Consider the following 1,153,433-nt stretch of genomic DNA (forward strand, 5'->3'; position numbering starts at 1 on the left):
TGATTTGGCAGCCATCTTGCAATCATGAGGGAGAAAAGCTTAAGAACAAAAACTAACATTCTGAGGAAGACAGAGCAGAAGATAGAAGAGCTTCAGTCTTCAATGACATTTTAAGCCATTGAACTAAACCTGGAATTTCCCTACCTCTGTATTTTATATCATGTGGAATAGAGATGGCACTTCTTATCAAATCCATCTTTAGTTGGATAGTCTATTTTGCAACCGAAGGCTAATATATAAGGTGATTAGCCAACTGATATGCCTCCTTAATTACTATTCTTCCTTCAAAACCTTAGACATTAATTTCTTTCAAACTTCCCTCAATAGCATCTTTGACAACCCCCAGACCAGCACTCCCACTCTCACCCTCTGCCAGGTGGAACAAAGCAAACTTTACTTTCAATTCCCATGTTACCCTGGCATACAGCCACTTATTTTCCTACAAACAATTTGAGTTCTCAAAGCTCCCTCTCACCTAACAGCTCTCAAATCCAATGCAACAGTGTCTAGGTGATGTGACCACTTACCCCATCTGTTGGTGACAGACAAGTTAAGTGCCTTTACTAAGAGGGGGACTTTGTTCACACCTGGAAAGGCAAGAATAGTAGTTTAAAGTTCAGAAACTGAGGAAATTCTATGCTACATTATGCTGAAGTCATCAATGTATCAGTCTCTTCAAGGTCATAAACCCGTCAAATGAATGGATTGTTCCTTTTCCCTTCTTTTCATCTCAATTCCTCCAGTGCCCTGCAGAGAGGTTAGCAGCCCAGCATAGTAAGTCCTCAATAACTATTTATTAAAATGGACTGATAACAGTCCATTAAATTCTACAATTTAGAAGTTAAAGCTCAGTAGCACTTTAGAGTTGGATCTCTAAAGTGTTAGTAAACTAATGTAAACTCTTAGTATTACAGGTAAAGGTACTGAAGCCTGGAGAGTTTACGTAACTTCTCTGATAGTCAAGTAGGAGCAAAGCTAGAACTACCACCAAGGCTTGCTGTCTCTTAATCCAGTGTCCTCTCTATTCAACTAGAAGATGAATATATTTGTAACCTAGGTGAACAGAAAGGATACCTGCAAAAATATAACTACAAGTGCGTGCAGATACACTGAGTGCCATCCATTGTTGCAAGAGGGGAGAAAATGTTTTGGGCTGGGCTGGTCAAGATTGGCTATTATATATGCCAGGTAGCACAATGGTCTGGATTCTTGATTTTATTGCCTTCACCCTTCTGACATCAACTTGGAGAGGGCCTCTCTGACTTCCCAATCTAAATTTGGAAAGCACCCCATTTTTTCCCTCCAAGCACTTTCAACATTTTCACTTCTGTCAACCCCCCACTTCACATTGCACATTTATTTGTTTGTTTCATTTGAATCTCTTCCAGGAGGGTAAGGGCCATGTCTACTTTATTCCCCACTCTATATCCAGCGCCTCACACAGCTCAGGATACAGGGTGGACACTCAGTATCTAATCGGTAATTAATTTATTCAACAACATTCCAGGAGATGGGAGTACCAAGATATAAAAGGCAGACAAAAGTCCTGCGCTCTTAGAGCTTATATTCTACTGGAGGAAGACAGAAAATAAGCAATATAACATATGCACAATACTGCATATTTAAGGAATTTCAGATGCCATCAACGTGAAGATGCACTGTTACTTTTATGTCTAAACAAAGAAGAAGACATCAGAAACTTTGCCATGCTATTGATATTTTGATGTATAATAACTTCAGAGATATAAAAATATGAATGAAGGGGAATCTTATAAATGATGAAATAGAGTATATTGCATGGTAGATGATGACAAGGGTCGCAGTGAAAAAATAAAGGCATGCAGGATGTGTCGAGAGAGTGTCCTGAAGTGATGCATGAATTAGGTTGGAATCAGAGACACAGGGACAGTGGGCAATCAGAGGAGCAGGCAGTCGTAAAGAATTGATACATTAATGAAGAACCAACCTCATACATGGTACACGGTAGGTAGTAACTTCAGTGGCAGATATATCTTGACCCGAGAGTCCTGGCAATTGTTCGTTCTGTGGGCTTGAGTACATTTTTGAGTCTCGGTTCCTAATTTGGAAAATGCGTATTTTAAAATGTGATATTTGAGCTAACGTATGTAAAAGAACCTGAACTTCATGGATATTTAAAAGATTGTAGTTTTTAGTACTTTTATCATTTTATTCAGTAACTCCTGAATTGAATTCTAGTTGATTTCCTGTTTGTTTGTTATTTATTTGTTTGTTTTAACTGTTGGACCCTCACCTTGACTTGCAGGTCTGGGCTTTCCCCCCTCTATTAACACTGTGTTTGTCTTTACACCTTCTGTTTCAACTTGTTCCTTATCTGTCTTCCCTACTAGATTATAAATTCCTTGAACATGTGAACCCTGACTTATTCATATCTGTGATATCTAGAGTATAGTGCTTGGCACCTAGAAGGTTCTTATAATATTTCTTGACTGAACATAGGAACAAATGCGTTGGGTAATGGGCCTTCCACACAAAAAGAAAGTTTTCGATAATGCCCTGGTGATGAATGCAATGGGCACCCATCCATCACTCAACAAAACTTAATTTTGAGTGCTAACTAGCAATAGTTTCAGAGGAGAATACTACTCCTTGGACTACATAGGAATATCTCATGGACCATTTGGTCAGTACCCATCTACGGCTTTCCCCACCACACTAGTTAATCTCTACCAAAGGCAGTTACTCCTTTCAGTTTGATTTGGATGAGCCATTCTAGCAGTTCCTTCCCAAGGTAAGCTGTTAACTTTACAACGTTCTAAAGAGATTGCAAATGTTCCTCAACATTTTTGTATGGGTGCCAGAATTTACATCCACCACTGCTCCGTGGGAGGCTCGCCTTATAGGTAATGCAAAACACCAGGGGAGGATTGGTTTCCCTGTGTCATTTAGACAACTATGCCCTGGACAGCATGGACTCAGCTGTCGGCCCATAAGCCCATGTGCCAACCTGTCAAGTCACTTCTTTGAAAACGATTTAGCTTTTCTCATTTCTGAAGAAGTGAATAGCGCATTAGAAAATGTCTAAAACCAAATTCCCCATTGACATGTTGAGGTCTCTAAGCAAAAATAACTTTCTTTTGGTTTCACAGGTCAAGAAACCATTAGAAAGAAATCATCTCAGCTGCCGGAGGACAGTCTCAAGTCCAGCCACCCAGGCGCCAAAGCCAACACCACTTTGACGCAGATGGGTATTTAGCCAGAGAAGTTAGAGTTCCAGGGTCAGACTCTGTCTGCTGCTCCAGCCTGGGAGTGAAAGGAGTGGAAGATGGGAGGAGAGGAATGTGGGCCAAAGAATCAACAAAGTGCAACACGTCTCACAGTCAAGTCAGTGGGCAGAGTCCTTTAGCTATTAACCAGTTTTTGCACCACGCAGAGAGCCAGCCCCGTATCAGATGAGCCACCTGTAGTCTTCCATCCTGGCACCTGCCCACAGGCCTCAAAAACACAGGAAAGAAAGAATTCTAATAAGAGTTGAAAATCACCTTAGTCTACAGAAGATTACTATCGAATGATGGAATTGAGTTAAACAGAAACAGCTTGCAAAAGAACATAACGTAGGGGCGCCTGCGTGGCTCAGTTGGTTAAGCGGTTGCCTTCGGCTCAAGGTCATGATCTCAGGTTCCTGGGACCAAGCCCCGCGTCAGGCTCCCTGCTCAGTGGGGAGTCTGCTTCTCTCTCTCTCCTTCTGCCCACTGCCCCTGCTTGTGCTCACTTGCTCTCTCTCTCTCTCAAATAAATAAAATCTTTAAAAAAATAATGTAATGTATATAAATATCAAATCATTATGTTGTATACCTGAAACAAATACATTATTGCATATCAATTACTCTTCAATTAAAAAGTAATAAAAATATGATGGAGTATGACAGTTTTGAAACGGTTCAAACTCTTTTTTTTTTTTAAAGATTTTTATTTATTTATTTATTTATTTGAGAGTAAGAGCATGTGAGCAAGAGAGAGCACAAGCAGGGGAGCTCTTGATTTAATTTTTAGCCCATTTCTTGCTGACTGTACCACCCTGGGCTGGTCACTGGTCCTCCCAGTGCTACTTTCCTCATCATAGAAATACCGTCATATTTTAGCCAATCTACCTGTCAGTTATTGGGAGGATTAAATGATTAAATGATCTACTGATATTTTATTCACTTAAAAACACTGTGCACATGTCAGATTTGGTCTCCTGGCTTAAATGATAAAACGATAGGGTATATTTAAAGGTGCTGTGCCCGTGCAGATATACTTTATGAATAAGAACATCATTCCTATTTCAACTTTTGACACAGTTTGAAAGAAGAGCAGACTCTGTTCCCAAACGAGGAACTTTGCAGAGTGGTCCCGTGTGGTCCTCATCATCCTGTCGTCTTCCCCCTAACTTTTATCTGGGTGTGAACAGGACAATCTCTGGATTTTCTGCTGTATTTGCAATGTGTGTGGCATGGGTAGGCAGATACGAGGCAAATAATGGCTCCCTTATCTACTGCACTGTCTTGCGTTAAGTACTAAATGAAATAAAGGATGATGTAAAGTGCTTTAAAAAGAATGATGTGGTTTGCAAATGGTGTCTTCACTGGTATCTCAAAAACGTGAGCCTCCACTGCTCATAAAGCAAGAGTAGCAGCTGGCACTCAGAATCCTCCGCACTCCTTCGGCTTCTTCCTTCCCCGCAGCTCCACCCATGACAAGGTCCTCTCCCAGCGGTGCTGCTCGCCCTCCCTCTGCAGGGACCAAGCAGCAGGCGGTGCGGCTTCATCCCACCACTGCCACACAACACCCCTGCCTGTCCCTGGGTCTTCAAGAGCCTGGTGTTTCCTGCCTGGAATCCACTTCCTTCTCTCCTCTGCCTCTCAAAGGCCTGCTAATCTTTCAAAGCCCCTCTCTTTCAGGAAGCTGTTCCAGGCGTCCCTGCAACACACACATGCAATCCCATTTCAAGTGCATCTTTCAGACGCCCTAAACCCCTAAAGACTTCATTCCATGTTTATATCACTATGCCTTCTGACCTCCGGCACCACGTCCCTCCTGTAACTTTTTAAAGAGCATGTGTAGCCAAGCTCTGATTAAGAGACCGAGTCATCAACTCCCGGAAGACAAGGAAGACACATGGACATCTGCTGCTGGTCGGTTTTCACGGTGCTTCGTGCAGGGCTGAACACACCGTAGGCACTTGGGGACACGTGTTCCAGAGGCTGCCATAAGACTTTTTATTTTGAATATTTATACTTTTAAACAGGTAGCACCAACAGTCTTCGAAACTATAAAATCTCTCCATTCAATGGCCTAGACAGTCATGACCCCCAGCCTAAGGCACCATCATTCTAAAGCAATACATCAATGGACTTGATTAGAGGTAAGTGCTGATGTTTGCAGAGAGCTCCCTGCTTGCCAGGCATTGTTCTAAACACCTTGCAGATAATTGCCCACTTAATACTCGGAACAATTTTAAGAAATAAATAATGTTATTAGCCTCCCCATCATACAGATAGAGAAACCGAGATTTCAGAGAAATGGAAGCACATAGAGCAAGGCAGCAGGTTCTCAAACACAGGCAGTCCAGTTTCAAAGCCAGAGCGACACTTGGCTATATTGCTTTTCATCTCCAAGGGCCCCAGATGACTTGACCACATTCGCTACTAAACTGCCAGATCTTCATCCTATGCTATCCGAAACTTATCTTACATGGGTTTTTTTGTTTTTTTTAAAGGTGACCAAAACCCCCTCTTCCACACTTCTCACTGTGCTTGCCCCTTGAGACTTCTGCTTTTGCGTTCCTTTCTTCTCCCCTACGTCTAACAACCACGAAAGGAACAGCCGAGTTTCCTTCAAATGTAAACTGTGGTAAGTACCAGGTTGTTTGGAAACCAAGGGGCTACTGAATCAGTCACTGTTTGCCGCTCCCTCTAACAAATATCTCTTTGAGATTCTAGGATGACTCAACCACACATCCCGCACCTGCCAAGCAGAGTCAGCTGCCCTGAGATCCAAGCTGTTCTGAGTGTACACAATTTCCAAGGGCGAGCCCATTTATAGTCTCGGTCAGTAAAATGATGCCCCAGGGAGGAGAAAACAACCCTCATATATTTAACGTTGAAAATTCAGGATCGGTACTTAGACAAGAACCCAGGAAATATAGATATTGAAATACAACAAATGATAATACAACAATATGATGAGTAACCAAGGTACAAATATCTCTTTAAAACTTAGCAGAAAAGAGTTTCATCATATTCCCAATCAAATTCTGTCCTAGAGTCAGAGGCCAGGAAGCTTCTGAAATTCAATGCAAAATTTATGTGAGTTGCTGTACACTTTTTTGGCCAGAAGCCCCACAGCTTTCATGAATTTGAAAGCCCCAGCCATGAGGCTTGCTCATGACAAGAGCATCCCTGCTGGGCACTGACCGGAGTTAGAACCACTAAGCCATCATGTCTAGGTCTGGCCTTTGGTCCCACTGTGCAAAGTCCTCCCAGTTGGTCTGGTTTCAAAGTGCAAGGGTGCCTTGGCCTCTACTGGAACTCCTCCCAGCAGAAGCAATATGCCTCTTGAGAGAAGAAATCATAGCACAGATAATGTCCTTCCTACTGGAACCCCGAGGGTGACCCTAACTGTTCTCGGGTTCCACAGCTCCCACCTGCCTAATTCTCACTGACTGCCATGTGGCACCTACAGAAACAGGAACCTTCAAAGTCCATTTCATGAATCTGTGGACAAACGTTAGTGACAGGATTTGGGTTATTTTTCGTTCACGCACTGCTTATATTCCTCCAGAGCCAAATCCTATGTGTTCTCTCTTGTATTCTGAGCTACTCCTTGCACATGACTCTTCCTTCTGTCCACTCCCTTGCTCTGGGTTCTTGTTGTTATGTCTGTAATTTATTTTAAAATATATCCACCCAGTATGATGTTATATACACATTAGTCAGGTTAATCTAGTCTCTACAGATAGACAGTTGACTTAACCAGGATCCCCACTTTCAGGAGGTAAATCAGCATTTCATGTGAAGGTCCATATTCCAAGGATTCAGCCCTATCCATCTCCTGGCACCACCAGACTCTCTTATTTAACATGATGGTGGTATAATGTGCTCTTATTTATGGTGAAATTATAGGTATTCGAGGAACTGGGTTGGCTAACGCATGCATTCTTGGTGGGAGCAATATATTCCACAGGGGGCACAATTTGTTACAAGGGGTGGGGTGAAAAAAGTCTGAGCTATTGCAAGGGTTTTATGTTTCTCAAAAGCACAACCCTACTTGAAAAAATCTTACGCTTTAGTATCTAATTTCTCTCTTTAAATTGAGTTCAATTAACTTAGTTTTCTCCTTGAGGGGAATAATGAAAAGATAAGTGGAGAAACACTGGACTAAAGTATTTTAACACCCTCTCTCCCCTTGAAGGAATACAGAATATAGCCAGTTCATTGCCCTTTCTTTTTAGAATTGGCGAGTGTGATGACAGCTGTGGGCTGGTCTATACATGGCCTTTATTATGCTGAAATCCTTTCCTTCTATACCCAGTTTGTGGAGAGGTGTTTTTTTTTTAATCATGAAAAGATGCTGAATTTTGTCAAATGCTTTTTCTGCATCTATTGAATGATATTATGGTTTTTATTCTCCTCTCTGTTAATGTAGCTTATTGATTTGCCTAAGTTGAGACATTCTGGCATCCCAGGGATAAATCCCACTTGATCATGGTGTAGGATCCTTTTAATATGCTGTTGAATTCAGTTTGCTAATATTGTGTTGAGGATTTTTGCATCAATTCTTATCTGGGATATTGGCCTATACCTTTCTTTTCTTGTAGCATCCTTGTTTGGTTTTGGTATAAGGCTGACCTCAGATAATGAGTTTGGAAGTGTTCCTTTCTCTTAAATTTTTTGGAAGAATTTGAGAAGGATTGGCATTAATTCTTCATGTTTGATATAACTTACCCGTGAAGCCATCTGGTCCTAGGCTTGTATTTGTTGGGAGATTTTTTATTACTGATTTGATCTTCTTACTAGCAACTGATATGTTTAGACTTTCATTTTCTTCCTGATTCAGTCTTAGCAGGTTGTATGTTTCTAAGAATTTTCCCATTTCTTCTAGGTTGTCCAGTTTGTTGGGATGTACACTCCTATGATCCTTTGTGTTTCCTTGGTACCAGTTATCATAGTCAGTGGTTTGACTTTTCTGTAGGAGCAGGAAAAGGAGATCCTCAGTCTCACCACTTCTATTCAACATAGTACTGAAAGTTCTAGCTACAACAATTAAGAAAAGGAAAAAATTGGTTCTAAATTGGAAAGGAAGAAATAAAATGATCTCTGTTTACAGATGTTATGGTCTTATATACAGAAAACCCTAAAGAGTCCACCAAAAATCCATTAGAACAAGTTCAGTAAAGGTGCAGGGTACAAAAAAAAACATACGAAAATCAATTGCATTTCTATCACAAACAATGAACTATCTGAAAGAGAAATTACAATAGCGATCTTTTCGATAGTATCCAAAACAGTAAGATATTTAGGAGTAAAATATTTTTAGGATATGTGCCCTAGGTTTGATTCCTGAACTGTGCTGTATTCTTGTGGCTGCTTCTTCCCACTGAATATTGTCACAGTTGTTTCAGGTCAACCTATAACACAAACTGTGGTTAGAAAACTAAAAATCTGGGGCACCTGGGTGGCGCAGTTGTTAGGTGTCTGCCTTCGGCTCAGGGCATGATCCCGGCGTTCTGGGATTGAGCCCCACATCAGGCTCCTCTGCTATGAGCTTGCTTCTTCCTCTCCCACTCCCCCTGCTTGTGTTCCCTCTCTCGCTGGCTGTCTATCTCTCTGTCAAATAAATACATAAAATCTTAAAAAAAAAAAAAAAGAAAACTAAAAATCTGATGAGAGCTGAGACTTCGTCAAAGTATAAATTCATATTGTGTGACCACTGGGGGTTTTCTTGTTAATAAATATATTTGTACATATAGCAGATTTTGATCTAAGAAGAGAAGCTAAACTTTATCTACTTTTAACTGTTGGCTGTTCCCAACATATACCAAATATCTAATTATTCTGCAGGACAGAGTTTACTTTCAACTTCAGAAAATCCTCAAATTTATTATAAGCAGCAGAGCTAGTAGTTAAGGCTTTGGAATTAGACTCTCTGGACTCAAATCCATTCATTAGCTCTTGATCTTGTGCAAGTTACTTAACTTCTCAGAGCCTCAGTCCTCCTTTTAGTAAAATGGGAAGAATAGTTCTATATCATGGAAGCCAATAAATATAAGACACTTAGCACAGTGTCTTAGAAATTGTAGGCATTCAATTGTTGGTGGGAATGCAAGTTGGTACAGCCACTCTGGAAAACAGTGTGGAGGTCCCTTAAAAAGTTAAAAATGGAGCTACCCTATGACCCAGCCATTGCACTACTGGGTGTTTACCCCAAAGATACAGACGTAGTAAAGAGAAGGGCCATATGCACCCCAATGCTCATAGCAGCAATGTCCACAATAGCTAAATCGTGGAAGGAGCCGAGATGCCCTTCAACAGATGACTGGATTAAGACGTTATGGTCCATATATACAATGGAATATTACTCAGCTATCAGAAAGAACGAGTTCTCAACATTTGCTGCAACATGGACAGCACTGGAGGAGATAATGCTAAGTGAAATAAGTTAAGCAGAGAAAGACAACTATCATATGATTTCTCTCATCTATGGAACATAAGAACTAGGATGATCGGTAGGGGAAGAAAGGGATAAAGAAAGGGGGGTAATCAGAAGGGGGAATGAAACATGAGACTATGGACTATGAGAAACAAACTGAGGACTTCAGAGGGGAGGGGGTGGGGGACTGGGATAGACCGGTGATGGGTAGTAAGGAGGGCACGTATTGCATGGTGCACTGGGTGTTATACGCAACTAATGAATCATCGAGCCTTACATCGGAAACCGGGGATGTACTGTATGGTGACTAACATAATATAATAAAAAATCATTAAAAAAAAGAAAAGAAATTGTAGGCATTCAAAAATGTCATTATTATTATTATTTATTAATTATATTACCATTACTTTGGAACAATTAAACCTCAAGTATCTAGAAAAATATGTAGAAACTTTAAAAAAATGTAAAAGTTTATGTAGTCTTAGCATAAATGCTTCTTTTTTGCCTATTTGCTTATTTTGCCATTTAGCTCGCTTGTACTCTTCTGACATGTTAGTCACTCCAAACATAGGATCCAAGGAAAGATCCTTTATTAGTAGTATTGGAAATTTATATAGCACTTTAGGACTAATGAGCTCTTTCACATACATTATCTGATTCTCCTGGTATCCTTAGGAAGTATGTACAGCTTCTTTAGGTAACTAGAATATTCATGGTATAGGCGATGAAATCATAGGCTCAGAGAAACTAAGTGATTTGACCAAAAACACTTGGATATAAATGGCGGAGCTAAGGAGTTATGTCCTCTCCTCGGGCTGCTGAGAACAACACTCTGTTATGGTCTGTTGAGACTTTTGTTCCTTTTTCCCAACTTCCCCACCCAGAGACATCAGGAATTTGGCACAACCTTTGACAGACATTTCAACGAGGAAATTGTAGTGTGTGTCGCATGTGCAGAAAGGCTTGACATATGTTTTCCTCTGCTCAAGATATACTATTTAATGTAATTGAGCTCTTTTATTAAAAGACTTTATCAAAAAATACACATCTCAAGACCTAAGGGTTTGATGATGATTATCCTGGTGACAACTACCTTCCCACTTCTTGTGGTCCTCCTGCTACCGTTCAGGCTGCATTACCACCATCAAAACACCATCTTTTGCATGTACGTCAAATCACTTCACCCGCATCTTAAGATAGGCCAGTGGCTTCCCTGCCCTTCAACTAGAGTGCTCAGTCTTTACTCTGACCCTCTTGACACTGCATGGTTTTGTCCTGACCACCCCTCTGGCCACCAGTGGTTTAAATCTCTCTCTTGTTCCCTTAGCTCTACCCACAGACATCTCTCATCTGGGGTACCCCACTTATTCTTGGCTTCATCTGGAAGACTTTGACGCCACCTCCTACAATAGGCCTCATCATTCCACTGTCCGATCAGAAGTTGCTTCTTCAGAGAGCTCTTCCCTGAGAAGCTCAGCTAAAGGGGCTCCTTCTTAGCTATACACCATTATACTAACTAGTATGGACTTCAACTCTCTTAACCACCCTCTGCAGTTAACTTATCCACCGTCTGAAGAGTTTATTTCCAGGTTTACCTCATTACTCTCTTGCCCTAACCTGACCAGAAGCTTCAAATGTGTTGGAACTATTTCTGCCTGTGTCAGGGGTACAATGTCTGGCAGCTACTAGGTACTAAGTAAATATTTGTTGAATAAATGAATGATACGTTACTTTATTTGTAGTGAAACAGACTTTCTTTCCCGGTTTTGTTAATGATGTTCCTTCAGCTGAATGTTAAATAACTATATTCCCCTCTTTAGTTTATCTTCACCATGAGAGGCTCCATTGGGCTAAGCCTTTTATAGGCAAACTCCTATTTCAGGAAGCAATTCTCTCTTGAGGGCTAGTTTCTCTGAAGACTATCTCATCAAAAGCTTTGTTTCTAAAGGTTTGTTTTAGTTAGAGGAGGGGAGTTTCCCAGATAGAAGCACCTAATTGACTATCAAGAGAATAGTTCTGAGGGTTCTTATCTATTGTATTTGTATGAACCAGGTGCAGACAAGTAACAGAGGGGCCAGGGAAGGGGGAGAATCTTTGCATTGACAATAGAGGTGACCAAATTTCCTGGCGGATTTTTGAAGAGGAACTCTGAGTGTGTATGCAGTATTCCCTAACGCTCTTCGGATATAAACATTTATTTGCTCAGAAGCCTCTGGGCGAGTAGTGGTTTGGGATATGCATCCCTGCTTAGTGAAGGAACCAAATTTCTTGGGAATGGGTAGGCACTAGATTGATATCTGAGTTTAAGGAAACCCTAGTTGAAGTGACAAGAGCGATTGGCAGACAAGGTCAAAGTGTTTATAAGCAGGGGGTTATGTCCCCTCCTTGGGCTGCTGAGAACACAGATACTCTATTATGGTCTGTTGAGACTTTTGTTCCTTTTTCCCAACTTCCCCACCCAGGGTATCAGGAATTTGTCACAAACTTTGACAGAAATTTCAAAGAGGAAATTTGCGCGTTGCATGTCTAGAAAGGCTTGACATATGGAGCTCTTCTATTAACAGCCTTTATCAAAGAATGCACAAGACTTCCTCCTAGTGAGTAGCTTCCCGACCTCATACAGTCAGAGAAACCAGAATCCGTAAGTGGGTCATGCATTCTAGAAAGTGATGTAGGCATTAATCAGAACTGCCAGAACCACGGAAGCTATTCATTAGATGGAAGAGGGGGAAAGAAAGTACAAAAAAGGAGGAAAAAAGAAATTGGAGGGAGAGAAAAAGACTGACCTTACAGTTTTACATCTATAACGTTCAGGGAGCTCTATGTGGCGAAAGCATAACTTTCCTGGAAATTTAAGCACGGGATTATGAGTCTAGAGAGACAAGGGTAGAACTGTGCTGCTAAGGATCGGATCGAGTTGCACCCCTCTTTCCCTCCCCGCTACAGTTCATAGGTTGAAGCCCTAGCCACCGATGGGCCTGAATTTGGAGAAAGGGCTTCTAGGAGGAAATTAAGAATAAAAGAGCTCATGAGGGTGGAACCTTAGTTCAATAAGATGGGTGGCCTTTTAAGAAGAGGAAGACAGATCTCTCTCTCGCAAAAGGCACAAAGGAGAGGTTATGTGAGCACACAGGGAGATGGTGGCCACATACAAGCTAGGAAGCGAGGACTCACCGGAGGCTGACACCCTGATCTTGGACTCCTGGCCTCCAGAACTGTAAGAAAATAAACATCTGTTGTTGAAGCCCCCCAGTCTATATGGTGTCCTGATACCGCGGCAGCCGGACTGGACTAAGACATATTTCTCCCCTCCACTTCTTGATACGCCCATAGAAGTTGCTGAGGGCTGCATTGTAAACGAGGCAGCTCTCCTTATAGATCTCATTTTGAAAGACCAGGCTTCGCATTTAAAATGTGCAGGGCTCTTTCCCATGCCAGAGACAGGGGTTCCAGGGAATAATATTAACTGGTTTTACTGATCCCCGCCCCCTCCGAAAGTGGTATGATTAATATTAAGAATAATTACGTCTTTGGGAAATCATTTAGCACCTCTCGAAAGCAGTTTTTGTCAAGGGGGGGGACGTCTGAAGTGAAATGCAGACTGACCCTTCATTCTATAGGTATCCACACTATTTGAATTTTTACCATTAGTTAAACTAATACAAACACTCTTGCATTTATGCTGTGATTTTTAGTTTCACAGGGCCTTTCCCTGCATGCCTTGGCTTGGACCCATAACCCTAAGAAGCTGGCAGGGTGAAGTTCAAAGAATCCCACTTCATGGCAGCCATACTGATCAAGTCACTCTCGGGCTTAACACCCTCCAGTGCTTCCTGTGGTCCTCTGGAAAAAAGACGAGACTCGATGACACTTTGCAGCCTGACCACTGTCCACTCACCTCTCCAACCTCTTGCAGTCCACGCGGCGCCCTGCTCTCCACGCACCAGCCATCCTCAGCTGCTTCAGGTTCATTCCAATCACACCTTGCTTCCTGCCTGTCCTCCCTGCTCAAATGTTCTCCCTCCTACACGGCCTTCTCACCACTGTTGAAAGTCCGCGGGGTCAGGTGCTCCTCCTCTAATTTTTTTTTCCACGTAGCACCTGTTCTATTTGTATTTACGTAGTTGTGTGATTGCTGGATTGCCAGCTGCCAATGAAACAGTTGTTATAATTGCATGAGTGATGATGCTGGTGTCACCACTGAGGGGGGCGTAGCTATGCCCACTGACACCTGGTCTGACACTGTCAAGCAGACCCTGATGCCACTGATGACTTAATCAGAAAGTGCTTCAGCTCTACGACCTTGCCTTTCTGCAGCTTATTGGGGTAAAGCCAGGACACATCCACTCCTGCCTGTAGTCGGTAACACCGTATGAGTCAAATAGCTTTTGTCTAGACTACTGATATTGTCAAAAAATCGTGTTTGTTAGTGAAGAAATTGGCAACAATGAATAAAATAAGAGAAAATCAATAGGCTGGCTGCGTGGTATTTCTCCTTTCTCTGTTCTTTCTCCTATGAAATCAGAAAAGGCTTCCTTTTTTTTTTTTTTTTTAAGATTTTATTTATTTATTTGAGAGAGAGTGAGAACTAGAGAGTAAGAGAGCACAAGTGGGGTGGTGGGGGGAAGGGAGAAGCAGGCTCCCTGACGAGCAGGGAGCCTGATGCAGGGCTTGATCCTAGGACCCTGGGATCATGACCTGAGCCGAAGGCAGACGCTTAACTGACTGAGCCACCCAGGTACCCCAGGAAAGGCTTCCTTTTAATAACAATGAAATAACAAGGAGTATGTTTTTATTCTTCAAGTTAAAACCTTTCATTTACATAATTTCAGAACTAGTATTTCCAATTTCCAATTTTCAGGTGAGAGGACTTAGGGGCAAGATGATCCAGACACTTGATCAGTCGCTTCAGAGCCCAGGACCTGCCTTGTCTCCCAAATGACCTAAACCTATTCCTGTCCTGAGTTTCAGGCATGTCCATCCCAATGAGGGCTGAAGTGCCCTTGGCTGCCGTGCTAAAGAGATGGAGTGCTTTTCCCACGGGAGCTCCCACTACTCGGGCCCTGTTTTTCTCAGCCTTGGGAGGGGCAAAAATGGAGGCAGGGACGATCAGAAATACAGGGAGTGAATTCGACACAGGGCCCAAGTCGAAAGGGTTCAGGCAAGAGAAGATGAGACTTATCTGATGAGATGTCGCCGAGAAAGTCAGCGTCACGCATATCTGGTGACCAGGAACAGGTTAAATTTACGGGACACTCCTTTTAATGTCACCAGCGGTCTCTGTCACAGGAAGATGAATGGAGTCTGCCAAGGTAGTGTTAGAACACCCCCTTTGGGTTCAGTCCCAGATCCCTGGGTCCATTCTAATTCAAGCTTCGGAGTGTGCTGGGCCTGCTGCCGGTAGTGGTGGGTCACATGGGAGGACCCAGGGGCATCAGCCAGATTGCCCCAGGAATAAAACAAATGACGTGACCGATAACTCACAGTGTCTGTCTGCTTCCTGTCAGTCAATGATTAATAAATGACCCACACTCAGGCCCTGAAATACACAGTCAATAGACAGTCGATCTTGTGATTCTAGAAAAATGCTGCCCCGGCTTTTCTCAAGATTACAGGTAATTACACCTCCCCCCACCACACACAGACCAACCACACACTACCACTCCTATTACTGTTTATAGTAACTCCAATAGTTATAGAGAGCCAGACACTGAGCCTAAAAGCTTCAAGGAATACCACGGGAAGATACGGGATTTCTGTCCTTAGGAGTTTATAATCTCGACTCACCTTGTGCTTATACAAATGTCCCTATGAGAACCTCAGATAAGAATAATAATAATAGCTAGCAGGTAAGGAGCGTTTTCTATGTGCTAGACACCATTTGGGGTGCTTTACCTGTTTTATTCAATTTAACCCTCATTAATAACCTTTATAATCCGCTGAGGGAGGTGTAACTTTTATCCCCATTATACGGATAAGGAAACAAAACAGAAACGCAAATAGGTTAGGGAAAACTTGCCTGAGGTCACAGAGCCGGGATGTAGCAGATCTGGGGTTCAAAGCTAGGTGTCTGGCTGCAAAGACCAGTGTCTAGGTATCTCTAGAACAATCATAGCCACGATGCAGTCAGTATTTCCTAGAAGCCGGGCATTTTGCTGAGTTATCTTCATGTGCTAATCTGTGTAATGCTGACCACTTGTGATGACCCGCATTTATGTAAAATACTTGTGAAATGCTTTCATTTGTTCCCTCTCACATTTCTGTAATATCGGTATTATTTTTCTCTTACAAGCGAGGGAACTGAGGCTGAGAGAGACACGGAATTTCCCGTGAACACTGCAGCACTCAGTGCCTGTTTTCTCCAAGCTTTGGCTCCTGCATTTTGGCATTCTATTACATCCCAAGAAAAGTGCCTTCAAATAATCTCCTAGACACACATCACCCTAATAAAAACAATACTACTGTCATTTATAGAGCACCTTACTACTAACACTGGAGTTGACTTGAGTCCCAGGATAAGTCTGTGTTAGCGGCTCAGGCTGTAGAAGTTAACACCAAAGTTCAGAGGTCGAGGGGCAGGTCTGGAGTCCCGCAGCTTTGTCCTCACTCACTGGCCTTCATTCATTCATAGTTCACTTGAGAAACCATCATTCTGCTAAGCTCTAGCCCCCCGGGGAGGCAACAGTGAATAAGACCCTCTGTCTTTTGTGATTCACAGAACAGAAGAGCTGACATTCTTCTCCTCTAAATATGTCCTTCTCTGTCTGTCGATCCCCTTTGAACTCCTGGTGGAAGCCTGTCCATTTGAAGGGGTAGATGCTCTGATCCCTGTGGGCAATACCCCCCCCGGGGGGGGGGGACCCTCTGCTGATGTATCACCTTCCATCCTTGAACTGTGATGATAACTGAACACTCGGCCCTGCGGGGGAAGCCAGCTCTGCAGTGATGGTTTCAGCATCTGGTGAAAATCTGAGAACTAATAGGTGAACACAGGACCTCTCAGGACCTCAGGACCAGATGAACACTTGAGAAATTCGCGGGTCCAACTTTCAGAGGAGCAGCTTGTGGGAATGAGGGAGGAAGACAAGAGCCCTTTATGCAACCACCAAACTTCAGTCAACAGTCCGCGGCCCTGGAATGACCAACCTTGAAGAGGTCATTCAGGATGTAAGGCCCTAAGGTTCCCAAGAGCCCTTTGATGATGAGGGCGCCGATGAGGAAAACAGGGGCCAAGATATCCCACAGCCTGCAGCTTTTTTTCCTGTCCGAGGCAGGAAGTTTTTCCTGGGCCGATTCTCTCTGGCTCTCACCACCCCAGACAAGGAGAAGTGAATGGGGGGAAAGCCCTGGCTCTGGAACCAGACAGAAGTGAGAGAAGTTCCTTTGGCACGGTCTCCGTAACCTTGGAGATTCGGGATTGCTCCCAACAGGGCTCCGAGACAATGCGGTGCAGAAAGGCGAGGCCTTGTTATTGGAGCTCTCAGAACCCGCCGAGAAGGGGTCAGACACGAGCGGATAAAGGGTGTGGGACGCACGCCCGGCTGCGCCCCGATCTTGGCTGCAGCGGCCGCGCAGGGCGGAGGAGACCGGCACCGCAGCTCCCCAGCGTGCGCCCGGCCCTCCCACCGCCGGTGGCCGCTGCCAGGAGGCCGCCCGCTGGCGGGAAGCGGCCAGGAAACCTCAGGGCCGCGCACAGACAGTAGCCTCCTTGTTCCGCAGCCTGGTGGCTTCTCTACCCTCCCCCCCACCCCCCGCGCCGGGAGGGCCAGACATCCCCGCCCCGCCCCCAGCCCCCACCTCTCCCGGCGGTTCTTTCCGCCACGGCTCTGAAAGCGTTAACCCCGGAGCTTTGCACACCCCCCCCCACCGCTCCCGCCCAAGTTCCTAAAAAAGAAAGGTGCAAAGTTTGGTCCAGATAGAGAATGAATGATCAAAGCCAAGCCGATACTTCCTGTCGCCCGGACGCTATATATAACGTGATGAGTGCACGGGCTGCGGAGACGCACCGGAGCGCTCGCCCAGCCGCCGCCGCCGCCGCCCAGCGCCTGAGGTTTCCCGGGGACCGCAATGAACCAGCTGCTGTGCTGCGCGCTCGTGGTAAGTGCCCGCCCGGGACGCGGGCGCCTGGGAGCCTGCCCGGCCGCGGCCCGCTGGGGACCGAGCTCAGCGCGCTCCCCGTCCCAGGAGAGAGCTGGGGGCAGGTTGGAACAGGAGACCTCTTCCGAGAGCTCATCGCGCCGCTGCTAGGGTATCCCTTGGCCCTGGAAAGTTCCTGCTGGGTTTATGGAAACGAGAGAGGAGCTTTAAACCTTTTTCGTTTGAATGATTTGTATCTATTTTATTTACTTCCTTCTTTGCAGATTATTTGACGACCTCAAGGAGTTCATACAATCTTTGCTTAGATGGATATTATTACTATTATTATTATTATTATTTAAAGTGGCCCCTTAGAAGCAGACTAAGTTGGGAGATGTCAGTCCTCTTAAAACTATTACAACTAGCATAAAATTTGGATGCAGTGAACATGACAGGATACATCATGAGGCTCATTCCCCTCTTAAGCAAATGTTATAGGAAATTTTGCATAATTGGCACCAGAGAAAAGATCATACACACACATGCATGTACACACATAGGTACACAGATTTCGTAACTGTGCAATTTAACATCCGGATACGATTTTATTATTAAAATGGTTTAATCCAGTTCTCATCTTCAATGTAATGTGGAAGATATTGGTGGGCTAATGTTAATTATGTTCTAAAATAGATTTAAATAATTGAAGTTCAGCATTAAATAGGGCTATAAGTTATTTTTAATGTACTGTTCGGAAAGAAAGGCGTCTTTGTGACTTAGCTTACCTCTTTTTATGTTTTAGATTTTGACCAATCAAGTTAATAAGATTTCTTTATAGATTATTCTATGGCTAATGACTTATTTCTTTTATGTCACCAGAGTGTAGAATACATTAAGATGTGAATCAGACAGTCATGAAAGGATAGGAAAACCCATAAAGCCACCTATGTGTTTCGAACATGTTGGAGTAAATGCTTGAGTTTCAACATCCAACCCACAAATAGTGAGTAGAAGGCTAGGAAGTCCAGTTAGTCTCCAGGACACAAAAGCGTAAATAAGTAAATAAATAGCAAAGTCACTAAAGAAAACGTAGGTTGGACAGGAGTGCACAGGTAAGTATGCTAATCTCATGTACTTCTAAATAATGTAAGATAGAACATATGAAATAGCTCCGCGAACATGGTCACTATGGAGAACTTTTTATAAGGTAAACCTTTATTATAGCATAACACACACAGAGAATGGCACAACCCGTGAGTGCGTAATAAAGTTTCTCAAAGTGACCCCTGGTGAGCTAGCAGCCAGATGAAGAAATACAACATTACCAGCACCTCAGAAACTCCCTGGGCTCCATCCCTGTCATACTACGTCCATAACCAGAGTCCTCAATATTCTGACTTCTAACATCACAGATGAGCTTTGTTTGTAGTTGGACTTTCTATAAATGAACTTTATTGCTTTTCTATGTCTGGCTACTTTGACCAAAGTTCCATTCATGAGATCATTTTTTTACCGTTGGATGCACACTAGTTCATTCATTTCCACTGTGTGGTATTCCACTGTATGGATGTACCATGAGTAATTTAATCATTCTAGGGTTTGGCTAGTTTACATAATTCTGCTGTTAATATGGGGACATTTTATTCTTCCTTGCCTTTGTATTCTGCCAAAGATTTAATTAATAATAAGCATATTACCAATGACTTTTAAATTTCAGAATTTCCACTAAATAATGTATGTACCTAGTAATAAGTGCTCCTAAGCAATAAGTAAATGAACGTTTTGATATGTCGTCTCTCTAGGGAGATAGATATGTGTAGAGATAAAACTAATTGTGGGTGATGCAGCATTATCAAAAGAGAAAACTTTCTATGTATTTTGGACCTAGTAAATACTTTCAATGGGAAAGACTTCCCTTTCCCTTTCAGTAGTTTCTGAGATTGACTTTCTTTGATAATGATTGGAGATGGATACTTTGTACTTATACAACAAGGAGTCCAGATGTCTTTTTGTAAGCACCTTGGCGCAGTTTTAAGAAGTAGAAGCATCATAGGAAATTGTCCTATGGTGGGCATGCCCCTAGGCACTAGGGACAGAGTAGAAAACAAGATGGACCCCATTCCTGCCCCCATGAGTCTCACAGTCTAATGGAGAAGATAGACACTGGACTATTAATTCTATGTCTACTGAGAGTAACAAAAGGGCAGGAGCTGGGTGATCCAGGCATATGAAAGATTCGGCCTTCCAAGTCCTTATAAAGGAAGCCACAGTGTAGTAATTATCAATTGGACCAAAATTCAAATCCAGCAGCACCACCTACTTGGTAAATGACCATGGGCAACTTACATCTTGAGTTTTTGTTTCCTCTTCTATAAAATAGAGATGTTATGCAGACATGCAAGATAACCACATATATGTCTTGCTCCGTATTAACAGCAGCTTCTAGCATTATGTTCCCAGATCACTATGGGTAAATCTAGACCCAAGTGAATTTTGCCAACGAAATGCTGATGATGCTCAGAGGACGGAGAGAAGGCCACTACCTATTACCTTGAAGGAGGACTAGAATGTTTTCATTGTTGCAGATAAAATCCAGGTGTCCTAAACGTAAGAAGCAGGAGAAAGGTATAATCGTGTGGCAAAGCAGAATTCTAGATTCTTTCTGGGAGAGCAGAGGATATGACAGGAGGCAAGCAGTGCAGGGGCATGGCCACCAAGACTAAGGCCACAGTCACTGGCTCTCTGGAATGCTCACGAATGTATCAAGGGGAAGCCTGCAATGCAAGGTGAGATAGCTGTGTCCCCAGGCCGCTCCATTAATGGGTGCTCAGGGGCCACCCGATACTCTGGCAACATCCTGGCCTACGCCTAGATTTTACCTGGTGGGTGAAACTTCCCATTATGTAGTGCCCGAACCATCCACTGACCTCCAAGCTAATGCATGTCATGGTGCAGAGACTTGGGGTGGAGTGTGGGGATGAAGGGGCTGGGGGCAAGTAGGTGATTTTTTTTTTTTCCTCAAGACTACTGCTTGATCCCCCTGTCCATTAGGATAATGCCTTTTCTGGTCTGTTCTGTTGTTTTGTTCTTTATTTTGGTTTCCTTCCCCTCGCCCAGTGATTGAGAGTATTTTTCTCGCTTTTATTTGTTGGATTCTTTACTTATTTTAAGAGAATGATCATTCTGAAGTTTGTAGGAGAATTTGACATATATTCAGTCCCAAACAGTCCTGATCCCTGCCCCTAGCAACCTTCAGCACAGTGCCCCAATTTTAATCTGATCTTTAATTTTACTTCTTAGGCTTAAACCACAGTTATCAAATTCCATGGGCTGGGGGAAAGAAAGCATTCTGTGCCAGAGGTTTTTTTCCTCTTAGTTCTAGAAGAGGAAAAACACATGGCAGTGTCTGTCAGAGGGGCACTAAATACACACTCAACTATTCTTGCTCTCTTATCCACTAACTTGCCTGCTGGGTTTGCCCTGAGCAACCCTCAGCCCTCCTGCCTGCATGTTCCCTATTCTGAAAGCTTTTTGTGCATTATTTCCTTCAGCATCTCATTAACCAGTAGCATTTTCTTTAGCTGGAGTTTCTCCTTTGCAGCTGAAAAAAGAGGACTGGGAAGGAGATTGCAGAGAAAGAGTAATTTTATAAAAATTTATGTTTGCATTATTCAAGGCCTTGACTAAGGACGCTAGGCTGTCCCTTATGTTGCTACGATGGAGGAAAAGTGCCAAAATTATCAGTGTATTTGTATGTTGTGCCCTGTAGGGCAGTAATTCTCAATCATATCACTTCTTCCATGCACTTTGAAAGTAAATCCTTTTTAACAACTCTTGCTCCCCTGAAATGAAATTTAGAGTACCTATATTTTACCTACATACATAATTTTTAAAGTCAATATACTAGCATAACGATACTATAGAGGAGAAATAAAAGGAAAGTAGCTAATAATAAAATAAGACTCCACCGTAGACATAACGAAGTAGTGATGCTAGCGTCTTTATGTGAAATTGCCGCGAACACACCACTAGGAGCAAAGGCCAAAGCCCATGCGATCTGCTGGGGTTCAAAATCGTGATCAGTGTTGGCTTTTGCGTACTGCTTTTCTGAAATGGTGAACAAACTTTGCAAAGTTTTAAACAAAGCAAAGTACAACCTTCTATCCAAGTTTATGTTGTTAAATTCCTAGAAAGTTCAGTATATATAAAAATCATGCAAAAACCACTTTGTGTATCTATAAAATGGAATCTGAATCTAGCCCAGGATAATGAGAAATAGATTTTTTGTCAAGAGGACATCCTGAAGTGTGTGGGACATGAGATTATTCTCAATGGCCCAGGACATCTCGAAGTCATGGTGACAACAGAAATCCCCCACAAATTTTTCCAGAACTTAGAGGGGGTAGCACCACCACACAGATTTCCATTTTCTTCATATTTGTGGCACCCAGGTCTCCACAGTGGCTGACACTGAAGTATGTTTGCAGAGTCCAAGGAACTATAGTGAGATATGGTAGCGTGTTATATCATCTCCCAACAGTTTCCTTACTGCCAGAGATTTAACATTCTAATGTTGGCTTAGATCGCTTTCAAAATACAGATATGACACCCTATCTACCTGACCAATTTTTTAGATATTCTTTTGTGCATTTCTACTATGAAGGTTCATATCCATATCTTCATGAAGACTCATTCTTAAGTGAGCAACAGAAAGGAACTAGATTCTTATAGCAACCCATGGAGGGGCTACCCAAGCTCGGTTGAACCCACTTCCTGACCTCCACATCTGGTTGGCTCGTGCATCCAGTATTCATGTTTGGTTTGATCAATTTTACGTGTTTGTAAAATGCGCCGATGGAGAAGTCAGGTAGACATTTGGATTCAAAATTTCAGCGTGTAGGAGAAGCCTGGGCTGAAGAAAAAATGTCTGGTCATCAGCATACAGCGGGTTTTTAAAGCAGCAGGGAAGGGTGATTGATTGCACACAGCCAGAGAGGAGACAGGGAGGCAGCCCTAGAGCGCATTTGTGATACCAATAGTCCGGTAAACAAAATGCAAATATGAACAGTAATAGCAGCCATGTTTAGAAAAGAAAACAAAAATCAAAATAAAACTGAGCAACCCACAATAGCAGGAACTAGTGAATCGGAAATCCTAGCAACATCTGTAAACTATCTGTGCAAGAAGAAAGACTGAGGTATGGCCAACTTGAAATAGATACAAGGACAGCATTTTTATGTGACATGTAATTAGTTTTTGGAACTCACTACCACAGAATATTTTGGGGTGACTAGCATAGAAAGTCTAAAAAAAGAATTCTTTTAGACAGTTGTAAGGGATAAGAATAGTGTTACAAGACATTAGGTACGAAGCTGTGTGGTCCCCACTCCCTCTCACATTTACCTGGCCTCTCTAAATTAAAGTCCCGAAGGCCAGAACAGTCTGCAGACACACTAAAATGGTTCCTCCCAACTCAAGGTGACATAACTTCCCAGGTATGGCCTGGGTAGGTCGTTTTCACCCCAATTTCTGAGAAACACCTGAATCAGCCGGACCATAATGGGTAGGCGATGCAGGAGGAAATGAAGTATCTTTCCTACAGCCCTGCCAAAAAAACCCCCAAAGAAACAAAAAAACCCAAGTAATGTGCTCCTAATGGCCTTGATTTATTACTTTATTTGGATTTTTTTAAAAAAATGCCTCTCTAAAATTATGTTTTAATACTGTGAAGACATTGTTTAATTTCGTTGAAGCATCTTCTATAAAAATAAAAAGAATAGCCTTAGGATTTTCACTTCAATTTGGTCTGTACCTTGGAGGCATTTTCCGTAAGAACTTCTTAAATAATCAACTATAAAATAGGAAAATGGGTGTCAAGATGGATTTAGATTTAAAACAAGGCTGTAATTCATCTAAACTTCCTGACTGCCTTTGGTAAATTCAATTTTCTTCCCTGGTCTTTGACTCAAAAACCTCAATTACCTTCCCATGTAATGTTACTTTCTTGTTCAAAAAACTGATTTCTTTTATTCATAGAAAATACGGATATCAGAAACCTATTCTTTAAAAAGTTCCCCCCACCATCAATTTGCACTACCACCACCACCACCACCAACAACAACAAAAATGTAATTTAGAAATTCAGTAGGACATAGTGACGGTGACATTGCTGCCGTGGCAGGAGGGCAAGGTTCTGTTACAGTCTGAGGTCCAGTTGGTGACGCCAGCACTGTGGGTCTTAACTTTACCCATCTCTAAAAATTGTTGAATCATTATACTGTACACCTGAAACTAACATAACACTGGATATTAATTATGCTTGAATAAAAAATCATAATCATAAAAATAAATAAAATAGCGGTATTGGACCAGGTAATATGTGGGAGGTCTGTTTTAGTTTTGAGCTTGTCATTAAAAAATAATAGTAACAAATTGATGATACATGATTTAATACTCCAAACATGCAAAAATCAAAAGGACTTATTTATCTATGAAAAAAATTTATCTTTTTTTTTAAGATTTTATTTGAAAGAGAGAGATAGAGAGAGTGAGTACTAGCGGGACGCAGGGAGAGGGAGAAGCAGGCTCCTCGCTGAGCAGGGGGCTCAATGTGGGGCTTCATCCCAGGACCCTGGGATCATGACCTGAGCCAGAGGCAGACCCTTAACCGGCTGAGCCACCTAGGAGCCCCTATGAAAAAAATTATCTTAAACGAGTGTTTCTTAATAATCTATTTTGTTGCACTTGTCAGTTTCTTCTGCCCACGTGGTTTCCCATATAAGAAATTCTGTTTAAGTCAGTGAGATCCCAGGGGAAGCAGCTTTTGAAATGTCATCTACTTTTAAGTAGTAAGACTTATTTGTTTTAAGATCACAGATTATTCTTTTAAACCATAAAACATTTTCTCATTTGGAAACAAGTCCTTCTTGTCATTAGCTAGTGTGCATAGAAGTCGTTAATGTGAGTATTTTTCATATTCCATTTAGTTAGAAGCCGGGTCCAAGACACTCCCTTAGGACTAGGAAAGAGGTATAATTGTGGTTGCTAGCAATCTCCCTAGACTCATTGCAGAATTTTCTTTGCATTTGTCTTCATAAGGAAGTACTTGACAACTGCACGTGGCTTTTTGGAATAAATGTCAAACCTTCGGGCAGAATAAGCTTGGTAATGGGTTAAATACTTCCCTTGAGTACTACACCAGGCTGATAGAAAGAAATCTCTGCTCCCACACTTTGTTTTCTGTCCCTTTTTTTATTTTTATGATCTTATTTTTAAGTAATCTCTACACCCAAAGTGGGGCTCGAACCCACAGCCCCGAGATCAAGAGTTGTATGTGCTAACCTGCTGAGCCAGATGGGTGCCCCCTGTCCCTTCTTTTAATATTGAGGAAAAACAAGAGAAAATGGACTGAACTGTGCTAAAATAAAGGTCTATGAGTGATGTTTATTGAGCAAAGATGTAGTTGTTAGTGCTGCTTGTAAATTGCTCTCAGTTCTCCCTTCCAGAAACAAGGTAAGACTGCTTTTCAGTCTCCTGGTGAGGGTGGGGGGTGGGGAGAGGACATGAATGAATAGTTCTGGCCACTGACTCATGAGTTAAAACGTGATATGTCACTCCAAATTAGAGCACTTACCTGTGGACATATGACCCCTCCCCCAACTATTTTTTTTCTCTTTTCCTCCTCCACAGCAAACCAGCCATGTTCTAGATATTAGCTATGTTATCATTCTAGGTCCTGCACATAGGGCAATGCTAATTAGGCTTCAGTGGACTTGCTAGGAATATAGCATGAGTGAGAAATAAACCTTTGTTATTTTTAAGCCACTGAGATTTTGAAGTTGTTTATTAGCAGCATAAAACCCAGCCAGTCCCGATGACACAGTAGCCAAACCTCAGGTATATTTGATCGTTGAGCGGTAGGAGCATTTAATCATAGTGCCTGACCTGTGACTTTAGATTATTAGTTGAAACTTTTAGTTGAAACTATTAGATTATTAGTGGAACCATTAGTTGAAACTCCTCCTTTATCAAAGATATTGTTAGAAGTGTTAATGAGGAAGGACCTCTTCTTTCTTCTGTTGCTGAAATTCAAAATTCAGGGATCTAAATTTACGTAAAAGCGTAGCTGGGCTGCAAAATGGAAAGGTCAAAAGATACTTAACTTACCCGACACTCTATTATGTGAGAGTAAGCAAACAAGGATCATGTTTTTTCTGTTCATTGCTTCCAACTGACCCTTCCTTCATAGAGGTCCACTGCCATCTTTCATCCAGAAAACTTCCACCCATGGAAGCTGAGCCAAAGAAGGAAATCATAAAATAGAAAGACACTAATGATTCTTAGGATATGTTTAGTATATGGAAGTCACACACAGTATTTCACTTAATTTTCATAAAAAATGCTATGATGTCCAGATTAGTCTCTATTTTATAGACAAAGAAACTGAGGTTCAGAGAGGTGAAGTAAATTTCCCTAAGATGACCTAGCTGAGTTTTTTTGTCCTAACGGAACTTACATCTAGTAGCAGAATCCGGTGGGAATCAAAATATCCGTAAGTCAGAGCCAAGCTTCTGTGGGTGCCTTCAAACCCAGAGATCTCTGCTGAGGTGAAGAGAACCCAGGTGGGGCTCACGAGGGTCAAATCTTTGGGCAAAGTGATTTCAATGTATTTTTCATCCTCTTTCAGCTCCTCTTTTGGCTCCAGGGAGGACATCATGTCTTTTTCTTTTGAAATTAAATGCCTTGGCCTCCTTACTGGATGTGAGTTCAAAGCCCAGATGCCTTAGGAAACACAGCATGAGGCAAACACATGTTTTAGTACCTTACTAGAAAGTGCAATCCTAGGGAGGTGGAGTGCGTGAAAGAAGAGTAAGGCAGAAAAGGACGAAGAGCACATTCAAGAGGGTGCACTACCAGGAAGCTACTGCTTAGTGTAAAGGACCGCTCAGTTTCACAGAACCATTGTCCAGAGAGGCCGTGTGATCTACTGCATTTCTAGACAAGGGAGGGACAAGGATAGATAGATGGCTGGATGGCTAGGTAGAGGGATGGCTGGATAGATAGATAGATAGATGATAGATAGATAGACAGGCAAGATGGATACAGAGATAAGATGGATAGGTAAAAGATAGATCTTATTGAACTTTATATTGTGTTGTAGTTGATTATTTATATGACTATCTCCTGCATAAGACTGCAAGTTTCCAGAGGAAAGAGTCAGTTGTTAAAGGTTTAGATTCAGACAGGATTGGATTAAATCCCAGCTCATATGTGTACTGGTTCTGTGACCGTTGACACATCACTAAACTTCTCTGAGACTCTATTTCTTCATCTATAAAATAGGGATCATCCTATCTCATCAGAGGTTGGTGAAGGGGAAGGATGACAATAGCACGTGAAGAAAGAACTTAGTATAGAGCTTGGTATATCATAATATAAGGCACTAAGCTATTATTATTCCTGTATCACCTGGGGCTTCTAGAATTTCACATGTTGGAGGCACATGGTAAATCCCTCCATGTTTAACTCACACCCTGTTTTGTTCCATTTCTACTTGTAGCTTCTGTTCCATTTTATAATGGCTACAGCTTCTCAATCCTAACTTCTTCTCACCAGCTGCCCTTAACCATAAGTTGATTGGACCTCAATCCAGATCATTAACAACCAAAAGAGATTAAGAAAATGATGTAACATAGTACCTTCAAAGAAAAGCACTGTAGAAATAAAAAGGAATTTAAAAAATTGATGTTCAAAATTATCAACAGTCTAAAATGTATTGCCAATTCTGAGCCCCAAATGCCAGGGACTATAGTTGGAATTCTCTGAAGTAATGCTTATTAAATGGACCTCAATGGACATAATTATAGAGAAAATTGCAACCGGCTCTGCTGTTGAGTTCAACTCAACTGTTGAGTTGAACTTTTCAGAATTAATGGTCAATCTCAAATCTGGTGATTAACAGAAGGGCAAGAGAAGAAATATTAAGATCCGGTGGCCCAAACCTGTGCGGTTTCTACATATCTTTCTTGGAAAGTTTTACGTATACCTGTATTGCTAGTTCTTTTTCCTCCGAGGTTTTTTTTTTTTTTTTTCATTTGTTATCTTTTCATTTTGTTCTTTTCATTTCTACTCATTTTCATTTCATTTTCTTTTCATTTGTTAATCTATTGAACTCAGTTGTCTGTAAAACTCCAAAGCACCAAAAGCATCATAAGCAAATCTGTCCTGGTAATTCTGGATGATTCCAAACATAAACAAGGTACTGCTAATTAACTTAAAGGGCTTCAAACAGCTAAAGGAAACTTCTGACAAGAACAAAAAATTGCATTTAAAGCTGAAGTTTACCTGAGACAGTTCTTCAGCCCCAAGGGAAGCAAAATAGTGTAGAATCTGGCTCAGCGATTCAGCTAATAAATCATAATTCCTTGTGTTTCCTTTGCTGTTTGCCTTGCAGTAGCTGTTGGCAGAAGAGTTGAACAGATTTAATGCCTTTGCTCTTACTTCTTACTTAGAGACATCATCCTCAGCCAAACAACTAGCTATTGTGAAAATTATTAAGCTGTGGGAGACCCTTAGGTGGGGACCTGGCAGCAGCAGATAAACCTCTCAAGTGAACTACCTGCTTTGTTTCTACATTCACCTTGAGGATGGAAACTAAATGCAAATGAAACAGTACCTGTAAAATGCCACGTGTGATGAAGGGTGCTTTAAATTTTTTTTTCCTTGAGGCCCATTCTGTCATCAGTATCATTTTACAGATGAGAAAACTGCAGATTTTTTTGCTTGTTCTTGCAAATTTACATGTTGGATATTTGTCTGTGTGCATATATCATCTCCAGTAATTACACATAGTAAGCATTCGATGTATCTGTTGAGTTGAATAAAATTAAATGAGATATAATGAATACTTGACATGTATAAGATACCATGTTAAAGCATATAAGGAGGATGGAGACAAATACCTTTCTATCCGGCCCCTCTAAGCAAACCCATGAAATTGCCTCGGAAACATTTAATATAGAACAAGAAAATGATACAAGTTGGGAAGATACTGAAACTAATTAAAAAAAATCAGAGACACTTTCTCTAGAGATAATTAAGAATAGGGCAGATAGTCAACTTCTGGCGTATCATAGGTGTGTTACTTCCTACTGAACAAGAAACTTCAAAGTGTCTTCAGAAATAAGTCTGGTTCAAAATATCTCCCATTTCCCACCTTATTTTTTTTTATTGATTTTTTATTATGTTAGTCACCATACAGTACATCCCCGGTTTCCGATGTAAAGTTCAATGATTCATTAGTTGTGTATAACACCCAGTGCACCATGCAATATGTGCCCACCTTCTATATAATTAGCACATGTAATAATGCCTCCTACTTGTCTGGAAGCTTATTCTTTACCAAGTTTATTTGTGTCCCTCCTTTTATTCATTTGAAATAAAACAACTGTACAGGGATAGTTAAAATAAGGATTATTCTCCTTTTAGAGGTAAGATAGTGGCTCAAGATTACTAAACCTCGTGATCAAACTGAGTTTGGAACCCTGGTATACATAGTCTAAATGCAAGTTTCCAGCTAAAAGTGCTCTTCTTAATTAACATTGATCTAATGGCCAAGCTAGATACTTTTAAGAATTTATTAAGTTATCCATTTAGCATTATTTTTCTGAAACACTGTGATATTCCTACCTTTTTTACCTTCTCTTTTTTCATCGCATCTTGCATATGTATGAGTTCCAGGGTTAACTTTTTGTCCTTTTATGCTTATATGCAATACCCCTGGGTAATGCCACCTGATCTTTCTGCTTCTAGAGCCATTTATGTGCTCTTAACCCTGAAACCTGTGTCTTTAGCTGCCTTTCTTTCCTAAATTCCTAATACACATACCCAGTTATCTGGTAGACATCACTTGAGTCTCATGGATGGAAGATGTTCCAAGCTAAATTCATTTTCTTTCTCTATAACTGTCTTCTCCTGGTGTCAGTAATTAATGGCAATACTACATACCTAATAGTTCAAATTCATGGGAATGTTCTTTAGTTGCTTTTTCTAGGACACCCTCCCCATGCAATCAGCCAACATATCATATCTATCCCTTCCTCTCCTCCAACATCAGTGCCTAACTTCAGCCCATCATAATTTCTGACCTGTTTCTCTGCTGCATCTTTTCTTGATCCTCTTTCTCCTCTCTTCTGCTTCCAATTGTTTTGCAGTGATTTATGAGTATTTTACATCAGGCTGGGCTTTTAGATGAATGTTCCTATGAAACAGGAACATTAACTTACTCAACTCCATCATTTAGCAGTATTTCTGGAGCACAGGAATTGTTTCAGGAAGTGTTTGCTGAATGAATAAATGAATTATTTAAGGAACGGAGGAAAAAGCGAATGGGCTACTACACTATAAGACTATAGAAAATCAAATACACTTAACTTCATAGGAAAATAGTTTAAAAATAAGCTTTATAGTTTATACTATAAGAGATCTTCAGGAAAAATTCACCATGATATGTATCCTGAATGTCTCCCTTCTTGGCTAAGATGAACCGTAAAATGGCATGGTTTCTAAACTGACCAGAAGTTTAGCTAACTCTGGATAGTCCTCAAATAGTTCTCTGTGGCAAAGATCATGACGAGAGATCACAAAAGGAACTCCCAAACCAAGTAGCTATTTCAAGCTATGCGTGGGCTCCTTTTAATGAATTTTCCATAAACGGAAACCCACTGGGTCACTCATGGTTCTGTATATCAGAGAGAAAGCCCAGTAGTACGGAATTGGCTGCATTGCATAATGCAAAAATAAACTTGTTAGACAAAGTGTATACTTCTTTTGCCCTTTAGAACAAAGTATACACCAGTAGAGTGCTCTGGTCAAATCAACATTGGAGAAATTCTATCTCTGTAGCTTTGGACCAGTAAGTGCTAGTCTTAGTACAAAGAAAAAAAGTCAATGTCAGTTCCTCTGGACTTCAGGAAGGCTTCGGTTGATCTTTCATGATTTCCTAACTCTATGCTCCTGGGTCTAAATGAAAAACAAGCTCATCAGGTCTTACTTTTAGACTATGCATGAAAGCTATAGCATAGTGAGAGCATTTGGTAAATGTTAAACAATTTGACCAAAAAACAGTATTATATGGCACATGCTATGGGTTTGAATTCTGTTTCCACTAATGACTGTGACCTAGGACAGTTATTTACTCATTCTAAGACTCATTTTTGTAACTGGTAGAAACTTAACAATAATAATGATAAAACATTCTAATGTAGGTAAAAACCAAAATATTATAAAGGTTACTTTTAATTCTACTGCCTATCACAGAGTAGAGATTTGATGCACGTATGTTAGAGTGGAATAGACAAAACAGAATTCCATCTTCATATTGTCCGTCTTTTGTTACCTGCACATACCATTACCATACCACTCCACCTCTTACATATTGAGAATTTTAATTAGAAATTTTGTATATTTGGGATTAAGAGTTAGATGATTAACAAGAAAATCAATTAAAACATTTAATAATAAAAATTATACACATGTATCATAAACTAAAACATTTAAATAAACATCCATTTACTTGTATTTTGAGAGTTGGCCAAGACTTTTCCTGGAATCTGTGTTTGCTAACTGAAGTCCTTGCTGTCTTTCTTACAAAACCCTGTTCTATAATGTATTACCCATCCATTTCAGTTTTGGCACTTAAAGACATTTATGAAACAAACTGATTATTCTAGATGTTTACCCCATTTTGTTTTCACAGTTGTCTCAGCTACTCCAAATTCTATAGTACATTTTTGGTTTTTTTGTTTCATTGTGGCTCATCTTTATCAAGTCATTCCCAAAGCAATTTCCTAGAAAAATAATAATTTTTTCACACCCATGTTGATTAATTTACATAATGTTTAACTGAATTACCTAAGGATAGTTATGACTGCAGCATATACAGATACATATATCAAACGAGATAAACAGATTCAGCAACAAACACAACCGACTTCCGTGAAGGACCACCTCCATGGCAAGAGCAGATAAAAGATGGCATGCCAGAGGAGGAGGGGTAGCTGGGAATTCAGGTCACTGGGGCATCCGTTGGTTTTACAGAGGGAGTAGAAGGCACGGGTGAGTGTGAAAAGTGGAGATTGGAAAAGAGGGTTCTGCTGCCCAAAGTGGTTTCACAAATTAAACGGTGGAGCAAGAAGTAGGAAGGGGGTTAAAGCAAGACATTTGTTTCCAAGCCTATTAGCTAATCAACTGCTGTCAAACAACAGAATTTTTTTTTAAAAGATTTTATTTATTTATTTGTCAGAGAGAGAGAGAAAAAGAGAGCAGGAGCAGGGGGTGGGGCAGAGGGAGAAGCAGACTCCCCACTGAGCAGGGAGCCTGATGTGAGACTTGATCCCTGGACCCCGGGATCATGACCTGAGATAAAGGCAGACGCTTAACGGACTGAGCTACCCAGGTGCCGCAAACCACAGAATATTATAATGGTAGCTAGAAAAGACTTTAGAGAACAACTCATTCTATCCAATCACCACCATCCTCTACTAACATTTGATAGATGAGGAAAGATGGTTGGGTTGAAATAGAAGATTCTTTAACCACTGTCCACCATTAAAAATGGAAGAAGGACAAAGCCATCAGAAATGGCGCTTTAAGCGTACTTTCAAGGAAAGGTGCACTGGGGCTTCCGGAAAATCAGAGGGGAAGCACAAGATTGGAGGACTCCCAGATTCCCTCAAGCACAAGTGGTCTACACCAAAGGATGGACACATAGGGAATGGGAGGAGGAAGAAAGGAAAAATAAAGAGAAAAATCCCATTTTTCTCTAAAAGCCAAACATAAAACACCCAAAGCAAAGCGGCCTCTTCTACAAAAAGCACTTTATGCTTCTGCAGACACACCTGTGCATGTGTCCTAGCTTTTGCAGATGTTCATCACTGGTTATGCAGAAATTTATTTTTGAACTCCCATGGATTTTAAATACTATCAACTGACAAAGGAGATGGAGCCAATGTTAAGATGATGTGTCATCCTATGGCATCTTTTTCATTGCTTTTCCAGGAAATGATGAAGAAAGTCAAAGACAGGACTGAGATGAAGAGCTCTATTGATCTTGCCCATCCTCTGTCCAGTAACTGGTTCCAGAAATTCTGTGCGGGAACTGGGGCTAACCAGAGATTGAGACCTAACCATCCAGTTTTGGCCACACAGTTCTGTCTTTTTACCAAAGTGGAAAATTTTCAAATAAAACACAGAGGCCCAATAGAAGTTGCTAAAAACAAGTTATTTTGCAGTTCCTCAAGGTTTTTTTATTTTTAAAAATATATATGATAATCCCATGCGGTGGCCTTGGAGAAATTACTTTCACTAATATAATTGCCCTCTAATCCTTAAGTCAACCTTATTTATTTATTTCTCTGTGGATTCCTTTCACCTCAACTTCCCTGTATTTTGAAGAAATGGCAACTAATTTCCAAAGCATGGTTTCTGGAAACCAACAGTGTCATGTCCAATTGCCTAGAAAAATATAAATTGCATCAGCTTTCCTGGTCAGATCTTCAATTTGTGTGGCTCCTTCTGTTGAGGAACACAAGCACCATCTGTGGGGTGGGTGGTTCCCATCCCATCCTCATCACTTCTTGGTAAAGGAGGTAAGAGTCAGCTGATGAGTAAATGGGCACAACTGAGCCACGTTGAAATGGGAAAGGGGGACTGATGGGGAGTCAGGCTGGAGGAAGTCTTAGGAATTCCAGTCCTACCAAGATGGGGCTCACTCAGCAGTAGCACAGAGGACAAAGGTGTCCCTTTGCACCTCAGAGTCAAGGCTCTTGAAAGTGACATAACCTTTAAAAATGGTCTTTCAGGAAATCAAAGGTGAATAGCAAGAGAAAAAAACATTTCTCCTTGCTTCTGTATGTCTGCAAGTTGCATTGGGAAAGCTTCATTCCTTAGCATTGAAGATTTTAGAAATATTTAAGCCAAATCCATGCAAGGGGCCTTAAGAAAGGTCACATAATCCATTGAAATGACCAAGTAGCCACAAAACTTTTCCATCTTGCTCTGTTTCCTTCAAAACATTGATTGCTACTTGTAGTTATTTATATCTTCATTTCTTTGCCATCTACCCCTCGCTAGACTGTGAGCTCTTTGAAGGCAGCAACCATCTTTGTGCACCACTATATGCTAAGTTCCTTCTACGATGCCTGGTACACAGTGGGTGCTCACCAAATGTGTGTTGAATGAATAAATAGATTTCATATTTCTGAAAGATTCAGAGCAAACCAGAGTTTCCACCCACTACTGGTTCCTTTCTTCTTTCTCGTAATGTTGATGAACTTCGTCTCAGCCAATAGAAAGCCCCAGGGAAATTCAAGAACATATTTTCCCTAGAAACCCTCAGGTCATGAGGGTGTCTTGAGAAGACCCCAGAGCAGCCCTGATTTTGCATTGTATTCTTTTTGTTGGTTAGGAGTCCTTTACCTCACAGGACTCTGAAAATTGCTCTTGGTTCCAAGGTCCATGGCCTGAGGTGAGATATTTTGTTCTTTTCCTCTGGTTTATCAGCTCATATAAGGTCTAGTCAGCCCTGATGTTTGCCATGTTCCAGTAAGAAGTGAATGTGTTGTTAATTAGATGAAAATGCCCAAATGCTTATGAAAAGGGCCATTTTTTACCTTTGTCAGTTTGAGTTCAAAAGGGAGTGCTGTTTCCCTAGCTCGGCATGCTTTTCCCAGGCCAAGGGGCTTCTGTGGGATTTCCTGTGTTCTATAAAGAAGAGAAGTTTGGAAAAAATTATTGTGCTTGGTCTGCCACCTCCCCACAGCCTGAAAATAAGTCAGTGTTGATCCCTGTACCATAAGCAAACAATTAAAACCAAATAAACCACCCCCTACATACAAACAACACTGTTTCTTCTGAGTGTGTGATTTCTGCAATTAGTGTGAAGAACTAATTCCATGTTCCCTTGAAGATCTAGAATACAAGACAGAGCACCCAGTTGGAGCTGCCCTCCCAAGAAGCATCCTCACCCGTGAAATTTTCTCTCCTGCTGCGCTGGACCTCTTCCTGACTTTATATATAGAAACTTCTGAAACCCTGCCTGTTCCCTGAGGTTTTTCCCAATTAACCTGGAAAGAGGTGGTCCTTTAATTTTCTTGACATCATTTACCTATAAGAGTCAAGACTGGGCCATATGATGTTCTGGAAGAAATATCAGTCTTAAAATGCTAGGAATCTTTCCATGAATTGCAGGCTCCATGAGGACAGGGCATACGTCTCACTTACCAGTACATTCCTGGTGCATTCCTGGTAGGCATTCAGTGCCTAGCTGCTGCATGATTGAGTGAATGAATCAATGATCAGGATGACTGTTGCTATAATCATGCAGTCTTCACACGTCACCAGCTCTTTTTTTCCCCACTATACATCAAGTCTTAGAATGGGAAAATTGAAAGACAGATATCATCTAGTCCTAACTATAGCTATGGTGACCTCCCCATTTAAATGTTGTTAGTCCCCCCCACCTCCAGGTTTCCAATCTCTTTGACTTGCTGATTTTTTTTTTTTACAACACTTACCTTCTAACATGTAATTTATCTGTAATTTGTTATTTATTCTCTTACCCACCACCCAAGTGGATTGTACACTCCTGCAGAGCAGGGTTTCTTGACTGCTTTACTTACTGCTGCATTCTAATTGCCCAGCACAAGCTTGGCACATATTAAGGGCTCAATAGCTATTTGTGAAGCGAATGAACCAAAGAATAGTTACTCAGTATGGATTTCACGCATTGGAGTCACTGCAGGAGTTTTCTTTAAATCCCTAATCCCAGCTCCACACCTGTGGAATTGGAATGGGTAGAGGTCTGAATCCCAGGAATCTGCATTTTTATCAGGGAGTCTAGGAGATTCTGGTATAGCTATTCTGAGAACCACTAATTCACCCAACTCATTAATCAGGACATAATCCTGAAACCTAGGGAAATAAAGCATCTATGAGCCTGGGTCTACTTAATAAAATGTGTGTAGCCACCCCCATCTTGGTCTTTGAGATTAAGCTACTAGAGGCAAGAATTATGGCCTCTGAACTTTCCTTCTGTGGGGCAGCCCTGTAGGCAGGAAGGTAACGAGGCTTCAGGTAGTAAAGGACTTTTTGAGTCGAACGATGCTTTTGTGCAGAAAAGTCACCCTACCTCCATGCTAACGTGTTCACCGTTTCCGTCTCTCCTAGTTCCTGGACATCTCCATTAAATGGACCACCCAGGAAACCTTTCCTCCCAAGTACCTTCATTATGACCCAGAAACCTCTCGTCAGCTGATGTGTGACAAATGTCCTCCCGGCACCTCCCTAAAGCAGCACTGCACAGCGAGACGGAAGACCGTGTGCGTCCCTTGTCCCAACCACTACTACACAGACCGCTGGCACACCAGCGACGAGTGTCTGTACTGCACCCCGGTGTGCAAGGAGCTCCAGTACGTCAAGCAGGAGTGCAATCGCACCCACAACCGTGTGTGCGAGTGTGAGGAAGGGCGCTACCTGGAGCTTGAGTTCTGCCTGAAGCACAGGAGCTGTCTCCCCGGGTTTGGAGTAGTCCTCGCTGGTACGCATCGGCTTTCAACCCGCGGCAAAATTAATGAGATCATACAGAGTCAGGTAGTACTGAAAGTTTAAGGGAACGCTTTTGTCCTGATGATATTATAGGATAGCAAATTGCAAAGGTAATAGAACCTGCCAGGTACGTCCTATGTGGCTGGCTTGCTGCCAAAGGGCCATTTCTCAGAGGAATACTTTGCCACTCCGGGGCAATTTAGTGACAAATCTCCAATGTGGCAAATGGCTCTCTAATGAGATGCGTGATGGAGTGCTCTTTTTTAAAGGGACCCACTCTGAGTCACACTGTTTATAGTTGAGCTATACCTCTCTGTTTCCTTTCAGCACGGACAGCTTCAAACTGCAGTGCTTTTTGACAAACATCAGAAACGATAATTGATACCAAGAGAGTAATTAGGCTGATATTAATGAGGCTCTGGAGTGCTAACAATGAGCAGTTATAATTAATTATGTAAAAAATGAGAATGGTTAGGGGAAATGCATTTCATTATTAAAAATGAAGCTAGTTCTTCCCTTGGCATGGGCGTCGAGTGTCTGTGAGGATAAAGACCGGCAGCATCTCTAAAATGAGCTTTTTCTTTATCTTAGACAAAACAGATTGTCAAGCCAAGAGTCAGTACTTGTCTACAAACAAAGTACTTTCTCTTTTTGCATTTCGAACAGCATAGGTTAAGGCCAGTGTGCACTGAATCTTTTAAAGCTGCAACCCACATTTTTTTCCTACCATATTGATGAAGCTTCAACGTAGTCTGTGTCTTCTCGTGGCTTGGGAAAATTAAGAATATTCCTTCCTTTCCTTTTTTTTTTTTTTCCCTTTCCTTTTATTTTCTTTTGTCACTTTTCTGGAGGAAGTGGTAATCAGTACAGATTCTGATTACTCAGTCTGAAGCAGTGTTTCTCACCCCCAGTGCCACTGACATTTGGGACTGGATAATTCTTTTCGTGGGCAGCTGTCCTGTGCATTGTAGAATGTTGGGCAACATCCCTGGTCTCTAGCCACTAGATGCCAAGAGCACTCCTCCCCGAGTCGTGATGACCAAAAACATCTCCAGACATTGCCAGTTGTCCCCTGGATGCCAAAATCGCCCCTAGTTGAGAACCACTGATTTAGAGGATGCTAATTATTTGTAATTATTTTAACGTTCAGAAGTTGTGATACACAGAGCCTAAATTATTTGATGACAAATACTTTAGGTTTAAAGGCATACCGAGGAAACATTCAAAAGTTGAAATCTATTTAGTTTCCTAAGTTGCGGATTGTATAAAAATTACAGGAGGTGCAAATTGCATGAGTATGCCTCAACATGTCTCTAGCGTGAGTATTTGAGGGAGAAATGGGGTACACTTCCTAGCTTTTATTGGATGCTGCTTTGGGATTCAAAAGCTAAACCAAATTGTAGGGGGTCCAACTCACCCAACAAAACCAAATCCATTTAATTCAGTGCAGTTCAGTTGTATATGCAGAAAAATTAAGCAGAGACTCTACAGCTTGGAAACTAGAAAAATTTGGGGAAAAAAATGGAAACAGCAAGGAATTTTCTCACACCAGCATGAAAATTTGTTTGGGGAATGAAGCAAGCAGGCAGCCAGAAGACTGAGACAAAGAGACACATTTTATTTTGTGGTGCCACCGTGGGCTTACTTACCTCTCCCTCCCTAAAAACCCACAGAGCAGTTCCTCATGGAAAATAAGAGGTTTCCAGTCCAAAGAGAAGGAAGGACTGTGCAGTGTTATTCCAAGAAAGTATTAACCATTCCTTGCTGCTGTCATTTTGAAGTCAGATTGTCTCCACTCTATGTTTTACCTACTCCATTCTTTCTCTGCATCCTGTCATTCCGATGTCCTTCTGTTCGGCTGGCATGATGACATCCTCAATGGGAAAGCAGAGCGCCTCTCCTCATTATGGTATCTCACATTTTGCCTGTCAGGTTATGCCATTTACATTTTCACTGATATTAATAAGGCAACGTCATTTACTTAGATAGGTAAAACTTTTTTTTTACAGAAAGTTCTAAAAATGCTAAAAGAGGGAAGTCCTGCTCAAAAAGGTCATTGTAGAAAGCCTCCCAAATTTTTAAAGAAACTTTACCTTCCATTATTCTTAAAGTTAAAGAACTTTACAAGCTCCATTACCTGAAAGAATGCCTTGTATCGTTGACCTTCTCATCGGGATGCATGGCGAGGCCCGAGCCTTCGGCATGTATTTGAAGAATGATAAGATTCTTCTTTGTGCCGTTGGCTTTCCGAACATGTGGCAGTTGGCAGAGGGAGACTTGGGTCCAGATGGCCAAGTCCACTGATGCCCAGTGTGTTCTCAATGAGAGAGTACTATGGAGTCCTCGCCAAATACTCTGCTTATGATAGTGCAGGGACTGGTGTGGAGTCGGATCCCATCTAAGGAGAGAGGTGTAGTAAGAAAGTATTAAACAAAACAAGACAAAAAATTAGACTTCTGTGTAAAGTTTCCCTAACACGATGTCACTGCAGTGCTGGCAATGGCATGGGAAAGATTCAGGCCCGTGGTTTGCCCCTTCTTTTTTTTCTGCCAGCCCTTTGTCATTGTCACTGACGAATGCATCATCCATCGCTTTAGAAGAAGCGGGAGCTGAAACTAGAACCAAACCGTTTTTCTTTCTTTCTTTCTCTTTCTTTCTTTCTTTCTTTCTTTCTTTCTTTCTTTCTTTCTTTCTTTCTTTCTTTCTTTCTTTTTCTTCTGGTCTTGATACAATGAGGTGGGAGGTTTGAATTTTTAATAAATGAAGTTTATTAACTTTCTGTAGCTTTCATTTGTCCCTTTTGCATTTGTTCTCTTGCCTGAGCCAGATTTGGCCTGGAAAAGCTACATTTGAATATTGAAGTCGGCCTCTGTTCAACTAGCTTACACTAGATGGAGGTATTTTCATATGCAAATACATTGTAATGTATAATCAACCCACGCATAATAGAGTCAAGGGTTTGAGGGTGTTTATCTTTAGTTGTTGACTGGTTCAAGTGTTTCTAACCAGTGGAGTTCTCCAAACTTACCAAGTTATCTTTCCACCACAAAATAAAATGCCCTTGCAATCACCCTTCCCTGAAATTTTAACGACTGTGCTCTTTTAAAACTCAATAGTTTAAGCAAATGGTATATCATCTCCCATTTACTGTGTAGCTTAACTGCAGGCTTACGCTTCTGAGTTAGTGACCAACTTTACTGCCACCTTCAAAAGTTTATTAGAATGTTGTAAATTTTTACTTCTCAAGGTTAGCATACTTATGAGTTGCTTCACAATTAGGCTTCAGGAAAAGACAGGACTTCAGGAGGCACCAACTGGAATTGAACAACCCAGCCTTCAGTGGGGACTGATTTCAAAGAATGATATTACAGCAGACACACAGCAGTTATCTTCATGATTTTCCGGGAAAAAAAAGTGTGAAGAATCTGGCTGACAACAAGGCCTCACCGATGCTTGAACCCAGGCAGGACAAATGAACACCCTTACTCTTTCTTTCCCTCTCATTTCGTGTTTTGTAGGTAACAGCATCACGTTTGTGTTTGTATTACAGGGAAGGGAGAACTGCCTGAGGGGCCACTAAGCGTAGAGGTTTCGTTCTTGGTCTAATGAAGTGAAAAATGCCTGAAGTTTTGTGCACCGTAATAGTAGCAGTAAAAACCAAGTGAAAAGTCTTTCTAAAACTGTCTTAATAGGATGTCTGCAGTGCAAGTGGTTGACAAGAAGGTGCTAAATTGCTTGGTATTTTCTGTAGGAACCCCAGAGCGAAATACAGTTTGCAAAAGATGTCCAGATGGGTTCTTCTCGAATGAGACGTCATCTAAAGCACCCTGTAGAAAACACACAAACTGCAGTGCATTTGGTCTCCTTCTAACTCAGAAAGGAAATGCAACTCATGACAATGTATGTTCTGGAAACAGTGAATCGACTCAAAAATGTGGAATAGGTAATTATATTTCAAAATGTCAGCCTTTGTACCACCTCTGAATTGAACGCAAGACCCTCTGGCTACCTTCTCAGTGAAACTCCTAGTTTTTCCATTCTTAAATGTTAACCAGCTAAGACTGTTCTCCGTATGGCTGTTAACGCCACAAGTCAAATCCCTCCGGAGGTCTCACCTTGTCATGATCGTGCTCCCAAACTTGACTTTCTCCCTTTTATACTTGAATCAAATCTTACTCATGGGGAAGGGGTGGTGTAAAGATTATGTCTAAGGCCAAATTGTCAATCCAAGTTGTAGAGTTTTTGGTAAATTATACATTTTTATCACTTTTAAGAATAAAAACTGGCAACTAAGAAGCATCATGACATAAACCGGTAACAAATCAGACAATGAAAACTTGGCTTTGTTACCTATGGTCTCACTGCCTCTAAGTAATCAGTTCCTCTGGTGGTCCTCAACTCTGTATTCAGGAAGGGTCACTAGCTCCACGCTTATTATGTGAACGCCTCCCAAAGTGGTGTCATTCCTACCAGTAGGCTAATCTCAGACCTTCTATCAACGATGCATCACACTGTCGATGACCTGCCTTTTGTCATTTAACCAGCTTGACTCCCCCAGGCATCTTTTCATATGACATAGAAGAACGTGAAACATAGGAATGTGGGCGGAGATATTTAAGATTCAAACCCAGTTCCAACATTTTTTCACCCTGTAATCTGAATCTTCGACAAGTCATTTAGCCTTTCTGCTGTCCTAGTCAAACAATGGAATGAGGGAAGGAGTGATAAGAGGAGTGACTTCTAACTTTAACATTCTCTTTAACTCATTTTAAATTTTATTTTTATCATTCACTGAGCATTTACTATATGCTAGGAACTTCTGCGATATGAGATTTAACCTTTTACAAAAACACTGTGAAGTTTGCTGAGGTTCAGGATAGGTGGTGAAGGGGCAGAGTCAGAATTCAAATCCAGTTCTGATGAATCTGAAGACAAACTGTGAATCCCTGGGATAAACAGACTCTACCCAGACACTCAGGCCATTGTATCTCTTTTCTAAATGGCATATTTTTTGTGTTGATTATTTTCCCACTTAATGTATGCTTATACGTCTATATCCATCCGTGTTCTCAAAGGTAAACTATGTGTTTATGTGTGTGCCAAAACCAGTATGCTACCCCAGATTACTTTTCATGTTCCTCTAAAGACAGTAATTATATTTGTTTTGACATTGATCTTGAAGTAACCTGTGGATGCTAGCTAACCCTTTAATGGATATTTAATATTTACATTAAAATATGTAAATGTGTATATCGAGTCATAGAATTTTTTGCTGCAATTTATTTATAACAATATTTTCATTAGACATTTGTTAAATTTTCTCCCCTAAATGCCCTAAAAGAACATTAGAAAGCACATATGCCCAGCTGGGTGGACAATCTGCCAGTGAAACTAGCCAACAGAGGGCTGATTTTACCCAAACTTCACATTTTAACACATTCGATTTTGAAAAAACCCTATTGTGTTGGCTTATTTATTTATTGCCCACTAGACTTCCAGGAATCCAGTTGCTAAGTAAATCTTTCTGGTTTTCCCACCTTTAGATGTCACCCTGTGTGAGGAGGCATTCTTCAGGTTTGCCGTTCCTACAAAGTTTACCCCTAATTGGCTCAGCGTCCTGGTTGACAATTTGCCGGGCACCAAGGTAAACACAGAGAGCGTAGAGAGGATAAAACGGAGATACAGCTCACAAGAACAAACTTTTCAGCTCCTGAAGTTATGGAAGCACCAAAACAAAGATCAAGATATAGTCAAGAAGATCTTCCAAGGTATGGTAACCTGAAATAAACAAATCAAGCAGAAATCAAAGACACCCCTTGATCATAAGCAATAAGACTATGCACCTGTGTAGTTGTATGGACGATGTTTCCCTTTGGGAATTATTATTGGACTAAAATGTTTTCACCAAGTGATCGCGTAGAAGCTCCCCCTAGAGCGGTCATGCAAGGTTTTATTCTCACCTCCTCCACATCCCAACTGCTTTTTAAAGTATATTGAACACTCTAAAACAAGAGGCAATCCATTTCAATTACAGGGCTGGACCTCAGCAATTCTACCTCTGGATCCCTTAGCAGTTTTATTAGTGTCCCCTCTGGCTTACCTAGATGTTCTTTAAATACTTTGGGATCTTATCTTGCATTTCCTCCAAGAAGCTATGTTGTATTTATTTGTATTTATTTAGTAATTCTCTCCAGAGAGCCTCCAAGTGTCTTACAGATGTCCTCTCATTAATCCTCACAACATAGCCTATTTTAAAATTACCATTTTAATAGCATATGTTGTGAGGATTAATGAGATGAGGTCTGTAAAGTGTTTGAGCCTCTTAGAGAAAAGGGCTAGTTAAAACCAAGTACTCTCATGTTTTAGAGTTTTATATATAAAAAAAAATCTCCTTTAGAAATGTGTGTGTGTGTGTGTGTGTGTGTGTGTGTGTGTGTGTGTGTGTGTATTATGATGGGAAAGAATCCAAAAGGGAAAAGGAAGCTTCATCCAGTGTGGACTATAAGCTTTAGGATATGCAGTGCAAAGAGTTCTGACTTCAGCTGGGCACTGGGAGCACCTGCCAGAAAGGAGGAGGAAGATTTTCATAATGCAGACAATGTCAGGGAGAAACCCATCTGCTCTTTACCTGTAGTTAGATGACCAAAGAGCCCTACACTTCCCCAAAAGCCTCAAACATCTGAAACTGAGGCCTGCTATTTTAGGAGACTAAGATTTTTGACTTTCACTTGTGCAAAGTTTTCTTATGTTTTGGCAAAGAAAAATGTATTCTTTGAAACTATAATTAGCCCTGAAGCAGGAAAAGAAAGGAGAAAGGGGTGGGATACAGAATCAGAGACTGTTAGAATTGGAAGGGGCCAAATTCTCTATTTTATAAACAAGGACATTTCAGCCCAAAAAGATGAAGTGCCTTGCCTGAGGGCTCACAGACAGTAAATGACTCCTGTCATTAATGGAAATGTTAGATACTCCTTCTTACGTTTATGTTCCAGCTCATTACTGAAATATTCTCTAGGCCATATGAATCCTACCATTCTTTGTCCTCATTCTATTGGGTTTTTCAGATCTCCTCCTCCATAGTAATCCTCTGGTGCTATTTATTAAAGACCATTTGTCACACCTAACTCTTCCAATGGGGTATATATCAGATATCCACTAATGAAAGTTTATATTACAAAATGGCTAAGTTGAATACTTTATTTCTATTTTTCTGAAATGTTATGGTTTTAATTTTTCCATTTTTTCTTAGAAAACTGAGAGTGATGTGTCTATAGTTTTCTACTGTTCATTTCCAAAATTAGGGCTTTTCATAAAGCTCTGTTGGATGCCTAGAATACATAAAGCATATTACCCTTTCTAACACAAAGTAATATTCAACTCAGTTCTCACAAATAACTAGCATCACATAGCCCCCCCCCCCATAAAAAGGAAGGAGAAGGTTATCTTTAAAACAAATTTATGAAATTCTAGGAGAACCTCCTTCTGCCTAGTGGTCATTTTGTGGTGGTGGCTTTAGAATATACGTTATGTGACCGTGTCTTCTGGCTTTTGCTTGATGCAGATATCGACCTGTGTGAAAACAGCGTACAGCGGCACATTGGACACGCAAACCTCACCTTTGAGCAGCTCCGCAGCCTGATGGAAAGCTTGCCAGGGAAGAAAGTGACCACGGAAGACATTGAGAAGACGGTGAAGGCATGCAAATCAAGTGAGCAGATTCTGAAACTGCTCAGCCTGTGGAGAATAAAAAATGGCGACCAAGACACCCTGAAGGGCTTAATGCATGCGCTGAAGCACTTGAAAACATACCACTTCCCCAAAACTGTCACTCAGAGCCTGAAGAAGACCATCAGGTTCCTTCACAGCTTCACCATGTACAGATTATATCAGAAGCTATTTTTAGAAATGATAGGGAACCAGGTCCAATCAGTAAAAATAAGCTGCTTATAACCGGAAATGGTCACTGGGCTATTTCCTCACAACAGACCAGATCCAATGAATGAGTAAACTGCTTCTCAGGCACTTGAGGGGGGTACAGTGATTTCTTTCTCATCGCCAAGAACTAGACTTGGTCACAGGGCACAAAAAGAAGTAATGGTGTGGAGAAAGAACTAACGTCTCCCCCAAAAGTTCAACAAACCCCAAATGGTTTATCCAACTGATAGATCTGGTCCCATATCTATTGACTGTTTTTTCCCTTATTACTGCTTGCAGTAATTCAACTGGAAATAAGAAACTAGATCCATTGTGCCTTACTAAATATGGGAATGTCTAACTTAAATAGCTTTGAGATTTCAGCTGTGCTAGAGGCTTTTATTAGAAAGCCATATTTTTTTCCTGTAAAAGTTACTAATATATCTGTAACACTATTACAGTATTTCTATTTATATTCATTCAGATATAAGGTTTGTACATATTATCATCCTAAAGGGAAATTGTGTAAGACAATTTTAGAAAGAAAAATATATATTCTGTTTATTATTATGACAAATGAGAGATAAAATATATTTTTTAATGGAAAGTTTATAGCATTTCTTAATAGGTACTGCCATTCTTCCTGTGTGGAGTGTTTTTGTAATATACTTTTACCTGTATAAGCTGTAATATCATTTTATAGAAAATGCATTATTTAGTCAATTGTTTAATGTTGGAAAGTTATGAACTATAAATTATCTGAATATTAGATGCTCTGAGAAATTGAATGTACTTTATTTAAAAGATTTTATGTTTTTACTATCTAAACAACATCATTAAAGTTTTCAAATTATTTTTCATTGCTTTTCCTCTTGCTTTTATTTGAATGGGATGTTAATGGGTCTGAGCTTTCACAATTTTTCCTGTTCTTTTATCATCAGAACCACCTGAAAATTGTTAAAAATGCAGATTCCTAGACCAATTTATTGAGAAACTTAGGAGGAGGGCAGAAACTTCCATTTTTAATAAATTCCAAAGTAACTCTTACTACATTGAAATTGGAGAATTTCTGAAGTCAAGCTTAGTATACGGGTAGTGCAAACCACTTACAACTGCATGGCCAGCATCAAGAGACCAAACTAGGTTTTTTTTTTATTGCAAGTAATGGAAACTGGTACTACTTAGTTTAAGAAAATAATTGGAAGGGTGCAGTATTGGGTTGAATGATGTTGTTCCCCCCAAATATCTTCAAATCATCACCTGTGAACATCACCTTATTTAGAAAAAGGGTCTTTATAGATGTAATTAGGGATCTTGAGATGAGGAAATCATCCTGGTGGGCCCTAAATCCAACGGCAAGTGTCCTTATAAGAGACACACAAACTGGAAAGACAGAGAAGAAGTGCAGACAGAAGCAGAGATGGGAGTGATGAAGCCATAAGCCAAGGAACCAGGGAAGACAAGGAACAAATTCTCCCCCAGAGCCTCTGCAGTGACTACAGCACTGCTGACAACTCGATCTTGGACTTCTGGCCTCCAGAGCTATGACAGAATTAGTATTTTATTAATGTTTATTAAGGAAAGAATGAATGTTTTCAGCCACTCAGTGTGTGGTCATTTGCCAAAACAACTATAGAAAACTAATACTGGTTGTATCCAAGCCTCAGAAATAACATAATTAAAATAACTGTGGGGCCCTTGGGGGCAGAAGTTCCTACACTTTCTCCTCAGTCTTTCATTGCTGTATCTTTCAGTTCAAAATTTCACACTCCTGGGATAGACACTCTGGTTGCCCTAGACTGGGACTGGTGTAAAGACCACGAAGGGGATATCATTGTGAACAGGGTCTGTTCCATCCCCCAGTTGTGTAGGCTACAAAGGTATAACGTTGGTGCTGATCAACCCTGCCTGCATGAAATCACATCGGTTATGGCCACTTAGACAGAAGGACAGATCCAGGTAAATGCCTCACAAACTCATAAATCTGGGGAAATAAAAAGCAGAGGTGAAGTCAAGAGGCTCAAACCCAGAAAATCAGAATCCCAACATGGCAATACTTGAAGTGAAAAACTTTGTGGGAATTAAGTGCAGAGGGTATAAGCAGCAGACAGGAGTTAACAAGGAGCGCATACTTCCCTTTCAGAAGCTCTAGTTCTTCCAGCAGAGCTCCGATTTACAGAAAATGAAATGGCCTCCTCTCACAACTAGACTCGAGAAACATTTGAAAGTTAGTGGCATCAAGTATAAATCACCAAAATGCCAATTTCATTGGCTTCCCTGGTTACTACTTTGGGTTCACTCTACCTCAACCTTCTCCTCCAAGGGAAATAGGGTATGTGACTTCACATCCCTTTCTTTTTTTTAAAACTTATAATTTTAAAACAACTTTAGATTTATGGAATCATTAAAAAGACAGTGTAAAGTATCCCTAGTGAGCTGTTTTGTAAAATGTGACTCAGTTTCAGTCTTTCTGATGTATTTTTCATGAATAGACTGATGTTAAGGATCTGCGGGAAGAATATCATGTAGGTAATGGTCCTTCTCACATCATATCAGGGGCCAGTGATATCGGCATGACTAATTACTGTTGATATTAACCTTTGTGACTGAGTTAATTTCTATATAAGATGTGAGATATATAAGGAAGCCCCCCAACTTCTTTACATATGGTTATACTTCTGTGGGTCTGTTTCTGGATTCTCTATTCTGTTCCATTTATCTATAAATCTATCTCCTCTCCTCTCCTCTCCTCTCCTCTCCTCTCCTCTCCTCTCCTCTCCTCTCCTCTCCTCTCCTCTCTCTTTTCTTTTTGCAATGGTTATACTCAGTGCAACAGAGGTTTCAAATTCCTATAGATAGCTTGTTTCTAGGGTGGTGGATATGTATCAGATCAATGCCTGTTTGAGTTTTAGATCTTCCCCTTGAGCTGCTTCTCAAAAAGCTTCTGTCTACACATTCTTGTTCCTTTCCCATCCCTTGCCCAGCAGCATTTTGCTGTCACTTGTCATTTGAAGTCTGCCAGTTGTGGGTTCAGCAGTTAATCCTGCCCCTTGTCCCAAGAATTGACTTTTCCCCACATTCTGTTCCCTTTCCTCAGCTGTAATGAGTGTTCACTAATGTTCTAGAGCCAGTGGGTTTTCCCCTTGCCCTGCTATATTAATGTTTTTATTCTTCTGGGTGAGGGGTCTTACCACCACACACACACACACAGGGCTACTGCTCCTCCCTCCAAGATCTTATGGTTCTTTCTGATCTGTTCTGTGAATAGTCAAAGAACCTGCAAAAGTTGGAGGAGGTCATCAAGTGCACGTGATCACTGGTTGACCTGAGAACTGGACACAGACAATCAGAGACTCCTTACCTAGTCCCCTGTCCTTGGAACATAAATTCTTTCCACATTCCCACAGTGGGAGCCATTTCTAGGATGTAGCCCCAAGAGAGCAATGTGTTATTGGGACCATATGGACTGAATACATGACAGAACCCCATTAAGGTCTCCTAAACTTTAAGAATCTGGCAGGCAGGTGCAGAGATCTACTCATCTTGCAGCTGCCCAAGACAAGCCTTGAATGTGATCCCCTTGCTTATTAAGACTGCTCCCTACCACCTAGAGTGGTCTATGTCTTTCTTCAGTCTCCCCTTGCCCTCTGTATATGCGGACTAATTTCAGATTTTACCTGAGAAGCTGCCAAGGTTGTAAAGCAACAGAAAGGGAGCGGACCCCTCCAGTGTGTGCAGCACCCTGTTCCACACAATTCCAGCGGCCTGCATACAGCCTCCACCAACTTTTCGGCTATCTTAGCTGAGCTCTTCTTATTTGTGTCCAGTGGCATCTACCCTAGGTAAGCACGTATTGGTAGGGACTCTCTCCCTGGAATCACTATCTCTTTTTAGATTTTGGGCCAGTTATTTATTCTGTGACGTCAGGTCTCTAATGAGTGTTTGCTTGGCTTGTTTGTTTTAAATTAAGACTATTTTTTAAGAGAAGTTTGGGGTTCACAGAAGAATTGAGAGGAAGGTACAGAGAGATCCCACATACTTCCTGCCCTTGCGCATGCATAGCCTCCTTTACTCTCAACATCCCCCATCCCCACAGTGCATTTGTTACAACTGATGAACCTACACGGACACACCATTATCACCCAAAGCCCACAGTTTACATTGGGGTTCACTCTTGCTGCTGTACATCCAATGGGTTTTTTTTTTTTTAAGTCATGAAGGTGAATTTCATTTGGTTTTTGTCATAAGTTTGAGAACATCACTAATTCCAGTTCTCTGCATCCTTCCCAGGAGGAAGTTAGAACCTGGTCAATTCTGTTGTTTAAAAACTTGATTGTGAAAGACTGGATGGGAGTTTAAACTATCCTCATGAGCCCAGACCCCCTGTGTCCTGTTGTTCATCCAGAACCTTACACAAGTTGTGAAGTATTTTTGATGGAATATGGATGAAAGAATACAGACCAAGAAATAATTTTGAAATCCTTATTCCAGACCAGTCATATGAAATATTCCAATAAGTTTTAACTTATTAACCATGATTTTCTATTCTACCTATTTTGTTTAGTATCTTATTCAATGGGATATCTTCAGTATTTTATGCATATATTGAAAATCTAATTTGTTCCATCAAAAATAATACTTTTGAGTGCCAAATTATTGTACTAAATACAGTGCACTTTACACCTAGTTCTAAGCAAGAGATACAGTGGCAAACTACCATTACTCCCAGGAGCATAGTCTTGTGTTGCTCTAATCTGCTATTTGTGAAACTATCCCTGTCAAACACAAAGGTGTTTATGCTCAGGTGTAGAAATAGGTGTGAGAGAAAGGGAGAGCTCTGAGAAAAGAGAACTCTATGCTCTTCTTTGCCAATGCAGAGACCGATAGCCCTAGGAGTAGCTCCTTTTCAAAATGCTTAACACCTCTGGAGATGTTTCCTAAACTGACGCCCAAACTCGATCTGAGGGACAAACTTTTATTATTGTCTTCTCTTGATCAAAGTTCAAAATAGCGGCTGCTATCAGTTCAATTAGTATAATTATGATTGTTGATAATGAATACAACTATATGCTCTAATTCTTTGACTTTCTTGCTGCTGTTTTACAAATTTCTCTCCCCTCAAATCTAGGAAACTATAAAACAGGGATTTAACAGTAATAATAACAAGCAGCAATTATCTCTGCAACTGAGTTTAAATACATCTGTCCTGAAGATGGCTACAATCGAGTTGGAGAGACAGAATATTCACATGGCAGAGTAATTGCTAAGAGTGGACAGTATATACTTAGTACCAGCTGAATTGCATAAACATGGTGCATTCATCAACTGTCGTCTCTGAAGCCCAGCGCAGCCAAGAAGCAATAACTTCAGCTCGGTCTTGTAGGCACATTCAGGCAGAGAGAATGAGGTGGGATGTAGATATAAGGAATTGTATTGGAAAAGCCACAGAGGCTAAAATGTGCATAACATGTTGAGGAAGCACTCTCTAGACTCATGCAGCTTATATAAAAATTTAAAGAGTACTATAAAATAAGCTTGAAGAAGTTTATTAGTAACACAGAAGTTTATTGTGAGTTGTGAAACTAACTGCTTTTTCTACCCAGAACTCTTCAGTTTAGTCTAGTCAGCACTTCCTTCTTTTAGGTAACTACTCTCTCCCACCCAGCCCCCAACTCAACCACGTAGTTCCAATGGGGCCTGACAATAACAGCCTCTCTTTCAGTACACCCAACTCTTCCTTTAGCTACCCTCAAGGCATTCAGTGAGAGACCTTCCAAATGTGTATTTGGAATTACTCAAAGAAAAATTTTTTCTGTCCAATGAAAATGTATAAAAGTATGAGTCTAAAGTTGCCAGAGGCTGCAGAGAAAAGGAACTATCAGAGAGAACAAGGAAGAAGAGACAAGCAAGGAATCCTGATAATGTTCAAGCCCCTGGTTCTAGCCACATTTTTTGTTCCTGTTATTTAGTTTTGTAAACCATTGACTTTCCCTTCTCCCCGAAGCCAGTTTCTGTAATTCATAAACAGGAGTCCTGACTAACATATAGAGTAAATAAGAGGTCCTTGAATGCCGGACAAAGGTGTTTGGATTTGAGGAGCTAACTGTGATGATTGTGAGGTTCTATCCATCTGAGAATCTTTAATTTTATAATCTTTACCTATAAACACAATAGGAACCATTGAAGTTTTAAGAAAGGTATTGATGTTTGCAAAGTAGAATTTCAAGATTATTCTGGCAGGAGCGTATAGAATGGATTGGAGTGGGAATAGGTTAGAGATTATTAAACCAGAAGAGCTGACTACTAGAATAGTTCAGCCATGAGGTAAATAGGCAACTCAGACTGCAGGTGGGAGCCCAGAGTGGAAAGGAAAGGTCACAGTAAAGAACCATTAATCTTTCCAGGAGACTCATCAGAGAAGGAGCACCATCACTGGGCATTTGGTTATGACTAATGGATTGAGATTCCTGTCTTTTTCCAAATATTTAATATAAAATAAGTCTCCCATTTCCTTGGGTTTTCTTGAGTCTTTTCCCAGGGAAATCCACCTCATCTTTTGAGACACAAAAGCTTAAGTCATATTTCCACAAAAATCCTTCTAACTAAAACAAAGACATCTTCCAAATTGACATTTCAATAGCAATTTTGGTTTTTCATGACTCACTGACTTCAGGCAAGAGGAGGTAAACAGGACAGATCATGCATAAAACCTGTGTCGTTCTCATGGAATCATAGGTTTCTGAGAGACAACATGAAGTCATCTGTTCATCTCTCCTTCCTTGGTCCAGCCATTCCTAAACCAGCCTAGAGACTGATGACCTCGGATTTAAGCATTTTTAAAGCGTCTTATTGTTATAGTGATGCCCCCAACACACACACACACACACACACACACACACACACGCACGTGTGCGCACATATATGTACACAAGCAAAGCACACATGTGAACAAATACAATACATACATGCACACATACACAGAGCCAATGGAACCCAATTTCAGGACTTACTAGCTCTTACTCTGTCATTGAGATTGGGCAAAAATGGTTTCTTTAATAGAAACTCTTACTTTCTCGGAATTTTAGAGCAGGTGGCCTTTATAGATTGTTCCAACTTAGTGTTTACCAAACTTACCTAATTATAAGTATCACTTGGGATGTTTGTTCAAACTGTACATTTCCTAGCATCCTCCTGGGATGATTTTGAGTCATGGGTCAGGACTCGGGTGTGAGACTTCCTATTGGGCAATTTGGGGAAATATTATTATATCTAATCCTTGAGGACCAAATGAGGCTGCAAGAAATTAAATTGCACAGCTGCTATCAGAACTCAGAGATACTCAGTACTATCAAGACTCTTGTTTAACTTTGTACTTCTCTTAACAAAGATGGGAAACACCCAGATTTCTCCCTTGGGGTGCATTTAATCCCACTGTGCTTGTAACAATCATTGCATTTAGCACCTGACAGTTTAACTGTCTCCCTTGATGCTGATGTTATGATAATAATATCAACAGCAATAATAATAATCACTATAATTTATTAAATGCTTTCCTGTTAGATCTGGGTCCATTTAGGTTCTTAGAAAACAATGTTCTATAAAAGCAAAAGCTAGGAAATCACTGATTCATCTGATTTCCCATTTTTCTACATTGACTCTGGCACTCACAGTAAAGGACATTTACCGAGAACTTGAGAGGAACAAAGCCCTACACTTAAGACCATAATAGACATCATCTCATTAAGGCTGAACAACCCAGTTATCAAATCATCATCATTTTCCTAAAAGCCAACAGCCTTCAGCTTACTTCCCCTGACATCCACCATTCTTTTATTTGGTACTTGGTACTTTATTTGGTACATTCTTTTATATAGTACTTGGACTGGGTATAATATATGCCTGATCTAGTCACAGCTGTCTCAAGTCTTATACATCCTTCCAATGATCTATCCCAATTACACCTTGGGATTTAAGCTTGAGATATCAAACATTTCTCCTGAGATAAAAGACAGTAAGAGTCAAGAAGGGAAAAAAAAAAACCCACAATTTTGAAAAACAGAAATCCACTAGCCAGGAATACAAGAGTAAGGGTTTTGCATGGAAAACTCCATCTGTTTTTTGTGGGATCTGAATCAGATTTTTCCCTCCAGCCACGAGAATATGCCACTCAAAAGGATCTGCCTTGGATGGTGACAAGATGTACTCTGCCATTAAGTACCCGTGGCAAGGAAAGCATCCAGGATTGGCTTACTAAGAGGGAATGGCAAAAGAAGTAAGCTTTGCTAAAGCCTCCAGAATAAATTTCTGTTTAAACCCAAACCATGGAGTCGAGACGGGGTATTAAAAAAACTTCAAGCCAACAGACTGGCACTTGGGTATAGCTGGCGCTGTATCTTCCCCTAATTATTTGAAAATACGCTCTGTTGACTAAGCCACGTTTAAAGAATAGGGAATGTCAGAGTAAAGTTTCTAGAAAAATAAAATGTGATGGGGTCTGGGAATAAAAGAAAAATAAGAGCAGATTCTACCTAGAAATAAGCAGCTGTCTTTCTCGGAAGCGGGCCCACGTGGGGTAATAAACCTTCAGTAAAGGAAAAAAGGATTAGGAGCGAGACACACCTTATTTTAAATCCTGTCTCCTCTCCTAAATAGTGTGATTGCTTTGGAGCTCGGCCTTCCTGTCTGCACAATTGATAGAATAAAACCTCAGAAGCTTATCTGGACATCCCAGGTAAGTTTCTATCCCAGCACTTGGCATAATAAACAAGTGTTTTTTTAAATGTATTCTTCACAAGACAGAAATTCACATGAGGGATGACACCCAACCACTGTGTGATCATTGGAGGGAAATGATAAACAGGCGTTCCTCCAGGAAACTATGCTGGTTATTTGGTTCGGAGCTGTAACCACTTCACCACAAAATGGAAGAGAGGCAAGTCAGGAGGAGACAGCTGAGGGGACAAGGAGGCACGCACAGGCCTGGCTTTCATTTTGGGCCCCAGCCGTGCTGGGCCTCCCTGGGCAAGTCACTGCCGATGGCAATGGTCTGTTCAGAGTATAGACACGGTGCACCCGCAGGCAAGATGGGTTCTGACAAATGTGGCAGCAAGCTGTTGCAGGCGTCATAGCGACAGCAGATGCAGGCATTGAAGGGTTGTCCTCCCTTCACATGCAGAGCAGATGTTGTGAATTTTTCAATTACAGTAAAGACCCTCTTTAAGACGAAACTCTCTACCAGTCACTGACATTTGAGAGGTTGAGTCAGCATATCCCCCCAAAGTCAGATAGCTCACTGAGTGTTCAGTGAAGCCACATCAATCACTTTGACTTCCTTTTGATGAACTGGATAAAAGAAAATCTCGCTCAGAAAGAACCATTCCAATGGGAAATGATCTTAAAGGAGAGCTGAAAATAAGTCACTGAACACCTGTCACGTGCCAAGATCTTACCTTTTCATGCTCATTCTCTTAACATCTTTCAAATTAGGCCTTAATATTCCCGTTTTAAAGATAAAGGACTATCACCAAAAGAGAATACGTTACATGCCCCCCCATTTCATTGCAAGTGAGTCACAGAAACTCCATTTTTTCTTTTCAACCTTGATATTTCATTCTATCACACTGGCTCAAAGACCTTGGGGAAGTCAGAATGGTCAATGAAGAATCAAGGAGTGTTTTTTATGTTGTATTTAATGTTCTCAGCATTTCCTTTTGGCCTTAAGTGTTGAGAGGAAACTAGTTTCACACAATTCTGCGTTTTGCCCACAGACATTGATCTCATGCACTAGCTACCTATTCTTTATCCATCCCAAGTAGGTGACTAGAAATTCAATTCTGACACAGACCTTCTAGGTTAAGGGCAAAGTCCTCCTCCACAAGACTGCCTCCATTTCAGAGGTTAGCCACCAGCCACAAGACTTTACACCATGGAAACTTCTGACAGAGTGGCTATAAAAAAGGGGTTCCCCATGCCCCCAGATTCAATGATTTGCTGGAATGACTCTCAGAACTCAGGAAAGCACCATAATTTTGATTATACTTTTTATAAAGGATACTCCTAGGGCTAAGATCCAGGAGGGTCCCAGATAGGGAGCTTCTATGCCCTTTCGCGGGACAACCAGATGCATCACCCTCCCAGCACAGCAATAATGTGTTTACTAACCAGAAAAGTCCACTGTCTGGAGTTTTTATTGGGGTTTCATTACATGAGCATGATTGATTGAACTCAAATTTCTAGCCCTCCTCCATGCCACAGGTGTCAAGATAGCTCAAAGTCCAAACTCTCTAATCTTCTTTCTTCCTCCCTCCCTCTTTTCTTTTTCTTTCTTTCTTTCTTTCTTTCTTTCTTTCTTTCTTTCTTTCTTTCTTTCTTTCTTTCTTTCTTTCCATCCTTCCTTCCTTCTTTCCATCCTTCCTTCCAAGATTTTTGTTTATTTGTTTGAGAGAGAGAGAGAGAGAACACAGAGGGAGAGGGAGAAGCAGACTTCGCTGGGCAGAGAGTCTGATGCAGGGCTCGATCCCAGGACCCTGAGATCACGACCTGAGCCGAAGGCAGACACTTAACCAAGTGAGCCACCCAAGCACCCCATGGTTGGTCTTTCTTGTGCCAGCCCCCACACTAAAATCATCCAGGGGCCTACCTTGAGCCATTTCATTAGCATAAAAATGATATTCTTTATCACTTAGGATAGTCCAAGGATTAGAGTCTCCCTCCCAGGAACAAATGCCAATCAAATTCTTTATTCTACGCCATTGCTCTATTCCATCCCACTCCCCAAATTTGTTCTGTTTTCTAGCACCTTCAGTTCTGTGAGGCGCACTGCCAACCACCCTTTAAGCCTGTCACAGCTGAAAACCCGGAGTTGTCCAAGTTTCCTGGATTCATCCTCTCCTCTCAACTTCTACTGCCACCATTACCACTGCCATTCAGAACTCAAACCCTCAGGAGCCTAAGTTGTTGTGAACTTCTTGACTGTTTTGTCTGCCCACTTTCATTTACTTCAATCCTTCTTGCACACAACTATCAGATCAATCTTCCTTAAACACCCAAGTAATTAGAGGTGATTTGTTCCTCTAAGTAGTTTGAATGAGAATCTGTTTTCTCTATGCTGCACTTCCTTGACTTTTGCTCAAAGTGGAGACCAAGAAAATCACCAGTGTGCCAAATAGTCTTGAGGAAAAGTACACAGTATGGTAACTGGAATGAGCACTGATTCTAGAGTCCAAAATATTTGGGTTTGAATCCAACTCAACTGCAGGCTACAGATGCCTACCATTGTAGAGGCACTGCACAGGGCAGAGATGTGAGGTGTGCAGTACATAGACACTTATACACAGAAAATCGAATCTGCAGCTAAATGGGTATTTTTCACACTCACCACACATTTCTCTAAACCCTTCCTTTTTAAGGCACTATGCTAATTTCCTATTGCTGCTGAAACAAATTACCATGAACAGGGGTTTGAACAATATGAGTTAATTTTATTATAGTTTTGGAAGTCAGAAGTCCGGAACGAGTTTCACCAGAATAAACGCAAGATGTTGGCAAGGCTGTGTTCATCCTGGACGCTCTGGGGTAGCACCTGTCTCCCTATCGTTTCCAGCTCAAGGCTACCTGCATTCCTTACATCCGTTCTCCATCTTCAAAGCCAGCTAAATCAGGCCAAGTCCTTCTCAGGCTACCATCTCCCTGCTTCTCTTTCCTCTGCCTGTTTCTTCCACCGTGAAGGACCCACGTGACTATACTGGGTCCACCTGAATATTCCGGGCTAATTCCCCATTTTAACATCAGCTAATTAACAACCTTAACATAGCCACACCCTTACTTTCCCTTTGTCAAATAAGGCAACATATACAGAGATCCCTGAGATTGGGAAATGGGCATCTTTGGCAAAGGGAGGGCAAGTCTCATGCCAAGTTCAGGTGAAATATTACCTAGGAAGCTTATCCTCATGTCTCTCATTTGTATTGCTCTCTTTCCTCTAATTCAGTAGTTTTCAATTTTGTCACCTGTGACACTTTAAAAAATATTGATGTCTGGCTCCCATTCTTGAGACTGGGGGGTTAAATTGGTCCCAGGTGTGACCTGAGTGAAAGACATTTTTACAAAGCTCTCTCAGTGATTCTAATATGCAGCCAAGGTTGAGAACTACTGCCCCAGCAAATGTCTGTGTTTTCATCTTATCTGCCAATGTAGAGAGGAGGGATCAAAGGATAATTAAAAGGAAGACTGCAAAATGCCTGTATTCATACCTCTTGGCTCCACTCTTAACTAGCGGTCAAACCTTGAGCTCTTTAAGCAATCCCTTGGTGCCTCTGTTTTTCATTTGCAAACTGGGAGGGATAAAAAGGCCCCTCAGCTTTGTTGAGAAGGTTGAATGACAGACTGTACATAAACGTGTTTAGTGGGGCACATGCCTTATCTTTGAAACTCACCTAGAAGCTCTGCCTGGGCATGACCAACTGCTCTTTCTGTGGTTCTCAAAAAATACTTGTTATTTGATGGATAGAAAACAAGCAAGTGTGGCCAAACCACATGATTGCAGCTCTTTGAGCCATAAATCTTATTTTAGTTTATTTTTAGGATAGTTTTGTCATATCTTTACTCTCCAAATATCTTCAACCAGTGTAAGCTGAATGTACATTAGAATCTTTTTGGAAGCTTTTAAAAGTATCAGGGTCAGGGTCCAGCTCCCCCCTCCTCCCTGAGATATTAACTCAGCTGGAGCCCAGACATCAGTATCTTTTAACCCTTCAGGTAATTATAATACAGAGCAAGGGATTCCAATCTCAGACCTGGACTAGATGTCTACAACTGTTGCACTCTGAGTACATCTAACAAAGGTAATGACTTATCCTTGGGGATGCCATGGTGGGAAATGACTGGGAAAGAGTGTGGGAAATGACTGGGAAAGAGTGTAGTAAAAGGGAAGTAGGAAAGGGAAGGGATTTAAAAAGAGTAAGAGGAAGGGAAGAAGGAAGGGAGAGATGGAGAGGGAGAGAGAGACCAGAAACAGAGAAAGTAAGGAAAGAAAGATGGTCAAGTACACTTGAAAGTTATCTCTTGATGACTTGTTGGTACTCATGCTACGAATTAACTATGTTCTTCCACCCCAACTGGGCCTTCAGGAGAGATGGGTAACCATGTAAAGAATCTCATTAGAGTGGAGATTCTATGTCCTTCCCACAGAATGTACTCAAAATCTGTTTCAGCAAACCCGACCCCAACAGCTGCACAGATCTGTTCTGTGGCCACTGAGATAGGTAGTGCTGGCAGTTGTGTAAAAAAAGACTTAAGCTGAAAGTTTGGGGCTATTCCTTAAACAACCCCAGAGAAGAAATTCCTTGCTCATCCTGGGTAGTACACAGGTCACTATGAGGACGGCAAGGAACGTGAGTCAGAGGAGACAATTACTCAAGAAAGTTGCCCAATCTCCTAACATCCGGTGGTGCCAAGAGGCTCTCAGTAACCTCAAGGTGACTCCCAGGCAGGTGGCCAGAGCACAAAAAAGGTTCCTCACTCCTGCAAAAGGATCTGTAGCAAAAACCGTATCACAACTTGCATTGACATATCTATTATCATGTAGAAAATTCTTTCGCACTTATGATCTTATCTGATTTTCCCCCCCAGGGGGGAAAAACACCTTTGTAAGATACATGGGTTAAATATTATCCCCATACTGGAGATGAAGACTCAATTCTTGGGCAGTGAGTGACTGATAGAGATAACCCTCTCTTCTTTCTGGATGTATCCTTCCCTAAGGAAAGCATAATTAATCACGACATAGATGATTACAAATAAACTGTAAGTATTTAAAACCAACCAATTATCAAGGTGTTGAAAATCAGCACCAGTGGGGCACCAGTGAGGCTCCTCTCAGAAGGAAAGGTGAGCCCGGGGAGGTGTTTTGATATGAAATAACAGCAAGTTCCACTGGGAAATGGAAATTTAATATAAACAGTGTATTTTACCAGCAAAAGAAGATTATATATAACAGACCACTACACATATATTTCCGGAGTGATCATGAAACCTCATTTACCAAATGTTACTATGTTACAGGTCAGACATTTTACTGATACTAGTTACTGATTATTAAATATCTAAATAGAAGAATAAGACAAGATTCTTGACATGCATTAACAATCCAATCCTAACAACTGCCCTATTATATAGGTCATTATTACAAGATTATTCTCCATTCATGTACAAAGAGACTGAGGCCCATCAGGCCAGGGCCCCACAGCTGGCGGATGGCAGGGCCATGATTCAGACCCAGGTCGCTCTGACTCCCAGCTCATGCTTTTTCCGCTGCTCTATGCCATCTCCTCTAAGCCCATAATTAAGCAAAATAATATGCTCTTCACAAATGAAAAGATCTCATGCACGAAAGTGACGAGATGACTTTTGGTTGATGGGCTTCCAAATATGCGGCAGATCCTTTTTCTGGAAACCGCATTTGGCATAAGGGGGCCTAAAGTCCAGACAGTTTTCATGACGTAACTCAAGGTCTCCGTGAATGTTAGCCTTGAGTCTGAAATAGCTCTGAGCCCTCCCATCCTGGCATCTTCCCTGCAACGCCCCCTAGTCCCCCCAGCCAAGCTCAGACTGCCCACAGGACTTGCAGGTGGGTGAGCTGACAGTGCTGGTGGGGTTGGAAACCAGGTACACCCTGATCCCCTTCTTCATCCCAGTAACTATTTCCAATGCTCTCACTCTCTCTTGGAGCTTATTCTCGGCTCTGTAGGCCTTCATGTTTGTTTGTTTTGCTTTCAGGTTTAAAAAGGACTCTTAGCAGCAGTTCAAGACTTTCATAAAATTAATCCATGGTCGCTTAGAGCCATCCAGAGGGCTGCCGGAAAGGAATGACCCTCTGCGAGGCGGTGCCTGAGACTGGATTTTGAGTGTGATCTGGTTTTGCATAAAACTCGTCTTCATGGTGTTTCTCTATATCTCCATTCCCATCTACCTTGTCTTAATCAAAGAGCATTTCCCCCCAAGTCCTAAATTCAGCCAACTGTACACCCCACGGTTCTCACCGCACCGAACTGCCTTACCCGTGAGTCCCAGTGACTCTGTAGCTCTGGTTCCTCAGCTGGTCGCCATCTCCCTCAGTCTTCCTTGGCCCCAGGCCTTGTCTTCCTTGAGACCCTTTTCCTACCAGGGTTTAGTTTCTGTCAAAATGAAAGCAATAAAAAGTAGTGAAAGGGGGAATTGGAATAACAGTCTAAAGAAGTCAGTCTGGGTTTATTTACTTCCCCTTCCCTTACTCAGCTGACGAGGTCACCGGCGACTAGTCACCTACTTGTTGGAAACTCCTTTTGTCATATATAAAGCAGAGATCACAGTAATATGTGTCCTACTTATCTCACAGACCTATAGTAAGGATCAGAAGCAAGAGGAGACAAAAAAGAACCCAGGAAAATGTGAGGGAAGCATTACTGCCACTCCCATGACTGCAAACTGTCTCACGGAGCTCCCTTTGACAGAGGAGAGGCGGAATTGAAGGGAATTATCGTATGTTGTCATGCGATGGCATAAAGTGCAGAGAGTCAAGGGGGCCTGGAGGAGGGATCCTGGCTGATGTCTGGGATAGGGGATGCAGCCAAGCTCCAGGAAGAATCCACAGAGGAAGTCAGATTTAAGGTGGCCATGATGGCTGAATGGGCATTCTCTGAGAAAACAAAGGAACAAAGAGTATCTCAGGACCAAAGACCAGCACATATAAAGAGCTGCTTATGCTAACATAAATCCTGTCACCTAAGTGCCAGTGAAGGCACAATGGCTTTAAGCAGAGAGTGGAATAATAAGAAGCATGTTTAAGAAAGATTATTTTAGAGACAGTGGGGCAAGGAAAACAAGAGAAAAATTAGTTGTTGTTGTTATCATTATTAGTATTATAAAAGATTATCTCTCATGTGAGCCTGAATAGAGATTAAGTATGAGTTGAGTCAAGAGTTCAATTATCCTCCGCATGAAGGAAAGAGAGTGAACCCTGGGGCAAGACTGGGAAGGGGAAGAGACATTGGCCTTTGTTCCAAGGTAAGGTGATGCCCCAGAGTAGGATAAAGGCTCTCTTTCTAGAAAGTGGAGATTCCTACTGTCAGTAAGCTCGAGAAGGAGCTGATGCTGGAAAACGAACGGAGCCCAGGATGACAAAACTCATCTCTGAACCTGGACTCAAAGGTGTCTAGATAAGTTCAAAGACGTTCTTTTGCAGGACAAATGTCTTCTGACATAGAAAGATAGCCCTGGAGGCAGGCCAGGAGGCCCCTGAGAGGGACCCCAGGAGAATGCCCTTGGGTCTCTCATGCCTAAGTGTCTCCACATCAAATAGCAGTTGTATTTCCCCCTGATTTAAGAGCCTTCTCTTATCCCAGAGCCATTGGTCCTGTCATGAAAACTTAACTGGTCTCAGCTGTGCCGAAAGAAGAATGAAGCTGGCCCAGGCCGGAACCACAGTGATAGAGAAAAGCAGTGAGGATAATGGTCAATGTTTATTGAGGCAGGAATAGAGTTAGGAGTTTAGGTGGATTACTTTATTATCTTAACAACCTTGAGATTAGAGAACTGCAGTTAACCTCATTTTGCAGGTAAGAAATCTAAGGTTTAGAGTGGTTAGAGAATGTGCCCAAATCACACGGCTGATATGCAGCATTCTGTCTCCAAAGACAATTCTGCTTGCTGCCACCCTGGACTGTCTCCCAGCTTTGGTCCAAGAGAGCAACGGCCATAGCCATGCATGGAGTGGAAACAAAGGAGCCTGACAGTATCATGGGGAGCTGTCTGAGATGGAGCAGCCTTGGTGGGTCCACGGCTGAAAGATGCCAGTGCAGGCAACAATGCACACTGACATTGGGACGGTGGGAGATGGGCCCTGGGGCTTCTCTGAGAGCCAGAAGAAAGGTCAGGAAACCTCAAAGTGAAGACTAAGCTCCTGTTCAGAGTGATGAGTGGCAACAAGCTGCTGGACTTCAGCCTACCCAATGTGGCCATCTTTATGCCTACCAGCTGGCGAGGCCTGAAGAACTTCCAGCTTGCCATCACATGGCCATGAGTATTGTTTTCACAGAGGAGAAAAGAGGAAAATATCAAGAAATTACAAAGTGGCCCATAATCAAATTTCAAACTTGAAAATTCCTGAGAAAAACTCAATTCTACATAGATTTAAACGAATGACACGCTGATAGCGTGCTGGTTTTAGAGCCCTCTGACTTAATCTGCTGTTCTATTATCAACTCCACTGTTACTAATGGATTTTCTTTGGAACTCAATACTAGCAGTGCAAGGAAGAAACTGGCCGCAGCACCAGAAGAATCTTTAAAGGCAAATAACATTAATATCTACCCACAGGGCCTCAAAGACATGTGGTTGCCTTCCAACCCAGTCCCCAGGAGGCTGTCTGGAGTCTTAGCTTCTCAAGGTGAAGCCTCTCCACTTCCATAACCTCCACAGAATGTTCCACAGTTCATAGATGACTCCCCCACAGGAACTATTCCAAATAAGGGAGCCGCATCCAAGATCCCTATCACTCAAAATGTAGAAATCGAAGTCATCATTATCAACAGCAGCAGCATCTGGAAGCTTGTTAGAAATGCAAGATCTCAGGCCCCACCAAAGACTTAAGAAATCCGAATCCTCGTTTAACAAGACCCCCAGGCGATTTGTGTGCATGTTACATTAAGAAGCATAGCTTCAGATTGTCTGAGATCTCTAAATATCAGGTACCACACGGGATGTAATATCTGTATTACAACATTAACTTGAGTATGGGTTTGTTCTGCTCAAATAATTAATAAATCCACTGACTACTGACATCTCAACATGTGTCCCTTGCTCTTGCTCAGCTAAGCACTGTTGGTGATACAAAAAAAAAAAAAAGTCAAGATATGATGCCTGTCGACAGCAAGCCTATAGTTCTGTTGGAGAAAAAAAATTAATATGCTCAGAATGACCCTGTCACTGCTCTGCATAAAATAACCAGGATTTGCCGATGCCAACGGGATGAAGTCCCGTTCTACTGCCGCAGAACATCAGAAGCCTTTCAAGAGCCTGGAGCACACCTTCCTCCCCGATCTTATCCATGGCCACTGCCTTTCCCTCAGTGCTTTGCCACAGCCATACTGACCCTGACGGTCCTAGGATGTGCAGACCTTGCTCCCATCTCCATGCGTTGCCCTTGCAGCATGACCCTGCCCCTTCCGGCCCTTCCCCTCCTTATGATCCCTCCATTGGATTCTGTAGGCGTACCAAAGAAAGCTTTCCTTTGGCTTCAAATTTGAGGGAATTGTTGCCCTTTTCACACATTCCCATTGCAAGTTCTGTTTTTGACTGTCTTCTAGGTATAAGGTCTGGTTGAAAGAAGTAAAAATGGTCTATGAAACAGCTATAAATCAGTAATGCAGTCCATCACATTGCTCTCCACCTCAAACACACCTAGAGCCCAGTCCCAGGACAGAAGTGCCCTGATCCTTCTCCCCGACTTCCCTGTAGATGATCTGACCTACTGGCTAGTCCTGAGGGAGCCAGAGGCTCCGTCCTCCTGGGATACCCCTCCACACCTCCTGCATTTGGGACACTCCTGCTCATCCTTTACATCTCGTCTCAAATACAACATTACCTAGGAAGCTTCCCCTGCTTCCTAGAAGTATGTTGGTCCTTCTCATCCCAGTTCCAACATCACTTTGTATCTGAGAAATTATCTGGTTGATTGTGTATCTTTGCTTGCCTGTCTCTCCCACCTGACTCAGTTTTTCTAGGACAGAGACTTATCTCCTAAGGCACGAATAGGACTGCTCGCATATTCTTAGGGTTCTGCATATCTGGCAGAAAATAGAACAGTGTTTCCTAACCCCTGCTAATTAATCATCAGAATCAACCACATGTCACTTGAAAATCCATATTCCTGTGCTTCATCCCAAAAGATCCTGCTTCTATAAGCCTAATATGGCATTCGGGTATCTCTATTTTTCAAATGCTCTCCAGATAATTCTGATCTGCAACCAAGATTTAGAAACACTGCAGGAGACCCTTACTAAAGTTTGTTAGTGATGGAATTATCCATCCTCTACACCTGGGCATAAACCACTGCTTTTCTAGATAAACCTGAGGTACCTTGATTGGATTGCCCTGGTCCTTTCTGGCTAGATGCACACCTTATACCTATCCACATCCTGATATCAATGCACTGATAGTAAGAAGTATATGTACTTATGGGCTCAGTTGTTGTGTGTGGTTCTCTATGTATAATAGGAGGCAGAGAAGAATATGATGGGTGTGTAATTGCAGTAGAATAATGGCAGAGACCTTTCAGGCACACCTCCTCTTCCCTGTCCAGTATTCCCAAGATATCATGCCCATACCTCTACAACATCATCCCTTAACTTTCCTGGGGTGAGAATATCTGTGCTTAAACTAGACTGCCCCTGCCAGACTCCCTGAAGGAAGGGCTATTCTCTTTGGTGCCATGATCTCGACTCCGATCCCAGTGCCTGCCACATAATAAGTGCCCAATAAAGGTTTGATGACTCCTTGACTCCATGCAGACCAAATGTCTGAATGAATAAATGAGTGAATGAGAGGCATTGGATAGATGGAAAGGAGGAAGAAAAACATTCCTACAGGAGTGGGGATTCAGAATCAAGGTGTTCACAGGTCTAAGAAGAGAATGAGATTGGTACATGCATAAGACAACTAGATATGAGTTTTTGAAGATAGCTCCTCCACTTTGGAGAAAGTTGGAGACCTTTGTGGTTCCTTTCCATGGGATTCTAAGAGTGGACTGCTGTACTGTGCAGGAGGGAGCTGTCCTGAGAGTCAAGTAGAGTTATTCCTAACTCTGTCATTGAATTTCTATGTTTCTATCAACAAAGGGAAGAAAGAAAATGAAAGGGAATATTTACTTAGTATATATTTTGTGCCTGGTGCTTTGCACTATCTCCCCGGATAGCAGTGGTAGCTTCTTATGCTATTACTGTCACCTTTCTGCTGATGGAGAGAAAGTAAAAGAGTTTAAATGACTCTGACAACTTGTTCTTTTCCCTGCATACTTCGCTGCTTCCATTCACTTAAGCTATCTGGGCCTCCATTTCCATAACTTGAAAATGAATGGATTGTGTTAGATTACATCTCAAGTCTTTTTGGTTCTAAAATCAATAGGTTTACCTTTGCTGTGGGGTTTCTCAACCTTGAGGCAACTTCCTTTGAAGCCTATTACTTAGTACCACACTACGCACCTTTCAGTGATTGCTTGCTAAATGAAAGAATTGAGTTTAATCAACTGGGCAGCTCTGGGACATAAAGAGAGTATAACATTTTGTTCTAGTTAAAAAAGGTTTGCTCACCATCCCTGAACAAACCTTGCATATTCTTGTTTCTTCACTTTTGCCCATAATTTGCTCTCCACTTACCAAAATTCTACTCTGTCTTCAAAGTCTAACCTGATTCCCCTCTTGCACGAAGGCTTCTCTGGCTGCCAATGAACCAGGCAACATGGAAAGGAGGATGGGATTATTGCAGTTGATTTACCGATGGAGTCAGTCACATCTAAACCTTGGGCTGCTCCATAATTAGGGAATGGATGATGGGAAGCAACCTCAGGGTCCAATATATTTCCTCAATGGGATTTAAAGAAGAGTCCAAAATTGCTCTTCCTTAGAATCTCTGGGCTTTAAAGGACCCCAGTATCACCTTAGAAATAAAATGACTGTATCTAGTTAAAAAATCTCCATCACCTGTAGCTTTTACACACTTTTCACTACCAACCTCTGCCATCACATACCATTAAATCCGCACGCACCCAGCTCCCTCACATGGAAGATGTCCCTCTGCCTGGAGTACTGGTGGAAAATCACTGAAGAGGACTGACTTTATGCATTACATCTCTGCCCGAGGACATCCTGAAGAGGTCAGGTCACTCTCCATGCAAGCAGAATCACCTGTCTGATGGAAACATTTCTTCTTTTGAATATGCTTTTGCTCATCCTCAGTAAAACAAGATGGAATTAGCATTACATAGCCACAACCAACAAAACTGAAGTGCTTACTCCCAAGAATACACGCATATTATGATCTCCGACATGCAACACAGATGACTAGGGGATATGTTAAATATTCTGGCTCACCGCGCTATATGAATCATAGTGAATGACTGCTCCTGGGAGCTTTAAAATCAGACAATAATTTTTTGTCCTTTGAAGGTTATCATTTAACATTTGCTCACTTTTGTGTCCCTGACGTACGGCATAGTGACAAAACGAGTCATTCGGTAAATATTTGTTGACTAAATCCTACAATCAATGGATTCATCTCTATTTCTTCTACTTTTCTTTCCCCTAATATGACTCTGAAAATGTGTCATCAATATAATAAACACATTAATTTAACACTGGAAAACCTGAGTCACAAAATGGAAGAAACCTGTGTCCGCAGGGCTTTGCTAATGTTTCTGGAGTTATACTTGTAATTCATCTGTTTTTACATGCCTCTCTCCTCCACTGGACATGTGTTTTTTAAGGGAGGTGACTGTCTTACTCATCTCTGTATCATCCACATTTATTACAGTGCTCAGCTCATAATAAGTTTAGTAGTTGTTTATTAAATGAGTGAGTAAATATATTTCTAAAATGATTGCTGTGCCTACATTGACTTCCTGGCCCCTCCTCGTCCCTATCCTAGTTTTTTTTTAGAATTCTCAGCTACTTCTCTGTTGTATTTAGACAAGCAGCTTGAGGGAAAATTAAAAGTAAATCCTTCTTACAAAAAGTAGAAACTCCTGATAGAAATAATTTTTAAATGTCTTTTAAATCACAAAATCGTAATGCTTGAAGGAACATCAGAAATCTTTCAAACATAAATAATATATTGAAACCTACCTAGCAATAAAGTGAAATTGGTATATCTGTTTTATAAGACTATGTATGCTATATAAAAAATGAATACTTAGAAAAAACATGAACAACAATACATAGGAGAAATTAAAACACAAGCGATAAGCATATAGAAAATCTTTCCTACAGATATTGGTAGGGAGTGTGGGGGGGTCTAAGAGCTATCATGCTCTACTCATAGGAATACAGACTGGTGCTACCACTCTGAAGAGCCAACTGGCATTACTGGCTTTATATGCACATAACCCAAGATCCTGAGTGAATACCCCAAAGAAATTCTCACATAACATCGGAGCAACTCAGAGAATTTGACAAGGAGTCAGAGGCAATCTGAGCATCCATCAATTGGAGAATGATAGATAAAATATGATGCACACATCCCAGGAAATTTAGTATGGCAGTACAAGCTACAAATCAGATTTTCACATAGCAACAGTACTTATTGAGACACAAGACCATTTATGTAAATGAATAATACATATACACAAAGCAAAAGATATTTTGCAATAACATATACAACCCAAAACAAAACAACCCACTTTAAATACATGATGATGGTAATCTATAATGGGAAGGGGTTAGGAATATAGGACAACTGGGAATAAATAATTTCAAAATAAGAGGGAGGCCATATGGCCCACAGATGAAAATGTTCCATGAACTAAGCAATCTGATCAACTCAAGCCCAGTACTGGAGGTCCCAAGGAAAAAATTATATGAAAAGAAAAAAAAATGTTAAAACTTGCTAGTAATAAAATTAATGTAAATTAAAACCATACACTTACCAAAATAATAAAAGATGTATTTTACTTGAATCAATAACCCCATTTTTGTCATTTACCCAGGATAAATAAATAATGATCAGCACTGCTATTTAACTTTAATTCCATAGGTATAATCCAATATAGTTAAGCAAAAGAAAAAAATTAAAGGTGTAAAAATTTTTAAAAAGTACTATTTATTATTTTACTGTATATTTGAAAAACCAAAGAGAATCAACTGAAAAAGATTTTTTAAATTTTTTGTAGGTTTTTTTTTGTAATTTTTTATATTACAAAGAATAAGCAGATTTGCTAAGATAGGGCACACATTTCAAACTTTCAAATTAGTAGCCCTTCAGATAGGATCAAAACTAGTTTGTAGGTGTAAAGAAAAAAGACTCCAACCACAATGGAACAACAACAAAAACAAATTTACCATTAGTGTTTAAGATCTAGAGAATGAAAATATAGAGGTCACATTTAGGCAAACAGGCTTGAGCAACAGAATGCAGAAAGGGCCACAGTGACCACCTGACTGAACACACACAGGCCTATGGGGAGACCCACCTCGAAATATCCACAGGCCCTAACTAACCAATGGGCTACTTACAACTAGGCACAGTTCCCCCAAAAGGGAAGATTCCATATGTCCCCATACCTCCTCATCTTCCCCCTTTAAAAACAGCCCCCACCCACCTCGTCATGGCAGGCAGCCTCTCCACTGCTGTCCTGTCCACTGCTCCCTTGGGGTGTATTCAATAAACTTTTACCCCCTCTGTTCTTGCCTTGGGTGAATTCTTTCACCGCCCATGCCACAGCTTCTACCCAATTGTCACCCCACACTTGGGGGCCCCCATCCAATCAAGAGACACCCCATTTAGGCACCATAGAAAACTGTAAGATTCTTCTGAGAGACAAAATGAAGACTTAACCAAATGACAAGGCATACCATAATCGTGAATAGAAAGAATAGATGTCAATTCTTTCAAACTCACTCTATAAATGTAGTGTCATTTTACTAAATATACCAACAGGTTTATTTGGGAAACAAAGAGCAAATTCCAAAGCCAATACAAAAGAATAAATAAGGATATCCAGGGCAATTCTAAAAAAGAAGAATATTGAAAAGGGACAACCTTTAATAGATGTTAACATATTGTACAAAGCCAAATAATTTGCAAAGTATATCAAAGGTAGATGAATAGAAAGACCTAGGAAACAGAAAACAACTCAAAAAATGGTCCCAGATGTACACAGGGATTAAGTATAGGATAAAGGTGGCATTTCAAATCAGTGAGGAATAGAAGGATTATTCAATAAATGGTACAAAATAACTAGACGGCCACTGAAAGAGAAGTCCAGTTGGATCAATAATAAAAATTAAACCATAAAAGTGCAAGAAAACATTATAGTGATTTTTGATACATAATCTCTAAGTGGCAAAGGTCTTCGTAAACATGACATAAAAACCAGAAGTAATGAAACAAAAAAAAAGTGAAAAATTGACAATAAAAAATTGGAGGATAGCAAAATTCATAGTAACCAAAGTCAAAATTCTCAAGGGCAAAATGAGAAAGAGATTTGCAATTTATATCTTAGAAAACAAGATATATCTTGTTTATACATATCTCCCTGATATATAAAAAACTTCCATAAACATTAAGAAAAAGATCAACAATCCAACAGAAAAATTAAAGGGGTATTTTGAGAAAAAATAATAGCCCTTAAACATATATAACTATGATCAAACTTTTTAGAAGATAAATGAAAATAAAAATTACGGTAAGATACCCCCCCCCAACATATTAGGAAACACTTTAAACATCTATTAATACACGGGTTGTCAAGAAGGTAGGGAAACAGCCATTTTCCTGCACTGCTGGTAAGAATGTAAATTGGCAGCACCTCTAGGGAAAACAATTCATCAGCAGCTATCAAAATTACAATTGCAAATATTTTTGACACAGAAATACCACATCTACATATTCCTTCTACAAAAACACTTGCACAAGTATATTCACTGCTACCCTATTTGTAAGAGCAAAGATTGCAAACTATTGTTTCCAACCCACCACTGAAACTGTTTTCCTTTATTGCCTTGGGCATAGTAACAATGCTGAGTTTCAAGTTAGTCTCTGAATTCCTGGGACCCCTGTGGATCTGTGTTTATTTCCTTTTGTTTCTGTTAATTTTTCTTCAGGTTGTCACGACTCCCTACTGTGCCTGTTGTTTGGTTGGCTGGTTTTGGTGGCTGGGACTTTCTATTTGTAAAATTGTTTCTAAAAATAATGTGAAGTCGACAGTGGCTACATTCCACAGAGATGCACCTTTCCTTCCGCCCAGAGCTATTAGCAATCTTGAATCCTCTCAATCCAATTTCAGGAATTAAGAGGTGGTGATCAGTGCCTGTGAGGGCTTGCCACTTGGGATTCATTTAATTTTGGGGTTTATTCCCTTGGAGCCCCAGCCCAAAGTTGAGGGGTCACCTTGGAGTGTCCATAAATCCTTGTGGTCCCATGAGGTTGTCACAAAGTCCTCAGCATTCTCCTCGCCCAGGTCTAAAATACCCTCAGAGGCTGGGCTCACAGTCCTGGGTTTCCACTCCCCTCAGCTCCTAACCAAATAATTCCTTCTCTCTGTTTAACCCTCTACCACCTTCAGGTAGATATATTTGTATATATCTAGCTTTTCTGGTTGTCCTCATGGGACTTAGCCCAGATTATCTTGTGTGATGACCAGGAACAAAATTCCGAAAAACCCTACATGTTCATTAATCAATAAATTATGGTCCATTTATTCAACAGAATAAATTATTGTGTATTTATGGTTAAATAACAAAAACGTTAAATAAATAATGGTACATTTATATAATAGAATGCTATTTGGCTACAGAGAAGCTATTTTTTAGGTGCTGATATACACCAATCTTTAAAATATATTGTTTAGTGAAAAAGCAGTGTACAGAACAGTGGACACTGTATGCTATCATTTGGGCATAAAATATCTCTAGAAGTATTCAAAATAATTTAATACTTGGACCATTTGGAGCTTAGAAAAGTGAATAGCCAAGGCATGGAAGAGAGAAGAAAATTCTTCAGTTTTTATCATTTTGTATATTTGAAATTTGAAACCAGTAATATATTATCTGTTCAATATAAAAGCAGATAAGATAAACATTAAATGATTAAAAAAATGGGTAAAGCTATGTGTGTGAACCTATTTGTTGCTGCAATATTTATCAGAGCAAAAAATTAAAAGTGACCCAAATGTTCAACTGTAAGGAAACAGTTAATTATATATCAAGTGTCACTGATGGCATATTCTGCAATGATATGAAGAATAAATATGGAAGTTATGTAGAAACATGGAATTGCTACTTTTCTATTACTGTGTAATAAATTAATACAAACTTATTGGCATAAAACATCATTTGTTCTCTCATAGTTGTGTAGACCAGAAGTCTCACGTGGTAAAGCTGGGTTCTCTGCTCAGGGCTTCACAAGGCTGAAATCAAATTGTCAGGTGAGCTGAGTTCTCATCTTAGAATTCTGCCTCCCTCATGGAAAATGCATATTATTAAAGAAAGAAAATAGCAATGACTACTGAACATATGCAAAGATATTCAATCTTATGAGTAAGAGAAATTACACCGAAGTACCCTTTCCATCAGTCAGACAGAAAAGGTTTCAAAAATTTGCTAACACACTGGATTGGCAAACGTGTATAGAGACAGATGCTTTCCTACATCATTCTAACTTGTATTAAAATACTGCATATAGCAATATACATAAACTACGATAACAACCAGGTAAAAGGAGGTGCTTGTGTGTGTGTGTGTGTGTGTGTGTGTGTGTGTATGTGTGTGTGAAAGAGAATAAAAGAGACGATACAAAAATGTTAATAATCACGCGAAAGAATTTGTGTGACTTAATTTTTTGTTAATTTTGAGATTTCTAAGTAAGGTTACTATTTTCTACTATCATTAAAATTGTATTTACAGAGGAAGAACAGTAAATTTTTCTGTTCACTACTGCACACACAAAAAAGAGTAGATTAATTCCAGTGTTCAGATCATTGTTATTTGTTGGTATTGCTGAGATCAGGACACAGTTTCACAACCCCAGGTCCTTTATATGCCATGCTGTCCAGTCTCTTGCTGGAAACTCCAGGCGTATGAGAGTATGACAATTATGGAATGCCTTGTTAACTCCTGTGTGCTCACTACTCGCTAGGTACATTTATGTGTAGTTAACCTTTACAACAATCCTATATGATACATTTTATTTCATAGTCTCACGGGTTTTAAATCCCAGCTCTGATCCAGAAAAACTGCGGGACTTGGCAAGGATTCCACCCCTCCTCACTCAATTTCCTGTTTCGTAAGATGGAATAAGAGTCCTAAGAGTTTTGCAGAAAATGAGCCAGATACCTTTGATACCCTGCCTATATCCTCCAGCACTTAACCACACCCGTACATGCTTAGTCATCTTCCAACTGCCAGCACCACTGATTCGTTGCCTGAGGTTTTCCTCTGACCAGGAAACCCCTTCTATTCATAAGTGGGAAAGTCTGGAAGTTCTGGAGGAATTAATGCCTTCTACCTTCCTCCAACAGCCCTTAATCAATGAATAACTGGGAAGTGCACAGAAAGTCACTGAGCTACCTCAGCCCCTGGGCAAAATGACTGATATGCTTGTTCTATTCAATTTCCCATTGTTCCCCAGCAGTATTAATTTCCATTTATCCTCAGAGTAATTTCCTTGACAATATACACTTTTTGTAGTCAGAACATTTAACATGAGATCTACTCTTTCAATGAATTTTTTGAGGGTACAGTACAGTATTGTTAACTATAGACATGATGTTGTATAGCAGATCTCTAGAATTTATTCATCATGTATAACAGAAACTTTATACCCATTGAACAACTTATTTCCCCCTTCCCTAAACCCTTAGCAATCATCACTCTACTCTTTGCTTCCATGGGCTTGGCTATTTTAGATATCTCATGTAAGTAGAATTATGAAGTATTTATTCTTCTATGGGTGGCTCATTTCACTTAGCATACAATCCTCTAGGTCCATCTGTGTTGTTCCATATTGCAAGATTTTCTTATTTTTTAAGGCTGAATAATATATTGTATATATACCATTTATTCTTTACCCATTCATCTGTCAATAGACATTTGGGTTGTTTCCACATCTTGACTATTGTGACTAGTGCTACAGGGAACATGACTTTAATCAAGGTGTTGGTCAGGGCTGTGGTCTCATCTGAAGACTTGGCTAGGAGAGGATCAATTCCATACACACAGGCTTGTTAGAAAAATTCAGTTTTCCAGCAGTTATTGGACTGAGGGCCTGTTTCCAGCTGGCTGTTGGCTAAAAGTGTTTTTTGGTTCCTAATATGGCAGCATGCAAATTGAGAAGGCAATAGAGAGAATCTGCTAGCAAGATGGAAGTCATAATTTTATGTAACCCAATTACAGAAGTGACATCCCATCATCTTGCCCTTATTCTAATGGTTAGAAGCAAGTCAAAGGATGAGCCCACATTCAATGGGAAGGGATCGAATGAGGGTGTGACTGCCAGGAGGCAGGGACCTTTGGAAGTCATATTGCAATATACCTGTTATGCTAGTCAATTTTAGATCATTCTGATAGGAAAGAGCCAAGGTCTTTCAGAAAAAAAGTCCTTTTTCATTTCTTTGAGGTACTCTTGGAATCTTAACAGGAGATTTCCTTCATGAAATTAGCTTTTCCTTAAGCAAATATATTCTAAGAATGTAAGATGGCTCTAAAACTTTCTGGGTAACAATAAGAAGACAAGAAGGAAATCGAAGTTATTCATGACTAGTTGAATTGCAGAAAACTGGGAGAGTATATTCAATAATTGTGGACCAATCTGGATAATGGATATTGACAAACTTAAATCAACACATATGCATTGAACATACTCTTTTGTAAATAGTAGGGACCGAATACTTATTTGGAAAGAAATCAAATAGAATTAGATTTAAATGTATAGATTTCAATTATCTTTCCTGATATTGTTCATGCATTAACTTTTACCAGGAGACATTCTGCTTCTCCTTACAAATGTAATGAAGAAGAACTTGTTCCTTAAACAGAAATAAAACTGACTATAAAACTGGGAGTCCATGCTATTATTACTCACTCCTGACAGAGCTGTGCTTATAAATTCAAAGGGCTTCCTTCTCTCTAATCTGAGGGGATGTTCCAGTCCACCAAATGAAAAATAAAGCTACCTTCAACAGCAGCCAAGGAGTTAAGAAGCTGGGTATGAAATTGTGTCTCCCTCATTACCTGCAATGCATGGCTGAGATCATTCGCAGTAATGCTTGGAAATCCTCTACCAAAACAATCACAAGGTGGGTTGGGAGTTTATGCCTTTTGACCAGGTCTACAACCCACATCTGCCACAGAGAATTTTAATTGATATTATTCTAGAGAAGAGTTCCTATGCCAGTAGTAAATCAGAAAAAAAAAAAATTCAACATTGCATTATTCATCATTCTAGCATAAATGAACATAGAATGGATTTGGAGTAGAAAACTACTTTTCAGCAGGGAGAGTGTTTCTACATAATCAGACTATCAACCACAAGGATTAAGGTTTGGGTCCCATATTACAAAAATATATCTGACAAATGAATAAAAATGTTATTTTTTAAGTCACCTTTTCCATAGTACAAATAAGGCAACTGTTTTTCTTTGTACTGTCTATGATTCGAAAGCACTGCTTTCATTTTTATAACATTAGAATATTAATTATTAAGCCACTGTGTGTGTGTGTGTGTATATATATATATATATATAAAGAGAGAGGGAGAGAGAGAGAGAGAGATTGAGAGGGAGAGAGGGAGAAAGGAAAATCTTCCTGGAAGTTGGAACTAGTTCCCTTATACATTATATGTCTTTGTGATCTGCTTCCTACTTTGTCTTTGTTTTTATTGTGTCTTTCCAGGCAAAGTGGAGAACTGTAATTGACTCTGAGTCAAGAATGTGTGTGTGTGTGTGTATATATATATATATATAAAGAGAGAGGGAGAGAGAGAGAGAGAGAGAGAGATTGAGAGGGAGAGAGGGAGAAAGGAAAATCTTCCTGGAAGTTGGAACTAGTTCCCTTATACATTATATGTCTTTGTGATCTGCTTCCTACTTTGTCTTTGTTTTTATTGTGTCTTTCCAGGCAAAGTGGAGAACTGTAATTGACTCTGAGTCAAGAATGTAATTATTCAGATATGTAGGATTTTCTTTTCTTCTTAGAATTTACCAGAGAAGTTCCTTTTGCCAATTAAGGTAAGAAGCCATTTACATTTTTCAAAAACGTAAGAGTAAAGGGAAGGGGATTTGACATTTATTGAGCATCTCCTATGTGTCAACCATTTTTTGATGTACATACTTTCACTGATCGATCAGTTCTACAAATAAGTACTGTTGTCCCAATATGATAAATGAGAACACAGAAACTAAGAAAACATGGAAAGAAAGGTATCATTTGTTGAGCAAGTGAATACTAGCATGAGGTACACTTCATGTTTATACATTCATTTACATTTTACATATGCATTACCATGTTACAGTTTTAAAAAAACTTGGGCTCAGAGTTGTTCAATAATTTATACAATATCATACACTTAGTAAGCAGCTAAGTTGAGCTAGAATCTGAGTGGATCTGATTCAATGTATTTTTCCCAATTACATCAAAATCCTTCAGCATAAAATTCTTTAAAAGCTGCTAGCAGAAGCACTGAAGAATTTAGATGGCTTCCAGCTCATGAGAGGAAGGTAGCTATTTATAAAACTGTTGTGTTCCCCAGCAGGGAAAGGCATCTGGGAACATTTCCAGAATTGAATTCATCTATAATTAAATAAATTAAATTAATAAGAGTAAATATTAGAGGCATCTTTCTTGGCTCAACTGTATGCTCCAGTACAGTTCACCAAATCTACTCTATTATCATTTCTTTTCCTTCTTTTTTCTTCCTACTAAAATTGTTGAACATTATTGCTTCATTATAATTTGTTTTCTAACTCATCCATCTCCTGTTCTAGAGTAGGAGCTCCTTGGGGGCAGATACCGTGATATATCCGAGGCATCTAATACCTGGCACTTAGCAGATGCTGAATAAAAGTTAAGGGAATGAATGACTGAATAAACAAATGAATTCATTAATAAACAGACATGAAACAACAGGGTACAAAGCCAAACTTATTACCTAGCTCTAGCAAACTTTGGAATAGTCTAGAATATGGCACTCACACTGAAGGTGATGTAATGCCTTCAGGCTGCCTTGAGTTGTACATTTAGCTTGGCAAGTACAGGACTCAGCTTAGTTGAGTGGTACCCACCTCTGTCCCACCACCATTCAAGAAGCTCCAATCTTGATCTGCAGTCACTGAGAGACTCTGACTCTGTGATTCTCTAGGGCATACTTTCCCCCACTTCTTCTTCATTCCTCTGTTCCAAATATACGTGTTGCTTTGACGTTTGCAAAAATGTTAAATGTAGGCTTTCCTTCTGCTCAGAAGAATGCCTACAGATAATATGCAGAGGTTAAGAGCGTGAGTTTCAGGTCAGACTAAATAGCTTCAAGCCTAACTATCATTTATTTATTAGCACGTGACCTTCAAAAAACAGTATGTCTAAGTTTCAGCTTCTCGTGCATAGGTGGGAATAATATAAGTACTTACCTCAGAGGATTACTGTAGAAATTATATGAGATGATGGACCAAATGCAGTGAGCATGGCTCCTAACACTTATTATTTTAATAGTAGAATTCAAGTAAGAAATTTTTTATTTGGCTGTCTGGTTTATAAGTACTTATGGATTGAAACCAAGAGAAAAGAGAAATCCCCTTTATCCTCCTAAAAAAGCATTGAGTAGTCTGGTTGCAAGGACAGGAATATCCATGGTTTGGCCCAGCTTTAGATCTTGTGCCCATCTTGGCAATGAGAGTGAGTGCTTTGGTTGCTGACCTGGGTATTGGGGCCTCCTCTGGGGTCTGGCATGGTTGAGGGGTGGGAGGGGGAGTGCTGTCTTACCCAAACCACATGGAATGAGTGAGAGAGGAGGCAATCACTAAAGGAAAATCAGAGCAGAAAGAGCTGCTCTGAAATCCCTACAGGACTAAACCAACCAGGGATAACCAATGTAGGATGATCTAACTAACCAAGAGAAATGAAAGCATCTTCACATGCCTGCTTTCTCCCAATGAAAGGCATAACTTCCCAAATTCAAGCTAGTCACTTACCCCAATAGGAAGTAGGCAAATAAAAGGACAGAATTGTGCAAATGAAAGAATCGATTTTCCTCTGCATATGTCTGTCCTTGTTATAGCTTAACACGACCACATGTAGTCCCTTGTCTCAGGAAAGAATAAGTTAGAGTAACAAAATTCAGACATAAATTGCCAATACTTCCTAATGTAGCTTTTTGTTCCAGAAACTTTTGTAAAAGTCATATTGACACCAAGTTCCAAATAGTACTTACATCAGGCCATTTTGTCCTAGAGTCATTTACCTCTGGGTGGTGGTAGTGGTGATTGGTGGTGTGTGTATGTGTGCATGTGTGTGTTTCAGTGGTGGTGGTGTATGTGTGTATGTTTGAGTGTACCTGTATTTGTGTTTCCTTTATTCTCTTCCCTCACATTTCTCCTCATGAGAAATTTCTCCTCTCAATGGTCATCTTACCACTCAAGCCATCAAACATGGAGGAATGAACACAATACCTAAACAATGGGACTTTCATCAGATATACAAGCAATTTTTTAATATTTTCGCATGAAAAGAAAAACAAGCAAATGTAGAGGGTAATTATGGAGGTCACAGAAAGTTTCTTTTTTCCTTTTGTTTTTATTTTTATTTTATTTTATTTTATTTTTTTTAAAGATTTTATTTATTTATTCGACAGAGATAGAGACAGCCAGCGAGAGAGGGAACACAAGCAGGGGGAGTGGGAGAGGAAGAAGCAGGCTCACAGCAGAAGAGCCTGATGTGGGGCTCGATCCCATCACGCCGGGACCACGCCCTGAGCCGAAGGCAGAGGCTTAACCGCTGTGCCACCCAGGTGCCCCTCCTTTTGTTTTTAAATGAAGTGTACATTTTCAAATTGAAAGAAAATTCTGGGAAAATATTGGGATGGCCATTAAAAAAGGATATGAAATATGAAAAGCTCAAGTAATAAATAATGAACACAAATAAATGGCCTGCCAGTTCGTCAACTTCCAGGCCAAGCATTATATTCCAGGATTTGAAGGGAATGAGAAGACCATAGAAACCGATACTGAGCCACACAGACAAAGAAATCTCACTGCATTCTATCGTGTTCTTAAAACACGGATAGTTGCGTGGGTAGGGCATCAGATAAGTACAACTGAAACATCATTTTATGTAGTACGACCAACTCTGCCGAAGTACATCACACAAGAAGTGAAGACCTGGAACCAATTAGAGATGTTCCCAGTTCTGGGTTGGGCCTGTTTTCCCTGGAGGTTCTGTAAGCCTACAGCCAACATCACTTCCAAGATGTATCAAATAGAACAATGGTATCACTCAATGAAAATATCACTGGATAGTGTAGACTACCTTGGGAAAAGCATCTTATGAAAACATACCTCAATCATTTAACTTGACAGGCCACCTGCATTATTAAAAGTGTATCTGTATCTTTCAACAAATCTTGACTCATATTGGTAGCATCCTTCCTAGTTCCAAAAGAGAATACTATCACCATGTGCTTACTATAACAGAAAGGCTCTTAACGTTGTATTACAAGTGGCCTTCTTCCTTAAAATCCAGCCTTATTCCTTTCTTAAAGTCTCGGTATAATATAATGTAATAGAAATATAATCTATTATGTATATTATATATGAATACAATGTAATATGTTTATATTTATATTATTATTTAGATTATATTTACTATTATTTATATATTTACTTACATATAATATTTATACTTATATTTATAATTTATGAAATATATAATGTAATATAACAATGTAATCTATATTACTCACCTAATATATAGTTATGATACATTAAAATATGTATTAAATATTATATTATTATCTATATATACATGCTTAATTATACCATTATAGGATAGAAATAGAGTTGAAAAAGAATTCCCACTGAGATTTAATTCAGGGTCGGGGATTAGACTTTGCAGTCTTAATAATTCCCCATTCACCAGTATCCCATTTACAAAGCCTATTCCTTGTGAATCTACCTTGATTAGATTCTCTGAAGAGACTTCCATGTCCATACTCTTTACCACCAGAAAGACAGAACTATTTTTAAAAATGCCACCAGTATTTTGTGCAATGAGGTTGCGTGCCAGTGAACATATGATCAGATCATCGCTGTCTCGTGCCTGCCATCTTGAACAAACTCTCGTGGTTATACTTGTCACACTGCATGTAGTTTGTTTGATGCCAGTCTGCACAGTGGGACTCTGCCTTACCTGGGCAAAAAGCCATGTTATACTCATTTTTGTATCCAATGGCAGATAACTGCATGAACCAGGCACCTTCACCAAGCCAGTGCGCTAATCTCTCAGCTGCTAGGAGTCTTGGCTGCTGGTGGCCCACAGCAATCCTCCTCCAGAGAATTCTCTTTGACCACCAGGAGCCCAGAAATGCCCACGAGGAGAGCTCTCATCAAATGACTGGATGACTGAAGGGTACACAGGCTCAGCCTCTCGACTCCAGGTGGGACCAGTGTGTGGTCTTCACGCTCTGCAGCTCCCCTCAGCTGAATTCACATCTCTGCTTAGCTTCTTCCCCGGCCCAGATATGCTTCCTTCATTTCCTTATAGGTTTCTCCTGGAAACACTCCATCAGCTAATCACTCACACACAAACCCCCACGTCGGGCTGTGCTTTTAGGGAATCTGACCTAAGACACCTCTAAGTGCATTGATTGCTGGGACAAATGGTCTGTTTTTCCTATTAAACTCTGAGATCCACAAGAAGAGAAAAGATGACTTATTCATCTCTTCATATCCAGTACCTAATTCAGTGCCTGACAGTAAACATTCAAAAAAAAAGTTTGTAAATTTGAATTAATATGTGAGTATATTTACCTCATTCCTTATTCTCTTCTTAGACTGAATAGATAAATCCTAGGAAAAGCAAGACATGGGTTTAAGGATTATCATTGCCATTATCATTTCAATCCAACCTTTCTCTAAGACCGAATGAATATGAATTGTGGGGAGAAGTAGTAAACTCTAAGTAAGGGGGGTAAAGACACCCCTCCCCCCAATTCTATCCTACAGTAATGTAGGTAATGAAACAGTGGTACCTCGTCAATTGAATAGATTCATTATCAGTAGCTAATGGCCATATATCAAACAGGACTTTCTTTTGTTTTCTTTTTTAGCTTCCCCTGAAAATATTTTTTCCATTCCTTACTTTTATCTTTCTCCCATATTAAATCAGCATTACGTGGGTAAATATCTAAGCCAACTCTAGGAAATAAAGATTTTCTCAGTTGTGTTTTCTCGGTCGCAACACAGTATAACAGCAGAGATTAGAACAAATATGGGGCTCTGGTCTCTACTGTAGCCCTTGGAAATAATCCTATTTCTCCTCACTACGGAAGACAGATTAGACTCCACCAAATGAATTAAGGTCATCCAGAGGACAAGAACACCAACATTAATCAGAAGCATGTACCCATATCTAAATTAATCCGAAGGCACAAGTTTCTCCATCAGTGTGGCTGCTCAGGCCTATGTCTTACTAATAAAATAGGATCTCTGCGGGCAGAAAATAGAACGATACTTTCAACGTTCTAATTATAATTCCTGTTACTAACGGATTGCCTCAAAGTTTGGCCAAGAAAGCATAAAAATAATTGAGTCTTCACAAATACATTTTGTTTTGAGGTAGACATAGCTTTCCGATGAGAAAAGGCTCATTAGGTTTCTATTACTCAAACTTGTGTCAAATAGACAAGATCTGATTCTTAACACAATGACAAAAAAATTACTCAAATACCATCTCTAAGCAGATTCACTGTTTGGGAACCCTGGTATTTGGTCAGCTCTTCTGGAAACCTCCAGCCATCAACTGTATTGCAATTACAGAGCTGCGGACAAAACAAATGAGATGAGGTGGCGCAGGGGAGGCATGAGAGAGGCCCGGGAATTCTAAAGAAAACTGGCCTTTAATATTGAACCGGCTGCCATTTCACCCAAGTGTGGGGCTGGAGACATTGTGTTATCTCATCTATTCTTTACTATAACCCTGGATTTTTATCTTCATTTTACAAGTGATAACAGTTGGCTTTCCAGATACCAGATAGCTTTTACAAGTCACATGGCTACTAAGTAGCACAGAATTCAAACCAGGGACTATCTGTTCCACAGCCCATCATCTTTTGACTTCAACACTCTTTATCAGGTTAGCTAGTATTCACTAAGGATTTATTTTTCACTGAGCTCTTAAATATCGGCATCTCTGTGACTCAGGGGAAAAAAAAAGACACTTCCGTGGACACTCTCTTTCTTTATGACACCAGCATTTACAAGCCTGTTACCCTTTTGATATATTACTTACTAGCTAACAACTAATACATGGTTTGTTCTAAGAAGCAATTCTCTACCCGAAGGGTGGATGCCATCTTCCTTAAAGTTATCAAAATGAGTTAGTAAAATGCAGTGGATGCTTTGAGGGCATGTTTTAGCTTTGGAATCTGTCAGCAAATGAAGACAAATGAAGGCGATCCCAGGTACCCTCAATTTTGTGGACAAAGCCCACAGCAGACACAGGCATGTTCATGACTCCATGGCTTCCAAAGCCAAGGGGAAGTTCAGAAATGATGCCCAGTCTCCTGAGTCAGAAAGTGAGTGTGGCCAGGTTCCATCTGGAGGAAGGTGGGGAGAAAAATGGGCTGCCATCCTCTCTTCTCTTTGTGACGTTGTATGTGAAGTATCTACTGTGAGTGCAGGATGTGAGACAAAGATGGGGAGACAGAAACTAGTAGAGGTTAAATGGGTTTGGATTCTCCGTCTTGGGGAATGGGAGAAAGGACCAAAAGGTGATAGGGTGACTAGAATGCAGGCTTCATGAGGTCAAGGAATTTTTCTCCCTTGTATCTCCTTGGTGTTTGCACATAGTACGCGCTCAATAAATATTTGTGGCATGAGCAACCTTGGAAGAAATTCTTGACTTGGTTTTATAAATGGCAGTATCCACAATATCATTTTGGAAATAAATAAAATTCTATTTGCAGTATTTCAATGAAATTGGCAACATCTCATGCCATATCATCTTTCTACCACTCAAGTTCCTCTTAATGCCAACCGAAGAGCCTTCATGCCATTGAGGCCTGGACAAAATGAGTATCAAGGGTGAATTAGAGGTGTAAAGATTAGCCTGATGATTACCAGTACAAGATGGTTACAGGTTACCTTCCCAGGCTTTGCCTTGGTGATGATGAAAGGACTTACGACTGCTACGAAATGAGTGTATATAGATGAGTCTGACGTCCTTTGGGAACACAGCTCGCCACGTGGCAGGTGCTGGCCTGACTCTTACTTTTCTTCTCTAAGGGCCAGAGTTTCTCAGATGCTGCATCTGACCTATTCCCTTTCCCCTTTTCCCAGAGTTTTCTTGGTGCTCTCTCTGTGTTTTCTCCTTTTCTTTGCGGTGTTTCTAGCAAGGCTCCAGAGAGTTGTCCCATCTTCTCTCTGACAGCTGCCCCTCAGTTTTAGGACACTGCTTTGCTGGAGATTCTTAACTGCTGTAGGACGCTATAGTACTTACTTGCTAGAGATGTTGCACTGTGATGATTTTAGGGCTTGAGATCTACCTTATCCTTGGCCCTCCATCTCATCAACTTTTCATGACCTCCACTCCCTTAAGGCACCAGCTCCTGTGTGTTCAGCTCTTGCTTCTACCAGTGAAAGTAGGAAGAAGGGGAAACAGCAATGTGGTGTATTAGCCAAGTTTAAGCTTCCAAGTTATATTTGCAAAACTGACAAAGCACTTTATAATCTCCATATAAAAGCCAAGTTTAAAGCAAAGACTTATTAAATCTGTATAAAGTATACAAATGAGTAAATTATTGCTAATGGCATGACTTTCTGAACTCTTCTTCAAAGCTGAACCAGGAAATTATTTTCATTTTAAACAACAAATTTGTTTTTTGCATTATCCAGGATACCTCACCATTTCAGGTTTTTAGTATAATACGGATCTGTCTGCATTTGTAAACAGAAGACTGAGCTGCAAGAGAAAGGAAGAGAAAAGCTAGGCCTGCATTTTGGAGTAACATGCAAAAGCCATTAAACCAGAATTCATTTTAAGCAAGTTTCTGCTAGACAGTATGGATTGAGCGTGATTACTAGTTCTAGGAACCCGTTATGAAACAAATAAAATTTAAACATTGCCCTGGAAAATTGATACAAGTGAGTTGAATTCATTACCTACTGAACAACAAATAGAGCTCAATTTTGGCAGGAAGAGTAGGATGAAAAGGGGAAAGCATGTTCTTCCAAGGATGTTGGTGAGAACAAGTTATGTTACGAAAAGTAAAAGGTACAGAGATGGAATTTTACACAATTATTCAGAGTGCGGTAGATTTATATTATGTCAATTTAGTTCAACTGGAACAGAATTTCAAAAAATTCCCTTGCCTGCACAGCTCCTGGTTGCCATGAAGTATCAGCCACACTCTTTTGCATGCAGAAGGTGAAGACAGGCAATGAGGCTCCTGGTAGCTTATACACATTGTTCGTTGTTGCTGGCTTCTCACCTTGGGATAGCATCCTCTCCTCCAGTTCCTGTACCTCCTACCAAATCCTCATTTGGCTTCTCTGGCTCCTGGGCTAGGTGCAGATTGAGTTCCATGATGAAGGGCACTAGCTTCCCCTGCAGGATACCCCCATTTCCCATGTGGCAGGTGAAAAGGCAGAGAGAGACTGTCAAGGATTTTAAAACTGTCCTCATGGCTCCAGGCAGCATTGCAGCTTCCTGTTTGTGCTCTCTTCCCCTCATATCCATCCTCCTTTTCAACTGCCTGCCCTGTGGATGTCTGTCTCCACCACCAGATCCAGAAGGAAACATCTCACATAACAGTTTAACCATGTCCCGCAACTGGGTGAGGCCAAGCCACTATTATAGATGCCCTATTTAGATATTAATGTATATTCCAGAGATTTTGTGTTTCTCTGATCACACTCTGACTTAAACACAGGGAGACATTATTAGAGTGAGGAAACATTGGGAAGATAATTGGATAAATCATCTGTAACTTTTCAGAAGAAAGGCAATACCTTTCACTAAGCTATTGTTGTAAAGTTTTTCATGACTCTCAACAAAGGTCAACCAATGCTATTTAAGACCTTCAGTACCTTCACACAACTTTATCCATGTTATTAAAGTTGTTAGTCGCATGCTTTTAAATCACACACGATAGTTTACACTTATGGCTTATGTTTCAAATATACTCAGTGTTTGACATTATCTAGGTGATACCACCATTCTTAGTAGCTGATGTTCAGTATTTAAAATTTTTTGCTTCGTATACCACTTTTGATGTGAATTTTTATCTGCAACCTGCCTTTTTTCTCAAAAGAATTCTGAGAGGTCAGAAAAGAGCCAGTAAGGATTGGGATTTGTCATACAGGGAGAGGACGAACGTTGCCGAAGCCCAGGCTGTCACATTTGCACCTTCTAATTTCAATGAATTTTCACAAAACCTTTATGGTTAGTTTCTTACTCCTCTTTTTCAGTTGGGGGACTGAGAATCAGAGAATTAAAGTGTCCTGTTCAACATCCCACACCTAACAAAACCCTGTTTTTCCTTAAAAGTGAGCGAAACTGTAATCATGCCAACAGAAAAGCTGCAATAACCTTTAGAACCAGAAAATGGTGAGGTGCTATGCACTAAGAAGAGTAAGAAGATAAGAAGCAACCAGAGCACATAACAAGGATTCAGTGTCTGACAGCTGGGCACAGCAACAAACTACAGTGATAAAGATTTTTATCTCTTGATAAGAAGCTTGGCTCACAGCAAACTCTTTACAGTAAATTTAATACATCTGAAAGCTGTTACATTTTTAAGATGTAAAAATGAATAAAATGGAAAAAATTGCCCAAGCAGGAATCAAACACTAGACCACAAAACCTCCAAGTATCATCTAATGACTAGGGAGGAAGTGTGTATTTTAATGAAAGAAATCCCCAACGTATACTACCTAGAATTTTCATTTCAGCAATTGTCCCTTCAATATTGAGACCCTTTGTCTGTTCCAGAGGGGTAATGACAGGTAGAATTTTACCTGAAATCCCCTCAAGTTCCCAGTTCTCTTGGTCACTTCCTTCTCAAATTTCTGTGTTCCTAATCAATGGCACCTCCTTACGATCTCAGTGAAAGTTGGAACAAAAGGAGCCATTTCCCAACGGTTGTAAAAATAAATGGGACATGAAAGGAAGGTACCCTTTATACTGTAGTCCAGTCACAGAATTTTAGCAGCATTTAAGAATGATTTCTTATCTTTTACAAATGAGTTAACTGAAAATCAGAGAAGTGAAGTTTTATTAATTAAATTCAAAAGTGAGTTCCGGTTTCTGGGTGCATTAAACTGACACAATTCTGTGAGTGAGTAATTTTTAAAAAATAAAATAAAATTACAAATACAAAATCGCATACAGGACTCTGGGTGTGGCTCGTGAAAGTGTGGGCTTAAATTCTGACTAGAACTGAGTGAGGTAAAATCCAACTTGAAAAGGCAAAAGCCAAGTAAGTTGAAAAACCCAGTCCCTGGAAGTGCAGGGATCCCAAGGGGCATCAGGAACAACTGGAACCAGAGACATGAACCTCACCGGATCGTTTCCATCTCTGTTTCTCTCTGCAGGTTGGCTTTATTCCTTCTTACTGTGAACCAGTACTCTTCAGAAGCAGGAAAACGTGGCTGCTGGTAGTTCTTAAGTTATATATCATAGAGTTTAACCACTGAGATGCTGAGATGCTCTCTGGGCCAAATCAAATCTAGGGAAGGACCTTAGTTGATCTAGTCGGGTCCAAGTTAACTGCTGTCAGTGGTGCTGAGTCTTATAAAAACATGGGGGCAATCATGAGCGCATGTCAGTATAGAAAAGGATCTGTGCCAAGAAGAATCTGGAAAGACAAAACAATCCTCCATAAATCATTGGCTCAATACTGAACAGCTAATATGTGGTATACTCAGAATCATTAACTAAGGGTTCATTTTAGCACAAATTTTTTTCTCTAAATGTTACAGCAAGATACTAAAGAAATGAATTTTCCTGGCTCAGAATTTTTGTTTTCTTGGCATAGAAAATTATCAGAATATGCAAACAAAAACAAGACCCAACTCAAAATAATCTTAGTTTTTTCAGTCAATTTAGAGTTCTTCTGAATGACTATTATATACATCAATTCTCATTAGAGATTTATTAAGGAAACAGGACATTTGGGTTAAGCACGTATTATCTTTTAACTCATACTAGAAATTTCCTTTTTACTGCATTCTGATGTGATTTGTTTACTTATCACTTTATTATTGATATAGAATAGATGAAAAATTGCTCATTGGTTATGCCCTGTGATAAATGAAAGATTATTATACAGTGCTTTGATATGTAAATAGCATAATTACAAGCTTATTAGAGTCACTTTTTTTAGAACAAATAGCATATTGCTAAACATTTCAGACCAAAAAGCTCCTGCATAAGGAAGTCGCTATTGATTTGTAATTCCTAGTTAAGTAATTCTCTATCGATTTATATTTCTTTGCCCTAAACAAAGTGTTTCAATCATTGGAAGAATTAAGGGGAATTGAAAATGGGAAATTTTGACAAAGTATATTGTAACAGAAAGAAAACCCCCGGCCTTTCCTTTTCTCTCTTTAACACAGATTTAGCAGCATCTTTTTAATTTTTAAATTCATAAATTCCCATTCTTCTTGATTAGCTCCGAGAATTCCTCCCCTCTTGGACTTATGACATATGTTGGAGCAATCCTGGAAAGGATTTACAATAGTGCCTAAACTATGCTACTCTGCCTGGGATGAGAAAAGACGGGGCTTGAAAATAAAGTAACGGATTTTGGTGTTCAGCTCTCTTCTACCAGGGAGACTTTCTCTGGGTGAGGCTCAGCCTAGCGGCCTGGTGGGGCAGGGGCTACATCTGTTGCACTGTGTGCTGCTAGCCAAGAGCACAAAAGTCTCAATTCAGAAGCCGGAGAAAAGAGTAGGAAACTAAAACCAAGGGTAGCAGATGCCATACCAAACTGAAGGCATATGAATTATCTTCTAGATGAGCAAGGGAACAACATCTGTTCTTACTCATAAATCAAAGCCTGCCCAGCAGGCTCAGGGCATGGGGTTTCTCACACAGAAGCACAGGACAGGACACGAAGAGAATGGATGACAGTGTGATTCTTCACAATGAGCGCATAGAGCAACAGTACACAGGGTGTCTGGGAAACATCGGGAGGGGACCACAGAACTGTGAGCTATTCGGAAACCAGAACTGAGCTCATACTACCTGGTAAAGTCTACTGGCACAAGACAGAGGGCCAGTTTGAAAGCAAAGACACACACGTGCAAGTTTGCTGGACTCTATAAAAACACAATTAGAGCCACTGATCAAAGGACAGGTTTAACATCTAAACAACCTGGAGAAGACTCCTGATCACATGTGAACATTTTACATTCTATCTACTACACAAGAACATTACCTTCAGGATGTCCTTTTCCCCCCTCTCACACTTAGAAGAATATGCTCTCTGTCATTTATGTATATTGTATCTTTTTTTCTTGAATTGCTCCATTTTCTTTTCTGGTATCATACTAAGTGATCATGATTTAGAATAATACGTCAGGCGTCTTAGTGTGGTAGAAAGTCTCCCTTTTCCCCTCCAAGTTTACTTTCCATCTATCTCAGCCTTAACCTGTGCCCAGGGAGAATGACCTCCCCCAACTGTGTTACCCGAGCTCCCCTGCCCTCTGGCTTCTAGTTGGGTTTGACCCGTAAGAAGTATAGACCTGAGATCAGATAATGGGAGAAAAGAAAGGTTGGGGTATTTTACCCTCACTCTCTTTCAACTAGGTGGTGGTTTAGTAGGGACTGTGTTCCCCTTGAGTGAGCATCTCAGATGGTCCCTGTCAGGTGGCTATAGCTCTCTCTAGATTCCGGAGGTAGTCTCTTTGACCGTGTTTGTGTTGGCCTGACGGTGGGAGTAGCTTCCTGTCACTGCTAGTCTTAAAGGGCTTTGTCATCCCTTTTTGAATCCCTTAACCCTGCCACACCTTGGTACAGAGCCTCTTTATTGCATTCTCTTAAATTACTCTTTTATTTTCTTAAATTATTCTTCTATGTGCAACATCTCCTTTTCTTCCAGAACTCTGGTTAATAAAGTTAGCAAAGAAATATCATTTACTACAACATCAAATCTGAAGAAACACCAATCTATTACAAGCAAAGTCAGTGCAAAGGGCAATGACAGTAATCGCACAGACAAGGGGGAGTATTTACAGAAAGCAGTACGGTGCAGTGGAGCAGCACCTGACTTTTCATACCAGGGTTCAAAATCTGGTTCTGCCTCTTGTTAGATCCATGAACGTGAACAAATCTTACAGTTTCTCAAAACCTGTTTCTTTCCTAATAAGATGAGACTAATAATAATATCTCTCTCATAAAATGGTTGCAAAGATTCAATGAGATAATTTGGTTTAAACTCATAGCCTGCCATTGGCATTAAAACTCATAGCCTGGCGGCTGTGATAGTAACAATGGTTTTAAAATGATGTTTCCAGGGATGAAAACTCAACTGAGAGGTATAATCTAAACACTTTAAAGATGACTCTTAATGACCTATGCTAAGGAAATTCCATAGTGCTACTTTACTCGGTTTTCAAACGGCCGGGGCATTATTGCTACCAAAGAATAAGAGGCAATATCCTGGGTTATTATTTTATCAGTTTTAACATAGCTTTTATGTTATTTGAGACTTGAAATATCCCCTCCTCCAAGCTCAAAAGATACAGCACGGAGGGGAAGATGAGAGAGATGTTGGGAAGGATGATGGTAACTCTTCCTGAGATTAATTCCTGAGATTCATTCTTACTGAGACTAACAATATGATAGCACACACTATTCTAAGCATTTGACACATACTAAATCTTTCAATCCTCATAACAGTCAGATAGTATATATCATTATTTTCTCATTTTATAAAAAGAGCAAATGAGGCAAAGATTAAAGAACTTGCCCATGGTCACACCTAGTAAGTGGCAGAAGGGATGTTCAAACCCTGGGGCCAAGGCTCCTGCACCCACCCATGTGCTAAAGCACCCAGCTATACTGCCTCACCTTGTGATTTCTACCCCATTTTTTGATGCCATGGATATCCGGGGTCCATCTTGATGAATACAAACATTTAATTTAGAATTATAACACCACTGACAAATTTTTGTCAAGCAAGCACTTTACAGAGCAAATATCATTAGGCCAGTTTAATTTATTATTGAATTTTCTATTCAGCACAGTTAAAACATTTTTATGTTTACTTTATTGAAATTATATTCATCAGGATCGTTTTTCTGTAAACTGTACACTGAACATCTGATTTATTGGCCAGTCATTTTGTCCATATAAAATGTGACTGATTATAGCTTCTACTCATAGTACTTTTCTTTTATGGTTATTATAATAGAGCTTCAACAGACCCACATTTAATTTACATGAATTCAATCAGCTTGGCCAAAAATTAAAATAAATCTAAGAGTTTCAGTGATTTCCCACATCCACCCCCAAGGGATTCTCAAACATTAAAAAGTTTCATACATGGTGAGGACAGAATTGAGTAGTGATTCCTTCAAAAAAAAAAAAAATTAAGGAATTAACTTGGGGAGGATGGAGGAGGGTGTTGATGAGAAACAGCTTATTAACATAATCTCAAAATATCTCCCTACAAATTACTATTTACAAAAGCTATAATTTGCTACACAGTGGAGAAACAAAACAGCACCTTAACCAACTGATGGAAATTAGCATCATGAATACAGGACAGGCACGATGTGCCTACCGGTGTGATAGCCTAAGAAGGACACAGCATCACTTAATTTAGCAATCCTGCCAAAAAATACATAACCAGAATCACATGAGGCAGAAACATAGGTAAACCACCCTCAAAGACAATCTGTAGAGATGCCTGGGTGCCTCAGTCAGTTAAGCGTCTGCCTTCGGCTCAGGTCATGATCCCAGGGTCTTGGAACTGAGCCCCACATCGAGCTCCCTGCTTTTTCCTCTCCCTCTGCTCCTCCCCCCAATCACACACAAACACACACTCTCTCTCTCTAATAAATAAATAAAATCTTAAAAAAAAAGTCTGTAAAACCACTGGCCTATAATCTTCAAAGACAATATAAGCTAGGAATTATTCCAAATTAAGTAAGAATGGTAACTGAGTGTAATGCACGATCATAGACTAGATTCTGGAGAAAAACCACCATGAATGATATAATTGGGATAATTGAAAAAAACTGGAAGTGGACTATTATATAAATATTAAGCGTAGCCATGTTAAATTTCCTGAATTTGCTAACTAGACTGTGGTTAGGGAAGAAAACACTCTTGTTTTTGGGAAATACACCCTGAAGTATTAAGTGACAAAAAGTCATGATGCAGTCAACCTACTCTCAAATGGGTCTGCAAAAACATGTGTGTGTATGTGAGAGAATAAAAAGAAAATGTGGCAAAACAGTCAATACTAGTGACTCTCTAGAAAGGGCGTGCAAGTATTCTTCATAATTTCATGAGACTTCTCTTTAAATTGGAAATGATTCCAAAATAAAGCTTTTTTAAAAATAATTACTTTAAGCCCTTAGAGAGACACTGACCAAAACTGGGAGGACTGTGAAAATTGAATGTAGAGCATAATGATAATGCTAGAGCGGGCAATTTGGAATTTTCACTAAATTGTGGAAGTGTTGCAAAATACTTGAATTATTTACTTGTTGATTATAGTCCATCATGGCACTGCATACTGTATATATTATCCAGTTATACATACATATTACTGTACAGGGCTATTTACCAAAAATGTTTGTACTCTATATTTATGGGCAATTCAGAGCTTTTCCAGGGTCGTTTTTTACTATACATGACTTTCAACTTATTTTAAAACTTAAAACCAGTTTTTATAAAGTGTTACTTCAGTACATTTCTAGAAAGTCCACTTTTTTCTAGGTCAATTTTTGCAGGTCCCAGTTTTTAAAGATGCAGTTTATACCTACATTTAGGGGTTCGTGTTAATTTTTATTTCTGCAGTGTGATGGACATTCTTTCCTCTCCCCATGTGTACTTCACCCTTTGCCACCTGCTCTGAAGAGAGGGGGCTGCATGCCGAGCTTCCATGCCCTCTGGTTTCCAGTTGGATGTCAACATGGAGAGATGTAGGAAGGAGATCAGAGGGTGAGAGCCAAGTGACATGGGGTGTGTATCTCCAGGCCTTCCCCTGACCCGGCCAATAAAGGCTTCATTCCCCTAGAGGCCACAGCTCCCCGTTGGCCAGCTCTTGCTCTAGTTTTTAGTCACAGCTCTGTCAAATGCTGGCTCCCAAAACCATTACCAAAATTATCTCTTGATAAAGCAAAGCTGCTTATCACAGGAAGACAGATCAGCACCTTGACAATCTTAGCAGGAACTTGCAAGAGGAAGAGCAAAGTCAGGATATATATGTGGTTTTGAAAGTCTGGTTAAAGGTAGATTTTTCAAAGGGAGTGCTTGCTTAGGACTGCACAGAGTTCATGATATAATAGTTTAGGACTGGTGGATACAGCAAGAGAGGGTTTCCAGGTGAGTTAAAAAATAAACAGTTGCTTGATAAGCTTGTTTGAGCTGTTATCCTGAGTAGGGGATATTTACTCAAATGAGGATATGTTGATTAGTAGAGAGTTAAATGAATGGACTTTCAGAAAGTTCCTGAAACAGCAACAAAGTTATTTGGAACGTCATCTTCCCGGGCATGAGCTGCCTGAAATAGCAAAGTCATGTCAGTGCAGACTGGACACCCTTGGGGGTATAGGTGGTTTCTGTTCTCAGCTCCCATCCTTTTGGGACTAGGGATGGCAACAGCTCCCCACCCTGAGTAGCTTACAGGGTCATTCATCAGCTTGTGGTTGGTCTTCCTTTCCTGCCTACACCCTTGTCAATAATCTATTAAACTTTTTTCAATTACCCCATTTGAATGCACCATCTATTGCCTATTGGGACCCTAACTGATAAAGATAATTATGAGTTAGATAAACATTTCTTTGATAAACCATGAGAGACTCTTAACTATAGGAAACAAACTGAGGGTTGCTGGAGGGGAGATGGGTAGGGGGATGGGGTAACTGGTTGATGGGCATTAAGAAGGGCATGTGATGTGATGAGCACTGGGAGTTATATGAAACTGATGAATTACTGAACTCTACGTCTGAAACTAATATGTCGGCTAATTGAATTTAAATAAAAAAGATAAACATTTATTCATTCGTATATATTATTATTTTTTTCATTTTTTTATTATATTATGTTAGTCACCATACAGTACATCCCTGGTTTTTGATGTGAAGTTCGATGATTCATTAGTTGCGTATAACACCCAGTGCACCATGCAATACGTGCCCTCCTTACTACCCATCACTAGCCTATCCCATTCCCCCACCCCCTCCCCTCTGAGGCCCTCAGTTTGTTTCTCAGAGCATTTGTATATATTATTAACTCAGCAGCTCACACAGAATCGCTCCATTGCCCAGTATTCATCAATTGTGTTGCTAGTCCAAATCAGTATCATAGTCTATGATTTGTTCAACGGAGGTGCAGTAAAGTATAAACTGCAGAGTAAAAGACCCTGCTTTGTGCCTGGATCATTTGAGCCCACTTACAGAAATGGCCTCATTGATCTTCTGCACTCAGCCTAACAGAGGACAGGAGATACTTCAACCACTCTTGCTAAATACTGGGAATTGAGAAGAACCTCCAGGTCCTAGCCCTGCCCTTCTGCCCTGTTTTGAAAACTGTACTTCTTTCTGCTTCTCTCTGGGTCTCCATCTCCACCATGATAATCTACACACTGATTCAAAACTGCTTTATTCTTAGCAGTCCTAGCTGCCAGGAACTGGAGACTTGGTCCCAAGTGCCAGCTGACTGCCTTGCTTGTTGCGGCTGGCCTATAAGGATTCTAGCATCAGTCTGTGAATTCCTCTGTTCTCTGGACACTTCCTGGGTGGGGGGAGGGTGAGTGTTTGCTTTAAACCCCCCAATGCCACTGCCTACCCACACTACTTGCCTGTATTGCTAAACTCTTTGGTATGGTATCTGTCCCCTAAGTAATAGAGAAAATGGAAAAAAGGGTCGTATGCCAAGTCCTCCCATAATATACTCACAAAAGCTTGAAAGAAACTAAATCTTTAAAAGAAACAAAGCAAAGAATATAAATGCATGTCTAAACACATTTCCTGAATATATGGAAACTCTCTGGTCTTTCTCCTCCCTAGGAAGATTACCGTCATCTTTAATATACACACCTTGCAAACGTCTGCAAGTGCTGCATTGAATTATTTAGTATGATTTAGCATGGCTGTTTGTTCTGTGTTAGACCTGTTTGGAATGAAATGAAAGAAAGGACGTAAGACAGACACAGAGGAGCACAATTATAGGCAAATCACACTAGGTTTCATTCATCATTCTTTGCTTTCATGCCAGGAACTATTTCAGCTTAGTTATAATATGCACATTATATTTATTTCAAGGAGATACAAAAACTCATATGATACATATCTCAATCCTTACAGAAATAAGAGTGAACTCGACACAAAAGCCTATGTCACATGCAATTGCACTGACACTTTAAAAAAAGAGGGATAGTGGTTTCCTAAAGGACATGTTATAAATATTCAATGTATAAGTAGGAAATAGGAAATCTCCCTTTGTATTTCATATTGGGCTTTACTCTGAGACAGCCAAGAAACTCGAAAACAAGTCATTTCAGGAACTGTGTGGGCCTCTTAGGTAATGCATTACAAGGGGACAACCTTCCTGCTGAGAATATGTTTAATTTGTATTACATAAATTACACACTATACAATCTAATATAGTGATTAAAAGCTTTGACTTTCAAGTTAAATAAACCAGGCTTTGAATGCTAGCTCCTACTCTCACCAGCTCTAAGAGCTTCTGCAAATTAATTTATTTCATTAAAGTTTGGTCATTTCAACTAAAAATGGGGATAATGTTAGCACCTACTTATAAGGTAATTATAAGAATTAAATGAAATAATGCATGAAAAATGCAAAGCATGGTGTGTAGCACATAGTAAGCATTTGGCAATACTGTGTCATTCAAGTTGCTGTTTTAATATCAAACTTGTACTGGGGTATGGCCAGTTCTCACATTTAACCATACTATCTCCATTTAGGTGAAAACCAATAAATAAGACTTTGCTAACTTCTTCCTGTACCACCAGCTGATAACTTCCAACGGCCCATTAGGGATTTTTCAGGTGGAAGTTACACTTGCACATCAAAGTTGCTATGTCTGAAGTCAGACTTATCATCTTCCACCTAAAAAGAGTCCTTGTAATTCACCAGTTGTTAAACTGGAAAAATCCCTTTGTTCTTAAAGATAGCTAGAGTCATAAATTTGATTTGATTCAATTACAGGCTAAGAAAAGTGAAAAACAGAACCATGTATACACATAGATAATCTGGTCATCACTATTAGTCATCCTATTTATATCATGACAGTAATCCCTAAAATGGGAAGAAAAAAAATTAAAAGCTTTTCAAAAGGTCAATCCAATTTAGAAATTTTTTAAATCAATACTTAAAGTCCTTAATAAATTACTTCCAAGTCTTAGATTTCTATAGACAACTAAAATTCTTTATCTCTATAGTACTTTAGAGTTTACCAAGATTTTTCTGATTTCTAATCTAAGTATCTAATAGAGAAAATGGAAAAAAGGGTCGTATGCCAAGTCCTCTCATAATATACTCTCTATCTAATAGAGAAAATGGAAAAAAGGGTTGTAGGGTTATCATTCTTGTTTTACATATAATAACACAGAGACAGTATTTTAGATTGGATTACGAGGCAAGTGCAATGCCGCTGATGAGGCGGCGTGAGCAGAGACCCAAGTGAAGTGAGGGACCACCCATGCAGCTCTCTAAAAGAAGAGCATTGCAAGGAGAGGGACTAGCAGGTGAAAAGGCCCTAAGATGGGCATGCTTGGTGTGGTGAGGAAATAGCAAGAATGAGCATGGGGCTGGAGCAGAGGTAGCCAGGAGCCCTACAATGTAGGGCCTTGTAGGCAGTGGGAAAAACCTTGGAATCTTTACTGTGAATATCATCAAAAAGCTCTCAGCTACTAAGTAGAGTTCTGAGGCATGACTTTGAGTCTTCTGATTCAAAATCTAAGATGGTGACACATAGAAAGGGCTTTCTAGGCAAGCAGATAAGACCCTGGATGGCAGCTCCAAGTACCACCACAAAGCTCCACCATTTTGTCCTCAACCACACCAGCATCCAGCAAACCTAGAAACTCTCTGGTTTCAACTCTCCTATGAAACCAGCTCACACTCTCAGACATTTCTCTTTTCTCTCCTTTTGCTCAAACCTCCTCATGAGAACGGAAGGGCCAAGAGAGTGGTCACAGAAGAGGTGATTCTTCTCGTGCTTTCTCCTTCAGCTACTTGTCAAAATTTAATTTTAATCCAACCTCTGTCACACTTTCTAGTAACATAAGACAAGTCATTTTAACTTCTTTGTTTTCCTCTCTCTGCAAAATAAAGATTCCAATTCTATTGATATTTTCAAAAGCTGCTTTATCCCAGAAAAATGAGGTAAAACATGTATAGCTATTTTGGTCTCTCTTCTAGAAGGATGATATGTCAGCAAGTATTCATTAAGCAATTGTATGTTCCCAGCCTGTGTAAGGCTCCATGGAGCATAAGAAGAAGTAACATGCCTGAGCTCTGACTACAGAGAACTCAAAATTCTCTTCAGGAAAAGAGTAAGTCTCCGCAAGCAATAACTAGAGCCTAAGGGTCTTAAAATTAAGAGAGGGATTTTGCCAGGTCTCTTAGGCTCTACTCCTTAATGGGGCTACTGGAATCAGTTGACATCTGATTGGGCTTCAGGCTTCTCTGAATTAATAAGCAGCTTTGGTACTCATTTCCCCCTTCAAGGTGTATAAACTCTTTGCTTTAAAAAATAATCATATTTGGCCTTACAAATAGAAAAAGGATGTCAAGGTCACTAGTCTTTTCAAGGAGATCAGGAACATAATGCATTTATGTTCTGTTCAACAAGGCAGACCAAGTGGCTGTTTTCTGGTGATTTCTGAGAAGACCCCTGTACCCACCCCCACCCTTAACCTTTCCCACTGGCCCAACACTATGTGCCTGTAATTTCCACTTTTTGAGTCACTTCTTTAGAATCAATATATTCTGTGTATTGCAAGTCCTTGTTAGAATGCAAGCAAGGAACTGATTAGCATGGATTGATATATCATTTTCAAACCAAGGAGAAAAGCCTTAGGAGACTCTAAATATGAAAGGTTTTGGAACAATAAGTAATGTTTGAGAGAACTAGAACAAAGGAACCCATGATCAGAGACCCTGAGACTTTCACGGACCAAGATAAAAACACCTATCTACTGGGTACAGAGCTCAGAGGAGAAAAGGAACATGAAGGGCAGATAAGAGCACTTAAGACCAACTCAGGCAACTCCCCAATGTGGTGTGGGTTGCTCTGGTGCTCTAGAACGAGACTTAACAACAGAAGTGACCTTGGAGATACCCTGTTTCAATTCCTCCACTTTGTGTGTAGAGAAAACACTGTCTGGGACATCTGAGTTACTCAATGTCACTCATTAAGTGACAGAATAACAATTAGAAATCTAGATTCCTGACTCCCACACCTGTTTTGCTAAGTTAAAATTAAAAAAAAAAAAATCGGTAGCTCTCAAGATTAGGATCTTTGGTTAGGGTTTTTCCAGATCCTATTTTCAAGGCTTTCAGTCTCTGAATTAAAGGTTCTTTTATTTTGGCTATTCTGAGTGTTTATTCAAGAAAAAGCTATTAGACAGGGCTCAAACTGGGATTAGCATGCAAAGAAATTTAAATCCTTGGTAGAGTATATCTCGAAATTCAGAAGTAGAAAAGTTCTCCTGGATCACAGGTTGGTGCAATATGCAGACACATTTCCTCTTTTCTTCCCACACTCTCATCTTAAAAATAATACCAGACAGTACTAGACATCAAAGACAGCCAGCTGAGACAGGAGGAAGTGACTGTTCAAACAGGGAGGGATTCAGCAAGGTAAGTCCCTAACAAATAAGCTCTGGTGATAAATGACACAAAGCCATCACCCAATTTATCAATGTCTCCAAAAACATACGGATCTAGCCCACAAACATCATGAAATGTTTTCCTGATAATGTTGGTGATTGATTCAATTTTGTACACAAATAGTGCTTGATAAAAACACCTAAAAAATAAAACATGTCCTACTTTTTTTTTTTTCCAGCTCAAGGGAAGACACCATGGTACAATGAAAAGAAAATAATGTTTGAATTGCATAGATATGATTTTTTATTCCTGGTTCCAGGATAAAAGAAAGAGTATCAAATAGAAATGCGAAAGGAGAAGCTATGAATTTTACTTGTTTTGCGTATCTATTTAGTATCATAGAGCACCTTGGTTAAGGTCAATGTTAAGGAGCTAAGACCTGGACTCAATACAGACCTAGTCCTTACTGACTATGTGACCATGAGCAAGATATTAACCTTACTCCTCTTGAAATAGTAATAATAAAAACCAACTTAAGAGAATTGTCATGAGGACTGAAATTGAAAAAAAAAAAAAAATCACATGTGAAGCACCTAGCATAATGCCCAGCATAAAGTAAGCATTTGACAAAAATATATTCTCTTTCCTTCAGGTGCTCTCATAGGAAAAACAATTATCTATATAAAATAATATAAGAAGTATTTGTTCATATATCCTAGCCCTCTAAATATCTTGTCAATTATTTAAAATTTTGGCTGTTTACATTTTTAAGATTTCTTGGTCCTTGAAAATACCATCGAGAAGAACAACACTTGGGATTTTAAGAGAAAAAACTGGAAGGCTTTCAATTTAAGATTGATGAAAGTGATGAGATAAAAATGTTGAATTCCTGAGTAGGAATAGGGGTTATAAGCAAAGTCAAAGATAAACAACAGACCGGAAGACAATGTTTGCAATGCAAGAGTTAATAGTCCTATTTTTATTAAGAGCTCCTACTAATTAAAAATACAAATGTCAGTGGAAAAATGGTCAAAATATTTGAACGGACAACTTACAAAAACTCTACAAATTGTCATTAGGCATATAAAAACATTCTCAACTCTTTTTTTTTTTTTTAAAGATTTTATTTATTTATTTGACAGAGAGAGAGACAGCCAGAGAGAAAGGGAACACAAGCAGGGGAGTGGGAGAGGAAGAAGCAGGCTCATAGCGGAGGAGCCTGACGTGGGGCTCGATCCCAGAACGCCGGGATCATGCCCTGAGCCGAAGGCAGACGCTTAACCGCTGTGCCACCCAGGTGCCCCCAACATTCTCAACTCTTAATAAGAAAAAAATACAAAATAAAACATAGAGTTATTATTTTGCTTATCAGATTAGCAAAATTAAATAAATTGATAGATAATATCCAGATCACCAGATTTAAAAGCCAATGAGAAGGCAATATTTTTGGAGGAAAATATGGTATTACTTATAAAACATTTAGATGCTTATACTCTTTGACCCAGCAATACAACTAGAGAAAGAATTACGGACATAATCAATGATAAGTGTACAAAGGTATTTGCTGCACTATTATTTGAAATATCCAAATCATTGGAAACAAATATCAATACTTAGGATGTGTTCAGCTGCAAGTAACAGTAAAAATTTCAAAGCAGCTAAAAAATAAGAAAGTTTTATTAACTCATGTGCCAAAAGATATGAAAGGACATCTTGAGTGTTGGTTAATTTATTGGCTCAGGGATATCATGAAGAACGATGGTTACCACCATCTTTTTCTCTGCTTGGCATGTAAACTTTGTTCTCACAATGACTGCACTTGCTAACATATGGTACCACCAATCCCTGCTTTATACCAACACTGAACAAAAGATGAACAGCCATCTTTTTGTAATCTATGGAAATGTCTTTCCAGGGGCACCTGGGTGGCTCAGTAGTTAAGCATCTGCCTTTGGCTCAGGGCATGATCCCAGGGTCCTGGGATCGAGCCCCACATCAGGCTCCTCCGCTGGGAGCCTACTTCTTCCTCTCCCACTCCCCCTGCCTGTGTTCCCTCTCTCGCTGGCTGTCTCTCTCTGTGTCAAATTAATAAATAAAATCTTAAAAAAAAAAAAAAAAGGAAATGTCTTTCCAAAAAGCTTTCTGTTTAAACACCCTCTTATTTCTCTTTGGCCAGAATCATATCATACATCCATTCCTAAGGAAATGCTTAGCTAGCAAAGAGAATGGGAATCCCTTACTTGGTTTAAGAAAGAACACAACTTTCTTAAGTGGGTAAGTGGGTCACCAAAACTACATTTGGGACCTACTTTAAAAGAATAGGACAGAGAATGACAGGGAGAAATTCTATACTTTGACTGAAAAACTGCTTATACAGTTAGTTACCTCCATTGAGTGAGATTGAGAGGTAAATGAATCAGAACAGGAAAGGTTATGTTGTGATAATAGATAGGCCCCGAATTTCAAAAGGTTAATGCAATAACACTATAGGTTTCCTTTCATTCAAGTCACAGTCTTGTTCAAGTCATCTGGCTCTCCTTGGCCACTCACTTTCCAAGTGACATAAGGATGTAGATTGCTTCTAACTTGTGGTCCTACTTAATCTCAAACACATCACCTCTAAAGTTGCTGCAGAAGTTAAAGAGAGTATGATGATGCACAGGGATTTCATAACCAGCCTTGGGAGTGGGTTACATTATTTCCTTTAATACCCCATTGGCCAGAACACACAGTCCTTCCCCTAATTGCAAGAGAGGCTGGGGAAGGTAGTTTGTGTGCTCAGAAAAGGAAAACAAAATCCCAGTTTGGTTATATATGGCTTTGTCTCCATCAGAGGGGACTTTTTAAAAATGATTTTTCACCGCTGTGGAAAACAGTATAGCAGTTCTTCAAAAAACTGAACGTAGAACTACCCTAAAATTCAGTAATCACACTACTGGGTATTTACCCCAAAAATACAAAAAAAAAAAAAAAATTAATCCAAAGGGATACAAGTACCCCTGTTTATCGCAGCATTATTTATAAGAGCCAAACTATGGAAGCAGCCAAAGTGCCCACTGATAGATGAATGGATAAAGAAGATGTACTATAAAGAAGATGTGGACTCTGTGTGTGTGTGTGTGTGTGTGCACACGCGTGTGTGTATGTGTGTGATGGAATATTACCCAGCCATAAAAAATGAAATCTTGCCTTTTGCAACAACATGGATGGAGCTGGAGAGTAGAATGCTAAGTGAAATAAGTCATTTAGAGAAAGACAAATTCCATATGATCTCACTCATAGGTGGAATTTAAGAAGCAAAACAAATGAGCAAAGGAAATAAAAAGAGAGATAAAACAAGAAACAGACTCTTAACTATAAAGAACAAACTGATGGTCACCAGAGCAGAGGTGGGTGGGAGGATGCGGGAAATAGGCGATGGGGATTACAAAGTATACTTATCATGATGAAAAAAAAAATAAAATAGTTAAGATGGCAAATTTTATATTATGTATATTTTACCACAATAAAAATAAAATCACCCCCAAAAAGATTTTTCTTCTTTATACATTTGTCCTATTTTTAAAAATTTTTTTTGCAAATAACTATTATTACTTTGTAAATTAAAACAGTTATGTAAAAAAAGTGGGGGAAAGAGTCCCTGGTCATTCCTGATAAGTAATTTTACCTGGTTCTCATAATATTTAATTCCATTTTCCTTGTATGAAAATCCTCTTTTTTTCTCCATCATGAGGCCTTTGATAGAGAGGGAAATTACAGTGGAGTGTCTGTAGGTTATAGATTCACCCCATAACATCTTAAAGTTCAAGCATTCAAAATCTGGGAGGTAAAGGAAATCAGGACATTCTAGACAGAAGTTCGAGGAACATACAGGGACATATGGGAACTGGACTTACTATTTTTTTTTTCTTTTTGGCTGTTTGTATTTTTGTTTACTTCTCTTTTTTATTTTATTTCTTATTGTGGCAAAATACACATAACAAAATTTACTAGTGTAACCACTTTTAAGCGTGCAATTCATGGGCATTAAGAATATTTATAGGGCTGCCTGGGTGGCTCAGTTGGTTGAGTGTTCAACCCTTGATTTCCACTCAGGTTTTCATCTCAGGGTCATGAATTCAAGCCCTGCATTGGGCTCCACGCTGGGTGGGGAGCCTACTTAAAAAATTAATAAAAAAGAGTATTTGCAGTGTTGTGCAGCTCTTACCACTACTCAGTTAACAGAATTTTTCATCACCCTACATGGAAACCCCATATTCATGAAGCAATCATTCCCCATTTCCCTCTCCTCTCAGCCTTTCATAACCACTAATCTGTTTTCTGTCTCTACAGATTTTGCCTTTTCTGGATATTTCATATAAATGCAATCACACAATATGTGGCCTTCTGTGTCTGGCTTCTTAGATGATTTAGCATGAGTCAGTTATGTGATCATCTGCTAGTTTATCTGAAACCAGTCCTGTTCAGAAAAGGGATTTATTTCAGTCTGTGGCCTTTCAAAACCATTTATTTTTCTCTACACAGAGTAGCTGGAAGAGGTAAACACACAAATAGGAAATTATAATAACATATGGTAAATGCAATGATAGATATTGTTTGGGAGGAATGCAATTATCCCAAATGAGCAGCCTCATAGGCATTTCATAGAGGTGATACCAGGTTTCTGTATTAATGGATTAAGAAATGTTAATAAAGCAAAGTGGTCTTAGGGAAAAGAAAGGAAAGCTATGCGAGATGAAAAAATATGTATATATTGAAAAAGACACCTTGAAATGCTTCAAGCAAATTGGCAGCTTAACAGGCCACTAAGTGAATAGTAACTCGGAGGCAAGGCCATGGGCCATGCGGGGTTAGAAATAGGGATGGTAACACTGGAAGAATTCACTACAGCAAACCTCCATGTCATCGCCATGATCACTGGGGCCAGTCTTTCACTCAAATCAGATCTCATCTCTCTCAAAATCTTCAGTCATTCTTATTAATTCACACACATTTTAATACTGAGGATTTTCTGGCTCATAATCTTCTTTATTCACATTTTATTTCTGGCTGCCACAAGCAGATATTATCTCCTTCAAGGCAGAGGCACATAGAAGACATTGCATTGAATCATAATGCAGTGTCACTATTTCTCACAAGCAAAGTAAAATCAAGCATATGGGAAAGATGGTGAGGTAGATATCTTTCCTTTTAATAAAAAAAAACAGTAAATAATGTGATAATTCTTAGTCTAGGCAAGGATGACGATTAGTAACAAAACTAAGCAAGTGTGACCAGTACTTGTTTCAGGATTTAATGTGGCTTCTTGCCTGTGCAACACACCCTTTTCCTTTGGTAACTTCAATCTGCCTATACTCCCTTCATTTCCTATAGTTTTGCTTGTTCCATCCATCAAGACTTTCCCCATCCTCAGGCCAAAGCATGCAAAGATGAGCTCAGTTGGCTCTGCCACCCAGATCCAGGAATTTCTTGCGAACTAAAGGACTGCCTTTCTCAGGGCATCTTTGGAATGATTCAGTATCATTATATTTGCTTTTAGGACTCAATCTTTGGGGAGGGCTAAGTTAACAGGCTGACTTGGGATTACATGCAACCTCTCTTGACTATTCATATCCTAGTTTATTCAAACCTACAGAGACCATGTAGGGTTACATTCAATGCTAGAGAAATGGTCCCACTAAGGTCCCAGTAACTCTGTACCCCTCTGTACCTTTACCACCAACTCTTGCAAAAATTAAAAATCACCTCCATCTCAACCTCCCTCCATGACCTTAAACCGAAACCAATAATTTCTCTGTTCGTTAGTCAAATTTATATCTACTGGTTAAAAAAAATAAAAAAGGAAAAGTCATTGTTGTATGTACAACTACATTGGGGTCATTTTGCACGATGATTCTGAAAGATGCATCCATCTTTTTAAAAGAATTAACAATCATCCCCAGCACATGGTACCCAGCTTCTTTTAAGTGGACTTTTAAGATAAAGGAAACAAACAAAGTAAGACCTAGTCTTTCTTCTGAGGAACAAAGAAATGCAGAAGAGCCATATTCTTGGAGAAGTAGGAAAACATGCAGGAAGGAATGTGGAATCTTACCACAAATAATAGATTCAGGTAGCTCAAGGATAATATTTTCTTTTAAAAATATTCATTATACTCGCCTGGAGAACCAAAAACCATTGTTGTTTGGCCAAACAAATCAGAGGAAGAATGTTGGATTTCATACAACCCATTTCCCTATGCACATAATACTAGATAACCAAAATAAACATTAAAAAATACCCATCATGTTTTAGGTACCCAGAAAAGGTAATGCGTAAGGAACTCTACAGCTGAAAAGGGGGAAAATAAATAAAAAAAAAAAAAGACAATTGGATTTTATATTATTATTATTAGGGGCTGGAAGGACGAGGTTTGGACAAGTGGTATCCACATTACCTACAATTGCCACAAACAGAAGGTATCATATGTTGGGTACTATGGCAGGTAAGAGAACAGGCTTTGGAGCTGGGCACACCCAGGTTTGAATCTCGAACCTCCTATTCACTTGCCTTCAGACAAGTTTCTTAATCTTTCTAAACTGCATTTTCCTCTTTGTAAAGTGGAGATAATAATACTTTGTAGAGGAATTTTTTGTTGCTTTGGTTGTTGTAGTCAGTTACTGTTGTGGTAACAACTGGTACCTCATAGCGTTTTTGTGAGGATTAAATGAGATAATATATACATATACTTGTACCTACAAGGTCAACAAATATTTGTTACTGTGATTACAATATGTTTGGGCGCCGTATATCAGGTCGAACATCTAAATAACTCCAAGCCAATACTGCCTTTCTTAAGTTATTTTTCTTACCATTAACAGGAAGATTGGCTTCTTATTTTCCTTTGTCCCTTCTATCAATACTATGGCTTTCCAACACTTTGCAATAAAAGATGAACTAATCTAGTATTGAGACATCAGAAGTGGCCTTGGCCTCCATTCTCCAAACAACCTTCTGACGACTCCTCTAAAACACAGAGCAACAAAGAATGGAGGACAGAAAACACAGCAGGCATGGATAGAATTTATGAAAAACAAGAACAAAAACACGGTTTGTTTGATATAAGGAAGAATTTTCTAACAACCAAGGCTGCTAAAATACAGAATGGGCATCCAAAACCTGATAGATTCTTATGGTTTAAAGGGACTTCAGAGGCTATTTCTCAGTTGTCTCGGTTTGAATTCTTTCTATACTATCACTGAAGAGATACTCGACGTTTCCTTCTTTAGCACCTCTGAGAAATGCTTAAGCACAGGAAACTCACTTACTCCCCAAGAATGACATCCCACTTTGAGAAAACTTTTCCAGGGGTCAGCAAACTTTTTTTTTCACTAAAGGAGCAGACACTAAATACTTTTGGCTTTGTGGGCCATGAACAGTCTCCATTGCTGCGTCTGCTGCTTCCCCAATAACCCTTTGAAAGTATAAAAACCATTCTTCACTCACAATCAGTTATGACTCGAAAGTTTGTGTCTCCCCAAAATTTATGTGTTGAAACCATAACCTCCAATGCAACAGTATTTGATGGGGTGTGAGGGTGGAGCCCCAGTGAATGGGATTAGTGCCCTTATAAGAGAAGGCATGAAAAAGTTTGCTGCTTCTCTCTCCCTCAGGCATGTGAGTTGACGAGGGGGAGAGACGGCCATCTATAAGCCAGGAAGTGGGTCCTTACCAGACAACAGGTCCATCAGCACCCTCATTTTGGACTTTCCAGACTCCAGAACTGTAACAAATAAAGGTTTATCATTTAAGATGCCCCATCTGTGGTCTTCTGCCATAGCTGCCCAAAGTGACTAAGACGCAGCCCATACAAAAACAGGCCATGAAAACAGTATGGAGTGTCCTCAAAAGATTAAAAGTAGCACTACTGGGGCGCCTGGGTGGCTCAGCCATTAAGCATCTGCCTTCGGCTCAGGGCATGATCCCAAAGTCCTGGGATCAAGCCCCGCATCAGGCTCCCTGCTCCCCTGGAAGCCTGCTTCTTCCTCTCCCACTCCCCCTGCTTGTGTTCCCTCTCTCGCTGGCTGTCTCTCTCTCTGTCAAATAAATAAATAAATAAATAAATAAATAAATAAATAAATATCTTAAAAAAAAAAATCTGAGCCCTATTGCAGCCCCGAAGGGGGGGTAGAGTAGCACTACCATATGATCCAGCAATTCCATCTCTGGGAATATATCCAAAGGATATATAAACACTAACTTGAAAAGATATCTTCCCCATCCCACCACCACGTTCATGGCAGCCTTGCTTACAATAGCCAAGACATGGAAACAATTTGAGCGTCTTTTTTTTAATGAAATATTTTTTTAAATAAATTCAATTAATTAACATATAGTGTATTATTAGTTTCAGAGGTAGAGGTCAGTGATTCATCAGTCTTACATAATACCCAGTGTTCATTACGTGCCCTCCTCAGTGTCCATCACCCAGTTACCCCAATCCCCCACCCTTTCCCCTCCAGCAACCCTCAGTTTGCTTCCTATGATTAAGAGTCTCTTATGGTTTATCTCCTTCTCTGATCTCATCCTGTTTTATCTTTCCCTCCCACCCCTATGATCCTCTGCTTTGTTTCTTAAATTCCACATATGAGTGAGATCATATAACCGTCCTCTCTGATTGACTCATTTCGCTTAGCATAATACCCTCTAGTTCCATCCATGTCATAGCAAATGGCAAGATTTCATTTTTTTTTTTGATGGCTCAGTGGTATCCCATTGTGTGTGTGTGTGTGTGTGTGTGTGTGTGTGATATATCACATCTTCTTTATCCATTCATCTGTTGATGGACATCTGGGCTCTTTCCATAGTCTTGCTATTGTGGACATTGCTGCTATAAACATTGGGGTGCAGGTGCCCCTTCGGATCACTACATTTGTATCTTTGGGGTAAATACCTAGTAGTATAATTGCTCAGTCATAGGGTAGCTCTATTTTCAACTTTTTGAGGAAGCTCCATACTGTTTTCCAGAGTGGCTGTACCAGTTCGAATTCCTACCAACAGTGCATGAGGGTTCCCCTTTCTCCTCATCTTTGCCAACATCTGTTGTTTCCTGACTTGTTAATTTTAGCCATTCTGACCACTGTGAGGTGGTATCTCATTGTGGTTTTTGATTTGTATTTCCCTGATGCTGAGGGAGGTTGAACATTTTTTTATGTGTCTGTTGGCCATTTGTACATCTTCTTTGGAGATATGTCTGTTCATGTCTTCTGCCCATTTCTTGATTAGATTATTTGTTCTTTGGGTATTGTGTTTGATAAGTTCTTTATAGATTTTGGATACTCGGCCTTTATCTAAGACATTTGCAAATATCTTCTCTCATTTTGTCAGTTGTCTTCTGATTTTGTTGACTGTTTCCTTTGCTGTGCAAAAGGGAAACAACTTAAGTTTATATCTGTGAATGAATGGATAAAGAAGTTGAAGTATGTGGAATGGAATGTTATTCAGTGATTGAAAAACAAGAACATCTTATCATTTGCAACAATATGGATAAAGTTTGAAGGCATTGTGCTAAGTGAAGTAAGTCAGGCAGAGGAAGACAAATACTGTATGATTTCTCTTATACGTGGAATCCAAACACACACACACACACACACACACATATACACACACCAGGATCAGATTTGTGGTTATCAAAGGCAGGGGGTAGGGAGAGGAGGAATTGAAGGAAGGTGTTCTAAAGGTACAAATTTCCAGTTACAGGTAAGTACTAGGGATGTAATGTACAACATGATGATTTTAGTTAGTGCTCCTGCATGATATCTAGGAAAAATTATAACGAAAGTAGATCTAAGAGGGGTGCCTGGGTGGCTCAGACGGTTGAGTGTCTGCCTTCAGCTCAGGTCATGATCTTCGGATCCTGGGATTGAGCCCCTGGTCTGGCTCCCTGCTCTGTGGGGAGCTTGCTTCCCCCTCTCCCTCTGCCTCTGTGCGCTCTCTCTCTCTCTCTCTCTCTCTCTCTCTCGCAAATGAATAAATACAATCTAAAACACACACACACACACACACACACACACACACACACACACACAAAACAAAGAAAGTAGATCTAAGAGTTCTCATCACAAGGAGATTTTTTTTCTTCTTTTTATTGTCTCTATATGAGATTATGGATGTTATCTAAACCTGTTGTGGTCATCATTTCACAATATGTATAAATCAAACCATCATGCTGTATACCATAAACATATATAGTGATTTTTGTCAATTATTTCTCAATAAATCTGGAGAAAAAACAAAACAAAACAAAAACAAAACCACGCCATGGGCAAAAATCCTACTTGCCATTGTTTGCCAGCTCCTGTTCTAAAATGTGATGATTCTTCTCAGTATTTTTTAAAAAATATTTTATTTATTTATTTGAGATAGAGTGAGAGCGAGAGAGAGAGCACAAGTTGGGGGGGGAGGGGCAAAGGGAGAGGGAGAAGCAGGCTCTCCAGTGAGCAGGGAGCCCAACGCGGGGCTCAATCCCAGGACCCTGAGATCATGACCTGAGCCAAAGGCAGACACTTAACCAATTGAGCCACCCAGGCACCCCCCCACCCTTTTTCTTTTAAAGATGTTATTTATTTATTTGAAATAGAGTGAGAGAGAGAGCACATGTTAGGGGGGAGAGGCACAGGGAGAGAGAGAAGCAGGCACTCCACCGAGTAGGGAGCATGGATTCTTCTCAGTATTAAGCCCAAATCTGCCCCCTCAATGTTTCCATCCCTTAGTCCTAGTTCAGTATAAGAAAATATAATACAATCTATCCTTGAACTTCTACTTAGCTTATTCTGTCAACTTTATGGGATACATACGTACTATGATTATCCCATTTTACAGACAGGGAAGTGGAGACTTAGAACTTGCTCTAAGTTACACAGCTCATTACAGGGGGTATTCAGGATACAACACCTAGAGCTTCAAGAAACTCCTTCCACCCTGATGTCTTACCTCAGCCCCCCAGGGAAGCACAAAGACATCAGAATCCTCTTTTGGCAGTTCTTGCAACAGCTGTCAAAGCTCACAAAATATTCTCCTCTTCATGGTAAATATTGTCTAATTCCTACTGCTTAAATAATATAGTTTTAAATCTCACCATGGTGTTCATTTCCCTTTAAGTAAGGTCTTTTTCAAGTTTGTTCCCCCACTTAATAGCTTAATCTCTTTCCATCTATCAATTATATCAAATTATATCAATATAATTTTTCTCCATACCTAGTATGTAGAATATGGATTTATGAATATAGGCATTTGGGCACAGGATTATAATAATTATTCAATTCTCTCTGTCTGTCTTTTTCTTTCTTTCTTTTTTTTAATGTGGTGCTTGAACTCATGACTGTGAGATTGAGACCTGAGCTGAGATCAAGAGTCTGACACTTAAACTGACTGAGCCACCCAGACACCCTATCTGCCTGTATTTTTCATGTGCAAGGCACATATATTCAAAATTTTATTTTGTTCTGTCTTAATTTTCATGAATTCTGTGTAAGTTTTCTCTCCTCTAAATTCATGTAAATTCTTTTAGATGTGTGATGGAAAAAGCAAAATCATCCTTTAATTACTAAAGATGACTCAAAATTGGATAAAAGATCCTCAAATCACAACCATTTTCAGAGAGAAAATAACTGAAGAAGGCCATACCCAAGCATGGTTGGTAGCCTCTGAGATGGCCTTCACTGAACCCCACCTCTTGGCATAGTGGTAACTCATGCCTTTGCGTACGTAACACCTTCCCTGACTGTGGCCTGGACCTAATGACTGCTTCTAATAACTAGAACACAGCACAAGCGATGGGATGTCACTTCCAAGGTTGGTTACACAAAGACTGACTTCCACCTTGCTAGATCTCCGTTTTTCTCTCTCTCCTTACCCCCTCTCTGAGTCCTCTATTACTCTCTCACATTCTTGCCCCGATGGAGCCAGCTGTCATGATGTGAACTTCCCTGTGGAGAAGCCCACGTGGCAAGTAACTGAGGCTCACCTCCAGCTAAAACCAGCAAGCAACGGAGGCCCTCAGTCTAACAGCCTAGAGGGAACTGAATCTGAACAATAGCCATGTGAGTGAGCTTGGAAATGGACCCTTCCCCAATCAAGTGTTGACAACACCACAGCCCCTAATGCTTTGATTACAGCCCACGAGAAACCCCAAGCTTGAGTCTAAGCTGTGTCTTGATTCCTGATCCCCAGAAACTATAAGATAATAAATGACTACTAGTGTAAGCTGCTATGTTTCAAAGCCATATCCTACACCATAATAGATAACTAATATAATAAGTATTTGGTCTTGCCAAAAGTAATGAGACTGCTTAGTGGGTAAGGGGTTTCCTTTGGGATGATGAAAATGTTCCGGGGGTAATGGGGACACAACGTTGTGAATGTACTAAATGACACTGAATTGTAAACTTCAAAGTGGTTGATTTTGTGTCTGTGAATTTTCCCTAAATATTTTTTAAAAAGGAAGCAGGACAAGACAAAGAAATTAGGAGAAAAATAGGAAGATAAAAGGAAAAGTTTATGTAAGGACACCCACAAGAAAAACAATGCATCACAAAGAATGAAAACTATGATCAAAATTTGGTACCAAGTTACTCAATGTAATAAATCTGCGGAGCCCAATGTAGAAACCCCGGGGCTCAGGGGAGGGCAAGATGGACATAAGGAGCTGGAATTTATAAGGCGGCAGCAAATGATAAAAAAGGTTTTACTGTGAGAGAAGGAAATAAGATGAGGGGTATGAAGGTGCTGTTCTCTTAATAAATAATTCTAGGATGATTTATCCCTTTAAATTACATAAATGTATAATTTATTTCAAAAGTAAACTTTAAACAGCCAAAAAAGAAAGTAGTAAAAAGATTTTAATTTTAAAACTCAAGCAAACATTTGTGCAGCTAAGGGTAGAATTAAGGGTAGCTACATTTGAACTTGCTTTTTTTTTTTTTTCCCTCATGTACCAAAAGCCACCAAGGTACACTCTGCAATCAGGCATCCAATTCACAAACAGAAACTAGAACTTCTTTTCATAACGAGGGAAGATGTTACACGCGCTGTGGGAAGAGACACTTGCTTAAATTATTTTACAATTAGGAAAATATTTCTTTGTCACGGCATGTATTTAGATTGCCCTGTCTCTGAGACTTAGTGTTTGCTTTTGGGAAATGTATGTGCAACTTGTACCCAGGGTGTTCACACCAGCACCCCTCCTGCCCTTCCCCACGTTGCTTTTCTAGTTCAGTGCTTCTTAACTTTGTGTTGTAGAATCCGGGTCTCACAATTAGAAATTCTGATTTGGCTGGGCTGGAATATGGCCTGGGCACTGGGGAGAAACAGGCCATTGTTTCTAAACAGAACAGAGAAATAAGACATATCTGTGTTCTAGACTGTAAGAAATTAGAATTTGGGAAATACAGCTCTGAGAATGCCTCTGTTCCAATACATCCTGGAAATACGTCCTGGAAATGTGGGTGGGATTGACGAAAAACACTAGGGCCAAATCAATGTCTGTGAATAAAAGGGGGTGTGGGAGGATGAAGTCTCAAACTGCAGGTTGGATGAAAGGGGCATAGTGCTGAGAATAGGACAACACGGCCAGGCAGTTTGGTGTGTCCGAGTAGGGACTTTCCAGTGAAAGAGATAATTTATGGTGCTTTCTCCTTAGAGTGTCCACACTCTATGTGCACAGAAATATTTACTTCATAACAAGCCCTACTTATGTCTCCACCCAAAATCCCCCATAATAGTCTTTTGTGACTGATTCAGAAAGTGACCATCTCACGTTTAGAGACAAACCACCAAAGATGGTGTTGTGGGCTGAACCCAAAGTTCATATGTTAAAGTTCTAACATGTGGTATCTCAGAATGTAACCTGATTTGGAGATGGGTGCTTTATGGAGTTATTCAAGTAGAAGTGAGGTCCTATTAGAGTGGGCTGTCCAATATGACTATTGGCCTTATCATAAGGGGAGATTTAGACACAGAGATAAGCATGGATGGAAGACAAAGGTAGGAGACAAAGTACAGTGCCAGGTACCAGCCGCGCAGAGAAGCTGGAACAGATCTCTCCCTCACAGCCCTCAAAGGGAGCCAACCCTGCCATTCCCTTGATTTTGAACTTCCAGCCTCCAGAATTGTGAAAAAAATTTTTTTTGTTGTGTAAGATACCCAGTTTGTGGTACTTTGTTATATCAGCCCTAGAAAACTAATACAGAGGCTACTGGCCTTTCCTTTAGGGTGAGAGGGCTTTTATTCAGAACTACAATTCCTGTTTCTTTGAGGGGGCAGGAAATGTAAGATTATCCCTACAATGAGCCAAATGATTTATTCCAATGTAATAAAAAAAGTCATGCCCCTCCCCCAAAGAATTCAATTTGTAATATCAAAATGTGTCCTTATAGTATAATGGGAAATACATATTTGGCCTTTGTTCCCAGTTCCTGTACATGGATCCTGAAACCCTTGGAATTTCCTGAGTAACAGGAGTGCCTTTTGATATTCATAATGAGTATCTCTCAACCATACCCCAGTTTATGTTAATAAGGTGACTCTCGCGGACCCCAAGATAGCATCAGGATGGGGGCTGCTCTTCAAAGAGAACAAGGCATGACTAGAGGGTCAGGACTTTCAGCCCCACTCCTGACCTCTAGGGACATAAGAGGGGTTAGAGATTGAGTTTAAGCACCAGTGGCCAGTCACTTAATCAATCATGCCTATGTAAAGAAACCTCCATAAAAACTCCCAAACAATGGGATTCAAACAGCATCCAGGTGCTAGGACAGCGGCATGCCGGCGAAGGGCATGGAAGATGTATGCCCCTTCCCCCACACCTTGCCCTGTGAGACTCTTCCCTTTGGCTCTTCCTAACCTGTATCCTTTATAATAAACCCAAAATAGTATGTAAAGTGCCTTCCTGGATTCTGTGAGACATTCTAGGGAATTAACAAACCTAAGGAGGAAGCTGCCGGAACCCCTGATTTTGTACCAAGTCAGCCAGAAGTGTGGGTAACCTGCTACCTGACATTTGCAACTGAGTCTGAGGCGGGAACAGTTTGGGACGGAGCTCTAACCCTGCAGAGCCTGATGTTAACCCCAGGTAGTCACTAGCAGGCTCCAGTGAAATTGTCAGAAACCCAGCTGATGTTTGGAGAACTGGAAAACTGTAAAGTCACAAACATCTATGTCCTTGAGGGCAAATAAGAAGATTATGGCCATATTACTACTCACTCATTCACTTACCCTTTAAGGGACACCTACCACATCAGAGTCTCTCGTTGCTGCCCCTATAACTCAATGGGATGCCAAGGAGGGGACAACGGGCTTCTCAGGGATCGCAGCCACCGATTCCTCAAGAGTCCCCCAGGAGCTCGTACCCCATCTTCAGCTTCCAGTTTGCTATAAAGCCTCCTTGAAGCCAGCTCGCTCTCCTTAGCAGCCTCTGGCTGGGCTGCAGCTGAGCACAGACAGGAAGAGTGGGAGAGCGTGGGTGAGGTCAGGAAGGAAACCAACCTGGCTTCAGCCCCCACCAGCTCTTCCTTTCTTCTCCCTCCTACTCTGGTGCTTCAAGGCCTTTTTTCTCACTTTGGACAAGAAATAAAGGTAGCATGAAGTGCAAATTACTGGTTGGCAGCCACTGCAGTTTTTGTCACCCACAATTCTCATTCCCAAGCCACTTAGATTTCCCTGGGCCACGTCAATTTCCTCCCTCCTCTTCCGTCTGCTAATCCTACAAGAGCACACCACCCCCGATCCACGCGCAGCCCCAGAAGCACAAAACGTAAGCCCTCTGCCTTCCCTGCTTCTCGCTCTTCTGTTCTTTGACGTGCTGGAGTGGGACACTGTGAGTTGCTTTGCTACCTTTCTCCCAACTTTCCCCTGTGGTTGGCGCAGATGGAGAACCATACCGAATGGGCTTAGGTTTGGGCCAGGTATGGGTTCAAACTCCCTTGTGCTCACACCTGTGAGTCCTGTATAAGTTACTTAAAGCCTCTGAACTGGTTTTCCTTCTGTAAAATGCAGATTTTAATCCAATGAGCTGATATGCAGGCAGGTTTCATTTGATTGCCGGCTAAGTTGGAGACGGTCACTTAATATAATTACAGAAACCCACTGAGGTCATATAACTTTTGGAGAACTGAAGAGAACCTGAGAACTTAAACTATACTAAAAATGCAATTCACTATTTTTATCTTCACAATAAATTAATGTGAATTAATAAATTAATTCAGATTCATTAAATCTGAATGGAGTATAGTCTACAGGCAAGAAGGAATACTTTAGAATTGCATATTCAAACCCCCTCACCCCCAATGTTCAGATGGTTATATTAGAGCACAGTGGCTCCATGCCCAAACGTCTGCAAAGGGATTTTCCTTTGTTCCTCCTTAGGAAGTTTCCTTTGTAAACTTTAACGTGCAAAGTATTTTATAGGTTTATACACCAAAAATCAAGTATTAGGTACTCTGTGGGTTATAAAGGGAATTTTTGGAGTAATTCTGACTGTACTCAATTTACCTTATACAATGATTTAGAATTCCATTTTTTTAGTAAATCTTTATCCTATTATTTTTACATAGCACAAGCAACTGAAATAGAAATATTCTAGCTTTTCAGTATTTCATGTTTTTTAAATATCCATAGTATATATTCTTACAATGTGTAAAAACACTATAAAAGAACAGATAAGCAAATCTGCGGGCTGCCACCACTCTCAACTACTCCCCAACAACCCACATGCACACACACCCGCACACATATGCACACACAGCTTGTTGTGTAACCTTTCAAACCATTCTCTCCATCAAATTTATACATACATATGTACACGTTCATAGGATTTATGTTGTTGCTATTAACAAAATATAATTACAGTATACATATTACTGGGCAATGTGGACTTTTTACACTTACTTATATAGATTAAAAATGCCCAGTAGTAGATATAGCTCTAACTTGACCTATTTTCTAGATTTTATGCACATATTCACATATATTGAGTATTTTGTACACACAGGTTCATATCAAATATTTTAAGAAACATTTTGTTGTCTTTTTCTCCTAATTTTATTTTTTATTTCTCCACGCCTTCCTTATCCTTTCCTATCTTCATATTCAATCTACTAGTCATAAGTTTAAGGATTTTACCATATGGTTTTGTGTTTCTAAGACTGTCCTATTTACATCCTTTGTTCACAATTCTGAACTATGTTTTCATGTCAGTTTGAGGCCTATATATTCTTTGTATTCCATAGATTTTAAAATGTTGTCTACATTTGTGTTACAAATACATTTTGCAAATCTATGGTCTGTCATCCATTGACTTTGGTATATTCTGCCATATATATATATGTAAATAATGTCTGTCTTTTATACTTTCTGGATTTCTTTCTTTCTTTCTCCCTTTCTTTCTCCCTTTCTTTCTTTTTCTTTCTTTCTTTCTTTCTTTCTTTCTTTCTTTCTTTCTTTCTTTCTTTCTTTCTTTTTTCTTTCTTTTTTTTTTAGAGAGAGAGAGAGTGGGTGGGAGAGGGGGTGGGGAGTAGGGGCAGAGGGAGAGGGAGAGAGAGAGAATCTTAGGAGGCTCAATCTCATGACCCTGAGGTCATGAACGACCTGAACTGAAATCGAAAGTTGGACGCTTAATCGACCAAGCTACACAGGCCCGCCCCCTACTCTCTGGATTTCTTGTCCAGGTTTAAAAGTTCTCTCTCATCTATAGGTAGCAAATGTAACCTCCTAGATTTTCTTCGAAGATTCTTATTTACTTCCTTTAAAAAATATTTATATTTAAGTCTTTAATCCAGCCGGAATTTATTTTCATATATGGTACAAGATGAGACTCCTACTTCATTTTCTTCCAGATGAACTAAAATGTCACCTGTGCTTAAATAAACTATCTTTTTTCTTAATGAAATTCAGGGCCAAGTTTATTATATCTTCAAAATTCATAAATATTAGAACTTATTTTTTGATTCCCTATTTTGTTCCAATGATCTATTTATCCATTTAAACGCCAGAGTTCTATAGCACCTTTTAATGTCTGTCAAGGCAATATCCCTATCGTGATATTTCTTTTTTACACTTCTCTTGGCTGTGTTTGTTATTTAGTCTTCATAAGAACATCCTTTATGAAATTCCCCAAAATTCTTCTTACAATTAGAATTGACATTTTTATTTATTAAAATTATCATGTAAAAACATGGCATGTCTTTCTAATTGCGTGAATATCCTTTTATGCCTTTCAATAAGAACTTAATTTTTTTCTATAAGTTTACTATTAAATTTTCCCATTAAATTCTGATGCTTTTCTTCTTAAATTCATTCCTAAGTATTTTATCATTTTTGCCACCATTAAGAATGAAATATTTTTCTACTTTTATTTTTAGTTACCATTATTATGGAGGAAATCCACTGCTTTTTATGTCTTTATCTTACATAATCTTTATCTTATATTAACATATAAGATAATATATACCTTTCTTATATAAATGACTTCCTTTGACCTAATTTTCCTATTAATTCTTATTAATGTTCTATATATAACGTATTTATTGATTTTTCTACTTACAGAGTTTTTCACCAGTAAAAACAAATATGTTTATTAACTTTTTTTACAGAATCTTGTTTTGTTTTAATTGAACTGTTTTTCATATTTGACCATTTAGGATATTTATAATTATTTGGGGTGCTGAGTGTAAACAATTATTTCATATTCACTTTTACCATTCATATTCATTTTACCACTTACAATTATCTGGGTTTTAAAAATCAATGTTAATAATCTCGGGGCACCTGGGTGGTTCAGACGGTTAACCGTCCAACTCTTGGTTTCAGCTCAGGTCATGATCTCAATGGGTTGTGGGCTCAGCGCTCAGTGGGGAGTCTGCTTGAAGATTTTCTCCTTTTGCCCCTCTCTCTCTGAAAAAAAAAAAAAAAGCCTTTTTAAAAAATCAATATTAATAACCTCTGACAATTAAAGATGAATAAGGACTGAAAGTCTACTTTGCCACAGATTGTATGTTAAAATAAAAATAATTATACAATCATTTATTAGCAATCAGGAACCAAAATAGTCACACACTCTGTATTTCTAAACTCAGTGAAGCCCAGCAGCTCTTCAACTTGTAGGCACTCCAAAGGATACTTGGCTTGGAAACTTTACCCCTTCACAAATAGAACAAATATTCTGAAGGTTGGGATCCACGAATCCTCTAGTCAGATTAGGCAGAAAACAGAGGCTCAGATGGCATTGTAAATATAGAGGGCTGCTCTGATGAGGGTAGGCGAAGAACTAAGGCTCCAACCAACAGCTACGTGAACGAACCATTTGAAACTGGATCCTCTGGCCCTGTTCAAGCCTTCGGATGACTGGTTCCTGACAATACCCTTACGTCATGAGAGACCCTGAGGATTAACCATCATGCTAAATTTCTCTAAAATTCCTGACCCACATAAACGATGAGATAATATGTTTGTTGTTTTAGGCCACCAAGTTTTGGGTTAACTTTTCATGCAGCTGTAGATCACTAACACAACATATATAATATACTTTTTAAAATATGTTCCATCTTACTCTATGTTAATTCATTTTAATTTGGTGTTTTTATATTTGTAGCTTGTTTACAAGTAGAACTGCTTATTAATTTGGGACACGTACTCTACTTTTCTTTTTTTCTTTTTTTTTTTTTTTAAGATTTTATTTATTTATTTGACAGAGATAGAGACAGCCAGAGAGAGAGGGAGCACAAGCAGGGGGAGTGGGAGAGGAAGAAGCAGGCTCATAGCGGAGGAGCCTGATGTGGGGCTTGATCCTATAACGCCGGGATCACGCCCTGAGCTGAAGGCAGACGCTTAACCACTGTGCCACCCAGGCACCCCCGTACTCTACTTTTCTAATGTACTAATGGTTCCCTTCTTTATCCTGGCAGTTACAACCAAGCCCATTATTTCTCTATTAATATTAATTTTAGCTCCAAAAACCGTTACCAAGTGATCTATTCTTCTACTACTTCCCTCCATCGCCCATGCATCCCTTAGGATAAGACTTTAGATTCCCCATTCTTCCTACCCCCACTCACAGATTCTGTGTCTACCCTGCCACCCCTCAAGCACCTCATTTCCATCTCTTAGGATTTACTTGTTGTTAGCTGTGGTCCACTCTCCAGAATTTTCCTCTTATAAAATAATCAGATGATGCATGCTTTAAATCCTTTCGTATCTACAGATATTTTTCTTTCATCACGCTAGTGGAATGGCATTTCGGCTGCTTATGGGGTCCATGGCACTTCTTTCTAAGTAGTCTGTGGACATCATTTTGTACTCAGCAACTCCTCACTCTACAGATGAGAAGTCCAATGCCAACCTGAATTTTTAAATTAACCTTCAAAATAACCTGTTCTTTCTACCTGGAAGCCTCTACATTTTTTTTCTTTATCCTTGGACTTAAGGAATTTTATCAGGACTCACTCCAGTGTGCCTCAGTATCTCAGGTCTTCCTTCAGTTTAGGAAGTTTTTCTTCTGTTATTTGCTTAATTTTTACCTTTCTTCCAAATCTCCTTGTTTTTCCTTTCCCTCTTGACATCAATCTCTTTTCAGTTTGACTAGATAGTCTCTGAAGCGTTCCTTCACGTATCTTCCCACCTTCTAATTTGAATCTCAGTAAGGACTGTTTTCTCCTTCAATTTATCTGCTGATATTTTACTTAAAAAATAATGTGACCTAGTTCCCCAAGTCACTTCTGTGCTATAATGAATCTCCTTATCTGCTCTTGTTTTATTTCAGTTGCTGCTCACATCGTCCACCAGCTCTACCGTGGGCCGGGGCTGCTTCTCCTGTTGTGCTTGCTCTTCTCTCTCTGGGCATTGGGAATGTTCCACGTCTGCTTATTTGGGACCAGCTGCTGGACCCCAAGTAGCATGGTGGCTTCTGCTCCCCCTGAGACTATACATGGATGTAGCAAGCATATTTTCTGACTCCTGTCTGATCACCTGAGGAAGACTATCTGCTCCTCGGTCTCTTCAAGCTTTCCAGTCTCAGAGGTGGAGTGGGATCAGCTCATTTGCTCAGTTTTTCCTCAGGTGATCACAAATGACGGATCAATACTGACCCATCCCAGGATCTGGGCCTGGTTCAAATCTTCACCCCAGTGCTCATCTGTCCTGGTCCCCCGCTCTCGTCACATCCAATGCATGGCAAGCCCTGCAAAATCCTCTCATTCCCATCCTCCAGGGTCTGGCTCCCGTCTAGCCCCAACAGCCATTTGGCTCATGAGGAGAAAGAATTAAAGTTGAATTTGGGAATTCAGCAGATGGCTTAGCCATCATGTTTTCAGAATTCCTTCCTGTCTTTAGAACTTATTCCTTAACTAAGTTGTGATGCTAATCTGTGTCTAACATCCCGACCCCCAAGTATCTATTTACAGCCTTTCTGCATGCAAGCAGACCATTTTTGAATGTTGCCTATAATTAGGATATTTCTGATATAAGCCATATTGCAAGGACAGATGATAGCTGTTGCCAATATATGGGAAGATCAATAAAAAACATTTCACTTTTCCTGGCCTCAGTTTTGAATCAAATGGAAAGTAAAACAAAAGAGTAAGACAGATGGAGATACCAGTAGCAACTTAATTACTGATTTAAGAACATGCCTTACACATTTTGGGAGCTCGTTTCTAAAAAGACACTTCCCCACACACACCTCTTTGAACCCCTGCCTAGTATGAACATCCCTGTGTTGCCATCCCTAATCTATTAAATCTTGGCTGGCCCTGTGACTCAGTTGTAATCAATAGAATACATCAGAAGTGTTGCTGTGTCACTCTCAAGACTAGGTCAGAAGAAGCCTCCAGCTTCACTTTGGTCACCTGTTCATTCTGGGAAAACCCAGCCACAATATAAGAAGTCCAACTACTCTGCAGCCACCATAATGTGAGGAAGCCCATGCTAGCCTCGTAGAGTGTCCATATGGAGAGGCAGACATGCCCAGCTAGCCCTAATTGTTTCAGCCAGCCTTGCCCAGGCAAAGAAATTTTAGTGAAAACCTTGGACATCCTGGCCTTGGTAGATGCGATGTGGAGAAAAAATGAGAAATCCAGCTGATGGGTAGAATCAAAGCCCAAGATATATGGCTCCAGTCAAACCAGCTATTTGAGCCAAGTCTAGCTATTTGAGCCAACCTAACTGAAGGCTCTTGTCATTGCAGGGCAGATACAGGTCAACCTGACTGAATCCTGCCCAAATTTCTGACCCACAAAATTATGAACTTAATAAAATGATTGTTGTTTTGTATCACTAAGTTTTAGGATAGTTTGCCATATAGCACTAGGTAACTGGGAAAGGTGTGTAGTAACAGTGAGCATCCTGCTACTCTTTCTGTCACAGACAACATGGATAATCACAGCCTCTCCAAGCAGGGATGCCCCAATATAATGAAGGGTACAAAGGAGTAGACTAGAACACATGTCTTCTGAAGGCAGACTGCCTTCCATGACAATGAGGAAGGAAGGGGCTGAGATCTCCCACCCTGTACCCCTCCCAAACTCACCAGTCCGATAACTCATTCCACTTCTGGGGGAGAGAGAAAGGAAATGAGGCAGACTAAGATACCAGGAATTTTTAGCAAAACACTCTTCTCATAGAAAGGAATGGGTAGAGAAGAAATATTCCCCCATCAAGGGTCCCCGATACCGCAAAGGAAAAGGATACTGCCCCAGCAAGACGTATCCAAGCAAATGTGAGGAGGAGTGGTGGTTCTGAGTAATACTGTACGTGCCGCAGGCCCCATACTTGGGTACATGCGCTTCAAGAAAAAGAGCTCATTGTAAGTTGAAAAAGCTGCCTGAGAATTTTGTAATTGTACTAGTTTGCTAGGGCTGCCATAACTAAATACCGCAGACTGGATGTGGTAAACAACGGAAATTTAAACAACAGAAATTTATTTTCTCACAGTCCTGGAGGGAGCATGGATGTCCAAGATTAAAGAATTGTCAGGTTCGGTTTCTCCAGACCTCTCTCCTTGGCTTGCAGATGGCTGCCTTTTCACCGAGTCCTCACATGGCCTTTTGTTCTCTGTGCTAACGTCTCTTTGCATGCCCTAATCTCTTCTTCTTAGAGGGACATCAATCAGGTTGGATTAGGGCCCACCCTAGTGGCCTCATTTAATTTAGTTACCTCTGTAAAGACCCTCTCTCCAATTATGGACCAAAAGATGCACTTATTTTGCCATCAGAACCTCATTTGTCCATCTTGGATGAAATCTCCAGCAAAGCGATTGCTCTTGTTCATTGTTCTTAAGCCTTGCTTTCATTATGACACCTGATAGGGAAGAAGTAGGGAGCCGGGGGACAGAAGATTCTGGTCTCCATTTACTTTTAATCACCAAAGGCTACCGTTGACCGAACTGACAAATGTGAAATGCCAAACTCTGTCTCTCATAAATGGGCCCGGCTCAGGGGTTAAGTCAGCTATATTGCCACTTGGCAAGGATTTATTCCCCAACCCCACTGCCCTCAGCCCCTCCCTTCACTGTGGGGGCTCCTTGGTGTCATGAAGCTCTAGCAAGATGCCCCTTAGCTAACCTGGCTCCATTCCCTTGTCTACTTCCCCTCTGTGCTTTCACATATTTTAATCTAGGGAGAAGCCCTTTTTCTAAGTTTCTTAAGAGGCACTTTTCTCTCTCTTCTTCTTGTCCCACTCATTCTCCTCTGTTGTCATTTTTTTTTTCCACATTAAACCTTCATGGCTCATTAAACCCAAAGTCAGAATCATTAGCAAATGAAAAATCTGGGTTCCTTTTTTTCCTTGAAGGCAGGAAGAGCTTCAAGTTTAAGCTTTCCCTGAAATCCTTCTAACGCAGCAAAGGAGGGAAAAAAATAAAAATAAAAAGCAAAAGTCAGACTTCCATATTGAAATATTCTGACATTCAGTGCAGCCACAGAGTTGAATATGCTAAGCATATACCATACATCGGCTCCCAGTGATTTCTCAAACATGGGCAGAATTTCTTACTTTATGAGCAGCTGTAACGGTCATATTTCATGCTTGTGGTTAGGTGACAGGAATGAACCGTTTTGGAGCACTTAAGCACATCGAAGTTGGTGGAACTATTAACCTGGTCCTGGTAAGGTGAGCTGGCCCTCTGGCCTGACGGTAAGCAAGGCGTCTGAGCTTAGCAAATGAAGCTGGGAGCTTATTTGGGAGGGAGGACTGAATGGGTGGCACACGACAGGATTACAGATGCTGCAAAGGGAGAAGGACCCTATTTCCAGAAGTGAGAAGGCACATGCAGGCTGCTATCAGTTAGGTTGTGGGGAGGCTAAGTTTATTCATCCAGTACACAGAACTAATGTGAGCTGGCTGGTAAATAAACTTGAGGTGAAATGAGGAGGATGGATGAAGAGATGCCACTGAGCCGGTTGGCAGACACATGGCTGATTTCCCTTGAGCTGTGCCGCTAACACATGCTGACGCAAGATTAACATTAGTAAACCCATTCATTTCTATGTCTTTTTATTGGTTTCTGCAATGAACTGAAAGCTTATATCCCCCTACAATTTATATTAGTTTGAATCCCAACCCACAAGGTGATGGTGTGAAGAGGTAGAGCCATGGGGAGGTGATGAGGTCACGAGAGTGGCCATGCTATTTCTTTTCTAGCACCAGAACTGACCAACGCAAAAATTGGTGGTGAGAGTTGGGCACTGCTATCTCAAATACCCAAAAATGTGGAAACAGCATTGGAAGTGGGTAATGAAGAGAGGCTAGGAGAGTTTTGAGATTGTCATGCGTGGCCCATGAAGGGAGAGTCTGGTCAGCATCCAGAAAGAAAAGAGAGTGGAGAGGAGGTCTCCCTCCTCTTAGAGAACACTTAAGGAATCCCAAACAGAGTGTTAGTAGAAATGCGGGAGGATGGTAAGGGGAGTTCTGAGGAGGTCTCGGATGGAAACGAGGAACCTGTTACTGGAAACTGGAGGAAAGGTGTTCCTCATGATAAAGCAGCAAAGCTCTGCCCACCCCCCATCCCCCCGCCAGGGACTGGTGTTTGTGTCCTAGTGTTTCTAGGAAGGCAGAACTTCCATAATCAAAGCAGGTGAGCAAGGAAATTGGGTATTTGGCTGAGAATATAAGCAAAGTGTGAAGGAGTGGCCTGGTTCCTCTTGTCGGCTTTTAGTGAAATGGGAGGAGACGGGATGGAAAGATGACATTGTTAATCAGGAGGGAAGTGAAACTTGAAGGCATGGAATATTTCAACCTGTCCATGCTGTAAAGAATGAGAAGTCCTGTTTGAGAGACGACTTTCAGGGTGTAGCCAAACGACTATCTGATAAGGAGATTAGTCAGCCTTCTCAACAGGGCCAAGGGCTATGGTTCAAAACAATGGAAGAATGCCCCCCTTCTCCTCAAGGTGATCCAGGGCTCATCAGAACAACTTCAAGGGACGGGCCACCTGCTCCTTGGGCTACCTTCATGCACCTTGCCCTGCGTAGGTGTCCCTCACATCTCAGGCTCTGCTTCCCACACTCTAGTGCCCGGCTCCAGGGCCACCCAGGCAGAGGTGTGGCTCTCATGGCTGCAGGGAGGCAGGGACCATGGCAGCCAGCCCTCTGGAGGGCACAGGCAGCAGACTTTGGCATTTCACACTCTGTCTGTGGGTGTGCATGGTATAGAAACCTGGGGACTTGGCTACTTCTACCAAGATTTGGAAGGATGGGGCTACTTAGAGCCACCAGCATGGCACGCAGGCAGAAAACATCTCTTAGACCCCAGAAAAGTAGAGCCAGCTGGGGGAGCCACAAGCATGGACAACCACCTGTCCCAGCTATGCCGTGGGGCCTTCCAAATCTGCTTGGCCTGGAAGGCAGAGCATCAAGCCAGAGATTATTCTTGAACTTTAAGGTTTTGGATTGACTAGGAATCTGTCACTCATTTCTTCTTTTCTACTGTACCTCTTGGAATGGGATTGTGTGCCCTGTGCCTGTCTCACCACTGTAATTTGGAATCACAGCCTCACAGATGGAGGGAAATTTGCATTAGGATGAATCATACCTGGAGTCTCACCTGTCTCTGATTTAGATGATACTTAGATGAGACTTTAAACCTTAGACTTCAGAGTTGATGCCGGAAGGCAATTTAGGAGCTATTGAATGTGTTTTGCATGTGACGAGAACATGAATTTGGGGGGCCAGGGGTAGAATGCAACAGACTGAATAGTTATGCCCCCCCTCACCCAACATTCACATATTGAAATCCTAATCCCTACGGCATTAGGAGGTGGGGCCTATGGGAGGTGAGAGGGTCACGAGGGTGGAGTCCTTATAAAAGAGACCCCAGAGAGATCCTTCACCCTTTCTGCTGTGTGAAGTTACCATGGAAAGGAGGCTGTCCAGGTAGCAGGCTCCCACCAGACACCAAGCCTGTCAATGCCTTGATGATGGGCCTCCCAGCCTCCAGAATTGTGAGAAATACATTGTGTTGTTTATAATCCACCGTGTCTATGGTCTTTCTGTTATAGTGCCCAAACTGACTACCAAAGTTTCCAAGATTTTTTTCCTTTTTTAATTTTTATTTTGTTATATTAGTCACCATACAGTACATCCCCAGTTTTTGATGTAAAGTTCCATGATTCATTACTTGCATATAACACCCAGTACACCATGCAATACGTGCCCTCCTTAATACCCATTACCGGCCTATCCCAATCCCCCACCCCCCTCCCCTCTGAAGCCCTCAGTTTGTTTCCCAGAGTCCATAGTCTCTCATGGTTCATTCCCCCTTCTGTTTACCCCCCCTTCCTTCCTCCCTTTCTTCTCCTACCGATCTTCCTACTTATGTTCCATAAATGAGTGAAACCATATGATAATTGTCTTTCTCTGCTTGACTTATTTCGCTTAGCATTATCTCCTCCAGTCTCGTCCATGTTGCTGCAAATGTTGTGAAATCGTTCTTTTTGATGGCTGAGTAATATTCCATTGCATATATGGACCACATCTTCTTAATCCAGTCATCTGTTGAAGGGCATCTCGGCTCCTTCCACAATTTGGCTATTGTGGACAATGCTGCTATGAACATTGGGTTGCATATGGCCCTTCTCTTCACTACGTCTGTATCTTTGGGGTAAATACCCAGTAATGCAATTGCTGGATCATAGGGGTAGCTCAATTTTTAACTTTTTAAGGGACCTCCACTCTGTTTTCCAAAGTGGTTGTAAAAATATAATGTTGATGCCTGCTAAAAATTATCATTTGAATAGTTGGTAGTCATTCTGGGCTGGGATTCTAGAAGGTGCAAATGATGACATTGGAGAAAGATGGGACAAGGTAGTATTTGGTCTCAACTTCAGCCTCCCATTGGAGTGCCCCAACCTGGATACCTAGGTCCCAACACCAGAGATTGATTGATCTGGAATGCAAAATTGAAAGGTGTCCAGATGATTCTAAGTACGTCAACATTTAAGAACAAGGAGACAGAGTTATGATCAACCAAACCAGGAAAGATTAGACATGGTTAAAGGTGCTTCTTTCATCCAGTCTGGAGTTTTCTGTCAGCTCAGAGCCCAATGAGCTTAGCGTGTATAAAAGTAGAAGGTGAGGTACAAGCCAGTCCCTACTCTTGGGGCTGTGGTCATCAGATCATATCATTGTGGTGCCCTGGACTCAGTCACAGGGTGCTAAATGTAAGCCATTCTTTCAGCTCCAACAAACAGCTGGTCCACTTTTACTTTCAATCCTCAAAGCTAATTTCTTCAAATAGAGTTTTGATTTTCCATTTCATCCTGAAAACGTTCTTCCTGAATGAAGGGATGGCTTAGGTTTTAACAATTCTCTTTGGAGCCTTGCAATTGCGAATACACTATTTATTGCCTGACTATCTCTCACTGACATCTGCCTCCTTACAGTTTTCCATTTATAAACGAGGCAGCAGTTAAAGAAAATGGAAAGAGGACAGTCCAGATGCCCTTTACATCTCCACTTGTGTCTAAAATCCTCTGGATTTCTAAAGCCTTTTATGCATAATCCCCAGAGGCTCCATTTAAAACGGACTCCTGTTTTATTGTTCTGAGAATTTTTATATCTACCCCTCACCTTTTTCAAATCCAGATCTACCTGCTTTGGCTATGCCCAGTTAGTTGTTGGCAGCATAGAAGTCTCGGATCTGAATCCCAACATTTTTTAGTTTCTTTGAAATTTGGACTTTGAGAGACTATTGGGATGTAAGTGGTAAAATTTCGATTAAGTGGGATGTGGGCAGGACTTTCTTCTTGCTTCTTTGTTAGCAATAATAGTCCACTCTCCATAGTAGAGCCCTCCAGCAAAAGCATGTGAGATGATGGGCTCTGGTCTTCCCATTTTGCAATGGAAACGCATTGCATACCCAGATACGTGCAGGCAGAAGTTCAGATGGGCTGCTTCCAACATGTGCCGAGTCAGGGACAGGCACTGAGGAAGAAGGACAAGATCAAAGGTGCCAAGTGCCCTGCACAGCAGTTGTCTTCACCAGCCCTACTGTTGCCTCCAGGGACTCAGGGTGAAGAGCCACCCTTTGCCTTATCTGCAGGTACCCCCCATGCAGATCACTGCATACAAGCCAGGCCCAGGCCTTCAACTCAAAACCCTAATATCTTCCTGGTCTTGAGAAGCTAACTCTATCTGTCCCTGGACCTTTTCAACTCCCAGTACCAGCCTCTCTCCTCTTTCTTTTGATGAGTCTCCACATCCCTAATAAAAGAAGATTAGGAAGGAGGAGTTAATTGCTTGTGGAGGCCTGGAAAATTCTATTTCATGATTTGAGGCCAAAGCTGCAAGAGAACTTCCAAGGCAAGGAGGCCCAGCCTCCGTCAGAATAGGAAAGTCTGTTTGCATCCTTGGGATAGGGATGGGAAAAAAGGTGCCTCTCATTCACTTAAGGAGAACAAGTAATATATCACGTTATCCTGCTTCAAAACTAACACTAAACTTTCCCCAGCCTCTCTTGCCCAATCCAATCTAAACAGCCCATCTAGAAGCAGTTCTCTTTTGTACTCTTAAAGCCCTTCTATTCTAGATTATGTAATTAATTACTTTCACGTTATCTAGCCACATGTATGTGAATCTCACTTTCCTAGGTGGGACTCTAAGCCCTGCAAGTGCCAAGAGCAGAGTGCTTGCTCCATTCTGCCTTATGTGCAAGGTGATAACAGTGACCATATCGCCTTATATCAGGCATCATGAAATAAGGACCAGGCCTTCCTGCCACTTCTGGAGCTAGTTGTACTTCTCTGGAACTATTATATCACCCAAAAGTAGGAAATACCCTCTGTTCACATCTCACCTACTCCTCCCTCCTGCAAAAACAATGCAACGGAATTTCTCTTTGCTCTGATGAACAAGAATTTGTACCTAGGTTTAATTCAATTGGAGAAAAAAATGGACATCTCTCGTACCCAAATGTTACAATGAACTCATATCTGTAAAAACACATGGAAATACACACACTTTCTTATAACTTATTGGATGAGTTGGACAAGTAGCACAGGCTTTAGATGACCTGAGAATATTACATGTTGAAGCTTGTCTGTAAATTTGCTAAACCAAACTGCCTCTCTTTAGACAGGAATCCTCTCCTTGTTAGGATTCCATAAATAGTACATCTTCCTCTCTATTTTTCTACCTCATCTATGAATAGACTCAAATTTTGTGTGTGCTGTGGAGTGGAAGATTATGAAACTTCCTGTCATTCTTCAAATATTGTATTGTGGGTAAAGTTATGGTTTCAGCTGATGCTTGTTCAATAAAGTTCTATCCCAATCACTGCTATACGATTTGGGGCCTCTGTTATTCCCGCAAAGCTTCTATTACAATACAACAATTGCTACAATGATGAAGCTGTTGGAAAAAGAACATTTTCAAGCTAGCATCTGAATCACAAAGCCAATTCTAAAAGAAAATTCACGTGGCCTAACCAAGATTCGACTCATATCTTCAATTACTCCCCAACCACCTACTTCAATGTTCTGCATAAAATAACATGGGGTTGCTTCGCTTTGACTATATTTAGAATTGAGATGTAACTACTGCACCTGTAACCAATCAGATCTTTTAGAGTTAGGGTAGCAGACAAGTTGTAATGTACAGAGGTGAAACTACTATAAATGAAATCATTTGCTCTTGAGTGCACTCCCCTTTACTACACTCACACACATCCCGTATTACTGCACCTACGCCTACATCCCCTTCATCAAGTTCAGTGCTGTCATGTGATTTATCAGTCAATTTAGAAGAGTGACAATGCTTTAAGTTCTCAGGGCAGTTCTTCAGCCCCTCCCTTTGACTGGCTGGAGCAGGAAGGGATAGAAAAGACAACTTAGGTGAGGGTCTTGAAAATGCTAATATTGATGCATGCTTTCTTTGGATTCCACGTGGACTGATCCCTTTTCCCCAGTGGAGGAGACTCCCAACCTGGCTGCCCACCCTGCTGCTATTGCTACTGCTCCTCCCCAAACTTTCTGGTGACACTCTGCAGTCAACCTAGTTACCAATTTTGAGCTCCCTTATCTGGATTTCTTCCATGGCAATGTGCAGGCCATGGGAATGGAGGGCAACCTGTGTCGTGTCCTACCTGGAGACCTCCTACTCCTGTGTCACTCCCCTCCTACTGCACACCTGGGCAGCAGCCTGGTACACTCCAGCAAAGAAAGGCCAGGCTGCCACCCCTCCAAACCCCTGCTTGGAGAGACCTGTCAAAGAAATGCTCCCAGCATGGGGCACCTGGGGGGCTCAGTCGATTGAGCATCCGACTCTTGATTTTGGCTCAGGTCACGATCTCAGGGCCCTGGGATGGAGCCCCATGTAGGACTCCACACTGGGCATGGAACCTGGTTAAGATTCTCTCTCTCCCTCTCCCTCTGCCAGTACCCCTGCCAACTCATGCACATGCATGCTCTTCTCTAGAAAGAAAGAAGGAAAGGAAGGAAAGGAAGGAAAGGAAGGAAGGAAGGAAGGAAGGAAGGAAGGAAGGAAGGAAGGAAGGAAGGAAGGAAGGAGTGCTGCAACCTCTTTTTAATCTCACCTGGGGTAGGGCAAAAAAAAAAAAAAAAACCAACTCTTTTTCCCCTTTATACTAGTCTAATGTCACATTAGGAGTGATATCCTTTTGGCCCTATCTACTTAGGGTCTGGCATTTTTGTCCTTGACAGTGTATGTCTGCAAAAGCAGAGATGACCTCTGGGGAAAGGGCTAACCAGTAAGATGAAGAAAGGGTTAGCAGGTCATACAAGGAAGGCATACAGGTATTCTCCACTGAAATCTCAGATACCAGCAGCCTCCTACTTAACATTCATCAAGTCTTGTGTTGACTTTATTTTCATACTATAATACTTTGAGGTTTACAACAGCCTATGGGAGAGAGTGGGCTCTGTAGAAAAAGCAGAGCTTAGGAGTCAGGCAGACCAAGTTGTCTTTAACTAGCTGTGTGAATATAAGCGATATAGTCTTTCTCACAAATGGTTTGTGAAGTTATCTTAAGCACTGAGTATGTAGCAAATTAATAGTACTTTTTTTTCTATTTTAAGCATTGATTTAAAATATTAAATTAGTTGATAATCTTACTATTCAATTCAACTGGCCATTCTAAAACTTCTGCTCTGAATTGTCAGTTCTAATATATAGGATGATTAAGTACTAAATTGTCATTGATCAGGTATTGGCAAAGATGCAGAGAACTGTAGGTCTCATACATAGCTCACTGAAAGACAGTTTACCAGAAGGAAATAAAATCCTTAAATTATGTGTACTTTAACCTAACAGCTACCCTTTTCAAAATTTATCCCAGAAAAATAATTGCATAAGTGTGTGCAAAAATGTATGTATAAATACTTCTATCATAGCACTTAGACAGCTAAATATTAGGACAAATAGGGAATTCGTTAAATAATTGTATATTCACCCAGAGTGTACGTATAGAAGAATGATGTAGTTCTATTTACTGACGTGAAAAAAATAACCACCACACAGTGTGTATCTGTACATGCCCACATAAAAACACACACTGCAGGGATGCCTGGGGGGCTCAGTGGGTTAAGTGGCTGCCTTCAGGTCAGGTCATGATCTCCAGGTCCTGAGGTAGGCCCGCATCACATCGGGCTCCCTGCTCAGCAGGGAGTCTGCTTCTCCCTCTTCCTCTGCTCCTCCCCCCAGCTCATTCTCTCTCTCCCTCTCTCTCTCAAATAAATAAATAAAATCTTTAAAAAAACCCACACACTACATACATATGTGTATGCATGTACATAAACATATACCACATATATGATTCCACTCCACATAAATATTTAAATAAATATGGAAGCATCTGGAAGACTATATACTGTCATCAATGGTAAATATAAAGCAGAACTATGGGTGGCTTAAAAATATTTTTCTCTATCATTTAACTTTTTTGTAGTGAACATGTATCTTGTTTTGAATTTCCAAGAAGCAGAGATTCGCGTGCAAATACTTTATTGAAGGAGAGCTCTCAGAAAGAACTTGGAAGGAAAAAGGAAGCAAAATAGCACAGAGGAAGAAGCCAAGCCAGAATGTCTAGCTTCAGCCTCATCGCATGGGAAGATTTGGAGCAACACAGAGTGAGCCCTACCTCTACATCAGGGAGCCAGTCCTTTGTACACGACAGAGCCAGCCCTTGGTCGTAAGCCACTCCTAGGAGTGATAAATAACCTCCTGAGCAGAGGGGCTCCCTTGGGCTGAGGGCACTTCACGGGAGAGGGGAGCAGCTGTGCCAGGAGAAACCAACATTCACAGCAACTGTGGGGAAAGGTACCAGCCTGAAAAGGAGATCTGGGTGGGACACCAACAATATCTTCTGCAGTCTATACTTTGCACGGCAGAGAACCTTTTGCTTTCTTGTATTAAATCCACTCCACCCAGGCACAGCTTCTCCGTAATTCTGATTGGTTACGAGAGCACATGAGTAGGAACTACACCCCCCCCCCCACTGCAGTTGATTCCAAGACCATAACTGAGACTCCTCATCTTCCTCATCCATCATCCTTATTAGATCTTCCTCTTCCTCTGACAGTACTTATTTCTGGTGGTGCAGATGTCTTGCCTACTGGTCTGACCTATTTCCAAGGAGCCTGATCCCATGGTTAGCATGCCCTTATCAGGACAAAGTTATTTCCCTTCCCCTCAAACTACCCTGAGAGTACTTGATGCCCAGTGGGTCATCTGGCTGCCAAACATATTCCTTCCTTGCCCCCATTATGTATCAGCAGCCCAACTTCCCCAAAACGATCAGAGTCAATAGCCTGGCCTTTATGGTGACTACTTGCTTTGACTACTGGCCTGCTGGCATAAAAATCCTAAGTGACCAACAGCTGCCATAGTTTGAAGTTTAGTGGGACTCTTGTACCCCTGGTGGAAGTGTCAAACCTACAGAGCCTAAAGTTGCGGCAGATTGCTCTAGGGGGACGTTGAGAAAGACAGTGACATTCCTCTTTCTACTTCATACTTCTGCTTCCTGCTCACTACTTATCAAAATCTTTTAATATCCATTATTTTAAAGAACGTACCAGAACAATGGTGTTATCGCCAAGCTGGCAACTCAACCACTGCTTCAGGGGTCTGTTCTGTCTACTCTATCAGGCTCACAGCAACTAGATCGTAAGATAGGTGGTGGGACCAAGGCAAAGACCCCATGGTTATGTATCCGTAGCCACACCTACTTTCCCAGAGAGTTGGGCCCTTAGTCTGAGGCAGTATCAGTCATTGCTCAGAAACCTCCCGAGTATTGCGGTAGGAATAAGCAGCTGCTGGAGCCATTAGCAACTAGCACTCCCAGCAGCTGGAAGGTAGGTACAATGGCCCAATAAAATAGATTTGAGCAAGAAACCAAGAAGTGTATGACTTTTATAATTAGAAAAATAGCAATAAAGCTAAAAGATTTTTTATTCAGCTACATTTTTAAAATGCTGTACATTTAAAATGCTTTAAAGTGTGAAAGTGCTTATTGCCCCCATTTATTTACTAATTCAATCATTTCTTTATACCTTCATGGACTTACAGATATTTATTTTTTACTTCGGGTTATAATCCAAATAAATTATTTATCTTTTTTTTTTTTCTTTCCAAATTGTTGTAGCTTTGGCCATTAGGAGCTATTCAGTTGGTTCCCAGGCTTCTTTTGAATACTACCATAGATGCTTACTTTAGTTTTTTTTGAGTTAACATATGCATTTTTATTGAGATATAATTCACATAGCAAAATTTACCACGAGTAGTTTTTACTATATTCACTCGATTGTGCAATCATCACCTCTAATTCCAGAACATTCCATTAGCCCCCAAAATAAATCCCATAACTATTGACAAGCCAATATTCTCCCTTCCCCCAGCCCCTGGCAACCAGTAATCTATGGGTTTGCCTATTCTGGAAATTTTATATAAATGGAAGCAAACAAAATGTAGCCTTTTGTGTCTAACTTCTTTTACTTAGCATAATGTTTTCCAGGTTCACCCATATTGTACCATGTATCAGAACTTCCTTCTTTTTTATGACTCAGTAATATTCTATTGTATGGATGTATCATATTTTGTTTATCCACTCAGCTTCCAGTGGACATTTATGTTATCTCTACTTTTGAGCTACTTTGAAAAACACTGCTATGAACATTTTTGTGCAGGTTTTTTTTTGTGCACATGTACTCTCTTGGGCATATACCGACTAGTGGAATTTCTGGGTCACCGAGTAGCACTATGTTTAATTTTTGAGGAACTAGAATATAATTTTAAGTCCATGAAATATATCATTCAGCACTATTTGTCCACTGTCATGCATCATTTATAACCTTCTTGCCAAAGAAAATTTGAGATGTTCAGAGTAAAGAGATGTACAATATAACAGTTATTTTTAAAAATCAGTGTAGTAAAAAATCACAAGATATATAATGTATGCATAAGTGGTTCTTAATCTCTTGGGGCTACGGGTCCTTTGAAAGGCAAGTGGAAGCCATGGAGCTAGCTTAAGAGAATCTGATATTCAAGATGGTGTGGCCCTTATATCTTGAACATGGGATAAGATGGATTCAGGAAATGAGTGTTAACATTTGATTTGGAAGTTTCCAGGAGCCAGAGCTCCGCCCACTAAGGAAAGGAGCTCCTAGTCTCCCTAGTTCCTTATTTCACAACCGTCACCCGACTATAACTTTACACTACAATTTAGCAGAGCAGAAAACAGAAATACAACTGCATAATTTACAACTGATCCTAGGAAATCTCTACTCTTATTAAAAGTTCATAGGCACTAAACAGTCTCAGAGACCTGAGATCAACTGACACAATTTCCTGCCTGCTGTCAGTCTGCCTCCATACTGCAAAGATTAGCTTACTCACACCATCTGGAATGTTCCCTGCCACATCCCAGTTTAGAGTCTAAGTCTACCTGCTCACCAGCCCCAGTGAGGAGGAGGTTTTTCCTTCCCATGGTACCTGGCCTAAGTTACTTCCTGTTACTGAATTAACCTCTTCCCAGGAGAACTGACAGTTCCTTCAGGGTGTATTCTGGCACAATGATCCAGACAAGGCAATCTCAACTGTCAACAATTTCTTTTCCCATCAGGCTTACTTAGTTTTAAATTCCATTGCACTGAAACACTGACATCCAGTGGTTTGTTGAAACTGGTTTGCACCAGTGAATAAAAGCCAATTATGCACATCATTTTCCAATTCTATATTCACTGACATCATGTTATTAGTTTGAAATGGATCATGGTAGAAGTAGTTACACCATGGGAATTGGCAAACATTACACATCAGCGCTTTTTTCCCCAAAGAGCCAATTGTTAAATCTTTACCAGCATACCACTGCTGATACCGTAATCCTTACACACCAAATCTTACCCAATTATTTCTTTTACATGCTGCACCATCTAGCATGGTGTCTACTCACCTCATGACTGTCTCCATTTCACAGATAAGAGAAGTGATATTTAGAAGCATTAAACGTCCAAAGTTATACAGCTAGAAAGTAGCATATCTGAAGCTCAAACTCAACGCTTTTTAGCTCCAAGTCTACACATATGTGTGCATGATTTACACAAAAATGTTCTTAACCACTCACTATTCTGGTATGAAAAACATTGCATATATCTATATAAACTTGTGCATTTGTGTCTTATACCTAGGCTGAAACACACACACAAAAATAAGTTAGAAAAGAATATTTCTTTTGGGGCGTCTGGGTGGCTCAGTCGTTAAGCGTTTGCCTTCGGCTCAGGTCATGATCCTGGCATTCTGGGATTGAGCCCTGCATCAGGCTCCCTGCTCAGCGGGGAGTCTGCTTCTCCCTCTCCCACTCCCCCTGCTTGTGCTCCCTCTCTCGCTGCCTCACTCCCTGTCAAATAAATAAATAAAATCTTAAAAAAAAAAAAGAAAGAAAGAAAAGAATATTTCTCTTATGGTAGTTGCTAAAACAAGGCAGCTCTACTTATCTTGCAAATTAATTTTGGAAAAAAATTTATCATAAATCCCTTTTTGCGTGCTGTCTCTCACCACCTGAGGGATTTGAAGACTAATCCTGAATTATCTCCTTTCATATGAATTTTTTCTTATTCCCTCCTCCCATTTATATCTCCCCTTTATACCACTGTTTTAGTCTCTTATATTCAAGGATTATTTTCAGTGTTGATTTCTGTCTTTTTCACTAGACTGTGAGCACCAGGTGATATTCATTCTGCTCCCTTTCAGTTTCTAGAGTACACTGTACAGAGTCACTTCTTAATAGATAGTTGTTGAAATGAAATGAATCACCTCAAGATGACCCCAAAGAGCTGATACTTGTTTTTATTTATTTTATGACGATCCCTTTCACCTTGCCACAATGACAACCTATTGCTTCCATATTCAACATTCACCTTTTTTCTAAAGTCATTATTCCCTGTAAGTTTTGGCATCAAATCACATATAGGGCAGACATACTATTCAAGACTCTGGGCATCTTGTCTACTTGCTATAACATGACCCAACTCAAGAGTTTCTGCCTAGTATTGCTTTACTATTTTTCCTGAAAAGAGTGGCACAGTTTATACTTTCTCTGAACAATTGCACAGAATTGTCCAACACTCAGTAGAATTTTTATTATGGAAATATTTTATCTCATCTGTCTAAGATTATATATTGTTAACATGTGAGTCTATAAATCATAGATGGTTGGAAAGAAGCATTCTAACTCTTAATGTATGTTTTAGTATATTCTAAGTCTGAGCAGTTGAGTCAAAGAAACTGTATTTGCCAGTAACCTTAGCCATCAATGTTCTTGTCTCTAAAGGTCCCCGAAGCATCAATCATATTCCACCACTGGGTCTCCTCACTCCCAAATACATTATATGTTGCCATATTTTGTTTCCAGGCCCCCTAGGATTGGAGGGTATAAGGTTCTCTACAAAAGTACTCAGTATAACATTAATCTGAATGTTTTGATACTTGTCATAAGGAACAAAATTGTTTTCTTTTCAATTTCAGCCAGTTAATCTTACCTAGAAGGCTTTGTACCAACCCACATCATTTTTCTCCCATCTCAACCTTCGAAGGGACTTCTGTTGTTAGAACTTTTATACTTTGTACCCCTTACTCATAAATCACCTACTTAGGCCCATAATCATTTAATTTTCCTCTTCAGTTAACTCTCTCTAGGTAGTATAAATCAGATTATTACATTGTATATTTGCATAATTTTCCCAAAGTAAATCAAAGAATTTCTTACAGACACGATCCCATGAACCATTCTCACAGCTCCAGATAGAAGATGTGAGGGAAAATAGATGTGTTTAGGTATGGAGGAAACCAGGCCATGGAACATTTCCATGAGGGGTAGGTTTGAACCTGGTGTTAAATAGTATCCTATATAAACAAGACTGGCTAAATCTTACAATATCAGGTTACTAGACATGTTTCTATGGACAACAGCACATGCATTCTGCTACTCTTGAGAATACAGAGTTCCTGTGTTATTCCACAGAACAGAATAAAAACACTATTTGTTCTGGTGTCCTTAGAAACAACTTGCTACAAGTGTCTGGTGAGCAATTCCACGACACTCATTTGTGGGTATTGATCCTGGCCATTCTGGCCTTTTGACCCCCATCCTGATTCTAGACCAGGTTGAACAAGGCTCCACATCTTGAGACATGCAATGGAGAGAAATGGTTAAGAGCAATGACTTTGCTCTTGGATTTGAAACTCCGTGCCATTACTTGGATGCACTCCTTCAAGCTCCTATCTTTCTGTTTCCTCACCTGCAAAATGAAAGTCAGTAATGGTCCTCATAGGATTTCTGTGAAGGTGGAATGAGAGAATGCATGTCCAGCCTTGGGCACTGTGTCAAGCCTGGTACTTGCTAAGGAACTTGGCTATAATTATGATTATTGTTATTTTTTATCACCAGCACTGCCCTAGCTAAAGCGCTAATCTGCCACCAGTTACCACCTCAGGCAAATCCTACTTGAGTCCTGGATAACTGTATGTGACCAGTTTTATGTAATCTCCTCCCCCTTCCCTTTTCCCTATCCACAACTCACTTCTTCGCTTCATCAACTCCAGAGATAAAGACCTTAGCATCCAGATTTCCTCACCTCTCATCCAACACCCTAATTCTCCAGAACAAGGCCTGGGCATCTAACAGAGTAATCCAGGGATTTAAAAAAAGAAAGAACCATTTTTGAGAAGCAAAACATGGATTTGGTTGAAATCCGGCTATCATAGCCTATGAACTTCCCTCTGGGCTGCTTTCAAAGAAATTATTTTTGCCCTGATGTTCACAAGGACACCCAGGATTATTTCAGCAAATGAGCAACAATGACTTTCTATTTTCTATCTCCTTGCCCCCACTAAAATCTGCTACTTGTCCTTGGAAGCCATTGACAAGGCAGAAGAAATACCTTTTGGTCCAGACTATCTCATTTCCAAATGCTTATTCAGTGTGGTCCTGCACTTTTTGTGACTAGATGGAACCACATCAAGCTTTCACATTTGCATTACTGAGTTACTCAAAATAAATTCACCATTATAACCTGATGTAAGGTATGAACTTATTCAAAGAGATAAAAAACAAAACAAACCAGCAAACAAAGACTTACAGTTCAACTATAAGTGGGTTAGCAGCTTAACGGGGGCAGTTGAGACAGGGAGACCAAAGATCCCGAGGAGAGAAAAAGCTGTTTTTTTCCTCCGCTCCCTTTCCTGCTTCTATTCTCCCTAGGACATGCACCCCTGCCCTACACATGCCTTAATGTATGTCCTCCTTGTAAGGACAAGGAGTTAATGATTTCTCTGGAGTCTTCCAGCACAGCTCATCTCGGGAATGAATGGGCAAAGCCACATGTTCATATTCCAGATCACTGGTGCTCACTAGACATGTCAACACCAAGACTCCCTTGGCTCCAGGGAATGAGTGACTTATGATGACACCTGGACTATGAACTTGTTCTGACCAGTTCCTAGATGCCTAATAGGACACATGCACCAGACACAATAAAAACCCCAGTCTCCAAGCAAGGATGGGACTCACGCTCCATTCCTTTCCAAGTCTTCCAGATCCTCCGTCTATATCTGCTCTCTCCCTATACCTTCAGTAAACTCTGCTCTCACTTTCTGCTGGCTTGCATCTGATTTCCACCCTGGGTGAAGCCAATGACCCTCTTGAATGGTCCTGCAGGACCCTCTCTGGGTACTCAGATGTGACCCGCCTGCATCATAGTGATGGCGATAACAATAATGATGATGATAACAATATTCATTAGCAAGTATCATGAGAGACATAGTGCAAGATGCTCCGCATGCATTTTCTTATTTAATCCCTGTCTGAAATGCTCCTGCAGGCATGATTCAGAAAACAATGTGACTCAGTCTCCATCAAGTGGCATTCAGGCACCTTTCAGAGCTCATAAATGCCTGTCCACAGATTGTCCTCACTCTCAGAGGCCAAAGTTAACTTGTCAAACATCTAATTAAAAGGGGCAGGGGAATCAAAGATTCATTGTCTAATTTCTTGTATCTTTAGCCAACAGGAGATCAAAATTTCCCTTAATGACTCAGATTCTAACTCCAAAATCCATCACGAAAAGAAAATACTGGATTCTCTTAAGTCTTCTAGCTCAAAGTCTTACTTCACTAAAATTCCAGTTGACTACAATTTAAATGTGGATTTCCTCATCCTGTTTCTAGTTAAACATCTATGCAACATAAAGATGAAAATGTCTGGATATTGAGTCAGGGGTTGATTTAAAAGTAAAAAGCCACAAGAGGATTGGCCATTTATCAGATAAAAGGTTGGGCTATTACAGCGATTCACAACGGGGGCAATACTGCTCCCCAGGGACCATCTGACAATGTCTGGAGACAGTTTTGGTTGTTACAACTCAAGAGCAGGGGGGACTGCTGGCATCTAGTGGGTAGAGAACAGTGATGCAACTAAATATGCTCCCATAGGATGCACAGGACAGCCTCAAAGAATTCTCCAACCTATACCATCAATCCTAGCCTAGAAAAATGTAAAGTTCCTTCCCACAATTATATTCCAATTCTCTAAAACTCCTCCAAAAAGAGACTTACACACCTCTCCTCTGTGTGTGACCAACTCTGTACTCTCACTCTTTTTCCTGGTTCAGGGAAGGATTACTGCAAATCAAGTGAAAAATGGTGGTGGGGGTGGTGGTGGTGAGACTCAGTCATGTTTCAACTTCGTTTCTTCTGGGCTGATGTGAAGTGTCCAGCGGGGAAAATGAAGGGTTGGAATTAGATAGGTCTTGAATAAATATGGGGAGAACACAGGATTGGCCCTAGAGAAAATGGTGAACTTTGTGTCTCTATCCCCTCCATCTGACCCAAGTTCCTTTTATCTGGCTGCTTCTTCCTCCTAGCATCTCACTTGCACAGGCTACCTAGTATCGATCTCCTCAATGCTCTTTCAGTCAAGGAAACCAATCCTCTATTGGATAATACTTGTTCAGAATGCATCCTTGTGAAAGGAGGACAAGAACCAAGATGGGGTAGGTTTTTGCCCAAACCTGAAGCTAAGTGCTTATGCGTACTATCACAATACAACGAGACAGGTACTCTCAGCCTTATTCTATGGTGAAGTACCTGAGGCGCCGTACAACTAAGTAACTTACCTAAGATCAGATGGTTAACCAGCAGTGAATGTGAGTTCAAACCCAGATCTTTCTGTTCCCAAAGCCACGCATGCTCTTTTCACTTTACCACATACCTTCCCAGGTCACATTTTGCTTTCTCCCTATGAACTGGTGCATGCATCCAGAAATCCCTGAAGGGCTCATCATATTGGTAATAATTACAGACATACACCCATTTTGCCTTGACACATTTTCCAGGGGCCAGGTCCGTCATTAATCAGGTCAAGTAGGCATGACATTCAACAACCTATGCAGAGTATCATATCTAGAAGGATTTCGAAACATAATTCAAGCAGACAAGTCTTCCTAAGACCAACTGCCAATCAATAGTATTTATGATAATGTATTGTAATCATAAGCTAAAGCCTGACCTTCTTTAATATATCCAGCTCATAAATGGGGCATCAGTTCCCCACTCATCTTGTTTGACTCTGAATCAGGTCACTCTCTTCTCCTTCAACTTCATAAATGCAATGAGTCAAATCTCTATACACTATTTCCTTATAGGGCATGAAGGATGAAAGTGGTTTCTGTGCTCAAATGGTAATACCTAGAAGGCACAGGGGTCTCTAAAAATCTCTATCTTTATCCCATAGGTTCTTAATTCATTAATGGATTTCAAGAGGTCCATGTTTGTACAATTTCATACAAGTATGCATTTCTTCACAGAATTGGTGAAAACTTCCTTCAAATCCTCAAAGGTAACTGTGGTTCCTGAATTTAGAAATCATACTCTCTCCTATACTACAGACCTTGTCCCATAATTTCTGCTCCTATTCCATTGTTCTGAATTACAGTATAAAGGATTTCACTCCTTAATACTAGCTCAGGGTACTGGGTGAATGAGGACAGGAAGCGTCCTTGGATTTATACTTTCTATCACTACATGTCCAAAAGTTCTGGAGAGCCCATGGTCTTCATCAAGAAGCCATCTCTGAGTGCAGGAAGAGAACAGGCCTATTTATAATTGATGTTTTAAGCTGAATGTGATTGAGTGAATGTGACTTCCTTCAACTTGTTTTTGTAATCTCTGTGGGAATTCAGTAGAAGTAGAAAATTTAAAAATTCCTGTATACAGCAGCAACCATGCCTTCTGGCAGTTCTTTCCCCTACAAAACAGTCATTTTTCTATCCTTAAAATATTAAGTATATTAAAATTGAGGAAACCTTAAACATCAAACTTCCTCTCCAGATCAGGAATTTGATCAATCTTGCTGGTAGGGTCATCCCACCTACATCTGGGCCCCCTCAGTGATAAGGTCTTGACTTGGCTTTTAAGGCAGCCTATTCCATTATTTTAAAGAGAGTCCAAAGTGTGCAGATCTTCATTCTGTTGAGTTACAATCTGAACCCATGTAACATTTATTCGGTTTCTTTTATTTAATCAAATATTTCTTTTTTTTTTAAAGATTTATTTATTTATTTATTAGAGACAGCCAGCGAGAGAGGGAACACAAGCAGGGGGAGTGAGAGAGGAAGAAGCAGGCTCCCAGCGGAGGAGCCTGATGTGGGGCTCAATCCCGGAACGCCAGGATCACGCCCTGAGCCGAAGGCAGACACTTAACGACTGTGCCACCCAGGCGCCCCTAATCAAATATTTCTTGAGTACTTACTTTGTGGCAGGTACTATGCCAGGCCAGGGAGATACAATGCAATTGTGGCAGACGCTATCCCTAATCTACTGGAGATTAACATCTAGCTAAGGACTGTTCTTGAAGTGAGCCAGAGTGATACCCTCTCCCACAGGACAGTTGCAACATTTGAGATGGTGATGAGGTTCCCTCCAATTGTGTCTCTTTTCTAGGCTATATATCTTCATTTCCAGTGCTTTACAGACTTCTTTATTATCCCAGTCAGGCTCTTTCTACATTTCTCAGTGGTCATCTGAACCATGTGTTGCCTAGAATGAAATGCAATACTCAAGTCTGGTGAGTCCGAGACATAGATTGATTTATTGGACAGAGTCTAGATTTTGTGTTTCATAAAACTTCCCCCAGATGATACTGAAGCTCTAATTAATTTATGATCAGTGAAAAGAACAGTGGAACCTATGAAGAATGCCAAGATGACTCTCCTAAGACTCAGCCAGGCAAAGCAGAGCCCATTATTCTCACCCACTGCTGCTCTTGCGTGACAGCAATGAGCCTCTACCCCTGGAGTCCTGTCACCACTTCTGAGCTAAGCATCCCTGCTGGGTGTAGGCACCCATGTCAGCTCCAGAATCTAAATCCAATCACACCTTCTGCCCAGTGCTGTTTTCTTCACTCCCTCCAGATATGGACACCTAGAGCACTCCCCCAGTAAAATTCCTGAGCAAAAAATGTTAGTCTGTTTCCCGGGGAATCTGGCCTAAGACAGGAATCCACTGGGGTCCAGGTTTAAATTAGTCCAATTCAATCAAGTTCTAGAGCTGAAATGGCTCTTCAGAGTTGTGACTTCCTTGCCATGCCTTCTGGCAAGGCAAGTGGACCAGATCTGTATTGCCCACATTGCCCAACTGCTGCCTGTGGGTGAATGTGCCTTTGGGCATGGCATCTTTCTTCAGCTGTTAACAAGTCCCAACAGGTGAAAGGATTGAGCATCTAAGCCCTATAGGTGGAGGTCCACAGCATCCATTACACGCCGAGTGACCTTGTAGAGTAGAGTTCCGTCTATCTGTACTATACAAATAAAAGAAAAACTGTGTGTGTGTGTGTGTGTGTGTGTATGTTTGCGTGTGTGTGTGCATGTTTAATCCTGAGATTTCATGGCTAATTTGGCATAGCAGCACTGCTTAGACACTACCCAGCCTAATAAACCTACCTCATAACCTTGCTGGAAGAATATATGAAAATAAATGTGAATCACCTTATATGAGAGGGGCCTTATCTACCTCTTTCAATGTTCGCACTTCCTTGTTCCCTACTTGATGATAAGAGTTTCAAGAACTGACTTTATTTATAGTGTTACCTGCCCATTCCTTCATGCTTCTCAAAGTGTGTTCCCTAGACCAGCATCATCAGCATTATCTGAGAACTTACTAGAAATATAAATTCTGAGGCCCATGAAACTCTGGGCATGGGGCCCAGCATTCTGTGTTTTAACAACCTGTCTAGGTGATTCGTATTCATGCTTAAACTTGACAAAGCACTGCTCTAACTCACTTTCTTAATTTCCTAGACAATATTCCTTCCAACCAGGACAAAGCTGTTGGGTCATCTGAGTGTCCTTCTTGCTTCTAGTCCCCCATACCATTTTTTATATTCCTCTATTCATATTAATTCTATGATCCATAGATAAGTGTCTTTTCTCATAGACTATGCCCTCCTCCAGGGCAGGTATTAGCTATGTTATTTTTGCATATCCAGTGCTTTGCATGGTTCTTACACATAATGAATACTCAACAAACTCATGCCATTAATAAATATGTAGCACATACTCTTAGCCATGGATTTTTCCAGGTATATCAAAAAACTCATATTTAACAAGAAAAGAGAGATAACCTCAAAAATAAATGCAATAAAGTGATGCAGATGCTATGGCAAAATATCATTAGTAACGATACTCTTTTTGCCTGGCACTCCCCTAAGTGGTTTGCATGTGTTAATTCACTTAGTCCTCACAGCAATCCCATGAAGTATGATTCTAGGAAAAGAACACAAATCATCCTAAGGAACAATTGTTCTTTCATTTAGCTGTCATTTTTAATGAGGCCTTTGGTTATACAACACAAGACCGCAGCCCAATCTGCAGTGAAGAGGATAAAACAAAGGTACCTAAAGTGAAAGATGATGTAAAAGGTTGTCTTCTTTGGAGGCTGATGTTTTGATAACTGATTTTTTTTTTTTGGTCTCTTGTGCATGAATTGGGGGACAGACTACATGGATATATGGTAAATGTCTTAAAAATCAATAAAATCTTAGCCCAGAGAGTAACTCTCTAAGGATGACATTTTAGACACAGGGAGCAGGGACAGAGCTATTGGGGTAAGGGGTAAGGGATCTTCAAACCATAGTGCCTACGACAATCAGCCTGCTTTACCTTTAAGGTAGTCTTCCTGTCGTTTTCCAAAACTATGGAAAACGTTTTCTTCATGTGGTACTTGAAGCAGAAAATTAAGAGAGTTTGTTTTATAATCGGAAAGAGTTGTTGGAAAGTCATGTTTCAATACTATTAATACATAGAAAAATGTCTTGGATTCCCTATCTTGAACTTATTTCTCGACAGATTCATGACTGGAGTTTGAATTATTCACCACTATTTACATTGAGCAATTAATTCTCCCCAGTATGATCTGGCCATCTCTGAAAGGCTATATTATCAGGCAAGGAAAAAAATCCATAATATCGGGCAGCAAAAATGATTTTGTAATTAGCATGACATGGTTTCCTATAATGTCACATTAACTGAGAGCATGAAAAAAGACTGGAATAAATCGAGCTCGAGGTGTTAAGTAGACCCCTTTCCAGCACTGGGAAGGAAACCACGCACTATCCATCATGTTGCACACATCACAAAGCCTACTGTCATCAGAAATACAAGGCTAGGAATCTTTGAATAATAGAAATCCCAGGAAAACAAAAACAGGCAGTGTGGTAGATTGTAAAAATTGTAGTAATGGCCCCGGTTCTTCACCTCTCCCTCTACCCACATGTGATTAGTACTTCTACCCATAAAGGGAGTAGAGTACATTTCCTTGCCCTCTGACTTTGGGTTTGGCCTCATGGCTTGCTTTGGTCAACAGGATGAAGCAGTGGTGACAGTCATGTTCCGAGACGAGGCAATCCGAGGCCTTGTTTGGTTGTGCTTTCTTTCTTGACCTCTGCCATCTCCATGAGAAAAGCAGGCTCTACCTGCAGATCCCAGGAGGAAGATGAAAGACTTGTGGATCACAGCCACAGCAGGCAGCCGTCCTAACCGGGCTCCTTCTAGGTGAGCCAAATCCCCCGCCTCTGCAGACACAGTGTGAGAAATAAATGCTTCTTGTTGGAAGCCAGGGACATTTTGTGCTATTATGCGGCAATACTGTGGCCAGGGTTGACTGACACCAGGGGGCATCTGTTTTTTGTTTCAAGATAACTTCAAATGCAAACTTGAAAGTTAGCAGATAATGAAAACTGAGTTTCACCTTGAAATGTACCAAAAATAGGATGACCGGAAACAAGGAAACCAGAAACAAAGACTAAGAAAAATAAATGGCTCCTTGAATTGGCTTTCATTTCAAAGATGATAACAGAGAAGAATCCAGTTCTCTCAGTGAAACTCAGGGACTACCGCTTGACACTTTTAATTAAAAAGACATTAAAAAATTAACACAGAACTCTTCCCACTTTGCTCCAGGGCAGCTCATGAAAGATTGCCTCTTGGCTAACAGAATGCATAATATCTATGTCCAGGCCCATCTGCTTCTCCTTCTAGAGGAAAGATTGTGAATGTCAGTGCCTCCAGTGAGAAACTGTCCTGTCGAGGCTTAATTTCCTCAGCACTGATAACATAAACGCAATCTGGCAGAATAAATTAGTGGATGATTCCAAAGCACACATTTTTGATCTTCTGCCATATTCCTGACAGAAATCATAACAGTCAAACTATTTTTCACGACCAAGAATGGAAAGACCTATTTGAAAAAGCGCAATCCTGTTTTATCTTCTAAAAAAACACCGTGTGAGATGCTGGGGGGGGGGTGCGTAACTTTTAGGACAGTGCTTCTAAAACACTAATCTACGTACAAATCACAGACAGAGAATGTTTAAAGTAGATTCTGATGCAGAAGGAAGGGAGGGAGTTCCAAGATGCTGAATTCTAAAAAGCTCCTGTATGCGGCTGCTGCTGCTGGTCCAGATACGTCAAGGGGATCATTCTTCATCTATGAGCAATCTGTAAGATGAAGTTATCCTGAACTTCAGGACTGATTTTCAGTCCTAGGAGAGAGTATGATGTAGTGGAAGGAACCGAGTTCTGCGTCACTCTAGTGGGTTAAGTAGCAAGATTTAAGTCTTGCCTATCTGCTCAACTTGTTACATATGTTTAGGTGCTCTCCTACATGTCTCTCAGCCTCCGTTTCTTTGCTGATAAAATGGAAATAACCATTGTGGGAAAGGAGTTAACCTAGAGAAAATCTTGCTAACTGGCCATCAGTCAATAATGTGAGTTCCCATCTTTTAATAGAGTAAAATCTCGATCATAATCTCACTTTCCCTAATTAACTGACCTACGTTGTATGTTTGGAGGGGAGTTGATTCATGTTCTGTCTCATGTCTGTTTATTTATCTTGGGACAAAATGCTTCAAACACAAGGAGAAATGAAGACATTCTGAGATGTTGAGGTGGTTAAATGCTATTTATTTAATAAAACTTCATCAAAGGCACACTCTCTGCTAAAACTGTGATGGGTGCTTTGAAGTACACAAAGACAAGATTTCACACCTCAAAGGAAGCTACATTCTAGAAAGGATCAGATCACATTTTCTTTGGATGATGTTATCTTTTTCTTGAATCTGTTTAAGACTTCCCTGTATTCTGGGACTGAATATATTTCATTAGTATTGTCTTTACGCTTTTAAGAGGTATTGGGTTTTGAGGAATAAAAAAAAAGAATGTTTTTTCCTAGAAAGGGATATTAGAAGCTGTCTTGACCAGCTACTTGGTTATATAGAAACAGTTAAGTAATCTTCACGCCTTTCAAACTGGATTCTTCTCTAGGTAAGCAGTCCTAATTATAAGTCACTGGTAAAATGTCTTCTGAAATGATTAGGACAAAATAAAGGCAAGTGATATCACTGACTAATTCTTAGTGTATATTTTTAGATGGGAGGAAATTGTTGAAGTGAAGGATTCTTGGGAATAACTTCTTAGTTGCTGATTAATCATGTAATATCACTAAATCTCATAACCCTCATCTGTAAAATGAAAATTAAGAATACCTGCTTTATATAATTTAGAAGGAACATAATAATTGTTTAATAAATAATGGCAGTTACTTATTATTCCTTGATCACTTTTTCTTATGCTTTTCATATAAGATACCAGGTATCTCCAGTCAATACAAGATAGAAAAGTTGGTTCAAAGGCTTTTACCTTGTAATCTCCCATGGAAAACACAAAGATGAATGTGGAGTTTCACTTTACATGGAAGTTTTTATTAAATTCAATCATTACTCTTTAGTTTGTCAGCACACTTTCTTTGTGGACCCCTACTTACTTCCACACAGAGCTCTTATACAAAGCATCTTATAATCTTCTCCCCTGGAACTGGAAAGCCCCCACCTACATTCTGTCCCCACCCTAACTCTGTACAGTCACCTGTGCCAGCAGCTGCTAGAACTGGTGATAAGACCAACAGGGCCCTTAACTAATAACAAAGCCTGAAGCTATGGAAAATCACATAGTTGGAAAGCTTCTCAGGAAATGAATTGCAAGGATATGAAACTGAGACCCAGGGGTGGGATTTTTTTCCAACTGTGAATGCCAATCCTAGGCTTCTCTAAATTGGCAGAATTTGTAATTCAATTGTAACATTCCTACTATGTATCTACGGAATTGTAACTGGATTAAATCAAAGGATAGCCAATCCATGTACCACCTTCTAATATTAGAAGGTCAAAGAGAATGTGGGAATTGGAGAAGTTTTATGTTTTTGCAAGAACCATTTTCCTTAATGGACATGCTTGAGATCCCTAGTGTAATTGATTGCCTCCATTTATTAAGCACCTACTCTATTCTCGATACATAATAACTTTATGAAGTATGTACAGTTTTATCATGCCAATTTACAGATGAGAAAACTGAAATTCAGAGGGGTTAGGTATAATTTTGCCCGGATTAGAAACGTGTGAACTGGTAGAGCTGAGATTTATACAGTCTTTGTGACTTCGGGGTCAGTACTGACTCCAGCATACAAAATTGCTTTTATAATATCACACCAATATATTAAGAAAGTGTCCTCTTTTCCTCTGGGAAGTGAACTTTATTTTAGAATTGATGAAATAGGAAAATCAAATAAATGACAACCTCCAGGCCACCTCTAATTGCCATTGTAGTTTCTCCCTCCAAATCTTTTATGAAAGTTGCACATAAATCATATGGCTGATTTGAGTTTCCCATACCATCCATAAGTCCCTATCTTATCTGTAGGGAAAATGGTGAGCTTTCAAATATCAAATAGCTGAGGTCAAGGAAGAGGGTTAGAGAATGGAGATCTTGGAGAAGCCTCAGAAGACAGGGGACCATTGAGAAAGGGAAGGCTCTAGCAGGTTTTTATATACATGGAAGAAATTTCTACATGAGGAAGAATTTGTTCGCTTGCAACAAAATAAGAAATCCCTCCCTTAAAGAGATCTGCTTCACTGGGAAAATATTGCCTTAAAGTCTCTTCAGGGCAGGATTGAAGGGAATGTGCAGAAGTGGTAGCCAAAGGAGGGAGAGATAAGGAGGAAGAATGTGGTAGATGAGAGGAAAAACAGGAATCTGGGGAGGGAGCTTGAAGAAAAAAAAATGTCATTCGGAGAATGTGCAGGATGAAATGCAGTGTGCTTCCTGAGGCGACCACAGCCCATAATCTCTAGGATTTTCAGTAGAGGCTGCCAAAAGTATTGAAACTAATGAAGAGGTAGCTTTCTTGTCATGATTGATGACACTGGACGAGAGAACATTTGACTTTGGGTTACATCCAGAATATATTAGCTAATTTCCAACACCACTAGGGAAAAGGACTCACACTATACCCAGGGGGTGGGGAGAATTAGATCTTTTGATTCCTCTGAAGTTGATAGCATTTAAACCTCTCACGCGCCTCATGCCTTATATTGTCTTGATAACATGTCTCTGTCCTCATCCTATAGCTCCTGTTAGATGACAAAATAAATATGCCAAGGCAAGATTTACTTTAGAAGCATCTTCGTACATCCTCTGATGTCTAGCAGATGTAATACTTGATATATTTTTATATAAATGAATAATTAATAAATTAATATTCCAATATATTTGGAATCCGCATTACGTTTATACCTGTATGTCCTTGGACAATTTACGTAATCTCTCTGAGTCTTAATTTCTCTAGGTGTGAAACTGAGATAATAATATCCACTTCATAGGCCCCGTGTAAAGATTAAAAGGAATATTCTTTGCATGTAGGTATGTATATATGAAATGCATGTAAAACACTTGGCATAGTACCTGGAATCTGGAAAGTGCATAAATCATCAGCGTCAGCTGCTGTGTTTATGTTGCAAATACTTTTTTGGGATCTTGACTTTGATCTGAAGTACAATTCCATAGATTGGAAATTGAGAGCTCTCATTATATTCCTGCCAGTCCCCAAGATTGGTTTTCTCTTTTCTCTCTCCACCTCCTCATTCTTGTACACGAATTTGATGCCACTCAGAATTAACATGAGTGCAACACAGGGTCCCTTCATAACTTCTCTAACTACTTCTTCCCATCTTCACACACACATACACCAGCATTTATGCGTTTTGAGAAAATTCAGTATTTGAGGGTCATGGGGCAGCGTCACCTTGCAGACCATGTAGCACTCCTACCATCACACTAGTCCCATCTCCTCTCTCCCTTTTCCTATTTTCTTCCACCCTGGAAAGTGGCAAGAAAATCTGTTCCCTTAAGCAGTACCAGGCAGTAAAGCCCATATTTACGCCAACTGGGTACAGCCTTTCATTCTAAGCGCTTTTCCCAACAAATGGAATTCTGGTGAAACATTCTCCATTCTGATACGTTATCACTAATATAATAAGGAACTTCCTGATGGTGTGTTTCGCTAAGCCTATAATAAGTTTACCAGGGCAGCTACTGAGTCTTTTCCTTCTTTGGGGTTCTTCACAAGTAGATCTCGATTAATGTGTTTGTGTAGGAGGGAGCCTGACATGCTCAATGTTTCATCATGTCTCATAATATAAGATCTTGCATTTATAATAGGGGTTTTCATTAATGATCTCAGATAGAAGGAGCTGGATTCACCAAAGCTCAGGAAGCTTTAGAAACCTAATTAGCAGCAGAGCAAAGACCAGAAATTGGGTCTCCAGACCCCTAGTTATATGGTCTTCCCACTCCATACTACATTATACCCAGTGCCCTAGCTCAACTAAATAAACCTCTGTAGACCTCTGATTAGAGACCAGGAAGTGCCCTCCTTCCTGATCAAGGCTGACCTCAAAGTTCTAACTCATTTATTTCTATTTTAGTTCTTAAAAAAAAAAAAAAAAAAAAAGACATGCTTTTCTTTTAAAATGATGCAGTGTTTGGAAACATCCCTAAGAAGGTTCTTTCCTTTTTTCAAAAATAAATCGCAAGGTCTGGTTTTGTTTGTTTGTTTGCTTGTTTTTGGTGAGGTTGCTCTTCAAAAGGACCCGATGCACTTGGGTTGTGCAGCCATCTGCCACTACATGCTCAAGTATTGTGGTTAAAAAACTCTGGCCACCCGGCCTTTGATATAGAAGAACCACATGGGGTTGAGTCATATGCTGTGGAGAGAACACAGCTAATTATGGGATGTGCTGGGCCCAGAGAATATGTTAACTGCTACATAATTACAACTGCAATCCAAGGGGACAGAGTCATGGAAATCCAGTTAATATAAAGAAGTCAACATAAAAATACTCAATTCTAAGCCACAAACTACTGAAATATAGTTCCGTTCTTGAACTTCTATTCACATGAACTTCCAAACTTACGATCTGGTTTGTCATCAGGGATGTCCATGATCTGACAGCACTTTTTGCAATTAAATAAAACATTGCTTTAACAATTCTGGGTTGTGATAGTTTGAAAGAAGATAAAAGTTCTGGAGAAGCAAGACCCTGATTCTAGCTTCAGCTCTCCAACTAAAAAGGCAAGAGACCTTGTGCAAGTCACTTAATTTGGGGAGGAGGCAGGTTGTGGGGGAGATTACTTGAAAGACCGCCTGAAGTATCCCCTCACAACAAACAGAAATAGTCCATTTCAAAGGAGATACTGAGCATCAAGTTCATGTCATGTAAGCATTTAGAATTCAAAGATGAATAAAACATAGCCTAATAGCCAATTTCACAAGGTTATTACACTTTCTCTGAATGTTCTATAATTTAGAAGGTTCACGACAGTAATAGAAAGCTTACCCTTCAGGGATTTTCTTTTTTTTTTGACAAAATTTCAACTCAAATTCTGATCAAGTAAAGTAACTTCTCATGATCGGTGGATTAAGAAGTTGAATGGTGGGAAAGTAGAAATAAAACTTTTACTGGCAATATTTCATGGCCACATTCAATAATGCCTAGACTGTGTTTTACAACATTCTATCTGTAGGACATAAGCCTACAGGCTGAAACCCGAGAAGAAAGCAGGGGAAACTAAAAGAAGCCTAGCACAATAGTTAGTGTATTATACAGGCATATGTGTGTGCCTGTGCGTGTATATGTAAATATGTAGCCCTGTCTCTCATGGGTAGCATGGTGTGACACAGTGGTCGTTCCTAACCTGGGATTTGAATTACAATCCTCTAAGGGGCTCACGTCATATCATAAAGTTTTCATTCAGTGGATCTGCCCTTTACTCATCCTGATACTTTGGCGCCCCTACCAAGTGTATCTACAAAAGAAATATGGGAAGGTTGTGGCCTTGAATTTTAAAAAGTATCTCTGGTTTGTGTTTATTAATTTCCATATGGAAATTGTTTTGTAGGATACTGGGAAAAGCCGTGATTGGAATCAGAGTTTGATTCCCTCCTATGCTGATTAATTGGTTGAAGGACTTCGGCAAGTAACTTAATCTCTCTAAAATTCAGTTTGTTTATCTATAAAATAGTTATAATATCCAGCCCAGTTCTGAGGATTAACTGAGGCAATTTATATATCTAGTTCTGTGAGAGGCACTTAGTGATAGTTCAAGGAATTATGATATAGGTAATACTCCTGAAATGAATCTACGGACAGGGTTGTAATGGAAGAAAACATGATTTCTAGGCACAGTCAACTCTCAATAATCTATAATAATGAGAAAAGGTTATTGTAGGAGTAAGATCATTAATAAATAATCTAAAATATCATTTTCAAAATTAAAATCTTTGTTTTTCACTATAAAACTTACATATGTTCACTATAAAATTTTTAAATGATATAAATATGTATAAGGTAGAATTATAATTTTATCCTTTCCAACTCCAAGATTCAATGATTATTTTTGTATGTCTTTAGGTATGTCTCTGTGTGTTTAATAAACAAATTATTTTAAACAAAAATGGATCATGTCACATATGCTGTCCTACAGATTGATTCAGCTCTGTTCAATAACATATCCTACACCTTTCATGCCATCACATATCACAAACAATCTCTCATTGTTTTAACATGCTGCATAATATAATTCTATATGGATATACAGAAAGTATTTACCCAGCTGTTTGAACATTTAGATTGCTTGCAATTTGTAAGAATCACAATGCTACAGTAAGTAAAAACTGTACTTTGGAGAATGGTACCTATTTTCTTCAATCTTTTAAAAATAAATTAAGGTATTGTTGGAAAGAAGGATAGAAAAAGTGAAAAGTTTATTACTTTATCTAATAATCTGATGTGTGTAATGTTAACATATTTGTGAGATTTTTGCTGTTGTTGTTGATCTTACTGGTAATTTTCCCGAATGAGAATTAACTGGATTGGGTGGCACTCTTGGGAGCCATGTTTGTATAGCCTTAGACAAAAACTACAGAACTGGTCTTCATTGAAAATGTGATGAATCTAATCTAATGAATCTAGTCCTTGGTTTCCAGAATTATTCTCGTACTTTGACATCATGTAGATATCCCATTGTGAACCACTTCTACAGCCAGACAGCAAAGCTTCTGAAAGGATATGCCCAGAACCTAACCAGGCAGACATCCCAGGATCTTAGTTTCATTTCATAGATAAAATGAGACAGGCTCTGGATTTAACATTCATTAAGAGAGGGAACAGAAATATTTTCCTTCAGTGTTGACTTGGGGAGTGTGTTGAGCAACTCAAACATTTTAGAGGTACCAGTTCTTGATAACATTCTGGCAGATATCCGGTGTGAGGGGACACGCTTGCTTGGCAAGATTACTCTCTTTTCTCCAGGGGGTCTACATACACTATGTGGTTTCAATCAAAACTCCATTGAGATTCTTCAAATGGACATTTATAAGCTATTCATAAAGTTAACCAAAAGAGTACCTATCTAAGAACAGTCAGGAAATTTTGAAACAAACAAAACAAAACAATGGATCAAATCAAAATATAAAGTTATAGTTATTAAAACGCTGTGGTGACTGTGTCAGGAATAGACAAATAAATTGGAACAGAATATAAAAGTTTGGAAATGAACATCTATAAGACTTTATTATGTGATAAAGGTGACACTTCAATTTGGAGGTAAAATTATGTGTTACTCAAAATGTAGTTGGAAAAATTAGATTCTATTTGGAAAAAATAAGCTAAATATTTCATTACATACACAACAGAAAGACTGAAATGTATAAAAGAAAGATTTGAAAAGTATTAGTAGGAAACATGCTAATAAGACAATTAATAAATTGTGACTTGAATTGTGAACATACAGCACCAGAAAAAACTACAGGATATATAAATACCTAATGTATATATATATATATATATATTTACTATATATACATAGGAAAGTCTTTCTAAGCAACACACAAAACTCAAAGGACATAAATACAAATACTGGTAGACTTTACTACCTAAATCTTTCAACTTAGATAGTTTGCAAGACATCATAAAGATCCTTAGAAAACAAGAAACAGTGGGAGAAAATATTTTCAAAATAAATCAATACTCATAATATTAAAAGCTCTTACAAAGCTCTAAGAATAATGTAACAAGACCACTAGGGAAATGCACAAAACATCTGAACAGATAGTTCAAAAAAGAAGAGGGCAAATCACCAATAAACATTAAAAGATAATTTATGGTAATTGAGGAACTAGAAATAATTTTTTTAGACTTTTTTTTTTTTTAGAGAAAGAGAGAGTACAAGCAGGACGGCAGAGGAATAGGGAGAGAGAATCTCAAGCAGACTCCATGCTGAACGCAGAGCCCAACATAGGGCTCGATCTCATGACCCTGAGATCATTACCTGAGCCAAAACCAAGAGTTGGATGCTTAACCGACTGCACCACCCAGGCAAACCCTAGAAATAATTAATACAACACCAAGATGCCCTTTTTCACCAGATTTACAAAAATTAAAGATTTATAAAAATTAAAAAGATGGTAGCTGTGTTAGCAAAAGTGCAAGGGCAAGAAATGGACACTTTCATGCACCCTATGCAGGAGGACAACAGCCTTTTTGTGGTATAATTTTGTAATGTTCATCAGATTCAAATGCAATTATACTTTTTCAGTTTCTCTCCCACAGGACTACTCATTGATGCTTAGGTATATGGGCAAGGGTGTTACTGCAGCATTATTTTCATAGTTACCTGTGTAGCGCACACCAACTCCGTAACAACATAAAATAATTGACAGGATGATTGGAAGGCTCATGAGGGAGAAACCTGGCTTGAGTAGACTCTCTACAACTCAGTTCACTAAAAAGGCTGGAGGAGATGCAACGTGAAAAGGAATGGTATTTTTTCAGATAATCCCTCCTTTTCAAAAAAGACCAAACCCTGTGTACAAAACATTTAATCGGACTTCCGTTTTGTACCCCAACTTGAGTTTCTTTTTTGTCTAAAATCAAGGCAATACTTTATTTTTTATATTTTGACCATTATAATTTTACTTTTTATTTTTTCAAGATTTTATTTAAATTCAAGTTAGTTCGCATATAGTATAGTATTAGTTTCAGGGGTAGAATTTAGTGAGTCATCAGTTGGATATAACACCCAGTGCTCAATACTTCAGAAAAATTAAATGAGTAAGAGGTTTTATGTTGGTGCCTTCTGGTACTAATGTCAGAAGTCAAATGCATGCTGGCCATCTTCATCTGATAACACTCTTTCATGGCAGTATACAAAGTCACATATTTGCTAAAGCTTAGGGATAAAACTATCATCAAGGAAACATTGTTCCTTTGGCCATGGTCTTATAGCCTCACCAAAAGATGACTAGACTATTCTTTTCCCTGATTTTTGTTAAAGGTTCGTACAGTTCCAACTTCTACAGCCATGTTTATTTCCCTAATTATATAGTGCAACCTGTGTTTGGAAGGCTAGTTCTGTTTTATTATCGTTTCCCACAGACAAAATAAAAATATTTGCTTAAACTTACCTATTGAACACAAAAATCACTATTGCTTTCCTATTTAATTGATACCAATGTTGGATCTGAACATTAAAATGATGACAGAGATTTTAGGCCCAGAGAACATCACCACATCTCCTCTTCAAAAAAAGTAGGATATTCTTGGACCACTGGAAAGACAACATTCCAGTTGTTCTGACCACACCTGCTCCCAACCACTACTGATAGTCCTCTCCCCTAAAACCAAAAGGCCACTACTTCCCATGCTTCCCTTTCTAATGATTAGTACTCCGGCAGACCCTTCTGGATCCCTAGCACGGTATGCTCTTTGAGTTACTTGCAAGGGGGTGTGTCTCTACCTACTTGTGCTATGAAGTAGTGGATATTCAGGAACATGATGGTTAAGGCTTAGCATGTAGAGTTGGATTCCTGAAGGCGATCCCAGCTCTGCCACTTAACTTGTGTGTCCTTGAGCATATTACTGAACTTCCCTTAGCATCAGTTTCCTTATCTGTAAAACGGGAATAATAAAAGTACTTGCAGGATTGCCGAGATCATTAAACAGACTAGTATGGTGCCTGGCACATAAAAGTGCAAAGGCAAGTGAGCTGTCACTGCTGGCGTTCTCATTATCAGCCTGCACACCCCTGCCTTGGTCAGACTTACTCAGCAAAACGGGTCACACCAATTCCCACAAGGCCAAGGCACTGCTTGCAGTTTTCCCAGGCTGTGGGCATGCACACCACACTGGCAGCAACTCCATCAACAAGAAGGTGAACGGGAGAAGTTCCACCCTGAGTACGAGCCATGCCTGCCTCTCTATGTTCTATTTCACTTTCTCGTGATCCAGATAAAAAGAAAATAAGTGCCATGGCTTCATGCCTCTGTGTGTATGCCTTCCTTCTAAAACCAGGCCCTCTGCAGACCTAATTGTGCACACATGTGTCCTTTGCTAGACTGTGAACCTGAAGGAGGAGGAAGCAAGTTTCCTTTCTCTTTGTATTTCTTTTGGTGATTTGCCTTGTACTGTGTCTAGAAAAGAAAGGAAGGGAGGGAGGGAGATTTGTAAGCAAGACAATTGACCAGCCTAAGATAAAAGAGGATTTACCTTGTTTCCCCATCTCTTCATTCCCAGCTGTGAAAGATGTTCTTCTCCTTGATTCAACAATGCCTTAGCTCGTCTCCACCATGCTTTGGATTCCTTCCCCCATCTCTCTATCAAAACTCTCTCTCTCTCTGTCTGTCTCTCTCTGCCAAATGGCAATCAAGTGTGAATGTGTTAGTGCTCTAAAACAAGGTACTAATAAATCGATGTAATAGAAAACCAAATTCCTTAATTCAGGAAAAGCTCTTCTCTACAAAGAATCTAATATGGGTCACGTTAATCGCGCAGTGTCAAGTTCTATATTGGACGAGTGAGAGAAAGATACCTATGTGATTTTCCTTTCTCCTTTCTTTGTCTAATGGCTTCTTGAAGTGGCTCTAAGAAATGTACCTAGAGGATCTGAATAAGTCTGGCCGCCCCACTGCTGCTATACCAATTCCATCTTCTCTCCAGAGTCAGCCTTGAAAGAATCAAAGTTCGTAGAGAAGGTATTGTGAGAGTAGCCCCTGCACTGTTTGCAGAACTCTATCAGAGAACCCGGAGAGAGTGGAAGAGCCATCTAGTTGGAGGCCAGCCGCAGCACTGTTCTGAATACAACCAAGTATTTGACTTCTTTGCTTGACCACATGCAACCCCTATGGACAGCCAATGAGTAAACACAACCAAAGGCTACTACTTTCTCTCCCAGTTGAAACCTCCAGCTAAATGAATCATAGTAGCTCTATGAGAAAGTGAGGGGAAGACCCATCAATCACAAGTCAAGAAACTTTAAAGTATAACTGAGTAAGTAGCTGGGGAAAAAAGAAAGCCTAGCAAATCATTGCTTCTCAGATGGCACCCTCTCTGTGCTTCAAATCGCCCGAGTTCCTCGGATTGGAGCATGTATCTCTCTGCATTGACTGACTCTGTTTAATTAGAGTGTGAACTGCCCAAGGATGCAATCACACAGGGCGTGGTGGTCACAGTGGATGTGGCGAGCCCGAGTGCCTGGGTTTGAGTACAGTGTCCGCTGCTCACATCTCAATAAATTTGGACTGGTCATTCCATTTCTGTGGACTTCATCTTCATTTTTGTAAAATGAAGACAACATGACTATGTGCCTCAAAAAATTACTGTTGGTATTGCCTGTGTTCAACCACCACACGCATGCACAGGAAGAATCACTAAGGATCAATAATTATCAGTTCTTACTGCTGACCATCTCTGTCCTCCAAGTATAGAGCCCGATGCACTGAAAATCCTCAAGATAGACATGATTCAGTAAATAAATTCCCAAGGTTGCCCCATGGAATTGCTACTTTGGTGAATAAATTAAATAGTCCAGAACAACGGTATCATCATATTCTCTCATCTCTGCTTACCTTATCAAACAAGTCTTTTCCTTATTTATTTAGTAGCAGTATATGAAATTTTGTAGCAGCTCCATAGGTATAAGGAACTTACATATATCAAGGGAGTTATCTCTTTATTCAACAATTTTGAAACAGATAGTTTTCCAGACACTGTGAAAACACTAAGAAAATGACACAAAGATAAAATGCCTAAATTACTGTAACTGATAATAACAGCTGAGATGTATTATCCACCTCGTAATAAGCATTGTATTAGGCTCTTTACATATATTAGCTCATTTTACGCTGACAAAAATTGGCAGGGTGATTATTATGTCCATTTTAGAGAGAAGAAAACTTAAGATTCAAACAGACTCAATAAACTTGCTTAACATTTTACAGCTAAAATTGTCTGGGTTTTACAGCTAAAACCTCCGCTGTGTTTCCAAAGCCTGTTCATTTTCTACTCTCTCACTACCCCTCTTTTAACATCTCACTATAATGTCAGGCAGAATGAAATAAGCACTCTGTTGGAGGCATGAGTAAATCGCTCTGGAACTCTGGAACTCCGGGAGAACAGTGAACTTGGATGGTGCAGGATGAGGGCACTTACAAGAACCATACAAGGTAAGCAGGACAACAGAGGAGAAAGAAGAGGAAGAAGGGGCTCCAGGAAATGAAAATGTATCAACCAAAGCCCAGCAGTATCCATTTGCAGGGGGGAGTAGCCTGTGTACCAGGATATAGAAAATCAGCTGCAAGTTATGGTGGATTACGTGTAGGTGGGGATGGAATTTCCAGAGTGTTGGGAAAGATTGTTCTTTAGAGTACAGACACAATCTCCCTGCATAGTCACACACCTTGCTGCATAGCTGAAGTAAAGATAAACCTGGGCCCTACCTTAGGTTTGGAGAACCACAGCAATTTCTGTTTGAGCAAGTCTGAGTTAATGATGTTTGTACGTAATGCACACGCGCGTGCGCACACACACACACACACACACACACACACACACACACACACACACACGATGAGCAGCCAATGCCTAAATAATCCTACCTTGATCATTCTCTCTATTCATTTTCTGCCATAAGGCAAAATACCAGAGATTCTTCTCAGTTCCACAAATAATCAATGAGCAAATACGTATGATGAAATCAATCTGTTGTGAGACTTAAAAGAGAGAGAGTGCTTGCTTTGTAAGTGGCTCAAAGCAGGTGTTTTAAGAGGAATATGGGGTTTGGAGAATGATAGACCTGGGCATCCATATACAGGATGGGTGGGGGAAGTTTGGAGAACTGTGGACCTTTAAGCTAGTTGATTTCCCCCAACGTTCTAAACAAAAGGTTAGGGAGATCTGGACCTGCACCAGAACCAACACCCCCACTTCACCATTAGTTGTTCTGAAAGCAGTGGTGGCTTCCTCTAGAATACATCCCATGCCTCTACAGGGAAGGCTTTTTTTGGCTACAGTGAAAGGAAAGTGGGAAGATAAAACAAACTTTAATTCATCTGTTCTTACTCATAGGGCTTCCCATCAAGGATGGGTTTTATCCTTATTTAGAATCAATACTAAGTAAAGAAAGTATAAATATACCAATTGAAAAACTCTTTCTGTGGATGCCTTAGCAGCCACAGTTAAATTGCCTGAGGTTTAGAGACACCAAGCATTTTCCCTGGCCCTTACTCTGTAACCGTTGAGTGTTAAACTCAATCATTTCCTGAGATCCTTGATGTAACAACACCTAGGGTCTGTTAAGAGGGCTTTGTTAAAATTTGGTTTTTGGCATTTTTTTAAATAGCTCTGGGACAGAGTTAGATACATCTCTAAGAGGCTGATGGAGTTTTTGAACCCGAATTGCTTGTGTTGAATATTTTTCCCCAAGAGATGAAACCAACTATATTTCAGTTGAGTGTTACCATGTCTGACAAGAGTAAGAGGATCTGGGTGAAAGTCAGGCATTTTTCCTGCGCATTCCCACCCATCAGCCCTGTGTCAAGGGACTCAAACCTCAGGGTGATCCTAGAGGCTCTGTATGCCACCACAGGAAAGAAGCAGTACAGACCGAATCAGATGACCTTAATCCATCCCCCACTGTCCCTCACACTAACCAGCACTATAATCCAAGGGAAAGTCAAACTCCAAAGAACATTTACATCCTTCATCTGTAAACTAGGAGATTTGAACACATGTGTCCTCTTTAGGACCTTTCTAGCTCTAATCTACTTCATTTCCTGGCGTTGCCCTGGGCAAACACAAAATAAGCCACAAGGTAAGGGCTCAGAGTTGAGTACTTAGAAACTAAAAGGAAAATGCTTGTTGGGAATGCATCTAAACGGTTTACGGCTGGATGTGTTCCCTGGTTAAGGAAACCTGAAATCTCTGTGTCATTGAGTCTCAAGTAGACTCCTTTGTTGAGGACAGTAGGACAGTAGATTTATTTTCATAGAAGGTGAAATCAAAACAGCCCTGAGTCATGAGCCTAGGTCTTGGGCTACTCTCTGATCAATTTTCCACTACATTTATGCAGCCTAGATTTTCTCCTCCAGACCTAAAAGAAAGGAGAACATGAAATGACCGGCAGATGATTTGGAAAAGGTTAAAGCACTGTTTCTAGCCTTTCTAAAGACTGGTTCCAGAAGACATTGCATATAAAAATGTTCTCAAGGTGCAAAACGTGGGGTACCAGAAAATTTACATCTCTGTTGGAGCTTTGAAATTAGCATAAAAAAAAACTTGGGAAGATCCTACTGTAGAGAAATCTGTTTATATTTTCTATAACTAGCATTTCCTAACTTATTGACCACTGAAGACACATTTTACCAAACCACCAATTATCACTGTATCTAATTTGTAAATATATAGAAATGATCACTTATTTAGATGTAAGGAAAGATCATTTTACCTACACTGTCAAGTGACCATCTCTCTCATCTTACCATGTGCCCATTTGCACTGCTATTGCTAATTACCTTCATTCAGCACAGGCTTGGTTTTTACTACAGTATTTGGCAGCCCGATCTCAGTTGTTTCTTCATTCTGGCCTCTGACATCACACCTCTGAATCCACACAATTACCTGGCTTAATACTTGCAGGTCATGGATACTCAAATACTTGTAATAATTCTGTAACTAATCTCCACAACATTTTTGAGTCATTTTAGTCATTCAAATGTGAATTTCCACGTTGATCACTTATACATGGCACAATTGACTTCTATAGCCCATTGGTTTTGTGGGATGCTCTCCAATGATGCACGCCCAAAACCTTCATGTGTCAGTGAGAAGTGTGTAGCAAATCTAATCTTTGCTTAACTATAAACTCGGAGTGAAAAGAAGCCACAAGAATCCTCCCTCAAGGCCAGTACACACAAATCAGGGTCAGCAGTTAAAGGCACATGGTCATCTGCCCAGTGACCTATCTTTCCCTTTGGGAGCTGGTTAAGTTCCAGATAAGCCCTGGTGGGAAGGACGGATGGCAAGGAGGAATGAGTCCAGACCAGAGTGACCAGAGGGCCATGTGGCCTGGAGTGGCTCCAAGCAGTCCCGCCCAGCTCCAGCTGGAACCCCAAAGGATAAGGTCACAGCCAGTAACAAGTAGCCAATACAAATGGGCACAGATACACAATACAAATGGGCACAGACTTAGCCATATGCACATGTTGCTCAGCATGAGCAAAAACAAATTATTTTAAGTGAACTATGTTGAGTGAGAACAAATGTATAGGTGGACAAACTGGCACCCTTGTGCACAGTTGCAGGAATGTAAAATGGAAAACAGTATGGTGGCTCCTCAAAAAGTTAGAAATAGAGCTACTACGTGATCCAGCAATATCACTTCTGGGTATTGATCCCAAAAACCCGAAATCAGGATCTCAAAGAGGCTTTTAGCACAACTGTGTTTATTGCAGCATTGTTCACAAAAACCAAGATAGGGAAACAACCCAAATGTCCCTTGACAGATGAATGGATAAGGAAAATGTGGTATTTACACACAATGGAATATCATTCATCCTTTAAAAATGAAATTCTGCTGTATGTGACAACATGGATGAACCTTAAAGACATTATGCTAAGTGAAATAAGCTAGTTGCAAAAAGATAAGTTGAATCATTCCATTGATGTGAAATACTAAAATAGTCAAATTCATAGAATGAAAGTATGGACTGGTGATTACCAAGGGCTGGAAGGGGGAGGGAAATAGGGAGTTACTCATCAGAGGGCATAAAGTTTTAGTTAAGCAGAATGAGTGAGTTCTAGATACGTGCAGTACAACATTGTACCTACAGTCAGTAATAATATGCTCTATACTTACAATACTGTTGGAAGGGCAGATCTCATGTTGAGTGTTCTTACCATGATAAAGTTAAAAGAAAATAAAAGGTGGAAGAGAGGTGCTTGGGATGTCGTAGGCATTCAACACATGGCATTAAAATCCTAATAGTCAGTGAGCTCTGACTAAGAGGGTTTAGCTTAGTGAATAAGGAGGGATTAGACTGGAGTCAGTCATACTGTGTTCATCCTTCTGATTCCCCAATTTTTATCATCTGTAAGATTCAAATTAAATAGAATGATACAGGGTGTAGAGCACAAAGGCAGTTCCTAGCATATAGTAAGTATATTTTAAACATTTTTTAAAAATAGGACAGTGTGAAGACCTTACCCTTTTGTCATTATTAGTTGGTCTTTGCTTGAAGTTTACAACCTCCAAATACCTTGACACATTTCTCTTGACCTACTCACTTTTCCCTTTTCTTTCCTGCCTTGTCCTCCTTCTCATTCCTGTCCTATTTCTTTTCTCTGATCTCTTATATACCAGGTCAACCATAGTCTTCCAAATGCCTACCCCCCACCGTATATATGTATGTATGTGTGTGTGTGTGTGTGTGTGTGTGTGTGTGTGTGTGTGTGTGTATGAGAGAGAGAGAGCGAGAAAGAGAGAGAGAGAATGTTCCTGCTGGAGAAGGGAATAGGCAAGTTTTCCTCCTGGATATTGCTGGTTAGAAGTGAGCCATGGAATGAAGGAGGATGACAGGCTCTGGTGACAGTAGCTGCCACACATTTCAGGATCTGAGGAGCAAAGAAGTAAATATCATTTTTCTTTATCTACCACGGAATTGCCATAATCTAGTCCTCCCTCCCTCCTCTGGAGCTCATAGTCAGTACACTAAGAGGACTCAGTTCTTGGCTCAACTGCCTTTGATTGTGATGAGGGCACATGTCAACCCATAATACCTAGGTATCCATCAGGCTACTGTCCAAGACACACTGGCTCCTTTTTTGTAACCAGAAATTACTGACAACAAGTATCTCCCAGAAATCAAATATCAGTCATCTACTAATTTGAAAAAACAACTAGATACAGTTCTTTAGTTTTTAATAGCTCCATAATGATATATATGCAAGAAAACATCTCTCTAATAGACATTAGCAATTTTAAATAATCTTTTAAAATTAAACATAAAAATATACAGAATAATACACAAATTATTAGTATCCAGCTTGATACTTTTCACACAGGGGATATGGCCATAGAGCCAGCACCCTGACCAAGAAACAGCATTTCAGGGGCGCCTGGGTGGCTCAGTTGTTAAGCATCTGCCTTCGGCTCAGGGCGTGGTCCCGGAGTCCTGGGATCGAGCCCCACATCGGGCTCCTCCACTGGGAAGCCTGCTTCTTCCTCTCCCACTCCCCCTGCTTGTGTTCCCTCTCTCGCTGGCTATCCTTCTGTCAAATAAATAAATAAAATCTTAAAGAAAAAAAAAAAAAGAGAGACCGCATTTCAAACAGCCCAGAGCACCCCGTCTCCCTCCTTTTGATCACCACCCCCTGCCGAGGGTCACACTTTGCAGAGTTCTAACAACATAAACTAATTTGTCTGTTCGTTAACTTTATTGAAATGAAGTGACTCAATCCCTAGTCTCTTGTGCTTGGCTTCTTCTGCTCAACATATGGTCACAAGGTTCATCCATGCTATTGCATGTGATAATAATCCATCACATTTTCATTGATACTGACAGACCTTACCAACAGACTTCAGGGCTTTCTGTCTCAAACCTAGCACACTTCTGAGCCCTCAGAAGCAGGAACTATGTATGGATTAGAGGTAAGATCAACAATTTGCTTAACTTGTAAACAGCTCTATTTTTCCTTTCTCAAATGGCTTCCATTTGGCAATAGCCTGACACCAGCCATAAAAATGGGCTTTCGAATTATGTATTTCTTGCCTCCATTTACCAGGTTCTGTCCCACTGGTCATCCTTGACCTCCCCTGACCAGCTCCCCTACTTCACCCACTCTTCCCAAATGTATGAACATCAGAGAGTCTGAAGTATAATATTTTCCTTCCTTACTTATATGGAAAAAAAACTACATGGGCAGAGGAGGTTGGCTAATTTTCAATCTCTGTCTAGCTGAGTCTTCACACTCAGATTCACAATTTTATTTGAAGTGCCACGGCATCCACGCAATTATATATAAGAAAAAAATTTGTTCCCACACATACAAGAAATTATTTAGGGTTGATCTGAGCCAACACTTTTTTCTACAACCACAATGGGTGGAGATAAATGAGATTCGACTATAATGAACTAAAATGAGGGCAAATATTACATCAAAACAAGTGGATGCTGAGACACTATGTATGTGGTTAACTCAGGCACAGAAAAAGCCCTGGAGTATGGAAGACAGATCGACATGCTAAAAATGGAAGAAACGAAGCATACCAAGCAATACGGTTGCTCCACAATGTCATTCCTGCCCATCCCAAAGGGGCACAAATAGAAATATTCTGAATTTAGCACCACTGATATTTAAGCCCAATTTCCAGCAAGGTCAAGACTAATAGCGAGGTATTTGTTTTACTAACTTAGGTTGCAGCGCCTTGGGCGGATCCTGCACCTTCTTCTATATCTCACTCAGCGCCAAGAACACTGTTAGCCATCAACAAAACCATAATAGACCGAGAGTCTTCTCCAAAGGCCAATGAAAACATACACACTGAGCTAATAAAGACATTTACAGGCAGAGGAGTCCAGCTTCCTTTCTGAAAATGCCACCAAGGCAGCTTACCTAATTAGGTCTTAGTGACACCAACTGACCAGAATGGCCCACCTGCCTGGAGCTTTGTGTGTGCACCAAGCTTGTTTTCTGTTTGTTTGGTTTTTGTTTTTGTTCTTCTAGCTATAAATGAAAAGGGCTATTTCTGAAATTTCAAAGGCTCTCTTTGAGATCTGGCCTGTGAGTTCATAGTAATTTCAGGAAAATGGGAATGTAATACTTAGCACTACAAAGAATAAATTTATTCATCCCAGGCTGTTTGTTCATTCCTCTCCCTCTTCTGTTATCTTCCCTTAGGAGAAACAGAGGAAAACTACTATGTCCAAGGCCACCCTGAAATGCAGTGACAATTCCAGGAATGAAACTCAGATGTTTCTTGCAACCCTGTCTCTGATCCAGCCAGGGAGTAGGCATAATTTTCCCAGTATTTCTCAATACAAATGTCCTTGGGAAGGTCTCACTCAACCCTTGTTTGTGTTTCTGAAAATAATGTAAATTGATGGAGATAGGGATTACGGACATGAGACACTGGAGTAACATGGACTCAAAGACGAGCAGGTCCCTCTATGAATAAGAATGGTGTTGACTTCAACCAAGGTGCTTTAAACCAAGAAAGACCACATGTGCTGAATATCAATCCCTGGAAAATTCAATGAGTATTAATGGAGCTTCTATTACAAGTACTCAGAACACAAATGTTTCTGTGTCCCTCATATTTTCTTCCTCCAAAATACAAGTAGAAAATGATATCACCGCAAAGCAAGGCTTTTATCCACCCCCTAAAATAATTAATTAACTAATTAATTAATTTTTGAAGGAGCCAAAACATATCAGGCAAAGCATACTAGAAAACTGCATGCACTACAATAGAGCAGAGGGAATGGACCATGGAGGCATATTTACCTGACTGCTGATTCCAGTTTCATTTGTTACTAGCTCTGCAGTGTCCTAAACCTCTCTCAGCTTAATTTCCTCATTTATAGAGCTGGGACTAATAGAGTTACTCAGAGCTCTTTCAATTGCAGAAATCAAAAACTCAACCCAAGCAAAAAATAAAAATACATGTAAAAATAAATGTATTGACTATGTAATTGAAAAACCCAAGAGTCTTTAGCTTCTGGCACACCTGGATTCAGGTGCTCCATACTCCCAGGAAGTGATCTCTCCCACATGCCTTCTTTCTTCTGAAATGGCTTAATTTTCCAGTATGCTTTCCCATCACGATGGCCCTCAGAACTCAAGATAATATCCTCACAGCCCAAGGCCAAGGCAATGAAGACTTCTCAGGTACTGAACTTCATTTACTCTGAATAGTTATAGGTCCACACTGTAGGTAACATTGGCAGAAATCCCAAGATATACTAGAGTGTTATTACCTGGATAAAGGTAACTGGCTTCTGGAAAGGCCAAAACAATGTCCCCTATAATGCATCTCAGAGTTGTTGTAAAAGCAAGCAAAAAAACCAAAACTTATCCCAGTACCTCTAATTTCTGTTAAGATAATAGTACATGAATTTTTGTAAGTGGGCAAATCTTTGACATGCAGGAAATATTGGCTGGTACTGACCCCACTTAGAACACACAATACAGTTACTAGTGGCATCTCCATGATCTACAGAATATTCTGCCAAAATTAGGTTAAGCTATAAGGTGAGATTTCACCTAGACTAAAAGGGACAGAGGATTTAGCTAAGCAGAGAAGAACAGAGAGGTCATTCTAAGGGAAGTAATAAAACAAGTTAATGACTACATATTTTCATATAAGAAAGAGTATTATGGGTAAGATGCACATTCTAACCAATAGAAAATAGCATATCATGAAGTAGATTTGTGAACATTAGTAGGAAGAGTTTGCATACTTCCAGCAAAAATAATATCTCTAGAATTAAGTTTTTAAAATGTCATTAGAAGGAAAGATTTTTTTCTTTTAAAGTACTCATTCGGTGTACTTTCTGACAAGACATTCTTTAAGCTGGTCTGCTTTCAATGAGCTGGCCTGTGTATAAACACAAATTTGACAAACGAAGTTCAGACCTCTTCATTAGAGGAAACAATTAGCTCACTCCAGTAAAGATGAAGATTTATTGGTTTAAGCATGTTAATAAAGCCTGGCTGCAACTGAGAAACAAAAAGTAGTTTAAAATGAGAAAATCGCATTAATATACATGATGTGGGCTCTAACTGGGGCCAAAATGAATACTATTTCCTGGATTTCAGATAGAGGTCTGTCCAACAACAATCTTATTTTGAACATTTTGAAGGTAGACTTCAAATAAATAGTGAAAAGCAAGACAGACACATTTAACCACATGTGAAAAGAGATTTTTTTTAAACACGCTGAGAGTGCCAATCATGAATAATTTTTGCAAGCGATACCAAGCCAGACTACCATCCTTCCGGTAATGCACCTACATCAGGCACCAAGAATATTTATTGCTGGCAATGATGAATTCAGATGAGTTATCCCATTCTCCAAAAGATATCTACAGAAGACTGTCCTGGCTGCCAAAAGAAGTATTCTCTCAAAATAGAAATCCCTCCTCAGTTCGACTTAGCAAGTCTGTTATGATAATCTCTGGGAATTTACCAGTGTGGGGAGATTTATTTCATGGAACTGAAGTGTTTCCAAGGTTTGAAGATACTCACTTCATATTTCAGGAAATGAGCATGTGATATATTTTGCTCATGTAGTCTTAATAGAAAAAGCATTACTCTATGGGTGCTGTGAGTTGGTGATTAAAAGCAGTTGTATGTTCACAACCAAGAAGTAAAAACAAAGCATTAAAATAAGTCAACATAATAAATTAAAATCTTGAGTAAATGAGGTTATTTTAAGGCCACAACAGCAAAACATTGGTCCCAAAACAAAAACTTCAGTGACTCATCCAATTCTTCATTAGTATCAAGTTGTTTCTAAATATGAACACATTGAGAAATGTCTACACCAAGTATTCGTTGGATGGTATGATGACCACCAAGCAGCTCTACTGAAGCTTTGTGTTTGTGGTCCAAAGGGACCCTTCCTCAACTTTTCCCTCAATCAAGAACTCTGAAGCCAAAACAGAGTTAATGATGTGACTAAACAAACTGAGAACTGTGATTACAAGAAGAGAGTGCGCAGCTGTCTGGATGTCTGATTAGCTATAGAAGACCAAATCGGCCTTGAGGTGAGGCTCATAGGAGAGACACATAACCTCATCTTCAGAAGACAGGTAAGGCTTCTGTGACTATTTCACTTTGATGAAAAGTTAGATAAAATCTTTTTTAAAAAATGGGGGGGGGGCACCTGGGTGGCTCACTCAGTTAAGCATCTGACTTGGGCTCAGGTCATGATCTCAGCGTCCTGGGATTGAGCCCTGAGCAGGGAGCCTGCTTCTCCTCTGCCCCTCCCCCCACACATACACACACACACACACACACACACACACTTTCTCTCTCTCTCTCTCTCTCAAATAAATAAATAAAATCTTTAAAAATGAAAAGAAAAGTTATACTTCTTACTATGGCTCCCAGAGCCACAGGATCTGGCCTTCCATCTTCCTCTCTGCTTCCATCTCCTACCACTTTCCCATTTGCTCCCTTTGCTAGAGACATACTGGCCTTTCCATTCCCTGGCCACAAAAGCCTGCTTTACCCCCAGGACCTTTGCATTTGTTATTCTCTCTGCCTCAAACACTCTTGCTCCACATAGTTACATAATTTGGTCCTACACTTCCTTCAAAAATGTTGAAATGTCAGGCCTGCCCAGAGAGGGCTTCTCTCTACCATCCCCATGCAACAGCAGCCTCTTCCTGCCACTTGGGGCACTCTCTTCTCCCTTACCTGGCTTTATTATTTTTTTTTCCTAGTAATGGAAAAGTACCATTTATCACAATTCATATTTATGTGTGTTACCTGTCCAGCCCTACAAGAAGATCAATTCTATGAAAGCAATGGATTTATCTGGGTCAGGACCATTCCCTGGCCCTTAGAACTATGCCTAATTCATGTTAAGCGCCTGCATTAGTGAGGCATCAGCTGGGCATCAGAAATTATACCAGTTTGATGAGAGGGAATTTAATATAAAAAAGTAGTAACTACTATAAAGTTAACTAGGTACCTAAAAGAATACAAAGAGAACTCTCAAGTATCTCAGAAGTGGCAACTGCAGGGAGCAGTTACCACCTCTCAGGCTGGGGGGGGGGTGCAAAGGGGATGTTGGAATTAATAAATCCTAGAGACCTAGAGAGGGTCCTTGCAGAGTTGAAACTCTGGGCTCTGTGGAGGGAGCTCTCCATGGCTGGTGTCTCTGAGCTTTGAGGAGTAATGGGGTGGTGTTGCAGGATTCCCCAGCCTTTAGTGCCCATGCCACTTCGAAGAATGAAGAGGTAGAACAGACGAAGGGTGGTAGGCAGCCAAGCAAAGTTTAGGGGATCCAAGAGGGTTGCCCTTGGAGTTTCTAAGCTTAGGGGTTTTTATGAGCCCTTTTACAGAACTATCTTAAGCAATCAGGTGTGCTGAGTTGTGCCAATCAGGGCTTTGGTCACACATATTTCTACCTATTAGGTTAATGTCTACATACTGATGGTCCTTTTTGCTGACATCTGGGGGCTTATGTCTTAACTGTCCCTTGCCTATGATAGTGACAGATGCTCTGTGGTTAACTGTCTTATTTTGGGATGTTTTGCAGAAGTCATTTCTGCAAAGGCTACAAAATAGAATGCTAGTGTGGTCCTGTCTAAGCTGCAAAACAGGATGTTAGCGCTGTTTATCTTACTGTCCTGACTCCATATTTTCTGTCCCTGACTACGGAACTGTTCAACTAACTCCTAATAGTGGGCTTGGCACCCAGATCTTCAAAGAGAAACTGTGACAGGTTCGGGCTGGCAAGATGGTAAGTGAGATGAAATGGGCTTTGCTCACACTGGAAGAACTAACTGCACATTGGATCCAGCAGTTACTATGGGAAAGAACAACTGCTAAGGGATAAAGAAGTATTGCTTGGGTGATATGCTGGGAACAGAAAGCTGAAAGGTAGTCAGTCCATGGGAAGCTGGAGGAAGGAGAATATCCCTTCTTCCTCTTCAAGACTGGAGGTCTCCCTCTGTGGCCCCCTATTGACAATGCCCAACATGAAGCCAGTCTAACATGGAGCCACAATGAAGCCTGACAGCCCCAGCCAACATCACAAAGCTGAGTGTAGAGGGTAGGTTTGGAGCTGAGAGACAATAACTTAATGGCATAGTACTCCATAAATATCTCTGAAAGAAGTTATTGAAATGTACTGGAATTTCTTCAAAAATCATTTAAATTGCTTAAAAATGAAACATACTTCTGAATACAATAAATAACAATAAAAATTTTCCAAAAGAATTGAGGCTTACCAGGCTAGGGCCAAGTAAAACAGTCAATTTCCATCGAGAGTGAATGATATTCTGTTTCCTAGAAGCTGGGGCAAAAATGGAAATATGCAATGCATTAAAATTTAACTATAATAGTTCATGGAGAACAGCAGGGACGTCTAAAGATAAAGTTAATATTTTTTTTCAGAGCAGAGGTTTAATGCTTTTTAGCGTGTGTATTTGTCTGAAACTCTAAAGTTCAGAACCTACCAAATAAAAAGATTTAGTCCTGCTTAACTTTTATCTCATAGCAGCGTCTGTGTGTGTGTGTGTGTGTGTGTGTGTGTGTGTGTGTGTATAACCAGCTATTGGCCTCATCTATAAAAGAACATCAATATGTAAACTAGCAAATATCTCATTTTAAGAACTAGATATCCCCAGGAGCCATCAGAATGAATTAGGAGCAAAATGCCTGAATAAGAGAATAGATCCATTTGTGGGGCCAGAGTGACTGAATCCCTACAAAAGACATAATAAATTGACTTGTTGCCTGAGGGCATTTAAAATTGAATACCTACCAAATACAATGATTTTTTTCTTGTTGTTTTGCAGAATTTTATGCTGAGTTGTTCCTTATGGAAGTCAGATGACAATGGACTCACACTGCTTCTTAAATTCACTCTTAGAGACTACAACAAGGTTATCAGCATAAAGAAGGACAATGCATTTTTCTTTGTTGGAGCAGGAGGAAATAAAGTCAATTCATTTCATACTTGTACTAGTTTGATAAAGATTTAAAAAATAAGTGCTGAACTTACTCTTGTTTGACATCACTTAAGGCTGTATTGCATTTCATCTCTCTCTGCTTATGCTAATTTTGGCAATATGTTTAATGAAAGAGGCAGTAAGAGTTGAGGTGACTGTCTGGAATGCATGAGTTGGCCCTTAGACAACTGCTGTCCATAGAATCGGAGGTGGATGATGGACAAGTGATGAAGTTTATACATGGCCTTGAGGTGTTCTTAAATCTGAGGTATATCAGTGCAAGCCCATCAAAAGAAATGGTTCTATTTTCAATTTCAAAAAAATCTTGAGATTATAAAGACAATCTTAAGAAAATAAGAAGACAAGCCACAGACTAGAAGAAAATATTTGTATAGGATATATCTGATAAAGGACTGTTCTCCAAAACATACAAAGAACTCTTAAAACCTAACAATGAGAAAACAAACACTGACTAAAAAATGGGCCAACTCTGGAAAACAGTATGGAGGTTCCTCAGAAAGTTAAAAATAGAGTTACCCTGTGACCCAGCAATTGCACTACTAGGTATTCATTTAAAGGGTACAAACATAGTGATTCAAAGGGGCACATGCACCCCAATGTTTATAGTAGCAATTCCACAATAGTCGAACTATGGAAAGAGCCCAGATGTCCATCAACAGATGAATGGATTAAGAAGATGGAATATTACTCAGCCATAAAAAAGAATGAAATCTTGCCATCTGCAATGATGTAGATGGAACTAGAAGGTATCATACTAAGTGAAATAAGTCAGTCAGAGAAAGACAAATACCATATGATTTCACTCATATGTGGAATTTAAGAAATGAAACAGATGAACATAGAGGAAGGGAAGGAAAACTAAAACAAGATGAAAATAGAAAGGGAGGCAAACCATAAGAGACACTGAACTCTAGGAAACAAACTAAGGGTTGTTAGAAGGGAGGGGGTGGGAGGATGGGGTTACTGGCTGATGGGCATTAAGGAGGGCACTTGATGTAATGAGCATTGGTGTTATATGCAACTGATGAGTCACTAAATTCTACTTCTGAAACTAATTACACAGAAATTTTTTAAATGGGCCAAATATCTGAACAGACACTTAACCAAAGAAGATGACAAATAGGTATATGAAAAGATGTTCCACATTATATGTCATCAGAAAAAGGCAAATTATAACTATGATGAGGGACCCCTGGGTGTCTGAGCTGGTTAAGCACCTGCTTTCAGCTCAGGTCATGATCCCAGGGTCCTGGGATCAAATCCTGCATCAGGCTACCTGCTTGGTGGGAAGCCTGCTTCTCCCTCTGCCTGCTGCTTCCCCTGCTTGTGTGTACGCTTTCTCTCTCTCTGACAAATACATAAATAAAATTTAAAAAAAAAAAAAAAACTATGATGAGATACTTCTAAGTCCGTATTATAATGGCCAAAATCCAAAACCCTGACAACAGAAAAGGCTGGTAGTGCTGAGGAGCAATAGGAGCTCTCATTCATTGCTGGTAGGAGTGGAAAATGGTACAATCACCTTGGGGGATACTTTGGCAACTTCTTACAAAACTAAACATCCTCAGGGGTCTAGGTGGCTCAGTCAGTTGAGCATCTGACTCTTGATTTCAGCTTGGGTCATGATCTCAGGGTTTTGGGATAGAGCCCACATTAGACTCTCTACTCAATGGGGAGTCTGCTTCTTTCCCTCTCCCTCTGCTTGCTCTCTCTGTCTCTCTCTCTTTCTAATAAGTAAATAAATCTTAAAAAAAAAAACAACTAAACACCTTCTTATCATATGATCCAATAATCATGCTTCTTGGTATTTACCCAAATGAATCAAAAACTTATGTCTGCACAAACCTACACATATATGATTACAGTAGTTTTATTCATAATTGGCAAAATGTGGGAAACTTTGAACACAAATAAGATTTTCTTCAATAAGAGATAAACTGTGGCATATCCAAACAGTGGAATATGATTCACTGCTAAAACGAAATGAGCTATCAAGCCAAGCAAGGAAACTGAGGAAACTGAAAGGCATAATACTAAGTGAAGGAATACTGTAATAAATATACCACTCTGGATGTTGATAATGGGAGAAGATATGGCAACTCTGTACTTTCTGCTCAATTTTGCTGTGAACATAAAACCACTGCAAAAAATGAAGTTTAAAAAGCATAAATTGATTGTCTATGTTACTTTGAAACTAATATTTTACCCTACCTTGCTTTCTTCCTCTTATTTAGGGGGAAAAGGAATGGCTCTATGTTTATATTCTTCACCTCTAGAACGTCTGCCTTATAACTCTTGCTCTATTTTCTATCGTTTCCCTCATGTTCTGTCTCTTATCACTTCTGCCAACAGCATATGTTAGGTAAGGAAAAAGGAGGTAGCAATCAAAAGTTTTATTTGAAATGTGACCAAGATTATTTAAATTGGTACCCTGGCGACTGACACGTTAGGACTCTTGAAGAGATTCTGATCATGTCAGCTTTGCTAATCTCTCTACTCATTACACATCAATTCCAAATTCCATTAATGCCTTAGCCTGACTATGATGAGAGCTTTCCAGAAGTCTCTGTCAGAAATACTTCCTGCTTCATAGCACTTCTGGCACACCATTCATTCTGCTTTTCCTCAGGTCTGTTCACAAGGCACAATGGGACAGACAGTGAGTGGGTCAAAGAGAGTCTATCATTAACAGGACTACGTTGTTAATGATGAGAACAGCTACTTACTAGGAATCACAAGCATGTATCAGACACCATCTAGGTGTTTAAATGTAAGTACTGTGTCCTTTATAGTGAAGGAAACTAAGGCTCAGAGAGGAAGGGTACATAACTTACAAAAGACCACAAGGCTGGACTGGTTTCTGGATACCCTGTCAGAAACAGGACTCCAAACAGGACTCCAACTCATTTAGGCAAAAAAGGATAAAGTATGACTAAAAAAATTCCAAGTAAGTTTAAACAAGCAGACCAAACGAGGGTCACAGATATAGCAGGGCCTTAGTAATGTTTAGAACCAGCAACTCAAAGTCTACCAAATCTTTCTCTTTTGGTATCCCTTCTCCCTGGCCTTCTCTGTACATGCCTTTTATTTCCTCTCATTGCAGACAAAAAGTTTTCTCCCTTTGGCAGGAAACTGTGCTACCAACAGCTCCAAAGACTTATATCTTAAAATGTCTGGCCCTGCAGAGATACTGTCTTTGCACTTATTAATTCGAAAACTCCTGACAAAAAAATGTTCTGTTGATCCTGCCTCCCCTGCTGGGCTAATGAACTCTCTCCATTCCTGAAGACACACCATAAGGATGACAAGAAATGGAAGCAGAGGGGCACCTGGGTGGCTCAGTCCTTACGCGTCTGCCTTCAGCTCAGGGCAGGATCCTGGCGTTCTGGGATCGAGCCCCACATCAGGCTCCTCCGCTGGGAGCCTGCTTCTTCCTCTCCCACTCCCCTTGCTTGTGTTCCCTCTCTCGCTGGCTGTCTCTGTCGAATGAATAAATAAAATCTTTAAAAAATTTTTTTAAAAAATTAAAAAAAGGAAATGGAAGCAGAATTGGGAGAAAGATCCAGGAGAACTGGAGACGACCCCCAAAATACAAAGTCAGAGACGTTCACCACAAAAACCATGATGTAGGGCCTGCAAGAATTATTCTCACTATGCAGTTGAGGAAAATAAAAGCTGAGTGATGAGAATAAATTAAAATTTAACTGTCTTGCCCAACGCAACCTAATAAACAAGTTGATGGGGCTATACTCAGGCCTCTCTAAGTTCACTGTGTTTTTACCTTCCAAACCTAAGAAGAAAAAGTGGCTCAAAGAAAGGTATTGATAAAGGGGTCATACACAGCATCTCACAGGACTAGCTTATGCCAGTGGAACTGGAAGTCCACAGACTGGATCAAAGCTCAATTCCTCTGGCATCTACCTTCTTAAGAAAATTAGAGTTACAACAAATTAATAAAGAATAATAGCAATGATATTGATTGACCACTACCTTCATGCAATGAAATCTGCTTCTTAATCACAGCAAATAAAACTAAAAAGTAAGTAAAATTATCACTATTTTATATAAAGGAAATTGAGATTATGAGGAGTGGAGATTTTACCTAACACCACAGTTGATATTCAAGCATATATTCAAAGTTGTGTGCTTTCCAAACATCTACTTTAAAAGAGAAGAAGGTAGAACAGGATGTATAAAGATTCTCCCAAATAAAAATGGTTAAGTACATTAGCACCAGTACTTGCTATGATCTCAACTACATGAGTGATCCCTGGAGGCAAAGAGTACAGTACAATGGACACTTATGGTCTCAGCAGAGCTAGAACTCTGGCAACTGAGAGTGAGGCCTTTAATCTGATGGAAAGACTCCAAATATAAATTGACATCAGGGACACACTTAAACAAGACAGGGTTCTCCACCTGAAGAGCTTACATTGTCATAGGGAAAATAGATCATAATTTTATAGAAAACAAATAAACAGATAACTTATGTTATTAATATTCACTATGAAGAAGTTAAAATAGGAATGTGACAGTGAGTAAATGTGGATGCTCGGCTATCTAGTGTTGTCAGAGAAGATCTCTCTTAGATGTATGTATTTAGTCCTGAATTACAAGACAAAGACAGCTATGAAGAAATCTGGGTGGAGTGGGAGATTGGGGGGGGGGGGAAGAAATGGGGAAGATTGTTCCAAAGAAAAGAAAAATCACATGCAAAGATCCTGAGAAGGGAAAAAGCTTAACTCACTCACAGAGCAGAAAGGGAAAAAAGGAGAGGGGAGCAAGACCTGGATCCTGTAGGGCTTCCTATGCTAAAGCCAGGAGCTTGACATTTTAATGGGAAGTCATTGAATAGTTTTAAGAGAGAAGTGATTTAATCTGTCTTGTATTTTAGAATGATGACTCTGAAGATGGAACTGTGGGAAGGAAGGGCACATCATTGTGTGAAGGCAAGAGATCAGAGAGACTGGAGGCCACTGCAGAGCAGGCAATGTTGGAGGCTTGAGCTCAAGTTTTAGCAGTAAGATTTGTGAGTAGTGTTGCACTCAGGACACATTTTGGAGAAAAAGCCTGCATGTCTGGGTGCAGAGTATAAAGAAAATAAAGTAATAAAAGTCCCCAAATCCTAGATTTTTGACCTGTACAACAGGTTATGTGGTAAGGACATTTACTGAGACAGCAAAACCTTACAGGAGAGCTGATGTAGTAGGTGGACACTTCCATTTTGGCCATGTTATAACTAGTATGGTTAGTGGACATGCAAGTGGAGATGTCATGTAGGTAGTTAAGTACATGAGTTTGCCATTCAGAAAGGAGACTGGGGCTGTAGACGAGAGTTTTTAGTTTATAGATTCTATTGGAATGGGTGAATTCCCTAAGGAGATACTATAGATGAAGAAACCAAGAGAGATAAGGAAGTGCCCTATGTCATATCAAAATTTAGAGTCCCAGTGGAACTGTGGACTAGCAAGTTACCCAAGGTGTAGTGTGTCAGGTAGAAGAAAAAGAAAGGGACTGAGCATGTTTCAGGAAGGATGGAGAGGTCAACAATGGCAAATGCTACAAAATGCAAGGGATTAAGTTAATGAGGATAGAGAAATCTGTATCAGAATTATTTCTGCTGAAAGCTACAAGGCCCCAGCTCAGATTATCTTAAACAATATGGGGTTAGTTATTTCACATATCAATATGCCTGGACCTTGGGCTATTCTAGGGTTTCTTAATTCAAAGGATCAACAACATTACCAAGAACCAGATAGTCTCCATCTTGTTTTCTCAGGGTGTGGACAATGTCTTCCTATGTGCTAGAAAGATGACTATACATCTTCAAAAATTTATAGACATAACCACATCCAAGAAAGGCGGTTTCTTCTTCTAGCCTTCTCTCTTTAGTAAGAACCCCACCACACTTTTACTAAAAATTCACTGGCCTACGTTAGTCTTAAGTCAAAGTCTACACCAGCCATTGGCTAGAAAAATAGAATTACTTACTCTTTTTTACTTAGATCAATTATAAGTCCCATCTCAAGGACTGGGAAGGGGTCTGGTTATCTTTCTTCATCACATGAGAAAAATCCCCAAATGTTATAAAAGACTTAACTAAAATAAGAAGATGAAGGCAAAAAAAAAAAAAAGAGGGAGTTAAGATAAAGAAGAAGGAAGAAAGGAAGGGGACGAAGTGGACTACAAGAAAAAAAGGAGGATGGAAATATCTTTGGGATATATACAATCAACAATATCCAGTACTACAGTTTTATAAAGAAAATTTCAGTGGAGGGTTCTATTAAAGCAATTGCAGAGGGGTGCCTGGGTGGCTCAGCCAGTTAAATGTTTGACTCTTGATTTCAGCTCAGGTCATGATCTCAGAGTCATGAGATCAAGCCCCGTGTTGGGCTCCACGCTTTGTGTGGAGCCTGCTTAAGATTCTTTCTCTTCCTCTCCCTCTGCCCCTCCTCCACTTATGCACTCTCTCTCACTCTTTCTCTAAATATAAAATAAAATAAAAAATAAATAAAGCAATTGCCGAGAGAAAGGGAGGTAAAGAAGACAAAACAGTAAACACAGGGGCACCTGGGTGGCGCAGTCATTAAACGTCTGCCTTCGGCTCAGGGCGTGATCCCAGAGTCCTGGGATCCAGCCCTGCATCGGGCTCCCTGCTCCACTGGGAGCCTGCTTCTTCCTCTCCCACTCCCCCTGCTTGTGTTCCCTCTCTCACTGGCTGTCTCTCTCTCTGTCAAATAAATAAAATCTTAAAAAAAAAAAACAGTAAACACAGATGATATTTTAAAAAGGTTTTTATACAGTGGAGAAGACAAATGTGATAGTTTCCAAAGAAGGATATAGGGTCAAAGAAGTTTGGGGCTGGTTTCAGATTTATTTTAGGACGGGTGATTTTGTGGCATTTTGTACGTCAGTATGAATGATCCTAAAACAGGAAAAATTTTGATGTAGGAAATGTGCAGGGGCCAACTCCTTGAGAAAATGAGGTGGAAAGGAATCCAAGACATTAACAGGTTTAGACTTAGTAACAAAAATAACCCTAACCTTTTAACAGGATGGGTAATTCAGTAGTTGAGTACAATTGCTGAAAGGATGATTGATCTGTTAAAAGACAAGGTAGTTCACAACCAGTTGTATCTAGTTTTTTGATAGAGGAAGCTTCACTGGTATGAAGTCAGTAGGCAGATACAGAAGGAATATTTGAAATATGGGGAGAGAGGATAAGAAGTAAGGGTCTCTGAGAGTGAGGAAGTATATTATGGGGCAGGTAGCAGAGCTCAGATTGTTAACACCGCTTCTACGTTACGGTGCTGGCATAGAATTAGTGGATAATTTGGTCTAATTGGGGTTGGGATTTTGCCAGATAAGTAGGATAGTGGAGGGGAGGATGGAGCAAAGGGGTAAAGAGTGTTTTCGAGGGAGTGTCCCAGTACTACATCTTGAATTTTCTAGGCTGAGAAAGTAGGGTCAATATGTTCAAAGTTTGAATGAGGTCAGAAAATGTTTGCTGTGGGAATACACAGGAAGTAAAGTAAAAATGTAGGAGGTGAGCAGAAGATGGTCAGAGAAGGGGAGGTTTGGAATTGAAATCTGGGAAGTGGTATAACTATCATGGATGACAAGATGGCTGAACTGGAATGGAAAACAGAACAGCTGGAGCTAAAGGGTCAAGGTGTTGGGAGACTAGGGTGTAGGATGGACCATCCTCATCTTGGCTCCTGCAATCATTGGCAGGTGACTTAGGCAGTCTACCTTACATTCATATGCCTCTGTTTCTTCATTTAAAAAAAGAAGACAAGAGTATACACTACTTCACAAAGCTGTTGTGAACCCTAAGTGGGTTCACATATATAAAGTACTTTCTACAATGCCTAGCACACAGTAAGCATACAGTAGTATTAGCGGTTAGTACTATCTGTATTTGTATTACATATTTATTGCCTTATTTTTCAAAGATGGTGAAGGCTCTGAAGATATTAAGTGTTTACTATATGACAGGTACTGTTCTAAGCACTTCTTTTAAAAAAAAAATTTCATTTAGTCCTCACAATGCCCTTACAAGGGAGGTATTATTTTTATACCCATTTCATAGTTTAAGAGACAGAGAACAGCAAGTAAGTGAGAGAGACAGGCTTTGAACCAAGTCAATCTGATTCCAGATTCTCTGCCCTTTACCACCATTCTATGTGGTGATTTACAGAGGAATTGATGAGGCCAGGAAGTGAGGACACAATCTGGTGGTGGATATGACAGCCACAAGGAAGGGTCATGGATAATGAAGTCAATGACATGCACTCAAAGAATCTGGGGTTTTGAAAGAGGAAAGAGGAGAGACAGGCTAGAAGTGACAGCGGGGAGTAAGGCTTACGAGACATAGAAGCATTTCAAGCATTTCCGACCAAAAGTACAACATGAAAAAACAACTTCAAATTTGGGCATCCAGTGGGCTTGGCAGTTCCTTAGGGTTCTGTCCTTGTCATTGTATTTTTATCCCAGGGAGAGAAAGTTCTTTTGAAGTCCTTGTCCTCTATCCCAGCCTTGCTAAGAATCATACTCAGTTTGGAAGTAAGGTTATCTTAACCTGATAAGAGCATACTGCAGTAAATTTTATTTGGGGGTGTGGGTGGGCAGGGGGAGTGGGATGGCTCTCAGACCAATACCCACGTGAAAGTAGTTTTTAAAAAATGGAGGAAAACTCTCAAATGTAGAGACTTTTCTGTTTTGTGAGATATTGCAAATTATGTATTTAGATACACATTTTCAAATTCAATTTTCCATGACAGGTAATAAATAAATAAATTGAACACTTTTCAAAACCAGTCAGTATAGATCAGGGGTCAGCAAAGTGCAGCTCATGGGCCAAATCTAGTCCACCACATGTGTACAGCTTGAGAGCTAAGAACACCTATTACATGTGTAAATGGAAAAAACATCAAAAGACAAATAATATTTAGTGATATGCAAAAATTATATAAAACTCAAACTAAAGGAAATAATTAAAGTTTCATTGCATATCATCATTAATAGATGAACATTTGCAAAATATTTTGATGATGGGAACATCAAACTCAATTAAATGCAAATTTATCCCCTTCGAAAGAATTCTATTTTTCTCGTTCCATTACAAAAAAAGTGTACTCAATGATCATTATGTTTTTAATTTCATCAGTGAAATACAGTGGAAATTTGTTTTCCCTCATGTTACATAATAGTCTCAGTTTTATCTTTAGCCTAAAAAGTTTAAAAGTTTTATTATAGAAAAACTTTGCTAACTTTTGATAATAGATAAGGGATAGACAAAATTTACATTACTATAGGTATCATAATGTAAATATTATAATGTGATATATGGACATCTGTATATAAATGTAGCCATTTGATTACATATACCTTCAGCAACACACATTTATTGAGCACCAGAAACTACCTTGGTTACTGAGGATATAAAGCTGAAAATATATGGTCTTTGCTCTTACAAAAAACCGTCTTATTATTTTATTGCTGTGGTAATTCTGGTAGAATTTAAGAAGAATGGAGGGTTTCTATAAAATTCTCCTTCAAATGAATACGCCTGCCTCTTTGTCCCACTCAATTTCCAGTTTTTATTGGTTACTGAATTTTATATTTCTATATAACTGTTAAGTAATTACATATATATAACTGTTAAGTAATTCATTGCTTTTCAGTCTAGGATGGAAAATGGGAGTTAAAAAATGTGACCTCTCTCCTGCACCTGGAATGTCTTGTGACCTCTCCCTCACTATGCTTCACCCCTATTATGTTGTTTAATTTGTTGGGGTCCTAGCATACCACTTGAATAAAGTCATCCAAGGCATGTGTCTCTGCCAAGTGAAACTGAGCATTGTCTATTATCATTGTAATTGCATTGCTCATACACAGAATCAAGACCCAAAGCCATTTCCATATTTTTCAGTAGCTAACTCTTACCCTTTTCTTTCTAAATTGCCTCTGACATCAATAGCCCTACAGGATTTCAATGTGGGTTTAAGAGACTGAACAACCAATGACTATGGGGCATTCTTGTAGCATGCAATCATAACTTGTGCTTAGCTTTCATAACAAAATCTTGTCCAAAACCATCTCAAAGAAGCCAAAACCAATCCAAAACCACTTCCTAGGTCCACATTGCATAACAAGTGGATATGTTCTTTCCCACCACATGATGAAGGACACTAGGTAGCTAGATGCCTAATCATGTGAATGGTGAAAGTATTTGTCTATTAGGTTTAGGCTACAAAAACTGATTTCTGGTTCCATGTTATTTATCAAACATTTTTTCTATTCATAACCATTGCTACTCCTTCTTTGATTCCAGAGAAGAGTCTATTGCTCTCTCTCTTCCTTTACACCCTAACAAAACTCTGTGGGATGGGTGGAATGGGGAATTTAAGGCTTTCACTTAATACCCATAGATCAAGAAACAGAGGAAAAAGAGAATAAATATTTAAGAGCTGCACTGATAGAAACAAAGGAACCAGGGACATGGAGCTTTTTAACATCAAAATATTTTTCTCATGTCCCCAGTATCTGGCTTCCCCAAGCTCTATCAATACTGTTGAGCTTATGAGTCTGGGGAAATAGCAAGGATTTGGGAATGCTTACTTGGTTCAGTAATCACACCTCTCCCAAATGTCTTCTATGGCAGCAGTAGAGATTCTCTGAATTCTGGGTCCATGGGAAAGAAGCCTCCATTCCTTTCCTTTTAGATTACAAATATACAGAACTGGGAGGTCTCTGTGCTGACACCAGTTCACTTTGTACAGAGAGGGAGGGTTTGGGCAATGCAGGAATGACGACAGATAAAAGAATGAATTAAATGCTAAAGGAGACAGAAATCAAGAGCTTTTTAAAAAGTGCACAAAAACCAAATGTGCAGTGAGGGCAGGATCACATGTAAACACAATGACCAGTGGTCCAGATCACACAAAGTGATTCTAAGTAGCTCCGTAACATGTTCCACCCCATCATTCAACCAAAAGACAGACATTTCTTCAATTGATTTACTATGGTCTCTGATAAAACTGCCAGCATTATAAAAATTCTTTAAGGTTATAATCAAAGAGATATGTATTTTAGCTTAATGAAACCAATCTGACACCATTTTGGTAAGAAAGTACCAAGCTGATTCTGAGGTTGGGTTAAGCCTATACCCACCACCGTCAAAACAAGAGTCTTCAAACAATTCCACTTTGTGCATCTCACACATATCTGGGAAGACACCATCATGCCCTAGCCTTCAGCAGAATCCTAAAAAATTCTTTATCTCCCCCAAACAACGGCCTAAGCAATCATTAAATGTGCAATTTCTATTTCCTACATATCTCTCAAATCTGCCCCTTCCTTTGTATCTATACTGCTACTACCTCAGTCAAGGTCACCTCATCTCTCATCTGGATTTCCTCTATAAACTAGGATCCTATTCACTAACTTTCTTAGGAGACCTTTCTAATTTGCAGATCTGATCTTGTCACCTTCTTGCATAACTTGCCTGTGGGTCTCCCACAGCCTTCAGGATAAAGCTCACTCTCATCTCCATCTTTACAGTACACTTGCTTCATAGCCTTTGCAGAACAAATTCCAGCATGGCTTTAGTGACATGCTCTGCCACTGTGACATTTCTTCTAGTGTTTTATGCTATCTCATGCCTTTACATTTTTGTTGTAATGCTGGATATTCTTTCCTATATGTCTCATGAAACTGTGTCCTCCATAAGCATGGGGACCATGTCTTCTTCACTGTGACAGCCATGACATTTGACATCATGTCTGCCACATGGTAGAATGAGACAAAAAGACTGGTCATTTTCAAATCGAGTTGACAATTCCCAAAGGAAGGAGTGTTTGCTGGCTGTGTGCAGATATCATACAGTGATGAGGATGTAGTTATTTCTGACAGTCGTAAGAAAATGGAAGAGTCCTAAAAATTTGGGCCAAGGAGAATAGGACAGGGTGACTGATAGGCACCAGAGGGGAGGAAAATGCTTAAAAACAAACTGTCTACTGCATAATTGTGCGGAGGGCTGGCTCTGATGTGAAGGGTGGCTCAAAGGGAAATTACTGCCCGACACAGGCGTAAAGAATACCAATTATTTTCCTCTTAAGTAGGGCCAGACCAACTCAACAGAAAACCAGAGAGGATGGGCACAGCATTCCTGGAAGGAGCTGATGGTACTGGTGCCATCAGCTGAGTTGCCTAAGGAGACACGATCCGGGAGCCACCCAGCTGATGGCTGGTACACCGCAGATGAGAATGCTTCTTGGAAAAGACCTGTGGCGATTAGGAATTCAAGCTTAGCCCCAACGTTTCAGATGAAGCCTTCTAATTTTCCTTTTCCCTCCCCTGAGCTTCTTCCAGGAAACCTGCCTTGTCCTCTGCTGCGGTTGGGAAAGATCAAATATGCCTTTTACCGAAAGGCACGGCTTTCCTCTCCTCCCTGTTCCTTCATGTGAACCCACATGCTTACACAGGGACACTCCTGGGGATCTGACACGGAGCTACCTCCACTCTGTGCCTATCATCCTTTATGCAGAATTAGAGGATACAAGGTCAAGGTAGAAGGCCAGACCTGCTAGTCTAAGATAGCTAATGATGATAGACTAATGTGACCATGAAAACCATTTTGAATAGAATTTTTCCAAGATACATTTTAAGCCCAGACAACTTTTGGATACTTTTGTTCCATGCCTTCATAATTTCAGTCATGTTAACTAATTTTAGCCAAAAATGCTACCAGGAGAATTAGGCAAAATAAGAAAAAAAAAAAAAAAAGCATGGCCTATCTTCTAATTAAAATATAAATTGGATGGTGAAATAGGAGAAAGAAATCTGACTTTTGATTTCTTTGATATGCAGTCCAAGAGATTGATATCCAATCTCTTCTCCCCATATTCCAGTAAAATTTGCAAACTTGCCCAGGCATTCTCCACCTGCTTCCCATGGACACACAGCAAACCTTCTAGTAGGTTTCTTCTATATATCTACTTCCTCCATTCTGCCCAATACTTATAACTCTTCCACCACAGAATCATTCCCCTTCCACTTCTGTCCCTCTTGTGGTGAACTTTTGGAGGATAGGAATTTATACCAGTTATCTTAACCTGTCACGATTAGGTCATTCTCCTTCTAAACACCCTTTCCTGTGCGTCACTGCAGGACTGTAAGCTCATCATGGGCAGGGATCATGGCTTATTTCAACACATAGAAGTCAATGAATGTGTATTATTTGCTTGTCTAATTTGGCCAAAACATTGGTCACATACTGCCATGTCCAAAGTTTGCATGCAAAAACACTGTTGCTCTTTTCTGAAACCTTCATTTTTCTCCCATTAAGTTAAATACTGCAGATAGAGGGATTGAACTATCTCTTGGTATCAGCCCATGAGAGGGCTATGAAGGTGCAGGGTTAGCACTTAACAGGATTTTGAACTTGAGGCATCATGTGGTGGTAATGATGATCTAGGTTATTTCTCACTCAAGATACTCATAGAAAAAAACCCACAGGGCTCAATCGGTGGCCCCTATGAGGCTAGAAAAGCTGGGTAGTCCTGGAATTGGAGGAACCATGAGGTCACGACAGAATAGTCATGAAGAGAAATGTGCTGTGTTTTATAAATCACAGGGTTCCTGACCCAAGGAACAACTTAATTTCTTTGACGATCCCAGAATATTTTTAGCCATTGAGCTGGTCAGTTCCTTGTCTGAATAATATTCCTCTTTTGTTTACTCAACTCTTGATTCTTCCTTCCTTCCTTCCTGCTGTGAAATGGTATGTTTACTGTGTATTGCTAAATCACTACCATATTTACTTGTGTTTTTATTGCCAAGACATTCACAACGCTTTTTTTCCCCCAATCTGGAAGGAAAAACCATAACTTAAAAAAGAAAGATGGAAAGAAAGAAAGAAAGAAAGAAAGAAAGAAAGAAAGAAAGAAAGAAAGAAAAGGAGAAAAGAAAAGAGAAGAGGAAAGAGAAGAGGAAAGAAAAGAAAAGAAAAGAGAAAAGGAAAAAAGGAATCTGGCTTTTACATTAACAGAAATGTTTCATTTTATTCTCTACCACATTTTGAGCACTTTCATGGTATCAGGTATCATTAAGCATTTAACACATATCTGTTTACATTCAACACACCAGTAGCTAGATACATGTTATTATCCTCAGTTTTATTTATGGGGAAATAAGCATAGAGAAACTTTCCCAACATCATCTGCTAATATATGGAAAGACAGAATTTGAACCCAAGTCAGTGGGACTCCACACTTTAACTCACACTACTAATCTTCTCTGATCTTCAAGTGTGTCTTCATTACATGTAACTCCCTCCAATTCTGACCATGTTCATCAGTTCCATAAACATCCCTTGCCTAAGAGAACTGGGTATCATGTAAGACCACAGAAATCACAGATTTCATCTTACTGATGATATAACGAAGATCTGAAGAATTTAAATGACTCACGTAAGATGTCAAAGCTACCTCATGCCATCTCAAGTCAAAATTAGGTTTTCTTGCCTTCCTGTTGGTCAATTATTCTTGCTACAACGCCGGATTCTTGTGCCCTTTATATCTTTACCGTGATTTTTCTGATGATCAGTATTTCTTTTTCCTCACTTAAGAAGCTTTGTTTTTGGCAAAGGAGAATGAGACACCTCAGAGGGCTTTGTCCAAATATATCATTTGACGCTATTATGCACAGACTGGATACATTAAACCTTTTGGATGCTTAAGACATCTTGGTTATGAAAGATGATTATGTAAATGAAGATGTTAATTCACACTTTCTCACTTTATAAATTACCCGTAGGAATTCACTTGGCCGGTGCATGAAACTAAATACAAGTCAGGCCAAAGCTAGGCCAACTTCAAATTAGGCATATTTGTTTTGGATGACTTCCCATGTTCTTTCTACTCTTCCCTCACCTCCTAGCATTCATCTTCTTCACTGCTCATCCATCATCCGCTCTTTGGTTGCCCAAGCACACCCTGCGCCAACTTCTTTCTTTCTCACGTCCATCGCCCTCTCTCTTCCTCTCCCCAACAGCTCTCCTTCCCTAAGCTGGATCATTTTCCTCAGGTTTTGAGGAACTCCATCCTTTATTCCCACACTTTCTCCTGTCCTTTTTCCTACATTCTGAGACCACTTGTGACCCTCCAACACCTCCTTCAGCCCACTCCCTATAGAAGAACTCCACCAGAATGGGGCATTGCCGTAGTCCTGGGATCTTTCCAATACACGTTTTCCATGACTACTACCTTATCAACACTCGGCTGTCTGAATACCATTCCTTCAGGTTCTACTCTTTCAGGTGGTTAATGAAATTAGCTCTTAATGTCGCTATTAATATTAGTTAATAATTAATAACATTAATGATCTATTAATAGCAATGCTCTTGTTAATATTCACATTTATTATTATTTTCATTAAATAAATGTTGGTTAAATAAAATCAATAAACCAATCTCTGCCAATGTGTGAACTTCCTGATATGTTACCTCACATGGTAATGAATTCAAAAGCATAGGAGAGAATACAAAAGACCTTCTAGGAGTAACTACATTTAAAGACAGGTAGCAATACTGATTTCTTTCTTTTAATTATTTTTTATTTTTCATTATTTTTAAAAATTTTTATTTTAAGTAGGCTCCACACTTAATGCAGCCCTTGAACTCACGACCTTAGATTAAGAGCCACATGCTCTTCTGACTAAGCCAGCCAGGTGCCCCTTTTTATTTACTTGTTTTTTTATTTTTAAGTAAGCTCTACACCCAATGTGGGGCTTAAACTCACAACCCCAAGATTAAGAGTTGTGTGGTCTACCAACTCAGCCAGCCAGGCACTCCTATACTTTCTCAAATCACATTATAAAGACAAATCACTGCCAGCATCCTTTAACTCCAAAGTTAAGATTATTCATCCAAGTCTTGCTAATTTCCATTTCATTCTTCATTGTGTCCATGATGCTTGTTCCCAAATAGATGGTTTATAATTTCATGAGACAGTAGTAAAAGCTTTACTTTCCCTTTCATTTACAGGGTTTATTTTTTAATTGAAAAAGTAATGCAAGCTTGTTTTGATATCAAGTCCAAAAATATGGAGGGAGAGAAGGAAACCATTAACAATTTCACTCTACTTTGTTTCAACTCAACTCCAAAGTAACCAATGTTAAGAGTTTGGTGTGAATCCTTCTGTCCCTTTCTCTATGATTTGAAAAATTATATTCAAAATAAATACATATGTTCACACAAAAATAAAAACACATATAAATAAAACGTTTTATTTATGTTCCAAATATGGGATCATCTTATGCATATGGATTCCCTGCTTGCTTTTATTCTTAATAATATATCATGGACATCCCCTTGGCCTTTATATTATGGAGTACTATAATTTAGTCAACTTTTCCCCTATCGGTAAGATATTCAGGCTGTTTCCGGTTCTATTTCCACTACAAATAATAATACAGGAAATATCATTGACCACAGTTTTGCATTTTAGTGGCTATTTTTATCTGTAGGATATATTTCCCAAAATGGGATTGCCTAGGTCAAAAATTACATTATTTTTCTGGAAAAGATTGATTAGAGCAATTCACGTGTCCATGAACAATGTCTGAGATGTCTGTTCCTTAGCAGATTTATAATTTTTGATAAAAATATTATATGAGTTATAAGCAAACAATAGGTTTATGTGAGCTTGTCTAAAATAGTAAGATGTGTGGCACCTGGGTGGCTCAGTTGGTTAAGCATCTGACTTCAGCTCAGGTCATGATCTCAGGGTCCTGGGATGGAGCCCTCTGTCTGGCTCCTCAATCAGCAGGGAATCTGCTTGCCACTCTCCCTTTGCCCCTCCCCCTACTCATGCTGTCTTTGTCTCTCTCTCAAATAAATAAATTAAATTAAAAATAAATAAAATAGCGAGACCTCTAAAACGAGGGGCCTGAGGCAGAAGGAAAGGGGCCATCTTTCAAGATTTTGCATAGATTAAAATTATTTAAAACTAACAATAGGGACACCTGGCTGACTCAATAGGTAGAACGTGCAGCTCTTGATTTCAGGGTCCTGAGGTCTTTTCCTCACATTGGATGAGGAGCCCACTTAAAAGAAAAAAAAATAGCACCAACAATCCTTTTTAAAGTGTAAAGGTAGAGGTGGCCACTTTAGAAAGAATGAATGTAGCTTTCAGGGGGAGGTGGAAAGAGGGAGGATGGTGTTATTGACAGGCAACCCTCAAGCAAATTGCTCTGATTTGATGTACGTAGATGAATCATTTGGCCAGTTCCTCATTTTTCCCATTTGTTGTCAAGCTGCGCAGCCAATTGTTCCCTGCAGTGCCTCAGAGTAGACATATGAGGCAGCAGAGTGTGTGTCTAATGGCAGTGTCATTTCCATTGGTAGCTAACAGTAGCTAACATTGATTGAGTGCCTGCAGTGTGCCAGGTGCTTTTCTAAGTGCTAAGTTCAATTCCTTTGATATCACCACCCACTGTATTATAAACACTCACAAACTTCCTAGAATGTCCAGTCCATCCAACCATATAAATGCCTCTGTGGTAGGGACTGTTGGGAGTTATGTTTGAGCCTGGCCCATACTGCCTACATCCTAACTTCCTCAGCCCATTCTCTTCTCAATCCCCTACAATCTGCCTCCTGCCCACATTGCTCCACAGAAATTGCTAAGGTGACGATCACTGGGTACCTTCCATGTGGCCAAATCCGGCAAGAACCATTTTCTGTTTTCTCCTTTTTGACATGTGGTTTCTGTATGCCTTTGTGAACACAATTATCACATTTTGCTCTGAATGATAACCCTCTTCCCTGGCTTCCTCTAACACCACTGTTTTAGCCCAATCTCAATCATGGACTTCTTTTTCTCCATCATTGCCCTCAAAGGTTCTAAACTTGCATATTTTCTCCCTTCCTGGAAAATCCAATCCATGGATTGGGTATCTATGGAATCAGATACAATTTATTTGCTGCCAATACACAAAGTTAATCCCAAGGCCTGGAGCACTTCTGAGAACCATATTCTTATAGCCAACTACCTAACAGAGGCACCAGATATACTCATCCATGATTAAAATAAAACTCACCTTTTTTTCTTTAAATAAGCCTGTTCTTCCTCCATATCTTCTGCATATCATGACTATCCAGCTAGTATTCACTTGAAAATTTAACGATGTCATTCTAACATCTCCTTCTCTCTAAGTCCCCCCAAAATGATAGCAAGCATTTATTGAATTTTGATGTGGGGCCATGTTCTTTTCATGCATTGATCCATTTCATTGAAAAGGGCCCCACAAAATAGCTAGTATATTCCCAACTCCACAGATGATGGAACTGAGGCTTAGAGATATTAAGCAACTTGACCAACATCTTGCAGATAGTACAAGGCAGTGATGGGATTTAAATAAAAGGATTAAAAAAAGTTCAGCTACATTATGTGACATCTCACTCAAGTTCCAGCCCTGATTATAATTATAAAGCTGTGATGGTTAATTTTATATACCAACTTGACTGGGCCATGGGATACACAGATATTTTGTTTAACATTATGCTAGGTATGTCTGTGGAGGTGTTTCTGGATGAGATTGACATTAATAAGGCAGACTGTCTTCCCCAAAGTGGATGGAGCACCTCTAATCTATTGGAGACCTGAATAGAAAAAAAAGATGGGGTAAGGGAGAATTTGCTCTCTCCGACTGTTTTCAAGTTAGGACATAGGTCTTCTCCTGCACTCAAACTGAAATTTACACAATGAGTTCTCCTGGTTCTCAGGTCTTCAGACCCAAACTGGAATAATACCACCAGCTCCCCCTGGGTCTCCAGCTTATAGACATTAGACCGTGGGATTACTCAGCCTCCATAATTGTGTGAGCCAATTCCTTATAATAAATAGGATAATACATACTTATATACCACTGATTCTGCTTCTCTGGAGAACTCCTACTTGTACTACAGCCAATATATACAGAATTACTGCATTTGAAGTACTGGATACTAAAAAATTTTCAGAAATTATCTCATTTAATCCACACAACAACCATTTGAGGTAGGTACTATTATCCCATTTTACCAATTAAGAAACCAAGATTCAGCCCAAGTAGTATGCTACAAAGAAGTGCTGCCAGGAGACAGGACTCAAAGCCAGGCACTTAACTTCTATGATTTTCTTCTCCATCACCGTTACTCCCTTGATCCAGACCCTCTTTATATCACCTGAGCTACATATCTCCTCCCTTTCTATTCCCTTGAACCCACCACATTCCATTCATGGCTCTATTATTAGCACATATGACATCATTTCCTGACTGTTACTAGTCAGGGGCTTTGTAAAAGCAGACAGTTCATCTTATTCATCTCTACCTCCATCTGAAAGTCAATACATTTTAGATGAATGGACAGAAAGTTGCAAATCCTTCCCCATCAGCAGGATAGTTTATTCATGAACAAATCTCTAAGGTTTCATCCCAGCCACCGATGGACAGAGAGATGGATCAATGAAAAATGAAAAAGCAAATCAATACAGTGAAACCATCATAGGCATCTCAGTAATTCTACCACTCCTCATCTGATTTCTTCTACAAGTCCTCAGCTAGAAACTTTACAATTAACACAAAAGGGCAGTCAATGGAACATAAGTTTGTTTGTGTTGATTTTAAACACAATAAGGAATTGCAACTAATTATGGACAAGGAAAGTATCTATTTCTCTATCCTATAATCACACCCAAACCCACATCTTAGCATTAAATCTAAAAGAGCTATTCCCTGTATTTAGAACTTAAACCATGATGTCATATAGTGTGTGTACATAGGATAGTGTTATGTGGTTTTATAAGTGATTTTTTTCCCCCCACAGCTTTTTAAAGATGTCAACTTCCTACGAATTAACATGATGGGGGGAACTTAAAGAAGTTTTCAGGTTTCAGAAGGAACTGGCCAATGTCAACCCAAACACCCAAATGTGTAACCACAAAAATTGATTCCTTTGAAGAGAACATTTTTTTCTTCTTCCCACAGACATGTCAGCTGAGCAGCTCTGCACATGGTGAGCCTGGAGAAACAGTGGAAAAAGGGAACAAACCATGGGCTTCCCAACATGCCAGGAGAGAGACAGTGGCAAAACTTTTAGAACATTGGAATTTGGTAAAACAATGGCCCATTTATAAATCTCAGTTCATTCTTGGAGAATCACGAGGTTCTACTCCTCTTGATATTGGAAGAAAGGCAAGCAGGGACAAGGAGCCCTGAGTCTTCCCCCTGCCACAGTCCTAGGAGGAAACCATCCTTAAAAGGATTTTACAAGGATCCCTCTACCTTTTCCCACATGATAGAAAGATGACAAAAACCTGATTGGATGACATGTGCATGGAGGGTTAATCAGATTAAATCAGCCCACCAACAAGCCCATAATAACTCCTAGACTTAGAAATGCCAGTGGTGGGTGCCTGGGTGGCTCAGTCGTTAAGCATCTGTCTTCAGCTCAGGTCATGATCCCAGAGTCCTGGGATGGAGCCCTGCTCCATCCCCACATCGGGCTCCCTGCTCCGCAGGGAGCCTGCTTTTTCCTCTCCCCTGCTTGCTGCTCCCCCTACTTGTGCTCTCTCTCTGTCAAATAAATAAAATCTTAAAAAAAAAAAAATGCCAGCAGTAACCCTCTTGTGTCCCCTCCCTCTTTGGGAGCCTAGTATTTTCACTCAGTAAACTTTGCTTTGCTGCCCACCATTCTGTCTAGTCTACTCCTTCATTCTTCGAAGCGGTGTGACTAAGAACTATAGGCACTAAAGGAGAAGAAATCCTGCACCATTATCTTCAACTTTGCTGGTTTCTAAAGATGGCCATTCAAAAAAAATACATTTAGTCATTATTCACTTGGCGTGAAAATTTTTTTTTGGTCTATCCCAAATAAAGATGGAATGCTTTATCCATGAACAAACCACTAAAGTTTTATTCCCGGCCAATTTTTTCTCTTTCAATGAAAAAAATCAATATAGAATCTGACTTGCTCTGAATTCAATTCAACTATTCTTTCTTAAAATAGAGAGATAGTTTATCCTTTATTATCTACAACTAAAATGAAAACTTTTATTTATAATCTATCTTTTACCAAATTCCCAAGAACATTTTAGATAGCATCAACCTCACTAAGTCAGATGAACAAAAAAGAAAGTGATAGGTCCGGGAGTGGAGTGGTTTCAAGTTCATGACTTTAGGCGGGGGGCCAACCCAGGAAGACTTCAGAATGGCCGATGTGTGAAGCCCTATCCTGGAGAGTCCCAGGTCAAGGAAATCGTTGGCCTGAGGGTTGCAGGTGGAGTTTAGCTATATTTGAGAAACCAAAGTATTGGTGTGCTGTGTAACCAGGTATAAACAGTTATTAAATGTGTTCTTTGTTTTATAAGTTTGCTATATATCCTAAATCTATAGAGAAAGAGAGTTAAAAAGAAAACCATAGGCCCAAGGTGGAGTCAGTTGCCCTCCGGACAGCAAACCAAGACTTAATTGCAATTTTAATCTCTTGAGAAGAATGGGATTTTAAAGCAATCAGTCTGGAATTTTTCTTTACCAGTAAAGTAATCTATCACGGGGGCCCTCTGTATCCCCCAAAGGAGATGAAGTAATCTGCATGATAAGGCCTCCTGCCCTTCCCCCTCAGGGAAAGTGACCTTTCCAGAAAAATCTTTTCTTTTCTTTTGCTACTAACTTCTTGCCCCATCCTCCTTCCTACAAAAACTCCTTGGAGCTCCCCTCTACTTGCTGGATGGAATACTATCTGATTCATGAATTGCGTAGTAAAGCCAATTAGGTCTTGAAATTTACTCAGTTTAATTTTGTTTCTTAACAATCTATATACTTATATGTATTTTAAAATATATATATATGTATTTTAAAAAATATATATATATTTTTTAACTATGTATATTTTAACTCTCTATATTTCAATAGAATATTACATATTCCAATATGCAAAATCTTAGTGGATAATCTTAAGCAGAAACACAACTATAAAATATACAACTTCAAGGAGTTTTTTTCACCTAGTCTCTGTGGCCTCAACTTTATGATCCAGTATGAACCAGAGGATTTTTCTTTTCTGACTGTCCCTTCTCTCCAATAATGGTGACTATCCTATGACTGCCCCTTTCCTTAAGGCTGCCCTTCGATATTCTGTCCTCAGCCCTGCGCTCTCTCACTTCTAGTCTTTTGCTCTTCTAAACTGCCTCTTTCACAACATGGCAAATGGCATCCATCAAGAGAGCAAATATGACGTGGTCGCTCCTGTGCATAAAACTAATGGGTTCCTGATCACCTACAAACTAAAATCCAAGCCCCTGAGAATGACTCTGTGTGCACTGGTTAAAATCATCAACAGAGGGTAATTTATATTTGTAGAATAAAAAAGGAAAAAAATAACCCTCAAAGATCAAATTACTCATCCCAAGAAGTTAGAGGTGCAAATAAAGGCTAAACAAGAAAAAGGAAAAAAAAAATGCAAGTAAAAATTAATGGGAATGAAAACATACAGTCAAGACAATAAACAACCCAAAGGTTAGTTCTTTGAAAAGACTAATTAAACTGATAAACCTCTAGTGAAACTAATCAAGGAAAAAAGAGAAAGAAAAGGCACAAATAACTACTCACAGAGATGAAAGCGGACAATCATTACCCGTTCAGACATTCAAAATATAATGAGGACATTATAGGGTTGCCAGAAAAATATAGGATGTGGTTAAATCTGAATTTCAGATAAACAACAGATAGTTTTTTAGTATAAGCATGTTTCAAATATGGTTTATCTGAAATAGATCAGAATAATTTTATATCCTTAAAGAAATTGAAACCATAATTAAAAATGTTTCCACACCAACTCAGAAAGACTCCAGGTCTAGTTGGAATCATTGAGAATTATATCAAACATTTAAGCAAGAAATTACACCAATCTTACATAAAAATCTAACAAAAAACAGAAAAGCAAGCAAACACTTCCCAATTCATTTTATGCAACCAGCATAAACTTGATAACAAACCAGAGAGAACATTACAGTAAAAATAAACAAATCTGGTCACTTTACTTATTAAAGTAGTACAAAAGAAATATGAACCATAAGGATTATACAACACAACAAAGCTGGGTTTATTGTAGCAACGGGAGGTTAGTTTAACATTTTGAGAATCAGATGATGTTACTTACACATTAATAGGAAGAATGATATGATTTTATCACATGTAGAAAAAAAGCATGTGGTAAAACTCCTGTTTGCACAAGGATGTTTTGCCTGTACCTAATACAGACCACAGTATGAATGGCTGGTTCCTAGTGTGTATAAAGTGATCTGAAGTATATGCAGTAAATAAATTAGCAATTTCAGACTAGTTCCAGGAGAAAATAATTTCAAGCAAATAAAAATGCAAAATTGGACACAGTTTCACTGTGATGTGTGTAAATTCTTTGGGGAGCTAGACTTACATTCCTGGAATCCTAAGAATATGATAAGACAGGAATGTTTTGGTTCAGGCCACATGAGGCAAAGGTCTCTAAAAAGGTGACACTTTGTCTGCTCTGCAATTAGCAGGGTGGTTATAAACCTCTGTCCCATGTCAGTGACATGAAAAGAAAAGCCCCATGCAAATAAGGAGAATAGTAAATTAGGTCTGGTTCTACCTAATGGTGGTGGTGGTGGAGAGGTTCAGGAGAAATGTTGAGGAACTCACAAATGTAAGATCAGAGGTTTAGTTTCGGGTTATAAATAAGGAAGCACAGTATAGAGGTCTGCCTTAATCAGCACAAAGAAACAAAATATTCTAACGTCCATGTTGCCATGGCTGCTATCCCTCGTGGCCTTTTTTGCATGGGAGGAAATCCGGAAACTAGAAGAAAGCTCCTTCCCCGGGTATGGTGGCTTTTGCAGATTGGCTTGGGTTCCTGGAAAGTAAGGCAGTTTTTTGGCTTAACTGCTCTTGGTGGACCCTGACCCCACTGAGGGTGTCAGATAAATAAACAAGAAACTCAACATATGTCTTTATGTATAAAGAAAGGGGTTCTTCTACATTATTAATACCATACTGTACATTCAACCTTTTATTTAGAATTTTTTCGTTTAATTTTATATTATGAGAATTCTTTCCCTTGAGGCCAGAGTCCTATTACGGTTTTCCTGATGCCTGGCATTTGAATAAAAGCAAGTTCAACATTAAAAACAATGTTAAAAGCTTAAATATATGGACACAAGGTTGAAATGAGTTGAAAACTCTTAAGGAACATTAAGTCCAGTTGAATAAGATAAAGTTGAAAAGCACTGGGTAGGGCGTGGTGGCTTACATGCCAGAGTTTAAACTTTAATCTCTGAAAACAACACTCCCAGTTCAAAAGCTTCAATGGTCCCACGTTGCCTCTTGAAAATGCTTTCCAACTTCTGTTAATCACAACCCAGGAATTACACAAGGTGACTGAGGATCTCAGTAATGGTTGGGGTGGGTAGGGAGGGAACGTATGTAAGTTAATGACAAGACTGTTGAAATAGTATTTCTGACTGTTTATTCCTACTCCAGAGAGAACAGCTATATATTCATCTCTCTCTCTCTCTCTTTTTTTAAGATTTTATATATTTATTTGTCAGAGAGGAAGAGAGAGAGCCCAAGCAGGGAGAAGCAGGCTCCGCAATGAGCAAGGAACCCAATGGGGAACTCAATCCCAGGACCCTGGGATCATGACCTGAGCCAAAGGCAGATGCCTCACCAACTCAGCCACCCCGGAGTCCCTATATTTGTCTCTTTTTAATATATTAAAATTTGCATAGCATGTTTCATTGGACAAAAAGCAATTCACTTACTTGGTTTGAAACCATTGACCGTTCAGTGCTACTCTATCTACTGCATGTTAGTAACAGGGAATGAGACACAAAGACGACATTTAGTAAACAATTGCAATGGTGGAAAGGTGCAGGAATAGCAACTTGATCACAGATGGAGTGACTGACCTGCCTAGATGCTCACCAGTCCTGTTCTCTCCTCCCTGTCACATAGGAAGACTCTATTACCCTGCCTTTTCTGCTCTTAGCTGGACTTGGCCAACTGGATGCAGATGGAAGTGATATGTGCTATTTCCAGGCCTGTTCATAAAATATTTTGCCTCATCTTCAGCATTCTCTGATCTTCTGTATCTCCTTCACCATCTGTTAGCTGAATGGTAGCCAGAGCAACTCTGAACCTGGCAGAGGTAGCAACCTGATACAGGCTCAAGATGGTGGTTCCCAGGGTCTCCACCACCAAGGGCTGCCATCAGTCAGGAACTTCCATATTGGACTTTGTGCTAGCAAGCTGCAAATGTTAACTGCGCTAAACCACAGAGATTGCGCAGTCTCAATGTTACTATAACATAGCCCACTATGACCTATAAATTCGGTGAAAGACCAGCCTGTTCGGCCTAGCATATTTGGCATCAAAGGATCATTTTTAACATTTTGATGGGGTGCCAGGGTGGCTAAGTCAGTTAAGTGCCCTATTCTTGATTTTGGCTCAGGTCATGAGATTGAGGTCTGAGTGGGGCTCTGTGTTGGGTGTGGAGCCTACGTAAGATTCTCTCTCTCCCTCTGCCCCTCACCCTCCCATTCTCTCTCTCTCTCAAAAAAATTTTTTAAAAAACCATTGAGTAATACTTATCACAGGAAATGAAAAAAAGTCAGAAAATAGAAACAATGAATTTTTATTTAATAAAAATTTTATATATCTTAAGTTTTTTAAAAAAAGATATACTTATGTATTCGAGAGAGAGAGAGAGAGCACGAGCACGAGCGTGCACAAGGGGGAGGGGCGGAGGAAGAGGGAGAGAGAATCTCAAGCACTGAGATTGGAACCCAACACAGGGCTCGATCTCAGGACCCCCAGATCACAACCTGAACTGAAACCAAGAGTCAGGTGCTTAACTGACTACACCACTCAGATGTCCCTTAAGTTTTTTAATAGAAAATAAATTAAATATGACAACATAAGGAAAAAAGGTAATAGGTTACTTAATTGCATTGCTGTATTTTTTAAAGGGGAAAATTTATACCTACATATTGATCGATTGTAGTAATGAACAACAAAATTATAGTTTTTCTAACTTTAACATTCTACAAACTTATCCATGATTTTGTCAAAATTAATTTTCTTTACATATTTCTGTTCAGTAGACAATATACACTTTTTTTTGGGTCAATCTGTGTTCTCTAGTTGATGGACAGTTGATGGAAGAATACCTTTTACATTAATTTTAATGTCATAAAATCTCTTTCATTACAGAATTTCTTTTCCTTCAGTGCCCGCAGTTCTTGGTCATGCCACTTGGAAGAATGAAGAGGTAGATGAGAGGAAGAGTGGTGGGCAGCAAAGCCAAGTTTATTGAGCGCTAGTAAAGTTTATTGAGTAATAGTACAAAGCTCCCAAAGAGGGAGGGGACCCAAGAGGGTTGCCGATTTGGCATTTAAATCTAGAGGTTTTTATGGGCTTGTTGGCAGGCTGTTTTAATCAGATTAACCCTCTATGCACCTGTCATCCAAAGAGATTTTTGTCATCTATCTATCATGTGGGAAAGGGTAGAAGGCTCCTTCTAGGGTGATGTAAAATCCTTTTAAGGGTGGTTTCCTTTTTAGGATGGGGGCTCCTTGTCTCTTCCTGCCTTTCTTCCAACTACCCTTCATTACTTTCACATGAAAGAATAGATATACAAACAGCTAAGACAATCTTTTAAGTGTAAGCCTAGCAAAGTTCCATAAAAGTCTCATTTCATAATAAATTCCAGAAACGGCATACTGTCCGTGTCTTTGTTTCTTTCATATCAATTCTGGTTCCTTCTGCATGTTTTCACAGTCAAAAAAGTTCCACAAAACACTTTCACCAGAAATTCATCTTAAACTTCTGTTACATTTAGTAAAAACTAAGTTTTTTCTTCTTATTTAGAACGAGTCCCAGATCTTGATGAAAATGATCAGGATATTCAAACATTCCCTTGTTATTTCTCCAACAATGTAAGACCAGTATCTTGTGTTATTTTTCTGGGTATTTTTCTTCTAATTTGATTCCTTTTCCTATGTAAATGTTCAATTCCTTACGTTTTGCATATTTAATAGCCTTTCCCCTATTTTTGTGCATCAGTCTTCAAGAAACAAGTTTGAAGCTTGCTGTTTTCACTACATCATTAAACTGATCCTGGCTGTTTGCAAATATTTTGAGGTCTTTGGCACACACACCAGAAAAAAATATTCAGAAAAGAAAAATCACGTACTGATATCTTTATTTCCAATGTACCATTCAAAAGTAAGAATATATAATACCACAGGAATTGGAAATATAAACTACACCAGAGGCAAGCTGGAAAGAGTCTGAACAATTATGAACTTCTTCTGGAAATGAACTTGGTAGCCAAGTCCACAGTGTGTTGGAGGCCTACGGCATAGCTGGGAGTTCTCTGAATTCGCTACCATATAGAATTTTTTTAAAAGATTTTATTTATTTATTTGAGAGAGAGATAGCGAGAGAGGGCACGAGTGGGTAGGAGAAGGAGAAGCAAGCTCCTGGCTGAGCTCCCTGCAGGGAGCCCCGAGCAGGGATGGATCCCATGACCCTGGAATGTGGCCTGAGCCCAAGGCAGACTCTTAACCCAACTGAACCACCCAGGTGTCCCTGGAATGTTTATTTAAGAGATGAATTAACTGTGCTAATTTAAAGCATACATATATGTTATTGAAACTCAGCTGCCAGCATGGCAAATATTTAGAAATTAGACCAGAAAAAGATTTTTTTTCCCCACTGGAAGTGCTTAAGAATTTCTGGGCATGGTGATAATTTAAAAGCAGACCAAACTGTCAGTTTCATTATGTCTTTAAATTCTCTACAAGTAATGCACCCCCTGATTGTGCGTACCCCAGGTGGACTGAACACCCAACCCCTGCTCAAATACAGATGCGTGATCATGTAAGTATCCGCGTACTGGAATGGAAAATAAGCGAACCCTCGTCAGATACAGCAAGCGCGATAGAATCAGATTGCGGCGAATGCCTCTCTCGATGTGTTTATGCTTAGATCTGTAAAGTTTTCCATCATGATGATGTGGATAGAGTTTTATCACCCTGTATTCCAGGATCTCCTTAAAAAGTTGAGTGAGAAACAGTAGTCCTAGTTTCAATAGTTTCTGGGGAAAAGAAACATTTGCAGAAATTCCTGACCTGTGCAGTCCATTTCCACGGGATTCAAGGCTTCTCCCTAACAACAGATTGCGGCAATTTCCTTAAACAGAGCCCTGTTCCCACACATTTCTAGTGAGATGCACTCAAAAAACCAAACCCAGCATCAACAGATAAAATGTGCCTTTTGCTCAGACACAGAAACCACATTGCGGGTGGAGAAATAGGAATGTCTTTTTAATGCCAAATAACCCCTGCACCTGTCTGAAAGCCGGCACACCTTCTCCAAAAAGCAAGGCAACCACTTAACTTTAGTGGTAAAGAAGAGAGGCCAAACCCAGCTGAGTTGCAGTGGCAGAAATACAGGAAAACATAACGAAACAGAAGCTGGAATGACAGCAACATATGTAATGTCCCTTTTTGCTGGAGAAAAATCCTTATTTTTCCTACAAAGCATTCCTTTGGATCAGGTCTATGGAAGAAAGAAAAGTTCTAAGATTTCTAATTTCACTTCTGAGTTTCTTCTATTTTCCCCTACCCTGTCTAGCCACCCAGAGCTCAGTTAATCCTCCTGAAAATAAAATACTTTTGCAATTGTGCCCAGCCTTTTTCTCTTAGCCATTATGTTTTCACGCCAGCTCCTCAACCATGATTATATTGATCCATGTATCAGTGAAACAAAGCCCGGAATAAGCCCACAACCTTGGGATGTTCACCTCATACCTCATTTTGACAGATTTATTTAAGGAGGGTTTTTTGTTGTTGTTGTTGCTGTTCCTGGGTTTATTGGTTTTTTGCTTTGTTTTGTTTTTTACTCAGTTTTGTGTCCTTTTTCCAATTAAAAATATCTCTAGATTCAAGGCCAAATTCATATATTTATGTAGTGGATTCCCTGGAATTAGTCTCCATACAAGTTACCCCTCCCACCCGTCCACAGAGTTCATGAGACCCCCCCTCTGTGAACAGGACAAATTCCTGGTGTTCTAAAACTTTGCTTAATGCCAAGGTGCAGTGTAATGTGACTGCCATCTGCTGGCGTGGAGTTGACATTACAATATGGACCACGGCGCACTCCAAGGCAAAATAATCAGGTAACACTTGTTTGAAAAACAAAAGCTTTCTCTGAAGAAATGAAAAACAAGTTTCTTCATAAACCTTGCCCATCTTCAACACCAAAAAATAAATTTTTACACTGTAAAAGCTGAAGAACAGTAGAAAATTCGTTTATGGCAGGTTTCCAAGCGCTAAATATAGTGAAGAAATGGGGTTATCAGCTACTAACCTCTTCATCATGGTAGAATCCATTCCCCGAAACCTGGAGGGCAAACCTCATCGACTCTGGCAATCAGGTCCTCCCCCGTGAAGCCCTTTAGAGGAAAAGATTTTGTTTCTTAGAACCCAAATGAGTGAAACATAAGCACTGGCGTTTGGGGGAGGGAGAGAATCCCCCCCCCATTCTAAAAGCCATTCTCCAATATTTAAGAATAAGAATCATGCTTCAGAAATGTTTACACAAGCTCACCCTTGAAATCAGAGTCAGCCACTTTTGCTCAGGCCTGACTCTTTCTTTCCAGCCCTTCAGGATTTGTGAAAGTGCACAATTTGGCAATGAAAGCCAAATTCCTATCGCTGACTCCAGTGGGCGTTGCCACGTATTTCCATGTCAAAGAACGGAAACTTGTACAATTGTGAATAGACAACCACAGGGAAGAACTTCCCGGAGAGAACACCCCTGATGGTGGAATAAAACTTAACTTCTTGAAAGGACCTTATTCTTCACAGAAACAACACAACCAACACTGAAGGCACTGTCTGCTGCTCATCAGCATATATTTATTTCTTTGGGAAAGGCCATGGGAACAGAAACAAATTGCAAATTTTATAAAACTAGAATGATGTAATAAATAGTGTATTTTTATACTCATATAAATATGATTTAGCCATCCCCAAAGTCTGTTTCTCCCCCCCCCCCAGCCTTCCCCATCTTAGAAAATGCCAAACATTGGCTTAGCGGCTTGACCCTCAAATGCAGGGAGCCATCTTTGTGAGCTCTGAGCCCTCACTCCCCACATCCGATCCATCTCCAGGTGTTGGCAGCCCTGCCTCAGAACCCAAGTCTGTTGACATTTCTCCATATCCACAGTGCCCAGCTGAGTCCAGCCTGCAACACCAATCACACACTAACTGGACCCTATTTCCGCTCTTCAATTCTCAGCAGTGCGGCTAGAATGCTCTTCTGAAATCTAAACCTCTAGGGGTGACCCAAGAATAAAACCCACACTGCACACCACGATTTACAAGCCCTTCCATGGCTTTGTTTCTACATACTCTTTATTCTCTTTGTCTTCTTCTCTTGCCCCATTCACTATACTCCAGCCATTCTGGCTTTCCTTCTGCTCTTGGAACTTTCTATACTTGCTCCCACTTAAAAGTTTGGATTTGCTTTTCTTCTGCAGCGTGCCAGATTTCCACATGGTCAGCTCCGTCCTTTCACTCAGGTCTCCCATTTCAGCTCTCCTTCCCTGACCACCGCGTCAAAATCACACTCTCCCCTTGTTGTATCTGCTTCATATCACTTACCATTTTCAACAATTACCTTGTTCTTTTTTTTCTCCTTTGAAAAAATCATCACTTTGATTCTATTATTGGAAGGTAAATCCAGGCAAACAGGGACCTTGCTATCTTGTTTGACATGTATCCCTAGGACCTAGATCAGACCTGGCATACGTTGAATACTTGATAAATGAATGAATGAATGTGTGTACATACCATGCATCTCATTACACTTGCTTGTAACAGAGTTTTCTCTTAGAAGGGAGAATAACTGGCTAATGTTAAAACTGACATTAAAACCGAAAATAGGTTTTGATATGTGTTTAGAGATGGCGCTGAGCTCTGCATGAGGAAGGAGGGTACTGGATATCCCAGAAGTAATGTCCCCATTCTCTGTTGCCTCCAAGCATCTAGTCCTACCTGCCTGGCTGCATCCTCATTCAGAAGAAACATAAAAGCCTTGAACTGAACTAGATAGCCCCCTTCTTCAAAGGCAACTTAGTAAATACAGATTGTTACCCTGGTTCTCCCATTAAACAGCCCCCCCCAAATGGCTTAAGAAAAATCCTTCCAATCACATTCATTATTTCTCTGACAAGAATTTTGCTAGATTCTATTTTCTCCATGTAATTATCTTCCCTGAGCTGTTTTAGCAACCTGTATTAGTCACCGTTAGATCAGAGAAGTGCAGCCACTAGGAGATTTATATAATAAGGGATTTATTAGAGGGATTTGATCTTAGATGATTGTGGGTTAAAGCATCTACTGAGCTACGACTTCTTGGCAAGGGAAGTCAGCTGGTCTGGAGTCTGGAATGGGAAAGGGATATGAAGTGGGTAAAGCAAGCTCAAAAGAAACCCTGTAGGAATGGACTGGAACCAAGGAGGATGGACAAGAATCCGTATCAGACTCTCACCGTCTCTGAGCCTCCAACCTTGAGGATGGGAATAAGGTGAAGGAGAAGCTGGTGCCCTTTGTCATGGGGCTAAATCACTAACTGACGCAGGGGTCAGAAAAACTGAAAGAGGGAGTCTGGCCGATGTCAACAAGGTTTGTCCACGGGTGAATGACAACACTGATGAGCTGTACCAGCCCTTCATGCCGGGCACTGACCTCCTGGGCATGAAAGGGATATTGCTGCTGCTTTGCTTCCACCTCCCAAATCTTGCGCAGAAGTCTTTTGTGACTCACCTCAGCCTGGAGCTACGCGCAGAAGGGAAGGGCGGGGGTTCTAGCTCCAGATTGGCCAAACTGACACATTAAATCTACCAGACACCCTTACGACTTGGTACCCCAGGAAAATTCTTGGCTGGCATATTTATGAACCCAGCTACTGGTTAGAAGAAGTTTTGTGGTGTCAGGATATCAAGGAGAGACACAAGAGAACATCAGTACTGGAATGAGCGGAGAGTCATCCCCAAGGACCCTCCCATTTTACAAATGAGTAAAATGAAAGATCCACGAAGGGATAGAAGAAACTTGCCCAGGGGCAATGCAAGAAAGCGGTTTACCTGTCTGCTAATCCATCGTATGTGAACCGAGAAAGGCATAGGAAGCTGCAGAAATTCCCAGGTGGGCCTGCCCCTAATCTAACACACGCAGGCCGCCTTGAAGGCTGCATGTGTGAACATGTAATTAACTATGACGTCGGTATTCTTTCTCATTTAAAAAAAAAATCATTGCATAACCTCTGTTCGTAATTTTTATTTTGGCATTCACGGTTTCTTTAAGCATTATACCTTTTATGATAATGGGCCATCAGCGAATTCATCTGACAATCAAGTACAGACATTTGAATTTTTCTTTAAAATTACCTCTTCAATTAATACCTCTTCAGTTCTTCTTTTCAATTATTTCTCATTTGTGAGGCCCCTGTGTAAAAGGCTTGGCTAAATACAACCAAGACACAAGTCATATTAAAGTTGATATTCTAAACGTCAGCCCTAAGAAAAGCGGTAGAGTGCCTAACATTAAGAACACAGTCTTTGGATTCATTTAGTCTCAACTTCAAGTAGAAGCCCTACCACTTGCCAGCCAATGGGCCTACACCAAGTTTCCCAAACTCACAGAGATGGTTTCCTTTTCCTTACATTATAAATCAGAGTGTTGTTAGGATTAAATGAGATAATTCATATATAGATATATATAACATTTACTACAGCGCCAGGAGAATAGAAAGAGCACTAAAATAGAAACCGTAAATCACCACCATTGTTGTTGTTATGATTGGCACTATTAGTAAGGGTGTTATAATAATTAACACTAATAAAATTATTATTAATTAGTATTGTTGATAGTAATTAATCATTAAGAATATGTTGGACCTGAAGAACCAAATGTGGTACAAAACAACTTTTAGAAATTTTCCTATAATAATTCATGTGATTCCTTTAAAAGGTCATATTAATGAAATTAGGGTTTAATATAAAAAGAACCTGATGTTATCACCATATGCCCTGGAGTCCATTAGATTTCCCAATGTAAGAATTGTTACACGAGTCTCAAGCCTAGGTTTCAGGATGAGAAATGCTAAGTGTATGAAATTCAGTGTATATTTTTGCCAACATCCTTTCTCTAGCTGTTTATCTTCTTTCCATCACTCAGGTTCCTCTTCAAAGCTAAGAAATGTGCATGAAAACAAGACTCTGCCTATCCAACATCTTCAACGGATGCGGCCACAGCTCAAGGCGCTCTCTATAGGGCCCTTTATGCGGGAACAATTTATTCTGAAGCTGTTGGGTCCCACCATGGACACTCAACACCTTTTTTTCACTCTACAAATAAAGCTGCACGGATATTTGTTTTGAAAGCATTTCATTCAGGGCTCTACAAATTGCCTAATTCAGGAGGGTTTCCAAGCTTCCGTCATGTCCTCATTCAGTGTCATGCAGGTTGTTGACAAACATGAGATCACTTGAATTCAACTTCAGATAATTCATCTTTCTCCTATTTCAGTTGCTACCTTGACTCCTGTCTTCTATTCACAATCCTTTCTTTAGCTCCATACTTAGACTTGAAAAATCAAAGATTTATTTCTTTTCCATAGTATATGTCTATTGCAAGTTGCCAGGAGGGTTCTGCTCATCCTAGAATTCAGGGTCCCAAGTCGATAGAGCAGGCGCCATATTGCCTACTGCTAGATGCTGTGCCAGCAGAGAGAGAGCTCTGCAGTGTTTTGCTTCAGCAGTTAAATGCCTGACCCCCTGGCCCACAGTGGCATGCATGGCTTCTTCTCAGAATTCACTGGCCAGAACGGTCACATGGCCCCATCTAAACACAACAGCGCTTGGAAATACTACTTAACTAGAAGGGAATAAACTGAGAATACTTGGGCCTGATGACTACACATAGAAATTCTATTTTATTCCAAACAGCAATAGTTTTATTTGAAAAACCATAACTTTGAGAAGGTTGTTTACTTACTTCCTGTGGAAAGTTCTGGTCGTAAGTCACAGGATATAAACACTGTGTTAAAGGATTTCAAATTCAGGTAAGTATGTAGCATATTGAGTAAAACCCCCAAATGCAAGTAAATTTCAGTCTAGGAGGGTTTCTAATAGGAAACTGCCATAGTATTCTAGAAAGCACCCTCACACGGACACTTACATACGCACCCTCCCCCTCCCACAGAGATGAAAATGAAGACAACCCAGAGTATCAGACCTAAGAGTCCTGCAAAGAACCAGACCTATAGTTTTGAACAATATGCCTCCATGATACTGTGTCTTTATTTGCAAAAACTGGATTTGACCATTTCACCTAATTTAAGGATGAGAATTCCAATTATTAGTCTTAGAGCATACGCGCTCATGAAAATGATAAAAATCTAAATCCGCACTAACCAGTAGCCAGTAGCCACAAATATAACTCTACACTTACCCTTAAATAAATTAAAATTATATTACATTAAATTAAAAATTCAGTTCCTCAGTTATACTAGCCACATTTCGAGTACTTGATGGGCATGTGTACTTAGTGGCTATTGTATTGGAACAGCACAGATATCGAACATTTCCATCATTGCAGAAAGTTTCACTGGACAGGTCTTTTTGTTTCTGGAAATAGCTGAATGCTCCCCATTTCCTAAAGCCACACTTTCAGAAGAGTAAGCCGACCTCCAAGATCTTAAAGAAATAAATAGAAAGTCCTGGCTAGAATGCCCTAACAGTCTGTCTCTAGGGTTGGAACACAAATAGCTGGTTTTGCTTTGATTTCTCTCCTTGGTTTGATATACCTTGCACCTCAGTTGCACAGGGTACCTACAGCAATACAAAAAACAGTTCAAATTCAAGATTATCCGAAAAGGAAAGCAGGATATCAGAAACCCTATTGACTTGTCTCATTTCTACTATCCCTGTACTTCATAGCTCCAGGATAAAATTTAGCCTAAAAAAGAAATTGGTATAAAATTTGCTTGGCTTTTTTATTTTTTGTTTTTTTTTCTGTGAAAATATTATAGAAAGTCTAGGTCAAGAATCATAAGTAATACATGATAATTTATTTTGATTTTCTGTTGACTCACTCAAATGCCTCCTTCCCTGAAATTAAGAACATTTTACACCACTCAATAAAAATAAAGAGGTGGATAGCGTGGGTTGTGAGGACCAAGAGTTGATGATGAAGAAGCACCCATTCTGCTCTTCCTCACATATGATAGTCACATAATCTGTGCATTGTTCCTCAAGACTGGCATATTTGATGAGCAAAATGATGATGACCATGGCCCCTGAAAACATGATTTGGCAACTGGTCAGGCTTCAGGTCTTGTTGCTTTGTTTTGGGAATGGAATATATAAATACTACCAAATAAACAAGATGCATTTGCTGCACCCCCAGCTCCTCTTTGTTGAACCCCTCTATGATGCTCTCAGATTCTGTTTAACCAGGCTCCTCTTCCCCATTTACACAGCGACTGTTACATCACAAAGGAAAGCCTATTTTTCACTGCCTCATCTAAGTTTGCCAAGTAACAGGACTGAAGATCTAATTATAAATGGCTTAAGTGCCCTATCTGATTTGAACAGCCACAGTATGAGCAAGAGTAAAAATTAAAACATTTCTCAGGATGAGTTTTATTGAACCATGATGTATTTTAGGCCAAGATATATTCATTCTCTGCAACCTACTTATATTCAGCAAGATTTCACCTTTCTTTGCAATTGGGGAAAAAAAAGGAGAATTTTAATTTAGAAAATGACATATGCTCTGCCTTTTTGCAGCCCAACTCCTCAAATTTTAAAGACAAGAAGAACTTTAAGAAATACTCATGAAGGGGTGGCCCGGGTGGCTCAGTTGGTTGAGTGACCAACTCTTGGTTTCAGCTCAGCTCATGATCTCATGGGTCATGATCTCATGGGTCGTGAGATCGAGCCTCGTGTTGGACTCCGCACTCAGTGGGGAGTCTGCTTTGAAGATGCTCTCCCTCTGTCCCTCCCCCAGCTTGCGTGCACATGCATTCTCTCTCTAAAATAAATAAATAAATCTTAAAAAAAAGAAATACTCATGAAATTTGAAGTATACATGTCCACTATGTACTGTGAAAAATTTTACCATTGACTATAAAGTTGTAGTTTATTAGGAATTATTGGTATGAATATTTATATTGTACAAGCATCTGCAGTGACCAGCACTAAGTCCATTTCTAAAGGACTGAAACTTTAACATGATGGTTGGAACTCTGGCCTTAGAGTCAGCCTAAGATTAAAATATTAGCAACGTTGCTTTGTTACTGTGACTTGGGAAAAATTATCTTCTCTCTCCAGCTCTTTCTTTCTCACTTATAAGATGCAGAAAGTAATATGTCAGGGTGGTTGTAAGGATTAGAAGTAATGGATGTAAAGTGCGTGCCATGGCAGGTGGTCAATGGATGTTAGCTGTTGTCACCATTCATGTTATTGCTGCTGTAGTCCATGAGCAAGACAGTGCCACGGTGCTTCAGGATGTAAATATGCTCATGGAAGATGCAGTGACATCATCAACCCCAGCAAGTGACAACATTTTTGGCTGATCATTAGAGCCCTGAAGAAATAAATGACTGATGCCCTATATGGTTGGACTTAGTGACAAGCAGACCACTGTCACATGAAAAGCCACCCCTAACCTCCATATGCATGCACAATGTAGGAAATTCTTCCCTTCGAGAGAGATTATCACTGTAGAGGCTTTTTGTTGTTTGCTGTTGTGGTGGTTATTGCCTTTAAAGCCCTGGATTTGAAATCTGGAAACCAAAGGTTGAATTCCAGCTCTGTCATTAACAAGTTGTGTGCCCTTAGCTACTAAGTCTCTTGGCCTCACTGAATCTCAATTTCCTTGGCTATAAAAATGGAGGTTGTTTTGAGCAATATGATACTTGGACTTTTGAAAATGCTTTGCAAACCGTAAATGCTAATTATGATATGCCTTAAGAATAAGTCACCAGGAGATGCAATGCAACTATGGTACCAAGTATGCAACTATGCAACCAGTATCCTGGGATTTCATTGTTTCATCATATTAGCCTGCTCTCCCTCCCTTCCTTCCTTCTTTCCTTCCTTCCTTCCTTCCTTCTTTCTTTCCTTCCTTCCTTCCTTCCTTCCTTCCTTCCTTCCTTCCTTCCTTCCTTCACAAATATTTCCTGAATGCCTACTATGTGCCAGATGCAGCTCCAGGGGCTGGGAATGCAACAGATGAAGTCCCTCTCTTCCTGAAACCCATATTCTAGGTCAGGAGACAAACAATAGCCAGGTCAATAAATATATGCTCTAATCCCAGGAAATATGGAGTCTCTCAGAACCTAAGTCAATCCTCAACCTCAGCAACATAACATGGCCGACACTTTACAGAGCGCTGGGTCTGCCACACTCCTTAAGATAATTTTTCTTTCTTTTTTTAAGATTTTTTTTGGAGGAGGGCAGCGCCTGGGTGGCTCAGTTGGTTAAGCCTCCGACTCTTGGTTTTGGCTTAGATCATGATCTCCCCATTTTGAGATTGAGCCCCACCTCCAGCTCTGTGCTCAGTGTGGAGTCTGCTTCAGATTCTCTCTCTCCCTTTGCCTCTGCCCCACCCCCTGCTCATGTAGGTGTGCTCTCTCCCTCTCAAAATAAATAAATAAATGGAATTTTTAAGTTTTTTTTTTTTTTTAAGAGAGTGTGCATGCATGTGAGAAGGCAGGGAGGGGCAGAGGGAGAGGGAGATAATCTTAAGCAGACTTCACACCTGAGTGGGGAGTGGGAGGTGGGCTCAATTTCATAATGGGGAGATCATGATTTAAGCCAAAAATCAAGAGTTGGATGCTGAACTGACTGAGCCATCTAGACACCCTAGTTAAGATACTTTTTCAACTGAGTTCAATTCACAGATTCCAGGTTTATGTAGAGGGGGGCACAATTTAACCCACTACAGATGATATACTTTTTAAAAATGAGGACAACTTCTCATAGGTCAGATTCTGGTATCAGGAGTAGCACCAAGTCTATTCCTATATTTTACTTTTACTGACACACAGAATGAAAAGTTTATTCTGTGCCGGAGAATTCTAAAGGGAAGAATAGTATGTTCTAAAACATGCTAGTATTCTTTTTTTTTTCTTAAAGATTTTTTATTCATTTATTCGACAGAGACAGCCAGCGAGAAAGGGAACACAAGCAGGGGGAGTGGGAGGGGAAGAAGCAGGCTCATAGCGGAGGAGCCTGACGTGGGCCTCGATCCCACAACGCCGGGATCACACCCTGAGCCGAAGGCAAACGCTTAACCGCTGTGCCACCCAGGCGCCCCACATGCTAGTATTCTTGAAGAAGAATGCTCCAAAATGGCTAACCTGGACTCAGGAAGTCCAGTTCCTTTTTTTTTTTTTTTTTAAAGAAATTGAAGATACTAATTTCTATGCTCACTTCGAAGCATTCTGCCGTTTCGCTAGTCCAATTTAAAACAGTTTGAGAATGATTATATTCTTACTTTCATATAAAATCACCTATTAGCAACAGATGCATGGAACAAGTTTGTACAGTGTAAATGTTTAATAGTTAATAAGCAACAACTATCACAAGTGTGTATTTACATTCTAAGACAAGATACCTACCAGTCCAGTGACTACTAGACAGACAACATTCATCAACACAACTCTCAAATTGGCAAATGCAATCCATAAGAAAATGGAACATCATGCATTCACGCATCAGATGGTCTTGTCTCAACTCTCTGACGTTCTGTGTATGAATACACACTGTTACATCAAAATGAAAACTGCACGTGTGTATATACTGGTGTGTATATATCAGTATTTTCTTTCTGACCTATTTATAATGAGTATTAAAGAGAAAAATATGGCTTATCTCTAAAGTAATAGCATACTTTAAAACAGGTTGAAAAATGCTGATTTGGGGAAATCCCAAATGGAGCCGCCATCAGAACAGCCATTAAGAATGTGCCTCAGTGGACAGACATAAGATCCCCAAAGTTAGCCTAAGGGCATCAGAAAAGGCTGGAAGTTCGACAGAGCTGTGTACTCTACTTAGCCCAGGATGCATCCAAAAAGAACTGGAAGGTACCAGATGAGTCTTTCCAACTCTTCCACTATTTCCCAACATAAAACCTTCCCCTCTAGTGAGGCAGGTTTGTAATGTGCTCATTCTTAAGTTGTTACACCTCTTCCCACCCCTATTCAAACCAAAACTTATTTTCCTTATTTCTCTGTATTGCATTCTTACTCATGTTTCATTTATCTCTCCAATGTGAAGAATTTCCTGAGCACCCAAGTCCCACAGGAGAGTTACCTAAAGGGCAACTTTTTTATATTGTTGCTTATATCATTTGGGTTTCCATTTTGTGTAACCTTGATTCCCCAACAAGAGTGCAAGCTCCTCATACGTGTAAACCAAGTCTTACAGCTTTACAGACATACCAAACAACAGTTCTTTACACATAGTAGTAACTAAAATTATATGTAAAATTAATTTAAAAAATTAATATGTTAGTTACTCTTTATTGAGATATCTAGAAATAATAAACAGTGCAGGAGTGAGGTGAAAGAATGAATGCAACTTCCCAAGGCTGTTGTCTACAAACAGAGAGTAATTTATGAACCATGCAACTTACAGCCGTTACTCACCAATATCTTTCAGCAATAAGCAAGTCTCCTTCAAGAAGAGCTTGTGTTTTTGCTTCTGTGTGTGTGAACTCACAGGACATCAGCCTATGGACTTCATATAATTGAAAATAATGCTACCAAGTAAGTTTCTATGTCAGATAAGTTAAAACAATTTTATTCCCATCTTCAACTACTGTTTGCCAACCAGACAGATGTTGGGAATTTAGGGTGAGAAGAGCCTGCATTACAAAGCCAAGTTCTGGGGGCGCCTGGGTGGCTCAGTCGTTAAGTGTTTGCCTTCAGCTCAGGGTGTGGTCCCAGACTCCTGGGATCGAGCCCCGCATCGAGCTCCTCCACTGGGAGCCTGCTTCTTCCTTTCCCACTCCCCCTGCTTGTGCTCCCTCTCTCGCTGGCTGTGTTTCTCTCTCTCAAATAAATAAATAAAATCTTTGAAAACAAAAACAAAACAAAACAAAAAAAACAAAGTCGTGTTCCACCCTAAGACAATATATCATTATTCCATCTCATCTCAGAAAAGGTCCTTTCCTTGCTCCTATAAGAAGCCACATCTTAAACCTGATAATGGCAAGTTTGTGGCATCATTTTTACCGCCCTCACCTTCTAAAACCTTGGTCATCACCGTAAGTGATCACACCATCTTTCTTTTCTTTTTCTTTTTTTTTTTTAAGATTTTATTTTTATTTATTTGACACACAGAGAGAGAAAGCACAAGCAGGGGGAGCAGCAGAGGAAGAGGGAGAAGCAGGCTCCCCACTGAGCAGGGAGCTCAACGTGGAGCTCGATCCCAGGACCCTGGAATCGTGACTGAGCCAAAGGCAGATGCTTAAACGACTGAGCCCCCAGGGGCCCCTCACACCACTCCTTATTAAGTGTGTGTTTGTCTCAGAATCTGTCATTCCCAATCAAACAGATGGATCATACAAGATGCATCCTCATTTCCATTCCTAGGTCGACACCTCTCTCAACCTGTGTATTGTCCCTTCCAGTTTTTCATTCTCATCAAATCATGACCATTTGGCCATAGTTAGCTGGTGTTTCGCCTCAATTCCTTTGCTTAAAGTCTACCTTGATTATGCTGCTTGTTCTCCACCTCAGGATCTAAAGAAAAATATAACCCTTTCTGATGGTCATCTTTCTTTCGGTATTTCAGAAGCAGTATAGTGTAAACCTACACCCCTAACTCCTTTCATCTGCAGGGCTTTCCCTCCTTTTTTCCTTCCCAAGGTTGTGATGTGCCACAGTCCTGGACCAAAAGAGGGCAGTTGGCGAAAGGAGATAAGAAAGGGGAAATGACAACCAAATTCCTTAGAAAGTTCTAAAAGTTACTTTTATGCAAAATACCTCCAATTCTAACACACTCTTAACATTTAATAGTGCTTATCTTCCTGGGTGCAGAAGAAGGAACCACCCTGACAGGTTGTTCTGTTCCCCCGCTTTGTCTTTTTTTAAATTTGTTTGTTTGGGGGTTTTTGTCATTGTTTTTTTGTTTTTAGAGAGAGGGAAGGGAAGGGCAGAGGGAGAGAGAGAATTTTAAACATGCTCCATACCCAGTGTAGAGCCTGATGCAGAGCTCGATCTCACAACCCTGGGATCATGAGTTGAGCCAAAAGCAAGAGTTGGGCGCTTAACCAACTGAACCACCCAGGCGCCCTGCCCTCCCATTTGTTTTGATGGAAAGGTCGAGCCAACTCTCCAACTTGGAGATTTAGTAATTTGCTCACATGCATATGATCTTTCTTCTCTGAATCTAATATAATGAAACAAATGATTCCTCCTTGAAGTAAAAATAAAAAAGCAGTGACAAATAGAAGTATTATGTTAAAGAGGAGAGCTTTTAAGAAAGTTTGTTAATTAAAAGAAGAGGCAGAACAACCAAAGATAACACACAACTCACAAAGGAAGAAACAATGGCCAATAAGATATAATATTTTCAACTCAAGAAATGTGAGTATAAACCACCATTAATTTTTTGTGTTGCCTATGACTTTGCCAACGTTGAAAAATACTGACAGTTGCTAGTGCATGAGTGTGCAGACATGCCACTCTGATGTACTGCTGATGCTGGAAGTTTGGTACACACTTCCTGAAAAGCAATTTCACAATAGGTGCCGCATTCCTCTGGGTGCAATTGGAAGAGAAGGCACCTGTACTGAGGCTTAGACCACACCTAGGATTCTGTGGCAGTGTAGATCAGAAAGGCTCTTTTCAGGAAACCAGAAGTATAGGACCATAAAGGAGTCACCACTGATAATCCCAGTTCCCTGAAACACAGAAATAGGTAGTTCTCAGGAAGATACCTTGAGACTGACGACTTCCCTTAGGGTGTCTGAAAGTCATAGGCAAAACTCCACTGCTGGTTTAGAGAATGGCTTCTCCTTCATGTGAATGTCTCTCATTGGTAGATTCTAGACAAAGCCCTAAGCCAAGAGAATCTGGGAAATATGCTTTCTGGGCTTTAAGCCCCTATGTTACATAGTTGAACTTAGAAAGGTAAGGATAGGTGGTATCTAGCATTTATGATTAAATATTTTAGATGTTTCCATCATTGACTCAGTGATTCCTCCTCTAGGAATTTATACTGAATTAATCAATCTGACTACATGATGCATATGCAAATCCATTCATCATGGCATTATTTATAATAGAGAAACAATGGTAACTACCTAAACATCTGTCAAGAGAGGATTAGTTAAATTAATGATAGTACATTCACACAGCAGAACCGCCATGTGGGAGACGTTACCAGAGCTAATTTCTGATTCTCCTCATCTTCCCGAGGCACATAGAGGCTACATGTCCTAGGCAGACACATCTTTCCATTCTCTAGAATGTCCCAGAGTTCCACATTACAAAGGGCACCCAAGGTGGCTAGCCTGGGGTTGGATCTGTCCCTTTTCAGCCATTCTTACACCCTGAGGTGAAAATGTCATAACAGGTGTGTGTGGATTTAAAGAGAGGTTATCCTCAAATCACAGTAATGGTTTTTAAATTGAGATCATGGACCTTCCGCGGCTCCTCAAGGTAGCTCAGGAACACTCGAGACATTGGGAGGATGCTGAGTGGGAAGGGCTTCAAGCCAAATCCCACTTACACCAAAGCATCTACAATTATGTCTGTTTTGCACATTGACAGTCCACATGTTGTAATAGTTGAGCATGGTAATTTGCCGAAAATTTAATATAATAGTATTACCTATTTCAAAACTAAATTAGGCTGTGTTTTTTTCTCAGCTAATCTATTATAAAGGAACCAAAAATTTATTAGTCACATATCTTAGGAGAGTGGCCAGGCCCTATTTGCTAGGTCTATACTCCCTAATCCTCCAGATTGTTGGGGGTACAGGTGGGGAAGGGCCTTTTACTATCCCTTTCTCCATGCCCCCAAACAAGATCCAAGAACAGGAGATTGTCCTAATGATACCTCCTGCAGAGACATCCGCAGTTCAAAATTCTAGGCAATGCTGAAACTACGTGGAATCACCAAGGAGAGAGATGGAAGCTTTATGTCTTGGAGATTGATAAGTGAAGCTCCCAGGCTCCTGCAAGATATTGAATCTACTGGACTTGAATACAATAAAGAAGGTAGAAGTGCTTCTCAAAGCACAGTCCCTCTGAGGCAACCCAGTCCTCATCAGGGGCTGGCAATGTGGGTGCTTATCAAGACTTGGTGTGAAGCACATGGCCTCAGAAACCTCAGCAAAGATGCTTTGTGGTTGAGATGGAAAAAAAAGGAAGTGAAGTGGGTAGAAACCATCCTCCCCTGATGGATCATGGTGCCATGTGGGGATGATGAGATCATGGTGGGGATCCAGGGCAGCATTAACCACTGTGGAGGGATGACTGGGGCCATATTAGTCCCAGAGCCTTATCAAACACAAGAGAGCCAGAGAAAGCAGGAAAAAGGGTAGATTTCTATCAATATTGGCAAGAAGAGCCTGGGAGAAAGATCTGATTTGGTTTAAACAAATATGTAAATATGACATTATCTGTATCCTAAGCATCATGTAATTAAGAGTGCTATTTTCGTAAGACTTTGGAAAAATGATTTTAATGCTTAAAAAAAAAACTTAGAAAAGCACTATTGTTGGGCCTTACCACTCCTTCTGACCACACTACTCTTTAACTACTTCAAGGAAGGATTCCACTGAAAGAATCCTTAGTTCTTATGGGTTCACACACCTGGGCAACATACACATGACTTTGTTAACGTCTGACAGCAGATACCACGATGCTCATGCCAAGCCTCTAGAATGGAAGAGAGAGGAAAGCCCAGAGCAGAGCAAGATCAGAGTAGCAGCATCCACAAGGATACTGAATATCATGCCACAAGGATAGCTGAGTTCCCGTAAATTGAAGAATACCTTCTTTCTATCTTTCATCTCACTCCCATTAAGCTTGCCTTGGACCCTCAGTCTTTTCAAAATGGTGAAAATACATTGGATCACAGCTGGAAAACACGGTAAACCTTCGATTTTTACCCTCTGATTATTTCCACCCCAGGGGAAGAACTACCATGAAAGTCCTGTTTCTAGTGGCTGAAATTGAGGCCCCGTAGGAATTCAAATAGTCTAAGGAAAATAAACAGCTGAGGGCACAAGTGTAGAGATTAAACTCTCATTATCACTTTTGTCTGAGAGTTCAGAAAGAAATGTGGAACAAAGTTACTGAAGCAGAGCCGGAAGCCACTCTCATTTTGGTACAAGCAACTCTCCCGCTGCCTTTTTCTTTTCCTTTCCTTTCTTTTTTTTTTTTTTTTCTGTGCAATTTATCATGAAAGCATGGCTTCTATTCGAGGGCAGAGGGGAAGGTAGAAGTCAATTTTATCCAACTCTTTTGAAAAGAGTATCATGGGTGACTACGGGATTTAAAACAAAAGGGAAAAAAATCATATCTTACACTAGGAAAAATAATACTCAATAGCATAAAGGAGATAAGTACCACTACTTTTGGTTTAGAATTAATGAGGACTCAGGGCAACCTGAAAAACTTTCTTTTTAGAAAACTGAATGGTATATTAAGTGACTCTCTGAAGGACAAAACCGAGGTGGGCACCCCTTCTCTTGCAGGGTGGGCACTAGGAAAGGTGGTCTTCTTGGATTGTTTCCCTCTTTTGAATGACTTATCTACACCTGTGATCTAGCTTCCTGGGCAATAGGGTAGAGGTCTGGAAGTTAGAAGATGGATCATTTGGGAGAAGATACGTCAGGTTAGATACTCATCTCACACATGCATCAAAATGAAATCCAAGTGGAATTAAAGAATGAAATGTAAAAAATAAGCAAGACCCAGAGAAAATAGATCATGTAGGGAATAGTGGTAGAGAAAGAGTTTATAAGCATAAAAGCAGAAAGTACAAAGAAGCATTTTAATAGAATTTGTCACATAAATATCTATGAAACATTGTAAATAAAATCATGGATAACTAACAGAAAATACTTGCAATGCTTAAGATACACAAAAGATTAGTATTTATGATATATAATTAGTTCTTACACCTCAATAAGAGAAACCTCCAGTGAAAAAAATAGACAGAGGACTTAAAGAGTCAACTCTGAGAAATACGAATTGTCAATAAGCATATGAACAAAACATCCATTGCATATATACTTCGAAAAGTATCGAAATAACAAATACTATTCTCACCAGATGGCAAAGTTGTTTCTTTAAATGACAAACTCCATGCTGATGAAGATTTTGAAAAAGAGGTAATGACAAGTAAATGTGGAGGAAAGTAAGACTAGTTGGGAGATTGGGGAAAATGGGCCCCGCCTGGTCATGGTAAGACCAAAGGTGAAACTTTCTGTCTTTGTACCTCCAGCATCATGACCACGCTGCCATTAAGCACAGACTTCTGGGTTCCTGATGTGAACTTTCCTTTCACCACAAGCGTGGTATTGTTGCTTGGGGCCAGATCATGTAGCAGTGGTTGGACCTCACGCATGCCCCACCCTATGGGAAGTATATAATGAGAGCCAGCCTGCAGGCACACCATCTCACATGTCTACTGAAGGGTAGCAGAATATGTAACCCCAAAATATGCCACTTTGGCATATTGATTATTTTGAATTAAAGGCATTAAAAAAAAAAAAAAACAGCTGGTGCAAGAAGGACACCCTGACCCTCCTTTGTCCTCTTGAAAGCAGGAGATACATCTCCCATGTGAAAGGTGCCCTCCCTATAACAGGAGAAGGGAAGACACTGTTACCACCAAAGACAGAGAATTCAGGGGCCAAGAAATCTGTATAAACAAACCTTGTTAAACAGACCCTTATCTTTTTAGTTACTTCTTCACCATTTACTATGGTTGTCCCTTGAACAAGGTGAGTTTTAACTACATAGGTCCGCTTACATGTGGACGTTCTACAGCACGGTACTATAAACGTGTTTTTTCTTCCTTATGGTAGTCTTAATAACATTTTCTTTTCTCTAGTTTACTTTATTGTAAGGATACAGTATATAATAAATGTAGCATACAAAATATGTTAATCAACTGTTTTGTTATCATTAAGGCTTCTGGCCAACCATAGGCTATTAGTAGTTAAGTTTTGGGGGAATCAAAAGTTATACATGGCTTTTCAAGTGCACAGGGGTTTGGCACCCCTGACCCCTGTACTGTGCACAGGTCAAATGTGTGCCTAACCCAAACCCCTTTGTTTTGTCAATTCCTCACACATTTATTGCCTAAAAGGTATAAAAGCTCCCTACTTTGATCATTTCTTTGGGTCTTCATCCTCTTGTCAAGGCTCTCATTTACATTTAAAATTTTAATAAAATTTATATGCTTTTCTCCTGTTGATCTGTCTTTGTCAGTTTAATTTTCAGATCCAGCCAGGAACCCTAAGAGATTTGAAGAAAACTCTGTCCTTCCCTATACTACTAGGACACAGTATCTGGGCCATTAAGCTTGGTATGCCCAGCCACCAAGGTCTACACCAATACCTATCAACAGTTCTCGTGTTTGTTGACCTATTAAGTCCACTTTCAGAACTCTAACTTAATGAAACAGAGACGCAAACAAAAAAGTCTGTCCCAGGGATACTGATGGAGACACTTTTTATTATTGAGAAAACTTGGGAACAGTCTCAATGTTCTATACCTGAAGAATAGTTAAATTATGAAAAACTCAAGTAATGAAACACTAAATAATTTAAAATACTGCTTTTAAGGAATATTTAATGGCATGTGAAAGAACTCCAGATACTGTAAGTGAAAAAAGTTGAAACAATAATATTTCTACAGTGCGATCCAAATTTTTAAAAAAGGACCAGAAGAAATGACAACAAAATGTTAAAATGGGTTATCTCTGATACAAGAGATTTATGTTGCTTTGTTTAACTATAAAATTACAATTAAAAAAAAATTTGTGGGGTGCCTGGGTGGCTCAGTCAGTTAACCGTCTGACTCTTGGTTTTGGCTCAGGTCATCATCTCAGGGCCATGAATCCCACCTCCACGTCGGGCTCCATGCTCTGCACAGAGTCTGCTAAGAATCTCTCTCCTTCTCCCTCTGCCCCTCTGTCCCGGTGTGCTCTCTTTCTCTCTCTCTCTCTTTCAAATAAATAAATAAATAAATAAATGTTTAAAAAAAAAATTCTCTCTCCCTCTGCCCTCCCCCCATCTCTTCCTCTCTCAAAATAAATAAATAACTAAATAATAAATAAAATAAAATTGTAACTATAGAAGTAGAATGTGATAGTTAAAATTAAAACAATCTAGGAGCATATAAAGCAACAGGGAAAGTCCTCTGATACACTTCACTCTTCATCACAGACTAACTCAACCTAAGAATGTACTGATGTGTGCCCTTCAGAAGTTTCCTAGCCAAATTTGTATTTACTGTATTTTAGGAAAATGGAGTCACATTAGAGTCACATTCAGAGCATATTTAGTTCTAAAACTTGCTTTTTACCACTCAAAAATATATCATGGATATCTTCCATGAATGTGCCTATAGGAATGCTTGGTTATTTTTTAATAGCAAGCTAAATTTCTTAGTTTCCTTCTTTTTTATTTGATTCTTTCATGATTTCAGTCTTTCCTTCCTGTTCAATAATTCCACAATGAGCATACATTGCTTTTAGGAACAGAAAATTTATAAACATTTTTTTCAGGAGAGGAGTCCACCGCATTGGAAAGAGAGAGAGGGTGACTCTCGGCAAACATCCCCTCGCCATGAAAAGAGGAGAAGCATCACTTCACTCAAGCCATGGAACAGATGTCAACTGAAGACCTGCTGTGTGTCAGGCACCTCGGTGGACACTGGGGAGACAGGGTCTGATCTCAGTGTCTGACTCAGAGTCAGCTGAAATAAATGACAAAACTGCACTGTGCCACCGCAGCTGGAATGGAGAGGAGTTCCCTACGCCCAGTGAGGAGGTTAAAGGCGGGAGCAGGGAGGGGGGCTTTGGAGCTCTCTGCAGTTCAATGATTTTCTGTTAATGCCTATGAGGAATGAGATAAATCTTTTTCCCTGCCCCCAGACTCCAGCCATTCAGCTTGGCTTAGCAACCAGTGTGTAATCTCTAAAATAAAAATGATAATGGGAAGGGATTAAGGGAGAATCTGGGTGAGATGCCCAGCAAGAGCGTGACACATGGTGTATTCAATAAATGACCCCACCTAGAGTTCCTGCCACTCCCTGACTGCATCACCCTCCATCAGAAAAGACAAGCAGCTTTATGTGGAGCTGGTGGTGGGGGGGGGCTCCCTCTGATCATTGCTGAAGTGCCCTGTTCAGGGGCTCTGAGGCTGAATGGGGGGTTCAGTGTGACTACATCTACCAGGCAGAGGAGAAGGGAGCGAAGTTGTTATGTGCCCTCCCTAAACTCAGGTATGTTCTGAAGTGTGAGCTTATTTTAAAATTGCCCCAATGCAAACAGAAGCAGGAAAAACAATCCTGTTACTACAAAATGATTTTAAAATACGGTGATAGGAAGTAGGATTGTCTGCGATTCTGGCTTATGCACAACACCTATCTCACTATATCACATGTCTCTCAAACCCACACCTGATTATGAAAAAAGAGAAGGGCAAAAGAAAATACTGAGTTGAGAGATGAGACTGAGGGGGACTAGAGAAAGTGACCTCAGCATGGCTTTGAATCAAACCTACTGTGGTCGCATGGTTTTTTCCCTAGTTGTCACTGACAAAGCAAAAACAATTGATATATTCGACTACTGCTAACATTGGTAAAGAACGTGACCTCACATTTGATCAAGGAAGGAAGCTCGTTCTCCCACTCAAAGCAAGTCTCTTACTGGCTTGCAAAAGGATGTGAAACAAACTCTATAAAGCAGTTCATTAAAAGGATGTAGAAGAGTAACGGCCACTCAGCAAGTCTAGTGACATTACTATTGTGTGTGCAGATGTGTATGTCAAAGTCAGGGTCAACTGAAGCACTTTGCAACTAGATTTCAAACCTACTCAGTCAAGAATGGTCTTTCCTGGGGATCACAGCACCAGGGGAGTTTACCCAGGATCAGGTGTTCCTATATTAACCACCACCTGTTCGAAGTTCTTAAATCCTTAAATCAGTGGTTCTGCACCAACTCCAGTGTCGAAAGAGGCCAAGCAGCTAAGGCAGAAGTGTGAATAAAGCAGGTGAGGGATGCGACATTCGATGAACTGGTGAAGGCATACTTTCTCTAGAGGGCAGCTGCCTACTCCGTGGCACATTCTTGCGGCTCTGCAGAAATTTGTGTAACGATTGGCCAGACCTTCTCATTTTTTAGAATCTAAAAATCTTGACCTATGTGAAATCTTTCAGTTAGGTATACAAATCACCAGGTCCTTCAACCACACAATTTTCTTCTTTAATTTCTCCCTGCCAGGGATGAGGAATGCCCTTCAGCCTGGAAACCTCTAGCCTCATCTTCCCTGTTTCTGTCCTCTTCTCTTACTGAAGGATTGTCTTTACAGAGTTTGTTGTTATTTGCCTGAAACCTCCCCTGTGTCTCTTGACTACAGTTAAGATAAATGCAATTTCCAACCCCAAACCTGTGCCCACTACTTGTACCTTTCAAATACCTATCTTCTTGTATTTTTGCCAAGTGAAGGCTACCTTTTCTTTGTAGTACAAGCCACTGCAAACCTTCCTTTTATCTAATTTGCGTTGAAATACATTGATCTCAGCTAGGCTAAATTTCTTTCACTCCACCGTAACCTGAGTATCTTTCCTTTGTGTCAATCAATCCCCTTCCATATTTTAAGTTAGGGCTTTCTCTTTGGCTATTTTTTTCCTTGGGAACAGGTTTTAGGTTTCATATTTTTCCATAGAACCATGCCCTTGACTACATACCCACCAACCCAGAATCTCTCTGGTTCCTTCTCAATGGGCTTACTCATCCATTGTGGGATCTTTAATGAGTAGCCAGGCTGACTTTCAGAAGATATTATTGAATATACCATAATCCTGATCATCATCTTATCAATGTGTTGTGACTCTTAGGACTTAGAAATGGTGTTGGTCTGTTTTACTCTTAAGATGTCCCTGACATTCCAGTCTCTTTTATGAAAACAGTAGGAGTGGCAATTGATTTTGAGTCCATGGTTTTAGCAAGAAAGAAGAGCTTCTGGGCCAAGTGTAATACACACATACTTCTACAGAAAAAAAGTCCTCTGCGTTATCTCATCCAATTCATCTTTTTAAAGTTTTTCTCCTGTTCCAGAGCCAAATAACCCTTATAATCTGCCATATTTCAAGTAGAAATATGGATGTTCACATTCAGATTTCTGCTTCTCAGCTGAAAAAGCTCTTCACACTGAAATTCTTTAACTAGTTCCTGTCCCAGAACTGATGGGCTTACAGATTCAACTTAAAAATCTCACTTTTCCTCATCGAAAACCGGGGAAGTACTGTATGGTGACTAACATAATATAATAAAAAAATCATTATTAAAAAAAAAAAAAAAAAGGAAAATATCTCTTCTGAAAAAAAAAAAAAAAATCTCACTTTTCCTGATCTGTAAAAGGTGGATCACAAAGCATTCAAATGATTGGGCTCGAAAATGAAGAGTATGTTAAAATAGTTTTTTTTTTTAAAGGAAAGATTTCAGCACATTTTTAAAGCATGCAATAATCAAAATACTAATAAATAATCAAAATAATAGTGCTAATCAAATAATAATAAAATAAGCAAAAAGTAGTCTACAGAAAAATTAGCCTACAGAAAACACAAATAGTCCAGAATAATCTTCTGAGGGTACCTAGAAGATGGGCAAGATGAACTAAAATGTACTAAGTACTCCTTCCATGATTAGTCTGGACTCGGTTAAATAATACTCTTCACTAGTGTCCTCAGAAGAAAACGAATAATTTCAAAATAAAATTAAAAGCAGTGGTGCGGAGTGGAAAGATGGGGTTGGGGGATAAAAGTTACCCAGGAAGAGAATGTAGACCTCAGAACTCGGACCTTCTGCAAATGATCTGCCAGTATTCAAGTGACGCCTGCATTTAGTTAACAGAATTGTTGTGAGCACATTTAAAATCAAATGTCCACTCAGTGACTGGCTAAAGTATCTTTTTTAAGAGCTCCCATGACCACTTAAAAAAAAAAAAAAAACAACTGAACTTCACATCTTACTACCCTTATCTTCAAATACTGAAGTCACCAGGAGTCTCAAAATTTTAAGCCACTTTACCTGCCCAATTTCATTCCCAGTCATACAGACCGAACTAAGCTGGAAAATTGCCATTGTTTGTTATGGCTAAAATTTGGTTTGGTGGCTCAGAGAATCCCCTCCCTGGAGAAGCAAGACATTCTACCTGAGAACTCATCCAGGCCCAAATGAAAACTTTGTCTTATCTTGTGATTAAGAGCGGCAACTCCATTACTGTAGGCACCATAGACATGATCTCAGGTACTGGCCACTAGGGTTGCTTTTACTTGGAACTTTTCCATCATCCCATCTACTCTTCTCTATGACAAAGTGACTAGGTTTTAAAATAACAAACATTTTCCTTATACGAAAATGAACCAAAATATTCAAACATCAAAGCTATGTTTATTTTGAAGCAATGTGAAGCTGCCTCTTATTTAAGATTGACTCTCTTTCTCCAAATCATGTTAGTTCTAGCTTTCAGTTTATAGATTTTGTGTTTGGTATTCAGGGTTAACTCCCTAGTTGATTAGATGTAAGCCAATATTAACAGCAGCAACCACCACTGTGAAAATGAGATGCTACACAATGTTTGGTCTTAAAAGTCAAGAACCTATGAGTTAACTAGATGATCTAATCTAGCTGCAAATTAACCACATTAAAATAATTTAAATGCTCTTTCCTCTTCATGTTGCAAAACATAAAAATGTCATACTCTGTAATTTGAGAATGACTGTTCTCATTTGATTCAGGAGATGGTGTGCTATCTTTAATTCCTTTATCAATATTATCCCAGACCAACAGCTGGAAGATCAAGCAATTACAGAGAAATGAGCATGTGCTGTACTTACCATGCTTTTTTTTCCCCCTGAAGTTTGCTTACTGAAAGCTGTTTTGCTATATTCACCGGTCAGGGGTGTTTACAGCCAAGAAATGACAAAGAAAAAATTAAAGAGCTCGGGGAAATCTATGATATATTGTAGAGGCAGGGACAGAGGACAAACTCACCTCTCCTTTTTCAGTCTATTCCTCTGTTGCAAGATTTTTATTCTAACAGACAGGTATCCAATAATCCTTGATTTGTTTTCTTACATGGGGAAATTGTGACCTAGATTTTGTCAAGATAGTAAATCAGTCGGCAAGTATTTATTGAGTATCTATTATATGCTGAGCCCACTGCTGGACCCTGCAGACACACTGGTGACAACTCAGAATGCAGCCCCATCTACTAAGGGAGCCAGAGAACTAGTGGGGAAGACAAATACCAAGGAAATTATTTCATTTAGTAAATGTGAAAGACTTGAATTTTTTTTATCATAGCTCTAGGAATCAAGACAAGCTACATGCTATATTGCTGTGGGTCCCAGCAAAACACAGAGGCACATTTACATAGGTAAATGGGAGGCTTTAATAAAGGCACTATTTATACAGGTGTGAGCAGAATTCAGGTCCCTAAAAGGAATTGTACAGTATTTCAGGGTAGGAACAAGGAATAGTGGAATCCTCCAGAGTAATATCAAGAAATGGTATAGTGCCCCAGGTCTAGCAATGGCAGGGAGTCAGCTATTACCCCCAGGTCCTTCTCTTTTCCCCCCACCCCCAACCCCACATACACACTTATAGGAGTAGAGCCATGCTTTGGGGCACCTAGAAGAAGAACTGCATGGAGGGGTCGGCCTGATAGGAACCGTTGTCCCACTGGAGGGGTGCAACCGACCCTCAGCAACCCAGCAGCAAGAGCTGGGGAATTAATACCCCAGCCTCACTCTCCTCTCTCCTGACTCCCGTTTGTGAGTACAGGGCTGGGGCTAGGTACAACATTGTAAGGAGGCCATCACAGTTCTCTAAGGACATTGCTCCTTTCACCCTAAATCCAGCCCAGGGTGAATCTAATTAAAGCCAGAGAGCAAGACAGCCTGTTGATGCAGCCATGCAGGCCATAGAACAAGGCTGAGAGAATGCAGAGCAAATAAATAGAACATGTAGAATACCCAATGCACCTGCTTAATTTTTTAAAATCAAACTGTATCTGCTCCAAGTCTCCATCCACCTGGGGGGAAAGAAATTCCATTTCAGTAAATGTCAGGTCCCTTTCAACTCCTCCCTGAGATTACAGAAGAATGCTAGGAATTTGTGGCAGAAATACTGGGAGAGGGTCCAGGGACTACCTATATTATTATTTTCTTGATATGTTCTTTAAGTCAGTCTATTCAGTATATAAAAAATTAATGGCCATAAACCACAGTTTTAATGTGCAAATTATATATTTTTCCTCTATGCATTAAAATAAATAAGTAAATACGTCCCTACAATCCTCCTACATTGTCACTGCTGTTCAGGCATTTTTGGCTCATTCGCTGTTGCATCTTGTCTGACTTGGACAAGCTCAGGAGTGCATCTCCTAGTTGTCCCCTCAGACTCTGTTTCTATACCTACTCACCCCACTGGGACACAGCAGGACCTTGACAATGTCTTCAGTCTCAGAGGTCACCCTAACTCTGCCCATCCACGCACTGGCCTCCTGCCCCGTCTCCACAAGGAATTCAAAGGTAATCCTTGTGAACAGACCCAAATCTTAAAAGCTCCTAATTCTTCTAGTTTAAAAGAACTCAGAAATTTAGAAACATAGTCCTGGCTTCTCCGTCATAGATTAGGAGAGGATAAAGGAGTCACTAGTATCACCTATATATAGTATAGTTCTTCTTAATCATTCACTCTGTCACTAAATAATAACAGCTGTTATAAGGAGACAAATAGTGGTGACAAAAATTGTTGGGGGGGGCAGGGAGGAAGGGTAAGATCTGTACAGACTATGAGAGAACTGGCCACAGGCAGCCTTGAAAAAGGTGTGCAGAAGTCAGAGTGCCTGAGCTTGGCAAGCATCCTTGCTAATTTTGTAGGAGACCTTCCAAATTTTTTTGGTAGCTGCCTTTTCAGCTCTGCTAATGATGATAAACTGTTGCCTCCGGGTCCACAGCCAACCTTTTGCACTGCCTATGTGTTTATCACTATCACTCTCAAACAACAGATAGTAATTAGGAAATATGAGTGTGGGATAGTATAAAAACTCACAGGTGTTGTTTTGATCCTAAGTGACATTGACATCTAATTGACCAGACTTCTAGGGACAGATCTCCTAAGAAATACATAACAAAGCTATTTATGTTTTTTAAAAAATGAGGAAAATAATTGCTCCTTGAGCCATGTACTATGATGGCCCATGTTTAGAGTCCAAAGTAGGGAGAGTTTGAACTTGAAGAAGGGACTGCCTGGTTGGGTTGCTATCACGGGATACTGCTACTGCCAAGAAAGCGGCACTGACTTGCACAGGCACCAGACACAAAATTCCCCAACCTCTTTCTCCTTTCACAGACTCACTTCCTTCTTCTTGTTCCCATTGGCTGAAGCCAATGAGAAGCCACCAGAAAGGGAGGTGGGGAAACATAGTCCCTGTGGATCAGACTTGAAGGGTGCAGAGCAGAGAAGTACAAGATGAGGTGATGGGCAGAGGGGAGATTATTTTAGTTATTTTTATTGCCTCCTCTGTTCAGTCTCTAGAGATCCACTTAGTTCATTTGAACCTGAGTGAGATCAGAAAGAAGTATGGCTAAGAGAGAGTAGAAAATGGTCACTACCACTGGACAGAGCATACAAAAGCAGTGTTTTTTCAATACTTTTCAAGGTAACATACTGACATGGCTAGAAGACTATGATATAAAATCGTGATAGGAAAAATGTGAACTTGACCATGAGATGCATATAAAAATATTAAAGGCACATTTTATTATGGTTTTAGTCCCTTAACCACCACTGGTGTAGCTATTAGATATTGGGTTAGTAGGGAATACTTCATAATAGGATAGCAAAACAGCATTTCTAGAAAATTCTCCCTCCATCAGCCTCCCTTAGATTATGTAGGACACAGTGATACACCATCCAGATTCCTCACCAGGAATGAAGGTCTTAACCCCCCAGGTGCTGGAAATGCCAGTAACAGGCAGTTCTCAGGTGTCAGTCCCCTCCAGGGATTGTCTTAGCCCTAATACAGTCACTCCCCAAGGCCATGTGCCTCTTCCCAGTAACTGAACAGCTCACATCCTATGACTGATTAACACAGGCTTATAAAGGACCAGCCCCCTGACCCCAACTAGGGACAGTTTGGAAGGGTCATGCATTTTTAGGACTCCTCCTAGGGATGGCTGAGGCTTCCATTGACACTGTATCTCAGCCTGACTTCTCCCTCTGTACGATCCTGCTTATGTCTCTTCCCTTTCACAGGTTGATCCCAATAACTCTCTCTAATAAAAGCCCCCAAATGCTGGTCTCCATTCCAGAGTCCACTTTCCTGGGAACCTGTATCACAGAGAACCCCTAACAAATAAACACTTGTATTTCTCTATGTTGTTCACCGTGCCTTTATATTTTCCTGCTAATATTTCATTAAACTCTCTGCACATTAGCTTCCCTTCCCAAGTTTCTAGTTTTACTCTTGAAATGGACTTGAGAACATTAATAGACCTGGATATTTTAAAATAAAACCCAAAGCACACTAAGTCTTCTACCAGAAAATCAGAGTAGAGAGCAAAAAGGAGAACAAAGGTCCGAGCGAAAAAGGAATGAGGACTTAAGAAAAATAGGTAGAAGACCTATACATATAATAAAATTTGTTTTTAACTTTAGGGGGAAAGAGAGGGGGGAATGAGGGAGAGTGTAATAAACTCACAGCTTTACACACACAATGGAAAACGCACTTAAAATGGAAAGTGGATGTCTGGTCTCAAGGACTTCCTGCACTAGAAATCCGCTTCTGTTAGGGATCAGAATACTTTTCCTCTGTGGCAGCATCACAGGACCACACCAGATTTGTCATGGGTGCAAGTTCCCTCCACACTATCTGAGCTCTACCCTCGGAGGATGTCAAAGCCAGAGTAGTCAAGAGCCCTCTTCAGTGACTGATAGGAAAGGTCAATCCTGCAAAATGATAATGAAATCATGTCATATCCTGTAATAACAGAATAACAATCGCTAACTTTTAAGGCACTGTGCTAAATGCTTTAATAACATCTCATTTAAGGGAAAGAAAGAAGAGATGCTGAGAATTCTAAATCATGTGTTGGGTTATCACAGCTATTAAATGATTAAGAGTATCAAAAAAAAAAAAGGAAGAAATCAAAGAGGAGCTATAGGGGTTTTGCAACATGTTAAGTTGGCTCAGCTGAACATTTCCCAAAATGCCCTTTCCTGTATGTTTCAGGTTAGGTTAGACAACCAAGGAGATTCTTGTGAGAGATTGGGAGGGCAGTACTTCCTTAACTCAGATACACTGTTGCTGGTCATCTTGTTAGTATGAGCCAGTGGCTGAGCCTTCAATGAGTCCACCTTTCCCTGAATCCTCCATCTTTCTTGTGGTCACCCCCCCGTGGTGGGATGGATCCTCTTATACGAATTTGGTTCAGACACTGTGACTATACATGCAGCAGGAGAGAAGGAAGAGGTCTATTACTTACATAATGAGATTTTCTGGGGAGAGCAAGGCAGGCTGTCAAGCAGGTTGGAAAATGGCTTCAGAGGGCAGAGAAAAGATATTCACTTGGGGTTTTATGGTGGTCAGAAGGTGGGGCTGGGGGGCTAGCTCCCACGCATGTGTCGGTTTTCATGTGGTTTGAACTTCCCACATGTACCTAAGGCAGGAGTATTCATTCTTTCTTACCATCCTGCCAGGTATAAGACAGAAGGGGAAGGGAGAGTAGTAAAGTTCAAACACTGTTTAGCAGTCAAACAACAAAAAATGGAGTCAATCTCTTTAATAGAAGCTTCTTGGATTCCTGGACCACGTGTGTGTGTGTTACCCTCTGAGTAAGGGCCTTGCCTTTTGTAGAGCACTCACTCTCACCACCAAGATCAGAGGCAATAAGAAGGGACACAGGTTTCAGTGTATCCTCGTGGGCTCTACCTCATGCTTGTGGGTTCCAGCCTGTACTTAGTCTCCCCCACTTTACATCCATCTTCCCTTCCGAAGTGCCTGAACTGTGTGGACTTGAGTTCTAGCAGTAAGTACAAAGACAGCTTAGAGAGAATACTTAACCAGCTCCCATCATTGCATATGGCCAAACCCCTGAAACAAATACATGTGTGTATGTGTACACATTAGTGATTCTGCCTCTCTGATTGAATTGTGATCAATACAGGGACCCAAATCCTAATTGTCTGGGATATGGGAACATGGTTCAAGAAAGGTTTGGCATCTCGGACCACATAATGCTCCTATTCAATATATTTAATGGCTTTCATTATTAAGTATCCAGGTGTTTAAAGCCCCTAGGTCCATACTTATACTCTGTACTGAAGCCACACTGGACTGCTGGCAAGCTCTCTGACACAGGCGGGGTCTTCACACACCCAAAATGCAATGGTGTGGGAGGAAGGCCACGTCCGACCACCACCAGATGAGAAGCCTTAGCCAATCATCCCTGTTAGCCACGATTAACTTATTTGTATGGTGGCATTTGTGTGTTCTCTTTGGATAAACCTCCACCTTATCAGTCTCATTTTGAAAAGCATGACTTCATGTGTGTAAATGAAGAGATTTTTTTTTTCAGAGAAACACTCTATATATTGAGACTGCCTTAATTACTATTTTTGTTAGAAACCAATTCTCAGGGCCCTTTTCATGCAGCATACTTTCTAACTTTTAGATCGTAGGATCTAACTGTGTCAGTCATGATATCTACATATGGATTTCCTCCCTTTCATTTTTCTCTCACTTCCCTTAACATAATAAATGCCGTAGCAATTTCCTACAATGCCCAATTTGTGCCACGTGAAGATTTTTCATACTTGCAGACAGGACTTAAAAGTGCCAGCATTTAAAAGCTTAAGTTCTTATCAAGGCAAATGATTATAGTCATTTGTGTAATTCTTGTTGACAGTTTTCTTTAACTTCGGTCTCCATGTCATAAAAATTAATGTCTATAATTTGCTTTATGCTCCCACAGAGAGGGACAGCAAAAGAAAGAGGGAAAATACCTGCTCTGTTAGAGAGTGTGGCCAGAATTGATCATGTCAGTGAACACCCAGAATAAAATTAATGCTGCTAAGAGGCAAAGAAAAGGGTGGAATAAAAAAAGCATTAAACAAATACACCAGGGGAGAAATATAAACTCTACAGAAGACAGGCGGCTAATAAAAAGATAGAGTACTAAATTATTATGACTCTAAACTTAGCTGAATGATTGTAGTCATTTTTCAATTCCTGTTTACCAAGTCAAATTAGAAAAATAAACTTGCACAATAAGAATAATGGAGACACCAGAGAATAAGTTCTAGCAAAATGCAGGTGGGGAGTATTTACGGTAACTGTGCACATAAACATTTGGTCTGGATGATATGCATTCTAGCATAATAAGAAAATTAGCAAACCTCTATTGAATTGCTTCTACTTGTCTTTAAACAAAGCACTCAAGACACCGTAAGATTGGGGGAAAACAGATGTGATATCATTCCACAGAGCAGGTAAGAATGGCTGAGCCCGCTATTATAATTCAGAAACTCTACTTTAGCAATATCATGAACAAATATAATAAGATGAAAAATCTTTAAACAGTTAGAACACAATGGGACTGAAAGCAAAAGATAAGATGGGCTTACAAAGAAAATATCATGTTAGACTGAAGTCATAGATTTTTGCCAACAAATTAGAAAATCAATGACCAAAGGAAATGAAGTAGATGTTTCATAATTGGCCTTTGGTGAAGCTTGTGACAAAATCTCATAAAATTCTATTTGTTAAATTGATTTGAATTGGCTTAGAGATGAATATAGTCATCTGGACTGAAAATTGGTTGCTTCGTTGAAGGAATATGCCTAGAAGGCTCTGACAAGGATGAGTATTTATATTTTTCAATGCTCCTAGATTTTCCTTCTTCCTTTCAAGGCCTTGATGAAAATGAGAGTGAAGTTACACATTCAGGCACTACCCATATGCAGACATTAACTTTTATATTTTTAGCTAGCTAAATGGTAGTGCATCCATTTGAGGAACACAGATGTAGAAGGAAATGAAAGAATGGAGTAAAATGGAATATTTCTGATAAAGGCATAAAGTACAAAATGTTGGCTGTTTCTGATCATGTCTATGTAAACAAATAGAGGTAGGGATTTTTTGGGGGTTTTGTTTTTTGGGGGTTTGGAGGATTTTTGTTTTCTGTTTTTTGTGTTTGTGTGTGTGTGGTTTTTTTTTTTTTGTTTTTTTTTTTTTTTTTTTTTTTGTTTTTTTGCTTTACTTTGGTTCAGTTATCATCTGCACACATTCTGGATTAAAAATAGCTGGAGTATAACTAAGAACTTAACCATTGAATGATCCTCTTTCTTGATCCTTGGATGATCCTTGAGCCTTGAATGATTCCCCCAGCTACTCTTCCTACCCTCCCACCCAAAAATCCTCCTTGTCAATGGAAAAAGAGCTGTCAGGAAGCTTCTCAAAGACATACTTTGTGTGACAACTAAGGTAAGAGTCCTGCACACACAAGCCAGCTAACAAGTAGAGCCTAGAACTTGCTGATCCTCTCTCACCTGACAAGTGGAAACCAGTAAGGGACAAAGTTTATCTGGCAGGATCTCAGGGTGTGAATGGGGGTCTTTTAGTCACTGGGACAAAAGCAATGAACAAATAGGATTTTGTAAGATGCCTAAAAACTAGATCACCTAATCTGATACAGAAGGTAGGAAAAACCATGGAAATGGATAAGCAAAGTGGCAGAGAGGAAGGCTTGAACTGAGTGTTAAAGGACAAGCAGGAGATCTGGGATTTAGGAAAGAAAAGCAGGGGAGAGAATGTTCCAGGCAGAAAGAAACTTACATGCAAAGATACAGAAGCAATTCTCTGAAATTCAGAGCAGCTGCAGGTAATCTGTTGTTAGAATGACTCTACACCCTGCCACCATGCCACCACCACTTAAAACTTTTAGTAATGCTCTATTGTACATTGGATAGTCAGGTGGGTAGGAGATCCCTATTATGGCCTTGAGACCTACATGATCTGGCCCATATCTAACTCTGCTGCTTCATCTTGCTGTATCCTGTTGGGAGACAATTCTCCATGGGTCGTTTGTGTTTCTGCACTTCTTGCAAGGAGAAGTATTAACTGCCCTTTTGTTCCAGACTATCTTTCCAAGAATGATTATATAGGCAACTGCCCTGGAATTAAGAGATAGTGTCTCCCTCTTGAGCAGAAGGCCATTTGCTTACTGTCCAGTATGATAAAAACATCTCCCTCAGACCAAAGCTCAAACATCCCATTTTAAAAGATTCAGGTTCCCAAGCTCAGGATTCCTCAATGGTAAGACAAATTCACTGTGTGCTCAGCTCCACCTTGGTCTCTCCACGTTGCCTAAGTGAGACTATGGCAGTAGCGGCGGCAGTGGTGGAGGAGGATGGATGGTGGAGGTGGATAATGCAAATGTGAAGTCCTTGTTATTTGCTGTGTCATAAGTAATGGAGTCTTTTGTCTCTGATCACAGAGCCTTGTATCTTTTACTAACATCCATAAAATGGTGATATGGTAACTTGTTTGTGTACATGTAAAATCTCGAACCCATCACAGCTCTTGACACACCCTCACTTTCTGAACTCCAATTGCATTCAACATTATTAGACATCAGAAAAATGCACATGCAAACTAAGACCACAGAGAACTATCACTACATACATATCAGAATGGCGAAAATATAAAATACATTAAATGCTGGCAAGAATAACAAGAAACTAATCACTCATACTTTGTTGATGGGAACATAGAATTGTAAGCTAATCTAATACGGCAGTTTCTTAAAAAACTAAATGTGCAATTACCATACAATCCAGTCATTGCACTCTTGGGCACTTATCTCAGAGAAATGAAAATTATGTCCACACAAAAGCCAGTACATAAATGTTTATTCCAGTTTTATTCATAATATACAAAAACTAGAAACAGGCTACCCATCTTCAATAGGTGATTGGTTCAACACATCCACATCCACACCATGAAATACTACTTGCTAATAAAAAGGAACTATACATATATACTTACACACACATACATATATATATACACATATACACACACACACATATATATTATTATTTTTTTTTTCAAGAGAGAGAGAGCGTGCACACAAATGGGGGCAGGACACGGAGGCAGAGGGAGAGAGAAAATCCTAAGCAGGCTCCACGCTCAGCATGCAGCCCGTTGCTGGGCTCCCTCTCATGACCCTGAGATCATGACCCAAGCCAACACAAAGAGTCAGATGCTTAATCAACTAAGCCAACCAGATGCCCACAAAGGAACAAACTATTGATACATACAACAATTTGGACGAATCTCAAGAAAATTGTGACTGTAAAAAGGTCAATCCGAAAAACTTACACATTGTATGATTCCATTTATATAACATTTGAAATGGTGAAATTTTAGAAATAGAGAATAGATTTATGGTTTCCAGAAATTAGAGACAAAGGTGGATGTTGTTACAAAATGGTGGCATGAGGGATCTCTATATTGATGACACTGTTCAGTATCTTGACTGCAGTAGTACATACATAAACTTACACATGTGATAAAATTCTATAGAACTAAATATACACACACACATTCACACACAAGTGAACACGGGTAAAATTGGGGAACTATGAAATAAGGTCAGTGGATTGTATTAACGTCAATATCTTGGTCTTGATACTGTGCTATAGTTTTGTATAATGTCATCATTGGGGAAACTGAGGAAAGAGTACATGGACTCTCTGTATTATTTTTTCTAATTGATTTAAATCTAAAATTTTCTCCATCAAAATTTCCAAATTAAAACTTCTGCAATGTGCCAAGGACACTTTTTTTGGATAAGAAAGGAAATCTATCAAAGTGTGTTTAAAGGCAAAAAGAGAAAAAGGATGAATCATTTCCAGGGTTCACATTCTGTCTCTGCTACTTGTCTGATGGGTAACCAGGCAAGTGACATGGCTCTCTAAGTCTTGACTTCCTCATCTCTGAGGCGTCTCTATTACTGGCATCCATCCTAGGGGGTTGTTAAAAGAACTGAGATTATATAGGTAAAGTACAGTACTTGGAACACAGATGTTCAAAAAAATGCTGCTGCTTCTACTAAAATTATTAATTCCACTTTCAAAACTCACGTTACAAAGCCAGTTGTTCCATTTGAAGAAGGGAGACACTGGTCAGAGGTTTCAGACTGATAAAGAGATTTTTTTTTTTCCCTAACAAGTGTTTCTATAGCAAAAGTGCTCTATAAGTATATTATTCTAATGGGAGATAAAAAAACAACAAACTAGTTAAATAAAAGCATCAAAAACTTTCATATTCATCAAGATATACCAGATTCTGGGCCACAATATATCTTAAAATATTTTTTAAAAAATAGAAACTTTTTAAGGTATGTTCTCATCCCACAATGGAATTAAATGAGACGTCAATAACCAAAAAATAGCTGGAAAATCCCTCAAATATCTGGAGATTAAACAACACACTTCCAAATAATATGCATCAAAGAAAAAGGCCTAAGACAAATGAAAAAGTATTTTGAAATAAATAAAAATGAAAACACAACTTAATAAAAAACTGTGGGATTCTGCGAAAACACAGCCTAGAAGGAAATTTACAGCATTGAATGCATACATTAAAACTGAAGAAAGGTAAAAAATTAGTAACCTAAACTTCCACCTTAGGAAAACAGAGAAAAAAGAATTTAAGCTGAAAGCAAGCAGAAGAGAAGATATAATAAAAAGCAAGAATCAATAAAATTGAAAACAGGAAAACAATAGAGAAAATCATCAAAACCAAAAGTTGGTTCTTTGAAAAGATCAATAAAATTGATAAGCTTCTAGAAAGGTTAACCAGGAAAAAAGGAAGAAAGACACAAATTTATCAATCTCAGGAATGGAAAAAGGGTCACCACTACTGATACCAGGGATATTAAAAGGATAATAAAGGAATATTATGACCAACTTGATGTCCATTAACATGAATACTTAGGTGAAATGGACCAATTCCTTGAAAGACACAAAATACTAAAACTGACAAAGGAGAAATAGATAATCTGAATAGCCCTATATTATTAAATAAAAACTTTATAAAAACAGCACGAAATCCTGATAATTTCACTGGTGAATGCTACCAAAAATTTAATGAAAATATGACACGAGTTCTCTACAATCTCTTTCAGAAAATAAAAGTAGATGGAATACTTTCCAACTTATTCTATGAAATCAGCATTAACCTAATACCAAAACCAGATGAAGGCATTACAAAAAAGAAAAGTTACAAACCATTATCTCTCATGAATATAGATGTAAAATCTTTCATAAAATATTAGCAAATATATATGTGATGATGTATAAAAATAATTACACCATGATTTATTCCAAATACGCAAAGCTGGTTCAATATTAAAAAAATTAATATAATCCACACAACAGGCAAAAGTAAAACAAATAATATGATCATATCGGGTATATGTAGACCCAGAATTTGGTAAATCCAACACTCATTCACGATTAAAACCCTCAGCAAACTAGGAATAGAAAAGAACTTTCCCATCTAAATGAAGAAAATGTCCAAAAAAATCTATAGGTAATGTAGGAGCCAATAGCAGGCCACCACAGGATGGGGCATTTTGGCATGAAGACTATTTTCAGTTAAAAAGCAATCAAAATCCAGGCGCCTGGGTGGTTCAGTCCTTAAGCGTCTGCCTTCGGCTCAGGGCCTGACCCCAGGGTCCTGGGATCGAGCCCCACATCAGGCTCCCTGCTCTGCTGGGAGCCTGCTTCTTCCTCTCCCACTCCTCCTGCTTGTGTTCCCTCTCTCGCTGGCTGTCTCTCTCTCTGTCAAATAAATAAATAAAATCTTAAAAAAAAAAAAAAGCAATCAAAATCCAGCAGATTCAGGAAAAGCTCTTTACTTCCCCCTAAACTGCCTAAAAAGAATTTAGATAGAGGACTTGCTCCAGGAGGAGTGCTATCACCACAGAGTACTAAATTATGATATGAACTAGGTATGGGGATAGGGAGAAACCTAGGAAGGCCTGTTTAATCAGTTTTCTCTTTTCCCCCAATTCTTTTCAGTGGCCCAGCAAACATTTGTTTACCAAACATTTACTTTTTCACACTTCTTTTATTTAAGGATTTTATTTATTTATTGGAGACAGAGATACAGAGAGAGAGAGAGCATGAGCAGGGGGAGAGGCAGAGGGAGAGGGAGAAACAGACTCTCCACTGAGCCAGGAGCCCGATGTGGGACTCCATCCCAGGATGCTGGGATCATGACCTGAGCCAAAGGCAGATGCTTAACCATCTGAACTACCCAGGCACCCCTACTTTTTCACTCTTTTTAAGGACTGCACTCCTTCCCTTGAAAGTCCCAGAGTCCTATCCCTTTCTCCTTAGTTCAGGATGACAAATATATCTCATTTTATTTGACTGTCTTTGGAATTTCCATGTTTGTGTGGGTTCTCATATGTACACTATTAAATTTTATTTTCTCCTATTAATCTGTCTCATTAATTTGATTCTTAGTCTGGCTAGAAGGATCTAGAAGGGAACAGGTCATTCTTGCTCCTTGACAGTATTATCATACTCAATGGTGATATACTGAACTCTTTCTCCCTAAGATGGGGAACAAGGTAATGATATCCTCTATTTACCAATCCTATTTAACATCATCCTGGAAGTCCTAGCTAGTGCTATAAGACAAGTAAAAGAGACAAACAGTAGATTAGAAATAGGTTTGAAAGGATTAAAATTCTTATTCTCAAGTGACATGATTGCCTATGTAGAAAATGCCACAGTATCAGTAAGAAGACTCTTGGAACTAATAAGCAAGTTTAGCAAGGTCACTGGACACAAGGTCAATATATAAAGGTCAATTGCTTTCCTATGTATCAGTATTGAACAACTGGAATTTGAATTTTAAAAAACAATACCATTTACCATAGCATAAAAAATTAAATACTTAGGTATAAACTTAATATAACAGGTACAGGGTCTCTATGAAAAAAAGTACAAAATTCTGATGAAATAAATCTAAGGAAGATCTTGGAAAATGGAAACCAAATCCAGGTTCATGGATTGGAAAATTCAGTATTATTAAGATGGCAATACTTTGGGGCACATGCATGGCTCAGTAAGTTAAGCGTCAGGATTCCAGGATCCCGGGATCGAGTCCCACATCAGGCTCCTTGCTCAGCGGGGAGCCTGCTTCTCCCTCTCCCTCTCCCTCTGCCTGCAGCTCCCCCTGCTTGTGCTCTCTCTCTCTCTGTCAAATAAATAAAGAAAATCTTTAAAAAATGGCAATATTTCACAAATTGATTTATAGATTCAATGTAATTCTAGTCAAAATCCCAGCAAGCTTTTTGTAGACCTTAACAACCGGATTCTAAAGTGTATATGAAAATGCAAAAGCCCTAGAATAGCCAACACAGTACTGAAAAAGAACAAAGTTGAAGGACTCACACTACTGATTTCAAATAAAGCTACGGTAATCAAGACAGTTGTGATATTGAATAAAGAACAGATTCATAGATCAATAGAATAAAAGAGCTCAGGAGACTCACAGGAATATAGTCAATTGATCTTTGAAAAAGAAGCAAAGTCAATGTAATGGAGAAAAGACAGTCTTTTCAAAAAGGGTGCTAGAACAATTCGATGTCCATATGCAAAAAAAAAAAAAAAAACCTCTACACCCTTACACCTTTCACATTAACTTAACTCAAAATGGATTGTAGACTTAAATATAAAATATAAAACTGTAAAACTCCTAGAAAGGAGCAAAGCAGAAAATCTATGTGAACCAATTTGGTGGGGAGTTTTTAGATACAGCACTGAAAGCATGATCCATAAAAGAAAAAATTGGTAAGTTGGACTTTACTGAAATTAAAACCTTCTGCCGTGTATAAGACATTCTTAAGAGACTAAAAAGGTAAGTTAAATACTGAGAGAAAATATTTGGAAAACACATATCTGATAAAGAACTTGTATCCAAAATATACAAAGAATTCTTAAAACTCATCAATAAGAAAACAAACCCAATGTTAAAAAAAAAAAAAAAGATCTGAGGGGCACCTGGGTGGCTCAGTCGTTAAGCGTCTGCCTTCGGCTCAGGGCATGATCCCGGAGTTCTGGGATCGAGCCCCACATCAGGCTCCTCTGCTGAGAGCCTGCTTCTTCCTCTCCCACTCCCTCTGCCTGTGTTCCCTCTCTCGCTGGCTGTCTCTATCTCTGTCAGATAAATAAATAAAATCTTTAAAAAAAAAAAAAGATCTGAATAGAGGGTGTTTGGGTGGCTCAGTTGGTTAAGCATCTGCCTTCTGTACAGTTCATGATCCCGGGTCCCTGGGATGGAGCCCCTTGTCGGGCTCCCTGATCAGTGCGGAGTCTGCTTCTCCCTCTTCCTCTGCCCTTTCCCTTGCTCATGCTCTCTCTTTCTCTCTCTCTCTCAAATAAATAAATAAAATCTTAAAAAAACCAAAAGATCTGAATAGAAATTTCACCAAAAAAAGTAATCAGAAAATGAATAAGCATGTGAAAAGATTCTCTGGGCGCCTGGGTGGTTCAGTTGGTAAAGTGGCTGACTCTTGATTTCCCCTCAAGTCATGATCTCAGGGACATGAGACTGAGCCAGGCTTGGGGCTCCATGCTCAGAGTGGAGTCTTCTTGTCCCTCTCCCTGACTCTCCCCCTTCTTGTGTGCTCACTCTCTCTCTCTCTCAAATAAAAGAAAAATCTTTAAGAAAAGATTCTCAACATCATTTGTCATTGGGGGTTGCAAATTAAAACGTGTAACTTTACAGTGGAAAATCCTAGCAAACACTATCTTAGCCAGCTGAGCTATGTCAACATTAGCAAGAATGTTATTGATAGTATGTACTCTCACCTGAGTCTAGTCATTAGCAAAACATCAGCCAAGTCTCAAATAAAGTACATTCTACCAAATGCTCAGTGAGTACTCCTGAAAACTATCAAAGTCATCAAAAACAAGGAAAGTCTGAGAAACTGTCACATCCAAGAAGAAGCTAAGGAGACATGACAACTAAATGTTGAAACTTGGATGGGATCCAGGGACAGAAAAAGGAACATTAGGTTAAAACTAAAAAAAAATTTGCGTAAAGTATGGACTTCAGTTAATAATAATGTTTCAATATCATTTATTGAATTAATTGAAATGTACCATATTAATGTTTAATGTTGATAGCAATTGAAATTAGATACAGGGTATATGGGAGTTCCCTGTACCATCTTTGCAATTTTTCTGTAAATCTACAGTTGTTCTTAAAACAATTTCATTATTATTATTTTTAAAAGCCTTGTTTAACGGGAATGAGTTTCACTTTTGCCAAATGAAAGATTTCTGGAATTCTGTCGTACAACAATGTGAATATACTTAACCCAATTCACTTTACACTTAAAAATGTTTAGGATGGGGGTGCCTGGGTGGCTCAGTCAGTTAAGCATCTGCCTTTGGCTCAGGTCATGATCCCAGAATACTGGGAGAGAGCCCAGTGTAGGGCTCCCTACTGCTCTATGGGGAGTCTGCTTCTCCCTCTCCCTCTGTCCTCCCCCACCTTATGCTTGCTCTGTTTATTGCTCTTCCTCTCACCCTCTCTCTCTCTCAAATAAAATCTTTTTAAAAAAGTGTTTAGGATGGTTAATTTTATATTATGCATTTTTCACCACAATTAAAAATTTTAAAAATTCTTAAAGATTCATTTTCACTTTTAGCCACATAGTCAGGAGTTCTCACTCTCTTCAATTGCTTTTAACATTACATATTAATTATTGCAACATTATAATTATTAGTGTAACTTCTAGCATCAATACAATATTTGCTGTGCGTAGGCACTGTGCTAAGCATTTCACAAAAATCCTTCAATTGAATTCTTATACCAACTCCATTAGGTGGGTATTAGTATGTTTCCCATGTTATGGGTGGTAAATATGAAGCTCAGAGGATTTAAGCAAATTGCCGTGATCGCGTTGCTAGTAAGGGGTTCTAATTTCCAGAGCAATTGGACTCCAAAAATCCACATTCACACCTACTTTGCTATATTTGCAAATTTCACTTACAGTAGTTCACAACCTCCAGGTATTAAAACAAAATAAAACAAACAAAAAAGCACAAGAGTAAACAAATGAGTAAATGCCAAGCCAGCAGAGCAGCCAGCCAATCAAGTAAACTGGCTTTGAATTCCTTATGCATTTCCCACAACAGCTTTTTACCATTTTATAGAGTGTGAGTCCCTAGTTCTGATCCCATTATAAACAATACTGGCTCCTATCACTTACTTACATTCAATTAAGCTCATGAAAACTGGGAAGGGGGAAAATGCTATACCTTAGGGACCAGAAAAAATCCTAAAGGTAGTACTTTTTCACAATGCTGTATTCCTAGGAAAACCAGGCCACAAAAGGTCCATCCTAAATGTCTTTTCTCTTGGGGGGGCGGTGGAGTGAAGGGGAGAGTCTTAGGACAAATCAGGGAAGTAGTACCCTGAAGAAACAGGTTAAACCTTCATTTTGTTTAAACAGATCTGCATTTACCTGTCTGTTTAACTAAGAAGCCCTGTGCACTTGTCAGGCAGGGGCTGTGACTGATGGACGAGCCATTTCACACTGAGATTTGTAAAATCTCACGCTGCCCTTCTGGCATTTTTAAAAAGGCAGAAAGCTCACAGGAGGCTAAACTGGATAGTTCCTTGCAGGTTAAAGTTGGAAACCTTTGAGGAAAATATTTCAAGTTCTGTCTGATGGAAAAATCAGCACCAGAGCTTACTTTTAATATGGAAAATCATAAATTGCTGGAATAAATCCCTGTTTCGGATGAGGCAGGCCATGTGAACGGAACACGGAAAACGCATAAATAATTTTGAGGAGAAAAGTGAACACGTTTTCTAACTTTGAAATTGCTACAGAATGTTAAACCAGGGTTCAAACTCTATGACTTCCCCCCCCCATCAGCTTTCATTAATTGTATTTTCAAAGACTCACATGAAAGGAAGGCATAACCTCTATTATCAGGTTCAGATTTCAATACAGATTTATTAGCTCTACTATATTGATTATGTTAGCTGAGGTTTCTCTATTCTTAGTGGTGTTTTGCCCTCTGATTTTCCCAGGATTGAAATTAAGTACGTTAAAATCTCCTTTTATTAGGGTGTGTATTTCTCATCTCCAGTAGTTTCTGCTTTTTGAAAATTGTTACTGTGTTATTGGAGGCACAGGTGATAATGACTTTTGCATCTTCTTGTGATTTTCAGCCTTTAGTGTTACAAAATATCCTCATTTACCTATTGGGGGCTTAATTCTATCTTGCCTATGTCAAGACCTTTGCTTTTTTTTTTTTTTTTTCATTGCAGTTGCCTATTCTTTGATTTTTAACCTTTAAAACATTCAATTTTAGGCACACCTCTTTTAAACAGTGGAGAGCACTGTTTTGATTTTATGGACGGTCCAAAACTCATTTTTCCCTTTGTAAAAAGTGAGGGAAGCCCATTACGTTTGTTGATACAATCTACATGTCTGGTCGCTGTTCTGTCATATTGTATTATGATATTTTTTGTTGAATAAAGAAAGTTGTTCACTGTGTGATCCTTTCTCTTGCCCCCTCCTCTTCTTAAGACACACACTAAAGTACTGGGTAGTAAAATGATACAATGTCTGAGATTCTCTTTAAAAAGCCTCAAGCATAAAAAGTGGCGGGGGCGAGGGGATGAATGAGGACAGATAACATGGGCGGCGGGTGAAGCTGGATATTGGGGTTCATTGCAGTTTCTCCTTTCATGTGTGTTTGGGAATTTTTTGTTTTCAGACATGGTTTGCTTTTTAAACAGTTGTAAAAGAAATAATTTCATCTTTCTTGTGTTCTACAAAGTTTGCATGTTTTTTATTTACTTTTATAACAAGCCAAGTTCTAGCTTCATGAACATAGACCTGAAATAATGAAAACTTAAGAGCTTCATAAAAAGAAGAGTTAGTCTCTAAATCAAATAAAGACCTTCTCTATTGCCTCAAGCACTGCAATAAATTATACATACTGTAAATGAGCACCACTTCTTTTAAAGTTACAAGAAACAATTTTGTCTTTGTGAGAGTTTTATAACTACACCCAATAGCCTATAAAAAGCCTCTCTTGATGCGGTTCCCATGGTGACAGGACATAATATATGTGTCCATTAAACTTGGAAATGTAATGAAGTGTAATAAAAATCTACTTCAGAAAAATACACTTCTCAGCATATTTTTATTAATTAAAATATTGCATTGAGCATTTTTCATGTCTGCATGCCTGACAGCAAATAAAAGCTTTGCCACATATTAACTGTGACTCTTGAGTTCCATCCAGTATTAATTGGTACAAAATAGGAAAGGCATTTTTGCAGAGAAAATATTTTGACTGGTGGCCCAGAGTGATTAATGGGTAAACAGTTATGCTTCTTGAACTGTGCATACTCCATTTCAAATGCCACCAGCAATACGGATTCTGACATTTGTGTCCACAGGGGCAGGAATAGACTAGAAAGTAAATATCGTTAATCCTTGAGGAAGAAGAGAAGTTCCTTATTGCTGACTGCCTACCAGAGCCTTGCTGAGAGTATGTGGCCATTTTGCTTGTGGGGGAGACAGAGTATCATAAAAACAGTTTAAGAAAACCCTGCATAAATTCAACTAACAACAACAAAAGTGAAGACCACAAAAAACCATCTCATTACACAACTAGAGTCACAGAAGTTGCCAAAAAAAAAAAAAAAAAAAAGTGCGGGGAGGGAGAGGAACCCAAGAGTAATGAGCAAATCACTCTCATACTCAACTTTGAATCGTTAGACTATAAGCAGAATAATTGGAAAGGAAAGAGTCTTATTCTCAGGATGATTACTCAGTCATCTTCAAATAAGGAGCAGAAAATTCTCAACTGCTTCCCACTTGACACCCTCTGTATATGTCCTCCCAAATTAACAATATCTGAATGACTTTGACACACTTGAAAGCACAAAGCACAAGGAAAACATAACTGGGGAAAGTTTACATAGCTTCTGCTCACCCCCAAAATCAAGAAGAGCATGAACTGCCTCTCATAGATGACATTAATCTGAGAGGCATTTGCCTTTTGCATTCTTTTGTCATATTGCAATGTAATACCTACAAGAATCTTCACTGGCCTGGTTGCTGTTCTGTGAAGAACGCTATTGATCAAACCCAACTGCAGAACTAATAGTAAGTGGGACTTACTATGTCATAAACTGTCTCCCCAAAACTTTTTTTTTTTTTTTTTGGTGGTTTCCCTTACTGCTTTTGTAAGGCCTTTCATTTTATTTTTTTTAAATAATATTTTTTTATTATATTATGTTAGTCACCATACAGTACATCCCTAGTTTTTGATGTAAAGTTCCATGATTCATTACTTTTTCTGGAATTTATGGAAAACACCTGAAAATACCACTGCTCCTACGTAAATAGCACCATACTCAAAAATGAGAGGAAACATGTGGGCACAATATTTCTACTGGACCTATCATTGAGGGCAGAGTATCAGTAGTAAATCACTATGAGGTGGTACAGATTTGCCTAGCTGTTGTAGTGAAAAGGCAATCTACAAATGTTTGGAAGTTCCCTAAAGCAAATTCCTTTTCTTACTGGTTCAGAAGGTTTTTTGGAAGTTGGAAACTCTGGGAGTTGCACATATCTCAAGGCAAAATGGAAAGCAAAAGAGGCGAAGAAACCGAAAGCCTTCCAAATCTGGAGGCTCCAGGGGCCACGGAGCATAGCCAATTTCCAACAGCTACTCCTGACTTAATGAGGCACCCTCCTCTCACTAACCATGTGGAGGGATTCTCAACCAAAATACATCAGAGTACTCTTGGCGAATTAGAACTCTGGTCAGGCTTCCCTAATTTTCAACACATACACTCCAGCTCCTGTCTTCCATAGAGTTTCTCTGAAGTGTTTTCCTAGCCCCTGATGCTTCATTTCACATTGAAGCACTCATCAGATTCTCTCTAATGGTCTCCTTCTCTGTGCCTGCCCACCCGTCAAACTGTGAGCCCCTCGATGGTGGGAAATGAATGTTATTCTTTTCAGCATTCCACACTTGAATACTTAACATATCAATGTTGCTTTAGGGAGATGGAAAAAGTCTTGATGATGAATTTGTAAAGTATTGTTTACATATGCACACTGATTCCATCAAATTCATAACAGCACGCTTCCTCCTTTGCATCTCAAGATTACATTGTCTGGATAGTAGATACATGAGGATGTTTATATTGTTCTCTGTACTGGTTTGACTACTAGAAATATTACTAAATTGTCAAATCTGAATATGGAAAAAGAGAAAATATATATACTGAGTTACTACCCCTGCCTATTTGCACCCATTTATTTATTAATTCTTTCACAGTATATTTTTTTGAGCACCTATAAAGTATTGGGCTTATCCTAGGCATTGGGCAAGGAGTACTGAATAAACAGAAATGTGCTTTGCATCCACAGACTTTATCTTCAACTGTACTTGGGAAAAAATAATAGTAAAATAGAGATACCAAGCAAACCCAGGTTGTAATAAGCACTTACAGAGAAAATAAACCAGATGATGTAACAGTGTGGCTAGAAGGAGGGAGGGGCTATGTTCACAGATGGGCAGAAAAGGCCTCTTTGAGGTAGTTACTTTGACCAGGATAACTGAAGCAGACTAAGGGAAGGAAGTGGGGTAACCTATGAGGTCAGAGAGCAGGCTGGGGTAAGATGATGGAAGGTCTTTAAAAATGCTGCAAGGAGTTGAGATTTTATTAGAATGACAAAAGAAGCATTAGAATGTTGTAAATTGGGAGGAGACAAGATCTTATTTTAGGAAGGACCACTATGGAATGTGCTCTGCCAAGAGGTGAAGCAGAAGATTCCTTAGGAAAATTGGGCTACATTTACTCTATTTCACCCTAATGGTTCGCAACCAGGGGCAATTTTGCCTCCCAAAGGACATCTGGCAGTATCTGGAAATGTCCTTATTTGTCACAACTAGAAAAGAGGGCTGCTAGTGGGCAGAAGCCCAGGATGCTGCTAAACCTCTTACAATGGACAGGACACCCTTCTCAACAGACAACTACACATCCAATGGTACCAAGGTTGGGAAACCCTGATTTACGCTACGCAGATCGGCCCTTTGACTTCCGGATTGCATGACAGAAGCAACAGAAAAAACAAGTTACATAAATTAAAAGGCACGTGTGTTCATGGGAAGCAAAGAAACAAACTATGGGGTAAAAGGAGCCAATTACAAGAAACTGTAAAGCTAGACTCAGAGTCATCAGTACTCCAAACACAGTCATCCACTAGCCCCACCTTTTGTACGAAAAGCAACAATGCTTTGCTTTTGAGACCAGCTGACTTCCCCTTAATTTCTTATTACATTGTCTACATGGTGACCATCCTAGATGGAGAATACACAGTTATTTATTTATGTTTTTTAGTTTCCTTTAATTAAACTAAATAGCATTCCATTTAGACCACATTAACACTTAGAAATTCTTGATGAATGGCATTTCTTGTCCTTGGACGTGAATTCCTTTCAGTAAGTTGATAATTTGCCTTCGAATTTGAGCATTTTGTTAGTGATTGGGATTAAAATTGTTTTTTACGACAACACCTGGACCTTTTCCATTCATGTGTCTAAAAACAGAGACAGCATTCCACAATGGACAGTACTGTCATATGCTGATCTACGTTAAGCTGGATTTTTTTTTTCATGGAGATTCTCCCAACAAATTATTATGCTGAATCTCAGAGAAGGTTTCACACTCAAAGGGAGCCCCTGGGATGCTGTTATTACTCTTTGAAGGACACTTGACTTTCACCGAACATCTGCCTTGTTTAATGTACCTCCACTAAATGTGCGCACCTGAACTGAATACGTTAACCAAGGAAAGCAAGGAGCAAGAAACCATTCTGAAAGCCCGAGGACTTTGCCAACAGGCTACAATACAACTTGCATCCTCAAAAGAAAATTCTTGAAAATAGGTTTCAGGGGTTTCCTTTAAAGTCTGTATTTTCTGAATGGTCACAGTGAGTGAAAATCAACAAAAATTAATGGAAAAACAAAGATTACCTATTAAATACAAGTGTGAACATTAGACCTACTAGAATAAACAGATTCTAATATGAGGCAATACCCAGGCAGACAAAGATATTTAACAACGAAATACAAGTTAATGTCGGTGGGGGTGGCAGGATGGATACTCTCAAGCACTACTGGGGAGCTGGGTTTATAAATTATTATAAATATTATTGTATATTATTCTTATTATAAAATACTTGTGTATTATTATTTGTGTAATCTGCTTTTGTAGAACATCTCAGAACAACTTTGTGAACAGTTTATGCTTTATAATCTGATATAACTTCCCTTCTATCCTAAGTGAGTGATCAGAGAAGAACACAAAGATTCATGAATGAGGTACTTGTGGCAGAATTACTAACAGTGTGAAATGGTAATTACAACAGCCAGGAATTTGTCAAATGAATTATAGTTAACCTAAAATATGAAATATTAATGTCATTAAAAAATCAAGTTTTCAGGAAAACATTCAAGATACTAACATAGCCCTAGAACTTAAAATAGTGCCTGGTACATGATATTAAGCCCGCTAAGTATTTGTCAAATGAAAGAATATATCATTAAATGGAAGAGGGTACAAAATCACTTTTTCACTATAATCCGCATTCTCTTATAAGCATAATTTGGATGGATAGATGGATGGATGGATGGATGGATGGATGGATGGATGGATAGGTAGACAGATAGACAGACCAGTGCCTATGCATAGAAAAAGATCTGAAATACTCAGAATTGTTTAAAATGGTTATTTTGGGGTGGTGGGTTTATACATCGTTGTTATATTTTTTATTTCAAAAATCTTCCACAATAAATATTTACCAGTTCTATAATCAGAGTGATCTTTTTAAGTGTATGCTAGAAACATAAATCACCATGCCTTTTGGTGGTGTTTCTTGCTGGCCTTAACTCTCTCTCTCTCTCTATTGGATCTCTTGAGTGCTTATGGGATCAGTCAATTAGTTGAATTTAAAAAACATTTGCTGATGTTCTTTTAGGTGTCTTCCATGATCTGGGGAGACATGAATCGACAGTACAATTCCTACTTTTAAAAATATTATGATAAATATTGGGGTGCCTGGGTAGCGCAGTGGTTAAGCGTCTGCCTTCGGCTCAGGGCATGATCCCAGGGTTCTGGGATCAAGCCCCACATCAGGCTCCTCCGCTAAGAGCCTGCTTCTTCCTCTCCCACTCCCCCTGCTTGTGTTCCCTCTCTCACTGGCTGTCTCTCTCTGTTAAATAAATAAATAAAATCTTAAAGAAAATATTATGGTAAATATAAAGTTATGTTTTTAATATAAAGATAATACAGTTGGGGTAAAACTAAAGAAACCTTCCTGATGGGAGTAAATGGGCACAGACCACCCCACCATGGGAGCAAAAAGCAAGAGTGGGAGAGATCTGGGGGAGACCAGAAGGAGGAGGTAAAGCCATAAGGAAAAAGCAGCGAGTGGACAGTTATAGAAGCCAAGGAAAGAAAATGAGCGTAGGAGGAGGCCAAGTTGGCATGCTGCCAAGGAACCAAATAAGACAACACCTGAGAGGTGAAGTGAACAGATAGCATGGGGAGCTTTGCTTCTTGGTGTGTATTCTAGTCACATCTTCATTTCTACCCAAGGAGAAATGATAAATGACATGTCTACTGCCTTCTCCAGCCTTAAGGCCAATTTACCAGCCCCTCCACCTGACTTTGTCAGTAAATATCCCCCACCCCTTGGTTATAGCTCCACAACTCTGATCATTCCATTCTCCACTCTTTCCACATCCCCAAATCTTTCAGCTCTCTTCCTTGCCCAAGAAACACATTTCATAATGTTTTTAATTTTAAGACAGGGAAAAGCATTTTAGGACAGGGGATTCATGACTGAAGCTACACAGAGGGTCAATTCAAACAATTAAGTAACTGGTAAGATGGTAACTTTCAAACAAGATCCCTGTAGCTCTTCTCTGCTTACTGTCACGCAGGGCACAAAAGATGAATTACCTTAATACAGGCCCTTTGCATTAATAAATACCAGGTCCAACGGGAACAGCCCCAAGTAAGAAGTATCTCCAGTGAGGTTCATAGCAACGTGCACTTCATTCAACAGCCACACAGATAAAATCGTTACCAATAGAAGACCACGTGACCAATAGGAGCTTAACGTGTTTTGTGGTAAAATGTATAAATAAGCAATTAATGTGGGAAATTTTAAATTTCTTTTTTTTAAACACAGAGTTCAGAAATGATTCAAAACCTAAAGCAGCATAACCCATGTGTGGACCACAGGATGCTACTTTCATGGGATCATACTAGCTGTTATAAAAAATGAGGATCCTAGTTAAAAATTCTGGGAAACACTAGATCAGACAAGTTTCTTCATCATTGTCTTTAACATGTCACAGTGAATTGAGTTTCTCTTAGAAGATGATAAGATATGTAACATCCCCCAAGTTTATGTGACCACACAGTCTCTTGATGCAGATTATTTTGCAGGGCTAGGGTTTTCTCAGGGAGCATACTTTAAAATTTAATCATAGTACCAGATTATATTTTAAAATGATAGCATCAGATTAGATCTCTAATCTCAGTTCTGGAGTGATTTTAGAACAGCTGTTCTCAATTGTGTCTGCCCATTAAAACCACCTGAGAAACTTTTAAAAATTCCCAATGCCCAACCCTTATCCGAATCAGTCAAATCAGGATCCTTGGGGCTAGGACCAAGGCATCAGTATTCTGGAAAGCTCTGAGGGGGTTACAACGGGCAGCCAAGTTGAGAGCCACCACCATCGAGTCTCTGACCAAGGCAGATGCTCTTCTTCAGCATCCTTGATGTCTTGGTGAGCTAACTCTTCAATAGGGGGGACCCCTGTGGCCGCAGGACACAGCGAAACATTCCTCCGCTATGTCAAACACAAGATGAAACCCGCTGTGTCTGAGATGACGTTTATCTCAGTAACACCTTATATTGCTAAAACTGTAGGGCACGTGCTACATTCCTATCTTCCATCAATAAATGAATGGCCCATTTTCCCCCCTTAGTAGTTGGAACATAGTGTTCCACAGAAAATTCCCACAAAGGGAAAAAACAAGCCTCAAATTTATTAATAAAGTTCTAACAGCAAATATTGAAAAGCTGATATCCAGACAGAGAGTACAGAATATTAACTGTGACATGTAATATTTAAGGGCAGAAATTTTTTATTAATATTTATATACCTAATATGTACAATCGAGAAATCTAAATAGCAGAGATGCTTTCTGCATTATGCAGACACAGGCCCAGTGAATCTCTCCAGCCTCCAGGGCACAGAGTTAGACTATCTTGGAGGTAGGCGCTAACACAGGCTTCTTTGCCAAACTTGGCCTTGGTAAGAACCTTAATGAATTTTATTTATAGTTCTACCAAGTACTGCTCTGCTTCTTCTCATTGAATTACTTGGAACGCATGTTTAGTTGTCAGACGCTGCTTTCAGTCGAAAAGTTAAAATAAAAATACTTGACCTCAAGGGACTCCAGCCACACCAACAACCACACAAAACTTGGAACCTAAAATGATATGCCTTTGAGAGAACTGAGCAAAAACCATTTTCAAAAATGACACCCCAAAAAGCACTGTCTCCAATTTGTCCCTTCCCATAGGGATTGTTATGTGACAGGTTATTCTGTTAAAATGTGTAATATTTTATTCCCTTCCTTCCCACGGATTTCGTGCAAAATTTGCATCAAAGAAAACAGAAATACCTAGCGATTTATCCTGAAAACTGAAAAGGTGTATGACAAGGTAGTTCCTATTATTTATTTGAATAATAAAATAAAGCCCAATATCAACCTGACTTGCTAAAACCAGCTATCTGATCTTAGAGCCACTAATCTTTATTTCCCTCATAATCCAATTTCCTTTATTATTTGCATTGCTAATGACTGTTTTGATTAAAGAATTAGGGATAGAAATGATAATGCTGTATAATTAAGTATGCAGACTTGGAGCTTTTTGCCTTTAAATGCAGTGTATTGGAAGAGCCAGATCTTGGTACTAGATAATTTGTGAAATTATATATTGCATTAGTAACGTTCTGGAATAGTTAAGGAGCTAAAATTTCAGGACTAACTCACGTCCAATAGCTGGTGGCATAAATATACCAAATGAATCTAAGTAGGCCTTTAGAAAATCCAATTTATTGAATAAAGTATGAGTTTTAATAGCCCAATAAAAAATCACTGAAAGATAAATATTGAAAATTACGTTACCCAATTTCAACACAGTAATTCATTGAATTTTATCTCTCTACCAAAAAAGTAAATATTACCATTATTTTTCATGACAAATTTGTACCTAATGTAAATGATACTCCTTTGTGAACCTGAGAGTTTCTGTAATAATGGGGTAAAGTTATCCGCTGTTTTCAACACGGCTTATTAGGTGTTTTAAAGATTTTATTTATTTATTTATTTATTTGAGAAAGAGACTTAGGGGCAAGGAGAGGGAAAAGCAGACTCTGTGCTGAGGGCTCAATCTCACGACCCTGAGATCATTACCTGAGCCAAAATCAAGAGTCGGCTGCTTAATCGCCTGAGCCACCCGGGGGCCCCTGCTTATTAGGTGTTTTAAAACTGAAATATAAAGAGGGCCTCAGGGAGTGTGTAGCACTTATGCTAAAAAAGAGGGAACTTTGGGAAAGCAGCTGAGAGGATGCCAGAATGGATGGCCATGTTTCATTTTGTGGTCGGACTGCTGTCACATAGAAGTGGGACTAGACTTTCTCTGAAGCGTCTAAGGCTAGAGAACAAATGGAGATAGGCTGTAAAACAACACAAGGAAATCTTTCCAAGCAGTCGAAATTACTTCAAGAATGGAAAATCCCCCAAAGGAAGTGAGTCTTTTATTAATAAAAGCAATCAAGTCCAGGCTTGAAAAACCCAGGCAGAAATAATGAAGAAGAAGTCTGGTATCAGGAGTCAGCAGGATTCCCTTCAAAGTTTGGTTCTACCCCGAGGTCCTAGAATTTTCTGAGATTAATTACAGTTAATTGGAAAATATTAAAAATCAAGGAATTTAGGGGCACCTGGGTGGCTCAGTCAGTTAAGCATCTGCCTTGGGCTCAGGTCATGATCCCGGAGTCCTGGGATGGAGCCCCACATCCAGCTCCCTGTTCAGTGGGGAGCCTGCTTCTCCCTCTGCCTCTGCCACTCCCCCTGCTTGTGCTCACGTGCTCTATCTCTCTCTCTCAAATAAATAAAAAAATAAAAACAATCTTAAAAAAACCCAAGGAATTTAAATGAATCATTTGAAATACCAGAAATCAAAATCAATCGAAAATGAAACTTTTAACCAAAGGTGCAACATTGAGAGACACAAATTTTTGTAATTAAATCACCCTCTATTAAAAATCTGTACAAGCACTGTCACATTTTTCTATATATAGTCACTTTGGGGGGAAAATCTGTACAAGAATGGTCTTTTTTGATATTGCAAACTAAAAACTATGAACTGTTAGATACCTACATGCTTATAGTTGCTATCCCTAGATTTTTAATGATTTTTTCTTCTTCTTGTTTACATTAATATATTTGTTTTCTTAAAAAGGTCATGTTTAATTGAGAAATAATAAACTTCGGTAAGATATTATAAGTATGTTTTAACTACATGTGTACATTCACAGAACAAAGTTAAAAACTGAGACACTTAGATAATTCTTCATCAAAGCCTCCCTTTGACCTTAATTGTCTAGAATCTCTGTTAAAAAAAAAAGTTTAAGAACTTAAATTCAATTATCTAAATTTGTCCTTTAATTTTGCAGTGCAGAAACAGCCTATGTATTCCATCATCTGAAAGCAGATACAAATTAATAAAATCAGCATTCTAGACATAATTTACTGAAAGTGAGAGAGCACTGTCTTAGTATATTTTACAATTGTGTACTAAGGGATATTTTAAATTTTATAGTATTTTAGTTTAAAATTAAATCATTGTTGATTATTATTTAGCGTTATAATTCCAACAGCTACACTAATTACGGGGGTGAAAAAGTAGCAAGATTTAATTATGGTAAAATTAAGCATTTTACCAAGTTACAGCCTTATCGTCAAAATTAAGGAAGGGGCGCCTGGGTAGCGCAGTGGTTAAGCATCTGCCTTCGGCTCAGGGCGTGATCCCGGCGTTATGGGATCTAGCCCCACATCAGGCTCCTCCACTAAGAGCCTGCTTCTTCCTCTCCCACTCCCCCTACTTGTGTTCCCTCTCTCGCTGGCTGTCTCTATCAAATAAATAAATAAAATCTTTAAAAAAAAATTAAGGCAATAACCACATGGTACAAATTCAGAGGAAAAAAATATGATTTATTCTGGGGCACCCTGCTAATATCATGCCAGAAAACTTATGAAAAAATCCATAATATTTGCTGTGTACCTACCATCTAAGTACTCTAATTTAAAATCACAGCTGTCTTCATTTAAATATTGTGATGGAAAGTTAAAGATATCGCAGAAGGCCTTACAGTGGAATTCAAGAGCCATACTTTCAAGATTATTTGAACCTTCTGGAAATCATTGTAGTGGATGATTCAGCTTTCAAATAAAATTTCTAGTTTCCACCAGACTTCCTCAGCGTGCAATTCAATTTGTTGTTTTAGGAAATTGCAATTTTGGAATCAGGCCAAGTAAACAAGCGTGCCATTAAGAAAAATATGATTCTCTTCCTATAGGGATAGCACCATATATACAGGTGAGCAAATAGCTAAAAGCAGCTACCCTTGGAAAAAAAAAAGGGTAGTGACACTAATTGCTTCTGCAAGCACTTGCTTCATTCTTCAGTCCTTATCCTTTCTCTCACCTATACTCAGAGCCAGTTGGTCCCCTCCCACAGACGCAGCTCTATTCTCTAGGGCCTGTGACTAATTTGATCCTCCATCAGAGAGCATTTCAAGGGTCCCATTTCAGGACTCAATAATAAACTTTAGTCAACTTAACTATGGCCTGACTTTGGTTCTTTGCCCAGTTCTGATAACACGACCGTTTGACTAAGACCCCCATCTTTCCTTTCTGTCCTGACCAATGATTCCTGCCTTGTTCTTCTACACCTGATCACTTGTTTGAAAACCAGGTCAGGAAGCCAGTCGTTCTGTGGCTGGGACCCAACACTGTCCTTGTGCTTAAGAAAGACAGAAGCTCCCACATATTTGAAAAGTAATACAGACATGCAGAGGTACATGCACGTATGTGCAAACACACGAAACTCTTTTTTGGGGTTTTCTATCTCCCCATCCCATTGAACCTAACACTCTGAATCTCATCCATGCCACAAGACATTCCATTCATGGAACTTGGCGTAAAAAGAGTTCACGTGTTCCCTTTCACAATCACTGCAACATCTTTTCTTCAGGTAAAAGAGGTACAGTGAAATGGGCATGTAGCCAGCATTCGCTTTCAGAAGTGTGGTTTACTCTGCATTCCCTTACTGGCCCTTCCCAGTATGGGATACTAGTGGGTACCCCTAGCTGGAGTATCCATAGCTCTCCTTTCAAGTCTCTGCTTTATTAAAAATATTTAGGATGAAGCCATATGCTAAAGGGCAAAATGACTCTGGGACGTTGACCAGTAGCTACCATTACCATTGAGAAGAATCCAGAAACACACTTGTGACACTGGTAGATATTTGGGAGAAATGGTTATTTTGCATGCAATATCATGTGGTTGGGCCACACTAATTTATTTCATAACAGGTAGAGCACGAAAACTGCTCAGAATTGCTCTGTTGATGTACAAAAGTACACCACCTGATTTGCTGCTGTCTGCTAAGTCTCTAAGAACTTCAGAAACAAAATTTGGAGTTAGCTTGAACTAGCTTATTTTGAACCAAGTCATTTTAGGAAAAGCAGGGAAGCATCATGCTCTCAGAAGGGCTGAAAGCAACACATGTGGGGAATTATTATACCAAATTGATGACATAACTGAACCCCTTGAAAAGACCAATTGAGAATTTACTTTCCTGCCAACTCTTGCCTGGATGATTTTATCTCATCTCATGGATTTTTTTTTTAAGTTTTTATTCATTTATTTGACAGAGATAGAGACAGCCAGTGAGAGAGGGAACACAAGCAAGGGGAGTGGGAGAGGAAGAAACAGGCTTCCAGCGGAGGAGCCTGATGTGGGGCTCAATCCCAGGACGTTGGGATCACGCCCTGAGCCGAAGGCAGACGCTTAACGACTGAGCCACCCAGGCGCCCCAATCTCATGGATTAATTACAAGCTCATGACTCCAACATTTAAACCTTGAGCCCAAACCTGTTCCCTGACCTCCAGACTCACCACCCAACTGCCTTCTCTGTAACTCCGCATGGACGTTGACCAAGCATCTCACAATGAACATGTCCAAAATGGAGATGATGCTCCCCCTTCCTCAGTCTGTTGGTCCTGAAATCTTTCTCACTAAATAACACCTCCATTCTTCCAGGTTTTCAGGTATAAATCTTGATTTCTCTCTTTCTCCCACATTCAATTTATTAGCAAATCCTCTCAACTTTTTAAATATCCAGAATGTGATCCCCACTCACCTTCTCTACCACAACAACTCTGCTCCAGGCAGCACCATGTCTTGCCTGAACTAACACAGCCTCCTACCTATGGCTTTCGTCCTCCCACTTTTGCTCCTACATGTATCCTACACAGAACAGGCAGAGGAAGCCTTTAAAAGGATAAGTCAGATCATCCCACTCCTCTGCTCAAACCCTTGCAGTGGTTTCTCAATCCATACAGAGTAAAATCTAAACTCTTCACCAAGGCTTATATAAGGCTAGCTGGTCTACATCTCAACCTTCCTCTATCCTTCACCTCCATCTTCCTGCTGATGCCTCCTATCACTCTCCCCCTTACCCACTCTTTTCCGGCCACAAGGGCATCCATGCTGCTACACCCTAAACACACTGCTATTCCTGGGACTTTGCCATGATTGTCTGGAACACTCTTCCTTGACATCTGTGAATCTTGAGCCATCAGTTCCTGTAGGTCTCTGCTGAGTGTAACCTTAAGGAAACCTCTTCTATATAAAATAGCATGTCACACCCATATCACTCCTTAATGCCTTACCCTGCCTTATTTTTCCCAACAGCATGTCATTATTTATTTAGTGCCTGTCCTCTCTCGGAGGATATAAATGCCCTGAGGGTAGGGACTCAGTATTCTCAGCATTGAACAGGGCCTGATGCAGAGCAGGCACTCACTATGTATTTGTTGGGTGATTAAATGAATGAATAATGTACTCTTTTGTTTCTAGTCTCCCTTGTAATGGAAGCCTCCATGTTTGTACATCTTTGTACATCATCTGGAACACATCAGACCTTGATCCAGGCATTCACAATGTCCCAAGGATGGGAAATCTGGAGTTAATCATCCTTTTCAAATTGGCACTGCCCTATGGGCATTTTATCATCCTTACCCCAAAACTGCTGGAAAATCCAGATTGAGCGATGACAATGTTCTCCTAAGGAGCCATTTGCTGTTCATAAAACTCTAAAAAATAGCATCTATGGAACAAAGAGGCTGATGCAGTGTTAGAGATACATTATCCTGAACAGCTTAAGATGGCTTCCAGGAATAGGATGAACTACGTAATGGCATAATCACCTATCCATTTCTCATTAAAAGGAGCCTGAGAGTGCACAGGCACCACACATTTATTTCTAAAGCTCTTTTGTGAAGTTGTTCTTATAGACTCACTGTGGATGTGAAGGAGAAATACAAGATTCTAAACGAGAATTTCTAATAACTTAGAAAATCCTCAAAATATCCCATCCCTTCTTAGTGTGGAATTAGAAAAGGCGGCAGTAGAAAACAGAGGGAAGAGATTACTGCAGAGAATACAGCAAGTGAATTTTAGACAAATCTCACTCTTTCAGAATAAATGGACTAAATGATTAGACACAGCAAATATCTTATCCTATTTTTTACGCATTATCTACATAAAGCTCAGAGGAGGCACTGAGTACTTAGTAGTTATTATTTTATTCTCTGCGATATTGGTTACGGTCATAGAGTTTGATGTCAGATCCACGAGGGTTAATTCTTAGCTGCCACTTACTCCCTGTGGAATTGGACCAGCTACTTAGCATCTTGGATCTTTCATGCTCTTATCTCAAAAGTGGACATGATAACACCCTTCAAAATGGAAGGACTAAATGAAATATGCAAATAAGGGAATACATATAGTGTAGCATCTAATATATAAGTAGTAATGACATTTATAATAGGAACAATAGATAAAATAGCAGACATTGTAGGAAGAGATCAAGAAGAAAGAGGAGTACCTAAAGGATGTTGTGGTTATTCTTCCATTCTTTCAAGTCTCTACTCAATGACCCCTGGCAGGGGATTTGAAGAGTTGCTAACAAAAGAGAAGGCTTGGACTCCCTAGTGTGGAGGGGGAATCATTTCCCTCTATTTTCCAACTGATTTCCCACCTGACTTCACACTAATTTAACATCGCTCCCAGAGTTGGATAAGGCCACTCTTTCCCTACGAAGCTCAACCTCTTAGAAGTAAGGTCGGTACACCCTTTGTCATGGCTCCAATCCTTCCAGTTCCTCCCTTGTCCTAGGTTGGCTCTACTCATTACACTCCAATCCAAGTACCCTTGACTGCTTCCCCCCTGCACCGTGTGCTCTGCTTATAGAACACTCCTCACTCGTCCCTGAAGAAAGAGGCTGCGCTATCACCCACTGATCCTTCTATTTGTTTTCACCCAAACCAACTCAGATTTGCCCATCAAGATCCAGCCTGTGCATCACATCCCTGTGAAAAGCCTGCTGTCCTCCCCACCAACCACAAGTAGAGATGATTTCTGACTCCTCTGCCTCATCTGTGTGCCTTATTAGAATTGCATCATGCCTTCTAGAATCTGCATTGCCACTGCTGGTTCATCTGCAGGACAGGTTAGGATCAGACAGAACTGATTTCTACTTCCAACTCCCCATTTACAACTATGTGACCTTAAGGATGCTGTTTAATGTTCTTGAGCCTCAGTACCCTGATCTGTAAAGTGAAAATAATAGTATCTGAGAGGATTATTATAAGAATGCAATGAGATCATGGAAACAAATGTTCACTCAGTGCTATCACATAACAAGTGTTTTATGGGCACTGTGTCTGGTACATAGAACTCAGTAAGTCATCAAAAAATATTTATAAAACATTTAATATATGTTGGGCATTGTACCGGGAGCTTGCAGTTCAATGGAGGAAGTAAGACCCAGTTCCAGCATTCAAAAAGCTCCAAGACTATTATTGGGGTGGATGAGGGACTGTTGGTTGGGGAAAGGTGGCGGACAGCAGGCATGGATAGACAAGAAAAGCTGTCATCATGCCACAGTGTGGTAGGTGCTATAATGGGGTTCGGGATTACAGGTGACTAGACCCACTCAAGTCTTGCAGGGGCAGAAATGGGATTCAAGCTGAGACATGACGGGTGAATAGTAATTAGTCACACAATGGTGGCGGGGAGATGGTAGAGGTGATAAGGTTTGGTGGGTGGGTTGGTGCTAGGGGAGGCAGGGTATGAAGGATATTCTTGGCTGGAAATGTGCAGTAATCGAGACACAAAAGAGAACATACTGAGTTCAGAGAGCCTAAGCGTTTCAGTATGGCTCAAGACAATGAAGATAACCAATACTACTAACCAATTAGCTAACTAATTGGTTAACTGGACTCTCCACCCTTCCTATCCTCACTAAGCTCTTATAGCACTTTTCTGCTATCTGCCACACACATCTGAAAATGTGTTCACATCCAGTAGAAAACGACGGCTAAGAGCTGGGGCGCTGGTCAGACTGCCAACGCTCAAATCTCAGCTCTGCTACTCACTGACTGTGTGACTTCATTACTTACCTTCGGCTTCCTCTCGCATAAAACTGAGATAAAAATAGTCCCTTCTGTGGTTACACAGATTTAGTTATTAGCATGGCAGCTGACACAGAGTTATTATCATGACATGTACTCCGCCATAATTGGCCCTGTGTGTACTTCTTGTCTTCTTGCCCAATTGCAAGCTTCTTGGGGTCAAGGACGTAGTCTTAAACATTTTCTCTACCCTGATAGGCTAGAATGGTGCTGGTTTAAAAAGCTCAGTGTCTGTGCGCCGACAGAGCTATATTAGTCCAGGCAGCATAGCAGAATGCTTCATTCAGATCGTGAATTCCAGAGCCAGAGGCGCCTGGGCTCATACATGTAGCTCTTCCATTTACTGACTTTTTAATCTTGGGCAAGTTACTTAACCTCTCATTGCCTCAGTTTTCTCATCTGTAAAGTGCGGATAATTATAGTAATGACCTCACTGGTTAGTTACGGGCATTCAATGCGTAAAGCCCTTAAACCAGAGCTGATATTTAACTAAGAGCTGGTATAGTTACTATTATGCTCTGTGTTTTTGTAGCATCAGAATGGGAAATCAGAACCGAGGTGGGAATGCGAGATGTCTAAATATGCAGCCTACCTAAAGATGCAGTGGCAGTTAGAGATGTATAGTTTCTATGTATTTGTGTAAAATCAAACCTGCACCTATGCACAAATAGTCACAACCTCATTATATTAAAGTAACAACATCTAATGTAATAGGTCATACATAGATTTCTCTCTGCTTCATACCTGATTTTGTCCTATTAATCTTGAGTCATAGAATCTTGGCTTTAGTACAACCCAAGTAAGACACTGGAGGGCTGCCCAGAAATAAGAAACTGAACAACAAGAGACCACATCTTAATATCCTGATACCAACAAATACCAAAAATTACAGCTTTAAAAAGTTAGATATTAATGATTGATCCAATCCTTAAGAGACTCAGTGCAATTTGAGCCATCAAAGTCAGTTCTAAAGCTGGATCAAATCCACTTACCAACATCCCTGATTTAGAGCTTATGGATTTTATTCTTCTAAGGATCTGTAATCCAAATATCTCATTTAAGGCTCACGGGGGAAGATGCAATAAAGTGCACAGAATGTTAGGAATTCAAATGGGGAAATTCCTAACTCCTTAATTAAAGTTGCAGGGATAATGCTTTCTGCATGAATCAGATTCATAAAAGTATAATAACAACCACAGATTTATAGCTGGACAACAGATATATGTCATGCTCTGAGTTACAGCTGAGAACAGAGTTTGTTAAAGCTGAATTATGGCAAATGCCTTCGACTGAAAAAATGTATGCATAAAATATTAGCCGTGATACACACTTAGAATACTCTGCAGTATAATAAAGACAGTTTCTTTTAAAGGTTATAAATTAAGAATGCTTCCTTTAGAATGAATTACAATTATCACTTTCTTTTTAAAAGTGGCTGAGCATGTATCCTGTGTCTAACTCCTATTTAAAGGATATATCCTTAACCTTAACATTTGCCTATGTAACTTTCTCTCAGGGTCCTGGATTGCAAGAACACGGCTACTGTAAAAATGAGAATGAAATACACCTCAGTCATCATAATTGGTAATTACTGTGATTGCTACCAAACTGCTTCTACATGTTTGATTCAGTGAGCAGGTTTACAAATGTTCAGAGCACTTTTTTCCCCCTTTCTTATTATTTTAAGAAAATCCAGGTAGGAATTGCCTAGGCAGGAAATATTCGCTGGACAACCACCATGAAGGTATACTTCTTCCAAGCCCGGAAATGAGAAGAGAAAAATTTTTTAAACATTTGAAGGTACATTTTCATTAAGAAACTTGGGGATTTGAGCTCATAACTCACCCCTTCAGGAAAGGGAATTTGTTGGATGGAATAAGTGACTCCCCCCACTTAAGGTCTACAAGGGGACTCTCTCACTTAGCTGGTGGATGATGGAGTGAGTTCTGATACCTCCAGTTGTCAGATTTGCAATAATATTTAGTCTTTACAAATTACTTTACCAACTCCCAAGATCATCAGTCTGTAGTTTTTTCCCCCTTGAAACTTGGCTTTGGTTCCTACTAGTCTACTGACTTGAATTATTGCTGAGTTTATCCAAAACTCATCAGCTTTTGCTTCATCACCTCTTGGCCAGGGCATGATTCACCATTTTAAGCTTCTTTTTTTAAAGAGAGAACGTATGTGCATATATTTTAAAGAGAAAATATATGTGCATAGATAGATGTAGATATAGATATTGCTATTTATTAAAAGGACACTCTCTAGTTAATTAGATCTTTAACAATATCTTGCTTTAAAAATTGCTATTCTTTGAAGATATTCAAGATTTATTACATATGTTTGTTTAGCAGTCTGGGGGAAAAAGTTAGGGAATATAAATCTTTGATCACCACCTCTCCTCTCACTGTGTTACCTTTTTTCCACGTTTGTGGAAAAATTTGAAATTATAGAAAAGATAAAGAAGAAAATATTTAAAAATTCCTAATTTCAATACCCTGAGATAATTACCATTAATATCTTGATACTTCTTTCTATAAAAACTTTTCCCATGCACCTTCTAACAGCACTAGGATCATAATATGTATAGGTAACTTTACATACTGCTTTCAAAATGTAACATGATGCCTGAGAATTTCTCCATCTCCATATTCTTTGAGAACCTAATTTTTTAATAGTTGTATAATACACTCTAATGTGGATATGCCTTAATGAAATGAACCATTTCCATCAAGTAGGACACTGAAGATGTATTTAAATTTTCATACTTATACTCATATCCATACTGTCATCTCTGATTAATTACTCAGTTTCTACAGGTGCAAATGTTGTGCCCAAAGATATTGTAGAAGGCTATGTGGCATATATTGTCTGCTAGACACTAGTCCTTAATTTTAGTAATATTGGCTTATTTCATACTTATAATGGGCAGGTACTATTACTATCCTTATTTACAGATGAGGAAGCTGAGGCAGCAAGATTAAGTAATTTCCCAAAGTCACACTGTAGAGGAACTGAGCTTTGAATGCAGGTAAATGTTCCTAAACACTGTTTCCAGATGCGTTTTGGGAAAAGTTGCAAGACTTTTGATAAATATTGTCAATTTTTACAAAGATGCCATAAACTGCAGTTATCTGTAAGAACACACACTTCACCTCACATCACCTTAAATCCACCAACACAGAGTATCATTGTTTTTAGTGTCTGTCCCAAAATTTTAGATTTTAAAATCGTATTGATTCAACTCAGTCCCCTTTTCCCTGAAATATATATGTATTTTTGCTCTTCGATAAAATAGTACTTTGAACGTAATTGGAGCTCAAGCCATATTTGTTGATTAATTGATAGATTGAGAAAAAAGATAATTCAAGTTGCTATCAGTAAGTACTGATTTGGACTACTTGAATACATGCTAGCAGGCTTGAAAGAACAGTGTGGTCATCTGAACTAGTAGAGACAAGGCAAATATCTGTTAGTGTGTACAGAAAAAACTCACGGAAAACTCCATGTTTCCACTCAGGGAGTCCCTTTCCTAACTCAGGCACAAGCTGATAGATGACCCTTCGAAAAGCTTACCAGTCCTGAAGGGTCAGACAGAAAGCAGCTGGAAAATAATACAAGATGGTATCCAAGCACGAGTTAAGTGACCCAGAAATGTTAGAGTAGATCTAAGAGGGGAGAAAACTTGCAAAGGCTAGAACCCCAACAAATGCTGTGACATCTGTCTTCTGTAATTGTGCTGAATTGGTTGAGCACATCTTTTTGAGCAATAGTGAGCCCACTCTTCCAGATGAAACCTAATTCAGGAAAAGTAGAAATGTGTGCAAATGGCAATATTTTTCTTTTTAATTTTTTTAAATTCAAATTCAATTAATTAACATGTATTGTATTATTTGTTTAAGGGGTACAGGTCTGTGATTCATCAGTCTTATATAATACCCAGTGCTCATTACAACACATGCAAATGGCAATATTTTTAATTGCCTTTTATTTTATTTTAAGATTTTATTTATTTATTATCTATTGATTTATTTGAGAGACAGAGAGAAAGGAGGGGAGGAGCAGAGGGAGAGGGAGAGAGAGAATCCCAAGCAGATTCCATGCTGAGCGTGGAGCTTGACAGGAGCGTTGATCTCATGACCCTGAGATCATGACCTGAGCCGGAACCAAGAGTCGGACACTTAACCAACTGAGCCACCCAGGCACCCTTAATTGCCTTTTATTTTTAAGCAGGAAATGTAATACCTATAACTATACCTAGTCATTTTCTTTTTATTTCATTTTCCTAGAAGTGGTTCATTTTGCTTTGTTTTATGTCAAAAATGTAGCAACTACATAACTAGGCTGATTGTATGCTGTGCTTCTAAACACAGACTGAGTTTGAATCAGATATACTGATGCACATGTAAGTCACCTAATTATGAAAGGTGGCTTGTCTCGTTTAGTTTTTAATAACGTGTTCTTTAAAATGAGGACTTATTTTTTGTTGCAGAGGCTATTAATAGTGCCTTCTTAAATACAGAACTATTTCTCATGCTTCTGGAAACCTGGGCTTACTTCCAGACACTTCTTGAAAACAAATACAGCAGCAGTTTAAATACTATACTAAGAATTATGTTTTTCAGTTGTTAAGAAAAATGTAATTATAAATTTATTAAAAAGTTTTAAAACAGGGGTGCCTGAGTGCCTCAGGTTGGTTAAGCATCTGCCCTTCAGCTCACGTCATGATTCCAGAGTCCTGGGATTGAGCCCCATCAGGCTCCCTGCTCAGTGGGGAGTCTGCTTATCCCTCTCCCTCTGTCATTCCCCCCTCTTCATGTGTGCTCTTTCGTGTGCATGCTTGCACACAGGCACTCTCTCTCTTTCAAGTAAATAAAATCTTTAAAAAATTGTTTTTAAGCCATCAAGATATAAACACATTCAATTTCTTCCATTGGGCACCAAAAACACAATGCATAAAGCCTATAAAATGTTCTTTTCTTTTTTTTAAAGATTTTATTTATTTATTTGTCAGAGAAAGTCAGAGAGAGAGAGAGAACAAGCAAGAGGAGTGGCAGGCAGAGGGAGAAGCAGGCTCCCTGCTAAACAAGGAACCCCATGCAGGATTCGATCCCAGGACCTTGGGATCATGACCTCAGCTGAAAGGAGACACTTAACCAACTGAGCCACCCAGGCATCCCAAGCCTATAAAATTTTCAAAACCCACCCACACACAAAATGCAACAACACGTATTAGCTCTAAAATAAGAAAATTGAAAAATAGGAATTAATGAATGCTATTGTTGTCCCTATAGAATGCAACATTTTGCTAACTATCCAAAGACAATTAAATCTTAAGACAGTTATATATAGGTTAAAATGTACCACTTCCCTTATTAATATATATTTGATAATGATACGGGCCTCTAAAAACAACAGAACCTATGACCTACAAAGATCTTAAATTGATCCTGAGTTTGAAGAGGTACTTCTGTCTGATCAAGCTGTTTTCAAGCACTCCTCTATTAAGCATGGCTTTCCTTTCCCCATTAAGTAACATCCATAACATACCGAAGGTATATTTAAGATATCAACAAGTATTATAAAATTTTTACATCATCTACAGCCTCTGTAATAAAGGTCAGTTGCTTCAGGCATTCACTTCAGCTGACTATATTATTTGGGGTGTTTGCAGTATGGTTTCCTTTACGTTAGTCATTGTTTAGTCTCCATTGAATATATAGTTTCCACCTGGTTTTTACTCAGACCCTGGAACAAACTATTCACTGCTCCTCCTCACTGGCCACCCAGTTTGTGGGAGTTTGTTTAAAAACAGCCTTAGCAAAATATACATTGTCTCTAGGCTGATATTCCAAATTCTGGCAAGAAGAAACTGATCCATCTTGGGCCAGGTGCCCTTCTCTGCTCTAACCAACTCTGGGCACGGGGGAGGGCTGTATGTAGACCCAGTATGCATATGAGACAAAGGGGGGGAAAATCTTAGCCTGCATCCCTAAATAACGGAGCAGGAGTCAAGAATTAAGTGCCAGTACTCTCTGTGGAAAGTGCAAAACCAGGGCAGCAAGAGTGAGGAAAGGTAGGCTAGCATACGTCCCAGTTTGCTTTAGTCGCACTTTGCACCCATTGTCCTGGTGGGTTGTGAGAGAGGGATTAGCAATGCAGATGTGGAGAAGGAGGGCCTTGTGATCGATCTCCCATGATGAGAGACCAAGTGATACGCTCAGCTCCATGAATGAAGCACCATGTTTTTCTTCAAGGAAGACTCCTTGGTGCCAAGTGACCAAGAGGTTCTCAGAAGTAGAAATCAGGGCCCTGGAGTTGTAGTTTTGTTTTTGTTCTTATCTTTCATTTAGCTTAAGAATTTCCATGGAGTATCAGGTTTGGAAGGCATCTAGTTTTGGGTTTACTAACAGATGTATGTTTTTTTATAGTTACCTTTGCATTTTAATGTACATTATAAAAAAATAACTGAAACAGCAAATGTGCAAACTATAGTTTTAAAATAAGTTTATCTAAAAAAAAAAGAATGAATTATTTAAAGATTCAATAAATAATAGCACAGAGAACCCTTCAGCAAAAATTGTGGGGGTGGTTCACAAAAGCAGCTCATTCATAAATCTGCTATTTAATTCCTTGTGCAACATGCAAGATGCTGTGGTTCAGCCTGACCTTGAACAGCTCCAAACACCAGTTTCTCTCGCTCTTCCTTTCCCTGTGCCTCCACCAGATCTTTCTTCTTCTTCCTCCGTTTTTTTTCCCCCATTAGTCTTGATTCTATCTTGTGAAGTCAAACAGAATTGTTCTCTTGTTTTGTCTTCATGGCAGTCCTTTGCATACTTGAAGTCAGTAATCAAACCCTTCTTTTAATCTTCTTTTACTCAGGGCTGTTTCTATGGTCCTTTCTCACTGAGAATCTTTATTTTCTCTTGTTTGTCATTTTATGAACAGACAGAGAGAGAATGCCCACATCTCAAGGGCATGCATTTCTCATGTAATCCACTTGTGATTGTCCCAGGAGAATAGTAAGGTTCAACAATTCCCTATGGCTCAGATTTTTGAAATTCTTACATAAAAATCATCTCATTTGATCCCTTCTGTAACTTCATGAGGTTGACAGAGAAAACTAGCCCCATTTATCAGGTTAGAAAACAAAGGGACAAAAATATTAAGTGATTTCTTTTAATTAGAAGACAATAAAATTTTTGAGCATAAAAATGGAGTCCCCACACATTAATATTTTGTTGCTTTCTGCTAAATCTGCTATTTATAGAGTCTTTGGTATCATGAAATTCACAGCCCAAGATGTAAGACAGATGGAAGAACTGCAAATGAACAGCAAGGAAATAATAAAGTAAAAAAATAAAAAAGAATAAAAACATGGGATGTGAAGAGGGGCAGATGGGCAAACCAAAGGGGAAAAAATGGGTATAAAAGAGGTATGACATTATATTTGAGTATTTTAGAGCGGACTGTCTTTCTTCACATTGACTATTTTTTGTTTTTAAAAAAGATTTTATTTATTTATTTAGAGAGAGAGTGGGGGGAGGGGCAGAGGAAGAGAGAGAGAATCTCAACTTGACTTCATGCTGAGCACAGAGCCTGACACAGGGCTCCATCCCAGGACCCCGAGATCACTCTCCTGAGATTACGACCTGAGGTGAAATCAAGAGTCCGACGCTCAGCAGACTGGGCCATCCAGGTGCCCCTTCATATTGGCTCTTGAACTTGAGCTCCCTGAAGTTAGAGCCTGCTGCTTTTGTGGTGCTGGGGAAGCTTCCCACAAAATAAAATAAATATTTTCTCCCTATGGAAGTGAAGAAGTATGAGGACCAGCCCCAGGCTTGGTGACTTGCTACAAGGAATTACATGACTTAGTATGCAGTTGTGCTCACAGTTCAGATTTATTGCAGTGAAGAGGATATAAAGCAAAATCAAAAAGGTAAAGGCTCATAGAACAAAACCCAAAGGAAACCAAATGCAAGCTTCGAAGGGGCCTATCCCGCTGCTGTCACACAGGACACACTCAGTTCCTTCAGCAGTGGGCTGTTGCAGCACATCGGAAATACTGTCTCCTCCAGAAGCTCACTGGAGACTGTGACCTCAGCTTTTATTGGTAACTGGGCATATAAGCACCTACTGCCTGACACGTACCAATATTCCAGAATCCTAGAAAGACAGCAGGTATTCAGCAAGAATGATGCTGTTTGGACAAAGGGTTTAGGCACACTGAGCCACTCCTATCAGGGAGGGGCCATTTCAGATCACTGCAAGGAACTTTTCACCATTCACGTGCCCAGATGCCAGCCAAGGCCAATGTTGCAAGCAAGACCTCCTAAGGATAGCGGTCTCAGGCCTGCACGTTAACATGCCTGCACGCACAGTAAATGCTCCGTCAATCTTTACTACGATCCCAGGTTGATTAGGCTCTAGAACAGAATTTCTTTTTTTTTTTTTTTTAAGATTTTATTTATTTATGTGACAGAGAGAGAGACAGCCAGCGAGAGAGGGAACACAAGAGGGGGAGTGGGAGAGGAAGAAGCAGGCTCCAAGCAGAGGAGCCCGATGCGGGGCTCGATCCCAGAACACTGGGATTACACCTTGAGCCAAAGGCAGATGCTTAACGACTGAGCCACCCAGGCGCCCCTAGAACAGAATTTCTTTCTTCCTCTTAGAAAAAGGGAGCCCAGTCTGTTCCAGTAAATAAATACCAGGCATCAGAAATATATTGGGATAGCAGACAGAGGACAGAGTAAAGCCAAGTAGCTAATGACTAAATCCATCTGATGGATACATAAATCTCTAGTCTCACTGATGGTCCCTAAAGAACATTATTTCTCAGAACCACTTGAGAGTTAGTACTGGCAACTGAGCTATTTCTGCCCCTTGAATCCAACCTAAATCTTTCCTTCTTATTGAACTGGGTCTTTCTACCTGGCTTAAGAAAGCCTTCTATTCCCTGTGCGGGCGCAGTTAGCAGCCTTACAGATCGCTGGCATCCACGATGATGTTTGCCCTGAGTTGTATCAGGAAGAAGTGACCATGTGGTCCTCAGATCACCATGGTAGGCTTTAAACTTCGAAACACACAAAAGCAATTGATTCAGATTACTTGAGGAAAGCGTGTTAGGAGATCTGGTTTCCTTCAGAGAAAATGAGTCACTAATTAGCTGTGTTTCCTTGGACAATTATACCTACATACCTCAGTTTTTCTTATCTGTGAAATGGGGCTGCAAAGCCCCTTCTGACTCAAATACACTCTGACGCAATGGGTCACACACAACATCGTCATATACACCACCATTGGCATAATTAAAAAGTCACAATGCTCTTGACTCAAATGTCTTTTATCCCACTCAAATTTAGCGGCAGGATGACAGAAGGCAAGGAGCTGGGGTAGAGGGGGAGTGACATCAAAAGAAAAAGTTATAGGGATTAAAAGAGCATCTAAGTAAAAAGGGGGTCTTCCAAATAGTCTCCCTACTCAGACACTTTTATTTGGATCATCTAGAACTATTTCTCCGTGCACCAGCTGAACTTCCCCCCTCCTTGGGTTTTAATAATAAACCAGCACATTAATTTTTTAAAACAGGAAATGATAGGGCAAAGACTCCATAAACAGCTGAAATGTTAATCACACAAAGGCTCCCAAAGCAATTTCATTCTGGACTCCTCATGGTTATGCATTACAATAGGAATTTTCATCAGAACACCAGCCCTAGGATGGGCTGCTAGGCAAATGACACCTACCACAGCCTGAACCCCTGGATGGGCTCTTTGAAGGGGCAACCAGGGCAGAATGTTCCAAAAAAGGCATAGGCATAGATGGTGGTGCCAGTGTGGGGGAGGCAACGGGGGGGGGTACTTAATCCATGTTGAGGATACTAGGTACTCTGCATATATTATCTGAATTAGTTTCAACAACTGACTCCTCATTGAGGGGATAAGATTATCATGCTCACTTCACAGATGATGAAAATGAAGTTCAGAGGAGGAAGGTAACTTTCCCAAAGTCACACAGTCACATAGCGTATTAGTGTTCCGTTGACATGTCCTTGCTGCATAAAACATCACCACAATCTTGGCAGCTTACAAAACACACCCAACTATATTATCTCATAGTTCTCATGGGTCAGGAGTCCAGGTATCAGGTTAGCTGGGGCCCCTGCTCAGGTTTCTCCAAGCTGAAATCAAGGTGTGGGCCAGGGCTGTGAGGCTTACCTGAGGTTTGCAGCCCTCATCCAAGCTCACTGTTTATTGGCAGAATTTGTGTCAAGCAGTAGAGGTCACATAGTCCCCTGTGCATATGACTCCACTAGGCAGTTTACAACTTGGCTATTTGCTCCCAGACCAGTCAGGCTCCCCGCCACCCGGCCCCCAGGATTATTTCCCATTTGATTCACTCAAAGTCAACTGGTTAGTAACCAAACAACAGGAATGCTATCCAATCATATTCACAGTTTCCACCCATACTCAAGTGGAGGGGCGGGGAGCTTGGACAGGGTGTGGGACACGGATGGTCACCTTAGAATTCCACCTGCCATGTAAAGCCAGTCAATGTCAGAGCTAAGTAAGGCATGACTTCATGTCTGTTCACCACCTAAGCCATGGAGCTACCTACATGCCTGAGCCAGTCTGGGCTGAAGCAGGAGCCTAGACAGATATTCCCAATGGCGGCAACTGGCTCAGAGAATTAGAAAAGACCAGTGAAGCCCCAGCTGGCCTGAGATTCTCAGAGGGAAGGGTGGTGGCAAGATCTAGTGTCTGTTACCTGGCTAAGTGTCACCTCTGAATGAGATCATTCTGAGATTCCTCAAAAACAAACATTCTCTGTGGTAAAGGCCCGGGATCATCGGGAGGCATCTGACTGCCCTACCTCAGTGGTGACATTTACTTACAGGTTGGATCCTCCCAAGGCTCTCTTCTTTCTGCTTATTCTTTTTGCCACATTCACAGAGTGTCTGCTAAGAGCCAAGAACTGAGAGTCACTGAGGATACACAGATGAAAAGACAAGGCCCTGCCCCCAAGAGTTTTAGATCTTAAATCGTGGGAAAGGGATGAAAGTGAATAGATATAAATGTGTTCAGGGAAATATATATATGTGTATATATATATACACACACACAAATGATATGTTAGAGAGGAAGGAGCTGTATCTCCCTGGGAAGGTTCCAGAGAGTTCAATCTGACTCTGAAGAGGAAGAGGTTCTTGAGTGGATTAGATGAGGGGGGGATTGGGTGGGGAGAGCATTGGAGGCAGAGGAAACATCTTCCTTAAAACCCTTCAGGGGCTCCCCATGGACTCTTAAGATAAAATCCAAGGCCCGAATATGACTTAGAAGTTCCTATATGATAGGGATTCTCCTTCTTTTCCAGACAATGCTCCCTCTCCCCTTAATATGTGCAGTCTGGATTCATCACTGGTCTTTCACATACGTGGTTTCCTCTCCTGGAACATTCTTTACCAGCATACGGTTACCACACTTAATTCCCCAACCTATCTTTACACACACACACACACACACACACACACACACGCGCGTGTGCTTCTCCTTTCTAATTACTATTTACTCTTCAGGTCTTGGATTAGACATCACTTCCGCCAGAAAGCCTCCCTCGGTGCCAAAGCTCTGATTTAAAATGCTTACTGTAGGTGCTCTGTAACAGTGTATGCATTACCAGCATAGCATTTATCACTGTGTCTGGTACCTGTCTCCTTGAGGCTACTGCAAGATATAATACAACCGACTTAAGGGACCAGGTTTATCTTTTCACTCTTCCATCTCCAGGGATTACCGGTTACTTAGTAGGTGATCAAAAACTATTTGTTGGATAAATAGATAAAAGGCACAGAGGCAACCTTGTTCATGGAAGAATATTAAAGGCATCATAGACTAAATGGAAACAAAATTACTCAAATCTTCCATAGCCTAGTGCCTGTACTGGGGTATGTGACAAAGACATTAGCAGAGAATTTATATATGTCTAAATTATATATAATATATGTGTATATATATGTATATATATATATCATATATACATATGTACATATCCATATACACACACACACATATATATACCATATATATGATAGTACTTTAATGTAGATTAGAAAAAAGAGAGACAGTTCTTTAAAAAATGTTTAGAATTCTGATTTTCTGTTGGAATCATAGTCAAGAAGTCAGAACTGCTTTTCATAGCTGGCCATTCCTAGAATATTATTTTGCTGTGATAACAAATGATCCCCAACATTTCAGTGGCTTAAAATAAAGGTTGATTTCTTACAATGCATGACCATTACTCCAGACTTGGGCTTAGAGAACATCCTCTATCTCTGATCTATCTACGGCCATCGTAGAGAGAAGAGACATCACAAACCTAACATGCTCATCTTGGAAGGGACACATGTGACTTCCATCTGTATTCCATTAAATAAAGCATATTCACATGGCCATTCCCGACTTCAACAGGGCAGAGACCTAAACCTCACACAAGAAGGGGTTCTTCAAGGAAGAAGTGGGAAAGTGAAATATTTTATATACAATAATATAATCCTTCACATCAGGGGTCAGCAGGCTGCAAGCCTCTTCTCTGACATTTGGATTTTTCCCTTTTCATTTGTTGGCAATTAAACTTTACAATACTACCCTGTCTTTGGAGTAAAGAAAACAAGCTAAGATTCTATAGAGAAAGAATGCTCAAGTTGGAACAGTCCGTACAGTTCACATAGTCACAACACTATATATTATGAATGGGAAAACTGGCTCAGAGAAGCTGCTGCCTTCCCCAAGGCAACCCTGCATCATATGTGGGCTAAGACCAAGTCCCAAACCCCTGGTCTCAGGACTTAGGCTCATTCTTCCATTGCCTACATAAGGTAAGTCAACTTACTGTCTATGAATCGGACTCATGGCTTTGCACAGCACAGATCTAGTTCCTGCCCTTGAACCTGATTTATGGTCCTGCTGAGAGAAACACCCCCCCCCCCCCCCGGTGCAATGAGCTTCAGTGGAGCTTTTCTCAAACCAGTTCTCTTCACTTTGTTGAGAGAGGCTGTAATTATGCTCAGTTCTTTGCCTGTTTTATAGCTTGGTACTGCCATAGTAAGAACATCTACAATAAAAACATCTATGGGGCTTTGTTTCCTTCTGTATAAATTCATTGTCTGGAATCTGACAGCCCCATGTCTTGGTAATTTATCAGAATTAGTCCATTTAGGAAGGAGTGCCTTGCTCAACTGAAACCCATTCTCTTTATTTTATCCAAACCCTGGTATTGTCAGGTAGCTTCAACTAAGCTCCTGTATCTATTCTAAAGTAAAAAAAAAAAACAAAACAATTCTTCTCCTAAAGCCTCTCTATTCTAATCTTTTTCACACTTCTTGATTGTATAATGAACACTGTTTCTTCCTCATCATTCTCTTTCCCCACTGACATTCCATGTAACTTGACTACATAATCCGGAGGCTACCTTCACTTATGAATTGGTCAAATCTTAGAGGTGGCAGAAAACATAATGAAACAGAGAGCTATTTTTAAAGAGTAAAGTGTGGTATATTTAGACTTTTGTCCTCAGTTCTTAGCATAAGCTTTTCAATACATCATGGATTTTATGTCCTTTAGATTGTCTATATAAAAACAAGGAGCACATACTCCAATGTTCTCAAATCCTTAAGAAAAAAGATATGTGCATATTAATGCAAAATATTAGCATTTTGTTCATTCTCTGATTTTTGAGTCCATTATTTTACTATCTCTTGTTTTCTATTTTTGATACATTTAGGGCTGCACTTTTTTTCTTCTAATACAGTCGCAGTATTGATGTGCCAGGCTTAGTGCTAAGAACTGAGCCAACAGTAGACACGCAGAGGAGTCTCAGGATACGGAGACTGGGGGATTCTAAGAGATGGAATAAATGTTCCGTGTCTGCAGAGAGGTTAAAGAAGGTTTTCTGACAATTTCAGGATTTGGAGTCTAAAAGGTTGTTTTGGGGTCCCATACCTCTAAATTGGATTTTGACTCCCTCTTTTCATTTGCTGGCTCTGGCAAAGGATACACAGAAGTAAGTAGTTTATGTGGCTTACCTTTGAACAGCTCCTAGGAAGGTGATAAGTGAATTCACCTTCTAATGATTTGCTGTTCTGCAATTCTTAACCACACATTCACATATATAACACAGGTGTAGTATTTCCCTGAGGGTTCTCCAACATCAATAAACTAAATGATGCCATGTCAGACAAGCGAAATTCTTCAGAGAAAGCCAGCTTGGTATACAGAGTCCAGATATCGGGAGCACGTCTGATTAGGCAGACCGTGTGCGGACAAGCTGCCCTCTACTTACAATGCCAGAGTGTGGAAAAGCTGAAAAGTTTGGGTGTTTGAATAGGACTATTTCCAGAAGACATTACCAGTGAGTGGACAGATGATGGGACTAGGATGAAGAAGCCATCACTGCGCCCTAAAGATCTAGGAACTCCATTCACCTGGTCCATGATTTCATTTCCACAGCTCAGCTTCCTATCTGGCCGTGGTAACTACACTATGACCCTTTCTCTCTGTGCCTCAAAACAGCTGACATGATATAAAATATATTAACACCACAGTTCTAAACTACGGTATCTTTTACATGTTAATTATTCTCCTATAAATAAAAACAGCACATGTTCACTGTAAAAATGCTGGAAAATAAGAAGAGTATAAAGAAGAAAAATTGCACGATATGCTCTTGCTCAGACAGGAAACTTCTAAAATATTTGGAATATTTCCTTTTAGCCTTTTTTTCTAGGGTGTCCCCATCTGTATCTCCCTATCTACATACCCACAGCCACATAGAGGACCTCCCCATCCAAAACACAGACACAGACACAGACACAGACACACACACACACACACACACACACACACACACAGGGAGGAAGGCATCCTCCATCACTTACTAGAAAATTATTTAGCCCTTTTGCTTCTTAGTTTTCTTATCTACAAACTGTGGATAAAAATAATGACTGCTTCACACAACTAGTGTAACAATAAAATGAGTGAGTTAGTTTATGTAAATGTTTAAAACCTTGTCTGGCCATAATGGATTCTCAATAAATGTTGGCTACTATTATCTCATTGTATATACAGTAAAGGTATCTTACTGGTTCCCATTTTCTAACTTAATACAATACAAACTGTCTCCCCACCTTCACTGCTATAACCCTAGTCTAAGCTAGCATCATCCCTCTCTTGAATTACTGCAATGATCATTTACTTGATGTCCCCAGTAGGACCTACCATCTAGTCCCCAAATAGTAGATAGGATCATTTGTCACAAATATAAATCAGACCATATTGCTCTCCTGCTTAAACCCTTCCAACAGTAATTTCCAGTTATAGATAGAACAAAATATAAATTTCTTACTCTGTTTATCATTGAGGGATCAGATTTCCAATCATGTCCTAGAACCCTGGTTCATGTAGCCCAACCAAACAGGAATCTGCAGGCAGGTATTCTGGGATGAGAGTAATAGCCACACAGCCCCCTCAAGCACACAGGCACCTTTTATGCTCCAAAATTGTTGGCCCAAAGCTCTCAGGCTCATGGTTGTAAGGCAGCAAAAGTGAAAGTCCTCCTTCCACACACTGATTTCATTGGACATCTTTATTGGCAGGGACGTGCCAAAAAGCCCCTAATCCCTACTTCAGGAGCAAGAGACATCAGGAAAGCCAGTAGTTTAATTATACACATCGATGCTTGACACTAAACTGGTTGCCTCTGCAGGAAAGAAGAGAGGTGGGAAGTTAGGGTAAGCACCCAGCAGTATCTGCCAGCTGGTAGTCTGCAACATCCTTCCTCACGCCTACCTGCCCCACCTCTCCCCCTGACACCATGCCCAGCCACACCAGCCTTAGTCCTTAGTATGCACCAAACCCCTGCCTGCCTCAGGAAAGGTCATTAGCCTTGCTTTCCCTTCTGCCTAGAAGGTTCTGCATAGTGGTTGGCATGTGGCTGGCTCCTTCTCTTCACCAGGCCTTAGTGGAAATGTAATCTCTCCAGGGAGTCTTCCTTGATTCCCTGTGCAAAGTCACCCCTCATCGCCCCCCACCCAACTGACTTCATAGCACTTATCGTTAGTTGAAATTACTCTGTTTATTAATGTATTTGTTTATTGTCTGTCTCTTTGACCAGGACATAAGATGCAAGAGAGCTAGGCCTTCACTCCCGACTGCATCCCCAGTGCTCAGAACAGAGTCCAGAACACAGGAAGTGTTAGATTCGGTGAACAAATGCCAAATGCATTACAATACTTTCTGTTTTCATTAAATGCTATTTAAGAGATTTAACAGCTGTAAAATATTCTACTGGACAAATATAACACTATTAACTACTTCCTACGGTTTGCTACTAGAGTAAACTCAATAATGGTCCCCCAAATGTACACATCATAATCTCTGGAACTGGAAAATGTTACCGGATACGGTGAAACCGACTTTGCAGATGTGAATAAATTAAGGATCTTAATTTTAAGAGATTAAGCTTAAAAAACAGGGATATTACCTTGGATGATCTTCACGGACCTGATGTAATCACCACAGTCCTCATAAAAGGGATGCAGGAGGAGTTAAAGTTGGAGGAGAAGGCAACGTGTGGTCAGAATCAGAGATTGAAATGATGAACTTTGAACATGGAGGGAGGGAGGGGGTCATAAGCCAAAGAATATGGGGGGCCAATAGAGCTGAAAAAGACAAGGAAACAAGATGCCCTTGGACACCCCACAACGAACCAGCCTTCATACTGCAGAAGCCCCTTTTAAGCAACCAACTTGAACAATGAAAACCCGAGTAAGGCAGAAGGGCCCATGGTGACCCCCTATCCCCTGGCTGAATACAAGCAGGCCCACAGGTGACCCATCTCAAAATATCCATAAGCCCTAGCTGACCCGTGGGCTACTTACACCTGGACACAGGTGCCAAAAAAGGACAACTGCATACATTCGCATACCTTCTCACCTTCCCCCTTTCATGGCAGCCCCCCCACCTTGCGCAGTCTCTCCTTTGCTGTCCTCCCCACTGCTCCCTTGCAATGTATTCAATAAACTTCCATCTTCTTTGTCCCACCTTGAGTGAATTCTTTCACCGCCCATGCCACTGGCCTCCACCCAATCGAGTCACCCCACACACACCTTGACTTTAGCCCAGCAAAAGCAATTGCAGACTTGTGACCTCCAGAACTTTCAGAGAGGCCATGTGTTTTAAAGCAATTTGTAATAGCAGCAATAGGAAACAAATATAGACATTTAGGTGTTTTTTTTTTTTCTCCCTAAGAGAAAAAAAAGTATTTATTACTGTCATGATGTTGTAAAGAACTTCATTTTACAGGTATTTTAGTCTGCCTTTCCAATGATTTCATTAGAATAGTTTCCTAGAGGCAGGATTCCAGTAAGCTTGCACCACCATACAACCCGGCCGGCTGTGGCTGGGTAAATGCCTGAGCAACCTGGCTGCTTAGAAGTCTGCTATGTTGAGTATAGCCACAGGGCCTACAAAGAATTAACCCACTCTGCGGAACAATCACACGAACACAAAGAGATTGTTTTCCAGGGGAAACAGGGCCTGTAAAAAGTAAGCAAAAACAAGGGTGCCTTTTTCTTATTTGTCCTTCTTATTAACATTATAAAACAGAGGTGGGGAACAGGAATGAGTTAAAATGTTAGACCAGAAATAGTTCAAACTCAGCTCCAAAGATCCACACACCTTTGATACCTGCCAGATGGGCCTTTGAAGTGTAAAACAGGATCAGTTACCTCAGGGAAGGCTGACACACAAGTCCCAACCTGTGAATTAATCAGAGAAGCCTCTGGATGTGAACAGACAATGGTGCCCGGTAGGGTGCAGAACAGGGTGTGGTCTGGGTGAAGGCCGCTTCTCCAGGGTGGTGTGCATGACAAAAGAGAGAAATAATTTACTTGGAGGCCAAGTGACAGGTGTGGGGTCCCTCAGGGCAGATCCCGTCAGTGACCCTCCCTCCCCACAGACAAGGAGCCTGTTGCAAATAATTCAGTATGGAAACGCCGGAAGGATTAACTTTTGTGTTCTCCGAAACTTCCCTGCATTCCACCCCAGAACCTGGCAGTTGAGAGTGTGTTCTGTACACCAGCAGCATTGCCATTGCATGGGAGCTTGTGAAAAATGCAGAGCTCGAGCAGCATCCAGTCGTAGGGAATCAGTCACTGCATCTTAACAGTATTGCCGTGATTCTTAGGCACATTAAAGTTTGAAAACATCAGCCCTAGAGTCTAAGCTGCATAGAAGCCGAGCCTTTGTTGGCTCTGTTCAGCGCTACACTTCTAGTGATGCAAACACTGCCTGGCACTACTTGGAGGGGCTCAATAAATATTTGTTCTGTCAATGCTTAAATAAGTGAATGCACTGAGCCTTAGGTGCTGAAGAGGGATTTGAAAAGAGAAGGGACTGGTGTACTATACTCTTTGTATTCTACACACATACACACACGTGTGTGCACACACACACATATTAAAGTCGAAGAATATTTTTTTGAACCCATACTTCAGGTGCCTGAGCACAACCGAAACAGAAGTAGCTACAAGGTGAACTTTTTTTCTGGCTGTTGTGAAAGCCAAAATCCAGGAGAGAGGTTAAGGTAAAAGGGCTGGAATAAGCCCGGAGAAGTTACTCTCACAGCTGAAAAGAGGACGTAGGTCTATGGTTCACCCCACTGTCAAAAAGTCACGCTCCGACTTGGGCACAAATGGATCAAGACTCAGAAGGGAAGGACAGCCCGGGATCCTGAACCAGAAGGGATCTGGGGAGTCTGGCTCTAAACATGGGTACCACAGACTACAGAGACTCTTCCCCTTCCTTGACATAAATGCACTTTATTGACTTCTAAGAATCATTCATATCAGATAGTGGTCATACCACCATGACCCCGATAGCCTGAAGATTTGGGGCATCACATGAGCCTCCCAGATTGCTGAGTGATCCTAGCAAGGGACCTCTGTGACGACTGAGATTTAATTTTCTTTCAGCCTTGTGATGTAAAGACTGAGTCAGACTTCATTTCACATAAAGAAATAAAGAAGTGTGACATTTCCCTTGATCATCATTTCCTTTTAATTTTTTATTATGAACATTTTAAATGGACACACAGCGCCAAAAGGAGAAATATATAATGAACCTTCATTACCTATCATCTAGCCTCAAGAAATATCGATTTATTGTTAAACTTGTTTTATGTGTATCTCCTACCCTCCATTCTGGTTATTTTTATTTAATTTTTAATAGCTACACAGAGGTATAATATTCATAGTATTCACCCACTATAAAGGTACAAGTCAGTAATTTCTAGTAAAAGTATACACATGCAAATATCACCACAATCTAGTTCTAAAACATTTTTATCACCCTAATGACCCCTGGACTCCCTCCTCCCCTCAGACTCCCGTACCTTTTTACAGTCAGTTCCCAGGCCAGCCCCAGCAACTGCTGATCTGCTTTAGTCTCTAGAGATTGCCTCTTCCAGATACTTCATGCATATAGAGAGAATTACATGATACAGAATATTTATTTCTGGATTCCTTCAGTTAGCATCATGCTCTTTCCTCCATACTGTAGAGTATATAAGTAGTTCCATTCCCTTTATTACTGGAGAGTATTCCAACGTATGATGATAACACATTTTGTTTATGCATTACATGTTGATGGACATTTGGATCTAGTCTGAGGTTTTTGCATTATAGTAATACTATGAACGTTCACTTAAAAATTTTGTGTATTATATTTTTATTTTTCTTGGCTGGATACATAAGGGTGGAATTGCTGAGTCATACAGTGCTTTCTAAGAACCTGAGAACCTGTCATCCAAAGCGGTTGCACCATTTTACCTTCCACCAGCAATGTGTGAAAGTTCCAGTTTCTCCACATCCTCCCCAACACTTATTTTTGTCTCTTTTTTATTATAGCCATTCCAGTGTATTGGAAGTGGTATCTCATTGTGCTTTTAATTTTCATATCCCTAATGTCTAATGATGTTGAGCATCTTTTCATGTACTTGTGAGCCCTTTACATATCTTCTCTAGCAAAAAGTCTATTCAAATACTGCGCCCATGTATTAAGTGGGTTGTCTACCTTATTATTGAGGTGCAATGTACATTTTGGACATAAGTCCTTTATGAAATATATGAATTGCAAAATTTTTCTCAAGCTAGCCTGTGGCTTGTCCTTTCATTAGATTAATGATGTTTTTTGGGGGCGCCTGGGTGGCACAGCGGTTAAGCGTCTGCCTTCGGCTCAGGGCGTGATCCTGGCGTTATGGGATTGAGCCCCACATCAGGCTCTTCCGCTATGAGCCTGCTTCTTCCTCTCCCACTCCTCCTGCTTGCGTTCCCTCTCTCGCTGGCTGTCTCTATCTCTGTCAAATAAATAAAATCTTTAAAAAAAATAAAATAAAATAATGATGTTTTTTGAGCCCTTATGACCATGGATGGTAACAGGGGCCTCACTTACCTGCAATTAGTTCATTTGGCTACTACATATGACTGGGAAACCAATTTCAACCGAAACTTCTCAATCTTTACAAAGCACCAAGATCTGCAACTGGAGAAACCAACTCGAGCCCAGCTTCTGGCTAACAGGATGGCCCAGGACAGGGGCAGCACAGATGCAGCAAAATCCCTCAGGATTCTGACAGCAACTAAGGAGAATTAACATCTTCCTGCTCATGATCATGGAATATTTTTCCATTCATTTAGATCCTCTTTAATTTTTGCCACCACTGTTTTATAATTTTCAGTGTATAAGTCTCACTCTCCTTTTGTTAAATTTATTCCTAAGTATTTTATTCTTCTTGGTGCTATTGTGAATGGAATTGTTTTCTAAATCTCATTTTCAGATCGCTCATTGCCAGTATATAAAATTACAATTGATTTTTATAAGTCGATCTTATATCCTGTGACCTTGATGAACTCACTTATTTCCAGTAGATTTTTCCTGGAGGTCTCCATAGGACTTTACACATACAAGTGTGACTTTGTTGCTGTTGTTGTTGTTTCTTGCATCGTGTGTTTAAGCAATAAAATTCAAAGCAACCTGATTTTAAATTAAACAAATTAGAATGCACTCAAAATTATTCCAGTTATATTATCATGTTGCATATGCCTAAAGGGCAGAGTGAGAGAGGTGTCATTGGGCCGTGCTGGGAATCACAGGTCATCTGCAGCCTCCCTTACCTCTTCTACAGCCTTATGAGATGGTCTTTCAGCTGGGGTTTTTGTCAAAATGTGCATATACCTATAGAGCTGTGTCAGAGGGGGGAAATCATTGAGAATCGCTGCCTTTGCAGGATTGCTTGGCCCAAGACATGTCCTTAAGGAAGATTCTAGGGAGTCAGACGTGGTCCTCAAGAGCAGGAGCAGCATGAGAAAAAACAAACCAGAAGGCAATGTATTTTGACATGTCCATGTGAAAACTATAAAAAGGTAAGAAGAGGCATCTTCCCTACTTCACAGAGGGTATAGATAAAATTGGCAAAATTGGCATTTTGAGTCCTGCACAGAGCATACAATTCAAAGAACTGGATAAAGTTAGTGAAAAAAAGAGGTGTGGCAATGACTAACTTATTGCCATAAAAGTCGTAAAATCCTAATATTGTACTATAATTGAATTACAACATATTATTGATTTAGTGTGTGTAAAGCACTTCGCTCAGAGTTTGGTTAATAGTGAATGTTCCATAGATGGTAGTTGTTTATACTATCACTACTACTTTTGCAACTCAGAGGAGAGGTGTTCCACGACTGTCTACAACGAGTATTTGTAATGCTAAGAGCAGTTCCCTGCTCAATCTGATGGTCATTTCAAAGATAATTATTATGAGACCCTGAAAATAGAAAAGGCAGTTCAGGATAGAGGTGGGCTTCAGAGGTAAAGGTTAATAAAGATGCAAAACACTAAAACCTTGTGCTAACTACCCATGGCAATCAAAACTACACACTGCTTTTCCCATATCCACTGCGATAGCCAAGATAGGGAAACAACTCAGTGTCCATCATAGGTGTGGAGATATGCACACACACACACACACACACACACACACACACACACACTGGAATATTATTCAGCCAAGTAAAAGAAGAAAATCCTGCCATTTGTGACAACAGTGATGGATGCTGAGGGCATTATGCTTAGTGAAATAAGTCAGAGGAAGACAAACACTGAATGATATCACTTATATATGGAATCTTAAAAAACTAAACTCATAGAAACAGGGAGTGGAGTGGTCATTATCAGGGGCTGGGAGATAGGGGGAAAGAGAGGAGATTTGGTCAAAGGGTACAAACTTCCAGTGACAAGAAATAAGTTCAGGGGATTTAATGTATAGCATGGCGACTATAGTTAATAATGCCGTATTATATTCGTGAAAGTTACCAAGAGGGTAGATCTTAAATGTTCTTACCTCACACAAAAAAAATGGTAACTCTGGAATGTGATGGAGGTGTTAGCTAACACTCTGGTAGTAATCATTCTGCAATTTATAAGTGTATGAAATCAACACATTGTACATCAAATTTATACAATGTTACCCATCAATTATAGCTCAATAAAGCTGGAAAAAAAGACTACAGAGTGCTTGTGGAGAGACTAGTGAATAAATACATGCATCTGTACATGTGTTTATATTCAGAAAATCTATTTCAAGCTTATCCGTAATCACATTTAATTGCATCTTTAATTTCTAAATTGCCAGATTAAAACACAAGCTCCCTTGTCATTGATACTGAGAAAAAGGAGGCTGTTGTATGGCCAGCAACTGCAGCCTGAAAGGGCAGGTTCAGAACAGAGTCCTCTCTGCCCCTCCTCTCTCTTCCCTCTCCTTGCCTCTTCTCCTCACCCCTGCTCTAGCTAAGGGCAGAGTCATCTGACCCTGGAGGTTACAAATTCACTGATTGGGAAGAGAGGTTCTTTTGGCTATATCTAGTTCATTTGACTACAACATACATCTCAGAGACCAAGTTCAACCTGATGGGAAGGTTTTCAGACTCTATAAAGCATGGGATCCATATCTGGAGAAACCACCTCTGCCTTGCCCAAGCCTTGGGCTCCAAGTAACTGAAAGTCAAAGCCTGCCTGACAGGATGACCCAGGGCAGGGGCCCCCAGAATGCTCAGGTGGCCAGCCCCTCTCAGGAGAAACAGGCATTGTCGCAGCTTCCTGGTAACGGGGCCGTCCCTGCCATCTCAGCCTCTGCCCCTAAGCAGACAGACAATCCTACAGCCAGCACAGAGAGGCCCAGGATGTTAAAAGAAGCAGGGAGCCAGCACAATGATTTCATCTGTATGATGCCCAGCACGTAGTGGCTGCAACCTTGGGAGACATGGCACTGAATGGAATGAACATTCTAGACTCAACTTTGCCACGTGGCAATGAAGCCATTTCACTTCCTTCTCCGTTTCTGCTTCTGCGCGTTGGAAACATAGTAATTCCTACCTGCAAGGTCGCATCAAGGATAAAAAAGGAGCATATTCTAGAAGACTCACTGTGAGGCCCAAAGTGTCACATGAATAGGAACCAAAAAATGACAGGTTGCCTCTATGGTGCTGTCTACACTTGGCCCAGATGTTAATATTTAAGTGGCTAGAAGCAGGGCCGGTTTTCTTACTGACATTCTTCTAAGAAAGGTAATTTTAAGATTATACATATTATTTTAATAGAATTCTATAACATTATTTTCATTTGATTGAAATGAATATGATCATAAACACTTTTTTTTGTTTGTTTGTTTTGGTCCCTGAATGGGTCCCTGTACAAAATGACATTGTTTATCATGGCTCTAATTGGTTCCCTTGTTTCAGCCTGACAGTCTCCCAGATTCATTCTTCACACCACTGCCAGCCTGCTATGGCTCCAAGACAAATCTGAGGTTGACTCCTCTTTTTCCCTAAAGACCCATATCCAATCAGTCAAGTCTTAGGGATTCTGCCTCCTTAATATCTCTCAAATCCATCCATTTCTCTCCATCCCACCTGACAAGCCTCTATTTTAAATCACTATCATTTCTCATTGGAAACTAATGAAATCGCAGCCCACACGGTCACTCCTAGGGGTCCCTCATGTTGCTCTTTTATCTCCATTCCTTTCTCCATACTGCAGCCAGAAGGATCTTCCTGAAGTGCAAATTTTCTCACGGCACTGCCGGCTGGAACCTGTGCACGTTAGCGTCATCAGGATAAAACCCCTAGCTGCCGGACCAGGTGTCCCGGCTCTGCCTTCACACACCTAATTCCTTACCTCCTCATTGCCATCACCTCCTTTGGGAATCCTTCTGCGGACCCCTACGACCGGGCTAAGAGCCCTTGCTCTGCATCTTCAGAGCACTCACCATCTCCTTGAACTTACCTCTTTCCACTGTTACTTATCCATTAGCTGCTATGGTTCATCAGCTAGACTGTCAACTCCCCGAGAGCATGAACGGATCCTTGTTCCTGGTATATCCCAATAGCAGGTGTTGCATTCTCATGCAGATTTCTTCCCATCTCCTAGCTCCTGGGGATACTGATAACTCATGGCTCAAAGCCATGTCCTTTGCTGGGCATTGCCCCAGGCTGCAAAAAAACTGCCTTCCCTACAGTTATAGCCCCTCCTCAGGGACACTGGGCCACCAGTGACCCAGGGACATTGGCATGCAAAGGCCTGGCCTCCTTTCCTCTTTGGGACAACTCTATAGGGTTAGCTCCAGCACTCGCAGTAAGACTGGGCGGGGTCTTAGCTGCAACCACATGGAGCACATGCTTCTCTCCCTGCCCCATCCTGTCATCCTCACTTTCGTTCAGGTGTATCTCCCCAGATATTCCCCAGGAAACCATGTGCACACAACTCACAATATTCAGTATATTCCCAGGCAACCCAGTCAAAAATAGTCCTTATATCCAATGTAGTACCTGGCCCAAAATGTAGTTGACGTATGGACTAATAAATGGATAAATGCCTTTTTAATGCCAAGTCTCAGAGAAGAAAATTTGTATCATGTATGTTTCCATTTCTAGAGCCCGGCACAGGGCCTGACTACTTACTTACTTAGACGGTCCTTCAGATGTTCTCTCTTACGACCAAGGGAGCAGTCTTCTGGAGGCATATGGCTCCTTTCTTTATCCATTAGGTCCAAAGTGATAAAAGCTAAAAGCATCAAAGGAATGTAACATTACATTACTCTGCATAATAATGAAATTTACTGCCTTTGAAGGAAGAAAAGGTATATGGCAATTACAAAGCAGTTAGAAAACACTGTTTTTCATTAGGGTTTAGAGGGCCTGTGTTCTTCCCAAGAATTAAAATAACTTAAGGGTGAGCTATGTACTGTTCTAACAGATCTAAAAGGGCTTTTTAAAAAGTGATATCTAGGGGCGCCTGGGTGGCACAGCGGTTAAGTGTCTGCCTTCGGCTCAGGGCGTGATCCCGGCATTCTGGGATCGAGCCCCACATCAGGCTCCTCCGCTGGGAGCCTGCTTCTTCCATTCCCACTCCCCCTGCTTGTGTTCCCTCTCTCGCTGGCTGTCTCTATCTCTGTCAAATAAATAAAAAAAATCTTAAAAAAAAATAAATAAAATAAAAAAATAAAATAAAATAAAAAGTGATATCTTTAGGAAAATCCCCTAATAGACCTGCCTTGAAGGGTACATGCCCAAACTGAATGATGCTGTCAGACTTGAAGCACCAAGACCCCCTTGAGTGGAACCACTTTGCAGCTCTTTGGATTATCAGAAGAAATCACTGATTTGCCAAATAAAAACTCCAGGGTTCTACCCTGAACTCAAGGACTTGTACTTGGGGAAATAATGAGGGAAATCACAATGAGTCCTGGAAGGACCCAACGGATAAGGGTTGGGGTTTTCCAGAATAGAGTTTCAATGGGGAAATCCAGGAGATAAGGCTCTTTAGGATAGAGGGGCAAACCAGGGATAGGGAAGTCAGAATAGAAACTATGGATGTATTTAAAGAGGACCCTTCTAGGAAAGGGTTGACTTCTTAGTCAACACACACACATTTGGACCCTGGGAAAGTTATACTTAGTACTTGGCTCTATTTTTTCTTCTTTCTTCTTTTTCTTTTTTTTTTTTAAAGATTTTATTCATTTATTCGACAGAGATAGAGACAGCCCGCGAGAGAGGGAACACAAGCAGGGGGAGTGGGAGAGGAAGAAGCAGGCTCATAGCAGAGGAGCCTGATGTAGGGCTCAATCCCAGAATGCCGGGATCACGCCCTGAGCTGAAGGCAGACGCTTAACCGCTGTGCCACCCAGGCGCCCCTTCTTTTTTCTTTTTAATAGACTTTACTTTTTTAGAGCAGTTTCAGGTTTACAGCAAAATCGAGCAGAGGGTACAGAGAATCCCCATATACCTCCTGTCCCCACACATGCACAGCCTCCTCATTAGCAACATCCCCCACCAGAGAGTGCATTTGTTATGACTGATGAACCTACCTTGACACCTTATTACCACCCAAAGTCCATAGTTTACATTGGGTTCATTCTTGGTGTTGTATATTCTATGGGTTTGAACAAATGTATAATAACATTTATCTTCCATTAGAGTATCATACAGGGTACTTTCTACACCCTAAAAACTTCGGTGGATCAATTCCTTTTTGGAATTACCCAGTCCTTCAGGAAAGGTTATGCATATTTATACATGTATACACACATCTTGATATTCTCAAGTAGTGATTCAAGACAGTTTATGACAAGAAACCTGTACTTGCCCACAACAAACCCAAGAGAGGAAGTTTCTTGGATTACATTAACTCTCCCTCAGAAAGATTCACATTACACATCAGCATATCAAATTCTTCAGGAAATTCCATTAGTAAAGAAAACTTCCTAACTTCTTTTAAGACCGAATTCTCCAAAAACTATCTATTGATACCTGCTAAATCCGTGGCACCCACATGAGGACTGCTACAGAGCCAATTCATGGATTTTATTTTAACAATAGTGTGGTATAAGCAAAAGGGATATTCTTGGAGAGTTATGTGATCAGGGGATGTAAGAATGACTGGAGATGTTGGCCCTGTTAAGACCATGTGACAGTGTTTCCATCCCAGTCTTACCTGGTGTAGAACGAAGACAGTGGCTAAGGGACAGGAAAGGGAGTGTCAAGAGCATCATTGTTGAGGACGAATTGACCAGACCTGTTCACTAATTTCTATGAGAAGCAGGGAGAAGGAGGACTCCTGTAATCACAAAATGTTAGTGCAGGAAATGACCTTTATCTACTTGTACTCAGCCTTAGGACCTCCAAACACCCAAGTTTCAAGGAGAAACCTAAAGTACGGAACAGAAGAAAGGAGAGGCTGTGGGTGTGTTTTATAAAATAGTGGAGGAAGGAAGAGTGTGGGCGAGGAATTCCCATGCTTTCCATTGTGAAAGTTTGGCTGGGAATTTTTTGAACATTCCAGATCTGAGAGAAGTGCCTCAACATACAGACCTCATGATTCAAGTATTACTTTTCTCCCACTCTCAAAATATTTCAGGATAATAGGTTTCAGAGGCAGGAATATTTCACATAAATAATTTTAGGGGCCTTGATTTATGACAACAAATTCAGCTCATTTTAAATTAGCATAATCATTATTTAAGATGGCTGCCGCACACCAAGCACAGCGCTAAGTTCTAGAGAGATGGAGTGGAACAACGTTCTTTTGAAGCCTTCAAATACTAACTGTGTGAATTTTTTGTTTGCTTTGTGTCAGGTGTTGTGCTAAGTGGCTCTGTTCCCTTCACCTTTCTGTATATTCTGTTTTTTTCTTCTTTTTTTGGTTGTTATTTTGTTAAAATCTTTTTAAATTTTCATCTTTATAGTTACATTCTATCTTTTCAATGTATTTAATTTTATTTTTACATATATAAGTTTTTCTTTCTTTACAATTTTGAGATGCAGTTTCTTCTAACAAACTGACCAAAATGCACCCAGGATATAGTGTATTGCTCTACATTGTTCACCTGCCTGTTTATGTTCCTTCTTTTTGCTTCTCTCTCTCTTTTTTTTGTCTTTTAATTTTCATTTTTATAGTTACATTCTATTCTTCATTGTATTTAATTTTATTTGTGTACATATATAAGTTTTTCTTTCTTTACAATTTTGGGATCTAGTTTTCTAACAAGCACAGCAAAATACACAGAGAATTCAGTGTATTGCTCTATTCTGTTCACCTGTCTGATTATATTCTTTTTCTTTTTAATTTTTTTTTTTTCCAATTTGGGTCTCTTCTGATTTGTTTAGTACATATTTCTCTGGGGTCGTTGTTGCCATTTTAGTATTTTGTCTCTTGTTTACCTGTTCTTCTCTGGACAGAAGGATAAGACAAAAAAAAACTCACCTCAAAAAAGAGAACAAGAGGAAGTACTGACTGCCAGGGACCTAATCGGTATGGACATAAGTGAGATGTTGGAAATAGAGTTCAGAGTAGCAATTATAAAGATACTAGGTGGGCTTGAAAAGCACAGAAGACACTAGAGGAGCTCTTTCTGGAGAAATAAAAGAACTAAAATCTAATCAAGTCAAAATAAAAAAGGCTATTAATGAGATGCAATAAAAAATGGAGGCGTTAACTGCTAGGACAAATAAGGCAGAAGAGAGAATTCGTGATATAGAAGACAATATGATGGAGAATAAAGAAACTGGAAAAAAAAGAGATAAACAACTCCTGGATCATGAGGGGAGAATTCTAGAGATAAATGATACCATAAAGTGAAACAATATTAGAATAATTGGGATCCCAGAAGAAGAGGAAAGAGAAGGGAGGCAGAAGGTATATTAGAGCAAATTATACTGGAGAACCTTCCTAATCTGGGGAAGGAAACAGGCATCCAAGTCCAGGAGGGACAGAGAATACGCCCTCAAAATCAATAAAAATAGGTCAACACCCTGACATATAATAGTGAAACTTGCAAATCTCAGAGACAAAGAGGAAATCCTGAAAGCAGCGTGGGACGAGAGGTCCATAACCCACAAGGGTAAAAACATTAGACTGTCAGCAAACCTATCCACAGAGACCTGACAAGTCAGAAAGGACTGGCATGATATATTCAGGGTGTTAAATGAGAAAAAATATGCAGCCAAGAATACTTTATCTAGCTAGGATGTCATTCAAAATAGAAGGAGAGATAGAAAGCTTCCAGGACAAACAGAAACTAAAAGAATTTGTGATCACCAAACCAACCCTACAAGAACTATTAAAAAGGATCCTTTAAACAAAGAGAGAGCCCAAAAGTAATATAGACCAGACAGGAATGGAGACAATATACAGAAACAGTGACTTTACAGGTAATACAATGGCACTAAATTCATATCTTTCAATAGTTACTCTGAATGTAAATGGGCTAAATGCCCCAATCAATGACACAGGGTATCAGCTTGGGTAAAAAAGCAAGACCTATCGATATGCTGTCTGCAAGAGACTCATTTTAGACCCAAAGACACCTCCAGATTGAAAGTGAGGGGGGTGGGAAGACATTTATCATGTTAATGGACACCAAAAGAAAGCTGGGGTGACAATCATATCAGACAAATTCGATTTTAAACCAAAGACTGTAATAAGAGATGAGGAAGGACACTATATCATAATTAAAGAGTCGATCCAACAAGAAGATCTAACAATTGTAAATATTTATGCCTTAACATGGGAGCAGCCAATTATATAAGCCAATTAATTACAAAATCAAGGAAACACATCAATAATAATACAATAATAGTAGGGAACTTTAACACCTCCCCCCCCTTACCACAATGGAAGGATCATCTAAGAAGAACAACAAGGAAATAAGGTCTTTGAATGACACACTGGACCAGATGGACTTCACAGATACATACACAGCATTCCATCCTAAAGCAGCAGAATACACATTCTTCCTGCACATGCAGTGCACATGGAACACTCTCCAGAATACATCACTTACTCAGTCACAAATCAGGTATCAACTGGTACCAAAAGACTGGGAGAATTCCCTGCATATTTTCAGACCACAGTGCTTTGAAACTGGAACTCAATCACAACAGGAAATTTGGAAAGAACTCAAACACAGGGAGGCTAAAGAGCATCCTATTAAAGAATGAATGGGTCAACCAGGAAATTAAAGAAGACTTTAAAAAATTCATGGAAACAAATAAAAATGAAAGCACAACTGTTCAAAGCCATACAGTAAAGGCAGTCCTAAAAGGGAAGTATATAGCAATACAAGCCTTTCTCAAGAAACAAGAAAGGTCTCAAATACATATCTAAACTTCTAAACCAAAAGAACAGTAAAACAGATCAACAAAACTAAGAGCTGGTTCTTTGAAAGAATCAATAAGATTTATAAACCCCTGGCTGGACTTATCAAAAAGAAAAGAGAAAGGATCCAAATAAATAAAATCATGAATGAAAGAGGAGAGCCCACAAATAACATGGAAGAAATACAAACAATTTTAAGAACATATTATGAGCAAGTATATGCCAACAAATTAGGCAATATGGAAGTAATGGATGCATTCCTAGAGATGCATAACTGCCAAAATTGAAACAGGAAGAAAGAGAAAACCTGAACAGACCCATAACCAGCAAGGAAATTGAAGCAGTAATCAAAAATCCCCCAGAAAACAAGAGTCCAGGGCCAGAGGGCTTCCCCGGGGAATTCTACAAAACACTTAAAGAAGAATTGATACCTATTCTTCTGAAGTTGTTTCAAAAAATCGAAATGGAAGGAAAACTTCCAAACTCTTTCTATGAGGCCAGCATTACCTTGATCCCCAAACCAGACAAAGACCCCACCAAAAAGGAGAATTACAGACAACCAATATCTTTGATGCATGTGGATATAAAAATTCTACCTAAATACTAGCCAATAGGATCCAACAGTACATTAACAAGATTATTCACCATGACCAAGTGGGATTTATTCCTGGGCTGCAAAAGTGATTCAATATCTGAAATCAATCAATGTGATACACTACATTAATAAATGAAAGGACAAGACCCATATGATCCTCTCAATAGATGCAGAAAACACATTTGACAAAGTACAGCATCCTTTCTTGATTAAAACTCTTCACAGTGTAAGAATAGAGGGAACATACATCAATATCATAAAAGTCATATATAAAAAGCCCACAGCAAGTATCATTCTCAATGGTTAAAAACTTAGAGCTTTTCCCCTAAGGTCAGGAACATGGCAGGGAGTTGGGGGCAGCAGTCACGACTGCTGTTCAACATAGTATTAGAAGTCCTAGCCTCAGCAATCAGACAACAAAAAGAAATAAAAGACATCCAAATCGGCAAAGAAGACGTCAAATTCTCACTCTTTGCAGATGACATGATACTCTGTGGAAAACCCAAAAGACTTCACTCCAAAATTGTTAGAACTCATACAGGAATCCAGCACAGTGGCAGGATATAAAGTCAATGCATAGAAATCAGTTGCATTTCTATACACTAACAATGAGACAGAAAAAAGAGAAATTAAGGAGTCAATCCCATCTACAATTGTACCGAAAATCATAAGATACTTAGGAATAAATCTAACCAAAGAGGCAAAGGATCTGTACTCAGAAAACTTAGAACACTCATGAAAGAAATTGAGGAAGACACAAGGAAATGGAAAAATTTTCCATGCTAATGGATTGGAAGAACAAATATTGTTAAAATGTCTATGCTACCTAGAGCAATCTATATATTCAATGCAATCGCTATCAAAATACTATCAACATTTTTCACAGATCTGGAACAAATTATCCTAAAATTTGTATGGAACCAAAAAAGACCCTGAATAGCCAAAGGAATACAAAAAAGAAAACCAAAACTGGTAGCATCACTGACTTCAAGCTGTATTACAAAGCTGTAATCATCAAGGCAGTATGGTACTGGCCCAAAAACAGACACATAGATCAATGAAACAGAATAGAGAACCCAGAAATGGACCCTCGACTCTATAGTCAACTAATCTTTGACAAAGCAGAAAAGAATATCCAATGGAAAAACTATAGTCACTTCAACAAATGGTATTGGGTTAACTGGATAGCCACATGCAAAAGAATGAAACTGGACCATTTCCTTACACCATACACAAAAATAGATTCAAAACAGATAAAAGACCTAAAAGTGAGACAGGAATCCATCAAAATCCTAGAGGAGAACACAGGCAGCATCCTTTGTGATCTTGGCCACAGCAACTTCTTGCTAGACACGTCTCTAAAGGCAATGGAAACATAGGCAAAAGTGAACTATTGGGATTTCATCAAGATAAAAAGCTTTTGCACAGCAAAGGAAACAGTCAACAAAACCAAAAGACAATTGGCAGAATGGGAGAAGATATTTTCAAATGACATATCAGATAAAGGGACAATATCTGAAATCTATAAAGAACTTATCAAACTCAACAGCCAAAGAACAAATAATCCAATCAAGAAATGGGCAGAAGACAAGAACAGACATTTCTCCAAAGAAGACACAAATGGCCAACAGACACATGAAAAAATGCTCAACATCCCTCAGCATCAGGGAAATACAAATCAAAACCACAATGAGATACCACCTCACATCAGTCAGAATGGCTAAAATTAACAAGTCAGGGAAGGACAGATATTGGTGAGGATGAGAACAAAGGGTAACCCTAATACACTGCTGGTGGGAATGCAAAGTTGGTGCAGCCACTCTGGAAAACAGTATGGAGCTTCCTCAAAAAGTAGAAAATAGAGCTACCTATGACCCAGCAATTGCACTAATGGGTATTTACCCCAAAGATACAAATGTAGTAATCCAAAGGGGCACCTGCACCCCAATGTTTATAGCAGCAATGTCCACAATAGCCAATCTATGGAAAGAGCCCAGATGTCCATCACAGATGAATGGATAAAGAAAATGTGAGATACACATACACACACACACACACACACACACACACACACACACACAATGGAATACTACTCAGCCATCAAAAAAATGAAATTTTGCCATTTGCAATGACATGGATGGAACTAGAGGGTATTATGCTAAGTAAAATAAGTCGATCAGAGAAAGACGATTACCATATGACCTCACTCATATGTGGAATTTAAGAAACAAAACAGAGGATCATAGGGGAAGAGAGGAAAAAATAAAACCAGACAAAAATCAGGTAGGGAGACAAATCATAAAAGACTCTCAATCATAGGAAACAAACTGAGGATTGCTGGAGGGGGGAGTGGGGGATGTGATAATTGGGTGACGGATTAAGGAGGGCACATGATGTAATGAGCACTGGGTATTATATAAGACTGATGAATCACTGACCTCCACCTCTAAAACCAATAATACATTATACGTTAATTAATTGAATTTAAATAAAATAAAAGTAAATCATGGTTAAAAAAATAAAGTATGATCATAAATTCTTAGACATTCTCTTCAAAAAACAGAGCCTGATTCTCCTCCTCTTGAGGGAAGGCTGGACAAGTAGCTCACTTTCAACAAGCAGAAGAGGCAGGAGTGATGATCTGTGATTTTCGAGACCAGGACACAAAAGGCATGTGGCCTTTCCTGACTTTCCTGGATCACTCACTCCCTGGGGAAGCCAGCTCTCATTTTGTGAGGAGCAACCCAGCAGTCTCATGAAGACGTCCATGTTGCAAGGCTCTGAGGCCTCCCACCCATAGTCAGCTCTAACTTGCCAGTCGTGTGAGGGAGCCACCATGGAAGCAAGTCCTCCATCCCCAGTCAAGCCTTTGGATAAAGGCAGCCCTGGCCCACATCTTGATGGCAACCTCATGAGAGACACTGAGCTGGAACCACCCAGATTAAGCTGCTCTCAGATTCTCTGAACCATAGAAATTCTGAGATGATAAATTATTTTAAGCCACTAGATTTGGGGGGTTAATTTGTTAGACAACTGATCCTCAAAAAGCCCCTGAGACAGATACATTGTTACCCATTTTATAGATGAGCAAATCAAGGGCAGAGAGGTTACTTTGTTTCAATTCACCCAGCTGGTGTGTGGTGAGAGGCAGATTTCAAACTCAGATCTATAGTTTCCAGGGTCCAGGGCATTCCCACTCTATCACTGTGCCTCCAAAGGCAAAGTCAACAATACACACAGCACATGGAGGGCAGCACCATAAGGACCCAGAGCCTCTGGGAGGCTTTGTGGTTGGGTTTGTTTTCTTCCTAAGACCAGCCCGGGGAATGAGAAAGAAGGACCACCCCCCCCCCCAACACACACACACACACACACACACACACACGCATCAACCCAAGCATCCATACAACCCAAGAAGGGTTGTATGAGGAAAGCAGAAATCACCCTAACAAACACACACTATATCACTTACAACACCCAACAGATACTATACCATTAGCATTTAAAACCATGGGGCAAAAATGAGCTGATAATCTCCGTTGCTCTCATAAGACCCACATTTGCAGCTTTTAAGATTCCTGAACAAAATCAGACCTCCCAGAACCAACTTTTAAATGCCAACTTTTTCTCTAACAGTTCCCACAGTCTGGAGAAAGCAAGCGGCAGGCAAATCTGGGGCTGCACTCTGCGGATGCTTGCCTGATCTCACAAGGCACAACTTGGGTGTGCTACATTTCTTCTCTCCCAGGTGCAATCTAAATCATCGCCTCTGTCCCATTTTTCTTTAACTTCTTTGAGTTTGGCAGACATTAGGATTGAGCCCTAGATCATGCCTTCGGGTTTATGAGGACAGTAATCTGTCATCAGCCCCTGCTGTGCCTTTTATCGGGCTCTGGCTGCACAAATTCCCCTGACTCTTACTTTCTGACAACTGATGGGCTTTTCTCATCTCTAACCACGAAGGCTCAACTCCATTCTTTTCTTTTGCGACAACACAATATGCTATTTTTTTCTGCCCCTGGGAAAAGAATAAAGCATAAAAAGAAAAGGCTGCAGAAGTTTTATCATATTACTTGCTGCCCTTCAAGGAGAGAGGCACGGGGCGTGGGCAGGATGGGGAGGGGGTGCTTCTTTGGGCCCACACCTGGTATGAATGTATCCAGCTCCATGTTGTGATTTTGGTCTGCCACCCCCCAAAACTGTGTAGAGCGGAAACACAATATGTGCAATATTAGAAAGGTGGCATAGTACAATAGTGAAACACATGGCCTCCAGAGCCAGAATGCACATTTTTAAAGTACTTAGAAGACTTTCTGGTGACTCGCAGCCACTCCATAATGTTAGATTCATATAGGTAAGGTTACATCTATTGAACAAACTCCCATTTCTTTAGAGATCTACCTCTATGCTCAGATGGGAGTTTTAATTTCCTCATTAAAAAACAAAACCAAACAAAACCCCAGCATATTAAGGTATTAGAGTCCAAAAGAAAACATTTAGAACAGTCTCTCCAACTCCCACATTCAGAACTAGGAATTTGTTTTAAAGGCAGAATGTTTTGAATATGCAGACATCTGCATAAAGTTCTTCCTTGTAGTCTTTCCTTTATGTTCTCTAGGTTTGACATGGGATTAGTTGACAGGACTTACACATGACCTGTATTTCAAGGAACAACCTAAAGTATTTTCAAGCACAAAGCTGCCCATTCCTGATTTTTATTCTATATTTTTACTTGTGAATCTAACCCTAAGTGCTGACTCCCTTTGTTAAATTTAGTTGTGCGTTAGATGTGACTTCACTAGTAAACTAACTTCCTACGTCCCATGCCTGAAGGGCTGTAACAAACTGACACGTTTTATTTCTTAGCTCTGCATATACAGCCATGGGTGTGTGGGGGGGGGGGGGTGGGGGGGTTACAAGGGTCATTCTTTTCCAGAACTGGTTGAAGACAGAAGTGCGGAGTCAGCAATAGGTCTTTGGTAATAATCATTTCCACAAATGCACTGAACACTGTGCAAAGCACCTTGGCTACATTTTTTTTAAAAAGATTTATTTATTTTAGAGAGGGTGGGGGGAGAGGGAGAGAGAGAATCCCAAGCAGACTCCCTGCCAAGCATGGAGTCCAACCCCATGACCCTGAGATCATGACCTGAACCAAAATCAAGACTCCAGTGCTTACCTGACTGAGTCATCCAGGTGCCCCAGACCTTGGCTACTTTTTTCATTGATTCTACGTAGTGTAGCTCATGCTGCAGACTCAGGAACCAGCTCTGATGACTCCTCCCATCTTTCTCACACCCACAGAAAATGAAAATTCAGTGATGACTTTTGAATATAAGAACAGTGGTTTGTCAAGTCCACTGATCCATGAGGCAAGTGGTACCTGGATTCCTTAGAATAATATTCTTATCACTCAAGTGATTAGTTAAACCCACTCTACTTCTAACACCTGCCTTCTTATGACACACACACAGATACCCGAATGGAATTGGTTCCTACCCCTCACTTCTTAACAACAATGGCCAAATTTACCTTTTTGCAAGGCCTAGCTTCTACTGTTTTCTACGATAGTGATTCTCGAACTCCAGCATGAATGAAAATCACCTGGAGAACTTGTTACACCACAGATTGCTGGGTCCTACCCCTCTAGCTTCTGATTCAGTAGGTCTGGTTGGGACCCATGAATTTTAACTTTTAACCAGCTCCCACGTGATGCTCATGCTGTGGGTCCAGGACCCAGATTTTAGGAACAACTGCTCTAGTTTACAAAAGATGGTACAGGATTCTGGTCTTTGTGGGCTGAGTTGTGACCCTAAAATAAATGTGTAGGATTCCTAACCCTACATATTTATGAATGTGACCTTATCTGGAAATTTCCAATTAAGGTGAAGTAATACTGGGTTAGGGCGAGCCCTGAATCTAATGACTGGTGCTCTTATAAGGAAAAGAGATTGAAAATCTGAGACATCACATGAGGAACAAGACCACATGATGATGAAGGCCAAGATCAGAGTGAGAGAGCAACACAGCAAAGAACCCTGAAGACTGCCAGCAACCACTAGAAACCAGGAAGAAGCAAGAGGGGACTCTTTCCTACAGACTTCAGAGGAAGTATGGCCTTGCCAACACTTTGATGTCAGACTTCCAGCCTCCAGGATGTGAAAGGATAAATTTCTGTTGTTTCAAACCACTCAGCTGGTGGCACCTTGCTATGGCAACCATAGGAGATTAATACACAGCCATGGTGGAGATTGAGTAATTAACCCAATTTTTCATCCTTCCCTGTACACATCCTCGCCATGGCTTCTCCATGGGCATAGTGTATTTCCTCATGCCTTGACTATTAGATTGGCCATGTGACTTACATTGAAAAATGACAAAGGGGAAGAAGTGAACACGCCCCAACTCCCAGCCAGGCCTTAAAGTGTTGCATGCTGGGGTGCCTGGGTGGCTCAGTGGGTTAAATGGCTGATTCTTGATTTTGACTCAGGTCATGATCTCAGGGTGGTGAGATCAGGTCCCACATCAGGCTCCCTGCTCAGTGGGGAGTCTGCGATTCTCTCTCTCCCTCTCCCTCTCTGCCTTCCCCCCACCCCTCCTATGCAAGAGTGCTGTCTAAAATAAAAATAAATCTTTAAAAAAAAGTCTCACATGCTTCCTTTTGCCCTCTTATTCCTCTGCCATCACCATGAGAATGGCTGTCCCTCCCGCAGCCACTGCCCCTTCGACCCAAGGTAGAGCTACCCCCAACCTATCCACAAATCTGAAGCAAGTACAGCTGCCCCAGTCTCTTCCACTTAAAGCTAAGCCACCAAACTAAGGCAAGCCTGAAGCAACAGAAACCTTCCCATCCCACCACCCTCAACCCCCTAAAAAAAGCCTTGGCCTGGACCTGGGTTCTAGACATTGTTCTGCCATGCTGTGACCTGGGCATGCCTTTTCTCTGCCCCAACTGTGAAATGAGAAGGCTCAGATTAACTTGTCTCTGAGTCATTTTTTAATTGATTCTAGGTGTAGAAATATCTACCTCTAACAGCATGGAACATTAAAACAAACAAAAACAAAATATTAACTTGAAGTTTCATTGGAAAGAATGCAGACCTAATCATGACTGGGTAGTTTAGTCATGTGCTCCTTCAATGAGTCATCATTTATAAACACGTGATATATGTATTACGTACTTATTACATGGCAAACAGTAGTAGTGGCCCAAATATCAAAGGTGAGCAAAGCCAGAGTCCAACCCTGTCCTCATGGAGCCAGTGGAAGCACTCACATTACTTCAATGAAACCCAGGTCTGAGTCCTCTGGCAGGGTAGCAGAGGGAGTGGAGAGGAAGCCCACATTCAAGGGGTATGTTGCAAGAAGCCATGACGAGGCTCAGTGACAGGTTAATAGAACATGTAACAGAGAGGAATGCCAAAAATCTCTTCTCACCCAGGCATTTTGGTCTCTATCCGTTTAATAAGATTGCTCAATAGAAACTTCTGATTAGAATCTCTTGAAGTACTGGAAAAACTTGAAAAGAGAAAAAAAAAAAAAAACACTAGAGGTGGGAGTCCTACCTCCAGATATCTCCAGATATTCTGATCTACTTTGTTAGCATTAAAAATCATTATTTTTTAACTGTCCCCACCCACAAACATAGGTCCAGAACAGTTGTCTGTTATTTGGCTAATACATCCTGTATTGGTTTCTATCACTGCATAACAAACGAAACAAATTAACAAATAGAAAATGAGCAAATTTAGCAGCTTAAAACAATATTGATTTACTAACTCACAGTTCTGTAGCTCAGAGGAATGTGTGGGCTTACTTGTGTTCTCTCTTCAGGTTTTACAAGACCTAAATCAAGGTGTCATGTGGGTTGAACGCTTAGCTGAAGTCTCTGGGGAAGAATCCATTTCCAAGCTCATTCAAGTTGTTAGTAGAATCCAGTTCCTTATAGCTATAGGACTGAGGCCCCCTTTTCCTTGCTGGCTGACTGCCAGGGGCCACCTGTATCCCTACTCACATGCCTCTCTCTTCAAAGGAGTAACCTGTGTGTTGAGTCTTCTTCATGCCTAGAATCTCTTTGAACTCCTCTTCTGCCCTCCCCTTTCACTACCAGTAGGAGAAAATTATTCCTTGATTGATTATATTGGGCCCACCTGGATAGTCTCCCATTTTTAAGGTCAACTGTGCCTTTTAACATAATACAACCACAGGAGGAATGACTCATTACATTCACAGGTTCAGGGGATTCTGGTAGGGAATCTTGAGGGTCATTTCTAGAAATTCAGCCTACCCTATATTACAATCATCTAGATAAGTGCTTGGCACTTGGTAGGTCTTCAAAGCATACTTGTTAAATGGAATGGAATCAACTATCAACTGTCACTTTACTGTGGCAAAGAAAGAGAAGGCATAGATAATCAAAGAGTGGCTGATAAATGGGTCATATATCATGTTTAATTGAATCTAAGCATACATTACTTTTTAAAAATTTTTATTGGAGTATCTCTCTCACACACACACACACACACACAAACACACACTTCCACCAATCAGATGCATATGGCTCAATACATTTTCACAAACAATATACATATGTGCAAACAGCATGCAGCTCAAGAATCACAACATCCGAGCATCCCAGATGCCCTCATGGGGTTTCCTTCCAGTTACTAATCACTCCTTGCTCTTATATTCCCCTCTTCATACACTTAGGGGGACCCCTATCCTGACTTCTAATGCCATAGATTCATCTTGCCTGGTTTTTGAATTTTATATAAATGGAATCACACAATATGTACTTCTTTTTGTCTGGCTTTTTTGTTCAACATTCTGCCTGTGTGTTGTGGTAGGAAGTACAACGATCCAACCTCCTGATAGTCATGACCTCCCCTTGAGTAACTTGCATCTAACTAATAGAATATGACAACATTGAAGGGATGGCACTTCTATGATTAGGTAACAAAAGGTTGTGACTTCCATCTTGCTAGCAAACTCTATTTAGCCTTCTTAGCGTGTGTGCTTTGATGAAGCAGGGTGCCATGTTGGAGAGGTTCTTGTGGCAAAGTACTAAGGATGGTGTCTGGCCAATAGCCAGCAAAGAACTGAGGCCCTCTGTCCAACAGCCAGTGAGGAGGTGAATTCTGCCAACTACCACGCGAACTTTGAAGCTTATCTTTTCCAAGTTGAGACTTCAGATGACTGCCAACACCTTGACTGCAGCCTGTAAAAGACCATGAAGGAGAAATCCCAGCTAAGCTGTGCCCAAATCTCTGTCCCACAGAAGTTGAGATAGTAAATGGGTGTTCATTTAAGCCTCAATTTTGGGGTGATTTGTTACCATCAATAGATACCTAATGTATACGGTTTATCTGTGTTGTTGTATGCAGTTGTTCATTCATTCATTTTCATTACTTTATAGTAGGATTTGGTAAAACTTTTCTCTGTAAGGGACAGACAGGAAATATTTTGGGTGTTCCAGGCCAAAAGGCAAAACTGAAGGTAATATGTAGGTGCTTCTATAGAATTTTCACGTCATAACATATTCTTTTATTCCCCAACCATGTAAACATCTAAAAACCATATTTAGTTCATGAACAAGACAGAGAGAGGCAGTAGGCCATCTTTGGCCCATAGGCCATAGTTTGCTAACCCCTGCAATATGGGATGGTTGGTTTATACCACAATTCATTAATCTATTGTTGATGAACATTTGGGCTGCTTCCAGTTTATAGATCTTACTAATAATGTAGCCATGAACATTCCTGTATATGTCTTTTGGAGATGTGTATGCATATCTGCCTGCTATACACTTACAAGGGAACTGCTGGGTCACAGGATAAGCATAGCTTAATATGCCAAATGGTCTTCCAAAATGTGGTTGAATCAATTTGCACAACACCAGCAGTATTCATGAGTCCATACTGCTCCACAGTCTTGCCAAGAGTTGGTATTTTCTGTCTTTTCCTTTTGGCCATTCTAGTGAGAACTGTTTCATCCTATCCCCACAGGTGATCAGCCAGAATTGAAAGCCCCAGCTTAACTTCTGCTTATCCTTTATTAGGTTAAGCCACGTGATACTGCTCTATTTCCAGGTTTTAAGAAAATTCAATATTGGCTATTTCTTATGGTTAAACTAATATTTCCTTCAAATCTTATTTACTTATACTAAGAATGAAACTCAAACTAGAATGCACATCAATTGGGAAAGATCTTAAAGATTTGAGCTGAAATAATGTTTTTAAATTAAAAATGGATTTCAGTGACTTTTACATTTTAGTATCACCCCAGATCCTTAAAAGTTTGAAAACACACCAATGGTTTTCATTGCCATTGCACATGAGAATCACCTGTGGGTTTTTAAAACTTAGGTGTCCCTATCCAAACACTCAGAAATCCAGATTCTGTGAGATTAAGATGAGGTTTAAGAATGTGTGTTTATAAAAGGCTAGTGCACTGACAAGGTCGAGAACCATCGATACTGCCGGTCCCATAGCTTTCTTTTACAAACGTTCTACCTAAGGAAAGACACGAGAGTGGAGAGAAAGCACCCGGATTTCAGTTCCTTCCAGATTTTGAAATGCGTGGTTACGAATTAGGTTGGAAAAATTATTTTAACCATGGCAAACACCCATTGTGTCTCACTGAACAGGTCTCTGGCTACCATACCAAGGATGGAAGCCTTGGGTTTGATTTGCACACAGCTCTATGAACACACAAAGTATCACCAATGGCATTTAATAGTTACACACAGGTATTTTTACAAGTACCACACACAGCCATATTACCTAATAGTAGGACTAGGCAATACTGAGTGACCAGAAAAACAGTGCTGCATGTACACATCAGAAACAAAATTATTTAAAAAAATTTTTTTATGACCAAGACAAAGAAATTTGAGAAATCTTTATGGGAAGAACTGAATCTTTGTACTTCCTTATTTTCCAGAGTAGGTTTTAGAAATACACACACACACACACACACACACACACACACACACACACAGAGGCAAGGGGGTAGAAGAGCTGGATGCTGACTGGAAGTGGCACCATTCAAATTTCCAAGCTGAAGGCCTTTAAAAGACTTACTACAGTCCTGAGTCAAATGGTTTCCCCAAGACCATTCCCTTACCTCTCTACTAGCCATAACTATATCTGCATTTCCACGTGCAAGGGGAAAAAAAAAAAAAAGGTTTGGGAACTTCATTTTTATCAGTATTTACCAGCTCTGGAATTCTATCGCCCTCCACGTGATTCTTTCTCCCATCTGCTTACAGCACCCCCAACGCATGGAGTCAGGACACAGGGTCAGAAGTTGAAAGAACACGAATTTTTAGGCTCTATCACAGACCGCTAGTAGGCTTCCTGGCCAAGCAGGCTGAAAGCCTCCTAGTTGGGAAGCAAGACAGCCTTCCATCACCAGACATCCTCAGGTGGGTTCCTGGTTCCTAGATTTGGTTCCTAATAACCCCTTAAGGATGATGCCTGTTCGCGATTTTTAAGCCATCCCCCATCTCATGTTAAGTGTTTATCCACCTGCACCACCTGGAGGATCAGACGACCAGCTGTATCACCTGGCGGGATTCTCCAGAACCCCGAGAATCCCAGGGCTCAGAGGAACAACTTTCAACGGCTCCCTGTACAGCGGCTTTCTGGCCCAACTGGTGGCTCTGCTCTCCTCACTAAATGGTTACCCAAACAGGCCGGCGAACAAGCCCAGAAGATCCCACCACAGACCCCGCCGCCTCCAGCCCTCCGCCCGACCCCTGCCAGGTGCTTACCACTTCCAATTGTCAACGAAGAGCTCAATCCCGGGTCGCTACTCAGCGCCGAACGAAACCCAGGCGCAGAGCATCTTGGGAAATGTAGTCCCGGCCACGTCCAGGGGTCGTCGGCTCCACCCACCAGACACCCCCCCCCCCCCCACCCCGGGAGAGATTATTCTGCCTGGTCCGGCTGCAACCAGAGTTGCGGTCCGAGTGTGGAGGCGGGGCCGTCCCCCGAGGAGGATTCGGGGTGCCCTCTCCGATCGGAGAGAAGGGAACTACGCTTCCCAGGCTGCCCTGCGCGGAGCCGGAGCCGGCAGCCTCGCTTTGCGTGACCGCGGCAGGTTGGTCCTAGAGCAGATGAGCGCAGAATATTTAGGCGAAAGCGCGAGGAGGGGGGAGCGCGCGGGGCAGGAGGAGTATCTCGGCCGAGAAAATTATGCATGCGTTAGGGAAGCTCTGAGAGAATGGCTGTGGAAGGTAAGGGACGCTTGGGCATTTTAAGCTCCCTCTTAACCCGCGCACCCCAATACACACATCCCTGATGAATCTTGGGGAACGTGGGGAGGAGAGGAAAGAGGGTGGTGGCGAGCGGGCCCTTTCCTCCTACACCTCTTGGCACTCACCTGAGCCATGGAAGGCCAGTAGGCGCTTTCTTCAGTTGCTTTGGAAAGACATGTAGGTGCGCGGGACTTTGGGGTTGGAGGCGAAGAGTACCCCTAATGCGACACGGTGTACTGGAAATGGGGGGAAAGCCGGAGAGACCGGCATGAGATCTCAGCCCCGAGGTGCCCCTTTCTCTGTCCCCTTTCACCGGGGCGGGCTGGGTGGCCACGGGGCTGGAGATGCTCGTTTTGCCCCCCACACGTGGGAGAGGACCCTGGCCAGGTGCGTCATCGGGAAGCATGGTCTTCGATTGGGTCCAGGGCCCCTATCGTGTGCACCGGGCAGCAGTGGCAGCAGATGTACTCAGGAGGTGGAGGTGTCCCTACACCTGTCTCTGTTTATATGACCAACCCGGGGTTAGCAAAGTTTACAGAAAAGAAGTGGAATCAGCCAGGAATAAAAAAGAACAACCAGTCTCTTCCACGTGGGTGAATCCTTTTCTTCGAAGACCACCTTCCTCTTTTCTAGTATAATTTTGGCCTCTGGCTTTGCAGTTTTGGCTCTACAATACTGTCTCCTCTGAACCTCCTGTTTGAAAGCAGGGGCAGGAGTTTTGTGAGGGATCCCGAGTTTTCGTTTCAGATTCTCTTCCCTTGGAACACAGACTTTTTTTTTTTTTTTTCTGGAGGGTAGTTTATAGGGAAAAATATGTGGACCAGATGTGTTTGCGGTGTCAAATTAGAGGTCAAACTGTGCCTGAATGATAAAATGTAATAATCATGGGACTGAAGGAGAGGTTACAGTTCCCCGCAGAGTTATGGCTCCTGAGCGTGGCTCCAGTAAGAGGGGAACTGGGGTAGGAAAAAGAGGGCATGCCTACCAGTGCATCTGGCTCCTTGCCAAGGGGAAATGAGCCTGTTCCTTGTAGGCTGGAGGCAAGAGGGAACCACAGGGCTTGCTTCCCTCTCCCCTCCCTGCCCCAGGAGAGAGCAACTGAACTACTCTGACTTGTGCTCTCATTATAATTACTTAACCATCTGAAGTAGCAACAACCCAGTTCTTCTGCTCAGTACCTTAACTCAAAAAACTACTCCCTTTGGGCTGAGGTTCAGAGCGCCCCATCTGGCTGCTTTTAGTTATCTATATTATATTCACATCTTTGGTTTTTATATTACATTTATAACATACATGGCTTTGGAAAAAAAAAATAGCCAAAGATGTTTCTAAGTTTTCTCTATTGTGCAAATGTAATAATGTGAGAATCTGGCTTTCTGCATCGTTACAGTTGATGGTAAGTGAAACAAGACTTCAGATGAAGGCAGAAAGATAAAGCTCATCCTGAGCTTCAGGCCAAGGTTAGGTTGACCTGCTGGCACCCCTTCTGCCTCACCCTTCAGATGACCTTGATTATCCTCTTTTTCTCTGCACTTTTCTGTGTTCCCAATTGAGGGACACTCCCACTGGTTTGCCAGTCCGCGGTGTATTTGAAAACAATTTCCTGTTCACTGTAAGAAGTATAAAATTAGTCATATTTCTTGTCTGATGGGTTATTATACCAGCAAAGGCAGACCTTACAAAAACAAGAGATTTGGAATGAAGTACACGTAGACTGCAGGGGCTTATTTTCTAGAGATTTTTTGGTTCAAGTGCTTGTCTAGTAAACAGGAGATCCTGAGTTTGAATCATAATGAGGTCTCAACTTGAGGACTGAAGGAAGTCATTTGAACTTTGGCTGCAAAGAGGATTCCCTAGCTCTGTTTTTGCAAAGGCAGTTTGCTCAGCCTAGGGTGCTTCTTGGCCAGTCTCACCTGATCTTTCAAAAGGCTCAGGGAAATCTTCACTTCCTCTGGGAATCTGTCTCAATCCTTTGTTCCTCTGCCTTCCCTGCTCTCTGCCCTGGTCTGTGGGAGGTGCCTTCTGCACTAAGCTTCCCTGTACCTGTGCTTACACCTATTGTAACGTTTCAGTACTTAATCTCTCACTACACTATTAGATTGTAACCCCTTCAGGGTCGGGACCTTGTAGTTTTTGACTTTATATTCCCAGCCCATAGCACGGTACCTGACCCATAGTAGGTTCTCAGTAAATGCTTACGGAATGTATGGGAAATAAATTCGTGCGCACTTTTGTAATTGACTCTGTAAGTGTGCACGGGGCTTTCTTAGGAGCCCAAGTGCCATAAAATAAGGGACTTCTGAGAGATTTGAAGGTAGGGGAGATTTTTAAAGGAAGTGCCCCTCTCTTCAGTCTTTTGTCCTGGATGCTCGAAGAATCTTTTAGAGCAGTGGTTCTCATCCGAGGGGTAACAGTCCTCCAAGTGTGTGATTAGAATATATTGGGGCTGCTACTGGTATTTTTTTGTCCATGGGCCAAGGACGCTGTATGTCCCTCAGTGCATGGCCATCCCACACAAAGTTCACAACCCAAAACCAAGTAACAGCCAGTGTCCCTAAGTTCATTAAGAAACACTGATTCGGAGAAGGAATTTGGCCTGGAATAGGAAATCAGGTACGTGTTACTTAACATCTGAACTTTAGTTTCCGTCTACGGCCATACTGCCCTGAACGTGCCCAATCTTGTCTGAACTTTAGTTTCTACATCTGGGGAAAAGGGCACACTACTGTTTACTTCCCAGGAAAGTTGGGAGGATGTAATAAAGGAGAGGGCTTATGGGCGGTGCTTAGAACATAGATCCTCAGTAAATGTTTTGTACTCCCATCCTTCTCAACAAAAGTTAAAGAAAAAAAAAAAAAAACTTTACTCTTTGGCATGTTTTGTATCCTGAATTTTCAGTTATTCATACAAGCCTAATTAGTAGCAAATTAGAAGGTTTTTTTTTTAAATCATGTTTAACCTGTTTAAGTAAGCTTGACCTCGTGTTAAGTGTAAAGTGTTAAGAGTAGTAAAAGTGTTAAGAACAAACAGGGAGCTCATTCATGTTGCTGAACCTGTAGCCTTGAGTCTAAGATGAGAAAGAGGTGCACTTTGTTTTATGGCTAGCCTGAGTTATGTTTTCTTCTCTGAATTTTGTTACAGTATCTTGCTTCTATTCCCTAGCATAGTGGAGACCCATGCCTCACATTGATAGGCAGCTGGGCACTTAGAGTTGTGCTTTTCAGCCATAGAGCACATGGTCTGCATTCAGGTTGGGATTACGTTTACATCCATTGCCTTTTAAAAACATTGTATTTTACTAAACCCCAAATAGCTGGAAAAATTAGGGCCACTAGAGAGGAGGTAGCATGCAGAAACCACAAAGTAATCCATTCTCCATGGACAGACTGTGTAGATGATTGTGCCCATGAGGTGATATTTAACAGAAATGGATTGCATCATTATAGAGGAAGAGGGGAAAAAAAGTGAACTCATCAGGGACAGTTGTATTCATCTCTGTATTCCAAGATTGGTGCTTGGCACTTAAAGGACTGCAGTAATTGTTTCATGAATGGAGTATAAATGCCCTACTCCTTGTTCCCATTTCCTTCCCTTCTTCATCCTCAGAGCTGCATAAGCAAAGTGGAGTGGAGAAACATTTGTGCAAAGTGTTTTTATTCCAGATCTAATAGACCAGTCTCTCTCATGTGGCATAAAAATGATTTCCAACATTCAGCACTCCCCCGCCCTGAAGATTTCAAATGGAAGGCAGTATGCTCTATGACGTATCTGTGTTAACGAATCTGAACTTTGCATCCTAAATGAACACATTGACTATCAAATGGCCTCAAAGTCATTCAAGGCTCAGGTTTTATGGTGTTTCTCCTGTAAAAGAGAAAAAAAACTGCCCATCACCAAGGTATTGTAAGGATACATAATAGAACTGGGGGAAAAGGCAAATGACGCCTAGCAAAGGGAAGGAGTTGTCAGTGAAGGCTCTCTACTCCACTTGAATTCAGAACTGAGTCACAGAGACTCATGATGGGAGATAAAAGTGTCCTCTTTATTACAAGACTCCATGGGTTTTTGTTTTTGTTTGTTTGGCTTTGGGTTGGATGATAAGGTAGACTTGCTGATATTGGACCCAAGCCTAGCACTTGCCCCTGCTAGGAGTTGCTGCCTCTCTAACAGCCTGGGGATCAGGGAGAACATGGGCTCCTGCAGCAGGCAGGTGAGACTCCAAGGGAAGGAGAGAGGCCGGAGACACTTGTGCTTTGTTCCCTTTCCTAGACTTGCATGTCAGTAGTTGTTGCCTCTTCTGAATTTAATTACCCATGAGAGAATGGAGAGAGACTGGAAGTGTCCTCACGGATTTCCCCTCATATGAAGCCTGAAGCAAGGAGGGCTCTCAGAGCTAGCCCACCGACATTCTTCTAACTACATTCCATTCTTGAGAACATTGTGTGTAATCACCTCTTCCACTTGGTGGTGCTGTGTGCGGGTAGCCACTGTGTCTTAGGCCAGGCCTGTGGTAGACCCTTCATGAAGCTTGTTGAATGAATGACAAGACAATTCATGGGTAGATTATGGATGCTCCTGATTCCTCCAGTAGCCCCTTAGACCCCTGAGAGAACTCCCACCTATGTTCACCTATACAGTAGGAGCCATAGAAGCAGTGGGAGTGTAGTCCAGTTGCCCTAACGCGACCTTGTCTGTGCATTATGTTATTGTTTAACTAGCTGCTGCCCCCTGCTCTTCCACTTCACTTATCACCAAGAGGTCTTCCCCCCCTTCCCCCCCCCAAACTTAATTTTGTTCTCTAGCACATACGATTTGAGTTTCCTGTACCGGCAGCTTCTGTGAATCACTTTAAGACCTGAGTGTGGTGACTAGAAACCCATCATCGAAAATCCCTGTCCAGTGTGAGAAGGAGGGCCTCAAATCCTGCCTCCATGCTTGCTGGGGCAGTCATTCCTGCCACTCCCATCACTTCTTAGGGACCTCTCAGCCAGTTCAGACAGGGCTTCAGTTTAATCCTCCTCTTGTATTGCCTGGTCCAGCCCTTTCTTTCTTCTGTCTTGCCGTATGTACTCTTAAGCCAGAAGAAACAAGGGCTGGTGCTTCTAAGGGGAGATTGCGTAGAACTTTGCAGCTGTAACCGTGTTCTGGTATGCTGAGTCACGGTAGATGCTGTGATGACCTACGGGAGGGGCAGCCCGGGATTTGAAGCTGCTGCTTGAACTCCAGGGAGTGTCACATGTTGTGCATTTAATTAGGAGAAGGGCAGGGAATTGCAAACTCTTTTACTGGCGTTCATACAAGTTTTGCATTTTCTGTTCATAGGCAATAGAGCACAGCCTGTGTGCAGGGAACTCTACTAGATTTGGTGGTGGAGTCTAATAAGGAAGGGAGCTTAGCCCGTTCTGTACCTCCCCATCATCACTTTGCTGAAGGAGACCAAGAGGCAGATTAGATGGAATGATATAAGTGCTAAGTAAAAGTACAAGCAACATAACGTGGGAGGTCTGAGAACAAATGGAGCATTTAGTTCTGAGCTGGATGGGATAGGCTAACCAAGGGAGTAGCATTCACATGAGCTTTGGACCAGGATATTGATGGGTGGGGAATGGTGGAAAGGGCATAAAACCGTGGTGTATGTAGAGTATGTTTTACCTAATGGATTTTTCCCCCCAAAGTCCTGGTGTTGTGGTTGTTTAGCCCTTTATGGGCAGGAAAGTGAATGAGGATGCTACTAAGTCATGTCTGGTACATTCCTTTTCCTGTGGGCTCTATTATCTGCTTGGCCAAACCTTCAGCATTCCCCACAGCCCAGTTGGATCTTGCATACAGTCCTTTTGAAACCACAGGAGCAAGCAACGAAAGCTGCTCTCTTGTAAATCAAGCTGATTTCTCCCCAATTTTCTGAAGTGGAATCTAGCAGCACTACCAGCTCTGAGCTGGCTCATGAGAGCAAACTTGGCTATATTTAGTCTGGTTTTTCTAAAGTGTGGGTGCAAGAAGCTGCAGGCACAGCTTGCCTCCCCGAGTGAAGAGCACGAAGGGGTGGCAGCTGTTGGGTGACAGGGGCGGCCGCCTCACTGCCTTCAGACTTTTTCCAAGGGCACTGAGGCTGGGAGGAGCCAGCTGCCAAGTTCAGCTCTTTGCTCCTCGGCTGCCCTGGCTGCTGTGTTTGGTGGTATTCTGTCCACTTGGAAACTCCCGAGTCTTCAGTGATTTGACAGATGTTTGTGGACTGATCACGGGGTGTGAAACCACAGCTATAGTTCACCTGGAGACTTAGGACCAGAACGTGCTCAGGCCTACTCGTGTCTCACTGTGAGGGCTGTAGCTGTCCTTCAGTGTATCAGCTCTGCAGCTAGACCGGGTGTGAACCCCAGCTCTGCCGAGGACCTGCTGTGTGGGCCTGGGTAACTCACTGAACAGCTCTGACACTTCTTTACTTATTTAGCAAATGAGAATATTAATAGTAGTGACCTCATAGGCACATAGCATTAAATTAGAGGGCCGATTCTGGTAGTTGCTCGATAAACACTTAGTAAATGTTAGGCAACATGATGGCAATGACATCTCCTTCCTGCCATACCTAAGAAAGCATCTGAGCCATTTTTATGGCCTCTTGATGTAGTGTCTGGTGTAGTAGTAGGTGCTCAGGGAAGGAATGTAGGTGCTCAGAGTTGGGGTAAGACAAGGAAATGTGATTGGTAAAATATGAGGCATCTTCACTTTTCATGTATTATTTGATTATCTGATTCCCTGCAGTTATGAGGCAGAAGAGGGAAGTAAAAGTTGTAACAGGGGTATATTCACTAAAGGCCCATTACTTAAATGATCACTCCCCCAACCCACCCAAAATTTACTTGCCACTTAATACCTGCTATTTTATTGACGGGGCTGTCTAATGGTCTAATAATTCCCCAGCCATACAGTATGTAAATTGATTGCAAAGCAAAATTTCAGATCTTGCAAAAGAGAAATTTCAGGCACTCTATGAAATTGACATTAGGTCAGAGCTGTATAATTCCATTAGTTTTCCAGAGAAGATATGGCTGAGTTAGGCCAGACCATTAAAGAAGATCATAGTCAACCTAAGATGGTGGCTTGATAGGCACCAAAGATCAACATTAGGATCATCTAAGGATTAGGAAGTCTTTGGTGAAAATTGATGCCCTAATGTATTTTTTTGGGGGAAAAAGGGGAGCTCTATATAAATAGGCTATAAAGAGTCAAATGTAAAATGAAAAATGTTTTGTCCTGATATAAGTCTTATAGAAGTTACATAACAAAAAGATTCTTTTTATCTAAGAATTAACACACATTTACAGTCATAATCTAAATTGGTTAAATAGGTTAAAAAACCTTCAGTTTCTCCTGAGATAAAATATTTAAACTATTTCATGGTTTTGAAACTTGAGTCCCTATTTCCTGTGTTCTCTTTGTTCTATATTAGTAGGTTAAGAAATTTAAAATTTGAGTTATTTAGGTCATTTACATACCATAAAATGCACCTTCTGTAGTTCTTTGAGTTTTGACAAATATAATATATTCAGTCTTATAATCACCACTACCCTCAAATTTAATACCTACACCCCGAAATGTTTCCTTGTGTCTCTTTGTAGTTACCCTTCACCCACAGCCTGACAACCACTACTGAGTTTGGTCCTTGCACTCCTGCCTTTTTCAGAGTGTCATATGAATGATATACTATGTTACCATTCAAGTGTGGCTTCTTTCACTTAGTGTAATACACTTGGGGTTCACCCATGTTGTTGTATGTATCCACTCAGTCCTTTTCGTTATTGAGTAGTATCCACTGAATGGACATACCACTGTTTATCCATTCACCAGTTGAAGTACATTTGGGTTGTTTCCTGTTTTTGGTAAATGTGAATAACTACTATAAATAGTTTTTGTGTGAACATGAGTTTCTCTTGTATAAAGAGGTAGGAAAGAAGTTTTTGACTCCTATAGTAAATGTGTTTTAACTTTATAAGAAACTGCCAAACTGTACTTTAGAGTTACTATGCCTCCATGTAATATGGTGCCAAATTTTCCTCAGTTTGGATTTTCTCTGTATTGACAAATCATTGATAATGAGGATCTCACAAAAATGAGGGAATTACATTAAGGGGTAGAGTTTAGGCATTTGGATAGGATTAGGAGGGAGTAGCTTTCCAGAGATGGGCTCTCTGTGCTGCATTATACAAGAGTAGAGTATGGCTATGGCAAATATACCCCCTTGGTTTCGATGTTGGTCCAGATCTCAAGCATGGATATAGCCTAGAAATGCCGCTGGTTTGCATCCAAGAGAAAGCTGTTAACAAATTCTTAAGTTACTTACTATAAAAGGGACTTTTGTCAAGCTCTGGATTTTGAGTCATTGTTGTCAAATAAGGAAAGAAACCCAGATGAGGAAAGGCTTACCTTGGAGAAAGACAGGCGAGAGCCTGAGGACAGGAAAGGGAAGACCATGTTTGAGTCCACAGAAGAGGAGCTGAACTTAAGTGGGGAACAAACTTACTTGTCCCTGAAAGGAGTTGGCCATTTGCCCAGGGGGGTCATGAACTCCATTTTGTGAAACCATAGGTTAGTTGACTGTTTGTAGTGTGATTTAAATTTTGAGGATGGCAGGGGCCAGGGGCTGGTTTTGCAGCTGTGTGTCATTCTGATTTAGAATTGGGTCTTTCATCAGCTGTTCCTTTCTGTAGTGGGAGCAATGCTTGTTTCACTTGCAAAGACCCCATTTTACCTGGCCTCAAACTGGGTATAAGTCCTGATGGCAGAATTGTTTCCAAGCACAGTTTTGGAGGTAATTTGGATGCTAACGCACTAGGATTTCCACTAGGATTTTTCCACTGATCCGTGTAACTATGGTGTAGAATACTTGAATCTGGGATTGTTACAGAATCCCTATAGGCGTGTGCATTACATGGAGGTAAAAATGTTATTAACCCAACTTCAGTAGGTGGACTTCGCACTTGATTTTTGTCTCAAGTTTGTAGTGCCCCCTTGATGACCAGTTATTTATAGGTGTAGGAGAGAGCAACCAGTCACCAAGAAGTGGAGGTAGGGCAGCCCAGCTCTTGGCCTTGGCTGAGTCAGTAGATATGTGTCAGGGCCTTGTGATGCCCGAGCTCTTGCTTTCTCTTTCTCTTTTCTGTTTTCTGAGAAAAGTTAGCTTTTTATGTCGGGGTCCTTAATAAATACTTCCTTGTGGATAAGCTGGGGTTGACAGCTGTGTTGGAGTCATTGAGGAAGTTTGTGTAGGTATAGTATTTACTTCAGTAGCTTAGAATATTTTCTACATTCACAAATATTTATCAAGCGCTTCCTAATAGTTGAGTTTAACCGTCCTAATATATGGCTGGGTAAGCCTACCAAAAGCAGGTATGCTGGACCTTGACCTTTTTTTAGGTCTTTCTTTAATGATGACATTTTCCTGGGACACTTCATGACACCCACATTCCTAATCCTCTCTCTGGGTGTATTGTTGTTGTTTTGGTAAAACAGACGTGGGGCCCTGGGTCTAACATGTGCCCTGAGTCATTCTTACTACACACATTTGGAAGACACTGATGGAAGGGCAGGGTTCTTGATTTCCTCTTAGGATCTTAGATTATTAATCCCTTTACAACTGTAGGTACAATTTGTGTATGGACATTATGTGTATTTTTCACTAGGAAAAAGAATGGGGCTTCTGTTCTCACAGAGGCTAGGGATGGGTAATATGAGCCCTATGAGAACACGCGTTTGACTTTTTTCTGATACGTCTTCAGTGCCTACAGCTGTGTCGGACACAGTGAAGGCACACAATTATTGAGAAAACAAGATAACTAATGTTATTTTGTGCCTACTCAGAGCCAGGTTCTTGGTGTCCATTCTAAACATTGGTTTTCATAATGCAGTGGGATGGGTGGTTTTCCCATCCAATAGTTGAGGGAATTTAGGTCCAGAGAGGTAAGTGATTTCCCCCAGGCCACACGCTAACTTGGGGTAGAACCAGGCTTTGTTACCAAGTTTGCCGTATTCGAGTCCTTTCTCACTGTACTATGTTGCTTTCTGGTTTTGTCCTAGTTCGGCAGGTTCATTCTAGTTTACTAGCTCTCTCATGAAATGTTGGTAATTTAAGAAAAACAACATTGTAGTAAAAGAAATCTTTGCTTATTTGGGCTCTACAATAGGGAAAACTCAGGTTTTTGGGTTAGAATCAGTAATAAGGTGTTTATCTTTATTGCTCTGCACAGTTTTGCTTCTTTCCTTGTAAGGAGCCCCAGGTCTTCAGGTTTTTATTGTTGCTGTTTTCCCATGCTGCCTTCCAAGTTCACTTGCATGCAAATTAGTATACATTTCTACTTGTGCTCCTGTGATAGGCTCAACACTATGACTGGCACTGGGCAATATTAAAGAATCTAAGGCTGTGAACCTTCCCATCGTGAGACTTAAACTCAGGTCAGAGATTCAAGATCCGTATTTTGAAGGTATCCCAGTAGAAGGGGTGCAGACGTGGGCAGGGTAGGCTGTGTGGGGCTCTGAGCTCTTAATCGGGGGAGCTGCCACACCCACAGCAAGGGCCCAGCCACTGCCCTGGACTCCCCAGGAGACGTCATCATAGTTTTAGAGAAAAGAGTGAATGAACTGCTGCAGAAAGCTTGGTCATCACCTGGAGAAATTGAAGAAACAAGCTGAAGTAATATGAGAAAAGGAAGAGATGTGAGAAATATTTCACAGGGGGAAAGGAAGATAGGGTTTGGGTTTGTTTCCTACTAGGGTGTGGCAGACACATAATTGCGCCCGACTCTTCACCACTGCAATAAAATAAAGTCCGAACTCCTTAGCAGCCAGAGCCCTTTCCAGACTGCTGTGGGCTTCCTGCTCCAGGCCGATTTCCCCTTTTCCCTTAGGAATCTGCCTTGTTAGTCCCTGGAGCCCAGGGATCAGCTGTTTGCTGGCCTGTTGTGCATCTTGAATCCTCCCCCTCCCCCATCATTATGTTCTTCTTCCACCTCAGATGCCTTTCTCCCATGGGTTCGTGTGGTGTCCTTCTCCCATCCTTCTGTGCACATATCTACGGCAAGAGGATAGATGGGTGAGAGATGGAGATCTCCCTGTGTGAGAAGAGTGTGTCTGCCAGGCAATTACAGTGTTGAAGGGGTAGGACGAAGAGGCTGAAGGAGACAGGAAGAAGCAGCCAGTGGTAGTAGGAAACCGTGTCAGAATGGACTGTGCCAGCATCGCCTGATGGTCAAAGACTGCCTGCACGGTGTCCGCTGGAAAGTATCCATGGGTTTGGCAAGTCGTGAAAGCTATTCGAATGAAATAGGGAAGCAAATCCATATTATAATGATTCAAGGATTTAATGGGTGATGAGGGCACTATTCTTGATGCAAATTATCGAAGTGGAGTGAAGGGAGAAATAGTTCTATCAAGAGAGCGATCGAGATTAAAGGAGTTGTCAACATAGTGAGAAGACGTAAGGAGGAAGGTGGAGGCCTTGACTTAGATGGGAAACAAATTCAAAGGAAGCTTTTTTCTTTTCTTTTTTGTTTTTTTAAAGCTAGGGATATTTGAGTTTGTAGATGATGTGTGTGAACTGACTCTGTGGAGAGAGAGAATTTGAAGATACAAAGAAGGGAAAACTGGTAGAGCAAGGAGCATCAAGAGTTTAGATGTATTACTTCTTGGGGAAGGTATTACTTTTTCTGGAAGGGATGGGTGGTGCCTGGGGCAAGTGAGGGTTATAACTAAAATATCAAAATATCAAGAAATACTAACACCTATTGTATATGCTAGGCACTGCCCTAACTGCTTATCCTATACTAACTCACCTTCACATCAGTCTTGTGTGGTAGGTACCAGTGTCCTCTCTATTTATAAATAATGAAAGGGGCACAGAGAGGTTAAGTAACTTGCCCATGGTCATTCAGATGGTAAGTGGTGGAGCTGGAATTTGATAAAAACAAGATGTCTAACCATTTTCCTAGTTAGGAAACTAGGAGGAATACTGGATTAAGATATTATCCTTAGAATTCTCTTTAAAAATGAGGCCATTAAAGGATGACCTTTAAGAACCTATGGGTCATTGCCGTTTTCTGGTGAATTTGTTTTGTAATAATTCCAGGTCAGACACGTATGGAATAGGACTTGGAATTCAGAAATGTCAGAGGAGGGTATAATTTTCAGAACAGGAGTCATTTTCTGGAAAGGTTAGGCCTTGGTGGGTGTTTGTCTGTGGAGCAGGGGTTGGGTGTGCAGGCCAGCCAGGAGGTGCCCCTGAGGGCACTCTGATCCTACAACTTAGGTTTGGGGTTTCAGGAAAACAGTACGGGTAATGTCAGGAAAAGTGAAAAAGGTACTGAAAATAAACTTGGCCAGTTTCACAGTTTTGCCCAGATACGAACAGGCTCCCTATTTCCTTCTATCTCCTGCCCCCTTCCTGCTTTTAAAGCTTTAAGATTTAGGTTTCCAGGGTGCTGATGCCATTGTCCCTGATTCTAATGGTAATGGAGAGTGATTTTCTGGCTGATGCTCGGTTCTATTGCTTGCTAAGTGCCTCTGTACAACCCCATGAAACTCTTGCCTCCCTCTGACCTGCTTTGCCTGGCCAGAGTTTCTTAATTGAAACTCAATAGCTGGTAGCTTTTGGCACCCACGTGTTTGCTGGGGCTCACCCCAAGGCCATCATCATTGAAATCAGACTGCCTTGGCTTCACACAGCACTCTGTGCTTTCCAAAGTACAGTTTCTCATCTGAACCACAGCTGACCCATTGGCAGCTGGAACAGATGCTCTTGTTCCCATTTCATAAATAAGGATGTCAAAGTTCCCTCACCCAAGGTCACATAACATATTAGTGGCAAAGCTTAGATTTAGAACTTGGTGTCTTGAGTCTTTTATGGCTTCTGTTACTGCTGCCATGATGGAAGGGATGGCACAGTGCCTACTTTGAAGGGGTTTGCAAGTGGGATGTTCTACAAGGGATCGAGAATTTTTCTGAAATTATAGATGACAGCAGCCAGAGTGGGGCCAGAGGTCCTAGAGTTCTCTGGAGACACCCAATCCTTAGCTCTAATAGTAGGAAGTTAAATTCATTTTTTTCCCTCTCCCATTATTTTGTTGATTTACCATAGCTCTATCTTCTAAATAGTTATATTCAAGTAATATTTAAACATTTTTTTTTCCTGGGTATGAAAATCCTTCATAGTCACCATATACAAAAAAAAAATTGGGGGGGGGGGAGAAACTAGGGATAATAATAGCTAACATTTATTAGGCACTTAATAATATTAACAGCCAAGGTTGGTCTTCAGCCAGTATACCCTGGTACAGCTACATTGGTTGTTGATAGCCTATGACTTTTGATGGGTTGTGGTCCGGACCATACTGGTTGGTTGTTTTGAATATCCTACCTGTTCACAATCCCATGAGATGGTTCTTAATATTATCTCCATTTCCTACATGAAACAGTTGAGGCCCAGAGAGCTTAAATAATTTCCTCAAGGTCACCAGCTGGTAAATGATAGAGTAAGAATTCAAACCCAAGTTCAGGTGACTTCAGTGCCCACTCTGTTTCTACTAACAAAGTCAACCCATAGACCACCCCAGGGAAAGTTCGTATTTCCTTCTGGGCTTTATATTAAGCAACTCATTATAGCTGGTGTAACTTGTCATTCCAGCAAATCTCACTGGGTGTTGATAAAATATTAATGTGTTTTTGTTTTGTTTTTGGTCACTATGTAAGCATAATGAACAATCTCATTCTCTGTAGATACAGCATTTAATGAGGCCATGATGGAAGCTCTTGGGAGGGCAACAAATAACTGAGTTTCTGTCGGTTCTGTCCCTGTGACTTGATGGTCGTTGTCAAGGTTAGAGCCATAGAAAATGCCTACCTTTTGTAAGAAAAGATGTGTCTGTTGAATGGAATGAGAGGTCTGTGCAAGATGGGGACAGGATCCAAGTTAGTTGTAGAACTCACATCTGTCACACATTTTTTTTTTTAAAGATTTTATTTATTTATTTGACAGAGAGATAGGCAGCCAGCGAGAGAAGGAACACAAGCAGGGGGAGTGGGAGAGGAAGAAGCAGGCTCCCAGCGGAGGAGCCTGATGTGGGGCTCGATCCCAGCATTCTGGGATCATGCCCTGGGCCGAAGGCTTAACGACTGAGCCACCCAGGCGCCCCCTGTCACACATTTCTTAAGCTATGTTCCTCTACCTTTATTACAGATTGTTATTCATGTGAACTACTTTTGATTATTGCCATGACCTTCTATTCTGATTTTTCAATATATTCTAACAAGGTTTTCTACCTACTTTTTTTTTTTTGGAGTTTCTTTTTGGCTTCCTGGTCTATCTAGTCATTCCGTACTGTGTCCTTGATCTTTTTCTTATTAGTATGTGGAGTCTTCAGCCACCTTTATTAGTGTTTAAAAATCTTTAAGTTAACATTCAGAAACCCTGCAGTTCTTATATTCAGCTAATATTTATTTTTGACCTCTTCGTGTTAATATTTTTTAAATTAGGGTTTCATTTTTCAGTGACAAAACATACACAGATATTGTATACACTAGCATAGACAGATAAATATCCTTTACCATTTAGTAAATGTTTGCTGTATACCAAGGACTGTTATTTCTAAACATTCTGTGTAATGCCTGCTACACTGTATTTATTCGCATTTTGCATATGAGGTAATAGGCTGGGGGCAGTAAATTTCCTGAGGCTACTTAGTAAAAGAAGTTGAATGGAGCTTGTGTATATATGTAGAGTTGAAGTTATCCTAATAGTGGCTAAATTTATTGAGTTTGTACTATATGCCAGGGAATATGACAAGTACTTTATAAACTTAAAATTTAGATTTTATTATGTGAACATAATATAAACATCAATGTCTTTAAAAAATTGCTTTATAATATTGTTATTACTGTTGGCTTAGTGTTCTGTAAACTTACCACTAATTTGAACCAGAAGTTTCTCTGTTAAATCTCTTTTCAGTACATTCATGCACTAGCTATTCTGTCAGTTTCCGCTCACTGAAGCAATTCCTCCCCCCTGCCCCCGCCAAATTCTGACTTGTTTCAAAAAGGTCTCTAGACTTGATTCAGAGCTGTTGTGTTTGGACTGCCTTTCACCTCAGTCCTTCAGATGCATTTTTTGATATCTGTGTTAGATTCCCTCTTTTCGGACCCTGGGTCTTCATCCTATCTTGTTCTCACCTGGTTTTGACAGACACATCCTACAGTTACTCGTGAGAAAAAGCACATAGGAAGCATGATTTTGAGAATTTGCATATGTGAAAATATTCTATCCTTGTACTTAATTGATAACTTGATTAAATTTTAAAAAGTTAAACTATTTTCCCTTACAAATTTGAGGCTTCTAATATCATCTTGATTTTGAGAAATCTGAAGCCATTCTAATTCTTGATCATTTGTATGAAATAATACATTTTTCTTGTAATTAGCTAATCTTTTTCCCTAATGTTGAGAAATTTCATGAGACTATGCCTTGTTGTGAGTCTATTGTTATCTGTTATATTGTGTATTTAGTGGCCTTTCAAAGTGGAAACTCATTCATTGCAGGGAATTTCTTTTGAATTATTTCATTTCCTTTTATCCAATTCTGTTCTTTATTTCTCTACCTGCTATCTTTAAGATGACAAAGTTATTGGACTAGTTTTTAGTTTGTCTGTTTCCTATTTCTCATCTGTTGTTTTTGTTTGTACTTTTTTATTTTTCTTTCAAGCATCTATCATTTTTAATTTTTCTAGGATTTTTTTCCTGAAATTTTTATAGCCTTCTAATCTTTGTGGATGTAGTATCTTTCCATACTTCATTGAGGATATTAATGCTAACATTTTTGTTCAATTGAAGTTTACTTTGCTCTCCATGTTTCTTCCACGTTGCTTTTTCCCCCCATTCTGGTCTGTTTTCTTGTTAGATATTTAAGTGTGTGTGTGTGGATATTAGGCTCTCTGCTCATACTTGAGTGACCCACTTACTTTTTTCAAGTTCTCAATGGATGGGACCTGTCAATCCTGGTCTTCATTATGAGATGTATTGGCTGGATTTTTAGGACCAAGGAGGAGATTGTCTTCTATCAGAATGTTAGGTCTTTTTTATTGGAGTGCTTAATCACTCAGAAGACCCAATATTCAAACTCCAAAATCTGATTCTAAAGTCTATGCCCTTATTCACTTATTTTCTTAATTTCCAAATAAGGTTCAATGTCTGGGTATATTTGTTTCTAAGAAAGTTAGCAATCTAAATGTAGATTTCATAAGTGTTACGGTTTCTTTTTTCTTTCTTTCTTTCTTTCTTTCTTTCTTTCTTTCTTTTTTTTTTTTTTTTTTTTTTTTAAAGATTTTACTTATTTGAGAGCATGTGTGCACAAGCTGGGGGAGGGGGAGGGGGAGAGGGCTGGGAGAGGCAGACTCCCCGCTGAGCAGGGAGGCTGACATCTGGGCTCCAACCCAGGATCCTGAGATCATGACCTGATCCTGAGCCAAAGGCAGACACTTAACCAACTGAGCCACCTAGGCACCCCTAGACATGATCATTTCTAAAGATGATTTAACCAGAAATTTCCCTTCACTACAAAAAAAAATATGGTACATGGTATGTGCTCAGAAAACTGTGTAATGAATTGATATTTTGTTCAGTGCATCAGGCCTTCAGGACAACATGTAATAGGACGTAGAAAAACCCGAGTTCCCTAACTCCCACCCTAGCGCTGTAGTGCATGTGCACATACTCAGATGTGACAAAGGTGCTCAAGCAAACACAAATAGATCCAACCTCAAGAGAGGCGTCCTGTTCATGGGAGTTCTTGGGGCAAGAGTGTTCCTTTATATTTGGGATCAGAAGTTAGTACTGTGGTGGCATGAGTCATGTTTTGGCCTGGAAGCAAGGGGGAAAGAAAGAAAGGCCTGACAGGGCTCTTAGTAATTGGGCAAATACCTCTGCGTTCAGGTTATACGGCATTTCAGACGTTAATTTAAGCATGCATTCTGCAGACGGCTTCTAGAGACTGTCCCATCTGCTTTCTGCTGACTGGGTCTTTTTGAACTTAGAATAGAGAGCTGTCCCCAAGGGCCACCCACACCTGCCTTTTTCCATCCCGGCTAGCTTTTTCTCTTCTCTTTCCCTCAGTATCTCCACTGGTCCCTCCTCATTTGAGTGGGAATGGGGTTGAGGGCTTGATAATGCTGAGCCACCCTTTTTAGAAGAGCCGGCTGTCAAAGCAAAAGGACTTGGCTACTGGCATGGCTACTTGTCCTCCATTTTGAATCTGGGCTCCCAGTCTCAGGTAGGGACAGTGGAGTCCACATTCCATGAAGGAAGAAAGCAGAGTGAGACCACAGCACTAAGAATTCTCTTCTGATAAGAATGTGAGGCAACCTGTTTAAAGATAATTGCCCAGAAAATACTTGAATTTATAATACTCGGTTGGCCAGCCATGTTGGATTTGTCAGGAGATGAGGGAAAAAAAGGAGCTGTACTGGAAAATTGGATAATAGTGAAGAGGGTATGGTGTCTGGAAATCCTTAAGGAAGAGTCATGCACTGGGCTCGAAGAGAAAAATAACTTATGTGGTTATAAAGCTGCATCAGCTATTTAGACCTAAAAGCATAGTTTGTTGTAAACCTGAAGGTTTAATTTTTACATAATTTAGTATATTCTGTTAATGTCCTAGAGCAAGATGCTATTAGAAATTCAAGAATTAAAAAAAAAAAGCAACATAGCAACATTTCCCGACCTCTTAAATAAACCTTTTAAAATAATTGTGATTATGTGCTTATTATATATACTCTTTGGAAAGTAAATAGAAAAATGATCCATAGACCCACCTTCAAAAGACAGGTATTGCTAGTATTTGGCATATTTTTTTCTAGCCCTTTTCTCTTCGTATAGTTTTTAGTTTTGCATAGCCATCATAAGGCATTTTGCTTGCCTTTTAGTAGGACTTTTTGGCCTTCAATTGGAGTTGACTGTGGTTATGTTCTGATAATGCATGTATGGGATTTATTCTTTTCTTGTCAGGAGGCTGAATAAGCAGTTCTTCAGTTCTTGGCTTGAATAAATTCTCTGTGCTTTTAACATAAAACATTGTTCAGATTAGAAAGTGAATAATCCTTAGAGCAAAGAAGTATGATGTATGTTTTACAACCACTTAAAAAATGTCAAATCGAAAAAAATCAAAAGCACAAAAATGGCTTGGGGGAAATATGTATAACAAAGATAAGACTAAGGCTCCTGAGGGACAGACTGTCCTAGGACCACAGAGAGAGTCATCGTAGACGTCTAGTAATATTTATTAAATATACAATAATTACATGCAACACTGCAGTCTCAAGAAAAAGAGAAATCTTTATCTAGAGGCATAGAAGAGAGGAATGTCGTGTAACAGAGGTATGACTGAAACCGGAGTTAGAAATGTTGGTCCTGCTTGCACTGCTGACTAGCTGCTACCTCAGAGGCACCTGCCTTCAATATTATCACCAATAAAATGAGGCTGTTGGCTATATAATTTTAATGAGTTTCTATCCTCCTCTGACATTCAGTGACTCAACGAATTTATGATTCTGGGACCAAACACGGAGAACATAAAGATCCAAAAAACCTAGCAGCTACCTTGACTCATTTCCCTCCTCCCTCACATCCAGTAAATTACCAAGTTTGACCCATTTTATTCTCTAAGTCGGGGTTGGCAAATAACGACCTGTTTTCTTAAAGTTTTATTGGAACACAGTTATGATCATTAGTTGACGTATTATATCTTGCTGCTTTTGAACGACAGTGGCAGAATGGGGTAGTTGCCACTGTGTGTTTCACAAAGCTTTAAATATTTACCATCTGGCCCTTATAGAAAACGTTGGTCAGCCCCTGATCAAAACTTTGACAGACCTCTCATCCTCACTACCTTTGCCCTAACTTAGGTCTTCATCTCTTCTCACCTAGTGAATCCAAGAGCCTCTAAAATGAGTTTTTCTGACCCCAGTTTTGAGCATCCCAAAGGTACTGTATGGCAACAGTGTAATTTAAAAAAAACTAAAACAAACAAAACCTTAACACCAGCTTGCTTAAAACCCTTCATGGGCAAGCTGCTGAACTCAGGATAAAATTCAAATTCCTTATCTAGCACACAATGTTAGAAAGCCACAGGACCTTACTGACAGCTGAAGGCCTTTCTAGTCACAAGAGACTAGGTGTAGTTTGACATGACCGACGCTGTAGAAATTGGAAAACCCAACCAGCCTTAAGTAGAAGAGGCTGTGTTAGCTCACCTCATTGAGAGCCTGGCTGTAGAACTGGCCTGGGGTAAACGTTTAATCCAGATTTCTGGTTGTTTCACCTGGACTGCATTTCCTGTTGGCTCCTCTTGTGTGTGGCCCTATTCACCCAGAGGGTTTCTTCTTGAGAGGTCAGGACTGCTGTGACAGTTTCTGTCTCTGATCCTTCGCATCCTACGCATCCGGCAGGACAGAAAACAAGTCTCTTCCAGGTAATTCCCGTGCCACTGCAGAAGTCTCTCTGATTGGACAGCATAGGTCATGTGGTCAGAGATATGGTGTGTGCTGATTGGCTTACTGCCAGTTCACATATTTAAACCCGGGGGGGGTGGGGTAAGATTCCCACCTGAGTCATAAAAACTGGGAAGGAAGGGGGCATTATTCCCTAGCAAACACTGGGCTGTGGTGGAAACAGGGTGAATGGAGGTTAACTGAGACAGAATAACCAAGATTCACTGAGCATGCCACGAGCAGGATTGCATTGACGGTTAGAAGCGGAAGCACTTGCGTACCTGGGGAGGCCAGTAATCAGTGTTCCAAGGTTTGGAGATTATGGTTGCCTCACTCAGTGGGTCTTAATTCCGGCCAGTCATTTGAAATACCTGATTCCTGGGCTCCTTGAAGACAAATTAACTTGGATTCTCTTCCGGTTTACTGGGTATGAGTGACTTTGTGTTCTCCAGGTGATTCAAACTGAACTATTGACTGGGTTTAGGTCTGTGGAATGGGAACAATCCTATTCCAGCAGGATTGTTGTATATTGATGTGTATAAGGAATACAGCCTACTTAGGTGCTCAAGTAAATGGTAGTTTCTTATCCGTGGTTCTTAACCTTACAGAGATACTGTATTAGTTCCCTAAGACTGCCGTCCAAAATATCACAGCCTGGGTGAATTAAACAGCAGAGTTTCCCCCATTTCTGGAAGCCAGAAGCCCAAGATCAAGGTGTTGGCAGGTTTGGTTTCTCTTGAGACATTTCACCTAGGCTTGCAAATTGCCTTTTCTTTTTTTTTCCCTTTTCTTTCTTTTCTTTTTCTTTTGTGCGTACACATCCCTGCTGTCTCTTCCTCTTTTTATAAGGATACCACTCCTATTGGATTAGGCCTATTTATTTATTTATTTATTTATTTTTTTTTTTTTTAAAGATTTTATTTATTTATGTGACAGAGAGACAGCCAGCGAGAGAGGGAACACAGCAGGCGAGTGAGAGAGGAAGAAGCAGGCTCCCAGCGGAGGAACCCGATGTGGGACTCGATCCCGGAATGCCGGGATCACGCCCTGAGCCGAAGGCAGACGCTTTAACGACTGCGCTACCCAGGCGCCCCTGGATTAGGCCTATTTAACCTTAATTACCTCCTTAAATGTCCTGTCTCCAAATATAGTCACATTGGGATTAAGACTGCATATGAATTTGGGAGGGACATAATTCAGTCTACAAGAGATATGGGTCCTATGATTCTCTGATAGCTAGGGTTCCTTTATGCAGAAAAATGCAGACACACATGTACATCAGACTTTACCTGTGTTTATAGGGCTTCAAAGATCCCAGTTAAACAGGAACGTCTGAAACAGCCTCGCAGAAGAAAACACGTACCAGAGAGAAGGATGTGTATGAAAGAAGTCATGTCATTCTCCTTAGTCCATTCATTTAACAACTATTCACCGAGTGCTGTGCATGTGTCAGGCATGGTTATAAGGTTATAACAATGAATGACACAGGCAAGATTCCTTCTCTTACCACTTAAAACTTTTGTTGCACACGGGCAGTAAACACATAACACCATTCAGTATCAGTACCGAGTGCCATGTAGAGAATCAAAACGAAAATGATGGGATGGCGTTTGCCTGGGGAGCTACTTAGATTATGTGGTTAGGACTGTCTTCACTGAGATGATTAAGTGGAGACTTGCACAACAAGGAGTCACCCATGCACATGGGAGTAAAGGGCTTATGGCTGATGAAGTGCCTGTTATTCTCTGGTTTATTTTAGTATCAGCTGGCAGAACCACCTCCTCTCTCAGCAGCTGCTCCCCTGCTTGGGTTCTGCCTGTAGAGCAAGAATTCAGGATCTGCTCTGAGATAGGCATAGCTATCGTGGATTGCTCCTCTGCCTTTGGAGGTCTTTCTCTTTTCCTATCTCTGAAATGTTAAGGTCATGTACTTGAAGGGATAGGACCCGTCAATTCAAACATCTGTTCCTGTGAATTCTCATTGACATTACCAGAGTTCAGTCACTGTTGTGACTTCAGTATGAAATAGAGTAACCATTGTGGGAGGAGCAGTCAGCACTAGTGATGTGGTAAATGCATAAACAATAATTGTATTGTACTGCATGTTTCTCTAATAGTATGCTGTGGCTCTGAAGGCTCTAGAGGGACCCCAAACAACATCTGGATGGAATGGAGAAGACTTCTAGAAGCTGTGTCCTAAAGGTTCTCCACTGGCCTTAGGATAAAGAGCAAAGTCCTGTTGAATTGTAGGCCCCTGTGGGTCTGGTACCTGCCACCCTTTCCAGTTCTCTCCACCTCTCTGCCGAGAGAGGCCGGACTTGGTTCCTTACTTTAGATTGGGGTCAGTTCTGCTCTGTGTCTCATTCTGGGGTCCAGGTTGAAGGGGCAGTAGCCCCTTGGGCATACCTTTTTTTTTTTTTTTTTATAATGTTATGTTAGTCACCATACAGTAAGTACATCATTAGTTTTTGATACTCTTTTTTAAGCTTTTTTTTTTTTTTTTTTTTTAGATTTTTTTAGAGAGCATGTGAGCGAGCACATGCAGTGGGGAGGGGCAGAAGGAGAGGGAAAGAGAGTCTCAAGCAGACTCCATGCTCAGAGTAGACCCTGACTAGGGGCTCGATCTCCCAACTGTGAGATCCGGACCTAAGCTGAAAAAGAGTTGGACGATTAACCGACTGTGCCACCCAGGCACCCCTGTAAGCATGTTTAACTCCACTGCTCACATCTTGTCCACTTCTAGCCATTGGCCAAGTTAACTGACATGTCCAAGGCCAAAGTCATTAGATAGGGATACACAGTCTGTTCTAAAGGAAGAGGGGTGAATATTTATCAAGCAGTAAGTTGATCTACTGTAGCATGTAATGTGCTTAGAACAGTGCCCATCTAGATCTGCCTAAAGTAGAAACAATAATGTACTTTTAATAGTCTTACTTTGGGGAAGGGACAAAGAAGGGAATAGTTTGTTAATAGGTAAACAATGGAGTTGGGGGAAGATTATTATGTAGGGCAAGACTTGAGCATGTTAATAGCCTTATGTGAGGAATGAGTGGGTTGAAGATGGAAGATAGGGCAGAGCTTGAAGATTCAGCTGAAATTTGGAAACATGAAGTGGGGTGCCATCTTCCTCATGGCTTTTTGTTAGCAGCAGCCAAGGAGGCAAGTGGTTGGATTGATAGATTTTTCTCTGATCTGAGCTCTTTGTATTTGATTTTTCCCCCTTCTCTTTAATCTTAAAGGAGAGATTTAGATTGTAACAGTTGGTGTTTACAATGTTTTAATGTCTTATCATATTGAGAACTGACTAGAAGCATCTTTAGAAATAATTTACACCACCATAAAATGAATTGCTAATCTTTCAGAGTATATTCTTTAGAATTGTTTTTGTTTTTTGTATACCAGCCAAGGAGATCTAGACCAATAGGAACCTGGTAAAATATTTTAGAAGCATCATCTGATTTGCAAAGCTAAGTAGGAATATAAATCCTTTCTCAAATACACAGTCATGCTTTCTGACATTTACTTGTGTTGTTGTTTCTTTAGTTGTCTCTTAGGGCAGTGTTATATATATATATATATATATATATATATATATATATATATATATATATATATATATATATATATATATATATACACGATTAAAATGTCCACAGGATGCACACCCGCCCACCAGTGTTCAACTGTAGGACTCATGGGTGGGAACATAAGGACTGTGGGATATGTTGGCTTGTACCAGCAGTCATCACTTAGTCCCCATTATGGGCCCGGTATTTAAAAGGACACAGGTAATGAAGTTGATCATTAACAATCACATGATTTATCGGATGCCTAATTTTGCAGTAGTGACTTGAAGTGGCCACGTACTGCCTTTTGTAGTGCGGATAAATGCTTTAGGAGTTAGGATTAAGGAATATTAAGTATGTGTGGGAACGGGGAGAAGGTTTTAATGAGACTTATGAGCATCTTTTAAGATGCAGTTCACCTCAACAGATGAATATTGTCACATATTTATTCATCCGTATTACTGAAATAGAACACTGGCTGTTTCCCTCTGCTCAAAACATTTCTTCATTTTCCAGTTGTTCGGTGAAAATCCCAGACTTCTGATCCTAATACCAAAAACCCGTATACTCATAATATGCTTCCTGATTATCTTCCTGTCTTATCTCCATAATTTTGTTCAAATGACTTACTCTTCCTTGTAAGTGCTCCAAACTTGCCTAATCTGTACCTTCTCTTAAATTGGTCCCTCTCCTTGGCTACCTTCCCTGATCTATGGATACAAACCTGGCCTTTTCTTCAGAATTTATCTGAATTACCAAGTTCTGTGGAGTCTTGCCTATTCGGTTTTTGTTTTTTTTTTTCCTTAATCCTTGGAAGTAATCCTTTTCTCAATTTTTGAACCCTCTCATTACTTTCTCTGCAGCTCTTACTCCCAGCCTCCTTTGCTCTCATGCCATCTGCATGTAACTCTTGGTCTGCTTATTTTTGGTCATTAACCTAGAAGTATTCAAACCTGTAGCTTTTATAGACAAGTAAAAAAATTTGTTTTAAATGGGGACGCTCACAGTTTATATAACTTTTGCTAACATCAAAACTCATGTGCACAGAAGCACATACATCTTATCTAATTTCATAAAAGATAAGCATTTAACACACACACACACACACACACACACAAATACAGGGAAGACAGTATCAGAGGACAGGGCTTTATACTGAAAACTGTGGCCAGTGGAAAACTCCTGAGGCTATCTGGTTTTTTGTTTTCCATTTCACTGAGGACCAATAAAATGTTCATCCTCTATCTGTCCTCTCTGGGTAGACATTTGGGAGCCATTCTTTGAATAGACTATGAGCTTTGCCAGAACTGATTTCTCTGATTCCCGATTTATCTCTCCATCCCTCCATGAAAATCTTGGGTCTCTAGAATCATAACAAAAATAGCACTGGTCTGCAACACAGAAGCAACCAGGTTGGGTAATAAAGATCTGACTGTTGTCTGAAATAACTAAGCAAGAAGTCACTTCTATACACATTTCAGATCTACTTACATAAAAGAGCAATAGGTTGAAAGTGCTGTTCATTCTAAAAGAGCAAAAATTTTATAAAACCCCTAAAATGGCATTTTATCTTTTTTCCTTATGCCCAAACTGTACATATGGTTATTTAAATGACTAAAAACAATTTAAAAAATAGAGAAAAGTCAAATTATTTTCATCAATCTCAGTTTGGTTTTTTTTTCCAAGTAACATTTACAGAACAGGACAAATTGATTTTTAACATTGGGAACAAAGACACTGATCTTCTAAATTTGCACTACCCAGTAGAACTTTGTGATGGAAATGTTCAGTAATCTGTACTGTCCAATATGGTGGTCACAGCCATGAATGCCTATTGAAATGTGACTGGTGTAACTGAGGAACTAAATTAATTCCATCTAAATGTAATTAAACTAAAAGAACCACATGCTACTATTGAGCTCCCTTATTGGACAGTGTGGCTTTAAAGATTGACTTTTAAAGAGTATTGAGCTGCAATTCGTAATGCCAACTTGGATGGCATTTTATCAGTTTTCTTAGTAAACTTGAGAAACTTCAAAGGAGCATTTTTTATTAATCTTTGGCAGGTTATGTATGTATTAATGGCCTGTTGACCTTTTGAGCTACTTTTCGTCCTCTGGTCACAAGTTTGAAAGCCGCGGATTCTCAATTCATAAATAAAGATCCATCTATTTCCTCCATTATGGCTCTCCTTTTAGCTACTATGATCTTTGACTTATGCGTATCTGTGCATTCACACACACACACACACACACACACACACCAACATTTATGAAGATGAAGTGAAACAGTAGTGGGGCTGGTTAAGCTTGAGCATTCCTGCAAGTTACTCTAAATAGAAAGTGTGAGCAAACAAGGTTGCCTGGGCTCTCAACTCCAGCCCCTCGGGGAAGGGAAGCGCTCCCATTCATCAAGTCCTACTGGAACCTATCAAGCCTTTTGCATGTTTCTGTGATTTGACACATACTTATTTTTGCCTGAAATATTCATTTGTTCTTAGTTGCCAGGATTACTCTTTCAGGAGAATTGTAAGCATCTCTTTCTTCTCTGAAGTCTTTATATGACCCCTTGTCCTCCTGATCACTCATCTCTTTGTTTTTTCCTTTGTGGAGCTATTGTGTGTGTATACATGCAGATGTGTATACGAAGGGTAAAGATAGTTGCTTCTGATGAAGTCAAGATCATTAATATATTAACAAGAGCAAAGGCAGTAATAATTAAAGCAATAGTTATTCGTTGAGCATGCACTCAACTTGCCAAGCATTGAGCACTTTACATACATTTAATTCTTCTAAAACGTCATAAAGAAGTTAGGATTAGGGACGCCTGGGTGGCTCAGTCGGTTAAGCGTCTGCCTTCGGCTCAGGTCATGATGCCAGGGTTCTGGGATCGAGTCCTACATCAGGCTCTGTACTCGGCCTGCTTCTCCCTCTTCCTCTGCTGCTCCCCCTGCTTGTGCTCTCTCTCTCTGTGTCAAAATAAATAAATAAAAAATCTTTAGGGGCGCCTGGGTGGCTCAGTCATTAAGCATCTGCCTTTGGCTCAGGTCATGATCACAGCATTCTGGGATCAAGCCCTGCATAGGGCTCCCTGCTCCTCGGGGAGCCCACTTCTCCCTCTTCCACCCCCCCGCTTGTGTTCCCTTTCTCGCTGCGCCTCTCTCTCTCTGTCAAATAAATAAATAAAATCTTTGAAAAAAAATTAGGATTATTCCAATTTTATAGTTAAGATAAACTTAACCTAAGCTCAAGTAATTTGCCCAAGGCTAGCTAGACAGTGATAGAGCCAGATTTATTCAACTCCAATGCCCATGGTTTTACCAACTAAGCAATCATTAAGATGTAGAGGAGGTTAAAAATAGCTCTTATTCCCCAGAGTATCATGCTGTGGTGGGAACAATGTTGTGTGTGATGTAAGAGGTCTTGTTTTCATTTCCCCTTTTTCCATTTTCTTGGTTTCCTTAACCAAGTTGCTTAGCATCTCTGTCTTTCCTTTTTTTTTCCCCCTCCCCACGCCTCCCCCCACTCCCACCCTCTCAGTCAGGGTCAGATTCCGGTTCCTGAGCATTCTAGGCCAGAGCCTAACAGGGGAAGGCTCTGTGTGTTTTGGTCCCACTGTTCTCCTGTCTAGGTCCAGGGAGGGCCTGCTGAGGATGGTGGTATCGAGCCCCAGGCGCAGAAGTGGTAGGCCCGTGGGTCCAGAGTACAGCACATGTGGAGGCAATAAATACTGATACACCAGGCACTCGACTCCAGGCCCACATGGGACAAACAAGGCTTGGCCTCTAGCTTTGTTGGGCAAGGGCTGTCTGCTGGGGCTGTGGGCTCCAGCACTGCCCACCGGACAAAGAAGCCAGAGGTGAGGACACCTGTCTTCCCAGATGGGAATGGAGGCAACTTCAGTTTTGGCCGTTTGGCTTTCCCCAGCCGCTGGAGCCATCCCCACAGCCCTGGCTGGGAGAGGGGGCTGGCTAGGCCCTGGCAGGCAAGGGCGCAGCAACGGCACAGCCCACACACTTCCCTGGGCCACAGGGATTGCGGATGGGGGCAGGTATGTACACATGCTCCTGCAGACATGGGGGGTTAGAGGTTATGACGGTCCCCGCAGCACACGTTCCACATGTTAAGGCATCATGGTTAGGCAGTTACTGACAGCGAAGGATATACTAACCAGAGACCGGTGAAAGCCTCCCTTCTGATTTCTAATACCTTAGTGATAAGGGATGGAAAGTCCTCTGCATATGTTAACTTTGTACCATCCCCTCCTCTTCCCTTCCTGAAATACCAGATTTGTTGTTTGTTTGTTGGTTGGTTGGTTGGTTGGTTGGTTGGTTGGTTTTTAAAGATTTTTTTTGTCAGAGCACAAGCAGGGGGAGTGGCAGGCAGAGGGAGAAGCAGGCTCCCTGCTGAGCAAGGAACTCAGTGTGGGACTCCATCCCAGAACTCTGGGATCATGACCCCAGCCAAAGGCAGATGCTCAACTGACTGAGCCACCCAGGCGTCCCTGAAATACCAGACTGTAATATGTAGACTTCCTAAATGATTAGTTACTTCTTTCCATTAGTATTGTTTGACAGGGATTGCTGTCAGCTCACCAGCAGAAAGTGTGTTACAAGCTGCAAGTACTGGCTTTTATCTTTATTCATAACCTCATTCCTTAACTCTCTCACCAAGGTTGTTTGTATATTTGAAAAGCTGTTCTTCTCTGCCTTCTGATCCACTTTCCCCCCACAAATTTCACTTCAATTTGCCCTTTTCGTTCATGATTGTCACTTTTTAAGTCTGTACTATGTTTGTCCTTTAAAGTTACATTACTACCATTTGTTGACTTAACAATTGTTAACAATGTTAATGCCGAATATTCCTCCATTGTGATGGAGGAGGGCAGTAAGATAAAAATGGAGATTGATGTTCATTGAACATATGGTCAGTGTTCTATAGGTTATTTCAATCAACATCCAGCAAAAAAGTAGAACTTGGACTTGACTCAGTGGTTAGTTGTGTTGGGTGGGAGGGAGGGATATGAATGAAAACAGGATTCAAAAATCCTTTCTCAACTCTGTCTAAAAGTAAAGTATATCTAATGTTTGTATTGTGTTTTGTTACATTCTTAAGATACATGCTTGCTATTTTATATTGAATAATCTTAAGTGTTGAGTTCTGAGTTTTGATTCTTGTATTATGTAACCAAAGCAAGATACAGAACATTTCCACTTACGATAAAGTTCCTTCTACTTTTTGCAATGAAATCTTTGTCTTTTCCATTTGGCTATTGATCCCATCCATTGAGCTTTTCATTTTGGTTATTACATTTTTTAGTCCTAACATTTCCATTTGGTGGTTCTTTATGTCTTCTATGTCTTTGCAACTTTGTTTCTTTTTTTTAATAATTTTTTATTATGTTATGTTAGTCACCATACAGTATATCCTTAGTTTTTGATGTAATGTTCCATGACGCAAATAATGTAACTTTGTTTCTTGGCTGAAGCTTTCTATTTTCTCATTTGTGGCAGGTGTAATTGCTCATTGAAGGTTTTTATCATGGCTGCTTTCAAATCTTTGTCGACAGTTCTGAGATCTCTGTCACCTTGGTGTTGGCATCTTCTCATTAAGTATGAGATCTTCCTGGTTCTTGGTTATGAGGTTGTGTGTGTGTGTGTGTGTGTGTGTGTGTGTGTGGTTTTTTTAATCAAAATTTGGACATTTTCATTTTATGAGACTTAATCATATTTAAACTTTGTTTTAACTGGCTTTAAGACCATTTTGGCCAGATGTTACCTGAGAGTTAGGGCCTCCTCATTATCATTGGGTGGTGGTGAAAAGTCCTGTTTCCACCAGGCTTCCTCTGACACCATCCCAAAAAGGAGGGGCCACCTCATTGCTTGCTGGAGGTGGAAGTCCAGCCTCCTCACATCTGCTCGACTGACACTGCAGGGGTGAGGATGTGGCCTTGATAATTGTTGACAGATATGAAAGTCTGGGCTCCCTATGTGACTTTGTATGACACCACCCTCTTGGGGGTTTTGGAGTACCTTCGTACAGCCTGGTGAGGGTGGAAGTCTAGGCTCTCACTCAATCTTTGTTGGTATGGATGGTTGGGTTACTTTTTTTTTTTATGTGATGTTTGAGTAGAGCAGTTATTGTCTAAAACTTTGTCTTGCTAGGCTGTCCCTATTGTGGTAATTTGGCTAGAGAAAGCAGACTTTTGTCTTATTTTTTGTTTGTGCCTTTGAGATTTCTAGGTTGTAGACTTCATCAGTTCCAAGTCTGGAATGTAGATGAAAACAAAGTCCAAGGAACGGACATCATGTCTTTCCTTGAGTTCTAGAGTCCCTCAATGGACTGCCTTCTCCCTGCCTTTCAAAGCTGTCCTATGTTTGTGTTATATAATGTCTGGGGTTTTTATTTTTTCTTAGTGGGACAAATCAAGAGAACTATGTCTATTCCATCTTTTAGAAACATCTAAGAGGTACTACTTTATTTAAAAATATAAAGACCTAAGGAAAAATCAGAATAGATCACATAGAGTAAAGAAAAATAAAGTTTTATGAAACTTGGCTCAGTTCATCTATTTACATAGATGTGTTTGGGCATGGATTCACAGTATGAATCCGTTTCTTGTGTATTGTGATTAAAAATGTTTGAGTCACCAGTGTAGACGACCTGTTTCTCCCTGTCTGATACCTGAATCCTCTGTCTAAAGCTTCATAGAACCTCTGACTGTATCTGTGGTTGTATTCTCATGAAAGAGAGGAGTTAACGTTGGTGCCTTAGAGCTGGGCCAGAGCCTTTCCCCATTCTGACGGTGACGTAGGTTAAGCATTATTTTTAATTCTGCTGTATTTAGGTTGTCTAGTCCCTATATCGTGAGTAGGAAGGGTGAATGTTTGCTGTGGTTATCACTCTTCATCTTTGGGGAGCAAAGTTCCCTTATACCAAACTGTTTTACAAGTTGAAATCATCTCCGGATGAGTGAGCCATGGTGAAGGTGCTTCATGGGGCTCAGGGGAGCAATGTCTTGACACAGCTGCATGTGGTGGGAATATCTGGCTGGGATGGACAGTCATCCTGCCCCAGCTCCAGTGGCCACACAGCAGCTACCAGGGTTACCACTGGGCAGACTTGAAGACAGAGTATTTTGGGGGTTCAACCCATCATGTCTCATGATATCTGCTTCCTTCTCTCCTCATGATAAGAATGCCTTTCTGTCCACCCCCTTCTTAGTGACAGATGGAGAGCCATCTATTACTGGTCAGTTACAGACTTGTTGAGAACAGACATGTCCTTTTTTTTAATGCCTCTGACTTATTGGAAATTTGTATGTTACCCCTATTCTTTTTGGTAGTAGGAAAGGACTCCAACCTGTATTTGAAAGTGTTAAGCTTCGGTGTGCATGTGTGTCTATGTATATATATATATATATATATATATATATATATATATATATATATATATAGAATACCACATTTAGCTGGTGTATATATACATATATATGGAATACCACATTTAACTTGTGTGTATATGTATATTTATATAGACAATATATAATATTATATATATGGAATACCATATTTAGCTGGTGTATATATACATATATATGGAATACCACATTTAATTCTTGTGTGTGTGTGTATATATTTATATATACAATATATTATACCATATATATATGGTGTGTGTGTATGTATGTATATACATACATACATATATACATGGAATACCATATTTATGGTATTCCATATACATACATATATATATATATATATATACATACATATATATATGGAATACCATATTTAGCTGGTGTATATATACATATATATGGAATACAACATTTAACTCGTGTGTGTGTATATATTTATATATACAATATATTATACCATATATATATATGATGTGTGTGTGTGTGTGTGTGTATATATATATTTTATATATATATATATATTTTATATATATATATAAAAAATACCACATTTAGCTGACCAAGGAGAGGTCTGGAAATCCTATTTGGTCTCCTCATAGCCTGACCCAAATGATAAAATCAAATATAATTGAACTTACTTAAATTGCCTGGGAGTGGGGGCATGTAGAATAAGTAGAAGATGAGTCCCTCAGAGACGCAGGAGTTCTTCCTTGTTATGGTGAAGGGGGCTACAGTTCTCAGATCCCAGTATCCTCCAGGACAAGGATGTACATGGAGCCCTAGAACAGGGCTTGGCAAACCCTTTTTTAAAGGAGCAGCTAGTGAATATTTAGTTTTTGCCGTCCTCAACTACTCACTTCTGCCATTGTAGCATAATGGTGGCCATAGACAACATATATGGCTGTGTTCCAATAAAACTTAGAAACATTGATATGTGAATTTCATATTATTTTTGAAGATCACAAAATATCTTTTTAGTTTTCCCCTCCCCAACCACTTAAAAATGTAAAACTGTTTATGTCATCATAAACGGGCAATGGGCTGGATTTGGCCTCTGGGCCATAGTTTGCTGACTCTGCCTTAGCAGATGTCTGCTGGATAGGTTTCTTTGCCCAAAGAGACCTTGTGCCCTGTCCGTTAGTTTAACCCAAGCTTGTGTTTCTGAGACCTACATTTCTGGAACACTAGGTATACTTTCATGTTAAAACATTAGTGATATGATGCTCATGGACACATCCTCATTCATTCATGCATAAGTTTTTATGAGTGATCTGGGCACTTTTCTGGGCACCAGAGTCTCCTCAATGAGTAAGTTTTCCATCAGGTCTTTACTGTATCATCTGGATTGATCCTACCTGTGATAACATGTATTTGTAATGTACAGCTTCCTTGCTAAGGTATTACCATACTTACTCAGCTTTCTAAGTCATAATGGGAGTGATGAAACCCTGAGCAGAATATTTTGCTAGGATTTCAGGGTTTTTTTATCCTTAAGGAAGAGTTAAGTAATTATATGTTGTTAGTTAAGGTGGAATCATGTCAGTTTGGAATGGTTCATCTTAAGTCACAGAAGACCTGACTTAGTGGCGTCATTGGCAAAGGATTTCTTTTCTTGTGTAGCATCAGGTCCAGATGTAGGTAATTAAGAACCAGTTTGAGTACCTCGGTGATGGTAGAGCCAATGTGGCTGTTAGCCTCTTGGCTTTCATGTCTATAGCCTTGTGATCTAAAGCAGCTCTGGATATTACCTCTGCATTCAAGGCGTGAGGTGGTGAGGAGGGTGATACCAAAATCCATTCTCTTCTATCAGTTCCAGAACTGCATCTTTACACATCAACCTTCTGCTTAGGTCCCATAGGCAGGGATCTGTTCACAGCCACATGTAGCTGCAAGGGAGGCTGGGAAAGTGAGTGACTTTGTGGGTAAGGAGAAAAGCATTGGCAAGTGGCTGCTACAGTGAGAGGTCTCTTGTGATGCCCAGATTACTTCTAGAGGGTAATATTCTGCTGAATTTGAATCCAGAGTATAATAAGGCACTTCCATTAATTAAGCAGGTATCTGGAGAGTGTCTACTATTTGTATATTATATAACAAGGGCTGTGCTTTCCAGGAACTTTTAACTAGAAGCAAGACCAATACATAAAATTATAAACTATCTCAGTTTCAATAGATAATGATGAGGATTGAAGTACCTTTGTTTCTAAGGTCCTGTGTTTATTTAGCAGCATTTATTGGGTGCCAAATATGTCCAGCTGTTTAGTCTCTGAAGGCACATAGATGAGTAAGATGGTTTCGGCAGAAGGCAGTCAAGTAACTCCCTTTCAGAACAGTTTTGTGGTTCTATGGCTTAATATATCTTTGAATTCTACAATTAGATGGGAAACAACTTTTATCTGCTTTTTTGAAAAGTAAAAGCTGTAAGTTCTCTTAAGAAGGGAATGGCAGTGAGTAGGATTGAATTGGTATCTTTCCACCACACCTCTGCTTATTCTATAAACAATGATTGAGCACTTAGAGTAGTTTAGTCACTTGGCTAGGCACTAGGTTTGTAAAGCTTTAATGAGAAGTCACTTGCTTCAAGGGGTTCCTAGTCATAGACAAAAAACCCGTCCGCTGCCAGCAGCTTCTGTGTAATGGTAGAAACTCTTGGTGCAGGATCTGGAGCGACCTAATGGACCTTGGGAGTGTTTGTAAAGAATCTCTGTTAACAGCAAAGCTCCAAATGAAGGAACTTCCAGCTTGAATGAGGCTCAGTGCCTTGTTTCACTGCAGGGAGAGCATGGTGTGTGTAGGGATTAGAAGAACTGGAAGCCGGATGGCTTCTTGGCAAGTGGGATGCATCGCCAGCACATCCCCTGGTCCTCTCCTCATCTTCAGACAGAATGCCTGGCACTTCCTCATAGTCTGTTACTGTGAGCTCAGGCACATGGGAATGGGATCTCTCCAAGGTCAGGTCCAGGAGGATCCGGGCTCACTTCCAACAATGAGCACCTCTTCTGCCAGTCAGACTGGGGCCCCTTTTTGGAAAATATGCCCTAGCCAGGAAAATTCTAAAGTAATATGGTATGGTTGAGCTATTCTTTTTTTTTTTTTTTTTTTTTTTTTTTAAGAAAACATGTTCTATTTGAAAATCACAATGAGCTTGTTGAAGAAAACTCAAACTTTTGAATAAAGTATCTTTGGAACTTCTCTTTCTGCTTATGGAGGCAGTATGGGGGGATGAAATGAGAGGGAGTGGGTTGTTTTTGTTTTTAAATTCTGTTTACTATAGATTATACATAATATAAAATTTATCAGTTTAACCCTCTTTAAGCATATGATTTAGTAGCATTAGGTGTGTTCACATTGTTGTACAACTATCCCCCTATCCATCTCCAGGACTTTTCCATCTCAAGCAAACTGTACTAAGCAGGAACTCCCCATCGCCCACTCCTCCAGCCCCTGGTAACCGCTGTTGTACTTGGTCTCTGTGAATTTGACTACTCTAAGTACCTCATGTAAGTGAAATCATACAATATTTGCCCTTTTGTGACCAGCTTATTTCACTTAGCACAATGTCTTCAAGGTTCATCCCTGCTATAGCATCTATCAGAATTTCATTTCTTCTCAGGACTGAATATTCTGTTGTATGTACCACAGTTTTTTTAATCCATTCATTAGGGGACATTGGGGTTGTTTCCACCTATTGGCTATTGTGAATAATGCTGCTGTGAACATGAACATACAAATACTTATTCAGGTCCCTACCTCCAATTCTTTGGTTGAATTGCCAGATCAGATGGTAATTCTATGATTAATTTTTTAAAAGATTTTATTTATTTGTCAGAGCACAAGCAGAGGGAGCAACAGGCAGAGGGAGAAGCAGGCTCTCTGCTGACCAGGGAGCCCAATGTAGGACTCGATCCCAGGACCCTGGGATCATGACCTGAGCCAAAGGCAGACACTTAACCAACTGAGCCACCCAGGCATCTCTATGATTGATTTTTTTTTTTTTTTTTTAAGGAATCACTATATATTGTTACAGCAGCTGCACCGTTGTACATTCCCAGTAGCAGAGCACAAGGGGATGGGATTGTACACATGAAAAAGAGATGGTAGCTTTGCTGTGGCATCTCAAAAACAATGCAAAAGCTTGTACATTTGCAGTAAAAAAATCAAAAATTTTTAAAAAGTCCCTATTTTTTAAAGAAATTTTTATGAAATCTACTTTGGTTTTTAATTCTTGATTTTGAAGAGCTTAGTATTAGCAACTTTAACATGAAAATGACGAGGGCAGCCCTTGAGGGAAAGACCACTCACCAACAGCTTGCAGTGCCCATTCAGTAACTAGAAATCAGGAAAGCACAGGGGGGTCAGGAAGACCAGGGGAGCATGAAGAGGGTCTCAAAGCCGACCTGTGAGCTGCTGAGCCCATCAAATTGAGTAAATAACTTCAGTGAAAACAAGAAAGGGCAATGATGAGGACAGAAAAGAGAACTCAGACGGGGCACCTTTTACATGATGAACAAAGAAATGGAGGTCACAGCTTGTAAAGAGGCCATTTGAAAGTTGCTTGATTTGTAAATATTAGGAACATGAAATTTCAGGGAAAACAAAGCAAAGCCTGTCAGAAATGGTTTTAAATAAATAAACCCAAGCACAAAACCTAAATCAACTACTGGGTTTGCAGGCAAGGAGGGAACAGCTATGGAGGATTAAAATATTTGTGTGAGGAAGGTGGCTACGTGTGTAGAAAGTCAAAACATTGTATTCTGCTTCATGTTTATAGTTACCTTACATTTTAAACGCTAGGAATTTACCAGCAGAGAGAAGTTTCCTTTTGATTTAAGGCATGGTTGTAGAAAGAGAAGAGATTGCTAGTTCATTCAGCAGCTGAACCAATGTTTCTTAAAGGCCTATTACGTGCGACATTCTAGACTGGGGAGTGGAGGTCATGGAGGTGACCCCAGGGTGGGGCCTGCCTTGAGGAACTTGTAGTTGTGGGAGGAGAGGTGTACAGATCAGTGAGAGAGATGAAGCACCAGGGTACTGTGGGCAGGGAAGAAGCATAGCCCAATGGTTTTTGCTCTGGTAGCCAGAAACTCCCTAGGCGGCTTTCGGAGGGTCTGAGCAGATACATGCGGTGTGTGGACTTTTAGCCCCCCCAAAGGAGCAAGTAAGACTGGGGTGGGGTAGAACCTCTCTCTAGGAGGAGGGACAGCCTGAGCAAAGGTGAAGGAAATAGGAGAGTCTGATATTGTGGGGAAGGAGAACGGGAGGTACCAGAAGCTACCAGCAAGTCAGTGGTATTCCGAGGCTGTGAATTTCAAGGCGGAAGGAGCCAGGCATCATGCTGGAGAGAAAGATCGAAGCTATATGTTGCTCTTCCTTTAATGTCCCAATCTATCCCATGTTAATCTTTCATCTCCCATCACAAGTAAACTGTTTTTTTTTTTTATATAATCATGATTTTAACATATTGAATGTTTGTTACAAATAGGCCATTCTTTGGAGATGGAGAAGCTGATTTGATATTAACAGTAATTAGCCTCCTGCTCTTACAGATTTTCACTACTAAATTCTTTCTACCACTGCCTCAGTTGGGTGTTGTGATTGGTTCTCCAACATCTATACTGTCCCAGCCTTCTTAAATAACTGCAGTGTGGTTTGAGGAATTGACTCTAGCTGAAAGGTCAGCTGGTTTAAGGGTAACCCAATCTTCACTGCCAGGGTTTTAGTTCATTAATGGGCGTGTGATTCACTTTGGGCTGATAAGAAAAAACAAAAGTTTGGAAGAGGATTAGGGGAAAGAGAACAAGGTCAACCACACTGTCACTGTTGCTAGATGAGAACTAGAAGCTTGTAACTCTAGGTGCCATGAGGGGACCCAGGCTTAGGACATACATAGGTGATGTTCTGGATAGCAAAATGGAGAGATGAAGGAAGAAAAATCAGAATCCTCGATGACCCTATTGAGCTGGTAAATCCACAAACACTGAACTTTTACCATTATTGGACTTCCTGTTCTGAAAGCTAATAATTTTCCTTACTGTTTAATCTATTTTGGTTTTGCTCATCCAAAACTTGAAATCATCCATGTCCTAAATGATGCTTGATCTTTGTGGTCCTCAGAAGATACCTGCATCACTTTTTGTGACTCTACGTCTTGAGTCTCATTTCCCTTGTCTGTGAAAGGAATGTAATTCATCTCACCGAGTTTTTATTAAAATCATTTGAGATCCAGCACGAAGCCTAAGGGGGAGGCGTGAACTAATATATGTTGAATGTCTACTGTGCACTATGAAATAGGCTGGTTCTTGGCTCTAGGAAGCTTAGCTAGAAGAGAAATTCACAGATGATTTTCATATTGAAGGATATAAATAAAACCACATGCACATGGACCTTTGTACAAGTAGCTTAAGATCATTCAGTATTTGGTTACTTACTGTTCTAGGCACAATGATCCAACATGGGGTGGGGCAGTGGATGAGGAAGGGGATTAAGGAAAGGCCTATCTGAAGAAGTGTTCTTTAAGCCAAAACCTGACAGATGAGTAGGAGTTAGGTGAGGAATGGGGAGAACATTTTAGGCAAAGAAACATGATGTATAAAAACCTGGAAGTGTGAAAGAACTTGGTGTGTTCAAGAAGTAGGAAGTGTGAAAAGGAAGTGTGTGGTCAGAGTAGAGTGAATGCGGGATATGTGGGGGATGAAGTTGGAAAGGTGGAAAAGGGACAAATAATTCAGGGCCTTGTTGGCCATACTACAGCTTGTTGAACGATGTAAGTGTAAAATGAAGCCATTAGAAAGTTCTAAGCCGAAGGGTCTCATGATCTCACCTGTATGTTTTTTTAAAGATGGGGTTTCGGGGGCTCAAGCGAGGAAGAGCAGTTGGGCTAGTCAGCCGTGTGGATGAGACGTGGGTGGCTCAGACCAGGGTGAGGGCAGTGCAGATGGAACCACGTGGAGGGATTGGAGCAGCACTGTGGGCGTAAGGCTTACTGGACCTGGCGAGGGATGGAAGGGCTGTGGTGAATCGTGGAGAGAGCCCTGCCAAGGATGACTCTTTGGTTTCTGTGTAACTGGAGAGGACTGGAAAAGACATTTTTGGAGGGAGTGGTAGAAAAGCCAAGAATCAGTTTTGAACATGTTAAATTTGAGGTATTGTTGATACACTGGAATTGGGATCTTGAGTTCCAAGTTTCACTTACGTCTGAAGCTCCTAACGGATCTGTCTGGGCTGCAGTTAACATTTGGGTGTCAACGGCAGGTTGATGCCACTGGAGTGTGGGAATGGATGGTTCCTGTTAAGGAGAGCATGGAGAGTGGGGAGGGAGCCCCTGCTTCGCTTCTGGGAAGCCTACCCTCATCTCTTGGGTGTCACATACTCTCTCGGAAGCCAGGTAGGAGGAAACCCTGACCTGAATGGGGTGCCGAGTAAGGGAAGAATTGTAGAATCGCAGCAGTTGGCTAAAAGGGAAGAATGCTGAGAAAGGGGGGGTACCAAAGATATTGAGTGAAAGGTTATCAGTGAGGTAGAGTCCTAAGGGGGATGGAGGGAGGGAAGGTTCTTGCCCTGAGGCCAAAAGGATCAAGTACATTAAATTTGAAGGGGTGGGGTCCCAGGGAGGTGAGATAATTTACTGCACGTGTGTGTGTGTGTGTGTGTGTGTGTGTGTGTGTGTGTGTGACCGACCCAGCTCCACACGCCCCTGGTGATTCATGGAGGTCATCAGGGGGAAATGTATGGTTCCCATAACATTCATTGCTATTTCTTTGAGGATCCTAGGTACATTGGAGGGGCTCAGTAAGTATTTGTTAAATGAATAAACATGCTCAGAAAGTGGGCTATAGATTTTATTTGTGGGGGTATCCACGTTAGAGCATATGGAGAGGGTAAGACAAGAAAAGTCAGAAGTCTCTAGGCTTAGCTCCCCGGAATCCTCCACTTCGGTCTTTCCTTCTCTTTCGTGTAGCAATAACTCGTTCAAAATGACTTGTCCTTTTGTCTTTTTTCTGCCTCTTCTTTTGGACTGTAACATCTTTGAAGGGAACTTCATGTTTCCCATGTTTCCAGGATCTAATCCAGGAATAGCACATAGTAAGTGCTCAGCAAATAGTTGTGCAGTGAACACAAGAGGGTGCACTGGAGCGGATGCTTGAATAGAGTCCGGGGGAGGGGGGCGGGTGGTGGAAGGCCTGCTCCTCCAGATGGAGGCAGAGACGAGAAGCTAAACTGCAGGGGTTGAACGAGTCTCGTGTGTGGGAGGCAGTAACGAAGTTGTCTGATCCAGTATTCTCATCTGTGACGGGGGATTAGTAACTTGCTCAAGGTCAAACAACGTGGAAGTGATGGTTTCTGGGTTTGAACTGAAGTCTTTCTGACTCAAGAGCCCAGGGTGCCCCCCACGCCACGCTCCCTTCTTCCCAGAGGATTTCCCATAGTTATAACGCTGCCTCTGAACTTGCTGCTGCCTTGTTTCTTCCCGCTTAGGTCAGATGAAATACTGCCTGTCGTGGGCACCTTCTTTGTCAGACTTGTTTGGAGTTAAATTTTTCCCTCTCTCCTAGCTCTCCACTGTGGCTTGAATCCACGGGGTATTGATCACTCTGCCCGGGCAGAAGGCATCAAGCTGCAGATTGAAGGGGAAGGTGTTGAATCTCAATCCATTAAAAACAAAAATTTTCAGAAGGTGCCTGACCAAAAAGGAACCCCCAAGCGACTACCAGCAGAAGCTGAGACGGCTAAGGTAGGTCATAATCCACTAAATTACAGAGATTCTGAGGTTATAGCTTCAATATTTTGTGGTCCAGCCACAGAGAACTGAGGGAGCTTTTTCACTACTCACTGTTGTATCTTCAGTTAAATGAACACTGACTGCTGGTTGGTTCTAGGCAACAATAAATGAAAATGTTGACTGCATCCCTTTTGGAATGAAACTTAAACACATTTGGGGGCCATGTCCTGTCAGTGAGGCCGAGTGTGGTGTAGAATGGGCTATCAAGAAGAATGCATTGGACTTAAAGGTGAAAGATTTGTTTGCCAGGCTCAGATTTATGGTTTTATGACATTAGGCATGTCATGTGACTCTCCAGGCCTCAGATTCTTCTTCTATGGAGATCATAAAAACTCCCTCCCTTCACCATTGGGCTGAGGAGATGAAATACCATCATGCACTGGAAGGATTTTGTAAAGGCCCAGTGCCACGTGTATGAGGGACTTTTGCTGACACACACAGTTAATCACTGGTGTTTTTATTAAATATATGCCCGTGATCCAGGTCCTGTTTCCAAGACTCTTCATGTATGGCCTAGTGTGTCCCTGTAACAATTCTGTGAAGTAGACAATCATAAACAGGACTCGAATCAGTGAAAGAGATGACCATTTCTGTTTTGTTTTTGGATACTTAGTTCTTTTTAGTCTTGGATGTAGGCACATAACACACCAATAAGATGGGACGGGGCAGGGTAGATGATTCTTTAGTAAGGACCACGTGTTCTAAAGGTTTTCCTTAATGGGGGGCTCCTGGGTGGCTCAGTCGTTAAGCGTCTGCCTTTGACTTAGGGCGTGATCCCAGCGTTCTGGGATCGAGCCCCGCATCAGGCTCCTCTGCTGGGAGCCTGCTTCCTCTCCCACTCCCCCTGCTGTGTTCCCTCTCTCACTGGCTGTCTCTTTCTCTGTCAAATAAATAAATAAAATATAATAAAATAAAAAAAATAAAGGTTTTCCATAATGGAACTGGCAGTAGATGGGTTTTTGTTGGAAATCAGTGAAGATGCTCATATTTGGGGCACAGTTGAAGATGTTCCTATGAGTTTGCCCCTTGGAAATTAAACTTTTTTTCATAGGGTATTTGGTTTCTCCCTTATGCGTTCTCTGCAAAGGAATTTCCTTTCAGATGTGTGTGTGAATGAATCTGTGCGAGCCTTGGAAAGCAAAAGTTACGATCACCCAAGAAAAACTTGAAGTTAGAAAGGTCACTTTACTGTCCTGTAATAACCAACTCCCTCCACACTCCAAACGCCTTCCAAAATTAAATGTGAATTTCTCTGCTTTATCCACAATTTGGAATAATTACTATTGTTACTTCCTTTCTCGATGGTGGGTAATTAAAACTGATGACCTGAAGTGTATGCTTGTGCGTGTCGTAGAGCATGGGAAATGATTAGCCAGGATATCGCACATATTTTGCACTGAGTGTTTTAGTGGAGAGAAATTGCATCTCATAGGAAATTGGTTGATGGTTGAAGTTTGGTTTGTGAGCAGAGTTGGAAATAGGTGAACCCTGTTAGATTTAAACGTCCTCAATCTCTGATGCTACGTGGGCATCTTGAAAGAGCAAGGGGGAGAAAAAAGTATTAAGGATCTTTAACTAGGAAGATAAATAGCTTGAGTAGGATCTTTTCAAAAGGATGCAAGAAAAGCTGTTATTCGTCTGATTTTAATTCAATTTTAAACATTTTAAGATTATCTCTTATTTGAAAATAGACCAGTAATACAAAGCTTTATTTAAATCTGACATGGTGTGATTACTTGTGATGCGATGTGAATTATTTGGAATATGTGATACTGTAGTAATTTCTGAATTTCATGTTGGTAGCATTTTCCTTTGCCTCTAGGTCAGTTTATGGTTGCTTTGCTGAAAACGTACTTCCCTGAGAATGTAGTAGTCTGTAATGAGCCTTTCCTCGGGAGTAGACCAGACCACGTATTAGAAACCAGACTCACTTGAATTATCCAGGTCATCGACAGTGGAAGAGGTTAAGGAAATTGAGTGTTTTCACATTGACATCATATTTAGGAGTGAACAGACCGAAAGCTTTAGTAGAGCTTAGACAAAGTATTTATTGCTTTTCTTCACAGAGGACCTGATGACAGTGGTGATTGCTGGGGGGCGATGGGGGGTGGGGTACAGAATTAAAAGTAAGGACCAGAGTGTGATTACTGCAGACCTGCAGTCTTACCTACACGAACCTTCTTTGCCACGGTATGAACTTGTTACGTGCGTGTACAAACACACTTAAATGTTTTTGTTGCCTTAAGAGGGTTATGGAGTTGTGAGTTTTCTTTTTTCCTTGTAAGTGAAGTGAATCTCGGGTAACTTGACCTACTCTAAACTTAATTAAAAAAAAAAAATTCTGGCTAGAAATATATGCATTTAAAGCCACTCGGTAGTATAAATTGGTACAGTTTTTCTGGAGGACAGTCTGATAGTAGTTATTAAAATTTTAAATATGTGTAATTTTTGAGTCCATAATTCCCTCTCTAGAAATTTGTCCTAAGAAATAATCATCCAGATGTGCAAAAATGACTGCAGGACAATGGTCACTCTGGTGTGGTTTGTAATATGAAAATGTTGGAAACAGCCCATGTGCCCATTCCTAGGATGCTGGCTAAAGGAACTACATCTGTTCATGCCATGGTTTAGAATTCTTCCTGTATGAGGGTAAAGGAGACCTATGTATTTATCTTCGTCTGCTCGGGCTCCTATAACAAAATACCACTGACTAGGTGGCTTATAAACAATAGAAATTTTTTTTCAGATTTTATTTATTTGATAGAAAGTGAGGGAGCACAGGTAAGGGGAGCAGCAGAGGCAGAGGGAGAGGGAGAAGCAGACACCTTGCTGAGCAGGGAGCCTGATGAGGGGCTTATTTCCAGGACCCTGGGATCATGACCTGAGCCAAAGGCAGACGCTTAACTGATTAAGCCACCCAGGTCCCAGGTCCCCTAAACCATAGGAATGTATTTCTTACAGTTCTGGAGGCTGGGAAGTTCAAGATCAAAGTGCCACCAGATTTGGTCTGAAGAGGGCCCACCTCCTGTTCCTAGATGGCCATCCTGGCACTGTGTGACAGGTTGGAAAGGGACAAGGGTGCTCTCTGGAGCCTCCTTTAGAGCACTCATTGCATTCATGAGGGCTCCACTCTCATGACCTAAGCGCCCACAAAAGGCTCCACTAAGACCAGCACATTGGGGGTCAACCATGAATTTTAACAGAACATAGACACTGCTATAGATTGAATGTCTATGTGGGAACATTAGTGTGATAATATTTTAAAGCGAGGGAGAGGAGGAGAAAGGCACAGTGTATATAACATGTTCCCATTTGTGTAAAAAGGTCTTTTTCTGGAAAAAAAAAAAAAAGAAAGGAGAGGTGGGGGGGGGGGCATTGCTGATTCTGGAAAAGTTTATTCCACAATTGGAACAGCGATATCTGGAGTTGAGCTTTTGGGGAAAATGTTCTCTTCTGTTTTGAGGTTTTTTGTGGGTTTGTTTTTTTTTTTTAAAGATATGCATGTTTTTAAGTGTATTGACTTCAAATCCTTTTTCAGATTGCCCCATTAACTTGAATAGCTCAGCTGTGACTTTTTCTGTTTGAGTCAATATTCTGCCTTTTAAGGTGCTGTATTTCCTTCCACACCTTCTCATTGTTGCTAGTAGGTTATTTGCCAAGGCAGTGAGTTCTCTTGGAGACTTCTTGCCTTCACATGCCTTCCGTTGTGGAGACCATTTTGTAAGGTGCTTTTGTGTTTGCCTCTTTTTGAACTTTTTGGAATGTCACAGCTCTGACCAAGTGTTATGGTACAGTTCAGTTTGACTTTCTATCCCTTTGCTACTGATTATGCAAATCAAGTGCCCCCCCACCCCCTTCCCATATGCACTTTCCTGTTTGCAGGCTTCACACAGGGAACCTGGTTCCATTTCCCCATCATGCCTGTGGCCTCGCCACTTGGAGTCCAGCCATGTTGGGTTTTGAAACCAATCCCTCCCCATGTCACCTGTTCCAGATCCCCAGCAAGCATAGTGAGCTTAATGCCTCCTCTCTGCTGTGGTTTTCTGACACCTAAAGATTTCTTTTCTGTGATTTCAAGCTTGGCTTTATATCAACTTAAAAATGTACTTTCTAGTACCTCTAAGTTTCTAGAGCCTGAGGAAGGGGGGATTGTAGCATGAGCTTTTAATATACCATCTTGACTCTGAAATTTGTATTGCTTTCATAATCTAAAAATATATATCTCTTTCCTCCCTCTCTTTCTCTCTCATCTCTATTCTTGGAAAAATTATCTTTTTTGCTTCTCTTAGAATGTGATTTTAGAGCCGTTGGCTCTAATCCTCAAAAGACTAGAACTCTAGTTCCAGAAAGAGGGGGTCTGTGCCAGGAGATGCCTGTAGCTCTTACAGACCAAAGAGAAACCAATGGAGAACCAAACTCCCTTTTAATTAAGCCTTATGATTGGGCAGCATTGAGTCTAGTTGGAAAAAAAAAGTGGAGCCAACTGAAATGTGGATCTGCAAAAGATATTTATCAATGTAAATTCTAAATATTTCTGGACACTTGGGACTCAGAGTACACATGCAAGTTCAAGTTCAAGGTGAAAAAAAATACACACACACACACACACCCTATGTTAACTGTTAACTTAGTTTTACAGTTGGATACAGAGCAAGGTGCAGAAATTGTAAAGGTACAGGGCCTCTGGGCCCCTCCCCCATAGAGGGGCGTGTACAACTACCACAGATGAGAACCAAAGTGGTCTTAACACAGAGGAGGCACAGCCTCTGTTTCCCATTGATTTATTTTTATTCTTTTTACCATTTCAGTCCTGGAGGCCCAAGGCCAACTCCCAGTCCTACAGACCACGTGTAGTTCCACAGAGCAGTTTCCAAGGAAATAGTCCTATGAGAGGCTGAGGTCCTTCCTGGACAGGCCCAGCCCTGAGGTTCATTAACCCTTTTCTCACAAGCAGTAGGGATGGGACAGCCAGAGAGTATGCACCAACAGAATAAAACTGGACCTGTGTTGGGAAATATGCAGCAGTAAGAATGGAAGCAGTGAAGTTGAAGAACCTCGAGCCAAGGTTTGAGCCAAGGTTTGGCAGCAGATGTCCTCAGGTGTGCTCAGCAGCAGTCTCCTTGGAGTCAAGATTCATGGTTTGGAAACAGGTTAGAACAGTATAGCAGAGCCAAGTTTATGGGCTGTGAGTGCTGCAGTGAGGAGCAAGGATCTATTTTCTACCTGCACTGTCCAAAATGGTAGCCACTAGGCATATGTGGCTACTTAAATTTATTAAAATTGAATACAGTAGATTCACTTCCCTGGTCCTACCGACCAAATTTCAAGTGGTCAGCTGCCACATGTATCTAGGGACAACTATTTTGGATAGCACAGACCTTGAACATCACAGAAAGTTCTGTGGGACAGCAGTGCTCTGATCTATAGAAAACTACTGAAGTTCTCTGGGTTATAGGAATAAGACGAAAAAGTAGTACTAACATTCTCTCTGACTCTTGTCCTTGGGCCTTGGAGCATAGGTGCATCAGTCATAAGAAATTTTGAAATAGGGGTCTGTTTTGAGAATGATCCCAGATGCTCTGATGGTTGGGATTTCAGTTCCCATGACAACTACGGCTGTGGAATGAAGCAGCCTATCAGCAGGCAGGATCCTGGCCATTCCCCATTGAAATTCTGGGATGTATGTTCACCAGTGGCCTAAACTTTTGCCTTCTAGACTTGATTTTCTAAGTGCTCACAAGGAAATGCTGCTCCCTTTGTGTTCTTATGCCTACAGGATAAGGGTTTCCTATAGTAAATCCTTTTTTTTTTTTTTTTTGGCCAACAGTGGTAATTCACTAGAACCTATAAAGTGGTAAGGCACAGTGATAATCAGGAGTCATGGTGGCTTTTTGAAGACAGTTTTTTGAATGTCCCTTGTATATGCTTGACTACCCAGTATTGTGTGTGTGTGGAGATGTGGTACTAGATCTTACAACCCTGAGATCATGACCTGAGCCAGCTGAAATCAGGAATTGGACACTTAATTGGACACTGAGCCACCCAGAGGCCGGCGTATATATTTTTTTAATGTATATCCCCATTTTGTAGCTAAGAAAACAAAGTGTTCAAATGACTTGCCAGAACTTAGTTTCTGGCTAACAACTAGAGGAAGTTGGCATTCAAATGTAAGTCGAATGACTGCAAACCCAGGGATTTTTATTCCCTTGATGCTAAATGTACAAATGACTTATTTATTTGAAAAGAAAATAGAATCTGTTATACTGAGAATCTGGCCAACTAGGCAGAAGAAGAGGTTAAAAAACACTACATGTCATCTGTATTCCTCAGAGAGAAACACCAAAAATCTTGATCTCTGTTTTATATAAGACAGAAGCAATGCCAGCATCCAAAACAGTGAATAATTGGCTGCATTTGGCTTTGGGATGCATTCTGTGAATCTTTGGCAGCAGATAGCCTTTTCTCATTAGGCTAATATTAGATTTAGTTTGTATTTCTTTGGCACAGAGTTAAAGGAGCTGGCCTAGAACTTGGTGCTGAGGCAGGAAGAGGAGAAAGCCTGGTGCTTTGGATAAGCCACAGGCCGATAAATGAGAGTTGATTGGAGGTGGCTGGTGGACGTTTGTAACTATGAGCAGGAAGCATTCATCTAGGATTAAAACAGAAAACTAAAAGAATTTTGACTTGGGTTAAAAGGCGATGGGTGGATCGTACTTAACCTTGATCAAATTACATTGCTCAGCTGCCTCTGAGAAGGTCTATGGCAATTTGGGGATAGAATGATCTAATTCTTGGCTATCTGTATTTCTTGGCTCAGGGAGCAAGCATGTCTCCAAAAGTGGCCAATCCAATATAATGTTATCAATGATATGAAGGGACATAATGCATGGGAAACATGATGAGCACACACTTTAAGAATTGTCAGAACGGTCAGAACAAGAGAGACAAGCCAGAATGACTTCATGCTGTGTGAGTTCCAGGGCCTCAACACATATATACTGGGCACTTGGAAAGATCTCAGGAAAAACTATAGCCAACCCTTATTTGAAGAGGTAAGCATTCATTACTGAAGTGTTGAGCTCTGGAAAGTGTAATAAGTAGGATGTATTTGAGCCATAGATTCATGGTATGCTCAACAAAGAAGGAACCTTAGGGAGCATCTCCCCACCCAATTTATAGGTAAGGGAACTGAGACTCTGAGCTTCTCCAAAATTTTGAGGCCAGTAGTGGCCCAGTCTAGCCTGAAACATAGTTCTAATCCATGGCCAGTGCTTTCCAGTCTAGTATGCTGACAAATTTATATGACACGAGTTTTAGAGCTGTTTGGTTAATGGTACTTTTCTGGTGTATTAAGACTATAGTGTGTGCCGTGTGAAGCCGCAGAATGAAAGGTGATGTTCAGGGAAGATAGAGCTCCTGACAGCAGGTGGATCAGAACCCAGTTACGGTTTCATTGACAGTTTTGACAGAGCAAAGACAGGCCTCTGGAGGAGAGGGCATTTGAGTTCTAGGGAGGGCTTGTCTGGAAGCACTCTGCCCAAATGCTTTTCCTTTCCATTTTGAAACTCTGAAGATCAATATCCAACCAAGGGAGCAGTTAGAGTCCATAACAGTCAGCATTGAGATACTTCAGAATACTGTGCCTCTACATAAAGCCAAATGTACATCTTGTACCTGAGGAAGAGACAAACGTAGGTGGGACTTAGGACAGCAGTGAGCCTCTTCTGTAATTGTGATGAAGATGCTAGTCCTTGATGAGTGAGATTGGAAAAGCCTAGACGTATCTAAGAGCCCTGGTCAACCCAGCTGAGTAAAGAACTCAAGAAGCAGGTAAAGCAGAGCCACACATTCAAATGTGAGAAAATGTAAGATGAACATCAGAGGGTAGTAGAAGAAAGCAGGGGTTAGCCTTTGCCTACACCCATAGCTAGAGGGCTGATGCTAGTTCCTAGGGAGGGGCATTATAGATTAACACACACATCTTCTCTGAGCCCGTACCCTCTCTCTCTACACATACACATGCTGAAATACCTTCTTTATAAAATGCATGTTTAGGAAGATTTTTAAGTAAATGTCTGCTTTCCTTGTTAGCCTATACTGTAGTTGTTCAACTATGAACATTTGAACTCAGGTGACCATTTAGAACAGGGGTTTGCAAACTTTATTATAAAGAGCCAGATGGTAAATGGCTCTGCGTGGGGTGGAGGGGAGGGGGTGTTGCTATCTCCACATGACTTTGAGTAAGTGGATGCATTTCGCTAAGTGGTGGACCTGTGGCTTAGATACACATCTGCATGTCCTCACTGCTCCATATCACCTTGGCTGTGCCTCAGCCGATAGGGGACACTAGATAGCTCAGCTTCTGTTGCTGCACACCCAATATTATAGCGAACTGTGGGGAGTGGGGTGGGAGGTAGAAGGGGTACTTCAAATCATTTTAAAGAAACACTTTCTCTTCTCTGTAAACATATAAATGAGCATGGCGTATGTTCTGTTTGGATATAAAAATGTCAAAAGTTTATAGTTGGAAAGGAAAAAAAAATCGTAATAAGTAATCACTTAAAACTGCCCTGATATTACTCCCATGTTGAGAAAGATTTTGTAATAATTGAACTGGAAAAATGTATTCCACTATGTAAAAGAAACAAAATGCAAATGGCATAGGCACTTCTGTTGTATAGAGACGAATGAACGTGACATGCCGATGAGTATTCCATCTGTCCCAACTATCCATTCTGAAATCCATGCATGTCACATCTGCACTGCCATCCCATGGATCCACCTCACCATCTCTTCTTCCATGGACCACATCAGTAGCTTCTTAACTGGCTTCCATTTCACTCGTCCTCCTGCGATCATTCTCCACACAGCAGTATTGAATCAGAGGAAACCATGCATCTGCTAGGCATCCTTAATAGTTTTCATAGCACTTAATGAATCTAAATCTTTACTTTATCGTGAGTGATAAGACCCTAAGACTTTTGGGCCACACTTGCCTTCTCAACTTCACTACATAGTGGGCTCCCTTCTGGTTGTCTAAGCTCCAGACATACTTGTCTTTGTTTCTTGAATATACCAAGGTCATTCTGTCTTGAGAGCATTGGTACTTGCCATCCCTTCCACCTTTCCCCCCCCCTTGATCATTGCACAGCTGATTCCTTGTCATTTAGGTCCTAGCTCAAATGTGCCTCTAGAAAAGCCTGACCACCCTAACTGAATTAGTCCCCTAGGCACGTTCTGACGTCACGGTTTTTCCTTCATAGAACTTCTTCCTGTCTGAAATCTGTTGATTTTCTGTGTCTCCAGTAAAATTGAACCTCCTTGAGAGCAGTCATCTTGTCTGTCTTCTTCACTGTTATAACATCATCACCAGGTACAGTGTCCAGAACATAATAAAGAACATTTTTGGTGAATGAATCAGTTGATGTGAGAAAGAAGTCTCTTGCCGCTGAGTCTTCCTCTCTTTTGCCCTGTAGTTTTATTATCTGTACCTTCTCTACAAGTGAGCAGAAAGATAAATCTTGCTGCTTCCTGTAATGGTGGACCAGGTCAGGAGAATACTTTTCTGAATGGTGAGTGCAAGTGAGACATCCTACACAGGGCGAGCAAGGAATACTTCCATAGCCAATCTATTATCCTTCATCCTCACAAAGTCTAGATTGTCCCTATGCCAGGGCAAATAGCTGTTTTGCAGTCTATGGCAAGCATTCCAAACTTAAAGACTCTCCAACCTCCGTGTCAGGACCCAGTGATCTCTGCTACCTCCAGGGTTGGCCAAGATTTCGGATGGCAAGTTTCCTTCACCCCCCATCTGTAGCTCTCTGCAGGGTCCTCATTGTAAGATCACCTGACTCCCCTGATTGCTACCCCATTTCCCTGAAGTCAAACTTGAAGGAAATGGAAAGCAACAGCTTCTCCTTAAATGATTAAGAACTTCTGACTTAAATTGAAAATCAGACCACCAGGTACCAATCAATACCTAAAACATTATTCCCAGTTCTTTATGAATCAGAAATAGCTTTCAAATGTTGCTTTCGCAGGTAACCTTAGATCTATACTATCACAGTCGGCTTGGGTTGCTGTAATGAAATACTATAGACTTGGTAGCTCAAACAATAGACTTATGCCTCTCACAGTTCTGGAGGCTGAGCAGTCCCAAGATCAAGGTACCAGCTAATTAACTCCTGGTGAGAGCCTTCTACCTGTCTTGCAGATGGGTAACCTTCTGGCTGTGGTTTCACATGGTAGGGAGAGAGTGAGCTCTTGTGTTTCTTCCTCTTCCTGAAAGGACATTAATTCTATGGAGCCCCACCCTCACGATCTCACCCAAAACTATCTCCTAAAGGCCCCCATTACCAAATGCCATTACACTGAAGGTTAGGGCTTCAAGTTAGGAATTTGGGAGGGGACACAAGCATTTGGTCCATAACATACCAAACGTGAATTTTGGCCAGAAGCCAAATAGCTGAGTGTTAAATCATGGTTTAGCTGAAGTTGAATTTCACCATCATAGAATGAATGTCTGGCATACAAGAATAAACCTGAAATATTAATAAGAATGTCTATTTATTACAACTTAATTAAAAATTATACCAAGGAGATTTTGTTTAAAATTGGCATTGTAATGCAGTGGTAATAACTTCTCTGAGCTGTCAGCTCTTGTGGTTTTTACATCGCACATCTATGATGCTGAAAATGTGCTCTCTTTCAGCTGAGGTTAGTAATGGAGCAACCTACATTTTTGTCCAACTCTGTCACTTACAGGGTCATGCTAATGGTGATATTGCACCCCCACCTCCCCCCCACCCCCAGTCATTAAGTTTTCTCCTCCAACAATGACTACTGAAGACTTCTACTCTTGGGCTTGCCATCGTGGTTGAATGTCATGAGGCAACTTCATTGAAACAATCCCATAAACTAAAGTTTTAGTTCTTTTAGTATTTGAAAAAGTTGCTTTTAAAAAAAAAATCTCAAAATGAAGCTCAATTTTGTTGCTATCCCTTGTGGTTTTCCTTTCTTAAAGCAGTGTTTTCACAGTACGCATTGTAAAACACGATTCTCAACTCAGATCCTGTTGTTCATCTAATGGCCCCATTTTCCTCAAAAGCCAGCGTCCTGTAGATGCCCTCCCGGGCCCTGTGTGACCTGTCCTGTGGCAAGTCACTCACGTCATCTGCAGCTACACTCTTGCTCGCTTAGGCGGCTTCTAGATTAAGCCAGGCGTCTCCCAGCTCAGAGCCTTGTACTGGCTGGTCCCCTCCACCCGCAGTTCCTTTCCTCGGGATGCGCACGCTCTGCTGCTCCATCGCTTTTCCTTTCCATCGCTCTTTCACCTTCTCCGTGAGGTTGACATGGGCTCTTCTATTATAGTGACCCCTTCCCCAGTGCTCCTGATCCCCTCCCCAGCTCCAGTGTACTCATCACTTGCTAGAACAATGTATCCCTTCCGTATTCTGAGCATGTTTATCTTACAACTTCATCCACCAGAGTGTAAACTCTGAGGGCCGGGACCTGTTTTGTTCAGCGATAGATCCCTATGACTTAGAGCCATGCCTCGTGTGTGTCCTAGGGGTGCAGCTATTTTTTTGTTTATGTGAATTTTTAAATCACATATGAAGTATACATTTATCACTTGGCTGATAAACTTTATATCTTGTATGAAGCAAACCAGGAGAATCTTACTCTAAGTTACATGCCTTGTTTTACTGGAAAGGGAATTTTCTCATAGCAACCATAAACCTGAAATACACCCCATTGTTATTTTTTTTAAAGATTTTATTTATTTATTTGACAGAGCACACAAACAGGGGAGCGGCAGGCAGAGGGAGAAGCAGGCTCCCCGCTGAGCAGGGAGCCCAAAGTGGGGCTCAGTCCCAGGACCCTGGGATCATGGCCTGAGCCGAAGGCAGACATTTCACCTACTGAGCCACCCAGGCACCCCACACCCCTACTTATGTTACTCGTGATGCTATGGTGATCAGATATGTAAATAACTTGTATGATCAAATGATCATTAATTGCACACAAGTTTGGGGCTGCCAGAAACACACTTGAAATGGCATTCGGCTACTTGGTTTGCCAAGAACCAAGGTCAAAGCCAAATCCTAATAGCAGATTTTTGGCCAAATGCCACAACCAAAGCCGGACTCTGGCATCTCCTCGTTCTTAATATAATTGTTCACATGTCTACCTTACATACTATGTAACCTGTTTTTTGAGGGGAGATCTGATACTAGCCTTCTCTCATGTTCTAGTAAATAGACAAGGGTTAACCCTACAAAGGCCCAGAAAATAGTAACTACTGGAAGTTGGTCAGTACAGGCCAGAAGAGAGGAAGACATCAAAACTTGGATTTGTTACCATGTAGGCATTTTTATAGAGAATATGTGACTTTACTATTTTGATTTATCTTCAAATTACATAGTAAAACCCAGAGGCTCTGGGGCCTTGGTCTGATCCCTGCCCTGCTACTTAATAGCTGTACCACCTGGGGCTAACTTCTTGACCTCCTTTTGGCTTCAGTGTCTTCATCTATCCAGTAGGGATTATCCTCGTCTTTACCTCACTATGTGGTGGTTAGAATCACTGCAGTTTATACATACAGTGCTTAAAACAGCTCCTGGCATATTGTAAGCATGATGTAAGTTTGCTACTATTGTTATTCTTATTATCGTTATCCTCAAAATATTTTGGCCAGATGGATTAGAGAATATACTTTTTTTTTTAAAGATTTTATTTATTTATTTGACAGAGATAGAGACAGCCAGCGAGAGAGGCAACACAAGCAGGGGGAGTGGGAGAGGAAGAGCAGGCTCCCAGCAGAGGAGCCTGATGTGGGGCTCGATCCCATAACGCCGGGATTACGCCCTGAGCCGAAGGCAGGCGCTTAACAGCTGTGCCACCCAGGTGCCCCCCCCCTTTTTTTTTTAAGCAGTGGGTTTCGAATTGGGTGGCTACAGCCATATTGGGTTTATCAGCAAGTTTTGTTTGCCCACACAAAGTTCACTGATTCAACAGTGGAAAAACCCAGAAATTCTTAATTTAAAAGCTCCAGATTTCCCACATCAACTTAAAAAACCTGGAAATGATAAGCCTAAATTTATACCAGCTGCAGCTGTCACCAGTTGCCCCTTTTAGTTTGGTTCTGTCCGTGCCTGGCCCGCTTTACTCCTTGTGTTTCCAGCTAGGCTCCTACAGGCCATTTATTTTGTGACCCTTGGCAAACAGGACCCTGACATAGTATAAAAGGTATAGTTAACCTTCTCTTATTCCATGAGAATGGCTCCTGTATCCTTAAAACATGTGCATGTCATTCTATATGCAAAGTATCTATTAGACCCCTTTTTTGGTGATACTATATTGAGCAAGACAGAAGTGGAAACTGGATCTCAAACATGTACTGTGATGCAAATTCTAATATATATTTGGAAGGAAACCAACTGAGGTCTGAGAAACTGTTAAAAATGTTAAAAATACAGCCGTGCCAAAAGAAGCAAGAACACTTCGTGGAACTGGGTCAGCTTGTGCAAAGACCCTCAAGTACAGAAGACTATATCCTGCTTAGAAAAGAAGACCAATGTGGCAAGTTTACAAATGGCTCAAGAGGATACTGGAGGAGAGATCGTGTGGTTTTGTCTGAATTTTATACTTAGTTCAATGGAAATCGTTGAAGGGCTTTAGATAGGGGAGGGACTTAAAAAGAGAAGACTTGAGCTGCTCTTCAGGGAGTTGATTAGAAGCAAGCAAGAATAGAAATGGGGAGGCTGGGAAGTGACTATTGGAGTTTATGGTGTTGAGAGATGGTGGTGTGTTGGTCCAGGGTGGAGTCAGTAGAAATGGGGAGAAGTAAGCAAATTTAAGTTCATTTTGAAGATAGAATTGGGGAGACATGATTAGGTATAACCCGTGAGGCAAAGGGAGGAACCAAGGGTGACTCCTATGTTACTGGTTGGAGCAGTTAACTAGGCATTGGTGTTATTTAATAAGATAGGTAAATTGGCAAGGGAGGGTGTTTAAAGGGGAAGCTTTGGGTGGGGGGGCGCGAATCAGAGGTTTCATTTTGACCATGTTACTTTTAAAATTTGAGTTACGTACAGGAGAAGATATCAACTAGGTTGTTAGACTTGCGAATCTAGGTTTACAAGGGAGGTCTTAGTTGCAGATAGACCAAAGGCCATATCTGTCACATTGTGTATGAGTAAGAGTGTGTGTGTGTAGGAACCAAGGGGTTTTCCATTGGTCCTTACCTCTAAGAGGTGGTATCCCTTTGGTTTCTCTGCCTGTCTTGCTGCTTCTTTGATTCTTGTTATTCTTGACTTGTCATCATTGGCCTTTGAGTCTAAGAGCTAGGCTGTTTAGTTTGGAGGATAATGCTAACAGCATGAAAGCACTTGGGTAGAAATAGCTAATCCTGCCTTTTTCTGTCTGGCCGAATTTTGACTTCTCTCACCCACAGCCATACTTGCCTGCTGTTAACGAGTTTACATCTATAGTGAAGAGGCCAGTGCATATCAGCATTCAGAAAAGGGGAGGAATAGGATTGTTGGGGATGAGCAGCTGAAACAGGTTTGGGGGAAGAATAGAGTGGTTGGGGATGAGCAGCTGATACAGTTTTTAGGCTTTAAGGCTTATTAACCTTGCATAGGAATGTGTGTATCTGCTTTTACCAGTGCTTTTCATGGGAGATGACACTTGTGCTCGTTCACCAGTATCCACTTCTCTCTTCCTGTGCTCATGGAAGTCTGCATTTCCCAGTCTCTTAAACTGACTAGTTCTAGACACTGGTCTCTTGAGAGAAAGCAGCATGTACTAACCGCAGCAAAACCCTGGTGCAAACTTCTAGCTCCCTCTTTCATTTTGGAGATTATGATGGCAACATGTTCAGATCACAGAGCACCAAGTCAAAGGAACATTGATCACCAAGTCGTTCCATGGAGGATGCTAACTTGTAGCTGACTTTATGTAGAAGTAAGAAATAAACTTGTGTCCTGAGCGTTTGAGGGATGTTTGTTACTGCAGCATAAGCCTAACCTAACTAGATCAACCCAGGTGATGTCTGGAAACAATGCAATGATGCTAGCTCAAAAAATAAGCTTTTCACAGGCAGGCGTCTTGCTGAACCTCAGGTCAAATACAACCCCCCAAAAGACGGGTATATTTAACAATTAGAAGTCAGTATCGATCATAACTTTTTTTTTTTTAACGGATGGAGATTATCAGTGCTGTTTTTACTGTCAATTACTGAACTAAAATTAAATCACTATTTGAAGATTTTAAAGCACTTCTTCTGGGTCCCAGTGAGAATTACCAGTGTTGAGACTTTCTGTTGCATGTGTAACCCCACTGCCCTATTTTGTGTTTGTGTGTAATTGACAACAATTAGCCACCATGTCCTCCTCATTTTGATGCCGTGATTTCCTTTCATATGGTTTGTGCTTTCTTCTGGCATGTGCCACCAAGTGCTCAGCACTTGTAATGGGTCTAAACTGTTGGGCTTGAAAGTTAGAGGTGAATGTTTTTTCCTTTTGTCATTGGGGCAGGGGTGGGGGGGTTAATCTGCTTAAGCAATTACTCTGTTTTGGAAAAGCTGACCTATTTTTCCCTCCTGAATTCAGATCTGTGCATCTCGTACTGTTTACACACTGACTTTCTGAGACACAAGTGCTTCTCCTTGAATGACCCCTTTCTCTCTCGGGCTTCCATGGCTAATATTTATCGGCAGCATCTGGGGTTTAGCGCGAGGAAGTTATTTACAGCAGTGCTTATTAGTGCACTTTTGTGAGTCGTGGGAGTTTCTCGCCAGCTCCACCATTTTGTTGAGGATGGCCCCCTGTGGAACCCTGAGATTAGCAGCTATTTTTCAGGAAGTAGAAGACTTGTGTGCCTTGATGAAAAGTCAGAGGATCTGGGGGAAAGGGAAGGTTACAATTAGAATGGACATTAGGAATCTTGTAATCCCACCCTCTCACTTTACTGATGAGAGACTGATGGGCGAAGAAGTGAAATGACTTGCAGACACCTGCAAGAAATAAGTTAGAGACATGAGAAGGAGTCACACTTTTTTTTTTCTCATCCTGGCATTTCTTACTTGGGACTTTATTCAATATTTATCCAGGATGTTTGCAGAGAAGCAGCTTTCTTGGATCATAGATCATGGCTTCATCATAGGTCATCACTCAGGAGAAAAATAAGGAAATTCAGGTTGTGTTTGGGTCCCTCCCCCCCCCCCCCCCAGCATTTTAAGGGTTGCTCCCCCTTCCCTCCTAGAGATACTCTCCTCAGAGCCATCACCCAATTAGAGCAGCCAGTTGCCTTGAGTTTTGTGCTGTGGACATGGATGGTGAGGACTGCTGCTGCGAGGGGAATGGGAAGGACCCGCATCTCCAGCTACTGCTGAGTGACTCCCAAGTTCATGCATCTTTTCCACTCAGTCTTAAAAAACAAAAACGAAACAAAACAAAACAAAAAAACCAACAATTGATACATACAATAGCATATAAAATGTGTATGTCTGACTAATGGTAAAAATAACACTGGTGAACCACCACCACGTTTAGGGAAGTCTGCTTACCTTTTTCTTTTCTTTTTTCTTTCTTTCTTTCTTTCTTTCTTTCTTTCTTTCTTTCTTTCTTTCTTTCTTTCTTTCTTTTTTTTTAAGGTTTATTTGAGAGTGAGTGTGCATGGGCGGAGCGGGAGAGATGGAACAGAAGGTTCATCCCTTTTCTGAGAACATGTAGTCCTTTGACACAAAAATCCAGGAGGAAAAACCTAATGTATATATGATGGCAGTCAAGCCCATTACTCATTCATTTCATAGTTTTCAAGGAAGGTTATTTCTTTTTAGAAATGCTGTACACCTATGTTATTTGATTAACATTGCTTCTCTAAGCTGTTTTCTTTCATACTGAATTATGGGTATCAATTTCTGTATTTGTAGACTGAGGAGGAATAAATATTTTATAGCTTTCGGAACAGAATTTATCAGATAATCCCATGAACCATAACCTTTAGTACACTAACTTCTTTGACTTCAAGTCAGGTTGAAACTTGCAGTTTAACATTTGGCTGCTTACATTGCAGAAGACAGTTTGAAGACTTTGATTGTAACCCCTGAGTTAAAGTTTGGGATGTTTTTAAATGGTTTTAATTCCCATTTTAAATTAACCCTATAGAGGAACAATGCAGATACAACTTAAAATACAGAAATAACTTAAAATTTCCTTAAATTTTTTCTTACCAAATGGATAAATAAAAGGATTTATTTGCTATGCATTATCCAAAGTTTAAATTTTTAAAATACTGGGCTCAAAGCCTCATTATTCATTTTTACACCAAATGTGTTCTTATTGCTTCACTTTTACTCTAGTTGATGCTTTTTTTGTTTTTGTCCCTGCAGTAGGTACAGGTTTTGTGGGTCTGAACCTTAGTTTTGGTAATTTTGCTACAAAATTTCAAATACAAAAATTAGTATGAATGTTAGGAGAAAAAAAACACAAAAATTACAAATCTGAAGGAGCTGGCAAATACCACAAACATCGCAAAATCCCCCAAACTCCCATTTTTATTAACTGATCTACCTCTAGAATACTTTCTTACCTTTATATTTTGACTGCTTGCTGAAGGATTGCCTTTCCCTAAGTCATTGATTTTATAACAATTTCTGTAGCAAGACTAAGAAGATAATTCCATCTTTCCTGTAGTGTGTTTGACCAAGATTTATTGGTGGTGTTGATATTAGAGTTCATACCATGTGACTTTTCATACAAACGTACTTTCTGGTTGCAATGATGTTATCGGTTTGAGTTCTAAAACAAGAATAATGATAAATTCTGTTTCCTGTAATTCCTATAAACACAGCTTATTTTTTTTCTCTTTTTAGAATTGTATTTGTCATATTGTCTATGCCTTAGTTACCTTTTGACTTGGCGTCCATGAGAACTAGATTCTGAGCTTGCAGGTTTCCATATCTAAATATTACAAGAACTTTCCAAAGAGTAACGCCGTGGTTCATTATGTCCCAAAGCTCGCTTCCTTCACTGCACGGGTACTTCCTGTACCAAATGCTGTGGTATCACGACTGAGTCCGCACAGGTTGGAGTGAGCTGGAAATATTCTCAGAAGCCGGTGTGTGAGGCAGCTAATAACTATACATGGAAGTAAATTAACCATACGATACTGTAGAGACTATATAAATACATCGGGCTAAACCCAAACAAAATGTGATCCTACTTAAATTTCTCCGTAGCTGGATCCCCAAAATGTGTGTGGGTACTCCAGCCCTACCCAACATGAAGAACGTGTGACAGAGATTAGAAAGAGACAGTTTCCTTGAGTAACTGTGGATGAGATACCTTAGCAAATCTCACAGTTTTTAACAAAACAGATGATTATGTGATTCAGTCGGTAAGGCCCTTTCCTGGCCCTGAGAAAATGAGTCTGGAAGCTTCCCCAGCTTGAGTTCTATTATATTACCCCTATTTAGCCTTAAATGTATATGATGATCCCTAAAAAGCATTAGCTTTCTGAATCCTAACTCCTTTAACTGTGTGTGTGATATGGCACTTACTGAGATTTTATTTTTAAATTTGTGTTTTAAAATAAAGATGTATGGGGAGAGAGCCATTTCCCTCAATTTAAAATTGAATAAACCGCCCCCCCCCACCAGATTTACCTTAGAGAAATGTACTTAAAGGGCATAGCTTTGGGTAATCATTCGGTAAGCATGACACACTGAACTTGCTATGTGCATTACTTCTATGCAAAGGAGGTTGAAGGACAGAATGTTCTTAATTACAGCAAACCCTTGTGTAGCACTTGTCACATGGCAGGTGCTGCTCCAAGCGCATTTCCTATGTCACCATTTCTAGTTCTGGCAGAATTGCACAGTGGAGAAACTAAAAGCCCTCCCATTACAAATCTCAAGAAATGCTAGATAAAATAAAAATCTTAATAAATGCATGGCAGAACTTGTAAGGCAGTAAAGGAAGTCTAGCTAAAAATGAGGGGACTGAAAACCAGGAGGTGAGAATATGGGAGGGCACTGCAATACCTTTGTAGACAGTTGACATTAGGGTTTTAATATTCATGTGGGGTTAGAAGTGAGAGAGTTGGAATGGCCACCCCTGCATAAAATAAGAACTTTCAAAAGGGGAGTATTTTGTGTTCTTTGGGAGTGAGTGGTCTAAAGAGTCTGCCCAATAGTATAAGAAAGCAAAAGGAAAATTGTATCTGTCTTAATTTGGGTTCTAGGTAGGGGGGAGAAAAGGTCTTCCTAGAAACTAAAACTTGAGTTCATGTGCCTGATTTCCTGTGAGTTTAGGACTTAAAATTCCCACGTTCCATGAGCCAAAGGCTGAAAGATTAATTCCCAAATTAGTTTTTGTGCTAGTAATAGCCCTGGGACAAGTCCCAGAACAAAAATCTACTCTGAAGGGAGTCTTTTTGAGATATTAGGAAATCAATAAATAGCTCTCCTTCTCTTCCTAAACTGGGACCTGACTAAATTATTGAGTCAGGCAGCTGTTAGAATTTCACCTCTATTCCTATGAATCTGTTTGGACAAGGTACAGTACGTACTTTACCGTCTGACCTGATCAGCATCTTCATTGAGCTCAACTCACAGTTGCAGGTCACCCACATGGGATAGACCATTTATATCAATCCCCCAAAGATTGCGTATGGCCTAGCAGTTATCCGTGTCACTGTGTAATGGTAGAAGGGACAATTCACAATCATAGAAGACAGCTTTAACTTCCACTTCTTAGTAATTGATACCCTAAGTTGGACCACTGTTACAAAGGACACAAACAACACAATAATCTTGCTCCTGTAGACCGAGTTAGAAACTTATACCAATAATAAAAAAACTCAGGTTCTATTGGTACATACAAGCCAATAAGCTACAGGTGGAAATTAAAGTACATGTACTATAACCTGGAGATTATGTCTTACATCCTTGCATAGGGAAGGTCTCAGATGTGCAAAAGAAGACATTTACAGAAATGTTATAGGACTGTTTATAACACAAAAATAAGAACCTAAATATCCATGAGAAGAAGACCAGGTAAGTTTTGTTGTGTTCATACAAGGAATACTAAACATTACTTAAAATGACTGGACTTGAGTTACCTGACTCAAAATGGGGAGGTCTCATAAAGGTGAATGACAACCAAATTGTAGAATAATCTAAACAATTGTAGAATAATCTATGGCATAGTGAGATTTTTGTGAAGCTTAAAAATGTGGGACAAAAGATCCTGTTTATGGATATATAATAAAAATAGAACATTCTAGATTTTATAAAGTATTAGGGTATTTTTTCCTGTTCATTTTTTATGAAGTTTTTATTTAAATTCCAGCTAACATACAGTGTAGTATTAGTTTCAGATGTGCAATATAGTGATTTAACACTTCACAACAGTATTAGGATGTTAGGATATCATTTTTACAGATGGGGTAAACTTGGAGAAACGAGAGAACAAGTTTTACCACAGGGCTTTAACTGTGTTTGAAGTTTTGTTTCTAAAAGCTCTGGAGTACAATTAAACATAATTTCAAGATTTTACAAATCTAAGTGAAACCACGAAGAGACACATAGACAAATCAGCTATGTGACAAAGTCTGTGCGCCATTGGGACTCCAATTATGTGTGGAGATACTCTGTAATTTTGATCATCATGTGTCCTTGGACTATGGTGCCCTTTCCTACCAACTGTAGTGTGCTTCTGAATAAAGACTAATTTCAGATACTGTCTCTCTCTGATATATTCTCCCTGAAAGCTGCTCTGATTGATCTGCCCCAATATTAACCTTCCTAAGTGTTCCCTCAGCATTTTGCTCTTCCTCTATTACGTCCCTTATGTCATAGTTAACATGGTTGCATGTGTGTTTCTGACAGTAGACTGTGAGTTTCTTGAGGACAAACTTTGTGTCTAGATTATCCCTAACTATTAGCATCTTTATACTTATTAGGTTCTGAAAATAACCAGTTTAACTGACGGTTTCAATTCAAAGATTCTTATAATCTTTGGTGATAGCCAGAGAGACTCACACATCCATGTCCCTCACCAGTTGGCAAAGGTAGGTTATTGGGATACCCAAATACTGTGACACATGGATAGTATTGGTTAGGGAGTCTTAGTCATTTCTGCCCCATGAGTCCTGAAGAATGTCATGTAACATCTGAAACTCCTTTACTCTCATCATGACCTTATTAGCAATTCTAGAAGACCATGTTTGGGGGCATGGGAGTGACATTTTCAGCTACAGAATGTAAAGGGACAAATGTTGGATCTTTGAGAATATTACCCCCCCCCAAAAAACCCTCCAATTGGAATTCTTTCCCATTTAAATCTTTAACCTTTCCTTGTAAGAGTGATTTTGCCCTGCTCCCCATTTTAAAGATGAGGATACAGAAGCCCTCACCAGCAAGGACTCCAAATCTAAATTCTGTACCTTTTGCTCAGTGCTCTGTCCATAATTATTTTACCCTGACATTTTCTAGGTCCCCATTCTCAGGGTGTGGTTTCTTCCTTTTCTTTCTTCTAAGCCAGTGTAGTAAAATAACTAATGACTAGGGTACTCACTGAAAATCACCAAATACAGGATTGGTAATTGTGCCCCAGAATCATTTACAAATCTCCTTGCTACAATAGTGAGTTGACACAGTGCTCCAGGATCTAGTCACGCCTGTTACCCAATTTCATGTTGCAGTGAGAAAGCAGCTTCACTGGTTGTGATTAGGTCACTTACAGCAGAATTAACATTTTCTTATGGTTTGTTTCTGTTCAGGAGAAGTAGTGATAAACACATAGCAGAGCCAGGAGCTGGTCTGCACTTCATTGGCACTCTGTTATTTAGTGGAAATGGGGAGATGTACAATGTGCTGATTTACAGAGTAGAAGAGACCTCTTACTTAAACTTTATGGTGTTAATATTTTTGAATATTGATTTGGTTGTCAACGCGGGCTGTAGAATTCATTCAGCTGTTTGATTCATTAAGAAAAGGCTTTATATCTAGTATCTCTGTGATCGTGTAGAGGAAGACAAGTTTGTTGTGCGTATATCAATAACACAAATCGACAAGAAATCTGGGTGGCTTCATTGTGGGTGAGGGAAGGAAGAGGAGGAGCACTGTTTTGGGGAAATGAATTCAGTATATTCCTTCTGGCATCCACTCAAACTGTGAAACTTGGGTAAGAATATCTTAGTTGTTTTATCAGTGATTTAAACAAAACAAAGAACGGAAACCAAGTGTAAAGATAAACAACATCAGGAACGGAATCCTTCAGTATGTACCCTGAGAAAGTTGTAATGGAAACTAATTTATAATTATTTGATTTGTGGAGCTACTTTGTGTTGCTTGTTTTGCTTTATTCTCACATTTGCTGTGTTAACAGACAACGGATGAATGTTAGCTCTTTTGTGGTTGTGTTACTAATTATTTTTCTCCCAAATTCCTGATTGGTCATCTTAAAGTATGCACCCCGCTCCTGCACATGCACAGACACGGAAAAATGGGGTGTGTTAGAGTTTTCCGGAGCAATAGAGCCAAAAGGATATATAGACAGATCCGTGTCTGTGTCTTGGCTATGTGTCAAGAGGCTGACTGGTTAAGAAAGTAGCTCATGTGATTGTAGGGGCTGGCAAGTTTGAAATCCACAGGGCAGGGGGCAGGCTGGAAACTCAGGCTTTAGAGGTTGCAGTTTTGAGGCAAAATTCCTTCTTTGAGAAGTCTGTCTTTGCTCCTGAGGCCTTTAACTGATTGGACGAGGCCCACCTGCATTGTGGAGGGTGTTTTATTAGGGTTCTCCAAAGAAACAGAACCAATAAGGTGTGCACACACACGTGTGTGTGGGATTTATTATAAGGAATTGACTAATAAGATTGTGGATGCTGAGAAGTCTGAAAATATTAGTAGTCAGCAACAAACTGGAGACCAGAGAGCTGATGGCATAGTGCCAGTCCGAAAGCCAGCAGGCTCAGCACCCAAGAAGAGCCAGTATTTTACTTTGAGTCCAAAGGCAGGAAAACAAAACAAAACAAAAATCTGATGTCTCAGCTCAAAGCAGTCAAGTGGAAAAGATTCCCTTTTGCTCATGAGGAAATCAGCTTTTTTGTTCAGGTCTTCAACTGATCGCCCGCATTAGGGAAGGCAGTCTGCTCTACTCAGTCTATGGATTCAAAAGTTACTCTCATCAAAAAAAACAAAACAAAACAAAAAAACTCTCATGGAAACACCTGGAATGATAATTGACCAAATATCTGAGCACCCATGCCCAGTCAGGTTGACACATAAAATTAACCATCACGGAGGATAATCTACTTAAAGTCAACTGATTGTTTAAAAAAAAAAGGGAAAAATTCACGAGAACATGTAGACTAGTATTTGACCAAATGATTGGGCACCATAGCCTCATTGACACATAAAATTAATCATCACATATGGTCTATTTTTAATTTTTTGCATTATAAAAAGATATTAGGAACCTAGGAAGGAGAAAAAGTAATATATCCATTACCCCGCCGTATCTTGTTTTATTTTCATTGTCTTTTTAATAAAAGGGTGTATTTTAAAGTATCTTGAAAATTCTTGCAAAAATATTTTAGATGTTTGAAAGCTTTTATTTCTTTCTCGTATTTGCTTCAGTTGTCAGAGCAAAAACACTAGAATGGGAGCTGGGGCTCGGCATCCCTCTCCAATCCCTGCCCCTCGCTCATTTCATCAGTTGAGAAAGAGAATCTTCCTAAGCCTTGGTTTCCTTATCTGTTTATTAACAGTTTGGACTTGGCAATCTCTAATGACATTTTCAGCTTGAATATTTTATTAATCCAGGATTTCTTAGAGTGGAGTTGTTACCACTCTCTTACTCAATGAGGGAGAGTTGGAGGTAATATACAGATGAACAGTGCTTACTAACCAATGTTTCATTATGTAGTTGAACTAAAACTAGCACACAAAATCATGGTTTCCGCATTGTTGCTTAGGGCAGGGTGGAAACTAACAAAGGGGGATCGTTTTAAAGAAAAAAATTAAGAAAACACATGTTTTAGGCCGATACGGAAAAAACATTACGAACAAATGAAGTTTGGGCTCTATACTGTATTGATCCTTGAACCTAACTGCACTTGATGTGTTCTCATGCTGCTTTTCAAGAGATCTGTGAAGACTACTGTTCTCTTAGCAGAAAGTGGTGTAGATAGTTGTTCATTTAACATTTTGCTCAACCTGCATTGAGTACAGCCATGTGCCAAGTACTGGCCAGGTGCAGGGATCCTTGGGGAAACGGAATGTAGTTGACTTTGGCCCTTAGTATCTTACACTCTCGTGGGGCATCAGGAGTGTTGATGATTAGTTATAACCCAGGATCATATCCACAGTGATAGAAGTACGTACGAGGGACCAGTTTTGGGGTAACTGCCTTGGGGACACCAGGTAAAGCCTCAGTGTAGTCATTCTTGACATGGCTGACAAATTGGGGATGAGGACTCTAGGTACAAAGAATGGGATGTCCAGAGGCCTTCAGGAGACTGTTCAGTGTTTTGAGATACCTATTTTTTCAGATACGAAGTGTCTGTAGAAGATGTTCTTTTCGAATGTGCTCCCTAGTTCCAGGCAGCAAGCTTGAGCTAATCTTTCAGTATTCGTGGATTAGATTCTGGAATATTTGCCATCTCTTGCTTACCTGTTACCTGACTTGAGGCTTCTGTTTCTTTACCTCCGAACAAGTCTCAAGGAAACGTCTGCATATCCTATAAAACATGATTTTTCAATATGGTTTCTGTCATTTAAAAAAAAAAAGGAGGGGGGCAAGAGAAGGAAAATGATAGTGATCTTGGATGAAGGAAAACTTTGTATCCCTGATGAAATGCCTGAGCTTGGTTTTGTGTTTGCTGGGAGCCTACTGTAAAGCAAACCGATGTGGCCTTCTGTTCTGTTCCAGGTGCCAAGAGCTTGCTGGGCTGGGTTCCCACTGAGTCTGTGTAATGCATTCCTTCTGTCCCACCCCATACTGCAGATCTGCCGAGGCTGACATCATCACCTTGGATAATAAAGCCATTCCCAAATGTGTTACAAGTCGCACTGCCTCAAGGAGGCATGGAGGTGGGGGTGTAGAGGGGCTTACCAATTAGCTCAACATGGTAATTTCATTTGCCTTCTTTAAGGAAAAAAAAAAAAAAGTCCTCTGTAGAAATAAGAGCAATTACACGTTTAAATTTGAAGTATTTTACAGGGCTAATTTGTTGCTCCATTGCTGTCTGCCCTGCGAGCGGATCTGTTCATCTGTTCTCTTGGCAGCCTGCCGGCTTGAAGTTTGCTTTCCCTCCCAGTGGGCCTCATCTGGACACCTTGGGAGCTGGTGCGAATCGTACCGACAAAATGGGTGTGGGCTGCTGGGAAGAATGGTTTGATGCAGGGTTACTCTGGTTGAGAGCAGAGGAGCACAGGCTACTTCTTTCCCTACCAGGGCTGGGGTTTACGGGAACCTTGCCCCATTCCACCCCTTTGTGTTGATAGCTAAAAGCTACTGATTACTGGTAGAGCCCCGTCTTACACATCACTCGGACCAGGAATTTTCCCTTGTTACATTCTCTGACAGCACCCTGTGCTTCTCCCTCAACACACCTGGTGGCAGTTCCTTTGCTATTCCCTCACTGCACCACAAGCTGTGGGAAGGCAGGAAAGGTGGCATTTCTCAAGATGGTGCACAAATGCCAGGCAGTCCCCTTTCTCAACGTTTCCTGGGTCTGTAGTGCAGGTTGAGTGCTAGTCCCGGAGCCGCGCTGCTCATGGAAGCTCGGAGGGGGGCGTTGGTGAAAGAAGGCAGCGCTTGAGCTGAGTTTGGAGACCGGATAATCAAGTGCCCTGGCTTTCAAGTTAGAAATGATCTTACCTTGGTCTCTTATGAGCTGTGTAACTGGGGGACTTCACTTCACTTGCCAGGCATCTAACCACAGATTGACCTCGACTGCAGTGGGCACCGGACACATGTTAGCTTATTTTGCCATTTCTGAGATACACATTTTGTAAACCTGTCAACGTTGCTGAAATTAAGAGGCCTCTTAAAATTGCTTGCGTATCCTGGTTTAATTGTCATTGTATTTTCTTTCTCAGTGACACATAAAAATAATGATGCGTCTTGGGTGCGTCGGGATTTATAAAGGATGGTAGCTCCCTCTCGGCGAAGAACAGGCGTCTGACCCCTCTGCTTCAGCATACAGTACCTGCGTGGCATTTAGACTTGCCTGGGCTCCTTATTTTTTTAATGTGTGTTTATAGATGTACACACCCATGCACATACACACAAATGCGTATATGAATTTATGCAGTTTGGGGCTCCTCCTAGGTCTAGTGCTTTGTATGACTGAGGCCTGGGCGTCTGCATTCCCGCAGTTGCCCTGGAGGCTCATCACAGCTAGCAGGAACCAGTTTGAGAACCAGTGCCCTCATTTATCTACCCTTGGCCTGAGTCTACTTCTGAGCACGACTGTCTGCCTTTTTCTATTGGCTTTCTTCCTTCTCTCTTTATATATGGAAGCATCTAGAACAACACTGGGCACAAAGCATGTTCTCAATATATCTAACTTTTCTCCTCATCCTTTCTCCTTCATATTTTCAGAATCAGTGAGTGAATAGAACATGCAGGGGACAGAGTTGGCAGGGTGTGTGTAGGAAGCAGTGGAGTAGAGGGGAGAGAGCTACTGACTGACTAGCCTCTCTCCATGCTGTTCACAGGAAATGAGGATTAGAGATGTGGAAAAGGCCAGACACCTTGCTTGTGTGCTTCTGGGCTCTCTCCGTATCACGCTGTTCTTGTCACATTGGTACATCAAACACTTTAGTTCTTACTTGGTTTTTCATGGCATGTGGCCTGGGGTGAAATCCCTAGAGGAACTGTCTACCCTCTTTGGCTGACTTAGAGTCCTGACCAACCTAAATAACATGTACCTAAGAAAACCCAAACTATAGGAAGGCCTTGTGATTTGCCCGTTCTTGCTGGAAGTGTTCTCCCCCACTTCCAAGCTACTGCTCCTTTTGGCTCTATAGTGCATCCTTGGGTCTTCCAGCACCCTTCCCTGAGGGTTTTTATGGAACACTCTGCCGCTTAACCAAGGCCTCAAAGACCGAATGGATTCCTCTTCGTCTCTGTGCTCCCCTTAGGTCTTCCCACCTTTAGATCTAATTTGTCTCTGGTTAAAAATACCTGTAAACTTTGTATAGCTAATAGCTTCCACTCCAAGTATCGTAGTATAATTATAAAAGTGGAGTATGACCTACTGTGCCCCCTATACATCCAGCACATATAACTAATTAAATGTGCATATGCAAATGGGAAAAAGTGGAATGAGCATTACCATCTGAGAACAACTGCTGGACCAGCTTAGGTCATGGAGAATTTCAGTCTTCAGTCTTGGGGAGATGGGAAAGGTAGGTTAGGAACAGATGGTGAAGGACCTATGACCCCAGACCCAAGAGCTTAGGCTATTCTGTACACAGAGAGGCCCCCCAAATTTTTCTGAATAGGAGACTAATGGAGTAAAAATATGTTGGTAAGATTCATTTAGCTCCAGTGGTTTGGAACTGTGAGATGTTGGAGGTAAAGTGATGGAACATGAAGATGAAGACTATTCTAGAAATTCCTGAGTGCCAACGATTTGCTTGTGTGCTTCGGAAGGAATGGCTTATGTTATCAGAAGGAATGGCTCCAAAAATATGTTGTGAAGGAAGAATCTTTAGTGTTGAGGAATGTGGGGTCACGATCCCTGGGGTTTCCACTGCAGACTGAAATAGGGTGTGGAAAAGGGAGCTAGCTAGAGGAAAAGAAAAAGGCTGTTACTTTCTTTGATTTCATTAGGGTTTGAAATGAAGGTAGCTCTTCTAAAGGGAGGGGTCCAGCTAACAAAGACAGACCCAGAGGTGGATCAGTGATGGAGATAAGAGATTTGAAAGTTGTACACATAGAGGTGCAGTTGGCATCATGAGTGTGGAAAACCGAGCTGAGGACTGTAAACGCACAGACTCTGGTAAGACCCAAAGTGAAGACAGGGGCCAAAGCAGGAAATCTGCAGGGCCCTATGCATGGAATAGTCCGTTCCAGAGTCTCTGTCTTCTCAGCAACTTTTTTTCTTTTTTTTAAGGGGGTCGGGGGGCAGTGCTAGGACTACAGGATGGCCCTTTTTTCTTCATTCTTAGACTCTTTAATTCTTTTTTTCTCTCATCTCTCTCTTGGATCTGCCTTCCTTTTTTTTTTTTTTTTTAAAAATGATGTACTATATGTTGGCTGATTGAATTTAAATAAAAAAGAATTTCTTACATTTTATCTTTCCAGCTTTAATGATATATAATTTACATGTAACATTGTAAACTTAAGATGTACACTGTGATGATTTGATATACATATACATTGTGAAATTTTGACCACACTAAGGTTAGTTAACATATCCATTACCTCAGATGGTTACCACTTTTTTGTGTGTTTGGTGATAACATTTAAGATCTGTTGTGTTAGCAACTTTCAAGTATGCAATACAGTATTTTTCCCCAACTTTGAGATGTAATTGACATATGTCATTGTAGAAGTTTAAGGTGTACGATGTGCTGATTGGATACATTTGTATATTGCAAATTGATTATCACCTTAGGGTTAGCTAACGCTACGCTCCCATCATGTCACATAATTACCATTTCTTTTTTGTGGTGACAACATTTAGGATCCACTCTCTTGGCAACTTTTAGGTATATTGCACAGTATTGGTTCGCTGTGACCACCATGCTATGCGTTAGATCCCCAGAAATTATAGTCCCTGGGCTTTCCCTTATATTGCCTTCCCTCTTGTCTGTCTTTTCCCTTCTTTTGCCCCTCCCTCACTCCTTCACTTCTTCACTTTTTTTCAGTCTTTGGTTCCCATTTCCCTAATGTAGTGCAAAGATGCCTGAGTATTTAGGTAGGCTAGGGACAATCTTGGATGCAAGAGCAGTACAAACAGAAAGGAAAATGTAGACAGTCTTGGGAAGTTCACGGTTCTGTTTTACATATTACTCACAAGACTACTTTGTCTCTCAAGGGTAAATTATTCCTCTTTATAGAAATAAAAGGCATTATGTTACACGGTATTTACAGGTAGCCTGTTATTGCCTAAGTGTGTATAGATTCAGAAATTAACTCTCAGTAGGATCTAGTTATAAGCAACCTCATAGAAGTGATTGTCATAAAATTGCCTTTTTTGTTCTCTGGTTTCCTAATTCTGGGAGACCTGGGACAGCTCCCTTGTATTACTATATAGTGGCATTGGAAGTTGAAATCAGAATGCTGCCTCCTCCAAATATGCATAGAACTGTATTCCCATAGAAATCAGACTTTAAAATATATATCAAAGATTGTATTGTAGTTTCATTGGTACAGTGTTTTAAGTATTAATTTATATTCATAGCAAATATTGTCTCAGGGATATTTTAATTTATATCCAAATTTTTATACATATAATAATCTTAATTTTATATGTTGATGTTGAATTTATATCTAAATACTTTAATTTCTATCTAAATATTATTCACAAAGTGACTTGATTTTAAAAACAAATGCTGTTTGGAAAGTAATGGAAATAGATGTACTTTCCCACTGAGAATGAGATGATCTATCATAGTTACCCATCTCAGAGAGAATAGCTTTTTGATATCACTCTTTATCTTGCTGTTGTTTCCAAGTTCCAAGCATATTCTCCATGCAGCCACAGTAGCCCACTTCTCACTAGCTTAATAGTTCCTTCATCTTTGCATGGAGTAAATGGACTGCTGTCTTCTAAGACCTATGTGCACCCCCTAGCATTGCCTTCTCACCTTGACTTTTCTTTGGTTTATCTCCAGTAAGATATTTGGCACACTCATCTTTAGGAATCAAAATACTGGGGGGTGTCTGGCTGGCTCAGTTGGTAGAGCACATGACTCTTGATCTCAGGTTGTGAGTTTAAGCCCCATGTTGGGCATAGCGCTTACTTAAAAAACAAACAGATAAGAAAGAATCAAAATATTTAAAATCATGATATAACATTTATCAATTTAATTAGTTTATTTGTGTACTTTGTATGTGTCTGCAGCTTTTCAGTTCCTAAAGTGTGTATGTGTGTGTTTAGTCATGAGTAAATTATAAAGCAACATAAAAAATATTTGATACATGGAATTTGTCTATAAGGAATTTACAATCTAGTTGTATGATGAGTAATAGCTTAGAATAGCAAACTATTACCCATAGGGCAAATCCTACCCTCTCCTCCTACCTATTTTTGTAAATAAAGTTTTATTGGAACATAGCCACACACATTTGCTTACATATTATCTAGGATTGCTTTCAAATCACTGTGGCAGATTTGAATGGTTTTGACAGATTATATGGCCCACAAAGCCTAAAATATTTATTAGGTCCTTTCGAGATGAAGTTCTCTTGATTCCAAGCTTAAAAGCACTGAAGTGTAAGTCAACTGATGCCCAGAGGCTTGCCCAAGGTCTCATGGATAGGCATTTTCAGATTGGCTGCAAATTCATATAAAACATTGTATACCTACTTGGAAGAGAAAGACACAGACTGAAACCTGTGTTCTTGGCTGAGTGTATGATTTTGGACAGGGGTACATAAACCCAGAGTCCTAGTTTCCTTGTCAGAAAAATGGGCTTAGGGGGCACGTGGGTGGCTCAGTTAAGCATTGAACTCTTGATTTTGTCCTCTGGTCATGATCTCAGGGTCTTAGGATCAAGCCCCTGTGTCGGGCTCCACACTGAGCCTGGAGCCTGCTTAAGATTCTCTCTCCCTCTCCTCTGCCCTACCCTCAACTCCCTCTAGCGCACATGCTCGCTCTTAAAAAAAAAAAAAAAAAGTGGACTTAGTAGCTATCTACTTTCCTGGGTTGTAAGAATTTGATGACCTAACACATATATAGTACCTAACATGGTTATGTGGTAGTTTCCCTGGGAAAGACTGGCCCTCCTGGCTCCAGGCTTACAGGATTCTGCTACTTGACAGTTAAGAGGACTCCCTTGTTCTCTAATTTCAACTTATGAGAAAGGTTCCTGATTGGCCCACTCCAGTCACATGTCCACCTCTAGGTCAATCATTGTGCTACCAGGATCCTGTGGCCTAAAGGAGAAGTATTTCTTACCAGAAAGGGATGCAACCTAAAAGTAATATGTTAACTACTTGCCTTTACCTGTGCTGACCTCCTTATTTGACTTTACCCAACTTTTGCATATATTCCAGCTTGAGATCATCTGTTTAAGGATGAAGGCCTAGAGTGCATGTGGGCATTTGTTTTGTGGCTAATAGCAATGGTGCAGGCTTCTCGAAGCCTGCTTCTTTACTGCAGCATCAGCAGTAGCAACAACAGCAGTTTATGAAGCTCCTAGGACACACCCAGGGTTATGTGCAATTCTCTGCATGCTGGTTATATCAAATTTCTCTTCCACTAAGAAAGCATATGGCAATGCAAGTGAGGCTGACATTATTACAGGTGACCTTGGATCTGCTGGGAGGGTGGAGAAACAATCATAAAGCACTAGGCAGCTCTAGCACTGCGTTATACTTTAAAAATTACTAATGACAAGCCTCATCACTGATCGCAATGCACTGGGGACCTGTGTCATGCTAGTTGAGAACGACTACCCTAGAAGAACTTGGAGTCACCTTAGGGTGATGGCTTATAAAGTGAGTCATGATACAAGGTAGATAGATTGAGCGCCTAATAAATGGAGCTGGCATCTGGAATAGTTGAGGGTGTGAAACATCCTACAGATAAAGGATTTTTGCATTTGTGGACCTGTGTTAGTTACAGGTCTCTGGTTATAAAAAATAAATCCCCTGCCATTAGCTTAAACAAAAAAGGAGAATTTATTGTAACGATGAAATATATCTTCTAGTCTTCGATCATTTAAAATGATGTCTGATAGGGTGCCTGGGTGGCTCAGTTGGTTAAGAGTCCAACTCTTGGTTTCAGCTCAGGTCATGATCTCAGGGTCATGAGATTGAGCCCCGTGTGGGACTCCAGGCTCAGCAGGAAGTCTGCTTGAGCTTCTCTCTCTCCCCCTCCCCCTACTCGTGCATGCTCTCTCTCTCTAAAATTAAAAAAAAAACAAAACTTAAAATGATGTCTGACATAGTGTGAGTGCTCAGTAAATATTTAAATGAATGAATGATCCCAACCAGTAAATCATTCTAATGAACCAGACAGTATTCAGTCTCCAGGTCTTCTCTCTGTGTCTTGGTGCATAATACCTGATTCTCCTCTCACCTACAGCGTGTTTCTCTACTTCCCAGTCCATGTGGCAGCACATGGCCACACACATCTCCTGGGTTGATGCTGTCCAGCTGCAGCCATGTGGTAACTCTTGCGCCATATTCCCAGCTCTTTAGTCTGGTAGCAAGGAATCTGATTGGCCCAGTGTGAGTTAGTGGTCCACCCTTGGTAAATTAGTGTGACATAAACATGGTGGCCAGTAGCATTGTCTCCAGGATCCTGTGGCTCTAGTTTGGGTGATGTGGAAAACATTCCAAGGCACAAATTCATGATAGACTGGTAACAGTCCCAGGGATATCTACTATGTGCCCCATTGAATAGATCAGTTAAAAAGTGCGAAAGCTAACTTTCCATGCAGCTCACAGCAGAACAGGATTTGCTAAGGGTTGGTGATTGCAGCTGGAGGCAGAATAGTTCAGCCTCCTGGTCTCGGATAGAATGTCACCCCTGCCTTTTTTTTTTTTTTCTTTAAAGATTTATCCATTTATTAGAGAGAGTGTGCACTAGCAGGGGGAGGGGCAGAGGGAGAGGAAGAGAGAGAATCTCAGGCTGACTCCCCACTGAGCGTGGAGCCCGACACAGCACTCTATCCTGGGACCCTGAGATCATGACCTGAACTGAAATCAAGAGTCAGACACCCAACTGACTGAGCCACCCAGGTGCCCCACCCCTGTTTTTCTTCTATGATTATTATCTCTTAGGGTCCATACCAGACAAGAGAACACAGAATTGTCTCTTGAGAAAGTGTCAATTGGAGGCATCCTCATTTTCATGATCGCAGCTAGTTAGTGTTGAATAATAATGCAGTTCTATTCCTGGACTTCGTGATTCCATCTCTGAGCAAATGCAAAGCAGATCTTGGCAGGTATATCTATATATGATCAGGAATGCCAAGGCACCTCTCGCTGCTAACGCAGTGCAGCAGACGTGAGTGACATTTTTAGGTTGTTTGTTCTGAGTGTAATAATGTTTTAATGTGGAATGTATCCTGTGTTACTCTTAGGAAACAGCTTGGTTTGGTAGGAAGGGTCAAATAGGTTTATATCCCAATTAGGCCACTTGCTACCTCGGAATTATCAGGCAAGTTCTTTAACCTTTCTGAGTTTTAGTTTTGTCATTTGCAAAATGGAGATGCTGACATTTCAAGAGAAAGAAATAGACACCTTACCTTATACCATGTGCAAAAAAATAAATTCCAGGTAGGTTAAAGAGTTAATATGATAAAAAGAAAGGGTTCCAAGTTTCAGAGGACGTTATAGGAGAAAGGCTTTCTTAAGCATCATAAGCCTATTTCTAAATACAAAGTCACTGTGAACACAGTTGAACACAGCATGGGAGAGATTTGCAACATATGCATATTGCAGACCTTGAATTAATATCCATACTTGTTGAGTAAAACAAATATCCACAAAAAAAAAATCAGTAAAACAAGCTATTGAATAAATAGGCTAAAGGAATAAACAGGCAATTGAGAGAAGAAATTTTTAAATGACCATAAATGTAAAGACTCAATTCATCATAAGTGAAAAAAAATCACTTTTTAAAAATGAGATTGCTTTGCATAGAATTAGCACAAATGAAAACATATTAAACTGTCTGGTACTAGGAAGTAATGGGAAACAATGAGCACTTACATACACTGTTAGTGGAAATATTCTTAGCAGAGCTTCTAAGTGAGATATGAAATGTGTATACCCTTTGACCCAGCAATTGCACTTCCAGGAATCTATCAAGAATTCTTAAATTGTGCACAATAACGTATGTACAGGGATTCTTACTTCAGAATGTTTTGTTGTAGAGAAAAACTTAGAAACAACCTTTACTAATAGAGTAGTTAAATTATGGTGTACCTATTAGAAAAACTATAAACAAATTACCATCTTATCAATAAGGGGGTTGCCAAATCAATCTCGGTATATTCATTCTGTGAAATATTATACAGAGATTTTAAAGAATGAGGTAGATCTGCAAATAATATGAAAATAGCTCTCCAAGACCTATTGTTAAATGAAGAAAATGAATCATGGAATAGTATAGTACAATCCAATCTATATGAAAGGTACTTACATTTTGTATGTAAACATAGGGAAAAGAGACAGGAAGAGTCACATCCAATTGGACACTGGTGGCCTTGGAAGAATGTTGGGATGTATGGAGTAAAGGACGATAGTCACATTTTGTTATTATATTATTTAACTATTTTAGGTGAAGCTCTTATTAATTTGTTTCTTCTGAAACCAAAATAACAAAGTATATTTTCAATGGTGATAATATAAGGGTAAAATAGTAAATGAAATATACTTAAGACAATGCTTGGCATATAATAGGTTCTTGATACATATTAGTGTTTTTTTTTTCTTTTACCTAAGCTGAAAAGAATAGGAATTGTATGAATTAAGAAATATTAAATTAGCGTCTACTATATGTCCTGGGAAGGATTTATCTGTGAGGACATTCCAATGTACCTGTGAAGAGAAGACCCGTTCACAGATACACCCAACAGCAATTTGAATTGATTTCTTCACTCCAGTAATGTTTATCCCCAGACTCTGGACCACTTACTAGAACCCGAGTGTCCTTTTCCTGTTGTCATATCAGCACTCAGTGCAAAGTGATATTCTTTATCCCCAACTCACTTTTGTTAGTGTTCTTATACCTTACCTTATACATCTTATACCTTACTCAGAGGTTTCTGGTATAATCAATCCCCTCAGTATCCCCACTCCCTTTTATGAGTTGACTCTTGTCTTTTCACCCCCTAAGTTTTGTTGCACATGTGCCTCTTTTTTCAAGCTGCCTTAACATTTTTTTTAAGAAGACAAGCGTGCAATAAATATGTATTACCTCTGTGTTACCACAAGCTTCTACCATCACCACTGCATCCCTTGTTACAATTAAATTGTTTGTTTTCTTGAGTTAGCTACATTTTTTTTTTTTTTAAGTTCAGTTCAGGGCTTGAACTCATGACCCTGAGATCAGGACCTGAGCTGAAATCAAGGGACCGACCCTCAACAAACTGAGCCACCCAGGAATCCTTAGTTAGCTACATTTCTGATCATTTATCATTCCTCCCCTTCCAAGCAGGTCAAATGCATCTTTTCATGCATGCTCGTTCTTCCTTTCTGCATATCCATCTGCTAGAGCATGTCTCATTTTCCTGGCTCTTTATGGCTAGCTCTGAGAGTTCCAAAGGGAAGAAAGACCATGTGTGTTCATTCATGGGCTAGACACCATGCAGGTCCGGGGCATAAGAGCAAAAGTTGAGTAGAGCATAGCATGAACACTCACATGTTGAAGGTATACAGTGGTATAGGAGTACTTAGGAAGGTTGTGGAACTGAAAATGATGCTTTGGGCTGGTGCCAGGGGACTGGAGGTAAGTAGGTACAAAGAGTACAGTAACAGCCTTGCTATCATAAGGAAGACAGATAATGTGTAGCAGACTGTGCATCAAAAGCCCGAAGTGAAATAAATGAAACGACGAGAGAGAAGATGCTAGAGAGAAGACAGCAGCGGCCAGATCAGAAGGACTTTGTAATTTCTCCCTTGGAATTTTCCTGGGAAAATGGTGGCACAGAATCAGGTCCCTGCTGCCCTCCTTCCTAATTTCAACCTAGTTGCCTTCCATCTGTCCTGAGTGGAACAGTTAGGGGTTAGGCAGGAGCACCTGGTGATTTGATGGAATCTGGAACCAGAGGGCCCAGCTGGGAACCAACTCAAGCCTGGGGTACAGTGGTGGGGAGCCTTCCGGGAATATCAGGACACCTCCCCTCCTGGAGAGCTTGATCTGCAGAGTGCTGTGGAGACCCTGGGATTAAGGGCAGTGCCATCCCTGAAAGTGGCTTCTAGAGAAGCCCTGACCCCCAAAGAGCCATGACGAGGAATGAAAACACACACAGGTTGAATATTTCCTTCCCGTGTGAGCAGGAGAATGCCAGCTTTTTCAGCTGAAGGATCTAAGGAGGAAATTTAATAACTTGTTATGGTTTATTACTCCTAGTAGGCGCAGTTTAATCTGTGGAAACAAAAATCCCCTAAACTTCAGTGACAAAAATATAGCAAACATTTTTTTTCCTTTGTCCTATTACATGTCAGTAGTCCATGATCTGAGGTCTCTGCCATCTGGAACCTGGGCTGGTTGAAGCTCCACTATCTGGAAAGTCAATGGTTACCATGGCTGGAAGGAGGAAAGATGAGTGATTGCATACTGACCTTTAAATGTTTTCACCCAGAAGGACGCATATCACTTTTTCTCCAATTCATTGGACAAACAAGTCATAGGTACACATAACTTTGGGCGTTGGGGGAATGGAATCATTCCTATCCCAGAGATAGAGAAAACTGTCTATTGATGAACAGTAGAAATGCCCGCTGCATTTGGGAATGACAGCTGCCAACCTAGCCATTGCTAGTCTGTGGGCCCATTGTGCCTCCTGCCTCTTTCCAGATCACGGCTTAAAGGGTCTCCACCATTGGACCTGAGCCTCAGGAGTCAATGGAGTTATGTATGGGTAAAGGAAAATAAGGTAGAAGAGGCCCAAAAGCTGGAAAGTGGGAAGATATGTAGAATACCCAAAACAGGTAGCAACCCCTGCAGGGCTTGGCACACGTTAGCCTATGGACCAAATCTGGCCTGACTGTTTTTGTGTGGTCTGCAAGCTAAGAATGATCATACAATTTTAAATGGCCAGGAAAAAATTGAAAGAAAAATAACACATACCAAATGTTTTGCAGGGTGTCGTGTACTCTTCAAAATCTTTGCATTTATTAGCTCAGTGAAGCTTTCTGCCAATCCTGTGGAAAAGGTACTGGAGTCATTTTGTAGAAGAGGCAACTGAAGTTTCTAGATAGGTTAAGTAGGCAAGTAGAGCTGATGAGTCATTCAGCTGAGTTCAAATCCAGAAGGTTTCATCCCAGAGCCTGTGATACTCTTAATTTGCTTCCCTAAATGAAGAGTTCTTTAACACTTGAAGGAAGGAAAGATGAAGGTGTAATACATTCTGGTGAGTTCCCAGGAGAGGTGATCACTCTATTTCACAGAAGCAAAAACAAACAAACAAAAAAAAAACAAAACCAAAAAACAGGGCTCTGTAAGAGAATGGGGCCATGTTTCTACCATGATGGTGGGGAGCCCTAACTTTGAACCCCAGTTAGGCAAAACTAAGAACCTTATCCAAAAAAAATTTCCGTTCTTTTCATTGGCAGACCTTAGACTTGTATTACAAAAATTATACTCAACTATTGCCATTATATTTTGCATTTAGCCAATGAGGAAGCTTGTGGAAATTGATTCCTTCTTGTTAGGTATGTACATACATAATATCCTCAGTTTTGCCTCCTGGCCCTTAAAGCCTGAAACACTTACCGTCTGACTCCCTACAGAAACAGCTTGCTCACCCCTGAACTGGTGCTATGAAAGCAGGAGGAGACTGCCAGTAATATTAACGAAAACAATGATATGAACATTGAGGAAGCTCAGTAACAATATTAAATGCTTCTGTGTGAATAAATGATTTTCCCTTAACTTTTTTAATGTGAAATTTTCAAACATACACAAAAAAGAGTGGTGGAATGGATTCCTAGGTGCCCAACACTCAGTTTTAATAGATGTCTAGCTTCACATGTGGCCCCAACTGTTCCCAGATACTGGGGTATTGTAAACAAAGGCATCGTGACTTTTCACTGGAAAATATTCCAATAGGTATAATGGAGGACTTTTTTTTTTTTTAATGCATAGCCACAGTACCATTATAATACCTTAAAAAATAATTAATAATACCTTAAAGTTACTACTATGTCTGTGTTTAGCTTTTCCTAATTGTCTCCAGAAAAGCAGAACTTAGAACTTAATGGGGCACAATTGAGGGGAGGCAGTGAGCAGTAACTTAATGAAGCCAAGAAAAACAAGGAAAAGAAAAAGGGGGGGGGGGGACAAACTAAATAGGAAACAATGAAAGATACAAAAAATAAAATGAACTCTGTTGCTTATTATCATGAATGTAACAAATTCCCTTATTTTCTACAGATTCAGTTAAATCCAGACACATGAAGCACTTTTAAACCAGAGAGAGGAAAGATGGCATAAATTACAGGAATGTGCAAAGAGATACTAAGAAAAATAGGTTATAATTTTAATCTCAAACTTGCGGTAGCATAAAGTTAAAAGCACTGAACAGGATGAATAAGGACATTAATTAGAATAGGCACAATGTAAAAGAAGATGCATTAGTCATAAGCATAAATGTACCAAGTGAGACTAAAATATAAAGCAAAACTTATTAAAATGCAGAGGGAACTTGATATTAGTAAAATTCTAGAATGTGACCTTGCTGTGTAACTTTCAGGATCACCCAGATCCAGGCAAACTAAGTGTTATAATAAATAAAATTGAATATATTTAACTTGGGATTTTATGAAGGGAAAGGTATATGTATTTTTGTATGCCTGTGAAATAGTTCCAAGAATTGGTTATGTTCTCAGCCTCAGATTTTCATAGGCCATGTTTTCTAATCATAAGCTAATAAAAAAAATTTTTTTTAAGAAATCAGTACTACTGTGATGACCAAAAAAGTCTTTGTGTTAATAAAATTCTTAGTTATCTTTGGATCAAAAACAGTTTATAATTCAAATTTTGATTTCTATCTAAAAAGCAATTAACAGGAGAAAATCTTATACCAAAATCCATGGGATATACCAAAAGCTAAAGTCAGGAAATATATGGTCTTGAACATCAATATTTGAAAAGTAAAATAAAGGAACTTAAGATATATCTTAGGAATTTAGAAAAAGAACAAAACCCAAAAAATGTAGAAAAAGAGAGGTATTAAAGATAGACTGAAATTATTGAAGTAGAAAATGTAGAAAAGTTTGATAAGTCAAAATCTGGGTCTTTGAAAAGGCCAATAAAACTGATAACCTCTTCTCAGTTGTAGTTAAGAATAAGACAGCAAAAATGTATATAATTAAAAACAAAGATCAAAAAATAAAACAAAAATAAAGCCATAGGGAACAAATCAAAGACTTCTAAAGGAATACAGCATAAATGCTTGTGAAGATAAATTTGAAAGCCCAAAGGAAATATTTAGGACACAAATTCAAAGTCCTTTCTGGTGCGGGCCAAGATGGAGAAGCCCCATGAAGCCTCCATTGTGGACAGAACACCAAAAGCCAACCACCTGTGGCCTCTGGAAAGTAAACCTAACAGACCAGTTGGGAGGGAAGGCAGAAGAATTATACAGTGGTGAGGCTCCTGGTTTTTCCCCCTTTCATCCCTGGCTGGAACCTGAGGGTGGCCCTATTAGGGAACTGTGCAGAAGGTGTCCACCGTGGCCACAAGTTAACCAACTCCTAATTCTGGCCAGAAGACCAGGGAAAGGGGGCCTACCGCAAGCTGCAGAGTATGGGAGGAATCTTTTTTCCTTCTGTTTTTTGTTTTTCTGTCTCAGCCTCACCCCAAGGGTGGCCTCTCTGCAGCACTGCGTGGACCACAGTAGAAGTGCAGGCATCTAAAACCTGGAGAGAAAATGGTCTCTGGCCAGAAGAATTTTTAAAAAAAGGTAACTCTGTGGTCCGAAGTGTGATGCGGGAAGGTATCCCATTAATTTTTCTCCTGTCTCTGACCACTTTGCCCAAGTGCAGCCCCAGTCGTGAATACGTGTGGACAGTGGGGTGTCGAAAACTCAGCCCTACCTTTCTAGCTAGAGAAAATGGGAAGACAAGCTCTTGTCATAGTTGGTATGACTATGCAGTGGTCAAATTTATAGATCTGAATGCCAAAAATAATGAACTATACCGAGTATAAATTCAAAAGTAAATTTAAACCCAAAAAGTTATATGTTCATTCATTTGAGAAGGTTTACATGAATTACCATAGAAAATACTTGAAACATGACTAAAGACGTACCATTTTAAAAAGTCACAAGAACCAAACCATTATACAACTATGTTCTCTACATATCAGAAATCATTTGATCCTAATAAGACTACACAATTCCAGACTATAAAGGAAGACAGCATAACATTAATAGCAAAACATGATTAAAAAAAGATAAGGAACAAAATCTATAGCCCCATATTATATGGTTATATCAAATAAACATTGTGGCGATGTGTTATGACTAGGCTTTTTTTCAGGAATAGAAAGCTACCCAGTGTCAGGAAATCTATGTGTATAATTCGTTACTATAACAAAGAAAAAAATATTAAAAGGCAGTTCCTTAAACTTAGGTTTAAGTAGGAATGGGGGGCTCTTCATGAATATAATAGTCTGTTTCCAAAAAACAAACAGTGGCTAATATCTTAAATGGCAAAACATTCGAATAATTTCAGTTAAAATCAGGAACTAGACAAGGATGGCTACTGCTGCCATTATTCATCATTTTGAAGACTCTACTAAGGAAAGAAAATATAAAAAATGGGAAAAGAGAAAATACAATTATATCATCTTTGCTTATAAAATAGTATGCCTAGAAAATGTAATATGCAGACAAAGTACTAAAATTAAAGACTTGGGCCATAGTAAATGTATAAAAGTCAGTGTCTTTTTTTTCTTCATTAGCAAAAATGATCTAGAAATAGAAATAGGAAAATACTGCATGCACAGTTGGTGCTACAGTTACCTGTGTGCTGTGGGGAACTATGTGGGCTACTAAGCCTGGGAGAAGTATGAACAGGTTTGCATTTTGAAAAGAAAGCTTCAGCTCTGAAGAGACTGGTTTGAAGCAGGGAGACCAATTATGAGGTTCCTGCAGTGATCCAGGCAGAGAAGACGTGGCCTCAAGCAGTGACAATGGCAGGGAGGGAGAAGAGGAGGGAAAGGACCTGAGCAATCCAGTAGAGAGAATAAAGATTTCCAATGAACTGACTGTGGGGGAGAGGGAAAAGTTACAGATGAATCCCTAGATTCTGGCTGGGAGCCTGGGGGAAGGAATGGGTGCTGTTCAGTGAGAAGGAATACAGGAGGGCGAGCAGGTTCCATGTGCTGGGGGTGTAGGGACATGTTTAGTTTGGGCCTGTCGTGGCTGAGGGCTCTAGAAGTTTTCAGCAGGCAGGTGGTTATATGGGTTTGGAGCCGAGAGTGAAGGAAGCATTCGAGGAAGACACTGAGTGTCAACAGCAGATTGGTCTGATATCCTTGATGTGATTACTAGATCAGTGTTTCTTTCCATAGGAAACTGATTCTCAAACGCATGGCATACAGAATGTTTTCCTTTCAGCCCCCACAGATCACTATACCTGTCCAATTCTCCACTGTGCCGCACACCTCAGCAGGCTGCGCAGTATGGACTGCATCATGCATCAAGCCTTTCTTGCTCTCTGGCTTCTGATTGCCTTTGGTCTTGACTGAATGTTGGAGCCCCTGCCAGGCTGTCTTCTCCTGAGCTATGGAGCAGCTCTGCAGCCTTCTGGCAGCTGTTCCATTACCTTGTCCCTTTCAGCCTAGAGCTATTAACGAACAGCTCTCTGCTGGTGTTCTACCCTACCTTAACCCTGCCCACACCTTTATAAATAATCCCTTCGTTAAATTCCCCCTAACCACCCATTTGATGTGCTTTTTGCTGCTTCCTCACTGCACCTGGCCAGTGAATTGGCTACATCAAAATCAGCTGGGCTGCCTGTTAAAAATAAGGATCTCTGGACTCCATCACAAAACAGTTTCTAGGAGTGAAACCAAAAACTCTGCAATTTATCAAGTGATTCTGATCTATAGCCAGATTAGGGAACCTTCCCTAGTCTTCTTGGCAGTCCTTCCAAGACAGCATAGGATCATGAGCCAGATGGTTGAGGTTAAAGAATTCAGTCCCAGTCTCTGCCATTGCCCTTGTGTGACCTTGGGCAACATTTTCATCTGTCTAAGCTTTGGATTCCACGATTGTGAGGGAGTTCATGGTTGCTACCTCATCTTACTGTTCAGAGGCTTAAATGAGGTAATCCCTGTAAAGCAGCAGGATACTAATCAGCTTCCAATGTTACCATAGAGCTGGTCTATTTAATCTTCACACGCTCCTTTTGCTAGTTTGAGGGCAAATAAGACTTGGTCCCTGGGCTCAGCCTTGTGAATGACACAGAAGTAAAATAAATACCATTAGAGGCTTCAATATTTGTAAACTTGTAATCTAGGAACTTTCACCGATATCCACAAAGCTGTGGTCCAGAGCAGATATTTGCATACTCTGTCCTGCTTCTGTGGGGTAGGGTTATGGGTTTATGGACGTGATTCCATAGAGATGTTTTGTAATGAGTGGTTTGGGGAGTACAGGAGTTAGAAGAAGCAGGGCAGGTTTCAGAGACATTTGTGAAATGTCACAGACATGTCAAGCTCTCCATCCATTGGCCAAGGAAGCAGGGCAAGTGTTCCGGGGACTAGCATGTGGAGGTCACGGAATGTGTGAAAGTGTGGGATCGCTGGGAGAGGCACAGTTGGGTATGGCAGGAACACAGTGTTAGGAGCAGCTGATGAACCCTGCAGCCATTATTTCACTCAACTAATTCTTGAACTTCTGCTCTGGGCCAAGCCCTGCTGTGGGTGCCGGGGGTACAGAGGAGTATAGATAGTCATTATGCTGGTGGAGCTTATCTTCTAGTAAGAGTTTTAGTTGATGCACAAAAAAGTGTGCATATATAATGTGAAGTGATGACAACTGCTATAGAAAAGCATTAAAGCAGGGTAGAGGGAAAAGGATATGTGGGGCAGGTGGGTGAACAGGGGGTGGGAGCAGATGATAATACAGGATGACCAGGTAAGGCCTTTCTAATAAACGAACCTGAAGGGGATGCAGGAACTGAGCAAGTGGGTATCTGGAGGAAAACCTCGGACGGGGGAGCGCGATACAAGGACATTGAGTACAGTGTGCTTGATGTGCGTGAGAAACAGCACGGAGCCTGGGTGGCTTGGGTAGGCAGAAAATGAGAAGAGTGACAAGAAACAAGATCAGAGGACCTGATGGCGGTCGTAGCTCACATAAGGGTTGATTGGGGATTGTGAGCAATTTCACTTTCACTCTGAGTGAGGTAGGAAAGCATCCTTGGGTTTTGAGAACATCTGACTTATTTACAAAGCATAACGCTGGCTTCTGTGTTGAGAGTGGAGTGTAGGGGACAAGAGGGAAGCAGGGATACCACGAAGAAACTGTCATAATCAGGGAAGAGCGTGGTGGGCCAGCGTGGGAGCAGGGGCAATGGTGACAAGCAGTCAGATTCTTGGTGTATTTGAAGATACAGCCAACATGTTTCAGTGATGGATCACGTGTGGGTGTCTGCCCAAGAGATAGGGAGCAGTTACCAGTAACTCAGGGTTTTTGGCCTAAGCAGTTGGAAGGTGACAGTTTTAACTGTGAGAACAGAAATCAGGAAATCTTTTCTAGACATTTTTAGTTGGAGATGTTTAGGTAGAGGAGCTGAAGTTCAAGGGAGTAGTCCTGTCTGTGGGTGGGAATTTGGGAAGCATTAGTGTATAGTGGTATTTATGTCTTGAGGTTGGGTAAATTCCCTTGGTCTTGAAGAGAGGAGAATGAGAAGAGCTACAGGGACTGAATGCTGGGCAACCCAATATTTAGACATTGGGGAGACTAGAAGGAATCAGGGAGTCCAAGAAGGAGCAACCTGTGAGGTTGGAAGGAAGGGGGGAGGGGAGTCTTGTCCTGGGCGCTACAAAAAGAGGTTGTTTCTAAAGGGGGAGGGGGGCACGGCAGAAGCAGATGTTCCTGATCTGGGTGGTGGCTGACAGCTGGCCACTGGATTTGGCAATGTGGACTCTGTCATTAGTGACCCTGAAGAGCTGTCTCCGTGGAGTGGTGGGGGCAAAAAGCCCAGGATGCATGGGTTCAGGAGAGAATGGGCCCAAAGGATCTGGAGAACAAGAGCAAGGACAGCAGTTCTAAGGCTTTTTACTCTAAAAGACATAAAGAGAAATGGAGAGGGAGCTGGAAGGGGCACAGAGATAGGACAGGGGGACGGTAGGATGATGGGGAGGGTTGGGGAGCTCTGTTCTGCTGGCTCCTCTTTTCTCAGAAATAAGAATGGAGCTTCCACTCAACAGTGAGGACAGAGAATGTATGTTGGAGGGCGTGGGCAAGCGGTTGGATTAGGGACGGTTGTGTATTATTCTCTAGCCTTATGCAGCTGGGGCACGTGCCACTATTAAGTAGATAGAGCAGGATTTATCTAAGGGTGGAGTTTTGCCAGGCAGGTGTATTGGCCAAATGAAAGAAAGGCAAAATGTGCCATGTGAGAAGTTTTATTTTCAAAGCCCTGGGAGTCCTCTACAATCACGTACGTGTTCACGAGGGTAAGTCTGAAAGCAATGAAAAGGGGAGAATCTGCATAGTTCTTCCAGATGATGAGAGTTGATTCTTAATTGATTCCATTTTTGGCCACCCTGACAACACCGGTGCTTGCTTTCAGTTTGATGGTCTGTTACAATTCTAGAGATAGGTCCAAACTTGGATCTCTTCATCCTATTATACCTTCCATTTGCATGGGAAGTTGAGGGAGCACCCCTCCTGCCCTCTTCGTCCCCACCCCAGTCTTCAGGAAGCCATGCACCGAGTCAGCAGTCTCTAAAAGGTTTGTGGCTCCCAGAGCTAACTTTAAAACTTCTGTACATCAAAGTGCACATGTGTTGTTGCCACCCTTTTGGCTCAACTGGGCCAACTACTTTCAGGTACAAAATATAGTTTATGAGTTAGATACATATCTAAAAGTACATTTTGTAAAGCCAGATAAAATTGCATTTTCAGCTAGGGAAATATCAAATATCAGAATGACTTCCAAGAACCAAAACAGCCAGGAACATTGTATATTTTATTAAGTAGAGAGATAAAAACAAAATCTGTCGTGTGGGTATGTATAAAATGTATTTACACCAGAATAATCTTAGGATGGCCTCCTCCTGGCTACTTGCCTATGCCCTTGGGGGCAGTATGATATCTTGATTTTGTTTAATTCGTGTAAATAAAAAAAACCTTTAAAAGGTGTTCATTCTATTAAGCTGGGCCAGTTTTGTTCAGTGTCTGATACATTCGCTTTTCAATGTAACAACTCGAGAGCCCTGCTGACAAAGCTTACAGTTAAACTGGATATTAAATTCTTTAATCTGGAATTGTGACAAATAGAGTAAAAGTTCACAGCCGCCTTGTGAAAAAGGGTCATTTGAAATGATTGTTTCTCTTTGACGGAAACTTCAATAAAGCTCATGTTTGCTAAGGGAAGATGATTATTCAGTACTGAACTTTGCACCCGTCTCAGGGCGTGGGCATTCACTTGTTTGGTACAGGAGTTTTTAAGTTGCTGTAAACCTAGCACTAGTATGCTGACTTCTCCCTGAAATACTGTGAGAAACGTCTACGTCCACCAAGCCGTTAGGAATGGTTTCTACACCGTGAACTGAAATTGTCCTGCAAGGTGCTGGGTTCTCTCTAGTGCTTCCCACCTACCTCTTGCTCTCGCTTGTGTGTGTGCCCACAGGCTTGCTTGTGCTCGCTGTCTCGCTCACTCTCTCTCCCCCCTTCTCCCTCTCCCTCCCTCAGACAATAGTTGTTTACTAAGTAAACACAGTATTGGATTCTGTAAACACGCCAGAGTTACGGGAAGACACAACTCTTACCCCTGAGAGCTCACAATTGGGGGAGTACCGGGTGGTATGCTTATTACCCTGTAGTCAGCTAACCAATACTTCTTGGGACAGTGCTTTTTCTATCGACAAAGGTGTGCCATGCATCACTTCCAGATTCCCTGTTGAGTAATCCAAAGTGAATGAAAACGAGGCAAAATTCTCCCCCTTCCCCTTCCCCCTGCTCCCCCCCCCCCCGCCCCACTCCGTGGAGGGGAAAGCTGTTCTTCTGCATGTGTTCTACAGCTTCTGATTTTGGCCAAAGGCCAACAAAATGAGGCGGTCACAAGGATATGACAGTTAATTACCTGGGAAGAAAGAAGCCTAATAAATTCGTGGCCTTATCACTTAGCATTGTTATTACCATTAAGGAAAATAAGGACCTGGATGGAGATCATCAGGAGAGCCCAGACAATCTTGGGTGGAGCCCGAATGTGGGTATTAAGCAGAGCAAACGCTGAAGGTCACGCATCCGTCACTTCAGCCATACGTGGGCCTATCTCGTGGCATAACAGTATCAGCAATAACATTGTCAAATATGCAGGCGGCTGGAGGATAAATATGGAAGCCGTGTGAAAGGTAAAAGCGAGAATGGAGGAATAAATGGCAGTGAACACTTATCTCTCAATAAGAGAAATGATTTCCAGCGTGCCCTCCTTCAGGCCAGCTCTGACAGGCCTCTAATACGAAATCCTGCGCCTAACGTAGCCTGCATCCGAGAGTTACGGACCCCATGCTCACCACCTCTGCTCAGCAGAGGGATGAAGGAGATCGACATGGCAGCCGGTGGGAAAGGAGCTTAGCTCAAAGGGAGGATCAAGGGAAATGTGACGGACAGTGAGTGCTGGGGAGAGATAACAGCTGCATGATGGATGTTGAGAAATGTGTGAAAAATTGGACAATGCAATAAATAAAATGGAGAGGGGGCAGACGTGACCATTTTTAGATCAGTATGCACAATGATGCTGGTTGAGACTAAAAAGAAAGAATCGAGCATCCTTCCTTGGACTAGAAGACATGAAGGAGGAGAAATTTATACATATGCATTTAATATATATTTTAATCATATACATGGAGTCCCACAAACCTTCCGTGCCTGAGCAAATACAGATTGACGAGACTGATGGTGAATCTCTGCTACGTAATAGGTTTACCCTTGTCCTAATTATTTTTTATGGATCACTACTCAGAATGGATATAAAAAAGAATGGCTTTAACCTTTCTCTCAGGCTGATTGGAGTTTTACTATCTTTTTGCTCTTCTTTCTAAATCAATGGAAAAAAGTTTGTATAAGAAACAATAAATTGAGCCACTCTGACCTTTTGATATTTGGATAAAGCAAAAATGTAAGTGATTGTCTTTAGACATCTTCTTGAGGAGACTTCCAGGAGAGAAACATAAGCCACCTGGTTTTCTGATGACTTTTCCTTAGTATCTGGTCCTTTATGTCCTCACATCTTGCCATGGAGAGGCTGTATCTTCACAAGTAGGGTATACGTTTTCAGAAACAGTGAATTCACGTAAGTGAATTATGCTGGACTAAGTGTCAGCATATAGATTCCACCAAGCATTTATATTTTAAAATAATCTTTTTCTATTTCCTTTACCCTCCTCCTCATACCATAGAGGGAAAGCAGCTTGCATTGTGTTAGGGTGCTTTTTCTTTCCGTGATGGTAATAACGGCCATGTTTTGAAGCATCTCACACCCGTGCAGTGTGATCTCTCACCACGCCTGCCAGTTCAGATATTTCGGATGTAAAAATCTTCAGGTAGGCTTCCAAATGATTTAAATTGACTTTTCTGAAAAGTCAGGAATTTGAAGAGGGAAAGATATTTTTATATAGTTTGTCTTTGCTAAGAGCTGATATTATGTTGCAGCATATGGTTGTCATATAAGGTAATTAAATCATTAGATTCTAGCAATGTACTTATTTTAGAGAATAAACCAAGCAAATTATACTATGAATACTCACAAACCACCCCCCTTCCTCAACTCGCCTCTCAGCTCTGTAATGCCTTCCCTAGAGTAATGCCTAGTGTGGGACCACAAAAAGCTCTTTCATATTGCTGACAATTACCTGAAATTATCAGTAATCATACAAGAGGCAATTATAACTCATAGAAGCACCAACATAATTATTTCATCCTTTCAGTGCTCTAAACTTAAATGTACTCTGATAGCTTGAGCACAAACGATGTTGCTGTGGCTTTATTAGTCAAATTACATAGAATACGCAGATTACATGTTAAGTCACTTTAGTTGTGACCAGTGAGGGCAAGCCCTAATTTTAAAAGTGTACAGCTTTAGACAATCTGTGGACCTCTTTCTCCTTTTGTAATTATAACGTGTTCATTAAGGCCATACCTTAATACTGACAATCAGATCATCTTTAGGCAGAATTGTATTATCTGAAATGCATACCCGATTTGCATCAGTAACCCTCAACTCAGAGATACAATCACCAAACATTGTATGTCACTTGAAAGCAAAGGTACAGCCACTGCACCTCTGTAAATCACCAGAAGGGATAAAACTGTGCTCCGTGCACTTTAGAATGGACACAAATATATTGCACTACACTGATTAGGAAAATAGCCCCAAAGGGCTTTAGATTTCTCTGAAGGGGGAATAAAAGAATGTCAGGCAGACTTGCACTGAAATTTGGGTATGATTGAGGCTTGTTCTTAACCTTTAGTTCCTAAGCTTTAGACCCTTCTTTATTAATGATGAATAAAACTAAAGATGTCGAGTGCCTGGCAAAATGCCTGGCATGTAGCAGGTGCTCAGTAGTTCACAGGTAGCTCACATTATGTGTAGAGTAAGGCTGGAGGAGTTCCCTAGAGTTTGGTGGGGATGGAGAAATTAAGTTACGGGTTGCAGAGAAGCACAGTTCTCCTAACTCTCAGACAACAGGTCTCTGAGAAGGCCGAGAGTCTAACTGAGGAGGAGACTGGTGCTATCCTGAGCTTGGGTTTCTTTAATTCACATGTGATGGGCTTACTTGTTTGTTAGTCTAAATCAGGTTGGACCTTAGTCCCAAGAACTGTTGACTTTTGTCCTCCTGTGCTGATAGTTTTCTGCATTCCCATATCTCCCACCTCTTAAATCTGGCTCCATTGGATGAAGCTGGTCATCTTATGCCCATGGTTTCCATGTCCCCCTTCCCTAAGAGCTCATACTTTTCTGTTTACAAACACTAATTGGACACATGCTATGTACCAGGCCCTGTGTCTGACACTGGGGATATGGAAATCAAACAACACAGCTGTGCTTTCCAGGAACATGCATTCCAGCTCAGAAGCCTGACAAAGACTTGGTGGTACTTAATGATGAGTGGAATACACTTCCTCATGCCTTTCTTCAAGAGGTCAGAGGCACTCAGTGTGATGGTGGTACAGTAGGGTATGAAAAGTATTACCTTCCAAGGACCATTCTATATATGTTACGTAGTAAGGGCTGAGAAGGGTGACTGAGGCTCCTGTGGTACCGAGTGATTTCCCTTTAACCCCAGTTTAGCACAACAAAAGTTTATGGATAACTTGGAAAATGTCAGGCAAGCACCATGCTAAGTGCTTGAAATAAAATGCCAGTAGTCTTGATTATTCTATAATCTTTTGGGCATGGGGGCATTGGGGATGTATTGGAAAGGATGGGGCAAAGAGGCTATTTTTATCTTATCAAGGTACAAGTATTGACCCCATAGCTAACAGGATTAGATTTTCATGGAAGGGACTTCCCTTGTCTTATCTCTGCTTTACCCTTCTCCCATTCCTGTACTAAACCAGGCCCTCAGTTTTATAAAGAAACCCAATGCTGAGGTTTGGTGGAGCAGCTGCCCCACTCCTAGTGGTGGGTGTACGATTTATGCTTGGTCATTCCTCATTTCTTTGGCCACAGTGATTGGTTCAGAGGCAGACATGCCCAAACTAGGTCATTTAGAAATCCATATAGGACATTTTTGCCAAAGCTAATGAAAGACAGCAGTTTTCTGTTTCCTTAGGTTGCTAAGCTGGTAGGGAGTGACTTTGGGGCTCCTGCTGACCATCTGCTTTGCGTGTTGGAGAGAAACAGTCTGAATGGCACTGAGGCCCAGATTCAATCATGAGTGAAGATACGCTTTCCCAGCTGCGTGTGCGAGCTAATCACCCCCTTCTCCCAGCCCATTCTGCAGGCAGGTGGTCAGATATAGCTAACTTAGAGTTAATTGAGTTGCAACCAAAATTATTCTTACGAACTCATACATTCAAAAACTAAGACATAACCAATAAATGCTGGTTAATTTTATTACGATCTACCAATCTTGAGGCCATATTGCCTTTGGGAACCACCTAATGTGTGTGTGTGTGACTGATTCTGATCTTGCCCCATCCTTGTGATGGGCAGGCACCAGCAGACACCATGGTTACTGGTAGTTTTGTTAATAATCCTATACTCTGTAATTACGCACCTGGACAATACATTGTCTGGAATTTCTACAGGTTGCCCTTAACGGTATGATATACCGTCCTTCTATTTGTTTTAAACCTTTCTTAGTCACTTACCATGTAGCAAGAACTGTTAGACATTAGCATTATAACCTTTACTCTATACCCTGGAGGGGATGGTACTATTACTATTTCCATTTTACAAATGAGGAAATTAAGGTGTAGAGCAGTTAGGGAATAGAACAGTCAAGCAAGTGAGTAAGTGCTAAAACTGTGATTGACCTTTGAGCCTGACTCCAGAGTACTATGCACCTGACATGGTTTTGGTTTATGCTTATTTGAACTCACTTTACACAATCTTGCCCTTTTCTTCCTAGCTCCATTGTTCCCCTAGGTGACTAATATGTCTAGTACCACCTTTGAGCTTGGAACTATTCAGAAATTAAAATGGTTTCTCCTCCGGTGATTATTTGTGGAAGAGGTATTCGCTCATTTAAGGGAAATAAGAGTCGGCCTAAAAAGAAGGTTCTAGATTTTCTTGAAAGTTCCTGAAATATGGAACTTGTTAGAAATACAGCCTGTGCACAGTCATGTTACAATATCAATAGCTTGTCTGAAATAAAAATGTCAACAATAGCAGAGAGCTATAGGTTAGATATAAGGAAAAAGGCAACAGGATATGATAATTGGAACCAGAACATTTTAGTCCAACAAAGGAGAAACGGACACTTTTGAGCTCTCGTAGGAATTAAGCTGCCCTTTTGTACCAAGGATAGCCTTCTATATACCCAGAACTCCTAGGGTTCCCTACACTAAACAGCTATATGTGTCTAATATGAGCAGCATGTTGTAAAAAATCTAAAACTTCTGTCCACAATTTATACAGAATTGAGATGTCTTTGCAACAACCCCTAAATGAAACAACTCAGAAGCAATTGTAAAGTGGTATTTAAACCAGTACACAATACTAGGTTATAAACTGCATAAGTAACACTCATAAGATAGAGGAGAACTAACTATGCGATTAGAGATGAGAAAAGGTTGGAGAAGTTAGTGGCAAAATATGCATATGGTGGAAGAGTATTCAGTCTTAAGGAAATCCCGCTGTATGAGATAACATGGATGAACCTGGGGGACATTATGCTAAGTGAAATAAGCCAGAAGGACTAATATCACATGATCTTATATGCAGAATTCTTAAAAAAAAAAAAAAAAGTCAAATTCCTAAGCAACAACAGAACAGTGACTACCAGAGGTTCTCATAACCTGCTGTTGCCATATTTAATTACGTTGACTCAATGAGTATTTCATGTGCAAAGAGCACAAGGACTCGCAGAGGGTCTACAACCTGCAAGCTTTGTGAGCCGCTTTACATGACAGACAAGGAAGAATGGATACATCTCTGACAGTTGGCCTTCCTCATTCTGTGGCTGTGAAGAGAGATGGAATGGGAATGCCTGGCTCCTAGATGAGCTCAGTAAATATGTGCCGTGAACAAATGGCAGTGAGGAAACTAATGCCTCAGGGGACTCCCTTCTGCCTTCTCCAGAGCCTGCTGGCACATTGGTCTGAAAATGGGCATAATCTCTTTCTCCACAGGTGCTCCAAGGATGAATTGGGAGAATGCCTAAGGAAGGAAGCACTTTGTAAACATAGAGCACTAAACATGTGTTCAGAATTCCTACTTTGGCCCCATCGTTCATTTTAGGGTACTCCATGGTCAAAAATTAGAAAGTGTCATGCGATTGCAAAAAATAAATGCTGGGTGACCAGGGAAGCTTGCTGGCCTCACATACTTATTTTCTGCCAGAGAGGGTACAGACTTGAAGTTCAGCTAACACGTGCATTTAGCTGGTCTGCCCAGGGCTTGAAAAGTTTCATCAAATTAGTTGTCAGCATTTAATAATGACAAATTACACTTAAATGAATTTTAGGAGGTCCTTGGAAAAATGGATATTCTGGAAACTTTGGACCTGAATTCCCACATAGAAGGAATGGGTGGGAATGGGGTAATGGGGGCTCCCTATAGGAGAGCCATTGCTTTTTGGTCAGCTCTGATCCCCGGTATTGCCCATTTCCCCCCAAAACTGAAGGTAAATGTTCTTTGCTGTTGATAATAGAGCTTTCTTTTCCCTCCCTTTTGACCTTCTGTATTCATTTTCATTACCAGCTAGCCCCTTAGGTTGTTAAGTTTGTGACCTTTGTCAAGAGGCTCTGTCACCCCCTACATATGACACCCCCCCGTCTTCTCCCTACACCCCTACACCTGAATTATTTGCCTTAGAGGCATTTTCTTCTTTTCTCTCTGTAGCAACCAAATTCTAACAGTTGACTCCTTCTTACAGTTGACTCTGCTGTTGGACCTGGTCTTTATTCTAACATGTGTGTAGGAATAATTATATAGTGTGATTTGGGGTGTGTGTGTGTGTGTGTGTGTGTGTGTGTGTGTGTGTGTGTGTGTTTGTAGGGGGCAGCTGTTTGGAGAAGCATCCTCTGTCCCCACAGCCTTTCCTGCATCCCGAGACTTATAGTATTTCTTAATAGATATATTCAAATTCCTTTTTCTTTAAGATTTTCAACTCTGTTCATATTTACTGAGTTATTTATTTTATTTGTAAAATAGTATTTAAATTTCCCTCTCCTTGGGCTAACTGCATTTGGAATTGGCAGATTTTAAAATTTTTATGGGCTCTGATTTTGCAAGAGAAAAATCAAATGACTAGTGCATGTCTGGAACACACGAATATTCTAATATTTATTACGCCAAGACAACTGACTAGGCTGTGGAGAAATAAGAACTGGTCCCTGCCTTCCAGGTGTTCAGTCTAGTGAAGGTGATGCACATATACAACGTAAGTACAAGAAAATGATACAGGTGCTCAGTAGTATAAATAACTGACCTTTGTTTAGCTCCCACTAGTGCGCAAAACGTCCTTCACGTGTATTGATAGAAGCAAAAGCTTTGCAGAGAAAAGAGTAATTAGAACTGATGGGACGATTTGGGAGGAGCTTCATGGGGATGATGTTTGTACTTGGTTTTGTAAGATAGTCTATAGTCTGCACAACGGAGAAGAGGTTGGTGGGGTGCATTCAAGCCAAGAGAATGACATAAGCGATATTAAAAAGGCACAAAAGTGTAAGGTATGTTTGGCTATGATTAGTAGAACAGCATAGATGGATCTTAGAAATCAGGGAACAGTGTCCTAGGCGATTCACTGCAAAAGTAATAAGGACTGGACCATAAGGAACTGTGAATGCCGTGCTAAGGATTTCGGCACTGAAATGAAAAGCAGTGTTTCTGACGACATGCTAGTGATCTTATTTCCCTTTGTTGTGGGCTCATTAAAATATAGTTTGAGTATCTGATATGACCCTGTTTCAGCACAAGCTCATGGATGTTTGCATTCTCTAGGATTTGTTCAACTATAGGTGATGGAAGAGTAGCAAACTATTTTATGCAATCAGTCAGATAATGGGGTAAAGATTTATTGTCTCACAACACCAGAAAGGTCAATCATAGCTCAAGCATGGTGGATTCAGGGCTCACACAGAATCATGAATCCCATCTTTTAGGTCTGTGGCATCTGTCTGGCACAGTATCTGCATGCAGCAGTTCCCAGCCTCAAGTCCAGTAGACAAGTGTCTCTTTATTGCAAGTTCCTGCCAGAGTCTTCAGAATTAAGGAGTCACTCTGATTGTATTCACTTGCCCAACTGAAATGTGGGCTAACATTAGAGAAGTGGCTCTAAAGAAAGTAGCTCCTATTTCCAGAGGAAAGGGAATGGATCAGATGGGAAGGCAGAAAATGTCCACTACGATGCTCTGCTCTTCTCTCATGTCCAACTACTGATTTATTCATTTACTAATTCACTTTTTCAGATTGGAGGCCCAGGTTTCATTGATAAACAGAAAAGGCAAGTTTGATTTGTTCTGATAAAAGTAGCAACAAGTGCTTGCAAAAGGCCAATGCTTTGTTCAGCGCAGTTGTGGATGTGTCCTTGTTATGTGCTTTTACAAAATAAATGGATACTTCTTAAAGTCCTCACAATGGGAAATGATTTAACTGCAACCAAATTGTGTCTGTTTAATTTTCTACTAACTGATCTACACGACATCGTAGAGTGCAATGCAAACCTTCATTCTGTTGATTTTGTGTTGCATTGTGTTGAGAGATACTTTAAATTGTCTTTTTTCCCCCTTTACTTTAGAGCTGCTATAGAAGCTTGAATGTAGGGCTTTAAGAAAGAAAGTGCCTTTTCAACCGGAACTATAGAGTTGCTAGGGCCCCGCCATGATAATTGACACAGCAGAGGTTCAGCAAACATTGCTCTGAAGTTTGCATTATCAAATCTACCCAGATTTTCCAATCCACAAAACGTCTATTCAAGCACTTCGTTTAAAGCATCGAGGGATTTCTAAATTTATCAATTGACCTGCTAGACATTGCATATTATGTTCCCTAAAATAACGCCATAAACTGTTTTAAAAAAAAAAGTAGAATTGTGAAATCACCTATGGTTTTAATGGTTTCCTCTTTCATATGAACATTTCGTTTTCAATTGCTGTCAGTTCCTCTAAATAAGAATCGATCTTTTTTCCCTCTTTCCTATCCCCGTCATCCTGAATGCTTTCCAGGGAAGTAACCAAATTAAATTAATCTCTGCAGCTTTGAGTTTTTGTATTTATTTATTTATTCTTTTCTAATTTGGTGAATCTTTTGCCCTAAGACGTCCCTTTTGTTAACAGTTCAGTTTCCTTCTACCGTTCTAGATGAGTTGTCAATGATAAGCAAAGTAATATTTGAATTCTAGTAGGTTCTTTGTGAAGAAAAATATAATATGCCAGACTGTCACAGTCAGTTTATTTTTGAAATGACAGAGGTATTGTTAATACCTTTTAACTTAAATTTCCTGAGGAACTTCAAGCTTTAATAGTTTTAAAATCAGTAGAAAAGTAACCACATTCACACTTCTTTGCTTGAAGGAAATGTATTCTATCTACTGAATATGTGAGTTATTAGCATTTTTAACTATTAACTAAAGTTTTTGATAGAGGAACCCTGAAGAATTGTAAAATGAATAACTAGTGCTTTTTTGGGTGGGAGGAGGGGAGGTTGCTGGAGAGGGTTTGGGCATTGAGTACCTACGAGAGCTAGGCTGTGATCTCTAACCTTGACTAGTGGGTGCCATTCTCCAGCATATAATGTCCCCTGTCCACTGACTATGGCCAGCCAAAGTGCACACTGCAGAGTGGGGAGGAAGGGGTGCTTTCATTTGATTTGCCATATGAATGACTCTTCCTAGAATTGACTTGCCAAACCTTTTCCTCAAATATCGAGTTATATAACTGAAATTATCACTCTATTTTATAGGCAATAATAGAATATTATAAAATAAATTTTCATGAATACGTGTAGTTCCCTTTCCTGTTTTAAGAAAAATGGTTGTGGTATTAACAACTCTGTGAGCCATCTCCTTGTTGTAGTGTGATCTGCGTCAGAATCCCATGACATGCTTGTGGGCAAAGGCTCTTGGGCCCCACCCTAAGCCTGCTCAGGCAGAATTTTTTTTGGTGGGGAGAGTAGTGATTACCAAGCTTCCCAGGGGATTCTTCTATAAAATAAAAAATGAGAACCATTGGTTATAAAAATTGTAAAGTACTAGGAGAGTGGCTTGCCTGCTAAAATGAAGGGAGCGTGAAAAGGAGAGAATTATATGTATTTATATGTGTGTGTAACTACTTTAGCTTACAGTAACTCTCACCCTTAATATTACCACCTTTAAATATCAATATTATTCACTAAAGTAATTGTAGCACTATTACCTACATATAATGTTACACTTTAGGGTACAGTAGTGCGTTATTATACAGACATCACATTTCCAACAAGATTTATAACCTAAATAGACAGTAGTCACTGTTGGATACTTAGGACACATATTAAGGACAGAAATTTATATATATATATATTTAAATTACATATAAATTAAAGCTGTTACATATTAATTTAAAAATAAACATAATCTGGACTTCATGATTTAAAAGGTTTCAGAAGGGATGGGTGTGTATGTAATGTTCAATTTTGAGTTTGGGGGAACCTGTGTCTAGCACTGTCCCCAAATCACGCACTTGTACGTTTCAGAAATAAAACCATTTCAGAAAGAAAACCTACAAATATGTTCATTCCTGCCCTCAGAGTCCAAGCCAGTTTCATGAAGACACAATAACATTTCTGTTCTTTGGGGAAGTGCTTTCTGAAACTCTTAGGCTATTTGGCTGCAATTTAAGTGCCAGCCAGTCAGACCCACTCTCATCCTTTGCTCAACCACTACTTGGTCTAGCCTATGGGTTCAATCAGGATAGACAAGGTGCATTTTTGGCTGTCAGTCAATGCTTGGGGGGTTAAATATTATTAAACTTTGGATAGTTGGCCAAATCCATTCACATGAGAACTTTTAAAAAGTTTTAGTATAATTATTTGGCACTTATGGGATACAAACACACACAGATGAACATTTCACTGGATTTGTGATCTTTTTGCGCCTTCATTGAAGACCAGTTCAGAATCACCCAAGAAAGTAATGCTTTTCTTCTGCCAGAAAAAATTGAACCTTAAGGGAAGAAGGCTAATATTCTTGGTATATTTTTTATCATCCACTTGCCTCCCAAGTGGCGACTCACTGTCAATATTTAGACCAGAGTGTTATTAAGAATATGAAATGTTATTACAGAGCAGATTTCATAAGAAATTTGATCCATCACTTCAGTATGATACCAGACTTTCAATCATGTTATAACATTAAAGTTCCATTTTTAATGTTGCCTAGGCCTGGAATTATGTTTGAAGTTGAATAAAATGAGTTTGGAGAAAACGCATTCATCCTTTTCATTCATACCCTCCACCTCTGTCATGCTATGCTCTGCCTACCTTTTTGACTGCTCACAGGAATTTGGTTGAAAATAAGACAGTGTGAATTGATTGAGCACTTGCTGTGTGCCCAGAACTGCCCCGTGTTCAACAATAATGAAAATAACTCCCTACCCAACATAAGAAAAACAAGTACAGGTAACTGGTGATTGTACCAGTGATGTTGAAGCAAGAATGTAAGATGACTTGGAGATATGAGTCTTTATCTTACTTGACGTGCAATCATAGATCAATTGAAATGTTATTAATGAGTTAAAGTTTATTGTGAAAATGGTAACTTTATAGATGGGAAAAACCTTTGAGAAGGCAGCTTTAAGCTTTAGTCTTCGATTCATTAATTTTTTAAAATTGTATTGTCTGGGAGTTTGTTCAACTAAATAGGTCTCATCTTGGTTTTCAAGGAAAATAAGATCTGGCCTTGGAGAATCCTTCTCTCATAAATTGAAAGTTTGAGTTGTTTTCCACTTGTTTTTGGGTCTAGCTCTATATGCCATAAAATAATGTGTAATTGACTCTTACTATTGGTATTGAGTTCAGAATTCAAATCCCAGTTAGTTTTGGGCCTTGAGCAAATCACCAAGCCCCCTAAGCCTCAGTTTTTCCATCTACAAAATAGGAGTAATAGGGAGAAAACAAGATGATGGCACCATGCTTGGCATCAGACTTGGTACATAATAGCCCTCAATATGTGTTTCAGGGTAGACATTGTCTGTGTTTTATATACCTTTAAGGAGTTTACAATCTGGTAGTTAAGATGGGACATATATTCATGTGGTTTTAATTTAATACAAGGTGGAGTTCAACATTAAGCCATAGGAAAATGAGTAAGTTATGAAGCTTCATGAATAATCAAGATACTGAAAAACTGAAGATAACAAAGCAGAGCCATTGATTAGTGGGTAGATGGAATCAGGCGTAGATAAAGAATTACGAGTTTAGGAAAACTCTAGGCAAGAAAGGGTTCACCTTCAAAGCTGGAGCTTGGTCTTCCTTGGGTTGGTGCCACCTCTGATCTGTCCTGCTACTTTATAGGGACCAGTGTTCTGGTCTGCAGTGTCCTGTACCTAGGCTGTAGGAGTGACCATGGGTATGGGTACGGAGTTCTATTAGTGACTGGTGCCGTAAGCAAGAGAGCTAACATCTACTGAGATGTTCTTTTTAGAGTTAACAATGAGATTGAGGTGTTAATGGATGGTATTGTGGCCAAAGCACCAAAGAATACTCAAACGCTGTTGGAGGGCCTAAGATATTCCAGTGACTGCAAAACGGGAGGCAAATAATGCATCATTTTGGGCTCGGACCTCACCTTAAATCTTGATGTAGACAGCTCTAGTCATTGAGTGTGTTCACAAAGAACATTGTTGTTTTAAGCTGGTGGACATATCAGGATCTGACTGTTACAGAAAGCCCAGTTAAACTGTAGTTCAAATATATGGTTGAATTTCTCACATGATATGAACTCCGGAGTATGCGATGCATAACTGGCTTTCAGATGTACAATATCTTCAGTGTCACAGGCTTGTTCTCTTCTGCCTTGTTCTCTTCTCATAAGCCTTTTCTATTTTCGTTATCATATTTGCCTGCCAGGAAGGAAGGGGGTTAAGACCCAAGGGCCAAATGTGAGTGCCAGAAGAGTCTACCCCCCTTTAAAAATGGTTTTCCTGGAGGCCAACCTAACCACTGACATTTATCTCTCAAACTCGAACTCAATCACATGGCTAGCTGCAAAGGATCCTGGGAAGTGTAGTTTACACATTGCTGCCCTGAAAAAAAAATAGAATTGTGTTCATAAGAAAGGAGAAAATGAATATTACAGAAGCCAGTAGTAGCACTAATTGCCAACATTAAAGTTCCATTTTTAATGTTGCCTAGGCCTGGAATTATGTTTGAAGTTGAGTTAAGTCTGAAAAGCTTGAGAATGAAGCGGATTCTGAGACTTGCTCAGCCCCTGTTATTGCTCATCAGAACCCAATCTCAGATTTCATTGCTATGCCACCCTGTTCTAATAGTGCCAGGTAGGGCAGGCGTTGGAAGCAGAAATAGAAAGAGGAAGCTCATGTGTATGTTCTGTATTCGTTTCCTGTTCCTACTATAACAAATTACCACAATTTGGGTACCTTATAACAATGAGAACTTACTTTCTCACATTTCCGGAGGCCAGAAGTCTGAAATCTTAAACTAAATTCCCTCAGAAGGCTCTAGGGAAGATTCTCTTCCTCCTCATTCTAATTTCTGGCACCTGTAAGTCCTTGACTTGTGACCATCTCTCTCTCTCTCTCTCTCCCCCATCTTCATGTTGCCTTCCATGAATCTGTATCTTCTCTTCTATCTCCAATCTCCCTATGCTTTTCTCCTCTAAGGGAACTCGCCATTGGCTTCATAGCCCACCGGGACGATCAGGATGGTCTCATCGTCTCAAGAACCTTAATTAGATCTGCAAAGATTTTTTTTTTTCCAAGTAAGATCCCATTCGCAGGTTCCAGGAATCAGGACATGGGGGACACTGTTCAACCCACTACACCCTCTGCTAAGCCCTGAGTTTTCCCAGGTCAGCCTAAACCTTTTAGAAATAGCAACTCAAAGACCCATCCACCGTATGATCTCACCAGCTGTGTATATATAGAGAGAGAACAGAGAGAATGATTAACAGCCAGGTCACCTTCCACTTACGAGTAGACCTTATAGGGTTGTCTTGAGGACTAGATGGACATGGCATGGTATTCAGTAAACAGAATCAATCCATTATTACTGTGTTGGTTTTATCTGGGCTTTGCTGTAATGTCTAGGAGAAGCCAATCACAGGAGTATGTTGTTTTGCTTTGGGTTATAGAGCTTGGTGCAGAACTGTGTTGTAGATACTGACCTTTCTTTCCCACTCAGCTATGGTCTTAGGATATAGATGAAGGCACAGTGAATATGAATTGCACAATATGCTGCCCGGAAAGATGGGGGAACCACGGTGATTTAAATGGTAACCAAGGATGGAAGTAAACCAAGGAAACCATGTGACATGGGTTATTTCTAGGGTATGGTTAATCTAAGAAACTGTTTTTGAGGCCATAGGCTTTGAGACACCACAAAAGACAGTTCAATAGGAGGTTGGGTATGCCCTCCACCCAGCATGGCCAACTTGCCAAATTAGTGTCCCTGCCCCTCTCAGACTCTACAGAATCACCTCAAGCAACCATTTGATGGTAAGATTAATTTTTCTTTTAGTTCTGCTTTAGGTGTTTATTTTAATTGGATTTTACAGGGAACAGAAAGAGGTGGTGGTTGTAGAGGATTGACAGGAAAGAACGAGAGGTAGGATGTGGTGGTGGTGGTGGTGGTGGTGGTGGTGGTGGTGATTCCCTTCCTACCACCAGGTGGCGCTTGGTTTCTGAATGTTTAGCCTTAGAACATTGTCTTTCTCCTCAATTTCCTTAGAAATGATGTGAGGCAACTTCATTTTGAAACAAATAGGTGACTCTTCATGGATTCTTTTTACCTTGAGGATAAATTTCAGCCTTATTGGAAGTTCTCTATAGGGTCATAAGGAGGGCTTGGCGGGATGAGCCTTCAAAATGCTTTTAGCTAGTGGGAAGGGAGCCCTGAGCAGTTACCCTCTTCATAAACATGTAAATGAATAGATATTGACTTTAATACCTTTCCATGAAGGAACCTTCCCCATTAAAGGCCCAGTCCCAGCCACAGCAATAATCACTTAAGTTTCTTAATTTCCTTTCATAAGCACTACTGGTAGGAGAGCTTGTTTTCTAGTATTCAGCCAAACCACAGTGCATGATACATTTCCTTTGACTTGCAAGAAATCCCCACAGACAGCATTAATGGATTTATTTTAAATTGTTGTTTGTAAAATGAAAGCAAACTCCAAATAATTATATAAAATTGTTTTTTAATGTTTGCATAATTTTTTCATCATTAAAAGCCACTGAGCTCTTTAATATTGAGGCAGAACCATCCATTGAACTTAAAAAATTGTTACCTTGATGCTTTTAATATCTCTGCCTCACACACACACACACACACACACACACACACACACAGAGAGAGAGGCATTCCGTGCCCTGCGTAGTTATTTATAGTGCTTGTCACATTAGTGGTTTATTCTGATAAATGTATTGTTTTGGTGTGAACTTCAGTAGGAGGTGGGGGTAGGGTAGGGGTCCTTTATCCTGAAGCTTTCTGGAAACCAAGCCTTTGTACTTGGCTGGCCTTAGAGAATTAGACAGAGGTGCTACTCGTACTTTATCATTTGAGAGACCCTTAAGTGATGCTATTCTTAGCACTCCCCCTGTTTTCAAAAATCATCCTCTGCATAGGCCATAACTCAATGCTGGAAAAACCCACAAAATCTACTTAGTAGGATCAAGGTGTGGTTTTTAAAACGTCTTCCTCAAAATTGCAGAGGTTGCTCAGGAATTGAACAGACGTTTGCTTTGAATTTAATTTTACATGCACTCTTACTTACTGAAAATTGTAATGAAAATTAACCCTTTAAAGTATTCCAGATTTGAATATACTAGAAATCATGAGTATTTTAACTTGCCCTGACTTTTACACAGATATTAGCAACTTTTCCTGTCATTTCTGTTTCATTAACACCTACCCTGAGATTGTAAGACATGCTGCTAAATAGTTATAAATTATTATTATTATTGTCTCTGTGCATCAGGACATTTATCAGGAAACAACATGCAGAATTAAACTACTAATGCTAATGTGCATTTGCCTTATGTAACCCATGATTTCAAATTTTGCATTCATCAAAACAGCCTGACTGGTCTTTCGAATGGACTGACTTTAAAAGAACAGTTGTTACAAATTTGAATTTCTATGTTGAAGCTAATAGAATATCACTTTTGTCTGTTATAAGATTCCTTGGAAGGTGTTTTTTTAAAAAGTTTCCTAATCAAACTAACAAAACAAAGTGTGGTCTTGCTGCTCGAAGTGTGGTCTATACACCAAAAGCTTGGGGGTTTGTTAGAAATGCATAAGCTTGGATCCCACCCCAGGCCTGCTCAATGAGAGTCTTCACTTTAATGAGACCCCCAGGTGATTCATATGCATGTCAGCCAGCATTGCACTGGACAAGACAACAGATGTGTCGGCTAAGAAACTTGTTGTCCACGGGAGTAACATGTTATCAGCCATGAATACTTTCTGTAAAGGTTCTTTCCAGATGTCGCTAGGAGAGCCAGTGTCCAAGCTGGATAGATTCCCAAGCCACGTCCACAAAATGATGCTTTAATAGGTTTCATGGGGACAAGAAATCTATATATATTTTAGAAATCTTCCCAGCCAATTGTGACAAACAGCTAGTTTTGTAGAAAGCAAGGCATTGAAGGATAGGCTTTAAAACTGAGTTTTTTAAATTTGAACGAATTGGGAATGTTTACATTGAGAGAGATCATACCGCATTGGCTCTAAAGTGCCAAGTCCTAAATAGTCAGGGGCCATTTGAGAAGGACGAGAAGATGGAGAGGACAGAAAAAGTGGCTAGAGAGGCATTCCATCCATCCCACGCCTGTTGGTGTCTGTTTTATGCAGACCACCATGCTGGACAGTGATGGACAGTGAGGTAAGTAATTAGACACTCTCTCTGCCCTCTAGCACTCTCTAATAGAGTGGGGGAGACAAGAATATCAATAACTCTAATCCAAGCGAGAAGAAATATGAAAACAAGGTGAAATAATTGCCTTCTCACCATAGAGGAAGGAACGATCGGTTTTAGCTAAAAGAATCAGGAATGACTTTTTGCAGGGAGACTTCCAAGCATAATTCTAATCGCATGTGAGAAACACTGACATGGAAAGAAAAGCTGGAGGAAGAGATTCAAGGAGAGAACAAAATGCAGTTGTAAAAGGTCTCCCGGGGTCCAGATCAGCATCTACTCTGATGTGGGTGGAGAGGAGGGGGCATATGGCAAGAGACACCCTAAAAGGGCACTTGGTTGAACTAACATGGAGGACCATGGAGACATATTAAGGACAGTCTTCTCTGGATGCTGGCTACAACCTTATTGAGTCTCTAAGGAGACTCCGAGATCAAGGAGTTCAACCCCCCCCCCCCTTTTTTTTCCTCTCTCTCTCTCTCTCTCTCTCTCTCATTACCTAAGGGAATAAATGCTTGAAGTTCTTGGCCTTCAGTTGGGTCATCTTGGAGCCTGTGGTCAAGATTCATAAATTATTTGTGTTTTTATCCACACTGATCTTTTGGCAGCTTCTGATGTCCGTCACTTTTTCTCTAGCACCGGCCAACTGTGCCCTTGAACACATGCAACTCATATTCAGTACATTTTTAGAGCATGTTTAGGCCTCCAGAGAATCTTCATATGCCGTTGTATCATTGAAGCTTTAGATCCACCATCCAAGGTGGGCAGGAGAGATATTTTTGCCATCTAACTTTGACTTGGGAAGGTTAAGTGACTTTGCAGGCATTTGGCTGATAAATCTTGGAGCTGGGAATAGATTGTTCATTCTATATTTCCACACTTTCCCTTATACCTTGTCATAAACCACCATGGTCATCACTGGTTCTAGTTAATAGTATTTGTCCTCCTCTCCTTCTGGGCGTGTGGAAGAGTGAACTTTCCAGTTTCCACTCCTGTATTGGGCATGTAGTGTAGGCAGGAAATAAACTTCCACTGTTGAATCACTCAGATTTGGGAGTTACTGTAGCATAACTTAGACTGTCCTGATGGGTCCAGCCACGACATCAAACCATGTATCCATGGGAGAGTGAGGGCATATAAAACGAACTTAGCAAGGTGATAAAGCTTATACTTCAAATCCTTCCTAGTACAAGACTATACTTGCAGAGAGAGATGCTGTGTCTACCTCTCCCCAGTTGTATTATCATTGCTACTAGGTACCTCATACCTCTCGTGACCTGTCTATATTTGTTGAATGACTAAACATATACTTCTACTTTAAAGTAAACCCTGTGGATATTTCCTTTCTATCAAGACATGCCTTAGCAATGTCGTTCCTATTCTCATATTTTCCATGTTACCCACCAGAAGCCATGGGAATCCTGGTTGCCAATGCCAACCTTTATCCAGGAATTTAGTTTGGGTAGGATATCTATATTACCACCAAACTGCTAGCCTCTGAGGTTTTGGAAGAAGAAAGGGATGAAGTTATGATGTTATTAGAAATTCAGAGCAGGAATTCTGCAGCTTGATTTGGTTATATGCCTGGAGTGATCCAAGTACCTCTAGGAGCGTTGTGAGGTAATAAAGGTTAGAGACATAGCATCCCGGTCTAGCAGATCTTAAATAGATCAGGGTGTTACTTGTTTATGTTTCATTGAAAACACGATCTTCTTCATCTTTTATGTACTAATGAGCCTGTATTCAAAGGAACAGCATATAGCTGCGTAAGCAGGGTCTTTAGACTGTTTCCAGAACTGGTGGTCATTGAAACATTCAAGGGATTGCAAAACACCTTTCATTAAAAGCCGAAGTACCTTTGTGGCACCAGAAGTGGGTTAGGCCTGAGAACCAAATCTGTGATTATTCTGTTAACGCCGCCTTATTTCAGTTCATTAATTATTGGCTTCCAGTTTTTCTGTTCGATGAGTCCTATGTTGCTTCAGTCTTTCTGACTTTTTTTTTTTTTTTCATTTCTTTCCTATTCTCCATCTGTTTCTGTCTCTGAAAATTTCATTTTGGTCTTTAAGTTTAATTGATGTCTCCTCTAACATTTCATAGTTCATTAACATTTCTTATCAGATTTCTTATATTTGGTTTAGCCATTTTGACATCTCTAACAACTTTTAAACCCTTGATTAAATATATCAGTCCTGAAAACATCATCTCTTTTTTGTGTAAATATTCCCAAATGCTTATGATTCTTATAAACATTGTTCTATTAAGTCCAAAGCAGATGGTCCGTATGATGCCTACCCTTGCTATTGCAGATTGTATTTCAAACAGAATAGGAATAGCTAACATTTCATGAGCACCTGCATGTGTCAGACACTTTCCTTAAATGCTTTATATTATCTCACAAAATCCTTACCGAAACCCTAAGAGGTGAGAGCTTTTATTATCCCCATGTTACAGAGGAGGAAATTCTGAGTTTCAACCAGGCAGCTAGATTCACGTCCCATTCTTTTAGCCATTGTAGAGAGATGGAGAGATTAGATAAATAAGTGGTCAGAAATACCTGCAATGTCTTTGAAGAGTAATTATCTTCCTATCAGTGTCAGAATTGATGAATCAGTTTTCAGCTGGTCATTATGCACATATTAATCAGCTGAAGTGATCATTTAAAAATCCCACCCAACTGAATTTGAAAGAAAAGTGCTTCGCAGAGTCGGTATATTTAGACCCGTTTTTTAGACTGGGAGAGAACATGAATGTCATGATGGTACACTTCCCCAAAGCTGTGTTCCTTCTGTAGGCTTAGGGAGGAATCCATTTCCTTGTCTTTTCAGCATCCAAAGGACACCTATATTCCTTGACTCATGACCCCTTCCCCATTTTCAATGGATAGCATCTTCAAATCTTTCCTACTCTGATGCTCCTGCCTTCTTAAATGGACCCTGTGATTACATTAGACCCACCTGGATAATCCAGGCTAATCTTCCCTTAATCACAGAATGTTTGCAAAGTCCCTTTTGCCATAGAAGGTTAAACCTTCACAGGTTTCAAGGATTAAGACATGGACACCTTTGAGGGCCTATAGTTTTGCAGTAGAGGTAAATGATAAAGAGCCTCATTTGACATTCTAGGATCTGAGCTTTGTTTAATAGGAGCTAAAAGAGGCTAGGGGAAAATATTTAGAAGCTTTTGCTGGTGAGAGCTGATGAGGTCTGAAGTAAGGCAGTATCATTGGGAGAGGAAAAGAGTAATCAATTTCAGAGAAATTTAATATTCAAGGTACTTGGAGGTTAACTGGATACGTGGATGAAGGAGAGGGAAAATTCAAAGATGACCCAGAGGTTCTCACTTGGTCAGCTGGTTAGCAAATGTTCTTAATTTTCTTCTTAAAATGGTATTTTCTGAACTATTCAGCATCAGCATAAATATTTAGAACAGTACAACATTAGCTGCATTGACTTTTAACAAATCACTGGTGTTAGGCTTCTACCTGAAGATATTCAGATCTTCTGTTTTTATCTCTTTCTTACCTATTCTTTCCTCTTTCCTTGTCTTTACTAGCCCGTTCTTTAATATGATGGTATACTCTTATCTTCATTACATTGCATTTTAGTATAATTTCCTAAATTAGCCTATGATTGGAGCTTTTAATGTATTTTAAGGCTTGACACACATCATTCTTTCTTCCATCTCTTGACACGTTTAAGAAAGTAACCTTTAATTTAGCAGTCCCACTTCTGAGTATTTATCCAAAGGACATAAAATCATTGCCTCAATGAGACATCTGCATTCCCATGTTCATTGCAGCATTATTCACAGTAGCAAAGATAGGGAAACAACTTAAGTGTCTGTTGATAGATGTGAATGGATACAGAAAATGTGTTACATATGTGTGCATGTGAATGTGACTCAGAAATTCTACCTAGGTATTTCCAAGAGAAATGAAAATATGTAGCCACACAAATACTTATACATGAATATTCTTAACAGTTTTATCCATAATACTCCCATAGTGTACACAACTCAAATGTCCAACAAAGGAATGGGTCAACAAATTGTAGTATACTTACGTAAGGAGTTCTCTGCAGCATTAAAATAAAATAAATAACTTGTATACCCAGCAACATGATTGAATCTTACAGACATTATGTTAAGTAAAAGAAGTCATACCCAAAAAGCATATATTCTGTATGATTCCATTCAGATGAAGTACAAAAACAGGCAAAACCAACCTATGATGATAGAAAATAGTATAAGTTGCTAAAGAGGTGGGGATTGATTGGAAGAGAACATGCAGGGATTTTGGGGGGATGGGAATGTTCTAGATTTGATTGAGGTATTGGTTATATGGGTGAACACACTTGTCAGAACTCCTCAAACTGTATGCTTAAGGTATATGCATTTTACTCTATGTAAATTTTACCTAAAAAATGAAAATACGGTGCTTAGGTACCAGTAATGCAATGATGAACAGAATAGATGAGGTCCCTACCTTCATGGGTTTTTCAGTCAAATGAATGAGAAAAACATTAAAGAAGAAATTACTTGTGGGATAAGCCTTATAATATGGTGCTCTGGGAGCATAAAGCAAGGGAGGACACTCAGGAAAGGCTAATGTCCCAAGGGAAATGACCTTTAAGCCACTTTTAAAGGATGAGGAAGAATGACTTGAGTGAAGCCAAAGAGGCAAAGATGAAGAGTTTCCTCTTCATGTAAAGTGAAAAAGAACTGTTTCTCAAGGGACTGGAGCATGGAGAAGGATGAGGGGAGTGACAGAAGATGAGGCACTGGAGAGGTGGCCAGGAGCTGGACAATATACTATCTTGCAGATGATATTAAGGGCTTTGATAATTACCCAGGGGTAATGGGAGGGTGGTGTTTGGTGTTACTTTGCAGAATGACATCATTGGTATAGCAGACCCTACCAGGTTTTTCCCTGTATTCATTCTCCCTCTCTTTAATAGTAACAAAAATGTTAGCTGGGCATGGCTGCCCAAAGTAAAGGCTTTGTTTTCTTGCCTAACTTGCAGCTCTCTGTGGTTATGTGGCTGAGTTATGGCCAAGGGGATGCAAATGGAAGCGTTCTTTTTCAGTTCCGGGAGGCTTCTCTGGGAGAGAGCTGGAATATGCCCTCCTTCATTTCCTGCTGTTTCCTGCTTCCAGAAAGTTGGATATAGCTTAGGACCTGGAGGATGCTGGCTCCATCCTAGGGTCAGATCCTGAGGACTTCATGGAGAAGAGCTTACCCAGCTCTCCTCAGTTGCAAACCTCTAGACTTTTTGTGGGGAGTGAGTGTGGAAGACAGAAGGGAAAAGTATCTTTGGAATTTTGCTACTGTGAGGTGAATCTAATCCTAACTAACACAGTCTCTTTGACATTTTTAGAAGATCATCCTGGCTTCATTGTGATTCTTAAACGCAAAGTTGCGTTCATATTCCTATGACATCTTGCTTTCTCTTTTGTTTTCTTGTCCCTTAGGGATGAAGATGATGAAAAGGAAGCAGTCTTTCCTCAACATGAGTAACATTTTGTGGGTTTTGCTTTCAATTTCTTAATTTCTTCGAGTGGCTGGTTTAAGGTATAGGAAAATGATAGACGTAATACACAATTATAAACTAATTGCTAAGAACATGGGAACTGAATCTCAGTAAATAGGTTCCCCCACTCCAGTTTGTATTGAGCAAAGTTGATTAGCATCTTAAATAGGAAAGTTACATGACTCTCATATCTGAGTAGCTGCAAAATGGTAACATATGATAATAATTTGCTACAACAACAGTATCAGACCCCTTATTTTAAAAATGCTCAGCTCATAAGGACTTACTGCATTTTACTCAATAAAGACTTTCTCTCTCTGCAAGGAGGAAACATAGGGACTGTGCACTGGTAGAAACCATCACTCCTCTGGCTTAAACTGAGTTCTCTAGGAGGCTTCTGGACAATAGAACTGCCTTTTTCCCCTCCCTTCCCCGTATCCCAGTGTCCACCAAGACCCCAATATCCTAATGACCAGCAATCTGCATAGTTGTTTTGAACAATTAAATCACATTACTTTCAGTGCATCAAAGGCAAAGCTAACATAAAAACACTATAAAACAAAAGCCATTACAACAACTGTACTTAGAATATCCTTAGAACAGAAGGATAGTATGGGCTAAAAATGTTTTAAATTAGTTTTTAATGTGAAAATTAAAGGCATTATAAATCCATCACATGAACAGGATTGTAATTTCCAGTCAATATAGAGGAAAAAAACATCCTGATAGGAAGGGTTTTAAAGCACCGGAACAGATTACTGAAGGAGATTTGTCAAGGTGGTTTCTCTAGAGATCTTTAAAGGGGAAGAAGCTCGTCTGTCTTAGTTGGTCTAGAGGAAACTTGGTAGGAGGCGAGAGGCTGAAATTGCTGGCATTTGAAGGGCTCTTCTATAAGAGTATTTTTAAAATTCTACGCAGATGGAATGTCTTCATGACCTTGGGGCAGGCAAAGATTTCAGAAACAAGACACAAAAAGCACTAACTATCTGAAAAAAATGATAAACTGGATGTCATTAAAATTAAGAACTCCTGAGCATCAAAAGATACAGTAGAATGAAAAGGTAAGCCGCAGATTAGGTGAACATATTTGCAATACATAATTCCAGTAAAGGGCTTGTATCCAGAGTCTATAAAGAAGTGCTATAAAGTAGTGAGAAAGGAGACAAAGACCCCAATTACAGATGGTCAAAAGATTTGAATGGGCACTTCGCAGAAAGGGATATCGAAATGGCAATAAACACATGAAACAGTTCAGCATCACTGCTAATCTAAGAAATGCAAATTAACAACAAAATGAGATACCATGGCATCCTCACCAGAACGTCTGCCAGTTGAACCTGCCAAGGCCAGGGTTTGGCCAGGACGTTGAGCAACTGGAAGGCTGACACATTGTAGCTAGGTATAAATTGATACCACCTCTTCAGAAAACTATTAGGCGGTTTTTTGTTTTGTTTTTTATTTTTTTTGGTAAAGTTAAATACCCTGTGATTCTGCAGAGCCAGTCCTAGGTATTTTCTCAAGAAAAATGGAAAATATGTCCAAACAAAGACTTGTACAAAAATGTCATAGCAGCTTTACTCAGAATAGCTACAAACTGGAAACGAAGTGCCCACCAATAGGAAAAGGGAGGGGAAATACTAAAAGCAAGGATGGTATAGTCTCTATATGGTACTGAAGAAGAATGAACTATAGATACACGTAGCAATACAGATAAATCTTAGCACTGAGCACAAGAAGCAGGGCACGAAGGGATGCATATAAGGTCATCTCATTCATGTGCAGCTTACAAGAAGGCAAAGTTAAGAGATGGAGGGAGACACCAGCACGGCAGCTCCCTGGGGGCTGGTGGCTGGGGCCAAGGGATTGTGTGGCAGGTTAGCAAGGAATGTGAGTAGAAACCTGTTGTGATGGAAATTTCCAGTGTCTTGATCTAGGTTGTAATTGCATAGTATATACGTATGTAAAAAATCACTGCGTTGTACACTTGAGATCAGTGTAGCTTACTGTTTGTGTACTTCAATAAAAAAAAGTAAAAATAATAATAAAATATGTTCTGTATTGTGATTCTGAATCCCGTTGGAGTGTTGTCCAGTATTTCCATTGGATATATTATGTAAAGCACCTGTCTTCAAGCACTTTAGCCCATTTATACTGTCATTTTAAAAAAGTAATTGTGGGGGTCGCCTGGGTGACACAGTCCGTTAAGCGTCTGACTTAGTTTTGGCTCAGGTCGTGATCTCAGGCCCCTGAGATTGAGCCCCACGTCGTTGCGCTCAGTGCGGAGGTCTGCTTGGATTCTCCCTTGCCGTTCCTCTCCCTCTGCCCCTCCCCACCCCACACTCACAGGCTCGAGAGTGCACGTGCTCTCTCTCTCTCTCTCAATAAATCTTTAAAAAAGGAATGGTATAAAAAGGGAATTGTGGGATGAATGAGTTGAACATGTACACAATGCATGTGTTGTTAACTGTGTCCCATGCAACAAAATGTGTTTGATATAAGGGTCATCTTTACAGAGAATGATTGTGAATCCACATTTGATAGTCATCTTGATATTTTTTATTTCTGTGCTGACTTAATGGCTTTGATGCCAGACACCAACCCTCACTATGATTATTAATGGAAGTAAGCATTCTTACTTAACTTCACAGTGAATATCTTGATGTTGCAGGGTAAAATGGATTACATTAAGTATAGCCCATTGGTGAGATCAGTCTGATGCAGGAATAGAAAACCATGCTGCATTTGAGAGGTCTGTGTCTCAAATCATGAAGCCGGGATTTGGGGCCATGCTAGACTATGTCACAGTGGACGGGAAGATGGACTTGGGATAGGAAGGACTGGGGTCAAATCCCAGTTCTGTTGCCCAACAGCTCAACCAAGTTATTTTTCATCTCTACATTTCATTTTTTTTCTCTCTTAAACCAGTAATATCTGCTTCAGCTGTATAAAATAGCTGGGAAACAACAATAACAAAAACCTAGAGCCACTGACATCCCAAGATGGTGGAATGGGTTATCTAGGTAGGAAAGCGTACCATGTACCAGATCCTGTATATACACTTGTGCTGGGTATTCCGTTTGCCCCTGTAGATCCACTTTTGCCCGTCTTTGTTCTACTTAGACCCTGGTAGGACCACATCACCCAGGCCCCTTTGCCCTCTGATTTCTAGTAAGGAAATGCCAGCAGGAGGAAAACAAAGTGAAATGGGTATTTCTCCACTCTCCCCCTACTGGTGATGGTTTGACAGTGGCTCATTCTGCTGCCTGCAGCCAAGGCTCACTGCCTGGCAGCATCTCTCTTATGGCTGCAGCTCTCCCCCTCCCCTTCAGGCTTTGAGGGGTATCCACCTTGTACCATTGCTGCTCAGAGCTGCTTCACCTTCCCTTTTGGTTCCATTAAACCTTCCTGTACATTTGTCAGGACAACTAGTATGTCCATTTTCTGTTGCTTCCATAATGAATTACTACAGATTCTGGGACTTAATACAAATTTATTATATTACAGTTCTGTATATTAGAAGTCTGACATACATGCCAGTGGGCTTACAGCAGGGTGTTGGCAGGGCTGCATTTCTTTCTGGAAGCTCTAGGAAAGAATCTGTTTAGGGCAACTAGGTCATTCAGTCGATTAAGCATCTGTCTTCGGCTTAGGTCATGAACTCAGGGTCCTGGGATCAAGCCCTAGGTCAGGCTCCCTGCTCAGCGGGGAGTCTGCTTCTCCCTCTCCCTCTGCTGCTTCCCCTGCTTATGTTCTCTCTCTCTCTCAAATAAAATCTTAAAACAAAACTGTTTACTTGTCTTTTCTAGCTTCCAGAGGTCACCTACATTCCTTAGCTCATGGCCCCTTCTTCCCTGTTCAAAGCCAATAGTAGGGGTGGAATCCTCATGTCACTTCTTTCTGACTCCCTCTCCTACCACTCTCTTCAACTTTTAAGATTGGGTGCACTCATAATTTAGGATAATTTCTTTATCTCAAAGTCCTTAACCTTAAGACAGCAAAGTTCCTATTGGTGTGTAAAGTAACACATTCATTGGTTCCAGTGTTTAAAATGTGGACATCCTTGTGGGTCATCATTCTGCCTACCACAACTACCTTTGTTAAATTCTCTCCAATTACCTTTTTGTGTCATCTGCTTCCTGGCAGGACAGTGACTGACAAAGCATTGTTTAATTCCATTCCATAGAGACTCTGTGATGTAGATATTGTTTCCACAGATGAGAAAATTGAAGATGGAAAACAGCCAACTGTGTTCATATTTATTATACCAGTATTAGGTAATTTTAATGATACTGGTTAGTTTTAAAAATCAGAAAATCCAAAGTTATTTATGCCTGCTTGCTGCTAGAACTGCCCATAGAATTCCATAATTCCAATTGGCTAGCTCAAGGCATCCAGTCAGTCAACTTAGTTTTTTCTTCCTCCTTTCTCCACCTCCAACCTCACCTCTGCCATTTGCAGGAGAAAAGTGTGTTTAATAAGATATCGCAGCTTTGGTGTGAATTGGTTTAATGTGTTACCTCTCAAGAGAATTGATGTGAAAGAGGAGATCCCAGGGCAAGGAGGTGTTTGCAAACCCAGCCATCTGGTCTGTTTATTTAATGTTAGTAGGTATCTTGGGCTCATGAGTCTTTCAGTCCTATCTGGTAGGGAGGAACTCCATCTTCTTACTGCTAATCCTATGTGCTAGGTTAACCAATGTAATATAGAAATCATGCTGGTGAAAGACAGCATAGCAGAGGAACAGTACAAGTGAATAGCCACAGCTTGGGTCTACAGGTCGTGATGGTGCATTTGTAGACACACCAAGAGCAGATTCCAGGCAGGGAGGCCAGGGCCACCAAAAGCATCATTGAGTAGATTTATGAGCATGAAATTCTTTTAGGACTAGGGAGCATTGTCTAGATTGTTTGTTCTCCATTTTCCCAATACCCAGAGCAAATGTTCTATAGATCTTTGTTAAATGAAAGACTCAAGGAAGAGGAGAGAAAGAAGTGACATTTCAGGGTTTGTAACCACCCTTTAAAAGACAAAGGCTGTTTTTCTCCGGCCATCTTTTGCCCCTCTGAGAGTAGAGCACTTAAGGGTGGACACGTATGTTGACAGCCAGAGGGAGGCAAGGCTCCTCTGGAGATATTAGCTGTTGATTTTGCCAGGGAATTTTAACTAAGATGTTATGCTGCATTATAAGGGCACAGTAGTATTTGAACCTTAAAGCTATATCAATAATACATATATAATTTACTTGTAATAGAAAGAATATCCTAGATCAGTTAGGAAGTCTGCTTGGCTAACACATCTAACCCCATTTGGATATTCACACAACTACTTCATCCACGTGGCTTACTTCATTGAGGTCTCTAGTCACAAGTTCCCTTCTCAGATATGGTCCTCCCAGCCCCACTCCCACCTTACCTTGATCAGTTTTTCCTCCTGGCACTCATCATAATATGACATCATATGATAACTTTTTATTGTCTGTTTATCCCCACCAGAGTGAACTTCCATGCAGCTAGACTCTGTTTAGTTTCCTTTTCCAGTGCTGAGAACAATACTTGATACAGAGTTGGCATTCAGTGTATATTTGCCAAATGCATGAATCTAATTTTGACTCTATCTGGTGACCTTCCATTGGCCCATCTCCCTGAGCATCAGTTTCCCCAGTTATGAAATGGGGGGTGGGGGGTGGGGCACCTGGGTGGCGCAGTCGTTAAGCGTCTGCCTTTGGCTCAGGGCCTGATCCCAGGGTCCTGGGATTGAGCCCCACATCAGGCTTTTCCACTAGGAGCCTGCTTCTTCCTCTCCCACTTCCCCTGCTTGTGTTCCCTCTCTCGCTGGCTGTCTCTGTCAAATAAATAAATAAAATCTTTAAAAAAAAAAAAAAAAAAAGAAATGGGGGGGTTAAAATTACAAGATAGAATTATTTTTAAAATAGTGTGTGATAGATCCTGGCACAGGACCTGGCCCTTAAAAAGCCCTAAAAAATGGGAGCTTCTTAAATGTTGTCTGTTTTAATTGTGTATGTTCTTCAGGGGTATAAGTGATTTCTGTTTGTTATATATAGATATTATTTAAGAAACTTGTTAATATTAATGATCTAGATATGAGTGGTAGTCATCAAATTTTATCATTGAGACAGAAAATCAGAGTTGACCACTGACCATTAAATAAAACAGTATAATGAAATTCGCTAGATGGCAATCTCCGGCTGGTATGGCAAGAGTTGAGTGATTGACAGAAGTTCTTATTTGTTAAAGCAAATTGTAAATGACCACATTAGATGACACAAGCAGAGCAATAAATGTAGAAAGTGATTTAAGACTAGTTCTTATAATGTCAGTCTTTTTCGATTTACAAATCAAAGGGGTATGTTTCTCCATAAAAAGTATAAGTTAATGTGAGATAGTGTCTCCTTAAAAAGTCAAGTGCAGTGAATTGCTAAGATGTGGCTGATGGTTTGTGTTTTAACCTCAAACACTCCTAGTTATTGTCTTGATTGTTACAAATAGCAGGTATGCTTTCTGACATGATTATTACTTTATTAAATAATTTTGTTTAATGACCTTATACCTCTTCCATGTCTCTGTAATAATTTATTCATGAGATTCATCATATTCTGCATAAAACTAGCATGATTATATTTGCACCTGAAATTTTTTTAGATTGAGATGGATGGCAAAGATCAGATACTTTAAAAAATACTTTGCTGTACTGCCCTCTGATAGCCGGTTTTATTCAATGTGAAATGTATTTCTTTCTCTTCATTGTGGCTTTCCTGGGACTAATACTCAAAAAGTCAATGAAAACCCTGTTCACTACAGAGCAGGCTTTCAGGTGGGTCCTTCTTGGACCCCTTCCAAAAGAGTTTTGTTGCAAAAGTATCAGAAGGTCTTTATTATAGGGTGATCTCTGTGGGTGTCCTAAATTATTGATCCTTGGACAGCTTTCAAGCAAATAATAAAACATATACCTGTTTTACCTATCTTTCATTTGGTAGCCATTCAGTAAAAGTTGGAGCTGCAGTGTTACAAAGTGGGGTGAGCTGTGACAAGTTAAAATGTACTTTGCTTTTAAAAGTCTCCATTAGTCTAGGGAGAAGATTGAAATGATTGACGTGCTTGTTTTTGGAGGGTGGGTATCCTCTTGTATCAAGGGTCTGACTTGCTGTATTAAATGTTCATTTCATGTCTTTGAAGCTGTGGGATCCTTCATCTATTGAATTAAGAAGGTCTACTCATGATCAATTTTAGGGAATAAAAATCATGGTCATTTAACAAATGTCATTGGACATCCTTTGAGGGGCAAGACTGCCTGGACCCCCTGCTCTTTCAGTAATTAGCTATATGATCTTGCCTCTTTGGTAAAATGGATATAATAACTGTAATCTACCTCATGGGGTTGTTGGGGGAATTAAATGAGTTAATATATCTAAGGCTCTTGGAACGTTGCCTGGTTCTGTGTAAGCACATCTATTAAGTGTCTTCCAAGGCACACTGCAGATCCTGCGTTCTGTACGGAGCCTTCTCGTGCCTCGGCTCTTTCTGGCTGCCTGTGTGACTTCATGTCTGAGCCATTTATTTTGGAGCTTTGTGATATTTAATGTAACCGTTTCTTGATCTTTATTTTTCCCCCATTTGTCAGTCTTGCCCACACATTTATAAGATTATTAAAGGCAGGGATAGTGATCAAACATTTTTAAATCCCTCCTGTGCCCCTTAGCCCGCACAGGGCTGGCTTAGACTTTGACTTCAGATCTTTGTTTAAAAAAAAAAAAAAAAAAAAAAAAAAAACCAACAGGGTGATGAGTATTAAGGAGGGCACATGTTGTGATCAGCACTGGGTGCTATACACAACTAATGAATCGTTGGACACTACATCAAAAACTAATGATGTACTATATGTTGGCTAACTGAACATAATAACAAAATTAATTAAAAATTTAAAGAAAATCAAAATAACTCTCCTCTGCAAAGGCTGTTGGGGTCTTATTTTCCCATCCCTATGGAGAATTAGTGGAGTTTGGTTTGGGGTTTGTTATGTTTTTATTTTATTTTTTTTAACATTTCTTTATCTCCTAAAACCTATATATTTCTTCCCTCTTTTCCTTCTTTCCTTCCACCCAAGCCAACCACGTAGCCAGCTATTCAACAATTTTGTTTTTAACCTGTTGCCATGGGCCAAAAACAATGCTAGGTATTAAGTATACAAATGGCCAACCTAGAGTTAGCCCATGTTTTCATGAAACTTATAGTGTATTATAAACAAATAGTTGAATACTTAATTACAAATTACTTGAAAGGCTAGAAAGCGTGGAGGGAACGGAATGCTATGAATGAATAACAATAGGGACCTACTTTAAATTGTGTGGGTGAGGCCACTCTGAGGAAGTGATGTTGAAACTGAGACGTGTAAGTTGAGAAGAAACCATCGAAACCATCGTGCTAAGATAATGGGGAGAAAGAAGGTGAGGAAAGCCTCAACAGAACTGTATGTAGGGAGACAAAGAGGCCTCCGTGGGACTGAAGAGGGCCAGTGCCGCTGAAGCCCTGCGAGCCTGGAGGCTGACACCTCAGTGGTGGATGATGGCCATCCCACAGAGCCTTGCAGCCCAACCCCAGGGGTCTAGATCTGACATGTCATGGAAGTCAGTTGGGTGGCTGAAGGGTTACACTCTCTGATTTCCATTTAAAAATGTTTCTGGTTGCTACTGTGGCTCTTGCTTTGGAGGGGGCTCTTGGCAATGTGAGGGGATCTAGAGGCTATTGCAAAGTCCATACTTCTGTTACCATGTTTGACACCATTGGGTTGTTTCAAAGACTGATTTATGTGGTTCTTCATGTTTGCATCACAGGGTCCTAATGTCCTGCCTGACATACAGTAAGATATGTCAGAAAGCGTTGTGGGGGGATGAATGCCTGATTCAAAAACCCCCGTTCGTGTAGTCCAGGGGAATTTCTTCTCTTGTCTGATTGTCTAAAGTGCTCCCGATGCCGTGGTCATCCGCTGCTGTCTTCTGCTTAGGACACGTGGCGTGTGCGCTGCCTGACTCCACAGGCACCAGTAATCAAGTATAATATCCCCTGCTACTGAAGTGGGCCTGGGAGAGAAAATCACTTGCCTCTCCTTACCTAGAGTGTTGGCGGGATTCATGTTCTTTAAGGACCTTGCCTAGTAAACACAAATATGACTCTGGTCTCTCTACTTTCTCATTTATACTGCTTTCGGGAGATAATTTGCACAACCTCAGAATGAGATGTGCTGTGATAGTGTGCTGGGATGAAGCAGTGAACACAAATGCCAAAAATACTTGCTCTTAGAGCACTTATTTTCTACGAGCAATTGTATAAGAAGATGGTGAGTATTAAGATGGGGTGGGGTAGTAAGGCAAGGAATCCGGTGGCCGGGGTCACGGTCACGGAAGGTTTCATTGAGAAGGTGCCATTTGAGCAAATACTTGAAGAATGAGCCATGAGGATATTAGGGAAGAGCATTCTAGATAAAGAGAGAAGCTAGTGCAAAGGTCCGGAGATATAGTGTGCCTGGCAAGTTAGAAGGGCAGGGAGAGGCATGAGCTAAGGTGATTGGTAGATGTGATGCAGTGGAGAGACAGTTGGGGAAAGGCCACTAGAAGGACTTGGTTTTTACTTGGAAGGAAATAGGGAGCCAGGGCACAGACTCGACTAAAGGAATTACAAGTGTATTGACTGTTAACTGCTCATTAAATGACAGAGAGAAAACAATCTACCACATCCATTTGTCTTAAAATTGGTGTTTCAGGTGTGGCAGAAGAATTTGCTGACACTGGCCTTGAATAACTATGACATATTGTCATTGCCTGGATAGCTTAATATCAAATAATGGAGTGTCAGCTCTTCTCTAATGAGGTCCTGGCATTTCTAGTCCCTTCTAGAGAGAGGCAGTCGGGCTCCTGAGGAGTAGGTCTGTGCAGCAGAGACCGATGGTGACAGAAACGGCCCCGAGCAGCTGGCCATTAGGAAGAGACTCTCACATCACTGAAGTGAGGGGCAGCCAGGGGGGTGGGTTAGCAGCAGGATCCTTGGGCCAGGCTGCCTGGCGTGGAATCCAGTTGTTCTGCCCCTTGCAAGCTGTGTGATATTAGGTAAGTTAACTTCTTTGTGCCTCGGTTGCCACAACCATGAAACGGCAATGATTGTGGTACCTCTTAGAGTGACCATGAGGACTAGTTACTATGTGCTTTGTAGGTGTTCTATGTAAAATCCACGCGGACTCCTGCTTTCTTGGGGGTTTTAGGTATCAGTTTCCTTACCTCGTGGCTTAAGGAAATGAGATTGCTCTCTGCAAAGCCCTGTGAGCTCTTCCCTGGCTTCCTGTGTTTTCCTCTCTGTCTTTCGAAGGTTGATAGCTCTGCAGTTAAGCCTGATCGTTCGGGGCTCTCCTCCAGTCCTGACTGAAAGTAGAACAGCAAGCTTCCTTTAAGGCGAACACCCTGTTAGAAGAAAATATGTTGGCCAAGTCATCATGCTAATTATCTAAGGCTCAAAGGAATTAATTTTCTGGTAGTCGTGGAGCTTACTGCCTTTATAAAAAAAAATAGTTTATTAAAATAATGTGATATAAGAGGATTTATATGTAAGTAATTGGATAGTGCCTAGAATAAGAATGAAGGCATATTGAGAACTAGAGGGTACAGGGTCAGCGGGCAATAGTATTGAACATATATTAATTCTTCCTAGGTTCTCAGGGTTTTGAAGGATTGGTACTATGTGATGGATGCCATGCTGAGAAGAGTGTCTGGTTCTTTTTTACTCTAGAATCAAATAATTATTGAGAGATAATGTGACAAAGTACTGAGTACTGTTCTATTCCAGGTCCTTTTTAAAATCTATCTCCTTTACTCCTCATTTGGCGAGGTCAGCAGTTTCACCTCTAACTCACAATTTGAGAAAACCAAAGCTAAGAGGTTCACAGCTACGAGTGGCAGAGCCAGTTTTCAGAACTGTTTATTTCCCAAGACCCCATTCTTTCTTCTCCTCTCCTTTCTTCTTTCTTTCCTTCCTTGGTAGGTCACTATTGGGCATTAGAAGTCAAAGGACTTGATCTCTTCTATCTTGGTAACATTGTTTCCCCATCAGAATGTTCGATCCTATAGCCAGCTTTGTAGAACTGCCCTGCAAATAAGTCTCTGGGTATATCCTGTTACCAGTGTTCATTGGGACTTACAGATTTTCAACTGATATTCAAACCAAAGGATCATCTCAGCCATTCCTGTGAAGGTCTTAGCCATTCATATAAAGGTGAAAGATGAGAGAAATGACAAAGACACTAGCTCAAAATAGAGAAATGGAAAAAATAAATAATTTGAGTTAAATATCTCTGGGTTATGTTTCTACAAAGAATCTTTTATCAGCTGCTAACTTTGCATGGCTGCCTCTCAGAGGAGGAGCAGAGGTTGCCATTTGAGGATTATGAAGCAGCTGTCATGAACTGGGCATCAGACAAACCACAGAATCAGACCGTGTTCCGCCTTGGGTCTAGAACTCACCCAGGTGAGAAGAGAGGCCTGCTGACGTGTGCAGGTACAGAAAGTGATGTGTCTAGGTGGGAACCAGTTGATGACAGGGTCTCTAGGAGACTTGCATTCGTATTGTTGCCAGCAGTTGGGCAGAAGAATGGAGCATTGCTCAAGAGCTGGCAGAGAACCACTTGAGCTAGAGGAACAAATGCCATTTCTGAGCACTAAGGTTTCCTGGCAGAAATCTTTGATATTTGATGCTGCCAGAATGGGGATGAGGGTACAAAATAATTTTAGTGTTTATTTTTAGTAATTTTAAGAACATGCCTAATATTGCCTTGTTCCTAGAGCCACCTGTTCAGATTTGGTGAATGGGGAGAGAAATAATGTCAAGCCTCTTTGGTTTCCTTCCCTATCACTTGGAAACCCCTCCATGTGATTTCCATCCATTCCTTGTGCACTTGTGTGATGGTAATATCAGCCATGTGGGTTGAACTGCAGTCTGGGAGCTTTGGAATTGTTGGAGGGCCTGGCAAAATTAAAGGTTTCTTGCCTTTCTGGGCTAGACTCAACTTAGATCCTTTATCACTGTAAAATGAAAAATTCAGGCACCAAGGGACAGAAAACATCCAAAACATACTCATTCTTCCTTTATTTCCCAAAAAAGTAGAGTTTCCAGCAAAACGCAGAAGTTACCCCAATTGTTGCTGGCCTCTGTGTCAAGGTGAGAGTCTTCCTTTATCTGCATGGTCCAGGACATGAGAATGGGGTCTTTTTACCCAGGCTTTGGGGAGGGTGGCAGAGGGCACACCTCCAACATGAAGCTGAGACCATGCCATCCCCCGTGGGTGGTCCTTCCAGTGTGGGGACGTGTTTTGAGTCTACTTTTCACTCTCCTCAGGTCAGGAAGTGTGGACCACTGGTGACAAAGCACAGTTGTCTTGATGCTTTGAGAGCAGGTGTAATGGGACACCAAGGCAGAGCCTTTGCATACCATCTGGAATATCAAGTGGTGAATGTTTTATACCTGAATTATTTCTACAAAGGGGAAGGACTTTTCACAGGAGACTTTTAAGCATTATATTGTCTCTGCCCACCTTGTTGCAGATTCAGTTAATCTTCTGGGAAGAGGCTGCTAGGAAGGGAAGCTCCAAGCAGTGCCTTGCTGGAGAGCATTGAATAACTCATGAATTGGTCAACCACATCTGCTTCTCATGAGAAGGGGAAATCACGTGGTAATGTTAATGGACCTCAGAAATTGGGATTTTCCCCAAAGTCTTCTATAACCAGACTTAACTGTGTCTTCCTCTTTTTGCTTCCCTGATATCCAGTTTGACATCTAGTAAGCCCATTAGCATTCGTTAATTAATCCAACAAACGTTAATGAAGTGCCCCTGAGAGGTAGTAGAGCATAGAGGTTAAGAGCACAGAGCAGAGCTAGGCTGCCTGGGTCTCAGACCTGGCTCTGCACCGAGCTACTTACATGCTGTGGTCAATTAATCATTCTCTGCCTTAGGATCCACATCTGGAAGCTGTAGGTGAAGTTAGCATCTGTATCATTGGGTTGATGGGAGCAGTAAATATATCAAAAGCATTAAAAACAATGTTTGGCATGTGATAAACACTGTTCAGGAGTTTGTTGGATGATGGTGGTGATGATGGTGATGGTACTGTTGCTGTGAGCCTGACAGTGCAAACACATTTCTGTTATCGAGTGGCTAGTGATCTTGGGTGGGGGTACAGCCAAGAGAGTCAACAATTTCATCACAGATTGGTGCTGTGTTTGGATAGAAGCATAGAGGAGACTTGGTATGAGGTGATGGAAGTAATGCCAGAGAATTCGATGTTCCGGCCACATCTTTAGCAATAAATAGGGGTTAGCAAGGAGGTGAGCAATGCCTTCCAGTGGGAGAACCACCCGTATGCAACCGAGTTTGAGCATCCCAGCTAGTTTGATATGGTTAGTGAGCACATAGGGTACAGTTGTGGGAGGGATGAGAGATTGAAGTGGAGAGAAGTAGGAGCCAGATCACAAAGGATCTCCTAGGCACTGGGTTTCATCTGGAAGGTCTGAAGCAGGGGGAGTGACAGAGCCAGCAAATGAAGAAATTGAAAACAGGTGAAAACATCAGGAACTCTTAAAGCATTTTGAGTTTCCTCATCTGTAAAATCAGGGACTGTGGGACTGCTGGGTGTTCAGTACAGAATGAGTGAACAGAATATTCTCTTTTTGGATTCTCCATCAGTAAGGCAGGAAATAGATGGCATGCTCACGTAGGAAAATATATATGAAAATTAATGTAAAGGACAAGGCTACTTAGAAGTATGGGTGGAGTTTAACAAACCAACAGGGCATGGTGAGGGGTCGCCATAGAAGAGAGCCTGAGGGACATGAGGCAACAGTGTGACTGAGTCTGGTTGAGAGCTGAAGCCCTGGATGAGGGGCTGCTGATAGAGGGCAGAGAGGAGGGCAGAGTCACTGCCAGGACTTCTGGAACAGGTGGGGAGCAAGATGCCCTTTCCCACACACTCATCTCCTACTGGTGGCCCCCCATCACTCACCCCCACTGGAAGCAAGAGAGTGGTGTGTAGAGGTCCGGAAAATGGGAAATAACCAACACTCCTCTCAGGACAGACCCTTTGAGACAATAGTAAGTCTGTTCGTTCGTTCTCTCTCTCTCTCTCTCCTTCCTTCCTTCCTTCCTTCCTTCCTTCCTTCCTTCCTTCCTTCCTTCCTTCCTTCGTTCCTTCCTTCCTTCCTTCCTTCTTTCTGTCAAAATCCACTGTAAGACAATAGCTGTGGATACCTAAGATTGGAATTCGTGAAATTTTTCAAACCACCTTCCTATTCTGAGTCAGAAAGTCGTACAAGGCTTTAACTATAATCAGCTACTTTCTTCTGTTAGAGCATTCTAATGGGAAACCACAGAATGAGTACAATAATTCCACCTCCTCTCTATTTATTGGAACTCATCTGTGCAACAGACTCTTGAGACTTATCACCCATCCTTACAACGATCTGGAAGATGCTTTGTATTATTCAGACTTTACAGATAAGGAAATTGAGGCAGTGATTTTCCAATGATACTACAGCTGTAAGTAATGAATTTGGGATTCAAACGCAATTTGGGTTTTTTTAATTTATACCCCCAGTCTTTAGGCAATAGAGGTCCTTTAGACAGATCTAGCGCCCTACTTTGCAGAAGATACTGGGTACATGGGCCTCTGCCATCATCATCACTAACAACAAAACAGAAGCAACAGATATGCAGAACCAGGGACAAGCTTGATGGACGCTAAGCCTGAGCATCTTAAGGAAGAGTTATTTTTGTCTGTTTCAATGTTGGCTTTGTAACGGGATTTCTATGAGATTTTTCTTGCAAATGCTTTCAGTAGTGACATATTGGTTATAATTTAGTGCCATGAAGTGTTTTAGTGAAATTATTGGTTTAGCCATGACTTTAATACTATTTTGATGCAGCTAAAATTTGTGCAGCATAGTGTAAGAATAAATTGCTCCGAGTTTGGGACTGTCCTTCTGCTCCCATCCAACATGGTGGTGGCTAAAACTCCTTACAACTGCAGACTAGGTAATTGAATAATTTGTATACCAAATTAAGGTCCAAATGATGCTTTTAATAGCATAATTACTCATAATATGGAAAAGGTCAGCATTCACTAGTAATTATCTATTCTCTATAATTTTTAAAACATGAAAAAAATGCTGTGGCCAGCACATCCAAAGGGGAAAAGGCACTGTAAAACATCCCTGGTATGAGAGAGCCATGCTTTATTAAATTAGTAATTTCATTTGAGAGACACAATGTATAATTGATCAGCTAATTTGCCCGAAGCCTTTCATTTAAATACTGTATTTCACAGATTCTTAAATGCACATTTTCACATTTCCAGAATCTGGCATCCTCTTGTGACATAGTTTCTTTGCATCTTTCTTTTTCTGTCATAGTGGTACATAAAATAAACGCACATCTTAAAATCAGTGGCATCTTAGATCCAATAAAATAGGGATTCAGACCTTCTTATTTTTGTTTTCTCAATGAGATATCCCTGAAAGACCAAAACACCCTTTAGAAGGAGCTAATGCCAAAGACTAAATTCACAGATTCTAATAGTCATTTTTCTGATTTATATCATGTGCCTAATCTGTGTGAGACGCTGCATTGGTACTTCATGGTAGTAATAATCGCAATGAAAAATAGTATCTTCTGCATTTGAATAGTGCTTTATAATTTTAAAGGGGCTGTTGAAATCATCATCTTATTTATTCTCAGAGTTACCATAGAAGATAGACATCATTTCTACTTTCAGGCTAAAGAATCAGCGACAAATCTTCTAAAGGTTGGGTGATTCCACTAAGATTATCTAGGTCACTGTTGACAGAGCCAGAACCTGGGGCTCTCCACTCCAAGGCCATCCTTGAGATCAGGGGCTTTGAAGCAGCCAGGCCTGTGTCTAGCTCCTGCCCTGCACTCCAACATCTTGGTAACCTGGGGGTTTTTTTCTCTTATGTTTCAGCATCTAGGCAACCTCTTTTTTTGTGCTAACTTCTTAATTGCATAAGTAATACATAAACATAAACTCACTGTTTAAAAAAAATAAATAAAACATGGAGTAAAAAGTGATGTACCCTCAAACCACAGTCCCTTTTCTAACATATACTCTGTGTATGTAAATAGCTTTTTAGAATAATTGGAGTTCTATATGTAGTGTTTTGTGATTTTCTTTTCTTACTTACAGTACATCTTTTTTTTTTTTTAAGATTTTATTTATTTATTTGACAGAGATAGAGACAGCCAGCGAGAGAGGGAACACAAGCAGGGGGAGTGGGAGAGGAAGAAGCAGGCTCATAGCAGAAGAGCCTGATGTGGGGCTCGATTCCATAACACCAGGATCACGCCCTGAGCCAAAGGCAGACGCTTAACCACTGTGCCACCCAGGCGCCCCTCTTACAGTACATCTTAGAGATTTATTCATTCAACAAATATTTACTGTTCTCAGCACTGAGAAATTCTCATGTCAGTATATGTACTTGTATCTCTTTCTTTTTTTTAACTGAGAAAGAACATCCCATTCTATGTATTTACCATAATTTCTTAAAGCATTTCCTTGTCTCTAGACAATTGGACTTGTTTGCAGTGTGATTTCAATTACAATTAATGCTAGAATAAAAATAGAATAATCCTAGCACATACCAGTTTGTGAAGTGTGAGCACTTGTGGGCTAATTCCCTACATGGAAGGCTAGACGATGGGGATACTTATATTTTAGTTGATTTTGCCTAACTGCCCACAAAGGAAGCTGAAACAGTAGTGTGTCAGAGTGAGGAGACTGAGTCTCCATGAACTTATCTATTTCTTTTTCATTTACAAAAGGGAGGAAATAACAAACCACATAGGTTCTACTGGAAATCCTATGGAGTAAGAGTTGGAGCAAAGTAATGATAGCCACCCTGCAGGATTTCACCCTCTTTCTTGGGTAAGATAGATCCACAGAAAAGTACACAAGGTGACAGTAAATTTTGAGGGCATCTGGATGACACGGACAGTTTTAAAGGTCAGAGAAAGACAAGAGGACTTCTGGCTGCCATGGGGTGGGAAGACAGAAGAGTGAGTTGTAGCCCACTTGCTGGGTGGGTAGAAAGCACCAGACTGTAGCATTCTGGGCAGAAAGAGCAGTGTGGACAGAGGCAGAGAGAGGAGAGGAGTGTTAGCAGGTGATTGTCAAAGTCCAGAAGAATCCTATCTGGCAGAATGGAGTCTCTGCCTCTTGCCAGATTAAAACTAGTGCTTTGTGTGTCACTGGACATGCAACAAGATAAGCCACTTTGCTTTGTCTCCCCAGGTTGGCCATTGCACTTTGTACCCCACTTCTCTGCAAAGTTGCAAGAATTATACACCCACAGGTAGACTACCAAAAGTCCTGCATATTTCTCTAGTAGGGAATAGTGTTCATAAAAATTCTAGTGATAGAGTCGGAACTAGAGGAAAAAAATCTTGTTTATTGCTATTATGAAGCTACATTTCAGTTCAAACTCACCTGAACTGTTTGATGCCTAGCATTCCGCCAGGCACTTCTGAGGCAAGGAGAGAGAGAAGAGGGGACGAGAAGGTTATGAAACTCTGAACCCATGAAACTAAAGCTTTCATTTTAGAAAGAGAATGTTGTTTCATATCAACAAAGCCCTGTAAAGTGCCAAGTACCTCACCTGGTCTCCCTTTGCAGTGGGTTATTTTCTGAAGGCATCTCTGAGCCAATGGAAATAATATCAGGGTAGTTGAAGGACATGTTGGCATTTGTTTAAAAGATTTTATTTTATTTAAGAGAGAGAAAACACAAGTGGGGGGAGTAGCAGAAGGTGAGGGAGAGGGAGGAGGAAAGAAGAATCTAAACAGTCTCTGCACAGAGCACGGAGCCCGACACTTGGGGCTCAATCTCATGACCCTGAGATCATGACCTGAGCCAAAACCAAGAGTCAGACACTCAACCAGCCGAGCCATCCAGGTGCCCCACATGTTAGCATTTTTAAAGAGGATGCTTCTGTCACCAGGAGTGGATTTTTTGTGGGCATGTGAGGATGGGTTGGTCTTCAGAGGCAGTTGGCAATAACGTATCCGTCCTTGTAGTTCATGTTACCACCTGGTAAATCTGCCCAAGATCATGATGATGTACTTTTTGGGCTGCTTGCTGTGGCTGTTGTCACTTACCATGACATACTGTTGGAATTGGGGCTGGGTGCGTGCGTGCATGTGTACACTTCCTGGGCTAGGGTCCACTGCTGTATGTTATCATTCACTGATGGCCACATTTGTACTATGGACACACTATCGTGTGAGAGCTGAGGCTTACAGGGAATGGGATTTCCAAAGGAGAAAGAGGTGGTGCCGTATAGCAGGACTCAATCTCCTACTGAACCAGCATGGTGTCACCCTGGCCTCTGTCCTCAGACGCTGGCGGGGCTCAGAAAGCCACAAGTCTTGTGATCTTCTCAAAGCCTTTTGGGGTTTTGAATTGGAAAAGATGTCTTGGTGATTTGAATGTCTAGTCTAAATAGCAACAGTGAGTCATAAATACATTGGCCCTGTCATTAATAAATTGAATCCTGCCCCATGAATTATGGTCTGAGACAAAAATGCAGATTAGGTGGTTCTCAGACAGATCCTTACCAACTAGCATGTTTGGCCTATGCCAAACTGGTTAGGAGCTGCTTGAGCCCAGGGCTGTCCTAGGTTGGATGCCCAAGAAGACTCTAAGGTGAGTTGCTGCTGCCTAGATGTCCTGATACTGTCTGCTTTTTCCCGGAGTCTACATTGCAGCAAAGATCCCAGCTGTATGTTCTTCTGCAGGGGAGCACACAGGTGGTTCTTCCACTTTTCTATCTGAACTTGGATCAGAGATCCTAAGTAGAGGTAGCATAGCTTTTGAAATATAGAAGAACAAAAATGAAAATGAAAATAGAAATAAACCTTCATACAAATTTTTCCAAGGAGTAGACGCTACTCCAAGCACTCTACATGAATTATACCACTTAAGCCTTCAACAGTCCTGTGAGGTGTACGTACAGTTACTTGCACTTTACCAACAGGGAGCCGGAGACATGCTAAGATGATGCCCTGGGTCATCCAGCTGCTGAGTGATGATTTGAGCCCAGGCAGTCTGAATTTAGGATCCCCAGGCTATAATTATTGACAAGGGTTCAATGTGGCCCAGATGTAGCCATGTGGACAAAGAAGTGTAGACAGGGGACAGAAGCATGTGATGACTGGCCCATTGTCTCTGAATAGATGACTGGAGAAAATGCAGTCCTGTCATGTCTGTTCCCAGCAGCCTGGTGTCTTCTTTTGTGATTCCTACTAGGAATCATTGATTACTGAAAATGGTTTGTGAAGCAATCCAATTAAGTGAGCCAAGAATTACATGTCAAGTGTTACCATCTTTATTTGCTTATGTCAAGTGGAGTCAGAGCCCTTCTGTGATCAGCAAAGCAAGTATAAAGTGGTTGATTAATTTCCTTTAAGTTTTGTCAAAATTTGTGGGCAGGGAATCTAATTTTCAGTTTAATTTTCCTTCCTGACACACACATTCCATTCTTTTTTTTTTTTCTTTCTCCCTATTACTGCTAGCCAGAACACATCATTTGTAGTTTCACTTTACTTGAGTGTTGGGTTAATAATATTAATCTGGATCCTTCTCCCTTCTTATCTCTAAGTAATTTGTAAAGGATGACCAGTTACAGGCCTGCTTAAATGGATGTCAGCCATTTTGCAGAATATCTGAAAACAAGATTTTTATTAAACTGACTTTTAAAATATTTATGCTTCCCACGCTGTAATTGTGTTTCTGAGTGTCTGTGCGTGTGTGCGTGTGTGTATGTGGCTAGTATTTTTGTGTGACCTGCTATATGTATATTATGGACTGGAAATACAAAGGTGATAAAATTCATACAGCTTCAGTTTTGTTGTATATAAAAAAGAAGACAATAGATTTATTTCCTAGAGATCTGATTAAATTACATATTTGTAATGTCTTAGTCTAAGTACTCAACAAATGTTAGTTAAGACCACAAGGCTTCAAGGTTGTCTTGGCTTTTGATTCTGGGAGTTGGGGCCAGCTGACTGCCCTGGTCCGAGACCTCCCGTTGATTGCTGAGCTATCACACCTGTGTTGAGACTCTTGGCTACTCTTTTCATGTTGCCAATATCTGGACTGTGACTGTGCCAGGTCTTAACTCTGAGCTGTGCATTGGAGTGTTTGCTGCTTTCTCATTCTTAGTGTTGAAGAATTGTGATGTGAGATGGGGAACCTCTTTAATTCCTCCTCCAGTCTGCTTGTTTCCCTTTAGTTATCATTAAGTGATCAGTGAAACCTCTTTTGTAAAGTAGATCCATCCTAGGAAACTAGGGGTGTGCGTGGGGGTGACCAACTCATCATCCAGTATTTAACTTTGAAAGTCTTGAGTTCCAGGAAATACTTACCCACCCCACCCCACCCAAGGGATTATTCCCCCACCCCCACCCCCAGGACGGCCTCGGTTTTATTTTTTTTATTTTATTTTTTTAAAGATTTTATTTATTTATGTGACAGAGAGACAGCCAGCGAGAGAGGGAACACAGCAGGGGAGAGGGAGAGGAAGAAGCAGGCTCCCAGCCGAGGAGCCCGATGTGGGACTCGATCCTGGAACGCCAGGATCACGCCCTGAGCCGAAGGCAGACGCTTAACGACTGCGCTACCCAGGCGCCCCAGGGCGGCCTCAGTTTTAAAACTGAAAATCCCAGCTTCCAGGAACCTCCTTGGTTCCAGGCAAGCAGATGTTATTTACCTTAGGTGCGGAAGACCAAGGCAGTCAAGAATGCATACCTCACATCTTATTTGTATATAATTATTTTGCCATAATTAAAACTGGAATTGAATTATTCCCTTTGAAATACAATGACTGCCTTCCAAGTTCTTTCACAGAGATGAAGCTGTTTATTACCTACCTCTCCTAAAGGCAGCACCTGACAGAGTCATGAAAGATACAGATCTTATCCTCCGTTTTGTATGTATTTGAAGCCATGCATATTTCTTCCTTTCTGGTTGAACAGATTCTGGAAGACTTTTCAGAATAACAGGACAATAAATGAGAAGTCTCTTATTGATTTAAAGTAAGAACGATAACTAGCAAGCAGGCAGATTCTTTGGGTCAGCTGATCACCCTTTGGAAGCCCTTATTAAAAAAAAAAAAAGTCAGCCTAGAAAATCAAATAACTGTAAGAAGGTTGCTTATTAATCATCGTACCAGAACAAAGGAAGTTGAGTAATCATATTAGAAAACCATCAAGTTTTATGAGTTCCACTCCCCCATCTGAAAGCATATGTCAATTCTCAACCCTGTCTATGAAGTATAATAATTACTTCCTAGGTCTGCCCCCCACCCCTCCAAGATTCCAATTTAACTTGATTGGAGTAGATCTCAGACATTACTCTTAAAAAAACAAAAACAAAACAACTCTTCAGGTTATCCTAATTTTTATCTGGGGTTGCAACGAAGGATGTAGGGAACTTTGTCCTCAGGCGATATATGGGACCCTCTCGATAGTGGGTAGTACCAAAGACATGGAAAATCATGTCCTTGGCCTCTGCTATAACTCCATAAAGATCAAACCATTCTGTTGAGACAACACAGCAAACCATAACACCCATGACTTTCTGTTTGTAATTTCCTAGGGGAGACTTCACATTATCTCAACGGGACTGGAGGGTGTTTCCAAACTATTTCTCATGGTGGGATAAATTTTTGAGTGTCCATTTAAATTGATTAATATTAGCTCCAGTTTTAGATAGTGCCATTTGCAAATCTTTCCCCCAAAGCTTAGACGGGCAGCCCACTGGGAGGCTTTAAGAGGCACAGTATTAACTCAAAGAAACAAAAATAATACCAAATAAAATTGTTCATGTGTATCCTTTACTGCACTTTCAAAAGACTTTCTTTGTTCCTTCTTGACTTTGGAAGCTTTTGGGAGAAGCTTTTATTCTTAGCAAAATAGTTAACATTCCCCTGGTTAGACTCCAAATTAGTACCATTTTCCCAAATATAAATAGTCCTTTACTTAATCTGATTCTTTCCCTGGTTCTTACTACAGTCAACCTCTAATACCCTTTCTCTGAAGTGTTCTCTGTAGTGGTTCTGATCCAACTTTCATGGGCTGGTGGAAATACAAAGTCGCTTTGTCCTTGCTTTTTTTCATCTGCTGGTTTCTTCAAGGTAAATGGTTCTAGTCATATTATACTATTTTACAGCACAACCAGTGTAGGTTCAGCAAAGTTAACTCCATGATCTGTCATAAATACAAAGCAAGTGCATTCTTTGCAATGGTTATTTGAGGCCACTTCTTCCAGCTTTCCTTTACTTTTTTTGCAAGGCCAGAGGGTGAAGGGCAGTATATAATTGAAGGATCAGCTGAAATCCTAATCCTTTTAGCAATACTGTTGCTCTTTAGGGCTTCTCCTGGAAGCTGCCTCTGAAATATTTTCATTTTTTTTAGATGTGGAAACTCAGACATAGTCTCCTAGAGAGATTAAACGACCTCCCCAAGGACATTCATTGCTAGGCAGAGGTTGATCCAGTAATCTAATTAAGGCCTTATAATTCCAGCAGTGTTGCCAAAACCACACTTTTCCCTCCTCCTCCTGCCAAACCCAGTAATTGAGTATGATGACTTGCCTGGCCCCTTGCCCCGGAATCCCTCTGATGGCCACAGCTGAAGCCATCTAACCACATTTAAGGGTTCTACCCCAGGCCAAGGGTGTAGGATGATTAGTGGTTGTTAATCAGAGGGAATTTGAGGAACCCTCTTCAGGAGTCAGGTTTTGCTACTGGGGTTTCTTTGGGCTTGACCTTTGTGGCAGTGACACAGCCCCATGTTGAAACCTGGTCCTGGTAATAAATAGGATGCCTGTTCTGTTCCTCTTGGTTGGATTGTCCTGTTTGTCCTTCAATCCCTGTAAGACTAGGATGCCCTGTCTGGGAGCCTGGCCTACCTTCCCATAGTCCATCTTCTTCCTGTGAGCCTCCCCCAAGAGGTGGGAGCCCTGCCTTTTCCTGCCCACTCACCACCTGCTCGCCTTCCCATGTGACCCTGGCATACACGTGTGCCATTCCTCCCTGTGACTCCTGGATAAATCCTTACCTTTATTCCAGACCTCCTGGTCTGTTAATGCTGCCCGCCTGAGCCAGTGTGTCTCACTGTATGGCCAGGATCTGTGCTGCCCCTGCCTGCCTGGGCGTCTCCCTACTGCCTACAGCTAGCCCTGCCTTGATCTGTGCGTCTGTCTACGTTCAGGGTTCCAGTCTTATCCCACCACCTGTGAAGTTCCAGTTTCTTGGCCTGGAAAGGAGCCATATATTCCCTATACCGATTGAAGATTCTGTTTCGACTCAGCACTTTCCTCTACTTTTCATTTATTTCTTGTAGGACTTAACCTTTTATTCTGGCCTCTGTGGGTAGCCAGAAATTGCCTATTGCATTTCCAAGTGACGTTAGACCTCTCTGCTTTTGATTTTGTAAATTGTCCTCATTTCTCATTTCCTTATTTTCAGCATGGTGTAAGATTTGGTTTCTTTTTGTTCTTCTTTCTTATTCGATTTCATGGAGGGTTCTGTTTGATTTACCTTTTCACTGCATCGATCTAGCCAGCAGTTAGATGGATAGATGGACAGATGGGTAGATGGACAAACAAACACGCAAACTTTCCGCCCACTTCCTTTTTAATACCATATGGCTGCCACACTCAGTATCTGGTACGTGTGAAACAGAGTGATGTGTCTTTGTCTTTTGTCACTGTCCCTCCACCATCCCTTAAATGTGGTGAACATTCAATACATGCCTATTATTAATAATAAAGCAAAAACTATTGTCAGATTCAGGTTTGGTGTCAGAATGAAGGAGAGCCTTGTACAGGTTTACCAGAATAACCATAGCCTTCACTTTGTGTAGGAAGAGAAGACAAGGCTATTAAAATCTCTGAAAATAAGTAATGTCTCTAAGGGAATCCCATTATCAGATGTACACATAGTCTGAATTGCAGTATTTGAAAATATTAAAAATGAGAGAGACTTGAAATAAAGCAGCCTTAGGAAGGGACAGACATGGGGCTGGAGTAAAGTTGGGTTCATTTAATCCCATATACCCAAAACTGGCAGAATAAATGCAGGTATTTCACAATTTTTTAAATCCTTACAGATGCTGAAGATATTTCCAAGTGTCCACAATTGCAAATCCCATAGCAGTGCACACCTGTTTATGCTCTCTTATACATATGGATGTGTGTTTTCAGGATAGAGACCTTGAAGTAAGTTACACATTATAACCTTCTAGAAAAACATTAATTTGTACTTCGAAAAGGCAAAACTAGTCTAAGGGCAAATTTCCCACTGAATATTATCCGTCTTCTCCATGCTTGTGTATTTCTTGAGTGAAAACTCAATTATGGTTTTCCTTTGCACATCTTTCTCCTAGGGAATACTATACAATGGTTGAAAATGGGATGACTTTATATATTTTAGGGTGGCAAATATCTCTAAACCTATTAAGTAAAAACAAGTTGCAAAACAATGCATATGGTGCTGTCCCATATGTAGGAGAGGGTGGGGCTCATAGAAAACTATATATTCCTATTTTACATATATACATGTGTAAACTACATTGAAAAGAAAGTGTGCACAAAGTATGCTGTCCCTCAAAGTGGTGAGAGTTTCTACCCCTGCTGAGAATGAAATTGGGAAAAATAGCACTAAAGAGTATATGTGGCTCTTTATTATTATACATTTGTATTGTTTGAATTGTTACAGTGAGAATGCATTCATGAATTACTGTGTATAGTTTTTAAAAATTAAGACATGCATAGTATAATATTTTCTGTCTCTGAGCATCTGAGCCTTTGTTAAGTGACTGCTGGAATAATAAATTATATAAAAGGAAACATTTATATAATCAACACCCACTATATGGCAGACCTTGTATTGAAGCTGTGAAGGGTAGAAATGATGGATAGAACTGTCAGTACCCTTGAAATGCTCATAGTTCTGTGTGGGAGCAGATATTTAGACAGATAATTAAGCCTCACTGGGAAAGGGACTCTCATTGGAGGATGTTGCCAGGAACTATAGGAATAAGGTAGGAGGAAATTGGGGAAATCCTCCAGTGAGGTTTGTTTGTTTGTTTTGGGGTTTTGTTTGTTTGTTTGATTTGGGGCTTGCAAAGGAAAAAAAAATTCTCCAGGTAAAGATAGTGGAAGTGACATCCTAGCAAGATAGCAAGATAACATGATGTGCAAGGGCACAGAAGTGTGAAAGGGGCAAGTATTGCTATGGCTGGAGAGACAGCTCTGGGGAGATGATGAGTGGTAAAGCTATGCTGGGTACCAGTCCTGTCAGGTTTGCCAGATGGGTCTGTAGAAATGGGTCTCTTTCCCCTTGCTTCACCAGCAGCCTGCCTAGTGCTGTTGGAGAGACCGCGTGAGTGTGTGCAGACAGGCGTCCCTACTACGTATGGGAACAGCACTGCATCAGTGTTCATGGCGTCATAATCCCTAGGCTATCCCAGCTGTTCTTCCATCCTGTACATTTCTTTATCAATAGAATTTCTCAGTTGGCTGGTTTCTTTTTTTCATCACATTAATATCTTCATGTGGTTCTCTCCTAAAAACGCCCCCTGTTGGTTCTGCCTCCTCTCTACCTCCATGTCACCTTCATTCCTGCAGGCAGCCGCCCGGGTCCTTCCGGCGGGGGCCCGAATCACCCTCTGCATGTGTCTGTCCTGGGCTTCTACCACAAACTGCTCTGACCTAATTCTCTTTCTCTCTGTTCTCTTTTGAAACCCTTGGCTTCAGCCCTGATTTTTCATCTTTCTGTCTGCAGCAGATAGCACAGTGCCTGGCATATAGTAAGTGCCTAATACATGTTGAATAAATGAATCTTCATTTAATGGTGGGTTGTTGATGGTTAGTGTGTATTTCTATACCTGGCCTATAAAACAGTATGTCCTGTGTGCTTGTTGGACAGTGTAATTCCGTGGTTATAGGATGATGTAAATCGTAATTCGGGGAAGAAAAAGTAATGAAGATGGAGCTTTTGGGAGGCACCATATCTTTTGAGAATTCCAAGCAGATTGGAGGCCATGATATTACTGGAAAACACATTTCTTTTGTAAAGTGGAAGCTTTTCAATAAAATCAATGTTGTAAAACAATTTTTAATTTTCATATTCTCATGCTGAGGTTCACTTATGTTAATTTTGTAAAAAAAAAAAAACAAAAAAAACTCCACCTTGTATCAGAGTTATTTTACAGACTCATTGTCATATGAAATAAACCTGCCTACCACATCTGAAAAAGCGCTACCCACGGTTCCCATCTCCTTTGTCCTGGTCCCAAGCCCTCCTCGCCCAGCTTTATTCATGGCACTCGCCACCATTGGTTGACTTACTTAGTGTCTGTCTGCTGTGCTAGAACATAAGCCATGTGTGCGCAGATGTCTTTTCGTCCTTCCTTACCAGTACATCTCAAAGTGCCTTGCATGTAGTGGATACTTGATCGAATATTTCACTAATGGATGATTCTTCTAATTATTCTATAGAAAAAGCTATCTAACCATCTGCCTTCTGCCTGATATTAAAAATTCATCATATTTAAGTTTTCTTCTTTCAGATTTCTGGGACTTAGCAGAGGCCACTTATTCCGTAGATTTAAAAACCTTTGCATGCACCTGACATGAAATAGTCATCCGTAGTTATTAATAATTGTTTGCTTGTTTAAAGTGGCTCTTAAATAATTTGAATTACAATATGCAGAGGCATTTCCCTGCTCTTAGTGCTGCCCTTCTGTCCAGTCCTTCATCATCTGGGTGTACAGTTGGCTCGTTTAAGGTGGAAAATAAAGAAAAATGTAGAAGTGCTACTGAATACGTTAACCATAAAAATCAGGACACTTTGCAAATAGGACCTGCAAAGCTAATGGGATAAATTATAAATTATTATTTGACACCTTTCCTGTGTAGCAGATTTTTTTAAAGAGCAATATATTAATACTGTAAAAACTAGAGCCATGAACTGAATACTCACACACACACACACACACACACACACACACACACACAGCTGGGGACTTAAATACTATTTGCTTTGAACAATGGGGCAAACAGAGCATGAAATTAAGTGTTGGGCACATTAAATCTACAGATTTTAAACTTTTTATATGGTCACTTTTCAATGAGTAATAGTAACTTGAAAACTAGTTTGACTCTAAAAAGAATTATGGAATAAAATACATTTGATGAGAAGAAATAATATGATTGAAAGGGTAGCTGAGAAAGAGGCTGGAATCGCCCTGCTTGCAGTATGAAGGATTTCTGCTGCTTCATAATCAATAATCCCAAATGACTCTGAAGGGCTCCACTGATGTATAAAAGGTACAGAAAAATAATGTAATGGAGGAACAGAGAATCAGTGGAAAATTAGTTTGGAATCCTCTTCTGGGCTTTTCTTTAAAGGATCATAAAAATGTCCTGCACTCAATTCTCTCTGGTCTGTATATCAAATGTGTAACCCAGATATTTTTATTATTAAGGTAACGTGCTTTTGAATCAAAGAGGTCAAGAAATGCAGAAGATACCTTTGAACCTCCAGCCTCTTTTTGCACCTGCTGAGAATGCCAAATGGCTAAACATTCAGAATTAGGCCCCAGAATAGAAATGGGAAAATATTGTGCATGCGAAGGCAGAGAATGAAGTTTTTTAATTTAAAAAGCTGTGTAAATTCAAGGAAAAATGGAATGAAAAATGAAAAGGAGAGCTTATTAAAAAGGAACAAACAGGAGATAGGGGAAAAAATGGAAACCTGAAAGAGGATTTTCAATGATGATTTATGGGGAAATGCAGTTTTAGTTCAGTTGGGAAACTGTATTTGTGCCATATCGTTTAGTGTCATTATTCATTCCCACAGACTCTGGATGATGCTTGTTGAGCGGGAGAGTTTTTCTGGTTTTGGATTTGTTCAGCACTTCCATAGGAAACCAGATTTCATTTCCACAAATAACATTCATGAGCCGAGTAGGCATTGCTCAGTGAGAATCCAAATGTCTGTTTATGGCCCCCAGTGATCCTCGCTGGAAAAGGTCGGAAGCTACACAGACCCAAAAGGCAAGACATAGTGGAAGAAAGACTGAGCAAATGAAAATGCTTCTCTTGGCCAAGGTGTGTGTGTACTGATTGAGAGCTGTGATTCATGTTCAATTGGGTATCTGTGGCCAGAGAGAATGTAGAGATTTTGTTCACAAATAATAAGTGCAAGCTGCATGCCTGGATCTTAGAAATAACCAGAATATGATGGCATGTTTCCTTTCATGCTGTTTTCTGGAAAAGAACAATAAAATGGAAGCCATCAAATCCTTTGCATTTTTGCCGTCCTATGGGTCTGGATAAATTATGCCACTGGAAAATAACTAATGTGGTTTATTATATACCTGCCAATGAATATGTCCAAAAATATGTTTTAACCCTGATTTCCACCTGACCCACACTTCTTCAATAACAAGTCGGAGGAGGAGTAATGGGAGTAGTGACTGTAGCAGCAGCTGAAGTAATAATACAATAACAATAGGAGAGACTACCATTTATTAATTATCATTAGTGCCAAGGACTAAATGACGTGTTTTGTGTTTATTTTCTAATCAAATCATCATAGAAAACCTATGAGACAATGTATTATCTCTCCATTTCCTTCGTGGTGAAGCAGAGACTTGGAGAAATCAAGTCACCTACTTAAAATTAAATGGCTAGTCAGTAGAAAAATCAAGATACAACCTAGATCCCTGGAATTCCATTTTAGCAAAGTTAGGCTGAGTGCCCATTTACAATGTCATGCAGTCTCCCCTATTTAATCTCTTGGTTTGTCAAGCTTATATTTGTGGGCACAAAGTTATTCAATACCCCACATGTAATATAGTAGGCATTAAATAAGTATCCAGTAAATATATTTGAATGAATGAGAAGGGAAGAACCCTCACTCTTCAAATTCAAATGCACAATACTGCTCCTAGGTTTTGCAGGTTGCTTCATTGCTTCCGTTGTCTTACCCCAAAGCCTTGCTCTACTATCCCACTGGGACAGGAACAGACACAAGGAGGGTTTCTGGTTTCTGGTCGAGTTTTAGAGAAGCTTGGAAGTTGCCCCTCTGTCCTAACAAGTAAAAAAAACGGAAGAAACTGAAAAATCAGTAACTCTTCTTAGATTCATAAGAGAAGTGAGGTATCAGAGAAAATTGCTGTCCCCCAAATTGGAGAGACCAACAGGTGAGTATAGAGAATCACAACTTACTGGTGCAGAAACCTCCATAGGATCAGTGCCAGGGTGGGAAAACATGAACTGTAATTGATGAATTGCTGGAAGCGCAGCATGCATAACTCTGAGAGAGAGACTCCAGGAGGACTCAGTCATTGGGGGATATTATACTTTTGTGAATTTTACCTTTTGGAGCTCTACTAGGCTCTCACAGTGAATATTAGAGATGAATCCCCTTGTGCGTCTGGCAGAGAGGAGGGAAGAGGATCCATTTTGAAATACAAGAGAGTATTCTGTTTTTAATAAGTCTTGCTCTCATGAAAAACTGTTTAACCAGGGCCTAACAGGCCTGGGAGAAGAAATACTCAACCCTAGCCCATTCTGATGATCCTGTTCTACCTAAAGGCGAGGGGGAGGGGGGGACTGAGAAACATGTATAAAATTCACAGTGCAGAGGCACAGACTTACTAAAACACTGAGCTCTAATCAGGGAACTCTAGAAATCTTTATCTTCCCACCACAACTTACCATCACATTACTAAAGACCTGTTTATAACAGTTACTTTTGCCTGGTGCATCATGTTTGGCTATCAAGAAAAAACTACAAGACCTACTAAAGATTGAAAAACCATCAGACTCAGACTCAGGGAAGGAATATTGGAATTATCAGAAATTTAAAACTTGAGGGGTGCCTGGGTGGCTCAGTTGTTAAGCGTCTGCCTTTGGTTCAGGGCGTGATCCCAGGGTCCTGGGATCGAGCCCTGCATCGGGCTCCCTGCTCCGCTGGGAGCCTGCTTCTTCCTCTCCCACTCCCCCTGCTAGTGTTCCCCCTCTCTCTTTCTGTCAAAAAATAAATAAAATCTTAAAAAAAAAAATTTTAAACTTGATATAATTGTAATGCTAAGAGCTTTAATGGATAGATAATGTGCAATAGATGGGCAATGTAAGTATATGAGAATTCTAAGAATCAAAAAGAAATGCTAAAGATAAAGAACATTCCAATAAAAATGAAGGATGCCTTTGATGAACTTATTAGACTAGACAGACCTGAGTAAAGAATCTCTATGTTTGAGGCTATCTCAATAGAAATCTTAAAAAGTGAAAAGCAAACAGAAAAAGGGGGGGGGCTGGGGGGAACAGAAGATATCCAGGAACTATGGGACAACTATAAAAGATGAAACATACATGTAATAGCAGAAGAAGAAAGAAGAAAAAAACAGAAAGAAATATTTGAAACTGTGATGAATGAGCATTTCCCCAAATTAATGTCAGATATACCAAACCACAGATCCAGGAAGTTCAGGGAACACTAAGCAAGATAAATATCAAAAATATATGTACCTGCATATATCTGTATTCAAACTACAGAAAATCAAAGATAAAATCCTGAGAAAAGCCACAGGGAAAAAACACCTTACCTGTAGAGGAACAAATACAAGAATTACATTGACTTCTGAGAAACCATGCAAGCAAGAGAGTGGAATGAAATATTTAGAACATTGGGGGGGGGGGGGGGAATCACCAAGGTAGAATTTCATACCCTGCAGAATTATCCTTCAAAAGTGAACAAGAAATAAAACTGAGGGGGTTTGTTGCCAGTAGTCCTGTCTTGTAGGAAATGTTAAAAGAAGTTCCTTAGGGAGAAAAATGACATGGATCAGAAACTCAGATCTACGTAAAGAAAGGACAAATTTCAGAAACTTAATAAGTGAAGGTAAAAGAAAAACATTTTTCTTACTCTTAATCTAGCAAATGTGTTCAAAATAATAGCCACAATATGTTAAAAAATTATACCTATTCATATATATGCCTATGTGTAAGGGAGATGAATGACAGCAGTGATACAAGGGAGGGAAGGGAGGAATTATTTTGTTAGGATGAAGTACTTAATATTCCCTGTGAGCCAGGATAGTGTTATTTGAAAGTGGACTTGGATTAGTTATAAATATATATTGCAAACTCTAAAAGAACCAGTAAAAAATATTTTTTAAAGAAGTATAGCTGATATGCTAATAAAGGTGAGAAAAGAAAGTCATATAAAATGCTCAATTAAAATCAAAAAAGAAGAAATGGAAGACAAATAGAAACAAAGAACGAGGGCAATAAATAGAAAACAGTAGCAAATATGGTATAAATCCAGCTATGTCAATAATCATTTTGGATATCAGTGGTTTAAATGCATCAATTAAAACACAGATTCTCAGGGTGGATCAATAAACAAGACCCTAATATTTGTTGCTTACAAGAAAACCCACATTATATATAAGGACACATAGATTAAAAGTAAATGAATAGAGAAAGATAAATCATACACTAATTAAAAGAAGGCAGGAGTAGTGTTAATTTCAGAGCAGTTTTCAAAGCAAACAGAAAAAAACGGACATTACGTAACTGAAAAGAAGTCAATTTTCTAAGAAAACATAGTAATTCTTAATGTGTATGCATCTGAGAACAGAGTATCAGAACATGAGGAAAAACTGATAGAACCACAAGGAGAAATGGATGAATCCACTATTAGAATTGGAGACTTCAACAGCTGTCTGCAGAAATGGGCAGATCCATCAGGCAGAAAATCAGTAAGGATAGAGTTGAACTCAACAATGCTGTCAATCAACTAGATATAATGAGCATCTATAGATAACTTCATTCAAGAACAGCAGAACACACACTCTGCTCAAGCTCACATGGAACATTCACCAAGATAGACCACACAGTCCATAATACATACCTTAAGAAAATTAGAAGAACAGAAATCATACAGTGTCTGCTTAGACCACCACAGAATTAAACTATTGGAATTAAATTTAAATTTATATAGAATTAATAACATCTGTAAAATCACAAAATATTTGGACATTAAGTGACACACTTCTAAAGAACACATGGGTCAAGGAAGAAATCTTGAGATAAACTAAATGTTTTGGACTAAAAGTGAAAGTAATTTATCACAAAATTTGTATGAAATGAAAATCGTTCTTAGAGGAAAACTGATAACATTGAATGTGCATATATTAGAAAATAAGATCTAAAATCAATCATCTAAACTACCACCTCAGGAAACTAGGAAAAGAAGAGCAAATTAAATCCAAAGTAAGCAGAAGAAAAGAAATAATAAAAATTAGTAATCAATGAAACTGAAAACAGGAAGTCAGGAGAGAAAATCAAGAACACCAAATACTGGTTCATTTAAAAGATCAATGAAATCGATAATCATTTAACCAGGCTAATAAAAAAAGGACACAAATTACTAATATCAGAAATGAAAGCAGTCATGGCTACCAAATCCCTGGACATTAATAGGATAATAAAGGATTACTATGAATAACTCTATGCCCATAAATTTGATAACCTAGATGAAATGGACTAATTCCTTAGAAGACAATCTACCAAGACTCAACTCATACAATAAGAAATAAGCAATCTGAGCAGGCTTATATCTACTTAAAAATTGAGTCATTAGTGACTTTTCAAAACAAAGCGCAAGGACCAGAGGGTTTCACTGTGAATTCTATCAAACATTTAAGAAGAAATTATGCTAGTTCCCTACAATCTCTTTCAGAGCATAAAAGCTGAGGGAATACTTCCTGACTCATTCTATGAGGCAAGCATTACCCTAATAACAAAACACATAGACATTACAAAGAAAGAAATCTACAGACTGATATCACTCACAAACATAGGTGCAAAAAGCCTCAACAAAATAAATCAAATCCAACAGTGTGTAAAAAGAATTATACACCATGACCAAATGGGATTTATCTCATGTATGCAAGGCTGGTTCAACATTTGAAAATCAATGACTGTAATCTACATCACAGGCTAAAGAAGAAAAAAATCACATGATCATATCAGGATGTAGAAAAAGCATTTTACAAAATCCAACACCCATTTATGATAAAACCTCTCAGTAAACTTTCAAAAAAGGGGGACTGCCTCAACTTGATAAAGAATATCTACAAAAAAAAAAAAAAAAACAACCCTACATCTAATATACTTAATAGTGAGAAACTCAAAGCTTTCCCACTAAGATGAGGAACAAGACAAGGATGTCTTCTTCACCACTATTTTTCAACATCATGCTGGAAGCCTTAGCTAATGAAATAAGACAAAAGGAAATAAAATGGATTCAGATTGGAAAGGAAGAAATACAACTGTCTTTATTTGCAGATACCATAATTGTGTGTGTAGAAAATTAATATAATTGACAAAAAAAAATCTGGGACTGGTAAGGCATTATAACAAGGTTGCAGGATATAAGGTAAATACACAAAAGTCAATCAATTTCCTTTATACCAGCAATAAGTAAGTGGAGTTTGAAATAAAAAACATTATACTATTTATCTTAGCACACCCCCCCCAAATGAAATGCTTAGGTATAAATCTGACAAAATATGTACAAGATCTCTAGGAGGAAAACTACAAAACTCTGCTCAATGAAATCAAGACTAAGCAAGCAGAGAGATAGTCCATAGTCATGCATAAGAAGACTCAGTATGGTCAAGACGTTAGTTCTTTCCAACTTTGATGTATATATTCAATGTAATGGCAGTCAAAATCCCAGCAGATTACTTAGTGGATTGACAAACAGATTTTAAAGTTTATATGGAGAGGTAAAAGACCCAGAATAGCCAATGCAATATTGAAGAACAGCAGAGGTGGAGAACAGACCCTACCCAAATCCAAGATTTATTATAAAGCTTCAGTAATGAAGGCAGAGTGGTATTGGTGAAAGAATAGACAAATAGATCAATACAACAGAATGGTGAGCCCAGAAATAGAACTACATAAATATAATTGATCATTAACAAAGAGGCAAGGGCAATACAATGGAGAAAAGGTAGTCTATTCAACAAATGGTGCTGGAACAACTGAGCATCCACGTGCAAAAAAAAAAAAAAAAAAAAAAAAAAAAAAAAAAACCCTAGACTTCAACTTTACATCCTTCACAAAAATTAACTCAAAATGGACCATAGACCTAAATATAAAATTCAAAATCATAAAATGCCTAGAAGATAATAGAATAGCTATATGGTCTTGTGTTTGCCCATAGCTTTTTAGGTAGGACACACTAAAGGCATGATCCATGTGAGCAGTAATTGATAAGCTAGATTTCATTAAAAATTTCTGTGCAATACACTGTCAGTAGGATGAAAACACGCCACCATCTGGGAAAAAATATTTGTGAAAGAATTTTCTAATAAAATGCAGTTATTCAAAATATACAAAGAACTGTTAAAATTCAACAATAAGAAAACAACCCAATCAAAAAATGGACCAAAGATGTGAATAGACACCTTAGTAAAGCAGATATACAGATGGCAAATAAGCATATGAAAGGATGTTCCACATTATGCCATCAGAGAAGTAAAAATTAAAACAAGATACCACTATGTATCCATTAGAATGGGCAAAATTTTGAACTGGTAACACCAAATGCTGGTGAGAATATGGAGAAACAGGAACTCTGATTCATTGTTCATGGAAATGCAAAATGGTACAGCTAGTGTGGAAGACTGTTGGGCAATTTCTTACAAAACTGAAAATACTCTTGTGTTATTCAGCGATCACCATTTTGGTGTTTTCCCAAAAGAGTTGGAAACTTCTGTCCACACCGAAACCTCCACATGGATGTTTCTAGCAGCTTTATTAATACTTGCCAAAATTTGGAAGGAAGCAATATGTCCTTTAGAATGTAAATGGATTTTTAAAAACTAAGGTACCATAAAAACCCTGGAGAACACAGGCAGTAATTTCTCCAATATCAACCATAGTAGCATTTTCTAGATATGTCTCCTAAAGCAAAGGAAACAAAAGCAAAATTAAGCTATTGGAACTCTATCAAAATGAAAAGATTTTGCACAGCAAAGGAAACCATCAACAAAACAAAAATGAAGTCTAATGAGTGGGAGAAGATATTTGCAAATGATATACTCTCACAACTCAACACACACACGCAGTTAAAAAATGTGTAGAGGACCTGAATAGACATTTTTTCAATGATCTACAGATGGCCCACAGACACATGAAAAGATGCTCAACATCACTCATCATTAGGGCAATGCAAATCAAAACCATGATGAGATATTACCTTACACCTGTCAGAATGGCTAAAATCAGACAAGAAATAACAAGGGTGTGGAGAAAAAGGAACCATCATGCAACATTGATGGGAATGTAAATTTGTACAGTCACTGTGGAAAACATTATGGAAGTTCCTCAAAAAATTGCAAATAGAAATGCCATATCCTATAATTCCACTATTGCATTTTTATCCAAAGAGAACTAAATGTTTATTACAGCATTATTTGTAATAGCTAAGATCTAAGATATGGAAGCAACCTAAGTGTTCCATAGGTAAATGGATAAGGAAGGTTTGTGTGTGTGTGTGTGTGTGTGTGTGTGTCTATGTACACACACAGTGGAATATTATGCACCACATCCTCCATATACATATGTGTGTATATATATGTATATGTGTGTATGTAAATATATATGTGTATGTGTGTGTGTGTATATATATCTACACACATATATATACATGTATGTATATATGGCGGACTATTATGTAGCCATAAAAAAGGATGAGCTCATTCCACTTGAGAAAACGTGAGAACATGGATAGACCTAGAGGGTATTATGCTAAGGGAAATAAGTCAGACTGAGAAAGACAAATACCTATGATTTCACTTATAAGTGGAATCTAAAAAAAAAAAAAGAATAAACCAAAAAACAGAATTATACCTATAAATACGGATACCAAACTGATGGTTGCCAGAGGGAGGGGGGGAAATGGGTGAAGGGGAGAGGGAGATACAGGCTTCCAGTTATGGAATGAGTAAGTCACAGGGATAAAAGGCACAGCAAAAGGAATATAGTCAATGATATTATAATAGCAATGTATCAGGACAGAGCTACCCTTGTGGTGAGCACAGCATAATGTATAAACTTGTCTAATCACTATGTTGTACACCTGAAACTAATGTAACGTATCAACTATACCGAAAAAAATTAAAAAATAATTAACTGTGGTACATGCAGGCAATGGAGTATGATTCAGCACTAAAAAGAAATGAGCTATCAAGCCATGAAAAGACGTGGAGGAAACTTAAATACATATCACTAAGGGAAAGAAGCCAATCCGAAAAGGCTCCATACTGTGTAATTCTAACTGTATGGCATTCTGGAAAAGGCAAAATTATGCAGACAGTAAAAATATCAGTGGTTGTCAGGGGTTAGGAAGGAAGGAGGGATGAATTGCCTGAGCATAGAGGATTTTTACAGCAGTGAAATTACTCTTTATGATACTATAATAGTGGATACCTGTCATATGCATTTGTCCAAATCATTAGAATGTGCAACACTAAGTGTGAACCCTACTGTAAACCATGAAGTTCGGGTAATAATGATGCGTCAGTGTAGATTCATCACTTGTAAGAAATGTACCTCTCTGGTGGGGGATGTTGATAATGAGGGAGACTATGCATGTGTGAGGCAGAAGTACATAAATCTCTGTACCTCCCGCTGAATGTTGCTGTGACCCTAGAACATTAAAAATATTTTTTTAAGCTATGGAAAAGCATAAGGCGAAAAATGATTCTGTCATCTTCTAGAATTTATATATCCTATCATCAAGAAATCAGTCCAGACGATGGAGATTTACTGTGTTCGCTTTATAGTTCATTCATTAAAGAGTAGTTATTTTCTGTCTAGGTAGCTGTATAAATGAGTTAAGTTACAGAGATATATTAAGGAAACAGTATAAACTTGAACATCATTGACTTATCGACAAGATCTAAAGCCAACAGGACTTGAAATTACCACAAGAGGGAATATAGAGAGTAGTAGTGGTACCAGGGCCAAACCCGAAAGCATCCTGTTTAGAGTCTCCAGAGGCAGAGAACTGGCACCAAAGAGGAGTAGCTAATGAGGAAGAAATAAAATCACCAGAGTGAGGTATATGGAAGCCAGGAGAAGAAAGAACTTCAAGAACAAGGTGTGTCTTCTTGTGTCAGATGCCATATGATGGGAGCTGTGCTATTGGAAGAAGTGATCCCAGAATTAGCCACCATGATGCTTCAGCACGGCTGTGGCAAGAGTATGTTGGGTGAAGAGTAGGGAGGGAAGCCCAGCTAGAGTGACAGCCCACGGTGCTGAAACAGATTACCTCAGACAGTTCTTCCAAAATGTGTTTCTGTGAAGAGAACAGAGAAATGAGACACTACCTGGAGGCAGAAATAGGGACCAGGAGGTTAGGGTTTTCAAAATAAATAGTGGCAAAAAACTAGAAACAACATAGACATCTACTAAGAGGGGAATGAGTAAAATACTAGCTTTTCAGTGGAATACAACTATTTGTGTGCAGATATATGGACATACATTCTTTCGTATGGATGAGATACATCATGATAATTTTGAAGATGTGGAGACATACAAGATGACAAACAATGTGGGTATCCATTTCCTCATTCAACTGAACGTCATTTGCAAATTAGTAAAGAAAGATGAACGTAAGATGGGAGTAACAAGGAGAACAGAAGGGGAGACATCAGTAGCTTTGCAGGTAAAATCTCAGAGAGGGTCTAGACTTGGGGATGGGAGTGAGAAACAGTATCTAATATAGGGGGCAAGTAAAGAAATATTAAACAGTCTTTGCCTTGCCCTCTCCTGTAGGAACAATGGCCAGATGATTATGCTTCAGGCAAAAAAAGTCTGTTTCTTAAAAGTATTTTTTTTTAAGTGTCTAGATTGAATTTGAGCATATTCGATGTATCAGCTCCCTGGAGTGAGGTCATCTTCACTGTGGCATTTGGGGAACCTTCTGAGTAATGGGCCACTCAGGCAACAAGCCCAGTGCAAATACACAGAAATCCAAGTCTAGTCTCCATTGCCTAATTGTTTTTAATAGACAAATCTATTAACCCAGATATTTAACTTACAGGTAAAATTAAATATGCACATCGAGAACATTTGAGAAATACCAACCCTCCTCTTAAAAACTTTAATTAGTATCCTCAAAGCAATTCAAAATAATATTGTATCCACTGAAAATAAAAATTCCCACATGCTTTGAGAAAGGAACACATCAGAGAACAAGATGGCCCTTGGACATTAAAATGCGATTTTGAAAAATAAATTTTAAAATTTAGTAGAGGATTTGACAGATGAAATTGAGAAAAATCTCCCACCGTGCAGAAGAGGGGTTAGCAAACTTTTTCTGTACAGAGCCAGATAGTAAATATTTTTAGTGTTGCAAGCTGTTTGGTCTTGGTCACAATCCTTCATGCCAGCTCTGTAGCATAAAAGCAAGTAGGCATGGTTGTGCCCCAGTAAAACTTTATGAACACTGACGTTTGAGTTGCACATGATTTTTACACATTATAAAATACTGTTCTTTGGATTTTTTTTTAGCCTTTTAAAATATAAACACCATTATTAATTAGCTTACATATATATATATATAAAAATAAAGAATATGCAGTGGGCTGTATTTGGTCCTTGGAGCCATGGTTTACTGACCTCTAATTTAGAAGAAAGGTATGGATGACGTGGCGGGAAAAGCAAACTAAATTGTGGCATGAGTTTATGCAATTGATGGAATAGAAGAAAAATTCTATTTGATTTTTGTCTTGGGAAACTTCTTTGAGATTCTGAGCAGATGTGACATTGGACAGCTGAGAATGTGATACAAGAAAAATAGTGGAAATCAGAGTAACTGGCCCAGCATTTGAACAGTATTTTTACACAGTCACAGTATAGTAAAAGCTACTTATTGATATATATATATATTTGAGAGCACATACATGTGGGGCAGGGAGGGACAGATGGAGAGAGAGAGAGAGAGAACCTTAACTAGGCTCCGTGCCTAGCTTATAACCCAACATAGGGCTCAATCTCATGATCCTGAGATTAGAACCTGAGCTGAAACCAAGAGCCGCTCAGGCACCCCAACTGCTTATTGATTTTTTAACTTCAAATCAGTGCACATAACATAGATCCGATAGAGATGTAGGAGAGAAAATATATGCTGTTATCCTTGACAATATAAAAATAATGCTGCAGATGACAGAGGTGGGGCATGGAAGGAGATGGATGATTACAAAAGAGGAATCCTTATTTGGAAAGTCATACAGATTTAAATATATTACTTAAGATTGGAAAAACAACCAATTAGGAATGGAAACCAATAATCCTAACAGCAAGCCAAGGGAAAGAGAAGAGGAAGCTCGCATGCATGTGCTAACTCCTGATCGTTCTCTTAAGAATATCCAAAGATAATTAATCCTCTAAGTCTGATCAATTAAAGAGAGTGAGAAGAGAAACCATTATGAGATTGCCCTTGGAGAATGCAACTCAGGTTGGAGAAGGGAGATATTTGAGTTCGCTCATATGTGCATGCTACTTTGAAGAAATAACAGCTTCCAGTGGGAACACATGGGACAGGGGACTAGTGTTTTTCACTATACACCCTTTTGTTTAAATTATTTTTTTAAACCATGTGCATGCTTTCTTTGTTAGCAAGAAGATGATTATGGATGGACAGGATGATTATAGAAGCATAAAAATTACTTAAATTATTAAATAAGGATATAGAATTTTTTTGTTTCAAGGGGCAGGTGGCCATAAAGACATGTGCAGGGACATGGATTTTAGGAAAACAGTTTATAAAAAATGTAATTGCGTTAATGAGATAAATCCTAGGTTAAGATTTTCTTTAATTGTATAAAAGTCCGTATTTCAAAAGTAAATGTAGGGGCACCTGAGTGGCTCATCAGTTAAGCATCTGCCTTTGGCTCAGGTCAAGATCTTAGGGGTCCTGGTTGTCAGGCTCCCTGCTTAGTGGGGAGTCTCCTCCTCCCTCTTCCTCTGCCGCTCCCCCTGCTCCAGTGTTCACATGCTCTCTCTCTCTGTCTCAAATTCATAAAACTATTTTAAAATGTATAAGAAAAATTTGCTTTTTCTGCTGTCTGATACTTCATCTCCCCTCCATTTTATTTTCTTATTAAACATATGTAGTAAGATTTTCCAAGTTCTATCAATTATAGATTGTCAGACTGTTTTACAAATTGACGAGTTTATCTGAACCAGAATTTGGTCCTGTATTAGCTTGGGTTGCCATGAAAAAATACATAAACTGGAGGTCTTAACAGAAATTTATTTTCTCAAAGTTTTGGAGGCTGGAATCTCAAGATCAGGGTGCCAACAAGGTCAAATTCTGGTGTGCACTCTTTTCCTGGCTTACAGATAGCTGCCTTCTTGCCATGTGCTCACGTGGTGGAGAGAGAGAGAGACCCCCTTTATGACCTCATTTAACCTTAATTACTTTCATAAAGGCCCTATCCCCAAATAGAGTCACATGGGGGGTTAGGGCTTCAACATACGTATTTTGGGGGTTATGAACTTTCAGTGTATAACAACTCCCATTGAATTGTTATTTGGCTGAATTGAATATAGGGACACATTATTTTGCCACCAGAAAGTCACTGAAATGGGAGAGTAGCTGTCCTTCATATGGGTTTAACTTTTTAAAATGCAAACATGCTAATATTGGAAGCCTTGGACAGACTGACTCCCACCCTCACAGTCTAGAGTTGTTAGGCTCTCCAAACCCCAGGGTCTCCACCGTGACCTGTTAAATACAACTAAAACATTTTCTTAGTGCCTTTGTTTTCTCTGTGTGCCAAAAGTATGGTAGCCCCAACCTCCCAAGATACATCTGCCCTCTATTTTCTATAAAATAATCCAAAGCAACTGCTCAGCCTTTTGATTTTCATTGTACCTTAACAACAACTTTGTAAGATGGACTGAGAAGTTGTTTCTGCTCACATTTTGTTGGTGATGTAATTGAAAGACTCTGGTTAGTTCTGCCTTTCTGTGTAGAACAGAAAATGTGCTGCCTCCCATCATGAAGAGAGTGGAAAGAGCACTGGTCTAAGGGACAGGTGACTGGTGGTGATCTCAGCTCCACCCTGAGCATGCCCGGGTTAGGACAAAGGTAGGGTTGTTTTTGACAGATTTATCTCAGTTGATTCAGTCAAGGTAGGAAACCAGCATGAGGAACTTCAGTAAGATAGCTTGTCTTTTTTTTTTCCCCATGGCCCTCAAGCCAGAGTGATATCACGAGCCTCATTTTTTTCTTGCACGTTCATCAAGCTAGAGTGATGTCACGGTGTAAGCATGGACCTTGGAATTATTGCAGACCTGGACTGAATGCAGCTTTGAAATTCACTAGCAGAGTGACCTTGCATGAGTTACTTCAACTGCCTATGCCTGTTCCTCTGACAACTGAAAGTAATAACTGCATTGTAGGTTGTGGGGATGATTAAAGATGATTTATCTAAGTGCTTAGAACAATTCTTCCTCTATGCTGTGTTATGAAATTGGATCTAATGCTCTGTCTGGAATGGCATTAATAAGTTCTTCTGCCATGTTTCCAAACCTGCAGTGGTCAGACTTGACCAGGCATGTTCTCATAATAATTTCAGAGGAACAAGCAAAAGTGCACAAGCCCAAAAGGCCTCTTGAGAACTCCCCTCAGACCTGGCTCATCATCACCTCTGCCTTGTTCTTCTGGTCAAAGCAGATCACAGGGCTCCCTTTCCCTCTCTCCCCATCCCGTAGAGTCAAGACAGGGAGAAATAGACTGTGCCTGAGGGACCTCCAGCTGTATTCAGAGAATCATTTTGTACTTGGGACATTTTTGTTATCGGTCTCCCACACTGTTATTCCAAAGGAATTGTCATAGAACTATGAAATGATCAGAACCATTTTCTGGTTCATATTTGTTTTCATTTTTGCTGTAGCGTGTTTTCACTCATCCAGCGTTCACCCAGGGGTTTGCGCAGACCGTGTGTCTTTGTACTGTGCCGCACAGTACCTCCCATAAGGTGTGCTTATTGGGCAGATGAGTAATGGGCTTTCCTGCTGTGCCCAAATGGAGCAGACACAAATTGTAGTGTGATCCTCTCCCTCCATATTTCTCTTGACCAGCACAATGATCCGGGCTTACAGGAGGAGCAGGCCTTGATAAACAGAGCCATTCAGAATGCCACAGACATCGTGTTTCTGTTGCCTGCCGATGCATGTGTTTACTCCCTCCTTGAGGTTTTAATGTGAGACACTTTTATGCCCAGCAGCATGCGTTTGGAAGCCAGCAGATCCTCACCAGCATGACATGCAGGCATCCGCCACAGCCCGTGAGTAGGAGTCCAGTCCATGCATCCGGATGGTGCACCTTTATAGTTTCTTCCGGGGCCTGGTGAGTCCAGGCTGTATCTTTGGCATGGGATTGGGACACTTTGTGCATGACTGTCCCTGAAGACAGGGAAGAGCTGATTCTGAGTCTCAGAGAAACCAATGGCATGACCTATCATGCGAGAACACAAGGTGATATTTGTGTAGTTGCAGCCAAGTGGGTTCGAGTAACGGGACCATCCCTTTGACTCTCCTAGGTTGGTGTCTTTACCTCTCCATACTTCTTTTTTCCTATATTTTCTCATTTCTTGTTCCTATGCTTGCCTTTTTACCAGTCCCTTTGAATACTCCCCCTTTCCTTCAGCTGTCTGTCTTTGAGTTCACTAATCTTAACACCACCTCCCAGGGCCTGCAACTCAGCTCGAGGCAGCTGGACTGCAAAGACCACCTGTGTCTGCTGTAATACACTGCTCTTCCCTAGATCAGGCTTGACAATCCAGCAGGAGAGCCCATCGCTGACATTCAAAAGCTAGGAAGATCTACTTTCCTGAACACATAGTATGTGGCAGGCACTCTTGAAGTGCTCTGGATAAACCATTTCTTTTTTTTTTTTTTTTTTTTATTAATAATGATTTTTTATTATATTATGTTAGTCACCATACAGTACATCCCCGGTTTTCGATGTAAGGCTCGATGATTCATTAGTTGTGTACAACACCCAGTGCACCATGTAATATGTGCCCTCCTTACTACCCATCACCGGTCTATCCCATTCCCCCACCCCCCTCCCCTCTGTAGCCCTCAGTTTGTTTCTCATAGTCCATAGTCTCTCATGTTTCATTCCCCCTTCTGATTACCCCCCCTTTCTTTATCCCTTTCTAATCTCCACAAGTGACAAGATACATTTTATCTTCAGGGTGCTGAGGGACATGTTTAGAAAGGTTCGGTGACCTACCCAAGGTCACAGTGCTAGTGAATGCCAGAGCCAGCTTTCAGTCTAGGTCTGCATGATTCCAAATGCCAAGCTTGCTTCATTACATCACTCTCTGTGTCAATTGGTAAAGAAAAATCGAGGATCAGAAATGTGAGCTGTCTTGCTAAGAATTATAGTGCTAGGATGTCTCTGCATATTTGGCTCAGTATAAGAGAAATCTAATTGGAGAAAAGGCTGTTGTAGTTCTAACCTGGGAATGTCAAGAGCACAGCTGGAACTTGAATCATCTTTCTGACACTCAAGGATATAGGAGCTGTGATATATGATGACGGACCAGACAGTTCTTCATTCGTTCAACAAATAATTATTGAGTGCCTGCTATGTGCCAGGTACTGTTCTAAAGTTTGGGACTCTTCACGGAGTAAGAAAGATACCTGCCTTTGTGGAGATGGCAGGCCAGAGGGAAGAGACAGATGAGGATGATAATAGACAAAATAAGTGAACTGTATAGTATGGTAGAGGGTACTTGCTCTCGAGAAGAAAACACTGAAGCAAGGTAATGAGCATCAGAAGTGTCAGAGGGAGAAGGGTTGCATTTTTAAATAAGGAGATCAGGGTAGGATTTACCGAGGAGGAAGAACTTGAGCAAAGGTGTGGGAGAAGTGAGGGAATTAGCATTGTCGGTGTCTGGGAGAGGAGCCTCTCAGGCTAGATAGGACGTGGGTATAGTTGGCCTTCGTGAGCAAGAGCAAGAAGGCTGAGGTAGAAGGAGCAGTAAGGACTAGGGGAAGGTAGTAATGCTGGACATCAGAGACACTGGGTCACCAGACTGCTTGAGGCCTTGTAAGCCATTTCAAAGATTTAAAGTAAGAGAAAAACAGACTGACCCATTAGGTGCATTAGGTTTCCAGATGAAGTAGTCTAGGTGGGGCGTGGTAGCGTTTTTGATCAGGATTATAGCAACGTTGGTGATGAAAAGAGATTGGAGTCTGGATGTGTTTAAAGGTAGACACCCTCAGGTTTTGCCAATAGCTTAGATGTGGAATACAAGAGAAAGAGAAGAGTCTATGATGAATTTAAGATTGGCGGCTTCAGCAGCTCAAAGTATAGAGTTTACCTTAGATGAGGTGAGAAAGACTGTTTTGAGGGGAAGGATAGAAGGTCAGTTTTGGACATGTTGAATTTGAAATGTTTACTAGATCTTCAAATGGAACTGTGAAATCCTCAGTTGTATATGATTCTTTAGTTTGGGGAGAAGACTGGGCTGGAGATACAATTTGGGATTTATCAACAAATACTCCGGTTAAAGAAAAAAATAAAGCATGAGACCCAATGAAGAGCACCAGTACAACGTGTAAAATGGAAATCAGTGCACTGGGTGGTGAGGAGCTTTGTCTTGCATTGCTTCTAAGGCAGGACTCAGAATCCATGAGAAAGAGGATAGAAGTCTGACTTTGGCTTCAATACAAAAAATACCATTTTAAGCTCTTAGAGCTTATTAGCAATGGAATAGCCCATTTCATGGGATACATTTTTTGATGCTACAAATTTTCAGGGAGAATCTTGAACCTAGATCATTGTTTTTCCAAATTTTATACAGCTCAAAAAGAGAAGAATAATAATTATTTTCCATTAGGGGGTTAACGTTGGTCTTTATCCAGGTAGTTCACACACTCACATACCTTGACGTATTTGTCATCGTCCTGGCTTACCACTATTTTAGATGTCGTAAGGTGGATTCGAGTCTTGCCTTAGGTTTAAACTGGAACCTACTGACTGTTTAGAGTCCTCTAAAATTTGAGTTTCTGTGAGACTGTGGTTCTGAGCATTTAGGAATAAAAAAGGCCATCACTAAAATTCCAGATGATGCATTGAAACCTGCAAACTAAAGTTGAAGTTCTTAAAAATTTACTTTCAGGAAAAGAGAACCCCCTACTTTGACAGAAGTTCCTTTGAAGAAGACTCATGATTGTAGATTTCCTCTAAGTTCAGTGTAAGCCAATGATGTGACTTAAAAAAAAAACAAAAAAACGGGAGGAAGGGAGGTTTGGGTTTCAAGAATACATTTCTTTTTGTAGTCCATCCATTCAAGATCCTGCCTTTGAAAGTCAATACTAACAAGCTATAGCGGCCTGTGGAGGAGACTAGAAATTTAAAGGTCTAAAACAGATGCCATGTGAAGAATAGTTGAAGAAACTCATAATGCCACACTGTTTACTTGGAAAAATTCCTGAAGTTGCTTACCCATTATTGCTACACTGCATAGAAGAGATGAACGCCGCAACTGAGGAAGCATGGAGAGCCCTGGTCATGTTAAAGCAATGCTTAAAGACAGAAGAATGTAAAATAGCACTACATATATGTATCTTCCACTCATCTAAGAGGAGATTTTACTTTTATCTGTAAACTTTCTACCAGTGAGATGTCTTCTCTTTGAGAGGCATGAAGTTTAAGAGCTTCATTCATCCTATTTTTGTTTAAACCCAAGAATGATCAAGTAGAACTCATAAGCTACCCTGGGAACAGACTAAGACAGGAGAGATAATCATTAAAATTTTCTAACCACCTCCTCAACTCCTGAAATAGTTAAGGTGGCAGAAGAGGGCATTGTTACTACTTGAAAATCAATGAGTTCAAAGCCAAAGATTCTATGAACTAGCCCATCCTTCCATTTGGGGGAGGAGGGGTGTTAGCGAATAAGCTTCAAAAGCTGTTAAAGGAGACATGAATGCATGTTTGTCCTTCTCCTCCTCCACTCTCCTCATCCTCCCCCCCAAGTCTTGAGTAAGATTACGCAATGGTTCAACCAATGGAAGAGAAGACTGTGAGCTAACGGGAAATACATTGCAGGATGGTAAGGGAAAGCTTGCAAACACCTGCATATAATGAGAGGCTGCAAATGTGTTTGCCACTTTCTGATATTTGGGCACAAAGCTCACTTTGACCTGCCAGTGGAATAAATGATCTCTGAGTTCCCTGCTTTTCCCCAGTCAGCCCACTGGGCCTCGTGTAAGCTTACCTAGTTGAGTTGATAAAGGCACTGGGAGCTTAGAATTGCAGTGTTCTCTTATAAATCAAAACCTAGTAAATTAAAGAGATTTTATATTGCAAAACAAATAAGGAATAATTGACAAGATAAAATTTAACTTGAAAAATTTTTTGTAATATGTTCGTTCACTATCAAACTTCTTTAAAGCATTTAGTTATTTTATAACTTGGAAAAGCTCCAAGTTCACCTCAAAGAACTCAAAACTTAAGAGTTCTCTCCGTTTAAATACAAATCAAAAATTACTATAAAACATGGCTGAAAATGTGGAATTAGGGTAAGGAATCATTTGGGGGAGAAAAAAAAAAAAACAAGCTTTCCCTCAGGGATGTGTCTTCCACATCAAGGGAGGTCTCCTTGTAAAACAGACCCTGAAAGCTTCCGTGGTGCCTTTCCAGCTTGTCTGGAGAAAGGCCGGGCCCAGTTCAGAGAGGAAATGCCTGGGATTCTGTTCGGTGTCACAAAGCATGGGGTTAAGATAACAAACTGCCTCTGGCTTCTTTCAGGGCAACAAACTCAAACTGTCTCCAGGGTTGTAAATCCAGAGAATGGTTTGGTAGACCTGAGCCAGGAGAAGGGGAACTGGGGCAAATATTTTTTAATGTTTGCCTGCGGGCAGGGTGGGTTTTTGTTTTTTGTTGTTGTTTTTTACTAGTTTACTATTACTGATAAATATGAAATACTGCTTGTTTTGTGAACTGTTTCGGGTTTGGCTCCCACTGGGGGTGGGTGGGGGAAACAGAGCGTATCAGAAAATTTTTAGCTGGAGTTGTGTGTAAAGAGAGCTGTGGGGAGAGCAGAGGAAGGGAGGGTGGTTGAAATAACACTGTGGAGCTTCTGAGTTTGACAGCTCTGCCCCTCCCAGTGGGACAATGATGCGTGGATTGACTTGAGTTTAGCATAGGCTCCTTGTTGTTCCAAACTGCACATGGAGGTGTAAGTTCTTTAAAAGGATCAGGTTATGGCCCTCACTCCCCCAATTAGGCTGCTGTCGGAGATGGGGGGAGATGGGGCAGTCGTGAGAGGAGAAGTGACTGAGGTTCACCTGCGTGCTACACAAAGAGCAGTTCAGGCGGAAAAAATAAAGTTGGCTCTGAGAATCCATAAGCAGCCACAGACTGGGGCAAGTGGAGTCAGTATGGCTCTTAACAATTAATGTGTAGCGAACTAATAACGATTTCATAATAAAGCCAAGGCTAAGAATCAGCTACTGAATGGGGCCAGTACTTTTATCACTCTCTGATTAAGAAGAGACAAGCAGTGCTTAATGATAGGACTCTTTATCCCTCCCCATTTTATTTATGCCAGTTTACATGGGGGCAGATCCCTGTAGGTTCCTGCAGTCTGAAAAATCTATGCCTACAGCTTTGAGTTAATTGCTGTCCAAGCAAGTGATACCGAATTACGCTTAGCAAGAGTATACTCTGAAGGCAAGGCAAGGCACCTTCTTGAGTATTGGCCTCGGAACACCCGAATTTATGACGAAGGGAAAATCTGTAACAAAAGCATATTTGATGGGCTGACGAGGGTGCCCCTCGAGTTGACTTGGCACGTATGGGTTGATCTCTACCTGAAGCCCGGTTGAGGGGGCTTGACTTGGTGCTGAGTGAGGGTCCTCTGTTTCCTAGGAGATGAACACTTAAAGATGATCTTCCAGGAAGTTTAGTATATTGATATACAAGCAACTTCATCCTCTTGTCTTTGCCTTCCTAATTTACAGCCATCTATGACTGGTTTATAGGAGTTTTCAAAAGATGTGATTAGCTTTACTTGCAGGAAGCTTGTAAAGGGTTTCAGGGTAATGATGTGTCAGCTGTGAACTCATTCAGCTAATGTGAAGAAAAGTTTTTAGAGCAGGAAGGAGCCAGATTCAGTGGTGCTGACTTGTGAAACACGACGGTGAGTGCATTTCTAGCTAGAAGAGCCAAAATTCTAGTCTCCTAATCATGTAAAGGAAAGGAGGTAATGATGAGCAAAAAGGAAGAAACTGAACAACACAACATTCACTCATTTGCACCATCCACACCCGAGGTCCTCCTCGCTCATCAAAATTAGGAAAGATTTGATATGGTTGCATACAGAGTTTACAGGGGACGTGGCTGGCAGCCTGTGACTCAGGGATTTGAGGTGGAAGGAGGAGGCTGACACATTCGACTAGGAGCCACATGAGCACAACAGGGTGGGTGGAGAGCAGCAAAGGGCTACACATGAAATTCCCTGCTGGGTTCATTTCATTAATACGTGGACTTATTCATTGTGGCTCTGTGGCACCTCTTAAATGCAAAGCATTCTGGGACCACAGTTACAATAGATCCGTCCTTACCAGCATGTAACTTAGTGTTCCAATTGTGACTAGGGTTGAAGAATAAATTATCCTGGACTTAGTGGTGAAAGACAACAATTTTTGATGCTCGTGGATTACATTCAGTGGAATTCACTCGGGACAGCAGGGTTGGCTTGTCTCTGCATCATGGTGTCTAGGAGCCTCGGTTGGAAGATTCAAAGACTGGTGGCTGGAATCATCTGCAACTTGTTTACTCATTTGTCTGAGGGTTGGGGGTGGCTGTCAGCTGAAACATCAGTTGGGGAATGGGCCAAAATTTCTGCATTTGTGTCTTCATGTGGTCTGAGTTTCCTCACAGCATGTGGTTGGGTTCCAAAGCTGAGTGCCAAAGAGTATGAGCCAGGCAGAAGCTGTTTCTTCATGACCTTGCCTTGGAAGTCACATAGATAACATCGATCCCGCTGTGCTCCATTGGCCAGGACCATCACAGACCTTGCCGAAATTCGAGGAGAGGGAACATCAACCCCAAATATCAGTGTAGGAATGTCAATCACAGTGAATGAAAAGCAGATATATATATATGAATGTGTATATATGTATATGTATAAAATTATCTGTCACAGTAAGAGTGAAAAACATTATCACAGCATGAAGAAAAAATATTGTTTGTGATGGTTCTGTAAGTTATGTCCCAAAGAATCCTACAACTGGAAATTTACTAATAAAGCAAAGAAACACCTGAGCAGTGTTTCACACATGTGAATTGTGCATGTCACTTATTATCCTGTTACCAGCTGTATTACTGTTCTCTTCATTTTTTTTAATTGACCAACTGTTTTTAAACTCACATTTGTTTTAAAAGCAAACTAGACATTACTACTGGAAATTTTATTTTTTACCATAATTTATTTGCCATAAAACAAAAGTAACCTTAAATGTAATCAAAATAAAATCAAACAGTTGTTGTTAGGTATGTTGCTTTCCGATGAAGATTGTGAGGCTGGAGCAAGCCCTCCTTGTCAAAAATGTTAGCAGGTGTTTGAAAGATATTAAATCACAGTCCTTCAAAATTGAGGCTCTCCCCTGGCCTTAATCTGAAAGATGGAAAGAGAAATAAAAGCAAATGATCCCTAGTGAGAAGGTCAGTGATATTTAAGGCCAGGTCTGTGTGGTGCCTAACATCCTTTAAAGAGTTTTTGATATCATAATCCTATTCTGTTGAGAAATACTGATCCGGAATGAAAAAAAAAATTATAAGTAGCTAAGCTTTCATCTTGCATCGTCCAAGTTGCTGGGATCCGTGAGGAAGACCAGCATCTGGCACAGAGCTGATGCATGTTAATGAATGAATGAATTTGTAACCTGCCATCTGTCAAAGGCTGGGTCCCCTTCACCTCTGTTTTATTTTGTTACATAAACCCCTCCCTGAAAGATCTAGAAAGCAGTAAAAGGCCTTGATGGGTTGGCTTCTCCATCAGGTGTAGCCACCCCGCTTCCTTTTTACCATTCTCCACGTGCTGTCGAAATTGACTTTTTGCTTCCCCACTGTGGCATAATTCCTAGACTTTAAGGGACCACCCCCAGGCCAACTTGCACTCTTTAGTATGTAGGTATCTAAATCCAATAACGTGTGTTCCAAAAATAATTATTAGCACCCACCAGGGCTAATGTTGCACTAGACGCTTAGAGGTCTCAGAGGGTAATGAGAAATGGACACTTTCTTGGAGTACAGAGAAAGGCCACTGGGGGGCAGCTATCCAACCCCTAAAATTTAATTAATTGCTTAGCAATAGCATTGTCTTGTTGAAGTATTTGTCAGAAAACACTACTTCCTGGGGACTTTTTTTCCAGTAGAGATGATCACATGAGAATAAGTATAGTTTTCAGGGTCTTTTCCACCTGAATCTTTTCTTCTGGTTTTCACGGGTATGGAGAAAGGTCTGTAGAGGTTAGGAGGAAAACAGCCAGAGACTTATCTTCAGGAATTCCAGCCTGCAGCCTTGCCACACACGCTAGGACTTCTAACAATAGTGCCTTTCTAGACATGGGGCTGGCATTAACAGACCTTTTCCTGCTTGCTTCATAGTCGGCTACGGTGAAGCTGTCAAAACCAGTGGCTCTGTGGACTCAGCAGGATGTCTGCAAGTGGTTGAAGAAACATTGTCCGAATCAGTATCAGATCTACAGTGAGTCATTCAAACAGCATGACATTACTGGTAAAGTATGCGGCATCCAAACTATTTTATTCCCTCTTCCTCTCCCCACCACGGTGGCCTTTCCCATACCCTTACAATGAAATGCATCTCCCTGCTGAAGTTTTCTGGCGTGGATTTACTTTAAAAGGGGGGATGGATTCCAGATCCATGCAAGCTATGCTACTTAATAAGCCTAAACAGAGAAGCATGGATTCCAAGTATCCAGGACAAGTATGTGGGAATCAGGGTAAGGGGTTGGGGGAACTCTAGAGAAAATGAGTGTGTACCAATCCTAGAGAAAAGAAAGGAAGGAAGTCTTTCAAATTAGCTGGGTTACAGGATCAGGATTAGATGTTCTAAGTAGGAAAGATTTCAAAATATGAAAATTCTGAAGTGAGCATGATAATACTAACTTCTCCTAAGATGAATACCTTCAACACAAAAATGAGGATTCCATTCAGATGCAAGGGGCTTTGAGTATTATATGTGGAGGTCAAGAAGCACTTGGAAGCAGAAACTATGACAGTATAATGAACTGCAAATGCCCTTAGGATCATGTCTCTCCATTGGAGAACAGGGTAGGCGAGAAGGAGCGGATGGCGCCACCTGGGGAGCCCATCAGAGTCAGGAGATCTTCTCCAGACCTCCCCCGCCCCCCTCCCCCTTCACAAGCGCCATGTGAACGACCGGACTGAACAACGTGCTCTGTACAGCAGCGCTGTGCTCCAGAGGGAACCCATGTTGAGAAGTCCTGATTCGAGTCCAGAGTCTTCCCTTTTTCTAGGAGAAAACTATTCCTCTAGTGGGAAAGTGACTTGTGCTTGAGTAGCCCAGCTCTGTGGATGCCAAGCCTCTTCCCCAACTGGGTGGTTTCCCAAGTGTGTTCCTCGGAGCCCTTGGGTACACTAAAGATTGCCAAAGGGACAGGGGTGTGCTTTGGGTTGAGATGGGTGTGTCAAGTAAAGCAGCTCCCTATATGTCTGTTTGACATATTCAAATTGTACAAAAAACTTCATTTGGAAAAAAGGGTTGTAATACAAAAGAACGGGGAGCTAGGTTATCCTAGATTCCTGCTGACCAAATCCTACATGTTTTAAAAATGTAAGGAACACAAGTGTAGCTCGAGATGAATTAACAGGGAATGAAGTCCTCCTAACTTAAGTATTAAAATTGTCCTTAATGCACTTTGCTTCCCCCACCACAAACTGGAATAATGGCTTTTTAGATGAAATTCCTAAAGTTGTGAAGGCAGTGTCAGAACTTTGTTTAGATTCCAAGTGTCTAACTTTTTTTCTTAGTCCCTCCCTTAAGAATATGAGGAAATCCCATACAGGGTCAGTTATTCCAGCCCTAAAAGCAATCAGTCAGTCAGTCACCATTTGGCTGATCATGGTCGCCTTCATCTGATAATGTGTGCTTAATGTTTCTTAATGCTTGTGTGATAGAATTATGGCAAAGGCTTTTTCGTGATCTTACTTGAAAGTAGTGTTATCTTTTATTATGGGCAGGAATTGTGAGATGCCCTTGAGGGCAGGGTAGGCATTTATTTATACTGGTTTGTAGAGGATGAGGTCTCATGCTTCCTGGCTTGGAGTCCATGGTATACCGCTTCCGAAGGCTTTCTGCCAAGTGACGTGAAGGAAGAGGGCGTGGGCCTGAGATAACAGGTTTTGAACAGCTATCCTATTGCTTTTGGTGGCCCATTTGGTCTCCAGGCAACACCACTGATTCAGGTCAATCACAAATTTCTTGGAATCTTGGGCAAGCTGCTTAAGCTAGATGAATTACTCAACCTCACTCTTCATCTCCAAAATAAAGATAATAATTACCTATCTCCAGGAGTTGTTGTGAAGATTAAAATGAAATAATATTAAGTGACCCTTTAAGTTAGCCATTTATTGGCCCCTTCTACCTGTCAGCATTTTGCTATTATTCTTGTCAAGACTCATCTGGAGGTGTCTAAAAACATATTATTCATTCTAAGGGCAGCCAGTTTTCAGGCAAGAAAAGAAATCAGAAAAGTATTGGGGGCTTAGGGAACAGAGGAGGATTTCACATGAACATTTGGCCTACATCTTTTTGACCTTCCACTGAGACCTTAGAAAACCACTCTGTTCCCCTGTTCTCTGGCCCTTGCCTCTCCAAGAGTGAAAGTGAAATTCCCAGGTGGTTACAAGTGGCCAGAGAATAGGACTTCAGTCAGCCTGCAGTTACCAGCCCCAGGATGCTGGAAACTGGGGCGGGGGCTCGCCGTGCCCTTAGAGGCTAGGCTGTGAAAAACAGGGCAAAGAGGTTTGTGAAAAATTAAGACCTGCAGTGACAAAGCCCGCTTCACCAGCCCTGATAAACAGTGGAGTGCTGAGGGTGGTGACAAGGGCCAGGCTAAAGCCCAGAGCTTCAACTTTGCTGTGTGATTTCATGCCCTTCAGCTTGATCTGCAGAAAGGAGATGGTACCTGCTGCCTAGTGTTACTGTGAGAGTAGTCCGTGGTCCTAGGAAGCATGCATTGAATGTGAGCTGCTGCCGATCTCCTAAGTGCTGTTCTGATCTCTATGAAAACAAACACCACATATAAACAGTATTGAATTCATCTATCTTTATTATTCTGAAAATTGGGAAATGAGCACCCAGGTGGAGTGGAGTGGGGCAGGGGGGTGTCTGGGCTGGTAGATATCCTGTGTTTACCTGCAAGGCTGCAACAGAGATGTTCATGTGTCTCTTCCTTATGCTTAGATTCTCTTGAGTGTTGTTGTCCATTTATTTTTTTCAATGCGTGGATCTCCGATTCGTGTTCATCAAGCAAGTGTGTTTGTTATGCCAGTGTAACCTATAAACAATCCCTTTATTTAGAGGCAGATGATACAGTGATGACAAATAAAAAGGACGTATATTAAGTGGAAAGAAGAAGGGAAATAGGGCTTTCACAGACCTGGGTCGGATCCTCCCTGCTTATCCTCCACTTCCAACCTTTGACAAGTAATAGCTGTATAACATTACACAAGTTAGTTTTTCATGGGTGAAATGAGAATAATTATTTTAAAGGGTGTTGTTGGGAGAATTAAATGGAAGGATGCCCATGAAGGGCCTAGCTTAATGCCTGATACATAGTAGACATTTATGCATTTAGCAAGTATTTATGGAGCATCTACCCTATACCGGGTTTGGGAATACAGCAATAAATAAGACGGTCAGCGATCTGTGCAGGGAAAATCTGTGCTTCCGTGAGAAACTATGCATCGTCAATGGCACACCATTTGGGGCTGTCTAATTCCATAGCGCTGTTTTTACAGCTCAGTAGGTTGTAGGTAACTTAAAGCAATACAAAATAATCCTGGTGTAGATGTGTAAATTCTGTCCCATGGAGGTTCAGTTGGCTTTGCTAGCCACTGCGGAAAAGGTGAGGTTTGCCTGACATTTTTACATCGATGTTACTCTCCCTGATCTGTGGGCGTGTGCTCTTTGGATTCTCCTTTGTAGTATTTTTCTCCTGGTTGTTACATCTTACTGGTTTCTTCACTAACAAGTTAAAAAAAAAATCTTAAACGTGTTCATTTTTGTATTTGATGAGAGTCCTGATTTTAACCTTTTTTGAAAATCACCCTGTTTTAACTTCAGTAGTTTAAATTTTTTTTTTTTTAATGTTTTGGCCAGCAAGTCCGCTCTAGTAACATTTTGATGCCTTTGTTTGAAGGACTAAAATTCTACACAAACATTCCCCCCATTTTCTCCAAAGTCTGAGAAACGTTAAGATATGTTACCATATACAAGCATTCAAAACCTTTTGCAAGTTTCCTATTGGAATTTCTGAGAATTTCATTGTGTCCAGACGGCACCTGCTATTTTGTGGCAGATGTGTTTAATCAGAAGAGAAGCTACTGGTGTTACCTCCCCGCAGAAGGGCTCTTAAAAGGCATAAGATGGTTAGAACACCTGAGAGGCATTAGGATAGATAGATTTAAATCATCAGATTACGCTTGAAGGAAAGAAATTTGTCTATTTTCCTGTGCTTGCAAGATTCTCTTCAGCTTTCTGAGGCCGGCTTGGAATGTTGATGAGGAAGCTCTACTGGGGCCAGGTGTAAGCTCACAGGCAACTTTCAGATTCTCTTTCATGCACATTTAAGAATATTTTCAGGTTGGAGGCAGTTTCAGCCCCTGGCTGTGCCTTGTGTTGTTTCCGTGGCTGCTAAAGTGAGTTTACCTCCTTCGGCATCAAGTTCTCCATCTGGAAAGGGTTCTTTCCCCTGCCAACTTGAAAGACTTATTTTTATGGGTGAAGCACTCAGAGTTCCCCAGAATATAAAATATTTTTAAAAGCCATTTTGAATGTGGAAAAGGTTTCCACGTAGTTTGCTTTGTGGCACAGCAATGGGAATTCTTCAGATGTCCAGAAGTCTGCAGGAATAAATAGTTATCATACGAATATCCCCTGCAAATGGTCAGTATTGATTTGTAGTATTTCCCACTGGTCTCCTGAAAAATAAATGAATATATTTCTGGTTCTTTTTGTGCTTCAACCCCCCCCCCCACCTCTTTCCCCTTTTCAAAATATTCTGCTGAGATGTAGCACCCTGAAATTTGGCAGTTCTGTTTATGTTATTGAATAAAAGGGAAACCTCTCTCTTTTGGACCTTTGGATTGTAGGATCTGTGTGTTTGCTAACATTATTCCCTTCAGTGCTGATCTCTGAGCTGTTCCACCCCTTTACCCTTCTGCTATTGTCTTCCATGTCTTTATTATGTTACCCATAGAGACCAGTGGGGTATGTAGTTAACAAGTTACCAGAAGAAGTGGAATAGCTCGTTACTTTATGTGATCTACTGTGAGTATGCTACTTATTAGAATCCAGTGTAGCCAAATAAAGCTGGGCATACGTAACGATCACAGCACTGCGTTTGTGCCTTTTCTTGTCATTATTGGTTTCCCTCTGGATGTTGGTTTCCTTTTCTATGTCTTTGTGTTTTGTTACATTTCTCTTTTGTATGAACTGCTCTACATTTTTTATTAAACCTCTAGCAGCCTAGATGTGCACAGTAAAGTTTCTGACATCATCAGGGCCTGTTTCCCATAAGTTAATTTTCCAACAATAGAATTTGTTGTTTTTAACCCCTTTTGATGGAAAGCTTACTAACATCACCTTGACACTCCTCAGCTTTCTTAAACCAGGGGTGCTGAATTTGATCATCTTTGATAATTCAGGATAATAGACTTCTAAATGTTGGAAAGGGCTTTCAGTGTCATCCCAGGTTTTATGAGGTCAATAAAAAGAATACCCCTTTGAATGAAAAGAGTAAATGGAGACCAGAATGTCAGCTTCATTTCTAATAAAGCTTTTTGGAGAATGTCATTTAGGTCTGCAGACAAACTGGTTTGCTACCCATGGTGAGCCCTATTATAGGACTTTTCACATTGATAGGTGAAAATGTAATTATTAGGAAGTTCTGCTGAGGTTTAACTAAAACCCACCCGTAGGTCCTGTTTGGGTTCCTAGGTTAGAAACCTTTGCTGAGAAAAGCCCTTGATGGCTGCTGCCCCCAAGACAGATTGTTGCTGCTGGACCCCAGTGGAGCCCTGGCATAGCCCCCCCATCCTTTCCTTCAGCCCAGCAGACTGTTGTTTGGAGACCTCAAAAAGTCTGCTGCCAAGTTCCTTCATCTTTAATAGATGTCCTCCTTCTGCTACACTGAGAAGGTATAGACTATCTGATGGGATTTCCCTGAATATTTTTCCCCTCCACCCCATCTTCATCTGCTGCTTCCTCTTCTTCCAGAAGACATGCCTCTGTTCTCTTCTGCAAATAACCTTTTCTGCCTCTGCTTGAACCAGTCATCCCCTGTTACACCTGGGTACTCGCTCCCTGTTACAGCCATCCTCTCCTCTTCAATCTGGCTATACCGGCTCCCTCCTTTTTCTCTAAAGAGTCCCATTCTAGCCCCTTGACCAGTCCCTTTCTCTGAATTGTTAAATCATAGTTAATTCATGTATTTGAAAAAATTTATATAGCCACTATCACATGCCAAACAGAACACTACGCCCAAAACCTTCAGGACACACACTCTTTTCAAGTTCCTGAGAATAATCCGCCGTGATACACTGCACATAAGGGTATAAATAAATCCAAGAAATTTCAAAACACTGAGGTCTTACAGGACATATTCTCTGACCACAACAGCATGAGATTAGAAATCATTAACAAGATATCCAGAAAATCCCAAACGTTTAGAAACTTAACACACAACCGAGAACCACATGGGTGAAGAAAAAAAAATCACAACAGAAATGAGAAAATGTTTTGAACGGAATAATAATAGCAACATGAATATTCCAAACATTGGTGGTGTGCAGCTACAGTACAACTGAGAGGAAAATTGTTTCACTAAATGCCTTTATTAAAAGAAGACTCGAGATCAGTAAATTAAATGTTTACCTTAAGACATTAGAAAAGAACACATAATCTGAAAGTAAGAGCTGAAATTGATGAGATAAACATACAAGCAATAAAGAAAACTAATGAAGTTGATTCTTTGAAGAGATAACAAAATTGGTAAACATCTACCTAGACCGAACCAGGAAAATAGACAATGTCAGGAAAGAAAGTTGGGGGTATCATTAAATTTTCTATGTACACTAAAAAATAATAAAATAGTATGAATGAGTTATGACAATATACTTAGGTGAAATGGACAAATTCCTTAAAAATCTTAATTTAGCACCAACTCAAAGCTAGAAAATTTAAATAGCCACATATCTCCTAATAAATTTTAAATTAGAACTACACACACACACACACACACACACACACACACAACCTAAGCCCTGAAGGCTTTTATAATAAATTGAAGTAATCAATAACTGAACCTATGCAGGTTCTTTCAGAAAAGAGGGAAAGGAGAACACTTCCAAACCATAAGGTCAGAATAACCATAACATTAAAACCTGACAAAGATACTACAAGAATGGTATACTATAGACCATTATCCTTCATCAACCTTGACAAAATACAAACAAATTGAATCTAGCAATAGACAAAAATGATACTATATCATGATCATGTGTGCATAGGAATTCAAGGTTAAGTTTTTGAAAATTCAGCTTGATTCACTACATTAATAGAATAAATGCAGAAAGTCATATGATCATCTCCCTAGATGCAGAAAGCTTAGGATTTCAGCTCTGATAGGTGCAGAGCATGACGTCATCACTGCAATCTTTACAACAGGAATAAGCTGGACAAAATAAAAATGATTTTGCTGGGACCCATCCAAAAACTGATTTCACGAGGCAGATCATCACCCTGAAATCTAGAAGAGTAGGTGTGTCCAATAACAATGGACGGAAGAATAGGACACTTTACAGGGAAGATAAAAGCATGGACAATAAGTGCGTGAAAAGACGCTAAGCAACGTTAAGTCACCCAGAAAATGCAAGTAAAACCACAGTGAGATACCACTTCATACTCCGTAAAATGGCTAAAATTCAAATGACTGGCAGTCCTCAGGGTTGCTGAATGTGCGCGGCAATGAGATCTCTCATATGTTGTTATTGGGCGCAGTGGTGCCACCCGATTCAGAAACTGAAGTTTTTATGTGGTTAATCACACAACTATTCAATGATACTGCAGTTCTACTCTGGGGTATTTACACAAGAGAATTGGAAACATATATTCATAAAAATTCCAGTCTGGTAATATTCGAAGGAGCGTTAAAATTCTAAACAATCCTCAGGTCCCTCCAGAGTAGCGTGGCTGAACAGATGGTGCTGAATTCACACCAGGAGCGCTACTCGACAATGGAAAGGAACCGGTGCTGTATTCACACCAAGAGTGCTACTCGACAATGGAAAGGAACCGGTGCTGTATTCACACCAAGAGTGCTACTCGACAATGGAGAGGAACCGACTCCTGGTGCATGTAACATGAAAGGACCTCGCATTGTGCTCAGTGACAGAAGTCAGACACAAAGAGTACCTATGGTGTGACTCCATCATATGAAATTCTAAAACACAAAATTGGCAGTGATGGCAGTCCAGTCAGGGGTTGCTTGGGTTGGAGTGTGGAGGGGAGATGGTAAAAAGAAGCAAAGGAACTTTCTTTGATTATGAAAATGCTTTATATCTTTGTCAGAAGTTCTCTACTTGGCACCTCAGATGTGTGAAATGTGTTGTATGTAAATTATATCTCAGAGTTGGTTTGGGGAGACTTGTGTGCTTTCCAAATTTTCTAAAATGGCAAAGTGTTTTTAAAAGGAAAAAATGAAAATGTCATCCTGTGTCTTTCCATATGGGCTGTAGGATCATTTCTATTAAAGATGTTGAAGAGGGGCACCTGGGTAGCGTGGTTAAGCGGCCGACTCTTGGTTTTGGCTCAGGTCATGATCTCAGGGTCGTGAGATGGAGCCTGAGTTGGGCTCTGGGCTCAGTGTGGAGTCTGCTTGAGATTCTCCCTCTCCCTCTTCTCCACCCATACGCACATGCTCTCTCTCTCTCACTCTCTCTCTCAAATAATTTTTTAAAAAGTGATGGATAGGAGATAGGTTTTATATTCATCTATATTATAAATATATAGGTATAAATATATAACAATCTAATATAGCATAACATAAATATAAGGAAATGTATATGTTATACTTAAAGAAATTGAGTTTGAAAATCCACTTTATGCATTTTTCACTGAAAGGATAATCTGAAGAGAGCAGAACATTCTTATAAAGAAAGGTATGGTTTTACCAACTGGTGGAAGATGACAGCTGACAAAAGAGCAGCTCTTGCCTGACTGCAATTCTGCTTGTCTGAGCTGTGCTCATGCAGCCAAGGCTTTTGGGTTTCACAGATGAGTTCAATTTCAGAAGATATTTTTGCAGTAGCATCTAGTGGCCACCTTCGTATTTTACTCATTCATACTTTTAAATTAAAAATTACCCTCGCCACACTTTATAAACCAAAGGAATTTTAACACCCAAAATCTCATGTAAAAATACTATAAATATTACATTAAGAAAAACATGTCTCCCATTTTCATCACAGAACAGTGCCACTTTGTTGGCTTTTGTAAAGAAACTACTGCTCTTAAGGGGACATTGATATTCTAAATATAGCATTTATTTAATATTCTACTTGAAAAAATAAGAGTGGGGTTTGTCACAAATGAACTATTTGTTTCATCCATCAAAGAACTAGAGGATTTTCTTTTTTTAACCAATTGCCTAGACTTAAATAACTAAGACTACTCTTACGGGGGGAGGATTTTACTTGCTACCTGATTCCGTTTTTCATTCGGTGATCTCCCCCTCTCCCCCAGCCCCTCACTATTATAGGTTCTGTAGTTTGGGAAATGAAACGTGAAAGGTTTGACCAGGTTCTCACAGCCAGGGAAAGCAGGGCTGGGGTCAGGAGCTAGCTTTCTGCACCCTTATCCAGTACTCCCCTCGCCTGCCAGATATCCTGCTCCTTCTCCCAGCCAGCACCTGTTAACAGACCCAAGCCAAAGGCTTCTGAGACCTGAGAAATGCCAGTGCCAGCCAGGTGTTCTTATCAAAGTTGTAACTTACAGGACCTTCCTGCTTTAGAAAACCCCTGACAGTTTTAATCATACTTGCTGTGTCTTAGAGGCTTTCTATCTGCATGGGGCTTCTCTTGCAAGCCGTTACAGATAGGAGGAAGCGCGGTTCAGAGCGTACTGGATGAGTCCGGGTCAGTACAGTTGCTGAGTACTTCACATCAGCAGGACCTACCACACAGGCTGTTGGCAGGTGAGAGGAGGGAACACCTAGAAAATACTTAAAATGGTGCCTGACACATGGCAGGGGCTCAGTAACCGTTACCTATCACTATCACATTACTATGGGAGAACAGGAGACTGTTCTTAGGGAAGTCCAGCAGGTTGCCTCACAGATAGAAGTGGGAGGCCAAAAATGGGCAAGATACACCCTTTTATTTTTTTTAAAACACACCCTTCTAGCTTATTTTCTCAGTCCAAATTCCAGAAGCACAATGAAGGTTTTATAGCCACAAACTCAATTTCATTCTTTCTTTTAACCAGATCCATCTTTTCTTCCTTTTCTCCCTCTTAATTCAACCTTTCTAGTCCCCTATGAGACTGTCACATTTTACTCAATATGACCAAAAGTCCAGCTTCCTTTGCTGCTTACTCTGAACACTGAGCTTTTTGCTCTGTCACAGAAATGAAGTTGATGAAACATGATTTGTTTGAATAAATCTGTTTGCTTTTTAGCTTCTGTGTCTGTTTCATTCCTTTTTTTATTGATAACTTTTTTTCTAAAGATTTTATTTATTTATTTGACAGAGAGAGAGACAGCCAGAGAGAGAGGGAACACAAGCAGGAGGAGTGGGAAAGGAAGAAGCAGGCTCCCAGCAGAGGAGCCCGATGCGGGGCTCGATCCCAGGACCCTGGGATCATGCCCTGAGCCAAAGGCAGATGCTTATCGACTGAGCCACCCAGGCGCCCCTTTTATTGATAACTTTACTCTCTGTTTTGCTTTGTTTTGCTTTTTGTTTTATGTAGTTTGGGGAAGTACTGAAGTCAGATTACAAAATTGGAGATACCCTTCCCTTGATTTTGCTCCCAATCCCTGTTTGAACATTAATACACTGTGGACTCATCCTGTCAAGTCAAATTTCCCATCCTTAACAGCCCTGGGGTGCATGGGCAGAACCTCTGTCATGACACTCAATGAAGGGGTTGGGAATCTTGCCCTTTAGAGGCAATCTGCTTTGTGGAGCAATGGCCCTTCCTTCAAATGGCATCACTTATGGTGATTGTGGCGCCATATTTGTTGATGGAGGAAATAGCAGTCCACACATGTGGGATTGGTTATATTTAAGATTCCATGGCAATGTTATGATGAAATACGATTGTCCTCAGGAGGTCTTGGCCAATATCATTCTAGGCCATTGTGTTTGGGCTTTCATGTTCCTCCTTCAGAGTCTCATTAAATATATTTTTCAATTTCCATACTAACTTTGGGGTAATGTGACTGTTAAGTGTTTAATTGCTCTTGACAGTCTTCCTGTCTTGGATAGTTATAAAGATTAGAGAAAGCCTGGACTGTGGAGACTTCTTATTGACTGTGTGTGGCCTTGGCAAAGTCTGTTTCACCTCCCTGAGCCTCAGTTTCCCCTTTCTCAAAAATATTATAAAGTGTACCTTACAAAGTTGCTACTAGTTATTACTGGTCGGTCTGTGATTATATAGACTCCATACATGGGTTTATCAGAAGCAAAGGAGAGTATAGAAATCACTTTTCAAATGGGGAAGAATTATGTAAATGTGGGTACATATATATGCGTATATATGTATATACACACACGTGTAGTTTTATTTCATTGTTTAATAAACATAAATATACGCCCCTTGGATTGCCTCTAAAGGGCATGGTTCCCAATCCCCCCCATTGAGTGTCATGACAGAGGTTCTGCGCATGTACCCTGGGGCTCTTAAGGATGGGAGAAAGATAAAGATAATAAATGTGTATGTTTATATATATATATATATATGTATGTATATACACATGTGTAGTTTTGTTTTATTGTTAAATATAAATAAAAATATATGGCTGGAGAAAACTATTTTAAAAAATATTTTAGTGTTTGCATGCAAGGCACTCCAGTAAGTACTTTGCATAGTTATTTAATTTATTGTCACAATAACCCATAATGTAATATTATTTCCAATTTACAAATGAAGAAAATGACTCTCAGAAAACAGGTTTCTTGTCTATGTCATAAAAACCCAAAAATGGCAAAGTCAAGGTTTTAACCTAGGGCTATCTGAATCCAAAGCTCACATTCTGACCTCTGTGCTATGAAAGATACCATCTTATAAGCACAAGCAAGTGATGAAAGAAAGAAAACACGAGGGAAACCACCAAAGAAGACTTGAGAAAGAACTCCTATCTAGGAGCCTGGTCAATTGGGAAGTCTGCTTGGAGGAGGCTGGATTTGTCCTATGTAGGATTTTAAAAGAGAAAGTCCCCGAAATACCAAGTTGTATTTATGAATTTTGTCTGACCCTAGAGAACAAGAAAATGTTACAGCTTTTAAGCCATAGGCCTCACCAACCCCTCTTGCATCAGACACTTGCCTCTTCCCACACGGGCATTGCGTGCCTGAGCCTGAAAGCATTGGGGTTTCTGAACCTGAGGAGGGATGAGTGATGGAGGTCAAGATAGATCAGAAGAGTAGTCTGAGGGCTACATGAGAAGAGGTTTTGAGTGTCAGGCTAAGGAAACTAAATTCTCCTCTCTGGGATTAAGGACACTTAATTTTCCTCTCTCGGATGTCATTCACCACCCATCAGTGATAATAGCATCACCAGTGGTGAGTGGACTGACAAACTCAGAACAGTCTTGGAAAAAATGGAGTGTGTGGATGATAGAGGCCACCAATGTGTGAGTCGTTGGCCCAAGTGGATCCTGAGTCAGGATCCTGTTGGATTATTGTTTTTACAGATGTCTGGCTTTTCCTTTTTCCCAGTCTCCCAACAGCGGTGCTACTCCTAGCTCCCTTTCCACCAAGCCCCCATCCCTCTCCCCTTTCATTATTCTGAGGAGGCACCAATGGTGATAAGTTTTCTTAACATTCCTCCCTGCAGTATCACCTCTATTTTTACCCCCTTCTGATTGGTTTCCTTTATGTCCCTGAGAAAGAGAGATTATCTCCCCGAAGGCCAGTCCCCTAACCTGTGCTCTTCTCCCTGCCTGCATGACTCTCCCTCCTCCCACGCCAGAATTCTTTTCGTCTCTTTCCCTTCTGGGTCTTCAGACTTTCTGCCTCCACTTTTGCATACTAGTTTGAAGCCCTGCTGTATCCAGTGTACGTTCCCTCCTTCCTACTCTTACTGCAATCCTTCTGGTCTAAGTTTCCCTAGTCTCGGCCTGAACAGCCTCCTATGATCTTACTTCATGGTTCTCTGGGAAAGCATCTGTTCTTTTGTCTCTCTAAATCAGACTTGACCAGATCTCTTCCTGCTTAAAAAAACTAAATGCCTACTGGATCAAGTCCAGATTCTTAAGCTTGGCACAAGAGGCCCTTGATAAACATTCCCCAGGTTCATTTGCATCCATTCCTTGTATCCCTCCTATCCTGAGACTGCAGCAGACCACTCTCATTCTTGCCCCAGGGTCCACCTAGTGAACTTTAAGTAATTTGTGAGGCACACCTCCAATTGTTTCTCTCTTCCTTACCCTCCCTGGGCCTTTCCAAGCAAAATTAATTTTTCCATTCTGTATTTCCTTCACAATTTTTTCAGCGAATGAATAACTGCTATTATTGTTAGAACACTGATCACATTATATTAACATTATTTGGTTATGTGTTTATCTTCCTTCCACCAGCCCAGAAACTCCTGTAGGGTAGAAATAGCATCTGGTTTATCTTACTAGCTCTAGCTGCGTTAAATCAGTGCCTGGCATAAAATAGGCGTTTAATAAATGTTGATTGGATTAAATTGAGTTTGTTCTTCCTTTGATAGGCTTAGTACTGAACTTAAAGCCCTTCTTCATATACATTGACGAGAATACTTGATTAGTCCTTCAGTTTTCTGATCTGCTTCCTTTTCATGAACCTCATCCTGTACTTTTCTATCTGCAGCTTCTGAGAATTCCCTTCCATCAATGTTCCAATCTGTCTTCCCGTCTCATTCTTGGAGAAGCCCCATTTGATTTTTTTTTTTCTTTTTGAAGAACTCCCATGCTGAATCTGTACCAAGCCCCAAAATGCCATCTTTAAGTGCACTTGAATGACAGACTCTTGAAATTTTGTGGGAACCAGAGTCCCCTATTCCCTTCAGGGGCAGGTCTTCCTGGATGTTGTAACAGGATGTGTCTGGATTTCTGCTCAGCACCACGAGTGATTGTCACAGTGTGGTGGAAGCTTCCCGGGCCTGCTGAAAATCAAGAGACAGGTGTTATTTTGGAGGATGGGAGGACTATCCTTTATCTGAAAAGCTTCTGTTTAGAGCAGCAGGGCAGGAGCATGGAATCTGTCACACCATACATACCTTTAGTGCTCAATTGCCAGTGTTTCACAAGTAACAAAGCATAACACAAACGCAGCATTATTGTTTCAGACATCTGGATTTGGGTACAGTGCTAGGTTTTTATTCTCAGTTCTTCATGGCAAACTAGCTAACCCCAAACTGCCTTAATGAGGTTGACACTGTCTCAGAGATTATGACTTACACAGGAGAAATGAGAACAGCAAGTGGTGAAAGTATGGTTACATTAAACCATATAAGATTGCCAATGTTGAACAATTTCACCAACAAAATGGCAATTTCATTAGGTTTAACCTAATAGTGGAATAATGTATCTTGTTTAAAAAGGAAGTAGGTAATAAGTAGAATAATGTTTTTGAGAGTTTCTTAATGGGCCAGGCACAGCAGTAAGTCCTTTTTTTTTTTTTTTTAAGATTTTATTTATTTATTCGACAGAGATAGAGACAGCCAGTGAGAGAGGGAACACAGGCAGGGGGAGTGGGAGAGGAAGAAGCAGGCTCATAGCAGAGGAGCCTGATGTGGGGCTCGATCCCACAACGCCGGGATCACGCCCTGAGCCAAAAGCAGACGCTTAACCGCTGTGCCACCCAGGCGCCCCAGCAGTAAGTACTTTTTATGCATTAACTCATTTAATTCTCAAGATGACTGTAAGACGTATTATCCTTCTATTTATGTATGGGGAAGCTGAGACACAGAGGTTATGACTTCCTCACAGCTAATAGTGTGCAATGGATATTCAATAGCAGAGAAAGGATTCTTCTAGCCCAGGGGTTGGCAACCTTTTTTTGTAAAGAGCCAAGTAGAGCAATTTGGCTTTGCAGGCCATATGGTCTTTGTCCCAACTCTTGGACTCTGCCTGTGTATGTAAATGGATGAGGTGTCTGTGTTCCAATAAAACTTTATTTATAAAAATAGGCAGCAGGCCAGATATGGCCCATGGGCTATGGTTTGTAGATCCCTATTCTAACCTCTTCCTCCCTATACCCAAATATGTTTTCTCAGTGATGGTTATAAAAGAAATTTAGAAGTCTTCATTTTTTAAAAGCATGTATTACTTTTCCTTTTTGTATATTCAATGTTGAAAAAAATAAGAAAGTATACATATATGAAAAAGGAAAACATGTAAAAAATCCCCCTCGGATTCCAACATTCAGAAATAATCCCAAAGATTTCGATGTGTATCCTTTCAGGTTGTTGTCCGTGCACACTTATAAGAACAGTGTCATACCTTGGAGAGTGGCATAGCCTTCTCTTTTCCACTTAAAAATATATGGCAAATATGTTTCTGTATTAGTTAAATGCGAAACATTTTCTTTGGCTGTTATTCTCTGGGTGTTGTATGTATGTATGCTTTTCAGACAAATTGTGTATCTAGTTCCATATGCTTCTGTTTTTAACACCCACCCTCCCCTCCCTGGCTATGTCCGTCCTCTAGTCTTTGTTGTACTCTGGAGTCACAGTTTTCTTTCTCGAGTGTTTTTCCCTCTGATATTGATCTTATCCCTTCACCTTTGCCCTGGTGGTAGCCAGCAACGGTAGTGAAACCAGCCCTGTAGGTAAATGGGCACTAGAAAAATAATACATCTCCAAATCCCTGTCACTAGCCTCTGTAGATGCCGCCCTCGGGGGCAGTGTAATTTCTTCGAATGTTTTCTTTCTTTCTGCTTCCCTCTTCCCCAAGGCTCCTCCAAAAGAGAAGCTTGCACAGCTTTTCTTAAATTCATTAAATTTTCAGTGTCTTTCCCCTGTGGTTGGTACGCGGCAGGCAACACAAGACAAGAGGACATTAGAATTCCTTCTGGGGAGAGAACATAGTGTGAGCAGTTTCGAAAGGTCGCGTGTTGCCACAGTGTCCTTCTTTATAAATCTTTCAGAGGACGGTGAGGTGTATCTAGAGGGGGAAAGATGGGATTGCTCTAGTCATTCCAGAAGGATCTTAGCCTCACATCTGCCATTTGGCAGTAAATTCACAGTGATGTTCAGTTGAGCCCATAGAAAAAGGGGGACAAGAGAGAGTTACCTCTGTTTTTGCAAAATATGCTCCCGTGAAGTTCAGGTCAGAGACTGGCCTCTCTCCCAGCAAATGGAGACGGCTCCGGGGTTACGGATGCAGTGATGGCTGGGTGCTGACAAAAAGTACTGCCGTAGAACGGGAAAGGGAAAAGCCACTTTGTTTCTCTAAGCAGTTTCCTGAATGTGTGTGGTTAGCCATTCTGTGGATGTCCCTAGAATCTTAGACTGTTTTACTCATAAGAAATTTCCCACTGACATTTGTATCACACTCGAAATGTATGAAGTGATGTTTCAAACACATTATCTAACCTCAGAACCCTGTTGATCTAAGTGTGAGTCTCTCTTCAGATGAGGAATCTGAAGCTCAGAGAAGTGAGGAAAATCGACCCAGACCTCGTGGCCAGTAGATGGCAGTACTCAGCTCCTGACACCTAAGGCTGTAGTGTTTGCTCCCGTCCAAGGCAAGTTTTGCCTTCTTTACGCATCATTTTGCCCGTGTTCCATGCTCAGTACGGTCATATTTCTCTATTATAAGACGTGCTGTGGTGTTCTATGCTACAGAACACGCAAACTGTAAGGGAAGATTTGGACACCGAGGAGAAGATTGTCTTAGGAGATCAGGAACTCCAGAATGGCGTGGGTATATGCCAGGCACGGTTGTTCAAGATCATTTAATACTGAAGCTGTTATTCACCAAGAGATAGCGTTACCTTTAACTAGAAATAGAAGGGAAAGGAAAATTATACCAAAACCCATTTTTGAGATAATTAGCAAAATGTCAGGGACAGATGGACTAGAAACTATGGAAAAACATATGTTTTACTGATGTTTTCTCTTTGATCATATGTTGGATGCTATAATGGCAAAAGCCTGTTTCCTGGCTGGAAAACTATCCTTTTCCGTTTTTTCTGCTTTTTATTTAAGAAACTGGCTGGCTTGCTTTTAGAAGTTTTTGTCGTATGTATCCCTCCCTCTTCATCACCTCTGACTGCACACACTTGAGTTGGATTTTCTTAGTACATTCAAAAAGACTAAGAAACACATTGAATCTGCAACAGGACTACTCCACTTCCTAGGCGCAGCAGCAATAGAAACAACTGTTGCATACACCACTACAGGTAAAACCAGGTCACCAAGGTAATCAATAGTATAGTACCTGTCTTTGAAACTTCATAGTTTAAAAGGATAAGCGTGACAAATATACCCTCCTTTATTTGCAACCCACTACCTCTCAGTTCAAAAGTCGGACTAGTTCAGAGAAATGACACATGGTAGTCACTGGAGAAATAGGGGTGGAGTTAATGGCAGGTAGGAGAGAAGAAAAGAAAAGCACCAACTGGAAAGAAGGCCAGCAATGTACTAGCCAAGTACAGGTCGTACATCTGAAAATGGGGCTCAGATTTCTCATCTGCAAAATGGTGGAGTTTGAATAGAAAACCTCTCAAGTATGTTTCCGCAGTGAGATTCTGTTGGGCATTGAGCAGTTGACTATTAAAGACATCTTTGTTAACAACAGGTGATGATGCAAGATGGCTTAGTGACTTGCCCTGCTCACAGTGTATCTCATTTTGTCTCAGTGCCCATTCACAGCTGACAGTGTCTGAAAAAAATGGCATTTCTTTTTTATTGCAAGTATTCTGTAGTTTGGGCCTCAGATTTTTTAGTAGAATCTTCCTTTTTCATTCCAGTAATTTGTTTACTCACTGAATATTTATCATTATCTCGATTGAAGTTTAATTATTTATGGATTAAATAATTTGTAATTTATTATAAATTGCCAATTTGCAGATCATTCATTACCTACTAATTGTTCAATTATCTTTATATTAGTGCTCATTAATTTACTCAATAAACATTTGCTGAGCAATCACTAAATGGCCAACACTACCAGAATGGAGACACGAAGAAGCTTGAGAAGGAAGCTGGGCTCCTTTAAAGAAGGAATTCACTACATGTTACTTCTGAGAAACTGGATCTTCTTTAGTACAAGCACATATATTCACATCTCTTCATTAACCTAATTCTGTTTAGCTCCATATAAAAAAAAAAAAATCCGAAAAGAAACAGGTGAAATTTAGAAACTTTTATTTGATGCATTTTTCCCCCCAAGATTGGTCAAATGAAAAAACCTTTTAATAATCTGGGAACACTTTGAAAAGTCAAAATGCACAAAGTTAATGGAATCATGAAAATCAGATTTATCACAAATACTATACATATATTAGTATAAATATAGATGTTACGTATTTGAGGGATGGAAGAGAGATGGACGGAGATGGGGGGGGGGCAAGCCTGAAAGAGTTAAATGGGGTTTAAGTGTTATCCTGTGTTATCTTTGTGCTTGTTATCATGGGTAGTAACAGGGTCAGGCTAATCAAGCCCAAACCAATGAAACTCTATACCGCTAGATGGTTTGATTTTTCACACAAGACGTTCCCTTCGATCTGGAATTTTGGCAGCTGCAACATTCAGTTCAACAAGCTCAATGTTATTTGAGATGAGACCCAGTCTTTGTTATTTGATTTTGCCCAGGTTTAAAGATTTCCTCGATTTCGGCTGACTCCCGAGGGCACTTCGGAGGTATACTAAGTAGAAGTGTAGTATCATCAATTATCCTTTGCCAGAATTTGAATAGTATGCCCTGGGGAGGAAAAATTAATGCCCCTTGTCCTAAATTCTTTCCCTGTTCTGATTAACTTATCATTATAGCTAATAACAGCTAATGTAGTTAATATAATTATGAAGCTTCTCTCACTTTGTACAATATTTTTCTGTCTTTCCGTACATCCAGCATTTAATGCCATCGTCCTGGGACTTAGATGGACAGTATTGCAAACTCCTCCTCGATTCTGCTTCAGTGGGAACACTTAAACTATTATTGGAACTGACCTGCCCTGATCTGATAGAAAGAAAACCCTATTCTCCTTTTATAACACTGAGCACTGATGTCTATTCTTCATTGTGCTGAGGGGAATGTCTCCAGAAACTTTAAAGGGCAAGGGGTAAAGCCACGCTAGATAAATGGGGATATTGAGACAGCTTTTACGGAAGATCTGTTCAAGTCATCGGAGGCCGCAGGGGAGGTTCGTCTGATAAAGCCCACTCCTCAGTCCTCGCACTAACTGAGCAGATCCGGACTTGTAAGTCCCCCCTTCTGCCTGTGGAATGTGCCCTGGAGGTTTGCATATTTGACTTATGTGGGTAGATTGGATAGCTCATTCTTAAAACATACTTGGAAAAGGAGCTTGTTTACCCTGGAGGAGATTGGTTGCTGAAGACATTATAACATCACCTCATTCTTTCTCTCTCTTTCAAAACCTCAGTAGAGTCAGCTCTGGGCTATGCTCATCTTGAACATAAAGCAGAATCTTCAGATACTCAGCCAGCCAAATTTTTTTTCCAATTAATTACAATCTCTGGTCAAGATGTGTTTGGGGTTTTTGTTTTGTTTTGTTTTTTTGTTTTTACCCCTCACATTATTCTCAGAACGTAAAGCAACTAATTACTGGTAGCAGTCGGCACACACAAAAAATAATACCTTAGAACAGGGTTGTCTTTTACCTTTTTTTTTTTTTTTTAATGGTTTTTCCCCAAGTTTATTGAAGGAGGTGAGTCCTGGCTGGAGACAGAACAAACATGGCGGTATGGTTCATTGTATGTGTCGTATTTCATGTTAGAGGAACCAGTTAAATAATGTCTTGGATGGAGGGAGGGGGACCTTTACTAAAATAGTCTTTGGCAGACATATATGTGAAGGATTTTTTTTTCTTTGTCCTAAAGTGCTTATTAGCTTTTTCTTCCGAAGGACAGGAGCTGGCGATGTAATTTCTCAGTTGAGTTTTGCAGTTGTTTTGAGCTCCTCAAGGGGGAGCTCTCCCACAAGCTAATTAGTGCACTCACCTCTCAGGTCTGACTTGGACTTTTAAGTGGGTACTTCCTTATCCATCCACTTAGTCTGAAAAGGATTCTCCCTTTGATATGCAAGTTTTGCCCTCTTAATGGACATGAAGGGAGATGACAGCCAGCCAATTACAATCTTTAAAATAATTATGTCAAGTTGTACTTGGATATGAATTAATCAGCTTCATTATTAGGTGTCCTGTATGTAAGGGGAGTGGGCAGTCTGGGCAGTGTCCCCACTAGGACATGAAAGCAGTGACAGCTGGGCCTTAGACATATACTTTTCATTAGAACATTCTTTGTGGCTAGGGTTATTCATATAGCCACATAAGCAGTGCCAGTTTATGGTTGATACAAAAGAGATTGCTCTCACTTCTAATAGACCTCAAGAGATATTCCCTATCCCACCTCCAAATCCTGTCCCTTGAACATAAATCTATTTCAGTGAAGAGTGTCTATTTACCCTCATTTTTTAAAAAAATATTTATTTGAGAGAGAGGGAGAAGAGGAGGAGAGAGAGAAGAAGGGAGGGAGAAGTAGACGCCCTGCCAAGCAGAGAGCCCGATGTGGGGCTTGATCCCAGGACCCTGAGATCATGACCTGAGCCGAAGGCAGATGCTTGCTTAACTGAGCCACACAGGTGCCCCTTTATCCTCATTTTTAATGTCTGAATGTAAGGACTGGTTTAGCTGACTCTTACATACAGACATTAAAAGACATTGTAAGCCTTCTTTTGCAAAACCAAGAGGAAAAATAATAATTGGGCTTCCTCTCATTGTAGTTGAAATGACGGTACAAAGAAGACTTTAGTTTTTCCCCACAAATGCTAAAAGATTATTTCCTATTGCTTTATTTTCAAGAAAAAAATTCAGATATGGTAAATTGTCACTAAAATGTGGTTTTGGGCAGGTGATTCTTTGTCCTAATTTGGCCTCCCCATTATCCTGGGGGATAATTTCCCTGGGGGAAAAGTTGAGTAATACTTCTCTTTACAATTTTTAGAAAAATAATGTTCTTTCATGAGAAATACAGTCTTTTAAAGGAAAATGATTCTTCTGTTTTAACGCTAAATACAGTGGGAGGATTTCTGTGGGATATAAATATTTGCAAACTCTTTATGTAAGCATGCTTTAACCAAACACCTGGTAAATGTTGCACAGGCTATTAATGACTTGCAAAACCTCCAAGTTAGGAAATACGGCTGTGCCATTATGATCAGTCATTTGGCAGATAGTCAAGCCTGACAACAATTGTTTAATACCTTTTTACCCATAAAGACTCTGATTCACTGAAAACATTCAAGATTTCAGCATATTTCCCTCCCACCCCCTGACCCTGCACCAAATTGCTCAATTATCTCCCATAAAGTGTTCTATTATTCTTTCAGATTTGAAGTATAGGTTTCCCCCTGTTATCTGAAAGTAGAAAGTTCCTAAGAAATCTTTCCTAAGCTGAAATGATGTAAAATGAAGAGCAGTACCATTAATTCATACAGAAAAATTTCTGAACACTCTCAGACCCAAAAAAATCATCTCTTTTACGCTTTCTGATACCTTAGGACACCTCTTCCTAATGGATGCACAGAATAAATCTAGATAAAGCACAGATGCTCACGGACACAAATCCAAGCTCTGGCGGCTTGTTGCTGAGATGCTGAGTGTAGGTCTCGGGGAAGGAGCTGACGGTGGGGGGGGGGGGCTCTATAATGGTTGTTGCAAAACCAACACTGAATGCTGTTTTCGCTTTTTGCCTCTTTTCTGTAAAGCGAAAACCCTCTCCAGATTTGAGTCAGGGAAACCAGGTACGTTAACATAGGTCTTTCTTAAAAGTGAAGTGGTTTAATGGGAACTTTCGAAAAGCCAGAGAATACCTGCAGTAGGAAATGGTTATAAGCTGTGTTACAAACTGTGTGGTCTGTTGTCTCTGCCTGTGCAAGACCCTTTCAAAATCTATGGTGTGTTCTTTACTTCCTACTCAAAACCTATTATTTGCATGAAACTAGGCTGTGCAGTGTAGGGTGTTGAGATGGATGGTAAGAAGCAATAGGACACAAGATAATCACTCCTTCAGAGATCTCAAAATATAGGTAGGGAGAAATGAGGTAAGTAGCATCACAAAGCAACATAGTTAATTGTCAAGCAAAGATGGTACAGAAAGTGAATTCTACACAAATTCAGAAGCAAAGCTATTGTGGGATAAAGGGATGTAGATTGAGTCTACGGTTATAGAATTTAAGCCAGGCTGTTAAGAATATGCAGGATTAGGAGAGGCAGAAAGAGGGCAGAAGGCATTCTGGAAGGAAGGAGAGTAATAAGAAAAAAAGACTAGAATGAATATGCCAAGTGTTTCAGGGACCGTACACAAAAGTGTATGATTAGAAACAATGTGTTTTTAATAAAGAAGTGCCTTGAAATGAAAATTCTTATTGTGTCATCTATTGCTACTAAAGGTACCTAACAACAGGCGTACACACTCCCCAAATGAATGGCATAGAACAATACATTAGCTCACAAGTTTATGGCCTGGTGATTTGGGCTAGATTTGATGAGTGGTCCTTCTGCTCTTGGCTGGGCTCATTCACTTGTCTGTGAGCCAGCTGGCTACTCATTTGTGTAGGACAGACTTGACCAGGATGACAGGAGCAACTGGGACCTCTGCCGCCATGTCTCTTGCCTGCCAGTGGACTGGCCCAGGCATATCTTCTCATAGCAGTGGTGGAGGTGCAAGAGAAGAGAACTCCAGTCTTCTGCTCGTGTCACGTTTATTAACATTCCACTGACCAAAGCAAGTCACATGGCGGGGTCCATAGTGTCACTTCCTCGTGGAGTGGATCCCACATACACATAGTGAATTGTTTCAGTTATTTATCGCTGCTTAACAAAGTACTCCAAATATTAGTTGCTTAAAGTATTGGCCACTTATAATACTTCCTAGAATCTGTGTGTCAGGAGCTCAGGAAGGGCTTAGGTTAGCTCTTTTCATCCTCATGACATTAGTGGTACTCAGCTGGTAGATGGACTGACATGGACAGTCCAAGAACACGTCACTCATGTGACTGATATCTTGGCCAGAAGTCTAGGCTCAGCTGGACTGTCAAGAGTGGCTGAACTCCACTCCATTTGGTGAGGTTTTAGGGTAATCAAAGTCCTTACATGGCAGGGGCTTTTCCCAGAGCCAGTCTCCCAAAGGAGCAAGGCAGAAACAACATGGCGTTTTCTGACTTAATCTTCGAACTTACGCAGTAAGCACTGTTCTACTCTGTGGGACTGAACAGACACAAGCCCTCCCCAATTCCAGGAGATGGGACACAAACCCCATCTCTTTATGGGAAATATAAAAGAATTTGCAGATATGTTTCAAAACCACATGGTCTTTCTGCAGGCAACAAGTTATATACATTTTTACCATGTTGTGAATCATACTCAACTCCTTATAAGACCCACATACCCAAAGACACGACCCATTATGATATAAGGCTCAGGTGCATGAGCCAGAATCTTATTATCTAAATCAGGTGCAGATGAAACTCCTACCTCAAGTGCCACTCTTTGGGTATGATTCCTTTTGATCTGAAGATAAGTGAACACAAGAAGCTAGTTATCTGCTCTCCAATGTAAAATGGTAGAACAGGAATGGTTAACCTCAACAAACACAATCCCTATCAGTTCTAAAATATAGCCAGGACCATACTACCAGTTCTGTGATCAGGGCCCATTATTGCTTCCTGGGAATGGTCCTCCATATTTCTTGGCATCAAATTCTAGGTAAAGGTTGGTAAACATTTTCTGTAAAGGGCCACATAGTAAATAGTCTTCACTTGGCATGTATAGCCTTTGTTTAATTGTATTTTTTTAAAACAATCCTTTAAAAATATAAAAACATTTGGGGCGCCTGGGTGACTCAGTTGGTTAAGCATCCAGCTCGTGATTTCAGATTAGGTCATGATCTCAGGATCATGGGATTGAGCCCCCACATTGGGCTCCATGCTCACTGGGGAGTCTGCTTGAGATTTTCTCTCTCCCTCTGCCCCTCCACCAACATGTGTGCATGCACTCCCTGCCTCCTCAAATCTTCAAAAAAAAAAAAAAATTTAAAACAGTCTTAGCTAACTGGAGATATAAAATCAGGCCTGTAGGCCATAATTTGCCAACCCGTGCTGTATACTTACGATTCTACCCTTGAGTCATTTTTCCTTTCCAACAGAAAGGAAATAGCCTGTGTTTGTATTTGAGTAATTATTTCAGTGCATTTCCAGCTCATAGAATTCTGGACAGTGCAGGGCACTCTCTTTATCTGACTTTTTAGGTCCAAGCTGGCAATGTATTCTGCCAATACAATTCTTTTAAAAGCTTTGTGGGTTTTCTAGAATCTTACTAGAATTCATTGTATTAGACAAAAGTCACATGCATAAAAGTCTTTGAAATATGCCCTTTTCTACTGTGGGTCCTCTGAGACAACTGAGGGACAATGCCCTTAAGATTTCTTTATCAAAGAGAGTGTGTAATGCACACCTTTCCAAAACTTGGATTTTTTTGTTGTTATGCTTCTTTTGTTTTACTAAAATGATTTAGGATACAGCATCTCAAATCTTTTGAGGTGCTAAAAAGTGGTTTTATAGCCACACCTGTTGTTCATATTTACCGTGAGACCACATCTTCCCCACAGCATTTTGGTTTGGGTCTTTGCTTTTATACCTTTCCTTACCTTCTTACTTTGATAACGTTCTGCTTAGAGACACTGGGGCTGAGAAATAGTTTCATTTTTGAACTAAGCAAGTCCTGACTCCTTTATATTTTCTCTAAATTCTGCTTAAAACAGCATATTTCCTTTTTTAGTTCATCTCCCTATTTTTGTAACTTCTGAAACACAGTTAAAAGAAACCAATTGAAACTTTGATGTTCTGCTGGAAATTGCCTTACCCGGGTTCTTCAATTCATTAGTACAGTTTGTTTTCTAAAATACTGCAGGCAACGGTGTTAGTAAGATTTTCACCACCGTGGAATGATGGTTTCCTTTCCTCCACCTGCCAACTATATCCTCCTCACTTACATCACTGAGAACTTCCTTCAGGACTTTCTATCTTGCCCACCACCTAGTCTCAAAGTCACGACCATTTGTTTACTTTGTTACTTTAGCACCTCACTTCTGGTAACAGTTTCTGTTAGAGTTATCTATTGCTGTATTACAACCCCCATATTTTGTGGCCTTAAAAAGCCATTTTATTATATCTCAGAGATTTTATGTTTAAGGAACATGGGCAAGGCTCTGCTAGGTGATTGTTCTGCACCATGTGATATCAGTTGAGGTCATTCACTGGTATTCACCTCGTAGATAGGTTGATTCAGAAGGTCCAAGATGGTGTCCCTTACATGTACAGCTCAGAAGATTTGGCTCAACCTGAACCATTCACCTACACATGGCTTCTCTAACATGACTAGCTTAGGGAAGTTGAACTTGTTATGTGACAGGTAGCTTCCTCTGTAGAAGAGCAAGCATTTCAGGTGCCAAGAAAATGATTAATGGCTTTTACTGGTCAGAAGAGACACAGATCCAAGAGGAAGGGACATAGTCCCTACCTGTCAATGAGAGGAGAGTTAAAAGATTCAAGTCCATATTTTTTCAAACTACCATAGGGACCATTAACACAGGTAATATTTCATATGAGAAATTTTTCATATCCCTTGCAGAAGGGTTTGAACTTGAGCTTGGACTGTCTATATTCCTTTGTATTCAATTAGACATAGCATGACTCTCTCTCTCTTTCAACCTTCATTTCCCCAAATCTTGCTTTCTTGCAGTTCCAATTTTTTTTATCACACGTCCCAATGTAAAACACTTTGGAACATGTATGCCCAATATTTGTAAATACTCTCACATATACACTTTATAAAAAGATTATGTTCACTATAAAATAGAAAATTAAAATGGACCTGGTAAAGTCAAATATAAAATATTCTTAAATATCTTGCTAATTATGATTACTTCATATTATATTTCAAGGCAGAAAGATATACTTAAAATGACATTCATAGTTAACAATAGAGAATATAAATACATATATATTCGAATTTGTCTTTCTCAATAATTTGGAATTCAGGAGCCATTTTCTTGTCTAAATGGTATATTATTTTGGCTTTTACCTCAGAGTGCAGCTGATTAAATGTTTTTCATTGGAGTAAAAAGTGCCAGTTTCACCGTTTTATTGGTTTTCCAGAATGATGTTAACCTTTTTGTCTTATATTTTAGGTAAGGCAGTTTAGTTAAAATTGTTATAAGCTGGGGGCGCCTGGGTGGCGCAGTCATTAAGCGTCTGCCTTTGGCTCAGGGCGTGATCCTGGCGTTCTGGGATCGAGCCAAACATGCCACGATGAAAGCAATTGACATAGAGGACCTTTAATAAATATGTTGCACTAATTTTAAAAAATGTTTGACACGAAGTAGGCACTCAGTATTTGTTGAGTGTGGAATGATAGTCTTGTATCTGCAACAAAAAGAAAAAAAAAGAAAATTGCAAAAATCTCCCTTGTTCTCAACAACTCACCTCCTCCTTGAGCTAGTCAAAACATTGTGGAAGATGAGAACTTATTTTCCTATGAAATACATTCCCACTGAAGGCCGCTTTGAAAAATTAAGCTTCTGTATCAGTGAAGATTAAGAATTTTTCCTCCCCTTCACACCCTTCCTATTTGTAACTTCATCTTGATGTCTGGGGTTTTACATTTCCTAACAGGCTCATAAATCACTTAATTTCCTTCAACAATTAGCAGAGTTGAGTTAGTATTAATATCCTTTTCTTTACAATGGAAGAACTAAGGCATATTGGGTTGAAATGTCTTGCTGAAGGCCTCACAGAGCATCAGTAACCATGCTGGGATTAAATTTTTAAGTTTCTCGCTCAGAAACTTTACCTGGGTTCCTCTGAGCCACTGTGGCTTTTTGATCTTTGCTTGAAATAAAGGAATTCTTGATGATTAAATAAGTGGACTTTCTTTTAGACCAGCAAATAATGGAGCTTTCAAAACTAAAAGCAGTTAGTAAAGCACATTCAATATGAATGATATTTTGTGGAATGGAGTTGCTAAAAGACAAGCCTATTAAGTTGGAAAAACCAAGATAGCAGACTGTTTTGGTGCTTTCAGAATCATTTTGAGGAAGGTGGAAGATGAAAATGTATCTACCTCTGTCCCACATTTTTACATATCTGTCTACATTCATGTAAACCTCACTCAGCTCATGACATAGAATATTTCTGTCATTCCAGTGGAGTCTCTTGTGCCCCCTCCCAGTTTTCTGACCTCTACCACTATAGATTTATTCAATTTTTAATAAATCTGTTGGCAGATGTTAGAGTATAAAAGTGAAAGTGTTCTGCTACCCTCCCGGGTTTCTATGCAAAGCAAAACTTCCCTCTGATGGTGATGTTGGGTAGTTGTTCAAATAGGAGGCTGGGATCCTGGAGAATGTGGAATAGCAGTGGTGCACAGTTGAGAACAGATTCCCAGAACTGTTGGATGGGTCTGAGGGTCCAGGTGAGGATGGAGAACATGACTTAGCGTGTAGTGGCAAGAGGCCACAAACTGGTGCAGCGTCTCTCTGGTAATGTGTCAGTTGGGAAGGCAGATGGTTGGTGTGATTTTGAGTGTAGCCAGTCTTTTGCACCATAGGTACAGGGACACTGGATTTGAGGATAGTGTCAAGGGAGTCTGGTATGCAATTGATTGCAGCATTGGAGTGAAAGTGAATAGACACAGGAATTGATGGGCATGGGGAAAAGGAAGGTACAAAGAACTTGAGTGTCCATAAGGGTTGGAAGACAGGAATAGCTGGAGTGAGGGAGCAGCTGAGCAAAGAGGAGGTTGGTGATGAAGTTTAAACTTTAAGAACTCTTCAAATAATCAGTGATGACAAAGTGTAGAGTGTGGCTGTGAGGGTGGTGACTGAAGTAGGGTAATACTTGGATAATGGATTAGTTCGTATGGTGGAGGGTAGGGTTTGAAGTAAAAACCGAGTCTGGGATCCAGGTGCCATAGTCCTCTAGGGATGTGGGTGAACGAGAAGGTGGGTAATGACAAGAGAGTTAAAAATGCAATTGGAGGATGGCGCAAACATCAAAGGGAAAAAATCTCTTTTAAAAGAAGAGAGTAGTAATTTAGTAGTAATTTAGAAGCAGCAAGAGCAAGCTGTTGCCAACAATCACCCTGAACCCACCTCACTGCCTCTCCAGTGACATTGGTCAAGGAGGCAAGAAGGAGGATGTTCCTAGTTGATTATTTTAAAAATAATAAAAATTGGAAAATAAAATGGAGACTTCGATCCATGTGTTGTCCTTTCTAGTTTAATGAATGCAGAAATAGAGGACTGACCTCTGTCTTTTACCTTCACATTTTCCCTGCTGAGTTTAAGAATGCATAGTATTTATTTTAACCTAATTGTCACATAAGAAATGTTGGAGCCAGGAATTTCAGGGAAAGCCTTGTGTATTTTTCCTCTGTAAGACTCTTTTCTGGTCAGAGGGAAATACTTAAATCTGGTTCAATCCAGTTTATGTAATAACTTAGTTAAATCAACATTCCCCAGCCTCCTGAAGGTATTGAACCTTGTATTTATCCAGGGAAATCTTTTTTTTTTTTTTTTTTTATGACTGACCATGGAGAGAAAACCAAAAAGAAGTCAGCAAGATTTTCCTTGTTATCTATGTGCCCATATGATTTCCATCGATTGTTAATATTATTAACAAGAGGTATTTTCTCCATCCAGACTTCCTTTATAGTCTAGGAACATGATGGCTAAAAAGGAACATAAAATCTGTGAAGTCATTAGTGGCAAGGACCAAAGGGCTTTCAAGCTAGACTTATTTTCCAGATTTTCAAATTCTAGAACAAAGCAGTTTGTCTCTTCTATATTCTTTCTTCCTCTCTTCCTTCCTTTTCTGTTTTTCTGGTGTAACTTACATACAGTAAAGAATACAAATTGTAAATGTACAGCTCAGTAACCTCATGTAAACTTCACTCAGCTCGACGGGGAATATTTCTATCATTGCTGTAGTCCCTTTTGCCTCTTGCCAGCTGCCTGTCTTCAGAGTGAACCACAATTCTGATTTACCGCCATAGATGAGATTTCTTTTCTTTGTTGTTGTTTTTTTTAATTCTTTGTGTCTGGCTTTTTTCACTTAATATTTTCTCAATGAGATTTATCCGTGTTGTCAAATGTAGCTGTAGCATGTGGTTGGTTTTTCGTTGATGAATGATATTTCATAGTGTGAATATTTCCTAATTTCTCTATTCCATTGCTAAGAGACATTAGATGATTTCCAGTTTGGAACTGTTTTGAATAAGGCTGTTGTGAACATTCATGTACGTGTCTTGGTGGAAACGAATATTCATTTCCATACCCAGGAATGGAATTTCTGGGTCTTCGGTATATTAAGCTTAATAGATGCTATGAAGGTTTTAAGAGTGATTATTCCAATTTACACTTTGACCAGCAGTTCATGATAGTTCATATCGTCCACATCCTTGTCAACACTTGCTATTGTTAGTGCTTTTAACTTTAGCCAGTCTAGGAGAGTTTTAAGAATGGTTCATTCTTGAACTGAAGGCAATTTTAAAGTACGTAGAAGAAAGTTTAGATTCAAGCAGAGGACCATTAATCTTCTAGAGCTCCTTAGAGCACCACAAGTAAGAAATAGCAAAGGATTTGTTGAACTGATATTTCTGTAAATATAATACCCAGATCACTTTTCTCAGCCTCATTCAGGACACTTGGTAAGTATACATACTCCTGGCCTCAACCCTGGTCCACTGAGTCAGATTTCCTTTCCCAGAATTCTCCATGTATAGCAAAGCCCCCCTTGTTAACTCTTAGGGACATTAAGGTTTGCATGTACAACACTACATATATACTCGAATGGCAGAAACCTCAAAAGGCAACTGAGAAACATTGAATTTAATCTATGTTGACTGCACTTCCAACAATTGAGGTTATCTAAAATCAGGACAGTCTCAGAAAATTTCAGCCACTCTTGGTATCAGATGCTCTAACATACAAATTGTTGGAATTCCAGAAAGAAAAGAAAGAGAGAATGAAGCCGAGAAAGTTTTTAAATTTTTTTTCAGGAGTCTGAGATTATCCAAAATTAGTGCAGGCACCAAACCAGACATCCAAGAAGGTCCTAGAACACCAAGTAAGATAAATACCAAAAATCAATCAAGCAAGCACATCATGCAGAGACCTATCCTTTTGCTAAAGACCGAATGAGAGATATTGTCTGTATTCCAAAGTCATGGAAGCATTTTTATCATCGATCACCCCATGGCCCTCCGAATTCCATTTATAGGTTCTTCTGTCATTCAGCTACCTCACCTGAACTTCCCCTCCCTCGGATTTATTTCTCATGGTGCACTTAGTATTCGTCCATGATACGCCTGTCAGATGCCAGTCTTTAAAGTGGACCCTTTAAGGTCATTTTCTCCAAATGTTCACAACTTATTTTTTAGAAACTATTGTTTGTTGTTTTTAATTTAATAATAGCGTCTCTTGCTAGGTCTTTCCTGAGGGTCGGGTACTAACTGTATATGTGTATCATCTCATTGTATCCTCATTCTCGTGGCAGCCTTATTAAAAAGATACTATTCTTTTTTTCGATACATGTAGAAAGTGAAGATAAAGGAACTTAAAATATCGTTTAAATTTACCAAGCAAATAAGTAAAACAGCTAGTATTGAAACCCAGGCAGTTGGACTCCAGAAATGCTATTTTCTTTCTCCTCTGTCTTTATTGAGGTATAATTGCAAATAAAAATTATATATATTCGAGGTATATAACTTCATGTTTTGATATAAGAAGAAAAATCCCTACTTTTAACCATTCTATAACTGTATCTCAATTTAAAAATACTACCACCACCAGAGAGATTGTATATTATATGTAATATTTATAAAATTAGAGCAGACTCTATTCCCCATTTCCACTGAGAATTATATCCCAATTTGCTCAACGGGTTAGGGCACATTTTTTCTCTTTCCCTTTGTTTTCATTAGCCCAGTTGCAACAGCAACCCGCTTGAAAGGAACAAACTCTCTTGAGTTCTGAGAGTTGCCTTAAAAGAATTGGTGGGCTGCCATGAAGGTGCAGCGCCCCCCACACAGGCAGATGCTGGCCTCAGTGTTTGTGCGCAGAGACGCGACTCCTCAGGAGAGAAGCTTTGTACCCACTCCCCGGTGTAGGGTGTGTGGGTGGACTCTTGATGCAGATTCTGATAAACTTCAGCGATTGCTCACCAGCAAGCTCTTCGTACCTCATTTTCCTACGCTTTCTGGTAGACTTCTTTTAAGTGGCTTACAGCAACTAGTTAGTGGTGCCATATGTTTTTTGATTTAAAGAAGAAGAGACAAAATATCAACAAGATAGCACCTTACAAAAGATTTGTGTCATCAGAGGTCATATGGTGAAATCTGAAGATGCTTAAAATTTTGAGGTGATTCTGATCTGATTATCTTGGTAAATCCCAGCATCTGCTCTGTTAATGTTTTTGTTTTATCGGCCAGAGCCCCTTCTCCTGTATCACTTCCCTCCCCAACACACTCAGAAGAGTGTGTATGACTAGCCTTTGCTCTTTGCTAGAAGGAAAACAGAGCAGACTTCTGAGGGTTAAGGTACATTCCTTAGATGAAAGATTGGGGTTTTGGACACAATAATATCCTTTAGCCTTTGACCTTCTGGCTTTTCTGGCTGTAAATTCCCTTTAAGCCCCAATCCCTGGACACTTTGTCAGCATGGATGTTACAGGACTGGCATCTCAAAGTTTCATCTCCTTGACATTTCAACGTTACTTCTCCATTTGCCGCTCGTCTTCGTCTTACATATTTCTCTCTGATATTTTGATCTGTGAGGACTTGCCTTTGATTAAGGATTGATTCTTAAATGTTCTGTTTTAGTTTCTCCACTTTATCAAAAGATTGGAGGCACCTTGGGGTGACCTGACATCTCTGGCATATTAATCCGGATGTCGAAGGCATATACCTCCTTTGATAAATGACCGAATAAGCCTTTTTCCTCTCTAATTTCAGTGATTTTGTAATACTGAATTATTTCTTTTTGTGAGCAGACGATTATCTTCTCCAACTTTTTCCTGTGTTGCCCAGGTTTTCATAATTACATGCAGAGGATTGTTTAGAATCTAATCTTGGAGACGTGTGCCTTTTTTCTTATGGAAAGACAAGGAAGTGGAGCTTCATAAATCAGAATATTGAGCTTAAAATATAATTTATAAGGAACAAATAAAGGAAATGTAAATCATGCTCAAGAAAGGCTTACTTTCATCTCAAAAGTTGGAATGAAAAATCATGTGGATACGTTTGTAAGAGATGAAAAGACTTTCCGAAAATAAAATCTCAAGGTTAAATGTGGAAGCATATTTAGTGTATATTTCAGCAATCCTAATATCTTTAAAAGTTTTGCTTCTGTGTGTGCGTCTGTGATCCCAGCAATGGATCTCCTGACTCATTAAAAGGTGAATTCTCATGGGTTCTGACTTCTGTGTCTTGAAGAGTTTTTAATGTTTGGGTATTATATTTTTTTTTCAGACCTATTTATTTTAGAGAGAGAGCATGAGCAGGAAGGGGTGAAGGAGAGGGAGAGAATCTCAAGCAGACTCCGTGCTGAGTGTGGAGCCCAGCACGGGGTTCAGTCACATGACCCTGAGATCATGACCTGAGCTGAAACCAAGAGTTGGATGCTTAACTGACTGCACCACCCAGGTGCCCATTTTGGTGTTTTAAATAAAGCCCAAAGCTGTAATTAATCCAGAAAATATATGGGACCTAGGAAAAAAGCAGTCTGGAAGACTATTGCTTCACTATCAAAATCTGAAAGAAATGGTAATAAATTCAAATTTTCAGATGTGTCCAGTGTCCACTCTGTGATTAAGGGAGAACTTGAGGAACATTCAAGAAACATGTATGTTATTTTTGTTAGAAGCAAGATACGAAAATGGTCCAGGTGGCTTGGATTATACAACCCAAACCAAGAGAAATTTGATGTTTGAGCACAGATTTATGATTTTAGACCTAACAATTCCATAAGGTCATTTCTAAGGATGGTATCATCTAATTCTTCAGTTTAGGCACATTTTGAAGCTATTCTTCATTGTAATAGTGAAGTTGTAACATTTGACATCTTTATGTAGAAGACTTAATTTAACCAATATAGTTTTCATTGAATTCAAGCTGTTGATGTTATGATAGCAATACATTTATCAGTTATAAGGTGTTTTTTCCATCTCACTTCTGTTTTTAGTGGCTGTTCAGTATTCATTGGAGTCAGCCCTTCCTTTGACAGAGGCTGTCTCCCGGCTTGTGAGGGTGTCTGTTCTCACAGCCACAACATGGTGGAGTGTGTGTTGATTTACAGGGTTTTGTAGCTGAAGGCATGTATTCTGCTATGCTCCATTACTCTGCATGCAAAGGAAAACATTTCGATTGTAAAAGCAAGCTTACTTCAATTGTTGAGAAGATGTAGGGGCAAAGGACAATGCTGCATTTCCCTGTGGCTTTGTTGTTTGTGACTTCGACTTATTTGTATATCTAGGTGTGTCCCGGTTTAAGGAAACCCATCATACAAAACCCAGATTTACACAATGAGGGATCAGTGAGTCTTACTTTGTTTCTGTTATCCTTTTATCACATTCACAGATTTTTATAAGAAATTTGCTCAAATTAATGTTCAGTGTGGTACAGTGATTAAAAGTACAGAGTTTGAGGGGCGCCTGGGTGGCACAGCGGTTAAGCGTCTGCCTTCGGCTCAGGGCGTGATCCCGGCGTTGTGGGATCGAGCCCCACATCAGGCTCCTCCGCTATGGGCCTGCTTCTTCCTCTCCCATTCCCCCTGCTTGTGTTCCCTCTCTCGCTGGCTGTCTCTGTCTCTGTTGAATAAATAAAAAATCTTTAAAAAAAAAAAAAAAGTACAGAGTTTGAAAAGATCTGGTGATCCCAGAAGTGACTCAAGGGATGAGGTCTTCGAGCTGGGGAGTCTTTGTCGGGATTCTTAATCTCTCTGGGCTTTAGTTTCCTCATCTGGAAAATGAGAGAACTGTGCTTGCCTGTGAAAATACAGTGAGTTAATTCATGTCCAGCACTTATCACAGTGGTTGGCATATAGCAAGCCCTCAGTAAGATGGATTGTACATAGGTTTTCATGTACATGTGAAAATATAGTGCATGTGTAGGCACATGCACCTGTGTATTTTGATTTACGGAGTGCTCAAATACAGTGTACATTATGATTATGCAGTGTTACTAGTGTTTTATTTTTTTATTTTTCTAAAGATTTTATTTATTTGACAGAGACAGCCAGCAAGAGAGGGAACACAAGCAGGGGGAGTGGGAGAGGAAGAAGCAGGCTCCCAGCAGAAGAGCCTGATGTGGGGCTCGATCCCATAACACCAGGATCACGCCCTGAGCCAAAGGCAGACGCCCAACGGCTGCGCCACCCAGGCGCCCCTACTAGTGTTTTATGGAAAGTGAGGCACACTTATAAAATCAATAGATGGTGTGCACAGAGGATTTTTAGCAGATTTATCTTACTAATTATATATTGCAGAGGCCACTATTAAAATTCATTTTCATTCCCTGCACACACATCTGCCAACAGTGGTGGTAGGTGACCTCGAAGCATGCTGGATGGTACAGTGAAACCACCCGGGCTGTTTGAAAATCCCCACGTGATGTTTATGTCAGAGAATCGATCCGGTACCCCTTTGCCCAATGAAACCCTGTCAGAGTTTCAGTTCCGCAGAAGGCAGGCTCAGAGATCTGTATGTTGGAAGTGTGTTGGGTGGTATCCTCAGGTTCAAAACCTGTGGAGGAAGTGAAAGAAGCAGGACTGGGCAGGGGGAGAAGTCAGATTGTGATTCGGTCATGATAAGACCACGGTCAACCCCAACCCTGAAGGTGGGATTGGCCTTTGGGGGTGTCCCAAGCTAGGGCTGAGTTACCTTGGGGCCTGGATCTCTATACCTTCTCCCTCCACCCCCTGTCCCCCAGGCATTGGATGCAGGCTGCTCTCAGGAAGAGGGGTGTGACCTCGGGCAAAGTGGGGATAATAATTGAACCTGTCCAGAGGGCTGTCCCAAAGAGTAAACTGAAGAATGAGGAATTGTTCATTAACATCCAGCCCATCATAACTGTGCAATAAACTGTTGATAATGGTGTTTTTATTATTGATGATGGTGTCAAAGGTTTATGGATCCATTTCCATGTGACTCCTTTACCTTTGTCTTTTGGGTCAAACAAAAGCTATCTAACCTGGGAGAAAAGTTATTGAGCGGCCTGAAGTATTAGACTCTTCACTTTTCACACAGTGTGTACACCCAGGGTTAGTATGTATCGAAGACCTTAGATCCTATGGTATGTTCTAATGAGTGCACTTTGCTGGTCTTCTCAGCATTCAGCACAAATGGCCCCTTCTCTTTCTTGAACTACTCTCTCCCTGACACCTCATGCTCCCACATTTCTTTCCATGTCTCCAGCCACTCCTTAGGAGCATCCCCATTGGCTTATCTCACTGATTTACCCACTCAATGCTAGAGTTCCTCAAAAGATCAGTGTTCGGGTCACTCCCCCATTCATGCTTCCTTTCTCTTTGACTGTGGATTTGCATGTCAACTCTATGATGGCAGCTCCAAGCTCAACTCCAGACCTGAGTATTGTTTGGAGCTCCATTGTGTACATCTACATGCCAACTTCACATTTCTACTGAATATCTCATAGTTCAGATTTATTGCATGTCCTCACCAGAGGCATTGATCTTTTCCCTTGAATTTGCTCACTCAGTATTCCCCATGTCAGCAACTGCACTTTCTTTTATTACCCAAACCAGAAATACTGGGATCATCCTTAACAGTCCCTTCTCTGCTGCCTCGCATACCTAATCTATCACCAAATCCTTCTGATTCTACATGCAAAACGCACATCTTTCCATCACTGCCTTTCTAGAAGTAACCACCATCTGTGGGTTCAACAAAAGCTCCAGTCTCCTGACCAGTTTCTCTACTTCCAGGTGTCACTTAGATCTTTAACCGAGACCATTTTTATAGGCAGACAGGGAGAGTTTTATTTATTTTATTTTATTTTTTTATAATACTATTTTTTTATTATATTATGTTGGTCACCATACAGTACATCCCTGGTTTTTGATGTAAAGTTCGATGATTCGTTAGTTGTTATACACAACTAATGAATCAGGGAGAGTTTTAAAATATAAATTGCATCATGTCACTGCCCTGCTTGAAACTCTGTGCTGACTTCCTGTCACACTTGCAGTAAATAATGAGGTCCTTGATTTGCCTCCAAGACCATGAATGATCTTGCTCTTGTCTGCCCCTCTGTCTTCATCCCTAGCTGCTGGCCTCCACCCTTCCCACAAGCCCACCTCATTGGCCTTCTTGTCTTCTCTGGAAGTAATACTCGACACAGAACATTGCATAGTTTTTCCTCTACCACAGAGTGTTTTCACTCTTCTACTCTTGTCTTTCTCATCCTTCATCTCTTAGCCAGAAGATTCCTTCACATTTGCTTTCCCCATATCTCAGTCTCACTTGGGTTTCCACTGTCTCTCTCATGAAGAACATTTTGGGGCTTTTCCTTTATTGAAAGTATTTATTTGGGTATTAATTTTTTTTAATGTGTACTTCCTCACTAAACTGCAATTCTATGAGCACAGCAACCACATGGGCTGGATTCGAGGCTTATACCCAGCATGTAGCCTCATGGCTGACATTAGAAGATCACTAATTGTCTATTAAATGAACACTGAATGTTTCTAAATAGAGTTAGCATGAATTTGAATCAGGTGTCTTGGTTCTGGTTTTTGCTCTGCTGATTACTAGCCATGTGACCTTGAGCAACTCCCCTTTTCTGGGCCTGTTTTCTTTAAAATGGGGATGATGTCATTGCTCTCCCTCTCTCACAGGAGAAATCCATTCATTCATTTAGCAACACTTTAATGAACATCACCAACTTCTGAGTGCTGGAGTTACTCAGTTAAATGAAAGCCATATTCTCTTCATTAAAGAGCCCAGAGTTTAGAAGGGAAGACAAGTGTGTGAACAAATTCATGATTATATTATAATATAGTAAGTGTAATGACAGAAGCCCACCTGAGGCACATCTTTATGTAATTTATATGTTTAATTTGAAAGAAATGTGTTGAGTTAGATACTGTGCCAGGCACTTGCACATGTACTACCTAATTTAGCTTTCACATAGAAAACTCCAAGTGACCAAAATCATCATTCCCATTTTACAGATGACGAAATTGTGACTAAGTGGCATTAAGCTGTCCAAGTGCATAACACCCACAGTATGGAGGCACCAAGCTTCAAACCCAAGCGTTCTTACTACAAGTTCAGGTCCCTTCCCCCAGAAATTAACATGATTAAAATATAAGTTATTATTTACATTATTTAACGATGAACTGAAGATTTTATAACCAAATCCAAGTCAGAAGGAAAAAAATCATACCAAAGAATCTCACTATTTCCTTCAACTTCCTCTGTTTCTCCAACTTATTCGGGGTTTCTTTGATTATCATTTATAACTGATTGTAAAGAGTTCATTATTGATTATGGCATGTTTTTATTTGTACCCACAGTGAGCAAACTGTTACTTACAATGATAATTTGAAACGTTTTGAGGTTGGAGAACCCTCATATGTAGCCATTTGGTTCCAGAACACTGGCTGTAGCACGCTTGTTGGAGAAAACCCAAGTTGACCTTGTTTTGCTTTCTTTCCAAGTAATTCTTGAAATGTCTCATTGCAACTTAGAGTTCTTTAGAAAAAATTTCAATTTGAAATTACTTTAAATATCTGAGACACATCATATAAAGTAGAATTATAAAAAGGGAAACTGAGGGCAGCTAAGTGATCTGAGCCATTAAGCAGAGGTTGAGAGTAACAGTGAGTAAAGAGGTGTGCTACTTAAGCATTGGTGTTTGTAATTAGCATGAGGTTATCATACATTTCATCTGTGGGAACAAAGGAGCCACACTGCTGATCATTGGCTCACCTGTGGCTAGTCCTCAGTCTAGATCATCATCCATTGCTAACTTCTACTGAAAGCTGCTTATGTGTCAGGTACTGTGCTAAGTGCTTTCATGTATCATCTCATTTATTCTTTAGAAATATTTCTATGACAGAGGTACTCTTATCATAATCACTGATAAGATGGAAAAATGAACACTTAAATCAGGTTAAGTAATTTGCTTAAGGTAGCATGTCATGTAAGTGGTAGAGATGTGATTTGGACCCAAGCATCTGACTCCATGGGTTATGCCCTTAGGCATCATAAAGCCATTTGTCTATGCTGCCGGGGCCATCCAGTGCCCCTTCCCCTTGTGCTGGCACTGTACAGGAGTGATCAAATTCATCATGGCATGAGTTCCCTCCCTTCTCTCATTCTGTTCTTTCTATCTTCTTCCTGCTCTAGCATTATAATCTCCGAGATGAAAGAATAAGAGAAGAAAGCTGTTATCCATTTTGTCTCAAGCCCTACAATCCTTAACACCATCACCAGCCTGGACTGTTAGATGGCTCTTGCAAGCCTGTAGGTCTTTTTGCAAAGTCAAGGTATTGATGTTACAGACATGGTAAAGCCAGTTAGTTCAAATGTATGTGACAATGCAACATGGAGCTGTTATCCTTACAGTCTGCCGCATTCTCTAACTTGGGTTTCCTTTGACAAACTTTATTGTGACATTGTCCAAATATTATTTCAGTAGTATTAAGCAGTTTCCTGAATGTTGGCAATATATAAATGAAAGGATACACCTTTGCTTTAAGGACCTTTAAGTAAGGGACCTTTGCGGTAGCACTTACCACCTTAGATCTTACCTGTCCCACAGGTAAGGTTGCAGAGGGAATCAGGGGGAACTTGCTGAGAAAGACAGACCTGAGCCAGTCCTTGAAGCCCATCAGAAAAGAAGGGAGGGAAGGCATTAGAAGGGGAAGCATGTATGGAGACATGGATAAACAAGACACTGAGAATCTGTTCATGTTGCTTATCTTAATATAACTTTTAGTGATGTAACCTGTTGACTTCAAATTTTGGACTTCAAGCTTGATGAGCTTATTTTTACTCCCTTTTGGAATACGAAAGAGAACATTGTGTAGATGTGTATTTTAATTGTTTCTTCAGTGTTGAAGCAATCCCAGTGTCAATGTTTATGGTCTTGGTTCCCTCAAATTTTGGTTACTTATCAAACAGGGAAACTTCAGTCAACTTTTATTACTAATGAGGCCCCTTAAGTCAAACCTCATTTGAAGTGCTAGGGTTATGGGTTTGAGACAGTTCAGGATCAAATGCATGGAAATTTTTACTTGTAGAAGTGAGTTGAAATCCTTGTTCTGCTATTTGGGTGCTTTGGTGCTTTACCTCCATGAGGGTTAGTTTCTTAAAATAGAGTTAAGAATGCTTTCCAGGGTGCTTTGTGGATTAACTGGGACGATGATTGGGAAAAGATCTGACACACAGTTGGTGCTCTTCCCAAAAGTAAGTTTTGGGTTGATTTGCCTTCTCAACCATCTGAGTCCCAGGAACCTTCGATGCTGAGGAGTAGTCTGTCTCTTGGAGATTAGCATTTTGAGACTCCGTTGGATACAAACATCCAGATAAATGATTGTCAACCAGGGGGATTTTGCCCTCCAGCAGACATTTGGCAGAACTCTAGAGACATTTTTGATTGGCACAGCTGGGAGCAGGTGCTACTGGCTTCTGGCAAGTAGAAGCCAGAGACTCTGCAAAACATCCTACAATGCACAGGACACCCCCACCCCCGCAACAAAGAATGATCCAGGCTCTAATGTCAATACTGCCAAAATAGTCTAAGGCATGTCATAAGTAGAATTTCCTTTTCCTTGTTACCCCTCATTCCTGGTAAAGGATTCTCGCTCTCACCATCAGGGTCCCATCCTTTCAGGGAGCCCGTCAGTTCTGGAGCGAGCTACACCACTCCCCATAGGATCTTGAGTGGTCTCCTTACTTTTCTTTCTATAAGTGGCAACGTTATGTTCTATTTGCTTACTTTCTATTTGCTTACATCAGGACAACATGGCAGAGAGGGTGTTACATCATCCCCAGTGTACCAGTAAAGAAACTGAAGCCTAAAAATGTTAATCATCACAGAGCAATAACCAGGTAGCTAATAACTGGTTAATCCAACCCTGACTTTCAAGATCTTATGGTCCTCATGGTCATTGCTACAGGTTTTGTCATATAATTGCTTTAAGGCTCTTTAATGTTTGCTGAGCTTATATCACAGGTAATTTTTCATCTCCCTGAAGGCAAGAGTATTGTTTCCATGTCTTCTGTTGACTGTATCTGGACCGGAGAGAGAACTCACTTGTTAATATGTCTACTAAAAAAAAAACCCTGATGCTAATAAAGTTAAGCATTTAAAAGTTTAAGAAAAAACAAATCCCTAAACATCAGGAAGAGAGAGTCAAAGTAGCTTCACAACTTTTTTTTAAACATTACTTTGGCTATGAGTCACTAGTTCAAATTAATTCGCATGGAGAAGCCAGCATGCCTAGTGCCTGTTTTCAGCATATGAACACTACATGTTTGGCTGTTATGGCCATCAGCGGAATATCAAGGGCTGGGAGGACACTTGTCGATAGACATCTCACATGCTTCCTGGCAATTAATTTTAAAAGATGCCTAATGCATGGTGGGTTGCTCTCCTAGTGACACTCAATTAATGGAGAATCCCAAAACAATGTATACAAATGCTAATAGATAAAAGCAAACATACCAAGAGGTTGGGTCTACCTACCAAAAACAGAAAAGACCTTGAAGGTTGTTTATGATATCATAAATCTTCAGCTCTAGTCTCTGTTTTGTTGGTACTAGATTTCTTTGCTTGAAAAATCTGCTCTGAGGTACAAGGGAAGTAATTACCGAGTCTTACCAGGGACTAAAACAGAATCCCCAAACAAAATGTTTTAGGGGTTTCTTAAATTAATTTTTGGAGGGAATTTGGTAACTCTATGTACTCCCAACAACATAAAAGGATTTAACCTTTAATTTACTGTTTGAAGATGTGTATTCCTTCTTGGAGGGCTAAGGAATAGTGCAAGGCCACTTTTTCACTCTGTTGGAAAAGCGTTATAATTTCTTTCTAAATTTATATTTCAGATGGGAAATAACGTTATTCCAGTTTCTTCCTACTAACATCATAAGCACCTGAACATACTCAACCAAAAAACTAGATCGTCAGGAGGGGTTTGGGAGGATGGGGTAACTGGGTGATGGGCATTAAGGAGGGCATGTGATGCAATGAGCACTGGGTATTACATACAACTGATGAATCGCTGAACTCTACCTATGGAACTAATAATACACTATATGTTAATTAATTGAATTTAAATAAGGTTAAATTAAAAATAAAAAAAACTAGGTTGTCTAAAATAGTTTTTTTACCCCAGACTGGTTAAAAACATAACAACAACAAACAAAACAACCAATGCGTCCAGTTCCCATCAGTATGGTAAATTGCTTACAGTAACTACAGTCCAAATAAATGTCCATGAATCCTTCTCTTAGCCTTCAATTAATGGCTAATCATTCTTAACGTAACCAAGTGAGTGACCAGGCGTGGCAGTGGGCTATGCTCTCAGGTAGAGGGGAGAAGAGATTTATTGGTCTTGGAAGGTTTTGTACCCATTCTTGCCAGCAAATGAGGTAATAGGTTGGCTGACCTCAGAGTCCTTGTTACTCTGGTATTGGTTGTTCGCAGTCACCTTTAGGAAATCTAGCACTGGGGTAAGGGTTATTTAAGAAGATGGATTTGCAAGGCACATCCAAGTTATAAAAAACAGAGGGCCAGTTCACTAGTCTTCAGCTCGCCTTGGTCTGGGTTGGCTGTTAATTTGGAATAGTCTGTAGAGAATGAAATCCCCAAACTTGGAGTCTGTTCCTAAAGTCTGAGGAAACGCTGAAGGTGAGGTTCCTGAATCACTTTCCATTGCAAGTGGGAGGGACGTGGGGGAGGGAAGGTTAAAAGTCAGATGTTGCAAGTGGCAACTTGTGAGCCAGATAGGACCCATATGCAATAATTGCTTGGCTCTCATAGTATGGGGGGAAAATGGGCAAATTTTAAATTGGGAGGCTTCATAAAACTTCTGCATTAAGTTGTTCTTAACTTAAAAATAGTAGAAGTAGCAACACTCAGCCTATATTCTAGCATAGCAAAAATGGGTTGGAATTGCTCATTTTAGAAAAATTTAAAAACCAAACTGTCCAATCCACTGTGGTCCACCTACTCCCTGTTGTCCCTTAGAGTGTTCTCTTCACACACTTGACAGCATTTGAGCTTGTGACCTCCGGTTGTAAACTGGGTAAGGGTTTGCCCCAGGTGCATCAAATAGAAATATGCAGTCAGATTTAAGATATATTCCAAACCATTTGTAAGGAATAAAAATTAAAATACCAAAATTTGCCGATGATTAACTTATTGAAAGCCAAATATTGTAGGATAGGTTCATATCATTCTTACCTACACCATGATGGGCTTTCTTGAAAATGGGAAAAAGAGAGATGGTGCAGTGCCTCTAACTAAGCATCACACATGAGCTTGGACCTGTAAGTCAAGATTCCCTCAGATGCAAATGGCGTAAATGAGCTCAGCTTGCTAACCTGCCCCCCCCCCAATATTGTGTTACATAAATGAGAAACCCAGGGGTATCTGACTTCAGGCAAGGCTGTATTCAGGAAATCCCATATTGTCATCTTCCTTTCTCACTCCCCTTTTTTCTTTTTCTCTCAGCTCTGCTCCCTCTGTTGGCTTAATTCTCTAGCAAGTTCTCTCCATATGTTGGCAAAGATAGCGACTGACAGCAAGTCTAGGCTCATATTGTCCCTTGGGACATGATCTAAGAAAGAAAAAGAACTTCTCTCTTAGAAACCATGGCGATTCTAGCAAATTTAGCAATTCTAATGAATTCTAGTAAACACCCATCATTAATTTAACCAATATTTATTTTTTTCATTTATTCATTTGAGAGAGAGAGTGCGCGCACATGAATCGGGGAGAGGACAGAGGGAAAGAATCTTCAAGCAGACTCCCCACTGAGTGTGGAGCCCAATGAGGGACTTGATGGAAGACTCAAACTCATGACCCATGAGATCATAAGCTGAGCCAAAACCAAGAGTCAAACGCTTAACTGACTGAGCCACCCAGGCGCCCCTAACCAAAATATATTTAGTGCCTACTTTGAGTTACTTTCTAGCTAGGTGCTTGGAAACATCCATGAAACCCTGCTGTTGTGGATCTTACAGTATGGGAGGAGGTGGAAGGGAATCAGAAAATGAAAAATAAACATAATCAAGAACATCATATAGTACTTTAGAAGTAAAAGGTACCATGGGAATTTCTTTTATTATTATTATTATTATTATTATTATTATTATTATTATTATTATTATTAAAAGGCCCACCGGGTGAGGAGGACTAGCTCCCAAAAGTCAAGAGAGATTCTTTTACCAGAAATGGGCAGGGATACAATGTAGGCAAAAATGAGGTATTCGTAAATTAGTCCTGTAAATGGGAGTGTTTTGAACTGTGCACATCATCCCTTAGTGTTTCCTATGTGCTACTTTGGGATGGACAGAGAAAGAGTAAGACTGGCTCCTCTGTAGGGTCGAACATCATGAAATGGCATGACCCTGCCGTGATGTGCTTCCTGCCTCCTGCTTCACAAGCAGCACTGTCAAGTTTCTTGGAGTTCCCTAAATACACCTTTTGGTTCTCAGATCCCTGTCTTAGCTTATGCTGTTCCCTGTGCCTTGAATGCCCTTCTCCCTCGTCCTCAAACCATCTTGGCTTTTTTTGTTGTTGCTGTTCAAGGACCCCAGCTAAGTTAGGTGTCCCTCCTGTGGGCTCTTAACCTATGCTTGTCTCTCTGGCAGGGAAATCATCGTATCTTTCCCTTCTTAGCTCCTAGTGGTCTGTTCAGTTCATGGTACAGACATAGAGATCGGTATGGCAGGGAGGATGAATCTGTTTAACGGCTGCTCTCCAAGACCACTCAGTCCGCTGTGATACTCTACCGATGAAGACCAAAGAATGAAGGCCATCCCGGCCTCGTGTATCAGGAAGCTATGCCAGTGTTTGCACTGCTTGCCTTTAAGTTGTCAAGGATGATGACCTCTTTCTGACCCTCCGCCTCTCACCTGCCCTGTTGGTGCTCCCTACACGGGAATCAGGAGAAACAGGCTTGGGGTCACATAAAGTCTATTAGAAGAATTCTTGGGTGGCAGTTTAGGGGGTAGTTAAGAGCATGGTCTTTATGTATATTGGTGTCCCAGATCTGAAGCTTAGTGGATGTGTGACCTTCAGCTGGGTATAGTCGCTCTCATCAGGTATAGATAGTATCTACAGAGAGTAAGGTTATCCGTGTCAAACTCTCCAGTGCTTAACTCAGTGACTGTTCGATAAATGTTTGCTGTCATGATCCTTGCTATGAGGAGGAGGAAGCATTCTCAGCCAGCCAAAGAACTATAAGACCCATATTACATGATCTTAGTGGTTCCAGTTTGCAAAGGGCATGTGCTTGTTTTATGTCATTTGATCCTCAGTCACCCTATGAAGTAGTGTCTTTTTCATCCCCATTGCAGAGATGAGAAAGCTAAGTCTCACGTATGCTTTCCTGGGCATTTATCTAAACCTTTTAGCTTTTGCCATTCTACCTCTCTCCCTATTTCTTTGCTCCAGATATTCCAACTTTGGAATGATGAGGAGACGGAAATACAGGGTCAGGCTGTGGGACACTGGCTGTGTGTCCAGGACTCATCACTGTGTTGCTCTTAACCAGCCAAGAGTAGGGTAGAGCCGGGAACATCTACCTGGTGCATGACACAAGCCTTTTCCTAAGAGCAGATTTGGAGCTAGCCCAGGGTACAAATGGTTTTTTTCTTGGGGGAACTGTAAGTGACCTCTGTTTATAGCAAAAAAAAAAAAAAAGAGTCCCTGTGGCCCAGCCTCTTCTCTGGGAAGAATGGCAGTCCCCAACCACTTAGAGTGGCACGAAGACTTCCCAGTAGGGTAGGGCCTGAAGCCACATCCTTGGCACTCCTGCCAGAAATTTCCCCTTGTGCCTTATGGCATACGGTCACCCATCTTGAGCAGCTGTGACAGGGCTTCTGTTATAATTCTCTGAGCAGAAGGTAGGGAACACCTGAACTAGAGACCAAAGCCTGGATTGGGCCTGAAACACATGTCTGGATTGGGCTCAGAAACACATGTCTAGACCTAAGTCCTCCCCCCTTTCCTGTGTGGCTTTAGTCAGCTTCCTCTACCTGAGCCTCACTTGAAATCTTGAAGATTCCTTCCAGCTTGGAGTAGACTGCATGACGGCCACCCAGAGACAGGAAGTGGTAAATGCTTACCTTATAAAGAAGGATCTTCAAAGATGTGGTCTTCACAGACAGACATTATCCAGGATTATTTCAGCGGGCCCTAAGTCACATCAAAGCGTGCTTCCAAGAGAGAGGCCAAGTGAGAGTACACACACAGAAGAGAAGAGGAGGTGAAACAAAGATACACAGAGTAGAGTGACGCGGCCACCAGCAAGGGAATGCAGGCAGCCAGCAGAAGCAGCAGGTTGCAAGAACAGATTCTCCCCTTTAGCTTCCAGGGGGAGTGTGGCCCTGCCGACACCTTGATTTCAGCCCAGGGAAGCTTCTGGCTTCCAGAAGTATGTGGGATACATTTCTGTTGTTTTAAGTCCCCATGTTTGCAGTTTGTTACCGCAACTGTAGGAAACCAATACGCTGCCCTCTGTGTCCATGGGCCTTCGTCCGTTCTTGCTGCCCATCTGCCCACTGAGCCTGGCAGTCTCACTTGGTGCCTGTTCAAAAGAAGAACGAGACACTTGTCCTTCTTTAAACCTGCAGGAAGGCAAAGTACTCATTTAGCGTCAAGTTCTCTGTTCCTTTCAACTTGGCATCTGCGGTCGCCACCAACACAATACAGCCTCCACCCTCTGCTATTTTCAGTTTCTCCTCATCCCAGGAGTCGGTTTCCAGCCAAGTCTTGCATCAGGAAAGATAGTCAGTTAATGACCTTGAGATCATCAGTATGTGAGTAAAGAAGAGAACATTCATTTAGTAGCACTAAGTGTATTCATTCAATAAATATTTGAGCATTACGTGCAAGCGTAGGGACAGTGACAGTAGGGAAGCTGACAGGACAGATCCTTATTCTTACGGAGCTAGCATTGTGGAGGACCACACTTGATAAAGCTTTTGTGTCTACAAAATTGCAGCAAAGTACTAATTTTCCAGGCCCGTTAGCAGAGCATCAGACCCATGTTTCTGCTGGGTGAACTTCCTCATTGCCTGTTCCCTGGCTTGAGCTTCTGCAGAGGGTCCTGGGAAAGCATTTTTAGCCCTGAGGACATTGTTGGGGGAGAAGCAGTGTGGAGCTTGGGTCATAACTGGTCCCGCGTATTTCTCCAAATTCCACCAGGATGTGCCCCCGTGCTCCCTTTACCCCAGTCAGCTCAGAACTTTGGGATTTGAGAAGAATGTTGAAGAACTAAAAGCACTATGGGGAAGAAAAAAATATTTGAATCTTCCTTCGTTTAATTCTGTTCTTTCCATTACTTCTCTGTATCCCAAGTGACCTCAAGAGAAAAAATAGCACTCACACTGCCAGGATTTCCTGCACCTCCAACACATCCTCACGTGGCATGGGGCTCAGCTTCCTGCACTGAAATGGTCCCCCAACCCTTGGTGGCTCCAGTGGAAACCCCATCATCTCTGGGGTCTGCCTTTTTTTCACACCCCCCCCCACTTCGAGGTATCGCAGTTCAGAATTCAGCTGCTGCTTGCTTCTTCCCCTCCATCTGCGTCTGAGGCACCAGCCCCTCATGCTTTGACTACCGTGCTGTGTGCTGACTCTTCCCACTGCTCCTTACCTTCCCACCTCCACACCCCCAGACCGTTCGCATAGGGACCAGAGGGATTCTTTTAATACATAAGATCACACCCACGTCATCCCTTGCTTAAAATTTCCCATGTTCAGAATAAAATCCAAAGTCCTCACCAAGGCCTAGCAGGCCCTGCGTGGTCTGGCACCTGCCTTCTTTCAGACCTCATTTCCTATCATTCTCTTGTCTTCTCGCCCTTGTGACACAAGCCTTCCTGCCATTCCCCTCATTGCTTTGACACTTCTGAATGTTCCAGGGTCACCTGTGGAGGGAGGCCTTGTCTCACCACCCAAACTACAACATGCCATCCTTCCGGTAGGGGTCCCTGTCGGCCTCTGCATATCAGTTCGTTTGTAAATTACCCATCTCTGGCACTAAATGGTAAGCTCCATGAAGACTGAAAATACTACTCCTCTCCACAGCCTCAGTACCCAGAATAGTGTCAGGCATACAGTGGTGCTCAATACATGCTTCATAAAGGAAAGAAGTCAAAGGTCAGCATATGATCAATGTGGAGGACTTTAAGCTTCTTCCAACTCCAAGAATCTATGAGCCTGTGAAGGCCTAGCAGCCTGGATTAACGAAGTGCCATTTATAACTAGGTTGGAGTATTAGGAGATTTAGTTGGTGCTCCTCTTTGGAGACTGAATTGATTTTTCTCTTCTTGATTTCTCCCTATGAGGACTACTGAGCGCAGAGCAAGGCGCCCAAGGCCCTCTCTGGAGAAAAGGCAGGGAGTGTAAAAGCCATCAGAGCATGCCTCTAGTCTCTGTCTGCAGTAGTGGTCTCCCTCTTCATCCACGTGGTTGCTGGACTTTCAAAAAAGTCTTTGCATTACCCAGTTGTCTTGATCTGACTACCTCGTACTTACTCCTGAAGTCCTAGGTTAAATGTTCTTAACTCAGTGACAGTTTCCTGCTACCCAGCCTAGGTTAGGTCACGCAGTTCTGCGATCTTTGGCCTTTGTGAGCACTCATCACAAGCCCATCAACATTTATCATTAGCTGCCTGCCTTGCCGTTCTGAAGGCACCAAAATGAACCTTGTCTGTCCTGTTCATCATTATACTCAAGGTGAATAACAGAGTGACAGGGACAGAGTAGGTACTCAATAAGTGTTTGTCGAATTAACAATTGCATTTTTATGCTAAGCAACAAAAAATGACAACATAAAAAAAAGAAAAAATGTGATTGATGATTGACTACTTACCACTTCCCTGACACCAGCATCAAAAGCAGCACCACACTTAATTTGGACACTATTTTGTGGTCAGCTGTAGGTGGTGGGACAGGAGATTAATGGGACATTTGCTGCTGGAAATGATCTAATTATTGGGCAGATTTTTCAGAACCATGGACCTGAGTGGCTCTGTAGAAACCATCCAAGGAAGACGGTGAATCAGATTTTGTTCATAACATCCTCAGTGTGCAGATCATGATCTTTTCGAGAAGTTGTTTTATCAGGAAGTTCTATACAATTTCCCCATAATCTCTCTTCTTGTAGTCCGAGCCTTGTCTTTTCCTCCCACGGAAGATAGAGCACAACTGAAGGTATAGTAGGAAGAATTAGGAAAGACTCTTGTGTTTTGAGTATTTTTCAACTTCTCAATTTTCCTTTCTTCAAAATGGAAATATTATCTATTTTCTCAGGATTTGGATAACAACATTTTGAACAGCTGAGTATTTAGCATGTGAAATGTTTGATAGGCACGAGTGTTTGCACCGCATAGTCTAAAATGCACAGATTTTTACAACTAGTAGAATTTTGTAACTTGCATTTTCAGAGCTGAAGCCATTAACCCACGCAAGTAGGGGATAACATTCTAATAGGGCTTATGGATCCACACTTTGCTCAGTCAGGTATATTACTGGGAAGACTGAGGCTAGAGGTTCTCAGGGGGCCACGAACAGAAAAGCTGAACCATGCACACCGAACAAAATCCTCATCCTGACTTACTAGCACCATGCTCTAGAGACAGACCAGCCGACTTACCATGACCCAGCTCCCATGTGTCTTACCAGTACCTCAGCAGCACCGCCTCCCTAATGTCACAGCTTATGAAACCACAGCTCAATTCGTGGGGAACAGAAAGGAGGATGGGTGATCTATATTTTGGTGTTGAGAGGAATTTAGATCATCTGAACTTAGGGAGTTTTTTATGCAGTATTTGTAAGTTGAGAGCAGGTATAATGAGCTGGATGTCTTATTTGGAAGCAGATTATCCACATAAAGGATACCCGATCCCATTCTGTATTTCCCGAATGAAACTTCATCACCAAGGTCTGATGGTGAGGAGAGCATTTGAAAGCAGGACTATTCCTGGCCCGGAACTCAGGCTCACAACCCCTTAGCTCTCTCAAATGACCACAAACTTAGTGGCATAAAACCACACAAATGGACTGTGTTATAGTTGTAGAGGTCAGAATTCCAAAATGCGTCTTATGGAAAATCAAGGTGTTGGTAGAGATGCTTCCTGATGGGAGAGTAGGAGAGAGAATCCACGTCCTTGTCTTTTCCAGCAATGTTCAAGGTGGATGGACTTACATTTGATGTGTACGGGAAGCAGGAAATAAACCTTACTGTAGCCACTGATACTTGGGGATCATTTGTTACTGTAACATGTTACTTATCCCAACTAATGCATTTAGTAAGGGTTAACAGGAGGTAAAAGAGAAGAGCAAACAGCAGAGATCGCTCCTACCTGACCCTTTCTATCTGCCTGTCTCTATTCACAGGCCACATACAGTTCCCTATATCTCTGATGAAAATGTCCATTAACCCCATCTCCTGGCTGGTGGGTTTCTGTTCTGAGGAGGTAGAGAATTTACTTTCTGAAGTGTATGTGATAATAAACCCAAAGGTGTACTGTTGATCACACATAGTTGACTCTACATCAGTTGAAATGAGAAAGCTCTGCAAGTATGATGATGGGGTACTAGGCGGAGAGAACAGGATGGTGCTACAGCATTTAACCACAATCATGCTCTCTATTTCTTGTGCTAAGCCCTCGCAATGGAAGTCTGCTTCTTTCAGGGCAAGCACAGAGTGGGAGAGAATTTGGGAATTTGATGGAAACTACGGTAGAAAGGGAGTCATGCAGACGTCCTGGGGAAAAGGAAGCCATGCCAGGCTGCCTGGGGTCCGGGGTGTCTGCACACCGCAGGCACTCGCTCCTGGAGACTCATTGTTTTGCAGTCTTTAGATGCCCTCATTCACCCTGCTCCCCTTGCCCACAGTGCTGCTGTAGCCCTTGCCTGAGGCCGGAGATTGGGATCAAGGTTTAGCTCCCACCAGCTGGAAATGGAAGTCTAGCCTAGCACGAAGGGGGCAGCAGGCAAATGCCTGCAGGTGACAACGGGAACTTTACATGTGTGTTTCACAGAAACATTCTTGTAACCTGGGTTAGACATTGGTGAGCTTCTCTATAACCACAGCTACCACATTCCGGTCTTCTGCTGGGCTGTCAGTACATGAGTTCCTATGGGCCAGCCTCAGGACCCATCACCCGCCAAAGTGCATTGTTTCTATGGAAACCTGCAATCTGGGTCCAAAATACCCAGGTTAAAATTCTGCTATTCTATTTGACTCTGTGTGTTTTCAGTGGAGGCTGGCCAAATTTAGATTAAAAAGAGGGGTTCTTTTCTCAATGTGTGCATTTTCTTTATCCTGATGATATTCTTGTCAGAATAATTGAGGACCCTCTCTCCTAAAGTGTCTGTTTAGAAGGAAAGTACTGTTCCAGCAGGATTAGCCAAAACGAAGATGGAAATCCTTTCCAGCCATTGTTCATTTGCTTTTTCTTTTATTTCTCGAAACCCTGCAGGGCGAGCCCTGCTGAGACTGACTGACAAAAAGCTCGAGCGAATGGGGATTGCCCAGGAGAACCTCCGGCAGCATATCTTACAACAGGTGCTCCAGCTGAAGGTGCGCGAAGAAGTCAGAAACCTACAGTTACTCACACAAGGTATCCTGCTGCTACCTAGTGGGTGGATGGAAGGGGAGGATGGGAAGAAAGAAACCCTTACCATCATAACAAAGGGGAGCCAGGGAGAAACCATTTCTGTGTTTTTGCAGAATTTCTTTTATTTAAAAAAATATAGAGAGAGATTTAAGGGCCACTTCCCTCCTAAAGCTTCTCTTTTTCATCGGTCACTGGGGGAAGGATGCACAAGTAAGTAATGGGTGAGCAGATGGAATTATCTGATGACCTAATATCAAGGACCTCACATAGAGTTGTATAGGTTGTGCACTGCACAACTCCAGAGATATGGATACAATTGCACCCCTAGAGTTGTACAGTGTGGCCCAAGCTGCCTTAGTTTGGCCACCAATTCTGAGGGAGCCTTGGAATTTGCATGACTCCATAGTTCATACAGTCATGATACAAGTGGGATTTGTGTTGTGTTTCATTTTACTTTGCTTTTCACTGATTAATGGGAGGAAAACATTTTAAAGGTATGTGTCTGTATATATAAGCATATGAACACATATGCTCTTGAGAGATTTTTGAGAACGTTATTTAGTATCCTGAAAATAGAATCATTTAAAAAAAAATAGATTGTAAAGAATTTAAGCCTGGAATATTATGACCATATAATTCCAAACAAGAATCATTAATAAATTCGATATGTTGGAAGCGCTTAAGGGACCTATACCAGGAAGTGACAGAAAAAAGCTGGAATTTGAAGAAAACTTTAAGTTGCACTATGTATAACTCATGTGTCTACATAAGATTTGGTTGCTATCAATCTCCACTGGCTGTAACCCTTTATTTATTTTATTTTAATGTCCATTACACACCATTTTAAGTGAAAGGATGATAAAATATGTATTTCTGAGAGCCTGGGGTATTTTTCAATCTGTAGAATATTGTAACTGCGTGCATACTGATATTGGAGAAATCTGGGTCAGCCAAGTTTCATGTTATTGCATTTAGATTATAACCCAGTAATAGACCATTTGCCTAGAGAAGTGATGTACTGCCTAAAGATGACTGCTCTATAAGGATGTATACAGACTTCGAGTGATACGAAAATAGTGTGCTTATTTGATATGCATTATTTGCATTTGTCTCCAGAGGCTTCCAGTGGTAAATTTATCGGTACAAGTACACTGAGTGATTTAAATTTGAATCTGACATACTGATATATTTTTTAGTTTCTTTGAAGAAGTAAATAGAGATTCAAAGATTTATTATAAGAAAGTCCATCCTAGTGCTATTTATAAAACTGAAAAATTATGAACAACCTAGAGGTTCAGCAATATGGAAAGAAACAAATAATTCTGCTTATATTCGTAAGATACAATATAATGCTGTCATTAAAATTAAATCTTCAAGGAATGTACAACAACATGGGGAAGTACTTGAGAAAAAAATAGGAAGTGGGGGTGGGGGGAAAGAGCATGTAAAAATTTTTATTTACAATATGAACCAAATTTCTTAAAAAGGACATGTTTTTATATGTACACAGAAAAAGGGGTGCCAATGAATGTGCCAATGTTTTGATAATGGTTCTCTCTAGGTGGCGGGATTGGGGGTGATTTTAATTGTTTTCTTTCTTTTTTTTTTAATATTTTTCAAATTTTCTTGTTTAAATCTGTATTATGGTTATAATCAGAAAATACATGCACATTTTTTAAGCTTCAATCACATGCATCATCCTGCCAGGTTCTGGTTATGTCTTGAGGTTTTCTCTGCTCTTTTGTTTTCTTCCTATGATGATATATAGAAAATGAGACCTAAACTCATCTTGTGTGCCTTAGACTCTTCCCCCCGCCCCCCGCCACTGTCAGCCTGCAGTGTGTTTGCTTTGCAAAATCATTTTCTACAGCTTTCATTGCCCTAGATGCATAATATATAAGATTTTTCCTGAGATAGTACTCAAGTCTATTAAGCTAAATATATGTTTGTGTTCTGGGAAGGTAATGCTAAGTTCAGCCTTTTCAATTCAGTTGTTGTCACTTTCTTTAGCTTTGAAAAGCTGTGCATTTTGCATTCTTTCATTCCACTCCCTTTAGAAGAGATCACGTTCACTAGCTCTTGGATATTCTGTCTGCACTCATATTACCTTTTTTATTGCTTGTCCTTTACATGTTAATGTTCGAACTCATTTCATGCCAGGCAGACTTTAGAAAATCTATAGCCTTATTAAAGTGATGGTTTCTTTTTTTAAAAAAAGTGAAACAAAAAAATTGACAAGTTGTTTTTATGACTGATAATAGAAGTTCTAAAGACAGCTGGGGTAGGCTTAAAATATTTTGGGTCTGGGTTTGCTATAATAAAAATTGGAATGCTATTCTACCCAAGTAACTGACTGGCATAACATGTATATCATAGGGAAATTCACCATGGGGTTGATATGTGGTTCAGTATTGAATATTTGATTCCCCATCGCTGCAAATATTAATCAGTAGAAATAATACGCTGAATAAGTCCAAACAAAGATTTTAGAATGCTACTTAGCTTCTGAAAATCCCTGAACGTGTTTCTAAAAGAAATAATAGCTAAGCCTACTTTTCCAACTTTCTGATGGCTATTTTAAAACTGGGTCTTAAGCTATTGATTCTGTACCAGTCATTTTCACATTGTTGGCCAGGAGCCCCCTGACAGTAATAGGACTAAGATGGTCTCAAAAGGACTGGGGAAGCTCCTGCTGACTACTGTGGGTCATCTGAACACAGGAGCCATGAAGTTTTTACCCTCCTCCTTCTGGATGCTGACCCAGAGACAGAAACTATAAGGTATTTTAAAAACGTGCATGGTGGAGTCATAGTAAATACATCAGTTTATAGGCACTAACAATGAATCGTAACAAACAATTTTTTAAAACAGCTCATCATCAAGTAATGAATCATGGAACTTTACATCAAAAACTAGGGATGTACTGTATGGTGACTAACATAACATAATAAAAAAATATTATTTAAAAAAAAAAGCAAAAAGAAAACAGCTCATCATCTAAAGCTGGAACTGTCCTCAGCTAAAATGCTGGCCTCTGATTTCCCTTCTGTTGTTCACCATGGCCCTGTCACTACCTGACATTTGCCAGAAACATAAGCCACGTCTGGCCCTTTGAATGCATTCCCCTGGAGACCGTTGAGGTGGTTTCTTCCTCCATATGGTCTTTTGGTCCTGTGTGTCCTGTCCATGAGGTGGCCAAGACATCAGTTTGGTGGGCTTGCTAGTTTGCTCATTCCTGCAGAAAACTCACCCATGTTACGGCATCTCCACTTGTTTGGGAGAATGCAGTACAGAGCTGGAAACATCATCATTCTCTCCTGCTTGATTCATGAGAGATGGGAGAAAGGCTCCTTATGTAGCACACAGCGGTGGTGCAGAGTATCAAATTAATTCATAACCAAGCATATATGAGGGGCATCTTTAGCTTTTTTAATAATGGACAATATTTGTAGGAAGAAAAAGACCCCAGGGATACTGAAAGCTGTTTCTCGTATGCCTAATATACAAATCACTGCACTAATTGTCACATCCAGTCCTGAGAGTTACCCTACCGTGATCCGTGCTATTGTTAGCCCCAACTTACATATGGGGAAACAGAGGATGAAGAATTTAAGTAATAGACCCAAAGTCAGACAGCTAGTAAAGAGCACAGTACAGGTCTGTCCGACTCAACAGCAAACTTCTATCCATTACATTTCAGCACCTCTGATCTGTCAGATGGCGGTAATAATTCCTGTTTCATGGTGGTGCTGTGATGGTTAAATGAAGTTTTATGTGGAAACCATATAGCATAGTTTATGGCATATTCTATGAAAAGGGGTTGGCAGACTTTTTTTTTTTTTTTCTGGAAAGGGCCACGTGTATGTATTTTAGTCTTTAAGGGCCATGCAGTATCTATGGTAACTACTACATCATGTAAAAGCAACCACAGATACTCTTAAGTGATTGAAAATAGCAGTATACCAATGAAACTTTATTTACAAACATAGTTGGTGGGCCATAGTTTGTGGACTCCTGCATTACAGGGGCAAAAATGTAAACTTTTAATAGCATTATCAATATTTTTTTTCTTAGTATCTTCCCTTTTGAGTTGTAAATGCTTCCCTCATCTCGCGATGTATATATATATCACTCCTGGGGTGTCCTTTTCAATGTCTTCCTTGGCTACAAGTACATGGATAGTGTAAAAATGTCATCACAGCTGTGAGGGTGGGGTTACTTTGGGCAGTAGAAACCAGTATCCAAACTGGAGGATAAAGCAGATGAAGGCAGTAAATGCCACCATCTCCAAATGCCTTTTTAATGAGTGCCTACAGAGTGAAAGAAAGACGACCACGGTTGTTTACCAAGGCCACTTAGAGCTCATTAAACATTAGTGTTTCCCGAAGGACTTCTTCCACATTGTCCAAATATATGTGGCAAATTTTAGTTAAGAATTGCATGACCAGAGGACTTTCCTGGAGCTTCATCTTTTCGAATGACACAAATTAGAAACACTACTTTCTAATCCAAGAAGACTTTTCAGAACCATGTGTACAGAGTGGGTATTTTAGTCCAGTCACCCCCACAGTGATACTTCAGCAACTGAAGTAGGCCATCTGATCTGAAATAGGCCATCTGGTCCACCACATTGCTTAAAGAAGGAAGTCTTTGTAGAACATAGCAATAGACTCTTTGAGAAAATTTTTCCAATCTCATTTTACAGTTTTGGGCTCCAAGACCCAAAGAGGATTAGAGAATAGTTCATGGTTACACAGCTGGTTAGTAGCATAACTGAAACTAGATCCCTGTTCTCCTAATTCCCAAACCACTGTTCTTTTCTCCTTATTGTTTTCGATTAAGGTTTAATTTATATACAGTAAAATGCACCATTTTTAGTGTACAGCTCTGCAGCTTTTGACAAATGCGTATGGTTGTGTAGCCCCCACCACAGTCAAGATATTAAATAAAAGTTCTGTAAGTCCAAAAAATATTCTCCCTGGTGCCCCTTTGCTGTCAGCTCCTCTCATTACCCCCACCCTCTGGCAACCACTGCTGTGTTTTCTGTACCTTTAGTTTTGCCTTTTCCAGAGTGTCATAAGTGGAATCAGAGAGTCTGACTTCTTTCACTTAACTGTGATTCACTGAGACTTATCAGAGCTATGGTGTATATCACCAGTTCATTCATTTTAATTGCCTAGTATTCCACTGGGTGGATATCCCACAGTTAGATATACCACAGTCTCCCGCTGAGGGACATCTGGGTTGTTTCCAGTTTTGTAAATACTAATAAAACTATTATAAGATTCATGTACTGGTTTTCATATAAACATGAGTTTTCATTTCATTAGCTAAATATCTAGAAATTGCTGGGTCGTATCATAATTATATGATTATTAAGAAACTGCCGGCCCAGTATTCTTAAAATAATAAAAGAAGAAAAACAGTGTTAGAGGCTGGCTTTCATACATGCAAAAATATTACAAGTTTTCTGAAAATCATTCCATCTTCGTAGAAGTCTTACCTAGCACTTTCTTGAGCCACCACCATCTTAAGAAGCCCCTGTTTTCCTGAGAGTTTCTAGTGAATTATCTCAACATAAATCAAGGTCAAAAATGTTTATGGTTCACTTGTTCATTTAACTAAAATTTTCTTAGCATCTCAGTTGTCATTAAGAAATGCTTTCTTTGCCAGGGCACCCGGGCGGCTCATTCGGTTAAGTATCTGCCTTCGGCTCAGGTCATGTTCTTGGGGTCCTAGGATCAAGCCCCATGTTTGGCGCTCTGCTCAGTGGGGAGGCCTGCTTCTCCCTCTCCCTCTGCCTGCTACTCCCCCTGCTTGTGTTTTCTCTCTCTCCCCCTCTCTCCCCCTCTCCCCCTCTCTCCCTCTCTGTCAAATAAATAAATAAATAAAATCTTTAAAAAACAAAAGGAAAGAAAAAGGAAAAGAAAAGAAATGCTTTCTTTGTCTTTCCTCTGAGGAAGATAATTATAGTAATATTTCCAGCTCCTGGGAAAGAAAACTTGAACCAATCAGATTCCCTTTTATGCATATGTGAGGTATGTCTGATGGCCCCTTCTAGTATCTTCCAAATTATACTCTTTGAATTTCCAGGCTTTTCCATGTCTTTTATTTAGTTGCGCCACTGGTGTTACAGATCTGTTGTTCACATGTATGTTCTCTTCATACTCAGCTCTTCCGCCTTATCATTGGTTGACATTGAGTTTACCTCCCTGGTGCTCATCTGTTTGCGTGAGCATGGTGATGACCCTCTTGTTCTCCTCCTCTTTTTCCAGTGGCTCCTTCTCTTTGATAGCAAGTCCCCTTCCTCTGTCACTCCCTGAATGTTGATGCCACCTGGGGAATGGGTCCTCTTAGCTCTTCTCATTGTGCATGCTCCCTGGAGAATCTCATGCACTGCCATAGTTTTAACCATCCCCTCCTTCATAGTGACTCTTAAATACATCTTAGATCACTATGAAGCTTCAGATCTTTACTTTAATCTCCCTAAAGAGCATGAACTCTGAATATTCTGTTATCTCAAAAATGTTCTAAGGTAACTCCATTGTCTTTCTCGCCATCTCCCCAGCCTGTTCTTCCCCTTGTGTTTCTTCTCAAGGTTAATGGCGTTTCTCATTTATCACCTAATGTAGAAGGCTCCGAATCACCTGACCTGTGGTTACTCCTTCTCCCTTACCACCCATATGTAATCAGTGACCATATCTTCTGAATTCTGTTTGTAGAATGGGTTTCCAGTCTTTTCTTGCCTCATGACCATGCTAATCACTGTGTTAAACCATTCCTCTTAAGCTCCTTCCCAGGCCGTAAGAATAACATAGTAGTTATTTGATCTCTAATCTCTGCCCTGTCGCATTCGTTCACCTTTAATTAACTTCCTACTTCTATTGCCAGACTTAATTTAAATATATTTCTGATGACATTATATCCCTCCTTGAAACTTTTGATGGCTCCCAGCTGCCTACAGAATAAAACCCAAACTTTTTACCATTCCACAGAAAGCCATTCTGGGCATTTCATAGATGTATTAACTTTGGGCAAGTTACTTGTCAGAGATTAAGATTCCTCAGTTGTAAAAATGGGACTAAGACCTATTTCACAGAGTTGTTAAGAATACGGTATAATAAAACTCATGAAAGGACCTAGGCTTGATGAGATATCACCTCTTCTGAGAAGCCTTACCTCCTCTCTCAAGCGGAACCAATCATTCTCTCTTCTTCATTACTAAGTACTTTGTTCATACTGATAATGTATTGATTACATAGTATCTTTTTAGTATCCATTTATTCTTTCATCCACTGAGCACCAGTTTCTGTGGTGTTAGGGATGGAAGGAACACCCAATCTAGCAATGAGGATAGAATGTGTATGCCCTCATAGAAATACATGGATGTATAGTAATGCCAAAGAACTGGAACTTAGCCTCACCTGGGAATCGATGGGATAAAGGAAGACTTGCCAAAGGTATAATACATGAACTACATCTTGAATGATATAAGTTTTGACAGATGGCCAAGGGCTGGCATGAAGCAGAAGGAAGAGCCTATACAAAGGCATGATAGCAAGAAGTCTGTCCATCTCCCCTGTAGAACACGGACACCTCATTGTCTTCTGATTTTTTTTTATTTTTTATTTTTTTTTGCTCTCCTACCTCCTAGCATATTATTTAGCAGAGAGTGGATCTTCCATTTCTTTTTACTGATTTAAAATTAATTGTTCCCTTTTTTTCTTATTTACTAACTATTCTCAATCTTCTCAAAGCAATAAATGCGATATCAATTTTTTTGGATTCCTAATAAAAATAAGAGTAGCTACAGAGCCATTGAGCAAAATTGTGCAGAATCTCTTTCATCCTGTTGTGATCTTTTTGTATTATTTTGACTAGTAAAGGTGATGGTGCTGGCTCTGAAAGAAATGCACCTCTCACAAGGGCTCTTAAATATATAAGCCACTCCTTCATTGCGTTGTTTTTCCTACTATTTTCTATTTTAAATGTTCTGAGGGATACTGTCAAGCAACTATAAATTGAGCCTTTTCTCCTAAGACCCAGTGAATTGCCTAGTAGCTCATGGTAGATGAGAATGTTGGATCAGGAATCTTAGAGGAATTTGTGGAGATTATTCTTCCATAATTGGGGTCTTTCATTACCACTTCCGCATCCAGTGCTATTTGACTAGGAGCTGCCAACCACATGTCACTTCTAAGTTGCATCCAAGATAGCATTTCCTCAATCTGCTACCTTCTTGAGCTTTTCCCCAGCATGTTTCATAATCTCCATACCCTGTTATACAAGTGGTGTGGCCAGGAATCGTTCTAATTTTATCAAGTATTTGAGCCTTCAGAGAAATTCTCTTTGGTGTAGTTTTATATTTAAAGGCCAATACATAGACTGCTTTGGGGGATTATTGAGCTCACACATCAGTATATCAGTAGTTAGCATTGTGCTGCGTATACCCTAGTTAGCACCCACTCCAATTTTGTTTTCATTGTGGGAGGCCATTATGGCTGGGTCATTCAAGAAGGTATTTGCAGTGAGGCTTCAAATGGACCTTCTTATCTGCTGCATTCTTCATGGTAGGAATATATCTATTCCGACTGTGCCAGTGGTCCCTCTAGCCTGCATAAAGGAGAAGTATCCACACATTAATGTTTTTTTAATCTGGAAATGTTCTTGCAGGAGTTATCCTTGTCCTTACCTCTGCACGACTCTGTTTCTTAATGGCATTTTTCCATGCTGAAAAGTAACTGTTAGGGACGCCAAATGGTTCATGTCTGCCTCTGCAGAAACCACCAACCTCAGAATTCTTTACTTTTCACCTCTTTGCATTTCAGTGTTCTAGGTGAAATTAAAAATATATTTGATATCTGTTGTTTGGACAATTCAAGATGGCCGTGGGATTGCATTCTTATTTCACCTTGTGGCTTGACTGTGAATTTGAAAGACCTTGAATGACGGATACTGTATTGACGTTTGTTTCCTACAACTGACACTGGGTTCCTTTCTTCAGGGTAAGGCTAGACCCTGCAATTTTGGTTCGAATCTCCTATAGGCTTCATTTAGAAAAGCAGTCGTAATAGGACAATGGCATGTGGACCTGATGAGAGAAAATCAAAGCCATTTTCAGGGATGCACTGAGCTGCTTTGGCTTTTCTAAGAAGAAACAGAGAAATATACCATCTGAACGCTTTAGAATTTTGGTCCCTAATATTATTTATTGCTTACTTTCTCTGTGGCCTTTTTCTTTGGGACCACCAATTCTCAGTGCCTGGAGTAAAATTTCACAAAGGGTAGATGTTCAAGATTCTCATTGCAGCCATGTATCTACCCACCAGTTCCAGAAGCCATTGCGTACGTAGTCTACACTGTGATTGCCCCAACCATGTGCCCCTGCCACAAGACAAAATCTCTCCTTCTCTGAAATAACACCTTTGTTATTAGTATCCCTTTTTTTTCGGTCACTTTATATAGTAGCAATTACACAGCTGTTCATTCAGGAATTCATCCAGAAAACATTTACTAAAATCCTACCATGCATCCAGCACTCGATGCTGTGTGTTAGGGATACAGGGATGAATATAACAATCCTTGATGTGGAAGTCAAGTGAAAGAGGCATAACAGAGGTAAACATAGAATTCAAGGATCACTTAGGAAGTGCATCTAAACCAGAAAGAATACATCAGGAAAGGTTCCAAGAGGCAGTGACCTCTAAACTGAGCCAGATATTTAGTCAGGGTATGTTAATTTTTGATTTAGTCATCAAGCAAATATAAAATTGCCAAGATGATCACAGCTTCAGAGAGATATACCATGCTGTAAAACTTCTATTTACTAAAAAAAAAAAAAAAAAAAAAAAAAATCTGTATTTACTGAGTGCCTGACCTTTACTGGGTGTTGGTGAAATTCAGTAAGAGAGACATGGCTCTCAGATATAGGGATTTCACATTTCCATGGGGAAGACACTTCCAAGCAAATAATCTTTGTACCGTGGTGAATGATCCAAAAGGAGATGTTAATGACGCTTTGGGAGTGAGTAAGCAGAGGGACTTCCCCTGACTCTGAGTGATCAGGAAAATCTCCCTCAGGAGTTGTAGCCAAGGAGTAGGGCAGGTGGGGCTTAGGGACTATGGAAAGAGGGAGGGAACAGCCTGTTCTGTGGCCAACATTGAAGAAGGAGGTTGGTGCATCCCAGGAACATGTGGAAAGCCAGAAGGAAGGCTCACTGGTTGAAGGTGGAGAGAGTGAGTGGGAGGGGAGACAGTGCTGGGAAGTGAGATGGGAAAGGGTAAGGGAGGGGTGAAGTGAACACCTTCTGTGTTTGCTTTCCTAAGGAATTCAGAGACAGTGGGGGGCCACTAAAGGGTTTGAACCAGAGACCACCCTGATCAGCTTTGTATAACAAAAGAAGGGCAGATACATTGAAGAAGGACAAGACAGGAGGCGGGACTCCAGTGAGGAAGCTCTTGCATTAATCTGTGCAGGAGATGAAGGCAGCCTGAAGGAGGGTGGTGGCCAGTGGGAGTGGAGAGAAGTCAACTCCAGAGACGAGACAACCCATGATGACAGAGTGAGGAACAGTCAGGAAGAGGATGGTAAAGGATCATCTTTCACATCTCTATACCACATTCTCCTCCCCCAGATCCATGCTTGCTGCAGCAGAATTTTCTTCATGCTTCTTCACAACTCTAGATTCCTGGACCTGACCCCAGAACCTATGGAATTAGGCTCTCCAGCCCAGGCATTTGTATTTTCCACAGCCTCACCCCCACATAATGCTTAAGCAGATGAAAGTGTGTCACTGCCTGACACTCTACAGACCTCACACGCACAGTGTACCGGGCACTCCATCCCTTCACAGCGTGAGTAGGGCTCTCTTGGCTTAATGAGTTTGCCTGTCATGACCAGGTAAACTCAGACAAAGACTTCAGCCCTTGTGGTGAATGAGAATATCTCATATAAAACCCAAATTGGAATGGAATCCGTCCTACACTCTCACCTTACCTTGCCAGTGATGTCCTCAAGCTCCAAGACAGTGGCCTACCCCCATAGTTCCCAGGAGACTGCCACTGAAATCCCACCTCTCCCATTTCCCCAGGCAACATGAAATAGGTTCTCTAGGGCAATAAAGAAGGTACTTCATACTGAAACCCTACCGTTTCCTGTGCAAGACAGGGGAAAGGCGAGGCTGTCATGATAGGACCTCTTCCAACGATAGAAGGGGGAAGAAGAGAAAGAACAGTGGTTGCTTCAGCTCTAAAAGGAGCAGTTTGGGATTCATATTTGAAACTGTGGAGGTTTTGTAAAGTTTAGCTGCTATTTCAAAATCATTAATATCTAACATCAGCATTAGATACTATATTTATTTCCGTACAAAGGCACAAGTTACCAAATCTTCAATTTATTACAAAAGGGCAGCCTGGAGCTAAGGTTGATTGTACACCTATTTGCACATTTGGCATTTTGAATTCCATATTTAGCTCCCACAATAATTTTGCACGATGGATATCATGAGCCCCATTCTATAGATGAAGAAACTTGGCCCAGAGAACTGCAGTGCTCATTCAGGGTCACAGCAAAAAAGTGCAAATATCAGGGTTCTCCAGAAACACAGAACCATTAGGGGATAGATACTTAATATTTTAATTATAATATATTTGCAGAGAGAGAGACTTATTGTAAGGAATTGACTCTCACAATTATGGGGGCTGAGAAGTCCTAGGATCTGTTGTCAACGAGCTGAAGACACAGGAGAGCCAGCGGTGGGCTAGTTTGAAAACCAGCAGGCCGAAAACCCAAGAAGTTCAAGTCCAAAAGCAGGGAAAAACCAATGCCCTCATTTGAAACAGGCAGAAAGGATCCCCCTTTAACTTGAAGGAGGGTCAGCCTTTTTGTTCTTTTCAGGCCTTCAACTGATCATATGAGGCCCACCCACATTGGAGAGAACAATCTGCTTTCTCTGGCCACCCCTTCAAATGTTAATCTCCTTCAAAAACACCATCACAGACACACTCAAAATAATGTTTGACCAAATATATGGGTACCCCATGGACTGGTCAAGTTGACACATAAAACTATCACAGTGGGCAAGTAACTAGTTGTCTTCAAAACCAGTGCTCTTTCCTGGTGACCTACCTGCCTGCTGTTAAGTCTCTCTTCTTTCAAAGATACATTTTTTTTTTATATAAAAACTGTGACATGAAAGTACTTTCTTTAACTCAGTTAGCCAACATAGAGCGTATCATTAGTTTCAGAGGTAGAGTTCAGTGATTCATCAGTTGCATATCACACCTAGTGCTCATCAAGCACCCTCTTTAATGCCCATCACCCAATTACCACGTCCTCCCACCCACCTCCCCTGCAGCAGCCTTCAGTTTTTTTCCCATAGTGAAGAGTCTCTCGTGGTTTGTCTCCCTCTCTGATTTCTTCCCATTCCATTTTCCCTCCCTTCCCCTGTGGTCCTCTGTGCTGTTTCTTATATTCCTCACATGAGTGAAACCATACGGTAATTGTCTTTCTCTGATTGACTTATTTCACTCAGCATTATTCCCTCCAGTTCCATTCACGTCGACGTAAATGGTTAAGATGCCAATGTATTTTTAAAAAAATTAATGCTTGAGGGGGTACCTGGGTACCTCAGTCAGTTGCAAGTCTGACTCTTGGTTTTGGCTCAGGTCATGATCTCCAGGTTGTGAGATCGAGCCCTACATCAGGCTCCCCATTAGACACAGAGCCTGCTTAAGATTCTCTCTCTCTTCCTCTCCTTCTGCCACTCCCCCCTCCACCACTCGCACATGCTCTCTTTTTCTCTCTCTAAAAAAAAAAAAAGTAATGCTTAAGACTATTTACATAAAAGCTTTCTCTTAATACCTTGCTTCTCACACGTGGTTTTCACTCTCCATCCTCCGTTTTCTGTTATTCTGGGCTGCTGGGAATGGTGGTAGGTGTGTGGTTTTGCTAAGCCCCTCCTGCATACCCGAGATATTGGGACACAAGAAATTTATCTCCCAACTTGACGACATAATGAACCAGAGATGCCAGCCTAGCATTTCCTGATGCCCCCAAATACCCTGAGTAGTCGGAATCTTGTTCGATCAGTGATGTGAAATTTTGCTAGTTGCCATTTTAATTGATTTAATTGATATTGATTCAACATAAATGAATGCACAGAAAATTATAAACAGTGACCTAAAAGGTTTCATGTGTCTGCTATATAAGAGGGTATGCGGCTCTGATGTATACATCTGAAGGTTTACTCTGTCCATATTATATCAGAGAAACAACACAGTTGTTGAGCACTAAAAACTATTAAACTTTGAATATTGATGAAGGTAGTATATGGGGATTCTGAAAATGTATAAGAAGCATTTGAGTATATGTTTTGGCTCATCCCATTTCTATCACATTGGTTGGTTGTGATGGTTCATGTCTACTGTAAACTATATAGATATAGGTATAGATATTTATCCATCTAAGTATCAGGAAGTTTGATTTTTCTTTTGTCACTTGATCATGCCATGGAAAAGAGGAAGATATGAAATAGTAACAGAACAAGTTTCATTGACCTGGATTTGTATTTTTTTTAAAAAACATTGATCCTCTCCTGAGACTTGAATATTTGTTTTGTTATACAAAGAGTTTTACTATAATAATCTTCTGGTCTAGCAGGATTTGACATGTATTCAAGCATAAATAAATGGCGTCTAATATCCTTTCTATTTCTAAAACTTTAAACTTGAATTATCTTCTGGGTTTTCTCTCTCTCTACTTCCCTCTTTTTTTTCTCCCCAGTGTACTTCTCCACTAAAGACTGCTCAGCCCGCAGAAGAATTATTAGAAATTTATTAATTAAGGACCAGTTTCTGCTTCTTTGTCAGGGATAATCATTTGTTTTAGAGCCGATTTTCTGCTTTAATTAAATGAAAATGTCATTCAGTCAAATGAATTCATTTATATTTATTTATCCAGTTCTCCAGGCTTGAATTTCTTAGTAGGGACTTGGGCTCATCACATTTGTTCACACAATGAACTGAAAAATGTCTCTTTCAGCAGTTTAAAAAGCTCGCAAATGTTTACTCCTCCAAGTAGAAGCACTGTGTAAACAAAACCGTGATTAACAAATGTGCGAATGGTTGTTTTCTTGTGTAGACATTATCTAGGCGCATGTAGGGGTGCATAGTTGAGGATATGTGAATGTAGTGGAGAGTATGTATGTAGGGTAGTGAGGAGTACCCAGCACCCCAGTCCCTTCTGATTTAAGAAAGTGTCAAAGGCCATCCTTGAACCATCTGTGTGTCTTTATTTGCCTTTTCAAAATGCTAATTGGGGGTGCAAGGTTTAAATGCTACCTAATCCATCACTTCATATTTTTTAAAGGATTACTTATTGACTATGGTCTACATAGCTAACACTGTAATAGCATGTTAAAATGGAACAAACATACGTATTCACCCATTCAGCAACTTTTGAGTACCTACTGTGTGTCAGGCTGGGCATTGGGACTCTATGATGAACAGTGTAATCCTTGAACTTGACAAATGGGCTAGCTGCCAAAGTTTTTGTGGCACGAGCAAATTATGTTCCACTTCCAGAAGGCTGGCACTAGGGCTTCCTACTCCACTTTTCCAGACACATACTTAAAGGTGTAAATGTTACCTTGAATTCTTTCCAGGAAAAAACAAGGGCCGTTAGAACAATTCTCTACCTTAGTGGAAGGGTGGAAATGGGCACTGATGCCCGCCTGGCATGAGGAGACTTTGGTTTAGACTTTCTGGTGATCACACAGCCACAGATACGAACTCTTTAATCACCCACCCTGTGGCAAAATCCCTGTGGGTACAAAGAGCATCTCTAAGGTGCTGTGCCAAAAAACCTCGGTCCTGGGGAGCCTGGGTGACCCAGGTGGTTAAGTGTTCGACTCTTGGTTTCGGCTCAGGTCATGATCTCAGGGTCGTGAGATCCAGCCCCTCATGGGGCTCCACACTCAGTGGGGAGTCTGCTTGAGATTGATTCTCTCTCTCTCCCTCTGCCCCTCCCTCTGCTCTTGTATGGTCTCTCATTCTCTCTCTCTCTCTCTCAAATAATAAATAAATAAATCTTTTTAAAACTGAAATAAACTACATAAAAAAACTGAGCACCTCATATACACATTGCTCTTGTCTCTCCTGTGATTCAAGCAGGTTTTTAACTCCATCTGTTTTGTGATGATGGTGGGTTGTCTGTATGTTTGTTGCCTTAAATAATCTGGAGGCAAAATTGAGTTCAAAGGGCTTGAAAGTTGAGTTTCCAGCAGCTTAAAGAGTTACTCCATAAAATAAGCACAATTTTAATCTTTAAATAAGTCATCCTTTCGTTTTCTTCTCTGTGTCATAATAAGAGCTAAAATTATGATGTCTTCGCAGTTTCTGTGGGGAGAAGCAGTTGTGCTGGGAGTCAGTCCGTCTCCTGGGTTAACCTGGCACTGGGGTTAGGAAATGCCAGTACTTGAGTTTCTTCATCCTTAAAATAGCTCCTGGTAGCTTCTAAATGCTGTGACAGTAAAGATAATTGAAATAAATATTACTTAGACTCCAGGGAACCTATCCTATTCAAGCCCTGGGCTTAGAAAGAACAGGTTGAAAAAGAGTTGACTTCTTCGTCTCTTGATGGGGATGCTGAGCACGTTCATTCTGGCCGAAACCCCACTGCCCAGGTGGCGAGAATAAGGTAATGGGTATCTCCAGAGAGAGGATGGCAGCGCGTCCCAGACCCTCAAAGGGCAGCTGACGGACTATTTGGATAAATGTTTATTAAGCATTTGTTATATGCTGGCAACCGTACAAGACCCCAGACAGCCCCTGCCTTCAAGGAGACTTCACTCCAATGATTAGTCCAAAACTTTAGACTTTTACCAAAATCTGATCAGAATCGGTTCTAAGACCCAGGATACTTAGTCCCACATGCGGCCAGGGTGAACAGCGACAAGAGCAGTAATCGGGTCATTTTATCCTTATAACAACCTGTGAGACAGGAGCTGTTAGTGTCCCTGTTTGGATCAAAATACTGATACACAGAGAATTGAAGTGACTTTAGAACAGGGTCACTCAGTCTGAGAAGTGATGGAGTGAGGATTTGAGCCCCAGTTTTCTCCAAAGCACATGGTTCTAGACACCAGCTAGGTTTGTTGCTGTAACTCTGTGAATGCACTCATGACATTGGGAAGAGCTATCACCACTGTCTGATGTCAGGGAGGTGACTCTGTGAGAGCTATGTCGTACTGCCCCTGCAGAATTGTTCAGTTAGCACATCCTTTTCTAGAGTTCTACCCACAGGAGATGAGGGGTGTGTATGTGTGTGTGTCCCACAAAATTGTGTTAAGGGCAGTGAAGGAAGAATATAAAATGCAAGGAGATGCTCTAATTTAGACTGGGGGTGGCAGTGACATTTAATGGTAATGAGAAGAAATGAGGGTTCCCAGGTGAAAACAGAGGAAGAGCAAGCAGGCAGGTGGGAAAGTATGTGCTAAGTCCTGAGGCACAAGAGAGTTCAGCATTATCTAAGAACTGAACACAGACCACAGGCGAGACCTCAGAGCTCCAAAGAGAGCCCTGTGGCCTGCATACAGCAAGGGACAGATCCATAGGGGCTCAAAGTCACATAGAGGGTTTGGAATTAGGGTCTCAAGAAGTGCAGTGAGAGGCCATTAGAGGATTTCAAGCAGAGAAGTGAGGAGATCATACTTATGTTTTTAAAAGATCATGTTGGCAGCTGTCTAGAGAATGGGTTAGACAAGAGATGGAACCAGGGAGGCCCACCAGTGACTTTTGCCAGAGCCCAGGTGAGAACAGGTGATGATCAGAACTAAGGTGGTGGCCACTGAGCTGAACAGGACCAGATCTGTTTGCCGGTAGGATCCACAGGGTGTGATGATGGATTAGATGTAGCCAGGAGAGGGAGAAGCAAGAGTGAGTCAGGATTCCTGGTCTGAACTGCTACAGGGTAGAACAGTCTGTGCTCAGGAGGAACCTGGAAGGGGGAGTGTGAGGCAGAGAAATGAGGAGATGGGTCTGTAACATGTTATGTCTGCAGTCCTTTGAAACATTGAAGAAAGCAGTTAGATGCCTGGGTATGACAGTCTCATGAGGGATCTGTCCTGAACAGGAAATTGAGGAATTCTCAAAAAATGTGTCAAAGATGCCATGGGGGTGGTTCAGTTGCTTGACCACTAAGCCTTTCTGACCTATATTCACAGCAGGTCTTGTTTAATGTCAAATAGGAGAGCTAGAGGGGCAAGTTTCAAGGGCCCTGTGTATGCTTCCATCACTGAGCTGCCCATCAGCTTTTGTGTACTTCCTGAGTGTCTTCTGGTGGTTTGTCCAAATGCACATCAGAAAAGGCCTTGGGAGGGACAAGAAGCTGTCCCGAGGGGAGCGATCACAAAACGGTGTTGTGACGTGTCACCGTGCCTGGCCCTGGGCCAGGCTCCCCATTCGCAGCATCGCCTCTGCAGATGTCCAGGGGAACTATGACAGAGTCACCCAGAGCATGACCTTTGTAGAAAAAAATCTAAGTCGTTACCCCAGCTCTGTCCCTCATTATCCACTCAACTTTAGGCAAATGACCTATCCTTTCCGCAAGCAAGTTTTCTGCACCGTAAAATCAGAACAAAAATACCTAGCTCAGAGTTCCTATGTGGGTTAAAAGAGATTTTTGTGAAGTGATGATTAGCACAGATCTGAATAAATGATCGGAAGTGGATCCATATCTAAGAGGACGTTCGAGATTAGCTAAGGCTGAAATATGGATTTCATAAGGCTATTTCAGTAAGTCAAACACTGAATTTTTGTTAAAATTCTGCAATCATCTCAAGGCAGAGAAATGAGAGAGGGCATTGTGTAGGATAGATAGCTTTATCACTTCCATTAAATTGCTTTTGACAGAGGCCAGTTTGTCAACCAGAATCACAGTCAAAAGTATACCAATATCTGAAGACAATTACTCATTGTCTGTGAACAAGTCTGGAGGATGGTATAGAAGTTTCTGTGTACAGCTGTGCATTTGGGTCCTTTTGATGACTTCATTTGATCAGACTACGTAGCTTGTTGAAGAATCATCCCTAATGTAGATAGGTTCTTTGCGAGTGCATAGAGGACATTGTCTAGGATACCTGTGTTTTCATGGGACTAGAAGAATCCCTACCACCACTACCTGCAAGTCGTCCAGTGATACCCATGTTATACTGTTGCTTCAATTATTAATACTATTGTTTTAATGTTGTACTGAGAAATAGTCATGGTCATTACCCAAGTCAGCAACTGTATTTACTAAGTATCTCTTACGTGCCCAGCACTACTGGGACTGAGAATGAAGAAGGCAGACTCTTCCTTGTTATTCCTTATACTGACTCTACAACTAGAGAACACTACCAGAGATTTATGATTCAATACTCTTTGGAATCGCATATAAGTAAGTGCTCTAGAACAATGCCATCCAATAGAACTTTCTGAAATGGAAATGTCTTGATCTGCACTGTTCAGTCCAGTAGCCACCAGCCACATGTGGCCATTGAGTACTCGAAATGTAGGTAGTGTGGCTAAGGAACTGAATTTATAATTTAATTTTAATTGACTTAAATTGAAGTAGCCATTTGTGACTCCCAGCTCCAGCAATTCTGAGGCGAGATGGTTGTGGGCTCCAAAAATTCAGGAAAGAAATAGGGCTTCAGGCAGAGCTTAGAAGTAGGGAGGATGCTCCATCGAGAGTACCAGCATGAGCAAAGGCTGCGAGGAAGGGGAAAGCATGTGGTTTGTGAACATTACACAGGCAAGGAAATTGAAGGAAATTTGATGAGAAGGACTTTCTGAAAATGTCAGGGAAGATGTTTCTAGAATCTAGACCATGTCTCTATTTTATGAGCTTTGTATGAGTTTTTTTGGCTGTGGTAAGCCTCCCATTATTTGGGATGGATTACATAGTGTTGATTTTGTTATACTTTTGATAAATGAGTAAAGTCCACAGAGTTATACCATGTAATGTACAAGTTGGTCGTTGACGCTTTCCATACCTGTGAGAAAGCCATCTAAAGATAATTCAAGAAAGCATTGATGTAGCAGAGCTTAAAGGAACCTTCAAGGGTTGAGTCACCAAGGGACGAGCAACAGCAGAAGCCGGAGGGGCCAGAGCGCTGGAGCTGTGAAGAGGGTCAGCTGACCAGAGAATCTTGTGGAGAGGTGCAGCCATTGCCACAAGCACCAGGTCCAAGCAGGGAAGGAAGTCAAACTTCCTGCCTGCTACCTCCCACTGGTGCCTCTCACTAGCTAAACACAACCAGAGACAAGAGGGCAGGGGGTCGCAGGTGATACAGTCCTCGGGGGTCAGCCTCCCACGGCGCAGATGGACAGAAAAGGCAAGAATGGATTGTGGGAAAAGGCTGGGAAAGGAAGTGTGAATAAATCAGCTCTTTTTTTTTTTTCTTTTTTTCTTCTTCTTCTTTTTTTTTTTTTTTTTTCTGATGTTGAAAGAATAGCGTCTTAGTTTGGGCTGCTAAAACAAAAACACCATAGACTGGGCGGCTTAAACACACCATTTATTTCTCACAGTTCTGGGTGCTGAAAGTCTAAGATCAAAATGCCAGATGATTCAGTTTCTGGTGAGGACTCTCTTCTGGGTGTGTGGATGATTACCTCTTTGCTGTGTCCTCACATGGTGGGCAGAGGGAGAGAAGCAAGCTCTCTTGAATCTCATCTCATAAGGACTCTAATCTCATTCCTGAGGGCTCCACCCTCATAACCTAATTACCTTCCAGATGTCCCCTCCCCCTAATACCATCACCCTGGGGATTGGGGCTTCAGCATATGAATTTTGGGAAGACACAAACATGTAGTCAGTAGCTGATAGTAAAAGGGAAACCATATAAATATCTAATATGTTGGTTAAATTATGACAAATTTGTACAATTGAAAGTGTGCAGCAATGAAATTATATACAATGGCAAGAAAAAATCTTCACTAGATATTAAGTGAAAAGACGAATATGAAAAGATCATATACAGGAAGATCCAAATGTTATTTTTTTTTTATTTTATTTATTTATTTTTTTAAGTAATCTCAACACCCAATATGGGGCTCGAACTCACAACCCTGAGATCAAAAGTCACAGGTTCCACCGTGTGAGCTAGCCAGGTGCCCCCCAAATGTTACTTTTAGTGTCTACACAGTAAAGTACAAGTGCACGTTATTCACACTCATGGGAGGAAAAAAAAAAACTGAAAAGAAATGCACCCAAATTTTAACAGTGGTATATCTGCATGCTGGTTTGGTTTTTTCTTCTTTGCATCCTCCTGGGCTTTCCAGACTTTCTAAAGCAACATAATTACTGTCTATTTCTGATCTGGAACAATGTTTCTGTTGTTCTTGATCTATCTGCAGGGTAGATCTGCAGGGCTATACTCAGTAGAGAGAGGTATGTGACTAAGTTCCTTTTTATCATTCAGTTAGCTTAAAGTTCATCGCCTACCCCTTTCTGCAGGAATGACAGGCACCTGAGCATTTCTTAGTGCAATAAAAACTGGGATGACTCAATAAAATGCTCTTCTTCTAAAATGTTCCACCAAGAAACTCTTAGGTCCTGCAGAATGGCCTGATTTCCTATTGATCCTTTCATTCATTTATTTCTTCCATCAAACATGGTTAGTTAATTCAGATCCCCACCAACTACCTTTCCTCATTATCTATTACATTTGGTTTTGTTAAATATGAATCTTTGGTGGCACTTCCATTATTGAATTGACACTCGAGTAATGCTTTATTGACATCTGTAAGATGGAAGCGTATTTCTTTGGGGCCATGGTGACGGTGGCCAGGCTTTTTTTTTTCAGAACCACGTAAGCATAGCCAGTTTTTTGTGCTCTTGTAATTTTCATCTTAAAAACAGCGATCCATCTGTTTCATTGTTTCATTCTTTCCTGATAGAAAAACATTTCCCTCCACTGTCTTACTGATCTACAATCATCCAACCTTGATGGACTCTTGTAAGGAGAAGCGTCGCCAGTGATTTGATGACTTCTCATACTGGTTATCATTTCCATAAATCCGCTCCCCCTCCATGGCTTGCTTTTTAACCTCCAGCTGCTACCCAATTATTACTTCTTGGATGGCTGCTTCCGCAGCATTATTCTAGCACTTGCTTGTAGCAGATATTAATAATAATAAGCAGCTAGTAAATGTGCATGGTGTTAAATGCTTGTAAGGATTATTGTTGATAACCCTAATTGTAATCATAGTTTTGTGTTGGCTGAGTTGAGATTCTTGTGGTTGCAAGGAACAGAAATCTGGAGATGGCTTCAGCCAAACGATGGGGCTTGGTGGGGTATTCGTAATACCCAGACAAAAGTCTTTGACAGAGGGGCGCCTGGGTGGCACAGCGGTTAAGCGTCTGCCTTCGGCTCAGGGCGTGATCCCGGTGTTCTGGGATCGAGCCCCACATCAGGCTCCTCCACTATGAGCCTGCTTCTTCCTCTCCCACTCCCCCTGCTTGTGTTCCCTCTCTCGCTGGCTGTCTCTCTCTCTGTCGAATAAATAAATAAAATCTTAAAAAAAAAAAAAAAAGTCTTTGACAGGGTTCAGAGCAAAGAGGCAGCAACAGCTCAGGAAGAAGGAGAACTGTGAAAGCCAGCAAGAATCCAGACAACAGACACTCTCATTCTCTACTTTGTTCTTTATAACACATTATCTCTATGGCTCAAATCACAGAATGGTGGGTGATTTCTTACCCCTCTCGAGTTTACAGACTATGGCTAGAGAGCTCAGAAGGCCCTCGAGTGCTCTTTCAATCTCTCATCTTTCTGCTCCCAATTACTTTCTGCCCCCCCTCATCCCAAGTCCCTAATCCCTGGACAGAGGAACCCTGACTGGCCCCGCATTGATGCAGTCCGCAACAACCAGCCGCAGGGACTAATGCTGCCCAGAGACAGCCCCTGTGGCCACTGCGAGGCGGTCAGGCACCCTACAGTGTGTTGATCTGTTATCATGTACGTGATGCCTTTATTGCACTTAATGACACAGAGAGAAGTCTACCAGATTAACGTGTGTGCATTCATACTTAGAAGCAGCAGCACATAGCTCACAAAGGTGGGGCTGTGGAAAAAGTGAGTTCTCAAGACTTCTTTCCTACATAGCAAGAAAGAGCAGTTTTGTGTTTTCAACTGAAGGGATTGTTACTGAGTAATGTCAGAGAGATGATGGCATATGATCAAAGGAACCGAAGTAAAGTATCAGAACTAGTAACGACACCGGGAAAGTAAAGCTATCCCACAGGAGGCAGGCAGGTTTGCCGGAGCGAAGATGGCTGCTTTGGTGCCACATAGAAGAATCCACTAGGCTCTGTCTAGACAGCAGCCCACGCATATTTTATGAAGCTTGCATCCTGGAAAGAAAAAAATAAAGATCTGTTTTATGGCAACCAAAATACAATTAGCTGTTCTATGTGCATCCTCCTGCATTGCATCCCCAAATTGAGACAGATAGGTATTCGTTCATCCGAAAGATGTTTGTGGAACACCCACTAAGCCTCAGGCAAATCTGAGGCAGTATGGTTATCAAACGAACCTTTCCGCGAGTGTTAGTATTAGATAAACTGTGTGCTAGGCACTGGGGTATGCACTTTGTGTTCTTTAACTCATTTAATTCTTGCAACAAATACCATGAAGTAGGTTCTGTAATTTCCATTTTATGGAGGGGAAACTGATACTCTGAAAGACTAAAATAATATAGTCAAGGTCGCAAGGTTAGGGTTCGGAGAGGCTGGAGCTCAAGCCAGATCTGTCTGACTATGAGATCCTTGGTTTCAGTTTCTGAGTGTTTGAGTTGTGTTGTCAGGCGTTATTCAATCTGTTCTATTGATTATTTGAAGAATGGCGTGAGGAACACCCCTGCCCTGTCACAGGTAGCTCCCAGGCTAGCACTGACGTGCACCGGTGAATGGTTAGACCATGATAAGTCACAACGTGATGTGGTAAATACTGTGACCGAGACATCGAGACAGGAGGCATCTGCCATTTGCTAGCTATGGGACCATGGGCAAGTCCTTTTTTCTCTGAGCTTCACTGTCTTGCACCTATGAAAATGACGGGGGTAAAAAGAACTTCTTTGTGGGTATTATGTGGACTACAAGAGCTGATTCATGTAAAGGTCCTACAGCAGTAGGAGGAGCAAAGTAAGTGCTCCCACGATGGTAGCTCATATTACTGTCCACAGAGTACTGTGTCCTGTGAGCATTGCTACCGCCTGCAGGAGGCAGCCAGGATTCAGAGAGGAAACAGACTGTGACATATCAGATGTTGCCAGGTTGGGAGGCAGATGTTGGACATTTAAAGTGGAAGATCTGTGAGCAAAGGCCTTTATTTATTCAACCCACATTTATTGAGCCTACACATGTGCCAAGCACCCAGCTCAGTATTAGTTTGGGATAGAGAGATATGGTGCTAAGAGAGTATATGGGATATTCTAGATCCTGACTTCAAAAAAGAGATGAAAATGGGAAATGGCCACAAGGAATCATCTGTGAGAGCATTATGGACATGAGAAGCCTAGGATTGTCTCAAGGAGATATCAGACTAATTTCTCACGGAACCCTTTAGAAATTCTTCATTCCAGTGAATCCTTTAGCACAGCCTAGCGCACTGAGGGGTCTTCCTCTCACACCCCCACTTTTACACCCACCTGTCCCTGCGCATTACAGAATATATCACTGTCCTTCGTTTTCCAGGATGACACTGCTAATTCTTCATATATCTCGGTGAAGGATTATTCAGTTACATAGAACATTCCTTAACTGCGGATAGCATGAGGAGGGATAAAGAAACAGTGTTGAGGCATATTAAAAACTGGCTTTTTCCTGGTGGCAGTTTGTCATTTTTCAATTTGGCATCTTCCCCTATTCTTTGTTTCTACCATGTAGACCTGTGTGAGCCTTGAATCGGAGGGGGTTTTCTTGCAAGGTGCCTTTCTTCAAGCAGGTGGATCAAACTGCCAGGTTTGGTCGAAGTTTGTTTCGAGTCTTGCTCTATTGACAGTCAAAAGCATATCACTTCTGTTGCTGGCCTCAGTCCTAGACTCCCAGGAAATCCATAGTGCCTCTTGGCCTGTGACAGTCTGCATTTACTCCCGGGAGTGGCCCTGGTTTTGATTGGCCTGGGTGTTAAGCTTTCCTGGGACCCAGAGCAAACTCCACCTGGGGCCCCTCTGGGTCCCCCAGGCTGCCCTCACCTGACATCCCATCCTGTCATCTCTGAAGCCCCTGGAGTCTGTTTCTGTACCTGCCATGATTCATGGCATAGAGCAAAGGATCGAGACTTCTCAAGCTATAAAGAACTTCATTTATTTAAAAAAAAAATAAAGGAACAAGCCCATTTGGAGCTTCTTCTGTGTATGAAGCCCTCTTCTCCCTTCACAGATGAGGAAACCGAGACACACCAAGGTTAGGAAAGTGGTCCTGCAGCCGATAACTGGCAAAGCCAGGAAAGGAGCACAGCTGCCTAGGTCAGGGTTTCCACCTGTAACCCCTCCTGGGCTGCTTCTCCAGGCTCACCGGCTACCTCGGCCAGCCTCTTCCTTGGTCAAATGAGTTATTACCTAAAAAGCTGCTAATATACATTGAGAGCAGTCTATGTTATTTGTACGTTTAATAAAGGGCAAAAGCTGAGGCCATAGAAGTGATGTAAGTCTATACATTAGTCCAGGATTTCCCAAACCATATTCCATAGAATGGTAGTGTCCGGAGGATGTAATAAGTTTTCCATTAAAAAAAAAGAAAAAAAGGTGTAATGATCAAAAAGTTTTGAGAAATGTTGGTGTAAAAAAAAGTCTTGTAGGGGCACCTGGGTGGCTCAGTTAAGATCTACCTTCGGCTCAGATCGTGATCCCAGGGTTCTGGGATCGAGCCCCACGTCGGGCTCCCTGCTTAACAGGGAACCTGCTTCTCCCTCTCCCTCTGCCGCTCCCCCTGCTTGTGCTCTATCTCTCTCTGTGTCAAATAAATAAATAAAACCTTTAAAAAAAAGTCTTTTATACCACAATACTTCTCAGATCCTTTAATATACTAATGTGCATTATTTATTTTCAAAAGGTGACCACAGCATACAGGGTTCTCTGGACTTACTAGACCATCATGGAGGAAAAAGTTCATGAAGCAGGCCCGAGACTTTTCCTGCTTGCAAGGTTGGCTCTTGCTGGTATCTGGGAACTGGGATTTCAGGAAGGTTCCCGGCGTCCCTGATCATAATGGCCCATGTGCCTGCACTTGGCTGTACGAACAGTCTCATTGATGCTGAACACCTGTTGTCCTTCTGGGAGTCTGGAGTTTGGGTACATGGACGCAGAGGATGTGCATGTGAACAGCCTCCAATAAAAATCCTGGGCAGTGAGTCTCTCGTGAGCTTCCCTGGTAGATAGCATTTCACACAACACTGTCACAACTCATTGCTGGAGGAATTAAATGCATCCTGTGTGACTCTCCCAGGAGGGACTCTTAGAAGCCGTGCCTGCTCTCCTCCAGGCTTCGCCCTGCGCGTCTTTCTCTCTTTCTCTTTCTCTTTCTCTTTCTCTTTCTCTTTCTCTTTCTCTTTCTCTTTCTCTCTGTTCCTCTGCTCTGCATCCTTTCGCTGTAATAAAGCCTAGCTGTGAGTACAAGTATTTGCTGAGTCCTGTGGGTTCTCCCAGCAAATCAGCAATCCTGGGGATGTTCTTAGGGACCCCCTGTCACAACCAGAAAATCCTTTTGCTCACGATGTTTTTTAACATCCCACAGCCATTGGGGTTCTAGAGCATACAGTGTGGGCGGTGATGAGCTGCTCAGGCCCACGAGTCGGAGGCAGGGATCGCCCCACACCAGCACCCTGGGCTTCCTGGTGAAAAATTTTAGGGTTCCTGAGGCCCACGTGGAGGTCATTACCAAATAACGATTTTCTTCCTGGCTGGGACACATGGATTAAATACGTACTGACAGAGAAGAACTGACTGATAAAATTCCATCATTCTTTTGGAACAATTGGGTGGGAAGGGTAAGGATGGAACCAATAGCCTCGAGATAGAGCCATCTGTTACATTCTTCCATTTTTAGACTTAGCTCTTTAGCCCAGGATAAAATTACTTGTATAAATTTATATAAAGTTATATTAGCATTTAGGTGAAAATGTATTAAATTATATAAAATTATGTATGTGTATAGGAGACTTTTTTATTTATCTAGGCAACCCTACTAAAAGGATTTTATGGCTTTTTCAACCCCATGGATCATGACTTACAAGTTAGTAAACATGATTTCCCGGAGTTCATTTTACAGAATACACAGAGACACTGAGGGTCTCCCAGAGAGCAGGGAGGCTGCTGTGGTGCCTGAAAATCCAACTGGAGAGGGCGATCAGGCCCAGCGTGTGTTCCTGCAAGGCCTTTCCTGGTACTCCTCCTCCTTCTCATTCTTCAGGGCTGACTTGTCCTCCTCTTATGCTTTTCACAGCTGCCAAAAGTTATATTTGCATATCCTCTACCATGGGTGGGGAACCTCGCTTCCTGCAATCCAGCCCGCTCCAGCTTACTTCCCTACCTTGTATGTCTAGACCGGCCTACCCTGTGTTTCCTTTGACCTTGTTCTTTCAGCCCTTGTGGACCCGTTTCCAGATAATGGCCAGTCTTACACCAAGGCCCCGCCAGGTATGACTCGGCTGGCTCTTTGCCAAGGCAACTAGCACACGGATAATTCTCTAAGCACTTCGCCCTCCTGTGTCAACGCAGCACCCCATGCTTGTGCTGCTTCATGCCATTGTTCATGTGTTTCTTCTGTTGTCTTTGCTCTTTCCAATCCATCTAAATCCCATCACAGGTCACCAGTCTGTTCTCCATGAAGCTGGCCTTCTCCCTTGTACCCCCATGGACCTCCCTGGACCTTGAATCCCTACTAATCTTCAGGTCTGTAGAACACACCTTAGCCCTTATTTTGCTTATGCACCTAGCACCCAATGATTGAGCTCCTACTAAGGGCCATCCATTGCCCTAGAAAATAGGGGTATTAAAGACAAAGAAAAAAAAAAAAAGAATGAAACACAGCCGCCCCTCCCCCCCCGCCCCGCCGCAAAGAGCTCCTAGTGTGGTTAAGCTGCCATGTGGCATGCCGTACTGTTCTTTCTCATATGCTGGTCCTGATTCCTTTCTGCATCTCTAAACTCTCTGAGAGCAATGAATCCCTCTTGTGTTTTTTTTTGCATTTCCAGAGTGACAAATGTTCATTTCTAAATAGTGGGTAAGAACTCAGGAAAAGGTCTGGCTTCTATTCATTTCTACAGTTTATGAACCATATTAGCCTTTATTTCCTCATCTGCAAACTAGGACTAGTTGTATCTACTTCTTTATAATGCTGGAAGGGCTGACTTAAATAATGTTCGTAAGTGCCTAGCACTGGGCCAACCACATACTAATGGCTTAAGTGGATGGTAGCTATAATTCTTACTAGGCAAGCCTGTGACACAAGGTTTGTCACTTTTTTCCCCTAGAACTTTGGCCTCCAAGCAGCACCGGAGACTTTTCCTGGTAGGCAAGATCCTTGCATTGTAGCAACAGCCTTCCTGTACAAGGTCGAATCCGAGCAGAATGGGTGGATTTAAAAGAGAAAGCAATTATGAGTCAGAAAGTCAGCAATGCCTGTGAAGACCCGCCGGGCTCCCTCTACACAAGGATGTGGATTTCTACATCCATTTTTGGCATGAAGTTTGCTGTCCCTAGCTTGCTTCATTTCCTGACATTCACTCAAGGCAGAATGGGGGCTGGAAAGAAAGAAAGAAAAAAAAATTGTCATGCAGTGACTGAAGGCTCTGTGCCAGGTGCCCCATTCACAGATCCCAACTTCACAGCATCTCTGGCAAGAAGCTGTTCTTAATTTCCATTTCACAGATTGGAAAACTGAGACGTAAAGAGGTTTAGTAACTTGACAGAGTTGCACAGCTAACCCAACGTAGATCTGAAGCCTCTGCCCTTACCATCAAATGCCCTTCGGGAAATTTGATCCAAGGGGTTCCTGACCTCATCTGGCCTGGTCCATCTGCACTGGCCCTTCTACACATCCCACTCCCACTCTGTTCAGCAGGTCTGTGGGAGAGAGGACAGCTTCGCAGCAAGCCCCCAACTCCATCGTTGTAATACCCCTCCTCAGGGCTGGGGGCAGGTTGAGGCAAGCAAGGTGCCTGCTGCCTAGTGTAAGGAGGCACTCACTGCCAGGTTCGTGTACGTGCAGACCCACGGTGTTGCTCAGCCAGATCCCAGACCTGCTCCTCCCACTGCTTGTCCCGGGATGTAGCTGCTCGGATTTGCCGGAGGCAACTACACCAAGACCTCCATCGCCAAGATAGCCGAGATTGGCTGGCATACCGGCACTCCTACCCTTTTCAGATCCCATGTTTCTGTTTCTGGATCGCTCCTGCCCTAAAACTCTTTTCCCACCTTCAAAACTACCTTTCGTGACTTCTTTTTGCCTGACTTTCCCTGCAAAACTGTAACACGCCACACAAGCAGAAGAAACTCAGAGATCCCCCACCACAGCTACTGAGTGGGTTTCTACTCCCATGTTAACTCCTGTCTGTTGGAAGTGGCTGGGAGAGAAGGCCTGTGAGGCCAGGTCCGGGCTTTGCAGAGAACATGGTGCTCTGGGTGAGTGCATGTTGGTTTGCAAACCAGCCTTTCTGCTCAAGGGGGGCATGGGGAGACCAAAGAAAGAGGCAGTCCAGTCCAGATTGGTAGGTAGCAGTGTTAATAAGCAGGGGAACTTACACACAAGGCTTGTGTTGGGCAACTGCAGGATGAGTGGATCTCCACACCCACCCTCCCAATTCTTAAAGTCTATATAAAGGGGTTTCAGTCATATTCATCCAGATGGTCTCAACAACACCTTACTCTGTTAAGGCTCGGTCTTTGAAACAGCTCCCACTGTGGAGACAGTGGGCAGAACATAAATTCCACATTCCAAGGACAGTGGTGGGGGGAGGGGGAGATGCGGAGCTTTGGATTCCCTGGGTCCGGTTTGCAGGTCAACTAGCAGTCATGTCTTCTCAATGACCTCTCCCAACAACAGGGTCTCCATCAGGCACAGAATATGGGCAGTTGTACTTGCCACTGTTGGAATCCAAGCCAACCCTCCTTATCTTACAGAAGAAGAAACTGAGGCCATAAGGGAAGTGACTTCCCTAAGCTCCATAAGCCAGCTCATGCAGATCAGAGCAAGGAACCCAGTCTCCTACTCCTAACATGCTTTTGAGATGGACTCAGAGAGTGGGACCCACTGTATACATTCTTCTCTTGGCTCCGTTATTACTAAAGCTAGCCCCAACTCACAACATGCGGCACGATTCGTACTGTAGCTCTCCCTCAAAACTCACCCCTGTCATGAGTACCAGCGATGTGGTTCACAGACCACCCATGTCAGGGTCCTCTCAAGTATTGACTCATAACGCTGAGGCTTGGGACATGACCTGGTTATTCTGAGTCAGAACATGGTTTGGTCACTAAAGTTGAGACACTGATGTGGAGTTTGTACGGTTTCTGTCTTGACTTCTTATTTAGTTTCTTGGCTCCTCTTCGGTTTTCTTTCCTTTGGGGCATGAAGTCAGTGCCTCTATCATGTTGTATTTTTAGTTCTCAAATTCAAGAAATAAAAGTCACGATACTTTTCATCAAACTGTGATTTGGCTAAGATGGAAATGGGAGAAGGGAATTCTCAGCATAGGAGATATTCAATTTTCCCGTGTGGCGTATGGTAGTTATATAGAAAGATCCCTCACTTAACGACTGGTGTTTTTTCAATAAAAGTCTATTGTCAAAGATAGTAAAAAAGCTCTTTAGGTCTTCATTTTTCAGTTGTAGGCAAAATATTTCCAAACGCATGTCAGTACTTTCTTCAATCTCCTTTATAAGAATTTGGTTTATTGCTTGAAGGAGAGGGGACATGCTGATGGGCATGGGTGGTGTCCGCAAATGTGTGTGCCTGACACGGTCTCTCAGAAAATTTGAATCTGTTGCCAGCATTTAAAAGTCAGGAGATTGCAATTTAAATTAAAAGAAAAAAAAAGAAGGGCGCCTGGGTAGCGCAGTCGTTAAGCATCTGCCTTCGGCTCAGGGCGTGATCCCGGTGTTCCGGATCGAGTCCCACATCAGGCTCCTCTGCTGGGAGCCTGCTTCTTCCTCTCTCACTCCCCCTGCTGTGTTCCCTCTCTCGCTGGCTGTCTCTCTGTCAAATAAATAAATAAAATCTTTAAAAAAAAAAAAAAAGAAAAAAAGAAAAAAAAAGAAAAGAAAAGTCAAGAGACTACAGGGTCGCCTGGGTGGTTCAGTCAGTTAAGCATCCGGCTCTTGATATCAGCTCAGGTCATGATCTCGGGGTCCCAAGGATCGAGCCCCGCAGCAGGCTCCCTGCTCAGCAGGGAGTCTGCTTCTCTCTCTCCCTCTGCCCTTCCCCTGGCTTGTGCTCTCTGTCTCTCTCTCTCTCTCTCTCTCTCTCAAATAAATACAATCTTTTTTAAAAAGTCAGGGGATTGCACATTTTTAAAATTTAAATTTGTGTCTTCATGTTAAGTATTCCTAATCTCTCATACCAGACTACAGTCCTAAGAAGCAACAACCTGGTATCTTGGTAGCTACTCTCTGTAACAGACTGTGGTGCATTAAAGATGTTATAAAATCTTTAACACTCTTCCTATTGAGATGTGTGGTCTAGGTATCCTCCCCTTGAATCCGGGAAGGCTTGGTGACTGCTCTGACCAGTAAAATATGCAGAGGTACTACTGGGACAGTTTGTGGACCCAGGCTTTAAGAAACTGGCAGCATTTACTTCCTGTCTCTTGAGATACTGGTTCAGGGAAATGAGCCGCCATATGTCAAGTGCAGCCACCCTGAGACCATCATGCTGTCAGAAGCCCAAGCCACTTGAAGAGGCCATGGAAGAAGAGGCACCATATGGACAAAGGCAGAAGAGCATCTAAGTGCCAGACACACGACTAAGGCAGCCCCCTTGGAAGTACATCCTCTGCCCCCATGAGGGGCCAGCACGAGGATAAGAGATGAGTCACCCAGCTGAGCCCTTCATGAATTCTTGACCCATAAAAGCATAAGCTAAATAAAATAATTGCTTTAAGCCATCAATGTGGAGTAGATAACTGAACAAGAGCTTGAGTTTTGTGTGCTCTATTCTGACCTCCATTCTTTCTCCTGGCTTCACTTGCTTCAATTACTGTATATCCTGGCCCCCTTCAGAATTTGGGTTCATAATCTTTATTTAAACCATGGTCTGGAGACCCTTGAATTATTTGAACTTTTGAAAATTAAAATATTAAAAATATATATGAAAAATTATGTACTGAAGGCAGGAGAGATACAGAGAAAAATGGAAATTTCTACTTGAAGTAGAAATTTAACTTCAATGAACCACCTTGCTCAAGGTGAAAAGAGCACAAGATCAAGGATTGGTCAGCCCTCTCTTAGAGTTGGCTTCCGTATCTTTAGAAGCAAGTCCCATTCATCTTTGACGTTCGATGATTCAATGAGTAGGATAGCTCAGCTTTCGTATTATTTATTTTGAGTGTGTATTTGTGAATCTTATAATATATCAGAAAGTATATTTATTCCATGGCATTCCAGCCTGTGGGGCAAAAGAGATGTCTAGTTCTTTGTTGAAGGCTGTGCCTTTCCCATCTTGTACCCCCGGCTCTCAGTAAATATTTGTTGAATAAATGAATGGACAAATGAATGTGTGTTAGTCACCAAGAATACGAAGACAAATGAGACAAGGTCCCTGCCCTTGAGGAGCTCACATTCTATCGAACACAGGCAGCAAATTAAATACTAGTTATGCCTCCTGGGTAGCACATTCTTTTATTCAAAAACACCATTTCATCTGTGTCTAGCCGCTATTCGGCTGTCCACACCATAGCCAGATGAAACAATAAGCTACGTGGAAAAAAAAATTGATAACTTTGTATGGTGACAGATGGTAAGGAGACTTGTGCTGGTGCTCGTCTGGCAGGATATACAAGTATCAAATCCTTACTCTGCGCACCTGAAGCTAATGCGTTATATGTCAATTATACCTCAGTGAAAGGAAAAAAAAACCCACATATGGCGGAGGAGCCCTGAAAGAGACCCGGGGGCTGCAAGCCACCTCCCCTGAAGAGACAACCTCCCCGTGCTGAGTTTAAGGAGGAAGGGAGCTCAGTCCCATCAGAGCTGCGAGAAGCAGGGCACAATCACTCAGAAGCACCCTCAGGGGCCCATCAGAAAAGAACAGAATCACTGACGCGTCATTCCATCAGGCTCTGCTTGCAAAGACTGCAGAAACAGCAGCGAGGCTGCACGGCCAACACCACTCCTCAAGGCTGCAGTGAGCTGAAAGATTCAGGGCAAACACCAAAGTTTTGGTTTGTTTTCTTAAAGGAGATGGAGGAAGGCCTTGGGTTTGATCAGCCTGCCCCATATGCACTTTGAGGAATTCTCTTTTTCCTTCCCAAGTATGTTGGGCAGAGTGTCAGCTTGTGCATTTTCCCCCTTTCTTTCGTTCTAGTCGAGGACTTTATGAAGTTGGACAGAGAGGAAACAAAAGCATTTGTTTAAAGATGAAAGATTAAGTCTTCTTATTCTTCATTCTCCCAGTGAGATTGAGTATCAGTGTCAATATATTGATATGATCCACATTGCATGGCGTGTTGATTAAAATGCTTTTTGGGGGCGCCTGGGTGGTTCAGTCATTTAAGCATCCGGCTCTTGATGTCAGCTCAGGTCATGATCTCAGGGCCATGAGATTGAGCCCTGCTGTGGGCTCTGAGCTCAGAGGGGAGTCTGCTTGAGAATATCTGCCTCTCTCTGCCCCTTACCTCTGCTCTATCTTTATCTGTCTAAATGAATAAAATCTTAAAAATAAATGAAAATAAAATGCTTTTGGGTTTTGGAGGATTTCTTGTTGTTTATGTTAAATAGCAGCCATGAGGATGTCAGGAAGTCATCAGGGCTGGTGCTGTCTCACTGATTTCCAAGTGGCAGAGCCACGTTCACGCCCAGGGAGGCCAGACCCCGCAGGTGGAAGTGACTTTCTGTTTGTAAAGTAGAACCCGGTGAAATACTTCACCAGTAGTTAATTTGCTGTGTTTGTTCAGTGGACTCTGAGCTTCTCCAAGGAGAAATCGTCGAAGGAAAGGTAAAAGCCAGAACCATGGGACCTAGGTTTCCCTCCAATTTCTTATAGTTTTTAAAACTGTCAACATCTTAACATTCTAAGGAGAAAATATTATGAAGGGTCATTTTCTTCTTTAAAAAGTAGCTTTTTCATCGTTTCAGTATTGTAATCCAGAGTCAATATAAACTCATTGTCTTGGGAATTAGGTAAAATTATCAAAACAAATCAAGGTATTATTAAAATTAAATAGCAAGTGGGGGAAATATCGACAGGAAGTCGCGATTAGCTCACATAGGCTATGATGCTGACCGTCAGCTTTACCCAGTTCTGCCTGAAGGGATCCACTCTCAAAGGGGGAAGGACTTTGTATCTTCCTGAAAACCGACCTTGCTTGCTAATTTTTGACTTCATTCTTTGAAGTGTCACTCGCTCTCTTTGATCTGTAGGTCAGTTGTGCATTGCTCTTAGCTGTTTCAGGTGTCTCCTGTGTGACCCGCTAGCCCCGGTGATTCCAGTACGTTTAAATCTAGACTCTCACATCTCAAGATTCCTGTCTTTTGATAGGCAGTACGTTATTAAGTGAATGAAAGTTTTATTGCCTAACCTGTAGGAGGTGACTAGAAGGTAAAATAAGGTTAAAGAAAGAATGTGAAGATAGCATGCTTGGTCTCCCTGCCTCGAAGGGATTGCAAACACTTAGTACCTGGGGACCCAGGGCAGGGAAGCTCACTGATGTGGAAAAGCAGAAATGGCAGGTGACATGGATTACCGGCCCAAAGCCAGCAATTATGAGGGACCTGCTTGGTTGTGTAGTCTTGTCCCCTTAATCTAGTGAGCCGAGCATTTTAAATGAGGACTACGTGGATAAAATTTCTGAAGCATGAGGCTTGTTCTTCCTCAATTCATGAAGACTATTCTATAATCATAAAAATCACAGACCCAAAAGGAACTTTGAAAGAGTACTTGCCCATGCTCCTGACTGCAGGTGAAACTATGCACAACCTGTCCATAAAGGAAAACAGTGCACCTGTTTTTAAGCATTCAGGAAAATGACAGTAGTCCGCTTTCTTTGGTAAGACGCTTAATTACCTTCCCCTGAAGGAAAATCCTGGAATAGCTTCAGAGTCAACTGGATTCACATGTCTGGATTGTTTGTCACTCTCTGGCTGTATGACTGTCAGCATATTACTGATCTTGATAAATCTGATTTGTAACATGGAATAAATAACAGTCTACTTACATCACAAGACGGTTTTTAGGAGTAAAGAGCTACATGCAGTACCCAGCACAGAGAACACATGTTACTTCTCTGTTCCTCTTTCACCTAACTGCACTCCTGTTGCGTTCCTAGTGTCCTCTGGTTCCATGTGGAGAGACAATGTCAAATGTCTAATCATTCCCCAACCTAGTAGATAGCATGACATAACCGGGAGACTCGGCACAAACTTTCAAGGGAAGCTGGCTTGCTACCACTTTCTGGATAGCAAGATAGAGTGAGAAAGCATTTAGTGTATCGCCATGTATTTGTTTACTAGGGCCACCATAATATAGTGCCACTAATTGGATACCTTCGAACAGCAGAAATGTGTCATCTCACAGTTCAGAAGGCTGGTAATGTGAGATCAAGATACCAGCAGGGCCATGTTCCATGTGAAGGCATCAGGGAAGGGTCTGTTTCAGGCCCCTCTCCCAGCTTCTGGTAGTTTCTTGTATAGCTACATAATTCTAGTCTTCATGCATCATTCTCCTGTGTGTGTGTGTCTTGTGCCCAGAGCCCCCATTTTTATGAGGACACTGGTCATATGCAGTTGGGGACCACACTACTCCAGTTTGACCTCATCTTAACTAATGGCATCTACAACACCAAATAAGATCACATTCTGATTTACTGGGGGTTTTGGGGGTACACAGTTCACTTGGCACACTAGGTTGTGAGATAGTAGTTCTTAAAAATCTTTTGTCAGGCTCTATTTGATATTATATTTGGTATTTAGGACAAAGTAGCTTTGCAGCCAGCCCCCCAAATAGTGCAGGAAGACCATTCTTTGGAAAACCAATCTCAAGCCCCTCACATGCGAGGAGAACAGGGAAACGTCCTAGTGGAGAATCCCAGAGTCACCTGTGCAGATGGAGGAGAGAGAAAGCATGGACGCAGAAGGGTGAGACAGCAATAGAGATCCTGGCTGAGCCTCATCAGGAATGTTACATGATAAAGAGCTTTTGAGGCAAGGGCTGTGCAGTCTGCTCAGATCTGGGAGGTTTCTCTTCCTCTAGCCAGGGCCGTGCCCCCACCAGGGCTGAGAAGCTTTTGGCCCCACAGCTGCAGCATGCTGCAAAGGCATTCAACAGTCCAAGGAGAAAATATTTTAAAAAGAGTTTGGGTTGGGGCACCTGGGTGACTCAGTCAGTTTAGCATCTGCCTTTGGCTCAGGTCATGATCTCAGAGTCCTGGGATTGAGCCCCGCATCAGGCTCCTTGCTCAGCAGGGCATCTGCTTCTCTCTCTGCCCTCTACCCCTCCTCCCTGCTCATGCTTGCTCTCTCAAATAAATAAAATCTTTAAAAAAAAAATAAAAAAAAAAAAAACCAACTTGGAACACCTAGATGGCTCAGTCGGTCATGATCAGCTTAGGTCATGATCTCAGGGTCTTGAGATTGAGCCCTGAATTGGGCTCCATGATCAGCAGGGGGTCTGCTTGTCTCCCTCTTCCTCTGCTCCTCCCCCTGCTTGCACACACACTCTCTCAAAAAAATAAATCGTATATAAAAATAAGAAGAACTCTAGCCTGAAAACTTGCCTCTATGAAAAGAATAAAGAGAACTGAGATTCTTAGTGCCACATTTTTGGAAGTTGAGTCTAGCTGAGAAACATTTAGAATAATTTTCACATATATGAAGAGGATGAAGAACAACATTTTGTAATTTCGAGGCAAGGGGGAATCAGGAGGAGGCTTGAATTAGAGGAGATGTGAATCAGATCAGAGAAGAAATTCCCATTAGTAAAGTAACCTGTTTAAAAAAGAAAGAAATTAAGGTATCTTCTCTACATATCTTAGATACGAAGACACTCGTCTCTCTGTGACAAGTGTAGTCATCCCTGGATTTCAAAGATCCCATCATTTTTTCATGCACCAAAGAGATATTGTGTGCATAAGCCATGCCAGATGTAGTACTGAGGTCTAGGGCCATAGGGATGATGGACACAGGCCAGGTCTTCATAGAGCTCATTGACTCATGCTTCACGCTCCGTATCTAGTTGTTGAATAAATACATAAATGGAGATGTATAAATAGATCAATTCTAATACAATGACATAGTACTAACAGCTATCCCAGTACTGAGATTATATTTCTAACTATGGGTAAAGTAAGTAGTGCTTTGCAGAAGACTTGGCCTTTGAGCATCTTGAAAGAGGACTGTTAGTTTGCGAGGTGGGCACGAAAGGTTGGGACGCACACATGAGGCATGACGCTGGGCTATCTGGACACTGGTTACAGTGTGATTGGAGTAGAGGTTACATAGTAGAGACAAGAGGACCAGTCATCAGAGAGGAGGCGGGAGTAGAATCAAGTACACAAACCCCATTTCTTCAGCGTCTCTTGAGCTCCTAATGACTCTCATGCTTTATTTACTAGAAGTCAAGTCCTACCTTATTTAATACTCTCCTGGCCTGTCCTGAAAATAGGAAAGCACTTTTTGACCTTCATTTGTAAATTTGTAAAACAAAAGAATTGTTGCTGGCTCACATTCTAAAAATAGACATAAGCGAGGTGAGCCTTCGTTTTGGGAATATTTGACCTCAGCCTTGGGATTTGTGAACATTCCTTCTCTCTCAGTAGTGACACGTTTTGTGATCATGGTACAGAGAGCTGAACAGGCCTGGCATCGGCTTCTTTCAGAGAGTGGTGGGGCTTCATGTAGGAGGTACATGCGAAGAAAGCACAAGCTAGCTGGGATTCTCGGTGAGGTTGGAGCCACAGAGCCCAGAGAACTTGCCATTTAGCTCTTGCCAACTTCTTGTAGGAACATCTCTGTGCACAGGAAGAGGGCGGCTCTGCAGAACTCAGAAGCTCAGGGGACATGCTCCTGCAAAATGCTGCCTCTTAGACCCTCCAATCTCTCCCACCAAGAAAGGAGATGGGAGCGAGGGAAGAACGGGGGGGGGGGGGGGGGGTGGAAGCTGAGGTGAATCAGCTCTGAGACTAGCCCTCCCAGCATGACCATCTACTGAGTGTTTTCTCCTTTTCAGGCACCCTGCTAATGCTGGAAGGCAAATACCATGCATTCCTGACCAGCAGGCATCCCAGGTTTTCCTTTTGGGGCAGACATTTCCTTTGCAAAACAGTTGACTAAGCAGTCACCATACAACATGAGATAAATAGGACAATAAGCAGAGGATGTTGTGACCTTCGAGGGGCCTCTAACTCCCCCTAACATGGCAGAGCGTTCCAGGCATGGCAGCAAGTTTCAAGAAATGACGTGCTCAGCTATGGCTGGAGTTTGCTGTTTGTGGCGGGGGCTGAGACCACAGTGTAGATAAAAGTGTATGGTGCTAAGGGACCGGAATATCACCTCCGAGCCCTCACAGGACAGAGGACCCAGACTCATCTAGCTGGAAGCCAAGGTCCCCCACCTTTTGCACACACACGCTCAGGCAATCATTCAAGGGCGCTTTCCTACCGTTGCGATGGTTATGTTGAGAAACCCAGAGAAGAGCACAGTTGTAAAGAGTAATTAGTGTTGTGACTAAATAAATGAACACCACCTGTGCATCCTGTTTGGGGAAATGAGTCAAATTAGTGAAACAAGTTGCATAATCACAGCAAATGCCAATCTCAGCCGTTGCCGCTATGCCGGTCATTTCTAGTTTTAATGAGTGGCTTCGTGATCAGTGCTCATTCAGATGAACGAAGAGGAATTTTAGGTTTATGTTTTATTTTCAATCACATACGTAATATGCAATCATTGCCAGAAATTTTTTTAAAATTTAGTTATGCAAAAATAAAAAAGTTACTCTAAACCTACCAGGCAGAAATGACCATCAACATTTTGGTGCATATACTTTCAGACGTTCATAAATATGTATATTTATGAAAACTGATTATTTAGTTATTTCTTCTGTTGTCTTAGTTTACATTGGACTTTCTGTTGTTCTTTCTTTTGTTACCCTCCTTTTTTTTTTTTTTTTAAGTGGCGGCCAGTTTTGCCGTATGATCTGCGTTTATCTTTGATTCATTTCCCCTTCCCCATCCCACTCCAGGAATTTGGAAGGCATGGTACTTAAGTCGCTCTGATAGTTTATATTGAATGTTTAAATAATAGTGATGTTTAACACCCATGTTCTAAACCTGTGTTTCTCAAATTATTAATGTCAAGAGTGAGCAGTGTCTGTTGGCACACCGCTGTATAGAAATGGAAGATGACCATGGGCTCCTTCCTCCAGCTCCCCACGCACAATACCCCTCCCACCCAGTTTGTGTTATTCTTCGAGATTGTTATCCCCGTCTGCAGTAGCTAAATCCTTGAATCTCATGTAATTGGACCTCTTGTTTCAAGAATGACAGTATTTACATTCTTCATAGGAATGCTGCTATTTAGCAATGTCTGCATTGCCCAGTTTCCATGCTGCTGGTTAATCTCAGTTACCATAGAGAACATCAGTGTTCTAGAACCCTTTCCCAGCGGAAAATGTCTTCTTGTTGCTTTCACTTAGTACTGACAGCAGCTTGGGCTGATAATAGAATTAGGGAATCATAGCCTAAGTTTTCTCCCTGAAAACTACATAGACAAATTCCACTGACATTTTTTTCTTTTAGAGGGGATTTATTTCTTTTTCCTGGATTTGGGCAAGATTCTTTTTTAGACTTAATATTCAGTGGATCCAAATGTTTATCAGTTTTCATTAAGTCCACAGTAAAAACCTTTTAAACTGGAGATATTTTTTTTCATTTCAGGGAAATTTCCTTCAATATACTTTTTTTTTTTTTTTAAGAGAAGGGAGCGGGTGGGCGGGGGAGCAGAAGGAGAGGAGAAAGGAGAATCTTAAGCAGACTGCACGCCCAGTGCAGAGCATGACACCAGGGCTCAGTCTCACAACCGTGAGATCATGACCTGAGCCAAAATCAAGAGTCGGATGCTTAACAGACTGAGCCACGCAGGCGCCCCTCGATATGCATTTTTGATTGGTTTTGTTGCATTGTTTCTGAGTGTTTCCTCGTTTACTCACATTAGGCATCTGCTGCAGAGCCTCTGTCTGTGATTCTAGTCTGTCTATTTCTTCTTCTTCATTCCACTTGGTTTTGGGGGGGGGGTTTTTGTTGTTTTTTTCCCTCTGAACTCTGGGTGATTGTCTCAAATTTGCACTCACCGTAATAGTTTCTAAACTAGATTGAGTTTTGGATCCACTTTAGGGGCTTTTTCTAAATACAGATTTCATAGCTTCACCCAAGGCCCACTGACTCAAAATCTGCTATATTTCACCCTAGGAATGTGTATTTTAAGTGTCCCTCCCCCCTTATTTAGCTGGGTTTGAGAACCACTGTCCTATTTCACTAATCTAATTCCATTTGATTCAGGAGTGACTCTGCTCTTTACTGTTTTTCATGCAGTTTTAAATTCTGCAATGGAATTATCTGCTTGCTTGTATTCTTTTCATAAAATCCCTTTTTTATCTCTGTTTGTTGCCTCATTACCTCTCTTATAGCAACTTGGAGTGTTGAGTAATTACCTCGAGAATACAAAGTAGTTACTATTAAACTTTTGTCTTTGTCTCGTGGCACATCTTTTCTAGAGCGTGCTATTCTTTTCTCCTTTATGCGTATGTTTAGTTCCTGGTGTTTATATTATGTTTATAATTTGTGTTGTGGAGCATTTTTCATCCCATGTTGGGGCCTGTTTGGTAGCTTACTCTTCAGGGTGCCACAGGTGACTTCTCTGCATCCCCAGGCCCTCTTCCCTTGAGGGCTGCATGATACGTCTTCATATAATGAGTCTTGTTATCCAGCCTGAGGAGTACGGAGAGGAGCCAGTTTTATGAAGAGACCCAGCAGTAGAATTTTGCCTTACTCAGCATTTCCTACACATCTGGGAGCTCTTGCATCAAGACCCACCTCTTCATATCCTGGGTACCCTTCACCTGCCCAGTATTCTGTGCACCGAGCAGGGCCACCTCTATTATGTCACGTGAAATGTCTATCTATCTGAGTTGGATAGAACTTACATGAGTTGAGGCAGTATCCTGTCTAGCTCCAGGGTATCTTTCCTATTTTTTTAGTAATGGCCACATTGGTGACAGTTGGACTAGAGACAAAGCCCCACCTTCCCTGGAGTTGCGGGTCGAGCCATGTACGTTTCTAGCCCCCACTGAATGTGCCACGTTGTTCCTTATCAGTGAGTCCCTCTACCTCCTAGACTGCAGTTGGCTTCAGATCTCAACCCTCCATAGGAAGAACCTCTCCCCTAGATGTCAGAGTAAGTCCACAGAAAAAGGCAAGTAATAGCCAAAACATGGAAGTAAGCTCAATAGCCATCGGCAGTTATGGATGATAAGTTGTGCAGCTGTACATGGAATGCAAACTCGAGCAGCCACGTATTATTTTGACATATAGACAAACGTCAGAAACAAAGTTGAACAAAGAGTCAAGGGGAAGACACCAAGAGCACTGTATGTCTTCCTTCAGTTGGAGGCCATCTACAAGGTATCAGATGCGGGGTTCTAGATGCTTGTACAATGGCTTTGTTAGGTGACCTAGTTCAGACTAAGGAGAGGCTGTTCCCTATCCCTGCTTCTCTTGGGATTCCTGAAAGGAGGAAGGGAGGGAGCTTGCTTTCATGAGAGACTCTTTCCGCAGAAACACAGAAAGAATGGCTAGATTTGTACACAGAGCATTATTCCCAGCAGCATGACGGTGTCATTTGCAAGCAGCACTGGGTGCATGAATACATTTTCTTCAGAAGTAGCGTTAGCGCCAGTACCCTTACAGTGATGAGGACAGTGAGGCTTGGTGAACTGTGACTTATCCCTCTTGCTGTTAAAGACAGAGGCTGACTTTAAACAGAGTCCAGAGTCAGCTCACTGTCCAGTACATCACAATGCCTGATGCTTCAATCTACAGTCAACTCAAGCTGAAAGATACGTCCAGTCACTCAACAAATATATATTGAGCACTTGTTATGTGCTGGGCCAGGTGCTAAAGACACAGCAATGAACAAGACATATCTTTTCACTGCTGTCATAACACTTAAAATATAGAATGGAACATGGACATTAAAGAATTGCATGAAAAGTATTAAGTGACAGTTGGAAAGAAGTTACCATAGAATAGTAAAAAGGAGGGAACCCAGACTAGCACCAGGGGAAGGATTTCTTAAGTGACCAATAATAAGAACCCCAGTTGATAAACAAGTTAAACAAAGAAACAAGGAGAACAGCGATACAATAGAGTCAGAGCCAGTAGGAAGAACTTTGCGAACTAAAGAAATCAGCATAAAGGCACAGTGAGGAAGATGGGTGGTGGCCAAAGATGACAGGGCCACACACTTTGCGGAGCTGTGTAAGCCATGATGACCAGGGTTTGGGTGTGACGCTAAAGTTAGGGCAAGTTCTGCAGGGGTTAAAAGGTGGAGAGGGGATATGGTCATATCCATTGTATTATCTACTAAAAAGAGGCTGAAAAGATCCGACCAGCTTATTCCGGAGCCAAAATATCTCTGGGAATGGTTAATAACCTATTACATTATTGTAGATTTGCTTATAAATATATGGTATCTAAAAGACTCTTTAAATGGATGAAAATATGCCACTCTCAGTCTACATATTAAAAATTGAACATGGGGCACCTGGGTGGCTTAGTCAGTTAAACGTCTGCCTTCGGCTCAGGTCATGATCCCAGGGTCCTGGGATCGAGTCCCACGTCGGGCTCCCTGCTCAGTAGGGAGCCTGCTTCTCCCTCTCCCTCTGCTGCTCCCCCTGCTTGTGTTCGCTCGTGCTCTCTCTCTCTCAAATAAATAAAATCTTTAGAAAAAATTGAACGTAGATCTGGCCAACCTTAAAAGATATCCCTCATGTTCACAGTTTTTCAAGTTGAAGAGGTGTCTTCTGAATAGGTGAAGTCCCATGGATATTGCCCCAGCCTACCCCTGCTGGTCAGACTTGCCTGCCTTCCTGCCAATAAAAGGTCGGGGCCATGAACTGGAAATGGCTTTAGGTCTTCAAGAGGCCAAGGAAATATACCACATAGCAAAATGGATGGGACTTTATTCTAAATCAGCATTTTATTTTTATAGATTCTCATTCAGTGACTGTAAAGGGTCCATTCCGTAGATCTTTTTTTAATATCAGAGAATTAATTTCAGTATAACTTCATTTGATTGTCTGCCATCCCTCCTCCCACCCTTACTTCCTCTGACATTTACCCGTTGTTTCCTCAGATACTGGGAAATAACTAATTACTTTCCAGAATAATGTGACCTACAGTGATGAATGGTCCATTTCACACCTGTTTATTGAATACGTATGGCATGGAGGTTCTAAATCACAGACATGGAAAATGAGTGACAAAGATGAATGAGCCAGGTTTTCTACCTTCAAGAGGCCTCCAGTTTCAGAGAACATCAGAGGATCACAGCAGACTGTGATCTAAGGGCTATCAAGATGGCTAACAACCTCAGGATTTTCAGAAGCAAGAGAGAAACAAGGGGGACTTTCAGTTACTTGGGTCTCCAGCAGTAAAGAATTATTTTTAGAAGGTTGTTTTAAAAATATATATTGAAAGCCCATGGTTCTGAAAATTGATTATGTCAGAATTCTGAGCAGTCCATTCATGTATTCTCTATGTAATTCCTTTCACTGAATCAAGATCTTTAAATAAATCTTCTCTGAACTAGCATGGAATATTTGGGGATCACTGATGTGCAGGTTTGCAGGCCAACCGTGTGGTTACTCCCTGGAAGGGGTCAAAATAGCTATTGTCTAGTTGTCATTTTTTATTTGCCTCAGTGTAAATGTGATGTAAAGCTGACAATGTTAAGCTAATTATTCGTAAGCACTTATTTTCCGCTGCTAAATGGAATCGTGCAGAAGACAACCCCCCCACCGCAGAAAATGCATAAAATGGAACATTTAATTACAGTAACCATTTTTACAGTAAAGGAAGCACATTGCTGTCCTTTAGGACCTCCTTGCCATAAAATATCTGACTAGCAGGGGAAACAGGCACAGGTCGCAACAGAAATACATTGTGTTTGACACTCAGTATAAACCCACCAAAGCTATGAAGTAGCAGTTCCTTAGTGAAGGACCAGAGAAGAGGTGATCTCCCTAAATACCAGTTCTAGTGCAAATTTATGAACTTTTAAACTCATGAACATACATTCCTAAATAAGCTGAAATGGTTCATTCTCCCTCTTCTTGGTGCCTGTCATCCTCCTGGAAATCTGAAGCAACATAAGTCACGCACTCAGCCATCAGGGCAGAAGAAGTGTATGACCTAGAATACACTGTAGGTATTAAAATACATCGTCTTCCCCAAGGCACCCTGAGCCTGGGACCCTGAGGTTTTAGCCTCTTTTAGGAGATGACATTTCACTGCTTACCCCTCAGTTATGGTAGTTTTATGCCAGTCCAGGCCAAAGGATAATTGCTCTCAAATTCTTTATGAGGAAACCTCATTTGTCATTTGCATATTAGAGCCCCTGCAATGGATTGGCAGGCATCAGAGAGTAAATCTGTGCTCTAGCTGTAATTCATACACACACACACACCAATTTGACACAGTGGAGCAGGGTGCTGTTATTGAGAAACTGAAGCACCAGGTGTGATTAAATAAGATCACACATTTCATTCTCTCTTTAATTTCACATCACTCTTCAGCAGCTGAATCCATGCACCCCCCCCCCCATGGAGTCAGCCTGCACTGTGCATTTTTAGTATGCCCAGCAGAGCGGTGGGAAAATGTTTCCAAAGTAAGCCACCCTGCTGGGCTGCTGTGAGTCAAATCTGTTTTTGCCTTCAAATTATTCAGTATTGCTAGATCTGGTTTATTAATCCATTAATCTCCCTAGAAGGTAAGACTTCTGGTACTTCTACATCATTGATGCTCAGTTTCAACTAAAAGCAGTTTCAAAACATACAGAAGACTAGAATCAAGGATGGAGAAACGAGTAGAAGCATGCACAGCCTTTCCTTTTAGCTCCCTTCCCTCCACAGCTCCCCTGCATCTCTCCCCACCCACCCCAATTCTCTGGCTCTAGGATTAGGAAGTGGAAGTGGCATTAATATATTGCTTTTGCAAGCATGGCCCGAGAAGCTACATGTGTGGCATCCTTGATGCCATTACAAAATGAAATTGAGCTAAGGGGGCATGCCTCAGATTAGGGTTCAGTGTGTCTGACCCCGCTATTTAGCAGTTCAGGACCACCAGGAATAAAGCAGCATCCCTGGAGCAAGTGGTGGTCACGTGGCTCACCCAGCATGGTGATAGGCACCATCATAGATGCAGTCTCTAGAGAGAAAGGAATAGCTTCCTTTGTAACCAGAGGCCAATCTCAATGACCACTAATGGGTCAACTGTGTAGCATGATGTAGGTTAATTCATGCCACAAATACAGATGGCGTGCCTGTTTGCCAGGTGCTGTCCTAGGTGGCACAGAACAAACACCATCCCTACCCCGAGGAAGCTTATCCACGCCTCCTGATCTGACCTCTGCTTACGTCTCCATTCTTACCCATTTACCGCCAGTGTGCTCTATTAACATCCTGTCAGGTAGAATAACTTGCATTCCTGTGAGTATCGTGCTTTTTCTTGCTTCCATTCATCCTGGTCTGTGTGCTTGGGGAGCCTGGACCATGTTCTGCCCCTTTACCTCCCTAACTCCCAGCCAGATGTCGTGTCTCATTTCCTGCAGCTACTGCCCCTGGCCTCACCCGTCCTCCGAGCTCACCACAGTATTGTTTACTTGTCTTTCATCCCTACCTTAACCTTTTCAAGGGAAGAGCCTATGTTTTATGGTCCACATTCTGCTTAACACAGAGTGGGAACTCAATAAATATTTGTTGGATTAATCATTGAATTCATTTATATCCTTGAAAAAGATCCAGATGCACTCATTCGCCCTCCATGTAACTTGTAAGACCCACAAGATAGCTCTTAAATCTGCAAGTGGAGAGATTGTGACATTTGTAATCTTGATCACCCTAATTGTAGTGAGAATTAACACCCCCATGTACTTTCTTAGGAAAATCACCTCCTCTCCCTGGTATACTTTTTAATAAGAATGGAACCCCTTGGCAAAATTAAATTGGAACTGTTAGAAATATTAGGTGGGTTTTTTCTTTCTTTCTTTCTTTCTTTCTTTCTTTCTTTCTTTCTTTCTTTCTTTCTTTCTTTTTTTTTTTTTGTTGGAATCATTTCTGGAGAATTACCAAGTCTGTGCTTTCCTTACCAAGGACAAATTAAAATTTATTTTAAAAATAATAAGAAACAGGTTTACGTCTGTGAAAAATAGACATGCGTGTAGTTAGAAGACAGTGTGTTTGGATGGTGAGATTAAGGGTCTCTTTTCTTTTTTTCAAAATGTTTAACATTTTATAATTTATTGTGATGGGAAAAGTATTAAAAAGAAAAACAAGAATCTTCTTGAAAGAAGCTCATATCTAGGAATTTTGCTTTATTGTATGAGCTCAGGTGAATCAATTAAAGGTTTTCCCTGGCCAAACAAATATTTTGCCAGTGCTGTTGTGCAGATGGAATTTGTTTTTCATCTCAGGCTTTTTATCAGCAAGATGTTCATTCATTCAACAAATAAATATCTACTATGTGTCAGGCACACTAATATGCACTTTCTCTATGAACAGTAATGATGATTTGCGATATATACGTGCATCAAATCATTACATTGGATACCTTAAATGTACAGTGTTATATGTCAGCTACATCTCAATAAAGCTAGAAAAAATAATAATGATGCCAAACTTCCAGAGTACTTGCTACCTCTCAAAGCTCTTTCCCATACATTAGAACTACTCTCTCTCGGGGCGCCTGGGTGGCACAGCGGTTAAGCGCCTGCCTTCGGCTCAGGGCGTGATCCCGGCGTTACGGGATCCAGCCCCACATCAGGCTCCTCTACTATGAGCCTGCTTCTTCCTCTCCCACTCCCCCTGCTTGTGTTCCCTCTCTCGCTGGCTGTCTCTATCTCTGTCAAATAAATAAATAAAATCTTAAAAAAAAAAAAAAAAACTACTCTCACAATTTTACAAAGTAGATAGGGCATGTGTATTAGTCACAAATACACTAGCTGCTGTAACAAATATATTCTGAAAAGCTAGTGGCTTAATTCCCTCTTATGTAACAATCCTAGCCGAAGGTTACAGATCAGGGAATGACTATTTTACACAGTCATTTAGGGACCCAGGCTGACAGCAGCCCTGCCACCTTCAATAAGCCATTTTTGAGGTTGCTCTGGTCCTTGCCATTCCAACCTGGAAGTAAAGGGCTGAACCAAGTAAAGACAGGTTACAAGCAACACTGGGGTTACTTTCTGTTGGCGAGAGCTTCATCACATAACCACAGGAGCCTCGAGGGAAATTTGGAATTGTAGTCTAGTCTTATATTCAGAGAGAGGAAAGAATGGATTTTGCTTGGTAGCTGCGGTCTCTGTCACAGTAGATATTTTTAAATTGTCACTTACAAGATGAAAAAAATTAAGGCTCAAAGAGGTTGACCTGCTTGAGATCACTCAGTTAAACATGAAAAATCAGAATCAGACGTCAGGTTCCTGAATACTAGATGACTATCTCTTCCATCACTTGTGTTGCCTAGAAATGAAATGATGGCTGAATACTGGCTTTGTAGCCACACCACCTGTGGACTTCCTCTGCACTGCCTCCAGACTACGTGACTGTGAATAGCTCAGCCCAGAATTTGTCTTTCCTGTCTTACTGTATGCAGTCGAGACCAGAAAGAGGAGTCCTCCTAATGTTTGAAAAAAGACTAAATGCTACCTTGCAGACATTTTAACGTAAGCAGTGCGTTTGGCTTTCCAACAGTTCCAAAACAAGTCTGAGAACGGTCTTAATAAAATCCATATCACACCGAAGGTTGAAGCACTGTTCACGGGCGAGAACAGAGCCCGGTCACTTCAGTTGCTCCCTATCCAGTGGCTCATTCAAAGACCATTTATGGAGAGCTAATCATGTGGGCGGCACAGGGCTACAGAGAGGATCAAGACAGCACAAGTCCAGCCATTATGGAGCTCATCATAGAGAATAATGGCGGATGGCCTCTTTCAGAGATGGCTTCTGGGAAAGCATTTCTGAGGAGGTAGTATTTAAGCTGAGTCTTAAAGGATGAGAAGGAGTCAGCTATGTGAAGAGCAGGTGAGAAGAGACTTTCAGACAGAAAAACAGTATGAGCAGTGGTATGAGCAAGAACGTGGCACCTTCACAGAACTGAAGATGTCCCTTGCGGCTAGGGATATTGAGTGAGTAAAAAATGGTCAAGATAATCATGGCTGAAGTATGCTTATTTCACCCTCACAACCCACCTGTCAGGTGGGTTACTGCTGTCACCCCATTTTACATATAAGGAAACTGAGTCATAAGGAAGTTAAATGGCTAGGGCACCTGGGTGGCTTAGTTGGTTAAGTGACTGCCTTGGGCTCAGGTCATGATCCCAGGATTCTGGGATCGAGTCCCATATCGGGCTCCCTACTCAGCAGGGAGTCTGCTTCTCCCTCTGCCTGCTGCCCCCCCTACTTGTGCTCTCTCTCTCTCTGTCAAATAAATAAATAAAATTTTAAAAAAAGAAAAAAAAGTTAAATGGCTAAATCACTTGCATAATGTCACACAGCTATTAAACAGGGCCAAGATTTAAACTCAAGGAGTCTAGTTACAAAGTATACACCTGTACCATTGCCTCATACTGTCACACTGCCAGAGGAAGTTTTTGAGGCTTCACTCTCCATGAACAGTTTTTCTCTCTTTTAATTAAAAGAGAGCCACCTGGGTGGCTCAGTCAGTGGAGCACTGACTCTTGATTTCGGCTCAGGTCATGATCTCAGGGTCATGAGATCGAGCCCTGTGTGGGGCTCTGCACTCATCTGGGAATCTGCTTGAGGATTTCTCTCTCTCTCTCTACCCCTCCCCCACCCGTGTGTTCGCTCACTCTTTCTCTCTCTCTTTCAAATCAATCAACCAATCAATCTATCTTACAAAAAAAAAAAAGAAAGAAAGAAAAGGAAAGCAACAAACCACCTCTTTCTCTTGGCTAAATGTTCTGAACCTAAGATTTCTGGATCCCTCCCACCTCCAAGGGAACCATGAACAGAATTTAGTGGGACTGATAAATTTGGATATATGTATAGATAATATTGTAAGGAATATATATTATATATAGGACATACTTTAGTCAACTTTTTACTGAAATTTAACATTTCTTTCTACCACAAATACAACAAAACCTCAGTACTCTTAGCAGTTTATGTGACTTTGTCACTAGAATCCCAAGTAATTCTCAATCATATAACACTTGTTGAAGAATTCTTGAAACATCATTTGCACTCATCACTACTATCAAATTATAAAAGTTATTATTTGTCAATAAATCTTATTCTTTAATGCATTGATAAAGAAACATGTGTATTGGTCCACCCACAAATTTTTAAAACTATTTTGGTAGGTGTTTTCAATATAAGTTGTTTATTTTGTAATCTTATATATTTTCCTTTTTGCATTTAAATAGATTCTTGAGAAGGAATCCATAGGCTTCCCCAGACTGCCAAATATATATGAATTTATAACCCCTTGAAAATTTCTCTGTGATTTTAACTCTTTCCCCAGGCCACAGCTTCCACCAAGAGCCATCAGGCTGACTTACAACTTAAAATTCAAATTTTAATGGTGTTTCTCTCTTTCTTAGTGTGGAACATGTTGAAAAGAAGTGCATAGCACACAAAAAGAGTCCCTTCCCTTTAACCTTTTCTGTGTTTAAACTTTTTTTTTTTAAGATTTTTATTTATTTATTTGACAGAGAGAGAGAGACAGCCAGCGAGAGAGGGAACACAGGCAGGGGGAGTGGGAGAGGAAGAAGTAGGCTCCCAGCGGAGGAGCCTGATGTGGGGCTTGATCCCAGGACTCTGGGATCCTGGAGTCCTGGGATCAAGCCCTGAGCCGAAGGCAGACACTTAATGACTGAGCTACCCAGGCACCCCTGTGTGTTTAAACTTTTGCCCTCCTTTCCCGTGTCACCAGATTTCTAGAATAGTCTGTGGATTGTGTAGACTTTCTCATGTCCCATTGATTCTGTAGTTCTCTGTTTTCTGGCTTGCTCCCCACCTTCTCTTCACAGATGATCACTTTAAGATCACTGGAGTCCTCTGGTGTTAAGTGACTACTTCCCAGTCTCTCTTCCCTGACATCTGTAGAATTCTGCCACTGTTGATCGTGTTTTTCTTCAGGGGACTCTGTCTTGCTTCAGCTTCAGGAAAATCACTCTTCCTTCCTTACCTACTTCATTCTGTCTTTACGGGCTGCTCTACTCTTCACTCCTTATACAATAAAGTTCCAAATATTCTCCTTGGGAAACCACATCTACCCCGCAGACATGAACTGAATCTCTACACCAATTATTCTAATCGGAGCTAATTCTTCCAAACTTCCCTCCTCCATTCCCAGCTATACAAGGAAAATTTTTACCTTAATAGCCCAGAGACATCACCAACACGGCATATCCGAGTTGAACTCACATATTGCCTCTACCACCCAGCCTGCTTTTTTCACCTGCATCCGTGTTTTGATTACTGACATCAGATCTTCTGATCACCCAAGTGAAGCACTTCAGGGCTGTCGTCCGTTCCCCCACTTCTACCTCTGCTGAACACTGGTCTACTCTATTGAGGATGTGGGGTTGATTTAGCCCAAGAATGATGTACTGGGCTAAGTTCTGGGAGAGAAGCAGACATGCTAAGTGTAAGTTTTATGAGTATAAGATCAGTGTACAACCCCTTGAAAATTTCTCTGTGATTTTAACTGTCTTTGGAAAGGAGCCTGATGACTGACCTATGACTTAAAATTCAAATTGTAGTGGTTTTTCTCAGTGTGGATCATGTTGGAAAAACAGGTCACGTTCCTCTGCCTGGTGTCCCATAGAACCCCTTCCCTTGCTGACTAGGGGTGTCTGGCCTTTCCCTGATTAGAGCAAGGTGAGGGAGGCATGTGGATCAGGATAGTTCTTATTTGACAAATACTGGTGTGAGCCAACTCTCACTCTTAAGAGCTGACAGGTGTTTAGTCTTTGATGGGTTCTTCAGACACTACCACCACCCCACCATCCCCATTGCTAGGGATGGCTCACTTGTGGTTCCCTTGACAAGAGAAAATGCATCCGTGTTCTTCCACAAGTTTATTTTTCTTCAACCAACAGCATCTCAGCAATGCATCAGCCTTTCAGCTGGAGTTGTGTTTCTCCTTTTAAGTGCCCTTTTGGAGAGGTCTTAGCTCCTCCACACCAGCTCTCTCCTGCAGAATGGCCCAGATCTGGCCCCTGGGAAAAGCTTATGCAGTCCTTGCCTTGAGAAACAAGGGCAGACTGTCCCTAGCATCAGAATCTCTTGTTTGGTCTGCCACCAGAGCCACAGGCACTGGCTCTTTGGATGTCTCATTTCGTCCCCCAGAAGCACACTCCAGGTTAAGAGTCCTTTTGAAACCTCCTTGTGAGACTTGGGATCAGGAAGCAGCCCTTCCTCTCTCTCTCTCCTCTACCCCCAAGCAAATAGAGGCAGGTTAGGCTGTCATGGACTCCTGCCCAGCTTTCTTAATAGAAAACCTCTTTCTAAAACTTTTCCATTGAATTACATGTATGTGTGTGTATGTACACACACACACACACACACACACACACACACACACACTGTATAGATCCCTGAATTTTCACAAATGGAACACACCCATGAAATAGCACCCAGACCGAGAAATAGAAGATGTCTAGTATCCCAGAAGCCCTCCTTGCTGCTTCCTTCCAGTGGCTTCCCCCCAGAGGGTGAACAGTATTCTAAATACTGATAGTAAAGAATAGCATCATCTGTTTTTGTTCGTTGTATAAATAGAATCATGCATTATGTACTCTTTGTGTCTGACCTCTTTCATTCAACATGATCCTTGAAATTTGTCCACATTGTTGTCTGCAGTTTTACGTTGTTTATTCTCATTGCTCTAAATTGTTCAACATGTGAACATATCACAATGTATTTATGTGTTCTGCAGTTCACAGGCATTTGGGTAGTTTCCAGTTTGAGACCGCTCTGTGAAAAGGGATGTTCTGAATATTATTAAACATGGCTTCAAGTGATAAAAGTATATGTGTCAGCTGGTGCATCCTAGAGGTGGATCTGCTGAGTCATTGGGGAGGTGTGATGCATTGGTTTGCTAGGGCTGCCATAACCACGTACCACAAACTGCCTGGCACAAACAACAGAAACTTGTATTCTCACAGCTCTGGAAGCTGGAAGTCTGAGATGAAAGCATCAGTAGGGTTGATTTCTTCAATAGCCTCTCTCCTTGGCTTGTAGATGGCTGTCTTCTCCCTGTGTCTTCACATGGTCTTCTTTCTGTATGTGTCTGTGTCCAAATTTCCTCTTCTTACAAGGATACAGTCATATTGGATTAGGCCCACCCATATGACTTCATTTTACCGTAGTGACCTCCTTAAGATCATATCAACAAATACGGTCACATTGTGAAGTAATGATGGTTTGAACTTCCAACATACAAATGTGGGGTATGTATCTGTACATACATATTCAGCTTTAGTTGATTCTTCCATCATCTCAAAGTGGTTGTACCAATACACATTCCCTCCAGGAGCGTACGAGAATTCTGAATGTTCCACATCCTCACCGACACTTGATTTTTCAAACACAAGCTCCCAACCTTTATACCGTCTTGATCTGACCGAAAGGTAAAGGTAATGGAACTGGTTTTCACACCTCTGTTGCAAACCTTGCGTTATATATGTGCAAAGTTTGTGACATCTGTTGTGTTCATGGAAAATTTCATCCCAATATCATGTTAACTAGTTCTAGAATGTTTGTTTACTTGTTTTTTTTACATCATGAAGCAGAAAAATAAGTTGGCAATGCCAGTATCTTTTTTTTTATTATTATTATTATTTATTTTGAAATTCGGCTCTTCCACACCTATGCCAGTATTTTGAGGGTAAATTACACGAAAAAAGAAGATGGTACCAGAAATCTCTAAGCAGTTAGATATTTTCATTCTGGTGTTGGCCCTGCAGCTCTCAGGGTGAGCCTCTCAGTGGATGTTGACCCCCGAAGGGTGTCAGACAGTCCCGGCAGGGGTGGCTGCTCACATGTGGTCTGTAGCAAGCCTCCCTTAGTCAGCTCCTCCTCCATAGCTGGGCTGTGTGTATCAAAGAACAATATGCCACATATGAATCCTAGATAACTGCTAAATTACTACCAGGAGTAAAGATCTGTGTGGTATAGTCTATTCTTTATAGTTGCAAATTCTAAATATTTCATTTCATGGTTGTTTCTCAGTTTTGTTCAGTCATCTTGAGAAAGGACAAGATTCCTTAGTAGTAATATGGAAATATTATTATTTAATAACAAACTAAGGTAACTAAGTTTCCCTGTGTTCATTCTGTGTGTCATCTGGGAGTGGAGTCTGGGAAGAGCAGGAGTTTTGACAACATGGACTGTTGTGAGAACTCTAAATGGTTATTAAAATAATCTGGAGGGGCACCTGGCTGGGCTTAGTTGGTAGAGCATGCGACTCTTGATCTCGGTGTTGTGAGTTCGAGCCCTACTTTGGGTGTAGAGATTACTTAAAAAGAATAATCCAGGGGCTCTTGGGTGGCTCAGTCAGTTAAGCGTCCAACTCTTGGTTTCAGCTCAGGTCATGATCTTGGAGTCATGGGAGCAAGCCCCACGTTGGCTCCATGGTCAGTGTGGAATCTGCCTGGGATTCTCTCTCTCCCTCTGCATGCTCTCTCTCTCTCTCTCATAAATACATACATACATACCTACATAAAATCTTTAAAAAATAATAATAATCCAGGTATGAGAGGGTGAATGTTTGTAAAGGAGTAGTGATTTCAAGAATGAAGAAGAAATAGCATATTGCAAGCCCTTTCTAAGACAAGTAAGATTGAGGAGGCCACTTGATTTCAAGCTGAAATATAAGAAGCATCATAGGATGGTACTAAAGACAAAACACTGAAGATAAGACAGATAATTAATTGCCTTTGGGACATAATAAGTTTGAACTAAGTGTAAGATATAAAAGCAAAGACGACTGACACGCTGTTGGGCATTTGGTTGTAGATGTCAAAGGGAATGAACCAGAGAAAAAACCTTGTGATTAAAAATGCGGAGGAGATTGTTTGAAGTCAGGTGAAAAGGTGGCTCTCCCAGGGACAGAGATAAGATAAGAGCTAAGAAAAGCATGGTTCCACAGAGGGAGGGTCCTAGTCAGAGGGAGGAAAAGAGAGATCAGCCAACTAAGGAAACCAAAAGAAGAATGTCTTCTGGGAGCCTTCATCAGGGCTGAGCAGCCCCTACGTCGATTCCAAGTACTCAGGAACCTCGGAGTTCATGTCTTATTTTCAGTCACCTAGGCTTGGCTTTATAAATTAGAGGATTTGTTCTTCCCATCTAATCATGTAAACTGGGAGTGAATATTTTCAGACTGAGGGGGGAAAAATGCAATAAAGGACGTCACAGGAGATGTTCCTGAAGAAGATGTGTAAGCTAACCCTCTCTGCTTCACCCCGTCCCTGGGCACCACATTCCATGTGGAGGAATCATATTGCTCTTAGAAATTACTTATTATACGTCCTGTCTGCTCTCCCAAATGGTCTCAATATAACATTCTTTCTGTAGAAAAAGATGGACTTCATTAATTTCCACATACTTCATGATAAACATTGGCACTTTCAGGTTACCAATAAATCACCAGGTCTCACATTTAATATCTTGGAGGAATGCCATGATCACCATCTCGATCGTTGTATTATATTTGGCCAAGTGGAGAAATACAAGTGAAGAAGAGCCAGAATGCCTCTCTCAACTTGTAAACTAGCAAATTACCAGGAGATTATCTGATTTTCCTCCCTGCTGTTCTCACACCTGCATGCCATCAGTGTTTGGAACTAATTAATATGTCAATATGGGGGCATAAAGTGGTTTATGTTCTCTATGGGCTTTCTAATTTGGATGCATAAATGTTCATGATACAAAGTGTCTGCCTTAAATCCCACAAAAGACATGTGACAGGAAGGAATCTCTTAAATACTTCCATGAATGGTTTTGTACCAGTGGTTCTTAATAAAGGGAAAATTAAACTTTTGAGATCTGTTTCTTTAGTAACATCTTAGTTTGCCCACAAACATTCTATTGACCACTTTGTGACTATAACTGCAAAGGCATGAGGGTGAGTTAATATTCCAGGGGACATTATAGACCACTTCCTACAATATCTTATATACACATTGGGAAACAGACTATTTTAAGAATGTAATCGTCACCCTCAAGAGTCAAATTTTTCAGCTCTGTGATAGTTTTCAATGAATCAGTAAGGCAATCAGTCATATATTTTCTGTTTTTTTCATGTGAAATACCTTTATCTTATAAGAAGGCAGCAGCATAGTAGAAGGAACAAGAATTTTAAAAACTGAAAAGCTGGGTTTAAATCTGGCAGTAGATACCAGGTCCTGTATCAGAGTCTTTGAGCAATTTACTAAATCTCTCTAAGCCTATTTGTAACATGAGACAAATTAGTCCCACCTTAGAACAGTTATGAGAATTAAATGGGTTCATAGTTAGAGAATATTTAGCACATTGTTGGACTCATAAAGTGCTTATTCTCATCAACATGCTTTAAAGTCTTTCCACTAGACAGCAGGCACTATTCCAGACACGGAAGATACAAAGATAAGACATGGACCCTGCCATCAACAGCTGTCTGCCTGGTAGGGATATCAGTCAGGGCTCAAATGTGGGAAATAAAAACTGCTCTAACTGTTCTATGCAGACAGTATTTAATGTAGGGAAGCAGATACTTCTAAAATTGTTGGATGGACTAGAGAAGGTCCAGGTTCACTGAGAATTCTAGAAATGACTCCCAGACAGTACCACCCATCTGGCCTTATGAGGTCATTTACTCTCTCTGCCTCAGTGATGAAGGTAGGGATTCAGGAGAGTATCAGGGAGATCACTGAAATTAAGAGCACATCACCTTAGCTGTTATTCAGGGATAAGGAAGACCCATCATGGCAATTGTTTCGGGACACCCTTGGAGTAATGGCTGTTCCTAGGAGCTCTGCCACAGAAATATGCAGTGTCCCCACCATTGGGAGCCTCCAACTCACTTTCTCCATCAAAATCTCGTGAAAGAGTAATTTGTCAAACTTATAATCTAGCTGCAAGGGAGTCTGGAAAATATAGTACTTTAGCTTCACAGCCTCTGCAGTAGGAGGAAGCATGCTAGAAACAAAGTAGAACAGATACTGAATACCTCATACCCATCACCGGAGAAACCAGCAGATAAACCAGCAATCTTTAGGACTGAGGCATAAGTGGAATTAAAGGAGACTATACAAAGGAAATGGGCCCACAAAGGAGGGAGGGCTTCTTTTCAAACTAGAGAGGCAGTTGCTGGGGAGGAAGGATGAAAAGCAACTGATGAGGCATATAGATAGAAGACAAGACTTCTGAGCAGAAGAAACAGCCCAGGCAAAATGTTAGTGCTTCTTCCCATCCCCATCCCTGGAAGTGACAGCAAACATCTGGAGTATGAAGATTCACTTTTCCTTAGGGAAGGCAGGAGAAGCGTCAGAGATTTCTTTCCTTCAAAAATGATTCTTTAAGTACTTTCAGTGGTCCCTGCCACCAGAAAGTAAATTCTATGAGTGCAGGGAGTAAGTCTGTTTTGTTCCATGGTTGCGCAGCTATACTGAGTGTCTGGAGCAGAGACAGGGCTCTGCAGATAAGAGCAGAATTAGTTTTAGTATGAGCATAAAGTGCAATAAAGCAAGACAATAAATATGGAAGTAATGTCATCAGAGACCCAAGAGCTAAACAAAGGTGATAGGGGATGTCTCTCTGGAATTTTTGAGAGGGAGTGGAATTCTAAGCAAAGAGAAATCCATAAGCGAAGGCCCGTATGTTGTAAGCATAAGACATATTCAAAGAGTGTGGCTTAATCATGAATACAGTTTGATTTTCTAGGCTTCTGGTTATGTAAGGGAGTAGTTGCATTTAAGGCTGGAAAAATAATTTCAGAATCAAGAAAGATCTTATCCTAGAATTCTGGTTTATTTTAGCAGTAATCTTTGAATTATGTTGATAATTTCCATACTCAGAATAAATTGTAGGTGCATTTATCTAGCGCCGTGATAAGCGGGATGCTGAGGAATACAAGGAGTACGATACTGGAGGGTGTTGGGGTGGCCATCACAGCCCACCACACGTGCAGCGGAAGGGTCTGAACTGAGTTGTGCTTCAGAGAGAAGAAAGAAAATGGTCACGTAGCACCTTAGTCCCTTTTGGAGTGAAATGCATTTTTTCAAACTCAAGTCTAAAAAATCAGTGACATAGGCTTTTCATTCAACAGCTTTATTTTTATGAATGTTATTCATGCACAGTTAGCTGGGGAGATAACGCGATGGCTCTGACACCCAGTAGGAGTAAATACCGCCAATGTTCCACAGCACCACCCTTTCCTGGCTTCCCTGGGTTCTACTACTTAATCATACTGATCCTCATTTTCCTCCTCTGTACAGAGAAGGCAGAACAGGACCTAATACCTAGGGTACTTGTGGAAATTAAATAAGAATGTCCATGGGAAGCACTTAGCACAACAATTTGCATGTTTGCAACCAGCCCCTATGGTCATTGTTGCCATTATCAGCGGCTTCATCATCATCATCGCCATCGTCATCCTCATCACCAGGGGAGTGAGGTAGGCAATGTAGAACAGGGGAAAGAGGAAGACTCTGGAGCCAAGCAAACTATATCAGATTCCTGGCAGGAAACAGATGTAACACTCAAATGGGGTGATTTGGAAGTGAATTTAATAAAGAAATAATTGTATTTACAAAGTCATGGGCAGGCTGTGGGGAAAGAGAAAGGTCAGTATCCTACTTCATCCTAGTTAGAAGAGGAAAGACACCAGTTATCAGCGCTAGACCTGAAGGGGCAAGAAGAGGCAACAGCTACAGGAACTTAGGAAGAGACAGTCAGGTAGCCAGAGCCACTGGTAGGAGCTGTGGTGTGACCTGCAGTGAGGGAGGCTGGGAGATCCATATCCTGACCTCAGTCTCCTCCCCCCACACCCCCCACCCCCTGCAGTCTTCTCCCAGCACCTCCCATTGGCGGGACCCAGCCCAACTGGAGGGCAGAGGACACTGGGATGTAGTTACTACAGGTCAGTGTCTAGGAGTGCAGAGTGTGATAGGGAGAGATGCCAAGCAAAACTAGAGGAATGGATAGGATGTGCCGGGCACACACATGCCCAGCTTTGAAGCCACTTTGCAACTTTAGGCAAGTTGCTTAATTTCTCTGAGGCTCAGGTTGCTTATTGTAAAGCAAGGATAATAATAATAGTCATTATTAATAGTTATAGTTATGCAGGTTATCATAAGCATAAACTAAGGTGATGTCTGGAAAATGCCTAGCAGAGCCCCTGGAACAGAGTAGACGTCAATTAATATTCTCCAGCCCCTCCCCCAGCTGATGACAGCTCTCTCCACTTGTGGCTGTTTTATAGCCTTCATGAGTTCCTCGGGAGCAGCATCTCATATAGTGTGGTCCATAGACCATGTGCTTTAGAGGCACCTGGGGTCCTTTTTAACAGGAAGGTTTGTGGCCCCCTCTTCAGACCCTCTAAATCACAAGCAGAAGGGTGGGGATCCTCATTTCAGACAAGTTTCCCCAAGTGATTTTTATGCACAATAAAGTTTGAGAGCCATCATCCTAGACGTCCATATTTCTAATTGACGCCCACTTGGGTAAAGTATAGGTGAGATTTATCTGTGCTTGGCAGCCATTAGGTACAGTTACAGCCCATCAGCTCTATGAAGAGGGGCCATCAGACCAGGACACTAACGGTCTGTCTTGTGGTGTTAGGCTGTGCTGATTCTCCATTTTACTGGCTTTATTAATACTTGAGGAACAATGTTCCCAAGCTTTTAATTAAAAATTCTCTAACATCCAAGGCCCTAATCATTTTCTAGGTTGGATATGAGCTTGGTGAAGGGCTAGAGTTTACGCCCCCCCCTTCAGAGAAAATTTCATAAGCAAAGGAGAAGCTGTTAAAGGGAATAAAGCTTTTCGAAAGCTTTGTAAATTAGAATAGGTCAATTCCAAGTATAAACAGGAGGTGTCTAAAACTTAGAATAAGATCAAAGGATCAAGGACCTTGCTTTAATCTAGTAAGAAAATTCATCAGCAGTGGGGGACAGAAATCAGGCTCATGATATGGGTTCTGAATCTGTAAGGATTCAGATCGGCTGCAATAAACACACAGAGACTCAAAATAGCAGCAGCTGAGACAAAAGAGAATTTTATTTGCTTCTCATGTAAAATTACAGAGGTAGACAGAGCAGGGCTGTGGTGGTGGTTTTACCCTACAGGGTTCTCAAGGACTCAGGCTCTTTCCAGCTTTGGGTCCTGCTCTCCCCAGAAGGGGCCCCTGCCTTCTTGTTCCAGGGATGGAACTCTGGTTGTTGTATCCATGCTCCAACCACAGAACGATGGGCCCGAGAGTATGGAGCCGCTCATTTACAAAGAAGGTTTAGAATTTGCCACACAACACACCTGATCACATCACTTTGGCCAGAACTTGCTCACGTGGCCACACAGAAATGGAATCGCAGCTAATCTTCTATTAAGGGAATGGTACCACAAAGACAGCGTGGAGTCACTGTTACAGGTTCTGCGTCCTGAGAAATTTTAGATCTTCTTTCCCCAACAGAATCGTTATCAGTCAAGTTCCATTCAGGAACCCAGAAACTACTCCATGTATATTTAGAAGAGGGAACTTCATGAAGGGAATTGGCAGCCCAAGTGTGAAAGTGAGACAACACAAAGATTAGCAACAGGAGGAAGCTTCTATCTTCCCTGGGGCTGGAGGGACAAAAGAGGAGGCAGAGCTTACAAGTCAGGGTTGCCTGGCAGCACTTGGAACCCCAGTGGCCTCTTCTGGTGGGAGCTGGAAACAGAAGGCGATTGTGGCGGGAGCTGGAGCCAGAAGGAGATGCAGCCTTGCCCAGATGCTACCAGAAGTAAAGCGATAGAGGAAGAGATATGCTGGCCTTTCCATTCTTCTGCCCCTCCGTCTCCTTTTAGTGCCTCATTGGTTAAGGCTGCCTGGAGGCTAGAGGGCATAAGAGTCTGGGGAATGTAGTTCCATGCAAACAGAGCAGGCAAAGAAGAGTCAAGCATGGATCTGAAATCCCAGCAGGTGACTTGGAGCAACACCCAAACCCAAGCTGTGAACCAGGATAAATGAATAATTGAGACCTTGCTGGGTATTATTCCTGGGTGAAGTTGAGAAGTTTGCAAAGCAAAAGAGGGTCCTTCTGTGGAAAGCAGGGACTCACACTGATGCTTGTACATTTATATTCACACCATTATTCACAATAGCAGAAAGGTAGAAACAACCCAGACGTGTATCAACACATGAATGGTAAACAAAATGTGATGTATATGTGATAGAATATTATTCAACCATCGAAAGGAATGTAATTCTGACAAGGGCTAGAACATGGATGGACCGTGAAAACATTATGCCAGTAGAAACAAGCCAGACGCAAAAGAGCAAATACTATATGATTCCATTTATATGAGGTACTTAGAATAGGCAAATTCACAGAGACAAAAAATGGACTAGAGGTTACCTGCAGCTGGGGGTTTGGAGACAATGGAGGCTATCTTTCAATGAGTACAGAGTTTCTATTTGGGATGATGAAAAAATTCTGGAAATGCATAGTGGTGATATTTGCACAATATTGTCAACATACTTAGTGGCACTGTACTTTACACTGAAAAATAGTTTTTAAAAGCAAAACTTTTTCAGAGGTAAAGCAAAAATAAAGAGGGTCCTTCCACTTCCCAAATATATTTACTGATTGCAGAACCCTTTCTGAAAAGGTGAATGTTGGCAATAAAGCCATAGAAGCTGAATAATGGACAAAAGCGTGGGATCAAAAGACCATGAAGAATTTAAAAAACAAAACCAAAACTCTGTCTCCAGGATTCATTGTGAAGTTTTAATAGCACTTTCAGGAGAGAGAAATATCACTTCCCCCTCTCCCAAACTGAACTTGATATGGTCAGGAAGCACAGACATAAGTCCAAAGGGAAAGGCAAAGGCAGTATCTATCCAGGTTGAATTGGATGTCACCTATATAGAGAGAGAGAGTATGCATCTGAAAACTCAAAAATAGGTAACCTCACAAAAGAGTAAGAGAAGAGGCAAGAACCCAGAAAGCCTGCAAGGGATCCTTTGAAGAATGGAGATAACTGGGGAAAGGCTCCATTTCTGGGTCACCTGTTACCAAGGGGTGGAAGGGGTCAGGGTATACTCAGCTATGTCAACACAGCCCAGAAATGTCATTGAGGACAAGCACTTGAAGATAGTTGTTGGCGCTTGTACCCGAGAAGGTCATTGGCTGCTTGATGAAGGCCATTTCTGTGAATGGAGGGGGATCTGAACTGGGATGGGATGAGCAGTACAGTCTTTTCTGTATTTTTCTATTTGCTTGCTCAACAGAAGCAGTAAACAAACCCTATTCCCAGAACTGTGCTGACAACATTGATGATGGAGGCACACAAATTAGGAGGTAAACAAAAAGCCATGTTAATTTCAAGCTCCATTAGAAACACAGGCTGGAAAAAAAAAATCAACGTCTGCCAAATAGAAAAGGTCAAAATGAGAAGGGAAAGAAACTTTGATTTTAAGATCCTAAGAAGATATTGCCAACATTGAAAACATGGGAAGGTTCTGTTTCCTCTTTCACTTTTGTTAATCGTAGAATTTTTAAAAAGCTCTCTTGTTTATGTCTTCTCTGATCAGATATGTGAGATGATGGAGTCTGAGCTGCATGCTCTTTCTCCTGGAAAGGGAAACGATGCAGCGTTTGGAGTGTGGCCACAGGGTTCCAGTCCAGAGCTGTCTGCTCTTTTGTCCCTTAAAAATTTTTTAAGCACCTCCAATACTGTTTATGGCCTTAGCATAATGCAAAACTATTATTCTTTTGCAGACTCTACAACATCACTTGCCTCTGATATGAAATTGGCATAACATAGTCTTGTCTAAGAGACTTCAGACCCTTTAATCCCTTTGTAAAATGTGTTGCATACCCCAGATCAAGTCCAGGAAAGGCACACATGTCTTTCTCGTAGTTGCTTGTGTTGAAGGGATGATACACAAATGAAAACAGATATCTCTCTTAAGTTCTTTTGTGTGTCTCAGCAGTGATCATTCTGGGTCTTTGATGATGGATGAGTCTTCATTTGTAAATGTAAAGCCATATGTATTAACTTAGTTTCCTTCCAGGCATTTTTTATTAGTAAGCCTCACATATGGCTTTATAATGTTCCAATACCAGGTGCCTTGCTGTACTCTGATTCGATATATGCAAGAAGAAAATATATGAAAGAATGTCACTGTAACTTTTTGGTTAGGCAATCAGTCAGGAGTTCCATCCCACCTGGAGGCAAGGGATTGACCTTGTTGATTTCTCAGGCTTCTCTCTCTAGATTTTATGATCCTATGACATCTTTTCCCAGAGGTACTAAATTTGAACAATCAATCACTAAATGCAATCAAATCCACCCTGCCTCCCCCTGAAACTAGGTATTTTTAAACATGCACACACATATAAACATATACGCATTTTGAGAACAACAGATTTTCCTTTTGAGAATGGAAATATAGTCATTGCTAAATCACATTACTGGACTGAACTCCAGGTATTAGTTACAGTGGAAAGTATGAAATTGTAGGAGGCTCTTTTCTTAGAACTAGGACATGGATTATGGCCTGAATTTAATTAAGTGTTGCTCGTGGCACCATGCAGGCTGGCACTTAATTATATCCAGTTTATCTTTTTATATACCATCTTTGTTCTCCAAATATTTCGTGTATGCTCATCTTGTTTTCTCCATCTCTGTTACAAACTCTTTGAGATCAGAGCTAATGTCCCACAATAGACAATAAATATACCATAAATAAATTAACAAGCAAAGGAATAGATGTGGCTCCGAATTCAAGATGCCACCATTCACATTTGAGATGTGACCTAAGAAATAGAAGAACAGTGAAAAGTGAGGATAGTCCCTATTCTTCCCTGGAAGTCATCCAGATTTTCCTCCTCTGGCTTCCGTGCATAATGTACAGGTTTAATTTCTCTCCCTTTGATCCCTTGCCCTTTTAATCTACCCCAGCAAAAACACTCAACTCTGTGTTACTAGAAAGTATAGTGAAGAGCGTTACCCACATTCCAGCATCTGTGTGTATGCTTGCTTTATTCTTGGTCTTAGCTTGAGCTCTTTCGTTCTCTCAATTTCCACTGTTATTTTAAGTGTGTTGTCTTTGCCTTATTTGTGACAGCTTTTTAAGATGCCTATTTTAAATGAGATATTCCTAAAATACAGGTCAGGGACTGTCTACCTGGATAGGTTTTCCCTAAGAAGAACATAAGGAACTAGTGGCAGTGGTTACGTGTGGGGAGTGTAGCAATGTGGATGAGGACGGTGTTTGCTTTTTATTCTGTAACCATCTGTATGGATCATTTTTCTCCACAAGCCTGTGTTACTTTTATAACTTATAAACCGATTAGAAATAAAATACCTACATTCATCGTGACATATGCCATTCTAGCAGATGGTAAAAGTGTTAATGAAATATTGATGCAGTTTATATGTTTATTTTAAACAAATGAAGAGCTTCATTGTTTTAAGATACAATACTTAAGCCAGTAGTCCAGCTTTTGAAGCATTTCACAGGTGTCTGTAATTACGTGCTGGCCCATGCTTCAGGCTGGGGTCCATTTATGGGTGGACAATGGCGGAGCTGCTTTTGAATCTGTAGCTTTTGAATGACATGCCCCCAGTGAGCATTTTAATAATATAGAAGGTGTTTGAGTCAGTGGATCAAGAGGACCACTTGCATCAAAGCATTTCATATTGTTATTTCATGTTTTTACTCTTGGCCGTGTTCACAGTTGTAACACATTTCACATGGTATGGGTCCTCGATGATGATTACAACTTGGTAATTATCCACATCTAGTGGTCCCACCACATTGCACTCTTTGCATTTCCAATTTTCTTCTTTCTCTTTAAGATTATGTCATTTTTGTCCCAGGGTTTTATTCCCATGCCAGTCTATTTGATCCTGCTTCTAATTTGTCATTAGCATTTCTACTCGGGCTTGTTTGTTTTGACTTGCTGCAAATGGCTCAACTGTTGTTAAACATCTTTAAACTTTTTAACCTTTAAGTAAATAAATGCTTCCAACTGCATAAAATTACTTGACTCCATCTATGAATGCTCAAAAATGCAGTCAGTTCTTATGAATATCTTTGTATATTGTATTAATTTCATAATTGGTAAGATAGGCTTAAGTTGGCACATTGTTTACTTCCCGGTAGACTAAGTGTCTAAACACTCAAAAGCATATACAGTTTTATGAACATGCACTATCTAGATGTAATCTGTAAAAACAAAAGAATGCCTACCCCCATGCTTTTTCCAACTTTAATTGCATCAGAATCACCTGAAGGGCTTGAGGAAACACTGCTGAACCTCTGATTCAGTCAGTCTGTGGTGGGGCTTATGAATTTTCTTTTCTAACAAGATCCCAGTTGATTTTGATTCTGTTGATCCAGGCCCGCATGTCAAGAACCATTGCTATCCCATTTCCCTCCCTGAGCACACGCAAACACTGCCTTTCCCTGCTGCACCTGTAGTGAGGTGGGAACAAATGGCTGTGTCCAGGCCAGAGGCATGCGTATACCACTTCCAAGTCCAGCCACAAAATCCCCTGCATAGTCTTCCACTCTCTCTCACCCCTCTCCTAGGCTGTGTGGAAGCTATGTATTAAAGATGGCAGCCTTTCAAAGTAGAAGGAACCTGCATCTGTGAGTTTGTGCATGGAGGAAAGCTGCCTTATCTCATAAAAGTGTCATGTGAAAGAGGAATACACCTTTGTGTAAGTCACTGAGGTTGGGGGCAGCACTGCCTCATTTACCCTAATATACATGACTTTCATGTGATCAGGAGATGAACGATGCCCAACTCTGAGGACAATTTTATTATGTAAATTTGAGCGGAGATTAAATTAATCTACCGCATACTCGCCCCATCCAAAAAATACATGTGTTTAAATTTGTTTATACATACTTAACCTAAAGCCACATGTCAGTAGGCCACAGATTTTTGCCAATCCTTCAGAACATCTCCTAAATCTACCTTAGTACATTTTGGGTGAGCTTTCATCTGAAATTTTTTACCTGCCGCTTCTGGAACCCCTGTAGTCTTTCTTTCTCAAAATGGTTATACCCCCCAAAATCCTTTGCGTCAGGTTGGATGAGACCATTGCAGACTCAAAGTCCATTACAGGACAGCTCTGCCTTACTCTGTCCTCCATCCTCCCCTACCTAGTTCTGCCAAGGAGATCATCTCAGAATTTCTAACTCAAACTTAATTGGAGCAGATTTTCCCCTTAGGCATCTTTAGAGTCAGGCCAATGGGCCCCAAATGACCCACATCTTTCATGGACCCACAGCCCTAAACCATGAGACCCTCCAGAAAAAATCCTATTCCTTAATTCTATTGCTAGTACTACTTTTGGTGAATGTGACCCACCCCCTTTCTTTGGACCCTGCCTAGATGTGCATGTCGCCCTTCCTCCACCTGCCAGTCTTGCTGAATTTGACCACTTGCCTACTTGGGTTTCTGCTGGCCATTGGTACCCTGTTCATCTGTCAGTTCTCCTGTGTAGACCTCTACATACATAGCATTACATGACTAAAGTAGACTGTATCAAACTCTTTTCCTTCTGTTATACAGATGCTGTGTTATCGCCCTTGTTAATATGTTTCCCACACAGAGAATTGGACCAAAAGCAATGATTTTTCCCAAATATGTCTTATGAAAACATGCACTTCCTTCAAACCCTTTTTTCACAAACTGTCCCCACACTACATGATATGAAATCAGTCTCAGGATTACAAAGAAGATTCACATTTTAAAGCAATGTACTATATGTTGGCTAACTGAATTTATATTAAAAAAATTAAGATAAGAGAAAGTAAAACAGTGTCCATTTTTCTGATTATAAGAAAGCACATATTTATTGAAGAGAATTTTGAATTGAAAAGAAATTAAGTACACACAAAAAAATTCATCTTTGATTTCAGCCTCTACCCAAAAGTAATCTGTTATATATTTATGTAATTTATAAGTGTTTTTATTTATTGCCATGCTATTTATAGATAAGTGGCTACTGAATATTCAGTTGTATGTTTAGGCTATGATTTATTCAAATAATCCAAACAAATGTTTCTTCTGATTTTCTTATTATAAATAATAAGAGTATGAACATCCCTGTACCTAAATCTTGTAGCCGTTCCTGGCAGTATCTCTAGGGTAGATTCTCTGCAAAGTAAGCCCTTGGTAGAAGTGTATGAACAGTTGGGGTAAATACTACAAGAAAGAGCTAAAATGGTTAAAAGTGATTATGTCTGGCAAGAAGTTTACCAGAATGGGCGGACATGGGCGGATTAATGCTGTTTTCCATTATAAGTACTGTATTTTACTCTTTCTACTTTTGTATTATGACTAAAAATAAATATCATATTATGAAATTTTTTCTTCCCAAGTAAAGCACAATTATACCCTCAAAAAAGGGTATGGCTATTTTAAAGAATTTATATAATATCCCCATATGAACAGGCTGCCCTTCTGAAAATTTATAACAATTTACCCTCCCATCGAGAATGTGAAACAGTTCCTTTCCTATAAAAGCCTCTACAACTAGATATTTCTTTTTCCATTTAAATATTTCCTAATTAGGTTTTAAATGACATGCAATTTAAATTTGCATTTATTTTACTGATAAGGTTGAATTGCTTTCCTATCTGATTTACTGGACGTTTAGATTTCTTCTTTTGGCTTTAAAATGGACATACCAAAGCCCATGCATTCGATGTATGCTGTCCCGGTGAAATTAGTCACTTGAGAACACAGTATCCTTGTACCAGTGACATGGCCATGGCTTCAACATTTGGATAATTCTTTGACTGAATGACCATCAAAGTCGGAGTGACCTTTTTCTGGATATCCTTAGGATCAGTTACATCGTCAGGTTCCTTTATCCACAAATGACAGAGCCACTGTGTGATGATAACCTCAGTTTTCCTTGTGCTGCTAAACCATCCATGAAAACAACTGTCCTTAGAGCCATGAGAACATGAGCAGAATAAACTCCTGGCTCTTGTAAAGCGCCACAGTCATTTGGAAGTGTCTATTATTGAAGGCTACTGTCTACCTCCACCTCATTTCATAGACTTCATATTTAATATATTAATCAAAAGTTGTCCATTAGTCTGTATGTCAGTGTGTCATGCAGCCTTATACACATAGCCTGATATATGGCAGACACTTAAAAATTGGATCAAGATTGTGGACTGAGCATATTTTTTACTAGAATGTCATTCGTCCTAATAATTTTTGTCTGGTTTATTCACTGTTCTATCCCAGACAGCTAGGAGAGTTCCTAGCACACACCAGGTGATCAACCAGTATTTCTTTTTCTTTTTTTTTTTTAAGATTTATTTATTTTAGGGGCACCTGGGTGGCTCAGTCGATTAAGTGTCTGTCTTCAACTCAGATCATGATCTCAGGGTCCTGGGATTGAGCCCCGCATCTGGCTCTCTGCTCAGCAGGGCGTCTGCTTCTCCCTCTCCCTCTCCCTCTGTGCACTCTCTCAGAGAGTGGGGGAGGGGCAGAGGGAGAGAGAGAAACAGAGAGACTCTCAAACAGATTCCCTGCTCAGCGCAGATCCTAATGCGGGGCTTGAGCTCACGACCGTGAAATCATGACCTGAGCCAAAACTGAGTCAGACGCTCAACCGACTGAGCCACTCAGGCACCCCCCCACAACCAGTATTTCTTGAATAAATGAATACATGATGAAAGTATAAATGGATGAATGAACAAACTAGCACTCAACAATTGGACATCAAGATCCAAGCTTTGTTTACCTTCTTTTGTAAGATAACACATGATGGCAAATTCTTCTGAATAATACTGGTGAGAAATACACGATGAAAGCTGAACGGTACTGAAAGATGACAAGCTTCAGTTCTAACCTTGGCCCTGTCAGGGAGTAGCTGTTAAGTCACTCACTCCATCAGTGTTTATTGAGTACCTACTATGTGCTCTGCACTATTTTCCTTCAGCTTTATTGAGGAATAACTGACAGGTATAACTGCCTATACTTAAAGTTGTACCTGATAATTTGATAGACATTGCCAAAAGGAGGATAATTAACATATCCATCATTTCACTAGGTAACTCTCTGGGGCAGCGGCGGGGCGGGGGACAACTCTTAAGATCTCCTCTCAGCAAATTTCAAGTGCACAATACAGTATTATTAGCTATAATCACCATGGTGTACGTTAAATCCTCAGAAATGATTCCTTTTGTAATTGAAAGTTTGTACCCTTTGATCTACACCTTCCCATTTCCACACCCCTCGTCACTGGCATCCACTCTTATACTATATATATGAGACGAGTTGGGCTTTTGTTTAGAATCCACATAAGTGATGCCGTGCGTTTTTGTCTTTCTCTGGCTGGCTCATTTCACTTAGCACAGTGCCCTACCGATCCATCCATGTTGTCACAAATAGCAAAATTTCCTTCTTTTTACTGCTGAATAGTATTCCACTGTGTCTGTATACCATGCTTTCTTTATCCATTCATCCATCAGCAGAGACTTGGTCCTTTCTATATCTTAGTGATTGTGAATGGTGCTGGAATGAGCATGGGGTGCAGGTATCTCTTTAAGATACCGATTTCATTTCCTTCAGATATATTCCCAGGAGCAGGGATGCTGGATCCTATGGCAGTTCTATTTTAGATTTTTTTGAGGAACCGCCATACTTTTTCCCATAATCACTGTACTAAATACATTCCTGCCAACAGTGCTCCGCTCTGGTGGGGTATAGCATCTCTGCTGTCAGGAAGAGCACGGAGGCATAGTCTCCACGAAGCTCCATCAGTTGAGGTTAATTTTGGCAAAGACTGGGGGGGGGGTACTCAGTGGCCAAAGCTGCAGGCATCCTCAAGGTGTCTATGGTCGGAGCGGCAGGTAGGGCTCTTGAGGTCTCAGGGGCCACCAGAGGCCGGAAGCTGCGGGGGCAGGGGACAGCCACAGTGCACCCCGGGATGGCAGTCCGAGTCCTGACCTCAGGCTTCAGGGGACGAGGTGCAGAGCAGTAGCAGCTCAGCTCTGGTGATCGTGAGTGGTATCTGTGACTCAGGAACCAGAGAGCAGCACGCGGCCGCAGAATGGCCCAGTGATGGAATGTCAAAGCCTCGAATCGGGACCCGGGCTGCGGGCGGCAGAGCAGCGGCAGCAGCTCAACGCCAGTGCTGGTGGATCAGAGCTCAGACTCCGGACCCAGGGAGTGGGGCTCAGAGCAACAGCCGCACAGCCAGGTGATGGCAGCTCAAAGCCCTGGACCCAGACTCAGGGGGTGGGGTGCGGTGCAGCAACAGCTCTGGTCTCTATAGATGGCAAAGTTCTACAGCGTCCCGGTCCTTGAAAGCAGGGCACAGTGGCGACTTGGGCCCCAGAAGGCAGGGCTCTCCTCAGTGACAGCTGCAGCCTGGGGAGGACTCCAGGCAGCGCCATCAGCTGGTTTCTCCTGGCCCTCGTGGGGTGCGATCCCCCTCCCTGCCCCAGGGACTCCTTCCCGGCACGCAGCCGCTCTGGTTCTGGGAATGGGGTGACACGGGTGAAGTCCTTCCTGCACACGGCTCCGTCCTCACCTTCAGTGAGTGAGCTCCGCAGGCCTTTGGCTGCTTCTGCGTTGTAGTCCTTTGCTCTCCCAGAGCTGTTTTCATCCGTTTGAAGTTGTTTGTTTATTGTTTTCGCTGGGGAGATGCACCTTGGAGCCTGCTGGTCCACCATCTTGCTAATGTCAGCCTTGCCGAGCGCCTGGCTGACCGCTGGAGAAGCAGGAGTGGGACCCGCAGGCCCTGCCCCCAGGGAATTTACCGTCTACCGAGAGACGGACAGCCCAAGTGTTCCTAGATAAGCAGGGAATAACGGACCCTGTTAAGTGCCTGGCATAGAACAGGCTTGCCAGGACCGAGAGCTCAGGGAAGCCTGCCTTCTCTGGGGAAGGGATATTTGAACTAGATACTGAGGCAGGGGGAACATTTTAAACACAAGTTCAAAGACAAAAAATAAGAGCCCTGTGCATTGGAGAAACGGAGGAAAAATGATTATAGGGAAGCACTGAGAGAGGGTGGAGAACTTTGAACAATGAAGCTGGAGAGAAGATTTTTACTGCCCTTTGCTGTGATGAGGGAGAGATACACTGACTTTTGCCAGCAGCATGGGCCTAGTAGCACCTGCCTGATAGGTCTGTTGTGACTATAAAACGTATGTGTACCTCTTGGCTTAATGTCTGACCCTAGGAAATGCTCCATTAGGGTCACTTTTTTTTCATTCTTTCCTTTTATTACCTGTATCTTGAGTTCATTAAGAGCAAGAATTTGGTCTTATATTTCAGGGGATCCCCTTAGCGCCCGTCCTGGCTGTGAACTGCTTGGTAAATGCTCGGTACATGACAGCTGGGTTACCATTATTATTGCTAAGCAGTCCTTTGTATGCCAGGATTTTACATATATTTTCTTACGTGGGTTTTTACTTAATAAAAATTACTTTGGACTTATAGGAATAAATTGAGTTTCTAGCATCTGCTACTTTCCTATGTGGAATTATGCATCTTTGTTATCCACTGATATTGGGGGTTTGTGTGGTTTGGACATGGTTTTATTTTCCAATAAGTGGAGTATTGGTTATTTCAGAGCCTCAAAGCATCTGTAAGATTTAGGATGATGAAAAATGTAATCTATATATATTGAATTGCAACATGTATTTGCATCATAGCATTTTCTGATAGCTATTAGAAAAGTGTATAAATACAGAGATTAAATGAATGCATAAAATAAAAATATCCTTTCATCAATAATTTGCCTCTCAAACAACAAAGCGATAATTTAGATCTCTGACCTTGTAATTCAGCTGATTAGAGGAATATAATTCTCTTTTTATTTCATGTTATATTGTATCTAATTGATGGAGAAGTCTAAGTGGATCGATATGCCAAAAATTGACCTGGACAGACTCCATTTCTTTTGTGTCTAGATGACTTGTATGCCCTGTTTTCCCAATTTTTAAGTGGGGGGGGGGGCAAGATTTTCTTTTTTATAACTGCCAAAACTGCAAAGTAAAGCTGGTTCTTCTTTCTCTCTCCCATAAGCACATAATAAAGTTCCTTCCCTCCACACTTTGCTGACAATTCTAGTGACAATACACAAGACAGGATAGAATGTACCCCTGCCTTCCTTAAGTGCATGAACCTGAACAAATGTAAAAACTACCTTGAATCAGATGCATGCACTTAGACCCAACCCAGTTGCTCAGAGAGCAGATCCGAGGGAAAGGTACAAAGTGTCACCTTTTGTTACATGAGCCTACTGGGGTCTTTTCTTTGTTCCCCCCAATTATTGATGGAAGAAACAAGATAATATTTCTACTTCCCATATTACCTACAAGGGCTTATGTTGCTGTCTTTTTCATCCTTCCTCCTTTATTAAGAAGTTCCTGTTTACCCCACCTCTTGGTCCCTCATACAAGTACAGATTTGTGTCCTGGACTATTTGTAAATTATTAATCTTACAGTGTAAAACACCATTCTGAAACAGGCCGTCCCGACATGTAGCTACTGGTAATTTGAGCTGAGCTTCGGGCTACCGGAAGCACGCCCAGCCCCCCAGTGAAGCAAGGCTATGAAGCTCTTTCTGCTAGTGAAACAAGTAACTTTATGTTCCATTTGCCCACAATGGCACTCACGTAGGTCGGGCATGTTTGTTAAGCCTGTGTCAGTCCGTTCAGCCTGCTCAGCTCAGGGGGAGAGTCAAGATGTGTAGCTGGGCGCCAGAGATTTGGGGTAGAAATGAAAAGATTTGCACTCATCGAACAAGAAAATGGCATTCCTGGCTGTCAGTCTGGAAGGAAGAGCTTTTCTCTCCAACGTTGCACAGCAGGCCCTGCACATGTCCCCGAATGTCAGCTCACGCCTCATTGCTGAGTGAGCATTTTCCCCACCTAACCTGACAGGCAGACGTGTCTGACATAAAAGCAGGCTACCCTCCGGTTGGGAAGCTAGGCTGCCCCAAATCTGGGGCCAGTTCTGTTCAACTGGGGAGGTTGCGCTGAATCTTACTTGGGTGTGGGGTTTATGACCAGCTTTGAGAGGTGCCTTCAGTGCCAAAGAAATCAAGGGTGAGAGTGTTTGGAGAGAGCTGGCTTGTGCCCGAAGACCTAGGGAGGGGCCGGCCCTTTCACCCCACGAGCCCTCACCTGTCCCTGCTACACCTCACACGTGGCTGGGGACCTGAGTGTGCCGGTCAGGTGTCGGTAGCAGGAGTTGGGACTGCCTGAAGGAACGGGCTCTGAGCCCCATGGGTCGGAACTAAGCATCAACTGGCACCTATGATCTGACTGCATATTGGGGGTATTTTGCATTTCACATCTTCAGCTGGTTTCTAGCAGCACACATCTGGCTCTGATTTTCACCAAAGTGTTAAAAAAAAAAAAAAAGCAAACTGGCTGTGGTAATCCTAAAAAGGCTATAATTTCCTAAGATAAATCTGCTGAAGAGAACACGTATTTCGGAAACCAGATGTAAATTGACTTCCATGTTTTCTGTTTTCAGTTTTATATATTGGCTTTTCATTCACAAATATTGATGAAATGCCTGGAGCGTGCTACCACTAATGGTGAGCAAAGCAGACATTGTTCTGGCCCACAAGAAGCTCACCGTCAAAGTAACATTCCATTCAGTTACCGTGAATCATCAGAGTTGACTGTATAAATCCATAGCCTTAACTTCAAACCCACTATTTTACCTCGTCTCATTACCTTCTGGCTCTAAATTTCAGCGTCTTGTGTGTCAAACCAGGGGATTGGGTCTGGGTAACCCTTTAAGTATGTGGAAAACCTTCTGCTGCCCTCGGCCACTAGCACCTGTGTGTTCTTGAGGCCCCTTCACATTTCTGAGTCATGAACCCTGCATAAACAAAACAAACTATTGCCCAATTTGCAAGGGTTTATGTTTTTGTGTTTCTTAATGGAATGAAGATTAAAGTCCAGCCTGGCCTAACAGCATTGCAGAACAGAGGTAGCTATTATTGTGGTGTTGCTGTTGTTTCTGTGAATCTGTAAATACTGCTTTTGATCCAAGGATTCCAGAATGTGTTTTATTAGATTTACCAAAATCCCCTGATTCTGGCATGCCGCAGTTTATAGTAGGCAATAGAATTGGGTTTCTAAAGCATCACTCGGTAGCATTTTTCTTTTTTTATAGGCCCACGTGCAGGAGCAGAGATGAATAGAGATGCGCATGCTCGCTTTTGCCTGGTAAAGCAGGGGCATGCTTAGGGTCCATTGACATGTGCCTAAGGAGTTGTCATCAGAGAGTCAGGTGCTCTGTGTCAGCCTGACCGTGTTGCCTGCTCCCCGTTGACAAATTCTGAAGTCACACTGTTGCGGTTTCAAGAAGCGAAACACATGACAGTTGACATAACATCTTTTATGTTCCTCCAGCTCTTTCCTTCTGCGTTAGAGAAAAGTGACCAACATTTTTCTGGGAACTAAATGGAAATAGAGGATAATAAGGAAACTTCAGGAAGTTAGTGACTATTTTCTCTGAGCCCAGGACACGTGAAAATCAGGCCTCTGAAACATCGTCCGGACACTGGAAACTCTCATGATTTGGTTTCATTAAAGATACCAAAGAATAATTAGACCATAAGGGGAATTCTGTTTTCCATTCCCCAGAGACTATGATTAGTAGGTGACTTTCCAGGTCATTCTTTTTTCCACTTCCTGGTTTTTTTTCCCCCTTTGAGAATATTGTTTGTTCATGATGGCAGTGAGTAGAGTGGGAATACCCAAGTACCCTGGGCTGGACAGCTGACCCAGGGTTGTGCTGCCGGTTTTTCATTTCAGTCCAGCACACCTAGGCTCTCCTGCACGCCTGGATGGGGACTCTCTTTTCTCTTCATCTAGGCAGCCAAAAGGGTAGAACTTGGGGAACTTTTCTTTGCATCGTTAATCTGAAAAAAGAAAAAAGGATGGGGAAGAAAAAGAAATAAAAGATGTATGTTTAGAGATAAAGTTGAAGTTACTTAATTTGTTAGTATCTCTAACAAAGAGATGCAGTGAAACACTGTCACAAATGGGGAAAGACTTTCAAGGTTTTCATTATATGAGGAACAGTGCACGATTAAATTGAAATATAAATATAAGCCAGCATTTCAGTTAAGCTGCTTATTAAAATAATTAGGCCAGTGAAGCGAGGAGCGTGTAAGCCAAGGAAATTGTGAGGTTTGGTTAAAACGCTCTCACTGCAGGTATACACAGAATTGAATGAAAAAGTTGTAAGGCCATGGGTTTAATAGATAAAAACTGTCCTACACGAAAAGTCAAAAGACAACCAGAAAAGGACCAAATAATTATATATATACGTATATATATATATACATATACATATACATATATAGAGAGAGAGATTCATAGTAATAGAAATCCTGAGCTGGAAGGGATTTTTGTGAAACCATTTCTAAACTGGCCACCACCAAGTTCCCATTTAAAACTTCCTTTTGCCTGTGAGTTTTACTTTTTGAAAGATTCCCTTTACAATTTGCACTTATTAAGTGCCAATTAACTTGATTTCCCACTAAGTAAAAACATGATCCTCCAATTAGAGTATGGATTAGCACGAAATAACTAGTGTCACCTCTTTCAGTTAATATAATTTAAGCAAAAAGCAAATAAATGTGACATTTTGATTATCTCGTGTAATCTTATTATGGGTAAATGTGTGATTTCTGTGAGTCTTTTTTCTGAAAAGCAAAAATAGGGCAAGAAGGCCCACTGCCACCTTTGAGGGAGACTGGTTGGAAGCCACTGTGTCTTCCAGCCCCTTTATTGCATCGTGGGTTTAATGGCTCAGCCTCAAACCATGCAGTTTTGTACAAGGTCAAGGCGAAAATACAGGGCTCCCAATTTTTCATCTAGCCCTTTCTTTGCTAAACCACATCGCCATTTTATAAACTTGTGAGGCTGAGGAGTTTTGAGTCCTGTTAATTCCAATTTTAGAAGTGCAACTGCATTTGAAAGACCATAGAAATAGCCCTGTGTTAACCCATTTCCTTCTTGGGATTTCTCATTAGATTTTCTTAATATCAAATTGGTCTTTTTTTTTTTTTTGTAATTTTTGGTCTCATGTGCCATACTGTTACATAAGGGTCATCATTTCTACTCAGCTGATCCACTGTAAGAGTTTGCAAATCATTGAATCTTCCTTATTTGAGTCCTTCAGTATAAAAAGTGCCACCCTCAAACCCTTCCATTTGATCATATAATCAAGTAAGACCTGGAAGGGCTTGGAAGACCTCTCTCTTAAGTGACTAATTGTGTTCAGATTGCTTCTTTCTGATTATAACCACATTTGGAATCCAATTCCATACTCTCTGTATCGCAAAGCAAGCTGTCCAGTAACTCACATGTGCTGTTGGGGACTTAATAAAGATGATGTGAAAATTATTTGAGTCATACTAAAGATGTTTAGAACTGTGTCCTTTTAGAACTTTAGGGAGAGTAGAGTTGACATTGGAAAAGTCGTAACACGTTAAAAAAAAAAAATACCATGTAGCCAAGACTTAAAATTGGTGACAGCAACTTAGGGAAGTATCCACAGCCCCTGAATCTGGTTAGCACTACTGTAGGCTAGGACACCGTAATGAATGGCTGGTCCATCACACCTGGTGACATCCTATTTTTAGACCACCTGAGCATGCAGTGAATGCGTGGAAGACTGCCATTGCTTATTAAAGCCCTTTGGAAGATGTGGGCTCACTGAATGTCACATAGGCCCCCCACATCAGTCAAGTTACATTTGGAAAATAGAATGTTTAACTGCCTGCCATTTTGAGCTGCTACCGCCAAGGCATCTCTATCCCTAGGCGGCTTCAGGGGGACAATTGCGAGATCTAGCGGGTGTCTCTCTCAGCCTATCAATTAGGAAAAGAGCAGAGTCAGATGTGATATATTAGATGGCCCTAAGATGGATCGCTCTGAAAAATCTCATATTGGCAAGAGTAATTCAAGTTGCCAGGAATCCAGAGTTTGCCATGTGACATCCCCAGAAGTCTGATGAGGTTTGACTGGTGTACTCTGCTAAATGAAACTGCTGAGATGGCTGTCTCGAGGTGATTAATAAAGTGCATAAATCTTAACTATGGGAAAAAAGAAGATGAATCGATGCATGCATATATTGGAAATGTAATGAAGCCAAATTGAACCTACCAGGATTTGCTAATATATTACAGAAAAACAATATCATGTTTAGTGTTCTTCGCTGGTCTTCTTTGGTTGGTCTCCTCTTGAAAATGACCAGGAAGACGTGTTTGGTTTTATTTTTTATTTTTTTAACACAGGAGACCTGAAGTGGCAACAGAGCAGGAGAGTAATCATGACGTAGTGAATACATACGGCTGGTATTTAGCACTTGTCATTTATTCCCACCATGTTAATGGAGAGAGAGAGAGAGAGAGAGAGAGAAAGAAAAGAAAAGAAAAGAAAAGAAAAGAAAAGAAAGAAAGAAAGAAAGAAAGAAAGAAAGAAAGAAAAAGATTGGTTCAGCTTCCCTCAAAGCTGCTATTGAATGCTGTTAGTAATCATATACGAAGTTTTGGTAGTTTTCAGAGTAATTAGAACCCAAGAACAAATAAACACTAGATGAGCTCTCATCTTTGAAGTTCTTTTTTTCCTAACTAAATAGCTCTGTTCTGCTATAATTATATACTCGTCATTATAAAATTAAAAATCATTTTAAGTGAATGGATTTTTTTTAAGAAGCATTTCTTTCTTGCTAATTATTGCGAACTAATTGTAGTTTAGGATGGTCTACAAGAAATCTGAAATCACTGCCCTAGAGCCCCAGTCCCCGCTAGTTGCAAGTTGAATTCCGAAGGAAAGCAAATGATGGGAAAGAAGGTCGAAGACCATCAAAATCTGAATTTTCATAACTTTGAAAATATATGACTTTCTGAAGGTCATTATGGACAGCTGTGCAGGGTGAAGGCCTAAAATATCTTTCCTGTCACATGGACCTGAATTTCATTCCAGCACTACTAGAACCTAACTGATCTCTGGCATGTTAGTTAATGTCTCTAACCCTCAACTTTTGCATTTGTAATAATGCAATGATAATATCTACTTTGCAGCCTTGTGTTCAGGATTAAAGATAGTATCTATAAAATTTTTAGCACAGAAGTTGGCACCATGGTAACTGTTGCTATCATTGCTTACCATCATTTCCATTGTTATTTTTGTGAAAGGAAAATGTACTACTGCTCAGAGGCCAGAGCTTGGTCTTCAGGACAGTCAGTTCATGACGTCCTGTGACAGTGTTGTTTTCAATGGCAAGCTTGGATCTACCAAGAACAAGGGATTTAAGTTCAACAATCCAGAAAAGCAGAATTTTTCCATGTTATTTTCCTATCCTTGTGATCCAAGGCCAGGATAAGCATGGGTAGAAAGTGTGACTGTACAGGCTGTGAATCTATTAGGGGCTTTCCCATGAGCCAACAAGTTCTTAAAACCCCACCCATTCATAATTTCATGAAGGTCCACATTTTGCCAATATCTCCCTAGGACAACAAGGAAAATATAAGGTAAACAACAGTAATAGTAAATCAGAACATTGAACAACAACAAGAAAAACCCCTACAGATATGCCTCATATGTGACCCTTTTCCCCAGTCCCCTTTTTCTTGTTATTTATTACAAACTAATATCACGAGTTATATGATGAGTAAAAACTGGGCATCAACTGTTTCTCTTGGGAGGTGGGCATGATGAATGTCAATGTCAGGGTTTCCCTCTGACTCTCCCTGCATTATCCCAACTCTTTTCATTGATAAACTGTTTCTTTGTACTGTCCTTAGCTCTTTTCTCTGGCTGCTCATTTTTTATTTTGTTGTTAGTTTAGAGAACATTCTTCCTTCGTTTCTTGGTTGCAGGTACTGAGTTTACTGGTTGTTTCTTATATTCTAGGCACAAGGTGCTTCATATATATTATCTTAATTAGTCTTTAAAACAACTCTATGTTAAAGCTGAGAAAAGAAAATGTAGGATCATAGAGATAGTGAATGATAGAGCAATGGTTTCAGTGAGTTATTTCAGATTCATGAAACCAGGCTACCCACCTGGCCATATTCAGGAATCTGAATGGTAGTGGGCACAGATTGGTGATTTCAGACGGAATACCCACCAGAGAAACCAAATTTTGATTCTGAATGTAGATGCTATGATGGACCCTGAGACTGTGGATTCTTAATCTGACTTATCCAAACCTCTCTTACCATTCTCACTGGAATCTTCCCAGGTCTTCTAGTGTGTAGGTTGATCAAGAGTCACAAATCCAGCTGACACTGAGGCTTTCTTCCTTTCCTCCCTTTATCCATCCCCTTCCTACTCACAGCCTCCTGGTCCCACCACCCTGGATTCCTTGTTAAATGGAGCAGGAGAACCCTGCCAGCTTATGACACATCGCCTCAGGGGTAACAGAAGAAAATGTTCTCATCTCTGTAGAGTAAGGGAGTGGTGGTGTTAGCCTTTATTAGTTTTCTTAAAGATACTGGAAGGAAAAGGTTGGATGGTTTTCAGAAGAGGGAAGGAAGAGACATTGATGAGAAACAGGAAACCCTGTTCAGACATGAACAGGCCCCAACAAAGACAAGAAAATTGCCATCCCTAACTGCATCTTGGACAGAAGAGCCCAACACATCTTTCTAACATATGCTTGTCCCCACCCACCAAACTCAAGCATCACTGTTATACAACCACCCATTCTGTGTCTTTAGCCAAGTGTCAGACAAGGGCTCTCACAGGGTCAGACTTTTACAATAGTAATTGCTAGCAATCATCGTACACCCGCCCTATGCCAGGTACTGGACTAGGTCCCATTCAGTCTCTGCAATAACTCTGTGAGATTGGTGAATTATTGTTCCCAGATTACAGACAAGAAATCCAAGGCTGAACAAATGTAAGCAAATTGCCTGCCATCACACAATTAGGAAGGAACAGATCTGGTGTTGAAATGACACCATGTTGTCTCCAAAGCCTGTGTCCACTTCCACTATGCCACATTACCTATGGCAGGATAGATTTTCAAACATGCCGTTCTAGATTAGTAGGTCCTTTGGAAGGATAGAAGTAGAAAAGGGAAAGGGTTTTAGGGAAGTTTGTTGATGCCACAGCAACCTGAGAAAATAGCATTGGTTTCTTATTTTTTAATGGCAGCATTCATAGTTCATTAAATACAACAAACTTCAAGCTGCTATTTGGATTGTTTGGCTTTGTCTGCTTACCTACTTCTTTTTAAAAATTCCTATGTTCTCCCAAAGTGTATATGATCATTATTACATGGGTGCTATCAGATTTCCCATGGAAAGGTTCAAGACTCATGAATGCCCACTGTGCAATTTGGGCAAAATGGATTAGAAACCACTCAGAATTGTGAGATGCAGTCCAGAAGTCTACCCATGCAACTAACAGTCCAGGCTCTTTCTTGCAACCATTTCTGAACGGACATGACTGAGAGCAGAGAAATCAGATAGGAAAGCAGGAGGATACTACCTGAGTATAAGGGGATAAGGGCAGCACCTAACCCAGACTTCTGAACCCACATGGAAATTAGAAGGAACTTTAGCCAGGTCATGTATCAGTCTGGGACCATGTAGTTTCAGCATCAGATGAATTTTTATCTACTACTTCTCCAAGATTCTGCTAATGCCCATTTTCTAGAAAACAGTGATGCTGAGTATACAATACATCACCTCTGATAATTGCAAGAGAACTTAATGAACTTTACACCACCATTTCCAGTCAGTCTTGGTATTTCTTTTTTGTCTAGATAGAAAGGGTAAGAGGAACCATTATACACTTCTTATGGATGAAGGTTGGAAGGAACACGGATACGTCGGGCAATCACAATCATTCACTTGTCAATCTAATTGTGCAGATGTTCCAAACAGGATATGCGGATTCTTGTCCAATTCAGTGGGAAAATTTATAGAACTCTATCACTTGAAGGGAAGTTATGAGGTCATCCTAGCCAGTCCTGCCTCAAGCAAGGTACACGCCCAAACTGCAGAAGACAGAGGGATTGGCTTGTTGTTTCATCTACCTTTAAACAGCGCAAGAAAGCTGGTGCTTTCTTCATTTTATCATAAAGGGGGCAAAAAGTGACTATCGAGGTTGACTATAATGCATATATATTTGGAAAGGCTTCATTGAAAGAGCTTGGTAGAAAAAAATAAAGAGCTTGGTAGATGGAAGATTTGGCAAACTTTGAAAGTCACCTTTATTTTACCCATTTTATTGACATGAAAGCTATGACTCAGAGTCATCTTTGTTCTTTGAAAATGAGCTAATACACCTTCCAGAATATGATATATAATACTTTCAGATGCCACTGGGCATCTGTAGATCAGCAACCACTATGTCTCCATGCTTAGAATTTATGAATCGGAACATAACCACAATAGGAGAAGTTTCTGAATTAAACTCCAGGATAATGAGAACAGAATGCAGCTCTGCAACCCCAAGGCAACCCCTATTTCATATTCATATTATATATTCATCTCCTCTATCCACACATTTTCTCTTTGGAGTCTGTTACTTCTGTTCCCCTTCATCTCTCTAAGTTCTAGCCATATTGACAAGACCCAATGGAAACCCTCTGTCTTTACAGAAGGCTCACCACCAGAGTCTAGGATGTACCTGCCTTCCCTAGGATTCAGTGCTTAGTTTCTCTTACTCTTGTCTTTAGCTTTACTCACAGACTCGCTCAGGTATGGCCAGCACGCTTTTCTTCTCGTTCTTGTGCCAATTCAGATTGGATATGGCTAATTAGATCAGTATTCCAAGGCAGTTTACCAAATCTGGGCTAAGGATACTGTGGTGGATTAACAGCGTCTTTCTTGGGTATACAAGTGAGGAATAGAACATTTGGGTCATGTATCTCCCCTTCCAAAACTAGCCCATAAATACCTACGGAATAAGAATCTCTCACTCTGGCTTATCTCCTTTGCATGCCTAGTGTGGTTCTGACATCATGGTAGGGACTGAAATGGTATTTGTTGATCGATGTCCCAAAAGTTGTCATCAACACAGTAGGGAATAAGTTCTAAATGAGTCTGGAAAGCAATATCTTGTTTTTACCAAGAGACAACACTTGCCCTAAAAGTAAAGTGCCAGAGAAGGAGTACTAGATATTTTTCTCCATGAGTCCTAGCCAAATATAAAGTGAAACTCCACATGCAACCACACTTAGAACTAGATTTATTTGTAATAGGTCTAGGCTCATTGGAATTTTTAATTTTGTGTATTTAATCCATGGTAGTAGTTGTCCAGCTCCTTCTAACTGATGCTTGATTTGGACTTAAATGATATGCTTCAAGGGAAAAGAGAAAAAAAACACAAAATATATCTGACTGATGAAAAAAATAAAATGAAAATATGGCGAGGAACCAGAGCTAATGAAAACAGACTGCCTGATAAAAATAGTCATATTTGCTTTGAAAACCTGCACCTCTTCCTGAGTTTCTAGAGGCAACAACTGGGTGGTGTCCGCTGAAGCATCTGAATCCTGATCTCTGTCCATTTTTAGCAAATTCCAGTAACATTTGAGGTTCATTCTCATTTCATAAAAAACAAAAACAACCCTATAGTTACAGTAGTTACTGCCAGGGTTAATTGGAATTTCAACTTCAATGATTTCTGGAAGCTTAGAGCAAAATGTATGTTTGAAAAACAAGAGAAACAAATTGCAGAAGATGGACAGGTTGGGTTTACACAGAAGTGTCACGTTCTTTAGATCACACGAGAAATGGGCAGCTGCCGGAGCCCAGCTTTCAACTGCTGAGCGGATAGCTGGCACCAGCCGTTCTGGGGAGAGCAGAGGCAGGGGGAGCCTATACCTGGCTTGGACTGCACGTCCTTAGGAAAATGGAAACGACAATGGACTTGGAATGAGAAGACCTAAGTTCAATTTCTCCCAGATGTTTGATCTTGCGCATGTGACAGAGCCACTCCAAACCTTGATTTCCCCTCTGAAAAAAAGGGAATAGTCATTTTTACTTACACTACAGGGTCATGATGGCCAGATAAGAAAATGGAAGCCAGAGGACTTGACAAACGATAACCACAGCAAATTAAGCTATTACCACCCAGTGTCACTCAAGCCTAGTTGCTCAGCCCTTTCTCCAAATAACTTGCCTTCAAACAGAGACCATTAAACTCTTTCTTCAGGGGTGTATGGACCTCATTTCTACCGAAAGAACCTGAAGGATACAACTCCTGTATGAAACAGTGGCTTTCTGTACCTAGATTGTGGAATAGGAGATATAGTATAACAGGACTCCTGGGTGAGAATCATAGCCTTTAATGTAGAAAAATGGATGCTGAGCAAACTTTAGGGAGGGTAGAGGAGATATGGGTTTAGAAATTGGGGACCCATTTCTAACCATCCCTGGAATCCTACTCAGTAGGGGGTCTCCTGAGTCATACTAAGAGAGTCATACTGAGCACTCCACCAGCTTGTCTCAGGGCCTGATTCAGAACCCCTCCCCCATCCAAGGCAGATTTCTAAGGTACTTCTAGATGTTTCGTGTCATTTACAGAGATGATTGGCATATAGATGGCATATCATCTCTGGTCAAGAGATTGTTACTTTGTGCCAAACGTCAGCAATCTGTTCTTTAAAATGCCTCGTATCTACTAGAAGACATCTGTTCATTCACCTAACATCACAGGATGGTTTCTGTGCTAGGAATTAAGAATAAAATGGTGAGCAAGATAGAAAGAGCCCCTGGCTCACAGCATTTGCATTCCTAGACTCACATCCACTGCACACAGCAAAGCCCTTGAATGAGAGGGGCCTCCCATCTAGACATGTGCGATGCTACGTTTTAAAAGAGCACTGGATTCCGAGTCTTTATGGACTGTCAGTTCTTTCTCTCTTACTAATTGGGACCTTTCTTTCTCATCCTCTACTTCCTCGTCTGTGAAACTGGAGGCCAAAATGAGTTCTCTTAGGACCCTTTCAGTTCTAGAATAAGCTAATTGTTTGACCTTAGGAAAATCTGTACTCCGTTTTCCGTATTTCTTAAAGAGAAATTTTGACATTCTCCCTACTGTAACTCCTAGCTGTTTCTGAAACTGAATTTAGGTAATACGTGAATGAGTTTGAACTGTGTGTGGGTAAATGTAAGGTGCTATGAAGACTATTATTAGGATGAGATCACTAACCTAGGAAGAAGGGCAGCCTTGTGATTTCTTCTTGGGAATCCAGAGGGTACACATCTGCCACTTAAACTAAAAGCATGGAGATACCTGCCCTGTACAGGTGGCTGACATAGCCTGCAATTATTAGAAGCTCTTCTTTTTATCCAGAGGACTTAGAGTGCTTGAAGCGCGGTACCTCTATAGTAATACAATTGAGAGAAGTCTCTTGCCTAATGAGAAAATAACCTCCTGCCACCATTTCTGTGTGTTCCTTAGAAGCTAGGCTCAAACCAGTTTCTTCTCATTCCTGAAGAACCCTTGAACCTTTTCCTTCCATTCGCTGCTGTTTGGAGCTTGCTTTTTCAAAGCTAACCTACATCTTCTTTATTTTTCCTAAGCTTGATAGTCCAGAAGCATAGCCCTCCCCCTACCAGGTCACTAAGTACCATCAACAGCATTCAAGCCACCTTTGCCATATTTCTATTGAGGACTGTATTACAGAATCACCCCAGAGGTATCAATGATGATAATTTTGACCTTGATTCTGTTTCAAACTCCAGTTTACCCTGCCCTTGTAGCATAGAGTGGGCAATGCAGCTGATTGAAGATAAGCTGTATGTGCTCTGAGTGGCCATGCCCCTGTCTGAGTTGCTTGGCTACAAGACAGCACTAGGAGAATGCTTTGCATTTGCTCTGACACCATAACAACTGGACTCAAAAGTGTATTTTGACTAAGAATGAAGACATCGTGCTATCATTTACACAGGGATTTGTTTTTGTAATTCCTTGTTGAGCTAAAGAAAATGTTATGACTATTGATTTTGTGGTTTATCTCTGCACTTGCAACAGAATAAAGCCTACAAGCATTTATTGTGCTCCCCCCATCACCACAACTAAAATGGCAAAATGGCCCAGTCCCGTGTGCGAGTGGAGAGAAAGTGTAAGGGTCAGCTCTGAATCTCAGTAGTATCCTTTAGAAGGGAATTATTTGCAGATGGGAAATTTGCCAGGGTAAGTCATGTGTCCATGTGCTGGAATGTGTGTTGCTATCTGGGTTCAAGTTGTCTGCTTACACAACTATCTCTTTGATAAAGTGAATTCCCACAGGGCCAAGCAGTACATCTCCCCTTAGCTGCCCCACAAAGAAACATAGACATCTCAAACACACAGGGAACAGGGTTGTGCTACATGGAAATTAGCAATATGCATGTCTTGATTACAATGTTAAAATAGACTTTACATATTCCTTCTTATGCATATAAAACCTGACAATACACCCCACACTATCAGAATGAGGATATGGTGGGGGAATTAACTATTTCAGTTCTGCATCTAACAGCTGTAGTCTTTGCTATAGTTCAAAGCATAATTCAAATGTGGCAATGGGTGATTAAAATCAAGCTTAAAAAGATAACAGTGTTTGATTTTTCTTTAAGGTTTTCCCAAGTCTTTCTAGCCCATGGAAATGTCTTCTGTCTTTAAATTGTCTTCTTTCTCTGAGCTGTTTTGTGACCTTCAGTTGGAAATTATGTACTTTAAAATACCTGGATACGAAGAGGAAATTTGCTTAAATGTTAAAAAAAAAAAAAAAGATAGCGTTTGCATCACTTCTCCTGTAACCATTCCCAATTAATGTGAATCACAAACATAGTGTATGATTCTTGCCTAATATTAAAATACACAAGGCACACCCAATTTGATCTAGATTTCCTTCCAGTTAAAATCATGGGAAAGTGTTAGGATGTTTTTCTTTTCATGTGTACTCAAAAATAAAAGACTATCAGTCTGATCAGTAAAAAGTCTTAAAAATAATAAAACTAACACCAGCTGATTGTAATTTATCTTTCAGAAAAACAGTTGTTATACTTTCCATTCCAGGGAGGGAAAAAATTGTCAGGGGTGAGCACTTCTGCACATTTTGATCACTTGGAATTCATCTTCATTTTTACATCAGAGGCTGAAGCAGCCCCAGACCCAGATGTGCAATTGATTTTTGTTCAATTTCAACTCTAGGGAAAATTACACAGAAGTGCGTAATTTTTTCCCTGAATGCCCAGATTATGTAAACACACCCATTTCATTTTAATAACAGAACTAGGGACATGCACTGGGAGAGCATGCTAATGCTTTTTTCCCCTTGAAATTGTATTTTGGGGCAAACCTTGCACAAGAAGGATTTAGAGCCTTTTATAACCCAGGGAATGACAACATCTTATGAGCCACTTTGCAGATACATATGGCTACATGTAATGGAAACAATGCACCTTCACTTCTCTTCACTTTACACTGCCATGTTGGTCTCTTTGATCATGTATGAAGCCTTGAAATAAAAAACTTGCCTGGCTTGGTTTGCATTTGTGACCACTGACCTCTAAATTATTGTGATCCAAACTCTAACCCCTTCCCATACGGCTTGAGCATGATTTGCCTGAGTATGTTGCTTCCAACCTGGTTTTGAGCAGAAATGGTTATGTGCCACTGGCGAGGCAGCCCATGACCAGTGAATGGTCTGGTGACGTGACCAGTGGAAATGGGCCCATGTGCCATCTTTATGGTTTCTTCTCTAAGCTGCGCAAATGCTGGAGCTGTCTTAGATCCACTTTAGACATTTCAAGTTCAGCTAGAGAAAGGGCGACGTGTAGAAAGACAGGGAGAGAGAGCCTTTTCCTCAACCCTTTGCCTGTGGTAAGTTCCACAGTGATAAAGCAGAGAGATAAAATAAGATTAGCTTATCTATGGCACTCTTGGGTCATCCATTAGACTTGGCAGCATGGCATTCAATAACAGTTTAGGCTTAGCCTGCAGGGCTGCATAGTCTCTTGCATAAACAGATATATATTTTTTATGAGATTGAGTATATGAACTGACATCAGGAGATTTTATGGAGGGCTTAATTACTCTCAGAGGTTTAAAGAGTGTTAAATGGGAGATATTTGGTCAAAAGTAAAAATGACAATTAAAAGTAAAAATTGCTTGACACTAGGACGCAAACAAAGGCTTGCTTTGAAAGCATTTGTTTGTGTTATCACTGTTTACATTTTCCCACAATCTGGACTCTTTCAGGAGTCCATAAATACCATGTTTGCTAACAGAATGAGCGCTAGCAATTAGCAGAGTTCTAAGCGATGCCGGGTAAATAGCTGCATTGTTTGCCATGAAAATTACCAGGGAAAGACTAACCAGGATTGTTTTTACCAGCTCCAAAAAGAATCCCTCAGAGCCTTCCAGGGAAAGGCAGCATAATTCAGGAAAGGGTACAGACTGTGGAATTAGATAGGCAAGAGTTTGAATCTCAATTCAGTAATTTAATAACCTTAAAATGTGGTCTCAGGTACCTCATCCATAAAATGAGGGTAATAATAACTATCACATGAAGTCGTTCTAAGGATTAAATAAAGTAAGTATATGAACATAATATGCGTAGTGGAAGGAAATCATTTTAAAAGGGTTCATCCCTTTTGTTTCCTTAATTCCCTAAAGAATATCCTCTGAGAGTTTATTTCTGCAAATTTGCAGGAGACATACAAATCAAATATAGTACTTTTTCCCCTTTGTCCCAGGCTTGCACAAACCTGTCAAAACTACATAAGGAAATGATTGCATCAGAACCAAAGTGTGGTCTTCCATTTCTAGCAAGATGGTTGACCAAATGTTGAAAGAAAACTCTCTCAGTTTGCACTTAAATACACTAGATGATAGATAAATAAGTAGACAGATACAGAGATTGAGAGGAGAACAGTCAAAGTCAAGAAACATCCAAAAAGCTCTAGTTCATAGAGGTTAGCAAGTCCTGCAGCTGTCATCTTGTGGTCTAGGTGTTAGAGCTATGACCAGTGTGGGGCAGAGTTGGGCAGGAGTTAAAGCAGACCCTGAGCAGAATGGGAGATTGCATCTTTACAAAAAGCCAGGACCCCAAAAGGTGACATTCTTAGTAGGTGAATTGGCGGGGGGGGGGGGGAACCCCACACCACAGAAGAGTTGCTGTTCATGACTCCAAGTGATAGAGGGTACATGTAGTCTATAATTTCTAAGCTTGGAGAAGAAAAACTACAAACAGAGAGAAAAACTTCAAATACAAAAAACCTCAATAAGTCAAGAAAGAAAAGTGGTAAGAAAAGAAATATCGAAAAGTGGAGCAGATACCACAAAATAAAGTTGTAAAAATGAATCCAGATATTTCAGTAACCAAAAATCAATGCTACTCTATTATCCTTCCCTGTTAAAAGACAAAGATTATCAAACTAGATTAAAACACACACACACACTCTCTCTCTCTCTCTCACCATCACACAAAATCCAGCTACGTGTTGTTTATAAGAGGCATAGGATGGTTAAAATAAAGGTTTGAAAAAGGTATTCCAAGCAACCATTAACCTAAAGGAAGCCTTCGTTAAAATAATAATATCAAACAAATGTAGTATTAAAGGCAAAAAATAATGCACTGGAGATAAAGAGGTGAATTTTCTCGGAAGTTAACACTTCTCAGGAAATATATAATGTGTTGAGTTTATATGTAATGAGTAGTATAGCTTCAAATAATAAAAATAAACAGAATTACAGTGAAAAAAAAAAACAACTCCACATCATAGTAGGACATTTTTACTTAACGGTTTTCAGTGAAATGTAGAAAACTAGAACAGCACAAAAAATAAGCTTGACCTCAAGGACATATGTAAAACACTGTTCCAACACTTAGGGAGTGGAAATCCCTTTGAGGGAGACACAGAAAATTTATAAAAATTAATCATGTTGTAAGGCATAAAGCATGTCTCAACAAATGGTAAGGAATCCATTTTATCATAAGAATATAAACAAATCAGTTATAAAAAGATAAATGTATACATAGGGAAATTTTAAAATCCACTTTTAAATAACCCATGGGTCAAATAATAAATTGTAATAGAAACTATGCAAATGATAAGTACTACTTAACAAAATATGTGAGATGAAGCTAAAGTAATGACGAGAAATTTATAGCCTTGAATGCTTATATTAGAAAAAAAATTAGCTATCAACTGAAAAATTTAGAAAAAGAGCAGAGTAAACCCAAAGATAATGGAGGAAAAATTAAGATAACAAAAACCGATGAGGTAGAACACAAAAATAGAGGATGGCCAACATCAAAAGTCCATTCTGTGAAAAGAATAATGAATCAAAAAGATTGAAAAAAATGAAATTGCACAAATAACGTTAAGGATGTACACGGGTCTTTAATTACACATGCACATGACGGTAATTAGATAATAAGGCAAAATTATAAACTAGACAGATAAATTTGAATATTTGTGCACAGTGGACATTCTAAAAATACATATTCATTATCAAAACTAATTTGAGAAGAAAACTGAATGATCCTTTAACCATGAAAGAAATGAAATTGGTAATTTTTTTCCTACTGGAAAACACTAGAGCAGAAGGTCTTGCATATGAGTTATGCCAGATATTCAATCCAAAATACATAAAGTCTTTTAGACAACAGAAAAAGTGGGAATATTCCCAAACTTACTCTACAAGGCCAATATTAACCTTGGATCCAAAACTTGACAGCGTATAAGAAAATAAAAGTACACACCATTCAAATATCTAGAACATCAACAAGTAAAAAGAACATTAGCAAGCCAAATTAAGCAATGGGTTTTAAAATGATATACCATTAATTTGGGTTTATCCCTGGAAGCAAGGTTCGTTCATTATTAGAAAATTATTTAATGTAACTCATCATATCAACTAATTAGAGGAAGAAGCCATTTGTCATCTCAGTATATACTCAAAAAGAGAACCATTCAGTAAATGATCATTCAATAAATTTATCCATGATAAAAATTCTTAGCAAACTAGGAATAGAATGGCACTTTCTTAACCTGATAAAGGATACCCACAAAAGACTTATGGCAAATATCATATTCGATGGTGAAATATTTTTTAAAGCCCCTTTAAAATCAGGATCAAAATGAGGTTGCTAGCTCATGACTTCTATTCCACATAATTTTGGAAGTTCTAAAGACACATGACCTAGAGAATAACTTTGTATGTGAGGAGACAGGCAGCCAGCATGTTCATAGCAGCTTGGAATTTAATAGCAGAAAACTGGAAATTACCCAATTATCCTTTGACTTAGAATGGATAAATCAATTGTGGCATCTTCATACAATGGCCTTCTATACAGCAGGAAAACAAATGGACCATATCTATGTGTGTCCACATGAATGAATAATATTGAGCAAAAAAGCCAATCACAAAATATGTATATAGTATCATTCCAGTTACATGAAGTTTACATAAAGTTCATAAGCAGGCAGATTTCAGTGTATGTCTTAAAATATATATGTAAACTGTAAAGAAAAATAAGGGAATGATTAACACAAAATTCAGAATCTTGATTACATTGGCGGGGAACAAGGTGGAGAGGATCCAGGAAGGGCTCGTGATAATTTTCCATATCTTGAGCTGGTAATAGATGCGTTGTTGATTCCAACAATGAATCATGGCTTCCCAGACTAATAAGAGAGATGTGATAACTTAACCCTGCTCCATTTGGCTTAGACTTGCAACACCTGTGACACCCCCCTCACTTACCCAGTAATCACATTCAACTGATGCAGTTACTCGTTGGCCTGCTCATGGTATAAATATCTCTTCTTTATCCTTGTTTGTTTTCTCGGTTTTTTTCTTTTTTCTTTTTTTGCTATGTGTCCTTTCTGTCTATAATTCAGGACTTAGGTCACTGTTGTTGTCTTTTGGGTTATAAGACCAAGTGTATGATCTAGAGAATGGCCAAGGATGTACAGAGGAGATTGCTAGGAAAGACTACCTTATATCTGTATCATTTATTTTCCTTTTAATAGCCAAGCTCCAAAAAGGAGTAAAATTCAGCACACAGTGTGTTCCGTGACTCCCTAACCTCTCAAAAAAAAAAGACCAAATAAAAATGAGGAATGTTTCCATTCAGTGTGCTGTGTGTACAATGCAAAAATTGTAATCCAAATAAACATTTAGAAAAGAAAGATGAAAACTCAAGACCATTCTACCCTCTGGGAATTCACGATCTAAATATGACATACATACAGAGTGAGATAGGAGAAAAGAAAGTGGGTGGTAATGATATTGCTGACACTAATGTCTATTCAGGAAATGGAAATATATAGAAAGAAGAGTCAGCTAGTTCTTGGGCATTGATCAAAGAAAACACATATAGAAAGAGAGGAAGGTCACTTTACTTTATAAAATTCTCCTTCTGACTTTAGGTGGTTACATAGCTGGTCTACCTCCACTGCCCCCCCGGGGTTCTGGGGTATTTTGGCTAACGCTGTGTGCAGTGCCCATCAACTCAAAGGAGGTTAGTGCTAACGGGGATATGACAGAACAGTCGTTGTGCAAAAAAACCTCAAATATGTTTAAGAAATGGTAAAGTCATAGGATTTTGCGAGGCAACCTGGTGATGTTAACAGAGTAGGAAGTAGTTATTACCGCAGAGAATTTTGGAGTGCTTTCCCCTCCCCCACTCTCGCTAAAGGCAGTCACATCCGAAAACTTCCTTTATTGTGCTCTCCACACTAAACATGTCTGCTGCCTCCAACTGACCCATGGAATACCAGTTTGTGAGCTTTAACAACTCCCGTGGCACAGGTGGGAGATACCTCTAGTGGTAGTGATTTACCCCAAATCACACAAAGAGCACAGGTGAGTCTAGGATCCAGAGCTGTTCAACATGATGGACTCAGTTTGAAACCATGAGGAAGGAGGCATGTGCCTGTGTTTTTATGCAAACAATTTTTGTTAGCTGGAATAAAATGAGAGGAGTATAGAAGTTTTGTAAACAGAGAAGTTTTATATTAGGGTCAATAAAAGAGACCAAAAACTTGATTGAATAAAACATCTTGCTTCCAGCTCATTGCATCCTTGTCCATATTGATCAGCTGTAATAGAGCATGACAGCAGTATTGATTGACTGAAGCAATTCTCAGGTATTTGGGACCTGAAGGAGCCATAGACTCTCAGGAAGGCAATGCTCTACAGAAGGCTACAATTAGGAAAGTGAAGCGAAAAGGGGACTTGGGCATAAGGTGTTCTGTATTTATATCAATCTATCAAGTGACATATTTGAAGCAGAATGTGCTTCATTTTCTTTACCTAGAAGTTAACAGATAAGCATGTGTTGGTTATTGTCTTATAAAGAGCTGTTGATGAAATACCTATGTAAAGTATGTGCCTGGGTTTTTGCTAATATTGATTTCTAAAACAGTGTCAAAAACAATGACAGCAGATTGAATACACACTTCTACATTTGTTGTCTACTTAAAAAAAAGAAAACGCAGAAAAACAACAACAAAGAAAAACATTAAGGACATAAATCTATCAAGACATAGGAAGGTGGCAGCACGCATATTTTGGAGGCTGGAAAGCAGACGGGCCAAGGTAAATGCATTGGCAGACCCAAGATATTAGTAGCTGAGCTAAAATCAAGATCATTGAAAAGTTTGAGAAACAACCAGATCCCCAGACCTCCTCTCCTACTCCTTATATTCAGTTCAGGAGACTGCCATGCTCCCAGCCCAGCCAAAGCCTGAAGCTTTATTTCCAGGAGAGGGTAAAATAGTCTCTGGGAATGGAGTGCGCCAGGCACAGATGAGCACAAGGCTCTGGAAGAGGATTCTCCGGGAAGATGAAATTGATGGAATACCTGGTATGAGACATCCTAACAGGATATTTACATAAGTGGTGGGAGTTGGGGGCTGAGGGAGCCGTAAGTATTTAGAAAACCAAACAAATTAAGAAACAAGATAATTTTACCTCCCGGGAAAAGAGTAGTCATGCAGGGGAGGAATTGTGATGGCTCAGTTTTGGGTAGCATCTGAATGCTATAATAATGTAAACAGTGCATCTTGATTTAATGAAAATGACTGTATTGGGGTGAAAAGGGGATGGGAAGACCATGTGCTGTAGAAGTGGAGGGAAGAGAGAGAGGTAAGTCCTCTGTTCATAGTGTGAAATCATTTTTTTTAAAGTAGGACACTTATTAATTTCTTATTTAAATTCAATTAATTTACATATAGTGCATTATTAGTTTCAGGGGTGGAATTGAATGATTCATCAGTTTCATATCACACCCAGTGCTCATTACATCACGTGCCCTCCTTGATGCCCATCACCCAATTACCCCATCCCCCCACCACCTCCCCTCCAGCAACCCTCAGTTTGCTCCCTATAGTTAAGAGTCTCATGGTTTGCCTCTCTCTCTCTGTTTTTATCTTATTTTATGTTTCCTTCCCTTCCCCTATGTTCATCTGTTTTGTTTCTTAAATTCCACGTATGAGTCAATCCTTTTTTTTTTTTTTTAAGTAGGCTCCACACCCAATGTGGGGCTTGAGCTAATGACCCTGAGATCAAGAGTCGCATGCCCTACTGACTAAGCCAGCCAGGCATCCCTTAAGGTTGGACACTTTTTTTTTTAAATAGCAATATAAGTATGTTTCTTTAGAGATAAAGTAAATAGCAAAATAATCAGCTGTGGGAGGAGGGAGCTAGGGAGAGGGAGGATGTTTAAAACACCGTAGGGTGTCTTTTATGGCAAATCTTGTAGAACAATTCAGTTCTTTAAAATTAGGAGTAGATATCTTTGATTTCAAATCCATATATTATTTACTGATTTCAAACCAATTAATAAAAATTAGATGGAAGTATGTGCTGAAAAGTCGGCTTAGTGTTTGTTCCAACAGCCAGAGGTGAGGAGGAGCAGAGAACTCTCTCCATCTTCACGTCTTTCCTAGCAAACCCATTCTGTCCACGTGCTATTCAAGTGATGCCTTGGTCTGGAGGGGATGATATGATGTACCCTAGCTTAAGGATAATGGGAACCAGATGGCCTCAGCCTTCTCAAAACATCTCATTTGTAACTGCTTTTATTTCTCTTCCACTTTGGGTTGTATTTCTTTAGGACATTTTTGGATCATACAGATAGTAAGAATTATTTTCTGAGAATCATAACATCGTTAGACTTGAAACAGTCTCTGGGGCTTATGGATTCTACTTACCTACTTCCTTCAGAATAAACTGGACAGAGGCCTTTTACTTAAAAAGGCTGGGTGGGGAAGGGAGCAGCCACTGCTCACTTACCCTGGTGTGTCTTACAGTCTTGGATGTGGAGCTTTGTGGCTCTTAACCTTTTTTCAGTTGTGAGGCTTTTAATCTCATTAAAGCTGTGGGCTGGCTCTTGAGACAAACTCCTGTAGACGTATTTTACATACACTTTCAGAGAATTACAGAGTCCCCGATGCCCATTCATGGATCACTTCAGTGTTCATGAACTTGTTATGAGTCTGATCCATATCACTTGCTGTACTAATAGATTCTAAATAAGTGTTAAATTGAATGAATGGACCCAAAGAGAGGGACTCTAGTTCCAGCTGACTTATTAGGTGAAAACAAGGACACACAATCAATGCACTGTTTTATTTTATGTCTTTGATTTTCCTCTTGGAATATGGAAAAATGGTTTTGAATCTCTTTGTCTCCTTGCTCTTTGGACTCTGTCGGTCCTTGTATCCTCCTCCATTTATCCTGAAGCAGTACAGAAAGAATGTCTTCACTGCCTACTACCTAGACTCCTGAATTTCTAGCCTCAACTTATAAAAAGTACCCTCAACAGTACATGTTGCTATTCTAAAATAAATAAGTAAATCAATAAATAAAGCTGCATTATATTCAATTTGTTCCACATATTCAAGGCTGCCATATGGCTCCAATGGATGTCTAGTGAAAATGTATTTAATATCTCATAAAACCTACATAAAGATGTCAAATGCCCATAATTAAAGACAAATCCTCTTTGAGACATTGCTTTACCAATTAGCCACCTGGAGCTGTCTGGCCAAGTCCTAATCAGTTAGGCAATTGTGGACATTTTGAAGATGTACAAGTCCTAAGGAGAGTTGAGAATACTTAGCAAGTTGAGTAGTGATGATAGTGCTGGGATAACTGGGCTCCGGATGTTCTCATTAGGAAAATGCCTCGTTGCAGTCCATTTCCACTCCCTCAGGTAATCACCATTGGAAGGAACGGCAGCATTACCTGAGCCCTGCCCTGCGCGGGGTAATAAAACTTTCCATAGCCATGTGAAGAGCAATATAGTAGAGGTCATAGGAAGGTACTTGAGGAATTAACCTTATTCTGCTGGTGGTCCTTCCTGTTCTCCAAAAGGCAGTTGTGTCTCCATTTAAGTCCTCACCTTGCAGTGCTGACAGCTCCACAAAATGTCATCATCATTCCCTTCTCCATCAGTTAGTTCTCCAACCAGGGAAGAGCAGCTGCGGGGAATGTAAATTGTGTGTGCCTTGGATTTGAGAAGACATGGAACCCCAGGCAGACGCCCATGTCACACTGCCAGAGATTCCCGTGACCACTCCAAGTCCATTCAGCTCATTTCCTTCCCCTGGCCTCTACCTTCACCCTGTTTCCCCCCTGCGCACAGGGCCAGAATCTTATTTTCACGCTAGTGGTCATCCTAAACAATCAGCTATGAGTATCCGAAGACTTTGTGATGGGTCACCAAGGCTTGCAGAATGTTTTCTTCTTTTTTTTTTAATTTAAATTCAATTAGCCAATGCACAGTGCACCATTAGTGCCGGCTGTAGTGTTCAGCACTTCATCAGTTGCGTGTACCACCCAGCGCTCATCACATCATGTGTCCTCCTTAATGCCCATCACCCAGTTACCCCGTACCCCCACCCACCTCCCCTCCAACCACCCTCAGTTTGTTTCCCAGAAGTAAGAGTTTCTCATGGTTTGTCTCCCTCTCTGATTTCTGCCCATTCAGTTTTCCCCCCCTTCCCTTATGGTCCTCTGCACTGGAATGTTTTCTATAATAACAATTTTGCCTTCCCTTTCTGGTTATAAAAACCAAAAGACTACTCCAAAACATGATTACTGATGTCATAAAATTGAAACATGAGGACATGTTTTAGGGTGGAAAATTTTGTAAAAATTGCCAGAAATCCCAGGTGTGACCATATCCTTTAGTGGATCTCAGGAGGGACAGAAGGTGGACGAGGTGGTGTCAGTGCTGATATTACCAAGACCCCTCCGAGGGTGGGGAAGGCGCCAATGGGACAAAAGCCACCGAGGTGGTCACCTGGGAACCACTTGCCTTACGGATAGCGAGTTAACTAGGAGATGGTGTTGATTTCTGCAGGTGTTCTTAAGAAACGGAGTAAGAAAATTGGACTTAACCCGAAAATAAAACTGAAACTTATGTTAAGAAACAACAGAATGTAGCACTATTTCAATTGCCACGGAATCTGGCTTTAGCTTTCACAAAATAAAGGAAGTCTCAAATTACATGATTAAAACCATCTTCTCCAGGATTAGGAGAGGAGTGGTCGGTGTATTGCCGTTTTATGCAAGCCTTTTAAGGAGTGTTTATGCGTTGACTGTCAGCGCCTTGCCGAGCACACCATCTCCATCCCCACCGCCTCACAGGCTGGGCCAACTGCTCTCCGCTTGCCAGCACTGCCTCCGAGCGGGACCCGTTGCTCAGCATCGCCTAAGCATTTACACAGAAGATTCTTCTGGTGTCTTTTCACATGTGTTCCCCTTTCTCTTTGCTGGGGCCTTTCTCCTGAAGTGCTCCAGCTCTGGCTTCATCATCATCCTACTTCCTCAAAGCTAGCAGCCATTTTCCCCCCATCTTTTGGTGGCATTTAGGACAATACTACAAATAAAAAGCCAGCCCTTAAACGTGTGGACTGACCCACTAATAGATTTTTTTCTGAGGTACAGGTCTCTGCACCTTGGAACAGAATTCTGTTACTTCACTGAAACGTTTGTCTGAAGAGTTTCACACTTTCCAAGAGCCAACACTTAAAATGATGCCAAAACATAAAAGCACCTAATATTCCTGTCCTGTTTTATTCTGTCCCCACACTTGACAATGAAAGTCTCATCTTTCTATACCCTCTGCCATTGTTTTTACGTGTCCACACATAAGAATTAAAATGAACATTTATCGAATACCTCCCTTTGGCAGGATTTTGTGCGTAACACCTTACAGCCTTTTTCCCCAACATCAACTAGAGGAAGTAGGTACATTGTACAAACAGGGAAACTAAGACAAAGCATTTTATCCAGACCCGTTTAAAATTACCAAGAAAAATAAGTAGAGAGAGAGTAAAGAAATGAAACGAGCAGCAGACGGTGACGGTTGTGGAAACGGGGTGGTGATTATAATGTGGTTTCAAAACACTCTGCTCGCTACTTTTGTATATGTTTGGAAAGGTCCGTAAAGTAAAAGTGTTAGAATTATAAAAATACAACTAATTAAATTTAAACCTTGGGGAAAAAAACATCTCTTCTTTATCTAACCTATGGTTAAGTTGATTTGGGTGCCCCCTCCCCACGCTATGGTAAACACTCGTAATAGTCGAGCTCTCTGCTAGAAGTCCATTGAAACCCTGGGTCGTTCTTTTCCAACCATCATTACCTGCCCATGGCCTTGAATTGTTCAGATTTCCTTTAGCTTTCCTCCCAAGTGTTCCATGGAAGCCTGTATTGTACCCCAGGAAGACATGAGGGGATGTCATTTCAAATGCCATGAAGTAATGTTTCTGCACTGTTCGGTTGTGCTAATGTGTACATTTCCCTGTAGCTTCTCTCCAGTGTAAACTGCTCCTTTTCCATGTAGTCTGTGCTGCCACCTCATTTTCTTGTTGTTAACTGAAGAATTGTTCATCTCTATTTAGACTTCAGATCTGCATCTGCTTTATGCTGTTCCATCTGTTCTACATTGTAGTTTCTTTGTAATATATTAGGTGCTGGGTAACATTTAAAGAGACAGTCAAGTGAGCATGAGCCTTGAGCTTTCTCTCTCTCTCCATCTCTCTGTCTCTTCTATTTTAACAGAAATAAAAATGGTGTTTTGCCACCAGGTGGAAATGACTTTACCTTTGAAACTTTGTGAAACTGCTTTTTAAAAATTCTTTCTCTCTCTCTCTCATTCTTTCCAAATTCTTGTTCTCTTTATCTTCTTCCCAAACCCACTCTCAGAACTAAGTAACTTGGTCTTCCTGGGCAGATTGAAAGTCAAACACTTCCACACCAAAAGGACTGGTATATAATGGACTGAAAATCCAAGGGTCCCCATGGGTCTACATGTCTCTATTTGATACTCGGGTGAGCAGCTCTCGATCAGGAAAGGGCAGTTTCCAATTTTTGGCTTCTGAGTCAGCATACTTGGATCGAAATCCCACCTCGGCAAGTAGCCTTCCCCTGGCTTAGCTGGTCCTCTGTAGAGCAGCAGGGTGATGATACCCCCTTTAGTACTGTCATGAAGATCAGCTTTAAAAAGTTCGCAGCACAGGACCCGTCATCTATTGCAAAAACTTCAGAAATGGTCAGTAGCTATAATTACTATTAATTCTACAAGTCACTGACAGCATGGGAAAGTGCTAACTATGGACCATAATAGCTACAAAAAAAATAATGTGTTTTCTTGGTTGCCAAATTAAGTTGAAACCAATTTTCACATTAACAGCAGGCATTCGCTAACTTAGAAAACACAGCTACCAACGAGGCTCCAAAAGAAGGTCTTCGAGGCTGATGCTCATTTAATGTGTCATATTCGCTTTGGGTGAAAACTTCTGCTGAAATGTGAGAGGCTTATTGGATTTATTTTTTTCCTTTCTTGTCTACCCAGCTGTCATTATGTGTATCCTCAGAGGTGGAAGTCTTCTGACCAGGGCTTGGTTAGGACAGGAGTTTCGTGCTTTGATTTTGTTTTGTGTTTGAGGTTCGTGATGAAGAATTCAGAAGGAGAATTGTTAGATGCTCTAGGGAAGGCGCGGACGTCACTGTATTTCTGTTTCCGGAAAGTGGAAAATGACAAAGAACAGCAATGCTACTAAGTGGTACTGTGTCTAGTCCAGTTCAAAAATGTAATTCACTACTTCTGAGGAAATCGAAGCCTTTGGTGAGAGGAGCTCTTTTGACAAATGAAAAATCCTAAGACTGACAATAAAAATTTTTTTGGTACCATCTGTATTCATGCATTTGCATTTTAAGCAAACATTTATTGAACATCTTCTGTGGGCCAGGTATATTGTTAGATACTGGGATGTTAAAATAATTAAAACTATTATAAAAGGAGAGAAGTGGCTTAGTTAAATTCTATAATTTTAGGAGAGTTTTGAAAAGGAGCTCATTGTAAATGTAGGGACTGGGTTTAGATAAAGTCACAAAGGATGGTGCTGTATCCCAAGCATCATGATAGTGGGGAGCCATGACCACCCCTTGACCTCAGTGAACAAGAGGAAGGAGTAAGTCCTGGAGCCTGGAGAGAGGCCGGTAGGAGTTGGCCACCTCTGGGACATGCATAGGCCTCATGCAGGGAGCTCTATGGCAGGCAATCCCGAATGGCCTGCCCCGGAGGAAGCTGAAGGCAATAAACTCCACCATTAGTCCTCTCCTGCCTCCTGAAGCTCCTGCCGGTGCTGGCTGTTGGCAGATGCCCCCTGGTAGCCAGAGGGAAAGGAGCGCACTGGTGCAGTTCAGAGAGGTCAGCCTCCCAGAGCACAGAACAGAATGGAGAAGGATCTGGAAAGGGCAAAGGGAAAAATTGACACAATCGAGACTCAGTGTGACGGTAGAAGACTGAGGCACAAGCAGATAAATTTAATACCCATAGTAATTAACATGGTACTGCTATTTGCAGAATAATAAGAGAGCCCAGATGACAAAGCTACCAGTTCTGGTCCTAGGGCACATTTATTCAGATCTCAAAAAATGAGTACAAGTTTGCCAGATGACAGAGGAAGAAGGACGAATAGCACAAGGGGCAGAGGGAAAGGCAAGTCTGTAAATCACACGAATGTGCAAAGCCTGTTTAGAAATCAAGCATGACTCCAGCGTGAGGTGTATGAGACACAGGGAAAGGATTTGAGATTCTGCAAGGCTTTGTTTGGATCGGTGGAGAAGTTTATCCAGAATCCCTGCAACATGTCAAGGATGAGACTTTGGACCTGCAGGCTTTGAGAGAGGAGGTGTCGGTGCATGTAGTGCCTAGGAGAGCACTTGGCACACGTCCCCTGCTCACGAGCTCTTCAGAAAATGAAGGAACAAGTGAGCCTAAGTCCCAGGACTGCATTTTCATTTATTACAATTAAATTCGATATTGATTGGAAGTGAGTACTATATTGACTCTTACCTTTTCGTTCTGGAAGTAAGTAGATCTAAAGAACAGTGGCTTTGGAGCAGGCACGGGATGAGGAGTGAGGACATCTGTTATTCACTAGAAACATCATTTAGCCTTCTGTGCCTTAGCAGTCCTGTCTATAAAGTGAAAGTTGTGCTCACTGCCTCAGCTGTCTCGTAAGATTATCGTGGAGATCAAATAGATCAAAGGTGCCTTGACAGGTATAAAGAACTTGACAGATCAGATGCAGTGATCCCTCCTCCTCCTGCATCCGTAGCTTCTGAGATGAGCCACAGAAGGTAATTTTTCAAATAATGCAATGTTGTTCCGTTAACAAGAATTTCTCATTCTCAGCACTGTGTGCATTTGGGGCCAGAATACCTCTGGGCCGGCGGGGGGGGGGGGGGGCTGTCCTACACATCGCAGGGTATCTGGCAGCAGCCCTGGCTTCTGCCCATTGGCCATCAGCACCCACCTCTGCCCTCCACCCCCACAACCAGTTGTGATAACCAAAAAATGTCTCCAGACTACCAGATGTCCCCTAGAGGGCAAAATTGTTCCCTGGTTGCGAACCACTGCATTGAACATTCCTATTCGGTCTTAACCATTCTAGATGGAAACCTTTCTAAAGTATGTTAATCACACCCCTGCCCATGAAACGTGGGCTCCTGAGTTGCTACGTGAGAATACTGGCTGCACCATCATAACATCTTTAAGACACCTTGGCATTATTTGCCCGCGCCCCTGGTCTGCTATGTTGTAGACCTTGTGCCTGCATTTCATGCGTTTTATCTTCCCTCCCTCTCTCCCCGTGAGGCTGACAGCTGTCATTTTCCCGTAAGCATCGAAGTGTACTAATTTGCTATTTCTAATCTGCTTGGGATTTAAAAAGCAGTGAGCCAGCTTTCCTAGAACGCATCTAAAATGAGAATCAACAGTCCCTGAGTTTGGGTGTGCAGGAGCCTGGCAGATGGACTTGGTCTGTGGGAGCCTTGCAGAGGCCTTCCTGTTCTCACTTCCCAGCTCCTCTGCTGTCAGGGACATCTGCCAGGTAAGCGCGGTGTCATCTTGCTGATTAGAATATGACTGGAGGATGTTTCGAACATCAGCTTTCCCATAGCCTGGATTTAGGATGAAATAAGGGGGTGGGTGTCTGATAATAGTTCAAACCTTCCTGCCAGTTGCAAATGAGCACTTTGGAGAACAATGAGTCTTTGATTTTTTTCCCACCACCTTCCTCACTCCTGCTTCCATCTAGAATTGTTAGGAGGGGCAATACATCATTCATGTTATCTTTGAGGCTGCACAGAGCCTGGTATAACATAAGCCAATAAGACATCTGTGATATCGGAAACAAAGTCAGTCTAGTATCTGAGCACCTGGTCTCCTGGGGTGGTGCCGGGCACATAGTAGGCCCTGTTTGTGGAGGAACCACATGTGTGAAGAACAAGAACAGAACCTCACTTTGCAGTTGTCAGTGGAAAAAAAACTCGTGTGAGGTGTGGCAAGCCGAAGATAAGGACTTCAAAACTCCAGATGAAGCAAGTGGTTTGTCGGGAAAGCACAGGCTAATCTCTCATGTCACAGATAAAGAGGGAGCTGTAATAGGCCCAGGGACGGGAAAATAAAATGACTAAACGTCAGCCTGGTTCCTCTTCTGCTGCAGCTCTCTTTAAAGCGTGCCGATCAGGGATGGCCCCGCAGATTCCAGCTTGCAGCACCAACCCGCCTCCCTTTATTTCCTCCGTGGTGGATGCTGGTGTTCTTCACTGGGCAGGAGGAAAGGTTAAGGCTCTCACTGTCTGACACCCGTGGGTAGGACCTCAGCTATCTCTCACAGCGCACTTGTGCACGTTGTTAGACTATTTCTGTCTCCTGTAGCAAGGAATGATCCTTCACGCCGGAATAAAGCAAGCTGTGGGGGAACTTGTACCTGAATGCTGTGGAAGGTCAGAGGAAAGCATCCTGTTTAAAAATGGTTCTGTACATAACAAGAAAGGGATCGCTGTCCAGAAGACTCTAAACACTGGCGGAGGAATGGCATTCGATTTGCTGCATTTTCTCAAGGTCATGACTGATCTTAACAGTCCCCGTGGGTGACAGGTTTCCAGATGGTGATTCTGGACCAGCTAGACCCTTGAGAAAGAAAGCCAAGACTGCCCAGTTTCCACCGGGGAATTTGAAACCTGATATCACGCTGGTAGCAAGATCACCCTCAGAGCATGTCCCAGAGTCCGTGCTAACCCCAGTGTATCTCACCTCCTGAATGAGTGAACCCAGGGATGCTGTGACTTGCAGATTGTATCCATCACTTCAGTAAGGAGTTCCACTGAAGCCATCAAGACGATCTGACCCGGCCAAAGTCAGGAAAATAGCCCGGCCTCAAAATATAAATTCTTAGAACCGAGTAACCATCTATCTATATTTTCAGAAAGGCAACAGTAGTCAGCAAACATCTCTCTCTCTGTGCCTTGGGTTCTGCAGTCTCGACATTTCAGATAGGTCACTGATTAATTGGGCTGGGTTAATGGTTCTTTTCATTATGGTGACTTCTGACCATCTTTCTGGCAAAAGGGGCCTGATTAAATCATGGGCTGCTGTGGGTGAAAGATACTGCTTCTGTGGCATTTAGCCTCCCCAGAGACTACGGGCTGGGGGAGGGGGGGTTACACAGAGTGACTTTGGAACATGGTGGGAACTTAGCTTTGCTTGTCTACATTCACAACAAAGAGCAGCAGTCAGTGGTTCTGAGTGCCTTTTCTAAGGAAAGGATTACACTGAATCTGTGGCGGTGTCTTGAGGCCAGTGTGTCTAGAGTGGGAGCAAACGGGAGCGGTGTGAAAAACTCATTTCGCAGCTGAGGCAGGGCTCAGGATTAGTAAACTATCAGGAAATGAGGGCTGAGGGGAGATGCTTAGGCAAAGGTGGGACCAGTGCAGTTGATAAATTCTAGGTTGAATTCTTGCAATCTGCTCCAATCCAAACTATCCTGAAAAAAACTTGAACAATGAGTCTGTGGCTCAAAAGAAATGCAGAGATGTTGAAGAGACCCTGCTGCCCAGTTCGTAACCATTTATTGAGTCCTTGCTGGGTGCTCGCCATTTCCCATCTGTGATTTCAGAGAATTTCTACAAGCTTTTGAGATGTGAATTATTATCTTTATTTTAAAGATGGATAGATGAGGGCTTCCTCCCCATTGGTCTTACACGCTTTGGACTGAAACTTGACGTGTAGTAGGGTTTACTTGGAAGGCGTGGAACTAAAATTGCAAAAGTGGTTTTCTGATTCTGTTTTGTCCATTTTCTACTAGACGAAGTTCTTCTTAGCCTGTGTAGGTTAAATTAGTTTTTGAGTTCTGGTCTAGGAAACTAACCACCAGGAAGAGCCCTGTTTCAATGAGGGGGGAAAAAAGTCTTCTCATAGTAAATGTAAAAGGAAGTTGTTAACATGTAGCCCATTTGTGACTTGTAGGCTAACCACATATGTTTGCACTCCTTATAAAGAATAAGCTCTGTATATAGTAAGTAAATACATGTGTACGTGTTTATGTAATTACCTATTTATGTATGTATCCTGTACCCACTACACCCAGAAAAATTCTGAAAGAATAGATATTAAAACATTAACAGTAGCTGTCTCCAGAAAATAGGATTTAGGGTCACTTCATTTTATTTATTTATGTGTTTGTTTATTACTAATCTAAATTTTTTTCCTGTAACGGGAGTGGAGAACAAAATATATTTCTTAGAGCCCAGAAATAAAGAAGGCACACACCTGGCTCGTTTTACATTCAGAGGTATTTGATTTTCCCTCCTGTAGTTTGTTCCTCCATCAGTATGGGTTTCATCACAACGATGAGCAGAAGTGATCAATTTGAAGGGGATTCTATTAAAGTTTGAGCAGGTATCAAGATTACCAAAGCATCAACTCAATATAACTGGGGCCCATTGTGATAATTAGGATTGAAAAACATTCAGGGAAGTCACTGCAGGGGAAATATGAGAAACCAAAGGGAAGGAATAGAAATGCCTGATCTATAAGACCCTCACCGAGAGGCATCATTTTGGGGGAGGGGATGAGCAAGGGGAAACTAACACCAGAATTGTCGGTCACAGCCTCTGAAGTCAGTCTGGGAGAGGAACAAAGGGCAAATCTCAGAGAATGGCCCTAGAAAGATAGAAAAACATAGGCCAAGGAGACTAATTAAAGACAAGTCCCGAGCTGCGTGGTGGAAAGTTTGAGGAACGGTACCTACATGTACTGGGCACTGGTGTGTTTGAAAGGCTCGTCATGTGGTGTGATCATGTAGGAAGCAGAGGGACTCTCATGACTCATTTGTCGTGGGAAGAAAAGGGGTGGGCGGGGGGGGGGGTTGTGTAGGAGGAAGGAGCAAGGCCCCCAGGACAGAGGGAATGGAAACAATTTAGATACGTGTTATTAATTATTGTCTCCAAAGAGCCTGGTGTGGTGAGACAGATGATGACATAGAGGGTATTACTTAAATCCCTTCCAGCATAGCTCACTGTCTCTTTCCATGTGGCATGAATCATCATCTCTGGAACTTTCTTGTTTCCAACAAGGAGGATGCAGCACTGATAAAGGCTATTGGGGAGATTGAGTGTTACATCACTGCCATTTTTGCAACTGTTCTTCACCTTCCTGTCAACTCCAGCCTGAAGGACCCCAGGGTGGAGGCATTCGCTGCAACCTAATACTTGGTAGATAGGGGATTGACTTGAATGATTTTTCGAAACTTAAGTTATATTCTGAAATGAGTGGTTCCTGGCCCCTGTTCCCACCATCCTCCTCTACATCTTTTATCTTTTGCCCACAACAGATGTGGCCAATTTTCACATAGATGGAATCTATTTTCCTTGCAAGAGAATATGGTTTAAGCTTTGTTATTGTTATGGTGGTAGTTGTCATTGTCATTTCAACTTCACCTATTTCTAGAAAGTGAGACAATTTTCTTGGATACAATAGCATCTTTCAACAAGATTGAAATGTAAGAACTTTTTAATAGAAGGGGTAGTTATAAACTGTAAGCCCAAGTGTTATATTTTCCATTCTGGGTATTTCCTTCTTGGTGCATAGCAGGTACTCGGTAAATATTTTAGAATTAAGAATAGTGGGTTTTGATTTCACATAATACACCTCTCTGTTGCCTATTAGTGCCCTATCCATTCGTCAGATTTTTTTTCCTTTTCTGGGGCCTGGCCTTGGTTGGGGGATAGGTTAGTTGGTTCATTCATTTGTTAATTCAACTAACTGAACACATGCTAAGCATCAGAGATTATGTGGGGCACGGAGAATGCATCACCCCTCTGTGCACACATCTCAGCGCCAGCAACATCATCAGGAACATAAACATCCCCAAACTCCTGCTGTCACCACCAAGACTAACTGGGGACCTACTGTTTGCAAGACAACTTGCTAGGCCATGAGATACAAAGACTATGTAGGATATCCTCATAAGTACAAGAAGAATGTAAGACATTTTATTTTAAAATAAGAATACATAGCACAGAACTTTATTATATTTTACTACAGATAATTTATTGAACCATTTGCACTAAAGTGCTACAAAATATGTCCTGTCATTATTCACATTTTGGCACTGAGAAAACCGAGTTCTGTAACTCAGAACTTGGAAACATGATGTGTTAGTCTGGCTTGTCCAGAGAAATAGAACCTATAGGAGAGAGAAGGGGGGGGAGTTGATTTGCTATAAGAAATCAACTCACACTATTATGAAAGCTGAGAAGTCCAAAATCTGCCATGGGCCGGCTGGAAGCCCTGGAGGTCCAATGGCATAAATTCTAGTCCGAGTACAGAGTCTGAAGGCAGGAGAAGACTGATGTCCCAACTCAAAGACAGTTAGGAAGAGAGAATCTTTCCCACTCAGCCTTATATTCTACTTAGGTTTTCAGTGGATTGGACGAGGCCCACCCACACTGGGGAGGGCAGTCTCCTTTACTCAGCATACTGATTCAAATGTTAATCTCATCCAGGAACACCTTCACTGACATACCCAGAAAGAATGTTGAACCAAACATCTGAGGGTCCTGCGGCCCAGTCAAGTTGACTTGTAAAATTAACCATCGTATGGGACTTACCCGAGATTGCACTCCCATGAAGACGGAGTGCTAATATCACACTGCCCTTCCACAAGGTTTCTCATTGAAATACCAACCATTCCCAAGCACACACAAAAGACTGGCTATGTTTGGATATGCATTATCTATAGTTGGCTCACAAAGAGATATCCAGCCAGGGTCCCATCTCTCACCAAAGCAGCTACGTTGGCTAAGGGGCTCTTGCACCTCCCTGATGGGAGCTTCCAGCTCTCTCCCATCAGAGCTGCCCATGATGTGCCTGCGCTCAGCTCAGCTTCTCAATGCATGGAGCCCCTCTTCCTTTCTCTGTGCTACCACAGTCTGCATACCCCATGGCCACATTCCGCAGCAGTTCCCACAGGCCTGGGACTCGCAGTGCAGCTGGGGTCCCACAGAGGACAAAGGGTGGGACTTGTCTTATCTCTGAAGGCTTGGCACAGCTTCCAGCTCAGCATGGGGATGGGACAGCTTGGGCCGCCTGTGTGTTCCTAGTGCCTGGTACAGTTGCTGGCCCTTATTAGGTGATCAATATTTGCTAGATGAGGGGAAGAGAAGGCAGGATGGCGTGGGGAAGGAAAGATTGTGCAAGAGGGAGAAAAACAAAGAAAAGGGAGTAGAAAAAGTGAAGGAAAAGAGAATGGATAAGAGAAAGAAGAGGGAAGGAGATAGAGAAATGAGAAAAGTCAGAGGGGAGAGAAGAGAAAGAGGCCAAAGAGCAAGCAAGGTGGCAAAAGGGGGCGCTATGGGGCTGGACAGGGAGGGTGTGAGAGGCTAATCCAGATAGAGGAGCACGCCCGAGCCCAAGGGAAATGACCTTGGACAAGTCACCAGCCTTTGTGGACCATGGAGGAAGGCTTTAATGTGTGACAGGAGGGGATCAGGCCAGATCCCAGAGCCCCTCTCTACATGAGCACCCCTGCCTCCACGCTAGTCCTCCATGGATCAGCAAAAGCTGCCTGGCAGTCAGGGCTCTGATCCAGCCCCATTCTCTGTTCATCCTCCCCAGTCTTTATCTCTTACTAGGTGCAGAAGTGCCCTAAATAAACGACATGGGGAAGGAAACACGACTGCGGTTTCCGTAGGAGCTGAACTGCAGCACATGGAGAGAATTTGAGGACAAATCTTACTTTAGCCTCTTCTTTAAAGCCAAGATATATGCAAATGCAAACCTCAGGTCCCGCCCTCTGCGTCACCCAGGCAGAGCCCGACTCAGAAGCTTCAGAAAGGAGAATGTAAAATGAAATATAGATATTTATAATTGAAGTATCTCTCCCCCTGGGTATCTCTCTGTCTCTCTCTCTCTCTCTTTTTTAATGAAAATTCAGTCAACTGAATATTTAGTTCCCCAGGGAAGACCCAGCTGTCGATTACATCGTGCGCATGGGGACACACTCTAACAGAAAATGACACCTGCTCATGGCTAATGATCACCTTGCTCAGGATCAGTACAAGACAAGGTCTTTGAGGTCGGCCCCTTTTGAGCTTCGAATTAGGTATTAGGTACAGAATATAGATAAAAGCATTTCGTGTGAGCCTGCAAACCAGATGGACGCTGGATCCAATTTTATACATGTACAGGTATATCAAATAAATTTAATTTCCCCATTGAAGGTGCTTGCTTTTAATTCTGGGGCCAGCAGTGCAGAACAGTTTTGAAGATTAAATTTCCATTCCACAAAAGAAGTAGTTGCGGATAGAACTTTTAAAGCAGGAGTAACCAAAAGAGCCAAGGTTTTCGGTGCTCACAGAGAAGGTGGGGGTGTAGAAAGATCTAGGGAGCACTAGACAGAGGAGACACCTTCAGGTGCAAGATTACCCCTGCCATCTCCTTTCAAACCAGATAATTACCTATCTAGAACCAAAGCAGGGCTGGCGTTGATAACCTGCTTGCAGCAGCAGGGGCCCTGTTGTCATCTGAGACACCTGGTGCCCCTCTATGTTATATGTGACGGCCCTGCATCCTTAAGGTGTAATTTTAAGGCCGAACTCAAAGGTTTTAAAGACTAATCCTAGAGCGCTTTCCCCATAAAGGCTTTCCTAGTTTCTCCTACTCGCCGACCACCAGCTGACCGTTCCAGCCTGTGATGCCCTGAGTCAGGCCCTATGCTCATCTCTGTGACAGCGGCCGGAATGTGAGGTGGTGTTGCCTCGCACCTAAGCCCTGCAACCTCAGACAAGTTACTTAACCTCTGTGTGTCTTAAGTTTTATGTATTTTAAGTGGAAATAATAATAATAATAATAATAATAATAATAATAATAATAGAGTCAGGAGGATAGAGGGCGAAGTACTTAAACCAGTACTTAGCAGACGCAGTAACTCTCATAGGTAAATAGCACAGGGCTGTGGAGGATAGACCCTGCCTTTGACTCTAGAGCTTAGCGCAGCTTAGCAGGAAAGACAGTTGATTGACTGACTTTTGATCTCAATGTTTTACCTGCCGAGCAATGCACACTTCAAGTCCTGGGGCGGTTGAGGGGCACTCGGCAAACTGAGCAAGTTTAGTTGTTCCCTTTTATCGTGTGCCTAACACATGCTGTTCCAGGTCCTTGATATAAAATATTCTACTTCATCCTTACATAGCCCTCTTATTTTTCCCAATCTAAATATTAAGAAAGTGAGATTCAGAGTTCAAACAGCAGGCTTAAGGTGATTAGCAGGTATATAATGAGCCAGGAAGCTAACAGAGCACTCCAGCTCCACGCTATTCCCACTTCCCCGGCCTCCTGCACGGACCAGGCCTTGGCTGCTCACATGGCACGCTGGCATCCTGGCATGCCCTGCCTGCTGACGCAGACCACTCTCCTGTGTGATCGAGAAGATTCCTAGTCAGCCTAACTGCCTGTCCCTCCTGCCCCAAAGGCCAGACACGCCACTTAAATTAAGACACAGGGGAGATTTGCTGAGCTTATCCTGCAGCCTCCCATCAGGCCTCCCACCCCAGCACCTGGAGCGTGGAATTGCCTCTTTGCTTAGAGCCTCTGGGTCACCCAATTAGTGATGAGGCCAACAGCACGCTGGGCCTCAAACGCCTTCCACCCATGACTCCATCAGAAGTTCATAGTGTGCTTGAAAAATAATCCTATTTAAAGTTTACATTTCATCTGTGATCACTCTCAGGGACTGTAGCTGCTGCTTCAAGCAAGAGCGAAGGGGGCCTGCTAGTGGATAGGCAGCACAGAAATCCTGGAATTCCTGAACGCCTTTTACTAGGGAGAAGCTAGCTGCCATCAGAATGATCTTTCTTGCTTTCTAAAATACAAAATCTTTTAGGAGTTACTGTTGTATAAGATTTCTAAAATGATTGATGAGAACAGAAAACTGCTGGTGAAGAAAAATATGTGTGTATGGATATATATGTATATTTCTTTTTAATAAAATGAAATAACTGTCAGTTCAAGTAGTATTTTGACAATAAGAGCAGTTCCATTCAACGGATGGTCCTTGAGCATGAACAGATTCTCGTGAATAAAGAGTTGCTCAGAGCTGTATTTATCTTACAATGGATTTGTTTTAGTGAGTTGCGTAATTTAAGGAGAAGTGTATGTTAAGAACTTAAAAGAGTGTTTTAATAAGAAAGATTTCTGGGGGCTTTTTGTTAGTACTGATCATATTTTAATTGGCTTCCATTTGTTGTACTTACATTTCAGAAGAAGGTGTATATCGTCTGATGTTTAAAAAAGCAAAGTCACCTACTTACTAATAGGTTCATCAGATAGTGGTCAAAACAGTGGGCTAAGACCAGGTTGGCCATTATGCAGTCTGATTGCCATCACATTCTGCCTGTGCCCATGGCAGACATCAAAAATCAGTCTGAGCAATCTAACGGGCACCTGGGTGGCTCAGTCAGTTAAGTGTCTGCCTTTGGCTCAAGTCATGATCCCAGGGTCCTGGGATTGAGCCCCAACTTGGGCTCCCTGCTCAGTGGGAGAGTCTGCTTCTCCCTCTCGCTCTGCCCTTCCCCTCTCTCATGCTCTCTCATGCTCTATCTCTCAAATAAATAAAATGTTTAAAAAAATCAATCTGAGCAATCTTAACATTCTTCTCAACACCACTCCCATAAAGCCACCAACCCATTGTAGTTGGCCACCAGTCTGAACCTGGACTAACGGTCCTTTTGTCTTTCCGTAGTTGGAGCCAATGTTCGTACAAGAGTAGCCAAGAGTAAGAACAGGATTCCATGTAGAATAATAAAGATTGAAATAGTCACTGTGGAAATCACACCATGTGATCCCTGTATTATCAGAAGTGGGAGAGTAGCTTTCAGTGTAGGAAAACAATTGATGGTTTGGAGTCAGGGTAGGGTAAGGAATCACAGTTCCTGCCGTATATAGACCTCATGTCTTCCACTGTTGAAATGTCCTTAACCATCTACCTGCAGAGACCCTGTCCCAGTCTGCCACTTACCATCTCTTACCTTAACTTCTATAATAATCCCAGCCAACAGTAAGCTTGTCAAGGGCAGGGACCATGTCTGTTTGCCTTGTCATTCATTGTAGTGAGTGCCTAATACCATTTGGCATTGTGAGTGAGTGTGAATGATTTCATCCCCCCAACTGAGCTCCCTGCCTCCTCTAATTTTATCCTCCACCTTACAGCTATATGTAAATCTAGATACATCACTCTCCTGCCTAAAACTTTATTTCATTTTCACCCACTGAGTGAAACCCAAACTGCTGTCCAGCCACTTTGCTAACCAGCCAAGCATTGTCCTCGATCATCTGGTAAGACTAAACTTTAAGGTTCCCAGCAAAGATCATATAGTTCATGCCTTTGTGTCTTTTCTCCTGTGGTTCCCTCTGCCTGAAACTCCTTCCCCATCTAACTCTAGTTCACCCTTCAAAGCTCAGTTAAATCATCATTTCCTTAGAAATGCTTCCCTTGGGATGCCTGGGTGGCTCAGTCGGTTGAATATCCAACTTTTTTTTTTTTTTAGATAACTATTATAGATGTAACATGTCGTTTTTTTTAAATGTTTTTTTTATTATATTATGTTAGTCACCATACAGTATATCCCTGGTTTCTGATGTAAAGTTTGCTGATTCATTAGTTGCATATAACACCCAGTACATCATGCAATACGTGCCCTCCTTACTACCCATCACCAGCCACTCTTGATTTTGGCTGAGGTCATGATCTCAGGGTCGTGAGATAGAGCCCCATGTAGGGTGCCCCACTCAGCAGGGAGTCTGCTTCTCTCCCTCATCCCCTCCCCCCCCCAGCACTCTCTCTCTCTCTCTGTCTTTCCCTCCTTCCTTCCTCCCCTTTTTCTCTGCATAGAGTAAATAAATAAATCTTTTTTAAAAAAGAAATGCTTCCCTGTATCCCAGAGTTGGGGTCAGCACCTCTCCTCTAAAATCCCATGTCACTTTGTTCATATTTCTATTATAGCATTCACCTTATGATCTGTTTTTATATTTCCTTAAATGATAGTGGTTTTGCTGCATGATACAGAGTATCCAGCTCAAACTAGAATATATCGGTCTACATAAATGAATCCAGAGATTCGTAGAGTCACTGGGCTTCATTTTTATGTATCTCTTTTGGCCCTGTCTTCCTGGCTTTACCCTCAGGCTAGTCCCTCATGGTATCAAAGTGATTGCCAATGTTTTCACTGATATCCAGATGAGAAGAAAGAGTTTCTCTTCTCCTCACCAGCCAATGAAAGCTGAGATTTCACTGAGTGAGTGAAAAGACTGGTGCCCATCCTTCAACCAATCATGGGTAAAAAGAGATGGGAGTCTGCTCACAGGCCAGGACTCTGTGGCTGAAAAGTTCGGGTGCTTGTAGGAAAGGGTAAGGGGTAAAGGATACTTTGGAGGCCATCAACAATATTCAGTATGTTTTCTAATTAGACCAGGCTCCTAATGGTCTTGCATTCCTTGCCACAGTCATCTTTGGGTTCCCCATATGTAGCACAATGCTTGCTCTATGCAGAGTAGGTCATCAATCCATATTTGCTTAGCTGAAGGAAACTGAGCCTCCCTGGAGGTGAAAAACACATCTGTGTCCATGCCCACCTTATCCGTGCTCCCCACTTTAGCCCTGCAGATTCCACCTCTGTGCAGATTACTTCCTGCAGCTACTTCTCACCTTTCCACTATATAAAGTCTGCTCAAAATGAGTCCCCACTTCTCTTATCCTGGTTATTTTTTCTCAATCAAAATCACCTTTAACTGCACCCACACCCATCCCAATTCCAAAAAGATCTTCCTGTTTAGAGGCTCTCTAAAGTTTCCCTTACAAATTGAAGATTCTGTGATAAATGCACAAACATATCACCCCAAAGGATGGAAATATCAAAAGAGAATGATTTGTCAGCCAGTCCTTTTTTATTTAATATTCCCTGAAGGTAGCTGCTATATACCTTTTGATTGTTTCTTCAAAAGAGAGAGTATAACAGAGTACAAAGAGACTAGAGTTTGCAAACAGGCCTGGGTCAAATGCTGGTACCATCACTTCTTAACTCTGTGAAATGTTGGGCAAGTGATTTAATCTTCCTGAGCGCAGCCCCCTCCTGTGTAAAGTGGGATAATAATACTCAGCTCCCAGGATTGTAATAAGGGTTAAATCAGAGGAGCTGTGTCATGTCGCTGGGACAGTACACGGTCAATCGATGTCACTTCCCTCCTCTCTCTGTGCCATCCAGAGTGTAGTATTGGTACGTCTAATTTCAGTTCCCCAATTCTTTCCAAGTCTCATGTGATCCAGGCTATTGAAGAAGCTCATCGTTACTGAAGGTTAGTCTGTTCTTCCGGTGTCTAAGCATGGGAACTTGAGACTCCATAGCAAACTTTGAGAACTTTTCCAGTTCCCCCTCCAAAGGCTGGTGTCTGCCCACTTTGGCACACCCTGGTTTTGTTTTCCTGGTGAAGCAGAAAAGAGCTTGCCAGCTGTGGTCACTCTGAAGAAATAGGATGGCGTGAAAGTCAGGACCACCCAGGAGTCTGTGGGGCTGTAAGTGTCCCCACAGTTCCTCCATCTCTGGGCTCCGGCTCCTACGTATGCTGTCTCCCTGACATAAAACTCAGCATCATCTCCTAGTGCCAAAAATAAACTTTATTTAAATTGTGGCAGGGAAGTTCTTTATCGACCTCAGACAACATCAGATTTATCGTTAGAGATACCGTTTCTAGAACCCCACACAGGGCTGTTACCTGGTTATTCCTTCAGACCTTCTTACCACCTCTTGGTTCCTGTCTAGATAATCTCTTCCCAGTGTTTGTTCCACTTTCCTTTGGGGAACAAAACAAAATCTCGTTCAGGGTGTTTTATCATCAATTTTTGTGGTTTTGACTACTAATCTCATTCCCTGTAGAGCTCATCAAAAAATTTTATCGAACAAGGATCGTTCCCTTCCTCAGAAGAATTCTAATGTCAGCTATTAATAGTCATTATTAATAACATATTCATCTCATATATAAATGTGAGTGGATTCTTTTTCCTGCAAAATATGCAGAAGGAGCCACCCCATGGAAAGGACTGCAAATGTTCTAAAGTTCCAGTGACTACAAAACAGAAGCCAATGGCTTTATTTGACACCCAAATAGGAGAAGGGCAGATATTTTATGTGTTACTTGCCAATGGACTTCTAACAGGGAGAAAAGACTTGGCAGCTCTTAGACTAAGACAATATCTTTTAACACTTGGGTTTCTTGGGGGAGCCAATAAAAAAAAAAATCATTACCCAAGTGCGCCATTTTCTCTCTCTTCCTGCAGAATTCTTTCTTTTGGTAAATATAAGTGCCAAGGCTCAACTCTTTGAAGTTTTGCACTCTCTCCATTTTTATGAGGACAACCAGAAATGAGAACTTTTTACAATTTTAGGTAATCTCTACATCCAGCATGGGGCTCAAATACACAAGCCCAAGATCAAGAGTCAATATGCTCCACCTAGTGAGCCAGCCAGGCACCCCCGCCTATCTTCAGGATTCTTAAGTAAAGTCATTTGCCTTTGTACAAAAGGAATGTATGTCCACCCTCAAAAGTTAAAGAACAGGACTACCCTACTATCTAGCAATTGCATTACTAGGTTACCCAAAGAATACAAAAATACTTATTCAAAGGGATACATGCACCCCAATGTTTATAACAACATTATCTACAATGGCCAAATTATGGAAACAGCATAAATATCCATAGACTGATGAATGGATAAAGAAGATGTGGGGTGTGTGTGTGTATATATTATTTTTATTATATATATATTTCATTACATATGTATTTCATTATATATAATGAAATATTAGTCCTAAAAAAGAATAAAATCTTACCATTTGCAATGACATGGATGGAGACAGAGAGTATTATGCTAAGTGAAATAAGAGAAAGATATACCATATGGTTTCACTTATATGTGGAATTTAAGAAACAAAGCAAAAGTGAGCATAGGGAAAAAGAGAGAGAGAGAGATGGAGGCAAACCAAGAAACAGACTCTTGACTATAGAGAATAAACTGATGGTCACCAGAGGGGAGGTGGGTGGAGGGATGGGTTAAATAGGTGATGGAGATTAAGGAATGCATGATGGGCATCCTTGTCATCATCCTTGTCATGATGAGCACCAGGTGTGGTATGGAAGTGTTGAATCACTATATTATACACCTGAAACTAATAGTATGCTGTATGTTAACTGGGATTTAAATAGAAACTTTAAAAAAAGGAACGTATGTCCATTATGGAAAGTGTAGAATATGCAGATACACAAAAGAAGAAAATAATAGTTGAATCCCATTCCAGAAGTATACAGAAATAACCACTGTTATTATTTCGTTGCAAATGCTTTTCACTTTGCAGGTGTATGTGTTCACCTGGGTATATAATTTTTATATTATTTAACCATCCTACTTGGTTCGTGGCATACAATTTTTTCAGGTCTTTCAAGGGACTCTTGTGGGGTTTACCTCTCCGTTTTTCCAAATTTCATTTCCAATCCTAGCCCCTCCTACTTAAGCAAAAACTCCAGTGTGTTTGACATATTATTGATATATACTGTTGTTTTGTGTGAATCTTTATAATCCATACAAATGATATTGCATTATAGACCTCCTAGTTTCTTTTTTTTTTCCATTCAATACTATTTTTGAAATCTCTGCATGTTGCTTTATGTATATCTCTTCCATAGTCCTAAATGCTGCCTAGCATTCCATCACGTTTTATTTAGCCACAACCCTACATATGCTTGGGTTGCCTCATATAAAGACCTGGGAAAAATTTATCTGCTCTGGACCAGGGATGGAGATTCCTGGGTCATAAGGTACCTTTGTGTCTGATTTCACCAAGTGGTGTCAGATTACAGGTCCTAAGGGTGAACCAGTGTGTATTCACTCTGGAGTGGTTGTCATTATCCAGACTTCTAATTTTGGCCAATCTGATGGGTGTAAACTGGTATCTGGCTGTTTTAACTTACATTCTCTGATAATCAAGGAATTTGAGCATAGCCTAACATACTTCTTAACCAGTTAGACTTCCCCATTCTAAGATTAGAGTTTGAAGCCTTCGATTATTTAGGATGGGAGGTTTCCTGCCTCTTGTTCTGTTTACTTGCCTGACTTTCTTGCAGATTTAAGATAATACCTACTTTGGGGCACCTGGGTGGCTCAGTCAGTTAAGCATCTGACTCTTGATTTCGGCTCAGGTCATGATCTCAGGGTCTTGGGATCAAGCCCTGCGTGGGGCTCTGCACTCAGAGGGAGGTCTGCTTGAGATTCTTTCCCTTATGCTCTGCCTCTCCCCCAACTCTTGTGTGTTCTCTCTCTTTCTCTCTCTCAAATAAATAAATCTTTTTTAAAAAGATAATACGTACCAAGGTTTTTGACATTGCTTATATTTGACAATCGGTCATTTTTGTGTTTTTTTCTGTAGTGTTTTTTGCCAAACATAAATTCTTACTTTTTTGTCCATATAGCTTGATTTATACATATGGCACATATCTTTCAAATGTCTTGTTTTGTGTTGGTTGGGAGGATGCTGTTTAACCTGGTTAATTTATTGTAGAGTTCCTTGTTAGAACTGGAATTTTTATATAAATTGAAGGCATTTAAATTATTATTTTCACAGTACTTTTATTGGTATCACCTAATTTGATCTTTCTAAAAACCCTGAAAACTAGGTGAAACAGATATTATTCTCCCCATTTCATGAACGAGGAAACTGATTTGACTCAGAGACAGGTAGTTACCTGCCCAAGTTCGCATAGCTAGTTGGTGAGCAAGCCAAGATCAATCGTCAAACCTCTGGTCCCTGAGCAATATCCCTGTGCAGCTTATTAAGAGTTAGGATTGTGTCCAACAAAGCACAATCATCTTAAACTTCTCCATGAGAAAGTCATTCATTGCCTGATGAGATAGTCACATCAAAACATATGTTTTAATAAATCTGGATTGACCTATCATTTTGGTCTAAGAAAATTAGCAAAATGGTCTTCTCAAAAAAAGTAGAAGTGTCAGTGTAGGAAGGGATCACTCATCTCTTTGAACACTGTTGTGGGAGAGAAGTTGCCTTATTGAGTCCTGTTCTGAAGATGGCGACTGCAGATAAAGCATGATTTTCAAGGGAAACTGTCTTCCACACCTGCCTTCAACTTAGAGATGGAATGAATCACAGGGACAAGAAGAGCATTAAACATGGATATGCAGATGGGAAGCAGGGAGAGTTTCTAATCACTGTCACATCAAAAACTATCATCCCAGAAAATGAGTATGTAGTTCATTTTGACCTCAGTGCAAACCGTAAAAAGACAGATTCAAGAGAAATGTTGGACTCTGGCCCCTAAAATCAATGAATACTGTCCCAGGGATGGGACTGATGAGCTGGAGATCAGGTGATTGTTCGTAGGGGAAGAGAAAGTCTAGCTCTGGGCTCCTGCCGGTGAAGGAAAAGGTGATTGAATGATGGGGTGATGGAGGACTCATTCTTCAGTGTGATCTTAATTATATTACAAAATGCTGCTCATCAGCGTTCTGTGGACAAGGAGAAGAAAGAGTTGGCTGCTGGTTGGTTAGAGCTTTTTAATCTTGGCGTGTCCTTCAGCACCACAGGCAATAGCAGGCAAAACCTATGTTCTCTGACTGAGCATGTCTTCCTCATAAAAAGATTCCTTCTGTATAATCCAGCTAAGCAAAGCTAAGTTGGCACTTTAGTTGGTACTTTAAGAAGAATGAGTATTTCAAATATTTGCCAAAATGAGCTAAAAGATTGTAATAGCAATAATAATTATAATTTCCAAATACTGACTGCTTACTGTGTACCAAGCACTGTGTTGAAGAAGCATCGTTTTATTTACTCTAGGGGGAAAGAACTTGGGCATAAGTACTATTACTTTCCCCCTTTTGCAGATGAGGAAACTGAGGCTTAGGGAGATGGAATGAGTAGCCCAAGGTCACAAAGCTAATAACTGGAATGCAAATCTAGAACTGCATGAAGATGAATTTCTTTGCTCTCAAATTTTGTATTCATTATTTCTGCATAACAATCTTCCCCCCAAATTTAGCTGTTAAAACAGCAAATGTTATGATCTCTTAGGAGGGTTACAAATTTAAGAGTGGCTTGGTTGGGCATTTCCGGCTCAGAATTGCTCATGAGGTTGCAGTAAAGGTGTCAACCAGTTCCTCCCCATGTGGGCCTCTCTGGAGAGCTACCTGAGTCTCCTCCATAAAATAAAGATATCCTCAGGGTTTTTATGAGGATCAACTGAGACAACCTATGAGAAAGTGCTAAGGAAGCTGAAACAGCAATAATATTATATGAATTTATCACCATCTTGCATAGGGTATCCAGGGAAGTGGAGATATCCCTGACTCCTGCAGAAGAATGACCAAGACCATGGCTAATTCACTCCATGCCCTAGGAAAAAAACCCCAGCCCCTATGAAGGGGACATCTCATCCAGGACACTTTAGAGTGAAGAAGACAAGGAAGTCAAGCTTCTGCACACAAGCCCCCATGAGGCAGTTAACAGTCAGTGGTCTGGCTGGAATTCCCTGCTTTCCCTTATAAGGGACAGAAGGGGGGGAAAAATGTGTTCTCATTACAGAGACCTGGTAGCTGCTAGACAGTAAGCACTGAACCCTTTTTTGCTTTCTAGCCCAAGATATTTGGATTTAAACCCAGGATGGAAGTAACAAATGGTTTGGATAGAAAATGAAGCCAGAGCTTAGCCTAACAGAGGAGAATGTGGTAGAAAGTCTTTGGTGTAAGACAGACCCATTTGTGCCCATTTCTGTTACGGGGAAACTGATGCTCATTCAAGTTCTGTAATCTGCAGAATGGCATACTTTGTGAGTAAAGCACCTAGAAGACCAGCTGGCACATAGGGTGTGCTCTAAAAAGAGGGTTGGGGTAGTTTTCATTATGACTGTTATCATCCTAATCTCATATGGTTGTTTTGAGGATCAAGATAACATATCCTATTGCTGGGGCGCCTGGGTGGTGCAGTCGTTAAGCGTCTGCCTTCGGCTCAGGGCATGATCCGGGTGTTCTGGGATCGAGCCCCACATCAGGCTCCTCCGCTATGAGCCTGCTTCTTCCTCTCCCACTCCCCCTGCTTGTGTTCCCTCTCTCACTGGCTGTCTCTATCTCTCTCAAATAAATAAATAAAATCGTAAAAAAAAAAAAAAATCCTATTGCTTATTAGATTATAAGCTCCATGAGAGTAGCTATCTTGTGTATCTTGTGTGTCTGTCTTACTAGTGTATTCCCAGCATCTATGCATGGACCCAACACAAACCTGTCATGTAGGAGGCACTCCATGGTTGATAGTTATTAGCATTTTCATCATCACCAGCAGCATCATCAATACCATCATAATCATCACCACCGTCAGCACTCCCATCCCCAAGACATAAGATAATTCAGTAATGTTCTCAGTCTGTGAACATGAGACTTAATTCCTTTTTGCTTCAGGGACGCTTCATTCACAGAGGAGTCTGTGTCTTTTTCCCATGGTAACAAAAAAGGTACTCTGCCATATTGGTATTATGTTGTTATGGCTCGAGGCAAAACAAGAACAAAAGAAAAAACAAATCCCTAGGAAACCTTAATAAGCCCTGTCACCAGATTTATCATCATATGTTGGAGTTATATTCCCCTGGTATTGGATCTGGTCTCCACTGTTTACTCTGTGGCCTTGGGTAAGTTACCAACCTTCTCTGGCCCTCCACGGACTCATTTATAACATGAAAAGATAAAACCAACCAGATACCAGTATGGCTGTTGTGAGGAATAACTGAGATTCTCTTTGTCAGATTTCTTGCATGCATCCTTTCCATGACAGGTAGATGCCCAATAAGTATTTATGGAATAAATGTGTTGACTAAATGAATGCTGTAATGTTATTCCCAACCTCACTACTTATTCCAAAACTTGAGTCTACATGAGAGAAAGAAGAGATCCTACCAAATTCTGGGGAATTCTGATGGAGCAGAACATTCAGGTCCCAGGACTCAGTGTAACTTTGGGCAAGTCATAGGTCTGATTCAGAATCTCATGGAACTTACCCACAAAACAGGAGGAATTGATGGCCGCGCTGAATGTGAATGTGCTTATTAATGCCCCTGACCTACACATTTAAAAACAGTTAAGATGGTAAATTTTATGTTATGTATATTTTATAATAAAATGAAAAAAAGAGAAAAAAGAGGGAAATCCTAGCTGGCTAGAGTATTAACTTTCTGAAATTGGCAAGCCAAAGCTTGAGACCAATAGTATTGGCTAGCATATATGATCCTTTCCTATGTGCCTAGCGCTGCCCAAATGTCAAAAGCATGATCTCATGTAACCCTTTGAGTGGTCCTGTGAGCGAGGTAGAATTATTACCCCCATCTTACAGATGGGAAAGCACAAGCTCAAGCTAGTGTTTCCAGAAATGGGGTTTGAACCAATCACAGATGCAGGCAGCTCAGATGCTGGTAAGGAGAACTTTAATAGAGAAGGTAGTACCGAGCCATGTCAGAGTTTGAGAAAGGCCTTGGCTACTTCTCTTCTTTGAAGCTCTAGTATATTGGAAGAGAGGGTGAGGAGGGAATGAGGAAAAGGAAGAATCAGAAGAAAAAACTAAATGAAGGCACAGTTACCAGTATTTTTCTGTTTTTTTAATGTTGACATTTAACTGTTATATTTGAATGATTCTAATGATAACAAACATAGTTTTTTGAGCAATGGTGTCTGAAGTCCCAATCTAGGCCCCACGAATTTGGGAGGGCCGAGCAGTTTCCAGCCCCTGACTCTTTCTTCCCACTCTCCAGTTCTTCTTGTGGAGAGAGGCTCTGAGTGGCATTGTGATGTAGCTTCTGGGGGCTCATCTTGGCATACCCATAGATTAGAGATGGGGCTTCTAGGACCCCACAGCTGGAGAGGAACAGCAAGTCAAAGGCATTCATCATATCATTAGTTTGACAAAACAGAGCTAGCAGGACCACATCCCCGGAAGGGTCGCTCCCCCCTAGTCCCCTGCCGTGGACTTGATTGATTCTTAAAATAGCTGCAATATTAAAATAATTAATAAGTTGTAGTAGTCATAATAATAATAATAATAATAATAATAATAATAATAATAATAGCAGCTAACACATAGAAGGTTTATCATATGTCTCATGATAAGCACATTACCGAGCTCATTCATTCCTCCCAACAAATCGGTCAGGTAGGTATAATCATTAATCAGCATCTTAAATATGAGGAAACAGCTGCATGTAGAAATTAAATAATTTGCCCAAGGTCACAAAGTTTCTAAGTTGCAGAGGCAGAATGGAATTACAGAGAGCGGCTACCATTTAAGGAGCATTTACAGTGTAGTTGAATAATTCATGTAAACATTTCACCCAGAGCCTTACAGCAACTCTAGGAAGAAGGTCCTATGTCTACCATCCAATTACCAATTGGGAAATATGGAAAGCAAGAAACTGGCTGAAAATACATGGCTCAAAAGTGGGGGTCTGCCTTATGGCAGAGCACAAATGCAAATTCTGTCCTCTGGCCTTCTTGGGCACTGATTAGAAACCAAGAAGGTGAATTTCTGACTGTGTTGTGTGATATCACTTTGCCTGCTTTCTGTGCTGTGAACCAATGCTTTTTAGTTTTGATTGTTCATCGAAGTGAAGCATAGGGGAGGGTTCCAATCTCCAAAGACATGTCTTTTCATCTTAAGGGTCAGATTTGATAATGAAATAAACTGTTCTAATCCAGTCGCTCTGTCAAATTTCTCATAGAAGATAGATATTGTTTGTGGTGACTTTCATAGGCATGAGTTGTGATCGCTTTTCAATAATCTTTCCGTATAGTAATGCAGAACCACTCCAGGCAGCCCAGGCAAGGTTTTTCCCATAATTGTGCCCATAATAATCCACCATTTTATATTTATTTCATCAGTTTCCACAGTTCACAAGAACACCCATAATCTTAGATGCAGTAATCAACTGTTTCAAAATTGTCCCATCCTAAATTTAGGCCCTGAACTTGGTAATTTAGCTAGAGAGCTTCACTGTTGAGTACCAGTCTTTCACGGATGAAGGAAAGTGGTACTATTTGGGCTGCATTTAATTCTTATTATTTTGCAAGTTGAACTGGATACCACAGAGTTTAATAACGCAGGGTATAATTGCTGTAATGCTGTGAAGGCGCAAGGCCGCCTGACTTCCCTAGTCTTTGCTAGGACTCTCTTGCACATGGGCTGCTGCTGCTCAATGGGGCTTTTCTGCTTCAATATTTTAATAAAACAAATATCATTGCAGTGCGGGATTTGTGGGTGGACCAGTGAAGGGCATGAAGTAGTCACCAAACAGCTTTTCACTGGTCGAGGACTTACTAAGTGTAAGCCCTGTACCATCAGCTGATTCAAGCCACAGCAAGCCCACAAGGTAGATGCTATTCCTGTCACAGGTACAGAGGCTTGAAGGGATTCTTTCTAGTTGGTCACATCATCTGTGGCCAGAACAACATCTGCTCCAGAGTCAAAGTGTACAGTTCCTGCTATGTTGTCTTCCCAGCCTATGCTACTTTGTTCTTTTTGCAGAACTTGAGGAGGGAAAGAGGGTCAGAGATGGAAAACTCAACCCATAATGCCTTAGGAGGAATGGAGGGTCCCTTGTGAGTTGTGAATGTGAGTCGTTCATTTGCCGGTTCTCTAGGTGGGCTCTCGCAGCACTAACTGCCAATCAGGGTTGTCCTTACTTCTGTGTGTCCCCTCTAATCTACTTTTTTTAAAAAAAGATTTGTTTGAGAGAGAGAGACAGAGCATTCACAGTGTGGTGGGAGGGGCAGAGGGAGAGAGAATCTCAAGAAGACCCCTCGCTGAGCATGGAGCCCCACGTAGCACTCCATCCCAAGACCCTGAGATCGTGACCCGAGCCGAAATCAAGAGTCAGACACTCAACTGACTGAGCCACCCAGGTGCCCCGCCTCCAGTCTACTTTTTAAATATGACCCCAACATCCAAGAGCAGAATGAATTTTACCCTGAAGTGTGAAGTGTTTTATGAAATATCAATTCCAGCTGCCTAGATCCCTTTCACATTGTAGTGAGACTCACATTCGATTGCCTGATGAAAACCCATTCTCCCTTTATCAAAATGTTTAAACCGTGTGGACACCAGCACACATGTGAAAAAATAGATTTTTGGTAATTGTGTTCATTTAAAATGTTTATAATATGTACGGTTTTCTGCTAATAGACTGAGAGTGACATAATACTGACCCTAAAATATAAGGCTTATGCATTCGAGACAATGGAGCCGATTCTAAGATGAATGATGGTACAAATGACAGCTTATTTGGATAATACCTTCTGATTACCAAGAACTGGGATGAAATTCTAAAATGTAAGCATATTTATCTAAACGTAACTTGGAATTCATTGGCCAAACATTGAACTTTTTGATGATACTTCTGTAACGAAAAGTGGATAAAAATCAATTCTGCATTTATCAAGAAAAAATTGGCTATATTTTCTGGAGAAGTATCTATTTATAATGTCTTATTTTGTGGCAATAGTTTTATTTTTACTTCATTGTCCCCCTAACCTCTAAAACTAAAAACAGCAATCCCTATGCACAATATATATTATTTTGTTCATTGCTTCCTCCAATACATATTTCTGTATCAGGCATCATGCGCTAGGGATACAGTAGGCACGCTGGATGAGAACCTGCCATCACAGGTGCATTCCACTGGGGAAGACAAATTATGAACAGAAAACCAAATCAATATGTGTCATTTCGGATGATGATAAATATTGTCATGAACATAACGCAAGGGAAGGAGGTGCCTTCTTTGGGGAGTGGGGTAGCCAGGGAAAGCCTTTTATGGAGATAACATGCCAGCAGAGACTAATGAATGAGAAAGAATGTTCCAACCCCTTTCGTGTACAGATTTCTCACCAAAAACAATTGGAGAACCACCAGTCCTACCTAAAGAAAAATCAATCTCTCCTACCTTCTTCCCTGACATTTTTTTTTCTTCTAACTCTGTTTTCTTCAGAAAATATTCATCTGTCTAAGATGGAAAGATCTCAGTTCATCTTTCCTTACATTATTTCCCAAAGTGAGGCCAGAGCATTTCACTTGTCCTGCAGCTGAGCCAAATCTGAGCAGCTCGGCTGAGGGAGCCAGTTCTAAGAACTAGGTGGCAGCCTGTTTTAAAGGCCCTTACATGGTGGGTCCACCTCGTCCTTTGGACTCTTCAGATACCTTTCTCCTTGTGGGAAGCACCTTCCCATTTAACCAGCCCACATTCTCCCCTATCTGCCTATTTTGCCAGGACTGATAATGATCTGTGGAGCTTTCCTATTCACGGGGCTGGGAGTAAAGAGTCCACATGCCAACGTGGAAACAGTATTTGTGCTGCTATCCAGGGCTTCACGACCCTTCTCTCCACCTTAAGGAAGAAAAGGAAGAGGAAGGGAAATGCCATTTGATAGGATTCTCCTAAAAGGCAGCCACTATCCCAGACTTTTGATGAAACTTACCTTATCTTTCCAACTTACCTAGGAGCATGAGGATCCCAGAGTGCTTGAACCCTGTCTTCAAAGTCACCCAGGTCATAAGGGGTAGATCTGGGATTTGATCCCATTTCAGGTTCCAAAACCATCTCATGTTCTTTCTACTGTGTGGCTCCAAAAGCTGTCAATTTTCCTTGTCCCAGAGGAAAACGATGTATGGAACTCTCCCACTACTCGGCTTATCCAAAAGCCTGCTGCCTAATTCTCATAGCCACTGCCTGGCAAGTGGGATATCAAAGCTACAAATTAAGGTTTCAACTAAATAAAATTCCAGTTTCTAGAATACAATTTCCAATAAGAAGATATTTCAAGCAGTGAACCAACTGCCTTAACAGTGGGCGCCCAAACCCTATGGACGATTTATAGAGAAGTTGAAATAAGGAACAAAACAAATACATTTAGACTTTACCGAATTCCTTTCCATTTGGGAGGAAGAAAAATATTATTCTCTGCAAATGGAAAAAAAAATAGATTCATTTCTCTCTGCTATTACATGGGTCCATCTAAGCAATAATGCAGGGCGAAGCCAAATGCTCTGATCGGTTTCTCTTGAGCTGTTATTAAAGTTTGCAAAATATTGCTCAGATTCTTCCTGGCAGGGTCTCAATATGGTCTGTTTAAACTAGAATTGGGCTGGTACTCTTCATTTCTGTTAAGCTTGCCGGGCCTGGTGATCCCGCCACACAAATCTCCTGGGGCCGTGGCCTTCATCCAGGATAGGCTGGCGACCGCCCCCTCCCCCCCGCCCCGGAACCAACACCCTCTGTTGCCTCTCTGATATGACTCAGTTCAAAATGACTAAATCAACTTTCTTCCTTCCCTCCTTTTTTTTTTTTTTTTTTTGCCCTCCCTTTTTTTACCAACGTGTATGCACAGGCACACGTACATACACACATACACTTTGTGCTGTCACACTGGGCCTGAATGAGAACGGGAACTATATAGAACAGTCTGACTTGAAAAGTATTCCTCAATGAAGTTGGGGCTCTGAGCCCAGTAATCTATAAGGGACATGAGACCCTTTTTTCCCTTCTGCTGATCTGGCAGATGATCCTAACCCAACTTTGTCCCTGACCTCACTCTGGCCCTACTGAACTGGTTTCATTTCCTCAAACACCCAATGTACTTTCTTGCTCCGGGCTGTGCTCTGATGGAAATGTCCTTCCTCTCTCCCCTTCTGAGGAATTCCAGTTATCCTGTAGGTCTCAACTTGGATGGCATTTCTGCGATCCCCTAGGGTGATGGTTTAGATGCCCCTGTCGTGTGCTACTATGGCAAGTTCATCTTGTCACAACCTTGATTGTAATTTTTCTCTCCAGTGCAGCTTTAAGCTCTGAGACACCGACAAGGTCTGTCTTGTTCGTAGACCTATATGAAAGTAGGCTAACTGCCTTAACACGCAATGTCACATATAAAAGCTCCAATGTGATACTTATTTTTGCATGGATCATGGTGTTCGGCCAGTTTGACATATGGCCAGGATGGCCCTCCTCTGTGCAATCATTCAGCTACCCAGGCCAGCAGAGGCTCTGCCACCATCAACAAGTGGCTCTCAAAGTCTCCCTAGAGGTTTTCTCTGTTTAATCCAGCCAAAAAGAAAAAGAGTGTGAAGAAGTGCCTCATGGGAGGCTTTTATGGACCAGGTCTAGAAGTATGTACATCACTGTTCACATTCTGTTGGCAAGAACCCAGTCACATGGAGGCACCTAATTGCAAAGGGTGCTAGGACATATCGTCCCTAGGCAGGGACCTTTGACACCTGTGAAAGGTATATGGAAGGCAGAGCACAAGTGTTAGTGATTAGGTAGTCATCTAACACACAGTAGCCAATCAACAGAGAGTTTCTAAATCAACCAACCAATGAGTGAAAACACTAGGGCAAAAGGCACCCCTCACGTATTCTGAGCTATGGTTTGGACCACACTGTCATGGCTACTTCAAATGAAAAAAACCGCACGCTACCGTTGGTCAGGAAGGCCGGTGGAAATTACGATTGCCTTAGCGGTGTTCCATGTTCACTAGGAGAATAAAAGTGACGGGTACGGTACCCAGCATATAATTTATGCTCAGTGAACACCAGTTGAGTGAATTAATGATTGGGACTCAAAGACTATTGAGATTAGAAGTGACTTAAGTATCACCATGTCTATATTGTACTGGCTCCCAGGCCCCACAGCATAGGAAGCCCTCTCGCTCCCAAAGCAGCACCTACCACCTCAGGTCATCTCTCACTGTTAGAAACTTCTCTCCTTCACTGAGTTGAAACCTGTCTCCCTGCACTATCCCCACGTTGGCACTGGATCTGTCCCTTCAGATCATACAAAGCCTGTGTCCTCCAAAGTGCTCAAACCTGGATGAACATCAAAACTACCAGGGAAGCTTATAGGAAACTACATTGTCCCAGATGACATCCCTAGAATTTCTGATTCAGTACATCGTCGGTGTTGTTCGGGAATCAATAATGTGCGTAACTCCCCCAAATGACCCTGACGGGTAGCCAGTCTAGGAGACCATGTGTCTGATGTTTCTCTCTGTGATAGAATCCTGCTTCCATCTCTGACTAGCTGTAGTCCCTGGGACAAATCTTTTAGCCTCTGTATTTGTCCTTCCTAAAACTGTGATAAGAATTGTATCTGTGTTACAGGGTTGTTGGGAGGACCGTATGAGCATTCCCAATACAGCCATTAGTATCGTGCCTGGACCATAGTAGGCCCTCAGTAGACGTAGATGCCCGTTATGATTGTCCCCCTCCTGCTTCTTGTACTTCTGCTCTGCCTCCTTAGCAACTTCTTAGGTTTGTCAAAGTAACCATTACAGAACACTTCTTCTCCAGGCCACTAACCCTCCGTTTTCTTTTTTCTTTTTTCTTTTTTTTTTTTTTTTTCATCCCTTCCCACATGACAGATCCATGTCTCTTCTCTCACAGACAGATTACATCCCAGGAGGAAGTGTGGTATTTCTGCAGCCCAGAATTAACAGAGATTGAAGCATCTTATGCAATAAATGTGATAATTGGGCTTCAGCTCCGAACTTCAAATGGCAGTCGCCACTGGTCATAATAAAGCAGCCGCCCGTTCTTTCTTCTTCCAGGGAAGTCTTCCCATAGGGGAACCCGAGATGGGCAAGCATCTGTAATGAAGGGGGAAACCAGAGAGAGGAAATGGGAGCTCGTTTTCTGAATGCTTTCATCTGATGTGCTTAGTTGAGAGTCAGAGCCTAGCCCAAGTTAACTCATGAAGTTCCCAGAGTTTGTTGTGGATTTTTAGACATTAGTCATCATAGTCAACACCACAGGAACAAAGTATGAAAATGGTGCCTGGGAAAGTGGGAAGGGCAGGTCTAAAAGTCCAGTGTGAAGTTAGAAACAAGGGGGAGAACAGGCCAAATGTAAAAAGCAAAAATGACCACTAGTTGGTGACAAGGTGTGGTGTGGACGTTGGGAAGACAGAAGTCAGAGAGAAAAAAATCTGAACATTGTAGAGGATTTTTTTTCCTTTTTTTTTTTTTTTCCTCTTGTGGTTAAAACCTGTCCTTACAGTGGCTAACTGAACATAATAATAATGATAATAATAAACTTGTCCTTATACAGTTGGGGAATGGAAAGGAGAAATTCATTTATAATCATAATAATTTGCATTAATAAAATGTTCTTTGTAAAATACAGAAGTGTTCACTTACATCCCTATAAGAGGTAACTAAATATCAATATCTTTGTCTAATAAAAGAGAAAAGCAAGTCTCAGAAAGGCAAGTGACTAACCCAGTGTCATACATATGTTAGTGCCAGGCCCAGGAGGAGAAAACACATGTCTTCTAATTCCTACTCCAGTGTCCTTCATTCCAAATGCTGCCAGTGGCTTCTGGAATGTTCCACTCATTCACCCTCTCACTGTTCCCCAATTTTTCCACACACGTTCAAAGCTGCCATGTTTTTCTAAGCAGCTCTCATCCTCAGCTTACATGTCAGCCCCCTCTGGAAGTTCTTGACTCCTGCAAGCTGGTCTACTTGCTTCTTCCTTTGTGTACCCAGAAATTTGCTTCTTCCTAAGATGGAACATGGATATCATTGGATCTTTTTTTTTTGCAAGACCCCCCACACCACACAATGATGACTTTCTTGAGGGCAGGAACAGTGTATATACTTACCTTTGTATCCCCTGCATCTTACACATGCATAGCATATAGTGGACCTTCCACAAATGTTTGCCTAATGTTTGATGAGTAGATGAACAGAAGGATGGAGAGAAGGTCCTTCAAGGTTGAAATTTAAAGAACTATATGAGAAGCCAGCTTTCTGTCCACAGAAGGCTTTCTTGACCTTCTGATAAAGATAGAATCCTTCTGATGTTCTTGGTTTGAATCTGCTACCATAATTATTTATTCATATTCTGCCAAAATTCCCATTGCTAAAATACTTATTTGATGTTAGCCTTCAATATGCCCAAAAGGGAAAGAGCTTGTTCCAGGCAACAGTGTAGTAGGAATAGGAGTCTTTAGATAATGAGAATTTGAATCCAGATTCATCAAGTTATAGAGTATACGGATTTTTTTTTTTTTTTTTTGCGACTCTGGTGAGACCTGAATGAGTATATGGATTCTTGCTAGTAACTTAGCCTCCTTATACCTCTGTTGCCTCTTGTGTTAAATGGAGACAGCCATGGTCCCCCTCATCCTGACCTGTACAAATAGCTTGTGAGAATTAAATGAGATAATGAATATAAAATACTTGATATGCACCAGCACTTCGGACAGCACCTGACACAGAGTAAGCACTCAGTATGTGCAAGCTCTTCTATTTTCCTGCTGCATGCATACGGATCCTGTGACCCAGAAAGTTGGCTGGGTCAAGACCATATCTGCAGACCCAGAAGACCTGAAGGGGTGATTGAAGCTACTTTGGGGACTGCACCATCTATAATTCATGGCACCCTTATCCAATTTACTGCCCTTCTCTGCACCTCAGTCCCTTCATCTGTTCTTGCAGAGTTGCTCCCATGTTGTCATGAGCTCCGGATCAAGCTTCCCCCTGCCCTTAGCCCATCCTGAGATATGACTTGAACTGTAAGCCCCCTAAAGGCAGGGACTGCTTAATCCTCATGCTTGCACATCCGGGCCTAACTTGCTCCCCTGGAGTCCCTTCGTAAAGTTTTGCTTAGTTGAAGGAAACTTGCCTAAATCGCTTAACATGCTCTTTTGGGGACTTACTCAAACTCCTGAACACCAAGCTCCAGAAAGGTTCTGGCCCATTACCCCTATTCCCCTGCAAGCAGTTAGTGAACTTAATGATCCTACTGCCCCCGGCATGGCACCAAGCCCACTCCCTCCCCGATCGCTCCCAGAATCTCTCTGGGAGCCAGCGGCCTCCGAAAGCCCTGGCAACACAGCTTTCCCAGCAACATTTGGGAAGTGAGGCCAAGTTCTCTCTGAAGTTAATGAAATGACCTTCTTTTAGGTTCTGGGCAATCCAGCCTCATGTTCATAGACAGAATGCTCTCCCTGGAGTTGTGAGCTCTTTAGTTTTTATGTCTATGCCTACCTAGCACAGCACCCGGAACATAACAAATGTTCCACATACAATGAATGAATGAATGAATGAATGAATGAATGAATGAATGAATGAATGAAGCATCGTTTTTTGATAATATCAGCCTCAAAATGTGTAGCATTTACCTAATACAGGAAGAAGACCAGCCAGAGCTGCTTCTTTTACTGTTTTCTAATAAAAAATGTCTTGTCCCATGAGTGATTTTATGACTTCTATAAGCAAAGGGCAGGGGAGGGGAGCAACAAAATCTGTTGGTCATTTCAATATATACTGTCTCCAACCCTCTGCCCTTTCAAGAAGTCTCAGTTGAGAAATATCTGTAATAGGTGAGCAATGATAATGTCATTGCATAAAGATTGATGGAAACAGATATAAACCCAAAATGTCTTTAGTGCCAGAAATACTGTTTGCTCAACAATAAGTTACATCAAAGGATTTAAACATTTCCCACAGAGGTCAGCATTTCTGTAAGCGAGGCCCTGAAATTCATACCTCTGCCAGATGGGCGCTGTGTCTGGCATGAAAAAGAAAAAGTCAAAGCTGTTAACGTCAATTCCCAGAGGAGGTGATTTTGCCTTTCCTGATTATTGTTCAGGTGTGTCATTCTCCAAAGAGCCAGCCTCTGGAGCCTTATTAGGCCTGTTATAAAATTAAAAAGCTTTGTTTTAAAATTTATAAATCTTTTTTTTTTTTTAACTCCTGGAACTAAAGACATAGCCTGCAGATGTCCATCCTGTGTGAACCTTAGAGGCACTCCTCTTTCCGCAAGCATCCGTCATTGTTGCGGTAATTGATCATGTCTTGAAGCAAACCACCTGGCCTATATCCTAAACTATATCTTTGGCTTTCTTTGTGATTTTCAAATATTGTCCTTTGTCATCATAGCACCTGTTAGCTGAGAATCGTGATTTTGGAGTCAAAGTATTTGAGATCAGCAAGTATAATAATAAAAACATTTTAAAAAGGGGCACCTGGCTGACTCAGTCAGAAGAGCATGCGACTCTTGGTCTCTGGGTTGTGAGTTCGAGCCCCATGTTGGGTGTAGAGAGTACTAAAAAAAATTTTAAAGAAAATATAATAATAGTAATTATTAGAAATTTTAATTAGAAGATATAATAATAGTCACATTTGAGTGCTAGATGCTTTTTCTTCTTCTACTTTGTTGAGTCATTACAACCTATAACCTGTGTACATTATTATTTACATGGTAGGGATGAGGGGTGTCATCACCTATCAACTTCTGAAATATAAAATAACGTACCTATGATGTGTATTTTTTATTGTCTCTTCTCTCACTAGAATGTGAGTTTTATGAATGAAAGAAATCTTTTTTTTCTCTTCTGTTCATTGATGTACCCCAAGATCAAGAATAGAGCCTAGCACACAGTAAGCCTCCTACCCACGTCTCACTGACGGAAAAACTGAGGTCCAGAGCCACGGTGTGATTTACTAAAGATGGACATGGTGTGCACATTGTCAGGAAAGACCAGGTCTCCTTACCGCCTGCCCAGTGCTTTGTCTAAACCCCAATTCAATCTTGCCACACTTTTATTATGCTATAAAATGAATAACTGTTTATGAGTTCATTCCCAGGCACATTATTGCTTTTATATCACATCAAAGAACTTGAGACAGGCAAAAGATAGAGCCCTATCGATTTTTCACAGAAACTTCACTTTTCCTTCCTCCTCAGCATCCATGCTCGAGGCCCATTTTGAGGACAGGAGCCAGTCGCTCACAGAAGACTGTCTCCAACGCCTCCACCTCCATGTCAGGCCAGGGTTGCTGTCGAGTTTGGCTTTAGGAATCTTGAAATCTGCCATCTGAATTGAGGGCCCTTTTCTGTTCATATCTGCCAGCCATGGAACCTTAGGACAGACCTCAAGTCACAATGCTGAGATGTTTTCAGCTCTTGGATCCTGAGCAGATTGGTGCCCTCTGGGGAAAATCCAGATGCTGGAAGAAGTAACATGGGAGTGACTGACTCATCCTTACCTGAGTCAGGCATTGAGTCTATGGGCCTAGTAGCGGGGAGGTCCTGGATGATAGCTGAAGAAGGAAGTGACAATTTTAGAAGTAAGGGTGTGTTAAAATAAAGAGACTTGTGTTTGGCTTTCTGAAAAGAGGAGAGGCTCCAGAGCCTGAGCAGAGGATATATTCATTTGAGCATGAGTTGTTTTCTCATCACCAGCAAGACACCATATATCCTAATCCTCATATTAGTATCTCCTCGTTCTGTTAAAACTGGAATATGTCACTCTCAATAGAAGACATATGTAGAGATATTTTTCTACTTATGATGTGCTTGGACTTCTCTGCTGTCATACCCATTCACAAGTCTGCTGGCCAGAAGGGAGGGACTTCTCTGAACTTTTACCAAGTCAGGGGGCTGAGGTGCATTAAATTTATGACCTTGAACTGATTAGTACCACGCTCTATTCAGGGACGCACTGCAGTCTTTTAGGGTAATGATAATAGTAAGTACGAGTCCTCGTAAAGTTCTGTACACTTCAGAAATCACTTTCTGCAATGTTTTTAAAGTTCAGATTATGATAAAATCATCCTAAGTTAGTTATACTAGAGATTCTTATTTCCATTTTACAAGTTAGAAATCTGAGTTAAAGTTAATTAGGCTAATAACATGCCCTGGGTCACAGAGCTGGTAAATGACAAAGCCCAAATCCAGGGTCCAAATCCAGGCTGTCTTCTCAGTTCTTTCTACCAAGACATTCTGCCTGCTCCCCACATCACACTTTTAGCTGGATGTCCTATAGGCTTCTCAGGTATATGTGGAAACCACCAAATTCTTCTCCTCTCAACAACACCCACTTTTCTTCCTCCTGATTCTTTAACAACTGCCCTTCCCTCACTCACTTACCCTAGAAACATTGGAGTCCCCCTTTCATATCCATCCTTTCTCCTAACCTTTTAGAGTTAACCCAGGACTTTCATTTTAGACATGTTAATCAAAGTTCTTCTCTCCTCCCTGTTGTCACTGGCCTTGCCTTGATTCAGGCCTTCATCATCTCTTGGTTGGCCTACACCAATATCGAATGGTTTGATTCATTCAATGACTCATCACTGAGGCTGTGCTGTGTACCAGGCGCGATGCTTGGTGATGGGGAAACTGTTCTGAGCACACATAAACCTTGTTTACATGGTGTTCTGTTCTCTAATTAGTAGTAATTAAATAATCACTCCAACATATATAAAAGGGCAACTGTGGCAATTGCTCCACAGACAAATCCGTGATCCTGCTACAGGCAGTGCCAGGACAAAGTGATCTTTCTAAACCATCCACATGATCACGGCATGCCCTCTGCTCTGAGACGTTCCTGACCACCCATTGTCTATGTGATAAAATCCAAACACATTAGCCAGGTTTACATGTCTCTTCATGATCTGGCTCCAAACTCTAGATTAGGTTGCAAGCCACTGCCCCCTCATTTCTCCCCCACCCCTCACTCAATTAACTCATCCTGTGATCAAGCCATATCTGATATTTTTTCGCATCTTGCCATTCCAGAAACAACTCTGTTCCTTCATTCTTCCACATCGTGTCTTAAGCAAAACTCTCTTCCAGAAATGCTGTTCCTCTAGCTATATAAAGAGATATCATACTCACCCTTCAGACTCAGCTTAAATGCCCCTTCCCACTCCCTCAATGTAATTAATTATTGCTTATGCTTCTAGCACATTTTCCATACCACTCATATAGCACTTAGCCCATTGGAATATAGTTAGTTACTTTCTCTCTCTACCTCCCATCTCACCAAATGGTGAACCACTTGTGGGCAGAGATTGTTTTAATTAATGTACGTTTGAATTTATGTTTATGTGACTGTGTGAACCAGACCATAAACACATAATAGGGGAGACAAAAATATTTTGTTAATTTGTTATCTCTCTTCACTATGGGTCTGTAATTTCTCTTGAGCACTCCTTTGTCTCCAATTTAGTTTTGAAAAGTTTTCTCTCCTGTTATTTATTACTGTGTGTATGTGGTGATTTTTTTAGAAATGATGTGCAAATAATTCCAGAGGGTTTTTTTATTGATTTTATTCATTTGAGAGAGAGAGAGTGCGAGTGAGCGAGAGAGTGTATGTGCAAGAGGGGGGAGGGGTAGAGGCCGAGAGAGAGGAAATCCCAAGCAGACTCCATGCTAAGTGCGGACCCTGTGGTGGGGCTCCATCTCCCGACCCCGAGATCACTATCCAAGCCAAAATCAAAAGTTGGCCGCTCAACCAACTTAGCCACCCAGGCGCCCCAATTCCAGAGGTTTTTACATCATCATATTCTACTGTTTTCTCTATGCACAGTGAGTCTCCTACCCCTCCTGCTTTTTAAACCTCTGGCCCAAGGACAGGTTTTGCATTGCAAGGGCAGGATTTGCATAATCATCGGTTACATGATTACGAAGCGGCCATATCCAAATATTGAAAAAGTGTTCTTTGGGAACACTGTGAGCTCTTTGTTTCGTGGGGGCAAATTATCAGGAATGGATGAAGTAACTGTCAACTCTGTTTCCATTACCTTTCCAACCTTAACCTAGTCTAGATCTTGTCTCTCTGTGCTTGACTCACCATTGTTGCCATTTGGTTCCCGGGTTTGCAACAGGAAATTGAGAAATACGTGAGAATAGTTGAAAACAGTTCTTTGAGAAACTGATTTTACAACGTGATAAGAATGGTAGAAGAAAAATGTAGTGATTAACTAAAAACAGACTGTTGGAAAGGAGGTAAGCTTTATTAAAACTGTACACTTCTCTTAAAGACCTAAAAATTTGTAGCATCTGGCAACTGAAATGAACCATTTCTGAAAGACTATAAAACTTCATATTCCACAACCTAACAGTCACAGAAACACATCATAAGATACAGAATTATGGCCAGATTATTTATGTAGATCAAAATCGTGGATGGATATCTTTGTAATATATAAAATAAAAAAAAATTAATAGCCCAGCAGAATTGCTGTGGAGACCAAGATGTGACTTATCTTTCCGTTACTGAAGGATGTGACGGTGGAATTATGCCCCAGCAAGCGCTCCTGCGCTCCGGTGTGCATGCCCGGAGACACTAATTCTCTCAGCGGCGAAACTCCCAGCTCAGCCCTTCCCCCCTTGAGCAGCCACAGCCACTTCCCTAGAACACCAGGCAAGCAGTATCATTTTCATTGGATGCCATAACTAAAAAGATAAGTAAGGACTTGCATGTTGCTAATAAGGATGCTATTCTGGTAAGCAGTGGAAACTCGGGCTATACTCTGTTTCATGTATCCATCGCTGTGTAGTAACAAACTGCATCCACAACTTAGTAGCTTAAGCCAACAACCATTTTATTGTATTTCACAATTTGGAACGTTGGGGATCAGCTCAGGGCCCAGCTGGGCAGCTCTTCAGCCTCGCATGGCCTTGAACGTGGTTCCTATGTGATATGCTGCTGGTGGCAGGGCTGGTCCATGACAGCTTTACTCGCTTTTCCTGGTGCTTTGGTGGGGAAGGCTGGACAGCTTGGCTCCCTGGGCCCTCCCCCTCCCCACAGAGTCTCAAGGTTTTCGACATGGTCTCTTCAGAGAGTAGTCAAACTTCTCAAGAGACCCCATAGAAGCTGCCCATCCTCTTTCAGGCTGGTCCTAGAACTGGCAGTCAGGGGCCAACCTAGATTCAAGGGGAGGGGAAATAGACCCCCGTCCGTCGCTGTGAGGAAGCATCAGGGAATTTGTAGCTGCCTCTAGTCCACCAGACAGTATTAACGAAATTACTGTGTGTGTTTGACATACGGTTTATACTTTAGATTTATAACCTAAACAAAATTGATCATTTGTTCATTCGGTTATTTTTTTTAAACGTTTTTTTCTTTTTTTAAGATTTTATTTATTTATTTGACAGAGAGAGAGAGAGCACAAGCAGGGGGAGCAGCAGTCAGAGGGAGAAGCAGGCTCCCCGCTCAGTGGAGAGCCTGATGTGGGGCTCGATCCCAGGACCCTGAGATCATGACCTCACCCAAAGGCAGATGATTAACCGACTGAGCCTCCCAGATGCCCCTGTTCATTTGGTTATTTAAGAAGTATTAAGCACTGGGGCACCTGGGTGGCTCAGTCGGTCATGATCTCAGGATCCTGGAATGGAGCCCCGTGTGGCTCCCTGCTTTTCTTCTCCCTCTCCATCTTCCTCTGCCCCTCCCCCTGCTCATGCTGGCTCTCTCACTCCCTTGCTTTCTCACTCTTGCTCTCTCTCTCAAATAAACAAAATATTTTTTAAAAATGTATTAAGCACTTGTTAATGTGCTTAGCACCGTGCTATCTACTGAGAGAGATTGAGAAGAAAGACAGAGAAGTCTCTTCCCTCTAGGACTTAGCATCTCGATGGGAACATAAAACAAGCACCCAGCAAGCAATTAGAGATATGATAATATAATTAAAGTGGCAGAAGGCACATCATAGAATGCACAATGTGGCCAACACAAATGCCTACAGGGCTCAGGTAAGCACAAAAAAGAGAGAGGTGAGCTGTCCTGAGAATACTAAGAGGTGTAATGGGAACTGGAGAGAACTGGAGAGTTCTTGCTATATCTAAAGAGGCAGGTCTGCTCAGCTCCAGCCAGTGATTGTCATTTGAGAATATGGAACTATGAGGCACAACTGCCAATTTTTCAAGGACGTATAACTCTCCCAATTTTTACCTGTTGGCAATTAATTCAGATTCGGCCTATGTACCACCAGTTTTTAGCCTCTGCAATGGACAGTACGTGCTTTGACGACTTGCTGAGATAAGAGATGAGGTTAGACTGGAGCAGTGCTGTTTACTGTGGGTTGCAGACCCGTGGCTGGCTGTGGACTGTTTATCACTATGGAATAAGTTGAGAAAAAGCATTTAGGCTCTCAGAGCAATTTAACATCCAAGCCTGTCGTTGGGGCACTTGTCTTGGGCACAGGCCAGCTCTGGTGTTATAGATCTTGGGCTGTGAGCCGTGTTTGGTGCGAGCTGTGTGCTAGGCATGCACAGTAGGACCGCAGGGGACCACACACTGGAACGGACCCCTGTATGGAAGGAGAAGTTGGCCCTCAAATAATGGGTCAAGTTGGGATAAGCTCGAGGGTACAGACAGCTTTTCTAGATGTTAGAAATAGCATAATAGCATGCCCAAAAATCAGAGTCCAGAAAGTACCATGGTCTTCAGGGGAGACGTTATTTGTGAGGGTTGTTGGGGAAGGTGGGATGGATGGGTAGTGACTACAGAGCATTTCAGATGAGGAATACAGGTGGCTTTGAACGGAGTCAGGCACTAACTTCCTAGAGTGCCATTTCCTATCCAATTCTACCCTCTCCAGGACCAATCCATGAAGCAGCCAACACTTCTTTACATGAAATCCAATAAACCTTCTTTTTTGCATTATTTAATACTGTATGCTATAAATTATCCTTCTGTAAGTAGATTATGTTTCCTTCCTTACATTTTAAGCACTTTAGAAACAAAAACTCCCTTACCCCGCTCTGAGTCTCCTTCAGAATCTAGCAAAATCTCTTGCCCATAGCGGATATATTTGTGTGGTATGTGCTGATGAACAAGATGGGTAGTTTTTCTGGGGAGAGTGTCTTGAATAGATTAGTGCAGAAGAGTAAAGAGTTAGAAACCAGATTAGAAACTGTTGCAGGGGCGTAAGAGGAATGCTGAGGCCAGGAACTAGAAAGGACAAACTAATGTAGGGATGTGGGTAGTGAAGGAGTATATGCATGCAATGCACACGAAGCCATAGCATTGGTGTCCGGAAGTCTCACACCACATGCATGTGCGTCTGATACTTCATTGAGAAACATTTAGAATATGCTCCAATACTTAAAAGTTTTCCAGATTATCAAAGTTTACTCTTTCAAGCATCTAAATGTATTTTTAAATCTCTCATTGTGCACATCAGTTTGTTTGGTTAGTTATATGAAGAACTACACAGTAAATATTTTAGACCTTGTGAGTCTGAGATCATATTCTCAGGAGCAACCACTCAACTCTTCCATTGCAACTGGAAAGCAGTCATAGACAGTACATACATGAATGGGTGTGGCTGGTTTCAGTAAAACTTTATTTACAAAAACAGGGAGTGGGTGCTATAGTTTGCCAGCCCTTGTTCTAGATTACTGAAATTGCCAGAGCTTAACTTTTGAAATAGGGGAGCTTGGCTATAACTTGGTCTTTTTTTTTTTTTTTTTTTAATGACAGAAATAGAACTTTTCCTGGGTAGAGAAGTTCTATTCTTCTAGCTTGATCGTTTTAACTCAGAATTGTTTAAATGCCTCAAATAAATTCTCCTTACATCGAACAAGTGCAGCAACACGCAGACCCCCCCTGTTTAACCTCTCATCTGAATAGTGGTTCTCTCCAGCCTCTGCCTCCACCTCCGCCATTGCTCCACCGCACTTTCCACTCCTCTCTATTATGTCCATGTGCCGCAGGGCACTGTCTCCTATGCCACTGATTTTGTTAAGAAATGGGAGCTCTGCCATCAGCCAGCAAGCCATGGGAAAGAATTACAATTGCAGAAGTGCTCTAGCTTTAAAGCAAAGATAAGCAACAGCTCTTTGTATTGAATTCAACACTAAGTTTATGTTCCCTTCCCCTCTTGATTTCCAAAATAAATGAAACACCAAGTTTCTAACATCCAAACCCATGGTAGATAGCATCCTACATGCATGCCTATTAAAAGGCTTCCTGCTTCAGTGATATTCGGAGTTTCTCTGACACAAAGAAGATCTGTCTTCTTAAGCCTCTTTAGCTGAACGTTGCACTGCAAGATGAAATACTTGACAGCATGGCCTGTTCAGACGTAGATGTCTCCACCAGGGGCTGTACGCACTCTTACCGTGAGCTCTCATGTGCTGCACAAGCCGTAGCCTCGCCACACAGGCTGCTGGATGTGGAAGCAAAAGATCTTGATATCCTGGCTTAGAAAGGGAGCTGGGAAACAAACTGAGGGCTTCAGAATGGAGGGGGGTGGGGGATTGGGATAGGCCGGTGATGGGTATTAAGGAGCGCACGTATTGCATGGTGCACTGGGTGTTATACACAAGTAATGAATCATGGAACTTTACATCAAAAACTAGGGATGTACTGTATGGTGACTAACATAATATAATAAAAAAATATTATTTAAAGAAAAAGGGAGCAACAGGGTGAAATACAGTTAGTTCCTGTCTAAAGTGACGTTGTGGTCAACCAGATGTCTATCCCTATGTGTAGCCTTTCTGTCATAAGAACATGACTGATTCTACTCCCTGTGTTTTAGCCTGTCAACAAGGTAGTCTATGTCTAGTTGGGATTCCATTCTGAATAATCTGTGACTGATATGAATGAATCCCCTGAGACTCTAGCTTGTTTCCACTGGGATATTATTCCTTGAAGTCACCACCAGATGTGTCAAAAAGCTTGGGAGTATCACAAGCACACTTGCATCTAATTCATAAAGTCCACTCTCAAATTCCAGCTAAGCTTTAAGATTGTGTGTGTGTGTGTGTGTGTGTGTGTGTGTGTGTGTGTGTGTGTGTGACAGAGAGAAAGAGATTGAAAGATTGAAACTTTTCCACTCTTGAGTATTCTTTATTTTTATATCTCTCTTGAACCCACCAGAATTGGCCTAGACCAGTTGGCTCTCATCATATAGTCAGATGAGAGTTAAGGAGTAAGACAGTAAGAGCCTTATGAGCCCTGTTTAGCCGCTAGTAACTTCAATGTGCAGAATAATTATACAAGGGCCTCAGACCAAGGATCAGAAGATCTAGGTTCACTTCCATGTCCTACTCTTTGAGGTTCTAAAACAGGTCTTGCTCAGAGCATCTGTGAAAATTAACAAGGTAGTGAATTTCAGTTATCTATTGCTCTATAACAAACTTCTCCATATTTTAGAGGCTCAAAACTTAATAGTCATCATTTGGCTATGATTTCACAATTTGGGCAAGACTCAGCAGGGACCCCCCATTTTCACCCACATGCTATCAGCTGGGGCCGGAAGATCCACATCCAAGATGGTGCACTCAGATGGCTGGCAAGTTAGTCCAGGCAGTTGGCTGGTTGCACAGCTGCAGTGTCAGCTGAGAGCCCCAATTCTCCTCCCTGTGGGCCTCTCCATGTAGCTCCTTGACTTACATATAGCATGGTGGCAGGTCTTAAGGAGGAGGAAAAAAGTTTCCAGTCCTAAATATTACACCTAACGGGCCCAGTGCCATTTCTGTCCTATTCTATTGGGCAAAGCAGTCATAGGCCTGGACAAGATTCAAGAGAGTAGGAAAAAAGACCCCACCTCTCAAGAGGAGGTAGGAGGAAGGGCTGCAACAAAGAATTTGCAGCCATCACTCACCTAGTTTTAGGAAAAATACTTCGATTTCTCTGGAGATCATTCATGAGTTTGTGTTTCTGAAATGTAAATTGTATCTAACAGGAATCAGATTTAAATCCAGTATCTTATTTTTTTGCCCCCCCCCCCAAATGAGGTCCAGCCTCCCAGCACCTTTGAGATTCACCACATTCTCCTTCTTTATTTAAAAGGGAAGGGATTTGAGATTTGTTGGGCATCTACTGGGTGCAAGACCCCTATGCTCTTGCATTTACCATGTTTCGCTGCATCTGAAATGCACTTTTTTTTCATATGTTAACATTTCTGAATTGTACATTTTACAATCTAGGCAGTCGTATAATCATTATAGGTCAAATGGCAGTCTTACATGCATGAATTTGGCTCTGATTGTTCGCATTTTCATCACTTCACTCAAGTTATATATACCGTTAGTACTTCACCTGTTGAGTTTAATTGCTATTTGAAAATGTCTTTGGAAATATTACACTACAATTTGGCACTGAAGTGAAAATTTATCTTGTATGCCGAAAGTCACTGAAATGGGGTACCATTAGTGAGGCAAATGTTTGACATCAGAGAAATGGCCTCAATTTCATATATTTCTGCAAAGCAGCAATTGTGCGCTTTACACTACCACCTGAGATCGGAGCGTATCACGAGCAGATGAAGGCGTGTTGTGTTTTATCACCGGAATGTATGCAGAAGGGTTGCCTACAATACACAAAGCTCCTAACCGAAGGCAGAGAAATTACCAGGTTCTTCAGAATAAATGAAAGAATTTCAAAGCAGCAAAAGGCTAATATTGTCCCTTGTCCAGGACTATAAAAAATCATTATGTCATAATTTAACTAGCAGGGGGTGGGTTTTTTGTTTGTTTGTTTGTTTGTTTTGTCCTTTCTTAGTGGTACATTAAAAATTGCATCTTGGGACGCCTGGGTGGCTCAGTCAGTTAAGTGTCTGCCTTCGACTCAGGTCCTGATCCCAGGGTCCTAGGATGGAGCCCCTCATCAGGCACCTAGCTCAGCGGGGAGCCTGCTTTTCCCTCTGCCTGCCACTCCGCCTGCTTATTCTTTTTCCCTCTCTCGCTCTGACAAGTAAATAAAATCTTAAAAAAAAAAAAAAAAATTTGCATTTTGTAGGGTGCCTGGCTGGCTCAGTCAGTAAAGCGTGTGACTCTTGATGTTGGAGTTGTGAGTTTGAGGCCCACATTAGGTGCAGAGATGACTAAAAAAATAAATAAGCTTTAAAAATGGTTGCATCTTGGGGCACCTGGATGGCTCAGTTCATTGGGTGTCCAGCTCTTGGTGTGGGCTCAGGTGATGATCTCATGGGTCATGAGATGGAGCCCCACATTGGGCTCAGTGGGGAGTCTGCTTGAGGATTCTCTCCCTCTGCCCCTCCCCTCACACACCCGCACGCAGCCTCGCTGGCTTGAGTGCACGCGCTCTCTCGCTCTCTCTCTCTCTCAAATAAATAAATCTTTAAAAAAACGCATCTTGGATTCAGTGAAAAGTAGTAGTTCTCACAAAAAAAAGTCTGCAGTTCACTCCTCACGTGAGGAACACATGAATTCTCTTCCTTTACAGATGAAGCGGCTGTGGCTTGGTTCGGTAACCAAAGCTGTGGCTTGGAGAGGTTCAGTAACTTGACCCGTCTCAAAACTAGCAAGTGGAAGAGACCATTATTTTTGCTATCCTCCACTGACTCCTTAAAATTGTTGGGCAACACAGGCTGGTGATTCTGAAAAGATAGGTATGTTGGGCCGTGACAGCCATCCCACCTCCTGTCTCCAACAAACTTCCAAAATATGAATGAAATGCTATTTGCAGTCCCTCAAAACCAAACTTGAACTCTCTAGAGAGAGGGCTTTCGTGGGGCTGGGCCACTGCCCAGGATTCCCTCACACTCCTGTTGAGAAGAGTGAGTAATAAAAATAGCTTATTTGTACAGAGAATTTTATGAGGCCAAAGAATGCTAAATAATGAGAGAAACTGCTCTAACATGAGAACAACTTAAAACAAGAACTATTTCCCAACTTTGAAGACAGGAGTAGGTTTCGGGAAGACTTGCCCAAACACTGGTGTTCAGGCAGTACATTAAACATCCCTGGACCCCTTAGTGAAGAGCGCTACAGTTTGGGCCGCTGCTGCCCACTGACCCTCTCCCCTCCCTCTGGGCCACTGTGGGCAGCCGCAAAGGCCTGCCTGCCTCTTTTGCACTTCCGCTGGAGAGACGGGGGTGGGGAGGCTATGCCCCCACCATAGTGACAGAAACCCCCTCACTTCTACTCCAGTCCTTCGTTGTTCGTCATATATTTGCTCAGGTTCCGGCTGAATGCTCGACACTTTACACAGATGCATAAAATAGAAGCCCTGTGAACATGAAGTGTCCCTAACTACGAGGGGAGATGAGGCTCGGGCAGATTTTCCAGCCACATCTGCAAACAGCAGTGAACACCTCCCCCTTCCTACTGCCCTGGAATCTTGCCCATCTATGGTAGCATGCAGGACATTCTATGGTCGTGGTTTGCCTGTGTGCGTATACCCGCAGTTTCGTATTGTGCCAAGTACAGCGGTCAGGAAGTGATGTTCTGTCTCCCGTTTGTCCATCCATTCACTCGACAAAATCATATAGAGGTTCAGAACAGAGAGAGAGAGGCTTTGTGAGAATATGCGAAGCCTTCCTGAAGTGGCCTGTGAGCTGGCCTTGTGGGAAGGGGAGAATTTGAGCAGGAGGATGAGGAAGGAAGGAGGGACCGTATAAACAAAGGACAGGCAGTGTGGGACAAATCCCACCAATCGTGCGCCTGGAGTGCAGAGTGAACAAGGCTGGAAGGATAGGCTGAAGGGTGATCTACAGGACCCAGAAGACCAGGCCCAGTATTGTTTTCAGACGGGATGCCATAGGCGGCATTGCTCTGGAGGAGACCAGGGACGAGTACAGAGTTAGCAAAATGTGCCCGGGATTCCTCTTCTGTCTTGCACATGATGTACCATGAATGCTGCCTTAGCGACAACAGACTCTAGTCTCCTCCATGATGCCACCGAAACTTCCTCTTTCTTTTTGTTTTTTAAGGTTTATTTATTTGACAGAGGGAAAGAGCACAAGCAGGGGGAACAGTAGAGGGAGAGGGAGAAGCAGGGTCCCCGCCGAGCAGGGAGCCCGATGCGGAGCTTGATCCCAGGACCCTGGGATCGTGACCTGAGCTGAAGGCAGCTGCTTAGCAGTCTGAGCCACCCAGGCACCCCCCACCGAACTGACACTTCCTTAAGGAGGCGACACCACCTTGTAACTGGGAGCCAGAGTACTTCCAGCTTGGCTCCATCAGTTATTAGCAGGGTGACCCGAACTCTGGGGGCCTTAGTTTTCTGGGTTTGGAAGTGTAGCTGATAATCCTATCTATCTCAAAGCTGTTAGAAGGCTTAAAGGAAATGAGGCATAGAAACCCCATGGGAACGGTAGTTCTTGGCACATAAGGGTTCCACAACTGTTAGATATTACTGTTCCTTCTTTTCTGTGTACCTTGGTTTCCTCATCCAAATGGAGATCATTATACCTGTCCCAGCCCATTTCTTCTAGACCCTGTTAGAATAAAATGCAACTAAATGTGTGAAAGCAACTTGGAAGTTAAGTGCTGTGTAGCGGCGAGGTGGCGGAAGGGCTGTTAATTACCGCAGCCTTGGCTGAAAGGTAATCCCAGGGGCAGGAAGGTAGGCAGGTCGTGTCTCCCCAGGCTGTCGGCTACAGGTGTGTATTTGTGAATGGCTTCTCCAGGTGCAGTATGCCAACATGAAGGCCTGAGCATTTCACTGGTCCAAGAGGACATAAAGATGGGAACAGGAAAATTTACTAAGCAAGAAATAAATAAGGTTTAAGCCCCGAAGCCTTGCAAGCAGTGTAATTTCAAACATCATAGTCTTGGACATCTGGGCTCTATTACCTGAAATCCCATTAAACCTCCAGTTTCATAATTCTGTGTAGAACCTGGTAAATTGCAAGATCCTGCTGATGGCCACCAGCCAGTTCAAGCAATTAATCACAAGGGTCCCCAAGCAGGTTTGCAACTCATGCCAAGTGGATTCTTTAAGTGGAAACTGTGTACACAAAAGAAATAGCCCAATCCATGCAGTTCCATAGCAACGTGCTTTGTAGCTCTGCCAACACAGAGAAATTATCTGTTATCATTAAGACATCCAAGCCTCATAACTTTTTCCTCAATGGAAATTAGTACTCACTAGCCCAGGGAAGATCCTCCAACCTCGTTAGCTGTAATATAGGCTGTAACCTGCTGAGAGCTGACAAATCCAGTTTAGACAAAACTAAACCCTACTGTTTCCCCACCCTCAGCATTTTCTCATTTGGGGGAACTCAACTTGAACTGAGCTCTTTTTCCTCTTGAACTTTTCTAGACTATATGGACTGTTTGCATGTACTCTGGTGTTCCAGGCCAAAGGTCCAAAACCCACAATAAAGAAATAACCTGGGAGCCTATATTCAGAATCCTACCAGGCATACCCAAGGTGAAAGGGCCTATAACAAAAGAATTATTTCTTATAAGACTTGTTGCTTGGTTTTGCCAACTCAAAAGGGTTTATGTAAACGAGGTAATCTTCTGCACTTCAGAATGTTTATAAAGTCTTTCCTAATTACACTATTTTGTTTATAGAATGATTCTGGGAAAATGATGGAGAACAGAGGGGAAGCCTTGAGCCCTTGCTACAGAAAGCAGGAAGGGGAGGTGAGGTTCAGAATAAATTTAGCATATGGGTGAGGGGATCTGTGGTTTCCCCTGGGTTTTTAGGTTTTTTTCTTTCTGGAATTTTTACTAAATCTCTCAGTCTGTTTTCTAGGCTACAAAGCTGCTTTCCAATATGGTAGCCAATAGGCATATGTGATCATTTAAATTTAAATGAATTAAAATGAAATAAAATTTAAAATTAGTTTCCTCCAGGCACTAGCCACATGTCAAGTGCTCAAGAGCCACATGTGGCTAATGGCTGCCATATTGGACAAAACAGGCATAGAACATCCCCATCGTTGCAGAAAGCTCCACTGGGCTGTGCTGCTCCACATTAAGAACTCTGTAGCCTTGCTACTCACAGTGTGGCCCACAGACCAGCAGCACCGGTATCACCTGAGAGCTTGTTAGACCTGCATGATGGGCATTTTAACAAGATACCCAGGTGACTCATATGCACATTAAAATTTGAGACGTACTGTTGTAAAATACCCTTCCACGCTAAGATTCAGTATGGTGAAATCCATCATCGTTATCAGCATTACATGTTAATATTTATTTAGCTTGTCTGGCCTTAATTCAAAAAGACACTTTTGCCCCTTGAGACTTGGCATGCAAAAGGAGAAACACTAAATATACTTTGCATACTCCTTTAGAGTGTGCTCTTCTCTTTCTCTTGGAAAAGCTGCAGGATCTGGAGAATTTTTTTGAATGTTTTTTCTGAAGAAGTGAATCTTAGCATTTTTCCAATGAAGAAGCTATTGAATTCGTCAACAGAGAAGCCTCTGAGATTAAAATAAGATTAGGGGCGCCTGGGTGGCACAGCGGTTAAGCGTCTGCCTTCGGCTCAGGGCGTGATCCCGGCATTATGGGATCGAGCCCCACATCAGGCTCCTCTGCTGGGAGCCTGCTTCTCCCTCTCCCATCCCCCTGCTTGTGTTTCCTCTCTCGCTGGCTGTCTCTGTCTCTGTCGAATAAATAAATAAAATCTTTAATAAATAAATAAATAAATAAATAAATAAATAAATAAATAAATAAATAAAATAAGATTAAATAGACAAAGAGGGAAATAGATGAACTTCAAAAAAAAAGAAGGAAAAGGAACTTGACTTACTCAGTTGACAAACACAAAGGACACCCTGCTCCGGGAGTGAGTGAGGTGGGAAGCAGAAGCAATGGGTGAAATTAGGAAACAGTCCCTCAGGATATAATCTGCCAGCCAGTCCTGCCATTGTGGAGATGGAGGGGAATTTCAGTGGCAACTTGGATTGAACTTCAAGGCATATTTTCATGCTCTCGCATGAGATGCATTTTTGTTTGTGCCAGGGGACAGAGCTTTCTTCTGGAAGGTTCTGTGGGCTTTTAGAGTGCTGTTGGAATTTGATAACTTGAAATGCTTACCTCTGTCCGGTGCAAAGAATGGAAGCACTGGGTTACCTCCTACTAATTGGCTGTACAAACGCACCCCTGCTGAGAGCATCTGGCCTGATGATACTTTCTCCCAGAAAGGCATCAAATCGTATCCCTGTGGTGCAAGATGGCAGCCACTGGTGTCAGCAGTTCTATTTCCAAATGGCCATAAGTCTGGGTGAGGTTTTGCCATTTTCCTGGGGAAATCATGCCCTGAGACTGAAGTTATAGGTGTCCTGGATTATCACAGAGAATTTCCGGAGCTCAGATGCTTATATAAACTGAAATTTCTTTTCTTTTTTTTTTAAGATTTTATTTATTTATTTGACAGAGAGAAAGGGAGAGAAAACACAAGCAAAGGGAGGGGCAGAAGGAGAGGGAGAAGCAGGCTCCCCACCAAGCATGGAGCTCCACTTGGGGCTCAATCCCTGGATCCTGGGATCATGACCTGAGGCAAAAGCCTACACTTAACTGAGTCACCCAGGCGCCCCTATACTGAAATTTCTAAACCATCTCTTATTAGAGAACAATACTATGGCCCCCAAACAAATTCTGCCCCTACTCTAAGTAACTACTAACCTTACTCATGTAGCTTAGACATTACATTCATTCAACAAACATTTCAGGAGGCCCTTGATATTCTAAGCATTCTTCCACACACTGCAGAAGGAGAAGAAGACATATTCTTTGCCTGAAGAAGCTTGGGGTCAGGAACAGGGGTGCTTAGAGAGTGGTCCTAGCAACATCGGTGTCCCTGCAAGCTTGTTAGAAATGCACATTCACAGATACACTGCAGACCTACTGAATCAGATTCTTCCCATGTGGGGCTCAAAATCTCTGCCTTACCAAGCTCTCCAGGGGATTTTTAGGCAGAGTAAAGTGTGGCAAGCATTAGTTTATAGACAGATACATCATCAGGTGATTCTAATACAATATGTTAAGTACAATGATACAGATATGAAACTCCGCCAGCCCTGAAGCCCCCAAGGCAGTTTGGGCATTTTAGTAAATACTCAATGGAATAAATGTTGCTTGCTTGCTTGATTGATGCATGAATCAACCTGTACAAACGAAACAATACTGGGATGGTGGAGGATGCCTAAGGTTCTGGGACTTTGAGTGGGCTGGATGGCTTGCTCAGGCCTCACGGCTCTTGTCTTGTCCCATTCTAAAATCCAATATTTGGATCACTGCACTGGATTCTATCCAGGATGCTTGGTATTTTATTATGTGAACTGAACAAGACTGTAAACCAAATTTCCCCACAGTCTACACACTTTTCTCTGTCTGAAGGACAAGTAACTACTCTTTAAGTGCCGGGGAAAGGACAGCAGTGCTTCCATGGGCTTGTGCACAGCTGGCCTTACTAGAATCACATAGAGATTTGCAGTCCTCCCCCTGGACATTCTGAATCCATGGAAATGGGGAAAGGCTGGACAAAATTAAAATTTTAAGAAGCTCCTTAAGATGAATCCAATGCAGTCAAGTTTGAGAACCCGTGGCCAAAATGCCAGAGTTCCTAAACCCTGGAATCCAGAGACTCAATTTAACCCACAGGAACCATAGTTGACTTCTGTAAGGTTTTGAGCCTTGTAATGCAGACTCGCAGTTTTACTTATAGCAGAACACAAATACGGTGTCTTTGTTTTCTTTCCTTGGCTGAGGAAAAGGAGAGGGACAGCTTGTAGCCAAGTACATTCTTTCTCTCACTCACCGTGTGTGTGTGTGTGTGCGTGTGTGTGTGTGTGTGTGTGTGTGTAGTGATCCAGCTTCATCTCTTGGGCCTTCTAAAACCCCAGAGAGAGGTGACAGTCCAAGCCAGTGAGGACTGCAAAGCCAACTGCAGAAAGACTCCTCTTTTAGTATCTGGAGCCAATCACATTCTAATTGAAACAATAAAACCAAGGGCTGAGAAGGTGGGGGTTGGAAACCAAGGCCTTGCTACCCCATCTAGGTATAAATGCTTACCTGAAAATGTTCCCCTGGGGCCTTGCGACTGCACATTTTCTGCTTAGCACTTCCAGAATCAACAGGCCCCTGACGTGTCGTAAACAGATCAAGGGTCATAGCCTGACCTAACACACAGCCTGTGTTCGCTCATTCATCTCTCCAAGCCGAACTTCCTTCATCTGTGGAGTGACGTCACGGTATCCACCTGCTGAGCTGCTACACCGTGGACGCAGGTTCTTAGCGTGGTGCTAGGCATGTGCTGAGTAGCTGGTTAACAACAGTGCTTCCTATTATGGTCGTTGTTGTCTACAGACTCTGTGTTAGTGTTCTCCAGAGAAGTCAAACCAGTAAGAGATCTTGGTTCTTCAACAAGAGATATATCAATCTATCTGAATCTATCTATCCCTCTAGTTATTGAGAGACAGATAAATCTCTCTGGAGAGAGAGAGAGAAAGTGCACGTGGGGGAGAGATATGTTGGATGGATAGGTGGGTGTGTAGGTAGATAGAAAGAAAGAAAGATAGATAAAGGAGTTGTAAGGAACTGGCTCCCACAATCACACAATTATGGAGGCTGAGAAGACCCACGATCTGCAAGCTGGGCACCCAGGAGAGCTGATGGTGTAAGTTACAGTCTACGTCTGACTCTGAGTTCAAAGTCAGAAGGCCAGTGTCCCAACTCAAAGACAGAAAGGCATAAAGGGTGAATTCTCTCTTACTTGGCCTTTTTTTTTTTTTTTTTTTTTTTAAGATTTTCTTTTTCCGGGTACCTGGATGGCTCAGTCAGTTAAGCGTCTGCCTTTGGCTCAGGTCATGATCCCAGGGTCCTGGGATCGAGTCCCACATAGGGCTCCCTGCTCTGCAGGGAGTCTGCTTCTCCCTCTGCCTCTCCCCCTACTTGTTCTCTCAATCTCTCTCGCTCTTGTGCTCTTTCTCTCAAATAAATAAAATCTTTAAAAGAAAAAAGAATTTTTTTTAATTCCAGTATAGTTAACAGTGTTATATTAGTTTCAGGTGTACGATAGAGTGATGAGCAGTTCTATACAGGACTTGGTACTCCTCAGGATATGTGCGCTCTTAATCCCCTTCACCTATTTCACCCATTCCCCGCCCCCCACCCCTGGTAATCATCTGTTCTCTCTAGTTTAGAGTCTGTTTTTTGGTTTGTCTCTTTTTTATTTGTTAATTTGTTTTGTTTCTAAAATTCCACATATGAGTGAAATCATATGGTGTTTGTCTTTCTTGGACTGACTTATTCACTTAGCATTATCCTCTCTAGATCCATCCATGTTGCTGCAAATGGCAAGATCTCGTTCTTTTTCACCACTGAGCTTTACTCAGCCTTTTGTTCTCCTCAGGCCTTGAATTGATTGGGTGGGGACCACCCACATATTAGGGAGACCAGTCTATGGGCTTCGTTGACTGATTCATATGTTAATCTCATCCTGAAACACCCTCAGCAGAACCCAGCCAGAATAATGTTTAACCAGATATCAGGGCACCCTGTGGCACCATGGGGCTGACACCTACAGCATCCCTGTAGTTTCCAGGTTACTAGGGTTTCTGAGAAGTTACAGGCTAGTTTGTATGCATCATCTGTTTTCTCACCCGTAACCAAAGCCCTCTGCCAGCCTGATAACTCATTTTGCCCAAGATTCGGACCTCAGTCTTCATGCAGTCAGGCGGGTAGAGTTAATTTCTTGATCATATTCTCAGGGGGCAAACACCCCCCCAAAGTATTGGAGGTGGGGGTGGGGCAGGCAGTGGCAGAAAGAAACCAATGCAACAGAGAAGGCATATGAGCTTTCCCACCAAAGGACTGCTGGCAGAGCTGAGCTTTACCACCACATAAATCCCCCTTTTGTCCTTTCCTCTCCTAACTTCTCCCCTACTTGCTTACTAATTAATTGAGCATACCTGTTTAAATCATCCAATCTTGATTCTTATAATGGTATGCCTGTGAGGGTTCTAAAAGTTAGAAATGATTTAGTATTAGAGGTTTTGATTACATTGAATATAAAATTAAATAAAATGAGCAAATGATGAATAGAAGGAGTGAGGTTTGAACTCAGACTTCCATCCTGTACACACAGCAGGCACACTTAAGTTCGTTTTTATCTTGGCCTATTTTGGGAGTGATATATTTGGCTCACAACCAGGAAGAGAAGATAAACAAGGACCTGTATCCTCTAAACCAACCTCAGCACTATTGACATTTTGAGCAGGATAATTCTTTGATGGGGGTGGGCAGGTCGGGGGAGGTATGTCTTAAGGCAAATTCTAGGATGTTTAGTAGGGTCTCTGGCCTCTACCCACCAGATGCAGTAGTTACCCCCCCTAGTTGTGACAACCAAAAGTGTCTCTTGACAGTGCAGATCTCCCTTTGGGGGGTTAGGAGGGATTGCACCCAGTTGAGAATTACTGCTCTAAACCTAGGAAAGATTTCAGACTGTTGAATAGGAATGCACTAGCTTTCCCTAGGTCAAACCTCTTATTTATGGCACTTTCTGTATAGGATTCACTTTTGATGAGCATTATTTTATACAAACAAAGCTACTTGCTTTCTCTCCTCCACTCCTGTTGGGAGTGAAGGCATTTGCTTTCCTAATGCATGTCTCCTATTGAGTCAGGAAAGCATTGTGGTGAGAATAGATTTGAGTTCTAGTCTCAGCCCTAGGCTTCTCGCGTTATGACTGTGAGGAGTTAATGAACCTGGCCTCATTTTTTCCAGGTGTGTTAAAAAGATCTTGTAACTCAGGCCTCAAAGATGGTGGTGAAGATCCCATGAGTGACTGCCTGTAGAACTTTAGTTGGCCCGTTGTAGCTGCTCAACAAATGTCAGTTCTGCTAATTATTGGCCATTATCTAGGGGTGTCTGTGGATCTCAGTCCTTTGGAATGTTCCTCTCACACCTGACACCCATCAAAATGCAATTCAGGTCCACTCCCAAAGTCCTCTAACTTGAGTCACATAAAAGACACTTTCAGGTAGAGGATATGGCCCTTTTCTTTCTTTGTTTGTTTGCCTATTTCATGGCTCCTCTTTTTGAACGGAAGACACTAAACAACCTTTTTTTTTTTTAATGATTTTTAATTATATTATGTTAGTCACCATACAGTACATCCCCGGTTTCCGATGTAAGGCTCGATGATTCATTAGTTGCGTATAACACCCGGTGCACCATGCAATACGTGCCCTCCTTACTACCCATCACCGGTCTATCCCATTCCCCCACCCCCCTCCCCTCTGAGGGCCTCAGTTTGTTTCTCATAGTCCATAGTCTCTCATGACTAAACAACCTTTTAAGAAATGGTCTTATTTCTTTCCTTCAGCCCTTGAGAGGTAAGGCTGCCTGTACACAGTATCTTTTCTTCCTCCCTGAAGAAACTAATCCCATCAGCCTCTTGCTGCTGGAGTAGGGAGAGCTGGGGCTGGATACACTCAGTCCTAGATCTGTTGAATCCCCTGCCAGGCTGGCGGTTGCCTCCTGGGCCCCTTCCTGCCTTTGAAGTGAATCTCCTTATCGTGGAACTGTCTGTCAACATCTGCACTAATTTAGGGGAGAGTGGAAGCCAGGGAGTGTTGACTACAGTCTTGGCAGGTGAGAAGAGCATTATCCTTCTCCTGGAGGGTACAAAGACTTCACCCCTGGTCATGGTGTTTCTTTGTCCTGGCCCCCAGCCGTGGCATTGGAACATTGCCCTATTTGTATTTCTTGTTTCTCTAAGGAATTTTGATAATAATATAATAATAATAATAAGGTAATTATAATAAATAGGAGCCATCACTCAGCAGATATTTGCTATTTGCCAAACACCATGCAAAGTGTTTTTTCTATGAGCCCATTTTATCATTCCAGCAACCCAGTAAGGTGGGGATTCTGATCACCATTTTAAAGGTGAAGAAATTGAGGGTTGGACGAATTCATGTTTTCAACATCTTATGGCTGGTAAGTGGTGAGCCTGGGGTGTCATCCCAGATCTGCCTGATTCCAGAGCCCATGCCCTTAATCACTGAACTCAAATGCTTCTCTACTCATCCCAGACTCTGGAGCCATTGGATTTAGGAGGTGATTAGTTCCCAGAATGCCTGAACAGTAATGTTGACCCATCAAACAGAGATCTGAGAGAGAGCCCTTTACTATGTGTTAGCTGCAAATCCATATATAGCCAGTACCGACATGCACACGTGTCTTTAGTCCTTAGATGGCAAGAAAGGAATTGAAGCGATCCCTCTTTCCATTATGCAGACCTGAGCTACAAGATTAAATCTCCTGTAAAATTAGGTATTGAATTAAGCCAAAAAGAACAAAAAGAAAAGAAAAAAAAAAAAACCTCTTCTTCTCCAACATCATTCCTTTCTTTATTAATTTCACTATTCATTAAGCACTTTCTGTACATCTGCCACTTTGCACTAGGAAGACACACACTCAAAAAACATGGCACCAACCTCAAAAAATTTAGGAAGGATGGATACATTAAAATAAAGTGTTCCTGGTGGGTTTGGTGGTAAAGATTTCAGATGTCGTGCTGGCTGATAGGGGGGTGTTGGCGGCTACATCTAGGGGAAAGAAGGCTTGGTAAAGAATGCGACATGTAAGGTGGTCTCGGAAAATGGAGGGGTAGGCGTTCACTAGTGTTAGAGGGTGTGCAAAGGAGACGTTCTAGGCAGGTGGAAAGGTTGAGCAAAGGCTGTGAACAACTCAGTGTATATAAGGAGCTGGAAGGAATCTGGGATGGCCGAAGCCCAGGGGATGGAACCCAAAAAGTGCACCCATTTCTCCCTTTAAAGAGCCAGAACCATCAAATGCAATCTGCCACTTTGCATGTTGACCTCAGGTAGCTTTCCTATACCTGAAGACATGATTCCAATTGCAGGTAACAGAACTCTTAAGCAAAGGGAGGACAGCAGAACCCATCACTGTACCTGTGATAGGAAGACAGTGGTTCAAGCCTTACCCTAGCAAACACCTTACACATACAACCTGAAGAAACAGAGGCCTCTTGCTCCCACATAAAGCCCAACTTTATGTGTGACACATTCAAATGAAAGACAACTAACCATAGCAGCGTCAAAGAGCAATGAATTCTTTACTGGTTCCATGGAAAGATGGTCAAGGGGGCATTATGCCATAGCACGCTCTTCTCATTGGCCAGCCCCTTTCCATAGGCCTGACTCACACTGCAGTCGTCACTGAGTCCCCTGTGTCACTCCTGAATCCCCCGGTTTGTCTCTCTGTGGCCTCTGCTACTGCGTGTATCAATGTCTTGTAGGAGTAGGCCTCTGTTCTTCCTATCATCTCTGTCTTTGTCATATAAATTAAGTCTTCAATTTTCTTCCGTGCCCAACAGGGCCCTTTATTGTGCTGAATGGGCTTATGGATAAACACAGCTTCCTACTTGAAGAGAGGAGAATGGGAAAGGCTCTGAATATGTATACTTTACATATGTGTCCCTGACACTCCTGCATGTCACTAGAATGGGACATAGCTAAGTCTGAGTACAGATTTCATCCTCACAAGCTGTGTGATCTTGGGCGAGTAATACCTCTGGGCCTCAATTTCCTTTTCCATAAAATGGGACTATTCCTATCTATCCTAAGAAGTGTATGGGGGAACCACAGATGAAAGAGCTCTGAAATACAGTGGGCTCATCTTATGTTCATGTAAGGTTATTATACCCTAAAACTAGACACATCTGCTTTCCATCAGCTATCAGAGGTTCATGTGGAAAACATGGTTATTTGGAAAAGCAACAACTATAGGCCTGGTTATCAACTCCTGATTCAGGATCCAATGTATAGGGATCCAATATAATTAATTAGAGCTTACTATTATCATTATTCACTTTTAAATTTTATTTTATGGTAATTCTTAAAAATACTTTTCTAAGATCACACATTTTACCAGAGCTGATTTTTTTCTAATTAGTTTCAGAGGTAGAGTTCAGTGATTCATCAGTTACATATAATACCCAGTGCTCATTACATCACGTGCCCTCCTTAATGTCCATCACCCAGTTGCCCCATCCCCCCACTTGCCTCCCCTCCAGCAACCCTCAGTTTGTTTCCTAGAGTTAAGAGTCTCTTATGGTTTGTCTCCCTCTCTGATTTCATCCTATTTTTTTTTCCATCCCTTCCCCTATGTTCATCTGTTTTGTTTCTTAAATTCCACATATGAGTGAAATCATATGATATTTGTCTTTCTCTGACTTATTTTGCTCAACATAATACCCTCTATTTCCATCCACATCTTTGCAAATGGCAAGATTTCATTCTTTTTGATGGCTGACTAATATTCCATTCATCTGTCAATGGACATCTTGGGCTCTTTCCATAATTTGGCTATTGTGGACATTGCTACTATAAACATTGGGATGCAGGTGCCCTTTTGAATCACTATGTTCGTATCCTTTGGGTAAATACCCAGTAGTGCAGTTGCTGGGTCATAGGGTAGCTCTATTTTTTAGGAACCTCCATTCTGTTTTCCAGAGTGGCTGTACCAGTTTGCAGTCCCACCAACAGTGTAAGAGGGTTCCCCTTTCTCCACATCCTCGCCAACATCTGGTGTTTCCTGAGTTGTTAATTTTAGCCATTCTGCCTGTATGAGTTAGTATCTCACTGTGGTTTTTATTTGTATTTCCCTAATGCCGAGTGATGTTGAGCATTTTTTCACATGTCTGTTGGCCATTTGTATGTCTTCTTTGGAGAAATGTCTGTTCATGTCTTCTGACCATTTTTTGACTGGATTATTTGTTCTTTGGGTGTTGAGTTTGATAAATTCTTTATGGATCTTGAATACTAGCCCTTTTCCTGATAAGACATTTACAAATATCTTCTCTCATTCTGTAGGTTGTCTTTTAGTTTTGTCGACTGTTTCCTTTGCTGTGCAAAAGCTTTTTATCTTGATGACGTCCCAATAGTTCATTTTTGCTTTTGTTTCCCTTGCTTTTGAAAACGTGTCTAGCAAGAAGTTGCTGCAGCCGAGGTCAGAGAGGTTGCTAACTGTGTTCTCCTCTATGATGATTTTGATGGTTTTTTGTCTCACATTTAGGTCTTTCATCCATTTTGAGTTTATTTTTGCCTGTCACTCTCCAATTTTCCCAACACCATTTGTTGTAGAGACTGTCTTTTTTCCATTGGATATTCTTTCCTGCTTTGTTGAAAATTAGTTGACCATAGAGTGTGGGTCCACTTCTGGGTTCTCTACTCCAGGACTGATTTTAGCAAAAGTCCCAAAAGAATGCTGTACTGTGTCTGGTTCCCGGAAACCCCTATGGTTCTTCTAGGCTGCGCTGTTCCCTTGCAGGTTGACCTGGATAGAAGATTTATATTCACTTTGGTTTCTATTCCCCCTTCAGTATTACTGGAGTGTTATCTCTTAATGGAACCGCAAAGTAGTTATTTTTGAGGTAGAATTAGTGCTAGTATGGATGCTTCGGTTAGTCAGTACTCATTGGTCACATCTGCATTCTTATGAACCTGATTTTTGTGGTGTTGCAGAATATTTAAGGCAACGATAATAAAAATCCTAGCATCTTCATCATTTCACTTAGAGTACTTTTCTATGCATATGTGTAAGTTTTACATTGTAGTGTATCATAACTATTTACCACGTAGCTACACGTAGCTACATAATCATCATAATAATTACTTTGATAGCCACACAGGCATCCATCTTGTTAATGTGCCATCATTTACTTAACCTACATGTTCAACAATAGGAGACTCATTTTCCGATTTTTCCACTATTACAAATAACCTCTAGGTTATATATTTGTGCATATATTTTCTCTCATTTTTTTTAGATTATTTCCTTAGGATACACTCCTTGAATGGGAACAGTGAGTCAAGGAATGTGAATTTGTAATAGTTTTTAAATAAATTGACATTATTTTTCCAGTATACAATGCCATCAGCAATATATTAGTATTCTACTTTCATTACAACCTTATCAGTAGTAATATTATTTTCTATTTAGTATGCTTAAATAGCACCTTACCTTTGTTTTTGCATTTTCTCAAAAATAGCAAGTTTTAATCAAACATTCACTTACAAATTTTGCATTCTCTCATATTTTGAAAAGCTAGGTAGGTTTTTTTTCCTTTTTTAACATCAAGAACTCTTGGCTGTCTTTCTCTCCCATTGCCTGATAATTTTGTGTATTAAATAAAGCTAATGTTGATATTTTTCTAACAAAACATTCAGTGGCACTCCCATATTAACTAATAAATGAGGACCTATATATAAGGAACTGTAGGGAGGACTCAGATAAAATAACAGGAAAATTAAAAAATAAAGAGTTACAAAACCCAGGAAGACATATCTGCACCAGCAGATTCCCAAAGTCAAAAGTAAGGTTGCAATGCAGGTGGTTCAATCTCTGGTCAGACTTTGATGACTTTCTCTGCCCCTGACCTGCTGCTCACACAGTCTCACTTTTCAATGAGCAAACTCAGGAGCTCCAGCCATACTGCTTCCAACATTTCCTTCTAAGTTTTGTCCCAGGAAAGCTGCCTGATAAAGGAAACCACCATTATCATCCACCCACCCACCCCCAACACACACACACATACACACACAGCAAAAGCCTTCATACCACTCCCAGTCTGATCCTGTTTCAGATCAGGTAAATACATGAAACTTCATAATGTATGAAATGGTTTCCCAAATCACAGACCAGTGAGGGATGAATGCTAGTTCCAGAGATCTGATTTTGCCCCACCGGAATTCCAGGTAACTGCACAGTCCCCGAGATGGATGTCTTCCATGCTCTGCCAAATGGTAGAAGGACATTCCAAGAATACAAACCACCATAAATTTGTCCTGGAGTTGAATAACTACTATCTCTGTTAGAGATTTCTCTTTGACCTGAGGATGTTAGAGTTGAGTAGGGTAATTGCTACATACCAGTATCTGGGAACATAAAGAAATGACTCACTGTGCTTTTCCCTTTTCCTCCTACAGCCTCAACCGAGGGTTCTCCATAAACGTGGTTAGCCTTCCAAGCTGCTGTCCTGCCAGTTGATATGAACGTGGCCTGTTCCTCACAGAAAGATTAACTCATGGCAATGCCAGAAGATCTCCATGGAGCATTGACAGATTAACCAGATTAACTGAAAAAACATCCATTCAGTCAAGATCATGGGCTTTGGAAAATCTTAGTTTGCTGTGGATTTTAAAATGAGGTGCATAATATACAGTGCCAAGTTGTTCCAAGTGGTCGTTGGCAGACCATTAGCTGGAAAATTGCTTCCAGTTTTCATCACTGTGCATAACTCAAGCTCCCTTAGGGGAGCTGTCTGTGCCCTTCACTAGAAGTCCTATTTTAGCATGGCAACTACTGGATTATTTTATTATGTGTGCAGATGGCATGATGTGTAAGAAAAAAAAAAACCACAGCAGTTCTGCAGTCTCAGTGGAAGTGTTCACGATATTCTGCCCTGGTAGGAATGTAAACATGCCTTGATTGTGTTAGTTATATGTCTAAAGGTATTCTGTCCAGCTCTTAAGCACTTTACATGAGAACACGACACCAAAACCAATCAGCACGTTAAGTACACGTGGGAAAACAAGTATTCTCTCTCTTTTTTTTTTTCTTTTATAAATCTTGTCCTCTTTCTGGCTCAGACTGTCCAAGACAAACTCCACTCCCGGCATATCCCCAGTCATCTGTGGTAGATTGGTGTAAACATGGCCCCAGTACTGTTAGACTTAACCTGTTGATACTTAACCAACTGGATCTCTTGCAGTGCCAAAGGGGAGGAGGGGTGCGCTGGTGGTGGGAATGTCTTAGCTCTTGGTTCCTGGTACTGGGGCACAACTTAGCACATCCACACACAGACAAACACAGGAGGCTTCTAGGTGGCCAGTGCACATATTCTCTCCTTCTATAGAAGAGTGTTTTCAAAGAGCAAAAGGGGGAGGCTTTTTAATCAAAGACTATGGTGGGCTGAGGGTAAGGGCAGCAGAATGCAGGTTTCCTGTGTGGTCTGACTTTACAATTTTAGAAAACTTTCTAGGTCAAGTTGAAATCACAGCTCTCTGAAGAGGAGAAAAAGCAAGGGTCCCCTGCATGCCTGAAGAAGGAAAAGGGCCCAACCCACACTAGGTTCCTACCTCAGTAGAGAACCTACTAGTCCCCTTTAATCCTTTCTGGGATTATATCCACAATTTTTTTTTTTTTTTTACTATGTCTTAAAACAAAGCACAGTCCTGGGAAACTGGTCAACCCAGTTATTGCTTGTCTTTGGGCATTAGAGAGATGTCCATATTGACTGACCCTACATAATGCTTTAGCTTTTTTCCCCCCCCGGACATATGAACTTGGCTGAATCAAAAATTCAGCAAATATGTTGTGTGTACCCACAATCCCAATGTGGGATTGACAGGTATCAGAGGCTCTTCTTTATGTATGCATAGCAATCCTGGGACCCTGCCAGCACAAGGAAGTTTGACATTTTAGATGGGGTCTCCATACACGCACTCATGGTCTGCTCTCCCCTGGCCGAGCAGGGGAGGGGGTCTCAGGAAATGCACAGCCCATCGGAAAATGCCCTCACCTGAGATTTGGAAAGCTGACAGGGGAAGGGAAAGAGATCCAAATGCGATGCGGGTGAGTCACCTCGTAGGCTGACTCACCACAAACCTGTCAGGCTGTGTTGCCAAAGAAGGGGGCTTCCAAGAGGGAGCTCAGGAGTTCAGTCACCACCAAGATCTGGCCTTTGGACAGGTCAGCACCAGGACCATCAGGCTCTCACAGACCATAATTCTTTACAAATCCAGAATTAGGCAGCCAGACCCTGGCCACCAGTGCCCCTGGAGATAACACTCCAGTCTCTCCTGCCCACCTCCTGAGTTTCAATCCCGACAGCGAGGCTTCCTTCCTCTTTCATTCTTTATTTTTATTTAGCAAGGATTTGTTGCACCTACTATGTGCCAAGCATTGTGTTGGGGTAACAACAGAGTACGAGGCCAACTCTCCATGCCCTTCTGGAAAAATATTGCCTCCCCTGAAACACTCCCGCCATCCCAGCTTTTTCACAATGAAAACAGAATTCAGACAGCATTCACCCCCAGCCAGAGTAACCTCGCAAAATGCACATGGCAGCAGGAAGTTCCTTGCTTGAGGAAGGAGACAGTGGTGGAAGATGTAGTAGCATCAGGCCACATATTTGCATCCTTGTGTACAGCCAACCCTTCCTGGGCCCAGACTTAGCTAGTAAGAGCCTCCCGAAACAGCTTTCAGTTGCTTTCCTGGATATTCACCCTGGTCATCTGGTCGCCCTCTTTTACGCAGGCACAACCGCTGGTCATTATGCTAGAGTCTCTGAAGCTCCAGTTCTCAGCGAAGTCCTGGGGACCCAGAATAGGGCCTCTGGAGTCCGAAAGAACTAGTGTCAGGTGCTGAGATACTGTAGCTGGGAATTAATTGGTTTGTGAATTCAGGGTCATTCTGAGACTATGGCTAACAACCTTGGAAGACTGGACATGCCTTATGGTACGGATGGTCATGAGATGATGGTGGTTTGTCCTTCCTTCCTTTGGCTTTTGCAAAATATGTTCTGAACAATTAAATAAGTAGAGTTTCCTAGCATTTTTTTTTAAGTCAAAAGTGTGCTGACAGATTATTAAAAGGTGATGGGTAAGGGTGGAGATGGGAAAAGGCAAACTTGAAGACCATGAAAGAGCCCCGTTGAAGATGGCATCTCCATAAATGCCTTAATTCCTGGCACACCAGGTATTTGTGTATGAGCTGCGACTGTTTTCCAAACTGTCCACCTTGTTTTGAAATCATTTGGGGGTATGGTTTTGGAAACATGGTGGCATAAAAATCTGAGCAGTCACTTCCTAACCCAGCAAAATGGAGAAATGACTTCCTTCACAGCCTCTGGGTTCTTCGTTCCTGTTGATCCACAATTTCCCCATCATGACTGCCTGCTGTGCTGTACCTTCTTCCCAGGATGTATGGAGGAAATTTTACCTCCCAGAAGTTCAGGAATGGCTGTGGGGAGTTTTGTTTAAGGAGGCAGCAGGAGACCAGGAGGTAAGGGATAAATATTTTGATGTCTAAGGGCTAGAAACTGTTGATGCTTAACTTTTCCTTTTACTTAAACCTCTGCTACACCTTTTATTGAAAGGCTGACACCCACACTTGTGCAGGAAAGACACTCCTGGGAATGAACAGAAATGAATAATTATCAGACTCTCTGGGGTGCCAAGGGGATTAGCTTGTTCCAGCTTCAGAACTGAATTTAAAATGCAGAGCATCGGTGGTTCTGCTAGGGTGAAAAGCAAATCACTTCAGTAGTTTAAGACATACCTAGGGGATAGAGATCCTATAAACTTTCTTACGGGTAATGGCATCCCTTCAGACCCCTGCTCGGGCTCTATGAGCTGTGTAACTGCACATTTGACTTCTACCTCCAGAAGAGGGGAAGCAACCCCGAGTTCTCTCCAAAGTCACTTCTCAGTTGCTCAGAGGTTAACAGTCCTTATTCTGAGGGAATTCTGCCATTGTTTAACACTCAAGGAGAAAAGGAATATCAACCGTACTGAAGAATATAAACTAAGGATAGAATCCTCTAATGGATTTATCCCAGTGTTACTTGCGAAGGCTTTGTCTGCAAATGTCAAGTGATTGATTTTGGATAGGAACAATAAAAGTCTCTCAGAAGAAAAGTTTTCAAGACCCCCTTAGCACTTTAGCTTTACCCAAACCTCCTCTTCCCTGTGCCATTAGTAGCTTCATTCTTTGTGATGTTTTCCTCTACATTCTTTAGAGTAATTTTGTTACTTGACAACTAGACTTAAGATTGCGGTAGACTCTTTTTAAAAATCTAATCTTTGAAAATGACATAAATTCTTTTATGCCTTAAAGGCTGTTTTTATTCACCTCTCCCACAACCCCCTCCACCCCACTCTTTTGCTTTGTTGGGTTTTTTTTCCTTTTAATCTCTTCTTTTAACATAATTCCTTGGGTAGATTTTGAGTATTCTGTAAAGAACTCAAACAGAAAAACTTAGCCATCCCCTTTTTCCCCCATACTGACTAATAATTCCTTCTTCTGCTTGATCTTGGTGAAGGCTTGCTGCCCAAACAGCAGTGGGATGTGGATGCCCATCTCTAGGGAGTGACCGGTCAAAGCTGCTAGTCAAAACAGAACCCATGAGGTTATGAGGGAGGACAGAGCAGGAGATGCTCCCGCTCGGGGCGCAGTGGGGGCTCTGTCTCAAAGACAAGAAGGTCCTGCACCTTTGTTTCCTTAGATCTGCATCTCAGCCTGTAGCCAGAGAACTGTCTCGTGAATTCTGCTTTATCAATGTGCATGATTCCTGGCACCACTGCCCAGCTTCAAGTCAAACAGAACCCCATTTCCATTATTTTGCTCTGGTGACTTACTCTATGGGGAGTCAGGGACATTCTTTTGACAGCGAATCAGCTGTGGGAAGCTTGAGGAAAAGTTGGCCCTGTGCACACGGAGGTTCTGCCACACCTTGATAAAAAGAACAAAACAGATCCTTCCCTGGAGATTCTCGTGTGGGAAGGTGGCTAGGGGGACAGTGTCAGTGCTGGTTTTCTTCTGGCCATCATCTTGGCCCTGCAGGGAAAATTCTGGGTGGGTGCGTGGGGTGCAGAACACCATTGCTAAGATCTAAAAATTTGAAGATGAAGTTCTCCCATAAGGGAAACGTAAAGGGGAAGTGCCCGTGAGTATGGGACCAGTTTTAGACTCCTGCCCAACAGCACAAAGACTGACAAATGACTTCCCCAGAACAGCAGAAAATGGGTGTAAAAGGCTTTGTAAAATTGGAGTTTTGAGCACCAGGGAGGGCAATTTTACGATCTCAAAGAGCCCCAAGCATTCTTACTTCAGAACCTCCCTTCTCCAATTACAGCAAGCACTAAAAGGCACCAACAACATACACCTAATAAAATTTCAAAGTAACCCTATGACTTGCACCGAATCGCAGTGGACTGGTTGACATAATGTTAAGTATTGTAGATGCATTCTTTGTGATTATACAATATTCTTTTCATATTTCGGAGCCAATGGTTCAGGGATTTCATTTCTTTAATGGCTTGTTTTGTTGTTGTTGTTCCAAACCTCCCACATTTCCAGGAGCCTTAGAAAGGCTCTTACACCCAGGCCTTTTTGCCTCCAGTGCAGAGTGATAGAAACAGCCCTAATGACGTGAATGCAACGTGAATCCAGTTGGAGATGCTAACACCCAAAACAGTGAAGACGCGGAAGACTCTGCTGGTTGCTTTCTGTGTTGCTTTGAACCTTTGAAATTTCAGTTGTTTGGATCAAAGGAAAATGAACAGGGCTGTTCTCCACGAGGCTTTGCCCCGTTAGCGCGCGCGCACACACACACACACACACACACACACACACACAGAGCGATCAAGTGTATAATTCTAAGCTGGGTTGATATGCAAGAGCTCACAGGTCTGTTTTGTGTGATTGTATTTAAATACCATCCTCCCCAAACTCTATAAAAACGTATTCAAGAGCTTTACAATGTAAAAAAAAAAAAAAAAAAAAATTTAAAACGAGATTCTTTTTAGGTCATTATTTCTCCTGCGGTGGGGAAACTGATTTTTGTGACATAACTTTGAAGAAATACTTGCTTGCCATTAAATGCGAGCGTCTGGTGTTTGCTCTGTTCCACAAGCTGCTGGTGGCCTTCTCCCATTCCACAGAGGCAGTTGGCCTGGCCTCCCCCTAAAATAGCACAATGATCATGAAGACAACTTTCGAAACTCTGGGCAGCCTCCCTATTCATGCATAATTCAAGCATATGATTTGGATTGAGCCCTGCCGTGGTCTTTGAATGTGTGACCCCTAAATCAGTTCGAATTCTATGTGTATCTCTCTCTCCAGTGTTTATTACTGACCACCGTCAACTGCATTTAGTACGTTTGCATTGGGAGCTGCCCACTGACACTGTGGCAGCTTTGAACGGTTCCCATACCTATTTCCCATACAGGAGAGGACCGAGAACGTTCTCCCACACACCAGCTGCAGAAGTTTGGAAGTGTGTGACCAGGTTCTTTTTCACATCAACAGGCCCCTGTTTATAGGAGGTAAACTTAAAGAGAATTGGGTCGGGTTGGGAGGTGGGGAGGTCCTGGGGGGGGGCACATAGTGATGTTTGAACACTGGAACCTTTGTCTTGTCCATTGTAATGCAACTCTTACCTCCAGTCACCAGAAAGAGAAGCATTAGCCTTGTCAGTGAGTGTTTGGTCCCTCGGGGGGTCATTGGGGTTCCACTTGCTTAAACTCACATGTAGGGAATTTGAAGGCTCTCTGGGGCTCAGAATGGTTTGTCCACCATGACCTTTCCTCCGCCAATAGAAAAATGCTATCCCTACAAGGCCATGTTTGAGGAGACTGTGGCTTGGCTAGTCAAGTTCACATTGCATTGAGCTGAATCATGTTAGGCTCTGGACTTTGCACTGTAAGTCTCAGTCATGATTGGCACAGAAGCAACTAGTCTGCTGAAAAGCCAAGCCAGCACAAATGTTTTGAAACTAATTTCACTAAAATTGGTGCCATTAAACCATATTACTGTAGTTCCAATTAATCCAACTCTTTAATATCATTAGCCACTAAATTAAATAGCTGTACCCAAAACTTTAGAAAAGATCAATATTGTAACAAAATTACATATTAGCAGTAAAATGTACCTGAGAAAAGAAAATATTGATCTGTTGTGGTTTTTACTTGAGTTATTCTTAGGCCTTTGTGGATCTGGCACTGCTCTGAGAAAGGGGAAGAAGGGGTTTTGAATTCAGGAATACTTGGATTCAATAGAAATTGCCCATCTCCCGGGCTTCTGCTCCTCTGTCCCACCTCAGCAGACCGGGTGGTTTGCAGGCTAAAATGAGCTAAGGGGAGGTGTCCCGAACCACTAATCTAAAGCACAATGACCTGGGCTTTCACTGTGAGCCCTTTCTCTTTTTGTTTTCTCCTCGTACCTGGTATTCCTGAGAGTCCATCCTGGGATTAGAAAAGAAAAGAAAGAATGATAAGAAAGTAACAATCAGCATCTTGCATATACACACACAAGCTTTTTCGAATACAGGGGACTAGTCTGAGGGCCCATGGCCTAAGCGCCCATGTATCTCCACTTCTCTGCCTCCAAAAGGCTTACCTTTGACCTAGCCAGGGGAGAGAGCCTCAGGTTTGGCTTAGTGCAGGGGAAAATCACCAATCTCAGGGAAGACCAGTGAAAGTGTGAGTTGACAAACTGAAGGTCACGGGAAGCAGCCACAACAAACTTCGTTGACGAGCTCCTGTATTTTGGTATTTGTCCTAGGCAAGAAAGAGGGGGAAAAAATCACACGATGTGAACTGAATGGAAGACCAGGGCTCTGTTACCCTGATTCCGGTTCACAGTTTTACAAACACTAACAAACGTGGCTATAAAAGCACATTTCATAATACAAAAGCCCACATAGAGGGTAGAAGTTTTACAGCTTCCTTAACTGAGTAGTTAAAGCAGCAGTCTGAATTCTCTTAGTCCCCTAAGAGTGGTTAATTAAATATTTTCCTTATCCATTGCCCACATCTGTGGTTTTTTTTTTCTCTATGCACCCTAGAAAAACTCCCAGGACTAGGCTTAGGAGGATTCAAGTAAGTTACGTGGTAAAATTAGAGTGCCTTTTCTGTTGGATGTTCTCTTCGGTTCCCTGGGTTCCCAGGGCATACAATGTTTAGAAACTTTTTTCTCTAAACATAAGAATCATTGTGGACCACAATCTTGAACCAACGATTTCCGTATCTTAAGCAGCTATCAACTTGCCAATTCCCTCCGGGTCTCCTTTATATTTTCTTATAATGTTTCTTTCTGTTTTGGGTTGTCGTCAAAAAGAGTTGGGGGCATGCTTCTTCTTAAATTGATAGAAATGAAACTGTACAGAATTTTGCCCCCTTGTATGTGTGAGCATGATCTCTTTCGGGCTTGAAAATCTGCTTTATCATTTTGTATATTTGACTATTTTGTATTCAGCATTACTTGATTCCTTATGTGCATGGCAATGTATTAAAATGTGGGATTTCTATTACCGTGTAAAAGTGTTTTGATTCTGATTTTCAACATATATCCTTAGAAAAAAATTACATTAAACTTTTTATTTCTGTTTTCTTCAGCTCATCAGCTTTGCAGAAGGAAAAGAAAAGTTAACAGCATTTCACTTTCCCTGTGTTAGCTAATGATGCAATTCATGGTGGAAAATTGTCCTCAATTATGCTGTGTTTCCTGGAGAAATAATATATGTGAAATGAATTGGTGGCCTCCCTCCAGCTCCCAGCACACAGAATTCCCCCAGCAACAAATCCCACGAGCGTGATTGCTGTTACTGTTGAAGGCTTTAGTGTTGAGCACAGCCAGGCAAGAGACACAATCCTCTTCATCTCCAGATATGGTAACACCCTGGAAAGAGATGGGACAACAGATCTTGGCCCACCAATTTGCTCTCACCCCAGAGAGTCTTAAGTGCTCATAATGGCATGATTGATGGCGCTCCCCAGCACCTCCGGTGCGCTCTGTCTCAGGGAGTGACCAACTAGAAGCTCTCTGTATTTTATCAGTAGAGATACTGACCTTCAAATAACACCTGCCCAAGAGATCTGGGGTCCAAGACAGATGTGGCACACCAGTTCTCCACTTCAACTCACATCTGGATACACTCCAGTCTCGATAGCATATTGAAAGGAGGCCAAACATTTTTTCTCAAATTAAAAAAATTCACTAAATAATACAATGTACCAAATAAAAACAACAGACTGTTTTACCTGCTCTAAACTACCATTTTCACCCTTCCTTTTCTCAAGGAGACATCTTAATGAGTACTTATAGCCACTGCGACTTTACTGAATATGATGAATTGCTTCAACTTGTACTATGGAAACACTTCTTTCTTCTAAATTGCATGAAATAGAAAGGAAATACCCATTGCCTCTTTTTATTACATGTTTACTGTGAATTTAGTTTGGGGGGTTTTCATCCCCCCACCCCACCCCAGAAAAGTTTTCCAAAAGCAAACCCTGTGATAACCTTTTAGGTTGGCTTAGTGACTCAATGTGTCAACCCTCTAATCTCCCAACCCTCTAATTCTAAAAACACTATCTTCTGCCACTCTTAATTCACACAGATGAAGAATATGGAAAATGGGGCAACCTTTTGCCATTAAACATCTTGAGAAGATGGAGAACTAGAGCCTCCAAACCGAATGTTCTCTTGGTCTTGACCTCTCTTGGCTCACCATTCCCTCTCTTCTATTTGTCTCTCTTCCCACTGCCGTCCTTTTTCTCTGCCTGTAACTTCCTGCCCTCTTTCCTTGTGCTTGCCTTGAGTCTTTCTTCTGCTTTACCTTCCTCTTATCTCCTTCTCGTTCCCTTTTTCGATCCCATCGCCATCTCTCTCCTCCAGCCCATTTTACCCTTCTTCTTTTTCTTCCTGTAAGTAGGGCATCCCTCTACTTGATATTTGTATCCCCATCTCTCGGTACGTACTACTTGCTCCACAAAGGTTAGGTTTCGGTGAATTAAACTTGGTGTCGTGTTCTTCCGAGCTTATTTCCCTCCTTCCTACTGAGCCCAGCAAGCCATGCTAACACTCCAAAAAACAACTTAACTCCGCGTAATAAAGACTAAAGCCAGGTGGCTTTTCTGAGGTGGGAGAAAGCTTTAGGTAGCAGATCACCTAGGCAGCTTTCAGTAGCCCAAGCTGGCGTAGGCAGACTCCCCTAGATACCATTTTGCCAGTACAAAGAAAAGTTCTCCTGCCACCTCAGTGTTCTGGGAACTCATGACTTGCCTGGGCAAACATGGTGGCCATATGTGGATCAAGTACACTGATGTCATGAGAAGCTCAGTTGAAGCCCCCCAAATTATTTATTGCCCCGATTATTCAGAATGTTATAAAATCCCTCCATGAGACCTAGTACATGTGTGCTGCAGAGCCAGATGCTCTGTGTCAGAGAAAGTTGTCCCCGGCTGAGGTGATTTCTTATGCTGACTACGCAATCACAAGGATTATTAGCACTTTCCCCTTCACATAGATCTATTTTTATGGCATGTAGATATATGTACACTGAAAAATAGCCTTCCATTACCTTGCCCGATTTTGTACATATATTGAAAAATCAACTAAAACTAAGCTTTAAGAAAGGCAAGCACATTGTCCGTCCTTGTGTGGCACCGGGGAGATGTAAGGTGGGAGTGGGTGACGAAAACTGCGTACGCTGCTTCACAAACAAACACGCCCCATACTCTCATGAGATGTGGAAAACTTGCTGGGCTCCTATTTTTCTCTTGCATCTCTGTCCTTTGAGAGTGGAATCTGAATATTCTTAGGCCCCCCACTGCCCAGTTTCTGCTGGGAATTCCAAGAGGGGAATACAAATATGTCTGAAAGCATTTCCAGATTTTACTTGGTCCCTCGTGAAACTTGCAAAGTGAAATGTGTGGGTGTTGGTATAGGTATGTTACACAGAAAAGCTTTTAGAAGTCCTTCTCCCCATCTATGCAGCCCTCATCATCCATCCAAAGGCAGTGCTTCCCTTCCTTACCCCAAATCTTTCTCTCATTGCCACTCTCAACTCCCAACCAAGAACTCTCCCAGCCACCAGCCGTTTCTGGTTCTCACCTCCTTCCACACCCTCTTTCCTTCTATTTCCATACTTCTCTTCTAAATAGTAGGACTTTTCCATGTGATTTCCCCATTTTTGCCTCTCCAGCTCTGCTCTTCTCTACCTACTACCCTGATTCCACCTCACAAAAGCTAGTAAGCATTGGATTTTTTTTTTTAAGTGAGCAGGGGAGGGAAAAATGTGATAATACAGTATTTTTTCTTCATAATTTTCTTTATCAGTTTTTAAAAATAAGTCTTGCCCCAGAACTGTAGACTAGATCAGAAAACGAAGGATAACAGAAGGTTCATGCAGTTGCCATTGATGGCTCAATTTCTACCTCCCGAAAGTAAGTCTGTGATCCTTAAAGTCTTTTTTTGTTTATTCCTTTAACAAATGTAGATGGATCCTGTGCTATTTGTCCTATGTGCCAGGAACTGTGCATGGTGCTGGGCTAAGTGTTGGTGACTCAGAGATAAGTGATATTTTTTCCTGCCCTTAAAGATTGTACATCCTAAGAGAAATAAGGAACTCAACATATAATTTCTTCTTCAAGAATCCCTTATTAAAATGCGAATATCTCTGGAAGGATAACTTAAGCTCCACTCATTCTCAGATGCTGGGATTGGGGAGAGATGGAAAGTTCCCCAGTCAAGTAAGCTCCGAAAACATGATTTATGTACTTCATTCCTAAAGACATATGATACACATTAGCATATTAAAGGCTCTGAGAAGTCTTGCAGGAAATAATCATATACCTTTGTTCAATGCAGTATCTTCCAAATTCATTCAAGCAACAACATTTTCCCTCGGAGAATACTAACAACCCATAGAATAAGCACTTTTGGAAATGCTGATCTGTGCCAATCATTAGCTTGACGGCAATATGCTATTTCAACCAGGTGAGCGTGAAGGCCCTCAAAAGCTAAATGGTGCAAGAGATGGGGTCCCAAGAGAGTGGTGAAAGGGCCAGAAAGTGGCCTAAAAACGAACTTGCTAATGTGTATTAATAAAAATAATTATAGGGGATGCCTGGTGGCTCAGGTTAATTATCCAACTCTTGATCTCAGCTCAGGTCCTGATCTCAGGGTTGTGAGTTCAAGCCTCACGTTAGCCTCCACGCTGGATGTGGAGCCTACTTAAAAATAATAATTATTATTATAGAACAACCTGTGAGCCTCTCATATCCTAGCCTGCCATCGTCCATGGACGGGAGAGCGGAAAACAGTAGTGTGACTTGGACCAAGGCCCGCATACCTCTTGATTTTAATATTCTGTTTTGGAATACTAGGGTTTCGGAATAGGTGGACTCCAATGTCACTTCTACACCACAAAATTTTAAGCCCAACTATAACTCTGCCCTACCTTATCTCCAATTTTCTTTTAAAGAGAAGTAAGTATACATTTAAAAATCTAGACACTCCAGTCCACTCTTGCTTACTTTCCTTCTCAAGATTGAGAAAGACTTCTTTTTTGCAGCTGGGAGGGGGGGCTCCCGGCTGGTTCAGTGAGTGGAACTTACGACTCCTGATCTCAGGGTTGTGAGTTTGAGCCCCACGTTGGGTGTAGGGATTACTTAAAAATAAAATTAAAAGAAAAACTATTTTTAAAAAAGACTTTTTATTTTATATAGTTTTGTCTCACAAGCATTATACAAGATTTTCAAAGGAAACAAGCTTGGAACACAATTTGAGCGACTGGGCAAGCACACAGACCCACAGTTGGCAACTTCACCAGCACGAAAAAGGTATTGATTTTGATTGGTTAAGCAAAAAATCTTTTAAAATTATTCTTGGACACAATGGAACTAGGGGGGAAAAAGTCTTTCAAAGAACTTGAAAACAGAATAAATGGTATCAAATTTGGCACCTTTTGTTATTCTTCCTCTTATGACACTCCATTCAGAAATTGAATTAGGGGAGTGAGAGACTGAATTCAGAACTCTGTTTTAAAGATGGATTCAGAAAGACTCCCGCTAACTCTCAAGGGAGATTTCTGAACGCTTCCGTATATGAGCCGACGTGTGCGTGCGGGCGCGTACACGTGCATACGCGTGCACGTGCACACGTGCATGTGTGCGTGTCCACGTAGTCCGTGATGTAGACAGGCAGTGGGAAGGAGGCGGGAAGGAGGCGGGAAGGAGGAAGAGGTCAGGAGAGTTTCCAACGAAGGCCTGATTCTACTTAGGTCAGATTGACTTCCTCTCTAATCCTGGACAAGTCAGGTAAATTCCTGCCTTTATTTTTCCTTCGCATTTGTCTCTGTTACATTCCAAAAATCATTCGATTAATCTTTTAAGTTTTTAAATATATTTTATTTTGAAAAACAAAAATTGTTATCATGAGAATAGGTCCTGACGAGTAAGTGATAATTGCGTCTGAAATACAGTTTAATTGACAATAACAAAAACAATAGCTGCATTGACTGAGTGCTCACTATAGGTCAGGCATTCTTTGGTTTACCTCATTTAATCCTTACTACATTCTGTTAGGTATTATTATTATGACCTTTTAATTTAACAGTGAAGAAATTAAAGTTTAAAGGGATTAAATTCTCAGACCTGACCCTAGAGCTAACTTAGCTATTTCTGACTGGGAAGCACAGAGTCCCAACTGTTAGACATACACCCATGTATTGAGCATGTAGTATACACAAGGCACTATGGTAGGCAGTCCCTTGCGCCAGTGGTCCTTGACCTCTTCAAGATCACAAGTGTTTTCGAAAATCTGCTGAGAACTATGGAGGCTCTCATCAAAAAATGTACCCAACACACAAATCTGTACGTTCATTTTCAGTAGGTTCAAGGATCTTCTGGACCCCATCCCATTGTAAGAACTGCCTTCCTTGAAGAATGTTGTTCAGAAGGGGAGACACGTGAGTAAATAGACATTAGATGCGTGGCCCTCATTTTGCATTTTCAAGCTTCTCAATGCTTCCACGTGTGTCCAGAAGACCAGCTAGCTCCCTTCTGGATGTACATAGGAAAGGTACTGCTATTGCCCAGTTTCTGTCCCAATGTGTGAAGTTGAAAATGTAATAAGCACGTCTGTTAACAAAAATATTTTTCATTATTGCTCTTGGTAAAAAAGGAAGCAAATAGACCCACTCTTTCAAATGCTGATTCCAACATCTGTCCTCCAAAATCAGTATTAATGTATTCTCTTCAAATTAGGATTTTTTTATTTTCTGTGGATAACAAGAATATTAGCTATGCCTTTTTCATGCCATTTCTGTTAAAATTTTAAACACCTTTTCGTTCAGTGTGTTGTTCAATTCAGCTGAGGTTGGGGGGTAAGATGTCTATTAGTAGGAAACCAAGTACACATCCTGTGTCCTCATATGGTATCATTTCAAGCTTGTCAATTCTTTTTTTTATGTTTATATGAATGCTTTTACTTATTCATGACCCATTTGCTTCCACAAAGTAGTTGAAGCAATTCACAAGAAAATATACCATAAAATAGAAAGCTATAGATAAACTACAATCAGGATCAGAGACATTGTGGAGCAATTAGAATATCAGGACAAGGGTGTAGGCTGTAGTCTATATACTTGTCATCATTATTAAAGAGGAATCATAAATTTCACGTCAACCTTGGAGGCAATCAAAGAGATCTGTTGCAGGATTTACAACATCCATAAAAATAAACATGGATGTCGAGCGGAGAAGAATGCAAAAGGTACATGAATTTTTAAAATAAAACAGAAGAAATTGTACTCACTGCTTAGGGCTGTGCCTCCAACCCCTGGGAGTATGAGTGCAGTCTTTTCTGATGATGAGGGTGAAAAAAGTTGGTCAAGTACCACCTTGGGGGATGTCAAATTTTCTTTCCCGCGTAAGTCTTAGAAAAATTTCTTAATGTATTTTTCTAGTTGGTACCCTGAGTGAAGCAGTAGACGATGTCCCTATAGCATATGCGATAAAGGTTTTCAAATAGTTGCTTCTTAGGACGCCCCTCAAAGTCAACAAAGGACACAGCAACTGTGTGCAACCCAGTGGAAAAAATTCTGTGGCCCAAAATCCTGTGGTTTCAGTTTATGAGCTCATGATATCTTAAGACTACCTAAAGGATTGAAAATAAGGAATAAGCTAGAGCCCCTAGCAACCAGCCTCCGTCATGACAGCATCGTGTTTGGAATGCTTATCATGGGGCAGGCACTTTAATGAATTGTTTTACGTAATTTTTACAGTAAGTCTCCAAGGTATGGGCAGTGGTCACGACTCTTTGGGTTGCAAGTGACTAAAGCCCAACTCAAACTACCTTAAGGAAAAAGAGAGAGAGAGATTTATTAGAGGGTATACCTAAAAGCCCCGGGCTAGTGCAGCCTGTGAATCTCTCAGCAATTCATAGGTGCTGCTTTCTTGTCTGAGTGCGGAAAATGGCATCTCACAGATCCAGGTTTCTCTTACACAACATTGACGCTGGTCTAGAAAGGAGACTCTGATTTGCTGTTTTGGGCTCTCTTGCCCATCCCTTGGCTCAGTCAGCATGTCCACGAGAATGTGGCCCTCTGACTGGCCCGTGGGAGGGAAGGTGAGTCCCTACATTGACAACACCACAAGAATCTCCTAGAGGTAGAGAAGGAGAATTGCCCAGAAAGAATGGATGCAGGGCAGACAAAAATACCAGACAGACTTTGCAGTGGGTGTTATTATCCCCACTTTACAGATGAGAAAATGGGGGGCCAACATCAAATGGCAGAGCCCAGATGAGATTGTAAATCCTGCCTTAGGCATAATTGGTCAGGTTATGGTGTGGTAACCAGAAATAAAACCCCAAATTTAATGGCCTAGTGCATCAAAACATGAGTTCTTACTCTGCATACAGGCCTGACTCAGATTGAAGTTTGGGGGAGGCTCTGCTCCCCACAGTATTCAAGGACCCAGACAACTGTGAAGATTCTAGCATCTGGAAGACCTGGATTCCAGGCTCATACAGCAAAGGAAAAGAGAAGCATGAAACACTCACATCCATTGCTCACTTGCCAGAAGGAGCCACATGCTTCTGCGTAACAGCAAGATGGTTAGGGAATAACTGGGGGGATGGGAAGGCTGGCGGTATGTGCATGGGTATTTGTGAGTAGTAAGTAAGTGTCTCTGCCATTTAGGTCTGTCTGACTCCATACCTTTGTCTCTCACTTATTGTACCTCATTCACATATTCCTCAAGTGCCACAGAAGCAAATGGGAGCAGTAAGAATTTCTGGGCAGCCTCTCACCCTGGCAGCCATGAATGAGAAAGGGATGGATATGCTAGACCCTCATGTGATCATAGGAGAAAGGATGGAGAACACAGCAGGCTTCTGAAGGCTGCTCACCTCCTGCCTTTCCTTCAGGAGCCACAGAGAAGAGGCTCGCGTGGCAAGTGATTGCTCTGCCGGACTCCCCAGAGCCAGTCCAGCCAAGAGAGCCTCCTTCAGGCTGCCAGGTACTGGCCCGAACCTCCAAAGCCATTGTGCTTTGAAGCTGCAGTTGTGTTTCTGAATTTAGCTCTTTACATGATTTGAATTCTTGTCTTTAGTGACAACAGCAGGCTGTGGTGGTGGATGCAGGAATCCAAGGGCATCTGGATTAATCTGGAATAATCTAGATAAATCCTTGCCTTATTGGTACCCACTGTTTTGATCTGAAATACCTACTTAATCCCGTATCTGTGAGAGCCAGACTGTGAACCATGAACACCCACTTTGCCTCTTCTGGCCTCAAGCAGAATCTGACTGAAGAGTTTGGGTGGTCTGAGGCCTCTTTCACCTAGACCCCACCTAGGAAGGACTTGTCTTCAGAAGGTTCAGGAGGAAAGCTGAGGTCAGGAGGAAAGAGAAAAGGAAGCGTTCCAGAAGACAGTGTTAAGAGAAAACAATGCTTTTAACTTCTTTGCTTCTCCTACTGTGAACACCACCCCCAGTCCCGTGGTCACCACCTGAAATGTCCCCAGAGGCTTCATTATTGAGTGCCTCCTACTTTCACATACAGTACCTGTGGAGAGACTACTGACTCTCACCGATTATCCCAAACACTCCCGGACATTGTGCAGCGGTGAGACCGGCTGGCACCTATGAAGTGTCCACAGAAGTGACGATACTCCCTAGGCCCCTGGGGAACAGCAAAGAACAACAAGTGTCTTCTTCCATCCTTCTCTTCCCGGCATCTGAGGACCCTCCAGAGGCTACATATGCCAGATGGGAAGAGATGCCCCACGTGATCAGCCTTTACACGTGCAAGAAATAAAATCCGATTGTGCAAGCTGAGATTCCAGGCTGTGTCTGCTGTGGCAGTTAGCATTCATTATCCTGATGCAATAGGAGAAATGCGTAAAAAGTCTTCATGTTTAAAAAACCATCCAGTAAGCTCTTTTGGAAGGTACTTTGTTCTGAAAGAGCTAATGCTTCGTATGTAATTCTTACCTGTCCCTCACTTTCTCAGGAATCTTCTGTTACCTATTTCCAGCACTGTGTATGTGAACTTCAGTTTTCTTCTTTTCCTTCTCCAGGGAACACAGCGTCATTTGGCTTAAAAGAAGAAGTACCTCTTTTGACATTGATGATAATGTCAGTTCTGATATTAACTACATTACACTTACAGTGCTTACACATCTTCACTCTCGTCTCAGCACACTTGCTGGTTCATTTGCCACTTACTTGTATAAAATAATAAGATAAAAATAAAATATGCGTAGGATTTCCTGAACGTACCTGCCTGTCCCAAATGAAACTGTTGGTCAATAAGAAGGGCCCCCATGCAATGGCTTTATGTTTTCAGATTTGTTTGAAAGTTTCAATTCAGCATGGGTCCAGGGCTTGAGGGGTTTGGAGAAGAGTGTCTGGCAGTGTGGTTACACCAGATGGGAGCACGTAAACCTGTGAGGATCTGCCACCTGGGCTTCTGCGGGGGCCCTTCCTGCCTTGCTGTTCCCCACGCCTAGCAGGCTCTCGTACCACATCATCACCTAAGTATCTCTTTCTCAACATTCGTTTTATTTTCCTGAAATGTCACATATGTAGAGAAGTCTTTTTTCATCACCCAGGTAACTGCTCTCCCACACAAACAACAACGAGAATAAAACAGCTATATAGGATTTCAGGGGGGACAATTGAGGCAAATTTCACACCATATTAAATAATGTTAGTGTATATTATTACATTTTTTCAGTCATCATGGCATTGTGGTTCTGCAGGTGAATATCCTGTTCTTGGAACGTATTAGCTGGACTAGCTAGAGCTAAAGTTTCATGATATCTTAATTTACTTTAAGGGTTTCAACAAGAACAAACACACGCGTATGCAAACATAAAGACATGCACACACCTAGAGGAGGGAAAGAAGGCAAATGTGGCCTAACAGTGTGGACTTAGGCAATGAAAAAAAAAAAGGTGTTCATTGCATATTGTTGTTTCAACTTCTCTGTAGACCTGAAATTGTTCAAAAGAAAAAGAAAAAAACAAGAGTCTCCACTCCCACTTTCTATCCTTTGTCGCTGTATTTTCTGCAGAGCACCTCCGACTCTCTGAAATTATGTACTTATTTATTTCATTAATTATTGGATCTTTTTCTTCCGCTAGAATGTAAACCTCTGGGGGCAGATTTTTGTCAGTCTGATAACCCAGTTTATTCCAAGCACCTAGACCAGAGTAGTGCTCAATTAATAGTTGTTAAATCAGTGAATGAATGACCCATCCAGATACCCTTGACCGGTGCCATATCCCAACCTCCTTGAGGACGAGTCAGGGGAAAGTATCTTAAACACCTCCAGCCTCCCAACAGCCCAAGGACCCCCATAAACAGCCAAGCCATCAGCAGATCTGACCTGTGGAGCTACAAGAACAGGGAGATTTCAGTCCCAGTGGGAACATCACACAGGCCCACATGCAACAAAGATGACCGAGAGGGCCCTTTTCACTTCACAAGTGCACTTTAACAGCATTGCCCCACTGAGCCCTCAGGTAAATCCTACAAGACACATGACATTCATAGGGAACCAGAGCACAGAAGGGCTTTCATGACTTGCTGAAGGTCCGACAGTTTTCATTGGCAGAGCTAAGATTTGAACCCTGCTCTCCTGACTCAGAATAGTTAGCCCTTTTCACTATATGTCAGACCATCTGAAAATATTACAGTTACTGAGAGGTAGCATTTCTAATTGCCAAATGAGTCACATACATGCGCACACACACACACACACACACACACACACACACACACACGTCAAAAGCACATCCCAAAAGAGTTTATCACATAAAAGAAAACAGAGATTGCTTGTCTTAAAGGTAGACCCTCGCACTGTACAATGACAGCTGCTTATTTTGTCATTGACACAGAGGTTCCGGGGCACAGGGGCCCTGGTTTTGAGCTCAGCCTGCATCCTTTAAGGCAAGTGCTTAAGTTCCTTAATCCACCAGCGTGCCCTTCTGCACTCTCAACTCCATAAAGACAGCCAACCCTTTACAGTAGTGGCCTCAGAGCTCTAACATCACACCTGGACAACACCTAACGCCTTGTAAGCTACGCAGAGCTCTGTCTCAATCAATACTTGAATGGAAAGCAGATACTGAAAAGAAAATTCAAGCTTTGCAAGGAATAGTGCTGCTCACTCAGAAGGTTGCACTCTTTTTTTTTAGATATATATTTTTTATAATAATTTTTATTATATTATGTTAGTCACCATACAGTACATCCCTAGTTTTGGATGTAAAGTTCAATGATTCATTAGTTGCGTATAACACCCAGTGCACCATGCAATACGTGCCCTCCTTAATACCCATCACTGGCCTATCCCATTCCCCCACCCCCTTCCCCTCTGAAGCCCTCAGTTTGTTTCCCAGAATCCATAGAAAGATAAAAAGCTTCTGCACAGACAAGGAAACAGTCAAAAAAACTAAGAGGCAGCCCACGGAATGGGAGAAGATATTTGCAAATGACAGTACAGATAAAAGACTGGTATCCAAGATCTACAAAGAACTACTCAAACTCAATACACGAGAAATAAATAATCAAATCAAAAAATGGGCAGAAGATATGAACAGACACTTTTCCAATGAAGACATACAAATGGCTAACAGACACATGAAAAAATGTTCAAAATCGTTAGCCATCAGGGAAATTCAAAGCAAAACCACATTGAGATACCACCTTACGCCAGTTAGAATGACAAAAATGGAAAAGGCAGGAAACAACAAATGTTGGAGAGAATGTGGAGAAAGGGGATCCCTCTTACATTGTTGGTGGGAATGCAAGTTGGTACAGCCACTTTGGAAAACAGTGTGGAGGTCCCTTAAAAAGTTAAAAATTGAGCCACCCTATGACCCAGCCATTGCACTACTGGGTATTTACCCCAAAGATACAGACGTAGTGAAGAGAAGGGCCATATGCACCCCAATGTTCATAGCAGCATTGTCCACAATAGCTAAATCGTGGAAGGAACCAAGATGCCCTTCAACAGATGACTGGATGAAGAAGTTGTGGTCCATATATACAATGGAATATTACTCATCCATCAAAAAGAACAATTTCTCAACATTTGCTGCAACATGGACGGCACTGGAGGAGATAATGCTAAGTGAAATAAGTCTAACAGAGAAAGACAATTATCATATGGTTTCACTCATTTATGGAACATAAGAAGTAGGAAGGTCAGTAGGAGAAGAAACAGAAGGGGGATGAACCATGAGAGAAGGTTGCACTCTTAACTGTGAGTCAGTCTATCCCACTTACCTGATAGGAAGGGGGAGGGGGCGCTGCTTAAAAGCATCGTTCTGTCTTATTCAAGGAATGGAAAGCCTGACTCCTAGGAGCCGGGACTTATTAAAAATCCAGTAGCACGTTCTAGTTAGACTAGAATGCCTTTTGATCGTGGTTCAACTCAGGTAATTACATTCCCATCCAAATTTCCATGGGTCTCCAATTAGTTCAAACAGACTTGCAGAATTTGCTATAAAATAGTGTTAAGCTTAATCAATGCAGTGATCAAATACATATTTTATATTTTAGAAACCTATGTGGAGGAAACTGACTTATTATAAAGTCTATATTTAAGATCTGTTTGGGGTGTTTTTCTTCCTCTTGTTTAAAGCAACCTTACTGAGATATAATTAATATACCATCATTCACCCATTTGAAGTCCACAATTCAGTATTGTTTGAATACATTCACTGGACTGTTCAACCATCTACCACAGTGTCATTTTAGAACTTGTTTTATCACCAAGAAAGGAGCTCTGTCACTCCCCATTCCCTCCTAGCCTTCCCCTTCCTCCAGGCTCTGGTAACCACTACTTTCTAACTCTATAGGTTTGCCTATTCTGGACTCTTCGTATGTATGAAATTACACAATGTGCGACATTTGTAACTGGCTTCTTTCACTTAACATAAAGCTTTAAAGGCTCATCCATATTGTAGTGGGTCTCAGTACTTCATTCCTTTTTTCAGTCTCAGCCACCATGCCAGTGTAAGGGTATGGAACATTGTGTCTAGCCATTCACCAGGGGATAGACAGGTTATTTCCACTTTTGACCATTAAGAATAACGCTGCTATAAGAATTCATCTACAAGTTGTTGTGCAGCCATATGCTTTTGCTTCTCCTGGGCATACACCAAGGACTGAAATTGCTGGCTGGTATGGTAACTGTATGTTCCACTTTTTCAGGACCTGCCACACTGTTTTCCAAAGTGGCTAAAGCTTTTTACATCCCCATTTGCAGGGCATGAAAGTTGCAATCTCCCCACATCCTCATCCATACTTGTCGCTGTGTGACTTCTGATTGCAGCCATCCTAGGCAGTGTGAAGCGGTATCTTCGTGTGGTTTTGATTTGCATTTCCTAGTGACTGATAATGCTAAGCATTTTTTCATGGGCCTGTTGGTCACCCATATGTCTTCTTTGGAGAAATGTCTCTTCATATCCTCTGACCACTTTTTAAATTTGGTTATTTGTCTTCTCATTGAATTATAAGAGTTCTTTATATATCTTGGATATAAGTCCCTTATCAGAAATATGATTTGCAGATATTTTCTTTCATTCTCTCTGTTGCCTTTACACTTTCTTGATGGTGTTGTTAACTGCACAAAAGTTTTAAATTTTGGTGTAGTCTAATTTATCTTTTTTAGAGATAAAAGGGAGTCTGCGTCTCCCTTTCCCTCTCCCTCTGCCCCTCCCACTGCTTGTGCTCTCTCTGTCTCTCTCTCAAATAAATTTTAAAAATCTTTTATAAAAAAAAATTATGATAAAGGATACAGGTCAACAGCCAGATGAAGAGATGCATAAAGTGAGGTCTGTGAGAACCCCAAGTGCGAGAGCTTCTGTCCTGTGGAGTTGGAGTGCGTCACACTCCTGGTACATGGATGTATCCACCAACCTGTGTGTCCACCAACCAGCCTGGAAGCTCTCCAAACCCTGTGCTTTGGGGATTTTTCTGGAGGCTTCCTAACGTTGGCATGACTGATCATTAATTCGATTCCCACCCCCTCTCCTCTTCCCGGAGAAAAGGGGATGGGGCTGAAAGTTCCAAGCTTCTAATCATGGTTTGGTTTCTCTGATGACCAGCTCTCATCCAGGGGCCCACCGAGCATTCCTTCATTAGAACAAAAGATGCGCCTGTCACCCAGGAGATTCCAAGGGATTTAAGAGCTCTGTGTGTGGAGCCAGGGTCAGAGACCAAACATTAGAACCGAAGATACTCCTAGTGTTCTTATCACTTAGGAAATTACAAGAAGTGTTAGAAGCTCTGTGCCAGGAATAGGAGGCAGAGACCAATATATATTTTTCCTATTTTTTCATAGCTGTCCTGTACAAGAAAATGTTGCCTAACCCAAGGTCATGAAGATTTACTCCTATGTTATTTTATAGTTTTAGCACTTAAACTCAGGTCTCCGATCTGTTTTTAGTTCATCTTTGTGTATGATATGAGGTAGGAGTCCAACTTCATTGTCTTGCATGTGGATATTTGGTTGTCTCAGAACCAGTTGCTGAAAAGATTACTTTCTCCCATTGAATTGTCTTGACATCTGTGTTGAAATCAATTAACCAGAAATGTAAAGGCTGGGTTTATTTTTACATCAGTGTGTCTTACATACTCCCCTAGAAGTTCCAGTCAACTAAACTGGTTTTATCGTCTGGGAAATATCTGATGTGTTTCTAGAAAGGAGAATTTGCAAAGTATACATTGACCCAGAGAGTATGATATCTTAAAGATGACTTTAAACCCCTTTAAACCCCTTCCATATTTTATAGGGGATATTAATTTTCAAATCCCAATATTAAACTACTATGTCTGCAGTAATTATCAGGATATTAAACTACTATGTCTGCAGTAATTATCAGGATATTAAATGACTATGTCTGCGGTAATTATCAAGATAATAAGAGTCAGCCTATGTTGGGCCTGGGATTGTGCTGAGCTCTTTGAGTATCTCTGGCGTTTAATCTTCCTAAGAAGATTACAAGTCCAGTGCACACTCATTTCCTCAGACAAGAAAACTGAGGCTTCAAGGGGTCTTGCGGGGTTTTTGCCTCACACAGCGAAGAAGTTGCTTCTGCATTTCCAAATCTCACGTGAGCGGACCACCCTCTGTATAATGGGTATAACTTGTAAATATTGCCTAATGACAGAAATAAAAGTCTCAGTGTTCCCTCAGCGTCTAGAGCAAAGACCCAAAGCGGCTAACTACGGCCCTGAAATGTCTTGAAGGTCCTCTGTTTAATCTTGAAAGTCATGCTACATTTTCCATCTCCATGATATGTGTTTTTATTTAGACTACATAACATATGTGTTTATTTAGAATAAATCTGGCTCCTGAAGGTAGTATATAGAAGTAGGGAATTCCTGTGTCGGTGCCCCATCCTTTTTTTTTTAATCACAATCAAAATATTTCAGGGACTGTACATATTCCATCTTCGGAAACTCTCTAGAACTATCCTTAGGTCTCCCTGAAAGAGCCCTTAGGGTCACAGTCTTCTGCTGTGACTGATGGACATCTTGAAGCATGTCTATGAAACAATTTCCTTTACGCAAATCTTATTTTCATACTGCCTTACATTATACCAGTGAAGATGTATTCCCACAGGAACAAAGAAATGTAGCCGCAACATGTAATTCTGAAACAATTGCATCTGCAAGAAAAGCTTTCCAAAATCACATATTTTTTTAAAGCGTATCATTTTTGAAAAATAATAATAAAGCCAAACTAAGTCTCAAGGAGAACGAATGTGTGCTCAGACTTAAACTCCTGGCCAACATCTGCATTTCCTCCTGGAGTAGCTTCCACAAAAGGAAATTTGTCTGCTCTGTTCATTGGGCGTTTAATCAATCGGTTACTAGTTTTAAAAGGTTTAAAAAAAAAAGGTGTTAAAATGCTTAACATTTTTGAATGTATTAATTAAGAGTGACCCCTTAGATAATCCGTGGTTAGAGCCATTGATGTGTTCGTTTAATATTCCGTGTATTTTCTCTATAGTGAAAATGGGTTTATTCTGCATACATATGTCTGCGTAATCCAAATTCTTTTTTCTGGGACTTCATTTCCACAACCGGTATGCATTTTTCTGACATAGAAGAGGAAAGGAAAGACTTGCCAGTCAGCTGATCTTGAAATTTAATAATTTCTGAAGGTCTTTCCTAAACCTATGAATTAAGCTTGATAGGGCAACGACAGGGATAACTTGTCGAAGCAGGATTCGCCCCCGACCTCGGATGCGGCTGGCAAGCTGGTGAAGCAAACAGGCCCGCAGTCTATTTGGAAGACGACGGAAATGTGTCTTAGGAGGAACACAGCCTAAGAGGAAAGAGTCAGAGTGTAATAAGGAGAATCCAGTAAGAAAGTCTGGGCCCAGCCATAAACCGACAGTACTGGCAAATTAGAGAGTAGAAGAGCTTTTAATAACGTGACTGTTAACAAAGGTGTCGTCGGCATGTAGGGAAAACAACAAGGCCCGGTGCAGTGTCTCAGGGCTAACAGGACAGGGGAGCCTGTGCGGTCACTGGAATGTGGAAAGAAAGGACATGGATTGTTGTGGGGGAGTGATGGGAGAAAAAATACTCTGACCTCATTCTCCTCTCAGCCTCCATCTTCTCCAGGTTCTTCCCATTGGCCAAATCCAACAAAATACCAGACGGCCAGGGAGCCCATTGTTGTGTCCGCTTAGATGTCGATGCCCTCCAGCCAGAGACTTCCAGGAACACGTCTGCAGTTGAGCAATTAATTGGGTTTATTGCTTATTATAGTGGACAAGAATGTACACCATGGAGGACACGGCTGAGTCTTGGTAATGGGATGTTAGAACTTATTTCTAGAATTGGAGCAGCTGATAGTAATTTGGGAAAAGGCTGGAGAAGGAAGAGGCATTACTCTGGGCTAGATGCAAAGTAAGGCAAAAGCAACTTATTTACCAATTATAGTTTTGGCCTCCCCTCATTGCTTCCTAATTGTAGATAAGATTTATTCAGATACCCAATGATAGAGTTATCCCCACTTCCTGACAGTATCCCCCTCTTCTAACTAAAATGGTGGGCCATTTTTGTGGCTTACACAATATTCAGTTTTTGTCTGTTTTCCCATGTGATTGCGGAGTGGACTCACTGTCTTGATGGATCCTGGTCCCAGAGTGGCCTTGTCTGATGTTGGGTCCTATGCTGGGTTCCACAGTCAGCCTCTCCGCATCCACCCTGCTGTGTACTCTGGGAGACCAATTTGTGAGCAAGTCAGGCAGCCCCTGTTCTCCAAGATCTGGCCTGATACAATCGGCTTGGCCTTGGCGTTCTCCTGTTGAACACAAAACTTGCACAGGACCTCGGCATCAGTCAAGACCACTGAAGATGCAGACTTCTGGGTCCACCGTGGCACTTGGCATCAGCACACATCTCTGAGCCCAGCTCTCCATGGGGAAAAGTACAAAGGGATAAACTTTTGAAAAGAAAAGCCACTTACAGAACACTAGAGCTTCAGATGTTTGCCTCGGATTGTCTTCTGTCAGAACATGACACAAAGGGAAGAGGGCCTCCCCCCACACCCCTGCAGGTCCCCGGGCACGGTGCAACCAGGCACTTGGAGGGTACAGGTACCTTTGTGAAGGTGTCTCGCAGAGCAATAGGGGAAACTGCTTTCCAGCACATGATTGGAAACGGAAGCTCAGTGAAGCCGAGGAGGCCCACAGGGATGGATGGTCGACAGGCGCAGAAGAAATACCCCCTGGGGACACCCAGATGCAAACGGGGGGCTTTGCAGGAAGCCAAGGTCTGGAATTATGTAGAAGGGCAGAACCCGAGGATTCTAGACTCACCATTATCGTAACTCTGCTAGTATCCACGGGCTTGTGAGGCCTAGAGGGGCCTCGTATACGTATTTTTAAGCACCAAGCAAACTAATTTTATATGCATTTAATTAAAACGAGCTGCTTCTTGAGTTTGGCAATGATGCAGAATGCACTTTTAACAGCTTTGTGCATCATTCCCAACCTGTAAATGTGAATAATCTTGCTTACTTATTTATAAAGTTCTTTGAGGTTTTTGGATGAAAGGCTCTTTTAAAGTACAAAGCATTAATTTTTTGTGACAGAGCACTCTACAAGAAACGAACATGAAGCAATATAAAAATTTTGTGTTCTTTCTTGCTTTAAGTTTTTAGTTGCTTTCTTCATAGGGACACAAAAGCCAGTCTCCAACAGGAGATCTGGCGTTTGAGATAGCAGAGCTAATAAAGTACTATAAGTATAAAATCCTAGATAGGCTTGAATTGGCTACTCCTTTTGAGAATGTGAGAAATAAATTGATAGACAAGGTATTTTGTACAAATGAACTCATTTCAGTTAAGTTGCACCGATACTCTTAAGAGTATGTAAATGGACATCTATTTATAGACTTGTTATATCCATTTTTGACCAGGACGAGCAAGTGAAGCCGCAGCCATAGTCAATCATTACAAGTAACTAGACCACAAGAGAAAAATGTGCCAGTTGCTAGGTGATGACTTTCAATCTATCATTTTAGGCAATAAATATAAGATGAAGTTAGGAGGAGAGAAGCTATTCATAGTTAAAACTCTAGCTAAAATGGCTATTATTTATTGCACGGAACTGAAATCGGATGAAGTTGAGAAACCCAGCGTACAAACTCAGAAGCCAGGATACTGCACAAGAGGACATATTTCAAGGACAAATCCAGAGGTAAATAAAAAGCAAGGATTTAGGGGAAGGTAGGATAAAAGGTTTAAAATAAAAATGGACTCGATTCTGTCACTTGTTATCATGTTTCAAACCATAAATATAAAGTGGAAAAAACATTTTTTGGGACTTTCCCGTTTCTAAAAAAGAAGAAAAGTCTTTCAGCCCCTATCAGTGATTTAGCGGGGACAGTAATGTATTTGGCACAATGGCATATGCAAAGGCTCTGTGAGACCCTGTGTGCCTGCCCTCTGAGAGCATAGAAGCTGGTTTAGAAATACAGGTGATGCAAATGAAATGGTCAGAGAATAATACAGGCATTAAAAACATTTGGTTAAAACCTATGCCTGGCCTAAAACAAGCACTCAAACAGCAAAGAATTGTGTGCTGTATTGCTGGTTCTCTAAGGCAGAAACCTTAGCTGTCTCAAACACAGCTGACAATTACAGAGCATACGAAAAAGTCTCCCTCATTACCCATTTACTTTAGCAAGCCTAACAATCTAGAACAGCGGTTCTCGTACTTCAGTGTGCATCAGAATTACCTGGAGAATTCGGTAAAACACAGATCAATGGGTCCCACCCACAGAGTTTCTGACCCAGTAGGTCTGGGCAGGATAATTTGCATTCGTCGCATATTCCCAGGTGATACACTCCTTCTGATACGGGGAGCACATTTTGAGACTTACTGGTCTAAAAGATAGTAAGTAAATTTAAAAGCATGAAAGAGGATACTGATAACAGCTAGCGTTTACTCTGTACCCACAATACCACCATGCTTCAGATCTTCCTGGTGATAGATGATAGATAGGTAGATAGATAGGTAGGTAGGTAGATGATAGATAAGACAGAGACCAAGGGAAAGTCTCTAATTTTTATGTCTATGCAAACATAAAGAATAGGCATGCATGTAAGGGGCAGAATACAGACTTGAACCCTGGTCTGTCTCAATCGCAGCCCGCGTTGTTTCTGCCAGCGCATTCTGCATCTCTCTGCAGACACCTGCTAACAGCAAAAAAGTACCAGCTTTCAGTATTAGAGGAGCTTGAAAAGCAACCAAAGCCACGTGGAAGATCACAAAATGCACGGCTGCCTGGGGTCTTTGAGACAAGACAACCCAGCCTGCCCCTCTTCAGGTAGGACTGGTGTTGAGCGGCCCAGCTTTATTGCTTAGAGTGACCCTTGACAGCGGTGCACGTAGCTGGGCCTCCCTCACTGCTCTCACTGCGTCACAGCTGAAGCAGAAACTGACTGGCGTGACCTTCCAAGTCCAGAGAAGGGACAAGACGACATGCTTCAAAATTATATTTTCTCTTTGAAGGGCTCACATTTCCCCCATTTACCTTTACCCCAAATGATAATGGTAAGTGGAAGCTGAGGGGGTAAGAGCCCTAGAAAATGTTTCCTGACCATAACAAACACCAAAGAAGGGGGGCAGGGGTTCTTCCCTCCCCCCTTACCCCATCCTCAGGAGAAGAGGGACATTTGTTTCCTAGGCCTGTTCCTCCTCTCTCTCCCCTTCTGTAGAGCCAACATAGTCATCAGTCACCCAAAGTTGGAAGTCACCTTGATATCTTGATATCTTTCATTCCTGCCAGTAAGAGCACATTCCCTATGACTATGCTAACTCCTTTATCGAGGTACAGTTGACGAACAATAAGGGCACCTAACGTGTGTACTTCGATAAATTTTTAGCACACACACACACACACACACACACACACACACACACGTATGTATCTCCATGGAACACCCTAGATAGTGAAAATCACCACAACCCTTAAAAGTCCTAAAAGTTGCCTCAGGCTTGCCTTTCTCAACGGTCCCTGTCCTTCCCATCCCAGGGAACCACTATCTGCTTTCTATCACAAGGTTATTTTGTACTTTTTAGAGTGACACTGACCTTATGATTATTGCCATTTATGTTCTTTTATGAAGCATTTGTTTAAATCTTTTGCTAAAGTACAATGTATTAAATGAATCAATGACAATAATCATTATTAATAATTTATTATTGTTGTTACGGAATTTTAAGTCCTCTTTATATATATCCTGGATACAAGCCATAGGCCAGATACATGATCTGCAAATATTTCCCCTCAGTTTGTGCTTGTCTTTTCATTCTCTTCACAGTGTCTTTTGAGGAGAAGCTCAAAATTTGATGAAGTCCAATTTATTTTTTTAATAGATCGTGATTTTGGTGTATCTGAAATTTTTTTGCCTAATCAAAGATGAGCAAAATTTTCTCCGATGTTTCCTTCCAGAAGTTATACAGTTTCAGGCTTCACATTTAGGTCTCTGATTCATTTTCTGTCAATTTTTGTATATGGCTTAAGGTATAGATTGAAATTCCATTTTTTTCCTTTGGCATATGGATAACAAATTGTTCCACACCATTTATTAGAAACTAATGAAAATCTTTCTCGTCTTTGTTGTTATCATTTGGCCACGTGTGTGTGTGTCATTGTTTGGTGTCTAGACTCTCTGTTTTGGAACATTGACCAATTCGTCTACACTGATGTCATTGTGACTTCATGGTAAGTCTTGAGATCAAGAAGTGTAATGTTCTTCATTTTGAAAGTTGGATTGGCTATTCTAGGTCCATCGTATTTCCAAACAAATCGTATGGTTTTTGACTGGGATTGCACGGAATATATAAATCAACTTGGAGAAAATCGGTGTATTAAAATACCAAGTCTTCAGATCCACGGGCATAGCATAGCTCTCCCTTCTTCAAGTCTGCTTAAATTGACTTCGGCAACATTTTGTGGTTTTCAGTGTACAAGTATTATTCCTCTTTTGTTAGATTAATCCTTAAACATTGTAAATTTTACCTCGTTGGGTTCTGTATATTTTTATATTCCTATAAATATTTAGGACTTTGTTCTGGAATATAGTTAGGTTACTTGGAAATTGGAAATGGTTTGATTCCTTTGGAGTTTGCCATAAAGCTTTGTTAAGCTGAACCAGGGCAGCACTCGGTCCAAGATTCAATTTTTTCCCTACCAGCGAAGTAAAACCCTTCTGAGTACTCTATGCCTTATGAATGATGACATTTTCTATTCCTGCTCGTGTGAGCACACAATCTTCCTGGCCCTAAGTGAGATCCTAAGAGCTGTTTCTTCTAATCCTTCCAGATGGTTTTTTCCTGTCCGCAGGGAGCGTCCTCACATGTAGGTGCTGGCATTACTCAGCTTGATACACAAGAGGGGGGTCCTCTATGAACGTAGAGTCCTCTCCATCCAGCCTGCTCTTCTTTTCTGTTCTCCCATGCAACTCTAGGGGCTTGGGAGACTGGCCCCCTTACTGCCGTCTTTGTCTCGTCAAGTCCCAGAGACCACTGTGATCCACCAGAGTTCCCTTCCCTACCCCAAGGCCTGGAGGCTCTTTCCGATCAATAACTTGGGGCCATCAGAGAGCTCACCTCATTTGTTTTCCAGCTTTCTGAGAATACTTCCCTTCATTGTCTGATGTCGACTGTCTTAAAAAACTGTTTCATATATTTGTCCATTTTTTCAGTTGTTTTAAGTGGGAAGACCAAACTAGTCCCTGTTATTCCATCTTGGCTCTAAGTGGAAGTCCTCTATGCCCTTTAATTTTATTGTGTTTCTCTTTTATCCTGTATTTTCTATTCCACTGCCCCCATTGTTATATTGTAAAAACAACAATGAAATAGCTTTCCTTTATGAAAACCTGCTATGTGCCAGGGCCTGTATCACACACTTGATAAACATTATACCCAGCAACCATGACTGCACATTGGGCTTATTTTTTTTATTTACAAAATATTCCAAACATTTAGAAAAGTTGGAAGTGATAAGAATACTCTCACCCCCTAGAAGTGACAATGCTAACCTTTTGCAGTATTTGCTTCAGCAAAAGTGAAGTGTCCTTTGTGACCTGTTCCCTGACCCACTCCCGACCTTCTCTCCTTTGAAGTAGCCGCTGTTCTGGAGTCGTATTCTTCCTGTCCGTGGATTTGTACATCCAAGGTGGGCTTACTATGTCCATTCACTGCTGAGGAATCTGAGGCGTGGAGAGGTTAAGGGACAAGAACAGGGTCATTCAGTGTATAACTGGAGGAGCTAATATTGGAGCTCAAGTCACTCTGGCCCAAAGCCACGTACTTCCCCACAGGTGTGCATTCATCTTCCTGAGGCCCTATTGAATCATAACGGTTCCCAATTTTGATTGCTATCCCTGCATTAGATAGAAGTTTCTCATCTTGACTTTATAGTCCTGACAAGCCATGACTCGCCTGTCCCCGAAACACCCCGATTCCATGTAAACCTCTTCAAATCATACAAAACCATTTGATTTTCCCCAGTAGTACAGTGGATTTTCTTGTATCGTCATCTGTATTTTTTCCCCTCCACCTGGAATGTTCTCCTCTCCCCATTTCCAAAGGTCAAAAACCATGCAGATTTCTTCACAGTTTATCTGACCAAAAAACATTGATCCAGTCATTTATTCATATCCAATATCGATGACTGCAGAGAGCAGATGACCAGTGGCTGTTTGAGTCTTTGCTCCTTCCCTTCACCTGGGTATTTCGCCATTGAGAACCTTATAGCAAAGCATTTTTCATCTCTTCCCTAGCATTTTGCCATATCTGTTAGTATTTTGTATACATGCCCTTCCCTGTTGTATGTTGTAACTTTATCTCTGTATTACCATGAATGTCTATCATAGAGCCTCACTGTACATAGTAGGGGCCCAATTATTAAATTGAATTATACACTCAAAATCTGGATATCCTGGGAAATATAGGAATTGATAAATATAGTCGTATGTTTTTAATTTACTTTCACCTTTAAAAAAAATAGTACAAGAGTTTTCTTACGTGGGTACATACACAGAACCCTTTCTAAACGTCCAATGTTTGGGCCCACATGGAGCCTTGAATCCAGTGTTTCTGCAAAAAACCTCTGACACACAAAAGGAAATCCCAGCTCTGTCCTTCCACCCGCAGAAAATGGCATGAACATCTTAAAGCAAGTTGGCTCAAAGACATTTGGATCCAAGCAAGTGATCCAGCCAAACTTTCACACTGATATGATGCGATGTTATCTTATACCACAGGTGTTTTGTTCTGAGCTGGCCTGAGTGACTGCACGTTGTTAACATCATTGCCACGGAAAGGGCCACTGAAATGAAAGGGGTTGCCATCAATGGGTCTTTTTATGGTTACCGAGCTGTGGAGCAAACCTGTTTGAGCCGGAATAACAGATACAGTGGATTCCTGAGCTAATTCCCATTGTATAGTTCCCCTGCCTTCAACCAAAACGGGATAGTGGCTTTGAGATTATCCATTACAGAAGACAGAAAATAAGTCTTGTATTAAATGTTACATATTATGGGGAGAAAAGGATGCTGTTTGATACAAAAAGAATTTGGTGCTGGAAAGAAATGCTTGGATTTACTTCTGTGCTTGTGACACATAATTTTACTCAGCTAGGTGGATCAAGTAAAGAATGAGGAGGAAACAAATACCTAAAACCAGAGTAAAAATTCCAGATCACTTCCCCTTATTCAACTCTGTGTGCATGGACACTGCCGATTCGGACATGTACCATTTCCTCTTCATTATTCATCCTCCTAGAAGCTGGACGGACTAGAAATGTGCTAAGGCGTGTTGTGAAAAAGTAGTGAACTCTCTGCCATAGACACTCTGCCCATCCCGTGCTCTACTGACTGGGGGTAGCCGCCTTGAGGCCCTTGTCCAAGGAACAGCCTAGCTTCACGCTCCGGGAAGCACATCCATTTTCAGTCCAGACTGGGGGGCATTGGCGGCATCCTCCTGGTGCCAGGGCAGTGTAGACCGGTGAGCACTGGCTGAAGACCCACGGTGTGCTGGAGCCTACTGTGCTGGGCTCTACGGTGAATACAATATGATGTCTGCTTTGGCAGCCTTCGCAACTGAATAGAACCATAAAGAACTTCAAGATAATCTGTGAGGGAACTGTCATTACACATGGCCCACCCAAAGAAGGAAAAATTGTTTCAGCCACCCTGTTCTGAAATGATGTGTCTGGACCTTGTGTTCTGACCATTCGATTGTTATTTGAATTCAGAGTTGGGTCCATACTTTTTTTTTTTAATTCATTTGAGAGAGAGAAAATGAGAGCATGAGCAGTGGAGAGAGTTAGAGGGAGAGGGAGAAGCAGACTCTGCGCTGAGGAGGCTACCCAACATGGGGCTCGATTCCAGGACCCCGGGATCATGACCTGAGCTGAAGGCAGATGCTTAACCGACTGAGCCACCCAGGCGTCCCAAGATGGGTCCATTCTAACTTCGGTAAAATGCAATAGTGTTTTCTACACGGGACTTGATGAAAACAATGAAAAGAATTAAATAGCCTGATTGAACCCATACCTTAAAATAGATCAGGTGTAGGGGGAACCTGGGTGGCTCAGCTGGTTAAGCATCTGACTCTTAGTTTCAGTTCAGGTCATGATCTCAGGGTCCTGAGATCAAGCCTGCATCAGGCTCCCTTCTCAGCAGGGAGTCGGCTTCCCCTCTCTCTCTCCCTCTGCACCTCCCCCTGCTCATGGACACATTCTCTCTCTCTCAAATAAATTAATAAATCTTTAAAAAATAGATTAGATATAATACACTAAATAAATACTAATAAGTAAATATATGCATGCTGATTATATATGTATATACAGTATTAAAGTTTAGTAACTAAGCCATAACAAATACACAGAGTTAACTAAAACTTATAGTGTGAGCAGTCTTGCTAATGGTGTCACCCAGTGGGACGTCACCATCATGGTGGGGTCTAGCTCTTCTCAGCTTATCTCCAGGTTCTAGGTCTGCTTCTCAGTCCCTTTAGTGACTGGAACTGGTCCCATGCTAGACCATTTGCTTACTTTTTTATTCCAAGGCTGACATATTATTACACAGAATTGCCATTGTCTTTTTCTGTCATTGTTCTCAAGGTTCATGTTTTAAGTCGTCACTAGATAGTTCACTATACCCCAAGCTATTACTGTTCCTGATTTGCTACTGCACGCGTGTGTGCAGTGCTGGACCGTAGGATGCTCACTAACCTCTGATGCCCGCTCTGCACTGCTGTCTGTTACAGCCATATAGATTCCTTGCCCCTACTGAAATGTAGTGGTGTGAAGGATTCTAGAGAACACCCTGGACCTCAAGAAGGGAAAGAACAGCTTCCAGGCTAAGTGCTTTCTGAAGAGTTTTCTGCATTGTGCAGGACTTATTGATGCTCTTCTTTCTTCCTGGGGTTTCTGTGAGTAATCAATACATGCACATTATTGTGAGGCCTGCACTGTGATAACATGATAAACAAAGCACCATGGAAACACGGAGGAGAGAATGATTAATTCTGAAAGGATGGTGATGTTTGAGGACAACGATTAGAAATTTTGGTCTGGCAGAGGACATATGAAAGGGCATTCCAAATGTATGGAATAGCAGGGACAAATATATTCATTTACTGAAGTGAGTGGAATGTATAAAGAATGTGTAGCCCCGTGTGATTGGTTGGTGTACAGGGGATTTGAGATGAGATGAAGCTGAAAAGGGAGCAGGACTTCAGAGGTCCTTGAATGCCATGATAAAGATTTTGAGATTTGTCCTCAAAACAAAACAAAATGAACACCTCCCCTTTGACTTTTGCATAAGCGGGTTTGGACATAATCTAATTTGCTTTTTCCAGAGGAAATTGACTGCAGTGTAGTGGATGGACTGGGGAGGTGAGGGACAGTGGCAGGCAGACCAGGTAGGGTCACTGCAGTAATCCATGTGAGAAATAAGAAGGATCTCAAAGAAGAATGTAGCAGAGAGAGTGAAAGAGTATGTCATTTCAGGTGTAGATCGCAGAGATTTCCAACAAATGGGATAAGGGGATAAAGAAAAAAGAAGAACCAAGGGTGAAGTTCAGGTTTCTGAATCAGATAACTATGTAGGTTGTTGTATCATTAATTCATATTAAAAATATAGGGGGTGCATACATTTTTGCTTTGGGGGGATATGGAGGAAGTGGAAAGGTAGAGATGCCACTCTTGGCTAGAATAATCCTTGGCTCATGGCTGGCCTTTGGGCATCACCCTCCTAAAGCAGTATCAAGAGGCAAGGTCATTTCTATGGCCAACATGGGGAATCAAGCATAGTTCAGCCAAAGCAAGCCTGCACGAACCGATCTGGTAACAAGCAACACCTTAGTACGGGGTCTTTCAGGTCTCAGCTACCTGAGTAGATTGACCTTTCTTCGCTCGTAAGGAGGGAGATACTGGCCCCAATTCTTCACTCATTTCTGTCTCCATACCCTTTGTCATGTATCTTTGCAGTGCCTCCTACAGAAGACTCAGTGTACTTTCCTGTCTCATGACTTCGAGTTTGATCAATGAGATGTTAGTAGATAGGACCCAAGCAAAGACCTGAAATGTGCTTGTGCAAGGGGGACTTGCTCGCTCTTTTGCATTTTACTTTTCACCATTAGGAACACTTTCGCCTGGGTAGATATTGCCCCTTTACCCAGATTCTACAAGAAACATTCAAGAAACAGAGCCAATCCAGCAGCCACAGCTTGAAGCCAAACCACCTAAGCCCACATAAAAATTATGTTATGCCACTGAGTTTTGGTGTGTTTTGTTACACAGTGAAAACTAACTGATACAGCCATTGGGTGAACTATATTGTTATGGGCGGTGATCCTCTCAGCTCCTGTCCCAACTCTTCAGCCAGCTGTGTTGAGAGTCTGGCAGAGCCCCTGGCACGTCAGACGGTTGAACAGCAGCTGCAGTGGTGACAACTGAAGTTAGATCTATTCACATTGATTTTGTGACCTTTCATGGATTTTCAGCCATTTAAAGAGCGTCCACTTCTACTAATGAATGGCACTGTGCTTGCATATCACAGATCACTAGGAACAGAACTTCCATCACCAGTACTAGACTTTTCCATACCTTACTCCTGCAATCAAGAAATTCTTCCTTGTTTGACTCTCACCTTCTTATTCTCTTCCAAGCCTTAAATTCTGTAATTTTGTGGGGGAGGGGGTGGGTAGGGAGGTGGAGCATGGGCTTGGTTAGTTTTGTTTTCCAGAAATGTAGAATATCTGGTCAGATGCCAACTTTAAGTTCTTGAAGAGAAGTATTAAGTAAACTTTTGGCCTTTCTTTCTCTGGGTAAACAAGCCAAACTCATTTAACCTTTCCTCAGAGGTTCAATTTGCCGATTATTTGACTGTTTCTCTGCTCTTTTCTGAACCTTTTCTACTTCGTTATATCTCTTCTAAGTTATAAAGACCAAAATTGGACATGGTCTTTACATCTGAATTAGTGCTTAGTACAATACCTCTACGCCGGGGTCTTTGAGACAGTGCCAGGTCAGAGATGTCAGGAATTCGCCCCCTCACCGCATTGTAATAGGGGGTCTGTGCTCTCCTTGCATTTTCCAGCCACGCCTCGTGGTCCCCAACTTGTACCTTTGGCAATGATTTTTGATACCTCAAAATCTTAATCTGTATTTGGTCCTTGCCATAATCACTCCAAGTAGTTAATGATTGCTCTTTTTTATTTTTTATTCCTTCTGCTGAGACTGGGATCCATAATCGAGATTTGGGATTTCAAAAGTTAAAGAAAGAGAGTCACATTAAATAATTAGAATGAACACACACCATTCTTGTAATACTAAAAGATATCTAGGTAAGCACAAAGTGTAAGTAACTAAGATACGTAAGAATAAATATTAAGGTAGGTACTAAGTAGAAATATTATACTAAGATAGTTCAATACTACCATAACTTCATAGCCTGCCCAGAGGAAAACTGCAAACTGACATAATTGGTCACTTTTGTAATGGGAGCCCCTCCAAAAAATGAGGTGAGGAAAAGTAATAGCAACAATAGTATATAAGAAAAACAGCTAACATGGTATCAATTACAAATAATGTTCCAGGCACTATATTGTTTTCATATCTTAGGTTCGGTTTCCCACAACGAGACTCCTAGACAAGGAATTCCTGTGAATGATTAATGTTCCCTGGACAAAGCAGGAAGGGAGAGAAGACAGCAGGACGGAGAAGAAAAGTCAAGTAAGTATGCCATTTCAGGCAAATCCCACTGTGGAGCAAAACCACTTGTAGTTGAGAATTGCTGGTATAAAGTCATCAGGATGGTGTGGTATTGGTGTCAAAATGGACAAATAGATCAGTGGTAAAGAATAAAGAATCCAGAAATATATACACAGATGGCCAATCGATGTTCAACAAAGGGGCAAAGGTGATTCAGTTAAGAATGATAGTCTAGGGGCACCTGGGTGGCTCAGTCGTTAAGCGTCTGCCTTTGGCTCAGGGCGGGATCCCAGTATTCTGGTATCGAGCCCCACGTCGGGCTCCTCCGCTAGAAGCCTGCTTCTTCCTCTCCCACTCCCCCTGCTTGTGTTTCCTCTCTCGTTGGCTGTCTCTCTCTCTGTCAAATAAATAAATAGTCTTTATAAAAAAAAAAAGAATGATAGTCTACTTAACAAATGATGCTGAAACAAGTGGCTGTTGATATGCAAAAAAAAAAATAAATGAAAAATAAGGAACTTCAATACATACTTTATATTGTACACAAAAATAACTAAAAATGAATTGTGGGCTTAAATGAAAAACTGAAAACTATGAAACTTCTTAAAGAAAACAGGAGATAATCTTTGGAAACCTGGATTGGCCAGAGCTTCCTTAGACAAGCACCAAAAACACAATCCATAGAAGAAAATATTGTTATATTGTACTTCATCGAAATTAAGAACTTCTGCTCTTTGAAAGATTCTGCTAAAAGGAAAAATCAAGCCAGAAACTCAAGAGAAAATATTTGTAAATCACATATCTGATAAAGGATTTGTACTCACAAGACATAAAGAACTCTCAACATTCAGTTATAAGAAAACAAACAACCCGGTAGAAATTTGAAGATTTGAAGACATATGGATGGCAGATAAATGTTCAAGATCATTAGTCTTCAGGTAAATGCAAATTAAAACCACAAGGAGCTATCACTTCACGTCTACTAGAATGGCTATAATAAAATACAATAATCACTGGTGTTGGTGAGAATGTGGAGAAAGGGTAATTCTCATGAATTACTGGTGGGAATGTAAAATGGGACATCCACTTTTTAAACTGTTTTGTGATTTCTTGAAAAATTAAGCATACATTTACCATGTTACCCAGCAATTCCACACTGGGACATCTAAAAAAGAAACAGAGAGAGAGAGAAGGAGAGGAAGGAATGAAGGAAGGAAAAGAAAGGAGGGAAGGGGGAAGGAAGGAAGGAAGGAAGGAAGGAAGGAAGGAAGGAAGGAAGGAAGGAAAGAAACATGTCCACACAAAGATTTGCACACAAATGTTCACAGCAGCATCATTCATAAGAGCCAAAAAGTAGAAACAATCCAAATGTCTACCAACTGATGAATAGGTAAACAAGATGTGTTAAAACCATATAATGGAATACTCTTCAGCACATAAAAGCAACAAACTATGATATATGCTATAGCACGGACAAATTTCAAAAAACATTATGTTATACTAATTGAAAGAAGCCATACGCAAATGGTCACATGATTCCGTCTATATAAAATGTACAGAAAAGGCAAATCTATAGAGAAAAAAATCTGTTTGCGTCGACTATGGCTGGGAGTTGGAATAGGAATTAACCACAAACAGGCATGAGAGATTTTTTTGGTGGGAGGGGGATGATGGAAATATTCTAAAATTGGATTGTGGTAATGGTTGCATAGATTTTCCAAAAATCATTGAACTGTACATTTAACATTGGTACATTTTATGGTATGTAAATTATACATTAGTGAAGCTATTTATCTTTAAAAAAGATATTGTATATATAACTTTGCATTCCATTCTTTTCACTAAAAACCATACCATAAATATTTGTTAATGCCATTTAAAGACAATTTCTTGAACTATCTTTCTAATAATTACTCACCATTTTTAATACACATACCCAAAATTTATGTAATACTTTCCCTTTAAATTATTAATACTTTTTTAAAGTAATGTTTTGTTTATTTTCTTTGTGCATATTAACTGTGTGACCTCAAATATGTTAACCTCTCTCAACTTTAATTTTCTGATAGGAAAATGGGCATAATTAATACTATTCCTACTTCTTAGGTACAATATGGTCATTCTAAACATTGTATAAAATCAGGTATGAAGCACTTAGCATGATAATGGCAAACACCAACTAGAAGTTAGCCATCATTACTGTCATTAGCAATCATAAAAGCTGAAATTTATGATTATTCTTCAGAATAGAATCATAGAAGTGAAATCTCAGGGGTCATTTTTAAAAGCACTATCCTTGGGGCGCCTGGTGGCACTGTTGGTTAAGCGTCCACCTCTTGATTTTGGCTCAGGTTGTGATCTCAGGGTCCTGAGATCGAGCCCCGGCTCGAGCCCCACATCCGGTTCTGCACTCAGTGCGAGTCTGCTCAGGATTCTGTCTCTCTCCCGTGCCCCTCCCTCCCATGTGTTGTTTCTCTCCCTTTCTCTCTAAAATAGAAAAATCTTTAAAATAAATAAAAGCACCGCTCTCTAAATTAGAAGTAGGCAAGTACATTCTTGTCTCTGCCCCTTTCTCCGGGTTACTGGAAACCAGGAAGAGTGCCTCAGATTCTTGCTGTGAGGCTTCTGAGAGTTCATGATTCCAAGCATCCCCGTCTCTCCAACCAAAACCCATCAGTCCTGTGATTTCTCTCCTGGTGGGGGTAAACTGGTGGCCTCGGATAAAAATATTGGACAAATGACAATAATAGATTATATTCTTCCTCGTAGGCACCATAGTCGCCTTTTCATAAGGATCACTAGCGTCTCATTAGTACAGAGACTTGGAACATGGGGTCTTAGGATTCTCTACTGCTTGGGAGGAAGGGCTGGTCGTTGTATGTTGCAGTCACAGACTATTTTGCATGTGGTTATGCAGCCCGAATTCCTTAGGGCGGTATACAAGACTTTTCATCCTTTACCCCTTATTTACTTCTTCAGCTCTGTCTCTTGCTGCCACCTCCCTCCAGCCGAATACTAAAATCCAGCCATAGGCCCTGCCATGCCCCAACACGTGCTGTTTCCTCTCCCACAGGCTTTGCTCGTGGTGTTTCCTTGTCCTGAGCCCTCGCTAGTCATCCCTGCCCCCTTCGTTCGACTGACTCCTCCTCGTAATCCTGGCTCCATCCTAAATACTCCGTCGTCTTGGAAGTTTCCCTGTCCCCAAGTCTGTGTTTGGTGCTCTACCTTGAAGCTCCCGCGGCACCCTGTCATTACCCTTACTGGATTTAAATTGCCTGTTTATTTGCCTTCTTCCTGATCACATCACGTGGCAGCCGTGGGGTTGCCTCGCTTTGATCTCCCTTCAAGAACGAACTTGCTATTTAACTGCGAGGAGTGCAGTTAGCGGACAGCCTCCTGCTGTTAATGCTTCGAGCTGTACCTCGACTTTCAAGTGGAGACCTTGGTCGTTTGGGGCAGCCCCAGTCAATGACTGAGCATAAGGGGGTACTGGGGCTAACGCAGGGCTTCTGGTGGGAAATATGTGGGCTGCCTGAGACTTCGTCAGCTCTGCATTGTGGTCTGAGGCTCTCTCTCTCAGCCTGTGCTCAAAGGCACCGATCGTACGAGACTCTCTGAACTTTCTTCTCCCCATTCACGGGGTAGAAAAACCCCGAATTTGAGTCTCATCTGTTCTCTCTCTCTCTCTTTTTTAAAGTTTTATTTATTCAGTTGACAGAAAGAGAGTGAGAGAGAGCACAAGCAGGGGGAGCAGCAGGCAGAGAGAGAGGAAGAAGCAGGCTCCCCGCTGAACAGAGAGCCTGACCTGGGGCTCCGTCCCAGGACTCTGGGATCATGACCTGAGCCAAAGGCAGACGCTTAACTGACTGAGCCACCCAGGCGCCCCTCTGTTCTCTTTACTCATAATACAGCAAGCAGATTTTCCACTGGCCAGAGAGGATTTGCCTCCGTGTACTTCCTCCCTCCTCTCTCCTTGCATGGTGTCCTATCTGGGGGGAAAGGGTTTCCTCACCCTTGCAGTTCCAGGGCGTTACTCTCCAATACCTCTTGCTCTCCTAACTTTGTCACTGCATCTGCTCTCTGGTTAATCCAATTAACATAGACCATAAGGTCTCTGAACGTGAGGGCCATGTTCTTATGCAAATTGTATCTTCAGCTCCCAGAACAACACACAATAGGATCTCAATAAATAACTATGACCGAATGAATGACTGAATGAACACTGAAGATAGTGTTCAACACAAAGGAATGTCTTAATCCTGTATAGTTCACAGATGCTAGTCAACAGTCAAGAATATTCTGATTTAGGGGCGCCTGAGTGGCTCAGTTGGTTAAGCGTCCGACTCTTGATTTCAGCTCAGGTCATGATCTCAGGGTCATGAGATCGAGCCCTGCATCCAGCTCTGCTCTGGGTGTGGAGCCTGCTTAAAATTCTCTCTTCCTCTCTCCCTCTGCCCCGCCTGCCCCCCCTGCCCCCCATAATCTCTTTCTCTCTCTCTCTCTCTCTCTCTCAAAACAAAAAATCTCGCAAACAAACAAAAAAAGAATATTCTGATTTGAAGACTCAGATTCATATATGAAATGCATTGCAGGAATGATATAATTGTGCATTTTCAAGTAGGTATTTTCCACTGGTTGGATTTATGCCAAATATGTAATTTACCCTTTAGGATAATCCCATGGGCTAATGTAGCAGAGTATGAGTCATAATAGATATTTGTACTTAAAATTACACAATAGCTATAAAATTGTTATTTACTATCAAAATAGCAAAATTTAAATATTACTGCTTATGCCTGGAAATCTCATCTAAATGTTGTTGTATAGAGTAAAATCCAAAGGCATTAAAATCTTTCAAAATCTGGGCCCTATTCGTTTGGTACTTGTCACAGTACCATCTGTATGCAGTGTGTAGCTAGCTAGCTCCCCCAGTAGATGGTGAACTCCTTGAGGGCAAGCATACTGTGCACTTCTCTGTACCCCAGTCCTCCCACCCTCACCTAGCTCCCAGCATCTGCAAGAGCTGCTTGTCCTGAATAGCAGTGGATTTCAGATACAAGCTCCATCACTTGCTGATTGTGACCTTCAGCTTCTAAAACTCATCCTTGTTTCTCCCACCTTTACCCCCTCATAAGAACTAGTAGTGAGATGTGGAGATTTTTCCTCTCTGTTCTCTGTCTTTGCTCTCATCTTGGTCCCTCCTTCTCTCCCCCCACATTCCTTCTTCCCCTCCTCCCTTCCTTGCTCACCCCTTCTTTTCCTGGTTTTCCTTCCTTCCTTCCTTCCTTCCTTCCTTCCTTCCTTCCTTCCTTCCTTCCCTCCCTCCCTCCCTCCCTCTCTCCTTTTAATCCTCAAGCATTTCTTAAATGACTGCTATGTCCCAAGCACCATGCTAGGCACTTTGGAAGCAGCAGTGAATAAAGCAGACGAGGCTTATGTCCTCCTGGACCCTCACAGTAAGGGAGGGGCTATCAAAAATAATAACCCAAAGAACGAATATGTGCAATAAAGTTAGAAGTGAAGGGGTGTAATGGGCCAAAAAGATGCCTCCCTCCCAAATGATATCCGTGTACGTCCCTGGAGCCTATGCATGTGACCTTATTTGGAAAAAGGGGTCGTTGCAGATTTGATTAAGTTAAGGATCTTGAGATAAAGAGACAACACTGGAAAAAAAAAAAAGAGAGAGAGAGAGAGAGAGAGAGACAACACTGGGTTATCTGGGTGAGCCCTAAACGGGGCCCTGCCAACATTTCGATTTTGGATGTCCGCCCTCCAGAACTGGGAGCAAACTCCCTGCTATTGTTTTAAGCCCGGAAGTTGGTCATCATTTGTTATGGCAGCCACAGGAAACAAACACCAGGGGATGCGTAACCACAGTGCTCTACTCTAGGCTGGGGGGCTCAGGAAAAGACTGTGCATAGACCTTGTCCTGCTCATGTCTTCCTGCCTTCTGCATTCCATAGAGTGCAGGGGCTTTAGAATATAGTCTCATTTTCTGGAATCGATGTTCTTTCCTCTCTGGTTGGCACACTCCCAACTTTCTCTTGCCCAGAAAGTTGGAGGTTAATTCTTATAGGTTTGATTTGAACCACCTTTGCAATAGATTCTCTGAGGTCTGTACTCCACGTTTCTAGAAAATTACCACCGAACTGCTTCAGCCTGGGTATTTATAACACACACAGACAGAAGTTGCTATGGTATGCTTTGCCAGCAGGTGCTATTCCCCAACTCGGCACACCGTGATGTGGTGCAAGGGGCACAGGTATGCATCATGAGGTCTACATTTTAATTCAGCTTCTGATGCCAGTTGATCGTATGATGTATGGTGAGACAGGTTATTTAGGCTTCAGTGTGTGAAACGAGGGCTTGGGAGAGGTTTAACCCTAAACTTCTCTTCTGGCTTTAAAAATAATCATAATTCCATAGTCAGATCTTTTTACAGTTGTGAAAAAAATGATGTTAATTGACTTAGGGGAAAAAAAATAAAATAAAATAAATTGACTTAGGAGTCCTATAAAACTAATTCTGTATATGAGAAGTCTACAAAGGGGCACCAGGGTGGCTCAGTCAGTTAAGCATTCAACTCTTGATTTCAGCTCAGCTCATGATCTCAGGGTCCTGAAACCAAGCCCCGAGTCGGGCTCTGCAGCTGAGCATGGAGCCTGCTTAATATTCTCTCTCTCTGCCCCTGCCCATCCCCCACTGGTGCTCTCTCTCAAAGGAAGGAAGGAAGGAAGGAAGGAAGGAAGGAAGGAAGGAAGGAAGGAAAAGGAAGAAAGAAAGAAAGAAAGAAAGAAAGAAAGAAAGAAAGAAAGAAAGAAAGAAAGAAAGAAAGAAAGAAAGAAAGAAAGAAAGAAAGAAAGAAAGAAAGGAAGGAAGAGAAAAAGAAAAAGAAAGAAAGAAAGAAAGAGAAAGAAAGAAAGAAAGAAAGAAAGAAAGAAAGAAAGAAAGAAAGAAAGAAAGGGAGGGGGAGAGAGAGAGAAAGAAAGGGAAAGAAAGAAAGAAAGAAAGAAAGAAAGAAAGAAAGAAAGAAAGAAAGAAAGAAAGAAAGAAAGAAAGAAAGAAAGAAAGAAAGAAAGAAAGAAAGAAAGAAAGAAAGAAAGAAAGAAAGAAAGAAAGAAATCTGTAAAACAGATTATCTAAAAGCAAGAGGAAAGGTACTGGGTGTCTGTTGGTTTCAGCCAGCCCAAATGATTCCCAATATCAGATGTACAGGTAATCACAGGTCTTGGCTGTCCCCTCAAAACACATAACTCAGAGTCAACCTTAGGGAATTCACTGGTTTTTGTTCCTAATGTCATGAGTTTCCTTGTGTAGTACCCATGGGTAAGCTAAAACAAGTAGTATGAGCTAAGTTATTCAACCAGAAGAGATTCCTTATCACACTTGTTAAATGATACTGGTAATGAACAGGTCCTAGTCCATGCCTGCTATGGATTATTCATCATTCCGACAAATCTCTGTGTCTGTGCTCTAGGCACACCAAGTCTGAACATGCCTCTTCTTCCCTCACTCTACTCCCTCTCTGCACCCCACACACAAGGTATATGACACAGGATAGTATTAGTCACTTACATATATCAATAGATATTCATCAAGCAGTTCTCTTCTTTGCCTGACTCTGCAGGGATCAGAAATGTACAAGGCAAGTATGGTCCTTGCCGTCAGAGAGTTTACTTATGCAAAGGTAGCCAAGCATTGTATTGTAAAGGCCAATCTAGGGGTGCTTGAATTTGTTGTAGAAGCAGAAAACAGGAAACAAATATTCTGTTCTGTTACACTGTAATCTAGTCCATGGACCTAAGCTGTCCAATTTACCATTGTGTTCCTAGCGCCTAGCCCAGTTTGCCCAATAAAGTAAGCACTCAGTAGATGTGAATTGAATGATAAATGTATGGTCTGAAGTGGGTAGGGATGGTCAGGGAAATATTCCAAAATAATGAGTTAGGGTTTGAAGCTTCAAGAGACGTTAGATGACATAAGGCAAGAGGGACCGTCTAGAGGAATGGAAACGAAGTTGCAGACCCTGCATAGAGCTAACAGTAGGATTTGGCTGCAGAGTTAATGCTGAGATCCGTCCTTCAAAGGTTGGCGTCATTTCAGTTCACGACTTCTATCAGAGTCTGCATCTAACATTTGTTAATTTGGGTGGTGGAAACAGGAGGTTCAAGGACCTAGGAGAGATGCATGGCCTCCCACCGTGACTGACTTGCAAAAGTTGTCTTAATCAAGTGCCAAGGTTTTTATGTGTACAATCTCTGAATATATAGTGCAAATCTTTAGTTGGGTGACAAGATTGGTATGGCTCTCTGCTGCTGCCCCTAAAAATGTCTTGTTTCGTGGTACAATGAGCTGAGGTTGTCATTCTAGAACATACACCATTGAGAACTGTCCCAAAGAGAGGCTTTTTTCCAAAGTTTTCGAGCAATAGTTGTAAGGGATGACAGGTACCATGTTCAAGACCATGACTCTTCCTAGCCCTCCTTTATTCTTCTCCTTGGATATGGTTCCCTAGATCTGAATGCCCAAATATGGTGTTTCTTCTTTGCTAACATCTTAATAATTTTCATGGAGTCAAGTGGAATCACAAAGATAAATTAGGTATGATGATGTTGCATCTGAGATCCGTATGGCTTCTGTTACTCACTGAATTGGAACCAACATTCTTACTCCTCATGCCCAAACTACCAGAGTTCTTGCCTATCTCATTCCTGTCCCCTTAACCTACATCTCAGCTTCTGTGCTTGTATTTTTGCCTCATAGGAAGTTAAACATCAGGTTATCTGTTGGAAGGCAGCTTGGTGTACAGGACATTGGCTCAAAACTGAAGACCTTGGTTTGAGACTAATGCCGTTACTGACGAGCTATCTGGCCCTCTCCTGCCTAGGCTTCATTTTCCACCCTGGTAATACAGGAATAATAATACCTGACCTGTCATCCTCACAGAGTTATGAAGAAGAATCTAATGAGACCATATACCTGACAGCCTTTGCAAAATCTAAGACACATGAGATTTAAGGATGTTTTCATTTTTGAGTCTTCTCTAAACTATGGCACTCTCAATTTATTAAGTATTTCTGTTCCATTATACAAATAGCTACTGAAATCCCAAGACTTTCATAAAACCTGAATCAGGAAAATATTGACAGTATCTCTTGAGTTTCACAATCTCTTAGAATTCTACAACTTCTTATCTTTTAGGCCAGTCTCTAAATTTATTCTTGCCCCTGTGACCAACACTCCGGAGAACTCGATAAACATCCCTTGAATTAATGTATGAATGGCTCTGCGTCTGTTAGTCAGGAGAGTCTAGGCTGTGCTGCAGTGACAGCTAAGCCCTGACATCTCACTGAGGTAGCTCAGCAAAGCTCCTGTGAAAGCGGATGCAGATCAGTGGGGCAAGACGAGGCCTCTGATGACTCAGAGGTCCAGAGTCCTTCCGTATGTGAATTGAAACGTGGTTTCCAAGGTTTCCTGCAGGGAAGGAAGAGAAAGATGGAGAAAGCTCAGAGCTCTTCACCGCCCTGTCCTAGAAGTGACATGTGGCATTTCCACTCATAGCCTGTTGGCCAGAACTAATCATACAGATGGACCCACACTGCAGAAGAGGCTACAGAATGTAGGGGAGCAAATGCTGAGTGCCGACTTCTCTGTGACACAGTGCCCTCATCACAATGAGTCATTGCCTGCTCCATCCCAGATCCTGTTCTCGGCACAGGGAAACCGCAATACACGAGGCAGAGAGACTCCCAGATTCTGTGGAGGGGATACTGAGCTGGGAGTATGGGAGTGTGGAAACACGTTGGCTGTGCTCTCGTATTCCAGCAACATGTACTAGCTATTCCTCCTCGCCAGTTGTCCATTCTTCTCCTTCAGTTGTGCTGTGTTCGAGAGTGTCCAAGTTTTTAAGAGAACGGGACTGGGCCCATTCTCATAGATCGGCGCTCGTCCCTGGGAAGAGGGACCGGCTTCTCTTGCTTGAGCTCATGTCTGTCATGAGGTTCAGAAGCCTCTGTGGTTTCAGTGGGGAGGAGGAGAGAGGGAAGGAAGGCTGGGAGGCAGCGCCTTCCAGCTGGACTTGTTTGGATTGGCACGGTCTCTGTAAGCGGCCGTGACTCCAGAGCTGCTGGAAAATGTGCTTATCCCCCCAGGGGGCTGGGCAGGAAGGGGACGGTCCCAGCTGATAGAGTCTGAATGAGAGCTAGTGGAAAAGGAGCCTCACCCTTTTGGTGGATAAGCAGGAGGAAGACGTGGGGGTCTGGCTTCAGGGTGTGAGCGGGCTGGGGTCGCGTCTTCTCTCCCCGAGCGGGCAGGACGGAAGCTGTTGGTAGTTCTCTCGGGTGAGTGGGAGAGGCACACCCTTACGTTTCCTTCTCTGCCCGTTCCTTGTGACAGTCCTTTCTTTCTCTCACTCGAGTTCTCTTCAGCTTAAAGGAAATGTATATTTTTTAGTTATCTGCCAGAACTCTGATGCCAGTCTCCAAGCTGACCTCACCCACCATGACTTGCTCCTCCCATGCGGACGAGGTTTCTCGAGTCCCTGCTCTGCACTTGGTACTCTGCTAGGTACCGAGAGTGCCCATCGCCACACCTCCATCTCCCATTTTCCTTAAACCTCGAGGACCAGACCGCCGAAAACTTCAGCCCCTAGCCTGTCCTCGCTGTTAAATCGAGATGCAGTTTAGGGTTGGCCAATGAGATGTACTCTCCTGAGACCGGTCAGTGGAAAGGAGGAGGACCAGTCCTCTTCGGTATGGGTGTTGGCTGAGGCACAGTCTCATCGAGTGGGACCGTTCCCAGTGGCCAGGACAGCTGGTCTGGGAGCCAGATGTGACGCTGCGGAGCAGTGGTGTTGGTGAAGTGGTTTTCCTGCAGCTTCCTCGACTGGGGGGTGGGGTGGGGGGGCGGCAGCTACAGAGGAGCCGGGAAGCCTAGCAATGGCCCCAGTTTTTAGTTCCTGCCTGCCTTCCAACAGCTTTGTAACCATTTATTTCCCTATTTTAAATCCTATTCTGCTTAAAATACCTGGAGTGGTTTCTACTGCCTGCGCTTATTTCCTAACCTATCTTGCTTTTATACCCTCTCACTTGCATATGCACCGACGACAGCCCGCCCGGAGTCCCTCACTCACCCTCAGGTGATCACAGTACATATTCCAAGACCCAGGCTCTCACCACTACTCCATGCCACCTCCTTCCTTAATGTTTATGTTCCAAATCAAGTTCCTTCCATTCAGTCTGTCTCCGATTCCTGCATCCCAAGCAGATGTCCATCCCATACCTCTTCCTGTTGGCTTCTTCTGTCTAATATCGATATTTACGTTTCCCCTCTAACCTTATGTCCACAAGAAGAGAAGAAAGAAGTCAGCTTTTATGGTTGAGAGAAATGCTTTCTGTACTTTTGCAACCACTGCTCATATGTATTCTTCGTACTTGTTGGGTGGCACTGTGTTAACCTATAGAATATAAGATCACAGTAAAGAAGGGAAACCTTTGTTCCTAAATTTAAGCTGATGCTTCTTCTCACACCCTCATAATTCAATAAGACTTTTGGGTAATTATTATGAGTACTCATGGGAGACGGGTTGCACGTTTCTGGTGGAAGAAGAACCACCAAAGAAATGAGGGAGGAAGAGGAGGCAGGAGGAAACCATGTAAGAATTTACCCATACAGCAAGCCCTGGGTTTTCTTCCTCGTTGACCTTTGCAAAGATCACCCCTTTGCTTTTTTTTTTTTTTTTTTTTTAATTAGAGAGAGAGAGTGCACGAGCAGGAGGGAGAGAGAATTGCAGGGGCTCCATCCTGAGATTCTGAGATTCTGAGATCCTGAGATCAGGACCTGAGCGGAAACCAAGAGTCAGACGTTCAACTGACTGCACCACCCAGGGGCCCCACCCCTTTGCTTTATTTTTCCATGTCTCTAAAGTCTCCTGCCATTGTTCCACTGCAGACATCAAAATGAGCCCCCCACCCCCACCCCACAATTTACACACCTGCAGCTAGGCTAGGGGAGTGTGATCCAGGAGCAAAGATATCAGTTGTGCATACCACCAGTTTTCCTTAACGGGAAGCTTCGAAGTTTTCAAATTTTAAAGGAAACTTGGCAATCTGGAAGCTGCTGGAAAAATCCAACATTACACCTAATTTCTTTCCAATCTAAGGGGAGAGACTTAAAGGATGGAGAAGCTGTAGTTCACTGGATGGAGAACACCAGGGAAATCAGAACTCAGTCTGAGCAACTGGGTTTGCAACTGGAAAAGCTTCTCTTGGGTGCAAAGTTCGGTCTCCTTAACTTCCATCTTATGGTTTTCCCACTAGATCCATTCCCGAGTGTGGGCACTGGGTCCGGCTTTTCAGTTCATGAGGACTGGTGTGAGGATCAACAAAGAAGCCAGCGTCAGACTAAAAGCAGGCAGGTGAACAAAGTGTGGGTGGGGAGTGGAAGGAAGGGAGGGAGAGGGGGTTGTGTGGGAGGAGGGAGGGAAGGAAGAGTGAGGGTCCCAGGAAGCACAGGGAGGAGGAAAGCAGACATAAAGAACATCTCTGCAGTGGAAAGGTCCTTTCCAAGCCCCTTCAAATCCTGACCTGATGAACACTTATCCTGTTCATTACTTAGGTCTCTCATTTTTGCACTGACCAACGGGCAAGTCCTTTCGCACTGTTTGTATTTTTCCTGTGCCTCCTTGGTTTCACAATTAGATGCCAGCTCCTCTGGTCTCTGTGTGGTCTCTGGACCAGCAGCAGCCCCTAGGAGCGTGGTAGAGAGGCAGACTGTCAGGCCCCACTCTGGCCGCGCTAACTCAGAACCCCGATGGTAACCAGATTGCCATATGATTCTCAAGGGCATTAAAGATTGAGGCGGTGGCCTGCAAGCCCAGAACTGAATGAGGGAAAGAGAGTGAGTTTGGGAGCAGGAGGCTGCTATAACGGACTGTGCACTTGCCATAGGCTCTACTCTTTGAGAGCCTAACGGAGGCTCGGCGGTAGACGGGCAGGCGGCAGTCCATCACGAACCGGGAAAACCGGGTAAGAGCCTAAGCCCGTGGGTCTGAAAGTTCAGTGTGCCTCAGCATCACATGGAGAGCTCGTGAAAACATAGATCGCTAGTTCCTCCTTCCCTCTTCCAGCATTTCTGATTCAATCGTTCAAGGGTGGGCCTGAGAATCTGAACGTTTAGCCCATTCCTAGGTGATGCCGATGGTGCTGATCAGGGATAACACCTGCCGAACAAGTGTCCTAAGCCAGAAAGATACTCAGATAAAAGAACCTCCCTTCTACAAATTATTTGGGATAATTCTGGTCTCAAATGCCCTATTGAATTTGCCATTGGAGACCAGACCACTTTACAATGACTTCCAGAAAGAGGCCCTCGTGGGAAAGCCCTGATGCATTTCGACCAGCTGTGTTGGGTTGAGAGCTAATTAGGAGGGAAGCTAGCTAGAATGGTCCTGCTTTCCCAGCCGTGTTATCCAGCAAACCCAGAGACAGTGGGTTGGTAAAGAAAATTACACAGATGCGACCCGGAAGCTGCCATTTCATTGGGGAAGGTTTTGCCTTTTCATTACAAGAGAAAGCTAACATTTCCCATCTTTCCTTCCACCAAAAGTAGGCAAGCATATAAAACCAAAGTCAATTTCTTACAATTTAGTAACCTCAGTACCAACCAATTATATTCTGGGACATGAGAAACAGCTGTTGTAACATTAGAGCTCGAACAGTTCCATCTCAGCTATTTAAAGGGATAAAAGAGCCAATATTTTCATTCCCTTGTGATATTATCAAGACATGATAAACAACCAAGACTATAGTATTAATTGCATTAATTTGGAGAGGAGAGAGACCACTTTAATTGCTCCAAGCTGGAGAATAATTTTTTATGGGCAGACAATCATTCCATAAATTCACATTAGAAAGGGTACTTTGTCTTTTTCTATCAGCAGCAAAACTTCTGGAGGCAAAAAACAACTACCACCCCCAGTTAAGGCGGATTTCAATAGGAAAAAAATGCTCACTGTTGCTGGGTATTATTTATTGAACTCTGACACGCTGAGCTATCTGATACAGACAAACATAGGGAAGGCATTTGTCTTGAAATAATTCATAATCTGAAACAGGACGTAGGATTAACACAGCTAGATTTAAATACTTGCGCCTACGTCGCATGGGTAGAGAGCATGCCACCTCCCTCGCAGGCTTGAGAAGACCAAATGAGTGAGGGACATCAAAATGCCTTGTAAGCCGCGAGAGCATAAAAGGGAAGAGAAATACCATTTATTGAGTGCCTTCTACGTGGGGCACTGAGCCAGGTGCTTGATCTATATAATCATATTTTCATATTCATAAGAAATCTTAGAAAGAAAAATAAAAACACTCAAAAAGAGACACCAATAAATGGGTAACAAAAATGCCAGTTTCGTCAGTGAGGAAATTATCCAGATAAATTGTATGACTCGGGCTAATTAATGGGATACGCACTAGAGGTATCCTCTCTCACCCCAAAAGACACAGTAAATACTTGTTGATTAATAAGTGGTCACATTCTGAAATCACCCAAACATATGCTGTAGTCTTGGTATTGAAAATACACCTGGTAGATCTGTGTGCTGAGGTTCCTTGGATTAAAACCTACGTTTGGCTCCAGTAGTTGCGATGGAGGGGAGACTAAGGTGGCTCCAGGAAGTGGCTCCTAAGTGTTGTTGAATGCAGCAAGCGTTATTTTGACTTTGGACTAGCCATTTGTAATTTTGTGCCTGGGGGACTCTCTCCAGGTTTCTAGAAGTACTTGTTCTAGAAACTCCCTATAAACACCGCTAATAGTGTTGGCATTTTGCCAGGATCCCCCCGCAGTAGCTTCCAGAGTTACTATGGAGCTGTGGTGGGAATAGGTCTTCCAGTCCTCTGAATGCTCTGGAAACGTATTTGAGGGTAAGAGCAATTCAACACCCTATTAGTAGTACTCAGCACTAAGGAAGAAGGGATTGGAAGAAATCGAAAGAGCACGCTAGGACTGTGTATCCCTCAGTTGCTGGAATTGGGGACACTGCTGTAAGTGGGAGCGCTTACTGGAGTATGAGAAACTGAATATTGCGAAGTTCTGAACCATAGGATTCCTTTTTATGTAGAAAGATTTTCATAGCTTAAATGTCCAATAGGGGATTGCTTGAGCAAAATGTGGAGCGACCATATGAACAGAAAAAATCATGCAGTAAAACTGTGTGCATCAATATGAAGTAATGTGTGAAATCTATTGTAAGAGAGGATTTCTGTTGCAAAGCAGCACTATTCAATATCATCTCACTCCTATTCAAAAATGCATAAATATGAATGGAAGGGTGTTTGATGATGGAATTGCAGGCCATTTGGGTCATCTCTTTGCTAATCTAATTTCCCGAATTTTCTATCTTACGTAACATGTAAAAATAAAGTTTTTTCTGAACAAGTATTATTTTTCTTGGCATCAGGATAATAATAAATAACATTTTTCAGAAGCTTAGTATTGTACATAGTGCTTTATTCTTGTTAGGTCATTTGCTCCTCAGAGTGGCATTCTGAGGGCATTCTTTAATGAGAAGAGGTGTTCCCCCAACAAAGCAAATGGATCGCTGTTAATTGTAGAATCACGTTTCTTCTACCATGCCTCAGTCATCTGGAAATTCAACTCCTCCTGACTTCCACCCAGAGCCTCCATTTTGGAAACAGCAATAAAATTAGGAAGAAGATTGGTCGAGGAGGATGCTGGTATCAAAAAGGTGGTGACTGTAGACATAGATACAAGCATATGCTTATACCGGTCACAGAGTCCAAGTTATTGCAGCCAAACAGCTTTTTCTAAGTGAAGGCAAATGGAAGATTATACAGATAATACTAAAATTGCTCGCAAAGAAAGACCTCTATTTTAGTTTAAATATACAAATGGGGTGGAATAGGGTATACTCAAAAAGCTAGACACACAGTAGCCCTGAAAAGCAACTAGTCCCCAAACCAACAGATCTTCCAGGAGACCTCAAGCATGTCCATACCCAAGTGACCCCCCTCCCCCCCAAATACCATTTACTCTCATTCTAGGATGCCCCAGGGAGATGGCAGTAGACCCACATTTCTTTTGGGTTTTTTGTTAACCCACCTTTAAGGCCTTAATTTTCCATAAACACATAAATAACCACAGAAGAAACTATCTGCGGCCTGTCCCTTATCCCTTCTTCTTCCTGCTAACAGTCCGTATCTTGTCTGGGTACTGAGCAGTAACATGCTAGGGAAAGTAGGCTCAGCTCTGATGGGCTATTCTTAGTCCGAGTCAGTGTGATGGTTAAGTGTGCGTCAGCTTGACTGGGCTGTGGGGTGCCCAGATAGTTGACTAAACTTGGTGGGTCTGTGAATGAGATTAACATTTGAATCAGTTGACTTAATAGAGCACATTGGTCTTCCTGGTGTGGGTGGGCCTCACCCAATCCATCGAAGGACTGACTAGAACACAGAGGCACAGTAAAAGCAAATTCTCTCTCCCTGACTGTCTTCCCTTGCCTTCAGAATCGGGCTTGGACTGTGACTGGAACAAATACACCACTGGCTCTCCTGAGTCTCCAGCTTGCTGACTGCAGAGCTTGGGACTTGTCAGCCTCGATAATCACGTAAGAATAAATCGCTTTATAAGTAAATATATATACATATTTTAAAATATAAATATATATGTACATATTTTTATATATTTATCTGTATATATTATATCTGTTTTTATATATTTATAGAATATATATTTATGTATATTATATATATTAAATATTAACTATATATCTATATCTATATCTATAGATATCTTCTATTGGTTCTGTTTCTCTGCAGAACTTGGATGAATACAGCCAGTCATGGTCATGGTATTCTGTTTTGCTGGTGACTGGTTACCATGTAACCTGTTTCTGCTCAATGAAATATAAAGCGAATGCTGGGAAGGGTGGGATGTTCTGGGACAATTTTCCTCTTTACTAAGAAAGAGAGCAGCACAGACGGAAGCTGCTGTGGTTCCCCTTGCTTCCTGCTTTTGGTTGGGGTTATGTGAAGACCAAATGCCTGGAGCTGGTGTAGATACTGTAGCATTATTGCAGATTTCACTGACACATTAAAAATGGCAAAATGACTGCGGGGTGAGGGGGTGAGCAGGGCGGTGTCCGGCTGGCTCAGTCGGTAGAGCATGCGACTCTTGATCTCAGGGTTGTGAGTTCGAGCCCCTCATTGGGTGTAGAGTTCACCTAAAAAAATAAAAATTAAAAAATAAATGGCACAATGAGAACCCGGAAAACCCCTGGATTCTTACTGGTACTGCTGCCCTGCTTCATCCACCAATGCCAATTTCTAGACCACCTGTTAAGTGAGAAGCTAGTGATAAGACTTCCATTTAAGCCCCTTTGAGTTTGAGTGTGCTGTTACTTGAATCAGAAACCAGCCAGAGAATGAAAAAGTGTAATTCTCTACTACTATCATATTTTGTTAGTCTGGTTTTTTTTTAAAAGATTTTATTTATTTATTTGACAGAGAGACAGCCAGCGAGAGAGGGAACACAAGCAGGGGGAGTGGGAGAGGAAGAAGCAGGCTCCCAGTGGAGGAGCCTGATGCGGGGCTTGATCCCAGAACGCTGGGATCACACCTTGAGCCGAAGGCAGATGCTTAACTACTGAGCCACCGAGGCGCCCCTAGTCTGTTTAAAGTTTGCTCTTTATAAATCATTTCAGCTACGAAATTAGAAACTTTAAAAAATATATCATTTATTGTTTGTTTGCAAGACACTGAAAGTAGTCTCTGCGGAGGACAAGAAATATATAGAAATGTAGATCCCTTCCACCAGTGAAGATGTGTTCATGTTGTGGTTGGCTAGACACCCCTGTAGTTGTGAGGGCGCCTGGGGCCGGGGGTGGGAGAAGACTCCCTCTTTTCTGTTGACCATGGGGCTGTCAATGCTGCCAAAGTACTCTCAGACGTCAGAGTTATTGGAGGAAAAATCATTTCAGCTTCTAAAGGGTAAAGCTGGTTTTCTTTGGCGGTATAGTTTCATAGTAAATTTCATCTTTTCTTGTCCAATAAGAGAAACCTTTACTTTAAAAGGTTGAAAGTAGAAAGCAGTTTATTGATGATATTGGCCATGAAGCCAGAGGAGACACACGTGCACACACAGCTTTGGGCCTTGGCAGCTTGCCTCTGAGCCCAGCCACCCTGGAGACAGGGCCGAGAAGGTGGCTGGATGCAGAACTTGGTGGCCAGGAGGCCACTTTGTTACTGTAGGCACACTCATTCTGGGACTGTTAATGACCTCTCCTTAGAGCCAAATAAATTGAACACTGGGATGAAGGATTTAGTCTTGAAAATAAGGCCTAGCCAGTAGTAAACCTAGGGAGAATAAGGTAAATGGGCTTACAATAGAAATAATGTAGTAATTCTAAATGTGTGCCGCCTTCTACTGATTCTAAGCAACCCTGAAAAATGAACAAAAATCAACTTACTATAAAGAAAAACCCATTCTATTGGCGAGTATCATTTCAAAGATGACTTATCAGATGAATTAATTTTCATGTGCTATTTGTTTCCAACCCTCTGAAAACTTCACCTAAAAATTGTCTTTTCTTGGGACATCTGGCCGGCTCTGTGGGTAGAGCATGTGACTCTTGATCTTGGGGTTGTGGGTTCGAGCCCCTCGTTGGGCGTAGAGATTACTTAAAAATAAAATCTTTAAAAAAAGTTGTTTTCTCTTCCTAAACCTCTTAGTATATTGGCATTACATTAAATTAGGGATTCACTCCATTTATTCATTCAACAAAAATTGAAGGAGCACTGAACAGTGTGTCAGGCACCGTGCTGGGTGTCCAGGAGACAGAGGTGAAAAGTAGATCATCCTTGTCCTTATGAGGTTAACAGCCTTCTGAGGCTTCTGGTGTGTAAATCAATAATTGAAATAAGATGGGAGCAGCATTCCTACAAAATCTTGGCCACAGAATGAGCCGAGTAACTGAGCTTCCTGACAGAAACATCCCAATCATCATCATGCTAATGATCTGATTTAAGGCCCTACTTCTGCACACACACACATGTCATACACATATAATACATGTAATATTTCTATAGTTTTCTGGAAATGGATTTATGGTTTAGGCAGAAATGACAGAAGGCACTAACTTGGGGATAGCTTGCTTGCATTTTAAACAGACTCCCTCCCTGGCCAGTAGTCTCAGGCACGTTACCCCGACTGCCACCCTGAGAAAGGCTGATGTCGAAAACAAGCCTGGAAGGCTAAGAGACTCCGAGACCAAGCCGTGTACGTAGTGGGAGTGGTAGAATGCACCAGAAGCTGTCGGAATGTGACAAGAGGGCATTTATTTTAAGGGTGTGGGGAGTAAAATAAATTAGGCTGCAATTGGATTCTTCAGTCAGGGGCAGGAGTTGAGAGGTGCACTGTGCTTGTGTGAGGAATTTTTTTTAAAGAACACCCAAGTGGAGAACAAGGAGATATAATTTTTCTTGACACGCCAGTGTACAATAAGAACATATATTTAGTAACATTCGCCTCCCTGCACCCCGAGCAGCTGTTCAGCTCCAGCAAACACTCCTCCTTCCAGGCTGGGAAGGGGAAGTGTGCTGCACGAAGTTTCTGGAGTTGTGGGAGACCTTGAGGCCGAGGCCATGCCTCTTCCAGGCAGCAGGGGGTCAAACACAGCCTTGAGGTGAGAAGCGAGAGTTGTTCCAAGGGAAGGACCCACTGAAGAGCCCAGTTTCACTTCGGCAGGAAGAGCAAGGCCGCTTCAATTTGGCGGTCACTCTTTGGTCAGGCTCTTAAAAACCCTCGTGGTGTTAAAGGGCACTCCTCTCGCTGCACTTTCTTAAAAGCGGGGATCAGGAAGGAGAATCTCTGAAAAATCACCGCTCCTTGCTCTGTGAGACTGTACCTCACTAGGCCGGGTATTTGGCTGCCGGGGAAATGTTTTCTATTCCTTGGCAGTAAGACCATGGGACGCGGAAGGCAGGATGTCTCCGCTCCAGGTCAGGCCATCCTTAACCAAGGAGTGAGAGTGACATCCTGGACACCTGGTTTCCTAGGTTCATAGTCAACGTCTTGATGCTTTTTGACAGAGCCTAGGGGGTACAGGTGGCCGTGAGGAGGGTTTAGGTGGCAATGAGCACTGGCCAGGGTGGAGAGAGGCCTTATGCAGGTGCAATATCAGGGATGGGTATTCCTTGGTTTGCTCATTCCCTCCTCCCTTCCTCCCTTCCCATATAGCTACCGGTACGACTCAAAGCGTGGTCCTCTATGGGCTGTGTCGTCATCTCTTAGGAGCTTGGTAGAAATACCAATTCTTGGGTCCCACCCCATACTACTGTGAGAGGCAAAAGTGATGGGATGTCACTTCCTAGAGGAGATTACAGGAAGACTTGGCTACGGTCCTGGATGCGCTCTCTCACTCACTCACTTTGAGAGAAGCCAGCTGTCGTGTTGCGAACAGCCCTTTGGGGAGGCCCATGTGGCAAGCAACTGCTATCTTAGGCCAACAGCCTGTGAAGACCTGAGGTCCACCAACAGCCACGTGAGTGCTCGTGGCATTGAACCCTCCCCAGTCAAACCGTGAAACGACAGCAGCAGCCTTGTGAAAGGCTCTGAGCCAGAGAACCCAGCTAAGCTGTGCCTGGACGACCACTTCACAGAAACCAGGAGATGAGAAACACGGGCTGTTTTAAGCCTCTATTTTGGGCTAATTCGTTAGGCAGCAATAGATACCAGCACAACTACCGAAGCAGAGACTCTGTACGAGGGGCCCTGGAATGCGTATTTTGACACGTTCTTCAGTTGATTTTCATGCCCTGCGGTCTGAGAAGCACTGCTGTGACTCAGTGAGGAGCCGGGGCTTTGGCACTGTCCTGCCTGGGTTCAAATCCGAGCCTGACTACTTCCGGCTGTAAGAGCTCACGTGGGTTACGTAACCTCTCCGTGCCTCCATTTCTGCTGCAGAATGTTGTTAACCATAGTACGTATCTTTAGGTAATACAAAGAGGATTATTTGAGTTAATATATTTAAGGCACTTAGCATATTGCCTGGCAACAATAACCTTAAGGAAGATTCATTCAACAAACATGTAAAGGCATCAACTAAGGGTCAGGTATAATTCTAAACGCTGGAGTTACAAAGGTAATAAGACATGGTCTGCTTCTCCTGGACCCTTGTCCTAGAAGGGAGATAGGCATATAGAAGAATAAACACAATAATGGCTTAAAGATGCTGGGATTGACTTCTGGAGCCCAGAAGATGTCCATTCTATCGTGGATGAAGGCATTAAGGAGAGACTTACTAAATGCAGTGCTTGGAGGGTCGGAAAAGAATCGAGGATGCAGGCTTCATTCCCTGCAACACCTCGCCTTGGTTCTTCGGAGTCTCCATAGCTTCCTTTTCATATGGAAAACTGACAAAGCTATCATCCCAAACAGCTTCCTTCGACAGGGGCTGCTTGAATGCAGGACCTGGGAGTCTTACCCAGTTACAGCCCCTCCGTCCTGTTTCCTGTGCCTGGATCAGGCAGCCTAGTTGATCTGGCCTTCAGATGTTGGCATCTGCTCTTCGTCTCTCTGAAAGCTGCTCCCCCCACCCCCTCCCTCTGCACCCTCCAGTGCTTGCAAGTCCTTCATGTATCTGCTTAAATCCTCCTCAAGGAAGTCTTCCTGGTGACGCTGTTTAAATAATGCCTCCATTTCAGGGCACCTTTCATTTCCTGGTCAGCATGAGAATTTGGCACTTACTCAGTCTGTTTATTTTCCTGTTCACCATCCTCTCCCCTAGTAGACTTTACTCGAAGGGCTAACGCATGGTCTGTTTTCCTCACATGGTGCGTGCCCGTGCCCAGCGCCCTCCCTGGGACATAGTAGGCATTCAATAAATATTTACTGAGTGGATAAATGAATGAATGAACATGTCCTTTCCCAGCCACTGGAACACTTCAGCATGATTTGCTGAAATGTCAATCTTAATCATGAAGGACATTAATTCAAATTCTGGGAGACAAAACTGCTGAAAAAAACAAAATGTGAAACCAAGTCACTCTTACTCTAAGGGGCTGCTAGGGAACTGGGAAGGGATGGGGGGAGGGGAGGCCATTATACTATTTAACATTCACTAAGTCCTTCCTCCTTGGTGCTGGGCACTGAATTGTTTTATATAAATTATTTCGTGTATATCTGAAGTAGTTATCATGGGGGGTGGATGGGGAAACTGAGGCTTAGAGCCCTTAATTAAGTTGCCTAGAGTCACAGCCAGTCTGGTGTAGAACCGTGATTGAATCCAGGTGGTCAGACTCCAAAGCTCTTTTGTTCAACTTCTCTACTGTCCTGCATCCAATGGAACTTATTAAGTAAATATTCTGCACAAATAGAAGTATATACAGTTGAACAACTCTAAGACTGACACTATAACATGGGACCAGACGGGGAAACATCAGAAAGATTCTCAAGGTCACAGCCAGGAGACGGTATCCAGGAGCATGGGAACTGGGCTATGACCAAGCAGTAGCTCACTCTCAGTGGCCCCTTCCCCCCTCCAGGGGTCAGGACTGCAGTAGAGGGTTGCACCACCTCCAACTGATGAGAGGGACCTCACCCTCAAAAACAGGTTTGGTGGTCTCTTCTTAGACTCCAAGGGATTAGCAGTCTCCTTGTCAAAGCAGCATGTAATTTATAGCAATTGGCAGTTCCTGTTGCTAGGAATTCCAAGAGCAGACAAGCCAAGGGGGGTGACCGGTCAGATCTGAGCTTAGATGGAGAGGTTGTTGGGGGTGGGGCGGGGGACAAGAGGTAGCGGGAGAGGAAGATTTACAAAGCAGTGAGGCCCATCTGCAATGCGCCTGGAGCAGTCTTTGGCTGGGGGTTCCCATTAACAAGTCCCCACAGGCCTAAAAGAACAAGAAAGCAACCAGGCTTCTCCAGGCTTAAATGGGACTCAAGTCTGCGTTTTGCCCACGTGATAAGGAATTATTGGGCCAGCGGCTAAGGTAGGCTAACCCAGGCTAAAATCCCCAGTAGGGGAGAATAATTAGAGAAATCGTGAATTATGCTTCTGTGGGCAAGTCCCTTCTCAAAGCTTACTCAAAGCCAGAATGTATATTTTTAGTCTGCTTTTGTGACATTTAAGTATTCAGATTTTCAGAGAGACAAAGCTTACACTGAAATTTCCATATAAATATATCAAAATATATTTAAATACTAGTCTTCTTCATACCATTTTCTGATAGGTCCTGAGCTCTCTGCACTTCCACAACGCGATCAGTCTCTGGGAAATGAAGAATACAAGAGTGTAAAGAGACAGAAGTTGAAGCGGAATTGCTGGGAAGTTGATGTCTTAGGGTGGACCTAAAGTTATGTAGAGTTTATAATTCAAGGAATGGTTTTGTTTGTTCAATCTGCAAGTTTTCAGAAAGAGTCCCCAGTCGTGCAGAATTTTGTAGATGTGTGCATTTTTACTTATTTAGAAAGGCTACAGTCACCCTGGAATTGGCCTGGAGACTTCCCCTTAAGACCTCAAGAAGCTAGGGTTCATAGATACAGAAGAAATTTGATCAGACAACCTTGGAGTATGCAAGGACCATTTAGAGCTCATCCTATCACCGTGCTAATAACAAGTTACCCCATGTACTATACATGGGTCACCAACTTTAAACGATTTTTGACAATCACGAGATGCACTTCAGTCACTGAAATAGGGCTGGACATGCTTTAACCTCCCTCCAGCGAGTTGGCAGTTACCTTAAGATCCTACAGGGTCTCACAGTTATCACTGTGAGCATCAGTAATTATCGTTCCATAGTAACCTAGAAGCGCCAGATGATTTAACAAAGAAAAATTCTGCCTACAGAATGTAAGACAAACTTGATGCTACTGAGTATCAGAAGTTAAAAAAGAAAAAAAAAAGGAGTCAAGGGAGTACTGACAGTCTATTGCGTAATAAAACGCGTTACAGTCTAAAGGGAAAAATTGGCTGGAATCGTGGGTGACTTCCTGATTTCATCACCTTCCATGGTTGACATTTCCATTTCTCATTTTCTCTTGGTTACTCATCCATAAACGGATCAGTTAATAGGAACCCACACAAATTTAGCCACTTCTTCCTCTAGTTAATGACACCACGGGGCCAGTTCTAGTGTGATCATTTCTGTCCATGTCTGTTTCTCCCCCTGAAGTTTGAGTCTGTAGTGGGCAGGGGCTGTGTGGCACATGGATTGCTAAAGGGATCGAAGTCTTTGGAGGAAACAGAAGCTACCAAGACCAGCGGGCAGGGCCGAATGTCTGTGTCTTCCACTAGGGGTCAGTAAAACTTTCATACGACTCCTAGGATGGCATCCAAACATCCATAGGGCAACCTCTTGGTCACTCTTTGTCCCTCCGAAAACATTCACCAACAAGAGGGTGTCCTATCACTGGGAATAGCAGTTAGTTCCAACTTGTTAAACACATACAAAAGGCACAGCTAAACATACATATCTATGTGTCGGACTATATCAAGCACTGGAGTTAACATCATAAAGAGAACTCTCCATTTAAATGTGCTGTTTTGATAAATTTAACTAAGACAGCTCTCTTGCCTAATGAGCACTCACAGGCTAATTGTCCAGTAACTAGGGCTTATAGGCTTGACTCTGACTGTTGTAGTTTCTTCCCTTCCTGGCTCGTTATCCTGGCTTACAGTAGTTATTGTAAAGAGTAAAGTTTCAAAAATATGTACTAGACACATCAACTTGACTCCCTGCTTCTGCTTTTGCCTTCCTGTCAGCTAGAGGGAGCTGTGAAAAATGGAAATCACATCATATTCTTCCCCTGCTTCAAATCCTCCAAGGCCTACTCACTCTGAAGAAAATAAAATCCCAACACTTCATCCACCTGCAGGGCCAAGGCATGCTCAATTTTCTGCAACTTCTTGATCTCGTCTCCTGACCCTTTCCGCCCGCACTCAGCACAGCCCAGAAACGGTAGCCTTTTCTGCTGATGCTCTAACTCACAGGGATTCTCAAAGTGGGGTCCCTGGGTCTGCAGCATCAGCATCACCTGGGAAGCGGTTGGGAATGCAAATTCTGGGTCATACCGCAGATCTACTGAATCAGAAACTCTGGGGGCGGGCCCCAGCCATCTGTGATTCTGATGACTGCTGAGGTTTGAAAACCACCTCTGATTTTTCAAACTCACTTCTGCCTCCAGACCTTTGTATTGGCCAGCCCCTTTACCTGGCTCACCCTTCCCAGGGCTCTTGCGTCGTCATTGAGACAGCAGCTGAAATGTTAGCTCCTCAGAGAGACTCTCCCTAGCCACCTAGTCAACGTGCGCCTCCCTGCCCTTCCTCATCCCACCCTATGCCATAATCCTTTAATTAGAACTCTCTGAAATTATCTTGCCTATTTATTTATTTGCTATTTTATTATCTCCCCCATTAGAAGGAGAGCAGACACCTTATCTACTTTTATCCCCTGGATCCCCAGTGTCTCGAAGCGTGCCCTGCACAGACATAGTTCTCAATAAAAGTTTCTTAAATGAATGTCTATGAGATTTTTTTGATCAGGCTGTCTTGAAGAAGGGAGATAAATTAAATTCTCTAAAGGAAGCTGCAGTGTTGTGGCAAAGCCCAGGGATGGATCAGAAGATGAAAATCAAATTCTGAATTCTCCACTTGAAAATCAGCTGACCTTGGGTAAGTCATTGAACTAGATGAGGTGTTCTTGCCTCCTACGGACATTTAGGGATGTCTAGAGATGTTTTCGGTATCAACTGGAGATGCAGGTGGAGTGCGGTGCACTGTGGCCCCTGATGGGTAGAGGCCGGGGGTGTGGCTAAGCATCCTACAGTGCACAGGCCTCCCCCTGCAACCAAGAACTACGCTGAGCACAGCGCCAGCCGTGCCCAGGCTAAGCAAGACTGAACGAGAGCCTTACATTGCACCCTTCTCATCAGTAAAACAGAGATCCTATTCTCTGTCTAATCCACGGGGTGCTCATGATGCTTGAGGAAAACTCTTCTCATGAAAGTGTTTTATAAATGACAAAGGACTGTAGACAAATACCCTCAGTGTCTGGCACTCAAAATAGATGCTCAGAAAGCATTTGTTCAATGAATGAATGAACGAATTGCCAGGAGCCCCTCCCCAAGATCGAGCTTTTGTTTTCTCATTTGTGACAGAGGAAGGATAGTACTTGTGCTCTGGGAACCTTGTGAGGATCGCAGAGACACTGTGTATTGATCTACACGGGGCATCTTTGACCGTTTCAGGTGGAAAGGTATCTTGAAGTCCTACCCTGTGTTTCCTGGATGGAACCCTGAAGGCCTGGTGTTCAGAAACAGTATGCTCCAGCTTTGCCCACGTTCCGGCACCTGATTCCTGGTTGGGAATCTCTTCACTCCTCCGTGATGCCCCAAATCTTTTTGGCCTACTTGTCTTGTCTCACCTTCTACAAGCAGTCAGCATATACCCAGCAGGGTTTCTAGCCTTTTCAGGAGCCAGGAATACTTACTGTCAGAGACCCCACTGCACATCACCAAAACATGAAAATGTGCTGACATCAAATAAAAAAAATAAAGCATATAACTTTATGAAGATTGGATTGCCTTACCAGTCAACCTAAAGTTACGTTTTAGAAAATTTAAACACGTATTAATTTCAGTATTTGGGTTTGTTTTCCCATTTTGGAGTCAATTATTTTCTCTGATAGCAAATATAATTGTAGGCCCTTGACAAGCATTTGTGTCTTTGGTGCTTTAAACATTAAAAAAGTCTTCTTTGCTTTTTGTCCATTGGTGGGTTTTCCTTCTTCCCTTTCCCTGTTTGCTTACAACAGTCAGTGACCATTCCTATAAAGCATCTGGAAACTGTTGTGTGTTTGGTGGGTGATAGTTCATGTATTTAATGCTGTCAACTTGGCAACATGATCGTGTATCCATGTTTGTCTAAGAGTGCGATGACCAGACCTCACATTTGCTACGTGCACTGTGGACTGCAAAGGGCTTGCTCACACATTATCCATTTGTTCTCATTTGATCCCCACAGTGGTCCAATGAACTGAGCATGACATATGTTACAGTTACTCCTGATTTTACCAAGGAGAATCCAAAGCTTAGGGAACTGTAAGGACTCATTCAAGGTTATAGAGTAAGTGGCAGAGCCAAGATGAGAATCCACATCTGGATTTCTTGTGTGCCATGCTGTTTTCAGGTCTTTAGTCGGCTGTGGGAAAGAATTATTCCTGGAAAAGGAAATTAAGCAAGACTTGAGCATTGGGATAGCTTTAGGGGTGTGTGCGTGTGCGTGCACGTCTTATAATAGAACTCAAGCCTTGAACATTCTCTATTTGGTCTACAGACAATGGGATCGAATTTATTATTCAGTTCAACACATACTTATTTAGTGATGGGCACTATTGTGGGTGCTGGGGATATAGCAGATAACAAAAAAACCCACATCCTTGACTCATGGAGCTCATTTACAACAGATAAATGATAAATTCCCAATCAACATGTATGGTGGATGTTGATTACTGTTAAGGAAAAAAAAACTAAAGCAGGGGGAGGGGGTGGGAAAATGGGAGAGCGATTGCTATTTTATTTAGGGAGGTTAAAGGTGGCCTCAGCTATAAAGTGGCATTTGAAAAGAGACTTAAAAGAAGTGAGGGAGCGTGTCTTGTGAATACCGGGGGCACGCTGGCAGAGATGAGGATGTGCAAAGGCCTTGAGGCAGCAACATGTTTGGTACATCTGAGAAACAGCAAGGAAACCAAGCTGGCTGGAAAAGAAAGAGTAGATTGGGATGGAGGGGGAGTTATTGGCAGGAAATAAGGTGAGAGGCATCCGGAAAGGAGAGGGAAGAAAGGAAAGATCCTGAAGGATCTTACAGGTCATTGTGGGGGCTTTGGTTCTTATTCTAAGAGAGACAGGGATGCCTTAAGGACTTTGACCAGCGATTAGACACACAATCTTGGAGGATTTATGATGCATTGATTGGCCCTCTGTTAAGATATTCCTGGTTAGTAATATTTCTACCTTGAACAAGAGACTCAGTCCTGCTCAAGTGCTGTGGTGAAGTTGAATATTAGTAATTCATTCATCATTCAGATCAGTGATTGAGCTTCTCCTAAGTGCCAGGAGCTACCCTGGGCTTTGGGGCTTCAAGACGGAGACAGACAGACAGGGCCCCTGCTCTCAGGGAGCTTCTCCTACAGTGAGGAAATACAGACAGTAAGCAGGCAAACAAATAAAAGATTTCAGCTAATGAAAAGGGCTAGGAAGAAAATAAAACAGAGGGAGATGTAACGATGATGCAGTTATAGGGGCTACTTTAGATATCAGTTGGATTTTGAAATGTGGAACTTAGGCAAAAAAATGTTACACGTGTGGAACAATTTACAGTTTACAAATTCAAGGAGGCTGGCAAAAAAAAAAAGTGTTAATTATTCTGACTTTTTAAATGAGAAGCTGAGTTTCAGTGAGATTAGGCCACATGCCCAAGGCACTAATAAATGGCAGATTTGGGATCTGAGTCTGATTGTTCTCTAATTTTCAGTACCAAAACATTTTCTCACAGTGTGGACCATTACGAAACGGACAGTAGGGCCAGGTAACCCTGGGCCCTGGGATGAGGGAATGAATGCGCAATGGTAGGCAAGACAAACACGCGCCAAAGTGGGAAGAGAATGCGAAAGAATAAGGATGGTAGCTGGCTCCCCCTAAGGTCACATAGGACAACTGATAGGAAGTAGAGGGACTAACACTCCCCACGTGCCCAACTTCCCAGAGGACCCAGACAATCGGCATCCTGATCTCAACAGAAGGATCCCTGCCTTGGCTGCCTGCTCTCAGCAACCCCAGGCTGGGGAGAGCCCAGGGTCACATGTGGTTTCAATCACTGCATTTATCTGCAGCACTGTCATCATATTTGGAAGACGACTGAAACCTCCTTTCTGTCCCAGGCCTCTCCAAATTGTGCATGGGGTACAAATCAAACCTGGAAAAGCTACCTCATCTTTGGCAGTTCAGAAGTAGGGAGAGGCTTCAGGAATGTACAGTAATGTCTCACCCGTGCCCCCTCCCCCCTTTATTAAAACAAATCTGAAACAACAATTGTCTAAAATTTTCCACTGGATCATTTCATCCTGCCTTGTTATAACCATGCCCTTCGTCCACGCCCTGCTGGAGTTTTTTGCAGCCTGAGGGAAGCTGGGAAGTGTCTGTCCCTAGGTCTCAGTCACTCCCATAATAAACAATCACTAAACAGCTTGCTGCCCTAGGCAACTGTTTGTCCAGCTTGGCCAGACCCTGTGGACTTCAGCTAGGGAAGAGGGTGGGAGATGTTCTCTGTAAGGCAAAATACAGGCTCTGAGGCCAGGGAGCTTGGCTTTGACCAGGAACCTTGTTTGGAAGCTGGCACATCTTTGTGGGCCTGGAGGACACCTTTAGGGAGATTGCAGGTCTTTATCAGAGCTGTCTAATGAAGTTCCCTGGGGGCAGCTGGTGCTTGGGGCTGCAGTGTGGGAGGGCAGTTGCAAGAAGGACCAACCATCTTGCACTAACTGGAAATAAGGTCATTTCCTGCCTCAAGTTTCCCTTCTACAGCTGGGACAGTTGGCAGTTCTACTAGTCATCCATTCCTAAGAGACATCTCCTTAGAAACCACCACCCCACCACTACAAAAAGAGAAGAACATCACTTTAGGGACTGGGACCAGCTTAAATTAACCTGTTTCTCTCCAGTCATTAGAAAATCTTTTTTTCGCTGTGATTGGATCTCTTGGAAGATTTCTACAGAATAGACGAAGGGGCTTCAGGAAGCGAGGAAAGGATGTGCACGTAGATAATGATTTAGAATAGATGTCTTCTCTCAGCACAGAGACACGAAGAATTGCAACGATTCCTCTTGATTGTAATATTTCCTCTTTATTTGGGGGGATTGGGGCGTGTCCTTGGGGGCAGAAAAAGCAAAACTGCCTTTGTAGGGAATAAGGGACCTTTTTAAATGCTTGATAGGAAATTAAAATACTGGTCCTCAGAGGGTCGAAGGTGGGCGGGGAGAGGCTTCCTTCTGGTCGGCGGTCGCATTCTATGAAGTCTTTTCTCCCCCACCCCTCGGGCTCGCCACTCCGCTCCATTTTCGAGCATCTTTCCCCAAGAACCCTCACACTCTCTGCCGCTTGCTCGGGGAGGCGTTCCCGGCAGGCGGCGGCGAAGACGGGATTCTCGGGGGCGCGCCAGCCGGTCCCTGCTTCCCCGGCCGCCCCGCGCCCGCGGGCGCCTCTGGGCGGCGCTGGCTCCCGGCGTAGCGGCTGCAGGCGGTGCGGCCCAGGCCCGGGTACGGGCGAGCCTCTGGGCCGCGGGGGCTCGCACCGAGCCACCCCGCGCTCCGCCCGCCGGCCGCGGCTGAGACGCCCCGGGCTCCCCGCGCCCTCGCGCCCCCGCGCCGCGCCGGCGCCTCAGCCGGCGGCCGGGGGTTATGAATGGGCGCAGCGGAAGCACCGCCCCCCCCGGACGTGACGCTCGGCCAATGGCAGCGCGGGCTGCGTGGATGGATGAGGTCAGCGCTGTCGTGTCGGGAATGGAATGTGTAAGTGTAACATTCAGAACCGGGTAACATTCGGCGACCGAACGCGGCGGTCGGCGGCGATCGCGCGGGGGCCTGCGAAGCGCCGCTCGGGGCCGGCACTGCCCGCGGGGAGGACGCGCCGCCGCCGTCACCCAGCGCCGCCGCCGCCGCCGCCTCCAGCCGGGCCGCCGCGCGTCCCGGGGGCCGGCCCCGCGAGCGCAGGAGTAAACACCGCCAGAGTCTTGGAGCCGCTGCAGAAGGGAATAAAGAGAGATGCAGGGATTTGTGAGGTTACGGCGCCCCAGCTGCAAGATGCACTAGCCGGCTGAACCCGGGGATCGGCTGACTTGTTGGAACCGGAGTGCTCTGCACGGGAGTGTGGATGAGTTGAAGTTGCTTTCCCGGGGCTCGTTTTCCACGCTGCCGAGAGGCAAGGAAATCACTTCGCCTTGCCATTGATTGGGCATCGGGAGCTTTTTTTTCTCCCCCTCTTTCTTTTCCTCCGTCTTGTTGCATGCAAGAAAATTACAGTCCGCTGCTCGCCCGCCCTGGGTGAGAAATATTCAGCCCCGCTTTCTCCCGTCCATTGTGCAAGCCAAAGATGAAAGACCGAAGGGGAGAAAGTTAAAGAAATCGCCCACATGCGCTGGATCAGTCCACGGCTTGGGGAAAGGCATCCAGAGAAGGTGGGAGCGGAGAGTTTGAAGTCTTTACAGGCGGGAAGATGGCGGACTGGAGCTGAAAGTGTTGATTGGGAAACTTGGGTGATCCTCGTGTTTATTTACAACCCTCTTGACCCAGGCAGGACACATGCAGGCCAAAAAACGCTATTTCATCCTGCTCTCAGCTGGCTCTTGTCTCGCCCTTTTGTTTTATTTCGGAGGCTTGCAGTTTAGGGCATCAAGGAGCCACAGCCGGAGAGAAGAGCACAGCGGTCGGAATGGCTTGCACCACCCAAGTCCGGATCATTTCTGGCCCCGCTTCCCGGACGCTCTGCGCCCCTTCGTTCCTTGGGATCAATTGGAAAACGAGGATTCCAGCGTGCACATATCCCCCCGGCAGAAGCGAGACGCCAACTCGAGCATCTACAAAGGCAAGAAGTGCCGCATGGAGTCCTGCTTCGATTTCACCCTTTGCAAGAAAAACGGCTTCAAAGTCTACGTGTACCCGCAGCAAAAAGGGGAGAAAATCGCCGAAAGTTACCAAAACATTCTAGCGGCCATCGAGGGCTCCAGGTTCTACACCTCGGACCCAAGCCAGGCGTGCCTCTTTGTCCTGAGTCTGGATACTTTAGACAGAGACCAGTTGTCACCTCAGTATGTGCACAATTTGAGATCCAAAGTGCAGAGTCTCCACTTGTGGAACAATGGTAGGAATCATTTAATTTTTAATTTATATTCTGGCACTTGGCCTGACTACACCGAGGACGTGGGGTTTGACATCGGCCAGGCGATGCTGGCCAAAGCCAGCATCAGTACTGAAAACTTCCGACCCAACTTTGATGTTTCCATTCCCCTCTTTTCTAAGGATCATCCCAGGACAGGAGGGGAGAGGGGGTTTTTGAAGTTTAACACCATCCCTCCTCTCAGGAAGTATATGCTGGTATTCAAGGGGAAGAGGTACCTGACAGGGATAGGGTCAGACACCAGGAATGCCTTATATCACGTCCATAATGGAGAGGACGTGGTGCTCCTCACCACCTGCAAGCATGGCAAAGACTGGCAAAAGCACAAGGATTCTCGCTGTGACCGAGACAACACCGAGTATGAGAAGTAAGTGGCTCCGCTGTCAGGCCTCTGCTGGTCAGCCCTGGGCCCTGCCCACCTCAGCCAGGTGTGAGGTTGGGGGATGGGGTGGGGCGCAGGGGCCCTCTGGCCTCTCCCCTCTGGTTTGGAGCCTGGGACTGAGCAGCCTGGTTCAGGCGTGTGGCTAGGAGCTGGGGACCGGGAGTTTGAGCTCCTCGGGCGGACAGAGAAGCCCGGAGTACTTTCCTGGGCCAAATAGGCGACAGTGTCTCTCCCTCTTGCTTGGAAACCCTTCAGGGCCATGTGTCTTCTGTGAAAGGTGTGGGTTTGAGCCAAGTTCAGAAACCGTGCTTCATCAGTGGGTGCAGGAGGGTGTCTGTGAGGAGGTCTAGGGACCCCGAAGAGGCTCTGAATCCACCCACAGTCTGGAGACCTTCCCCCCAAGATTGATGCTTTATTTGCTTTTCTCACGAGCAGGGGTACTGCTTTCCCGGGAATTTCCCAGCCTCCAATTGTCAGATTTCCGTAAGCCTTAAATTTATGTTAGCGGTGGAAGTGTTTTAATTTAAGCTACTAAACTTTCAGTGCCTGTCTTCTCCTGCCCTCCATTGCATTGACGTTTGTGAAGGGAGACCTTAAGCTGATCCAGGGCTATGGATCGTTCGTTCGTTCATTCATTCATTCATTTATATATATGTATGTGTTTGTATGTTTGTATCTCATCTCCTTCCTAGGGAGAAGCTGTTTTTAAAATCTGGGCCTCAGCCCCACTTGCTGTAAACTCCAGTTGCTAATTTAGATTTCCCTTTCCCTTTTGTCTTTATTATTTGCATGTCAATCGGAGACTGTTACTCCTTGAATGGGCATGGGATGCCTCCTTACCCTCTGTAGTGAGGCTAGTTTTGTCCAGTTGCTAAGTAACTGAGTCGGATACTTTGTAGCCTTTCTTTCTCTTTTCCCTTCCAGTGACAGTAACTGACACACGGGATTTGGGGTCAAAGCTAGCTTCTACAGATCTGCTTTAACCTGAGCTGGGCGGGTCAGTTTCTGAGTAGATGGGGTGGGAGCCCCAGGCTCTCACTTACATCTGGCTGTGAAAGAGTTAGTGAGCTCCTACAGTGCATTTCCACGTTACGCCAGTTAAAAACCAGAGCAGCCTTGTGCTACCCAGGGAAGGAAGGGAGAACCTCTCAGCTGAGTACAAGAGGAACTGGCAGAGGTTGGCAGATTTTGCAATTGATTCATGAAATGCAGAATAGGGGAAATGCTTCGCAAACCTGATTGGCACAGGAAGGGCTGTAGTGGGAAGGCAACGCTGAAAATGAAAGGTTTGATTGTTGTCTGTGGATTTCCTCAGACACTCAGGCCTCTGTAGAAGTGATTAGAAGGGAAATTAAAGTCCTCCTATACTGGATCATAGACACTGAAGGAGAAAGTATCAAACACTCGGATTCCCCAACCCCCAACACCTCTTGTCTTCCAAGCGTAAGAAAACCCGAGGCGAGGGTCAATTATGAATCCATATTTTACTCTTTTTCGGGGGCAGTTATGTGTGAATGTTGGGTGCAGTTGTAATGGATTAAAATTTTCTCACAAGGGAAACAAACTATGGTTAGTAATAAACTGCTTTGTTTACATGGCATTTACATTGACCTAGTCCTGTGGGTGCTTGTAAGAAAAAAAATGCTTATAGCCTTTCAGGAATTCCTTTGTCTGGCTTATGCTGGAGTAACTTGAGAAGATAAAGTCTAACCTTTTGGTGTCTTCTAAAGCAGTCTCACCGCATTTTGTAGAAGAATCACGGTGGTCCTCATTCTTCTAAAGGAGCTGGAGCTGAGTTCTTAGCTTAGGAAATCTGAATGATACATTTGGGAACCACCCTTGATCCCATAAAACAATCTTTTTTTTTTTTTACCCTCTTATTCCCCAAATAAATATTTAATCTCCATATTCCCTGCTGAATCGCTTTCTAGAGCTTGGCAATGAAGGAAGGAGGGGCTGGTTTCGTAGAACCTCTAATTTTACCAATTAAATCTAACTAATTTTTGACCTCTTTGGGATTGGGCCAGGGGATCTGACACCCACGCTCTTGTCTTGGGTTTAAAGACCACAAGGGGTCAGGCCCTCAGGATTGGGTCTTATCTGAAAAGTGGCATTTAGTTAGGAAAGCAAGTTTGGTCTTTCTCCCGAGCAGGGATTTCTTCAGCAGGGTCACTCCTAGATGTTTTTCATGTTCCCCCTTTGCATGTTTTCTGACTCCAGCCTTGTTCCATGGGATGGGATGGTGCTGTAGGAGGTTTGCGTTCATTAGCCTGGTCTACCTGGAGTCGTAACCCGTTCCCCTCATTGGGTTATCAGAACCCGTGATCCTTGAGAAACGGTGCTTGCAAACATGGTGGCCTTGTACTGTTGACTTTGAAGCGTGTGAAGATGAAGGCTGAACCTGGAGATACGGGACGATGCTCACGCGTAGCGAGCGACTGCGTCCTGTGCTCAGAACCAACAGCAGCTCCTTTCACCTTGTTTGTCGTGTTCTGTGAGTGAGTCTCGAGTCCATGAGATGCACAACTCCAGTCCTGCACCAGTCTCTCTCTTCAGGGTCTTCGAGAAGGAAGTGATATTGAAGTTAGGTCTGTACAAGTCATGTAGGTCTGACCTCTATGTCTGACTCATCGTGTGACTTAATTTGTTACCTTGGACATCAGCTTACCCTTTTGTGGACTGGGTTTCGAGTCCTTCAGGGCGCTGTACACGTCCATTTGGTAATGGCTTGTAAAAACACGATCAGTTTTCATCCACTTCTCTTCTTGTCTTCACTTTAGTTTGCTGCCACCAGCAGCCCACGTATGAGTTTGCTTTGGACTTAGGAGGTCCGACGATTCATGGTACCACGGCCTAGGTGGGGTACTGCAGAATATACACAAGTGGACCAACTGGAAAAAGACAGCCGCCCTTTGTGAAATTAGCCCTATGTGGTGAGGAAGATGTGGTGCTAAGTGGTTTGAGGACTTCGTTTCACCTGTACTTTTGTGAAAATCAGGCATTTATTACTGAAAGTATAAAAGAGCCGCATGGAATGAGGGGAAATACTTTTCTCTTGTAACAGCAATAGTTTTGAGCCAGACTTCCAGGATTATATGGAAACATCCATTTTCATGACACCCATAATTAATTTTCATCAGTTACATATATTGACAGATGCAGGTGATACTGGCTAAAATAAGTTGCTGCAGTGATGACATGATTTGGAATGAGGCTTTAGAGAAATTCTGTTTTACCCCTTTGAGCTTCTTATGCACCCTTACAGAACTATATATTTTTTTTTGCATGAACTCCATAGCTCAAATCCCTTCAAGGGGCATTATTGTGAAGCTTCAAATTTGGCTTTCTGAAATAGAAGAATGAGAAGGAAATGAGAGGTGGCTTCTATCTTTGACCCCTCCAAGGAAAGCAACGGTGAATATTTTAAGCAGCTCTTCTGGGAAAAGGCAGGATTTTGTGCAGGCCTTTTTAATATCTTTTCCTGTGTTTGCTGAAGCCGTACCTCACAGTCTTGGGATTTTTAAGGGTCCTGAAGCTAAGTGATTATTCAGCTTCCGGGATCTTCATTTTACAGATGTGGAAACGGAGGGATAGACTGTTTTAGGGACTTGCTTAAGGTTGAAAACCTGGTTAGTGGCAGGGTGGGTAGCCCGAGGATGCAGGCCCTCTGAATTTTCCCCCTTGACATACAGTGTTCCATCTTCAATTACAGATACACTTGAAAGCTCTCCAGCGACTAGGAGACCCTTACTGATGCTGTTTCTTGGGGGATTTCTCTTGGAATCCTCTGGGGAGCTGCGGAAGACCTTGGACAAACTTTGAAAGAAAAAAAACAAAAACAAAAGACATACATGCAGCATTTGTCATAGAATTTTGGGGGCTGATACACAGTCCCATCCTCAGACTTTCAAATTCTTGCTCAAGGGCCTACCTTCTGCTTTTCACTGCTAACTAAGCTGTTGGTCCCTGGAGCTGTTTAGTCAAGGTAGGAGGTTTTTGGACCTTTCAATTTGGCCCTGAGGGATTTAGGGAATAGACTGTGAATTAACTGAATGATAAGTTGAATACAGATATGTTCATAGAAAAAGAAAACGCGCCCAAGGAGTAATTACAAATGATTATTTATTTCCCACCATCCCAAATTATATTAACAGACCCCTTGAGCAAGTTCATGATCCAGCAGGGAACCTTAAGGTGAATGTTTTCCTCCTCTAAAATGGAAGGTGGAAATTGTGCTTCTTAGGTTTTAATTGTAAAATATGAGTGCCCCTCCCCCCACAGTTGTATGATAGCACAAAAGCATTTCTAAAATAAACCATACAAGCACAGTTTAAAAATAAAGATAGGGAACATTAGGCAGAATTATGAAATTGGCAAGAGTGTCTTCTTGCACCCAGGTTCTAGTTCTCTCTGCTACCCCTTTCTTAACCTCCATCTGAACTTGCTTTCAGGGGAGGACCTGGAGGCCTCATTTACAAGGAATCCCCCAGATAAGGGTAGGGGTGCTGGGGGCTACCTCTGGGGACGTTTATGTACTGGTTGCGTCCAGGTCAACAAACGCCTTGGTTTAGAGCGGAACCTGCCCTGAGCTGGGATTTCGGCATGCGAGCGGCTTGCTGATAAGGCTTAGGCAGGCGCTGCCGGGGGAGGCCACCGTCGGTGTCCCTGACTGTGCCGGCAGCTTTAGGTGGTACACTCTCCGCAGAGGGGAGCTGTCCCCCTCAGGTGGCGATTGTTGTCTTTGTCCAAAGGCCTGTAACTCCGCCTCCCCGGAACGCTGCTAGAAAATGACCTTGAGTGCACGAATATCACACCCAAAGGTTGCACATGATCCGTCCAGACTGCTTTGCTCACAACCATCCCGCAAGATTGTCCTGCGAGGCCACCGTTCAGGTGTCGACCCCGAGACCAGCAGCGGCGAGGCGGTGTGTCTAAGGCGGCGCAGCTTCGGAAGGGGCGGAACTGAGGCCACAAGCCAAGGTTTTTGGCTCCAGTTCTCTTGTTCTTACAGAGACCTGCCACCCCCAGAGTGAACCAGGTCAGGCTAAGTGGTCCCTGGCTTTGGCAGTCTCCCGAGCGTGTCCGTGTTCAGCCGTGGAAGAGCGGGCTCAGGCTGCTGTGAGCTCCGTACTAATCGCTTTACTTAGAAGCTCTTCCCGTTGTCACCAAGTTCGTTTACTGAACAGGGGCTCGCTCAAAACTGGAAGATCTGTTGAGTGCCCGTTACTTTGACGGATGAGAGTGCAGCCTGGAGAGGGTAAGGTAGGGAGCGCAGGGTCGTGTATCCGGCGAATAAATGGCGGCGTCCTAACGGGATCTTGGATGCCCGAGTCCGTTCTTTTTCCCTCTACAAAACGTTACTGCCTTAAAGCATCGAATGACATTTCCACCTGCTCTTAGGTTATTTATTAGTGAGTTTAGTGCATTTCAGGTGTTTGTAGATCATATTTTTTTCCCACTGCTTTTTTAAATAACGTGTTTGCCAAGGAAAAAATTTAGCTCAGAGATGTGATCAAGGTGGCCCCTAATTTTGACATTTATGCACTGAACTTAAACTCTTCCCATCGTAACTTTGTGCAGGTTCAGCTTTTAATTCTCTCCGAGAGCTCTTCTGAGCCAAGCAAGGAAAAGGACTGTGTGTGACCTTTGCCCTCCCCAGTCATGGGTTCGTGTGCAGGGTTTCCCCCTCTGGTTGCAAGTGAACTGTGAGACAGGACAGGAGTGACTGTTGGCCCCCGGTAAACAGGTGAATAACATGTTCCAGTAGAAATGGGAGACCCCGTGGAAGATTCCATTTCTGACAGAATGGGCCAGGTTTCATGGAAGGTGCCACACCCCTGCTCCCAGATCTTCAGCTCCCTAAAGAAAAACAGTACTTAGAAAATTGTAGAAGAGAGACAGTGCCTTTGTGGAAAATTGGGAAAATAGAGAAGGTACAAATGTGAAAATAAATTTTTTCTCTAATCCCCTTGGTAAAAGCTCCCTGTTGTAAGAACTAACCACTATGATTAAGCTTCAGTGTCGTTGGCCTGTTAGAGGGTACATAAATGCCTTTATCATTCTATCTCTGCATATCCAAGTACCTTGTATGGATATGATAATTATCATTTAATTAATAGTAAGTAAATAATGAATTCAACACATTTTCCTTAAGTGCCTTGTTTGTGTCAGACACGCGGGCATCGGACCCGGGGCTGTAGCAGTGAACAACACACCCTTGACCCTTCTTACCATTCTCGTCTGTCGGGTTTGAAGTCAAACTTCAAACGTATTTTTGCACGTTGCTTTTTTCTTAACATTATCCGAGAACATTTTCCACTAATACTAAATAGGAAAATCCTATTAAAATATTAAAACGGGATTTAAAAAAAATAAAATATTAAAATAGGATTTTAATGGCTGCAAGGTTTTTTTTTTTTTTACAAACCCATAGTTTGTACCATAGTTTATTTAACCATTTACGTTTTCTTAAGAGATTTGTTTCTTATTTTTCATTTTTGTTATTATATAAATAAGATTTATTTAGTGTTCTTATTCTAATTCTTTATTGTTTTTTAAATTATTATAAGTAAGTCTGTGATGAGTCTCACTTGAGTATTGGGGGTTTGTCTTTGGCGCTGAGTTGAGTCTCTCAGAGAACAACGTGGAACTCCCCCCACCGCCCCCCCAGCCCAGCCTTTCTGAGAGGAACAGCTATTTTTGAGGTGAGGCTGAGCACCCCTTTAGTGAAGTAGCCATCATTAAATGACTGCTTAGATAAACATTTGTAGGTGTTAATTGGTCCTGCAGGGGGTCTTTGAAGCTCCCACAGCTTCTGTTCCCTTTGAAGTTTTGTTTTTGCGGGAGCCAAAAACGTGGGTGAGTCCCTTTGGAGCAGGCCCCCTCAGCCTTCTTTCTCCTCACACCGTGCAGCCTTCCCCTCGGAATCTGCAGGCCGACCCTGGGTAGGTGTCATTCCCTCAGGCCGACCCTGAGTGGACGTCATTCCCTCAGCCAACTGTTCGTCAAAGCCCTGCTTCTGTTTTCCCTGTGGTTGTGGACTCCATGGCGCATGCAGGTGAGTTGGGCCAGGTCACTTCAGCTCTGGCCACGCGGTTAAGGTCCGGACTCCAAGTGCAAACGAGGCTCTCTTCTGAGGGATTTGCAAACCGAGACTGAAACCACAGCAAGCAGTTTATGCCTCGTTACGTTCAGGGCTTGCTTCACCTCTCATTGCTTTGAGCAGTTAGGTCGTGTGTGCGGATACACGTTCTCACTTTGTGTGCCCTCTAGTCTTCTTGGAAAAACATTAGAAGACAGCCTGTGACCCCCACAGATTCCTGGACGAGGGGCTTAACCTGCGCCTCAGTTTCCACATCCGCAAGTGGAGATCCTGACACTCGCCTCACAGGGTCGTGAAGGGGTTGCGATGAGGTGGCATGTATGAAATTCCTTGTAAATGCCAGTGTGTTCTGCAGGGTGGTATTGTTATTAAAAACCGCCTTCCTGCTTTTTTCTAATCAACCACAGTGGTTTGCTTAGTTTCATAACTTGGCTCTTTTTAACTAAGCCACAGAAATAATGCTGTTCCTCTCTTTCTTGGTGCCTAATCCCCGGACATTGTGGTCGGTGCCCGGGAAGCAGGGCTCTGGTGTCCGTGGGCCACAGAGAGACCTACAAGGGGCCTTCGGGCTGGAGCTCGCAGGTGGCCTGGGGCAGGGAGAGGGTGGCCTCTGGGGCCGTCCTTCCTTCCTTGACTCCGTATCCCCCATGAGCCCTGGTTGGCTGCTCTAAGAATCCGGGTTACCTTTTCTGCAGTGGACTTGTGCACCCTCAATGGTTGAGGGGGACATTGGGAGGGACTTGGCTGTCATGTGAATGGAGCTCAGCTCCTCGGTAGCCTCCCTGGGCTGTTCGGCAGGCCCTTAGGTGGCAAAAAGCAGAAAATGACTCAGGTCATTTTAAGTCACAGGATTTATCTGAGGGGACGTGGAACAGACACCAATCTGGAACCGCTTCAGTAGGTTCTGAGAACTCAGCACAATACCTTTCTTCCCACTCTGGGCCTTCCTATCTCCCTTGGCTAGTACCACTGTGCCGATGGGTGTCTGGCAGCTACTGCCCAATCTTTTCTGAAAACTCCTGTCCAGGCCCCGGAGGAACCCACCCTGACTGACATTACTGGCCGTCGTTACCACCTCTGGGGAGAGCCATTCATAGGAGACCACATCTTGGGTATGGTGGTGATCTCATCAGTTTAAAGACTGCCCTGCCCCATTGCCACTCTTGATTTAATTGGCCATCCTTTTGCAAAGAACAGCCTAAAGTTGTTTCCTGGAACAGGGGACTGTGGTTAGGGGAAGTTGGCTGTGGCAGGCACTGTTGAAGCCATATCCTGTTGGCACGACATATTTGAGCCCGGTTGATGATGACGATAATAGCAAAAGCAACTAATATTTCTTAAGAGCGTTCTGTGTGCCTGGTAATGGGCAGGATCTCCTCCTTTCTGTCCACGCTAGTGGGAAGATGCGCATTTCAGATGCGTAAGCGAGACAGAGGATCTTTGCAAGTGACTTACGTAAGCACACACAGCTGGGATGTGAACCAGGCCACCTGGCTGCTGGCCCTGCATTCTTCCCTACGGCAGGCACCCTAACTACCCCTGCGCAGCGGGACCGGATGTCCTGACGACCCCACACTCACGGACAGTAGTGTGATTGACTGAAGAGCACTTGGACTTCTCCCCTCGATTTTATTTAATCTCACTGTAGAGGGACAATCCTTTTTTTTTTTTTTTTTAATTTCATTTCAATGAGCCAAGCTAGAGTACATCAGTAGTTTCAGATGTAGCGTTCCATGATGTATCAGTCAGGTAGAAGACCCAGTGCTCATTGCGTCCCATGTGTAGAGGGACAGTTCACCCAGTTTGGTGATCTGGTTTCTCAGCCCACAGCAAATCAGCAGCAGTAAATCTAAAAAGAGAGGGATTCCTGCAGACAGATCTAGGAAGAAGGGACAGCTGGCAACCTGAATGGGAGGCAGTAGGCCAGGAAATGATAACGTGTAATGCCCAGAAGAAGTAAAGAAGCACTCCAGTTTGCAAGCAGCTGGCCCAGTGCCCGGGAGTGTGTCCCACAGAGTCCTCGGGAGTGTGCCTGTGAGCCCCACCACCTAGAGCCTTGCCTGTGATGGCACGGAGCTTCCGTAAATATTTGATGAACTGCACCACAGTCCAGCCTTGACCGTGAGCCATCGTTTGTGTGCCCTGCCCTTTGTTAAAGAAAGTAGAGGAACGAGGAATGTGTTTTAGAACTTTTTTTTTAACCCTGATGGTTAAAATAAAAATAGTTTGCTGCTCCTAAGAATAAGTTCTCCATTTGAAAACTTGTCTCCCGTGCCCAGCAAGTTCCCCAAGGGTGCTAGATACACGGGGCGTCCACTGAGTTAGCATGGGATTTCTGGTGTTTGTTGCTAACTCAGATTTCTTGGGTTTCATGACACATATCAATACTTCAAAGTTATGAGAAATGAAAAGTTTCCTGGTATTGTGGTGTGGGCCTGTGACGTGAGCTATTCCTGATTGACTAAGACCCAGAATGACTTGGGCCGTGGGCTCAGGTGAGATGGTGGCCCTGGGCCAGGGCTGGCCAGCTTGCCCTGGGCATGGCACACAGAGGGTGGAGACTGGAGAAGCGAGGGGCCCGGGAGAGGGGAGGGGGCATCAAGGTGTTGCTTAGGGGTCGTCCTGGCAGACATGTTGGAGCATCTAACCTTAGCTTGCTTTGCTTTTTTCCACACTTCTGGGGGTGCCCAGGATGGGAACTGATGGGGGGAGGTATGAAGTGGATTTCACAGCTCCTCATACAGTCTAGCATCCTGATAGATGGGTGGAAATCACCCACGGCACCAGTGACAAAACAGTGTGACCGTGCCGCCACCCTAGCCGAGCTCGCCTCCGAGGCTTCTCATCGTTCACTCACTGGATGATCAAGGTGGGATTGGTCCAGGTCCGCCTGCCTGTCCATCCCCAGCCCCCTGGCAGGGCCCCATTCCTCCTCCTTCCTCTCCCCACATACCTTCTTCTGCCTGTCTTGGAAAACCACCCCCCTGCTCCATTTTTCCTCTTCCAAAGTTACTTCCCAGTGCCTCAGTCTTGGTCAGATTCTCCCGATAGTGCGTTCCAATAGAACACGTGATCCTCGGTTGCAGCTGTGGTTTTATATTCAACTATTTATTTTTCTCTTTCCTTAGCAGATTGTATAGGCCCTGAGGGGAGGATTCATGTTGGTTTTTCATTACTTTCCTCAGCCACTACGTACTGACCACCTACTGTGTGCAGGCGCGGGGGATTCAACAGCGAACAAATCATCCCTGCCCTCTAGATGCCCGCCGTCTCGTGCCACCAGCAATGGCATGAGCTAGAAGGTGCTAGATGCTGCGGAGAAAAGCAGCACATGGAAAGGGGTAAGGCAGTGGATCTCAGCCTGGGGAGTTTCTGGAAATGGGGCCTGGACCCTTCTTGTGGCCAGGCAGACCCTCTAGAGTTGAAGTTCCAGGTTTTTAAAAAGCTCACCAGGTGATTTGGGGGCACTGTGAGAGTGGGGGTGAGGGAGGGTTTTGAGAGTTAAATATGGAGGGGAAGGAAAGCCTCATTGGGAAAGTGACATTGAGCTCAGTGGCTCTTGTGTCTTCACAGCCGAGCACCGTGCCTGACCCACCCATACCGGGCACTCAGATTTTGCTGGGTATGTGAAAACAACTTCTATTTATTTAACCGATAGAAATATTACCAGAGCCGACTGTATTCAAAGTACGGATTCTCTAGCTGAAACGCTCTGGTGCACAGCACGGGCCTCCCCATGCGCCCTTGGCTCATTTGCTGATTCATCCAGAGTTTCTTTTAATTTTTGTTTTCTTTTTTTGTTTTTTTTTAATTTTTAGAAAAACAAATATTTTCTTTTAAGTAATCTCTACACCCCACGTGGGGCTCAAACTCCTGACCCGGAGATCAAGAGTCACACACTCAGCCAAATGAGCCAGGTGCTGCTTTCATTTTCATTTTCTTCCAATAAACTTTTTAACCCCCCAAGGTAGTTTGTTCTCTTTTCCTCTTCCTTTCATTTTCTTTCTTTTCCTTTCTTCTTTCTTTTTACTGTTCTGTTGGATATCAAAGCATCAGTGAAACCAAATTAAAATGAACTGAGGGGGTTTGCTGCATAATATGAACCCAAAGACTTTATTGCTATAGGAGAAACCATAATGGTCTTTTTATTATTTAATTTTAACAGTCTGTGAATATTGGGACTTTCTGTCCCTCCTTCATTGCAATTTTTCTCCCAAGTAGTCAGTTGAATACAACTTGTGGCTTGCATTTTTTTGCTCAGGTTACATCCAAATTCTGTTAACTGCTATTGAAGCGTTGCCCCAGAGTATATAATAACATCGTGCTTAATTGAGCTATCAGTCTCCTAATGAATTCATACCGAGCTTTATCATTTAATTAAAGAGCAAAGGGGAAAAAAGCAAAGGGAAGGTGTACAATTGTTTCTCCCACTGGCCTCCATTTCCTGCGTTTAAAATCTCCTGGTTTGTTTGTGTTAGCTTGTCTTCGGGAGATCGCATACAGGTGCTCAAGGTGTATGGGTAGAATGGAGGATACACTGTATCACAAGTACTTCTAATAGGTCTTAAAAATTGATTCAGATTTGGTGGCAATCATACAGCACTTGATTAAATATGAATTATGTTTTATGTTTTTGCAAAGCTCGGTGAGGTCATTCTCCAAAATTATTTCTAGGTCTGTATATGTACGCCAGTCTGAAAATCTAATCACAGGGAATCTGATAACCGAAATGCTTTGGCTTTACCGGGAGGTAGAGAGTACATTTTTCTTGAGAACACCATTCCTTATATGCTACATGCTCCTTTAAAATTCACATTGCATTAAAAAAGCTCCCTTTAAGCAACACCTTTCATGATAACTGCACTTTTAAGTATGCAAGTGTAATGTTGCAAACAGGTAAATGTAGGGCAGTCTTTTATTGATTCAAAGAGTGGAGATGTATAGTATTTTCTGTATTAAGGTTGTAGAGTTCTATTACTTTTTTTTTTTTCGAAGAACAGTATTTTATGTTAAGATAAAACTTAAGTACCTCAATGTTTAGTGTAGTTAAAAGACAGTAGTATTTCCTTGTACTTACTTTAGATTTAGCCAGGTGTAACACGTAACCCAAGTGGGATAAAAGAGGCCAAAAGGATTAAATATCAAAAGAAATCCCTTTTTTCAGTTGAGATATAATTGACATTTAACATTGTATTAGTTTTAGGTGTACAGCATAATGATTTAGCAATTTTTTTTCTCATGATAAGAATTTTTTTTTTAAAGATTTTATTTATTTATTCGACAGAGATAGAGACAGCCAGCGAGAGAGGGAACACAAGCAGGGGGAGTGGGAGAGGAAGAAGCAGGCTCCTAGTGGAGGAGCCTGATGTGGGGCTTGATCCCGTAACGCCAGGATCACGCCCTGAGCCAAAGGCAGACGCCTAACCACTGTGCCACCCAGGCGCCCCTCGTGATAAGAATTTTTAAGATCTTTCTCAGCAGCTTTCCAGGATACAGTAATATAATATGGTATCGTTAATGAGAGTCAACATACTGTGTATTGCATCCTCGGGACTTACTGGTCTTATAACTGGAAGTTTTTACCTTAGACCACCTTCACCCATTTTGCCCATCCCCCACCCCGTTTGTGGTGACCACCAATCTGTTCTCTGTATCTGTGTTTGTTATTTTTTTAGATTCCACATATAAGTGAGATAATACAGTATTTGTCTTTCTCTGTCTCACTTCTTAGCATAATGCTCTCAAGGTCCTTCTGTGTTGTTGCAAATGGCAAGATTGTCTTCTTTTTTAAGGCTGAATGATATTCTTCGTATATCTATGCCACATTTTCTTTATCCATTCATGTGTCAATGGACACTTAGGTTGTTTCCATGTCCTGACTATTGTAAATAAGGCTATCAGAATAAATCTTAAGTTTCTATAAAAATAAGCTAAGAAATGAGCATCCTTAAATCTGAAGTATGAAGTAGATATTCTGTGGGGGCATTGGTGACTGTTTCAGCCTCCTTGGGCATCAGTTTCCCTCATCCGGTTTTCATGCACAGAGACACGTGAGCTCATTGCTGATTGTGACTACTGGGCACGTACGTTTATGTCTGCATGTTTGTCATATGTTTGTCTGAGGAGACGAGTTTGGTGTTCAGTTATGGTATCAGATAGTTTTGTCTGGAGGGTGGAGCAATAAGATCATGGAAATGACCTTAAAGATTGAGTGTAACTCTTGCATTATATAGATAAGGAAATAGAGATACACGGAACTTGGGCAATTTGCCAAAGGTCATGTAGACGGTTGTGACAGAATCAGGGATGGAACATACATCTCTTGACTTCCAGCCAAGTATCACATGGAGATTCTACATGTGGGCTCTGGAGAGTAGTGGCTTGATCTCCAATCGTTGGCTCTGCCACTTAACTATGAAACCTTGGGTGACTTTCTTCTCTGCCTCAGTCTTTGCACTGGTAAAATGGGAATAGTAATAATTCCCACCTCATAGTGTTGTTCCTGTGAGGATTACATGAGTAGCATTATACATAATGGGTTCAGAATGGTGCTTGGTGCATAGTAAGTGCTCCATCAATAACCACTGTTAACCATTGTCATTAATCTGATCCATTAAAACATGTTAGACTTGTATCATTTCAGACTTAGCATTTGTGTGTGTTTGTCATTGTTTGCATTTCATTTCTTTTATTTGACCTGTTTACAGCTCATTATAATGGTAGAGTGCATATGATACAGTAGCTTGCCAGTCACAGAGATGCTCACGGTGGTTTGGCAAGTGCCCAGAATTCCAGCCACCTGTTGTAACTGTTGCCAACATACTGTAGATTTTCATTCCTGGGAAGGTGTTCAGCCAAGAGTCCAAGTCATTAGTATGACTTTGTGTCTTTAAAAAAATTCTTTCTCCTTTTACAGAAGTATTCTGTTCCCACTAGTGCTGTGGAGCTGAGTGATCACATGGGTCTTCTTGTCCCTGCCTCTTGAAAATGCATTAAAACAGTGGCAGACGTGCCAGTGGGATTACCTGAAATGGCTTTCTGAGATAAACCTGTGCGAGGTAGAGAAGATAAAACTGGTTTTTCTTCTCCAGCAATTCAAGTCGCCAGAGGAGTGATCCCATCATGATGGGGTACCTCGCGAGTCAGGAAACGATAGCAGTGAATAACTTTCTACTTCCCACAGTTTGCATGGCTATTAACAATTGATGACTCTTCCTCGAGGACGGCATTACCAGCAGCAGAAATGCCTATCTTTGATGAGAAACTTCTCACGGAGGTCCGGGGGAACGTCAGGGAGGAAACTGTAGCCTATGTTTTGAAGATCTGGGAGGGTTCAGACACAGTGTAACTTCTATTTTCATCCTTTCTGCCAGGGGACACAGCTGTAGTTGATGCGCAGACACATCCTAAGAGCTTTTCCATTGATACTGTTTTTGCCACCAAATCCAGATGGGATCTGATCCCTGCTGACGCCTCACGGTAGCAGCCCTTGCTGTGATTGGGATATACCATGGGTGTCATCCTGTCCCTCGGAACTTCATCATATCAAAACAAACAAACAAACAAACGTGTTAGAATGGTATTATATCCTTGTTGAAAATCACAGAATCACATAGAGAGTTCTCCAGCAGCAACTTTTGAAAAAGGGGCTCTGGCAAATGGTTCACTAAGTGTAAGTAAAAGTAAGACCTTCCTGCCCTCATCCCAAATTTGATATTGCTTAGTCCCAGACAAGGAGCAGGCATATGTTTTATGCACAATGGTAACCATAGGCCTGTATTTGTATATGGAAGAAATATTTAAAATCCAAATTTTTCTTCCTGGAAACATTTGAGTCAGGTGTTGAATATTATTTTCTGCCAAGAATCACGGTGCTATTTTTAAAAATACTACTTCTTTCGTGCCCCCGTTCCTTGTTCCAGTGTCTTCTTATCTCTTCTCTACAAAATAAAAACTGCCTTTCTTTCTCCCAGTAAGCTGGCTTGTAGATGCAGGTAGCAGAGAGATAAAAAATACTCTATTGTATTTCCAATTAACTCATTTAATTAGATGAGGTGAATTAATTGGGATTTTTTGACATGTCTGAAAGTCTAAAATACTTGCTTTTGGATTTCCCAGGTAGGGTGGCTTGGGCACTTTGTCACTTCGCTCCTATGCACGACCTGGTGTAAGACCTATCATTTGAAGGCTGTCATTTGAGTTCCCCTTGGGGGTATAAAAATGGTCTAGTGATTTTTCAGATAGCAGAGCATAAATCAGCAGGCTTTCTCTGGTTGTCCCCAACCTCATCAGCAGAAGGCTCGATTAAGCATTTCTCTGTCCGCACGGGGCAGGTGAGATGGCCATCTAAGGGGCTCTCTCAAGTCCTCCCCCCGTCCCCGTTCTCTCACCCTTTATAATTTTAGGGGTCTGGACATGCAGGCTTTGAGGGTCCTTCTTCTGTCCTGTCATGACAGGGCCTGGAGAAATTCTAGAATTTAGACTGGGGCAGTTTTAAACCTTAGGTCATTCTCCCTTGCATTATAATTCCTTAGTTTTTATCTCTCTAGTTTTATGTACCTTCCAGGGTAACGCTGGCTCATTCTCCTCTGTACCCTAGAGGTCCCCCCCATGGTAGCGGTTTGCTTGACAGTGCCTAGGAAATGTCACTGTGTTTGATTAGCTTGTCATCCTCCTTTAAGTCTAGAAATTACTGAACCAAAACAGGTGGAGGAAACATTATAACCTGGAATTCTTCATCTTCATTTAACATTTTCTTTAGCATATGTCTTTTTCAAACACAGATCAAGAGGGCTAGACCCCCCCCCCAAAAATTGGGATCAAAGTGTACAGCACCTCCTTTTGTGGTGGAAAAATGCAGCCGATAGGCTCTTTCTCTCTACCATTTGCCTTTAAATAGCTTTTTTTTTAAATTTTTTTTTATTATATTATGTTAGTCACCATACAGCACATCCCTGGTTTCTGATGTAAGGCTCGATGATTCATTAGTTGCGTATAACACCCAGTGCACCATGCAATACGTGCCCTCCTCACTACCCATCACCAGCCTATCCCATTCTCCCACCCCCCTCCCCTCTGAAGCCCTCAGTTTGTTAATCACAAAGATATTGGGGTGTCTCACACTTAATATTCTACTTCGAATCGAGTTGTAAGTCCACTGTAAGTAGTAAGTTGGTAGTAGTTGGGTGTAAATCAGGTCATCATCCTGAATGCCAGTCAGCTCCAGGAGAGCAGAGATGGTGTGTATTTCTTTTTAATCTGCTTCCCTGGCATCAGCCCCATGCCGAGCATGTAGTCGACCCTCAGGAAATACTTGTCGACTGAGTGTCTTTTGGTCATGGTGGCCTGTTAGTGCAGAATAAAAGACTTTTGGAACTGAATTTTTCGAATTCTTTAATTTTGTTTGGAATCAACAACTCAAAGGGGATGTCAAATAGGAAAATACGTTTAGAAGCATTTGCCCTTTCCGCCCCCCACCTTGAGGTTCAACCTAGTAGGAGTGAAATTAGAGACTCACGAACATCAGATGATGATTTGCAGCTTTGAAATAAGCCATGTTTTTGATTGTCATTTGAGCTGTGAGTGGGTCCCTGATCATAATTCTGTAGTACCCCTCAAAGCCTGCTTTATGGAGCTTGAAGTGCATTATATTGTCTAGGACAGGCCTCAGTTCTTGGCCGGGTATTGTTTCTGTTGCTTCGAAGCTTCTTCCTTTTGGGGAGCAGGCTGAGAGAGTGAAGTCACTGCAGAGAATTGTGGTGGGTCCGGGCGACTCCACCGTGAAAGGACCAGCCATTGGTGCTCTGACTGCCGCCTCCAAGGAAGGGACCAGCCGCTGATGAATGGCACACCAGCCTGCCTTGCGCAGCCAACCACGTGTGGTGCGATCGTCTTTCCTGGACTCTAATCCCGTAGCATAAACCTGACCGAGGAGGCCCAGGGATGCAATTCTGTGGCCTCACCCACTGTCCACAGCCATCCAGCACGGCTTCCTACAAGCTGGCTTGAGCTTTCACAGTTCATCCCTAGGCGCTTCATTCTTCTTCTCTACAGGCCTTCAGATGACACTCCTCTGCGGAGTGGCACCTGCCATCTCCCACTGCCACTCACAAGGAGGGATTTTTTCTTTTTACCACTTTTCTTTTCCCTTAGCTGCTCTCTGGCTGTTATCAGGGAACATCAGAGGCACTTTGTGGCTGTTCTGAAAGCCCTCCCCCTAGCCGGAGTCACACCACCTATGTTGTGCTTCTTCCTTTTTGTTACTTTTTTTTCAATAACAAACTCTTCCTCCCTCCCGTGAGGGTTTGTGCTTACATGCATGCCCAAACGCTTGTGCGTGCACACACACACACACACACACACACACACACACAACGCTCTCTCTCTCTCTCTCTTCCTGTCCCGTCTTCCCCTTATCTTACCTCAGTCCTCCTCCTGCCATTCGAGTCAAGCTGTTCTAGCTTCTAAGAGTTCTCATCTTGGAAACTCAATTTTACATTTAACTTTGAAGATAGAGCCACCCAAGGGTTACAGCATAAGCCACAATCTGGTGATGTTTTGGAAAAAAGTTTCTCTTAGAATTCAGGTTGCAGCTTGTAGCAGTACTACTTGAGGATTGTTCCAAGTTCAAATATTACAGAAAGTGAAAGTTCCCGATAGTATGTCCCCGATTTATTGCCTTTATATTCATATATATAATTCTCTTCTCTAATTTCTTATTCACTATATATCAAGCATCCATGTCTGTATATAATAGATCTCTCACTTTAACAGCTGAAAGTAGTCTCTGGTGAAAATAATCCTTTGATTAGATTATAATAGAGTGTAAAACGGATTTGACTCCTGACCACAATCTGTTTTCCTGTATATTCACCCCCAATTCTTGGTCAGAATGAGGGGTAGTCCAAGTTGTTTTTTGTTTGTTTCTTTTCAGCAAAATGAATTTTTTTGAGGGATAACTAGTTTAAGTGCTTTCATTTCTCAGTTTCTCATACCTGTTTAAAAATCTATTTTAAGGGCTCAAAAAGACTTAGGATTTTAATTGCTTTTTTAAATATAAAAATCATATACCGTTTATTTTTTTCCAGTTAACCAAGAGACCAAAGTCCACTAATAGTAAAGACTTAGCATCCTGTAGAGGAAGAGTCGAAAACTTTTCCTCAATCAGGACAACTCGGAGATTCGAATCACAGGTCGTGGAAGTTGGGGTGCGACCCCTTCCGTAAGCGTGGTTGGGAAAAGGTTTGTCGATACTCTTCATGGAAAGTTGGTAGCGAGATACCATTGCAAGCCATTTCGCATTACTTGCTATAGTGCTCTCAAAGTGTCTGTTTATCGTCTCTCTTGGCACTAGTGCGTGCAAATCAGGACTGGCGGGACGAGATCGAGGCTAGCACCGGGGCAGGCAGTGGGTCTCGCTCCGATTTCATCAAAGCCAACAAGAAAACAAAAGCAAAGGGGAGAGAACAGTAAAAGAAGGACCTCAGTTACCTCATTTGGGGACCCAAATGCTGGGTGCTGAATTTTCACTTTCCGATTAGAACTGACAGTTGAACAGATATGATTTATTTCTGAGGTTGTGTGTCCATTGCTGCAAGAATAATACAGGAAGAAACTGTCAAATTGTAGTTTGTTCTTTTCTCTGTCTCCTCCCACGCTTGCTTTCTTCTTTCTTTCTTTCTTTCTTTCTTTCTTTCTTTCTTTCTTTCTTTCTTTCTTTCTTAAGCATGGCTGTATTAATCAGGTGGTGGCTACTGTCTGACATATCCTTCTGTGGAAAATGTTTGCAGATCTAGTCTGCCAGAGATCACCATGCCAGAAATCACTTTGCATTTTTCTGATGGAGCAGAAATGAAGCCGGTTCATTCCATCCCAGCAGCTTTACCCAAAGGGCTCAGAATGGACCAGACTGGTTTCATAAAGGAGGGCTAATGTGGGATCTGGTTCAGTATGGTGCCATTAAGACATGTAGGGCTTTTTTTCCCCCTCACCTCCAGGTTTTATATTTCCATGAACATTGGCCTTAATTTTCCCCCAAACGAGTCTGTGATGACCTTGAGTATCCCTTGCTGATTTCAACTCCCAAGTAATAAGCCCAGGAATGTCCTCTTTCTCAGCTCAGCGGGAGAAGAAGGGGTATTCCACAATTGTGTTCAATACATTTACTTTCTACCTGCTGGCTTCAAACAGTATTAATTTTTATGTGCTCATTGTGCATTGTGTTTAATTAAAAGCAGTTCTATTCGCAGAGGTACTTGTAGGGTTTTTTTCCCCCTGAAATGAATAAAACAAATAGGCATCTGGTATTTGTTTTGTATAACACAATCCCCATAAAATGAAGAGTAATAAAACATAATTATCTGTAAAGGCTTGTTTTATAAGCCTGAGAATGGGCTTGTTTCTACCAGGTTTTTAAATTCTACTCATACGATAAAGACTCTCTTTGTACATTAATCCATGACAGCAATAACAACAAAAGCTTCCCAATTACATGTGTGAATTCAACTTATCTTTTATTAAACAAATAGGGTTTTTTTTTTTCCGTTACAGTGTGCACAATAAAAGTTTGTCACCGCATTTCTTCTACACAAACACATTAGATCGAAGGAAGGTTCTGTATTCTGTTCAATGGGTATAGCTTTACTTCTGATTTTTCCCTATAATTAAATAATTTTGTAGCCCCTTATTGAATTCTTTAGGTCTCAGACCATAGTGTGGATTCTAAAACCTTTCGGAAGAGTACGCATCCAAGTTTTGCATATGTTTTTATAAAGTTTGTAGGCATTCTGATCCTTGGTTAAAGGACCTGCTAATTATTTTTAAAAGTGTACTTATCATCTGAAGCTAAGATTTTCGCTTTCGTGTATGAATATCTGATGAAAGAAATCTGGTTTTGTAGCATGGGATCTAATTTCAGGGTCGGGCTCCTTTCTAGGAGTGGAGGAATCTTCTCATCTGAGAAAAAAAATAATTCAGAATGTGGGAAGTATAAAAATTATTAATTCTGCGGTGGATGTGCTGTCGGATTAGATGCCAGTGCCTCCATCCCTGGGGGCTCCTGTTCCCAAGACTGTTCTTATTGTTTCTCTCCGGCACCAGGCACGAGCCTCGAAGTGGCAAATTCATCCTCTAAGGTTGTGTGTCCGTTGCTGCAGGAATAAAAGAAGCAGTAACAAAATCGTGCAGCGCAGTATTTCACGATGACGGTTTTATGTGGTTGTGCGATGTTGCAGAGTCTCGTATGTGATATCAACCCCCTTCTTTTGAATCAAAGAACAGAGTTTTCCTGGAGAAGGGAGGCTTCAGAAATAACGGAGCCGAACACAAAATTAAGCCCCTGCATAGTTACCCCATTCTGTCTACTATTATACTAACTGCTTACAGGAAGTGAAAGTACATATATGTAATATTTCTATCCAGTTTGACTAGTGATTTCTAATTTTAGATTTCTAACCCTTTTTTACATGATCCTTTTGCATTGAAATCACACCGAAATGTTCGTATTATTATGAATGCATGCTGAATTAAATAGACATAGCTACTTGATTTCTCCCTTCATGTTGTCATCCCTTGGAGAATGAATAATTTAAAATAAGAGCATCGGTTCCTCATCCAAAGGGAGGCTGAATATTCCAATTCTAGATCAGTAGTCACTTTGCATGCTTTATTTGAAATACCATTTTTGAACATACTTGGCCACTTAAAGTGCCCAATTAAAAAGCACTGTAGAAAGAGGAAGTCTGTGGACGTACAGCTAGTACTTGGGATTCAGAGCGTTTCTGTAACGTGTGGAAGGCTGTAATCCGAAATCACTGGGCACAATAGCTTTATGCCAGGCGCTTAGAATAGAAGGCATTTTCAGGATGGATTCTTTCTGTACTCTTGCTCCTAAAATGGTTTACCTAAAGAGACTCCCAACTCCATAAAAGTACTGGTGGTGTGAAAAAAATTCGGTGGTGTGCTTTCATAAAATTTTCAGTGATTGATAACTACAACTAGCCACATCGGTGACGGGTCATCTTTATTATACAAGAGTGCTTCTGTTCACGGACTCTGTTTTTTTTCATTGGCAACCTCCTCCCACCTTTTATCTTATTTCATGTTTTTCAAGAGATGAGGGTTGGGTGCCGGAGGATTTGCCAGACATTGTGCTGTTCCTCACTAAAAATCGAAGCCTTCCTGAGTAGAGCCAGGTGAGCTGTATATTCTGAGATTATTTATAGTGTTTATGATAGAAAGACCAAAAACACTAAGCACTTAACAGCTTTCCTTATTTACAAGTCAGATTCTTCTAAGGGGTACTATTCTTTTATTTTTCTGGTGCTTGAAATGCTCCTTTAAAATAGATTATCGGGGAGGATACACAGTGACACAAGATTTGTTGGCTATGAAAATGCAGAATGGATAAAGCTTTCCTTTCTTAGTGCTTTGCAACAACCCAAAAAAGGTCCATTTTATTTAAGTAGAAACACTGCTTTTTGTCTAAGTGAAGTCACTCACGCACACGCGCACCTAACATAGGATTGGTGAGTGTACGTGACTGTGGGGCTCTTAATTCCCAATTAGATAATAGATGCATTCCATTAATAAAGTGAATGTCTATTAAGTGAATTATTTTTCCCTAGTGACTTCTGTAAAAATAGCGCCGTCTTCCACTAGGCTGTGAATGTAGTATGTTCTCATGTTAGACTACCAAGAAAAAGGAATAGAAAGGAAAAACCCTTTAAATACCATAAGTATAAAGAAAACACTAAGTTTCTGATAAAGCTTCTCATGACACCCCAAATATTGCCTGTGGTAGTTAAGCTAGGGTGTATGACTTTAGTAACAAAATGGCAAATACGCAGTAGTATCACAGCTCTGAAAGTGGTACTCACTTCCCTCACCCTTCTTCCCGTTGTTCCCATGGGGGAGAGAACAGTCAGCAAGGTTTTCCCAAGTTAGGTTATTGTGATCGTCTCAGCATCCTGTCCCCATACCGTATAAACCTGACATCCAGGTTTTGTTTTGTCAACTTAAATATGTAAGCTGAAAATAACCTCTTTCTAAACATTTTGTCCTAACTCTTCATCAATTTGTTACGGTATCTTTGCAAGAGGAGCGTTCGCTGTGATATTTAATGCTCAACAATGGAAACACCCACACCCCTTTAGCAAGGAAGTCTTTTCCCAGTTCTTCCAGTTATCAGCTATTGTGAGGCGATGTGGATTGTCTGAGGTGCTGTGCGTAACACAAGCTCTGTCTTCTCATCCTTTCAAAAGCTCCATGTGTCCATTTTCCAGATTGGACAGTGAGGCTCAGACTTGTGAGATGACGTGCCTGCAGTCACTCAGACAGTAAGAGACAGAGCCAGATTGGGCTCTGCAACCCGGACACATCCCTAATGCCGTGGTCCCCGCGGGAGCTGTGTTTTCAGAGTCATCTGGGACTTTTCAAAACACTGATGAGTACAGACTCAGCATCTTGAGGAGCTGGGCCCTGGGCATCTGTGTCTTGAAGGTTTTGCAAGTGACCCCGATGCTCCGTCAGGCAGGCTGGACAGTGGCTGAACTCTGTCACATGCCCGGCTCCATTTCTTGCTGGGTTGCTGAGCCGCTGAACAGTCTGGTCCTCGCCGTCTTCGAGGCCGCATGCCAGTGAGGGAGATGCCTGTGGACACAGCCAGTCCTGAGCAAGACGCGCTAGGACGGGTGCTGCGGTGCTGTCTTCATCTGCTCCGGCTGCTGTGACAATGCCGCAGACCAGTGGCTTATAAACACCAGAAATGACTTTCTCACAGTGCTGGAGGCTGGGTGTCTAAGATCGGGGTGCCAGCACGATCGGGTTCTCGTGAAGGGCTGCTTTGGGGCTGCAGCCTGCTTACTTCTCCCCATGTTCTCACATAGCAGAAGGGGGAGCCTCTGTTATAAAGTCACTGATCCCATCGAGCGGGTTCTATCTCCAGGCTTTCATCACTCCCCAAAGGTCCCCACCTCCTAATTGCATCATCTTGGGAGTTAGCTTTCAGCATATGAGTTATATGTTGAACATTCAGACCATAGCAGGAAATGGAGACTGTGCTCTGTAATAATTCTGATGAGAGGGCTTATGATGGACGAGGCAGCATCTAGAACTTCGTCACTTCAGCAAGAGCTGTTCACTCCGGCTCCAAAGAGGTGTTGCATCTTTCCTCTGTAAACCCTACAGTGAATTCCCAGAGAGCCTTGGTCCGGGTTCTTGTGAAGGTCCCAGTTAGGGATCTTGAATCTTCTGCATTCAGTTTGTCTGGGACAGCTTGGGTGATGAGAGTGTTCCTTTGTCTATTTCTTCAGTTTTCTCCTCACACGAATGGGTAGATTCCTTAGGGTCACCTTCATAGGGTGCTCAGGGCAGGGGTAAAGCGTCAGCTCGGATTAAGCTGTCTTGGCTGTAATGGTGTTCTCTTTCACCCTTTTCTTCTTGAGACCCATTGAGCAAAAGCTAATGCTGGATTCCTGAGTTTAGAAAACCTCTGTTGAGCTCCTTGCTTCTGCTCTGGGCAGTGAGGACACCAGTGAGAGAGTGGTTCTGGAGGAGTCCAGTAAACTTGGCTGGGTTAGGAAGACTGGGGTCGAGATATCAGCTAGGGCATAGGCAGAAGACCTGTCTATGTAATGATACTGGGATTTAGTTCTTGAGTTCTTTATATTCAGAATATGAATTAAGGTCAGGCTGGCTTTGACAGTCAGGATCATTCAACACTTACGGTGACTGTTGCGTGATCAGCCACTTTATAAGAAGATATATTCCTAACAGCTAATAGGAGCAGTAGGGACCCAACGGAGGGTATTAAATAATATGGTGTTCTCCATCAGTTTTCTTTAATTGTGAAGAGAACTGTTGTGTAGATATATTCATTCATGCATTGAAGATGCATTTTTTAAGTGCTTTTTGTATGTCAGACTCATTCCGAAGTCTGAATTTGAACGTGGTTCTTTGATCCCTTAAGTTTAGGGCTTAGTGAAAAATGAGGGGGAAACTCTGTCTCTCCATTCCCCTAATCCCCCTGCCCCCGCCCAGTTCTGCTATTGATTGGTCTTGTCAAACAGTTTTAGGAGGTATAAAAATTTCTTGAGCCAGAAGTACCACACTCCACAGCATCTCCTGGTAACAGAGATTGAGAAGCCGATTAGAAGAGAAGTTTAATCATTACTGTCGGCCTCACTGTTCTGAGATTTCAGGTTTCTTTCTCTTACCACAGACTTAATTCTTTCATCTCTGTTTTCATTTTCAGAAGAACTTTAGAATGAGTGAGGGAAATTAAAAGGAAGTTGGGAAGACCAGCAAAGATGTCACTGGTGGTGTGAATGGGGTGACTTGTGACAAAGTTATTTGAAGTTGAATTTTTTAAAAAATGTGGTCAGCTCAGTATGTAATGACTTCTAGCCAGAGATGGTGTTTGGGGTCGCGTTATCTGTGTCCAGAACTTTTTTTTTTGTAGAGAACACTGGTACCCTACATTTTCTTAAATTAGCTCATCCTTTTCTTGCTAAAAGAAACTGCGGGCATCTGATAAAAGATCCTCATTTTAGTATAGTTGCTCTTACTGTGACTTTATAATGGTTTCATTTCTGGAGAGCCTTATTCACATTGGTATGATTGAGAAATCACAGATAGATCTTATGGGAAAATGAACGTAGGACTTGCCAAATGATGAAGTCAGAAGGTTTCCAGTTGCAGTCTTCAGATGCTCTCTCTTGGCACCTAGTTTCGGAAACACATTTTGTCCCCAGGTGTGAGTAACAATGCTGCTTAGGACAACGGGAAGAGTCCCTACACGAGAATTGTCCTTCTCGCCTTGTGTAATGGCGCATGATGTGAAGGTTTAGAAATAAACACGCCCCTGGACACAACAGTGTCTTAGTTAAGACATCTACTATTTTTAATACATTTTGCTATTTTTGGCCTGGTGTGTTATCTTAGGGTGAGAAAAACCATCCACTTGCCTTGGTCTGAGGTCATATGCAGCCGTCAGTTCTCTGTAATGGACTCGATGATGTTATGGGTTTAAAATAACTGAAAATTAACATTTCTTGTCCACACAATAGTGGTTGCAGCCTTCTATCATTTTTATGCTATTAAGCACACTCCTCTTTTACGAGAACTCCTGTCCCTCCCCCCTCCCCCAGAAGTTACATGTCATCACTTAATAGACCTAAGTAATGCCTGGCTCAAATCCTGTGATATTTTGTTTTGTCCTCAGCTTTTGTGATGGTGTTAAGAGGAAGGCAAGTAGTGGAGGGATTGGGTTGAAAGAGGAGAAAATGGAGCAGTTGTAACCCCCCCAGGGACAGGGTAGGAGATTGTTAATACATTAGTGGTAGGAGGGCTTCTCCGGAAAATATGATGGTACAATTAAATGGGGCTATTAAAAGCATGTCAGCGTCAATTCATTAAGTCACAATGGCAATTCTTTTATGAGCCCCTTTGGTCTTTGCCTCTTGTGACTCTGTATTTTCAGAGAGCACAGAGGTGCCACAGTTACTTAGATGCCCCCTCTGTTAGCCCTTCTTTGGGGGCTGATTCTCTGATGAAAAGATTTTATGGAAGACCCCCAAGTACCCATTTGCGTCTGTAGGCATTGGGAACACAAATGGGGCCCCCCAGGGGGATGGGGTAGTATCACGTTCACAAACACTCATGACCTTGTAAGCAAGTGCGAGGGTAGGAGAAATCTGCTTGAGGGTAGGACCAAGTGAGTCTTGTGGGAAATTTTGGATGAGAAACTTTTTATTCTGCAAGAATACCGAATTCACATTTGGCAGGTTTGTGTAAAAAACTGCAAAAATGTTTCCATTTAGGAAAACAAGGTGTTTTCAAGATCAGTTGGAACCTGCCTGCCCCGTTTAGTGAGTGAGAACTTCAAGGCTTGAGTTGAGTGGGTAAGCGTGTTTGATGTCAGACCGTGTGGTGGGGAGTCTGCCCTGGCATCTCTGTCCCTGTCACTTAACTGTGTAAGCCCTCACTTCCTCATCAGGAAAATGAGGATTCGAGTCTGTGTCTAATTCTCGTTGCTCGGCGAGATTAGATGAGATACCGGATGAAAAGCGTTTAGTACCGTGCTTGGCACAACGGACGTGCCCCCTAAATGTTAACTAGCTTTATTATCAAATTAATTTTAGGACCAAAACCCCCCCACAAGACCCAAAGAAAGCAATCTTATCTGTCCGTTGAAGGGTAAGCCTATGACTCCCCCACCAAACCAAAAAAAAAAGCAATCTTATGTGTCCGGAGGGTAAGCCTATGAAGGAAGCTGAGGCCCAGAGAGGTGATATGTTAATTAGTGGTAGAGCCGGAATTAGGGTCCACATCTTCTGACTTTTCCCTGGAGCATGGAGCTTCCCGTAGTGGGGGGCTGTTTGCATTGCATAGAGGAGGGTGAGCCCCTCAGGATTCTGCCTGGTTTTCCTGGACATCACACAGCTTGTAGGGTCCTATGAACCTTCCCATTTGGCCTCAATACCTTCTCCACCCCTATTATTACATATGAGGTATGATTTTTATATATGTAAGAGTGAATTTTTATATATTGAAGAACCCCCATTGCCCTGGTTCTTTTGGCGGGCAAAAATTTCTGCACTTTTGAAGGCATTATCATTGTCTGAGTTTCAAAGAACTACCTTCAGAGAAAAATTCACAGTTTTTGATTATGTCTGAGGACTGCAGCACACCATTTGAACTATGAGTGATAAAGAAGGGCAAGTATTTGATTAAAACCAATCTCCCTTAAAGACTAATGTCTCAGTCTCCGTCCGACCTTCTTCAAGGGAACTTCGGTGTCTGCTGATGGTCAGGTCCAATTTATCGGGAAGTGAAAGAAAAGGCAATCATTTTCTTAATTCATTTATTAGCTTCCAGACTTGATAGAGTGAATCTAAAAAATGGCATTAGATAATAGAAGAAGTTTAGGTGCTTAAAAAATGTCTGACACGGCTCATACTTGCAGGAAGCAGCTGTGTGATCAGATTTCGGTATGGTATGAAGTTCTCATTGATAACAGGCAAGTGGCATTTATCAGCTGAGCAACTCAGGAAGACAGATGATTCCAGCTGCTGGAGACACATCTCCCGTACGATTTTCTGCACTGCTTTTGTGATGATCAGAGTTCTCTACCGAATAGACACAGACATCCATATTTCCAGCTCGAATTCCAGCATTTGCTTTTTCCTGGTGCGTTGGCTCCCTCTGGCCTCACCTCGCCTGACTTCCTTGCTCACTTTCATCTCTTGGAAGAGTCAGCTGCAGCACCTTCTTGCCTTCCTGTCCATCCCGGGCCAGGGGCCCCTCTCGTGGGGATTCCGTGGCACCCTGCTTTTGCTGTTTCTCCCGGTCTTCGTGGTGTGGTATTACAGGGGCATTGTCCTCCTCTGTTTACTGGTCTCTCTTTCCCGCTACTCTGTGAGCTCTGTGGGGACAAGGACCACTTTTGTCTTTTCCTCCAGTGCCCAGCAGGGTGCCTGGAGGCAGAAGTGAATGTTCATTGAGTGAATGAATGAATCACTTTGTGCCAAAACCTGGCTTCCCTGAGTTTATATGCCCTGTAACCTTCTGTAAGTGAAACCATTTCTGTATAATTAGCCATTTCTGCTCTTCTTTTCTCCTGAAGTAATTTTTTATTTTCCACGTAAATCTTGTTGTGCCCACTCCCCACCCCCTATGCCCAGTGTGGCTCATGCTTTTTCCTTTCTTTAAAAAAAAAAAAAAATGTTTGAAGAGGTGTGAAGTACAAGATAGAATATATATAATGTGGGCTAAATCCAGGGCTATTCAACTTGACTAGACTCTTAGCCTTCCAGAATGTTGAGAAAGTAATTAGTGGGAAGGAAAGTGTTAGAAGAGATGGCTGCAGTTCTTTGTATGGGAAAGAATGTTTCTCCTTGGTGATGAGGTAGGCATTGTCACCCTTCTGAATAAATCTTAAGCAAAGTACAAAAACACCAGCAGGCGAGACAATGGCTGGCCGCGCTCCCTTTGGGATGGCAGTGCCTTGTATGGGTAAGTTTAGAATTGGGTTTCCTGTTCAGGTTTTTGATGAGTCATAATGTTGAGTGGCAGGCTAACCTTTGAACTTTCTGTGTTTTTGACATCAAAAGGAATTCTGTGCTGTACCAAAAACCTTTTATGCAAGGAATTAATACTCTTAAGGTACAGAGAGAAGTTAGCAGCAGACTTGTGGAGCGATGGTGGAAAAACTAGTATCTTTCATTTGCTCAATTTATTTGGACTAGAGTTGTTGTTGTTGTTGTTGTTGTTTTTTAAGATGGGAAGGTCACATTTCTCTAGTCCTTCAGTATGTTGTTTTTAATACCCTTTAATACCCAATTTTTCTTATGCAAAATTGAATTTGATGGGAGGTTTTTTTTGTTTTGTTTTTGGTGACTTGAACATTCCCGTGATTCTCCAGTACCTCTCATTATGTTAATTTTACTCATGAAAAAGCTTGCTCATGAGGGGCATGTTTTTAGTAACATTTTTATAGTATACGACACCCTTAATAGTAAAAACATGAATCCGTAAGTGTGTGCTTTTAATGGAATTGAAAATCTTAACTCATCTTGGTAGCAAATTTTTGCACGTAGTAGGTTCTTAATATTGAACTGAATCTCCTATTCCTTGTATTCTCAAGGTCTAGTGTGTTTCATTTAGTTTTTCACTGAGAGTTGTGGGGTTTGTTTGTTTTTGTTTGTTTTCTTTTTTCTGTGCACACGTAGATGTATCGTGTTTGGTTTTCTTCCTATTCTTAATTTTTTTTTAACTAAATACATCCATTACTCAGTGTTTCCCTATTTATGAATAAGAGTGATTTAAATCTTTCCAGCATGGTGTTATGTGATGTGTATTGTAACGGGAGGCCACCATTTGTTTTCCTTTATTTCTTTATTCACCTTTCATTTTTAGAAAGATGACTTACATATGTGTTTCATAATGACCTTTGGGACTGAGATTTCTTTGTTTCTTTTTTTTTTCCCCCTAAAATGGTCTTGATCTAGGAAGGCTGATGATTAAAATTTTAAAATTAAAAATCTAGTCAAATGCCCCTCATTCTTTAACAGACAAATAGTAAGTTTTGTAGAGAAAGGGTTGGAAAGGGAACAAATTTTGTTTTAAAAATGGACAAGACTAAATCATAGTGTCTAGGGAGGCACACTGGGTGATAAAACTAAATAGAGATGCAAAACATTATTATTAAAAGTAGTCTGTAGGGGCGCCTGAGTAGCGCAGTCCTTAAGTATCTCCCTTCGGCTCAGGGCATGATCCCAGCGTTCTGGGATCGAGTCCCACATCAGGCTCCTCCACTGGGAGCCTGCTTCTTCCTCTCCCGCTCCCCCTGCTTGTGTTCCCTCTCTCGCTGGCTGTCTCTCTGTCACATAAATAAATAAAATCTTAAAAAAAAAAAAAAGTAGTCTGTAAATATGTTGCCAGTAGTATACAGAATGATCATGTAATTTATGACAGAAGCATTTTGGTATTTGGAAGTGTTCTTTAATTTTTAAAGAAACAACAAATGAAATCAGATGATAGGCTATAGGCACAGGTGTTAATTGTAGCTAATGTGGAAGTTCTGAGTTATTAATAAAAATATAAGGAATAGTCTCTGAAGTATGGGCCTAGCAGGAATACTAAGTAGAAAGGTGGCTCTTTTTTTTTTTTTTAAACTGTGAAGTAAATTTATTATCATTGTATTTGATATTTATTACTGGAGTCCCTATGTTAATTCTGGTTTTATTGCTTTTCAGAATAATTAAGATCTAAATCATCTGCTGAATTCTGCTTGATTTTCTGACTTCTGTTGCTTTGTTCATTCATCCTACAAATATTATTGGTGACTTTCACTCTGCCTTGCGCTGTGCTGGGGCTACAGTGAGTAAATACCATAGGGTAACCCTGCTTTTAAGGATCTCCCAGTATGGGGCCTTGAATAGTAGGATTCATTATTTTTGCTCTAAAAAGTTTGTCGGGATCCATCCTACAATGCCATTCATTACTGGGGTATATGGCTTTTCTTTTTGGGTTAAAATACACATTTTGCCCTGTTTTGTGGGAATTTATTTGCTCACGGTGGTGTCCTTTGAATCATCATTAGGAAGGCTTCTGAGCTGGGTCCTAGGGGGTTGTCCAAAGCCTCGTGGTGTTCTGGAAGGCATGAGAATGCATGCAACCAGAAGCTCACTGCTCATCAGTGACGTTTTCCATGTACTGCAGAAGCCTGGGCATTCCTGGTGTATGCCCCTGAAAGACGGTTCACTGCCTCCTAGGAATTCTGGACATCGTGGGAATCATTTGTGTCCATTATTTTTCTTTTTTAAATTTTTTAATTTATTTTTTAAAAAAGATTTTATTTATTTATTTTTGTGAGCAAGATGTTCTTTTTCAAAATAAAACCTAAAATGCACTTTTTGGAAGAAAAATGAACCTATTTATTTCACTGCAGCAGCTTGGACTTTTCCATGTGTTGGTTCCTTAATCGAAAATACTATCTGGAAGCTGGTTTTTGTTCTCCTTCCCTTCTCTCTAGTTTTTGTTAGAACATTGCTTTCTAAATATTTTAACAGACACAACTCCCCCCCCCAATGTAAAATCTATGTAGTCTTTTATTATTTTTATTATTATTCTATTTTTATTTTCCTATTAATAATTTTTTTATTTACTACCTATATGAAGTCAAACAAAAACTAGCGTGTAATTTCTGTGAGGTTACACAATTTTGGAATCTGAATACAAGATAAAAATAATTTCAGGAAATAACTGATTTTTCTAAAAGAAGTATCTCTATCTCCAAAAGTTCTATCAAGTGTTCATTCAGCAGACACTTTTGTATAATAGCAGCTCACGTTTATTGAACATTAGCTCTTTGCCACGCATTGGGCCTCCTGAGGAATCTACAAGGTACCCACGCTGTTCTTGAGCAGGGTAGTTAATTAAGTAAAGCCTGTGGCCTCCAACAGCTCCGAGACGGAGGATGCGTGATTGCGGGGGGAGGGACCAAGGCAGACAGATGCAAGGAAGGAGTACTTACTGAGTGTTAATGGAAGTGCACACAGAGATGCTGAGAACAACAGAGACATGGAGACATTCTGAAAACTTTGTAGTGTTTACATTTGTTGTTAAAACTCATGGAAAGCAGCCAGTGGTATCTACATCCTCAGGAATGAAAGTACACAAGGATTATAATGGACAGTGTTCAAAACTCCGCAGTTGACACCATTCCCTTTCCCTTGTAGAATGGGAAAGTAAAAAGGAAAGTGAAATTTGTTCTGGAAACCTTATCAGACAGGATAGCTTTTACACTTAAAAGTAGCCAAGTTTCTGTTTTATGGACTTTGAGGTCATATAATCCTTGTATTATCAACTGGTGTCTTTTCTCTGAAGATTTTTTTAGAATTACTTTATGTTTCGTTTCAGGGATTTGCTTCCCTCTCCCCTAAATTATAATAATGGGAACATTTAGATCTTGCCCCAGCTGAAAGCATAAACTTGGTTGTATTTATTTTCTCTTTCCAGTATATAAAATGTAAAAGAAAACAGTATAAGTCCCCCCCCCCAGTACAAATAACTCCTCCTTCCAAAGGCACTTATTTCTTTGTTTAAATAATGAGCAACTTGTGTCCTTAGTAACATTATTTAGTATACATTGTCCCCTTATTACAAACATTTCCGTGCCTCCCACTGTCCTCCCGACCCTTCCTTAAGATGAATAAATTAGCTCTTCTTCCATTTGTACAGCTGGAGTATGAGATGTGGAGACACCGCACAACCAAGATTCCTAAACGTACAGAGACTTGGGTCAAGCCAGGCCTTGACCTTAGAATTCCCTGCCTCTGTCCTTTTTCAGGGGCAAATATTACACAGCTGGCCTCTCAGAGCCTAAGACTTTGGGTGCTTTCTGAAAGATCCTCTTGCAGATACCACTTTAAAGATGTCTCAGATCAAAGATGATTGGACCTCCCATTTTCTTCGTCAAGATAGATGATCTGTGTCAAGAATTAGGACCTATGTTTAAGTATGACTTTAAAACAGTAACATCTGTCAAATGTTGGCCATGGCATAATATGTGAGGGGAAAAATTTTTTATGAGAAAAATGTGCTTTGAGAGTGTGGGGTCATTGAAAACCCACTTTCTGTCGTTATTGGAAGTGAATAGGACTGGTATCCACACCTACTGGAATGGGTCTAAATAAAATCCGTGGCGAGCTCTGCTCTCCTGGATCCCAACCTCCTGTGGTCCAGATTTTCATATTCTTCTCAATTTGCCCCAGAGCGTGCTGTGACCCTCATCCATCTTTTTTGCATTTAACAAAGTTGTAAAGGGATTTATATGCTTTCCATTAGCCTTAGCAAAGCTGCTGTCATGAATATTTAATGGTGAGTGCAGTTTGTTTTCTTTTTCTTTCTTTCCCAGCCTGGTCCCCCCCCCTCACCCCCCCCCCCTTAGGCAGCTAGGAGAAATGTAAATATCTCAGGCCCGCACCCCTGGCGGGGTCCCAAAGCAGCGCTGGGCTCTCTCAATTCAAAGACTTGACCCCGTGAGGCAAGGTTGGTTTTTTTTCTTTTTTCCTTTCTCTGCACGGTTTCCCCTCCTCCCTGTCTTTCAGTTCCTCTTCCTGCAGGAGTTGGGGTTCCCTGGTGCGGTGGCCCAGTGGCGCGGGGACAGTCTTGCTGGAGGCCCTGCCTCCGCGGGGTCTCCTGAGCCCAGCGCCCGAGCTGCAGCTCCGCCACCCCACGCAGCCCGGGACCGTCCTTTCCTTTGAACTTCGCTGAAGCACAATAGCGGCGCTGCAGCTTCGCCGGGGCTCCCTCAGATGCATTCCTGACACTTCACGGGTCGCTGCTCCCTTTCTCTTTGCAACAGCAAGAAGGGTGAATGTCTGGGACGGAAAATGACTTTTGAAGACACTGAAAGATTTACCGTGTCTAGAGCAACCTCTGAACTTTGTGGTTATTTCAGAAAAATGCACTTTTCCCATTGGTAGCTTAGATCCCCCCTTTCCCTCCTCCCTCACCCCGTCCCTGCCTTTACTGTGGAATTTCTCCACCTCTGTCCCACCTCTCTTCACCCCCCATCCGGGCTCTCCCTTTCTCCTTTGAGCCTGGTGTACTCCTGGGCCCGGGGAGCTAGAGGATTCTACAGGTGGGGATGGGAGGGGCCTGAGGAGCCTAATCCTTAGCTGAAGGGAACAGGAAAGCCTCCTCCCCCTTTGAAGTCAAGCTTGTTTGAATGCCTGATCCCCAGGTACCTGCCCTGAGGGATTCCTTGAAAGAGGAGGCAAGGAAATCCAAACAAAATGTTTAGCCCAGTATTTGGCTATAGTAATTGCTCATTAAATGTTGTGTGTAGGTTATAATTAATATTATACACATTTACTCCTTTTTCTGAAATTCTTCACTGTGGTCTCAGAAATTCGTAAGAGTTCTAAATCTCCCCCATTAAATACATGTCAGAGCAACTGAGCTGGATTCTGTTGTTTGTTAGTTTTATATGTGTACAAATGGAGCTTTCTTTTTTGCACAGTTAAATGCACAGCTAAGGAGCATGAACATGTATTTTTCTTTATTGGCTTCAGATTTTCCCTTTTTCCTTGTATCCTGGGCCTCTCTTTTACTTCCTTCTATCTGTTGGATCGGACTTTAATCTTAGTTTCTTTTGGTGTGATTTTACCCACTAAGCACATTTTCTAAAACCTCAAAAGTAATATCTCTTCCTGATCCAGAATGCAAGGTGTTGTGTTGGCACTTCCGCCAGTCTCCATCCCTCTCCCACTTCCTCTGCTTAAAACAGTAAAAATGCACTGTGTCTCCTCCTACCTTTAATTGCAGACGCTATTAAAAGATGTTATAACATCACAGCAAACACCATGTCCCAAGTGATATCTAACCCTATTACACTTCCCAGGGAAACGTACTGTAAATCTAGTAGTGAACCGGGCCTGTGTGTTAAGGTTTATTTTGGGATATCAAATGGCTATTTCTTATAGGAAAGAGTGAAAAAAAATTGCTGCAGCTTGGGGAAAATCACCAAACAAATTTTATAGGAGTCTGCGCTAGCCTACCCTTAGGCTTCTAGAGTAGAATCACTCTGTTTGCCTGCCAGTGAGGATACCAGTAGTAATTGTTAGCCTGGTGAGTTCAGTGCACTAACCATAGGAATGCACAGGGCTGTTGAAGGAACTGAATGGGAATGTGAGTAAGATTTATCTTCTGGGAGCTTATTCATCTGCAAATCCATAAAAACATATGACAGGCCTTGGAAGTGAGTGGGTCCCTCTCTCTGAACGAATTATTTTTACTAGATCCTTAAGTGCTTATCTATCTCTGATGAACGCCTACTGCTGTGTGCTTAATTGATGGGAGTGTTGTTTCATTTCTCTTTGGGTTACCTAAAATTAATTAGTTAGCGTGTGGGTAACCTTATCTCAGTAATTCATAGTGTAGTTACAATCAATGAAAAGCTCTGAAAGATTTCTACATGGGCTACTAATTAAACATCTCCTCCTCTATCCTCTTTGGTAGACTTAACCACAACGTCTTTTACATCTTTCTAGGTTAAATTTCTTTTCTTTTCTTTTTCTTTTCTTTTCCTTTTTTTTTTTTAGATTTTATTTATTTATTTGAGAGAGAGAGCGCACACAAGCCGGGCTGGGAGGGTCAGAAGGAGAGGGGAAGCAGACTCCCCACTGAGCAGGGAGGCTGAGGAGGGGCTGGACGTGAGCCAAAGGCAGACCCTTAAGGGACTGAGCCACCCAGGCGCCCCTGTATTAAATTTCTTGTTAATGGATTTGGCCCCAAATTCTAGCTGATGAGATAGCTTTGCATTCTGCCCCCAGAAGTCTGTCAGATCATTCTTTCTCAGCTTCAGGCTTGGTAAGCATGCCCCCCCCCCGCCGCCCCCCCCCCCCCCCCGTGTCTGTGATGGCTTTGTTGACATACCAGTAGCAGGAAGAACCCTTTGGTGCATCTCTGTGGACCTGCTTGCCTTGAGTTGACTTAGACCCATTAGTAGATCCCTTTGGGTCAGAGTTCCCACTGACAGTATTTTCCTCTCCATTTCTTTATCATGCTATGAGGCTGACTGGAAAGATCTTGTTAAATGTTTTGCAAAAATCCTGACATACTTGTAAACAGATGTTGGTATGATTAGGCTGGATGAACAGAAAACACGGATAGCCAGATCTGTTTCTCGAATAAACCAATTTCTGCATTGCTTTTGATCTCATCCCATTATGTTTCCTGTAAGTAAGACTTTCAGTGCAAATATTAATTGATGTTAAGTCAACAAGTGCTGAGGGTCTGGTCACAGGGAATTAGGAAAGACAGAGAGAAACAAAAGGGGGCTGTCCCCGGGGGTAAGCCAGAGCCTTGCTGGGTCAGACAATTAGGTAACAATGTAAGGTAATGTATAATGAAATGCTAAATTATGTGGAACAGATTATAGGTATTATGGAATGGGAAAAATGACTTCTATTTCTTGCCTCTTGAACGAGTTTCAAAATTGTTTCATGCAAATCCCTCTTTTCTATTCTGAGGCTATTCACTATCATTGAGACTTCCCTTTCTTGAAGCAACGACAATTGTTAATATATTCTGAGCACCTACAATATGTCAGGGGACTAAGAATTGTCCTGATATGAACTATTTGACCCTCACCGCACACCCGTGAGGTGGATGTGATTTTCCCCCCCCATTTTACAGATGAGGAAATTAAGGTGGGGATGGCTCATCCTTCCTCAAAGTGAGCTCGGGTGAATTCCTTTTTCTTTTTGCTGTGGTGGGCCTGCAGTGAGGAGAACCAGGGAGAGCCAGAGTTGCGTTCTGTGAAGAGAGCCTGGATTTGAGTCCTGGCTTTTTACCTACTTCCCTCTGTAGGCAGGACCTTAGGCAAGTTGCTTAACCTGTCAGAGCTTTTCAGCTGTAAAACGGAGCAGGATTGTTGTAAGGATTTAAGTGCCTCCTGTGCAATGGGTGCTCAGGGAGTGGGAACCGTTGTTGATTAAAAGTAATGATAAGAATATCATTATCACGTTCTCCACCCAAAGAGACCTGTTGGAATTGTACAGAAAAGGAACCTGTCGGTCTTGACAAGTTTTTAAACCCCGGGACCAAGTGCAGCATTAGTCCTTTGTGGAACATTTGTGGAATGGATGGGTGGAAAGACAGAATAGGACAGGGACCAGGAGAGTTCCTGGAGCAAGCAGAAGTACCATCATTTTCCAGGTAGGTTATTCTTCTCCTGACTCGTCATTTATTAATTGAAACAGTCCCTTTCTTAGCCTTACCCTCCACCATTTTGTGACGGTAATGGTCACCACCTGACTTACTTTCTTTGGGAAACGCAAGCAAACAAAGCTGTGTCTTTCTGTCATGGAGATTTGAATAGTAAATACCCACTGCATCATTACTCCTGCCTTGTATTCCAGAGAATAGTAAAGGATATTGTACCATCACGGTGTCAACACAAACAAAGAACTATGTAATTTCACCCCATATTAATACATTGTCGATAGCAGGTACGATCATTAGCAATCTATAAAAATGGCTCCTGAGACCAGGCGCAGGCAAAATTACTTATTCTTCAATCATTTATTCAGTCCGAAGGCAGGGAATGCTGACAAACATTGCAAAATGCACTACCTACCAATTTACAATAATTGAATGACGGAATCATTTGCAGACTGAAGTAGCTTTTTACTGACACTATTTTTATTTACTTAAATTCTTACCTTCACAGCTTAACTCTGTTTACTACACCCACTTAGACGACCAAAATGAGAGCCTGTTTTGTTCATAAAAGCTACTTCAAAACAAATAAATTAGCATTTAGGCTGAAAGGGTCAGATCATAAATGGAGGCTTTAAAACAGTCTCAGGAACATTCAAATCACAGTCTTAATATTTTATATGATTTTGTATTTAGATTGGAAATTTTATGTAAAGTCTTTTTTCCCTTTTTAGTGCTCGCACCTCTTGAGATCCCTTTTCTAGCTGGGTCGGAGAGAAAGTTACACTAGGCTCCATTTGTAGTAAGTAATTTCAATTCAGTTTCTGCAGGGGAGATTACCAGAAAGTTCTGATCCTTGTCTCTTTCTTTTCCACTTAACTGTATTGATAGGTGCGGTTCTGGTTATTCTAGTATGTTATTTGTATGTGATAAAATAGAATTCATAAGAATTTGCACATAGCAGTTATAAAAGCATTAGTTTGGACTTGACTCTGAAGTTTCAGAGATTATTTATATTTATATTGATACTGGAATCCAAAAATTGAACCTTTTCCCAGATGGTATGGCTTTCTTCAGAGATCAGTTTCAATTTTTCTTAAATCAGTTATTTTCAGTTTTGATTTTTCAACTCTTGGGTAATCCCCAGTTAATCCCTCCTTCTGAGATTTTGAAAGAAAAGTCACTTTAATTTACATTAATTTAAAAGATCCTTATGCCAAACTCTAATTGATTTGAGTGGATTGACTACATAAACAAATATCCTACGAGAGAGAAAGAACTTCCAGTGTTTTAGAGGGATTTTTTGAAATCGCCATCATGCTTATCGGAGGTGTGTGCGTGCATTCATTTATGATACACACAAACACATAGACGGAAATTCATGATGTGCTTTTAGAATCTTGGGTCTGTCAGACAAAAGTAACGTGAGTAAAATAAAAGTTTTCGAAAATATATTCCTGGAGTAAAAGTATATCACCAGTGTTACATTTCTATATAAATTAAATTTACTGGAATTTAAAAACAATCCACATTTTTTTATGGTTACTTTAAACTTGGACATAACCAGATACATCTGTTGATAATAGTAACAGTATAAAAGTGGTCACATTTTTTTTGCTTAAAATCTCATTCCCGTGGGTGAAACGGGTATGTGAGGATAGCATCTTGTTCATGAGGTTCCTGTCAGAATTAAATAAGCTAATAAAGCACAAACCTTTCTAGCGGGTCTGGATGACAGGTAGCCTGTGCAGAAGAATCATTAATTATTGCATTACTAGAGGTAGGCTTCATGCTGGCTCTTATCATGAATCATTTTATAGTACTGTGCATGGTACAGAGTGGCAGATTAAAAAAAATGAAAACAAAACAAAAAAACCCTTGCAAATACCCATGATATCCCTACAAAGTATTTTTCAACTCTTCTCGGAAAGCTATTTCCTGGAGGTAAAGTTGGCCACCCGGATGACCTGTCTTGGTGTTCACTTGATTTCTGCAGCACCTCTCAGCCTGTCCATCTCCACTAACTCTAAATCTGTTCCTCCTGCCAAATACACACTTGGCCACTTGCCAAAACACCTTTTGCTTTATTTTCAGCCAAACGGGAGAATTCTGTGATTTGCAAGAGGGAGAGAATGCTGGGTCTGCAATACTGGCCTCCAGCAGGAGTTCTGAGACAACCAGCCTAGAGAGGAGGAAATGGAATCAGAACGACAAAACAGGAGCAGCCAGGGCCGGGGTCATAGATCACGTGGGCAGGCAGCCATTTGTGATTGCCACCACCAGAGTGCCAGCTATGAGGCTACCCTTTGGTTCTATGTGAAGAAACCTTAAGCTAAAAATGACAGGTTGTTGCCTCTCTTTGTGCAAAGTATTGCAGGTGGGAAGCTGACCTCTGCCTTTTAGTACCGACAAAGACAAGTTATGGGCAAGTAGAAAGATCTAAGTGGCTTATTTTCAGCCTCCTGTGCCCTTTCTGATCGTCTTGGGTTACCTCACACTACTTGCTTCTTCCAGCCGGTCCAAGCTGTGTTTATCCAAGCAGGACCTGGCATTGAACAACCACTTGCTATGAGCCAGGCATTGTGCTGTGGGGGAGGGTGGGTGTTCAGGGGGAAGACCTCTCCAGCAGGTTAGCTTGGCCTCCCTCATGTGGCCCAGTGTTCCAGCGTGGCAGAAACGGAAGCCACAGGGCTTCTGAACAAATCACAACAGCAGCAAAGCAACAACAGGAATAATAATAATCTAAACAGCTCTCCTAGGAAATTGGAGACAGATCTCTTGTTCATTGAACATCAGAAATATTCACCCTTAAAGATTATTTTAAAAATCGAGCGTTTGTTGTTCATCAGGCACGTGCACCTGGAATAATGTGTTTTTGTAACATGTTCTGCCACCTAAAAAGAGGCAGTATTTATTCAGACACAGGTGTTACCCAAGTTTATCACTTTTAGTGTTTCTTTATCTGTAATGTTGTTGCATGAGCCAATCATGTTACCGCATTAGCTGTGTGGATACAAAAAACAATGTGCTTTTTCTTCAAGACAAAATTTTGAAAGTGTATCTACATTTTTGAGTTCTCTTTCAAGATGCCAAGAAGAGGCTGACCACTTTGTTTTAGGAATTATTAAGAACTCAGACTTTGGAGTCCACCAGACCTGTGGTCCTGGCCCAGCCGTGGCATATATAAGTTGTGTGGCCACATCACCTTGCTGAACCGATTTACTGAGTGACAAAACGAGAATAGTAATATCTCCATACGAAAATGAAATGAAAGTGTATTTCTAAACATCTGAAGACATTGCAGTGAGGGGCTATTTCAGGTAGTCAGAAATTATAGTTGTAAGTGGTTAGTGTTACAGCAAATGCTCTGACACCAGGCGTCGGTGGCTACTTCTTATAGATGGTGACACAAGCTCACCTTCCACAGTGAAGAAATAAATGACTTCCTTCCCTTCCGTAGTGATCACTCGGTTGCTCCAGCCTTGCAATACTGACAGCATGGGGCCTGTGAATCATAGATCAGCACAAATGTTAGCAAGCTGGGAGAGAGTTTAGCAGAAGTAGGCGCGTCTCAAGATAAGGTCTCTGACTTAATACGCAATTTCTAAAAACCAGCCAGCATTTAACTGGCCTTATCCCTGCTGAGATAAGATCTCTGGATAGTTACTTTGCAATTTTAGTAATTGGGGGAGGATAATTCCCATAATTTCCAATTAGTATTGATCTGACTGCTGCTTTGGGATGAAGCCCCTTTGTGTCGGTCTGATGTCCTCAGCTGTGGTGTGCATTGTCCACACCTAAAACGGGTTCAGTTTTGTGCTGCCTTCAAACTGGAGAGAACTGGGCAAGGAACAGAGAACCAGCGGGTCTCCCAAGCCAGACAGTCATCAGCCAGTGAACACTGCAGAGCTCACGTCCATCTTGTTCGTGTGTCCTTTCTCATTCTTTTGTGTTACTTCACACTGCTTGCCTCTTCCTGTCGGTGCACGCTATGCTTGTCCAAGTAAGAACTGCCACGTAGTGAACAGTTGCTAGGAGCCAGACACTCTGTGGGGGTAGGGGAGAGGGTAGCTACGCCAGGGGGAAAGCCTCTCTGGTGGGTTAGCTCAGACCTGTTCATGTGACAGCAGTGTCCCAAGAAGGCCTAAGTGGAAACAGCCAGGCTTCTCACAGGTTAGGCTTTGAAAGCCTTGCCTTGTCATTTCCACCACATTCTTTTGGTCAAAGCAGGCCACCTGACTAAATCCAGAGTCCATGAGGGAGGGGGCTGGTCATGTCAGGCATATAGGGAGAGGACTACCGTGGCCATGTTGCAGACAATCTACCAGAGACGTAGAGATGGCACCTTTTTCCCATTTAGCTTCATCACTTAGGAGCAAACATTTGTCACACAAATACTGGATGGCAGAGTGTCTTGGTATTAGGTTTTAAGTGATTTGTTTTTTAATTTTTTCTTCAGAAAGTTGAACTCCATCTGCAAGGAGTTGATTGTTTAGCACATCTAGAAACCCTAAATTTCAAACAGGTGTGGTGACAAAGCAAGAACTTCTAAGACTGTTCAGGACAGTAGCCTTATTAGAACTAGAATGGTCTTTAGACTCCTGAGTTCAGTTTCTTCTCAGCCCCTTCTCATGAGCTCTCTTTTTCACCAAATGTGACAGCTGAGACCAAGAGCAATTGCAGACCCAGGTCCAAGGTCAGGCAGGTATTTAGCTACAGAGCAAGGGCTGCAGCCCCTTTCTGCAGCCCCACTGCCCCATTGTAAGAACCAGGACAAGAGGGGGCGCCTGGGTGGCTCAGTCGTTAAGCATCTGCCTTTGGCTCAGGGCGTGATCCTGGCATTCTGGGATCGAGCCCCACATCAGGCTCCTCCGCTGGGAGCCTGTTTCTTCCTCTCCCACTCCCCCTGCTTGTGTTCCCTCTCTCGCTGGCTGTCTGCCTGTCAAATAAATAAAAAATCTTAAAAAAAAAAAAAAAAAAAAAAAAAACCGGGACAAGAGGAGATTGAAAGCATGCTGACGTACTACATTTTATCTTTCTAACCCCCCAAATATGCTCAAATTCTTAAAAACTCATCTTTGATTGTACTTGGTTTGCAGAATGAGAGATTAGAACCACCCTTTCTTTAGCAAATTCCCAAGGTGTGAGTTCAAATGTAAAGTTGTTTGGTTTTAGTTTGTTTGTTTGTTTTCCCGGAATGCTTTAGTATTTAGTTTTACAACACGTACGAGATTCTTAGATTGATTTGGTGAAGCCTCTGATTTAAAACCTTCAACATTTTTCTGATTTGAAGCTGGAGAAGAAATAGAGAATTGACACATTCTTTTTTTTCACGTAGCTTTGTGAAATCGTGGTGTTCCTGGCCTTTCTGGTCTGTCTGTTGCTACCATTTTGTTCACCACTTGATCTGTCCTCGTGTTTACTTTAGAGAGCTTCTGGAATGTAATCCATTGGCTTCTGGGGAATTGAGTCTTTTCAAAGACTCCATCTGGAGGCATATTTAAAAGCACGTATCTCCAATCTTACTAAGTGTGTGATGTTTGTCTCCGTGTAAATAATAGTAACATAAGACCTGAGAAGTTAATACTTCAGGTAAAACCTTCGGTCTCCTGAATCAGGCTTGTGATGGGCCAGGTGGGTCCGCTTGCAAACTGCAGGCCAGCACTCACAAGGAATGCTGCAGTGGTGTTTGGGAGAGGGTATCTGGTCTGTCCCCGTTCAACAGACTCCTCCATTTTCCCACCGAGAAGTAAAGCAGTTTGTTTCCAGGACTCCAGAGAGCAAAACATCTGCACGTGGTGGGAATACCCGCAAACAGAGCAAACTTGGTGGTCACATCAGTTGCCGTGTTTCAACTCTGTCTACGCTGATCATGCGATGAGGGCTGCCAGAAAGCTGAGGAAAATGCCTCATCGGCTTCTGTGAGAGGTAGAAAAACGGCGCGGTGGCTGCTTTCAGTGAGCAGTGCCGGCCTTGTGCGAGTGTACACCTTTCATACAAACACATCTAGATGAACCGCAGTGGGGACTGCGGGTTTGTGAGCATTTTGAATGATGTGTGATTGCCTTGATTAGCACTGTAGTTACTAAGCAGATATGCGCTTCTTTGTTTTAAAAGGGAACTTGAATTTATTTATTTTTTTTTTTACTATAACTGCCGGTTGCTTCATCTCTACCATCTTTAATATGTTCAAAAAAAATTTTCCCCACCTCATCTGTGCTTGTCAGTGATGTCAGGTTTTAAAAGTAACTCAAGTTTTTTTTTTTTTTTTTTTTTTTTTTTTTTTAAAAAGAGCTCTGTAGAAGACATCATCTGTCAGAAAGTTTGCATTTCATTTTTCCTTTCAGGTGGAGAGGAGAGACATATTTTTGCTTCCGTTTTCCACATTTGCACCTTTGAGTTTCCAGAAAGCTTGGCATCCCTGTTACTTTGAGCTTTTGAGTTTATAATGACCCTAGTAATACTTACGAGGTGGTTGGGGTGAAGGACATGGGTGAGTAACAGAAGAATGTTAAGTGGAATAAATTGTATGGTCTTATCTTTGGTGAAGACTCGAGCATGCAGCTCCCTGCTTTCTTTAATCCACATTTAGAACTTCTCTTTCTGAAACACTGATCCAGTTAGGCCCGTTTCTTGTTGAAAAGGTTTTTATATCTGCCCCTTTGCTGTGGGCAAAACAGTCAAGCTTCGAGACACAGTTCTTCCTAAACTGGCCCTCATCATTCTTCCCAGCTCATCCTCACTTCTGTTATTCATGAAAGTCTCACATCCCTGGGCTGATGACATGCTGCTTCCGCTTTGACTACCTGGAAAACCCCCTCCTTCTACCAACTGGTAACATGTCCTTGATTTATACAGACTTAGATCGAATGCCCTCACTTTGTTGAGTCTTGCTAAATGCCCCAGGGAAGGCTGGCCTGGTCAGTGCCTCCTCTGCTTCCTGCGCCCTTGAGCGATCCTTCCGTGTAGCGCTTCGGTGCCCTGCCTTGAGAAGTCTGTGTCTACACTTCTGTCTCCCTCACTGGGCTATGGCTTATTCGTCTTTGGACCTCTAGACTAACAAGGGCTTGACATGTCGCAGGCCTCTGCCTAAATATTGAGCAAGTCAATGAATGAGCCTTCATTGTAGGTTACCAGGCACCAAATGATCTTTTCATAGAATCTGTGTTAATTGGGGAAGGATTGTTGAGCCGCAGAGCTCATAACGATCAAGAAGCTAGAAAAAAGTCATTGAATGTGTGATGTCCCTTCAGTTACCCTCTAAAAACAAATGTATGCTACTTGACTATGGGTGTCGTTTTTACAAAAATTTGTGTTACTGAAGTTCTACCATTAAAAACCATTTCCCCCTCTCCAAGTTTCTTGTGGAATTTCTTTCCTTATGAAGGTAATAATACCTTGGAGTTTTGAAATTTATAAATCCAATCAAAGCATTTTCTCATTTTCCTAGTTACTTGGATTCTTGTTTTATAAAGTGGGCATAGTGTCCTTGCTATTAATTTATCCTGAGGGGTACAGAATGGAAATGCAAATCTTTGGAGGGGAACAACTCTTAGTTTATTGGTCTCTGTACCAGAAACCAGCCTGTGCTTTTAAAATCTTGGAATCCTACTTGGCTGACCAACTAAACGTATGAGTATTTCACTTAGCTTGCCCCATTTCAGATGACTTGTGGTTGAATCTTGAGGTTTAAGTTGAACAAAGCGCTTTTCAGACTTCCCCAGAGACCTAGCCAATCCTACCCCTGATCCCAGGGTATGCCAAGCAAGTCATGGGGGAATTTATCTTATTTTCTGTTTGAACATTTGGGTAGAAAGTTTAGGGTATTAAACCTTGTGGGTTATGAAATGGTTTTAGGTGTCTAATGAGCCACACCGTGTTTCTACACAGATGAACAGTTTTATTACCACATTTTCTAGCAAATGTATTTGCTGGTTACTCTTGAACCAAACCAAACACAAACAGTCTCCAAACTGCATCCCAAGTAGCCCCAACTTAAAGACTCTTGATTTACAAATGTCTTGATTTACAGCCCCTGCAGTGGCTGCCAAAGGCATCCCTTTCCCTGTTTGGGTTGAATGTGCTTTTAATTTGGCATGCATTGTCTTTGCTGATAATAATACAACAATAACGGTAATTTGAGCCTTCATCGAACGTGTGTGCCAGCCCCTCTATGGAGCGCTTTGCATGCAGTGCCTACTTCTTTCTCCCAGCAGTGCCCTTCTGGTGACTGATTTTTGATCAGAAAACCAGGGCAGTGAGGAGAGAAGTCGCTCACCAAGGTGCCCGGCCACGGTTTGCAGAAATGGACTTTCCGTGGAGTTTCTGCGTGTCTTTCTGACGCTCCTGCTTTCTTCTTTCAGGCTTGGGCATCTGGCCTACAAAGCACTTTCGGTTAAGAACATCCCTTGTGGAGCTGTTTCTGCTTTTCCTTTCGCTGTCTCATGATGTAAAGAAAGAGAAAACAATACTGGCCAGTATTTTTAATAATAGAAAGCAGATATATATATATCTTGCTTAAACTGCTCTCCTCCGGGGAGAGTAACAAGACGTGCTCCGCAGGCTCTGACAGGGTGATTTTTACCTGGAGCTGCCGAGCTGGGTGGTGTTAGAGCCTGCTCTTGGACGTGTTGATACAGCCCCTTAATTGCTTAAGGTATGTGCCTCTTCTTAATCACCTCTGCTTGAACATACAAGCTGTGCTACACTGTGACCTGGAAAACGTAGGCATTTCTGGCAACCCCAGGCGTCAGTGGCCCTCACCAGGAGGGACTACTGAAAACCACAAGTTACCAGCTGAGAAACATCCCAGGATGTTAAAATAGTTGAGGGAATGGAGACATCACACAAAGGCTATGTCTTCGAGCCTTGGAGCCCCCCGAGTACAGACTTCCTAAGAATGAATACAAGTTGGTGGTTGCAACCTCGAATGTTCTCAGGGCCTAAGCAGGTAGTGCATGGAGTGCGCGGTGGACACGGAAATGGTTGCCACGTGGGACAGGGGCTGGAGAGGGAAGGGGGCAAGATTGGCCCATCTTTCAGGAGAAGGTGGAAATGTGGAATCTTAGGGGAAATCTCCCAGTGTTTCGAACACTGGAACTGGTTAAAACCTTTGCAGAAGTTTGAGGGCCAAACCAAACATGCCTGTGGGCAGAATCAGCTTTCAGGAACCCAGTTGGTGACCACTGGTTTAATGCATGTTGATAAATGAATTTATTGGTACTCGGCTAAATGGAATCTGGGAAGATTTATCTTTTGGGTAAGAACAAAACTCACAGGAAGGAAGTCACTTATTCATCATTACTCAAGAGTTGTTTGTTCAACTAGCAGAATATTGGAAACTTAGCCATTTGGGGCCCTTGGTGCACAGTAGAGAGCTATGTGCCGTGATAGTCAGACTTGACGCGAGACCTGCAGGGGTTCAATGTGGTTCTGGTGTGCAGGTGGGTCATATGTGTGGGACTGTAGATGCGAGTCCGTTGGCAGGCAGTTTTCTGGTCCTTGGGTCTAGTTGCATGAGATTCCAAGTGATTCACAGGTGGATGGGTAGTATGCACAGGGGATAGGGAATGAGGTCTTTTCTCTGTATTATCCTATTTATTGGCCAGGTTTCAAGGAAGCAGAGCCATGGTGAGTGTTACAGGATTAAGAGATTTATAGAAATGGGCCCTTCCTCAAATATGAGAGGAGCTGGAGAAATGAAAGTCTTGATGGAGTGGGGGGTGTCAGAGGGTGAAAGAAAGTTCCATCTGGAGGCTATCCAAAAGGGACCACGAAGGGAAGCACATGAGAGGTGTCTGAGGCCATTGCCTCTGTGTCTGTGGCATTCCTACCTCTGCCATGTATAGCCAGGTGTCTGGTGGTAAGCTGAGGCCACTGCTGGTCGGCAGGGCCTTACTGAGAAGACAAGGGGATGAGAGCAGAGGGGACCCATAGGCACCTTCCACCTGTTTACCAGCTGTCTGAGAGTAATGGACTGGACTTCACTTCTACTTTGAAATCTCACACAAGCTCCTCACATGGCTAGCTGTGGCCAGACCATGGGGGGAAGGGGATTCTGTTAAGTGGAGTTCCCAGCTAACCAAGTTGACAGTAGTATCATCAGTGTACTCTATGTATAAGAATGATTACATCCTTAGAACCGTGTACTGAGAGCTGCTGGATTCTCTCCCCTGCTCTTGAAAGTCTTCTTTCCACTCTGAAACACAGGACTTGAATAATGGGGTTTAGGACCTCAGCCGTGGTCAAGCCAATGTAGTTGTTTTTCTGTTTAGAATCCTCTCCACCGAATTAGCCATTTACATGCACATTAAAGGTAATTATTTTATCAGGTCTTTCTTCCTGGAAAATTTAGGTCTGATGGGTTGAAGGAAAGAGGGGTATTGGGAACCACTCTGCAGAGAAGCAAAGTGGAGGAAGACAGAAACTTTGGAGACTGGGTTGCGGGGAGCTAAATTCAGTTTTGCCTATGTAAATCTCCTATCTTATCATTTCGGGCATCCGCTTATCTGTCAGTCCATTCATCCATCAGTCATATATATGTGTATCTATTCCTATCAATCCATACACATTTATCTATCCACATATTTATCTACCATATTTTTATCTAATCTATATCATGCTATATGCACATAGATGAGAAGCTTTACAATGGAAAATTTTATGGGTTTTGACTTTTATGTTAAAAGTATTCTGAATCAGGTAAATATAATGACCCTCTTTAGAAAGAAATTTTAATTCTAGAAATTCTCACACAAAATAAAGCAGTCTTAGGTGTCTGCTCTTTTCAACCATATAGTGAGATCATTGGTTTCTCTCCATAAGAAGAGATGCTAGGATAAATAAGAACTCCTGCTCCCCACTTGGTCTACCCTCTGCCTGACTCCACAGTTGTTCTTAGTTAAATCTTGGTGCTGAAGGGAAACATCTTTGTAAAAGGCGAAAGATTTATACGATCTGAAGAGAAACCAGAGTATATGAAGGGGAACATCTTTGTAAGTTTATGGCTGAAGTTGGCAATTTTTGCCAAAGTATGAGCTGCTCTTCAGTGATACTTCAACTTTTTATTGAAATTCTGGATATTTGTACCTCCTGACTGGTAGGTAGTATGACTGCTGAGCAAGAGAAGGTAGATGACTTTCAAGCTTCAGAACATGGCTTTGGATGTCCTCGAGCACAGAATCTGGTTTCCCCCTCTTATTTCCTATTGCAGCAACTGAACTCTTTCTTATCACCTGACTCCCAATTTGGTAGATGTTTCTTTGTAAGTTTTCCCTGCCACACAAATGACCAAACTCCATGTTTCTTCCTCATGTTGTAGGTTTCTGGTATGTATTTATGTCTACATGTGTGTGGGTGGGGGAGTTACGTGGTATGGAAGTTTTGAGGGAGATATGGTCCTCAAGGAATGTTCTCCTGAAGCAGCTAAACATTCTGGGTAGAGATTGCTTTTACTCAGGTGCAGATCGTTTTAGATTTTTTAAGAGAACAGGAATTTACTGAGTTCTTGCACATGCCAGGCACTGCCCTGGATGCTTGGCCATCGTAGGTACTCAGTAGGAGGATTGCCTACTGGTCATGCCCAGGTGCAGAACAAAAGAATGGAAATGAAACATCCATGAACTCAACCCATTATATTCATTAATTTAGCATGCATTTATTGAGCACCTAATATGTGCCTTAGGCATTGGGCCCAGTGCCAAGGTTATGAGTGGTGAGCAAAATTGCAGCCCTGTTAGAGCTTGTAGTGTAGCTGGGGAACAGACAATCAGATGATCATACAACTAAGTGTATTTACTATGGTAAATGTCTGAGGGGACCTAACAGGTGTGATGGGAACATGCTTTGGGAACCTAGTCCTGGGGGTGTTGGGAAAGGCTGTCGAGAGAAGGTGGGGATTTGCAGAGTAGGTGCAGTGAGAAGAGAGACTGGCCTTCCCGCCATGTCTGCATGGAGCTATCCTACAGCACTCTGCGTACTGTCATTAGAAAGCAGAGCATCCATGACGGTGTTCCTGTTCTGCATGGTCAGTGTTGGGAACCTAAGTCCCACCCCCAGGGCTCTTTGGTAGCAGGGCATAGCTGCTCTGTCCCTGAGGAACTATTCTCCAGGCTGACCGAGTCGCCTCCAGAGCTCTCCAGCTACACCTGCCAAACCCACTGGGCACTTCATTCCCAGCCAGGGTCGGAAACACACGAAGTTCCCCTCCAGGCTCCCTCCTCTAGAATTCCTTGACACTTGGCCCTGTCCTACCAGTCTTCCAATTACATCAGTGTCTATGTGGTTGTTCCCATCATCTCTTTGCGGGGAGTTTACTGTTCTAGGTCAGGCCGCCCAGTGCAGGATCCCTTCCTGGCCGTCCTCACAGATGTCACCCCAGGCTGAACTTACAGAGCACGTTTCTTCTCCACCTGGGGCCGATTACTTGCCTTCTGAACACTCCCTTTTCAGACTTGCCTGCGCACGTGCAGGGAGGTACAAGGGGTGGATGTTAGGGGCCAGGCTGATGGGGGGGGCGGGGGGTAAGTAAACCCGTGTGCAAGAATTATTTATCACATTCTTCCTGGAAACTAGTCGGGTTTCACCGAATCCATTCATTTCCTTCTCTCTGATGAATGAATAATCAGGTGACTCACAGTGAGCTGCTGGTTAGAAGGTTGCAACATGTCCTCACTAGTTCTGTCCTTTTAGACCTGGGGGAAAAGCTTATATTTGATGTGTTTTTTAGGCACAATGTGTCAGTTCTTCTGAGACTTTTATTAAAAGCTCTTTTTCTCCCAAAGGAGGCATGTTTTTAAAAAAGTTTAAGAAGCACTGTGTTAGATCGTCTTTTGTTTGCTGTCCGATTTCGAAGTGGTAGTGTGTTTACTTTTAGGTAAAAATCACTATAGAAGAATTTGGCAGAAATAATAGGAATTTCTGTTTGAAGGCATAATGAAGCTTAGTCATTTTTCGCAGTAGATATTCATATTAACAGTAGTCATATCGCATAGTTACTGAACACTTACCAAACGTTGGGCGGTGGGTTATGATCGTATATGGATTATCATCATCGTTTAAACTTTACAGCAGCCCTGTGAAGGAGGTTCTGGTATCTTGATTTTACACATAAGGAAAGTGAAATAAGGTTAAATTATTACTAAGGGAAGAGTCCAAATGACAAGACAAGCCATCTGTCCTGGAAGAATGTGCTCCTAGCCATTTCTGCCACGTGCGCTCGATAGGAGAGCATGCTCGGTGCTAGAAGAAGGGTTCGAATTTAACTCAGTTTTATGATCTGGCAGAATTTTTCTTTGGATGCGGCCGTATTTAAAAGAGAACGGTGACTTGTACAGGAATGTTCATAGCAACTTGTAATCCCCCTCAACTAGACACAACACACATGTCCCTCACCATTTGGATGGCTAGACTGTGACATAGCCATACAAGAGAGTAAATCCAGCAGTAAGAGGGAATGAACTGTTGAAGCACCCTAACAGGGATGAGTCTCAGACAATTACGCTGAATGAAAGAATCCAAAGGAAAAAAAGAGTATATGTGCTATATGATGCCATTTATGTAAAATTCTGGGAGATGCAAATTAATTTATAGTGACAAAAAGCAGATCAGCTGTTGGCTGGGTATAATTAGGGGTAGATAGGGGTGGTGGTAAGGAGAGGACCATGAAGAAATTTTTCAGGGTGATGGGTATATCATTAACTTGATTTTGGAGATGGTTTCACGATCATGTATATATGTTGGACTTACCAAAGTGCACATTTTAAATATGTGCGGTTTATGGTATGTCAATTTTACCTTCATAAAGCTGTTAAATTATGTATGCAGTGGGGGCAAGCAAGGAGAGGGATGTGTTTATGTGTGGGGGTAATAAAGGGAAATTTGTACAGTGGGAACCTCATTCACAGAGTGACCTCTGAACCCCCGAGAGGTTGTTACCGTGAGATCAGTCTTACCAGTGGGTGTTTATTGAACACCCTACCAAGGTACTTTGAGAGAATTGGAGGTTTGGGTGAGACACGAGCTTGCCTGTGCCTGGCATTGGGACCCATTCAGAAGGAGCCTGAGCTTTGTAGTCAGCTGGATGCAGACTTGAACCCTGGCTCTCCCACGTCTCAGGCTAAAGCCGTTGAATTCCTTTAATTTCTCTCAGCTTCAGATTTGTCGTGGGGGCAAATGGAGCGAACAGTGTCTTTATTTGAGGTTGTCTGGAGGATATCAGTAAATATCAAATGCTTGGCCAAAGTCTGGAGCACACGGTGGGAATACAGTGGCAGTGACCACGCATGCCAAATGCGCAAGCCGGTGGTGCATTTTAACTGGCGACTGGAGACACACGTTCTAGAGGGAGGAAATCCTTACTGTTGGCTGGTCTTCTCAGGCAGCACTTCACTTGAAATAGCTTCTGGGGCCTGGGCAGCAGTTAGATGAAGTAGAATGAGCTGAGTACAAATGTAGAGATAAGACTGCATAACTCAGTTAGTTTTGGGGGGGTGCAGGGAGGAGGTCACGTCGGGGAAGTACAAGAAGCCAACTTTAAGGAAGTTGGTCTCCTCAATAGTTTTGGGTGCAAAGAGTCAATAGACTTGAAGGCAGTGGTGGAGAAAAGGAATGGAGGGAAGATCTTCGTCCTGGGAGGACTTAACTGATTGTCATTATTGACATTTTGTTCTGGACAGCTCTTTATTGTGGGGGCTTCCTTATATTGTAGGATGTTCAGCGGCATCCCCGGCATCTACCCATTAGATGACGGCAGCACCCCCCGGCCCTAGCCAGTCAATCAAAAATCTCTCCAGACTGCCAGCTGACCCCTGGGGGAGCCACTGAGGGGCCTATGCTCTGGTGGTTAGACCTGGCTTCACTGAAGATAATACTTTCTTTTCTACGTTGGAGCTCGTACAATAATGGAGAAAACCATTCTGGTTGGAGAGGTTTAGCAGAAGTAGCGTGGTTTTCAGCATTGATCAAGAGTCAAAACTGGTTGAGATCCCGGTCCTGCCGATTACAAACATGGCCTTTGCTAAACAACCTCTTTGTACTTCAGTTCACTTATCTGTGAAATGGGGGACAATTATAGTACCTACCAATAGGGTTGTTGTAAGAATAAATACATTGTGACCGAAACCATTAATTATTTACTTAAAGAAAGCAGCCTACCATGTGTCCCTTTATTCAAAAGACTTTGAAAGCCACATCTGGGAAGACAAAGGCAGTCTTTCTGTTTCTGGCAGTCTTCAGTTGATTTTTAAAATGCCTGACTCTTGAAAAGACCTGTTAAAAAATTAGCCTGAAATGAAGGTATTGAAAGATAAGTGTGGAAAATGGTACTTTGTCTCCAAGCTGATTCTTCTTCTGTGGACCCACTGAGAGGTCCTTGTGTGATTATGTAAGAGCCAGGTATCCTTGAGCAGAGCAGAAAATGATATATAGGGCATGAAGTCGCTGTCATTGAAGTGAGTGGCTGTCATTGAAGTGAGTGGCTGTGTGCCGTAAAGGAACTTCTGAGGGTAGCCTCGGCCCCAGAGAAATCTCCATCTTCTCGGCACTGAAGGAAGACCATCCCCGACTCAAAAAGCAGACCATGAAAGGGCCTTTCATTCCAATGGGACTTTTCAGCGACACTGGAGACCTCGTGTGGTAGCCAGATTGTCTTCTGTGACCATTTCCAACTGAAGCCTTCTGTTGCTTTTACAACACGGTCGTTTTAGAGGCTGCTCAGGAAATGCTATTAGGGATATGTCAGGCTTCAACAAATGAGAATTTCCTCCCCGCCACCCCAGCTCCGGAGGGAGCAGCGGAGAGCCTGCCAGAATGACGGATGCAGTGGCTTATCAAGGTCAGGAGTGGCAGCTGGCCCCATTGTCCCACATTCAAAGAAGGATTCCCCAACACTGCAACACGCCGGGATTCTCACCCACATTCCTCAGATCCCACACACACAAAGGAGGTGCCCTAGTGCAATCAGCCCGGGGAAGGCAGATTATTTTAAGCCCTTGTGTTGCTTTTGCTACAGAAAGATGGGCTTCATCTATCCTAAATAAAGGGTATTTAACAATACTTGCTTCTTACCACAGGCTTTCTTTACTCGCCTAATTTCATGAATCTAAGCTGCTTTGGAACATCATTTGAAATGTTCCAAAACAAACTGAGAATCATTTGGCCCCGTACTTCCTTTGCAGAAGGTGACTGTTAAAGGGTTTAAAGATTTTTTTTTCCACCTTAAAGAGCTGAAGCTTGTTCTGTGGCCTAACATGTATTATTCTGTGAGTACAATGTTTACATTAGCCCAGTTGTCTTAAAAGTATGTAAAATCCTCCCAATAATTTAGATTCATTTGACATGCTTAACTTTATTAGGGTTAGAGCTGATTCAGATGTGAAAAACAATAGAAATACAAATAGCCCAAAACAAAAAAACTAGTAAAGCAGACAGTGAAATAAAAGCAAAATGTCTATCCATGTCCTATCATTCAGACCCATTGATTGCGAAAAAAGAAAGCGCACAGATTTAAAAACTTAGAATGCAAATATCAGGAGGAAATGTTCTGAAGATTATTTTTTGGACAGCCTTTCCTAAACATTTCAAGCTGATTGACAAAGGATAAGAACCCATCCTATTATCCACTGGCCAGTGTTTTGTGGTACCTTAGTCTCTGAAGTTTAGGGAGTCGCCCTAATCATGTTCACTTGTAGGTCTCTTTACCATTGCTCAAGGTTGGACAATGGTAAGGGTTAGTCGACGTGATTCACATTTGACTTTGATGCAGAAGGACATTGAGAGCAAAGACTCCCAGCTTCTAAGTCTAGTCTGCTTATTCCCCTCAACGCTGTTTCTGACACTTAGCAACGCTCCCAAACCCCTGGCATACATTTACTTTCCCAGAAGCATGTGGTATGGTAACCCCCTTCCCAAAGGCCAACGGCCAGGCCATTTCTACTCTCAAAGGTGGTTACTTATGTTGGGAATGCATAGCAGAAAATAGCCGGCCAGCCATGTGGAGAAACAAAGCCAGAAGAGACAGTATATTTTCAGGAGCAATTTAGTGCATGATTGATCTTATTGCTACTGCTGGTGTAGTGGTTATAGCTGACTGGGTTTACCCAACCGGCCAGCACTCGGTGTTTGGGGAAAATCCTGGGAGAAAACACATTGATTAGATGCTAAGTTAACTCCACGCTAATGTTAGGAAATCAGCCTGTCATTGCTAACTTGGAAAGATGTTCCAAGTATCCGGTGTCTTACTAATCTCTGGCCAGGGTCGCCTTCTCTCTAATTTGCTTGTCCAATCAGATCATCTCCACTTCTTTGATTTTCAACTGCTTTTATTTAGACTTCTTTTCCCTCCAGGATACCTGAGGCGCAATTTTGCCAGGAAGCAAACTGATGCTTTAGTGATTTTTTTTTTTTAAAGGACGAATTTCAGAAGTGTATGCTCATGTGCGAACTGAGTTCATTTTAATGAAACATCACCGAATCTGTATGTATGGATTCTTCTTTCTCTGCTAGTGTCAACAGCAGGGATTTTTTTTTACATTCTGTATGGTGTGATGGAGAAGACACTTGGCCTTTCATGAAGTGGGAATGAGGTCTTAGACATTAAACAACACGGACACCTTTCTCCGATTCTCCCATCTAATTCTTTGGACAGTATAATCTCCCTTCTGCCCCCCACCCCACCCCCAGATTAATCAGGATCTTATCTATGAATGCTGTAGTGCAGGGCTGGCAAACTGTGGCCTGTGGGCTAAAAATGGTTCTCAGATTTTTAAATGGTTAAAATAATCAAGAGAAGAAAAATGTTTTGTGATGTGAAAATTATATGAAATTCAAATGCCAGCATCCATAAATAAAGTTTTATTAAAAACGAGTCTTGCTCATTCAATTACTTACTGTCTCTGGCTGAGTTTCCCCAGTCGTGGAAGAGTTGAGTCACTGTAGCAGAGACCTTACAGCCCGCAGAGCTGAGTTTACTCTCTGGCTCTTCAAGAAAAGTCTGCCCACCCCGGGTATGGACGCAGCTGGAAAATGGAGAGCCATCAGCAAGAAAAAGAGCACAGGCTTTAGAATCGGGTGCTTGGAGCCCATGCCTTGGTTTCCTCAAAGGTAAAATGGCTACAGATTGTTCTCCTTCCGAAGATTTTGGTGAGGATATTATGAGATAGTGAATGTAATGTAAATATATATATATTTATACATACACATATATACGTATGAACACACACACACACACACAAACACACAGTTGGCTCTTGAACAGCATGGGTTTGAAGTGTGTGGATGCACTTACACCAATTTTTTTCCCTTCCTTATGATTTCCTTAGTAATAGTTTTCCCTTCCTTATGATTTCCTTAGTAATAGTTTATTTTCTCTAGCTGACTTTATTGTAAGGATTCAGTATGTAATACATACACAAAATAGGTGTTAATGGATAGTTTATGTATTGGTAAGGTTAACAGGAGGCTTTAGAAGTTAAGTTGCTGGGGAGTCAAAAGTTATACATGGATTTTCAACTGAGTCGGGTGACCCAACCCCCGTAACATTCAAGGGTCAACTGTGTGTGTGTGTGTGTGTGTGTGTGTGTGTGTGTGTGCCCGTGTGTGTCTACACACACATACTTTATATGGATTTATTTTATATATATGTGTGTGTATATATATATGTGAAGCGGAAAAATCTATAATTGTATCTATAACACACACACACACACACACCTCATGGGCACTGAATGTTTGTGTCTTTCCTTTTCAGTGTTCGTTTCCTTACCTTCCGTCACCTGTTCAGAGTAAAGCAGAAAATACCTTTCCCAAGTAGCTGCAGAGTTAGGAACTCCTCTTTCCCTCCCACGCTCCTGTTTCCTTTATTCAGTGGCTTTCTTTCCTCCACAAAACTGCCAGCACTCAGCCCCGAGAGGACAGCGAAATGTCGTGTTACCTTGAGGTGAACGGGTATATAGAACGGGTCGTGACCTTGCAGGAGAGAACGCGCGTCAGGCAGCATCCAGTCAGTGGAACTTCAGAGGAGCCGCTGGGTGAGAGGAACGGGGGGCATCGACCTCGGGGGGAGAGTTTCACACGTGACGCTGCGCCCCCGGCCGAGGGGGGGGGAGGGGGGCTGCGGTCACGTGGCCGCCTCCACCTCCACAACCTCGTTCTTTCTGTTACCACGCTTCTCGTTAAGCCCACGTGGTTGCTTTCTAAACTGCATATCCACAGGCCAAAAAGAAATAAAAAGCTTCTCGGCGTGAAGATGAAGGTTCTTTGGCAGTATCTTCCTCTGTCGCTTCGTGAGCGCAGCAAACAGAGAACTCCCTTCTTTCTGACTTAAGTTACACATATTTTTTCCCTCTTTTTTGCTTTCAAAGCTGGCAGCCTCATAAGAGCAGTATTCAAGCAGACTGAGCCAAGGATGCGGGGCGTCATGAAAGGAGCATTTCTTGTCCTCCTGGCCCCCTGTCCCTTTGTGCCCTCTCTACCATGTATTATTAGCCACCTTGCGAAGTCGGAACTTTGCCAACAACTGGTTTCTGGATGCCGTGGGTCGCAGTCTAAATCTGCTGCTTGTCCAGCAAGATGAGTTCGTTTCTACCGTTTGTAGAAAAAAAAAATCTGATCGGATTTTCTCACACTCCTTTAGGTTATTAGTATATGTGCTAAGTCACCTAAGTAAGCTAGACGTAATGCTGATGCCGGGTGCTCATTACGGTTTGGGTTTTAATGTGAATTTTGCCCAGATTGATGAATGGTGTGCCCATTTGACCTTTTACTTCTCTTGCTGTTAAAAAAAATAATAATAACTTTGACCTTCCTCTCTTTCTCCTCTTTTAAAAAGTATGTTCACGTGACCCACCAGCCCCAATTAGTTGTCTGTAATGCAGGGTGGGAGAGTGTCATTTCAAATCTTTTATAACTGGGGAGTTTTCTGGTGGGGGGAGGTAAATAACAGAGGTGCTTTAGCTCTTGTCATTGGCTTATGCTGATAGTCTGGAATTATTTTATAGATTGTGTTTGGCTGCCTGCATGGTGCTTGGGCGTGATTAATTTGTGCAGCTTGCCATTGGATAAATAATATTCATTCCTTGGATCCTTGTTCAGAAGGGATTAGCCAAGTGAACTGGAAAACATGCCTTTGCAGGAGAGCTTTTGCTGTTTGTGATACTCAATGAACAATCTAGTGGCTGATTTAATTCAATTCTTAGAGGACTAGCTGACTCATTGGCTCTTAATGCTTCTTAACTTCTTGGGCAGTGTTTTAATCTTCAGTTTCTTACACATGCACCAATATTATAGTGGACATAGTTCAGAACTTAACATTTCCCCAGGGACCTTTGCTCTGAGAATTCAAAATAAATACCTTGTGAGTGGGTATCAAGAAAATTGTTTTTCTGATGGGTCTGTTTTTTCTGTCTGTCTTCTAATGGGAAAAAAAATGGCTTTGAAAAAGTAAAATAAACTTAGTTTTTTTTTTTTTTTTTTTTGTAAAGGGAGGATTAAAACAAAATAAAACATAAAGCATGTGACACCTGAGAGACCTATATGGCATAGAACTCTCAAAGCCCATAACCTGGCTTTGGGTTTTAGTCGTGCATCATTTATAGGGCTAAATAATTTATAGTTAAGCCTTTGCCCTGTGGGATGGTTGTAGCGTGTTACACCAGGAGGCAAGGGTTTCTGTTCAAATTTACAGTTCACTTGATTTATGTATCAGATGAGTGACTGGAAAATAGAGGGGTCAGTTTAGGAAAGCTTTCTTCTTTCTGCTCTCCTTTGCCTTTGAATGGTTTCCCCATGCGTTTTGTTCATCTGAACACTGCGCTGACTTGCCCTGTGTAGGGGAGCTGCCTAGTTGCTTATAATTGTAGTAACATGTCTTCTGGCTACCAGGGAGTGAAGTGGTAAAGGTCCCAGTTCTGATTTGTTTTTCTTTTCTTTTTTCTTTTTTTGATGCCTCCATGGACCAGACTGTTTCCCTAGTTCAATTTCAGCCTAAGCTTAAAGGACAGGGGGATGTAAGGTTGCAAGATCTAACTCATAAACATACAGGGTGGCTGGATACATTTGAATTTCAGAGGCACAGTGAATAACTTTTTAATACTGAATATGCCCCTGTATTTATATGGCAGCTCTAAGGGAGTGTTAGGGTGCTAGGTTTCCTGAGGGCCCTCAAGGTAGATCAGGTAGACAGAGATAATTGTGAGTGGGATGTAAGAATGGGAGAAGAGGGGCACCTAGCTGGCTCAGTCAGAGGAGCGTGTGACTCTTGATCTTGGGGTCGGGAAGTTCGCGCCCCACGTTAGGTATAGAGATTACTTAAAATAAAACTTAAAAAAATGGGAAAAGACAGTACCGTTTATTAGGCATTTTTTATATTAAATCCTGTGCAGTTAGTCCTCAGCTTGTGAGATGGGTGTTAAAAACCCTTTATACCTTTGAGGATGACAATAGCTAACATTTATTGAGTGCCTTCACGGAACTTCAGTGTATCCTCATTCCGTGCTGAAAATAACCCTGTGAGGGTTGAGCACTATTAGAATTCCCACTGCACAAAGAGGAAGCTGAGCTGAGGTCTTGTGACTAGTAAGGGAGTGTTTGGAGTTGAAGAAAAAGGATGCATGAGGGGTATCTTGCTCAGGGTCGCATAGTTAGGAATTAGTGGAGCCAGGATTCCAATGCAGGACCCTTCGTTCCCATAGTTTTACTTTGGCTGCACATTGGACTCCCCCGGGGGTGGGGAGGGGGCATCAGAAGTCACAGATACCTGGGCCCACCCCCCCTCAGAGAGCTGTATTTACTTGGTCTGAGATTGGCCTGGCTCTCAGGATTTTCAAAACTTCCCCAGGCGATTTTAATGTGCAGCCAGGGTTGAGACCAGCTGCTTTACCCCATTTTTGGAGTAAAATGAATTACTCTCCTTAGGAAATCTAGTCGCTCTATGTGGCCATTCCTTTAGCTCCTGCCCCTCCTCCACAGAAACTCACCATTCCAAATCTGGCAGCTAATTTTTCATGGTCTTTGTTTCCTCAAAATTATTTTCAGGAAGTCCTGGTGAATATATGTTGGGGTATAAACAAACCACAAAGAAAGACCTCTCGGGGGTGTTCTGTTGATGGATTTTCTGAGCAATCTTTTCTTTTTTCATTCCCCCATTATACTTCCTGGAGGAGGGAATATCCCTTTGTTCTTCATTTAGCTCCAGCTGGGTACCAGGCTGGGTATTTGAGGAGGTTTACAGATTAATAAAACTAGACCACTACCCTCCAGGAGTTTTCAATTTTGGAAGGGAAGAATATAAATGTAATTCTAGGTTTAATTTTCTTAAAGTCACTTCAGAGGAGTACAGAGTATGAGGGAATTCAGAGGTGGTGTGGAGAGTGGTCCCTGCTGTCTGCAGCTCCGGTTCGAATGCCTGTTCTGCTACTTAGCCTGTGCCCTTTCCGTCTCCATGCCCTCCTTGGCACAGGGGCTATGCGGGTCCTTTGATGGGGAGCCGGAGTCAGTCAACACCTGTGGAGCGCACACCACTGCCGCTGCCATCGTGGGCCCCGGGGGAGGGGGAAGGCGCAGGCCGTACAGCTGCCAGCTTCCGTGCTATAAGCTTTCCAGCAGGCCCTAGCTTACACTGCCCAGCTAAAGCATGAATAGTAGGTTACTAAGATTTATCTATTGTTCCTTGAATTCACAGGGCCAAGAATTTTCCTGAATTTGGTAGCGGTGAGGAGTCAGGAAGGTGCATGAATGGGAAACTAGACATACAACTGGAAGATAAATTCCTTCCCAGTAGGAACTGGAGTGCGGTGGGAGGGCACCCCGAGACCCTAGGTTGGCTTAAAAAAAAAAAAAAAAAAGGATTTCTAAGCCAGAGTGAATAGGGGCCTTCACTAGCTTGAACACAGCAGAAGTAGGAAGGGAGAAGGCTTTTGGTACAAGGACACAGAAGCATATTACATATGGTGAGTGGGGGAGAGAGGGTGACAGCTTTCAGCCTTGATGGTGACATTCACAGACGGACAACACGGGAGGAGAGGCTGAGTCTTAAAGGGAAAAGGATGATGAATTAGGTTCTGGGCAAAGTTCTGTTGTAACCTTCATCACAAGCCAAGCAGTGCCTTACGATGTACAAGCTGTGGTTGCACATTTGGGGATAAGGTAGCGTCTCTGTAACTTCTGCTGGTTTCAGAGCTTGAATGAAGAAGGGTCCACGCCACGATTACTGTCCTATCTGTCCTTTATGTTGAACTTGGGCTTTCTTGCCCTTGTCTGTTTAGGTGCAAGTGTGATACTTGGCACAGGAAATTGATAAATCTTCTATTGGTGTTTGACCAATGGGGCACTTTCTTTATTACCAGACAGTTCTGCAAGCAGTAAATACTTCTGGTATCCTGAGTATACTTACTTCTAAAGGCGAGTTAGAGTAATGAGACATTTCCTAATGCCAGGCTCAACTTATAATTCAGAAACAGAAGGCAGATGACTCGGGAAGACTGCTCCCACTCACGATTTTTAAGGTCATTGGAAAGCTTCCGTTTTTGTTGCAAGCTCTGTACTTTGTGTATGATATGTTGAGCCTTTTAAACGATTGCTAACACTTAAACATTTTATCTTTGCCAGTATAGCCTGGACCAGGGGTTGGCAAACTTTTTCTGTAAAGTGCCAGACAGTAAATATTTTAGGCTTTGTGGGCCCCACAGTCTCTGAGGAGACTACTCAGCTCTGCTGTGGTAACATGAGTGCAGCCATAGACAATATGCAAACAAATGAGCTTTGCTGTGTTTCAGTAAAACTTTGTTTACGAAAACATGTGGTAGACCGGACTCGGCCCTCGGGCTGCAGATTTCTGACTCCTGGGATAGTGTATGGGCCGTGGGGGCAGAGCTTTTGATTTGATATACAAGTTCTTAGCTGTGTGACAGACCCTCCATTTTATCAGCTGTAAAATGGGATCAGGAGAAGAACCAACCTCAGAGTGGTTATTATGATATTAAATGAAATCACACAAGGCGGTTTGCATAGTGGCCAGAATGTAGGAAGGGCATAGAAAGGTTAGCTAAAGGAAAAAAACAAAACAAAACACTGATGTTCCATTTTGGTCTGCATTATACACAACCCTGATGTTTGATTGCAGTCATTTTCAGGTAAGACAGAACATGAAGCAAAATTTTTGAAGGACCATTTAAGATCCCAGCTCTGCCCGGTGAACAGCTATAAGCTAGTTATATATTGGCTCTTAACAGACCAGAAAAAGTCGATGAGATCATGGAAGTGCCACATGGCCGGTACTGTTTATTCTTCGGATGGTTTTTCTTCTTGGAAATTCTGTGTCATTCTCTTTCTGGAAGTGAGTTAGACTTTGACCTAATTTTTGGGGTAGATTCGGGCTCCCCTTTCCTCCCCCACAACAGCACAGGTATAAGGAATAATTTCTGGAAGTGAAACATAATAAGCACTTATTGGGCGCCTGCTGTATGTTCACATTGAGTGTGGTGTTTTCAGTTACCCTGGAGCTTGTAGTGGAGTTGGAAGAGAAATACGTATATATATACACAAAAGAGCCAGGCACAATGTGAATATATGTAATAGTATATAAATAAGTGAGGGCTCATGTGACGTGTGCGTGTGTGTGTGTAAGGATGCTGAGGAGATTCAGCCTGAGGAAAAGAGTGCAATCAGATGGTGTTAACCCCAGGTGGACATTTCTTGGGGCCTTGTGAGTGCTGCATAGATAACATTCCTAGGAAACAATTCAGTCCTGTTCCCCACAGAAATCAAGGTTGATTTTTGTGGATAACGTGTCTCCTCATTTTAAAAATGGCACAGAATCACCAGTGCAGTGACATAGAGGGTGGAACTTCGTGGTGACAGCCCATGGGGACAGTAATGGCTTTAGGCGTGTAGTTTTCCTTCACACTTCAAGGAACCCCAAAGTAAGGGTGATTTATTTATTCATGAAAACATGCCGCACACAACTGCTCCTTGCACCTGAAGTCTTGTTGTGGGTGGCCAGGCTGATCTGCTGAGAACGATGGTGGGAGGAGAGGTGGGGATGGCAGCTGCCTAGCGCAGGCATTTGGGGCTGTTGGGTTCACTGCCATAAACCCAGCGTATTGAAACGGAGTGTGCCCGAGAGTTGGTGCTTGATATTTTCTGAATAAGTGAGCAAAAGAAATACTTGAGATCCGATATTGCCCTAAATTTGGTGTGGGGCCTACAAGCAGAGGGGTCTAGTGACAGAATGGACATAAAACAAGGGAGAATTATTCCACAGATGGGGGCTATGATAAGTGTTCGGGTGGCCAGAGGTGAGAGGGCCAGGTGTCCCTCTCAGAGTTCAGGAAGGCTTCAGTCGTGGTATTGTAGGAACTTGACCTTTAAGGATGGGTGGAATGATCCCAGGCGAACCGGGGCAAGGAGGACAGGGAAGGGCCTGCCTGGCAGGGGAATCGCTGGGCAGAGACATGGTGGAATTCAAGACAAGACAGATCCGGGGAGTCCTCACAAGCCCTCCATGCCTGGGGGGGAAAGGCTCATGAGAAGGGTCACTGATACGCATACCTGGAGCCCCACTGCGGCTGACTTCTTGACGTTCTTTGATGCAGGGACAACAGTTAGATTTCTTGGGGTCCTTCTTTGCATTCTGAGTATCAAAGACCTTATGGGTGTTCCCACCCTGAAAGTGGAAAGGACCTTCTTCAGCAGAGCAAACACAGGAGCGAGGAGAGAAGGGGTGCCTCATCCGTGCAGTTGGCCAGGTCACCTCACCTAGCCCTGGGCCTGGGGTGGGGACAAAGGTGGTAGTCAGCCAATGTATCCTGCATGCTGCTTTTTGGTACGAATGGTAGGTAGGGAGTGGAAGGAAGTGACATTTCCTCCTTTAAATAACAGTTAAAATTTCTTGAGGAGCGTGATTCATGTGCCGGATACAGTTCGAATGGCTTCACCTCTAATACTTGTTTTGGAATTCCGTAATATCCCTGTGAGATTGGTACTGTTAGCCCTGCTGCTGTGGCTTTGAGGCAGACATCTGTGCTGTTCCTTGCCGTATCTCCCGTGCCTGGAAAGGTGCCTGGCACATAGTAGGTGCTGGATTTTGAAAGGTTTGGTGAACTGCAGACATGATCTCATCAAGCTAGACTGGTTCCATGTGGCATTTGGAGATAGAAATGTATGATTTTGAAGTACGGATTCTTCTCTGCCTACAGTATCACCTCCTTGGCGCTTATAGGAGGAGATCCCCTGTTTTTTGGACCTGAGGACTCCTTTTAATTTTTTTAAAGATTTTTATTTATTTATTTGGCAGAGAGAGAGAGAGACCGTGAGAGAGGGAACACAAGCGGGGGGTGGGGGGTGGGAGAGGGAGAAGCAGGCTCCCCACTGAGCAGGGAGACTGATGCGGGGCTCGATCCCAGGACTGTGAGATCATGACCTGAGCCGAAGGCAGACCCTTAACGACTGAGCCACCCAGGTGCCTGTGAGGACTCCTTTTTAATGTTCCAGTTGTGGAATGCCCCACATGGATACTTCTGGTCAATCTCTAATTTGTTACGGATAAAAAATTTACAATAAATGAGGTGATGTTTAGAAACAGCTTTGTATTTCATATATTAGCAACAACACGTGTGTGTGTGTGTACGCGTCCTAATCCCATCGTCCGACAATGCTTGCTTTGTACAAGAACTGGGTCCCCTGCAATAACCCACCTCCAAAACTGACAGATTGGGAAATTTGTGGCTTAGGGCATGAACTCTGCTCCTGGCATCTGGGTTGGGCCTAAGTCTGGGCTGACCCCAGAGCTGGAAATTTAGTGGCTCAGCTGACAGAGCCCCTGTGCACAATTAGCTGCTGGCCCTTTTCAAACAAGGAGTTCATTCCCTTCACAGACCTTTTCTAAGGCCTCATCTTCCCCATGGGGAGAAGTAGGAAAGTTCTCTGCCCCAGGGAGCTTGTAGTCTGCTGGAGGAGATAAAAATGGAAATGGGGCTGACTGTGGCAGGAGAAACGAGGAGAGAAGAACATTGGAGACTGTCTCACAGGTTTCTCTGTGGTCCTTGGATCTGGATGAATGCCACGATTTTCTGTCTTGTTCTAGTTGTAGCATGCGTTCCTGAAGGAAGCATAAAGGAAACTTCCATTAATAGAGCTGAACATGGCACTGATTCAGTAGGCTTGCTCTCCAGCTTATGGAAGCAAAGCAAAAAGATAGACAAAGGGGAAGGAGGAAATGAAGGGAAGGGTGTTTGAACTCATCGGGAACCCAAACAACGATGTCTAGCATCTCCTCCCACCCTCATCTCCCAAGGTAACCACAAGATAGTTTCATAAAGAGAGTTCCCCACAATCTTCCCACACTTTGACGACACTTGGGATTCCTGTCTCTGGGGAACAAAGACTGTCTCGGGAAGAGTCACTACATGGGGTTAGCGTGAATCTATGGTTTGAGGACTGGGAATTAGGCCAGCAGGTTTTTTTGTTTCTTTGGGTTTTTTTTTTTTTTTGAACTATAGAGCAATTTGTTAAAAATAATGTTTAAAAAAATACATCAAAATCTTGTTTCTCACCATAATGAGAAAGAAGGTACAAGAGGTCAAACATTGGCTTTTTCTACTTCTCATTTGAAATGTTTATGAGCCAGAAAGCTTCTTCATTAAACAGCAATTTCAACATTGCAGGGCTATATGTTTTGGGGGCTGTTGTGCTTTCACAGAATTTTTGAAATGTAGCCACGCTTCAGGGTGAAAATGCAAAGTGAAAATGCCAACGTGGACACAGTAGATGTGCTTTTATCTGCCTTCCTACCTTAGTGGATTGGTTTTGTTTGTGTGTTCATTTAGTGTTGGGAAAAAACCCATCAGCCTGCTCAGTCCCTGATCTCACCAGTCCAACGAAGGCAGACCCTTTCAGACTCTTTCATCCTCACTCATAATTTATGTAAACTTTTGGTACCTGCTTGGGTGTTCCAGGAAAACAATTCATCAGCATTGTCTTCAGAAATTCTCATTTTTCTATCATTTTGACTTGATTTTACCAGATGGCGATCTTCCCAGTGTGCTTCCTGGTTCTTAATGTTCAAGCCGAATATAGACTTAACCTTGGTGTAAAAGAACAAATTAGCAAATAAATGATCTGGGCCTATCTAGCCCAACATACTTTTTTTTTTTTTTAAATGAACTTCTGCTATGTGGAATTAGAAGATGGCACAAAAGCTGTTGAGTTATTCATTCATCCCTACAAATATTTATTGAGCTCAGTGTTCCAGATGGCTAGCTACAGGGGAGTGAACGGGAAATTCAAAATCACTGCCCTAAAGGGGCCTACATTCTTCTTGTTGGAGTGCGTGTGTAGAGAGAAGATAGATAATCTAATAAATTAACAAGATTGTTTGAGAATATAGTAAGTTCTGTGAAAGAAGTAAATGGTCCATGCCAAAGGGAGGAGGAGGAGAAGGAGAAAGCTCATGGTCAGTGTTCAAAGGATCCTTTTCTGAATAGATGGAAGCAGTGAGTGGGGCAGGTTTATTAGGATCTTTTTGGTATAGTTTAGTGAGGGATACGGATGGATGAATATTTGTGTCCTGCCCCTCCCCCCATTTGTGTTGAAAGCTGATCCTCAGTGGGCTGGTACTTGGAGGTGGGGCCTTTGCAAGGTGCTTAGGTCATGAGGGTGAAGCCCTTATGAATGGGATTCGTGCCCTTATAAAAGAGACCCTGGAGAGTTCCCTTGCCCCTTTCCACCACATGAGGACACAGCGAGAAGGAACATCTATGAACCACGAAGTGAACCAGACACTGAACCCTGCCAGAACTTTGCCTTTGGACTCTCCAGGCTCTAGGACTGTGGGAACCACATTTCAGGTGTTAGAAGCCACCCAACCTATGGCATTCTGTTAGAGCGGCCCGGATGGATGAAGTCAAAGAGTAATTAATGACCTACAGTGAGACAGTGCTGACTCTAAGTCTCAGCTTTACGTTCTTGCATTTCCTCTCAGCAAACAGGAGAAGTAGTTGTCTGCAGGGCTGTTAAAGGGACCAAAGACAAACACGGCGTCCCAGGGCACAGTCCGTGCTCAGTAAACAGGAAGGGCTGTTATGAGCGCTGTATGTCCTATTTACAGGTCCTCTGTGAGTTACAGCTTTGAAAGAAGGGGACGTGGCTGATCGAAACTGTTTTTAAATTAAAATCAAACCCTCCGGATTTTTTTGGCGGTCAGCAAAGGCCAAACGCAGAGAAGGTGGCTGAACGCAGTGACCTTGAAATTCCATCCCTCCTGTCTGATATGCCTATTCGGCCCTGGCCAGGCTGTCCTGCGACATCCCTGGCACACAGCAAGCACAGCCCCTTACAGTCTGCAAACCGCTGTTGACTTCCATTGAATTATATTTAATCCATTCAGGGGGCAAATAAGCTTCCAGTGGAAGTTGCTGTTTTTAGAATTTGTTCTAATTCCACATGTTCTCTTTTCACATGTTGCATGTTTAAATACTGTTAGGATGTCTCTCCCTCTCCAGCTTCGGAACAAAATACTTCTGGGACCTGGCACTCAAATTCTTCTTCTCCGGCTCATTTTTACTTCCTTCAAAATCTCTTCCTGAAGCAAGGAGAGATCTAGAATTGTTTTGTAGGAGGAAAATTTTAAGACCGAAAACTAACTCATTCAATGATACTTATCCGTTTGGGAATAGAAAAAAGAAGAGATTTTGAATGTTTTCCGTTTTCAGTGGAGAACTCCTGTTTGACTTGAACTAATGCCTAAAGCTGATAGAGCGCAGTCAGTAATGTATGTGCGCGCTGCCTAGAAGCCGTCAAATCATGAAGTGTGTGTGTGTGTGTGTGTGTGTGTGTGTAAGAGAGAAGAAACATGCATTTCTCTTTTATGGTTTGTCCTTAGAGGGGAATGCTTTCAAGAGAGTCCTCATCTGAAAACTGTAAGGTGCTTGAGGGCAGCCGTCAGGGTCTTCAGATACGCATGTGCTCACGTGTGCAAGCCTGTGCAAGCTCATGTCCCACCTTTACCTACTGCACACCCCTAACTTTCCAAGGTCAGTGGGGGCTAGTTTATTTCATGTGGACATTTTATTTTACTCAGGTTATCCTGGAGAAAATCCTGAAGAGTCATATGCATTGATTATGAAATTAGAAAATGTGACTTGTAGAAGGATGCCAACATAGGAATTTACATTCCCTTTGCCCTTTTCCCTTGAGCATTTTTGAGGCCAGTGTTTCCTGCTCTTGCTTGGATACGAGCAGCACCTGGGGAGCAAAATTTGGTTTGTAAGGTTTTCGCCTTAGAGATGCTGATTGACTTGGTCTGGTGTGTACCACTGACCTCTGGTGACTTTTGTGATGAGGCAGATTTGGAACACACAGGAAGCTGAGAAAAGGGGAATAAGATACAAGTTCACTTGGAAGGATACTGCAGGAATAAGGGACAGAGCTGGCAAAGTCTTGCAGGTTCAGAGTACGGAAGAAAGGGAAGTGGTCCTGGGTGCCTGTGGGTATGGGTGGTGGAGGGAGGAAGATGAAGCCTATGAAGGCCTTGACGCACTTGATGAAGGACCTTGCATTCAAGGCTAAAGAGTTTTACCTTCATTGTGGGCCCAGCACTGTGACCTTATTCACCGTGTATATTTTTTTGTCCTTATGGATGATCACAGAAGTGATGTTTGTTTATTAAATTGAAACATTATGGAATTAAGTTGCCCGCTAAGGAGACAGTTTCCCATCATTCTACCCTGCCCAACTCAAATGCAGTTACCACCATGAAGTGTCTGGTGAATCACATGATGAGTGATTTAGGATCATAGCTCTGGTCGTGGGCGAAATGGAATGTAGTGGGGAAGAGAGATATTACACAACTTCAGTGTCCCAGGCAGGAGGTGGATGAGGCTCTGAACAGAGGCAGGGGAGGCAGCTGGGGGATGTTGGTGCATCGGGGAGCGGAAAAGATGGAAGGAGTCATTGAGCACACTTGGGCATGTAGTGGGAAATATATGGTTGGGGACATGTCACCTTTGAGGTGTCCAGGGGTGTGTGTGTGAAGATGTCTGTTAGCCCATTGGAAATACCAAAGTGCAACTTAGGAGTGAGTTATTTAGAGGTATGGAATGGGAAGACACAGATACGTGGGGGAAAAAATGACAGAGAGAGCAGTGGAGGCAGCAGAAACAATAGTAAAATGGGCATAACTGCTGAAGTATTTGTGTTTGCGAGGCTTCGTGAGATGAAGGGCCCGCCCGTAGAGTGCGGTCACGGAAGTGAGGTGAGTGGGGTGTCTGCACAGGTCAGAGGGGATAGAGGCCGTTCCCAGACAAACTCACCGAATGTAACTTCTCATGCTGAAAAGTCCCAAAGGAGCCAGCATGTCGTGTTTTTTAACTTGGGAGAAGTCCAAATACAGAATATTTACAAATTTAGAGAAACGTTCAATTTAGATTCTGAGTGTTGTCATTTCCAGTGCTATGTGGTGGGGGAAATCGTGTTTCTTGAGGATGCATTTTTAAATGTACCACTGAAAACCGTGACTGTGGTGAGCTTTGGATTTTTGATATTGGATGTGTGTGTGTGTGTGTGTGTGTGTGTGTGTGTGTGTGTGTGTGTTTGAATGGAGTTCACAGAAGTTACATTTGAAATCATTCGTCTTCTGGGGTAAATTTTGTTGACATTATTTAATAATTCTGTAAACTATTTTTCTGTTTACTTTTCTAACTATTCTAGATTAGGAAGAATTAACAAGGATTGTATCTTAGTTTAAAAAGTTTGAACTTAAAAAAGGGCAGATACATAAATGTATTTTTAAAATTTAAAATAATGGTGTTACATGTACGTGAATTTGTGGTGGATTCTAAAAATGCAGGTTTGGAAAGTACGCTGACCTCCCGTGGCTTCAGATACTGCCCCTTACTGCCCTGGAGGTGACTCGGTGCCTCGGAGCTTCAGCCTCCTGTTTGCTTGTGAGGATAGAGACCAGCATTGCTCAGGATAGTTTGAGGTTACACTCTGGATGAAAAGCTCAAGAGCAGTTGAAACCTGCCCAGGGTCGGTATTCAAAAAATGTCCATTGCCTTTCTTTTCTTTCTCTTTTCTTTCTCTTCTCTTCTCTTTTTTCCCTTCCTTCCTTCCTTCCTTTCTGCCTTCCTGCCTTCCTGCCTTCCTGCCTTTCTGTCTTTCTTTCAGAGGGAGAGAGGGGGAAGGGCAGAGAGGGAGAGAGAGAATCTCAAGCAGACTCTGTGCCCAGTTGCAGAGCCTGACGCGGGGCTTCATCTCAGGACCCTGAGATCCTGACCTGAGCTGAAATCAAGAGTCAAAAGCTTAACTGACTGAGCTACTCAGGCGCCCCACCATTCTCTCCTTTCTGAAAAAAAATCATGCTGCATCTGTTAAGACTCTTTTGTAACACTATTTTAACACGGTACTTATGTTGTCAGAAACCATGCTTCCCAATGCATCTAGTGTACTTTATAATTTCTAATTTGGATTTTTCATTAAAAATTTAAAGCTTTTTAGTTTCATCAACTCATTTTTTTTTTGCTGCTGACACCTGGCAGGGTGGGGATTTCTATGTCTGCTTTCCTGGGGGCAACTGAGTCCCTGCTGTCCAGTAACAAGTTGAGCCCCTGTGTCCAGATAGAACATGATGAGTGCCATGTTTCAGCCACAGATGGAATGGTTTCTCCTGCCTCTGCAGCATGTGAAAGGGTAGAATCAGAGAGGCCCCTCTTCGAACTGGTAGTCCTTCTGAGTATCACAGCAGCCTGGACACATAGACCACATCAGGAAAGCAGCAAGCACGAATCTTCTCCAGGGCTCCTCCTTTCAGAGGTGCTGTAGGTCATCGGAAGCTCTGTGACTTTGCACGTGTGCATGAGGCTGAGGCACCGTCACGTGACTATCTGTGTGATCTAATGTCATTTTGCTTTTCCATCATTGTCAGGGCTGCTGTTGTTTCTGGGTCTAAAAATGTAACCTCACACAGCCCATAGTCCACAACTCTGAGAGATGTTATCAGCCTGTATCACTTTTCTCTGTGAGGAGAAGGTAGGCTCTGCTCCTGTTTCAGAAATGTTGTCTTAAGATAGCTGGAAGGAAGTGTTTGAAATGGCACACGTGCTTGGGATTCTGGGAACCAAGGAAACGTGCCCCCGATCCAAAGCTGCCTTTAGAAAAAAAAAAGATAGTACCTTTTGGGGATTGTCTCGGACTCACCCACAAGATTCTAAGGGGATTTGAAATTAAACTGGGTCACTTCCACTGTCTTAAGAATTAACAAAGTACATGAGGAACCGTCTCTTTAAAAATGCGCTGTTCACAAGAGTGATCCAATGCATTGTGGATATAATATCCTACCATCTGAATAATCCGATTCTTGCATCCACTGTAATGGATGTTGAATAAAACTTTCCTCTGCTCTTGCCTTATTATTTGTATTATTATTATTATTGTTATTCTTAGTTTGCCTCCTATTCCCAATTGATCGTTAGATTCTCCCTACCCCTTTTGTAACAGTCCGTGATTAAAATTATATAGTGATGGTTCAGCTCAACAGCTTCCCAGCTTGCATATGGATTTTGCTAATACATGCATCTTGTGTAGAATCCTAGAAATTGGAGTTGATTTAGAAGATAATCATATACAAACTTTTCTTTCAATAGATGAGAAACTGAATCTTTAGGAAGAGTTACTTAGAGGCAGAGGCTGTGCCTTGAATCTGAATATAAATTTTGGTACCGTTCTTGACAAAGACCTCTGAGCATTGGTATGGATTGTGTCGTATGATTACCGACACCATTTCAACATTTCTTTATGTTAAAAGACTTCTGAGCACTGGACAGCAGGAAAGAAATACAGAATTCACAAACTGCAAAAGGATGAGGAGGATAGTTCTTCTGAATGCGAGGGTCTCAGCATCCTGGCCACAGTGGTCAGACTTTACAGTGCTGCGGACTGGTCTGGTGTTAGAGGACAGTGAGTGGGCAGGTATTTGGTGAATTGCAATGGGCACAAGTACCTAAAGTTACTTAATCTCTGGAAGGACCCTTGACAGCCAGATGGGTAGCAACCCCTGCCTTAGACTTCCTCGCAGTAAGCTGTAAACTGAAATCGTGCTGCATTTTTCTAAGGAATATGTTTCACAATTAAGGAGGTTGAAATGAGAAAAAGTGCACGTAGAATTTTCACTTGAAAGCACATTGTAAACCTGATGCCTGGTTATTCGTTAAGTTATATTCCTGGGATTAAAATTTTGGTTTACATTCTCCCTCTCTGTGAAAGACACCATAGAGCCTTGAAGGGATTTTAGATTCCAGATTATTAGAGGCATGAAAATTCTTGAAACAAATCTATGTTGTCCTAAAGCACTGGTTCTCAGAGTGCAGTGCACACCAGTATCACCTGGAGGGCTCCCTACTGCAGGTTGCTGGCCTTCACCCCCAAATTTCTGATTCAGTGAGTCTGGGATGGGGCCTGAGAATTTGCCTTTCTAACGAGTTCCCAGGAGATGTTGCTGCTGCTGCCGCCATTCCAGGGACAGCACTGTGAGGACCACTGAATTAAAGGAAACCCAGCTATTTACTTAATATAATAGGACTGTTCCATTTATTTGTTGGTTTGTTTGTTTAGAGCTAACATTTATTGAACACTTGTTATGTATCAGCATTTGTACCAGAAGTGTTCTATTTAATTTGACACTTTTTATTCTCAACCTAGTTGCTTACCCAGTCACCTGCAGGCCTTTGCACCTCAGCTAGAACATCATTAAGCAGTAGCGTGCTGGTAAATATTTAACAGTCGGCTTTATGTTTGAGGAGGAGACATAATTTTAGTGTTGCTGATTTCTGTGGTGTAAATACTCCCATCTTGGCTCATTTAAAGCTACTGGACATCATATCCACCAGTTTGTGTAAAATTCCTGAAATTTAATCATTATCTGTCTTCACACCACCGAATCACAGAAAGTATCAAAGGTCACACTGAAATGTAACCTTAAGAAAAGGGAAACCTTGTGCACTGTTGGTAGGAATGTGCACTGTTGATGGGAATGTAAGTTGGTGCAGCCATTATGGAAAATAGTACAGAGGGTCCTAAAAAAATGAAAAATAGAAATAGCACATAATCCAACAATCCCACTTCTTGGTACATATCCATAGGAAATGAAATCAGTTTCTCAAAGAGATATCTGCATTCTTATGTTTAATGAATCATTAATCATAATAGCCAAGATACAGAAATAACCTCAGTGTCTGTCAGTAGATAAAAGGACAAAGAAAATGTGTTATGTATATATAATGGAATATTTTTCAGCCATAGAAAGGAGGAAATCCTGTAATTTGCAGGTGCATGGATGAAACTTCAGGCTATTATGCTAAGTGAAATGAACCAGACAGAGAAAGACAAATACTGTACAAAATCACTTATATACAGTATCTGAAAAGTCATACTTTCCCTCTTTTGTGCAGCTTTATTATTTTCCATAATTTTATCATCTGTATCACTTATTCATTCCTCTGCTTCTTCCTTCTTTGTGGTCGTTACATCCAGTCAGTTTGAAATCTCAGTTTAAACAGTCATACTCCTAGAGACAGAAAGTAGGACTGGGCTGGGGGATAGGGAAAAGGGGAGATGTAAGTCAAAGAGTATAAACTTTCAGTTATAAGATGAATAAGTCCTGGGGATCTCATGTATAGCATGGTGACTGTGATTAATAATACTCTATTACATATTTGGAATTTACTAAGAGACTAGATCTCAAGTGTTTTTACCACCACCACCACCACCACCAAAAAAAAAAAAAGTAACTATGTGAAGAAAGAAAACTACTTTAATCTTGTGAGACAGAGTCTTACCATCTCTTTGAGGGTGAGGTATGGAGAAGGCTGAAAAATAAACCTTTGTTTACACCTGGGGGGTTAGATGGAGTTGAGTATACTCAAGACACAGTAGACATTGCAGTTCAAAACTCAAAGACTGGCTGCCCAAAGAAGCATTTTATTGGCTCTGAGGCTTTTTCATTTTGAATTAGTTGCTGACTTTGAGATTTTTTTGCATTACAAAAAAATACCCTAAATTTCTATCTTTTGTTGATTGAAACATTAGAAGTTTTGGCAACTCAAGGCCCAGATTCTTTCTCAACAACCATTGGTTGGAGCTGAGTAGCACCTGCTTCCTCCTCCCTCTGCACCTGGTTCAGACTGGGCAGGTGCTTCCCAGGTTTTGCTCAGGCCCTCAGCTAGGCGTTGTGTGGGACCCACTTCTTTCATTTAGCTAGCTCTACTGACTGGTACTTGCTCTTGGCCATCTGCATCATTTGAAGAAAATATGCATTGCTCTTTCTGGGTGCAAATTCCAGTGTGGGGAGGGAGGGAAGCATTTGATTACCTTGGAGGACCTTTAAAAATTTAACAATGAAAGGTATTTCTTTTTGTTCCTTCTTCAGTGATGTCACCATGCCATCCCCACCCCCCTTTTACTTTGGGAGTGGGAAAGAAAGAACGAGGAATTACCCTTTCTAGAAACAGAAGCCAAGACCCAGAGAACTCTCTTATTTCCCTTTCTATATAGACCTGGAATCTAGATGAGGATATTCCTGATAAGAGAACACATGCTCCCAGGTGGTTTAATTATTGTTTATGTAGTATAAACACTTTTCAGAATCCTGTTATTTATTTGTCATTCCAGTGTTTCTTTTCCCATTTTTCTCTCAGCATCTTGAGTCTGCCCTGCCCAAGTTGGCTTTTATATCCTTAGCTTTTGTTAGTATGGGAAAACCCAGGTCAAAAGAAAATTCTCACAAAGTCTTTTACCTGCCTGAACCACTCTGTGGTTATTTTATTTGAGTGTGGTGCAATGAGGGAGATGGTGGAAGATTCTCAGAGAGAAAACCACGGATTTAAATCTGATCATTATCAGATTGAGAGCTAAATATTTTGGCAACTTTCATGAGGAAATATGCCTGGGAATTTTCTGGATAAACATCATTCTTAAGTTTTGACAGCATGCAGAATTTAGGCCACCCACATTGTACGGGGCATAGAACTGTTCAGTGAAGTCTAAATGATGTGTTTCAAGAGTTTGGTTGAACTTGTAATTTAACCTGGGGGGGAGCAAACAAATACTTGTGGGAAAATATTTGTGCTCAGAATCAATAAGGAATGTGCAAGTAAGTTGCCTGCACTCTGGGAATACTGGTTTGCAGTTGAGATTGGTGATGGATGGCATTCATCAATAGCAAGCAGAGAAGAGCAAAGATGTTGACTCTTGGTTAGGCACATTGACTTGCTGAGAAACACTGCTGCTGGCTGCTTGGCTTATCCCATACAAATCAAGTTTTGTCACAGATGAATGATCAGTAAGATTCATTAAGCATTTTCTTTGTGCCACATGGTACAACACAGGAGTTTAGCACCATCACACTGTCAAGATCCTCACTTCTGAGATGGGGGAACTAGGGAAACTGAGAGTTGGTTACTCTATAGTGGTCTCATACATGTGTGTAAAGGAGCTAGGGTTTGAATCCAGCTCTGTCTGACTCCACATTTTGAATCACATATTATGTGTACATGTCATAGTCCTTAGAAGAGGATTCCTTGACAGTTTTATTTTTTATATTCATAAATGTTGAATCTATAAATTCATCTGTGTTATTATTATTATTTTTTTTATTTGACAGAGATAGAGACAGCCAGCGAGAGAGGGAACACAAGCAGGGGGAGTGGGAGAGGAAGAAGCAGGCTCATAGCAGAGGAGCCTGATGTGGGGCTCGATCCCATAACGCCGGGATCACGCCCTGAGCCGAAGGCAGACGCTTAACCGCTGTGCCACCCAGGCGCCCCCATCTCTGTGTTATTTTAAACTGGATCCATATAGTTCTTTGTATATTGCTTAGCATACACATTCTATCCAACCAGGCATGAACATATTTTAATTTTATTTTTTCTTAAAGATATATTAATTTATTTGAGAGATAAAGAGAGACAGAGAGAGTGCATGCATGTGTGTGTTTGGGGGGAGGGGCAGAGGGAGAGTCTCAACAGACTCCCTGTTGAGCACAGAGCCTGACACAGAGCGTGATCCTATGACCTTGAGATCATGACCTGAGTCGAAACCAAGAGCCGATGCTTAACAGATTGTGCCACCCAAGTGCCCTGAACATATTTTTATTTTTAATTTTTAAATTTATTATTGAAGTGTCATTGACATCAGTGTTATATTTCAGGTGTACCACATAGTGATTTGACAAATCTGTGCATTACTCATTGCTCACCATGGTAAGTGAGGTCACCATCTGTCACTATACACCATTATTACAGTAGTTTTGATTATATTGCCTATGCTGTACTTTCTTCTCCATGACTTACTTATTTTATGACTGGGAGTTTATATTTCTTAATCCCCTTTACCTATTTTGCCCATCTTCCCACCCACAACCCCTCTTTCAAACACCAGTTCTCTGTGTTAAAGAGTCTGTTTGTTTTGTTTTGTTTGTTTGTTCATTTTGTTTTTTAGATTTGTCATTTCAGTGAAATCATATGGTATTTGTTTTTCTCTGTCTGACTTATTTCACTTAGTGTAATACCCTCTAATTCCATCCATGTTGTTGCAAATGGCAAGATCTTATTCTTTTTTCTGGCCAAATAATATTCCCTTGTATGTATACCCCATCTTTTTTGTCCATTCATTTATTGATGGACACTTTGGTTGCTTTGAGATCTTGGTTATTCTGAACAATGCTGCAGTAAACATAGGGGTGCATATATCTTTCTGAATTAGTGTTTTTGTTTTCTTTGGGTAAGTGCCCAATAGTGGAGTCTCTGGATCATATGGTGTTTCTGTTTTTATTTTTTGAGCAACCGCCATACTGTTTTCTACAGTGGTTGCACCAGTTTCCCACCAACAGTGCCTAGAGTTCTCTTTTCTCCACATTCTCTCTAAAACATATTATTTCTGTCTCTTTGATACTAGCTACTTTGTCTTTGTTTTAATTGTTTTGTATGAATACATTATTTATTTACTTTTCTGTTGACTGACTTTTGGGTTGTTTGCAGTGTTTTGTTCTTCCAAACAGTGCTCCTAAGAACTTTTACATGTCAGCTTGTACCCATCTTCTGAAGTACATTTACAAGATTTCTCGTGTATAGCTAGGGGGGATTTAATGATCATTAAGGTATTAATATCTTCAACATATATAGGTCATATTCCTTGAAAAGCTGTTGAAAGGATGAAAGGCTTGTGTTCATAGTGCTTCAGAAAGCTGAACATCACAAAAGTGTGAAGTATAGAATGGAAGGGACAGACCTTAAGGAAGCCGGGCAGCAAAGAAATTCTTAAAACCAGTCCACTCTGAGACAGACCCTGAACAGGAGGGCAGCCCTGGGCATTGTCGTGAAAATGGAAAGGAAGAGGTGGATGTAGGAGACCTTCTAATAGAATTACTAGACTTCATATTTAACCATATTATGAAGCAGAAGACTTTAAGGCACAGTTCATTCATTCAAAAGTCTACTGCTGGGTCTTGGTGAAAAGGGCATAAAACAGAGACAAACTGTCTCTCCCTTCCTGAAGCTGACAAACACTAAGAGTGGGAGATGGAGGAGAGTACAGATCAGGAAAGAGGCAGTTACGCCACAAGATTCTCTGTGGGATAGGAGATGGCCAAGATGTTATGTATGGAGCACCTAGGACGGACGTATAGCCAGGAGGAGTAACAAAAAAGAAAATTATTCCAGGGCTAAAATACTTGGTACCTTTTAGAAGTAAAAGTAGTAGTTCAGTGTGGCTGGATCACAGTTTTGAAGGATACTCGCCACTTTGACCCTGTGAGGTAATAATCTCATTGTGGTTTTGATTTGCATTTCCCCCGATGATTAGCGATGTTGGGTGTCTTTTGATGTGTCTGAACAGATTTTGATTTTTAATGAATATTTATTTACATATGTATGTATGTATGATGATGAGTACATCTTACTGCGTAACACATTGCTTTATGCCTTACCTTTCTTTTTCTTTTTTTTTTTCTTCTTGTAGTGAATTTAGCCACTAGCCAGCCCTATATATATAAAGAAATACATATTTTAATCTCCTTTCTTTCATTTAGTAAAGTTGGGAAACACCAGGTTTTCATACACCCACCTAAATAAAGTAGGCAGATTTTAATATTCTGTAAAAAAGCACAGCGTCTGGTGAATGGAGCATGTTGGAATTTCCACTGAGAATTCTCGCGTGCGTCCGTTTTCTGGTGATATCTAGTGCTCTCCCAGCTGACCCGGAAGTGTGCTTTTCTAAAGCATTTCTTTTTCCTTGAGGCCAGATGTGTCCTTGCCCTTTCTCTGACATGGCTCCGGGCCACCAGTGGAGTGGGGGTAGCTCTGGAAAGAGAGTGACTGCTTCAGGGGCCCAAGCCGTGGGGCCTTCACCATCTGTCCAGTGTCAGAGGCTTTCATGGCTTTAGATGGTGTCCTCACTACAAGGGCCTTTGAGGGTTGGGGCCACAGCTCTCCCTCTGACTCTTCAGTTATAGCTGCATAATTGGTTGTAAAACTTTCACTGGAGGTGAAAACTCATTTTGGCAGCCATTAATTCCCACTGTAATTCATTTAAAAACTGCAGCATTTTTATTAATGGAAAAGTAAGCTCCCGCATCAAACCGCCTGGCTCATATGTGTTGATAATTGCATATTGTTGATAACCATAAACTCCTGGATTACACTCATAAAAGGTAATAATTCCCAAGACAACCAGGAAGGGCACTAGAGAGTGGATGCAAATTCAGCCCTTGCCCTTTTGCCATTTGATTAGCTTCGGTTTTTGTTTCTTTTTTTTAAGATTTGATTTTATGTATTTGAGAGAGAGAGGGAGAGCACGAGTGCGGGGAGGAGGGACAGTGGGAGAGGGAGAAGCAGACTTCCCGCTGAGCAGGGAGTCCAACGGGGCTCCATTTCAGGATCCCGGGATCATGACCTGAGCCAAAGGCAGACACTGAACTGACTGAGTCACCCAGGGGCCCCGCTTAGCTATATTTAAATTAGTGGGAACTGATCAGAGTGCTGGTAATGCGTTGGGAAGTTGGGGGGGGGTACTAAATAAGGGTGATTGGAGATTGAAGACTTTGTGTCCATGTGGGGACATGAGATGTGACCGCTGATGAGGCAGATGGTTTCTTGAGATCATCGCTAAGAGCTCAGAGTGAGTGGATAGTGCTTCCAGAAGATGGCTGCTCAGCATAGACCTTGTATGGTCAGAAAGGGATCTGCTCGCCTCTTGGATCCACATGTCATGTAAGCTGATACTCTGAGCAAGCGCTCGGAGAGAGAAGGGGATGAGGATAATCTGAAGGAGGGGGCTGGAGTCTGGCTCTGTCCCTTAGCTGAATGCCCCTGAGCCACAGCCCTTCGATTGAGTGACCTCAGTGTCTTGCACCTGTGTAGAATGTAGCTCTTGCTTTAGGGCTATGGTGAGCGTTAACTGAGATAACGTATATATGGGAAACGCCTTTGCAAACTTGAAAGCACTCTTTAAACATGAGGAACCTGGACACCTGCCCTTTCTTCATTTCCTGACGAGACAAATGGGCCCAGGGGAAGCATCACTGGAAAACCATTCTCTGTACTGGAGCTTCTTTTAAAACACCAACGCTGAGTAGTGCTTGTAGTTAGTCTCTTTGAAAAAAAAAGATTTTTTTTTTTTTTTTTTGTTAAAAAAGTCAGTTCATGACTCATTCCCTGGGGCTGGGAGTACCTTTTTCGGTAACCCTGATTCCTGTGGCTGTGCATTGAGTCATTAGTTTGGACAGTCTGATGCCCGAGAAGATCCTGTTCTCTGTGTTCGCGGTGAACCCTCTTGGGTTTAAAGACAGCACTGTCCAGAGTGTGTGACTAATGGATCACCGAAGGTGTTAGACGTGGCCCAAACTATCCAGTGAATCAGTGACTGTTGTCTTCAGTAGCCAGCGCCAGGTTTGTTTCAAAGATAAAGGACCCAAGAACTAATGAAGTTGACTGTAACAGCATTTGTGGCAGAGCTGGAAGTCAAGTGAAAATCAGCTTAACTGCTCAGCTTCAGGGGTTTTTTCCCTAGTGGCTTAACGTGGGTCATACTCAAGAGGAGGAGGATGCTGAATATATTGAGGGTCGCAAGGAGAGAGCGGGAAGTTTGTTTTATTCTTTTGAAAACTTGACGGTTTACATTAAAAACCTGTTAAGTAGAAGGCAGGTTTGTTGTGTTCCATTAAAATAAAAGAAATAAAAGTAGAGGAGCTGAAAGAGAAAAGAGTCTAGAGGTTGTTACCTTTTTAGATCATTATCAAGATTATGCCACAGACTCTGAGTAAATAAAAAATAATAACCCAAACTTTTCATCTTGAGATTCTGATGAGATAAACGCCGTGGGTGCATTGTTTTCTCTCCCAGTCCTCGTCTCACCTGAGGGTGTTGTGGACAGGGTGGGTGAGTGTTATCTGTAAGCTAGATGCTGGAATTCTCTTAGAGCCAATATGGATCCCAACAAGGTGGTAGGGCTTGGCATTGGCCCCTTGGTCTCTTGTTGTGCAGGTGGAAACCTCCATGTATTTTCATTATGGTGATGCTGGTGGGTGGTATCTCTTATCATAACCTCTGCATAACTGACCCCCAACCCCTGTAATTCAAGAGACAGTCCCGACAAAAGAGAGCCATCCTTTGCCACCTGACATGCAGCACCCCTTTTCTGCATGAGCCTTTGTCTCGCAGTTTTGCTGTCTGCAAACCCTCCTCCAGCCAAAGATTGATGTGCCTGGGTGATTTATGGCAGTGATTGTCAGGGACTTTTGAAGCCCATCCAATTTCGAGATTCAGGTTCTCATTTCTTGTCATTTATGGCACATTTGATGAATTCTCACCATCAGCTGACATGTTTCATAATTGTCAAAACTTTGATTGAAGTGGTAGTTCTGGAAAAAAAATATGGAAGGGAAAAAAACAACAACAACAATAAAGCTCCTTCACCACATTTTTAACCCTGTCCCCAAAACTGCTTCGCCTGAGGTTCCCGGCCCCATCATTTAGCCGCTCAGCGACTTGCTGACCTTGCAAACGACTCCTCACTCTCCTTTTACAGTCTTGCGCCTACATTTGCTGGGCCTTGTATTTTGCTTGTTGGGGCCTTTTCTAGTCCAGATGGTAAAAGCTGTTGAAAGTGGCACTTTGGAGAAAGTTTTGAAGCCTTCTTTAAGAGTCTTTCAAGGTAAAAAAAAAAAAAAGAAAAAAAAAAGAAAAAGAGCCTTTTAATGTACATCTGAGTGGGGCCTGCCTGATAGTATCAAGCTCTTTCCGTTATCTTAAACCTGGTGTGGTTTGTTTTGTTTTTGTTTTTATTCCATAAGCCAACATTCTTTGGCTGGAATGCAGGCTCTCCAGGTCTTTGGCTGCTTTTATAACCTAGAAAACTGTTCCTGCTCTTTGGAGTTCTCCCCACGGTTAAGCCAGCGAAGATCAGTCTGGAATGGATCTGGTTTTTTAATAGGTAGAGTGATTTGTTGTTGTTGCATTTGTTCTAATTTTGCTCACCTCAGTCCTTCCTAATTCAGTGACAGTTTTTTGTTGTTGTTGTTGTTTTGTTTTTTGTTTTTTGTTTTTTTAACAGCAACTGACTCCTTTTCCTTCCCCCTCTTTCCCCAGGGTACAGTGATAATGAAGTCTGGATTCTACTTCTAACTTGTAGTTTCTTGGTTTCCTCCCCCAGAAGCAACCAATATCAGTTCTTTTTGTATCCTTCTAGAAATACTTCATGAATGTAAAGATTCACTCGCACACATACACAGAAACACACATGCATACAATACTCAAGATAGGACTTGAACTCATAAATCTGGACTTCTGATTCTACTGTTTAAAATACTTTTAATGTCTAGGGGCACCTGGGTGGCTCAGTTGGTTAAGTGTCTGCCTTTGGCTCAGGTCGTGATCCTGGGGTCCTGGGATAGAGCCCACATCAGGCTCCCTGCTCAGCGGGGAATCTGCTTCTCCCTCTCCCTCTGCTCCCACCTCCAGCTCATGTGCTCTCTCTCTCTCAAATAAATAAAATCTTTAAAAAATCTACATCAACATCTAGGATCTCTTTCCTGCTGTTTGGATGAAAGACAATCTCAGTAAGTCCTGCAGTGCTGATGACCTCATGTGATCTGGTTCGTCTCTGACTCTCTAGCCTCATCGAGTGCTATTTTCCCTCTCTTTCTGAGTTCCCTTGCCTGTCCCCTCTTCTGTTAGTTTCCCAAACAGAAGTCTTCCTTGGTTCCTCATAGTATACCAGTTACCCTGCTGTGTGCTGCATAGTTTCCTGGACTGTTCGTTTATAGCACTTATCAGTTTGTAAATTCTATATTTCTGCAATTCCGATAGCACTTCCTCCGTTGTATTAAACTACAAGTTCCATGAAGACAGAAACCTTTTCTTTCCTTTCCCTTCCTTTTCTTTCTTGCCCTTTTATCCCTAGAGCCTGTACATTGCCTGGAATATAGCAGGTTCTCCATAGATAACAGTTGAGTGATGGATGAGTGACTAAAAAACAAATGGGGAGCTGGATAGATGGATGAATACATGATGTAGAAGCTTCCATTGGGTAGGAAGGAAATGCTGTCTTTTGGGAAATAGTTGTGCTTCAGTATCCAAACACATTTTTTATCTTTAGGTTATAGACATTTCTTGTTGTTGTTTTTAACCAATTCCTAAGAAGTCAGCCATCCTGGAAAGCTTGATCATAAAGCACTGTCAGGAAAAACCTTGGCAGTTATATTGGGTATTAACTCACAGTGCTTACACTCTCTCACCTTTCTTGATCTATTTTGTTTCAACTGTGGTTTATTTTTTCAAACATGAATACCCCCTATTTTTATTTTGCAATTTCTCCCACATTGGCATCTCTCAGGGAGGCATCTAGGATCTGAAAAGGGGAAGATCAGAGATAAGAAGAAGGGGAAAGCGAGTGACTGCCAGCTAGACTTACAGTCTGCTGAAGGCAAGAGCCACGTCAGATCTGCGTTCCCAGCATCTGGCACAAATTAAGTGCTTACTGCGAGGTGTGGAGGAGAAGCGTGACAATGAACAAATATGCTGAAAGAAAAAAAGAAATGGGACTGCTAATTCTGGAACTGACGTTACATTAATGAGCAGCCCTGTTTCTTTGCTCAAGTCTTGCTCCTAATAAGCTTCTAGAGCTTTGCATTACTTACTGTGCCGTGGTCACTTTTCCTTCCAAATTGACCTTCGCTTCTTTCCTGTTTGGTGTTTTCATCTAACTCCTCAGTGTTCATCTTTGTAAAAAAGAAAGAGAATACAGGGAGAGTTTGGGGCCGGGGCAGGACACTGAATAGGAATAGCTCTGCGTCTGGACTTGGTGTTCATTCGGTTTTGAAGGCTGAGGATTAGCTGATGATCACTGCATTTTTCTTGTAGCCGGGAGTCAGTTTACATTTCCATCCATCCACTTCATGCATCTGAAGTGGGGGTGGGGTGTGGGGGAGCCCTTCCTGCTTTGAAGCTACCACCTCTGTTGAGTGAGCTTTCTTCCCAGCAGAGCCCAGGCAGGAGAATTTGCTGCTCTCTCTCCCTTTGTGTTGAGTGGGGCCGCACCAGGTTTAAATGCTGATGGTCAGGGACATTCCTTCTTAATCAGAATTCTTGACTTTTTTTGTAATTAGCCCATTGTTTGTATACCAGTAATGTTACTGTATTTCAAGGGCTTGAAAATAGTTTAATCTCTCTGAAGGAAATGATTTCTCCTTGTTTACCTGATTCTCTGCAGACTTCTCTTTTCTCAGCCAACAGGAAAGTTAACTTTACCCTAATTCATCCCAAGTCATGAAACTTTTGCTCTTTTATGGAACATTTTGAGTACGTGTATCACACTGGGTGATTTTCTAGGAAATGATGGGACCTTACCTTGAAATTTTGTGTGCTTTGTGACTTGGTTTATGTCACTAGGCGGAAGCAGCTGACTTTTTTTTTTTCAAGAGCTAAAAGTTTTTTTAATTTAAATTTTGTTAGTTAACATACAGTGTAATATTGATTTCTGGAGTAGAATTCAGTGATTCATCACTTTACATACAGTACTCAGTGCTCGTCACAACAACTGCTCTCTTTATTTTTTTTTTTATTTTAATGTTTTTTTATTATATTATGTTAGTCACCATACAGTACATCCCTGGTTTCTGATGTAAAGTTCGATGATTCATTAGTTGCGTATAACACCCAGTGCACCATGCAATACGTGCCCTCCTTACTACCCATCACCAGCCTATCCCATTCCCCCACCCACTCCCCTCTGAAGCCCGTAGTTTGTTTCTCAGAGACCATAGTCTCTCATGCTTCATTCCCCCTTCTGATTACCTCCCCTTTCTTTATCCCTTTCTTCCCCTACCGATCTTCCTAGTTCTTATGTTCCATAGATGAGAGAAATCCTATGATAATTGTCTTTCTCTGCTTGACTTATTTCACTTAGCATTATCTCCTCCAGTGCCGTCCATGTTGCAGCCAATGTTGAGAACTCGTTCTTTCTCATAGCTGAGGGAAGCAGCTGACTTACTTAAATCCTCTAGCCACTTGGCTTTCTTTCCTACCCTTCATTCGTTTGGCTTTTGACTTTTGATAAAGTTCTCACACATGAAAATATGCCTGGGTGCCAAGCCTGCTTGTGAACGTTGCCGGGTTTCAAAATATTTGACCCTCACTGGTTTCCCCAGGCTTTTTTTTTTTTTTTTTTTTTTACCTCCGCCAGTGATAGGACACACTTTCTTTTTGTCATAAAAAGTAATTGGTTGTTCCTTTTAATCTGCTCAGCTGCATTCCAGAAAGGAATAAATCTTTGAAATTATTGAAATAATGAGCAACAATTATAGATGTTGCTGGGTTGACCTTGGGAACTAATCCTAAGGGATCCTGAGAATTTATCCTTTTTTATATACTCCCCGCCCTATTCTTCTATTTGTGTTGTTGTTGTTGTTGTTTCCCTTATTATAGATTCATATATATCAACTTCACAGATAACCAAACAAGTTACTGCTCTTCAGTAACATAATCTGTAACTAATAGGAAAGCTGTACCTGAGGTTTCATGGATGGATCAGTTTCCCTGGAATTTTATGAGTCGGGAGGCTTACTGAAATTCTTGGTTTTCAGCCAACTTTCTATTTCACTGCAGGTAGAAAACCTGGATCTGGCTCCACATTCACTAAAATAGGTTGATCGGGGCCACTCAAATGATCAAGAGGATAGTGTGGGTTCCAGAAAGCAAAGAGCAAAAAGATTAGGACTCCAGAGTTGGCAGATGAAGGAAGACATGTAGGGTCTGGGCAGATGGAACCTGGAGCAGTTCACCAAACCTCAGAGTGCTGGCACAGAAGGGCACCTCTCTGAGCTAAAAGGAGGTAGTTTTAGTTCAAATAAAGGGAAATGGAAGGTCTTTGCTTAGGGGATAGCAAGCATATCGAGCTCATTATCCCAAGCACCTGTGTAGTCTGGCACGCCAGGGCCGTGTATTCGAGAATGATTTAGGCAAAGTGCAATGATGGCTTCTCGACGTCCAGGCAGCCTCCCGACCACACCTCTAACCTCTGAGTGCACCATCCAGAGCCAGATGAGTCTGTTGCACAGATTATGTTTGGATGCCCTTGTCAGACATCAAGTCTGGTGGAAAGTCAACTTCTGGTCCAACCCAGGGTGACAGTTTTTATGTTCTTAAAATTGGCCATCTTCCAGAAGTCTCCATTTTATAGTGCTTATATCTCAGTACCTGAACTTCTGCAGAGAATTTTATTTGAGTCATAAATTTTTAATGTCAAAACCTTTCTGACAATTATTAGCTAAATGTTTAGTCCAAAAGAGAGATTAAATACATATATCTTATAACTTAGCTACCAAATGACTTAGCCGAGTGAGGATTTTCAGGTTAGAAGTAGTGTCATAAGACTTTGGGGAGAGATACCTTAAGATCTCATATTTTAGTGGTCATAACACAACCTGTGTAATACATTATCAGCTGCCTGCCATATGAAAAATATGTTCATAGAGCAACCCAAAGTGTATATAGTTAGGCAGTTCTTACCAATTAAAGCTTCCCTCTTTAAAAAAAATTTTTTTAATAAAAGTTCATATTTGCACAATAAATGATTTATAGAGAAATTTTAATGTGTAAGCTTTCCACTGAGTCTAACTGAAATTAGAAAGCTTTGAAATGAACTCGTAAATATTGCTGTAACATACAAAATATACTGGAAGCCGTAAAATGTACAACAGTTTATCACCGAAAAGTTAAGCCACATTAAAGGATGTAGATTTGGTTTAACTCTGTCTTCCCCACATGGCTTAGCAGTAACTTTGTATGATGCCGAACAATCCGCAAGTTACCTTTTATGTATATCATTGTATTTGATCTGTGTAACCAACCCTGTAAAGTCAGGAGGGGTAGGTCTTACCATCCTGGTTTTATAGCCAAGGGAGCTGTGGTCACGAGAGGCTAAGTAACTTGTTGGAGGGTCACCGAGTAGCTAAGTGAGGGCTGAAGCACACACAGACTCCGTGACTCACAAATCCAGGCCTCTTTCCCTTCAGCCATGCGAACCCATGATACGATACCATTTGATCAGGCACAGTCCTGAAATAACCTCAGACAGTACTTAACGCTGAAGGGCATATGCTGTGTTTTAATCAAAGAAGACTATGACAGCAAGGATTAGCTGCCTTGTCCCTGTGTCTAATGCTGGGTAGCTGCATGTTTGAAAAAGCTCTATATTTGCATCTTTGATCAGATAATACACTAAGCATTGTTTTATGGAGGATTACCATAGCATCTGTAGCGTGTTTTAGGTAACACAATTAAAATAGCTCTGGTTTTATGGGATGCCTCTAAAACCACCTCTCACCTTGGACACATACATCAATGGCTAGATCTGGATTGAAACGTGGCTCCAGCGTTACAGGCAAAGGTGTGTAGAGGACAGACCACGAGCTGTCTTTCATTCTATCAAGGGGGGAGATTTATAAATAGAATCTCTAATGTCAGAGTGAACTCTTAAGAGTGTCAGAGTGGACTGTTTACATTTTATGTTGCTGTAGGAACTGAGACCAGATGGGTCGATTGCATCCGTCAGTCATTTCCAAATGAAATTTTATTAAAATTCTCTCCAGACAAGTGTTTTTATAAGGATTACTAATAAAACCTAAAATACAGATTTCAGGTTCCCTTCTTTTATGAAAACAAAACCAAGTTGTTTTTTTTCCCCCAAAGCTGTTGGAAGAAGATCAGAATGATAACTGCCAGTAGAGCTGGGAGAGAAGCAGAGACCGTGAATAATCCCCCAAATCGGTAACCAGGGCTGACTGAGCGGCCGACGTTGCTGGGTGTGTGCTTCCAACGTTGCAGTGATCAGGGTTCTGGACATGAGACTCCGAAGAAGCATTCCTCATGCATTGGATGTATTGCTTCTGGTTACTTAACCACCATTTCTTAGAAAGCAGTGGTGGGGGTGGGGGCAAACAAAGCAGAATCTGGGACCTGGAGTCCAGATCTCCGGTGGGTTCAAATCCTGACTCTGCTACTTACCAGTGGAGTGAGTAACTTGGGCAGTTGTTGAACCTCTGCAACTATAAAAAGCGATGCTGACAATAACCTAAATCAATATTGAAAGTAGTTTGTGGCCCACAAGAATCCTCATTCTGTTCAGATCACCAGATCTGGTTGGGCATGGTGGGGAAAGCGAGATAAACACGCTGGCCCCTTTAAGGCATGGTAGAAGACCATTCCTATGGAAGATTTAGGGGTTGCTTTCTGGGTCCAGATGAGGTGGGATGAACAGTCATGCGAAATGAATCTTTCCTGCAGCGGAGCCGGAACCCACCATTTACCTGAGGCTTTGCTGGCAGTTTAATGCTGGGCTACTCATTATTAATCATTATTCCTGTGCTGACAAGCAGGTGTCTGATTCACACGCTCACACTGTCTCTCTCTTTCTCTCTCCACGCACATGCACACACGTGCACACGAATGCACACACACAGCCTCTTTTAGAGTGTAGCAGTTCAGAGGACTACTTAGGGTTATATGTGCTCAAGACTTGAGTCTTCCTCTGTATGGAATTTTGAGTCTTTCCTTTCTTGTCCACCCCCTTTTTTGAGTCCCTTTCCTTTCCTGTCCCCCTCTTTTTTTGTACTGCCTCACCATAACTGTTTCCTAAGTGAAGGGGAGAGGAACCAATTAAAGGGAGAGCAATCAAAGGTTTCAGAAATGAAGAACTGTGAATTTCTAAAGCCACTCATATTGTACCAAGTTATTTTGTGTATATTTCTTTAAGTTCTTTCCCCCCCTCTCTGCCTCTGGAGCTCCCGAAAGCACATTGATCACTTTTTACAGCTTTTCCATGATAGGTGCAGTAGTTGCTTTTTTATTGAACCATAGATTGCAGCATTATAAAACACACTCATTCAGAGGAGTAATGAAGGCCATTTTTAATTGCACTTGGGAAGCGGGGCGCTATTATTAAATTATACCTGCATCTGTATTGGAAGGAAGAGAGAGAAAACCAGATCATGTTTCTCTCTGGGATTTGAGGTTTCCCAGAGCTGAAGTGAATTCAGGGCTGCATGACAAAATTTGGAACTCCAGCCTTTTGGGATTGTGAGTCAGCACTTCCCCAGTCCTGTGATTAACCTCACATACATACAACTATTGCAAATCTAAGGACCAAGAGGTTAGTGATCTAAGGTTATTCACTGCTGGAAGACTGACTCTATACAAATAGGACACCGTGCACGCAAGTTCTTAGTTAAAAATTTTGTGTGTCTACACTGTATTCGTTTGCTAGGGCTGCCGTAGCACAGTTTATAGACTGATGGCTTCAGCAACACAAACCTCACAGTTGTGGAGGCTAGAAGCCCACGATCCGGGTGTCGGCAGGCTTCCTTCTGTGGGCTGTTAGAGACAGTTCCATGCCCCTCCCCTAGCGACTGGTGGTTTACTGGCAGTCTTTGGTGTATTTTGGCTTATAGAAAGAAGGCCCCAAACTCTACCTTTATCTTCACATGGGCCTCCCTCTTTCCTCCTCTCTCTCCCTCTCCTCTCTCTCTCTCTCTCTCACTCTGTGTGTGTGTGTGTGTGTGTATCCCTCCAAATTTCCCCTTTTTATAAGGATACCCTTCATTGGATTAGGGGCCCATCCTACTCCACAATGACCACATCTTAACTAATTATATCTGCAGTAACCCTGTTTTCAAATAAGATCCCGTTCTGAGGTACTAGGGTCGGAGCTTCAAAATATGAATTAATTCAACCAATAACATACACCTGTAGATTTGTTTTTATTGGGTGCGTGTGCATATATATGTATGTGTGTGTATATATATATATATGTATCACAATGTTCTGCTATCGGTTGTTGAGAATTCCTAAGAAGCGTGGGAATTAGCTGCAAGAAAAAAAAAATTCTGTGCAATGAACAGCACTAATTTCCTTCTTGACATTTCAGGGAAACATTCTGGAAAGTGAAATTGCTCTGAGCCGATGCATGGAAAATCCTGTGCGAGAGCTCATTCCTTTTGTTGCATTCTTCCAAAGCTTCTTTTGGCAGCCGGGCGTTCAGTCCAGATGCCTTCCACGTCCAGTGGTTTAGGCATGTGTGTACACGACTGTGTGCAGGGTTGTGCGAAGCCAGTTACGGCTGGAAACAGCTGCTTAGCCGGCAGTTAGGTTCCTCACAGTCTCGAATTACACTGCTTCACATTAAGAGCATGCAGATTTGAGATGCTTTGGTAATTTGCAAAAGCCATTTTGGGGTTATAACTAGAAATATAATCTTCCAATTAGGAGGTTTTCTGTCAGTACCTGTTTTGTTCATTAGACCGCAGGCCCATTTTAAGTATTTTTTCAAAACCAACGGCAGGAGTGTTTGCATGCCAACCAGGGAAGTTGGGGATACAGAGGCAGAATCCTGATTCTGTGTCTGGTCCCCAACCCCGGATTTTTTGAGGACCCAATTGTGCCTTTATTATTGTTTACTTTAGCAACTCGGGTAAAAACAAGCGTCAGATAACTCTTCCGTTGCATATAAAACCTGAGGTTTTGCAATAGACAAAACCTTTCAAAAGTGAGATCTGTTGTTTAAATATGGAAGTAGTATTCTATTATTAACCCAGGCCAGCCAAGACCTGCTCTTTCATTAGCATACAAAAGAGAGGAGAATGCATGGGGAGAATGAGGTAGATTTTACTTAGTGATGTTGGAGTTTTAAAATTCATCCTAAGGTGATCAGATTCGGATCCAGGCAGACCAACAGAAAGAAGTATTTTAAAGTCAAGGTGATGGACATCTTCTCCTTAGAAATATGATGGTGCCAGTGCAGGTGGGGTAACAAGATGCTAAATGTTGCGTCTTTTTACCTCCTTCCTTGCAAGTTTTATAAACATCCCACACAGACAGACAAGTTCACAAGTTCTGGGACTCAGCCGGATGATTTTTCACAGAGTTGACCTGCCCTGCTTCTGGTCGCTAACTCCGAGCTCCCATTGTGTTGAAAACGTGATTTGTTTTCTACTGGCAGGAAATACTGATGGTTTTTGAGAACATTGCTTCCATCGTGGTGTTCAGTTGTGGGTTAATTTGGACTGGGAACGTTTTCCTGCGTCTCATCCACCCTGCTGGAGGTTGGGTTTTACCCCTTAGAGTTGTGGCTTCTGGCCGGCAGGACACAGAAATGAAGATGGCGGCAGGGACGGGGTCCTCTTGGCTGCTTGCGCACCCATGCCAGGATCTCGTCCCCTTCGCCTCACTGCTGTTGTGTTTGTTAGTTCCAGGCTTCTGTCACCAAGTCCCACAAACTGGGTGGCTTTAAATGACAGAAATTTCTTCTCTCACAGATCTGGAGGCTAGAAGCCCCAAATTAAGGTGTTGCCAGGGCCGTGTTCTCTCTCAAGACCCCAGACTTTTTTCCATGCCTCTTCCAGCTTCTGGGTAGCCGCAGATGTCCCCTGGTTTGTGGCAGGATAGCTCCGGTCTCTGCTCCCACTTCCCTGTGTCTGTGTGTGTCTCCCTCTTCACAAAGCGTTCTTCTCTCTGTCTCTTTCCTTTTCTTAGAAGGATTCCAGTCATATTGGAGGGAGGACCTAACCTGCTCTAGTATGATCTCCTCTTAATGCATTCTGTTTCCCACAAGCCTAATTTGAAAAAAGATCACATTCTGAAGTACTGGGGCTGTGGCGTCCGCATAGGTTTTGGGGACACAGGTCAAGCCAGAACATCTAGTTTTCTCTCATTCTTAGTTTACATGTCTGTGATACTCGTTTCTCCAAGTTCTGCCTTTGATGTCCCTTTTGACACCAGAACTTCCTCGCTGTAATACTTTTTAGCATATCTCCTAATTGATTCTGTGTTTTTACTCTCCGTTAGACCCTGAGCACCCTGATGTCAGAGATAATTTAGGATTATTTTAGAAATATTTTTTCGAATTCTTGAAAGTGTGGAGAACTTGATGCATTTTGATGTAACTGAAGATACTGGTAACAGAGTCATCTTTATCGTCTCTTTTGGGGAAAGAAGCGATACTTACCAGTAAAAGCAAAACCACGAGTGAAACATTAACCCCTCTCCTGAGTTTTTGTCAGTGTGGACAAATGCAGTTTCTAAATCCTTGGCTTGAGATCATACGTTGTGGAACAGATGTGGAGGCACTCTGGAGTAAGCAGCTTACTGATCCAGCCGTTTAAAGACCGTTTACTGGCCATGGTAACATTACTTCTGGTTGCCTGTCTTAATTCATTTTAGATTAATCTGTCTTGTAGTTCGAAGGAAAATGAATTGAGTCAGTAACTTCAAGAGTTATGTAAAATCTGTACAGTGCTAAATAATTGAATGGGGTTTTATGTACGGTCTTGAAATTGGAATGTCAATTTGACACAAATGCTTCAAAACAGAGTATTAGATGAGCTGAACTGTTCTTCATATAAACGCTTTGAAACTTCCATTCCTGTATCACTGTAGAACTTGCCATTCCCCTCCCTCACAGCATAGTTAGGGCCCATTCATTCTCCTCGAGGAGGTTAACTTTAGGAAAGGTGAGTCTGCCAATGTGGCTCGTGGGCCTGGCGTTGAGAGTTTGGGGTGACGGTGTCCAGACGTCAGTGTGCTGACAAGTCACCCAGGGAGTTTGTTAGGAAGACACTTTCTGTGCCCCACTCCAGAAACTCTGATTCAGCAGGACTGGGGTTGGGTCCAGGAAAGTCCTTTGCAACCACTGGTTGCAAAGTGCTGACGTCCTTAGACCACATGTAAAAGACATACTGGTTTAGGGGAGGTGAGAGGAAGAGTATGTGAACTCTTGAGGGGGAACTCAAGATGATTTCCCTTTAAATATACTAATCACAACTAGATGGATCAAATATTGCCTTTTTTTTTTTTTTTTTTTTTTGAGTTGAAGGAGGTATTTTCCCAGCCCCCAGAGGAAATAAATTCTGGAGATTTCCCCAGAGATCTGTGGGAGGAAGGCTAAAGTGTCATTCTTACCAACAAATACATTAGAATTCTATCATCAATCCCTTTAATCCCATTTTGTAGATGGGAAATACTCGAGGCTCAAAGAGCAATGAAAACTAACATTTGTTGATCACTTAGAAATGAAGCAGCAGCAATATTCACTGTTATTATCATTATCTTTATTTCATTCACCCTGTAGAACAGCCCTGTGAGATGCCGCTTACAGGTATAGAAAGAGAGAGGTCGCTCAAGTAACTTGCAAGGATTATACATTTAGTTTGTGGTCGAGTTGGGGTTCACACACAGCTCTATTTGACTCCCAAAACCCCGTTGTCTTTTTATGACAGTAGGTAGATTTAAGATCTTTCCATGGCTATCATTGTCAGATGAAATACAGGATGCCCAGTTTAAACTGAATTTCAGATGAATAATGAATATTTTTAGTATGGCCCAGCAAGTATTTGGGACATACTGCTACTAAAACTTTTTGGGATATACTTATACTTTTCAGAATTAGTGGGGTATACTTATACTTAAAAATTCATTGTTTATCTGAAATTCACATTTAACTGGGTATCCTCTAGTTTTACTTGTTAAGTCTGGTCACCCTGTATTTGGCTAGTGGGTTTCACCTTATAAGGTTGATCCTCCTGACTTCTGACTCCAAGTCCATTCCCTCCTTCTTTCTAAGTGCTGCCTTCTGCCCTAGTATCTTATGTTCTTCCTTCTCCTCTTTGGGGCTAAAATGAATGATCTGTCTGCTTTGGTCCTCTAGGCATAGGTAGGTAAATCATAGCTTAGCTAAGAATAGGATCCATCTCAAGTCAGGACAATAGCATCTGTCTCACGTCAGAACAGAAGGCTCTGTCCCAAGTCAGAACACTTGGACATAGCTCACACCGTCTTCACCCATGACCAAGGGTATTTTCATTGCTTAATTTTAGAGATAAGAGCAAGAGCCAGAGTCAGGTACTTTCTTAGCGATGATAGGAAGAGTCAGGCCACCACTCAGCCACAACACATACAGGAAAAGGCTTTTATTTGGGGTATGGTTAGAGTCAGAGCCATAAAGTGAGTTAGAAAAAAAAAAAACTTCCTGCAATAAAATTTTTGTAGGGAAAATAATAATTTTTTTTGGTTAACGTTAGATCCAATGCCCGATAATCATTATTTTCCAGTTAACGTTACTGGAATAGGAGTGCCTATTATGTGCCAGGCAGTTTACATACCTCATTCTCACGGGCTGCCCTGTGAGGCGGTCGTTAGGAGCAGCCCCATTTTTGAAGATGTGGAAGCTGATAGTCAGAGGTGACGTGCGAGGCGCCGGGTGTAATGGCAGCGACGCACAGGACTGGGGTGTCAACCCGGTGTCTCTGCCCGCAGCCCCGTCTTCACGGTCCTGTGCCACCATCCGTGCTACGAAGCCCGCTTGCCGGGCGCAGTCCCCTGACGGTAGCCTGTGCTGTCACGTGGCCTTGTGGTAACCTGTGCTCTGGCGCCAGAGACCCGCAGCCCGGGAGGGTTTGGGGAGCCCCGCCCAGCGTGCTCGTGACGAAAGCGAGGCGTGCACGCGGCCACCAGCCATTCGCTCCTGGAGTCTTAGCCGTAGCAGCTTCCCAGCAAGAGAGCCACGTCAGAAGTGCCTTGTGACAGCTGTGGCAAACGGAGAGGCCGTGTGGCTTCCTCAGGATTTAGGGGGGTGCTGTCAGATGTGTCCCGTGTTCAGCGGAACCTTCCAGCAAGTTTCTTTACTCTGGATGATTGCAGACTTGCTTTGGACTTAAAATTGGCTTCTGGCACATAGGGAAACAAAGCTTCCCTGCTTTTGGCGAGAGCTTTTGAAAGTCTACATTTATGAGTTTTCATTTATTAGTAAATGATAACGAAGCACTTTGAAGAAGAGAAACACATGCATGGTAGTAGAGCATGCTGTTGTGAAGAAAAAGCGTGAAGACCGAGAGTAGGGCTGAGACGTTCCCTGGCCTTGTGCTCCTGCCCTGCAGGTGTGAATCTCTCCCTTTGCACCTGGGGCCAGCTGCTTCTGACATTCTCTGGTCCTCTCTGGTCCTCTGACGGCAGCAGATGTCCTCCCTTCTAGAGCCATTGATAAAAACAGGCTCTTCCTGGTTCTAAGCAATTAAAAGTCTTCCTTGAAATAGATCAAAGATGCAGTTGGGGATTTGTCTTGGAGGTAATATTAACTGTGTGTCAGAGGCAGGGCCGAGCGAAACCTGGTGCATGAAAATCAACTACAAAAGACTTCGAATCAGAAAAGGCGAGGGGATGGTGCAGGGAATTTTGGAGTCAGACAAACCAGAAATGACCACCTTCCACATCTGTGATCTGGGGTAAGTTGTCTTAGCTTCTCAGGACCTCGTGTCTTCTAATCTGAAATAACACTGGGAATGCAAACCTCTTAGAGTCGTAAGAATTCAGCTGAATATTATATACAAAATACCAGTCACAGGGACTCAGACCCAGGATTCGCTCAATATATTTTTCCTTCTCCGCATCATAAGATGGTAGTGGGAAATGAATTTTGATTTATAGAAATCTCATTTTATAGGCACTTTTTAATTTAAAAAATAGCTATTGCATAATTCCAGGCATTCACTCATTGGTGTTCATAATGGAAATATTTTGTCAAAGCCTCCCTGTATTCCAGGTGCTCCTCAAGCCACTTGGGGATAGAATATTAATGGGGCAGGCATGATTCCAGCCTCCATTCTAGGTAGGGAGATGGTTAACAGACAAATCAGGGATGGAGTGTGCTTTTCATGGCCGGTATCATCGTGAGGGAAAGGGGCACGAGGGGATTTAGCTGTGGTGGCAGGGAGGGCTTCCCCGAGGAGATGGCTGCTTTGCTAGAGCTGACCACTAGCCATGGCTTTCAGACACACCTATCCCTCCTGCAGACTGACTTTTCTTTCGTGCGTCTTTCTTACCCCTCGGCTTTACGGTTGCCCTCCCAGCGTTGCATTACCGGAGAGAATAGAATTACCCACAGAAAGCTTTCGTTAATGTTGCTCTCGCGTCGGAGTGTTACCAGAAACCACGGCACCCGGAGAGCCTACCACCACAGTAGCTTCTAGCAAAAGGAGACCCTGAAGCCTGAGATGGGATAGAGTGAGAAAAAGGGAGATGCGAGCTCACAGAGTGCTTAAAACTTTCATGAGGTTCTGTAGACCCGTGACAACACTTGGGGGCCCACTGTGTTGCTCGAGAGAATTGATCCCTCAGCCAAGCTAATGGAGGGCTCTCTGCGAACTGCGGTGCTCTATAAATACGCTCCTGGATGGTCCTGAAAGCTAATAGCACTAACTGCTCTAAAGCTGCTCCTTTTAAATAGGTGTGATGGATTCCAGGAGGTCAGTGGAACACATGCAAGTAAAATTTATGTTGGTTTTCTTTGTAAACAGCCACAGTGGGACGTCTCCCCAGCTGGTGGTCAAAGTGCTGTTTTCTTCTTGTGATTTTGCTCAGATCTGGGGAGAAGTAGAGGTGGGGGTGGGGGGTGAATAAGTCAATGAGTGTGGAAATATACATGGATCCTGCCGACTCAGAGTCCCGACACCCATCTTTTTATAGGAAGATAAAGACACCAAGGGGTAAAGTCTACTTTAACTTCCCATCCCTCTCGTATGTGATACAGTGCCCGCTGCGGATTTGCCCTCACTGGTTCTTAAGCCCATCCCTAGCTCTTGACCACCTGCTACCTCTCGATACACTTCACAGCCTCTTCCACTCTTTGTTTTGTGCTGGAAGTGTGTCTGGTGCAGCAGAGGTGACCCCGCTGTTGGTGTGTGCGTGATACTCCTTGCCATCCCGGAGCTTGCAAACGTTGGCTGGTATCTGGTCACTTTGACCTAGTCTCTTTCTCCACACCCTTTTCTCAAGCTGCCCCTTGTGGACCAGAGCCATGAATCACCGAAGACCTCATTCACTAGTACTGAAAATAGGGACACGGGATCTTGGCCAAGTTTTTGATGTTTCTTCCTGGATTGGAGAGGTAATCTGGGAAATGTAGTTTGGCTGCCAAGAATTTGGCATTTCCAGGACACTTTGGTGGTTCCTTAGAGTAACAGAGGAGAGTATTAGAATCTGAGAGGTGTGGTTATTTTCCTAAAAGCAGCTCAGAAGCCACTTTCACCAGAAAGGACTTGCAAGCTTCTGAGGTTGCCATTGCGCTGTGGGTTTGGGGCTTCTGCGGCTTCTATCCCCCTCGGCTGAAGCCAGTGGACACCTCATTTCACAATTTGGCTTCCCCAGCCCTATGGGCTTTCCACCAATAAACCCCACTTCTTCTTAAATGTCCTGGCAGTTCTACCACTAGGAATTTATCCTACAGATATACTTACCTGGATAAAAGATGACCTGTGTAATTAATAATCACACCTAACACTTACTAAGCACTTACCTGGTTTCAGGAACTAAGGATTTCACAACTCTGAGAGATAGGACTAATCGTGTCTTTACTTGTAGATAAGGTAATCGAAGCAGGAAGAAGTTAAGTAACTTGACTAACATTTTTTTTTTTACTACTCTTTTGTTTTTAATAACAGGAAATTGTAACCAACCTATTCAGTGTATGTCTAATTAAATATAAGATGCTTCATTCGTGCCATGGAATACTGTTTAGCCAAAGAAGAATGGTATTAAATATCTTCATGTGTTAATATGTAAAAATCTCCATGATATAGTAAATGAAAACAAGTGAGTCTCTATATAGAATATAATGTGCTATAATTGTCTAGGGGGTTTGGTCGGAAGGAAGATGATACTTTTTTAAAAAAATAATATCCATGAGACAAATGCTAATGATTTTGGTAGGAAGGGGCTGGATTGGCAGAGACATGGGAAGAAAGGAAATTTTTTCACCATACTTTGATATATTTTTTTTAACTACGTGAATATATTATCTCTCCATGATTACCTAAATAAATGTAAAATAATAACAATAAAAACCTCTGCCTCACTAACTATTACGGACAAAACATAAATGAACTAGTTAACTTTGTAGTTAAAACAACAACAAAATGACAGCTATCACAAATGTTTATTGACCCAGGCATTTTCGATACATGGTTTAATTCCAACACCCCTTGCATGATACGTGTTATTAGCACTGTTCACAGGCGGGTCAGTGAGGCTCACAGGAAACCGACAGGTAAAGGCCCCACCTCTGTCAGGAGGCCTGGCTAATTCTGAAGCCCAGTGCAGTTTGATTATTCCATCTTTGTGGATCCTTTGCATCTATTTGAAAGTGCACCTGGACAAAGTTCAACTAATTTGATCAAATTACAAAACCACGTTTTACTAGGTTAATTTGAGGGCTCAGTGATGAGTTGGTTATGCTTCAAAATGTCAACCTCAGAATGTGAGACCCTTGATAATGTTTTTCTAAAATGAGTGCTTCCTTGTAATTATTTTATTCTTTATTCCTTTGAGATCTTATTTTTAAGAATAAGACTGGGGAGTCCTTTTTTCTGCTCCGGATTGTTTTGGCAAGATTCAGAATCCTGGGAAAAATGATATCCTGGGGGGGGGGGGCGGGAAATGGATGGGCTTTCAAGGATTTGTGCCCCTTCATGAAACTATTGGCAGACTTTTGTGTGTATTGATTTGTATGGGGGCATTTTGGGGGGATGAAAGGTAGTTTCGTTCCAAGTTAACAGATGTTTAGGTTTCCCTCAAGTTGGTTAGGGCTGCTATAACTTCATTTACCCTCAGAGGGTGTAGTGATTCTTACGTGACAGGTCTGCAGGTGTGTTTTCTGTGGCCATCAAATGGTTAAAAAAATGGCATTCATTACCAACTCCACCGACTGGGAAGTTTCACAGAAATGTCTGGATTCAGTGCTTAGGTAGAAAAATCAGAAGGCCTGACAGCGCTAGACTTGCATTTGCACTTGGCACCAGCCCGCCAGAGCCACGTGGGGGTTGTGTTCTCAAGTTTGCGTCGGATCACACTCCATGTGAGTCAAGCCCAGCTCCAGTCTAAATGGCGTCAGCTTGGCCTGAGGAGAAGTGGGGTCTGGTTTCTTTTCTCCCTAAAGCAACTCTTACAATGATGCACATCGTTTTTTTTGCTGAAGATGGAAAAGAGACTCTGAAATATTAAATGACATCAGCCCATGTTGCACAGTGAAGTGGGTTAGAATAATATGAAACTTGAACTCAGGTCATCTGACTTTAAATATTTTCTCCACCAAACCACAGTTGTCTCCCATTATGATTTTATTTGACCTTCCTAGCATTAGTGGAGATAGGTAAAGTATTCTCTGCATTTTTCAGATGACCAAACCAAAACTCGGTTCTGCTCTGAAAAAGGAAGGTGGCATGCCAACAGGGCAGAGCTGGCATCCAGTCCCAGGTGTTCTGAATCCAGGCATCATACCCTTTTAGTGGTACCCACAAACTGCATAGATCTGTATGAATTCCGAGCTTCGTCGCAGCCGAGATGTTAATGATTCTAACATACTCGATTCCAAACAGAACCAGGAAAGGTGGAGGGAGCCTCATTGTTGATGCTATTTTAGAACGAGTGGAAAGTTCCTGGGGTCAGATGTGAACAAGGATAACAGATTGCTTTCTAGAGCCCTATAAACTTTGACGGGGACCTAGGTGTATCCACCTGGAAGGACCTATAAAGACTATACCTCAAGAAGTACATGTTAACGTTATTTTAACTATGTTCTTACTTCCAGAGTGAAAGGAATGTTGTGCCATATGTTATCAGTTAGAGATGGCTGCTTGATGGAGAGCTCTTATAAACCCCTGTGTAGTGATATTTGGATCACGTTAATTAATGCCTGTATCAGCCACTAAATTTGTAAGGTGGAGGTTCTCTGCCAGGAATGAAGAAACATGGGGGGTGCTATTTACCTGGATGAGGTTTCCTGATGAAGAGTTGGCAGGCAGCCTACAGTCTTCACTTACACGTGATGGGGAAGAAAAGGTGCAGAGAGGGGACCCAGTGTCACAAAGACAGTAGGTACCGTGCTGAAGCTCTTGGACTCAGAACCAGCCTGCCAGGTTTAAATCCTGGCTCAGTCACTTACCAGTTGTATGACCTTAGATCATTCATTTATCTGACCGTTCGTTACCTCCTATTTCTCCTCTGTAAAACTGAGAAAATAAAAAAAATTCATGGGCCATAGAGTTGTGAAATTCAACGAGTTACACGTGAAAAATACTGAGGACAGAGGCTGGCGCACGCTAAATGGCACATAGGTATTCTGCTGCTGCTGGGTTTTGTTTGTTTGTTTTTGTTTTTGTTTTTGATCATTGTAGACATGCCTGCTTCTGAATTGCTCTGTTGTAGCAGACAGAGCTTGGGATCTAGAGCCAGGAAAGTGGCGGGCACGGACACTGTAAATGAGCCCCGACTGGGGCTTCCTCCCCTGAGCCTTCATGTGAGGACGTTAGACGAATCCCCTGTAGTCTGTCTAGCTGCAAACAAGTCTGGGATACCCTTCTATCACTAGAAACATTATTAAGTGCTCGATGATCTGTGAAGCTGGGACAGCCTCTTGCATACAAACCCCTGGCTGTCAAAAGACCCTTGACCTTGGGAGGAGCATGAGACTTGACCTTGAGTTCTGACCCTCCCACTCCCCAGCTCTAGGATCGCCTGCAACTCACTTTTATTTCAGGGCTTGGTCTCCCTCACCCTCATCTGAGAGTGGGATAAAAGTATCATCTTTCAGGATCCGTGTAGGGGAATAAATAGATAATGTTTGGTAAATGCCCAGGGAGTGCGGCGGCCTTGGAGATGCTCAGTAAGTGACAGCGGCTCTCAGTGTTACTATCAAGGAAAAATTCTGCTCTCAGATCCCAGAAATCAAAAATACTTTACCCCACCTCCTTAGGCAGTATTTTTTTGCCTAAAATTATACAGATTGTGTATTACTTGAAGAATGTGGGTAAACGAATTGCAGCCAGGCAAGGGGTGACGTGCTTAAGATTACATCAGAAAGAGTTTGCTGGGTCTGTGAAGTGAGGGACGTTCTCAGTGACAGTGGTGGTTAGAATACGGACGAACTGAAACCCCGTGAGCAAAACCAAGGCTAATGCTTGCAAGCAGTTGCAGAAGTAACACACTGAGCGATGGACTGAGTTCATTTGGACATCTACCCTGTGCTCTGGTCCAGTTTCTTCCCTTCAGTGGCTTAAAGATTGGAAGTATCCGCACCCTTCCTCCCCAGACAAAAGCAGTTTCATTTTTTTCCTGTATTTCATCCACACTCTCTTGCCTGCGTTTGCTGATTCATTCAGTAAGTGTTGAGCTTCAGGAGCTCCCGGCTAGCTCAAGAGCATGCGACTCTTGATCTTGGGGTTGTAGGTTCGAGCCCCACATTGGGTGTACAGATTACTTAAAAATAAAATCCTTAAAAATATAAATAAATAAATAAATAAATAAATAAATAAATAAATAAATATTTGGCTTCTACTATGTGCCAGGTCATGAGGTGCAACAGTAAAACACACACGCTTACATATATGTACACACATGCACATGTACACACACGCTTACACATACATGTACATATATGCACATATGTACACGTACACACGTGCACACATGAATCCCTCCCTTTATAGAGTTTCCATTCTAGTTGAGGAGGACAGAAAGTTTCCCCGCCCCAAGAATTTGGTGATACATACAGTTTGTTCTTCTCAGGGTGGTTGTGGGTTTCTCTGCACTTTTTTTTCCTTTGTTATTTGGGAGGTTGTGTGTTCTACTTCTCTTTTTTTTTTTTTTTTTTTTAAGATTTTTTATTTATTTATTCGACAGGATAGAGACAGCCAGCGAGAGAGGGAACACAAGCAGGGGGAGTGGGAGAGGAAGAAGCAGGCCCACAGCGGAGGAGCCCGATGTGGGGCTCGATCCCACAACGCTGGGATCACGCCCTGAGCCGAAGGCAGACGCTCAACCGCTGTGCCACCCAGGCGCCCCATCTACTTCTCTTTTTTGAAGGACTTCTAGTCTGTGCAAAGTTCACAAAACCTCTTCCCACTGTTCCTTATAGAGCCCTAAAGGATTTCAGGAAGCAAGGTTTGATCCACAATTCATTCAAAAATTTTGTTAACATATTAGAATGTGGTGGTAGTCTTTTCTGGTTGTTGTGCTAAAAGCAAAAGTATAGATAAGTGCACAAAACATGAAAATATACCTGTGTGAAGTCAGTAAATATGAAATGAAGTATATTATTAAGCTATGCTGGAGGTCAATTTCAATGTATTCTGTTTTTCTGTGGGATTTTTCTTCAGAAAGTTAATAACTAGTGGGTTGATATGTTGAGCAATATTTAAATTGAAATCAGAGTAGAATAAATCTATATTGTGACCAAAACATGTGTGTCTGATTATAGGGAAGTAAAATTTGCTGACAATGAAATTAAACTTCAATTTGAGCTTCTAGATAAAATCAGCAAAATCTCTGAGCTTACCGTTCATCTGGCTCGCCCATAAGGGAACTAATGGTTTCTTTTCCATTTCTTTGTTTCTAGCTTTTGACTCTGGAATTGAGGAGTCCAGATTCCCATAAACATTGTACATAAAGGTCTAATGGTGCCTGGGAATTAGAAAAATCTCATTCCTTAGTGGCTGGTTGGAATTTTAGAAAACATACAAACAGTTTTTACTTAAGTTTCTTTAATGCGAAGATAACAGTGTGTCAAAATGACATCTTTTTGAATGGAACTCATGCTAAGGAAAAAATGATTTTGAAAATAGTTTATGGATGTATTTCCATTGTTTGATTTCGTTGCTATAAAGAGTGGAGGTTCCCCCCCCCCAAAGCTTTCCTATCTTCTCATTTTAAAACATTAGAAAATGACTATTTTACTTTGTCTAAAAATCTTCCAGCAAGAATCTCAGTGGTTTTCTTTTTAAAATTCATTTTTTTTAAATATAAAAATCCAATTTCTTTTGATAAGTTTTCAAGAGCATTAGGAAAGTAACAGTATAATAGTGAATTTCAGTAGACCCTTTTAACTTGCTGGGTAGGATTTATCATCTCAGTCATGGTTATTTAAATGTAGCCCCAGATGCACTTCTTCTCTTTAGATTTATATTTCTTTGATAGATTTTTGTTTTGTTTTGTTTTGTTTTTTAAGAGAGAGAGTAGGAGAGCTGGCAGAAGGGCAGAGGGAGAGGGAGAGAGAGAATCTCAAGCAGACTGGCTGCTGAAGGCAGAGCCCAGCGCAGGGGCTCAATCTCACAACTCTGAGATCATGACCTGAGCTGAAATCCAGAGTCAGATGCTTAACTGACTGAGCCACCCAGGCACCCCTCTTTGGGAGCTTTCTTATTGCAGTGATAATCTCGTTAATTCCAAGTGTTGGGGAAAAACTTTATTTCAAACCTGATCTTTGAATGATTGGCTTGTAAAATATAAGCAGTATAAAAATAATGAAGCATATTCTATCACTTGTAGTTTTCACTTAATTTGCTCTTACTATTGATAAATAAAATAAAATTTATTTTAAAATATTATTGTATCTTAATTTTGTTCTTTTAATTTTTGTTCATTTCATGATATGTGTTCTTATTGGTAGAGTAGAACACATATATTACCTAAAAATAAACCAGTCTATAGGGGCTGCGTGCTTGATTTTTTTTTTTTAAATGAAGCACTGCGTATACAGTAGGGAATTAAGAAAACTAGTATATGAAATGATATCCTATAAATGCCAAAGGGTTAATAATACTTAACTGTCTCGTATGTTACTCACCTGGCAAGGACCTCCCAGGAACAGGCTCATTGTATGTTTTATTGTAGATATTTTATGAATGACATGCATTTTTATTATCGAGTGAAGAAAAACATACATGATAATGGGGAAAGATTTCTCCCTTCTTAATCCATCTTTTCAGATCCCCTTCTCTAGGATATGCGGAACTCCCAGTTTTAATTACGTAGATGGGGAGATTTTGCTATATATGGATCAGATTACCTTCTTCTTAGAGCATGTAGCATCGCCTTCCCTCCCTCCCTCCTTCCCCCTCCCATGGTCTCCTCCCTCTCTCCCTCCCTTTCATAGAAATAATAATGTAACTCCAATATCCGTGATAGGATGATTTCCAAGTGCTCTGTTCCTAGTTACGGTTCCTAAGGAATTTTAAGAAGGCTTTGGGAAGTGGCGCTTGGCCTCTGCTTAGCTTTATTCAGATTGGCTCCTTGCCAAGGACCCATAAGATCAATGATGCGTGCAGTGCCAAAGGGCAGCTGCAGGGTCACGGCATATTTATTGCTTGCTGGGGCATGTTATTGACCAATAAGAAGTTAAACAGTGCCTTCTAACAGCAGCAAAGACATTGCTTCGGAGCCAGAAAGACAAGAGATCACCTCAGGCCACTTCCGTTTACATGAACAGGTGTGCAAATGGAAACAGGGCTTGCAGCTTTCGGCATCCCATGTGTCTGTCAGAATTGCAGCTTATTGGGTCATGGTGGAAAGGTTTGCAGACATGTCTATGATGCTATGCATTTTTTGACTCAGCCTTCCTCAAGGTTGACAGGGATTGTTCATTTTGAAACCTCTGTAGTGACACACAAGTTCACGGCAAGGTTTTGCTTGGGTGAGATGTACTGGTTCATGTTTCCTAAGGCTGATGGATCCATCTGTCTACTACCTGCCTATCTTCTATCTACTATCTTCTTTAAACACACAAACCTATTTGTAATCTTCTTTCCTTTGAAAGTATGAGTCAGCATTAAATGAGGGAGGGACAGAAGAGATTTGGATAACATTTACTGAAATCCAAGCACACTTTGCCTGTGCCTCAAGGAATAAAGACTCTCAGAGGTGCATTAATCAGGAAAAAAATCAAGCTATAATAATAAAATATATATTGTATAACAATAATCATATATAATTATAGGTTAAATATACCATGTTATATTCTCTATATATTTATATATTTTTAATATAGCATGGTATATTTAACCTATAATTATATATGATTATTATAACATAATATATGACATAAAAAATATATATGTATCTATTTTCTAAAGAAATATTTAGTGAAAATCTCCTTTTCACTTTATGTTCTGTTCTGAAGCCCAACTCTTCAGGTTTATGTTCTGGCTGTGAAAAAATAAAAAAATTTTTATGAAGTTTTAAAAGAATATTTCTTCTTTTTTTCTTAAATGAAAAGAAGTACTAATTTTGTGAATTATCAAAGGAGGAAGGAGAAGCTAGAGCAGGGAAAACAATAGGATCCAGACTCCAAGGCCCCAACTAGTGTTTCTCAACTCATCCCCCCAACCCCAAAGTAAGATAATAATTTCACTCTGGTTCCTAGAATTGAAATAGCATCGAGGATTAGGTTTGTGTAAGCTATGCAAAAGTTTGCGATTCATGGGGTTTTTTAACCACTTGCCTTACAGTGGAAATTTTTAGCACGTTAGGGGCTCTGTGTTAGGGGGGGATCAATGAGCTTGGCTTTAGGAGTGAAAAAAGTGTATCCGAAATTAAAGCACAGATACATTTTTTATTCCTTTGTTTAATCACATTTAACGAATCTACAAAGATGATGAACGGTGTATGTCTGAGTTAGGAAGGGGGGGGGGTCAGGGTGGGGACATAATCTTTGTGACCACCCCATTCTTTGTACAATGCTAGTCTCTACACGATTGAAGTATAGGAGTTAAATTGTGGAGCATTTCCTATCAATTTAACCAGAGCCATCCTCCTTTAAAATTGGAATCAGATATTGACTTGTTAGTTGGACATTCTTTGGTCAATTTTTCATTGTTTCAGGTAATGGGGGTGGGGGGCAGAATCTGGTTGTTCTTAACCCTATAGTTAGGCATTCTGTTAGTTATAAATAATTCTGTCAAACACTAAATTAGAGCAACCAGCTTTATAGATGATGGTGCTGTTCAGTTACTGTTGGTTTTCCACATTCTCCTTTAAATTTAACTGATCTTCTGTGTGCTGGCCTCTTATTCCAGAATTTCTGAGAGGATGAGGAGAAGGTGAATTAGCATTTACCCAGGGCCTGGTTGGTCCAGGCATTGTTATCCAAGACATACGTTCTCTCCTTTCTCAGAACCCTGGGGTGTTAGCGATATCCCCTTCCTTTCCCAAGTGAAGCAAGATTAGTTTCATTAGGGCCGGGTCACCTAGTTAGGGCGTAGTCATGCTGGGATTGGAAGGCAGTGCCTGACTTCAGTGCCTGGAATCGTTTGACTTTCATGAAAATGGGCTCATTTGGACTCACCAGGGGTTTCACCAGTTAGTGTTTGGTCCCAGGGGCCTAGGAGCCTTCACTGGTGTTCCAGCTCTCTTGTATCTCTGTGATTGGCACAGACCACTTTTATATAAATGCATGCTTTCTTGTTTGCAAGATCAGCAATATCCTACCAACAGAAACAAACTCCCTCCCTCAAAATGCAGAATTTACCCATGGGCATCAATGATAGTAGGTTCCCTCTTTCAAAGAAGATGCTTTGCAAAACGTCACCCTGCCGGTCACAGAGAATACTGCAGGGAAGGGCTGCATGGTCAGCATGACTGCCCTGGGGACAGGCGGTCATGGGAGCTCCTTGGGGAGCAGGGGTAACCCCAGGTGAAGCAGCCAAAGCCATAGGGCACGGGGATGGGAGATGAGGAGGGAGTGGAAAGCAAGCATCCTGGGTGACAGACGCTCATTAGCTTGCTAAGAGACTTGCTTATTAGCTCTTGTTAAGAGATATTTGAGGAGGCCAATTGCAGTAAAATAAAGGGCATGCTTTACCAAGGAGGACATCTCAGGACTGCATGTATGTGTCATTTGAAGAGTCTTCTGGAAGAGCTCTCCCTTGGCAGCGTGTAGATGGCCTGTGGAAGGCTTGGTAGGGAAAACTGGCCTGAGAGGTTAGATTCCATGCCATGTGGGAATAGTCACTGAGGAGAGCCTACATTTTGTGGAGTTTCTTAGGAGGAAGGAGGAGAACCACCGTTCCTGAATTTTTGTTTTTTAAATGTAAATTTGGGGTCTTGAGACCAAAGTCATCTGTGGAGGGCATGAACTTTACTGTGGGAAATAACTGGAAAAGCATATGAGCTACCTGGTACTTGTTGCTCATTTGCTTTGGGACTTGTTGCTCATGTTGCTTCATTTGCTTTGGACACTGTGATGTCATGGAAACGGCACCAGGCTGGGATGGCACTGTTCACAGATTGGCCAGTGTGTACCTTGGGGTACAAACCATGTGTTCCTGGTTTTGTCATCTGTAAAGTGGGGATGGAAAGTGTCGAAATGCTCACCCAAACCTAAGGTTGTATGATCTGTTGCCTTTGTCTCAATAAGAAGAGAGCGGTCCGGACAGTTGATTAATCCAGGAACCATCCAAACAAACAATTTCCCTTTGTAGATACTTGCCATACGAGGGGAAAAGGTTTTATAATTTTATGGCTTTATGTGTATTGGGCTATTAATGGAACGGACGTTGTGCTTATTAACTTGTAACAAATAATCAGAGTAAGTTGCATCTGAGCTCATGCTTTCAGGCCAGGGCCAGAGTGGGCTGTTTATTATTGCCCAATGTGAGCAATGCATACATACCCAATGTGTATGTCAGTTCAGCCAGTTCAAGGTTTAATTTTTCTTGATCTCTTTCCCAAAGCAATTATCCCTTCCCAGTGTGTTAATGGCGATTTGGAAAAAACGAACACAAAATGACCACCAAAACATGGAGAAGGCCAATGCCTAACTTCTAGGTTCACCGCTTAACTCGCACAGACAAGCAGAAGGAAACTCTCCCTTCTCCTAGGAAACTCTCCCTTCTCCTAACTACTGAGTTGCATCGCAGTGGAGGATTCTGAGACGGGCACCATGTGCTCCAGATGGCCTTCCCTCTTTCAAGACTGCCACTGCAAAAGGCAATGTGAGTAGGAACATGGAGAGGGATCCGACAGCATTTTGGCATCTTCCCTCTCGGTGTGTGCAAGGGCACAATAAGACCATAGAGACATGTTCCAGAGTGAAAGAGGTGTTCCACTGGCCTGCACTCCGAAAAAGTACTGGTAGAAATTTTAGCTGCATCTCCTTTAAAATGATGACCCTCAGCCCATTCTGGGTAGAGCAGTTAGTGACAGATACTGAGTGTTCAGTTGTTACAATAAGCTATTTTAACAATGACTGCCCTCTGCCTATTGTTTTTCTCTCCCCTTTTTCCAGTCCTGCTTTAAGGAATGTAGGAAGAATGTAGTTTTGCAAAGGGTCTTGGAAATTGTAATGTGAAAGATCGTTTTTCCAGTTACTGGGACTGTATCACAAATTACTCCAAAATTTACTGGCATAAACAGCCGTTTATTATGTTGACGGATTCTGTGGGTCAAGCATTAAGACAGGGCAGAGCAGAGATGACTTGTCTTTGCTCCGTGATGAATGGGGCCTCAGCTGAAGAGCTCAAAGGCTGGGGTTGGAATCATCTGAAACTGTGTTGTCTAATAAAACTTTCTGTGATGATGAAAATATTCTATATCTGCACTGTCCAATATTGCAGCCACTAATCACACATGGCTACGAAGCAATTGAAGTATGGCTATTATAGTTATGGAATTGAATTTTTACTTTAATTACTTCAAATATAAATAGCCACTAGTAACTACCATATTGGAACATACAAATCTGAAGCCTTATTCACTTAGCTAAATATAGATTTGCACTGTCTAGGATGGTAACTAGTAGCTACTAGTTGAGAATTTAGTTTGGGCTCTCTTCATTGGAACACCTCTATGTGACCTCTCCACGTAGCCTGCTCTTCCTCATCATACAGTAGTTGGGTTCTCAGGGTGAGCTTCTTGAGAGAAGGAGCTGAGGAATCTAGCATTGGAATAGATAATATTACTTCCGCCATATTATATTCATCAAAGCAATTATAAAGTCCCATCCAGGTTTAAGAGGAGGGGCAATAGACTCCATTTCCTGATGACAAGTGGCAAGGTTCTGGAAGAGCATTAGCACTAGAAATACTGCTCTAGTGATTTCTGGCAAATACAATCTGCCCCAGTTGTTCAGGTAACCAGTTCATTCATTCATTTATTCATTCAGCAGATACAGAGAGCCTACTCTGTGGCCGGCATCAAGTTATTTAGGGGATGGCAGTTGAGAGTGATAAAGCATGAAGTAGAAGGGGTGGGTGGGGAGGGCCCATAGAAGTATTTCCAAGGTAGTGCGGTACATGCTGTGATAACATGTAGAAAGTGGAGAAGAGATGAGTCGCTCAGATGCATAGGAATCTCTTTGAAGCAACATGAAAACTGGATCTTAAAGTCAGACTAGGCTGACTGAAAAGTTTTCCAGAGAGAGATGAGTAATTTAGGCAAAAGGTTGAACATATTCCAGAGGAGGAAAGGCGCAAAGCTACAGTTTTCCTGGGGAGGCCTCAATTCTACAGTGCTTGTTCAAGAAATAAGCCTGTACAGTTAGCCTGCCAACCGCATCCCTCATTTTGCGCGTGTGTGCCCACCCACACCATGCATATTGAGAACCAGCCGCAACCCTAGCGGGTTGCCAATCCAGAAAAATCCATAGCCCAAGGGGATATCATTGATGAATTACAGACAAGTTGCCTGTCAGCAGGAAACATGGATTGGATTAGAGAATCCTCATACCATGCTGGCTTTTCTAAAGAAGGTCTGGCTCTGGGAGAGGAACAAAGATGCCTGAACACACATGGTCAGCATTGAAAACAAATATCGATTGGCCCCTGCTGGGGAGCTGAGCGAGAGTGGGTTAGAAGTCTGATGTCAAAAAGTGCTGGGGTGTGGAAAACCATTAACTGTGCTGATTGACCAGAAGAAAAGCTCCGTCTATTTTTAAGATCTCAAAAATGAGGGTGAAATATTTAAACGAGCAGAGGGGCAGAAGTGACGGTGAGAGCACACAGCTGGCCAAAGGCCCTCTCTCCCTGTTGGCCTCTGTTACCCTGGCCACTGGACTTGGACCACACTTCTCTATCTCCTATTCTGCATAGCATTTTCCTGGACCTCTCACTATTTCTTAATGCTGTGCGAAATCCACTTAATTGAACGAGAATGTCCAGACAGCTGATGTTCGGTGGTGTTCAGATTTAGGATTCAGACTGTCTGCTGGGTTCTTAATAAACTGGTAGAAAAATGCTCTGGCTCTATCTGATTACATCTGACTGTCAACTGAGTTAGAAATATCTCCTTCACTGCCAGATGTACAAGATACTGTAAAAGGACCATTTTCTCTAGCAAATTAGACTTGCTAGCTCCGTGGATCTAGATTGACGGAAACAGCTTGTTATTCAAAGGATAAGTCTGGATTTGGTTCAGTCATTTCTTTTAAATACAGGACTTTAGAAGTCTGATCTAGAGTCCTTTCAATGAAGATTTTCTTTGCTTTGAAACCTGTGATTTGTTTGCCCTTCTAGAGCTGTATTCTCAATAGAACTTTCTGCAGTGATGAAATATTCTAAACGTTCAGGATAATCATTAACTGCATGTGGATACTGAGTACTTGAAATGTGGCTAGCACAACTGAGGAGTTCAAGTTTAAAATTTAATTTAATTTAGGGGCACCTGGGTGGCTCAGTCGTTAAGCATCTGCCTTCGGCCCAGGGCGTGATCCCAGGGTCCTGGGATCGAGCCCGGCATCAGGCTCCCTGCTCTGCTGGGAGCCTGCTTCTTCCTCTCCCACTCCCCCTGCTTGTGTTCCCTCTCTCGCTGGCTGTGTCTCTCTCTGTCAAATAAATAAAATCTTTAATAAAAAAATAAAAATAAAATAAAAATAAAATTTAGTTTAATTTTAGCAACATGGCTCTTGGGACTATCCCATTGGGCAACACAGTTCTAGGATCTGTTTTTAGAAATGGTATTTATACTGAGGTGAGCATAAGAACATTTTTTTTTAGTTTATTTATTTATTCATTTTAAAATTTATTTTTAGTAATCTCTACACCCAACATGGGTCTTAAACTTATGACCCCAAGATCAAGAGTTGTGCCCTCTTCCAACTGGCCAACTCTCCAACTGCTTAGCGGTGTCTTAATTCAGGAGTCACTTCTTTCCTGCAGCAGCCGTCTCTGGAAGAAGCATGGCTGGGGATGTTATTGCTAGACAAGGGCTGGGACGGGGGTGCAATGGAACAGGATTGAGAAAGGACCACCAGGCCAGCCATGATATGCTTTTTTTGCTATAGCGTTCTCTGCAAGATAACCAGGGTATTACTATTGGGTTCAATAGCCAAAAAAGTTTGAGGAAGGCCTGGTTAATTGCAGTTATGTAAAGGTTTCCTTTCTGAAGCTTTTTCTCAACCTTAAATATGCTAATATGTCTTGTGAATCTCCAGAGGGTACCAAATGTATCAGTACCAAATATATTTGATCAGAACAGACCCCTTTTCTCTTGTGTGATTCTATGAAACCTGCTTTGGGAAAACGGATTTGAGCAATGACTGCCACAATAGATGATAAACTTAAGGTGTGTTACAGGCAATCAATCTGTCCTCTTCTGGATTTCTGCAGAGTTTAAAATCAGCTTTTGTGTTTTCAGTCTGATCATTCCTTCACTGTGTTTGCATTGTTGGTTAACTCTTCCAGTCCATAAATATCCAGGCTGACATGGCTTGGTTGCATACCCTGCAAGGCCCCGGACACAAAGATATTCTTTGTACAACAGCCTTCTCCCTTCAACCCAGGGCTGAAACAACCAGTGTTGGCACAAAAGGCCTTCCTGTAGGTGTCTGGAAGCAAGGCTATCCCGCTCCCTCAAAGTCCTTCCAGCTGGACTAAGAGTCAAACTGACATGAGACAGATTAACAGGAAAAAAAAATCACATTTAATTTTGTAGGTACAGGGAATCCACACAGGGAATCCACAAGACATACACATTCCAATGATAGTGAGGCAAAATGAGATATATATATCATTCTGAACTCAAGAAGGGTCAGGGGTTTGGGAATGTAATTCACAGGAGGATCAAAAAGAGTAGACGTTTGGTAAACAAACGTTTGCTGGTCCACTCAGAAACAATGGGCCATAGAGGACTTTGATCAAACAGGCCTTGCTAAGTTTCTTCCTGTCTGCCCTACCTAGTTCATAGGATAATGTGGTTATCTATGGTAATGGCTTGCTTCCTGGCGCATGTCTTCCATCTACATTCTTTTTAGGCAATTGGATGGGGGTGGGGAGAGGAGTACAGAACTTTTCCTGAATCTGCTGGGTTTTGATTGCTTTTTAACTCAAAATCGTCTTCATGCCCAAGTGGCCCATCTTGGGATGGCCTGCCTTTGGCCCCTACGTAGGAAAGTGTGGGACTTTATGCCTCTGCCACTTCTGTGCCTTCGCTGTTGCCTTTCTGAATGGTTTCGTTCTTGGACTGGAGAGATGATGGTATCTCCTCCATCCATAATTACTCACTCACCCTCTTTTTTCTTGATCTTCATATAGACATGTGTAGGAATGCATGCTTTCTTCTCCACCTTTTTTTTTTAAACTTGATGAGCCAGCAGGAGACAAACACAGCAGAGCCTAGCTCCCTGTTCATTTAATCAAGTAAATCACTAAAGGTGGGGAAAAGAAAGAAATGCAAAACTGGAAGAGAACTATTTTCCCCTCATTCTGCTCTTTCTTTTCTCCCCCACTCTCTTTAAAAATTGTTCAACAAGTTATCTGCAGAAAACATCTGTCTCCCAAAGAATCCATTTAATTTGATTTCTGAACTCAGCATGTCCCCCTCTGGTTGGAAGGAAGAATTTCTGCCATGAGACACAAGTGAAATCAGCCAGATGCTGTCGGGGAAGCTGAAATATTGAGCCTGATGAGATGACAATAAAGTGGCAAAAAGTGGTGGTTTTCTGCTTGACAGTGTCACCATCGCCGGTAAGAAAGCAATCTGGAAAGAAGAGACTCGAAGACATGGGGTCTACAGCTGTCCATCCCCACGTCTTGGTTCCTGCGGGCACACTGCCCCGTGGAGCAGGAGCCCTCGCTCCTCGCTCTGCCTGGGTGCTTATCTGGCTAGCGCTGATTATCTTGTCAGGAGACAGAGGCTGTGCAAAGTAGGTGCCTGCGAGGAGTGTCAGCAGTGGCTCTGTGGGGAGCAGGAACTTGGAAGGCCTGGGGAGAAATGCGGGGGTAATGCATGAGGCCTGGAAGCTTCTTCTTTGTTAAGAAGATTCATGGGTCTCTGAGGAGTGGAGTAATCAGGGCAAGGGGAAGATTTTGGGCCAAGTCTTCGTATCCTGTGTCCGTCTGCTTAAAAAATTTTTTTATACCTAGTCGAAAAGGAGAGGTCCCATTGAGGCTTATTTGAACAAATATTTGCTCTCCCTAATTATGTACCCAGAGCAGCTCTCCTGAATGTTTAATGCAAACCTTAATATTTACAATAGCATAAGGAAGAGTTTATAATGTGTTTGGGAGGCTTCTGAAGTCGGGGCAATAATTCTTCTTTGCACTCATATAAGACTTTTCTTCCTAAGAGACCTCTGCCAGATTTACTTTAGCCACTGTTCACAGAAGTGAAGTAGGGAGGGGCGCCTGGGTGGCACAGCGGTTAAGCGTCTGCCTTCGGCTCAGGGCGTGATCCAGGCGTTCTGGGATCGAGCCCCACATCAGGCTCCTCCACTGTGAGCCTGCTTCTTCCTCTCCCACTCCGCCTGCTTCTTTTCCCTCTCTCGCTGGCTGTCTCTATCTCTGTCGAACAAATACATAAAATCTTTAAAAAAAAAAAAAAAAGAAGTGAAATAGGGAACCCCAGAGAAGGGAAGAACCCCTCTGGGCAGCTGCCAGCATGTTTTATAGGTGGTAAGACACGTCTTTGCCAAAAGTTTTGTGCCAGTCACAAACTTTTATTTCTGAGGAGGAGTCACAGACAAGCTAGGGATTAGAGGTGCCTTCCACTCTGAATGACGAGAGTCCCATGCCAGGGTCAGACGGGGCTATTGACCTTGATGGTGGTCTTCTGGCTGTGTCCCTCCTCTGTGACAAGCCTCACCCATCTCTTTGTTATTCTCAAGATTTAGTGAGTTTGAATAAGATGATATTTGAAGAACTATGTTGGAGACATGTGGGTCTGGAAGAACTGAATTTGAAACCTTCCATCCCGTGTATGGAACTTGGGAAGGTTGTTGAACTTCTTGGTACCTCAGTTTTCCCATCTGTGGCATAGGCACAATAGATACCATTTGCACATGTTTGATCTGAAGATCAGAAAAAGTTCAAGCCCAGCACCTAGCCTGGGATGGACCTTTGTGCTGGAGCGGTGGTTTTTGTTTCTGTCATCACCTTAAAAAGCCTTTTGACACCTGCGGGGCCACCCCCCTCATTTTGCAGATTGAATGAAAAGGGCTTCTGATATGATTTTCAGAGTTTTGTCTCCATGCACCATGTTCATGGTGCCCAGCACAACACAAACTGGACAGTTACTCAGGAGTCCCAGCTCCCTGCAAAAGAAGAGATGAAAATCGGACAGGTTCTGCCTCATGCAAGTAAGGTGATGAAGCACGAGAACATGCCCACGGCTTTGGAAGTCTCGAGGAAATCAGATTGTGGGCAGCGAAGACAGAGTTTAAAATGCGCCTGTGTTTTACTTGTTATTTTAAGTAGTGATATGAGAACAAGCTGATTTTCAGGGGACAGCCCGTGTCCTCTCTCCGCATGGCCACTAGCCTGGCTCTGAGTCGGAGCAGCAGGAATGCGGACTGCTCTGTCCACGGCGAGCAGGTTGGCCTTTGGCCTTACCAGCCAGGAGCTCCTCCCATTGCCTGGCCTACCAAAGGGCTGCTTCTGACACGGTCGGGGGTTGGGGGTGGAGCGGTTGGGTGTTGGGAGGTGGGCAGCCGGCCCCCTGCGCTGTCTTTGTCCGTCTTTGTGGTCAGCCTTATATTCTTTCAGTTCCCAGCAGCTGCCACGGTCTTCCCTGATAACACAGTGCTTACCTCTTAGAGCTGTGGTTTTCGCCGTTTGGTTGGCGTTTCCGGTGCAGCAGAACCGCCTGACGTAATTGTTAAACCTGCAACTCTCGGCCTCACCCCTGACCTCCTGAATTGGCAACATTGAGGCTGGACCCAAGATTTGAGGTTTGGGTGAGCTATCTGTGCAAATCTTGTGCACTCTAAATTTTGGGAACCTCTCCATTTCAGGAAATTTGATTTTGTTTTTAGAGGAAGAACAGTCTCTCACATTTGTTGTAGGTTTATTATATGTTCCTGCTCAGTGTTCTGCGTGTCATAACCGTGTAGGACAGATCCTCATAATATACTTATCGGTGAGTAAACTGAGGCATAAAGGATCTCAACAAGTTGCTCAAACACAGATTAAAGAGGCAGGATTTAAACCCAGATCCCCAGCCCTTGTCCTTCCCCCTTTCTCTTCTGCCTCTCTTCTGTAGTGAGATTGCATGAATGAATCTTCCAAGTTTAAATTGAGTGCAGGGTGATCTCCTGTTATGTAAAAGCTAACAAATTAAACATAGAATATTTTAAAATCGAGCTTCAGCTTTACAGTAAAGCCTGGCATTTGGCTGGAGTTTTGACATCAGTGTCCATCCTGAATAGGTTATCTTTAAGGGATATTCTCCCTCGTTCACTTTGGTAAATCATACCCTGTTGTGTGGCTCTGCTTCTCTCGTAAACTTTCTCTGCTGTGCTACTTTGTGTGCCCTGAGACGCTCTCGCCGTCCCGGGCCAGCACCTGGAGCGTTCTCTGCTAAGGGGCCAGCACCTGTGCAGGTTGAATGCCCCACTCCTCCCCACCCCCCGACCCCTGTTCTGCTTCCTGGGAGGCTGTTCGAAGAGACAGAGAATCTGGGGTTTTCCCCAATGTCTGGAGGTCGCTGAAAGTATTTATTTTTCTTCTTCATGATTCCAGGTTAGTGTCTGAGAAAAGTTGGGCATCAGAATAGGACCAGCCCAAGCAGGTTTGAAGATAAAAATCAATCATTCCATTCATAGTACTTTCTTCAGATTCTTGTTGCTTCCAACTCCAGGGAGGAATTCGCTAAATAAACGACCGCACACGTAACTTAAGGTGGAGAGAGATTTTCAATATGTGTGGACCTGAGGTCTGTTAGAGAATATTATTTAGGATAGGATAGGATGGGTGGGTGGAGGTTTCTACCAACGTGTTCTCCTTGCATGTCAGGTTCTGAACCTTCACCAAAAAAGTACTACTTGGGCCTCACACTGACTCACAATCACATTTCTCACAAAGAAGTTTTGTTGGCTTTAATTTCACTAGCACTGTGACCACACTGAAAATCCAAAGCCTGATCTTTATTTAACAGTAATGTCAGGGGCTCAGTCGGCTCAGGTCATGATTTCAGGGTCGTGAAATCAAGCCCAAGCTGGGCATGGAACCTGCTTAAGATTCTCTCTCTCTCCTTCTGCCTTACCAGCCCCCCACCTGCCACATGCACATGCTCTCTCTCTCCCTCTCTCTGTCAAAATAAATAAGAAGAATTTTTAAATGAATGGTCTTTCACCCTAAACATTTGCAAGTTAGGTTTCTTTGTGGCAACGTGAAGATTTAACACTCCGTTAACCACTTGCCAGATGTTCCCCGTGTCTTGCTATGCATTTTACAAGTTGTTTATAATAAGAACTCTTCAGATTTTCTGGCGTGTTTTTGGAAAATGAACCTGTGATCAATGTACAGTCTTCTCTAGAGCTTGTATCTCATTGTTATTTTGAGTTTCCTCCCTCTGTTGAAAGGGCTGCGTATTGCAGAGAAGTGCCATGTGGAGACTTTATTTCCATTATGTTCTGGATTAATGGGCTTGGGTCTTAATTTTAGTCTTAAAGTTATTCTCTATGAAAGGAAGAGGTAAATAAAGGCATTTTTGAGGTGAGACAGGGACAGCAGAAAGTTTGAACTTCGTAGAGGAGTAGCGCAGGCCAAAGAGATAGACCAGTTTCTAGCGTTCTATCAAGAGCAGAAAGAGGAGGGGCTTTGAGCAAAGCGTGAGTCTGTGTGTGTGTGTGTGTGTGTGTGTGTGCACGCACGTGTGTACATACATACCTGATTGCAGGATTCATCTTAGACATCACAGAAAGACCTTGATACCTTTTTTTTCCCTGAACTGGTTGTGGGGTATTGACTGTGAATTGGTTCCTTTTTATTTTAACTCAGAATACTTAGGGTCACAAATGGCAATAAAATATTTAGTACCTCGTATGAAAGGGATAGCCTAACACTCAGGAGCCACCACTTTCCTTTTTCAACAAGATAAGAGTGTAGGTTTCTGTTGAAGACGAAATGTACACTCCAGATCACTGAAACGAGGACACAACATCACATTATGTTGTTCAAACTGAGGAAGCCTCGGCAGGAAAACACCCAGAGCTGTCCTTTATTGCAGTATTACAGAAAAGGGGTCTGACTGTAACATTTTAGAATTGTTTAAATCATAAAAATGATAAATTAGCCAAGGAGCCAACCATTGACATCATCTCACGTTTGCATAAATTTTGAGTAAAATAATACAGATGTAATTAAGGTGTGGTTCCCTCTCCATCCCATCACTTCATCTATATATAGTTTATAAAGTTAGAAAACGTAGCTCAAATGGACGGTTTATTTCTTTAAATTTTCAGCTGAAGTACTTCTAGTATTTTTCTTCAAATGACCTCTTAATTTATGTCCCGTTTCCTCATTGCATCAAAGGCATAGGATCTCTTTGTACGGAGAGAACCCTGAAGGTGCACACTCAAAGCCTGTTTTCCCTTATGGGGAAGACTCTCTACTCCCAGAGGTCCATTCTAAAGCTCTCCACGAACAGAGAAATCTGCAAACATTGTTCCGTACCTACGTCTCCCTAACTGAGGGACTGGGTTACAGGGTCAGTGCTTCCTAGCGGCTTTCTCCCTGCTATCCTGGCGGGGAGGGCATGGGGACCGAAAGGGCAGCTGCGTGCAAAGCCTGAGAGAAGTTATGCAGAGCGATACATGACTTGTCTCTGAGAGCTGACAGGATGAGTAAGCACAAGCTTGGTGAATATTCCAAAATTACCAGACCACTCCTTGTCCCCCAGAGGTTTTGACTGGATACACATGGGTTCTTTTTATTAATTCCTTCATTCAGTGGTTCAGTGCTCCAGAGTTCCCAAGAGTGGTTCAGAGTTTCTTCTTGATTCTTGGGTAGCCCAGTAAGAAGGCACCTCTTTCTCTTAAGCAACCATCTTGAGGACCTTTCTCCGTAATCACAAGTGGGGAGTCAGAGTTGTGGGGACTCGCCCACTCCTAGTGTCCTCAGTGTCTTACAACTTCTCTGGTAGCTTTTCGCCACCTGTTCCAGGCTTTTCTGGTTCTCAGGGCATTTTTGAGGTGGTGGAAGGAGTTAAAACAAACTTTTTTTTTCTTTTTTGATTGCAGAAGAGAGTTACTCAGCCAGTTTCTAATCAGCTCCATGTCTCCTTCAGATTCTTACCAAGACCCTCTTTCAGATCCCGTCTGGCCTCTCCCTGCATCACATCAGAATGTTCTTTTTTGTGTGTTAAGCCAGATCATGGCGTTCATCTGTTTAAAACCTGTCAATGGCTTCTCATCTGGGAGATATGGTTCCCGCCCCTGAGGCCTCCCTCCTCACCGTGCTGTTTGCTCAGCACACTTTCTGCAGACGCACTTCCAACACCCCAGCTTCAGGACTCCCTCCTGGACCGTTCTTCCCCAGGACATCTACATCCTTCTTTGCACCTTCCCTTTGTGCTAAGTCATCCAGGGGCATTCCTTGACTGCCCTATCTAAAAGTGTCTGCAGCCCCTGCTGCCACCACCCTACCTTATTTTTCCTAATTACCACTTGCTTATTTGTCTTTCCCCCTGGAATAAAGTAGGGTGCCATAAACATAGGGTAGTTCTCTATTTTGTTAATTAATCTCTCCTTAGCACCAGGAACAGTGCCTGGCACATTGTAGGGGCTCAGGAAGTATTTATTGCATGGTGAATAGTATTTTGTTTGTTTTGTTCTCCATTTCTCAATTACATACTCTCTGAAAATTACAATAGGAGGGGGAGCCAGAGAAGACAGATACCATAAACAAAAGAAGGCAAGATAGATAAATTTGGAGTATGGAGGACCAGGATGTGTAATCATGACTAAGAAAAATACCTCTGCTTAAATATTATTGCTAGGTCTAAAAACAATAATACATCTCTTTGTGTAGCCCTTTGCAATAAACACACATATATTAAATTGTTAGATTCCCCTAAAAGGCCCTATTAAAATGGTATTACATTTTTTTTTTAATGTCTGTAATGTTGACCTTGTTTGAAGTAGGACTGCCTCTAGTCTTTTGAGGGCAAGGGAGGGTATTGTACCTGCTGGTAGATGTTTAGAACATGCAAGTGAAGTGGGGGCTACCATTACTGAGTTTTGCATGTTGATATTTGCAGTTTTCTGATATTTTTTTATTGTAATATTGAAGGCGGATATTCATTACTCCTTCTCCCCTACCCTGCCTGGTGTTAACTTATGTGGGAGAAAAGAAAAGAAAGACAGGCATTATTAGCTGCCTTCAAGGAAACTACAAATCTTGCGTGATGGGAGGTGTCTTAAAGTAGAACTATTTTATATGGGCCTTGATGAAGTGTCGAGAACATATTAAGTCAAGAGCAGGAGACTGCTGCTGGCTGGGAAGCACATTTAAATTTGTTTTTTTGTCTCATGAAAACATCATTAATTTTTGAATAACTGGGAGTAGGCCGAAAACTAAAATGACCTGGAAGATTTCCAGGCCCTGCCGTCCACACATCGTATCCTAGCTGTCTAATCAAATGTTAATGTGGGTGTCACCCTGAAAAGATGATTGCAGACGTAATTAAGGCCCTAAGTAGTCGACCTTAAGATAGGAAATTATCTTAAGTGGATCTGACCTAATCAGATGAGCCTTTAAAAAGGTACTGGACGCTTCCTTAAGATAAGATGCAGGCTGTGAGAGGGATTCTTCCTGAGGGAGCTTCTCCTTCACTGGCTTTGAAGATTGGGGGGCATGAGGTGTGGGGGGTGGGGCAAAACATGCTGTGGCCCTGGAGTGCCCCCTCCCCCCCACAGATGTCCCGCAAAGAGATGTGGACCTCAGTCCTACAACCACAAGGAACTGAATTTCACCACAGCCATCTGTGCTTGGAAGAAGACCCCAGGCTCCAGAGCCGAATGTAGGTCTGACACTTTGTGGGACCCCCAAGCAGAGAGAAACCAGTCCTGCGGTGCTGGGACTTCTGACCTACAGACCTGTGCACTAATGACTTGGTGTTATTTTAAGCCACTGTGTTGATAGTAATTTATTACAACAACAGTAGAAAACTAATACGGAGGGAGATCTCATTCATATTAAATCTGAAAAAAAAAAACCCAACCCTAAACTTTTAGAAACAGAATGCTCTTTGCTTTCTGAAGGAAAGTCCTTCTCTCAGGTACAGGTAGCCAGCACACACAGCGGGTGGCATCAAGTTCATGTCAGTTGCCTTGTTCCTGGTTGAATGAATAGATAAAACGTTTTTGTAGTTAGTAGATCAACTGTTTATAAACTAATGGGTAGCTACAAAGTACTAGAGAAGACCTCAAATAGTTTCAGCCAAGTGGTTTATCCATTCTTGGAACAGCCTTATTCATGTATTATAATTTAGCAGGTCTCTCTTCGGAGACAGTAAGAGATTCGTTTCAGCTCTCCTCCCGTCTGAATACTGTAGTTCCTGAATTAGTAGGGATGGAATTGATTGTCTCGAAGAAAAAAAAAAAAGGTAATAAAGCATATAAACTTCCCAGTGCTGCTGGTTTCCCGTAGAGAGATAGCCTTTGATGACTATCCTGATGTTCAAAGGCATTTTGCCACAGGGCACGTTTTCAGATGGGTTTGAGTAAATGAGGCCCCTTCCCAAGACTTGGGTAAAGCATCTTTGCACAAGATGCTGTATACATGTGGGCAAAAAACTCATGCCAATAGTCCTTTTGAAAGGAAGCCGCGGATGCGCTCGTGGGCTGGCTTTTCATGAATGACAGAGCAGTAACAGGAAGGCCCACAGCTGCTCCCTGAGCCGCTGCGGCCACCGAGTACACGCCGTGCGGGGCTGCCCTCCCAGCAGGAGTGTGTGTTTGTCCTGCTGGCTGGGGACTGTGGTTTGGCCTTTTTGTTTACAAGAGAGAGGACAGCAGCCTGTGTCCTCCAGCTGCTGTAAAAACAGGGTTGGAAAACCAGAGCGAAGTTTCCACTCAAGAACTTATTACCCTGGAAAAAAACCTGCCCGAACAAACAAACCTTTCTTAATGAAAGACCATCTGCGTTCAGAAGCCCTCCGGGTTCGAACCCAGGTGACAGGAAAACGTCATGAGAATAGCTGTGCCTTAGTAAACTTTCCAAGTGGGGTTTCCATATATTAAGTTGGCAGAGGGCCCATTGGTGAGAAACCGGAAACTGACTGAAATGTGGTTTGTAGTGAAGATTTTAGCAGTGGGATTCATGGTGCTTGCTGGTTCAAGAAGCCCCACCTCTGACGGTCTCCCCAAAGTGAAGTAGGCGCTGGGTGTCTGGCTGAGTATGGCCTCTAACTTGGGGGGGGGTGGGAAGAGGGGGAGTCATTGTGTTTCCAGAATCAGGCTTAGGTTCTCCGGGGAGGACTGGTGAAAATATACCACGATCTCTGCTTTCTTGGAGCGTGTGCTCTCCTGGGGGAGATAGAAAATACCAATTACTTTAAATTGGAATGTAGAGATAATAATTGTACAGTGTAACCTTATCATTAGAAATTTTGCTGTGAAATGGAAGAAACTCACAGAATGTAGTGATACACAGTGTGCTGGGGCGGGCCGTGGGGAACACAGTGACAGGAAGACACAGCCATCAGAGAAGGCCTCTTTAAGGAGGTGGCATTTAAGCACAGACAGGATTTCGGGATGAATCAGCCCTTGAAGACTTAGGGAAGAATCCTCCAGATGGGGGGGAAACCACAGTCAGAGCCTGACTCAGGAAGGAGTTTGGTATAGTTAGAGAACTCCAAAGGGGCCAGTGTGGCTGGAACATTGATCACCAGGAGGAAGTCACCAGATGGAGATGGAGAGGTTAAGGTGCGGTTCCTCGCACATGGTCTTCAAGGAAGTTTTGCTTTAGCGTCAGAGTGCAGGGGAGTCATTGAAGGTTATATAGTAGGGGAGTGCCCTGTTGTGCTGTGCATTTAAAACCTTTCTGCCTACTTTTATGAAGAAGGGACTATAGAGGGGAAGCAGAGAGGCGAGAAGCGAGGTGACGGTGGAGGCAGGTAAGGCATGAATTGGAGCAATCCTCTGGCAGAAGGCTCAGCAGGACTTGGTGATGGATAACGTGCGGGAGGTGGGGAATGGAGGATGAAGGGGGGAAGAGCCAGGATGACGACACCCAGGCCATTTATTTTCCCTTTCACCTTGCCCCTCTCCTATCTATTATCATCTCAGGAAAAATAAGAATGAGCTTATGAGATCATTGCGTTGATCAGTCAGTGCCAGAATCCAGTGATCTAGAATTCTCTGCAGGGCTTTCTAAGGCCTCTAGACATTGATAGAGAGCACTGACCAATGTGAATTAATAACATATCCGTGCTATCGTAGACAGGCAACCACAGTCACTTCGTCATTACTGCTTTGCTACCTTGTCCATCGTGTCTACAAGCTTCACATTAAAGACTTTGGTCCCAATGCATCACTGAAAACACCTGCAGTAACCCGTGGGACTCTGGGGAGAAATAGTGGGATGCAGACATATAATGAAACAATTTAGTTAAGTGGGAATTTATTTTTCTAGCTTTTGTATGTCACTCAGTAAAGGTACAGTGGTCCAAATAAAGGTTGTTTTGTATGTATGTTTCCCCATGGTACTCTCTTTTATTACAGAGCTTTGGAAAGATGAAAAGAGTCACTTTACTCATTCAAAGGTAGAAATTAGGGGTGGAAATTGGGAACATTTTGTTGCGGAGATGATGCATTTACTGTTAACTACGTGTTGCCTGGTCTAGTTACTAAAGTGTGGAGGGGAACTGTCTTTGTCATGTTTTTGTGTTATTCCCTTTTTCATTGTCTGTCTGCCATAATACTCTGGTGTCTTCCATTGTCTAGAGTACATTTCTCTCTCTCACCGTTTTTTTTTTTTTTTAAGAGAGAGAGTGTGCACGAGCGCTGGTGGCAGGGAGGGGATTGGGGGAGGGACAGAGTGGGGGAGAGACTCTTAAGCAGGCTCCATGCCTGTGGGGCTCGATCTCACAATGCTGAGATCATGACCTGAGCCAAAATCAATTAAGAATCAGACGCTTAACCAACTGAGCCATGCAGGCACCCCCATTTTTCTCTCTTTTGATATTTTCAGGCATTGGACTCAGTTTTAGAACTTTTGCTATCTGCTTTACCACGACTGCCCTCCCAGCTCCCAAATTATCATCAAAATATGCCCTTGGAATCAATAATGAAGCAGAAGTAAATGGCGGACGGGGCTTGGAGACTAAGTGATCCCCTTTGTCTTTTAACCCATCGTAGTAATCTCTCCCTCTTGGGACCAGGGCCTGGGGGACTCAGCCTGAGATGGTGGGAAAGCGTGTCTCTTGGAGCCCTTTCCACAGAGTCCATGCTGAGCTGTGCTGGTCACGAGCAGTGGGACCTGAGCTTAAACGACCCTGTAGCTCTGCTCTGTTGCCTCATGTGTAACGTAGTAATAACTCCTGTCCTGCCTCCATCACAGGGTTGGCGTGAAAGTCAAGTGGGAGGGAAAAGTCAAACATGGAGTTGGCTTGGTCGGTTGTACAGACTCTTAGCATCTGTGGTGCTTGGTGCCCTCTCTCCACTAGTTGCGGGAATATTAGGTGTACCCCAAACCAAACCCAGCCTTTCCAGAGTCTCTTTCTTCTAGTGGTAATCACCACTTTCAAACAAGCCCCTAGGGCCAAAACTGAAAGTGGGAGTGAATATATAGCACATTTGAAGAAAGAGAAACCTCTCTGGACTGCCATGGGAATGTTTGGTTACTCGTTCCTCTCGAGATCTCCCCCCACTCCACCCTACCACAGCCTCCTATAGAAACGTCACCGGACTTTTTTTTTCCCCTCGCTAGTTTAGATAAATTGTGATTTTTTTTTTTAGGGAGAGCATTTCAGATAAGAAGTACTTTTACGTAGTTGAATGTGACCTCCAGATTCTTTTATGTCTCCTCGCCTTTGCATTAAAATTCCAAAGGGGTGATCTGCTGGCTGAGGAAGCTGACACAGAGGGGATGGGAACAAGTCATTAACTCATTACTCAGTTTTTATTTTGTAACCACTTAGAATAAGTCTCTGTATAAAATAGGAGCGTAATGATGTGGTTTTAGTTAGGGCCAGATGTGGTTGTTCAGAAATAAGGAAGCAAAGGGTTGCCAGACATTCCCATCTCACCGGCTTCCTGCGTTGTTGTTGTTGTTTACTAAATCTGGCAGCACTGCCCTTGAAGCGAGGGATAATATTTCCATTTATCCCGTAGCACCTTTCATCAGCAAAGAGGTGCCCACGCGTCATGGGACCAAGTGGATATTGAGAGGGCATGCATTCCGCCACCTTTTTCCAAACAGATAAGGTCCTAGACAGTGAGTTAAAGCAACTTCACTGTTAATTATTGTGGTCAGGAAGTCTTTTCCTGGAAATGAAACTCCCATCACTCTGCCTGTTTCCTCATTGACTCTTTTGTTAGATGCCTGGGTTGTGCATCCTTCGTCTTCAGGAGCTCTCAGCAGGGAAAGAAAACTTAGTGGCTAACTTCAGAGTTTGGGGTTTTACATTTGAGTCCTTTATTGTATACCTACCAGGCCACCAATCTTGGATACTGAGTACAGAGATGTTTACATGGATCTCATACTCTTTCACCTGATCCTTCCTATGACCGAGGCCAGGCTGTGCTGGAGAGGACCCAAAAACCCAACTGAGGGACTAACCTGTACTTCATTTCATGAAAGAATTTCTCTACCTCTTCTACCATCTGTGTTCCTTGCTCCTTTTATACGTGTTCTTCGTAGGTTTACAGATTTAGAATAGCTTGTGGTCCACTGTGAGCCCCACATCATCTTTGCCTCTCAAATTTATCAACTCATTCTGATTTCATCCTGGCATCAGGCAATTTCTTTTCCTGCAAGTACTTTCTCTTACTACTTTGACATACTGTGTCGTGTCCCTACTGAAGAGGCACTGGGTGTGTGAAAAATCTCAGGATTAAGGGTCCTTATAAACCTTAATGCACTGTGTAACAGTGGGTTCCCTGAGAGATCAGTTCCAAAAGATACTGCTCACTCTATCCAGGGATGCAGATACTAGAACCTTAATATCCAGGACCACTTCCTCCAGGGGTCTCACCTGGGATACGAATTCCCTGACAGCTTTTTTGTTATCAGTCCTCATTTCATCCAAGAAAGTCCCTATCCCTCTCTCCCCCACATCAACTCCCTCTCCACCACCAGCCCTTCTGCTCCTACTGTGCTATTTCAGGATTAAATCTCCCAGTTGAGTTGTTAAACAAACATATACTGATTTAAACTTTCGTTGAAGTATAAACCTTATGAAATGTTGTGCATGTATGTACCCATGTAATTATCACCAGGTTCAATATATAGAACATTCCAGCACATGGTACATCCCTCATGCATTCTGTTGATACTTTCTTTTGCATGATTTTTAGATTTCATACAAATGGAACCATACCGTATGGACTCTTTTCACTCTAACTTTTGTAATTTGGCGTTATGTCTGTGAGATTCATCCATGAGGTTATGTTTATCTCAGTTCATTCTTTGTTCTTGCAGTATTCCATTGTACAAATATGCCACAGTGTGTTTACCCATTACTGTTAAGGATGAACATACCACTTTTTTCCAGTTTGGGGCTCGTTATGAATATAGCTTGTATAAACATTATTATACATTATCTTTTGATGGAAACATCAAACATGTTGACTGTATAGCCCGAGTGGAATTGCTAAGTAGAAGGTCATTCATATGAGATTTTTCATGGGAGAAATGGAATTTGATATTGAGAATTATCCTTCATAGTAAACTTGGTCGGGTCTATTTTTCCATGAGTTGGGAAATAGTTCTAATTGAGGTCTGAAAACCTTTTGCTTGATCCTTTGGAGAAACTATTTCTCCACGTTACCAGTGCCATTTTGAACCCGATTTCAGGTCTGTTTGTTTTCTGTAAGTCTTAGCTCACTTCTTTTAGCTCACGTTACTCTTTTCTCTATTAGCCTCCTTTCTCTTCCAGGATTCAGAGTCTTTTTGAAAAAATAATAACATATGGGGCCAGGGTCAACACTGCCAGAGTCTTTCGTGTAAAATTACTCCTGGTTTGACATTGAACTACAGATGACAAGTTTGCCAAATTATATGAAGCCAAACTAAAACTAAAGTGAGGAGGTTAATTTTTCAAATGGATTTATTTGGGCAACAAGCATTTATGGAGCATTATATGAAGCCATCACTCTACAAGGACCAGAAAATATAGCCATTATTTGTAAGGAGCTGACAGTTTGGTAGTGGGAGGTGAGGGGGCGTGCAGAAAAGGAAACCAGTGTTTTTAATGTCCTTTACATACTGCTGTGCACATGAGAGGGGAGGGTGGGGGTGTGGAGCATGCATCGAAGCCATCCACATCAGCCCAGGGACTCAGGGAAGGCTTCCTGGAGGAGATTTTTAAGGAGGAGAAGAATTTAGATATTTTGGGAGACAGGGTGGGGATGAGGGACTGGTACTCCAGGCAAAGGGTCCAAACAGCATATTTAAAGGAATGGAGGCATGAAATAGTATTATCCATCTGGTAGCCATTTTTAAAAACAGTTCTCATTCCATTGATGGTGTTATTGCTACATACGTTTTTGAAATACCTCTTTTGGAATGACTTTCAGAGCTAATTTTCAAACCACACCAGAAAATCATTGTTGATACTTTATAGCTTTGACCCAAATGGTATGCCCCAGCTGGATACTCACCGGAGTTGTCTCCTGAACACTTTCAGCTCATTCCAAAGAAATATCATCTGTCTAAAGAAGGTATTAAGACTTACCACTATTAAGAACATTCAAAAGCTTGTGTGTCTCAGGACTCAGGAATCAATTCCAAAGCGCCACTTGTGTGCAAAAAACACTTATCACTGGAATAAGTCTATAACCTCCTCAGGTTGAGGTTCGGTTTCCCAAAGACTTGGCTTCCAGCCAAGTTTCTATTTTAGAGATTTTTCTTGGTCAAATTGGATCATTTTATATGGCGAGAGGTGGTGGATGAGCCTTATCGTAAGCCCAAGTGCCTTTTGAAGAAGAACTTTATTCTTGTAACATTATAACTAGCCCTAAACTTGGTGAAACTGGCTTGTAACCCATGGAAACACGGGTCATCTGGGAGACAACACTGAGAAGCAGAAAGGCAAACTGCAGGTGATGGCCATCGGGAGTATCAGCCTGATTTAGGCCTGCAGGCAGATCCATGAGGCCATGGAACAGCATGGGAAGGATGAAGGAGCGTAATAGAGCAGAGCAGAGGGCCCGGGAGCCTGGTGAGTCATGGAAGCTGGCCCACTCAGCAGCAGCAGTTAAATGCCTTGCCTCTAGCCGTATTATTTTGAGTTGCCTTTGTCTTAGTTCACTGGCTCCTATGACATGTAAACAAAAATAAACCAAAAGCCTTCCTACTGTCAATGTAGGTCTTACCTGTTATTTTTCCATGTTTTTAATCAATCTGAATTATTTTTGAAGATGGGGATTGTTTTATGGCCCAGTGAGGTGAAAGGGGATGGGAAGAATGATAAATTTTTCACCTTATGTAAAGACTTTATTCAATGAGGGACTAAACATCGGGGCTGGTCTACACTGGTCTACAAGCTTATGTAGAGTCCTGTTTGTCACTTACTTGTTTCCACTAATTCAGAAGTTTACTCGAGCTGTTATCGTTAACTTGGCTTAAACAAAAACACATATACACCATGTACTTCCAAGTAATTAGGTTCCCAAATCAGTTTTTGCTAACATCTCTCTTTCAGCTGTATTTACAGACTTTTTCTATAAGGTGTCAAGGCCGCATATTAAACTAGCGTAACAACTGTTAATTTGCAAATAGCCAGCAACACATTTGGGGATGGAGATCCTGAGGGCTGCCAGAATTTTCATCTATTCTTCACGCACATTACACATTCTCACACAGTTTGGTTCTAGAATGACCCTGATGATGAACCAAGGCATCTGAGCCAAGACGGTTTCCAGTAGAACAGATGTAGTGGAAGGGGAGGGACTTACTGGCGATCTCTACTCTCCTGTCATTTTGTCTCCTGTCCTTGCATCATGCGTGGCCTTCAATTCATTGTGGCATGAGAATGTCCACATCAGATCAAGGAGGAGCACCAACACTTAATTTCTTGTAAAAATGGGGTATTTCCAGTGGTTCATGCAAGTTCTCCTACCACCACCACCCCACAATTTGTGTCTAAAAATGTCGTTAAGCCCTAAGGCAGCGTCAAACCAGGTCTTTTCTTGGTTTTGGGGATCTTTCTTTGGCTTCTGGTGAAATGCTTGAAAACTAGCGAAGAAAAGTCATTGGTATTCGACTTTGCATTTGCCAGCATGTACTCACGCATGTTGTGTTGTGTGAGCACGTGCCTCCTTTCTCCCCTGGAACAGAAAGAAGGTGCTTGGAGTCCCCTGACAGCTCTTCACCTCTTCCTACCATCTGAGTGAGAGTGGTTTCATACTCTCTTCCAGCAATTGACCTTTCCTAGGTCTGCCTGTTACTAATTTTGTGCCCAGCACCCTTGCCACAAATTTGCATTTCAAGTAGAAAACAGTAAATATTCCTCTACAGTGTTCTATTGCTCTCCAAAATAAATGGGCAGAGGTTATAAAATATTGTGTACCGCACACTAGATTCTTCAACCACTCTCTGGAAATCCAGCAGCCCCTTCTAATGCCAAACTTGATTTACTTTTTCTGTTGCTCAGGTTGTCCTGTGTTATGAATGGTCCTCTTGGTCCTGAGCATCTTGGCAGAGACCTCAAGAATGTCTTTTTGGAAAAAAATCAAGATGGGGTAGCATTTGCAGAAAGACTCAACCCAGATGATCATCAGGCATCTAGAATTTACATGCCCTGTCGTTCAGTGGGTTTTTGCGGGGCAGAGGAGGGATGCTGAGCATGATATTAATTTCAATGGCTTCTTTTCTTCCTTGCAGTTAGATCATTAAGAATCATGAAGAGTCTATAAACTTTGGATTCAACCTTCACTAAAAAGTGGAACTCAAAGAGTAATAGCCTTTGACTATAGACTGTTTCTCTAATTTATCCTTCAAACTGCCTTTCTCCCTTCAGGTTTCAGTGGTCCCCTTAACTCCAAGAAGTGCCATGGAATGATTTTGATCAGGGAGCATGTGTCTATAACTATTTTGTGACTTTTAGCTCCAGCTATGTTTTGTGGGTTGGCCAGAGTTTGTCACATAATTTCCACTCCAGGAATCTGCCCATTACTCGGGCTCCGGGGGATGGGGGGAAATGGAGTAGTATTGGGGAAGGGGGTGCAAGAGAGACATTTCCCTTTGACTTTCTATAGCAAGTGAAGCGGTTTGGTTTGAAATAAGTGCAGGTGGTTAAGGCCACTCCCTTTCCAAACAAGACAAATGAAGGTCATTTTGCTCTTTCAGGAAGCCGAAGGCAAGCCTGCTTGGGGGGAGGACACCTGGGGGCTGGGCCTGGGGCCAGGAGAGGACGTCACAGCGTTTGAAGACCTTCTCTGTATGAAGGACCACACTAGGCGATCCCTCAAGGTCCCTACCCTTCCTATAATCCTGTGAGGTAATTCTTATAGCCTTTATTTTTCCTCCTGGAAAAACTGAGATAACCGGTGATTACTCTGCCTAGAAGTAGCAGAAGGTGGCTGAATTAGAAACCTCGTTTTTCAAGTAGAATCCGCTATGTACATTCTCTCTCATATGTCTTCTCAGTTCATTTAAATCAGATTTGCAAGGAATTTTGGATCCGTCTCAGTCAAGTTTATAACTGCTAAGTCATGATGTGAACGTCCAGATCACCAAGAATTTCATCTAAACCAGTTTCTCAAGTGTGGTTGTGGACCACTTACCTTGAAATCACTTGGGGGGCCTGGGAAGAAGGAGGGGAGGGGCGTGTTGAAAATGCTGATTCCTGGGCCCTGCCTCTGACCAACTAAATCAGAAGTTCTGGGGTGGGGCCCAGGTATAAGCACTCTGGGAGATTCGCGTGTGCACTATCATGTGAGAGCTGTGCGATGCAACCATTTTTATAGAGTCGTGTCGTTCCCCCCCCGCACAACCCCCCACAAAGGCTTTGGGGATAGGGATGGCTAACCGAGGATGTCCGCAAGCTGCCAGGATGTGAAGTCTGCCTGAAGAGCATCTGGTTTTATCTCCTCCTTTTACACAAAAGGAAGCTGTGGTTTACAGGGTTTAAGTAACTTGTTAAAATTCTCATGGCTTATTTGTGGTAGAGTGGGGACTAGAACCAGTTTTCCTTTCTCCTCGCTGAAATTCTGTGCCTCCAGCCTTTTAAAAATCAGCTAATCGAGGAAACTTGGATCCATTTCAATCCTGTCAGTGACCCTCCACTCCACATAAAAGATGAGTCCTGTGAGAACCACCGTGCTGATTCACACTCATTTGAATGTTGAAAAAAAAAAAAAAAACAGCGCATTTCTTCAGAGTTCTCTGTAGGAGGTGGAAAGATTCAATAAGCTAGCTAAAAGGGGTTCCATCGGACCCAGGCGCATGCACGCGTGCACACAACCATACAGCTGGTTCTGTCACAACATGAGGGAAGGGACTGGCACACGTGCATAATTTATGCAAGATTTTCATGGACTTTTCAGTATTTGGAGATGACTTCTTAAACTATACTTTGAAACAGTTCCACAAAGATGAAGCTGGAATTTCACCATGGCCTCAGAAGTAAGAGAATTTGCATCTCTGGGATCCACGTGTGTATTTTAACGTAGGCATTTCACTTTTTGTTGCACGGAGGGTCTCATGCTGTGGTTGACAATTTTAGTTTACAGGGCCGAACACATAGATTGCTGTATAGTCCTGGAGAAACAAAATGAGAAAGAGATTGCTTTGCAAAACTGTTCAATTCAGTTAAGAAACAAATTCCTGAGTACAATATATGTATTATTGATGATTTCTCATTGAATGACTAGTGTGAAAGATACTTGTTGGGTGGGAGGCTGTGGGGAAGACACCAGGTCTCGTTTGTTTGCATTTTCACTTTGGATTCAGGAAGGGGGGTTTCTCAGAGAAGGCTAGGACCCTGCCCCCAGGCCTTCAGTAATTCATATGGGTGCTACGTTTTGTTTCCTTCATTTGTAAGTCTGATCTTTCCATTGGAGGTGATAAACTCCTTTGGACTAGGTTTGCTTTTTGCATTTTTTTTTGTTTGTTCATTTATACGCCATCATAGAACCTATTTTTGCTGAATAGTTTGGGGCACAAAAGGAGGTACCTATTTGTTTTTTCTTTCAACATGGTACTTTTGAGTGCCTTCCTTAGTTACACTCCATCCAGGTTACTGAACACAGCTGTTTACAATAGGTAGTTTATAGTCAAATATTTATTGCTTTGCATAAGGTGGAATGAATGGGTAGGGTTTAATTAAGACATGCGCTTTGGGGTGAGGCAAGCTTTCTGATCCCCAGCAATGATTCCTACTGCCTCTTGTATGATCTTGGGCAAGTTGCTGAACACCACTTTGCCTTCGTTTTCCATGAGTTAATAGTAACTCGGAGGTGTTATGAGAATTAAGGAGCAGAATGCATGAGTAAGCACTCAATAAATGATAAATGCAATGGCTAGTATTATTGTTTTTAGCAAGAACAATAACAATGGCAGTAGGTCCATTTTTGTTTCGTCATTTAAATATATTTTTTAAAGTTTTATCTATGTAAGTAATCTCTACGCCTAATATGGGTTTTGAACTCGCAACCCCAAGATCAATGCACTTCCCCGAGTCACATGCTCTTCCGACTGAGCCCTCCTGGTGCCCCAGCAGGTCCGTTTTTGAAGGGAGTGGTGGCGCCGAATTATCTAGGTGCTCATTTTATTTGACTTTTGACCTTTGGAAGGAACAGCTAGATTTAATTTCTGGGTTTGGGTTTTTGTTTTTTTCTTCAAAATTTGGTGTATTCAGTTCTTATCCATATTTTATGATGTTTCCATTTTAAAGATACTCTCCCAAGTTAACCAAGCTGAACTTCTAAGCATAGAAGTCTGGATGTCTGCTACTCTGAAAGAATTTTTTGTTGTTGTTTGATGACTGTTTCTTCTCAAGTTTTCGGTCTGAGGAAAGGGCAGCATTTCCTTGGCTTTGGGCCCAAACAAAGACATAATAATAGGAACTAATAACTGAATAGAGATGGGTAGTCTGCAAGTGAAGAGTTGGTCATCTCAATGGCTCTCTTCCTTCAGACATTCAGGTGCATTCTGGGAAAGTTAACTGAATTCAAAACACTCACCTTGGCAGGGTCACCTTTAAGTGCCAGGCGCAAAACTATAATGAGCTTCCTTTCTCATAATTCTTCTTTTCATGATTTTCTCAGCTGGATTCTTCAAAGGATTATTTGTAAAGACCTTTATGGTGTGTTATGATTTAATCAGATGTAGCTCGAATTTCCCAAGATGTGTTAATTATCATCGCCACACAAGTGCAACAGAGGAAGCAAAATGTTTTTCATTTGGGCAGGTTGAGGGTTTGTTTAAAATGTACTTAGGGCCATTAGGATCAAATCAAAATATAGTGCATGGTAATTATGCATGAAATAAAAGATTACCTGCTGTTTAAGTAGCCAGTTTCCTGATAATATTGCAATAAAGTCTTGAGAGAAAATTGGTTTCCCAATAGCAGTAGAGCACCTTATTTAAGGGACAAAGTGAACTGTATTAGATTGAAAAATGAAAAAGAGATAGGGAAAAGAAGAAAAAAAATTTTTCATGTAAATTATCAGTGGATCTTCTCCTCTGTGTTAAGGAAAAATTATTGTTTTAGTCTTTCCCTTGATCAAAATGGAGAATGATTTGTTTGCATTTAGATAGCAGTGAAGTTGGTATATTTCAGATTTGATTAAATCCAGGAAGGAATAAATGTCTCATGTAAGAAAGGAAAGGCCTGTTAGCCTTAGTATGAAAGAGTAAAAAGCCAGACTTCAAACAAATCCCAAAGTCGAAGCCCCGTTCCCGGATTTACTAGCTCCATGACCTCCTTCCTCCATGTTACTTAACCTCTGTCCTTCAGTTTCTTTATCGGCAAACTGAGGGTGTCAGTACAACAGACCTTGCTGAAAAGATTAAATGAGATAAGGTATATAAAGCACTTAGACACGTTCATTGTATAGTAGTGATAAATTAGATGTTGATATCATGTCAGCTAGGGCTGTGGCTGATTAAAAGTAGACTGAGAGCAAGAGGAAAAAGTTTGAACCTTGGAACCCTAAACAGTCATACAGTACACAGGAGGTAGAACTATCATTATCTGTTGGAATTGGATGCTGCTTTGTGGACCGGTCATGAGGAGGACGATACAGAGTTTACAACTCTGCACCCATTAGATAATTGGATTTTTTACCTTTTAAGGAGAATTAAATTATGAAATCAACCTATTCACGATAACTTGGCTAGCAAAATAGGTGGTTTCTGTGAAGTTTGTTTTGTTTTTGTCATGGACCTGCCTGTAATAAGAAAAAATACTTTTCTTGGTTATCCTTCCAGTGGGAAATTTGGACATTGTCCCGCTGTTCATGGTGGGAGGAGTTTCTATTTACTCCCCAGGTCTGAACCACCTGTGTGAATAGTTAACACATACTTAGGGTTAAAAATTAACTAATTACAGAAAGTCTTTTTTTTTTTCTTTTCTGAAAGTATTCCTTCTTTTTGATCATTAGGGGAACAGTTCAAGAGATTAAGAGTTATTGAGGCTATTACATAGCTGGTGGTGGGCTAGTGCTTTCACAGCTTCTAACTTAGGAACAACTAGAAGGGAAGAGGAAGAGAAAGATTCTTACTCTGTATGTATCAGGAAGTACCCTTTAAGTTCTGAGGTTTATAAATGGTCTTTTCAAAGGCACCGTATTGATTGAAACTATGTAACCAGAGGCTTCTGTCCCCAAAATGCCAGCGTCATCTTTGGTGGACTTTGGAGCTAATTTCCCCTTGCTTTCCATGTAACCATTGAAAAACGAAATGGAGATATTTGGTGCTGTGCCGCTGGGGGAGTCCTCACTTGGCAGGACTGATTTCGTTCCAGGTTGTTAATTGAACAGGAGCAATCAGCCCTTGTTATCTTTAATATTCTAATGCTGCTGACTGATGCCCGGGACACCAGACGTTTGGTAATTGAATACGAAATCATTCTGTACTCAAAACTGAAGAAAACAACACATAATTTAGACTGTGTTTTATCCCTGTCCTCAACTTCCAGTGCATATACTGGTTGTATCTTTCCATGGTCAGGTTAATTCTCAAGTACTCCATTATTTCAAGCACAACCTGAAGGGTAAGGAGAGTAAATTATGGTGAAGTCATTCCTTTCTGACTCTCCCTTTTGCTTCATTAGTCAAGCCAACACACACTTACTGAATTTGCCCTCCTCTTCCAGGCATCTGGAATGCAACAGTGAGTAAAACAAAGATTTCCGTTTGTGTGAAATTCACATTCCTCCTGAATGCAAGTTGTCGGGATTCTTCAAGGTGTCCTTTGCCTCCTGTGGTTGTATTTGGAATGAAGAATTAGACAAGAAGGCAAAATACACTACAAATCATATTTTGGTAAACAAACCTCTGTTTCCACAACCCCCCCACCACTACCACACTTTTACACACACACACACACATACACACACACACACACACACGGTGGGAGGAGGCTAAAGTACACTGTACATGGCAGTGTTTGCTGTGATTATACCAAAGGTCTATGTAACTCAGTCTCTAGTCTCAGTAATTGGTATTTTATAGAATCAGCATTGACTCACTCCTTGTTGCCCTTAGTAGACAGTTACTCAGTTTCCTGGTACCAAAAGAGCTACCTTCTCCATAAACTTATGATTATGGCAGTTTTTATTTCTTTCTCTTTCACGTGCAGTAAGTTCTCTACAAGCCAATGTGATGGCCGACCTCAGGGGATCCTTATAAAAACTCAGCAGACAAGAATTGTAAGCACTTCATTGGAATTCTACTAATTCTGGAGTTGGGATCAACTGGAAGGGTTGTCTAGACTGAAGCTTATCTTTGCTTTACATTGCTATCTTCAAAGATAATGTAAATTAAGAGGATAGAGGGGGAAATATTTAAAGTATATAAGTAAACAAATGATAAAAAGCACTGTAATTCCCCAAAGCAGTTTCTTTGAGAATGCACAATGGTTTTGTACTTAAAATTAATATTCCATATTTTATAGCTTTCACCAGCTTTAATCAGCATAACCATTTAGTCAGAATTATTGGGACTTTCATCAAATGAACCTGACTCCCCAGGGGTAGGAGGAGGAGGTGGGTTGCGTGTAATAAAATCAATTTATATTTGGGGTAAACAGCCACACAAGTTATACTCTCAGGAATAAAGTAGTTAGCAGTGGCCTAAATTTGATTTGCCACATTTGTAGCTGCAACATAAGCAGTTTCTGCTTTTCAAGGCATAGATTCCTAGAAAGAAGAGTATTCCACATGGATAACGGCTTTCTGTAGCCGTTGTGTAGCCTGCAGTACATTCTTCTACCAGGAGGTGGCGGTGCTTTGAATTCAGGAGGCCGAGCCCCTGACCAAGATTGAGATTACCTGGTAACTGAATGAGGGAGAAACCAGTGACCAGAACCGACAAATGAGCACTGTATAAATGCACAAAATTTGAGGCAACTGAAAGAAGGAATTAATTGCCTTGTTGGCTTTTTCCCCCTGCATCGATCACTCTTAATTACAATCTGAGGTCTCACATACAAAACAGATTTTGAATCACTAATTTATGGAGGATACTGAGTGAAGACTTCATAGTTCACTCAATTGGGGGATCTCTAAGGCCCCCCCATTTTTAAAATAGGCTCTACACCCAACGTGGGGCTCAAACTCATGACCCTGAGATCAAGCACTGCACGTGCTACCAACTGAGCCAGCCGAGCACCCCTCTAAGACCCTTTCAACTGTGAGATCTGTAGTTCTGTGCAAGGCAACCACAGGGGAAAGAGTTGTTCAAGGCCATGTTTCAGGGCCCCAGCAGCTCAGCCTGCTGTGTAAGGGGCCAGTTCCCAGGTGCATCTTGTTGTAAGGACCTGCGGTTTCTCTTGGATGCTCTCCTGAGAAAGACCTGTCTTTCAGGTGCAACGCCAATGCTTATTTTCTACGAGAATATTTGTCCTCAGCGGAATACAGCTGAATCTCACTTTATATGTGAATTCTGAAATGAAGTGCATGTAAGTTGCACGTTTGCAAATAGCATCCAATTTGAAAAACTTAAGAGCTTTTAGAAATTCACATGTATAGAGGCATAAAATGTCAGCTCACCTCATAATGATTCTTTTGGTACATCCAGATTTCTGTATGCTGGGTTTGCTTAAATTCACTATAAATTTTAATTGCAAAGAATATTCAAGTCATGATTAATGTCAAAGATACCTATTTATGCTCAGGCCTATATCGAGGATCCCCCCCCCCCTTCCATATGCTCCTCCTTTGACATCTTCAAACTCAAGAAATGCTTTGGACTAGCAAATGCCCTAAAATTTCATCAGGTTAGAGCCTTCTCAATACCAAAGCAAATAGTATTGAGATTATTTCCCCATTTAAAAAAAAAAAAAGAAAGAAGTTTGTGATCATTAAGTAGCATATTGTACCTCATTTGGTTTCCTTTTCTTGCCGCTAGAATCGCGGGGTAAGGGCGTAGCATAGAACATCTCGAGCATATTTCACCACTGTGGAATTCTTCCTCGTTATTATTTGAAAAACAAAGGATTCCTTGTAGCCCTTCAGTGCACTAACACTTGCATGATTTGCCCCAGGCTTCTCATAAGTAGCAGTAGCCAAAATTAAATGTCTAATTTCACTTCTTAAACATCCTTTGTCGGCACAGTATCCAGGATGCTCATTATCACTTCCCCAAGATGGCCGCCTTAGGCAGTCGACTCAGTCAAAACCAAATTGTAATTAAACTGTTGTAGTTTTGAGGTGCCTGGGTGGCTCAGGTGGTTGAGCGTCCAACTCTTTATTTCAGCTCAGGTCATGATCTCAGGATCGTGGCATCGAGCCCCACATGGGGCTGCACACTCAGCGGGGAGTCTGCTTGAGATTCTGTCCCTCTGTTCCCTCTGTTCCTCCCCACACTCATGCTCGCTCTCTCTCATAAATAAATCTTTAACAACAACAACAACAACAACAACAAAACCTTTTAGTTTTACACACCTGCCTTCACAATTTTCTCCATTTGTTATGCGTGGTGAAAATTCCCCGTTGCACAGATCTGGTACTTAAAATTATGTATGAAAGAAATGAAACTGTTTTCTAAGATACATTCATTTCCCTGACTTCCTTTTCTAAGTAATCTCAGTTGAGTACCTCTAAGATGAGGGGGTGGTGAATGATTTTTCACTGAGGTGAATAAAAACCAGAAGAGTCCATTAGGTTTGGAGCTTTCTGTAAGTTTTTGAAGAAAGCAAAGGTGTAGTGGGGTAAGATATGTGTGGGGGGATGCATTTAGATTATTTATACAAACTAGTATTACGTTTTACCATGGAAAATGCAAATTTTATTCAATTTGCAGTTAAGTCCATAACTTACATTTTATATTGTGTTGGGTATGTGTACTCACGGTGCTAAATCTTGTGTTCTAGTCAGTTGTCATCATAGCCCAATGAGGTCACATCGAAGCCTTGAGATTCTAAGTAACTTTACCATGGTTATAGAGAAAGTGGCAAAATTGGGCATCTAGAGCAGAGGCAGGGTATACCCTTAAACATCCAGCCTCCTTCAGCCTGGGTTCCTAACCTCTAACCCCGGGCTCCAGTGTCTGGTTCGATGTGGCTTGGACAGCTGTATCTTGAGGAGACATTGCAATGCATTCATATGAGCCTGGACTCTGGCATCAGACAAACATGGGCTCGGTCTCATTCTTTTCTACTCTCTGTGACCTCTAGTGTTCGCATCTGTGAAATGGGGACAATGGATAGTTTCCATGGAGAGGGGTTGGGAGGTTAAGTAAGATAGTCGAAGGTGTTCAAGCAGTACCTGCATCAAGCAGGCAATGACAATGACATGGTAAAGGTGATGGGGGGGTAGGTAACTTCCTCAGTGACATGTCCCCCTCCTGAGGTAGTGCCCCCCACCACCATGCTTAGAGCTTGAGGGCACTTCTGACACAGAAGGGTGAAACCTCTTTGGTGTGTGGGGAACCGGAAGCAGAGCAGCGAGATGGAAACACCAGTAACGAGGCAGTGATGGGCAGCAGCAAGGCCAGGGAGGGAGGCACGAGGCAGGCAGGGAGGGCCCTGTGTGCCAGCTGTGAGAGTCCTGTGTCTCCTGCAGGAAGATGGCCTGTCCCTAGGCCAGCTTCCCCAGTGAGTGCAGCTCCCCCCCAAACTAGCCCTTCGTGAGCTGTTCTCCTTCCCTCACTCCAGGCACCAACGTGTTGCAATTTTCCCAGGTGCGAAGTGATGCTAGTTGGAGGAGGTGTCGAACATTAGACCCCAGAGTTCATCCCTGGTTCTCTTCAGCTGATAGACCCCAGCTGATTTTAGCAAGAACCAGACCCTTTGATAAAGGGCAGTAATGGGAAATCAAACAGCGCAGATAAATCTGTCCTACTGCTGGTTCTCTCAGTGGCTTCAGTGAAGAGACTTCCGTGTGGAATAACATGGGGACACTTAATAGAGAAGCCAGAGACGGGAAGTGCAAGACTTCTAGATGGAAATGGTGTGTTTGGGAGGGGGGGAAGATCTTTGAATCTATATTTAACTAAATAATTTAAACTTTAGTAGATCACTTACTTTTTCTGGGTGAATTGAGGAAAGGGTCCAGTTCTACTAGCAGGGACTAAAACTGGTGCCTGTGGGGCATCGTTAAACGCTCAATAAATATTTGCCAACCCGTGGATCAAAGATGATTGTGTTGCTCTGATATAAAATTTTTAGAGTATAGTTTATTGTTGCTGTTTTAATTTGGAAAGCAAATAAACAGCCGAATAATTATGTTAGAAGTAGCAATTTCAGTAGAAGGCAAGATGAGCTTTTAGTCCAGATCTGATTCAGAGAATATTTTGATGACCAGGTTTTGTCATACTTTGTGTGTACATTCTGCATCTGTCTCTCCGCTACAGAACAGCGGGGCGGGAGGGGGAGTGATTTGTGTTGAACTCAAGTGTGAGGCACACACTTTGGACACAGGGTTGGTTCTTTTTGGGAGTCACGATCTTTTTAGAAGATTTAGGGTCATCTGTGGAACTGTGACCGTCTGTGTCTGTAGGTTTCGTTTTCTGGGCCCTGTCCACACTCTGACGCTGTTTCTCACTTCGCCTCAACTTCTGTCCTCCTGTGTGCTTTAGCGTCTGGATGCTTTCCTGGGGGGTTGGAATCTTGTTCACAAAAGCACCCTGCACTTGAGAAAAGCCTTGAAGGATCCCTCTTCTGCTTTAACTGAGTCCCCATTTCAATAAACCTCTAAACCTTTGAAAATAAAGTAGACCGATTCAGAAGACTTGTTAGCAGGAGCTCTTGAGGTGGTGTTTGGTTTTGTCATAGGAATCACAGGCCGTCCTGTTCCCTCCCTTTCCAGAGTAACCAGAGTTCTGCTTTGACTAGTCTCAGTTTTAGAATGAGCTGATTGTAATGGCTGTAAAGATAAGATCATTTTGATACCTGGTGGTGATATTCTACGGAAGCCCATTTCAACAGAAACATAGTTAAGTATCTTGAACTGCAGATATGATTTCAACTTTAAGCTGGGAATGAGCATTTTTATCTTCTTTAGAGACTGGGCAAAGAGCGAAGGAAAAGAATGAACTTTTTACACTCCTTCCACTCCAGACCCTCCATTAAAAAATAAAAAGCAAGTACAAATATGTCCACATCCTTGAAAGTCTGCGGTGAGCCATTAATAGGTCTCACACGTTTGCTCTGAGTGTATAATACGCAGGACAGGGTGTAGTTGTTTTGAAAACTTACCTAGGGGGACCTTGAGGAGTTTGCATTTCTATAACCACCTGCCTACACGCGCACACACACACACACACACACACACACACACACACACACGGAAAACTGTCTCGTTCAAATCCCTAATCCTTTCAGACGAGATTAGGATTTACAGGCCCAATTTTACAGTAAGACACAGTCCTCCTGATTAAAATGTTTTATGCATGGTACCAAGTAAGAACTTGCCTCCTTTCTTCTTTCAATGAAAGTGTGGATTTTCTAGCCTACAGCCTTGGTTATAGTCCATCCTAGAGTCATGGATGGGTGAAAAGTGTATTGGATTTCTGATCTTCTGGGCAGGGAGTGGCAGGGACTTCTTCAGGGCAGGGCCAGGATTGCGCCTGAGCTTTCTCGGTTCCAAGCTCAGGGTCTGTCTACTGTTCCAAGCCACCTTGGTCAGACCTGCAGCTGACAAGAGCAGTCCTGTTCGGAGCAGGGGCAGCACGGACTCATTGGCATTCAAGGAATTATTGGCTGTTTATCAGCGTCTCTTTAGACAATTTAATGTAGTGGCACTGTGTTGCTGGTTGAATAGTTTGCAACTTTGTCAAAAGTAATGGATTTAACCAATTCCCTGCTTTTATCTTGGTGTCTTAGCAGTCTTCGAAGAACGTCAGCTATAACGAGGTGATGTAGAATACTCTTAAAACACTCACGCTTGCGATTTTCTGCTTCTCATATCTGCTACGGTTCTTTGGCGCTTACAAGCCTCTCGCCCTCGGTGTGTGTGTAACTCTTTGTGACTGCTAACACACTGTTGTCGCCGAGACACAAAGCAAGGAGAGCCACTCTTCTGGAACTGTCAGATGGTTCAAGTTACACAGGAAATCATGACTGTGTTGTTACAGCCTGGGAAAAGTAAAACGGCATGTTTCAGACTTGCCACTTCATCTATCAGGGTAGAAATTGCCTCAGTCATAGTAGGATTGAATTCTGCAGAACACTTTCCACTTCCCAGCCGGCGGTGCCTTCCCCACGGAGGCAGGTGTCCTGAGCCCGCTTTCCCGTGTATTCATACCCCCAGACTCTCCTCTTTCCCCATGGGGAACATATGCGCATTGGTGAGGAACCTAGCCTGGTCTGCCCTTGGCCCCACAGGGGAGAATCTTAAGCTGAGAAAGCAAAGGTGGTTCTTTTCTCTGTTTTAAAATACTTTCTCGAAATCATTTGTGCCTGCTCCTAGGGCGGTAGTTAGGGTCTTCCAAAAGTAGTAAGGAAATACTAGTTTTACTTTCCATTTTACTTTTTGAAAAAAAAAATCCATGCTTACAACTTCAGGACCTTTTTCTAATGGTGTCATGATTTATTAAAAACCACACTTAGAAGAGATGCAGGAGGTTCAGATTATCTGTAAAGAGCAGATGTTCTAAAATCATTTTGATGTACCTTTTATTTTTTTTAATTTATTTGACAGAGAGAGAGAGAGAACACAAGCAGGGAAAGTAGGAGAGAGAGATGCAGACTCCCTGCTGAGCAGGGAGCTGGATGTGGGCCTCGATCCCTAGGACCCCAGAATCATGACCTGAGCTGAAGGCAGACGCTTAACGGATTGAGCCGCCCAGGAGCCCCTGATATACCTTTTAAATGAGCTGCTTTTGTTGTTACTTTAAGATTCCATCTTCTTTGAATATTGTTTTTTTTATAATGAGAGAACTAGTCATGCCCTAGGGTACACTTGGGATGGAACATTGTTCTAGGCGAGGCTGGGTTGGGTGGTGGTATGCTTTTGGTAGCACATTTGTTTTAAATAATTCACAGATGCAAAGAGTTTGCAGAATGGAGTTTTAAATTATAAGCCTGCTGGGCACTGGCGGGATTTCAAGTAAGGCTGCAGATTCCGGCCAGTGTTTGAACCTCCACTCCGTTCACTGCATCGTTTAGCAAGGCTATGGGTGAATGTACCTGACGAGGAGCACAGAGGTGGGTGGGGAGCCCCAGAACTGGTTCATCCCACGGCTCGGCCACATCCGTGGGATTCCAGGTACTTTGTACCTTTCCTCTTTGCCAGGTCAGCACTCCAGTTTGGGTCACAAGCGGATTTTTCTCCTCTCCTCAGGACGTGGCAACTTCTAGTGGCAGTCTCCTCCTTGGTCTCCTCTTGGGAGTAAGGAGACCTTTCCTGGAACCCCTTAGCAGACTCCCTCTCCACTTCATCACTGGGGAGCTGACGCGCAGCCCCATGACAGGCTGACCTAGTCTGAATCAGCCGGAGCTGGGGTTAGCCTTCCCCCACGCAGATAGCCCTGGAAGGGAGTAGAGACGCAATGGGGATTGTTCTAGAAAGGAGGGTCCGGGACAGAAGTGGCTGTGGGAGTGATAATCAGGATGCTGACCACAGCCTCAGTGTCTTCAGTGGCAAAAGAAGGATAACAATAGTGCTTAGTCGGGTCCTTGTGAGAATCCGGTGAGTTGGTGCGTGTACGGCACCTGGGGGAGTGCCAGGTGCATTTAGGAACATTCAGGAAATGGTAGCTGTGATTATTGCAGTATTGAAAGCCTTATAATCCCTTGGTCTCCTAATAAACGTGGAGTTAAAAAATGGGAGAGGCACGAACCCGTTGTGGGGATGGCCCAACTCCAAGGCTGTGTAATGGACTGCGGCGTGGACCAGAAGCACAGGCATCCTTCGGTCTTGAGAATTTGGCGCTCATCATTTGGCATATTGAGCCGCAGGTGTGTGGGGCTTTCAGGAAGGCATTGTTGGAAGAAGCATGGCCCGGCGGGTGGACAGGAGCCGCAGAAGCCGAGCACAGCAGCCGAGCGGGAGCTCAGGCCAGTATTTAGGCTGCAAGCTTTATTGGGGTTTCCAGTACTGGGAGTAGAAAAGCCCTTCTCAGAATCATGGGAGCACAATGACTACTCCTCCCGTAATCTGGGGACCCAAGCACAGTTACGCTGACCGGATGGTTTTATGAGGAAAGATTAAAGCAGCAATACATATATTTGTGTAGCTTGGCTAAGTGACAGCTGAGGGGCCAGCTGGGTTCAAGCTCAAAATAAGATAATAATCTACAAATCCCTGGAAGGATTAAGAAACAAACGAGGGAATTGTTATTTGGGGCACAGTGGGGAAGTGGGTAAAAACGAAGAAAAGCAAATTAATTAAAATGCACACATCCTTGCCAGTATGAAAAGGTATTACATATTGGGTTTTCTAACTATCTTATTCAGTCCTGTACCAAGTATGGCTTGGAAATAGGTCAGTCAATTAATAACATATTGCTATAAAGTTGACAAACCCCTTCAACGCACACGAATCCATATTCCTTTCTTCCAAGGCTGAACCTCATTTAAGCCAATGCAGACTGAATGGGGTGGGGGGGGGGATGTGGAGGATCCTGAGGCTTCATTGGAAAATGTCTTCTCACCCACATTTTTGAGAGTTGATTTTGTTTTCCTGCTACATGTCAGATTCCTTTTTAAAAAAAAAATATTTATTTATTTATTAGACAGAGAGAGACAGGCAGTGAGAGAGGGAACACAAGCAGGGGGAGTGGGAGAGGAAGAAGCAGGCTCCTAGTGGAGGAGCCTGATGTGGGGCTCGATCCCACAACGCCGGGATCACGCCCTGAGCCGAAGACAGACGCTTAACGACTGTGCCACCCAGGCGCCCCTAAATGTCAGATTCCTTTAAGGAACTGTGCCATCCTCAAATTTTTGTCTCCATGAGCAGAGTACCTGGAATGAAGTCCTTAGTCTGCCAGTGTTGGCCAAGGAGGCATTGAACATGTGAGCCAACTATCTTTTAAATATGACACTAATTTTGTATTCAGATAACATTTTAATATTTCACTCTTTCTTATATATACTACTAATGCACATGGTATTTAATAAAGACAGAATGTGGTGATGTGTATTAAAAAAGAAAAAGGATTCTTTGTGACTGACTTGGGGTGGGTCCTAGGATTGTCCTCAGATGATCACAAAAAGAGCTTCGGAAGCCACTTAGGAGCCATGTTTTTGTGTTTTCCGATACTAAAAATTTCTGATAGTGATTTCATTTACCCTTTGATAAGGTCCAAACCTTCCAGACCAGGGGTCAGCAAACTTTTTTCTTTGATAAGCCAAATAGTAAATACTTCTGGTTTTGTGAGCCATCTGGACTCTATCGTAACTGTTCACTTCTGCCATTGTAGCGTGAAAATAGCCGTAGATGATACTTAAATGAGAGAGCATGGCGGTGTTCTAGTAAAACCATTTATGAACATTGAAATTTGAATTTCACATATTCGACTTTCTTGTCTTTTTTTTTTTTATTCCTAACCATTTAAAAAAAAAAATGTGAAAATCATTCTGAGTTTGCAGGCTATACCAAAACAGGCCACAGATCAGATTTGGCCATGGGCTGTAGTTTGCAGACCCCTGATGTAGACTGAAGTTATCTACTTACTAAGTGTGCCATCAGCAGAGGAAGCAGTCTGTATAAAAAAACCTAATGTGGGGCCCCTGGGTGGCTCAGATGGTGGAGTGTCTTCCTTCGTTTCAGGTCATGATCCTGGGATCGTGGGATCAAGCCCCAAATCGGGCTCCCTGCTCAGTGGGGAGTCTGCTTCTCCCTCTCCATCTTCCTTTCCCCCTGCTCATTCTCTCTCCCCCCTCTCTCTCTCAAATTAAAAAACAAAAACAAAGCCCTAATTTAAAAAATCGGGAGTAGACAGAAGAATGGCTTGTATGTAGCCATTTGCATCTGCCCCTAGCACAGTCCTAATTCCACTGGTTGTTACTATCTGTCTTTTTCCTTAGGCAGCAAATATCCCCAGGGAGGCCAACAGTCCTGGTTCTTTCTTCCCTGTAGTCCAAGGGTCTAGTGCTTATGAGTGAACGAGCAAAAGAATCAAAGAATCAGATTTACATATACAAGAGTGCTTTTGATTCCTGAATTACCAAGAATGAAATTTCTTTGGAGGAAAAACAGAAACAGGAGACCCACTGCATTGCTGTCCTTTTGCCTGAAGACTTTGCACCTTCGTACATAGGCTTTGTAGGACCTCTGGAGGAGTGACCAGTGAAGGGAGATGCATAAATTGGGAAAAATGCAAATCATTTTAAATAGATTTCCATTCCTACTGACTCAGGGTTGTTAAGGTATTTCGGTTCTTGCCCTAAAATGATCTGTCATTAATGATACTCTAAAATGTTTCCTTTTCTCCAGCTTTCCACTTAAACGGAGGGACTAATTAAGCAATCCTCAGGGAAGGTTTGCATTAGCAAATGATCTCAAATAGGATTAAATTTTTTAACTAGGAACCATCTTTTTATATGTATTGATACTCTTAGTTTCTTTTTTTTCTTTTTAAAGATTTTTTTATTTATTCAACAGAGATAGAGACAGCCAGCGAGAGAGGGAACACAAGCAGGGGGAGTGGGAGAGGAAGAAGCAGGCTCATAGCGGAGGAGCCTGATGTGGGGCTCGATCCCATAACGCTGGGATCACGCCCTGAGCCAAAGGCAGACTCTTAACCGCTGTGCCACCCAGGCGCCCCGATACTCTTAGTTTCTGACAGTGACTTAACCCTTATCTTAAGGCCCAAAGTTCAATAACACTCCCCCTAAATATACATTGCCCCCTTTTGTTTGAAGTCAAAAAATCCACATTTTTTTTCTTTTTACATTTTTGTTCCTTTGTCGATAGAGTGTAGACAGCCAGTAAAATCCTCCTATTAAACATATAAGGGGTTATACTCAGTGTAGTTAAAGCTCTGGGCTGGTTTCCACTAAAACGATCAAGGTGAGTTTGAATATTATCTTTGAGCACAATTCATAGGGCATCCATGTAATGGTCCAGTACACAGATTTTTTAACCTCTTTCAATGCCTATCTTTTCAACCTGTTTCTTGCCCTGATGTGCTCATCCTTGTTCTTTCACGTCAGGATTATGTAAGCCCCAAACGGAAGATTCGGACCTGCCCATGATGCTAGCCCAAGATAGCATCTCTTCCTTGTGTGATCACTTTCATTTAGCTGTCGTGTTATCCTATTTTGACAAAGTAAAGATTCATTGTGGCAGGAGCTTAAATAAGAATTGGACTCATACCCCATTTCCAGGAAAAAATGGGAACAGCAAGCATTATCTGATGCAATTAAAGTGTGTTGAACCCTGAACAAAGTACCCAGCGTAAATCCCCATTTGGCCCTTAGAGCCCGCTGACTTAGAATCAGTGATATGAATTATCTGCTGCTTGAAAGGTCTGTGGCCTCTCCAAGGTCATGTTGTAGATTTGATGATGGCCAGCCTACTAGAGATTTCCTTGGTAGTAATTTTAGAAGAGCACTCAGATGCCCCCTAGTCTCCCTTCTCTGAGCCCCAGTTACCTTGTCTACAAAATAGACTTAATTTCATTTCCCATATGGGATTGAAGTTGGGCTTAAAAGAAGTGTTTTTAAGTATTTAGCACAGTTTCTCAGATTAGCATGTCCTCAAGACTTAGTGACTGTTACCTACTGCTCTCTTTCCTTTTCTGAACACTCCCCCAAAAAAGTCTTAATTAGTAAAAGATCTCTTTTTTACCACATTGAAATCTTTACCATATAACCCAGTTCCTGTTTTATATTGTTGGGGACTTTCTATCATATTTTTACTTATGTATAAAAGAGCTGAGTTCTCATTTCAATTCATTTATTTTGTTATTTTTCACAATTAACTCACAAGGAAGCCCAAGGAAATAACTTTCAGATGTTTGGTGTTTTCTGCCTTGATATTTGTGTCATTCATATATATATATATACATATATATATATACTTATATTCATAATAGGAGTACAGATAATGATATTAAAAATACAGGTATTTTCATTAGTTTGACCTGCAGATGATAAATGTAAGCTCTCTCTCCAGTCCACTGTGATTTTTGTCTCATGCTCTCATATATTTCCAAAGCAAAAATGTGTAGGCTTATAATGGATCCATTGACTTCGAGTGGCTATTTGTTATTCGGTCTAAATGCAATTCAGCCAGTTCAACTGCTTTTTCTCTTATCCGACTTAATCTTTTCTTCTGAAAATGATCTTAACAAATTGTTGACATATTTAAGATAATAAGGATTAGAAAATTGAATGGGAATTTGCAGAATCATCTGGCTCTGAGGGTGAGAATGAGTGTTTGGGTTATTTGTCTCCTAAGGATCCATTAACCTATCTCTTAAACACACTCAACAAAGAATATTAGCGTCATTAGACAACATTTAAAATTCAGTCCTCTCCGCCCTTCCAGTTCCAAGTTGGAATAGAGTTGTCTTCCACTGGGGAATAATTTGTCTCCATTAATTGAGAACAAATGTGCATGGGTGTTTTAATTACACAGTAAATTAGGGGAATTTAAGATGCAGAATATGTGAAAGCCAAGAATTCAAAACCAACAACTCAAAAACATAAGTAGATAAACAGGGAAAATATCTCCGTATACGAGTGCAAGCAGGTCCCAAGATAAAGAAAAAAAAAAAAAAAAAACCAAGATCAAGACAAATTACTAGGGTTTTACTAAAGCTCCTTTCAAGCGGAACAATTCTGATTTATGATTACAAGCCATTGTTGGCTGTACATGGCAGGTGGAAAAAACCATATTCATAGGGTTACTCCAAGGTATCTGGCTTCAGTAAGTGGCCTCGTATGCGTTCAGTGAAGAATAAATATTGAGGATTTCCTAGGTGATTTTAAACTTCACAGAGCATTCCCAATGCAAGTATACAGCCTCGGCCTATAAACCCTGAGAGTTTATGCAAAACTATATGATTATAAGCTGATGTGGGGACAGGGTCTAGAACTTTCCTTAGATTCTCCCTGGAATCCATGCTTCTAAAACATTAAGAGTCAAAACTGCTGATGAGCAGTACAGCCATCTGTTAACTTTGTTCTCTGTCACTTAAATTAACTGAAAGTTGACTTCTCATAAACTTGTAGCTTCTTTTTTTCAGTCAAGCAGAGTTAAATGACTCTTCTGCTCCCTGCCGGCCCCCAACCCTGTTGTGAGGGCTAGAAAGCTTTCAACCAAATTTGGTGCTTTCTAGCAAGACTGGCTAGTTGTTACTAGTTCAGAGCATCTTTCTTTCTCTCTTCTTACCATATACATATTTAGGTATTTCACTTTATTATTATTTTTTAATTGCTTTGGACATATGTGTGTTTACTGTAAGCCCCTGTAAATCTTTTCTGGGAGCAGGTGAATGTAAATAACAGATAGGCCTCCCCAAGATCTCAGCGTGCTGCTTGATTGAGTACGGAGTAGGGAGGGTGGAGGCTGTTTTTCTGTCCCTCTTGATGGTTGAGGGAATACCTACATCCTCTGATTGTTCTGATGGCAATTGGGAAAAGTTCCCTTCAAATGAGAGGCCCCGGAAGGGAGGAACTAGGACTTTGGCTGACCTTTGAAGTGAAACTACGATAATTTCTGCCTTCCTAGTACTACTGTAGGCTAATTATTCAAATGCGCTTACTTATACTTTTTTTATGCCTTCCCCAGGGGCTGTGTCCTTCTGTTGCTGGTTGACCTTGTGTCCCCCAGTAGACTTTGAGCTCCGTAACAATGAGGGTTATCCTGCCTGTTTATCAGTTGTTTTCCACAAAGTAGGCAAGAATGTGATGTAAGTTAATGATCAAGACGCTAATCTCTCACCGATGTGAGTTATCAACTTTGACTTCCCTATCTCGGAGCCTAACATTGTCTGCTTTGTGGAGGGTCCTAACTTGAGCCCCCTTGACTTGTTTGTGGTTAAAGTGTCATCAGCTTGCCCAAAAGTTTCGGAACGTCGTGAAGATCTGTGCTTTCTCCGGACAGTTTGCTGTGCCAGCCCCTGAGAAACGTTCCTTTTGAAATAGGGGTGATCAAGTTTAACTCATAGTAGCTGATCCCTGAAAATTAGAAGATGCAGTTGTGTATTTTCCATGAAAACATTATCTCAAAGAAAAGGGTGAATTTAGAAAAATGTCAAGTATAACTTACGTGTTTGAGCCCTGAACTAAAGGCTAGATCTTGAGGCCACTGAAGTACAGAACATTCTACCCCCTGCAACTGGGATGCAAGTGTATTTACCCAGAAAAGTGGCTTCTTTTCCTAGTTTATGTGGATTAAGCACATCTGTGTATCATCATGTCTGCCCTTTTCCTCTCCCTCAAATCCTAAGTGGAATTAATAACTTATTATGGTCCTTTTCAACAAGATAGAACAGATCTCTGCTTAAAGCTTAGGAGGTTCCTTTATAACAGTTCCTGGCTCAGGTAACCCATATACTTCTCCCAAATACGTCCTATAAATGTTACGAAATTGGCTGCAGAGTCCTCTATGGTTTCCTCCGTGAAATGCTGATGAAGCAGTTGCGGAAGAAGGAAGGAAGAAGCATTCTCGAGGAGGAGCCAGAAGTCAGTTTCTTTTCTGTTCCCCAATGTAAGTTTCACTTTCCCCAAAGAGGTGGGTGGAAACTCCCTAGGACAGTTCCCGGTGGCATGAGGGCCAGTGGTGAAGTCCACATGGGAGCTCGAGACGTTAATAATTACGAAGCCATGGGCCTCCCACCTGGATCAGGGCCTGTTGTTTGCTGAAGCTAGCTGCAAGCCCGCTCCTGGTCCGCATGCCAAAGCCCCGTTGTTGATGAAGCTTTTCGTCTGCTTTCTTATGATCCCAGTCTACGTGCTGGCTCCTGTGGGTTGTTCAACTCCCTGGTTGTGTCTCAGCAGGCCTTGGCCTGTCGGTTCCTTCCTTCTGTGTGACTGGCTTCAGGAACAGGCCCCGGAGGGGGCCAGGATGAAGCACCACGCAGCACTTAAACGTGGGGCTTGCCTCTGTGCTAAATGCTCTGCATTCCCTTTTATTGGTTCTCACTCAAGAGCATTGATGTAAAGTGAAAAATCATTACTGAGGCTTTAACGCCAAAGGGGAAACTGAGATAGGCAAGTCCAATGTGCCCCACAAACAAGTCCTGGTTAAAATGGGCACCCTCAAAACCCCAGTCCTACTTTTTTACATTCGATTCATTTCCTCGAATAGAGCCCAGCATAGGAATCTTAGATATCGACACTTGTCAAATATTCCGCAACTCTAGAATCTCATGGTAAAGTCCAGTACCTAAAACAGGAGAGTGGCGGTCTCCCAGATCCATTAAACTCAGCCCCCTCTGTCCAAATGGCCTCTGAGGGGACTCCCTGGAGGACAGCGTGGTCAAAGCTTAGGGCCTGTGTGAGTGCTGAAGTGGAGCCTCGTGGAGCCTCGTGGAGCCTTACGACATGACTGGGGAAAGGTAACACACAGGGACTGGGACCTTGGACATCAGTTCCCAGCTGTGCCAACGTGCTGACTGTGTGCCCTTAGTTCCTTAATCTGTTCAAGTCAGTTTCTTCATCAAAAAGTGGGGCTAGTCAGTGGGCTCCTGTGTCTTACAGCCCTGCACAGAGGCCTGGTCCATAGCAGTGCTCAGGGAGTTATGGCAATTGTGTATCTGTTTTTATGAAAAATCAATAGTTGTACTTTGAATTTGGAAGAGTAGGTTTGAAAACAGAAACGGTAGCAGTCATAAACATTGCCTGTTCTTGTAATAGGTGTATTCTTAGTAGGCATTCCAACCATGATACGCGTTTTTTCCAGTTGAAAAGTCAAGAAGTGGTTCTCTGTCTTAAAACCTATCATGGATGTCTAAGTGGAGCCTATGTTCACAGTTTAGTTGTAGCAGGGCAAAGCTGTTATCTGATGAATTTTCCTTCTTCACATTCGTCACATGGGGAAGAAATACCAAATCAATAGCTCTAAAGAGTAGCAAAGAACAGTTAAAAGTAACTGAGCCGTGGGTTCACATACAGCCTTTGGGGCATCATACTCCCTATACCCGTTTCCTTTCCTATAGTTAAAGGTAGAATTGGGGAAAGGTCAACAGATTAAAAACCACCACACCTTCCTGATCTCCTTTATACCCATTACACAGAAATGAAGAACATTTCTGAGAAATTAGAACTGAACAGCCAGTAGAGAAGGGTACAGTCATGGAAGGAACAGAGAGTGGGGTGGGGGTGGGGGATGAAGTCATACACGGTAGTTCAGTGAGGTTTGCTGGGGGTGCTGGAAACAAGAGCAGGGATGACACCAGGAGTAGGAGGTGTAAGGAAGCAGGTGAGGAGCATAGGTGATGGGACTATCGTGCCCGAGCCACCCATCACTGGCCCAAGATCTGGAGGTTATTTCCCACAGCAAAATAGAAACCAAATCCGCACAGTAGTACACTTGTAATAAATGTCAGTGTTAAGGGTTATTCATCATTCTCACCTCAGATATTCCTGTGCATTGTGCCCTGTGCGCCCACGTTAGTATCTACAGTGCATACGTGTGCGCATACATACATACATACATACTTTATTTTGCAAGAATACCGCCGTTGCTTCTTAACATGTTTTTTTCATCCAGCAGTCCACTAGAGGCAGTTTTCCTCTCTAGCAAATATTCCTCTGTAAACAGTTTTTTTGTATGTGGCCATGTAGTGTTCCTTGGCATAGATGGACTGTAATTTATTTATCAAAATACTTATTGTTGGTCCTTTGGTTGTTTGCCATATGCATTGTTGTAATTGGTGCTGTGATTATCATAAACATAGACCTTTTTTTTTTTTTTTTTACATACCTCCTTAGGTATTTCTGTAGGATAAATAGTCAAGTTGCCCTCCACAAAAGACCCCCCAGTTCACTTTTTTACCAGTAGCTTATAAGGGTCTATTTATTCTCACCCTTGCTGGCATCAGGTAATTATCTTGAAGGAAAAAAAAAATCCTTGCCAGTCTGTTAGACTGAAAAACAGTACCTTGCTTTCATTTCTGTGTTTGTGATTACTGGTCAGCTTGCAAATCTCTTCATGTATTTATTGACCATATGCATTTTTTTTTCTTTTGTGAGGTGCCTGCTGATGCCCCTTCCTAATTGTCTATTATGATGGCTCTCTCTTTCTTATTTTGTAAGAACTCTTTACGTATTTAAGCTATCATCTCATTGTTGATCATAAATCCTGGCAGAATTTTCTCATGACAAGAAGATGATCTTCCAGGAAAGGGAATATCCTGGGGATAGTAGGATCCTCTGGAAGCAGAAGAAAAAGAAAACCCAAGCACAGCAGAGTCCTTGGTTCTTCACAGATAGGAAGCCATAGTTTGGACACTGTGTAGGGGTTGGGTGCTTTACATAAAGGGGATAGGCTTCTACAAGAAGGAGGTGTATGTACTTGAGACAAACGGCCAGTGACTACTTTAGTATTAGACCATTAAGAGCAGCTAGTGATTCTCTACCTCTCCCTCTTACTAAAGACAGAGTCAGCAAAGCTGCACCTACAAAAGCAGTTACGGGGTAGTGTCGAGATACTCGTAGTTTAAATCTGGATGGTTCAGGGCAGAATAACACGTTTACAGTAAAGATTTTATAAAATCACTTTTAAAATTTGCCTAAATAAATGTTTCCTTAAATACTCTGCAAAGGAGAAAGTCAGTTAGGCTTTTGGTTAAATGGCTTAGAGCTTCCACATGAGTATTTTCCATAAATACACACTTAAGAGAGCTGCTAGAAAATTAGATATGGACTGTCTTGTTTTAGCATAAATGTGTATATCGATTAAATTGGAAAAGATCTGTGTAATCACTGGAGAGTTTCTAACCCAGTGGCCTCATGTTCCTGTGATCCACGGGCCTGGGGAAACTGCGTATTTTCCCACCGTCACTTGATTACTATGTTCCTCGCTAGAAGTTAGACCCCTAGACCATCTGACTTTATCATATGTAATTCTTGTTATATGAGATTGTTCGGCAGAACTTGGTGGATTCTTGAGATTAGAAGTTTTCTTTTTTCTTTCTTTTTTTTTTTAAAAGATTTATTTGAAAGAGAGAAAGAGTATGAGTTGGGGGAGGGGCAGAGGGAGAAGGAGAAGGAGAATTTCAAGCAGACTCCATGCTAAGTGTGGAGCCTGATGTAGGGCTCGATCTCACTACCCTGAGATCATGACCTGAGCCAAAATCAAGAGTTGGATGCCTAACCGACTGAGCCACCCAGGCACCCTGAGATTAGAAGTTTTCTTACCATGTATTCATACCAGCTACTGTGCTGGGCTCTGGGGATATAAAAGACATGGGCTGGGTCTGACTCTGCCCTGTGCCATTGTAGTCTCCTAGGGGAAAGATCCGGAAGAGCTGTGGTAAATAAATAAATACCTCAAGTGTACAGATCATATAATTATGGTCTGTGCACAGGGGTACAGAGAGGATGCAGAGGAAGATGTAGTTCATTTGGGGTAAAGTACTAGGCATAAACCATAAGCTGAGTTTAAGGGGATGAGGAATTGGGATTTAATCGATCAGTGTGTCCTTCATGTTAAAATTAATGAGTTTGGACATTAATGAGGTTGTGAGCTTTGGAGACAGACCTAAATACATGAACAGTTAGGTCTGGCGCCTTAAACAGTTTATCTTTTCTCTGAGCCTCAATTGTCCCATCTGGAAATAGGATGAGAATATGTACTGAACATGTAGAAATCAGATGTGGGATTAGCCCTGTACCTGGCAGAGTAAATGGCAAGCAGAAATGGCAGGGGTGATGGTGGTGGCATCAACAATATGGAGTGACCCAGCAGGAGAGGGGCGCGGAGTGCTCTGTCTCTCACGTTTCTTACTGTGTCCTGCATTGGATGGTTGCGGTGTCTACCCTGTGCTTTCATGACAGAATGACTGGTGGTTTCAATAGAAGGGACAGTGAGTTTTGTGTTTGCAGCTTTCTGAAGGACCTGCTGTGGAATAACGGAGGGTTTAGTCCGAGGGTGTGAAATGTGTCAGAACAGAGCCCTTCTGTGCCAGCCCTTTTAGGAGGCCTGCGTGGGGTTTGGCTGCACAAGGTTCATTTACGACCAGCCCTTCCTACACGGCGCGTGGTGAAGGCCCAGGCTTGCTGCTCCAGCGGCTGGCTAGTCGGCAAATCTTGTTGGCTGCTATTTCTCAAGCTGCCCCATCTGCATCCACCCCCCTTCTCAGTCCCATTGCCACAGCCCTAGATCCAGCCCCCCTGGAGTTTGCCCAGACCACCAGTTTTTTAAATGACAAGCCTAGGCCAAGGGATTTCTTCCCTCCATAGATCAGAGTAGCCAAGTTGCAGCTTTCAGATTTTGCACTTTAGAGACCCTGATGGCCCTTTCCACCTCTAAAACTGTCCAGTGGCTTTGTATGGCTTTCATAACAAAATGCCAAGCTTCTTACCATGGCGTTCGATAGGCTGGCTGTGTTCATCAGGTGGCCACCCCCCCGCCTGCACCCCTGCCCACGACAGCTTCTCTTTCGGCTGCTGTTTCTCCTCTTGCCCACTGTCATGGGTAGGGTTCCTTAGAGGCAGGGCCTGAGATGGGGATTATCCTGCAAAGTGATCAAGATTGAGATAGTATTCTTTTGTTTTTTTTTTAATTTTTCACCTATTTATTTTGAGAGAGAGCACCTGCGAGCAAGCAGGGAGAGGGGCAAAGGCAGAGGGAGAGAGAAAGTCTCAAGCAGACTCCGTACTGAGCGCACGCAGAGCCTGACTCGGGGCTCGATCTCACAACCCCGAGTCTAGGACCTGAACCAAAATCAAGAGTTGGTCGCTCAACCAACTGAGGCACCCAGCGCCCCTGAGATAGTGTTCTTTATGGAAACCGGTAAAGGCATGAGGGAAGCAGGATAGGGCAGGACGAGAAGGGAGGCAAAGATGTGGGCTCAGCTCTCGTCTGACTGCATCCTGGGGAGCTGTACAGCCTTTCAGTGCCCACATCAATCAGTCACTGGCTCAGGCTGTCCTCCGGGTTGAGGAGGTAAATACCTAGCCCTTTCCACTAGAGGTGACAAGGCCAGCTACCAGGACAGCTCTCTGAAGAGCCAACACACATGGCATAGGGAAGACTGTACTGGTCAAATAAAGGGGATCTGGGTAAGATGCCAGCAGCTTCCACTCTACTCACCATTCAAACTCCTACTGATCCATCAAGACCCAGACAGATTCCACCTGTGTAAAGTTTGCCCCAGCCCGGAAATCCTCATCCTGAATTAATGATGTTTTTGTCTCTGCCTTTGCTCATCAAGCCTTCCCCTGTGTGTCACTGTGGGTTGGCTTAATGTCCGATTCCCTGCTAGGCTAATGAATTTCTTGAGGGCACAGCATGTTTTAATTCACCTTTAAATAGATGCTCTCCAGACCCCAGGACTGTTCCTGTGTAGCTGTTTAGTAAAGGTCCTTTGAATTTAAATGAGCTAGAACATTCTTCCAGGCTGCCTAGGGCTTTGTCTCCAAGGGAGTCTTCCTCCAAGCCCTTCCGGTTTAGGGTCCGTGGGTTTTTTCCAGTAATGCTAGCTCAGCTCACTGCTCTTTTCTCTGCAGAATTCCACCCTATCTACGTTTTCTTTCTGGGCCAGCATTTTCTTCCACCTGCATCCCTGCATGTTGCCCTACTTCATCACCCATCAGCCCAGGCCAGTAGCTTCCTGTCGTCTACTGGCTGCAGGGGCTGGGCCCCAAGGGAGATGAGTTGAAACAAGCATCACTTCTTGGATGACACTGGCTGCCACTCAGAATCTGGCAGTTGGTAAATCCTAGCTTGTGTCATTGAATGTCATGGCTTATTGGTGTAACTGTGAAAATCATTCAGAGGACAGTTGAGACCTCCTTGGCATACCCCTTTGGCAGTCACCATTTCTTTTTTTTTTTTTTTTATTAATAATGATTTTTTATTATATTATGTTAGTCACCATACAGTACATCCCCGGTTTTCGATGCAAGGCTCGATGATTCATTAGTTGTGTATAACACCCAGTGCACCATGCAATATGTGCCCTCCTTACTACCCATCACCGGTCTATCCCATTCCCCCACCCCCCTCCCCTCTGTAGCCCTCAGTTTGTTTCTCATAGTTCATAGTCTCTCATGTTTCATTCCCCCTTCTGATTACCCCCCCTTTCTTTATCCCTTTCTTCCCCTACTGATCATTCTAGTTCTTATGTTCCATAGATGAGAGAAATCATATGATAGTTGTCTTTCTCTGCTTGACTTATTTCACTAAGCATTATCTCCTCCAGTGCCGTCCATGTTGTAGCAAATGTTGAGAACTCATTCTTTCTGATTGCTGAGTAATATTCCATTGTATATATGGACCACAACTTCTTAATCCAGTCATCTGTTGCAGGGCATCTCGGCTCCTTCCACGATTTAGCTATTGTGGACATTGCTGGCAGTCACCATTTCTGACGATTGAAAAGGGCTCCCACTTTGTAGTTTGGTGCAGAGCTAGATTCTGAAAGGGGGTCAAATGGAAACGTTTGTTCACTCATTTACTCTATCTTTTATTCCTTGGCTTTTATTGTGTGCTGGGTGAGGGAGAAATGAATAAAGTGTGGTCTCTGCAATCAAGGAATTTCTAATCCAAGGAAGGAGATGGGATTGAGACAGATGGGTACACAACTCACAATAATCAAAGGAATAATAGGATCTGCACCACAAGAAAAGAAACATCTAAGGCATTGGTTAAGAATTTAGTCTCTGAAGCTGGGGGGCCCCAAGGTCAAATCCCAGCTCTGTTATTTATTAGCTGTGGGACTTTGGGCAAGTAATTTTTCGAGGCTTCACTTTTTTCATCCGTCAAATGGAAATAACAGTAGTATCCACCTCACAGGGTTTGTGAGAATTAAATGAGATTATCTGTGTCAAGTATTTAGCTTGGCACAATTGATAAATGTTAGCTATTATTAAGAATGTTATCGATGGGCCAATTCTCACAGAGGGGAGGCGTCCACAGAATAGTGGCGTTTGAAGTCTTGAATTTGCACAGGCAAGAGAGGTTTCCAAGGAGAAGAAACAGCCTGGAAAAAAAAAAAAAAGTGAGGGGGTACTTTATTAGGGAATTAGCAAGTGGTCTGGACTATCTGGGATATACTGATGAATGTTTGGTGGGTTTCTCTGCGTGCTGAGGCTGTAAAGATAGGCTGGGGTCCAGTACCCTCCAGACGGTGAATACTCAATATATACTTCCTCAATTTCTTTGATCTGTGAACCTTGAATTACTTTTTTTTGGTTCATGTGTTAACATTCATTTATGTTAAAGAATGCTAGTGGGCACTGGGTCCAAATTTATCTTATTACAAAATGAAAATAATTATGAGCACACCTCCTTCAACAGGTGGGGAATCTTCAGAGATTGGCAGGCTTCTTAATCTGGGCGGTCCAGTGCACCAGCCCTAAGTCACATCGGGCTAGTAAGCGCTCAAAGTGTGACTCATATGACAAAGAAACTGGATTTTAAATTTTGTTTAATTTTAACGAAGTTAAATTTAAGTAGCCCCACGTGGCTAAGGGCTACCGTAATGCGCAGCACCTCATGTAACAATTATTTAGGGTAGCCATAGAGGGAATGGGCAGACGTGAAGCATTGGTTTTGGATTGGTGTGGGAGAAGGAGAGGTTTCCTGTAGAGGCTTCTGCTGCTGTCATTCTAAGAGGGAAAGGCCACAAAAACTGGCTGTTTATTTTGATCCGTATTGTTCTGGAGAATATTCCTGCAATCTGTGACTAGGGTAAGCAGTGCTCAGCAGAGTGCCTTGAGAAATACCAGGCTGATTAGGGAGCTGCAGGAAGCAATTGTCATAATCAGGCTCTGTTAATAAACTACAGACCACAAGCCAATGTGTGTTCTCTCCCCCCAACCCCTCCTCTCTTTCTCCCTCTTTCTCTCTCTCCTCCCCTCCCTTCCCCTCTCCTCTCCCTCTCCCCTCTCCTCTCCCTCTCCCCTCTCCTCTCCCTCTCCCCTCTCCTCTCCCTCTCCCCTCTCCTCTCCCCTCTCCCCTCTCCTCTCCCTCTCCCTCTCCCCTCTCCCCTCTCCCCTCTCCCCTCTCCCCTCTCCCCTCTCAATCCAGTGCTCACGCTGCCACATAGGGCACAAGAGTTATTTTTCTACCCAGCCGCAGCTTTTAAACAAATGGGAAAATGCTCGGAAACGCATTGAGTACCAGGGAAAACCTTACAGCCTTTATTGTGCGTGAACAGCTAATGAGGAAAGCGTTTGACAAGAGCGTGCTTTGTGTCCTGGCTTCTGGCCTCCTGCCAGTTTATTTGCTTGCTGGGACGACTATATTCAGGCAGGCGGAGTTGAGCAACGGGGAGGGGGCAGCATGAAGAAACACAGACTTCATAAATCAGGACGATTCAGCAAGATTCCATTTGAATTGAATCTGGGCCAGGGGCAGGAGTGCCATGGAGTGTCTGCATGGAAGCTGACATTTTAATGATTTGATTAGTTTAGGAAGAATATTTTTATGGGTTGTGTCGTCGATTATATTAAGTACTGGGTGAAGTTGTTACATTATGATGAACTTCCATTACCTACCTCGGCTGTGTTCGAGTCGTCTGTGCAATGACTTCAGCCCAAGACCCTAAGGGTAATCTCGTGCAATCCTCTTAAAGAAAGCACTGTTTAATGACTAAAGCTGTTAATCATATTAAATACACACAGCCGCTCTGGAAAAAAATGCCAAATAAGCATAAAGTTAAAAAAAAGTTTTTTGAATTAGCTAAATGGGGTTGGGGGGGATTAGGGGGGTGCGGGTTGTAATGGGGAAGGGGTGGATGAGGAGATGGAGGGAGACAGTAAGAAAAGCTCCAGTAATGGCCCTGCTTATTGATCTCCCATATGGCAGCCGTTGGATTGAGTGAGTGTATCAGAATGCTTTGGGCCACACGTAAGAGACTGTCCAAGTCCAAGTAGTTTAAAAATAGGAAATTTATTATCTCACCTAAAAAGAATTGAGAACATTAGACAGTTCTAAAGTTCTCTGTGTAAATCAGCAGTCCCGAATATCAGGGTTCCAAGTTGGCATCTCTGTGATTCTCTTGGTTTTCTCTACATGGGTCCTATTTGGTGACATTGAAGTTGAGAAGTAAAAATAGCAGCTGCCTCCGTCCTTCTTGCCCCGTGCACATTTCATTGACCAATGAGGTGCCTAGGGTGTGAAAAACCCCACGTAGAGATCCGGTGAGGCGTGTGGGAGATCCTAGAGCCACACCCCCCATTGGAGGCACTGAGGAAGACCAGGCTCCAGCCCTCACCTTGCCAGATGCCAGGCAGGGAAATTCCAGTCTCAGAGGTTTTTGTTTGAGGAGAACATGGATATGGAGGTAACCCCTTTCCCCCCACCACCCACCTGTTTTGTTTTCTTAACATAAGTCGCAGTGGAATTAGGTTGCCAAGTCAGACCGCCATTCGACTTAAATAAATATGGTGCCTGGTTTTCCAAATAAAGTTTTGTGTGGTGTTGGGCTGAATTGAAAAAGGAACAACCCCACTCTTTCCTTAGCCCTTCTGTTGACCCAGGCAAGATTTTATAAAAGCATCTTCGCTCATTCCCCTCTTCCTGGTATTCTCCTGAAAACCAGAAGCAGAGAACTTAGAACATAGCACTGAACCGTAGAGGATGGTTTTTATTAAATATCATACCTGCCTGTAAGGTGTTTTGACAATCCAGGCTCTCTTTGTACTGAGTTTTGACAATCTAGGCTCTCTTTGTACTGAGTTTCTGTGTTGAGACTAATTCAGAGGTCCAAAAATTTTAAAAAATAATAATAAGGCTATGAGTTATAGAATTACATATTTGCATTGGGAAATAGGAAAATAGTTTGGATGGCGCAGGCTTGTAATTGTGATAGGTGACGAAATGGTATTATGCAGAAAACAGATCTAGGTTTGAGCAGGTGAGTAGAAATGGGCAGCCTGTCCGTGGCAATGGCTGTGTCCCCTGCCCACTTGAGAGCCCACTTCCTTACCCCCTTATCACTTCATTGTCACCACAATCCTGAGCAGTTCTTGGGTCCTCATGTCAGAGATAAATTGAGGCTGAGTTTAGTAAGCAGTAGTGGATTTGCAAGCCCAGGTCTGTTTTGATAACGAAGCTCCTGGGCTTTCTCCCTGAGGGTGCTCTTCAGGCCGTGTTCTGCTGAATTCTAGAGACGGTCTAGGACAGATGCATGTCTAGAATCAATTCAGGGTGAAGGGGCCGGAGTGGCTCGGAGACTCCCAACCTCTGCTCATAATCGGTTTATATCTTGAATTTCAACATACCCACTTCTGTGGAGGGAGAGATTCTGTGCTTTGATACAGAAGGAAGGAAGGGAGCTCCCGCCGGGCTGTCCTCAGCCAGGGGGCTTATAACAGCTGCCCAGTGGTTATGGAGGGGTCCTGGCTTTCCTGGAGCCCAGCTGGGTGGCTCCCTGTGAGGTCACTGCCTTCCAGCTTGCTTTTCGGTAGGAAGCTGAAAGGAAGGGGCCCTTTGAAGAGATCCAGGAAAGCAAAGAGGGCCATCAAGATGAGAAGGAAGAGAAATGGAGTGTGACATTCCTCTGAGGGAATTTCCCCAGAGGGCACTGCCTCCAAAGCTTCCATACTGAAGCTTAATGGGAAGTGTCTGCGGATGCCCTGGGGGCCTCTTTGCACACCCTGCTGACTCCCCAGACTCCGTCTCTCCTCACTAGAGAGACCCAGAAGTTTGCTGCCTCCCTGTTCTCTTACCCAGCCCGCTCTGTCTCCCTCTGTGCTCTTCCTGAAGGCAGGGAGCAGGCCTTGTCTGCCACGGAGGACAGTAAGCTCTGTGGGGAAATGGATGGAAGAGAACAAAACAAGCTCTCTGGACCCTGCCTCTCCCGTGTGTGTGCGTGTGTGTGCGTGTGTGTGCGTGTGTGTGTGTACGTGTGCGTTTGGAGGATGTTAATGAAAATTTACAGGTGTGTCCCAGACTGAAAGGGTTGCGAAACATGGCACCGTCGCCATGCCTGCTGGAGAAGGCACAGGCTGTTCTGGGTGGGAAGATAACCTTTGTCCAGAGTCTGCGACGGGAGAGGAAGTCCTGCCAGCAGGACTATGGCAGAGGTTCTCAGAGCTGGGCCCGGAGGGGGAGGGTCAGGGCACCACAAAGAGGGCAGCTCAGGTGGGGCAAGGACGGGGAGGGGGTGGCCTCGTGAGCAAGGCCTGGAGCAAGTCTGAACTTGGTCATTTGAAAATAAAGCAAGCAGAGGAGTGTGATGTGACAACACTGAGAATGGGCAGGTGTGGACAGAGTCAAAGAGAGGGGCAGCAATGTCCTCTTTCTGTGCCCTGGGCCATGCATTTCCTCTTTTCTTCTTTTGTTCATTCAAAGGTGATTATTAATAACTTGTAATGGAAACATGGTCCAGGCACATGGGACACAGCTGTAAATAAGACCAAGATGGACCCAGTTCTCATGGGACTTCTGTTCTGGTAGACTGAGAATAACCAAATTAAACAATGCTCAGAATACAATATCCCCAAGTGGTGAAAGCTACGTAGAAAATTAAAATAGGTTTATGGTAATGCTAGGAAATGACTGATCTACTAAGACCAGGAGGCCTGTCTGAGGGGGACTTTGAGGTAAAACGTGAGTATAGGATGACGTCAGTTTTGCGAAGGTTGAGGAAGAACATATCAGTGAGTGAGACGAGCCAGAGCAAAGGCCCTGAGGTAGATGAAAGAGTAGTATGTTCAGGGAAGAGCAAGGGGAAGAGTGTTCGGAGTGTTCGTTTTAGACCCTGGGTGAGCAAATTACTCGGCCTCCCTAGCTGCTGTGCCCTTGCTGCCAACTCGGGGCTTCAAGACTAGATTTTGGGTGTCTACACATGGGAATCCAAGTTCTCTTTCACTTTTCGTTGTTCATTTTGATCATAATCTTAAGAACAGTCATAAAAGAGGTTTTTGGGTCATCTTGATGATCCCAGGTGTGAGCAAAGTTGTGGATTTCACAACTGTTTGTGTTTGTTTTCACAGTTGGCTTGTGCCAAATGAAGGCCCAGGAAGTTGGGGCATGCTTCCTGCAGGAAGATTTTCTCAGTAGTTTGAATAGAAAAAAGGGGCAGGGCAAGTGAGCCATCCTACATACCAAGGCGTGTGCACGCCGCACGGAAGACCCCGGGCCGGGTGGTCAGTACGCGTGTGCTGCTGAGTGGGACTCCCCTTCCACACCTGAGCTGGCCACGGGAGTTGGAAGCAGGCTTAGCAGTTGCATGCCATAGCGTTCCCCCCACCCCCACTCTCTGGCTCTGTAATTGGATTAGATACCATTTAACGCAGCTTTCAGTGCCTCAAAATTAGCCTTATCTTCATTTGAACAAAACAACTTTTCAAATTTACCCTCTTGACTGCTCAATAAAATCAGCATGAAAGGATTGCTGTCTTGTCTACATTAAGATGAAGTCTGATTATCTTGAAAACCTGCAAACAAAACTTTGAAGTTCCTAATAACCTTTTGTTCAATCTGCTTCTGTAAAAGGAAGTTAAAACACCAAAACAAAACAAAACAAACAAAAACAACCCTGAAGTACGGAACCCAACCAGAGCTCTATTTTTCTATGGTAAAACTCAATATGGACCGGCGGGTTTTAGCAAAACAACATGATTTCAATGAAAATAATTTAAATTTCTCTGGTTTTTAAAATTTTATATTTGTGTGAAAGAAGGAACGTCTCAATAAAAATAATTTAAGTAAATGCGTTTACTTAATGCATTCTCCATGTGGGCATTTTCCTCCTCAAGTGGGGTCCGCAGTTACTTGAGAGTCACTGCCCCAGTTTACAGACGAGCTGCAGAGCATTTTGGGTGGTCAAAAATCCGAGACCCAAGTGGGATGAATGCAAGGCTTTGGGATTCTGACTTTCACGCTTTGAGAGGTGCATACAGTTATTGCTGTGATGTCCCAGTAAAGGCATGGGTGTGATTGAGGAATGGGATTTTGCAGCATGCAGCTGCTGTTCACGGGTGTATCTGGAATTAGGCCCCTTTGGAAGCATGTTTTTGAAAATCACCGTGTTCAGTCTCTCCGCGCCTCTTAACTTGGTTTCTGAAAGACTGATAAACTTGGTGAAACGGTCATCTTAGTATGTAGCTAATAACCACTCCTCTGAGTATTTGGTTTTCCCTCTCCCCTTCCCACCCTCCTCTTCTTCTGTTTCTCCTTCCCTCCCTCCTTGACACACGCACACATCAATGTAGTTTGTAATTTATAAAGATTTATCCATTTCTAATACGTCTGTCCACCTTGTTCCTAAGCATGTCTCCTCTGCGGCTCACGTACAGGAAACATATCCATGTATCAGTCTGCTTGGCTGTTGGAGAAAACTTTTATCAACTTGTCATGTTGCTTATATAAATATAGAAGATATATATTTAAAACTCAATAGACATTTTGCCATCACATTCTCTTACTCTCTCCCACATCCTCTAGCCCGGTCCATTTTTAGAAATGATTTTTGGGGGTGGAGGAAAGACCAGATGTGATATTCAGAGATACATCTCCCAGTTTTCCGAATGAAGAAGTCTTTGTGGTCTTTGACACCTGGATTGTGTGTGTCACCGTTCTACTCTTTTGGATGTATGGATAAAAGAATTAATTTGCATTTAATTGCCTAAATCTGTCTTCATAGCCTGGGGAGAAATGATGGTTTGTCACTTGGTGTCACTCTTCCCCCCCCCCCCCCCGTTTCATTTGGTGCTTCATCTCTTCCTCGCAGTGGGTGCGCATCTCAAGAAAAATGTCGACGGGCCCACTGGTGAGGGTGACAGTGAGTGACAGGTAGTCTCGCACCTCTTGATTAATGACAAAAATCGCCCATTTGCCCAGCTCCTCCACGTTCCTATCAAACACGTATTGAGAGAAGCATATTAATGGCTGTGCAAGCCTTGAAGTTAGGAATTGCTGGGAAAATCTCCATCTTTGGTGCATTGCTTTGACCTCATCCCTGTGACCCTAATAGGAGCAGTTCCAGGGACTCTGACATGCTGACCTACCAGAAAAATCTGTTGAGCCTACTTCTGATTTATTTATTTATTTATTTATTTATTTATTTATTGTCATTAGTTTTCATCGGTTCATTTCTTCAACTAATACTGAGCTCTGACTCCATGTCTACTAATTGCTTTTCCGGCTGGTCTGTGAGCCTGACAACAGGAGGGCAATGTACATTGCTTGCTATTGTGTCCCCTGTGTCTTTCACATCACATAGCATGAAGTAGGTGCTCATATTGCTATCTGTGCATGGAGCCATTGGGGAAGTGCTCAGAGAATGCGATGCTCCCTATATTTAGGGTACGTGCCTGCAGAACATCTTTTTTGAGGGTATGCCGGTGTCTTCACTTCACCTTCCTTGCATAGGTCTCTCTTGAGCCTCGCCTCGCACACACTACAGTACAGAACACTACCTGGTCAGGCTTAACCCATAAACAGACAACACTTATCGAGCACTTACTGTATACCCAGCACGCTTCTGTGCACTGCATATATATGTCTGCACTCATTCCCTCCTCTCAGTGACTGAGGAGGTATATGCCTCCGTTAGCGCCCCAACTGGCAAAGCCAAGCAGAAAGGAGTCAGACCTAGCTCACGTGACCCGCTGAAATAAAGGAGGCTTAATTAATCAACCAGTGGCTCAGTTATCTCCGTGTTTGTTTTGGCCTTGGGCTTTTGGGTTGTTTTAATGGGAGTGTAACTCAAAGTCTTTGCCTTTTTCACACCCACTTTAATATGTGTCACACGTACTTGCTCCATAAAGAAATAGTCTCCCTTTTACTTTAGTCTTTAAAATAAAAAATTCCTACTGTGTAATGCATAGGCCTAATCTTTGTGTGGCTGAATATGGACTGATGCGCCAAAAGACCCCGTGGGCTCTGAGCGCGCTCATCTCCAGTGCTAGACACTCAGGCCCTGGCCCGAGGTTTCATACATTCGAGGGTTACCAGGTGGGGAGGGTTGGTATAGCTAATTTCTGTTGGATGTGAGGCCTGAGCCAGTTGCCAGCGAGGTGTCTCGGCCTCCCTCTCTGTTGTGTTCTAAATAAATGTTATTGCTGTAATTATCATCACTATTATTTTGTGAGCCCTGTTTGATATTTTTCTGGAGAGGCATTCCATCCTTGAAGATAAAAACAAATAAATAAACAAAAACAAAAAAACAAAACAAAACAAAAAGTGAAGGTTTTGATACATTTCAGTAAACAAAACATGGGAATTTTTAGATCCTGTGCCTAGTGGGATACAGTTTATTTTATTACCCTTTTTTGTTTGTTCATGTGTACGTACATGCACGTGTGCATTCAAGCAGGTTATTTACTGCATAGCGACCGTGGGCCAGGCACCGTGCAAGGTGCTGATTTACAATCACAAGCCAGCCAGACGGACAGACTCCTGCCGTGGCTCCCTGGGCTCATGAAATAGAGCTTCAGGTAGTCAAAAGAGCAGTGGCCTTGGTTTTATGCTATCTTCCATGAACTGTTTCTTCTTTGGTGAGTCACCCAAATGTCCAGGCTCTTCACCTGCACAATGAGGCTGTTGGCCTCAATGTTCTCTGTCAGCTCCAAGGTCTGAGGGATTTATGAGGAGGCATGTGCCCACCCAGTGAAGATCAGCAGGCATCATTCGTATCAGGCATGTGCAACGGGGAAGCTGCCCGGGGCAGCTGGAGTTCTCTCCTGAACAAATAACACTCCCTGTTCTGTCTGGGGTGGAGTTTCGCCTCTGACCACGGTGGCTAATATGAAAGGAAGCTGTTCATAAACCAGCAAGACTCGTGTTTGCAGGTCTTAGCCTGCAAGCAGGACCAGCTACACAATTTACAGGGTCTCACACAAAAGAAAAGCGTGGGCCCCTTGTTCAAAAATCGTTAAGAATGTTGAGACCCCACAGAGCATTAAACCAAGCACGGGATTGTTCTGGAAATGCGGAGTTCCTGTGTCCCTGCTTCGGCTGCACACTGGTGAAGCCAGCCCTCCCTGCACAGGAATCTAATTAGAGACAGGAGGCTCTTCCTACTTTGGAAGCAGGCTAAGTGGGTACATTACTGTTTTACAACGTGTTATTCTTTTTATTCTTACTAGGATTATTTTAAATGGCACCACCCCCATGCCTATCTTCTCTTACAAGAGTAGAAACTCCTTGAGACAGGGTCTGCAGTCTACGTAATTTATGATTTCCTCCAGCCAGATGACAAGTGCGATGTGTGTGTGGAATGCAGTGAGGGAAGTGTTCATTTGTTGTAAGGAGAAATTGTGATCCCCCCCCCCCGAGACTCCTTTTTTTTCCCCCAGGGAAATGGGTTTGAAAAATCCAGTTGAAAGAAGTCAGAGTAACGTTGAGTTAGGTGTTTGTAGGAACTGAGATGGGCTGTTGGGTGAAGTGCTCTGAAATCAAACCAGGCCAGTGCAGTGTAACAGGGAAGAGACCTATCACAGTGAGTTGTTCCACTGTGTTTTTAAAAAACCCTTTCAGTGCAATACAAATCAGTATTTTTGTTGCTAGTAGGGACTTTGTGAAAGATGGCAGCCCGCTGGGGCAGAGCTAAGAAAATCATCGAATGAAATTTACAGGCTTGCAGTGTTCGTAATTCTGCATTTATTCTGCGTGCTATTTTAAATAAATGGTTTTCTTATGTAGGGGATCGTTATTACCGTGTATATCCCACATAGCAGAGAACCCAAAAGAAGGCTCACTGAAGGAGCTATAAATTGCACATGGAAACGGCTGGACTTTTGAGTGTTGGTAAAGCCTCTGAGCGGAGATTGATGAAATACATTGTGACATTTGGGGCTTTAGTTGCTAGTTTTCTTTTAGAATTTTTGGCAGGTCTTTAACCAGGAGACATCAGCAGTGCAGTTATTTTCAATAACCTGGACTCTCCAGGAAAATTTAGAAATCCGTCCAAATAGAAGGTAAATAAAGACGTTTATAGGCAAAGCCTTTTCTGTAAAGCATTTTTGTCGGGTGTGGATCTTCTACACAGACAGAGTTGAACCGTCCCCCCTGTTTTCTTTGTTCTATTTGGCCTCCTATGTTGTGGCTTTGGCTTCAGTGACGCCTCCCCCCAATTTCCTAGAAGCAGGTTGTCATTAGGAGCTAATGCATTTAGGTCCTTTGGATTTACTGAGGGATTTTGGCAATTAGTGATTTTTTATGGGTTCCGTAACCAGGCCCCAGCACTGCGTCCCTGCACCTAGCCTAGTGACAATGCACATCAATGACGAAGCCTGGAGGAGGAAACAGCATATACAAGATAGTAGGGGACCATGTCTAAAGAGTAGTGTTTGATGAGGACGCCTAATTTAAGGTTTTACCTAGTCTGTGACTTTTTTTTTTTTTTTAAGATTTTTATTTTTAGGGGCGCCTGGGTGGTGCAGTCGTTAAGCGTCTGCCTTCGGCTCAGGGCATGATCCTGGTGTTATGGGATCGAGCCCCACATCAGGCTCCTCCGCTGTGAGCCTGCTGCTTCCTCTCCCACTCCCCCTGCTTGTGTTCCCTCTCTCTCTGGCTGTCTCTGTCTCTGTCAAATAAATAAATAAAATCTTTAAAAAAAAAGATTTTTTTTTTAAGTAATCTCTACACCAGTGTGGGGCTTTAATTTACAACCCCGAGATCAAGAGTCCCATGCTCTACCGACTAAACCAGCAGGTGCCCTACCTCTTACCTGGTCTATTTTAAAAGGAACTCACTTGAGCCCTCACCCCGAGGATTACAGGCCATGAAGTAGCGGTCATTTTAGGTCCACTTGGGGACCAGTAAATCTTTCTGAAATATTGTGACTATAGAGAAGGCAAAAGTTGGAGAAACAGAGAAGTTCTACCACGTGAGCCATCTAAAGAACAGGGTCAAAGTCTGCCGTGACCTGCCCCTTGCCCTGGGACCGTTCTGAGGTTACAGACCTGTGTTCCTGTGGGAGGCTCCCCGATCGCCTTAGTGCAGGAGCAGCAGTGGGCCCCAGGGAAGAGAAGGCTGGACTGAGCCGGGAGCTGGCCCGCCTGGGATCTAGTGCAGGCTCTTCGTGCACACCTGAGGTAGAGTGCTTAACCCTCAGCGTCTGGGCTTTCCGAACTTTGAAAGGAAGCAAAGGAAGCCACTCAAAGAGACCTCATGTGAAATGTCTATTGCAAGAGACTAGCGATAAAAGCAGTTAGTTATTCGTTGTTTTTTTGTTTTGTTTTGTTTTTTGAAGTAATCTGTCCACCCAACATGGGGCTTGAACTCAAGACCCTGAGATCAGGTGTTGCATGTCCTACTGACTGAGCCAGCCAGGTGCCCCAGCAATTTTTTGTTTTTACGCCCAAACTACCCCAATATAGTCTCATACACCTGGACTCCTGTGCCTTCCGTAACTGGAGAAGGCTTAGGCCATGCTGTGAGGTCACGGTACCATTTGTCTGCAGGCTTTTTGAGAGCAACACACTTCTCTCTGCAGACTTCCATTCTGACTCTGGAATACGCTGCCATGTTTAGCCCTGTAATAATAAGTCTTGTTGTGGTTGCTGCTGTTGTTTTGTTTAATTGATCCGTTCCTTCTTTCAACACTTCTGTGCCAAAGACTCTATTCAGTGCTGTGGCAAAAATGACCAATGAGACGCACGCAGCTCTGGTCCAGATGGCCCTTACAGCCTTGCCCTATCACGTGAGGAAAGCTCTAGAACACAGCGTGGGTAAGGGAGCATGACAGGTACGGTAGGCTCCCCTTCTCCGTGGTTTCCATTGCCGCGGGTTCAGTGACCTGTGGCCGACTGGGGTCCAGAAGCTGATGATTCTCCTTCTGACGCACTGTCAGAAGGTCAGGAGCGGCTTAAGGCTACGTCACATGCCTACGCCATTCCCCTCACGTCAACCCTCACAGAGACATTTCATCATCTCCCATTGTCACAAGACAAAGGGTGAGTACAGGACAGAAGGACATTTTGAAAGGGAGACTATTCATTTAACTTTTATGACAGTATAGTGTTAGAATTCTGTTATTTGTTATTGTTAATCTCTTACTGTGCTTAATTTATAAATTAAACTTTATCATAGGTATGTATGTGGAGGAAAAAACATACTACCAAACCCTATATATACTATCTGTGGTTTCAGGTATCCAGTGGGGGTCTTGGAGTGTATCCCCTGTGGATAAGGTTGTGGGGGTAGGGGGAGCTACTGTATTTATAAAACAGTTTAAAAACAGGGGCGCCTGGGTAGCAGAGCGGTTAATCGTCTGCCTTCAGCTCAGGGCGTGATCCTGGCGTTACGGGATCGAGTCCCACATCAGGTTCTTCCGCTGTGAGCCTGCTTCTTCCTCTCCCACTCCCCCTGCTTGTGTTCCCTCTCTCGCTGGCTGTCTCTCTCTGTCGAATAAATAAATAAAATCTTTAAAAAAAAAAAAACAGTTTAAAAACATTCTTATTTCTAGTCTAAAGATATCTATTGTAGAATTGAAGTGGCTTTAATATAGTCCCTAACTACCTAAAAGATTTCAGATCTATCTTTTGGGATATTTTCCTCCATGGAGACATGTCTCTATTTATAATAAAAATCATGTAGGAGACAAAATTAACAGAACACATACTTAGGAGTTTTTAGATTATTAGGGAAATAGGTTGCACTTTGGGGCATCTTATAGTAAGCCCATTGCGTATCAAAAATGATACATATTTCAAGGGCCATTTACTTAAATGCTTTATTAATAACTTCTATCTCTGATATAAAGTCGCGTTTAAATCAGCAGACGCCAACATGCAGAATAAGGGGATGTTATTTTTCCCCGGTCTTTCTAAACCTTACTGGACCAGATTCCGTCCCCCACCCGCCAACCCCCTTCCAGGCCCTCCCCCTGCCCTTCTCTCTAAGTCTGTTCTGTAGGAGGCAGTGTTTCCCTGGATTTCCACTTGCTCTACCTGTTTTGGCCTGTAGTGATGATTGTTTTTCTCTAAAACGTTTGATGTGACCGGGGAGGCCAGTGTGAGGTCAGTAGTATCCACACCGCACAGTAATTACTACTGGCAGTCGTTGATTGCGTTTGTGCTCAGATTTGGAAAGATGCTGCATGAAGGTGTAAGCAGATCATTTTCTTTTAGCTTCTGTTAGCGATACAACCTAAAGGGATTCCACTCAGTGAGCATTGCTACCGTTGGCTTTCATAGCAGCCAAAAATACTTCCCCTTCTCCTCCTCCCGCCCCCCAGCACTGTTCTGGAGGGTAGCTGATGACATATAAAGTAAATTTCTTAATAATATGTGGGCTATGGATCAGATCAGTCGGTTCCTTGTAAATAATTCCGATAGCTTTAACCCAGTGCCATGCACAGAGAGGGCATTTAATAACTATGTCACTAATAAAGTAGAAAAAGAGAAAAGAATTGTTTCCAAATCAGGCAGTTTTAGCGTTGGCTACATGAATCACCTATTTAATTTCTTAAAATGCAGGTTGTGATTCAGTAGATGGAAGGTAGAGGCTAAAATTCCACATGTCCTACCTGCTACCATGTGGTGTCAGTTCCTCTGCTCCAAGGGTCTCCTTGAGTACGAGCGGGGCAGCGCTGGGACCAGAACCCAGCTGTTTCAACTTCCCGTCTGGGAGTCCTTTCCCCTGTGTCAGCGATGGTGAATGCATGCCCCTGTGTTTTCCTTCTCCCTCTCAAATAGCCCTTAACCCTGGTCGATTGGTGAGCTCATTCCTACTGAGTCCCCACAATGCAGTGTCACAATCATTCTGAATGGGGTGCTTCATGCCCCAACTACCAGTTGAGTAGAGCTTTGTTCCAGATCATACTTGGGGGAGGTGGCAAAGAACATCATCCTGTACCCCCTGGTTCTTCTGTTGGTCCGTTAAACTTATCGATACTACACAGCCCCATCCAGCATTAGTGTTAGGCAGTGTTGCCTCTGGCCTATGATGAGTCCACTGAAGGTTCCTTGCAACAAAGAATAGAAACTGACTCTGGCCGAATTCACCAGGAAAAGGAATTAGCGAGAAATATTGGACGAGTTCATAGCATCGACAGGATGGTGAGGACTAAGCTAGCACTACTGATGAGAGCCCTGACTGGGTCCTTCCCAGCAAATCCCAGATGCAGCAGAGCCTGGACGGTGCCACAGCTGACTGCTAAATGCTGCCTCTGGCTGGCTCCCTGAAGCCCCTTGTCTGACCCCACCTGGGCAAGGAGAGAGAGAAGCTGGTCTTTTCCTGCTTCCATAATGACAAGCAAACTCTGCCCCCTCCCAGAGCCTCTCCCCATGGAGAATTCCTCAATCACAGAAGACAGGATCGGTTATTAGGAAGTCAGAAAGATGCCACATGTCCCCCATCACTTTTATGCTCATGGACAGTTACTTAGCAAAAAGTTTCTCAGTGAAGCTTAAGTTGGCCACCAGCCAGCTCAAGTGGCACAGCACCCTGGCCCTCTGTTCTTTTGAATTCTGACTGCTGCTGATAGTTTCTCACTACGCTGTCAACCCCTTGGGAAAACACTGTATGTGTGTTAGAGCAAATTGCCAGGTTTCTTTTGCATTAGACCTTGTGAGATAAAATCAATTGACCTCTTCAAATGGATGGAGGCATGTCCCTTTCTTCTTGAGGAAGGGAGACCTGTGCGAATTGGAGGAAGGCGTCTTGGGCTAAGTGCTAAGGGCTGTGTAGTTCAGGTAGCCCACGACAGTGTTGAGAAGACAGGTCTCCTTTCCAAGAGCCGCCGCCTCTGAACCAAAGTGGATTATTTCCTCCAGCAGCAAATCCAATTGACGATTGAACATTTGCAGTTCTTACAGGGATTTAAGTGCAATTTTAAAGTTGCAATTTTTATAACTGGGGTGAGGAAAAGAAAACAAATCTGAATAAGGCAAGATAATCCTATGCAGAGTTGGCGTGTACAGTCCTATTCCTTCTATCCTGAATGTTTTCCAGGCAGAGGGGAAAAAATTTTTTGAATGTTGAATATATGCAAACATTACAATCAAGGATAATTGTTGTGTCTGTATGCTCTGACTCTGATTTCGCTTTCTCTTTTTCATCTCCTGTACCCTATAGGGATATGATCACAGACATAGAAATAGAATTTGCATTTATATAAATAATGCCCAAGCTGTTTGGAGGACAGGCTCCCTGTCTAGGGCAAAATGTTTAGAGCTGGCATTTTCTGCTTCAAATCTAGGTTTTGGCTTAGATCACAGAACTAAGGCCTTTTCTTCATAGGGCCTCAGAGTTTACTCAGCACCTGTACATATCTGTTCCTTGATGTGATCTTCACACTAACCCCGCGGAGTCGGCCGATCCGACGTTATTATTCTCATTTTGCCAAGGAGGGAAGGAGGCTCAGAAGAAAGCATCCAGATGAGAGATTTGTTGGTAGTGTTTATAATGACGGCCTCCAGTAGCACCGTTGTTAATCCTAGAATATGAACTGCTTGCTGTTTTCTCCCTCTGGTGAGCGGGTGGCCTTTTATGTTCCGGTTGGGTCTGTCTCGAGCGGCCTCATGAGACTTAATGAGTAGTATCTGCAAGGTGCGTCCGGATCCTCAGATAAGAGGAGCCCGTGTTAGTATTTATTAGGGAAGAGCAGAGCCCCTCGAGGAGCCGCTGCCTCGTTAATGACGCTGGCCAGAGGAGCAGCCGGTTCCTGGGCTTTGCCTGGAGTCCTTACTAGTCATTACTGTCAGGAAACGCACCCCTACCGGGATGTTACTTTATATGCTGTAAGTGCATTTTTAAAACAGAGAAAGGAAAATAGAAATCATCTTTTTGATGTAGAATGATGCAGGACAGCCGGTGACTGTGATCCTGTATTCCACGAATTTGAAGATCTAGGCTTGTTCCGAATTTTGTATCTCCCGGGCTTTAGGGCCAGGAGGTACCGATGGACCCATGCTGTGGGTGGGGTCATGCTAAATTTCGGGGGGTGCAAACTGGTAGCACACTGGGCTCTGTTGTGCACCAGCCACTCCTATTATCACAGGACAGCCATGGATAAGTTACTTAAGGCCACAGGCCTGTTTCATCCTCCCTCAAGTAATCCCTAAGATGATAATGCTGACCTACTTCCCCAGGTGCTTGGAAAGAGGAACTAGGGAATGGTTGTAAAGGCATTTCGGATGTACAAAGGCATGCTGTAAACACTAACTGCACTAACTAATAAGAAAGCAGCAGTCCCTCTTACTTCCCAGGGGATGTTGTATGATGATGATTTTCCCTCGTGTTTTCTTTGCTAAGTGAAAATGCTGCCCCTGCCTAGGAGATAATGCAGGGAAAAAACACTCTAGACTGGGTCCAGGAATGTGTTACTAATTGGTAAATAATTCTGCTGTTAAAAAATCTCACTGATGCTGTTAAAAAATAAAATTTCGATTTTTCCCTCTTCTGTTCCTGCCGCTACCATCTTCTTTCTCTCCCTCATCACCACCACCACATCAGCCGTCCACACTGTGGAGCACTCTTGCCCCATAGGAATCTGAGAAAAACGAACCAGACTGTAAAAACTCTTGACACACAGTAAATCAATTTTTTTACAACATTCATTGTTTGTAAAATAAAATATTAGCTGACCTAAATAACATAGACTAAGTCATTTTGCCATGATTTTGAATTTGGACTTGAAATACAGAGTAGTTATTTCAAAAAGTCAAAAAGACTTTATTTTTTTAAAGATTTTGTTTATTTATTTGACAGAGAGAAAGAGCAAAAGAAGGGGGAGCAGTAGGCAGAGGGAGAAGGAGAAGCAGGGTCCCTACTGAGTAAGGGGCCTGATGCAAGGCTTAATCCCAGGACTCTGGGATCATGACCTGAGTCGAAGGCAGACGTTTAACGGACTGAGCCACCCAGGTGCCCCTTAATTTTCACTTTAATGAGCATGAACGTAAAGAGAAATTCTTTTATTAGTTTTCTATAAAGTGGCATTCTCGGTTCTTCAAGGAGCTGTGGGGCAAACACGAGAGTGTCCCTCCACAGTGGAAGAAAGGGGTATTGAATGTGGCAAACCTGTAGGTTTTTTATTCTCAGGAATTTTAGAGCGTTCATTTAGGGGCACTGATGCATGGGTATTGTTCTCATATTCTGCAATGGGTCTAATGCATTATGGCAGTGAGTATTCACGTGAGTAATAAGATACTCCCGAACACGGGAACTTAAAACGACAATTTATAGTTTCTCAGACTCGCGTACATTGACTGGGGTTTTGGTTCACTCTATGGGGTGTCAGCTGGGGTCATTCGTGCAGCTGCGTTCAGCGGGTGGCTCAGCTGGGGCACCGTGGTTCACCTCCGTGCAACCTCTCCCCAGCAGGAGAACTTGGACTTCCCTATAGCAGCTCCCAAGAGCAGATTCCTAGAGAGCAAAAGCAGAAATGCGAGGCCACTTAAGGGCTGCACTCAAAATAGTGTCCCATCTGCGGCAGTGCTGCTGTTTGGAGCAAGTCACAGGACCAGCCCAGACTCTGGAAGAGAGGAAAGAGATTTAATTTCTCAATGGGAGAAGCAGCAAACACATTCAGGGAAGGGAGGAATGGATGGAGGCCATCAGTGGCGACGAGCGCGTGCATGCATTCTACCGGATGGCATGGTCATTGCTATGTACACCAGACCCTCTTTCCGGGTGCCACTGATAGATGGAGTTCCTCTGGAGCAGGAACCAGAGTAGTCTCCGTGTCACTCACAGGACCTGGCAGTGTGCCTCATGCAGGGCAAAAGCTCCCTCTTGTTGAATGAAAGAACACGCCGTGAAGTTTTAGAAAGTTGAGTATGATATCAATGCTAAGAAGTCCCATTGCTGAGGAATAGGAAGTACCAAGTTCACGCTTAGTGTAGTGATGTCTCTTGTCCCCCGTCCCCCCATGCTGCTGCAAGCTGCATTGCAGGAGTCTTTGAAGCCCAGAAACGAAGTCATTTGGCAGATAGCAGTGCTAACTGGTGGTTTCGGTAGCATCCCTGGAAAGAACAGAGGACTCCCCACATGAACATCTTCTATGGGGGGATCCTTGCTGCCAGCCCCCCAACAGGGGACTGCCCAAGCCTTGGTCATCTGCGTCTCTCCAAAAAGGCACAGGACGCATGCTAGGCACTCAATAAGCGCTAAGTTGGTGAGTGAGTGAAAAGAAAAGAGGGAACGTAGGTCCTGTGTACCAGTCCTGGCACCAAGGAAGACTTCTGGGATGGAGTGTGTGATTGCTTGTCCTGGCACACCCTCGTGTCCTGGTCTGTCTCCCCTACCGACCGAGACCCTTCTGCTGGACACATAGAGGGGACATCTGCGGCTGTGCTCCCGAGCTAATCCCGTGAGGCCCGAGGAGCACTTGCTTCCTGTACCATCCACTCTGTTAAAAGAGTATTAGACCATCCGTCTCAAAACATTCAGGTGAGGATTTGATGGAAGCGGATTAACAATGAAATCTTAGAGAAGTGTAAATGGGTTCTTAGATTTTCCTGTGAGCATTAGGATGAAGGTTTTTAAAAAGGACTGTAGCTACTGATGAAAAGATGTCTTTTACGTTGTTGTAGCCTCTGAAAATCCTTTTCCTCCTCTCCTCGTGTTTCTTCCCATTGATACTATTACTAAGGTTACTGTTTTGGTATTGTCCAGAGAGAAGGTAATCGATTTTGACAGGTGTTCTTGAATTATGTGTGTATTCCCTCTTATTCATGATACTCTGAGATATCCTTTCTCTTAGTATCGTTAATAACATTTGGACAGAAATTGGAATTCTTTGTTAAAAGTGATAATTTTCTACTTTAATTCTCAGTCACTTTTAACTTTTCTACCTTCTCATGCCGTTTTAATTACGAACACATTGTCATTCCGAAAACGAAGTTTCAGGACACATGAAGGCCTCCATCCTGATAACTAAATCTCTTAAAGAAAGAAAAAGAAGATGTCTAGCTGGGTTTCCAAGAAATTGCTGTGGCTGTGTTTGTGTGTTTGTCTGTGTGTTCACGTGTTCACACAGGCGTGTGCATGTGTGCATGCGTGCTCATGCCCTGGAGACTGGTATCAGAATGACGTTGACCTAAAAATGCACTCTAGATTTTAACACACCTCTAGTAGAAGAGAGTAGAAAACATTTGCTGCGTGGAATTATCGGTCCCATTACCACCCAGGTGTCAAAGAAATGAAGCTTTTCTATTACAAGATTGCAGTAAATCACACGAGGGGATGACACCTCGTTAACATGGGTAAAGTTACTGTAATTTATGTATAAATAACTTTTCTTTGTCAAGACGTAGTATCATTCAGTCCCTCCAGAATAATGTCTCTTCCATGAAAAAAGTGAAATGCTAAAAAAAGCCTATTCTGTCAAAGAAATCCACAGAAGACAATGGTTTCCTGCTATAAAACTGGCTTTGACACAGCCCACAGCTGCTTGCTCTATAGTTTTAGGTTTTTGCGTTCAGCATCAAAGGAATATTTCAGGTCTTATCTCAAATAGTGATTTGCTGTGTTCTTGGCTTTGATACGTAAATTAGCTAGGAACCAGTTTAGGGCCAGACCAGGTATAAGATCTCCTGGGTGTTCTCTGGAAAAGGGGCCGTGTTGAGTGAAGAAAGTCTCCCCTCTTGATTTTATACCCAACTCATGGTCACAGTTAGAAGGATCTTCCATGTGGCTTATGAAGGGGAAATTGTACCCAGAGTCCCTGGAATGGTCGAAACATCTAAGAGGGATCCTGAACTGCCGTCCTGTGTTGGGGCCCCAAGACTGGAAGTGAGCCCAGTCACCGTTACTGAGTCATTCCTGTGGTTTGAGGGTAACTCCTGGTGAGGGGACAGGCAAACAAGGGGGTCTGGAACCCTTACATAGGCAGGGGTTCCCTTGGACTGCCTGACAGCTTCTAACAGATGCTCTGTTGTCCCATTATCATCTTGAGCTCTACCACCCCCATGAGGATCTCTCTGAATTGGGCTGTAATAATCTGGAACCTGTCACAGTTTTCACATGATAGCCTGTCCACTGTTACTACCAAGAGAGATCCTGGTTTCTAGATATTTATATAAATTCTGGGAGGGAGTTTTTCTTAACATTGGTCTTGACTTTGAGACATTATATTTATATGCTTTCTGGTGGCCATGTTGTTTAGTGGTAGACATTTTACTAGTTGGGGTCAGGGTCCAGTCTCAGCAGGATAAACTTAACACACTTTGCTGCTTCAACTTGGCTTCTCCAACCCAGGGCTCTGAGTGTCAACATGGTCCATGGAGGAAGCTCAAAGAACCCTGAGGCTAGGCTTAGCAGGCCTGTGTCCTGGCCCTGAAGTGCTCTTGCTTATGCGCCCAGTTTTCTCCTCGGTAAATGAGGCCAATGAAATTAATCGTTTTCAAGACCTCTTCTTGGCCCGAAGGAAGATTATTTTTTCTTTCTCATTATTTTTTTAAACACAAAACTAGTACTTGCTCATTAAAAGAAATAAACGAAATAAAAGAGTACAAAAGGAAACAAATGAAAAATAGAAGTTGCACCCCCTCCTTAGGTCCCAAAGTATAAAAGGGGAAATCGCTGGACTTGAAAGTTCTTGAGGTCATCTCTAAAGATGGCGTTGTGTAGTCCTGTCAGGTTTTCTAAGGTATCCTGTAACATGCGGTACCACAGGCAGAACCATTCCCAGGGAAGGGCTCCTCATTCTGTCTTTGTCTCACCATTGCAACTAGTGCCACGGATGGCCAGTGACCGGCGTGTCTCTGTTTCTGACATCTTGTCTCCAGTAGTCTTTGTTTCTTCTTCTTACGTTTAAAAAGTACCTCTCTTATCTTCTTTCTCTTCTTCCTCCTTCCTGCTCCCCTCATTCTTCTTCCCCTCTTTCATTTTTCTTTCCTCTTCTGCATTTCTAAAAGGGTGTCCTAGAAATAACTAAATACTTGTTGGTAGCTCCCTGTGAAAGACAATGCTGGTGTTGTAGACTATTGGTGTTTTTTAAAAAAATAAACTAATCCCATGGGTCCAGTCCACAAAGTGCTCGCTCTGTATAAGATGTCAAACTGAGTCCTAGAGAATGGTGGGATTATGTGGTATTAAACTCAAATCTGTGGCTGGCCAGCTCAGAGGGAAATGAAAGCTGAGGGAAGGTTCTGGGTATCCTGAAAGCTGGCATTCTTTGCTGAGTTGAAAAGAGGAGACAGATGTTAACGATGATGCTTTTTTACAAGTTCCTCCAAAAGCATATGAGAAATGTAAAATTTGGATCCACCATTTGCCTTCTCCCAAGGCTGATTCCCTGAGAGGGTTCCCCATTTGCTCTTGGCTCTCAATTTGCTTTCTGTTTGGCTGTTGAGTGTGTGTTGCTTTTTGTTGACTGTCAGTTGCAGGCTTTTGCCTCGTCTCATTCATGGTATTTAGACTCAGTTACTCATTGGGTGGGGAGTGTGAGCAGGCCATTCGGACTGAGTGGATTTCATCTCTAGGGTGATTACAGTTGGAGTAATCACATTTCAGGGCCTCTGCTCTCTTCTGATGGTTGGTGGAATGTGTTTTCCGGCTGCCCCACCAGATACCAGGAGAGAGGAAGCCTTGGCCTCTGTGGCCTGTTTGGGGATCATCTAATCTGTGATCCTCTCCTGCCGTTGGTTTGATTACATAACTGGGGAAAATTCATCACGGAAGAACTTACTTAGTAATTCTAAAGAACGCACAGTGTGCCAGGCTCCGCACTAAGTACCTGCTTGTACCCGAGACAAGTACTATCATGCCCATTGTAGAGATGAGGAAGATGAAGTTTGGAGGGGACAAGTGACTTGCCAGAGTCACTCAGCTAGTGAGCCTTGGAGCCAGAAATCAGCCTTGGGTATTTGACTCCCAAGTCCAAGCTCTTTGCCAGATGCCTTGCAAGCGTCATCCATCCCTGGAGCCTGACATCTCAGATGTACACCTCATGGGCGTGTCTGTGGTTCACTACCTACCAGTGGCACCTAACAGCAGAGCTCTTGCTCAGACACACACACACACACACACACACACACACACACACACACAGAGCACTAATTGTATTGTTTCACTTGTCCAGGACCTTACGGATCTTGCCACAATCTTGTAGAAAGGGTTCTCAAGGTAGAGTCAAAACAGTCGCATTGCTAGACTTTTCTAAGCCTTGGTCAACTCCTCTGTAAAATGAGGACTCTGACACTCTGATGGGGTCGTGGTGGTGGTTGAAGCTCTAGAACGAGAAGCAGAGACGGGCTCCCATGTCACTGGTTCTTGGTTCATTTCCTTTCCTTTCCCCATAGGTTCTTCTTCCTTCCTGCCTCTGTGGCCTGATGTTCTCTCCTGCTGTCACAACAGCTCAGTGCATCTAGTCACAGGAAAGCTGAGCCGGCTGTGTCTCTAGCAGCCTTGAGCTCTCAGGGAGAGAGTCGGAGGAGTGGGTTAGCCGTGGTCAGACCCTGCACCAGGCGGCCGGGCTGTCCCAGAGCTCTGGAGAGGCCAAGCCTGCAGGCAGACACAGCCATCACAGGAAGAGGTAGCCTGCTGCTGGAACACACTCCAGTTCCGATCTCGCTCCGTTCAGGGTGTGCCTTTCATCTTCAGCAGTCCGTCCTGACCTCCCAAGGCTTGACTCGTGCAGTCTAACGGGGGCTTGTGAAAGTGTGGGCCCTTCTGTTGCCAGTCTGGCCGAGCCATTTAACCCACTGTGGAGACAGCCTCCTAAGAGGAATTGGAAGGCAGACTGCACTCGTCCGAGGGAAAACATATGAGGCCCCATCCTGGACATCCTGTGAATGAATTCATTTATACATTTTCTCCAGCAGGAGTTTCCAGGAAAGGAAAATGAACTGAGAAATGGTGACAGTGAATATAACCTCCTACTGTGATTTTTTTCCTTTTGGAATTATTAATAGCATAAAGTTATAGACATAAGAAATAAAAATAGTAAGTTTTTAGGAGATATATATCACCAGCAATTATATGCTACAAATCAGCCTTTCCTGTTTTTAACTTTTTATTTTGAAGTAAGGCTATACTTGCAGGAAAGTTCTGAAAGTAGTGTAGAGAGTCCTTCCTATCCTTCACCCATCTTTCCCTAACCAAACTAAGAAATTAGCATTGGTACAATACCATGAATTAAGCTACAGACTTTATTTGGATTCTATCAGATTTTTCCTTGCTTCTCTTTCTGTTCCAGGATCCAATCCAAGATCCCACACTGCAGTTAGTCCTCATGTCCCCTTCAACTCCTCCAAGTCTGTGACTGTCCCCAGTCGTAGCTCTCATGGCATTGACATTCATTCATTTTAATGCTCCTTTTCAGTCCTTCCATCTAACTTGTTTTCTAGTCAGCATTATTGTACTGTAGTTCTGTTTTTCCATTTAACATCCCAGTGTAAGAAACTTCCAGTGGGTGGGATGGTAAGTGGCTAGAATTGCTATCTGCAGTCAATGCGATTCAGTTCTTACAACCTAATAATCACAGAATGAGAGAGCAACAGGACTGGTAGTTTTCTTCTCCACCCTGTCTTGCCCGCAAAGAAACGGAGGGTGGTGGAGTGAGGGGACATGCCAGGGATACACACAGACTTGGATGGTTAATGGAGACCCCCAGCCCCCGTTCGTTGGTATGTGGGGACCTTCTTTGTCTGTCTCGGCGTGATCACAAGCATGGCTCCCATCCGCAAAGCTGGAGATGGGCTCTAAAGGGAAGGAAGGCATGACATTATCCTTCTATTAAAAACCTTCCTTAAGACCTGCAAAGTTTTCCCATTGTACTTGGAATTAAATCCAGTCCTTTTATCTACAAAGTTCTCAGAGACCTAGGCTTGTCTCGCCTCCTTACCACATCAGTACTATTTCCTCACCTCCCTCATGAGTTTCTAGCCACAGGGGCCATTTCTCTTCCTCAGACATTCCAAGCTTATTCTTACCTCCCACCACAGGGCCCTTGCACTTACCATTCCCTCGACCAGCATAGCTTTCTGCCTAATCATCACAGGGCTACTTCCATCCTTCTGCCCATTTTGGCCTCTCCAATATTCAAAGACAGTCTCTTCAGAGAGGCCTTCTGTTGGCCATCCTTTTTAATAGGGGGTGCCCCCATGTCACTTTCACTTGCTATCCCCTGACTACTTTCTTTCCTTCACCTTTCACTGTTGCAGATGACCTCTTGCTTGTTTATTGTCTCTGTCCCCCAGTAGAACAGGAGCTCCATGAGAGTAGGAACCTTCTCATGCTCCAGACTGTACCCCTGGAAGCAGAACCCATCTCTGGGCATCTAAGAAGTAGCTCAATAAGTAAGTCGATCAAGTGAGTACATTTTCTGAGAGCAATGGTTACAAGAAGAGGAGCTCTGTCCTTACCTCTCTTCTGGAGCCTTTGAGAAGTGTTTCCTGGGTCCTAGTCACCAAGAATTTATTGGAGGTCTCTGTATTTAGCAGCATAATAGCGCTTTTGTTAAAGCTGCCCATCCTCTGTTTTTTTTCTGTTTAACTTGAATAGACAGCAAAAATGATGAGCATTTCAAAGGCATTTAAATTAATGTCAGCACTGCCCTGGGCCTTTGGTGTGTTCTTTTCATGGAGAAGCCTTCCCTTCCCTTAAAGGTATTTTAGGACACCTCTTTCCCAAACATTTGGAGTAGAATTAGCATCTTTAAAGGATAATAAAATGCCATGGTTTAAACACGTTTCTATTACTTTTGACATCTGGATTATTACTGCATTGTCATAGGAGTGGCAATCCAGGAGCCTTGAAAGGGCCTTTAGCAGCAGATCAAAAGAACGGAAGTGCCTTCCTTGGGGATTCACAGCCTGAAACAAAAGGGCAGCTCTTCCCTCCCTCAGGCCTGTACCGCAGCCCCCCCCCCCGCACCCCACCCCCACACTTTGTATTGTTACATCTAGATGGAGACCTGTTTTATTTGAGAGCTGGGCAAGCTTTTATTATTTAATGTTTTCCCTTTCTAACGAAGTTTACTTCGCCAACTCATTTGGCATGATTTACTGGGGCTGCTGCAGATAACCCTGCTGCCAAGGCTGGAAATGAACAAAACATAGGTAATGGTGAGCTATTCTCAACGAAGGCATTAAGAAATGCCAAATGAGGCCATTGAGATGCGATTAGAAATGCGAGACTACCCTTTTCACTTACAAGGAAAAAAATTTATTTCTAGCTAATGTTACCAGTCCATTTTATGGATGAGGACACTGGAGTTCAAAGAGATCAGACAATAGTGGGCAATGAAACATGAACCTGTCTTTTTAAATTTTTTTTAAGATTTTATTTTTAAGTAATCTCTGTGCCCAATGTGGGACTTGAACTCACAATCCTGAGATCAAGAGTCTAATACCCCTCTGACTGAGCCAGCCAGCCAAGCCCCTTTTAAAAAATTAGAAACGTACGTATTCTATCATGTTCATGGACCAGCAGGCATTATCCTTGTTTATTTGCTGAACGGTATGAACGATGAATAAGTTCTAAAAAAGGTTTTCAGTTTTTGTTCCCATTTTGTTTCGTATTTATTTCAAGTGCACAAAACCACCACACTTAGGCTGAGCACGAGCTCCTTGAGAAGAAGGACCAGCTATGGACCCAGGAAGCGAGGGGTAGTGCCTGCTTCCCTTACTGTCACCAACTAAGCCATTTGTCAATGGAGGGCAGGAAGTGTCTCTTCGGCCACAGCTGCTTCTCAGTTTTTTTTATTTTTATTTTTACTTTTTTAAAAGATTTTATTTATTTATTTGAGAGAGAGAGACTGTGAAAGAGAGAGCGCGTGTGCATGCCGGAGAGGGGGAAGGGGCAGAGGGAGAAGCAGCCTCCCCGCTGAGCAGGGAGCCCGTTGTGGGGGACTCAATCCCAGGACTCTAGGATCATGACCTGAGCCAAAGGCAGTTTGCTTAACTGACTGAGCCACCCAGGCGCCCTGGTCCTCAGTTTTTAATCATTGTCTGAGCCTATTGTAAAATGAATTTTTTAGAAACCGATTTGTATGAGATATATAGCAGTGTTACGGGTCATTTATTATACCCCAGTTTTGGAGCCGAGTTCTCTTAGAGGAAAAATACCAATACCCATAATTCTATATTTTTGATAACATTGCTCTGTGTAAAAAGACTTTGTCTGCACACGGTATTTAGGCTTATTTGTGGATATCACAAAAAAACATTGCCTAAATTAGTGGAAAAGTAATGCTGGCTAAAATGAGCCAGAAATGTGTTTCTTTGAAGTTTATACTTTATTTGAGAAAGAGAAATGCAGTCCATTTTGATAGATTGTCCCTTGATGTTACAAATGATGAGGAAGTCGGTGTTTGACTTCTTCCAGAATGTTTTATAATGCTCTATCTTACTATCTGAGTGTGTTTCAAAACAAACAAACAAACCCCCTTTGTGGCTGGGTGTGTTTTATAGGCATATAAATACCTGAATTGACTAACAGGCTGATCAGCAAACTTTATAGGTTACTCTAAAAAGTGAAAACTTCCATCAAAAAAAAAAAAAGTGAGAACTTCCTAATCGTGGATAAATACGAACCAGTCCCTTTGTTTAAAAATGTCAATTTAATCAGGAAGACCAAGTTAAGTGTGGGTGACAGTAAACCTCACAGCACGTTTTATTAATTCATACGTAGTATGGCAGAACTAGTCGCTTCTAAAAACAGCAAAGCAAGAGGACATTTCTCATTCAGAGTATCTCATTTTCCATAATTAATAATTAATAGAGCTTTTCATTTTTAAGTGTCAGTACTGAAAGCACCAGTGTGCTCAGCAGTAAGCAATTTCAGAGTGTTATTTTAAGGTAATGGTGTTCCACTAACAACAAAAGTCTGAGGATGGGCAGGAAACACACTCACTATCAGAAAGGGGCATCATCCTGAAACAGGGCTTAAGTGACTTATGCATCATCCTGAAACAGAGGCTTTGTGGATTTGTTCCCCCACCCTTTGCACAGGACTCTGTTGGTAGGTACCTAGACTAATAAGCATTTTACGGTGTTTAAAATCTCTGAAAAATGGGGGTAAGGGTGGAACAGATTTGTTAATGGTGAAAATTGCTAGACCCTTAGATGGGCTGATGGTCGTAACTATGAAAGTGCTGGCAATTCATTGTCACCTGTTTGTGTTTGGGCAAGAATCTGGGTATTTATTGGTGGACTTGCCTACGTGAAAACATTTGCTTTGCTGAGGTAGCCTTGTTTGATCTGAGAATTATTTGGGACGGGTGTGAGGAGGAGGGTGTCAAGAAGGAATTCTGTGGAGAATGCTGTCTTTTACTAGAATTCGGGGCTGTTTTGGGGTGAATATGTAGAGTCAGACATGGACTGGGCCATCCTAATTACCAAGGTTTGCCGGAGATGTGTTAAAACAAGCAATCTGTCTTGTCTTGTTAGTTTTCTGCACTTGGAATTCTTCAAATTTTGAAAAATAATAGTTCCATATCGGCCAAATAACAAAGAATAGGTTTATGGAATGGGATAAGACCTGTATGACGTGACCTCTGCCTTTTGATCTCATAGAGCTCATACCTGTTAATGTGAGCATCATTCTCCTTAAAATAGATGTAAAACATCCACTATACTTTCCCAAGGAGACAAGTGTTTTCCCTGTAGAATATTTTTCATTCATTAGTTTTTCAGGTGCCCATGGTACACCACCTTTTTGTTGTTTTGGTTTTGAGGTATACCAGTTCTGTATAAGAAGTTTAACATACAAAGCATGAATGTTTTGTGCTCTAAGGACTTCCGTAGGAACTAGTGCATGTGTTAGGGCAGATTCTGGAAATGCGCTCTGAGGTTATAAGGTCTTGGAGAGATGTCATTTGGGAGGATATTTATTTATGGGGTAAGTTGATAGATTTCAACTGATGGCAGCTCAGAACAATTGGCAGTGGCTTCCTGGACTACTGTGTTGAGAAGGATTCTGAGGGCTCCTGAATTCAATGGGAAAGAAATCCATTACTTAAGGGCATCAATCGACCGATGGAGCAGTGACCTTGTCTAAACCAGTATTTAGCTGGGTTCTGTACCAGTGTCCCAAGAATTTAGTTAATGAAAACCTATTATTTGTTGAGCTCTTTACCATGGGCTGCTTGCTGTGAAGAAAACGAATATGCAAAGTTTAAGGTCGAAGCATTAAGTAAGCTAATGGTGGGCAACGGTCCGAAAGCAACTGCTGTGGGAATTGGAAAGGAGCAAATACCAGGCCAGAGTCAGGACAATCATGGAATTCGGGACACCAAGGAATGGCAAAGGGGAAGCCACTCCTGCAGGGAGGGACGGTTTTAGGTAAGCAAAGGCAGCTAGCAAGAAGTATAATCTTTTCAGAGGAATGTGAAGACGTGGGCCTCTTTGGAGAAATTAACTGTGATTGGGAGAAAATGGGAGCCCCAAGCTGGTAGAGAGCCTTGGAAATGAACGGTTTTTATGGACTTATTCTTGCTGTTCTGTTCTACATTATAGGTCCCTAGAAGGTAAACAAGCAAACAAACAAACAAACCTGGCTGTCAGTCAGCTTCTTTCATTCAGCAAAGATTTATTGAGCTGCTCACCATATGCTAGGCACCATATTAAGATGGCAGGACTACCTGGTATAGACACTGACCTTGAGAACTTTTTAGATTAGAGTAGGAATCAGGAAGGAAATTACTACCCATTCATACCTATGTGTCTCTTCAAGGAACTTAGTGTTAGTACCATTATAAAGAAGGGAAAATCAGGGCCCCACAATGTTAACTTGCCTATGGCCAGCCTGCAGAGCTAGATTTGAATCTAGATCTCTTGAACTTGAATACTGGCTTCTTTTCACAGGAGTTCTTACAAGGACACTTGGATTAGGTGGTATATTTATGAGCCTCCTTGATTTAAATTCTCCTTTGCTCAGAGCTAGAGATAGAATGTTCTTGTAGTTCTTTCTGAAAGACATTGAAAGGAAGCATTTTTATTGAAGAATAATATATGTACAAAAAAAGTCCACAAATCGTAAGTCGACAGCTTGACCAGTTTTCACAAAGTGAACGCACCCTTCGTAACCACTACCTGGAAGAATGTGCTTTGATTTCACTTGGAGTGGAAATTATCCATAGAGTGATTTTTTTTCTGCATACTTCCTTTCTCTTTCTCCGTCTTCCTCCCTTCTTTCTCTTTTTCCTAGTCCCCCCTCCCCCGCTGGTTCCTCCAGGCTGAAGTGTAATCCCTTGGGCTTCTTGATCACAGAACTTTGTCCCAAGGACTTCCATGAAGCCACCTGAGAGAGAAGAGGGGACAGTGCCCTGAGGTGCCCCTTGTCTGGGAATCAGTTATTAGAGAATGAATATGAGAAGTAACAGGAATCGTGAGTGCTGATTTAATTCTACTTGAAGTCACATTCTACTTCTGTCATAATACCTGCAATATATTAAAGAGTATACTCATTTCACTCTTCACAAGTAGACTCATACAAAGAAACTGAAGTTCAAAGAGCTTAAGTGACTTATGCAAAGTTATACACTACCTTGTAAATGGGAAATTTCTTTACACGCCTCCATTTTTCCTTAAAATACACCATAGCTGCCTGCTTTTACCTTCACTCATTGCTAAACATAAGTTTGCATGCTTAAAAATAAAACTGAATTAACAAAGAACATCGACACCAGGTTCGTTATAGGACCTGCTTTTTTTTCCTTCTCTTTCTTTTTTAGAATAAGAACTCTGATTCCAGATAATTGCAGTCCTGGAAATAGGACTAAGTCCCATATTTTAAGGAGCTGTTCTCACATTTCCAGATCTCTGTAAGAGCAGGTCTTTGCAGCCTTGTTTACTAGCATTGTTATTTTAAAGCTGTTGCAACTGATTTTCTTAGCAGGACCAGAATTTCCTGAAGAGATGCCAACAAGAGATAAATCCAATCTCTTTGCCTTGTAGTTAATGAAAAACACAAATTTTAAGAACTCAAGTTCAATTACTGTCCCTCGAGTAACCGAGGAAATATTTTACACGCCCTTTGAATTGATACACATGAAGTTCCAAAGAAGGACACCTGAGAACGTGATTGTTTCCACCTTCCATCTTCCATCATTAGATTGAGTTTTGTGGGCTGAGAGTGACCTTTATTATTTCTCGTTCTTTCTCATGTCATTGCAAATGCAGGAATAACAACCTGTTGAGGCTAAGCCTGTCGTCCTTAGATTCCTGATTATAAGTACCATTGGATGGGTTTTTTTTCCCCCTAAGATTTTATTTATTTATTCTATGGAGAGAGAGAGAGTGAGCACAAGCAGGGGGAGCAGAAGAGGGAGAAGCAGGCTCCCCGCTGGGCAGGGAGTCCAATGCAGGGCTGGGTCATGACTCTAGCCGAAGGCAGTTGCTTAACCAACTGAGCCACCCAGGCGCCCTCCATTTGGTGTTTTGATAGAGACTGTCTCAAGCTGTAAGACTAATTTGTCTGTGCAAGGAGGAAGAAATGGGAGATTCAGTACAGGTCATCAAAGATTGACGATAATTTTTAACACTGTCCTTTCAGGAACACCATTTTGATTCATGTTCAGTTGAATCCATGATAAATCTTTACACATTTGTGGGTTTTTTTTTTTAAGGTTTATTCATTTTGAGAGAGAGAGAGCAGGTGGAAGGGGCAGAGGGAGAGAGAGTCTTAAACAGACTCCATGCTGAGCACAGAGCCCAACTCGGGGCTCCACCTCACAACCCTGAGATCACGACCTGAGCCAAAAGCAAGTCAAATGGTTAGCCTACTATGCCATCCAGGTGCCCCTACACATTTGTGTTTTTTAAGAGTCAGTTCTAACTTGGGTGATCCGTCACTTGGGGAAATTTTAAAACGCTGCAATAGATTCATAATAAACATAGGGTTTTTAAAGTGGAAAATGAGTATTTTCTTCCCTCGCATCACTCATCAGGGAGTCTTGGCTCATCAGTGGAGTGTGTTCTGTGGATGTCTAGGGAATCCATGTAACTAAATGAACCCGTCTCCGTCCCCTGTTCCTTTCCTTAGTATCTTCTGGGAGTATTGGAGTTTTTGCCTTGACAGCTTCCTACTTCCTCTTCTTAATTTGAGCCTTCGAATATAGCCAAACTTAATAAAACACCCCTCAAATAGGTGAATACCACAAGGAAAACACATGGTCTATGCTTCCTTTGTGCTAGGCATAGCTGTAGACAAACACTGTGCCGTGTGCGTATTAAGAGTTCAACGAATCCCCTTAGTGGCGTGAGTGACTGACAGACGATACTAAAGATCGCGTAGTTCGGTGGTGATGTACACAGATCCTGCTTTCTCTCCCTCATTTGTGGAGTAAAAACAAACTTTTCCCTTTATAAAGTTAGAGATTTGCTAGGAAAATCAAGGAACACCTTAGTGACGAGAAAAAGAAATTTCTTGCTCCCGGATTGTTGAATGTATTTGTGATATCCCTCCCCATGTCTGACGATGACAGGGAGTCTGTTTATGGGGATGTGAGCTAACTCAAGCACCTGAGCTGCTCCTTGGCCTTAATAGAGGAGAAAGGAAGAAATGAGCAGGAGAAGACAGGGAATAGATTGGTTCACCCTCAGGAGCCCCCTCTGTTGCCCGGCTTTGCACAGAGTGACTGGAGGCTGGAGCAGGGCGTTGTGTTGTTTTCGTCATATGTTTTGCCATGCACCTGCTTTGGCACCTTGTTTCCCCTGTAAATGCTGGGGGGGTCATTATCATAACAATGCTTGGCCAAGTACTGTAAAATGCTCTGATCTTGCCATGTAGTGCCTTGGAAACTGCTGGACTCGACCTTTCTGGCAGATCAGAATTGTGGCTTCACTGGGACTTCTTACAGGGGCCTTTACTTCCATAGGCCTGAGTCTTTGCAGAGTTTACACAGTGTCTACTTCAGTAGGATTCAGAGAACTCTTTTAACGGTATCATGGGCTTTCGGGTCAGGCAGCCCTGTGCTGAACCATGGGTGTTCCGCTCATTAACTCTCTGTCCCTGGGCATGTTCCTTAACCTCTGAACTTCATCAGTAGATCCAGGAATGGTATCACCTACATCCAAAAGTAACGATGACTTGAGGAAAAGTAACTACCAGTAATGGTACCAACTTTCCCTTTTCCTCTGCTTTCTCGAAATTTCCCCTAGTTCCAGGAACCATCGAATCTCTTACTGCCGAAAGTGAATCACATGAGGGTTGTGGGATCCCGAGTTTGGAGACAGTAGACCGTGTTTTGGAGGTTGGGTCTCCGGCTCATTCTAGGCCCCTGCTGATTCCAAGCCAGAGGAGTTGCGTCCGCTCTCCGGGGTGGCTGACGCTCAGCCGTCTGTGGTAGCTTTTCCAGTTGTCAGTCACCGCAGTGATTCGGCGTAGCCTGGGTTTGTGCTCCAGAACTAGACTTGTGGTGCACGCCGGCCTCCAACAGTGAGTTCCGTGGCGTCCGCCCGCTATCCAGACATTCTAGATCTTGAACTAAAGAGTTCAGTACAGTTGTTTTCAGCTTGCTTTTAAAAACAGAGACATGAGCTTCCTCATGTTTTTTTATATGTAAAAAGTCTGTAACATTTATAAAATCGCACGTCTTTGAAGAGTGGCAGTGCCCCTGCTGCCTTAGCCTGGTTCTGCTTAGCTGAGTGCCTCAAGACCGCACTCAACTCAGAGGTCGCCTCCGGCCCTCTTTCCTCCCTTCCAGGTAGGTCTTCGTCCTCCTCGTGCTCCCATGGAACACTTCTCTCAAAGCACCCACCACATGTGTAGAAATGAACTGTTTAGCTGTTGGCTTAGCCCACAAGGCTCGAGCCCCGTGAAGGCAAGGATCTTCCTTGTAGTCACGGTGGTGAATCTGTCTCTCAGCCCAACACCTCGTACGAAGTGGGAGCTGGATCTGTTTTTGCTGTGGTTGGCCTAAAGCTCCTGCCATGCATCAGAGGGCTCTGTTCCCCTCCTAACTCCAGTTTGAATTTAGACCAACACTTACGAGCACGCATAGAGTCCAAGGGAAGATAATTTGACCTAGAGCGTTCCTCGCTCAAATTGCCACATATAAAGAACCATTTTCCTCAGACATATATACTTTGCTGATTCTCTAGCCCCAAAAGGTGGCATCGAGTACAAAACCCGGGCAGCTGATAAGCGTTGATTTTACGTTGGTTGCGTTTATCTCGCTGCGCCTTCGAAACACGGGCCTGTGTTGCCTTTGAGACATAATCTTTGGTCTCCCCCATCCCTCTAGATTGGATTAATAGATTTATGTGGCTGTTGAACACAAGCTGTCTCAGAACGCTGGTGTTTTAACCCAGTAGGAGCCCAGCTGATCCTTTCAAAAGCAACTTTTAAGAGAAACCGATGTCCTGTGAACACGTTAGCAAGCTGTCGTTGTGACTTTGTCAGCGGGCTCATCTCAGAGCAGCTGCAGACTCATTTGGAGATTGCCTAATTATTTATACACCCAGATCTCTCTCCTTTCCAGTGGTAGGCTGAGACTGAGCTGGCTCCTAAGGGCGGGAAGACACGTTTTGAATGCTTTGTCATTAAAATAGGTCACTTTTCTCTTACGTTTTCCAAAATCTTAAATCTGCTGTTAGAAAATTGTATTTCTACCAGCTTCTAAAGTTGTAAAACTGTTCTTTAAAAGACTTTCCTTTCTTGTGTTTGCAAATGTGAGAGCAATGTGCTCCACTGCAGTTTAAAGTATGTGTATTTGTGTGTGTGTGTGTGTGTTTAGACAGAGAATGTAAGTTTAATCCTAGTAGATGCCTATTCCAAAGACAGTCTTCTCTCTAGTGTAAATGCATATTTATCAGTATGGAACAAATGCACTCAACAAATAGAGTAAATGGCCTTTTACTCAAATTGCATATATATCTTTTTAAAATAGTGAACACTTTATTATCAATCACTTCATTTTTTTCTCCACCTACAGATTTGGAGGTTAGAGAAAGAAAGCATTGGGGGGCCAGGTTTTTTTTTGTTTTTTGTTTTTTTTGTTTTTGAATCAAAAGAAATCAGGAATCGGCAGCACCGTAGTCTCCTATTTACTGACCTGATTGGTATCATTTTCTGAGCTTGGGAGAGCCGTGTTCATTCATTTTTATTTTCCTTCTGCAGACTGAGTTTAGTAGCTAATGTTGCAACCGTCTACCATAAATAAATTGCTGCAAGATAACAAACAGAATTGGAATCTGTGCTTGCATGTGTCTGTCTGGTTTGCTTTTATTTGTTTCTTTTCCTCCCTTCTACCCAGCTCTGCCTAGAAAGGCCATTAGTGTGCTTTTGGGATGTTCACCATTATAACTTACGAAGCTTCACGTGGCCCTAAGCTGTTCACACGTTTCATGGCACCCGCAGCGGTGGCAGTGGGGGACGAGGTTAGAAGTCAGCTTGTCTCGGAGGTATAAGTTAACAATAGCGGAATGAAAAAGATGTGATTAAAATCACACTTGAAAATGTGCGGACACCACGATGCTGTTAAACAGGCCACGTTTCTGAGCTGCCTCTGTCTCATTCAGCATTACCGTGGCGAAAAGTCCCAACCTCGTATATCCACCAAACATGCAAGATTGAAACTAGGAAAGAGTGAATATTCGGAACATCTCCAATATGGCCATGTCTGGGACCTTGCGCCTGGGAGCCCACTGGGAGGCTTTTCCCCTGAAGAACTGGCTCCCCACACGTTACCTCTGATATAAAGGAAATCAGTGCAGGGACCCCAGTGTGGGATTAGGGAAGACCCGAGAGCATGCATGGCTGATTTGAAGGTTTGGTTGTAAAAGAGCCTGGCTACCTCCACATCTCGGTGTCTTGCCATATGGTATGGATTCATGAGGAGATACTAAGGTGTTGTAGAAAGAACACACACGGGGCGCCTGGGTGGCTCAGTCGTTAAGTGTGTGCCTTCAGCTGGGGCCTGATCCCAGGGTCCTGGGATCGAGCCCCGCATTGGGCTCCTCTGCTGGGAGCCTGCTTCTTCCTCTCCTACTCCCCCTGTTTGTGTTCCCTCGTTCACTGGCTATCTCTCTGTCAGATAAATAAATAAAATCTTTAAAAAAAAAAAAGAAAGAAAGAAAGAGCACACACTTTCGAGTCAAGGCAAAATAGGAACCCATTCCTGGATTTGCCTCTATGTAAAATGGGTATTATAATAACCAGAGCCACCTAGGAAGCACCTCCTATGTGCCAAGCTGTGTGCTCCGTATTAGTCTTTTTTTTTTAATAATATATTTTTGTTCTGTTATGTTAGTCACCATACAGTACATCCTTAGTTTTTGATGTAGTGTTCCATGATTTATTGTTTGCATATAACACCCAGTGCACCATGCAATATGTGCCCCTTAATACCCATCACCGGCCTACCCCAATCCCCCACCCCCCTCCCCTCTGAAAATAATTATAGGGGATGCCTGGGTGGCTCAGGTTAATTATCCAACTCTTGATCTCAGCTCAGGTCTTGATCTCAGGGTCATGAGTTCAAGCCTCACGTTAGCCTCCACGCTGGATGTGGAGCCTACTTAAAAATAATAATTATTATTATAGAACAACCTGTGAGCCTCTCATATCCTAGCCTGCCATCATCCATGGATGGGAGAGCGGAAAACAGTAGTGTGACTTGGACCAAGGCCCGCATACCTCTTGATTTTTTTTATAATAATTTTTTATTATGTTATGTTAGTTACCATACAGTACATCCCAAGTTTTTGATGTAAAGTTCCATGATTCATTACTTGCGTATAACACCCAGTGCATCATGCAATACATGCCCTCCTTAATACCCATCACCGGCCTATCCCAGTCCCCCACCCCCCTCCCCTCTGAAGCCCTGAGTTTGTTTCCCAGAGTCCATAGTCTCTCATGGTTCATTTCCACTTCTGTTTACCCCCCCTTCATTCTTCCCTTCCTTCTCCTACCGATCTTCCTGCTATTTCTTATGTTCCACAAATGAGAGAAACCATATGATAATTGTCTTTCTCTGTTTGACTTATTTCACTTAGCATAATCTCGTCCAGTCCTGTCCATGTTGCCGCAAATGTTGGGTAATCGTTCTTTCTGATGGCTGAGTAATATTCCATTGTATATATGGACCACATCTTCTTAATCCAGTCATCTGTTGAAGGGCATCTCGGTTCCTTCCACAATTTAGCTATTGTGGACAATGCTGCTATGAGCATTGGGGTGCATATGGCCCTTCTCTTCACCACGTCTGTATCTTTGGGGTAAATACCCAGTAGTGCAATGGCTGGATCATAGGGTAGCTCAATTTTTAACTTTTTAAGGGACCTCCACACTGTTTTCCAAAGTGGCTGTTACCTCCATATTAGTCTTATAACCACCTCATGAGATAGGTTCTTACATTCAAAAGGAGCAAACTTAGAGGCTTAAAAATGCCAGGTGATCAGCCAAGATGACACTGTTAGAAAGCGTTGGATGTGGGATTGAAACCAAGGTGTGCTTCAGATCCAGAGCTCATGTTCTTTCTTTCTTTCATTTTGTTATTATTATTATTATTTTTTTGAGGGAGAGAGGGTGCAGGGGGAGGAGGAAAGGGAGAGGGGGAGAGAGAATCTTAAACAGGCTCCATGCCCAGCACTCGGAGCCCGATGCGGGGGCTCCATCTCACGACCCTGAGATCATGACCTGAGCCGAAATCCAGGGTCAGACGCTCAACCAGCTGAGCCACGCGGGCGCCCCTCCTGAGCTCAGGTTCGTAACCAATACGACCTTCCAGATTGTTACAAGTGTTCATTGACATAATGTTTGAACAGTGCCCGGCATTGGATTCTGGCACTTGGTAGGCCCACAGTAGAGGTGAACCTGGAGCTTCCACTCCTTGGGGAAAGTAGTCAGGCGCTTAGTTTGCCCCTGAGAGTTAAGATCGCCATCCCCTGTGATGAGACAACCAGCCACTTTTTCAAAAGTGGCTTTTGAAAAATCACCTCCACTCAGGTGGGTAATGTGTATGGTCTATGCCCTGCTGCCTACAGTTTAATATTCTCATGTATATATTAGGGGGGTTGTCAACAGGCCGCACGTGCCAGGTGAAGAAGCCACGTACAGCTGGCTTGGTCCTGCATGAAGAGAAGAAGGAGCTCTGGTTGAATTATTCAGTTTTTAACTAGCTGCTGCTTTGGCAGCGTTGAAACACAGCCTTATTAGCCACATATTCTTTCCAGTTGAAAAATATCATGCAGTTGCCCAGCAGAGAAATTCTGTGGATGGAGAGCTGGCGAGTAGGGGCCCTCGGGTGTGGGGAGGATGCCGAATGCTGTCCTTTAAAGTGGTGGTGGGGACAGGAGGTGGTGGGTCGAGGCCAGTGGAGAGAAGTTCAGCACAGAAGTTCACTGCTCTCCCTTGGGGATAAAACCTGTGAAAGCGAACCCTTTGTTTAAGGGCAGTGAATTTTGGAGGCAGCTCGTCTGTCCCCTGTTCTCTCTAAATGTAATTAAGAAGACTTTGAAGAAGCAATATTGTGCTAAAGCCGAGATAAGAACCCGCTCTCTGTCCACTTCCCCAAATCCCTAAAGCCTCGTTTTATTTTAATATTGTTCTTTTAGATTCCACTTTGCTGCTGTGTTGAGGGGGCAGCAGGTGGGGAGGGTAAAGAGGAGGGTTCCTGGGGAAGCAGAAACCCTGGTGGAAACCCGTTTTTAATCTAGATGATGGCTTGGTAATGTAAGCAGTGAGTTGGCAGAGGAGCGAAAACTGTAGGATTAATGGCCTTGAGCCTAATTCCCAGATACCTTTTAAAAGGCCAGCTATCCAGCTGGCTCTGTCCTTTCGCTCCACGTACACTCCCTCCCCATCCCCCGTGTTTTACTTCTTCTTCTTTTTAATGTTCTTTTTGGCGATTTTTAACTCCTCTCTCTATGTGAATTTTAGCACCAAAGCATGTATGAGAGAAAGTTGTTCGTATATGATCATTTGCACGAAAGATGCTTAGAAGTTAATACACTAACACGAAGACTTGTATAAAAAAATGAGATGATTATTTGCATTATAAAGTAATCTCGGGGGTGCGGGGATACAAGTTTTAAAAAATACAAACTCTTACTGATTGTGCTTACATGCACATATATTCATGCATATGTACCGACGAACCGGAGTTTCTACATTTATACCCTTGAAATCTTGTATTTTCTGTGTAAGTCGAAATAAAACCCAGCAAATGTCATCAAGTATGGCAGTGTTCCAGATAAAATATAAACATAACTTCCTTCACATTTTAAAAATCTTACTACTTAACTCGAGTGCCCATTTATATGTCTTCTGGAAACCCACTCCATCTTTAAGGCAGGGAGGCCAGTGTAGAAGCAAACTGCTCTGTTCTGAGATGTGTGCTGTGCGCTCCTGAAGACCTGAGTGTCCAGGTAATGAGCATTACTCTGGGTGTGAATGGAGACACTAGACAGGAAGCAAAAGGAGTGGAACTCACTCCAGCCAACAAGAATGTGATTAGTGTTTCCAGCTTGAAACCTTTGAAGTGGGTCAGCAGGAAAGGAAGGAAAAGTAAAGCCAGTCAAATGTCAGAGAAGAAGAACATTTCTTGTCACCTGGCTTAATTCCGGTAGACTTTGAAATACCAGTCCGATAGTTTGGTGGGTAAACATTCTCATTATTTTCCATAATTTGCATTATGATTGGAAGGTAATTAACGACATGAACATGTTCATATAACACTTAGACCTGGATGGGTCTTAATGACTTCCCTTCAGTCTTGCGTGAAGTTGTTTACTGTTTGATTTTTAAGTGCTTGAAACTACTCATGATTCTGGCTGAGAGTGGACTCTGCTGGACCTGCTGTATTTTACAAACTGCATTTGCCTTGCCAGTCAGATCGTCTCCATTCTTTCTGCACTGGCCTAAAGTCTGGCCAAGGTGGGTGCTCGGTAAATGATAGCAGTTCTTACCGTATTTGTTAACCAAAACATGGGAGTCTCTTTATAACTCTTGTCATCATGACTGGTTTCTGTCTGTGGACACCTTGTGATATTTTTAAACTGTAGAGTGCTTTTCCCAAATCACAGATAAACCCCCATGTAGACTCTATTAGAGCTGAGCCCAAGCAAGCCGGGATGTTATGAAATCCCTCTGTAACTTCACCGCCTTCCTTGGTTTACAGCCATTCTCGTCATGTCATCTAAGATTTCCCATTGACAGTGGATTAGTTCACCCATCCAGAGGTTTTGCCAATTTGATACAGCAAGCACACGGAGCTTACAAACCTTGTGTTCACCGGTTGATGCCTGATCCAATCAGCCTGGTTATATTCAGTTAAACTCACATCTACACACTCTTCCACGTTTATTTTTAGCTCCTTTATCGCTTCCTTTCATTTTTCTCTGCTGTCCTCTCCCGTCCCCAGATGCGGTGCCAGGATTCAACTGGACGATCCTGATGAAGGAGGCAGCATCACTGGGGGCCTGTTTCTTACTCTGTATTCAGTTTGCCACTGTCAATGATCAGCCGAGGTGTCTCTAACTGCAGGGGACAGAGGTGGTGGTCCTGGGTAGAGACACAGATACGGTCCATTCTCTGCTTTGAAACAGGGCCCTGGACGAGGTGGGAAGGATGTAGCGTAAGTAATTCATAGTCACTTTAAATTCAGTGCCAGCAGGGACATGTTTTTCCTGTATTACTTAAAAAGGAGTTCAAGGTGGGGATGAAGGGAGCAAGCCATCTTAGGAACGTAAGTACGGAAGGGGCTCTTGTCTTTGTTCTTTTCTCTCTGGACTGATTCGGTTCATTTTAACAGCATTGTGCGATTAAGATGGAACCAGGACCCTTGTGCAGGGACCAGTCCCCTCGCTCAACTTATCGCCAGCCTCACTCATACTTCCCCCAGGGCTGCATGGAGGGAAATACCCCAGGGGGTGTCGGCACCTCAGGTCACTGTCTTGTTTCTGCAAGCAACCAGAAGGGCCGCAAGGGGGCACGTGTTCCACCTGTTCAAAGCGCAGTGAGGTCCATGCAGGGTGAGAGCAGAAGGCACCGGGGATTGGGGACGGGCTCAGCTGTTAGGCACCGCTTGGGGTTTACCCTCCTGCTTGAGTGCAAATATCTCGAATTTATGTGCGATACCCCACAGAGGTCAGCCTGGATACTTCTTGCCTCACTGCCCAAATTCCATTTTCACCCGGCAATCCTCAGAGGATTCCAGAGACCTTTTGTTTCTTTGTGCCATTCTCCCGGTAAGCCTCCCATATGGCCTTGGCATGGGACAGGTTGATCTAACCCTGTGGTATTCACAGCGTGGCTTTGGCTATTCTCAGAGACCTTTGGTTCGATCCAAATGGCTTTTCTGTGTCTCACCTCTTGAAAGATTAGAAAATGCTAATAGTTTTCCTTTGACTTCATTATACATACACTCTTAATTATTTATTTAGCAGACAGTTCACTTAGACAAGAAAGGTAGCGTTTCAGCCATTTTCGTTCTGAAAGAAATGACCAGCTCGAGAAAAGAGGAAAGGAGAGCGTGTCGTCCATCCACAGTCCATTCTTATTTTCAATATACCTACATGTATGTATGCATATAGACATACATATAAACTTATACATACATATGTGTACATATGTTTACACATACATATGTGTATATACATGTGTGTGTATAAATGTGGTTACAGTGTTGTTAGAATGTCCAGAAATGAAACATCAAACACAGTTTTAAACATGGAAGATTGTAATACATTTTGGAATAACATGTCCAAAACCAAGTTCTTAATTCCTCCCTGTTCACCCTCCTGAATGTGCTGTATCTGTAGTCACCCCATCTCAGTGAAAAGCAAGCACTTTCTCTCTCAGTTGCTCAGTCTAAGGCCTTGGTGTTGTCCTTGACCTCCTTCCCTTCCTCATAAACCATGTCCAACTCGCCGGAACATCCTGTTTGTTGTAGAATTAACAACTCACTGTCTCCGTGGCTCTCTCCCATGCAGACGCTGTGGTCACCACTCACCTGATCATTGCAATAGCGTTTGAGTCTATTCAGGCTGCTCTAGAAAACACGACGCATGGGATGGTTTATCAACAGTTATTCCTCACGGTTCTGGAAGCCAGAAGCCTGAGATCAGGGTGCCAGCATGGTCAGGCAGGAGCCCTCTTGTGGGTCCCAGACTTCTCACTGTGCCCTCACATGGTCGAGGGGGCTGTGGATCTCTCAGGGGCGTCTTTTGTAAGAACATGAATTTCATTCAGGACCTACTCACCTCCCAAAGACCCCACCTCCTAATACCATCACAATGGGCATTAGCATTTCAACAAGAGTTTTAGGAGAACACAGACATTCAGACCATAGCAGCTCCCTAATGGCCTTCCGTGCTCCTGCCTCCCACCTTTGCCCCACTACAAATTCTTCTCCACACAGCAGCCACCAGAGAGTTGTGGGGCGCCTGTGTGGCTCAGTCAGTTAAGAATCTCTTGAGCAGCTCTTGATTTCAGCTCAGGTCGTGATCTCAAGATGGAGCCTTGCGGCGGGCTCCACGCTCAGTGGGGAATCTGCTTGGGATTCTGCTTGAGATTCTCTCTTTCTGCCCCTACCCCCCTAGCCCCCCACCCCTGCTCACACGCTCTCTCTCTAAAATAAATCTTTTTTTCAAAGTCGGTTCTTACCCCTCCTCTGCTCACACTCCTCAGTGGCTTCCCATCTCACAGTGGGATCTGTCTCCCTGTGATCTGCAAGGTGCTATAGTTCGATGTCATCTTCTGACACTTCTCTTCCTCACCGGTCTCCCAGTTTATGGGTGTTCTTCAAACAGTAGTACTAGTAGTAGTAGTAGCAGTGGGGGTAATTTTTTTTTTTTTTACCAGATTTAAGCTGACTCTTGCTGGCTAGAATCCTCACATCAAAAATAGCCTTGTAAGATCATTCATTTTGGGCATTTCCCCAGGTGGCTGCATTTGACACCTTGCTGACCAGTCCTGAGGCAGCACCTAGCGTGGACTATGTAGTTTGGGGTAGCTGGAATCTTTCTTTGTGCAAAGCTCAGGGGATGGTTAAATTGGAACCAGAAGCCACTGTCAGGGGTCAGCCTCTGCCATCAGCAGACTTGTGCTAAGAAGGCATTTCCTGCTTAGGACAGCACCGTCAGCCCATGTCCCCAGGATGGGGAAAGCCCTTCTGAATACTTTCTGTGTCTGGAGTAATAAAAAGCAAAATAAACACTGTGACATTTGGTGCTGCTTCTGCATCCAGGAGCGCTCGGTGACTTCTTTTGACTTCCTATGAGAAGCATATTTAAATATATTGAATCCAGGGCCATGATGTTGATCACACCCACTCTGTCTTCCTGACTTGGAGCCTTTTTTTTTTTTTTTTTTCCTCAAGGGCATTTCCAACAAAGGAGTATAGCTTTCAGATTTGTAAACTGCCACCTTATTATCCTATTAGTCAATTACAGCTGCTGAAGAGCAGGGAAAGTGACAGTCTGGCAGATTATAGCAATTTATTTGCCGTTCTCATAGTCTTGTTCAGCATATCATCGGGCTGTTTAAATTTAATGATAAGACTTTCACATGTGTTTTAGAGCAGTTAAAGTTGTAATCAAAATGTTGAGGAAAACCGCCACTGACCCGCCTGAGAGCTGCCTTTAGTGTTGCTCGTAACGCCTTGTTGTAATCTTTATTAGCAAAGCTGCCTCTAATTAGGAGAGGCAGCCTACTTTCCAAAGAAAGTATAGGGCTTTTTGGTGTTCTTGGTGCACAGAGCTCAGGAAAGATGGACGTGATTGAAATGTTTTACTTTGCTTTTAAATAAGCTGCATACAAATATGCTCCAGGTAACTCGGTCCCTCTGAGAAACTTGATTGACTCTGTGGGAATCGAAGGGGTTGGGCCGGGAGGTCGGACGGGTCTGCAGTGTGAGGTTGGAAGTTACTTGGGAGGAAGGCGAGCTGTGGGTAACAGAGGAAAAATAACTGCCCTCTCATGTTGGGTTCTCTTTCAAGTTACAGGCGACAGTTTTTGTAGTAGGGGCTGTAATGAAACAAGAAAATGTCTGTAAAAAGAAAAAAAAGTAAAAAGAATGCTCAGATAGAATCTTTGGATCTTAGCCGACAAGATGAGATATTGGAGGACCTGTTACTTTCAACTTGTTCCCACCTTCAGCTTCTGCTCGTGGACATGAGGAACTGTTATTAGCTGAATAATCGAAAGACTCAAAATATACGCTGTGAGGTAGAAAAAACATGTGTACAATAGATTTGGCCCAGGGACACTCTGTTCTGTCGCTTGTACTGGTATTTGCATATTTTAATCCATAACCTACTAGATCATAATTTGCTTAAAAGCTGGGGTTTTTCTTACATGATTTCACATCCCTGGAGGGCTTATACAGAGCCTGACTCAGGAAAGCCCCATAAGTCTTTGATGAATGTCAAAGGATGTGTCTTTGATCTCCATGATGATATGCAAGTTCCTAAAAGACAGCAACCACTTTGAATCCCTAACTCCATAGCTGTAAATAGGAAAGGTGCTCTGTAGACCTGTTTTGGTGTTGCTGACATATTAGATGTGTTCCACCTCCCCATCTATCCCCAGAAAAAAGTATGCGGAAATTACTGTGCATTCAGTGGTCCTTCATTATGGAAGGAACTCAGTGTGCCAAAGATATGAAATCATCCTTCGGTCAAACTGCATAGGAAAGTTCAAACCACCCCACTGTTCTGCTTGACAGCTGCAGTATTAATTAGGGTGATAAATAGCTATGAATGACAGAAAACTCAAGGAAGCAGTGCCTCAAGCAAGGTAGATGTTTGACTCTCAATCACCTAAATGTAGGCAGCTCAGGACCGGTAAGCAGGCTGCATTATCAGTAGGGACCCAAGCTCCTGTTTTGTTTCTGTACCTTATTCATTAAACACATAGCTTTCACCTTGCAATCCAAGATGGCTGCCCCAGCTCCAGCTATCACAGCTGTATTCCGTCTCTTGGAAAAGAAGGAAAGGGATTGAGAAGGGCCCCTCCCTTAACATTTCCAGGAAATAACATGTTCTGTCTCCCTTGGGACTATAGGAGCTGGCTTCCCGGCAAGCCACCCAGGCTAGTAATGTGTTTGGATTGACCCAGTAAACATCATCAGATTAGGTTTTTGCCTCAGGGAAGAAGATTGGTTCTTTAATAGTAGAAAGAGAATGGGTTTGGGCAGGCTGAAATTTGAATGTAGTCTGTATTACTTACTAGTTAAGGGAACAGAGAATAAGTGCTGATTGACAACAGATGTTACCAGAATTTAAACAAAGTGTGAGATCAAGGGCCTTGGCAGTCAGGGAAGGCAAAGGCAAGGAGGTGGGACTTGAACAGGTCTTGATAGAAAGACAGGGCTTGGATAAGCAGACCAAGAGGGAACCCAGACAGAGTACACTAAAAAGACATATACCAGCTTCTGGTTTCTTTAGAAGCATAGTTTAAGGGCATTTAGCTAAGACCCAAGAATATAAAATGGGCAGGTACCTGGAGGTCCAGCAAGTATTTGGTTTTTTCTAGACCATTTACAAGACCCTTATCTAACCCATATTGCTCTTTCTATAGAGAGAGAGAGACTGTATGTGGTGATGGCCTTCAGGATTTGCAGAATGAGAAATATCATTTTACTTGATTCAGCCTATTTCCCAAGCTGTTAAGCAACCAATTTAGAAGGTCTGAGACTCATGCTGTTTCCATCTACAAGGATCATGAATCTATATGAATGTAACTATATTATTTAATCTATTATTATATCATCTATTATTTTTATTATCACCATAATCTCAAGACAGTTCATTACAGCATAAAATGAGAACCTCCGTGCAAATGGCTTGACATGTATTTCTACTAACTTCACATGTGTGTCCAGGTACCACAAGTCTGCAGAATGTTTGCTTTTAATGCGTTCTTAAAAGTATTCAGAGGAGTGGCATCATATTTAAAGATAAAAGTCTTATTGTTACCCATTTTTGAACAATATAGTCCTTCAAACTGTGGATTTTTGATAAAAAAGAGAAGTCAGATAAGCAGTGAGAGAGAGATTGTTGAATGAAAAGAACAGGGAAGGGTTTGGTGACATCCTGAAAACATGTTCCATTTGGTGCTGAGTCCTTACAGTATTTCTGGCAGATTGACCATGGCATAGTCTGTGTTAGAGGAAGAATGAGAAACATCTGAGTCATATAAATATGTATCATTTCTGAATGAACCCATAGTTCTGTCTAATGAATTGTTGACCAGTAGCTGTCTTAGAATGTTAAGGTCTGGCCTGGAAAATATAACAGTATTTGTTATACCTCACAAAAGTAAGACAAGGGAGACCACTTGTCATGAAAGGCAAGCTTTCTTGGTGGAACGGTAGAGCGAAGGTGGTGTTATCAATGGCATGCTCCCCATGATTTACTTCATGCCTGTTTAGCAGGCGTGTGGTTGAGGCACAGAGAGATTCATCAACACGCCCAAAGTCACAAACTAGTAAGTTGCAAACCAGTACTTTTTCCAACTAGGCAGATGGAAGCCCTTGAATAATCTTGCCCATTTAAGCACCACCTCAGAGCAGGTAAGTTCACTTTCTGAAACTTCGTAAGTGAGATGAACATAATCGGCTCAGTTAGCCTGAGCATGGAAAGAGAAGACGGAGGGAAAAACAGAGACCTAGGCGTTTCTGCAGGGTCTTGCCCAGTGACTGGGGAAACGTCTGGTTTCTAGCTCCGAGGTGTAACTTTCCCTTGGAATGTCACATTTTTTTGCTCAGCCAGTCTGCGGGTGAATCAGTCACCTGTGCTGAGTAGCACTGACAGTTCCGGTTAGTAAATGTTTACTGAGTCAACAACCCAGCTACTTTGTCTTTGAGGGGAGGAATGTTCACACTCCTTTTTGTATGGAGCACACAACAGGTAGCTACCAAATATTTGTGGAATCAGATTGACAGGTCGCTTGGGTGGCATTTCTGTTGGAGCTCATTAATAGGTTCTGGGGAGAACCGAGCACCGAAGAACGCCTAGTGATGGCAATGTAGTAAAGGTGGTCCGTTGTGCACTACACCCAAGAGGATTCAACTGCTGAAACACGGAGAGAACTTCATTCGGAGACAGGCTCACTTACAAGGTGTAGCTTTACATTTAATGGAGTTGCCATTTTTTTTCTTCTCTATATTATGTGCCAGGTATTTAACAAATATATCATCTCATTCATGGCTAATAACAACCTTATGAGGTGTGTATTATTAGATCCATCATATAAACATGAAAATTGAGACTCAGAGGTCACACGGTTGAATTTGTACACAGTTACACAATCTTGAACTGGTGTTTGAAACTGGGTCCAATGGGCTCATCATTTTAAATTCATTCCACCATTCCCTTGGCATCTCCTACCAATGGTAGATTGAGGACCAGAAGGCCGGTGTCCTGAGAAGACTGTAGAAATTGCATCTTTTAGGGAGGTTGTGGAATTGGGAAGTCCCCAAATATACACGGGATTAGAGTGAAGTGTGAAGCTGGGTAAAAAAAAAAAAAGAAAAGAGTGAATTCGTTCATATTTTAGTCACTAAAGAAAAGCCTGAATTTCTTTGAATATGTGAATGGTTATCAAAAACACAAAGTCAAGACGAGAAGGAAAGTCTTGATGGTACCAGTTAGTTGGGAAAGTGTCCTGTCGAGAATCCCAACACTACTTTTGAGCCAGGAGATGTATTGTTTGCTCTCTTCCTGGTGTGTCATCCTTTGAAACCTGTAGGAGGCACTGATGTGCATCTTCCTCACTGTGTGAGTTGATAGTCTAGATTTTTTTCTTCTGTTTTTCATTTTCAGAAAAAAAAATATTGCGGTGTTCCTTTCCTCTCCTCCACCAATCGTCATGTCAATATTGCTAGAACAACTTTAGGTGATAGATATTAAGAGGCATTGAGTTAATATAACAATTTGATTTTACTATTTAATTTACATGTAAATCTCTAAGGCAAGTTCTCATCATTTAATATTTACTTAAAATATTTGCTTTTATACGTATACACGACACTTGGTAGGAATGCATTTAAGATGAGTATTGATTTATTTGGTTTGTTCTTTAGTAGATAATGCTGTCTGTATCGGAATGAGTTAGAAGGGGGTCATTATATCAGCTCACTCTTCATCCCAAAGAGTATATTGATGCCATGCCTTGACACCATTTTCTGTACTTTGAAAGTGTATGGTAGCTGGATGTTGTCAAAATAAAAAATTATTTGTAGCTGGTTTTTTAGATTCATCTCTAATGTAGCACTCAGAGGTAAAAAAAAAAAAAAAAAAAAAAAAAAAACAACCCTCAGGAGACCTGTATTAACTGGGAAGCCACTTTTGTGTTGCATTTCGATCCATTTAAGCTAAAGCTGATTAGCACTTTTTGAAAAGTGAATCTAAATCCTTGTGCTAATCAAGGGAAATTGAGCCATGTTGTTACTTTGGAAAGCCAGAGAGAAGAACGGATGTAATGTGGTAAGTTTCTTTTTTATTAATCAAGCACATACAGCATGGTTCTGCGCCCCACTCCCTTCCCCAACAAACCCCTCTCCTAAGTGCTTGTTTAATAAAGTAACCCAGCAGGTGAATATTTAGGTGTTAGTGGGGATTCAGGTAGTTTCATTTCAGTACAACAGGGAGAATAGAAAAGAATGGAGGCAAGAGCCATTTCCAGCATGCTGTTAAGGAAAGTGTGTGGACCATTATATATTAAGGACGCAATGGTAATTTGAAGCATGATGTGTTTGTGAATTTGGTGCTTATGTTTACTGTCATTAGTAGCTGTTCATCCTTAGGTGCTGTTTTAAAATGCAGCTTTCATTATTATTCAGGTATGGTGGGGCCTACTGATGATTGCAGTTGGTGTTGAAAAGATAGTTGGTTACTGACCATTCCCAAGGGGAGGGGGCACGCCCTGCCACTAGGGCCCCTGGGGAAGCACCGGACTTGGGCAGGAGGTAGAGGGAATGAGGGGAAAACCTGGACAAGAGCCTTTCTTGTGGTTTCTGTTGGAAGGAAAGGGTGAGGCAGACTAAATAGGTTTAGGATTGGCTAATTTGAATAACTTCAGCAAACTCTGGAACACAAGGCTACCTCTAGTTGTCTGGTATCCCACCCTGGGGTGATCACGGCAAGGGAATAGTGGCAGGCATGAGGAATAGGAGCCTGATAGAGGAGGTGTTTGGGGGTATGGGCTCTGGACTGGTTGCTTTGCATATGAAAGACACCCTCAAACTATTTCCTATCTCTAGGAATTAGCAGGGGGCAGACAATAGGAAGGGGCATCCCTTCTAGTATCTGTAAGACCTCAGATGTCAAAAGCATTGGAATAAAACAACTTGTTTAATACAGGTGGTGTGAAACGGATGGCCCACCTCATGCATTTGGCATTGATGATCACATCTAGGAAAATCACTGATCTGCCTCTGCCACCTCCAAGTGGGTGCAAATGCCAATAGCTGGACAGGTGGAGGTGAGGGGGCGGGGGTGGTAAACATGTGGCTAATGTCACTCTTCACCAAGTAGTGACACCAAGGAGATACTTGTTAATCCCTTTCTTCCTTAATTTCGGGGGAGGGTGACTCTTGGGAATGCCAGACACCTGTCTTCCTGCTGTCTAGTATGGAGCACCTGATGCCCGGGAATGGGGTGGAGAAGTGAGACGGGCATATGATAATATTTACTTTTATTCTTTTCATGCTTAAACAGATTTAAGGAATTTTCAGAGCAGAATCTTGTTTCAAGTGTGTGGCCTTTTTTTCAATTAGAGTCACTTATTAACCTCCACTTTCATAAACAGAAGCTCTGGAGTCTCTTTGAAGACGCAGAGAAAAAATTTACCACCCCTCCAACCTTCTCCAAATCACCAGTGCTACTCAGAGCTGGTTGAGAGGGTTAAAAGCTCAGAGTTATGAAGGCAGAAGCAGATTTGCACCTTCATGGCATGAACGCTTTGATGTCTTCTTACAGAGAAATTATCGCATGTAATCCAAAATTTTAAATGTACGTTCAAGACTGACTGCAGTTTACCTGCTAATGCTGTCCCAGCGATGTCTGGCCTCAACCAGCTGATCTGTGGTCCCCAGAAAGACAGCCACATAAAGCCTAGCCCTCCTAAAGACTTCTTCAGGGTGTGCACTCCGTGGTAGCCAGTGCTTCGCCAGGGGACTTTCCTAAGGATAGCTCTGGTTCGGGTTTGTCTAGTTGTATGCTGTGAAGGTAGCAGGGATCTAAGAAAGCCAGAGAGAGAAGTGGCATGGAGAGAAGTGCCTTTGGAAGAGAGCCTGAGTTGACTCAAGAGTTAGCTCCAGGCTTTCATACCAGTGGGTGTTTCATAGCTGTGATTATTCTGATGGGGTGTCGTTGTTGCTTTCACTGACAGCGCCATCCGAAAGCAATAAGAATATAAGCTCTGTCTGGTGAACTGTAGTTCCTGAAATTATTGGAAAGTGGGTTGTAATCTCAGGAATGGTAGTACAGAGTCCAGAAAGAAGTTTATAAAGGAAGTAGATGTTGACCAGATGATGCCAAACAAATGGAACCTTAAAAGCTGATTTTTTTTTTCAAATGCTGGGAGCCCAAGACCATTTTTTAAATGTTCTAGTATTTAAAAGGCAATTCGAGACCATTTCTTAGGTGTGATCGAGGACAACATGCATACCTCCAGGGTAGGCTAACTGGATTAGAAGCCTTCACTGAAAATGGAGTGTTGTAGTATTTAGTTTTCATTGCTTTTTTTTCTTTTTCCTTTTTAGTCCCTGATATATCATGGGCTTAGGCCTCTCTTTCTCTCAGACAGAAAAAAACATTTTAAACAAAAGTATAATGCTATATCATATTTTTATACCCAGAGCACCTAGCACAGTGACAAACACAAAGGACTGATTGCGTGACCCTGCCTTAGAGGAAATGAGTTGACTTACAGCATTTCTAAAGCTGCAAAGTAATGATCGCTGTCCTTATTCTATCCTGGAGACTGTACAGGCTAACTGGGAATTGGTAGAACCGAGTATTGATTGGGGTAGAGGATCTTTTTTTTTTTTTAATTTTATATTTATTTATTTCAGAGAGAGAGAGAGAGAGAGAGCACAAACAGTGGGGGAGAGGGAGAAGCAGTCTCCCCACTGAGCAGGGAGCTCCCACACAGGCAATCCCAGGACCCTGGGATCATGATCTGAGCCAAAGGCAGACACTTAAGGGACTGAGCCACCCAAGTGCCCCTGGGGTGGAGGATCTTAATAGCAGTGACATTAATAGACAATAGGAAATTAAGGCAGGTTGCTAACATCTCTCCCCCTGCCCAACAAAGAAACAAACCTGCCACTTCCTACTTAAAATAAACTAACAGTAATAAATATCCAACTCACTTGGTTTTTTCCGGTTATAGTTTCCTTATAGGCTTCAGTCTTGAGGTAGTTATTAAATGACAAAAAAATTCCCGTTAGGTTTATCACTGTTTGCCTTTCTTAATCGTATTTCTCAAGAGAATAATGTTTGGGGAAGCTACTTTATGCCAGGACAATCCCAGAGACTCTCTGGAAGAAGACGTGTATTTTGTTGTATGCTTCGGCAACTCTAGTTTGGGAGGAGGGGTGGGCGTGGTTTTGTGGTTTCCTTCTTTTCAGGGCAGCTCATCACTTCAACCGCAAAATCACTGCCAACCTTCAAAAGGGGAAAGAAATATTGGCCAACCTACATTTTCTTTCCTTTTTTTAAGGACAAGCAGTGACTTGGGTGTTTAGAGACCAGCCAGCTTAGTTGTCTTTGGAGTTCCTCAATATAGTCTTTGCAGAAATGTGGCTTAGTTTCCACGTTGCTATAAACCAGTCGTCGGCGCTAAGGTTGGCCTCTGTCCTGGAACCACAGAAGTGGTTTGCTCTACCAGTTGACTCATGCCGCCTAACTCCAGTGTCACCATAAAAAACCAGCACCACTTACCAGCTCATGCAGTTGTAAAGTGAACACTGAAAGAGTGGACAGTGTTGGCCAGCCTGGGTTAAAATTCAAGAGTCATTCATTCATTCATTCATCCATTCAACTAATATGGAGCCCCCCAGATCAGCCAGGCATGGCTTGGGGAGCTGTGGATACAGTAATGAACTGGACCAGCAGTTGTAGACTTTTTCTTTCTTAGAAGTGTCAGATGGTCGGTACTTTAGGCTTTCCCGTTTCTGTTACAGCCATGCATTTCTGCTATGTCTTGCACAATAAGAGCTATAGCAGTGTACAAGCAAGTATTGGCTTTGTGTTCTAATGAAACTTGATTTATAAAAACAGGCAGTGCATGGCCCATAGTTTCCCACCTCTGAACTAGACCATAATATTTTTGCCCTTGATGAGCATACATTCTAGTAACCTGCATTTGATTTCTACTAGGTGGTTATATTTTATAGGGAAGATCTGTTCCTAAACACCTCACATAATTCAAAAGATGAAAAATTCAAAACTTGAAACCTTAGGTTCACAAGGTAAAGGATTCCTGAAAAGATTACAATGTCAATAAAACCAACCAATAAAATGACTCACAGAAGAGTCAAAACAAAGCGATTATCTTTTTTAAAAATCCTGCTGACTCATTACTAATTATGATGAATAATTATGGAATATATTTCCTAGATATTAAACATTCATAAGAAGACTAAGTCATCTGTAGTTTTGTATGAATTGGCCATTCCTTCAATGCTATGAAGACAAGATGGAAACTCATCATTAACATCAGACGTCTGAAGTTTTTAAGACTACTCCATCTAAACTCCATAAGTAGTTTAAAGAAACAAGATGTTCACAGATTTGGTGAATTCAGCACATTGGTTCCTCAGCATGCTGTTTGGTGAAATGGCCATTCATTGATTTGGTAGCTTGGCATGTTGACTTTTGGCAAGTAGATTTTGGCAAGTGAACCTGGAAGAGATAAGCATAGTTCTAGGTACATGTGACTTAAAATGCTCTTTGGCTTTATGAATCCATTATGAATACCAGCATGGGACCAGACTTGCTAGTAGCATGGTATTCGTTGTTTAGGTTATAGGGCTTATCAGAAATTCCTGTATGACAAGGAAATTTCATTCGTCATTGTGTACAGGAAGCGCTTGCTTCTGGAGTTCAAAGGCTGATTCAGTTCTGGGCTTCTTAAAATTTTCCCCCTAACATTTTCTTTATAAATTTAACATTTACAAATTCTCAAACATGTAGAAAAATTGAAAGGATGGGTATGAATTTTTATTTTTTTTATTTTTAGAGATCTTATTTTTAAGTAATCTGTACACCCACCGTGGGGCTCAAACTCCCAACCCCAAGACCGAGAGTCACATGCTCTACTGACGGAGCCAGCCAGGTGCCCATGAATTTTTAATCCTAAGTGATAGGCTCTCCATTTCCAAAGTGGCTGAAAGAATACCAGGGCAGATCTTTTAGGACCACATCTTTTCAGGAGGGACCAGAGACTGACCTGAACAATGTCTGGTTCTCCTTTGTGTTTCTTGGGAAAAACCATGAAATATTCCTTCACCTTAGGTTGCACTTGGTCACCGTCACTTTCAAAGAGTTTTAGAAAACCTCGTGTCTGCTAGGTTTCTTTAAGTGTCACAGAATCACCATTGCCAAGCCTTACGGTAACTGAAATCACCAAAAGTTTTAATGCCGGGTATGAGCCCGTGTGGCTGAATACTGAAGTTTATTCCTCAGCACGTTGCTAAGAAACCAGAAGGGCTAGGGGCGCCTGGGTGGCACAGCGGTTAAGCGTCTGCCTTCGGCTCAGGGCGTGATCCCAGCGTTCTGGGATCGAGCCCCACATCAGGCTTCTCCGCTATGAGCCTGCTTCTTCCTCTCCCACTCCCCCTGCTTGTGTTCCCTCTCTCGCTGGCTGTCTCTATCTCTGTCAAATAAATAAATAAAATCTTAAAAAAAAAAAGAAAAGAAAGAAACCAGAAGGGCTAGGGTGGCCTTTTGAATTGTGAACGTCTGTCTTTCCCCTAATACAACTCCATTTAATTACTGCAGCAGGAAACTTCAAGAGGTTTTCGTTACGCCAGCCCCGGCTCCTTCCGCCTGGCGGTGTAAAGGGTCACGTGGGTCTCAGGAAGGATTTACTAGCTGCAAAGTAAAACGCAGTCTTCCACACTGTAATTTCTTGAGTCTCTCTTCCCTCATGTGGAAGGGAATGATTGAGGGGGGAAAGAAACTGTTTGACATCTAACCACAGAAGGAAAAATTAGTCTCCTCAAACTTCTCCGGGCTCTGTTTTTGTTTCATTCTCCATCCTGTGTGCCTCTGGTCTGGTGAGGAATTATGATGTGAAAGGGAGTTATTTCCCTTCAGAAGATTTGGTCACAATTTAATAGTAATCACAAGTTTGGGAAAATTGAAGGGTTGGAAATGTTTTCTACATCTTTTTTGGTAGTTGGCTTCACTCCGATAAATGCTGCAACCTACCCATCATGGATTGTTTCCTTTGCCACTCCTGCCTCCGGGATAATAATCTGTTCTTGCCCCGTTGACTTCATACTGTGTTAGCTGCTTTGGCCAATGAAATGGCACCTGTCCCACGTACGAGGAAAAGCTTAAGAGCCATCGAATGGCTCTGCTGGTCTCTGTGCTCCTTCTGCCAGGAGGCAGTCATGTCCTCGAGGCAGGCTGCCTCCAGCCTGGGTCCCGTGGTGCAGATGTGGGGTCTAGCCCACGGCTGACCCGTGTGGGACGCGTTGTAGAAAACTGTTATCTGGGTGCCGAGGTCATTTGTCCCTGCAGCTGCGGAGCCCCACCGAGGCTGCCTGGCTGGCCCCGCTTACACAGTCGAGCCTGTTCATACTTATCCGGTTCCAGAATGGAGTCATGGAAAGATTATAAACCTGGGCTTGTGTGATTGTGGGACCAAGGGAGGGCTTTAAGCCAATGGCCTTTAGAACAGTGGATGTTTCTGTGTGCAGTGATTGGTGGTTTTATAATCCTCTTTCCCTTTCCGTGATTCTCCTCAAATTCACCCTTGAAAGAGTTTGAACTGCATCACAAGCAACTTGGCCATCTTTGTGCTAGGATACCTGATTTCTAGAGGATTCTTTGTATATGTAACGATGAGAATAAAAACGCCCTGGGGGCAAGAGTTGCCTTTCTTCTCTTTTTTTTTCTTTTAAAAGATTTTATTTATTTATTTGACAGAGAGCGAGAACAAGCAGAGGGGGGTGGCAGGTAGAGGGAGAGGGAGAAGCAGGCTCCCTGCCAAGCAGGGAGCCCGATGCGGGGCTCAATCCCAGGATCCTGAAATCATGACCTGAGCCAAAGACAGGTGCTTAACCGATTGAGCCACCCAGGCGCCCAAGAGTTTATTTTCAATGGTGGATCTCAAGTACCTGGCATACAGTAGATGCTGACCAAACATTTGGTGAATTAATGAACTATGTCATTTACTTTCCTTGGGTTTCTCTTTTGGTTTTAGTGCAGTATATAGTCAGAATAATCACATTCCTTAACTATGCCTCTAGTAGCAAATCAGATTCTGGTTAATAACTTGAATATTCATTTTTCTCAGTCAATTAATAGACACCACAAGGTTAACTCACCAAGATTCATAAACCTTAGTTTATGATAACCAAGGTATCATCAGTTGCTTCAAATGTTGCCTTTGCCTTATTTTGGTGAAAAAGTTAAAAAAAAAAAAAACACAAAACTGGTAGCTTAAAGGAAAAGTTGATTCTGAATGAGTACGTTTCCAAAATAGGAGATTCTGTTTGACTTTGGTATTCCGATAACTGAACTGGATCCGAAATGAAATATACTTTATGCTGTATTCATGGCCTCTCTAGGCCATGCCTCCCATCTAAGGGTGAGGGGCGGGTGTATTTCTGCAGACTTAGCGCATTCACTCATTTCCTCTGCTTTGTCATCGTTAAGGCTGGTTTTAAGTAGCGTTACTGTAAAATTTCCCACTGAGAAATTTCAACACGAAGAGGTTTTCTGATCTCTTTAAAATAAAATGGTTAAAAATAGACCTTGTGGGAACAGTTTTCCACTTCAAGAACAAAATCCTGCAAAAATGTTTTAATGCAGATTTGGGACCTAATTATTTTTTCTCACCTCAGCTTAGCTGTAGTTGCGCTGCAGTGGGAACAACAAGTCTCAATTTTCTAGAATCTGGCCAGCGAGGCTCTCTACTTCCTGTGGTTTTGTATTGAGTTGGCCATGGCTTGCCTCCCCTCCTCTCCCTGGGGCTTTTCTTGGAGCAGTGGGTCCAACTTTGAAGCCCTACATCGAGTTCCTCATTAATTCACTGACTTCCCCGTATGAGGCCAGCGAAGACCTCGCCACGTCGGCTACACTGGCCTCCGGTTATTGCAGACGTTGACATCAGCACTGGGCAAAGTTGAAGGACTGAAAGGAGAATAGGGTGCAGAAGAGACTGTAATTAAGATACGGGATCCTACGTATGTATGCTCAGTCGCTAGGGCTGGTTAAATCAAGCCTCCGTGACTTGGTTAGTTTGAGACACCTGCAGGGCCTCTCTGTGACCAGCCATATCGTTTTCTTATTTTAATGTCATCCCATTAACCACAGCCTAGGAGCCCAGTGTCTATGCCTTACAGTTTTCCTTGTGTTTTTGCCGCAGGTCTGCTACCTTAGAGCAGTACCTGGGACTTATTACATGCTCAATAAATAGGTGTTGAATGAAGAATGAATGACAGACAGATAAATGAATCTCCAACTAGTGGGGATCAGTCATTGTTTTAATTCTAGGTCTGTGTTCAGTATTTTGCTATTGAGTCTGTTTCCTGACTGTATCAGGAAGGGACTCATACAGAAATTTCCGACTGTTCAGATCTTTTGCAATGAGATGCTTCACCATGATCCCCATTCATCATCATCCTCATCATCTGTAATTATTTACCCCATGCCCTACCTCTACCAGCAGGTAGAAAATCCTTTTTAAAAAATGGCAAATGATCCGAGCTCTGCCTTAGTGACAAGGAATGGAACACATTTCTCTTAACTCCCACTGGACCACACGTGTGGGGCATTTTTAAAAAGCGATTTTATAAGAATCCTTCTTCAGCCTCTGGGTCTTGAGTGTAGTGTCTTTTAAAATGAATTTGAATGTTTCTGAAATAAATCGCTCTCTGCTTCTGCCTGTTTCTGTTGCAGAGTTCTCACTTCTCTTGTGTTCTTTTGCATTCTCTCTACTGCACAAGTGCATTTCCTCCTTTCCTGGTCCTGATCTTCCTATCCCTTTAAGATTCCTATCCTTTTAAGATTCATTTCAAGTGTCACTTCCTCTGGATCCGGCCCCCTGGGAATTAGAGGCTTCTCACTCTCAATGTACCCCGATAGACACTGTGAGTACACTTCCAGCATATAGTATTTATCGCCTTTTATTGTTGCTGTTTGATTAACAGTTAGATGGTTAGACTCTTAGCTCCTCTAGGTCAAGGCCTGAATATTACTCATCTCCGGATGGTGGGCATCTAGCATTGTACCTGGTGCCTCTTGGTGCTCAGAATACTTGTTGCATGAATTGAATTGTTTATTTTCTGAAGAAAGCCTCAGTTGGGTGCTTATCATCTGTAACATCTGCCTTCCTCACTGCCTGGGGGGTTGAATTTGGGGCTTGACTGCTGCTGCAGAGCCCACAGCCCCTGTCTACTTCTTGTGTGGGAAGAAGGGCCAAGCAGACATCTGCTGAACTTGGAACCTGACATCCTGGGTCCTGAAGCATGTTTGCTCGGTTTCCTACTATATTCTTCCCTGTCCTTGTTTTTCCTCCTCCCCTCCACTCCTCTCCCCTAAAGGTGGGGCTTGACAACTGATTATTTTGCTCCCTTAAATGTCACGGAAATACAGCAAATAAAAGAGTGACCCTGACCAGTCACTAAACACAGTTGGAACGTTGCCTAAAACAGTTTTGCATGTGGAATTAGCAGCCAGGGCTCTGAAATCCCAGCTGTTGCTTTAGAAACAAGAGGCTGAAAGGGACCCAGACAGAGGCTTTTTCCTTCTTTGTCCTTTACCTTTAGCTGACCATTCTACGCAGGTGATTCTCAGCCTAGATATCGAAGCGTGGCGAGGAGTACCACCATTTCTGTTTATAGTCTGCTTAGATGTCTCATCTGTGGAAAACCTGACCAACGTCTTAATATTTCTTCTGCAAGCTGCAGTTTAAAATCTTTCCCTCTTGCAGCTTCTATATGTAGAAAGAAGGCTAACCCCATTGTCGAATCTCCTAATGGACCACTGGAGAGAAGAAATTCAGTAAACAAAGCAGTGTTAGAAGCTGGATAAAGTAATTTCTAAGATGCAGTCAGTCACCTGTATCTGTGACTGGACACTAAGGAAGATGGAAAAGGAATTATCTACTAGTTTCTGTGATCATTAGTATTGGAATCCGTTTGGATGAGAGACCTTTTGAGGTTTGTGTTGTCAGTGAAGCGTTACCTCCATTTTTATGGACACATGAGTGAGAGTTAGAAGATAAGTTGGTGGGAATGTATTCTAGCTCGTTTAGCTAATGACCCAGGATAATTGGGGGAAAGGGATAGGGTTTTTATTTTAAAGATGTAGTTGGAAAAATTGTCAAACTTGTCAGTATGTGTCCACTCATAATTATGCATTATGAAATAGTCGACCCAAACCATTTTGCACCTCTGTATTCATTTCTTTTAGAAAATAATGATTATTTAAAATTTGGGAATTTCTCAGAGAATAAATTGGACCAACTCCAGATTTACTCAGCCACCGATTAACACGTAAATTAATGCTGAGGTTAACAAGGGTGAAGAGGACTGAAGTGTCTGGAGCAAAGGAGATACTCGATTCACCCAGGCCACTGGTAACCTTACATTTGCTCCCACCTGTGTTTCAGGATGGAGGGAGATAGGCTTAGGGTGTTGTATTATCTTGGCATTCTAAACAAACAAACCAGAAATGCAAACCAGAAGTGCCAAATGAATCCCTTTCAAGTATCGATGAACTATTATCTGTATATGGATCTCAAAAATCACTCTGATCCTATGGGCATGCACATCTATGGATACCTCTTTGGTTCTCTTTTTACGAGTGAGAGAGAGGTCCGTGTTGGTCTTAACTGTGCTTGCTAATTTTCTCCAGTTCCTTAACCTCTCCTAGTTTCAGCGGAAATTATAATTACCTTCAAAAGGAGTTTTGTGTTCAGAGATTTCTCTTTTAGAGAACTATTTTGAACTGACCAACGCAAGTATTTACTGTAAAAATTCTAAAACCCTCTTTCTTTAGCTTCTCCCTAGTCCTTGTACAAAATTCATAACCTATTATGTAAAATTTCATCTTGGCTTCCTCAGCCTTAAACTGGGTATTTCCTTTGTTTTTTCTCTACCTCAGTGTTTGATTTTAAGGGCTTAGAAGTCTTGGAAACTGAGTGAATAGGAGAAGAATGTATATTACAGATATTAGATACCAAATTGCATCATACGATCTTGTCATTTCTTTCTTTTCCATATTGCTTATAATTAAAAACAATAATTTATCTTTTGAATAAAATACCATTAAGTTGAAAAAAGTCAACATTTTTTTCTTAATGCTACACAATTAGTAGCTATCCAAACATCTCATGATAAACATATTAAAATCCGCACTCAGTATTTTTAGGTAACAAAATGTGCATTGAGATACTCTTCATTTTGTAAATTAGGTAATCCCCTTAACATTTGATGGTGTTATTCTCAATTCTTATCTGTAGCTGTACAGTCATTGAGCTGAATAAAGTGTTGCAATGTAGCAATTAAGAACATCCTATCTTTTATTTTTTCTTTAATCCACAAGTTCAGTAAATTATGACTTGATTGTCTGAGTAAACAATGTTGCCCGCTGTGGCTGCTTTGTTGTAGAACAGAGTTCTGCATGCAAATTAACAGCAGTTAGTAATTCCCAGGATGACAGAGCATACTTTCTCTATACCTTAAATTTCTCTTCTCCCACCCCAGGGAAACGGGTTCAGATGAACACATCATCATATTATCCTTCTTCTCCAGTTTCTTGGCCACAGGCAAGCATGCCCATCCCGGCACTACCCTGGGGGAGACTGTGGAAGCACTGTTAGGAAACAGGCGTGGGCGTGCTTGGTCACCCCTCTGCTCTCTCATTGCATTTAGCAGTGCTTCACCAAAGCATACGCAGCTTCATCAGGACGGAAGAAGTGCCAGCTCATTTTCTCATTAGGGGATAGACATTTTCATGGACCCGAGTATGCACAGTCATTCTTTTCATTGGGGTAACCTGCAGATTTCAGCGAGGTCCTGCTCTGGTGTACTGCATATGGTTCACTGTCAGATAATTTAACACCCAAGAAAATCTCCCTTGAATAAATTAGAATATATTTGCAAATTAATTGGTTAATTAGATTTTAGACATCTCTGGGGGACAGAGCTGAAACAGATGTGCGCAAAAGCCCCTCACAGAGCAGGGGATGAGGGCTTCTAGCCGAGCTTTCTGAAGGAAGAGTTCTCCTATCACTTGATCCCATTGTTGGTGCCAGAGTATTCCAATATCTGCATTTATGCATATAGCAGTGGGACTACAGTTCTGCCCTGGAGTTCATTGTTATAGGGACACGCTCAGAAGGTACCATACTCTTCAAACGACTGTACTATGAAATAACGTACTGGTAGAGTCGATTCTTTCTTGATTATGACAGGAAACCATATGGGGATCCCGTTACAACTAAAGAAGGATGCTTTTAAGTAATTCTGTAAGACATAGGCGATGCCTATGAAAATACAATTAAAAAGCAAAAGCTTGAGCTCAGGCCTGGGAGCTAGAAATCAGCTAGTATTTGTCCTTTAACTTTCTTTTTCTTCTCTACTGCTTTACTATAGATCGGAAACTCAGTTGACATTCCTGTGAGTACTGTTTATAATATGTGATTTTCCTAAGTGAATCATTAGAGTAAATTTCATTTTATTTTATTTTTTCTCGTGAAGCATTTATGGGGCACCTACTGGGTGCTGAGAGGGATGCTGGGCACAAAACAGAATGACACAGTCCCTACTTTCAATGGGCTTCTGATCTCTTGATGCTTCCTGGAAGGGTAAAATTGGTTTATATTTTCTAGCACTTGCAGGGGGAAGAGGCAGCCACTGGAGCAGGCTGCATAACAGGGAAAAAAATGCAGAGCTAAAGATTGCTTATAAATGAGCCACATGTCCACAATTTGGCACTCAATGTTAGCAGAGCCACTCTATGGAAGCTAGTATAGACTGTTGGGCAGTGTGCTAGAAATTGGCAACAAATAGTGTATCCAAGATACAGACATCAACGTCGGGCCTTTCCTTCCTCTTTCTGTTTGGTGCCTACTTGTTACATGGAGTGTCAGCTCCCAGAGGACAACTTTGTGTCACCTGTGCCTAGAAAAGTCCCTAGCAAAGAACAGACTGGCAGCAAATATTGAATATGAACAGATGCCCAGGCATAGCAATTCTCAGACGTTTGAATAAAGGAGACCCACACCTGGAAAATCATAGGGGAAAATTAGGGACCGAAGATGGATTTTTAATGGGACCGCGCATCCCTAGTTTTACCAAGATTTTAGAGATATGTCATATTGTCATAGTTAATTGCTTCAATTTTAGTTTTGCTTACGTGTTAAGAAAAAATGAGTCATTGTGGAAATAATTTACAAATAATTGGGTCATCTTTAAATGAAGTTTTCCATTTCCTTAATCTGATTTTTATTTTTTTAAGAAGCATAGCCTTGAAAACACAAAAATGGGGGCACCTGGGTGGTTCAGTCACTTAAATGTCTGACTCTTCAATGCAGGTGATGATCTCAGGGTCGTGAGATTGAGCCCCATGTTGGGCTCTGCACTCAGAAGGGGTCTGCTTGGGATTCTCTCCCTCCCTCCCTCCCTCCCTTTCTGCCTCTCTCTCCCTTGCTCTCTCTCTCTCTCTCTCTAATATAAGTAAATAAGTCTTTAAGAAAACACAAAAATGATACTCATTTGAAATCAGTTATGCTTTAAGCTTTGGGAGCCATCGCTTCTTGCAATAGGCAGAGTAACGTCACCTCCTACTATTTTCTTGCATTATGTCCCATGGTAACTAATTTTGTTCCTAAACCATAGAAAATTAATTCATAGTCTAAAGTACCATTGTATTTATTTTTTTAATTTAAAAAAAATTTAAGTTATCACTGTACCCAACGTGGGGCTCGAACTCATGACCCTGAGATCGAGTCACACACTCCACCGAATAAGCCAGCCAGGCACCCAGAAGTACTGTTATATTTGATTTTATTTTCTCAGAGCTGTATTATTAATAGTACCTAGCATAAACTTATTTCAAGGAGAAAATTTCAACATTTATATACTCTATATTTTTTTAAATGTGAGGGACAATAAATATTTATGGCAAAAGAATTTAAACTCCATTCTTCCTTTTCCAAACACAATCCATTAAAATGTAGTTTAACCAAATAAGATTATTTTAAAATCAGAAACCTATATGCTGGTGGTTTTTATACTTGACATTAAGATAGGAATACCATAAAATGAAATATTATATTGAAAATGGACTTTGTTCCTGCTATGCCATCCTTCAGCAAGAGACAACATGGCCAGAAAGAAAGGAAATTTACTGAGATGTTTTATTTTATTTAATTTCCAGTCACGGTTTATGAGGGAGGGAGATAGATGTTTCGGAAGATTTCAAAAATTTCTGGTAATTGAATTCACTTGAGACCAGAACATTCCCATGCACCCTGAACTCTGGAACGAGAATTGCCTTTTAGCCAATCCTGAGTGGGTTGAAGAGATAGACTGCTGTTTATGGGCAAGCTGGAGCTTCTTTTCCTATTGGAATTTCCATTTGAATACCATGGATTGGCAAATTGGGTTTCTTTCATTAAGTTGTTTCCCATTCTGGATGTGGAGGCAGGCACGGACCGCATTCTGGATGTAAAAATAGGTGTGGACAGATTAGCGGAGGGTCACAGAGCAGACCAGAAGACCTGCACTTGGAGGGAAGCCTTATCTACCGGAGTGGGGCAGACGCAGAATGGGAATCTGCTGGTGCTGGCGCACGTGCATAGCAGGTAACGTAGAGTTGTGCGGAAGGTGAGATTTTTGGCAGGCACCTGGCAGTGGGGAGGTCCTGAGAGCTCCAGGTGCGTGGAGGAAGTCTGGGAGCAGATGTATGGAGAGAACGCTTGGCTACTTTCCGTCAGCTTTAATGTGGTGTGACATCAGTATCAGGCCCTACTTCCTGGGCTAGGATTTTGGCAGGGCTCCAGAATTTGTTCTGAGATGTGTTTTCATTGTAACATACCACTTGTTAGTGAGGATGTGTGGAAGGATATTTTATTCCTACACTATTGCGGATGCTACCAATATTGACTAGAAGACCCCGACCAGAGAAAGCAGCTGTACTGGCATGAAGGATTCCTAGCGCCATTCCTGGAAAACCGTGGCCTGGGGAATGTGGTTTTGTGCTGGTGGCTTATACTTAGATCACATAAGGTTGTTCACCCTGGTGGAAGGCTCTGTCTCCCTGGACCAGAGGTGTGGACAAAGATGCTGTTGGCTAGTGATGGGTGGTTCCTGGAGCCAATTTCTTGAGCCTGGAATATAAAATATGGACCTGGAGTCTGGAACAAGGAGGAAAAGTCCGGTTATAAGTAGTTGAGACAAATGATTAGGAAGAGCTAATGCACTGGTTGTGTCCTGAATCCCTCAACTTGAACTCCGGTTTCTCAGGGCTTCTCTCTCAGAGGAAGGACTAGTTCTAGAGCCTTGGGTTGAATTAAATTGCAAATCTGGTGGCCATGTGTTTCACCGTGGGGTTCTGAAGACTACAAGGATGGGGGACCAGCAAACTTAGATGCTAGAGCACACAAATTGATTATTGTGGGTCTGATAGGTGCTAGGTATGGTTATGTTCAGAAGAATATAAAGTCTCCCAGTTAGCAGGAGAGCTTCTTAAAAAATAAAACTAGTAGAGAAAAGAGAAAAAAAAGAAAGGAAAAGAAAAGGATATGTTTAGACAAAGTAGGTTTGAAGGAATCAAAGTCTCTCTGAAGATTGTTACATCCAGCCTTTTTACCTTGAAGCCTCCAATCCAGCCAGGGCGTTGGTGACTGAAAATCATTATTTTATGACCATTTGCTGTTTGTTGGGGTGTTTGGAATCAGCTAGTTAATCCCATTCCAATTCATAATGGGCAGGTAGCCAATTCATACAAAACACCTTGACAATCCATACTAATTGGTTTGTCTCCATGGAGCAGCCAAAATTGAATTGCCTGTGGAGATGGACATTTCCTTCCACCCACTCCCTTCTTTCAACTCTCCTCCTCTCGCTGACCTGCACCACCCACCACACACACACACACACACACACACAGGCACGCACGCACACATACACAATCTGCTAGAGTGCTTTTGCATTTAAATAGCATCATTTTTCCACCCATCTTCCTGGGCTGTAAATTTCCCCAAGCTTTCTTTCTAAAGGAGGGAGTGGATTAGAGGAAGGAAAGTAGACTGACTGTCCTTGAGACCTTTTCAGGGTCATTTGTATCGTCGGTGTTGGTTTCATTGCCAAGGGTAGTAGAAGGGAAGTTATCTGTGAACAAAGCAAAATGCACTTCATGTTTGGACGGCCAAGGAAACAAATTCCTAGACAAAGATTCATGCATGCTAGTAATAGTTGCAGAAAGATCTACCAACCCACAAAAACTACCAGTCCACAGAATCATCTCCAAGGATGGCTCATCATGTACTATTGAGAGACACCCCACCACCACCAAAGTATAAACATGTAGGTTTATATAATTTTGATAGCTGAATCCTCAATAAATAATCACCCTTTACACCTGAAAGTTGGCTTTATAAAGCACTGCCTACCTCTGGGCTCATTTGATTGCCTGGGCATTTATGGGTTTGATAGCATTCTGGGATTGATTACGTTCCCACCATTTTGTTAAAGGATCTGTTCAGTGGGTTAGCTGGGAAAGCAATGGTACTTTGTAGCAGCTAAATTGGAGCTCTGGAGCTGGGCTAAATCCTGGGGGTGCTCCTTACCAGCTGTGTGACCTTGGGCAACCACTTAACCTCCCTGTGTTTTCAGGTTTTGTGTTTTTTTTTTTTATCAACTATTCTTGAGATAAGGTCTCTGCTTAATTGAAATTATCTTATAATTAAATAACATCTTTTTAATAATCTTCAGTTTTAAATGGCTTAACTTTTTATACATTTGGGTTTTACCTAAAGAAGGTAAACCTCCGTGTAATGATAAGCAGTAATACTTTCTTCCTTTATTAATGCGATACTGCCCACACCTTTCTCCCCCCAGCTGAGGGTAAATTAAAGCAGCATAACTCAGTGCAAACATTTGTCAGCCCAGATGCCTTTCTAGAGATTCAGTGTGTACAGAGACCTGGTTATTTACACAATTTATACAGTGAGTGCCATCATCTCTAGGTAGAATGAGTATCTATCGAATACCTGCTCCTAGTAAGCCTTGCTGTGAGTTTTGACAGTCAGAAATACATAACCTTACCCATAATTATCTCTGTCTGTGGAGTGTGGCAGATAGGGGGACTGGGTATGAAGCACTCCAGCCCCCTAGGGTCCAAGAGGGATGAAGGAAACAAAGTTTTCATGAAGTATAAGACAAAAGGAAGTCATTTCAGAGTAAGCCCATTTGATGCTTTCTCGCTCTATAATCTGAAGGTCTACATACAACTGAATGGAAGATGACCTGATAGGCTCAGCCTCCAGGCCTCCTTGAAAAGTCAAATAGGAGGTGAAATTTACAATGAATGCTAACAAAATCAACAAATGTTTGCATGGGGTTCACAGCACAGCGCAAATGCTCCTTCTGGCCTGCAGACCTTCTTTGGGCTTCTGTCATGGCAATTCATCTCTTATGCAGATGAATGAATACTAGAGGCAAGAATGCATAAAGAAACCCCAGCTTCTGCTTTATTATTATTTTTTTTAAGTCTGTGTATCTGTGGAGAAAAGGGAGTAAGGGAGGGAATCTCTAGACTTCCCTAAAGAAAACATGCAAGGCTTGGTAACCAAGCTCTGCCCTCTGGCGTTTCTTATCACCCATGTGCATAAATCACTAGATACAAAGATACTTATAATTTAGGGTGAAAGAAAAGCAGGTGAACCTATTCCTTGGTTTGGGAAAGAATGGCTTTTTTTTTTAATTTCAGATCTTTGTGTTTTTGCAGTTGGTTTGGAACCTGTACTTGAGAACTTTTTAAAAACATGTTGCTGTAATCTGTTTTTCAGCATTATTCTTCACCCTTTGGAGAGGATGGGGTAGGTGTGGAATTGTCTTGCTATCATGTCAGTGTAGTAAAATTCTATGCAACTTGTTGCCCAGGTAAGAGGTTGGAATACATTGTAGCTGACCCAGAGTAACTGGCTGCAGAAAGTTTTCCCAGCATGTTGAACAACTTCATCTTTTGGAAAATTGTATCCAAGTAGGAAAGGCTGACAGTGATTTATGCTGACTCGGCTCTCTGCTTCTTGTATGCATGTATGAAATACATGCTCCACGGGGTTGCTTCCAGAACTGCACTGGAGCTCCTCGTTGCAGCCTTCTTCCTCAACCTGCGTTGCTGACATGTCTGAAGTGTGATTTGAGGGTCTGCAGGAGCAAAGAGCCAGGATCTGGAGCCATCTGGAGCCTGGGAGAGTAAGCACAGGGTGAACATCTGTTTGAGACTTTGTGGAGATATGTAGCACACTGATTTACAGTCCTTTGGGGAGCCTGTGTACAGAACCCAGACTCAGGAGGAAGCTGGCGTCTGGCAAGAGTCGGGGTACACAATCGTGCTTGATTATCAGGACATGTGATGAGTCTGTCTAGTCTTGTATTCAATCCCAAATTGTAGATTTCTTATTTGGGGCCACATCGGTCATCTGTGCCATCAAAAAACAAAAAACAAAAACAAAAATGCAAAGAAAAAAAAGGCCCAGACATACATCAGAATATACACAGCAATGTTGAAATACACTGATGCTTCTCACAGTCTTTAGAATGTAGAAGTTAAAAGCATGCCCTTTGGAGTCAGACCACAGGGGTTCCAATGCAGGCTGTACATAGAGCTGTGTGACTGTGGGGAGGTCACTTAGCCTCTCTGTGCTCTAGTTTCCTCACCTGTAAAACGGGAATGATAGTAATAGTTACCTTTTAGGGTTCTTTAGAGAAATAAATGAAGTTTATATATGTAAGGAATTTACAATAAAGCTGGAAATAAACCTGGCAAATAAAGCTCTATATAATTTTTTCCCTGGAGGGCATGAGTGTTCATCAAAGTGTGGGACACCCACTGCCTTGTCAGACAGATGCCAGACTGACCGTCCTCCTTCTGCCCTCACCTCCTCCACCACCACCCGGACTGGTTTGGTCTCTCTCCCTTGTTCCTTGAGTGTGTCAGGAATGTTCGAAGCAGGGCTCTGTACAAACAGCTCCCACTTGCTGAACTGTTCTTTCCACATGCCTTCTGGAACGCTGGCTTGTCTTTGCACCATTACGCCTGGTTCCAGTGTTGCTTCTTCGGAAAGGGCTTCCCCCATCAGCTCATCTCCACTTCTGTGCCCTCTCCCAGCCATAACTGCTTTGATGCCCACCCGGTCTTGAGCATCTTTGGGATTCGTAGCTACCCATGACCTGCGTGTGCATTTGAACAGGGTTGGTTGGTATCCTGCAGGAGAGGACGGAGCACGCCCCGTTTCTTTTTGAGTCCCTGCTGTAGGTTGAGCCTCCAATCCAGTACAGTGCCAGCATATCGTGGGCATTCAGAAAATACTAGTCCAAAGTTAGAATAAGTTAGTGACTGAGTAACCAGTGTGCTTCCTAGAATACATTCACAGCGGTGTGGGCAGAGCATTTCTTCCTTTCGAAGCTGGCCAATTCTCATTCCCCTCAGTCCTGCTTTACCCCTTTCTATGTACACGGCAATAGGAGGGAAAGAGATGTCTGGGAAATAATCGAATGCCTCTTCTAGAGATGAGCTCTGTTCTCCCCCTCCCTCTGTTTGCTCTTGACTCTTGGGAGCTAGGGAGGAGGAAGCAGGCCCTGTTCTCCTTTCTCACCAGGCGAGTGCAGTGGGGACACTTGCGTGTGGCTGTGCCCCATCTACTGGTAGAATCGGGCGGCTACATCCTTCACAGATGGCATTACCCTGTGTTCATGATGCTGGCCGTCCACGTCTTTAAACGCTGCTGAGACGCTGCTGGGGTTTCGACCATGCATTATCCTGCTGGCAGCAAAGTGAAAGGTAAAGCATGGTTTGCTCACGGAGCACACATTTTGGCATCTCTCGTGCCTAGATTTTCATCAGAATCACACACATTCTGTTGTGTGGCGTTTGCACGGTTGAGGTTGGAGTTTCCCGCTTGTGTCCACAGGGTAACATCTGTTCTTGAACACCCCATGTGCACCATTGCATCGTTCCCTGCGGGCTTTATGTTGACCGGATCTGCAGTGTTTCCGGAGTACCTTCTCTGCAGGGTAGCTCAAGGAGACAGGGTCACCACACTTTTTTCCGTCTTCATGAGTTCACAAGATAAAAGTTGCAGGGAGAAAATAGAATCTCCTTGCTCTTCTTTCTCTCTCTCTCTCTCTCTCTCTCTCTCTCTCACACACACACACACACAGAAGGACTTAAACTGCTTATAAGGCTCAATACATAAATTGGAGAAGGTGGAATTTGCTGGTTTGCTAAAAAAAACATAATTATTTTAAAATGACAAACTGGTCCCTTTGTCAATAAATGTTTTATGTCGCAGCTTGCATGCCTGGATACCATGTGTAAATTATGAATTAGCTCATAAGTAGACATAGGGAAGGATGCCCAGCGGGGCTGTGGGCTGAGGGCGAAGTGGGGAGCATTTCTGATTCTCCACTGCTGTTGTGCTGGGCATGCAGGTATGTGAACTCAGGTGGGTATTTTATAGCTTTTTATAACTCATGCTCCCTTACGAGGATTTATCTAACATCTCCATCCAGAATACCTCACACCATCCGCCTCCAGATTTCCACCTCAGAAGTAGCAAAAACATGAAGCCATCTTAATTTTAAGTTTCAAGGTTACTTACTCTCAATTATAGGGTTTTTTTCTCTTCTTTCAAAAATTATAAAGTAGTTGTTAACTTCCTGTTCCTCACTATGATTCTGTAGTCTCCACTGAGCCCACAAACGGGAAGGTTTTGAAGGCTAGCTGGGTTTTGTGCCCATGTGTTTCCTCACTGAGTTATTTAGCACAGAAGGATTTCATGATGTCAAGTACCCTACAGACCAATAGCTTACTTTGGTTTTTCTCGGTTCAGGATGATTTCAGACACGTGAGAGAGTGCCTAGCACCCTATCAGAGCAGAGATGGGAGAGAGAGAGAAAGCCAGACAACAAATGCATTAACTTACCCAGAATGCAGCCATCGGGAAAAACCTAGAAATAAGCCATTTTAATGTCAGCATACACGTCAGGTCTGTATGTTAAGGTTTGGTAATACTTCATTTGAATTACCTGTTGCAGCAAGCATCAAAATATTTTCAGTGCTAATGCTTTGAAAGATCTCACCGGTGCCTCTTTCTTCTTAAGACATCAGGTACTGTCAGTCCAAAATACAGCTGACGTTCCAGCGGGTTCTCATACTTCAGTTTTGGACGGACCACATTTGATTTCCAGTTGTCTTTACCTACTGCCTGTATAATTCTGGGCAGATTTTTGAACCTAGGTCAGCCTCCGTGCTCAGTCGCAGGGTGGGGATAATCGTACTACAGGTTGTCATACGCTGTGCGGAGAGCCCTTCGCACAGTGCTCGGCATACTCTCTGCTGTGGGTTCTGGTAGCTGCTCTGCTCTGAGCATTATTGTTGTCCCTGCATGGGAATTTTATTTATTTATTTGTTCATTCATTCGTTCTTCCTGCGAGCCTTTGCTTGTTTTGTGATGCTGGAATACATATATAGATTGTCCCCCAATCTTTTCTTCCAGTTCTTTTTTTTTCCCCCTAAGGGATTAGCAGCCTTAAAGATACAAGTGGCAGTGGTTTGCTCTGGTCTGGCCTCACAATACGATCTTTATTTTGCTGTGTCGGAGGTTCTCGGGTAGGTCCTTTAATCCCTAAATTAGTCCAGGAGGCAGATGCATGAAAGCCACGTCTTTGTTGGGTGAAGCCCAGTTGTGGCTTTTCTTTTGTTCCCGCCTCCAACCTAAACTAATGCCTTAATAACTGATATTCCCTCTTTCACCTTCTCACCTGAAGGACTATTAAATCAGCAGGAAGGACACCTCACGGTGGCAGAGAGATGCCTTCGCAGGGACCTCTCCCGGCTGCGGGCCCTGGGCCAGGCCCCACAGCAGCCGGCACTCGAGGCCGGGCAGACGCCAGCCCAGGGGCTGCTCCCGAGTGTGCCCTCCCAGCGGGAGCCCTGGCTTGCTTCTCCTCTCGGCCCACTTCCACTGCCCTGTGGGCCGCCTCTTTCCGGGATTATGTCATCTCTGCCTTTTCTCTCATGATTTCCTTCACCCTAGAGATGTTCCATGTTAGGGCAAAATACAAGCATTCAAGCTGCTCGTAGCATTTAGGGAGTTGGGGAATTTGGCTTTTAATTACTGTGAAAATATGATTATTTAGGGACTCAGCACAATCCCTACAGAGCTTGTAGAAGTTTGTGGCAGCAGGAAAAGGGGCTCACAGATAAGTGCTACAGTAGGTACATTGGCCGGTCCTGGGGGGGAGAGCAGGGGAATGAACGGAGCAGTCAAACGAGCTTTCATTCTCTCTCATCAAGATGTGAAGGCTCTTTCCTGCCACGGCTTTACTGTCTGTAACGTGGGTTCTGACCTGCTACCTGGTGCTATTGCTTCACAGGTGTGTGAAATCTAGAATGTTCTGTGCAATCAACAGGTGTAACAGAAAGTGCTTATCCATCCAGACAGGCCAACTTTCACCACACTTCTGTTCCAGGCAATGAGAAGCCCCAACCTTTGTTTTGTATAAGCATCCTAAGAGTTAGTCTTTGTCACAAGATGTTTTTGACTTGTTGAGATGACTGGTTGTCGTATATGTATTTCACTTGCCCAAAAGTATTTTAAAGTTCTCCACGATCTTTGCACCCAGGCCATCTTGGTGGCTTTGGACAGTTTGCTGTCAATGCTGCTCACAGTGCTTCCTCTCAACCCCAGGCCTGCTTGACCCTTAGGTCTCCCTTAGGTCTCAGCTCAATTCCGTTGTGCTGACAAGGTCACTGTCTTCTGTGTGCTCTTGGAGTACCATTAGTCTCTCCTCCGAACACTCATTAAAAATTATTTAATATCACTCTCCCCAACAAGACTGGAAATTCCATAAGGTAAGAAATGAGATGATGACCATGGTGCATTTTTGCTCGCCATGTATTTCCTGCTCCTAACAACCGCATGCCTGGTTCTTAGGTAGGTTCATAATAAGTATTCATTTTTTTTTTTAATTTTAATTTTTTTTTTTAGAGGGAGAGAAGGAAGGGGGCGGAGCAGGGGGGAGGGAGAGAAAACCTTAAGCAGGCTACACGCCCAGCAAGGAGCCTGATGCTGGGCTCGATCTCACCACCCTGAGATCATGACCTGAGCTGAAATCATAAATCGGACGCTTAACCGACTGAGCCATCCAGGCGCCCCCCACAATAAGTGTTCTTGGTAGATGGGTGGATGGATGAGTCAGTGAGTGCATGAATGAGATATCAGTGTCTCCTGCAGTGTTTATTTTATGTCTCTTTGCTGGCATGTTCATATGGCTTAGGGATCTGCACACATAGGAGGGGTGCCACATGGTTTTCTAGGTAACTAAAAAGGTGGGTTGTAGGTCTTGGTACTAAATCATTGTGGTGGATGGGGAATGTAAAATTATATAAATTCTTAGAAAGAGGCCTTGAGGTTTCTATGTTTTAAAAGAGGCCCTGCCTGGGATAAAATATGGCAAATGAGCAGCCATTTGTTTCTTACCTGCTCTGTCTACTCCCCAGGATCTAGGAGTAATACTCGAGATGCGAGGTGACCCAAGGAAGGACATCTTCTCTAATTCAGAGCCAGAGAAAAGAGCTGGCACAATTCCAGGCCTATCTTCAGCCCAAAGACCGTGAATCAGTCCAGGAGATTCCATAGGGCTTCCCATGGTGTCCCTCAAGACAGAGCTCACTTAGCTAGTCCATGGGACATCTCCAAGAAACATTCTAGAAGCAAGGCATTGTGCTGCTATATGATAAATAGGGCCCTACACTCAGAATGCCTGAGTTCAGATCCCACCTGCCTGCTTAGTAAACAAATGTAGACAACTTAGATAGAATCCTCAATTTCTTCTTCTGTAAAGTAGGAGACATAATGTTACCTACCTCACGGGCTTGTTGGAGGATCAAATGGCCAGCTAGAACATGCTTTGCAGGAGGTTGGACGGGGAATAAGCTCACAAGAAATGTTAGTTCTAACTATTATCATCATTCTTTCTGATAGCAAGAGTTTCCATTGCAATTCCAAGCCAGTCTCTGAGAATGCCAGTCCATCCTACCCCTTTTAGTCTACACAGGGACCCACATTTTCCCCTGCCTGCTCTGCCCACACATGTTGGGCTCGGACTTTGACTGTGAGGACCCAAGCATGGTGTCCAGGAATGGTGCCATTTATACTGCATTTTGCCTTCTAACACCTTAACCATGACTGTGAAGGCCAACTCAAACCACGTGAAAATCCATGCCATCTAGCAATTCGTGGGGTGTTGCACACTCCGCACAGGCATTAGATTAAATAGCGCTGACAGTGTGTGCCCCGCCGGATCGCCCTGCTTTCTGAAGTCATGTAAGCACACTTAATCTAATGGAACGTATTATGACTTCGGCAGCTTCTGAATAGAAGTTGGAGGAAAAAAATCTTAAACGTGGCACCAACTAAAACCCGCATATGGTTATTTAAGGCAGCTTCTAGCACTTCCTCGGAAACTGGGCTCTGTTGAAGAAATAGCCGCTCCTTTTACGGAATGATTTTTTTTTCCTTTAAAAAATTCCTTCTTTTATTTTTAGACTTTGGATGAGATTGGGACTGCAAATCTATTTTCAAGCTGTCTCTTTCTTTCTCTGCTTGCTCCGAACTCACCTTTTTTATCTTGCTTCTGCCCCTGGTGGTGGTATCTTGGGCAAGTTACTTGACCTCTCCTGGCTTTGCTTTTTTCATCTGGAATGTTTGGAGTGGACGATCTTTGCGGTGCCTTCTAGCTGTTAACATTTTTTTTTTTTAATTTCATGATTTCACTCTCGCTATTACAGGAAGCACGAGCGTTGTGCCGTAAGCATGAGATAGGAAAGTATTCATTGATCAAGTTGAAAAAACCTCCACTTTCCACGTTCCAGGACTCTGAGTGTGGGCTCAGAGAGTTACAGTTGTTTTCGGGCAGGTTTGTGGCTAAGGGTAGTTTGGGTTTCATTCCTGTTTTTCTGTGGACCTTATTGGATGTGTGGCCATTTGATCTTGGTAGAGAATACTCTGTCTTGACATACACCACTGCCCTTACCCTTGGCATGTTTTGGGAGCCCACAGGCAGGACCTCAAGGCTGCCAGAGTCACTATTAATGAACCAAACTGCCTAAAATGCTCCAGTGGTTGCCTTTTGGCACTTGGCAAGAAAATCCTTTTCATGTTAGTTTCAAGGTTGTCAGATATCATTATCTCCAAGTATTAAAAATTTCAAAGAAAGGAGGCAGTGTATTTGATTTATAGAATAATTATCTAGCTTTAGCTCTCACTTGGCTTTGGCAGTGGTTTTGCAAGCACTCGAAAATTAAATCCATTTTTTATGGCGCTACAAGGTATTATCTCACAGCAAATGATAATTAAACACCTGTGAAATCAATTAGCCCTTTAAGCAGGAAAAAAAAGTTTTCCAATTATGTTTTCACACCTCCAAAACTTTTATAATTCCAAAACCAACACTCGTGGAGAGGGATGTGGTCGATGGGCGTTGCAGGGTTAACTTTCCTGAAAGACCATCCCTTAATGTCGCTTTGACTTAACCCCGAGGAAGGCGGTCTGTGGTACCAGCTCCCTTCCAGAGAGGACGCGGTCGCCTTTGGAGCTGACTCTCAGCAGCTGTCTATCTGACACACAGCCGAGCTGTCAGCTCCTCGACAAAGGAAGTTACTCACTTTGTGTTTTGATGCCAAGTTTTACTTGACGGTTTATTTAAAAGCCAGAATACCTTAGTGGAAACTAAGCAACAAGACGTTCCATGTGACAGAATTGCTCTCTCTTTATGGGCCCTGTAGCCAAGAGCTCTGAGCCATCTTCATTACAGATGCATACCCTGAAAACGGACCGATGGGCTAATAGCTGAGAACTAGCACAGTGGAGCCCTGGGAATCGTGGCTGGCTTTCCAGACCCTTCCAGGATTGCGTGTGTTTCATCATCGGCTTTGGTAACAAATTAGCTATTCCAGATGCTTCTTTCGGAAAATGATCCGCACTTCTGAAGCATTGGATGGGTTTGGGGTATAGGCCATAATAATTTGGGACTCAAAAAAGAAGACAAGAGGGGCACCTGGGTGGCTCAGTCGGTTAGGTGTCTTCCTTCGGCTCAGGTCATAATCCCAGGGTCCTGGGATAGAGCCCTGCGCTGGGCTCCCTGCTAAGCAGAGAGCCTGCTTCTCCTTCTCCCTCTGCTGCTCTCCCAGCTTATGTTCTCTCTCTGTCTGTCAAATAAATAAATAAAATCTTAAAAAAAAAAAAAAAAGGACAAGAAGCAAAGCAATGCCAAGCGTTTGACATTGTCTACGTTATGACCTCCTCATATACAAAGACTGTTCCGCGAAAGCGCTTGCCTTGTGCTCCCTGATATTCCTACACACTTCCATTTATATAAAGTTCTCAGGGGTACTTTTGTTTACATGAAGTTCTCATGTACTCTGTCCCTTAGATCCTCAGTAGACCTTGTTGGGTAGGCAAGACTAGCATGATTGGTCCATGTTATAAACGAGATGGATTTAGAACCAAAACACCTTACTTAAAATCAAACCGTTAATGACGAAGTCAAGACCAGAAACTATAGTTTCTAATGTTTGTTCATGCAGGTTTTATCCTATCCTCTACATAAACCTCTCTTAAAGGCATTCTTTTTTACATTTTTTTTCTCCAAAGGCATTTTTAATGAGATTTTGCTTTCATAGCAGATGGCATTTAACGCAGTTGATGAATCTTAACATTAACCAGAGAAATGAGGCTGGTATTGCACACACACACACAAAAAGACAGAAGAGAATTTCTCTGTGTTCTTCTGTGTTCTTTTAGAAAGTAGTCCTACGAATTACCCTGGCATACATGGCCGGCAACTTGGACACTTTGTGACGTCATAGGTATCATTCCCTGAGGAATGAGAGGAGATCTGATATGCATTCAACAATAAGTATTTCTTAAGATTACCACAGTCCAGGCACAGGTCTAGGGGCTGAGGTCACAGTGGTGAATAAGAGCAGGTAAGCTCCTTTTTTCATGGTATATGTATGATATTTAAGGAGGTGGGTGAATTCAGACAGTGGTAAATCCTCGGACAGACAGGAAACAGGGCAATGGGACAATGAGTGCTGGGCACACAGCCTGCTCTTTGGGGGCCTCTCTGAGGAGGGCCTGTTTCTCTGAATGCTAATTTGCATCTTGGGGCAGATTGGGGAGAATGTTCCAGGCAGAGGGCATAGCAAGTACAAGTCCGGGAGATGGTAATGAGCCAGTTCTGTGTAGAGAAGCTGCTAGCTGTAGATGGTGAGTGAGGAGAGAGGCATTCTGAGCTGTGGGCAGAGGCCAGTTCTCATGGAGTCCTGCTGGCCAGGGCAAGGGGTGTGACTATTATTCTAAGTGCCATGAGGAGCCACTGGGGGGTTTTCAGCCTTGGAGTTCACATTTTAAGGGTATCTCTGGTTGCTTTGAGAAAAATGGATTGAACCTATAAAACTGAACTTACTCTGACCTGAAACTGATATGAACCAGAGTATACTTCTCGTTGTTCTCTTTGCCTAGAGACCCAAAGGAGTAGAATTAAGGAGATCTAGGAAAGAGGGGCGTGATGAGATTGGGGTTCCAGTGTAATTACAAAAACCACTGGGTGTTTGCATCTTTGTTTCCCCTCTGCTCAGTTTGCTACCTGTCCAATGAACGAATACGAGAGCAAGAAGGCATCTTAAGGGCCACCTGCTCTACCCCTCCCCTATTAAGTACTTAAATTTTCTCTGTCCCTTAGGCCCTTCCCAAAATGAGGTCACCTAGGAGTTGGCTAGCTCCTTAGCTGCTTCTCAGGGGGAGCTGGGCTGAGCAGAGGCAGCTGGAGGAGGAGGGAAGGGTGACACTGAGCTCAGACTCTCTCCCCCAGGGTACTATGGTCCTTCTGCCAAAGGAAATGGCAGAATCTGGATTTATGGGCCATTCCAAGCTCCACTGAGCAAACCCTTATGGGAGGGCGATCTGGTAAATAAACAATGTGTGCCATCAGGTCGTTAACCATGACACAGATTTTTGTGTCCCAAGGACACATACGCACCTGTGCATTTATACATTCGCATACCCGGAAGGGAAGGAATAAACTTTTCATAGTCAACCAGCTTCACGAAGCTTTCATATTATGTTGGTGGCCCATCATTTCTTGGGGACACACCATCTTCAGCTCCGCAGACTTCTGAGGCCTCATTTGCTGAGTCAGCACGAAGGGCCCAGAAGTGAGCTGTCCCAGATTGTCCAAGTCAGAAGGTAGACCTCAGGAATGGCAAAAGTAGGAGCAGACTTAGGAAGGTGAGGTTAGCCGAGCCAGCTGTCACTTCATTAACTCTAATTGGATTCTGAAGGTATTTTCTAATCACTTAAGTGCAAGGACCAGACGCAAGGCTTACGCGCTGACAAAGAATGCAGGGCATGTCCGATTCACCACTGGGTAGTGCCTGCTTTGGTGACAAGAACAGCCCAACAGGAATTCCAGACATCCTCCTAATCCCAGGGCTGACCAAGTCTGGCCGGGCAGGAAAGAATGTCTTGGCTCAAGAGGGGAAGCGGTCAGAACACTGGGTTGAGCCCAGTTTTCTTTGGGGGATGGGGAGTCATTGCCTTTGGACCAAAGCAGTGTTTATCCTTAGGAAGCCAGGAGGAGGTCCTACCGTTTGTTTGCTTTTCTTCAGCTCAGACGTGGAGGAGAGCCAGGAGAGGGTTCACTCTGAATAGCACTGCACATACATTTGACTCGATTTGCAAATAATGCTATTTATCAGGGCCGGTGAAGCACATTTCCCACCTTCACCAGTGTGCAGAAAGAAAATGAAATTTTTAACAAGCTGCCAGGCCTTTACAACTAAAGACAGAGAAGAGGGGATAGAAAATGTACAAAAGGAAGACAAAAATGAATAAACGAAAGACACTGCTTTCCATTCTCTAACGTGGGCCCAGCCTAAGCACAGAAGTGAAGCGCATCCTAGGAAGGTCAGGCGTAACCAGGAGCTGGACACGTTGCTGTGGCAAAATAGAGGCGATGTCGTGAAGGAGGGCGTGCGTTCTTGATCTTCCTCTTGCTCTCACAGCCCGTGCACTTCTCAGTGCAAACCAGTGGACGCTGAGCACCTGAGCGTTTGCCATCCATTTACCAACTATCTTTCGAGGGGCTGGTTCAACAGAAAGTAGGACCGTGGCCCTGTCTCCTGGAGTCCAGGGAAAGAAAACAGGAAAATGGGCGACTTACTACAGTATGAGCAATAGACAGGTCAGTCCCGGGACGCCGTGTGAGTGGCGAGAGGGTCTCTGGCCAAGACTCAGGGATCTGAAGAGCCTCCCTCCAGGAGTGCAGGGAAGGCAGAGAAAGGAAAGAGGGTGTGTTGGGGAAAGGAGCCCCTGCTCCCTGAGGCTCGTCCTGTCCCTGAGGAGGAGCTGCCATGTAGGACAGATGCTCCGTGCTGGTGTTCTCAGCTTTGGGCCACACTCCCTGGCCCCGCGCCCCTTGGCCAGGCTCCTTGGCGCAGAGCCTGGTGAAAGTTAATGGTGAGATAATGACCTCGGGCTTCCCGCTTGCCCTCGGGCCTGTCACAGACACTCAGCTCCCGCAGCCAAGACCTTGGTGCACCTCTGACAGACCCACGTTATCCACCTGAGGTCATTGCTGCTGCTGGCTTTTTTATTGTCCCTCCCTGAGGTCACAGTGGTGAATAAGAGCAGGTAAGCTCCTTTTTTCATGGTATAGGTATGATATTTAGGGAGGAGGACAGTGAACCAGTACCCTGTCCTCCTGTACCCAGGTAACGCTTTACGTAGCATTTCCAGAAATGCTTTCTTTCCAACCAGAGAATTGTTGAGACCCACGTGTCCTGGAGTTGCATCTCTCTGGGGGCAGTTTGAAATCTGGTGTTGCTGAGCACAGAAGCTGGGGCTCCGGTCACCTCCGTCAGACAGCATTCTGAGGTCAACGTCAGCTGGCCCAGTGCGGTGGAAATCTTTCGTTTTCACCTTTGTCACCATGTCACCCCTTCCTCCTCAGCAGCTCTGAGAGATGAGAGAGTGCGTTGTGGCTTCTGTACACTATGCACTTTCGTGTGAGCCCCGTAAAACCTTTGTTGCCCTGCTTCTTCATCTGTAAAATGGGGCCGTTTCCCATGTGGTTGTAGAGATAAAGTGCAGTAATGAGTACAGGTGGTTGCCGTGCCCACAGGAAACGTGTAATCAGTGTGGGGGGGTAGGGGTATCATTATAACTGTTACCTTTAGGGGCACCTGGGTGGCCCCATTGGTGAAGTCGGATGGTCTTGATCTCGGCTCAGGTCATGATCTGAGGGTCATGGGATCAAGCCCCACATCAGGCTCCATGCTTGGCAGGGAGTATGCTTAGGATTCTCTCTCCCTCTCCTCCTCCTTTGCCCCCCCCAAATAAAAAAGTAAATCTTTAAAAAAAGTAATTGTTACCTTTAATGGCTGTCATATTTTATCACTTGATTTTACATATTCACCATTGAGCTGCTATTTAATGAGAGGGAACCAAGATGGCCTTCTACCCATGTTGAAGGAAGAGGTGCCCCTGGTACAGGTTGGATTCGTTAGTTTACATAGGTGGTGATTCCCACGCAGTCCAAGTTTCAAGTTCTGGGCTGTCGGTAGATGTTTAGGGTAGAGATGGGGTGGGGGAATTGTTATGGGGTCATGATCCAGTGTATTCCGATAGGGTGTTTGCTTCCAAGTGTCTTCTGACTCTCTGTTCTTCCCCGTGGGAGGCTGGCATAACCATACCTACCTCCCAGCGTGGCTGCGAGGCTTCCATGAGATCATGTGTGTGCAAGAGTCCACGCCTCCCATAGGGCCTCATGCCCCAGCCAGAGCCTGCAGAAGGTTACCTCCCTCCCTTCCCTACACTGAAGTGGATTTTAAATGGGCAATAAAAGGAGATGGTTTTCTGTGGATAGCCAAGAAATGTGAAAGGATGAGCGTAGGTACCCGTCCCTCATCATAGCCAGCCACTGCTCTCTGCAGCACACAGCTCGGGAGCGGCGGCAGCCTTCTGAGGAGCATTATAAAGAAAGAAAGTCCGTGGGGCGCCTGGGTGGCTTAGTCCTTAAGCGTCTGCCTTCGGCTCAGGGCGTGATCCTGGTGTTCTGGGATCGAGCCCCCCATCAGGCTCCTCCGCTGGAAGCCTGCTTCTTCCTCTCCCACTCCCCCTGCTTGTGTTCCCTCTCTCGCTGGCTGTCTCTGTCTCTGTCAAATAAATAAAATCTTAAAAAAAAAAGAAAGAAAGAAAGTCCTCACCTGGGGCGTGACTGGGTGCCCTGGAGGGTCTAGCACAGGTAGTGCTCAAGGCAAGCATTGCCGGTGTGAGAAATCACACCACCTCCAAAGAGCAAGTGCCTTCTGACCACAGGCCACTGAGTGTCCCCGCCACTGCCGCCCGTCCGGTCAGCCAGGTCCAGCACTGCGCGTGAGTGTAGCTCTCGGCATTTACTCGACCCCGGAGCACCTGGAGCGCGTCCGTGTGCACAAAAGCTGTGTGAGTAGGTGGTGAAGGAACTGAGGCTTAGTGTGTGCCATGAATTCTCAGAGACTGCAGGGGTCTGTGCCTCTCTGTAGGTACTTCTTTGTAGCTATGCTTAAAAGACGTCACGCAGCCATACTGTGGCAGCCAGCTGGACCCATTTTCTAACTAAAAGGTATGTTTCTCCGTTCACATTTATGTCTTGGGCTAATTTCATGTTATTACATGTTATGGACTTTGGACTTTCTCAAAAATAATTGAAATTTTATGTGTTAAGTCGCTCAAGCCCAAGAAAGGGTCTGTGGCAACATGGTTACTAAAAAACAGAGCACCATCTTGGACTGAACAGCTGGTGTGACATGAGTCGGGGAGAAAAGGTCCTCCTAGTGGTAGCCGTTTGTGGCTAGCGCAGGAAACTAGGTGAACTGCTTGCTTAGGACTTTGCTCCATAAGAAGTGTATTTTCAGGGGCAACTGGCTGGCTCAGTCGCTGGGGCGTGCAACTCTTGATCTCGGGGTTGCGAGTTTCTGTGCGAGCTGACCAAAGAGGCAGCATACCGTGGTGGAAGGCAGATGCCCTTTACAATCAGAAAGCCTAGAATTGGAGCCCTAATGGCTCCATAGCTGTGATCTGCTGTGTTGGCAAGGTTATCAAGTCCGAAGAATGCCACTGGGACGAGTCATTCTTTTGCTAGGCCCTTCGGTGACTCAGGACCACTGCAGGGGATTGTGTCTGATCTCCAGGAGATACCACACATAGTCCTCCCAGTGGGACCCCGCCTCTAGCAGCAGTTTATTTCCCTCCGCCCCCCATCGCCCCACCCTCCCCCAAGCGGTGGTGGGTTCTATTGTCTTGGTGTTTGTTCCTGCTGTGCTCTTTCTACGCTCCCCCATGCCCACTGTCTCCTCTCAGCCTTGTCAAGATGATCCTTGCTCTTCACTTAATAATTAGCTCAGTTTCCCTTCCTCCTGGAGGCACCCCTGCTTCTCAGTCTCCCCACCAGAGCCAGGTTGTCACTCTTGTTTCTCTTCGAATAATCCGCCTCATGCCTCCATCCTACCGCTAAGTAACGATCATTGATCATCATATTCCCTCACTGAATAACAATAACACATCTGCCTTTTCACTGGTCCATCAGTTTCTTGAGTAGTGTTTGATGCGTGGTAAGCGTTCAACTAATTAATGTTTGTTGATTGAATAAAAGAGCACAGAGGAGGTGCTGAGGAAGTTATTTTAGTTCTCTTCTCCCCGTGTACTTATGGAACTACAGCAGTCATAAATTGTTTTTGTTTTCTTTCTTTTTCTCTTAAGGGACGTGATTCAAACCTGGGTGTAAGCAAAGAAGATTAAGTACTTATGAGGCTGGAGACTGGAGGGAACAGATAGCATAGATGTGCACATACTTTACAAGTAAATACTTGAGACAAACTATAGCAACATCACAGGGAGACTAGAATTGTATGACTACAGAGATGAGAGGCTGGATCACTTGCTTCGTGCCTACCCTCTTTGATTAGCAAAAAGCAGGCTCTCATGGAAACCGTGCACGCTACTGAGGAGTCGTGGGCCGCACAGGAAGAGCAGTGGGCACCCTGCACCAGCAGCATCCTTGTCTATGCAGCTTTTGATAAGAAGGCAAAATCCTTTCAATTAGAAGCTGCTGTTCTGTTGTGATTCCCAGCTGCTGTTTACATTTTATTTTAAAGGGTCTGTTTCGCATTTCTCTCTGGCTCTGTCTTTGGGGATTTGTTCTTTCTTTTCTTTCTTTTTTTCATTGTTACTTTTTTTAAATGTTTTTATTCCTCTCATCCTGATGTCATTTACCACAATAACTTGCAGTTACACGGTGCATGGCAGTTTATAGGGCATGATCTCATTTGACCTTCATGACTTTGACACATAGAGAACTCCATTTGCACAGGACCCCATAGAAAGTGGTAGATCCAGAACCCAAAGTCCTCAAACCACGTCTTCTAACTTTGCAAGTTGGCTCTGTTTTCCATTATATTCTGTTGCCTTCCTTGAGCCATAATGATAATAGCTACCATTTATGGATTGTTGATGATATGCCCATGTTTGAGTTAAGTGGTATCATCCAAGCCTCACAGTAAAAGTATCTCCATTTTGCCGACCAGGAAGCCAAGATTTAGAAAAATACCTTTCCCAAGATCACTCGGCTTGTAAATAGCAAAGATGAAATTTGAACCCAGCTTTGACTCTGTCTAAATCTGCTTCTTCACTAAGCTTTGTATTCCTAACCTCTTAGCTGAAATTTTTTTTGAGCTCTTAGTGCAAAATTTAGGATGCATCCTAATTACCCAGCAGGCCTTGTTGAAACAGAATTCTGGGCCCTTCCCCTGGAGTTTCTACCTCAGTGGGCCTTGGTGAGACTGGGAATTCCCATTTCTGCCAAGTTCCCCGGTGGGGCAGATGATGCTCCTGGTTGGGAGAACACGTTTGGAGAACCCCTGCGCTTGCCACACTCCCCCCCCCCCCAGGTGCACTGAAACGCTGCCAGCAAAAATGTGTTTCATCTGGAGGGTAAGGACTTCAATTATGCATTATTACGTGGCCCATTTTAAATGGGGTGTACCCCATCCATTATTCAGTACAACTTTAAGGATAAGATTATTATGGCCATAGAGTAGTTCCTGATTTCTAGGTTAAATTCAGGTCATGTCATTTTATTGCATTTTTCTTTGCAGTCATTTATGAAAACTGTTCTAACTTCTGTATCGCCACCTACACAATGGGGAGCTTAATGCCCATCTGAAAAGGGTAACAAAACCATTTATTAATTAAAGCTGAAAGTTCTCTGGGATGAGTTGCCTGCCTTATCTACTTATGTTCTTGCTTAGGATATCATGTGTTAATTACCTCGTATTTTGAAGAAGTTTATGATTTTGATGTGATTTACGTTTCTAAACTTAATCGTGGAGAATGAGTCCCTTTAAGAAGGCTCTCCCCCTCACTTGACCCGTCTTCTCCCTGTATTTCTTCCCGCATCTCTAACCACTGGTAACCACTAATCTGTTATCTATCCCTAAAATTGTTACTTCATGCATCTATATAAATAAATAATGCAGTGTATATCCTTTTGAGATTGGCTTTTTCACTTAGCATAATTTCCTTGAGGATGTTGTGTGTATCAATAGTTCATTTCGTTTTATTGCCGAGTATTCAAGGCTGTAGATGTGCCACAGTTTGTTGAATCATTCACCCATTGAAGGACATTTGGATAGTTTCCCGTTTGGGGCTATTAAGGATAAAACTGCTGTGAATGTTCATGGACAAGTTTCTGCGTGAAAATAAGTTTTCATTTTCTCTGGGATAAATGCCCAAGAGTGCAATTGTTGGGTCATATGCTAATCCCATTTTTAGTTTTAAAAGGAAACTGCCAAACTTTTTTCCAATGTGACCGCACCGTTTTACCTTCGTACCAGCAGCATGCAAGGGTTTCAGTTTCTCTCCAGTCTCACCAGCACCTGTCCTCCTGAGGGTAGCCATCCTTGTGGCTGATTTGCATTTGCATTTCCCTCATGGTTCATCACGTTGAGTATCTTTTTACGTGCTTATTGGCACTTTGTATCATTTCTTTGGAACAATATCTAGTCCATCAGTGGCGTGTGTTCAAGTTGGATTGTCTTTTGATTGTTGAATGGCAGAATTCTTTACATATTCTGGACAAAAGTCTCTTATCAGGTCGATGATTTGCAAATATTTTCTTTTTTCTGTGGGTTGTCTTTTTACTTTCTTGATGGCAACTGGGAGGAGAGGGAGCCCCGTCTTCTTGACTGAACTTGCCTGACATGGAGCTTCTAGAAGGTGGAGCTGGGAGGGGTTGGTAATGGACCAGGTCATGGCTCAAATGCCACAGACGCTCACTGTTCTTGCCAAGATCTGGTAGGTTTTCTTGAACAAATGTTTTTCCATTTGTCATTATATCCTTAGGACAATTTCCAGAAACTTTAAATGAATGTTTTTATAATTTTTACCAGTTAAACTGTTGTTTTGCTAGGGAGAGTGTGCACAGAGTTCCTTAGTGCCTCACTGGGCAAGGCCAGCCTTCTCGAATGTACTTTATGATGCAGACACCCCCAGGAGATTTTACACCCTCTTTCTGAATTATCATAAGACGATTCTCTGGTAGGTCTAGCAGCTAGAGGAGGGTCTTCTCAGCACAACATCTGCAGGACTAGAACGGGGTCTGGAACATTGTGTTTCTGGAGAGAATGACTGAAAAAAAAATGACTGAATTTAAGCATCTAGAAAGAGGTGGTTGTGGGGTATGTGAGCACATTTAAGTGGAGAGGTGGGTCCATAGAAGGGCTGAGTGGAAGGGTACCAAACACATGTGTGGCCCACCTAGAAAGACTGACCCCTTGCGGGTTCATGGGCTAAGCATGGTTAGAAATCTGAAAATCATTGTTTTAAGTTTCATGTGTACATGTCCTGTATTTGTCTTTATGTGTCTGTAGGGATACACACACGTTAAACATACATTGTACACACATGAGCAGAGACCTATGTATACATACACATACACATACCCTTATTTATACAAGGGTTATGGAAACCTTTGGAGCAGTGGGATATTCCAAAAGGACATTCTTCTTTCTTACCTAAAAGTAACATAAAGAATAATGGGGTGTTCAAACAATCTCTCATCATTTTGCTGATGAGGAAACTGAGTCCCAGAGAGCTCATGTGTTTCATTCACAATGTCACAGCTACCTAGGGGCAAGAATGTTCATCCCACGTCTCCCGTTACCTGTTGCGTGAATGAACACAAGCTTCAATCATGTAAGCTTTATCCCCTGCATCAGCAAATCCTTCTTCTCTACCACCAACACCCTAGAATAACTGTCATTTGAATTTTTGCTGTAAGTTTTCTGCCTTCCCTCTACCTCCACTCCTTCCCTAAAGTAAATTCTGCAACTGGCAACTTTGAAACTTGTTACCATCCAGAACATTAATAGGGTTTTACATTTTTAGCCGCCTAATGATGAGGATGTAGGACCTTCTGTGCTAGTCCCTCAGGGGTTTCTATTCTGGGCATTTATTAAACTTTCCTGTAGTCTGAAGTATGTTTGACCTTTTTATATTAAAACAATTTGAGTTTAAAGTTTATGTGTGTGTGTGTGTGTGTGTGTATACATATTTCCCTCTTCATTCATTACGTAGAGATCCCAACATTTTTAACAGTTGAATTTGAAGATACTTATCAATTATTTCCCTATGTTTGGTGAGCAAAGAAGAAGCCATTACCATCATAATTTAATATTTCTTATTTAGCCAAATTTGAGCCCTCTTAAAAATCTTTTCTACTTTCAAGTCTGTTTTGCAGTTTAATTAATGCAGCAAGGGTTTTTATTTTACTCTCAATGGAGATAATCTTAATCCATTCACGGTGACCTTTTCTTGTGCAAATTAGTTGTACAAGCTTGTTTAAGCAAATGGTCCTTTGCATGATGTCTCTTCTTAATGACGGGTTTATAATTGAAAATTGGCTTACTCCCATATGCCTAGTTTGTATGAGAATATAAAAATAGATGTGGACTTTAAAAATATAAATGTATATATCAGTATCCCAAAACGAGGAGGGAACAATCCGATGCCTTGAGGCTATGATTAAATTAGACTATTAGAGTCAGAAAATGCTGGTGACATATGCTACTGTCAAAGTCACACCTGTCTGCCGAGCACTGGAAGCTCTTGAAAAATGAGAGTGATTTCATCTTAGCTCTCAGAATCCGCACTTTCACAGGACAGGAGCCATTTCTGGCTTCCCAAGTTTGCTTAAACTCATAATGAACCTGAAACTGCGTGTTTAGGAATGTGTTTGTGGATATCACTTTTAAAGTGATAGCCCTCAACAAAATGAAATGCTCCTTGCTTTTCCTGCACTTCACCAGCAGAAAGAGCAGCTGACGCTCATGTTATATTTTGCCTTTTTTCAAGTGCAAAAACCATGTGATACCGCCAAGTGGTATTTGAGTAAAAGCCACAATCCTCTCTTCTGCACCCCGGTTTTCTGCACCCCCTGCTGTTTTTTTTCTCTTGTTATTCTTATTTCCCCATTTCTTAGGCCACCTCCTTCCGTATCCTTTGTCTTTCCCGTGTAAGTCGTGTCAACCATTCTTATAACAGCAGCATTTATCTGGTGTAGCTGAATATTCTTGGTTAAATGTAGAAACTCCAGTGTGAGGGAGAAAGTGAATGTTGTTTTGTGCTTGTGATGGAGGTTTCCTGAGTAGGTTTTAATAGCGTGGGGTGGGGAACAAGGACCGTCTTAGTTTTGCTGAATGACATGGCATTAAACAAGCCCGACGTGTTGTGATCTTTTTTTTTCTTAAGCTTATGGGAACAAGACATTTCATCAAGACACAAAAATCTGATTTTTGGAAGCCAAACCTAGGCAAGCCAAATAGTTCCTGGGACCATCAGGCTTGTCTTTTGTGTACTGCTTGCAAAAGACCCTAATTGCTTTGTCCCCCATGAAAGTTCACCTTTGTTCTCCCTCACGCAACACCCCCACCTCCACAAAGGGAAAGTGAGAACTGCCCGCCAGCCAGCGTGTTTCCTGAGTTGTTCTGGGTAATTTCATGCAGGTGTGCACCCACAGATGTTCATTCATCCCCCACTCCCCCACTCCTCACGGGGCCTCGTTTGCTCATTGCTCCTCCTCTCCTTCTAGGTATGATTATCGGGAAATGCTGCACAATGCCACTTTCTGTCTGGTTCCTCGTGGTCGCAGGCTTGGGTCCTTCAGGTTCCTGGAGGCTCTGCAGGTAAGAGACTCGGAAACCTCCCCCAACTAGGGCTGAGGACTGAAGTCAGACGGGGTGGGTTGAACCTTAGCCCTTCTGCTGGGATCTAAACAGAATGCGTAGTTTGCCTTGAACACCTCAAGTCTGTGTTCCCAAGAAAGTCTGCAACACTTTTTATAAGTCGGGGGGCGGGGTTGGCAGGAAGAGGATTCACTCCCTGTTTTCGGACGTGGGAAGATTAAATGGTTTCACCACCAGGGAGGATGGGTTCTTCAGGGACATGTTTGCAAACGGAGGGTAGATCTGACTGCCCAGCAGCAGCCTCGCTGGGCTCCTGCAGAGACGCTGTCTTGCCTGGAAGCCGGTCTCAGGAGCACTCGCTGGCTTAAGAAAATGGCTTCTTGGTGGTGCTTCCCCGAAGCAAATTGTCTTTTCTGCCCACCCCACTAAGTTGTCTCTTGGTGCCTCTAAATTCTGAGAGTGATGCCCAGGGGGTCACGCTACACACTTTGGCCCGCCTGTCCCGAGGCTCTGCAGCTCTGGAGCCTCTTGGGGGGGCGGGGGGTCCGCTCATTAGCCTTACTCTGCAGAGGGGCCTCACCTGCTGAAACACTTGTGCATATTTCCTGCACCTGGGGGTTGCGCTCAGCCCTCCGTGATCCTGAGAAGTGTACTCAGCTGAGACTCTCTCCTCCTCCACTTCTTGCCTCTGGCTCCTCTGTTCTTTCCCCTTCTATGTTCTGCCCCTTGCCAGAGTCTGCTTTTATGCACAGTGCTTCCTAACATACGTCCTTCTGTCGTGTCCTCCAAAGGAAGAGCTTCCTTCTCCTTAAGGCCCTTTCCACTGTGTTCTGCGAAGCATACAGTCACTAATGTTCTTGTCGCCTCTGTGGGATGTAGCATGAAGCAAATAGTTCTCCGCTTTGGATTATGAGTTATTTAGACCCAGAATTGGGTCCTTTGCCTGGCGTTTCTTGGCTGACAGATCACTGTGCAGGCAGTACCTTGGTCCACAGTGGTTTGGATCCCTCCACAGTGAACAGAGCGGGGTTCCGGCTCAGATGTTGGCACTGCAAGGGAGAGGTGAACACCCTGTAAGAGTTCAGTCCGCAACGTGCTTCGTCAGGAGTGCCAAGCCCCATTCTGCCCTTTGTTGCTCCTAACGGTGGGGTAAACCACTCCACGAGCAGACGTGTGGCAGTTACATTGACAAAACCGTTTATATTCAAGGTTGGTTTTATGCTAGGATGTTGTTGGTGGACGATTTTGTTACATCAATAAAACTTCTCGAATGAGGCCAGTCGTCTCTGTGGCAGTAAGGTAAGCCAAACCATGTACTAGAATAGAAATGGGGTTTTAGCCTTGGAGGGCAAGACTTGCAAACATTCAGATCTCGGCTGGATACGTACAGCCTTCACGTGACTTGGTAACTCACCCGAGCTTACTCTTCTGCTGAGCGGCCCGGATCCATGCAGTGATCCGAGCAAGATACGCCCGTAGTTGAGCTCGTCCTGATGTGACCTCCTGTTGGAAAGGCTCCCCCTGCCGCTTGCCTCCCATTCATGAAGCCCCCTTCTTCCCCCAGGCTGCCTGTGTCCCTGTGATGCTTAGCAACGGATGGGAGTTGCCATTCTCTGAAGTGATTAATTGGAACCAAGCTGCCGTCATAGGCGATGAGAGATTGTTATTACAGGTAAGGAAGGGGCCCCGGCCTTCAGCACATCAGCGGCTTATTGCTGCCCCCGTCCAAACTTTCAGAGAAGACGAATCCAAAAGGTCAGCTCTATAAAAGAAATTTTATCAGGAGAAAATTGCCTGTGTCATGGTGAATATGAAGTCATTTAATATGACATTGTTCACTTTCCCACACAAAACCCACCCGGTGCGGGGAAGGTATCTGGCAAAGGAGGAGTGGCGGGTAAAGGACATGAACTTGGATGGTGAGAAGAAGCGTATATCCATCCTCTTCCGTATCCAGAATTTTTAGAAATTGTACCAGAGAGTTTTTGTACCATCCTGCCACTTCATATTCCTATCCCCTCTTGCCGTAATTGCCTTCAGATTAATTTTGAGAAAGAGGGAGGTCTCTAGGGTTGATTCTTATAATTCGTGTTATCATTGCTCAAATGATCCAGTCTGGGAGACTGAGCAGTGATATCTGTAACGTGTATATTTAAAAGAGCAGGCTCTAATAAAAATGATTTTTTAAATGTACTTTTTGCCATTTGGATCTCTTTATTTTATTTTGTTTTATTGTATCAAGAACACTTAGCATGGGATTTACCTTATTTTTAAATGTGGGATTATTACTGTGGATTCAATGTATTCGACATCTCTGGAGCTTATTCATCTTATTTAACTAAAACTCTATGCCCACTGATGTAGTGACTCCCTATCTCTTCCCCACCCCCAACCCTTGCAACTCTCTTTCAACTCTAACTCTTTAATTCTGTGAATTTGACTATTTTAGATACCTCATGTACGTGGAATCATGCAGTATTTGTCTTTCTGTGACGGTTTGTGTCCCCTAGCGTAATGTCCTCAGGGTTCATCCCTGTTGTCCTATATTGCAGAAGTCAGACTTAATATGATTAAAATGACCATATTACCCAAATTGATCCTTAGAGTCAATGCAATCCCTATTAAAATCCTAATTGCATTGTTTACAGAAGTAGAAAAATAATTCTAAAATTCATATAGAACCACAAAAGACCCCAAATAGCCAAATCAGTCTTGAGAAAGAACAAAGCTGGAGGCATTGTTTCCTGATTTCAGAATATATTACAAAGCTACAGTCATCAGAATGACACTGTACCGCCATAGAGACAGACAGACCAATAGAACAAAATAAAAAGCCCAGAAATAAATCTACCCATGTACGGTCAACTGATCTTCAAAGAGGATGCCTAAGAACAGTTCAAACTTCTCAAGAGCTGCCTGGGAAGAGGAATGTGGTACAGAGAAATCTAAGGGCAGCAATGGTCAGTCGCTAGATTTCTTTTTTCTTTTCTTTCTGTGTTTTTCTTTCCTTTTTGTTTTGTTTTTTGTTTCTTGTTTAGAGAACGAGAGCATGGGTGGGAGGGTGAGGTGGGGTAGGGAGCAGAGGGAGAAGGACGGAGAGACTCTTTAGCAAGCTGCACAACTTGCCCAGGGCCCAATGCAGGACTTGAGCTCACAACCCTGGGATCATGACCTGAGCCAAAATCAAGAGTCGGACACTTAACCAACCGAGCCACCCAGGCGCCCCCACTAAGGATTTCTAAAGCCCTTTTGTGCAGTAATGTTTTAGGTTCCACATAAATTGCCATACTCCTTTCTCTAAAATTATGGAATATTTTAATGTTTTTCTTTGATGGCATTATATACTTTATCTTGAACTATCACAAGTATTGCAGAATGATTTTTTTTTTTAATGTCCTGGCTTTTTTTTTTTTTTTTTTTAATATCAAGAAAATCGAGTTCCTAACTCTTGTTGATTCTGCTTGTACTGCCGGCCAGTCTGCTAGCTGGCTGATGAAGTAACCCAGTTCTCTTCCTAAAGTAATGGGTGAGATACCTGTAGCTAAGAGAACTATGAATTAGGCAAGCCAAGCTGAACACAGCCCCCAGAACATTCCTTCCCTCTGGTACTCAGGTATGTGATCTCCATGGCCCCTGGGAACCTCCAAAACAAAAGAGGAATCCGTGACCTAGCAAGATCCTCCCTGGGCCAAATGGTGTATGTCGAAAACATTGACTCACGAAAGGCCAGACAAAAGCGCTAGGTATAGTTCTTTTTCCATATTACCTTTTTCCTTCCTTTTACGAGTTTTTTTACACATTGCATGATCATCAAAGGAAACGTGGGAAATAAAAGGAATAAAAAACAGCCATAATTTCTCCAGTTATACACCAACGCTCCTGTGAATTTGATGTGAATAACTTGGGAGTTTGTCTTGGAGAGGAGAGCATTCCAGGATACTTAATTGTGTTTGTCCACTTTCTGCCATTTCACCAAAGCTGGTGTGGATTTCACCTTCTGAAGCAGTTGTTGCTTGAGTCTGAAGATTTTGTTTTCGGTTCTGCCCCCACCCAAACTTGCTCGTGTTTTCCCCTCTGGTATGCAGTCTGTCTTTGCTCGGCTGCCTCCCTGTTGAGCAGCGACCGCACTGTCGTTGACAGTCGCTGGAAAGAGCTGGCACCAACCCCAAATGTCTGCTCTGGGAGATGTTGTTGTTGTTACAATTTTTTCGTTTCCTGTTTTAGAACAGCTCGGATGTTTTTATTTGCATATATTCTTGTCATTATGTCACCAAGAGAGCTGAATGTTGCTTTCCTGTATCTATTTTGGTAGATTCCATTAGTTTTGTTACCATACGTGACCTTTTGTTAAGACTCCATTGAGTTCTGCAAGGCTGAACAATCCAACCAAATTGGAATGAATTTATCACTCTCGCATACCTGTCTCTCAGGACAAGCAGATTAATAACCAATAGCCAAATGCCATGAAAATCTGCAACTCCGTCTTTTCAGTCAGTTGGAATTCTCTTCCAGAGCACTTGGCAAAGAGCTCTCATTTATATTGTACATACAAATGGGCCGCATATAGTTCACTTGATGTCCTCACGTCAAATTGTGGCTTATATAAAAAGGGGAATGTATTGGTAGGTTAATATGTGATATTCCCTTGGGGCGCCTGGGTGGCTCAGTCAGATGGGCATCCCACTCTTGGTTTTGCCTCAGGTCATGCGCAGCATGGAGTCTGCTTGAGATTCTCTTCTCCCTCTGCCCCTTCCCCCCACGTGCTCTCTCTCTGTCTCTCTCTCTCTCTAGAATAAATAAATAAAATCTTTTTTAGAAAATATGTGATATTCCCTGTATTCATTCATAACCATAGCCTACCTAGTTTTCTGGAGACTATGTAGTGACAGTAGCTTTTGGCATTTTTCTAATGGACTAGTTTCTTGTGATGATGACAAAACAGTGAAGTCAACCTATATGACTCTTAGAATATGCCACTGACATTTAGAAGAAGGCATGATCATGAAAATTGAGCAAAGTTTTTCTAGTCTGTTTTGTCAATCTAGGTAATTTTCGCAGTAAATAAAAATACATTGGCCTTGACTTACCAAGGATCCATGACGCGGATAGTTTCTCTACCTTCCCCAAGGATATATTACTTCCAGTTGACCTTGAGTTCTAATTTCAGGCTACCATTTGCCTGCCAGTGCTTCTCCTTTACCCGTGGCCTCCATGCTTCTTCAGTGTTGGGCATCCAGATACACACTTTGGGCCACAGATTTAGGATCTGTTTTAGGATATTACCAAAACAAGTGAGCTTGTCCTTTCGTTCTTACCGTAAAGCTATTTCCTTGCTCCTCTGCGGAATAGTCTTGAGTCAAAAAAATGTGCTACCACCTCCTTCCCTCCAGTGGAAATTCAGATATAGTCTTAGTCACAATGCCACAAGTAACTTTCTTACTGAAGCAGCTAACAGAGCATTCCTGCTTCAGCCCAGGCCCCCACGTCTGTCTGATTAGTTACGCGTTAGCGAAGCAAGCATGCAGAAAGAGGTGAGCACAAGGGGGCGGTTGCTAATCACAGGGAATCTCCTCTAAGAGTATAGACTCCATAAATGAAATAGACCTTGAACCATAGGTGAAGATAGGGAGCAAGCCCAGCAAACTCACCAGAAACCCAGGAAGTACGTGTCAGAGCTCCAGATCCAGACAAGTTCATGTGCAGACATTAAGCAATTGGTCCAATGTTGAATATCATCACCCTTGTGTCAATAATAATAATAGTGGTAGTAATAATTTGCTGTGTTAATTAAGTTTCCCACGTTCTAGGCACTGTGCTAAGCACTTATATGATCTCCATTACAACCCTCTGATGTTAGTACTGTATCCCCATGAAGAGATGGAATCTTTGAGAGATCAAGGAACTTCTCCACGAAAGCACAGCTAGTAAATGGTAGAACCAAGAATTCCCACCTTGGTCTGATTCCTGTGTCCCTGTGCTTAACCATTAAGTTATATTGCTGGTAAAAATAATGATATCCCTATGGTGGGTGCAACTGGCCATGTTCAATTCAACTCTTATTTCTTGAATAACTACTATATAAAAGCCATTCTTATAGCCTTTAAACGGGTGGCAGGATGGACAGGACTTAGATCTCTCCTTTAAAATCATGTAGCCTGTAGAGAATGGTGATGGCTGGACGTGTATGATGTTTGACAGATCGTGGTAGATTGGGTAAGTGCTGGAGCCAAAAAGAGAGGTCAGGGAGCAGGAGAGCTAAGGTCACAGGTATGTGCATATAGAAATGACTGTCCAGATACAAATTAAATGGAGAGGCTCAGAGACGTTCCCTTAAAAACTCTTTATAGATCATTTGGAGGCCCTGGCATGGCATGTCTTGGAAGTGTTTGGGGGATGATGTCTTTCAGCCTTTCCCCAAAGCTGATAGCTCCTGTCTATGTAGAATGTGATTGTCCATGTGCAAGATTGAGGATTTTGGGGACCCTAAGCGATAAGCTGTTACCAAATCTTAGAGGGGACTTTAACTTCCATGAATTGAAGGTCGTTAGAGCTGATCCCCGGTAAGTATTGTTTGTACCTGACATCTCTTAAGGGCATTTCAACTTAGGGGTTGGTGATTTTTAGCCGATCAGTACACTAAAATCTGAATGCTAAGAAATATAAAAGCCTAACCCAGGCGGGTTATTTCAATCAAATGGCATCTCGTTGTTTTACCGTTATAGTTATTATGTGCTCACCTTGTGTTACAGATTCCTTCTACAATCAGGTCTATTCATCAGGATAAAATCCTAGCACTTAGACAGCAGACGCAATTCTTGTGGGAGGCTTATTTTTCTTCAGTTGAGAAGATTGTATTAACTACACTAGAGGTAAGTGAGACTCCTTGGCTCTTCGTCTTGAATAATGGTCCTTTCTTCATACACTTCTATTGGCCTTCTCTTCTGTTATTGGTGAGGCGTAATTGGTCAAATGGGACAAAACCAAATTTTTTGTACTCGGATATGTCAGTGAACCCTCGTTTACCTGCTCTGCCGCGCCCAAGCAAATCCCTCCATTCCTAACAAAACTCCACAGAGGGAAACTGACACGAGGAGGAATTATACTTCTTGACACAGAGAGCAGCCTGTCTTCCATCATTTCAGCAATACGTAGCAAAGGACTGTCCTCCTGTCCTTCACACTCAGTGGCATCCTTTGAAGACCTGTTTCTGGAGCCCATTTAGAAACCAGATAGTGACCGAGTAGGGGAAAATCTACCATTCTAAAAATCTGAACAGTTTACTGGGCACCAGTGGCATTGGGGTACCACAAAATCGGTTCTCAAGACGTGCAACCGGTTGCACCAGCGTCAATGTGGCAAGGATGCGTTACGAGGAAAATCAGGATTACGCTTATCTGGTGCAGAGAGTGTTAAACTTTATGAAAGCAGAAAATCTTCTAGGCATATGGGTGTCCCTTGTAAGTCGCTTTTTTTTTTTTTTTTTTTAAGGCAGGAGGGGAAAAGGAGAGGGAAGCATGGGGATGATTAAAACCTTTGGAAGTGGAACAGATAGTGATGGCCTGAGGCTACACCGCAGTAGCACAAAGAGCTGAGAAAAGAGTTAGGGAACTGCACACTCATGAATTACAGCCTTGCAGGAAGGAGAGCAGAGATCCTCTGATAAGACACACCATTGGGGTGATTCTCAGGTGTTCGCATAACGCAGCGGGGGCGTCTGTGGCCTCACTTTGGAGTATTTGCTTTTGAAAAGTGTTTACTGCTCCGAAAGCTGATGTAATTTGCAGCATACACGGAGGTGTCTGAGTGATACCAAGAAAACTGACAATCACCCTGTTTCGTCCACACAACTGTTTCTCTTGCCGTCCTGGGTAGCAGAGCCTGTGCTGGTCATGCCCTGGGCACAGTGGCGCATTTCCCTACCCCAAGCCGAGCCTGGGCTCCTGCTCTGGTCCAAGTATCTTCTCAGGAATGGGGCACATTTTTTTTTCATCCTGGAACTGGGTGAAAAGGGGTCTTTAGGAGCCAGGCTCACGCCATGAAGGGGACAAGGTCAGAATGGCCTCCAAGGGCTTCCTTCTTGTAAGCAAACCTAGGATTCCTTAAAATTGATGGCATTTTTTTCCATCTGTTCATAGCAGCAGGTTTGAATATGTAATAGATTTTACTCTTCTCTCCTGTCTTCCATCCAAGACCCTTCCTAGGCCCTTCTTAAGGAAAGTTGAATGTCAATATTTATTTTCTTTGTGGAATGAGTGCTTTTTATGAAAAGAGTATGTGTTCGTTTTAGAAAATAATGGAAAATACTTAAGCATAAAAACAAAATAATCTACCCATATAAAATCACTATTGACATATATATACACACAAACACATATATATTTGTTTTTTCTAGGCAAATTTATGCACATGTTGTCATTTTTAAGAGGATCTTTCAGGGGCATCTAGGTGGCTGGGTCAGCAGAGCATGCCACTCTTAACCTCAGGGTAGTGAGTTCAAGCCCCACGTTGGGTGTGAAGCCTACTTAAAAATAAATCAATCAATAAAGAGGAGTCTTTCTAAACTTAGTTTATAATATGTTTTTTTCTCCTTTTAATAATGTATTGTTAACATTTTCTCATGCTGTTAGATTTTTCTGCAATTATTTTAATGACTATATCATATTCTATTCATGATATCAGTTTCTTTCATTATCCTCAATTTGAAGCCATTGCCATTCTTTCTGCTTTTTCATTACTATACACATCGTTGAAGCAAATAGCCTCAGCACTGAATTGTTGTGCAGGTCCAAGATTCTTCCTTACGATTAATTCCTCGAAGTCAAAGTCCTGGTTCAAAGAATATGTCAAAGGCTAAGATTTCTAATAAATTGTCAATTTTCCTGCAGTAGAATAAAATTATATTCCCTCCAGCTTATATGAGAGGACCTGTTTTTATTAGTTCTGGTATTTTTCACTTTCACCAATATTGGACATTGTATCTTTCAAAATGATAAATCATTATTTTCTTAATTTATATTTCTTAGGATATTAGTAAGAATGAATTTTTTCATATTTCTTAGGCAACTCACAAAGGAAGAAATCGAAATGGCCACAGCGTTTTTCCCATTTTTTCTCATAAGTTTTTAAAAGCTTATTATATTAAAAATATTAACCCTTTGACTCTTTTGTTGCAAATATTTCCCCCAACTTGTGGCATCCCTTTCTATTTTGTTTGTAATGAGGCAACCTTTTCTTCTGTGGCTTTTCCATTTGCTACTGTTCAGAAAGGACCTTTTGACACATAATTTAATTTACCTGCACACACTCCCTTATATTTTTCTGGTACTTCCGTGGTTAACTTTTTACATTTAGCTATTTAACCCAGTTTACTTTTATGTATATGATCTGTATTGAAAAGTCTACTTTTTTTCTTTTTTGACAGATTGTTGTGTAGCTTGTCCCAACATACAAAGTTTCCTTGCCTCAATATTGTCACATGCCCCATTGATGCACCTCGGGGTCTGCTCCTGGCCTTTTGATTCTGCCCTATTAGTTGTCCACTCTAAAACACAAAGGCCAAATATTTTCATTTTTCCTACCTTTTGCCCTCCTTTGGTAGACCTCCATTTATTTAACTAATCTACAATTGTTGGCTATTAATGTTGTTTCGAATTGTTTTGTATAGATCTAGATACAGACGTCTTTATCCAAGCATTGGGTTTCTACATGTATCTTAGGCTACATTTCTATTTCTCTAGCATGGAGTCCTTAAAGTGGGATTATTACTAAGCGAGAGTCTAGGTTCGTGATCTGCTTTGCCAAATTTCTCTTCAAGAAGAATGCATCAGTCTGGACTCTCATAAGCTGACTGGGGGGAGACCTTCTCTAGCGGCCCTCTTGTTAGCCTTAAGGATCATCATTAAAACACACACACACACACACGAGTGTGCAAATTTGCCAGATGAAAGATGGTATCTCATTAATTACATTTCTTTTGAGTATGGTTTATTGCACAGAACCGGTCTCTTGCTTCTTCAGTTAGCAGTGCTCAGTGATCCTGCAGGAACAGGTGGGTGTGTTGTAGTCGTCAGAATAGAATCTCAAGTCAAGCTGTTGTCATCGGTGTGCTGGAAAGGCCTTCTTCCCCTTGGATTTAAGCCATGCAGTTCTTTAGCGACACAGTTGTTTTGCAAACACTACGAACCATAGACTTCATTCAAATTTATAGCAACTGTCAAATCTCCTTATATCGTTCCAAGATTGGAGTGTAACAGTTTGACCCCTCAACCGAATTGCATGAAAGATACCATCCAATTTCTCTTTTTAATTCAGAACTCAGATTACCCCAGAATTCAGTGTAAATAGAAAAGCAGAAAACATGGCAGAAAATGCCATCCACATACACCAACAAAGCCAACGTGTTTTTGAGAACGACTTAAGTACCACATATCAAAAATACCTACTTGGCTTAGAACTTAGACGGTGTAAGTCAGTCTGTGCGGAGCTCCTCAGTGAGGAGGATAATTCGGCGTTACCCTTAGGCAACATAGATTTGAGGATCTTTTGCTTTCAGGATGTTCTACACTCAAGACTAAAACTCTGCGTCTGTCTTCCTTGCTTGCTGTACTGTAGGCCATGGGAAGGGGGATGACTCGGTGTTTGCTGAGTATAAGCTTCATGTTGTAGGTGATGCCTGGGCACAACTGGAAGCAGGACCCCCTCTCTCCAATGCCAGGGTCGAGTTGTTAGTGCTTTACAGTGCCCTGCACTCTGTCATACTTGGACTTGGTCTGATAGAAGCTTCCTAATTCTGCATCTTGGAATTTAGGAGCTATTGAATCAGAGCTAGGCTCTTTGGAGCTCAGTTTTGGTGCGTGTATGCCAATTGAGAATAATGACAGGGACAGGGATAAAATATTGCAAAGACAGTGTTCCTTCATAGATCCCATTATTTGTCAGAATATGACACAGCGGTAACCTGGCACTAATGATTGAACCTTGGGAGCTCAGTCAGAATCAAGGTGAGTGAAGGAAAAGTGCGCAAGATTGTACTAATGTGTGAAAAGAACTAATGGTAGTTTGGAGAGCACATTTTTAATGGAGTTTTACGAAGTATGCTCCATTTTTTCTCTCCAGTTACCTAACAATGCGCACTCCAACCATGGTCTTGCTGATGCTGTTGTGTAGTGGAATATTAAAATCCGCGAGATAATGGAAATAGAATGCTTTGGCTCAAAGTGAGGTGGCATATGGAGGCACCGCGTGTGTGAGGCAGTCTTGCATTGGTTAAAAGACCAAGTCAGGGCCACACAGAATGACAGTAACCTGTAACCAATAGTCCATTATTCATAAAACAGATGGCACATAAAAAAGAAAAATAAGGAGCCTGTCATTCTTACCTTTGAATTCATATTAATGAGAAATATTATCCTTTTCAAGGGTGCCAGTTACGCCTACAATGAAAAGCTTTTGTGTCACGTGTGTATATGTGTCTGTCTGTATTTGTTGTTGATTTTCTTCATAGCCGAAGAGATGTCCAACTTCTAAGTGTGATGTCTTCTTCCACAACAATAAACAGTGAGCTCTAGCACTCTGAAAGGATCCTGGGAGCTGTCCAGTGTAGCGATAGGGAGAATTGAACATTAGGAGAGGGACAGAATGACTTTTCTATTTGGTGAAATGAGATCCATACTCTTTCAGACTTTTGAGAAGGCAAGTTGTTACAAACCCTTTAGAAAATGTTTGTCGATATGTGCGAACAGTCTTAAAAGTATTTATGCCCATTGACAAACTCCTCAAGAATCAGTTCTAGATGTGGAAAATTTTAATTCATAAATATATTCATTGCTTTGCATGAAAAAATTACACTATTGTTGGCCATTTAGGTTAAGTAACCCATTAATACTACTAATAATATGGAAAAATAGTATCGCAGTGTAAAAATGGAAAAATCTATGCCTCGAAAATGAATGCAGGCAAAAAAGGCAAGTCTTAAGTGTAAAAACTTAGCTATTCCTAACAAATTCTAAGAGGTTATTATAATTTGTGTGGTATTTTATTGTTTTCTTACAAAGGAGAAAAGGGAGACATAAAAGTAGCAAATTGCTTGACCCAGGTTAAAGTAAATATTTGCTATTGCTCTTGTACCTTTGCTGATATCTTCCTATTAAGATTTAGTTGAAGAGAGTATGACATGCTCATTGGCATCTCAGAAGAATACTGTAACTTCTTGTATCCTTGAATTCAAGACAATAACACTGTTGTGATACTGAACCAGAAAGAGTATGATGATGAAAAGCATACTGCCTAAAGATGATGACCCGTTTGTGGCATCCTTTAGATACATGTCATTTGTATATGTGTCAGATTTATGGTCCTGTCTACTTCCAATTTATTCTGTGTCTTGATACCCGAGTTCATTTAAGTGACCACATGCTGAAAAGTACGTAAATTCGGAAAGCAAAAAAAAAGAGGATCTAAATGAAAAGCTGTAAGGGAAAATAGACAGTAGATTTGGAAGATATAAATAATATAAAACTAGGATAAATGGTATATGAAGTGAAATTGCTCTCCATGTGAAAACCCTTCACAGCCATAAGAAGTTTCTCATAATTAATACCTAGACAACAGCCTTTTAACACATCTCTGTTGTACCACCACAAGGAAATGTTAATATTTTAGCTAGATTCCTAAACTCTCCACCAAATTGGAAACTTCTACCTAGCCATATAAAATTAGCAGTTTTGATCTGGGGGAAAGGGAGAAATGCAGAAATCATTGAACTAAAATATTTGAGTTCTTCCAAATTGCCTCCTTGCTTCCTTTCTTCTCTCTCATTAAGGAATGTAAACATGGTAAGGTTTGCAGAAATAAATGTAGCTCACTTTATTACTTCTCTATCACTATGTGGGATGAGACGATTGTGTTAATAACCTTCAATAGTAAAGCTCCATTGAAAATGGTCTTTACTTAAAGTCACATTGCATTAAATGGGGGCCTGGAAAATAATGATTTAGGTCTTAAATCTCTTGAGAGACATGGCAGGCTTATTCTTTTTTTTTAAGTACAGAAAAAAATTGCTGCAAACATGAAATCCTGTATCAAGTTAATTATTTGTCAAATCATATCTTAATGAGTGGATGCTATAATTACAAGAGTTTGAAAGTCACAGAGAGAAATCTGTAAAGTGGACTAATCACGTTCATCTGACAAATGATTCAGGATGGGAGAATGTTGACTCTAAATGTAGAATTTAATGATCTGCGAGGTCCCAAAGTCCAAAGAAACTAATGAACTAGCGTGGCTATTAGTCTTCATATGCCATGGTTCTTGTCCTATTATGTGGGATGTTTTGAGCAATTGTTAACTCACTGCTTTTTGAGATAAAATATAGAAAAACTTCAGCTAACCAGTGCCCCAAAGTCCTACCATTGACTCTGAAAGGAAAACGAAATATGACAGCTAAATCTGCCTCCTCAATGAAAAGAACAGATTGGAACGTCAACAGTTTCTAGAATGTTCCGTGCCTTCTGTACACTCCCAACCCGGTCTCCACATGCACATCTCAGATCTTCCTGGTGTGGATCTAGAACCACAGTTAGATGCTGAGCCATCAAGGAAGCTGTTCCATGCACCCTGCTGTGAAATGAGAACATACTTACTATCATAGAAAGACAAGGTCTAATTTATGGTAAAGCTGAAGTTTAATTAGGAAATTGGATTAGCCACAATTCATCTCTTTCTCTCTCCCACTCTTCCACTGCTCTGTCACACTGTCTGTGTCCCAGACACTTTTATCAGTGGAGAATTTGGGGATAGAGTCACTACTTTGAGGGTCATCATTCCTCACATTTGGTTTGAACATGCTCCTTATCAGATAGTGTCAAGGTCTCAGCCTCACCATATACTGTGTTTTTATCTTCTAGATTATTCAGGACAGAATATTCAAGCACATATCACGTAACAGTTTAATATGGAACAAACATCCTGGAGGATTGTTCGTACTACCACAGTATTCATCTTACCTGGGAGACTTTCCTTACTACTATGCTAATTTAGGTAAGTGATTTCCTTCCAGAGCGCTGTCCCCTTGTTTGCCCTCCAGATGTTGTCCAGACTTAAAGTCCCTTGATTTCTGCATTCTGTAGCAGGGAGCAGGGGTCTTCCTACCAGCCTGCATTGGAGATGGCTTTCTAGAGCTCTGTCCTGCCTGATGTATCAGGATCAAGGATTGTAAATCCAGCAGTGCATTGCAAAATGGAAAAACTCCTTTCTTGTCTGAGCGGCTGGACTTCACATACAGTAGATTCATTCCTTTTTGAGAAATAGGCTCCCCAAATTACAGATCATTTTGAACATGACAATGGGTTTGCTATAATTTTACGTCTCCTCGTTTATAAAATGGAACCAGGAGAGCTCTCCCTAGTTTCTTTTTTTTCTTGCAATCTCAACTTCTGTCTCTCTTACCAAAGAAAAATTGAATTAATAAAGGGGAAGAAGACAGATTTAAGAATGGAAGACAAGAGACAAATCTGTCCACCCACTTAACATTTATTGTGCTCGGTCTTAGGTGCTCCGTTAATGCAATGCTTGGTGGTAGAAACAGAAAGTCGGTTGAGATACAATCTGTGATCTCAAGCAGCTTTTCGTCTAATCATAGTGGGGGAAAGGGAAAGGACAGAGGGATAAAGCTCTCCAAAAGGCTCCTGTTACTGCTGTCGACGTTCCGTACATGGAGCCCCACTCGTGCGAGCGTTAGTGACATCTTACGCATTCCCCTCATTCACAGTTCCGAATGGAGAAACTCTGACATAGTGAAGCATCTTTCAAGTCGATGTGGGATAAAGACTCTAGATTTTCCACCCCGTCCCGACATTCTCCATAACAGTCTCACCTTTCGTTTTGAGTTGTGTGTGTTTAATTTGAAACTGATAAAAAGAAACTTAAAAAGAAGTTGTGGCGTGAACTATCAACCAGTGACAAAGAACCCTTTAAGCCAAACCAGACGTGTTACGGGGACTGTATTAAAGTCAGTGAATGGCCCACATGGATAATGTATTTAGAATTTGGTAATTTTCGAAATAAGGCCACAGTCAGCAAAATGCCTCCATTATTTCCAGCAGAGCAGAGATCTTCATGTGGAGTGAGCACGTTAGAAGTGTGTACGTGATGCTTCCTAAACTAGCACAGGAACATGTAAAAGCAAGGACTTGTCCTCACCAGGAGAAAGAAAACCCCTCCTCCCTATTTCTTCTTCTTCCTCAGCAAAGTTTTGCATGTGTCTCTAGAAAGTGGAGAAGTCAGCTTCTTTCTAACATGCAATTAAAGTACCAATGGGATGATCTAATTTGCTCTACAAAACACTCGCAGAATCCTTTAGTAGATGTTGTCTGATTCCTACCTTTATTCTATCAACATCAAAGCTTAACTTGAATGTCACTGCACAGTCTTGTTTGCATTGAAGCTACCAAAATGAGAAATTCCTGGGTCTAAACTAGTGACGTTTTAAAAGGTTGTAAACATGTCTCCGGTTTCTTAGTGAATTCTTCCAGAAAACTTCCTTCCAAGGGAGAAGCCATCTCGCTGGTTTCTTTTCGGTGGCTCCTGCTTGTTTTCTATATTTCCACCCCAGGCTTCAGAACACACAGTGGCGGAGGTCTGGGTCACGTACTTTTTCCCTCAGTTTATGTCAGTGCTGCACAAAAAGAGCTTCTCGAGAGCGTGGAGGCTTCTGCTCTGAAATGATGATGGTGGTGAGGGATCCCCATGAACACATACTGAGCACTTACTGTGTGCCGAGGCCTGTTCTAACTGCTTCGTATGCCTTCAGTCCTTACATTCCATGCTCCTCACAGCCCCATAGGTTTGATGCTCTGACTCTCAGCCCCATTTCACAGCTGCGGAAACACCGAGGGGAAGATCCCACCACCAATGCCGGTAGCACAGGGATTCAAACCTGGACAGTGAGGCTCTGGATGCTGTTCTTTGAACCTTTACCACTTCCTGGTCATTATTGGAAATAGTACTAATCGGTCCAAAAAAATAATAATAATAAAGCCCACCTTACGTCCATTATGAAGAATAAGAGCTATTCAAATACCCAGGGAGAGAGCACGTTTTCTTAAATGCACGTTAAGTTATAAGTGGCTGGCGTAGACTCTTCTTGGAGTAGAGAGTGGTGAGTGGTGGGGTGTGTGTTCAGACTTTGGGTCCCTAAAAAGCCGAAGGGAGATCAAAGGTGCGGGGGAGGAAGAGGTTATCAGAGGAAGAACCTACAGGTGGTCGTGGTGCTGTAAATTATCAAGGTCTCAGGCAGCAGTTAACTAGCAGCTTTTCACCTTGTTTCTGTTCTGTCAGGACATAAGAGCAAAGGAAAAATATGCGAGGAGGGAACATTAGCTTCAGGGCGAGGCAATGGAGTGAGGAGGAATGATTTTCTAAGTGTTGTTTTCCAGTGTTTCATTGGGCTCCTCTCCCGTTTCTATTTCAGGTTTAAAGCCCCCTTCCAAATTCACTGCAGTCATCCATGCAGTGACCCCCCTGGTCTCTCAGTCCCAGCCAGTGTTGAAGCTTGTCGTGGCTGCAGCCAAATCCCAGTACTGTGCCCAGGTGAGTGGGGGGCGGACCGCAGCACCTGCCTCCTCCAGCTCCGAGGACCGGAGACCCCCTCACCCCCACCCGTGCTCTTACCTGCTCCGTGCTCTGCTCCCTGGACTCATCAACGTCATGCCCTGTTACTCCCCTTCCATTTGTCACGCCTTGTTACTCCCTTTTCACCAGCTTAGCTAACGGTTCTTGGAAGTGAAATTTAGCACAGGTAAGGGATGAGTTACAAAAAGATGTTTCGCTGGGGTAAGGTTAGAACATATACCAACACATTCTTGAAAGAACGTGTAAGGACATTATTTTGTTTTTAAACGTCAAAGGGGTAAAAGTAACCTCAGAAATGCCATGGGAGGGCCCAGAAGACGAAGTTTCAACAGAAGAAACCCGCTTGTTGGTGTCAGGAGGTGTCCGCTTTTCTTTCAGAGCACCCATGACTTCATTATAAAACTGGGAGCAGGAGATTGTATCTGTGATAACAAAATTTTCCAAATCAGTGTCACTCCCGTACTCTTTTCACAGTGGCTTTTCTGATTTGTAAATGAGGTTGTACAAGGAGGCTTACAAACTTGGAAAGAATTAAATCATGTTGAAGTATGCCTTTCTGAACCGACCACATTTATTGGAAATAATAAAGTCACATAAATCAGCAGCCATTCTGGAGAATCCAGATCATGAGCTCGCCCTGCTAGCTCCATCTTGGATTCTCGCTCCCACGCTGTCTGGAGTAGCACTGCTTGCTAGCCAGTGTTCCGGAGCCCGCTACCCATTTTGGTTTAATTTGGTCAGTGTTGTTATCTCGTTCATCGAACAATATTAGAATTTAAGAAACCGCTTTATTAAGATTCTGCAACCCTGAAATTTACTTCTTTTCTCCCCAGCTTTCTCCTGCCCCCTTGATGCAGTTTTTTTTTTCAGATTTTTTTAGGTTACTCTTCTTGTCCTCTGTCTCTAGTTGTTGAGGTGACCAGGTTCTGGAGATTACGTGGGAGGGAAGGGAGACCCTTCAAAATTCAAGTTTGATGTCAGCCTGTCTGCCTTGCTTAGGCCTCTGCATCCTCCCCCTCTGTCTGTCTCTGAGAAGAAACTGGGGTGGAAACCTCACTAAAGCCAGCCTTACCAAGCCGTCTCATGCCCCCCATCCCTTTCAGATCATAGTTCTATGGAATTGTGACAAGCCCCTACCAGCCAAACACCGCTGGCCTGCCACGGCTGTGCCTGTCATCGTCATTGAAGGAGAAAGCAAGGTAGGACGGGGAGGGACCCTGAGCGGGGAACCCCCGTGGAGTGTTTGTTTCTCCGTGGGGCACTGTGGGCGTTGGCCCTAGACGTCTTCTTCCTGCCCCCGGGGAGCTTCTGGCTCTGGACTCTTTCTTCTAAAATTATCCCTGTCCCTGAATATCCTCAGCTTTGAGAGCTGTCGGTTCTTGAACTGGGGAATCACAGGACCTAACACCACCTTTTAGGAGATTTGTGGCCCCGCATCGACTTTCCTTCTCTGACCATTAGTTTCCTCCTCGTCTACAAACGAAGTAATAACACACATTCCTAGAGTTGCTATGAGGATACGATGACTGCGGGGCCTGGCGGTAGTGACCCTCGTGGAAATTATGTGGGTCAAGACAACGCTGATGGTGGCCACGCGTGGGGTTTGCTTAGCTGGTTCATCTGGATCAGTTGTGTCTTCCAGAATAGTGGTTCGTCCTCACATTTATCTTGAAAAGGACATTTGCATTTTAATTCTGTTTGGGCGTCTCCATTGGAGACCCACGCGTGCTGCCTAGCTGGCCCCTTGCTTCCGTTCTCCAATTCATTTTGCCTAGAACTGAATGATCTTCTAATCATCTCTCAGCCTTAAGGGACTCTGTTTGCTAATGCTTGAAATTAACATTTGAGGCCATGTGTAATCTGGCCTTGGCCAGCCTTGCCAGCCTTCTCTCTCTTTGCTTCCCCCACCCAGGCCCTGTCCTCTCACCAAATTTGATCATTCACGGTTATCTAAATTGCACTGTGTCCCCTCCTGCCTCTAATTCTTGTCTTTCCCTTTTGCTCTAAGTCTTGACCATCCCTTCTCAGTGCTTTATCTCTGTTATCAAAATTTCCATGCATTCTTCAAGCCCCTGTTCCCATGCTACCTCCTCTTTGGAGTTTCTTCTGCTGTTGGCAGCCAGGGGTGAGTTCTTTTTTCTGCTTGTTGCTCCCTTGTAGATCATATCCATTGTGAAGAAATTAGTTGCTACTGAACAGAACAGATTGGTGAAGCATGTCATCAAGGAGACATCTTTGTCAGTCCCCGAGAAGGCGGATCTCGGGAGATTGTCTCATACTAAGTAAAAGATCTTTGAGCCAGGATAAAAGATATCAGTTAGGTCAAACCATTTGAAAATCATCATTTGGCTTGCTCAAAGTGGCAGTTTCATGTAATTCCACGTGATACAGTGAGAATTACAGCTGTCACGTGGTCACAATGATTAGTGCATTATCTATTCATTTCCAGCACATGACCTCTTGCTCTGTGCTGGGCGTCACGCAGTATGTTGGAACACAGGACGCGGTATGACAGATAAAGTCCCAGCATTCACAGGGCTGGAGTCAAGCAACATGGTTATCCAAGAGCTGCTTTGTAAGCATTTAATGAGTAAAGGGGGGAATTAGGAAATCACCTGCCTCTCAGCATGGGTCTTACTTACCCTTATGAAGTCCATCTCACCATAGCTGTGGTTTCACAAAAGGCTTGGCGCACAGAAATTTCCTGCCTACGATCCCATATGTCTGTCTCCCCAGTGCCAGTGCCCAAGGTCCTGAACACTGCTCAGGTGCGTGCTGTCAGCTTTGGACTTGGGAATTCATTGTTTGTGCTTCCATGGGTGTCTGGATCTCCTTCTGGTAGATAAGTCTTCCTTTGACTGTGTCAGGATATTCAAACAGGATCCACTCGGACTGACTGGGAGCCATTCTGGCTTCTATGGCTAGTATTGCATTCCACACGTAGATTCATTGATTGATTTTTTTTATTTTCACTCTGTGAGTAGTCCCAGTTTCTTTATGTACAAGATGGTGGCTCGATCAGATGTAGCTTATAAGATATTTCACATTCTCCCAGCTGTATCAGTTGCTTCTTGGCCTTTTGGCTAAGATCAAGTGTCGTACATTCTCCCAGCCATTTCTGTGTCTGGGCTTCTGGCCATTTGTTGAGTCCTAGCCTCTACCTCGGCCACTGATTGCAGTGGGCTGTTCCTTTTCCCTCACTCTCACTGCCCTGGGATTGCACCACCTCGTAAAGCATTTCTACTTAATTAAGTATCACTTCAGGCTCTGTATTCTGGGGAACCTCAGCCAAGACTTGGGCCCATTTGGAGGAGTCAGTGAGATAGTGCATTACAGGTGCTTAGCCCTGGGCCTGTGATGCACCCAGGATCCACTAAATGTCAGCTACTCTTCTGGGAGGCATTGGAACGTTACAGTTTGTATTATGGGTTTTAAAGCAAGTTATTTAAGTCTCTGTGCCTCGATTCCTCCTCCAGTAAATGGAAGCAATCATAATACCTAAAGACAGGGTTGCTGGAAGATCAAATGGCACGATCCTAGACTTGTAAATGCACCCAGAAGTGTGGACGCACATGGTGGGTGCTCGATAGATGTTAACTCGGATATCTGAGCTTTGTATAATTACTTAGGGATATTCCTTATCTTCTTATTAGACAATAAACTTGAGTCTTGGTCATTTCCTATCCATGATTGCTAATTCCAGAAGGGGTTGGGCTGGTATACGGTAGCTAAGTATTTCCTACATGAACTAAGAAGCAAGAACCCATTTCAATCAGGATTGACTTTCTAAGTACACCAGTCCCTTTCATGTTAAACCATTCAAATTTTGGAATGTGGCTGAGGCAAGGTATTTGGAAGAGAGAGTCTAGTTTCTACACTGGAATTCGAAGTGGCTGGATGATGGGCTCATAACCTCTGTAGATGAACAAGTTCAGAAAAAGGAAATGGATCCTTTTATAAAACCAGTGGCTGGGAACGTAATGGGGGGGAAGTCATAGGTCCTGCTCATTCCCCATTGTACATTTCCATATCTAGCCTTGAGTTTAGAGTTGATGTGTTCGCTGCTTTGGCTGCAAAATTCTATTTTGAATTTATAGGCCTTGTCTGTGCAGCTCTCCCCTATAGACTTAACAAGGGAAAGGTCAGGGCATCGCTAAGCTGGCAGCTAATGGTTTCTGTGTTAGTCGGTAGACATGTAAACAGTATCAGGAGAATTGCTTCAGGCTGAGATTTCTGAGCACCGTGTATATGGGGTTGCTGATCGCTTTATATTTTATTTTATTTTGAAAGCCTGAGAAAGAAAAAGAAAACTTGACCCAGTTGACAGATGTATAGGAGCAGACCCTGGAGCCATTTATGCTGTAGATACATCCCTTGAGCTCCCAGAGATGGAAAATAGTGGGCACTTCCCATCCTTTAATGTCAGAAGCCCTCCAGTAACTTCACAGGTGTGGAAACCAAATCTCACAGATCAGCTGGCTTCTTGTTGTAAATACAAGCTCGAGCTTCTTGAGGGTGGGGGTCCTCGGATTTGTGGAGAGCACACCCTTGGCAGCCAGGTTAAGGATCTCCCTTGTCCCTTTATCTCCAATGTCCAACTGCTGCATTCCCTGGCCTTTGTGCCTTGAGAGTTGATGGCAAGTGTGTCTTTTCTCTTGGCCTCCAAGTGTGAATTTAGAGAGGATGTCGTAACTGTTGCTATAACTTCCAGAGGAAGGTGGTGGATATGAGGTTGCCTTATGTGCCCCCCAATTCACTTTTGAGGTCCTTCTCAAACCTGAGGCAAGTGTCGCACAGTGGCTGAGGTGCTCTATAGAATCCCATCGTGGGGGATGAAATGCTGGTGGGTCCATCCTGAGCAAGACACCTAATCTTCCCATGCCTTAGCTTTCTCGGCCATAAAATGGGGTTATTACAAAGAAGAAACGCGATGATGTGTATTAAGAACTTGGAACCTTTCTGGCACATAGTAAATATTCTTACAATGTTAGTTATTCTTATCATTCTCATGGTTAGTTATTCTGTGGTACATTCAACACAGAGGTTTAAGGTATGACTGTCACAGAGAAATCTCTCTTTTTTTTAAAAGATTTATTTATTTGAGAGAGAGAGAGCACGAGCAGGGGGAAGGGCTGAGGGAGAGAGAGAGCATCTGAAGCAAATTCTGCACTGAGTGCAGAGCCTGAGGCAGGGCTCGATCTCAAGACCTCGAGATCATGACCTGAGCCGAAACCAAGAGTCGGACGCTTAACCAACTGCGCCATCCAGGCGCCCCTAAGTCTTTCTAGTCTTAATTTTTCCAGCTGGTCCTCTCATCCCCAAAGCCCTCACCCCAGACACACCTGCACACGCTGCACCGTGCCTTATCCTGGAACTGCCCAAACTTTATTCATATAGTACTTTCACAATTCGCCTACGTCCGTAGGCCACATGTGCTATTTTTTATTTAACATTTGTCTGTAAATCAGCTTACTTTTCGTGTCAGTGAGATGATCTTTAAGTAACTTTACTACTACCTGTTATTGCTGTAGTTGCTAATACAGGTGTGTGTATTTTTTTCTAATCGATGCTAACATCAGTAAAGAGGAGAATTTTTAAATGTTTTTCCGTGCACCTGCTAAAACGACGTGGCCTTCCAGGGGTGTGTACCCCACGCTTGGAGTCACAGCTCCATCCGTCCACTCTCGCCAGGCTTCAGGGTGCTGGCTCTCTCCTCTGTGCCTCCACCTGCGCGGAGCCCTGGTTCTGCCTCCCGTCTGTGTATACCTGGTGAATTCCTATCCATCAAGTCGACTTCAGTGTCACTTTCTCTACGAGGCCTTCATCCTTCCTTCCGAGCGGCTGGTGGCTGCATCCTCCGCTCTCCTGGCATTGTCCACAGCAGGCGAGGACGGATCGTGTGCATCTTGATGTCTCTGCGGACTGTGAACTCCTCCGAGACAAGAGAATATGTCTTATTTACCTTTGTGTACTCCCTTTGACCAGCGAGGTGTCGGTACACAGCAGGCGCCCAATAACTGTTGAACAAATCACTCTACACTGATGGGAAATGGAAGTCTTCAATGTTGAGGGGTGACATGGTGGCAGAACATTCTTTTTGAAGGTGAGGATGGGGGAATTTTCCTGAAAACAGGTCTCTAAATTTACCTCTCTTTTCCTTCATTCCTTCCCTCCTGTCTGCTTCCCACCCACTCCCAGGTTATGAGCAGCCGTTTTCTGCCCTATGACAACATCGTCACAGACGCCGTGCTCAGCCTCGATGAGGACACTGTGCTTTCAACCACGGAGGTAAGCACCCCCACCCGAGGAGCGGGCGGCGGGCTCTTCAGGCAGTTGCCCCAAACCCAAGGCTGCCGTGGCCAACTTGAAACCTTTTTCAAAACTTCCTGCAGCGTCAGTTTTAATCGGCCCAGTTCCTGTGAGCACCTTGCCCCCACTTGGCGCCAGGAAGAGGAAGAGGACATTTTCCCCTTTGTTTTCTCTGCTAATTGGCTCCTCATTTGCACGTCTGGGCCTCACGTCTCCCCTCCTGCCTGCCCTGCGTTTGTTTTTGACAGCACAGCTAAGGGCAGGTGTGCGGAACCCAGAAGGGGTGGGGGGGCACCTGCTTCTCTTGAACACCATCGTGAGAGCACACGGTCCGGAGCAAACAGCCCATCCTTCCCCAGCGATCCGAATGCCTGTGTTGCGTTTGTTAGGGAGCACTGTTCTGGGTTCCGAAGGCGGCCTCTCTGTCTCGGTTTAAAGCGCTCATTTTCTCTCACCCACACAAGAGCAAACGGTTTCACTTTAAGACTGAGACGGGAGATCCTTGCTATTTCAGATGTTCAGGTATTTGTGCCAAAAATAAGATTGCCCAAAGAACGTGTGAGCAAGAGAGAGAGAGGAGGAGAGATAGATATGATAGAAAACCAATTTTTACAACTCGAGTGAGTATTGATCCCAGAAACCTTACTTTCAACCATCGAGGGGACCAAAGACAGTTCTATAAAAATGTCATGTATCGGAAATGCATTATTAATGGAAGCTGCTAAAAAGTGTGGAGGCTGAGCTACTGATACCTTTCCCTTTCTTTTCCCCTCTTATTCATAATCATTTTCTTTGCAATTTAAACATCGACGCTTACCAGCATGCACGGTCCTGGACGCCAGTCTGATTCTAATGGCCTGCCACCCACGTCACTGGCACTTGTGTTAACCTAGGCTAGGAGTCCCACTGTCTCCTTCTCGAAATTCCATGGATGCCTCCAATTGCCATCAGATGGAGTTGAACAGACATTATGTGCAGCCTAAACCAACCCCAGGACAAAATGCCCTGGGCCTCACCTTGGTAAAATGCTTCTCTGCAGCCCGGGCTCTATAAATACTCGGTGAATGAATGATTGCAGGGGTGCATGCTGAGGGGATTAAAGTGTGAACACACAGCCAACTGTGTCCTGTGCAAGTCAGCAGGAGAAACGGAGTGTGGGGGAGGAGAAAGTATGTTTAATGTTCAAGGGGAACGGCAGCTATGGACTACAGGGTATGCGACGCTCGAGCTCACCGTTTCTGCTGCTTCCTGCAAGGGAAGCTGGCATCCGAGGCGCACATTCACTGCGCAAGGATCCATCGAGGGATCTCCTCTGGTGCCGGGTACTTGGGTCACACAGTTCCTGCCTATAGCCCTCCGAGTGTGGGCAGCAAACAGAGTTCAAGTCAGGTGATTCCAGCGAAGGACTCTGGGATGACGTAGGTGGGTGGGGTTAAGGACGCAGGGTACCTGGAGGGTGGCAAGAATAAGTAGCAGCCCCTCCAACCCAGGTCTGAAGGAGGTAGTGTTTCAGAGTCTCTGAGAGATGGAACTGGGGAGAGGACCTGCCCAACGGGAGCTCTGACCACGGAGGGGTGAGGCAACTGCCCGAAGCTCTGATGCCAGACCTAGGCGGGAGCCAGGAAGAAATACTCTGACCTCTCGCTCTCTGTCCCACCTCCGTTTTCCTGCGGGCCACTCCCACTGACCTAACCCCGTCGGCCACCAGCCTGTCAGGAAGACCCGGCTGTGCCATCCGTAGCGCTCCAAAGTGGACCTTGGAGGGCAGACACAGGGAGACGGCACATCGCCAGAACATGTGGTCAAGACAGCGATGGCGTATATTTAAATCCTTGTCCTTTGACCTGCAGTACTCATGCAGCTTACGTCTTCCTTCGCCTGGGCAGAAAGAAGGCAGTCAGTCCTACTCTAGTGTTGTTTTTTGCTGTCCCATGGTCAGATCTCTTTCAGCTTCTGTGATGTTTGCATGGGCTGGTGAATTTCTTTTCAAAGACCAGCAATTCTTGCCGCTCAGTCCATGCGGGGAGGAACGTGTGACCTACATGGAGTAATTAGAAGTCAGTGTGGATAGAAAGTGATATGTAAATATAAGAGGCCGGTGGTCTGGTCTGCTTTTGCCTGCTGATCGTGGAGTGATTGTCACCCAAGATGGTCAGGGACAAAGGACTTCTCTTTTTTTAAGTGAAGAGATGGTGGTTCATTTTATTTCCTCTCTAAGGAGTCTTCGCCTGTGTAAATGCCTCTCTGTAGTATTAAGGCTAGATTTTTAAACAGCATTCTGTAAAGGGTATTAGATATAGTTGGTTTACAGTTATTTACATTTATCTGAGTTGCTGCAAATTCTCAAAAGAAAACAGATGTTGGTTTTTAAGAGAAAAAGCCGTATGCTGACCTTTGCCTCCTTTGATGTGTTAATGATCTTCGGAAAGCAGAACTATCACAAGAATCATAGTTTTATCTGAATTTACTTTTGAGTTCCTTTGAAATGACTTGAAACAGCTTTGAGATAGTAAGAAATTCATGTGATGAAAAAACCCCATCGGGTTCTGTAGGAGTTGCCAGGGTGTGTGTTTCCTTTTCAAAGAATAATGGAAAACCCCAAAGAGCGCTGACAGCCAGGCATGAATCTTTGACGATGGGCTGCATAATACACAGTCCCATCAATTGTCACCATTAGTGTCGAGCGCCAGTGATGGCGTGCCGGTTATCACAACCCGATTGCCATCTTTGGGCAAATACTGTCCACTCCCCTGCTACTGGCTTTGAGATGCCCCCTGTCCCAATAGACTTTCTTAATGTATTTTCCAACACCCTACCTTTTTTCTGGATGTTTTCATTTTGGAGGGGGTGGGGGCAAGCTATATTCTTAAGGCTGTCTTATCTTGAGTTAGGGGGCCAAACTAGATTTTCGTAAAAATTTGAATATACGGCTTTTCACAAAAATAGTGACTTCTAGGCCCAAAGGATTCAGAGATAAAAGGACCCTCATAGATCCCTCAGGCCAGTGTTCTCGAAAGATGGTATGTGCACTTAGTTTTGCATGGTTCATGGCAGGTGTATTTCAGCAAATATATTTACTGTTTGTTAGAAAACAATATAGCCAGCAAGCAAACCTAGGGTTTCACTGACAGGTTTACCTCGGACGAGGCTAATGGGGGGGAAAAAGCAAGCATGGGTAGTTTAAAGAACAATAGGAAAGAAGTGTTTGTATCGTGTGGTTATGTGGCAAAAAGGGAATGATGTTGTGCATATGGTAAAATCTTGGGAACTACTGATCTAGACTGATTTGCTTTGTTCTTTTAATGGAGGTAACATTCACAACATGAAGTTAACCATTTTAAAGCAAATAATTGAGTGGCATTTACTACATTCACGATTCTGGTTAGTCATCAGTTCTGCCTTATTCAGAAACATGTACATCACCCGAAAAGGAGACCCCGTGTCCACTCATCTGTCACTCCCTAGCTTTTTGAACCACACACCTGTTTTTTGTCTCTGTGGATTCACTGCTTCTGGGCATTTCATACAATATGTGGCCTTTCGTGGGTGGCTTCTTTCACTCAGCACACTGTGTGCAGGGCTCATCCGTATTCGCAGTATTTCGTCGCTTCTTAGAACTGAGTAATATTCCGTTGTATGGATATACCATGGTTGGTTTATGTAGTTGTCAGTTGATAGAACCTGGGTTGTTTCCACTGTTGGCTGTTGCAAATAGTTATTGCTTTTCAACCTTTGGGAGGTAGGAACTGGACTTGGCAACATCACTCCGTTCCCAGCCACCATCCCAGCACTGTGACCAGAAATATTTGTGGAATCAACAAAACTTCCATTTGCATGGCTTATGGAGAAGAGATAAGAAAGGTTGTAGACTGGGGCGCCTGGGTGGCGCAGTCGTTAAGCATCTGCCTTTGGCTCAGGGCGTGATCCCGGCGTTATGGGATCGAGCCCCACATCAGGCTCCTCCGCTGGAAGCCTGCTTCTTCCTCTCCCACTCTGCCTGCTGTGTTCCCTCTCTTGCTGGCTGTCTCTCTCTGTCAAATAAATAAATAAAATCTTTAAAAAAAAAAAAAAAAGAAAGGTTGTAGACTGAATGTGTAACCTGTGTAAGAGTTAAATTGTCTCAGTACTGTAGCAACAGAGATAAAAAGGAGGCTATGGTAACAGTACATACCAAATTCAAAACCAGATGGCTGGGTTTAACTCTTGACTCTGCCACTTACTAGCTCAGGAAAACGACTTGCACCTCCATAAACCTTAGCTTCCCTCTCTGTAAATTGAGACTCTAAAATTACCTACTTCACAGGGTTATATTGTGAGGATTCCATGAGTGAAAATGTGTAAGTACTCTCACCAAAGCATTACATGATTACAAGAAGCATTATGTGATTATTTGCTGTTACTGTTTTAATTTTTTTTTGCTTTGTGTACTTCTTTATCGTTTGTCAAACAATCATAGCAAGTCAGAAGTTAGCTCACACATTTGAAAATAGACCATTTGCTAATTATAAATGTCGGGTTTTAGCAGGTTGAGAAGTACCTGCTTTGGGTTATGATAAGCCCCGGACAGTCGTTTACCTGCATTTTCTTTAAAATAATCGTGTGGCTTCGCTTGGCCTCTTCCCCACTTACTCTTAGTGATTTCTCGTTGTGGATGCCTTTTCTAGATTTCCTTTTCACTGAGCTTCTTCAAACCTGAGAGGCCTGACTTACATTTCTCTGTGATACCTGCTCTGAATTCCTGTTAGAACTTGTTTGGTTTTTAAACGTCTTTTCTCTGGCTCTTAAGAGGATGCTTTTATTTTAGTCGCTTTGGCTTTGCTCTATGCTAGTCGTGATGCATGCTGTATATTCAGACTCTGGATGTATGTAGGAAATCTCCCGTTTATAAAAACAGATGTATTTGTGCCTCGCATGAATCAGTGGTCGCGTGCACCGGGGAGGGAGGAGGAGCAGACCGCAACTGCTTTTTTGACTTGTGTTTTTGCTTGAACAAACGGGATTCTAAAGGACATATCAGCATTTTCTCTTCTTCATTCATTTCGGCACTAATCTGAAGTTTCTTCAACAGAAAACATTAAAATGTGCATAATTACGGGGCAAAATGTCAAGCAGTCAGTTTAATTTGCTGATGAATACATGGAATTAATGTTGCGCCACAGTCCTGGGATTTAGCGTCGTGAGTTAGCGGGGGAGGTAACGTTTTGTTGACATTTGTTAACACTCTTGATTGCTTGTTTGGCTTGTGTTCTGCCTGCAGGTGGATTTTGCCTTCACCGTGTGGCAGAGCTTCCCCGAGAGGATTGTGGGGTACCCGGCGCGCAGCCATTTCTGGGATAACTCTAAGGAGCGGTGGGGGTACACGTCCAAGTGGACAAATGACTACTCCATGGTGTTGACAGGAGCTGCTATTTACCACAAGTGAGGAATTTCGATATCTCACGTATCGATTTTTACATAACTCCTTCTATCGTGGGTACCGGCTGTTGCGTAAAGAGGAACTTGGGCCAAATCTCGTTAACAACATTAACAAAAATTAGTTTGCGTTGCTGTTTAAGTTCTGTCAGTGTGGCCGGCATGTGTCTTTGAAACCAGTACAACCCCCTGGCTTACTGCATTTCCAGAAATAGTGGTAGAGTGACCTCTTCACGTCGTCTGGAGTTGGAGGACACACTCACGTGTTTTGAGTAGCCAGACATTTAGAATAACAGCAGCAAGAGTACATACTCAATCGTGCATCCTCAGGCATCGTTCTAAGCGCTTGGGATTTACCATAGAGTTAAAAAAAATTTTTCTTGTCTAAGTAGGTTTTCTATTCCAACACAGGGAGGACACGGTATTCATAATAATTTTATAATAGGTTGAGGGGGTGAGTTATACAGCAAAAAGGCAAAGTCAAGCAGGTCAAGGATCATGAATGCTGAAGGTAGAGGGGAGGTTCGAGGGTGGCCAGTGATCCCCATTGAAGAGGTGAGATCAGAGCCAAGACTTGAAAGAAGGAGAGGAAATCATCCAAGAGGATTTTTGTAGGAAGAGTGCTCTGGTATAGGGAACAGCTGAGCCAGAATGTTGGAGGAATATCAGGAAGACCAGTGTGCTGAGAGTAGACAGAGTGGAAAGCAGGAGAGAGAGGTCATGAGGGCTCAGATGCAGGACTTGCTGCCCATCATGAGGACTTCACTCTCCTTTGACTGACATGGGAGCCAGTGCAGGGCTTTGAGCAGAGAAGAGGCATCTTTTTTGTATTTTAGGCATCCACTCTGGGTGGTGTGTTGAGAGCAGACTCCATGGGAGCCAGGGTAGAAGCAGGGAGACCTATTAGGAGGTGACTGACATCTAGGCAAAAGATGATGGAGCCTGGGAGCCAGAAGTGGTGAGTAGTGATCAGATTATGGGCATATTTTGAAGATGCTCTAGCATGATGTCTAGACAGAGTGAATATAGGGTTTGATGATTACGTTTCGTTTTTTTATCTAAGGGACTGGAAGGATAGAGAAGCCATCAAGAGATGGGGAGAGCTCTTATAGGTGGATTAGGTATTAGGGAAAATAAAGGAGTTCAGTCTTGGGCATGTTAAGACATCCAAAAGGGTATGTTGGAAAAACAGCAGGGATGGAGATAACACATTTGGGAGTTGTTTGAATATATTTGGTCTTTAAAGCCAGGGAACTTGGGTAAGATTGCCAAATCAGTGAGTGTAGATGGTTAACGTTACTGACTCAGTCATTTTCATCCATTCTTCTGCCTCGGCTCTTTTAGTAAAGAATAGAGAATCTTGCTATCTCAGGGACAGAGTTGGAAGTGCATAAGAAATAAGCATTTAGGTGGGCTGAATTTTTATCTTAAGACCCTACCTCTTAAAAGTTCATTGTTCCCCTTTCTTCCCTGCCACTAACACTCAGTGAATCTGATGCATTCAAGTTATTTTTCCTATAAGTATATGCTGTTTTGTCCCTCTTAAAAAAAAATAGTAGAGTGAGAAAGAATTCAACTTAATTGTGGGTCCTCCATAATGATTGACCACCAGATTAATTAGGGTTTTGCTCTAACAGTGTCAAAATAAATGGTTTATAGACCACAAAGATGGAATAGTATATTGTTGGACTCAGAGTTATAGAATAGCATTGAATACAGTTCTGATTAAGCCAGTCATTAAAATTGTAAAGCAGTTTGTAAGGCTATACAGATTATGTGTAAGTAACTTCTCTTACCATCCAAGTATTCAGTTTCTAACCAACCACCCTGATATTAAAGTCAGGTGGGCCAAGCAATATCTGCATCTATGTGTATCTCTTGGACCTTATTTCCTTATCTGTAGAGCAAGGATAATAATAGTACCTGCATCATAGGCTCCTTAAGAGGATTATATGGGGAATTTGTTATAAAGCACTTTAGGACATCATCTGGCATATAATAAGCACCATATAAGTGTTGGCTATCATCATCATCATCCATGATATGGTTAGGGATTCAACCAAAAGTATCGGTTTCCTGTCAAAGAAGACCGCCTGTGATTATAGAATGACGGCCACCAATGAAACCTATCTGGCTTTTACAGATATTATCACTACCTGTACACCCATTACCTGCCAGCCAGCCTGAAGAACATGGTGGACCAACTGGCCAACTGTGAGGACATTCTCATGAATTTCCTGGTGTCTGCTGTGACAAAATTGCCTCCAATCAAAGTCACCCAGAAGAAGCAGTATAAGGAGACAATGATGGGGCAGGTAAGACTAGAACTCTCCGCTTCTGCTTTGCTCGCTGGTGGTTCACCTGGGGGTAACGAGGACTCATCGTTCCTCTAGGAGGGATAATGAGGACTCATCGTTCCTCTAGGAGGGATAATGAGGAAATTTTTAAAAAATATCTAAAAGCCCCAAGGGGGTATAGGGTTGGTACATGGATGATTGGGAAGACGTAAGTCAAGGGTATCTTTCTGTCGAGAATGTAAAAGCTCTCATATAACCTACAAACTGGGCATGAGAAATAGCAACCTTCTCCAGAGTTAAAGACCTACAGAGAATTTATGTAAGTTTATTGTAGGTGCTTTGTTTGGTGAATAGCTAGTGATATTGTCCTCAGCACAGCCTTCTGGTGATGGCTCTTGAGTTGGGTGGGCATCGTGGTGACAGACCAGGAATCACAGTCCTTGATTTTCACCTGGAACTATTACCCAGAAGCTCTACACAAGTCCGTTACCTTCTGAGACTCAGTCGGCTCATCTCTAAAATGGAAATGGTAAAAATCGACCTCACAGGGTTGAGGTAACATGTATGAAAACTTTTATGAAAGTAAAGTATTGTTGAGTCACACACGTTTAGTACTAAAGATACTTGCAAGAAAATCCAATCCAACTTTCTCTTTTTACAAGTAAGAAAATGAGGACCCAGAGAATTTAAACATTTTGCCACAAGTCACCTAGTGTTAAAGGCAGAAGTGGGAGTTGAATCCCAGGCTCTGTTCCTTCTGCTGCTCCTTATTTTATACCTCCAGCTCCTGTATCGGGCTGATCTGGAAATGCCGAGGCTCATCCACCTTTATTCGTCTTGGACGGAGCCCAAAACCATACAGAAGAAATCAAAAACCCATAGACCATTTAGATCCACCCAAGATAAATCACGGAGAATCCAACAGCATTTGGTCAACCCGGAACGACGTACTTGAGGGTTCGTCGGTTCGGTTGTTCGGGGTTTTCCATGTGCCTTGTTCCAGTCATTATTGAAAATTCTATACAGATCTAGCTTTTGCAAAGGAAAACTTAACCAGACCTCATGTTAACACAAGTGATGGATTCGTTCACTAAATTTAGTAAGAGCAAAAATCATGCAGGATCTTAAGTTTATAGAATTTCATAATTCAGTATTTACGAACATGTACAGATTATCGGGCACTGGTCTGGATACTGGTTATGGCAGAGCTGCTGTCCTTAATGAGCAGTGAGTCTAGTGGAAAATTTTATTTCCCTCTAACTACTAAAGAACAAGCAAGAGGATTTGCAAGAATTTCTCATCTTTAAGACTAACAGACTATTCCAATTCAAGCAAGACTTATTGAGTGGCTACTGTGGGCCCAGGCATTTTTATCTTTGTCATTTAAGGACACAACATTCCTTTAATATTGTTTGCTCAGAGAGTTCTGTGAACTTCCCTGAGGTTATACGCTCATTAGGAGTGCAACTCTGATAACACATGGTTCCTTAGGAGTTCGTTTTATATTCTTTTCATAGGTTTGCCTAATTCTACCAAACCAGTATTTCAAGTGATGTTACACATATTTTGGGACAAATGTCAATTCAGCATTAGATATAACTCGATGTGTCTAGTTAGACATGTACTGTATATGCCCCCCCATCATGCATTTTAGTTTATTGAATGCATGACTAGTAAAAGGATATTATGTGCTAATAAGATTATGTTTTTATTACACAGGAAATATATCTTCTCTAATATGTTGGTTGACCCAAAATAAATGTTAAAATCTACAGGCAAAAATGATATTTGGATGATTCTGAATTCCTTTTTTTTTTTTTTTTTTTTTTGCACTTGTGAAAAAAAGAGAAAGAATAAGCTTGAGCTCTTAACACTAGTCCATTTGCATATGCGTGCAGTTGCCCGGGGGTAGGCAGCCTGGCCCCATGCCATCTTGGGAACAAAATGAGGTCCCTTTGGGACCGTGTGCTCTGATACGAACTCATCTGGTCAGCTTCATTAGAAACTTTCTCTGGCTTACCAAGTCGAGTTCTCATAGTATACATGGTAAAGGGTGGCACCTGAGCTCTGCCCCTTTCTAGCCTTGAGCAAGTAAGTGTAACTTCCCGGAACCTGCTTCCTCCAGTGGGGTTGGTATCACCCCACTGGGGAGGTAACTTGACCAGGTTGTAGTGATGAGGCTCAATGAGCTTCATGGAAACACTTCAGAAGTAGTGTTGTGTTTGTTATTCTGTTGCTCAGAGGTAACTTGACATCTGTATTGACCTTCAGTGGTTCCTTTCAAGCACGTTGACGCTTATGGTTTTTAAGTGACTCTGAGTGACTCTCACAGTAAAATGTACCTTCCTGTGAAAGCATTTTCCAACAATGCATGAGCATAAAAACACATTGAACACACATGTTTGCGTATATACGTCGTTGTTCGGTTGCCTGTGGATGAATGGGGGGAGTGGTTCCCCCATAATCCGGTAGCTCCCTTTTTCTTTGTTTCATAAAAATGTGGTTTTAATGACATGGTGCTTATTGAAATTTCAGCACTTACATCATTTAAGGCTTGCTTTTTATTCAGTGTCCTCTGCGTGGTCTAAAAATATTTAACCAGCCTTCAGGCAAACACAGAGGGCTAAAGAGATGGTAGCCGTCTTTTCTGCTTACCCACAATCAACCAAGTCAACCAGAAGGTTTTAGAAAACTGTCTTCGAAACCATAAACACATTGTGAGTCATTAGTATTTGTTCACAAGTACAAAGAGAAGTTTTATGTTTACTGACCGTACTAGTTGAGGCTCAACTGATAAATCATTCCCAGACCAGAGAATCAGTCAACGTGGAGCTTTGTTTGTATGTTTTTAACATCAAGGAACACGGCGTTTTGGGGGGATAACCTTCTGGCAAAGCTGAAAGCCAGGACTGGTGCTTGCGTCTTCCCCAGGCGCAGGGGAGGTGTGGTGGCCCGTCCAGACCCCAAGCTCTGCTGCTTGCCCTTGAACCTGACTCTGGTTTTCTGCAGTGTTCCCATCGTACCTTGCACGTCTCTCACTGTCTTCCTGGTTTGTCTCCCTTTCCCCAGACTTCTCGGGCTTCCCGCTGGGCTGACCCTGACCACTTTGCCCAGCGACAGAGCTGCATGAATACGTTTGCCAGCTGGTTTGGCTACATGCCGCTGATCCACTCGCAGATGAGGCTCGACCCTGTCCTCTTTAAAGACCAGGTCTCTATTCTGAGGAAGAAATACCGAGACATTGAGCGACTTTGAGGAATCCAGCCAAGTGGGGGAGGGGAAGCGAGAAGGGACGGGGTCAAGCTGCTCTCTCTTCCCAGTGCAGATCTGCTCAGCAGCGGAGCCAGATTGTGCCAAGCATCCAAATAATCTTAGATGAACAGAATGACAAAAAAAGGAAAAAAGGAAAAAAAAAGGCCAATGAAAACTCGACTCCTGGCTCCTGGGACTGCACAGGACTGCTCCAAACTCACCTCACTGGCTTCTCTGTCCCAAGACTAGGTTGTGTACAGTTTAATTATGGAACATTAAATAATTATTTTTGAAATGATTGCTATGCAGGTTTAAACTTTTTTAATGATCGAAACTATTAAAAACCAGAGTTCTTTCTTTAATCAAAATTGTGTTGGTTGTGAGTATTTCAAAGCTGCTACTCTTCTTCCCACAAACATCATTGCCGTTGGTCATGCAGGGTTTCCTGCGGTTACAAATGCTTAGACTTCATGGAAGACACAAGAAGTCACTCCACCCAGTGTCAAGAAATAACCAAGCATAAGTTAAGACAAGTTCATTATTCCACTTTGCCAGTGCAAATTGTTTTCCACTTCGAATTTGCAGGTCCACTTGAACTTCTGTCTCTAATATGTTGCTGCATGAGAGAAAGTATCATGACCTCCAGGTAGACAGTGGAACAGAAAACTTTATGTCTGAGATCTAGAGGTATGATCATCTTTTGCATGGGGGGGGGGCGCGATTAGGACCAAGAAAACACTAGGTTAATTAAGAATGTTCAGTTTACACGAGGAACCATCCAGGATATCCACCATCATATTAGTGAGGTGGAAATATTGACCCACAACAGTAACCCAAGGCTCTTCAGGGACGTGGGCTAGATTATGCATTGAACCATTGACACAGGGCTGCTGAGAGCTGGAAGGCTTTGGTTTAGGGGCAGAGGAACAATGAATATGTCGGTGGCAGACCAGGAGTCACAAGACAAGCTCTTGATGTTTGTGAAAACCTCGAGTTTGAGAGGCTTCTCTGTTAAGAAAGTAGTACTCACGTATGAATTCCCCCGTTGAACACGAGCATTGCTGAGAAGTCACTGGGGGTGAACCTCACCACTGGGATCCTGATACCGCTTTGCCTTGTTTCAAGCAAGAACTTGGCAAACAAAATAATCAGAAACAAATGTGAATACCGTTTTCCGTCGCTTTAATTTTTAAATCTCTGGAGAAGCTGAGTTGTGCTTCTTGTTGAAAAGAACATTTCTATCCCTGCAAATGCTGCTTTGAGTTTCTGATGATTGTAAAACTGCAAGTACAAACAGAAAAGAAAATAATAATAAGTATATATATATTTTAAAGGGATATATGTATCTCCCACATATATATCCCTTAACTCCCTTGTAGAAGATGAAGATTTCTGATATTAAATGCCGCCTTCTACTTGGAAGAGGCAAGAGAGAATAGAGGGAACATTAGTGGGTGCCACCACCTCTTATTCTGAATAAACAAGAAGCACTTTAGATTTTTGCCCCTAAAGTCTCTTAGAGCTTATAAATTTATTTCTAGTGTTGGCTGGGAAGAAAATTCCATCACAGAATTACGTTCAAATCACTCCCAAGTGCCTGGCTCAGGTCAGTGGGAACCACAAATCCGGGAGACTCGAACTCATCTGGCTTTGCAGACATCCGGAAGGGAAAGAGGGACTGGCCGGAGAGCAAGGAGGAAGGGCCCTGCGGACAGGAGAGAAACTGGGTGTTCGCAGAGGCCCAGAGAGGTGACTCGGTGCTGCCTGGCGACGGAGTGAGGGCTGGCCTGTGCGTCTGAAAGCTGCACTGGGAGTGCCGTGCAGGCAAGGAAGCTCAATGGAAGGGGGGCTTTTCTCTGCAGTTCTCGAAGGCTCTCTGTCATCAAGTTTGACCCAGCATGAGCCCACTCTCAAACACGTGACATTTTCTCCTAAGCGGATGTGTTTCTGTCTTATGTATTTGTTGAAAAAAATTCTTAGGTCCGTGGTACTTGCACTGGTTTCTTCCTCCGAAATGCCCGGTCTGATAGGTTCGGTGCCATTTAAGCCACAGCTCTCGGCGACTTGAAGGGTTAACAATGAATCCTTCTTCACCTGGCCTTTGCAAGTTTGTATTTAATTTTTTAGGACTGCCACAATATTCACATCTCTTCCTCCTTTGCAAAAATGTGAATGCAACGTTTTGTTCAACAACCCCCAAGCCAACTTGAAACTCATGTTGTCACTGGGCTGGCAGAGCTGTATCCCTAATTGTACCAGTCAGTCACATGAATAGATTCGGGGAACCGCTTTGCCAGATTTACCTGTCACAAAGCTCACAGGGCATATTCTCCACAAACAGTATGTGTTACGTGAAAGAAAGAAAAAAAAAAGATGGTAATTATAAAAGAGAACAGGATCTGACACACTCAGCCACTTTAAATCTCCATGGTTTCATTTCATGTCATTGTCTGAGCAAATCTCTTTGGGATGCTAGCTAGTGTGTTCTTTTCCCATTTGGAACATACAGCTGGGAATTGAACAATGCTTAGCACATCCGTGAGGCCCAATAGTAAGATGTAATTTTAATTCACTTAGGCAAGAGTTCTGTTTCACTGCAGCAAGTTGACAAATCATAACCATCTCTGTGGGGTGTCAGGAGTTACCGCTCAGTCAAGTTTAATGATAACCAGGTGTCCCTAAGTGGGCCAACATGAATTGGGCAGCAGCCAAGGCCAGAGAGTGCAGTGCCAACCCTGTAACGAGTTACATGCAGAAACTCCATAGACTTGGCCACTTATGATTTCTGCCCAACCATCTTTTTCCAGCTCCACGTTAGGACATACGATCTTAAGAATCATTTTTTTAAGCTGGCTTATGTATTTATATGAAAAGGTTTATAAATATCAAATTAAGCTTTGCTTATCCATGGAGTAGACCACCTTTGTTGCAAATCAAAATGGAGGCTGTGGAGAAAAGCCCGTGAAGCCGTCCTGTGGTCATGTCCCAGAAGAACACGACGCCGCTGGTCGGGCCCACCTGGGCAGAACCACACACTTTCCAAAGGATGCTTCAGAAGAAAGTGCCATCTCTCCTACCTGGAATTGTATGTGCATTACAGTTTAATTTCTTGTTACACATGGTGCTCAGAGAAGAACCGTCTCAGGTGCTTCCTTCCATGTTCCTTTCAGAGTGATTGTGGTTTTCGTTTCCAGTAGGCGACGGTAGCCTTTATTTTAGTGGTTCTGGATACCTGGTCACTTGAAGGACTGTTATGCCGGTGGCCTTTCATAAAGGTTACTCAACTTTAATTTAATTGGGGGTGAGATGAATGACTATGAATAGACCCAGATACTGCCTTTTTTTTTTCTTTCAAAGTGAGCTCTTGATTTAAGAACTAATGAAATTTTAATCAAACCTGTTTGAAGGGCAGGAGTGGGGAGAAGGCAGCTCTGCCGGCTGAGAATCTAAGACTCTTACTGGACAGGCTGGATTAAGGATGCAAAAGGCAAGGCAAACTTCCAGAGCTGAAGGTATCTTACATTCCCTCCGGTCTCTGAGAGCTCCAGTTGTAAAAGGACCAGTTATTGCCATGAACTCTTAAATAAAAACGTCCCTGCCTTCTAATAGTTAATACAAGTGACACCCAGCCAGTTCAGCAGGCCTTGAGTTGCTGAATTCATTTGCCTAGTTTCCATCTTCAGATGGCTTTGGCATTCTTGGCCAGATTTAACCAAGAAAGTTCTTTCACTGCCAGCCTCGTTTTCTCGGGCATGCTCGAAGGGGACGAAGTTGTTTTGACTTTTCAGTGAATAAGCATTATTATCAGACGGTGCTAAACTTGTCTCTCTGGGTCTTAGAACCTCAGCACGCAGACATTAGATTAGTCTTTCGACTCTGGGTCTACTTTTTAAAAAATGAGATCCAGCATCCTTAAGAACATGGCCTCCCCCATCAAGTCAGTAACCCTATCCGGTCGCTGTGGATGGATAGAAGAGCTGCTATGTACAACATAATCTCAACACTGAAGATGACTCCTGGAAACCATCTCCTCTTTTTACCTTTTCCAGAAATCAAAGAATTGTATCATCATGGTTTTTACTTAGCAGGGACTGTCTGTAGTTGTCACTAAAGTCCACCGTGTTTCATATCGGGAGCCTGGATGGACTCTCCGAAGTTGGACTTGCATCGCCCGGTTAAGTAGGTGAGGGAGTCGGTATTATGCTCTGGGATGAGAGGCAAGTAGCAACCATCCAGAAGGCCCTCTAATTAGCATGGTCTCACCCTTGTTTAAAACCAAGTCAAGCTGATCTTTCAGTCACTCTACTTCTGTAATAATTTGCCTTCTAGGCCTCAAGGGCCATTTGATTTCCACCATAGTTCTCTGTTCTACAGGACTAGGTCCCTTTCCTTTCGGTTGTAATTATTACCAATTTAGGGCCATGCAAATGACCTGGTTACCATGTAATGAGCCTTGTATGTTTACTTGGGGAGAAAAATACGTGTAGACGATGTTGAGGGGTTGAAGAAAAGCACCGAAAACAAACTATTTTAGATGGCAAATTGTAAAGCCAAAAAAGGAAGAGAAGAGAGTATCCCTAATTTGTGTCCGATGAATACCTGGGACAGTTCTCTAATATGCCGCCAATGTCTTTGTAGTATCCCCGCAGGCCTTCTCTGGCGTGTTTACCCCATTTGTGATAGACTATTAATTACTTAGTGCAGTGAAGCCCTGAAGCGTGTTGGAGAGAGCGTGTGCGAGAAAATACAAAGCCATAGATCTTGATTTACTTCACTGACCTGTGGAACTTGATGTCTGGGTTTTGCCATCCGAGATAGATTGTTTTATAGCGAGTGTCACCAAAGACTTTTTCCTTCCAATTTATAGAAGAAGAAAAAAAGAGAAACTATTAATAAATGACATGACTTTTTATCAGCGTGGTTCTCATTCCATCTTTTCTGTGGACGACAAAAAGGGGTCCATTCTCAGGGGGATTCTGTGCGCTGGGGGCGCAGAGCCCGCGGGGAGATTCTGGGGGAGACGGGCAGCTGAGGTGGGACCCCGTGTGCCAGGTGCAGGTCCAGCCCTCCCCGCCTGGATGCAGCCCAGCGCCCGGCCTGGCGCGGAACGCGGTGCTGCCAGCGACAGCCATCGTCCAGGCCAGATGCAGCTGGTGCCGTTGGAAGCGGGCCAGGGTGAGTGGTGGTGACGTGCCCAGTTCCCAGCGTTCCTCCGCACAGACGCGGGGGCACCGTGGCGGGGCCGGGCCCAGAGCAGCTGGCCAACAGCCGTGGCTGCGACCCCCTCTGGTTTCAACTACTGTGGAGAGCTCGTGAGTTACTGGCTGGCACAGCATTTATTAGATGGCATTTCTCACAAGAATTTATAAATGCTTCCAGGTCTGGGCGCAGCTCCAAGCGTCAGGACCGCTGTAGTCAGGTTTACCTTCGCGCTCCCCTTCCAGCCTTCCTTTCCAGTGGCATCTCCTCCCCCTCTCTGTTCGGCTTCGTCCACCCTCTTTCTTGGGGGGCATTTTTACAGAAAAAACATCCGCCACCAATGGCACATATTTGCAGGGGAGCAAATGCTAACTTGCACTTGGGGTGTTGATTTGTTTTCGGCTATCAATTGAGTTTTATGTTTTGTATTTCAGTTTGTCCATCTGTAAAATGGCGACTTCAGAATATTTACAAGTATTTTCTGAACAACTACTGGCTACTCAGCCCTGTGCTAGGTGCATTGGAGGGAATTAAAAAAAAAAAAAATCCTACTCCCTGTCCTCAAGCAAGGGAGAGAGAAGCCAGGGTCGGGTTGGACAAGGCGAGTCTAAGGCAGGTCACCAGAGGAGTCTCAGCAAGGAATTCGCCAAGTCCCAGGTTCCATACGGGAACGTGGTCCTGACAGCTCTACTCATAGAGTCTGGCCCCGCAACGTGACTGATGATAGAATCCCCAGGGTGAGAGCGCACTAGAAGGCTCGTTGGAGAAGCAGCTTTAAAATTCAGTCCAACCCTACCTCACAGATGTTTCAGCGAATGCCATAGCATGCAAAAATACCTCGAGCCAACCTACTTAATAAAGAAACGATGCTGTTGCCTTGGAATCTGAGTATTTCCGCCAACTCTGCTCATGACAAGAGAAAACTAGAAGTTGTTGGTGGACACTTGAGTCCTTCCATATTGGCCACCCTTAACATGATGCAGTCTGCCCGATTTGCAGGAACACAAAATACAGGGGGAAGGAATTCAGCTATGTTGGCTGTTGTGTGAGGCTCAACTTTGCTTTGGAGGAGATAGTGGGGAGGTCTACTGGTCTAGTACAGTGGATCCAACATTTGTGTTTGCTTTTGACCTCACTCAGATGAACTGCCCAAGTGAGCTGGTGAAAGTCACAGTCTTTGGAACACCACCACCTGGATTTGAATCCCGATCCTGCTCCTGATAGTTCTTTGACCTTATGAAAATTTCCTGCCCTCTCTGTGCCTCATTTCTTCAGAATTGTACCAGTCTATACCTCATAAGGTTCTCACAACGGTGAAATAAATGAATACATATCAAGTTCTTCAGATAGCATCCAGTATAATAAGAAGTATGTAAGTCTTACCTATTATTAGTAGGTAATATCTGGCAAAATGGTTTATTTTAAGAATCTTTTCCTTAACCTGTTAAAAAGGAAACATTCTGAGTTTAATGTTCAGGATATTAATACTGACCCAGATTAAACTGTGATCTCTTTAGTGTCGGGCATCTCTTGTTTCCAACTTTAATTATATTTTAATGTCTGTCAACACAAAATCATCCCAGCACCCAGGAACAGGCAGTTCATCAGCAGAAATTACACAAAGTCAAGTTTTTTTTTCTGGCTGAACTTCTTTGGTGAATGGTCTGGGTTTTGTTGTTGTTGTTGTTGTTTTAATTCGCATTTAATGGAATATACTTAAGGTGACTCAGGACTAAACTGAAGTTTCGGTGCTAATTATTAATGTTTCTTTTCTGGTGGCTTCAATTACATGAAGAAAGAAAACATGCTTTTGCCGCTACGTAAATGATTTGCCAAGTTTGAATTTCTTTTCCAACCTAAACTGCAAATAACCTGGTTTCCTTGGCTAAATCTACTTGTAAATCAAATCTAAAATGTGTCTTTAATCAGAGAGGATCCATTGTCCCATTTCAGAGTAGAGAAAAAAAGGTTAAGCTATGAAGAGGGAGACTTGGAGGCCATTTGCACTGCTCCCCAAAGACCCATATATACATGTTATTTTATGACATGCTTTTTAAAAACTTAATATATAGCGAACATATTCCCATGTCATTACATCATCTTTAACCATCAAACTGTAATGAATGCATAGTACTCCATTGTATAGCTAGTCTATATTTTCTTTACCCAATTCCTAACTGTTGGAAATTTAGGTATTTTTAAATTTCTTACATGATAAATATTGTAATCAACATTTGATTAATGTGAGCCATGCTATGATAAATATTCCTAAAGAAAATTCTTTGTTCTCATCCATGACCAGTATCTTAGGATAAATGATAGACATAAAATTAGCAGGTCAAATATTATAAACATTTTATATTTTTTTGAGATTTTATTTATTTATGTGAGAGGAAGAGATCACAGAAGTAAAGGGAGAAGGAGAAACAGACTCTCCACTGAGCAGAGAGCCCAATGCAGGGCTCCATCCCAGGCCCCTGAGATCATGACCTGAGCCAAAGGCAGACGCTTAACCAACTGAGCCACCCAGGCACCCCTTATAAACATTTTAAAGACTTTTGGTACATATTCACAAGATATTTCAATGGATCGTAATGCCTCCCGAAAGAAAAAGTAAATTAACCTGATAAAAAGCTATCTAGAAAATCTCATAATTGCAGTTCGGTAGCCATAATGTTTTTAAAAATTGGGGTCCATAAAGACAAAATTAACAAAGGGTCGACTTCAGTGGTTAAAAAAAGTTGGATTTTATTCCCCTGGAGGAAGTAATTTACTGGTGTTAGCCCTCTTGTTGGATGTTGGAAAAATTTTTCTAGCTAAAATGCCCCTTATGTCTTGTCTTCAGGTTGCAATAGAGAGTAAAAATGAATCTTCCTTCCCGAATGTTTTCTTCTTCCTTCTGATAATATCCATATCAATTAAGTTTTAGGAAAGGCATTTTAAACATCATCCCCCACAGCAGCTAGTGCCTCTCGTTTACCAGTAGCTACCTGTTTTTCCTCTTTCCCTCTTAAGAGTCATGATTTCTATGATGCTGTCCCCCTCCTGACTGCAGGGGAAGATGTGCCCATCAAGTCGTTGAGACCCAATTCTAGATCATCAGTTGGCGCTTTAAAAAGAGGTGCCATCTTTCCTCTAGTATTATGTGCATAATACAACACAGTGAGCTTTACACCAACAGTAGAGCACGGCCAGAAGCGTTGGAGAGGAGGCCATCTTTCCTTTAGTGTTATGTGCATAATACAACACAGTGAGCTTTACACCAACAGTAGAGCACGGCCAGAAGCGTTGGAGAGGAGGCCATCTTTCCTCTAGTGTTATGTGCATAATACAACACAGTGAGCTTTACACCAACAGTAGAGCACGGCCAGAAGCATTGGAGAGGAGGCATTTCCCATGTCTTGGGGGAGACTTGATGGAAGATGTGTGCTTAAGTGAGACCTCAAGAAATAAGTAGCAATTTAACGAACAGAAAAGAAGAGAAAGGACACTACTTACAAAGGGATGTGAACTCAAACACCCTCCATCAGAAGTATGTGCAGAAGGAAAAGTGAGAGCCTAGATCCGCGTGAAAGGCATCGTCACACAAAGACGTGGCTGGTTCGGTCTGACATGGCTCAGGATGACGGCATGGCTAAAGGCAAGTGCTCGCGGCAAAAACTAAAGGAAGTAGGTAATAATAATAATAATAATAATACAATAACTTCATTGAACCCCATTCTCTTTTCTCCTGATGCAAAGTTTTCAGTGCCGAACACTAGAATTGTGCGTCATATCTGATTCTACTGCGCTCAGCAAAGTATGCAGAGGGTAGCAGAAAGCATGTTCTCAAAATCTTCAGGAAAGATTTGGCCGTGAAGACTTTCAAATGGAAAAATTGACTTCGTTTTCTGGTTAGGATGTAGAAAGTTGCAGGAGATTGTCACACTAATCCTTCCAATGAGTGTAAGTCCAATCAGTTACAATATCACGGAAATTTAAAGCCTGGCAGAGAGCTGCACATGTGAAGAAATTTAAATGAGCTTAATCTTAGGAAGAGATGATCCATTCCCGAGAGAAGGGTATCCTATGGCTGCTTTCATCCTAGCAACACCGAATGTTACACCATCAGAGAGTGAGGTAAGGAGAAACTGGGTGAATTGCTAATGAACTTTTAGCGGCCACGTGCAGGCTGGCATGAGGGACTCACATTCCTACCCTGTCACATACTGAGCCACACCTACCTGCCAATTCTTTCTCATGACAGCCTCATGAAGTGGATGCAGCAGGAAACTGAATGCAGGACAAGAGAACTCGGAGAAATCCCCTTGAGACACACTGGGTCTTCACTGGCTGGAAGGCTGTGTCCAATATCTGAGGGAAGAGAAAGGAAGGGAAGGGAAGGGAACGGAATGGAACGGAACGGAACAGGAGGGGAACGGAGGGGAAACAGAAAATCCTTCCCATCCCAACAGAGGACCAACAGAGTACAAAGCAGTGGCCCACTGAAGGTCAGGGAAAGAACAGGAAAGCTGAGATCCCCCAAAAGCACACAGGAGAGACCCCTCCAAGATTCACTGGACTCCCACTGCGTGCATGGCCATGACCAACCAAAGGCTGCCTGCATGACAAGAAAGGTAAGACAAATCCCCCTGAGGTTCATGGGACCCTCACCAAATGCAAAGCAGAAACTCCTCAAATTTTGGAAGCAGGGCATGAAAGCTGAGAGGGTCCCTTCAAGATACATAGGACCTTTATCAAATGCAAGTTAGTGGCTTACGGGCACACGGGGGGCTGGGGGCAGGAAAGCAGAGATAAATGCCCTGAAGTACATAGAACCATCTGTCTGGCAAGAATGTGAAGAAAAGGGAACCCTTGTACACTGTTAGAGCAAATGTAAATTGCCACAGTGACTATGGAAAACAGTATGGAGGTTCCTCAAAATACTAAAAATAGAACTACCATATGATATGGCAATCCCACTTATGAGTATATAACTGAAGGAAATGAGATCACTTTCTGGAAGAGGTATCTACACCCCCATGCTCACTGTAGCATTAGTTACAAAAGCCGAAATAGGGAAACAATGTGAGTGTCCATCAATGCATGAATGGATAAAGAAAATGTAATATATATACATAAAATGTATATAATATATATTACGTATAGGTAATAATTATTTATGATATTATTCAGCCTTAGAAAATAAAGAAATCCTGTCATTTGCAACAACATGGGTGAACTTTGAGGATGCTATGCTAAGTGAAATAAGTCAAACACAGAAAGACAAACACTGTATGTTCTCACTTCCATGTGGAATCTAAAAAAACCAAACTCATAGGAATAGAGAATAGAATGGTGGTACCCAACCCCTGGTAGGGAAATGGGTGAAGGTAATCAAAGGTAAACACTTTCAGTTATCAAATGAATAGATCTGGGGATATAGTGTCCAGCACGATGACTATAGTTGACAATACTGTATTGTATATTGGAAAGTTGCTAAGAGAGATTTTAAAAGTTCTCACCACACACACATGAATGTAATTATGTGAGATGATGGATGTATTAACTAAACTTACTGTGGTAATGATTTTGCAATATACACATATCAAATCACTAGGTTGTACTTACAATTACATTACCTTACATCATACACCTTAAACTTACACAGTGTTTTATGTCAATTACATCTCAATAAAGCTGGGGGAAAAATAAGTTCAACATGTCAAAATCAATGGCTTTTAAGAAAAGATTGGAAATGATCTTCTTGACCTTGGCCTTGGAGTACACAAACTTTCTGAGAATTTTTAAAAAAATTTAACCATAAAGGGAAAAAAATTGATCTCCATTAAAATAAATAGTTTCCATTTCTCAAAAGACACCATTAGGAAAATATTTTTATGAAGTTTGAAAGACGCAAAACGAATGCACAGTGATATAAACAAGAGCAGTGTTCACGTCTGGGTTGGGGTAGAGGTGAGAATAACTAGAATGCAGAATGAGGGAACAGCCGAGGGTGATGAATGTCTTTCTGTATCTTGAAATAGGAGATGATTATATCAGTGCATATAATTTTCAAAACCCAACGAATTGCACACCTAGTATCTGTATTTTATTGTATGTTATTTATATACCTCGATTTAAAAAAATGTTAAGAATATGTAAATTCACTAGCAATAAAATAAACACAATTTGAGAACAAATTAAAATAGGGTGTGAAGACTCCAACCCTGGCTAACTGAGTCCCTCAAGTATTCGCCAATGAGAAGACAAAGTAGGACCTTTCCTAAAAGTAGAGTGGGTCCACCATAGGGAGACATTTGGAACTTAGGAATGCCGGTTTTATGCTACTATGAGATGGTAGAACAATTGTTTTTCAACTTTTTTTAGGTCTCAGACTCCTTTGGAATTCCATCAGAGCTCTGATCTCTGGCCCAGAGATACGCAGAAGCTACCCCCACAGACAGTATTTGACATACTGTAGAAGAGCTCCATGAACTCCCGGAAGGCTCTCCATGGGCTCCTGTGATTCCAGTGGCATCAGGATAAGAAAGCTTCTCTAAATCCTCAAAGCCGTAGAAAGTTGCAGCACAAAAAGCCTACCTTTTACTAAATAAGACAGGCATGTTTCCTAAGTGCTCTCTCCAAATACCAGGTTGCAGTTTTGTAAGAACATTTCATCCTCCAGTTTATATGACATTTCCACTAAATATAACATATCAAATCCCACCAAACCTTCTGTTACAGTTGGCTCTCCAAACTGGTGGGAGCACCCAAGGTCAATGAAAATGATCAGTTACCTGTGGTCCTAAAATGGAGTTGAATTCGTTGGCCTGAGGATTCTTGCTGGGAAAATGAACCCAACTCTAAATGCATCACTCTGAGTCAAAGGGTCAACCAGTGAGAAGACATTACCAAGAATATGATTCGCCACACAGAGCCACTTAGTAGGAACCAATGCCAGCACAGCCAGGATATGTAAAACTGCTCCTGAAGATGGGAGGAGAGGCCAGGGCTACAGGTTGGTAGACGTTTCACATTTTTGACAGATCTGGAAACTTATCTTTGACTAATTGATTTGTTTTTCTTAATGACCCCAGATGCTTGGACTAGCTCTGGTTTAGACTATTTATGAATGGATATTATCTGACCTAGTTTTTCCAGTAAATGGGTATGCTATCCCACCCCCTTCCTTAGGTGAGGAAGAGAACATTCAGATTTTTTAGAGTGTCATATCTACAACCTGTTTCCAACTTTTCCGAAGAAAAAAATCTCTTAAGCCAAGCATATCTCAGAAGCATTTCATGCTCGTTTCTTCCTTTCACTCCCTAACTCCTTATTTATAGCTTCCAGATATTGGCAGGAACAAATTCCTACAGCTATTTTTTGCATAACATTGTCTAAATACTTTATTTTGAGGCCCCTTTTTCCTCACCCATCAACTCATAGTGTCTGTAAAAATAAAGCCTTAAGCTGCTTAAAGGCAGCAGCTCTGCGGTGTATCGCTGAATCGTTAATTACAGAAACAACTGTCCTCACGCTACTTAGGTGAATACCTTAGGCATTCCACGTGCATGCTAAAAACTACCCCCAAGATGGCCACCCAAAAGCCAGCTACCCTTAGGTCATCCAGGTCACAGATCCTCTAGGAGAATCACCCCACTACGTTACCCCAGGTGGGTTATGGCTATGACAAAGAAAACTGGGATTACCTCATTCAGTTATGATTATTCTATTGTAACCTTCAAGAGTAAAACCACATTCTTATGTGAAGTTAGGACCTCACTTGAGGGGTGAGGTCATTCATGATGTGAATAAATAAAAAGACACAGGAAATGGAAGCATGTGGGGGAGTCCTAGGGAGGCAAGAGTTAGGGCCCAGCCCTTGTGGTCCTGAATGTATCTGGCTCTCAGCTCTACCATAGGAGATTTACAAATATACATAGATTTCTAAGCCCATGTCCAGAGTCTGATTCAATAAGCCTGGGGTGAGTTCTATCATCTAAATATTTTAAAATATGACCACACATTTCTTTCTTTTTTAAATATTTATTTATTTATTTTAGAGAGAGAGCATGAGCACGAGTTGGGGGAGGGGCAAAGAGAGAGGGAGAGAGAGAAATCCTCAAGCAGACTCCCCACTGAGCACAGAGCCTGATGCGGGGCTCAATCCCAGGACCCCGAGATCATGGCCTGAGCCGAAATCAAGAGTTGGACCCTCAGTTGACTGAGCCACTGAGCACCCCATGACCAGACATTTCTGATACATGGTCACATTTACTATTACTTCCTATACCAAGGTCCATAATCCTTTTGTGTCATTGATACCTTTTAGAATCTGATGAAAGCTATGGGCCAATTTCGTAAAAAAAAAAAAAAAAAAAAAAAAAAAAAAAGCATATATACCAAAAAAAAGTATGTGGAGTGGTTCATCTAAATAACATACCTGATCACATCTCTCTGCTGCCTACAAACACCGGAGAATTCTCTGTTGCCTAGGATTTGCAGATTCTCAAACTCTTACATGGTTTTCTAGGTCTCCCATAATCTCACCACTGAAGCCTCTTGTGTCCTTTCCTTTTCCTATTTGTTTGTTTGTTTGTTTGTTTTTAGCCTTGTGGCCTTTGCTCATGTTGTCCCTGCTTCCTAGGATCCTATTCTATCCTTCTTAAGCCTAATTTTTCATTTATTCTTTAAAAGTAAATGCAGTCAATATTTCCTCCAGAATTTCTGACCCACTCTCCCCAGACCCCTCCCAAAGGGTATTAGGTCTCTTCAGACATGCTACCTTAATGTCTTGCGCCTTTTTCCTTCACAGCACATTCCACGTTATGCTGGAGTTTTCGCTTAGGTGCCTGTCACAGATGGGGAGATAAGTGAGGGCAAAGAGGGTATCTCGGTCATTTGATGTACCACTAAGTAGAGAGCTGGGATTTGGATTCTTGATTGGATCTGGAGTTGCTCGTGGCACGTTTATCTTTTTCTAGGCCCTACCCCTTTTCCTTCCCGGGCCACGTCCTTCTGCCCTATGGAATCCCACACCTTCGAGTCTGACCTGATGTATTAGCGGCTCGAGTGCAGTGGAGTGTGTTGGGAATTCTCTCAGTGGGCTCTTCTGGGCTGGGGCTCAAGCTTCAGTGAAGCCTGAGTATGGTTCTAATTTCTTCATTTGGCTCAATTGCTTTCCTGCTGCAAACCCTAAAGAGGATAATGATTCTCTGAGCCAAAGGATCAGGACCCGTTGCCTGGAGGGCTGGGCTCGAAGAAAGCGGCCTCCAGTGCCAAAGCATCTGCAGGAAGGAGCTGGAGCTTCCCCAGAGTGCCCCCTCGTCGCCCCCAGGGACCCTCTGCAGCGGAAAGCACAAGGTTGGCGATCATGATCGTTTCCTCCTGAGATGCTTGCCGATAGCTTACTGAGCTTTTGTTAAGAGTAATGATCTACTTTCATGAGCAGCGAAATACAGTTTGTAATGAAATAGTAGCTTCTAGTATTCCTGGAGTAGCCCCAGTTGTATTTAATGTACAGAAAGGGGGAACAAGGGAGGGGATTTTTAAAAAGATTTTATCTATTTATTAGAGAGAGACTCTCGTGAATGAGTGGGGGCGGGGCGGGGGGAGGGACAAGCAGACTCCCCGTTGAGCCCGAATGGCGGATCCCAGGACCCTGAGATAATGACCACAGCCCAAGTCAGACGCTTGCTTACCTGACGGAGCTACCCAGGCACCCCGAGGGGATGGTTTTTCTACAGAAACACCCTGCTTGTTAGTAACTTACACTTCAAAGTTCTAGGCAAGTCTTTCCTACATTGTAGCCACCTTTAATTACCAGCAAGAATCTCACTATTTCAAGAAACCGGGCTACACTTGTGTAAGGAAAAAGTTAACAATGTGGCTAACCATGTTCTCCTTTACTTGGCTTGTGAGCTCGAAAGTTTCTTCAGACAGGAAATAGTGAGGTAGACAGGAGAGAGCCTGGGCGTTGGCGTGAGCGAGCCCTGTTCGTGTTCTGCGGGACCGCCGTAGTGGGTATGACCGATTGCCTGTCTCATGTTTGCTGCCTTCCTCCTTAAGCGAGAAGCGTTTTTGTGGTTCAGGAATATGACTGGTTGGCTTTAGAGACTTCTCTCTCCCTTTGCCAATGATTGGTTCATGAATGGGCATATGAACCCGAACTGGGCCTCTGAGAAATGAGGAGAGGTCTGCTGGGGCATTCTAAGAAAATTCTTGCTCACTTTAACAAGGGACATCTTCTGAAAGTGGCCCTTACTGCTAACTGTAAAGTAGGAGCCACCATGCCATAGGTGTGAAAGGGACTGCCTTCAGGGTGACCCTGAACTGTGAATGTCTGGCACGAGGAGCGGGAACCCTTGTGCACACTTTGGAGCGTCTTGATAGCATCACCCTAAATCACGTACCGTTCCTGGACTGCCAGGTCTGTGAGCCAGTGGATCTCCTAACTGCTTACAGCTGTTCGAATCCTTACTACTATTACTTGCCGCTGAAAGGAGCTTAATTGGTAACAGCCAGTAACCAGGTTGGGATTAAGCAGGTTGCCTCACCCTGTTAGCCTCGGTATCCAAACCCAGAAAAGGAAAAAAGAAAAGGAACGGAGAGTTTGGGGAAAGACGGCGACAAGCCACGTGTTGCGTTGTGGTGCTTGGGACCATCACAGTTGACTTTTCTCATGTTGCCTTTCCTCTCAGAGCCATGGATTCTTCCAAATAGGTTGAGAGGGTTCTAGCTGGACGAGACTCAGTGGTGTCTTTTGCTTCAGAGATGAGAAGCGGCGTCTTCCTTTTCTGTTCTTGATTCCTAAATGGCCCTGCTCCTGACTTCTCCGGATGGTAGACATATTCCGTTGCTGCCTATCGTTGCCTTTGCCTCAGTGACTTTCCACGCAAAGCATCTTCTGGGCCTCACAGAGAACAAGAGCCGGGAGTCCCCTGAGCCCCCAGACCCGCTTGTGTGATGAGTCTGTGTGGTCAGAATAAGTATGTGGCTGGATGTGGTCTGAGACCTACTTTCATCAACTGCCAGCTGCTTTGTGTTTTCTTGGATTCATTCAACAAACAATGACTGAACACCTACTGCGTGCTAGACACTTGTCCAGGCCTTGGGGACAGTATTCATTTGTCAGGGCCGCTGCCACAGAGTACCACAGATGGGGTAGCCTAAACAACAGAGCTTTATTTTCTCACAGTTCTGGAGGCAAGAAGGCTGAGACCAAGATACTGATTGGTCCGATTCCTTCTGAGGCCACTCTGCTTGCCTTGTGGGAGGCCATCTTCCCTTTCTGTCCTCACGTGGGCTTTCCTCTGCGTGGGCACATGTCTGTGTCCAAATTTCTTATGCTTGGAAGGACACCAGTTATTTTGGATTAGAGCTTACTCTGAAGAACTCATATTGGAATGCCCGGCGGGCTCAGTCAGTGGAACACCGGACTCTTGATCTCAGGGTTGGTGAGTTCGAGCCCCATGTTGGGTGTAGAAATTACTTTTAAAAAAAGTCTTAAAAAAAAAAAACCTCATTTTGATTTCATTGATTCTTTAAAGACCTTATTTCCAAATACATTTACATTCTGAGGTACTGGGGTTTAGGGCTTCAACACGTGGATTTGGGCGGGGGGACACGATTCAGACCCCAACAGGTGGGATATAGTTGGGCACAAGAAACACAAATGCTGAGAGGCAGCTTCTTTTGGAGGTGAGCAGTTTGCCCACGATGCTCTCTTGGTTTGTTTCTGGAGCCCCTCTCAGTGGAGTGATAGACTGCAGGGTAGCAACCGGAGCGGCAAAGATGCTCCTCGATGGGGTCTGAATCCCTCCTCTTCTTTGCAGGGAACTCTGATCCTTTACAAATATATGCCGTTACTCACTGACAGTACATCCTATTACTGTTTTTGCTGATTCTATGCAAAGTGATAAATTTAGCCTAAGTCTTTCTGAGTTGTAGGTAAAATGCATTTAGAATTACAGATGAAGAAACAGCAGGCTGTCTGCAAAAATGTATGCAGTGGCAGGATGACTATAACGCATGGAGATAATGTTCACCTGTAGCTATGACACAATTACAGATCGCCTTCATTAAGCATTTGTTCTAATACAGGCTCTGTGTTCAATTTGTTATGTATGCCATCTCGTTCACCCACAAACAATGCCTTGATATCATCATTCCCAGTTTTTAGGTGGGGAAAAGGAACACTTTGGGAAGCGAGGTTACATAGTGCAGATGTGGGCCCTGGTCTACCTGGTGCTATTAGCCACCAAACAGTATTGCTAAGGCAAAGTGACATCGATTTTTGTTTAAAGAGGCATGGAGGAGAAGTGAGAGCTAGTGACGCTTTGCTGAACTTTCAATTATATAACTAGAGCTGGAAGGGACTGATGAGATCACCCAGTCCTCACTCAAAGACATACCTTGGGTGAATTAAAAAGCGAGAACTATAATTCTAGTTTTCTGATTCCAAATCTCGGATTCTTTACTCTATCCCCATGAGGTCCCTCTGATGCTTCATCTACCACATAATGACAGCACAAAACCATATTGTTATTTTTAGAGCGCCTTTGTGTTCTCATAATGTTTTCACCTACTTAAATTTAAAACAAAACAATGGGCTTTAATTGGCTAAGCAGGAAATGCCCTGGGCTCTTCCAGGCAAAGAGAAATTTAACCACTCCGAAGGGAAATGTCTCAGCAGTCATGTTTCTCAACAATTTGGGGTTGTTTTTTATTCTGGACCCCGGTCAGGAAGATTGACTAGAAGCAGCAGACTGTAACCCTCTTGGTCCTCATGCTGTCCTCATGCTGCGGCAGAGAACAAAACTTTTCAGAATCAGGAATGCACAGGACTCAGTGTGAAGAGCAGAACTGCAGCCTGGGGGAAGCACAAAGAGGAGACATTCCCAGGGTAAAGCGAGAAATGAATGTATCATTAAGATTCCTTGGTAGCAAGCAACGGAATCCTCTGCTGGCTAGAATAGAGAGGGGGGAAAAAAGACAAGAAATGTGATATCCTGCCCTATGGTACCTAATGGGATGGAAAGGAAGGCTGAAGAAATCAGGCTTAGAACAGAGACGAAGGAGGCAACTCCAGATTGTCTCAAAAACTAGAATGAATGAATAGAAACCGTATCTTCTGCCACAGTTTTATTTCATTCTAGAATTAAAATCCCAGAAGAGGAAGTACAATTGGCCAAGCTTAGGTTATGTGTCTGCTGCCTGCTAGATGGTGTAGTTAACAAAAATACCTATAGAAATAGCCTCCGAGAACAGTTTCAGTTGTCCTGGTAGAAGGCACCTGGATTTATCGGCCTTCCCACTGAGAATACAAAGCGATCTCAGGACTCCTTTGTGCTCTTTAAAGTGACTGGGGACCCTAAAGAGCTTTGGCTTATGTAGATATCATATTGGAAATTAAAACTGATAAATTTTAAAATATTTATTTAATAATTCATTTAAAAGAAACAATAAGCCCACTTCATTTTAATGTAAAGGGTATATTTTAAAAATAAAAAGAGCTGTACTTTCTAAATCCAGAAACATTAGTAAGAAGAAGAGTTTTGTCTTATATTTTTGCAAATTTTTTTTACGTCTGGCTTAATAGAAGACAGCTGTTGCACTCACTCTGTTGTGATGTGATATTTTATTCTGCTTAAAGTATTTGGAAAAAAAGCTGTCTTCACACAGACAGCTGGGAACTCAGTGAGCCAATAGCCTTTCCCCTAATTGTGGAGGTTCTTGTTTGATATTATACCAAAACTCAACAAATGGTAGCTTCTCAAAAATCTGAAACCTTGTTAATAAACTTTTCTTACCCAGATACTTTAAAATCCATTATTCTCTCTTGCACTTTTACCCACTCATGATTTTGTATCATCATGCATGGGTCATTTGGAAAGTATCAGTTCACTGCGTTTATGCAGACCTTCCCAATACTGACACACTTTATTTACAATATACAAAATCATAGTGGTTAATATCACCACCAATCTCATGAGAAAAATATTTAAGCAATAGGACACTGTGAACTCATGGTGGCAGATACTAAGTTTTCTAATATTTTCTAGTTTCTTCATGAAATCTTAAGTGTTATTAGTAGCAAAAATACTGTCAGCTGTTTTCCTTGAAGTGACAGGCTCACTTCATTTTTTTTGAGAAAGTGTCCAATCAGTATTCAGGTCTGAATAACCAGTTTGTCTGTAAAGTCATCCTTTTGAGCCAAAATGGAATTCCATGGGGGAAGAAAGCCAGTGACTCCAGCTCCCACTCAAACAACTGCACAAGTGCTTTTCCTTGCGACAGTGACCGTAGTTTTGCCTACAGTGGAAGTGCTTTATGGTGAACTCCCCATTTCTCCATCCAGAATATGAAAACGATGTGCACCCAGGGGTCGAGGCTTGTTAACAATTCTTACTGAAACATCCATGATATTTTAAAATGCGAGTGGCTTTTAAAAAGTTGTGAGCGCGTGCTGATGAAGGGCGGGGTGCGTGGCTGTGAGCGCTGCCCGGGGCATCGCGGGAACGTGCGCCGCCTACCGGTGGTTTGACTCGTTGCTTTGTCGTCACTTTTTATTCGGAAGTAATTTCCAACTTCAAAAATTTTCAAAAATAAAAGTAACACAAAGAACCTCCATCTATCCTTTATTCTGATTCACTATTTTGAACATTCCATTTGCTTTATTATTTGCCTTTTCCCCACCCCCCCTTCTTTTTTTTTTTTTTTCTTTTTTTGGTCAAATCATTTGAGGATAAGTTACATACATTGTCACCACTTACCCCTAAATATTTCAGTTCCTATTTCCTAAGAAGAGGGGTGTTCTCTTCCATAACCACAGCACAGTTGTGAACTTCATAAAGTTACATTAACAAACAATTTTTTATTGCCCATATTCCAGTTTTGTCAGTTGAGCTAATGAGGTGACAGGCACAAGATCCAGTTGGAGTCGGGTATTGAATTTAGTTCTCTTGTCTCCACAGCCTCCTTTAATCTGGAATATATTTCCAACCCTTTTTTTTTTCTTTTAAGACACTTGTGGTTTTTTTTAGATTTTATTTATTTATTTGTCAGAGAGAGAGAGAGAAGAGGGCAGAGGGAGAAGCAGGCTCCCCACTGAGCAAAGAGCCTCATGTGGAACTTGATCCCAAAACCCTGAGATCATGACCCGAGCCAAAGGCAGTTGCTTAACTAACTGAGCCACCCAGGCGTCCCTAAGATACTGATATTTTTGAAAGTAAAAGCCACACTTCTCCATGTCTTCATGGGGAAAAAAAAAAAAAGACAAAACAAACCCCAAAACAAGATGAAGAATGTTCTTCATCTTGTGTTTGTGTAATGTTTCATTGCGAGTACATTCAGAGCACGTGTTCCAGGCCAGAATCCTGCCGTCTCTTTCTCAGGAACCACATCTGGGGGCTGCCGCCGCCGTGTGTCTGTCGTTGGTAACGTTGGTCGTGTTCGTTGCGATCACCAGTCAAGGTGTGGTCCGGGCTCTTCACTGTGCAATTACTATGCTTTATCTTTCTCCTTTACCACAGGAAGTGGTCTGTGGGGAGACACTTGAAGACCATGCAAATACCCTACTTCTCTTCAAATTCCCTCTAGATTTGGCGTGTATTGATGATTCTTGCCTGTGTAATGACGGTTACAAAATCATGCTCCAACTCCGGGGCTCCCTGCACGCTTCCCCATTGGCCATGGCATTCTTCTGTAAGCCAGAGCCCTCTTTTCTTCCCCTCTTTTGTATGTATGTATAGATGTCTCTCTGTTTCTCTATTCATTCATCCACCCATTGTCTTTTATCGATACAAACTCACGAATTCTTATTGTTTCATTGTTTATAATACATTCCTGTACTTAATTGTTTGGATGCTAAAATTGACCCAGATTTGGCCAAAGGAAGCCTTCTAAGCTGTTTCCTGAGTCTCTGGGATGTGTCCCAATCACTTGTTCTTTCTCAAGCCCTTTCTCACTTTCTGGCATAGGCTGTTCCTGGCTCACCCTGTGCGCACTGAGCGTCCCCGGCTCAGTGACTTCCTCGAGGACTCCTGATTCCTTTCTGCTTCCCTGGCTTTGCACCACCAGGGCAAATGTCAAGTGAAAGGGGCAAGTAGAGTCTTAATATTGTTACGAAAATACTTTTGACCTCTTGCACGTTCTGAAAGTGTCTCCGGGACTCCCAGCGGTCTGTGGACACCTTGGGAATTACGGCTGAATATCAGTTACGCTTAAGTTAGCCAAATGGTAAGGTATTCATAGTTTGTCTTGTATAATGTAGGTTAAATTCATTTCATTGAGGAGCTAAAGACCCCCTTTTTGTAGCTGTGAGATTTGGGTCACTTAGCTTCTCTGGGCTTTATTTTTATCATCTGGAATTAGAGATGATGTTACTTCCCAGGACTGCCAAGGATTAAGTGAGATAGCTCACCTAAATGCTTAGGTGCAGGGCCTAATATAGAGTGACTATTTAATAAATGATGTCTTTTTTTTTAAGCTCATTTACTTTTTTGAGTAATCTTTCTACCCCATGTGGGGCTCGAACTCATGACCCTGAGGTAAAGAATTGCATGCTCTTCGGACTGAGCCAGCCAGGTGCCCCTAAACTATGTCTTTGTGGACAGATGACGGGTCTCTTAAGTTCACAGGTGTTTAGGTGGAGGACTGGTCCTCGGGGAGAGGCACGCAAGGAACCTCAGCCACAGCTAAACCTTATTTAGTGGACGTGCTCCTAGACTTCAAGCACGTGCTGCAACAGTATGAGAGTTGATGGCCTTGGGAGAAGGCGTATGTATTTTATATGTGAGAAAGGGGTGGAACGAGGTCAAAGGGAGACTTGGGCAGAATATAGTTTTTGAAATGCCATGACGAGATTTCCCATCCCATGGGCCCTCCCCCCCCCCTTTTTTTTACAATATGATAGCACCACTCCTTTCATTGAGAAGTGAAGTCTGTTCCCTCCCCTTGAATCTGGGCAGGCCTCTGGCTATGGCAGAAGTCAGGCCACAGGACACTCACGGCTAGGTCATAGAGGTCGATGCAGCTTCCACCCAGCCCCATGCTGTGAAGAATGTCCAGCCACAGGGAGTGCCCACACGTACATGTTCCGCAGACAGCCTCGGGGAGGTCTCACATGACGGCACCAGCCACCTGACACGCGGGTGAGGAAGCCATGACGATACAGTGTCAGGTGCGCACAGCCGCCTGAGCCACCCCGAGCAAGGAGCACCCCTCTGAGTCGAGTTAGCCCTCAGAACCACGAGACGTAACAATACCCTGATGTAAGCTGCTATGTTTTGGGATGCTCGTTTATACGGTGATGGCTCGTAGGGCCTGTACCTTGGTGGGCAAGGCTAGAAACTGTACCCCACACATGGGCCATGAAGTAGGTCCTAGGTGATAGTGGACACGTGTACCCACTTGGCCACAAGCAAAGAAGAAGCCACTAGAAGAAGCCGGATGAAGAAAGATTGCAGAGACTTACTGGCTATGGCTGTCCTCGAACCACCCCAGAAAGTAGGAGGGGGCGCTTTCTGGCCTTGAGGTCATACTCTGAGTGCCACTTGAGGCAGCTGTAGATGTCCCTCCGCTCTTCCCTTCCCTTCCTTTTCCGCTCCTCCCCTTTGTTGTACCTCCTTCTCCTGTCCTGACTCGTCCTCCTCCCCGCAGAGCAGTTTGATGCAAAGTGAAAGAAGAGACCTTGAAGTTAAGCAGGCCTGGGATTGAAGCCCCTTATTCATTACTTGACTTTGGGCACGTTGCTTCCCTTCTCCCAGCTCCACTCCCTGCATCCGTACATTGGAAGGACCCTCACACACATAGCATCGCTGAGATGATTCGCTGATGTTGTTAAAAGCACTCCGTGCATTGCTGGGTGCGCAGAAGAGCCACAGCCCACAGTCCGTGTTCATTTGCTTCCCTCTCCCTGACCCACGGCCCACGTTTTCTCCAAAGCTCCTTGGCCTCTGTCTATAGGTTATCCCATTTCACAGATGCTGTTTTGTTTCCACTCGTGGTCTGCTCTGCCAATGCCTCCAGCAGACCTACAAATTCCAGATGCTGAGAGAAAAGCCCTTGGTTCAGGCTGAATGCAGGGATGATATTCGCTCAGATGCAGATGGCATATTAGGTACCTGTGGGAAGCTTGTGTATTGGACTGGAAACAGACAAAAACAAAATTTCTTGGCAAAAATGGGCTCCCTGTATAGGGCAGGCGGGAAGAAGCAGCGGCTAATGGAGGCTGACTGATGGTGACTAAAGCCAGGATCTCTCGCCCACAGCCCACGAACAAAGTAGAAGGGGTAGTGATCTATCAGAAGGACAGGAGAGGGAGCGCGGGGAGTCGGGGAGACGACAGCCTGGAGAACAGAGCTGAAAAGCACAGGGTGCTTGCTTGCCCCCCTTGGTGTCAGATGGCCGTGGAGGTTAAAGGGGCTGCTCCGGCAGGGAGCGCACCACGTGGGCGGGAGTTCTGAGTACAGGTCATGTGCACCGCTAGGAAGACTGTGGACTTTGGAGCCAAACATGGGTAGAGGCTGAGCCCCCTGATATGACAGGACACTGCATACATCCCGACGTTTCTGAAGAGCGAAAAAGAGTCAAACAGGCAACTGTGTTCATATAGACTTTGTAATAACCACAAGGTAGGATATAGGACTCCAGGCTAGGGAGCAGGAGCTGTTTTTGTCTAAGGATCCTCTCTGACAGATACTTGTATTTCTATGCAAATCTTTCCCTGTTGGCCCTGGTTTCTATTTTCAAAACCTCAGTCCAAGTGCTCATATGGACTCAACAGACTGCTAGTGCTAAAGAGATCCTTCGAGATCATCCAGTTCTACCCTGCCATTTCCTGGCTAAGTTTACCAAAGCCCAGAGAGGTCTAATGAATTCCCCAAGGTCACACAGCTAGCCAGAAGCTAGGCTGCCTGATTTCCAGACCAGAGCTCTTTCCCGCTCTCTTTTCTTCCTATCCTCTCAAAAATTACAGATTCTGTACTCCTTTACCAACCACTACTCATGAAAAATATTTCTTAGATGCCACGATCGACATTTTTGCTCTAAGTAAGGTCACTAACCCTTTTGGGGAGGGTCCTACACATCTGAAAGACAGGTACTAGTTTAAATACAGGTTACAGTTCAGCAGAAACTAGTTCAAGATTGTTTATACATTCATTTGACGGGTGTCTATTAATCACCTACTATATGCCAGCTTACTGTGTTAATCGCCATGCTTTCAGTAATGAGCAAACAAATAAGCAAACAAAAAAACGCCGACACAACTACAGAGAACCGAGAGACTGGACGCATACATATACAGCAGAGAAGGGCCTGGAGCTCATAGTTGGCCATACACTTGATACATTGTTGGGGAATAAAAGGAAGATGTTCTATGAGGGCTGGGAGACGGTTATTTTTGCTATAAATTAGTCAGCTCTTATAATGTCATATTCGGCTCATGGAAACTGTAGAAGAACCAGAAAAAAAGATTATTACAGAGATTTTTAAGATGGCTCCCATACTCTATAAGGACAAAAATAAATGAGAGTGAGGTTTTTAAATTAGAATTTAGAAACCTAAAGATGACTTGAAACTAACTCGAGTATGTTACCTGGCCATGCTCTGTCTTCATAGAATACTTTGCAAAAGAAAATGAACTTCAGGTGCCGTGAAAGAGATTGTGGTTGGACCTGGGGAAGAAACATTTTTTAACACTCAAGGTGAGAAACCGAGGCTCTGGGGTGTGGGAAGAACATGTGGAGGAGGGCAAGGCTCCTTTTCTTATTGGTCAGTTCTCTCCTTCCAAGTTCTTGGTCAGAAACTGTTATGGTCAGATCTTGTCATTCTTTTCCCCAAGATTTAGGCCGATCCTGGAGATCCCTGAGGGCTTGTGGTCCCTGAACTCCTGCTCTGCCCTGCTGGGCCTGTCCACAGGCACAGACCCTGTGAGACTTCCCGTAGTGAGAGCTGGCCCCCCGGGTCTGGGTGCCTTGAGTCTATCGGATGACCGCCCCCAACCATGTTCCCCTGCATAGGGGTTTAGGACCTTGAACTCAGAATGCGGTTCTGGGCTCCGTGGGATCAGCACGACCCGAGACCTATTGAATCACAATCTATAGTTTAATACAATTCCCAGTGATTTCTATGCGTATTAAGGTTTGAGAACCTTCGCTCTAGATTACTGGCCACCAAGCTAGCCAGACTTGACTTCAAAGCTTGGCTCTGCTACTGTCTGACTCTGTGACCTCGGCTCAGTCACCTGCTCTGAGACGCAGTGTCCTCATTTGGGAAATGGGTACAGCAGTTCTTACTTCTTAAGCTTTCAGAAAGGCCCTTTCTGTCTACGTTATTTTACATGGATCTTTCCTATTATATTTACCTCAGTACTTTATTATTAATTTTTTTCCATGAGAGCAGTTATTATAACTCGAAATTGCTGGTGTCTACATGGGTTTGAAGGTCATTTACGTGAAGGCAGGAACCATGCCATCTCGTTTCTTCTGATATCTTTGGGGTCTCCCACAGTGCCTGACCCTAAAGGATGGCCCAATACTTATTGAATAACTGAGTATTACAAGGATTAAATTAGATAATGCAAGAGAAACATTTGCTCAATGTCAACTTGGAGAAAATGCTCACTGATAGTAGCAAATGACAAAACTGGCTGCATAATTTGGGGGACCCAGTGCCAAATGAAAATGCGGTGGCCCTTGTTAAAACGTTATTAAGAATTTCAAGGTGGTGACAGCCGAGCTCGAAACCAAGCATGAGGCCCTCCTCAGAGCCGGACGCTCTGCAGTTGCATGCTTTGCACACCCAGCAAGCCGGCCCTGGGTATGGACCGTCTTGCTACTGTTGTGGTGATTCTGTGGGAGGTGTTGCCCCCCGCCCCCCAAGGATGGGGTGTCTCGCCTTTCTCCCTGAGGCGTGACGTTCTGGCCAAGAGCCCCACAGTCTCATGTGGCCTTCCTGCGCTCAGCTTTCCCCTCCTTCACCTCCTCAGACGAAGAGGCCAGGAGAGAACTTGAAACTGGAGAAAGGACAAAATGGACCCTGTCAGGTTGGCCAGGCCCTCAGTGTTCCTCACAGCAAAAGGCTGATTTACACCTGGTTGGTATTCGTGGCAGTCCCTGGATCAGCGAAAGTTCTGCAAATGTGTGCTAAACAGAAATGTAAATGAGTTTCCATAATGCACGTACACATAATGTATGGCTTTTATTGTACTTGATAATGTAAAAATACAGTCTGAGATGAGGAAGGAGGCAGACGGAGTCACTCAATTCTAATGTAACAACTTTTCGTTATGAGAGACTGAAAATAAGGGCAGGCTCAGAATATAAAACAGTCATGAGGAATTGAAGCTAAAAACAGGAGAGATGAGTTCGCTAGGAAACAACCCGCCTGGCCTGGCTCCAGGACGCGCTGAACTGTGGGGATGTGGTTACTAAAAGCAGAAGCGAGATGTTTCCAGGGGTCCCAGCCCTGCTGGGTTGAGAATGACAACCTTACCGGACTACGTCTGTCCTGTCAGAGGCTCGGTGCCTCTGGCTGGGAAGTAGGGAACATCGCCCACCTCCTGCCCATCTCTCGGATGTTGCAAAGAGACAAGAGAACGTGCTCTCGTGGAAGTGCTTTGTTTGACATCACGGCACGTGCGAACAAGGTGTTGAACTCCGTAGACAAGGGCACTGTCCCGGCAGTCAAAACACCTAGTTTCTGACGCAGATTTTCTTATTAGCTGCCCATCATCTGCACTTCGGAGCTGTGCAGATAGAACTGGGTGGAAATTCCAAGGCTGTCACGACCTGGCTGTGTAAACTTGGGCAGGTTCTTTATGCTCTCTGAGCCTCAGTGTTCTCATCTGTCAAATGGGCTGGGCTCAGTCCTGGGGAGTATTAGCACCCCTGACACGAGGCAAGTCCTTAACAAATCTTTCTTGGCTGTGCCTTTCTGTCGGTTGGGATAATAATAATTAAAAAACTTTGAAGCACTCTCCTGCCATAGGATATTCCCATGTGCTGAATTCAAGCTGGGGAATCTGAATTTCCCCTGTAGCTTCTCTTCAACTTTCCACTGCCCCCAAATTTCCAGTAGTTTTCTGGTTCTGGTGCTACGGAGTCTCTTGTTCAGAGTTATTTGTTACCTCCTCTTCCCGAGGGGTTAACTTGTGACTATGGTGGTAGCGCTCTTAGAGGGGCTTGAATTGAAAGACCTCACTGGTGCCTCGCCCTACGGGGTGTACCTTTAAAACATACAGCTCCGGCACCACACAAGCCCAGGATCTTAAATACATATTTGGCTGGAAATGCAAGTATATCTTACCATTTCTCTCCGCCTTAATGCTTGTTCCATATTGATAATGACCCCACTTCTGCCATCCATTATTTTATTGTGCATACTTCTCAGCGTTACACGTAAGTATGGGTGGACACGCAATCATGGTGGCTACACGGTTCATGATTTCCCTGGCAGCCGTGTATGTGATTCCCCAGCTCTTTTGTCAACAGACACTACCCTACTCTAGCCAGCCTTGACGACCCTGGACCTAGGTTGACCCAATCACCATAGCTTCCCTTGTCAGAGTGAATGGGTCAAGAGGTGGCCATGTGACTCACGGCAGCTCAATTTTGTCCTTTCTCTGGATTTTCCCAACAAACTGGTGAACACAAGGGAAAATGTGAGGCCAGAACAGTCTCCACCGTTTCCTTGTTGGTACACAGCTGTAGAAATGAGACAGATGGACAGTCTACAGAGCACCCTGAGGATGTTCTGGCCTGGTCCGTTCCTGCCCTTCCCAAGGTTTGTATGTGAATCAGTATGCCCCTCCCCCCCTTAAATCCTTGAGCATTTTGGGTTGGTTCCTGTCACTTATAAACAGAAGTCTTCATTGTATGATCTGCTACAAAGACCCATATGGATAACCAACAAGAAGTCGTTTCTCTTGGAGTTATGGTAACAGACGTGATATTACAGAGGCAATAGAGCGAGGAGGTACAGTGATTAACAGAGGCTGGTGGGTACGAATTACTCTTGCAAAGGAAAGAAAGAGATCAGGCAATAGTAGGTGTGATATTGTGATGTAATAAGAAATATATATTTGGTCCTCCTCCCTGGTTCCTGACAGGAACTTCTAAAACCCTTGGAATTTCCCGAGTAATCAGGATGAGAGGAACGTCCTGTTATTCACAGTAAGCCCTTTTCCACCTTACCTGAGTTTATGCTAATGAAGTGACTCTCAGTAGGCCCCCAGATAGCTTCTGGCTGGGGGCTGGTTGCCCAAGAATCCAACCATGTGATTAGAGGGTTGGAACTTTCAGCCCTACCCTCTGACCTCTGGAGGGTGGAGAGCGGCTGGAGATTGACTTAATCACCAATGGCTATTGATTTCATCAACCGTCTCTACAGAATGGAACCTTTATACAAGCACCACGCGAAGCGATGCAGAGCTTCTGGGTTGGTGAACTCATCCATATGCCAGGAGAGTGGCCCACCCCAAACTCCAGGGGAACAGAAGCCCCTGCTCTCGAGACCCTTCTGAACTTGGCTCTATGCGCCTTTTCATCTGGCTTTTCACTTGTGTCATTTATACTATCCTTTATGATAAACTAGGGCTAGTGCATACAGTGTCTCCCTGAGTTCTGAGAGCTGCTCTAGCAGCTTATGGAGCCTGAGGAGGGGGTCATGGGGACCCCTGATTTTTAACTGGTCAGACAGACGGACAGGAGGCCTGGACTGGCATCTCAAGGATGAGTAGTCTTGTGGGTCTGTGCCTCTAACTTGTGTGGTCTGACACCAACTTCAGGTAGTGTCAGGATCAAACTGAATTGTTGGATACCCAGTTGGTATCTGGAGAGTTGGAGAATTGGTTGTTGTTGTGGAAAAAAACCTACACATTTGGTGTCAGAAATGTTCTAGTGTTGTAAAAACAGTAAATCTTATTAGTAGGGTAGCAGGCTCAAGGGAAGGTATGTTTTTCAGGCTAGAGGAGAGCTTTAACTGCCTGAATTATCTCACTTCTCTTTCACACAGGGAAGGAATAACCAATGGAGTACTATTCTAGGAGAAATGCAGGAATAACCAATTCTAGGAGAAATGCAGAACACCATGCCAGAAGAGGCGGTAACATTGGTCAAGAGGGAAACACTTCTCCTTTGAGAGCACAGTCAAGGAAGAGGTGAAAAATAGAGAAAATCTGAAAGATGAAGAGAGGTCAAGGAAGCTCATGCTGGGTAGACACAATTTTCTCAGTGCCAGAGAAAATGTTCGGGATTCAATTGCTATTTGGACAGGGGTGGGGTCCCTCTGGGGCTGGTGCTATGCTCCCCCTCTGGAACAAGGAAAGGAAGGAAAGGGTGGTAGCAGCAACAGACCTAGGGAACGGCACGGCCTTCGGGATTGATGTCTATCTTGTAATTGCTGGTTTGGCATTGGCCGTCATAGCTCAAACTCCCCCCCGGGGCAAGGGCACCTCCTGAGGCTGTGGAGATGTCTGTTGCACATAGCTATGGGCAGAAGACGGGTCTGTCAGAGCAGGGGAAACTGAGGGGCTGTTCGCCCATGTAATCTTCTTGCACCGCCCAATCAACTTCTATAATATCACCAGGGGAAATTTTCTGCTCTCCTAGTCCCACTGGGATTGTGGTGAGTAACTGTCCTGCATTGCCATTGCTCTTTATTATTCTCTGGTCCCTGCGACAGCAGACTCATATGAAGCCTTTCGGGAGCTGCCACTGTCTTAGCAGCTCTCATCTGCTTAAGAATATTCTAGGCCATACCCATTGTTTGCCAACTTAGCTTTTTGTTTTGTTTTGGTCTTCATGTATCTAGTCGAGACAATATAAGTGTAGAGGTTAAGAGGTCTGTTTGTAAAGTTAGGTGGACCTGCTTTTGAATCTCATTGCTACTTCTGATGACCTCATATGACCAAAGTTATTTAGCCCCTTTAATATTCTCTTATCCGTTGGTGAAAGGAGATACTAAAGTACCTACTTAGTGTGAGATAACATATGTAAAGTTCTTAGAATATAGCCTGGCACATAGCAGGTAAACACATAGCTCAATTTAATTAGCTAGTGAGAGAAACCAGGTTTCCTTATTCCTTCTTATACAGTAAGGTTTTGGGGGGGAGGGTTGATTAGTTGGTTTTTGTTTTTGTTTTTTAAGTCACAAAATTCCAATGTACTTGGACATTTTTTTATACAGTTAACCAGGGAGGTCAATTTAAAGCATCCATTATTAGCTTTATTTTTAATTCGGTGACTTGTTGAAAGGTAAATCAATAGCTCTCTCTGGTCAGTAAGAGAGAAATGCAAAATCTGCATTTTTATCATCTGCAAAATCAATCTGTTGGTGGTGATTACCTGAGACGTGGTCATGAGGATTTTCTCGGCCAAATTGAAAGGAATGGTGTGATCGATTAGTGATGTCTGCCATGGACATGGTTGGGGTTGTGACTTCACCTGTTCCCTGTATGTGTTGACTCTGCATAAACCCTGAGGTCATAGATCACAGGTGCAAGTTATAGGCCAAGGAGTGTTACATAACTTCCAGAATTGCCAATGCTCAAGGTGAAGGTACTGGCTAATTTGAAGAGCCGAGAGAAGCAGCTGTCATTAAACCCAAGGTCATGGAACAGTGGTTAGCAATAATGAGAAAGAAGCATTGCATTCTGCAGTCTTGTACTTGGGGAATGACAGTGCAGCGTGCATGTGTAAATCTGGAGCCTCTAGAATTGACAGGTTTAAGACTGTGTCTGCACGATCCCAGGGAAACTGTTTGCAAAGTTAAAAAAAAAAAATGTGCCAGTCAACTGGTTGCTGATGTCGGGACTTGCCTGCTTCTTGTCTGTTCCTTTCCACAGCTAGATCTTCTTGAGTCCCACCTGCAGCTCAGCGGGTGCCACCCTAAACCCTGAGCCTAATCCTTCCTGCTGTCAACAGGGATTTTAAGAACTCGAGTAGGCTTCCAGGTAAGCTAGCGCCACCCACCCTGGCATCTAAGCCAGTTCTGGTCTGAGTCTGGCCATGTTGCCTTGAGCCCTCGAGGGTTGGGATCCACCTTTCTGATGTCCTTGAATGCAGCCAGCTGTCTGCCTGAAGTGATTTTTCTTTTTGGATTCTACATACTCAGGGTGTCCTGGTACCTCTTGCTTTCAAAGGTCAAAGCCTTTCTTAGATTACAGCCAACATCTTATGAACGAGGCTTTCCACTTCCATGGTGTGAGGATAGCAATAGTGATAACGTGCCCTTTGAAATCAGCCATACCTCGGTTTGTTTCGGCTTGCCTTTTTCTTAACTCTGTGGCTTTGGACATGTGGGTCATTTTTCTCATCTGTAAAATAGGGATGTTAATAAATATGGCAGGGCATTAAATCTTGGAGAAAACAGACAACTATGTTGGAGAATCTAACGCACAGTAGCTGCTAACACATGAACAACAGCAAGAAAATAACACTAACAATAGTTTTTATTTATTGAGAACTTAGCATGTATGAGGCATTGAACCAAGTGCTTTATTTATTCTTCTTCCCGTAATGAAATTAATACTATGACCCACATCTCACAGACAAGGAATCTGAGGTTTAGCCAGGTCAGTAACTTACCCAAGATTGTCCAGCAAAGAACGGGCAGAGCCTGGATTTGAGCCAAGATCTGCTTGTCCGACTCTAAAGTTCGACCTCCTTCTATCGTACTTTACTGTCAACAAATAATAAAAGCATCTTCCACTCATTTGGATGAATTTTTCCCTGTTGTCTGAAGCTAGGTTTGTCCCAGGCATTTACCAGACCCGCTAGACATAAATGATTGCAGTTTTCCTCTTCCCACTCCTCCTGTTCCCATTGAACATTCTGTGACTGGCCATGTCACGAGTTATGACATCCTCCAGTCTATTATACCAAACAAATTTGAGTTTTAAAATATTGAATTGGTTTTAGATACAGCCACGGGAGTAATTTTAAAATCTGGGCTCCCAACCAGCAAAGTAATTTCCCTTTATTAATGGGAAAATAAACATCTCCTGTAAAGAATGTTTTCTTCCTTCCATGGCCCTTGGCCTCAGAAATGCAGGGCTGGGTAAGCATCAGTCGTGCATGAGGATATCATGTGAGACTAGGGGAGCACGTTGTGGACCCAGAGCAAAGCTTATGTATGTGTCCACTTGACCCTATCCATTGAGTTCCTGCTCCTTCAGGTCCTACTGAATATTAGCTCTGTCTTCTCATTCAAGGTCAGACTGGAGTCATGGAGAGACCCCTTTCTGGGGCGTTTTTAGCAAGCCAATGAATTGTGAGGAAGTTATTAAAATTTGGCCCCTTGAGGCACCAAAAACTGTCAGAGTGATCTGTTAACAGAGAAGAGGAAAACCTGTAATATATTGATCCAAATATTGTTCCAAGTACTTTGTATACATTATCTTATTTAATTATCCAATAATCCTATAAGAGAGTCATTAGTATTTCCATTTTTGCAACACTGTGGCTCAGAGAAATTAAATAACCTGTTTTAGATTAAACAGTTCCTAGATAATGGTACAGCACAACACATTTTATTATAAAGGCACATCTTTTGAACCCAAGGTTCAAATAGTGAATAATAAGTGTTAACTCTCAAAACTGGTGTCAGAATTTCTCATTGATTCAATACCTATTATATCAGATGCATAATTAGAATCTACCCAAAACCAATGTGAGTTTACAGCCAGAGCCCGAAATTGAGAGATGCTGTTCAGTTATTTGCATACAAATAGACTACAATTATTATGAAGTATATAGTCCATTATGGAATTTGGTTTAGTTTGCCTTTTAGCTGAAGCCATAAAGTCAGCTACGAAAGAGTTAGCTTTATCAATTATATTTTTGTGAACCCAGTTTTGTTTTTAAGGTTTCTAAATTGATATGCTCAAGGAAAAAATACCCATGGGCTAAAATTATGTAATCAGCATTGTGGGAAATGAGATTGAAGTTTTTGAAAGTCTGAATCTCTTTCTAAGGAATATGCCCCAATTCTCAACTAGGGTGTTGCATTTGGCTCCGATCTCAATGTTGGATCAGCACTTGACTATCTACTCGTGAGACAAACTTTAGGTAGCATGATCTCCCTGGGGCATCAGAAGATTCCTGGACTCCAGACTCATAGTTCTGGTTCTTTCTCTTTTTATTTTTGGACAAAAAATGGAGGCATCCTGCTCCAAGACTACCATAAGGGGTAATGTATGGGATTTGGTTAAACAGACATGGGTCTGAGAAACGACTAAATCATTACTTACCTGTCTGTCCGTGAGCAATTGCTTTCACCCGTCTATATTCTACAACCTCCTCATCCAAACAATGAGGATTATAATCGATATCTCAAAGAGGTGCTGTAAGAAGTCAGATAGGGGCTCCCAGTTGGCTCGGTCAGTTAAGCATCTGACTCTTAGTTTCGGCTCAGGTAATGATCTCAGGGTCGTGGGATTGAGCCCCGTGTCAGGCTCTGTGCTCAGTGTGGAATCTGCTTGGGATTCTTTCCCCTCCTCCCTCTGCCTCCCTGCTCTACTCCTCCCCCACTCACACTCTCTTTCTCAAATAAATAACATCTTTTAAAAAAGCATCAAATAAGATAATAAATGTAAAATCTTTAGTACAGTTCATGGTACATAGTAAGTCACTCTGAACACAAATCCTTATAATTGCTATAGGATTATTTTTAATGTGCATAACCTAATAAATTCAGTGACACATATGGTCCAGTCACAAGAGTGGTATGTCACATTCAAGGAAACAATCTAACGACTAAAGGCAGTTAAAAGCAATGGAAATCTTCTATTTGCATTTCTCGGAGAACATCAAAGAGAATCCCATTACTAAGCCATCCCTGTATCCCAGCCACTTTGCAACATGGCTTTTCCTTTCTTCTTCCAATTCCCTTACATCCTGTAGCCGCTCCAGTGTCTCTTTCTTATAAAACTCAGCTCCAAAAACTCTTCCTCTGTGATAGGCTACAAAGTTTCTTGATCTTTCTTCTCCTTACCCCTCTATCGCTTTATTATGTGGGTTGACTTAGCTTCTCTCAGTAAGCAAAAATCCTTCCTTAGCAGGACTGGGAAGGAGTGGGAACCGAGCAGGCAATGCAGGATTATTTTTATTGGACTGGAGGTGGAGTGGGGGTGGCTGTGAGCTCTCAAAGACTAATAACTTTAGTTCCATCACATAAATTTAATCTCCAGAGCAAGGAAAGTTCTGGCTTCTAAGCTGCTTACCCTACACCTGAAGCCCTACTTGATGAGGAAAGTTGATACATGTTGACTGCATGGAAAGGGAGAGATCAGCAAGAAAATCCTATGTCAGTGAAAGATCATTCCATGTAAGAAGTAATTGAAGAACCTGGCAGAAGGGAAACTCAGGGAAGCTATGACAGCTGCCTTGTAGATATCCATAAATGGCAAAACTAGAATCAAGAGAATTTAGAGTGGACTGTTAGCTCTGTGTAATGAAGAATGTTCTTATGGGTAAAGCTGTTGGAAGGCAAAATGAGCTTCCCTGAGAGGCAATGAGTTCTTTCTCATTGGAGATATTTAAAATAAGGCTGATGAGTCCTAGGCAGACATATTGTAAATGGTGTCAAACAACTCAGGAGGGTTGCAGGAACCACAGAGTTTTCTTTCCATGTTGAGATTTTAGAATTCTACTAATCAGAACAGAGTTCAATACATACTTCTAATGTCAATGACTGGTAGCTCCTAATCTGAGGTCCCATTCATTTATGGCAACAGAGGAGTATATATTTTGGTGGAATTCTGTGTTCTAGTGCCTTCTCTGGTCCTGTCTTTTCTTCCTTTGGTTTTAGTAGCATAGCTCTCATTCTTACCCCAGTCCTTGTCCAACTTCTGTGAAGCAGTTGGTGTGATTTCAAACATCATTGCTCTCTTCTTGTCCATCCAGAGGGTCAGAGAAGGCATGGGTCCAACAGAACAATACTAAGGCGTGGGTCATGTAATGACCACTTGCCTGAACCTTAGGAGTTTTGGGCTCCTGGCCAGGCTCTGACACTAAATTCTACAAGCCTCGCCACATCCCTGGGTCTCCATCTCCTTATCTTTAAATGAGGTATGATAAAGCTTCTTTCTAAGGTTTGCAAGTTTCTTTGAACTCATGACACTAAGGGCTTAAATCCCCCACCCCCCAGTGCTAGTCCGTGAAGAAAGCTGGAAATCATTCTGGGGATCTGAACCTCAACTAAACAAAGCTTCCATACTATGGGTCTTCCTAACCACAACCATAGCAAGACTTTAATTGTGCTTCTAAATATAGGCACACAATGAATTTAAATTGACAATTACATGTTTCCTCAAGGAGTATCTGCTTTTTAAACTGATAGTAAACGTTTCTTTCTGTAGAGAAAGGTAGCTGAAAGTGTAGTTTCAACCATCTAATGAAATCAAAGAGAGAAATTTTTTTTCTTCCATGCACATAATTACCAAGATCTATGCACACTGGGTAATGCATTCTGATTTTCTATAATTCTGCAGCCAGTTACATCTTCAGAGATCAGAAATAGCCTTTAAAAGAGAAACTTTCAGGCTGATTCCAGGAACAGGAATCAAGCTGAAGGAAGATGTTTAGTGCCTTAGCTCTTACTGCTAGGAAGGTGTGTTTCTTTCTTTCATTTAAGATGACTGGAGTAATGACAAAAATTGATGAAGACATAAGAATTAAGCCAAGTTCTATAGTGATAGGTTGGGGATATCGCCAATTTCTCACTGTTTTACCATCAGTCACTGACTGTCCTTCAAGGACTAATTAAAGTTGGTGAAGCTACCTCTATTACATTTTTGCCAACTCCTCCTTCTTCGGATCTAGTTTTATTTCTGGAACATTTTTCTATTCTTAACTAATCCTAAAAAATTGCAAGGCCATATGATTCCATATTTGCCAACATTAGGCTGTAAGTTCCTTGAGTGTTGATCGTATCTCAGGGATCTTCCTATGTTCTAGCAGAATGTATATGGAGTCAAGTAACAGGAAAAACTCAACTAATGTAAACAATAAGGAAATGCATGAGATTATGTAACTGGAAACTCAGACACAGAACAGTGTTATAAACTGAGTTAATCTGGTGGTACTGATTCTGTTTCCCTGTAGTTCTTTCGGCTCTTGCTTCTCTATCTTCAAACTGGTGGCAAGATGTGAGCGGCAGTTCGGGACTTCACATCCATATAAGGCCATAAGCAGAGGGAAAGGGATGTGTTTTCCTGTGATGGTTTCTTCAGACCAAGGAAAAGCTTTCCCAGAAGCCCCCAGCCAACTCTTCTTAATCTCAATGACATGTAGGAATCAGTCACTGGCAAGATGAATGTGTGTGTCAAGACGGGCTTGGGTGAATCAGTTTCCCTAACCATATGGCTGTTATCCTGGGGACGACTGCAGGGAAGAGTGGAGGACTATAGAGAAGAAGCCACCGTGCTCTCCAATACCATGTGCGAAGCCTAGCACAGGAAGTGCTGCTAGATAATGCTCAAATGTGTTTGTGGAATGAATAAGTGAATTATCATGACCCACTACTAATATGCCCTTTTCAGCAATATTGTCTTTGTATTCAGCACCCTTTACTCAATTATATACTCTCTGTTGTTCTTTGATAATTTCATATGTGTTAGTCTTGTCTTAAGAGATATCAACTACCTAAGGCAAGATCCATGGCAAATAAGTGTTAGTTGATTGAGTAACTAACACTTTCTTGGTGTCCTTTGCGGTGTGGAGACCAGGAATGGACATGTAATACATGTAAGTTTTTTACTCTCTAGTAAAGATCAAGGCCTGTGTTCTTTGATAGGAAACCAGTTAAAAAGGGGAGAAGTACTTTTTGTGTTTAATTTAACAAAGGCTCTGTGAAGCTCAGTTTAAATAATCTGGAGCCAACAAGATATTAATCGCTGGATCAGAAAATCTTAGCGCTATGACGCTTCGCTCTTCATTAGGCACGATGTGTCTGCGTAGCTGAAATAAGTGCTTTTCTCTGGCTGCTGGAGTGAACTTGGCTTGGGTTTTCAGGTGTAAAGTACCTGGAAGATCAGCAGCAGTGAGACGATGAGCTGTGCCAGGTTGACTAAAGTGTCCACATGCCATAGAAGTGGTAGAAAAACACCTTGCGACTGCTAACATTTACTAAGCAATTCTATGACGCCAGGCATTATTTTAATTGCTTTTCATATAAGCCATTTTATCTTCTCAACAATCCCAGGATGGAAGGTGCTTTCCTGAGCACCATTTTGCAGTTGAGAAAATAAAGGTTTAGAGAATTAAATAGGCTTTCCAAAGTCATACGGTTAATAAATGGTTGTGTCAGGATTTGAATTCCGGCAGGCTGGCTTAGAGTCTGTGCTCTTACCTGCTGCTGAAGACTGTCTCAGATTCAAGGCTAAATACAAGCAGCAAGGAAAGGTCATCTATGAGAAGAAAGACTAGAAGGTTAAAGCCAGGAAAAATAGTTCAGGAAGCAAGAGATGAAATGAATTAGAGCAAATGGTTCGGGACTCTGTTGTGAATAATGCAAAACATTGAATGAAGGCCTTCTTTGTAGATGAAGCCAAGTGTGCGGTGTGTTGGGAGAGTGAGTTCTAACGGCTTAAATAGCTCAGGAACTGGATGGTCTCTTCTCTCATGCGACGTATGATCTAGCTGAGACAATAAGAATTATACATGGAAAGTATTAGTCAATTACGTACGAATGTAAATACTCGAGAGCAACTGAACGGGCTTCCTGGCTTGCGCAGACATTGTGTGAGCAGTCTCTGTCTCAGCTGTCATCATTCTATGTTTAATACAGAGTGGATTCACGGGCAAAAACTGGGCATTGTTTTCCCTGGAATCAGAAGTTCCAAGTGCCAGGGGCACCTTTCCCTGCAGTCTATGGAATTATCTTCATGAGCGGTACTTTGAGAAAGCAGAGCAGAACAGCTCCGGCTTGCCTGACTGCAGCCTGTCCAGTGCTGCTGTACCGTGGAAGCCTTCTCAGCCTGACTGCTTGCTGGGTGCTTTCATGTGGGCCTTCTGCGAGAAGGTTCGTTTCCTTTACTGTATTTGGCTAAGACAGCACTCCTGTGGGTGGCTTCAGGATTAAGTTTGGAACAGAGGAAGTATTACAACACATGCCAAGAAGTGAATTTTATTTTTAAAAGCTGCTTTTTACAGAATTGAATATATCTGTGGCCCTCCCCAGTTACAGCAGACCCACACATGGGAATTGGTGTAGGGTGGGTGACTTGGGTATCTTGGAGTAACAGGTATGGACTCAAGGACTATTCTCAAGGGGCACCACTTCCATTTGAGAGCCCTTACAAACTCTCAGGCTCTTTCTTGCGGCTCTTCCTCCTGTCTGTTTCTACCACTGTATATTAGCATCATGGCAAGTGTTGTGACTGAGGTATATTGCTTTGCTTTATGAAAGAGAAGCTGTGTTTTGTTGTTTCACACTTGCGTGTCCTGTTCTTCTCTCTGAGCCCCGGGATGGACTAGTTCGAGCATAAATCTGGGAAGTGGGATTGATGGAGCAAATCAGGGCCTCCAATAGCTTGCCCTGTGGCCTCAGGAACAGCATTCACGTATCCTCTGCTTCAGGTTGTCCCGGGTAACCTAAGATGACAGTGTTCCCTGGGACATCTGATGAGAGAAATGATGGAGCATATGAAACACTGGAGAAGTCTGCATGAAAGAAGACTGAGAAACACCAGTAGCACCATTACCCTCCTATCCCTCCAATCTTCACTTTTCTCCCTTAATTTTTTTAGCTATGAGAATGCCATGATTTGGGGGGAATGAGTGTATTGGTGACTTAGTGGCAAGGAAGTGGGTAGGAATTCCAGATTTCAGGAATTCAAAGGAAAGCTGACCACTGACTTTGAGCGGAAAACATATCTGCTTCCTCATCTGTACCATGGGGATTCTGATCTACTTTTGTGAAGGCTACAGGCAAGGTCAACGTGCCGGTGTTGGTGTGGCATTAGGGAAGTATGACAGACTGTTATTGCTTATGGGTGGTCTGGCTTCCCCTTCTTCAGCTCTGGCTCCTGAAACTGGGGCATCACTTTCCAACAAAACAGTGGACTGCCAGGCTGACTGCTTACAAGGACTTTGGAGGCATTACAGAGTAGTGTCTTCGTCAGACACCTGCCAGGACAAGTTTTGCTCAGGATCGCTATCCGGTTGGCGTGTTCTCCTTTGAAATGTGCTTTTAGTTAAGTGATTGACGTATTTGATTTTTGACTTAGCTTAACGTTGGGTATTAACTCAGTGCTCAGTCTTGTCAGCTGTTAGCGCTCTGGAGAGAGGATTGACGCGGCTGTGGAGGGAGGCCCTCGTGGTAAAGACTGCAGCTCAACACTTAAAACACCAGTTTTGGCCATCTGGCCTTACCCAACTACTTGAAATGGGAGGGGTGTGAGGTGTAAGGAGAGGCACCTCTGCTTCTTCCCTTGAAGGCTTAAATCTTTCAAAGTCTCAAGTGATTTCAAGGATTCTTTAAGTTGGTATAAAAATTACCACACACAAAAAAGTACCACAGAAAGGCAGAGCCTAAGAGAGCAGTATGCTTAGAGTCCAAAAATCATACTTAACAACTGAAGGCAAAAGGGTATGTGTAGTATTTATTCTTATTTGTATATATATGTATTTACTGATTGATATCCACGCTCCAGGAAGGAAAACACAAGGAGTTTTCATGACAGCACATGGCACATTCTTGACATGTCTTGTGATCTAGCCTAGTTCACCAAGATTGATTACTGGCATCTGGGACCCAAGCCTCACTGAGTAAGGACCCTTCCTTTTCCTGGCCCTATCTCCTGTGAACATAAAGGACTGTGACTATGACAGGATAGGGTGGTGTTTACCATGGTGATTCCAGCTCTTTAATGGGGCTGAGATGGGTGTGTGGTGGCTGGAGACAAACCAGGGGCAAGAATTCCTCTGAGGTACGTTGTGTTGAAGGGAATAGGTTTCTTTTTCTTTCCCACCCAGAAGAGAGAGGTTGTCTGATGTTTGGCATCTGCATCTAAGAAAGGAGAAGAGGAGAGGAGGGGAGAGGAGGGGAGAGGAGGGGAGAGGAGAGGAGAGGAGAAGGGAGGAGAAGAGAAGAGAAGAGAAGAGAAGAGAAGAGAAGAGAAGAGAAGAGAAGAGAAGAGAAGAGAAGGGAAGGAAAACTGCTTGGGCGGTTGGGAGGTCTATGGCTAGAGACTATGGAAAGGTTAGCCGAATCCCCTTATGGCTGACGGTAAAGACATGCAAGGCCCAGTCTATAGGCAGAACATTTCAGTGAAGTAAGATGAATAAGCCCTAGAGATCCGCCATACAACATTTTAGCTCTAGTCAACAATGATGTTTGTACACTTAAAATTTTGTTAAGGGGTAGATCTCATGGTAAGTGTTCTTTCCAAAATAAAATAAAATTTAAAATAAATAAGTGAGTAAAGACAAGGGGAAGGAAAAGGGAACGCAAGGCCCAGGTGACCGAGGCGGGTCAGCGCTGCCCTCCTGGCGTAGAGCAGGGTGTCCTGGGTGGGCGCGTTGGTGATAGAGGACTGATGGAGTGCGAATTCTACCACTTATTGGCTGGAACCTCATGGCAAGTGACTTCTCAAAGTCTCCATTCCCTCGTTTGTTATAGGGAGTCACCTCGCTTCTCACAGAGCTATTATGTGCACAAAATGCCCTTCCATGCAGACATACCTCAGAGACGGTGTGGATTTAGCTCCAGACCACTGCAGTAAAGTGAGCCGAATGCATTCGGTTTCCTAGCATATATAAAAGTTATGTTTATACTATACTGTAGCTTGTTAGGTGTGCAGTAGAATTATGTCTGAAAAAACAATGCACATACACTAATTAAAAAATACTTTATTGCTAGAAAATGCTAACCATCGCTGATCTTTCGGTGAGTCATGATCACTGATCACAGAGCACCGTAACAAATATAAATAAAAGAATAATGAGAAAGTTTGAAATATTTCAAGAATTACCAAAATGGGACATAGAGACATGAAGTGAGCAAATGCTGTTGGAAAAATGGTGCCACAGGTTTGCCACAAACCTTCATTTTGTAAAAAATGCGATGATCTGTGCAGGGCAATAAAGAGAAGCACAATGAAGGAGGGATGCCTGTGTGTCTACACATCCATAGCCCCTGGCACTGTCCCTGCCCTTAGCAAGAGCTAAATAAATGATGGCTCTGCAGTTGTGGTCGAAGGACAGCCTTCGGGGGGAGCAGCAGGGCAGGAGCCAGTCTCCGTGAACTCTCAGCTTATGTCAGAGCCAGACTCTTCCATCTCGATGGTTCAGAAAGGTGGATGTTGGACTGGAAAGCAGAGTTCACTCACATCCTTGTTTGGTGCTATGCTCCAATCACTATTTTGATTATCTAAGGCTATATAACAAAGTACCCCCAAGCAGTAGATTAACATGGCAACATTTATTTATTCATGATTCTGCGGTTTGGATGGGATTTAGCAGAACCAGCTCATCTCTGCTCCATGTAGCATTGGCTAGCATGGCTCATCTGTAGAGGGTCAACAGGGACGGAAGGATCTCCTTCACTCACTGTGGTTCACTCAGCTGAGATGGCTAGTGAGTGGATGCTGGCTGTTGATGGAGAGCTCAGCCGGGACTCTCAGGAAGGGCCTTAGTTCTCCATGTGGTTAATCTGAGCTTCTCACAACACGGAGGCTGGGATTTGAGGGGATGTGTCTCCAAAGGGAGCATTCCAACAGACAAGTCTCTCTTCACATCACACTTGCTAATGTCCCGTTGGCCAAAGCCAATCCTGCGGCCATGCCCCGATCGAGAGGGGGAGTAGAGGGGGTGGGGAAATTAGGGAATGGCACAAGTCATGGGTGTCGGCATGCATGATTTGTTCCTGGCCACCAAAGTGAGATTTATGGAAAAAAAGTGAGAATTTCTCAGCAAAATTCTGTGAGTTCACAGCAGATTCTCTATCTACTAGCTTCTATTCTTCATTATAATAGATTCCTATGAATTATTCTTTGAATCGATGCACACAAGCTTCAGATAGCCCTGGAAGGGGCCAAGGAGGCGGTGTTAATGTGCTGTATCCCTCACCCTCCATTTCCCAAAATATAAACATTTTAGATTAATGTGCAAGGAGTGCAGGGCTGGGTGGATCAATGATTTAGGTCTAATATGTGCAGTTTCTTGAGCCTGAGGTGAACCATCTAAAAATGTCCTCAGACCAGCTCACGTCCCTCTGTTCACCCTGCATGAACAACTTTTTAAAAATATTTCATTGACAAGGAGTGAATTCTCTGAAACCAGAAGCAGAACCATTGTATTTTAATGATAGGTGCACATTACCTGAATAAATGAATAAAAGGCTTTATTTGCAAGAGGAAAAAAAATCCATTTAGTGATTGAAACAACTTGCTCTTTTATAGCTTGTAATATTAATTAGCCTCCCCTTTTATCTGCCCCTTTAAAAAGAGCATGTTTTAATTGTTGCTTTTCCATATCCCTTGTTTTATGTCTGCCGTCTCCAAATTGAGACAGGGCCTGCTAGTAAGATCTTAAAAATAGGCTTGCATTACTTTTGAGAAAGACAATTTTCAATTAATTATAAATGATTTCATTTCAAAACTCGGAAACCTACTGCGAAGCCTGAACCTAATACTTATCTTCTCTAATTGCATGAAGGAGAATGTAGAAATAAATGTGGTTGAATATGTAATTGGCATGCTCGTATTAAGGTTATTGTTTTAGCCCAGTTAGGCTTCCCAGGGAATGTACTGAAGTCTCCACTCCCACCAAAAGCTTTTGAATTCTTTGGCATCAAATAGGTTTAGGGGTGAAAGCATGCAGATGACAAGTAGGGCACCCACAGGCACCCTGAAGGAGGGGAGGATGGAGCCGCTGTCCCTGGAGTCCTCTCGAGATGTCTTTGTGTAGATCAGGTCGTACTTGCAAATGTTCCACAGTGCTGATTTCTCCTAGAGCAAGAGCCAGGAAAATAACCTCAACAGTCCCGCACAATCACAGTTTTTATTGTTTTCTCTCCCTCCTTCTTCCTCAACCTCCCTCTTTTGTCTTAGACCCGCCTCAACCCATACAACCCTGTAGCATGGGGTCAGTAATGACTAAGCCCTTATGGAGTGCCTGCACCGGGCAATGCTGTTGACTTGCAGAGCCTCCCAACTCTAAGAAGTCCAGGGCTGTCATTAATCTTCTTTTAGAAAGGAGGAAGCCAGGGTGTAGAACGATTAAGTGATTTGTCTAAAGTCACCGTGCTTGGTCCGGAGCTTCATTCTAAAGTTCATTTCTCAATTATGACTTTATTGCCCTCCGTGGAAGTAAGGAGAACGTTACCAGGACACATGAGGCTAATTTCCCTGTGGGTGACTTCTCCAGGGAAAGACGCTTTGGAGGCAGTAAGGGTTTTGAGAACCTGGTTTTGTGGGACCAGATGCCAGATCCGTCTTTGACTGTCTGTGTGACCTTGGGCAATTGATTGCACTTCACCGAGCCTCCGTTTTCTTACGTATAGAATGAAAATAATGCCAGCCTCAGAGAGGAGCACAGTGTCATGGTGACGATTATGGCCTATTTGGTAATAAAAAGAAACGAAGTACTAACACGAGCTACCACATGGCTGAACCTTGAAAACATGGTGCTAAGTGAAAGAAACCAGTCATAAAAGACCTGATATTATATGATCCTGTTTATATTAAAAGTCCAGATGAGGCAAATCTATAGAGATAAGAGGTAGATTAGTGGTTGCCTAGAGCTGAGGGGAATGGGGGAAGGGGAGATACAGTCGAAGGGTATGGGGTTTTTGGGGAGGATGATAAACTCGTTCTAAATTTGATTGTGGTGATGGTTGCAAACTCCATGAATAAACCAAAAACCATTGAATTGTATGCCTTAAATGGTTGAATTGTATGCCTTAAATGGTTGAATTGTATGCCTTAAATGGTTGAATTGTATGCTTTAAATGGTTGAATTGTATGGTATATGAATTATATGTCAAGAAAGCTGCTTAAAGAAAAAGTGTGGCCTGAGAGACAGAATCCTTGTCTATGTTCCTATCAGAACTCCCCCAGTCAAATACCCATGTGCCGGGGGGCCCAGTAAATAATTCTATGTCTCCACTTCCTCACTGGTAAGATTGGGATCATAGCACCTACTCTATGGGGCTATGGAGAGGACTTAATGCATGAAACTATGAAGAGCATGGAACAGGGCCTGACACCCATAAGTTCTTAATAAACGTCTTTATTCCTGTTCTCACTCTTCTTATCATTATTGAATGAGTGCAGCATCTGGCCTATGAGAGACGCCTGGTAAGTGGTAGCTACTGCTAATAGCAATGGGGGTTGTAAGGACTTCACTGTTGAAGGGAATTGCCTGACTTTTAGGAGTTCTGTGATGGCTCTGCTTTTGGAAAGTCAGGCATAAGGAACCTCAAACACACTGCTCCTCCTGCCCGAGAGGCCGAGTTTGGGGTTCTGGCGCTTACTCTCTTGTCTCCATGCCCTCCATCACGGCATGAGACACTCGGTGTTTGACGGTCATCACCAGCAAAGTCCCGGTGTGACTTCTTCCCAGCGGCGACCCCCCCCTCAGGCTTTGCGTAGGGTGGGGTCTCCCACTCCCCGGCGGGGCGGGAGGGTGTTCCTGCTGCCCCCCGAATCTCCCTCAGGAAAGAGATGCTGAAGCCTGCTCCCAGCTTCTCAATATTCAAATTCCTCAGTGCTGACTTGCACACGCTTCCAATCTGTTCCTTTTCCCTGGCTTCGCTTCAGGAAAACTTTAAGGCAACATTGTGCCCAAGAATGATAATCAACTCAGTTGAGGCTCCGCATAACACCGCTTCTGTTTCCTTCAGATGAACTGTTCTGTTTTATTCTTAAATGGTTAGCATTGTTTCTCAAATCCTATCAGGAGTAGCCGGTGCTAGAAACCTTCCCTTAATGAAAATATAAACAAACTTAATCTTAACCAAGTGATACTTGTAACTCGAAAGGATGTAAGTGGGGCTATTTTTTAATGCCCGACATGAAGTTCATCTGGAATCTATATGGGTCACTCAAAACCAAAGCAACTTGAACCCCGTTTCTCCACTGTGTTCTTGAAACTTCTGGGAGATCTGCACATCAGAGTCAAGGGAGGAAGTGGACATCCTTAGCTACTTAGGAGCAGAAAGATGGGGAACCACCGGAAGTCCATGCCTTTGGCAATGCTCATTACCTCCCTTGTTACCTGCCAGGGGGAGAAGTTGAGCGCCGCACACATGATTGACAGAGCTGGACCTTTCACTGGACTGCATTTCTACTTTTTAAAGGGGCGAGTTTGTGTGAAAGCCTCCATTCCTCACATGGCGGCCATGAATCATCACTGGAGCCGGATCCGTCATGGAACGCCAAGAGCCTAATACAGGCTGATGTGTTGTCTTGGCCAAGAAATCTGGGAAAGCGGCATTGTGATAAAGTTGCTTCTTATTTGACTGCCTTTCTTTTAAAATAGAAACTTCTGTTACTCACAGGAAGGTGCCAGAGGCTGTTTGCGTCTCCTTTTTCTGTGCAAAAGTGCTTGATTTTTAAGCAGCCTATTTTTATCATCCTTTCCCACGCTTACCAGGACTTCATATTGTTGTTTGGAGGACATGGGAGTAATGCCTTCTGAACTTGAACGTTAGCGGTGGGCTATGAGACTGAGGGCAAAGGGATGGACCATGTGGTTTGCTTGGCTTTTATTCTATTTGGGCACCGGAGAAGAAAGTCACATTTCCAGCGAGAATTCGAGTCGCTGAATGTGCAACTGCTGCCACGCTAGATTTCCCCTGAAAATGCATTCAGTTCAGACACTTGCATTGAGCGCTTCCTAAGGGTGAGGCGCTGTGCTAGGTAAGCTCTTGGGAAACTAAAAATAATTAGACATGGTCTCTGAGCTCCAATGAGGAGCTGATAAGGAGGTTGTAAAGGAGACGAGCATGTAATCAATAATGGCAATGAACCTGTTATAGTCCCCATGCTAGCATCATGCCTAAGTCCTGGCTGGGGTACAAAGGAAAGGGTGGTCAGTTCTTCCTGGGAGGTGTCAGGGAAGGCTTCATATTGGAAGTGACACTTCGGGGCTTTAAAGAAGAATAGGTGCTCACCTCCTGGATAGGGTGGAGGGCATTTTTGCTCTAATGATTCATCCTAACATGACATCAGGGAATTTGTGTAATGCGACAAGCATTCCCCACAATAAACAACAGCAAGGACAGTGCAGCGCTTGACTCTCATTGGATCCCTGCCACATCCGAAGATGGGAGTCAAAGAGAGACAGTAGGGTTTGCACGTGGTGACAGGACTGCGGCAGTCTCCGCATTTGGGGCGGGATAATCGTTTGTTAGGGAGGGCTGCTCTGTGCCCTGTAGGGTGTCGAGCAGTAACCCCGGCCTCTACCCACTCTATGCCAGGAGCACCCCATCTCCACAAGTTGTCACAACTTGAAATGTCTCCAGAGATTGCCAAATGTCCCCCGAGGGACAAAACTACCCCAGTTGAGAAACAATGGCTAGAAAGACAGGTGTGACAATTCTGGACCTGAAAAATGGTAAAGTCATTACTAGAACTTTAGAAATCTTTGATACTTGCAGGCCTACATAGGGTTGCCTGGGAGAATTGTTGATTATTATTCTATAAATAACTCTCTGGAGCTACTCACCTGGCGAGTAACGTCAAGTATGAGAAGCAGCTTGGTGATACATTAACACCCGTGATTCAAACATCTGAAAATCATCAGTAAGTGACTTTCCATTTGGAACTCACAACCGAAACCAGGGTTGATTTCCTCAGTCTATGGAGTTAATGCATAGAATAGATCTCTCCCCATCGGCAGCCAAACCAGCTTTGCGTTGCATTCCACACCGACTTGTCTGAAAGATCCCAGCCTTTCTTTGTGAGGTGACCCCAGAGTCTCACCGAATAAATTTGACTTCTAAGCCAGACCATCGCAAACATACTCAGCAATGGGGTCCAAATTCATCTGGCCATCTTTGCATGATTTGGTAAGATCCACGCAGAGAGCCCTTGCATTTCATTAGATGAATGTGTTACGGTCTATTCAAAGCCCTGAGATAAAGGCTCTTTATTCGAGCCCCGCCATCATGAGGGACACATAGTCCCTCTTATGCCAGAGCTCAGGGAACAAAGATTAGAATTCATAGTGATCTTAAGTTAATTAACATCTCTCTCAGTTTTTTTCCTTTGTAAAATGAGGTGATGTAAATACATACCTTCTTACAGTGTTGGTGAGAACTGAAAAGAGTTCAACCAAGGAAGCCATCGGCACAGTGCCTGGCCTGCAGCCAGTGCTTTATACATGTTGACTGCAATTTATTATCATCAATATTTTAAATGCTATCACAATATGCCTGCATGTTCTGAGAGCACTGAAATGGGATCCTTAATTGAGAATTGGCAATGGGAGCAAAGAAGGTGGGAGACACCCAGTAGGAGTTCTGAAAGAAGAGAAGTTAGAAGCTGGGCATAGTAGGGGGACAAGGAGGGGTTTTCAACTCTGCTCTTCCCTCTGCTAGAACGACTTTTCCCAGATGTCTGTAAGACTTCCCCCAGCAGAATTTTGGTCATTGAGGCCTTCCATCTACATCTATTTAAAAGTGAACTTCTCATTCTTTTACATCCTATCTTCCCTCTTGCTCTATTTTTCCCCTTGGCACATGTCACCATCTGACATCTTACTTGCTGGTTTTGTTTATTGTCTGCTCGTAGGTAGGCTCCACGAAGACAGAATCTTTCTTATGTTTACACAGCTATATAACCACCATCTAGATTCTAGAACAGTGACTGGCACAGAGCTAGAATTCAATAAATATTTGTTAAATAAATGAATTCCAGGCATGTGGGCAGAAGCATGGAAGTGAAAGAGAACATCTGTTTGGGAAAATGACGGTAATTTGATATGGCTTAAATGTAGACTGTATGCTTTGAAGAAATAAGGAATTAGGCTGGAGAAGTAAGCAGGGACCTGATCACAGAAGGCCTTCTTTGATCTCGGCCTTTGTCCTGAGGAACTATTAGAAGGTTTTAAGGGACTAGTCGTATTCTCATTCTGTTAAGCTCAGTCTAGCATGGGTGTGAGGAATGCAAAGGAGGAGAACTGGATTAAGGACAATGAAAGCAGTCCCTTGACTCTTGACTGTTCAGGTCGAAAGGGATGAGGTCCTGAACCAGACAAAGATGATATGGATGAGGAGACATCTTTGAAGTGAGAAGGTTGAAGTGGAGAGGTGTAATGATCAGTGAACAAGGAATGTAAAGGGACAGCAAGGAATCCAAGATTATTTCAAGATTTCGGATCTGGGCATTTAGAAAACCAAAAAGCAGGTATGCACCCAAAGCCTCGTCCATCTGATGCTCTACTCTGAGACTTTGCATCTGGAGTGAGGCATGCAAAGACAGTGCATCTCTGGAATGTTTACAGTAATGCCCTACAGAAAAGCAGAGGTAGCCCCCTGCTGCCATGTTTCTTATTGTTTTCCTTTGCCCTCTTATTGCTTATTTGCCTTCTGGCTCAGCCTTTGTCTTGGTTTGGATTAGTCCCAGAAGCTGATGCGGAGCCTAGGATTCGAGTGCAAGTAGTCTGTGAGGGAGATGATCCCTGCAAACACTGGTAGCAGAATGGGAACATCAAACAGGGAAGGGAAAGAAGACAAGAAAAAGTGTCCTGTTGAGCAGATGACCACTGTGAGCAGCTGAGCCTCCATTCCGCAAGGACTTCAGGGAGATCGGGTAGAAAGTAATTCTTAAAATAGGCTCCTAATGTCAGCAGTGCCAGCATTACCTACGAACATGCTGGGAATGCAAGTTCACAGGCTCCACTCTGACCTACTAAATTAGAATTTCTGGGGACGGCACCCATTAAACTATTTTAACAAATGCTCCTTGTGATTCTTATGCATAGTCAACTTTTAGAACCATTGGTATAGAATATGCCTTAGTGTTAGCCTCCACAAACAGCAAAATATTGGGTGTGGTTTCCTACTAATTCATTTCTTTGGGCCGTTAAAAAAAAAGAAAGTAAATGGGGAATGGATGGTTATACTATAACCTTGAGTGAATTGATTTGGTATTTTAGGTATATAATAATTCTGTGCAGTGAAGTGCTTTCCACAATTATGCCCAAATTTGGCTTACAAGGTAATGTTTTCAGAGCACTGTGGGAAACTTTGAAATTGGCCTTATTCTATTTTTTTCCTCGCTGGGGCCCTACTTCACCAGCTGTCACATATTTCTTCTCACACTGAGACCTCTTTTCCTTGTGCTTGACCTGGGGTGAGTTGGGCTCCATTTGTGAGAATCATAGAAAAAAAGAAAAGAAGACGAAGTGCATATTAAAGTTGGCCTACTTGAAACAAGCTGAGTGACAAAGACGCACTGGCTCTTGATGTGAAGTTTTAAGTACACTCGGGTAGGTTTCCGAAAACTTCATAGTCACAGAGGTCTTGAAATGAAGACGTGGGTTGTTGCCTACATACCAACCTAGGGGCTGGTGTGGGAAGATTGCTGTTTGGTGTTTGGCTCTTCCTTTTGTGATCTAGTCACTGAATTTCTGTAAAGCATCTGCATGGTAGGATTTGGTAGGAGAGCTGCTCTCTGGCTTCTCACACGGAGATTTCACTCGGTTAACGGGGCTAGTGAGAACATTAACACTACAGATTTGCAGATGGCACTTGTGTAGAGAAAACCTAATCCCCAGAGGTAAATAACACACATCCGAGAGAGTATTTCTCTGCTCTCACTTAACAGGGCTTCTTACATCCCAAAGTGCTGTACTTTTACAGATGAATTTCAGAATCAGGAGAGGGAGGAGATGCCAACTACTGGGGTGGCCTAGAAAAGTCATAGGCATCCTCTCTTCCCCCACATCCTAATCCTATCATTTTAATTGAAAGAAAATCTGTCCATTATTCTTTGAGCACTCAAAGCCAAGCTCTCCCCAGTGACGGTTAACAGTAGTTAATTCTGTTGGTAACCGGATCTCACTCTCTCAATCTCTCCTCTTTTTCATTTTCACTCTCCCTGGGGGATCTCCTCGCTCACAGGTCTTTAAATACCATCTATATGTTGACAAATTCTAAAGTTATATCTTCATTTCAGTCGTCTTTTTTTGTGCTGCAGACTCAGATATCCAACCGACCGCTGACAGCTCGCGTGGACATCTCCTAAAACTCAACTTATCTAGAAAGAAGCTCTTGATCCTTCTCTGGGGTCCTGAAGGGGCTTCTTCTACAGTTTCCCATTTTAAAAAGTGGTACCTGTATCCATGCAGTTGCTTGAGCCAGAGATTTGGAAATCATCTTTGTCAGTTTCTTTTCCCTCCACCTTTGCAATCTCCAATTACTTAGGGTTGTTGATTCTGCCTCTAAGGTGTATCTTGAATCCATCCCCTTTTCTCCATCTCCACAATGGGCCAAGCAGTGGCCTCTGGATTGATCTCTCAGCAGCCTCTCTGCAATCCATTCATTATGTGGCTGCCAGGGTACTCTTTAAAGTCACAGAGCTGATCATGTACCCTCTCGTGCTTAAAATCCTTCATTGATTTCCCATTGCTTTTAAGATCAAGTTCTAAAGATCGTGATGACCCTCTATGGTATAGCTCTCCAGCCTCATCCCCTCTTCTCCGTCACTCAAATTATTTCTTCGTGCAAGGTCTTTGTCTTCCCTACTTCCAATCTGGGCAATTCAGAGCTCACTCCAAATGTGACTTTTCTGAAGGAGGCCTTCTGTCATCCCACTGACCAGGTTAAAATTGTCTTGCTCATAATCTATTGTTTACTCAACTTTTCTTTCACAGCAGGTCTCAAAAGTGCAGTTATAAATTTTCCACATAGTTATTTATTTACTATCTATTGCCCAGGCCAGGATCTAAGTTCACAAGGACAGAGACCATATCTCTTTTGTTTACTGCTGAATCCCTAAGACATTTCACAGAACCAGACACTGAGTACTCAAGCATCTGGTGAATGAGTGAATGAATTATATTGGCACTAGTTAAATTTCAGGATGTAAATGGTGGCAAGAGAATTGGGGTGTCCAGGAAGACACAGGAGAGAGAAATGACATGGTGAGCTGGCATAAGATGTTGGAGATGAAGAGGCTAAGATTCTTCCCTCTTCTATTCTGTATACCAAACTATAGAGAAGAGACCGTAAGGATCACTAGTCACATAGGACTGAAGTGTCTACCTAATAATGCTAAGCAAGAGTTAGTCTTCTCCTATAACTCGGAGTTCCTGGTAACCTTGCTGGAGAAGCTTACCCACCTAGAATCTTGGTCCTAATTCATACACCCAGTCACTGGTACAAGATGGAGGTGGAGATGAAGAAGGAGAAGAGGTAGAGAAGGAGGTGGGGGTGGACATGGAGATAAACACATAAAGAGATACGGATAGAGGAAGAGTGAGATCCTGTATGGTAAGGAGGCCCATCCCACACTGAGACAAGAAGCAGAAAAGAAAGACCCTTTCTGCCTCTAAATCCAAATGTCCAAGTGAGCAAGATGTCACTTTGAGGGGCTCCATGAATGGCCACTGACTAATTAGCCTGGCTAATCTCTCCTGAGGAGAGAGTAAACCCATAGCTGGTGGAATAAGGGAGTTAAATCATTGTTCTTATATGGCCCCCATTATCAGTAGGGAGCAAAAGTTCTTCTAGTGAGGACAAGAAATAAGGTTTCTCACCTTATGGCCAGGAGATTGAATGCTATGAGCACCTATGGAGAGAATCCTAAAGAATTTTCTCCTTTAATCTATGGGTATAATAATATCCCATTGCACCTTATATCTGCATTCTTTATATCCCTTGTATTATTAGGTAGTTATTATCTCCTTATGAATCGATGTCTCCCAACAGTTTGAGCTTTTGGAGGAAAGACCATCTTCTCATTCCTGTAACTCCTAGGTCTATGCAGATTTTGGCACATTTTATACTCAATAATATTTGTTAAATGAATATGCATGTAAAAGAAAAATAGAGTCTGAAGATGATGAGGTGGTATTTGTATTACTCCATATTTTAGGAGGCTCCCTGTCTTTGTTGGTACTTATGTAACTCCCCTGCTGTTCTGAATCACTACAGTTGGTCCCTGATCATTGTAATTCTGTAATTCTCCAAATAATCCAGGAGTATCTATTTCCATACTTTTTCCCCCTAAATAATCCAGGGAGAGACACCAGGCAATCATGATTCTAGACCTGCACTATTCGCATAGATTTGCAGAATGATTCTAAGCTTATGGGAAAAAATCTCTGGGGCTTGTTGCATTATTTATAAATAATGAACCAAAGTGACCAACCTCCTTGTGTGTGCCTGAATAAGAGTATGCTCTTTATTTTTTAGCCAAGGTTTTGTGTGTGAGAGTGTGAGGAGACACTTTGAAATTAGAGTAACTACTACCTTGCTTTTAATAAGGACCCAGAAATAATGAGATCATAGAACCAGCATGAACTTGATGCTACACAGCTAATTTAGTCCAAGAATTTCTACGCTACATAACAAGACAAAGGGCTTAAGCTCTACCGAGGTCTCTCTCTTTCCCTCTCTAATGATGGATTTACCAAAACACAGGGATGAATGACACAGCTGCTCATGTTTTAAACTAAGAACTGTGTGCTTCTCTTTGCTGTGTGATGCATCAGTCCCCAAGACAGGATCAACCAGTGTCAGAGCAGGAGTGAAAATGCACACGTTTTCCTCATAACACTTCTTAAAGCCAACAGGAGACGATTCAGAGATTTGAGACTAAACATTATAATAGTAAGACTTCTAATATGGGAACTTAGTTGTTATGAGGGTCACATCTATATGTTTGGAAAGTGGAGAATTGTTGCATGTAGAGCAAAGAGAGAGAAAAAATATATTAAGTTACTTAAAGAACGGCTCTCAGTTTTAGAGACTTATTGAAGATTACTTTTAGATATATTATTAGGTATTAGATATATTTTTTAATTTTTTTTAAAGATTTTCTTTATTAATTTGACAGAGACAGCCAGCGAGAGAGGGAACACAAGCAGGGGGAGTGGGAGAGGAAGAAGCAGTCTCCTAGCGGAGGAGCCTGACGTGGGGCTCGATCCCAGAACGCTGGGATCACGCCCTGAGCCGAAGGCAGACGCTTAACGACTGAGCCACCCAGGCGCCCCTAGATATTAGATATTTTAAAAATGTAGACATATTAGCTATTTTTATATACTTAGATCGCTTAGAATTAAGTAAATCAGGACTGGGGAGAGATTTGTGCCACTGAGCTGTATGAGCCTAGCTTCTGTACCTTGTGTGTAGGGTGGGGGATGAAGGTCTCAGATGAACCTAAAAGAAATTCAGGATATTTGGGCATGTTTATAAAGTGGTGGGAGCAATAGCCTTCAGCTATGTATTTATCTGAAGTGATTTATATGGAGTTAAGAGGGCTTCTTTAAAAAGAAATTGATGCCTTGGTCCGTGAAAGGAAAGAGGGTTGGGGGACATGATGAAAATATCCAAGTGTCTGAACCCAGACCCACGGACTCACATTGGTGCCTTATCATGGTGTGGGGGTGGGTGTACAAGGGCTACTTACTGTTAGAAGTTGGAGGTCCCATTGCAACCAGTGAGACTTGAGGAGAAAGTGGTCTTGTTTGGAGAAACCTGGGATAATGATATTATGGCAACTGTGAAAAAGAGGTTTATTTCCCTACTTCTAAAGGACACTACTTTGACATTATAAAGATTGCTTATGGATCCCAAGGAATTAAAACTTGGTATGGCCATCACTGTTGACATGACCCTGGACCACTTGTTTAAGTTGGAAAAAGGAAGAACTTAGTAGAGACCTGATAGTCTTAGAACTCTGTGGCAAATGAATGGCCTATAGTCAAAACTCCATCCCAGGACCAAGACTATTTGGACTGAGGTCCACACTTAGCATGTCACTATGAACATACTTTCTTTCATGGAAACTCTTCATTTGTCTCTTGAACCTCCAGCGCTGAGGCTGAAAACCACCACAAACAATGCAATTTAGGATGGTCATTGCTGGTGATATTGGGGAAAGCATTAATCACTGAAGTTGAACAAGTGTTCTACACGGATTAAGAGTATGTCACAATATTGAGAAGGACCGTGGCCGCCTTTAGCCCTGCTCCTCCTTCACCATCCTCTCCAGACAAGAGGACATTGATGTGGAAATTAAAAAGGAGGGCAGTTGATGGACCACAATGCTGGATACACAGCTTCATTTTCCTGTAGGATTCTTTCCAACATGCAATGCTCCTGAGAGAAGTAAATTATCTAGTCGCTAATACTGAAGACGTAGAATGATGTAAAAAAATGACTTAGGGAAAGGGAACACTTAATGAAGAAGAAAGAGTGCAGGAAGAGAAAGGACTAGATGGATCACAAAGTTCATTGACATTACAAGTCGTCATAGGGCAAGCTTGGCTCACAGCCATCCTGTTTTCAGTGTGCTAACGCATCTTTGGTGTTCCACCTCAAAATGCAATTTTACCTTCTCTGACCTCGTGAATTCAGAGTCAAAGCATTCCTGCAAAATGTGAAGGCAATACATGACAATACAATGTGGATTTCACGACACGACTAGTTCAGGGTTTGTGCTGGCCATTACATAGGATCTTTCATCCAAAAACGACAAGGTGCTTTATACCCAGCCTGTATTCTTCTCTACTTTTTCCAGTTAATGGAGAGAAAGGTAGAGATGGCTGGCTGGTTAGAAAACAGAGCCAGAGCCAGAGCCAGAAATAGAACCTAGAAGTCTTCTTTTTTTCTTCACACTCTTTCTAAAATTATGGAACTGTCTCCTTCCTTCTCCTTGTCCCATTGCTCTTCCCACTTGTGACTGTTGTTCACACCAGGGCTTCACGGAAATGACTTCCCTGGAAGTAAAACAGACAGAATCGTGAAAGCAAAGTCCTGAATTCTCAACAGACTATGTTCTTGGAATGCCGGAGTACGCTATTTCTTGTCACCGAGACAGATGTTCAGAACTCGTTATGAACGTGTTATCAGGCGAGTTATACTCATATCTAAGTCAGTTAGCACTGGTTTCTTTGTGTTAAAATTTGGTGTTATGACCTGGAAAGTGGAGGTAAAGTTACATTTGTTGTAGAGTTTTATTAGGATTAAATGAGATGATTTACATAAAGGGCTTTAGCTACTTTTTATTTTATGGCTGTAGAAAAGGGAAAAAAAACGTGCCACACTGCAAACTTCACTTTAACACAATTGAAATAACTTCAGTGTCATAAATATTTCCTGTGTAACTATTTAAAGAAGTGCCCTCAATTCTTGGGAAGAGAAGCTGATATTAGCTGAGTTGTGTCAAGTTTCAGTTCTGTGTGGGTAGTTACGGGAACCACTGTGGAGGAAAACAATATACCAATAACAGTGTCGGTACCATCTTTATTGGATGTTTCTTTAACGTAGTGTCTCAGAGCATGGATTCTAGAACTAAAATTGCCTTGGATCAAATCCTGCTTCTGGCTTTTTCTGGCTGTGTGATCTTGGCAAGTTTCTTAATCTCTCCGTGTTGTAGCGCCTTCATAATAGTACCTATTACATAGAGTTTCTGTAGCAATTTAAGACACTCGATGCATGTAAGACACTCAGAGTTATACCTGGCTTGGTGGTAGGTGCTGTTTACTTTTACCTCATATCTTTATTTGTGGTAGTTTGACCAGTCAGGATGTATGGCTCTCTAGAGGTTGGCTATCCATCACGGCCTCACAGGAGGAAGAACCTTGCTGGGTCACTGTGTTCTAGAATCTAGTTCTCCATTTACATGTTCGCACTCACAATTATATCAATGCACTGAAACTTAAACATCTGAAGGCAAGGAATGCTTGGGTGGCTCAGTTGGTTAAACGTCCAATGATCTCAGGGTCATGGGATCGAGCCCTGCATTGGGCTCTGTGATCACTGGGGAGTCGGCTTAGGATTCTTTGCCTCTGCTCGTCCTCCTGCTTGCTCTCTCTTTCTCTCAAATAAATAAAAAAGTCTTTTTGAAAAATCTGAAGGCCGATTTATTATTTTGTCACAATAAATACGACCATTGTGTATTGTAGTAGTTAAAAATATGGACTCTAGAGATGTGTTCTAACCTTGCTTTTGTTCAGACGTAGTTAGCTGCCCGTTCTAGGGCAAGTTACTTCTCCTCGCTGTGCTTGTTTCCTCTCCTGTAAGATTAAGATAGTATGAGTACCACCTTTTAGGGACTGGAATGAGGATTACATACCATAATTCATGTAAAGAACTTAGTGGATGGAGAAGAAACTATTTGGGTTTGTCTGTCAGTTTGTAGACTTTCCGAGCGCTCAGAAAGACATTTCTCAGCTTCCCTTGCAGTTAGACGCGAGCACGCGCCTGAGTTCTGGCCGTTTGAATGTGGACACACGTGACGTGCATCAGTTGCAAACTAGCTCAACAAACCTGCTACGTACCGTCTTCGCTCTCTTTCTCCACCACCGATTGAATTAATAAGTTTCTGAGGATGTGGGGGCCACAGTGCCAACTAGATATGAGAGGCCTGGGTTTCCAGCTGAACGCCTAGCTTAAAGCCTCCCTGCTCTTTCTCACCCCAGACCCATACTTGACGATGAGTGAGGTAGAAGTTTTTAAACTTTTATTGGGTTAATCCACTGAGATCCAGGGTGTTTGAAGTAGCACTTTTAGTCTGTCCCGAGTGGTGCAGCACTGTAGCTGGTCAAATGATTAACAGCTGCTGGCGAATAACTATTGCCCGCCATCAGGCCATGATGCTCAAGGTCCCGTTCTCTCTCGTATGTGGTTCCACATGGGAAACTCAATAAGGTCTCTTTATATTTCTCAAAACATTTACGAGCAAAGGCATAAGAGGGAAGGAGTGTTTGTACCCAAAAGCAATTTTTTCCAGGCAGAAATGATACAAACTCCACTTCTCCCTCAATAATGAGCTCCTTCCCACTGACCACGATACTTCTGCTACTGATTCAAAGTCAAGACACGGCTGGGGAAATGTTGATACATTTGATCCCTTTAGAATAGCCTTTCGTAGAAGGCAGGTCCATCAGCCCAGTTGTGCTTGCACGTCCTTTCTTCCAACAAGATTCAATGCACCTGATGAGATAAAAGCTCTGACCAAGTTACCGAGAATCAATTTTTTTTTCTAAGTTGGTTTGAGATACGCTCATATAACTTGTGCTTCCTCGACACTATCCTGTAGTGAGCTCGATTGGAATTACTCTTTAAGGACTGATTGGTCAACATTGACAGATGTCTCAGGTCATATTTTAGGTATCAATTTTAGTAATGCTGCCTTCAGAGTAACCTCATTTTTAAGTTTTTAAAGACACCCCACTTTTGTCCATACTATTGCCTGACTGTGCTGAATTTCATTTACATTTGTGCCCTTCAAGCTGTCACTGAGGCCATTTGACATCCATGGTCATTCTTCTACGTCTCAGCATTCCTAGGTATCTGCCAGCTCCTGGGCTTATTTGGGGTCGATGCTTTCAGAACCTTGACTATCTCCACGCGGTAGCTGGCATGATTTGTTGGCCCAACACAGTGGAAACAATGGATTCCTAGAGATTTACCATCTGGACTACACCATCAGAAGAGTTAGAGAAAGCACTCTAAAAGGGGAAACATGATCAACTTGTGCCCTCTCATTACTGTAATTCTGTATAATTCAACAATTACATATTAAGCACCCATGATGTGCCAAGAAGTAAGAGTATAATTATGAATAAGTTGCTGTTTTGTCGTGGGGAGCCCATAGGCTTGTGGGGAAGAAAAAGGCGTATTATTATTATTATGTTATCATTGTTATTACATGACATGTTTTTAATGGCTAACTTGCTTTTCTTTGCTTAAAGGGTGCCTACTTAATGCACAGCTTTTGTACCCTTTACTGAGGTTCAGTTCACATAGAGTGAAGTACACAAATCTCAATTTGTATAATGCTCAATAAATTTTTACATATATACATTCATGAAACTATCATTCAATTCAAAGTATAGAACATTCCCAGCACCCCAGAAGGCTGGCTTATTGGTGTCTCTTATTAACCAAGACACACCATCCAAAAGGATACCTCTGACATTATAGTTTAGTTTTGTGGCTTGAAATTTCATAGAAATGGACTTCTGTGAATCTGCTTGTGTCCAGATTCTTTGGGTTAATATTTCATGTAAGAGTCACACTATTGAGTATGGCCATGGATTCATTCATCTTGCTCTGGGATGTTTTTGCTATTTCTAGTTTGGGGATTTTATGATTGAGAACAGTGAACATTCTTGTACAGGCATTTGTTGTCTATAAACACTGCTTCTGGAAGGCTGTATACATAGGATTAGAATTGCTGGGTCATACAGACACATAGGTTTGCTGTAGTAGATACTGGTGAGCAGTAATCCAAAGTGTATCAGTATTTCCTCCAGCAGTATTTGAGAATTCCAGCTGTCTCCTACCCTCACCAAAGCTTGAATTTGTTAGCTCTTTAATTTTAGTTGTCCTCATGCAGGTGTGATGACATCTTATTGTGGCTTTAATTTTCATTCCCTTGATGCCTAATAACATTTGTTTGTTGACATTTGTATATTCTCTTATGTGAACTTTTAATGATTTTGCCTTTTAAAAAGTTGGATTATTTGTTTCTTTTTCTTATTTGTAGAAATTCTTTACATATTTGGACTATGAGGATTTTGTAGGATTTATGTATTATATTACCCTTATTATATCTGTAGGAACTATAGTGGTGGCTCTCTTTTTCCCCTAATATTGTGTCTTCTCTCTCTTTATTGATCAGTATTGTTTGGGGTTTATAAATTTTGTTAATCTTTAAGGAAACATTTTCTTCAACTTGGTTGGTTTTCTCAATTGCCTCTCTGTTTTTTATTTGATCGATGTCTACTTTTGTTGTTGTTACTTACTTTTTTCTACTTATTTCAGGTTTAATTTTCCTTCACTTTTTAGCTTCTTGAAATGAAAACTTAGAGCATTGGTTTTAAACCTCTTTTTCTTTTCTAATACATGCATTGTTTTAGCTTTAGATCACACACTTTAACATGTAGTATTCTCATTGCCGTTCAGTTCCAAATCATTTCTTACTTTCCTTATGACTTTTCTTTGACTTTGCATATGGTTGCACGTTTGCTTATTTCTCCTTCTAGTTCTGTCAACATTGCTTTATATACCCGGAAACTATGTTAATTGTATACAAATTTCAGAATGCTGTATCTTTCTATTGGGTTGTCCCTTCTGTTATTATGGAATGCTCTTTTTTTTTTGTTTTTTTTGCCTTGAAGTCTACTTTATCTGGTATTCATGTAGCATCAGCTTCTTTTGATTAGGTTTGCACTGTATAGCTTTTATTATTCTTTCACATTTTTTGTGGACTTTTATATAAGTTCTGTTTCTTACATACAATACATAGACTTTTGTTTAATCTAGTTAGGTAATATATTCCTTTTAATTTGGTTTTTTAAAAAGATTTTATTTATTTCTTTCAGAAAGACAGAGATAGCGACAGAGAGCACGAGTGGGGAAGAGAGGGAGAAGCAGGGTCCCTGCTGAGCAGGGAGCCTGATACGGGACTCGATCCCAGGAGCCTGAGATCATGACCTGAGCCGAAGGCAGACACTTAACCGACTAAGCCACCCAGGCGCCCTTTTAATTTGATTTTTAAAAATCATTTACATTTAGGGGACTCTGGGTGGCTCAGTAGGTTAGGCAACTGCCTTTGGCTCTGGTCATGATCCCGGGGTCCAGGGTGCCCCGGTCCAGGGCCATCGGGTGCCCCCTCTCCCTCTGCCTGCCACTTCCCCCTGCTTGTGCTCACTCTCTCTGTCAAAAAAAAAAAAATCTTAAAAAAAAATCATTTACATTCATTTTTTTTAAAGATTTTATTTATTTATTTGACAGAGAGAGAGCATAAGTAGGCAGAGCAGTAGAGGGAGAGGGAGAAGCAGTCTCCCCACTGAGCAGGGAGCCTGAGGTGGGGCTGGACCCCAGGACTCTGGGATCATGACCTAAACCAAATCAAGAGTCAGATGATTAACTGACTGAGTCACCCAGGTGCCTTAATGTAATTCTGATAACAGGTTTTATTCTTACTATCTTACTATTTTTGATTACATCTTTTTTGTTGTTGTTGTTCCTTCTTTTTCTTGTCTTCTTTTGGAGTAATCAAGTATGTATTTTGTAAATAGATTGCATGTTATAGACTCTGTAAGATATTAATATTGTTACTTGAAGCAGTTATTACTTATTTTTATATTGACAGTTGTTACCAGAATTCTTTTGAAAAGCTTGGGGTCAGGATGAGGCCAGGGTTAGTTTGCTGCTAGCAACGCACTCTGCTTAACGCTTGATGAAGGGGGGACGTGAAGGAGAATGAGGGGAAGGAGGGGTAGAGCAGCAGCTCCTGCGATGGCAGAAGGCCAAGAACTCTCTGATATTGTTGCCGAGTGGACCAAGGAGGCCCCCTGGCCCTGAGGCCTCCACCCAGCCTATCCCCAGGATGTTGCTGGAAGCTCTTGGTCTCTTAGCAAGAAAGAATTCAAGGAGAGACCAGACATAGCAGTTAAGGAGTGGAAGTGGGAAAGTTTATTAAAGTGAGAGTACACTCTTGAAATGTGAAAGCAGGCAAGCTCAAGAAAGAGCTACAGGCCCCAGGGTTTGGGTTTCTAAATTTTATTGACAGTTCTTAACTAGGGGTGGAGTATTTATTACTTGGGGAAGGAATTCTTTGGGAGCCAGATTTCGCACCTTTTCTCCCTTGCTTGGTCAGGGTTCCTGGCCTTCTTTGTCTTGGGCCTGTCTGGTTTGATCTGGCTTCTTGTGGCTTTGTTTTTGGAGTGCTGCCAGGACAGGTCTCTACTTTGCTGGTAGTTGACCCTGACTCCCCCTTTGCTGGTCTCCTCCAGGCATCCTGTTAAAACCTAATTAACTGCTTACTCTAACAATAGGCTTTCTCCTTGAAATTCCTCATTGCCAGATATTTTGTAAATAATACAGAAATACCAAAGTGCTTGCTAAGTATATATTTTTTCATAGAATCATTTACTTATTTATTTATTAAACGATTGTTCATTCATCTATGAAATGACTGTATATCTAGGTATTGGGCTGGTTGCCTAGTATAAAATGATGAAAAGAACATAGACACAGTTTCTGGTTTCAAGGAACTTACAATCTAGTGGATAAAACATATGTGTAGATAGATATGAAGAAGTTCTTGTTTTGTTCAGACAAATGGTTTGGTAATTAAATTAGGTCACCGGCATCTCAAAAATCTCCAACAGATTTCCATTAAACTTAGGAAAAAAGTCTAAACCTTTTGCGTGATCTGCTACTACCTGTCTCTGTTTTCGTCTTTTATGGTCGCTCTCTCACTTAACGTTTTTTCAGGACACACAAAATTTGTTGCTAACTCAGAGGTTTTTGTTGTTACGGCTTATTCAGTTTACAACATGTGTCTCAAGCTCATCACAAGGGTGATTCTGTTACAGCTTCAACTCTCAGTTCAAATATCACTTCCACAGACAGTCCATGCCTGACCACTCTATCCTAATTTGTCACTGTCCACCCTACCAAGTAAATTTCATATCACCACAACCTGAAATTATCTCGTTTATTCATTTGTTTTGTGTCCCTTCTACTAGGATATAAGTTTCATAACAGTAGAGCTCTTACCTATTTTTCTTCATCTCTATATCCTAAAGTCCTCCCATACAGTGGGTGCTCAATAAATAATTGTTGACTACATGAGGTCTTGGAGTAGGATGGGACCCTCCACGCTCAATGCTCTATGCTCACTTTCTTGTGGTTCCTTCATTCCAAAGCCTTGATGGTAGTTGGTGCCAGGATTCTGGGGGAAATTGCTCTGCATACACCATATGAAGAATCTGAGGAATTATTTTGCTTATAAGAGAGGGGAGGAAAGGTGTAAGGGTTGAAGTTAAGAAGACAGTGAAAGGCAGAGTACTGCACTACCTGACTCCTTTTGATGCCCTATCTCCGAAATTATGAGATGCATTAATACCTAGTATTGATTTTATTTTTTATTTTTTTATAATAATATTTTTTATTATATTATGTTAGTCACCATACAGTACATCCCTGGTTTTTGATGTAAAGTTCCATGATTCATTAGTTGCGTATAACCCCCAGTGCATCATGCAACACGTGCCCTCCTTACTACCCATCACCAGCCTATCCCATTCCCCCACCTCCCTCCCCTCTGAAGCCCTCAGTTTGTTTCTCAGCATCCATAGTCTCTCATACTTCATTCCCCCTTCTGATTACCCCCCTTCTTTATCCCTTTCTTTCTTCCTCGTATTGATTTTAGAAATCAAAGATGTTGAGTTTCATCTCAAAGTGGTAAGATGATGGACACATACAATAATAGAGAAAGGTGAAGCTTGAGAGAGAGAGCAAATCAGGAGATGCAAACCCTTGGGAATTAGCAGAAATACTGAGGGAGTACTTTCGGTGGTCATGGAATGGGAAATTCAAGACAATTTTGCCGAGCTGTCATGGTTAGGGAGATAATTAAAATCTTTGATACATAAAGAATTGTACCATAATAGAGATATGTGGAAGTGTGAAGGAAATGATTAAGAAAAGATTAAGACTATCCATTAGATGTGGGCAGGGGGCTTTTCTCTAAAGTCTTTTCATACTGTACGTAATAACTAAGACAGATCTTGAAGAACCATTTGATGTTTTGCAGGTAGACAAAGTAGCTGTGAATGAAGAGAGTTTCAAGAAGAAAAAACAATATATAAAAGCATAGTGGTATGAATCAGTCTTTGGGTTAAAAATAATCACTCAACCGAACTTCACTGAGCACCCACTAACTGCCAGGCTCTGGTCCAGCAGGGAACTGCAGGGGTTCAGAAAGGCTGGTGTCCAGGCAGCAGCATGGGGTAGAAATTTAGACCATAAGCTCTGGTGTCTGCCAGACTTCAGTGCAAATCTTGTCTCTTCTGCTTCTTAGTTGTGGAAGCTTGGGCAAGTTATTCAGTCTCTCTGTGCCTTGGTTTCCTCACCAATCAGTACTTACTGTGAGTATCCCTGAGAAAATGTTATGTAGAGCACTTTGCCCAGTGCCCTGTATGAGATCAGACGCCAGCCACCAGGACTTCCTCCACATTGTTAACGTGGTATAAATGAGTACGTATTGCTTGTGTGAGTGTACGAGATAATGAACTTTTTGTAAACATTGAGAGGTCTTCTAGTGAATCGTTATGGGGAAAGCAAGAAGCTTTTTCAAACTCCTCTCCTGGGAGCAGCGGTGGGGATTCTTGATCTCATTCCGTTGGTTACGGGAGAGTTTTCACACAGAGACAGCACACATTTGCCTCTCTCCTGTGGGGTGGGGACTGTTGCTGGGTGGATACATCTGCATCACAGCTTTTTGGGCTAAAGTGGTCACTCCCTACTGATTTGTTATCATGCTAAATGTGTCTCCTCCCTTCCTTTCTGGAGCTTTTGCAGCTGTTTCTGGAAGGAGACCCAGTTGAAAGGGGTTGTTATGGATCAGGAACAGCTGGGATCTTTAATGATCTGTCAGCAGCTCCTAGCGAAGTTCCAGCACCCTGAGGTAATGGTGCGGGTAGGGAAATCGTTGATAGGAAGAGCTGATTATGCAACAAGCTGAAAGCCCCTTTGAAATCAGGTGACACAGCTCTTGAGAGGCTAGCACTGGAGAAGGACCTGGGGAAGGCTGAGGAGAGAAGTTCCTCTCAGGGGATGACCTGAGGCAAACAAGTAAGATCCTGTGGGAGATTCCAGTATGGGCAGTGGGGGAGAAATCCTGGGGCCAGGAAATTACAGACTCATAATTAGCTGGTCAGAGCAATCAATAGTCATGTCGATTATCATTTGCTTGCAAATTGCACACCTGGTGTCCCTCAGAAAATCTTGGCCACTAGACTTACATTACTGCTTCTGAAGGTTAGAACAGTAATTACTCTGTCCCATCAGTCATTGCAGTATCAGCCCAAAGATCCTTGCTATCTGGATTCCAAAACAGAGTACAAAGGACCCGGTAAGTTAGTTTGGAGATGCTAGAGGCAGAGGCGTACTTCCTCTTGCATTGTCCGATGGTCCCATTTGTTTGGTTTTCAGGAAGACTGATAAAGAGCTAGGAGATCTCAGGCCCTGAGGTTTAGTCCTTGAAGGGGGTTTTTCTTTAAAAATTTTCCCAATGGGGTGCCTGGGTGGCTCAGTCAATTAAGCATCTGCCTTCGGCTCAGGTCACCGATCCCAGTGTCCTGGGATCAAGCCCCATGTTGGGCTCCTCTCTGCTCAGCAGGGAGCCTGCTTCTCCCTCTCCCTCTGCCTGCAGCTCTGCCTGCTTGTGCTCTCTCTCAAATAGATAAATAAAATCTGAAAAAGATATAAAAATAAAAATGAAAAATTTCCCAAGAACTGAGATTACCATCTAAGTTTTCAGCAACCCCCACTCACCTTTTTTGTTGTTGTTGCAAGGGACAAAAAGTGAAGTCAGATTAATAAATGAGAAAGTTTTTGTGTCAGTGGAAATTTAAGTCAAAGGATGTTTTGTTTACTGGTAAATTCCAAGGATGACAAGCCTTGGCCATGGCTCAATCCAGAGACTCATGATGTCTTGAAGACTCAGTTTTTCTCTATTCTCGTTTCTTAACTTTACATTTTTCTGTCTTGTTCATTATGTGGGAGGTTTCCCCCAAAAGATGGCAGAGAGAGATATCTAGGCCTTTATTCTGCAGTTGCACAAATGCAACGTGAAGGGGGACCTCCTTTCCCACAGGTTTCAGTATAAGAGTGCTAAGGGACTCTCATCAGCTGAATTGCACTGTGTCCATCTAGCAAAGCCTGAGTCATGTCCTTGAAAGGGGTAATAGCATCATTCCCATATGAACCACATGAATGGAAGTGGGAGTATGGTGGTTCCCTAATGGCAAATTGGGATGCAGTAAACAGAATGTTGATGAATGTGTGCTGGGGAGATAAAAACTACAGATCTTTTACTCCATACCTAAACTAGTTTTCAGGTCTGTGTTGTTCTTCTAATCATGAGTCCCCCCAACAGAGGACAGAAGGTCTAGTACAATTCAACAAACATTCAGCGAGTACTTATGTGTCAAGATCCATGGGAGGCTCTGGAAAAGCAAAGATGAACGAAACTTTTGCTGTCAGAGATCTCCCAGTTTGGTGACTAAGACCATACCAGTATGGGAGGTTCTGTACTGGTGGGATGGACAAAGTGTCATGAAAACACGGAAAAGGGAGTATTTAACATTGATTGAGGGGTGGCGAGGTGCTGGGAAGACCTTCTTAGAGATCATTCAAGACTTTGAGTCTTGAAGTTTGAGGAGGATTTTGTTGAAGGAACTGAAAGCAAAGGAAGTATTCCTAGCAGAGACCCTGGCATATGCAAAGGTATAGAGGTGCGTCATACAGCTAAACACAGATGAGACAGGACAGGGAAAGAGCACTTGTTGGATTGTAGAAAAAATTCATGCGAAGTTATAAATTCCCAAATTTGAGCAGGGGTATGCAGGAGGCAGGCTCTAAGATGATACACTATGATTAACACCCTTGTAGAACCTACTTTTTGAGTGTGGATGGAATCTCTGAATATGAGGGCATATTACCTAGTGATCAGGTTATGTTATACAGCACAGTTGACTATAAAAAAGGTGAGGTCTGGTGGGTCTGGCCTACGCACATGAACCCTTTAGGAGCAGAAAGTTTTCTCCAGCTGGTAGCAAAAGCTAAAGATGGATGTGGTCACTTGGGAAAGACCTGAGGGTGGCCTCTAGCAGCTGAGAGCAACCCCCAGTTGGCAGCCATCAAGAAAACAGAGACCTTAATCCTACAACCACAAGGAACTAGATTCTACCTACAACCAGAAATGAGCTTCAAGGTGGATTCCTCCCCAGAGCCTTCAGATAATAGCTCAGCCTAGCTAGCATCTTGATTTTGGCCGTGCAAGACCTTCAGCAGAAAACTCAGTTGAGTTTGCCCAGTTTTTTTGAAATAGAATTGTGACTTAATAAGTGGGTGTTCTTAACTGCTAAGTTTGTAGTTATTTGTTCTGCATCAACAGAAAACGAATACAGGGAAGAATAATGCAGAGTCCATTGTTAGGTTGTACCTGTTTGATCCTAAGACTCTCCCAGAGGTATCAGCTCCTCAGGGCTGGGGTTGCACCTGTTTTATTTGCCAATGTATAGCAAGCACCTATCACTCTGCCTGGTACATAGAAGACAGAAAACAAGAACCCGTTGAATGACCACCTGCTGGCATACCAATCCTACGCATGCTGCTGTGCTGGGTTTTCTGCCGGTAGAACCTAGAGGCAAAAACCCTGCATTCTACCTTGAAGAAGATCGCTGACTTACTGGGGAGACAAGATCATCAAAGAGAATATAATTAGAGGCAGTGTATTATGGGAAGGAAAGCAAAGGATTAGTAATGAGAGGCCCTGGGTTGAGGAGCTGGCTCTGCTGCTTACCAGCCATGTGACCTCAAGTTATTACATTTTCCTTTTGGGCCTCAGTTTGCTCATCTCTCAGGGTACAACAGTAATATTTGTCTCTCATAGCTGTTGTGACACTCATACAACATGCTTAGGAAAGTGGTGTTGCAAACTGTGAAGTTATTATTCCACTTTAGTAATGAAAGGTGATCTCGGGAATGTTAAAAATACCCTGGGACATACTGGAGAGAAACCAGAGGAAGGCCCTGACTTCAGGGAACACTCAGGCAAGGCAAAGCACTCCAGGAAGTTTTGTGCAAAGTCTGGCTTGGGTTGAGATTTCAAAGAAGTCATGGGTGTGGTTCTGGAGGAGGAGGCAAGGGCATGGAAAGAGGTGGGGTGACTCTGGGGCAGAATTATATTCAGAACTCATTTTCTGAACCACTCAGTGTGCAACCTTGAAAGGCTCTTGTCCTGCTGGGAGCCCACTCTGTTCAACAAGTGCTGCAAAACTGGGCAAACTAAGAACACAGTGACCTTGAGATTCTTACATTATTCAAGGAGTCCATTTTTTTTTTCACAGTGGCTAGAGCAATCCAGTACCTTCTGAAGAGTTTGGAGAATAACTCCGATCATAATAAAAAACCAAATTGCTTCATTAGATTACCAAGTACTTTCTTGACAGGCTGCTAGGGCCAGTCAATATGGTCAAACTAAATTTCTTTCCTGCCAGAAGGGGATGCCTAGAAGCAGAGTCCTCTCGTGTGGCATGACCAGAGACTTGCTCCAATTACCCCAGACCCTCGGTTTGAGGTAGTCAGGAGGCAAAGCGGAGTCCTGAGTCTTGGGGTGCCTACTCCCTTTCTGTTTGATAAACTAGTAACTGTACTTTGACAGTGCAGGGGGTGGGCAAGAGGGAGATACTGAAGAAATGTTTTAAGGTGACTGCAGGGTAATAACAGAGGCAAGAAGATGGCAAGAAGAAATCCAGAATGGTGTGGATCTCAGGCAAAAGCTTTGGCCAGACTGAGTCTAGGAAGAGGCACCAGCTCCAGGATGGTGATGGATATCTGTTGTTTTGTCTGTTTTATATCCCTTCCCTCTTCTTCTGGTAATATAACCCTTCTCTTCTTGGGTCTATGGTGAGACTTAACTAGCTGTTCCTCTCTTCTAGTCACAAGGGTGGCTATGTGTCCTAGCGTCTTCAGGAAAATTCCAAAACCTTTTAGCCATAGTGACTCAAGAATGGACATATGTTCCCAGGCTGGACCAATCAAAACACTCATAGATATTAGGGAATGTATTTTTTTGTTAGGCTGCTGGGGTTGCTAGGCTAGGTCTTGGGCTATTAGATACCATCGTGAAGAGACACCATAGAGAGGCACATCTAAGACAAGGAGAGAAACAGAGCCTGATGACTAATTTTGAACCTCTGGATCTAGCATTATCTGAAGACACTTACTTCCCTGTTACATGAGACTAAAATTTCTGTTTTGGCGAAGTCACTTTATCAAGCATCTACTGCTTGCAATTGAAAATGTTTTAAGTCACGTAAATACCAAACCTTGGCATTACCCACATTAACTCATTAGCCTAGAGCCGTGCAGGCATTAAGTGCAAGACATCATTCTAAATGTTAGCAGGCTACCAAAACTCATTTATTCATCTATTAACAAGCAGTACTGAGGTCCATGCACGAAGCAGGTGCTGTGGATGCATGTATTATAATGCATTTTTTCCTTTTGAGGACATCACAATTTAAGACGATATATATAAACAAATCACCTAAAGTCCACATATGTTTTGAAATTTCGGAGCGTGATGCTTCATGGTTAAAGATTACTTCCAAAATCAGATAAATATACGAACATTTGATTAAAATGTCTGAAACAATTCTAGCTCTTAACGAGTTTGCTGTTAAAATAAGGAGAAAGGGCTGTCAACAAAACAAAATGAAAATCCAGGGGCTAGAAAACCGTCTGGAGTTGAGACCCAGTGACAGGGGTATGGTCAGCCGTTACGGAGCTCAGACAAGGGAGAGATCCAGGAGTGCTACCATTCACTGAGGAAGGCTTCATAAACAAGGTTGACCTTGGAAGAGGCTTTCAAGACTAGGTTGGGCCCTGACTGGTTGCCCATGACACAGCTGGGGACTTTAAATCTGTGGGGAAGCCAGCCAGGAGGAAGATGGGCAGGCAGCACCGGCCAAGCAGAGCAGCCTTGTCTGGTGCCTGCGAGCACTTCAGGGGAGGCTGAAAAAGTGCCTGAGGTGAGGATTTGTCATGAACAAGACTGGGATATTCACAGCTCTCCTGATACAGCTGTATTAGATCAGATTTACTTTTATCTGTAATAACAGAGACTTAAAATATCTGTGATTTAAACAAGAGAGATGTTTATTTCTCTCTCATCATTTGGGAGCTAACATTGTTTCTTCAGGGTTCAGGAACTTAGGCTACTGTTCTCTTGATGTCAGCTTTCCAGAGTGCCCTTGCCCCTTGTCCACGATGGCTCACCGTTACGTCTGAGTTTACACAGGGAGTGGGAAAGAGAAAGGAGAGGAAAGACACCCCGTCTCTATAGAGGCAGGCCCTAGAAATACATTTATATTCCATTGGATAGAACTCAGTCATATGGGCACAGCTAATGACAAGAGGGCCTGGGAAATGTAGTTTTCTTCTCAGCATCCATGTGTTGAAACCTAGGGATTCCAGCCTTGAGGAAAAGAGACGCATACATTCGAGGGTACAACCAATCTCTGTTATACTCTCCTTTCCAGGAGGTCCTTGAAGAAACACGTGCACTGAGATTCTTGATCAGGACTAATCTCCTTTCTTTCTTCCAGCCCTACATGTCAGCCTCCTGATGAGACTGGGGAAAATGGAAGAAGACAGAATATTTGTCGAGCATTGTTCTAGGAACTTTCTGCAGCACATTAATCTTCCGCCACCATTATGAAATAAGCATCATCACCTGCACTTTATTTATTTATTTGTTTAATTTTCCTAGGTGGGGAGGGGCAGAAGGAGATGGAGAGACAGAATCTTAAGCAGTTTCCATGCCCAGCACAGAGCCCTATGGGGCTTGATTTCACAACCCTGAGATCATGACCTGATCTGAAATCAAGAGTTGGATGCTCAATCGACTGAGCCACCCAAGTGCCCCTGTTTTCTTTTACATATGGGGAAGTCACACTTAGGAAGATAAACCTGGAATTTGCATTCAGGCCTAACTTCAAAAGCCCAAAATATTTCCATTGTACAAACATATTTTTTCCCACTACTGTCCACTACAACTTCTTTTGGTGTGGGTTGATTACTTTAGTCACACGCTAATTAATTAATCAACCCATCACTTCAACAGAAGTTTTTGAAGCACCCAAGATCTGTCAAGTTCAAGTCCCTGACTGCTTAGAGCTCACATTCTAATTGGGAAAATATTCATTCACTGAAATAAACAAACACTTATTGTATGCTTATTATGACTAAGACTGGTGTTACAAAGACAAATATGCACAATGCTTGGCAAATAGTATCTAATAAATATGGAATTAATTAAAGACCTAACCCTCAGGGACCACACAGTCCTTTAGTTCAGTTTCAGAGCCATGTGAATTTGGGAAAGGATGTTCTGAACATCATTATCTTGGCTACAGCTGCAAACCAAAAGGCCGTCTTTGGATGTGCCGGCTGTGGAAGAACGGTTGGAGCCAGGTCTGTCCTCTCAGTGCCTCTCATGTATATTCTCTTTCTCTGAGCTCCCTGTGAGTAGGATCTGCTCTGAAAACCAAGGACATACAAATCCAGGCAGGAAGTAGTACCTGAACCTGGAGCCAATGACTATAGCAGATGAGTTCATCCCTGGGGCCTGTAGGGTTGTCTTTTGTGCTAAAAAACCTGCTCATGATTTCAGGGTGACTAAGGGCAACTTAGAAAGAGGAGAAAAGACGAGAATCCCTTAAATACATCTGTAGCAAATCATTCCTGGGTTTGGTATTGAACACGAGGCATTCCTGAATCAGATGGGCCCAACATGGGGGAAATATTACTGAATACTTCTGTTTTTTACTCTTTGTTTTCCATCCACTGCCTGTCTCCCTCCAGGGTACTTTGAACCACATATGTAAGACTTATCTATGCTAGAGCCAAAGATAATGATGGTTTGGGATGGAGATTTCTTAAAGAAAGATATGAATTTTAATGTCTGGATGGGTGCCCAAATGGGGAAAAGAAAGAAAAGTATGAAAAGGAGGAGAGAGCACTGAAATAGAATGCCTCTAGAATGGAAAATGAAGTGGGAGGGTGTGTGGGATTCTCATTATTCCAGGCACCTCCATGGGGCTGCTGGCTTTTTTGTGGGATGATCACCATCTCTACTCCTATTTGATGGTTGGGCTGTTGACAGTTGGTAAGAGAATCTCTGATTCTGAAAGAGGAAAAATGGAGGATGATAGAATTTTTGTGGAACTTGAGGCCATCTAAGACCCCATCCCCTAATGAGATCGTGTTTTGAGTTGGAGGAATGAATATGTGTTATTTCTTCAAGGACAGAGACATTTAGTCACAATGTGGGTGCACACCTATGTGTGGGTACACTAATGGTATCAAGCTTGGAATATTTATAGAAGGAGAGAAAAAGATTTAAATCAAGCAAGTAAAGCAATCAGTCTAGATGGTTACACCTAAAATCAATGTTAACATTAGCTTAGTCACCTAAGAAAGTTACCTGTGAAGCTACCACTTAAAAAACATTTTTAGAATTTCTTTCTTGTTTTTTTTATAATAATTTTTTATTATGTTAGTCACCATACAGTACATCCCTAGTTTTTGATGTAATGCTCCATGATCCATTACTTTCGTATAACACCCAGTGCACCATGCAATACGTGCCCTCCCTAATACCCATCACTGGCCTATCCCAATCCCCCACACCCCTCCCTTTTTCTCATTTTTTAAAAAGATTTTATTTATTTATTTCATTTGAGAGGGAGAGAGTGGGGGGGAGGGGCAGGGGGAGAGGGAGCGAGAGAATCTTAAGGAGACTCCCCACTCACCAAGGAGCACAATTCAGCGCTCCATCTCACGACCCTGAGATCGTGACCTGAGCTGAAATCAAGTGTTGGACGCTCTTAACTGGCTGAGCCACCCAGATGACCCCTTTCTCATTTTTTTTAATGCCCTTATAGCCACAGCCTGTGCCCTTCAATAAAGTAAATCTCTTTGCTTTCTAGTTATTCTGTTTTAAAAATACATTGGCATATTAGGAATGGTGGTAAGAAAATTAGAAAAAAGAAATATAGTTGATATGTTGGCATGGAAAAAATTACTTGCACTCTTTTAAATAATAAAATGACCTATATTAATTGTAGAAATTTGAGAAAATTATAACAAATATAAGGAACACACATATGTGGCAAGTTTGATTACTTATTCTCACTGCTTAGTTGAAAGAGGATAAAAATGTAATTCATTCCCCCACTTCTCCCATTCCATCCCTTCCATTTTTATCCTCTTCTCTCAACACATACACAAACTTCTGAGAAGAAAGATATAAAAACCACTTTTCCCTTTGTATCCTAAGGTTTAAGCTCATCTGTGTGTAGGCTTGTGTGTGGGTTTGAGTGTGAGTGCACATGTGTATGTGGATCGGGTTTGAGAGAGGGAGAGTGACAGTTTATTTGGGTCTCAGGGGTCATTGAAGAAATAGTCAACCAAGGCCTTAGTTTGGAAGATTCGGCTTATCATGGAATTAAGGCAGAATTGTCCTATATGGAGAGGAAAATACAATGGAACTTGAAGAGTAGAGTGTTCCTAGAAAAGAGCTGAAGTCCCTAAGAGAGATAGAAGAGAGCACAGGTGCCTTCGGAGTCAGAGATCTGTGCCCCTCGCACCCAGCATCCCAGGGTGGCAAAGCCTCTATAGTCTATCCCTGGGGACAGAACACTGAACGTCACTGTTTTGAGATCATCAGTACAAGTCTTCCAAAATCAATCCACTGACAAGTCCAGTGCAATAAGCATCCCCCCCTCCTACCTCCAGAACTGCGGTCCTTGTCAATATCAAAGGGTACTTTGAGGAGTTGTGGTTGGACAGCTGAGCATGGTCTAAAGATGGGCACCTCTTCCATTTCTTGGTACCACATAAGCCCCAGGATAGTAGGAAGATCCAGAGAAAGGTGTGTGTGTGTACGTGTGTGTGTGTGTGTGTGTGTGTGTGTGTGAGGGTGGGCAACAGTCCCTGACATAGTTCTTCCTTTCAGCCAGGCAGGATGGGACTCTAAGCCAGATTTCGTTCCATTTAGAGAAATAAGGAAATGTGATAGTTCTTGCACCTGTATGGAAGCAGAAAATGCATGCCTGATATAGATGTGTTTTTAAAACACAGTAAGAATGGAATCACACTGTATAATGTATCATGATCATTCCATGCTGTTAAATATTCTTTTGGAATATAATTTAAAATAGCTGCATAGTAACCCACTGTGCAGCCAAAGTAGAATTTGTCCACTTCCCTATAACTGTTTATGTGGTTCCCACTAGGCTTATAAAAATTTCTGACGTTGACAATACTTTTGCTATATATCTGTACTCATATCTCTTAATTCATTAGGATAGCTTCCCAAAGAATTCCTAGGTCAAGGATTTTACGGAATTCTGAAGTTTTTGGACTCCTAATACTTGCTGCTAAACTGCCACAGAAAGGGAGCGCCAGCTTGCTCTTCCCCAGCAGGACAGGAAACGGCCCATTTCCTGGCACTCCATTCAATCCTGGGAAGTACCATTTTTCAAATGTTGGCAGTTGAATTGGTGACAAATGATACTGCTGTATTTTAACACCTTTTTTTAAATGAAAAGGACATTATTTCTGCTAGTCACTCACCTTTAGTTTCAGACTTTTGACTAATTTGTAGATCTGATCCTCCTTAATAGATCGGCGTTTGCCCTGTGGACAGATTGTGTCGTCAGAGGACCTATCGTATGCCTTCCAGTAGGATGGCTCCGTCTGGATGCAACGTCAGGGTGCGGGAGGGCCTGGGGCATAGTCCTGGCTTGGCAGCTTCTTCGCAGCCATGATTCTCCATCATAGAAGAGAAGGCATGCATCTCAGGGGGGCAGCTAGCTGTCTGTGACAGCTACTTGGAAACGGTATGCACCTGGAAACTACGTCACCTCCATAGTCCCCCATGTTCTCATCTGTTAGGTGAGAAGATAATCCTACCTACTTCACCTGATTGTGGGAGGACTACATGGGATAGTTCTTGTAATGCGCTGAGCCCAGGGCTGACACAGAGAAAGATTTCAGGAAGTGTCAGCTGTTATTATAAATATCGAAGTCTTTATTTTGGGATTCCTAGGTTGGGAATAACCTTTCTAAATTTGCAGGCATTGTCTACCTCACTCATCTATACACAAATGAATGATGTGTTTATCCTAATAAAATTTTAGTGTTTTACAAAATGCACACTACAAAAATGTCGAAAGTTTGAAATAGAGAAAAAGGAAGAGAAAAATAACTCCTAAAATTGAGATTCTTTATTCTTTCTAGTTTTTCTTTATTTGCATGTGTTTGCATAGCTGTAGTCATTATGCATATGTAATTTTATACCCTAACATATGCATTTATATTAACCCTATATTGATATCTGGTCTTTATATTTGTCCTTTTGGTGTCACTCTATTATTCCCTTGAGTGACTGTCCTGTAGTTCCTATGACAATTCCTTTAATACTGGACATTTGGAAGTATTTCTAATTTTTGGTTATTGTAAATACCATGATTATAAACATTGTCTTTCATGTGATGTTTTCCATATTTTGATTTATTCTTTAGAGTTTAAGAAAAGAATGCTTTGCCAAATTGTATTTACCAACTGACAATGCCACCAACAAACTAAAAATACATTTTACTGAACTCCAAGTAGCAAGGCTTTCTAGCTTTTGGTTATGTATATTATGGAAACTTGCAAAAAGTAATCTCATTGCTTTTTGATTTGCATTTCTTTCATGACTTGTGATAAACAAGTTTTCTTTTTTACTTACTAGAGTTGGTTATTCTCCCCCCCCCCTTTTTTTGGAACCATTATAATAGCTTCTTAAATTATCTTAAAACTAGTTTTTTTCTCTACCTCAGAACACTACTAAATTGTCACCAATGGTTATTAAGTACCTACCTGTGTACAGAACTGTCCAGGCACTTGGCGTGGGTATAGTAATGGGGGAGAACTGGAATGGGCAACAACATGCAGAGAGCTGGTAGAGAGACAGGGCTTGGTCAGTAGAAAAGATGCAGCCCAAAAGGAGTACATAATGAGTCTTAGCATCTTCTTGGATATTTATTGGCATTTGATTTACTTTTTGGGAATTGTCCATTTAAGTCCTTTGTCCGTTTTCCTATTTTTTTCTTGAAAGCTCTTTGTATATATTTAAGTTTTACTTTTTAAGTAATCTCTGTGCACAATGTGGGTCTTGACCTCATGACCCCGAGATCAAGACTTGCATGCTATACTGACCCAGCCAGCCAGCCACCCCTCTTTACATGTTTTGATCATGTTTTGGAATGTTTTGTTGTATATGTGTATGAGAGAGAAAAAGATATCTGTTTATATAGATTGGATTAGTTTTCTAGGGCTCCCATAATTACATACCACAGTCTGGGGGTGGCTTGAGCAACAGAAATGTATTTTCTCACAGTTCTGGAGGCTCAAAGTCCAAGATCAAGATATCTATAGGTTTGTTTTTTCTTGAGGCCTCTCTCTCTTTGGCTTGTAGATGGCCTCTGTGAAATAATAGGAACCCCCCCCCCCCATATTTTGGCCCCTGGTTCCTGACACAGAGCACTGAAACCCCTTGTAGTTTCCTAAGTGATAAGAGCGCTAGGAGCATCTTTTGTTCTAACATTTGGTCTTTGACCCTGGTTCCTGACACAAGTCTCTATACTCCTTGGAATTTCCTGGGTGATAAGAGTATCTTATGTTATAATGAAATGACTCTTGTTGGGTTCCCGGGTAGTTTCAGGATGAGGGCTGTTCACCAGAAAGATCAAATCATGATTAGTAGCTTGGAAATTTCAGCTCTACTCTCATCGTCTGGCAATGGGAGAGGGGCTAGAGACTAACTTACTGATTGATTATATCTACATGACAAAGACTCCATAAAATTCCAAAAGTAGAGAATTTGAAGAGCTTCCAGGTTGGTGAACACATCAATGCACTAGGAGGATGGGGCACCCCAACTCCACAGGGACAGAAGCCCCTGAACTTAGGACTCTTTAAACACTGTCCTATGTATCTCTTCAACTGGCCAGTTCATCTATATCTTTTATCACATCTTTTACTGTATAATAAAACAGTAAATGTAAGTGTTTTTCTGAGTTCTGTGAGCTGTTCTAGCAAACAACCGAATTAAAGGAGGGTGTGGTGGGAACCTCTACTTTGTAGCCAGGTCAACAGAAGTTGTGGGCAACCTGGGGACCAACTACTTGCAATCTGAGGTTGAGGGTAGTCTTAGGGGACTGGGCTCCCCTATGGGGTCTGCTCTAACACTGGTTAGTGTCAGAATTGAATTGAATTGCAGGTTGAATTGAATTGAATTGAATTGAATTGAATTGAATTGAAACGAATTGGTTGATGTGGGGAAAAAAAACACAAACCCATGCCTCTGGTGTCAGAAGTATTTTGTGTGTGAGTAAAGGATAAACACAGACTTTTTCCTAGAAAGCTGCTTTCTCACTGTATCTTTAGATGGCCCTCCCAATGTGCAAGTATGCCCCTGGTGTCTCTCTGTGTGTCCAATTTCTTTTTATAAGGAGACGAGGCAAATTGGATTAGAGCCCACTCTAATGATCTCATTTTAACCTAATCACCTCTCTTAAGACCTTATCTTCAAATACAGTCACATTCTTAGATACTGGGCATTAGGACTTCAACACATAAATTTGGGGGCACACAATTATACCCATAACATGGATATATATATCTATACATATATGCATACATGTATAAAATGTATAAAATATCTTTTCAAATTTATTCATGATATCTTTCCACATAATACTAACTTACATTTTTATTTAGTTATATCAGGTATCATAGTTGAGGTACCTAGAAACAGGTGGAAATGGAGATTTGTCTACAAATGATTTCTTAGAGAAATACTCTCAGGAGAAAACTGTAAGGGAAGGGAGGGAATGAGGATGGGGACGGGGAAGAAGTAAGGATATAGTTTTGGATTAGGTCTAACCTCAGCTTCAAGAAGGTGAGGAAAGAAGTTCACAGCAACTTTGACTTAAGTTGACAATGGGCAATTCTCCAGAGAATCTCTTGTAGCAGTACCTGCAGAAGCTGGGCTAGGGCACTCCCAAGAGAAGAAAGTTCCCAGGGGACCTGGACCAGGTACCAACGGCATCTACAACACATCTTTTGCTTTATTCTTCCTAAATGGCTCATAGGTAAAAGAAGGGTCTCCAACATTAGCTCATATTTTCTTCTAATATCTTTATGGTTTTAAAAAGTCTACATGGAATTATATTTTCAGTCTGGTGTGAGGTAGAGATACAAAATGATCTTTTCCTAATGAGTTTTCTTAACACTAGTCACTGAAATAGACCATCGTGGCCTAATAGGGCCAGAAGAAGCTGAAAATTGCTGTTTGGTACCAGCCTGGGTATAGAAGTGGAGAGCACAAGCTTTTGGTAAAGCTCTTATTTCTAGCTCCCTTACTAGTTCTCCTTGGTCTAAGACCAAGTGTTTGTACCAGCTGTATCTCCAGAATGAGCAGGAAATAGAGAGAGGAGTGATGAAATTTGGCTGGAAGGAAAGGGATTCATGCCTAGCCTTGACTTCCAGCTCAAGCAGTGAGGTCCACACATGTCTGAGGTTTTGTTTGTGAGAGGGAGTGCCTGATCTCTGGCCTCCCGGAATTGAGACTCTGAAAATATGGAGGACGAAGGCTCTTGCACTGGGCTTGTGCTCATAACTTTTTCTTCCTCCTAAGGAGCACCAGGGATTCCTGGCTTGAGTATTTCCAAATGGACTTCCAGATTCCCGCTACCCTGGAGATGTCCTTGCCCCAGTGGTTGTCACTAGTACATTTTCTTCCTTAAGGAAAACTCTCTGCCTTGCCTCCCTGTGCATTTTCCTCCCTGGAGGGTGCTGAAAACCCACATTCATCCATCTTTTCTGTAATGTCTAACTCCTCTGACAAGTGACCTTCCTTCCGGAAGATCTTGGCAAACCCTGCTGTGTCCTTAGTTGGCCTCTTATTCTGTTTATAGTTGAAAAAGAGTTGTTCTATTATTTATCTTAACTTCTCATAAAATCTTCATTTCATTCTTGACTTCACTTTTCTTATCATTTTGGTGCACTCCCTTCACCTCCAGTAAACTTCCCCTTCTTCCTCAGCAAGGATACCTGATGTGTATATTTTTATAACTCCTGTGGTTTTTTCTTATCTCTGATTACTTCATGTTAAATTAGCTCGGTCTGGCTGGGGGCACTCACACACATGATTGCTTTAGTGGTACAACGACCTTGCTGGAAAAGTCTCCTAGTATTGCTGATGAACTATCTGAAAAATGCTGACTTCAGCTTAGTGTGTGACCATGTCAGGGATTGGAGTGGGACATATCCCTGACTTCAGTCCTATAATTTGCTTGCTCAGTTGAGTCTCTCAGAAGCTAATGTCACAGGGAATAAGTCCTACTGGCAATAGTAAAGAAGGAAGAAGGGTTACTTTCCAGGGTAAATTATAGCATATGACCATTAAGTAGGAAAATGGTCAGAGGTTGATGAATTTCCAAATTGAGGCTGAGGTTCCTTTGAATCAGCCTACAAAGGACTTTGTCAAGGTCATAGTCGAGCGACAAGGCAGGGTCAATGATCTTCATGTCCAGCCATGGGTTATTTATGGGGCAGCAGGCCAGCATCCTTCCTGAAGCTGTCTGTCATGAAGCTCCAGTAGGTTAAAAAGGTTTGGAGATGAGATCAATATAGCCTGTTTGATCCAGTCTCTAAACATTTAGATCTGTTTTACTCATTCATTCATCTTTCATTTATTCACCCTTATGTAACAGGTCCAGGCTAGTTCTGGGCCAAAATTGTGAAGTCAGTAATATCTCCTGGGCCTCTCACCTCCTCTTTAGTCGAGGTGCTCTGCTTCTCCCTTCCATCCTCAGGTACTAGGGGGCACCATATTTGCTCTCTCTTTTACTAAATGACCCCCTCTCCTTCCTCCTAAGCGTTGCATTGCTTCTCTTAACTCTTGCTACTTCTCCAAAACACACCTTTCCGTGGGTTTATTCTCACAGAGCTCTGAGTGACCAGCTGGACAATCTGGGTAACCATTCATCTATGGTGAATTATAGACTTAACTGTGAATGACCTATATGGGAATGTACAGCATCAAGGGAGCTGTTTGGAGAAGCTTTTTAGAGTGCCAACATGGCAGGCAAGTTAAGGGGGCTGGTGAAGAGTATACAAGAGTCTGAATACTGTCAAAGCATAATTTTTTTAAAAGTTCGAAAAAGGAGTTTCATACAAAATTCCATGAATTTATGTCAAAATATATTCAGTTCACTAAAGAGGGAACCAATAATATGACAAAACTAATTCAAGGAAAAATAGAGGAACTAGATATTTATAGACAATGAACAAAGACATTTAGAATAAGATTGATAGGTTAGGCACAGGTTGCTAGGTAAGATACAAAACTGCATAGTGTCCTATAGGTCAATACAAGCATAAGCTCAGGCATTATCTTTACTGCAGGACAGAGATCGTTTTTGCATGTGGACTGGATAAAAACGTACATGTTAACTAGTAAAAGCACTGAGCTCTAATCAATAGCAAGGAAAAGGTCAAATGGAGGTATATTCCCCTAGGTAACTTAATGATTTTTGGGTAGGCCTGTGAAACAATATTGTAGCACGACACTGGGAAGGACATACTTTCTTTTTTCCAAGTGTTGGAAAATGGGTGTTTTATATCCGTGTGTGCATATTTTTGTGTGTGTATATATGTGTATACATACGTATTGTATATACAATATATATCCAAACTATATATATAATATATAGTATATGCATATATATTTATATATATATAATATATATGGTATCTGTTTATACATATGCAGACATACACATATATACTTATATTTCTATTTTATAGATATATACATATATCTCCCTAACTTCTTTTTTTTAAAGATTTATTTATTTATTTTAGAGAGAGTGTGAATGAGTGGGGGGAGGGGCAAAGGGAGAGGAGAGAGAGAATCTCAAGCAGACACCTTGCTGAGCGAGGAGCCCAACTCAGGGCTTGATCTCACCACTTTGAGATCGTGACCTGGGCTGAAACCAAAAGTCAGATGCTCAAGCAACTGAGCCACGCAGGTGCCCAAACCGCCCTAACTTCTAACGCCCAGTACTGCAACTTGGTAGTGCACTGAGACTGGCACCTGGACACTGCCTCCAGAGATTTGGCTTCAAGTTTGGGATGTAACATGGGCATCAGAATTTCCCCAAGTCTGCCCTGATAATGACCTTTATCCCTTCTCCTAGGGCAGACTTTCTGTAAATGGGTAGAGAATTTCTTTTAAGTTATGGGGAAGGAATCCTACACTATCTTTCTGGATTCTTCAGATTTCATGCATCCAGATTCTCTTTGGTCTCATTACTCTTCATTGTAAGAGCAGGACATCCAAACGGCTCCTTAGCTGGCTGGCTGAAATAGCAGAATTCCAAACCCGTGCAAATCAGGATTTTCTGTCCGGAATCTGGTAGCCTCTGAAGATGGCACAGCCCGTCTGTAAAGGTGCGTGGAGGTGCAAGCCTCTGTGACCAGGAGAAAGATCTTGCATGTACTGCTGGTGGCAGAAGGGGCAGCATATCAAACATTGGATTTCTCAGGCATGCTCTTTGCACAGATGGCTCCACTGTCGGCCGTGTACTTTATGAAGAGCTGTGGCCGGCTCTCTTCTTGGGAGCCTTGTGGCTATCCTGAGCCATTATCCTATAATTTCTCAGCTGAGGATATTATTTTCACCTCCCTACTGTACTTTCTCCTTTTCCATCCTGTTCTTCAATCCCGTAGTAGGTGACCAGCTTAGTAGGTGACCAGCAGGGACTGTTATGCATTGAATATTGTCCATCAAAATTTATATATTGAGGTCCTCATTTTCAGTATTTCAGAATTTGACCTTATTTGCAAATCGAGTCATTGTAGATGTAATTAGTTAAAATGAGGTCATTAGTGCGGACTCTAATCCAATATAACTGATGTCCTAATAAAGAGGGGAGCTTGGATGCAGAGATGGACAGACACACAGAATTCCATGTGAACATGAAGGCAGAGGTTAGGATGATGCTTGCTTTTTTTTTTTTTTTAAGATTTTATTTATTTATTTGAGAGAGAGAGACAGAGATAGCAACAGAGAGCACAAGCGGGGAGGAGAGGGAGGAGCAGATTCCCCACCAAGCAGGGAGCCCAATGTGGAGCTCGATCCCAGGACCCTGGAGTCATGACCTGAGCCGAAAGCAGACGCTTAACCAACTGAGCCGCCCAGGCACCCCTAGGGTGATGCTTCTACAAGCCAAGGAACACGAAAAATTGCCCACAAACCACCCGAAGCTAGGAGAGAGGCACAGAAGAGATTCTCCCTCCTCTCTCTCGAAGGAGCCAACAACCCTGCCAACACCTTGATTTGGGACTTCCAGCCTCTAGAACTGTCAGACTATTTATTGGTTAAGCCACTCAGTTTATACACTTTGTAATGGCAGCCCTAAGAAACTAATACAGGGACCTGTAGAGGAGGGAGCATGCTTTCTCTTCTGTCTGTCCCTCGGTCACTAGAGCAGTTTTCTCCCAACAGGTGTCTTAGAGATGGAAGCTGCTCTCAGCTGCCTCAGGGCCAGAGGAGGCCAAGCCCAGGGGGCCTGCAGGCTCCTCTTTCAACAGAGCAGCTCTGCGTCTTGTGTTTTTATACCCTGAACCTCCATGTTAAATTTCATTTGCAAAAACAATTCATCCGTCAATAAAGTTAGAAACCCCAGCAGGTGCTCTAACAATGAGGACCTCTTTCCCAACGTTTTGTGACCCTTCCAAATGTTCTCATTCTAAGTGTTTTCTTAGTCTGTGCTGTCCTACAATAAGTCCCTCTTATGATCAACTGTTTGTAAGGCTGAACAATGGACCTGCTTCGGAAAATGTGTAGTCAGGAAGGGGGACGTACCCAGACACTGAGATAACAGACCTGTTTTTCCATGCTACAGAAGGCCAGGTTTCCCCCAGGCCCTTCCCAGAGAGCAGGACCTGCGAGAAGCTTGGCCCTGTGGGGATGGTTCCATGTGGCAAGAGGAGAATGACAATGGTAAGGAGTCTCACTATGGAGATGACGCAGCCCAACCCTATGTTGGTTTCTTAGCTGGACTGGGGCTCTGCCTCACCCCTCTGGTCTAGGGTCATTGCTATCATTGGGTGACTGTATTCCTTGCTCCAGAAGCAGGGTTTGTTTGCTCCTTCACGTCGTGGGTGCTTAGGGCCACCTGAACTGTGGCCTGCTTTGGACTTTGAAGCATACTCTGACCTTCCTGCTGGCCTCTCAGAAATCTTAACTCTTCTCATTGCTCCCATGCTCTAACTACTCTGCATTACCTACTTAGGGAGCCGTTTGTGGGGCCTTACAATTCAAGGGCACTTTTGTAACTATACCTGTGACCAGGGAGCAGGCAGTAAAGAGCTGAGAAGTAATGAGATCAAAATTAGCACTTGTGCTCTGCGTGATTCTGTGTGCTCTTACGACAACCCTGTTAGGTGGGCGCTATGATCCTCGACTAACAGATGATGAAATTGAGGCTCAGAGAGGTTAAGTAAGTTGCTTAATGTTGCATGGTCAATGAATAGCAGAACAGGAATCCAGCCCAGGCAGCCTGGCTCCAGAGCCTGTTCTGAAGTACCACGTTATACCACCCTTAAGGAATATTCACAGTAAGAAGGCTAAGTTACAAGCCCAGGAGACTATGTTTGGATGGGTTTCTGAGGTCTAAGAGAAAGCACTGAACACAGCACGGAAGCTGCAGGTTGGTAGTAATTCACAAATTAACAGGAATGTTACCTGTTACATAAAGAGCATAAGAAGACGACAGTAAGCACTGAACTAAATTGCCAGCGTGAAATTTTTTACTAAATACAAATACGTGGCAGATAATGACAGCTTCCCCTTGGGCCTTAGTCCAACCTAAAGGAAATGTCAACCTATTAAAAAGGACCTCTGTCTCAGCCCTAGTAAGGTGGTTCTACATCTTTAAAAAAGTGATAAATATCAGGGCGCCTGAGTGGCTCCGTCGGTTCAGTGTCTGCCTTCGACTCAGGTCATGATCCAAGGGTCCTGGTCCTAGGATTGAGCTAGGGCTCCCTGCTCCTCGGGGAGTCTGCTTCTCCCTTCCCCACCCCCTTGTGCTCTCTCACTCTCTCTCTCTTTCAAATAAATAAATAAAATCTTTTAAAAAGGTGATAAACGTCCAATATGTTTGTTATTTCTGTATCTAATTTCCCTGGGAAGGTAGGGCCTTTGCCAAGAATTTCCTAGAAATGAATACAAACAGAAAATTATTTCCTATACATAGTGCATATTTTTAGTATCGTACTGGTTATATGGCCCTTCTTTTGCAGGTTGTGGGATTGAAGTACTTTGCTGGAATGATAGCCTTTGCCATTTGCGGGGTTAGCTGTCCCAGTTCCTCCTCTGGAAAGAGGTTTTCAGTGTGATTTCCATGGCAGGATCCAGGCTCGACCTACGTGCTGGGAACCCAGGTCACACTAGGTTGATGGCCACAGCTGCCTGGCTGATTGGTGTGTGGGTCCTTCCTGCTTCCCGGCCACGCTGGGCTGTGGCTTAGGCTTTATCGAATGCCATTCTTTGCTTGTCCCTGTGCTGGTGGAAAGTGCAATTTGCAGCTTCGACACGGGCTACTGTGAGCTCCCGTGTAGCCAGGCTGTGTGTTGGTGGTCACTGGAGCTGGAGCCTCGGCCGGACTCCCACTGCCAGGCTGACCAGGAGGTTAAAAGACACAAGTGCTAATAGGCACTGAAAGCACTCGTGTCTCCCTGGAGGCACGAGGAGCTCGCACAGGAAATCGATATGGCAGAGATTATCCTGTGTCTACCATGGTCCCTTTTCTGCGATACTAGATAATGGGAGGGATGTCCCCAGGGTACACTATTAATTTTACATGGAGAATGGAGGTGAGACCAGAGAAGGCAATAGCCCCTCTTTCAAAGTGCTTTTTGCTGTGGACTTTTGATTATAAAACTATTGACCAGCCTGTTCTTCCTCACAGGAGATCTTCTCTTAAAAAAATATCCTACATGGAAATTCAATATATGAAACAGAGAGGAGCAGACGTAGAGGGGCCATTGATGCCTTGCTCCATGGTGCATGGCCTGGCTTGAGTTCACCAGCCGTGACAGGCAGATGGGGTCCCTGCTTCTTTGCCTGCGAGTTTTCTTCTGTAGCCTCTATGGAGGATCCCTAAGCTAGCCTGCAGGGGTGTGTGGAATTGAGGGCTTTGAGACCCCCTCGGGGCCACCCTCAACAAATGTGGTTCCAAACACGGTGGGAAAATACTCTAGTTTCCTGCCAGTCAGTGGGAAATAGTTGAGGTGAGTTCCACACAAATCTTCAGAGGGTCGCCAACAGACTCTGCTGTCGTCGGAGGAAGTCTCATTAGTACGCGCTTTGTGGATCTTCCTTCCTTTCCAGCTTCACTATCTGCGCCTGTGCTTCCTGGGATCCTCTTTCAATATTAGCGCCTGTGCCCTAATCCATTCCTCAGAGTCTGAGTTTGGGGGAACCAAATCAAGACAGTGGGACTTGCTCTGGTATAGAAAGGATGAGGAGCCCGGGGTGAGACCAGTCGGCTTTCTCACGCCCCTTCCTCATGGCCCTGGCCCCACCCTCCTCATGCAGTTGGTCCCTGAAGCTCCTATGAAGCTCCAGGAATGCTATCCAAGAACCATCCATCTCCTTTTCAAACTGAAAATACCCAAGGCAGAATTGATATATCCTTCCAAGTCTTGCTCTTTTCCTTTCTTTCCTTATCTTTGAAAATGGCCCCACCACTCCTTCATTTCCTTAGGGCCAGCAACCTGAGCATAGTTTTGTACTTCTTATGGTCCATCAACTGAACTCTGCTGCCCCTCCATATTGCATGGCTGTATGTCCTCCCAATTCTACCATCTAAATAGTTGCTGGATGCCTCCCAGCCTAACTAACTCCACTACCATACTTACTTCAGACACCACGTGTCCTGGGCTCTCTGTGGTAGATGTTGTTGGTGCCACACTGAGGGTCCCTTTGCAGCTGCTACACCTACGCCCCCAGGTGTAGCGAGTGTGGCAGCTAACAGCTTATACCCATTGACTTCAGCAGAGAATTACCCTTAGCTTATCCATCTAACACAGAAATACTAGATGGCTATACCCTCTTACTCCCTAGCGTTTACAACTGACTGAATCAGAGTATATATGATGCCCAACCCCTTGCCTCAAAGTGGGACAATTTTGTGGTACGATTTAGACTCCAGCCACCCTGTGGATCAGATCATGGGTAAACTTTATCTGGGACTATATCCTTGCTATGTGTTTGCTCTTTCCTGATCCCTTCCCTTCACTTACCTATTTTTTCCTAGAGAGCAATCCTTCAGCAAATCAGTGCACCAGAATCTCGTCTCAGGTTCTGCCTCTGGGCAGCCCAACCCAAGACTCTTCTTGAACTAAACAGCAGGGACTCTTTATAAAACACTCCCCAGTAGGATCAAATGCCTGGGAAATTCTTACAGGCAATGTCATCCATCACTTGCTTCCAACCTTCTTCTTTGGATTGAGTTTTCCACATTTCCTTTTTGCTGCCCTTTCCTGAATTTTCTCCTTCTCCCGTTCCTTTGGATCAACAGTCTTGGGGGACCATAAAATTTTGCTGCTACACTGTGTTAAGAATTTTGGTATCTATTTTCGAGATATTGATATCAGTCTGCAGTTTCCTTTTCTTGAAATGTCTTTGGTTTTGGTGTCAGAGTAATGCTGGCTTCCTAGGATGAGTGGATAAACAATGTAGAATTGGTTTAAATTTTTCCTTAAATATTTGGTAGAATTCACCCATTTGGGCCTAGAATTTCCTTTGATTTCTTTTTCTTTCTCTTTTCCCCCTTATAGTTCATGAGTGAGTTCTGCCCACTCTCCACTCTGTCCAGCTTCAGCCTTAGAGAATGAAATTTTTAGCCCCTGGATGCCAGGGGCTATGTTGTCACTCTTCCAGAGGGACAGGGACACGACATTCCCTTTCCACTCCCACAGTGCTCCATATGTGCGTCCCACTCAAATACTCTGTAGAGCAAATAATGGTAAGCATATAGAACGTTCTGCTCTGGATTCCCAAGCCCCTCGCACTGTGGCTGCCTTGAGCTTGGAGGTGACAATGGAGTGCCAATGCAGCCCATGATACACTGCACCTGGCAGCTCTGGGTGCTCTGTGTGCAGCCACAGCTGATGTGGGTTTAAGATCTGGGCCCAGGAAACCCGGGGCTGCCAGCACTCCTGCTCAGTAAAGAAACTCAGTAGAGAATATACCACCCTGTTCCTCTCTAATATCAGGAAATACTAAATTTAGTTCTCCGTTTGTATTTCATTCTTGGTCTTAGTGGAAAAGGCAGTGAGATGATGGTAATGACCCTGGCTGTTTGAAGACAATTCGCTGTTTTGGGGAGAGGTGAGAAATACTTGGCTACCTCTCCAGGTACAAGGAATATTTTTCCGTTACCTTGGTCTAGGACCTACTACTGGAATATTGGTATTTCCTGCCCAGGGTGAAACACTTCCTAAGCTGTGGTCTACAGTGTCAAAATCCTGGTTTTAACCACTGTATACCTGGCTTCGCCATTCCTATCTTTTTTCCCTTCCCAGCATCCAGCCTCCCTCCCAATCCAGAATGCTACAAAGCCTCCTATGGCCATGGTGTAATACTCTGGGATTTATTTTCCACATTTATAAAGTGATAGTGTTAAAATATAGAGATTCCAAAGTCCCTTGCTGTGCTAACATTCTGTATTTCCAAGATCGACTTGCATGTCTCTTACGTATTTTTACATATTTAAAGAGGGGGTTTTCCATTTCCCTTGGTGACCAAGAGTCTTGTTATTTCCTTGATTGATGTAACAGACTCTGCAGACACACGGCAAATATATAAACATCAAACAAATATACATTTCTAATGAATTATTTACATTGTGTATAAGCATTAGTGCAAGTGGTTTTGTTGAAATGGAATTATAAGTCAAAAATCAGTGCTAGATGAAGGGAGGGGAATCTTTCCTCACTTCCAGTTAGTTGGAAGAAAAAAAATTGCTTGTTTAAGAGTGGAGGTTTTAAGGACTTTTGTACAGAGAGGGCAGGCAGCCTAAAGCCATTTTGGCAAAGAGAAAACCTCCAGATGCAGGATGTGGAACAAGAGTAAAATTAAGATGCGGCAAAGGAGTAGTGCATTTGTTTGGGTGAGTGGGTCTGGGTGTGCCCCGAGCAAAGCAAAAGCCATGGGACTCCCCACTCTAGGCCAAGCTGAGTTTGTACTGGCGTCCCAAGAATAGGATGTACTTCACAAAGGAGGAGAGCGGAAAATAATATGAGAATAATAATGACAGTGAGCACAAGCACGGACAATGTTTACTGAGTGCTTACCATATGCTAAGTGCTTTAGGGGTAGGATCTTGCTTAATCGTCCAAACAAGTGGATGCCAAAGGTAACATCATGGTTTCCCCTTTCTTCTCTCAGAAGAAACTGCGGTGTATAGTTGCTAGCAATCCGCCCATGGCCCTGGAACTATTCAATGTTGGAGCGAGAATTCAAATTCAGATTTGTTTAATGTACTGTACTGATGCAGTAAAATAAATTCTTATATGAATAAATAATACACATATCTAGAGCAAACTTAACCCTGAGGGTATTAATTGAGCTCTCTGGTTGGAGTGACCTTAGTTCATAACCTTGACATTTTCCCTTTTCTGAACATGGACTATTTAGGTCCTCAAGACTTTCTAGATATACAATTGTCTCAGAAACGGACTAGTTCCTTGCTGAGAATGATAATTGGGATAACTTTGTCACTGGTAGCCAAACATTTCAAATTGCTATGAGTATAAAGAAATATTGACATAGCTTTCAGAAAAAGAAATCTTATCTATTCTTTTGCAGTTTTTCCTTCTTCCCTCCTTTCTTTTCCCTTCCTTTTTTCCCCCTTCTGTGCCAATCTGAACAAAGTCTGATGTTGCCTTTTAGATTCCAAAACAAGTCTTGCCTTCCAGAAGAAATAACATCTGCTAAGTTTTACCCTGAAATGATATTAGAAGGGCAATTTCAAACAACCAAATTCGATAGCATTTCTTATGATATTATCAACAATTGAGCTTTTTTTTTTTTAACGTACTGGACATTGCGCTTAGCACATACATTATTTCACAACACTTTTTGCAAGTAAGTACTGTTATTATCACAAGTTTAAGTGAAATGATAGTATTATCTTCATTTAAAAAAGATAGAGGAGGTGTGTCTGGGTGGCTCAGTCGATTAAGCATCTGCCTTCCGCTCAGGTCATGATCCCAAGGTCCTGGGATGGAATCCCACTTTGGGCTCCCTGCTCACTGGGGAGTCTGCTTCTCCTTCTCCCTCTGCCCCTCCTCCCGCTCCTGCTCTCTCTCATTCGCGCGCGCGCTCTCTCTTTCAAATAAATAAAATCTTTAAAAAAAAAAGAGGCTAAGTCATTTGCTCAACGTCCCACAGCTAGTAAGCGGTAGAGTCAGGGTTGAATCTAAGCTGCCTGATTCTGATGACCATGCACTTCTCAAAACATCGTATCGCATGTCACCAGAGGAAATGCCAGTCCTGCCAAATCCGCAGGTGACGTAAATAACGGGTAACCATGAGACCTCTGTCCATGTCTTTGTGCGTTCTTTCATCCACTCACCCATACCAAAAGTATCTGTTATGTACAAACAATCTATTGGTTTTCTTAACAAGCAGGGAGACCAACAGCTTGGAGTTTTGCATCCCCCTTAATGCTTCTGTAGTGTTTCGAAAGAGGATAGAAGTAGGGGAAGAATGTGCTGAAAGAGAAAAGTGGAGAGCCTTGTTTCTCCAAGCAGTGAAGATAGTATGTGGCACAAAGAGGCAGAAGATGAAGAGGCTGGGCGGGGCATTACGAGTGGGGCCAGAATGATGCATCTCTTGTTCTCTGCTTCTTGGCACTTTCCTTTAATGGGGGCAGGAAACATGGTGTGAGTCACTCAGTTCATCCCACTTTCTTCCTGCAGTAGCAGGCTCACCAGATTTCCCCTTGCAAACCCTTGCTTCTATGGACTCCCTCTCTCTGCGGTATAGTCAACAGCGTTCCATACCTACTATGTGCCAGGCATTGAGGAATACAGAGTCCCTTCTCTTAAGTAGAGTTCAGTAAACGATAATTTTCTCCTCTTTACAGGGCCATGCGTTCCAAATGCCGATCTGACAACCGGATTCATCAGAATCACCCAGAGAGATTTGCAGCCAGCACTTTCTCTTTTTTGAGAATCATGCAGCAAAGTGATTAGAGACAGCCTCACTGCCTGGGTTCAAATCCCAGCCATACGTGGCATTGGTCAAGTTACTTAGCCTCTCTGGGTTTCAGTTTTCTCATCATAAAGGATGATGATCATTAGTTCCTAATTCATACAGTTATACTGAGGATTTAGAGAGTTAATATTATACATAAAACACTTAGAAGCTAAGTGTCTTCCAAACTGTAAGTGCTGCAGATTATCCGCTATTATTATTACTTAAGGTATAAATCATGAAACTCTGCTCAGATGGACTGGATGAGAACTTTTGGACTTGGGCATCAGGATTCTTATTTTTTAATTTATTTTTATTTTTTATTTTTGTTTGTTGGGGTGATTCTGCCCCTAGGTCTTGTTTTAGACCCACTGATGTGGCGTGTCCAGTAAAATATTCTTAAATATGAGTCTGTGTCCTGTCCTAAGTCTCTTTCTCTCTTTGTAACCAATCGCCTTTACTCCTTTACGTCCTGTTAGGATCTCATGTCTTCCAAACATCTTTTTCTTGTCTGGGTTCTGTTGAGGCCCCTCTGAAGATCCGATGTGATTAGGATCCGCCGCTCAGAAACTAGTGGCTGATTAGGTCCTTCCCCTGCATGTGATTCATCTTCTCTGGTTGATACTCACACAGTTTTGTTGGACCTGTGAGATTATAAATCCCTTGGTATAGACCCACACCTATGGGGTTGCCCACAGTCAGAGGTCAATAAATATCAAGTTTGGTAATGACCGAGACACACGGTTCAAGCAGATGTTCTGATTACACCGGCTGCGAACCTTGGCAAGGGCTCCATTCAGCTGATAGAAGTACTTTTCTTGGTATCAGCCATGATAAATAAGGATTCTACTTTTATAAGTCTTAAAAATACGAAATCAATGGGGCAAAAATCACATAGTGAATAAAATGTCACGTATTTTCTTTTACTTTTATGTATCTCGGACTCATTGTCTATGTGACATTGACCATACAGCCTAAATAAGACTCACAGAATCGGGAGATTCTAAGAAAGGCAAGTAAAATAAACGTGCTTGCAGATAACTATATTCTTAATGACTTCAACAGGAAGAACGGTAACTTTAGAAGATACAGATTGGCTTCCTGGTCAACGATGATCTTCCTAAGGCTAACGAGTAGTTTTCCTCTCCTGCTCCAGCCACTGTTTCTAGAGCGGTTGCCATCCTGATCTGTCCAGGGTATGGGCACAAGACCCGTGTTGGGTGTTCTGGCTGGCTTATAAACAACAGCTCATTGTTTCTCACACTTCTGAAGCTGGAGGTCCCGATCAAAGTGCCAGTACGCCTGGGTTCTGGTGAGAGCCCTGGGCCAGGTTGTAGGTGGCTGCCTTCTCGTATCCTCAAATGTCAGGGGACAAAATGGTAAGAGAGTTCTCTGGGGTACTTTTATTAGGGCACTAGTCACATTTATGAGGGTTGCACCCTCATGATTTAATTACTCCCCAAAGCTCCAGGTGCTAACACTATCACACGGGGGGTTAAGATTTAACATATGAATTTGGGGCACACAAAATTCAGACCATTGCACTGGTTGAACAGAGGCTTCCCTGGGAGTTTCTGACTTGCACCTGCACATGAGAATCATCTAGATCTGCTATGGCCATGACTGGCCTCACACCCTGGTGGCTTAGAGAATATAAATCCAGCAGGCAGAGAGAGGCACTGATAGGAGGTAGCAAAAGGGAGATATGGGGTCATAGCAGCATGGAGGCCCTGGTTTAGTTCTTGTAGCCTTGCTCCAACCCCACCCTCTCCGCAGTGTAGTATGCGAGGTCGCTGCTTTCTGCCTTTTGCTTATGTTAATAGGAATTGGTTTCATTTAAACATCATGGAGTTCCGACTTGGTAGAGTGGAATAAGTTTAGAGTTGAGACCCTGCAAAGCGCATTCTTCTATTAATACAGCTGTGTCAGTGTAGACGTTGGGAGTACACGCAGAGTCAGACTTGGTTCACAGCAAAGGAGAGGTTAACTAACATCCCTAGACATTTTTCAGATAAACTGCTATCTAGTTATATTTCTGCCTTTCTGCAATGGGCAGTTAATTCTTTCGAATAAATGCAAGATTTTATCTTTGTCTTTCTTAAGTTCCATCTTGGTGCCTATACTCCATATTCTAACTTACGTAAAATTTGAAAGTTGATTTTTGTCATCTAACACGTTACCTCTCCCTTCTGAGTTAGTGTCGTCTGCAAATTTGATATATGTGTGTTTTACATCTTTATACATGTATGCAAGTTATAGCTGTTTAACATATTGAAAAAGTTGTGTATTTTTGACTTTGCAATTTCCCTTCTAGGCATTAATCCTCTTACAGACGCTTAAGAAGACATGTTGAAGGCTGACCTTTGCAGAATTGTTATAGAGAAAAATGAGAATAACCACAATACCCCATAATTAATAGAGAAATAAACGTGTGGTATATTCATGTAATGAACTACAGGACTATAATTCAAAGAAGTGAACTACAATGCTAAGTATGAACACTATTCCATTGCTTTGGTGAAACAGAGGCTGATGACAAAGAAAATGTGCAGAATGATCTGTATAATGCAACATGATATTATAACAAAATGTTGCAGGACAAAATGTTAAAAATGGTCAATTCTGGGCAGTAGGAACTTCGGTAATTATTATTGCTGTAGACTGAATATCTGTCCCCCCAAATTCGTATGTTAAATCCTAATTCCCAATGTGATGGTGTTTGGAAGTAGGGCCTTTGGGAAGTGGTAGGTCATGAGGGTGGAGCCCTCAAAAATGGGATTACGGCCTTATAAGAGAGATTCCAGAGAGTTCCCTCACTTCTTTCTGCCATGTGAGGTTACAGTAAGAAGACAGACCTCTATGAACCAGGAAGCAGGCTCTCACCAGACACAGAATCTGCTAGCACCTGGATCTCAGACGTTCGTTCTCCAGCATTGTGAGAAATGAATGTCTGTTGTTTAAGCCACCCAGTCTGTGGTATTTTCCTATAGTAGCCTGAATGGACTAAAACAATTGTATGATACTTGTGATTTTCTATATTAAAAAAAATATCTAAAATATAGTCTTTGGCACTTTCACAACAGCATCCACCAACATGACTGGCCTACTTAATACATTTATCAAAAAAGCAAATGAATATGACCAGTTTATCATTCTTCTTGGGCATTAAGGAAGATTACATTTACCAGGGTCCCTTCTGGTTGAATCTGGGTCATGTGACTGGATTCTGGTCAAGGGACTGTAGGTCTGGCCATTAAACTTCTTGCATGGTCCTCTATGTTCTCTCCTCCCTTCCATAGTGACGGTGGAGGCCAAGGGATGAAAGGAGTTACCGCTCAAAATACAGCCATCCAGGACAGCTGTTCCATCAATTTCAGACTATGGTGTGAATGACTGAAAAGCCTCAGTTAGGTGAAGTCATTGAGAACCACGGGATTATTTTTCAGTAGTTAGTGCTGCTCATCCTTTTTGACGTACTAGCTCTTGTATGAAGATTTCTGTCTTGAGGTAGTATTATTAAAACTTGAAAGGAAAATAAAACAGATAATGTTATACTATCCTAAATCAGCTTTTAGCATTTTTCCCTTTTCACATGCCATTATAAACTATAGGCACATTTAAAGAGAGTTGTAATTAACTTGTTGCAAAATAATTTGGAATAATTATTTTCCAAGGACAAGATTTCTGAAGAAATCTTTTTCCCTTCTTTTGAGAGTTATTTTAGGATACATTCTTGAGGTACAGACATATTTAATTTTTTCCAAAGTAATTATATCAATTTGCAATGCCATCAGCAATTTTCCTACAGTATTACAGCATTAGCTTTTAGCGATTTTATTATTTTTTAATGAAAATTGTTGCACCTTTCTGTATATAAAAACATTACAATCTGCTTTGGGAATTTCAGACACTACAGAAAAGTTTAAGGAAGAAAGTGAAAATCATCCGTATTGCTACTGTCTGGTACCTAATGATGACATTTCAGTGTGGAGCCCTCGGGTTGTATGTACGTGAACACCCACACTTGTGCACACACACAAAAAGGGTACTTGTAAATATTCTCTATATAACCTACCTTAGCAATCTATTATGGATATTTTTTATGCCAACACATACAGATTTCTGTTATTTTAAATATGAGCCGATCTTTTCAGAAATCACTAGACAATGGGGCTATTCAAATTCAGTTAAAATCAATTAAAATTGTATCAAATTAAATTAAATTAGAAGTTCAGTTTCCTCTGTTCCACCAGCCACATGTCAAACCCTCAATAGCCACATGTGAGTAGTGACTACCGTACTGCACGGCACGGATACGGAACATTTCCATTAATGCGAAAAAGTCCGTTGTACAGCACAGTTATACATTTACAAAGGTTTGCATGGGTTTATTGAACAAATCCTCTATTCTTGATATTAGGTTATCCCCAGCTTATTTTTTTCTCTATTCTAAGTACGACTGCAAGGCATATTTTTGTAACGATCTTCAGGCAGATCCAGGATCACTTTCTAAACTTCAAGGTGGGGCTTAACTCCAACATAACGGCACATGCTAGTCTCAGCGCTGACCCAGCTCTTGCTACACTGAGTTCCTGGTTTCCTTTCTTTGACTCTGCTACCTCACTGTCAATCACGTCCGGATTCTGTCTTCATGCTTTGAGACTGCTATCATCAAAATACAATAAACTGAGTGCTTAAATAACAAACATTTATTTCTCATGGTTCTGGAGACTGGGAAGTGCAAGATCAAGGTACTATCAGTTTCTGTGTCTGGGTGACAGACTATTTCCTGGCTCAGGAGGGCTGTCTTCTTGCTCTAACCTCACACGGCAGAAAGGAGAGATCTCTTTCTATAAGGGCACCAATCCCATTCACCAGGGCAGGGCCTAATCACGTCCCAAAGGCCCCATCTTCAGATACCATCACAGTGGGGCTTAGGATTTTAACATATAAATTTTGGGGGGACACAAACATTTAGTCTATAAGCAGATACCGTGTCATCTCATGTTTTAACTATTTCAATAGGCCTTTTTTATCTTTATGGTCTCTATGTATATAAAACAATTCTTATTTTCTTTCTTTTTACTCTCTTTTAGAGGTAAGCTTTCAAAAAACAGCCTCCTCATTTACCTTATACTTCTGTATAAGTCAATGTAAGCTAGGTTGTGCCACAGTAACAACAACAAAAAAACCTCTCAACTTCTTAGTGGCTCAGAACAATAGGATTTTTATTTTTCACTCATGTTATAGCAATTGGCTGGGGCTCACTGCTGTGAGAGGGAGAAAGCTTGGCAAATTCATGTGCTAACTGTTTTGTGGGTTTTTTTTTGGTAATAGTGGCTGTTTTTATTGAAAACTTTGATTTTTTTTTGTTTGTCATTTTTTTTATTATGTTATGTTATTCACCATATAGTACGTCATTAGTTTCTGATGTAGTGTTCCATGATTCATTATTTGCATATAACACCCAGTGCTCATTACAACACATGCCCTCCTTAACACCCATTACCAGGCTAGCCCATCCCCTTCCCCTCCTCCCCTCCGAAACCCTCAGATTTTTTTTGGACTCCATAGTGTCTCATGGTTTGTCTCTCCCTCTGGTTTCCCCCCCACCTTTCAGTTTTCCCTTCTTTCCCCTAATATCCTCTGTGCTCTTCCTTATGTTCACATATAAGTGAAATGATATGATAATTGTCTTTCTCTGCTTGACTTATTTCACTTTGCATAATTCCCTCCAATTCCATCCATGTCGATGCAAATGGTGGGTATTCATCCTTTCTGATGGCTGAGTAATATTCCATTGTATGTATGGACCACATCTTTATCCATTCATCTGTTGAAGAGCATCTTGGCTTCTTCTACAGTTTGGCTATTGTGGATATTGTTGCTATGAACATCGGGGTACATGTGCCCCTTCTTTTCACTACATCTATTTTATTTATTTATTTGAGAGAGAGACAGAGAGAGAGCATGAGCAGGGGAGAGGCAGAGGGAGAAGCAGACTCCCTGCTGAGCAGGGAGCCTGATCATGGGTCATGATCTGGGTTCATGACCTGAGCCGAAGGCAGCTACTTAACCAATTGAGACACCTAGGCACCCCTCACGCACTAACTCTTAAAATTGCCTCCCAGAAGGGATAGACTTGACTTCCACTCACATTTGAAGGATCAAAACAAGTCACACCATCCTGCCTAACTCTAAAGGAGATGGGAAGTTCAGGTACCTGAGAGAGCAACTAGGATACTTGGTAAAAAGCACTAAGGATGCATCCAGTATTTATTTTGCAAAGGCATAATACCTTAGTGAGAATAACAGTGCTTAATGGGTACCATGTGCCAAACATTTCGGAAGTATTTTACATACATATCTCATTTAATCTTCACAATCTTCATTTTCTTCACAGTGATTACCCTTATTTTATAAATGAGGCATAGAAAGGTTAAGCATCAAGGTTGCATAGCTACTTAATGGTAGAACTGGGATTCCAGTCCTAGAAACTGCATGCTTAAATGCTTCCTACATTATTTTGTGTTGTTTTTTAGATTCATACCGGTGGCTTTCTCCTTTCTCATCTTTGAAAGGGAAATATTTTATCCAGACCTGCTGTCCCTAAATAATGCATAGATAAGCTTCCTTCTATGGTTATTTGGGTGTGACCTGGCTTTTCCTCATAGAAAGTAAGTAGAGGGCTGGATGAGGCAACATCACATGAACAGGTAAGTCTGTATTACCTGAGAAAGGTAGAAAGTCCCCATGAGCCATCAACATTGAAAACTTGAATATTTTGCATAAATGTTCTCTGTTGAAACTATGGCAGAAGCTGACGCTTCACTGAGCTGGGGGAGTATCCAGTCCTTTGGGGAGGTTCTTTCCAGTTGTGTATGGAGCTTTAGGCTCAGGGCAAAGGAACACTACTAAAAATAACTCAGTTAAGAGAGAAACCCTTGACCGTGGGCTTTCTGCTAGATGTGGCTGCAGCTATATACTCCCGAACTGCTGCCTTTCCTTGTTATTCATTCGTATTTGATTACTCCTTCTCTCTCCCGTGGCATGCCTTTGCTTTTAGATCTTATCCTTTCAAATCAAGAGAATTTCCGCCTTCAAGCCCATATTCACCTTACTAGTGCCATTATGCTTTTCCAAGTATGAGCAAATGCCACGGGTGGCATGAGGATTTCTCTGCCTTTTCTTGCCAACAGGTCTATGCATATCCCTAGCTCTGGAGAAATTGACTCCCAGTGTGGTTATCTTCCATCTGCTCTTAACCTGCTCCAGGGCCTTGCCCTAATCGTCCATCCCCTTCCTTCCCAAAGCTGCCTTTGAGAAAAGGTAGTTACTTCTTTTCACTGTTGGTACTGAAGCTGGCCAGAACTCCCCACTTTGTGGTTCCTATGTTGTTGGCACCATTCCCTGGGTTGCAGAGGGTCACTTTGTGTTCACCCCTGTATCTCTCCTCTTTGGTCATTTCAGTGACTTCCCTGGGGGGGGGGGGGCGGGAGTGGAGACTGTTTATGTTGTCATCCTTCCTGTAAGTCTGGTTTCTATTTTTTTCAAACATTTTTTAAAACTTAGCAGATGTTAAAAAGTTGCTTAAATTTGCATTTCTTGATTACAAGTTAGTTTGAACATTTTCCCAGACATTTGTTTCCTATTTGTATTTTCTCTTGTGTGAATGTTGTTTGTTTGATACTTGATCATTTGGCTATTGCAGTCCTATGGGTAGTTTCTAAAAATATAGGTTGCATTCTGAGATCATTAAGGAAACATGCCTTTCTATCACTGTTGATGCAAATATTTTCTTTTTAGTTATGTTTCTTTTGCATTGTATATACAATTTATAATGGCTTTCTGTCATGTTATCACTCTCCAGAATTGCTTTCCTTCCTAATTGGTTTACCTGTTTGGGGGCTGACTCTTCTCTCTGGCATGTAGGTTCCTTGAAGTCATGGGCTCTGTCCGTCCTGTGCCTATACTCTGTGTACAGATTCACCTGTGCACTGACTTCCCAGGACCTAGAATAGTGCCTGGCACAGAGCAGCTGCTTAATAAATGTTTATTATATAAAAATATGTTTTATTGCTTCAAATCCACCAAAGTGACCATCTCTTCTTAATGGTATAAATGCTTAATCTGTTTTTTTCCAGATTGCTTGATTAAATGAAAGCACTTAAGATTCTTTAATTTTACTGGCATACAGCTATATTGTTTTCCTTCGGACTATTATCTTAACCCCATATATTATTTGGCATTTCCCTCTTTCATTTTTTGTACTATTTTTAAATCATACATTAAATTATTGTGTTCCATGGATTAAATTTCCTAATTTTGAAATATTACCATATGAGTTTTATTACTATTGCTTTAAATAAGATTTAAAACAGATCTTGTAAGTTTAATTTTCCCTCATAGTTTTTCTGTTAAGAATATTCCTTAATAATTGACTCGTATTCTTTCAAGTTAATTTTAGAATCATTTGGAGGTCATTACTGATGGGTCCTCATAATTACTAGCATCTCTTCTAAATGCCTACAAACTAAATAATTGTTAATTTGGTTATGGTTTGGCATCAAACTTCTTAGTTTGTCATTCCCAGCATCCACCTTTCCCGTGTTCTAAAACTCTGAACAGTCACTGGGTGTTGTATGTTACGTAATGAATCACTGAATTCTCCAGAAACCAATATTGCACTGTATGTTAACTAAATAAAATGTAAATAAAAATAAATAAATAAAACTCTGAAAAGTATTTTCCCATCTCTGGACTTCTGAGGCCTCTTCCATTTCTCATGATTGCTTGGATGTTAACGGTAGCTCTGAGAGTGCACCTGAGTTTTGTTAGTGTCCTGGAGTGCGGTTCTTTATGGATTGCTGATTAAAACTTATTAAATGAATGAAGGGCTTTTGATACGGTCTTCACTGATATCTTAAATTGCAGTTTCCACCCCATTTGCATTCTACCCTCCTACTTTAATGACTTTAGCCATAGTTAAATCAGAAAACAAACTCCTCTTTTATGTAATCTCTGTAGTCATCCATTCTTTTTCCATATTCTTTTTTTTTATTTTAATGTTTTTTTATTATATTATGTTAGTCACCATACAGTACAATATTCTTTCTTTTTAAAGATTTTTAAGATTTATTTATTTATGTTTTTATTTATTTATGAGAGAAAGAACAAGCAAGCAGGCAGGGTGGGGGGGGTCTGGGGCTCAGCAGGAGAGGGAGAGAGACTGTCTAGCAGACTCCCTGCTGAGCATAGAGCCTGATGCCGGGCTCAGTTTTTCACGATCCTGAGATGATGACCTAAGCTGAAACCAAGAGTTGGACCCTTAACTGACTGAGCCACCCAGGTGCCCCTCCATATTCTCTCAATCAAAAAAAAGTACTTATGTTCCAGTTTCAGTACTAGGCTCTGTGGATTTTTTTGCTTAGTGCTAAAAAAAAAAAAAAAAAAGCAGTCACTGTCCTTGCTTTTGTGTAGTGTGAAAGTTGAGGTTTTCTTTCCTTTCCTTAGTCCTAGAACTAGAAGAAGGGAGAAAAAGGGAGAAAAACACTGGAGTTTTCTAACCTTTAGATTTCAGTTGAATTTTTAGAGACACGTTTGAATTATTTCCCTCAGCTTTGTCATTTGTTCCACATTCATCAAAAGAGGGTAGCAATTTGTGGGCTCGAGGAGCCTTGTCAGAATTTCTGCCACATTTTGGATATACGACGTTTCAAAACCACAAACCTACGCAATTGCTTTTCCAGGTCTGAGTCCCAGGGAAGAAACTGACCAGCCACCTTGATGAGTCGCTTCCCTTTGGGGGAACTATTTGTGTTCTTCCCCAGAGCCTGAACCTTTAAATTCTTCCTAGCAGCCAGTACAGGGTAGTCCTACTTCATCTGGAGGTTTGAAATTAATATCCAAGAGGAGTCTTGGTATGCTCTCCCCTCTTACTTTTCCTTCAGTCTTATATTCTTCTTCTCTCCTGACTCTGACCATGCACTTCTCTAGTCAGTACCAGTGGGTACACTTTACTGCTTTCTGTTTGCATTCTTTCTACCATCCATTTTAAGAAGTTATCATCCTCTTTTACGAGGGTAATGTGGGAGGGTATCTCTTGGCTCTTTCGTTCATATTCTCTAACAGGTTACATAAACAGCAAATGCAGCTAAGTCTTTGGTGTGAACTTTGGAGGTCCTTAAAACAGTTCCTTTGGTATTCATAATTTCGATGATTGGATTAATAAACTCACCCCCTCACCCCACCTCCTGAGGAGCTCTTTCTGTAAAGTTTGTAAATAGAATATAGAAGACTCAAGTGTTTATCTTGGAAATTATAAAGTTGAGAGATACAGATACAGACTGGGCTTCTGGTATATGTAAGAGTCGATAGAAGAAGTTAGAAAGAAGTTTAAACTGCATAAAAATGGCACCATCTAAGGGACAGGCAAATTGAATCAAGTCTTCTTAAAAGGCCAAAGAGAGTCTTACTCTGGTCAGTGTCCTAGGGATGACCAAGCCTAAGGAAACTTGTATCGAGTACATCACTTCAGAATCTAAGGCAGACCCACAAGCAGAATGATTAACATTGGCCTGATCAGCGCATTCCCTTCCCGTAGCCAAACTGTATTCATCAATTCAACACTTTTTATTTAGAGATCTATAATGTGATAGACACTGTGCTGGGCTCTCAGGCTACAGGAGACAAAAGAAAGACTTGGCTCCTGATATTAGGAATCTTAAGGAGATATTGAAACACCAAGGAGCAGATAATAATATACTAGATAACAAGGGCTATGATAAAAGAGTTTATTAGCAGGATACTATAGAAACATATAGGAGAGTTATCAAATTTAGATTAGGTGTGTTGGAGAAGGCCTCCCAGGAGAAAATGACTTATAACCTAAAACCTGAAACTATTCAAAGGTGACATGAGGTTGGGTCCAAGTTGTGGTTCTGGCTGAGGGAACAAGGGAATACAGATGTCATATACCACCAAGTTATATTAAATCTAGGCTTCTATTTCATCATGAATAAATTGAGGTGAAATCCACTTAGAATCTACAGTTTCTATCCAGGTACATGTTGGAATTACATTACTCTACAGACTAGAATACTCTAAGTCCAATACCCAAGGCTGTGCTCTCCCTAGACAGTACTTGGGTGGACACACAAATATTGGCCTTGCTGATTTCCTTTTTTGTTTGTTTTCATCATTGACCAACTTTCCCCCTTTCTCTATCCCCAAACCCAAGATTTACACAGTCCCAAAGCTATGATAATACATTCAAAGATGTTACCTCAAAGTTCTGTTGGCCTGAAACCATCCTGACCCCATCAAGGGTCTCTACATATGTATGTTCTGACCAATAGTTCTTTTTTTTTTTTTGAAGATTAACCATGGTTTATTTATAACATACTTACATGCGTTACTGCTCATCAGGATATTATATTACAGAGATGTAATATAGACTTATTTTATATTCAAAAATGTAAGAGAAAAAGAATTTAGAGGTAAATCTAAACGACCCAAGCTTCTTTATTTTTATTTTTATTTTTTTAATAATTTTTTATTATGTTATGTTAGTCACCATACAGTACATCCCAAGTTTTTGATGTAAAGTTTCATGATTCATTACTTGCGTATGACACTCAGTGCACCATGCAATACATGCCCTCCTTACTACCCATCACCGACCTATCCTGATCCCCCACCCCCCTCCCCTCTAAAGCCCTCAGTTTTTTTCCCAGAGTCCATAGTCTCATGGTTCTGACCAATAGTTCTTATTTTGCAACTCAACATTCAGAAGGCAATCTATTTTTTCTGTTGCTGAGAGTCACCTAATTGTGACTTTCCAAATTTGCGTACTTCTAATTAAGTTTGCTTTCTTCTCTGTAGGCAGAAAGAACATAAATTTAATTAGAAGTCAAAAGGATCTTCTATTAAAAGGACCACTGTCTAACAATGGACAATGGACTGAAAATACCCAAGCCTACCACTGAAAACATTCAAGCATTGTTTGGTGATTTTCTATCAGAAATGATATAAATGTGATTCCAGCGGTTAAGGGGAAGTTGACTCCATTTTCCAAAGATCCCTTAAATCCTGGACTCTTGCTTAAAACTAGCAGAGAAGTCATCAGAAGATAAAGGTAAGAGTTGATATAGTCCAATGGCACACAATCTCTGAAATGAAGATGAAAATGTCAAGAACAAAAGATCTTAAAGGCTGTTGTTCTCACCATATGAGAAAACACACCTTTATAAGACTCCTGGCTCAATAATACTGCAGAAAAATCAGGTCATGCTGCACTTTAAAAACTCCTAGATGACCTTTCTGGCCTGTCAAAATTAGTGGAGAAAATTTTAATGATACTCAGATCTATTGATGTTTTATGCACTGAACTTTCTTGAAGAAATCAGGGGACAATATACCATTATAAAGTTTTAGTTCTACTTCTTCTCTCTTACTGATCTAATTTTTGATCACACATCTTTTTTTGGAAATAAAAATGCTTTATGAAATGTCATCCTTGAGAGTTTTGGTCGATGTTTTCAGGGTCTGTCATTTTGGTTAGTCATTAGATGGCTCTGTGTCATTTATGTCCATATATGAGAGTAACTGACCAAGAAATCTCATTGACTGGTAATGTTGATCATTCATACACAAGTATCTAGATGTTTCTGTGGTAATATTTTTTAAAGGAATGGTTTCCCTAACTTGCCATTTTTAGCCCCTGAGAAGTAAGTTGTTCCTGAAGGATTACATGACCTTTGACCTCTCCACAGGAGGGAAATGAGAAGTGACCTGTCTGTGGGTAACCACCATGTTGTCCTTTGGTTATGAACTCATCCAGAGTTGACTTGCCAATGTTTGTGTAATAGTTACAGAGCCTCGAACACTGGGTGCATCGAGAGGTATCTGAGAAATGTAATGTGCTTTAAATTACCAAGAAGTAATTTGATCTGAATGAGGCAACTCCAAAGAGAGCTCATTATGTTTCACCAAAATGCAATTGCAAACTGTAATTGGATTTCTTTTTAAGATGAACAGCAAACCCAGGGAAGTGGTGCATTTATCATTTTTGTCAATCCCTTTCTAGAACTTGAGCATTAGGGGCGATGGCACACAGTGTCACCCGCTCAGGAACAGAGAGTGTTCTGTAGCTCAGTACTACCGATGCTCTTCACTTGTACGCGGTAGCCATTAATGGGTTTTAGGCAGAGGAGGCATTATTCAGTGGACATTTTTAGAAGGTTAATCTGAGAGCAATATTTAGAGAAGACTGGGGGTCAGAAAAAGAAATTAGAGGAAGATAGGATACGAGACTGTTGTCCTAGTCCAGACCTATAATGTTAGGGCTTTGGACCTGGGTGGGGGTGGTGGGATTGGAATGAAAGATGTGGGTATGAGTAATAATTCAATGTCACTGCACCCACTAGCATTTAATAACTAGTTGCATGTTGGGGATGGTGTATAATGGAAATAATCCTCGTCTAAGTATTTGGAAGAAAGAGGTTTTCAGGGCAAGGTTAAGGCTAAATTTTCTATTTTATGAAATAAAGGAATTGAACTAGCATGAACTCCAGTTCCTTTCCAGGCCTAACATTTTCAGATAGGAAGATTTTAAGGCATTTTAAATTTGCCCTCCATCCCTGTTAGGGAGGCTTCACATTGGAAAGAGTAAAAGATACAGTTACTATTTGGTATCTCCCTATTTGGTGTCTCACTGGCACCCAGACACCCCAAAAATTTCCCTGGCTAATGGAGGCCCTGAGTTTGAAAACCATATCAACCTTTCTGATCCTTCTCCAGAGTCAAAGATTGTTCGTCTTAGATGTCCTTATGTACTTATAGCCTATAATGCATTTTTTTCCTCAGAGATAATATTTTATCTTTGTCTAGTCAGCCCGATTTTCAGATATACATTTCGTTTAGACTTTTCAGGCGCACTGTGAGGCATATAAACATCAGGGGTATCAATACACCAATTCTACGGATGAAGCGGAGACTCGGGACAATTAATTCGGTTGTACAAGATCACACAGCTAGTAAGTGGTGAAGATAGAACAGAATGTCGGTTTTCTTACTCCAGACCCATTACACTTTTCACTCTATGTGTATATTCGTGGAAATTTTAAATCCCTGGGCCAGAATATAGAAGTATTTTGGGGCCAGGGGCATTTGAAACCATTCAAAGATTACCATTTGGCCTGCTTTCCTACTTCCAAATATAGTCCCTGCAACCATCTCATTTTGAATAGTTCTGACAATATTCTACCTAGTAATCCATAGCAATAATGATCATAATCACACTTTCTCCCTGACCATCCCAAAGAACGTTTAGCGTATTAATGTTGTTAATTAATCTTCATGACATCCTGGCAAATGAAGCAGATTGCAAGGAGGATGTCCCACTTGGCTGACTGGGAAGCTGAGGTAGAAAGCAAGGTTACAGAGCTGCCTCAAGGTGAGACTAAATCAGCAAAGCCAGTGAGCCAAGAATAGCCTTTTCACAGCTGAAGCCTCAAAGTCTGTTGGGAAGGGGCTCTTGCTATTCTCCTTAGAAGATTACTGTTCAGACACCAGAAGGAAAAAAAAATGTCACTTTAAAGCCAAGCTTTTCTTTGCTTCGTTATTTTTCAGTGCTTTTGAATTCACTATTTCTCTTCTGTGGGGTTCCCACCCTTTTGCAACTGAGGTGACTCGGTCTTTCTCTCTTCTGGGAGAACATACCTAATTGTCCTGCAGATGACAATTTCCTTTACCCCTGTAGTGTCGCCTCCCTCCCACCTGCTTTCTGGTTTTTAATGGTTTTTCTGGAATTTATTCATTGGTCTGTGCTTCCTTTACTCAGGAACCTAGAATGGAGTCTTGTCTTTACAGCACACATTTCTCCACTGGGAGGAGAGTATTTGTTTCCAATGCTGTGTTTCAATATTTTATTTTCATCGGAGAGGAGATTGAGTGACTTCATCTGTGTTAAAAATGATGATTGTGTCCATAATCACGTGCCCAGTCCAAGCTCTGTGTGGTTTCTGTGGTTACTGCAGCTCTGGGAGATTGGCCCGTGAACCAATGACTGATTGCCCTGTGGTGAAGCTGAGGAGGAGAGTGTTGTTTCTCTGTGGCAGGGAGTCCAGTTACACTGGGGGAAAGGGAATGGGATTCCTGGAGGCTGACAGGAAGACCATGTTATCTGTGGGAAAAGGAACAATTATGTTGCTCTGTTGTTGGGAAATGTGGTTGTCTTTAACCTTGAGCTCGACCAAAGAATCCTTTATGATTTACTTTGACACTGTATTTAAATCCCCCACAATAATTAACTATCTTTCAAACATCACCAGGAAGTGGGTTATCAAAATAATATTACTCTGATGGTAAAAGTATCTTTAAAAGCCTAAGCCACTTAGCTCAGCAAAGATAAAAATGCCAAACAAAGCCCACACCAGCACATTACCAAAATATTTGCTGGCCCTCTTTTCAAAATCACGGTCTGTGACATTTTCTGAAAAGTTTCATGTGATCCAGATGAGTAGTACAGGATGGGAAAGAGCCCAAGTAATCTTTTTATGAAGTACTTGCTCAGTACTTACCTTGTGTGACTTGAGACAAGTGAAATGGTAGAAGAGGAGATTAAAATGCTGGCAGAGTTCTAGGAGTTTCAGAGGAGGATTAGCAAACAAATGCTATACGTGTTGCCACCTTCCATTCGCAAGTTCATGGCAGACATCACTAATGGAGCATACCCCTCTTCCCTGTGGAGCCTGTTCTCGATTCACAGTCATTTTCATCATGGCACTAAGCACAGCCACGATTGAATGATAGGACTTCGTTCTCTAGTTGAAAACCTATTACCATCTCAGTTTTAGAGCAAGCTGACTTGCCCTATTTTCCTCCAGAATAAAGCCAAAGAAACAGGGTGAGGGTAGTGGGCAGGGCAAGCTGGTGTTAATATAGTTAAGGTATTTTCCAAGAGATCTGGGCTACTCTGATGTCGGGGCTGTGATGGAATTTTCTCCAAATTTAGGACACTTAAAAATATTGCATCATTAACAAAAGAAAGGCAATTAAAAATATCAGTGTTTTGCCTTTGGAATTAAATTTTGATAATGCAAAGAGTTTGGGGGAGGTTTGAGGAAATGTAGTCTCATTCACCTTGGGATAGTAGAAATTGGATACATCACAGTTTTGGAGGCCTACTTAGGAAAGTCCAAAACAAAAACTGAATGCACATATCACTCGTCCCAGTAATTCTACCTATAGATGTGTTTCCACAAGTATTTAAAGATATGTATTTTTAGGGTATCTATTGCAGCATTGATTGCAAAAATAAAAATAAATGTACAATCTATATTTGTCTCATAAGACTACTATGCAGACATTCAGAAGTATGGTAGATGGCATTGTTTCTTTGTAATCATTCAATTCCTTTTCATCCTAGCTATGCTTTGTTGTTCCATTGGCTTTGTGCTTGGCCGTATAATATGTCTCACCCATGAGATGTGAATGGGTATGATATTTGCCACATTCTAAAATGTGATTGCCTAGCTTGGCTGAAGCCCTTTTGCTCCAACTCTTTATCACGTGAGCATAATGTTACATTGTGGCTACTTTATCAGCTTAGATTCCAAAATGAGAAAGTGAGTTGAACAGAGCTTATTGGGGAAGAGCCAAGTGAGCCCAGCTAAGTCGAGCGAAGCCCTTGGAACTACAGCTGACCTGTAACTATCATGTAACATGAGCAATGAATAAATATTTGTTGTAAGCCACTGAGGTTTTGAAGATGTTTGTTATATAGCATTACTGCAACAAAACCTGACGGATACATCTAACTTAGAAAAAATGTCAGGATTAAGCTAAGTGAAAAGTATGACCTAAAAACATAATCAATGTAATTGACATTAAAAAATTTATCCACACATCCATCTTTGCCTGGATATGTATAGAAAATATCCGAAAAGATGTAGAGAACTGTCAAAGGTAGGTAACTCTGGAGTGGTTGAGGGCAGGAGGGATAGAGGGATGAGGCATTCAATATTTAATTTGTTATCTTAACTGTTCGAGTTTTTCATTAAAATGGGTTACTTTTAATAAAAAATATTAAGGAAGGTTTTCCTTTTTAGTCTTTGCCATTTTGGGTATTTGTTCTAATTTTGATTATTGATTTTATTATGCCAATATACTGTGAGTTCTGGTGGGGAAAACAATTCCACAAGAAATGTCAAGGCTCTGATAAACGAAACAAAAACCAGTTCTGTATTCATTCCTTAGAGACATAACTTGAGATCTAACCTGAGACTCGTCCCAAATGCTGAGGAAGTAGGTGGAGAAGAGCAAAGGGTTTTTGGCAGTGACGAGTTGCTGCCTGGGTTGGTGTTCCCAAGTCACCAGGACAAAGAGAAACACAAGGAAATTTGAAAGCGGATTGGCAAGTGCTTTCTCTCTTCTCTCTCCCTGGCTCTCACCAGGTTTGACCCTTTTCTCTGTGAAGAGCCAAGACTCATAATCAGTGTGTTTAACATTTTTTTCTAATCTAAAAAATAACAAAAAAGCCTCACCCCAGACAAAACTGAGAAGTAATCCTTTCCCTAATCTATCCCAGACCAAGAAAACCCGCCTTTCCTTTGTCCTATTCCTTTGTGATTCATGTGATGGAAAAACAAAGATCTCTTTTCCCTTGAGGCCATTGTTCCTACAGTTTCTTCTCCGTGGAATATCCCTCCCTTACTTCTACTTTTACCTCAGTAATTCCTGGTAACCTTTAGAGCTCAGATGTCACCTCATCCAGACACCTGTTCTGCCCTCCTGTGTGTCCCGGTATCACAGCATGTATCAGAGAGTGTGGAGCCATCACGTTCTGCTGTCAATGCCCATTTACTTGTCTTCCTTGCCTGTTAAGCTCTTTAAGGTTGGGCATCGTGGCTTTTTCATCGCAATATCCCGAGTAACTCATCCTGTGCTTGGATTGCAATAGGTGCCCAATAAATATTTGAATATTTCTTCAAGTGTGTGATTGGATAAAGTTATCTGTATTCAGATGTTAATATCTAATTTTTTAGGAATGTTTGTCTTTTAATAGAAATGGGCAGGAATTTTAGATTCTTCCATTAACAGGCTTTTCAGGCACCCATATATATATATTTTTTTCCCCTCTCCAGAGCAGCCTTCTGACTCTTAGAGTGACCTGTGTCCTGATTTGGCTGGGATTGAGGGGTCCTGAGACTTGGGAGTTCCAGGGCTAATATAGCAATAGTCATGGGCAAATTGGGATGGTTGGTCACTCTCTTTTTAGATCAATCACATATGAACCACCAGTTCTTCTTATACACAGATCAAGGCTGTACCATCGTCCTCTCACAAGAGTTCGGAAAGAATACCACAATTAATATGTTATTACCAATATTTCTATTTCTCCTACCCTTCAGGGGATAATCACATCTTCATTTATAACACATAAAATCATGTTGATTGAAATCTCCCATCCCTTCCTGCTGTGTCCACAAAAGGTTATCAATCAATGCGAAGAGCTTATTAAGAGAACAGTGTAAGTACTTAGAGGGCAGGGGCTCTGGCTGTTTTTATAGTGACAGAAGAGTGCCCAGGCAATGCTGCCTTCTTAAGCTTCTCATGCCAGCAGTGCTGATGAGAGAGAGAAGGGTTTCAGGACTGTTAGTCATACTCTAAGTTTCCACAAATTATGCAGTCTGGCTAAGAATCAAGGACCCTTATGCAAGCACACCTCAAATAGTCTTCCAGGGAATGTCGATGTGCTACAGCTAAACAGACAAGCTCTTGTCTCTGTCGAGTCTGCAGGTTTCTACCAGAAGTCAAACCACCTTCCCTGTCATGGGCAAAGGTTGGCTAAGGCCAGCTGGTGGGCACAGCTGTGACTTACAGGGATTTCCAAATCCAGACTCCAGCAGGAAATCAGTTCTCGGGCTGGCAGCTGTGCTCCAGCTGTGATGGAACACAAAGGGCTCTCCCAGAAGACAGCTGAGACTGAACCAGATCCCCACTCCCAACTACTCAGTCTTCTCCAGAACATTGAAGTTTTCTTTGGAAGCATCAGATTACACCAAATAGGGATGTTCTCCAAACTGTGGCTTGGCGAAGCTTTTACCTCTCCACGGTCTTCCTCTCTTCTCTGTGCTTTCCTCTGAGCTTCCGTTTGGGGCCAGTTAGAGGCTTGGGTGAGAAGGGGCAGAGAGAGCATCAATTCAAAAAGAGCAGTGGTTTATTACCATTTATTCAGTCAACAAGCATCTACTAGGCACCTATTCACAGCTGTGTTTTTCTCCGTGGCAGGGGGCACATGATGAGTAGTTACATCTGTGACTTTTCTCGTTTCTCCTGTCCCCTGGGTGAGGCTCTGAGAGCACCCTGGATACGAACACCAAGGGGGTGTGTTTCTAGGTAGAAGCACGATCCACAAAAGGGATGTCTTCAAAACATTTTTTTGAGGATAACATGTTGACAGGACAATCGTTAAAATTGATAATAAAGTGGTAGAAGAATCAGTATAAAGGTAAGACAGTGGAATACAAGGAGAAGGAGGCAGAGGGAAGGACATCAAAGATTGACTGCGTAGCCTGTTCCTTCTTCCTTTTCTATCCTCACCTTAGGCTTGCCTCCTGATGTTATTACCCAGATAAGCCTCTTACCCTGGGAATGTTCATGATACCTGCCTTTGTTGGCTTCTCCTGTGGCTCTGGGTAGAGCTGACTCCTTAAAATGGAAGTGGTAACCTTGAATGGTGAGATGGCAAGCAGCATCTCTCCCCACAGAAAGAAAAGAAGGAATGTCCTAGCTACTATTTCTCAGTAATAAGCCGCCCTAAAACTTAGTGGAATAAGACAACAATTTATTTTGCTCACAGATTCTGTGAGCCAGGAATTAAGACAGTCCAAACAGGGATGGATGGTCTCTGCTCCATTAGGTCTGGTACCTGAGCTGGAAAAACCTGAAGACGAGAAGTGATATAATAGATCACTTCTAGAGGCTGGAATCATCTGGAAGCATCTTTACTTTTATTTTTTTATTTTTAAAAAAGATTTTATTTATTTATTTATTTATTTATTTATTTATTTATTTATTTACCTGAGAGAGAGAGAGATCAAGCATGAGTGGAGGGAGGAGTAGAAGGGGAGGGAGAGGGAGAGAGAGAATCTCTCAAGTAGACTCTGTGCTGAGAGTGGAGCCCAACAGGGCTTGATCTCATGACCCTGAGACCATGACCTGAGCCGAAACCAAGAGTTGGACACTCAACAGATTGAGCCACCCAGACGCCCCTACTCTTATCTTTAAAGGTTGATGCTGGCTGTCAGCTGAGACCTTGCCTGGAGCACTTCCATGTGGTTTCCTCTCCCTGTAGTCTCTCTGCACGGACAAATTGCGCTCCCTTATAGCATGGCAGCTATTTTCCAAGAGCAAGTATTCCAAGACAGTATGAGGGCATGGTATTCTTGATCCATCCTCCTGCCCTCTTCAATTGGTTGAGGCTATACCAAAGTTCTATCCAGGTTCAACGCGGACGAGACATAAATCCTATCACTTGGTGAGGGGAATGTTAAGGTTACATCATAAGATGAGCATGTAGCATGGTAGGTGTTGTGTCATCTTTGGAAAATACCATCTGCCACATCTTCCTAAGTTAAAAGTTTGAGAAAAGAGGTTCGAATTTAGGTAAGGTTGGGGGACTGGAAGCCATAATTTTTTTCTTTGGAATTCTTCTGACTTTCTGCATATGCTCTGCTGATTAAGCCTCCATACCGTTGCCCTTGCAGTTCACTCTGCCACGTATGTACATTCCCATCTTCTTTGTTAGACATTCTTTGATTTGATGTCCCAGGCATAATTCTGTTGGCACTTCATTGCTAAAATCTCCTCTGATGAATCAAGATAGAATTATCCACACATTTCCCCGTTCTCCAAATAATAGCTAATATGTAATGAGCACTTTTCTATGTACCAGGCACAGTTCCAAGTAATTTACATATTTTAAATACTTTATTCTTCCCAGCAAGCCCATAAGGTAAAGAACATTATTATTACTCATATTTTACAGATGAAGAAACTGAGGCACAGAAAGATTAAACAACTTAGCTAAGGACATACAGCTTAAAAGTGATGGAACCAAAATTTAAGACAGAGCCAGGCAGTAAGCCAGACCCATTCTGGAGGACAATTGGAAGAAAGACTTCAAAATGATGTTTATAGGAAATATTTACAAAGTCATTAACCCAAAGAGAAGAGGTAGGAAGTGAACCTAAATTCCCAAAACCTTGGTCAACTCAGTCCTTTCAGTAATTTTAGGCACTTTCCCCAATAGTGTCCAATGAATCAAAGATCTGATTAAGATCGGATATCAAAGTGCTAACAGAAAATTTTTTCTAGCATTGCAAACCTACATTTAAAGAAGAGCAGAAAAGAAGCTTGAGAACACACAATTTAAGATAATTATTTTAGAAATATTTCTGTGAAATCTGGGAAGGGTTAAGGATGTGATCGTCTCTTTTCCTTTTCTTCCCATGGAAGAAAAGTAGAATTTTAAATAGCTCCTCTTCCCCTGCTTGGCAGTGTTCTGACTTTGGAGGATGCCTCTAATTGCTCAGAAGCACAACCTTCTCTCCTTGAGAATCCTGGCAAATGATTTAGGCACTTTACTGTTTCTTTGCAGCTTTCCTTGCCCTCCCTAGCATTCTCCCACCCAACACACATCTGCGTAGTTGCTAAGCATGAGGGTTTATTTGACCTCATATTCCAGGCACACTGTTTTGTTTTTGTTTTTGTTTTTTTGGAAGAGTTTCTAAAGTGAAAGGGGCAAGGGATGTTTCAATGTCATTGGGTCATTTTAATTTTTCTTGAAGAAAATAATGTTAACTGTAGTCTGATTACATGGGTAGTTAGTGTCGAATATGCATATGCCTGATTTGTTTGGAGAGAATTACCAGTCAAGATGCCAGGGATTGCAGAAGCTCCAGGGAGGGAAAAACTCAAACTTCTCAGATGCAGAGACTTCATCCAAAAGTAATCCTGGACTTTTATTTCCTGTGAGAGGCTTTCCAAAGCCTGTGTGGTCTCATTTGTCTGCTGCTACTACTGCCCCAGACCTGAATTTCCCCTCCAAAGTCTAACTTAGGTTGTAGGAAGCCATGCATCCTTTCTACCTTTGGAAATTGAACACTTGCTTTCTGCCAGAGGTCTACAAAGTGATCCAGTACCCAAGAGGCAGGTTAAAATGCTTACCTGACTCTTTATTGGAGGAGGTCATTGAGAGGACATGAGTGCCAATTGACCTATGTTCTGGATTGGGACAATTGAAGGCTCAATAGTGCCTCCCTTGTCCTTGGGATGATGTTCTGCTCACTGTTTCCACAGTAGGAGCTCTTCCAAGTTAGTAGCCTTGAGAGAGTGAGGTGCTGTTGACACCATCTGGATAGTATACTAACTGAATCCAGTTAAGACCTCTATATAAATGTTTAAAATTCTGGTGGGGAGGGTTAAAGATCTAGTCATCTTGTGGATGCCCAAGACAAGCCTAGTATGTAAGTTCCTCCACGAACAGGGGCCAGTTTATGAACCAACATTCCATGTGACCGATTTCCTCTCTTTGGCCCCTAAGTCCGAAGTTCCCAGCAAGGGCAGTCATCTGCTTACCACATTATTACCTTATAATTCATTTTTTATAGCTTTATTTTCTATTATTTGCCTGTGATTGGATGGTGGACGTTTGTAGAAAAAATGCTTGGAGGCAACTGTGGGGTTTTGAGACTAAATATGTCAGAATTTAAGATTTATAGAACTTTCAATAGATATTCCCTGAGGGGACCATTAGCTTTCAAAAGTGATCTTTACTGACCAGCATTTTCTTCTTGATGAGTTTCAGTCCAACATGGCTTCTCAGTCATTTTTGTGCACCTCCTTTTTGGTTCTTTGTGAAATGATTGATTGGAAATTTGTTCTTTGGGCTAAATATCATCAACATAGTTTTGTTTTCTGTCTTTTTTCTATTCTTTTGAATCTCAAGTAGAATTTCAGATATAATCACATTGCCTCTGCCTGTGGCTACTTCCTGCTCAAGTCAATCCAAAGATGCGCTTTTGGAGAAGGGACATGTGGCACAAAACGTAAATTGCTGTGCTCTGCTCCTCAGCCATCAAACATCCTTTGTTAACATTCTCATTTTCCGTTAAATGAGCTATTGTTGCTACAAGTCAGTGGTTCCACTATGGAATTTGTAGCACAATAAACAAAGTGTAAAATGTATGTAATGAGGACTGCCTCTAATTTCCCTTAATTGCACATTGAATTACAGCCAGCATGACCCTGACACCAACATTACTTCCCCAATACATAGCCTTGATGTACAGCAAATTTTTCTTCCATGACAGGTTTATTTCTTTGTTGAAGAACTGTTTAAGAGGTATTTCATTGTATGTTGCAAAGATGTAATTGGGCTCTGGCTGGTTTATTCACTTAATAGGTGTGGTAATAATTATATGTCACTTTTTAGTATATGGGCCCCTCATTCCTTTCCAGGTTGATTGTTTTATCTAGGAGGCATCTAATGGAGTTGCTCCAAAGTAATATCTGTGGGAAGATGAACTTCAGATTTATTTCTTCCGTAAGCTCGGGGCTTTGCTGTGTTCAGAAAAAAATGGCAGCTTTATATCAAATAAAGCTCAAAAAGAAAAAAAAAGGAAGGTAGTAGAATGTGCACATAGGATTACTTTTACTTAATATTTAAAGCATATTTTTCTTGAATGGCAGGGAAAATCTCTAGAGGCGTTGACTACTTACCAACAAACTACTGGACACAAAAGGGATGATGTGCACTGGAATTAAGTTCCAAAACAAACGTTCATGGTGATATAGATATTGTCTTCATCATATTATGCAATCCAAAACTATTTTTATTTTATCTTTTGCACCTCCAACATTAGTCCTGACTGCTCATCCACTTTGAGTATTGTTTTTCTTATTCGATTTTTGTTTCTCCATTTGCTTTTTCAACTGTATGTTGAGCCTAAGGTGTATTTATCATACAACTTAGAAATATTAGCCTGTATGGTGACTAACATAATATAATAAAAAAATATTAAAAAAATATTAGACTTAAGTATTGAGGATGCGTAGAATTGAGAGTAGGAAAGATGCAAAAGTTTGGAAGGGACAGTCGATTCTGGGCATAGCACAGTAGGACTCCATGAATGAATCTCTAGCAGCAATCTGATCTGAAGGGTCGTTGGCTTGGGTGATAATAAGGTGGCACTGCTTGAACAAGCAGCAGGTTGGGTATAGCTGCAATGACGTTGGTGATGGCAGGAACATGGTTGGCTGTGGTCATCAATGGTGGCTGCTTCAGTAAACTTGTTGTTCCATATATATCTTCAATGGTGGCAGCAGCAGCAACTGTCATCAGAACAAAGCAGTTGCCCTGGTGTCTTCAGTGGATACCAATGGCACTTGACATTTTTGGTGTCAGGAGTAGCTAAAGACCTTGCCATAGCAGTTAAAAGAGAGTGGGGAGGAAAAGAATTGAAACACTGTGGTTTGGAATTAAAGTAGTGTTCCAAGGACAATACCTACTGTAAATTATCTGTGGCTGGGCTTTGGGTATGGGGTAGGGAAGTTATTTTTCCAGTAGAGCTGATAGAAGGAAAGTCAGAGAGTAGTAGTATATGTTGTGTAAGACTGTGGTATTAAATGCAATAGTAGGTATAATGCACATAAAACAATGCCTGGCACACATTAAAAATAGCTAATTTTATTAATTTAATATAATAATAGTATTATTACTATTCCCTCTTGTTAAGCACTTATTAAGCACAGGGGCTGGACTAAGGTCTTTACTTATCTAAGATGGACAAAATCTTTTATCACTCAATTGTAGTTTATATATTGGTATGGACTGAATTGTGTCCTTCCCAAATCCATATGCTGAGGCTATAAGCCCCAGTAGGACTGTACTTGGAGATGGGGCCCTAAGGTGGTAATGAAGGCTAAATGAGGTCATAAGGGTGGAGCCCTAATTAGATATGACTGGTGTCTTTATAAGAAGAGGAGGAGACACCAGAGTGAGCGCAGAGAAGGACCACGTGAGGGCACAGGGACAAGATGCTATCAGTAAGCCAAGGAAAGAGGTTTCACCAGAAACCAATCCTGTAGGAACATTGATCTCGGATTTCCAGCGTCTAGATCTGTGAGAAAATAAATTTCTGTTGTTTAAGCCACCTAGTCTGTGATATTCTGTTATGAAAGTCGGAGCAGATTTAGTACATACATTGAAAACAAACATAAAACGAATCCTTCCCCCCAAATCCTTTATTTTCTATAATTTCATTTATTTTCTATGACTTTACTTTTTTTTGTCCTACCCAGTTGATGGGGAGAAGAGTTAGTCTTGTCAATTAAAGATTTCTTGGCTTTCTTATTTATAACCAACTGTTTGTTTAGTTACTACTCCCCCCTGCTTTCCCAAGGTGGCGCCCAGGAGTAGAGGAACTACTTGAAGTTTTGGGGCATGAGGTCATTCTGGTCTTTTACTGGGAAGGAGTTTGTGCTGCATCCATTGCTTAAGTATTTACAATAGCATAACTATTGCATCACATTTAAGGGCCTGGTGATTTCCTTCATGGTTGACTTGGGCTTCACTTTAGCTATCCCTGGCATTACTGGTCCTTTGGAGCTGGTCGTGACTCCTATTGCATTGCTAGGGCTCCTGGGAATTTTAAATCCTCCACAGACCTTGACTATGGGGGGTGGGGGCAGGGCTGATGGTAGAGGGTAGAAGAATGCTCTCTGGAGCACTTCTACCTGGCCCTTTCCTAAGTCATTTCTACTCTAACAATTAGACGCCATGTTTGCCTTGCTGCCACATAGACTCGGGTCATCTGTGAAAGGCATGAGCCCTGGGGAGGCAAAGAATAAGCACCCTACTTTGAAATCCCTGATCCTAACTTGAGGTTTTTAGATACCATCCCCTGAACACTGACCTCAAAGTGACAGGGAAACAAATTCACTTAGGTCTGCTCCCCAATTTCTCCTTTTCTCCCGTTCTTAGGCTCTATCTTCTCATTTTCCACTTCAACCCCAGTGACGGAAACTGCCCTTTAGTCCCATCCTACCCTTCCCCAACTCAAGGCTTATGTTAAAACCCTGTGCTCTAGTCTTTCTAGCTTTGTATAAAGCTCTGTCTTTCTAGCTCTGATGTATAAAGCTCACTTTTTGGAGTTCAAAGAACACACGCCATCAAAATCTTGGATTCTGAATACTAAAGATACTTGTCTTTAGCCTCTTGTCCTACCATGAACAACACAAATCTATCTCTTAAAACTCAAAGCCAAGCAACGATTTATTTGATCTAGGATGTTCTACCTGCCCTCTGGAACACTGAATACCTCAAGGGTGACAGGGAAGTGAACAATAATTAAGGGTTTAACGGGAAGGCAATGCATCGATCAAATATTTTCAAACATACTCTTCCTGCTATACTCTTCTCTTAGGAAATCCTTCCACACTCAACACTTCCCCTCAAATATCTTAAGCCTTTTCTTGGTATCTTCCTCCTTTCAAAGTGGGAGCTATGGTCTGTCTACATTCTGTTTTTGTCTCTCCTCCCTTTCCTTGAAAGAGTTAAAAGACAGCAGGCAGAGCTCCTTGGGGGTGTAGGGATAAGCCTTGGAATGACCTTGAATGACTGGAGGGTGTTAAGCAGCTTTGGGGGTAAAATCTAGAGGAAGCAAAAGTTGCCACTCTGATCCTAATCCTCATTACTTCCCAGACTGACCATTCTGTCTCTGGTCTCAGAAAGCCAAAGAGCAGCACTGGCTGAACAGAGGCCACTGGAGAGCAAAAGTAGGCTCCAGACTATGACCTCAAGCTTACTTCTTTGTAATCCAAGTTATGGGTTGTCATTCCAGCCTGACTTTGGGATCTCGGTTTTTTCTCTACAACATAGCCTGGCCAAATTACTGAACTGAAGATAATGACTTATAGTTGCTGAAATTACCCTTCCCTTTCCAGGAAAGATTTTGGTTCTTTCAGAGATTTAGATTTCAGGAAATGAACTTTGAAGTTGCTTTCCTTACTCATCCTTTTCTTCTTTCATTTGATTATTTCTGTATACTTCCTCTGTAGGTAGAGAGGGCAGAGCTCCAATGTAGAGTTTGTGATGAGCCTAGAGTCCCTCCTTCACTGTCTGGGGAAAGACATCCTCCCAGAGAAATCCTATTATTGGCTCTATTCGGTGTCCAGTGTGGTAGAGTGAGTGTAGAGGAGTAATGATCAAGGATGGGTATAGTGGTATGTAGCAGGTGACCTCCCAGGGTCTTGTGCACTCTAGTGTGGTGAAGGTGGAGTCATTGAGAGTTCTCCGGACTCCCAAGGGAGCTACAGAATTAAAGAAAAAACTGATGGACAGGAAGAAGTCTGAGGTCAGGAAGGGGAAGCTGAGGAAGGCAAAGATCTTTTGATCAGAAGCATGGGCTGGGAGCACGAGCAAGGCACCACAAAAATCAGGCAGAACCAGCTCTACTTGAATAGAGACCAACTTAGGTTACCCAAGGCTTGATGGAGCCAACTTTACCAGAACAGAAGAGAAGGGACAGAGGCCACCGCCAAAGTCCAAGCAGAATGAGATATCTCAAGTGCATACCAGCAAGAATTAGAAGCCAGGACATTATGTGACCTCTTCTCCACAAACGTATTTGCCCTCGGGTGGAAGGTGAGGTGCAGCAGGAAAAACTTTAGGAAGAACATTTTTATCCCAAAGCATCTTAGATTTGAATGGGATAAAAATGGAGAAAATTATACTTTAAGTTGGCTTTATAAAAATCACTGAATAAGAATGGACTGTACTGGAATGTGATAAAATATATCTTTTGCTATAGGCAGACTGGAAGTTTATACTTTAAGTTGAATTCACTTATTTAAAAAAAGCTACTTTTTTCCCTGAAATCTGAATTTTTATACTCATCCACTATGCTTGCTTGATATTTTAATCAATCCTATAAGGAAATTGGGCTCAGAGAGATGAAATACTTTGCTCAAGGTCACAGTTAGCAATTGATAGTCAATATTTAATTTATCTGGTATCAAAGTTTGTGTTTCTAACCACTGTGCCTAAACCTCAGAGTTCTATGGTTATTTTTATCCCGGTATTGTTTGTAATCCATAGGAAAGTATGCCCTGAAAAATAAGAGTTATAACTACATCCTGTTGCAAATGTTCTTTATTTGCCCTTTTATTCCCTTCCACTTCTTTGACCTCTCTGACCTTGTCCCTTTTGTTTTATTAGTCCTCCATTTTGTTCTTCTCTTACCACCCTGGTGAGCCCCCATGGTTGACAACTGGTTTCTCTTGGGGACTTCTTTGCCTACAAGGAGCTATGTGGCCTTCAGGATATAAACAAACCATATCATATGGAGGTACCTAGCCTGGCATCTTCCCTCTAAAATAGATTTTTAAAAATGTCAGATGCAACTGAAACATTTAAGACATATGGTGCATTAACTAAATGTTTAAACATTTGCCTTTAGCTGCGTGAACGTGTCATTGACGAGATGAGCTCAGTGAGCTATGTTGAAAATCTTTGGCTGAATCACTGTCCGGTAGAGAGTTCTATTTCTTGAATCTATTTAATATAAACCATCCCCAGATGCTTACAACAGATACCAAATATGTGTTATAATTTCACTGCTGAATGCAAATGGATATAAAAATGGAAGATCCAAATGAGAAAATGTATCTGTAATCTCCGTCATTACCTTTTATTTGAAATAGGTTCTGTAGGAGAAGGGTGCAAAGTATCATTAGAGCATCCCTGCATGAAGCAGGAAAAATTCAACTATTTTCCAGAAAATTTCAATACTTGAATGCATGGTCAGCAAATAGGCAAGTGTGGGAGTGCTCCCCCTTGTTCCATGTCCATAGCAGACATTGTTAATCAATTACAACACTTAATTTTCCTGCTGAGCCTGCACTTGGACTGAGAATTTTTCTCCACCCAGCACTCCAGGCAACCACTGCCAATTGATTCAAGTTGGAACTTAAAAAGAAACCTATTTGCAATCTCCAGACACAGAACAATGATAGAGCAGTGGGGTGTTTTTATATCTGATATATCTAACAGATGTGATAATTGGAGGTGTTAGGCCAATTTACTATTGGGATACTATTGGGATTTATTCCTTAAATTTAAAGGGTGGCTTTGGGGATCTTTGGGCTCTGGAAGAATCCACTAGGATTTATATTGGCCTCTATCTAGTTGGATAAAGGGTCAGTGTTTTGTTTTCCAGGCAGACTGGTTCCTCATATACCTATATTCCTTCCTACTTCACACTCTGAGTTTCACAAACTCAATGAAAATGCCAAGAATCCTAGACCTATTTGAAATAGAATGAGTCAGAAACTACTAGAGTTCTCAAAACTAAGATAATCACTTAAATTATGGATACTGCATAGAACTTCCTGGAGTAAAGAGGGGTGTGTGTGTGTGTGTGTGTGCATGCGTGCACACGTGCTTATGAGGGGTGGGAGGACTTGTATTTAAGATCTGATCTTATTTGCATTCATATTTCCTGCATAGGCTGTACATAATAACAGCTACTGTTTGTGTGCCTGATGAGGTATTAGGCACCAAAGGACATGCAATATAATTTAATCTTCATGACACTCCTCTGAATTACAACATGCCCATTTTATGCATGATGAAACTGAGGCTTATAATGCTAGGAAATTTATCTAGGATCACTTTTAAGTACAAGTCTGTGTTGGACAAAGTCTCGATGGAAACAGATGGCAGATTCTAAAAGATAATTGAAGACAGTGCAATGAAAGAAAAGATTACAGAGGTAAGGGTAGGATTATGGGAACCAGTAAAGGATGGCTCCAAGGTCTTCAAAAATAAGAGGCAATTGGAATCCTTTATCGTCTTCAACACAGTGTTACTGAAACAGCAAAAGCAGGTGTGTGAGAGAGATCCTCAGATGTGAGCTGTCTCCTTAAGGAGAGGATGTCCTTTACTGCCCAAACCGACCATGTCTAGGCTGGCTGGGAGGAATGGTGCAAAGGCAAGAGCCTGTGCCTCCCAAAGGCCAGATCTAACTAGAAGTCAGAAGGTGAGGGAGCCCAGAGTGCAGTTGATAGAGGTCAGCACAAAACAGAGAATGCATCTCAGAGGGCAATGAGAATAATGAGCTTGATGGTGGAGTGGCAATTAAACCCAGTATTGCTCTGAGCCTATTCTCATAATGCTACTTTACATTCCACCCCTTGCCTGGGGTTTAGGGGTTCTAGAAGTAACAGCCAGTGCCTGCTTTCACTCTAGAGAAGAGAGGAAAAAACATTAAACTTCCTGAGTGCATCATGGTGGTACACACTGTCCATGGCCCATAGCAAGTGCTCAATGAATACTGTTTGTATTATTATTTCTTCCTCTTCCTTTGTCCAATTCTCCATTTTTACACCTTCATTTCTTGACTAAAATGATGGTATTTAGTGCAAAGGAGGTTGGCTTGTAATTTCCAATGCTTTACTTACAGTACCTTATTTATGAGATATGAGGTGGGTGGGTATTTGTTCCCAATTTCTGGAAGAAGAAAATGAACTTCACTAATTTGAAAGCTAGTGTTCTTCTAATACTTGAAGCTTCCTCTAGCAAATGAGAGCAGTAGACTCTTACAATATATAAGAAAAACGATGACTATTTAAAGAGATGGTAGCTATTTTAATAATTGTTAAATTTATGCAAGATTTATCAAGGCACAGATTACTTAAGCTGTGAACCACAGAAGGTTCTGGGACTATCACTGGCTCCGTATGCCTATCTCTTGCCCCCGTTCTTTCCCTCTTTCCCCCCTCCTCTCCCTCTATCCTTCTTCCTCAGTCTCTCTTGCATGTTTTCCTCTTTATCCCTCCTCACTCCTCTTTCCATCATCTCCTACCTTTCTTCTTTTCATGTGTCTTCTCTTTCCCATCTCCTTTCCCCATATATATTTTTCTTCTTTTCCTTCTGTTTCTCCTCTCTCAAGAGTGTTGAACAGATACAGCTTGTGGGTGTCGGATTGCAGGTTCTAAATGCAAACTGCCTGGATTCAGGTCCCTCTTTCTGTCATTATTAGGATGTGACTTTGTGTAAGCTCATTGCTTTGAGTCTCAGGTTCCTCATATGCAAAATAGTATATCAAAATACTCATAGAGTTGATGGAAAAATTAATAATGTAAAGGACTTACTACCACAATTACTGTGTTCCCCTCTTCCATTTTTCCAACTTTCCCTTCCACCTTACCTCTTCTTTCCAAAGCTGCGATCCTCAGGGTCAAAATGCTTGCCAACTTATAAATTAATAAAATAGTGGCGGACTGGTGAATTCCATGACTCAGGTTCTAGAAGAAATATTCAGTAAAGCAGCAAGCAGCACTGGAAGTGTAGTAAGGAAGGCTTACAACTTTAAAGTTTGCTGTTCGTGTACATTTGGAAACGTTTGGTGTTCTGGTTTGAGAGACTTCCTGAGTGCAACGTCCGTGTTGCATTCAGTCGTGAGACGGAAGCAGCAGTCTCCAGGCATAGTGGGTATTACTGGAGAGGCACCCTTTTGCATGGGAGCTGCACAGACTCATGGGTTGACAGGAGAGTTGCGTCATTGTTCAGTATTTAACTCTCCCTGGAATGGCTCAAAGAGGGAGCTGTGTGAGAAGTGAACTTGTAGATAAATAACTCTGGCACAGAGCTCCACACCATCTGCAGACATTGCAGAAATGAGCAGGGGAAGCCAACGAGCTGTGAGTGACAGAGATTAATCTTCAAAGTCATAAAGGCATGTAGTTCTGTTTGGAATTCAGGCAATACTGGAGAGCGTCACAGCCCCAGAATATTTCTTTGAGGCAATGAAGACATTTATCAGCCATAACTCTCAGGTGACTGCATGTCCTGGAATCCTTGATACCATCGAATCAAAAAGAACCCAGAAGAAAGACACTTCCTTTTAAAAGTAGGAGGGGCAGCAAGAAGATTATGTTCAATTCTTTACTTAAAACAGCCCACCAGGGGCGCCTGGGTGGCACAGCGGTTAAGCGTCTGCCTTCGGCTCAGGGCGTGATCCCGGTGTTCTGGGATCGAGCCCCACATCAGGCTCTTCTGCTATGAGCCTGCTTCTTCCTCTCCCACTCCCCCTGCTTGTGTTTCCTCTCTCGCTGGCTGTCTCTATCTCTGTCGAATAAATAAATAAAATCTTTAAAAAAAAAAAAAAAACAGCCCACCAACATTCCTGAGATGAAACTGAACCACCACATCCAGAGGGCTGGGAAGGAGACAGGAGGTCACCACACCCCCCGGGGATATGCTTCTTTCGGGTGGCATGTAGACTCCCTATTTGGGATGAGTTAGACTATAATTGTTAGACTGAAAGGGGATCCTTCAAAATTAAAATTTTGCTTTTTGGAACATTTGCTTATTGAATATATTTGTTTTTATAGAACACATTTGTATTTGTAGCATAGTTCTATGGAAAAAACCATTTTCAAAGATAAAATTCTTTCTAAAACATAGCACATAGCCATTTATATTTAAGACAAATAAAAAGGCCTTGGTTATTACCTTGGTTCTTCTGTCTTGGTTTTACATGGGTTGTTATGTGATTATATGAAACATTAGAAATAATGTCAACAGATGGGGCACCTGGGTGGCACAGCGGTTAAGCGTCTGCCTTCGGCTCAGGGCGTGATCCCGGTGTTCTGGGATCGAGCCCCACATCAGGCTCCTCCGCTATGAGCCTGCTTCTTCCTCTCCTACTCCCCCTGCTTGTGTTCCCTCTCTTCGCTGGCTGTCTCTATCTCTGTCGAATAAATAAATAAAATCTTAAAAAAAAAAAAAAGAAATAATGTCAACAGGATACCTATGTTTGATCTACTTTACATATATTAATCAGTTTCTTGGCATTATCTGTTTCCAATGCCTCTTTTTCTGGTACTTTCAAAAACGTATTTTTTCAAATGCTCTCATTTAAAATGTTTTTCTGCAAAATTGCCTGCAGTTTTCTTCTAAGTGTAATTTATGGCTAATAAATTTGAAATTCTTAGCATATTTAATTGACTCATTTATGGACCATAATGTTTTTAGTTAAGAAAATTCTCTTTAGATACAGAAGTACCTGGTGAGCTAAGAGAAAATATTGCTAATGCAGTATATTCTCAACTTCATTTTTAAAATCAAAATGTGTAAATATGTCATCCCCAATGTTTTCAGACATATACTCTTTTTGCCTCCATTTAGAATATCTTTCTTTGAAAAATATTTTAATCAAAGTTCTTTGGTTAAGATGTCTTTATGAATCTTTTGAATGTTTCTCCAGACTCCGATGCTGCAAAATCATAGGCATTCTTACTTTCATTCCATTCCACGTACCGAATATAAATTTATCCAATTAACAATACGAGTTCCATCCGGAGTCTAACCACAAATTGAGACGTTCCAAAGTGCATGTGTAGAGGGTCAAACTTAAATATTATACACAGCGTGAGGGTTCATCTTTTTATTTGCTCACTTCCTCCTTTGATGGTAAGTTCAATAATAAGTTTCATTAAATCGTTACTTTCAGGAAGACCTGTACAAAGTAACTCCTAGTGTTTGAAACAGATGCTCATGTCTTTTCAGTAGATCTGCACCTTAAGTTTTCATGTGGTCACGAATATCATTATGGCCCCCATGACAGATGTCCAACACTGGAAAACATTTCATGTAAGTTATGTGTTCATAACGTTTCTTCAGAACTAGAAACTCAGTACTTAAATTTTTATTAAGCATGCACTTTTCCCTCCTAGAAGTCATCTCTGCTGAAAAGATTTATTAAAAAGTTTTTAAGAAGTTACCGAACAATACCATGAGGAAAGAGTTGTACATTTTGAGCATGTAATAAATGCTAAAAATCAGAGGTGCTTGGGTGGCTCAGTCAGTTAAGCATCTGCCTTCAGCTCAGGTCATGATCCTGGGGTCCTGGGATGCAGCCCTGCGTAGGGCTCCCGGCTCAGTGGGGAGTCTGCTTCTTCCTCTGCCCCTCCCCCCTGCTTGTGCGTGTGAACACACACTCTCTCTCTCAAATAAATAAATAAAATCTTTAAAAAAAATAAATGCTAAAACCGTAGTAGTAGGAGCTATGCTTTATACATTCTATGGAAGGACTCTCAGTCTTTATTTCCCACACGTTTTACAAACACCTAACCTAAAATTCCCCAATTTCCCTGCCTCTGTTGCCTTGTGCTCTTGTGGCCTCAAGCATCTCACAGGCTGCAGCATTGTCCACGGCACCAACTGTACATGTGTTGCCTTTGCTTGGAAGGGACAGCAGTGTTGAACACTCCTTCCTAGCCCCTAGTGTACAAGATCAATTTTGTTTCCTTCAAAGGGAGGTATTATTGCATTGCATTTAGAAAGGGTCAAGAGAAGAAAGAATGGTCATCTCTGGTTGTTTTCCAAATATAGCCAAGTGTTAAATTCTGAACTCTCTTATGGTGTGCATGTTTCACACATAGACTAGATGGAACTGGCAGAAGCAGGAGGTAAAAGTGAAATCCTAGCAAATCCAGCATTTTTAAATGCAACTATTAATAATAATACTTTTATAAAAACAAAAAAAATCTGAGACACATGCTAAGCCAGATGGAATGTCAGGATACTAGACATAAATAGAGACTGTTGGAGGCAGACCTGGTATATACTTTCCCTACTTGGCAGTTAAGAACCCAGTCTTCAGACCATCCTGGACCAAATTCTGTCTGTATCAATTAATAGCCACATTATGGTCGGTAGATATCAACCCTCAATCTTCTTATTTGCAAAATGAGGGCAAAACGTCTGCCATACCAAGCTGTTGTAAGGAGAAAAATGCATGGACCTAGAGCAAGGACCAGGTACACAAAACAACAACAGCTCACGACATGAGACAGAGATGTTATTATTACCATGCTTCTCTTACCCAGTGACTTACTAGGCACCAGTGCCACGGAATGATTGCTCCTCGGACTAATTTTTCCCATGAAAAATGAAGCAGGATCAGGAAGAAAACAGAAAAGGGAAGAAAAGTGGGTAAGTGGTAACGCGAAGTAATGTCCTGCAGTATTGGTAAGGTGGTTTCAGTTTGTGTCATTAGCTCTTCAACACGGGAGGAGAACCACGATTTATGCAGCACTTCCTCTAAGTCCAGTCCTGGAACGAGTCTTTACTCCTTTTTGTAACGGGACTATAATAGCATTCCTACTGGTGCTTTCACCATAACTGCCACATGGGGGCAGTATCACCATCGCCTCCATTTTACAGATGAGCAAACCAAGGCTTCAAGAGGTTAGAGGGCAAGAGCTCGCAAGGAATGTCCTCAGAGATAAAATGCATGCTTTTTATGCATGCCCATACTTTTTACTTCTGACTACATTACTTTTCAGAAGTTAAAAACATCCCTACTTTATACACATCTAGAATGTCCAACCTATGAGTCTGCTCATCAACAGTAAGTAGGATTTTATGAAAAGGTGGGGTTGTCCTTTCTTATGAACAACCTCAAAAAGTCAGAAATCCATAAAAGCTCATCAGGGATGGTTCATCCTTATCTGAACACTACTCCGAGCCTATTTGTAATTCTTACCTATTGGCAAGAGTAAGTTCCATGATGTCTTAGCCATGAAGCATAGAAGTAGCCTATGCTGCAGTATAGGCAGATAACTTTCAGATTTCAATAGCTAAAGGTAACAAAGGATCGTTTCTTGGTCATGCTACCTGCTGATTGCAAATTAGCAGGGGTTGACTCCTCAAGGTGGTAACTCAGGGAATCAGACCCTCAAGATTGTCATTGCCAGTTATCAGCCAGACGGAAGAGCGGTCTTGAGGGTCTCACACTGCATGATCCAGCTCACAAGTGTCACACTCACATCCCCAGGTAATTCACTGGGCAAAACCAGCTCCACGGCCCCACCCAAGCCCAAGAGCACCAGGAAGTACAATTCTGCCATGTGTATGGAAAGGAAGAAATGAAAAGAACTGGCAAACAGCAATAATCACTGCTATACATAAAGTTATTGCAAATGTTGTAATTTCTTATTCTCTTTTTTTATAAAATGCCCTATTTCAAGCTTCAGGTTCCCTCTCTCTAATACGTTCTGTTATTAGATAAACAAATCCTAGTTCACATATTTTAATAAAATTTCCACCTTGTTTCCGATGGAAGAACATGAGGTTTGAGAATCTCTTCTGTCTTTTCTAAAAAGTTCTTTTAAAAAATGACATCAAGTCCTAGCTAAGGGGAATTCCTTAAGGAAATGTGTCATTTTCTTGTCTAGAAGTCAATGAGCTCAAAGAAAAATAAGGGTAGGGCTGAAAGGATGTGGAATAAAAGACCCAGTTAATGCCTAAAAGACGCCAAATTGGAAAGTGTTACTGTCCCTTGTATCATCTATCACTGCAAATGGCTCAGCAGGAAAAAGACTATCTCAAGCTGGCAGTTTTGCCATAGAAATAGATCATTTCAATAAGGGTAGCAGAACTGTGGAGCTCAACATGGCAGCGACATCCCATTGACTCGTTCAGAACTGAAGAAAGGTAAGAATTGAGGGAATGAAAATTCAATCAAGTCCTAATCAAAGTAAAGTTCAATAAATCTGGGAAATATTCTTGTGTTGGATTTTCGGGGGGATTCCTAAATATTAATCAGTCATAAATTACTTTGAGGATATCCATTCAGCTTTTAAAAATGGATTGGCCTTTTCATAGAAATCTGTATTCAATGGTAAAGATGGAATTTAATGTCCTTGGCTTAGATTTACTTCAGAGAAGTGAGCAGTCTTTCTTGGCTGCATTCTTAGCACATCATAAAGAATGAGATTGCAGCAGACATGCAATGTTGCGACTGGGAACAAATCCAGCTTTTAGGGCATTCAGTGCCACATACAGAAAATTCTTGATTGTGTCATTATTAAACTCCTATTTGGTAATCATGACGAAGTAGGATAATTCAATTCAACAAATGGTATTGAATACCTACCGATCTATCTAAAAGTGTTCTGCATACTTCAATGAAGTATATGAGATGAAAGGTACCATTGCTGTTGGAATGGCAGCATGCTTGAAATTGCAAGGACAACACAGGTCAGCAAGAGCAGGCAATGAAAAGTGGTAAAATAATAAACTGATGGATTGAAGTTATTGATCAAGAAGGTTTATATTTTGTAGAGTGAACAGAAGTTAAAGCAAGTATTGGTGAAAAATCAATGACTCATTTTGATGTCCAGCTAGGTCAAAGCACATTTTAACTATGTGCAGGACAGAGAAAACATTTCAACCTAGTTTATTTTATTTTATTTTATTTTATTTTATTTTATTTTATTTTATTTTATTTTATTTTATTTTTTAAAGATTTTATTTATTTATTCGACAGAGATAGAGACAGCCAGCGAGAGAGAGAACACAAGCAGGGGGAGTGGAAGAGGAAGAAGCAGGCTCACAGCGGAGGAGCCTGATGTGGGGCTCGATCCCATAACGCCGGGATCACGCCCTGAGCCGAAGGCAGACGCTTAACCGCTGTGCCACCCAGGCGCCCCTCAACCTAGTTTTAAAACTGTGTAATTCTAATTTCTGATTAGAGTTAGTCAGCTGATGAATTAAGAAGGTTCTCTATGTGATATTAAGTAAGTCAGCATTCTTAGGTATCATTTGAGATCATTTAAGACAGGGACATGGTTGCATGCTGGTTAGCAGCTCATAGTTACAGGTGAGAGACTGACAGTACCATCAGATGCTCTTGAATGAAATATTTTGATGAAAAAATAATAAGGCTACATCTAGAAATACCTTATAAAATCAAAAAGCCCCCAAATTATCATTAACATAACACATTAATGGTACATCAAATGTAAAGATATCTTTTAAAAAATTACTGTATTGGTTGAAAACATACATAATTCTAGCTCGCTGATGTAATTACATCAATAACTGACAAAATGTACTTTAAGGAAATAAGGATTACTAGAGCTAAAGATGACCACTAAATAGTGGTAAAATATTCAATGTGCCAGGATGATGTCATAATTCTAAACTTGTATGCACTTAACAGCCTCAAATATATACAACAAAAATTAATAAGACTACAAGGAGAAAGTAACTATTTCACTATCCAAGTGGGACTATAGTGCTTTGGGGACCCAATTTGTCTCTCAATTGGTCGATCAAGCACATAAGAAAATCAGTATGAGTGTTGACAATTTGAATGGGACCTGATAGATATTTAGAGAGCACTGTATCCAATAATTGCAGAATACATATTGTTTTCAAGCAAACATAAAAGATTGATGAAATTTTACCATAGCTAAGCCACAAACAGATTCGTCTGAACAGATTTCAGAAGATGGACATCTGAGGCAAAGACTAGCGAGGTGTTCACTCACTTCCTCTTCCTGACTCCACATTTTCTCCTTGCATCTCGATGGGAACATGGGATTCATTCCACTTAAAGGAAAGCAGGTGAATGTGGTTGCATGCTACGTGAATGCATACATGCTACATGATCTCTCCGTATCTTCTCTCTTTATTTATCAGCCAGCTCAGTGTGGCAGGGTGTCCAGCGAGGCTGTAGCAGGGCAAAGCTACTCAAGAGATGTTGCCTGGCTCCCTAAGTTGTTGCTTGGAGGAGAGCCACTCTGGAAAGCCCAAATGACCGTTGCCTTGAGAGAGGAAGAAACTTCTGTGTGTCAAGCCACTGAGATTCTAGAACAGCTCATCATATCAAGTAGCTGACTAAAATAGAATTGGACAAACTATATTCTCTGACAAATTGCAGTCAGTTAAAAATCCAGAGCAAATACTAATGAGGAAAAAATGCTATGTCTTTTGAAGCCTAAAAATGCATTCTTTTTTTTTTAAATTTTATTTATTTATTCGACAGAGATAGACAGCCAGCGAAGAGAGGGAACACAAGCAGGGGGAGTGGGAGAGGAAGAAGCAGGCTCATAGCGGAGGAGCCTGATGTGGGGCTCGATCCCAGAACGCTGGGATAACGCCCTGAGCCGAAGGCAGACGCTTAACCGCTGTGCCACCCAGGCGCCCCTAAAAATGCATTCTTGAGTGAGCAAATAATGATGGAAATTAGAATGTCCTTAAAACTGTATAATAATTGCTAATTATCAAGATGTGTAGGTAATAGCTTAAAGGGTATTTATAGGAAAATATATAGTCTTAAATATTAAAATTAAAAATGATGAGGACTCAAAAATATTTAGCTAGATTTCTAACTGAAGGAATTAGAAAAATAACAGAATGAAGATCAGAGCAGAAATTAATAAAAGAGAAAGCAAACATATAAAAGAGAGGATCAATAAGGCAAAGGTTGATTTTTTTTAACTGAAATATAATTCAGACACCATAAAGTTCACCATTTTATTTAGTTTTATTTTTTTAAGATTTTATTTATTTACTTGAGAGAGAAAGAGAGCCAGAGAGAGAGCACGGGTGGAGGGGAAGGGCAGAAGCAGACTCCCCACTGAGCAGGGAGCCCGATGTGGGGCTTGATCCCAGGACCCTAGGGTCATGACCCTAAGGCAGACATTTAGCCGACAGAGCTACCAGGTGCCCCTAAATTTAACCATTTCAAAGTGCACAATTCACTAAAGTGTTCTGTACTAGATTCACAGATATGTGCACCCATCATCGCTAGCTAATTCCATAACATCTTCATCACCCCTAAAAGAAACCCTGCAGCTATAGGCAATCACTGACCATTTCTCCCTCCTCTCGGCCCCTGGCAATCACTAATCTACTTTCTGTCACTAAGGGATTGCCTATTCCGGACATTTCATATAAATGGTATCATACAATACATGGCCTTTTGAGGCTGGTATCTTTCATGTTGCATAATGCTTCCAATGCTTTTCATAATGTTTTCAGTGCTTTTTAAAAAAAATCTAGGTTATAGCATGTATTAGACCTTCATCTTTCTTATGGTCAAATAATATTCCACTGCATGGATATATCGCACTTGTCTATCCCGTCATCTGTTGGTGGCTATTTAGGTTGTTTCAACCTTCTGGCTACAATGAATAATGCTTTCATGAACACTCATATGGCAGTTTTTGTGTGCACATATGTTTATATCTATATATAGCCAAGGGTGTACATGGGTATAAAGGGTGTATATGTTTATACTCACATATAGCAAATTATCTTGGGTATGTACCTAGGAGAATTGCTGGGTCTTATGGTAATTCTATGTTTAACTTTTTTGAGGAACTGCCAAATTGTTTCTCAAAGCAGCTGTACCATTTTCCATTCCCATTAGCAGTGTCTGAGGGTTCCAATTTCTTCATATTGACGCCAACACCTGTTACTTCCTATCTTTTTTATTATAGCCATTGTGAGTGTGAAGTGGTATCTCGTGGTTTTTCTCCAGTGACTAATTATGTTGAGCATCTTTTCATGTACTTCTTGGCCCATTTGTGTATCTTTTTTGTAAAAATGCTTATTCATATTTCAATTGGGTTGTCTTTTTAATTATTGAGTCGTAAGAGTTCTTTATATATTCTGGATACTAGGCCTATAATGATATGTGATTTAAAAATGTCTCCCATTCTTACTTTATTGATGGTATCATTGGCAGCACAGAAGTTTTTAATTTTGATAAAGTCCAATTTTCTTTTTTTTTTTTTTAAAGGAGCACACCATTTATGGATTTATGGGTGCCAACTGCGAGGCCCCTGTCCTGCCTCAAAAAGCTGCTAATCTTGGCCCCAACACCCTTAATCCAGGTGTAACATATAGACCTTGGCTCGAGGCCCGCACATGAAGCCACGGAAACTGAGAAAAAGACTCGCCGCCGTTTCCCCAGGTGAGCAAATAACTAAAGTACAAAAGGAAAGGCATTGGGGGAAAAAAAATCTTACCGTAAAAACCATTACAAAATGGGAAATGAAAATTCCCAAAACCAAATTGTTCTATATAGGTAAAGTCAAGTATTAAATAAAAATATTGCACTTTAAAAACATTAAGAAAAGGGGTACAAACTTCAAAAAAGCTTTTATGTCCTGAGCCATGCGGTGTCCCCGTTTGGGCTGTAGTGCTTTGGGGACCCATGTGGCAGAGGGTGGGGGCCCTGCTGGGTCCAGGCACCATGCCCATCTGGTCTCTCTCTTCTGGGCTCCACTATCAGAGGGTGGTCTGCCCACTGGAGGCTGGAGAGAGGGCCGGTGTCCCTCAGTCCATCCTGCTGGTGCTCAGGAGTCCTGAGGCTTCGCGTTTTCTCTACGGTGTCCCCAGCTTCCTGCCCTGTGGTCTTCCCTAGGGGAGAGCTCGGTGGCTTCTCCCCGCGGGCCTGGTGGAGTAGAGGGGAGGCAGGGGCGGTTCCTTTCCCAGCACCTCGGGCAGGTGGCTGCCGTTGCACTTGGCCTTCCGCAAGCACGGCTCCAGCAGGCCCGTGGGGCTGCTTGTGCACGCTGCGTGAGCACGCCGGCCTCCAGGAGCCAGCCCACGGGGTCTTTGCCCGCGGGGAGGGGCCCAGCATGAGCTCGGCGGCGGCCAGGACCCGGATCTCCACCACGGCCTCGGGCGGCGTCCTGCGGCGGACCCGCAGGTGGACCAGCGAGCGCCACGTGACCGTGGCCGTGAGCAGCCGCAGGCCCGGCGTGAAGGGCGCGGCCTTCCGTGCTGGGCGAGGGCGCTCGCAGTAGATCCCGGGCGGCGTGCCCAGCGCGCGCGCCAGCTGGCGTCCTCCTCCATGGTCTCCTGGGGCCGAAGGGCAGCTCGGTGGCCTCAAAGTGCCAGGTGGACTCCCCGCGTGGGCGCCGGGCCAGCAGCAGCCAGGTAAGCAGCGTCTTCTGGCCGTTCCGCAGGCCTCGCAGCGTGGTTTTAGATGGCGGCCCTGGAACGGTGGCCCAGCGGCGCCTGCTCCCGGGATTCGGGGATGGGGCCGGACCCCTTGGTCAGACGCTCACAGGATCCGGGTGACCACGAGGTCCTTGGGGTTCTGCCGGAAGCTCCGCCAGATGGCCAGGAGCTCGGGGTACTTAGTAGCGGTCCCTGCTCCAACGGGGTGGGCAGCAGGGCCCCCTAGGCCATGGCCACAGTTGCCCCAGGCAGGGGACAGCAGGGAAACTTGAAAGGGTGCTGCCACAGGAACCAAAGGGATGGCCGGGCCCTTTGACTTCTGGGGGAACCACTGAGGATAGCCAGGCCCTCTGACTACTGGTGGAACCGCCAAGATGGAGTTGGTGGGCGGCCCCTCAGCTGATCCACCCAACCCAGTTCTCTACCAAGGCCCAATTTATGTATTTTTAATTTTGTTGCTTGTACCTTTGGTGTCAGATCTAAGAACCATTGCCTGATCCAAAGTCTCGAAGATTTATATCTTATTTTTCTCCAAGAGGTGTATAGTTTCAGCCTTTATATTTAGGTATTTTTCATTTTTAGTTAATTTTTGTGTATGGTTTGATACAGTGGTCCAGCTTCATTCTCTTGCATATTGAACTGCAGTTGTTTTAGCATCGTTTGTTGAAAAGACCGTTCTCCCTCATTGGATGGTCTTGGCACCTTTGTTGAAAAGAAATTGACCATAAATGTATATGGGTCAGTTTCTGGACTTTGAATTCTATTCTGTTGATCTATTTGTCTACCCTTAACAGCAGCACGACACAGTCTTGATTACTGTAGCTTTGTAGTTAAGTTCCGAGATCGGGAAGTGAGAGAGTCCTCTTTTTTGTGCTTTTACGAGGCTGTTTGCCTTTGCTGACTCATTTTCATTTCCATATGAATTTCAGGGTAAGTCTGTTAATTTCTGCAAAAAATAAAAGGTAGCCGGTATTTTGATAGGAAAAGAGAAGAAGAAAGAGAAGCAGCAACAGAGAGAAAGATCAATTTCAGAATGGTTTTTCACACTGGAGGGGAGGAAGGGAGATACTGGGGATGGCTACTCAGAGTTCCTAATGGGGTTATAATGCTGAATATCTCAGAGCTTCGGTGAGCACATGAGTATTTTATTATTTCTCTGTCAGAGGTATGTGTATATTTTTATTCACTCTTGAATACATATATTTTATCGCAAAAATATATTCAGCCAGCTGTGAGACTATATTGTGTTATTCCCATGTTCTATTTACGGAGAATATGGCTTAGGAATAAGGATAGGCTGTAGTCATTCTGGATTTTTAAGAGCGTCATGAAGAAAAATGAATGTTTGCAGTGAGCACAAAAGTGACGTTTGCAGCTAAATGAGATGGTGTTTAAAAAATTTAGCTTTGAGAGAAGAAGGGCTTGCTAAAGGAGATGCCCAGTGAATTATTGCAGTCGGATGAGAATCTGAGCAGAGCTTCCCAGGAGAATTTGGTCTTAGGTAATATATATAAGGCTGTGTCACTCTACAAGTCCCTGGGCAGGTGCAAAATGATAAGCAGTGCTTGGTGTTAGCACGTTGTGGTTAGATCTCTGACTCCACTTTCCAGGCATCTCCAGGCAAGCGGCATGGACACATTACAGGTGTAGGGAATGTTTTCAGAAGCAGTCAAAACATTACAGACCGAGGCAAGACCCGTGGGCGGTGTGGCCAAGAGAGCATGTACTTTCACGTCCTGGGCAAATCAAGAACCTGATGCTAAGAAAACTGATGTCATAAGGAAGCTGATTTCCTGTCGTGACTTTTGCAGGGTGAAAATAATTGAGATAAATGAAAATTTCAGAATAAATATCGAAATGGTTCAGATACCTTTAAACTGATACTGAGTGCCTTTGCATTTTGCTTCTGAGGACCAGTCTCCACTCAAATTCTTTTGACAGTCATGATCCTAGGAAAGAGATCCTTTGGCCAAAAAAGGTTTGACTTAGGCACAGCTTAAGAAATATCAGTGAGTTACTGGACATGCAAGGTATATATATATATATATATATATATATATATATATATATAGGGGGCTACATTTGAGCTTCAGCACAGACCTGGAAATTCTGCTTACAAATTACACAGACCAGTAACAGTGATCTCTGAGAGAATTGTGAATTGGGAAAAGAGAGTAACTAAAATGGAGGCTGGTTTCCAATTTGTGCCACAAATTAAACAAGAAGTCTTTAAATTTATTTATAGCAATGCCTAGGGCAAGTCAGATTTATTGAAGGGAAAGTTTGGCACAAATAATGCTAAATTAGCCAAATCATGAGAACTTTTTATGTGCCCAGCTCTGTATTAGGTAGTGTGGCAAATCACAGAAACAGTAGGATAGGTTTCCTGCCCTCACATACTTTATAATCTAGTTAAGGACAGAGCAGCAGGATGGAATAATGAGATAAAAATATGAGGCAGAATAAGGGAGTTGCTCTTATGGGAAGGCTTTCAACAACGTTGCTCTCCGGGTCCTGCTAAAGAACCATGCGGCTGGAGCATCTGCTGCTAGGCTGCTCAGGGAGCCCTCATTTCTTCTTTACCGATTCCTAATTGTGCCCCCCTTCGAGCTTATATGCAAAAATGGAAATAACTCCTCGCAAGGCATTGTTGTCAAGCTTTCTACAAATGAAAAACAAGAATTTAAAGGCATGAAAAATTGCTTGGAACATGAGCATTGAAAACTGGTAAAAGGAAAGCTAATAGTGAGAAAGGATATAGAAAGGCTTTCTTAGACCTGACTCTGAAAGCAGAATGAGCTAACATTTAGCAAAGGAGCAAAGCAAGTCTTCCTGTCCCACGCTTCCCTCTGCAATGTTGCCCTGTGCAGTGGCTAATAGCCATGTGCTAACTTTATCACTAAGAATACGTTAATAGCTTTTGTATATATTTAATTCAGCTGGAAATTGTGTAATACGTTTGAGAAATCTTTCCATAGGAATTAGTTCGAATCAAACTTTTCGGCACGAGAAAGGAATCAGTCTCAGTTATTAGGACAAATCACAGCGGACCACCTCGTTACCCAAATGTCCTGATAAACGAGGCTTTACTCTGTGTCGCTGAGTCTGCCGTTGGTGTGGTGCAGAACATACTTTGTATTTTATAATAAAATAGGATTTTTGCAATATCACAACTTTATAGTGGTTCCTAAGGCAGCAAATTAGGCAGATTTCAGGCATAGTAACAGAATGATATACTAGAGCAAATGGCTTACCAAAAAAGATAAAGCTCCAATGAAAATAAGTGTACGTTTCACGTAGGTCTTCTGTTTTAATATTTGAATGTGGGGTTTTCCAATGTTCTGGGCTACTGCACAAGGCCATGGCAATGAATCTCGTTACCCACGCGTATTTGTATTAGAAAAGGGAAACTATGCATCTAGATTTGTAATCAGAACAGAATCTAAAGTGTGTTTACCATGATGGCAACACTTATTTTGGGGGGGGAAAAAAAAAAGAAGATGGAGGGAACAGCCACCCAGGCTTAAGCAACAGCAGATTTTTCTTTTATTGATTATCCATTTATTTTGTAGGATTTCGACAGTGAAAGACACCTGAGAAGCCATAAAATCAATCCCTCAAATTGAAGTTGGGAAAAAAGCAAATCATCTCTCGCACCTCCCCTGATTGGTAGTAATTAACTTGGGAGCATCTCAGTTACTCTTCCATTAAGCGGTTCTCCTAGGGATCGAACTTATTACAGTTTATTTATTGGATTCATCCTAAGCACTCAAGGTGCTTTTGAAGGATATGATGCAAATTGTTAGCATCATTTCACATTTATTGAATTATAGAATCACATAACTTAGAGCTGACGCTAGGTGTAATGAGAAGAGCAAGACATTATTCCCATTTTGTAGCAAGGGTAATTAAGGCAGGTGGGTAGGGAGAAAGACTTATCCAAAGTGGGACAGAAGATTTTCAGAGGAGACGAGAACCCAACCAGGCTATCCTCAGTAGATCCCTCTTTCCATTTGTACATAAGGTGAGTTTGCTGGGAAAATATATCTCAGGAAGAAACAAAATATACTGAGAAAAAGAAGACTTAACTCTTAGACTCTTAGAATGGTAGTTAGGATGCTTCAGCATAAATGCTTAGAGGGGTGGTACTTAAACACCTGTATTTACTTTGCCATTATTTAGTTTGCATTTTTGCCAGTCTCTGCCAATTGAGATCAGTCACTAACCAATGAGACAAGGAAGGGACAGGAAATAAAAATAGTAAACCCAGATAAATCTTTTTTTTTTTTTTAAAGATTTTATTTATGTGAGAAAGAGCGTGGGGAGGGGCAGAGGGAGAGGAAGAAGCAGAAGCAAGCTCTCTGCGGAACAGGGAGCCAAATGTGGGGCTGGATCCCAGGGTCCTGGGATCGTGACCTGAGCCAAAGGCAGACGCTTAACCGACTAAGCCATTCAGGTGCCCCCAGATTATCTTTTATAAGTGTGTAAATTGATGGATAGGATAGACTTTTTTTCCAGTGTGGAAGCTCAAAGTTCTGTGCCTAGTTTATTTCAAAAAACATTCTGGTTTTGTCAGTAGACCCAGAGCCAGTGAGTTTGTTTAAAATCCTTCTTTTCGATTGGAATGAATAAAAGGGATCTGAGACCACCAGGGGATTTTAGCCTCCTAGTTGCAAACCTCCCTACACCCCCCAACATAGACAGAGCTGACTCTGAGCTCTTGCCGTGCTGTTTCCACGGTCTTGGATGCCCGCGACTCTGTTCCAACCCAGACTCGACTGTGATTTTGACTGTGGGTCTCTGGCTGAAGCAGTCTGCTTAGAGGCCTGGGTTGAGGGGAGGAGGAGACATGTGTCTTACTTTAGTCTGGGCCCTGCCAATCTCTTTGAAGGGAAGCATCCTAGAACGTCTATAAATAGGGCTCTAATCCTCTGCTCTTCTCCCTGGGAAATTCCAACTTGGTCTGTAATTTTGTATTTTAGAATATTCTAACAATGTAATAAGTCTTTTGGCCTCCTGTATCCCACCCCCAATATCTTGTTTTTATTCTTTTCCTTGATTCAAATAAAGGCATTTCTCCTGAAGGAGAAAAGAAAGTGGGAATAGGGAAAGATGACTACTGGAGGTTGATTAATGTATTAAAAACAAAAATGATTATTTTTGATTTATGACTTCTGAAAATATCTGTGATGGTTCTTCATCACAAGGAGAAAGATGAACAAAGAAAAGAAAATCTTTGTTGTTTTATTGATCTGCCTTAATTGTGTTCTTTCATCTCAGAAATAAGCTTGCCTGGAAGCTTCTGCCTGTACACGCTGGCTGGCTGGCTGTTTCTGTATCCCTGTGATTCCTGTTGCTTCCGCCGGTCCCCAGCCCTTGTCCAAGCCGGCCTGTTATAATACAAACAAAACTACAAAACATCTAAAGATCTTTTGATTTCTAAATGAATAGGAATTTGTTTCTGAACAGAAGGGAACTTTTTTTTTTTTTTTTGTAACAAAATCTGATCATTTCAGGATAAAACATATGATAGGTCAATATTACTTTCCTGGTGACAGCCCCGAATGGGGTGACCTAGCAAAAGGATCCAGTGACAAATTAAAAACAAGAGTCGTAATGTGCTCACGCATGGAAGGGCTGATAAACACACCAGTCATGACCGTATGATGAGTGTCATGAGAGACTGATGTGTATTTGCTCTGGGGACATGATTGGAGGAGAAAGTGGTGACTGACTATCTGGGGACTCAAGATGGCTTCATGGAGGAGAAGGTTTTAGGAAGGGAATAAAGAATGCCTAAGAGAAAACAGAATTGAGTGGATGCACACGTGCAGGTGGTGGAGGTAGGTGTGTCTTTGGGGAAACCAAGTTGTCTGACCTTGGAATACAAGGAGTGAAAAGTCAGAGGCAGGAGCGAGGCAAGCAGAGCCTGATCTGGAGGTCTGGAACATTTGCACTTGAATTGGTAGGCAGTGGTTTTAAGCATGAATGTTAATAGGTTTGGAGTTTAAGAAAATCAGAGTGTGGGCTGGAGAGAGACAGGAAGGGAAGTGGAATTAACAATCAGGAGAATTTTGTAATACGTGAAGTGAGAAATCTCAAGAACCTAAGCTAAAGGAAAAGCCCCGATTTCATCGGCTGCGTCTTCATGAAGCCAGCCTATCTAGTGATTGAATAAGCCATAGATTCCTTAGAAAATATAATAAACACTCTGGAAACGCTCCAGTAAAAATCGCATTTGCACATATTCATAAAATGTTGCTTATAATTTCAGGGGTTTTATAGATCCCTGAGAGCCAAGGACCATTTAGGAACCTGTGGACTGCAAATTAAGCACCTGTGAGGCTGACCAATTTGATTGGCATTTAAACAATGACTCAATCACTCATATAACAAAAATGGTGTACCATTTGGACATTATACAGATCGGCATTTCCCAGGACAGAGTTTGTGGTTCCACAGTTTTGGAAATTGCTACAGACTCTGTTATCCTCTGGAAGGCTACTATTATTTATCTTCTTATTAAGTGTTCTGCAGTAAAGAACACTGGCTTAACTGTTCACTTCAGGACTTCCAGCCATTGACCTAACGCTTGTCAGAGCTGTGCCTGTGGTTTTCACCCAAGAACAACTGGTACATGCTCTCACAGTCTTTGTTTCTTTGTTTCTTTTCATTTTTAAAATTTATATTTTGTGACAATTTTATTGAGATATTCACATGCCATCCAGTTTCTCATGTACAGCGTACAATTCGATGGATTTTAGTATCTTTATGGTTATATGCAAACCATCATGACAGTCAATTTTAGAACATTTTCATCACCATAAAGAGAAACCTTGTACCCTTTAGCTATCCCTGCCCTATCCCCTCATCCTTCCCCTTGCCCTAAGCAGTCACTCATCTGCTCTCTGCCTCTATAACTATGCTAATTCTGGACTCCTCATATATATGGAATCATGCAATATGTAACCTTTTGCATCTGGCTGCTTTTACTTAGCATGATGTTTTCAAAGTTTGTTCGTGTTGTATAGTGTGTATCAGTACTTTTTAATATCTCAATAATATTCCATCATATGGATGCACCACATTTCATTGTCCACTCATCCAGTGATGGACATTTGGGTTATTTCTACCTTTTGACTTTTTTTTTTTTTTAAGATTTTATTTATTTGAGAGAGAGAGAGCACGAGCGGGGTGGGGAGGAGCAAAGGCAGAGGGAGAAGCAGACTCCCCACTGAGCAAGGAGCCTGTTGCGGGGGTGCATCCCAGGACTCTCGGATCATAACCTGAGCTGAAGGCAGATGCTTAACTGACTGAGCCATGCAGGCGCCCTTAGGGGCCTATTGACTATTATAAATAATGTTACTATTAAGATTCATGTATAAGCTTTTGTTTGAACACCTGTTTTAATTCCCTTATGTATATACCTAGGAGTGGAATTGCAGACCATGTGTTGCATATGATTTGACTTATATGTGGAATCTGAAAAAAACAAATGAATACACAAACAAAAAGCAGAATCAGACCTATAAATACAAGAAACAAACCGATGATTGTCAGAGGGGAAGGGGATGGGGGATGGGCAAAATGGGTGAAGGGGAGAAGAAGATACAGGCTTCTAGTTATGGAATGAATAAGTCATGGAAACAAAAGGCACAGCACAGGAAATATGATCACTGATATCGTATTAGCATCGTATGGTGATAGAGGGTAGCTACATTTGTGGTGAGCACAGCACAACCTAGAGACTTGTGGGATCACTAAGTTGTACACTGAAACGAATGTAACATTGTGTGTCAGCTGTGCTCAGATAAAAACAAATGAACACAATCTTTAGATATAAATGGGACTGAGGCTGCAGGGACGTAAAGTCCCTTTGCACCTGCCTTCACCTCTTCCAGCCTTCCTTACTGTGTACCGGGAGATCGACGTTCTGGTCTTGACCATCTAGCTGTGTGGCCTTGGAGAAGTCGTGTACCTCATAATTCATCTCTCTCAAGCAGGATGTGTGCCGTGCGGATCTGTGCTCTAGGGCAGCACCTGGCCAACTTGAGCGCTTGTTAGCGTTGCCATCAGTGTCAGCAAACACGATTGTTGGGTCCCCGCCTGAGTTCGGATCGGAAGGTCTGGCTGGGACCCGGGAATTTGGATTACTGTGGAGTTCCCAGGTGGGCCCCCCTTTGAGAACTGCTGCTCTAGCATTTTTGTGATCCTGTGAACTCCGATTCTGTCATTTAGTTGTCCCTCCAGAGCTGGTGACTCACTGCCTGGCTCCTGCTGTTCGGGTCTGAAGCTTCTACTCTCCCTGCCTCAGGCCGTGTAGTGGTTGCTGCTGGTGTTTTCTGAGGCCAACTACTGCAGCCATCACAAACGCTTTTCTAAAATTTCACCTGTGTAGACGGCGTTCATGAATTGTGCGGCCATGTGGCTGATGTGGTATAAATGCTGATTTTTTAGGATACTACACATTTGATGAACCCAGAGAACATACGGATGGATTGGGTTGTACAGAGGACCTAGTCACACGAACTTTCTGTTCCGGGAACACTGCTCTTCACAACGTGCACGTTAGTGTGGGTGCTGCTCAGATGCAGAGAGGACTGTATTCGAAATGCATGTGAACAACTTCTGCAGAGCCAAGGCTGGGACCAAATGATGACATTGATGACGTTTGACTTTGGAGTCCCTTCCCTCTATGTTTACTCAGTTAATAAACTTACCCACTGTTGGCACATAAGGCATTAAGCTCGATGCTTTGTGGGATACAAAGATAATCAGATCAAATCCTTGCCCGCGATGGTAACCTAGTGTGAGGCACAGGGGGTGTATCTACATGGAGACAGGAGACATCAGACAATTTATGTAACCCCTTGGAGCATCAGCTTCATAATGGTAGATAGGAAAAATACAACCCCTAAGACCAGCTATGGCTTCCTTTGAAAACCCATACAAAATGCTTTCCACCATGTCCAGAGTATAGTATGTGTTCGATCGATGCAGCAGTTTTTAACACTATCATCGTAGAGAAGAGAGTGATAAATATGATGCATAATTTTTGAGTGCTCACTATGTGTTGGCTACCGAACTCAGTTTTTAATGTATTATCTCATTAATCCTTACAACAGCCTCTGCAACTCACGGTATAGTTTTCTTCCTTTTGTAGACGAGAAGCAGGACTCAGGGACCTCAGGTAATCTGCCTGAGGCACCACAGCTTGAAAATGCCTCAGCTGGTCTCTACACAATGCATTCTGGTTCCAGGGCTCCTACCCTCAACCGCTATGTAGATTGCTCTTTATAAATGCTCCAGGAGAGGGAATCAAAGCATTTGGAGGGGTCAAAGGTTGAGCCAAAACTTCTCTCTAGAAGGAAGTGCTAATACGATAAAGGCTTTGAGCTGGTACTTGAAGGATAGGATTTTGGTTCTACGCAATGTTCATCTGCCCTTTTCCTGTTCAACATATTTCTTTATTCAGTGAATATCTAGCATTTATTTTCACCAGGCATTATGGTGGGTTCTGGTGACGCAGCCTAGCACAGTGGCCCTGATTCAGCGTCAGTGCTGGATGCAACTTAAGATCCAGAGGTGGAGACGGTGATCTAACAGGCACTTAATGAGTAATCGTGAGGGAGAAATTGAGGATGCCTTTAGTTCAGGAACTACACACCGAGGGCTAACTCCGTGCCAGGCTGTGCTACGTTTCGTGAGGGTCACAAGAGTGAATAAGACATGACTCTGTTCTGTTCATAGTTAGACCTTCCCCGGGAAGGACTCTGTGTTCTTTGCTTGTGTTTCTTGAAGCTGCGTATGTTGCTTGCTGCAGGGGAATGTCTCTGGTCTAGAAGCCATTCATTCAGTTATTTATGACCTCTTAGTTTTTAAATAAACTAAAGAGATAGGATAACATTTTGAAATTATTGTCCCGTTCCACCTCTCCCCCAGAATTGATCTTTTATCTCTCTCTTCTGCCCCCAACCTCCATTCCTGCAGCTGAAGCTTTGTACACACATTGCCTAAAGAAATGGGTATTACAGAAAATAGAGGGGAAAAGTCAGTCTTTCTGGCTGTAGTTTATAAAAGCCTGTGCCCTCAAAGGAAGGGATAGGACTCTTGGCATAACCCACCCCAGTTAGAAAAGGCTTCCTGGGCAGGGAACGGCCCCAGCAAGGTTGGAAAATGCCTGGGATTACATTTCTGCTGCCTTGAGGGTTGCTGGAGAGGAGGTGGGTGGGGGTTGGGGTAAATGGGTGATGGACATCAAGGAGGGCACTTGTAATGAACGCTGGGTTTTATATGCAAGTGACAATCACTGAATTCCACCCCTGAAACTGACACTACAGTATATGTTAACAAACTTGAATTTAAATAAAATCTTGAAAGAAAAAAAAAAGAAAGTTCAGTTGAATTATAAGGAGAATTTAAAAAGGTTAATACATCTTGCCTGATTATGTTGGTAGATGGTATTGGGATCTCTTGCACTGATTCCTGTCTAGATAATTTTGGATTTCAACAGTGACTTTTAATACTGTATTCACTCATTCAACATATATATACAGAACATCTACTAAGTACCAGGCAAGTGGTAGAGGCTAGTATTACAACACGGAGCGAAAATAGACACAGCTCTTGCTGAATAATCTTTACCTTCAAGGCAGAAAGTAATTAAACAGATGTGAAATTACAAATGTGGGAATTGCCACTGAGGAAAAAGAAATGTGAAACACATAGCAGGGGGATCTGACCTCATCTGGGGGGGATCTGAGAAGTCTCTCTGAGAAGTGACATTTGAATTGGGATCTGAAAATGAACAGGAGCTAACTAGATAAAGAGGGGTAGAGAGAGCCAGCATTCCAGACAGACAGAATCAGGATTTTAGGCCCTTTACGTGGCGGCAGAGCCACTAGAGAAAACTCTTGGTTGCAGGGGGTGGCGAAAGAGACTTTGGATCACAGAATGAGGGCAGCTGCTGACATAAAGGGTTTTCCTGAGTGTGAGGGCATCTTCCGTGTGGGGGTGCTGCCTGTGTCTGCCTCCTATGGTCTTTGTGTGTGTTCCCTGAGGCCTCAAAGTCCAGGGTGTTCAAGGCTAAACCATTCATCTTTCCCCAAATCTGCTCCTACTCCCAAGCATCCCATCTTGACCAATGACTGCTCCGTCTTTGCATTTTGTATAAGCGAAAGCCCTCAACCTCATCCTTTCCTCATCCTTCTTTCTCGTCCCCTATGTCCAATCAATCTCCAATTTCCGTCAATACTGTCTCATCAGTATCTCTCACCTCTAATGCACTGCACTCCATTCCTGCTGCCACGGTATGAGCTTGTGCTCAGCATCCTCCACCCTGGTTCTGTGTATCCTGAGCGACCTTCAGTCCTTTGACGAAGCTGCACCTTTCCCTCTCTCTGGGTTTTTGGGCCTTTCCCTCTGTCCAGACTTATCCTCTTCCCTGTATCCTCAACTACAGTACGCCTCTTCATACGTAGGATGCTTCTCCTTTGAGGAACTCTGTCTGACCACCAGCCAGAGCTGTCGTGGAGATCAAGTTGCATTTTCCTCATTCGTGTTCACACTAAGTGTTTTGTGCTTATCCCTATCCATTACCTGGTTACTCATATGTCTAGACCTGGGCTGTGCAATATAGTGGCCATAACCACCCATAGTCGCTATCAAGTACTTGAAAAGTGGCTAGGATGAATTGAGATGTGCTGTGAAGTGTAAAATACCATATTTTAGTGAAATAGGATAAAAAGTACAAACTACTTAATTACTAATTTTAAAATACTGGTTACATGTTGAAATAGTATTTTGTAAATACCAAGTCAAATTAAATGTATTATTAAAATTAAATACACTTGTTGCTTTTTACTTCCTAGAATGTGCCTACTAGAAAACTTAAAAGTATATTTATGGCTCACATTTGGGTCTCCCATCATTCTTATTGGATGGTACTGGTCTAGACTGTAAACAGCTAGAACATGGTTCAGCAAACTGTGGCCACTGGGCCAAATCTAGTCTGCTACCTGTTTGTGTAAATAAAGTTTTATTGGAACACAGCTGGCTCATTCATTGACATAGTATCTACAACTCTTTCCCATTACAGCAACAAAGTTGAACCGTTATGATAGAGACTGTGTAGCCTGTAAGCATAAAACATTTGCTACTTCTCCCTTTACAAAGTTTGCTGACCTCCATCCTAGAAGGCCGATGTTGCATTTTATGCATCATTCTGTCTCCAAATCATTGCATGATACCTGGCACACAATAAATGTTTGAATGAATAAATGTCTATCTAATGAATGTTGAGTGAATACAAGTTTGAGAATTGTATTGCCAGGATCATCACTGAAATAATGACCCCCAGCTGTGATGAGCATATGACTGGAACTAGAAATTGAAAAGTAGGTGTGTGCTTGGGTAGTAATCACACACAACATTTAAAGTGGGAACTATCCTTAAAAGCCCAAAATACGTGTTCCCCACTTCTGTCATCATGGGATATCTTGATCTGGGAGTGGATAGAGATATTTTAATTATGCCTGAAATGGGATGGAGTGTAAGTGAGACAGAGAGTTATTTGTGAGAGTTATCTCACAGGTTGGATATTTGGGTTAAGGGTTTAGGTCATAACAAGGGGCGCCTTGGTGGCTCAGTCGGTTAAGCATCTGCCTTTGGCTCAGATCATGATCCCAGGGTCCAGGGATTGAGCTCTGCATCGGGCTTCTGCTCAGTGGGGAGCCTGCTTCTTCCTCTCCCTCTGCCTGCTGCTCTGCCTACTTATGATCCCTCTCTTTCTGTGTCAAATAAATAAATTAAAAAAAGGGTTTAAGTTCATAACAACCTTTGCTGTCCCATGTGACTGGTCACCCTGATAAGAAGCTGTGTGCTCTACTGGTTTGTAGAATGGAATCTGGAAACTGGGGACAGTGGTGATGGGGACTCAGGATCAACAAAGGAGAGACTCCTGGGAAAGCGATATTCCTGTCCTTTTGCAAGAGATCCCAATCTTGTAGAAAGGATTCCTAGATGTGATTTTCCTGTAGGTTCTTCCCATACAGTCTTCCCACAGGCGGCTTTTGCCTAGAAATTTAAAGCAATGATTCACATGGAAATCTGAATCTGGTTTGTGTGCATGGGAATTAATTCTTATATCTTAAAAATGGGACTGAGAATGAGTGTTGGAAGAGAATTAAGTATGTCTTCACACTTTGATCCAAATATATGCCTGTCATTTGCTCTCTGCTCACAAGTCTGCAGCTGTTAGAAGACACAAAATCATTTTCTTTTGCTTTTCTCTGTCAAATTGTTGATGAAAATTATTTCACAAAATTGAAGCAGCCAGAGTTACCATAGATGAGAATCAAATTCAGGTCTTGGTTATGAACATTATCTCATCTCATAAGAACCAGTCATTTAAAAAAAAAATCATAACATGTCTCAGTGTTGAGTTGGATCTTTTCTTTTTTAGTAATTAAAGTTGTAAAAGCAACTCAGTATATTCATTAGAGCAGGTAGATTCCACAGGGCTTTTCTGAAGGGAGGCAGAGAGTTTTCTTTTATTAGAGCAGATTTGGGAAGCAAACGAGAGAAGGAAAAGAGTAATATTCATTAGTAACATATGTGATCAATGTAGAAAAAGAAAATTAAATATTTGATGATTTTTATGTTAACTAGTTCAGAGAAATGAGGGATTCTAAAGTTGATAACATCACAGAGCTGCATTTTTCCACCCACCCACTCATCTATCAATCTACCAATAGTCACTTATTAAATTTATTAAGTTACGTTTATTAAATTAGTGTTTTTCCAGCTCTGTAGTAGATGTTATGGGAGATACAAGGGAAACAAAAGAGTTCTATGAATCTAAGAAGAATCTTCTAGGTGTGAAGATACTTTAAAGAGGATGTTACTGTAATTCAACACCTTTATTTAGAGAGAAGAAAAAAAACAGTTGTTAGGTAATTTGCATAATGTAATACTCAGATAATTTTATGGTGGGCCACAGGACCCTAGTTCCTAGACCAGTAGGTTTTCTACTGATACCATTTGGTTAAGTCAGGCATATCTATCCACCTAAAAAGTGAGAGGATAAATAATTGCATGTCATCACGTAAGCAAGTGTAGTATCATCAGGCATGGCTGATTTGGGGGACTTTGAAGAATATTCAAAAATAAGCAAGGTAAAAGGAAGATGGAAGGGTAGAGGTGAGTGTGGAGCTGGATTTAAAGGACATCCAGAGCTTAGGGTCATACGTGGTAGAGAGAAGATACTCTAGGTGTGACCACCAAGAGAGAAAAATGCAAGGGGTGTAGAAACTAAGCAGAAGAGAAAGGAAAGAGAGACAATTAGGGCAGACAAGTATCAACGGAAGTTGGTGGAAGTGACCCTGAGGGGAGCAGAGGGCTTCCGTGGGGAAGCAGGTGGGATGAGATTGTGTCCATGAGGGGAGAGCCACCGATGTAAGAAGGTCGAATGCCTGCTGGAGAAATTTTCGTCTATTAGGAAGAGACTAAAGTGTTAGCCAGGTTTTTGGGTGATTTATACAGTGCATTCCCACTCTAGAGAAAGACAAAGTATTCCTCAAGGACCCAGCAAGGGACCCAAAAGGAAAGAAAATCATTCTGGCAAATTAAATAAGTATGGCAGTAAGTGTATCATGTTTCCTTTTTCATATCTTTATATTGCACACCACTTCCTGATGTCTGATCAAAATTTACTAGTTTGGTGGGAAAATCTAAATGAGAATAGTTGGGAAAAAAACCCCTGAAAACTAATAATATTAAGGATATGCACACACTTATTTTCAGAAATAGTCCATTTCTACTCCACTGGGGTTTGAATTTTTTTTTAAGGTTTTGATATACTGCTCAAATTATTGCTTATGTAGGATGAAATGCATCCTTCAACGCTATGCTGTCACAGTAATACCTACAAATCTCTCAGAATACCATCACTGGCAGATAGTAAATATTTTATATCTTATTGAAAAATAATATTTTCCTTATAAAGTATTGGAATCATATTCCTTTTATACTGTTCTCAAAAGTCTCCCTTGAGAGGCTTAAAAAATAATCTGCCTAAAGCTCCATCATACAAATTTGCCATTGAATTTCCCGGGCAGGGGTTTTGGGTTTGGGTTTTGACTTCCGTGGATTTGGTGTACCAAATTCTGTTCTGTAATGTTCCCGTGTATTGCCTTTGCATGTGCGTGCAGAACTGGTATGGACAAAGAACCTGTAACATTCTACTTCCTTTTAATTTCTGGTTTCTCATAATGTAAGTAGAAAATTTATATCCACATAAATAATGCCAGCCTACAGCTATTTCTCCAATTCCAATTTTATGAGTCTGCAAAAGATGACCAGTAATTGTGACCAGGCTCTTTGAACAGCACAACAGTTTCTGCCTCTATTTGCATAATGAACTTGCCTTTCAGGAAGGTGGGGTGGTCGGAACAGAGGCAGAACACGGACATTCATCGTGTGTTGTCACTGAGAAGGTGAAGCTGGAGAGTGTAAGCAGGGAAATGATTTACCCTTATCTGAAGAGGTGACGTGAGGAATTGCCCTCCTTAACCTTTCCTGAAGCA

General features: G+C 41.8%; 3 protein-coding genes and 3 long non-coding RNA genes across 8 annotated transcripts; 3 read left to right on the plus strand and 3 right to left on the minus strand.

The window, feature by feature from the left end:
• Positions 1–527: 527 nt before the first annotated feature.
• LOC148109428 (uncharacterized) lies at positions 528–8,231 on the minus strand. The gene is made up of 3 exons (XR_015725628.1): positions 7,968–8,231; positions 1,967–2,077; positions 528–587 (listed from the first exon to the last, which is right to left on the minus strand). It is a non-coding gene; the product is annotated as an uncharacterized LOC148109428 (long non-coding RNA).
• Positions 8,232–17,629: 9,398 nt separating this feature from the next.
• Positions 17,630–45,125, plus strand: TNFRSF11B (TNF receptor superfamily member 11b). Its single transcript, XM_045805751.2, has 5 exons — positions 17,630–17,769; positions 35,974–36,343; positions 40,103–40,294; positions 41,895–42,119; positions 43,913–45,125. The coding sequence occupies exons 1-5, from the start codon at positions 17,740–17,742 to the stop codon at positions 44,299–44,301; spliced, it is 1,206 nt and encodes a 401-aa protein (XP_045661707.2). The 5' UTR covers positions 17,630–17,739; the 3' UTR covers positions 44,302–45,125.
• On the minus strand, positions 17,762–76,236 carry LOC123797759 (uncharacterized). The gene is made up of 10 exons (XR_006781051.2): positions 75,287–76,236; positions 65,045–65,205; positions 59,322–59,438; positions 34,419–38,749; positions 29,895–30,090; positions 28,424–28,615; positions 28,093–28,204; positions 26,264–26,529; positions 25,915–26,041; positions 17,762–17,947 (listed from the first exon to the last, which is right to left on the minus strand). It is a non-coding gene; the product is annotated as an uncharacterized LOC123797759 (long non-coding RNA).
• A 31,197-nt stretch (positions 76,237–107,433) lies between these two features.
• LOC123797764 (uncharacterized) lies at positions 107,434–297,330 on the minus strand. 2 transcript variants are annotated; one of them, XR_006781054.2, is made up of 5 exons: positions 297,252–297,330; positions 279,694–279,792; positions 197,662–197,746; positions 167,461–167,525; positions 107,434–115,177 (listed from the first exon to the last, which is right to left on the minus strand). It is a non-coding gene; the product is annotated as an uncharacterized LOC123797764 (long non-coding RNA). The 2 variants fall into 2 exon arrangements; XR_015725744.1 differs by lacking the exon at positions 167,461–167,525.
• Positions 297,331–297,566: 236 nt separating this feature from the next.
• On the plus strand, positions 297,567–671,432 carry SAMD12 (sterile alpha motif domain containing 12). 2 transcript variants are annotated; one of them, XM_045805754.2, is made up of 5 exons: positions 297,567–297,716; positions 336,791–336,969; positions 456,269–456,398; positions 507,108–507,248; positions 663,328–671,432. In XM_045805754.2, exons 1-5 carry the CDS (start codon positions 297,704–297,706, stop codon positions 663,348–663,350), a joined length of 486 nt encoding a protein of 161 aa, XP_045661710.1. In that variant the 5' UTR covers positions 297,567–297,703; the 3' UTR covers positions 663,351–671,432. The 2 variants fall into 2 exon arrangements, with proteins under 2 accessions (XP_045661710.1, XP_087720786.1); XM_087864660.1 differs by having other exon boundaries at positions 456,269–456,368.
• A 59,305-nt stretch (positions 671,433–730,737) lies between these two features.
• EXT1 (exostosin glycosyltransferase 1) lies at positions 730,738–1,007,091 on the plus strand. The gene is made up of 11 exons (XM_045805755.2): positions 730,738–732,519; positions 972,731–972,824; positions 974,389–974,496; positions 979,574–979,693; positions 986,729–986,861; positions 989,293–989,411; positions 990,557–990,652; positions 995,652–995,741; positions 1,001,020–1,001,180; positions 1,003,318–1,003,489; positions 1,006,541–1,007,091. Exons 1-11 carry the CDS (start codon positions 731,558–731,560, stop codon positions 1,006,724–1,006,726), a joined length of 2,241 nt encoding a protein of 746 aa, XP_045661711.1. The 5' UTR covers positions 730,738–731,557; the 3' UTR covers positions 1,006,727–1,007,091.
• Positions 1,007,092–1,153,433: the final 146,342 nt, after the last annotated feature.

Source organism: Ursus americanus, chromosome 9, assembly GCF_024610735.1.
Source record: "Ursus americanus isolate L20-20 chromosome 9, mUrsAme1.1.p, whole genome shotgun sequence".
NCBI lineage: Eukaryota > Metazoa > Chordata > Mammalia > Carnivora > Ursidae > Ursus > Ursus americanus.

Coding starts and splice junctions, on each gene's coding strand:
- TNFRSF11B (XM_045805751.2), top strand. CDS start 17,740: ATGAACCAGCTGCTGTGCTGCGCGCTCGTG. Junction 17,770..35,973: donor TGCTGTGCTGCGCGCTCGTG/GTAAGTGCCCGC, acceptor CGTCTCTCCTAG/TTCCTGGACATCTCCATTAA. Junction 40,295..41,894: donor GACTCAAAAATGTGGAATAG/GTAATTATATTT, acceptor TCCCACCTTTAG/ATGTCACCCTGTGTGAGGAG.
- SAMD12 (XM_045805754.2), top strand. Junction 336,970..456,268: donor CAGAAGCTGAGACGGCTAAG/GTAGGTCATAAT, acceptor CTTGCTTCATAG/TCGGCTACGGTGAAGCTGTC. Junction 507,249..663,327: donor CCTACAGTTACTCACACAAG/GTATCCTGCTGC, acceptor TTCCTCCTACAG/CCTCAACCGAGGGTTCTCCA.
- EXT1 (XM_045805755.2), top strand. CDS start 731,558: ATGCAGGCCAAAAAACGCTATTTCATCCTGCTCTCAGCTGGCTCTTGT. Junction 1,001,181..1,003,317: donor GGAGCTGCTATTTACCACAA/GTGAGGAATTTC, acceptor TGGCTTTTACAG/ATATTATCACTACCTGTACA. Junction 1,003,490..1,006,540: donor AGGAGACAATGATGGGGCAG/GTAAGACTAGAA, acceptor CCCTTTCCCCAG/ACTTCTCGGGCTTCCCGCTG.